Raw genomic sequence first — 1,027,447 nt, forward strand, 5'->3', positions numbered from 1 at the left:
TTCCTAACTAAAAAAATAAAGAGGTGAAGCGCTAGGGAGAGGGAAGAATTCACAGTGGGAGAAGAGTAGAGGGCTTCTTAGGAAATCAAATCAATGTATTTGGACATCAAGCAAATCTGGCACAAGGAATAGAATTTTCAGAATCTGGGGCTCTATGTGGTGTGGTTACATTTACATCAATCAAAAGGAGAATTACTACTTGATTCAGAAGAAGAAAGTTAAAAGGCCTCAAGGTTTAGAGGCTGATGGCTAAATCTGGGAGACTTCTGCCAAGTCCTAGACCTAGAGAGACAATGGTTACTGTTAAGTGACAACGGTATATTCCACCTTTGGGGATTCTCTATCTAGAATACAGACAAGGTTTAATGTTGGGGTGTGATCCCCTTGTAGCAAACACTGGACTAATGTATTATGAGTCCTTATTCCTGTGCCTAAAATTGAGCACGTGTATCACTGAACATCAGGTTGGCTTCATGGGGATGTTGAGTAAGAGAAGCATCTACCAACTAGTACAGAGCAGGCATCTAAAAGGTGAAAAGAACTTTAGAGAATGTCTAGTTAAGCCTCCTTATTTTACATACAGACCCTGAATCCAAAAAGGATAAAACATCTGTCCCAAGTTTTCATGGGTAGTTGGTGGCCCAGCTGGGACTAAACCCCATATTTGCTGACTCTGTGTCCAGTGCTCTTTATAAAGCCAGTGGGAGCTGTGAGGCAGTCATCTGTGGGATCACCCGAGTCAGTCAGCTCTCCACCATCTGGGCCAACAGGGAAACAGTGACTCACAGAATCCAAAGTTCCTTTGGAATGCAAGAGAGGTGTGCCTTTCTTCTGTGCTGTGAGCCTTTTCAATTTTTGTAAATAAAACCCTACTTTAAATGTCCTAGGAGAGCTGGCAGTTGTAAGTGCCTTGCAGTCCAAGATCATATTTGGTGATACTTAACAGAAGCTTAGGCTGCTGACTGATGGGTCATTTGATAGATGGTGTGCACATTTCTGTACATCGAACTTCAAATCATCAGTGATTTTTGTTTAGCCCCAAAGCCATGTTCATTTGCATTTTGATGCACTCAGGAGTGGCAGGAAAAATTGGACGTTGAAATTTGCCAAGGGTAACACATAGGAAATAATTCAAAGTATTAAAGAAAAACCCCATAAATGTGATGGTATAGTTTTTAATGCCAGGGTCCACTGTTTCCTAATCCAGGAACACTGAAAACGCAAGGATCTCTACATCAGACCTATTATCTCGGGACTGATACTTTTTGACAACATTAAAGCTACAACAGGTGAAGAAGAGACTGGCTCCTCTGACACACAGAGCAGCACCACCCTTCACATTAATCCCATCTATCATCCTGGCCACACCCTGGGAGAATTCTGTCTTCCCAGTCTTCTTACAGTCACCCGGGACACTGTAGGGACACTCTGTTGTTTCTGACACCATTGTTTCTGCCACCTCACCCAGACCTCCAAGTCTGCAGGACGCAGACACTCTGTTTCCTCTGTTTCTAAGTATGCTAATGGCCCTGGACATACTGGCAAGCATTTATATGCAAAGCTACTATAAAGAGCCTATTCAAAGAAAAGTAAATTCTTAATAATATGCCATTTCCATCATGCCATTCTACTGCTCAAAAGTCTTCAATGACTCCTCATTGCCTACAGTATACAGTTCAGACTACGAGGTGACATTTAATGCCTTCCACAGGCTGACTCCACCTCTCTTTTCCTGCTGCTTAGCTTCATTGTTCTGCTACACAGACCCTTCACTTAAGTCATGCCGGCCATTCACCATCGCCCAAATATTCCTGTGCCTTCCCTAGTTGTATACATTTCTTCCCTTGTTGTACTATTCATCACTCATCTATCCCAATGTTACTTTCCACAGTTAGCTCAAATGCCAGCTCCTCCCTGAAGTCTCTTTGCTACCCAACTCTCAGGAATTTCATGCTTTTTTTCTTCCATGAGAGTAAATCTACATACTTGTTTTCCTCTGCTTTGAATACCCCACACTGCCTGTATCCATTCTTAATAAATATTTGTTAATTGAATAATTCTAAATAAGAAAAAAAAAGCTTCCATTTTCAAAGCTCTTTAAAATAAGGTAATCATCTGTAGTTGTTATTATATTCACACAATGGAAACTTCAGAGCCATCTAATATGTTGTCATTGGATTCCTTTCTTTCCACAGAAGACCAAACTAGGTCATTTCAAACCTAAGTCACTTTCAAGAGATTCTAGAAGGGCACTCTAAGACTCAGCAAAGAGATCACATTCCGGGATTCCTGACTTGTGGTCCAGATCTGCTACTGAATCAGATTCAGGCAAGTGTGAACTGGAGAAACGAACTAATCATTAGCACCATCCAAACAAAATGAAAGGAACTCTTTTGTTATAGTGGCTGGATATTCAGGTTTGAAAGGAGGAAGTGATGGAGGAACAAAGGAAAAGAAAATACAGCCGTCAATTGCCTTCCCTTTGAATGTGCTTTTCTTGCCTTCTCTGTTTCTATTTTTCACAACTATGTGATGGAACTGGAATGTTTGGAGGCATTAAATCAGAACTGAAAAGATGATTTGTTATAACCTGATGAGGCTATCTACTAATACTTTTATCACCCAGACGTACCTCTAATTGGGTCCTATTTAGTTTGCCCAGAAAACATTTCTTTACTAAACTATAAAGTCCCAGAAGTGGTACCTTCTCTGTAAAATCACATTTGGTTTCAGGGGTCAGCCCCAGAATAGTCAATGCAGTTTTACTTCTAGGTCCAGTTACAAGGGTTGTTCATTTCATAGACTTCCTTCAGTGGATTTAGCCACATTCTCAAAACACAAACATACTATTTCTGAAGAGGGTCTAGAGATGAAAAATTATACCTATTAAGGCAAATAATTAATGACATGAAACATCATGAGTAACATTCGAATAACTGTTCTAACATCAAATTTGTGTTTATGACAAAGAACTTAAAACTTTCATCTCATATATCACTAATCCTCCTTCAGACCCTGGGCACATGGGACTCTACGACTCCCAGGTGTATCCAATTGAGAATAAGCTTAGTTACAAAGAAAACAATTGAGGCTTTGAAGTCTAGAGGCAGACAGATGGAAATATGAATATGTAAAAACTATGTCCAGTGTAACCTTAACACGTACGGCAGCTAATATTACTATTATCCAAATGCCACTATTGGGTGTTTTCTTAATGGATTTCTTTAAAATCCTTTTTTTATAGTTGCGAACCTTTTAAAACCAATGGTTCTTAAAGGGAGGAGGGGACTTTTGCCTCCTGCCCCCCCCCCCAGTTTGGCTACATGTAGGGACATTTTCAATTTTCATAACTCAGGGAGGAGGGTGCTACTGGCATCTGGTGGGCAGAGGCCAGAGGAGCTGCTCAACATCCTCCAATGCACAGGAAAGATTTCCACAAGAAAGAATTATCTGGCCCAAGATGTCAACAGTACCCAGTTCAACAAATCCCACTCTTGGCCATCATTTTTCCTTCTCTTGGAGTCTGGCAACACCCCCTCCCCCCAAACCCCCTCTCCACACACACAAAGACATCAGGACCTAACCTGAGACCAGGCTAGGTGTTCTATATGGTGGTCTGAGGTGCAGAGTGCAGGTGCTTTGCAAGCTCACCAGCTGTGGCTCCCCCTCTTGTTAGCCTGAGCTAGTCGCTTAACCCTTTGAAATTCCTTGCTTAAAAAAAGAGAAAAAATAAAAAATCTACACAGTATGAATCATACCTAACCTCATAAGGTTGTGGTGAACACTGAATTCAGTTTTATATATGTATATATATAGCTATACATATTATATAGTTATATATCAATATTTTCAATAAAAGTTATTTTCCTTATTCTTTTCAGCCCCACCCATCCATCTCCCTGTCCCTCCCTTCCCCCTGTCAGTGTCCGTCATCCCCTAGGGTTCTCAGGTTCTCTGAGGGTTCTCAGCCCTCAGGTTCTCTCTTTTAAAATGCCTTAAGTCCTTTGGTGGCAAAAATCAAGCTTGGGCTAGGAAGTGAGTCACCACTCAGCAGCTAAAGGAGTTTGTTTTTCTTTCTCTGAATGTATTTCTTAAGAATTTCAGCCTGATCCTTCAGCCTCCTGTTGGTTGAATCCTCTCTTAATGTTTAAGACACACAGAGAGAGAGCTATGGCACCAAGACGTTTTCCAATGGCTAGGAATGAGAGTTTTTAAAATACCGAAAATAACCAGAGGGCAGAGAGCCCTGAAATCCTGTTACATAAGCAGATGTTGGAGGACCGGACTGGTTTTGAGGTTTCTTTCTCCAAAAGCCAGTCTCCACTGATCCTTTCCAACCTTTGCTGGATTTACCTTAATGCTGCACAGAAGTCTCAAGAGGGGCCTCTGGTTGCTCCTCACTACCGGCAGCACCAGGAGAACTTGCTCGTCAAAAAGCACAGCCAGAGAGAGCGGCGTGGACATATACACGCTACCAAACGTAAAACAGATAGCTAGTGGGAAGCAGCCGCATAGCACAGGGAGATCAGCTCGGTGCTTCGTGACCACCTAGAGGGTGGGAGGGAGGGAGATGCAAAAGGGAAGAGATATGGGGATATGTGTATATGTATAGCTGATTCACTTTGTTATAAAGCAGAAACTAACACATCATTGTAAAGCAATTATACTCCAATAAAGATGTTAAAAAAAAAAAAAAAAAAAGCACAGCCAGGAGCGTTGAGTGAAGGGCCGGGTTTTACCAGCGGGTGGTGGGAGACAGGGGCTTTGGGGGCGCAGCGGGCGGCGGGATCGCGGCCGGCTGGGGAGACCTCTGCCCCGCGCCCCGCCTGCTCCGCGTCCCCCAGCGCCTGGGATGTGCTACTCCGACGGCCAGCTTCCCCGCCTTTCCCTCGCCTATGAACTCTTCAGTGGCCCTGAACCGTTATTTAGCTTTTCAAATTCACAGAAAACACCTTTTGCTATCACGATCACCCACGACTCCCGCCCCCACCATCATCAAAAATGTCATACAAAATGGAAAATAATCCATTTCCCCTTTCCTTCTGTATCTTGCTTGTTTGACTGTCTCTGTCCCCTATTCATTTTCTCCCCAGCCCTCTCCCTGTCTGTGGGCTACATCCCTTTGTCTATATCTATTTCCCTTCGTCCTCTCTCTCTGTCTCTCTCTCTGTGTCACTATCTCCCTCCCTCTCTCTCTTTCTCTTTCTCCCTCCCTCTCCCGTTTCCACTGCTTCCTCCACTCCTGCACCCCCCTCCCCCCCCTCCCTCCCTCCCCGTCTCTCCTCCCTCCTTCGGGCTCCTTGCTCTGCCCTCCCCGCCCCTCCCCAGGGCAGAGCGTCCAGCTCCTCCCGGGGCTGCCGCCCACCGCTCCTTCTCTGCCCACCTACTATGGGGCGCAGCTCCTCCCACCTGCCCATAAAAGCCAAGCGCATGTCACCAGCAGCGGAGCAGAGCACTTCCCCGGTCCTCTCCTGTGGGAGCCCCCAGCCTCTCTTCTGGATCTTACACGCTCAAGGTAAGATAACACTTCTGCAGGCACCTGACCTACTAGGGGTTGCTTCGGGGGGAATAAGTTTCCTCTGGTCAACATGCTTACTGTTTGGGTAGAGCTGACTCTTACGGATTCCAGATCAGCTGCTCCTTTAAACCAGCAACTGGTTTGAAAACAAACTTCTGTTTGAACGGTAGAATAAAAGTTCATCTGGGGCAGAAACAGCAGCATAAATATTGCAAAAACCTTTTCTCCTTCTAAATCACTTTTCCCCTTTTGCCGGCTGTTGCGGAGGTTAAAGTGTATCTGTTGAGGTGCTTTCCTGTAAGCACCCCATTTTTTGGTAAATATTTTCATTGTAAATATTTCACATATCAGTGGGGCAAGGAAAACTTTGTCCCATTGTCAAAAATGTACTTTAAAAGAACACAATGAGTTTCCTAAAAATAGCACAGTCAAAGGTCTGCTAACAATTTTGCGATGTTTTCCAAACCCCCAAGACAGCTTCTGTGAGTCCTTTAAAAAAATATCTTTCCAGGTTTAAGTGCTTGGAAAAAATGATGCAAACGGGTGCCCTTTGCACAGAGACGGTAATCAGGTGGCTGGTAGATAGGAAAGAACAAATCCAAATTGACAAGCTGGGGCACAATGTGAGAGCACATAGCTATATTTTCAAGACGTCCTAAAATGAGAATTGTCTTGGAATAAGAAAGTGTATAAAAGAACTTCATGAATTTCTAAACACACACCTGAACATAAAGCGTTTCAATGTGTTTCACAGTCAGAGAAGAATACAGGCCAGATTATCCAATACTTCTGTTTACACCAGAGGGTTGTAAAGAATGATTAGCTAAGACGCCTTTGGAAGTTTGATCCTTGCTTGTCACCCTCTTTTCCCTCATCTAGTAAAAATTGACCTGATTGGCACACGATTCTTGCAGAGATATCAAGTCTTTAAGCTACTCTCATTTTTAAAGACTTCAGTCTCTACCTTCTGATTTCTGAAGTCTGAGAATGAGTGTTGTGCACCTGTGAAAGGAAAAACATCTTCCGCAGCTACCTCTGGAAAATCAAACACTTGGTCCATGAAGTTTGCCATCAGAATCTGCGGGCTGTGTGGGATGAAACTCTCTCATGTGGGAGAAAAACCCTCTTCAAATATTTCCTCTGGGGAATTGCAAAAGACTTCTTAGAGACAGCAAACCAAAGCTGGCAGTCAGGAAACCAAACCACTATTTCAGCCCTCAAGGTTCTTAAAGTAAGAGAGGAAAAGTTTTACTTTTTTTTTTTTTGGTTTGCTTATATTGTTTCACTTGAAAGGGGAAAACTCCAAAGATGTAAAAGATTCTTCACTATTAAAGAAAAAAGAATCATTAGAAGTCTAACTGAGGGTCTTCCAAACCTTTCCTCCTTATTGTTTGCATATCAAAAGAAATAATAAAGGTATTTTAAATGCCTATTTGGCACAGAGAGGATTCAATGCTATTATTCAAATGAAAGAATTATATGTAAAACTTTCTGTCATGTGAAATTTTGCTTCATTGGAAAAAAATTATTGCTAGGAGTGTGGTTTCCGTTAAGAAAATGATATAAAATTACTATTGGCCATGATAATATGTGACCTGAGCATATTAAAATACCTTTTATCTTGAGCCACAGTGCAGACTGCTTGCTTCATATCTGCAGTAAATGGGTAATCAACCATGACAAGAGCACAGGTATGGGACCAGGCCAAACCAAGTGTGTGGTATGTCCAAGCTAACTCCTCTTTTATGTTAGTGCCGGACTCACACCCATCATCACAAGGGTGAAAATACACTGCTTCATTCACCAGATCCCCTTGAGGAAAGTTATCTTTTCTGGGAGGAAAAACAAAGTGCTGCTAGTGTAAAAGAGCTCCCTGTTATTCCTAAATTTGGGGATGAAAAGTGTTCTCCCACGGTTTGCTTCTGCTTTTCCTGGCAGTTAATCCACTCTACCGGCTATGAACCATTTAACCGTAACTGCCTCCCCCATGTGCCATCACGTTCAACACCCTAAATAACTGGGTGAGATCATCCTAGCCTGCTTATGATCTAACTTTCCCAGGGGTCTTTACCAGACACTCAAAGTGATGCTTTCTCCACACTTTCCTTCTTAAGTTTCTAGAAAAATCAGTGGTGGGGTTTCATGGAGTTACCCCAATGTCTCTCCCTTTGCACAGGATGTGGAGGCATGAGTCTCATCTATGCCACTATATAGCTGCCCCCGGATTGGGTTCATGGCCATACCTACCCAGTACCATTCCAGCAGGCTTTGAATGACTCTTTTAATGTTTCTCATAAAAGAAAAGATAAGCAGCTGCCTGTTTCACTAGAGACACAGGGAGAGCGCTCTGTTGATTTTGAGGGCCTGCTACACTTAGGGAGACACACATTTTAGATCTTCTGCTATTCCCAAAATTATAAAACAATATTCTTTCAATGATCAGAAAGTATATCCCACCTTAATTCCATTTGTGAAACAAAAATCAAGGAAGGGAGGATGGGGACGAGCAGAGAATTGAGAGAGAAGCTGGGCAGAATCACTCCTAGGAAGTACCCCAGAAGAGAAAGATCAGAATCTCTGTTACAAATGCAGCTGCTTTTTGCTCTTATTTATGCGGAATATGGGGAGACACTGAAGAGCAAAAATCCATATCTGCTCTTGTTTTTTTTCTTAAATCAGTGAGAGTATTTCCAGTAATAAGTTAAGATCCATCTCTACTATGCCCTTCTCTAACAGAAGAGAACAGCTCAGTTCTAAAGACCAAAATGTTTCAGGTCTGCCCCACATTAAAACCCATAGAACTTTGCCAGTTATAATTTTAAAAGCTACATTATGAATATAAAAACCTCAGAACATATTTTTAACTAATGGGTGGTTCACATCAACAAATCCACCCCTAACTCTCCCAAAGGGCCCAATGTTCAGTAACTACTCACAAGCTAGAAGTTACAGGCAGCAGTTTACTCCTTCCTATCCATGGTCTTCCACTTTGATATGGCAACTTGCAGCGCTATTGAGAAGCAGCCTATTTCCCAACCTCTGGTCCTCCAAGTAACCCTCTGAAAATCAGGTCTTTCTTCAGGCCTTGGCTTTCTTCTCTTCCACCAGGCCCCCATAAACGTACATATGCGTAATTCAATGAAGGTATAGATCTTCAGACTAGAGTGCACTCTTCTGAGAGTTTCATTGTTCTAGCTGTTGAGTGAAAAGAAAAAAAAAAAAAAAGAGACAGAGAGAGAGAGGGGAAGTTAAGAGAAGAATGAACGCCCTATGGAATTTAGAGAATCTTTCACTTTAACATTGTGTAAAAAGAACCCCTTACTACCCAAAGCATCTAGAAATTTAAATTGAAAAAAAAAAAGGCCAATTTACAGGTTGTTACAAAATGCTAAGGATATAATGAAAAAGATCTTCCAATGACCTGGCAGTCATTGACATCAGTTTATGCCCCACAGTACTAAATTAGAGCTCTGCTAGACTTCCCCTTTGCAGAGACCCAAGGAGTGAAAACTGGGAAAGAATATTAACCACATTTCAGCACCAAGAGAAGCCACTAATTAGACATTCCACTATCGCTTTGGTAACTACGTTTGCTGTTTAAGGAAGGAGGTTCTTTACAGTCTATCCTCAAGAAAATAGATTTGCAGCAAGAGGGCTAAAGAGAGTCACACACAAGGTCGGAATGTCTATAATCTGGGGGCCCTGTGAACACAAATCCACAAAGCCGTTGAAACTGCATGGAATCAGACTGAAGCGACTGAAACAAAAATGTTCCCAAGAACTGATCATAGAGTAATCAACTAAAATAATAATGAATTCTAACTTCTCAATGTAACAAAAAGCAAAAGCACCTCAGGACACCCATAGCTGACTATGTAAAATATTAAAACACACTGATGGTCCACTTTCAATCTCCTCTATTAATTTTGGGCTCACTTCTATTGCCCTTCCTGGAAAACAAAAGCTGTCCTTCTCTCCTTCAGCACAGGGTTTGCAGATGTGGTCATGCCCCTCTGTGCTACCTCCTTTTTTTCTTTCAGTGGAAGAAATCTCTTTTGAATTCTTATAGATCAAGTTTCTGGAGTACCACTCATAGTTGTGTCATTTCTCATTATCAAAAGTCTCATACTTCTCTTAAACAGGATGTAAATTTTCACTCCAACAAATAAAAAGGCTTTACGTTTTTCTAAACCATAATTCATATACCTAGAAGAGAGGTAATTTAAACTTGCTACATGCCTCCAAACTGAAATGAAGTTTCTAAGCACTTTATTTATCTAGGTCCTATTCTAACTTCTTGGGGTTTAACATTTTATTTAGGGAATCACACAGTATAAATGCTGGAAGGATCCTCAGAGCTAATTTTAACTAAAGTTAATTTTACAGATGAGAAATGTCGGAGAGGCTGACGTCTTGCCTAAGATCACCCAGGTGTGTGTAGGAGAAGCATGGCTGGAGTTCATATAGCCAAACTCTCTGATCAGCGCTCTATCTTGAATAACTATAATGTGTCTTCCCCACATAGTGTGTATCTAAGATGTTTCTAACTATGCCGAGAATTCTGTTGGAACGTAAAATATAGGGTTCTCAGAAACCATAACCTGGTAGAGGTTTGGGGCTGCAACTATACCTCTACTACAGAATGTTTGCAAGCGTCGATACAATCCCTTATGAAGAATGAAATCACTGTCACCATCACAGGGACCTTGTGTGTTTTTCTTCATTCCAGGGTCTGATACATAATAGCTGCTTGGTAAATCTGTGTTGAGTGGGTGAATGAATGAAAAAAAAAAAAAAAAAAGCCTAAGTATAAAATATCCATATTTCTTAACTCCTTCCATAAAAATCTTTATGAGTCTATAGGGACTTATAGAGACTCAAATCTCAAGTATATCAAATTTAAGATTCCCTTGTGCTTTAGGAAATGTAGGAGAGTTCATTTAGCCTTATCAATGGCTAAGCCATTTCCCTGCCGGCAGTGCTTTCACTAGTCCTTGCATTTGCCTGAGTTCTAGAAATAGGACTATTTTTTGCAGCAGGCTTAAGATCGAGTTCCAATTTCTACGTGGCAGAACAAATGTATTATTTTTATGTGATGATTTACAGCATAACCTTCCTCCTCTCCTACCACATTGACAGTGTGTTGCCAATATAACCACCTAGCATCTCCCCAGGTCTTTAATGAGAGAAAGGGCAAGATATTCATAATGGACCATCAGAGGAAACTTTGAGGGACATACTGGTTGAGGGGTGTAGGCATGAGAAGTGTTATGACACAGGGGAGGGGTCATCAAGGGGCCAAGAGTATAGAGAGAGGATAGTGCAGCTAAGAGGGTCCATTCCTCTGAAACAGAAGAGGGAGAAACTCTGGAGAGTTTTGAGGTGTTAGAAAAGAGATTTTTAATACGATCATCTGAGCTAAGACCTACTCAAATGTTTGGGAGGTGAAATCCTATTTGGGTCAGGCTTCTTTCAGTGTAACACCTGCCTCACATGGGTGAAAGCTTTATATGCTTTACATCTATTAAAACTCTTCTTAATCCTTAACTGGACTTCCAGTTAAGAAAGAAAAGAGACCTCACTGTAGACCTGACTCTGACCCAGAGTACTAACTCCATGGATGTCATGTCATCAAAATGTTCTCTGCTAAGATAGCAATACAATTTTTAGTAATACATAAAGTTACCCCAATGTGGAAAATGATAAAGGTAGAAAAGAATATTCTTGTATCTTTTCTAGAAAGAATTTACCCTGTGGATAGATGTTACCCCAGATGCTTGTTCACTTTCCTGTAAAGCATGCCTGACAATTGTGTATCTTTGAAACAGTCATTGTGTTTCTGAAATTGATTTATTGTGTGTTAAAATTTACATGGTCTATGACTAAGCATCATTGTGAAAACATACTTTTAAGTAAGTCTTTCTTGAAGACTGTCTTTCTTAAGCTCTCTTGATGTGTTTACATCTCAGGATATTTAGCCGTTGGCATCATTTGATGTGCTGAGATTAAAGACAACTAGTCACTTCATGTACTACTTTTCCAACTCTAGGCCTGGGTGTGGGTGTCAGCTGTTTGCTTCTCCAGGAAATAAAATGTCTCAGCCTGTTGGGGAGCTTCTCCAGTCCTCTCTGTTAGCTAGATAAAACAGCTGTTTTGCTGAAATTCTGGGCCATCGTTAAGGTTTCATGTATTAGGGCAACTATGGCTTGTTTATGCAGATATTCCACTACCCAGCAGCGGGTGGCTAAGCCACAGCTGCCCTCAGTTCAACAGGAGGACAGCAGACCTTCAGAGGTGGTTGAAGGGCATTGTCCAGGACAGCTGGGAGATGTTCTGTCAGCTCTCACCCCATTTAGTATGTTCCTCTATCATGTCACGTGCACGCTAAAGATAAATCTAAATTTGGTTCGTAAATTCAAAGTGATGGCTGCACGTGATTATATTTCTTTAAAGATCTGTACTTAACAATCGTCCTGTCTTAGAGTCCAAAGGTCATGGTGTTCATCAGTGCTATAAATCCAAACAAGTGGCCTCTTGTTAAAGGGCAGACACAAGATAATGCCAAGGACTACATGAAGGGAGACGCTAGTTGGAGCTAAGAATTTGTGGCTGAGGTGGCCAAGACTGTTGAGGTTGGAACAATGAGGGAAGAAAAGGGATCTGCAGTAAAAATATGCTATTGGATTCACGATCCTTAGTCTCACATCTTGTCTAGTTCCCCATCTAGCTCCCAGTTGATTCCAGTCCCCTGCTGTTCAAATGAGTGGGGAGGGAGGTTGTGACCAGTAGAGGGAGCCAGGGGGTTGAGTGTCTCAGAATAGAAAACTGACTCGTTCCCAGAGGGAGCCTTTAGATTTGCATTTTTCTGATAAAAGGCAGAACAAGGTGTCCTTTTCAACCAGTGGCTAAAATGTACCACAGGGGTGTATCACATTGTTGGTTTTCTTTAAAAACAAAAATCCCAATTTAAGCCTCTACAGGTAAATCACCTGCATTTCAGCAATGCCAGAAATGTCCAGGCTTGCAGAAGTTTAGTTGAAAGAAAACCAAGGCAATCTTAGAAAACCTTCCTTCCAAGGCCACCACCAGCCAAGACTAAATGCTCAATTCAGTAATAAATAAACCACAGCAGCTGGGAGTCAGTGAGAGACAAGTGCAGAGAGAGCAGAGAGCCGAGAAGATCTCATGGGTTCCAAAGGGAAGCCCCAGTGTCCTGCCAGGACCAGCCCCTGGTCACCAGGACAGGGGAAGGGAAATGCAAGAAAGATGGAGGCGGAAATGGGCCAAACAGGCTTCTCCAATCGAGATGGCCCAGAACCTGCACTCCAGGATCCTGGTCTCTCCAGAAGCAGCCAGAGCGTTGCCTAGACCGAAGTGAATACCCTTAGGTTGAACGTTTCCATTGCGCAGCGGTGTGGCGACGGCTTGTTAAGACTTGAGACAATTGCGTAATTCAGAACCCTCTGGAGGATAGAGATCAATTAGGACCATTAAAAAAAACCTTGGCACACCAGGGAAGGGCTGCTTGCTTTGTAAAAATTATGACATTCACAGGAAAACAGAGCAGTCCTCTCTCTAAGACTATTACTGATCTCAATAGAAATGAAGCTGTGAAGTTCGTATGCATGTGACCTGAGAAGTCCCTGTTTCAGAAAATCTTCAGTGTTTTAATTCCCAGAACACCGTGACTCATTCTGGGGCCTTGATCATCTGTGTGCCTTAATTTATTTATCTTAAATAGAAGAACAATTCTCAAATAACCACTCTCTTTACCATTTAGAGACACTAGAGGTCTTGCCAATTATTTTACAGAATGGTGCTGCTTAAGCATACATACATAGTAAATGGATTGTACTCACAATACCTGGAGATGGCTCTTGGTATTTATTTAGAACCAAGTCGAAAGGGAATACAATTCCAAATAAGCACGTAACTTGCCAAGATGTACCAAGGGCATTTTTATTTCTTAGAGTACCAAGAACAATTCTGCATGTCTCAAGGGGCCAGATAAGGTCAAGGGTAAGTAGAAAAAGGAAAAGAAACAATAATTAAACTATGAGTTAAAAAGTCTCAAGAGGCCTATATGTTCACATATCCATATTTGACACCAGTCAACAGATAATTCCTCATACAGAAAAAAAGGTTTTGTGATTTAAAAATTCTATTTTAACTGGAGAAAGATATTTTTAATAATGACTGTTACATTGTATAAAATCTCTGAATGCCACTTCTTCAACATTCTCCAAAGTGTGTTTCAAAAACAGTAATACCTGGGATATTAAAGCGTTTATGCAGAAAAAGGTTCTATGGTCAAATAAATTTTAGAAATACTCAATGAAATAATATGACCAATTTTATTCACTGCAAGATTTCACAAAGAGCTTAATATGCTCTGTATATTTTCATTCTTCAAAAAAGTTACAGTAAATAGTGTGCCCTCAACTTGTTTGACGACAAATCTTCCCAACTTGAGAGCATCTTCCTGGTATTCTATGGTACAGCTTGGGAACAGCTTGGGAATCACTGTCCTACTTCATTATTTCAAGATCTACTGGGACATGGTATTTTCAGTGTTGCTAGTTAATATGTAATACACATGGAGTGTCAGTATATATTATGTGCTATGTCAAACCATAAAATAAGAAACAATCCCAGTGTGATTTCCAACCCCAACTGAAAAGGGAACAAAAGAAACAGATGACTATGTCTTGGTCCCATGGCTCAGTTCTTTATAATAATAACCGCAGAAATGTCAGAATAATTTGTTCGTTACATACAATAGGTGAGAGAGAAAAAGGGGGGTGGGGAGTGATAGGAAGAAAGAAAAATAAAGGAAGGAAGGAAGGGAGGGAGGAAAGGAGGGATGGAGAATATTGGATAGATTGAAATGATCTCTTCCTTCCCTCATCTTTCCCCATGTCTGGATATTGTTACAAATAGAGAAATGGCCAAGAATGAGCAATAAGTCAGTAAACAAGAAGCCCAGATAATTTCATGAATTAGCTCAACAATCTCTGAGCTGATAATTCTGTTTCATCATAACCACCACTAATTAACCAAGATCATTAACCAAACATCTTTCTTGAGCATTTACTTTTTCACCATCAATAGGGAGCTAATTCCTGGAATAGGAACACACTGATATTCTAGTATATCTTGCTACATCGGAGATTATTGGTTTACCTATGACACTCAGACCTCCTGCCCCCATCAAACTGACTATTTCTCTTAGGGCCCTACTCTGGGACTTCTCTTTTCCCTTTACAAAGATAATGCCTGGAGGCCAGTATCCCAAAGGCAGTGCGGTATAGCACCCTCTGCTTTAAGAAAATAAGTAGCCCACAGTCATCCACGGGAGAAACTCAAACTCATCATTACTAGTTGTAATAATAGTTACTATCTAGTAATGTACTGCTCTCATTATCTCTGTTCCTTACATCAACCCTACAAGGGCGGAATTACATTCCCAATTTAAAGATGAGAAAAATGGAGCCTCTATTTGGTCAAGCAACTTGCCCAGGGTCACACAGCTGGAAGTGGCAGAGCCAGGACTTCCATCCAGGTCATGCTCCAAAGCTCATAGTTTTACTGCTTCTTCATGGTGCCTCTCATGAGGTCTTGTCATATCATAAAAGGAAGAAAAAATATTGACTCCCTCTGTCACTACCTCTGACTCATAAAGAAAGTGAGAGAATTCCAGTGGCTCTGTTCCTAGACACTGCTAACTGGCTCTGCTTTTTGTTTAATACTGTGATTTTAATTTCTTTTTTTTTTGTATTTTTTCCTAAAAGCATGCTGCCATTTCAGAGCCAAAGAAGTAAGGGCTGTGTGACTAGAAAAATAAACAAAAAAAGCTATCAATTCTCCCTAGGGTGATTTATAAGGGCTAAGGTTTCTCCATAAATTCTCCCCAACTGATCCCAAGTTACCTGGCATGAGTCTGGGGAAAAGAGTGACAAGCTAGCATGTCATTCCTCAGGCAGGAGAAATTCCCATGATTATATGAGAAACAGACTAGAACAAAGGCACTATGGCGTGCTAAACAAACTTGAATCCAGCTCCCCATATCATTCTCTTTGGCGTTACTCTTACTATATTCCATACCCAGGTGATGAGAGTGAAGACAACTTAACTGAGGTCCCAAGCCACGTGAGTCACCTAGACAAAAGTCTGTGCTGTCTACACCGGCTGCTTAACCTGTCTGAGCTTGTACAGGTGTCCCCCACTTTCTGAAAGTTCACTTTATTCCACTTCACTCCTACGAAAGACCTACATTAGTTCCTGTTTTCGCTAATGAAACCCAAGGAGGATTTTCACTTTTATGGAAAAAAGCGAAAAGCAAAAATAGCATCCAGCATCCCTTTTGCAGCACCGCCAAGCTCCTTCCTCAGGAACTAAACTCAGCATCAAGCCACCATGGCTTTGAACTGTATCTGGGAGCACCTGTGCTTCATCTGTATTTATATTTTGCATCCATTAACAAGATGTGTCCCAAGGTACTTGCTTCTTCGCTTTACGCCATTTTGCCTTACGAAAGGTTTCATAGGAATGCTCTGATTTCAGAGAACAGGGGAAGCTTGTATATAGAAAATAATATACTTCGAGCCCCTCCTTTGTGCTGTGCCAAAGACAAAAGAGGAAACAAGGCCTAGCTCTTTCCACGTGGTCACATTCTGATGTACTTCTTTGCTTTTGTACCTGATCTTCCCTCTCTGCCTGGAGCATTCCCCATTTGATCTACTGAATTTATTTGTACTCCTTCTCCAAGATTCAGATCAGGAAGCTCCCCCTCTGAAAAGACCTGCCTATACCGGGCCTGTCTTGTCTGCACGTGAACCTCCCCAGGCACCCTAGTACTCTGTGCACAGCCGTGTCATGGCCATGTCCACGCTGTAATGGCATTGGCTAATTTTTTGTATGAGACAGTGAGCTCCTTGCAGGATTCATGTCTTATCTCGGCACCTTCAATGCTTAGCACACGATAGGAGCTTAATAAATGTTAAAAGGAAAAAAGAAAAAAAGGGATGCGGGAACAAAATGCAGTGATGGTAAATGAGAAGGCTCTAAATATGCTTTTCTCTATCCCCATAAATTTTTCCAAGAGATACATTCTCTTTCACACTGCTGTGCACGCACGCACACATGGTGTTACTAGGCTCAACTCTGTAGCTAACCGTGAAGCACAGGATGAACTCCCATTGGTAGGCTAATATTAACTATGAGCCACCTGTGTACCAAATTACATGAGGAAGCGTTATTTCCTGGGTGGTGCCACTGTCCCAGGACTGTCAGTACCCTACTCAAAAGCACCCAGCGGCATTAGGAAGCAGAACGAACACCTTAGCTGGCCAGCCAGCCCCTCTGTCTCTCTCACCCCAATCCAGCTTTCCATCTGCATCCCTCCCCAGCCTACACCAGGAATTTGACCTAAGCCAGATGGACTATTCTTCCCCTAAACATTCTTTTCTCGTTTCTCTACTGAATATCCCCTACTGTCCTTTACGCTTGTCAAAATAACCATAAATTCAAGGTCCTATTACAGTCCTCCTAAGCATTGCCACCTGCATTGATCTTCCCCTATTCTCAACTGACAAGCAGTTATTATAAATGTCACCTATGGGTTGCCTATACCCTGTATTGAAGAAATCGGGGCTGTCTACTAGAACTTTCTGCAATAATGGAAATGTGTTATATCTAAGGTAGCCGCCAGCCATATATGGCAACCAAGCACTTGACATGTGGCTAGTGCAACTGAGGTACTGACTTTTTATTTTATGTTTTTGTAACCTCTTTAAATTTAAAATTAAATAGCCACATGTGGCTAGTGGCTACTGTACTGGAAAACACAGCATATTTAACTTTTCATGTGCTATGTCTTGTATCCTCAATGAGCATATAAACTATTGAAAAAAATTGAATAAGGTGCTTTTTTGTATCCCCAGGGAATGCCATGACCACAGTAGTATTCATTAAATGTTCTGTTCAATGCATTACTGGCTACTGGGTCTATCTCTAATAGCTATAGTTTCTTAAAGAAGTCCTCTCCCCTACATATATAATTTTAATAAAGTAGCACGGATTGTATTTGCTTTTTTTTTAATGGTTTAAACTCACTTAGAATGGCACTATATCACTACCTGGATCCTTTAGCGCTCTATAAACGAAATGAGATGAAGAATGATTTGAACTGAGTCTCTAAAGAGAAAGTTCAATTATTCATTACTATCTCATTTTTTTCCCCTTTGGGGGGAAACATGTTTTAAATGTTTTCTAAACATGTTTCAGACCTGCTGAGACATAGAATTGCTTCAATTTTCAATATGACCTTTTCTACAGAAAAAGACTGTCCCTGGGGACCTGAAACAAGTTCAGCCACCAGATTTTTTTGCTTTTCTCTCCCGCTGAAGCCCCATCACTTTCTGAAGGAAGGTGGTTTTCCATCATAGGTTTTCCCAGAGTATTCTTGTCTCTATGTCTAGTGAACAACCTGAGCCTCTTTGAAGAAGGCTAAACCTCTACCAGCAGGTCAGTGGAGGTCACAGGTCTTTGGAATTTGAATGATGTGCCCCTGGCACTTGCTGGCTTACCAACGGCCCTTCAGGAATCATCAGGCCAACAGACCAACCACCCAATAAAATCCCATGCCTGGCAAAGCCAAGAGCAAAGTGATCAAACAGTCTGGCTGAGATTAGATTCTGACTTATTAATAAGCTTTCAGAAGATAAACCAAAATGTGTCTCTAACAGCAACAGTTTACAGGAGATGTTTAATGATTTTGGAGGTCAGCCACACCACATGCCTTCCTTCTGACTCAGTGAAGAGCAGGACAAGGGCAGAAGAGACGCACGAAGCCAGGGCAGTCCGCTATATCTTTTCCATTCACAGCTAAGTTTATTTGGACTGACTGGAAAAACCTTCAACGAAAACTTCTTTTTCTTTAACATCTTTATTGGAGTATAATTGCTTTACACTGGTGTGTTAGTTTCTGCTGTATAACAAACTGAATCAGCTATGCATATACATACATCCCCATATCTCCTCCCTCTTGCATCTCCCTCCCACTCTCCATATCCCACCCCTCTAGGTGGACACAAAGCACTGAGCTGATCTCCCTGTGCTACGCGGCTGCTTCCCACTAGCTAGCTGTTTTACATTTGGTAGTGTATATATGTCCATGCCACTCTCTCACTTTGTCCCAGCTTAGCCTTTCCCCTCCCGGTATCCTCAAGTCCATTCTCTACATCTGTGTCTTTATTCCTGTCCTGCCCCTGAGTTCTACAGATCCATTTTTTCTTTCTTTTTTTAGATTCCATATATATGTGTTAGCATACGGTATTTGTTTTTCTCTTTCTGACTTACTTCACTCTGTATGACAGACTCTAGGTCCATTCACCTCACTACAAATAACTCAATTTTGTTTCTTTTTATGGCTGAGTAATATTCCATTGTATATATGTGCCACATCTTCTTTATCCATTCATCTGTCCATGGACACTTAGGTTGCTTCCATGTCCTGGCTATTGTAAATAGAGCTGCAATGAACATTGTGGTACATGACTCTTTTTGAATTATGGTTTTCTCAGGGTATATGCCCAGTAGTGGGGTTGCTGGGTCGTATGGTAGTTCTATTTGTAGTTTTAAAGGAACCTCCATACTGTTCTCCATAGTGGCTGTATCAATTTACATTCCCACCAACAGTGCAAGAGGGTTCCCTTTTCTCTACACCCTCTCCAGCATTTATTGTTTGTAGATTTTTTGATGATGACCATTCTGACCGGTGTGAGATGACATCTCAGTATAGTTTTTATTTGCATTTCTCTAATGATTAATGATGTTGAGCATTCTTTCATGTCTTTGTTGGCAATCTCTATATCTTCTTTGGAGAAATGTCTATTTAGGTCTTCTGCCCATTTTTGGATTGGGTTGTTTGTTTTTTTGTTATTGAGCTGCATGAGCTGCTTGTATATTTTGGAGATTAATCCTTAGTCAGTTGCTTCATTTGCAAATATTTTCTCCCATTCTGAGGGTGGTCTTTTCGTCTTATTTATGGTTTCCTTTGCTGTGCAAAAAATTTTAAGTTTCATTAGGTCCCATTTGTTTATTTTTGTTTTAATTTCCAGTTCTCTAGGAGGTGGGTCAAAAAGGATCTTGCTGTGATTTATGTCATAGAGTGTTCTTCCTATGTTCTCCTCTAAGAGTTTAATAGTGTCTGGACTTCTATTTAGGTCTTTAATCCATTTTGAGTTTATTTTTGTGTATGGTGTTAGGGAGTGTTCTAATTTCATTCCTTTACATGTAGCTGTCCAGTTTTCCCAGCATCACTTATTGAAGAGACTGTCTTTTCTCCACTGTATGTTCTTGCCTCCTTTACCAAAGATAAGGTGACCATATGTTAGTGGGTTTATCTCTGGGCTTTCTATCCTGTTCCATATTGATCTATATTTCTGTTTTTGTGCCAGCACCATACTTTCTTGATTACTGTAGCTTTGTAGTATAGTCTGAAGTCCGGGAGACTGACTCCTCCAGCTCCGTTTTTCTTTCTCAAGATTGCTTTGGCTATTCGGGGTCTTTTGTATTTCCATACAAATTGTGAAAATTTTTGTTCTAGTTCTGTGAAAAATGCCATTGGTAGTTTGATAGGGATTGCATTGAATCTGTAGATTGCTTTGCGTAGTAGAGTCATTTTCACAATGTTGATTCTTCCAATCCAAGAACATGGTATATCTCTCCATCTGTTTGTATCATCTTTAATTTCTTTCATCAGTGTCTTATAGTTTTCTGCATATAGGTCTTTTCTCTCCTTAGGTAGGTTTATTCCTAGGTATTTTATTCTTTTTGTTGCAATGGTAAATGGAAGTGTTTCCTTAATTTCTCTTTCAGATATTTCATCATTAGTGTATAGGAATGCAAGAGACTTCTATGCAATAATTTTTATGTTGCTACTTTACCAGATTCATTGATTAGCTCTAGTAGTTTTCTAGTAGCATCTTTAGGGTTCTCTATGTATAGTATCATGTCCTCTGCAAACAGTGACAGCTTTACTTCTTCTTTTCCAATCTGGATTCCTTTTATTTCTTTTTCTTCTCTGATTGCTGTGGCTAACACTTCCAAAACTATGTTGAATAATAGTGGTGAGAGTCAGCAACCTTTTCTTGTTCCTGATCTTAATGGAAATGGTTTCAGTTTTTCACCATTGAGAACGATGTTGGCTGTGGGTTTGTCATATATGGCCATTATTATGTGGAGGTAAGTTCCCTCTGTGCCTACTTTCTGGAGGGTTTTTATCATAAATGGGTGTTGAATTTTGTCAAAAGCTTTCTCTGCATCTATTGAGATGATCATATGCTTTTTCTCCTTCAATTTGTTAATATGGTTCATCACATTGATTGATTTGCATATATTGAAGAATCCTTGCATTCCTGGGATAATCCCCACTTGATCATGGTGTATGATCCTTTTAATGTGCTGTTGGATTCTGTTTGCTAGTATTTTGTTGAGCATTTTTGTTTCTATGTTCATCAGTGATATTGGTCTGTAGTTTTCTTTTTTTGGGGCATCTTTGCTTTTGGTATCAGGGTGATGGTGGCCTTGTAGAATGAGTATGGGAGTGTTCCTCCCTCTGCTATATATTGGAAGAGTTTGAGAAGGATAGTTGTTAGCTCTTCTCTAAATGTTTGATAGAATTCGCCTGTGAAGCCATCTGATCCTGGGCTTTTGTTTGTTGGAAGACTTTTAGTCACAGTTTCAACTTCAGTGCTTGTGATTGGTCTATTTATATTTTCTCTTTCTTCCTGGTTCAGGCTTAGAAGGTTGTGCTTTTCTAAGAACGTGTACATTTCTTCCAGGTTGTCTATTTTACTGGCATAGAGTTGCTTGTAGTAATCTCTCATGAACCTTTGTATTTCTGCAGTGTTAGTTGTTACTTCCCCTTTTTCATTTTTGTATCTATTGATTTGAGTCTTCTCCCTTTTTCTCTTGATGAGTCTGGCTAATGGTTTATCAATTTTGATAACCTGAAAGAACCACCTTTCGGTTTTATTGATCTTTGCTATTGTTTCCTTCATTACTTTTTCATTTATTTCTGATCTGATGTTTATGATTTCTTTCCTTCTGCTAACTTTGGGGTTTTTCTGTTCTTCTTTCTCTAACTGCTTTAGGTGTAAGGTTAGGTGTTTATTTGAGATGTTTGCTGTTTCTTGAGGTAGGATTGCATTGCTATAAACTTCCTTCTTAGAACTGCTTTTGCTACATCCCATAGGTTTTTGGTCGTTGTGTTTTCATTATCATTTGTTTCTAGGTATTATTTGATTTCCTCTTTGATTTCTTCAGTGATCTCTTTGTTATTTAGTAGTGGATTGTTTAGCCTCCATGTGTTTGTATTTTTTACAGATTTTTTTCTGTAATTGATATCTAGTCTCATAGCGTTGTGGTCAGGAAAATATACTTGATACAATTTCAATTTTCTTAAATTTACCAAGGCTTGATTTGTGACCCAAGATATGATCTATCCTGGAGAATGTTCCATGAGCACTTGAGAAGAAAGTGTAATCTGCTGTTTTTGGATGGAATGTCCTATAAATATCAATTAAGTCCATCTTGTTTAATGTATCATTTAAAGCTTGTGTTTCCTTATTTATTTTCATTTTGGATGATCTGTCCATTGGTGAAAGTGGGGTGTTAAAGTCCCCTACTATGACTGTGTTACTCTCGATTTCCCCTTTTATAGCTGTTAGCATTTGCCTTATGTATTGAGGTACTCCTGTGTTGGGTGCATAAATATTTCAATTGTTATATCTTCCTCTTGGATTGATCCCTTGATCATTATGTAGTGTCCTTCTTTGTCTCTTGTAATAGTCTTTATCGTAAAGTCTATTTTGTCTGATATGAGAATTGCTACTCCAGCTTTCTTTTGATTTCTATTTGCATGGAATATCTTTTTGCATCCCCTCATTTTCAGTCTGTGTGTGTCCTTAGGTCTGAAGTGGGTCTCTTGTAGACAGCATATATATGGGTCTTGTTTTTGTATCCATTCAGCCAGTCTATGTCTTTTGTTTGGAGCATTTAATCCATTTACATTTAAGGTAATTATCTATATGTATGTTCCTATTACCATTTTCTTAATTGTTTTGGGTTTGCTCTTGTAAATCTTTTCCTTCTCTTGTGTTTCCTGCCTAGAGAAGTTCCTTTAGCATTTGTTGTAGAGCCGGTTTGATGGTGCTGAATTCTCTTAGCTTTTGCTTATTTGTAAAGGTTTTAATTTCTCCATCAAATCTGAATGAGATCCTTGCTGGGTAGAGTAATCTTGGTTGTAGGTTTTTCCCTTTCATCACTTTAAATATGTCCTGCCACTCCCTTCTGGCTTGCAGAGATTCTGCTGAAAGATCAGCTGTTAACCTTATGGGGATTCCTTTGTATGTTAATTGTTCCTTTTACCTTGCTGTTTTTAATATTTTTTCCTTGTATTTAATTTTTGATAGTTTGATTAATATGTGTCTTGGAGTGTTTCTCCTTGGATTTATACTGTATGGGACTCTCTGTGCTTCCTGGACTTGATTGACTATTTCCTTACCTATATTAGGGAAGTTTTCAACTATAATCTCTTCAAATATTTTCTCAGTCCCTTTTTTTTTCTCTTCTTCTTCTGGGACCCCTGTAATTCGAATGTTGGTGCATTTAATGTTGTCCCAGAGGTCTCTGAGATTGTCCTAAATTCTTTTCATTCTTTTTTCTTTATCCTGCTCTGCAGTAGTTATTTCCACTATTTTATCTTCCAGGTCACTTATCCATTCTTCTGCCTCAGTTATTCTGCTATTGATTTCTTCTAGAGAATTTTTAATTTCATTTATTGTGCTGTTCATCATTGTTTGTTTGCTCTTTAGTTCTTCTAGGTCCTTGTTAAATGTTTCTTGTATTTTCTCCATTTTATTTCCAAGATTTTGGATCATCTTTACTATCATTACTCTGAATTCTTTTTCAGGTAGACTGCCTATTTCCTCTTCACTTGTTTGGTCTGGTGGGTTTTTACCTTGCTCCTTCCTCTGCTGTGTATTTCTCTGTCTTCTCATTTTGCTTAACTTACTGTGTTTGGGGTCTCTATTTCGCAGGCTGCAGGTTTGCAGTTCCCATTGTTTTTGGTGTCTGCTCCCAGTGGGTAAGGTTGGTTCAGTGGGTTGTGTAGGCTTCCTGGTGGAGGGGACTGGTACCTGTGTTCTGGTGGATGAGGCTGGATCTTGTCTTTCTGGTGGGCAGGACCACGTCCAGTGGTGTGTTTTGGGATGTCTGTGACCCTATTATGATTTTAGGCAGCCTCTCTGCTAATGGGTGAGGTTGTGTTCCTTTCTTGCTAGTTGTTTGGCAAAGGGTGTCCAGCACTGTAGCTTGCTGGTCATTGAGTGGAGCTGGGTCTTAGCATTGAGTTGGAGATCTCTGGGAGAGCTTTTGCCATTTGATATTTGTGTGGCCGGGAGCTCTCTGGTGGACCAATGTCCTGAACTCAGCTCTCCCACCTCAGAGGCTCAGGCCTGACACCCAGCCAGAGCACCAAGACCCTCTCAGCCAGATGGCTCAGAAGAAAAGGGAGAAAAAGAAAGAAAGAAAGAAAATAAATAAATAAATTTTAAAATTAAAGTTATTAAAAAGAGAAGAATTATTAAAAATTAAAAAATGAAAAAGTAATAAAAGAAAAGAAAGAAGAAAAAAGAGAGCAGCCAAACCAAAAATAAATCCTCTAATGATAACAAGTGCTAAAAACTATACTAAGAAATAACAAACAAAAAAAACCAAAAAATGGACAGTCAGAACCCTAGGACAAATGGCAAAAGTAAAGCTATATAGACAAAATCACACAAAGAAGCATACACATACACACTCACAAAAGAGAAAAAGGAAAAAAAGAAAAAAATGTATATATATATATGTGTGTATATATATATATATATATATATATAAAATAAAAAGGGAAGAGGGCAACCAAATCAATAAACAAATCTACCAGTGATAATAAGCTCTAAATACTAAACTAAGATAAACATAAAACCAGAAACAAATTAGATGAAGAAAGCAAACGCCAAATCTATAGTTGTTCCCAAAGTCTACTGCCTCAATTTTGGGATGATTCATTGTCTATTCAGGTATTCCACAGATGCAGGGTACATCAAGTTGATTGTGGAGATTTAATCTGCAGCTCCTGAGACTGCATGGAGAGATTTCCCTTTCTCTTCTTTGTTCCCACAGCTCCTGGGGTTCAGCTTTGGAATTGGCCCCGCCTCTGCATGTAGGTCGCCTGAGGGCCTCTGTTTTTCGCTCAGACAGGACGGGCTTAAAGGAGCAGCTCACTAGGGGGCTCTGGCTCACTCAGGCTGGGGGGAGGGAGGGGTATGGAATGCGGGGCGAGCCTGCGGTGGCAGAGGCCAGCGTGACATTGCACCAGCCTGAGGCGTGCCACGTGTTCTCCGAGCGAAGTTTTCCCTGGATCACGGGACCCTGGCAGTGGCAGTCTGCACAGATTCCCGGGAGGGGAGGTGTGGATAGTGACCTGTGCTTGCACACAGGCTTCTTGGTGGCTGCAGCAGCAGCCTTAGCGTTTCATGCCCGTCTCTGGGGTCTGCGCTGATAGCCACAGGTCACGCCCGTCTCTGGAGGTTGTTTAGGTGGTGCTCTGAATCCGCTGTCTTTGCGCACCCCAAAACCATGGTCTCTTGCCTCTTAGGCAGGTCCAGACTTTTTCCTGGACACACTCCCAGCTAACCGTGGTGCACTAGCCCCCTTCAGGCTGTGTTCATAGAGCCAACCCTAGTCCTCTCCCTGGGATCCGACCTCCGAAGCCCGAGCCTCAGCTCCCAGCCCCTCCCCACCCCGGCAGGTGATCAGACAAGCCTCTCAGGCTGGTGAATGCTGGCCCGCACCAATCCTCTGTGCGGGAATCTCTCCGCTTTGCCCTCTGCACCCCTATTGCTGCGCTCTCCTCCATGGCTCCGAAGCTGCCCCCCTCTGCCACCCCCGTCTCTGCCAGTGAAGGGGCTTCCTAGTGTGTGGAAACCTTTCCTCCTTCACAGCTCCCTCCCAGAGGTGCAGGTCCCATCCCTATTCTTTTGTCTCTATTTTTCCTTTTTTCTTTTGCCTTACCCAGGTACGTGGGGAGTTTCTTGCCTTTTGGGAGGTCTGAAGTCTTCTGCCAGCGTTCAGTAGGTGTTCTATACGAGTTGTTCCACATGTTGATGTAGTTTTGATGTATTTGTGGGGAGGAAGGTGATCTCCATGTCTCACTGCTCCGCCATCTTGAAGGTGCCCCCCCAACCTTTTTTTAAAATAATAAAATAAAATAATTTACCCTGTGATCATCAGCCAGACAACGTCAGGAAATAATTATGGGTGTGTATTTTCCTCTGCCTTGTAAAATATTTACAAATTGCAGGATAAGCAAGCCTTAGAGTATGGTAAAGATAGCAATAACATTTCAATTGTAAATTTTTTTATATTTAGCCATAAAAGAATCACCATGTGTTTAAATCACATTTGAATACATATAAATAAAATTCTCATATGCAGACAGAAGCCAGTGGCTAAAGAAAGAATCCATGACTCCTTTGTAACAGAGCAAGAACTCTGGAGAGGTTTAGTATCTTATTTTTATAAACTAGAATTCTTTATCACCACATGAGCAAGAGAGTGTTAGTGAGTATCTTAATTTGGGGCCTTTTAAACATGAAGATAGTGATATGATAATAATAATTAACCTTTGTAGAGAAATTTACAGTTTATGACATATATCCTATATACTTTCCTTTATTTGAATTAGAGATTTTTATCTATATTTTACCCATGAGTCTGTGGAGACTTAGAAAGATTAAGTAAATTTCACATCATTTAGATACTAAGTGTTGGAGCTGGAATATTAGCCTGAAGTCCTCTTCTTTCTACTAACCTAGGCTGAGACTTAACAGTGTCACATCCAGGAATGGTCCTGGCAGCATAAATGAGAAACTGCAGCAAAGGAAAACAAAGTGATCTTTAAGGATTACTTACCAGATTCAGTGATAGAGAATGTGCTTTTCAAGAAGTTAGAACCCAAACTCCCAACAATGATAGCAGTTAATGTGTATTGAAGGTTTACTCTGTGCCAGTCAGAATGTTGAAATCTTTTTTTTCTTATGTATTATTGCATTTTATCCTGATCACTTTCCTGTGAGACAGGAAATGATGTGAGAGAGGTGAAATAACTTCCTCAAAGTCACATAGCTAGAAGTAAAGTTAACCAGGATATGTAACAAGTAGATCAGATTCCTGAGCTCTCCTCTTTAACTGCTACATCATTGACATTTTGTGACATCAGTGACATTCACAACACCCTATTACTAATCTGGGGACAAACAGATTTGCAGTGGTAGAAGGACCAGCAACATAAGAAATGCCATTAATAATCAGCGGGGGACTTCCTTGGTGGCACAGTGGTTAAGACTCTGTGCTCCCAATGCAGGGGCCCAGGTTCGATCTCTGGTCTGGGAACTAGATCCCACATGCATGCCACAACTAAGGAGCCGGCACAACCAAATAAATAAATAAATATTTTTTAAAATAATAATAATAATAATAATCAGCAGGAATAGTTTTGTAGGTTGTTTTCTGTACAGCTTATGATTTTAAAGAACACCCAATTCACTGTAAACCCGCCTGTAATTTGTAAAGGGTATGTTTAAATCCCCCTTTTAATTAATGCCAAAATGCATGCCATTTACAGGAGAAAAAAACGAAACATCTTAAATCATCGATGAGAAGCCACTGTCATAAATAAAAGCACTAAATTTTGCATAAGAAGTCACGGGTCATGTACTGCCTCTGCCACCTAGCAACACAGACACCCTGGGTGAGACAGTGGGTCTCATCCAGAGTTCGTTTTCTTTGCTCTAAAATAAGTCTACCTCTCAGGATTGTTACGATGTTCAATAAGATAACATATGAGAAGTGTTTGGCACTCATTAGGTACTGAGTAAAAGTTATTTGATAATAATGACTGCGAATTATTGAGGGCTTACTTAAATATTGCTTTCTACGTAATGCAAATAAGGGTACTAAGGATCTCTTTGCCTTGTAATTCATTTGATGAACTCTGGACTCCTACTCCAGGGTGCTTCTTTGAGCTCATCATGGTGGCAGCATGGGCTATTTATAGGCTCATCTGTAATTCTGGTCTTCTGAGGTTTTTTTGGTTTTGGAAGGTAAGAGGGTTGTTTTTGTTTTGCTATTGTTGTTATTTGTTTGTTTGCAATAAATGGCACTACATCAGTGTCCCCACCAGTTCCCCAATGGAGGTTTCCGTGATTGCATAATCCCGTTCCAGTTCAAGGCCACCTCCCTCCCTTCACCATGGCAATGTATATCACATATAGGCAGTTGTGGTATCATCAGAAAAAAGATGGCCATCCTGGGTGCCTCATCTAAGGTCTTAGCTCATCCCATGGGCTTCTGGAGCTTTATGCTGCTATGCCCTGTACACTCCCATTGAGGCTGCTGGCATCCCAAATGCATTTTGATCCCTTCACTTTGATGCAGTAATATACCCTTTTTTTATTGAAGTATAGTTAACTTACAATGTTGTGTTAGTTTCTGGTGTATGGCAAAGTGATTCACATATATATTCAATGTAAATATTCTTTTTCAGAAGTAATATACTTTCTTAAGCCATGCCCATTCTCCCTACAATGTTTAATGTCAGTATATCAGAATCCTGTCTTAACGTGAATCCCATTTTCCTATTTTAAAAAGCCCTAGCCTTTTTATCTCTGTGCCTTAATTATCAAGAAAACTTTCAATCCAGTCCCCCTCAATAAATGGCTCTAAGAAGCCCAATGTTAGAATAAGAAAAACTGCAAGCTATAGTGAAGGCATTTTAGTTCATAAAGACAAAGGAAAAGGGGCCATAAGAGTTTTAAAAGACTGTCTCTCAAGTTCAATTACCCTAGTTTTGTTTGTTTAGGACTTCAATCTCAACCTCACTTACTCATTCACTCAACATATAGTTTTTGGGGACCTACTATGTGCCGAGTCCTATGCTAGACACCATCAAGGACTGTTTCACCTGCACTTATGGTCAGCAGCTGAAAGGCATAGAAACCAATAAAAAGCCACTTGGAGCATAAATGCACAGGGAATGTGAGAACTCCTTTTTTCTTTTTCTTCAAAGGAGAGGCCACATTTTGTGCCTTTTTCATGCTGATCATGTGTTCTGAGCCTTCCTAGGGGCCAGTGTCCTCTCACAACACACCCATCCTCACTCAGCAACAGGCTTTCACTCAACAGCTGTCAAGGATTCAAGCCCCATCCCACTTTCTAGGTGCCAAAAATGTAACAAGTCAGTACCTTAATAGACACACTTCAGACATTCAACACACATACATAAAAATGTATAAAACAGTAAACTATCTTTTTTATGGTATTCTTTCAACTAAAATTGTTATGAAATCTTCTTAATTTTGTTGCCAACAAGATAAAATGAATAGTGAGTGTCCTAGGGATGAACCCAAGACACTGAGAAATCCTAGGGCCCTGGAACAGAGTCAGGCACTTTGCTTTCCAATAAATGCTGGTTGGATGAATACTATCTGAATCACTGGGAAAAATATAAGTTATTCCAAGCTGAGTTTCAGAATTAAAATATATTTAAGGTAACTTTTCATTTATCTAGTATTCCAATTTCTGAAAACTTCAACCCTACAGAATGCAACTGAGGACAAAAAAGTAAGTCAAAAGTGCTCAGAAGTGAAAAGATGGTGGTCATTAAGGTTCATATTCATAAGCAATTACAAGGAGTCCTCGCTTCAAGCCTATTTACTTCTACTTTGCAAATAATTCTAACAAACTTAGTTCTCTGAGTCCTGAGAACATAGCAAACTTGAAGTACCGAAGTTGAAAAGGGAAAGGAGATGCAATAAGTAAGTACACTAACAGCAGGAAGAAATAGAATCATAGAAGCCTAGCAATACAGGAGGAGGAAAAGAAGCTATAAAATGATAAGAATTTCTAAGGTGTATAGCATTCATTGAGGAGATAAATTGCTGTATAGCCTTAGGAAGTTCCTGGGGGAACCACTGGATCACAGCTGAATATAAATATTGACATATTGAGTAGTATCTTTTAAGAATTAAGGAAATTCTATATGTCAAATATATAATATCAAAACAAGAATATTTTGGTCCTGATGGGTGGAAAACATCAGCTATTAGGAAAATTTTAATTATCCAAAATGTCTCATTCCCTAAAGACTCAGGAAAGTTGATGTTATTCTACTACGTATGAGTGTGTATGCACGCACATATGCACACATGTATATAAATTATATGAAGTGGAATTCCTGTTATGATAGAATTCCTAACATGCAGTATAATGGATTATTAACTTTTTGGTTGTCAGCTTCCTATAAAAGCATGATCAAAGTGGTTACCTGGAATCCAAAACCTTGGGTTCATGCTTTCTTTTCACGTAATACAACTGAGATCAGGGAAATTACCTCATGCTCAGTGACTCCATTTATCTATTTGTATAATGAGAAAAACAAAAGCTTAGCTCACAAGGGTCTGGTGGACTGTTCCCATTTCAAAACCTGGAAATGTTTAATGTAAATCCCAATAATACCCTGGTTTGGGGTTATTATTTTTTAAGCAAACACCGTTCAAAAAAAAGATGCAAAGGAAGTCAGTCTTTCTTTCCCCACAATCTTTCCAAAGAACACAACAAAGAAACAAAGAGCCAAACACTCTGACTCACGCCTTTTTCTAATCGTGTTGTGGGCAATTTGTTCCCCCATAAAAAAGTAGTCGTGAAGCTTTGAACTCTGGGTTTTGGAAGGCCAAGAGTGGGAAAACGTCTAGCAGAAAGAAGGGCACATTCCAAATCTGTCCAAATCTGTCCAGTGCTATGCGTTTGTGAGAAAAGTCCACTTGGGCATGCAGCCCCCATTGGAGCCCTTTTCTGTTGTTAGAACTTTCTGACAAAAGAAGGGGCTGAACTTTGCCTTTCAATGAAATCTTGAGTCGAGAGTTTCTTTTTCATATCTTACTCATTCAAGCCTTAAGATGGTCTCTCAGTTTGAAATTGCCTTTAGGACAAATGGGAAAATGGTGTAGCTTTCAGCCTAGAAAAGCTGGCTCCATCCTTCTTCAGGGAAAAAAAAAAAAGTTCTAGATGGTTTAGAAAGCTGAAGATTCACTGAGGGTCTTCACTTAGAGATTTCTGATATTGAAATTGGTTATTACATCCCAACGTTGAGCAGATGTCATGCTTTTTGTTTTCTTAGAGGCTGCTTTCTTAAAGTCTGTCACAATCTAACATACAACTTCATAGTATATGAAGGGCTTTCATGTATGTTAATTCATTTGTGAGACTTGGTATACCTCTGACTTCCCAGTATTTTATAGCTGTGTTTCGTTTCTTGTTTTAATTCTTAAAGACACTCACAATCTGAAAAAGATACATATTCATTTTGGTACATTTTTAAATGGCTAGTGTCATTCTTTAGCTGATAAGATTGAGCAGTTGGCTGTTCTTCCGTATCACCCAGTTGAAGAATTTATCTCAGTACTAAAATCTCATTGCCTAAAGTGCTCTAAGGATATCTCAAAAATGTCCCTGGGAGGAAGTTTCTATAGAAACACTCTCAGCTCACTGTACCTGCAGGCCATTCTGTCCTTTGTGCCTTCCCTTCTGTTACAGACATTTGTCTTCCTAAGTCTCTCCCCTAACATAGTCTCTAGTGCTCCTCATCCCACCTCTCCTGGCTTCTGGGGACTTCACTCTGAGCCATTTGCACTACCTGCCCATTGTAGCTGTAGTGTTTTCTCAGCGCAGATTAGATTGTGACTCACCCCGTTTAAAACCTGTCAGAGATATTTCATGACCCTCAAATTAGAGTCCAAACTCCATCACAGGATTTACAAGGATTATTTTCCATGGTCTCGGCCTACCCATCTTTCCAGCTCCACTCCTTTCCACACCACCTGCTGTCACCAACCCTACTCTACACACAACCATGGTTTGCTCTGAGAGTGCCATAGCTCTTGTCTTTTAGGGCGTTCATTCACACTGTTCTGTCTTTTTGTCTGGAACACTCTGCCTTCTCATCACCTCCCAACTCCCTAAGCATTCCCAGAAGCCTTCCTTGAACCCCAGAACTGGATTCGGTGGCCCTGCTCTATGCTCAGACATTGCCCCAACATCCCTCTATGGCATCTAACACTCTCACCATAACTTTTTAATTAACTGACTATCTCTCCTGCTGGCCCCATTATAAATCCCATGTTGGTCTGAATTGAGTCTGTCTTACTAAGCAGTGTGTTCCCAGCACTGAGCCTAAAACCAAGCACAGATATTCAGTATTTGTTGAATGAAAGAATGAGTGAAAGATACACAAATGATAATCAGAGAAGCACAGATATCAGAGACAAAGCAGCAGATCAAGAATCAACCAGGGTTCTAGAAAAAGTGAGTGGCCAAAAGTCTGGTCAAAGAAGTCAGAAATCAAGAAGTCTTTAACAACCAACAGTGCAAGTGGGGAAGAAAAGGTCTAAGACAGGCCCTTACCAATAGCAGCAAGCAAAATCTGATAGTCACAAAGCCCAGCCAGTCCCTCTCATGCTCATCCTGGGCAAAGTTCCCCAGAGTATTAGAGTGTGGTACAAGAACTATGTGCATCATGAGTCTACATCCTCAGCTAGCCTTACTGACTCAGAATCTCGTGGGCTGGGGCCATAAATCTGCACTTTCAACCAGCATCCCAAGGGATACTTATGCATCTTAAGGTCCTAGGCTGGAAGTGGGGATAATCACAATAGCTGATTGAGTAGACAGAACAAGAGTGAGAAGCAAACGCCCTTCCCTGGTGGTGTCTAGCTCAGCATCGTGAGCCCCCAGTTGCTCTCCATGTGGTATATGACTCATGGATAAGGATACCTTTGCCCTGGTCCATCCATAATGAGCTAATGCACAGCTGGTCCATGGTTGACCCTTGAAGTTCCAACAAGGGTCATGTGCATTGGGTGGGGGTGGTCCTTTCACGGCACTTTAGTCATAACTCCCACTTAGCGTCTCACTGTGGCCTCCCTTCTCCTATTTGGGACATGGCCCAGTATAATCCATCTCTGCATTCTGTCTGGACAGATGAATATTTAACCAACATTCAATAAAACAATATTGCTTTGTCCATGACCTGGACAAAGGGCTAATAATAATAATATCTATGAAGAATTCATTGTAAGCTATCACTCCTCTGAGGAAAACAAAAATGTCCCCTTTAGCCCCACTAAGCCTGTGGTTTTAAAACCCTTTCCAATTTTGCATTATTGTCAAAGAAAAATAATTAGATATGGATGACTGAAAAAAACATCTAGAAAGTTCTATCTGAGGAAAAGAGGTTCACCTCAAACCAAAATTTCCTGTTTTGATCTTGTGCTCCAAGCAGTCTCATTTTTTCCTTTGGGTTTTACATATAGTTTTGTCATTTATGGTCATGCCTGTAATCTGTCATGCTCACAATGAGTTCAGGATAAACACTGATTTTTGTTACTATTCTATTATTTATAGCTTAATATTACTCTTCACCTTTCTCTCAAGACTGTTCTATCACAGCCATTTGACGTCAGTACAAAGCACCTTAAGTCCCCATTAAACCAACATGTATTTGATGTGGGCAGAAAAAACAATGCATCTTGACTTTCCCAAAGTCATTTGAATCAACTGTTTTAAGTGTAATTGAAAACATATTTTTGTAAGCAAATAGAGCCAATAAACTAGAAAAGCTCTATGGAAACACCAGGCTCCTCTTCTCTGGTTTTTAATAAACTGCAGTAGAGGACCCTAGGAAGAGTGAGGCCATTGTGTCCCTACAGGGAATCACACAGGAGGACAAATGCTCATCCACAAGCATGGTTCACCTCTCACAAGTGCTCTAGGTAGAAAGTCTAACAGGGAAAGAAGAGGAAATATGTCAGGGCCCCAAGGCTTTGTATAACCTCCCTCCTGTCAGTGTGCGGACCTGATATGCCTTTATACAGGTGGTAAGATTAAGGGGGAGAACCTCATTGCCTTTGTGCCCCTATGACCCCAAGATCTAAAACCATGATTATCTTCCTATAATTATTTTTTTAAATATAACCACAAAGGAAATATCCTCCTGGGCCAGGTCCCTTTCTCAGTGGCAGTGACGCAACTCCCACTAAATCTGTGTGATATCATCATCTTTCTTCCTAAGGTCAAATATTCTGCTTGGTCTTTCCAGCCCCTGAAACTGGAATCCTATGCTGGTGCAGTGGGGCTGGCACTGGGAAGGATTCTGAATGATGAGACTGAACCATTGGCACACACTGAATCATTCTGGCACATCGGCTTTTCCTATAATTTCTCTAGCTATGAATTGGAGCAGATTTATTTACTCAATTTATAAAATGGCACGATTCATTAAAGTAAATCACTTGATGTAAAAGAACTAATTATAGAGCTTTTAGTAAAAATAAGTAAAAGCTTTTTACCTTAGGGCTGGGGGCAGAACCAATTTCTGAATTATAGGTTTTTACTGTGTGTATGTGTTAAAGTTCCAGGGGACATGATTTGACCCAAATTTGTTTAATAGCTAAGCATGATGTAACAGGCTTTTACTTTATGAAGAACAGAATAGCTATGTAAAAAAATATCCTTTTCACTGTCTATGTCTATGTCAATTTTTAAAAATGGATCTCTTATGCAGTGCTGACAAGGGAATGGAAATGGGGAAATGATCATACACTATTGGTAAGAGTATAAATTGGTACAACTTTTCAAAGTTGAACTAGTAACTCCACCCCAAGAATCTATCCTACAGATATACTCACATGTTTGTTTTAAGATATAAGAATGATGATATTCATCAAAGGACAAAAATCAACAGAGTGACAAGGCAACATTTGGAATGGGAGAGAGTATTTGCAAATCATATGGTTGATAAGGGGTTAATATCCAGAGAACTCCTACAACTCAACAACAAAAAGTAAACAACCCAATTTTAAAATGGGCATAGGATTGAATAGACATTTCTCCAAAGAAGATGCCCAAATAGCCAACAAATACATGACAAAGATGCTCAGCACCACTAATCATTAAGGAAATGCAAATCAAAACCACAGTGAGATACCATCTCACACTCATTAACATGGCTAACTATTAAAAAAAAAACAGAAAATAAGAAATGTTAGTGAGGATGTGGAGAAATTGGAACCCTGTGAACCGTTGGTGAGAATGAAAAATGGTGTCGCTACTATGGAAAACAGTATGGCAGTTCCTCAAAAAATTTAAAATAGAATTACCATATGACCCAGAAAATTCCACCTCTGAGTATATACCCAAAATAATTGAAAGCACAGTCTCAAATATATATATGTTTACATTCATGTTTGTTACATAGCAGCACTTTATTCACAATAGCCAAAAGGTGAAAACAACCCATGTCCACTGATGGAAGGATGAATGGATAAACAAAATGTGGTATAAACATATAATGGAATATTATTCAGTCTTAAAAAGGAAGGAAATTCTGACACATGCTACAACATAGATGAAACTTGAGGACATTATGCTAAGTGAAACAAGTCAGTCACAAAAAGACAAATATTGTATGATTCCATTTATGTACCTAAATAGATACCTAAGTAGTCAAATTCATAGAGACAGAAAATAGAATGGTGGTTGTCAGGGGCTGAGGGGAGGACAGAATGGTGAGTTATTATTTAGTGGGTATAGAATGAGAGTTTTGCAAGATGAAAAGAGTTCTGGAGATTGTCACAACAATATGAATGTACTTAACACTACTGACCTGTACAGTTAAAAGTGGTTAAGATGGTAAATTTTATGTTATGTGTATTTTACCACAATTTTTTTAAAAAAGAATAATGGTGTTACAGTAATCATGAAAAACAGAAAACATGCAAATCCTTCAAATGGAAAACAGCTATTGAATAGAATTCCATGCAACCACTGAAAAATGTTGTATATATAAAGTTATTAACTTAGAAGGATGTCCAGGATCTATGTTTTGAGTCAAAAAGCAATTTTCAGAGCCACATGCTTATATTGACTGTATTAGTTTGCTAGAGTTGCCATAACAAAGTACTACAAACTAGATGACTTAGAACAGTAGAAATGTATTGTCTCACAGTTCTGGAGGCCAGAAGGCTAAGACCAAGATGTCAGAAAAGTTAGCTCCTTCAGAGGACTGTGAGGAAGAATATGTTTCATGCCTCTCTACTAGTTTCTGATGGTTTACTGGCAATTTTTAGTGTTCCTTCTCTTTTAGACAATGCATTACCTGAATCTCTCCCTTCATCTTCATATAGTATTCTCCCTGTGTGCAGGTTTATCTCTATGTCCAAATTTCCCTTTTTCATAAGGACACCAGTCATATTGGATTAGGGGCCCACCCTACTCCTGTATGACCTCACCTTAACTAATTACATCTGCAGCAAACTTATTTCTAAATACGGTCACATTCTAAGGTATTGGGGGTTAGGAGTTCAATATATGAATTTTGGGGGACACAACTCAACCCATAACAAGGACCTTGTTTTTTCTTACTAGAAAAGCTATACACATGTACATATGCATATGTGTATGTAAGTGGGTAGATGCACATATGAATATATAAAGGAGTGAATGGTACACATCAAACTGCTAACTGGGGTTACCCTCTGGAAAATGGTGGGGAGTGAGGAGGGTGGGTGGGCAGTATTTATTCTTTTAATCTCCACACTTTTGAATTGATTGAAAAATGTTCAACAGGCATGTGTAACTACTGCAAATTTAAGCAAGCAACTTATAAGCTTTTAAGGCACCTTATAGGTGTTCATCAAGGTAGATAGTTAGGTTGCCTTGAAGAGAAGTGGGAACTACAACAATTAGGTGATCCAAAATTGTTGGAATACTTTTCAGCTATCAAAATGCGAAACAGTAATATTTCATATGTTCCCCCCAAAAAGGGCTTATGAGTCAGCGGCAGAGTGGAAATAGCACTGTACTTGGAGTCCAGAGAGCCAGAAGGAGCTCCATTTCCGGCACTAGCTGGCTATGTGTCCTTAGGTTCTTAACTGCACTGGCATTTGCATTTTCATCTTTAAATGTTTCTGTAAATTCCAGATATTCAGTCCCTTGGTCTATGTTTATTCCTATCTGGCTTATACATGCATGTTTTATGTCACAACAAAATTTGACCGAGCCTAAAAATAGCCAACCATCACTTCTCCTAGACAAAGATCTGAACACAGAGGCCATTGATCTGAACTGTGTGCTTGAAGGACAGCATGTAGATGATCTGTTATATAATCAGGTGGCCTGATTCTTCCACTCTGCCTCTGCAAAATGTCTATGCCACCCTTTGCTATTACTGTGGGAAGGACAGCTTCCACTGCAGACCCATATAACAGAGTTGAACCCCACAAACCTACGTCAGTCTTTCAGAGCTTTTCTTCATTCCTCCATTCAATCAGGAAATAATTATTAAGTACCCACTGTGAGTCAGGACTATAGCAGGCCCTGGGGACTCATTGATCAGCAGAATAAACAAGGTCCCTATTCAGCTGAATGAGGTCAAGAAAACACGTAATTACAAGACAATATGGAATGTGTTTTGGTAAAGGAATTGCAGTGTGCTCAAGGGATTCCAGTTCTCTGAGTTAGGGGCCCCTAACTCAGACTTAAAGTTTTCCAAAGACTTCTTTTCACAGAATTGCATCAGCTCAGCTTTGAAATCATGAGTTAGGTAATTTTGCCCACTACTGGCTTTCCAAGAATTCTGTCTTTCATTTGGGTCTGTGGTCGCTGGGGAGAGGCAAGGCTCAGGCAGCGAGTAACCAAGCCCCTGTTGTTCAGCTGCCCAATGAAGAGAAACAATGGCATCTCTGACTGGGAGGCATTCTTCCAACTTCCTGGATGGTGCCATGTTTTCACTCAACGTAGCAGAATCCGCTCTGCCAAGTTCAGGTGTAAAAGGGGTCAGATATTTGATCGCAAGGCCTGAACATAATGAGAAATACTTATTCCTTTCTCATCAGAGTCAACATCCATTACAGCACTCCTCACTGTTACGAACCAGTACATCAAACACAAAGTTTCCCTTTGAAAGTCTATATGACATTCTGAAAGTCTTTGGAGGGCGCATTTGCTAGTTTCCTCAGGCACAGCACATGACAAGGTGATAGGGCTCTGGTTTCTCTAAGTCCCCTCAGAATTCTTGTTTCCTGTCCCCATAAGGCTTCTCTACGTTGACCTGCAGAGCTCAAGTAAATATACGGTTGTGTTTTGTAACATTTTTTAAAAGGAATTCTGATCAAAGTGGTAGTGGTAATATTTTGTTTTGTCTTGTCACTGCAATAAGCTCTACAAATTTACTAAATCCCAGTGTAAGCTGATGTTTGACTCTTTGACATCTTATTTTCCAGAAATGCCCTCTGTCATTTTTTTCCATGGAAAATCTACACTAGAGGAAACAAGCTTGATAAAAAAGGGATGGAGATGATGAGGCTTTTTTCCCACAGACAAGGATATACCTGTATCCCTTATTGAAGCCAGGTTTCTTTGGATTTTTTTTTTTTTTTTTTTTTTTGGTTGTGCTGGGTCTTCGTTTCTGTGCGAGGGCTTTCTCTAGTTGCGGCAAGCGGGGGCCACTCTTCATCGCGGTGCGTGGGCCTCTCACTATCGTGGCCTCTCTAGTTGTGGAGCACAGGCTTCAGACGCACAGGCTCAGTAGTTGTGGCTCACGGGCCTAATTGCTCCGCGGCATGTGGGATCTTCCCAGACCAGGCCTCGAACCCGTGTCCCCTGCATTGGCAGGCAGATTCTCAACCACTGCACCACCAGGGAAGCCCCTTCTTTGGAATTATTAAAAATACAGACAATTTTTTAAAATTTCCTCATGCATCTAAGAAAAAACATTTGGTTAAGTTTTTTCCTAATCCTGCCTCAATTCTATAAATTCCTGTACCGCAATTTTCTGCATACAATGGACATTTCATCACAGTTCATTGATTTGGAGGCTCCAAAATAAAAAGGCCTACCTCTAATTACCAAATATTCACTGCATATAGCAGTAACCTCAGACCTGAGTCTATCCATGGGATCTATGTAGAATTCTATCACACTGAATGAATAAGTACATCCTCCCACCATAGAAAGGATGTGGTTATGTAGAATCCAATGTGCCACTATACTATTGTCTGTTTGTTATTTATTATTTGTTTTATCCCACTTGAATGTAAGCTCCAAAGAGCAGGGTCTTTATTTTGTTCCCTACCTTGTGTCTCCCCAAGGCCTGGAGCAGTGCCAGGCACAACATAGGCCCTCAACTACTATTATTGAATGAATGACTGTAACAAGGTTATTTTTCTCCAATGGCAGCTCTCAGACTGGCTCTTCTGAATCATCTTTATCCTTTGATGACATCTTGGCTAGATTCTGTAACTTCCTGGTCACTTTCAGCAATGAAAGGCTCAATCCAGTTTAAAACTTCAACCTCAAATCCAGTGCAAATCTTTCTTTCTCTGTCTCTGCTCTTCCACTCTTCTTCCCAGCTATGGACGCTGGCATGACCCAGCTCTGGTTTTAACACCCTTTTCTCACTCCCCTTTATGGAGGCCTAGCTTTTGAAGTGTTTGGGGTAGGAGGAGGGAGAAGAAATGGACCAACTTTTTTTAACTTAACCTCCTATAGTTGAAGTGCTTTTTCTATTGATTAAAGCATCTTTGCTGGGTAACAGGTACCTTCTATGAAGTCCACCTGAATCCCAAGAAACTAACACATCCTCACCACCGAAAATGGAAATGGGAGCCATTCCATGTCCTTTCGTCCTCCTCGGTATTCCCATCTCTCAGATTAGAAATCCAGGGTTCCAGGCTTCCCTTCCTGCAGGAATTCTCAACTTTTATAAGAGAGGTTCTTGAAGCCCCCCACCTTTCTGGCCCCAGACTCTCACTTGGCTTTGAGGAGTGGAAAGCACCCACCATTTCCCTCCCTCCCCCAGGAAGAGCTTCTCGCCATGAACGCACTCTCCCGCACAGGCTGATGTTCTCAGTCCCCAACACTTCCCATCTTCTTATACTTTCTCAGATAGAGTTGGGTGGGTGTGGGGGGGAGGAATAAGGAATGTTAAGTATGGTTGCCTTGGGGCTGGCACTTCGGGGGTCTCTCTCAGTAAAGCCACATTGAGGTGTGAGGAGAAACTGGTGAGTCTTTTTAGATTTACCACCTTTTTGTTTCCAGCTGGGACCCTACACATCGACTTCAATGAACAAGAAAAGTCCTATCAACATCCTGTTATTTCTGCTACAAAAATGACTGTCTATCTTTTACATTTACACCTCTCTCCAGGCCTGGTATATGCCTTGTTCTGTAAGCAGTTACGGAGACATTCAATAGATATTTATTAAATTCTTAATACAGGATGAGGTACTTGAGATGTTGACCAGAAATTCTAAACTTCAACCTTAAAGCTGCTGAAAAAAACTTGTGGGTATCAACGTTACAAATCCTGTTGAAACCACAGAGACTTCAGACCCATGCAGGAATTTCTAAACCCCGCTCCAAATGTTTACAGGATTTAGGGCTGGGGTTCCCCGGATGCTCCAATCATCAGAAAATCTCCCATATGAAGAAAGAGCAGGGACAATTTTTTTTAATTAAATACATGCTTAGGGAGAAATTTAAAACAGAAACATTTGATAATGAGACAGTCTTTTATCTCTGTTTGCTGCAAGCATCTTGGGCTTCAAAATGTCTCATTGGCTACTGAAACCTAATGTCACCAGAGTCCCAAAACAGATATATTTTGCCACAAATCGCAGATGCTTAGGAATCCTCCTCCTTGAGATTCGATTCATATTGTGCGTCTTGACACTGAGTTTTCTCTCTGCCACAACTCAGAAAAAGTCGGGTGGTCTATATGGTTTTGCTTTCACATTCACAGCTTCACCAGCTTTCTTGGATCCTCAATTAACACATTAGTTGCATCCCTCTGTAATATATGCATTCAGGGAACAAAAATTCAGATCAGTGTGGAAAGTTATTGGGAAGGGTGGATTAATCTAATTTTATTGGTTTCAACTTTCCATTGAAACTTGTTTCCCATCATTATATAAACCAGTTTCCCTCTCTGTACTTTCCTTGCTTTCTCAGTAATAAGGGACATCTACTTTTCTCAAACAAATACTATGGCAATTTAATTGAAGAATAGATGTAAAACAAAACTTGCAGTTTATGGAAGAAATCTCCTTTCTTCCAGCAAAAGTTCTGTAATTAACCATACATCCTTTGGGAGGTCTTAACCTCTAATCTTCATTTTCCTCATCTGTCAGTTTAAGGCCAGGCTAATGTATTGTCCATTTATTGTCTATTCTGTACCTGGTTCTATGGAGAGCATTTATCATGTTACTATTTTATTTTGTATTAAAAATAACTCTATATAAAAGGAATTATAATCTGCATTTTGTAGATGAAGAAACAGATTCAGAAGGTTAAGTAATTTGCATAACATGTGGCTTGGCCAGTCAAAGATAGAACCTGAATCCAAACCCTCATTTCTTTAGTTCTAAAGCCCTAATTCTAATTGCTGTAATATGCTATCAACTAAATGAGTTCTGAGAGCCCTAAACTATTCCTTCAGGTTCTATGTTCTGAGCCATGGAACTATTTCATGTCATTGCAAGAGGCATTATTGGTAAATTATTATTCCTGGCTTTATATAGAATAAAAAATAGTATACCTCAATATTTTGTAACTACTTTTGTATTGTGAATGGTGGAGAAAAAAGAACTATCAGGTAGCTTCATCTTCTTTTTCTTCCAAAAATATTCTACCTAAACAAATGTTTTTTTCTTTTTTTAAAGACTCCCTCAAATAGACATGATACAGCCTTCCTTAGAAGACCACCTATTGCTTAATATTGGGAAAAAGAGTTTTTCTCTGTCTGGTGTGGCTCCCTTCAATTCTAATTTATTGTCCGTACTTCAGAGTGAATTTGATCATTGTTTCTTATCCCTTTCTTTTGGTGGGAAATAATAGGACAGGATGTGCTTAAGGGGAGATATAAAAATATTGTATTGAGACACCACAAGGAATGTTAATTCCTTCTTGCAATCAGTGTTTTAAGGGGTGTCTGTACAGAGTAAAAATAGATGGACAGATGAAGAGTACAAGTCTTATGTAAAAGGAAAGTATTCATCTTCTACTCTTCTTTTAAATAACAAAATTTCAATATCATCTGTGCCTAGGTTTTCTGGACTTGGAGAAATAACACTTAAGGAAGAGGGTGGAGAGGAAGGAAAGGTAGGTCCAACTGACCGTTAACTGATTTCATCAAGAATTATCTAATGTGCTTAATAAGAATTATCTTCTCCATATGTGCTGGCCTAGAAAATGAAAAATGTCTTGTCCATCAGTCTTTGAAGAATTGAATCATCATTTTCCTATCAGCTAAACACTCAGTGAAAGAAAGAAACATTTGAGAAGATAATACAGCAAATTAAAAAAAAGATAGAAATGAATGAGAATTTGTAGACCTTTTTTTTCACTTTGGCAAAGCTAAAACAAAACATCTGGCTAAAACAAAACAAAGGTTTCCTGTCAGCATGGAAAAAGCAATTCCTGTCTAAAATTGTGTTATCTGTTTTTTAGTCCACTTAATTAAGAAAGCTGCTAAATGTCATGCAACATGTCATCAAATGCCCTTTATAAAACTGATTTCAATTTTTCATGGGTTCATCCAGTTTTTGTGTTCTCACTATTAAATCCTTTAGGGTTTTTTTTAAGGCGAGTCTTCATTTCTAAAAGTCAAAGATACACTATTCTTGCTATAATTACTTTTTGCACATCACAGTTAAAAATATACCAGAATATAAAAATCCGCTGAAGATCAAGTCATCTACTAAAATATAATATGGTCTCACACATATCATTGACACTTACTTTTAAAGAGAAAAACTGAGATATGGAAACTGCTTGAGTTGAACCGAGCTATATTAAGTCTGACCCTCTAATTTTTCACATAGAAAACCTGAGTCTCGAACTTGAATGAAATGTGGATCGCAAAGTTAGTAGTGGAAAGCTGACATGAGCCTGCTTCACTACTACACTGTTCAAAAAATATTTAACTAGCTATTCTGTGCCAGGTGTAGTGTTAGGTTTTGATGATTCAAAAGTGAAAAAGACAGGGTGTTCAGTCTGAAGAATCTTATAATCCAATGGGAGAGTAAAGTAAATAAATTGATAAGTAAATTTTTGTGTAAAAAATAACTTACACACTTAGTAGCTTAACAAATTTACATTTATTATCTCACAACTTCAGTGGGTCAGAAATTGAGTATTTTAGCTGGATCCTCTGCTTCAGGATCTCTTACAAAGTTTCAATCAAGGCATCAGTCAGAGCTGAGGTCTTATCTGAAAGCTCCACTGGAGAAGGATATGTTTTCAAGCCCATGTGGTTGTTGGCAGGATTTAGTTCCTTGTGGTCTGTCAGACTGAGGTCCTCAGTGTCTTGCTGGCTTTTGTCTGAAGGTCATCCTCGATGCCTTGCCACGTGCACCTCCCCAACATGGTTGCTTCTTTTATCAAAGTGTGTAAGTCAAAAAGGCAACAGTGAGAATCTGCTAACAGGATGGAGGCAGGGATAATTGGGGGCCATCTTAAAGTTTATCCACCACAGAATTTTACAGTAAAACATGACAAATGTTGTGAAAGAGAAAGGCCCAGGGACAGTGCGGGCACAGGAGATAGGATCTAAACCAGACTAAGGAGGCTGGGCTATCATTTGAGTTGAACTTTAAAGGATGAGGGGTCGTCAGATCAATGAAGAAGGAAAGATGGTCATTCCAGGCAGAAGTAGGGCCTATAAATGCATAGAGGCATTAAAAAGTACATTTTTCATGTCTTTGTAGGTAAGTTGGAATGGCACAATATTAAATAATTGGGAAGGATGCTTTTTGCTTAGGATCAGCAAATTTTAAAGTTGAAGACTCCAGATGGAACAACTAAGGCTCAGAGACATTAAGCCTAGCACATGGTAGATATTCAATAAATGTTGAACAAATTAATGAAATGTCTTTGTAGCACGCGAAATGAGCTTCCACTCTCATACCCCAAATAGTAACCACATAAGTCAACCTCCATATCTTTAAGAATAATAGGAAAGATTAAATTTGAAGTGCTGGGAGAGAGATAGAAGAAAAGTATGTTTTACAGTAAAAAGAATTCTAGAGACAGCCAGAACCTACTGGAAAAGAAACAGAAAGTTAGATTTCAATTCTAATTTCTATTCATAGAAGTGAAAATAAAAGGGGAATTGCTATGGTGTGATACCAGCCAGCTCTTTGGGGAAACAAACAAACAAACAAAAAAGATTCACAGACATATAAGGTAATAATGGAATTTTTGCAACTAATTCTTTCACTTCATTCCAAAGGAAAAAAAGTTTTCCAGAGTCTTTTTCTTGAACTTACCAAACTGCTATACAATTTCTGACTCAAAAACAATACATCACCTCTAGGATCCAAAAAAGAGATGGCTTATATTTCACATATTTATATCAGGCTTAGCATTTTTTTTCCTCGGTCTGAAATATACACGTTTTATATTTCAGCTGAAGAGGTTATTTTCCAAATGAGGTTAAAAAAAAGCCAAGGTACTATCACTCTGACATTAGCAGCAGTTACCTAAAAATATATATATATATTTTAAGTCATAACCATTTTAGGAAGTTTTTGAACCAAAGAGGAATTTGAGTAATAATCGTCATATCTCTTGTTGCATGTCAGGTATGATTGCCTGAAATGCGTTGAATGGAACTACACATTTACGATTCTTTCATTCATATAAAGTTAGCCTAATGTTAGCCAGATTTAGTCATCCTGTTGTCCCATGCTTATGGGTAAACCCACTTGGAACCAGCTTTTGGAGAGAAAGCAGGGGACTGTTAAATCTATCAGTGAAGATACCCTCTTTTCAATGCCTCTGGAGATGCTGGATTGTTTGCCTTCTTTACTTCTCAGTGTGGCACACCCAGTCTCTCCTGGTGTGTGTGTGTGTGTGTGTGTGTGTGCTGTGTCTGTGTGTCTGAGTCTGTGTGACTGGTGGGGAGGGAGTGTTTAAAATGTGTAATTCCTTTTTATCAATTCTCTACAAATCTGCAACCAAAATCCTTGAGGAAAAACATTTTAAAGAATATGGAGCATGTATTAATATATTTAAAAGAGATAACCAACAAGGACCTACTGCATAGCACAGGGAACTCTGCTCAATATTGTGTAATAACCTAAATGGGAAAAGAATTTGGAAAAGAATAGATACATGTATATGTATAACTGAATCACTTTGCTGAACACCTGAAACTAACAGAACATTGTTAATCAACTATACTCCAATATAAAATAAAAAACGAAAAAATAAAAAAGAATATGGAGCATGAATCAGGGGGAAGGAAGATGATTTAAAAGGAATAGGAGTAAAATTATTTTTTAAATATGAAAAAGTAAAGGTAATAATTAAGATGTATGTGATATCAAAACCTTCTTTGAGAGTATTATAGAAAAGACAATTCTTCAGATGCTTTACAGTTCAGAAACATTTTTTAATTTCTTTGATGAGAGGATGTTTTAAAGTAGAAAAGTTAAAACTCTTGATTAAGTACACCAAGTTTTAAGAGGAGTAAGTACTCAATTATCTAGACCATCTCTCCCAAATCTGCTACAAAAGTAAAAAGCAGGACTTTGGGAACTTTGGCTATTCATTTGATGGTCTTCTCTATAGAACATCCTAACTGAATTATATGGAGTTATCCACTTTAGAGCCTGAGATCTCTTAAAGAGAAAAGACACAAGTAATCTGGAACTGTTGATACCTGAAGGGCTCCACAGAGGCAGTCAGAAAACTAATCCATAGGGAGTCTCCACAGCTCAGAGCAGGAAAAATTAATTAAACTTCCACATTTCCAGAAGAGCTATTGAAAAGAGAGGTAGAAAACCTATTCTCTATTTCAATATCTAAATTTCTTTTTTTTAAATTGAAGCATAGTTGATTTACAATATTGTGTTCATTGCAGGTGTACAGCAAAGTGACTAAGTTATACATATAGATACATATTCTTTTTCGTATTCTTTTCCATTATGGCTTATTACAGGATATTGAATATAGTTCCCTGTGCTATACAGTAGGACCTTATTGTTCATCTATTTTATATACTACTGTATCTGCTACAGTACAGATATACTATTATATATATTATAAAATTTAAATTTATATATTTAATTTATATATTAAATTTTTTTTCTATATCTGTGAGTCTGTTTCTGTTTTGTAAATAAGTTCATTTGTGTCATAGTTTAGATTCCACACATAATATCATATGGTATTTGTCTTTCTCTTTCTGACTTACTTCACTTCATATGATAATCTCTAGGTCCATCCATGTTACTGCAAATGGCGTTATTTCATTCTTTCTTATGGCTGAATAGTATTCCATTGTGTATACATACCACATCTTCTTTATCCATTCATCTGTCAATGGACATTTAGGTTGCTTCCACATCGTGGCTATTGTAAATAGTGCTGCGATGAACATAGGGGTGCATGTATCTTTTCAAATTAGAGTTTTCTCTTGGTATATGCCCAGGAGTGGGATTGCTGGATCATATGGCAACTGTATTTTTAGATTCTTAAGGAAGCTCCATACTGTTTTCCTCAGTGGCTGTACCAATTTACATTCCCACCAACAGTGTAGGAGGGTTCCCTTTTCTCCACACCCTCGCCAGCATATGTTATTTGTAGATTTTTAATGATGGCCATTCTGACCAGTGTAAGGTGGTACCTCATTGTAGTTTTGATTTGCATTTTTCTAATAATTAGCTTCAATATCTAAATTTCTTATATGTAGGTGACATTGCTTCTTCTTTTATATAAAAAATAACTATTACTTTGATTTATAGGGAAGATTTTTGTACTTCTATTAGATGTATATTGGAACTACTCTTTCCTGTCTTCCATATTTTCTTAACTTCTCTGATATTTTCCAACTCTTTATCTCTCTGGTCTTCATTCTGAGTGCTTTCCTTATGCCTTCAGTTTATCTAGGTTTTGTTTAACCCATCTCTTGGGTTAGACTCTAGTTGTGTTTCTGCACTACTTGGGTTATTCAAACTCAGGTCCCACAAGAAGCCTAGATTTGGACTTCCAATTTCCACCATGGCCAGGGAGGATGATCTATTTCCAAGCCATATCCCCATGCTATATCCCAAGCCTGCCTCTGGACTTCTACCACCTTGTATGAATTAGACAGGCTATTCCCAAATATATTTCCCCATTGTACAAAGTGCTTTAGACATTAGCTTCTAAAGCATATAACCATGCTAATACCCTTGGCCCACATGGCATCAACCACCACTCATTACAATGATTTAAGTTCCCTCTATTTCCTGCTACTTAAAAGATTTCCCTTTCTGGCTTTTGAACTTAGCTTTGTAGCTAATATTTTTTAATTTATATTATAGCTGGCATTACTACATATTTCGAGTTAGAATATATGCTTCCTACATCTGCTTAGTCAGCCAACCTTCCCAGAAATCAATTTTGATGCAGAAATAAATAAATTAGAGGATTTTTGTAGTTAGATATCTTATTAAGGTAGTGCTTTACAAGTAAGAAACAGATTCACTTCTTTGAATGATCAAACTTTCACTTCTGTTGACGCTTCCATTTCTGGTGGACTTTTTTTCTTTTAACATTTAAGAAACGCTTTATAGTGAAAAATGGTACAAGGTCATAAGTCCATCAAAATTACTACATGTGGTTATTGAATGGGCAACACATAGTTTAGTATCACATACTTTGGCACCAAAAATTGAGGGAGAAGGGCTTGGTTGCCCTCCTTGATTAAAGAGTAAAATTCCTTGAATTTTCTAGTGAAAAAAAGGCTGAGTGAATTTTCGGATTCAGTTATTAGAGACACCCTCGTTGCCTTCAAAATCTATTATGAGACTACCACCACACATGAATTTGCCTAAATCATTTTATATTTCTTTATAACAGTTTTTAAAACAATTTTTTGCCTTTGGTATAAATAACTTGAGTTTATTATTCATTAAATTAAAGTTTCTCTATTATTTGTCCTTAACATTTACATGAAAGTAAATTTTATACAACACTACCTGAGGAGAAGAAAATTTTTTTGTTTTTCATTATAATTTTATTTTCCTGCCTTTGTTTCACTCTTATTCTGATTCTGAGACAACTGTTGATTTTCAGGTATTTCTTTTAAAATCTATCTTACGTTCAGTTTTAAAGAAGTCGCAGAGCAGAGCATAGGTGTTAAGATTCCCAGTCAGACTGTTTGAGTTTGAATCCAGCCTCCACCACTTACTACTAAGTGTGCAACTGTAGGCAAGCTTTTTAACCTCTGTGTACCTCACCTTCCACGTCTGGACAATAGGGATGATGATGATGATGATGATGATGATAATAGTGCCTACTACATAGTGTGTTATAAAGATTAAATGAATTAATATAGAGAGAACATTTAGAACAGCCTTCGATGTATGTTAAATATTATTGTTATATTTCAAATTTCCATGAGGCTTTTTGCACAGGCATCTCTAAGAGAGTGTTTCTAACCATAACCTAGCCTAATGATTTCATAGTTTTATGGAAAAGTCTCAAGGCACAATATCTTGAAGCATATTTAAAACAATCTATCCTTAATGCTACCTCTTTTCATGATCACTTGCTTTTTTTCATGAATGGATGTCTTAAAGGTAATGAACCCACATAACCCTTCCTTTTTTCTATCAGAACCCTTTGTTGAGACTGTTGACAGGAAACCCCTTGGGAATGGAGGGAGTTGAGGCAAAAGAAGAACACTTCAGTTTAGTGGCCAGAGGGGGCCCTCACACTCCCCTGCTGGTGCTGTGAGCCAAGATAAACAGGGTTGGCAAGGGGTGCCTTACTCACTCCACCCTGTCAACTTGGAGGTGAAGGTTTTCAACTGTGGTATTGCTACTCCACCCAACTTCTGTTCCATTTTTAATATACCTTTGTGATAAAATGTGCTGTATCCATTAAAAAAAGTCTTGAAGGTGTGGCTGACAAGAAGGAAAGCAATATCCTGCCAATGCCTCAGACTTGAAAGGCCCTCCATCCCTAGCCCATGGACCACCCTCTCTATTCTGGCTTGTACAGCACAGGCTCCACATTTTGTTCAGTAAAAGCAACAACATCCACATACCTCACCACCTGGGAAAATGCCATAAATTGTCCCTAGTCATGTGTGCCCTGGCAAACACCCAGGTAAATGATTGAGCTCACACTGGCCAGTCACAGAAAGAATATTAGCGTACCTTGCTTCCCTCAACAAATGTGTTGCTGAAACTGCATGAAAATCAAGTGTTTGCAAGTTAAATCACTTCTTGAATTCACCGGGAATTTGCTGCTTAATAAATGCTCAGCGGGTTACTTACTGAATAATAAAAGTCCTTTGTAAAGTAATAATGACCCTTTAGTTTATCTGTTTTCACATTTGGAATTTTGGAATCTGGTTTTCCTTAAAGCAAGACGCATCTGTAGCATTAGTTTCTCTACTATAGGTGTCACTTAATCTTTGAGGGCTCAGGTTTTTTTTTTTAGGGGACTGTTAGGGCATCAGACTCAATGACCTCTACAGTCCCTCCCAGCTCAAAATTCACTTTCTTACAAAGGCAGTCTAGGAATAATTAGAGAAAGTCTTTTTGTTTGGTTATTCTTTCTGATTTTATCATTCCATTCACGGTCTAAGGAAGAGTGTGCTTCCACCATCAGTTTCTGGAACAGTTCCATTTGATGCTTCACAATGGCATAAATAGCTATAGCCATGGTCAACTGACATTTTGAAGTTCCTCAGAGATCTCTTTCCATTGCTACCTTTCCTGCTTTAGTTTTGGCCCAGAGAAAAATTATCAAAGATCAGAACTGCTCCCATCAACTTCATAGGCTAAGACCTTCTTTCTGGATGTTCCCTGGAGCATAAGGCACTACATACAATATTTCATTATTTGCTGTGAGCATCAGTGATACACAAAGGGAAAATCATGTCAACTCCACTTCATATCCTGGAAAAGAGTACTACAAGATACTTAGGTTACTCACCCAAGTCACCCAGTCAGTAACTAATGAAGCTAAACATGCTTAATTTTGTGACAGAATTACTAGCCTATGCTGCTTGAAGTTGAAATAACTGACACCAGAAATATTTTAGTTAAAAACTTTCCTTATCATCCCCACTGAACATCACACCTTTCATTTAGGGAATCTATGCATTTACCAACACATCCTTGGAATAATCTCAAGAACAAAAGGCAACTGAAAGGTGATATTTATGAGCTATTGGCAGTATGCCTCAGGTTATACAAGCCACAAGTCTCCAAAAACAAGTATAACTAACATTTGATTCCCCCTGTGGCTGAAGAAGTACTTTCATATTAATGTAAACATTTGATGTCACAGAGATAAAAAAGAGTGTGTGATTCATGTCAGTATTATTTCACCTCATTTAATTGCGTAAATTTTTGTGATAATAGGAAATGGCTTGGCAAACTTCAAGAATTGATCATTGTATTTGACATTATTACTGGTTGTAGAAATAGCATTGTAAACTATCAGCTAACATTTAAAAGATTATTAAAAGATATTATGAAACACTTTATGCCAGTAAATATGACTATTTATATGAAATTATTACCAGGCTGACACACAAAAAAATAGAAAACCTGAATTGTCTGATATTATGAAAGAAATCAAATCTATTTTTTTTTCTTTTTTTTATTTATTTTTTTTTCTTTTTTTTTTTTTTTTTTAAATCTATTTTTATAAACCTTCCCACAAAGAAAACTCTACTTTCCAGATAGTTTCACCAGTGAATTATCTCAGAATTTAAAGAATAAATAACATTAATCTAAAACAAATACTTCCAGACAGTAGAAAAAAGGGACAAGAGACACTTTTCTATTATTTAACAGCCCAGCAGAACCTTACAAGGACATTACAAGAAAGAAAAATAGCAGACACATAGATGCAAAAATCATAAACAACCTTAGCATGACCAAATGGACTTTTTTCAGGAATGCAAGGATGGTTTGTGATTCAAAAATCAATCAATGAATTCACCACATTTACAGAAAAAAGGAGAAAATCACATAATAAATGTAATAGCTTCAAAAAGCATTTGATAAAATTCAACACCCATTGATAATAAAAGTACTTAGCAAACCAAGGGGACTTTTTAAATCTGATAGTGTACTTACAAAAGTCCTACAACAAACATTTTCCTTACTCGTTACTTTTGGAACAAGGCAAGGATGCCCACTATCACCATTTTTGTTCTAATTATACTGGAGGTCCCAGTGAATGCACAAGACAAGAAACAGAAATAAAAGGCATAAGAATAAGAAAGGGAAAAATATAATTTTTGTTATTCATTATTAGAATTAATAAATGCCTATATCAAGCCCATTGGATACAAGGTCCAATATCCAAAAAAGCGATTAACTTCTATATGCAAATATTAAACAAATAGAAAATGAAACTTTTAAAAAGACATCATTTACAATAGCATTTAAAACATTAGCTTATCAGGTATGTGCAAAGGAATTTAGAGAATAGACATCAAGAAATTACTGTTTTAAGAGTAATAATCTGATGGGACAAGTGCTAAAAAAATAGATCCAAAATCCATGTAAATATAACTAAATTGATAGTAATTTTCTAAAACCAATCCTCAAATCTTTCTTCCTCTTTCTCTCTTTTGTTAGCTGCTACATTTCTTAAAAGCAGGATATCACAGCTATTTGAATATTCACCAGTGATTACCTGATAACATCAGAAAATAAAAATGGACTTTAGGAAAATTTCCATTGAAATCATTGGTTTTAAATTAGTTTTATGTTTTAGAGGGAGAGTACCAAAAGGAAATAAATTAATATATAATGGTCAAAGGTCTTTCCGGCTCTCTTAAAAGCATGTAATCAGATAGCTTCCTCATGCAGAACATCTTATATCACATGAAAATATACAAGGTGTCTAAAGAAGCAGTTTTGAATAGAGGATTTCTGAATACCATCTCAGGCAAGGTCTAGAGAACTCAATATTATGTGATTTTATGATAAATTTTCTAGAGAGCATGGCCGACTACAAGTCTTCCTTTGTACTTTTCTGTACAGTTCCTCACTCAGAACAGATCTAGCTGTCTATGGGAAGGTTCTGCAGGACAAAGAGCTAAGATTTGGCCACTTACACACAGACCAAAAATGAATTACCCAGGGTGTGCTAGCAGAGGGACTTGAACTTAAGGACAGGGGACAATCTGCACAGGTTGCCAATGGTTTGTCAGAGTTGTGAGAAAAGAAATGGGAAATTAAAAAATAAAATTCTTATTGGCATAATTTACATTGGACAACATGAGCACATTCCAGTCAATCTACTTCACAGACATGATCTCATTGGTCTCCCCAACATCCTTACAAGGAAATGAGGGGGACAAGTGTGACTCCACCCTTTAGGCCAAAAGCCCCATTGCTCACTCCCACTTGTGGGTAGGTGTGGGTGGAACACCTTTATACAGGGGAACAAATTACCAACTTCCTGGCTTCCCCGCAACATGTGGGTGAACAAGTTTGCCTTTCTCTCCTTGAGGCCATATAATTCCCAAAACAATTTGTCTGAAATGTTGGGGACTGAGTCACTGGCCAGTGATATTCTCAAACAACTGCTGGGTTGTTTCTCAATCATTATTTTGCCATTATGACTTGGACTCGATACATCATGTAACATAAGTGCCTGTGATGAAATTTTTCTCATTGGCCTAGAGGAGGCTTTTAAGAAAGGGAAGACTATGGTAAATATGGAAGAGGAGTCATTTTACACTTTTGCAATAGAAGGATATGTTACCAGCACTACGCTCATCTAGAATATAAGATTTGACACCAGGTAAAGTCAGAACATTGAGTATCCAGAAGTTCTCTCATATAGTAAACTAGTTATCCATTGTTCTGGGTGTTTTGTTGTTGTTGTTGTTGTTGTTTTTGCAACTAGATTGCCTCTCAAGACTATTTTCACTCCTCCCTTTGTGTGCTTAAAAATAATGTAGCATGGGCTTCCCTGGTGGTGCAGTGGCTAAGAATCCGCCTGCCAATGCAGGGGACACGGGTTTGAGCCCTGGTCCGGGAAGATCCCACATGCCGCGGAGCAAATAAGTCCGTGCGCCACAACTAATGAGCCTGCGCTCTAGAGCCCGCGAGCCGCAACTACTGAAGCCTGTGCGCCTAGAGCCTGTGCTCCACAGCAAGAGAAGCCACTGCAATGAGAAGCCCGCGCACCACAACGAAGAGTAGCCCCCGCTCTCCGCACTAGAGAAAGCCCGCGCGCAGCTACGAAAACCCAACGCAGCCAATAAATAAATTAATTAATTAATTAAATAAATCTATATATAAAAAAAAAGTGGCAGAACTGTTCAAATTCTCCATCAGAACAGTTACTAGTAATTATAATTTTGAGGAGAGCTCATTGGGAAAGAGAACATTTTAATAACAAAAATCCAGTGGAGAGTGTTTTTCACATTAGGAAACACAGGATAATTTATTCAAAAACCAGCTCCTTAGGACTCACTTGAGTGTCCTATACTTAAAGATATGTTTAGATTTTTCTTTCTCCCACTACAAATAAAGTGTTCCAAATACTGAGGGACGAAAAGCACAGGAAGTCTATCTCCATATAAATGTTGACACACAAACTCACTCTAACCACATATGGATATCTCTTACGGATATAGAACTCAGCAGCTTCTAGCAGTCATCTGAGATGAGCACCATATGTGACATAATAATGCATTATTTCACTAAAGCTTTCAGAGCTTAAGAAAATAGCCTGAGGAATAAGACTGCTCCTTTCTGAGCCAAGGTTGCAATCTTCTAAGTCTAAAACGTGCTTAAAAACAGACATTAGGTAATTGTAAAAGCCAAGGGAGATCAGTTTAAGAATATGAAATAATATTACTACCAACTGCCCTTTTCTGTGTTCAATCCAGATAGAAGCTGGACACATAGGAAGTGACATTTGTATAATAACAAAGAAAAGGAGAATGAGAGAGCAACCTTCCCACTTATATTCTTTGTAGGATTTTATTACTATCTGCTCTTTATAACCCCAGAAAATGGGAAAATTATATTTGTTCAAAACATTAAGGAAAGTCTTCCTCTGTCTTTCTATGACATAGTTTCAGGTCATTATTAGGCAATTTCATTTCATATATCAATAGTAGCCTATTTGTTTATTGAAATCAACATAAAAGGCAGTTCTTGATATCAAATAAAGAGGCTTGAAGTCAGAATACTTCACTCCCACTAACTTGGTGTATGGTCATGAGACGTGAGATAAATTATCTCAACAGGTCTTTCCAGAATTATTCTATTCTTTTTGCAAATTGGTTTATATTTGTAGAAAAGGTTCAGTCTGTTTCTGGCATGGCAATGGCCAAGTCAGAATCTCTATTTGACACAGTAAGAAAAATAGGCCAACACATTACACATTTACAAGATGAATTACTGTAGATAAAATATACATAAACATGGATTGGTGTGTATTTTTAATATCCAGGGAAATTTTCATCCCTGAGTTATTTCATTAGCAACTGTTTCATCACATATCCCTGGCTAAGAGTTTCCAATAACTCTAGGTCAGCAATTGTAGACTCTATTTTCAAAGAAAAATCTCTTATATTTTCCATCTGCAAAACTTTTACACCAATGGCCTTGTTCCTTAAGGGTCCAAAGAAGACTGAAATATTAGACGGAAGAAAAAAAAAAAGATTTATGTAGAAAGACTTTCTGACTGGGGGGTGTGTTTAGTCTAGAAACAAAAACCCTAAAATGTGGCTGGCTTAATAAAAGTCATCAAGAATATGAAAGACCAGCTGCTCTGCATTTCCTCAGAGACTAGAACCTGAGGAAATGGCCTTCAATTACAGCAGAAAGTGACGCTTTGGGTTAGATGCAAAGAAGAATTTCCTGGTTGGGTCTCTGAAACAGGTCACTAAGGGAGACTGTCACTGCCTCTCAAGGATATTTTGCCACTTGAGACAGATATTAGCCCATGTGTATTAAGGGCTTCTATATTCAAGCTCCACACTAAGCACGTTATATTGGTTATCTCCTTTCGTCAGTACAGCAGCTCTATGAGAGAAACGTTATTGTTGTTCTCATTCCATCGATGGGAAGGCTACCGTTTGTGAAGTACCTAGCAAGCAGAGGAGCTGGGATTTGAACCCAAAGAGTTGGACTCCAGAGCCAGCTCTTTTCACCATTAGGATTGATGCAATGGCTATGCAACAAGAAAGGGAAGCTATTGGATTTGACCTTCAAGTGTAGGAAGACCCTTAATACAAAGAAATATAATCTGATATTCTCCATCTCCATCCACTCTGAAATCATTGGAAAATGTTTAAGTGGCTTAGAGTTGTGTAAAGGCCACAGAACATATAAGAACTTACCAGCTTTGTGATTTCAGGCATGTCACTTAACCTCTCTGATGCTGTTTCCTCTTTCACTTATTTAACGCTATTCATTGAGCACCTATTACACCAGAAATTCAGTGGTGAATAAAATCTCGAAAATGAGAAAAATACTAACTACCTCCCGCTGGCTGTAGTTACCACTCAGTCAGCACCAGTACCCCTCCCACTCTCCCTTCTGCACCAGGGACTCAGACTACAGAGGAAGAACTTTCTGACGTTACGTTTTGCGAAATATGCTTCTAAGTGCAGAAAGAAAGAATAGAGAATTGTTATCTTCTGAATGAAGGATGAGTTTTCCAGAAAAAGTCCAGAGAGAAAAAGCACCAGCTTTTTAAATTATTTGTTTTCTCCTTTGTACTTTCATAGAATTTTTCATACCTCTATTATAGTGCTTATCATATTTTAATTATTCTTTCACGTGTCTTTCTCCCCAGTGAGACTCTGGATTCTAGAAGACAAAGTTTATCCTTTGCTCCTTTCCATATTTACCAAAATCATACCAAGCCCTGAGCCTAGCATATTGTAGGCACTCATAAAATATTTGTTAAATAAATAAATATTCCTGGTCGGAAAAAGGAGAATGAAATCATAGGAGAGAAAATATAAATTTAACCTTACTTCATATACTAAGATTGATAGACATTCATTGAAAATGGCAATTCTTTTTTGCTTTATTTAGATGTGGGAAGAGCTATAACTAGGCACAATACATAAGCGTCTTTCGTGATTGTTTAAAACCTCCAGAACTCCCTTCTCAGCAGCTCTTAAGGGATAGGACAAATTCTGGTTTGTGAAAGGGAGTGTGGGTGGTCCTGCTGGGAAGCAGGTGGATAGGACCACATGATTTCTTCCAGCCTGAGCTTCGGTGATGCAGTGATTCCAAACGAACCCTCAGGAATCCTTCCAATCATATGATTCCAGTTACCCTGACTGTGCCTCAAATAAGCTCATATAAAAAGAGTCCAGCTATTTAACCCAATATTGTCATGTTGCAAACATTTTGTTTTTACATCATTGGCTTCTCTCAGCCAAGCCAAAGTGCTGTGAATGTTGACTAGGAGAGTCCGTGACTTTGCCTCTATATGATCAGAAGAGTAGGCTGAAAAGTCAAACATTTCATGAAACCAGGTTTGGGGGCCGAGACCTGAAATGAGCTAAATTTTTTAAGTGGATTCACTAAGTAACCTCTTCAGAATAGTCAGGTTCAGGTTCTGGGACCCTACCACGATGTCATCAGGTCTGAAATCTCAGAGTGTCCTGCATTCACTCAGGCTTTCAGTATCAGGTGATGTAAGCCAAACATGCCATGGGGACCACACTTAGAGTATGAGTTTACAGGAAGTGCTGTCTTCTCAAGTTTAATCACTGTGCATTGAGCACCTTCTGGGTGAATACGATTGCACTAGACATTTTATATACACTATCTGTAATCCTAAAAACAATCCTGGAAGGCAAAGGTCATTATTCCCATTTCATATCTGTAGAAATAGGGCTTCAGAGAGGTTATACAAACTGCCCAGTACTGTCCAGCTACTAAGTTAGAGTCAGGATTCAGATTCAAGTGCCTCTCTCTGCTTGCCTTCCTAAAGGAGTGGGGTGGCACACGGTTGATCATTTATAAGCATCTGAGCCCAAAAGCTGTGAAAAGATAGACCAGTAGACATAAAGTATTATTGAATGGGTAGTTGTTTGTTTGGGGTTTTTTTGTTAATGAGAGTTTGTCATTTGGTTTAAACCAGTTGTACATCTTTCTCCTACTGAAATGGAGAGTTTTCAGATCTCAACAACCCACTTCCCATTGCTATCTGTGAATTGTCAGTATTATTTTAATGATAGAATCATTTCCTAAGGTAGAGTAGGGTATTTTCTTTATAATATCTGAACTTGGCACCTTGTAGAGTAAGCTTCTGCACAGGAATTGCACTTCCATTACCTAATTGCAAAAAGTTGCCAAAATTTAAAAAGGTTCTGGGAAGGGGAGACAGTGTAAGAATTCAAGTGGACCTCAAGGTCTCACTCTTAAAAGAAATGGAAATATTTTTGGACTGTATTGTCATCCTATTTGTTGGTGTAGCTACAAAAGGAAGGGAAGACTAAAAGGCAATAATTTGTTTTTCCAGTTTCTCCAGTAATACCTACAGCTGAATTATGCTATTCATAAAGAAAATATTTCTGAGTATTTTGCAAATTTTACCATCTTTGAAAAAACGTTAATATACTAGTTTAGTGTCTCACTCTAAGGAATAAATACATTTATTCTTAATGTAATAAAAACTCTAAGGAAAAAATGATGTCAGTCAACTACACTGAAAGCTCAATCAGTAAGAAGACAAATGCAAATAATATAATATACAGCATGAAAGGCTGACGGAAAGGGATGCACCTTAACACCGTCTTACTATCATCAAAAGTGGTAAGAAGAAAGAATAAGAATTTTTTATACCCATGGTGTGTCCAAACTATGAATATCTTTCAAATGCCACACATTTCAATCTTTCATTTTGAATTGTATTTTATATGCATAACCATGAAATAATACTTAGTCATATTCTACTGAATAAGAAATTAGTACATTATTTCCATCTTTGCTAATTTTTCTTTCTCACTTCCTCATGAACTTAAAAATCTGCAAAATAAAACTGTATCAGTATGAAGAAAAGAAATGAGACCAACCCTTCCCTGTACCGTCTATACCATACCCTATGTCACTATACATTTTTCTCCCCTTTTCTCTATGTTGTAGAATTTTCAAGTCTTAAAAAACTCTCCTGTCTTGGTTTTCCATCTATAATTCTTCTGATGGCTTTCCACATAGAGTAAAAAATTTTATTTTCAATCCAAACATGTAGAATTTATCTCTGGATACTAAAAGCCTATGGCCAGGTCATGTTGATTTTGCTTATTTAAGTCTGTAATATGGTAATAAATAAGTTCGTAATAAGAGTGCTAATTCATCCACCAAGGCAATTTTCTGTGATTAAAAAAATATGGATAAAATAGTCAGGCTACCTGACCCACGTGAGGTACTTAGTCGGGGACATGGCAACCTTTTCAACCATACAAGCATTTTTTTTTATATATAAATTTATTTATTTAATTTATTTATTTTTGGCTGCGTTGGGTCTTCATTGCTGCACGTGGGCTTTCTCTAGTTGTGGCGAGCGTGGGCTACTCTTTGTTGCAGTGCGTGTGCTTCTCATTGCAGTGGCTTCTCTTGTTGCGAAGCACAGGCCTTAGATTTCAGTAGTTGTGGTGTGCGGGCTCAGTAGTTGTGGCTCACGCGCTCTAGAGCGCAGGCTCAGTAGTTGTGGCACACGGGCTTAGTTGCTCTGCGGCATATGGGATCTTCCTGGACCAGGGCTCGAACCTGTGTCCCCTGCATTGGCAGGCGGATTCTTAACCACTGCACCACCAGGGAAGTCCCAAGCATTTTTATTTTTGTCTTTTTGTTTTCAATATTACAGAAAATAATTTTGCCCCTAATAAATATTTTAATATTATTGCTATTCTTTATCAAACCCTGGAACAGAAATCTCCCAAAGGTAAGTTACTTTTGAAAATTTCACAACCATGTAGCCCTAAATGGAGCCTAAAATTTCCCAAACAAAGCAAAATAAATTTAAACAATAGTTTAAATGCATCCTCAAAACAATAGTAGAATCAAGGGTTAACGTTTTTGACCAAAGACCTGCACTCAACTTTTAATAGAATTTACCACAATATTATGTAATATTAGTGGTGCACCTTATTCAATTTAGTACTAACCTTTTTACAATATGTGAAAATTAAGAAAAGGGAACAATGAAGTAGTTAATCATTCATTTCTCTTCATGTTAGTTTATTCAATAGATTTCAGATGGACCTAGAGATGATAATTTTAAGTGAAGTAAGACAGAGAAAGACAAATATCAGTGATATCACTTATATGTGGAATCTAAAAAAAATGATACAAATGAACTTATTTACAAAACAGAAATAGACTCACAGACTTCAAAAACAAACTTATGGTTACCAAAAAGGAAAGGGGGGCAAAAGGGATAAGTTGGGAGTTTGGGGTTAACAGGTACACACTACTATACATAAAATAGATAACCAACAAGAACCTACTGTACAGCACAGGGAACTATATTCAATATCTTCTAATAACCTATAAAGGAAAAGAATCTGAAGAATATATATATATCTGAATCACTTTGCTATACACCTAAAACTAACACAACTTTGTAAATCAACTATACTTCAATGTAAAAAAGTAGATTTCAGAGAGTGTAAATCCATAAAAGGGTCTAAGAAGTAAGAACCAGGGGACCCTGGGTAGAGGGTTATACTACAGCCAGGAGCCAGAGAAATACCTTCCCTCCCCCAGACTAATAAGAAGAGTGAAGTTTCAAGAGGAGGTCTCCCAAGGCCCAGCGGCAGACAAATAAAGTCTTAAAAGGAGAACGTTGGGTGCCAGCTGACTGGGCCGCATACAGGGCACTCCTGCTATATAAGTGCTCAGCAGGATCACCACAGTGACCTTGGCCAAGCTCTATAACTGCCCAGCTCTGAAAGTCCAGATACCATGGAGCCACCTAGCAGCAGGCGGACCAGTGGTCGCCAAGTCAGAGAAAGACCACTTGAGTCCCACCTGCCTCTACTGCCTTTCTGACATTAGACAAATCACCAAAACTCCTTCAGTTCCCATTTCCTAACCTGCAGAATGTTGATAATAACAATGACTGTGCTAAGGACTGCAAGACAACGGAGGTAAAGAGCACGTGGGTGAGCTACTAGGCGCTCTGCAAACGTTAGTTACCCGTATCTGTTCATGTGTCTCTGTGTGCACGTGTGTACTCTTAAATAATTCTAAAATGTTCACATTTCACAGATGGAGAGGGCAGATGAGGGAACTGCACTCAGCGTGATGAGGGTGGATGTGGGGAGCTGTGCCCGAGCTGGAGGCAGCAGCTGTGCACACAGGCGCACCAATGAATACACACACCACACACTAGGTGTTGACAGTTACAGGACTTCACGCTGCACCCTGGATGGTGCCACCTGATTGCTTACAAACATACCGGATATGGGCCAGAAAAAAACCCAATACCATTCTTATTCAGGGCTCAAACTGTAAAGCAATATTTTAGACAGTCTTCCGTGAGAAACATAATCTTATTATAACAACTAATTTAATATGGTGGTTGTAAAAATTAATAAAACCATTCGCATGAGAGCATAACAAATGTTTATAATTTTGGAGAGTTCATGAATAATTGTACAGCCACTATCATGATAGTTCCTCACACTCTGCATCTTCCAAACTACCTGATGAATTATTTTACCCATAAATTGCCTGTGAAAGAAGGCAGCATAGAGAAAGTCGGCTTATTTAAGATTTTATCAACCAGCTGTTACACCACCAGCACTTCTTCACCAGTATGATCATCTACCCTCACGCAAATCCCCAGAGGGCCTCCCACACTCTTAGAGAAAACAAGTTCCAAATAGCTATAGGTTTAACTATATTTTGTGTTCTAATACAGTAAAAATCTGAAATCTGTTTACACTATATGTGGAAATACATATCCATTCTCAAAGCACACCAAATGATAGTGTATTAGTTTCCTATTGCTGCTGTAACAAATCACCACAAATTTAGTGGTATAAAACAACACAAGTTTAATATCTTACAGTTCTGGCAGTCAGAAGTCCAAAAAAGTCTTACAGGGCTAAAATCAAGGTGTCAGCAGGATTACATTCCTTCTGAAACTGGAGGGGAAAATCCATATCCTTGCCTTTTTTAGCTTCCAGAGGCAGCCTGCATTCCTTGGCTCATGGCCCCTTCTTCAATTTTCAATCATATCACTCCAACCTCTGCTTTTATCATTATATCTCCTATCTGACACTGACTCTCCTGCCTCCCTTTTTATAGATAAAAACCCTTGTGATTAGATCGGGCCCACTCAGCCAATCCAAGATAATCTCCCCATCTCAAGATCCTTAACTTAATCACACCCGGAAAATTCTTTTTGTTATGTAAAATAATATATTCACAGGTTCTAGAGATTAAGACTTGGACATTTTTGGGGGGGGGGGTCTAGTATTCAGCATACCACAGATAGTTTACTGTTTTATCAATACTTTTTCTCTGGGAAAAAAATGCATTGGGCACATTAAAAAAAAAAAAAACACATTTTAATATGCCCACTGAGCCTTTGTGATTGAGTTTTGCAGTCATTATGTCCAATTCTTCCTGCCTACATCATTCTAACACAAGGTTTCTCACCCTCAGCCCTTCTAACATTTTGGGCCAGATATTTCTTTGTTGTGGGAGCTGTCCTGAGCATTGTGGGAATTTTAGAAACATCCATGGCCTCTACCCACTAGATGCCAGTAGCACTGTCCCCATAGTTGTGACAACAAAGAGTGTGCCCACACATAGCCAAATGTCCCCTGGGTGGAAAAAAATTACCCTCAGTGGAGAGCCACTCACCTAACAGAAAGCAGCCAAATTATGGTAGTTGCCTCTTTATAGGCAGTAATTCATAGAAGGCAAAAGATTTGGAGGTATAGACTGATGGCTAATTTTAAGGGGGCAAACGTGAGTCATATATCTCAGCATTGTAGGCTAAATTTACTGCTAAGTGTGTTTGTCCAAAAGACACAGAACTCAGAGCTGTCTTATTCAATGGCAGTAACTCATCTATGGGATGAGTCCAGTGTGGGTTATGAGGCTTTCAGTGCTTTGGCTATCAGGCTGAGAGGTGCCTTAGTACGCAGTGTCTTACAAAAGCTGTGAGCTCTTCAGCAGTGAGACCCATATCTTATCATCTTTCTTTCCACAGAGCATAATCTCAGCCTACAACCTGCAACCTTTCCATTATACTATGATGGTTCTCAAAACACAGGGGTGATGGTGTTTCTGAAGGGATATAGGCCAGACCCCAGAACTCACTTCTTGGCTAATCCCCCAGGCATTGATTCCCAAGCTTTAGTCATTTGTATACCCCTTTCACGATTTCTTTTTATCATTAATTACTCAGTATTTATCTTTAAATCAACTTATGGTTTTCAAACATAAATACTACTTTAACAATAATATATGTGAAATCATGTTTTATAATGCTATAATGCTGTAATTTTTCTAAAATGCACTAAATTAAATAAGTAACTATAAAGAGTTTCATGTTTATCCACATGCCGTTTAAAAGTATCTCACCATTAGATACACACACAAGACTTTTAGAAACATTGTCCTGGAGGCAACCAACATCAGCAAAAGCCTAACATTTATTTCTAGATCTAAAGAGGTTTTTCCCATCTACTCAAGTTCCTCACAGGTGAGGGACCATCTCCAAAGTACAGCAAACCAAACTGCTCACAGATGCTGAAAGCTCTCACAATTGGAGGGAAAACCTCAGGCTACTATTTACACACTCTTTCCTAAACATCTTCCTTTTCATTTTCCTTTAAAATAGATAATAGTTAAGATATATGCCCTTAAAAAACGGCATTACCAGGTAGTTTGTACTGATATGTTTAATACATGACATCAGCCAGATAACCACAGAAAAAGCAAACTCTGGGGAAAATAATCCAGACCAGGATTTCCCAAGGTGTATTTCACAGAACATTAATTCTATAGGATCTCAGTAGACATTACATGGAAAAAATGTAGTGGGGGGGGGGGGGTGGTTGGCAGAGATCTATAGTCAAATAATTGGAGGAAATGCTGTTAAACAAAATTAAAATAATTTTTTATTGTAAGACTTCTTAGAAACTTTCATATTCTACTGTGCTTTGTGAAACTTAAGAGAAATATACATTAAGCACACAGTCCTAAATTTATTTAATGACAGAAATCCTTTTTTTCCCTAAGAGCATTTCATTGAACTGATGTTCGAAGGAACATATTTTGGGAAAGGCTGTTTCCTCTGGATTAGAGAAAATTTTATTTTCCTGAGATGAAGAACAAACTCTAGGATAATGGATATTTTTAAATGCATGCTATCTTATTTTTTAAAAAATATCTAGAGGTGCAAGACTGTCTTTTCTGGGATTAACAAAGTTAATCCCGGCCTTGCACTTCCAGAGACTCAAAAAACATTATTGGATGCGAATGACAAACAAACATAAAAGACAACGTGGAAATTCTTTTAGGGGCTATAGCATGGTTTATACTGGCTACTTCTTTGCTTTGAGAAGTAAATAACTTCTTTTTATCTTAACTCATGAAACTCCACAGAATGTGGGCCCTGATAATCTAAAATCAATCTTTGCTCAAGCTGGTATCACCTGAAGAGCATTAATGGACCGCTGTCACAGCAAACAGGATATTTTCCTTAGTGGATTCTTACTTCCTCTCCATGCACAGAACATAAACACGCAAGGGCCACTCTAAATGGAGACTAAGGCCACGAATTAGAAATTAGTTAATCTGTCAAATTTGATTTTCCTAGCAACTGCTACATAAGGTTTGACATGAAATTGTGAAAGTAATGAGATAGTGTAGCCAAAACATTGAACTCAGAGTGACGCTTAAGAAATGTAAAGCCCAAATGTTATCAGAGTTTTAGCTTTGGAAGGGATACAAGAGATGTAGAAAGTGACATGGTCATCAGACCAACAATCATGACACCCGGGATTCTCAGATGGGGTGCGCTACTCGATTGTTGGGTGAGCTTGGACAAATCATTCTGCCTGTTTATGACCCACTTTCATCTATAGAATGAGAAGGTTGGGAAAAATTATCATCCAGCACCTTGTAGGTATCAGTGGCAACAGTATCACCTGGATCTTGTTAGAAATGTAGAAACTTACGCCTCGCGCCAGACCTACTGAGCCAGAATCTGCATTTTAACAAGATTCCTAGATGAACTCATGTTATACACTGGTTTTCTAACTCAGTTCCTAGCACCTCAGACCATGCCCATCCTACCCATCCTCACCACCACCCAAGCACCCTCATGGCAGAATTAACAGTAAGGACTAATTTTTTTTTTTTTTTCAGTTCTGGTATTCCAAACCCTCTCTTTCAACAGGGAAGGAAACTGAGGCCCAGGGAGGTAAAGCAGATTTTCTGAACCACACAGCTAATTAGTAGCAGAACACAGATTTTTTGTTATTAGTTTTCCCAGTGCAGTTGATTGAACTGTTTCACGAGAATGTTACCAAAATGATGTGATTAAATTGCCAAGTGTTAATGTTATAACAAATGAACAGTGATGCTTTTCTTCTCTTGGAAAAGACTTTTTTTTTAGTTTAAAAATGACTGCTTTTTAATGAAATTATGTTATTTCTGGAGGTTCTTAGAGAGGAATCGAGTTACAGGGTGTCTCATTCCTCTCCCAGGTGGTAGGAAGACCTCTAGACTTAGGCCAGATGCTTACTCTCCCATTTCCTCCCTCTCTCACCACTGACACCCCCGCCAGTGCACACGCACGCACGCACACACACACACACACATGCACACACCCAATGCCGACAATGTGTAATTCCATTACGAATGACAGCAGAAACCACGAGTCCACGATCCAGGATGCTCACAAGTCCAGTTTTAATTAATAACCCCTTTAGCAACCAGCATTGTGCCTTGTCTAAAACAACTGAAACCTTCTGCCACTTGAAAACCAAATCTATCTCAAGTAACCACAAAGAAATGGGTAGATATATAGGTGGAGAGAATAAATAATATATGGTCGCATTAAACAAATTTCACTAATTCAATATTGAGTATAGTGGACATTTGTATGTTCCCCAGTGATGAGTGTCTCTTTTCACCTTGGGACAATCTTTCCTTTCCATTTTGTTCCCACTCCTCTTTTCACTATTCCCATTGAATGGTGACCTCGAAACAAGGGAGATTAGGACTCCAAAGTCAAGAAGAAGAGCAAATCCACCTGACAGAACAATCAAGCATACTGTATTTGGCTGTAGAAATACTGTCAAACGGGTTTGCCTCCAGACTACTCTGGGTTTTGCCTCAAATCAAAGCCCCAGGTATTATATTTAAAATGGGGAAAATATAACTGCATGGTGCCATGTTTACCCTTTGGAAACGATCTTTTCTTTGTCTTCTCCCTCATAGCATTATCATCTGAGAATTGTCAATCCAAATGCATCAAACCAAAAGTTAATTTCAGTATTTCTTTTATGCTTGATAAATCTCAAGTATCTTCCTCAATCTTTAGTTTCTTGCTGTCTGTAAATCTTTGTAAATTGGGGGAATTCTTGTTCTTAGTTTCTTTTTCTTATACAAAATTATAAGATTTTTCTTTTTTTGATAGATCAGCAGCATTCAGTGTGACAACATTAGGTGATTTACAAAGTTTAGCCAAATAATACAACTATCTAGCTTGTGGATGGGAAGCAAAGAATAGATCAAAATGCACACTCCCTCTTTTCAAGAAATTTTTGACTGTTGGCAGAAGTAAAAACTGTTCTGGATCTTTATAAAAGACAGGTGTTAGGGGATATAATTAACAAGCTCCCCAACCAAATTCTATATTTTCTTCTTTTAGTAATAATTGTTAAGGGCACACATCATGAACCACAAGCCATCCAAAATAATAAACAAATTTTCACACCAAGATTCTGTAGCAGTCTTTTCAATATAAATATGAGAGCCACATAAGTAACTATAAATTTTCTGGCAGCCATATTTAAGAATTAAATAGGTAAAATGAATTTTAGTCATATATTTTATTTAACCCAATGTGTTTAAAATATTATCATTTCAACATATAACCAAAGTAAAAATTTACTAAAGAGGTATTTTACATTAATTGTAGTAGTCTCCATGTTAATCTAAAAAGATTAGGAGAAGAAAATAGGATGGTTTGTAAGCAAAAGCGTTGAAAAATTATTGAAAAAGTATTCTCAATAATGAAGTAGCATAAGCCCTAAGATAATTGAATTATAATAGCCTCCTACTTTTTGTATCAATAAATCTCAAAAGAAAACTGAAGGTTTCTCTACTTCACTACTTATTTTATGAGTGAGATTTGCAGTTAGTAGTCAAGTTTCTCCATAAAAAAATTAAAAATAAAGATAATTTAAAATCATAAGACCAGCTGGTTGTTCCCTCTCTCCCCCCCTCCCCCTATACTTGTATTTGCTTCCATCAAAGCACTACCACAATTTGTAATCATTTCATTTATTTGTTGGTTTCCTTCCTTTTCACACGTGTTCAGCAGAATATAAGCTCTGTTAGAGTAGGAACCATAGATCATGTTATGTTCACTCTTATATCCAGAGTACCTGCCCTCCTGCCTAACAATGAGAATCACTCAATATTTGTTAAAAGAATTAAAAAACAAATTAAGGAACATCAGCTAGGTCAGTATAAAAGTAAGGGTCTTTTTTCATTTATAACATACACTAGAATTCTAAATATGGTTTATCCTAACATCTGAATTGAACAAAGCAGAGAGAGTAAACATATCGAAAGTTTCAACTTCTGTAGCACATTCCTGGGCATTTAAGAATAACTTCTTCCTCCAAATGTCAAGACTAACAAGATTTAAAGCTTGTCTGAGTTCCACCCCAAGGTTAGGAAGGATCTGTGCTAGGTAGGGGCACCTACCACAAGAAGCCTGGACCAAGGAGAAAGATTCTGAGAGTTGGGGTCTTTTCACCCAGAGTAGCCAACAGCAGCTCAGTCAGAGAGGACCTCTGAAACAGGATCAAAGAGGGAAACTAAACATGGAGTCCACAGCAAGGCTGAGTGAATATCCAAAAATCCTTCTGAGGTCTACAAACAGGGGGCACAGTACCCTGAAGGGCTGGAGGCCTGTTTGCACACGGCCAGCAACTCACAGACTAGACCTGGAGGGCCGCCCTGCACAGACCCTGAGCAGCCTTTCGTCCGGCCCAGGGTCACGTGGTTACCCCACCATCATAACAGAAACTAAAACCAGCCATGCTCACACCAGATTATGACTACTAGACCTTAAGGTGGTAACCAAGGTAGAAATAGGGGTATTTATTTTGGAATTCATGTGACGGATTTACGCATAACTCCTTCAGATCTATGTGTCATATTTTACCCATCCTCCTCTCAATCCCACTTTTTTAAAAGTTTTTTTCGTTTAAAAAATGTACTGTGTAGTAATTTAATCAGTTTGCTATAATCTCTGCCTGAAATAGACAAAACTTTAAAACCACACACAAAAAGCCTGAGTGCCTCTTTGAGGTATGAAATGCTTCCTGTTAACTACAGGAGATGTTAAAGGAGTAGCTGCGAAGAAAAAACCTTTGGGATAATTAGATCTGATAATAAATTTTATAGGTTTATGACTCAATTAAATTAGCCAGATTAGGAAGTTAAAAGGAAAACAAGCAAATTGTTTTAAATGCTGGCATTCCCTAAAGAGATGGGAAAGCTGAGATGAAAGCATGTTTTAGGGAGTTAACTGAAAAGGCTTTGGCATGAGAGAGGTGGTTTGAGAATCTTTCAGCACCTAGGAGTGACTCTAGCTTGAAAACTACACAATTCTAACAATGAGGGTTATAAATTCTCACTGACAACAGAGAGTCAAAGGAGATTTGAGATACTCAAGAGTCATTGCAGCTGCTTACATTTGGGAGGCCAATTTCTTTGGGAGGATTTGTGGATACACGTCTATGCAATTTGTTCTTTACTTCCTAACACATAACCCTCTTTAGACCCAACTGTATGTCCCCCGATACTGATAGCACTACTGCTACCTGGCCAGCTCAGAATACAAACATTCATTTAAGGGAAATACCAGAATTGATAACAGAAGAAGATCTACAGTAAGCATTCAACAGACTGGGCATCTGGACCACATTCTGCTTACCTGGAAATCCCATGTCTACAGACATGTGGGTTGTCTTCCACTTAGAAAGTTCTAGTAGCTTCCCATGTAGAGACTTCCTCACTCTTCTCCCCATAACTTCATGATTTTGCATCGGGTTCCGAAGTTCAGAAGGAACTCATTTATAAGAAGAAAGACAAAACAAGAGGAATATTCAGATAATAGTGTAAGTTTCTTTTCCTCTGTGAAGACCAATGGACAAGCTCACTGGAAAGCATCTAAAACCGTAGCCAGGCCCTGGCTGAGGGAACTGGGAGACAGCACTCATTTTTAGTTTAGTCTGTTAAGCGAAATATCAGCCTTGAATTCATTTGGTTTCAATTTACCATTCACAAAACACATATATAGTGAAAGATCTTGTGCTTGTGTTTTCCTTGCTGCTTGCAAATTTCACCCCATTTAAAACATAAAAGGAGAAAAATAATGGTGCTAACCAGAGCCAAGCATAATATGGGTGGACACAGTACAAACTTTCCCTTAGAAAGTTTTACCCGTAGACTTCATGGGTGAGATTTCTTCTTAACAGAAAAAGAGAAGCATATCCTCTGGCAGTAGAGCATTTCGCTGTCAGTAGGATACAACACATATCCCAAAGGATCTTCATTCTCCTTAACTTTTGGGAACCCCACCTGCTCTAGTACAGAAAAGGAAATTGGACACATTGAGGAAGCAGAAGTGATACACATTATCCTCTCAATTTTGTCCTCTTTAAATAGAAGTTTGATGATTATTCTTGAATTGCCAGATCCTTTTCACAGTCCACATCTGAATCCCACACACCATTAACCAATAACATTCACAAAAACTTATGCCCACCCTAACTTCCCTCCCTTAAAAAAAATCTCAGCTATCAACTTCCACTTAATTATAGAACTCTAGAAATCATTCATTTCAGATCTGAAAGACTGTGAGAAATCATATCCCATGCATGCGTGACTGAGGTCCTTCACAGTGAAATATTAATATTTCTTAATTAGAGGCAGGGCCAGGACTTCTAACTCTCAATCCCATGCTCTTTTCATTATACCAGTTTTACATGAAAGAATGAAAGCACTAATTGGAAAGCACTTTGGTATTACTGGGGTCCATTATTGTCCTCTGCCCTCTCATACTTTTGTTGTTCAGAAGGAGTGCGCCTGTAAGTGAAGGATGAGGTGATCTAAGCCACTAACTATGCATGGAAGTCTTCCCCACAGTGTCATTTCAAGTGTGATGGAAAGACCTTCTCTGTCTGCCTCCCCAGCCCTACCATACACCAACAGCTTCCACCATGAGGGATTCTGAGCGTCCCGCGAGGCACCACTCTATTCCCAGTGTCCTAGCTTAAAATTCAAACATTCTAAAAGGGATGATACTTTTTTTGTTGGTGAGTCTAGCTAAAGGTTTGTCAATCGTGTTTATCTTTTTAGAAAAACCAGCTCTTAGTTTCACTGATCTTTCCTATTGTCTTTTTAGTCTCTATTTCATTTATTTCTGCTCTAATGTTTGTTATCTCCTTCCACATACTAACTTTGAGCTTCATTTGCTTTTCTTTTTCTAGTTCCTTGCAGCATAAAGTTAGGTCATCTATTTAATACTATTTTTGTTTCTTGAAACAGGCATTTATTGCTATGAATGTCCCTCTTAGAACTACTTTTTCTGCATCCCATAACTTTTGGTATGTTACATTTCCAATTTTGTTTGTCTCAAGGTATTTTTTGATTTCCCACTGAATTCTTCTTTGACCCATTTGTTGTTCAGTAACATGTTGGTTAATCTCCATATATTTATGAATTTTCCAGTTTTCTTCACATAATTAATTTCCAGTTTCAACAGAGCCAATATTTTGTAATAATTGTAAATGGAGTGTAACCTTTAAAAATTGTGTAAAAAAAAGAATCAACTAAAGGATAATTAAATTTTTTAAATAAATAAATAAATAAAAATTTTCTAGTTTCATACCATTGTTATTGGAAAAGATGCTTAACATGATTTCAATCCTCTGAAATTTATTCAGAGCTGTTTTGTGGCCTAACACATGATCTTTCTTGGAAAACGTTCCATGTGCCCTTAAGTATACATATTCTGGTGCTTTTGGATGGAATGGTCTGTAAATATCTGTTAAGTCCATCTGGTCTAACATGTTATTAGGTCAGAGTTTCCTTATTGATTTTCTGTCTGGATGATCTATCCATTGATGTAAGTGGGATATTAAAGTCCTCTACTATTATTGTACTGGTATCTATTTCTCCATTTAAGTCTATTAATATTTGCTTTATATATTTAGGTGCTCCTATGTTGGGTGTGTAAATTTTTACAAGTGCTTTATCTTCTTTTTAGATTGACCCTGTTATCATTATGTAACATCACTTTTGTCTCTTATTACTATTTTTGTTTTAAAGTCTTTTTGTCTGATATAAGTATAGCTACTCCAGCTTTCTTTTGGTTTCCATTTGCATGGAATATCTTTTTCCATCCCTTCACTTTCAGTCATGTGTGTCCTTACATCTAAATTGTGTCTCTTGTAGGAGCATGTAGATGAGTGTTGTTTTTTATCCATTCAGCTGCTCTATGTCTTTTGGGGAATTTAGTTCATTTACATGTAAAGTAATTATTGATAGGTATGTGCTTATTGCCATTTTGCTAATTGTTTTCTAGCTGTTTTTGTAGTTCCTCTCTGTTCCTTTCTTCTTCTCTTGCTCTCTTCCTTTGTGGTTTCATGACTTTCTTTAGTGGTATGCTTATATTCCTTTCTCTTTATCCTTTATGTACTTACTATAGGTTTTTGTTTTGTGGTTATCATGAGGCTTACATATAACAAGTTATAACAAGTTGTATTTTTACATATAACAAGTTTTATCCTTACATATAAAATAGCAATCTATTTTAAGTTGATGACAACGTAAGTTTAATCCCATTCTAATGTTCAACATTTTTACTCTCCCCCACCCCACGTTTCATGTTTTTGAAGTCACATTTTACATCTTTGTATCTTGTGTATCCCTTAACTAATTCAGACATACTTTGAAGATTTCGTGGTCAGTTCTAGACCACCACAATAAAGCAAATATTACAATAAAGTGAGTCACACTAATTTTTTGGCTTCCCAGTGCATATAAAAGTTATGCTTACACTATACTCAGTCTATAAAGTGTGCGAGAGCATTATGTCTTTAAAAACCAATGTACATACCGTACTTTAAAAATATCTTATTGCTAAAAAAAAAAAAATGCTAACCATCATCTAAGACTTAGCAAGTTGTCATCTTTTTGCGATAGTAACATCAAAGATCACTGATCGAAGATCGCCATAATAAGTATTATAAAAATGAAAACATTTGAAATATCACAAGAATCACCAAGATGTGACACACAGACATGAAGTGAATGGTGCCAATAGACTTGTTCAATGTAGGGCCACAAACCTTTAATTTGTAAAAAAAAAAAAAAAAAAAAAAAAATGTAGTATCTGAGGAGCACAATAAAGTGAGGCACAATAAAACGAGGTATGCCTGTATTACAGTCATAGTCATTTTTTACTATAATTATATTAGCTTTTATAAGTAACTAATTCAGTGCCTTTGTTATATATTTACTTTTCCAGTGAGATTTATTCTTTCATATGTGCTCTTGTTACTAACTGGCACCGTTTGCTTTGGGCTTGAAGAAGTCCCTTTAATAGTTTTTGTAAGGACAGTTTAGTGGTGATGAACTCCTTTAGCTTATGCTTATCTGGAAAACTCTTTATCTCTCCTTCAATTCTGAAGGATAACCTTTCCACATAGAGTATTCTTGATTTTAAGGGTTTTTTTTAAAGCACTTTGAATGTATCATGCAATTAGCTTCTGGCCTGCAAATTTTGTGCTGATAAATCTGTTGGTAGTCTTATGAGGGTTCCCTTGTACATAAAAATTGTTTTTCTCTTGCTGCTTTTAATATTCTCTCCTTGTCTTTAACTTTTAACATTAAAATTACAATGTGCCTTGTTGTGGGTCTCTTTGTGTTCATTTTATTTAGCACTTTCTGGGCTTCCTGGATCTGGATGTCTGTTTCCTTCTCCAAGTTAGGGAATAAAATTATTCAAGGAAGGAAAAATTCAGCCATTAAGTTTTCAAATAGGATTTCTGCTCCTTTCTCTCTCTCTTCTCTTTCTAGGAACCCTGTAATGTGAATGTTAGTTCATTTGATGTTATCCCATGAGCCCCTTAAGCTATCTTCACCTTTTTTCATTCTTTTTCTTTTTGTTGTTCTGGGTGAGTTCCACTGTCTTGTGTTCAAATTGACTGATCCTTTCTTCTGCTTCATCTAGTCTGATGTTGAATCCCTCTAGTGTATTTTCAATTCAGTTATTGTATTCTTCAGCTCTGTGACTTCTATTTGGTACTTTCTTATGTTTTCCATCTCTCTCTTGAAGTTCTCACTGTGTTCATCCATTCTTTTCCCCAGTTTGGTGAGAATATTTATGACCGTTACTTTTAACTCCTTATCAGGTAAAGTACTTACCTCCATTTCATTAAGTTTTCTTCTGAGGTTTTATCTTGTTCTTTCATTTGGAACATACTCCTCTGTTTGACTCTCTGTGTTGGTTTCTATACAGTAGATAAAACAACTACCTTTCCCAGTCTTGAAAGAGTAGCCTCATGTTGAAAATGAGTTTTTTTATTCAGCCCTGCCCCAGCTCCTGGTCATCTCTCAAACATCTGTGCTTCTCAAGCAGCCTAGTATGTATATATATATATATATTTTTTTTTTCTTAACATCTTTATTGGAGTATAATTGCTTTACAATGGTGTGTTAGTTTCTGCTTTATAACAAAGTGAATCAGCTATACATATACACATATCCCCATATCTCTTTCCTCTTGCATCTCCCTCCCACCCTCCCTATCCCACCCCTCTAGGTGGCCACAAAGCACTGAGCTGATCTCCCTGTGCTATGCTCAAGCAGCCTAATATATTTTTAATAGCTCCCAGTGGTTGAAGACATGCCAAGACCTTTTGGTGTCCCAAAGGGAAAGAGCTCAACATCTAGATCAGGCTGAGAGGAAGTCAGACCCTCAGGCAGCTGCTTTTAAGAATATGCAAATATATGCAGTTCTGAGGGACAAGAAGCGTAAGTCCTGCTGGCCACCAGAGTCAGGTGACCTGGAGGTGTTCCTTGGGCTGCAGTCACAAAAATCACACTCCACATGAGTGTGTAAGCTTCTTTCTGGGAGATACTGGTGAGCTGGAGCATGGTAGAAGGAGAGTGCCAAGATGGCATTCACAGCCTACGTTCCTTGAAAGCAGCTCCATCGGCCACTAAATATGTGCCAAATCTAAACCCTACCCCTCAGGCTGAAGCCCCAGGATAAGAAAAGTGGTGTCCTTCACAGAAAGACTGAAAGGTAAGCCTTAGTCTGCTGCCTGAGCTATGCCCCGGGGAGCGTAAGCCTGCCAGGAACCATCCCTCTGATTGCCATAGTCCCATGGGACCCCAGAATACAAGCTCCTCCAGCCACCAGAACCAGGCAATCAACGGGTGTCCCCTGGGTGTCAGCTGCAAAAACCAGGCACCAGACACATGTAAATCTCCCCTCCAGGAAACACTGGCCCTCTGGAGCACAGCAGAGAGTGAGGGTGAAGATAGCACCCACCCTCCAAGAGCTCTAGAAAGGATTACAGTCAGCCCCTAGATACATGTTTTATTAGAAGCCTGCCCCCTCTGAACACAGTCATGAAGATTAGCTAATAGACCTCCTTCACAGAAAGACTGAGCTCCTAGGTCTGTTGCCTCTTGCTGTGCCCTGTGGGTGGTAGCTATTTAAGAACTACCATAGGTTACAATCTTGTGGGACTCACCAGCCACCACAGCCAGGTGATATAAAGGTGTCCCCTGGCAGCAGTCACAAAACTCAGGGTGCCAGACAGGGGTATGAGCTCCTTGCTGGGTGACATCGATTATTACAGTCCCATGTGACCAGGAACGCAAGCTCCCCTGGCCTCCAGAGCCAAGTGATCCAGAGACATCTCCTGCGCAGCAGCCACAGAAACTGAGGCACCAGACATATGTAAAGGCTCCCTTCTGGGAGATAGTGGTGCTCTAGAGCATGGCAAAGGGAGAGTGTGAAGATGGCATCTGCCAGACTCTGTCTACAGAGAGTGTTCCAGCAGGCTCATAGAAATGTGAGGTTTTAATATAGTAGATGAGCTTCCTTCACTTTAAGTCTGGGTATGATCAGCTACTTCTGAGCTGGGCCCTGGGACAGGTGAGTCCAAGTACACTCGTCCTTTAAGAGTTGTCTCCCAGATCACTACCATCTTGTGAGTCTTGGGATACAAGCCCTGTTGGTTTTTAAAATTAGGTATTTGGGGGGATCATCTCGCAAGTGCATGTCTTAAAAGTTGAGTCCCTGATGTGGGATCTGAACACTTTGCTCCTCAGGGAGAAGCTTCAGGTTTTGAGTTTCCTTCCAATTGTGGGCCACTATGCCAGGGGTGGGGTTTATGGCAAAATATGTCCCAACCTCTTCTATCTGCTTTGATGTGGTTTTCTTCTTGTTTGCCCAATGTGTAGTTGTCACTCAGCCAGTATTTAGATTTTTTTAAGAGGAAATTGTTCCATTTGTAGCTGTAGACTCAGTGTGTCTGTGGGAGGAGGTGATTTCAGGATCTTCTTATATCGCCATCTTGAACCAGACATGAAGTTGCTTTTTTATAGACATGGTCAAGGAAGGTCCCAGTGTGAAAGTCACATTCAAACAAAGACCTAAAGGAAACAAATAAGTGAGCTATTAAGATTTCTAGGGAAGAGTGTTTCAAGCAGAAGGAACAGTGGGTGCAAATGTCCTAAACAGGGAGTATGATCGGTGTGTTTGAAGAACGGTGAGAAAGCCAGTGGGACTAGAGTTTAGTAAGCAAGAGGAAGAACGGTAGAAGCTGAAACCACAGAGCTCCATGCAGACCCTTGTAAACCATCATCAGGACCTTGGCTTTCATCCTAATGGAGATTGGGATTCTATGGAAGTGTTCAGTAGAAGAGTGATAGGATCTGACTCATGTTTTTTTTGTTTTTGTTTTTTTAATTAATTAATTTATTTATTTTTGGCTGTGTTGGGTCTTCTTTGCTGCACGTGGGCCCTCTCTATCTGTGGCGAGTGGGGGCCACTCTTAGTTGTGGTGCGCGGCCTTCTCATGGCAGTGGCCCCTCTTGTTGCGGAGCACAGGCTCTAGGGTGCGCAGGCTTCAGCCGTTGTGGCTCGCGGGCTCCAGAGCACAAGCTCAGCAGTTGTGGTGCACGGGCTTAGTTGCTCCACGGCATGTGGGATCTTCCCGGACCAGGGCTCAAACCCGTGTCCCCTGCATTGGCAGGCGGATTCCCAACCACTGCGCCACCAGGGAAGCCCCTGACTCATGTTTTTAAAAAAATCATTCTGGCTGCTCTGTTTAGATTAGACTTTAAAGAGGCAAAAGCAGATGCTTGTATTAATTCAGTTATGCATCATGAGTTATGAGATTTGTACAATTTTCCATTTTGCATGACAAAACTGAGAGAAGTCATACAGAGGGTAAATAGCAGAACCAGGATAACAGCCCAGGCAAGCTGGCTCCAGAGGTCATCCTTTTAACGTCTACACTCCCATTTCTCAAGAAAGATGTCAAAGGCAGAGGCAAGAAAATGTTATGCAAATATCATTGGCTGGAGACCACTAGGGGTAGTCCTAATTGGCGGAAGAAGCATCATTTTGCCTCATTCGATTTTTATTATTTCATGGACTGGATTGCACTTTGTAGACAATGAGTCAGAAATACCTAGCTATGTCAATTGTTTAAAAAAAAAAAAAGAAAAGTATATTACAGAAATATAGGAGTTATTAGCAGAACATAATAGTAAATTTGTAGCAGGTGCCTAAACTGTCAACTCCAATACTGGAAGGGGGCCTTGCACATTTATTTGCTCAAATAGTGCAAAGTCAAGGAAAACATGAAAAGGACTGAGATTCTCTTTTGTAACCACTCTGTTGATATTACTCATCAGTGATTCTCAACCTTCATTCCCAGACAACTCGGGTTTCTCCAATTATTTAAAACTTGTAAAGAAATCCTTCACAAAATTGTTATTATAATCATGTCAATTCTCCTCTACAATTCTTTTAAAAATTAAACACCTGGTTGCCAAACCTTCAAAGAGAAAGCTATCACCATGAAATATTTTCAACACCATCTTTGAACACAAAGAAACATAACTAAATTAGCTTCTTCTGTGATGTGCCAGAGTTTCAGAACTTTCACAATTAGAATTTGTAATATTAGTAAAAAGCCATCTTTTCACAAAATTATGTAAAATGTTTACATAAATAATTATGTAAAAATGTGGTGGCATATACATAAGTAATTATGTAATAAAAATTATACTTCAGGCATGGTGTTTTTTCTCATTCATTTTTTTTAGAGATTGTCAAATCAATTAAATGAATCCCACCAAATAACCAAAACCCAATTTAGCTCAAAGAGAATCTGCTGAGTGCCTTAACATTTTGAAGGGAAAAGTAAAGAAGTAACTAGATATAGGGTATTCCTACACTCAAAGAATTTACAACCTTGTCAGAAGGACAAGGCTTATATAACTTATATCAGGAAGGAGAAAAAGTGCAGATAGTAGTTAATAACAGTGCTGAATACACAGGGCAGCTGAGAGCAGTCTTGGGCTCAGCTCCCAAGCAGCCTTGGCCTGCCTCAGCTCTCACTCCCTCCAGCCAGTCAAAGTTCTTCTATTCTCTCTGGGAGCCCTCCAGACTGTCAACAACCTGGGTCATTTTACTGCATAGTATTACACTTCTGCGCTCCCTATTTGAATCTTGTAAACTGCATACACACACTTTTAGGAGTGTGAAGGGGCTTTCCTCCTCTCATCCAGGTGGAAGGCCCCTACACCCAATAGAGCAGGAGTTTCAATTGATTTGAGAGAAGAAAGGTTGATCCAGGCAATTCTGAACATGGATCCCATGAATAGGGCGACAGTCCAAGGCAAGGAACCCAAGAGGCAGCTTAGGACAGCAACAAGGTACTAGATGTCCAAGAGTTTGGGAAAGAAGATATTAAAATGTGGAAGAGTTGCCCGGCAAGGCATGTAGGAGGGATGCGATCTTTCAGATTTGACAGGCAGGACTCAATAGAGGACAACTTTATCTACATGCTATTCTGCTTTTCCCCCACAAGACAAGTTAATGGTAAAGTTATTTGATTCCAAAACTTGGTTTTCCATTAGAATCCCGAGGTAGTTCTGATGTACTGACTCATTGCAAGAGCTTATTTATTCATTTAACAAGTTTATGGAGCCTCTGTTATGAATTAAGTGGGCCTCTGAGGACCAGCCCAGAGCCCAACCTCCATTGTTCCTATAGGCAATCTATGTTCTGAGTTCCTGACTACTGATTTTCGCCATTGGGAACTCTTCCCGGTAGTAAATAGAGGGTTTCTTGTACTCTTTCTGTATTGCATGTGCATGCTGCCTTTTCCTTAATTTAAGGACAGTATGAAAGTTCAGAAGAAAGGTCTGCACTGCTCGATTTTATTTACTTCTCTCCCTTTATTTGCACTTGAATTATTTGCATGCTGGGAAAAGCTCATGCGATGGCATTTTTATAAAAGTCCCAAGAGATATCTATCACTGTAGTGGTTGAGAAAACTGTAATACAAGGCAGATCACTTGATTTACATAACAGTCTGCAAATGAAGAACATGGTTTATGTTTCAAAAATTGGAAGAAGCCAAAAACTCACTTTTTTTTAAGAAGCAGGGAAACTTTGTTTTGATTTGCGTGATGAATAAACTCCTGCCCCCAGGTATGACCCTTTTGGGGGCATAATAAACAAAGTAAAAGATGAATAAAATGAATATGTATTTATTCCATTCACCCAATTTTAACATCTTCCCAGCATAGAATATGGCGATAAATAAATACCTGTTTTTAAATGTCAATATATTTTTGTCAGCACACATTATATTTTTTATCTCTTTCTGTTCCACGTTTTGTCTTAGGCATTTTAGGAAAAAGTCCAAATTGTATGGTCCTTAATCATAACTACAGTGAACTGAGTGACAAGTAAAATCAGCGTTAGGTCAGGAAAATTATGTACTGGCTTCAGAAAAGCAAAGGGCAACGTAGCCTTATCCCCCCGACAACCCCACCCCGCCTGCCTCAAAAATCACACAGGTTTGTGTTTGCACTTGCCCTCCTCAGCACTGGAAAATAGCGGCCATGTGAACTCTTGACAGTCAGAAAGGATGTTAATCTCCAGTTCAGGTCTTGCATTTTCCTAACATGATCTTATGTGAAAGAGCAGAGGAAATTGTCTCAATGAAAACCAGCTTTGTTTCGAGAGTGGTTTTATTTTTTTTGAAGTTGAGAGTCATTTTCTAAAACATAACGTGCTCAACCATATGTGATATGGTCATTTTCCCAAGGAAAAATGGAGAAAAATTGCTGAACCCTGGATAGAATTCCCTGTTAGAATTCCAGGGTTAGAACTCCAAAACCCTAAACACATTTTCAGACGGATGGCCTTGTATTCTTACCAAATGACATTTATATTTGTCCATGATAAACAGTTCGGACTCCTTGGCTGGTTGGGTTTGGTAAATCTAGAGTTTGCCAGCTGCCTTTTCTACAGAACACAGGTTATCTCAATTCACATACCTTAATGTGCATATTTTCATGTCATTTCTAAATAATTAATTCAGACCCAACCTTTATACTTCTGCAATGGTAGATTCAGAAACTACCTAAGGAAGGTATATAGATTTTGCTGTTCACAAGTAATATTGGGTTTTCTTGGGATCACTGCCAAAGGGATATTCTTATATAAAGTATCAAGGAGGAGAGCTAAATTTAAGTAAGAGAGCTGCCAGGATCTGTAGCAATCTAGCTGAATGATCACTGCCTTGGACTGATTTATATAATATGTGTTTTTTAAATGTTCAGCTTTCCTTTTTCCAAAAGGATTTGGGTCAGCTTATAATGACACAGATAATGCAGTAAGATAAAAATAGATTAAAAATAAGTGAAAAAGATGAATCAAAGAGGAACTAAGGGTAAAAAGGTGATATGGAATATGGAGAAAGGGTGTACACCAAACATGCATCATGACATGCTATATAGTTGCTATGGGCAGGTCACAGATAGGGCCCAGATCTTTCTATCATGCCACGGGGAAAGGAAAACATGATCAGTCACACACACACACACACACACACAAAATGAACCCACTGCTCACACCCTTGTTGACACTGAGGGGTAGAGCTGGGCAGGCCTGAGGAGAAGGGTTACAACGCAGCAATCTGGGCAGAATAAGCAGGCCCTCAAGCCCCAAGACAGCACCAGGTGTTAGTTCAATTTTACATCCAACTGGAGAGCACTTTTCACTTTATATTAGTGGTGAAACCAAAAAGCTTCAAAACTTCAGCGAGCTAGACATTCTCCTCCTTTCTTCTGCCTGTAACAACCCATCATTTTTCAGGGAAGGCAAGTGCATAACCACCTCCCTGATGACCCTAGTAAGCATGTTCAGGAAGAGGTCACTGGGCTGTCCCTTGCTTCTGTTTTATTCTGGTCCTGATGCCTTAGGCAGGGGTGTAGGAAAGTCAAAGGATCTGTGTGATTCCGCCCAGGCCCTGCCTAACCTGAGGCATTATTCCTAGAGAGAAAATTGGAGAAAAATGTCATCAAGTAAGAAAAATATAAAATAAATAAAAACACACAAGTAATTAAATTAAAAGCCTGATAGTCTACATTCATGTATACATGTTTAATAAAATAATAGTTAACATTTATCAAGCACTTCCTATGTGTAGATACCGCTCCAAGAGCTTCACAATTTCATTCATTTAATCCTCCCAAGACCCTATGAGGTAGACACTGTTGCATTTTTGCAGACCTAGAAACTGAGGCACAGAGAGGTTAGGTGATTTCCCCAAACCACACAGCTAGTAAGTGGTGCCGTCAGGATTTGAACCCTAAGGGTCTCACGCCAGAGCTATTCTCTCATCTATGAACCCCAACATCCACCTCACCTCATCCTGCACCATTTTGAACTTCTATTCTTGGGTTATCCTGACTTCCTTTCCATTAAAAAAAAAAAAAAATGTTAAAGGAAAACCTGGAGTGTTATTTGTGCTGCCGGTCCGTCATCCCCAACCTCTTTCTCAAAGACATGGTTGCTGGTGATGTGTGGTGAGCAGACATCTGAGGAAGTTCTGAGCAAGTTCCGTCCTAGGACTGGAAACTAAAAAAGATGCCTTAACGACAGACAGTCTGCGGTCAGGAACTTAACTCCAGGGGAGCAGCTTGCCCCTAATTCCTCATTTCTCCTTCATCGCTGCGTCTCCATTGCTCTGCCTCGTATCCAAAGCTCAAATGTTCACTCCTCTCACTTGGCCCATTGACTCGCCTTGCCAGAAAATCACCAGCTTGAATTATTCTGATGATAAAACCTTCCTCCTGAAGCTAGAGCCTACTTCCTCTGCCCATCTTTGATCTCTGCAGAATTTTTCTTTTTCGGAAAAACCATACTGGCAAGCACACAAAACTCCTTCCACATACTTGAGATTTTACAGTGGCTTTTTTGGAACTCTGCTGTATTTTACATGTCAGTTGATCTCTGCTGGAGAGAGTGCCACAAAGACCTGTTGACACCTCACGGCAGAATTTCACAAAATGTTCTAGGAAGAGATAATTTTCAAATTATACCACCAAATTCTGCTTAGGAAGGCATTTTCCAACCACTCCATTTTCAGTGGTGAGAATAGTCTGAGGGTGAAATTAGACATGGGGTATATACTTTCCTTTTCTTTCTCCCTATTTTTTTTTCCTTTTTGGTATTAGGAAGTGTTGCCTAGAAAACTGTGCCTTGCTTTCTACGTGCTCACCTGAGAAAGCAACCCTAAAGAAATGCTATTTTTCTGCGCTCAACACCCGGAAGTGACAGAAAGAGGACTCGTTCCCTGCACCCATCGGGTTTAGGGCCCCCAGAGGAACGTGGCCCGTCATTCTGTGTCCCTTTTGTCCCATCTCTAAAACATTTCTTTCTGCTCTTGTCTGCCTGGACAGCTCTTCTTCCAACCACCAGACAGAAAGGCAAATCCCTTTCATCCTTTAGACCTTGTTTGAGCTTCGATTCTCAAGGCAGACTTTCCTGATCCACTATACAAGTGTTCTCAAAGTGTGACCTATGGACCACTTGCATTGGAATGATCAGGGCCCAGAAAACTGCATTGTAACAAAGTCCCAGGAGATTCATCTGCATGTGAAAGTTTGAGAACCTCTGATCTATACTGAGTTAATTCCATGCTCTATCCTCCCACAGCCCCTGCCCACCCCCTCATTGTAGTGCTGACTGACTTGTTTAATATCTATCCTCTACATCGGATCATAAGCTCCATCAGGTCAGAGATATAACTGAGTTTTAAGACCTTGGCACTTTCTGGCTTATAGTAGGCACTCATTAAATATTTATTGACCTGAATTGAAGCAAATCAATTTTTCAGAACTTTTTTTTTGTAAGGAATACTCAATTTCTTGAATTAATCTGTTTCTACTTTTAGCAGAAAGTGATAAAGCAATTAAAACAAGTTTATATGAAGAATTTAGTCAAAAACCAGAACCCACAGAATGTTCACATGTCTTTCCATATTGAATCTGACCTCACATTGGTCTGTTTGACCTGTGTGATTTCCATGAATGTAACTGAATAAAAACAGAGGCATTGTTGGTGATGAATAATTAATTATCGCCCAGAAGATGAGCCTTTTCTGCAATGTTTTTTGAAAGATTTTCAAGAACAAAGCTTAAAACACAAAGAATTTTTATATCAAAATTCAGTCAAAGAGAGACAATGATACATAAGGAAATCCCTTTTAATCACAGACTCAACTCCCTTCTCGTGTGAGAAAAGCCTGGTTATTTAACTCACTAAAAACATTATATCCAGAAAGAAAATTCTGGGTTATATGTTAAACTAAAAAAAAAAAGAGGACTTAGGAATCCCAGAGTAAAACACTGTTATCTATGAAACTGGGATATTTCCCAGACTTCAGCTGGGCTACTCCCCAAATATTCTCTCTCCTTACCCCACCCAAAGAACAGTGGCATCCATGGGAGAGCAACAGGTTGTGAGAAGGGGAAAGCCACAGTACATATAAAATAAAACAGCTGTTACCTCCGTGTGTTCTCCAAGCACCGGTAGGAGGATTTAATACAGAAAAATAATAAAATTATAACTCTTGTAAGGAATTCAGTTATGTTCAAATAAAAGGGACACTGTTAAACTAAGTTTTCAGTGCCCCATAAACAAAATTCCAAAAAGCACTGAATGAACTGAAGCCAAGGAAATGCAAGCATTTCACTGACTTTCCAAGAGTTAAATCTACTTGGTCAGCTACTGTCAGAAGGAATGGTCAGTCTGTTGACTTTCAATAATAATGTTTGTGCCAGGCACAGGTATGATAACATTTGTACCAAGCACAGATATTATTATTATTCCTATTTTATAGGTAAGACGGTAGAGTTAGAGACATTAAATAACTAGCCCACAGTCACACAAATCACAAATGGCAAGTGGTAAAGTTAACATCAGGGCTGTATGCATTCAGGACCAAAGCTGCCTATACTGTTAAAAACCTGGAAACTTATGCTATTAAGTCATAATTTCTTAATAAACTGAGTGAATGTGAGGTAGAAAAAATATACTATATTTTCTTATGTAATTTATGGCCCCAATCCAGGGCCTTACTTCTAAGAGATGAAATTCACCATTTTGGAACTCTACCTGGGTACCAAAAGGCAAATCTGTCCTCAAACCAGAAATGATGAAGGGGAGGGTCCCAAGAAAGTTTGGCTGCCCTGGGCAATTTATTATGACCATTACAAGACTCTCTTCTGGACTTATTTTTTTCCAATTTCAAATGTTTACAGTGATCCAGCATTGATTTTTCACTTCATTATCTCACATATGAAATCACTTCCTTTCCTGGTTTAGGACAAGGAAGCAATCTGAAAGCCTTCTGACTTTGAGAAACTACAACAACAAAAAAGAGAAACCAAAGAAAAGAAATTGTGACAGTTATTCAGTAGTTACATAAAAACGAAATTGAATTAACAGTCTGAAAATGCAGGGAAAGTGAGTCACTTTAATAGCAACAAGTGTAATAGTCACCATATGATTAATTGCTTTGTTTTCAGCCTTCTGAAAACGCTTTCTCTTCTCCTCGCAAAACCCTTTCCCTCTTTTCTTTCTTTTTTTCAAAACTCCTGGGATTTTTTTGCACATCTGCAAAACCAATGTCAGTTCCAGGTTCCTATTCTGGTCTTGAACCAATCTGGCTTCCAGTCTCAGAAAAGGAAGCTAGTTCTCACCAGACAAACAAATTGAGGTGACCTAATACCTGGGGTGGGGGTGGGGGGCCTGACTGATAAATGACAGAGAATTTCAGGCCTGTCTGGTCTTAGACCACTGACAAACTAAACCACGTCAGAGCTTAGAGGCAATTGATCAGGTCATAGAAAAACAGGTGAATTTTACTTTTGAGTAGAGGGAGAGACTATGGGATAAAAAGAATTGTAAGAATAAGCTAAGTAGTATGGTTCTTTTTTAACAGAATGTTTTTTAGGAAAAAATCAGCAACGTGGGGAGAATATTTTCTACCCATCTACCTTCTTCTTAATGACGATTTATGTCTCCAAACTGAGGCTGGTTTAAAAAAAAAAAAACATTTTGATGCTATCAATAAATAGAAGTAATGCTCTCAGTTTGTGACTTTCTTTCCACTAATAAAAATTCTTGAGCCTGTCAGGTTTTTGTCAACCTCTATTAAATTCATGTAAATGTGGAAGTGGACAAAACAGAAAATCTACACTCTTTGGAAAGGGACAAAGTTATACTTTGGAATGAAAAATTTTGAAAGGTTAGGAGAGAATGCACTTAGGACCATTTGGGGCTGAAAACAGAATCAGATCTTATTATCCCCACCACAAACCATGAAGGAAAACTGAGTTATTTGTGACGATTCAATTGGTACTTTCTTGGAGGGAAAAGATCCCAAACAATTCCTGGAAACTCTACTTCTCTGAGAAGATGGCATTTTTGCAAACTGAGGGTAAAGGCATGAGTAACATATGTAGTACATTTCCCCTTATAACACTGATCTGTTTGAAGTTGAGGGAAAAACCGCTTGGCAAGGTGTACTGGCCAAGTCAATGGCAAAAGTCATTTCAGTTTATCCTGATTCCTTTCCATGGTCCACCTCCCAGCCTGCTGGACATCCAGGCCCATGATTTATAAGTCTTGATTTGAAAACCAAGCTGCTGAAGATGCCTAGAGAACCCCATTCTCCTTGGCACTGCCTTTTGCCCCATGTCTGCAGAGATGACATAAGGGAAAAGATCTAAAGATTTTCCAGAAACAAGGTGGATTTCAAAGAGCATTGGACTGACTGTTTTTTGAAGGACTACCTAGCCTAAGGAAGACCTCATGGAACTGGGAATCAGACATGGGGTCTTTCCAAAGGTAGAGTGATTCCCCAGCCTGGTTTGCCCAGGTCTTTCCTGGTTTTGGCCCTGAAGGTCCAGCATCTCTGGAAGCCCATCCTTCCATGCAAACTGGGACAGTTGGTCACCCCAGTAGGAGACTTTGGATGCCTTCGTGGCACAAATGTTGAGAAAGAAAAATCCTAGCAATACTGAGAACAATTTGCTCAACGTGAGCAAGGGAGAAAATTGGAATAAAACCCCTGATAATAGCAGCTGACTTTCACAGAGCCCTTGTTTTGCACCAGGCCTCTGCTATGTGTTTTGCAAACATGATTTCAGTTAATCCCAATTACAGCCTTGAAAGTTACTTCTTATAGTCCCCATTTTACAGATAAAGAAACTGAGGAACAGAGAAATTCAAGTAACTTGCCCAAGTTCACACAGACAGTAAGGATAGAGCCAGAATGAATATCACAGAGTACGCTGAATTTAACCAAGAGTGATCCCTTCCACTTTCCACCATTCAAAATCTTCTCAGGCCCCATGCACAGCCTCTTTAAGCTTTAAGATGGAATTAGAACAGGACATATCTTTTCTTTGTTTGTTATCCCAGGAACTTGCTAGATGCCAGATGCTCCCTCAAGAAATGGACTAAGGAAGAGAGAAAACAGTAAAGCTAACGCTCGTTAAATGGCAATTGGTTTAGCACCTCCTAAAACAGAATCCATAAGCTTCTATGGAATAAAGCTATAAACTCTTACAGCAAAATTACTTGCATCCTGCATGAGTTAAGACCTTCAGTGCCTTCTCTCTAAAGCATTCTTTCAGTCATTGATCCTAGGCACTGGGCAACTTCTTGTGAGCTAAGCAGCTTGCCAGACAGCTGCCCAGGAGCCCTGTTTAATCCTTCTCTCAAGGAGCAGTGGTGTTGTTTGAATAAAGTTGCCACTGTAATTGTTTGGCTTACCACTTAAGAGTATTATAGTCTCTGGGAGTGGATTTGTGGGAAAAAAATTACAATTAAAAGAAATGTTAACAGTGTTCTATTGAAATACAAAGTGTACAGTTGCACAGGAGGAGACAACTTGCCCCAGACTGGTCACTAGAGGATTTATCTTATGGAGAGAAGTTGTTTTACGTAAGCTGGTTTCCTGTAGAAAAACAGAATGCTGGAGCTTGTGGCTCTGAGAGGGGAGGGAAAAAAGGCAGTCTGGATGTCTCTCCAGGTTAACACTTAAAATCAGGCAAATGGAAAACACATCCAACTGGGAGTCTAACCACTGATACATTTGGATGACAAATTCAGACGTTCACATTTTAACTGGGCGTCCCTGACATCTCTCTCCCTGGACACATCTGAAAACACATGTATCTACCACTAGAGGGCCAGAGACCGTCACTACACAGTCATGGCTGTAATGCAACTGGCGCTGTCTTTTTTTGTATCCAGACCATCTGTTTTCGACTTAGTGTTTTACTGGACTTCCTAAAACCTGACCCACCTCAAAGTAAAAGGACATTCTTTTTCCCCCAAGGGCACCCTCCACCATGAAAGTAAAACATAAGCATCAGGACCAGCTGACTAGAAGGAGGCAGTTTCTAAAGCCAATCACATAAACTTTCCAGATTCTCAAGAAAACAAATGACTCATGGAGTTCTTGATGGAGGGGTCCAGTGCTTCCCAAAATTTCAATAGACATAATGAGGAAATGGAATCTATCTGAGGAACTGACCTTTGTTCTGGGGCTATTGCAACGTAAAGGCACATCTGCATCCTACTGGCCACCTGTTAAGCAGCTCCCTTTATGTTTGTTGGCAGTAGTCCCAGGGATCTCTTTCCATCCATCTATCCAGTATTCATCTCTCCCTCCATCCATCCAGTCAACAAATATTTGAGCATGATTTTAGGCTCGGGAGTACAGCACAGATCAAGACAGACAAAGTTCAAGAGTGGTCATGGAGAACATTTAAGAGACTGTTACAGTAAACAAATGAGAAATGATGGTGGCTTGGACTAGTAGTGGAGACAGTGAGAAGTGAACATATCAGTGATACATTTTAAAAAGACAGCTGACAGGTCTTATGATGGTTTAGATACGGGAAATAAAGGAAAGAGGAGAATCAAGAATGACTCTGAAGTACTGGGCTTACACCATTGGGTAGGTAGGTGGTAGAGCCATTTCCTGAGACTGAATAATCCTAATTCAGGTAGGTAGAATGAGTCCTGTTAACTGTTACTCATTTTATTCCTTGTTTTCTTGAGATGCAAGAGGCTATTTATGCTTTCAGCCCTTGGCATCTGTAATGACAGCTTTTCAATGCAAATCTTTTCTGCAAGTATCTCAAAACAAGCAAAAATTTGTTGGAGCCAGAGATAACGTAAACTATCAGCAAAAAGAAAATATTTCTCCTCAGTATCTGAGAAAATGAAAGAATAAACAAAGGCTTACATTCTGATTTTGCAGTCCTCCTTTGCTCCTGAAACGAGCAACTTGATTAAGTCATTAGCAAATGGGAATGCTACAAGTAGGGTTAGGGTGGGGACCTAAACTGTCTACTCCCCAGAACAACCTGCAAAGATTAGTGGATTCCTAGAGACTGCTTCTCTGAACAGCCTATTGTATTACCATATTTCATGGAGTCTATGAGACAGAATTAAAAGGTCTTATACATTCACTCTGGGGCACTTCTCAAATTGCCTTTATTAAAATAAAAACACTTTATACTAGTATAACCCCTTTCATCTAAAGGTGGAAGAATTTGCAATCGGCAAACTGCTTATTTATTAGGTGATACCCTTCAGAATCTAAATTAAACCTGGTGTGTCACATCTGTATACCATACCCCGGCATACATAGGTTGGGAATTATAGGGCCAGAAGTAGCCTGGTATAGAGTAGGGTAATAATTCTCTTAGTAGACTTATTAACTACAACTGATTGGTGCATGAACATATGCAAAAGACTTTCCTGAGAATTCTAATTCTCATGTTGGTTGGGAAGCACCCTGTTTATCTGAATTCCTTCAGCCTGTGAAAGTTTATCCATCAGACCAGCCTCTTGAATAAGCACCCAGGGAGCTGCGCTGGAAAAAAATTACTCCTAAGACAAACATTCCGTCAGAATGATTAGACTAAAATCCAAATTCATTATCTCTGTGAAAATAACACATAGATTCTTCTAATCATAATGACAGTGGAGTTCTGTATGCATGCTCTAAAAGGTGCCACAAGAAGAAAGCTTATTAAATAATAAGAATTTCAGTCAGCACACCTTGTCAACAATGCTGGAAAAAATAGAGACCCAGAGAGAAAATGTATAGTAAGTAGGTGGTCTTCCTGTCATACCAGATGACACATCCTCCCCTCAGAAGCCCTCTCAATGGTACAAGCCACAGGTGCAGTCAACCCTCAGCGTTTCTTTGCGTGACATTTGAACTTAGGAAGAAAAGTATTTTGCTAACCCCTTGGTGCTGAATGTTTGACCTTAAAGCTTACCGTTTGCTCCCTTTTTGTCTCAATCCTCATGACTACAAATGCTATTACTAGTCATAAGATTGTTCAGTCCCTTTTAAATTCCAGCCTTGGTATTTGACTCTCTGGCCTAAACATAATAGGGAATACAAAAATCCTAATTATTTCTAAGGGGCCTAATTCTTTCATCTTTCCTATGAGCTCCAAATTTTCCCAGCTGTATATGGAACCAGCACCCATGTTAAGTTTTAGCAATATATGCCCCTGAATCCTTCACTGAGCAAGAAGACATTACTAGTTAAAAAAAAAAAAAAGGCATAGATTTGTACATGGACAGCCCTGGAACTGAATCTCAGCATTGCTACTGGTGAGTTAGGTGACTTTGGGAAAGTCATCAAACCTCTGTGTTTTTCACAATAAATGGAAGATACATGAAGGGCTATTATATAAACGATACATGTATCATATAAAATTCCTGGCACAAAATAAGCATTCAGTAAGCAGCATATATTATTATCATCGACAACGTCATTCCATTTATGTAAAGGTAGGAACTGACTGAACAGTATTTTCCATTTCAGCCTATGCCCGGCAAGGCTTAAAATCTTTGATCTTATGATTGGACTGTTCATGACCACACAAAGGTATGACACATCCAAGATACCTCTTAGAACAATCCATTTAAGAGAAATTCAGGCTGTTTTGAGTTTAGTCTGAAAAATCCATCCGAGTTTATCCATCATAAAAGATCACATGGGTGCAAAAATGCAAAAAGCATCATAAAGTGTCATTAGACACTCAAAGTGTCATTAGAAATGAAATGGTTCAGCTCATTCTTTACAGATGTGAAAACTGAGGCCCAACTAAGACAAGCAGCGTTTACAAGGTCATGCAACTTAGTGACGAGCTAACATCAGAAGAGGACAAAGTCTCAGTTAGGTTTATAACTTAAAACCTCTCCTACTCCAGTGATGGTTCTGATACTTTTTAACTAACAGTGGGTTTTCAGAGAGCTTGACTTGCCCAGTATTACAAACCAGTGCTAAATTTGAGAGAGATCACTTTTTGTGGATGGAATTGCCCAATTCAAATATTCTCTAAAAGCTCATCTAGCTCTCAATATTTTATCATTGTTCTGCGTATTATTCAAGGAGACCCTTAACTCCATGGACACATATTGTTCATCAGTCTCCAAAATGTTTCTTCTCTTCTAGCCAGACCAGTCTCTTTACAATCCCACAAACATTTATTCCATTGCCAAATCTTTCCCCATATGCACAATGATCTCCCTTTTCCTCTCTATTTATCCAATTCCTATTCACTCTGCGCGACCTAGTTTTCCATCTCTTCCGTGATGTAATCCCTCACTTGTCTGGTGTCATGAATCTCCCTTTCTTTGGAACTCCTACAGTCCCCAAGGCTAGCCCACAGTGGAGAACACAATTATTACTGGTATGATGTTCTCCCCACTGTTTCTTGTGTACATATTATCTTCCCAAATAGACTTATGGCCCCTTGAAGACAAGTACCATGACTTAGGCTTATCTAGTTGCAGTGGAGCAGAACACTATGATTGATGAACTCATAGAAAGTATTCAGTTAACACTCAGTTGATTGGGCAGGGGGCAGAGAGGAGAACAAACATTTTCTTGTTTCTTTAACCATTCTTGATTAACTTCTGTGAATCCACAAAAGCTAATACAAAAACTTCAAACCAGCAAGTTTGATTGAGGTCTTGAACTAATTAGAACTAATTAGGGAGCAGATAGGCTGCTCCTAACCCCATCCTACAATCCTTTCTTTAAAATGTGGAGAAAATCCACTTGAGACTTCCCAGGTGACTGACAGCTGTTTTTAAATGAGGTTTCCACTTCTGCAGCATCAATTTCTGGCAATAAGTCCACTCCTTAGAAGTGAAAATTTTGGGGGGATAAGAAAAGTTTTATTGAATCCATGTGATGAAAGATGAATAATATGAACCTCCATGAGTCAAAATCATTTAAAATATCAATTGCATACTTAATTGTACCAGAATGCCACAGCTTCATTATATAAACATGAAGTGACACAGGCACATCTTAGGAAAAGATTTCTTATCCTCGCTTATTTTCTTTTAGCATGTATTTATTGAGTGCATCATGACAATGATGATGATAATACTGACAGAATATTAAATATTAAATAAACATAAAAAAGTTAAAAGACCAGATTCAAGAGTCAAACAGTCTGGGTTTGAATTCTAGGTTCACAACTTGGTAACCATGTGGGCAAGTCACTTAACATGTCTATGCCTCACTTTCCTCATCCACTAAGTAGGAAAAATAATAGTATTAATTTGGAGATTTGTTGTAAGGATTAAAACAAGATAATACATGAAAATAACACTTTAAATGTGTTTTTAAACACATAGTAAACACTCAGCGAAGATTAGCTATTTACCATTACTATTACTGTCATTATTAAATACTTATAATATGTCAGGCACTGTGTCAAGCAGTTTATATATATTCTAGCAGGTATAAATTTTGTAAAAATGTGTGAGTTTGTTCACTGATATGTTTCAAACGCCAAGAGGAGTTCTTAGCCCACATAGGCACTGAGTAAATAATTTACTCTTCGCCACAGCCTTACAATGAAGCAGGCACCCAGAATATCACAGTGAGCAAGACGATGTCCTAACCTTCAGGTTGGGTGCGGAGGAAGAGGGGCCATGCAGAGAAGACAGACAAGTCAACAGGCAATTCTGATACAGGCTGATTGCTCTGATAAGATAGTACAGGGCATTTGCGAGAAGGTATGAGGAACACCTAATCCAAACTCAAGGAAACAACAAGGCTTTCCGGAAGAAATGGCATCCAGACTGAGACGTGAAGGAGCTGTTAACCTGCAAATTAGAAGTCAGAGTATATGGCAAATCCAGCAGGCAAGAGAGTGTGGTCGTTCATTTTTCTGTGTATAATTCAGCACAGATGAAATGAGATGGGGAGAGAGGAGCCACAGAGGTCAACGGGGCTCTGAGTGCAGTACCAGGGATGTGGATGCCATCCTAATGGCAATGGGGCCATGCTTCCTCCATCCCGCTGGGTTCTCAGAGTTCTACCATTGGCTTTGAACTACATTAACTTTGGTATTCATTTGCCTATTTGCAAGTCCACGTTGCTAGAGTTATAATCACTTATGGTTTTCAGATCCAGGACTGTTTTTGACCATCTTTGTGACAGTGGTTTCTAAGACCAAAGCTATCTTGAATCTTCTGAACCCAAAGCCTGTGGGCGGACAGTTGTTATCAGGAATGGATCCAATAGGATCTGTTATTTTTGCCCCAGAACTTCTCATTTGGCTACCTCCCCAGTACCATACTATGATTCACCCGGTCAATCTCTCTCTGCTAAGCTTATAGCAAAAGAGGCAGGTTAACTTTTTGTGCATGGCTGACCCAACCTCAGAATGAGTGTATCTTATATTATTTTCAAATATTATGACAGGTGGAGAATTTTCAGTGAAGGAGATAAGTGGCAAGATGTGGAACAAAAAAGTTTCAGAATCCTGCTGACCTTCCATTTAACATGTTCTTAACGCCAGTTTTTACTGTGCATGTATACTATATTACTCTGGACTTCCTAGGTGGTCCCCCAGTTAACCTGAATTTTTCTTTCTAGAATTCAAGGTGATAACATTACGTAAGGATAATAATGATATCTTCAGCAGGGGATCCCAAGGGAATTTTATATTCACCAAAAAGCAGCCTTTTATATAAATGTGTCATGTCAGTTGGCATAATTACCTGAGAAAACCTAAATTCAAACAATCTTTTCCATCACTGAGCCATGTGTGAATTGGTTTATCATTGCAGAATGAACTCCTTAGTGGTTAAGGTATTAGGAAAATTTTAAAAACAGGCTATGTGTTCAAAAACTGGAACCTAGTACTAGACTATAAGCTAAGAAAAGGCAGTCGTTGTTTTTGAAATTAAAACCGGTGAGGAAGGCAGATAATTTAAGTCAAAACCTTAGAAGGATGGTGAGGAACTTCAGAGAACCAAAACAAATGGGGGGAAAGACCCCATCATTATTCTCTTAGCCCTACTTTTCCGGCACTGCTTTGTTTGTGATTTCAGTGTAGTGAGAGGGATGAGGGAGGGGAAGACAGGTAAAAAAGAGGCAGGAGAGGAGGAGTGGGGTGATGGACGAAAAGAAAGGGATGAAAAGATGAAAGGCGTGGTGGAGAGCATTCTCAGAGCCATTTAGAGTTAGGGAGTAGCACTAAAGATAGGGGAGTGCAGGCACGCCATGCCCCTTGCTTACCACCAACTCCAACACCAAGCCAGGAGGTACGCCTATTGGGTGGAAAGTGCAAATGTTACTCAGGGACATGCAATGTGAGTTATGTGGTACAAGATGGGACAAAGACATGAAAAGAACTGTTAAAAATGTCAGCCGATTGCTAAGCTGTCCAGTCAGCCGGCCAGTGAGTCCAGGGCACATGCTTTGTGCTCAGTTGGTATAAAAGCTGTCATCACAGCCTAGATGGAGAGGGCTGAGAGGGACAAGAAAGGGGCCTGCTGATGCCCACAGGAGGCCAAAGGAAATGTTGCAAATCTACGTAGATTTGCCGTCTGAGGCAGAAAATAAATTGCTGACAACCTAGTAATAGAAGAAAAGTGGCTCAAGTTTATACAAATATTCATCCTATTTTGATATCTAGAATATGAATCAGACTTCCCTTGTTTAATTAGCCATGAGGTTTGATGAAGAATATTTTTCAAGTCAAGCAAGGAAAAACCAGGCTAATGCATGAAAGTACAAAAGGGCAGAAGAAAGTATCCACCTTTCTTATAAAATCCCTTAGAATATTTCAGCAGGCGCTGGGTTTCTTAAGTTAGGGCGGTGCTCTGGCTAACCCTGATATGCCTTTTGATGCTTAATTCAAAGTTCAGCAGAAGTTTAAAAGGAAATGAAGTGCAAACTGATTACTCAATATATAATCACTTGGAGAAAGGGATCCACCCCAAAAATATTTTTGCCATGGACTTTTTTCAGTGCCCTACTTTTGAAAATTCTTTCAATAATGTAAATTAAAAAAAAAAAAATTCCATGCTACTTAAGTGTTTGAAATGAAAGAATTGTCTTTTACAGAGAACCCTGTGTGTCATCATTTTCTCAATATGCTTGTTTTGGTATGTGCTTTAAAAGACCCCAGGGCATGAAAGATGGGAAGCATATTCATGTGGATAGAGAAGATGGAGAATTACAGGCTCCTTTCCAGTGGACTAAAAGCAATTTAATGAAAACAGTCATATATGATATCAATGGCCTTGCAAAAACATTCAGGCAATAATAAACTGAAAAATGATTTAGTGTATGCAAAAACTCATACCCTTTGGCATTAAGGTATCATATAAGCAGAAGCAGGTACCCAAGAGGACTTATATTAAAATATGTAAGTTATACCTCAATAAAGAAAAATGTTAAATAGAGTTTAGAGATTCTTGCTTTAGAAATCAGTCACAGGATGACACACAGTGACACACACAGGATTGCCACTATTGTAAGAATAGTGGTAGTTAAGGGAAAATAGCTGCTCTTTTGGGCCAAAGAATACTTAGAACTTAGTCATGGAATTGCTGAACATTAAAGGTACATAAAACCTTAAAAATATTTTGTCCATCTTCTCACTTTATAGTTGTGAAAAACAAGACATTCCCCCTCACCCATTGCGATATCTAGAGGTAAATTCTTTCCCAAGGGATTAAGAGCTAGGAAGTGGCCATTAATAGATTGAGAGTATCATCTCACCCATTCCAAGAAAACATGAAATATAAATTCCAATTTCTTTTATATTTTTATGACCTAATAAATAAGACCTGACTGGAACTAGAGAAATGGGACATCTTGACATGTCAATATTTGTAGAACAAACGTCATGAAATAAATTATGGTAATTCACAATTTTAAGGGATCTAAGAAGATTATCTTACCTTGAGAAAAAGTCAGAAGTCAAAGGGAAAAAAAAAAAGTATAAATAGATGACATCTGAAATAGAAATCCTTTGTGTCCAGGAAAGAAATAAGCCTGAGCTGTGTGTTTAACAGCTGTATTCAGAAGAACGGCTGTTGGGGGCAGTGCCGTCCTCTCTAATGAGGAAAGAAGAGGAAATGAATTTAAATTACAACCAAAGGAATTTAAGTTAGATCAAAAGATCTTATTGGCAATGAAGGTTTTATAAACCCTGGAAAAGATTCCTGGGGAGGTTTTAAAATTCCCTATCTGGATATATTTAATGGAAGAGAGATACCTATCAGCCTAGGATGGTTGAGGTAGAGACCTGCCTGGAATTCGCTTTCAGCTGAATTCTGTAAATCTAGATTAATTCCTGACAATGTTCGCGATGTCAAAGACAGCAAGTGCTAGACAATGGCGAAGAGTGTTGCCCCTTATTAAAAAAAAAAAAAAAAAAACTAACCCAAAGTAATCATTTCCTTGGAAAATCAATTGGCATATGCTAGCTGGTTATAAGTGGACTGTACAATTATAATAGACTCTGGTTTTTATTTTCTTTTTAGCCTGGTTTCCAGTGGAAGGAAGGCTTATGAAATCTGTCTGGCAGGCTATGCCCTGCTTAATACTTTTTACTTTCCTTCTTTAGGCTGGTTATAACCAAATCTCTTAGAAGAATCTAGACTTAAGTAGCAATACATGTCCCTTCAGAGTAATACCTGTGTTTCCCTCCTAACTGAAAGAAGGAGGATGATTCCAGCACTGCCATCACCTGCTCGCTCCTTACCCTCACACAGACTCCAGCAAGTTCTCTGCAACTTGCAGAATTTCCCCTCACTTCCAGTGCACAGACAGAGCACTTGCACTCACAGTTCATACCAAAATTCTCTAATTTGTTGTACTTCTTTGTTTATACAGCTGTGTGTCTGTTTGCCCCAGTGAGTTCACCCCATCTATTGTCTGGTTTTTATTGGGAGCTCCTGGAGGCGAGGCATGGAGCCTGTTTAGTTTGCTTTGCATGACACCACGCGTGCACACTGTGCTTGACAGTGATGGTTCCTGGGATGACTGGATGCTCGATCAATAGACTCCATGGATTAATCAAAGCTGGAGGCAGAAGACTAAGACTCAGTTCTTAGACTCTGTGTCATCCCATGATCCTCCTATATGCAGCACACCAAAGCCATAAGAACCGTCAGGGACCATCAGGAACCAAGCAGTATGGAGAAGGGTCTGATCAGCAACTGGAAAATCTAATGAACCAGGGTCTGAAATGCACAGAAAGTACGACTGCATTCATCTGGGAGTTTGCCCACAACCATGACCCTCCTTTCTCTTGCGTATAAGGCCAGTCTTGCAGATGTTCTCAGTTCAAAGCATCATCTGTCAGATTTCAGACACTCCACAGAAAACTATCAAGTTCACAGTCTCTCGACTTTCTTATTTCTTTATGTTTACAACCCAGATATTTTCACCAGAATTAATATTTTTCCCTTCCCACCAATCCCTCCACAATCCCCCTTCAACCTTACTTTATGCCAGCCTTTCCTCAGTGACCCAAGAGCACAGAGACAAGTCGATCCACGTTTCTTAGCTGGGTTAAAAATTTCCAGTGCCTGTTCATCCCTGAGTGTCTTCAGAGTTACATCAAAGGACAAAATGATTGATAAAAACCCTTCCCTCAGGAAAAGCACAGGAAGTGACATTTCATTTAATTCAACAAATATTTTCTAGGTACCAGTTATGAGCCACTCATTGTGTGCTGAGGAGAGAAAGGGGAGCAAAACATAAACTCTGTCTTCAAAATGTATATATGTGTGTGTATGAGTTAATTTAAAATTTTATTAAAGGATCTTAAGTATAAGAAGATTGCTTTATTGTAGAATCATGGTAAGGATTAAATAATATAATATATATGTTAATATACTTAACACAGAACTTGTCAAGTAAGACATCCTCAATAAGTAGTAACTATTACTATTGCTACTGGGTTATGGCTTAATTTAGGGCAACTTTTTTGTGAAGGCTCTCCCTGGAAATCCAACTTGACCTTGGATTATGGACAATATGTTTGATTGTTATGGGGGTAAGAGGAACCATCACATTCAAGTGCAAAAAAAAAAAAAAACTATCATCAAAAACATTGAAGTCAATATTTTCCCATCAAAAATGGAGCTCAACCACGTTCTGATGTCCCGAGAGTCTGACTGCAGTCCTTCTCTGCGAAGATTCTGGAGTATTTCAGAACACTGACCATATCTCAAACACACAGAGCACACTTTTTCTCCTTCCTGCTTCTTTCTACCATGTTCTGCATCAAAGTTATTCCACAGACAAGTGACTACTAAGATACACTTGAAGTTTTTCACACTTATTTCAAAGGTACATAAAATGATTATTTGGGGGCATCATTTTAATTAGTTAGCTGTTACTGAATCAGTATCATCAGTTAGTCTTCAATAAGAATAAATCCACTTTTAACTGGAGGTGAAACCAAATCAAATTTTACTCACCCAAAGCGTTTTTCTTAAACTTGCCCAGAACAAATTGCTTCACAGGTCATCTTAGATGAGGTATAGTGTTTAATTAATCAATTACTCAATTATTTAATTATATGGATGAATATACTAATGGATCATAATGCAAATGCTAAGGTGATTGAATGCAAGGATGTCAAAATATAGTCAGCCCAAACAGAGGAAATCACTTACTTTGCACTTGTTTGTTCAATTTAAATATTGCTGTATAATGCAAAATATCTGGATAACTGAAAAGAGACTCCATACTAGATTCTCCTTGAATAGATATAAAAACATAGCCTTAGTCTTTTTCCTGAACTCTGTTGTTTAGAAGACCTCTGACCACACCTTGAATCACCATTATATTCTTACTATTTTATCCTGTCTGAAAGTTTATCTAACAGTTTCATTTGAAAAGGGCTACAATTTCTCAGCAAGGATGAGGAACTTCTAGGAAACATTTGATATATTTCTAGCAATTGGAAAAGTGTCAGGAGGATGTACCTAGAATGAAAATCTCATTGACTACTTCCTCTCAATTCTCTCTTCTTAACTTGCATTATGAAGGCCTAATTTTAGATTCCAACCATTGAAGCTTCTGCTCTCCAGTTTTCTAAACTAAAGTCACTATTTCTCAAATTTATTCACATATTGAAGTGTTAATTAATTTCTCACTTCATCCTTCCTTATTCCAAACAGGCAGGAATTTCAGATATACTTTAGATCTTTAGATCTTTTCAGTCCTTTCTTCTACCAGTTCATTTATACTTGGCTTCTTTGAACTGTGTGACCATAATATGGGTCTTAAAAATAAAGAAAAATGAGGGCTTCCCTGATGGCGCAGTGGTTAAGAATCTGCCTGCCAATGCAGGGGACACGGGTTCGAGCTTTGGTCCAGGAAGATCCCACATGCCGCAGAGCAACTAAGCCTGTGTGCCACAACTACTGAGCCTGCGCTCTAGAGCCCATGAGCCACAACTACTGAGCCCGCGTGCTACAACTACTGAAGCCCGCATGATCAGAGCCAGTGCTCCACAACAAGAGAAGCCACCGCAACGAGAAGCCTGCACACCACAATGAAGAGTAGCCCCCGCTCACCGCAACTAGAGAAAATCCCATACACAGCAACAAAGACCCAACACAGCCAAAAATTTTTTTAAATAAATTAAAAAATAAAGGAAAATGAGTGTCTCTCTAACTGCAATGTACTTAAAAGTAGGCCAGTTATCCACAATCCAGACCCTCAGTAGTGGCTTAGTACAACTTTAGGAGATTTTTTTCCTCTCTCCTAGTTTATCAGGATTTAGTCATTAATTCAGAATTAACCCTGTTTCAGTAGATATGGAATTTCACAATCCTAGTTTTATCTGAGACATACAACCTTAAGTTTTTATAAAAATCAGCTGAAGGATGAAGGCGTTCCTTCGGATGGGTGGAGAAAGGGAAATGGCCCGCCCACCCCTTGCTCCGGCTCTCCAAACATTATTAATGAAACCAAACCAGATGCACCACTGCATGGGACTGTAAGAATAGCTTTCAGGAACCTCAAGGTACCTCACCTAACTGTCCTTCTAAAGCCCTGGCATTTCTAAACAACTCAAATGCACAGTTCCTGTGGAAATCTTGTGCCCAATTTAACAACATTGTTAAATCAATGAACATTTTCCATGCTCCAGACAACTGCCATGAATCAGTACAGTAAAATATAGTGTCCTTTGAAAAACTTGAAACTAAACCCCGGGATAATGTCAGTGGGATAAGAATAAGCAGTTCCTTTGTTTTGCCGATGATTCCTAATTGACCAATCTTCTTTAATATTGTGTGAGAGAATAGGATCTGTCTTCTGATGACCTTTACTCACTTGTTGCACAGTTGTAAGGATTAAACGAGACTGTACAGATAACACAATTAGCAAAGAGACCGGCCCAAAGGATGTGTTTAATAAATGTGTATTTCCCATCCCTTCAAGAATCATAAGAATGTGGCCCGCCTGGCTGCGGAGGAAGTTCACAATTGGTGGGGATACGCTATGTTGGAACATATCAAAACTTGAGCCTGAGTGTCTGAATGTTATATCATTTCTGAAATGGTGTGGCATATCTATAAATAGCAATTCAGATTTTTCTCATGAATTTTATAGAAACAGATCTCATTACTGTAGAATCTTGCGGTCATAGTTGGCCACTGAGACCCAGCCACTAAGGTTCCTGCAGTTCCAGAGTGAATGACACCAAGAGGAACAGCTTTAACTCTCATCTACTCAGTGGGGCAGTTAAGACATCTCCCCATTCCAGAGGTTTGTTTTAAACCAGCCTCAAAAGATGAAACCCTGTTTTCAGCACTTTCAGAGCTGAAAGGGGAGTCTTTCACTAAGGTTTGCTCCTTACCCAGTAAATAAATCACATGTTCAGCAGCACGAAAAATATTGGTGGGAGGTGCACATTCTTCAATTCAAAGCAAAGAGCCTGTTGACTGGTGGTCTAGTTTTGAAAGCATCTGATTTGACAGGGGAGCTCTCATCACACTACTGAAATAATTTTACGTTGTTGTGATTGTTTGTGGGTTTTTCTTTTTTCGAAATTGAAGCAATGTACTTTAATCAGAACCATCAAAGCTTTGAAAAATGTCCACATAACTTACAATGTCTGGTTTTGTTTCAAAAGTACAAAAAGTATTTGCAGGGCATCCAGCAAATATTTATGGATCAACTACCACGTGCCCGTCCTTGTTCCAATTGCAAGGGATGTTACAGTGAACAAAACAAACAAGTTCCCTGCTCTCGAGGAGGAGTGGGGAGATAGGAAGTGTTGGTGTTGAATGAATGTACGAATGAATGAAATGTATGATTAAGTAGGGAACGTATAAGGGCTACTGAGATGAAAGAGAATTAGATTAGAGATACATGAAAATGAGTGGCTGACTTTAGATCAGATGGTCAAGGAAAACCTCTCTGAGGAAGTGACATGTAAGTTGAGATTTAAATAGTGAAGAGCCCAGCCATGCAGGGCTCTGGAGGAAGAGCATTCCAGGCACAGCAAGGGCAGAGGCCTGAAAGCGGGGACCAGCACGATGTTTTCCATAAGGAGAAGGCCAGCGGGGCTGGAGAATAAAGGGCAAGGGGGAGAGGGGGCAAAATCGGGAGGTAGGCAAAGTGAGAATCCTATGGGGCCTGGAAGCTGGGAAAGCAATCTAGGTCCGATCTAAGTGCTATGGGGCACTATTGGACGTGAGAGTGGGGCTGTTAAGTGGGTAAATGGCATGATCTGACTGACTCTTTCAAAGTTCACCGCATCTGCTGTGAGGAGAGTGGAGCAGGAGTACATACATTTTTAATGCAACTGGAACCATGGAAGAGTTGTTAATAAGGAAATGTGGAGGGGAAGTGAAGGCGGTTGAGTCTGGGCGCCGCTGCGGTAGGAGGGGCCGTGAGGGGAGGGAGGCCAGAGCCGGGCTCTGAGGAGGAGAAGCCTGGTGTTCCTTGAGACGGCCTGAGGTGAAAGCATCAGCCTCCAGCCTACCCGAGCCCCCAGAGCTGCCCCGTGGCCGCCTTGTCCTTCAAGTGCAGGAGCCAGCTGAAATGTGGGGAATGGAAGCCAATGTGACCGTCTCAGTCTGGCAAAACAAGCCGCAGGGGGCGGTTCGAAGCGTAGTGAGAAGGATGGGTACTAACCTGTGGCTGAAGCCATGTCCCCCGGAATCCTTGGAGGCGCTGCCCAACATCTCTGACCCGGGTCTGAGGGCTGTGCCCCGAGTCCCTACCCTGGCTCACATCGCCTGGATGCTACAGATGAAGCAGAGCCTTCTGCCCGGGTCAGGAGCATACACGGCCCCTGAGGAACCCCTGGAAGCCCAGCCCTCTGATTGTCAGGCAGCGCAATGCCTCAGGGCCCAGCCTGCAGGAGATGGAGGAGAGACTCCTGCCCTCGAAGAAGCCCTGCCGGCCCTAAGCCGCCTATGGAGCTGCACGATGAGCGGCGCCACCTGCGCAGCCAGATTGCTAAAATCGTGGCAGCTGATGCGGTTTCGGCTTCATTAACAACAGATTTCTTATCTCCAGAAAGTTCAAAGGTCTCTCCCCGCTTACCTTGTTTTGGATCTTCATTGCACTCCACAACTTCCTTCGCCGTTAGTGACATCGCCGAGGAGACCCAGGTAGACTCCCTGAGCTTCCATCTGTCCTCCTGACTTGTTCTGCCAGCCCTGATATTTGCAAACCAGAACACAAAGCTACTGTGTCTCTCTGTCCCAGGCCAGCAGCTTTGCAGACATGATGGGTATCCTGAAGGACTTTCACCGGATGAAGCAGAGCCAAGATCTGAACCCGAGTTTATTGAAGGAGGAAGACCCTGCCGTCCTTATCTCTGAGTTTACTCTGAAGGAAGAAGATATCAGTAGAAAAGGAAACTGATGGCACTGAGCTCTGCAAACTCAGTCTCCTGCTCCTGGAATTCCTTCAATAGCTGCCTTCCTCACGGCAGATGTTTCTGCCTCTCAATTAGAAATCTTCTGCAACAGTCTTGCCAAAAGCTTGGACTAAAAGAGAAGAGCTGCATTATATGTTTTCCGTATTTCAAACTTAGCAGAAGCTAAGGCCTGTTTTGAGCTGAGACATATTGCAGCTAATTGTATAGGTTGGAATGTCCCAGTTTAAAGGGTGAGATAGAAGTTTCTGTTTTTTTCTTATCCCTGGGTGAAAACAGGTCCTAAGTGAATGACCAACCTTATTGTATTAAACTCTGGACATGTAATATTAATTTATTTTCCAGAAAGTTTGTGCAATGTATACTCCCACTTTACCCAAACCAACATTTAATATTATTTTTTTTATCTTTGCCAATTTGATAACCAAAATTTTAATTCAATTGTTTAATTCACATTTCCTTTACTTACTAATGAGGTTGAACATTTTTTACATGGTTTTTGGCCTTTTTTTCTTTTGTGAATTTTATGTTCATTTAAGTGCTCATTCTTTAATGTGGTGTTAGTCTTTTTTTCTTGGTGATCTGTAAGAGCTCTTTCTCTAGGAAGGGTATTAAGACTGTCTTTGTCAATTTTTGCAGACAAATTCCCAGAGTGACTTTTACATTCAATTTTTAAATTTTTATTGTAAAAATATCACACGTACAAGCAGGTATGCTCCAGTTTTCTATTGTTGCATAACAAGCCCCATCAAAACGTAGTGGCTTTAAAACAACCAACATTTTATTGTAGCTCACAATTTTATGGGTCTCAGCTGGGAGCTTTTTCTCTCTCATGGCTTATTCACCTGGTAGACTGGCTGACCTGAAGGGCCTCAAATGGCTTTACTCGCATGCTTAGTGCCATGGCAGGGATAGAAGGAAGGGTGAGCTCGGCTGGAATTGCCAGCTGGGGCACCTAAATGTGGCTGCTTCTGCACGGTGGCCTCAGGGTACTCAGACTTCTTAATTGGAGGCTCAGAATTCCAAAAGACAATATTCCAGAAACAAGGCAGCAACTTCCTGGCCTTTTATGACCCAGCCTCAGAAGTTACAGAGTGTCACCTCCGCTGTGCTCTATGGGTTAAAGCAGTCACAAGCCCTTCCAGATTCAATGGGAGGGAACACAGAGGAGGGTCAAAGAATTTGTGGCTATGTTTTCAAACTTCCACAGAGTACAAAACATTTTAAAGAAGAAAACAAATTCCACTTCACCTTTTAAGTTGTTTATAATGTTTTTAGTAAGCAACTGGTTTTTAAGTACTTACGTTAATCTCTTTCTTCTTCTTTGTGATTTCTTCCATTGCTTTGTAATTCATTTTTTAAAATTATTTTCAAAGTGTGTGTCTACAAACTCAAGGACATTATCAGTTACTGTATTGGGAGAAATGACTTTATGGTCTTTAGATACTTTAAGTACTATGTATTCTGGCTGCATTCATTTAATATAATTCTTAATCCTTTTCATCCTTAAATTTCCATCAGTGATACATTGGAAAACTCATCTAAAAATTCAGGTTAACCATACATTTAATTATATAGTTGCTGTGTGGAGGGGAAAAAAAAGAAGTGTGACTAAATAGTTCTTGCTTCGTACTTTGACACATTTCTGGTTCATTCTTCCAAAATGAACTGAAATGCAATGAGCTACATTTGGTCTGTGTAGCTAGTAGTTCCCAACAGGTGTTGCTATGGTGCTCAAATATTGAAAAATTTGATTCATTTCATAAATGTGATTGTAGCACTCTTTCTTACAGTGTTCTGAATGACAAAGCAAAAAGGTGTCCTCCTATAACAGCATTTAATTAGTAATTATTTTAAAGGACATTCTTCTGGCTAATAGGAAAGGACTCCTTGTAAACATATATTGTAAAAACTCAATAAATGCTAAATGATGATGGTCATCTCATGCTCTAAAAATTTAAGTTGAGATCTTTTCAGTTATTTTCTCTGTTTCCAATAGTGCATTTCAAAAACTGGTTTTGTCTTCTGATTATGGAACTGTGAAAGCTGTGCAGAAAGAACTAAATTGAATAAGATGTATGACACACACATAATCGTGATCTTCAGTGTTTCTATTTATCCTGTGTATCTTTCTCCTATTTTATTTTCACCATATCCAGAAAAAAAAAAATTGGAGGAAGAAAACATTGGAAAAAATCTTATTGTCTAATGCAGTTAATCACCATGAGGGCGGGGGTCATATCTTTTTTGGTTTTTTTCAGCATTTTATCTCCAGCACTAAGCATTGTGCCTTGCACATAGTACTGCTCAATGAATATTTAGTGAAGAATGATTTGGGTAGAGGCACAAAAGTATTTACCAGCCTGTTCCTGTGATCTAGTCTGAATCTGGAGAGTTTCTTTTTCCTGGAGGCAGCTATGTGAGTGGAGCATCTCCTCCGTATCTGTTTCCACTACCTGCTATTCATACCACACAAGCAATGGACTGGAAAAGTCAAGCCCTTGAGTCCATTTACCATCTGAACTTTATTACGAGAGATCATTTGAGATTCCATGGCTTTCCAGAGACAAAAGGTTCTCAACTCACTTATGGTTAACCCAAACTTTATTTATGTCTGAATATCCACAAGTTGAGCCAAAGTTCAGAATGCTGCTGGGTCCACCCTTCAGGCTCAAGTACACATGTCAGAGGTTGGGCCTTGTGTTTTGAGTACACTCGTGTTTTATAGACATTCAGCAGCTAGAACCATTCAAGTAGTTCTTCATTTTGTGTTGAACACACAATACAGGTAAAGTCCAAAACTATACTCTCCAATATAGTAGCCATTACCCACAAGTGGATATTTAAATCCAAATTAATTAAAATTAAAAACTAAAAATTCAATTCCTCAAATGTACTAGCCACATTTGAAGTGCTTAAATAGCCATTTGTGGCTAGCGGCTACCATATTGAACAGTGCAAAACGAGAACATTTCCTTTATCACAGAAAGTTTTACTGAATAGTACTGTTCTAGAATACATCACTTATATCACATTGCAGAAATTCTAAATTAGATACCCAATTCTGCACTTATTTCCTAATCGACCAATCCTGGCTTTCAAATCCTTTTATTTATCTAAGTTTCTAAAGCTTCACTGTTTAAATCTTTTTTGAACAACAAATATAAATAATATTTCCTAAACAAGTCTCTGTGAAATATACCAAAACAAAATAGAGACTATCTATTATGCAAAACACAGAGTTAAATTTCTGAAATTCGGTTTAAATGGGGAGAAGTCCCATATGACTCGTAAAAAGTCTAAATTACACATGGTTTATAAAGCATACTCAACTAAATTACATCAAAAGCTCAGACGAAAACCTGAAAGTATTGCTGAATTAAAGCTCTACCAGACCTGATTTGATACATAATAGAGAATAATTTCTAACTCGAATACTGCTGTATGCAAATTGGATGGAAATGTGTTGATGGCAGAGATCACTTCTCTTAAATAAACCTAACTTTTCTCCCTGAGGTATTACTTCCTCATAAATTTACTTCCTCTGTAGCAACTGCCCACATCCTTTCTAAATTATCTGTAACCTGTATTAATGGAAATTAAATTAATGGGAACCTAGCACATAATATAACCATGAAAAGCAATAACTGTATACTGAAAAAAAGGTTTATTTGGACAAAAGCTATATATAGTATATGTGTAAAAATAAATAAGTGCATATTTGCAAACATAGAAATACAAAAAATTATTCTCTCTCCTAATCAGCATACAAAGATCTCTAATATCAACTAAATGTGCACTTACATTTCGGCCAATAACAGCAACTTTTATTGAAGTGTGTCTTTATACATTGCTGTAATGTAATTTCTCCTATGATCCCAAAACAATACACTTTGATAATAATCCAGCTTCTTGTTGTCTTTCCAATTGAGTAAAAGTATCCTCTTTTTTTTCTACTTCAGAAGCTGTTCCGGAAGTGGAGTAGCGTCGGGTGAAGAGACAGAAACCAGCCCCAGACGTGCCACAGGAAAGCACAAGCAAGGACGGTAGTCCTCGATTCCGCAGGCAGGCCGAGTCTATATGTAAGTGTGAGAAGCCATGGAGGGCGCGGTGGCCTGGTGGCCGGTGGTCCACAGGCGCGGCGGCTGCGGCGACGGAACTCACTGTCGCTGTTCGGAAGACAGGGGCTGTTGGCAGACCCTGGGGTACCCGGCCTGCCTGCAGGTCCTATCTCCCACCTTCATCTCCACTGCAAAAGCCTTGAGACCATCGCTACTAATGCCAGGTTTTTAAATCCCTGAGAGTAAAATACATGTGCAGAGTGTGATTCGAGCTGATTTTTAAGCCCAGGCACGTTGAATAGAGTCTTAAAATAATCATTGCCATAGGACCTGACTAGATATCCAAGTGTTCACCAGATGCTAGAAGCTAGATTTTGCAGAGGAAAATTGCTAACTTAAGCTTCTTTTCATGATTCAGCAGAGGGTTTTAAGTAATAAAAGATCTGGAGATTTGTAAAATAAATAATTCCAGTGCAAGTGGGAAAATTAAAATAATCTTATCATCTCCCAGTCATGTCTGTATGTGCTTTTCTACCATTATCAAATTTCTCTTAATTGGGCCAATTTTTTTTTCTGGCTGATACTTTACAGTTTTATGAGTTGTAATGAAGAAATGATTCCTATACTACCAAATGTAAAGTAGATAGCTAGTGGGAAGCAGCCACATAGCGCGGGGAGATCAGCTCGGTGCTTTGTGACCACCTAGAGGGGTGGGATAGGGAGGGTGGCAGGGAGACGCCAAGAGGGAGGAGATATGGGGATATATGTATACATATAGCTGATTCACTTTGTTATAAAGCAGAAACTAACACACCATTGTAAAGCAATTATACTCCAATAAAAGATGTTAAAAAAAAAAAGAAATGATTCCTTTCAGATGACTGAAGTGCCATGTACTAAATTTTCCTAAAGACAATCTAGGATGTATGAAACAGAGCATGATATAACGTATATGGTTTCATTCATATACAATATTGAATATATCTACAGTGAAAAATAGTAACAGCATTGCCAGAATTTCTTTTATCCTTAACAGATCTCTCAGTAAAAGCAATTAAAATATAAAGTACATCATTAACTTTTGAACTTCGACAGAAAAAAATACCATCCATTTCTGACGAGTAGACATTATCTCATAGTATCCACAGCCATCTTATGCATATTACCCTTGCCTGGTCTTAAGTGTGACTTCTGGACACACAACTCAATGTTTCCTAATATTTAATAGTACAATGGCTTTTTATAGTCTATTTAATTTTATTTAGTAATTGAAAGAATGAATAGTTAAGATTCCTCAGATTTTTGTGTTCTTGCTGGAGGTGCAGTTGAACAAAAAGAAAAACACAGCATCTAGCCCTATAGTTAATGCACATGACCACATCCTGTCTAGAATGAATCCATTCAGAGTTCCTGGAGAAATGCAAATACATTATTCATTTTCCTAATGTATCACATTTTACTACGGGTACCACTAATTCCATCAAGGCCAGATGTTAACCAAATGAAATATTTATAATGCAAAACCACTGAATTAAAAAAATATATGCTCATTTAAGCAACAGGTTATAGAACTCAAGCCAATCACATATTTTGGAGAAGCTGAAGGAGGAGGCATGACGTGTGTTACATTCATAATGTCAGGGTAAGGTTCTGAACTCAATCCAGAGAAACTGTATGACTGTTGCAGCCAACTAAAGCTCAGCTGCTTCTGGATTTCTTGTAACAAAATCTTGCTGCCAAGGGCACTGATGGGCTCACCCAGTAAAAAAATTACAATAATAATGTTAAACTAAATCATAAAAATGCAGAAGGTGGTTATTATAGGGCAGAGGAAAGGAATTGCTTTTAAAGTTATGATGGAAATATCAAAAATACATTTTATTGAATTTTTAAAAAATTAAACTTTGTTTTTAAACTAGGGTGCAAAAGCAAGAAAATGTAAAGGTTGTTCAATAAATGATTTCATTCAATGGTCAACAGCAATGATTCAGCAAGTGAAAATAAAAATTATATTTATTCAACATAGTCAATTCAGGCAGAACTGAAGCTTATATTCTGATAGTTTTCTAGTAAAAAATAACCAGATGAAAGTCATTTTTAAGGAGGAATTTTGACTGAAAGGGAACAAAGAACTTGAATGCATGTCTTCTCAGTGAAAATGAACTTGGCTTATGCTTAATTTCACATAGTATAAAACTAAATATTTCATGTGGTTTTTAAGTTCTAGGAAGAAATTCATTTGAAACAAATGTAGAAAATGACCCAAAAATTTAAATATGAAAACTATGGTAGACTTACATTTAGAGAAATAGATCATAATAAGTAATCCTCTGTATGCCCTCCAAAAGTAAAGAATGTAAGTTTTTAAGTTATTTTTTGGAAAATCTGGAATTTCCTTTCTGATCATCTTTATACCTTCTGAAAATATAGATTCCTGAATCATATATCATAGACAGTTTGCTAGACTCCATATTTTCCTCAAGTTGAATAACATATTTCTAAGTGACATTTATCAGAGAAACAAGCTCCATTTGCTCCTTAAAATACCTGATGTGTCTTACGCACAGTAAGCACTAAATAATATGGTGAATTGAACTGAATTATTTCCACTTTCTGTTCAGAGATTAATGTGTCTCTTGGATTCACACTAGAGAGATGGTGTCTCACACATGTGGATTAATGAGCTACATCTGTAACCAAAAATATCCATGGAAAACCTGCTGAATTGATCCATATCTGTTTTATTAATCAAGCCCAGTGTGGAAGGGCTTTCTTGTGGTTGTACTATATTTTGGAGATAAATAGAGTGGGGAAACCACACTTCAATTTAGAAGTTGTTCGAAACATTGAAGAACGTAGGGTTTTGTATTATATGACAGCAATAAAGTCCGATCCTTGATGGTTGTAATGCTGATATATAAGTATATAAATATCCTATATGTATAATTTTACTGCAGAACATTATGACAGTGACCAAGAAGACCCTAACCATTTAATATGGAATTTACTTCTTGCTGCCACTCTCTTCCTTCCTCATTTTTTAAAAACAAAAACGTTTGGGTTTTATTTTTAAGCCAGCAATTTAGGAACAGCCGATAGTTGAAGCAGATGGCTAGAAGTCAGAAGCCCCAGATTCTATCCTTGATTCTCCTACCAACTGGGAATGTGGCCTTGTACAAGTCATGAGAGTAAATCTACAATAAAAGGGGGTTATAATGCCTTACACATGCATGGTGCTTTATGATCTTACACAGCACTTTCAAATATGATATATTATTTAACCTTCCTCACAGCCTCCTAAGACCCAGAGACGCTAAATCACTTGTTCACAGTCATCTCAGTATCAAATGTCAGAGCCAGGAACAGACATATATGAGGATTCCAAGCTGGTCTTTGTCTCCTTTTCTCTACGCCACAGTGCCATGCTATGGTACCTCCAAAGCTGGGCTGTCCAATATGGTAGCCATGAGCCACATGGGGTGATATAGCACTTGAAATGTGGCTAGTCCCAACTGAGATGTACTTGATTGTAAATTTACACACAGAATTTCTAAGACCTTGAACAAAAAAAATAATGTAAGCTATCTCATTAATATTTGTATATTGATTCCACATCAAGATGATAATATTTTTGATATCTTGAGTTAAACTATGTTATTAAAATTTATCTCACCTGTTTCTTTAACTTTTTTAATGTGACTACCAGAAAATGTAAAGTCACATACATGGCCCACATTGTTTCTATTGGTCAGAGCTGGACTAGAGAATTCCATTGTTCAGAGTCCACAGTACAGATTTCACAGTCCTGGACTTCTTTATACACCTGTCCTGATGTAGCTGAGACCAATTTCCAAAGACTCTGTCAAACATAGAGCAATGTAGATTTGCAACAATAATTCAGTCATTCTTACCCATCTTTTATAGGCAGGAGAAAAGTGAGACTTTGTTAGATGATGCCTCAAATTGCTCATTCATTAAAAGGTCTCATTTTATACTTGTAGAATGATTGAAAAGCTTAGAGTAAAAGTACCTTGGAAAGAACTATAAATTATATTTATGACTCTGTAGCACACCTTATTTTAAAATGTGTTCCTATTAAACAGTATGAGTGAATGAGACATTGGACTATTAGGTGATATAGGCAATGTAACATAATAACTATATATAAATTTATTATAAAATAGAGTATATTTTATTCCCCCTACCAACTCTTTAAGATATCTTATATGTAATCCCTAAAGAAGTAGCTTATCTCTGCTTTGAAAAATTTAAGTGAAAGTCCTCAGGAGAAATGGGTTCATATTTAGGAGAAAAAATATATATAGTAAAAAACAATAATCAGGCTCCCTGACTTCAGACTATACTACAGCTACAGTAATCAAGACAGTATGGTACTGGCATAAAAACAGAAATACAGATCAATGGAACGGGATAGAAAGCCCAGAGATAAACCCACGCACATATGGTCACCTTATCTTTGATAAAGGAGGCAAGAATATACAATGGAGAAAAGACAGCCTCTTCAATAAGTGGTGCTGGGAAAACTGGACAGCTACATATAAAAGAACGAAATTAGGGTTTCCCTGGCGGCGCAGTGGTTGGGAGTCTGCCTGCTAATGCGGGGGACACGGGTTCGAGCCCTGGTCTGGGAAGATCCCACATGCCGCGGAGCGGCTGGGCCCGTGAGCCACGGCTGCTGAGCCTGCGCGTCTGGAGCCTGTGCCCCGCAACGGGAGGGGCCGCGATAGTGAAAGGCCCACGCACCGCGATGAAAAGCGGTCCCCGCACCGCGATGAAGAGTGGTCCCCACTTGCCGTAACTAGAGAAAGCCCTCGCACGAACCAAAGACCCAACACAGCCAAAAATAAATAAATAAATAAATAAAGTAGCTATAAAATTAAAAAAAAAAAAAAAGAATGAAATTAGAACACTTCCTAACACCATACACAAAAATAAACTCCAAATGGATCAAAGACCTACATATAAGGCCAGACACTATAAAACTCTTAGAGGAAAACATAGGAAGAACACTCTATGACATAAATCACAGCAAGATCCTTTTTGACCCACCTCCTAGAGAAATGGAAATAAAAACAAAAATAAACAAATGGGACCTAATGAAACTTAAAACCTTTTGCACAGCAAAAGAAACCATAAACAAGACGAAAAGACAACCCTCAGAATGGGAGAAAATATTTGCAAATGAAGCAACTGACCAAGGATTAATCTCCAAAATATACAAGCTGCTCATGCAGCTCAATAACAAAAAAACAAACAACCCAGTCCAGAAATGGGCAGAAGACCTAAATAGATATTTCTCCAAAGAAGATATACAGATTGCCAACAAACACATGAAAGGATGCTCAACATCACTAATGATTAAAGAAATGTAAATCAAAACTACAATGAGGTATCACCTCACACCAGTCAGAATGGCCATCATCAAAAAATCTACAAACAATAAATGCTGGAGAGGGTGTGGAGAAAAGGGAACCCTCCTGCACTGTTGGTGGGAATGTAAATTGATACAGCTACTATGGAGAACAGTGTGGAGGTTCGTTAAAAAACTAAAACTAGAACTACCATACGACCCAGCAATCCCACTACTGGGCATATACCCTGAGAAAACCATACTTCAAAAAGAGTCATGTACCACAGTGTTCATTGCAGCTCTATTTACAATAGCCAGGACATGGAAGCAACCTAAGTGTCCATCGACAAATGAATGGATAAAGAAGATGTGGCACATATATACAATGGAATATTACTCAGCCATAAAAAGAAACGAAATTGAGTTATTTGTAGTGAGGTGGATGGACCTAGAGACTGTCATACAGAGTGAAATAAGTCAGAAAGAGAAAAACAAATACCATATGCTAACACATATATATGGAATCTAAAAAAAAAAAACGTTATGAAGAACCTAGGGGCAGGACAAGAATAAAGACGCATATCTAGAGAATGGAATTGAGGACACGGGGAGAGGGAAGGGTAAGCTGGGACGAAGTGAGAGAGTGGCATGGACATATATAAACTATCAAATGTAAAATAGATAGCTAGTGGGAAGCAGCCGCATAGCACAGGGAGATCAGCTTGGCGCTTTGTGACCACCTAGAGGGGTGGGATAGGGAGGGTGGGAGGGAGACGCAAGAGGGAGGAGATATGGGTATATATATATACATATAGCTGACTCACTTTGTTATAAAGCAGAAACTAACACACAATTGTAAAGCAATTATACTCAAATAAAGATGTAAAAAAAAAAAAAAATTAGCCCAGACTACTGAAAAGTAAAATCTATTTGGCATTTATTATGTGGTCTCAGGCACTATACTGAGAGTTAGACCAAGATTATCTCATTTAGGGATTTGAAAATTAGCAACAGGGAGCAGAACCAACTTTTAATGGTTAAAAATTCTTAACCATTACTGCCTCTTAGGTCAGTGCTGTTTGAAGTCACAATGTGAGCTATGGAGACAGTATTAGAATATGAGGGAATATTGGGCAATAAGAGCAGAGCTCTGCCCTCCAAGAGGACACAAATTGGTAGACTTGTGAGCATGTTTTTGAAAAATACATGCTTATAAACAAGATTATATGAAGGAGGAGTTACTCTTCACTTTCTAAAGGTTTCTTTATGTTACGATAGAAATCTTTATAGCAATGTTCTCCAGTGTGTTAAAACTTACCCGTTATTTATAAAGCAAAGGTCTCATGTAAAACAAAACTATATAATATGAGTTTCAGAGCTTTGTTTTCCTCTATGCATAATACCCACTTGGAGGAAAGTAGGCTGAAATTACCTTAAATATTTTCTGGAAAAAGAAGAAATGAAGCCAAATAAACAAAAAGGGGATCTAAATCAAAATGGCACTGAAAATCACAAAACAGTGAAAACTGAAGAGTTTTATAACTTTTTATACAATAAAAATAATATATTACCTTTGAAGGTTGACATTAAAAATTGTGTATGTAAGCTAATTACATATTAATATTTTTAAAGATTTCAAAATATATAACTTATTGCCAGTTTCTTAATGTTCATGCTTACCTGGAAAGAAATTTAAAAAAATATTAACAATAGCCAACTCTAGGTGGCAGAATTTTAGATATTTCTTTACTTATTTATACTTTTTTGTAATAATTCCAGAATAAACAGGTATTGCTTTTATAATAAGTGAATAGAAAATTTATTGTAATCAATTCCAAAATTGATTGCAAATGAGAAAGGCAAAAATTATCTTGGGGGGAGCATAAAATGCAAATTTTGTTCTCAATCACAAAATTTTAAAATAATAATATATTTTATAGGTTCTTCTTTCCAGTCATTATTGCCCTTCCTTTGATTCAAGATAAAGCAACCTGTGGACTACTCAGTTTCTCTAGACAGTGAGGGTGAAAGCTAGATTGGGTTTTCTAGATTCTCTTGAGAAAGCAATTTACCCTCAGCTGTGAACATGAGTATAAAGATAGATCAAGGTTGTAATATGAGCTCTTAAAGCTCAAAGTTGTTATGACAGCAATCAGAAAAGCAGAGCATCATGTAAAGTGTACCTCTTCACCATAAAACAAACTGACCATAAATCATTTCTAATGGTATCTACTTAAAACTGGCCTTAGACCTTAAGATGTGTAAAATGTCATGTGAGAATATATTATACAATCATATCTTTGAGCAGGATAGGGTCTTAGTGATGCTAAAAAGTGAAATATAGAGCTGTTTTAGGCATCTCTTTCAAATATTCATGGAGAAATAGTCTGCTAACTTCTTTTATGACAACAACACTAAAATTTTACTACAAAGAAAACTCAGAAATGAGTTCCTTGTGCCATTTAATCATTAAATCATAAATCCACAGACCATTAGAGCTGAAAGGGGCCTTCTAGACTATCTCATCCAATAACAGTATTTTACAGATGAGAAAACTAAGAAGGATAAATTATTTTCTCAGGAAAAAGTGAAACCACTGAAAAATATCCCAAAGTATCCAGGAATTCCTGTAAGCTTTCACAGGAAGGAGTAGGTATTTCAAATCCTACCAGAACTTGATAGTTTGGTTGTGGGTACTCCTCGGCAAGGAAGAAAATATACTAATATTGGCTAATATTCATATAATATATGAAAAACACATTCACAGTGAATGCCTATAAAGTAAAAACCAAAAGCATAACAAAGCCAATGATTTCAGACTAGATCACTCACTCATTACTCAGCTTCCTTTCTTCAGTGAGTCAAATAATTGAAAGGAGCTTTCTTTGCCACTTTTCAGACACAAAACATCTATTATCCTGGCTACTTCCACAGTTGCTGATAGACCAAAGAATCCACTTTTCAGACACAAAACATCTATTATCCTGGCTACTTCCACAGTTGCTGATAGACCAAAGAATAATGGGACATTCATTCCTTGAGTTAAAAAAGAAAGGGTGTCAAAATCTTCCTGATTTTATGCATTTATGAAAAATATGCTTATAATAAAATTATATGTATTAAAAACATATTCCTCATCCCCCCAAAATATATACTACACATTATGGAGATTGTCCTGGAACAAGTAAATATTAAGACTCTTTTTCTAAGTTTGTCTAAGAAACTGAAATAATAACACTTGATTTTAAGGAAAATAGGACAATGCATGTACTTGTACTGTCATCTATAAAATAGGAAGAAGAGTAGATTCTCGCAAAGCTGTTTAAGGATTAAATCAATAACAGTTGTAAAGTGCTTAGTTCAGTGCTTGGCACATAGTTAACATTCACTAAGTGTCAGATAGTCCTGGTAGTGATATTATTATTTAAAACACGATGACTCCTCCAAACACACCCTTCCCCTCAGTCAAACCAAACTCTTGAGATTCCCCTCACTGTTTCATGGCACATGCTGACCCCTCTTTCCAAATGTTCTTTTCCTACTTCCCCTGGTGAACCCATCAGCCAGGGTTCAGCTATGAAATTCCCTCCTCTTACTTGTCTTCCCTCATCCCTGCTCCTGACTTAGTTGCATTCACCCATTACCCAGGGTGCCCTGCAATATGCCTCTTCTAGCAACTGAGACATGACTTTTTTTTACTTGATTTCCCCCCCTCCCATCTAACACACACATGCACGCATGCACATGCACGCATGTACACATGGAACTGAAAGTGCATCACACTCAATGCATCTCACACACATATTTTTGTATCTCTATAGAAACACCTATTGAAATGAATGAACTCCTATATAAAAAAATAAGTGATTTTTTTCTTCATAAGTAGTTATCAGTCTAGAATGTGTATCTAGTGGCCTCAGTTTTGAAGGGGAAAAGGGGTGAAGGATATAGTGGGAGAGCTGGGGGATACAACTTGGCAGCCCTGGGCCCTGGCTCTGCCACAAGACTAACCCTATGGTCTTCAGTGAGTCATTTAACTGCCTGGACTCACTCTCCTTCTTAGCAAAATGAATGAGTTGGGCAAAATATTCTCTGAGGACCCACTCAGTGCTAACATTTATATGATGCTAAACATTGGTTCATCTCAGTGGTTCTCAAACTTCAGCAGGGATCAGAACCATCAGGTGGGCTTCTGAAAACTGATTCCTGGTCAGCGGGTCTGAGATGTGGCCCAAGAATTTGTATTTTGTATAATTTCCCAGGTGATGCTGAGGCTGCTACGGGGGGGGGGGGGGGTGCACCAGACTTTGAGAACCAGTGATTAATCTTCTTAACACAGGGTATCCTGACACTGTCCTCTTGCCACCTGGCAGACAGTAAATTCACAGTAGGGTGGAGGCAAATAAACCCAGGCTTCTGTGAAGCTGCCATCAGGAAGACTGTGTGCCTTTGGGTGAGTCCCAAGAGTGGCCACAGAAGGCAGAGTTTGCTCACCCTAACAGTTCTGTTAAAGGCCCACGTTGTGGGCAAGGGACAGCCTGAGTTCACAACGCTGCAGGGCACAGAAAACAAATTCTAGGGTTTGAACCATCTGTTAAAACCTCCTGCTTCTGAAGTCACAATGGATCACAACTGCCATCTAGTGATGGCTTTGAATTACTGCATCTAGAGACTGCGGAATGAAATGATGCTTTAATTTGGAAACTACTACTTTTTACCAAACTGTTCAAGATGAGAACTTCTGAGAACAAGCTCTAAAGTATGTTGGTCTTATCTACACTTGTACCTAGGCACTGTAGAAATAAACAGGCGTATATCACTTACTATGTGCTAGGCGCTGTTCTAATACTGTATCTATGTTCAGTTATTCGCAGCAACCCAATAAGACAGATACAATTATTATGCCCACTTCATAGACAGGAAATACAACTACAGATGTACAAAGAAATTAAGAAACTTGCCTGAGGTAGAGTGGTAGAGCTGGAATTGAACCTAGACAGCTCCTGGAGAGATATTCTCTTATATCAGCAATTTAAATACACAGGTAATGGAAACAATTGGTACCTGCGCAGTAGTCCCACCTTTACCATGGTTTTCTTTTCTGCAGTTTGTTACAGTCAACCACCATCTGAAAACATCAAATGGAAAATTCCAGAAATAAACAATTCATACGTTTTAAATTGCATGCCGTTCTGAGTAGCATGATGAAATCTCATGCCCTCTCGCTCCGACCCACCCAGGATATTAATCATCCCTTTGTCCCATCAGTTAGTCATTTAGTAGCTGGTTCAGTTATCAGATCAACCGTGGCAGTATCTCAGTGCTTGTGTTCAAGTCACCCTTATTTTACCTAATAATGACCTCAAAGCCCCAGAGTAGTGATGCTGGCATCTCGGATATGCCAAAGAAAAGCCATGAAGTGCTTCTTCTAAATGAAAAAGGGGAAGTTCTTGACTTAATAAGGAAAGAAAAAAATCATATGCTGAGGTTGCTAAGATCTACAGAAAGAACAAATTTTCTATCTGTGAAATTGTGAAGAAGGAAAAAGAAATCCATGCTAGTTTTGCTGTCACACCTTAAACTGCAAAAATTATGGCCACAGTGTGTGATAAGTACTTAATTAAGATGGAAAAGACATTGACTTTGTACAATAAGATATTTTGAGCAACCACATTCACGTAGCTTTCATTAAACCATATAATTGTTCTATTTTATTATTAGTTATTGTTGTTAATCTCTTACTGTGACTAATTTATAAATTAAACTTTATCATAGGTATGTAAGTATAGGAAAAAATATAATACATAGTGTTTGGTACTATCCAAGGTTTCAGGCATCCACTGGGGTTCTTGGACCATATCCCCCACAGATAAGGGATACTACTGTGAATAGTTACCAGTTCCCAGATATGGGTCTGAAAATTTTTATGAAATATATACTGAAGAATTAATTTTTTCTGATTCTTCCAAATGAAATCAGCTCATGTATAATAACTAAAGAAATGTATCTACCTACACAAAGACACCACAATGCAACAAAAACAGCACCACTTGGAATTAACTTCCAACTTGCTGTGCAACTTTGGACAGGTTGCTTAACCTCTCTGGGCCCCACTTTCTTCATCTATAAAGTAAAAAAAATTAAAATGTAGTTCACGTGGTTTGAAGTTCTTTAAAGCCAGATTAAATTTTTGAGACCTGCTCAAGTTACCTAGTGAATGTGGTCACAAGAGCAAATAGGGAGATAATGGAAAGTAACCATACTTGTTGTTCTCAAATTGTCCTGCACATGGGAAAGGAGACAGAACAGCAGGTTAGATCTCCTGGTCTATTATGCAGACGTGTTTGTAGTAATAATAAGACTCATGGTGAATGCAGAGAAGTAAAGAGCTCAATCAGGGAGATCTATGTTTCACTTCTCTTCCTGAGTGCTGCACTTGGCTTGTGCACCTGTACTCTGCACCCTTGTATATCCCTGCCTTCCAAGAGTCCTCACCAAAGCACTCCTGCAGAAAAGTCGAATCTTTGCTGGTGGATTGAGGTCCAACCCCCCTCACTCCAGACTTCTTTTATCAGAGATTTCCTTGGATTTAAAAACCTGCTCACTGCTAAGCCTTTTAACTCCTTAATCTAAGACTTCTCAGTTACCAAACCATTTCTAACCTCAATAAACCAAACTCTACAGGATGGTTATCAAACCAAAATACTAGTGGTACAGAAACACAAAGGTTGGTTATTTGATTGGAGTTCTGACTCAGTAGAAAAATGGGTATTTCCAGCACCTATTAAAGGATCTTTTGGATTGAACACATAGAATGTAATTATGTATTACAATTTACATGAGAATTTTCCTTCAAAGAGCTCAAGTTTCTATAAAGTTATTTTTAAAATAAAGATCCTCAAAATAAGGTGATGGTACCTAAATAATTGTGACTCAGGATACGTTTTTATAGAGAGATCCTAAAACTTGCTGATATGAAAAATGTTTCCTCAGTATTTAGAATAGTCAAACTCATACAAACAGGAATAGAATGGTGGTTGTCAGGGGCTGGGGGCAGGGGAAATGGGGACGTGCTGTTCAGTGGGTATAAAAGTGTCAGCTACGCGAGATGAATAAGTTCTAGAGATCTGCTGAAGGACATTTTGTTTATGGTTAATGATACTGTACTATACCTTTAAAAACTTAAGAGGGTAGGTCTTACGTTATCTGTTCCTACCATGAAAGAAGGGAGGGAGGGAGGAAGGGAGGGAGGAAGAAGGAAAGACTGTTGCTGTCCAAGTAAGGTCAGACTTTAAAAACCGCAGTAACTTTGAGAAACGATTTTTTAGGGAAATAGGATTAGTTTTCAACATTATTCTTTGTGATCCATGCAATGTCATATAACCATAACTTTCCTCAAAACTTAAATTCAAAATATTATGCATTTGTCAAAATAAATATTAAATTTTAAAAGGACTATATAAGGTCTCAGAATTTTTGATGCAAAAAAAAAAAAAAAGGAACATATCCTAAACTTTGAGCCTGAGCAACCAGATAGATAAGTGGTAATACCATTTTCCAAAATAGGGAAGCCTGGGGTAGAATTAGTTTTTTAAAACTTATAATCCTCTAATCATGTTAGTTAATCATTTCAGAATTAATTTTTTAAAGTGAAAGGAATTTTTAATTCAAGAGGATATGGGATATGTCACCAGCTTTTTAAGGTTGAGCCATGTTTAGCAACAGTGATATTCCACCACCATGTGGACCCCCACTCTGAGACAGAATTCTGAACCAGACAATCAGCCTGATCCAGTGTGATGTTTCAAAATATTCTTTTGTAAAATAGTTTCAAAGACCCATGACTGGAGAATTATAAAATCATGCTTTCTGTCTAGGACATGTTTATAAATACGCATAATGGAAGCCTAGCTCTCCACTCTTTCAAGAAGTAAGGTAAAAGTCCATGGTTCAGTTCAAAGGAATGTTAAATACTGGCCTGAGATTTATACTCTTGGGAAAGAATGTTACAGTGGAAACAGGGAAGAAATGTCCTTGGTTTGTGAGCCAGTGGCTCTTTTGTGGGAACCAGAGTCTTGAACTTCCAGGCAGCTGTGTTGTACTGAGTGTGGCCGCAAAGATCTGGGGACAGTGCCATCACATCACCCATATATGATTGCTAAGAGCAAGAAAACCCTTTGGGGGTACAGAGACTTAGCCAAAATCACCGTAAATCTGGATAGAACCAAAACTAAGTAAACAGTATTTTAAAAATGGATACAGGAATTATTTTACTTATATGTAGAGAAAACTGAAGGGACACCAAATTCCAAGGAAATGTGGTTCCTTTGCCAGGTCCCCCTTTTTCAGAGAATGCCTCCTTTTCAACATTTTAGTTTGTATGATGGATACTAATTAGCTACGATTTTTTATAGATGAAGACATGAAATTCTAATGGCATATAAAGACAGGGACCTTTCCATCTTCTTTATTGCTGTGTCCCCAGCAATTAGAACTGTACCTGGCACACAGTTAGCTCTCAGCAAATCTTTGTTGAATGAATGGAGAAAAGCTGGAATAAATTGCTAAGTCAAAGGAAAAAATAGAAAGTAGAAACGAATCTTCTCTTTCTAATTGTTTTTATGTAAAAAGCCACATTGTCAGCTGAAATCTAATAAAAATTACAAGAGAAAATTTTCTTTCAGGGGGAGCAGCTCTTGTATAATGCACTCTTTTTCTCTGGTGTCAGCACTGGGTTCTCATTGCCCTGCATATTTATAACATTCATTGGCACTGACTGAGCATTAACAGATCTTTATCTTGAGTTTCACCAGTTTTTACGTAGCCGACATATTTCACCCAGTCTTCATAGTCTTTGTCGAGGGGGCATCATCAAACTGAAGAGTTAAACAAAAAATTGAATAATTGACAGGCTGGCAACCACAAAATTTGATTTCTTTTGACCACCCACTCAGTTCTAAGATTCTATGATTCTAATTTGCCTTAAATTTACATCTGTTCCGTCTTCTTAAAAAAAAATTTTTTTTTTTTACATTAATACATTCACCCTTACCAGTTCTGACCTCAAGCTCAAGGGCAGTCTTTTTTCCATTGCTCTCATTCTATCTGGCCGTAGCTATTGAGTTGCTATGGATTGAAGCTAGTAAAGAGAAAAATAAGAAACAAAAAAGGAAACGTCCTTTTAGGAAAGTATTTGATGAGAAAACAGAAGCCTCACATATCTAAGGCATAGGCTTGCCTGGAATCTGTTCTGGATTTTAGAGGCTGTTATCACTCAACCTCAAGTGGATCAGCATGAATCTGTCCTTGTATCCAGTGTTCTTTGAGACCCTTGACTCTAAGACCTTTTAGAAATGTGTATAAGTCATTCTAAAGTGAGAAAATGAATAGGATACATTCTATTAGAAAGCTAAGAGGAGAGAAAATAAATCTTTCCCATCTCCCTTTTTGGTGACATTACACTTTAAAAATAGGTATGGGGAGGAGCCCAGGGGAGGAATTTCAGTTAGGCTAATCTACTTACTAATAGAATTTCTTCCAGGATACAAGAGCCTTTGGCAAACATTGGTTGGCACATTCTTCCTAAAAGGTAAAAGGCTTTTTTTTTTTCCCTTTGGCAGGTTTTAAAAGACACTTAAGAGTGTCAGGCAAACCTTCCAAACCATGGCCAAAAGCAGGTTAATCCAAAACACACACATCCCCAGCCAGCTCAAGATCAACCAAAAAAAATTAGGTCTAGGGATTACAGGATGTTAACTGTGAAACATAATCCCATGATATTTATGGCTCCGGAGACTGGGCAGAGCTACTCTCGAGCACTGTGAAGTACTCCTTACACTGGGGCAATTGCTCATATTTGATGCTATAACAGGTAACGTATTAAAGAGAACCAATTAGTCACAATCCATGCAGTAGGGTCATACTTCTCAAACTTTAGAGGGCCTAACCATCAACTGGAGCAAGCTTATAGAAAATTTGGTTTTTTGGTCCACTTCCCAAGCCTATCTAGTCAGACTCCGTGGGGAAGGAGATTGGGAACAAGGAAGGCCAATGAGTAAGATGCAGATGTTCTGCACACCACACATTGGGAATCACTGCACTGGAGTCTGGAGCAAGGTCCCTAAAGTCAGGACTGTCTCCAGCCCTAATTCCCTGCACCTAGCACTAAGGCTGGAACCTGGTAGATACTCAAGGACTATTTAAAGAATGAAAAGCAGTGAGCATTGATGGATGCCAGGAACTGTTGTAAGCACTCTACACATATTAACTCATTTAATCCTCATAATAAAGGACTATTATTAGCCTTGGCACCCGCTGGGCACTCTGCTCCCACACTGTCCAAAGTGTCACCTGACTGGTTCCTTTGTTACATTCAAAGGTAAAGTAGCATCAGTTTCACACCCATCCCATCACCAGATCCTGTTCCTTTTCTTTACAGTATTTGCCTCTAAAGTTATCTGGTTTGGTTTTTTTGTCTGACTCCCTTCACTAAAATTTAAGCTCCATGAGAATAGAAATCTTGCAAGTCTTACTTGTCACTGTATCTTTAATGCCTGACTCACAATAGACACCAAGGAAATATTTAAATATTTAACTGAATGTATGTTAAAAACGCATAGTAAATGCAAAGTAAAGAAGTTGTGTTTGCTATATAATTTCTTCGTTCTCTCAGAACTTCCAAAATTTATTATGATAAGTATAAAAAAGTGAAAGAAAGACTTCTAACCCAGAAATGTCCTGAAGCTGCTTTCCTGATCTACCTTGTCCCAAGTCAGAGACTGGACAGGAGAAAAAGGGAGAACCAAGTAAGAGTTAAAATGGAAAGTCTGGAAGATTTTTCACTCTAGGGCATCAATATTTCCTTTGAAATGAATTCTTAGGACATCAGACACACCCATGTTCAAACATAAGTAAAAAACATATTCCAAGATTAAATGTACATGATTTTTAGATTAACCAGTGTTTTTGTTAGCCACATAATGCCTGCTTTACTAGTTTAAAAAGCTGTACCTACATGACACCAAAAGAGCTAGTTAAATCAATGAAACTCAAGCTGATTGCTTCAATAGTGATACCGTGCACCTCAGATTTGGACTTGAACCCCCGTAACGGGACTCGAACCCAGCCTAAACCCAGATTGGGGCTCGAACCCACGGTCCTTTAATTAGAATCACTCATCTGGTGTCTGGACTTACTGAGGCTCAGGTTCTTTTTGTCTCAGCACAGAAGGAATTCAGCAAGAGGCAAAGTGATAGGCAAGAAGTAGATTCATTAACATAGGATGCTTGTAAGGGACACAAGCGGGCAGGCAAGGGAGCTCTGCCCTGAGGATTAAGTGGGCTACAATTTTATAGTCAAAGGAAAGGGGGAAGGGAAAGAAAGACTGCCTTCTTCGAGTAGACATGAGGCTTACATCACTAGTTCTTCCTTCGTATCAGGCAGGAGAGTGTCTGACCCTATGAGGTCAAACTAGGATTATCATAGCTCTTATTCAAATCAGTAGAAGGGTGGTGACATTTTTCTTCCACCTAATGGTCTGGGGCATATCTCGTGCTTTTATTTATGGCTTTATAGTTAAGCAAGCCTGCTTCGTTCCACGACATTCCAATAGCTTTCTTGAGCGATCATTAACTTACAGTGGTCTCCCAAAGTTTCCTAGGTTTCCCTCTCTATCTATAGTCCCCTACTGGGACTTCTACAACTACCTGTGTAACTATGCTATTCTATCCCTATCAGTAGTAAGAAGAATGGGTAGACCAGTTCACTCCAAATGGTGAATGTGTCAGGATCATTGACCATTTTACACTATGCCAACAAAATCAAAATCAGGAACTGAATGTAGTCTCAGGAGAGAGAAAGAAACTCATTTTTAAATGGGTTTCTCACATGGTATAGCTCAAAACCACGGGTCCTTTGAAAAAGGCCACTAGCTAGTTGATGTCATATCAATGCCAACCAAACTCTGGCAGGATTCGGACCGTGGATGATCAAATCAACCTCCCCCTCTTCATTTATGGTAGTGGGTCTCAGGCAAACAATAGCTAGGGCCAAGGGACTGCTGCTGAATGAAGCTTTTTGTTCCAAGTCATTTTTACCACTTGCACTGAAATGCCAGAAATGAATGTTGTCAGGGATGCTGTTGGATAGAACATACTCAAAATCAACTAGAAACATTTAAGAAAAAGTTTTTCTTGTTTTATTTTGAGAATATCTTTTTGCTATGATCACTCAGGGAGTTAGCCAGACCTGGGCTGGCTTCATTAGTCATCTCAGAGAATGTGGATAGATTATGGGAAAATCTTTCCATTTCTGAGAAATTGCTGGTCACCAATCATATTCACTTCAGCCAGTCTTTGAGGCTTAGTACGAAACTTGGAAGTACCAAAGTAAATGTGGGAAGGGGCAGAGGAGGGCATGCAACCAACAGTGAGGTCTCTTCTTACTACAGGAAGGCGAAGATTCTTTGCAAAGACCTTCACCTTGGAAGAATTTTGCTGCCATCCACCCCACCCATTAAGAAAGATTTAATCAGAATTTTTAAAAAGATAGAGAGAAATTTGTTTTCATTTTTAAATTTTGCAAGTTCAGTCAACAAAGATAATTTCCTTGTCCACTACCCAGGCCTTCAAAACCATCTGGGTTAACTCAAAGCCAGGTTTAGCACTTTTTGTTTCCATTTCGTGAGCAAAACATGATTTGGATTACAAATTTCTCTGAGGTTCATGCATAGAGCTGAGAGACTCTGTCATTTCCTTATCAGAAGCAACAGGAGAAATTCCAAATATGAAGACTCACAGAGATTTATTGCCTCAATTCCCAGCCTGACACTTGGCTCAGCACAGAGAGTACACAGCCAAAAAGAAGTCCTTTACTAAGGTATGAAAGGAACTGGCTGCTTGTGAAGTCCAGACTTGGGAGTGACACAAACAGGGGTTTGGGCTTTTCCAAGGCCAGCAGAACCTAGTCTGTTTGAAGTCGGATCAGTTGATTTCTTGAACATTTCAAATAAGCAAAATTCTGCAGGAAATGGGAGCCAGATGCATTTTTAACTCAGGAGTTCCTTGGAAGACAGGCAGAAAATAATCAAACGACATCCTCTAGTTTCATTTTGGCCCTTCTCCTAGACCTACCCTCTAGAACTATACGCCAGACATGTATGTAGAGACAGTGATGGAATAAACTCCAGGAGGGGTACAGGTAGAAGTGTATTTAAATAATAATTTGAATTTATTTAGATAATAATTTAAAATTTATTTACGTAAGAGTTGTATTTAAATATAAAAAGAAACAATATGTGTCTGATATAAATGTAGACCAATTTTAAAATACTACATTATTTGGAAGAGGCTCCAAAACATTTTGGGAAGCATCTATTGTAAACTAGGCACTTTGTTGGCAGTTTTCACAATGATCCTCTAAGGTAGGTTGTCATTATTCTCATGATACACCTAAGAAACTGAGGCTTCTTGAGATTCAGTGATTTGCCAGAGGCCACAATGACTGTAAATGAAGAGGCTCATCAAAGGAGTCCCCAGGTGGTCCTCAGGATTGAAATCTAAATGGAAAGAATCTAAGACTAAGTTTCTTCTACACTAGCTTTTGCTAGTCCTCCATGTGGCCCAGGAATAAATGAGCAGCCTGTGTTGAAGATGAGTCAGGAGTGGTTGGCAGCTGTGTGCACGCCAGAAACACCACCACGCCAAGTAGGCACAGGCAACCTTCCCCCAGGAACTCAGAGGGGAGAAGGAAGATGCACTCTCCTTCTCCAAAAAGCTTTGGCTTCAGACATTTAGAGAAAACATAAGAAACATGAAAAGAAGAAAACAGACTCACTTGGCCACGCCTAGTCACTAGCTTGCTAATACCTTGTTCTTTGTTCTTGTGACTTTCACAGAAGATGAACTATTTCCTGCCTCTTAACTTCGCACATGCTGCCCAGAAGCCCCCAGGTTTCCTGGAATTAAGAATTCCAGATATTCCAGCAATAATTTTCTGACACCAAGCTTTGGCTGACAGAGAGCAGATACATACCATGTTTGGTGCAACTGATGTCTGGGGATTTTCCCTCTGCTTTCTTCTGCTTTTTCTTCCAGTGAAACTTCCCATTATTGGTTTTGATTTATAAATTATAATCATATTTCCCTTTCCAGAGATCTCATTTGCAAGATAAAAAAAAAAAGAAGAAAAATGGTAATGGATAGCCATCCCTGGTATTTTGTTAGTCCTCCTCGGCTTCTGCTTTTGAACAGCCTGCTCTGTTTCTTGGGCGCTTCTGTGTCAGCAAAGAAAATCATGGACATTTTAGCATGGAATTTTTTATGTGTATCCATGTTAATCAGGCCCACTCCTAACATTTGTGATGCTTTGGGCAAAAGTACAAGTGGAGGCCCTCATACCATACATTTAAGTATTTAAAAGTTATGGATCGGGACTTCCCTGGCGGTCCAGTGGTTAAGACTTCGCCTTCCAATGCAGGGAGTGCGCTTTTGATCCCGTCAGGGAGCTAAGAGCCTCATGGCGGAAAAACCAAAACATAAAACAGAAGCAATTTTGTAACAAATTCAATAAAGACTTTTAAAATGGTCCACATTAGGCTTCCCTGGTGGCACAGTGGTTAAGAATCCGCCTGCCAATGCAGGGGACACGGGTTCAAGCTCTGGTCCGGGAAGATCCCACATGCCGCGGAGCAACAAAGCCTGCGCTCTAGAGCCCGCGAGCCACAACTACTGAGCCCGTGTGCCACAACTACTGAAGCCCGCACGCCTAGAGCCCGTGCTCCGCAACATGAGAAGCCACCACAATGAGAAGCCTGCGCACCGCATCGAAGAGTAGCCCCCGCTCACCACAACTAGAGAAAGCCCGCGCGCAGCAACGAAGACCCAACGCAGCCTAAAACAAATAAATAATGTTTAAAAATAAATAAGGGGCTTCCCTGGTGGCGCAGTGGTTGAGAGTCTGCCTGCCAGTGCAGGGGACACGGGTTCGAGCCCTGGTCTGGGAGGATCCCACATGCTGCAGAGCAACTAAGCCCGTGAGCCAAACTACTGAGCCTGCGCGTCTGGAGCCTGTGCTCCGCAACAAGAGAGGCCACGATAGTGAGAGGCTCGCGTGTCGCGATGAAGAGTGGCCCCCGCTTGCCGCAACTAGAGAAAGCCCTTGCACAGAAACGAAGACCCAACACAGCCAAAAATAAATAAATAAATAAATAAATAAATAATAATAAATTTTAAAAATAAATAAATAAATAAAATGGTCCACATTAAAAAGAAATATCTATATATATAAAGTTGTGGGTCAAGCTAACAAACTGTTAAATAGCTTATGTTTTATCCTCTGCCTTGGCAAATATACATTCATAGCAATCTGAAAGGCCACATTCAGATTTGGAATTCTCAGACTCCTTGAAGTGCTGCACAGGAATGCAGAGGTGCAGGGAGGCCAGCCTACCCCTGGCTCATTTGTTCCCACCTCCAGCTCAGCCATGGACCACAAGAGGATTCACAACAGGCATGTGAAGACGCCACCTGCACAGCCAACCCCATTCACAACCACTAACAAACAGCTGCTCCCTGGCCCCATGTTGGACCCAGAGGTGTACACCCCAGGGGGACAGTCCATCTCATGAGACTGAGCCCTGAGAAGAAGCCTGTGAAGTCACTAGAAAGAACTCAAGATCATCCAGTTAGAGAATTCTAGGGTATGTGTACCCGAGCATGGTCTAGAAGAAAGTAGGCTCTGGACAGCACAATCCCTGGGCTCCTCACCCCATGGCATGTGGAGAAGGCACAGCTTCAGGAAGGTCAGAGCAGAGGCCCCTCTTGGCCTGATCCAGGTAGTACTTGGACTTAATGTCCCCTTTATTGTAACGGCTAAGTAAGAATTGACCTTATACTGGACATGTTTTATCCATCATTTCCAAGTAACAGGGAAAGACATCTCAGAAGGATATTTAGAACTAGAGGCTCAAGATCCATGGTTTCTCATAAGGCAAGGCATCTCCACCTCAGTATCACTGAGGATTATTCAGTTTGCTCTTTGAATTGCAAGTACAGTCATCTGATTTCCCGCTCCAGTTTCCATGGTCCAAAGCCAATGAAGAAACAAAATCTGTTAAATATTCAAAAGGAGACATCATTAACAATGGATTATTATCTAACATGGAAATAACTTAATTAAAAGGAGGGAGTATAAGTACATATTTCGTTGTCATAAATTTCCTTAGAAGATGAAACAAGTAAGAGCTGGAGAAATGTACTCTGGGAGATGGGAGGGAGGGAAGAGTGGGCTCCTTGGGTTTACATTTGTTTCAAGTGAGGTAGACTGTGATTCTCCCTCCTGTCTAGTGCCCTGGATCCACTTCTGCCTCTGTCAGTAATGATAACAACAATAAAAACAGCTAATACTTATATCGCACTTACTCTGTGCTAGACATTATTCTAAGAGTTTTACCTATATTTACTTATTTAATCTGCACAAAAGCCCTACAAAGTAGCTATTATTATTATCTTCATTTTATAGAGGAGGAAAGTGAGGCATAAAAAGATTTTGGAAAAAAGATAAGCCTTGCCCAAGGTCATGTAGGTAATAAGATTCAGAGCTGGGATTTGAACACTGGCACTAGAGTCTGTGCACTAGCAACACATTCTACTACTTCTTGGGATGGTCTACCACCCAGGGACTGGCCAGCTCAGCTATTACTCACCATCTGCTCGGCCCTGCTTCACCCAGCAACCATGCATTTGCCCCTAGTAGTTGGAGGTTTGACCTGGAAGAGTGGGTGTCTCTTTGGCTGACCTGGGACTTTCTGTTTGCTGTGGGATGAGAAAAGCTTCCAATAGTTGTCACCATGAAGTGCAATGTGGAACCAAGGACTTGGTATTAAGTCCTTTTCAATTTGTGTATTAGCAGTGGTTTTTTTTACCGATGCTAAAATTATTAAAGTCATTTTTAAGATAAATTGTTGAATACTGCATCATTAAAAAAAAAAAAAAAAGGAGTTCAAGGAAACCATAACAGCCTCAAATTCTCTCAACAGCTATTGGGACTTTTTTTTTTTTTAAGAGGAACTTTGTATTTTGAAAATTTATTTATTCTCTTGTCTTTAAGGTTCACAAAAGATTAGGGGTTTTGTCTTACTTTTCTTTATTTTCAGTTCTTATTAGAGTACCTTACATATAAGAGGTGTTCAGAAGTTTTTAAATAAATAAAGTTTTGCCATATTCTTCAATAACCCTTAGTTTTAATCTGGAAGCTCAATGAATATAAAGAGCAGAATAACATTTGCATAAAAATTCCAAATTCAACCATTGTGGGCGGGCATTCACATGGAAAGTTTATGTATGTTCCAAAGTCTATTCTATATTCAAAATTCCTATTCAAAGAGGTGATGTATAATAGTTAAGTGCCTAGACCCTGGAGGCAGCCTCCCTGAGTTCAAATCCCAATCCAGCTACTTACTGTCTGTGGGGCTTTTTACTTGTTAAACTCTTTATGCCCCAGTTTCCTCACAGGTAAATAGGAATGATTTTGATAATAGTTTCTGTATCAGGGGGAATTTTCTGAGGATTAAATAAGTTAATCAACACAAGGTGGTTAAATGAATTAATATAAAATGTTTTCAGTACTGCCTGGCAAATAGTAAATTCTCCATGAATGTTAGCTGTCATGCCAAACCATCCCATAATTTAAGAACAAATATGGTTTCTTTCAGCACATAAAATAGTTGTATTTTTAGGGATTGATAAAGTAGTTAACCATATTTTTTCTTTACGGTTAAGAGAATAGTTATTGATAATATTAGTTAACAAAATAAAACCAGAAATAATAGAATGTTATACCTGCTGCATTAGCCACCAAGTGTAAGCAACATAATAAGTTATGTCATGAAAATATGGTTCAGAGACAAGGTCTTGGCTATCACAGAATCAGCTGACTCACTATCTTCCTCCCTACTCTTAGCAGGCTTCACCCTTCTAAGAATTTAAGGAGCAGGGACCACAATCTTAGCTGTAGTCTGCCACAATTGATCAAAGTCACACCAACAAACACCAAGGGAATAAACTGCACAAGTCCCAGACCAACATCACATCCATTCAGCAAAGGGTATCTAGTGGGACAGATAGTTCAATGGGAACCCTCAAGCATGTGTTTTTTTGTTTATGCAATGAAGCCAGAGGAAATTACAGCAGGACTGCGTATCCAAAATGTTCCAAAGCACACACACCAGTTTAAATCCTTTTTGGAGTCTAAATTCCTTCCTTCATGATCTTAACCTTTGCTGTAGGAACCCTTCCCGGACTCCTCCCCAGGCCATTCTTCACAGTGAAGCTTGGAGCACTCATGGTACTACTTCTAGTTACTGTTTACTCCATCGGCATGTGGGCTTCTCATTGTAATATCATTAGCATAAGGCAGGGGTTCCTGCTGGCAAAGTAACCAGAGTAATGTTCAGTTGTTCCGTTAACTCCTTTTGGTTGTATCCATGTTCTTGGCTTCCAGTCTAAGAATGTTAACATTTCATAGTTTCCTCTTATTTCTTTTGTATATTTCTCCACACAGTCTCATTGGCCTGTTATAGTTTTTCCTTAATTTATTAATATCTCATTTTATTTCTTCTAGAGATCCTCAATACCTTAATATCCTCAATCCAACACAACAGATTTCTCTTCTGATGCCTACTCAGAAACATCAAAATTACATTTTTGTTTCAGGAAGGTGTTTCAAACACAATTCAATGCAAGCATATGTAAATATCAGATGCTAGCTCAACAAACCCAGGGCAGATTATTTCTTTTAAGGATGGTTTTATTTATGGATGTGCCTAAGATACCCGAATTGGTTGATAAAAGATATATTAATATCCTATTGGATATTATGAACTATGGCAATAGCAAGAATGAAAAGCTATATAAATGCTTATCATGATAGCTACCCTCTTTTGAGTTTCTGCTACTTACCAAGTCACTATAAGACATTTATTATCTACTATGATCTCAATAAGAATTATTATTCCCACTTTCCAGGCTAAGAAATGGAGGTTCCTCGGTTACACAGCTGGTAAGTGGCAGAGCCAGGATCCAAATCCAGGTGGTTCAGAATCCCCAGCCCACAGGCCCTCTCTGCCTTGAAGGCCCCTCTCAGTACATGGCCCCCAGTCACTGCAATACACTTCGGAAGGAAGAACTGAAACTCAAACATCTCGACCAATCGCTGGGAAGCAAATTATCACTAGAATTAACTAAGAAATGAAAACTAAACTTTTATATTCCTGGTTCATTGTATAATCTTTCATGGATAATTCAATTTCCCCTAGTGTTTTCCTTGAGAGAGAAGATAATAAATCTTGAGGAAAAATATGGTACTACTAAAATTAATATTCACCATAATAACTGGATTTGACTTTAGGAAGCCAGTGCTACTGATAGTTAAAGATGATGTCTTCTTAGGGAGGGAGACTTTCTTGTGATATCACATTGCACATTTGTGTAAAGTACTAACTTCTTTAACTCTTTCAAATATTTTTTGTGTACTAGCTCAACAATAAGTAAGGACCTTGATAACTTCAAAGAGATGGTGCCTCCTCCAAGCCTAAAATGAGCCATGGTCCATCTTTTCCCTGTGGGTTTTATACCACAGCTCAGAACTGACACCATTTACAATGCAACCCCATTCCCTTTAGAAATTTCTTTCTCTGGTGATTTGAGATCTTACCAATTTTGCCACAGTTTATAAATCCTGGAGCTCCTCAGACACAAGGTTTTCATTTAATATTTAACTTTGGCACGGAGACATTTTTAAGTTTCTCCAGCCCAAAACTTGGAAAAGAGCTAAGGAAAAGTAGCCAGGAGAACTTTACAACAATATTTTTAAAACTTCATATGTCCAGATTTAAAAATAAATACATTTATATTTTCTTCAGAAACAACAATAACTCTGAGCTGACATGATTTTTAATAATGCTCTTGGTAACAGTTGGTGGACCCAACATGTTTTTTTTGGGGGGAGGGGAAGAGAAAGAAAGAAGAAAAGAAACCTCAAATACCTCCCATTTACCTTTGATGATCTGGCTCAGTCCTTGAGAGGATTAGGAGCGTTTCTTTCATAAAGTTACATTTCATTAGGATGAACATTTTGCTCCAACCCAAGTACATTGCAGCCCATCATCACCATTTAAGTTGATTATCAAAAAGCAGATCAATGTATAATGCATCCTGCCACTGCATCTCGAATCACAACGTGCAAAGTATGGAAGTGCAAGTTACTACAAAAGACAAAGCAGATGTCCCAAAATAAAGGAGCTAGAAGCAAGATAATATTAACGATAATAATAAGACATATATCTCAGAATCAGCGTGAGAAACCAACACTAGAATAATTTCAAATTCCAGGATCTGTGAAAGGAATGTTGCCCCATTCTCCTCTTGATTGTGATATAAGGAGATTGTCATAATTTGTAAAATACAATGGAAACTCGTCTGCACATAACTAAAATTTGATTGAAATTGGCACATAACTAGTTTCATCTCAAATGAGATTAACTATTATTATTAAGTATTTCAAATAGTTGAAATTTTTCCTTTTCTCAAACTGAAAAAGTAACTGGTGACATTAAGGTAAATTAATAGTAGAGTTGCAAGGGCAAATATTAGCCAGAAATGTACTACATTCCTGGATATAAGGAACCCCACAAACCCAAACTCTAGAGAGCTAAGCAGCTCGAAAAGAGACTTTTTTTTTTTTTTACCCCAGTTGTCCCCACCATCAAGCACCAAACCATCTGGTCTGATTCTACACGTACTAAAATGACCACATGAGACTCACAGTTTATAATCAGCTGATGGCAGAGTGAGGCCTTCAGGTGGCATGGGCAGTTGCACACCAAGGGCTGACATTTATGAATCACTAACTCCAAGCACTGTTCAGAGCACTGTATACGGGAAAACTTCACTTACTCTTTACAACACCCAAGTGTAATATATAACACTAGTTATCACCATTTTTTATAGGTAAAGAGTGGCGGGTGCAGAGAGGTAAGTAACTTGCCCAAGGTCACCCAGACCGTGAGTGACAGAGGGAGAATTTAACCCTAAGTATCTGGTTTAGATCCCATACATGTAACCACCCTGCCATGCCTTGTCTCACACTTACCATCCTCCGGTCAGACCTCCCAGTAAACTGCCTTCCAAATACCTGATACAAAATGTCAGGTAGACCCAGCGTGACACAGTCCTCAGACCACCACCCTTTCCCTTCTCATCGCCCAGAGACTCTCACCCCACCCACGTCTGCTCCTCCCTGAGGGGTCACCCTCTCAGAAATTCTCCAGCCCTCCATTCCAACCTGTACCTTCTCATAGGATAATGACTTCCGTTAGAGGATAGGTAAAAGTTCATCTTCTCAAAATTATTAACACAAGTATGTGAATGACTTAATCGGATAACTTTATCCGAGAGCATTTGCATTTCAGAAGAGGGCTTTATTAACCCAAATGAATCATGCAGGAGGGGACTCTGTTGCTATTTGGTTGTTTTTACGGTGCCTGTGGTACAAAGGGCGCAGCATTTGGAGTCAGAAAGAAGTTGCAATCCTAGTTCTGCCACTATCGCCTATGTAAAGTTGGGCAAGTAACTCAATATTCTGAATCTCTGGCTCCTCACCTATTTTTAAAAACTAAAAGCAACTCTTCACAGTAGTGTTGTCACGATTAAGATGATATATGTCTAGCACCTAACATACTGCCTAGCACATGGTGGGCATTCAATAACTGTCAGTCTTTATCCTATTCTTCCAAAACTTCCCAGAACGTAGAACCATGGGGCGAACCCCTGATGTAGACTGCCATCATTTTGCCAGGGAAGCTGGATCGACAAGGCTTCTCAGTAAGGGCAGCCATCCTGCTATCTGCCTCCTTGGCAGGCTGCCCTCCATTCCTAGGCTCACTGGAGAAGCAGAATGAGTCAGCAGGGACTTTGGAAGGCTAGTGAGACTGCAGCTTCACTAGAGACCAATGCTCATGAGGTTGGATTATATGCCAACATGGCATAGGCTGTTTTTTAAAGCGATTCATCAGCATTGCCTACAAACTTATCCATTCACTCAACAACATGAAATAATTATTATGTGCCAAACGTTGCGCTAAGCCCTAGGGAATAAAGAAATTAAAGTAGCCAATGTACTGCCACGTGCTACCTGGTAGCAGAGGTGACAACAAAAGAGAGAACAGCAAAGTGCTTCCCCCAAGAGGTGTACACATGCAGGAACACACACTCACAAGACACAGAACCATACCCTGAGAACGATGATTACCATCCATGGTATCATCCGTTCAATCAGTCATTCTCCAGATTTTTATTGAGCACGAACTACGTGCCAGCCGCTGGGAAACAGCATGTTGAATGAGACAGGCCAGGTTCCTTCTCTCACAAACTTTATAGACATAGCAGGAGGAATAGACAATGAATATAATAAATGAGCAAGATAATTTCAGCTATTGAGAAATGTTATGAATGTGGCAGTGTGACAGAGAATGACCAGATTTGAACATTGCCTCGGCCAGAGTGGTCAAGGAAAGCTTTTCTGGGGGATGGCATTTAGCTGAGACTTGCATGACACGAAAAGGAGCTAGCCATGCCAGAGTTGGGAAAAGACCATTCAGGCAGAAGGAACAGCTTGTGCATAGGCCCTGGCAGAAGCAAATTGGTGAATTCAATGAATGGAGGAGGTCAGCGTGTCTGGCCCTTAATCAACAGGTAGAGGTGGAATGAGGGACAGGCAGGGACCAGATGAGATCAAGGTCTGAAAGCAATGAAGGGAGTTTGGACTTTGTGCAAAGAATAATAGGAAGACATTGGAGGGATTTCAGCAGAAGAGTACTGTGCTCTGATTTACATCTTTTTCAATGATAATATTTATAGAATCACACTCTAATAAGGTTAAATGGAGTCAGAAGAAGAATTCCTTTCTCACATTATACATACAATGATCATCAACTTTAAAATAATTATAACATAATACACTAATTCTAACTAGAAGTATAGTTTCAGCATCACTAGGCTAAATGTAACGATTCAGCCGTTCAGAAACATTCAGTAGCTCAGGAGTCCATAATGACCGTCATTACCCAGGTGAGGCAAAAAAAAAAAAGTATCCTTTAATAAATTCTGAACAAATAGATACCAGGCAAAGTAAACTCTATTTGAAATTAACACTCCTCCAGCCTAGGGTGCATTCTACAAAACAGGCATATTTGAGCTATAACCTTCCTAGCTCGTCAAGCTGGGTTTGTGATTTATGTTAATCTTGCACAGCGGCGAGTGAGCCAGGTCCTCTTCTGTGTTTTCCAGTCATGAATCCCAGCATGCTAACTGTGAAGGTGCTAATGGTCCAAAGTGTGGCATTAGGCTGGTGTTCAAGGAATCTTAACTTGCCCCTTCTCTGGGGATGAGGTGCCCTTCTGGTGTGATCCGAGAGGCATCCAGAGGCCACCTTGCCCCAAAGATCTCCCTAGTGATTCTCACGCTCCTGGACTTCCTCGTCACAGAGTCCTCCTTGAGGTGATGGGAACTTTATTAAAAGACAAATGTCTTATCCAGGAAGAGTAACCCAATGACACCACTGTCAGTCATGAATACCCTCCGACACTGGTTTCTTAAATTACCTGATTGCTGCTAGCAGAGTCCATTTGCAGTTTAAGTCAGGGGAGAAGTTTGGAAAGTCAAAAATGTGGTTTTAAAAGGAGCACACTGAACTCTGTAACAACCTATGTGGGAAAAGAATCTGAAAAAGAATGGATATATGTATATGTATAATTAAATCACATTGCTGTACATCTGAAACTAGCACAACATTGTAAATCAAGTATATTCCAATATAAAATAAAAATTTTTTTCTAAAAGGAGAACATTGATAAATAAACTGTGGTATTCAGCAGTTAAAAAGAAATGTACTATCAGTCTTATTTACAAAAGCCAAGATACAAAAGATTATATATAACATATATATGTGTGTATATATATATATATATATATATATATATATACACACATATATATGTGTGTATACATATATATACACACATATATATACATATATATGTGTGTATATATATATATATATACATATATATGTGTGTATATATATATATATATATATATATATATATATCCCCCCCCACACACACACACACACACTCTGCCTCTTTGGGCACTCATTTCCATGCCTGCAAAATAAATATAATAGCACCTACCTCCCATAGTTGTTGGGATTGTATTAAATGGGATAATTTATGTAAAGCACCTAGCACAGTGTCTGGCACTTGGTAAACATTTATTCAAGTTTTTTTACTCTTAATATTTTTATTAATAATAGAATTGGCAGTGCCTAAAACATTCTCAGCCATTACAAAATATGTGTTCAATGAATTAATGACAAGACTTCAATTAACCCCTGGTAGTGCCAGTGTCGGAACAAAGAATAATGTCTGGTTTCCATTTCACAGTGAGACTATTCCAGATGTTAAGGTCACTGGTAGCCAGGAGTGAGTCAAACCCTCCTCTAACAGAATTCTGCTGAGCTTTAGTATATTGTTTCTGCTCTGATTGTTGTCTATACCTGTATGTTTCATGAATCTGACAGGACACAAAGTAAATTAAAATTCAGGCTACCTATTATAATTTCTAGTCACAAAAGATCTTTATTTTGAGGATCTTTATTTTAAATTAACTTTATAGTAACTTGAGCTCTTTGAAGGAAAATTCTCATGTAAATTGTAATACATAATTACATTTTTTATGTTCAATCCAAAAGTTCCTTTAACAGGTCCTGGAAATACCCGTTTCTCTACCCAGTCAGAACTCAGAACCAAGCAAATAGCCAGGCTTTGTGTCTCTGTACCACTATGTCCACATCGAAAACTACAGGTGGATGGAGAGAGAAATGATAGATTGGAAGATGAATAGGTAGGTGGGTAGATGATAAACATATATAAAAAGGAATTTTCTTCACATGTTTGTGAAAATGTTTTATCATTTGATTTTGGTAGCAGCTGGAACAAGTAGAGTTCAGCAGTGAGAATCAGATTACTCTAAAAAAATTCAGAATATATTATTATATGCTAAATAATATGTAGGTTTAGGAATTCTTCGCCTGACTCAGACTTCTCATGGATAACTCATTTTTTAAATATGCTTCTGTATAAGGCCAGATGCTCATAGAGATAATTCAAAAGTTATGTTCGCTATGCAATGTCTTCCACTTGCATTCTTTGCAAGTCTTGTTGAGACTGATATTAAAATAAGTTTGTTTTTTGTGGATACACATCAAGGACTGGAGTGCAGAAAAAGCCCAATCACACACTGGAAGATGGAGGGAAGCCAGCATGAGATTGTAAAAATGCTGGCAATTATCCTCCAAGTGAGTTGGTCAGCCCAACACACATGAACAGGAGTTGAACATTTCCCTGTGACTAATTCCACCGAGATGGAAACCGACCCAGGGAAGAAGTCTGAGCAGTCAACTGCTCAGCTGGCCAACCCCTCTAGACAATGAGTCATTCCAGGACAGGGACCTCATTCTCCACTCAGTGTTGTGTCTACAGAACCTGGCACTTGCTGAGCACTGAACAATGTTGAATGGATGGATCAATGAATTAAGTAATTAATGGATGAAAGCATTTCTCTGCCTTCCTTGTATCTTAGAATTCCAATTCCCAAGTGGAGCACTGGGGGAGGATCTGCAGGTTGTTGTACAAACAAAGGCAAATGACCAAGCAGTGTTTATAGGGAAATTTTACAGAGGGAGGAGCAGTAGCAGGTGTGAGGGTTCCCCCTTGTCCTTGGCACGTTCCAGGCAAGGGTCATGCACAAAGATCCAGCAGGCCTGGAAGTCAGACTCCAGGAGAGGAAGCTGCCTGTGAGGCTTTTAAACTGTGTGACTAGGGAAGCACCAGCCCTTCCTCTGGTGTGATCAGAGGCTGAGATCAAATAGCTCAACAACGTGGCAGAACTTTGGCTCCAATCCCCTTCCTGGATACTCATCAATTGTGACTGAGGGGAGCACTAGCACCTCTCTTATCTGGGAGATGGTGTGCTAGCCTTGCACCTCCAGATAAATAATGCAGTGAGCTGGTGGCAGGATTTGCCCCATCCATGTGCATGTTTGAGAAGCATCGGTCCCTCCCCTGGCATGATGGGGCGAGGGAGGGCTGGGGTCTGAGTCTTGCAAATGACCAAGATTGTTCATCTCAAGCACGTTAGGGCTGGGCTATAGTCAGTTTCCATGGAGCTTTACTGGAGGGGACCCTTCTTGAATACATGAGCTCTTGCCTCTCAGTGGGGATGTGGTAGACAAAAATTCATCATGCCATCATGACCAACCCTTCTCCCCAGGAGCTGCTAGAGATTCTTTGTGGCAAGGCTAAGCTTCATGCCTCCACCTCATGCCTCTGACTTCCCTAAGATACCTATTACCTTGTACCTCCATCTTACTATCTACCGATTCCCAGCCAGGGCAACCCACCCAGAGCCCCTAAACTGCCCCAGGCCCCATTCTTCTCAATTGCCTGAGTCCCAGTGCGTTGGGTCCTGTTCTACATTATAGATCAGTCATTTGTCATAAAAACCTCTGGAATGTATTAGCTTTCCCAGATTCTGGAACTTTAACAGAAATTGTGGGCACTTAGCAGACCTATGGAGGAGGTATTTTGGTTCCAGGTAGGGATGGGTGCTTTTCAACACCGCCCTAGTCATCCCACATGGCACTTCCTCCTTGCTTATAAAGACCCTGCCCTTGAATCCAGTGAAGAGGGAAAATGATTTGATTCATGTGTCCCACTCTGGCCCTTGAAGACATTGGCTTTTATTCAGACTCAGGTTCGAAACGGGCTGATGAGGTTGTAAATACCAGGTAGGAATCAGAAACCTGGAAAAGAGAAAAGGAATTAGGGACAGAGTTGGGAAAGGACAAGGGAAAGGGAAGAAGCAAGTATAAGAGAAAAGGGGATAAACAGGAAGCGGGATCAAGACAGGAAGCAAGACAGGTTTCTTTGCATTTTTTTCAGACTTTGTCTTTGCCTTGGGGTGCCATTGAGGTGGAAGTGACATCTTAGTTGTGCTTGAATCCTTCATGGTTCCTAGCATGGTGGTTCACAAAATGTTTGTTGAATGGGATAAATAAGAAAATTAAAGTGGTATGTGGTAATAAGCTCAGTGAAATGGGTCATGGGTCATGGTGACACTACCCCAACATCCTCACTGCCTGTTGTCTGGTCAGCTTTGCTTCTCAAGCAAACAAAAGAAGGAAAAAAATGAAAATATTTTATTTTAATGGTAATTTCCATGACAGTAGCTGAAACCCCCTCTCTTTGGAGATTTTTTCCCCCTCAATATCCAGATTCTATTACTCTTACAGCAGAAGAGCTAGAAGCCTAGAAAAGCTGAATGGCTTACCCAAGGCCACACAGAGGCAAGTGTCGAGCTCAGGACAGACACTCCTGTTTTCCAACTCTCAGGGCTAGGACGGTGAGAAGCGGAAACTGAACCCCATAGGATGTTCTGTTCCAGAGCAGACACAGATTAAGTATAAGATTCAGGTGAATTAATAAAATATAAAACAAAACGTGGGGAAAGTAAAAATAAATTGTAGACTACACAAAGCTGAAATGGGATCATGACACCCAATCCTTAATCTGTTTGCTATTAGGGTGGAGAACAAGATAGTGCTTTGCTTTCTGGAATTCAGACATACTTTCTATTTATTATTTATAAATTTGAAAATTTAAAGGAATACAAGGAAAACTCACACAAGCCAGGCTGGGCCTCTTTATAATGTAAATACCTTTCCAATGGGGAAAAAAAATACTGAAAGATGGTGAGTTTGTCTTCTGACAGTATTTCCCAGACACTTTTTTATTGTTAGCAAAGCTCCCTTGGAGTGTAACTAAGAGTTTCAGAGCAGTGGTAATGTTAAAGCAAAGGGAAGGAAAATTTCAATAAGAACCAAGCTGCCCCAACTCCCCCTTTATTTTTAAGCAGAACCTTCAAAGGGCAGCTAATGGAACTATACTTAAGTGGCATTAATTCATCCCTAAGAGGACTCTCCAAGAGTTTTATTGCTACATAAGGGAAAGCCATAAACCAGCAGGAGGAGAAAGCAAAGAAAATAAGTCTGGGGAGTCATCTTGTGTAAGAAAGTGAGCAGGTGGTCCGTAGTGTGTCCTTGGCTGGTTTCCACAGTGAGGAGACAGAAATTCATGGCAAGGATGTGGCCCACAAAACAGTCAATCACAGAGAAAAGAATTGTGGGACTCTGCAAAGTGTTGTTGAAGAGTTCACATGAGTATGAAATCATCACATGTTCATCTCTCCTCCTCCTTCTCACCCTCCATCCAATTTCATGTTAATACTTGATTCCACAGCCTATTGCCTGACTCTTTCCAGTGTCTGGCATAATTAGGACAGAACAAAAAAGGACTAGACTGGGTAGAGCCAAGGACGGTGAGTTTTTAGACTTGAAAGGAACATTGAGGATCATTTAATCTGACACTCTCGGTTTTACAAACAAGGAAATGGAGCCTCAGAGGCTACCTTTATGGAGGATGAGAACTTCAGAGATTTTTCACTTGAGGTCTAGAGTCCTAAATTGAATATTAAGACTGGGGATTTAGAAAAATGCCTCCGTGATACTGTCATTCAGCTCAGGCCAAGTCTAAGACCTTTAGAGCAGCCATAGAGACTACTACAAGCATCCTGCGATGAATGACAATTATCACCAATCTCAAGATTATGTTACCTTCAATCAAGCCTTCCCTGTCTTTACAAAGTTTGTTATTTTTAAAGCAAAAAGAGCACTCGATTTCTAAGGAAGCAAGGCTAATATGTAGGATTTTTCCTTCTTGTGAGTTGGCAGGGGACACTAGAACACAAAATCAGGAGTGAGAATGGAAACAGTGGACAGAGAGAAGAGGCACGTTGATCCAGTATTCAGAAACCGTAATGCTCTCTCAGCCTTCCCACCACCCAAGATCACATTTAGAAAAGGCGGGAGAAGATGGGATAAAAATACGGTGCCATTCATTTATTGGCTTGGCCAAAAAGTTCGTTCGGGTCTTTCTGTGCGATGTTACAAAAAACCCAAACGAACTTTTTGGCCAACCCAATGTTTGTCCAACAATCAATTATAAAGCCTATTTTGTACACAGTTATGAACCAGGTGCAGAGAATTCCCAAAGATAAAGGTCTGACCTCAGGGCTCAAGACACTTGAGAGAGCTCTTCTATGGAGCTTCCTGCCCCCCCATAGCCAGTTGGTAGATTTTATGACCATTGTTCAAAATAAAATACATTACAAATTTGCTTCACTTGGGGGAAAATTAATATTTTCTATTTAAATAAATGCCTGTGGCTAAAAAAGATTTGGGATTTATTTGGTATTTTGGATTTGAGGTTACTACTTTGCACTTACTATAAAAGAAGCATATGTTGAATTGAGTCTGTGTTTTTTCAGATACAAAACTCAATGTAGTTTTTGTTTGTTTGTTTGTTTGTTTTTAAATTTATTTATTTATTTATTTATGGCTGTGTTGGGTCTTCGTTTCTGTGCGAGGGCTTTCTCTAGTTGCGGCAAGTGGGGGCCACTCTTCATCGCGGTGCGCGGGCCTCTCACTATCGCGGCCTCTCTTGTTGCAGAGCACAGGCTCCAGAGTGCAGGCTCAGTAATTGTGGCTCACAGGCTCCAGACGCGCAGGCTCAGCAACTGTGGCTCACAGGCCTAGTCGCTCCGCGGCATGTGGGATCTTCCCAGACCAGGGCTTGAACCCGTGTCCCCTGCATTGGCAGGCAGATTTTCAACCACTGCGCCACCAGAGAAGCCCCTCAATGTAGTTTTGAATTAAGCAAGGATCTATGGTGGGGGGGAGGGGGACATGAATCTTTCAGACACAAGTCTTGGAATATGGTAAACACTAAATAAATGTGAACTATCCAATATTATCATTATTCCTCAAGTTCCTGAAAATAGTACGAAAAGATCAAGCTTCTAAAAAATGTGATCTTAAGCTGATTATTTTTCTGACCTAAACGTATAGCTATTATTACTCGTGGATCTTACTTCCTTCAACAGTAAAATATAGCCTAAGTCCTGCAGCCGCTCCCACAAGGCCAACCTGCTGCCATCAACGCCTAGAAATGTCTTTGGTTCTCTGAACGTTAAAGCCAAAGCCCTTCGCAGTCAATACAAAGACAGGCTGCAGTGGCCAGTTCTCTACGGAAAGGGGAGTGAGAAGAGACAGAGCATTTGAACCGAGTGCTCGAGCGTGACAAGCAGGTGGGGCAAGGGCTGAGGGGTGGGAACTCAGACACTACACTTGTTATCTGCCTAGTAGGAACTATCTATACCTGACCTGTCTTTGGTATCTCAGGCAAGGGGACAATTGGGCAGCCTAGTTTTCATAATAGGTCTGGAGCAAAGTGAAGACAAAAAATCATTATCTTTCAAATTCTTCAAAAACAGGACTGCAGTTAAGTGTGGTGGAATAGGTGCCCATAATCGCCTCCACTGCTACTGCTTCTCCTCATCCTCCTTCTCCCTCTTTAAATAATAGCTAACACCTACCTATACAGCCCTTACTATATCTAAGCACTGTTCTCAGCATTTTACCTGTATTAATTCCCTTCATATCCTCCATAACCTCGTAAGACAGACAGTGTTACCATCATCCCCGACTTATCTTGAGGAAATGGAAGCACAGAGAGGTTAAGTGACTTAACCCTAACTAGGTCTGAGATCACAGACCTAGTACCTGATAGAATCAGGATTTAATGCAGGCAGGTTAGCTCAGAGTTGCTGATCTTAACCATCACCCCCTACAGCTGCCCTTTAACTGTTGTAGTTGCCAATGTCTGCTTCTAGATAACACCTTCCACTTCCCTCCTTACTCTGCTGAACAATTACCATTTATTCTTCAAACCTTAGTTCTAACACTGTCCTTCGAGGACCTTGTGTCTCACCAACCTGCCACCCACACACCCCGTCCAGGTTAAAGTCTGTTTTGTCTTTATTGAAGCACTTACACCAGATTAAGATCTAACTTTCAATAGCTGACTGGAAACTTCTTGAGAGTAGGTCCTTGTTTTTCACTTATTTTTATATATAGCCAGCCACTAACACAGTAGTGCCTAAAAATTCCATATAAGATTGTTGAATTTAATAATTAAACGAATCAACTGACACAGTAGAGAGAAACAATGCCAGGAGTTAGAAATTTAAGCAAATAAAGGCAGGGGAATTCCCCCAAGAAATTTAAGCAAATAAAGGCAGGGGAATTCCCCCATACAATGTTTTAGCGCAAGAGAGATGTTAGAAACCATCTGATACCAAGGCACCCAGCAGCCTAAATGTTGGATTCTGCCCTCAGGGAGGCGTTTGTTTTTTCTACCAGACACTATTTTTAAAGAAATCAACCCCAAGTGTCAAGATGAAGAGGTTTCACAAAATGTCCCAATGTGTGGCCTCTCTTGAAAAATTGGAAAACCTGCCCAAACCAGGCAAACAAGTGAGTAGTTCAACTACCGCCCCATTGGATAGGGTAGCGCTCTCTAGTTCACTGCAAACTCTGGCCAGCCAACTCCACTCACTCCCCCGTCTCCCTGCTTCCTCCAGGTATTTAGGCTCTTTCCCCCTCTAATTCATTCCCCTCGTCTTATAGTTTAGGAAGAGGAGGCCCTGAAAAGTACAGGAGTGTATCATGACAGAGAGGCAGCTACATACACCCCAGGTCTCTCATCTCCAATTCAGTTTCCTATCCCCACTAAGTCCTAAGAAATAGCATTTATAAAGCATGCTTATCAGTGCAATTCCTCATTTTTGTGAATTCTTTGTACCCTGTAGCAAGGTTTGCTGAAAAAAAGGAAAGTCTCTTCCACACTCCCAGCCTCCTTCACTTAGGCATCTCCAAGAACTGGCATTTATTACATAATTCTTTGTCCTTTCCTTTCTCCACTTCCATTTTCTCTAAAAAATGTTCAGTGGATTAACTGTGAAAGCCTTATGATTTTCCTCCCAGACAGCACATCCATCTCTTTCTCCCTCAAAATAAATTCCACCCCTGAAAGAAGCAGAACTTCCAATACCAAGATAGCTGTGGTTTGGTTGCTTTCAGTGCTTTGCCTGTGTTCAAAGGGCAGGATGTTACCACGCGGGCTAATTATTTATATGGAGCTGTGGTTGAAAAGTGGTGGATTTAGAGACTGCCCTCTCTGTGGCTGACAGTTTATCACAACTTGGCATTTTAGGCTTAGCCCCAGCTTAAGAGCTAAAGTTTTTTTGTATTTAAATTCATTTTTGGGAACAGTCCTGTGGAATGATCTCTGCTACTCTTAAACCGTGCAACAGAGAAAGAACAAATACACATTTTTACTGACCAAGAAATTGTTGAGATTTTTTTTTTAGTTCTTATATAATTCAGAAATTTTCAGGGGTACATATTGTAACTTTAGTAGGATTGCTGTTCTGACTGGAGATTAGCCATATGAGTGTGTGTGGGCAGGGGGAGGGGAGAGCAATTATGGAGGAAATTTATTAATTATTTTTATTTCCAAGTGCTGTTGATTTAATATTTTGCCCATGTGTGATAGTAACTCTAGAGCTTGACTTTTAACATCAAGTCATTCAAGGTTATGTGGCTCAAAGTAATCTTAGCTAAATAAAACTTCAACACCTGAATTCCCCAAGTCACCAGTTCAAAAGTGAGAAAAAAAAGTCAGTTGGCAGCCTCGTGTCCTCTACCTCTCGCCTTTCAATCCACAAAGACACATATGCATCCATACAGTAATTTCATTAATAAATATCTTAGTATTATGGAAGATGGAAAAGGCTAGGATTTCTTGCTTGGTTTAGGGAATTTTCGTTTGTTTCACAGTTTCCTATAAAAATACCAAAATGAAGAGTCTACTGCCATAATAGCCAGCTAATTAGAAGAAAATGCTAGCTCAGGAAGTTGGCTTGCTTCTTCTGGATATACTGATAGAGTAAATACTAAGTGCCAATCAGAATGGGACAGAGAAAAGAGACCGTCCTGTGCTTTTCAGTCCTTCCTTGCCACCATCCTAGGAAAATATTGGGAGAAACATCCCTGGTGGCAAAGGGCTCTCCATCCTGCTTCCAGGAAGTGCCCAGGCTGGCTGGGAACTGCGCCTGCTGTATTTTATATTTCAACTTTCTCAATTTTCAAAACTTTGACCAGAACTAACTCATTTGAGTGTCACCTAATCTCTCAACTTTTCTTGCGTAAGATGCTGAGCAATAGTGAAGCATCTAGAAGACACAGAGAATTGCAGAAAAGTAGAAAAGGCAAGAACTTCTAATATGACAGCCTTCCTCAGGAAAAGTTGGAGTCCAAAGGCAAGCCATCTCCTCCTCCTTATCACTCCCTCCCACATCTAGAGGCTACCCTAGGACCCCAAGTTCTTCAAGTTCAGGACCTGGATAAAGGTCGTTCAGGAAACAAGTTATGTGCTTTTTGTCTTTTTACCTAACTTGGTTTAAACTTTCTAGTCTCTGCAACCTTAGATATTTTGGGAATGAGTGTGATTTTATCATTTTACTTTATTCAATTCATTCATGTTATTTACTAAGAACAACTTCTACCACAACTACCAAATTTCAGCTATGCATATGACAAGGAAATTGCTGAATTTTGTTTGGTTGAAATTCACTTGTAATCCCATTGGTCTGCACAGAGTTCAGGATTAAATAAAAGTGTTTGCAGTGAACAAATGTTCCATGAAATTTATATTTCTTTTTCCTTCCAGTTTTATCGAGATATAACTGACATATGGCACTGTATAAATTTAAGGTGTACAGCGTAATGATGTGACTTACATGCATCATGAAATGATGACCACAAGAAGCTGAGTGAACATTCATCTTCTCCTATAGACACAAAACAAAAGAAAGAGAAAGGATTGTTTTCCTTGTGATGAGTACTCTTAGGATTTACTCTCTTAACGACTTTTCATAGTTACTGTACAGCAGTGTTAATTGCATTTATCATGTTGTGCATTACATCCCGAGCATTTATTTGTCTTATAACTGAAAGTCTATATTTCCATGTCCATGATATTTATATTTTACAAAATACATTATAGTTAGTTGCTCTAAACAAATATTTTTACGATGTCCAGTTCAGTGATTTACATTAGATGAGACTTCCTCACACGTCTCTCCCTTGTAAAGGCCTGAAAACACCGTTATTTTACACTGTGTCATTTACAAGCTGTAGTAGTGCCAAGAAGGCAGAAAGATGCTCATGTGAATGGTAGAGTTCTCTCCAGCCCTTCTCAGTCACACCAGGAAGGAATCTGCCTTGCTGCACATCGCTGGGCCCATGGAATGGGGAGGGCCTTATTCTTGGGAAGCCCTCATCTTTGCCTGCTTTACTATAGAGCTGCCTCTAAATTTTGGATCTTCCATTTTTCTTAAAAAATGAACATTATAGCTCCTAAAAACGACTACATCATCCTATTCACTTCCTACTTAGCCTTCCCAAGGTGCATACTTTGTATTCATTTGTCATTCCTATGACAGGAGTCATGCATCGATACTTGCTGAATGACTCTGGGGGACATTTTGAGCCTATACATTGTAGGGAGGTTTTATCATTTGTAGCCACTTTTTAAAGATTTCTCAATAAGCTTCAATTTTTAGTCAATCTTCGAATATGGTATGAAAGAGGTTATAAATCACGTTTTTGTCTGTAAATTTTTTCTTATTTAGGTTCTTTCTTTGGTTTCTTGTCAGGTACAGCTTCTTTCATCAGAGGAATACTTGCAGGGGGGCTGTTCAGACCCTTCTCCCTCCATCTCCACCTGTAGAAAGTGGGGGGAGTGAAATGCTGAAAAGTAACTGGAAGTGTGAGATGACGTCCAAAAGGCTTAAGCATGTACATTCATGAAATCATTTGTCCATGAAGTGTGGATTTGTTGTTCATGTTCACAGCTACCATAGAGTTTTAGAACTGGAGGGGACCTTGAGGTCATTTAGCCAATGTCCCTGTTCTGCAGATGAGGAAACTGATGCCCACTCAGAGTAGGTGACTTGCTTAGGTCAGAACCAGCACTTAGGTGCTCTGTGCTCTGCAAACAATGATGCCTTCATATTATGGGAAGAAAAGCTAAAAACGAAAAAAGGGTTCCACTTTAGAACTTTCCTTTTAGGGGTTCTCTCAAGTGTTTTATAAACTCTTTGGCAGCTGACATGATTCCAGTTAGAGAAACAAAAGGAGTTAATTGCAGACTTCAAGTATGTGAACTATTATTTTAAGAAAAATATTCTCCAGATGTTTCCCACCTCCTTTGAGAATAGAAAAGAGGAAACGAGCTTAAATTTCAGCAAGAAAGATTCAGATTAGATATTAGGAAATGTAGTCTGTGAATCCTGCAGTTGGTTACCAGGGAATGTTGTGAAATCTCCTCTTCTGGAGAACTTTTGGAATGTGGCAGTTGGCCATCCACTTCAGAGGGGTTACGTGGGTGGCCCATTTCTAGAGCTGAGGACACAACCTAATTGACATCTCAAGTTCTGTAGGTCCCAAGAGGTCATGCTCTGCCCATAGCTAAGTGGTGGGGCTGTTGGCTCCTCTTAACTATAGCAAAATTCAGGATTCATCAGTGAAGCACATGGTCAAGTTCAGTTTTATACATGTATCAGTCCTAATAGGTGTAATTGGGTAGACTGACTAAAATGAATGAATGCTTATTGGATATTTTTGCCCACTGCCTTCACTGGATTGATTGACTAATATCTGATGGTTTAATTTCTTTGGGATCCATCTTAGCATATTCACCTTGACTTCCTTAATACCTTCCAAGTTTGTGTCCCTAGTCCACAAAGCACAAAGTAAGGGATCCAGTCCAGGATCTTCTCCTATATACAGGGAAATTCTTTATTTCAATGAAAAAGGCAGCCTTGGAATTTGGAGGACAAGATGGAGAAAAGTGGACGTATAATTAGATCTGTACCTTGTTATCTAATGTATTGATGATATCTCCTAACAATAATCAAATGAGAATTACTTTTTTAAAATTTTTATTGAAATATAGTTGATTTACAATGTGTTAGTTTCAGGGATAGAGCAAAGTGATTCAGTTTATATACATATATAAAATTTATACATGTAACTTATATATACTTATATATATATTCTTTTTCAGATTCTTTTCCATTATAGGTTATTACAAGATATTTAGTATAGTTCCCTGTGCTATACAGTAGGTCCTTGTTGGTTATCTATTTTATGTATAGTAGTATGTATATTTTAATCCCAAACTCCTCATTTATCCCCTCGCCCCCTTTCCCCTTTGGTAACCATAAGTTTGATTTCTATGTCTGTGAGTCCATTTCTGTTTTGTAAATAAGCTTACTTGTGTCAGTTTTTAGATTCCACAAATAAGTGATATCGTATGATTTTTGTCTTTTCAAATAAGAATTTAAACTTTCTAACTTGGAATGTAACAGTCTTGAATTTCAGTAAAATAATCAACTGTATAAATACAGGATGGGGAGGTATCATTTGAGAGTTTAGTGTCAAAAAAAAAAAAAAAAAAAAAAAAAAGACCTAGTAAGTGGACAAAGGATTAATCATATGTATTTGAAGTATGTTCATGGTGCTGGCAGAAAGTAAGTGCTCAAAAATGTAGCTAATATTATTATAACTTTGATGTTTATTGCCTTTCCTCCCCTAGCCATCCTCTGGTTCTGGTTTTCTAAATACAGTCACTGATTTTGCCCAATGCTAATATGGAACAGCACTAAACCATTCTTCTACCTACCCCCAAAAAATCCATTCCCCCCAAAGAATTAGGTTTTCTGAAGGTATCATCAGAAGAATTAGAGTTTCTTCATCTCTGAGGAAATGAAGGAGGGTACTTACAATATGTATCCTAGTATAAACACAAAAAGTTCAATTGAAAAGACTTTTTCCTTTCTTGACTGCTCCTCCATTGGAGATCTTTTCTCTGACTCTTTACCATGCGGCAATCACACTTAATCTCCTCCGGAATCCCCCAGAAGGCCAACTTTCCATACCCTCTATTATTTAGAGTTGTTTCTATCTTCCTTTAAAACCCAGGTGCCAGCCCATCCAAACGCAGAAGGCTCCGTTTCTACAGTAAAGTGGGTTTCAAAGAGCACCACCTCAACATCCTTACCCACCCTCTCCTTTGTTTTTCTCCATATCATCCAGCACACAGTACATTTATGATTTTATTTAGTTTGTGTCCCCATCAAAGCATAATCCTCAAAATGTTAAAAACACAATTCTCATTTGTAAGTGAACATGTCAAAGTTTTAAATGATGACAAAGCCAATTTGAAATAAAATATTAAAAATCTGGGTTTTTCATTGTAATGAGCAGATAAAAAAGTATGCTGAGATAATGCTAAGTTTGATACAAAACTGGTTAACAATCTAAAGGGCAATAAAACCGTAACCTGAGTGGGGTTAATCAACATAGTTTATAGAGTTGTTAATGTCCTGTAATACTAATAAATTATGCAACAAAGTTACATATCCCTAGTTCGATGACCCTAAGGTGGGCTTATTTGCATGGCAATAAAAGATCATGTGACCATCTATCTTTTGCCTTAGCCAAGTTGGGGGATATATTTCTTAATACCCCCTTCCCCACCCCCCACTAAAAGTAACCTACATGTGCACTGCCATTTATGAATCAAAAAAGTGGGTCTCCCCTACAAGCTGCTCAGATAATAAAAATAGCAACAAAAGTTGCACAAGAAGGTCGTAAGTTGCCTTATGAATGTTTCCATCATTATTAATATTCAGGTAGGAAATATGAAGGCCTTCTGTCAACAACTGTTGTAGGAAGGATTCCAAATGGGGAATGAGGCTGAATTTGATATTTTCTAAAGCCCCTATCAACACTGCACGTTTAGACTGTAAGGGTTCATCAATAAATGCTGAGGAAGTCAAAAGAATATCACACATTTTCCTGGTTCTCAGGAAACTTACAATTATGTTGAGGTCTAATGGACAAAAAACAATAGGAGAAAAACATAAGGTTGATTAGAATTATATTTAACTTTGTGTTAAACTTTCAGTAGTACTAGCAGAATAATGATGTTTGAGGAGGTAGGTAGGGAAGACTTTACAGAAGAGGTAGGAATTCAGTTGGTCTGGAGGAATGGTAGGTGTTATGGGCTGAGTTGTGTCCCCCCAAATCATATGTTGAAGTCCCAATTCCCCGTACTTCAGAATGTGACTGCATTTGGAGATAGGGTCTTTAAGGAGGAAATTAATGGTAGGCCCTAATCTAATATGATGGTGTCCTTATAAGAAGGGGAGTTTAGGACACAGACATGCAGAGGAAAGACCATGTGAAGATGCAGGGAGTAGATGGCCATCTACAAGCCAAGGAGAGAGGCCTCAGAAGGAACCCACCCTACCAATACATTTATCTTGGACTTCTAGCCTCCAGAATTGTGAGGAAATAAATTTCTGTTGTTTGAGCCACTCAGTTTGGGGGTACTTTTTTATTGCAGCCCCAGCAAACCAATACAGTAGGGTTGAAATATGGAGAGGGGTTTAAAAAGAATAAGAATCCTCCAGAAAAAAAAGAATACCATGAAAAAAGAGGTCAAAATGAGGACTGACATAGATGAGGAATAGAGTCTTGAAACAGGGGTTTACATTAATGAATGGTACATACAGCTACCGTTGTCATTAATAAGACTCTTTCTTTTTTCCAGTATTGTGTCTTAAGAGAGATAAATAAACCTTTCAACCTCCGCACCTCCATCCAAAATTTACTTCCTCAGAGAGGTCTTCCCCCACCATCCTTCCAAAACAGCATCTGCCACCCCAAGCCATTTTCAAGCCCTTTCCCCTGCTTTATTTTCTTCACAGCACTTAAATCTGAGATTACAAAATTTATTTTTAACTTGTTAATTACATGTCTTCCCACACTAGAATGTGAGTTCAATGAGATCAGGGACTTACCTCTCTAATTCACCTCTTTCTCTAATCCCCAGAACAGTTTGTAACAGTTAGCAGGTATACCATAAATACCTGTATCTAGTGAATGAATTTCCCTGAGAAAAGCAATCAATCGGGAGAGAATTTTCTTTGAGAGGCATGGAAAAGCCAAGAAAACAATTCTGGTGAATATTGGAGGAGTAGGATACTGCGTGACTTTCCCTTGTTTTATGTGTGGTGAATCTGAAGCCTTGAGAAACTACAAACTCTGTGTGAGGGGGCAAGTAGGGGGCACAGAGCAGGGCCACCCGGCAGCAGATGAGAGAGGCTTGTCCACACCACACACAACATGGACACACATGCACACACATACACAAATACAGACATGCTGGGAAAGGGAAAGGGAAAGCTGTCCCATGTGAAAGGGAAAGTTGGATTTAGGGCAAGGATTGAAGGTTTAAATACTTAAACATTCTTTCAGACAGTAAGCCAAAATCTCATGAGGATCAACATACAAATAAAATGCTGAGGAGCGTCTAAAATAATATATATCACATTACTCTGTTATATACATTATAGATCACATGAGGAAACAAACTCTCTGCAGCCCTGCCCAAATATAGGGAACCATTTAGGGCTGTTCAAAATGATTAGGACTGGTGACTCTGACCCCAGAATGAATAACTGCCTTGGTTCAGCTGTTCTTTTTTGCCATTTTTAACAAGTACATTTGAATGGCCATTATTGTTTTATTCATGTTAGGTTTATCATTATTGCAGTTAACCTCACATTTACTTTGGCTAGTATCCTTCTTTGAAAAGTCTTTGACATTTCAGTTGGTTTTGATTTGTCTTTTTGGTCACACTCCATTAATAATAACAAATGTGAGGAGGGCTTTTCAGCTTACAAAGAATTCATAGTATCATTTGTGCCCTTGAACAGCACTGTGGGAGAGTCAGAGATTAAAATTTCTGTTTTATAAGCAAGGAAACTGAGGCTCAGTGAAGATAAGGGACTTGCAGAAAGTCATAAACATAGTGAATGGCAGAGCTACAACGCAACTCCTGCCTTTTGGTTTCTTCTACAGTGCGCTTCCTGTATGACATGACACCCATCACTAAGCTAGCCTGGCTGGCAAAGATACAGTGTTCACACACAGTATGTATGTTTATGTTCACATGTACTCAAGCACACACACACCACATACTGGTTATCAAATAGAAATCCAAGAACACATCAAATAGAACTCACAGCATTATTGTGTTCTACATCCTTAGAAAAAGAAAAAAGAGGCAAGAAAACCCACTACCACCATTTCTCCCCAGCAGGAATTCTGAGGCTCCTTCTTCCCACCAGGTGTTTGTACAGTGTTACACAAATCTGATGTTCTTTTGAGTGATTTGGGGAGAATCTCCACACCACTTTGATCACCAAAAATGTCCTCAGGGACAAGAGGGAAATGAGTAAGGATAAGTCAAGTGGTAAATTCTAACCAGGGCCCCTACATAAATATTCAAGCTAAAACTGAATGAAGTTTATTTAAATAAAGATCCAGAGAAACGGCAGATGGCAGACTGAAAGAGGTAGTTTTCAGGAGAGAAAGGCCAAGCCTATGAGAGGAAATAATTGTAGTAGAGCAGAATCCCAGTGAGCCTTTGGTATTCAACTGGTCTTCTTCCAAGCATTTCGCCCCCTTCCAATTTTCCAGTGTTTCATTAGACTGTCCTGGTTTGAAGATTATTAAGTAAATCCAACACAGCCACTGAATTGAAGGAAGGGTGAAGGACCAAGCATGCTGTCTATTATCACTCCAAGTTCAGGGTTTAATAGTGAAACTCATTAACCCCCAAAGATAGAATTAAATCCCAGGCTACACATCACCAGATATTACCACTGTCAGCTCTCTCGTGACTGCCTTAGACATTGAATGTTAGAGTCAGATGGGGCTTAGAGAACAACTGAGTCTTATTTTTAACAAATAAAGAAGTTGAAGGGATCTGTTCAGATACACAAAATTAAGATGAAGTTCTGGTCTTATGAGTAAAAAAAGTAAGGAACAGTGGTATGTAGAACAGGCTGTAATTTGTCTTAAATGGGTGTGCATATTCAGAGAATATCTCTGGGAAAATATGAAGGAAAATGGGAAATGTTGTTACTTCAAAGGGAAAGGATTTTAGATACTAAAGAACAGAAGTGAGAGGAAAATTTACTTTGTCCCACCGATATCCTTTGCTACTCATTAATAGTTTACACATCTGTCACTCCTACTAAAGAAGTGTAAGCTCCTTGAGGGCAGGGCCTATTGACCATATTATAGTCATCTTTGTAACCCCTGGGTGGGTCTCTCATTGTGTCTCGTAAGTACTCAATAAACTACTGTTGAGTACTTACAACAGATGTTCTTTTTCCATCTAAAATAAATTTGACTATTGAGTATAAATCAATATTAATTTTGTGGCTCTTTCCAAATGGTTTATAACAATTAATCATTCATATAAGGACATAAAATAACAGCTTTCTATCTTCTCCCATTTAGAGTACACTTGAAACAAATAGTTCTCGAAGACTACTCTGATTTATGAAATAGAGAAAGTTTTATAAATCATTTTGCTGACAGATGTTTCTTCATTTTCACCCCAAAGGGGAAAAAATGATTAGTTAGTATATTTAGAAAAATTGTAATGCAGTGAATTTCATGGTGGAGATTTTTACTAAATATTTTCTTAGGTGCTTTTTATTAACCAATTCTTCTGTAGCCTGTTCATACTCTTGGCATTACTCTTGAATACGATGTTGCAAAGTCAACCCACATTTTCTAAGAAGTGGAAAACTATGATCCAGAATTAAGTAAGGCAGAAGCAAAGAAAACAAACTCTTACGAGAATGGAACTTAAATTATTTACTCAGTTAGTTACTGAATTAAATTATTTACTCAAGTTTACTCAAAGTTTTCCAGAAGACATTTACATTAAAAGTTGTGAGAAACTTGCCACTTCTTTCTCCATACCCCCAATTCCCTCCCTCCCCTCACCCCGCCACGTCCCATCTCTCTCTCTGCAGCATTATGATGACACTCCATTTAGGATTCAGATTTTCGTTAAGTCCCTCTATAAGATGTGGGAGCAAAGCCTTACGTGTAGTTTTAGGACCTCCGGGTAATTGAGCAGACGTCGATGTGTACCACACTTGCCCTCTAGCGGGAATTTGTGAAAACTGCAGTTCCCTGGGCTGTTGGGTCTTCAACCCTGCTGTTTTTTATAAACAAGCTGTTTTTTATAAACAGATCTCAAGCTGTTTTTTATAAACAGATAGACCTCATTTATATTTATTCTACTAATTAATAACTTGCAAAGGGTGCTATTAAAAGCCTTAAAAACAGCGTATTCTTGTGAGTAAACATCTCTATCTTATTTATACAACAAATTTGCTTTGTAAACTCCTTTCTTCATAATAGTACAAAGATAAACTTTAATGATCTCCAGGTCCAATTAACCTAATTCTGAACAAATGACTTCATAGTACATAATTAGAAGAAAGAAATGGTATCCCTGTATGTACATAATTATGATGGTGATTTTTTTTTTAAATGACATTTTGGGGCTGTCACATGAAGTACCTTCTTTCCAATTCAGAAGATATCTTCGGTTTTTATTGTTGTTGTTGTTTGTTCTTTAACCTTTATACGTTTATGACCACACCAAAGCAGCCAAAGGACATCTGACATATGAAAAACTACTGCTCCTGGCATAAAGCCTATAAATTATTAACTGTTTCCATTTACAAAAGAATATAGAATTTCAGCACTTACTAACAAAGTATGACTTGCCACTAAGTTTGCTTCATTTTGGAGAATCTATTCTATCTGTTAGGATTAAGTTCAGTGCAAATGTATGGCACCCAAAATAACAATGGCTTAAAGAAGGTAAATCTTTATTTCTCTCTTGTGTAAACAAATTCCAGACTTAAGGATTAATATCAATATATGGCGCCTCCAAGTTCAACCAAGGCTCAGGTTTCTTCTAGCTTGTTGCTCTACCATCCTCAATGCACAGCTTTCACTCCATGGTTCATGGTGTCTGGCCCGTTTCCGGGTAATATATATCCACGTTCCAGCCAGTGGGAAGAAGCAAGAGGAAAAACATGCTCACTCCCCTTAAGGAGCATTCTTGGAAGTTGCACCCATTACAACTACACCCAACAGACCAGAACTTTGTCACATGGCCACATCTAAATGAAATGTCTTCATTCTAGGCTTGCTCTGTTCCAGCTGAAAGTCAGGGGTGCCAATACTATGGAAGAGGGCAGAGTTCATGTTCAGGGACAACCAGCAGTCTCCCCATAGCTTACAATCCCACCAGCTGCCTTCATTTGATAGATCCTACTCTTTCCTGGGTTTTGTCTGTTTGTTTTCTATTGAAAGGTGACATCTTCCCTTCCATTTGTCTTCCACTCATGAAGTTCTGCTAATAAAGACCATGATTCCTTTTCTTTTTTTCTCCCTTCTTTCTCTAAGTAAACTCCGGTCACCTGGCCTGCTGGTTTTCACCATGTTGGTGCGTACCTTCCTCCACAGGTGATGGCTGGTCCACCTGCCCTTCTGCAGCTGCTGGGAGTACTGCTTACCATTTCCCTGGGTTCCGTCCGGCTCATCCAAGCTGGTGCCTACTATGGCATCAAGCCGCTGCCACCTCAGATTCCACCACAAATTCCGCAATACCAGCCCCTGGGCCAGCAAGTACCTCACATGCCTTTGGGTAAAGATGGCCTTAACGTGGGCAAGGAGCTGCCCCACATGCAGTATGGCAAAGAGTATCCACATCTACCCCAATATATGAAGGAAATTCAGCCGGCACCAAGAATGGGCAAGGAAGCAGCACCCAAGAAAGGCAAAGGTAACATACTTCGGTTCTGCTGTAAGACAGCAGCTTTCCAAAACCCTAAACAATACACTGCGGGTGGGGAGAGCTAAATTTTAGACATTTTTCTTTTAGCATGTGTGACTGACATTCATTAACTGCCTACTGTGTTCTAAACCCTATCCTTGAAAAGTTCAGGTCTTGAAGAAAGACAAAATTATTGTATGTTGTGCTTTCTTATTTCAACAGCATCAAACGACAAAAAACATACTTAATAACAAATAAGTTTAGTCCCTTACTCATTATTTCTTTATTCAAACATACAGCAACTAATGAGCATCTCTTTTTGTGTCAGGCTCTGAGCCAAAATGCTAAGGGATATAGCAGTGGAAAAAAAAAAAAGAAGTGATGTCAGTCTTCAGAACTAGGAGAGCAATGTTATAAGAACCTGCTGTGTTAAAAAAAAAAAAAATCATATGAAAGCACTTTGTAAACTAGGTGTCAGATGAATGTGTTTTTAAGACTGCTCTAATTAAGTTGTTACACATGTCAATCAATAAATCTACAGAAGGAGCCTGAAGAGTACAGACTATATACCTACCTAGAGATGATGATACCTGAAAATCTCTCCATTACTTTCTAGGCATATTCATTAGTTATTCAACACCAGCAAAATGCCTATCACTGTGAGAGACATTTTCTTTTTTTAAAATTGTTTTGTCTTCTTTTTTTTTTTTTGGCCACACCACGTGGCTTGTGGAATCTTAGTTCCCCGACCAGGGATTGAACCCAGGCCCTTGGCAGTGAGAGCACAGAGTTTTAACCACTGGGCCACCAGGGAATTCCCGAGAGACATTTTCTTATAAACTCAGTTGGTTTATAAGAAACGTAGGAAACCTAGCACTTGCAGGAAAGGAATTGCAATCAGAGTAGCAATTCCCTTTGAGGCGGTGGAGGCCATTCCCAATGGTCCCTCCAAAAGCAGGAAGCTCTGCTTCTGGGGAACTACTGGATTTGGTGCTAATAGGCCTGAGTGCCTAGAGGCCAGAGAGGAGAGAAACCTAGTCGTTTAACCTCTTTGAAACTACTTTTCTTCGTTTGTAAAGTAGAATTATTGAGAGAGTCTATGACGTAAGGTAAGTACTAAATAAATGCTAAAGTACCATAAAAACTTTGAGTTGCTACAGTTCAACAAAACCTAAGGAAGAACAGAATATACTCCAGGCACGTGCTAGACATTAGGGATTCCTGATGAATGTGATGTGACCCTGCCCCAGACGCTCTCTTGATATAGGAGCTACACAGTTCCTGCTTAGAAAGAGCACACCCTAATTGTACAGTAGTAATCCTATTAGCATAAAAGAAGTATTTACAGTTTTCTTCCCTTTAGGAGCTGATATTCCACTTAGGGGATTATCTCAGTCATTTGTTTTCCTTCCTTTCTTGAATGGCCTGCCTGGATTTTGAAACCTCCTGTACTTATTCAGATGGGTACCAGATTGCAACTGAGGAATTTGGAAAATATATGAGTTCTGTGGTTCTATTTTGTTCCCTGACAGTAGCTCAGTGAAAAATACAATGGTCAGGATTAAGATGCAATTAATGGTTGGGACCATGAATTTCCTTTCTTTATGTTATTCCTTACTCCCAGTAGCATGAGAGATCCAGAGTTGTGTTTCTCTGAAAGGCATAGCATAATCAATATAATTACATGTGCTTTGTATTTTGATAACAATTCGAGAAAGCATAACGCCTTTCACATCTATTTTCTAATCTTGTAGTGTGGGTGTATTATTCTTGCTGTACAGACAGGCAAGCAGGGATGCTGATGGCTTAAGTGACCCAGTCAAGATCTCATTTCAAGGCCAGAAAGAGAAGCTGAGCTTCCTGCTCCTAATCCCAGCTTAACTCCTTTTCTGCACTGTTTATCATCCTAAAATACCTTATTCAACTACTCCTGTTTAAAAACCAAATTTGCAAGTGAGAAGTAACTTATTAAATTGAAGAATTAATATTTGAGGCTTAGGAAATCCTACAGCATATTAAAGAAATTAAACACATCGATTTGACTCTAGAGGACAGATGTTTAAGATGTTATTAAACCACATACAAAATAAAAATAAAATGCTTCTATTCTTCCCTGAGTCTACATGATAATGACCGTCATCCTGTACATCATAGTATATTTCAGCACAAGAGGAAACATTATTTTTCCATATATTATATTTAAAATTCAAGGACATAGAAAAATAGAGTATAACATTAAATAGGGAAAAAATAGAAAAAATAAAAATGACTCCAACATTGTTTAAAATACACACACACACACACACACATATATATATATACACACACATACATATACATACATACGTACATATATATAGAACACATGAGATGGAAATACAGATAAATGTCAAGCGATTATCTCTGAGTAGTGGGCTTATAGGCAACTTTGATTTTTCTTTGTCCTTCTTTGAACTCTTTATAGTGAATACACCATAATATCTCCAAGTTTGTACTAGGAAGAATGTTTCTTCATTACTTTTTAGCTTTTTTACTTAACTAATGCTGATAAAAGCAGCCACAGATATCAGTTCCCAAAACAGTATCTCAAATATGACAAAGAAATTATCAGCCTGATTGTCCATTAAGTACTGATAATACAGTCCTGGAACACGAGCACATTATTCCTAGTCTTTCCTCTTGATAAGTAATAGGCAAATGTGTCAGAACTAAATAATGATTGAAGTGAAGGATGATCAATATTAATCTCTCTCTCTCTCTCTCTCTCTCTCTCACTCCCTCCCTCCCTCCCTCCTTCTCTCTCTCTCCCCCCTCTCCCAGCAGAAATACCATTAGCCAGTTTACGGGGGGAGCAAGGTCCCCGTGGAGAGCCTGGCCCAAGAGGACCACCTGGGCCCCCTGGTTTACCAGGTCAAGGGATACCTGGAATCAAAGGAAAACCAGGGCCACAGGGATATCCAGGAATTGGAAAGCCAGGTATGCCTGGAATGCCAGGAAAGCCAGGAGCCATGGGAATGCCCGGGGCCAAAGGTGAAATTGGACCCAAAGGGGAGATCGGACGCATGGGGATCCCAGGACCTCAAGGACCTCCAGGGCCTCACGGACTTCCTGGCATTGGGAAGCCAGGTGGGCCAGGGTTACCAGGGCAACCAGGTGCCAAAGGTGAGCGAGGACCCAGAGGACCACCAGGACCTCCAGGCCTTCAGGGCCCTAAAGGAGAGAAGGGCTTCGGGATGCCAGGTCTGCCAGGCCTGAAGGGTCCTCCAGGGATGCATGGCCCTCCCGGCCCTGTAGGACTTCCAGGAGTGGGCAAACCAGGAGTGACAGGCTTCCCTGGGCCCCAGGGCCCCCTGGGAAAGCCAGGCCCTCCAGGCGAACCTGGGCCACAAGGCCTTATAGGGGTCCCAGGGTTTCAAGGACCTCCTGGGATGCCTGGAATTGGAAAACCAGGCCAGGATGGGATCCCTGGGCAGCCAGGATTTCCAGGTGGCAAAGGGGAGCAAGGACTGCCAGGACTGCCAGGACCCCCAGGCCCTCCAGGGATCGGGAAACCCGGCTTCCCAGGCCCCAAAGGCGACAGGGGCATAGGGGGTCTTCCTGGGGCTCTGGGACCAAGAGGGGAGAAAGGACCAACAGGTGCCCCTGGACTGGGGGGCCCCCCAGGAGAGCCAGGCCTGCCTGGAATCCCAGGTCCCATGGGCCCTCCAGGGGCTATCGGTTTCCCCGGACCCAAAGGAGAAGGTGGGGCTGTGGGGCCACAGGGGCCACTAGGTCCCAAGGGTGAGCCAGGGCTTCAAGGCTTCCCAGGAAAGCCAGGTTTCCTTGGTGAAGCGGGGCCCCCCGGCATGAGGGGTTTGCCAGGTCCCATAGGGCCCAAGGGGGAAGCTGGGCATAAAGGTTTGCCAGGGCTCCCTGGTGCCCCAGGGCTGCTTGGACCAAAGGGACAGCCAGGAATCCCAGGAGACCAGGGCTTACAGGGGCCCCCAGGTATCCCAGGGATTTCAGGCCCGAGTGGCCCCATTGGACCGCCTGGAATTCCTGGCCCCAAAGGGGAACCGGGTCTCCCAGGGCCCCCTGGGTTCCCTGGAGTAGGGAAGCCCGGAGTAGCAGGACTTCATGGCGCCCCAGGGAAGCCTGGTGCCCTTGGTCCCCAAGGCCAGCCTGGCCTTCCAGGGCCCCCAGGCCCTCCAGGGCCCCCGGGACTCCCAGCTGTGATGCCCCCGACACCACCACCCCATGCAGAGTATCTACCAGATATGGGGCTGGGAATTGATGGAGTGAAACCCCCCCACGCCTATGGGGCTAAGAAAGGCAAGAACGGAGGGCCAGCCTACGAGATGCCTGCATTTACCGCTGAGCTGACTGCGCCTTTCCCACCCGTGGGGGCCCCAGTGAAGTTTGACAAACTGCTCTATAACGGCAGACAGAACTACAATCCGCAGACGGGCATCTTCACCTGCGAGGTCCCTGGGGTCTACTACTTTGCATACCACGTTCACTGCAAGGGGGGCAACGTGTGGGTTGCTCTGTTCAAGAACAACGAGCCCATGATGTACACGTATGACGAGTACAAGAAGGGCTTCCTGGACCAGGCGTCCGGGAGCGCGGTGCTGCTGCTCCGGCCCGGAGACCGGGTGTTCCTCCAGATGCCCTCTGAACAGGCTGCGGGACTGTACGCCGGGCAGTACGTCCATTCCTCTTTTTCAGGGTATTTATTGTATCCCATGTAAGAAAGAAAAAAAGAGAGAAATTTAATAGAAGAAAAGAAAAGGATGCACCAAAAAATCCAAATGGGAAACATAATTGCTTCAAAACATTTATATAGTTGGAAAGTTATATTTAAGTGAAAGTCTGAACCATCGTGTACAAATAAAAACTAAGATGCATGTTTAGTGCTCTGCACAGCAGCTTGTGATTGAAAATGATGGGATAGATTTATGTATCAAGTACTGACACTTGTGTTGTACCCACTGGAATCGTATTAGCTGTTTATGTTATGTGCTTCCATGATAACCTGCTTATTCAGATCAAAGTGTTCCAGTATGAAAGAGCATAGCTAATGAAAGTCACTCGCTCATACTGTTTACTTTAAAATATTTATAAATATGGCTTAAAGAAATGTCAATGATAACAATTACATACCGTATTTACTTGCATAATTTCCTCTGTATTTGTGCAGACACTTTGCCATGGGATGTGGAAGAGCTCTGCAGTGCTCTTCCCCAGTGAGGCGTGGACAGAGAACCAGGGTAGAGCTTTACTCCAAGGGATGTTTCTCCCCTGTCGGAAGCTGTCTTTTAAAACAAGAGTTCTACTCAGAATTGTGTGTCTAGTGTCCCTAGAAGAACAACTGTAGTGTATTTACTCGTGCCTTCTGTGTGCCTAGCACTGGATGAGACACTTCTGTGGGGCCTAAGACAGTGCCCCACAGGGAGCTAACAAACCAGCTGGGAGACATGAGCAGGAAGTAACTCATTTATTCCTTACGGGTTCTTTTTGCTTGTTTTTTTTTTTCCTGTGATTTTTTTTTTTTTCTCTCTTGTTGTCTCCATGTAATTTCCATTATGACCCAACTAATATAAACACCTGGAAGTCATAAGAAAAAAAGTAACCCTCTCCCCTCATAACTTTCCAGTTTTGCGGAATGTTCATTATAAACAGCAGTTCTTAATTGTGTTTACATGCGTATAATAATCCCCCTCCTTTGCCTACACACACAAATGACTACAACGAGGTTTCACCCACGAAGGGGATATCAGTACTTTTTAGTAGCTACTGAATTTCAAAGAAATTTCCCTGTGTAGTATACATACAAATCGGTGTGTCATCTGAAGTTCCAAAGTCAATTTCCTAAGTCCAAGCTGTCCTTTGTTTGGGGAAAGAGGGGGCAGTTTCAGAATTACATAGGAAAATTAATTTTTTTGAAAAAATAATTTCTGAAGTTTTAAATTAAAAAATAGATGTATTACTTCCTGCTGTAGGTACTAAAAATGCAGGAAGCAACCTGTGGAAGAGCCACATGTCAGAGGGCAATGACAGCCCATGCTTTTTATGTCACCCCACAAGTACAGGAATCAATACAAATTTAAAAAGAAAAGTAAATTTTTTTCCAGGCTTTCATTTAGGTACATACTAATTGCTTTGCACATTCAGATCTGGTCTCAAAACACAGACAAAGCATTTCAAGTTGGCTATGAGTCTGCTGCCGACACTATAAGCCACTGGGGGTAATAATGTGGGGCTATGGTGGTGGAGTCTTGTATCTACACCTCAAAGTTAAGAGTGATGAAATGAGGGGATAGGTACAGATGGGAAGACACACAAATAAATACGGTATAAACACACATGGAATTGTGTCTATGTCAAATCTGAATCATTTTAACCATCAAGAATATTCTCTTCAGCCTAATATCTGTCTTTTCCCTATATGGTATACAAGCACCATTTCTTCTCAATTTCTTAAAAAGAGAAATGAGTTCATTACCACGTGGTTTCTTACTCATGGCTAATTACATGACAAACTTTTCCCATCAAAAACATATCCCACCCAACCTTCAATTTCAAAGCAGACAGCATTTATGTGGCCAAATATTCTTTGGGTTGGTCTTGAGGATGCTGGTTTTGGGCCGATGGCTATGAGAGCCACATGGATCCACTGGGCTCTGTCTGCTGAAAAGCTGCACTGAAATGGCTTGGAGGCAAGTCAGATCAGCTGATTTATAAAACTGTATTTATCTGTACATGTATGGGCTTTTTATTTCCACCAAGAGAGAAAGTAGCTCTTTAGTCAAAACCAAATTTCACTTTTCAAATACCTTCCAACTTATTTATTGGTTGTTACTCAATTGCGTGTGTGTGTGCGTGTGTGTGCGCGCGCGTGCATGCGCGCATGTGTTTATTATCAGGCATATGCTTCTAACTTTTAGACAGGGGAGGAGCAAAATCTATGCCAGATACTGTATATTCTACAATGGTGCTAATCTCAGAGCTAAATGAATTACTCCATTTAATTTAAAAAGAGTTTTAAATAATTATCTATGTGTCTCTGTTTCCCTTTTGAATGTTGCACATCATGTTAACACATTTAGTGTAAAAGCAGATGAAACAACCACATGTTCTAAAGTCTAGGGATAGTGCTACAATCCCTATTTAATTCAAAATTAACTAGAACTTATCCATGTGAAATGGACCAAACTGACAATATTGTTATTTAAATACAGAGTTTTAATGCAGGATGACATCCCACAGGGGAAAAGAATGTCTGTAGTGGGTGACTGTTCTCAAATATTTTCCAGAATACCATGAACGGTGAACAGACTGGTAACTTTGAGTTTCCATGATAGATTTGAGACATGTCAATAGCAAATCATTTTTGTATTTAAATTTTTGTACTGATTTGAAAAAAAAGTCTCATTAAATACCTTTAAAAGTATGTTTCTCATCTTGTTCATATCACTCAGCTGACACTGTTTGAACTTCATAACTGTTTATCCCCCAACGTGTTAATTAGCTGCTGACACAGAGACCTAACATAATCCTAGCTTAACGGGGACAATTCTTTCTCTTTGACATAACAGCTGCAAGCATAAACAGGCTGGGGCTCATGTGGCAGCCCCAGTCAGGGCCCCAGCTTCCTTCTATCTTGTTGCTCTTCCACCGTGAGGGCGTGGCTCGCATCTCCAGGGTCCAGGAGAGCTAACCACCACAGGCACATTCCAGTCGGTGGGAAGGAGGAAAAATCAGGAAGGGGAGAGCATGCTTCCTTCTTAAAGAACTCAACCTAGTGGTTGCTTAGATCACCCTCCCACATACCATCCTCTGAATTTAGTCACACTGGCACAACCAGCTGCAAGGGAGTGTGGGAAATGGAATATTTACTGTGGGCAAGCATATGTGCAGCTAAAAATCAGAGGTTCTATTAATACAGAAGAAAGGAGAACAGATATTAGGGAACAATTAGCTGTTGCATCTGTCACATCCAACCTAAAAGGATAAACTGCCACAAATCTCTTTCCTCCCACAAAAAAACTAATCTTCATGTACTCAATTCTGTTACAGTTTGCCACACCAGAGCCAAAATTTTTGAGGGGAGATAGTGATGAGTGGAGCTTCAGAGCAGAAGCAGACCTGTTTCAAGAACCTAAGGGTCTTAATAAGCATCACTGATAAGGAGAGAATTCTTTTGTGATGACTTATCAAGATCAGAATGATCACAGCTTATCATGTCTAGACTATCATAAAGGGAATTACTCAAATCATTCCACAAGCAACTATGTAGCACCAGTCTGTGGCTGGTTAACTCACTTGTTTAAATGTATCAATCTGGAAATTCAAGACCATAGCTTCCATTCCCACATAGCCCAACTAGTTCTATTTCATTCCACGGCCAAAGGCTCTTCCATAACATCGACCAGTCATCTCATGTGCACACAGTGTTGGTCACAAAAGTAAATGGAAGGATAGATACAAGAGACAGAGGCAAGGAGGAATAAATGGTTGGAATTTAGAATGCGGACAAGCAGGGCAAATCCATCATTACAATAGGTCTATAGTATCCCTTTACATTAAAACAAGACAAAAAGTAGCCCCTACTTTGCACCTGATATTACTAGGCAATGTGAGGGGCACATAAGCAACAGAAAACATGACCATTCTTTTAAAAAGTATCTTTTGTTTAGAGGACATCAAGATGTTTGTTAAACGAATTGACTTCCAGGTGATATACAAACAAGGGTGGTGTGAAGCCAACTGGATGCATACATGCTAGCAAAGTTCAGAAAGAGAAAGGCCATTCCATGCTGCTCCCGTCCTGGGAATGCCTTCTCTGACCTGTCTGCTCGATAATCCCTCCTCACCCCCTCAGGACACAGTACAAGCATCACCTCTCCTTCCCTACTGCCAGATCTAGTCACCACCCTGCCTTGTACAATCTTCTGTCCCTTTACTTTTCCTGCTTTATAACTGAACTGTTTGTCTGTCTCCCCTACTGATAGAGTGTAAGCCTCTTGAGAGCAGGTACCTCACTGCTTCATCTTTGCATCCAAAGCTCATCACAGAGCGCTGGTCCAGCTCCAGGGTGGAGGGAAGAATGAATCTCGCAGGGTTGCTGTGGGAGCTAGTGCTAAACTCGATGTGAGGTGTGACTGAATCCAGCTCTGGGATTCCAAGATTATACAGAAGATTATATGTCCCAAGATTATTTAGAAGTCTACTGTGGGATAAAAGCTAATCTCAGGTAGTTTTTTGGAGAAGACGACTTTTAAAGAAATCATCTTTAATTTGACAGAATTTGGATGAATGGAGCATAGGGCAGTGTGTGTGTGTGTGTGTGTGTGTGTGTGTGTGTGTGTGTGTATGAGAGAGAGAGAGAGAGTCAGAAGGGGAGGCGGGGGTGGAGTGGGGTGGGCAGAGATAAGGGAAATGACCTGACTGGTTCAGAAGAACTACTCAAAAACTAGTAAAGGAAACATTTAATAACCAAAGAAGGATCAAGTGATGTAGGGCTTTATATATAGGGAAGATACATTTATATTTTATCTAATATGCAATAAGAAGACATTGTAGGTCCTTAAGCAGGAAAATGGTATGAACATAAGTATTTTAGAAAAGTTACTTTGATGATTATATGGAGAATGTCTGATACAAGTAGCAAAACCAATGAGGAGATCAGAACAGCTTTAATCCAGGAATGGGGTGATGGGTTGATGGTTCAGGGAGCCTAACCAAGTCTAAAGAGTGAGAGTCACATGTCAGGTCAGGTGTTAGGGTTTAAGGACTGCATAACAATGGAGCTATCTCAAGGGCTAGGAAACGGAATGAATAATTGAAAACTGAAGAGACAGTTGAAAGACAGAACTGACCCTGGAGACAATCCCAGGATGGTCTTATGAGGGAGAAGGAAGCTTGACTCAAAGGTGGTTTCCTCACTGATACGCTTGGAAAACAGGGACGGTACCACTGATAGAAACAGGCAGTCCTCCAGTGGAGCCTGCTCTAGGCAGGGAAAGAAGAGACGCTTGGTTTATACATAGACTTGTGGGATCTGCCTGTGCGCCAGACGCGCATTTGCTAGGCAGATGAGGGTAAAGCCATGAGCCTGGAGAGAGACCTGGTGGCCTATTGTAATAAGGAGAGAAAAGACTCACTCAAAATCAGTGGCACCATTTGCAGACAAAAATGATTAGACTGCTTTAAAATCTCCTCCCTTACTTGCTGCAGGAATTTATTTAACAGATCCTTTCATCACAGATATAGCAAAGGGAAATGTCATCCCAATCTGCATGGAATTACAATGAACTCCAAATACGCAGAGCTAATAAAAAGTGTAAATCAATCATGTTCTCCTATATTTCAAAAAAGTTTTTCTCCTTAACGGTCCTTGTGACTCTAAAATGAAAATATCATGCTCATTCCATATCATGAAAAAGAAAAATACCTATAGAGTAGCCTTAGGGTTATCTTTCTTCTAGCAAAGAGTTACACAGAATTTCTGATGCTTTCATTTTCAAAACCAATGTTTGTATCAGGATCAACTTAATGCTCAAATAAGTTATTCTTTATGATGTCAAATAGCTGTTAATGATTTTTATTATTAGAAAAATATTTTTTGCTAATTCCTGGAGATAAGTGCATTGGAATTTCAATTTAAAAAGTGGGGCACATCACCCCATTTTAACAAATTATTCAGAAGTTTCTCATGTGTGTTACTGAAACACAGAACCATCTAACTGAATTTTCCTTTGAGGCATCCAGAACCTTTCCAGAGGTTTTTTCCTTTGCTATCTTAATGCAAGTAAAAATAGATTTTTATTAGATTCAAAAGCACTTCTAAATTAAAGTTTATGATTCCTGTGGAGACCTACAATTCACATGCTTTGTTAAAACCACCAAGACCTACAAATTAATTTTATAATGAGCATGGCCAAGTCAGTTCTCATCTAACAAGTGAGTGGCTGGCAGCAACATTCACATCTGCTCTTCATTTGTGGGTGACAGACACAATGGGGAAAGCTGATGGAACGCTTCCCAGGTTCCAACTGCCTGCTAGTAAGAGCTGCCTTTCCTCACCAAGGCCAATGCTGTCCTTGTCATTTGTTCTTAAAACCAGAGTCACCAATATAGAACATGCTAGGAGAGGGCTCTGAGGCCAGGCTCAGAGAACAAATCTCAGCTCCTCTATTTAACAGCTGTGATATCTTGAGTCAATTATTTAACGTCTCTAAACTTCAGCTTTTGCACCTGTGAAACAGTAGGTGATAATAGTAACTATCTTCTACATTTGGGAGGGTGGATGAAGTTGTAGAGTGTGTTATGGAGGGGCAACAACTGCTACTATTTACTGAGTGACAACCATGTACCAAAATGCTTTAACTGTTTTTATGTATTAACTTAGTTACTCCTTATAATGACTCTTATTGTTAGCTCCATATTACAGCTGAAGAAACTGAGGCAAAGTAACTTGTCCAAGATCTAATAAATGACAATGCCAAGATTTTAACCCACACATCTGGCTCCATAGTCCATGCTCTGAGCTATTACACTATACTGCCTAAAGGCAGGAGATAAAAGTTCTCCGCTGCCTAAGAAGCAAACAACTGCCAGTGAAGGTTTAGAATATTAGCTTGCCTCAAAATAGAGAGAGATGACCTCAGTTATTTCTTACTGTCCTTACCAGAGACAAGGAAACAGCCAGCTATCAAAAGACTATATATTGACAGATGTCATGGTGACATCCTTACCCCTTAGGAGATATGAAGGCAGTTGGCTTTAAAAACTGAAGGGACCACCTCACACCTATTAGGATGGCTACTATGAAACAATACAAAACAATACAATACAAAAAATAACAAGTGTTGGTGAGGATATGGAGAAATTGGAACCATTGTGCACTGCTGGTGGGAAAGTAAAATTGGGCAGCAGCTATGGAAAACAGTATGGAGGTTCCTAGAAAAATGAAAAATAAAATTACTGTGTGACCCAACATCTCCAGTTCTGAGTATATACCCAAAAAAACTGAAAGCAGGGATGCAAACAGTTATTTGTACATTCCTGTTCACAGCAACATTATTCACAATATCTAAAAGGTGGAAGCAACCCAAATGTCCTTTGATGGATGAATGGATAAACAAAATGTGGTATATACATAGAGTGGAATATTATTCAACCTTCAAAAAAGAAGGAAATTCTGCTACATGCTACAACATGGATGATCCTGGAGGGCATTATGCTAAGAGAAAGAAGCCAATAACAAAAGGACAAATATTGCATGACTCCACTTATATGAGACACCTAGAGAAGTCTAATTCATAGAGACAGAAAGCAGAAGGGTGATTTCCAGGTGCTGGGCATGGGGGGAGGAAGCAATGAGGAATTATTGCTTAATGGGTATAGGGTTTGATTTGCAAGATGAAAAGAGTTCTGGACATGGATGGTGGTGATGGTTGCAAAGCAATGCGAATGTACTTAATGCCATTGAACTGTACACTTAAAAATGGTTAAGATGGGGCTTCCCTGGTGGTGCAGTGGTTGAGAATCTGCCTGCCAATGCAGGGGATATGGGTTCGAGCCCTGGTCTGGGAAGATCCCACATGCCGCGGAGCAACTGGGCCCGTGAGCCACAATTACTGAGCCTGCGCGTCTGGAGCCTGTGCTCCGCAACAAGAGAGACCGCGATAGTGAGAGGCCCGCGCACCGCGATGAAGAGTGGCCCCCGCTTGCCGCAACTAGAGAAAGCCCTCGCACGGAAACGAAGACCCAACACAGCCATAAATAAATAAATAAAATAAGTAAAACTCAAAAGTTTAAAAACAAAAATGGTTAAGATGGTAAACTTTATGTTATGTGTATTTTACTGTAATTTATAAAAATAATCTAAAAAATAAAAAAACTAGAGGGAAAACATCTGTTAACAGGACTAACCCATGATGTAGGAGGTAACTGAAAATGACCTCTGGCAGCCTCCCTTACCTCCACGTTCACCAGTGTTCACCAAATGGGTAAGGAGTCTAAGCAGTACCACTGCGGTGGTCCAGAAACTGCAAGTCCCAGCCTCTCCCAGGGAAGCTCTGCATGCAGACCACTGTGGGGCTGCCACCTACTGCACCTCCTCTACTTCAGTGGATATGACCTTCTACGGAGCTTAAGACCCAGCTGCTTGAGGCAGACAGTCCACCTTCACCCAGTGACTCCAAAGGACAAACTAGAATGAGTTTCCTTTCTTCTTCAAGCCTAAACATGAATCTCCATATCAATTTTTTGGTTCCAAAGGTGAAGTTAAAGATCAGGTGTTTCTTCTTCTAAATGATCTTTGGAGCTCATACATATTCAAGATTTGAACTTTTTTTATAGTAAGTTTTACTTTAGCCACCTGACCTCACCAAGCCCTGTGGGGAGAAAGATGGAAAATTCACCGCAACTCTAGGCAGGAGACGGGAAGTAAGCATGGCTTCTAAGACTTGCAGGTTCCCAAGGAACAAGTTCTCCCTCTTGTGGCCAGAGGAGAAACAACAGCTTCACAAGCAGGTTTTTTTCTTACATGAGAAAAGTGGGTCAGGAATTCACTTCTGAGGATAGAGTGTGGATGGTTTGTCTCTGCTCCATGACGTCTGGGGCTACAACTGGAGGGGAATCAACACCTGGGGCCTGTAATCATCTGGAAGCATCTTCATTTACGGGTCTGCCTGTTGATGCTGGCTGTCAGCAGGGACCTCAGCTGAGCTGTGGGCCAGTATACCTACATATGTCCTTTTCATGTGGTTCCTCTGTGTGGCCTACCTTGGGCTTTCTCACTGTATCACACCTGGATTCCAAGTGAGCATCCCAAGGGAGCAAGGTGGAAATGCATAGAATTTTTAAGATTGCACCTCAGAGATCACAGAATATCTTTCCTACCATATTCTATCAGCGGAGGTGACAAAATGCTTGCCCAGATTCACAGAGAGGGAAGCAGACCCCACCACACAATGTAAGGAGTGTCAAGGTCACATTGTAAGAAGAGTATGTGGGATGGGAGACACTTGTGGCCATCTTTGAAAAACACAACCTGCGATATGTCTACCTGGATATTCAGGGTCTCATCCATAGTGCACACTCACTAGCGGACCTGGACATGGGACACGAAGATCCTCACACTTTTGCTCACTCCCTAGTTCCCTGCAAATGCTGCTTCCCAGATCTCTTCGCTATTGAACTCCAAATATTATATCTTCCAGGCCCTTGACCCACTCAACCACACAATTCACTATTGCTCAAGACTCTGTATTTATCCTTAGCTCAGACTATTTCTCCATTCAAAGGAGATAATTAAATGTACATCTTGAAGCTCTGCCCACTAGAAGGATTCTCCTCACACTGTCCTCTAGGGCCCCTCCCTGAGTGGGACTGTAGTGCAGTAGCAGTCCATTTTCAGCTCTACTAACATATCAAGCCTGAACCAGTCATGAATATTTCCTCCAACATCATCAGCTGGTCACAGGGAACACCTCATGAAGCCATAGGTGTGAGTGAGGATTACAAGACACAGAGATCTTTACCACCTGTTCATGTAAATTACTTACGACTTCTGGACCTGCTTAGATGTGATCCCATATATATCATTTCTATTTTTCAGTGGGTTGCTGCTGTGGGCACCCAACCTTACAAAACCCAGGTCTAAAAGGGCAGCTCTGATAATATAATCATTTGATGCTCCATCGTCAAATGCTCAGTTTCTGCTAGAACTTAGTATCATGCCAGTAGCTGCTTTTTGAATGGTTTGGCTACTGAAGGTATGGCCTTACTCTAAAACCCTAGGAATTTCTGAAGGTCATGGTGAACAATAATAAGCAACAAAAAGACTTGGGTCAGAGGAAATTTGTGAAGTCTTCTCAAAGTACAATTTCTGGCCTGACACTTTTCAAGAAGCAATCTCGTCACCACACCATTTGCCCTGGGTTTATTAAAGAGCCATTTCAAAAAGCAAAATAAATAAATAAATAAATTTTAAAAACCCTAGGAGTTTGTGCTGTGATTCTCCTTTCAGGTCCTGCCAGACTCCACACAGCATCATCAACTCTCACCTAGCACCTTGGAATCTAACACGTCATTATGAACTAAGGGGAAGAGCAGCTTGTGTCACACACAGCCTGGACCCACTGCCAAGGCGTCTCTTCTTTTTTTTTTTTTTTTTTTAAATAATTTCACTTATTTATTTATTTATTTATTTTTGCCTGTGTTGGGTCTTCGTTTCTGTGCGCGGGCTTTCTCTAGTTGCGGCAAGTGGGGGCCACTCTTCATCGCGGTGCGTGGGCCTCTCACTATCGCGGCCTCTCTTGTTGCGGAGCACAGGCTCCAGACGTGCAGGCTCCAGACGCGCAGGCTCAGTAGTTGTGGCGCATGGGCTTAGTTGCTCCGTGGCATGTGGGATCTTCCCAGACCAGGGCTCGAAACCGTGTCCCCTGCATTGGCAGGCAGATTCTCAACCACTGCACCACCAGGGAAGCCCCAAGGCTTCTCTTCTTTTGACCCTACTCAAAACTGGCAGCCTTTTGACTCAACTGATAAGTGAGTCAGAGCAGTATTTCCAAGTGTGGCATAGGCTAGCTGTAAAATATAAACAGGTGCACCAAATACTGTTTTCTATTTCTTGCATAGGTAGTAGGTGGTAGGAGATGAAAGATGCAATAACTTTTCCTTTCCCTTGAAGGGGATACCAGGCATGTCTCATATATCCAGACTTCTAAAAATGTGATCAATGTTGCAGGGCCCTGAATATTTATGATTTATCTCTCACACTTTGGCATGTATGTATTTTCCTAGGGCATCCACAGTACTGGCCATTTCCTGCTCCCCAGATCCAATTAATACTATATCACCAATAAAATGGATTAAAGTGATGTTCTGAGGAAGAGTTCTAATAATCATAGTCCTTATGAACTATATTATGACAAAGATAAGGAGAGTTAACCAGTCTTGAGAGTGTTCATAGGAAAATATTCACAACTTTGAGTGAATATGAACTCAATTTTTCCCAAGTGAATGCAAACTGCTTTTGATATTTTTTCCTGATAGGAATCGAATACAACACATTTGCCAAAACAAGTGCTAGAGGCTGTGTTGATTGGTTCAATCAAAGATATGACACCTGGTACATCCCCTATGCTTGAAGATACCATGTGATTAAATTTACAGCAGTCCACCATCATTTGCCATGGTCCATCTGGCTTTGGAGGACCATACTAGTAAACCAAACTCCCTGCAGCCTTTAAGTGTTTTAGGTTGGCATTAATCTCTGCAACTTCACTAGAATGAGATAGTGCTTCTAATTTACTATCTTTGAAAGGACTGGGGAAAGGGAAGGCACTTTCAGGGGCTTCCACATGACCCTTCCTACCCTAAAGTTTCTTACTTTATTGGTCAGAGGATCAATGTGATGGTCCTACCAGCTGCTAAGTACATCCATCTCAACTATGCACTCAGCAACTGGAGATATGACCATAAGTTGATGAACCCATTGAAGCCACCATGAAACAGATTTAGGCCAGGACTCTGTCACCTGGCCCCTGTATGCCCCACTCTAACGGGGTTATGGTGGCAGTTTGGATTCCCTGTGTCAATGTAGTTACCCTGTATCCAACAGCCCCTGAAAAAGCTTGGTATTTCCCATTTCTCCAGTGGACAATTACTCTGAAAAATGGCCATAGTTTCCTTTGGAAAAGGTATGAGTACATATTGTATATACTGGTTGCGTTGCAGAGAACTTCCTCAGGGGGATCCAGATTCCCTTTAATCAATGGATTCTTGAGTTTGAGAATTGGCTCATATCTGGAAACATGTCCAAAGATCATGCTTTTCCATTTTGGCAGTTAAAAATCTGCCTTCTGCTTACCAGCTCTTGATTTTGTTGTTGTTGCTATATAAGTCAATCAATACCCTCATTAACTTTCTATCTTGCCCCTAGGAACTCATAGTCTGTGAAACACCACAGATCCTCTACATTTCAAGGATCCCTGACCACTGATTAAATTCACTTTGCTTCTGATGGTTCAGTGCTGCCAACTGCTTTCACTATTCTGGAATTCTATCATACTCACGGACACTCGGGCATCTCCTACTGTCACCTCTGGCCTACACAGGACAGTCACCATTGAGTCTCTCAGCTAAGTCAGTGCCCACACACTACTGCAATCTTATGGTGAAAGAATTGTCCTCTGGGCCCTCCCAGGGAAGAGAGTCAGCTGGTAGGTTCTCTGGTCTCACATAATAAATCCATTCTAAAGTCTACCACTGAGTCTCCTGACCCTTTCCTTAATAATCTGCCAAGGCAGTCCCGATGTCTCCATCTCATTTACTATAGGTTACCATTGTGTCTAAGCTTTAAGATGCCATCCCCACAGGATGTTAGGACTTCACAGGACATTAAATCATCAGCCACTGGGGACTGTCTCCATATCAATAACCTCTCTCCTACCCAGCTTTACACACTGCTGGTCCAATACTCTCAAGATCCATTACCTGAAGAAATTCGTGGTTCCTGTTGAGATATATATATATATATATCACACACACATATATATATACACACACACACACACACATACACACACATACATATATATGTGTATATATACATACACACACATATATACATATATATATATACCTGTAGTCTTTCTTGTAAATAAGTAATTTTCTCCTATAGTAGGGGCTGTACTTTCCACTCTGTCTATGCTGAGAACTAACTCTAGTTATTGGTGAAGAAGCAATGAGAGGAGGTGAGGGCTCAAACATCATCTAGTGAGGCAACTGACTACAGTGAGGCCTTGAATGGTCTCCAGGTAATAAGAGGCTATTTTCCTCCAGCAAGGGAGAAAGGGCCAGTTCTGTCAGCCCAGAAGGCTCAAGAATCTGGGAGTTCAGGAACCTCAAGGACATCTAACCAAATGTCTCCTTCTCAGTCTCAGAGTCTCTCTCCTTCCCTTTGAGGACTTGACTTGACCATAGGTAACATATCAGTCTGTGCAGTCAATCTCTTTGTAGCTCTGCTACCCTTTTGATCAAACTCTGACCTGAATTTATAGCACAGTATGGTCTCTGGTTGCAGAAGGGCCTCTTTTAAGCACTGCTAGGAAGGACTTCTGGTTTTCTCAGCATGTTCGGAATTGATAACAACCAGCCAACTCCACAATCTTTAAAATTACAACTGCCCCATATCTTTCAAGTGTTAAAGCTATTGCACAAGCCAGCATTTCCCCTTCCACCTGTACGTCATTCTAATCTACCACAGGTGAGTGATTGTGTTTTAGTTATTGTGATGCTACAGTACACCAGAAGTTTTTACCATTCTTCTTACCACTACCAATTATGTCCTTGTTACCATCTGATCAGTGAGTAAATTGATTCCCAAGTTTTGTCTTGAGGGTCTGCTTTCTAGGGTATTTCCAATACCAACTGTCTTAATTTAGGTTGCTTCTAAAGCAGACCCTGAGACTAGGACTTGGGTGCAGGTATATTATTTGGGAGGTGATCTCAGGAAGCACAAGTGAGAGACTGGGGAAAGGAGACATGAAAAACAGAAAAGGCAATAAAGTGTCCATCTGGGGACCCTTTAAAAAACTGTGTGAAACATATTTCAGAATTGTGCCACCAAAGGACAGAGAATCTGGAGCATTATCTACTAACACCTGTTCCCTTTTGGTTGAGGGTTGCCCTTGGGAGCATTAACTGCATTGATTCTTGGGCTGAGCAAGCTCCCATGGTGCCAGAGAAACAGACGGTAGGGATGCTCAGGGAGGGAAGTTGTCAGCATGATGGAAATAGTCTACCACAGCTACAAAGAAGCTCACATATGGGCCAACGGAAAATGGAGCAGGGCATCAAGAGTACTGCTTCAAAGTCATAATGGAAGAAGAGGACAGTATGATTAAAAGGGCATTTTCTCTGCCCCCTGGTTCCTGACACAGAACTCCTAAATTCCTTGGAATTTCCTGAGTGGTAGGAGTATTTTTTTCTAATAAGGTGTCACTTGGTGGGCTCCTGGATAGGGGCTAGTCACCAGAAAGACCAAGCCATGATTAAAAGCTTGGAACTTTCAGCTCCACTCCCCATCCTCCAGGAAGGGCAGAGGGGCTGGAGACAGATAATGATGAATCATGCCTACATAATGAAGCCTCCACAAAAATTCCAAAAGTATAGGGTTCAGAGAGCTTCCAGGTTGGTGAACAGATCCATATGCCAGGAATGCCACACTCCAACTCCATGGAAACAGAAGTTCCTGTGATTGGGACCCTTCTGTACCTTACTTTATGCATCTCTTCATCGTGCTGTTCATCTGTATTCTTTATATAATAAACTGGTAAATATAAGTATTTCTCTGAGTTCTATAAACTATTCTAGTAAATGACTGAACCCAAGGAGGGAGTCCATGAGAACCTCTGATTTATAGCTGGTAGGTCAGAAGCATAGGTGACAACTGGGGACTTGTGACCGGCATCTGAGGTGGTTGGAATCCAGGGCCAATAGGAAGACTGATCCTGGGATAAGATCAGGGACAGTGGGAAAGTGAATTCACATGGGAAAGTAGTAAGACTGTCTGGCAGCTTTGAATGTCATTTGAGAGAAAGGGTCATTATTTGGAATTCTTAATGAGTTCTTAATGAATAGCATTTAACTTTAATGAAAATTTCTCTTTTGTGTAAGTGGATCTTTTCTCTTATATTTTAAATTATACAAATAACGTGTTATTTGATACCACAAAAATATATGTAACATACCTATAAGTTATAAAGCATAATACTTAAATGCACATCCACTCTACCTGAATTAGAACTTTGCCAATAATTTACATTTACCTTTGTTCTTCCTAATCCCATCTCCCTGACCACTCCCCTCCCCCACCAATCCACATCCTTTTTTTTTTTTTTTGCCTCACCACGCTGTGAGGCTTGTGAGACTCTAGTTCCCCGACCAGGGTTGAACCTGGGCCCTCGGCAGTGAGAGCATGGAGACCTAATCACTGGACCACGAGGGAATTCCCCCATCCTGAATTTCGTGCTTACCAGTCTGTTAACTTAAAATCACATATGAATTTTTTTGCCTGAAATTTTTTTAGTTTTCTTTGTATCTGAACTTTACGAAATGGTATCTGAGACTTGGCTTTTTTAAATTAACCATTATATTTCCAAAGTATATCCATGTTATTATGTATGTTCATTCATTTACTCTGTTTAATTGTGTGGTGATATTGTAATTTAGTTATCCATTTTCCTATATAAAATATTTGGGTTGTTTCCACATTTTGCTATTATTAACAGTGCTGCTGTGAATATTCTTTTATAATTTCCTGGTACACATATGCAAGAGTTTCCCAAATGTATATAGTTAGGAGTGGAAATAGCTGGATCATAAGGTTTGTATGTTGACTTTTACAAGATTTTGCCATATTGCTTTTCTAAGTGGTTATACCAATTTACACTCACAGCAATAATGTTTAAGAGTTCCCACTGACACACATATTCTCCAGAATTTGGTACTGCCAGAGTTCTTAATTTTGTCAATTTACTGAATGAAAAACAGTATCTCATTGTAGTCTTTTTTGTATTTCTCAGATTAATAATGAGACAGAACATCTTTTCATATGCTTATTGGTCATGGCACTTCCTCCTCCACATTGGTATTTCTTATCTAACTTTTCAATCAACCATCATAATTTCTGCCATATCCATTTCCTCATGAAAGACACATTACTTTCGATGATTACAGATTATTTTACATTTGGCATATTTATATAGCTAATATCTTCCCTTTTAGGGCGTTTAGGACATACTGATAAAGTCTAATCAGCAATTCATTTATAAGCCACCTATTAGTTGGGTGGGTTTTGGATAATTTTTACATTTGGCTAATCCTATCCTCACCAGATTAAGAGTCCCGGTTGTTTCTGAGACTGTATCCTCATCATTAGTTTAGACCTTCATCATTACAAGTTGTAGCTCCTCTGCTTGAGTTGGTGAAATCTGGAAGGCGGGATCGTATCCTACTCATCTTTAAACCAGTATTCCAATTACAGTGACAGGCACATCACGTGTATTTAATGCATTTTCGTATGATTTTCACCTTATGACTCTCCTCAAAGTATCGTCCACACTTAGTTTACAGCTGGCCCCAGCACTCGGCGCCCAGCAGGTTTTCCCTGCCCATCTCTGCCACTTGAGGAAGTGAGACAAGCACCGTAGGTCTCTTACCTATACTTGGGCAGCAACGGGCTCCCTTCTTCTTCCCTTGTTTCACAAAACCGGGTTGGGGGCGGGGGGCGCAGTCGAACAGAGTGCGGGGAAGTTGACTATAAACTCTCCGTACTTCTCGGGTCTGTCCGTTGGCAAGCCCTTCTGGACAGGTCAACATTCGCTTTCCTCATATCGTATAAAAAGAGCAGTACCCTCAACTACAAGAAAGGTCCAAAATTCATGGTCATGACTTGTGCACGTTTTTTTAAAGAGCAAATTGTAAAAACACACCGACGCCCAAACACTTAACACACAGACGAAAACACACCCACGTGCTATGGTCTTCTCCCGCGACTCAAGGCCTTTGAAATGGAACAGAGGAAAATTGTCTTAGCATTCCGTCTCCCACTTTCGACAATATCTATTCGGCAAAAATAAAACCTAAACAAAAAGTTTTAAAGGCAGCACTTAAAAAAATGATACGCTTTTTCTGCTTACGTGTCTTCCTTTCTTTCGGCTTTTGTGGGGGTTTACTTTAAGTCTCCAGACTGATCCTGCCCATCCGCACTGGTGTAGAAACTGCGAACAGTTGGACGCGGCTGCCGGGGAGGCGGGGCGGAGGTTATGACGTCATCGCCGCGGGGCGGAGGCGACAGTGTCTGAGGAGAGGCTCAGCGTGCTGGGACGCCGGCAGCCCGGCTCTGAAGCAGCGCGAGTTCCGGCCAGCGCCCGCTCCTCCCTGGTGGTCGGCCCACGTCGAGTCCCGCGTGGAGATGGCAGATGATCTTGGAGACGAGTGGTGGGAGAACCAGCCGGCAGGAGCAGCCAGCAGCCCAGGTACCCACTCTGCCCGCGCTCTTGCGGGGCCTCACCCACCCCCCAGCCTTCCGTGCGCCTCAGCCCGGGCCGGCGCTGCCTCTGGCGGTCGCCGCGCTCTGCCCAGCGGTGGTGCACACCGCCTTGGGGGCACGCGAGCGTCGCGGAGCAAGTGGAGCAAGAGATATACTAACACGTGAAACAGACGAGTGTGACAGTAACTCATACCTACTCTCTAGTCAGGAAGGACCCTTTTCCAAGCTGTTTTTTGTTTGTCCTTATTTCTTAACGGATAAGACAGTTTTCGCGGAGACAGGGAGTTTGGGCGTAGCGGTTAAGGGTTAATTAACTCCTGGGTTAGGTTCAGACTGCTTCTGTTCAAATCGCGACTCCAGCCTTTTAATACTGTTTAGCCTCCTTTTCCTCATCTGTAAAATAAGCGTAATAATGCCAATTTCATAAGATTGTCGTGAAGGTAATACAAATGATGCACTTTAGCACAGTGCTTGGTACATAATATGTGAGCAGTAAATAAAAGCTTTAGTTCTTGCTATCGTTAGCAGCAGCGGCAACATCATATCATCATCATATCGTTTGGACTTTTAGAGCCTGAAGGAGACTTGGAGATCTGCTTGGACTCACCCATTTGACAGATGAGGAACATGAAACCTAAAGATATCAAATAACATGACTAGTTCACATAGCTACTCAGAAACGAGAGTAGAATTCAGTTAACACAGTTCAGACAATGTTTATTATGCTACGTGTACCTGCTGCCAATGCAGTGAATATTTTATCCTTGAGTAGATAGCGTTAAATAACTCCTCACCACAGGCTGGCCTTGAACTTTTCAAGTCTCATGGCTTAGTATACAATTGTTTTTTTAAAATCATTCTTCAGAGTCTGCCTCTCTTTACTAGATTTTCTAAGATTATTTTAGGGTAAAACCAAAGCCTGATTCATGTCTGTAGAGTCCACAGGACCCTGCACATGATTGACAGTTGATACATATTTGCTACAATCATTAATATTGAAATGTGAGTTGAGAAATAGCCATTGAAAACAACAAACATTGTTTCCATGCTCTACTACAGCATTGTTTCCAGAAGGGCAGGCTTCAGATACAAACAGAGCAAATGGCATTTTTTAAAAGGTTGCCAGTATAATACTTCATTGATGAAACTTCCTGACTCTTTTGAGGCTTTGTTTTTAGCAAAGGTATGCTTGTGCTTGAAGGCACAAATACCTTTTTTTGCAGGCTGTGGTATTTCACGTTTCCTTTAATAGCCCCTGCCCCCCATAACTGAGGTGTTGAAAACTATATTTTATGGTATGATTCAAGGATAAATGCCAATTAAGAAACAGTCAGAATTTTTTGGAGTGGTGAAGGGGATCTTAATTCTTGGTTCTAGTCCTGTTTCTTGCCCTCACCAGCTATGTGTCTCTCAAGTTAGTCACCCTTTGGAAACAAAGAAATTAACATGTATTGAGTATCTACTATGTGCCAGATGTTTTCATAAATATGAATGCATTTAATCTTCATAACATTCTTAAAGGGTAAGCGTTTTAATTTAATCTTCATAACATGCCTAAAAGGTAAATGTTACCTTCATATTTAAATGAGAAGCAGAAAAGTTAATTGTTCTTAGGAACACACAGCAAGGGAGACATCTGGGAAGAGGTCAAGAGCACTTGACTTTCAAAGTCACACTTTTCCCACTATTACTGTGTGGCTTCTCTGGTCCTCAGTGTCATAGTCTGTGAAGTGAGGGATCCTTAGAGATCATCTTTTTAAGGGTTTTACCAACCAAGACGTTTTAAACGTTGAATCTAGTTAGAACTGTAAGGTGCTACAGCCTCTTTCATCTAAGTTGCCAGGATTCCCATCAAGATATGTTGGAGTCCCTAGGATCACCCCACTTCTTAGGTTCCTTCTAGCTGTAAGATTGAGCTTTGAAAATTGGTAACATTAAATTTATCAAGGGCCTTTGCTTTGTTAACTGCTTTGAAGATAGGTGAGTGTATAAGCTTCCTTGAGATCTGCTTGATTGATTATTTACCAGTGATTTGTTTAAATAATCTGAATAATGTTTCTAATTCAGAAGAAATCACAGCTGCACCAAGTCAGGTTTTCTGATCCTACCTATATTAATAGAGAAAGATCAGCCTAAAATATGTGAATTATATATTGTTTTGAAAGTCAGAGGAGAAATAGTGCCTTAAGTCAGAGAAAGGAAAGATAGTTGTAGTAATGCCTTTACTCCTGTTGTGTATTACGCTACTTGCCTATAAAAGTAAACATCTTTCCTTATCACCTGTTTCCAGTTCGTGCTTACGGTGGCGAGGTGATGGAGCATTTAGTCATTTATTCAACAGTCTATATCTATCTACAACAAAGGCTTAACATCTGTGGTTATGAATTCTTGTGCACATTTTCTAAGAGCAAACTGTACAAACACACGGATGCCCAAACACCGACACACACTGTGTATGATATTTATCCAGCTATCTATGTATTGTCAAGGAATTGAACTATGTTTTTGCGGTTTTCATGACTTCTTAGATGAGGTATGTGACTCAGAGACCCTTACTAAAGCTCTCGATCTACATATGACCCTTTTTGCATACATCTTATGGCTTTTCAAAACCTGTCGTTTTTCCTACAGGCATTACTTATTTTATTGCACTTCACTTTATTGTGCTTTGCCAATACTGCATTTTTTTTAAACAATTGAAGGTTTGTGGTGACCCTGCATTGGTTAGCATTTTTTAGCAATAAATTATTTTTTAAGTAAGGTATGTACTCTTTTTATATGTAATGCTATTGTACAATTAATAGAGTACAGTATAGTGAAACATAACTTTCATATGCACTGGGAAACCAAAAAATTCATGACTTGCTTTATTGTGATACTCACTTTATTGTGGTCTGGAACCGAACCTAAATATCTCCGAGGTATGCCTGTATTAGAATCCTGCATTGTACTGGAGCCCAACATGGTACCTGGCACTTAGTTGGTGTTTGGTAGATATTAACTGAATGAGTGAATGCATTTTACAGGACTTTTGGTGATAGTATACACAGGTAGACATATAATTTCTCATCCAATCTAGACACTTTTGAGAGCGGAAGGCCATGCTCTTAGAATTTTGCTGGGGCAGTCCACTTGAGGTGTCTGGTCACCCTATTGGTATCATCATTGGTGGTGATTGGAGTCATGGCCCAGGGTAAGACAACTGAGAATTGCCTCTGCTGAGGTGTGTACAGCACAGTTTGCCTCCGGCAACAGAGCCTAGGAATCATCTAATGATATCTAATATTTCGTTTCACTTCATTTCACTTATTTCCTTATTCCCTGCCTACCTTAAGAAATTGTTTGATAATAATATATAATACTGCATGTATTGTAGTAAACAATATAGGCAGTAGAATCATAATTGCAAAACATTAGTGCTAATGCACCAGGTGCAATGGCTGAGATTTCATGTAGTTGACCAAACTGGGCACTTTCTCAGTGTGAAGCTGAATGTTTATTCACGTCATGGTTTTCGTGACTTATGGAGCAGAGCCGAGAGTTTCTGCTCTTGGAAGTGGTCAATTGGTCATTCACTTGCTAAAGAGAACACCGATTGTTTTCCCTTTTTATTCCAATAATATGCCTATTAAATTACCAAGTCAAGCGTCCAGCAGGCAGCTGGGTATATGAATCTGGAGCTCCAGGGTTGGAGCTGGAGATAACGAATTTAGGAATTACCAGCACATATATAGCTTACTTTTTTTAAATATAAATTTATTTATTTTATTTATTTATTTTTGGCTGTGTCGGGTCTTCGTTGCTGCACATGGGCTTTCTCTATGCGGTGAGTAGGGGCTAATCTTCGTTGTGGTGCGCAGGCTTCTCATTGTGGTGGCTTCTCTTGCTGCGGAGCACGGGCTCTAGGCGCGTGGGCTTCAGTAGTTGTGGCTCATGGGCTCTAGAGCACAGGCTCAGTAGTTGCAACGCACGGGCTTAGTTGCTCCGCGGCATGTGGGATCTTCCCGTGTCCCCTGCATTGGCAGGCGGATTCTTAAACACTGTGCCACCAGGGAAGTCCCTATAGCTTACTTTTAAAGAGGATGTTTTTAGCAATCTTCAAAACTCTTTGCCTCCACTTCTTTTGAGGAAGGTTTTTCATATGCTCCCCTAGCTTATTCTGAATCTTTGATGCCATCTCTTACCAAGCATCTAACTAGAAAACTGAAGTGTGAAGACACTTCTGTGTGCAGTGCAGGGAAGTTGCAGATAACAATACTAATTTGCATTTATTAAGTGGTCACTCTGTGCCAGATACTTTTTTGATTGCTTTACATGTACTGGTTCATTTAATCTTCATAAGTATACCATGATGTAGGTACAGTTATCTCCATTTTTTAGATGAGGAAATTGAGGCACTAAGTGGTTAAGTGATTTGCCCAGTGTTATTCAGTTGGTAGGTAGAGAGGCTGAGATTCATAGACAGGCAGTCAGAAACCAGTCTGTGTACTTAAATTTCTCAAAGTTAATTATTTTAATTATCAATGATAAGAATCTCATCTCTAAAATAATAATCCTTTATCAGTTTAAAGAGGTTCATAGTTTATAAACCTTTTGTTTAGATACATCATTGTTATCAAATTGTCTATTAACTCTTAGTCTCCCAAAGTGTACTCTTCTAAAGAACGCTGATTACTCTGAGATATAATAAGCAGGTTGTACCATTGGACTTTGAGAACAGTCTCTTCCCGGGAACTCACACTTGGTCCTAGAGCTCAAGGCTCACATACCTGGCTGTCTTCTTGACGTCTATACTTATTTGATGAGAATGTCAAATGTAAAATGAGGCCCAACTCCTGAATTTTTCCCCAAATCTGCTTTTTCTCCAGACTTCCCTATCTCAGTAAATTAAATCACCAACTGCCCAATTTCACAAAGGCCTAGGCATATTCTTATTTATTCATTTATTTACTTCCTTCACCCTTTACATCTGATCTATCAAGTCTTGTCTCTGCCTTCAAAACATATCCTGAATCTTTTTTCCTTTTTTTTTGCTTGTTTGTTTGTTTGTTTATGCCATCGGAGTACATGCTGCCATCCTCACTTGCCTACACCTCTGCGGTAAACTTCTAACAGGGCTCCCAATTTCCATCTTGTTCCTCTGTTCTTCAGTCAGCAGACAAATTGATCAATCAGATCACATTCCTGCTTAAACCTGTCACTGGCTTCCCTCCAACACACAGAATAAAACCTAGATTGCTTACCATGGTTGGTATCTGCTGGAACGTACTGACTCCCCTCTAGTTTATGCTGTCCCAGCCACACCAGCCTTCATTGGGTGCCTCAACAGGCCAAGCTCATTCTGTCTTAGCCCTTTGCAATAGCTGTTCCTTTTCCTTTCTGGGCTGTCCTTCTGAATTTTGAATGGTTGGCCTTTTCTTGACATTAAGACCTAAGTTCAAACACACCTGAGTTCCTGTCCAGCAAGTGTAGAAGTAGCTATCTACTTACATTATCATGTTACAGTAATTCTCATCAGAGCACTTATCACCAACTATTATTTTCCTTATTAAATTATTACAGTCTTCGCACACTATTATGTAAGCACCATGTGAGCAGAGATTTGTTTATCTTGTTCTTTGCCGTATCCTCGGGGCCTATAGTAGTATCTGGGTACTTAGAAGGCACTCATTAAGGATTTGTTCATTAAGTAATTAATTGTTAATATTTCACAGCCACATCTTGGAGACTTTAACATAGGACCTCTGCGTCTAAAGAAACTTGGTCCACTGGAAGAGTTGTCAAAATCCTACTTAGGCTTTTAACGGACTTGGCAGATGTTGCTTTTCTCTTTCTAAAAATACATTAGAAGTCTGTGTTTTATAACTGTGTCTACTATCATTTTATTCTAACCATATTTGGGTTTAGTTTTGAAATTACATATTTGAAAGGACAGCAGACTTTTGCTTTGTAAATGAGCTGATAATTCCTACTGGTGACAGCTTTTGTCACCTAGAATCAGTGTGATTGTTCATTTTGTTTGAGATTGCTGACGTAAGCATTGTAAATATTTTTGTTGTAATATCATTTTATCCTTAAAAATCACATCGCTTTATCTATGCTGAACTCCTTCTGGAAACGGTGAAGTTGGGGGACACCTTGGATTTTTTAAACCTGAATAACTTAAGTTTTGGGGTTTTTTTTTTCCTTTTCTCACACCAGAGTTTCCTTTCTCACATCTGTAGGCAGCCATGCATAGTAGATGTTGTAAAGCATTGCCTCTACATATAAAATTCAGACTTGGAATATTTACAGTAGATGCTGATAACATACAACAGAGGATCAACTTCAGAGCATGTTGTTTTCAAAGTCATTTATTGAACTCTCATGCTTGGCTCTCTTTTAGACACTGTAATGGAGTTAGAGGGAAAAACATAATCTGTTTATGGGATTTATACATTGATGTGGTTCAATCAAAATGCAAGTGATATTCTTTTAAGACAGATGCTTAAGGGCAAAAAACAGGGGTAGGATAAATTTTAAAAGGTGAGAGGAAGGAAAGAGGAGAGGGATAGGTGCAACATTTTTGTTCTGTACTTGAAGACTGTGTAACAAAGACCAAGTTTTACTTTACTGTATACAATTTCTATAATTCTTGCAAATGATTAAACAAGTGGTTCTTGACAACAATTATGAACGTTTAAAGGTACAAATTTACACATCTTTCTCTAAATAACATGTACAGTAGCTCTGCTGTCTTAGAAAATACCGGGAATTTGGAAGGCCTAGAAATAGTTCCATTTCCCCCTCAGATTCAACATTAACACATTACATTATTTTGTGGCACAAATCCTTTCTCATCTGATGTTCTTTAGTTGAACACTTTAGGGCATTCATAGAAGTATACATTTTACTAAATATATCACAAACAGCTTGAAATATAGTTTTCCCATTTTCATCAGCTTTCATAGAATTCTTAATTGCATTCTTAAATTGCTAGCATTGCTTTTAAAAATTAGTTGATTCAGCTCTTCTTAAGCTCTTGAGTTCCTTGTTAGTCTAGTTTACACTAGACCAGAGGTCAGGAAACTTTTTTTGTAAAAGGCCAGGTAGTAAATATTTTAGGCTTTGTTGGCCAGTGTCACAGCTGCTCAACTCTGCTATTGTAGCATAAAAAATGATCAGATAATAAATATGTAAACGAATGTGGCTGTGTTCCAATAGAACTTTATCTATAGACAATGAAATTTGAATTTCATGTAATTTTCACATCTCACAAAATATTCTTCTTTTGATTTTTTTTTTCTATTTAAAAGTAAAAACTATTCTTAACTTGCAGGACATACAAAAAGACAGTGGGCTGAATTTGGCCTGTGGGGTCTTTACATTTATAGACCCCTGCCCCAGACTCAGTGTCAGACCCCAAGTGTTATGTCACATGTCCTCAAAAGCAGGAATTTGAAATGCGTCCCAGAGAGAATTACTCCATTACGTCAGTTACTCCATTACTCAGTCCAGAATTATCAGTTATGTGTGAGATCAGTCACTTTCCTGTTACAATCAGATACTTTATTCTAAAAAGTTGCAAGGAGATTAGTTCCGAAATCATTGAAGCTAAATAAATGAACAGCTGAGGGAAAACTCCAGCATACAAAATCGTACAAAAATTAAAATTTTTGTTACAATTTGAACGTGTTTTTGTTCACTTGGATTTTTATCTGCTTCCTTTTAAAAATTTAACTTAATAAAATCACTATAGAATTATTAGGATAGCTTCTTTTATTTTTATCTTTGGAGGAATCACAGTTCTGCAGAAACAGGATTATGCTCAGGAGGCAGAATTCTTTATATTTTGGTTGTGTTATAGGTCAAACACCATTTTGTTGAACTTATCCCAGGTCTAAGTTGTTTATGCATTTTTATTGCACTACATATTGCTTTAAAATAAGCATAGTTTTTGTTAGGATAGATTGTGTTATTTTAAAGACTTTTGTCTTAATGGGATTAGAACTGTATTACCATTTAAAGATAGGTTTCTGCTGCTTGCCATAGAAGTGTAGCTATTTTCCTATCCTTTTTTTAGTTATTTGTACAATATCTTGTCTTTCTTATCTTGCTTGCTCTTGAACTTATGCCAGCTTGGCATGAAAATGTACTTTAGGGAGTCTCTTAACATAGCAGAAAACAAGTTTGAAATCTCTAACGTAAAATATATTTTGTGTTCATCTTCAAGGTAAAACATTCCCAGGGTATTGAGTTTTTCTAGGAGTACTGTTGGTGCTTGTTTTTCCTGTTTTGTTTCATGGTTTTCTTCAGTCTATTTGGGTTCCACCCTAGGAGGTTCAGTGTTTTTTCTTTGCATTAGCATAATTATCAGTGTTGAATGGTACCCAGCATATCTGCTTTTCCTGACCCTATCATATACCAGTGCTATCTCTTATCACCTTTTCTCGCTTATGTCCTGACTGAATGGCCCTTCTCTCCCTCATTCACTCATTCTCTGTTCGCTGAATATTACCTGCTAATGTCAGGCACAGCCCTAAGCCCCCTACACATTTTCCCACTGCACCATCCACCTGTTACTGCCCTGCACTTCCTTCTGAACTGTCTCTCTTGTATTATTTTCATGTCAGAGGGTCATCATCTTTTTTTGTAGTCCACTCCTTCCATTATTCTCTTACTGCTTTCATTTAACTTAGACTCTTCCACTTCGGGTTTTTAATTCACCCAACCTCCTCACCTTCTCCCTATGCCGCTTGCCTGCTGACTGCTGCACATCATCCCTCTCTTTGGCTGGTACAGCTCAATGCTACCCAGGCTTCCAGCGCCTTGTCCTCCTCCTTGAAATTGAAGTGGGTCCCAGGGACATTTGTATAGTGACATCAGTGCATTGAGTTGGGACTGGCTGGATGAATGTGAAGAATGGCAGTTCCTTTGCTCCTGCTCTGCTGACTCCATCCCAGGACAGCCAGCTAAAGCACTGTCCTTAACCAGCAGGATTTCTTCCAGGATCATGCATCCAGTTCTTAGTGCCAAATCACAGAAAACCTTGGGTATGCTCTCCGTAGAATGTATTTATTTTTTCTGACTGAAGCTTTGTGAGATATAACTGTCTCCCATGTCAGAAATGCCTTATTTGTCTTAAAATATCATTGTGTTACTCTATCCACACTAAATTACAGACACATGTTTCCCTTGATTCAGTGAGTTTTTAGTGTGAAGAAAAGAACCACTGTAGTTTACTGCCAGGGAACTGAGCCCCGCCTTGTAGATGACTGGTTGAATTCAGTTTTCGTAGTTGACATACTCACAGATGACGAGAACTGGAAGGGACCTGAAGAATTATTCAGCTTTTCTGTTTTACATACTAGAAACTCAAGGCTTAGACTAATGAATGCCAAGCTCAGTGTCAAATGAGTGAAAAACTGGAATTGGAATTTGAGTCTCCTGATCCCAAGCTTTTTTTTTGAACCAACTGAGTTTTCAAGTGTTGATTCAGATGTGATTAAAGAATGTCCTTTGAGATGATAAATTGTCTTTTTTTTTAAACATCCAAGACAGTGATTCATATCTCCCTAAAAGATCTTAGTATTAGTGACCTTTGACTCTCAGATGTCCTGATTACTATAGAAAGCAACGATACCAATCTAAAATGGTTTGCTTTACAAGCCTAGCAATGAGATTCCATGGCCTATATATACAGGAGGGGCAACTTACTAGGGAAAGTGGGACAGAAGACTAAGTGCCAGTAGCCAAGTGTGCACACTACACCAGCAGTTATCAGGTAGGCCACACAAAGGACGTGTTCGGCTGTTACTCATTTTTGTTGTTCCTTTCTTCCTTGTAACTAAGAAGTACCACTTGTTTTTTTCCTCCTGGTCATAAAGAAGTCATATTTTTAGAACTTAAAGTATGATTTTAGTTGTCGTGCCATTTTGATGGAAATAATCTGACTTTCTTGAAGCAGATTAGGAATCCTTGATACCACATCTTCTTGGCAAAGTTCTGTGGAATGAATTGCTTCTGGGTTCACCAGAAAACTTTTGATCTGTTCTAATGAATTCAGTCCTATTCCAGGCTAATGATAGTCCAACTTTGGGTTGGATTACAAGTAGGATGAGGAGTTGGGAGGATTTGGGGTGTGTGTCTGGGCCTGTGATTGTGTGTATATGCATATACATATATAGTTAAAGTAATTGCATATGTCCTGCTCTTTCAGGATGATATTCACCAGGTCCAGCAACCTGTGAATGAACCATCTGTCTGTTTGCTGTTTCACCATTTCCTGGAGAGATGGCCCTTCATCTTTGTCCTTCCATACTAGTAACTCCAGCTTTCCAGATATTTCTGTAGGTGAATGTATCCAGGCAGTACATTTGCATGACTTACCTTTTCCCTCCCATGTGGAGGAAAGTATTAGAGGTGACAGTCCTTATGATGTGTAGCTTCCCACAGCCAGTCTTATCCATAGGCCCTGGGAGAGCTTTAGGGGAAAGCTTAGCAATGCCTGTAGATTTTGGTTTAGGGATCCGTGTTGGGATTCTCTGCTTGCATACCTCCTTGATCTTGAATTAAACAGAAAAACAGAAGGTGGTTAATGGTACAGTTGGTGGAGAAACAGACATGTTCAGGACATAGAGTCAGCTTGGAGATTTTGGCTTCTTTGAAAACACTGGGTTCTAGGGACACATCAGACTGTCAGGTTGAAGAAAGAAAATTCAGTTAAACAATTCTGCCAACATGAGTTAAGTGTGTGCTGTGTGCAAGGCCCTCAAGTGTAGATAATGTTAGATACAAAGATAAATAGGTTATGTTTCTTGCTTTTTGGCAATCATAGCGTAGTGGGAGATAAACAACAGAAGTGTCCCAAATTCATCTCAAAGGGTAATGAGATTGCCAGAGAAAGGTTAATTTCAACTGAGGGATCTAAGAGAGCTTCGCTGAGAAAGTAACATTTGTCTTGGGCCTCCAAAGACTATTAGGAGTTTTAACAGCAGGAATGGGAGAGCATTCCAGAGTAAAGGAATACTTTTGGCAATGTCCCTGGGGTAGGAAGTTGGATAGAGTTGAGAAATGGAATGACTTTAAATTAGGTTGTATTTGAGAAGCAGAATGGGAATGTAGACTGGGGCTAGATAGGGAAAATTGTACCTGATTCTATAGACAGTGTGTGTGTAGTAGGGGGATAGTAAGGACTTAGGTTGGGGGGAGGCACATTGTAGAGGGAGAATTGTATTAATATTTGTACACAGTTAGCCTATGAGCATTGAGAGAGGACTCACAGATAGGTTGAATGATCTGGAGTGGGAAAGTGGGTTGTAGAGTGTGAAAGAGTAAAGACTTGATTTAGTTCATATTTCCTTAGAAATATACTCTTATTTTCATTTATTTAGGAAAAATATTCTTGGATAAGAATACTTGTTGGTAAAGAGATGGGAAAAGGTCTCAGCTAACTGTAGTTCTCCCATTATAATCTACAGTGATGATGATGATGATGATGATTTCCCCCTCTTTTGTTGGATCGTCCTTTCCTTGCTGTGAGCTCAAAAATAGAAATCTTTTAAAAATGCATTGTAGTTTTCATCATAGATTCTAATACTGTTCTTGTGGAAACCCTTCTTATATTGTTTTTCATTCTATAGAAATTTGTTTCCACATTTTTATTGTACTGATAAAGTACAGTAAAGTCCCTTGGTCTCTTTATGTAAACATTCACTTATTTTAAATGCCCCCCAAACTATTATAGCAATCATATTTAGATTTTCAAATAAACACTACACAGAATTGGCTAAAAAATATGAATCCTTCAATAAAGGATAAACTATATGGGGGGGGGGGCTTCCCTGGTGGCACGGTGGTTGAGAGTCTGCCTGCCAATGCAGGGGACACGGGTTCGAGCCCTGGTCTGGGAAGATCCCACATGCCGCGGAGCAACTAGGCCCGTGCGCCACAACTACTGAGCCTGCGTGTCTGGAGCTTGTGCTCCGCAACAAGAGAGGCCGCGATGGTGAGAGGCCCGCGCACCGCGATGAAGAGTGGCCCCCGCTTGCCGCAACTAGGGAAGGCCCTCGCACAGAAGCGAGGACCCAACACAGCCAAAAATAAAATAAATAAATAAATAAATAAAATAAAACTTAAAAAAAAAAAAAAACTATATGGGGAATATGCTTTCTTTTGGTACAGTCTTCTCCATGCCTAGGCACTAGGAGCGTTTTAGGCTTTAGTGTTCTTACTGACATTTTTTTTTTTATACTTCATCCTAAACATGGCAAATGAGATACTGATACTCTGATATTATTCTCCTGCCAGGAAATAATCAGAGATGTAGGCAAGGCTCTTTGTTTTAGCATTATTTATAACAATGAAAAATGGACACAGTTTAAGGCTCTAACAGTCAGGATAGAGTAAATGAATTACACTGTAATCACATGAAAATATCATGCCATCTTTAAACAATTATGCTTTTCAAGATATAGGAAAGTATTTATTCAGAAATGTTAAAAGCAGGATTTAAAACTATATACATACTTTAACTATGTATATTTGAAGAGAAAATACTAGGAGAAAATATACCAGTGCTATCAGTGGTTAACTCTGGGTAGTGGAGTAATAGTGCTTTTTATTTTTCTTATATCTTCTATATTCTCCACATTTTCTAAAATAAGTATACAATTTAAAAAAGCAACACTAAGTTATATTAAGGCATAAAAAAGGAAGGAAATACTTCACAGATCAGGACATTTCTATGAACATCTGCGTATTGTGCAAACCGTGAATAAGTAGCAGCTGCACTTGAAATCATAATTCCAGTCAGCTGATCTTGTAACCACAGCATTAATAATAGCCTTTACAAGATAGGTTTCAGTGATGTCCTTTAACTTTGTCAGGATTTAGACTGATTGTCCTATTTAGTGTACAAAAACCTATGATGGGATCCTACTTAAATTGTAGATTCCTGGGCCTTACCTCTAGAAACTGTAATTCATTTGTCTATGAATGCACCCAGGAATCCACATCTTTAATAAACTCTCAGGGTGATTTATCTGATGCAGGTGGTCAGCCTGACATACTTTGATAAACACTGCCATAGTTGAAGCTCATTTAGATGTAAGCTTTAAGGTCTTTTCTAACCTGGAACTCTGACCTGCCTGGGTGTGGGAGGTTCAACACTGTGGAAGGCCAGGGTTTCATGGCCCAGTGGTCCTAGATGCTCATCAGAACCACCTGTGGGGCTCTGAAAACACTGCGATGCCCAGATCCCATCTCAAAATCTACTGACTCAGATTGTCTAGGAATGTGGTATGAGTACCACAGGTTATTCAGAACTGAAATCTGTCCAGTAAACTAATTGATATGGAACACAATATTGATGGGGCTTGTTTCTTATAAGCTATACTGATATGTGTTGGTGAAGACAATATGGCTTGGAATGGTGGTCATTGGTAGGGTCAGCTGCCTGAAAGTTATTGGGCTCCCATTGTTTCTACACTATTGATGGCTGCAAGTTAATTTTGGTTTTCTTGATAACTCTTGATGTCACTACATAGTTTTTACCTCTAGATGGCAGCAAAGGCTTGTTATATTATTAGGACAACTCTAAATGTCATTCTCAAATCTTTGAAAAAAAATGATGCTATTTTTTTTTTCTTGTATGAATTTTATACTTGGACATGTTTCAGTAAATGAGGTATAGAGCTTTAAAATGTGTCATCTCTTGGATCATTTTTTAGAACATTATGTCAAATAGCTCCAAGAAAGTTTTATCCAAATTTGGAGTGCATATTGCAAGAGGAATCCATGCATATGCCTCTTTTAAGACCACACAGTGAATGTTCTACTCAAGAGTTGGAGGCTCCTGCGTTTCATCAGAAAGCAGATGTCTTGGAGGAGATTAAGCATGTTGGAAAGCTCATTCATAGAAGAAAAGTTTTTTGGTTTTTTTTTTTAATGTTTAACTCAGTTCAACATGGAGATTGGGATTTGGAATGGATTACAGGTCTGAAAGATGCTGAATTTATTGAGGCAGAGGCCTTGCTTTTATTTAGGGAACAATAGAGAGAAAAGGAGTATTCATTAAATTCTTTAAATGTTGGCTTGTTTGATCTATAGGTTCTTAAAAGAAGCGGAGCTATCTATGAGACTCTGTGGTTATAGCAAGGCATTAGATGTCAGTGAGCCTTAGTGACCAAAAGAATTATAGAGAGGTGAAAATGTTTTATTCAAAATCTTAATTCTATAACCCAATTCCTACTTGATCCTTGTGCTCCTTCACATTATCATGGAGGGCAAACATCAGAACAAAATCAGCATTTATGAGGAAGCTGTCAGATCCTAGTTATACAGTTGGAGTCAGGATGTTTCCTTTTCTCTAAATGAAATGGATTTTGTAAGTGCTTTGAACTTTTTGGAGATGTATTGGCAACATACTGTGTAAGAAAGCTGTGTTCCCTCAGGAATGTTCCTGACTCCAGGGACTGCAGGGCCTCTCATTACACCTTTAGCTCTAGGGGTGGAAAGGCTCAAGGCTCCCAAAGACGGTGGGTCATTTTCATTTGTGGTCATTGGGGTGGTGCAGGGAGGGGGCGGATTCAGGGCTGCCTGACTCCCTTAGGGACCCAGCTGTGTAATGCTTGGTCAAGGCCGTGTGTTATCAGAATAGCAGTGCTTTGTATTTTTGTTTTTCTCTGTTAAATGGGAAAGTACATAAGTAATGATGATGGATATGGTGATGAAAAGGAGGAAATGCTAAATTGAGAAAAAAAATCTTTGAAATATTATTGTCTCCTTTGTCTTTTGTATTGTTTGGTAAATCACTGCTAATTTATTTATTTATTTTTTTAAAGGAAACAACAGGTAATGAATCTGGCAGATAGCCTACAGTTTCATATGCTGCTTTGGCTTTTTTCTCTTGATCTTCTCAGAACTTCCTCATTATACAATAAAACTTTATCACTAAAGATTTTACGGTTTTATATGGCAGGGGGTCCTTCAAAAGGAAACTCTGTAGTTTCATTAGCTCATTCCCACTAACCTCTTGTGAGAGAACATTTGGTTTTAAATAGAGCTACAGTGCTATGATTTATGTTTAAGAGTTGTCCCATTTCTGAGGTGAAGGTGAGAGGAAATTGATGCCTTTATTTTATAATGTAACATGGTTTGTGGTTGTACCTAGTCACCTCCCAATCTCTCTGTAGTAATAACACCATGGGCAGTGAGGGCAATCCAAGAATAAGCATTGAAATACAGTTTTCAGAAATCCTTCCTAACCTAGTTGCTTCCATTTGGTGCCCAGACACATAGCATCACATGTAGAAATAGAATGTTAAAATATGTTAACCTTGAACTGTTTTGTTTATTCCCTTTCTTTTTATTCATCTGTCAGGTTTTTCACCTCAGCTTTTTTTCTTCTTCTGTTTTGGTACCCACTCCCCTCTTTCTCATTCCCTCATTTGCACCCATGTAATTTTAAAAAATCATTCGCCGGCTTATATTTTACAACAGCTTTGGATTAGTGGCTAGAGCACTGGCTATGGAGCCAGATAGACCTGGGTGGGTCTCCATTCTGGTTCTGGCACCACCCAGCTGTGTGTCCTTGAGCAAGCCAGTTAGCCTGTCCAGACCTTAGTTTCCTCATCTGTAACCCTTATTTGGGGATTAGACTGCCTACTTGCAAGTTCCTTAGTGGGTAGAGATATTGTGTAGGAAAGCCCCTGGCACATCTGAAGTGTCAGGTCTGTGTTAGTTGTTACTAATGTCAACATTATTATCTTTGTTTTTTTCCTTATATCTGTTCTTAAGGTGCCTATTTCTTGATCATAATCATAACTTATCTTCTTGTTTATTTTACCTTTCTTGTTTTTCTGCTTTATTCCTTGTTCTCCCATCTCTCCAATTAATTATTGGAGACATGTTGCTAAGCATAGCAGTTGCGGCAGCTGACCAAGCAATGTCAATTACTGGGCTGTGTTTCTAACCACCTCTGGCCCAGAAAAGAACCTTCACATCCTTTTCCCTCCTTATCCTACTTAGTCTATTCATTGTCTTTCTTTTTTAGAGTTCACTTGAAAACATATTTTTTTCTAGTCTTTCCTGTCTTTTTCTATCTTTTAATTATTCAAAAAATGAGGCAGTTATACCAACTATAAAGCCCTTTGATCTTGACATTCAGTGATTCTATGAAAAGAACAAATGCGAGCCAACTGTGGCCACCAGGTGTGTTGTTAGACCTGCGCACCTTTGTTGAGCACCTATTACCAGCAGTATTTAAGTCCTGGATAAGGTAGGACAGTAGTTCTTAAACTTTATAAGCCCAAGAATGACCCAGGCAGCTTGTTAAGATGCAGATTCCCTGAACTGGATTTCATAGGTGTGGGTATGTAGAAATCTGTGGAGTCCTTGGTAATTCTGATAAATGTGATCAGTGGCTGCATTTTGAGAATCATTGATATAAGAGTTTCAAAACTAAATGACAGCTGATTCTTGCTCTCAAGAGATTATAGTATAGGAGGGGTGACAAACGATTATAACGAGGCAAAATGAAGTGCTATAATAAAAGTACAAACAGAAGTGTTTTGGAAACTCAGAGGAAGATTGAGAAAAACAAAGAGTTTTCTAGAGGAATTGGCACTTGAGGTAGGAGTAAGATTTCAATACAAGGGACAAAGAGAGAAGAGCGTTACTGCCCTAGGAACAGCATGAGTAAAGGTAGAGGGTTAGAAGCCCTGCTAGTGTGTGAGAGGATGGTCAGTACTGTGTCCTGGTGAGGGTACAGATTATGTCCAGGGTTTCAAAAGGAGATGAGGTGGGAGGTGGAGGTCTGATAGAAGGTTTGGATTTGGGGCACTCGGTAATGTAAGTGCTAAGTAAGTGCTGCTTTAAGGGGAGGGACTGAAGAATTGCCATGATCAGGACAGTGTTGTAGAATGATCACCAGCAATACAAGTGAAGGTTGGATTAGAGGGGAGGGACTAGAGGTGCTACTATTTTACAGTAGCATCGGTACTGAGGTGTGGATTTGGGGAGTACTAGCACAAATAAAAGGGGGAGGGCAGAGGAAGAAATACCAGGGCAGAGTGGCTGACTGGATCTGGGGGATGAGCAGAGAAGTGGAGAATGGGACCCAGATTTTGACCCTGGGTGACAGAGAAGGTGCTGGACCATCACCAGAAGTGAGACAAAGCAATCCAAAGAGCAATCTAAGAGTGACAGTGCACTGGGGTGGGGGCACATGCCAAGTGTGAAGTGTAGTTGGACCGTCCATGTGGAACTGTTTGGTAGGCACTGAAAACTTGGAGTTGTTGCTTTGAGAATCATCAAAGAAAAATTGTTGATACCATTCAAGTAGCTGAGACAGCCCAGGGAGAAAATGTAATTCCTCCTCATCTACCCCTTTTTTCTTCTCCCACCATGGGTACTTCTATATCCTTTTCCCAGAGCCTGAGAGGTGAGTTTTGTTGGGCCCTATCCTGTGCCCACATTCCCTCTACAAGGCTGCCTATCTTAATAACTGATAAGAGTGTAACTAGTTCTGAGAGCAGCCCTCTGAGGAGACATTTCTTTCCAGTACTTGAACAATGCACAGTGATTGAACCATTTTCCAGGCACTGATTGGCTAGCTGGGGTGAGAGAAATCCTGCCCCTCTCCTGCAGTGACCAGGCTGTCCCCTGGGCCATTGTGTCTGGGCTGAACAGACAGATTACATAAACTCACACTCTGTGGGGGGATCTTGCACTCCTTAGCACAGGGGTGATCAGTAATTACAGGATGGTCCCCGTATAGCACATTTCCTTCCTCATTGGTAGTCTGAGAATGCCTGGAATAGGGCCATAGTTGATAGGATGACCTAAAAAAATAGTAGTAGTTGTCCATTGTTCTCCCTAATCCTCTTATTATCCTTCTTAGAAGCTAAAATCAGCGGCTCTGGCAGCATTTATATTTTCTGAAATTTTTTTAATAAATATGTACTATTGTTATAATCAGAATAAAAAGTTTTATATAAAAAAATTGTGTTGCTTATGTCTGTCACTATGAGAGATATTATCCTTCTTAGAGTAATCCCTGCTGCCCTGAAGGGACTGTCGGGTGTTTAAATGTTTCTTATGTTATGGACTCTTTGGGGACCTACTGCAGTTTTTAGTTAACTCCTCTTTCTATAAAATGATACATTTCTGAGGCCTCAAAACTGACTGATATCAGTGAATTCAGGCAAGAACACAATTAAAAGGCAAAGAACAGAAAAGGAATAGCTCTTTTTTTTTAGAGAGAAGGGAAAAAAACAGCCAACTCACTAATGGTAAAGGATAGTAGTTTGTTCTTGAGGAATTGCTTTGAGTGGCCGCATTGAAGACGGTTTTTATACACACTTAATTGTTATGAGAGATAATTGGAGACCAATTTGAAGATTTTCCTCTAAAATGGCAATTTTATTTGTGATGCTCCCTTGGTTTACAGTCATTTAATCCTAAATTGGAAGCAGAATTTAGAGACTGACAAGGATGAACCCTAACACTTCTCCCTCTGAGCTCAAAAAATACACAATGCTTTTTTTTTTTTTTTTTTTTTTTTTTTTTTTAGTGATTTTGGGACCGTAAGTCTTTCCTTATAAGTCATGATGTTGCTTGAGAAATGGAAACCCTGAATGAGGGTATACCATCCCAGGAAGATTTTCTAGGGTTCTGCAAAGGCAAAAGTTCCACCACCTCTGGGCTAAGCTGGTGGTGTTTGTCTTTTTGATGGCTAGACCTTGATTCCTAAACTGCCTTTTCTGGAGGTTTTTGGTCACTGTCAGGACTGTCAAGGTGGCCACCTACTTATAAGCTTTGATGTGCATGCTTGTGATGCTGTTTCTATGGGTCATTTTCACTTACTTCTGATGCTTTTCACTCCAGCCATCTCTGAGGCCAATCAGGTACCTCTGTTCTTCACATGTTGATAGCCTGTCCAAACTCATTCTTCATGCCTAGAATTTGTGCCTTTGCTTATAGACTCCTGCTTTAGGATAGAGTGGACTTGGACTGCAGCTTTAGTGCTCCCTGACAATGAGGACTTGTACCTCTCCTTGGTCTTGCTTTCTCCCGTCTCTTATCCACTGCACCATCCCCAGGTGAATCTTCCCCATGCCTGCTTATTTGTGTGGGGCTTGGCCTTTCATGTTCATTATCTCTTGTTAACCTAACAGTGGCCTGGAGACAGGAGGAGTTGAAAGGGGAGGCAGATTGCCACTCTCGTCTGTGGTGATCATGGTAGGCTTCGGAAGAAGTAAGGCTTGAGCCAGACCTTTCAGTGTAGATCACTTGATGAGAGAAGAGAATTCTGTCCAGGTAGAGCAACGGGGAGGAGGCATACGTAGGGGTGTTCCGAGTGTTCTGGCCAAAGTGGCAGGCTTCTGAGGCAGAGCGCAGGCAGGTAATGTTAGGCGCCCTGTCTGTGTCCCTGGGCAGTGGAGAGCATTAGGTGCAATTTATTTTGCTCCCCCCCTTGCACTGAGGTAGCTTCTCAGTATGTTGCCATGGGACAATGGAATTAGACCTATGTTCATGTCTCTTTTTCGTCATACAAACAGAGCCACCTGGAACAATTTTCTTTACCTCTCAATTTAATTTTTTTTAATCTTTAAAATTGTGATGATACCCACTTTATAGGATTATTATGAAATAAAATAACAGTGTATAAAGGATTAGTTTTTTCTTACCTCACTGCCCAGAAACCTTTGAGGACAGAGTGCCCCCTAGCACGGTATTAAAGGCCCTTCGTGGTCTGACAGTACGTGCCCTTTGCACCTTTCCCCTGCCCCAGCCATCTCAACATCAGCCACACTGCATTGCTCACTGTTCCCTGAATGCTGGTTTTCTGCTCTCCTGTCTGCCTCCACACCTCTGCGCTGAACACCTCCTGGAAAGCCTTTTCTCTTCTCTCTATCCCAAGTTTTCCTCCTCTCTCAGCCCACCACCCCTCCTCCAGTCAAATCTTATCTGTTTCTGAAACCTGACCCCTGAACCCTGCCCAGAGTAATCTGCTCCTCCTCCAAACTCCTATAAGTGCTTTGCTATCTATAGAATTCCTTTTCTGTGTTGTGCTCTTAATTACCTTTTAAGGTAGTCCTCAACTCCCGCCTTAGATTCTAAATCTTAACACCTGCATAGCTGTCCTGCACAACAATGAGTAATATTAGGTGCTTCATAAATATTTGTGGATTCATTCTTGTAGGTGATTTGTCAAGGAATGAATAGAGCTTGTATCCTAATAGACATTTGTGCCTGTGGTGGTTATAAGCTAATACAAATGGGATTGAAACTCCTCAGAGAGGACTCTTTGAAAGGTCGAAACAGTAAAGGGTTATTTCTTAAGTTCTTGGGAATCCTGGTGAAACCAATTTTTCCCCCATTAAGGCAAAGTTGGTTGGTTGTCTAGATTTCTCTTTATTTCTCCCAAAGGCATGTGAGAAATGGAAAGCTCATCTGAAAATACTGGTTTATAGTACGGTATCTTTGAAAGAGACAAAGGTACAAGGTATTAATACAAATATAAATGTTCAAATATGCACGTGCTCTGGGCTGATCTGTCAAGTTAGTGGAAACAAGCCTTATGCAATGAAACTCTTCAGTGCAGATTTTTAAATTTGTTTTGAGGCTTATATTTAGTCAGATTCAAGATTCTCATCTCTACATACCAGACAGAAGCTCTTGAAGGACAGTGAACCTTTTGTCTCCTTAATAGCCGCCCAATTCAGTTTGTCATGATCAGTGGATTGATCAGTTGTGTCCATGTGCTTTGAAGAGAAGACACTGCATGCTGAGACACTGTGCGTGTCACGGAGACAGGAGTGCTATGTCAGTAAACCCACTCCACCCTTCCAGGGACCTAAAGAATGGCAGAGAGTGAGACAGCCTTTGTAGGTCTGTAGGGCCTATTGTTGGTTATCCAAAGATGACTAACCTTTAAAAAAGCAAAACTAAACTAATAGGCAAAAAAAAAAAAAAGGTCTCTTATAGGTAACCTTCCAAAAATATCATACAGAACCATTTGGCTATGCAGGAAAAAGGAACTCACTAAAATAAGAAAACTAATTTCAGGCTTCCAAAAAGTATCTCAAATAATTAGATAACTTTTATTTCTCTTGACCAATAATTTTGTGAAAAAATAAGTGAAATTTTAAAATGAGGCCACAAGAGGATTATCTCTAGGATTGCTGACTGCAGTGCTAAAGGTTAGCCCAGATTACATTTTTATGGCACCATTCTAAGTGTTGTAAAACCTGGTGTCCTGATAGAATATTGACAGATTTGTATGTGTTGCCATATGAACAGTGTTAATTCATTATCAAATTATAAAGTACTTAGGAGTGTGTTGGCCAGTTAACTTGCTGGGCTCCCTAAGGATTCCTTACCCTACAGCATTGCCTTTGGGGGCTGCCTGCTCTGACATATTTGACTGCACAGTGGAAGAATCCATCTGTTGGAAAGGAAAGGAGTTTAATCTAAATGAAAATGAATTTTAAGGGGGTTTAAGGTTTGGGGATTTTATTGAACCGCTTATCTTCCTTGTTCTTGCATTTGCTTCACTGTGGCCCAAGGTGAATGGAGTCCTTTGTTTTGGCTCATCCAAACTGCTCTCTTTAATGTGTGTTCTGGACCATTCCCAAGAAATGCTGTAGGGTTATGTTGAGGGCCTGGGATCTGAGGGAGAAACAGAGCTTGTAGGTGTCAGACAGCCTGCTACTGCTCAGTTAAAGATTCAGGCATCTATGCTTTGCTACAGTTATAAAACTGGGAACCTTCCCACCTATAAAATGGTAGTTTTTATTGAGCTTTTCTCTTGAATAAAAAAAAACCCTGGAGACTAAGCCTTCTGTTTGTCATGCTAGCCACTAGAGGGTAGAATAGTCACACTTCCTGAGACAGGTGTAATTCATTCTGCTAGAGCAAGACTAGAGTCAGAACGTATTTGCTAGTGTTTATCAGTATAGAAATTTCTAAAACAATGGAATTCCTTCTTTAGGTACGTACTAATCAGCAGAGGAACTTGTTAAAAAATGCAGCTTCCGGGGCCCTACCCTCAGAGATTGTGACTTGATAGCTCTGGGTGGGGCATCAGGGGATTCTCATACATGTGTTTTGGATTTTACTCTGAGAAACATTGATCCTAATGTTTCGGGCATGCATTATTGCCTGATTATCTTTTCTCTTAGGATTGCAAAGTAAAATGATTATTTTGGAGGAGGAAACAACAACAGAAACCAAAATGTAGGGAAACTGTAGTGTTATTAAATCTCTTTTCCTGCCTTTGTCTAACAAGTTTCAAAGGAGACTCACTTTGTAAAGAATCGGAATCAAAAAAGCTATTAAAAATATGTTTTTGTGTGGAGTTATATTTTAGTCAATAAAGATCACAGAATGCTTAGGCTACAAGTCTAAGAATTTTAAATTAAATACCCCTTTTATGGCCATCTCACAGTGCAACCTAATTTATACTTTGGGTGTCATGAAGACCCCATGCCTAATGTCTTGGCATTGTGAAATGTAGTTGTAGAAACCTTCTAGGTAGAGTTTATATAATCCTGTCATCATCTTATAGAGACTTTCCTTTGTGTGTAAAGATCCAACTATAGTAATGCACATTGTCCTTCTGGAAGGGGTGACCCAGAGAGCAGTGGCATCCTTGGGAAAGCTTTGCAAATGCTCTTAAAAGGGAAGAAGAATGTGGTAAAATCATTCAAATCTGTGATAGAATGCTGCAGCTCAAAAAGTTAAAGGGATAGGGGGACTGAGTAAAATGAATCTTGGTTCTGAAGCTGGGACTTCAGATGAAATGAAATGAAAGGAAGGTATTTTTTCAGATGTTTATAGAAACAGTCTTGTCTTCTGTGAGCCTCTCAAAGGCCTTCTTTTCTTCAAGAATACAACCCTCCACTTTCACATATCTCATATGAAGATTTTCCAGTGTCACTTCCTCTCTCCTTCCTAGTTTTCAAAGTTCTTCTGTGATTTTATGTGAATGAAAAAGAAAATTCTGTAACCTCCCAAACACACACGCACACACGCGCGCACACACACAGTTATAAAAAATTATTTTTGAAATTAAAGGCCAAAAATCTAGGATGTGTCATTCTTTGTGTGATTTTATGGAAAAGGGAAGATACTTTTTTTCAGAGATGATGCTCTCTTTACCATAAACTTTAATTAGTAGCACTTTTAGTAATCTATATATGTTATTAATATGACAGTGTTCCTAAATTTTGATGTGGATATGAGTCATTACACTGAAGTAGTCCTAGTAGAGGAACCTCTAAAAGAGGTTCAGTTCCTTGAAGGTCCAGTAAATTTCCAATAACGTTAATTACTTGGGAAGCCTATTTATAGTTAATATCTGGAGCAGATGATGAAATGAGAATTTGTGCATCATAATCATGGAGCACAGGACTTGTAGTATTAACTTTATTGTATAAAATTGCTCTGGCTCACAAAAGATAAGAAATTGAATCCTTACAAAACAGTTCGACTAATGAATAGCCCAGAGCCTCTCAAACTCTATTAGTTACAGGGGTGCCAAAAATGGATCTTTCCCTCAGTACTTGGGGCAGCCAGGAGGAACCTGAGGATGACAGGAGTCCCTGATCATCTCTGCCTCTTTATCCATTGTATCCAGTGTGTTTTCTGTTTGTGTCATTATGTGACAAAAGTTGGGAAGTGCTGGGAAGACTTTGTCCTTTAATTCTTTCTGGTTTCTGTTTATTATTTCATGATTAGTTGATCGCTACCCACCAAAACATTATATGTACTCTCTTATTATCTAGAAAGACATCTCATGCAGCAATGTTATCAATGTCTACTTTGAAAGATGTAAAATGATGTATGTAGTTTCTTCTAAAGTTCTAACCCAAGGCGACTTAAAAATAAAAACAGTTTTGGAAAACATTTAGACCATCATGTATTTTGTAATACAGTTGGGTCACTGCCAATTCCCAAGATAAATGTGTTTAAACAGAAGCTTTCTCATTCATCACTAGCCTCAGCTTTCATCCAAATTTATTTAATGATGATGCAAGCCCACAGCGTTGGTGTTGCAGTTCATCACCATGGAAGTGTTTCTGTCAACAAATCCTTGCTTTGCTATCATGAAATTGATTTTGCAGGGAAAGGAGGATAATTGTGAAAGATTCCTTTTACTTCTAAAGATCTTCACAGTTTGCCTGGGTGTCTAAATGAATTGTGTTTAAAATCAATAACTGGCAATAAAATTGACCACACTAAATTAACAGTTATGAGGTTGGAAAAGGGAAAATGACAATGAGCTACTTTGTCTGAAATCATCTTTTTTGAATGTGGCTTGGGGACCAGATTTGTAATTTAAAATGTTCCTCTGAAAGCTGTTGTTCTCTGCTACAGAAGTACAGATTATGCTGAGTCCCATTAGCAGAGCATCAGAATTCCTAGGATGCTTTTTTTTTTTTTTTTAAGGATTACTGAGTTTTTCTCACATATCTTTAAAATGGCGTAACAATAATCACAGGAGAAACTTCCCTCAACTAACATACTATATTTTTTTTTAATATGCCTTTTCTAGAACTTACATTGTAATTATCTTTGGTTTTTATTTGCTTGTTGGGAGGTTAAAAAAAAAACAGAACACACACAGTTAAGTTTAAGCTTCTGAATGTAGCCCACTAACAAACAAGCAAGGTAGGAAGCACCTACCTTAAGTAATTCAAACTATTTTGGGAACCTAATAGGAAAAAGGAACAAGAAAGACATTTTTGCTTTGAAGCAGTGTTCAAGAGCATATGTCTTAGTGGCTGATTCCAGGTTTGGATGTAGACATAAATGTTTTAAGGGGATTTTCATCTATGGTAGAAATACAGTCAACTCTTGATTGTGAAGGTAACTTGTATTTCCAAATGTGCTTTTTCTGGCTTACTATCACATTTCAAAGCTTTTTACTTTCACCATCAGCTCATATGTGCTCACAAAAGCAAATTATTTAATATTATTTTATTCAGTGATTATCAGTAAACATTTATTAAGTAACTAAATTCCTAACACAGTGCCAAGCACTGTGCTGGGCACCAGGGATATTGAGATACATCTCAAGCATGAAGTTTGCTCCTGAGACACCTTATAGTTCACTTTGAAATCAAAGAGCCATAAAATTTCATTTATTTCGACTACTTCCTCCTCCTCCTCTAATATGTGATCAGAAGTTGACTGTATATGGGAAGTAGGTCCTGTTTGTTTCTAAGGAAGAATTAATAGACATTATGAACAGGAAATAAAATTCTATTATACATGCAAAAAAAAGAACACAAAATGACCAAAAGAAAATTCAGCAAGCAATGGTAAAAATAACAAATTATTTACTGCTTTATAATGTTAAAGTATTTCACCAAGACAAGTTGCAGTCAAATTAATGTGAGTTATGGAAAATGAAATACATAAAGATGTATTTATACAAGTGCAGACTAAATATTTTCCATACAGGTATGTAAATGAAAAAATATACAGTAAGTGCACGCTTGATATGACTATGCAGGCAACACTTAGTTAGTTTCAGATACTCTTGGATAGTTCATGCATAAACCTTCCCGAAGTACAAGTTCAGTCAGTCTTTTGAGGGATGTGGAGGGATAATTAAAAAGGACTGGAGTTCCTTGCAATAATATCAGTATAAACCAAATAAGGGAGGGTGGTCAGTTATATATATTACTTACTGTAATTTGTGATTGTCGAGGAAGAGGTGTGGCTGTTGGTGTGATAGTAATACTGCTGGTGACTTTATTGGTTGTTTTGTTTAGTGCCCCATTAGTTAAGCTTTGAGTTCGGTTATCCTGCAGTGATGCTGAAGGGCTGGCAGGTCTCACGGGGCTAGCTACAGCTTGCATGTAAGGACTTCCTAAGTGAATGTGGATTTTATTATCCTCAGTAGTTATCACACTTGAACTGTTACTGTTTGAACGCTGAAACTGCCATGATGACTGCCGATCAGGGGAGACTCTGAAAATCGTGTGCTTGGCACTGATTTCTATCGGCTCTGGAGAGCGTCCCTGCTCAGGGGAGCTAGCTGAACCAGTAACAGCCAAAACCTGAATAGGTGACATTGTCCTTTCTGGAGTTATGGAACCACAAGACTCTGGGGTCTGTGCCCTGGCAAAGGTTGCCATGGTAATTGGGGACATGCCTTGCTCGAAATTCATAAGGCCTTCAGCAGAGGTTTTTGATTTCACTGGAGTTATGGAAGCATTTTGGAGGATGGTTATCCTTTGCTTTGGGGTGCCACAGTTTGGTATCACTGCAGTGCTTGTGTAAGAGTGAGGACTCTCTGTGGTCGGACTTGTGATTTCAAGAGTGGCTGTGTTTTGGACATGGTCTGGAGTAACCTTTATATGAAGTGGCTGCCCAGGTGTGTGGCTTAGGACTAGATCTCCAGGTTGCACGAAGTTGCCACTGGGTTTAGTTTGTATTTTTCCATTCTGAGGATGGCCCTCCTTGGACTTCATCCAAGGAATCCATAGCTTCCTGTTAACAGGACAGGGAGTAGATGAGTTGCATTTGAAGGACAGCACGGACTCCTCATCATGAGGGTCCTCATTCTGGTCCTCACTCTCCTCATATAACTGACCGTTGATGACTGCTCGTTCCAGAGGAATGAGACTCTTGTAATCAGGTGGCTCATTGTCCACTGCTTCTGTTTGAACTTCTTTGGAAAATACTTGAGGGTCAGAGATTCTTCTTCCATTGAGACTGGGCCGGAGGCTCTTACTGAAATGACGGTACCGCTCTAACTCTTTAGTGAGATTTTCAATCTCTCTTCCTAAATCTCTGTTCCTGTTTTCTTGTTGACTGAGTTTCTTTTGCAGAACTGAATGATCTCCCTGGAGGTGACATATCAGGTCTTCAGTTGCCATGTATTCATGAATTTTCTCTTTCAGCGCATCCACTTCTCTTGAGAGGTGACCTGATTTAGCTTCTTCTTCCTGAAGCCTTTTGAAAAGCCATTGTTCATGGCTGGACTCTGTCTTTTCTGCTAACTTGTATTTGGCAAGTTCCATTTTAACATGTTCCAGCTCTTCAGATAAAAATTGAGCTTTGTCTCGTTCATTAGCATACCTTTGTTCTAGAGTCTCGTACTCATCTTCAGTTTTCATGAGGTCATCCTCAATGGCTTTCATATCCTTTAACTTCAGTTTCAGTCTTTCCACTTCTTGAGAGAGCTCTTTAATCCTATTGTTCTCTTGGTGTAATGCTGTTGTGGACTTACCAGAATCTTGATTTAATTTGTTTTTTAGGAAATCTTTCTCAATTGCTTCCAATGATTGAAGCCTGTTTTTCAACATGTTAACTTTGGACAGGAGATCATTTCCTTTCTCTTCTTCTGCTTTCAGTTTGTTTTTTAGATCATCTCTCTCTTTCGTTACACTGTACATTTTTTCTTCCACATCAGTTTTGGACTTCAGTGCCCTTTTAGTTTCTTCAATTAACTTCTCAGTAACCGTTGTCACTTTATTTTGCTCCATTTGAAGCTGAGAAGCAGCAGCTTGTAACTTATCTTCAGTTTGCTTTAATTTTTCACTCATTGTTTTCCGTTCATCTACCAGCATCACAGTTAATGTTTTCAGTTTAGTTAAATCCTCTTTTAGGGTGAATTCTGTCTTCTCCAGCCGACTTTCAGTGGCTTCTAGCTCTTTGATCCTTATCTTTAAACTCTCCAGTTCCTGAGATAACTGCTTTGTGGTCATCCTTTCTTTTTCTAAATTACATTTCAGAGAGTAACATTCTTGTTTGCTTTTGTTGAAAGCATCTTCTAATTTTTCCAGAGCCATAATTCTTTTACTGAGTTTTTCAACCTCGAGTTTAAAGTCTTTACTCAGTGATGTTTCCTTTTCCAGCCTCTTATTGAGATCTCTGCACTGCTCCTCCATTTTTATGAGCTCTTCATCCTTCCCTTCCATTTCTAGCACACGTTTCCTGAGCTCTTCAACCTCAGCCATGATGCTGGAGTTTCCATATTCTCCCTTGTTAATTTTTTCTTTTATATCTTGCAGCTCCTCTTCTGCTTTTCGTAAAGACCTGTTTGTCTCTTCTAACTCATCAATTTGCCGGCTGAGTGCTGCCAGCTTTTGTCGAAGCTGGCGATTTTGGCTGTCCTCATTGGTGAGCTTCGCCATAATTGTTTCTTGGTTCTGGTGAAACTTTGTGGTCTGCGTTTGCAGATCGTTCTCTAGTCTGGTTGCCTTCTGCTCTTCTTCCTGAACTCTGGCTTCAGCAAGGGCTAGTTTAGCATGTGTTTCCTTTGCACTCGTGGTTAGGTCTTGGATTTTCTGTCTTTGAAGGGCAAGCTGTGCCGTCAGCCTTTGTTGTTCGTCCACCACCATCAAAGCAAAAGACTTCAGTTTGGTCAGCTCCTCTTTCAGGGCAGTGACCCTCTTCTCTTTTTCTTGCTCCTTCTTCTTCTGGGACTCCGTTTCTTGGTCAATTAACCTTTTTAATCTGAAAAATACAAGAGCGCATTCTATTTTGTAACTGGTGCTTTAGTAACTTGTCAGCTGTGAGTAAACATTTATGTAATTTAGTAAGACAGTATCGACTCATACAGTATATGGAAAGGAGTTCCTGAATTTGATGGGGGAGGAGAATCTTGATTAAACAGATGTCTTGCTTTTTTTGTTTTCACTACCTGCTTTCCTCCCACCCCTCATTGATTGGTAACAGTTGCAGTTCACCAGGAGGGCAAGAATATTTGGTTTAAATTGCTTGTATAACATATAATCAGTAGACATTGTAGCCTGAAGGCTGTAAAAACAGACACAAGCTTGAGATTCAGTTGGAGGAAGCTTCCAGACTGGCCCTACTCTTACCAACTAATTAACCTGGGCAGTTATTTAACATCCCCAGGGCTTCAGTTTCTTCTATGAAAAATGGAGGCAATAATTGTATTATCTCAGGGGCCATCTGTGAAAATTAAATGAGATAATTTGTCTAAGATTCTCACAGTGCTGGCACATAATAAACATTTGATAATTGTTGCTGTTGATCCATTTTATTAATGTGGTTATTATTATATTTATCAAATGGTTGGCATGAACCATTATGTGATACATTAATGTTTGGTGATCAGCTTCCTGATTCTTAGTTAAGATAAAATTTATTCACATTGCTTAGAAGTTAGGCACTTTACTGATGGACCTGTTTGCCAGTTTAAATTTGGTTTACACTAGCCTGACACTGTGTCAGGAATCAATTCACATATATCTCTATCCCCACAGTGGATGGTAGTTGAATGAGAGTAATTGACAGGTACCTAAAGGGGTTTAGAGTTTTCATAACACTTGGGAAGAGCATGGGATTTGATACAAAAGAGCTTGATGAGTGACATGTTAGAAATGATGGAGGAAAAACTCTTATCAGGAACATAATGAGTCCCTCTTGAATGATGACTCTATGATAACATGTTATTTTTTTTCTTTACGTTTTAAGTTTGTCAACAAAGCAGGAGGACATTTTACCTGCAATATAAACTGTCTCTTCCACACATTTTTTCCCTCAGTATTGAAGTCATAGTTTTAAATTTGTGGCACTCCTTAATTACACTGGGAATGGGCTGATTATAGAGGATGTAATTACAGCTTTGCAGTATTGTTATACAGAAGCTAAAATAGGATGGAATACCTGAAGAATTGAACTAAAGGACTTGTCATGGATGAAAAGTTATAAATATTTGTTTTCTGATCAAGCATAGAGAATTTATAATATTTTAATATATCTTTTCTACTAGGAATGAGTTAACTATCCAATGCATGTCTTTAATTCTTGCCACAGAACTTTCTTTTTAAAGTTGTTTAGGATTTGAGAGGACATTTTACTAGGAAGTTAACTTGGGGTATTCTTCTTGGAAATAGAGTCCTTTTTGAGATTCTAATCCACTCTTCTGTAATTACACTACACAAGAGGAACGTGTTTAAAATAATTGTATAATGTAAGAACTTTCAAACTTTTTTATGGGGAGGATCCACTTTTAGTTTTTCCTGTTTTGAGAACCTGACAGGCTGGCCCAAGGGCTGTGGCCTGTGAAATTCTGAAGAAGCTGGTCTGGATGCCGGGGTGGGGTGGTTGATGATCTCATCCACAGTCTTGGCAAGAGGCTTGCCCATGGCTTCTGGCTCTGTCCCACTCCCTATTTGAGACACATGGGAACCTGAGAAGAGAAGCACGGTGGCTCCCTCCTGAAAGGTAGTGGGACTTCACAACCCAGTGGCAGCATCCATGGGTAAACTGCTTTGGTGGTGAAGTGGTTACAGAAACTTTGGCAAAGTGCTTCTTCCTCCCACCTTAGCATTAGAATGGTATTTAACAGTACTGCAGTGAAATATTTTCCCCTCTCTACATCACAGTTCTTAGAATTTTATTAGAGAACAGTTTCACAAAAACTTTTCAGGATTTTTCAACTTATTAAATAATACCATGTGCTATTTCATTTTCATGAGAAGAAGGTATGTTTTCTTAGGATACGAAGGAGGGAAGACTGTTTGAAGTATAATGAAAAGAACATTAAAATTGAATGGTCATCAGTGAATCTTGGCATTGCCATAACTGGCAAAAAAGATTTTGAAGATGCTTCGGTTTCCGTTGTGTTCAGTGTTTTCAGCAGCAAGCATGATGCATCTTTTTCAGCATGGTGCAAGTTCATTTATCTTTTTCATGGTTTCTGAAAATTGGCTGGTATCCCCATCTGTTTCCAAGCCCCATCTTACACAGTTAGACACGTGAAACTGACAATTGGAATACATTTGCTCTCAGCATTTCCTTACTACTTGTTTCCTAACAACCTGCTGTTGCCCTGGACCAGTCCCATGAGCACACCTTAGGACAGTCAACAGGCTAGTCAGGTAAAGCCTTTCAGGGAGGAAAATAGGAATTTATATGCAGAAAGAGTTATACCCCCAACCATCAACCAGTGTGAATCCAGGATAGGAGGGAGGCCCTGATGGAACCTTTCCAGAGCCCGTAGGGTGCTTGTAATGCTATTACACATTGCAGGGTTGTGATGTATGTATGAGAGAGAGAGAGAAAAAAAAAAGAGAGAGACAGAGACACTGGTTATGCTACTGAATTGGAATCAGCACTTCTTCTGGTATGGTGACTGGGTTTATCCTAAATCATTCACTATTTCTTGCCTTATATCCAGAAGCATTTTGAAGGATAAAGTTTGAGGTTAATTTATAGTCTTGAAGAAAGGTGTTTCTTTGTAAAGTTAGCTGGTCTTACAAGATTTGAAGCTGCAAGCCTGGCCTGTTGTGCACAGTGCCCTAAACAAGGAAGCTAATTGCCACAATGCTAATTACTAATGCAGGGATATATATATTTATGTGAGTATATAATACAAGTGTGTGTGTTTATGTGTATATACACACACATAGTCGACTATGTTATTTTTTTTCTTTCAAATATTTATTTGAATGCTTTTAGCAAATATTTGCTGAGTGTTGACTGCATTTTAGTTATTTGAGGTCCACAATCACTTATCTAGAATTTCCAAAGCCAAATGTTTCCAAAATTCTAGAGTTTTCAAATTTTAGAAGGGCAGTAAGGAGCATTCACCATATATTACATAACAGCTTCAGTAAGGCCTGTGGCACCACCTCCTAAGTAAACCTCTGAATACTTCTACAGTGAACCATGTGAATAGTTACACTAAGTGGGATAATTAAGATAATAAATAACCTCACATCCATTCAGGTTTTGCTGCCAAATGAGTTCAGATAAGAAGTTTTGCTGCCACAATTTAGCAAAAACTTTATGTAGTTTTTAGATCTTTGAAATTGCAGACAAGGGATTGTGGACGTGTACAATGAGGGTATAGACTTGGTATCTTTTGGTAAGAAGGGTGTGGAGTTTGAGGGTCCTAAGGCAGCTTCCTTCTTCAGTAGGATTGGGTTTTAAACCAAACAGTAACAATTTTCTGTCTCCATTATTTTTCTTTGCATATTAACAGGCTCTAGGCATTGATGCTGACTGACTTTATATGCTAATACAGATTATCATTGACTCTGGTTTTGCTAGTAACAGCAGATAAGTGATTTTGAGAGCTTTTAACCAGGGTACTCATAATCTTGAAAGCAGCATAGACCTTGGGATGTCCAGATATGAAATTCTTCCCCTCAGAACTGTGAGGTCAAATTATTGCTCCTTTTCCCATGAATAGTTCCAATTAATATGCGTTTGTGACTTTTCCAATTAATATGTTTGTATAATCTATGCTAGGGTTTCTTCAACGTCAGCACTATTGACATTTTGGGCCAACTGATTCTTTATGGTGGAGGGCCTTGTAAGATGTTTAGCAGCATCCTTGGTCTCTACTCAGGAGATGCTCGTAACATCTCCCCAGTTGTGACAACCAAAAATATCTCCAGACATTGGCCAGTATCTTCTGGGGGTGCAGCATCACCCCCAGTTGAGAACCACTGATCTACGCCTGTGTTCGTGTTGTGTGTGTGTTTATACACGTGTATATGCCAGTCTGTCATTAGAAGTTAGACTCTTTATGGTCCTGCCTGACTCATCTTTCCCACCTGAGTTACATATACACCTGGTGATTGTATCGTCTCTGCTCAGAGCCTGTTCTCTACCAGTGCTTCTCACAGTTTAAGGTTCATTTGAATCACCTGGGAATCTTGTTAAATGGCAGATTCCAATTTTGTACGCAGGGGATGGGCCTCAAAGTTTGCATTACAGCATGTTCCCAGGTGATGCCAGGACTGACTAAAGCTTTACTATGTATGTGTCAGATGTTTTCTGGAAATGGTATTCTGGCTCAATATTAACTCAGCCAATTGTTCATCATTGATAATACCCCAAATTGTCGGCATAGCATATATTTCTGACCTACAGGGCCATCCATTTTTCTCACAGAGAACATCAGGTAGGACTAATCTAAAATCTGTCATCATTACTGGAAAAAATGACTTAAAATGCATATCATAGGTGTTCGATTAGTAGCTAAATTTTCACCTTAAAAAAGGCAGTAAATAACTTTAGTTCTAGCCCAAAGACTAAAATTATTTGAGACTATATAATAGCTACCATTCTTTTAATGCCAGTGATGTGCTGCCAAGCACTGATCTAAGTCAGTAGTACAGCTATTGCTTCTAATTCCCAGGTGAGGCTATAGGGTTTGAGATTATTCTCTATTTTACAGCCATGAAAATTGAGGGTCAGAAAGATCAGGAAGGGGCAGACAGAGCCTGTTCTCTTTCCCCATACTACATTGCCTCTCCAACAAAGAACACAAACTAGTTCATGGACCTGGTCCACATCTGAAGTGTCTTTCTCAAGGAACACTCTGTGTGTTAGAGAAACTTATCAGCCTAAAGAAAAATTCTCATTTATCATTGTGCTTGCATTCTTTTTAGTTCATATCTCACAGAGCAGTGGTTTTCAAATGTTTGCTCCTATCTCCTAAAATAATTTTCTATTATGTACAATTAATTTGTTCCTGTAAAGAGTAATTATAGCACTTTCTTTTAGCAAATGCTGTCTTTTTTACTTATTGAGGTATAATTGAAAAATAAAATTATAAGATATTTAAAGTATGCAGTGTGATGATTTGATATACATATATATGAATATGAAAGGATTCCCACCAAGTTAATAGTTCCATTACCTCACATGTTCACCTTTTTTGTGTGTGTAAGAACACTTATGTTCTATTCTCTCAGCAAATTTCAATTATAAAATACAGTATTATCAACTGTAATCACCGTGTTATACATGATAACCTCAGACTGTATTCATCTTATAACTATAGTTTTACCAGCCCCTCCCTATTTCCCCCATTCCCCCAGTCCCCGGCAACCACCATTCTACTCTCTTTCTGAGTTCAACTTTTTTTTTAGATTCCACATTTAAGTAATACCATGCACTGTTTGTCTGTCTCTGCCTGGCTTATTTCACTTTGCATAATGCCCTCTAGGTTCATCCATGTTATTGCAAATGGCAGGATTTCCTTCTTTTTAAAGGCTGAATAATATTCCACCATATATATACACGTGTGTGTGTGTGTATTCCCACACATATATGTGTGTGTACACACATGTAAATGTATATATGTACTGTAGATGTATAATGTATTATATATAACACTTATATGTATACATTATATATAAATATACTTTTACATACATTGTATAAAAGATACTTTACATATATTTACGTATATGCATTTGTATATGTAATGCATTTACATATTTATATATGTAAAATACATTTGTATATATGCACACATACACGCCACATTTTCTTTACCCATTCATCCGTTGTCAGACACTCAGACTGTTTCCATACCTTGGCTATTGTGAATAATTCTGCAGTGAACATGGGAGTACAGATGTCTCTTCAAGATAGTGATTTCATTTCCTTGGGATATATACCAAAGGATCACATGGTAGTTCTATTTTTAATTTCTTGAGAAACCTCTACACTGTTTTCTGTAGTGGCTATACCAGTTTACATTCCCATCTGCAGTGTGCAGCAGTTCCCTTTTCTCCACATCCTCCCTAGCATTTGTTATCTATTGTCTTTTTGATAATAGACATCCTCACAGATGTGAGATGATATCTCATTGTGGTTTTGATCTGCATTTCCCTGATGATTAGTGATGTGGAGTGCCTTTTCATATACCTGTTGGCCATTTGTATGTCTTCTTTGGAAAAATGTCTGTTTAGGTCCTTTGCCCATTTTTTAATTCGGTTATTTGAATTTTCTGCTTTGAGTTGTATGAGTTCTTTGTATATTTTGGATAATAACCCCTTATCAGTTATATGTGGTTTGCAAATATTGTCTCCCATTCCATAGGATACCTTTTCATTTTGTTCGTGGTTTCCTCTGCTGTGCAGAAGCTCTTTTTAGTTTGATGTAGTCCTATCTGCTTATTTTTACTTCTGTTACCTTTGCTTTTGGTGTCAAATTCAAAACATCATTGCCAAGACCAGTGTCAGGGAGCTTCCCCCTATATTTTTTTTCTAGGACTTTTAGTTTCAGGTCTTAGGTTCAAATCTTTAATCCATTTTGAGTTGATTTTTGTGTATAATGTAGGACAGGAGTCCAATTTCATTTTTTTGCATGTGAATATCCTGTTTTTCCAGCACCAGTTATTGAAGAGACTATCCTTTCCCCCTTGTATATTCTTGGCTCCTTTGTTGAAAATTAATTGACCATATATGGATGGGTTTATGTCTGGGCTCTCTTTTGTGTTTCACTGGTCTCTGTGTCTTTTTTTATGCCAATACCAACTGTTTTGATTATTATAGGCTTCTAGTATAGTTTGAAATCAGGACATGTGATGCCTCCAGCTTTGTTCTTTATCAAGATTGCTTTGGCTATTCAGGGTCTTTTGTGGTTCCATGTACATTTTAGGATTGTATTTTCTATTTCTGTGAAAAATTACATTGGAATTTTGATAGGAATTACATTGAATCTGTAGATCATTTGGATAGTATGGACATTTTAACAATATTAATTCTTCCAATCCATGAACATGGAACATCAGTCCATTTATCTGTGTCTTCTTCATTTTATTTCATCAATGTCTTATAGTTTTACTATACAGATCTTTTACTTCCTTGGTTAAATTTATTCCTAAGTATTTTATTCATTTTGATGTTATTGTAAATGGAATTGTTTTCTTAATTCTCTTTCGGTAATTTGTTCTAAAAGAATTTTTTTTAACTAAGTACGCCTTCACACATTTTAAAGCTGGCATCTAGAATTTTTTATTCAAGGTTTAAATAATTGCAAAAGATATATATTAACGTCTGCCATATAATCTAAAAGTCATCACTGGCAAACCAGTCAACCAAATCAGACATTCAGGAAAAGTCTGGCTTCATTTTTCAACTTAAGTAAAAGTGTAAATACACATCCCTCTGGTAACCATTTCACTTCTAGAAGAGATGAGGAACAAGAGCTTATTACCCGGGACTTCCCTGGTGGCACAGTGGTTAAGAATCCGCCTGCCAATGCAGGGGACATGGGTTTGATCCCTGGTCCAGGAAGATCCCACATGCCACGGAGCAGCTAAGCCCGTGCGCCACGACTACTGAGCCTGCACTCTATGGCCCACGTGCCACAGCTACTGAAGCCCCTGCACCTAGAGCCTGTGCCGTGCTCTGCAACAAGAGGAGCCACTGCAATGAGAAGCCTGTGTATCGCAAGGAAAAGTAGCCCCTGCTCACCGAACATAGAGAAAGCCCACGCGCAGCAACGAAGACCCAAGGCAGCCAAAAAATAAATAAATAAATAAAAATTAAAAAAAACAAAAACAAAAAACTTATTACCCTGAGTTGTCCCCAGATGAAATAACAGGCACTGTTATTTGCCTATATCCATCCAGTGGTTGGTTCTGAAGCTGCTGCTGCTCTGCTCTCATGGGACTCTATCAGGAGTATTTCTAGAGTTGTCCCTTTGTCTGTGCCCCAGAGGGGTTTCCAACCCAGGAAGATACAATGTAAGAAGATCTTACATTAATTTGGTAAGACTTTGTTAAGTAAGAAGAAGACTCTTTTGAAAGGGTTGTTAGAAAAGGAAACTTGTAGAGCACAAGCACTTTTCTTCTGGCAGAAAGCATGTGTGTGAATTGCGGATGTAGACATTGATTCCCTGAAAGCTCTCCATGCTTATACCTCTGGAAATTCTTTGTGTACCCACAAGAGTATGTGTACTCCAGTTTGAAGAATACTGTCTTGGAGTACTCATATTCATGTTCAAGTACTGACATGAGAGGATTATAGGAACATTCACTGAATCCTGTCCAATAAAAACAGGTTGTAGAAGCTGGTTTTATGTACACAAATGTGAGGTAGTTAAATCCAAACTGGCTTACAGCAGTGGCTTATAACAGCTCTTCTTTAAAGTTTCTATTATGGCTCGGAACTGTCATAACTTACTGTAGTTTATCACTATTATTCTATGCAATGCCAGCTCCTTGTTTTTTCAAAAATAATCACGTATGTCATCTTGAGCATTCTTTGGTACTAATCATAATGCTGGTTCCTTATTACAAAGTATACATTCAGAGCATCTTTTCAGTTTTTATTTACACACACGTCAGCACACATGTGTGACTGTATTTTATCTCCTCTAAGTAAGACACTGTTAGTAATATGCACCATATAACACACATAATGAAACAGATGGTGTGTCTAAATGCTATAATGCCAGTCATACCCATAATAACTTATATATAATTCTCATCACTTTTGATTTGTGTTTTATTTATGTACATTACAATCAACACTACTAAAATATAAGCTTCTTAAGAACAGGACACATGTCTGATTCATTTGTGTCTTTTATATTGTCTACTACAAAGCCCTTACATGTAGAAGGTACCACATGAATGGCTTTTTGAATGAATGAATGAACATTTTCCTGTGGGAAATACTGTAGTATTGTCCTAACTAATTTTATTCATTTTTAAAAGAAGGTGCTCTGGTGTTTACCATGTGCCTGGTTTTAGGTATTTAAGAAAATTAGGTGTAAATGGTTTTCCCGTTGGTGTTCTCCAAGTACACTGGCCTCTGGAAAGAACTGAGACTGTTCTTCCTTCTTCGGATCCCTGCATTAGAACTGTATGTGCTTGCTTGTTTGAGGAGAAGGGAGATGGGTGGTAAATGTCCACATCCTAGCCCCCCACTCTCCTTTGGTTATTTCATCTCTGCAAACAAAGGAGTGGTCCTTTTTATTTTTTCCTCAGAGCCAGAGCTCTACTGGACAAATATGTTTGTTTATTACACAAGCAACATTACATCAACAACAATGAAACTGAAAAGGAAATATTCACCTATGGTCTGACCACCCTAACACATCAATTATGTTTCTACTTTTCCAGATCCGTTCCCAGTTTTTCATACAACCGGCCCATATAAATAAGCTTAGCATGATTATCAAGCAATAAAACCACAAGCCATTAATGGCATTGTGTTGTTTCTGGTAGCTATAGAAATCAACCTATAAGTAGTGAACAACTTCAGAGTCAGCTTAGTTTCTCACCTGTCATCTTTTAGAGGACAAATACCCACTGTATTTACTATGTGGATCTTGAATTTAAAGTTTCTGATGTTATGAATATGGCAACACTTTTGTTCATTTAATTTGCAAACAACAAAGAATATAATACTGGGGCTATACTGAGATGAACAGGGAGGTTTCCTGTTCTCCAGAGTTTGTAGGCTTTTGGGAAAGAATGAGCAGATAATTTCAGTGCAACTCAGTAAAGCCTCCAGAGTAGTGGTTCTCAAACTTTTTGGTCTCATGATTCCTTTATGCTCTTAAAAAAATCATTGAGGACTCTAAAGAGCTTTTGATGATGTGGGTTATGTCTATCAGTATTTATAGTATTAGAGATTCAGACCAAGATATTTTAAAGTATTTATATGTTTATTCATTAAAAATAATAAACCCACTATATGTTAACATAAATAAGATGTTTTTATGAAAAATAACTTTTTCTAACCCAATAACTTAGTGGGAAGGGCTGTTTTATATTTCTGCAAACTCTAATGCCTGGCTTAATTGAAGGCAGCTGGATTCTCAAATCTGTTTCACACATTCCATCAGCTGTAAGAGCAATGACGTCACCACATGTCATGTAGCCTTTGGAAAACTCCTTTTATGCTTGTGAGGGAATGAATGAAAAAGATAGCGTTATTATGAAAATAGCTTTGACCTCATAGACCTCTTGAAAGGGGCCATAGTTTGAGAATCACTGTTCATCTTGAGGATAGACAGTTGAAGCATAAATGGCAAATATGTCTTTCTCTGGAAAAGTCTCTGATTTAGGCTGTCACCTTCTTCAGGCTGTTACTGAGTGAGCCCTTCACTTCATACTGATGAAGTCCCCAGATTCACTGGCCTACTCACTGCTTTAGTGTTTACGTTGTTAATAAAACTAGTTGCTCCCCATCATAGATAGATGGAAGATTCCCTGCCTTCAAATGCCTCTTTCGTAGTTTTTAGAAAAATCCTAAGTGACAAAACTGCCTCCATAAGACATCGTGTTTTGTTTGAAACCACAATTTGAAATAAGGGCATGGAAACCACTGAGTGACCTGGTTCTTAAATGGGTTCATTCACAGTGCTGTGCAGGTCGGCAGACATTTAATTCATTTCAGACTTTTATGAGGCAATTACAGTGAGCACCTACTATGTGCAAAGTACTGTGCCTGTTATTTATCAGTTTACCTTTTTCTGTTAAAACCTGCCTGTATACTTGCAGACCTTACTCTGGTCATAACTTATAATAGTTTCCCATCAACAACCAAACAGTGTGATGATACCAAGTCCTGTTTGGTCTTTTCTTAAGATATATGAAATAGTGTATCTCTCATTCTAGTCCTAACTGTGTAACTTCACCTCGATGGGCCTCAATTCCTATATTTGCTTTCATTCTTCCAGCACTAGTTTAATACATTACTTTTTCTTCTTGATTTAACATGTTAATTAATAAGCAGAAAACTACATACAATGCTTTATTCATTTTTATATCTGCTCTCATGGCTAGACTTTGATAGTCTGATTATAATGATATCCCACTATATATCTTTAAGCAATTTTTATCTAATATGTAATTTTAATTGTTGCATTGCATTGATAGCAGCCATGTTTATGGTTAAATAACCACAGAATTCTAAGCAGTTTGCAGAGTAATTACATGGAATTTGTTAGAAAGCTTCCTTAGGTTGAGATAGGTTTTTGGTAATCAAGCCTGTAATTTATGTTTCCTTGCTCTACTCTCTGCTTTTTCAATGGGACTTTTCACTGTTTAGTCTAATTTTTAGGAGCACTCATAAAAATAGCTATGACTAGTCTTTTTTATTCTATGTATGCTGCTTCCTTTTATTTCTCTCACAAGTTAAAGGTTTTTTTTAAAAAATTACAGCTACAGCATACCATAGTCATAATGTAATGCTTGATTCATTTGACTTGGTCAGCAAGATCTAGAAGAACAGTAACACTTTTTTTGGCATCTGCTAGCCAAGTATGAGTATAAATCTGTGTCTGCTTTATGTCCTTGTTACTGAAGATACTGTCATCATCATTGAGATCATTTAGAGACACCATAAATGGGTCCAGGTCCAGAAAACTGGGTTGCTGTTTTCCTTCACTGTTTGAAACAAGAATTAGGGCATGAAGTGATGGAGAAGGCTTTAGCTGGTGTCAGAGGAATATACAGTAAAAATGGGGGTGAATCAGAACTCTTCAACATCTGAACAATCTTGTTTGGCTCCCCAGGGGTCAGAGGAAGTGAATTAATAAGATGCAGATCATCAGTGACCTACTAATTATAAGGAGGTTGGGAGCTTTTAGCAGAGAAACCTAAGGATCCTAAGAGGAGCTTATGAAATTCTCAGATTGAGCAGAGGGACCAGGATTGGTACAAATCTTTTTTTAAAAAGAAGGAAGGGCTTCCCTGGTGGCGCAGCGGTTGAGAATCTGCCTGCCAATGCAGGGGACACGGGTTCGAGCCCTGGTCTGGGAAGATCCCACATGCCGCGGAGCAACTAGGCCCGTGAGCCACAACTGCTGAGCCTGCGCGTCTGGAGCCTGTGCTCCGCAACAAGAGAGGCCGCGATAGTGAGAGGCCCGCGCACCGCGATGAAGAGTGGCCCCCGCTTGCCGCAACTAGAGAAAGCCCTCGCACAGAAACAAAGATCCAACACAGCCAAAAATAAATTAATTAATTAATTTAAAAAAAAAAAGAAGGAAAAAGAGCAAAGAAACTGAGATAAAGCGTCTCCTAGAAAGAAAAACTGCTGAAAGGCAAGGTTTCAGAACTAGAAAAAGGTCAGTCTAAGAGCTCACAGGCACCGAGCTTGGGGAGTAAGGCTACAAGGAGAATATTTTCATTTTGAGACCATGGAATCTGGGCTAGGAGACTCTGCACACTCCATTCAAAGGGCCAGGTGGAGACTTAAAAAGGTGCTCAGTCTAGGCCCAGGAGAGGAAATCAGAACTAACAAGGGAGTGACAATAAGGACAGCATGTGTAAATTTGGACCACGATAATTACTTAGAGCCTGAATTATATGTTGTTACTTCTTCAGTGCTGTATTGTCAGTTAAGGAACTTTCTAGAAAGAACTATTTGATGATGGATGTTCATTGAATACCACTAAGCTTATGCTTCCTTGTCCCCCATTTTAATTTTTCGTATTAAAAAGTATCTACTCAGATCGATTTGTCTTTTTGCCATTTACTGAAATAGATTCCTTGCTTTGAATATATTATAGCTATCATGAAGAAACTTAAAAAAAAAAAAATTACTGTGAGTATACTACTACACTAAAGAGCCTACTCACTTTTCTTTTCATGTTCTTCTCCCCGCTTCCCCACTCTGACCCCTCAGATCAGTGTTTTAACATTTTTTTCTTTTCCAGACTTTCCATTTTGATTGCTACTACACCAAAAAAACAAACAAAGGAAAAAAAACTAGCCTGTCTTTCAACAGATTGAGACTTCAGGTCCTCGGCAGACTGGAAGTTTCATCTCCCTGATCCATCAAGGCCTACCTAGGCCTCCCACAGACATGGTGCCTTCCCCGGCTGCCTGGGAGAAGTATTCAAAAAGCCACCCAGCATGTGGTACCTTGGATTGTCACAGATTGAGCGTGCTCCTATATTCCTGAGAGCACCTTGCCTTGTACATGGCATGCAGAGCCGCCTTTAAGTTTAAGTTGATGGTAATGATGATATTGGGCTTGTTCCCAGGTTCCTAACATTTTGACTGTTTATCATTCTTTCCATTCCTTCCTCCCCCTCTCTGTGGTTGACTTGGTACTCTTTGTGATCTGTGTTCTTCTGTATCATATTTGTTTGCTCCACCATGGTAGCCTTCTTTAGGATAGGAATGATGTCCTCTCTACTGCCTATTCCCTGCTGCCCCAGCAGTAGATGGCAGTAAACAGTGCAGGTGACTGGGTGACAAGGGCCAGGCAGGATGACTGACAGGGAACAAGTACGCTCACCAGCACCGAGGCACAAATGGGAAAGAGGCAATAGAATACTGTGGGGGGCAGGGTAGTGCTGGGGGAGAAATTCAGATTTTGGAGTTCAATTTTCAGACCTGAGTCTTGGCTTCCCCACTCTACCTAGTGTGACTGAGCAAGCAATTTAACCTCTACAAATCTCATTTTCTTCATCTGTAGAATGGGGATAATACTGGAACCTCCCTCATAATAGTGCTGTTCCTAGGATCAAGTAAAATAATCTATACAAAAGCTCCTAGCATAGTGCCTGGCACAATACGTATCAGTTACCACTAGAAGTAGGAAACTGCACCGATGATGACAGTATAGAAGAACATCTCAGCCACAGTGGGATGCCTCATGTAATGGTCACCTGGGAGAGACAGAGTCCGAATTCACACTAGAATGAAAGATATTACTCCATAATCTATTTACTGTGATCTAGCTTCAGGCCATTCATGGATCTTTTCAGCCATGCACATGGTTTGCTATACTGATTATCATTGGTAGGCCCGGGTTTCTCGGCTTCGGCAGTACTGACATCCTGGGCTGGATGACTCCTTGGTGTGCGGACTGCCCTGTGCATTGCAGGGTGCTTAGCAGCACCCCTGGCCTCTACCCACTAGATGCCAGAAGTAACTCAGTACCCCCGGCTGTGTTGTGACAATCAAACAATGTCTCCCAACATTGCGGAAAACCTGGGGGGGAAATGTCGCCTCTGGTTGTAACCACCACTTTAGGGCATAGTTGATTTTTTGGAAAACTTCTGTTAGCTCTCTTTGTGTTAGTTGTCTCTGACATTCATAACTCTTCACTGTTTGCTGCTCAAATATATTTGGGATCAGTACTTCCCATTCCTCTTTTGTTCACAGATCTACACCACAGCTCTTCTCCCTTCCTGGAAGAGAACGTGCTTTGAATGTGTATTATCCTGTGAAATGCCAGCATATCACAACGGATACTAATAGCTGATTCTCCCAAAGCCTCTTTGATGTTCTGCTCCTCTTTCTCCTGTTCTTTGTTCCTTGCGTGTAAACGTGCAGTAACGTTCTCTGCTGAGATAATATGCTCCTAGACTTGTCTGCCTGGGGACTCAGAGGTGGGGTGGGCTGACGGATGCAGTCTCTTTCTGTATGTGCTACTGCTGGGCTTAGTTTCCATAGTGGAAAATGTGGAGAAGACTATTGAGGATATTTTATAATGTTTTTTGAACATTTCAGAAAAAAATACAAATAACAGGTTGAGGGATACCCAAATTATCTGAGAAAAGTTATTTGAGGTTTTCATACTGTTGTATACTTAACTTTTTAATTATACAAAGTTTACTTTGCTCAGTTTTAACTCTTCAAGAAAGTCTGAATTTCAGTCTTGGATTTCAGATTAGCATACCTAAATATATACGTCTCCAAATATGTATATTAAAAGGTATAGGGTCCTACCTCATCCTTCATGTGCCAGTTCCTCTTCCCCAACCTATAACCACTGATACTAGTTTCTTACATGTACTTCCATAGTGTCTTTATGAGTAAATAAGCAAATACAAATAAAGATTCTTAGTCTCTCCCTTTTTTATACAAAAAATAGCTTACTATAAACTCTCTTTATCCTTCACCTTGATTTTTGCAGTGAAACGTTTTCTTGGAGATTTTTTTTTTTTAAGATTTTTTTGATGTGGACCGTTTTTAAAGTCTTTATTGAATTTGTTACAATATTGGTTCTGTTTTATGTTTTCTGGTTTTTTGGCCCCAAGGCATGTGCGATCTTAGCTCCCCGACCAGGGACCGAACCCACACCCCCTGCATTGGAAGGCGAAGTCTTAACCGCTGGACCGCCAAGGAAGTCCCAGAGATCTTTCTATTAGATCAGTGTTCTTAAGCAGGGACAGGAAAAGGGAATAAAAGTTAACATGGCTGCTAAATAAATCTTTACAACTTCATGCTTAAATAATTAAAATTTACAGGATTTTTGAGATGAAGTAACATAGAGAAACAGGAGTCATATACTTTTGCTGTTTTGAATTTTTAATATTAAGATAAATTGTAATAGTAATGTTATTTGATTATAATTTTATAACAACACCTTAACTGATGTATATCTGTTTTTATAATGTGTGTGTGTAGCATCTGCATTTTCTTAGTTAAGAAACTGAAGCCCAGGAAGACTAAATAATACCATTGTTATGGTAGCCCTGGTACCAGAACACAGACTCCAATTCCCAGTTGCTATCAGTGTGGGATTTAGTTTATAGTGAAAAAGAAACAAGCATACTGAGGGTCTACTCTGTGCCACTTGATCTTACTTAATCCTTAAAACAACCTGACGAGGTAAGTATTATTCCTATTTTACAGATGAGGGTAAGGACCAAAAAACTAAAATTTAGAGAGGTTAAATAACTACCAAATAGCACAAATAACCAAACCAGAATAAAAATTCACTGTCTACAAAGCATGTGTTCTTTTAGCTTAACCAGTTTACATGCTAGAAAGCCCAGAGTACTGACCTCAGAAGAGTTTCCTCTTTCTCCCATCTCATGCTTTTAGTATCAATTTGTTAATTCATTCCTGCACTCTAGGTCCCTATCCCGTTGACTCCCTGACCCCTCCTACCTTTGCTCAGTCTGCTCCAGTCATACCAGTTTCCCTGTTGCTTCTTGAAAACAGCAGGGCCTGTGGCTTTTGTACTGGCTGCCTTCCCAGGGAGCCACTGGACTCTCTCCCCTAGTTCATGTAGTACCACCTGGCATACTATATTTTACTTACTTGATCATTGGCTGTCTCTCCTACTAGAATGTAAACTTCATGTGAGTAGGGAGGTAGGTGTGGGTGTGTTGTGTGTGTGTGTGTGTGTGTGTGTGTGTGTTTTATTCAGTGACAGGTCAAGCAGTTGTCTGTTTTATTCAGTGCTAGATTTCTAGCTCAAGAACAGTGCCCAGTATTTGCTTGGTAGTCAATAAGTATTTGTTAAATATTTGAACAAATACCTATTCTACTTTTGAACTAGGTACCATGTTAGGGTATAAGTGTGTGACTGTAAGCAAAAGACACATAGTACAGTCACCCTCTGTATCTTCAGATGCAGAACCCATAGATAGGGAGGGCTGACTGTACTATATCATTTTACATGAGAGACTTGAGCATCTGTGGATTTTGGTATCTGTGGGAGTCCTGGAACCAATCCCCCTTGGATACTGAAGGATGACTGTAAGTATTCAATAGTTCCTTTCCTCTATAGTCATTGAATAACAGTTATCATTTATTGAGGAATTATTATATGCCATGTACCATGCTAGTCCCGGAAACAGTCATAAGAAGCAAGTACAGCAAGTCCCCGACATATGAACCTTCAAGTTGCAAACTTTCAAAGACATGAATGTGCATTCCATCAGTGTCAGGCATGAGTGAAACTGCAGCTTGCCCTCCTTCTCCTATTGCTGATGATCCTTCAGCTCTACCATCACCCACCTCCTCTCCCTCCTCCAGTCAGTAACTCTTCTTGCCTGTTCACTCGATGCCAGCCCCTACATGCCAGCTGTTGTGCTCTACTACTGTACTTTTCAAGGTACTGTACTGTAAGATTAAAAATGTTTTCTTTATTTTTTATGTTTTTTATGTACATATTATTTGTGTGAAAAGTATTACAATCTATTACAGTACAGTACTATATAGCTGATTGTGTTAGTTGGCTACCTAGGCTAACTTTGTTGGACTTACGAACCAACTGGATTTATGAACAAGCTCTCGGAACAGAACTCGTTCGTATGTAGGGGACTTACTGTATTATTATTCTCATTTTACAGAAAAGCAGTTTCTCACCACCATGACATACATCCACACCTTCTACCTCATATATCTCATATACCATCCTCTCCAGTGAATTTGTGTGTTGTAATATTCTGCCTGTGAAAGGCACAGAAAATCACTACCACTTGCAATCCGCTGTTTTGACACTGTATTTTCTGTAGGTTCATGGCTACTTTAAGCTTGATCATGAGATATTAGCAAATATTCTCTTAATCACTGTAATAATAAAACAAGTTTAGTCATTTGGCATAAATTCATGATTATTTTTGGATGGTTTAAAAAATTGTGACTTTGCCAGTAATAACATCTCATGTTCCCTAGAGGAGGTGGGTTTGTCATAAATACCATTTCCGTAGAACATTTCAAGGAACTTAAAGTTCTCGGAAAGTATTTTTAGCAGGCAGCCTTTTCTCAGACAGACTTCAAGGGCATAATGCTGTATACCCTTAAAAGTGTGTGTTGTATGTGTTTTATTAAGAATATTTGTATGTATTTCTTATTGCAAAATCCATTTATATTTAGATGTTCCTTTTGTATCTTAGTGGATTGAGGAAAACAGAAATAGATTCTTTAGAAAAGCATTCTGATGTAGCTACACAATTTTGTTTTTTATCTCCTTTCATCCTTTTTTTTCTCTTCCCAGATCACAGGTTATTTTCATTCAGATATTGCAAATAGATATTTTGGAGGATTAGTATAATTCCTTTCTCTTAACACTTATTCTTTGGTAGGTTGTTTTTCTTTCTTTTATTCTTTCTTTTTTAAAAAGTTACAAAGAATATATCCTTTTCCAAATCTTACTCTGAGCCAAAAGAAAAAAAAATTTTTTTAAGCCCCTAGTTCCTGTAAGTCTTTTTTTAAAAAAGGCTTAACTCTTTTATTTGGCCTTCATACTTTAATTCACTGGTGTTCAGTTTGTAGATTTAACATAAAAAGCCAAAGCAGGGAGCAATCGTGTGCCAGAGTAGATGAGTTCACTGGTTTTCACCTCCCTGTCGTCTGGCTGCCTGCACAGAGGCAGCGGCTAACATGGTATGCTTGGGAAACCAAACGTTTCCTAACTTGTTAGTGGGAAATTTAGACTTCAGAAACTTAGAAACCACAACAACAGAGGCTTATGTTTTATGTTTTATTGTGACTACTGAAGTCACACAACTTGCCATGAGAAACAGGCTAGATAGGAGTCCAAAGAGCATAAAATGCGAAACATTTTGATCCCTAGAGAACTTCCTTCTTTTTCCCCTTCCATTTCAGCTATAGCAAATCAGTAAATAAGGAGGGCAAAGGAAGTAGAACATTTAATACCATTAAACAGTATTTGGAGGTCGAGGCAGTTGGAAGATGAAGGTTGATGTTTGGCCTGACTGCCTGCTGAGCAAACAGTGAGATCCTGAACCACAGTGAACATCCTCCATCCACCCGTACTCACTTTTCCTAGTTCCTGAGGGTGATTGGTTTCTGTCTCCTAAATGATGTTTTGGAGAACTAGAGTTTGGGCCATATGTAAAATTTAATTACAGATAGGCGGGAAAGTTTTATTCTAAAATCTGTTGGAATGTAACTGACCATTTTTCTTGTGGTCTTTGCATGTCCTCTTGCATACATTTTAAAAATTAAAAATTATTTTGGTCACCTAACCTTGTTTAATTTTCCCTAACAAACAGTTCAGAGCATTTAGGTTACATTTTCCTTTTCTGCCACTTCTGAGCACTGAGAAGATAGAAAGCATGAACACAGAGTTTGATCCTATTTTCTCTCTCTAAGTTGGGTTCTTCTAAGATGAATGTGTTCTAGAGAATTTTTAGCTTGTGTAGTTAGGGGCAATTCCATCTTAAGATGTTACAGTGGTCTGAAACAGTCCTGCTAGTGGTGAGAGCAGTGACTTAATATTTTACTTCCCTTGGCCCTGGGCCTGTCTGCAGCTGATTTTGTCCCTGCGCAAAAGTTTTACCCATTTAGTTATGTTTATCAGTATGAGAAATTCTGTTTGGAAAAAAATTGATGAAAAGGCTATATAGTATACCTTGTGTATGTGCTATATGAATACCCATCCATTTTTGCCCTGACCATATCTTACTTTTGAATTTTAATTAATTTTAAGATTTGAATTTTGAGAGAGGGCAAACTATTTCACGTTTGCAGTAGTTGAAAAAAGCGTTGTTGAAAAAAGCACTGACTTCAGTCTCCCTCACTTTTAAAGTTTACTCATTCACAGCTAAAAACAAAGAAAAAAAGCAAAACCCCGATTCTCAAGCAACAGAAAAGCCACTTTCAGAAGAGCCATGTATTCAATGGACAGGGAATGTTGGACCAAAATCTGCCGTTGACTTAACTCTATGACCTTGCCTCATCTACCTGTTACCTCAGCTGCAACATGGGGAAAGCAATACAATTTTGTCTCTAAGGTTTACAAAGCCTTTAATGATCCTCAAATCTCAGTTCCAGAGGATAAAAACCACTACCAACCTTTAAAGTCCTTTCCCTCCCTTCTTTCCTATATAGCACTATATACAAATTCACATGTCAAGAATGTATATTCCATTCTATCAGAAGAGATTTTATGACTCGTCAAGTCTCAGTGGTTCATAACTATACAGGAACCTTCATTGGAATTTCATGGGATTCAGATTTATTTTTGGTTCTTTATATGTCAAGCATTTGTTGTAGTTCAAGATTATAAGTGTGCTGTAAAAGTACAGAAGTAAATCTTTTGAGTGTCTGACACTTAAAATGTTATGCTAAATTGAAAGTATAATTAAACTGAAAAATGAACACCTGGGAAGAAGTATTTGACTAGTAGTTTCTGAAAGGAAATCTTCATTGTCTGTGGCTAGGATCTAATATAAGCTATTTAGCCCATGTTGTAAGATTTGTCTCACCTATTTGTTTTATATGTGTGCCTCTCCAGCATGGTAGGACTTTCCAGGTAAAACAGGGAGATTCCAGGCCAGCTTTTAAGCCTTTTGCTCTCCTTGGTCCTTTGCTCAGTAACTTGTTTTTTATTTCAGTTGACTAAGACTTCTTTAGGAAAGCTCATGTGGGTTTCTCATAGGAGGGATTCCTTTCTAGCAGGGAAATCAGGATAAAGGATAACCTCACTTTTCAGAGTGGCTGAAGTTAAGTACTAGAGACATGGATTTTCTCCAATAAGCTTAATCCTGAGTTCTTAACTCTCCAATAAGCTTAAACATGAGTTCTTTGGGACTGCATCCTACAAAGCACCTCCTCTTTGGCCCTGAGACAGCCCCTTGTGCCTCAGCCTGGAGGAACCCAATAGCACCAGATGATGATGGAGCATCATTCTTAGGGGCAGACTGGCTTAATATCTAGAAGAGCAGTAGATCCCATTTACTGAGTGTCTGCTGTGGGTCCTGCATTGTGCCAACTGCTTTATCATCACTTTTAATCTTCACTTTAAGGACTGAAATAACTGTGGAAGTCCAGGTTGTTCTAAAGGCCAAATAATGGAATTTAAAATCAGACTTTGGGTGTTCTGATGCTGGATCAAGCCTTCTTTCTCTTTTTCCCTCAGATTCCCTTTTCACAGTAGACTTCCAAGGGATAAATCTGCCATCATTTTTTGGAATGCTACATTTACATTTCACTTTCCATCTTTTCCATGATTGTTCCCTAACTTGTCTAACCCTGGCTGGTTCCCCTTTTGAGTTCCCACAGCCCTTACAGTTTTGTGACACAAATACTCTCTATTGTTTTATACCACTTTCTAATTTGTTATATCAGTTTTGCTCTTGAACTAACTATAACCTCCTTAAAGAATCTGATACCTCTGTATCCTCCACATGGGTCTGAACTTGGTACATACTTGATGACCAAATGATTTGAGAGGTGAGAAGACCCATTTCTTAGGGGAACATAACTCCCTCTTAGGCTGAATGATGCCTACAGTTCTCAGAATTTACTCTAATTATTATGAGAGCTGAAGAAGGAGAAGTAGAGTTTTGTTCCTCCTGTTCTTGTCACTTTTGAGGAGGGAGAACCATTCAGTGAAGTGAATTCACCTGGAGACAAATTTAAATAAGTCCAGATGGGGGTAAACTAGCCAGAGAATCTTAACTTACCCTGTGATTCTTTGCATCTTTGCTCAGCCCAGTGAACTTTATGAGAAGACTCTTGTGAGGCATAATTTTAGGGGAGATGAGTAGAACCCCAGTCATTTAACAAAGTTGTTCTCATCTTTATCTAAAAGACCTCAGTCTGCTCCATATAGGCAGTTGTATGATAATACTGAACCTCAAACATAATGTGTTTCTTTTAATAAAAAGAGTGTTTAATTCTCTTGATAATAAATGAATTGATATTATTTTTAAAGAACAGATAATCTTCTCATTTGCAGCAAAGGATTACTTTATACAGAACTCCACAGTGATTCACCTCCTCTGCCATTCCCAATTAACTGACTAACAAGCCAAGGCTAAGGGACTTGCACAGTATCTCACTGCAGGCCATTTGTCTTCAGCAGGAAGGAACTTTCCCATGCGCTCCCCAAGCTCTTAGGCTAAGCAGCTCCATCCTTTTCTTCAAATGTAACAACAGCAGTCACTTAAGTCTTGTCAGACCAAATGTGATGAATATTTTACATTCCTCTTATAATTTCTGCTCAGAGATTTGTTTTTGTTTTGATTCACTTAAAAGAGAATTTTAAAAAGAGAGAGAAAATTTAGTTCACCTTTAAACTTTTGTTCCAAGACTGGTGGGCCATGAGATACGATAAATCTGGCAGATTTACTCCTGTCAGAGTCACCCATCTTGAAGGTCTGAGCTCATCTTTTTTTTTTTTTTTTTTTTTCTGAGCTCATCTTTGCGGCTGCTCTTGGTAGGATGATTTGGAGCTCTCACAGGCTCAAGGGCTATAGTTATGTGAATTTTGCCTCTGGCTTAAGAGTGGACTTTTTCCTCACATTCTTCCCATTTTCTTTAGCTGACTTGTCTCTCTAATGATAGGATCAGTAGCTTATATTTTTATATAGTCTTTGACTCTACGTGATCAGAGTTCCCTCAGGGGTTATTGTGCACTATTCTATCCTTACCCAACATTGAGAGATACTTACAGTGGATGACAGTGTTCCTGTTTTTTGGGTTAATGGAAGCCAAGGCTATAGGAGGCTTACGCAGAGAATGGATGGCAGAGCCAAGAAGAGTAGAACTTGATTTACGAACCATTATTCCTACTCTTTAGTCTTAGCATTGAGGTAACACTATTTGTCCATATCAATTTAGTGTCACTAGTAAACAAGCTTGGAGACTGACTACATTTGCGTTGTATTTTTTTAAAAAAACAGTCCCACATTGTTTATCTTTATTTTTATGTACAGCTGACCTGTATTATCTATCTTGCTTTATCAGTTCATTAAAAAAGAGCCTGAACAGGACAGTGATCAATGATTGAAACCACTGTGCAAGAGCTGCTGATGATCTTAGCCCTTGTCATCAACACAGTAGGTGTAGCTGTGTTAGGGACATGGTGTGGTGTGTGGAGAACTTAGTTGCTGGGCTTGTTGTCCTGCCTTGTACTTATAGCACAGTGTCTGGTAGACACTCAGTTAACTCCTTATCAGCACTCATTGGTGCTGATAAGGAGTTACAAGCCCTAGGCTGGCTTCACAGGTTGACACTGGCGTTACCTAACTTTGAAACTATAGAAAAATTATTCCTTTTCTGTAAAACCTGGCAGATGAATTGACTACCCACAGAAACTTTGGAATCAAAGTATATACTTGGGAAAGGGCAATCTGCTAATTTCTAGTTATTGCAAGGACAAACTGTTTGGACCCCATGAGTGCAATTCCCAGGCGTTCAGCTGAGGCACAGAAATTAGGGAAAAACAGGGGAATACCCTTCATTCAGGACAAAAACACTGCACTCTGCTCTTTCATATTTTGCTTCCCCTCCATTCCTTGCCCCGGGGCAATTCACCTGGTACTCTTTCACCATCTTTATTCTCATTATTTTGGGAGGACATTAAAGTGAGGTAGATGGAGGTGGGTAGACAGAGAAGCATCTGACTTGAAGTCTGCCTACACAACATGTACTGTATAGTAAAAGCAGATTTCACTGCCTCGACTTCATCTGAGCCTAATTTGTTTTCTGGTTTTTGTGTTTTATATGTCAATTCTATGTGGTTACTTCAAATAGTGGCAGAGACTTGTTTTGAGCTCCTGAACAAAATCTAGAAGAAGGGGCCCTTCCTAACCCACTGTTTCCAGAAATACTCTTTTCTTACCAAATAAGAAGCTTCCAGGGTGTAATTTGTTCATATATTTATCCAGTACCCTTCCTGGCCTGGTGACATACCTACTAACTATAGCTAGGTCTTTTTCCAGGTGCTAGGGATAAAGTTGGTAGCAAAACTGACCCTCAAGGAGTTTACAGTCCAGGAGACAGACAATAAACAAGCAGTTAATGTATAATTTAATGTCATGTAGCAATGCATGGTATGAAGGAAAGTAAAGCAGGTAAGTATCTCCAGGAGCTTATAGCCCACAGTGACTTCCTCTAAAGTTTTTGGGAGGGTTGTTTTAAAGGCACTGAGTCACTGAGTTTTGAAAGGGAACCTACTAGCTGGGGAGGTCTAGGGAATGCAGAATGCGTATAGTTGGAAGATGCTGCGAAGAGGTCACTTGTCAAGTTAGTGGATCAGACGTAAATGGCTTTAACTATAACTATAGAGCATACACTCTTTGCAGGGCACCTCTCAGCTTTTAGGCAGAGTGAGCTTTGCCGCCCAGAGGACCTTTAAGTACATTTATTATTTGTTTTCTTTGTCCTCCCTTTATCACCTCCCTTCCATTGTAGCCTGGTTGAACTGTATTGATTTTCACCTCCCTCCTTTCCCTTTGTCTTCTTACTGCTTGTACTTATTAACAAGAACTTTGAACCTTTCTACTTTCTTTTTTTTTAATGGGTTTTATATCCAAATTAACACCTACAGTACCAAGGCTTCTTCTGGGGCTTCTGTTCTCATCTTTTCCTACCATTAATTTAAGGAGAAACCAAAGACTACAGCCTAAGAATGCAGGGGGCCCTGGCTCTGCCTTTGAGTAGCTCTGTGTCACTGAGGTAAGTCACACTGTAGACATCAGTTTCTTCTGCAAGGTGAGGCATTTGGCTCAGATGGCCTCCAGGGCCTCTTCCAGCTATAAAGTTCTGTGGACATTCCCTGTCAGGTCTGTGTCCGTGTGTGTGTGTGTACACTCTCTGGGGCCTGGGGCATCCCACTGTCCATAAAGAACTTACCAAGGCACTTCTCAAACTCACATCTGTGGGACTGAGTGTTTGCTATTCTGACATAATATACACTCTTTTACTGATGATGACTGTGCTCTAGGCTAGAATCAGTAGTTACCATAAACCGAAACAAGGTGTTTGCACCTCTACCTGTCCCAATGATGGCTACACTTACCTACTTACTCCTGCACGTACCTCCTCACCCATCCCCCCACACACAAATGTATCATTTCCTAAGCTAGTCATTAAAAAATTATAATTGTATCTTTAAGAGTTAATCTTATTTTGGAACCAGTAGGGCGTAGGAATGTGAGGATGGTCAGACTGGAGAAAAAATGCTGCTAATGTTTTATCCTCTGTTCTTGGGCTCAGAATGAAAACTGCTGCTGTCCTATCTAATCTGCTAAATTAGAATCTCATGGAACAAGCATGAAAAGGGAGTCCTTCTCCCATATCTGAAAAAGAACCAAGCAACTTTCCTTGGAGAGCCTTCCCCACTTTTATTTGCCCAAAGCTTTCCCAGTCAGAGGTAATGTTAGTGCAGAAGAAGGCCAGGGAGAGAGAATCTCAACTCTGTTTTTAAGAAGAGGAATGTAGGAGGGCTTAGAACAGTGTTGGTGATGATCTGCTAGGAATTAGTGTACCTCACACTTGAAGTACAAACTGACTGGCCAGAGGAATTTCTAAAAGTCTTTGCAGCACACATTAAACATAAGTGATTGAGTTGGTGGCCCTAGTGATGGCAAAGGCAGCCATAGAGATATTTCTTTGAAAGTTTGTGATGCTTGCTGAATATGCAGAGTCTCTTCATCTTTAAATCCTTATTTAAACATAATTTACCGAAACTAAATCAGTTTATATTGAAGCTAAATTCACAGTCAAATGCGAATTAACTAAACTCTAAAAATCATTTAAAATTGATGATATGCCCAAGAGGATAAGGTGTGTTAGATTTTTCAAAGATAATGACTGGCTGTATGACTGGCTGTGTGGGTAACAGATCTCAGTTCTTGAAGCAGGTTGAGACCAATATTGCTTTACATCCTTTGATTATTACTTTACAATATCCAGTCTTTTATAAACAGTTCTCTTCCTGCCCCGCTTCCTTTTTCCCTTTAATACGAGGCTGTATTTTTTTTTTCTCTATTCACCTTGTAAAAGCATTCACTTTGCCCTGAAGCACTAGATATAGACAGAACATGACCTAAGAACAATTAATGGAATTTTGTTCTTCTCCCCCATTTTCACTTTTTTTACCTCAAAATCCATTTATTGCCAGAGGCACTTTTTTGGAGGTAGCAGCCTTTTGAGAAAGCAGATTAATGGGAATTGCAAGTGGACTTGAAAATTGAGAAGCTCTAAGCTTATTTGTATTTTCATATTGACTGTTACTATAGACTCCATCACAACATTAGGAAAATATCACAGAAATACCAGGGCTTAACGGGTAAGGTTAATCACCATAGAAAGGTAAATGAATTTATTAATTATAAAATTAATATGTGCTTTATCTGGAGATGTAAAAATGCACATTCATTCAATCCAAAACATTTTTTCCATCATGTAAATTATCCCAAGGACTAAGAAATGCTCACTAAGAAAGCCCACTGTGAGATAATGTATCCACAATAAATCTTTTTTAACTTTCAGTTTTAAAAGGGGTTTTAATGGGTGATTGTTCTTTGAACTATGCTTTAAGTTAATAGATGGAAAAAAGTGTGGACTGTTGAAGTGTGTCACTTACAATTTTGTTTTAAAATTGATACTTGCCTGTTTTACAAAAATAAAATGCAGACTCTGGGAAACAGCTGTTAGGGCTTTGATAGAGGTTATGATTTTCAACAGTTGAGCTGTAGTTTATGGTACAGATGGTACTTTGGGTATAGCTGAAACAATAATTGATGGTTTCTGTTTCCCTCCTCCTCTATTAGATTCAAAAGAGTGGAATACCTTTTTCCCAAGACAGGAATTTTTTCAGTTTCCAATTACAGCCTATATCAAATAAACAACTTTTCTATTGCATAGTCTGTACTTCTCCACAGTAACCTGGGTGTTGCCCCCTCTCTTCTCATTATGGTAGGCTTCCTTAGATTTGAAATAATAGTTTTGAGGAAATGCTACTTCTCAGTACTAACCTGCAGTTTATAAAGCCTATCTTCAGGCCAAGTAACATATAATTTTTCTTTTAGAATGCTAAAACCAAAGCCTTGCATTGCTTCAAACAAAATTAGCAAATAAAACAAAACTCCTGTGAAGCAAAAATGACAGGCACTAATGTCATATACTTTAAAAAACTCAACCACAGGAATTACTAGAAATACAGATATATCCCGAATTTTGAGCAAGTAGAAAACTATGTTTCAAATGATAAGTAAAACATAGAGACTATTTTAAAAGGGAAATAATTCTTTCACACATTTTTTTCTTAAGTTTGTTTTACAACATATGTTCAGACCAAATAAAGTTTGAGTGATAAATCATTTTTTCATCTCCTATTCCAGTGTTTTAAATTTGACATAGCATATTTTGTTTTTAATTCCTCTGCTGATTTTTATTCTGAAAAGTAAAGTAAAATATGTAGATTTTCGGCATCTGCCAGTGGTTCAATTATCATACTGTAAGGGTTCGTTTATAGCAATAGTCTATTCAGGGTTTAGACGTAACGAATTATGGTTCAAAACGCCACTGATTAACAGAATTCTTGTATAGGCTTTACCTTTTAAATTAGTATTTCTACATAATAAACTATTGTCCAACATGTTACTGTAGAGGAACTAGCTTTATCTTTAATTTGCATTGCAGTTTGTCATTTACCCACTGACTGGAGTTGAAGTAAAAAGAACTCAAAACTGTGAGTTACTTTCTTGTACTCATTAACATTTGCTTTTAAGACAGAATAGCGTTTGTAGGATTTTTTGAAGCTTAAAAAGTGCTTTACTTTTTAAGTTAGATTCATCCTAATTACAAGATGTGTTCCTAACAGGGGTTTTCTAGTCTTTTATATGAAGATTTACGAAAGAGGGAGGGCATTGGGGGGGGGGGTTTAGAAATCCACTACCTTGTGGTAGTGTTTCGCAGTGTGCTCTTGTAAGACTTAAAGGAGTTTGAGTCCTAGGAGAGATAAGATCAGGAGATAGAGTTGTTGTAGTACAATATACTCTCCCCACCCTTTCCCCAAAGATTTCTCAATACAGGCAGGATACCATGTATAGCTTACTTGGAAGGCGTCTGTAATATATAGTCATCCCTCACCTCTCTACATTTAAAATTAAATCCCAAATCTGTTTCCTCTGTCGGAGAAAACTTTTCAAGTTTTGTGTGAGTTGGGAAAGGTTTTGAACCTAGAGTTCATTGGACGCGCTTTTCGAAACCTGTCCAGTTCGTGATGCTGATAACTTTAAAAGCCACCTACAGACTGCCTAGCTCTCAGACAGCAATCCCCTTGCTGGAGCTGAGCGGCTCTCCCGGGCTTACCTGAGTCGCCTGCGCCGGGGCCGGGCGGGGGCCGGGCGGGGGCCGCAGTCGCGCGGCGCTGCGAGTGGGCTGTGCGCGCTCCGGGAGTCGCCCGAACAATGCGAGCGGGGCGCCGAGCGCGCCCGGCCTATGGGCGTTACGTCACTGCGCTGCCTTATAAGGCGCTCCGCGTGTGCGGCGCGGGCGGCGGGGGCGCCGGTGACAGCCAGATCCGCGGCGGCGGCGCTGCATCGCGCCCCGGCTCCGCCGACGCTCGGACCGTGTGAACGCACCGTCGGTCCCGGCTCCCCGCGGAGGGGAATGGGCGGCGGGCCGGGGACGCTGGCGCCCTCCTGCCGGCCTAATCGAGTCATTGGGGGTCAGGGTTGATCCGCTTGTAACTTTTCTCCCTGTGGGGCTCTAAAGCTTCTGTTATTGCTTGGGATCCTTAAATACACATCATGTTATTCTTATTTATACTTTAGTAAATACGTTTTTGTTACATTTGTTTTTTGGTTGCTGGGGAAGAAGGCGGCAGAGGGAAGCCAGAAGTCTCAGTCTCTCTTTTTTTTTTGGAGACATCTCCGGGAGTGATTTAGACTTCAAACCTTCTCTTTCCTCTTTGTAAAGAGTAGGGGTCCTCAGAGGATAGTATTTTATTTCCTGATGATGTAACTACCAAACAATTCTTCAAGTGGTGATGGGAAGGCCAGATGAAATCTTATTTTTTTCAGTGTTTTTCCTGAGAGAACCTCCTTGTTCCTCATTTCTGCATGCCTGTGTTTTAACGAAAGTAGTTAAAACTAATCAGTTTATATGGCAGGGAAAATATTTATTAAAGAAATTTAATGTTCTGTGCTGTACTTTCAAGACAAAGTATAAAAATAGAACTTTAGAACCAGGTTTAATTCATCTGTTCTTTTCTACAAGCACACAAAATAAAACAAAATAAAAAAGACCTGAGAAGAAAAAAGAAACTGACCAAATATGACTGAATTAAGCCTGTTACCCTTTACTAGGGGGGCAGATTTAGTTGTGTAAATACTTTTTCTTGTAAATGAGAATTAGCCTCCTAATTGCTTTGCACATCAATAAGAGAAGTAATCTCTAAAGTCCTAGCCAACTATATGAATCTGCTAAGTAAATTAGAGACGTGGCTGCCTCATTTGTGAGTTTCAGATAAACTGAGTAGTTTAAATAACTTGAGTCTATTTAATTTTTTAAATTACATTAAAATAGGATTGCTTCCTATTATAATGTACATGTCTGTAGAATTATTGTTTCCATATGTTTTGTCAAACAGCAATAATGAAAATAGTCTGCCTGTTTCTTTTCTTTAGTGTGGAGTGGAGAAAGACTGGTTGCAGAGAATTTATAGTTAGCAAAAATGGCATGGAGAAAAGATGCAGGGCACAAAAATAGGCATGTATCATCTTTAATAAACTGTGGGCTCACTTTAACAGTTCTTCTAGATCACTCTACCTGTCTACTGAGAAGCGTATTAAACTAACCCCTGCTTTTTGTATATACTGTTTTAAGAGAAGTGAATGATTATACTCTTCAGCTGAACTTAAGTTTTAATATTTGATTTGCAGTTTCGTATTAACATTTTAGATGTTGGTTTGTTAAATACACTTATGAAGTGCATTTAAGTATTTTTAGTCTCCTATGCTTGCCTTGTACTGATTAAATATCCTTTGAGATTTTTATACTAGCTTTGATTTATTACAAATGAGATAAAATGACTGTTATGAAAGTTACATGAAGCATAAACACCTGAATCTCAGCTCCAAACTGGTAACATAAAGTACCTCTACCCAAAGCTAGCATTTTTGTAACTTGTTCTGCCTCCTTTCCCCTCTGAAGGATACAGAGGCTTCCTAACATTTGACACTACGTTTTATTTCTTTCTTATACTTTTGTACTCATGCTTTGCATTTATGTTCATGCTTTTGACTTCCCAGTTTCCCTGTAAAATATGTCAGTCTTATTTCCTCCTTTTCTTTAGCTGAAGTAACTGAAGACTAGAGAAGTTAAATGGCTACAAGACTTGTCTAGGGTTCTTGAAGCAAGAGAAAAGAAGATTAGTACTCCCACTTCCGAGTTCCTTGCCTGTGCTGTTACTCGCTGAAGCACTGGCCTCTGAAACAGCTATGACTCAGCGTTCCAGCTGAGGTCATGGTATGTGGCCACTCTCTTCAGGAATCAATAATAACTCATTTGTTGAGCTTTTAGTTCATACCAGTCACTGTGCTTAATGCTCTACATGCACTTCATCATTTAATCTGCGTAACACATTTTGAGGTGGTTTTATCCATACTTTTCAGATGATGAAACACATTTGGAAGGGTAAAATTGCTTGACCAAGGTCACACTGCTGGTAAAGTAATGAAAGCAAAAATTTGAACCAGTGTTATTATATATACAGCCTTAGTCTTGTCTTCTCTTAAGGATTTGCTCAGAATCTCTCAGAGGTGTTGCTAGTAAAGAAATATTCTGATTTAACTGAGAAGTTTGTGTCTTTATTTTCCAGACTGATGTTGAACTAGGAAAACTAAAACACTCTCTTTGTAGGCCACACACCACAGCCACCCTGACTGTGTGCTGAATAACCCTAGGGAGTGTTGTTTACATTGGAGACATTGTGGATTTGTATATTTACTAAGATAGTTTTCTTGAGGATGTTGGCAACATGTTCTAATAAAGTTAGAATATTATAAAAATTTTCCAACAGATGAAAGTCAGAGGTCTTGAAGAAGGGGAATCTTTATCTAACTGACACAAGGGCACCCTGGGTCTTGTATTGCACACTCCAGCCAGCCATTGGCATTGTGCTCCACTGGGCACACGAGTAGATTTTTATCTCCTTTCCTTTTCCTATCAACATTCTCTTTGCAATGCAATTTTTGTTCTCTTAGCTTCTGACATATATTTATTATGAAAAGAATAGAGTTATGACCATTGTGTCTCAGTCTTGGCTGAGAAGGTTTTACTTCCCTTTTTACTGAAAATTTTGCTCTCCAGTTGCTATATAACTCTTCTCATTTTATAATCAGGAATTTCCTACAAATAAGTATACCTGCAAATAAAAGTCCTTTCTACAATTAGTAAGCTGAATTTATGATCTAAATCAGCAATAGCTTTATCATTTGGAAATGGCACAAAGGAATTTTTCTACCAAGCTAATTGCTTTCTAATGCAGAAGAAGGGTTTGTAGGCGACAAGGCTGGAAACTAGGATGTATCCATTTGATCGAACGGGATGAGGTCTCTTTTGTTAGATAGCCAAAAACAGTTGAATATCAGCAGTTTCCCATGGTTCAAGCTGTTGCCAGGAGGTTATTACAATGACCACATCAACCAATGTTAGTAGTAGTGTCCACAATTATTTAACTGTTTTAAAATAACATTAATGTGTTACTAAACATGTCAGAGCCAGTTTCTCTTTGTGAAGTGACTGCTCTTATTTTCTTTCTTGTCCTGTCTCCCTGCCTTTGTTTCTTCTTGTGACTGGTAAAGTCTTTTGGTCATCTGAATAAGTGCCAGAGAAGCAGTATGCATAATTAGCTGAACCTTTTCTAGAGCTGCCCACAATTTTCACTATTGGTTCTTTCATCAGGTAAGTGGCAATGTGCATTGCTCTCTGGAAGCTCTGCTGCAAGCTTTGGGATGGTAACACTCACTTTGCATGTGACATTTTTGCTCCTTCGCCTCTAAAAGAGTATATGTGGAAACACTATAACATGCAAAGAAAAACAACAATTCTTATTATGGGCGTGGTGCTGTTATGAGAAGCTGAACAGAGTGGGGATATAGATCCAGGATGGCATGGGGAGAGGCAGAATGCTGTGGTCCTGCATTGCATCAGCCTGCAGTTGGATTGGCCAGAGTGTGAGCCTTTGGTGCTAAGATATTCCTCCGGACAGAACATTCTAACATCTCACGCACAGACTTCTTGCAAAACGGCTTTGCCTCTGAGCATTGGGCAAGCCTGCCGTAGATGTGGTACTGATCGCTTCTCTGCTTCTACACAATTTTGGAGGAAGGATAAAGAGACTGAGCACCACACGTGGGCAACTGTGGAACGTAGAACCAAAAGGAAAGTCTGAGGGTGAAAGCAGCTTCTCTCCATGCCAGGGACAATCAGTTTTCTAACCTACCTCTTCCTTTCACTCTTCTTTCTGTTCCCCAGGTGATATCTGCCTCGCTCTGTACACATAAATGCCTGCATGAAATATACCACATCCCCAGGCAGCACAGCACTTACACTGTGCACCGAGAGCTTAACCAGCAGTTAATGGGCTGCAGTGAATTTGAATTTACATACAGACTGTCTCACTCTTACCTGCAGCCCAGATCTCCTGTCCCAGGTCTCCATAGTCCTTGACGTTTCCAGAGGCTCCTCAACTATTCCTATTCTTATGTTAGCTGACTTTGATTTTAGAAAGGTACCAATCCCCTTGAGAGTTAACTTGGGCTGATAGCAGCCGTGTCAGTGGTAATGTTAGGGAATGGGAAGCCCTTTATTAACATTAAAATGAATGCTATTTTGTGGCTTTAAAAATTAACTTAAAAATAGTTCAGTGCCCATGTCATAATTTGGAAAATGCAGAAAAGTCAAAAAGACATTTTACAACTAGTTCTACCACATGAATACTGCCAACTATTAACAATTCCATGTACTGTGTTTCCTTTTGGTCTTTTTCTAAGCATTTGTAAAGCATAATTGTTTTCATACTTTGGGCCATAATTGTGTATTGTTTCTTACTTTTTACCTTTTTATATTATTTTAATTATGTTCCTGGCTTTTCTACAGACATTGGGTCATTTAAAAACATATATTTGCATATTTTCCCTAGAAATGGTGGTCATAAAGCCAACCACTGACATCACCATGGTTTTTCTTTAACAAGTGAAACAAGGAAGTCCATATTTAATGGAGACTCTTCTGTTGATCAGAGACCTCCTATTCTTGGTTTGCGTGGGATGCTATGAGTTGACTATGGGACTCTAGTGAGCATGCCAGTAGGTGAGCAGAATGACTTGGGGAGAATGAAGGATTGATAATATGACGCCACCATAAGATTATTAAATGGGAAGCAGGAAAAGGCTGCTATTTAGGTCCAGTCCATTTGCTTATTTATTCCTGCAAACATTTTGTGTTTCCTTGGTAACTAATAATAGTTTTGTGAAATTGTTGAACTCACAAGTATTGCTGCAAGAGTAAAAAAAAATCCTCGAATCACAGAAATTAGATGGAAAAGACCTATTAGGTCATCTTCTTTGTCCCTTGCCAGTACAGATTGTTCTTAATACTTTGTTCAATCTATTTTTTTAAAGGGACCTTGTAAACTAGTTGGTACTCCATGTCTTTTTTAAGTAATGCGTTTTAAAAGAAACTACTCTGACAGCTTTTTCTGTATAGTTGTGAAGCTTGATTTCAGGCTAAATATTTTTGGAGGAAGACCTATGGTTTCAAAGTACAATTGGGGACTTCCCTGGTGGCGCAGTGGTTAAGAATCCACCTGCCAATGCAGTCGACACGGGTTCAATCCCTGGTCTGGGAAGATCCCACAAGCTGCGGAGCAACTAAGCCCATGTGCCACAACTACTGAGCCTGCTCTCTAGAGCCCGTGAGCCACAACTGCTGAGCCCACATGTCACAACTACTGAAGCCCGCATGCCTAGAGCCCGTGCTCTGCAACAAGAGAAACCACAGCAATGAGAAGCCCGCGCACCACAACGAAGAGTAGCCCCTGCTTGCTGCCACTAGAGAAAGCCCGCGCACAGCGACGAAGACCCAACGCAGCGAAAAATAAAATAAATAAATAAATAAAGTGCAGTTGAACGGGTTTTTTAGTTGGAAGTCATTGGAACAGTTTAGGATGTTATTGGAATAGTTGGCCAACTAAGGGTGAAACAGATGGGTGAGTTGAATTTATGTTTTCTTTTATCATTGGAAACTCAAATATAACAATGCATGAGGATAAACTTTTAATCATATAAACTCATTGAAATGGATCTAGAAGGCCTAAGGAAATAAAGCATTTAGGAAGTAAAAAAAAAGTGAGAGTAAAATGGTTCATTCTAAGGTTATTTTTATGAAAGAGACATTTTATGCTCTTCCCTCCTGTCCCTGATTCTGCTTTGTCCATTATTTATAGTTGATTATTACTTGATGTGAAGGTGGCTTCTAGTTGTAAAATCCTTTCCCTCAGTCAGGCAACTTCTTCCAAACCCCAGAAGGATAGAATAAAACTATCTCACAGAGCAGTCAGTGGTGGTGTTATAGACTAAATGCTTCACTTCCCTACATTAGGGCTAAAGATGTCGCCACTGGGAAAAATGACGAACAAATTAAGAAATAAGAAATGTGCTTTGAGTTTTATTATGAAGGATAATCATTTCATAAAATCACATTTTATGGTGTAAAAGGCCTTAAAAAACATCTACTCTGCTTATTACCACTCTTTGTTCTCCCTTTTTAAGTAGATGAGATAATTGGATCTCGGAGAGGTTGAAAGGACTTGCCCCAAGGTCAAACAGTAAATTGCTGATCCAGCCACTATGTTTTATGGGTCTGCATGTCTCTGCTGGGAAACATGAAAAATCAAAAATGGCTAATTAAACAATGTGATTAGAACTGTCAAAAAGAATGTGTCTGAAATCCTAATTAATATTAGTGTAATGTACCTAGGTTTATACTAACTACGGAACTAATTTGGAACATTAATGAGCAAGTTATCCACTTTATGGATTAAAAATGCAATATTTTTGTTGCATTTCTTTTCTTTTTTAAGATTTATTTATTTATTTATTTCGGCTGCATTGGGTCTTAGTTGCTGTGCGTGGGCTTTCTTTTTAGTTGCAGCGAGCTTGGGCTACTCTTCGTTGCGGTGCACAGGCCTCTCATTAAGGTGGCTTCTCTTGTTGCGGAGTACGGGCTCTAGGTGCGCGGGCTTCAGTAGTTGTGGCACATGGTCTCAGTAGTTGTGGCTCGCGGGCTCTAGAGCACAGGCTCAGTAGTTATGGCGCACAGGCTTAGTTGCTCCGCGGCATGTGAGATCTTCCTGGACCAGGGCTTGAACCCATGTCCCCTGCATTGGCAGGCGGATTCTTAACCACTGCACCACCAGGGAAGCCCTGTTGCATTTCTTTTAAATTAAAGATCTGTATATTGCTGGAAATCAACTCAAGCCACCAAGATTGGTAATGGGTTGACAACTCTGGTCAAAAATTTAATGGAGAGATCTGAGCTTTTAATATTAATTCTGTTATTTAACACCATTGTCTTGCGTGCTTGCCAATTGGTTATTCTGTATATGAGAAATCCTTTTATAATTTATGCCACTAGGCATCCAATTTACATCATAAAATACAAGTTCAGGAGGGAGGTCAAAAGTCTTGTGTTCACCCTTAAATTGAAATCTCTCGAGTGAGAATTTCAACCTTCTGGGAGTTGGTGCATACACAGTCAAGTTGTCATTAGTCAGAGCCAAAGAGCTCCAGCGATTTGTTACTTCCTCAACAAGTCCATTCCATTCCGAACTAAAAATTGGCTTCCTCTGACTTCCACTGACATTCCTGATCTTTCTGTGGAGCCATATTGAACAAATACATTGCTTTGACATGACAGTTTTTTAACTATTTGAAGACAGTTTGTCCTCAATCATCAGCTGTTCCTATTTGATATAATTTGAGCCCTTTCACACCCTGTGTCTAATGGTTTGGTGCTCAGAATGAACAAGTTACTTCCGAGTATAGTTACTTCCCCTTTATAGAATTATAGACTCTCTGTATGTGTGTGTGTGCGTGTGCGTGTGTAAACCTAAATTTTCTTAGCATTTTAGGCAACCACATCAAACTACTGTGTCATTGAGCTTACTGATCACCAGCCTCCTAATGAACAACCACACACCTAAGTATTTTCATCATGCACTGCTCCCATGATAATCTGGGTTAATCACTTCTATCCTGTGTTGGTTTTGTTTATATTATACCTTTGTTATAATAACAACAATAATATATAACACATTTATTGTTTAATGGATGCCATGAACTGTATGCTTTACATATAATATCAACTTTGATCCACATAATGACCCTGTGGGATAGATAACTGAGGAACAGAGAGGTGAAGTAACCTGTACAAGATCACAGAGGAAGTGAAGAGTGGCACCAGGGTTTGAATTGCAGACTGACTTCAGCAACCTCTGGTAGAAATCACACTCAATGTCTTGTAGTAAAATTTGGTCTTGGGGGTAAACAGTACTAAGCCTGGAGTCATAGAACTTTGTATCTCTCCTATCTGCCACCTAGTTCATTATGCTTGCACCATGGGATAGTAGAGTGAGAATGGATCTTGGAGATCACCTGGTAAGCTTCCCTCATCTTATAACTGAATAACTGAAACTGAAACTCAAGCTGTGCAGTAGCCTGTTCAGGGACACGCAGGTGGGGCAGAGCTCAGGCCAGTGTGTGGTGCCTTTTCTGCTGCAGAACTCTGAAGTGTTTCGGCTTTGTACAGTTTCTTCTCTCTCTCTTTTCTCTTCTCCTCCCTCCCTTCCCTCTTCTCTTTCCTCCTTCTTGTCTTCTTCTCTCCCTCTCTAATTATTTACGGCACTATAACAGTAACAGTAATAGAAATCACATTGAAAGGATCACTTAAAAATCCTACCATACTGTGTTTTAAACTGTTTTCATTTATTGCCAACTTCTGAATCTGTATGTTCTTCAACTTTATCTTTTCAGATTATGACATAGATTTAAGAATCCTATCAAGTATATTCTTAAAATCCCTCTGACTTAAGTTTCATGGTTCAAAGAAGATTTACGAAGTGGGAAGGGAAGGGAAAAGAATTGCTGTCATTTATTGAGAGCCTAATATGTGGTGATTATTCTGCGCAGCCCTCTACCTTGATCTTTCAAACCTCCTTCCCTTTCTATGAGATTCTATATGAGGACAAGCACAATGCCCTGCACAGAGTGGGCATTCCACAAACCTGCTGAATGAGGAAATGACTGCAAAGAAGTGCTTTGGATCCAGCAAGAAAAAGAGATGATGATCATGTACACACTACTCCCACTCATTGACTGTTAGCTTTTGGTCCATTTTATGTGCCATTTATTTCATATCCATGGAGGCAAGTGTGTGTGCAGGATACTATGGGATCATATTTGCAGTGATAGATTTTGGCCTTGTACTTTTAAATCAACATGATACTGATTAAGTCTTGATGTGGAAACTATTCTTTCTTCCATTTAATCAAGTTCCTTTAATTTCCTTGATCACAAATATTATTTGCTAGGAAATATTCCCCATGGGGGTGTATTTAATCATGCAAGTAGGGAAAAGTCTGTCATGATAGTGCTCTGACAGCCTGAGGACTTGAGGAGTAAAAACTGCAGGGGCAGAGTTTCCTCCTAACACTTGCCTCTTGGCAAAACATAACTTAAAATAGAGCTGGTTTCTTTTTAAATATAATCAATTCTAATGAAGACTGATCCAGTTTAGTTTTGAAACACGTAGAATCAATTTTCAGTTACCATGAATAGCTCCTGCCCTAGTGATGCCAGAATGTCCATGTTCCAGCTCACTTATTCACACTGGGAATCTGGAGAGTCACTGGTGTCAACTCTGAGTGACCTCAAATTTGGACTCTGAGATTTATCTCCAAGTGCTGATATACTCTGATAAGATTGACAGAAATGATAAGTTTATAATAAGATTGCTTATTTGTCTCATTACTAGTCTATGCCACTTAGAGTGTGCTATAAATTAATTTTCAAAACCTATGAATAGCTCAATTATATTTCATTACCTTACCTTTCAATACAGAAATTCAAAGTTCTTTGCTAAATGCAAGTATTTAAAATTAGCACGGGACTTCCCTGGTGGCGCAGTGGTTAAGAATCTGCCTGCCAATGCAGGGGACACGGGTTCAATCCCTGGTCCAGGAAGATCCCACATGCCACGGAGCAACTAAGCCCGTGCGCCACAACTACTGAGCCTGTGCACCACAACTACTAAAGCCCGCACACCTAGAGCCCATGCTCCGCAACAAGAGAAGCCACCGCAATGAGAAGCCCGCACACCGCAATGAAGAGTAGCCCCTGCTTACCGCAACTAGAGAAAGCCTGAGTGCAGTAACGAAGACCCAATGCAGACAAAAATAAAATAAATAAATGATTTTTAAAATAAATAAATAAAATTAGCATGAGTTCATAAACTTACATTGGCATTTCATTTCCTTTTTTTAGTATATCAGTAGACTCAAAATATGAAAATGGCTAAGGTGTTGCTTCACCTCTGATAGGTGCTGACTGACTTTTGGTTAAAATCAGACTCTTTCCATCTATCCATCCATCCATCCATCCATCCATCCCTCCATCCTCTAACTATGGCTGTTGTTTGCTGAAACCTTGTGGAACATATGTCTAACTCTCTTCCTCTTTCTTCTCTCCTCTTTTCTCATAACCACACACACACACACACACACACACACACACACACACACACTACACGCTATACAAGTACACATTCAGGCTTTTATGTATGCTCACTAACAACTACAAGGGGAAATGAAGAATAATAAGATTCAAATTTTTAGATCAGGAATGGAAATCTACTTCCCAAAGGCTATATGTGTTATCTTTTTGTCCAGTCATTGTGACCTTCAACAAGTAATAGCACTTTTTGTGAATGAGGATTATCATCAGTCATTTATGCCAATATGTTAGTAGCAAGATGGATGGGAGGGGGATTGGCAGCTGATGCATGGCTTTCGCATGTACAACATTGAAGAATTTTTATGCTCCTGATGGGATGAAAGGGCCTGTGTTCTCCAATTAGGTAGTGCCAGTGAGAAAATATGATGAAAACTCTTGAAAAAAATTAACCTTTGTTCATGATACTTGCTCACTGGAATGGAATTGAGCGAATGAAAAAGATATTACATTTTCCCTTCTTAACTGAAGGAGGTGGGATATCAAAGGGAATACTGTTGGTGGGAGGGCTCTTGTGATGACTTATAGGCATACAGAAGTTAGGCCTAGTCTGCATCGGCCATGTTCTTTTACGAAGCACTCAACCTATATTTGTTGAGCACCTTCTGTGAGTATTTATCACTGTGCTGAGTTCATGGTGACGGGGGTAGAGAGTATAAAGCATGACCCTGCCCAGATTTTGATGGGTAGATAGAAGAAACAAACAAAAGCCAAAAACCAATTAGTATTAAATTGGGATGCTGAGTTTGGTGAAGTAAGAATTTTTACAAAAGGATCAATTAGACTTAGAAATATCTGGGCGGTCTTCATAACAGAAGATAAGGTTCATCTGGACCTTGAAAGGTGAGTATGTAATTCCAGGAAGGAGAATGGCAGAGCAGAGGGACCCTGGATTGACTGTAGTCACTGACTGACTCTTGTTGAGCAGTATGGGGCCCCTGCAGACAGTTGTACAAGTGGTATACATTGCAGCCCCAGAGGAGAGAGTGGTCGCAAAGGGTGGGGCCAGACTATAAATGGGTCGTAAAATTCAAGCAGTGGGGTTTGGGTTTTAACTTAATGTTGTAGACAGTAGGATGCCATTGGTGGCTTTTGAGCAGTTGAGTAATATACTGAAAGCAGTCTTAAGTGGCTTTGTTGGAAAGTTTCTTTTCAATTGCATATTGAGCTGCAATATCCATAAAGTAGAATTAGGAGTCCTCCAGCCTTGTTATACATTCATATATTAATGCTTCTTTTAGGTATAAGCCTTGGACAAGTGAGGGTGTGGAGTAGCCTCTAGTGAAAAGTTTTAAAGGTCTTTTCTGAGAATCAAAATAAAATAGATGTATAATGTTTTACTTAAGTAGGAGAATTTCTTTTAGTTTTATTAAAAGAATGCTCAAAGAATGGCTCTCTTGAGCCATTTACTTGATAAGTAATTATGATTTATCAAAGCTTCTCCCCAGAGAAAAAGTTGGTAGCTGGGTAAAGATCTCCCAAGGCTGCTTATATCATACACACAAACTCTGAATATGAATGAATGACTTGCCGAATGAATGAATGAATTGGTTTGTTTGCTTGTTGGTTCGTTTTGATGATGTCCTTTGCAGAGGTACCTGTTTGATCCATTACTGACACTGGAATGAGGTTCTTTATGTTTTAGGTTCACCTTCTTTTTTAAAATTTATTTATTTATTTATTTTTGGCTGTGTTGGGTCTTCATTTCTGTGCAAGGGCTTTCTCTAGTTGCGGCGAGTGGGGCCACTCTTCATCGCGGTGCGCGGGCCTCTCACTGTCGCGGCCTCTCCCGCTGCGGAGCACAGGCTCCAGACGCGCAGGCTCAGCAGTTGTGGCTCACGGGCCCAGCCGCTCCGCGGCATGTGGGATCCTCCCAGACCAGGGCTCGAACCCGTGTCCCCTGCACCGGCAGGCAGACTCCCAACCACTGCGCCACCAGGGAAGCCCATTAGGTTCACCTTCTTAACTACTTAGCTATTGGCAATTTTATTTACTGATTGTGGAAGGTGAGGTTGAGAAGAGAATCTTCTCAGAATGCTTTTTGTTGAGACAGACACTTTTATCTTCACTTTTCATCTTCCAGGGAAAAGAAATTCTGTGATTGTCTTCATTGGGTCAGTTCTGAGATTTCATAAATTTCAGCACAAAAAATAGCTTTGCTAAGAACTTTAGTTTGTTTCTTTTTTCCCCGTGATTTTATTGGGTTTTGATCCCTCTCTTTGGCTCATGAGTTATTTAAAGTTGTGCTTCTTAATTTTTAATCATATATTTTGGGGCAGGAGGGAGAGATCTTTTTGTCACTGATGACATTACAGTCAGAAAATATGGTCAGTTGTTATCTGCCTTTCGAAGTTTGTTATGATTTGCTTTATGGTCCCACTGTGTTTAGTTTTTGTACAAGTTCCCTATCTGCTTAAAGAGAATGTATATTCTGTAGGAGTTAAGAACATCATCCTCACTACAAATAAACCTTGCTTATTATGTTGTTAAAATCCTCTATAACCTTGCTGAGTTTTGTCTGCTTGATTTATTAATGTCTTAAGAGGTGTGTTAGACTCTTCCACTGTGGTGGTGGATTAGTCTGTCCTTGTGTTTCTGTCAATTCTTGCTATAGTTATTAGAGACCATATTTTTATGTGCATGTAAGTTCAAACTATTCCTACAAAATGGAATCTCTTCACATTATATAGTGACTCTTTAGAGATGCTTTCCACCTTAAGGTCCCTTTTGTCTCATATTAACATAGCTGTATAACCTTTCTTTTGGTTAGTGGTTGCTTGATGATGTCTCTTTTCCAAACTTTTACTTTCAGTTTTGCTATATTCTTATGTTTGAGTCACTTATGAACAGCATACAGTTGGGAATTATTATTATTGTTAGAATTGTTTTAATCCAGTCTGACAATCTTTGTCTTTTAATATGAATATTTAGTCTATGTTACAGTGATTATTGATGTATTTGGTTTTACTTTTGTCATCTTATTTGATGGTTGTGTTTTTTACCACCTTTTTTGCTGTTGTTTTATCTCGTTTCTTGGCTTCTTTTGGATTTTATTTTTATTCATTTTCACCCTCTCTACTTTGGAAGTTGTATACTATTTCTATTCTATTAGGAATTAATTAGCCTATACATTCTACCTCACAAGTTAAATTCTCAAAGTCTAAAGCTAATCACTATTTTAATCCTCCAAAAAATTTAAGGACTTCAGAACACTTTAAGCATACCCTCCCAATTTTTATATTACTGTTGAAATATATTTTAGTTCTTTGTTTTAATTCCACAAGATATTATCATTATCTATTATTGTTCTTTTAGTCAATGTTGGTTTAGATGTACCAACATATTTACCACTTTCTTTGCTCATCATTCCTTCTTCTATTCCATACTTCCATCTGGGATCACTTTCCTTCAATCTAAATACATACTTTTGAAGTTCCTTTAGTGGAAGTGTGTTTTTTGCACACTCTCTCTTTTTATTTATTTGAACATGTCTATATTTACCCTTGTTCTTAGGAAGATTTTTACAGTGTAGAGACTTCTAGGTTGACACCATTTCTGTCAGGACATTGAAAGTAATATTCCACTGACTTCTGGCTTCCTATGTTAATGTTGAAAAGTCAATGATCAGTCTAATTGTCATTCCTTTTCTCTCTGGCTGCTTTTGTGATTTTTCCTTTGTCTTCTGATATTCTGCCATTTCATTATGATATTCTTAAGTATAGAGTTCTTTATTTTATATTTTCTGGGCTTCATTAAGATTCCTGTATGTGTGAATCAGTTTCTTTCCTCACTTCTAGAAAATTCTCAATGTTAACTCCTCAAATATGGCTTCTGAATAATTTTTTGTCTCCTTACCTTTTAAAACTTAGACACATGTTAGACCTTCTTACTCTGTTCTTCATATCCTTTAACTATTCTTTCGCTTGTTCCATCTCTAAGAGCTCTTCAGGCTGCATTTTATTATTTCTTCAGATTTTTCTTCCAGTTCACTAATTCTCATTGCTGATCTACAGTTACAGTTTTTCATTTCCAATTTTTTTTTCTCCTAATTTGTTTGGCCTTTTATAGTCCTGTTACTCTTTTAACTAGAAATTTCAATCCCCTTTTTTATTTTTAATATATTAAGTATGTTTTACACGCTGTCTGATAATTTAAATATCTGAGGTCTTTATCAACAGTTCTGATTCTGATTTTTCTGGCTTTCAATCATTATGCATTATTTTCTAGTGTGTTTTTGGATTTTTTTAAATATGAACTCATACATCTTAGACTTTATATGTGGGAATTCTTTGAACCCTGGGTTGAAGGTGGCTTCCTCTAGAGAGGATTTACATTTGTTTTTGCCAGGTGCCAGGGAGTATTGTCAGCCCAGAATCTCTAGGCTTTTTTTGTTTTGTTTTTGGACCACCCAGGTAGTGTGAATTTGGGCTGCAAATTCTCATGTTGGGTAGCTTGTTATTATAAATTCTCAGTGGAGTTTATTTCTTCCCTTTCTCCCAATGCCATAGTTCAAGGAAAGTAGTTTTCCTTATCGTTCCTGGAGGTTGGTTTTGTTTCTTAGTCACCTTTACACTGATGGCTTAGCTGTTTGTAATCCTAACTTTATGTGGGGCAGGGAAGACCCTGGGCTTTGTCCTCTGTGCCCTATGGTGCCATAAAAACTAAAATTAAGTTCACAGCATTCAAAAAATGCTCTCAGGGCTTCCCTGGTGGCACAGTGGTTGAGAATCTGCCTGCCAATGCAGGGGACAGGGGTTCGAGCCCTGGTCTGGGAAGATCCCGCATGCCGCAGAGCGGCTGGGCCCGTGAGCCACAATTACTGAGCCTGCGCGTCTGGAGCCTGTGCTCCGCAACAAGAGAGGCCACGATCATGAGAGGCCCGCGCACGGCGATGAAGAGTGGCCCCCACTTGCCGCATCTAGGGAAAGCCCTCGCACAGAAACGAAGACCCAACACAGCCATAAATAAATAAATTTTTAAAAAAAATGTTCTCAAAGCAAAAGCCGGCTTGGGTTCTTTGTGTACCTTCTATACTATACTTCTAATTTAGAAAAAGTTCACATAATAAGCTTACTTATTTCCCATCTCCCCTTGCTCTTAATTCACTATCATTGTTTTACCCTTAAAAATGGAAACTAGTTTTGGAATAGAAACAAAGTAGTAACAAAATTGAAGAGGTTCAATGGATAGAAATGTTATTGAGGGTTCTGCTGACAGTGTTTTCTGATTTTGATAAAGCCTAAACTTTCTAGTTGGGAGAAACAAGTCACCTGCCTAAGGCTATTTGTTGGAATGTTACCATATTTTATTGCCAGATCCTTGCTTTTTTTGATATATTTAGTGGCTAAATTTGTTTTAAATATCATAGAAACCATTATTTCTGTTTGCATGTCATTAGTTAGATAAGTGGGAGTGCGTGCATGTGTGTGCAAGTGTTTGTTTCAGTAGCTGCTTGTGTCTGTGCTGTTTTCCTTATCACTCTATTGCATTTGCTTTATCCTCAGCAAAGAATTGGGGGAATGAGATTCTGAAGATGATTTTCAGGAGGGAACAACTCAAAGTCCATAACAGTTGGGTGAATAGGTTTGCAGCCCTCATCCCAAGTCAGGTCTTCATGTTTCGTGGCCTTGGTCAGCCTTCATACAACAAAGCCTATGGGCCGTTCCCAAAGAAGACCAAGTGGGTGGGGTGTGCAGTGGTGACTAGGAATGGCAATGCCTTGTTTAGATGAATGCAGCACGCTCTGTGTCTGTCCTCTCACGGTGTTCCTATGAGGAAATCTGAGGACTCTCAAGACACATCCTTCTGCCTTCAAGTGTCTCCATCTCCAGTAACAATATTTTTAGAATCTAGGTATTTTTGGATGCTAAGCCCCAAAATATTGTTGTCCATTTTGTAGAGACTCTCCACGAGTCTTTATGCTCTATAGATAATTGATTTATACTTATCTCTGTAAAATAGAGTTCCATGCTAATTGAGAACAGTTTTTGTTTACCAACACCCCTCATAGAATACATAGATATTTTAGTTAGATTTTACCACCAACCCCAAAGGCATTTTGAAGGTAAAAAATCTGATTCCCTCTTTACTGAATCCACAAATGTTTCTATCAATTTCTTTACAGTTTTCTTTTTATTGAAGCTGGGTGACTAAACATTCAGCATTCATTTATTAAGTACCTACTGTGTTAAGTGAGACAAATCTGAGGGGAAGAAAGCCATTTAACATAGTGCCAGCATATATTAGGCTCCAGTAAACTTAGTTCCTGTCCTCTGTGCTATTATATCCAAAGTTTAGTGCTATATGGTGAAAAATAAGACAGATCCCTTGCTTCAGGGAATTTACAGCTAAGAGTTGGTTAGGGAGGTATTAATATGGAAGAAAAGGGCTTCCCTGGTGGTGCATTGGTTAAGAATCTGCCTGCCAATGCAGGGACACGGGTACAAGCCCTGGTCCTGGGAAGATCCCACATGCCGTGGAGCAACTAAGCCTGTGCGCCACAACTACTAAGCCTGCGCTCTAAAGCCTGCTCACCACAACTACTGAAGCCCTCACGCCTAGAGCCCACGTTCCGCAACAAGAGAAGCCACCACAATGAGAAGCCCACGCACCGCAACAGAGTAGCCCCCGCTCACCTCAACTAGAGAAAGCCCGTGCGCAGCAACAAAGACCCAACGCAGCCAAAAATAAAAAATAAATAAAATAAATAAATTTAGTTTAAAAAATATGGAGAAAAAGATATACTGGTTAAAAACTAAGTGAATTACACAATGTGCATAAATGAAGTGCCCTTTCCGTGCAGAGGAAGAAGTTGTGCGTCTAGAAAGGTGTGAGACAAGGTGGCACTTAGGAGTTCAGGTAAAGTTCCACCCAATTTGCTCCTCTGTTGTGGGCAACATAAAATGTACAGTCACTAAGGAGGAGCTGGTCTGGTGCCAGGTCTGGCCCCAGAGGGGGCTGGAGGGCAGATTTACTATCCACATTACTCTTGTGTGCTCGTGTGCTGGTCTCTTCTTTCCATGAATAACCATTTCTTGTTTTTTTGTTTTTTATGCTTGTAAAGTCTGTGTTGTTTATGGTTTCTCTTGCTCATAGAAGAAACATGGGATAATGCTGAATTTATATAGATTTTAGGGCAATTTGGATTCTTATAGCAAGAAGGAAAGTGAATACTTTAATCTTCAAAATGTAGGAATTTCCCCATCTCGCAAAAAGATTATTTGAAAGGTTCATTTGTAAGATATTTCCCAATAGAAACAATGTTATTAAGTTATTAAGTAGAGAGTTGGTTCCCAGATTAGCACAAGGAGACTTACTAAACCCATAATAATGCTGAAAGCCTGTATTTAGGTAATTGTGATAGTATGGTGATATTGTAGCACAATCATATCATAGCTCACAAGATTTATACATAATGTGATTATTACAGCCTGTAGTGGAGAACAACATTCTTGCAAATGTATAGAATTTAAACTATATTTCGGGTCAGCTAGCTTTTTGTGGACTAGCTGGGAGCCTATGTTTTACATAACACATGATATTTATTAGTAAATGTGTTCCAGGTTCCCACTTTGGATTCCAGGTGAATACCTCCCTATCATATCCATGGCAGCCCCTGGCCAGCTAGCCTGAGGAAAATTAAATAGCTCTGGAAATACTCTTGCCTTCCAGGTGTCATCCTTTTGAGCAGAATGTAGATTGGCTTTTTATATACAGGGAACGTTCACGAGTCAGGTGTTCATAACCCAGAGAATGCTTGTATGTATTTTATGTGGCCCGGAGGGTTAAGCTTAGTATATTTTATTCTTAGCTCTCCCAGGTTTAAGCATGACAACATGTTCTTTTAAGCAACTTGCAGTCACCCATGTTCATGACTGGAAAAGCTGAAAACATCCCCCTTTAAAGAATGAATCATACTTCATCCAGCTTTGCAGTTGGCTTCATAGATTTAGTGGGCTGTCGCTCAGCAGGACTGTTTTTTATTTTTTACCATATCCCATAACACATGAATGGTAGTATTTGTGGGTTCTTCACGGTACTGTATTTCCTTTCTGCTATGGACAAGAGCTTATTTTTTGCCTCCTTTTCCAGAAGAGGCCAAGTTCCTGGTAGTGTTTGCCAGATATAGTTTAAGGAACTTAGTTCAACAGTGACATAACTATTAATCCATGGCGATGTTTCTTGGCCTATAGATTGGTTTCAGTAAGCCAAAAGAGGATAATCAATACAGACTGAAATGCCATTCATTTCTTGTTACTGTACTTATAACACCAGACTTCCCCGCTTTATCTCCATAAATCCCTTCATCTTTAGTGGAAAACCCCTTCCTCTTAACTAATCTTCATGGTGTTTTCTCCTCTTGACTCAGGGCAATTAATCACCTAGCAACCTGAACCCATGGAACAGGTGCCTTATTAAAAGACTGCGGTTAAATGTTGGTTAAACTCTAGCAGTGATTACTAGAAAAGAATGTTGATAGTTGGTGAGGGTTTGACAAAGGAGCCTCTTACCTGTGTTTGTCAGGCTCTAAGCTGTAAAGATAGGCTTTCTGTAGCGGAGGTATGCAGCTCGGTGGAAGAGAGAACCATTTTCTGCTACAGGGAATTGCTGTGCTTCCATATTCTAAAGTATGAGTCAAGGATATCTTTATGATTACACATCCCTCCTAACATGAGGAATAAACTTTAGAGAAAAGGAAGTTAAGAGAAAACAGAAGTGTGAATAACTACTAATGGTGCTGTCTCTGGCTCCGTTCCGTCTGCCATTTCATCGTACATAAAGGGGTTAGTTCAGAGATTCCTTTCCTGGCGAATAAGTGGCAACATATGTTTGAAACAGTGAATGGAAACTATAGGGAGAAAATGGCAGGCATATGGCAATAGGAAGGCAAGGGAAAATTTGTTGCACTAATGTTAGCTGCAAGATTGGTGTGCTCTTCCATAGAGGGGCTGTTTTACTTTAAAAAGTCTGCATGCCCCATTAGTACAGCATTTCTGTGTGTGGAATGTTTACGTTTTTTAGGGGTTTTGTTTTTGGTTTTGTTTTGTTTTTTCAGGAATGGCAGTCACCTTAAGCCGTTCTCACTCCATACAGAGGTCTTGAGACAATGGTTCCCAAAGGGGAAAGACAGGATTTAGTCAGGAAATAGGACCTTTTATTAAAGTAACAAAAAAACGTAGGGAAGCACTTAGAAAAAGTCACTTTGAAGGCCTGAGACTAGAAGAATGGGACCCAAATTACTGTCTTCAAGCATGCTCTTCTTTTAAATAATTCTGCAATGACAATGTTTAGGGTGTATTTGTTGCCATAGCAACTAAACCTTTGCTCAGTAGTTTGAGATTTCACAAATTACCTTAAAGGGCAAGTGTTTGTTGTTTTGGTTTCACAAACTATGTATTAATCAATATTTACCTTCTAACAAACTGAAAGCACAATGATTTACTTTGAAAAAATAATTTTCTTAAATCAAAAAAGAAATCAGTATATACGAAGTGCACTGAAGCCCATTTCCAATTGTGTATCATACATGGCTAATAAACAAGAACTGTGTTTTAAGTCTCTAAAATTTAATTATGGTCCATTGTTATATTAGAGAAAAGTACTAGAGAGAAACATAATTTGTTTCTCAGAACAATTTTTTTTTTTTCGCTTTGTTTGCTCAGAAATGGTTATGGCAAAGGATATTACCAGGCTTTATGTGTCTAAGTTTAATTAACTTCTTAATAAGACTTAATTTTAGTTGTTCAGGTTGTGGGGAAAAAAATCCATTGATGTTATTATTTATTTGGGCCTTGACAATGAATAATATTAGCATGAACAAAGAACTTACTAATATGTATGTATCTGTAAATATGATTTAAACATGTGTCAGTGATATAGAACCCAATTATTCTGCACCTTCTCTCCCAGTATGCTGCTTTATTATGATTGGCATCAATGGTACATTTTTTTTTTTTTTGTCTGATCTCATGCTTTAAAAATGGATACCTAAGAAGGTAATGTAAACAAAGTGTTTTGTTTGTACTCAGAAATTTCTATATACATTTACATGTATAATAAAGCAGGACATGACAGAGAGAAGACATGACTAAGTTTTATAGCCTGCCCACTGTCAATTTTTGTACTGTCTACAAGTTAAGAATGTTTTTTGTACTTTTAAATAATTGGAAAATAAGAATAACATTCCAAAATAAGAATAATATTCCATGATATGTGAACATTACATGAAATTCAAATTTTAATGTCCATAAAGTTTGATTGGAACACAGCCACACCCATTTGTTTACATATTATTGGCTGCTTTCCTGCTATAACAGCAGAATTGAATAGTGGCAACAAGACTGTGGCCTACAAAGCTTAAAATATTTACTACCTGGTCCTTTACAAAAAAAAGTTTGCTGACCACCGTTCTATAGCCTTGGCAATAAGTATAGTTCAAGACAAAATAAAAAAAGGGGTGAGGGGCAACTGAAAGTTTTGTTTTCTATATCTCAACTAATTTGTGTTCATTTGCCTGACACCAAATTTTGAATTTTCTGTACTAGTACTTTTTTAGATCTTGGATCATTTATATTCACTGAAGATTTATTAATCCATTATTGCCAAGATAATGGATGCCTTTTGGTGGAGTACTGAGGTGATGTATATTTGAGTAGAAATCTAGAACAGTGAAAGTAGAAAACCAAAGTTTTGTTTCTGAGACTAACGGAAAGCAGTGAGGTTCTGAACTGGTTATGTTTAGTTTCCTATTTTCTGGTCAGATCACTTTCTCTTATTTTACCTTTTCCAGAAAGGGGATGTCTAGAATGAGAGATGGAGATTATAGGGGAATTCTGTAAGAGACACCCCTATTGTGTGTCAAAGCTTTCTGCTTAAGTGTATGTGGCAAAACAAACCACCATGGAAGTATCCAGTGCTCATGACTAAATGAAGTTTTCCTTGTTGTCTAATCACCGTGAATAATTGAGGACTGATGGTATTAATAAAAGATATCCTAACTCCAGTTTGGATTCCTCATACTAATGTTATATTTATTATTCTAACATGGGTTTTTTATCCCTTGAAATAGCCATCAAAATGTGTTTCTAAATAGACTTAATCTAACTTATCAGACTCTCAAAAAAGAAGGAAACATTCAAAAGAACTCTTGGTTGCTTATTTGAGAGTTTAGATGTGATACATTATTTTTGTTGCATATTTTGACATTTTAAAAAGGTTGTTAGAGAAAGAAACTGCATTTCTATATTGTATATCACATTATTTTTAGAGGTATGTCGTGGGTATATGGAATGAAAGATATTTCAAATAAATTGTTTTATATGGAATTACACAATGCCCAGGGGCTATGTTTGTCTGATTCTTTACGTCGAATCTCACCCTTTTCAAAATTTTTTCCTTTAAAAATAGAAACCTAGGAAGATGAGCTAAACAAAATTTTTCTTCTGTAGTGACAGATTTCTCACAGATCGACTTTTGACATGCATACATACACTCACACATAAACACGTATGCATTTTTCACATCATCCTAGTAGTTTTGTTTTAATATGACTTGGACTATTACACAAGAATGTCAGAATAAGGTACAATTAAATGAGGTATATTCCATGAACACTGAGTCTGAAGCTTTCATAGAAGTTTAGGTATATTTCAAGCAATTCTGTTATTAGATGATTTTCATTAATACAAATCAGATTTCTCTTGGTATTTCAAATCACCTGAGAAAGGCTGAATACATGTAAAGAAAAAATGTAAACACTCCTTTTTCTTTAGGGCCTTAGAGGCAGCTGCAATAGATATGCTTTGTTTATGTTAAATGGAGATGTTATGTGTGCATTTATTTAAAGGCCTAAACTAGGAACTAATTTCTTCTCATCTAAAAATATCTTTTTTAGAGGAAGTAATTTCTGGTGTTCATTGATGTTTATGTTTATGTTTATTTTGTATCATATAAAAAGTCTGTTCAGTTTTATTTTGAACAGAACATTTGGTTATAGTTTTCAAAAGCAGATTGCTGGTTTCCAATACCAAGTTATTACCCTTTGCAGGTGTTTTGGTAATTTCTTACTGTGCTATATCCTTTTAGCCTTAATGAGCATTACAAACACACTAGAGTTTAAAATGGAAATCACATATTTTAAGGTTATATAGGAAATATTCCAAGTAATTCTTTCTACAAAGAAGTTCTCTGTAAATTATATTGACTATATAATTAAAATAATTAAAAGTTATTGTATATAAAGATTTTAGGTTTTTGTGAAATCTGTGTGGTAGCTGTTGTGATTACCGTTGTTGCTTTTTTTCTAGCCGTTTTCTAAGCCTCTATTGCATTCTTCAACAAAATATTTCCAAGATAAAGTGTGAAGAATAACATACAAGGTGCACTGTTCCTAAGATTATTATGATGGACATCTTGGACTCCCATTTCCATCTTGACTGTGACTCCACCATAGTTCACCTTCAGGGCATTTTTCCTCAACGTACGTTAACATCCCAAGGATGATGAGCAAGACTCTGAAGCCAGACTCGCTGCATTAAGTTCTTAAGTTCTTCATTTATTGGTTTTGTAACCTCTCTGTGTCTCTGTTTCCTCTTCTATAAAATGGGGGATAGTGAGAGTACCTTCCTTATAGGGTTGTTATGAGTATTAAATGAGTTACAGACTATGAGTGCTTAGAGTAGCACGTATACATAGTAAGTATTCAACTAGTTAGCTCTTAGTATACATTCCTAAGGTGCCATCTGTGGTGTTCTGGTTGTTTTGTATCTTTGAAATCCTATTAAATTCTAAGGTCAGAATCAACTTGACAGTATTTTAAGATGAAATGAATATAAATAAATACGCATGAAAGCTTTTTGAAAAGTTATAAAGTAACGGACATCCAGAACAGTGTTTGGCACATAGTAGATGCTCAGTAAATATGTATTAAAATTAAAGAATTAATTAAAATTGAAAATATTATACACATATAATGGTGATGTCACTTTTTTTTTTTTTTTTTTTTTTTTTACTAATTTTTATTGGAGTATGGTTGCTTTACAATGTTGTGTAGCCTCCACTGCACAACAAAATGAATCGGCCATACCACAGTGCATTAGGTAGAGTTCCGTATGCTATACAGTATGTTCCCATCAGTTGTCTATTTTATACATAGTATCAATAATGTATATGTGTCAATCCCAGTCTCCCAATTCCTCCCACCCCACCCCTTTCCCCCTTGGTATCCATACATTTGTTCTCTATGTCTGTGTCTCTATTTCTGCTTTGCAAATAAGATCATCTATACCATTTTTCTAGATTCCACATATATGCATTATTATACGACGTTTGCTTTTCTCTTTCTGACTTACTTCACTCTGTATGACGCTCTCTAGGTCCATCCACGTCTCTACAAATGACCCAATTTCATTCCTTTTTATGGCTGAGTAATATTCCATTGTATATATGTACCACATCTTCTTTATCCATTCCTCTGTCGATGGACATGTAGGTTGCTTCCATGTGCTGGCTATTGTAAATAGTGCTGCTATGAACGTTGGAGTGCATGTGTTTTTTTGAATTATGGTTTTCTCTGGGTATATGCTCAGTAGTGGGATTGTTGGGTCATATGATAGTTCTATTTTTAGTTTTTTAAGGAACCTCCATACTGTTTTCCATAGGGTGATGTCATTCTTGAAATTCATAATGATTAAATTCTGGAAATCAAGGCCATTCAACTCTTTTAGATTTAGTAGAGATCATTCAACTCTCATCTATGTTAATGAGGTAGATAACAAAGATAGTGATAATGAGAATATTAATAACAAATGATACATACCTGGTGCTTACTCTGTGTAAAATACTGTTCTAAAGACTTTACATTTATATAGGTTAACTCGTTTAATTGTTATAGCAACCTATAAGGTGGGTGCTACTATTATTCCCATTGAATAGTTGAAGAAACTGTGTCTGAGAGGTTACAGATAACCAGGATTCAACCCAGGAAGTTTGGCTCCAGAATTTGTGTTCTTAACTCTGTTGTTAATAAGCTATAATTTCATAACAGTTATTTAGTCCAACCTTTTTTTCCATATTTAATGTTCATCAAAACAAACATTAAGTACCAAAGGTGTTGATCATTGCCTAACCCTGCCTCTTTCTGCTCTCCCACACAAGTCTAAAAGCACTGATACTCAAACTGGGCTGCACGTTGGAATTACCTGGAGAGCTTTCAGCATTATAGATGCTTAGGTCTTAGAGATTCTAACTTAATTGGTGTGCCCTGGGCACTGGAATTTTTTAAAGCTCCTCTGGTGATTCTAATATCTAGGAAAATTTTAGGTTCATTGATCTAAAGGAAAATGAAATTTGTCTAGGCCCAAGAGCATGTCTGAGGGGGCAGGGCAGGTAGGATCTGGACCTTGGAGCATCCAGAAGTCTAAACTCAAGCCAGTTTGGGTGGCTTCTTGTTAAGAATTCCTTCCTTTTGCATGCAAGGGATACAGCATGGAAATACTAGGTAACAATGAATTAGGAGGTTACCCAGGAATTACATTGTATACTATTCTTTTAACTTGCTATTAAAAAAAAAAAAATCAACTAAGCTTTACCTTACCATTGCTTTAGTCACGGGGCCTTACATGGCCATTGAAATGTTCAGGAAACGTTTGGAAAAAACAAAATGGCTACAAGTGGGAAAAGGATTGTGCCTTCCTTTAGGGTTACCAGTTTATTGCTCCAATGTGAAGAGTAGGCTGACTTTACTAAACTGTTTAGGAAAATTGATATTTATTTCAAATGTTTATGGTTTATTGTCTCAGAAGATTAATGCCAAATCCTCAAAAATGTAGTGACGAACGGTGACTCATTTTAGCTCATGTCAAAACAATTCACTTTTGTAATTTTCCTGTCCCTGGAGAAGCTATTAAACACTAAACAAAAATGCCCCAGAAGAAACTGATTGAGTGTTTTAAATTATGTACTTTTGCTTGGCTATTAGCCAGATGTTCTTTGGGAAAGCTTATTGCACATAAAGATGTATGATTTGCGCTGACAATGATACTACACAGTTTACGCTGCTTAAATATCAGCGGTGTGTATTCTAAAGCTAAACAGTCAAGAAAAGCTCAGTCTTTTTGCTTAAACAATTTGTGTAACTCCACTCTCAGCCAAGTGATTTTTTTCCTTTGTTAAACTCTGGACAGGATATACCTAATGAATAAGGTGTTTTTCTGTACATTATCTTGTTGGTAAGTAGCACAGATTCCAACAAGCTTAAGAATAGTTTTATGTGTGTGTGTGTATACATATATACATATATATACTTTTTTAAAGATTTATGTATTTGTTTCTGTGTAAGTAATCCCAAATATCTTGTCCCCAGTAGAGCTCAGCGTAGTGTTTTGCGTGTAGTATATATACATGTATTGCTGATAATATATGATACCAATAAACAAAACAAAACATTTTCATTAATTTCCTATGGTCTGTCTCTCAATACTGTATGAGGTCTTTTAAGAATCAGTGTTAAGCTAACTACATTTTATTTTTTAGGGGCAAAATATTTAAATGATTGGCTTGCTTTCACCGACCTCCTAAGTAATGAGGATATTTACAATGTTAGATTAGACATTTTTAGGAAACACTTTCATCAGTATAATTCACTCAGTATGTGGCATTTTTTGAGTAGGCATTTGGGGGCATGGTCTCCTGACAACCAAAAGTATGGGGTTACTCGTGACAGTTTGTGGCACACCCAGCACCTAGGAAAGTGTGGGTGCTCAATAGGTATTTGTTGAACTCATACATGATAAGAGCCAATTTTTCAGGTGCAGTTCCATGAGAGGACATGGAAAAGGTAGTGAAAATTAAGTACCTTCAGAGTGATTCTATAACAGGGTGATAGACTATCATTCCTAAGGAAATTATCCTGATGCATAAGGGTATCTAGCTATTAGCCCATTCTAAGATGGAAAATGGTGTGAAGAGTGGTAATTCAAGCTACATCTGAAAACTAGTTTTGATCCAGGGAAGAAACTGGACAGCCAGAAAGGGCTAGCAAGTCAACAGAATGGGAAGGGATTCACACTAAATTAATAGCATGATCTTATTTTTTATTTAAAATGTAGCATATCCAAATGTTATGTTTTCTGCCATACTAGTTACCTGTCCTGAAAAAAGGTTTAACCAGCGTTGGAGGTTTCACATAAGTGCAAACAGAGTGGTAAACTACCATTCGATCTAGCAATTCCACTCCTGGTTATTTATCCAAAGGAAAAGAAAGCACTAATTCAAGAAAATATATGCAGTCACATATGTTCATTGCAGCATTATTTACAATAGCCAAGATATGGAAGCAACCTAAGTGCCCATCAATAGATGAATGGATAAAGAAGATATGGTATATATACATAATGGAGTATTACTAAGCCATAAAAAAGAATGAAGTCTTCCCATTTGCGACAACGTGGATGGACCTAGAGGGTATTATGCTAAGTAAAATAAGTCAAACAGAGGAAGATAAATACTGTATGATTTCACTTATATGAGGAATCTAAAAAAAAAAAAACAAATGAACAAATACAACTAAACAGAAACAGTTACAGATACAGAGAACAAACAGAGAGGAGGGAGGTGGGGGGAGGAGAGAAATAGGTGAGATAAGCGAGGGAGATTAAGAGATACAAACTGTCAGTTACAAAATAAAAGTCACAGGTATAAAACGTACAGTGTGGGAATATAGTCAGTAATTACATAATATCTATGTAAGGTGACAGATGACAACTAGACATATCATGGTGATCATTTAAAAATATATAGAAATATCAGATCTATGTTGTGCACCAGGAACTAACATAGAGTTGTAGGTCAGTCATACTTCAAAAACAAACAAACACACTTACAGAAAAAGAGAGCAGATTTGTGGTTACCAGAGGTGGGGGTAGGAAGAGGGGGAATTGGATGAAGGTAGTCAAAAGGTACAAACTTTCAGTTATAAGATAAATAAGTACTAAGGATGTAATGTACAACATTGTAAGTATAATTAACACTGCTGTATGTTATATATGAAAGTTGTTGAGAGTAAATCCTGAGTTCTCATTACAAGGAAAAAACTTTTTTTATTTATTTAATGTCATATTTGTATGAGATGATGGATGTTCACTGAAGTTACTGTGATAATCATTTCATAATGTATGTAAGTCACATTATTATGCTGTACACCTTAAATTTACACAGTGCTGTATGTCAATTATATCTCAATAACACTGGAAGAAAAAAAGGGTATGACTAAAATGTATAAAATCATAAGCAGTGTGGCAGGGCAGACACACTTGTTTACCCATACCTAGAATTGTTAGAATTGGAGTCTTGAAGGAAATGGGTTTACTCAAAGAGCAGTGCACTAGAGGCGATATGGCCTCATGGTTAAGAATATAGACAAATGGTCAAACTGCTGGGTTCAGTTCAGCTCTCTGCCCATTTCTAACTCTGTGTCCTTAGGCACCTTATCTTCCCAGTCTTCAGTTTCTTCATCTATAAATGCTGCTAATAATAATACCTATCTTGTACAGCTGTTATGAGGATTAAGGATTAAGTGAAAAGCACTTAAAACAATAGCTGGCATATAGTAAGCACTGTGTGTGTGTGTACCTGTGCTTGTTTTAAAGCATTTGCCATATTGGTTGGGTGGGTTAAAAAAGAAGTAGGTTTAGAAGAGTTACAGATAAAATCCAAAATTGGCAAATAGCTATTAAGGGTAATTCATCATTTAAGGTTGCATCTTCACAGGCCCCTACAAGGCTTCCTTGACAGCTACCGTAAGAGACAGGGATCCTGGGCGGGTTGGATCAGTGACCTGACCAAAAAAAGTATTTGCTTCTGTTCTTACTAAGGTGCTTCACACAGAGAACTACACAGCTATTTCCCAGGCTGAAATAATGAAATCTTGTTCCTGCTGCTTCATTTGCTTGTACTAATTTGTCATTTAAAAAGTATAGCTTCAACTAATGGAAACAAGCCCAAGCTAGTTGAGTTAAACAAGATCTTTGGCCAGGAAAAGTAACTATTGAGATATGCATCTTGTTTTTCCAAGCAAATGCTCCTACTTCAGAGTCTGAGTGGGCTTTAATCTGTTTACCTGGCTTTAGTTGCCCAGTTTTCAGAGAAGCACTTTGCATTTCTGGCAGCAGTAAGTGTGATGAAAGTTTTTGTTATTGTTGCTCTTCATGATAAGTGTGTGGTTTTTATTCTCACTATAAAGAAAGGTCTGTAAGGACCATAGACCAGATTGTTTAACCATTAGAATATGCTTATTTTGTTATTTCCATCATTTGCTGGTATTTTTGTTCCTAATCTTGGAATAGATCTTTCAGGAGGAAGAGAAAAACATTGCTTTCCAATCAAGTATTTATAACCACTTTAAGTATATAGTAGAACCTGCCTCGTAAAAATTTATTTCATTTCTGTCAAGGCAGTTTTTTTGGCACTGGTATTTTTCAATGACCAAATTAAAATAGGACCTTTTAAAAATATCTTTAACATGCTCTTTTAAGATAGGCTGTTCCATTAAAATGAGGTCAAAGAACCTTCCAAACATTGATTTTTGTTAGTTTGACATCCTTCTATTCCAAACCTAGGAAGCTTAGAGGTTTACGTACGTTTCTTTTGCAGTTGTTTTCCTATTCTTCTATGACTGCTCCTGGCTTCTCAGTCAACCCAAGATTCATGCTTATTTTAACTCCCCATCAGTGTCTGTAGTGACTATCTCTTCCTTGCCTCCCATGCTCACTTGTCTTCTTTGGGACTTGGCTCTCTATTCGTCCTCTCTGGCTCCATCATCTTGCAGTCTCAATTGGCCCTTTTCCTTCAATTTTACTATTTCTACAAGTGAACAGTTTCTCTTTTCCGTTCCCATCCCTGATGAACTTCTTGAAAGAATATCACTACACTCAATGTGTCTACATCCTCACCACACTCTTTGCTTCCTTCAGATCTGGTTTCAGCACCTGCTGTTCTGATGAAATTATTCTCTCAGAGGTCATTGGAGATTTCATCATCAGGTCCAACAAGCTTCATCCTCTGCTACTTCTCTAGGCCAGTTAATACAGTTAGCCACCTACCCACTCCTTGAAATTCTCCCTTTGGTTTCTAAGACACTGGGCTCTTTAAATTCTCTTTCTGTATCATAGACTGCTTCTTTTCTACCTTCCTTGATAGCTTATTTGCCTTTTCTTTTCCTCTGAATGTAGGCATTTGCTAGGACAGTTTAGCCCTTTGCTTTCTATACTACTTCCCCCTAGGTATTCTAATCTATGCCTGCTGTTTCAACTTACCTCTCTGTGCCAGAACTCCCAAATCTCTGTATTTAGCCACTGCTTGCCTGAGTTCTATCTGATCTCATGTGTGCAGTTACTCCTAGATGTCTCCTCAGTTTCTCAAGCACATCATTCCAAAATCAAACTCATCCGCCTCTCCCAATCTTTCTGCTGTTGCTGTTATTAGAATTGTTATTAGAACCAATCTTCTTGTCACCAAGGCTGATAAGAGTTGTAGAGTCTAGTCATTTCTACCTCTTGCATCTTCAGAGTGTGTAGCATACCTCATTTCACAACTTATAAACACTGTTTTTCCATTTTCTCTTTTATTGAGGTATAATTTTATTAATGTGCACAAATATTAAATGTGCAGATTGATGAGTTTTTACGTATGTATATACCTGTTTAAACACTATCCAGATCAAAATGTAGACTATGTCCAAGTCTGCAGCAGGCCTCCTTTGTGCCACCTTCCAGTTGATATCCACTTTCTTCCCAGGAACTAACCACAATTTTGACCTCTATTACCATAGTTTAGTTTGCTATTTTGATCTTCATGCAAGTGAATGCTCATATTAATGGAAATTCAGCTTCATATAAATGGAATTTATATTGCCACCAGAAATATATACAAGTTCCAGTTGCTTCACTTCTTCATCAGTACTTGATGTTGTCCTTTTAATTTTAGCCTCTGGTAGGGCTGCAGTGGTATCATTATAGTTTTAATTTGCATATCCCTGATGATTAATAATGCTGAACTCCCTTTTCACATGCTTATTTGGATATCCAAGTAAGTGTCCTTAAGTCTTTTCCTTTTTCTTATTCGTTTGCCAGTTTTTTCTTTTTAATTGATTTTTAGGAGTTCTTTATATATTCTGGATGTTAGTCTTTTGTTGGTTATAAATATGCAGGTATCTTCTCCCAATCTGTGGCTTGCTTTTTCATCTGATTATTGTTATATTTTGATTAACAGAAGTTATTAATTTTAATAATGTCTAATTATTAATCCTTTATGATTGGTGCTCTTGTGTCCTTTTCAAGAAATTGTTACCGTCTTCAAGAACATAAAGATAAACTGAGGCACAGAGAGGTTAAGTGGTTTGTGCTAAGGTTGTGGCAGAATTGTTAGTTATCTTTAAAACATCAATTGGTTTCTTTTCCTCCTGGGCATATATGGCTGCCCAGCCAGGTATTTCTAGCTTTCCCTGTGTTGAGAAGAGGCTATGTGAGTTTGGATTGGATTGATGGAATGTGAATAGAAGAGATGGTCATCTCTAAGAGAGACATAGTAGGGTTACAGCTTTGATCATGCACAACACTCTGAATGATCTCATGGAGTAGAGCTCATTTAAGTTTATTTAAATAATATTTTAAATTATTTAAATAATAAAGGTAGCTCAAATGTTACTTTTTCCATGAAGCCTAATTCTGTCCCCTAATTAGTACTCACCTCTTTTTCTACCACCTGAATGCTTTTCTGCTCCTGAGGGCAAGGGTCATTTTTTTGGTCTGGTGCCTTGCACATGGTAGGCACTCAGTAAGTATTTTGAAATAAATGAATAAATAAACTAGACAATAAGTGAATTTTTCAGGAGCTAAAACTGTATATTTAATATTAAGAAATGTTGATCTGGTCTTGTAACGAGTGTAGCCTTGCTGGAAATTTAAGCTTTCTCTCCACATTGGTTCTGTGCCTTTTCTTTGGTGAGGTTCTGACTCAGCAGTTCTTTTTTTTTTAACATCTTTATTGGAGTATAATTGCTCTACAATGGTGTGTTCCTTTCTGCTTTATAACAAAGTGAATCAGCCATACATATACATATATCCACATATCTCTTCCCTCTTGCGTCTCCCTCCCACCCTCCCTCTCCCACGCCTCTAGGTGGACACAGAGCACCGAGCTGATCTCCCTGTGCTATGCGGCTGCTTCCCACTAGATACCGGTTTTACATTTGGTAGTGTACATATGTCCATGCCACTCTCTCACTTCGTCCCAGCTTACGCTTCCCCCTCCCCGTGTCCTCAAGTCCATTCTCTATGTCTGCGTCTTTATTCCTGTCCTGCCCCTAGGTTCTTCATGACCTTTTTTTTTTTTTTTTTAGATTCCATATATATGTGTTAGCACACGGTGTTTGTTTTTCTCTTTCTGACTTACTTCACTCTGTATGACAGACTCTAGGTCCATCCACCTCACTGCAAATAACTCAATTTCATTTCTTTTTATCGCTGAGTAATATTCCATTGTATATATGTGCCACATCTTTATCCGTTCATCTGTCTATGGACACTTAGGTTGCTTCCATGTCCTGGCTATTGTAAATAGAGCTGCAATGAACATTGTGGTACATGACTCTTTTTGAATTATGGTTTTCTCAGGGTATATGCCCAGTAGTGAGATTGCTGGGTCATATGGTAGTTCTATTTTTAGTTCCTTGAGGAACTTCCATACTGTTCTCCATAGTGGCTGTATCAATTTACATTCCCACCAACATGCAAGAGGGTTCCCTTTTCTCCACACCCTCTCCAGCATTTATTGTTTGTAGATTTTTTTGATGATGGCCATTCTGACTGGTGTGAGGTGATACCTCATTGTAGTTTTGATTTGCATTTCTCTCATGATTAGTGATGTTGAGCATCCTGTCATGTGTTTGTTGGCAATCTGTATGTCTTTGGAGAAATCTCTATGTAGGTCTTCTGCCCATTTTTGGATTGGGTTGTTTGTTTTTTTGATACTGAGCTGCATGAGCTGCTTGTATATTTTGGAGATTAATCCTTTGTCAGTTGCTTCATTTGCAAATACTTTCTCCCATTCTGAGGGTTGTCTTTTCGTCTTGTTTATGGTTTCCTTTGCTGTGCAAAAGCTTTTAAGTTTCATAGGTCCCATTTGTTTATTTTTGTTTTTATTTCCATATCTCTAGGAGGTGGGTCAAAAAGGATCTTGCTGTGCTTAATGACATAGAGCGTTCTGCCTATGTTTTCCTCTCAGAGTTTTATAGTATCAGGCCTTACATTTAGGTCTTTAATCCATTTTGAGTTTATTTTTGTGTATGGTGATATGGAGTGTTCTAATTTCATTCTTTTACATGTAGCTGTCCAGTTTTCCCAGCACCACTTATTGAAGAGGCTGTATTTTCTCCATTATATATTCTTGCCTTCTTTATCAAAAATAAGGTGACCATATGTGCGTGGGTTTATCTCTGGGCTTTCTATCCTGTTCCACTGATCTATATTTCTGTTTTTGTGCCAGTACGATATTGTCTTGATTACTGTAGCTTTGTAGTATAGTCTGAAGTCCGGGAGCCTGATTCCTCCAGCTCCATTTCTCTTTCTCAAGATAGATTTGGCTATTGGAGGTCTTTTGTGTTTCCATACAAATTGTGAACTTTTCTGTTCTAGTTCTCTGAAAAATGCCATTGGTAGTTTGATAGGGATTGCGTTGAATCTGTAGATTGCTTTGGGTAGTATAGTCATTTTCACACTGTTGATTCTTCCAATCCAAGAACATAGTATATGTCTCCATCTGTTTGTATCATCTTTAACTTCTTTCGTCAGTGTCTTATAGTTTTCTGCGTACAGATCTTTTGACTCCTTAGGAAGGTTTATTCCTAGGTATTTTATTCATTTTGTTGCAATGGTAAATGGGAGTGTTTCCTTAATTTCTCTCTCAGATTTTTCATTCTTAGTGTATAGGAACGCAAGAGATTTCTGTGCATTAATTTTGTATCCTGCTACTTTACCAAATTCATTGATTAGCTCTAGTAGTTTTCTGGTAGCATCTTTAGGATTCTGTAAGTATAGTGTCATATCATCTGCAAACAGTGACAGTTTTACTTCTTCTTTTCCGATTTGGATTCCCTTTATTTCTTTTTCTTCTCTGATTGCTGTGGCTAAAACTTCCAAAACTATGTTGAATAATAGTGGTGAGAGTGGACAGCCTTGTCTTGTTCCTTATCTTAGAGGAAATGGTTTCAGTTTTTCACCATTAAGAACGATGTTTGCTGTGGGTTTGTCATATATGGCCTTTATTATGTTGAGGTAAGTTCCCTCTACGCCTACTTTCCTGGAGGGTTTTTATCATAAAGGGATGCTGAATTTTGTCAAAAGCTTTTTCTGCATCCATTGAGAAATTCATATGGTTTTTATCCTCAATTTGTTAATATGGTGTATCACATTGATTGATTTGCATATATTGAAGAATCCTTGCATTCCTGGGATAAACCCCACTTAATCATGGTGTATGATCCTTTTAATGTGCTGTTGGATTCTGTTTGCTAGCATTTTGTTGAGGATTTTTGCATCCCTGTTCATCAGTGATATTGTCCTGTAGTTTTCTTTCTTTGTGACATCTTTGTCTGGTTTTGGTATCAGGGTGATGGTGGCCTCGTAGAATGGATTTTGGAGTGTTCCTCCCTCTGCTATATTTTGGAAGATTTTGAGAAGGATAGGTGTTAGCTAAACACCTCTCTAAATGTTTGATAGAATTCACCTGTGAAGCCATCTAGTCCTGGGCTTTTGTTTGTTGGAAGATTTTTAATCACAGTCTCAATTTCAGTGCTTGTGATTGGTCTGTTTATATTTTCTGTTTCTTCCCGGTTCAGTCTCGGAAGGTTGTGCTTTTCTAAGAATTTGTCCATTTCTTCCAGGTTGTCCTTTTTATTGGCATAGAGTTGCTTGTAGTAATCTCTCATGATCCGTTGTATTTCTGCAGTCAGTTGTTACTTCTCCTTTTTCATTTCTAATTCTATTGACTTGAGTCTTCTCCCTTTTTTTCTTGATGAGTCTGGCTAATGGCTTATCAATTTTGTTTATCTTCTCAAAGAACCAGCTTTTAGTTTTATTGATCTTTGATATTGTTTTCTTCATTTCTTTTTCATTTATTTCTAATCTGATCTTTATGATTTCTTTCCTTCTGCTAACTTTGGGGGTTTTTTGTTCTTCTTCCTCTAATTGCTTTAGGTGTAAGGTTAGGTTGTTTATTTGAGATGTTTGTTGTTTCTTGAGGTAGGATTGTATTGCTATAAACTTCCCTCATAGAACTGCTTTTGCTGCATCCCATAGGCTTTTGGTCATCGTGTTTTCATTGTCATTTGTTTCTAGATAATTTTTGATTTCCTTTTTGATTTCTTCAGTGATCTCTTGGTTATTTAATAGTGTATTGTTTAGCCTCCATGTGTTTATATTTTTTACAGATTTTTTCCTGTAATTGATATCTAGTCTCATAGCATTGTGGTCAGAAAAGATACTTGATACGATTTCAATTTTCTTAAATTTGCCAAGGCTTGATTTGTGACCCAAGATATGATCTATCCTGGAGAATGTTCCATGAGCACTTGAGAAGAAAGTGTATTCTGTGGTTTTTGGATGGAATGTCCTATAAATATCAATTAAGTCCATCTTGTTTAATGTATCATTTAAAGCTTGTGTTTCCTTATATATTTTCATTTTGGATGATCTGTCCATTGGTGAAAGTGGGGTGTTAAAGTCCCCTACTATGATTGTGTTACTGTCGATTTCCCCTTTTATGGCTGTTAGCATTTGCCTTATGTATTGAGGTGCTCCTATGTTGGGTGCATAAATATTTACAATTGTTATATCTTCTTGGATTGATCCCTTGATCATTATGTAGTGTCCTTCTTTGTCTCTTGTAATAGTCTTTATTTTAAAGTCTATTTTGTCTGATATGAGAATTGCTGCTCCAGCTTTCTTTTGATTTCCATTTGCATGGAATATCTTTTTTCCATCCCCTCAGTTTCAGTCTATATGTGTCCCTAGGTCTGAAGTGGGTCTCTTGTAGACAGCATATATATGGGTCTTGTTTTTGTATCCATTCAGCCAGTCTATGTCTTTTGGTTGGACCATTTAATCCATTTACATTTAAGGTAGTTATCGATATGTATGTTCTTATTACCAATTTCTTAATTGTTTTGGGTTTGTTATTGTAGGTCTTTTCCTTCTCTTGTGTTTCTTGCCTAGAGAAGTTCCTTTAGCATTTGTTGTAAAGCTGGTTTGGTGGTGCTGAATTCTCTTAGCTTTTGCTCGTCTGTAAAGGTTTTAATTTCTCCATTGAATCTGAATGAGATCCTTGCTGGGTAGAGTAATCTTGGTTGTAGGTTTTTCCCTTTCATCCCCTCACTCAGCAGTTCTGAATCAGCAGATTTGCTGTGCTGTCTCACTTTCACCTTCCATAACACAGCCTGTGCAGCTGGCTATCTGATACTAATTGCTGACATAGTGTGACCATGACCTCATTTGACCTTTCAGCAAACAAGACCTTTCTGACTGCTATATAGTAAGAAGAGGTTCACATGGTAAAAGAGATGCTATTTTCTTTTAAAAGCTGATGAATTGACATAGACAACTATGTGACAACTGGCTTCACTCGGGTTTTCTTGACATCTTAAAAGAACATTTAAACCATGTTTGAGATGTCATTGTATTCCTATTTCCAAATGCCCCAATGGGAGATTCTGATTCAGGATATTTTGGGTTGGGCCCAGAAATCTGTATTTTTAAATAGTTCCCCTGGTAACTCTGATGATCACTTACTTAATTTTGGGAGCCACTGACAGAGAAAGGTTAAGAGCTCAGATTCAGGAGTCAGCGAGACCTGAGTTCTAATTCTTCTCTACAATTACTTGCAATTGTAACTTTTGGAAAGTTATGTAATGTCCTTAAGCTTTAGTTTGATTATCTGAATATTATGTGGATAATAGCAGTATCTCCTTTAAAAGATTGTTATGAGGATTATATGAGATAATTCATCTCATATGCTTGGCACAGTGATGGTAAACATTCAGTAAAATATAAGTATTGTTGTTACTATTAATATTATCACTAATTATCAAGTCCTTTATAAAGAATTTTTCTTTGTATTGTTTCTGTATAGAATGTACAAAGTAGAATCTACTGTCTCTACAAAAGAAAAGGATTCATGTTGTATGTGGATGTGTGTGGTCTTTCTCTTAATGGAGTTCTCTCTTAATGGAGTTCTTAGTTTCAGGCATTTAATTAAAGGTCTGTGTGGATCACTCTGACCTCAGTTCCTCTTCATGAATAATTTACCAATTAGCTATTCTGTGCTTTTTTTTTAATTATTGAGGGACTGTTACTGCATGTGTGTGTGTGTGTGTGTGTAAGGGAGTATTACAAAGAAATGATTTCCTGGAATGTTTAAGAACTGAATGTTCTGTTGAAGCATTTCTTACACAAGTAGATAGTTACTGTGTCAAAATTTAGGAGCTCAAAGTTGATGCTGTCAGTAAAAGAAATGCAGAGAGCCACCTGTTTCAAATTCTGGTCTCTGTTTATAAAATTCTCTATTTGGTCCAACATCAGAGAATGGAGCAGAGGTAATCTGACCTAGGGTTTGGTGGTGCTGCCTTCAAGATAAAGTGAGTTCTGGGGTATGTGTGTGTGTGTTTCATATATCAATGGAGGAGTGTTGTGGAACCCTTGGAGCAGGAGGGAGGGACTAGGAGTAGTGAGAGTCACAGCATCAAAAGGTTGTAGAGCCACTCCCTTGTACCTTAGTTATTTGTTATGAATTTACTCCCTAGGGTAACAGTGAATAATGAGAAGTTAAATGTTGGAACAGAAACACTCTTTCATGGCAGGAGCAAGATTTCTTTTTAGGTAAAGCAGAAACTCTCCAGAACAAGAGAATGGGTGGATTCACCTGAAGAGTCTTCTTTGCATAAAGAAGTAATATTATGGCTAAAAATAGGGTGTCAAAAGAGGAATATACTGTTGACCCTTGAATAATACAGCATTAGGGGCACCAACCCTCCACACAGTAAAAAAAAAAAAAAAAAAAAAAAAAATCCCTGTATAGTTTTATGGTCAGCACTTTCTACACATGGCTCATGTGTTATATGCCTTTGATCTCTGGATTAAAAAGTCCATCACACTGAAAATTTTAGTTAACTCTTATAATAACACTGTTGCTATCAGTTCTAGTTAATTTAGATAACTTTGACATATTTTGCCACATTTTGGTTCCATTTGCATTCAACTGCCTGTTGAATTCTCAGATTGCGTGGAGAGTAGGTGATGAGAGTCATGGTCTACAACTCTCACTTTAGTAAACCTTTCACAGTCAGAGTTCATTTATCACTGTCAACAAAGAGCTGTCGTCATCTGACCAGAACAGATGAGAAATTTCAGTTCTTGGGGTAAAACCTGTATTTAGAGCTGAAATTTTAATTAGAAATAAGGTTGATTAGTTAACAGTTAGTAAAGGCTTCATTTTGGGGTCAGATTATCCTCATTGCTCTTTCAAGCATTAGACATTCTTAGTTATCCAGAATCCATGGAATTCTTAATAGAGTTGGTTTATATGTAATTTCTACTCTTTGACTCATATGAACTTAAATCTTGTCTAAAAACCTATATGGATTTCAGAGGCTTAGAGAGGATTAAAAAGGCTATAATATTTTAAATAACTTCATCCAGTGAGCGTGTTTACCTAAATGTGTCATCAAACTTCTCAATTTTCTGGTTAGAAAACCGGTTTGGGACAGGCTGACGCACACTGTCAACTGATAGAATGCGAACACATTCAGAATTCTCCTGGCGAAACTAATGCAATAAAAACAGAGTTCTTTGAGCTTTTAGAGGTCAAGTGTTTCATTTCTCTAATAAATCTTCCTATCACTAAGAGCTTTCAAAATAAACAAATACGTCTTTACAGGTGTTAGGTGCTGGGTGAGGTGGCATAGGCATACTACCGTATCCAGTACCTCTTTGCCACTCTTAAAGGAAGTAATTTTTTTAGTTTAATTTCTATTTTATATTGGGGTATAGTTTATTTACAGTGTGTTAGTTTCAGGTGTACAGCAAAGTGGTTCAGCTATACATATACAAACATCCATTCTTTTTCAGATTCCTTTCCCATATAGGTTATTACAGAATACTGAGTAGAGTTCCCTGTGCTATATAATAGGTCCCTGTTGATTATACATTTTATATATAGTAGTGTGTATATGTTAATCCCAACCTCCTAATTTATCCCTCTCCCCCACCTTTCCTCTTTGGTAACCGTAAGTTTGTTTTTGAAGTCTGTGAGTCTGTTTGTAAATAAGTTCATTTGTATCATCTTTTTAGATTCCACATATAAGTGGTATCATATGATACTTGTCTTTCTCTGTCTGACTTACTTAGTATGATAATCTCTAGGTCCATCCACGTCGCTGCAAATGGCACTATTTCGTTCTTTTTTATGGCTGAGTAATATTCCATTGTATATATGTACCACATCTTCTCTGTGCATTCCTCTGTTGATGGACGTTTAGGTTGCTTCCATGTCTTGGCTATTGTAAATAGTGCTGCAGTGAACATTGGGGTGTATGTATCTTTTCGAATTATGGTTTTCTCAGGGTATATGCCCAGTAGTGGGATTGCTGGGTCATATGGTAAATCTTTTTTTTTTTTTTCATTTTAAAAAAGTTCTTTTATTTTTTATGTCTTTATTGGAGTATAACTGCTTTACAATGTTGTGTTAGCTTCTGCTGTACAACAAAGTGAATCAGTTATATGTATATGTATATCGCCATATTCATATGGTAATTCTATTTTTAGTTTTTTAAGGAACCTCCATACTGTTCTCCATAGTGGCTGTACCAATTTACATTTCCACCAGCAGTGTAGGAAGTTTCCCTTTTCTCCACACCCTCTCCAGCATTTATTGTTTGTAGAGTTTTTGATGATGACCATTCTGACCAGTGTGAGGTGATACTTCATTGTAGTTTTGATTTGCATTTCTCTAATAACTAGCAGTGTTGAGCATCTTTTCATGTGCTTTTTGGCCATCTGTATGTCTTCTTTGGAGAAATGTCTATTTAGATCTTCCACCCATTTTTTTGATTGGGTTATTTGTTTTTTTGATATTGAGCTGCATGAGCTATTTGTATATTTTGGGAATTAATCCCTTGTCAGTTGCTTCATTTGCAAATATTTTCTCCCATGCTGTGGGTTGTCTTTTCATTTTGGTTATGGTTTCTAAAGGAAGTAATTTTTAAAGGTTATCTGGGAAATAGTAGTAGTTAGCCCTTGGATTGATAAAGAGTAATGCTCCATAATTCAAAATATCCCCATATGTAAATAAATACTTCACTTGGTTTATATTTCACTTTTGATCCATAGATCTCAAATTCTTTGCCCAAATAGTTGCCCATATTTTTCTTAATTAGCCCTTGTGCAAGGAAAGTAGTAGGTAGGAAGACTATTTCTGCCCATTTTGCAGATGGAAACATCAGCCCAGAACTCAAGTTAATTTTTTTTTTTATCAAATTTGCTCAAGAAAATTGGGACCAAACTCAAAAGATGGCCAAAGACAGTGATATTCTCTAAGAAAGGTTAGCTAAGTAACTCTTTTCAAGGATGAAGAGATGGAGATTGGAATGTCTTCTTAGCAGAGCTCAGGGTACAGTCAAAATAAATAGACACCCTTGTTCCTTTCTCTGTTCCAATTAGTTATATCTTTGTGCCATTTATTCACATGTTGCTGTAATTAGCCAATTTTAGGCCAGGCAAAAGGGATTAAGTAGCATATTACACACCCACATCTCCTTTTTGGGATTTAGGTGGGAATGAGATTTATTTTTCCATTTAATGTAGCCAAATGAGCATGTACTTCTCCAAATCCATTTTGCTGTAAGTCTTTATCAGGAAGTTGTACAGCAGTGGGTAACATGGAATCCATTTCTGAAGAGCCTTGTGCTCTTTGGTGTTTTGTTTATAGTAGTTTTCTGGGTGTTGTTAATATTGTTATTACATATGTTCTTTCCAAATTTCACTCTGAACACACCTAACACAGTGCTTTGTGTATGTCATAGCTTCTCTGACGAATCACCCATGGCAAGTTGAGATTTTTCTGCATGACTGATTTCTCTTGGGCTCAGGTTAAAGGGGAATCCTAGGGTAATGGCACATAGGGTCTGTATACCCTGGCCCTAAGCTACTCATCTTCAACAGACTTAATTCCACAAACTCCTCTTCTTCAGTCCTTTGTACCTGTGGGTGTGGTTTTCTGCCTGGAATACCATTTCTCCTCTTCTCTGCCTGATAAGAGTCCACATAGCCTTTAAGCTAATTGCTCTCTGCTGGGATGCTTTCCCATTCCCTCCATGCAGAACTAAGTAATCCATCCCTCAAATGGGATCCCTGAGCACTCTATACATGTTTTCATTGCAGCCCACAATTAATTACCTCATCCTACTTATGTTTTCTACTGGGGCCTCAAAGACAGCCTCCATATCTTATTCTTTATTTTTTCCCTAGTTCCTAGTTCCACGCTTAGTGTTAGGTTAAATGAATGTCAAATGAATGAATGGATGGATGATAAATATCCTCATTGTCCCCCTTTTATTTTTCTTCCATATTAAACAAAAGTGCTTTCTCCTTTTTTTTTCCCCAGCAAATAATCATTTGCCATTGGTCACTTCCCTTTGGGATATCCCCATTAGCTTATTTTCAAGTCTTTGCCCTTTGGTTCATGAGTGTGATCTGGCATTAAAAGGTCTTCCTTGTAAAATTTTAAGAAAATAGCTAACCTATATCTCATGAGAAATATCCATTATCATTAATAGTTTTGTAACTATCATATTGATCACTTAGATCAGTCAAGTTTTATCCATATGGACCCTTTCAGTTTTGTTGAGCCATAGAAAGGAATGAAGTGCTGATAGGTGTTACAACATGGGTGAACCTTGAAAACATTATGCTAAGTGAAAGAAGTCAGATACAAAAGGCTACATATTGTATGATTCCATTTTTATGAAATGTCCAGAATAGGCAATCCATAGAGACAGAAAGCAGATTAATGGTTTCCAGGGGGCCGGGAGGGGAAATGGAGAATGACCACTAATGGACATAGGGTTTCTTTTTATTGCCAAATAGTAGTCCATTGCATGGATATACCACAGTTTTGTTGATCATTCATCAGTTGATGGACATTTGAGTTGTTTCTGTTTTTGGCTATTTTGAATAATGCTGCTATGAACATTCATGTATAAGTTATTGTGTGGACATATGTTTTCCTTTCTCTTGGATATATACCTAGGAGTGGAATTGCTGGTCTTATGCTAATGTTATATTTGACTGTTTGAGGAACTGACAGACTGTTTTCCAGAGCAGCTTCACCATTTTACATTCCTACTCAGCAGTGTGTGAGAGTTCCAATTTCCCTACATCCTCACTAACACTTGTTGTGATCTGTCTTTTTTATTATAGTCATTCTAGTGGGTGTAAAGTAATATCTCATAGTTTTGATTTCCATTTCCCTGATGGCTAATGATATTGAGCATCTTTTCCTGTGCTTATCACCCATTTGTATATGTTCTTTGGAGAACTGTCATTTTAGATCCTTTGCCAATTTTTAATTGGATTTTTTATCTTTTTTATTGTTGATTTGTGACTTTTATGTATTCTGGATACAAACCCTTTACCAGATGTAGGATTTGTAGATATTTTCAATCATTCTGTGGGCTGACTTTTCACTTTCTTGATGGTGTCCTTTGACGATGAAACATTTTTAATTTTGATGATGTTTGTCAAGTTTATTTCTTTTTGTTGCTTGTGCTTTTGTTGTCGTATCTAAGAGACCATTGCCTAATCAGTGTCATGAAGATTTATGCCTTTGTTTTCTTCTAACAGGTTTATCATTTTAGGCCTTATATTTAGTTAGGTCTTTGATCCATTTTGAGTTAAATTTTGGATGTAGTGTAAGGTGTAGGATCCAACTTTATTCTTTTTGCTTGTGAATATTCCATCGTCCTAGCACTACTTTTTGAAAAGACTGTTCTTTCCCCCATTGAATTGTCTTGGCACACTTGGTGAAAATCAGTTGACCAGCAACATGACAATTTATTTCTGTACTCTTAATTCTATCCCATTTATCTTTTTCCACATCCTTTTGCCAGTACCATACTGTCTTGATTAATGTAGCTTTGTAGCAAGTTTTGAAACTGGGAAGTATCAAACATTCAACTTTGTTCTACATTTTCAAGACTGTTTTGGCTATTCTGGGCACTGTGAATTTCCATGTGAATTAGGATCAGCATATCAATTTCTGCAAAGAAGTCATCTGAGATTTTAATAAGGATTGTGTTGAATCTCTAGATCAATTTGGGGAGTATTACCAGCTTAACAATATTAAGTCTTTTGATCCATGAACATGGGATGTCTTGCCATTTATTTAGGTCTTCTTTAACTTCTGTCAACATTGTTTTGTAGTTTTCAGAGTATATCTTATGCTTCTCTTGTTTAACTTATTCCCAAATATCTTATTTCTTTTTGATGCTGTCATAAATTGAATGGTTTTCTTAATTTCATTTTTGGTTTGCTCACTGCTACTGTGTAGAAATACAATTGATTTTTGTATATTGATCTATCTTGTATCCTGCAACCTTGCTGAGCTTATTAGTTCTAATAGTTTTCTCAGTGGATTTCTCAAGATTTGTTACTGCTATTATTATCATTGTATTAGCTTAACTTACAAAGTAAAAATGTTATGAGATTGTTCATGTTTCCTAAAAGGCAAAGCATTGATTTTATTTGATCTGTGCCTAGATCTAAGTTTTTATGATGACCTTGTGTGCTGCTTTATATGTATATATCATCTATCATAGTTTTATATTTTGAAGAGAAACTTTATTCGACCTATAAGCTGTATTAGCATATATTAAAACTATTATCTGTTAAGATTTATACCCTTTTTTTAAAAATCCATTTAATGGAAAGAAATAGACAAACATTTATATAATTAATGGGTTTTAAATGGAGAGTTAAAAGCAATTCGGTGGGGAAAATATCAACAAATGTTGCAGTAACTAGATGGCCATAAGGAAAAGGATGTGAACCTCAAACCCTATCTCACATGAAATAAAAATTTATTCGAGACCAAAACATAAAAGTTAAAACTGTAAAACTTCCAGAAGAAAACATAACTCCTATGATTCAATACCAAAAACACAGTCAACCTAATTATCAAAAAAAAAAAAAAGTGTTAAAGACTTCACATTTCACAAAGGATGATCTATAAACACCATTAATCTCATCAAAGAAAGTGCTCAATATTTTGTCATCCAGGATACGTGAATTAAAATCACAAAGAAATGAGATTTATAGTCTTACTGTAAAATTTAGAGTAGTTTAGAAAAGAAAAAAATTATCTGTATCATTTTCTCTGAAAGAAAAAAGTGGCCATAGATGGCAATGGGTCACAGGTTCATAATAGTTTTATCTCTCATTTTGCTTTATTTCTGATTCCCCAGAAAATTTCTAGGGACAATTTGGAGTTCATGAATCATGTCCTATTCCCCTTAATGGCAGTGCACTATCCAAATAAGTAGCATCCCTTGTATTTGGGGCAGCATAAAGAAAGCATATGTGGGCTTTGCTTTTAGAATTCTGTTACCTTTGATTCTTCTGTGGTCACTTTGTTCACTTCATCAGGTGACTACTGCAGATAAGTACAAATTTCATTTGAACTGCCAGAGCTGCTGCTATTGCATCAAATCCCTGCTTCTGTAGCTTTTACAGCTCTGTCCTGCTAGGAGATCTGAAGAACTCTCAGGGAAGGTGCTAACAAGTACATGAGTGGGGTCTGTGGACCTCACTCTGGAAGTGTCATCTCAGTGCTGTCCCCTGCCTCCATCCCCACTACAGTCTCTGTGTTGTCTTTAGGTTCCTACACAAAGGCTTCTTTTCTTGTGGGTTTTAGTTCTTCATTATGCAAAAAACACAAAGTTACCAATGAGTAACTTGTTTCTGAAAGAAATTTGGAATTAACATGCATCTGAAGTTACTGAGCATCAATTCACTGGACAATGTTTAGTGGCAAATACAATAAAAAAAGAATACAATCTGAAACCCATACATGGAGCATGGCCAAATGAATTGCATCTCTAAAATGAAATAATATGCAGCCACTTTTTTTTTTATAAGGTAGGAAGATCTCCTTTACGGATTGCTGGTATATGCTTACAGTAAATTTTTAGAGATATACACAGAAAACTATTAACTACAGTTTACTTTTGGGGAGTAGGAAGTGAGGTAAAGGCAAAGGAAGGTGTTAATTTTCATTTTATACTTTTCTGTTCATTTAAATTTTCTAACTATTGAGTTATTTTTTGTTCACTTGTTTTTTTAGTTATTTCAAACACATATAAAAGTAGAGATGATAGTATAATGAACCCCTATGGGTCCCTCTTACAGCTTCAATAATTATCAACTCTTGGCCAGTCTTGTTTCTTCTGTACCACCCTACTGAAGGGTAGCAGACTATGCCACCCCAAAATGTCTCTTTAGCATAAGAATTATTTTGAGCTGATTATTTTGGTAAACAGCAGATACTGGAGAAGTTCTGAAAACAAGAGTCGAGTTACTCTTTTGTAAGGGAAATTTACTTTTATGGAGGAAATCTCTATTTGTAAGGGTGTCTCCCTCTCAGTACCAGAAAGAGAAGGATGACTAAATCACAAGGGAATCTTATCAGCAGAGAAGGCACCAACTTAAATCTGCCTACCAATCTTACCCTTGCTTTTCCTGGTAACTTCCCATAACTGGCTACTCCCTTCCCCACTCCCCACCCCTCTTCATTCTTTTGTCTTTAGTTGAAGATGGTATCAATATTTAAGGTTGTGGTTTAAGTCATCTCATAGAGTTACTCATTTTCCCTGAGTATCTCCCATATATACATGAGTTGTACATGTTAATAAACTTCTGTTTGGTTTTCTCTTGTTAACCTGTCTTTTTTTGTTTGTTTTTTAACATCTTTATTGGAGTATAATTGGTCTACAATGGTGTGTTAGTTTCCACTGTATAACAAAGTGAATCAGCTATACACATATCCCCATATCTCCTCCCTCTTGCATCTCCCTCCCACCCTCCCTATCCCACCTCTCGAGGTGGACACAAAGCACCGTGCTGATCTCCCTGTGCTATGTGGCTGCTTCCCACTAGATATTGGTTTTATATTTGGTAGTGTACATATGTCCATGCCACTCTCTCACTTCGTCCCAGCTTACCCTTCCCCCTCCCTGTGTCCTCAAGTCCATTCTCTATGTCTGCGTCTTTATTCCTGTCCTGCCCCTAGGTTCTTCATAACCTTTTTTTTTTTTTTAGATTCCATATATATGTGTCAGCATACAGTATTTGTCTTTCTCTTTCTGACTTACTTCACTCTGTATGACAGACTGTAGGTCCATCCACCTCACTACAAATAACTCAATTTCGTTTCTTTTTATGGCTGAGTAATATGCCATTGTATATATGTGCCACATCTTCTTTATCCATTCATCTGTCGATGGACACTTAGATTGCTTCCACGTCCTGGCTATTGTAAATAGAGCTGCAGTGAACATTGTGGTACATGTCTCCTTTTGAATTATGGTTTTCTCAGGGTATATGCCCAGTAGTGGGATTGCTGGATCGTATGGTAGTTCTATTTTTAGTTTTTTAAGGAACCCCCATACTGTTCTCCATAGTGGCTGTATCAATTTACATTCCCACCAACAGTGCAAGAGGGTTCCCTTTTCGCCACACCCTCTCCAGCATTTATTTTATAGATTTTTTGATGATGGCCATTGTGACTGGTGTGAGGTGATACCTCCTCATTGTGGTTTTGATTTGCATTTCTCTAATGATTAGTGATGTTGAGCATCCTTTCATGTGTTTGTTGGCAATCTGTATATCTTCTTTGGAGAAATGTCTATGTAGGTCTTCTGCCCATTTTTGGATTGGGTTGTTTGTATATTTTGTTGCTTGTATATTTTGGAGATTAATCCTTATTCACTTGCTTCGTTTGCAAATACTTTCTGCCATTCAGAGGGTTGTGTTTTTGTTTTGTTTATGGTTTCCTTTGCTGTGCAAAAGCTTTTAAGTTTCATTAGGTACCATTTGTTAATTTTTGTTTTTATTTCTATTTCTCTAGGAGGTGGGTCAAAAAGGATTTTGCTGTGCTTTATGTCATAGAGTGTCCTACCTATGTTTTCCTCTGAGAGTTTTATAGTATCAGGCCTTACATTTAGGTCTTTAATCCATTTTGAGTTTATTTTTGTGTATGGTGATAGGGAGTGTTCTAATTTCATTCTTCTACATGTAGCTGTCCAGTTTTCCCAGTACCACTTATTGAAGAGGCTGTCTTTTCTCCATTGTATATTCTTGCCTCCTTTATCAAAAATAAGGTGACCATATGTGCGTGTGTTTATCTCTGGGCTTTCTATCCTATTCCATTGATCTGTATTTCTGTTTTTGTGCCAGTACCATACTGTCTTGATTACTGTAGCTTTGTAGTATAGTCTGAAGTCTGGGAGCCTGATTCCTCCAGCTCCATTTTTCTTTCTCAACATTGCTTTGGTTATTCGGGGTCTTTTGTGTTTCCACACAAATTGTGAAATTTTTTGTTCTAGTTCTGTGAAAAATGCCATTGGTAGTTTGATAGAGATTGCATTGAATCTGTAGATTACTTTGGGTTTTATAGTCATTTTCACAATTTATTCTTCCAATCCAAGAACATGGTATATCTCTCCATTTGTTTGTATCATCTTTATTTCATCAGTGTCTTATAGTTTTCTGCATACAGGTCTTTTGCCTCCTTAGGAAGGTTTATTCCTAGGTATTTTATTCTTTTTGTTGCAATGGTAAATGGGAGTGTTTCCTTAATTTCTCTTTCAAATTTTTCATCATTAGTGTATAGGAATGCAAGAGATTTCTGTGCATTAATTTTGTGTCCAGCTACTTTAACAAATTCATTGATTAGCTCTAGTAGTTTTCTGGTAGCATCTTTAGGATTCTGTAAGTATAGTGTCATATCATCTGCAAACAGTGACAGTTTTACTTCTTCTTTTCCTATATGGATTCCATTTATTTCTTTTTCTTCTCTGATTGCTGTGGCTAAAACTTCCAAAACTATGTTGAATAATAGTGGCGAGAGTGGACAGCTTTGTCTCATTCCTGATCTTAGTGGAAATGGATTCAGTTTTTCACCATTGAGAATGATGTTGGCTGTGGGTTTGTCATATATGGCCTTTATTATGTTGAGGTAAGTTCCCTCTATTACTTCTTTCTGGAGGGTTTTTTTATCATAAATCAGTGTTGAATTTTGTTGAAAGCTTTTTCTGCATCTATTGAGATGATCATATGGTTTTTCTCCTTCAATTTGTTAATATGGTGTATCACGTTGATTGATTTGCGTATATTGAAGAATCCTTGCATTCCTGGGTTAAACCCCACTTGGTCACAGTGTATGATCCTTTTAATGTGCTGTTGGATTCCAATTGCTAGTATTTTGTTAAGGATTTTTGCATCCATGTTCATCAGTGATATTGGCCTGTAGTATTCTTTCTTTGTGACATCTTTGTCTGGTTTTGGTATCAGGGTGATAGTGGCCTCGTAGAATGAGTTTGGGAGTATTCCTCCCTCTGCTATATTTTGGAAGAGTTTCAGAATGATAAGTGTTAGCTCTTCTCTAAATGTTTGATAGAATTTGCCTGGGAAGCCATCTGGTCCTGGGCTTTTGTTTTTTGGAAGGTATTTAATCACAGTCTCAATTTCAGTGCTTGTGATTGGTCTGTTTATATTTTCTGTTTCTTCCTGGTTCAGTCTTGGAGGGTTGTGCTTTTCTAAGAATTTGTCCATTTCTTCCAGGTTGTCCATTTTATTGGCATATAGTTGCTTATATTAATCTCTCATGATCCTTTGTATTTCTGCAGTGTCAGTTGTTACTTCTCCTTTTTCATTTCTAATTCTATTGATTTGAGTCTTCTCCCTTTTTTTCTTGATGAGTCTGGCTAATCGTTTATCAATTTTGTTTATCTTCTCAAAGAACCAGCTTTTAGTTTTATTGATCATTGCTATCATTTCCTTCATTTCTTTTTCATTTATTTCTAATCTGATCTTTATGATTTCTTTCCTTCTGCTAACTTAGGGAGTTTTTTGTTCTTCTTTCTCTAATTGTTTTAGGTGTAAGGTTAGGTTGTTTATTTGAGTTGTTGTTTCTTGAGGTAGGATTGTATTGCTATAAACTTCCCTCTTAGAAATGCTTTTGCTGCATTCCATAGGCTTTGGATCGTCATGTTTTCATTGTCATTTGTTTCTAGATATTTTTTGATTTTCTCTTTGATTTCTTCAGTGATCTCTTGGTTATTTAGTAGTGTAATGTTTAGCCTTCATGTGTTTGTATTTTTTACAGATTTTTTCCTGTAATTGATATCTAGTCTCATAGCATTGTGGTCAGAAAAGATACTTGATACGATTTCAATTTTCTTAAATTTGCCAAGGCTTGATTTGTGACCCAAGATATGATCTATCCTGGAGAATGTTCCATGAGCACTTGAGAAGAAAGTGTATTCTGTGGTTTTTGGATGGAATGTCCTATAAATATCAATTAAGTCCATCTTGTTTAATGTATCATTTAAAGCTTGTGTTTCCTTATATATTTTCATTTTGGATGATCTGTCCATTGGTGAAAGTGGGGTGTTAAAGTCCCCTACTATGATTGTGTTACTGTCGATTTCCCCTTTTATGGCTGTTAGTATTTGCCTTATGTATTGAGGTGCTCCTATGTTGGGTGCATAAATATTTACAATTGTTATACCTTCCTCTTGGATCGATCCCTTGATCATTATATAGTGTCCTTCTTTGTCTCTTGTAATAGTCTTTATTTTAAAGTCTATTTTGTCTGATATGAGAATTGCTGCTCCAGCTTTCTTTTGATTTCCATTTGCATGGAATATCTTTTTTCCATCCCCTCAGTTTCAGTCTATATGTGTCCCTAGGTCTGAAGTGGGTCTCTTGTAGACAGCATATATACGGGTCTTATTTTTGTATCCATTCAGCCAGTCTATGTCTTTTGGTTGGACCATTTAATCCATTTACATTTAAGGTAGTTATCAATATGTATGTTCTTATTACCAATTTCTTAATTGTTTTGAGTTTGTTATTGCAAGTCTTTTTTTTCTCTTATGTTTCCTGCTTAGAGAAGTTCCTTTAGCATTTGTTGTAAAGCTGGTTTGGTGGTGCTGAATTCTCTTAGCTTTTGCTCGTCTGTAAAGGTTTTAATATCTCCGTCAAATCTGAATGAGATCCTTGCTGAGTAGAGTAATCTTGGTTGTAGGTTTTTCCCTTTCATCACTTTAAATATGTCACTCCCTTCCACTCCCTGCCATTCCCTTCTGGCTTGCAGAGTTTCTGCTGAAAGATCAGCTGTTAACCTTATGGGGATTCCCTTGTATGTTATTTGTTGCTTTTCCCTTTCTGCTTTTAAATTTTTTCTTTGTATTTAATTTTTGATAGTTTGATTAATATGTGTCTTGTTGTATTTCTCCTTGGATTTATCCTGTATGGAACTCTCTGGGCTTCCTGGACTTGATTGACTATTTCCTTACCCATATTAGGGAATTTTTCAACTATAATCTCTTCAGATATTTTCTTAGTCCCTTCTTTTTCTCCTCTTCTTCTGGGACCCCTATAACTCCAATGTTGGTGTATTTAATATTGTCCCAGGGGTCTCTGAGACTGTCCTCAATTCTTTTCATTCTTTTTTCTTTATCCTGCTCTGTGGTAGTTATTTCCACTATTTTATCTTCCAGTTCACTTATCCGTTATTCTGCCTCAGTTATTCTGCTATTGATTCCTTCTAGAGAATTTTTAATTTCATTCATTGTGTTGTTCATTATTGTTTGTTTGCTCTTTAGTTCTTCTCGGTCCTTGTTAAACATTTCTTGTATTTTCTCCATTCTATTTCCAAGATGTTGGATCATCTTTACTATCATTACTCTGAATTCTTTTTCAGCTAGACTGCCTATTTCCTCTTCGTTTGTTTGGTCTGGTGGGTTTTTAGCTTGCTCCTTCATCTGCTGTGTGTTTCTCTGTCTTCTCATTTTGCTTAACTTACTGTGTTTGGGGTCTCCTTTTCTCAGGCTGCGGGTTCATAGTTCCCGTTGTTTTTGGTGTCTGCTCCCAGTGGGTAAGATTGGTTCAGTGGGTTGTATAGGCCTCCTGGTGGAGGTGACTGGTGCCTGTGCTCTGGTGGATGAGGCTGGATCTTGTCTTTCTGGTGGGCAGCACCGCATCCGGTGCTGTGTTTTGGGGTGTCTGTGACCTTATTATGATTTTAGGCAGCCTCTCTGCTAATGGGTGGGGTTGTGTTCCTATCTTGCTAGTTTTTTGGCATAGGGTGTCCAGCACTGTAGCTTGCTGGTTGTTGAGTGGAGCTGGGTCGTAGCATTAAGATGGAGATCTGTGGGAGAGCTTTCGCCGTTTGATATTACGTGGGGCTGGGAGGTCTCCGGTGGAACAATGTCCTGAACTGGGCTCTCCCACCTCAGAGGCTCAGGCCTGACACCCGGCCAGAGCACCAAGACCCTGTCAGCCACATGGCCAGGTATGGGGGGAGTTTCTTGCCTTGGGAAGAAACTCCTTCGGAAATCTGAGGTCTTCTGCCAGCGTTCAGTAGGTGTTCTGTTGGAGCTGTTCCACATGTGGATGTAATTTTGATGTATTTGTGGGGAGGAAGGTGATCTCCACGTCTTACTCCTCCGCCATCTTGAAGGCGCCTCTAACCTGTCTTTCATTTCAGTGGGTCTTAGCTAAGAACTCAAAAGGGTAGAGTGGGAATTATTTTTCCTTCCCTATACTATGCTCCCCAATCTGGATTATTTTGAAGCAAATCCCAAACATCCTATTATTTCATTTTTTAATATTTTCAGAATATATCTCTAAAACATAAGGTTTTGTTTTTAAATATACATCACAATACCGTTAACATACCCAAACATGAGGAATAATTTTTTCATATTGTGAAATATCACAGTGTTCAAATTTCCCTGATTTTCATATTTTCTGTCTATCTCTCTTTTTGTCTCTTACAGTGTCTTCAAATCAAGATTCAAATAAGATCATGCTTTGCACTTTATGGAAATGTTAAAATTTCTTTAACTTAAAATTTCCCCTCTATATTTCCCCTGTACATTGTTCGTTAATGAAAGCAAGTTGTTTGTTATACAGAATTCTCACAATATTGATTTTGCTGGTTGCACCTCTGTTGTCATTTTATTATTTTGTTTTGTTTTCAAATGTGTGAGATATATAAATATATATACAGAACTTGAAGAAATTTAATGTTTTTATATTATTTCAGTAGTGTGACATATGTATGTCAGTATAAAAACATTTAGAAGTACAAACAAAGAATAACACATTTTTATTCTTGCCATCAAAAAGCAGGGGACCTTATTTACAAAACAAACTCACAGACAGAAAACACACTTATAGTTACCAAAGGGGAAGTGGGGGAGGGATAAATTAGGAGTTTAGGATTAGCAGATACATATTACTATATATATAATAGATAAACAACAAGGTCCTACTGTATAGCATAGGGAACTGTCTTCAGTATCTTATAATAAACTACAATGGAAAAGAATCTGAAAAAAAATACATACGTGTTTATATACACACACACACACACACACACACACACACATATATAAAATCTGAATCACTTTGTTGTATACCAAAAACTAACACAACATTATAAATCAACTATACTTAAGTTAAAAAAAAAAAAAAAAGCAGGGGACCTTTGGGCAGCAGTCTCCACTAGAACCAACAGCTCCTTTGAAGTCCCCATAGCTGCTGCTACCAGTTACAGTGCTCATGTTAGTGACTGTGTTTGGAGAGAGTAATACATTTATTTATTCTATAAATATCTATTGGGCACTCTCTTCAAGGGGCTAGGGATACAGAGATAAACAAAACAACATGTCTGAGCTCTTGAGGAGCTTATACACGAGTGGGAAAGAGAAGGCAGAAAAGAAGCCATGATAAACAGGCTTGTCCACCTCACCTGTACTTCCTAGTGTGGGTGCCCAGTGCTTATCCTTCTGATTCAGTACACATCTTCTGTTGTAAGGTTCCAGAGAACATTGGTTCTCTTTCCTCACCATACATATCCTGTTCTCAGAGCTGGACTCCTGAAGTCTTGCTTCTTCATTTCTGGATCAACTGTGTCATAGGGCCTATTTCTTATTTACTGATAATACTGAAGTAATTATTTAGATAGCTAACCAGATGGGCTTGAGCTTTGCAGGTTTTCGAGGTCTTCACCGTTCCCTATTGTATACACCCAGCCTGCTCCTGTCATTTACCTTACCCTGCTGGCCCCTGAAGGCATTTGAGGCTGCAACACCCTCCCCGCCACATGCCCTTTTATGTTTTGGATATATTTTAAATGAAAATAATTGTTAATAAATACAGCATCTACAAGAAAGTGTGAATTAGCTATCATCATTTAAAAAAAGCAGAATTTGAACATTGTTTCTGAAACATTTTGGAATTTGGGTTCATCTGAATTGCCTATGATTGTATGTTTGTCCTTTTTTCCCTCTCTCACCCTTGTATGGTATATCTGAAGTCCAAAGAAGCTAACCAACTTTCTTTGGGTTCTTTGCATGCTTTGGTGAGTTCTGAGTGTTCAGTCATGGTACAAGAAAAGTTCATTCCGAAGCTACAAACCTCTTTGGATTCCTGAGGCTTCTTTCTGGAACTGGAAGTGGAAACTGAGTGACTGCCCCACATGTTCCCTAACAAACAAAATAAAATCAATTTGAAAAGTACAGGCTTATTCAGAGGAGACAAGGAGGTATGTTTCAAGATTAAACCCTTCCAGTCTAGAAGAGAATTCATTTCTTGCCATCCAGAGGTTTTTTTCAGGATGAAGTTTTGTCTGATTTGCTCTGCTTTGTTATTGAGGCATGCCTCACTTAGATTTCAACACAGGTGAAAATTAAGGAGTGATTTTTTTCCCCCTTCCAACATTTTTGTTATTTTGTGCCTCTTTGTTTATTGATAAAAATCTTATCTTTCAAAGGAATGGTGAGAGTAAGCCACTGAATTCTTCCACATGAAGAAGCCACGGGGGTTCTCCATGTTTGTCTTTGCAAATAAACACATAAAAAGACCATTCATTTAATCTAAGTGTTGTCCTAATGGCTTAATGCTATCATGTTTGGAAGTATGTGTATAAAACAGCTGGAGTGTTCTTGAGTAGATTATTAGCTGGAATTTGATTAATCGACAAATCTGTTTAGACTAAGAAGTAATTTGACATAAAGCAAATGACAGATGTGCCCCACAGGGAAATGGTCTTTTTAATTGCCACTTATATTTGGTCCTCACTAACGGCATTACTGATAAATATTGCATTTTGAGATCTCTCTGATATCTTTGAAGGAAATGTTTACTAAACAGTGTTGTGACAGCCACACGTGATTCTCTTTTTTCCCAACTTTTTTCTTTACATATATATATATATATATATATATATATATATATATATATATATATATATATTCATTCCAGTGTTTGTTATGGCATGAAATGCGTTGAATGTCATATGTACTCAGAACAAAAAAAAAAGCATAATATAAAGTGACAAACTGTGAAGTAGAAATTAATTATTTTGAAGAAAACACGTACTCAGCCTCATAAATCCTGCAAATATGTTTCTTCTGAAACATCTTCTGAAGATATAAATTACCTGTTCACCAGGCATCTCAAATATTTCATGCTGTCATCAGGAAAGTCATGGAAATAAATGGGAAAATACTATGGGCATAATGTATTATGCATGATAAATAGGGAGGATACATGAGGAAGTGAGAATTGGCGAGTAGAAATTGAGTTGAATAGGAGAAATTGTTATGGAATTCTCACGTACTCCTAACCAACCAAATTATTAAAGGGGAATTTGACAAAGTGAACTTTGGATTCCACAGTGTTAAACAAATCAAACTTGTCTACGTAAGGCCAATACTATATGCATTATGACTATTGCCAAATTCGTCATGTGGTGGGAAAGGTGAGCCAGGATTCTGAATTTGGACTCTAAGTCTTGTGTGGGATTATACAGAGAGAGGAGGTTTCAGACCTTTCAGAGAAAAGCAACAGAAGCAGTGTTTTGGAACATCAGTGATGATAGGCCATCAAAATCTGAATTTGTTGGGGAAGAGGAAATATACTGAAATTATATTGACAATGGCAAAATATTCTTTCAAGAAAATGTTATGTTTGAGTATGTTTTTGGTGATATGTTAGAATTTTTTTTGTCAGAAGTAACACATCTCTAAAGCCAAAGCCTAAGTCACTGGGAAAGTCTGATTCATGTTATGAACATTCACTTTACATACTTTTTAACGTCGTGTTTTAAATGAGGTCAGATTCAAGATTAGTCCCAGGCAAAGTTATGAAGTAAGAAATTGGTACTCTCCTTCATTGCTAGTCATAGTATAAATAGTCTATTTATAGAATGCAATTTAGCTACAGTTTTCAAAATCCTTAAAAGTTTTATAACTTTTGACCCAGCAATTCCACACCTAAAAATTTATTCTAAGGCAACAATCACAAAGGTGTAAAAATTAACTGGAGTATGAGGCTATTCATCATAGTGTACTTTATAAAAGTGAAAAAGTAGAAGGAATCTAAATGCCCACAATAGGGAACTTGTTAAATAAATTACATCTATATGACACAGTAGTATTCATGTACTTAAAAATTATGGTGTTGAGGAGTAGTTGGTGATTTAGGAAAATGTTCATGATGTTTTTATTAGTGAAAAAGTAGGGTACAAAAACTATGCAAAGTATGAATTGAGAGAGTTATTTTTAGCTTTTTAAATAGTTAATGTTTCTTATGTTTTTTAACTTTAAAATCCCATTTTTGGATCATTCTCTCCTCCAGTGCCTTGACCCATCCTGTTTTATATCTCTTCTCTCTAGGATAATCCCAAAGCTCTCAAGCTTATTTTGCTTCCCCTATCAAAATTGACTTCTTTTATATACTATTCTCCAAAGCTGGACTAAGTGAAAAGAACTAATCCAGAAGCTAATTTATGAGAAGATATTAATGGAAAATAATAAATTAAAATGTAACAACTTTTTCTACATTTTAGTCACTTATTCAACAAATATTTATTATACTTTTCCATGGTTTTGGCCCTATGGAAGGAACTGTGAAAAAAACAAATCAAAAGCCCACTTAATCCCTTTAGGCAAGAAGATGTGATTAGTGTGGGGATCTTGTGACACTGGCAGGCCCAAGGAACAGTGGAGTCTTTTGGTGCACTTAAAAACCATCATTTTGAGTGAGTCTTAACTTTGAGTATGTGGTAGGCTGTGCTTTTCATAATATCATTGCATTAACCTTTCTGTTTATGATTTCCAAAAGGGGGAAATAGGTCTCCATGGTTTAGGGGGGAAAAAAAGTTTTTGAGTACTATAGTGTCCAGCTCGGTGTTACAGTGTTAGATCATTACGACATTCAGCCAATACCCCTACTCTGAAGCAAATAAGATACAACCAGGCCTAGAGAATGATCCTTCATTTGTGCCTGCTCTGTATTCTCAGTTGTCATTGCATCTGTAACACAACATTGCACTTGTTTTTGTGTCTTTGTTCCCCATACTGAAGGGTATGTCCCTTGAAAGCTTTGATTCATCATCACATCCTTAGCACCCAGCATAGGGTCCAGTTAGGTGCCTTCCTGGCAATCCATAAAATGCCCAGTGGTGTGGCACAGAGTATGCAAATGAACTAATTTGAAGAAAGGCAGATTTGAAGAAAGATGCTAATGTTTACTGAGTGTCAGACACCATACTTAGCACTTTTTTATGCATTATATAATTTAGTAATTGTAAGAACTTGTGAGATCCATATCATTTTTTTAACAGATAGTGAAACTGAGACTTACAGAAACTAAGTACTTCGTTCAAGGTCAAATAGCTAGTAGGACCAGATGAGAGGATGGGACCATGCTTCAAACTCTTGTTGGTTCTGACTCCAGGGTCTATGCTTTTAACTCCAATACCCTACACCCTTCCAAGGAAAGGCCTTTCTGTGCAGTGATATTTACTCATCATTTGTGCCAGGCATCTCCCATTGTCATGGCTGGCCAAAGCCGTTTGGCTTCATCTTCTCATGAGGAATAATAAACATTTGCCAAGAAAGTTTACCTACAAGTTGCAAATTCAGGATACAGCTTAATTCTAATGTTCCCTTGATTTCCATTTATGAGGCAAAATTTTCTATTTTGATATGGTTTAATGACTCTTCTTCCTCTTTATATTTTATAGTCAGATGGAACAGAAGTTTGAGGTTGCCTTTCCGCATTCAGTCTTTGGCTTCCTGTTTTATAGGGCTGTTAAGCTAGTAGCTATGAACCAGTTAGATATATTTATCCAGGTCTTACTGTATGTCCTGCATTCTCCTAGGGCTATGCGGGTTGTTGGATAATTACAGTCCTTAATATCCTTTTTGACTGACCTTTTATAATGTTGCAACGGCAGTGTCAGTACCACAGAATGAACACCTGAATCATCTATAGATTACTTTATGAGGGTTTTATTTTTTCAATTGTATGTTATCAGGAGAGCTAGCTTCTAGTCTGGCTCTGCTGCTGTTTAGCAGCAAGATTTGGAGGTTTCTAGCTGAGTCTTGATGGGCCTCACTTTTCACAGTTCAAAAATTAGAGGGTTGGTCTAGATTGCTAGGTCTTTTCTGATTTAAATTTAGGATTCAGAGATGTCCGTAACTCTTTATGATTATCTGATGGATTGATTCACTGTGGTGGAATAAACAGGAATAGAAAAGTTGTAAATTGACCTGGATTTGCAAAGATGATAAGTTCAGGTTTGAATATGTGACATTCAAGAAGCAATAGGATGTATCTAAATCTAGATATCCTTTAAGAATGGAAATACTACAGACTTGGATTTAAAGTTGGTGGTTGAGGTGCTATCATTCTCACTGACCTCTTTTGATAGTGTGGGTTAGAATCATAGGCTTGAAGTAAAAGTTGCTTATTCGTAACAATCACATAATCACAGATTTTTAGATCCGAAAGAGACACACAAATGATGTAAGCCTGTCCTATTTTTTTTACATACAAGATTGGAGAAATGGAATTTGCCCAGGGTTACACACGAGCTGCAGATCCAGTCTGCAGACCAGAGTCCCCTATCTCCCAAGTTCCCAGTTCATCCTTCCCTGTGCTCGTTATGTTTCCTTTTAGACTGCTTTTTAACATTTGTAGTATTCTTTTGTGAGCAGTAAATTCACTAATCATTGTATATACACATATACACCCAATATTATTTGTAAAGTTTAGTTCAGCTTTCTGGGAAGGAATAGCAATAAAATAGCATCATCGCTCTATCCAAATTTTAACCTCTATAATTAAATGGTTTTGTATAGAAACCACTGAATTGTGCAGTTACAAGGGTATGGTTTTGTGACATCTGTTGAAAGTTAAGTCATGATGTACAGTCCTAAATGGGTTTTTTGGTATCCTTGTGAGGTAATCGCTCTGCATCCCTATCCAGACCCTATTAGGTCTGAGGTATATGAACACTAGGCTGATCACATTGTGATTTTCTGTAGAATTATAATATCAAAATATGTGTTTGTGGTGGTCTCCATTTTGTTCTAACAAAGAACTGGATACCGATGACAAAGGTCAAATGGAGATCTGGCATCCATTTCACAACTTGCAAGACATAGCCTTGAGAGTACGTAATACATACAACTCCTTGCCAGAAAACTGAAAGGAAATGATTGCATTTGAGTACAATGCATTCTACAACAATAGTTTAGTGTGCATGAAATTTAAAACTGCTGGCTTTCCAAATATGATTTTTAAAAAGTAGACTTAGTTTATTTATTTTTAAAAAACCTTATGCCCACTGTGTTATGCTTCATGGGATATTCTTAAAAGCTGAGGTTTAAGACCAAAGACATTGAAAATCCTAATGGCAATAGTTGCAAGATATTGAATTCTCTAGTAAAGTACTCTAGTTTAATGTGTTTATTGAGTTCTCCTGAATGTTTTATTTTCATAAGTATTTCATGTATTATGTTTTTGTACCATACTGGTGCTTTTTTTTCCTACCTATCATGATCTCATAGTGCCCTGGAAGCATTAGTATCAAATCATAAAGTCTACAGTGGTGTCTCTGTTTTACACATGCACAAATAAATTGGGGTTTTATGTCAGTGATGAACACATCTACCCACTTCACCTAGGATCTAGCACAGGACCTGGCATGTAGCAGGCATTTAATTAATTGGGGGGTTTTTTGTTTGTTTTTAGTTTGGGGTTTTTTTGTTTTTTGTTTTGGTGAATGAATGAGTGGCAAGCAGCACTAAATAGCTAACTAGTTAGTTAAACTAACTAAAAAATTAGATAGATTAATACACTTATTCATTTATATATTTAAATTTATATATTTATATTTCAGGGGAGTATCCAAAGCCTCTAGAAAGAAGATTTGATGTTTTTTGAGAGAAGCCTTTGAAAGTAATCCAATATACTCAGTTAACAGGAGGGTCAAATATAGCTCAGTGTTTCACTCACCTTTCCTGATGCCCATCTAGAAAACAGGCCTGTCATAGTAGAAAAGAGTTGATGATGGAAATCTTTCTTTATAAAGTTGCTTCAGCCAAAGGGACGGGGGAAACGCTTTGTTCTTTACTAAGGACTTAGTCCAAGGTATGGTCAAGGCAACAACCCTTGAAGCTGGGTCCCTGCTGACTTTCCTGCAAAGACCCTTCTGCCCCCTGAGCCACTATTCTATCTAGTCACACCTGCTCAGTACAGGAACAAGAAATTAATTCTGCCTGTGACTCCTTCCTTCCTATGTCGCTCTTGAGAAGCTACCATTTGAAGTCCTGCTTTATGAAACCAGAATTAACAGTGCTAACCTACTTGGCCAAGATATTATGAAAAGTAATTTAAGGCTTTAAAAAAATCCATAGTTGAAGCCACATTTTTAGACAGAGTCGCCATAACAATATTTGTTTCCCACTTCAGTGGTTTCAAGGCCAGAAATGCAGTAATATATATGGTTCGTATACATGGTTTGTTTTAGTGTTCTAAAAAAGAAAGCATGGTTTCAAAAAAAGGAAACTCTTTTTTTTTTTTTTTTTCCCCTTCACAGCCTTTTCCCCCATTGAAACTGAAAAAGGAAAAAAATTATGCAAGCTTTTTTGAAAGTACAGACAAAATTGGCATTTCACTTATGGGAAAATTTTGCAAAATTGCACTGACTAAAAGTGATTTTTGTTTTGGCTTTCCTGTGAAGCCATCCAGAAAGGCCAAAAATTACTGGCATTGCTTTTGTATAAAACCTTTCACATAGACGCCACTTGTAATTCAGCCAAATACATAATTCAGGTCATCAGTGACACACACATCCACACACTGGAGCTGGTCAGTGAACAGAAGGTTGTCATGAAATGTCGATATAATTATTTTATGGACAGACCAAACTGCACAGATTACAGCGAAGGAAACTTTGCATTAACACGCTTGGGAACTGGGTTTCCTGAGCTGTTCCCTGCCCCCACCCTCAGGCAGTGGGAAAGCCAATTGTTTACTGATTACGACAGCGACATCACTTGGCAAACATTTTGGCCTAAACTCAATGTGTGACATCAGTCTCCTTTAGGGTTTTCCACATAAAATGAATTCTCCGAAGAAAACACAGAAATTGAGGCTTAATTTGAAATCCATTATTACACCCTCTCAGGTCTCATTAACTATCTCAATCATGTATTTCTTAATTTTTATTTTCTTTCCAAGTAGATATTATCTAACACTAAAAATACGACCACTAAACTTTCACAGTATTTTTCAGAGTTTCAATCAGATAGTTCTTTATAGTTATATTCACTCAAACCACGTTTATGGGGGTTATGATAGTCTTTCTTTGTTTCTTTGTACTGAAGGTCACTGATTCCGGAGTGGCTTACATCACTTTGTTTGAGGAAGGAAGTAAACATTATTCTTTGACTCCTTAGAATAAATTAGTCTTGCTTTTGTGAAGGGTGGCTGCATGTTTGAGAGGAAGTACTCTCACTAAAGTTAGGTTTGTGTTCTGTCATTTGTTGTCAGAATGAGACACATGAATGGTATTTTACTCTCTTGTGTAAGCACCTCCTCTGTATATATTTACCTGAAATTATTAGTTTCCCCACCTCTTTGTTAGATGGTGTTCATTTAGTATTTTTATGCACATGGCCTTAAAGCAAGTGGAAGTCAATTATGCCTCATGAGGCCCACAGTCTCCCTGCTACAAGCGGGGGGCCAGGAAGGGCCAGTGCACCAACAGTGCCAAGATATGGGAATTGTGATGTACAGATGGAGCAGGAGAATTGTCTGTGTATCATGTGAGTCAAGAATAGCCTTAGCATTCTCACACCCAAAGAGTTCCATCTGGAAGCTGTTCCTGGGCAAACAGAAATAGCTGAATATTCCCATATCTTCTGGAGTGGCTAAACAGGGAATGAGAATCACTCCAGTCATTTTTTCCTATTTTTTGGTAATGGTTTGTTTACTTTCATTATTCTTCAAGACAAAAAACCTTTGCATCCTATATGGCTAAAAAATGTGATCTTTTAAATTCTCCCTCTTAAACTACTTTGATACATGTAGAAATACCGTTCTTAATATACTGATTCCTTGGTGTACAATTTACGTTCATCCCACTATTTTCCTTTTCCTCTAGCCCGTGGCCTTTATTCCTAGTGCTCTTTTGTTCTCATTTCTCAGTGTTGTTCCTCTCTGCTCTCTTGCTTTAAATAATCTTCACCATCTGCCTACCAGCTTTACAGTGTTACTTCTGGATAGCCCTCCTCAGCCTTCCTCCAGAAGATAGTAGAGAGACAATGGTGAACATTAGAACTATACCACCAACAGCCTTTCACATTTCCACCCTAAATCTGTATCCTCTTGCCTTCTCCATTAATGTGGTTAAGCCCCCGGGGCAGGGACCTCCAGTACCTCTTTGTTCTATGGCAGGCAGCACTCTGACCATGGTCAATAAATGTTCATAATAATGAGAGATGAAAGGAAGTGTCTGTGTTCAACAAGTTAGTGCCAAATAAGTTTTGGAGGCCAAATGAGGCCACAGGTGCCAAATCACAAGGGTTCGAAATAATATTTAATATGACATTGTCTCATTGAATAACAAATCTTATACTGTAAAGTCTGAGCCAAACCTTCCCTTGGTGCCAGACTTCTTTTGCTCCTTTAATCTGCCTCTGAAGATATTTCAGGTTCATGAGAGGCAAGGTAACAAGACCCCCTCTCTATGTAGTGAGTAGAAAACAAACCCCTGATGAATGTAGAAAAAGAAACTGGATGTGAGGGCCATTGAATCTCTAGTGCTCTGATGACTACCATGAAGTGCACTGAAAAGAAATGAAAGTTTGCCATTAGCGTAGCTATTATGTAACTTTGATTACCTAGTTAAAATATGAATTGTAAGTAGTCAAATAAAACAGTTGAGACTACTAGTATTTTAGAAAAGGGAGCTCACAGTAATTTTTTTTTTCTGTATTTTTCTGTGATTGTTAGAATGTAGCATCGTTAGCTCTGTAACTCATAAGAGAAGTATACATGGAATAACAAAAGTGACATGAAGGTCCAGTAAAAATTTGACATTGCTAAGATTGGTTATTTTCTATCTTTGCAGTATTAATAGAGAGGAGTCATTGTTCTTTCAATTTAATATGGATGTTCATACTTTCTAAGGTGATTCAGGGTCAAAGTTGAGCAAAATAACCTGCTTTCCATATGGTTATAAAATGTTTACCAACCATTTTCTCCTTTTTTGTAGCCAAGCTTCGCTAAATACTAGTTCACATTTTAAGCTTCTGTGTTCTCATTTCTTATTTATTCTTCAAAGTATTGCGATTTGGCTTCTGCCTTCACTGTTTCATTGAAAGGGCTCATTAAGTTCTTCAGTGTCTTCCTTGTTGCCACCTTGGGACATTTGGTCATCCTTTTCTGTATTATCTGGTGCTGTTTGCTCACTCTTTCTTGAAAGTCTTTCCTTGCTTGGTTCCTTGCTTTCTCTTCTAGTTCTTCTAATCCTCCACCATTCTTCATTCCTTCTCAGCTTCCTTTCTTGACCCATTTTTCTGGAGGAATACCCTAACTTGATGGGTTGTTGTGTTGTTTTCTAGAGTTCCTGTCTCAAAATTCTCTCCCCTCACCACACTAATACCCATAGCTTCAGCTATCACTGGCTGCAAATACACATCACCAGCCCAACCTTTTCCAGACCTATATTTCTAACGGTGGGTTGTCTGTTTAGACACATCCTTCTCCCCACTGAACACTGGAAGACACCAGGTACCTCATGCTCAACTTGTCTAAAACAGGACCCCCTTGTCTAAAACAGGACCCCCTCCATCTTTTGAATCTCCCCAACCAGAAATCCGGCAACAACAAAAAGCTGTGCCCCATTCCTGCTTTCTGTACCTTGGTGAAGAACTAGGAGTATAACTTCCTGTTTTCCTTGCTCTGCTCTCTAGTCACATTAGTCACTAATTCATATTGACTATATGTCATAAATAATTCTTGTTATGCCCCATCCTCCCTAACCCTATAGCCATTGGAACACATACCTGCCCCTGTCTTTCTTCTGTCTTTCCTTAATGGTTCCTTAAGAAAGCATCCCTGATAACTCATTCTCCTTCTCATAATTTGTCATTTGCTCCTTCTTGCCAACAGTATAAAATCCAGCTGCTCGTGTCTAGCCTTTCCTTTTCTCACACCCTGTGCTGTAGCCATGTGGAAAGCTTGAGTTCCCTCAGTACCCATACTCTTGTCCTACCTCTATGCTGTGGTACTTAACTCCTGCCCCTGCCTTGTATGTGGTCTCCATTCTTGGTTGCATAGGGACTAGACCCGTTACCTCCTCTCTGCAGCTTTCACAGGGCACTCCCTTGAAGAATCAGGTGCCCAACATTTATGTTTCCACAGTCCTATCACACCCGGTTATTCTTACATTGTATTGATATTGTTTTTAAACATATCCTTTTCCTCACTCTGGACCATGAGATTTTTGAGACCAAAGGTTGTCATATTTACCTTGTATCCCTGTATCCCTTGGTATAATGCCCAGCGCATAGTGAAAGGTTAGTAAGAATTTGCAGGATAGGTCACTGCCTTTTCCAAAGTAGCCTTACCTTTCACATTCCTGTTCTAGCAAGCTTATGAATTCATCACTCTTCTCCATGTATTCTTTATGTTTTCTCTTTTCTTCCTCCAACTCTAATATGGTTTGCCTGTGAGATTTTTCTACCATTAAAAGCTGTTCCAGGATTCGTCTGTGAGATTCTTTATGTTTTTCCACAACTTTGTCCAACTACAAAAGAAAATGCATTAATAGTCTAAGTACAAATCATTCATAATACTGCCATCTCTCCCTCTTTTAGAAATATCCAAGTTTTAACAAATTAATTCAACAGTGGGTTTATGATTTCCTTGTTTAGTTTTTTTATCATTACTCTTGTTAATTGATACTTTTTGATGTTTCAACACAAATGTAACTTTCTTACTGTCATCCTTTTTTTTTTTTTTTTGGCCGCACCACGTGGCTTGTGGGATCTTAGTTCCCATGTCATCATTTTTTTTTTTTAACCAGAAAGAAAAATTGGTTCCTCTGTAAATATCTGAACAATTTCTCCATACCCCCTTTCTGCCACTTCCTTTTCTCTCCAGGGAAACCATATCAGAGGAATGATGGAAAGTAAAGGAATCCTTGTACAATGTTTGATTCTGCCACTTCCCTGGCTGCGCAGCCCTCCCTAAAGTACTCTGCCCACGTACGTCTCTTGGATCCATGGTCTGTTTCTCAGTGCATTATTCATAAAGGTGTTTGTGTATTTTTTTCAAATTCTTGTTAATCAATTCTGTGTTGGTATAGACCTGGTGTAAACACCAAGTCCTTTCTGGTTTCCGTGGCCTACTTATATCTCTATTATAAACAATTACCCCGTGTCTTATTTACTTCTGTCTCCTCTACTAGACTGTGAACTCCCTGAAAGCAGGGCCTACATTCTATTTTTCTTAAATTCTTAACATCTAATAGACTGCTTTGCTTATAGTAGGTGCATATAGTATATGCTTACAGATTGAAAACAAAATAAGCAAGCAAGGAATCAAGAAAGAAAAGAGGGAAGTAGACTGATTAAAACAAAAGTGCTTCAGGATCTTTGACCAGTGATAAATTAAAATCCATTTAAGAACATGGTTTTGAAAGCATGTGACTGTCTAGATTAGTTAAATACTAAACTATAACTGATAATATTGGTTGGTTTTGCCCTTTGCCTCTATTGTAAAAGACTGAAAATTTGTGACTCTGAATTTGAAGCCAGTTTAAATCGTACATCCTTAAAAAGCACATACTTAACTAGGAATCCAAAGCACAAAAATGGCCAAATCATTTCAGAAAAAGAAGGGAATAAAGGTGTCCCAGCATACAGAACCCAACTGACCTCTAAACGCTTAGGCTGGTTGTCTAGTTTTCTAATATGGGTTTATAATGGTGCCTTAACACACACAAAATACTTCATTATGTCATATAGGTGATGATTTTTAATTAATGTGACCAATCCTTTTGTAGAAGCTGAAATTGCTAAGTTGTATTAGAGTCACTTTTAACTAATGACCATCCTCTGAGAGGGAGGTTGTAATGTTTATTGTCCTGGGTCTCAAGCAATAACAGTTCTCTGAAAACTCCTTCCAGTTGCCCAAACATTAGACTGCACTATAAGGGAAATTCGAATCAACTGCTTTTAGAATTTGAGAGTGAAATAGTAATAGAATCAGCCTTAATTTAGGGAGCTTGCCGTTTGACTTAGAGAAACATTCAATTTATCACAAGATCGGCCCTAGAATTAATAAATGAATAATTATAATAGGTATTTAGTAAAGCATAAATGAATGACTAAGGGAGGCTTCATAAAGGAAACTTCCTCAGATAGCTTCTTGTAGTTGTATGGACATGAATATTAAACTTAGTTCAGCCCAAAAAGAGAAAAGAGAAGGTTTAGTTAATCTACTATTGCTTTCCATTGTGTTTTTCCTCCTTATTTTGTTTGTTTGCTTATTTGTTTGTTTGTAGGGACAAGGAAGGAAGGTTGGAAAGAATCACTGCCCTTTGTTACATAATCTCCTAAGGGCTCTCTCTTCCTTCAGCCTCACCCCCATCCAGCCTGTCCTCATCAGTGACAGCGCAGTCTTCCACCAGTGGGATTACTCCACTCTCCTATTCAGAGCTGAAAGGTTTCTCACCATCTGGCCTCCTGACACTTCCACCCCATTCTCATTCCGTACCTTCCCGTCTTTCTCACCCAGCCTTTAGCCACACCAGACTTCAGGTAGTTCTTAGAACACACCGTGGTGCTTCAAGACTGCTTTTTTCAGTGCCAGGACATAGAAACCTTTTTCCCCTTCCACCCAAAACTTTTCCTGTTCTTCCTTTATGGCTTTCTCTGGTCACTCCTGGGTAGAATTATTTGTTCCTTCATATCAGTGAAATGTCTAATTCTCTGGGTTTTCCTTCTCTCACCTTCCATGACTCTTGAAGAATGGCCTATATTTACTGCATGCTGTTTGGTGCTAAGGACCTCATGTTTGTCAACAGCAGAAATTGGAAAGGTGTCAAATAGTGACCTTGCAGAGGGAAAGTTCCCAAAGAAAGTGTAAGTGATTCTAGATATGTTTTAGCTTATGCTTGAAGTTTTATTCTGTGCCTTTGTTTCTCCATACCCAGAATACCTCTTAGAAAATATGCCAGTTGTTCTCAATTCAGTCTCTTCTTCATTCCTACAGATCAAATGATGGACCTGAGCTTGTCTGAACTCATTTCGTTTTCCACCAATTGTGTGTGTGCTTGGCCAAGCCACTTAACCGTTGTGTACTTCAGGTTTTTCGATTATAAATGTAGTGTGGTTGGGCTTGATTTCTAAGATCAATTTTATTGCCACAGTTTTCTCAAGGCAACAACTATTTATTAAGCGTCTATTATGCTATATGTATTTAGTACTATGATAGTTGCCATGGGAGAATTTTAAAGTCTCAATGCTTATACTCTTACTAGGCAGATAAGATATACACACTAAACAATTAGGAGCAGTATAAGGTGGTGTATCATTAAGCACTAAGGGACTATCAAAGAACCACTGCCCCTTTTTGATCTAGCCCCACTTGTGGATTGAATGAAGCCTAGGGAAGAAAACAGGAAGACTCAGTCACTTTAGGGAGTGTCAGGAAGAAAGATTAAAAAGATAACTCGTTAACGTTTACTGTGCAATGACAAGCTTATCATTTTAGCCTCCCTGATGTCATATCCTACCCACAACCGCTAATACAATCCAACTCCTTGCCTAGGATGAAGGAAGTCCAATGTGTTCCAATAGGTTGGATTCTCCCGTGGTCAAAGAGAATGAAGGACAGAGAGATCGTCAGTCTTTTTGCTTTTGGTTGCTTAATATATGTTTAGGAAAGAATAATGACCTTTGTTTTAATAGCTCCTGAGTCACAGACCACCCTAATTTGGGGCTTTATCTTCTTTCTGAGCTATGACTTTGGTTCTCTTTGTTCTTTTTCGTTGGCTCTTTGAAGATTGTCTTTTTCTTTGATACCCTGAATATACTAGTAGAGATAAAGCTAGTTCAGACAGTAGAGAAATTATTTGGCTGTTTTAGTAGATCAAAGGTAACCGAATATGCTATTCATAAAATGTTCCATCTTCTTCCCTGTCTTTACTGAAACCTGGTTTTCCTGGATAATGCTAGAATCCTAAAATAGAGACTGCTCATTCTCACACTGCCTCAGTATCTCAGATACTGGAAATGGGGGCATGATTCTTGTCTCTGCATGACCCCTGCCGGACTCTTCTGAAAGCCCTTCCTTGTTTTATTGTCACCCTGAATGGTGATAGTCTTCTGTCATTCTTATTTGGTCATCTACTGAGCTTCAGGTCACTCTCACAATCTACCTTTCTACTGTCAATCTTGGTAGCATTCTGGTTGTGCCAGCTCACCCAGCCATTGTCAAAAGTGAAAAGCCAGAGGCTATATTGCAAAATGAATATGTCTTTTGGTTCCTAGCACTGGAAGTTTGTGGATTATAGAAGAGAAAGATTGAAAATATGTGCAGCCAGAAGCTAGTCTGTGGAAATTTCCCTTTTTAGTTCCTGGCTCCAGGATTTCTCTAGCTCCATGTAAAGCTCATCCATGCACTTAAGAGTATGCTAGATATTTTATCTAATGTTTTTATGTATTTTTTAGTGATATGATTTCATGATATGTCATCCACAGTGTTTCTGGAAATGGAATTTCTTTATGTTCTACATGAGTAACCCTTACTCATTCTCTGGAACTTGGCTTTCCTGATTCTTCTAAATTCAATCCCCCATTATACTCCCTCATAGTGCTTTGTGGTTTTCACCACAAAAATTAACATAGTGTGTATTATATACTTATTGTGTGATCACTTGTTGTCTGTCACTCTTAAAAGAGACATTAAGCACCCTGAAGACAGTAAGCACAACTATTTTTATACAATGAAAATTATGAAATGAAATTTAAAAGCTGAACTACACAGTTGCTTAAAATAAGTATCAATACTTTAAGAATTGCCCTAAGGTAATGCTAATAAGGTATGCAGATTCTTTTGTTACAGTACCTTGATAAATCCAAACTGTTGTTATATTTTTCTTGATATCTTTTTTGGAAGAACTAAGAATATGTTAGGCCATTAACTCAAGTATCTTTTTTAAGGTAACTTTTAGTATAGAAGCCTAGGTTGGAAAGGAATAGGAGGTTAAAACTGTTCTGGACTCTGAGTTTTTCCTTCCCTCTCTCCCCATCCACATCCTTTATTCTAGCTTGCAGGCCTCCACCTTAAGTCAGTGTTCCTAACATATGACATAGCTGAGAACAGTTTGTTTTTCTAAGGTATTTTGCCTTATGAATAGATAAATCCCCTTTAGTTTACCTTAGACATGGTTGAGATTTTTCACATTTTTTTAAAAGAACGTTATGAGGAAAATAAAAGGAGGAAGATGGAGGAAAACAAAATAATAAATTTTTAGCATGCACATCCTTACCCTGATGTAATTAGGGTGCCCCCGGTATGGTCTTAGTGGGAACACCCCACTTTCTTTCTTTTCTTCAGCCCTATCTAGGGACTCCTAGTCAGAATTTCCCTTTGTTGTTTGTTTTCTGGATATCCCCCCTCACCCATTACTTCCTAGATAGAGGAAAAAGGTAGGCAACTGGGTTGTTGGGTAGATAGAATTATAGGGGCTTCAAGGAACTGGGAGAGACTGGTAGCTGAGGAGAGAAATCTATCAGGGGGAAGTAGGCAAGAGAAGAAAACGGACAAATCATGGAGATGGGAATGTGAGAAGTGTGTGTGTGTGTGTGTGTGTGTGTGTGTGTGTGTGTGTGTGTGTGTGTAGGGGTATCTGTTGGTTGAGTAATCAAGGAAGGTTGGATTTATAAAGCAGGGCCAAATTATAGATAACTTTTAGGGACACTTTGCAGAGTTAGGATTGCAAGCATTTGCAGAGAGGGTGTTTCCAGTTTTGCGTGTGTACAATAGAATTATTTAGTTACAAAAGTAACTAAAACTTTTCCTACTGATTTCAGGATAAGTTTGGAATTATTCTGTTTCATTTTACTCTGAAGTGTTGAGGGGTTGTACCATTTGTGGAGTTTTGTGAGTATATGTTCAGTGATAATTAACTTGCATTTGCACTTATACTGGTTGGGGAATTTGTGCTTAATGCTGTTTCACAGTCACTGTGTTGGGAGCCAGAATACAGTTTTAACACTATTGACTTGAATGAGGCTTCGGCTCCTCTTGTTTAAAATTTGGATTAAAGCGCAATCAACAGACTTTGGGTGGTCTCATCCTCACCCCTCAGAGAAGCAGATCCATATGACCAAACTCCTTCACAATTTGGCAAGATGGTAGGCTTCTGTCATGAGACACCCAAGACAAGAATAGCAAGGACATTAGAGGTCAGTCCTGAGGTAGGTTGCCAGAGCGTATGTGGGGGAAATTTACCCAAAATTTGCTTTCACTCTCTCTAGCCTTAACTTATGCTCCTAGTTGTTTCCTTTTTATAAAAATGAAAAATTATGAAATTTTCCATTGAGGTCTCAGAAGAAAATAGAAGAATAAAATAAGGATGCCAGGGAGTTTCAGAAATGTCAACAAGTAAAAGAGCAAGCAGTGCTGTATCTCTGTGCAGTGGTGGCCATGTTGAGACTGTTCATCTTTGCTGTTGTCCCTGTTGGGCATACTTGGTGGGGAGAAGTCTTTACTGTCATTAAACTTTTGGAGGAAAAAGAGGATATGTGTTCATCTAAAATGTATGCTTCCTAAAACTCTGTTTCCTGGATAATTCTTCAGATCATTTCCATTCATGCTCAAAATTTCTATGACATAATACTTCAGTGTTTTCAAAGAAATTAACTTCTATGGTTAAACTTTATCTGTTTTTTATTATTGCCTTCAGATCTCCAAAAGAAGTGCAGATTCCTCTGTGTGTGTGTGTGTGTGTGTGTGTGTGTGTGTGTGTGTGTGTATGTCTGGGTCTGAGTGTGTATGTCTCTCTGTGTGTATCTGTGTGTGTCTGTGTGTCTATGTGTTTATACAAGAGGGGAAGAGGGGGAGAGAGAAAAAGAGAGGAATTCTCTTGCATTTGTTAGGTTTTAGTCTGATGTCAGGAAACAAACCCAGTGGGAACATCCCATCCATGATTTATTCTCCTTTTCTTTCCTGTAGAACATGTAGTATTTATCTACCTGGGGTAGATTTTAAACATACAACTATAAATAATCGAAAAAGGAGTTACATGTCCTGCTTACCTGCCAGGCCTAGTGCTTTACTGGCTGGTGAGCATACTCGGTGCACACCCCTGATGTGATACATACCTCATTCATTGGTTTCTCATAGATGTCCTCCTGCCAAGGGGCAGATTTTGCTTGAAAAGCATCTCGCTGGAGAGCTTCTAGCACCTTTTTTGGAGTGACAAACCCATACTGAGCTTCCAGCAAAGCCAAGTCCATTTTGTCAGCCTTTAAAATGCCTATGACTTCATCTCGAGCCTGCAGGAACAAAAAGCATTTCAGAAAGTCCACTTTATCTACCAGCAGTCTCTGCAAGTGATTTCTTGTGTAGTTGAGTATTTTTTCTCTTCTCCTTCAAATATAAACAAATCATATTTGGTTATAGCACCTTTTAGAAAAGGTAGCAAAACTATGTCCCTTTACTTCATCCTTCTTACAGTCTAGTTACACATTAATAATGTTTTTAAAAGTGATCACTATACAACATGGAGAGACTCTACATTTTTTATTGTGTTTGACAAGCAGATAACATGATATGCCTCAATGGACTGGCATTTTCATTTTCAGGGATAGGAAATAAGATTCTCCTATATATGTAGCAGCTGTTTTTAGTTTTTTGTGTAGGTTAATAATGCCAGGGCAAGTCTAGGAGCCAGTTCATGTGAGGTACAAAAGCACCTATTGTTATTTAAACCAGTCCAGAAGTCATCTGCTGTTATTGTTACCCATACGTGCCTGTGCACTGAAGCTTGTGAGCAGCATGGGCAGAGGATGTGACCTTTCACAATGTGCATGCCAATTGCATGTCATAACAACAGCCCTTTTAGATGTGATTAATTGCTCTTCGTGCTGCCAGAAGAGAATTCTGTGAATGTGTACTTACACTTTGCTTTCATGTATATACAAGTATGAAGCACAAATATCTATTTCTATGGCAGCCACCACACAAAATTCATAAGCAGCCTTCCCCTTGAAGCATGAGGGGGATAATTCTAACCCAGCTGACCTGCAGTTCTCCCTCCAGAATGCTGAGAAGAAATAATAGGTCGTCTCTTGAGAGGTCTTCTCCTTGGTGGCCATTACCACTGTGTGACTTAGGATATGGAAGGATTGCATCCGACTCACTGGTGGGGTCTTTGTCTTGCTGTCTCTGCTTCATGTCCTCAGGACCTTGGAAACTGTAGTCTTCACTATGTCTTGGAAATTGCTTTTGGGCTGAGCCCTCCGTGTCACTGCTTCTGGAACGCATTCTTTAAGGGCTGGAAAGAAGGAAGACAATTTGTAACTCTTAGTGGAAGTAGAGTTTTAATAAGAGCTCCTATTACTGCTTTGACAAGTCTGCACTCTCGTTATATTTACCACAGCCAAAGACTCGATCTTTCTGAAGTCTACAGCAGAGAAGGGCATTAGCAGATTCATAAATCACAGTCTTATTTACACTTCTGTTTTTAAAATCAACATTTTAAAAAATGTGTTCTGCTTTGATTAAGGCCACTTATGTCCATGGGTAAACAGACTGTGTATTTGAACTTCATCCACCAAGCATTCCACCTCAGGGACCTGGGTCATACCTCCAACCTAGGCCTAAGTGCTTACATAAGACGTACTTAACATAATTGTAAAATGGTAAATTTGCTAATTGTTCTAACTTTCTTCAGATTCACATTATAGTGTTTCCTTGTGGAAGTTTAAAAAGAGTTTTTAAATTTCTTAGCCTTTGGTGCTTTAAGAGAGAAGCATCAGAATTACAAAATACTTTGGGTTACTTTGTTATGACAGTAAAGTCTAATATTAAAGGAATGAAGGCTTGGTCCCTGGCTGTATCCTTGACATTCTGCTAAAATTCCAGAGCTGACCTCAGATAAGTCAAGGATTTATATTTAGGACCCTTATCTCCAAAATAAGAACACTAGTGCCTATAGTAGTTAACCATTATGAAAACAATATAAAATAAATTAATATTTGAGGGACATATTAGCTCCACATCTGATTGTATAATTATCCAAATTAATTTACAATAGCAAGATAATTTTTTCCACCTTTGAGGTTTGTAATGGAAAGAGAAAATATCAAGTGAACTTATAGTCTGCTTCAGTGATGTTGAAGCAGATTGTTAATTTTACGCATTCCTACAAATCATGAAACTTTCATCATTATTTTTGTTTAATATTTATTTATTTTATTTATTTATTTTCTATATTTTTTTGGCTGCGTCAGGTCTTAGTTATGGCATGTGGGGATCTTTCATTGCGGTGCAGGCTCTTCGTTGTGGTGCGGGCTCTTCGTTGTGGCACGGGCTTCTCTCTAGTTGTGGCACCCAGGCTCCAGGGCACGTGAGCTCTGTAGTGGCGGCACTCGGGCTTAGTTGCCCCGTGGTATGTTGGATCTTAGTTCCCCGACCAGGGTTGGAACCCGTGTCCCCTGAAATGGAAGGTGGATTCTTTACCACTGGACCACCAGGGAAGTCCCTTTCATCATTATTGGTACCTTGCTTTTCATTTGTAATAATATTTCTTTAAAAATCTGGAGGGAATTCCCTGACGGTCCAGCGCTTGGGACCCTGCACTTCTACTGCAGGGGGCATGCATTCGATCCCTGGTCTGGGAACTAGGATCCCACATGCCGCGCACAGCGCGGCCAAAAAAAAAAAATCTGGAAAGGTCAAGCATACAGAAAAGTATGGAAATATAATGAATCACTACATGCTAGCACACAGATTTGTAAAATCCTAATGTACTATATAAATTAGAAAACAGTTTTTTAAGTAATATATTGATATTATAGATATAGTAGGAGCCCCTATGTACCTCTTCCTTAACCCACTCTATACCCGCCCTACCCCAGAAGTAACCATCTTGAATTTGGTATTTATTATTCCCACACATGTTTTATACTTTACTTTATACTTTTAATGCATGTGTATATATTGCTGAGCAATATATAGTATTGCTTTGCAGATTTTCAAATCTAATGTAAATACAGCATATTGAATGTATCATTCTGAAAATGTTTTTTCATCCTATATTTTGGAGTTTCTTTCTTGCTCCATTTTACTTATTTTACATATTTAACTGCTATATAGTATTGCATTATATGAATAGGCCACCATTTACTTATCCATTTTACTGTTGATGGATGTTTAAATAGTTTACTTTTTTTAGTATTAGAAAAAATGCAGCTGTGGACATTCTTGTACATTTTTTTTTTCCTGTGAACATCCATTTCTTCAGGTAGTATTCTTTACAGCATAGGAATGGGATTTTGGCTCTCCTAAATGGAGTACCAATTTATAGCAGAGTGTAAGAGTTCTCATTGCTCTGTATCTTCATCAACGCTTGCTATTAGGGAATTTATAATTTTTACCAATATGGTAAGTGAAATGGTATCTGACTTTTTAATTTGCATTCTATAATTAATGAGAGCAGGCATCCTTTTATGTGTTTAGAGGCCCTTTGAATTTCTTCATAAATTGCTTGTTCATAGTCTTTGCCCATTTTTCTTTTGTACTATTTGTCTTTTTCTTATGAATTTGTAGGAATTCGTTACATACTCTATAAATTACTGTTTTGTTGATTATATGTTTTGATGTTATCTTTTCTGGTCTGTAGCTTACATTTTCACTTTATGTCTTTTGTGGTATAGAAGTTTTATGTTTTAATTTAGTCAAGTTTATCAATTTTTAAGTCAGTTCTTTTCTTTATAATTTGCATTGGAAAGCAGAATTTGAACAGTGGCAGTATAAAAGAATGGCTAAGACCATGGACTCTGGAACCACTCTGCCTGAGTTCAAATCTCTACTCCATTACTTATTGGCTATAAAACTCTGGACAAGTTACTTAATACCTCTGTGCCTTTCTCATCTGTAAAATGAGGATGATAGTAGTAGTATATTTATAACCTAAAGTTGGTGTGAGGATTAACTGAGTCAACACATGTCAAATGTTTGCAACATACCTCATACAAAATTGTCACTCAAACATTAGCTTTTATTATTAACATTATTATTAACTTTATTTTTATTCCCCCCAATTTTATAGCATTTCTCTATTACCTTTATAGTTAGAAAAAAATTTCAAGAATTGAAGCAAGTTTATTTGATTACCTCTTTCATCTAATGAGTTGTGAGCCGTGAATAAAGGGGGAAAGAAAAGAAGATTGAAAGAATGGCTTTGTGTCTTTCTTGGGTACTCTGTTTAAGAAGTGACTCTTATCACTCCCAGCTTGCTGGCACCACTTGAGAAACCTGAGTGTAGAACAGTTTAGGAACCTTGAGCACTTCACAGCCAACCAGCTAAGCCTCCATTCATCTCTCCACCCACCCTTCAACAAGCATTTATTGAAGACCCACTGTGTGTCGTGCACTAAATTGGTTATTTATGGTGTGACTTCCTTACTTCCCTTAATACAAGTGATACATTTTCAAATGTAAGGTTTATGGAAATAGTTCGTAAATCTGGGATCATGAAAAGTGCACTGAACTAGACAGAAGTCACGTGAAAAGAATTCTGTCACAAATCAGCTATGGGATTAGTTAAGACACTGACCCTCTCTGAGGACAGTGCCCTGAATTGTGAAGTGAGGGGGGTGAGGAGGTGATCTCTGTGGCCCCCTTTCTCCTAGGATGTATAACGATTCTTGCCACTGTGCCTTTCTTTTAGCACAGATTATCAATAGTATATTTAAAAGACATGGGTTTGTGGGTCTGCATCTTATAGGAAATCCACAGAAATCTAAATGCTACATATGGACTACATATGGACCTGTGACTTTTGATTTTCACCAGAGGAGAGATCACAGTTAAAAGACAATGCTTAAGGAAATAATCCCAGCAATAATTTTCAACTGAGAATTTTCAATAGCCTCATCATAACAATCAGGATGTAAAAGCAGAACTTGAAGGTGTTTATTGCCTTACGTGTTTATTACTTACATATTTTATTTGTCAGTAACAAACCAACTATCAAGTGATACTAGTGGGACACCCTGCCTTGAAGTTACAGTGTCCATCTGGAGAAATTTAAAACTTCACTTTCAAAATTTTAACAAGTCACATAATGTGTTTTCTCTACAACTCATGTTCTTTCTTACTTCCCTCCATCACACATTTATTTACTCTATTAGACGCTGGAGATAGACAGTGATGGTGGTGATGGTGGTGGTAATGATGATGACAGCTAATACTTACTGAGCAGTTACTACATGCCAGGCATTCTTCTAAGCATTTTACATTTATTAACTCATTCAATTCTTATAACAACCCTATGAGGTAGGAAATATTATTATCTCCATCTACAGCAAAGAAATGGAAGCACACATGAAGGTTACACAGCTAATAAGAGGCAGAACTGGGATGTGAATCCAGGCAACCTGGCTCCAGAACCTGTGCTCTTAAAAATCATGTGTCATGCTATCATACTGTACTGCCAAAGACAGATGGCTATAGACACCCTGTCTGAAATGGATACAGACACCATGTGTGAAAAATGCTTATAGCCTTGCTGAAGAGATTACTTATCAATAATTACAGTACAGATGAACAGTGGTCTGTGGCAGTAGTTGTCACTGACTCTCCCCTACGTAGCCAAGGAAGGATTTATTTATTTGAGAAAAGCAAAGACATAGAAGGAGTATATTTTTATGTAGGGATAGAAGGTTGAGGATATATAAGATTTATGACTGTGGAAAACCCCATTATGTGTGTATTTATGTATTTATAAATAATATTCCTATACTAGCATATTAATATATGCTATGTACCTTATGAAAACATATTCAAAAAGGAAAAATATTAATAAAAAAATAAGATATCTAATTATTTTTCTCCCACCCCACTGGATTGTCTTAAACACCTCAGGAAGATCATTGCTCTGGCCTGTAGGAGTAATGGAAGGTTGTTAATGTAGACCAGATATGTTTAAAACAGATAAATATTAAATACCACTTTATTTACAGATATGTTCTCACATGAAGGGCAGGGCCATCCATGTCTTCCACCAAATATTAATAGTCTCCATTCATATGTCTCATGGGGTTTCTGACCTGATGCTTCATACCTAATGGCTGTTCAACAGAGTGAATGGTTTGCTCTTTCTATTTTGTGGCCTATCCCACAACTTAGATAACATTGCTAAATAACAGTGGCTCAAAATTGTTTGGGTCACTCTGCATTTTCAGTCATCTTGCAGCTCAGCTGGGTGTGAATGGTCTAAGATGGGCTCACTCCCATATCTGACTGTCAGCTAGTTGGGCTAGATCTCAGCTGGATCATCTCTTCTCTGCTCCCCATGGGCTTTCAACCTCTGGTAGGCTAGACCAGGCTTCCCCTTATGGCGGTCTCAGGTCAGCATCTCAAGAGTGTGAGACTCCAAGGCCTTATTTTTATTGGTGAAAGAACGACACAAGGCTAGCCCAAATTCAGAAAGTGGGGAAATAGATTCGCCTCTTGATGGAAGGAGCTGCAGAGTCACATTGCAGAGGATGGGGAAGAGTTAACTGCAGCCATCTTTGAAAAACTCTAGGTCTGTCACACTTACAGATTCAGACTTCTGTGAAAATCAAATAAAAATCTAGTTTAAAAGAGGGGTAAAATATATTTGGTTCTTTACTTCTTTTAGTTTCCTGGAAGCGTAAGGTTATTTTTATGATTTCTGTGATGCATTCCTGTGCTTTCCTCTTACCCACATATTCATATGTGGAACAATAGCCTACTGATAAGAATCAACTTGTATTCTGCTACTAATCAATAAAGATTCCTCTACCACCATTAATCTTATCCAAGGTATGCCTTCCAGAATTCCAAGATAATGTAAGTTTCTATTCAGCAGGGTAGCTTGCTAAGCATTGCTCATAAGTAGTGCTCTTTGAGTTTAAGGCAGCTCTGAACTGCTACAGAAAACTGAATGGATCTCTGTATATGTTCTATCTTCCCTCACCTCATTCTTTTTTTTTTTTTTAATTGAGTTAAAGTTGATGTACAATATTATATGTTACAGGTGTACAATATAGTGATTCATAATTTTTAAAGGTTATAGTCCATTTATAGTTATTATAAAATATTGGCTATATTCCCTCTCACCTCATTCTTAAAGTGAGTTGAGTGAAATCTGCCAGGAGAGCACAGATCATTTGCCAATGATGATATTTATAAGTGATAAAAAAGGAATGACCTGAAACATTTTTATACCATGTTTATTCTTTTTAAATTGATTAGAGTTTTTCTGAAACCACCAGTCTTCTTTGAGGGCTAGGGAAAATAGCATCAACATTCTTGCTGGCTCTCACATTGGGTTTGTGAACAGACGCATCGTGTGCAGACTTCTGGTCTACTGAGGAGTGTGTGTCTCGTCATGTTTACAATGGTGGAGTTTCCTTGCCCTTCTGCCAACAACCACAAAATGATCAGTAATGAGAAGTAATTAAGTATCGAGTGGAAGAAAACAAAGACATGAATTTCATGATACTCTCATGCTTTGTATTATCAGTGACTTCATTGTTTCTCTTGGCAAATTTTTAATGCATCTGTGCTTGGCCTTGCATACTGAGGAAAAGAAAAATTTTGGAATGGCAACAGTGGTTTGGGATTTTCAGGTTACAAAGAAAAAAAAACCCAACAGAATGGAAAGTTGCTTTTGCTTATACCAAATAATGATGCCTTACTCTTTTCATAAAGTGTCGGTAGTGACATAATGCCTGATGGTTTTGCAGGGAGAAAACCTGCTTAGTTGTCAAATTTAACACAGCCTAATGCGTTGATTATCTGTGACTCTCAGAGCCATAGAATGGCAGCCTTGAGGACTGTAAGAGAGCGATAGACTTGGAATCAGGAAACATGGCTTCTGATCTCAACTCTGCTTTTAATTAGCAAAGCTCTGGTTGTCACTTGTAAAATGAGGATATTAGTCTAGGTTGGCCCCATGAGGTCATTCAGGATGAAACAAGGACCAGGGGTTCTTTGCCTTGACCTCTACCTTGTTCCTTACTCCCCAGTGGGTCCCCCTGACTGCAGGATTTACGCCTGAGACTAGATGATCTCTGAGGTCCCGGGACTTCCCGCTTTAGAATTCTCTGCTTCTCTGTTGTCTTGTTTCTATGGATACAAATACAGTGTAGTTGGCCCTGAGAAGCGGATTCTACTTTATTTTCCTATGTGGTGGCCTCGGTCAGTTTTTCTTTGGCTCAAGCTGGTTAAAATCGTGGTGTATCTTGGTAAGGATGTGTTCATACAGAAGAAGGACTAGTAGAGAATTTGCAATTATTTACTTAATTTAGTTACAGAAAATGACCAAATGTCAATTGAGGCCTATTCTACCTACCACCTCCCCCCAATATACATGCCCCTAGCCAGCTCTTTACTATAAAAGTTGAATTTTCTTAATCATTCTTTATTAATCTTTAGATAGCAAAAACTGTTTATTCTATATAATTGAGTGGTAAACATAATTTAGTCTCTGTGTACCTGTTTATTTTCATGTTTGAATGGTGGAAAGAGGATATTTTCCTTGTATAAAAGAACTTCAAAAAGGCTCAGTGAAAGAAACTGGTTTTGGTCTTGATCATTTACTATGATGTTGAGGTAACCAATCAAAACTACTCAAATTTAAAGAAGAAAGTAATAATAATGGTAGCTTACATTAAGTTCAGTACTTACAAATACAAGTCTGTTCTAAATGCTTTCTTTTAATTAACTCATTTAGTCTTCTTAAAAACTGTTGTTGGGGCTTCCCTGGTGGCACAGTGGTTGAGAATCTGCCTGCCAATGCAGGGGACACGGGTTCGATCCCTGGTCTGGGAAGATCCCACATGCCGCGGAGCAACTGGGCCCATGAGCCACAATTGCTGAGCCTGCGCGTCTGGAGCCTGTGCTCCGCAACAAGAGAGGCCGCGATAGTGAGAGGCCCGCGCACTGCGATGAAGAGTGGCCCCCGCTTGCTGCAACTGGAGAAAGCCCTCACACAGAAACGAAGACCCAACACAGCCATAAATAAATAAAATTTTAAAAAAACAAACAAACAAAAAAAAAACTGTTGTTTATCTCCATTTTGCAAAAGAGGAAACTGAGGCTTGTAGCTGTTAAGTAACTTGCCAAATGTCGTACTGCTAGAAAGTGGCAGAGCCAAGTCCTAACTTGGGCAGTCTGGTTCCAGAGTCCAGCAAATCACTATGCTGTATCCACCTAGGGTTTTATAAGAAGGCATACATAGTAAAGGAAAAAATCCTGGTTCAACATTAAGTTATTCAACAAACATTTATGAAGTACCTACTATGTCAGTTATCATATTAGCCAATTTGTGCAAGCTTATTTTTGTATCTGGACTAATGTCCCTTTTGTTGATATGAGTACAGTTAATTCTGGCTACCCAGAATTACACAAAAATCTGAATAATATGAAGTCACGGCTCCCTGGCCCTTTCAGCAATTGGTCCATTCAGTAAAGATGTTTTGTTTTCACGCATTATTTATGTGCAGAAACTTAACTGAATGCATTGTTATTCTTAAACTTCAAAAGCCACAAAGTGGCTTTTCTCAGCCACTTTGCTGGCATCTTGGGGGTAGGCAGGAGGTATAGCATAACAGAAAGACCGTGAGATTGTGGGATCAGATGGATCTGGACTTTAATTGCTGCTCCAATATGTTAGCTCTGTGGCCTTGGACAACCTACTCCACCTCTGTGAGCCTTCAAATGTAAAATGGAGATAATGGTACCTGGTAATGGGTTTATTGTTCATGCTCTGTGAGCTTAGGGCCCCTGTTGTTCATGTCTGTCTCCTCAGTGTTCAACAGAGTTGTACCTCATCAGGGATTCATTTGAAAGACTGAATCATGCAATCCTCAACAGAGCTGACTGGCTGTAAGTAGGAGCTGCCTCATGGTAAAAATGATTCATCTGTGAACCACTGGCTAGAAATTCAGAAAAATGGTACTGAGAATCTAATAGAAGTAGCTGGAGTGTACAGAAGTAGCTAATGTGTATGGACCTCTTACTACATGCCCAACACTGTTTTAAGTGCTTTGTGTATATTATTTAATCTTAAAGACTTTTAGCCTGTAGTAAAGATTGTAGGAAAGGGCTTGGTAAAGGTAAGCTAAGCGTGGAGACTCTCGTAGGAGACATCAAAGACAGAGAAATTAATATCAAAATCAGGGTAGTGCTGGTACCTACACAAAGTTCAGTGTGTGTGTGTGTGTGTGTGTGTGTGTGCGCGCGCGCGTGCGCGCATGCGCGTGCACACATGCATGCACACGTGTGTGGAGAAGAGACACTGGATCCCCAAGATTAACTAGAAAATTCTTGTTAATGTCACTGAATTTTGAAAACTTTTATATATACCCTGACTTTTCGCTCTCTCTTACCCCCACCTACCTGAGTACACTCTCACATGCATAAAATGAGGTGAACATCCGCTGCACTCCTCCTTTTTATTTGACAGCACCTTGAACAGTCATTAGTTCTGTTTTTATGAATGTGACATTTTATAAAGTGGTCTCATTTAAACTGGTTTGGTAGGAAATTTGAGGGATGAATTGTTTTGATGGCAAGATGGCTGCATAATGCAGAGTGAGTCTGTGCTAACTGTAGGATGCTCTTCACCAAGGGACAAACTTGGAAGTGATTCAGTGCCTTAAGTTTGAACGTGCTTAACATCCCGCACTTGCTGAATTTAGAGAGCAGGCTGCCGGCTAGCTTTACATTTCCACTTGGAACCATAAAGCTATAACTTAGTTCCCTGGAAGGGGAATGGAAAGAGATGTAGTAAGGTTATAGGGTGCTCAGCAGAGCTGGTTGAGCCCTTAATATTAACTGTCTCATAGTAAATGTGATTCGTCTATGAAAATACTTGCTATAAATAGATGTTAATAGTGCTTAGTTGCAAATCAGCCATGTTGTGCTTGCATGGCCACATTAGGGAAAAAAATCCTGTTGAATATTTTATTTGGTTTCTCTTAAAATGAAAAAATAAAAAGTTCGTTTCCTTTTATTGCCCTAGTCACCCACATTTGAAGACACTAAATTCAGCCAGCTGCAGTAAAGCTATCTGATGGCTAAAAAAAGACACATTGAAAACCAGATAACCTAATTTAGCAATGGCACCCTCTATCTTTTTCTTCCATTTTCAGTAAAAATCATTGAAACATACCCTTACTGGTGTTTTTACTTGTAGGGAGGGCATGGATAGGGCTTCAGAGAGGGGAACAGAACTTGGGGATCTGTGATTCAGGTCCGTATTCTTAAGAATTCTGAGTCCTGGGGGCTTCCCTGGTGGCGCAGTGGTTAAGAATCCGCCTGCCAATGCAGGGGACACGGGTTCGAGCCCTGGTCCCGGAAGATCCCACATGCCGCGGAGCAGCTGGGCCCGTGAGCCACAATTACTGAGCCTGCGCGTCTGGAGCCTGTCTTCCGCAACAAGAGAGGCCGCGATAGTGAGAGGCCCGCGCACTGCGATGAAGAGTGGCCCCCACTTGCCACACCTGGAGAAAGCCCTCGCACAGAAACGAAGACCCAACACAGCCATAAATAAATAAATAAATAAACAAAAATTTAAAAGAGATAAGCAAAACATTCTCTCTATAAATTTAAAAAAAAAAAAAAAAAAAGAATTCTGAGTCCTGATAGAAAGTCAGGGTTTCTTTCAAATCAAGTATGAGGTTCAGAAGGCAGTGTAGTCATCTCATCTATCCCCCATAGTACCAGGCACTAAGTATTTTCTGTGCCCATCTACTCCATTGTTATACAGCTCTAAGTGTCTGAAAGTGCTTCCTTATGAGCTGAAATCCAGCTCCCAGGATCTTTATTCATTTATCCTTCTTCTGCCTCCAGAGCTAAGTCAAGCAAGACTACCTCTCTTGTCACACTGTGGTCCTTCAGTGGGAAGGGCTCTATTCTTTTTTCCAGATGTAATACTCAGTTTCTTTAACCACCACTCTTCATACTATGTGGTCTAGTCACCCTCACCCAACACCCCATCTCATGCACACATTTTGATTATACCCCTTTAGACCTACTCTTCATTAGGCCAGGTGTTTCTTAAAGAAATGCATGGAGTTGGGCATGATTTCCCAGATATTAAACACAACTAAAGCAGTGAAATGGTAAGAGTATATACTTAAGGAAGAGCTCAGTAAGTCTTCTGATATGGGATCTCAGTTGGAATGTTAAGTATAGATCAAGACATTTGATAGTAGGCATTTAATGAAGACTTATTCCAGTTTCGCTTATCAGGTAAGTGCTTGTAATACCTTTCATGTGTACATTGATTGTTATATCAGTAAATAGGTAATTATTCGCCCTGTTTTTCAAGATGAGGAATTCGAGCTTCAGAAAGCTTAAATAACTTTGACTAATAAACCTTGGACCAGAAATGAAAACTTAGGCGTTCTGACACCCCTTTCTCTCCAGGCTCATGCTAGATTAATCAACACTTGCACTTTTTTTAAGCTTGAATGTGTTCTTTGGTTGCTTGTCCATGAAGTGCTATAGTCAGAGAAGCTGCTAGGCTGTAGATACAGAATAAACAGCCTGCCAATGGGGTCTAATAGTACAGACTTACATCATGGCTTTTCTTAGCTGTGTGTTCTGAAGAAAGGACAAAAAGAAATATAAAAATCTCAGAGTATAAATAGTTGATTTATCTGAGTTTTCCATTACAAATCAGTGGCTCTTTAAAGATTCTTTTCTCATTTAAGGTTGACACAGGGCTGGGAATGTTTTCCAGATCTTTGTGGAATAAAACCGAAGAAGAAAATTATTTTCATATAGTCCAAGTTAGCTTTAAATGCATTTTAAAATGCCACAGTCCTAGCACTAGAACAGAGCTCTTGAAAATCATATGATTCTTTTAACAGTTTTCAAACTACATCACTTTTCATATTTCTTCCAACTCTGCTCTCTGTTTTTTCTTACAAGCACGGTGATATTGAGCCAGTCACTTAACCTTTCTATTCTCTTTGAATTTTTGTCTCTTTGGCTCTTGGAACCAGTTTTCTCCAATCCCCTTATTCTGCAACTGAGGCCTGTTGAAGTTAACTGATGTGCCCGTGGTCATGCCCAGAGCCAGCACCAGAACCCACATCTCTTGCCTACAGCTCTGTTGCTGTTTCCATAGCAACACTACATGTTCATAGGCCAACCCCTACTTCTTCCAGCCCTAGAAAGATGTGAATCTTAAAAGATAAAAATGCATCTTTAGAGTGGTTAAGATTCCGCCTGCCAATGCAGGGGACATGGGTTTGAGCCCTGGTCCGGGAAGATCCCACATGCCATGGAGCAACTAAACCCGTGCTCCACAACAAGAGAAGCCACCGCAATGAGAAGCCCGCGCACCCCAACGAAGAGTAGCCCCTGCTCGCCACAACTAGAGAAAGCCCGCATGCAGCAGCGAAGACCCAAGGCAGCCAAAAATAAATTAATTTTTTGAAAAATGCATCTTTCGAGAACCTGAAGTCTCCCACAAATTTTTGTTGGCTTTCTCAACCACTTCTTCACCCATTAATTGATAAGTCACCCTGAGTGCCTTCAGGCCTCCTCTTGGCTAGACCAACCTAGCATAATAAAGAGCTCAGAGGTGAACAGGAGATTCAGAGATCAAGAGTTACCATCTATAACTTCCAAATGACAGCTTTCCTTTCTCGTCTTTTATCTAAGGACCTGTGACTGGAATAGAGAGATTGTGTGTTACAGAAAAAATGTTGCAACTGGTAAAGTCCCAGGGCAGTACTTGACCTTGCAGCCATTTTGCTTCTCCTTTCCCACATCTTCCCTTATTCAATCTATCTTCCTGTACTGGGGAACGATTCCTTCCTGGCCTCCCAGCTATTTGAGTCTAGTCTGATGCATTTACACTTACTAGGGGAAAAGAAGGAAAGCTCCAGTTATCTGCCTGATAATATGATTTATGCTTTCTATTCTTTATATCTTTTTTTAAAAAGTTCAGACACATAGAGTTGGTATTATTCTCCTTATTTAACAGATGAAAAAAACTGAGACATTGAGGAATTCACAGTTTAGTGTGGTAGAAATATAGGTTCAAGACCAAATACAAAATACCAATAAATACTATAAATAATGTCCTATGTACAAAGTGTTTTGGGAGCGTTTGAGAGGAAATGTCTAACTGTGCCAAAGGGACTTAGTGAAAGCACCTCAGATGTAAGTTGGGCCATGGAGGTTAAGAGTATCCGGCTCATATGTACAGGTTGAAGGTGGATGAAAAACAGCATGTGGCAAATATCGAGTTGTTCCTTATGGCTGAAGTAAAGGAGAAGACCACCAGCAAAATTTGAACGTGTATGCTATGTATTAGATGATAGTAAAAAGTTATTGTTAATTTTGTCATCGTGTTAATGACATCGTATTTACGTGAGAGAATGTCCTTTCCTTTTTATTTTTCTAGATACATAATGGAGTATCTTAGTGTGAAATGACATGATGTCCTGGGCTTTACTTTTAAATATTTCCGAAAAAATGAAGGCAGAGGGTAGAGGAGAAATAAGTACGGCAAATTATTAAGGGTTGTTGAAAGGTGGGTGAGTACATGGTCTTTGTTATATTCTTTTTAATTTCTATATATTTGGAAATATTCATGATAAAAGATTTAAATAGAAAGCACCAGAGACATAGTGTTGGATACATAAACATTTTAAGAAGTTGTTTTCTTTAAAGGGGGGACAAAAGGTGCAAAAGGAGTGAGGTAGAGAAAAGAGACAGAAGACACTAACCTTTGGGTGTCCGGCAGAGACAGAAAAGCAGAAAACTGAGCTGTGTCTCAAGAGCCAAGAGAGAGGGGCTTGCCTGGTGACGCAGTGGGTAAGAATCCGCCTGCTGATGCAGGGGACACGGGTTTGAGCCCTGGTCCAGGAAGATTCCACATGCCACAGATCAACTAAGCCTGTGCACCAAAACTACTGAGCCTGCACTCTAGAGCCCGCAAGCCACAACTGCTGAACCCGTGTGCCTAGAGTCCGTGCTCTGCAACAAGAAAAGCCAGCACAATGAGAGACCCGTGCACCACAACGAAGAGTAGCCCCTGCTCGCCGCAACTAGAGAAAGCCCGCATGCAGCGACGAAGACCCAACACAGCCAAAAATAAATAAATTAAATAAATAAATTTATTTAAAAAAAAAAAAGAGCCAAGAGAGAAAATGATTTCAAGGGGCAGAGAGCTGCTGTAACTTCATTTTAACAACATTGCCGCTGCTCAGAACAGTTTTGGCACTCTACTTTTGGAATTTTTTGTTTTTGGAATATCCCTCAGCCATGGCAAAGTCTGGTTCATTGAAGGTGAATTTGACTTCTGACAACAGGGAAAAGTTCCTTGGAACTAAAGCTAGTGAATCAAGTCAGGATTTGGGTCAGCTAATACTGTTTTTGGTCAAAGAACCAATTGTGACCTTAAAATAATGAGATTGGTTTTTGTATGAGAGAGCATGGTATATGGCAGGGGAAAGAGCGCAGGCTCTGGAGCTGGCCAGCCAAGTTACAGTCCTATCTCCATCCCTACACGCTGTCCAATTTGGGGCAAGTTACTTCACTTCTTCGGGACTCAGTGTCTTTGCAGGGTTGTTGGGAGGATTTGAGATCATACGTATAAAATGCTGTGCCCAGTGCCTGACATATGACAGGAACACGTAACTTATCTTGGTGGAGACATAATGATACAATTTTATCTCTTCGTTCATCAAACATACCTTCCCTCTTGGGACATCAAGTGAGATAGGAAAATAAATAATGGATTTTTGCCTATTAGCATCATGAGGAGAATATATTACTCAGCCTTACATCACTGAAGGCAAGGGGAGTTCTTTTAGTCAGTGCTAAACTTGTATTTTCAGAGTGTGTGTTATTTTGTTCCTTGCCAAGATGGAGATTGGCAAGCTGAAGAAATTGGAATTTGGCCAGGAACCTGGTGCCTGTTATTTAGCAGAGAGGTGATAGGGAACTCTGATCCTGCCAATTTGGAGGGACTTAACATGAAGTGACTGGCTTCTCGGTCTAAACGGGCCATAACTGTTCTAAACAAGAGGACGAAGGCTCTGATTCAAAGGGCTAGGCTCACCCAAGCGCTTACTGGTGTGCCTCTTTCACCAACCAGGACTTTAAAAATCTTCTCTAATACCACAGCAACATGAAAGTTACTGTCTTCCTGGCCAGGTACTCTACCAAAACATTTTAAATATACCGTTCCCTTTGATACTGAAAACAATATATCAGGCAAATACTACTACTAACCTATGCTTTATTGGAAAGTTAAATTGAAAGAGGTAAAGTCAGTCTGCCCCAAGCCACAGAACACTATGGCAGAGCGGGAACTCCAGCTGCCTTTAGAACCCACCCAGTCTTCGCAAGCTTATGTTCTACTGCCTGAGTTCTTTCTCGTTCGGAATAATGATCTGTTTAAAGGTGGGAGAGAATGCTCTGCAGCAATCATCGTATAGCTTTGACTACACTGGCAAAATCAAAGAAGGCCAGAGCCCTTTCACCAAAGACCTGCATCATGAAGTAGTGAGAGAAGAGAACATAGAGAACACCAGGGAGTAAGAAAAAATACCTAGGCTTGGTCAAATCTCAGATTAGGGCACAGTGTGAATCAAGTTCATGCTCCTTCACTGTTCTCCATTATTCAGTTCATTCTGGGTGGTAGCAAGGGAGTTATACAGCAGGAGGTCTGCTTAAGTCAGAAAGCATCAAGGAGCATCCAAAAGCATCTAGAAAACCACATGCAGCAGGGTGAACACTTGGCCTAGATAGTGTGGCCCGGGCTAGATCCTATGAGTTTGGGTCAAACCAATTACCAGGGTTCTTCTAACTGGTATCAGGGCTCTCCTTGTGTCCCCTAAGAAGGGTCCACCATGCCCTTTCCCAAGCCCCTAGCCCCATTAATCTTTACGAAGGTGTGCATTTCCAGTGCTTTTTAATTAGGGGAGACCCCTTCCCAGTCCTATTGAATAGATCTGGACACTCCAGAGTACATGGGACTGGGATAGATTGAGCTTGGGGGTTCTACCCACTGTGTGTGGTTCCATATATACCGTTTGTTCGAAAGCACCTATGGCAGCCAAGAGTGCATGTTGACCAAGGAAGGTGGCTTCTGCTAGGAGCTATAAGTAAATAAATGGATGTCAGAGCTTACAATTAAGGGGGGGTTGGGGGAGAGACAAAGAATCATTACACCCCCTTGAGCATGTTGCTTTGGATATTTTGGTAATGATTGTAAAGCATTTACACACAGACTAAACTAAGCTCTTTGTGTTCTTTGCAAGATGGAAAGCTTGCCAAGTCAATTTCAGCATGCAAAGCCCAGACAATTATTCTTTTGGCATTTAGGGGCCGCCCCTGTTTTTGCTGGGGGGGTTGGAGGCGGGTAGCCTGTTGACATAGGAAGGCTTTATAAGGAAAAAGAAGGCAAATTTACCCTCTACTTTTTAGAAAAGAAACCCCCTGTCAGGGTTCTCAGTCCCTACCTCCTTTGCTAAACCTCTGTCACAGAGCCAACAGAAGAGCCCCTTGAGCTCAGAAGTGCCATACACACTTCGGGGCCCACAGCGAGTGACTCATTCACGGCTGTTTTCATTTCCTGTACTTAGCACCTCACTGTGAAATTCTGTATTTCTTTTGTGAATGTGTGCATGAAGATGGTTAATAGCTGTATTTCTAGTGATAACTATCAGAAAGATAAAGTTCTTGAGATTATGGCCTTGGTCCCTTATGTAATATATACTTTGTGGTAGTGGTTCTCAACCTGTGAACCTGGAACCCCTAGGAACTTTCATAGTTGTCCTAGGGACCTCCCAGTCATCTTCCAAAAACATTGTGAGAAACTGAGCGTGATGTGTCTCCAGAATGGAGACTGTTGTGATTGATAGCATGCAAGCCATTTAAATGTTTTCTGAATTTGTTGTAGGCTTTTGTGGCTATATCTTTTTTCAGTCCATGGATAGGAAAAGCTACAACTACTATCAGTGGGGAATTAGGAAACTTTTTTGTTACAGAAAAAGAGTTACCCTGGAAAGGATGAGTAAAAAGTGTCTGAACTTCTTTTTTGTAACTAAACAGGAGGCTCCTGTTTTCTTGTTATTGAACCTTTTAGTGCTGTTTCCTGATCTACATGGTTTCATGTCTGGATCAGAACTCCCTGTTTGCGTTTGCAGCTGAGGAGTGGGCTGAAGACATTTGGTCTTTCAAACTGTTGATGTTAAAAACTATAAAGGATGCTTTTTGGTGGTGGTGTTGTTAGTAGTGTCATAAGAGACTCCATGCATCCACCCTACTCTCTTCAGTACAAGTTACCATACGCTGTAATTACTTTCAGGTGAGAAATTATTGCAGTTTAACTTGGTGGTGGCTACATGCTGAAGCCTGGATCCAGAGTACTCTTATTTTTGCCTTTACTACAGACTGCTTCTTCCAGCATGTTGGCTATAGTTTTTAAAATACAAGTTTGCTGACTGTATAATATAAAACACCAAATTGTGTAGCACGTTCATTGCACAGGCGCTAACAAATGCCTGCCTTCTGCTGTGAGTGTTGTATTGTTTTTCTTCCTTCCTCGTTTTCTGTCAACATTTCCCTTTTCTTAATAAGAAAAAAAAAAGTCCTAATTAAAAAGCAGCATATGTTAAGCGCTGAAAATGGGGAACAATCATAAAGAATAAAAAAATTCATCCTTAATCCAACCATGTTCTTCATCTTTTTGTGTAGTGTCTTCCACACTTTCTTCTCTTCTCTATTATAATGTGCATGTTGTTTGGGGAATGTTATTTGTTGTCATTTTTCCATACCACAGTTGTTAATGGTTGCATAGAATTTCATTATATGAAGGCGCCATTATTAATAACCATTCTCCTATTGCTGGATATTTAGTTTACCATCCTCGTTTGAGTCCTTCCTTTCCTCCTCCCCATCTTACACTTTAGAGGCATGTACCCTGTGGATCCAGAGCTAACAAGAATCCTTGACCACTGTCTGGACTTTTTGAAACTGGCTGGAATCCATGAGAACTGTCTTTGGCTCAGAAAAATATCTGTTTGTGTTTTAAAGTCATGATTTTGGCCTCTGTGGGATTTAATCACAACTCATAATTGTTATTCTATCTCCCCTCTAAATTCTTTCCCCTTTACCAAATTAAAAATATGAAAAATGTTTGAATATTTTTAAGAAGGTAAAAAAATATATAGAAGTCATTAGATACTGTTAGAGTAGACCACTGTACCACCTTTTCAGACCCTGAAAGTTGAGAGTTTGGAAATGAAATAAGAAGTGGAATATGTATCCAAGTAATTCATCTTTAACAGTGGAAGGATGTTTACTTTTGCAAATGTTTTCGCTCCATGGAAAAGGCTGCTATTTTATTTACAGTTTACTGCATTATGTAGACTTGAATTCAAAAGATGAGAGTAAGACTTGGGGCGTATATTTCACACAAAAGTAGAAGCAAAGCTAATTAGACACTGGTGGTGGTAAGATAAGAAATATTTTTTCCTTTTAAAACAGAAGCATTCTTTTTCTGATTTTTGGAGTGAGTGTGTCCTCATTTTAATACTCCTTTGTTACCAAAAGACAATACTTGTGCATAAAACATGGTTACCAAGCAATGCACCAAAAATTAAATCGTTACATGGCTTAGGATGTGCAGAGAAGGACCAGATTGGTCTAGAAAAGAGTCTCAGAATCGTAAAACATCATTAGAGTGGGAAGAGCTTGGAGATGGGTTTGCCCAGCTCTTCCCCAACAGGCACTGGGGAGAGGGCACCCTAGCTGTACAGCCTCTCTGACAAGCACTCATCCACTCTATGAGCGTTCATTTTTCATAACTCTGTGGTCTTAAAAAACGTAGCCAATTCTTTCAAGATGTGTCCAGAATTCTTGTGCCATTTTATTTCCCATGACACTGCTATTAGCTGAACGCCACCTGATAATATAAATTATGAGTAAATTTCAAGGAGTTGGAAGGAAGATTTCCTAAACGTGAAAGCAAGGAAAAGTCTCCCCAGCACTGAGCAAGTGGCCAGAGTGATTTATCATTAAGGGTATAATTAAAGAAAATTTTGCCTTTGTAAGCTTCTGGTTCTAAAAATGCTGAGGCTAAGCCTACAAAGAAACCTTAGGCTGTTTCCCCAAATTCTATTTTGACATATAAGTACTATTCAGTTCATTTGTTTTTAATAAGATAACTTTAAATAAAACCTTCCATAATTGACAACTAGCTTCTTGCTTAAATATTTAAATATGCTTTAGGTTTTTGCCCTTCAGCTTTATCTAAATGCTCAGCTGTACAGCACGGTTCAAGTCTTCATTTGGGGAAGCCAGAAATCCATGACTGTCCATGCTTCCACCTATAATACCATCTTTAATAGGCCACTGCACTCTCTGTGCCCTTAATTAGTTGGAAGAATGAAAAACAAACAATCCAGTAGCAATTGGGCTGCTTCTCAGAGCACTAACTTGGCTACATTTCACAGTACTTAATGTTTCCCTAAAAGGTACAAAGAACTGCATGGTGCTTACATTAGCATTTCCTAATCAAAAAGTATAACACTTAAAAGATGGTTAGAGTTGCACAATAAGACATTTGTAGTGGTTCTTTAAGCCATTCTATGTCTAAAGCATAATTTTTGCTTTTTAGTTCTTCTGAGTTTTGAGAATCAGAGTAAGACTGATTTCATATGTAGAAATAATTATTTCCTTTGATATTGCTAATCTCTACCTTAAATCCAATCACAGTGATTACCAATGATGTTCTTAGCAGCCGGGTGTGCAGCATATGGACACATGTTGAGAAGAGCAGTAGGTGTCAGACTGAGTTTTGTTGTTGCTGTTTTTTAATTTATAAATATTCTCAAATATGTCATTATATATTATCCATAATAACTTTTAATTCCATAGTCAAAGGTACTTCTCTACCTTTGACTTCATGTATTTTTTCTGTTTTTTTTTTTTACCTGCTTAGGAGGATTGGGGATAAGGTCATTTTAAGGTGTTAGTCATTTTGAGTTACTACATTAAAGAACAAAAGTCGGTAAAGTTTACAAAGCACTATAAACCAACAAGGAAGCCACGTACTACAACTACAGATAAGGCTTTTTCCACCTTTACTTCCTTATTTATATCTTCTATTACCACTTACCCTGTTTTCTCTCTCCCATAATATATATCAGAAATAGAAATAGATTTTACTATTAAGAAAGGAAGAAAATGATATCTGATCTCCTGCTAGGTGTTAGAAACCTTTACATTATCTTATTTAATCCTTGTAACAACTCTGTGATGGACACCTGATTTGTCTCATATTTACACATGGGGAATCCAGAAGTCAGAAAAGTTAAGTAACTTGCCCAAGATCACACAGTTATTATTAAGTGGCTGAGCCATGGTTCACATGTCTTGTTTCTGGGATTTTTTTTACTTCTCTGTATTACCTCCTATTTTCAGGAGTCTCCCCTGGTGCCTTTCCTTGCCTTTCAGCTACAAAGTACTATTCATCAAATAGTATAATTGAAGTTAAAAATTTTGCTGTTCCCAGCAGGAAACAGTCCATGGCTGTGTGAATACCCACTCACTCGCCAGACAGAAAGAGGGATGGAGTCAGCCCACATAATTCCCTTTATATGTTTAATATATTCACAAAAAGCTGCTTAGTAAATTCTTGTTTTTGTTTTTGCTTTTCAACTTATTTTTTTCCCAGTTTTTTTGAGGTATAGTTGATATATAGTATTGTATTAGTTTAAGATGTACAAGTAAATTCTTTATTATCTTGTTCCTCCCCCGCCTTTTTTTTTTCTCATTGAATATGATAAAGACTTAAGTGAATATTCAAAATAGAGTGTTTTTTGGCTCAGGATTTTAAAAAGAAAGAAAGGAAAGGAGAAAGGTGAGAGAAGGAGAGGGGAAAGGAAAGGAGAAAAATACTAACTGGTCAGGAAGAGAGTAGTGGCCCATGGGAGAAAGAAATCCCTGTCACCCAGGGATTGCTAGGTTTAACTCTGCCCTTGGAATAGCTCAAAACTCGTTAATAGGACTTCCAAGGCCCAGCTTGATCTGGCCCACAGTTTCACCTTATACTCCTCCCTTCTTCACTTTTTCTGCTCCGAATAGGATATGCTGGCCTCCTCTTAGTAGTTCACCCTCACCATTCTCTCTCCCACCTCCAGGCCTGCATTGTGCTCTGCTTGGCCACCTTCCCTCTGTTCTTCCCCCAGTTAACTCCTCCCATTCAGCCCTCAACCGTCAGCGCTTCCTGAGGAAACCCTCCCTGACCTTTTTGACTAGGTCATGACCCTGTTAGACACTTTAGTGTCACCATGACCTCTTTCTTACACCAATTACAGTAGCAATTTTATATACATTTATATTCTCTAGAGAATTTCAGCCTCCCCCACTGGACTGTGAGTTCCATGAGTACAGACATAGTCTGTTTACTCACCATTACGTCCCTGGTACTTTGCACATAGTATGTACTCAGTCTATTGAATGAATGAATGAGTGAGTGAGTTTGTTTCATCATCAAATGACCAGATTTTGAGCGAGTCCTTCTGGCAAAATTCACATAGACTTAACCTAGCAGAGTTCATGTGTTTACAAAGCTGTTGGATATAAAATGGAGAAAGATGGGAAAGAGCAATGAAGCCAGTACTTATGTGGCACTGTTTCCTCCTGACCACTTCCCCCACCACAGACACACCCCACCATGTTGAGCTTGGCTGCATGACATCTCTTTCCTGACGACATTCAGTCACTAATTGGTCCAACAGGTGCCCTTAGACCAGCGGCCAGCAAACTTTTTCTATAAAGTACCAAGTAGTAAATATTTTAGGCTTTGCAGACCATACAGTTTCTGCCACAACTACTCAGTTCTGTCTTGCCAGAAAACAGCCATAGAACAATGTACAAATGAGTGGCCATGGCTGTGTTTCAGTAAAACTTTATTTACCAAAACAGCCATATTTTGCTGCCCCCTGCCTTAGATGATATTATGAAGCAATCATGAGGGAACCTCTGAATAAGTCAATCTGAAAGAATGATTCTCCACCCCATGAGATGAAATTTATTCACAAAGTCATTATTTATTCCTGTGAGATATGTGTGACTGTGCATAAGACTAGGGTCGACTTTGAAGCTGTTAAATAGAAGACATAGATGTGGCACAGGCACCACCACCACGGGCTGAGAGCCATGATGTTACATAGACCATGGTCTCCTATAGATGTGATTTTTTTCATTGCAAAAAAAAGCACTTGAAATTCAATGTTAGTTATATGAACAGCTTTGAAGTATTAAATAATATTTTTTTAATTTTGTTTTCTGCCTCCTCTGTATCATATTATAACTAGTCATTTATTTGCTCCTCTCACCTGCTTCTGCCTTGCACCCTATATCTGGTTTGTGCTTTTAGATCTGTCATGGACTGAGAAATCAGGTAACTGGCAAGGTTCTAAGGTGTGAGTAGTGTTTTTGGTGTAGAGGTTTTGAGAGTCATTTGAGGTACAGATGTCTTTACATCCTTTTGTCTAGATTGGAGTTGTATGAAAATTGTGTCCCACATACAGACTGAAAGTGAGGGGATGGAAAGAGATATTCCATGCAAATGGAAATCAAAAGAAAGCTGGAGTAGCAATACTCATATCAAATAAAATACACTTAAAATAAAGAATGTTAAAAGAGACAAAGAAGGACACTACATAATGATCAAGGGATCAATCCAAGAAGAAGATATAACAATTATAAATATATATGCACCCAACATAGGAGCACCTCAATACATAAGGCAACTGCTAACAGCTATAAAAGAGGAAATTGACAGTAACACAATAATAGTGGGGGACTTTAACACCTCACTTAACACCAATGACAGATCATCCACACAGAAAATTAATAAGGAAACACAAGCTTTAAATGACACAATAGACTAGATAGATTTAATTGATATTTATAGGATATTCCATCCAAAAACAGCAGATTACACTTTCTTCTCAAGTGCTCACAGAACATTCTCCAGGATAGATCACATCTTGGGTCACAGATCAAGCCTCAGTAAATTTAAGAAAACTGAAATCATATCAAGCATCTTTTCTGACCACAACACTATGATATTAGAAATCAATTACAGGGGAAAAAACGTATAAAAACACAAACACATGGAGGCTAAACAGTACGTTACTAAATAACCAAGAGATCACTGAAGAAATCAAAGAGAAAATTAAAAAATACCTCGAGACAAATGACAATGAAAACACGACGATCCAAAACATATGGGATGCAGCAAAAGCAGTTTTAAGAGGGAAGTTTATAGCAATACAAGCCTGCCTCAAGAAACAAGAAAAATCTCAAATAAACAATCTAACCTTAAACCTAAAGGAACTAGAGAAAGAAGAACAAACAAAACCCAAAGTTAGCAGAAGGAAAGAAATCATAAAGATCAGAGCAGAAATAAATGAAATAGAAACAAAGAAAACAATAGCAAAGATCAATAAAACTAAAAGCTGGTTCTTTGAGAAGATAACCAAAATTGATAAGCCATTAGCCAGACTCATCAAGAAAAAGAGGGAGAGGACTCAAATCAGTAAAATTAGAAATGAAAAAGGAGAAGTTACAACAGACATGCGGAAATACAAAGCATCCTAAGAGACTACTACAGGCAACTCTATGCCAATAAAATGGACAACCTGGAAGAAATGGACAAATTCTTAGAAAGGTATAACCTTCCAAGACTGAACCAGGAAGAAATAGAAAATATGAACAGACCAATCACAAGTAATGAAATTGAAACTGTGATTAAAAATCTTCCAACAAACAAAAGTCCAGGACCAGATGGCTTCACAGGTGAATTCTATCAAACATTTAGAGAAGAGCTAACACCCATCCTTCTCAAACTCTTCCAAAAAATTGCAGAGGAAGGAACACTCCCAAACTCATTCTATGAGGCCACCATCACCCTGATACCAAAACCAGACAAAGATACTACAAAAAAAGAAAATTACAGACCAATATCACTCATGAATATAGATGCAAATATCCTCAACAAAATACTAGCAAACAGAATCCAACAACACATTAAAATAATCATACAGCATGATCAAGTGGGATTTATCCCAGGGATGCAAGGATTCTTCAATACATGCAAATCAATCAGTCTGATACACCATATTAATAAATTGAGGAATAAAAACCATATGATCATCTCAATAGATGCAGAAAAACCTTTTGACAAAATTCAACACCCATTTATGATAAAATCTCTCCAGAAAGTGGGCATAGAGGGAACCTACCTCAACATAATAAAGGCCATATATGACAAACCCACAGCAAACATCATTCTCAATGGTGAAAAACTGAAAGCATTTCCTTTAAGATCAGGAACAGGACAACGATGTCCACTCTCACCACTATTATTCAACATAGTTTTGGAAGTCCTAGCCACAGCAGTCAGAGAAGAAAAAGAAATAAAAGGAATCCAAATTGGAAAAGAAGTAAAACTGTCACTGTTTGCAGATGACATGATACTATACATAGAGAATCCTAAAGATGCCACCAGAAAACTACTAGAGCTAATCAATGAATTTGGTAAAGTAGCAGGATACAAAATTAATGCACAGAAATCTCTTGCATTCCTATACACTAATGATGAAAAATCTGAAAGAGAAATTAAGGAAACACTCCCATTTACCATTGCAACAAATAGAACAAAATACCTAGGAATAAACCTACCTAAGGATGTGAAAGACCTGTATGCAGAAAAGTATAAGACACTGATGAAAGAAGTCAAAGATGATATAAACAGATGGAAATATATACCATGTTCTTAGAAGAATCAATATTGTGAAAATGACTGTACTACCCGAAACAATCTACAGATTCAATGCAATCCCTATCAAATTACCAGTGGCATTTTTTACAGAACTAGAACAAAAAATGTATAAATTTGTATGGAGACACAGAAGACCCCGAATAGCCAAAGCGGTCTTGAGGGAAAAAAAATGGAGCTGAAGGAATCAGACTCCCTGACTTCAGACTATACTACAAAGCTTCAGTAATCAAGACAGTATGGTACTGGCACAAAAACAGAAATATAGATCAATGGAACAGGATAGAAAGCCCAGAGATAAACCCATGCACCTATGGTCAACTAATCTATGACAAAGGTGGCAAGGATATACAATGGAGAAGAGACAGTGTCTTCAATAAGTGGTGCTGGGAAAACTGGACAGCTACATGTAAAAGAATGAAATTAGAACATTCCCTAACACCATACACAAAAATAAACTCAAAATGGATTAGAGACCTAAATGTAAGACCAGACACTATAAAACTCTTGGAGGAAAACATAGGAAGAACATTTTTTGACAGAAATCACAGCAAGATCTTTTTTGATCCACCTCCTGGAGTAATGGAAATAAAAGCAAAAATAAACAAATGGGACCTAATAAAACTTAAAAGCTTTTGCACAGCAAAGGGAACTACAAACAAGACGAAAAGAAAACCCTCAGAATGGGAGAAAATATTTGCAAACAAATCAACAGACAAAGGATTAATCTCCAAAATATATAAACAGCTCATGCAGCTCAGTATTAAAAAAACAAACAACCCAATCCAAAAATGGGCAGAAGACCTAAATAGACATTTCTCCAAAGAAGACATACAGATGGCCAAGAAGCACATGAAAAGATGCTCAACATCACTAATTATTAGAGAAACGCAAATCAAAACTACAATGAGGTATCACCTCACACCAGTTAGAATGGGCGTCATCAGAAAATCTACAAACAAGAAATGCTGGGGAGGGTGTGGAGAAAAGGGAACCCTCTTGTACTGTTGGTGGGAATGTAAATTGATACAGCCACTATGGAGAACAGTATGGAGGTTCCTTAAAAAACTAAAAATAGAACTACCATGTCACCCAGCAGTCCCACTACTGGGCATATACCCAGAGAAAACCATAATTCAAAAAGACACTTGCACCCCAGTGTTCATTGCAGCACAGTTTACAATAGCCAGGGCATGGAAGCACCCTAAATGCCCATCGACAGACGAATGGATAAAGAAGATGTGGTACATATATACAATGGAATATTACTCAACCATAAAAAGAAACGAAATTGAGTTATTTGTAGTGAGGTGGGTGGATCTAGAGACTGTCATACAGAGTGAAGTAAGTCAGAAAGAGAAAAACAAATATCGTATATTAACGCATATATGTGGAACCTAGAAAAATGGTACAGATGAACCGGTTTGCAGGGCAGAAAAAGAGACACAGATGTAGAGAACAAACGTATGGACACCAAGGCAGGAAAGTGGCAGGGGGATGGGTGGTGGTGGGATGAATTGGGAGATTGGGGTTGACATATATACACTAATATGTATAAAATGGAAAACTAATAAGAACCTGCTGTATAAAAAAATGAATAATATAAAATTCAAAAACATAAAATAAAATTAAAAGTTTTTTAAAAAAAGAAAAGAAAAGAAAATTGTGTCCCAGAAAGGTGGCAGTTGATCTGTGTCTGTTTCATGGCACAGTGGACCATGTTACCTTTGAGTAGGGTCCAAAATTGCTACATTTCAAAATAGTAAATCAAATCCAACCAGTCTTTTCTAAGGTGACTTTATTCATGTCTTTATAAGGACTGTCACAATTGTCCTGCTCATTGGAAGATGCTATAAATATCTTTGAAACACTTCTTACTCATCATATCTGTTGGAATGTGTTTTTCGTAGATGTGAAATCACAGTGAGAGCCTTCCTAGGAATTCCATTGATGTTGATAGAGAACTGCCTTAAGCAGTCCACGTAAGCAGTTAGCCAGCTTGTTCAGTTATACCCTTTTATGGGGACTCCTGTCTCCTCCTTGGTGCCCAAATAATCTGCTCATGCTGGAATAAGAGGGCAACAAGGCACACCTTCCATGACCTGCTCTTTGGTTGACCAGTGCATCCTTTCCCACATAGTAGGTCTCTTAAACCTCCCCTGCCGTCTTCTTAGAAGTCGCATTCCTTAGTTTTGTTATACTCTTAAGAGAGTTACTATGTGACCCTCAAAGAGAAAAAGGAGATGGCATCTCAGTTTGTAGCAGCCTTAGGCTAAGTAAGCTCTTTATGAGGGATCATCTCACTTAATCCTTCAGTAACTTCATGAGGTATTGGTCTTCATATTTCATAAGTGAGGAAACTGAGGCTCAGAGGAGTGAAGTGCATGCCCAATATCACATAACTTAACAAGAAGCAGAACTGGGCTTTGAGCCCAGACCTTCTGATTCCACAGCCCTGGTTCTTTCTAGTACCCGCAGAGTACCTCCAAGAAGGAAAAATGGATTCATGGCAGATGTGCTTTGGGTCAGTATCTCACGTAATCCTCCCATCTACCCTGTGAGGTAGGTATCGTAATTATTCCCAGTTTACTCACAGACGTGAGGTTAGGTGACCTAGTGATGGTCACACATCAGTAAAGGGCAAAATCAGAACACGAACTCTAACTCTCAGCTTCTCTAAGCCTTAACTTCCTCATTGTAAAATAAGAAAAATAATGGCACCAATCTCTTAGGATTATTGTAAGGACAAAATGAGATAATTCTTGTAAAGTGCTTAGCATAGTGCCTAGCACATAATAAGCCCTCAATGAATGTTAACTATAATTAGTTTAGCACGGCAAAGGCAGAATCACTTTGAGTAGAAAAAGCCTACTATTCCACTATCTATTTCACTATTACAAAGATTGTATTATATTAATGGTAAATGAAAGGGTGTCTTCTCTCATTTAAAACAAAAAGTTAGATCAAGCGCTGGGTAATTTGTCCTTCATCACCTAAGCGATTACACAAGTGGCTTTGAGGTGCCTTCCAGTTCTCTAACTGTACCATTCTAGCAATGGAGGGCTGTTTTTTCTATTAAGAAATCTTAAGTCAGACCTCAAGTCCTTTCCACAGTAAAGATGTGGTATGCTCCCACGGAAGATGGAACAGAGCCCATTAGCAAAGCTGAGTGCAAGACTGATTTTCAGAGTTGTAAATGACAAGGAGTATAAACAGTGAGGACTTTGGAGTATTTGTTTCTCATGGAAAGATAAGATACCTATAGCATTTTAAGATGGAAACAAAACCTAGATAATTGATTTTCTTAGCAAAGGCATTTAAGAAAATATTTGTTTCGTGCTTGGCTCCAGGGGATAATAGAATACGAGTAATTATTAAACTGGAATTTAGTAGCCCGAGTTGACTCAGGAAGCCAGTTCCCTAGAATATTTCCCAGCAAACCTTGAGAACTCTAACAAGATATTCAGCCATAGCCAGACACTCTGTTGCTTGGGAAGGTCTGTGAAAGTTTTTGTTTTGATTATAATCCTGAGGAACTCCGTCAGTCTTGCCTGTCTAACTTATTGGTGATCATGAAAATTACATCCTCAAGCATTGATGTTCAAGATCCCTCAGTGCTGATGTGTGGAATTACTTGATTTCACATGGGGTATGGTTATATACCTTCCTCATTAGTATACCCAGGAGGGTAATGAGATGGAGTTACCAATGGCCCATTCTTCATTCTCACAGTTTACAGATAGGACTATTTTAATAATTTGCAACTCCCCCTCCAGGAAACTACACCCCTGGATTAAATGCACCTTCTCCCTTCTCCCATGTATCCTACCTAGACCTCTAACATAAAACTTGCCACATTGTGTTATGGTTTGTTTACTTGCCTGACTTCCTGACTGGACCCTGGAGTTCTTCTTGGCTAGGGCTGCACAGTGCCTGGACCTTCAGAATTGCTCAGTAAATGTTCATTGACTGACTGACTGACTGACTGACTGACTGATTTAAAGAACATGTTTTTAAGCTTCCAGCTTCAATAGGCCCTAACTATCAATAATAGGCCCATTCGTTCCTTGTTGCTAGAATCTGTCTCATTCCTAAACCATGTATCCACATCTTTTCCACTCTTCTCACTGGCTCCCTTCTGCTCATTCCCTCACCGCTCTTGCCCTGTTCCTCTGCTCCCAAAGCCTCTCCCCTTCTTTACACATTTTCTTCTCTTCCTGTCTTAAAAGAATATGCCTCTTGGTTTTCAAGTCTTTTCCCTCATCTGAGCTTTGAATCACAGGCATCACCTCTGGAATCCTGCCCCCTCAGGTACCTCCTTTCCCTTGTGTACCTATTATTTTTTCTCACTGCTGATAATCTTTCTATAACTTCATAACATCCAATTGTCCTTTTTTCTAATATCTTTGCTTTCACTGCTCCCACAGCTAACTGCCAGTTTACCTCCCGTCTTCGCCTTGTGTGACCTCATTCTGTTAGTCTGTTAACTTCCCATCCCCCTACTTGTCATGCAGCTTCTGTCCTCACCAGTGGCTTCCTAATTTCCAGATCCAGGAACCTCCTCTTAGTCTTCATGTTCCAGCCCAAGCTTCTAGCTGCATTTAATTATGCTACCTTTTTCCCAGCTTTCCAGGCTAGAAATCTTGGTGTCATTTTCCACTCACCCCTCTCCCCTTAACATACTCCCCTCTATAAGAATAAAAATACTTGTGTTTATATATGTAAGTTTGTTTTTTAGGTGATATACAGTAAAAGATGTATAAAGCAGAGGAGTGACTTGAAAATATTCATCAGAGTATTCTTATTTGGCAGTAAGATGTTGATACAAGGAAAAGTCCAAGCCAGTGAGAAAGTATGGAAAGTAGTAAAAGTAGTGAATGAACCACATGCATTGTATGCATGGTAGCCTATTCTTAAAAGTTCCGATTTCCACACATTGTAAGCACTAACTAAAAGAGTCTAGTTGAAGAAAGGCCAACCCAACCAAGACTTGGAGCCAGAATGTACTGGTTTTTCACAAATAGTTAGGACATTTTTTTGAAATACCAACACAAAATTTATATAGTTACATATGTATACAAAATCCTCATTATGTTTCTGTGCTGTAGTATCATCAGAAGTCTTTTAAGGAACAAAGCAGTGCTTTTAATCTTAATCACTTTTTCATACCATATAGTTGGAATTACACACACACACACACACACACACCCGCCTCTGGGGCCATCCCTGAACCTCTGCAAACCTATTCAGTCCTTGGCCTGAAAGTGAAGCTACAGTAATCAGCCTGCCTGTCACTCTCCCTCTTCCTTTTACAAAACTGAGTTCTCTGCCCCTTCTTTCTCATTTGCCTCTATACTCTGTGAGTTTGGCGTTTTTTTGTTTGTTTGTTTGTTTGAAATAGAATGAAGAAGATTTAATTTGAATTTGGGAATAATAACAAAAGGGGAAAATAATCACTATCTTGAGTGTGTTTTCACTGCCCCCACTTGGGCAGTCATGAATATATAGAATTAGGGCTTGTCACACTGAACATAAAGAAGCATGTGTTACTGAGACCCAGCAGAAGAGTGCCTCCGAAGGACTCCATCCTACCTTTCATAGAAGTTAACAGAGAATGGAGACGTTTTCCAGTAAGAATGTGCCACGCTGTATGTGCCACAGAAGGGTAGGAGGGGTCCCTAAGGGAAGTTGTCGTGGGGCATCTACAATTAGTAGACTGAGATAGCATTTCAGAAAATACTTGAAGTGAAGCTTCATTTGAATCTCAGTGTCTATACAGTGGAAGAAGATAGCTGGGGACAGAGTGAGGCATAGAGGCAGGAACCAGCAGAGCTTGTTCAGGGAACTGGGGAGCAGATCAGGGGCTAGAGGTTATGGAGAGGCTTGTGATACGGAGGAGGGAAGCAGAAGAGGCTGAGGAGGGGACGGGGGAAGATGTCAGAATGAACTGGAGAGAGAGCCATACTGGGTGGGACTCACCTAGCATCTTAAGGAGTTGTTACTTTATGCTTAGGCAGTGGGAAGTCATGAGATGTACCCAAGCAAGTCTTTTTTATCTGTAAGATGGGGATAATGAAGTCTGCATTACTGAGATCTTATGAGTAATAGTATAGCAAATTGTCATGCCTTAATAAACATTTGATCCTTCATTTTTTTCCATCAGATAAATTACTGAAATATGTTATTCACAGGGAACTATACTCAATATCTCATAAAAACCTACAATGGAAAAGATTCTGAAAAAGAATATAGATATATAGATATAGATATGTATGTATGTATGTGTGTATACCACTGCTGTACACCTGAAACTAACACAACATTGTAAATCAGCTATACTTCAATAAAAAAAGAGAGAGAAATAGTGCTTTTAAAAAATGATATATCATAAATCTTTTAGAATTAGAAAGCATATTAGGATATGATAATTTTTAAAAAATATATTGTATAAATGTTCAGGCAGTCCTATTCATTATAGGGGTTGTATCAATTCTCTGCACTTTCCTGGGCCTTGGTTTCCCACATGTAAAATTTCTTTTCCAGACTGATAAATTGAATTTAGTAATCCATAGATCAAAATGCTACAGCCCATAAAGAGGCTTTAGAGATGGAAGAAACAAAATTAGATTTAATAAAGACACTTTATTTCTAACAGACTCCAAAGATAGAGTAATAGTGAGTCTCCAGTGAGCTATCAAATTAGCTCCCAGAGGGTATGGGATAATTGTGTAGAGAACAATTAAAGAAAGAATTGTGTTAATATAATTTCTTTTAGAATTACCCAACAGTAGGATTATGAGCATGGTTCTCTGGCTGAGACCTCAAGCTCATTCGTTGTGGTAGGAATAAGACTCAGACCACCCCCAGGAAGTACAGGGGAATGGCCTTAAGTGTGCATGTCTATTCCTTTTGCAGAAAGAAATGTTGGGATTATGCCTAGTTCTTTCTTTCACCTTTCATCTTTTCCTGACTCCCTCCTTCCTTCATACATTAATTGTCTGCAGTGTGTATAGCATCATGCCTCTCAGTAGTATACTGATGAGCTTCACCGTGACCTGGGCTGAGTTCATTTTTGGAAAAATAGTGCTGGCTCAACCTGCCAGGTACCAGAGAGGAAGGTAGTTCTTTTCTCTTTGAACAAACAGAATCATTGAGGAATTCTGTGTTTTTCTAGCTAGATTCGTCACTTTTGCATACCTGGTTTTAGCTATTCCTATCAAGGATGTATTGAAGTAGGTTTTAGGATCCCCATTTTAAAGATGAGGAAACTAAGAATTAGGAAAGTTAAGTGATTACAGGAACTAGATGATAATAATAATAGTAATGTCAATCCAAAGACTGTAACTCCCAGCCCACCCTCTTTCCACACCTGCTTCTCAATTACGCCACCCTGGTTTGAGGTTTTGAGCCCTTGGGATGCAGCGTTTCTGGTAAGGAATAAAAAAGCCTGTGGGGCTGTCCGAGGTTACAGTGTGAAATGAGATTGCCTCCCCTTTTCTCCCCATCTCCTGCAGGTCTTGCCCAAATCATTCGTGGGCCCCTCCCTCTATCCCTTCCTCTTTCAATCATTTTGCCTGCCTCCTAATCATTACCTTGCCCTCTGGAGTGGGAGAGTTGGATTCCTGGGATGGGGGGTGGGGAGGATCACTTCTGCATTTAAGGGCTATTGTTCCTGCTTCCTTTTGGATGATGTAGTAGTTTCTGTTACTCATTTTATATTTACTTACTGTCTGAATCCATGTCAATTTATGTGCCCTTGGCTCTGAACCACGGTTTATATTTTTTTGTGTTGTTAATATTTTTAATTGGTGTTTTTAAAGTAGATGTACTCTGCGTGTTTGGCCGACCAACAAAGTGGAACGTAAAAGGAGTTGATTTTTTGAAGTAACCATATAAGGTGAAAAGTCCCTTTTTGTGTGGGTGCGTGTGTGCGTGCGTGCAGACTGCAGGTTTTATCAGGCACAATATTCGTTAATATCTATTGTAACAGTTTACAGTGTAGCCCCTTGAGTCCCTCTGGATTATGCACAGCCCAAATGATGTAACCTTGGAAAATGCAATAAATCTAAAGTTGAAACCACTTCTAATGGGAAGTTTCTTGAAAGTTGTAAAGTTAAGTTGCCTCCTCCAGGATGACAGAGGTAGTGTGGAGAATGCCCCAGGGGACCTGGCTTTGCCCCTTGCCAGTCTTGTCCCCTGTGTTGGAATGCTGGGTTTGGGTTGGATTACTTTGTTTGTTTTATTTAAACTTCTCTGACTATTCCTTTGCCCAGTACTCCATGGTGTGGCAGGCCTAATGGTGGCGTTAATATATAACCTTTGATCTCCTCTTTTATGTATTCAGGATGACTCTTATCCTACACATGCATGCCCAGGTGCCCAAAGTAGAATTTTATGAGTCAGATTCTCAACTTTGCAAGGAGACTAGGTATCACCCAGTTCATTTGCCAGCTCCTGTATAAACCTGTCCAGCTATATGCAACTGAATACTGACCAAAGTATCTCATGCTCTACATTTTAGAAAGTTCTTTGTTGTATTGATTTGAAATGTGGCTCCCCAGAGCCTACACTGTTGGTCTGGATGTCGCTTTCTTCTTCTTTTTTTAAAAAAATATTTATTTATTTATTTATTTATATTATTTTTGGCTGTGTCGGGTCTTAGCTGCGACGCATGGGCTCTTTGTTGCAGTGTGCGGGCTTTTCTCTAGTTGTGGCACGCAGGCTCCAGAGCACGCGGGCTCAGTAGCTGTGGCGCGCAGGCTTAGTTGCCCCATGGTATGTGGGGTCTTAGTTTCCCTACCAGGAATCAACCCAAGTCCCCTGCATTGGAAGGCAGATTCTTAACCACTGGACCACCAAGGAAGTCCCTGGATATCTCTTTCTGAAGCTACGTAAAAGAAGCGTTCTTCTCCTTCCGTGATATTTGTTGATGTTTGAAGACAGTGACAGTGATCTTGCCCTATCCCCTTTTTAGGCATCCCTAGGTCTGTGAAACTATTACGTTACAGTTCATTTGTCCATTTGTAGAGTACAAACTATGTATATGTTAGACACAGTTAGAAACTAGGGAAGCAGTGAGGATAAAGTAGGCTGTGATCCCTGCCCTCAGGGAACTTCTGGTCTAATTTATAATAAAGTGATGGGGCTATAGGAGGGGCACCAAATCCAGCCTTGGTGATTGGATGTTGAGGTTGTCAAGGAAAGTTTTCTGGAGAAGCACCATGTAATTAAAGTCCAAAAGAGTACTATGAGTTACTCAAGGGAGCAGGATGAATGCTATGAAGAGGGTGTTCCAGGTAGAAGAACCAGCTTGTTGGAATGGCTGAAGGTGAGAGAGTGCATGGGGAGTTCAGGGAAGTGAGGGTGGTTCCGTCCAGGTAAGGCATTAAATGGGGAGGTGGTGAGTAGGGATAAAGATGCAGAAGTGCTGGAGCAGAAAGCAGGGCTGACAGCTGGTAGGGTGGGGGGATGGGTCAGACAGTATAGGAGAGAAGGGAATGATGGATAGTCCTGATTAGGAAGAATATTTATTGTTCTCTTGGTTACACAATAACCATGGGAAACATAACAGGTTCTGTATGAGGTCATATAGGTTTGGAAATATTTCGCATGTTATGTTTTGTTGTTAGAGAAAGAATGTAGTCAGTCATTAGGATTAGATATGGCTCTTCAGTAGCAAGACCATTTCTCTATCAGTATATTTGGAGAAAAAAGAAGAAGAAAGAGATAATACAGTTTTGTGTTTTTTTGGGCTGCGTTGGGTCTTCTTCGCTGTGCGGGCTTTCTCTAGTTGCGGCGAGCGGGGGCTGCTCTTCATTGTGGTGCGTGGGCTTCTCATTGCCGTGTCTTCTCTGTTGCGGAACACAGGCTCTAGGCACGTGGGCTTCAGCAGTTACAGCACGCGGGCTCGGTAGTTGTGGCATGCGGGCCCTAGAGCGCGCGGGCTTCGGTAGTTGTGGCACACAGGCTCAGTAGTTGTGGTGCACAGGCTTAGTTGCTCCACGGCATGTGGGATCTTCCCAGACCAGGGATCGAACCCATGTCCGCTGCATTGGCAGGCGGACTCTTAACCACTGTGCCACCACGGAAGTCTGATAATACAGTTTTAACATTCTTATGACTGTGAGAAAATTTGGGTGACTTTTATACATAGGACAACAACAATAGCGAGCACTTCTATAGCACTGTGGGCTTGGCCTTATTAATACTAACAAATTTAATGCCCACATTAACTCTATGAGGTAGGTATTATCCCTAGATACAGAGAGTTTAAGTAACTTAACCAGAGGTTAGGAAGCTAAGTGGCAGAGCTAGGATTTGATCCCAGGCCCTAAGAACATCTGGGGAAAGATTTAAGTTCTAGATAAAGGAAGTGCACTGAGCCTGCAAAATTAAAAACATCTTTAGAAATGGCTCCTGCCCGCTGTTGATGGTCACAGCCACACACTCACTGGTGAGATCATGACCAGAATAAATAAAGCAAGTATTCATAACTCCACATTTCATACCTTACCCACAGGCATTATTATATGGAGGAGACCGCTTTCCTGATGGCTTTCAGGGGTTGGCCTGCGTTTTACTAGCAGTTACGGCTGCCTGCAACCTCAATTGATCTTCCTGCCTCCTGCCACTTTCAAAGAGGATTTAGCCTGCCTAGGGAGGGTAGGATAATTAGGGTAATAGTAAACCAAAGAAGGTTTGAAATACCCTTAATTCTAAGGAAACAGAACTGCCAGACCAGGCAACGCTGGTAACCATAAATGTACAGTTGCCCCAGTTTTCAAACATGTGATTTTTTGTTAAATTGATTGATCTGGTGTTGACTATGTGCAGACAAGTGCTTCCTGGGGACAGGAGGGATGAAGATAAGTAAGAGAGAGGTTGAAGTGATGATCCATTGAGCCTATGTTGGATAGGAAAAGAAGTGAAAGTAGAAGTGGGCTGATGCATAAGGACCTAGTGGAGGAGTAAAGGGATTAGGGTCTCTGTGGGTCCAAGAAGAAGTGAGGCGGGTGCGACTACATGAAAGGACTGGAAAAATAGTAAAGAATGATGAATGAGCAGGATGTTTAAATTTTGTTTCAAGAGGACTCTTAGCACTCATCCTTGCCTTGGTCAGTTTTATCTGAACATATATCAGTTTGTTAATAACTTATAGTGTGTCATAATGAAAATGTTAAATACGCCAGACCAGAGCTCCTAGGTACAGCCAAGGTGAAGCTGAACTTTTAAGTTCACATGACTTTATAATCTTGGAGCACATGTTTGAATATTTGAACATGACTGTTGCATGACTGAATAAAATCAGAGGTCATAGACTAGTCTGTGATGCAAATTTACTCTATAGATTTATATGCCCAGTAGGACATGCCATTGAGATATTATACGCAATGATAATTCTTAGGCCTCCAAACTCATTACAATTCAGTTAGATTTTGTATTTACTCATTACTATTTTTCTTTATTAGTGATCTTATCTCTAGCTGGATTACAGTTTCCTTGAGATTAGGGCCAATGTACAGCACCTAGCCCAGTATGAGGCTTATGGTGCTCACATAGGGATCTAGGCCAAGCAGCTTATGTTACAGCTGAAGCAGTCAAGGTCCTGACAGGTAAAGTGATCTGCTGAGGGTTCAGGACGAGGTAGTGAGGAAGCCTGAACCACAACCCCAGTTTTATTCCCACCTCTGCTCTTTGCACCCTATCAGGCTGACGCAGCTCAATGAGTCAAGTTCTTGCAGTGACCTTTGTTTGTGTCAGGCACCTGTAGGAAGTTGATGTTCCCTAAGCTAGTGCTTCCCAGCCTGTATTTCCCAATATGGCTCACAGAGAAAATGGTGATGTTTATTTAGGACATTAGGGTAAACAACGGAGGCTTTTGGAGGGCAGCTGAAGCGAGGAGTCCCTGAGGAGTCTCCCTTGGCCCCCGCACTGCCAGGCTGCCCAGGGGATCATCCACTTCTCATCCACTGAGTTTCTAGCAACAGTTGGAAACCACTTCCCTAAGTTAACATTAGATCACTTGGGCCCAGTTTTTCTGGTAAATACCTCAGAAGGTTACATTGGCCCCAGAGAATATGTTTTCTGAAGAAATTTAAATCCTACTAGCCAAATGCATTGCTTAGTCCCCACCGTGAGATACAGGATATAAGCTTAAATTGTGAAACAACAAATGCATTAGTCAGTTATTTTTCTTTCGAGACTAAGTAGTTCATGACCTTCTTTCTTGTGTTCTTCAAATATGAGGGCACTTTATAATTTTTTTTATCAAGGTTGGAATACGTTTTTATCAGTGCAGGCTGTTGCATTTATCTGTATTGCTCAGGCAGGTGCGTGGCACATGTTCCTTCCAGCATCGTGTGTGTTCTGTGGATGTAACACCATGTTCTTTGAAGGTCATGACTGATTTTCCAGACCTTTAGAATTGAGATAAGTAATAAATTTGTAGCTCTGAGTTTCTCTCAGGTATTTTCTGGATACCTTTGTATTTTAACAGAGAAATGGGCTATTTATAGAGTTAACCTCGTCACAATATCTCTTAAAACAGCTGAATAAAATTTTCACAATTTATCGGTAAATATGTCCTTAGAGAAATTATTGCTTAGCTCAGAAGTAGACTGAGAGGGCATGTAAGCAGGCTGCAGAGGCTGGGCTTAGGAGCTTGAAAGGGGCTGGGAGTTGAAGTGGTCAACTCTGGGCAGATCTCTTGGAGTGAAGTAGGCTCCCCCACCAGTGGCCCTTCCTTTCTGCACCTCCCATCCCACCTCGACTGAAAATCTGCTGATACTAAGAATACTTTAAAGCTTGAAAATGCCACTTAAATATGGTAGCACCTTGAATCAAAATGTAAATATAGAGGGAAGGGCATTGAATAGCAGTAATAATAACAGCCTCGTTTGCCGAATGTTTATAAAGTTAATAGAGATCAGCAAACCCAGTCTGTTAGACTTCAGCACTGGGATGCAAGGTCTGTCCTCCTGGTGGAGAGTGGTGTAAATTATTGAAGGTTATTGGAGGCAGAGAAGAGGGCAAAGAGAGGGGCACAGTGAACCTGGAATAGTGGTTTCTTATCTTCGTCTGGGGTAGGACAGGGAGAGGACAGCAGGGAGTGAAGCGAGGCACAGCTTTTTTTTTTTTTTTTTTTTTTTTTTTTTTTTTTTTTTTAAGAGTATTAGTCATTTTATTTTTATTTATTTATTTATTTATTTATTTTTGGCTGTGCTGGGTCTTCGTTTCTGTGCGAGGGCTTTCTCTAGTTGTGGCAAGCGGGGGCCACTCTTCATCGCGGTGCGCGGGCCTCTCACTATCGCGGCCTCTCTTGTTGCGGAGCACAGGCTCCAGATGCGCAGGCTCAGTAATTGTGGCTCACGGGCCCAGTTGCTCCGCGGCATGTGGGATCTTCCCAGACCAGGGCTCGTACCCGTGTCCCCTGCACTGGCAGGCAGATTCTCAACCACTGCGCCACCAGGGAAGCCCGAGGCACAGCTTTTTAATAAACATGGATCTGGATCATTACCCCTGCCCCCTGCCATGCCAAGGGTGTGAGTCCAGTGGTATGTTGCAGCTGGTCCTTACTGGCTCATGACTATTAAATTTTTAAGAACTACGTGAGCTGTTTGTTAAATGCAGTCATTATTAAAAATTAAATTATTTTAATTGCAAGTAAATAGACAAGTTCTTGAAAAGAGGGATAACAAGTGCTCAAAACTCATCATTTCCTAATTATTTTACTACATTGTGCTCTCGAGGTTATTTATGCCTGTTCTCTTCCCATCTCCGTATTCAGTGATACCATGTTGGTAGCTTGAAATCAGCCATCATGGGAATATTTGCACCATGGAAATCAGCAAATGCAACAGATCAGGACTTTTCTCCCCAGAGAGCCAGTTGTTAACCATTTACCAGCACATCAGTGGATGTTATGATTATGTGCCAACCAGTGGGCAGGAGGGATGTGGTTGGTATTTATCCAAGTGAAATCAAGTCTGTCATCTCTAGGTTACATATCTTCATCTTAGACTGTGCTGCCTACCTGGACTGAGGTTAAAAAAAACAAAACGAAGGCATAATGACATTTCAGGTTCCTTCCTCTCAGTTTCTATTGCGTACACATGTGCCTGATGGCAATTAAAGCTATTATCTCAGTGAATTGTGATAGTTTACATTTCTATTTATCTGTGTATCCCCAGTGCATAGTATACAATCAGTCCTTAATAATTTATAAATAAATGATGTATATGCCCTTCTCCCAGAATCTAAACATATCATTGATCAGCTGTAGCACTTTAACAAATTTCTGCCCCTCTCCTTAAATATTGGAAACAAGTTATCAGTTTTTGTTGTTTTTGTTGCTGTTTATTACCAAGAAAAGTCTTGTTCCCCTCATCTTCTTTATTTTTTTCGCTTATTCTTTCTCTTTCTCAGCCTAAGGCCTGCATCCTTCCAGATAACAGTGACTTTTTTGGCTATGTAAAGTTTTAGAGCATGGAACTAGATATAATTCAGTGTAGCAGATTTCTACTTCTCCATAAATGATTGCTATTCTGCAGGGCCCATCAAAATAGTTTGGAGACTTAGTCAGAATTGTCCTAATAAATGTAGTGTGTCAGATTCGAAAAACTATTTGGAGAGTGGGATCTCTATTAAGTTATACAGGCCACCTGTATGAGAGGTAACTGAAGAGTGAATTCAGTGGAGCATGCCGTACTTGGACAACAAAACGATTTACTAGAACTGAACTAACTGAAGCTGGCAGAGCTCTGAGAGCTGCCTTGATTGGGAGCCCTGGATAAGAAGTTAAATGGAGTATGCCTGACAGACCCTCTGTACTACACCAAATACTGCACAGGTGGGGGATTGGATGGCTGCTAGGTGACCATTGCATTCTCTTTTGGTTCCCTTTTGAGAAGGAAACATTGATAAGACAGAAAGAGGGATGGGGCAAAAACAGTCCAAAAAAGAAAGGAGAAAGTTCTTAGACTGTCTTCACACCATTAGAAACACTTACTGAAAAGCTTGGATTAGGTCTGGCAATGAAAATAAGCACAGGACTCTTGGAGTATGTTCTTGGCTGTTACCACTACCTTTGACTCTGAGCAAGTCAGCTGACTTATCCACCTGTAAAATAATATTCCCTCTGACATTAATACTTACCTCATGAGGTTATCTAAAGGAGAATGTTGGTAATAATATCTTGTGTTTACATCATTCCTTTCACAGAGAGCTCAAATCATTTTTTATATATTGAGAATGAAGCTTCTTGTGAGAAATAAATGTAGGTATTCGTTTTTTAGAAATGAACTTAAGTCATAAGAGTATGAATTTAATGCATTGCAGGATGACATACGGTACATAGTGATCCAGTGGTCAAATGAATTTCTATTCCACTAAAAGTTCCATCTTTCCGCCTTCTTTTGTGAATTGAGAAAATACGGTGAGTCCATTTACATGGATGGGAGATTCCATATATGCGATCAGAGTGGTCTCTTGGAACTTATCCAGAGCTTGAAGAGCAGTCAAAACATGATTGATAACACTCTTGGACCTTGGTTGTGGCAGAAAGACACCTGGGAAATCTTAGCCCTGGACTACACAATGCCACTAACGGGTTCCAGAGATAGAAGATGATAATATGGGAGTATTTTCTCTGTTCATTTCAGCTCAATTCAACCATTGTTTCTTGAGTGCCCATTTCATGATTTTGAGAAGTGTAGAGAATGAAAGAGGCACAGCATGCTTGAGAAAGTTAAACGGGCATTAACAAGGAGAGGGGAATGAGATTTACAAGTAGATATATGCAGCCATACTGGGGGGAGTTAGAAAAGCATCACAGTATTTCAGGTGTTTGAAGAGGGAAAAGATTACATTTAGCTGAGTAATCCCAAACATTTATCACCTATGTGCCAGTCATGTTCATTGGAGAGACATAATTCCTGCCCTGGAGAGCCAGTGGGGAAGACATGTGCAAATACATAGTTTTAGCACATCGTAGCCAATGCAGTGATCAAAGGCACTTAGCCCAGTTTGGGAATTTAGAGAAAGCTCCTTGGGGGGCAAGACTTCTCTTAAAGTCTTAAAATTGAAAAGAACATGGAAAGGGAATTCTAGGCTGGAAGATGGGCATGTCCAAAGGCCCCCAGTGTTTAGTCTTCTTTCAGTAGACAATGGCAGACTACTGCAGAAAATTTGGTATTATTATGGTCTAAAGGTTAATTGGAGGTGGTAATGAGAAACAAGGCTAAAGATAAAGGGCCTACCTTGCTGTCTTATTTACTACTGAATACTAGTATGAAGTGTGGGTCATCAATAAATATTTTTTAAAAAACTGAATGAATGATACATTAGGTTTAAGCCCCTGTGGGCTATCCAAGTGAATAAATGTGACAGGCATTGGAAGAGAATCTGGACTAGAAATACAGATTTGAAGTCACCCCTTATCAGTGATATAAATCAAGAGCTAATGAAATTGTACAAGTAGAGTACGTAGAATGAGCAGAGTACCACTGGAGAAGCCTTGAGGAATACAAACATTCAAGGGCAAACAAAAGAAGAGGAACCCATGAGGGAGACTGGAAAGAAAAAGCAGAGAAAACAGAGGTTTGATCCTTGTCCATCGGGATGGCATTATGGAGTTCGTTGGTGGGCTCATGAAAGAAGTTTTCAGTGCAATGGCCAGGGCAGAAGTCAGATTGTGGTTTGCTGTAAGGTAAATGGGAAGGGTCAGAAAGTTGAGATACTGAGCACAGACCTCTCTTTCAAATCCCTTGGATTAGAAGAGAAGGAAGGGGACAGTTCCTAGAGGACAACCCAGGTTCAAGAAGAGGAAAATATTAACGTATTAAGCCCAAGGTTAAGTTGGCTTCTGGGCTTAGGGGAAAAAGCAAATAGGCAGTGAGAGGTTGAATATTTAGGGAAAAGGGGGGATAATTGATAGAACAAGATCCTCAGAGAGATGAAAGAAGATTGGGGCCATATGTGGAGAGCAGAGCCTTGAACCGGAGTAGGGATGCATCATCTTCTGAACAGGAAGAAAGAGTGCAAGAATTTGTCCAGAGATAGCTAGGAAGGGGAGGCTGCTGAGATAATGTATGTGTAATTGTCTCATTGAAGTAGAAGATGAGGTCATCTGCTGAGAGAGATGTGGCTTTGGTTGGAGTCTTGAGCATAATGACAGTTTTGAAATGTTGCTGAGTAAAATAAAGGCAAGCTAAGCAAGGATGAGTGAGAGATTGAGCAGAGATTGAGGGCTGCAGATTTATAGTGGCATCAGTCTGAAAGCTGATTTTTCTCCAACTGTGTTTAAACAGCTGGGTCATGAAATATAGAAAGTATATTTTTGAATTGATCCTGTATTGAGGTTTTGTTAAACAAGTGAAGCAAAAGGACAGAGATCCAATGTAGTTGAAGCTATTGGTGGGAGAGTGTTAGGGTGATATGAGCCATGGTATACCAGCTGGGTAAAGCAGTGAGGCCAGGAGAGGGGTCAAGAAACTATGGTTCTCCTGGGACTAAAGAAGAGAGATAGTTAAAGCACAGGCAGGAGAGGACTGGAAATATTGGAGATTGTCATCATCTTTGGATATGGGATGGGAAGCAGCACCACTTGATGATTTATTCCAGGGTATGACCTTGATGTGGGTGACCCTGGAGGTGAAGAAGGTGAAGAGTTGGATAGGTTGACAAGATGGATACTGAAGTCATCCAGGATGGTGATAGGACAAGGGTTGTGTTAAAAATTGTACCCAAGTGGCCTAGTCTTGTTTTAAAGGAACCTGGAGATTAGTAAGAGGACATCAATGAGAAAAGACCATTGGGTGATATAAACCTCAACGAATGGTTTAGAAGCATCTGTGAGAAGAAACAATAACACTTTTTGGGTATGTACTATTCATTAGGCATTGTTTTAAATGTTTGGTTGAACCATATGCACTTGCTGATATTTGAGCATTTTGACCTGTAAAAATGGTAATTTCATACTGTTCAACCTCATACTGTATATGTATTAATTCATTCATTCTCACAGCCACCTTCTGAAGTAGATTACCATTTAGCAGCTAAACACATTTAGCAGAACCACAGGAATAATAAGTAACTTGCCCAAGGTCATCTAATAAGTAGTAGAGTCCAGTTTCAGACCTTGGCAGTCTAGCCCCAGAGCTTGCAGTCTATCTCTGAGTAGGGAATGCCCACTGTTCCCCCACTGCCCTTTAAGCCTTAACAGTGTGTGAGATATATGAGACTGAAGTCCTCTCAGGTGTATAGTAAACTGAGATAAGTGCCCTGCCGTAAAGGAAACAAACATGGTTTTCTGGTCATTCACAAGGTCTCATACCAGCATGCTCTGTGCTTCCCCACCCTTTCTATTGTGTTCTCCTTCACTCTCAGGCTTCTTAATGGCAGAATACTTTCTCTATCTCCTTGCCTAACTGAAACCTAATGTGTCCCTGGTTTTCTTGCAGGAATTTACTAGTAGACAAGCGAGGAAGGGAATTCTAGACATTTTATATATAGGGTCACTAGAGTTTGAGAAAGAGCAATGAACACAGTTCATTCAGGAAATGACAGGACATTCTGTATATGAGACATCAATCAGGATAGTGGGAGAGGTAGAGTTTGTAAGAGAGAGTGATAGAGATTAAGCCAGAAACTGGGGTGGGTCTTGAAGGACTTTTTACCATTTTGAAGAACTTAAAACATTATCCTCCATGTTGTAGCCAACCATTGGAAAGATTTTAAGCAGCAAAATGCCATGAACAAATTATACAGGTGACCCTTGAACAACACGGTTTGAACTTCACCAGTCCACTTATTCATGGATTTTTTTTTTCCGGTAGTAAATGCTACAGTACTACATGATCTGCAGTTGGTTGAATCCACAGTCGTAGAAATGTGGACATGGAGGAAATGCAAATATGAAGGGTCGACTATCAGTTAAATGCAAATTTTTGACTATGGGGAGGGTCGGTTCCCCTAACCCCCATGTTGTTCAAGGGTCAAATGTAGATAAATGTAAGGATGCAATTAAAGGGGGGGAAGACTAGAGGCAGGAAGATGAGTTAGGAAGCGGCTGCAATTATCCATGTGAAGGAATAGGGCTTGGCAATGGTCCTAGCTATGTGACTGAAGAAGAAGGGTGTATTCACAAGATATTTAATGGCAAGAATTGGCAGATTTTGGTGTCTAAGAGAGTGTGGGTTGCTGAAATCAGCAACTAAGATCACCATGCAAGAAAAGAAGTCACTTTGTAAGGAATCCTCTTTTTCTGTATGTTGAGTACGAGATGTCTTTAGAATCCAGGTAGAAATACAGGTCTGGGGGTCAGGAACCAGGTCTCACAGAAGATGCAGATGAAAATATGTTATCATCCCCTGATCTCTCTGAGACTCACTTCCAAAATTGCCACTTCCCCCATCAGTATCTATCTTGTGGCCACTCCTTGATCTAAGTTAGTACCAGCATGTGGGGACAGGAACCTGAGTAGGCTGTAGCTTTGGGCTAGGTGCCTTCATCAGGACCTTACCTGTGGAATCATTGAAAGGTCTGGGGTAGGGTCTAGGGCACCCAGTAACTCTCCAGCTGCTGAGAGCAGCCCTCTCCCTGCAGCATCATTCCCGTACGAGAGGGTAGAGTAGCTTCCTAGTGTCCACTGAAAGAAAAACATACAACATGAAAGTTGTGAGTTTAAGTTTTATTCAGGTTCTTCCTGAGGACGGTAGCCTGGGAAACAGCCTCTCAGATAGCTCTAAGGAACTCCTCCCAAAAAGTAGGGGAGGAGACAGATTACTGCTAATCACAAAGAACAGATATCTGAAGTTAATGATTTTAATACTTTTCTGTGTACTTTTCTATGGGAAGATGCAAGAATCTTGGGTCATTGAAATTCCTCCTGAGATATGCATCTTAACTATCTAAGGGCCTTTTACCATAGCACAGAATGCCTCAATCTGTTTTTCTCCAGCCTGAATTTCCCTCAGGGCGCAGTGGGTTGAGATTCAACCCTTTGCATATCTGGATGATGAGCAACACTGTTGCCTTTTTTACACTAGCACGAATGAATGGATGAATAATCACACTGGGGTCACTGAATTTAGGTCATCCTAAAAAGCCACCTGTATAATCTTTTGGTAGGTCTTGTACAAGTTTAATTATGTAGACCTAGTTCTGGCCTAGGTGTATGTAGACTAGATGGAAACTGTGAATTAGGCATATAACTAGCACACCAACAAGGACTATAGTGGACAAATGGGTAAAATGGTAAAATATAGATAATACAGTCCAGCTAAGCAGTAAGTGAATCAGTGCAAATGTTATTAATGAGAAGGGACCTGGTTCTGACAGGAACAGAATAATATTGCAGAGACATAATAAGCATCGATGAATATGCAAGCATGGGAAAAGATGTCATTCAGACAAGTCTTTTAATTGGCTTTAAAAATGTGGTTAGGAATAGGAAGACAACCAGTCTTAGCTTTCCCTGAGGTTGAAATAAACTTGACCCAATGGAGTTCCCTAGTCCTGTTCATTTGCTGATTTGACTTATATTCCAGGGATTTGCATGTGGAAAACTAATGCCAAGGCAGGATTACCAGACTGTAAATTCATCAAGAAGCCTGATGATATCATAAACTGTGAGAAGCCAATGTCCTGCAGCAGCATCAGAAACCTCCCAGTTTGATTTAGCACTGGTAATCCATTTTATTCCTCTCCATTAGTTATGACAATAATAACAGATTGGAGACACAACCCCGTTTTCTGCCTCTAGTGCTGTCTGCTGCTGGGCACAGCTGCTCCCAGTCATTCTTTCCAGTGTAAATAATGGTTCATGTTTCCAGGGCAGTCGCGAGTCGTTTCTGTGCTAGTGAAATGAGCCCATGTCACCACCCTGTTGGGGAAGATTGAAGGTATGGGTGAAGCCAAGGAAATCCATAAGAAAGCCAGAGCTGCACCCCCTCCCTAAGAGGTATTTTTTGCTCTAGAGGACATTTAGATGTTAATGTTAATTATGTGAATTTTCTTGAGTGTGGGGCAAGAAAATTCTATCACTTGCATCTGTCTGATGCAGGCCTTTTACTTTGAAACTTACTATTTCATGTTAGATGTAAATAAAGAACTCCTTTGTTGTGAGAGGGTATGTCACAAGGCAGTAAACACTTCAGCAAAGAGCATCTTTTGATCTTCATGCCTTTGGCAATAAAAGCTGAGAGCCAGAAACAGGCCAAAGAATTTGGGGCAGAGACCACTAAACGCTTCCCTTTTATCTATTCACAAAATTAGGTGCAGAACTATAGGAGTAGTGGATGGAATGACAATTATTAAGAAAGTTGAAGGGCAAAATGAGGCCACCCGAAAGATAAAGCTGAAGTTTGGATTTTGAGATCTGTGTTAGAACTCAATGAATTTCATGAGAATTTAGGAGCATTATGTAGACACAGCATAAAGGAAAGAAATAAAAATGTTCTATCTCTCTCTCTCTTCCTGTGGTCTCTATAGGAATTAGTGGGTGTGTTAATAAATTTTAAATACTCGTTTGAGAATTCCTTTTTAATAAGAGGTCAGTGGGTAGACACTTATTTTTATGTGTGTGCAAAGTTATACATTTCAAAAACTGGTCTGCTTTAATGCCTTAATTCTGCAAATCCCATTTCAATATGCTTACCAATTCAGTCTCCTTCTAAATATTAAACCATAATATATTCATAAAAACAAATCTAAAATATATAAGTACAAATACATATGTAAATTCTTCTTTTTTGTCTTGCTTATTTTGACATTTTAAATTGTATTGCCAGGTCTTGGTAGACATCTAATATCTGCTTTACTATATGGAACTTATCAGAATCTCCCCTCAGGCCTTATAGAATTCATACTTGCATCCTGTAGGTAACTAATAGACTGAAAAGCAAAACCCCACCATGGTAAGGGAGATAATGAACACACTACACACTTGATGAGAGATGAATGGACTTATACTTAAACCTCTTTTTAAATACACATCTTTCCCAGTTTTGGTAGCAGTGAGGGAGACAGAGATTTGGGATGCAGGTATCCTGTCTGATGTTCAATACCTCTTTTCTTAGGCCTGGTTTTGTGGTCTGGGGTGGAGGTAGGGAGCAGATTAGCTCAAAGTTTAGCTCTCCTTGACTGATGATGTATAATTGTTAAATAACTTTTAAGAGATCCTGCATAGTTTCTCATTTTATTTTATCCCACAGTTTCTTGTAGTCTACATACAGTTCCAATAGCTGGCTGAATTGCTCTGTGACGAAAGGAATCTGAAAATGTACTATATTCCTCCCAAGCTTTAAGACCAAGAAAGTTCTGTGAATATTTTTCAGAGACAGATTGGGGGACTGTGCTCCATCTTAATGGCCTTTTAATTTGAAAGTTAAACTCAGTCCTTCTAATTGCTTGTAGGTATTGGACAATATGAATATTTCCATTGGATAATATGGAGAGGACAATTTATCACTGAAGGACTTGTTGTTTTTATCTTAGCTGAATCAGGTGCCAGTATATACAGTTTGCACTTTCAAGCGCAGGTTGATTTATTATGGTGTGGACCTGCAGTTTTTAGAGGGCTTTATTAAACTGAATTTTTTTGGTAACTTTAATAAAGTCCATTTTTTTACCTTGTTGACTTTAAAGTTATCACTGTCAGGTCAAACAAGTTAGAAACAAGAATAAAAACCCAAATTTGGAGGAAAGAGCCTATTATTTTATGACATATAATAAAAATTCATTCAATTTTATTCAACAAAAGATCACAATTTAGCCCCTCAGGAAGCAAGACGAAGTAATGAGTGCATGAAGTGAGCTTCAAGGATGGACAATGAACATTTCAGTGTTCTCTTTCCCACCTCTGGGTTTGGGCTCTGGTGCCTGCCACACCTGGGTGGATTTGGCACTGCCACTTCCTAACTCTGTAACATGGGCGTGTTGTTGGACGTTTTTGAATTTGCAAAACCAGAAAATGGTAGCACACTCACTGCTTTGTTAAGATGAGTTCATGAGATAAGAACAACAATCAGTAATTAAAATTAATATTATTGAGTGTCTGCTAATACTCCAAGGACTGTGCTGGACATCTAAGATGAAGCCAGTGAAGCCCCTTTCACATAGCAGGGATTCAACTTCTACCTACTTCTGCTCTTCCCCACCCCAAGTTGACCAGATTCCTTAGGCAAAAGGGATTTTGCTTATTTGTTCATATATTCTCCCTTCGTTTGTGCATCTATTCAACAAATACATAATGAATCCATCTAGTTCCAGGAACTATTCTAAGTGCTGGAGATACAGCAGTGAGTGACCAAGAGAAACAAAAGTCCCTACTGTCGTACATTCTAGCACAGGAGACTGACAATGAACAGGCAAATATATTTAAAATATTATATGTCATGTAGTAATAAGCGCTATGAAAAAAAAAATAGAGTAAGCAGATAGAAAGTGATTGCAATACCAGGAGGCATGGAGGAGGAAGAAAGTTCTATTTTGAATAGTATAATCTAGGGAAAGAGACATTTCAGCAATCATGAGTATCAGAGTCATTCCAAAAGTAACATTCTTGCTCAGATGTGGAAGTCAAATATGCAGTGAGTTGTAGAAAGAAAGGTTAGAAAAATCAACAGCATACGTTAGTGCATATTTACTCTGGGCTAGTATGCAAACAGTAATACAGTGTCTCTTTTAATAAGTATAAAGCACTTAGAAAGTAGAACATAGTGAGGCTATATAAGTTTGTGCTGTTGTTAGTCTATTTGAGGAGAGTAAAAAGATACTGTGACCTACATACACTACTCATTTCTGCTTATAACTAAACAACAGTCATACAGAAATCATACATATAGAATAGAATTGGATGGTAATGTGGTGTTTTCTGTTTATTGGATGTTTTAGGTAAATTATTAAGCCATGTCCAAGACAAATATATAGACACCAAGAACTTAGGAAATGTAACTCCTCAAGGGAACTGCAGCCAGATTACTAGTAGGACCCTTGCTGGACCTAAGCTTGCCTCCGAGAACAGTCTTTGCCCAGTGATTTTCTTTCAGCACTTTAAAGATGTCACTTGATTGTCTTCTGGCTTGCATAGTTTGTGACAAGAAGTTTGGTACAATCCTTATGTTTGTTCCTCTCCATATATAGTCTTTTCTTTTTCTGGCTGCCTTCAAGATCCCTTCTTTATTTTTATTTTATTTTATTTTATTAATTTATTTATTTTTATTTATTTAATTTTGGCTGTGTTGGGTCTTCATTTCTGCGCAAGGGCTTTCTCTAGTTGCGCGAGCGGGGGCCACTCTTCATCGCGCTGCGCGGGCCTCTCACTATCGCGGCCTCTCTTGTTGCGGAGCACAGGCACCAGACGCACAGACTCAGTAGTTGTGGCTCACGGGCCCAGTTGCCCCGCGGCATGTGGGATATTCCCAGACCAGGGCTCGAACCCATGTCCCCTGCATTGGAGGCAGATTCTCAACCACTGCGCCACCAGGGAAGCCCTCTTCTTTATTTTTAATTTTTAGTAGTTTGAATATATGATTTTGTAATTGTTGTTGTTTATCCTACTCAGGGTTCTCTGGGTTTCTTGGACCTGTTGTTTTATGTCTTTAATTATTTGGAGGAAAAATCTGCCCATTTTCTTCTGTCTTGTTCTCTCCTGTTCAGAAATTTTCTCCGGTTTCCCACCCTTCCCCCATCTTTCTCATGAGCACCTGGCGGAGAGTGGGTTTGAACGCCCTTGTGATTGCAGCTCCCAAGAGTCCTGTACTCTCACTCTAGCCTATACTTGTCCTTTAGCAATTTCTTAAATATGTAGCCGACTTCTTAACTGCTTATAGTGCCTGGTGGGTGTCTCTTGCTCTGTGTTCTGCCACAAGTGAGCCAGTTCACAGGTTCCAAATTGCCTTGGAGGAACCTGTCCCTTCCTGGATTTCAGGCTGGCTGTTTACCCTGTTACCTGAGTTCTCTGGACCCAAGTAATGTTTTTATGTTTTATTCTACTTTTTCTTCTTTTTAGGGTGAGTGTGCCGTTCTTTTCAGCTGTCTGTATGCTAGGTGGAGTTAGAATCTTAGTCCAGTGGTTTTTAAATTATTCTACAGATACGCTTCTGGAGTTCCACAAACATGTGATTCAAATTTTATTTTATAAATATTTTAACTGTCTAAAAATTGTAATAAAATAAATTACACTAAAATGTCTTATATACCAAAGTCACATTGGAGAACTATCAACTTAAATAACTATGTTGCTCTGTTAACTTTTTTTTTTTCAGACCTCATGAAATCTCCTGCCACCACTTCACACTATCTTTGAACGTCTGGTACCCATGGCATTGATTAGGGAGGGTGTGGCTTTACGTATCCAAATTCAGCCCTGTTCCTGTCTACACATGTAAAATTGCAAAGGCAAGGCTCACTATTGCAGGCACGTATACACAGCAGTCAGTTAAATGCCAGGCAGTGTCAATGACACCTGTCTTCACTGTACACCAGTTAGCTATGCCGGAACAAGTGAATGGCTAGCACGCTGCGTCGTGACTTTATGTTATTAGCTCGTATTGTTCTTTTCTTGATTTATTATAAGGAGTGTAAGCAGTTTTTAAATATTTCTAATAATTCTACTTGGAAAAAAATTCTTGCTATTCCTGTTTCAAGCCCTTGGATCAATTTCATTGAAGGCTTAAAAGAAAAAAAAAAAACCTTTGAAACTACTTAAATCAAACTTTTCTTGACACTGTGCAACAAAAATGAAATACAGAAATAAGTAAGATGGAGGTTTAGGATAACTGAAGTATGTAACTATCATCTTACAAATTATAAATTTTTATACCAAAACAGCCTCATTATGAACACAATTAACTTAAAACTGCATCATACATTTAAATGTATGAGATAATTTTTTAAGTCAAAACTGCTTTTGTCTGTTTATTTATTGGAGTTCTACATAATATTTGGTTTTCAAGAAATAATTCCACTGCCAAAATATGCCTGCCCCCAAAAATAAATTTAATTTTCACTGATTTAATGGAAAGAATAATAATATTTATTAGCAAACACTTAAATAGAACTTACAATGAGTCACATACTTTTCTAGCATTTTACATATATATTATTTAATTTAATCCTTATATTAATCCTATGAAGTAGGTACTGTTATCACCCCTATTAATCAGATGAGGGAAACAGACACATGGTATATGTGAGATAACACAGTTAATAAAAGCAAACCCAGGATTCAAACCTAGGCAGACTAGTTCCAGCGTTCCAGTGTGGGATTCAAACCTTGAACCATGAACTGTACTGGTAGTTAGAATGTTAAGAGTGGAAGTCTGAATTCATTGTGAAATTTTATTTCTTTTCCTATGCGATGTATGTCTCTGTGTGTGTGTCTCTCGATCTCTCTCTTTTTTCTAGCTATACTTCCATTTTTCCACGTGTAGATTAAGTGATAATTGTGTTTATTACCCTTTAGGATGCTATGAGACTTAATACATTAAATATTTTTAAAAGTGCTTTAAGGGTTGGAAAGTGAAGGCCAAACGACTGTAACATAATTGTCGGAAGCAGGTTTGTTTTGGTCTGTTCCTATTTTCTTTTCTGAGTAAATTTAAGATACTGTATGTATCAACAGTCTGATTCATTTCACTACCTCCACTTGCTACTGTGGACATTTCCATTAATTCTTCATTGAACATATTCTCACTGAACACTCACTAGTTGCCAGAGGCACTGAGCAGCAAGGCCTGGAAAATTAAGTAGCTTAAGACATGTTCCCTTACTAGTAGGCATTCCCTGCCCAGGTCACAGGTCTTGGTGCTCACGGTTGAGGCATTGGGTGTGCTTATTAAGTGACAGTCAAAATCTTTGCTGTAGAAGAAAAGTCCCTAAGGAATAGTATTTAATTTGAAGGGTTATAGTTTTGGGGTTGGGCTTTTTTAAATGGAAAAATAATATTTCCAAGATGAAGAAATTAAGGAAAGTGCTTTTTTTTAAAGTAAATTAGCATTTCAGTAAAGCCAAATCATTGAGAATCATATTAAATCAAACTGTGGATGACTGGGACTTGAAAGGACTTTAAAATTTTTTGCTTTTGAAATATGCCTATCGGTTTTATTTTTGCTAAACATGGTAGAATGGAAAGGAGAGGAAGCCACATTGCATCTCATGATGTCAGGTATTCCTTTGTAGCTCTAGACATCTTCATTCTGAATGTCAACTGGTGGTTTGTCCTTGATATAAAACATCACAAAGTAGTCAAAAATGGACACTTTCATAGAAAGCTATATTTTGCATAAAGCACATTTGAAATCTTCTCATCTTAGGAGACTGGACTTGTAAGCTTAAAGTTCATAAGGTTTAGATGGTAATAATAAAAATAAATATATACTTAGAAAAATCATTTCTTTCAAAAGACCAGCCTTTATTATTTGGTATATACAGCATAAATTAAAGACACTCTACACATTTTTAAGAAACTTCATTCATAATTTGACAATTTCTTTCTGCTGTAAAACATGCCTCTTTGTTGGCTAACATTTTCCATAGGAAAATTTTGCTGAAATTTTTTCCCAAATAATGATAAAGAAACCTAGCTACATTGTGAAACCTTGTTAAATGAATGAAAAAATTGAGTATTTTTATGATAGTGTGATTTGTTACTGTAGAGCAGTTCAGAATTACTTGTGCTAAATACTAAAACCTCAGTTAGTTTTAGATAAGAGCAGTGTATATAGCATCTGTTACTTCTAGTGGGCTTCTCCTGAAAGTCATTTCTAATTAAATGTCTGGCTTACGAGCACTAATGAAAGTTATCCTGATGAGGTTTCATATGAGGTAGGGACCAACAGAAGTTGCCATGATGATGACGACCTGAATCCAGGGAAGCCAGAGACTGGACCTCTTGAGTTGAGATTAAATGTTTACCAGAAGCTCCACACCAACCAACCCCAGTCAACAAATGTCAAGAGAGCTAGTTAAATGTTGAGATTTGCTGCTGTTTCTTGTTTTCTGGATAGAGAGAACAGCATGGGCACTGGCATGGAGGGATGAAGCAACCTGGCATGAAGTGTACACGGTTTCATTATAAGGAGCATAGGGCTAGATGAGCAGGAGGCAGCATAGCATGGAAAGAAGGTATGTCACACAATGCAGCTGACCATCCCAGAGGCAATGGGAAGCCAGGGAAGAGACTTAAACCAGAAAATAACATTAATGGCTTCACATTTTAGAAAAGTCATTCTAACATCTAAGTGGAGGGCAACTTAGAGGGTAGAGAGATCCAAGGCAGGGGAGGCAAATTAAAGGTATATTCGGTGGCTCAGCATGATATGATGAGAGCCTATAGGCAGTAGAAGTGGAGTCAGAGAGGAGGTGGACGGATCAAATATGAGAGATGCTAAGTAGGATAGTAAATATACCTAAATAATTTGTTTTCATGGGATTTTGCCTTTAAAAGGAATAAAATTCTTTTTTGGTGTTTCCATGAAATACATTTCAACAACAACAAAAAATAGTTGATTTTAGCATAGAGGCCCTAAAATGTATGTCACAAATGGTATAGTTTAACTAAGCTCATTTAACTTCCAAATTTTATCAGAAAAATAATAGAATGAAATCTTTTGAATGGAGCATGAGACTGCTGAGGTCAGAACTCATGGGTGGGTTTCTTTATGGAACAGTTAACTTACTTTGTTTGATGGCCTAATCCTAGCCAGTCATTTACAAATGTGGATGGAATAAGAGGAATCCATTACCATTGCTAGAAAGCCAGTTCAAAGCACATAATATGCATATATACATTATTAACCTAAAAGAAAAAACTGCAAGAAAAATGGAAATAGGCCAAATTTTCCATGTGCAAATTATGTCAGCTGGTCCTCTTTAGAATTAATATTCCATTTTGAAGCTGCTCATAATTCCACCTGCAGCCATCCTTTACATAAAATAAGAAATAGACATTTCAAAAGAAAACACTTTTTTAGGCCCTACCTCTGGAAAATATTAGAAATAAATTCTTAATAGTAAAGCATTTAGAATTTGCATACTCAGAATAGAATCTAAATATGAAATGCTCTCTTCAGTAATTCCCTCTACCAACCAAATTCATCAGAATGGAAAGATTCTAAAGATATTATATCATGTTCACTTTTCTAATAGGATAATTTCTTTGTGGGAACTAAAGTTCAAGGTGATGAGCCAGCATTAGAGTCTAGATGTTCATAAGTAGAAATGGTTTATTTTTCTCTCCCTGTTTTTTGTTTTGTTTTGTTTGTTAGTTCAATCTCATGAGAAACAAGAGAAAATTCTTCAGAAAATTCCACTTGAAGATGGTAATGTTTTAAAAAGGGAAAGATTAAGTCTGTCATTGTGTGAGTGTTAAAACATTACCTATATACATCAATACAAAACTCATTAATTAAAATATTGTTAGCTTTTTATTCTTGCAGCCAACATTTATGGAACAATGATGATATCCATAGCACTGGTCTAGTGCTATGGGGACATAAAGGTGAATGGGACATGGTTCCTGCCAGCCCTGAAGGAGGGCACAATTTAGTTGGGAGACAGGCTCACAGATAGCTATTATATAAGGTTGAATTTGTCTAGAGGCTGAAAAAAAAAGAAATACAGAGTACTCTAAACGGTGAAATAGTAAACTCATCTGTGGTTGAGGGAAACCAGAACATTATCTTGAAGAACTTGGCATTGAAGTTGAAACTGAAGGGATGGAGGGATGGGAAGGAAGTATTAAAGCAGCATTGGAGGAAAGGGAATTCTGAGCAAAGATCACTTAGAAATTGGAAAGCAGAGAATATGTCTTAGAAACGATGAGAAGCCTACTTCATATGAAGCAGTAAGGATAATAAAGTGAGACTTACAGTACCTTATAGCTGTCTTTGGAAGCCTTTGGAATTTATTGGACACTCAGAGCAAGTTTAACTAAAAGGTTAAGAGTCTAGGAGCTAGAGACAAATTGCCTGAGTTTGAGACCTGGGTCTACTAAATATTAGCTGTGTGACTTTGGACAAGTTACTTAACCTCTCTGTGTCTCAGCTTGCTCATCCATGATAAGAGATGAAATTCTTACATCAGATATTTTGAAATTCAGAATTTTTCAGAAAGATTATATTGTATAGTAATTAGATGTGTTAGATAACTTCCCCAACAAGGTCTCAGGCAGTGCCTCATAACCAACACATTTGTGTTTTCACAGCAGGCAATATAGGAATTTATAAGTGGAATAAAAATGATACATAGCCTTATATGCATTCAATTCAGGTTTTATCCAAATGAATTTTTTACAAACTAAGGAAAAACTACTAGCTTTCAGTGCTTTTTAGATCTCAAAATTATGGATAAGGGGTTGGGGGCCTGTAGTAGTACCATTCTCTTAAGATTGTTGTAAGACTCAAATAAGACGATGTATTTGTAGGGCTTGGCACCCTACCTGGTACTTGGTAAGTGATCATTGTTACTCTTTCTGCATTACTAGTTACAAGTGACATGGGAGAGTAAGTGACATTTCCAAGGTCTCTAGCTAGGCTAGAGTCAGGCAGTTGAAAGCATTTGACACTGGTGAAGTACATACTGTGTTTGCTGGACAGTTGCAACCCTTCCAGCCAAATGAAGCATAGTGAAGGCATGAACTTTGGAGAATAGTGAGAACAAAAAATAGTGGGCTTGCTAAGGAGATATAAGGGTGAGGGAGGAGGCAAAAGGGACCCCCAGGTTTGGGAAACAATTGACCTCTCGTGTTTGCGTGGGTACCCTGTCGGAGTGCTGTCCCGTGCATTGCTTTGGTGAGCCTCACAAGCACCCTGTGCTGGCGTGTGGTGCTTGTAGTTTTCTGACACCTGACCCTAGTCCTTTCACACCTCCTTACATTTAACCGTGTTGCCTCTGCTGCCCCAACACTAACTCTGCCCCTACCCTCCTGGCCTACTCCTACTTAATCCTTAGGACTAAGCTTGAATGTTACCTTTTCAGTGAAGCCTTCCTTAAATGATTTAGGAAGAGTCAAACCCTCCTTCCTCCATCCAGACTTCTGTGGCACCCTTACCTGTCACAGCATTTGGCACGTTGCCTTAGCTCCTCGTCTGTGTGTTCTGTCTCCCCAGTCATTCCCAGTAGTAATCCCAGCACCCTCAATAATAAATAACTATCATTTAAAACAGATTTAATGAATGTTTGAATCCCTACTTTCCAAGTGGAAAAGTCAGAATATTTCAATAACTTGTCCAACATTGTGCAGTTTGGTTGGAATTGGAGTTTAAACCAAATATGCCTGATTCTAAAGTCCATGTTATTTTCTCATCTTCACCTAAAGGAGGAAAAAATGTGTACAGATGTTTATTTATGCATGTACAGGTGTAAATACTAGTGAAGGTACATGACAGGATATTACAAAGCCAAGTATAATGTTTTTTGCATTGTACTTTCTGGACAAATACAATATGCCCTTTTAGTCATTTGTAAATATACATAAATAGAAGTTTATGCTTTGCAATAGTTGTTTTGTTTTTCTTTCTTTTTTTTTTTTTTGGCCTCTCCACATGGCTTGCAGGATCTTAGTTCCCCGACCAGGGATTGAACCCATGCCCCCTGCAGTGGAAGCCAGAGTCTTAACCACTGGACCGCCAGGGAAGTCCCTGCATTAGTTGTTAAATAATCCTGTTTCTGTAAATCTAATATGATCATTAGTTTAAAACAATATAAAGAAATGGAAAGAAGTTGGTAAAAACCACCCAAGATCCACTACCCAGAAATAACCTCCTATAAGATGTTAATGAGCTCCATTCTAGATGGTTCTCCATGCATAAAGACCTATGTTCATAATTTACAGAAGTTGGATATTATGGTATTTCTAGAAATAAAATAGGGAGATTTTTACCTTCAATACATTTTTATTGGAATCCTGTTCTCTTAACAAACCTCAGTCATGCCATGTGTATTCCCACCTCTGGACCAATTGCTCCCCACTCTGTAGAGTGCTGTCCCCCAGAACCACTCGACTAATGTTCTAGACTCCTTCCAGCTTTGCTCAGAGCTGGGCTCTTTGGTGAGGTCTACCTGATCAATCCACCCATACACTTTCAGTCCTTTCTTAGACTGCTCTTCTCTTCCTTTTTTTCCCACAACACTTACTACCTTCTTACGTACAATATTATTTGCTTGCTATTATATTATTGTCTGTTTCTCCCACTAGAATATCAGCTCCATAGAGGTGGAGGTTTTATCACTTTTGTTCAGTGACCTATCCCTTATGTCTCTTGTACATGTTGTTCATGATGTACAAAGATGTACATGAAACACCTAGAGTAGTGCCCAATACATAGGCATTCAAATAGATCCTTGTTGAAAGAATGAAAATGTTACAAGAACAAAGAGTTCTGAATACAGCTTTGTAGTTGGTTAATCAAGGCTCTCTCATCTCCTTGTTTAGTAAATTTATGTGAGCTAATAAATTCTTTAGAGAGCTCAGTAAGTAGAGCTGCAGATATCTTCAATTTTTACTGAAAAGACAACTGAATAGCCCTGGCTATTCCTGTATGTTTCTGGATCTGCTACTATTAGGAGACTGCTACATAGAAACTGAAGAGTTTGACTGAGAATATATGAAATATATTTCATATCTGAACATATCCTGCACTAAAATGCCTCATAGATAATCGAGGCTTTTGTTCTGTGGACATTTTATCCTTTCTAGAATCCAGAACACTTTATCAGAATTCAGAGATGAATGCTCAGGCCAGTGGTGTTTAAGAGCAATTCATTCTCCATGTTTTATTCTAGTACTAATTGATAATATTTGTCAATTGGAAAGTTGGAAAGTTTCTGTTCCTATGAAAACATGTAGAAATTTGGGGTAGTACCCCATAGAAGTATTTTGATATATGTACTTTAGTATATGTTCTTTGTTCTTCTTTTTTTTTTTTTTTATTGGCTGCATTGGGTCTTCGTTGCTGCACGTGGGCTTTCTCTAGTTGCGGTGAGTGGGGGCTACTCTTTGTTGCGGTGCGTGGGCTTCTCATTGCAGTGGCTTCTCTTGTTGCGGAGCACGGGCTCTAGGCATGCGGGCTTCAGTAGTTGTGGCTCGCGGGCTGTAGAGCGCAGGCTCAGTAGTTGTGGCACACGGGCTTAGTTGCTCCGTGGCATGTGGGATCCTCCCGGACCAGGGATTGAACCCATGTCCCCTGCACTAGCAGGCAGATTCTTAACCACTGCGCCACCAGGGAAGTCCCTAGTATATGTTCTTTAATGATATTATATATAAGTAAAAATACTACCTTTTCTTTGTTGTACCATCTTTTTTCTTATGTCAGCCATGCTTATTATACATTTTGCATCCACCAATTTAATCTGATGCCTTGTGTTTATGAGTGAGTGCACATTTTTGTTCAGGTGATTTTTAAAACTATTTTTGAAGCATTAAATTGTTTAACCATGGAACTATCCAGACCACCATTCATTTGTATGACTCTGTTAATGCCTTATGTAGTATTTCAGAGAAAGTTCCTTCCTCGTTTTTCAAAAATGTGCTTATAAAATTTGTGATGACAATTGAACAGCCCAACCCTATGAAGTGGTAATTTATGCAGCAATAAAAAATAAATAAATCCATGTAATGTTGGCTTGCAGCTGAAGGCAGCTGTGTTAAGCATGTTTTTTAGTCTCTTACATCAAAGTAATACATACAGTGCTGTATGAGAATGTGTAGGGCAGACGTCTTTGAAGTACCCCCATATTAGCTGAGCTTTTGTATCCACTCTACAAATATGAGAGAATTCATTGTTCTATGTCCATGAGGAATGATAAACACAATAATGAACTTATCAAAAATGCCTTTCAGATGGTTCAAAACCTTTTTACAGCAATTATCTCACTTGCCTTTAGAGCCTTTGGAAAATAATTTCTCAAGGACATTTTTCTCTAACTTCTCTGAATTATTGAAGTAGCCAAGAAAGATTTCTCTAAGTATTGATGAAGAGAAATTGAAGCATCCCATTGTTCACCTAGAATCTCCATTCCCAACTGTTCAAACCAGTATGCTATATGACTCTACAGTAGTTACTGAGAAAAGTAAAATCAGAGGGTAAAAGTAAAGGAGAATAGGCCATCTGATGGAATAATTTCAGAATGTAGAACAACTTGCCAAAAGAAGTAAGAACATGGATTTTGCCTGAAGAGGCTGAAGGAAGGCCAAGAGGAGAAAAATCCTATACTACATGATATACATCAGTTACCTAATAGATTTTCTTTTATTGTTTTGTTTTCTGTGATATGTTAATCAGAATGAAAAAGGGATATGTGTGTGTGTGTGTGTGTGTGTGTGTGTGTGCGCGTGTGTGTGTGTTCAGGTATAAAGCACAGGGTAACATAAAACTGAGTTCTACCAAATGTTCAGGTATGGTATGATTGATCCATATTTCTGGAAGTACATCATATATTGGCTTAAGCAGATTTTTTTTTTTTTTTTTTTTTTTTAGTGAAATTGGAATGTGATTGTTTGGGAGCCAAAAACGCATTCTTTGAGTGCAATTTTACTAGTAGCAATTCATTTATTTATTATGTAGGATGTCTTGTCAAACCAAATTAAAGGTTATATTTTGTCTTCTCCATGAGTAATCTGGAGCCAAGAATGAAAACCACATAATATATTTTTAGGATTAAACCATTTATTACTGATAGATAATGGCAGAGCAGAAACAGAAGGCACCAGTTAGTCTGCATTAGCTCATAAGCCCTGGATAACTTTTTTGTGAACTCTAAAGATTTGTGAAATTCTATCACTTGCATTAACTTTCTTATAAATTTCTGATGTGGTCAGTTGTCCTCTATCCCTGGTCACTGCAAGGGGCTTCTACTCTCAGGATCTTTGCCAAAAATTTCCCCCTTTGGGTGTCTTTTAGAAAGAATGAGCCTCGTCTCTGGCCAACCACTTTAACCACTATGGAGGAGGGATCTCAGTGTGTAGGAAGGAAAGACTCCTGTAGTAGTAACAGAAAAACCTTTTTTTTTTTTTTACTCAGAATCCTGCCTGATTGAGAAGCTAAGTTAAAATCATATATACAGCTAATATTTATTGAGGACATTCTGTGTTGCCAAACACCAAGGCCCAGTGTACAGAATAAAAACTGAAGTAGTCCCTTAATTCAATGTGCATATGAAATAATGCATTTAGATCTGGGTGCCATATTTTAAAAGGTATATTAACAAACAAATGACCACAATGATAAGGAATTTGTGCAACAGGGATTCCAGAGCTAAATAAACTGAGGAGTTTGATCTTGGAAGAAAAAATTTAGTGGGAACAAGATAAATCTTGTTAAATATAAATATTTAAAGGTTTGCCACAAGGAAGGTGTAGGCGGTGGGAGTGTAGGATAGGTAGTTAGAAATAGCATATTGAATACATTGTCTTTTTCTTTATAAAACATGGACTACCAGAATTAAAGCTCAGTAAGACTTGGGTTAATTGGAGTAGTGAGCGAATTGAGTGAAAAATCCTACTGGAGGCCATAGTTTATTTTAAAAAAAAAAGGTTGAGAAACACTGTTTCAGAACATTCAAAGAGCTCCCAAAATGGAATTTGTTGTCCAGTAAGATAATAAGTCCCAGGAAAGTAAGCTAGCCAAACCGTACTTTTAAAAATAAGTCTGAAATTTCCCTTCAACCTTCTGAGCGTCTCTTATAATCATAAGAAAAGCTTGTTTCAAAGGCCATTTCTGAATTCCTGTTGCATATATCCATGAAGCACATTGAAGGCTAAGGCCATTGTGACCCCAGAACACACTGTATCACAATGCTTTGATTCTGATAGGACCTCATGAGATACAATTGCACGTGGACCAAAGTCAACAGCAAGAAAAGTCACAGAAGAATTAATTGCTATAAGGTATCACATTTTCTTTTATAGCTGTTTTTTAGTCTTATAAGAGGATACAAGGTAGAAAATGCTAATCATTTTTATTTTAATAAGAACCAAATATGCCAAATATATTGAAATTATAAGACATAAAGATAGCTTACATCAACAGGATGCTTGATGGATGGTGCCCATGCATCAGTATGTAAACTGATTGTGAAATATCTTGGGATCAGGTGGTCTTTCACGAAGCTTGGTACACTAAATATATGGCCCTCCATTTCATGGTCATAAACATATACCATTGTAAAATAAAGAGAATAAAGATATATGTGTGCTTGGTGGGGTTTGTAGCTTTAAGAAAAAATAAAGGAAAAGTATATCACTGGCATAGATTATTTTTAACAACTCAGTTTAAGTGCTAATGAAAGTTAGTCTTCCTAAAAATTCCTAGTGAAAGAATACAAGAGGACAGTAAATACATGAGTTGTAGAATTTACTTGAGGTTGGCTGATTTGTATGTTTACCTTTTTTTAATGGGGAGAATTGAGATGTTAGTTTGTCAAAGAGAGAAGTCACAGATTGCAGATGGGGAGAGAGACACAGAGAGAGAGAGACTGACTAAAGTAAAATGAAGTAGTGGTGGGTATGGACCCGAGAACTCAAGCAGAGGGAGGAGAATGGTTCTTCCTCTACTTCACTGGTTCTCAGTGAAGGACGGCTTGTGCCCTACACAGGACATTTGGCAGTGTCTGACAAGTCACAGCTGGGATCGGGTGGTGCTGTGGCACGTGGTGGGTAGAGGCCAGGGGTGCTGCTAAGCATCCTACAATGCGCAGGGCAGCCCCTACGCCAAAGAGTCATCCAGCCCAGGATGTCTATAGTGCCAAGGTTGAAAAACCCTGATCTGGCTGGGAGAGCAAAGAAATGTTAGGTGCCAGAGATTTAAACTAAAGAAGCTTGAACCCTATGGCCTTAATCTTATTAAAACAGAAAGCCACATGTTTGACAAGACTAACAATTCTGTTATTAATGTGAACCGAAAGTCAGAATTCATTTAACAGTCTTGAGACCCCGGTTAGTCTCTTCATGGGTACGTGTGATAAAAGTATTTTGAAATTCCATTTTAAATTGCATGCGTATGACCAGTGAGCAAGTCAGCAAAAATGCTTTTGTCAACTTAAAAATAACACTCTAGCAGTAAACATTTCATTAACTTGATTTGGCAAACAATAATGCACATAGTTTTAAAATATAGCCACCAATCTCTCATCCTGTTGGATTCTTAAAAGATTTTAAGGGTCGTATTCTTCCAGGTCATTATTCTGTTTCTGAGGAATATCTATATTTTGCTAATCAAATTAAAGTAAAAAAGAGCTGGTACACCAGAATGCAAAGATGAGTGGTAATTTCATTGTTTGTCAATACATGTTCATAATAAGCTTGTTTTTACTATTGTTCTATTTCAACAGCTATAATAAATGAATAAAAACTAAAAGCATTGTTATGAGGTCTTTGATTTTAATCCAAACCATAATTTTTTTTCTTTATAGAAAGTCTGAAATTTCAATCTTCCAAGTTTCTCTTGTAAGAAAAACTGTTTTAAAAGCCATTCCTATTTTTTAGTTCAATTCTGCCTGGTAGCTAGATGGTACAAACGAACAAAATAATCCTTTCTGTTTGCTTCCTTGAAACATGGAAAAGTGGAATTGTCTAGATTAGCTCTGTACTTTTTACAGAAACACCTGTTACATATACACTTTAACTCCCACTAATGGCCAGTTGTTCGTTCTTGGGACCAGTTCTTCCACTCAGTAATTTGTGCCTTGGTCCTAAATCTGACAGGTGCCTTCATTTTCCTGGCTAAAAGCATCTATCTTGGTTTCTATTAAAACTTGTCTCATAGTACCAAGTAATTGGGAACTTTCTGTGTTTCCAAATTTTTGTATGGATTGTTAGAAATGTGGTGTAACTGTGATTATACCTTTAGCACAGGTACATTTTCTCATGGCTATGAAGGAAAAATTAGCAGTGATTTTTTTTCTCAACAAATTCTTCAGTCTAACAGTGAGAATAACATTTACCTAATGATTCACAGTTTACAGAGCATTTTCATATACATTATCTTGTTCGGATCTAGCAACAACTATATGAAGTGAGTATTATTATTTATACTCTTGGAGATAAATGAACTGTCAATTTAAGTGAGGCTTATGGCTCGGAAGCTCACAAAGTCCAAAGTGAGCCTCTGGAAATTAACAGCCAGGTGTTCTGGTTCCTACCTTATGGGTTCCAGTCCTGAGTTCTGCTCTGCTTTCTCAGGGACTCCTGGCCATGTATCTAGGACTGTAGGCAATTAACCGGGGTAGGAGAGGGGCCAGAGGGGAGAAACAGGGAAATTCCCTACACACGAAGAGCATCTCTTCCTATCTAATAACCTATTTCTTCTGGAGCCCCGGTACTGCAGCACTTCTGTTTTGGCCAGTTTCTCCAGTTGACTCCAGCTTTCACCTCTATTCCTTGGTCCAGGCTATGACCCTGTTCTCTTAGTCCACCTGTTCCTGCATTTCCCTGTTCCTGCAAGGCACTCTGCCTTTATAATGAAACAGTTTTTTAATTGTGGAATTGTTACATTCAAAGCAGTTTTTTAAAAATATTCATCAGTTTATTCTCCTTCATACTTTTCCTGCAGAAAAACGTCTAAGGTGCAAAGAGTAATGTAATTATGTTTTAATATACCAATATGTTATTGATATGTTAATATTAAAAGTTAGGCATTAAAGTGATAGAAAGGAAAGTGGAAATAAACTTTTACTTATTCAAATTGGTTTTAGCAAAACTCACATTATTCATAGTCAATGTTAAGATTTCAGGTAGATAAAGAAACTGGAGTAGTTCTTCCCTTAGTTCTCAAGCATCTGGTACCTTCTTGCTAGTAGAAGAATGAATTATACACAACAAGAGCAGTAATGCCAGTGTTTTGTTTCTGAATGTAATATTAAGAAGGCTGGGTCTTAAAATCTCATAAAATGATTATTTTTGCAATTCTTTATTTGCATTTGTATGTTTTTGTGTGAGAAAGAGAAATATATTGAACTCATATTTTCTGAGTAGCTGTTATATGCCAGGTACTGTTTTAAGCCCTAGAAATACAGTGATGAACAAAACAGAAAGTTCCAGCCCTAATGACATTTCCACTGGGAGGTGGGAGAAGGAGGTCAAAGAAGAGAGAAAGGCAAAGACAGAAATAGACACTGGGTTTCCATATCAGGACTTGAAACCGCAACCGCGGCTGAACCATAGCATATCAGAGAACTTAACGTTGATCCATTGACCTACCTGCTCACTGTCCCACCAGAGTTACACTGAGAGCTGTTACCATCAGGGCTGGGGAGATAACAAGGTGAACACTGAGTATTCTACCCCCCTAATGCCGACCATACCTCTCAACTTCAAATGAAATCAACAAATATTTAGTGAACACCTATTATGTGCTCCTGTAGGTTTTCACTCCTAGCTACAATTAGAATTACAGCAGAACCTTTTAAAAATAACAATGCTTATACTCCACTTAAAACCAATTAAATCAGAATCTTGGGGATGATATCCTGGCATCAGTATTTCTCCAAAGCTTCCTGGTGTGATTCTGTTATACAGCCAGAGTTGAGAACCCATTTCCCATCAGGTGCCCAAAGGGAGAATAAAAGAAAAAAATTAGAAAAATCCACCCATGTTTGTAAAAGATAGTACCTTTCTGGAATCCCATAATAAAGGTGGGGGGAGCAAACACTTATTTTTCCTTCATATTTTTATCCAATAAATAAATATTTGACTCCTTCTATGAGTGGAGGGGAGTTGGAAAAAGTATAAAGCATGCCCTTTCCCTCAAGGAGCTTAAATTATGATTAGAAATAAAAGGCAGAAAGTCTGGATAATTGAAAGTGTAAGAGTGCTCAAGAAATATCTCCAAATGGCAAAAGGCACACATAATCTGGTCTATGAGTTCCCATAAGGACAAAGGACACTCCAGAGTTCAGAGCTTTTCTGAGGCAAAACCAAGAAAATCATTCACCCCCACATTAATGCTCAATAAAACATTAGTTTTACAGCAGAAAACTCCTCCTATTTACAAATAAGTAGCCCATGTCTTATTTAAAGAGAGGATGTTCTCATTAGAAATAAATGTAACCATTTCAAATGGCGGATCCATCAATTTGTGAATTGTGATATCTACTTGCAGGGACACATGCCTCTCCAAAGGCTGAGAACAGTCAATGAATGTCCCAAGTGAGGTTTTTAGGAGTAAATAGGAATTATTGAAGAATATAATAATAATAAATAGGAATATAATAATAATTGTTTCAAGAAATATTCCCATTATTGAAGATATATGAAGTGATTTCACATATTATCTTATTTAATCCTCAACAAATATACATTACTGAGAAAATGAATCACGTGTCACTATTAAGTAACAAATTTAGGTTTTGAGCTTAAGACTTCCAAGTCCATTGTTCTTTCAAATACCCAGTGGTTCTCAGTCTTAGTTGCACATCAGAATATTCAGGGAACTTTTTCAAAATTGCCAGGGACCAGCTCACCATTAGTTCATTTTTTTTTTTTTTAATTTTATTGAAGTACAGTTGGTTTACAATGTTGTGTTAATTTCTGCTATACAGCAAAGTGATTAGTTACACATATATATATTCTTTTTCATTTTCTTTTCCATTATGGTTTATCACAGGATATTGAATATAGTTCCCCGTGCTGTACAGTAGGACCTTGTTGTTTATCCATCTTATATATAATAGTTTGCCTCTGCTAATCCCAAACTCCCAGTCCTTCCCTCCCCCACTGTTTAGGAGTTTTGCATCTATGTTTATGAATGATACCGGCCTCTACATTTCTTATGATGTTCTTGTCAGGCTTGGTGTCAACAGTGTGTTAGTCTGAGATTATGGAATAACTGTGCTTTGGAATAATTTGTGTAAGATTTCACCAGTAGTTCTTACAGTAGGTGGAGGGAGCAGTGGGAGATGAAGATGGGGAGGGTGACAGGGAAATAACATAGGTGCTTCAAAAATATACATCATTTCAGTGATCCTTATGGTTACCTCCTCTGCAGTGAATATTAGAATAGATTTGTTAATAGTTAAAAACTTTGTACATAGCTATGACACTAGAGAGTTTTTATGAAAAGATAAAATAAGAATAGCATGAGGGGGGCTTCCCTGGTGGCGCAGTGGTTAAGAATCCGCCTGCCAATGCAGGGGACATGGGTTTGAGCCCTGGGCCAGGAAGATCCTACATGCCGTGGAGCAACTAAGCCTGTGCACCACAACTACTGAGGCTGCGCTCTAGAGCCTGCGTGCCACAACTACTGAAGCCTGAGTGCCACAACTCCTGAAGCCTGCGCACCTAGAGCCCGTACTCCGCAACAAGAGAAGCCACCACAATGAGAAGACTGCACACCGCAATGAAGAGTAGCCCCCGCTCACCGCAACTAGAGAAAGCCTGTGAGCAGCAATGAAGACCCAACGCAGCCAAAATAAATAAATAAATAAACTAATTAATTAATTAATTAATTTTTAAAAATAGCATGAGGTAACAGAGTTTTGATATCTCATAAATACCAAATATCTGGTAACCTAACTCATAAATCACTCTTATTACACAAACCTTGTTAAAATGTAAATTAAATGTAATGTATCCTGACGAAAATTGCTTTGAAAATGTAGGCTCAGACTTTCCACATCACGAGTAAAGATCAAATTGAATAAAACTTTTCAGACCAGTCACTCCAGGCTCTTGCTAGAACATAGAGTTGAAACCAGTTAGTCTTGTATGGAAATTCAGAGTCATACTACATTACTGAAAGAGTATTTAATCCAAAAAAAGAGAGAGAGTTTTTAATCTAAGCAAGATCTGTTTCTGTCTGAAAAATTACTTAATTCCATAAAATAATACTGTTTGTAAAGTTTAAATCTATCCTAGGTAGTCCTATTTTAGATCTGAAAGGGTTTTTTTAATAATGTTTTCTATCATGGTAGCCCATTGAAAACATCTTTAAATCAGATGATTTAAATCTGATTTAAATCAAATCCATTTTGCACGTGTTTAAATGTATGTGTACCAACACAGTCTTTAAATATATTCTCAAAATGGAAGAGAGGAGCTATATTTATGTACTTATCCAAAGAATGTTCTTTTTTTAATTAGGCATTTACCAACCACAGTTTCCAAGGGAAGTAGGATTTGTGGGTGGTACTACTTTTCTAGGGGAAAAGTGCAGCCTATTTACAGTTTTGTAGAGCTTAGTTCTCTTGTAGCTTGTATAGACCTTTTGTTATCCTCTTATTCCTTTCATGATGCCTTTTTTTTTAATATTTAATTTTTTCTTTTATTTCTTTTATTTTTTTAAAATAAATTTATTTATTTATTTTTGGCTGTGTTGGGTCTTCGTTGCTGTGTACAGGCTTTCTCTAGTTGTAGTGAGCGGGGGCTACTCTTCATTGCGGTGCATGGGCTTCTCATTGCGGTGGCTTCTCTTGTTGCAGAGCATGGGCTCTAGGCACGTGGGCTTCAGTAGTTATGGCACGCGGGCTCAACAGTTGTGGCTCATGGCTCTAGAGCACAGGCTCAGTAGTTGTGGCGCACAGGCTTAGTTGCTCCACGGCACATGGGATCTTCCTGGACCAGGGCTCAAACCCATGTCCCCTGCATTGACAGGTGGATTCTTAACCAGCACGCCACCAGGGAAGCCCCATGATGCCTTTTGATCATATCACTTATTGAGATCTCTTTGGGCTAATTAAAGAGAGATGAAACTCAATGTTGTTAATCTTCCTAATAATCACTTGGTATCACATTTCCAGAAGAAGAAGCGTTCTCTCTCCTACCGAAGGTGAGTTCATTTCATCTGTAATCTGTATTCTCAATTCCATAACAGCTGACTTACTCTAGAACAGACAGCTTCAAGTTCGCCTTCTCATCTATGTATCTTCAGCCTCCCCTTTTCTCTCCAACATCCACTCAACCTAAAAACATTGCTAAGACTTTTTCATCTCAACACTTGGGCTCTCACCACACAGGTCACCTCCAATATCCTTGTAGGCAAACCCAGTGGATACTTTCTACCCTTGTTTATCTTACTTCACCTTTTAAGAACATTTAACACTATAGACCACTCTATCCATCTTGAATTAATTCTTCCCTTGCCTTCTGTGATTTCTTTTGCTCCTGTTTTCTCCCTACTCCTATGTCTGCTTTTTCTCAAGCCACTTTGATAGCTCATCTTCTGTCCATCTCATAAATGTCCATACTTCCCAGGGTTTTATTCCCAGCCCTCTTACTCTTCATTTTGTCCCTGGACAATTTTGTTCATCTTTGGCTTCAGCCAGTGGTATGTTAGAGCCAGTTCCTAAGAACCAGTTGTGCACATCTCTTCTCAACTTTTTGTTCAGTGACCATCATCTTGGTAGCTTGAAATTGGCCAAGGTGGGAGTATGTATGCCACAGAAATAGGCAAATGGTACAAATCGGGGAGGGGGCGGATTTTTTGTTTTATTTTCTGAGACCTAGTTTAATAGCACACCACTGGCTTCAGCAATGATGTATATGCTGCCAATTCCCAAACCTGTGTCTCACACTTTCTGAGCTCCAGCCATTATTTCCAGCTGATTTCTGGCCAGCTCCTCTTGAATGCCCAAATGGAACTCATTATCTCCCAAACCAGCGCTCTCCTGCACTAGTCCATGCTTTGGCTAACAGCCCCACCATTCTCCTATCATCCTTGCAGAAAGCCAAAACTTCTCTCTCCCTAAACCACCGCATCTAATTGATTGGTATGTGTATGTCTCTACCATATTTCACAAAAGATTTAAGTTAGCTCAACAATATACATAGTAGGGCAGGACAGAATAATTTCTCCCACAGTGTTAGTAAAGGAGGGGATCTGGGCAAAAGAGAAATAAGCACAAGAAAAATAGATGAACTCAGAAGTGAGATAGGTACACAAAACACATGCCATGAAGTCCAGCCAGCTACATCCTGCCAGTTAGTTCAACATCCTGAATTGCTCTGGATTCTTCTTTGCCAGCAAGGCAATATCACAGCCTCCCTATTCACCCTCCCTGCCCCCGGACTTACTGCTTTCCCAGCCTCCCATTCGCTTCCCACAATGCTTTCAGAGAAATGATTCTTAAAATCAAATCTGATTCTATCACAAAACCTTTCCCGTCAGCTTAGAAACTTTCAGTAGTTCTCCACTGCCCTTGGAACAAAGTCCAAACACACACCCAGAGGAAACCTCCACCAGAAGATTTTTGGTTCATCCTTTAAGGTTTTTCTCAGTTATCACTCCTCTGTGAAGCCTTCCCTGGCTCCCATAGGCCCTTCTTCCACTGTATAATGTATAATATATATCTATATTGTATAATAATATGACTTGATCAAATATATATACATTTGATTCAATTTACAGTTGTTGAATGCCACTTTATGCCATGAATTATATTTAGTATTGAGAATACAGAGTAAGACAGCCCTTGTTTTTTAAGGACCTCTAGTTGAGAAAACATATTTAAGCAAATTATAGAAAGCGTGGTAAGTTCTGCACTGTAGAAGAAAAGCAAGGTACAGAAGTAACAGGGAGGAAGAACAGGAACACTGTCTCATAGCACATATTACGATCTTTTGTGATTATTACTTGTGTTTCCCACTGGAATGGGAGACATGTATATCCCATGCACCACAGTGGGAAGTACAGAGTAGGTGTGCAGTGGTAGGGGTATGTTGGATGGATGGATGGATAGGTGAATGAAAGAAAATTGCAACAACTGCCTAAAATTATTTAGAAGATGATCAACAAATTCCAGTGATCCTTACTCTCTTTGTCATCTGTTACCAACTTTATTTAGAGTTGGGTGAATGGGGGTGTATGAATATGAGAATGTGTATATCCTTACACTGTAGAGTATAAATCCTTGCCATGGGAACTTCTTTTTGTGGTTCAGCCGGTTTTGAATCTGTTAGCCTTCAGGGAGGAGCTCAGGGTCTAGCCGTTTCAGTCAGCCCTTTGCTAAATACATCCAAGAAGTCTGTCACTTGATGGTTCATTTGCTTTACAGCTTGCCAGAAGCTCAGGCAAAAGGTCCCAATGAAAAGATCTGTGTGTTTCTGTGGTCTCTTGCTCAACGGTGAGGGGAGAATCCCCAGGCCTTCATCGCATCACTAAACAATACATCCAGTTAATCTTACTAGAGTCAAACAAAAAAAAGTCCCACACCATTCTAAAAGTTAATAGTTCGGTTTCACCCATAGTCTTCTTCCCTCTAATCTCTGAAGGCCTCTGTTCATGCCGACATAAAAATGTCTAGACTCTATAACAGTGTTTTTCAGTCCTGGCTTTAAAAAAAGGGAGAGCAATACCCAGCTCCACCTCCAGAGAGTTACTGACCTGCAGCAGGGCCCAGTCATCAGTATTTTTTGAAAGTGCCCAAGTTGATTTTAATGTTTAACCAGGATTTGACCTACAGTTCAGGCCAGAAAACCTTACCTTTAGCCTGGAATTTACTTCCCATGACTGCCTCCTTCTTATCCTTCAGGTCTCTACCTAAATGTCAGCTTTTCAGTGGGCCTTCCCCATTACCCTGTGGCTCAGAGCATTTACACCATAATCTGAAAATAACTTCTGTATTTATGGATTTTTTTGTTTATTATCTGTCCTTCTTACTGGGTTAGGAACTTCATGAGATATTTATTGGCATCTACTATTAGAAGAGAGTCACAGCTGGCCTTCAGTAGATGTTTTAAGTTGCAGTGCCAAAGATTGCCTACCCTTACCACTTCTTTACAAGAGAAAAACGAAACACCTTTTTATTCACTAAGTAATATACAGTAAGTCCCCTATATACGAACCTTCAAGTTGCGAACTTTCAAAGTTGTGAACGTGCATCTGGTTCCAGCAAGGAACCAGAACCTGTGCCATCACTATCAGACGTGAGTGAAATTGCAGCTTGCCCTTGGTCTCCTATTGCTGACAATCCTTCAACTTTACCATCTCCCACCTCCTCTCCCTCCTCCAGTCAGTAACTCTTCTTGCCTGTTCACTTGATGCCAGCCCCTGTATGCCAGCTGTTGTACTATACTACTGTACTTTTCAAGGTACTATACTGTAAATTAAAAATGTTTTCTTTATTTCTTGTGTTTGTTTTTTATGTATTATTTGTGTGAAAAGTATTATAAACCTATTACAGTACAGTACTATATAGCTGACTGTGTTAGTTGGGTACCTAGGCTAACTTTGTTGGACTTATGAACAAATTGGACTTATGAACGCCTCTTGGAATGGAACTTGTTCTTATGTAGGGGACTTAACTGTATCCTTGTTAAAAATTCAAGCAACACTGATAAAAGAAACTTTTAACCCCCATTTTCCAGGAATAACCATTGTTTATAGTTTAGTGTTTATCATTTAAAGTATTTTACAGTATGTACACAGATAATATACAGGCTGAATAAAACAGAATTGAACACTTTCAAAAATTGAACTCAGTAACTATGATGTATATAAACTTGCAGTTAAAGCTTGGAGTTGCCCTTTGGCAAGACACCTGTAAGGGTAACTTGACGATTTAGTGCAAACTACATTTTCGTAAAAAAACCTAGTTACTGAGTGATAAATTTCTGAAAGTGTTCAGTTGCTTTTGAATCACCCTGTATTTTACACACATGCACACATACACACACACACTTCCTGAAAGTGGGTTCTTATTGTACCTACTATTAATGAAGATTATTTTAGAAGTTAGTTCTCCCAAAATTGAGGCTTAGATTTAAATTGTTTTAAGGGGTGATACGTTTGGTAGTACCTTCTCACTTTATCATAGTTGAGCTCTTTGGAAACATACTAGTTCAGGGCTCAGTGAACCATGCAGGCCAAATCTAACCATTCACCTGTGTTTATAAATAACAAGCTATGCTCATTCATTTACCTATTGTCTATAGCTGCTTCTGTGCTGTAACGGTAGAGGCAAGCAGTTGCAACAGAAAACATATAGCCCACAAAATCTAAAATATTTACTATCTGGTTCTTGGAGGGAAAAGTTGGCTGACTTCTGCCCTAGTTGATCAAAAAGATTATACAATCAGTAAGCAATCAGAATAAACCACATGAGCCCAGTGTATAAAAATGTGTTGATGATGGGAGTTCCCTGGCCATCCAGTTGTTGAGACTTCACCTTCCAACGCAGGGGGTGCAGGTTCGATCCCTGGTCGGGGAGCTGGGATGCCACATACCTTGGAGCCAGAGGACAAAGACATAGGACGGAGGCAGTGTTGTGACAAATTCAATAAAGACATTAAAAATGGTCCACATCAAAAAAATCTTAAAAAAAAAAAAAGTGTTGATTGTTCTGGGGTTTTACATTTCTAGCTAAAGAAAGAGTGGACTGTATATGTCTGTTTGCTTTTTTAGCAAGGAAGTCTGCCAGAGCATTCGTGAGCGATAGGATAGGAAAGGAGTGGAGAGGCATGTTCCATCTAGCTGGGTCCCGTCTTCCTGTCAGGCAGGTCGCATATTCTCCCTTTCTATTCTCTCCCTTACCAAGGGGAACAGTACTTGTTACAGAGGTGGCCAGGATTTTCAGAATACCTGTAGGATGGATCCTTTGAATTTCAACCAGTCTGCCCTGTCTTTGCAGCCAAGCTTCATAACATTTGGCTGAACAATTAAAGGGCTGGGCGCTTTGTTGAATGCTGCTAGAGGTCCAATGGGGTGACCCCCTGCCCCAGCCACTCAGCATGCAAGGTAAGGGACCCCGCACGGTGTCAGCTGTGAGGGAAGCACTACAGGGCCTTTGGTTTTCATCTTCACTGGACTTGTCTGTTTTCCCCAATCCCAAGTTTTGTTGGAAATGCCCCTCTTTGGAGATGCCATCAAAAATCTTGCAGTGATAGGTCTTTAAATGTTTGCATTGGCCAGCTTGGAAATGGTGCCATGGCAGGTGGAAAGCATTATGGCAGGACAGGCTTACCAGGAGCCAGCCACCTCCTCTTTGCCTTGGATTGGTCTCTAATGAATGCCTCCTTTGGACTGGTGGTATGTGAACTCACAAACTGATAGCTCTTGACTAAATCTTGTACATACTGGCCCTGCATTTGGTTTCAAGTTAGGGTTACAACATCCGTCTTTAATTTGAATTATTTGGAGGCTAGAGTGCCCTTTTTGTACCCATTTTTCTTGTTTGCATCCCTTGTGACTCTTCTTTATTGTTCAAATCATTGCCTCTACAGAAAAATAGGTGTTAATGCATTATATCCCCTAATGAGCATTTGCTTTTACGCTTCTGTGATTTAGACTAGAGTGTCCCTATAACCTCAGTTATGAACATTCACATTTTCTAGAACCACCAGTTCCTACCTGCCACTTTTTTCTGCTTTAACAAGATTTGTACATAGCTACACAGTCTTTCAGTAATGCAGTGTGGGGATGGAGGTAGCCAAATATTTGAATGACCTGTATAGCTGAGAATAAATAAAGCTGACTTATACAACTAAATGTTTATATGCCCATTGTATGGGTGTGATTGGCCTGAATTTTTAATGATGAAATTACAGAACTGGGAGGGACCTTGATGATCATCTACTTGTACAGATGTGGCCTATAGACCTGGAGTGACTTGTCCAAAATGATGAAGCCTAGTCCTTGAGGCCTCAGACCAGATGGCTTAACCTATAGTTATACATCTCCCCCATAAGACTTCCCCTTGGGGACTTCCCTGGTGGTCCAGTGGCTAAGGCTTCATGCTCCCAATGCAGGGGGCCCGGGTTCGATCCCTGGTCAGGGAACTAGATCCCACATGCCGCATGTAAGAGCCCACATGCCACAACTAAGAGTTCACATGCCACAACTAAAAAAAAAGTTCCCGCATGCTGTGAGGAAGATCCCGAACGAGGCAATGAAGATCCCGTGTGCCGCAACTGAGACCCAGCACGGCCAAAAAAATAAATATTAAAAAAAAAAAAAAGACTTCCCCTTTAAAGCATGATTTAAACAAAAGGAAATGCCAGAAGCTTTAGTTTGGGTTCATATTGCTCTCTGTGATGAGTATGTGTGTGTTCTAAGGCTCTGTCTGCTGTCTGCAAAGCAGACATTCTTGCTAGGTTGCATCAGAGTCCAGGCGGCATGATTGATGCAGAAAGGGCAAAGGAGGGATGACGTAATGGCTCATGCAGCATTTACCTGTGAATTATCTCTAGCTGTGTACTGTTCCGTGTCTGTGTGACTCATGTACTGAGGCACCGCCATCCTTGTTACTCAGCACTGTAGCCTCACACTTATCTCACCCTATGTTTCTCTCCTTTTCTTGCCAGATCTGATTAGAAGCACTTTTGTTTTGAGCCCATGTTTATGAAGCCATAAGTGGACTTTGGTACCGATGACCATGTGGAGAAAATAAAAGAATGTTAGAATACGAAAATTATATATTGACTTGGTCAAATCAGCTTGATATCTCTCTCAACTTGGTTCATTAAATACTGACATAGTACTTACTATGTGCACCATAATGTCGATTCTGATAGTTTTCTTCCTTACATGGTTATTTTGTCTCTCAGCTTCAGTTCAACAAATTCACAGCAAACAAACCTATAGCAAGTGCCTACCTGTGTCAGTGACACATGCATACTTTACACTTTTTCTTGTAGACCTCAAAGCAGTTACTACTTGTACCCATTTTAGAGGTGAGGACACTGGCCCAGTTCACCTAACTAATATGTGGTGGAATTGGGATTGGAATCCTGGTTTCTTGGCACCAAGTACAGTACATTTTCCACTACATCACAAATGTCTTTGATTTATGTAATCAAAAAGGTTTTTGCAAGAAAAAAATCCAGTTCTCTCTAGTTGATATTCTTACTTGATTTAGTATCTGCCTCTGTTCTTTATCCTTGGGATACTAGAAGTCAAGAGAATAGGCCTATGTATATTTATTGAAACAACCACTCAAATTCTTTGGTGGAGTTGTATCATACAAACACTAGATTTGCATGAATTCAACTACACCTGCTCAGCAAATGAATCTAAAAAGAGGAGAAATAATAATTTACATTGTGCAGACAAGTCTACTCAGGTTATAAGTTATAGTCAATGAGTCTATGTGCAGGAGTGAACCTGAAATGTATATTGTTTTTTCTCAGTCCACGTCTGTTCCCATGTTGTCCCTTAGGGTGAGTATCTTGCCATGCTCAGTGTCCTGTTTTGTATAACCTGCACCTCAAATACAAGCCAGCTAGCTATTCCAAAGACATAGTAATGTATACCAATGCAGGAAGAAAAACCTGCCTGGGTTGGGCCTACTGAGAGACAGTATGTTGGCTTCCAGCATGGGGCCTTCCTAGGGGATTTTCAAGGTAATTTTGACCCAACTTGTTTTTTTTTTTTCTTACATATTCTTTAAAAAACCTAAATCCCAAGTAAAATGCAACTCCTCTAGGTTGACATTGGCTTGTGTATAATTAGGCAGAGAATTTTTGTTTAGGTTGAACTGAAACTGTCTTGGGCTCAACAACATTGTACATATTGGTGGCTAAGCATATCTTTCATTTTCTGTGTGTTGTGCTAGGTTGGGAAGATTAATACCAAGCAGATCAGATGCTCTCTATGTCCATAAGAGAATTGTGTTGTCGCTGACACCAAGGGAGGAGAATCAATGGAAGGAAAAGTGTGATGGGGTCACTCAACAGAGTGGTGGAGAGAGAGAGAGGACTAAGAAAACACTACTGAATTTAGCCACTGGTGACCTTTGAGAGAATTCTTGTGATCAAAACCATAAGGTCAGAAGCAAGATACAAGGAGTTAAACATCATCTAATATTACGTCAGAGTAGTCAGCAGGATATCACGATTCCAAGAATGGCTCAACAGGAAGACAGGGCATGGGGTCACAGAATTGAGGTCTGAGGACCAGGGCTGGGTGACAGTAGTACCTAAAAGGTAGGATTTGGAGGTTAAAAGCAGAAGTACATAGTGTCCTCAAGAAGAATTCTGGCTTCTGAGCTTATCTGAGAGTCCCCCTGTGGTGCTGGTGGGCAAGAGACAGCATCTGAGGGAGTAGAGGCAGGAAGTCATTGGTGTCTATTGACAAACAGGTTCTCATAGCCTCGTACCCATTGCACATAGATTTCACACAATTGCTTTTCTAAGTAGTTAGGTTCCAAATTGCTTGCAATTTGGGAAATCAAAGCTGGCTCTGCAAGACTCTCATTGAGTTAGGGAAAAGGGTGCCAGAATGCAGCATACATAACTGGAGAGCCAGTAAGGGTTCAACTCTCATGAATAGAAAACCAACTCATTCATAATACCAAACCTCATCATATTCAAGGAAGTGAAGTTAAAACCAGGGCACCTCCCTTTCTTTCCTGTGTTTGTGTAGCTAATAGCACCTTGCATTGTTAAAAGTGAAATCTTGTTGATCATTTTCTTTCTCTCAGATTGCTCACTTTGTATTTTTGACTCACTATTCAGTGTGGACTACAGGAGAATGCTTGACTACTGCCCCTAAGAAATAGGCTCCCTTGGGAAAGTTGAAGCTGGGAGGTTGGGATGCCTCAGTTAGGACAGGGTCTCAGTGGGGCCCCTCTATCCCCACTGTATGTGTATAAGAATCCCCTTGGGTGCTTATTAAAAATGTAGATTCCAGGGCCTCACTCTAGACCAACCAAATATAAATCCATGATCAGATGTGGCACAAGAATATGCATATTATTAAGTGCCCCTGAGGATTCTTATGAAGCCTAAAATTTAAGAACCACTGGTCTAGGAAATGTATGTATGGTATAATAAACCAAATTCTAGAAAAGTAACATTTTAGCAAACAGAATTCTCATTATTCTAAAGTTAAATTTTATTAATATGAAAGTATGCCCAGGCATATTTGTTTTAATGAAAATTTATAAACCTCTTTGAAACTCCTAGGAGAAAAATTTTAATGCAAAGTACATGCAAAATGTTAGCAGTAGTAATAAGTTAAACACACTTGGGTATGAGGAAAAGGAGATTGTTATGAATTCAGAAAGGCTGTATGTTTTGTGAAATTTCTATCATTTCCCAGGAAGGAGAAGAGGTGAAAGGAGGGAAGAACACAGGGAGAAGCTTTCCTTAGCTTTGAAGATCCTAATTCTTTGTTCTTCTTGCCTCCAAAATGCAGCTGCTTCCTACTCACAGCCCTTTTTCCACAGGCCAGCTGTGTTCCATTCATTCCCACCTTCACTACTGCTTTTTCAACCCTGATACACCAGAACTAGAATGGACAATAGTAGAAAAGAAAAAAGCAATTTGATAGGAAATAGAATTGAAGTGTATAGAAAAGAGGGAAGCAAGTTTCCTAGTTTCTAAAAAGACCTAAAATCTTAAACCAGAAAGCCCTTAGCCATAGCTCTTTTGGTAAAACCATTTGGTGTGGTTATAAACTGTGTGGGATGTAGGCGTATTGAGGAAGTGCTAGGGGTAGGGGCAGTAAGAGGCTGCCTCCAATTCCACTGCCCCTATTGAGATAATCTCAGGAACTAACTGGAACTAATCTCTTCCTCAGCCCTCATCTGTTCTTTGACTCTTATTTAAATTTTGTTTTTGTTGTCTTTGATTGTTACCTTTGTATAACCCATTTCCCTAAATAATCTGTAAATTTCTTCAAGTTATGTACTTCCGTTGAGAACATTCATTGGCATACTTCTTTCCTCCTTCCCCATATCATCAACACCACTACCCACAGATTGATCAATTTGAGTCCCTCCTTTCACCCCTTTTCAGGAAGTGATCATCTGTAATTTTCTGCTCTAAAGCCTCCTTTAAAAAAATATTTCTTCTGCATAGTCATGGAATCCATCATTCAAATTCCAGACGTTTTAGTTTTACCCTTTTAATTTTATATTATTAAAACTTAGCTTTGGAACGATGAGAATTCAACTTGTTTATCTTATAACTTCTCTTCCCTTAAGAAAATTCCAACTTGAGATTCACTCAACCCTTAGCATAGTAACTCCTAGAATTTGCTCCTTAAGTGAAGAAATCAAAGCTAAGAGCAAATGTTCCTGACTCTGTTTTGAATCAGATAACCAAATTAATAATTGCAGCATGTCAGCCAAAGTAAGCAAGCATTCTTGATAGGTAGAACCATGATGCATTGTCTTGAGCTATTTGATTACTAAACCACTGCAAGCTCTTGAAATTGAGCTATCTTTTTTTTTTTAATTTTTTTTTTAGCTGCATCGGGTCTTAGTTGTGGCACGTGGGATCTTTCGTTGTGGTGCATGGGCTCTTTGTTGCAGTGCGCAGGCTTCTCTCTAGTTGTGGCACGCAGGCTCATTAGTTGTGGTGCATGAGCTTAGTTGCCCCGTGACATGTGGGATCTTAGTTCCCTGACCAGGGATCGAACCAACATCCCCTGCATTGCAAGACGGATTCTTAACCACTGGACCACCAGGGAAGTCCCAAAATTGAGCTATGTCTAATGTGCATTGCGAGAAACAAACCAAAAAACAAACTTGTTTTTAAAGTATTTTTGTCTGGTCTTGTTTTATGTACCCTTTGTCCAGAACCTGAGCATATTCATCTTCATAACTTTTTCAGTATTTACTGGCTTTCTTAGTGCCTTAGCTAGTATTTTTCATATGAGGTTTATACCATCTATGACCTATAATTTTCCCTGACTCGCTATGTTTCTTGTGTCCTTGACATTCATTAGGCTACTGTCAGCTCTCTGTAATGGAAAGAAAAGAAGAAATCACCTATTGTTTTCTGCTCTAAAGGCTTTATTACTTTTCCTATTTTTCTCTTCATGACCATGAGAGTCAATAAGTTGAGTCTCTCAGATTTAGCCTTTTTATCTTTTGCTTACGGAGATCAAAATGTCTTATTGCCTGAAATTTTCGTTTGACTAGAAGACCGTGTAGAGCAGAGTGATGTGTCCACAAAAAAGTTTTTGCTGTGTTCACTGATCCATTTTGTATGAAATATCAAATTCTGAAAATTCATGCTTATACATCTCCCACCATAAAAAGATGGTGCAATGAGACAAACCAAATTATGAAGGATGCAAAAGTCCAGTCAGGAGAAACTGATAAGAGATCCATTATACAATGCGGAAAGGAGTTAGGGACAAAATATATTCTCAGTTGGGTGGCTGAGGCACAGTGAGGCCTGGAATTGGCCCAGAATGTATACAGATTTTGCTCTAGTTACAAGGCCAACCTCCAAAGTGCTTTAAATCAGACAAGTGCTTCACTGAGGGAAGCTAGAGTGTTGTACAGGCATAACGGACCTTGTTGCTTTGCCACTGTTATGACTTGTAATATAGGGCTGACAGGAATCATTGGGATGGATGTATTAGTTGTCTGGTGGCAACAGGAAGTTGGCAAGAGGTGGCCACTGGGGGAATAGTGGCAGATATTGGTTGATATCTGTTGGTGAGCAGATTCTCATGGCCTCCCACCTACTGGTTAATACATACCATGGGTTTATTGGTTTTATAAGTAATTAGGTTCTGATTTTCTTGCAATTTGGGAAACTGAGGCCTCCTTGGGACTTAGGAGTTAGAGTTGATTTTCCTAGCACAACCTTGCCATGGGACCTATATACAGGGCATTGCCCTTCTCATCTGCTAAGTTAGCATAATATTTTCCACCTTCCTAATCGTTGTACTAACATAATTACAATAAATTGCTGCTGCTCTTGGAGATAATCTCTCTTCTCACATCTGGGTTTAAGTCTTTCAGTAAAGCTACTTAAGCAGTGGGGAGGAAAGAGCTTTTCCATAAAGTTAAGGTCTTTCCTGATAAAGGTAACTACTCCACCCCTCCTTCCCAGTTAGATCCCTTGCCAGCAATAGCATAGACTTGAGCTAGTGCCAAATGTTTTAATACCATAAGGACTCACTTGATAAAGTCTGTGCATGGCAAAGGAAAAAACAGTCAAAGTTCCCAAACTAAAAATTTTCCAAGACTTCCGTATGAGATGCAGTTAGGGCACCCTTCATCTAATTGTTACTGTGTGTTTGCCGTAGTCATTAGTACCCTGCAATTCTCATTCTCCAGCTCTTCTAGAGATTATAAATTATAGGAAGTGCTAGCCATATCAAAATGGATACTCTAGCTACAAAGAATTTGGTCTTTAACAAAAAGGCAAAAACAGGGAAAAACTGTGGGATTAATACTGTGATCATTTCAAATAATTACCAAGTCATTATTGGTCTATTAGTCAGCAGCATTCAGTGTATTACTTCATTGTTACGTTAATATTTTGCATGTGTTTATTGGCTTTTCTTCCCTTATTGTTATAAACTCTAGATAGGAAAAGCATTATTGTCTTGCTCTGGCCCTTATATTTTGCATGAAGAACCAGCATAGCATGGAAAGTGCCAACACGAAATAGTTGTTGGATAACTGACTAGATGAAGCAAAATGATTTCATAGATCCCTGGATATAAGAGAGATTAATTAATGATCAGTACTTACGAAATACTCAGACAATTCAGAAACCTGGAACACACCTACCTATAAATACAAGAAAGAGATCTTTTTCTCTGTTTGACTGACAGTGATTTCCAGATCTCATAGATAATGATAGTTTTAGCCTCAACATCCACCAAACCTTTACCATAGTTGCCAATGAATAATAAAGTTGACTGGTTTATGGTAGACTCAAAAGAAAAATAAAAGATGTGTGGCCATTAAATATTAGAATGTCCCTGAATGGGAATTCAGATTGAATGCAGGTGACTGAATGTAGCAAGGCCTGTTTCAATTTGACCCCTCAAGATTTTGCCTCCTGTTTGAAGAAATTAATGGATTTGAACCAAACCTGCAATATTACTTAATAATATAAGATTTATCTTCAGTTCATTTTATTTTCCTGTTGTCCTGAAACAAAATGATGGCTTATATAAATTCCGACATAATTTCTCTGAGGAAGTTAGAGCTCACAGTAGTGGTAATTATAATGATAGCATTAAAAGCAGGAACAAGATTGCCTGCCCCTGTTAGCAGTGTGAGTAGTCAAAGGCATTAATGGACCGTGAAAACTGGAGAGCTGGGGTGACCATGGGTCAGAGCTAACATACATAGGCAAGCACAGTATAGGGGAAACTTTCATCACCTCCACTACACTGAGTCTTTTCTCTTGATAGAGCAAGCTCTTAATTTCCCCTGGTTGTTAATCTGGCACCTTTCATGAACATCAGTGTTCACTTTGGGGAAAAAAAAAAGCAAACAGCCAAAACATCTAAGTGTTAAGGGGGAAGGAAAATCAACAGAGGAAATTACAGTAGCACTTGATACAGTGGCACCTTTTTCTTGAGTCATATGAGGTGAAATTATTTGAAAGTTTGCAGCTTTGGCAGTCTCTCTTTAAGACAGTAACCAGAGGTCTGGGAGAGAAAGTAACATGCATATATGGCCACAGTTTAGCCATGGCCTTTATACGCATATGTGTCCACATTTTCTAAACTGGCCTCTTAAAATATATATGAGAGTCAAGTGATTTGAAAGTAGATACCACTTCCTTTCTTCATTGCTCCCTGTTTGCCATTTCCTTTCTAACGTTAATTACCATTTCTGAAGAAATTGGTGTTTCCTGACCTGGGTATAGTTTGTTTGTTTTGGATAGTCCATCAGTTTAAGATACCTGCCATGTCTTTTGAAATCTAGTCTATTGAGTGTTGAATATAATACTAAGTTCTCTAAGTTTCTTCTAACACTCTTGTTTTTAGGTAAGTCATCTGATTGGAGTGACATTTCATTTGATGGAATTTTCCATTTGGTAAAGTATTATTACTATTTTTATCCAATGATATAAACTTTGGTTTTTGTGATTTCTCAGTTTGTATTTTCCCACAACATTGACCTCCAGAGTATGCTCTGTCTTGAAGACAAAAAATATGAGAGAGAGAGAGAGCCAGAGCCAAAGAGAGACAGAGAGAGAGAGGGAGAGAGAGAGAAGGTCTAGAAAACAAGGGAAATGGCATATAACTAAATATATTTCTCTGTACAAAAAAAAAAAAACTATTGAAAGAAACCTACCTCTTTATAGCTATTTCCATCAATTTTGCTTATTAGAACTTCAGGAAGTGGAAGAGTTTTTTTTGGTTTTTGTTTTGTTTTGTTTTGAATTTTATTTTATTTATTTTCTATACAGCAGGTTCTTATTAGTTATCTGTTTCATACATATTAGTGTATATATGTCAATCCCAATCTCCCAATTCATCACACCACCACCCACCCCACCACTTCCCCCGCTTGGTGTCCATACGTTTGTTCTCTGCATCTGTGTCTGTATTTCTGCCCTGCAAACCGGTTCATCTGTACCATTTTTCTAGGTTCCACATATATGCGTTAATATACGATATTTGTTTTTCTCTTTCTGATGTACTTCACTCTATATGACAGTCTCTAGATCCATCCCTGTCTCAACAAATGACCCAATTTCATTCCTTTTTATGGCTGAGTAATATTCCATTGTATATATGTACCACATCTTCTTTATCCATTCATCTGTCAGTGGACATTTAGGTTGCTTCCATGCCCTGGCTATTGTAAATAGTGCTGCAATGAACATTAGGGTGCATGTGTCTTTTTATATTATGGTTTTCTCTGAGTATATGCCCAGTAGTGGGATTGCTGGGTCATATGGTAGTTCTATTTTTCGTTTTTTAAGGAACCTCCATACTATTCTCCATAGTGGCTGTATCAATTTACATTCCCACCAACAGTGCAAGAGGGTTCCCTTTTCTCCACACCCTCTCCAGCATTTGCTGTTTGTAGATTTTCTGATGATGCCCATTCCAACTGGTGTGAGGTGATACCTCATTGTAGTTTTGATTTGCACTTCTCTAATAATTAGTGATGTTGAGCAACTTTTCATGTGCTTCTTGGCCATCTGCATGTCTTCTTTGGAGAAATGTCTATTTAGGTCTTCTGCCTTTTTTTTTGATTGGGTTGTTTGTTTCTTTAATATTGAGCTGCATGAGCTGTTTATGTATTTTGGAGATTAATCCTTTGTCCGTTAATTCATTTGCAAATATTTTCTCCCATTCTGAGGATTGTCTTTTCATCTTGTTTGTAGTTTCCTTTGCTTTGCAAAAGTTTTTACGTTTCATTAGGTCCCATTTGTTTATTTATGTTTTTATTTCCATTTCTCTAGGAGGAAGGTCAAAAAGGATCTTGCTGTGCTTTATGTCACAGAGCATTCTGCCTATGTTTTCCTCTAAGAGTTTTATAGTATCTGGCCTTACATTTAGGTCTCTAATCCATTTTGAGCTTATTTTTATGTATGGTGTTAGGGAGTATTCTAATTTTATTCTTTTACATGTAGCTGTCCAGTTTTCCCATCACCACTTATTGAAGAGACTGTCTTTTCTCCATTGTATATCCTTGCCTCCTTTTTCATAGATTAGTTGACCATAGGTGCATGGGTTTATCTCTGGGCTTTATATACTGTTCCATTGATCTATATTTCTGTTTTTTGTGCCAGTACCATATTGTCTTGATTACTGTAGCTTTGTAGTGTAGTCTGAAGTCAGAGACTGATTCCTCCATCTCCATTTTTTTCCCTCAAGACCGCTTTGGCTATTCAGGGTCTTCTGTGTCTCCATACAAATTTTAAGATTTTTTGTTCTAGTTCTGTAAAAAAATGCCACTGGTAATTTGATAGGGATTGCATTGAATCTGTAGGTTGCTTTGGGTAGTATAGTCATTTTCACAATATTGATTCTTCCAATCCAAGAACATGGTATATCGCTCCATCTGTTTGTGTCATCTTTGATTTCTTTTTCATCAGTGTCTTATGCTTTTCTGCATACAGGTCTTTTGTCTCCCTAGGTGGGTTTATTCCTAGGTATTTTATTCTTTTTGTTGCAATGGTAAATGGGAGTGTTTCCTTCATTTCTCTCTCAGATTTTTCGTCATTAGTGTATAGGAATGCAGGAGACTTCTGTGCATTAATTTTGTATCCTGCAACTTTACCAAATTCATTGATTAGCTCTAGTAGTTTTCTGGTGGCGTTTTTAGGATTCTCTATGTATAGTATCATGTCACCTGCAAACAGTGACAGTTTTACTTCTTCTTTTCCAATTTGTATTCCTTTTATTTCTTTTTCTTCTCTGAGTGCCGTGGCTAGGACTTCCAAAACTATGCTGAATAATAGTGGTGAGAGTGAACATCCTTGTCTTGTCCCTGATCTTAGAGGAAATGCTTTCAGTTTTTCACCATTGAGAATGATGTTTGCTGTGGGTTTGTCGTATATGGCCTTTATTATGTTGAGGTAGGTTCCCCCTATGCCCACTTTCTGGAGAGATTTTATCATAAATGGGTGTTGAATTTTGTCAAAAGCTTTTTCTGCATCTATTGAGATGATCATATGGTTTTTATTGTTCAATCTGTTAATATGGTGTATCAGATTGATTGATTTGCATATATTGAAGAATCCTTGCATCCCTGGATAAATCCCACTTGATCATGGTATATAATCCTTTTAATGTGTTGTTGGATTCTGTTTGCTAGTATTTTGTTGAGGATTTTTGCATCCATATTCATCATTGATATTGGTCGGTAATTTTCGTTTTTTGTAGTATCTCTGTCTGGTTTTGGTATCAGGGTGTTGGTGGCCTCATAGAATGAGTTTGGGAGTGTTCCTTCCTTTGCAATTTTTGGAAGAGTTTGAGAAGGATGGGTGTTAGCTCTTCTCTAAATGTTTGATAGAATTCACCTGTGAAGCCATCTGGTCCTGGACTTTTGTTTGTTGGAAGATTTTTAATAAGTTTCAGTTTCATTACTTGTGATTGGTCTATTCATATTTTCTCTTTCTTCCTGGTTCAGTCTTGGAAGGTTATACCTTTCTAAGAATTTGTCTATTTCTTCCAGGTTGTCCATTTTATTGGCATAGAGTTGCTTGTAGTAGTCTCTTAGGATGCTTTGTATTTCTGTGGTGTCCATTGCAACTTCTCCTTTTTCATTTCTAATTTTATTGATTTGAGTCCTCTCCCTCTTTTTCTTGATGAGTCTGGCTAAAGGTTTATCAATCTTGTTTATCATCTCAAAGAACCAGCTTTTAGTTTTATTGACCTTTGCTATTGTTTTCTTTGTTTTTATTTCTGATCTGATCTTTATGATTTCTTTCCTTCTACTAACTTTGGGTTTTGTTTTTTCTTCTTTCTCTTATTGCTTTAGGTGTAAGTTTAGGTTGTTTGAGATTTTTCTTGTTTGTTGAGGTAGGCTTGTATTGCTATAAACTTCCCTCTTAGAACTGCTTTTGCTGCATCCCATAGGTTTTGGATCATCGTGTTTTCATTGTCATTTGTCTCTAGGTATTTTTTTATTTCCTCTTTGGTTTCTTCAGTGATCTCTTGGTTATTTAGTAATGTATTGTTTAGCCTCCATGTGTTTGTGATTTTTACGGTTTTTTCCTTGTAATTGATTTCTAATCTCATAGCATTGCGGTCGGAAAAGATGCTGGATATGCTTTCAGTTTTCTTAAATTTACCGAGGCTTCATTTGTCACCCAAGATGTGATCTATCCTGGAGAATGTTCTGTGAGCACTTGAGAAGAAAGTGTAATCTGCTGTTTTTGGATGGAATGTCCTATAAATATCAATTAAATCTACCTGGTCTATTTTATCATTTAAAGCTTGTGTTTCCTTATTAATTTTATGTCTGAATCATCTGTCCATTGGTGTAAGTGAGGTGTTAAAGTCCCCCACTATGATTGTGTTACTGTCAGTTTCCTCCTTTATAGCTGTTAGCAGTTGCCTTATGTATTGAGGTGCTCCTATGTTGGGTGCATATATATTTATAATTGTTATATCTTCTTCTTGGATTGATCCCTTGATCATTATGTAGTGTCCTTCTTTGTCTCTTGTAACATTCTTTATTTTAAAGTCTATTTTAGCTGATATGAGTATTGCTACTCCAGCTTTCTTTCGTTTTCCATTTGCATGGAGTATCTTTTTCCATCCCCTCACTTTCAGTCTGTGTGTGTCCTTAGGTCTGAAGTGCGTCTCTTCTAGACAGCATATATATGGGTCTTGTTTTTCCATCCATTCAGCAAGCCTGTTGTCTTTTGGTTGGAGCATTTAATCCTTTCACGTTTATGGTAATTATTGATATGTATGTTCCTATTACCATTTTCTTAATTGTGATGGGTTTGTTTTTGTAGGTCCTTTTCTTCTCTTGTGTTTCTGTCTTAGAGAAGTTCCTTTAGCATTTGTTGTAGAGCTGGTTTGATGGTACTGAATTCTCTCAGCTTTTGCTTTGTCTGTAAAGCTTTTGATTTCTCCATTGAATCTGAATGAGATGCTTGCTGGGTAGAGTAATCTTGGTTGTAGGTTCTTCCCTTTCATCACTTTAAATAAATCATGCCACTCCCTTCTGGCTTGTAGAGTTTCTGTTGAGAAATCAGCTGTTAACCTTATGGGAGTTCCCTTGTATGTTATTTGTCATTTTCCCCTTGTTGCTTTCAGTAATTTTTCTTTGTCTTTAATTTTTGTCAATTTGATTATTATGTGTCTCGGCATGTTTCTCCTTGGGTTTATCCTGCCTAGGACTCTCTGCGCTTTCTGGACTTGGGTGACTATTTCCTTTCCCATGTTAAGAAGTTTTTGACGATAATCTCTTCAAATATTTTCTCGGTTCCTTTCTCTCTCTCTTCTCCTTCAGGGACCCCTATAATGCAAATGTTGTTGCATTTAATGTTGTCCCAGAGGTCTCTTAGGCTGCCTTAATTTCTTTTCATTCTTTTTTCTTTATTCTGTTCCATGGCAGTGAGTTCCACCATTCTGTCTTCCAGGTCACTTATCCGTTCTTCTGCCTCAGTTATTCTGCTACTGATTCCTTCTAGTGTATTTTTCATTTCAGTTATTGTATTGTTCATATCTGTTTGTTTTTTCTTTAGTTCTTCTAGGTGTTTGTTCTTTAATTCTTCTAGGTCTTTGTTAAACATTTCTTGCATCTTGTCGATCTTTGCCTCCATTCTTTTTCCGAGGTCCTAGATCATCTTCACTATTATTATTCTGAATTCTTTTTCTGGAAGGTTGCCTATGTCTGCTTCATTTAGTTGTTTTTCTGAGGTTTTATCTTGTTCCTTCATCTGGTACATAGTCCTCTGCCTTTTCATTTTGTCTGTCTTTCTGTGAATGTGGTTTTCCTTCCATAGGCTGCAGAATTGTAGTTCTTCTTGCTTCTGCTGTCTGCCCTCTGGTAGGGAAGAGTTATTATATTTAGTTGTTTTTAGAAAGGATTGGGCTTACTTCAGAAACTCCAGCCAAGTTTAGAGCAGTGGCTTCCTGATGTATTTGGTGAAAATCTGACATTCCTCAAAATGTTGATCGACAATACATCTTGAGAAAAGAGTTCTGTATCATCAGAGAGCTTTTCTTTTGAATCAGTGTTTTAAGTCTTCAGAATTTGTTCATTTTAAGAGATAGTTTTTAAATAGAAGAAACAAAATATATAAATTTAGAAGTATAAAACCAGGAGTCTGTGGCACAGAGATGGTACCAGAGCTTATAGTCCATAATAATAGAAGATTGAAGCCTCCAAAAGTGAGCATAATGATAGGGACAAAGGGGCATGTCATAATATCAAATGACTTCTCCTTGATGTTCTGGATCTTTTCACTCATAAGAAGGATGTCTGTATTTGGTACACCTTCTGCAAAGGTAGGTGGGTCATGAATCCTAGCAGTTCTTTTTCCCTTGGGGGAAGGTTTTTCTTTCTGTAGAACTAGGTACATGTTGATCTATTGAATAACAAACAACCAGAGCCTAAAAACCCCATTCCCAGCATTATGGCTTTCCCAGTGCTTCTCAACGGAGAATTTTTTGTATGTTTTCTTGTAAAGATTAACTTGATAAAAAGATAGAACTTTAAATACCCGGAGAACTAGTTGGGTGCCGTATTCCTTTACTCTACTGGTCTATTATTTCTTCCCTCTCCTCAGTTTTAATTTTTTAACCTTAATATCTGGTGATTAGTAGTTATAAATCCTTTTGAGACCATGGAACATTGGCATATATTGTTGCTGATTGAGAGAAGTCACAATCCTTTGATATTGGATAAAACAGCGAAAGGATGACATTGACATTCTATTTTAAAAGTTTAGTGGCCAAAGCAAAGTTCCTTCTAGATCAGAAGGCTACCCCATCTCTACCCAGGGATAGGTCTCACCCCACAGATCCCAGAACACATAGGGTGATGACCGTTTATGCTCTGCAAAGCACCATGTTTTGGTTGAATGAATGGATGGATACATATATATTTACATTAGACTTTTAAATGCAAGTTTGAATATTTTAATATTGGAGTTTTTTTTTTTTAATGAAGAGAACTTTCCATTTTAGTCACAGCTACCTTATGTTTGGTAACATATGATATTGTGTAGATGCTTTCTCATACAGAGATTCTGATTATTCCCATACCAATAATCATTCACCTAAACTAGATTTCTTTTGAAAACCTTCGTGAGGGGAATGGTAGATGGGGAGCAGGAATGAACAGTATCCTTTAACTCAAAGTATTCAAAAAACAATTTAAAAAAACCAAAATATTGGTTGATTCTATACTGAGTTGGATTTTTAACACCTTCATCTGTTTTCCATATTCCAAAAGGATAAAATATCTAAAAATTCTTTCTGGTCCTTTTATTAGAAAGGAGATTGGTAGAATTACTCTCTTGTCAACCATACACAAGGTCTGCTAGGTATGATTTGTATAAAAATAAATTAATTTCAATGCTGTTTTCCCTTTTTGTTTCCTGAGAATTTCTAGTTTCTCATTAATGACATCAAAAGCCCAAAACTAAACAAAATATTCTTTGTATCTCCAAAGAAACTGGTCATCCAGAGAAAATTCCAGCATTCTAGTATAGTATCTTGTAACTTTAGAGAAAATCAGAAGGCTTTGAACGAATATGTCACTCAGTAATAGGTAGGAGCATCTGGAGATAAGAATCCTTCCTAATTCTGTGAAGACTGGGAGAAGTTCTGATGCTTAAGGAGTAATTCAGATTCCCCACCCAATGCCAAATCTCTTTACTCAATTCAGTTTCAGCTCAGCTAAACTGCCATCACAAAAGGCAGACACATGTGGCTGATATTTACAAAATGAGTTGCTATCAAGACTAAGACACCAGTGGTAAATTGATTTCTGTATCCACTAAGCATATTCTGACAGCAGTCCTATTTCAAGGTCAATACATTTTATTAGATAAAGTATAGAAAATATTTAAAATTAAATTTAATAGAAAATGGAATGACCATATTCTTTTTGTTTCTTTTCTAAAATTAGCTCTTTCTAAACAGTTGAAAAAATATTTTTAAAATATTCTCAATGTCAAGTTCATTGCTTCTAGAATTCTCATGGTCCTTGAAACTGAATGCTGAGATTATTGAAGTAAAAACTGCTACAGCTATGACTGACATTACAGAAGAGAAATTGGGTCTTAAATGCCCTGTGCCTCAGTGTTCCCATCTATTTGCCTTGACTGGGCTGAAGCCCCATGAATTTAGGGACTGTCTGCTTTTGCTCATTTTGTACCTATGACCATTGTCATACTGCCAGGTACACAGTAGTCACTCACGAAGTATCTGATAAATGAGGGGAGGTGCCATAAATGTAAAATAATCTCAACCACATTGAAAGACCTTTAAATATATATATATTATTTTAACTGGTTTAGATGAAAATGTTTTCTAAAATATTTCCATTTATTTGCCTTAAAAGAACATATGCTAACCATATTTAAACTTTTTTTGATGACTCAAGGTCATCATTCAGTTTACTTCTTTTCAGCATGTGTTTATTTAACACCTCCTATGTGTGATGGTCCTCTCAGGCTCTTTTGCATACATAGGTCTTTTTACCACTGTACTATACGGCTTCTGATTGCTGTGTTTTGGGGCTACGGGGCCAGCTTTTTGTAGCTCTCTGATTTCCTGGCTGTGAAGACTGGCAGACTCCTGTGAGGGTACCTCTCTGAACCTTCTTCCCTAATGTGATACTTCTAATCTGTGAGTGTGAAGCTAAAATAATTCATGCACATATGCATATAAATTAAGAGCACACTGAGAGGCTCTTTAATATATAAAGTCCATGAAATTTGTAGACTGTGGCTGCCCAAGGCTCCATTTTATCCTTTTACTTATTTCTTGAATCTCTTGAGTTGTTCTACGTGAAATGTTGTTCTAAATTTATGAAGCACACATTTCCTTTATTCCCTTTCTTAACAGTGCTTCTAGGAACAGATTCAGGTTTTACAACACCTCGATCTTTGTTATCCAATGACCAAGTGAGAATTAGTTGTGTCTAAAACGTTAATCTGAGTGTCCTCATCTAATTATAGTCCACAGCTTCCTTAGGAACCATTTCATATTTACCTGAGATTTGGTTTAATTTTAAGCTACAGTGGAGACCTTTAAATGAATTTGTATTCATTTTTCAAATTCACGGTTTGTGAGTGTGTGTGTGTGTGTGTGTGTGTGTGTGTGTGTGTGTATTCTTAAAGACTTATAGGAGGAGAGACAAATTAGAGGCAGGGGATTAACAGATACAGACTACTGTATATAAAATAGATAAGCAACAAGGATATACTTTATAGCACAAGGAATTATAACTATTATCTTATAATAACTTATAATGGAGTATAATATACAAAAATACTGAATTACTATGCTGTACACCTGAAATGAACATAATATTATAAATCAAATATACTTTAATTTTTAAAATAGGCTTCTATAGCAAGTTCATTTTGATATTCTCCTTTGTCAAAATGATGTGTCCTGAAAATGTCTATCATTAAAAAGCAGTATTTACAAAATATTTAAAAATTTTTATGGCTCTGATTACCAGTTAAGCTGAAAATGAAGCAAGTGCAACTAAGAGAAGAAGAGAAGAACAACTAAGTCTGTACATTATACAGAGCTGAAACAACTAACGTGTTAGATCAGCAAAAGGTTTCTGAGGCTCTGATATAGATAGGAGCAGTAAAGCTAGATGAGGTTTTAATATATGTTAATCATACCTGTACTGCAGTTATCGCTCCCGTTATTAGTAACTGTTAGCTCATCTCATTCCTTCAGCACCTTTTTATCCTCTTTAACCCTCTGTCCTCTTTATGTGCTCAGATCTACCTGGCACCCACCTTACCATATGAGAGCAAGAAGCACCATAGTAACCAAAGAATGAAATTCCTCCATATGTACTTTGTGTTACCAGCAACGTGTATACTAAGATCTTTTCTGAAGAGTTAGTTAATAAAGAAACCTGAGAAATATTGGATTATCTGCCATTTAAAGTTAATTTGTGGTATTTTGGTCTACTTAAAGATGAAAAGTTTTTTCTCTAAAATTATTTCTAGATTTAAGTGTAACGTTTGACTATCTTTCCATCCCTTTTTTATTTAAAAGTCTTCTCTTTTTAAATGATATAAAGGTAAGCTGATGAGTGTTTGTGTAAGAGCGTCATTTACATTCTGTAGGAGTATAATCTTTCTTTCAAGCTGTTATCGCAACATTAAAGAGTAAGAGAATTTTCATCATATTGTCATCTGACTTTATGGCTTATTTTCATTTATTTATTTATTTTTTTATTCACTTGGAATTTATGGGTGAATTCCAGAAAGCTACAGTGGTTTTTTTTTCAGTTAGAGGAAGCAGCTAGTATGAGATTAAGGGCAGGGGGAATGTGGCACAAGGAAACTGGCTTGAAATGTCTATGTATTATGTGCAATTTTACTTTCTGAGTAATATCTTTGATTCAGTAATCACCCTGGGTAATAGCCATACAAGTTTTCTTATTTCCTGGAAAGCCTTACTATAATCGAGAACTTTGCTAGCATATCATGTACCTTGTAATTTTATTTTCTAAAATTATGTGGCTTTGATGTCTTCATTTCCCCATGCAACCTTTTAAAAACCGTGTATCTTCATTTATTTTATTTGCTCTTAGACCTTCTTTTCTATTTCAGATAACTCTTTGCAATTCACTTTGCTATTCTTCAAGTAAATCATTTGCAGATCTTCTAAAAGCTGGATTATCTCACTTACAGTCTAGTACTGTGGCTTCTTGGTAGAAGACAAGTTTGTAGCCAGAAGCTGTAAGTTCAAAATCTGTACAAGTTTACCCTAGAAAGCCAGAATATTTTCTCCTTAGTCCCTGAATTTCCAAAGGAAGTTAGATGCCGTCAGCAGAGAAACGGAATTGATTTATTAAGTTCTGGGTATTTTGAAGGCCTGAGATAGAGTACGTGAGGCCCAACATTTTGGCCATTCTTTTTTTGAGAGCTGCAGATGGGGTGGTATCTTTTGCCAAAGCCTAAAACACATAAAGATATACTTAGAAGGAAGGAACCTCTCACCCGACTCCCACCAAAAGGAACATCAGGTTAAAAATGAATAGTAACTGATAACATTTTTTTTCACATAGTTTTAAAGTGTTTTAAACATGTTTACTTTTAATGATTTAATTTAAAACTTACCAAGCCACTAAACATGTTGCTATTTACTTTCTAAGAGATATTTTATTAGAAGGTAGTGAATAATTTAGGGTTTTATTTGTGTCAGTATGCTCTACTTTTCAAGGCCTGTTGATTACCTAGACCTCAGATCCCAATGCAGAATTCCCCAGCCCACTTCTCTCACCTAGAGCTTGAGAACGCAGTCATCCCTTTGCCACGGCTTTTCTAGGAATTGAACAAAACTGTTAAAAGTACTTGAGTTTCTGGTGACACACCCTGGAGTTCTCCTTATACATAGTAAGTTCATTCTTCTTTTGGAGTTTCTAAGAAGTAAGACTTAATGTTTTTATACCCTCAACTGTATCCCTCTTGGTTCATTTTTTCCTTCCAAGTTAGGCATCTTTACCACCTTTACTTCAAGAAGTAAGCTAATGGAGCACAGGATTAGGCAAGAAGCTTCAAGAGAAAAGGAACCCTTTTCCAAATTTCAGGACTACCTCACTGCAGAGAAAATTTCTATAACATTTTGTTTTATTTGGAGAATCTAAGTGTTAGAGAGAACAAAGAGGCAGGAGAGGAGTTATCTTGAGCTCTTTGAAACAAGATCTGCATTATGACCCCATTTTAGAAAAGGGCTGGCAGTCCATAAAGCAATGCTTTGGACAAATTAGTATATTTTATATCAGGTATCTTTGGTTTGTGTTTTTAAAATCTCAGAACAGACATAAACATAATTCTATAGAAACAATGATTTGCAAGTTAAAGAAAAAATTTCTGATATTTTATAAAACTCTTATCTTTTCATGCAGCAGGTGGGATCTTAGTTCCCTGACCAGGGATCGAACCCGTGCCCCCTGCATTGGGAGCGTGGAATCTTAACCACTGGACCGCCAGGAAGTGCCCAAAACTCTTATCTTTTTTTTTTTAATAAATTTATTTATTTATTTTGGCTGCATTGGGTTTTTTGAGGGGGTTTTTTGGGGGTTTTTTTTACATTTTTTTTGGAGTATAATTGCTTTACAATGGTGTGTTAGTTTCTGCTTTATAACAAAGTGAATCAGTTATACATATATATATATCCCCATATCTCTTCCCTCTTGCATCTCCCTCCATCCCACCCTCCCTATCCCACCCTTCTAGCTGGTCACAAAGCACTGAGCTGATCTCCCTGTGCTATGCGACTGCTTCCCATTAGCTATCTATTTTACATATGGTAGTGTATATATGTTCATATATACACTACCACGCTCTCACTTTGTCCCAGCTTACCCTTCCCCCTCCCCATGTCCTCAAGTCTATTCTCTAGTAGGTCTGCGTCTTTATTCCCATCCTGCCCCTAGGTTCTTCGTGACCTTTTTTTTTTTTTTTTTTTTTTAGATGTGTTAGCATACGGTATTTGTTTTTCTCTTTGTGACTTACTTCACTCTGTATGACAGACTCTAGGTCCCTCCACCTCACTACAAATAACTCAATTTCATTTCTTTTTATGGCTGAGTAATATTCCATTGTATATATGTGCCACATCTTCTTTATCCATTCATCTGTTGATGGACACTTAGGTTGCTTCCATGTCCTGGCTACTGTAAATAGAGCTGCAATGAACATTGTGGTACATGACTCTCTTTGAATTATGGTTTTCTCAGGGTATATGCCCAGTAGCGGGATTGCTGGGTCATATGGTAGTTCTATTTTTAGCTTTTTAAGGACCTCCATACTGTTCTCTATAGTGGCTGTATCAATTTACATTCCCACCAACAGTGTATGAGGGTTCCCTTTTCTCCACACCCTCTCCAGCATTTATTGTTTGTAGATTTTTTGATGATGACCATTCTGACCGGTGTGAGCTGATATCGCATTGTAGTTTTTATTTGCATTTCTCTAATGATTAATGATGTTGAGCATTCTTTCATGTGTTTGTTGGCAGTCTGTATGTCTTCTTTGGAGAAATGTCTATTTAGGTCTCCTGCCCATTTTTGGATTGGGTTGTTTGTTTTTTTGCTGTTGAGCTGCATGAGCTGCTTGTAAATTTTGGAGATTAATCTTTTATCAGCTGCTTCATTTGCAAATATTTTCTCCCATTCTGAGGGTTGTCTTTTCATCTTGTTTATGGTTTCCTTTGTTGGGCAAAAGGTTTTAAGTTTCATTAGGTCCCATTTGTTTATTTTTGTTTTTATTTCCATTTCTCTAGGAGGTGGGTCAAAAAGGATCTTGCTGTCATATGATTTATGTCATAGAGTGTTCTGCCTATGTTTTCCTCTAAGAGTTTTATAGTGTCTGGCCTTACATTTAGGTCTTTAATCCATTTTGAGTTTATTTTTGTGTATGGTGTTAGGGAGTGTTCTAATTTCATTCTTTTACATGTAGCTGTCCAGAAAACTCTTATCTTTTCAATGGAGAAGGAAGAATAGCTTGGATGCTAGCTGTGTGTGTGTGTGTGTGTGTGTGTGTGTGTGTGTGTGTGTGTGTGTGTGTGTATCTGTGTTTGTCTGTTTTTCAGAGGGAGAGAGAGAGAAAGAGAGCAGACCTGAGACAGACATAGTTATACCCATCCTCTTTTTCTATAAAGAAGCTGTAATAGCTTGGAAACAAAACATAATAAAATTCACATGGGGATTTTTACTTAAATGTCCATTGACAGAGGAATGGATAAAGAAGATGTGGTACATATATACAATGGAATATTACTCGCCATTAAAAGGAACGAAATAGTGCCATTTGCAGAGACATGGATGGACCTAGAGATTGTCATACAGAGTGAAGTAAGTCAGAAAGAGAAAAACAGTATCGTATAATATTGCTTATATGTCAAATCTAGAAAAATGGTAGAGATCAACTTATTTGCAAAGCAGAAACAGAGACACAGATGTAGAGAACAAACTTATGGTTACCAAGGGGGGGAAGGGGAGGGTGGGATGAATTGGGAGATTGAGACTGATATATATACACTGCTATGTATAAAATAGATAACTAACAAGAACCTACTGTATAGCACAGGGAGCTCTACTCAGTGCTCCGTGGTGCCCTAAATGGGAAGGAAATCCAAAAAAGAGAGGACATATGTATACGTATGACTGATTCACTTTGCTGTACAGCAAGAACTAACACAGCATTGTAAAGCAACTATACTCCAATAAAAGTTAATTTTAAAAAACACTTAAAAATTCACATGGGAATTTTAAATAAACATAGTGAGGGAAAACCAGGGGGAAAGAATGGTATTAGAATAACTTTGGGTATCTCAGAAATCCTACAGGTCTTTTGATTCGGGTGCAGAAGCAGTAACATTAAGAGGGGGTCAAGGTACTGTTCTATTCTGAAGAAAAGAGTAGACCTTCCATAGGTCCTCCCATCCATTGCCAACCCATGTTGAACTAGTGCCAAGACCACTCTCAGCCCTTGGCCTTCACCTGGGCTGTGCATTCATTCTTGTTCCTCCACCTCTGCCTGCATGCTTGTTATGGCCTGGCTTTGCCAGAGTGTTCATTCTATTGCTTTGGAAAGGCCTGCAGTTTCAACAATTGCACATCCTGTTACTGGAACAGCATTGAGCATGATTTTGGGGGAAAAAATCTCATGTACATCTTGTATTGAGCCTGAATATTCAAGGGTCCTTCAAAACATCACTCTCAGTTTATTATTCTGTTGGCTTCCCAGGTGTTTCCATAGGACAGACATAGGTGAGGGACACCTAGAAACTGGCCAAACCCAGGGGAAAGGAAAGAGAGAGATTCCATTCTGCCTGACTCAGCTCTAACAGGTAGAAAACCAAAGGATCATTTTTCTTCAGTGATAATCATTTGTTTTCATCATTTGTCCCCATGGTTATTTTCCACTGCCCAATTATTATTTGTCCTTCTTTAAAAACATCAGTGAGTGAGCCTTAAGAAGCAAAGAAAATTGAGGTGCTATACCAGAGTCTGAGAAAGTTCAAAGTTTGAGACTAAGGTCCCACCTCTGAGCTCATGTTTTTTTAATTACACTGTATTTGGCTAAAGATCTGACACTAGATGCATTGTGACCATTGGAATGGCAGTGCAATCTCTTGCTTCCTAGATTTCCACTGGCATTTTTGTCTGTTGTTAGAAAAACCACACCTTTCCATGGTGTGGCTGGTGTTTTAGCCATTTTGGAAGAAGAGGAGAAGGGACAAGAAGGAATTGATGGTAAAGAGATGGAGCCTGAAAATGGAAAGTTCACAGTTGAAAGTGGAGTATGTGTTACCTTCTGGCTCAGGCCAGGTGGTTGGGTGTGGATATCATGTGTGCCCCCAGTGCAGTCACCATTGCAGTGGTAATTCTCCCAGTTTAGCCACTCTGGAGTATTGTTCCTTGTTTTTCTATAGTGCTTGTCAAAATGCTATGACAACTGGCTGGTTTTATGTAAACAGAGCCTGGTTCTCAAGAGACAGTGTGTCTGAAAGTCAAACATGGATGGCAGCCATTGGCATGCAAAGGAGTCAGAAACCACAGATTGTTTTCTCGTTGGATGAACAGCTTAAAGCAACGTAAAGTTAATTGAAGAATTCCTTGAAAGTGAAGTCAGACTAAAAGAAATGCTCTAAGTCTATAATTTACTAAATGTGAAAGATCTGTAAGTGGTAGTGAGACTAAGTTTTTTTGGGGAAAAGAACATTTTTGTAAACAGATCTGGCTTGTATTATTGCCTAGGCAGTTTTAATTATTTGCTCTAATAATGTAGATCTGCAGAAGACTCTCTAATTAGGTAAAGCTTGATTTATGGAGTTGGCCTCATATAAACCATGATGTCATGGTGTGCTGCAGAAAATTATAGGCTGGTCTTGCTTTTGAAGACTATTATTTCTACCTAGGACTACTCACACTCTGCATGCCTTACTCTGATAAAACCAAAGCATCCTGGGTTCTTGTTCTCAATGCCCATTGCCCAGGTAAATTCAACAAACATTATTACTCATTAATTTATCAAATATATATATTTTTTAAAAACTGAGAAGGCAGGGGCAGAGTTTAGCTACTAACTCTAGTAGTTAAAAAAATCCTTACTTGGGAACTTAGTCGACATGAACCTATGACTCTCTGCAGAAGTGGATTCAGGGACATGCCAGACTGTCAAAAGTAGTGTCTGTGTGTCTGTCTGCCCCTCCCTCCCATAACCCTAACCCCATCCTCCACTTTCCCTCTCCCTCCCTAGCCACTTCCTGGAAAGCTGTTTCAGTGTCATTGTTGCCTACCGCATCTGGTTTTAAATAAGAGCATGGGGCCTCTGTAACATTTCACTATGGCTCTTATTCCTTTTCCCATTGTAATAGAAACCTTGATGTAGGGCCAAGGCCTTTTCTTTGATTACATCAATAGATCTGCTGATTATAATTTCCTAACATTTTTCTTGCATTAATTATACCTTAATGATTGCATGTTCTATGGTTTCCTATTTCAATTTTGTTAAAGTAGAAAAAGACTTTAGAGGGAATCCTAGATTTTTACAATTTGTTTTCCATTCTTTTAGAATTGTCTGACCTATACCTGCCTTGATAGCCATTTTAAGTGATTTGCCTTTATCAGGTCTTCTCTAACTATTCAGTGTACTTTGTGTAGAAAACAATTCCTGCCTGTCACTGCGATATTTCATTGACTTACATAATATTTGATTAAATTTATGTAATTATAATTTCAAGTCCAAAAGATATTAACAGGTTTGGGAGCAAACACAACTCTTAAACAGTTGGAAGAAGTTGCAGGGGGCTCACTGGAGAATAGCCTTCTAGCCTCCAGCATTCAGTATATGTGGGCTTGCTCCTGAGTTAAACAAAGGGACAAAATTGGGTAAGTGGAGCTCTAAGGTGTGAGAACTTCTGAATCTGTACTCTCCATATTCTCTTCATTTTACAGATGAGACCAGGGCTGGTTACAGGACTTACCCAAGGTCATGAAACTAGGTGGAAGCCAAGCTGGGTGTCCTGACTCCCAAGCCAGGGTTTTCCTGTGACACCAGAGGAGGACTGATATCCTAGCCTTTCATTGTACTTATCTGGCTGCTGGCTGAATGCAGGTTTATAAAGTGGGCTTTGATTTATTACCACAAAGTATCTGTCTTGATGCTTATTTTACCCGTGGTTTTTGGGTTATTGATTAGCACATGTTTTTCTTTAAATGCTCCTTGATATCAAAAATGATCCTTCTTTATTATAGGGAGTTAATCCAGGTCATGAGTTTTATCATTTCTATGTCTAAATGACCATAATTAGGTAAGAGAGAGAGAGGCTGCGTTGAAGAATTTTTGTGGTAGGACTTATCCTCCTCACCAGTCTACAGCCCTGTACTGTTCATGGCTGCTTTTGTGAGACAAAACTGCTTTGGGGTTGAGGCAGGACAATAAGGTTTATATTATTTGATCTCTTTCACAAACCATATATGCTGACTTTTCTAATATCAAGTAGGAAAGATTTTTTTTAATCACTTTCCTTTTCCCCGCCCCTTCCTTCCAGTGCTTCCCTCCTGCCCCACTCCCTATCTGGAAAGATTTGATGTTGCCTAGAGTCAAAATGTATTTACAACTGAGCAGATAAAAATAAAATCAAAACCATTAGGATGAATATGAAGGAAGGGGGAAAATGTTGTGCTCAAATCCCTGAGTTAGGTTTATTGTTTTTGTTATTATTGAACATTGCATTTAGCTCTGAGCTTCCTGATAAACAAACCAAAACAAGACTTTTGGGTTCACATTATTTTTATTTGCTAAAGGGAAACATATCAGGTCTTCCACAGAGACTTTGTTACCAGGCACTTTATTCTAAGCCAGTGACCCTCATGTAAGTGAAGCTGAATAACCATCTGCAGCAGGGGATTCATACATATGTTAGAGTTGGAGAAGCCCTGCTGTGGTCCACCTCTGTTCTTTGTTGATGAGCAAAAGAAGCTCAGAGAAGATAAGTAATTTGCCGGTGGCTAGGCTTGTTGGTGATAGCACCAGCCTGGAGCCAATACCCTCTGACCCAACCTAGGCTCAGAGCACCCTTATTTAGAAATCACAGGTATAGTGAGATGTGGTACTCGACCTGGTATGGTTCAGAACTACACCTCACTACTGGGCACTGGGGACATAGACTGTCAAGCGAGTGGGATTTAGACTTGAAGTTGGAATATGCGGAAGAGGGTTTTCTTCAAGGAGCTTCTCTTTTCACTGAGAAGAGTGACAGAGGGTAGACCTCTGTCCCAGCTTGCCGTCAAATTACTATGGAGGGGGAAACTAGAATAAGAGATGTCCTGTTTATACCCTGTCTTTAAATAAATACTTTGTCAAAACTTCACTTTCTTCAGTCAAAATTACAGGCAAGTTTATATTGTGTTTTTATGACAGTGGAGTTATGATAGAACTTTGGGCAGGGGTCCCAAACCCAAGCTGCCTGCAGCAGTCAGGCAGGTCCGAACAGCTGTTTATACAAAAGGCCAGGTTTAAGACAACAGGGAGTGAGACCTATAGTGCACCAAAGGGCCAGTGTCCTCTCTCCAGGGGACAGCTGCTTCCCAGCTCCAGCTGATTTTTGTCTTGTGAAAAATGCAGATATATAATTGACCACATCTTCTAGTGTTTTGAGAGAAGATGGAAGTGTGGATTATTAAATCTTCTGATTTTTAAATGTTGGCAACTCCTTTCTTCCACTTGCTCAAGCCAGAAATTTTGGAGTTGTCCTTGACTCCTCTCTTCCTTTCAAACCCCACATCTAATCCATCTGGAAATCCTGTTGGCTCTACCCTCAAAATATATTCAGAATCTGATCACTTGTTAGTGATTTCCTGTTGCACTACTGTAGCCCAAACCACCATATCTTTCTCCAGGATTACTGCAGAAGCCTCCCAACTGGTTTTCCTTCCATGCTTTCTCTCTTACAGCTGGAGGGATCTATTTATTGAAACACAAGTCAGATCATGTTGCTCCTCTGCTCACAACCCTCCAGCTTCCCATCTCACTCAGAGTGAAAGCCAGACACCTCCCAGCGCCCCCATGAGGCTCTCTGACCACATCTGTGCAGCCACAGTGGCCTCCTGTTCCTCAAATACACCAGCTCATTACCTTGTCATGACCTTCACCCTTGCTGTTCCCTTGCCTGGAATGCTCTTTCCTGGGTATTTCCATGACCCATTCATCCCTTCTAACCCTTTTCTCAAATGTCACCTTCTCCATGAGGCCTTCCTTGGCCACACTATCTAAACTTGTAGCCACACACACACATACACACACCCTTCCCCTTCCCTCTTGGATTTGTTTTTTAGCGCATATCATGATCTAATATACTACATTTTTTTCTTGTTTATTACCTGTCTTCCACATTAGAATATAGGTTCCAAAAGGGTAGGGACTTTGTATGTTTTTGTGTGTTCATTCCCTGCTATATACTTAGCATTTAAGAAATGTGCCTCACACATAGTAGATACTCAATAAATGTTTGATGAATAAATGACTCTTAAAAAAAACCAAAAAATGTTTTTCAACTTCATGCCAAACAAATCTCTTCAGTGGGCCAAACCAGCCTACACCCCCTTTGACCCAGGGTCAAGAAGAAGAGTGAGCACTTCTTCAGCTGCACCTATTAGCCTGGGGACAGACTTCATGACTGCATCATTACACCTGCCCTGCTCAGGAAACAGCAGAAGAGCTCTTCCACTCCACCCCTGCACATGGTGTCCCCCTACTCCACCCTGCTGAACTTTAATGCATGTTTACATTTCATGCCTCAACACTGTCTTTCCTGATGCACTGCTGTTTAGAATCTAGAGAATGTTAAGTGAATTAGTTCAGCTTCCTGTGTGAGCTTCCAAACCTCTGAAGGCAGGAAGCATTTGAACAATTTTACTTGCTTTTTCACAACACAGAGTTTAGAGTTCGACAAGCAATGATTAAGAGGAAGAGCACTATGAACAGAGGGAAAATCATATATAAAGGCACTTAGGCAGAAAAAAGTTTGATGCTTTGGAAGAGATCAAGTGAAACTAGAGTACAAAGTAAAGGAGAAAAGTGATAGGAAAAGATGTTGGAGAAGCAGGCAGGACCACATCTTGCAGGCCATGGTAAGGAGTTTCAATGTTATTGTTCGGCCCAGTGGGACGACTCAGAACTCATTACATTACGGTGAACTATTCATAAAGGTAATTTCTTTAATGCAACTTTTTACTGAAGTGTGACATATTTATATCCTGATGATGTTTTTCAAACAAGTCAGTCAATTGTTAGCAGCCATTTTATCACCTAGACTCCATTCCTTTCGTTTTAAAAAAAAAAAATTTGGCTTTAGACTTAATTAGCTTAAAAAAATGTTTATTTTCACATTTATAACTAAAATATTAAAGTTAATTTTTAAATATCTTACTTAAATAACTAAACGTATTTATTTGTACAAAAAATAAACTTTGTTTTAGTTATGTAACACTGTAGATTTATGTTATAATGATTGCTTAGTAAAGGAAGGTTCCCCAGGCACATTCAGTCTTTTTAGCTGTATCCACTTTAGTTACATAAAAAAAATGCTAAATAGTCATTCATTTTTCTGTTGCATTTGCAACCTTTGCCGAGTTACTATTACATTAAAATATATAGCATTTTTGCATCTAAAAAATTCTATATACACTTAGACTGTACCAAATGTACATTGTCATTTTTATAAAAGGTATAGCATTTCCTTGAGCTCAAAGTTTATTCCAGCCTATATGCTCTCATCATAAAAAAGAGTCAAATCAAATATTGAGCAGCTTACTAACAGTCTATTGAAGATCGAAGAATTTTTTTAGTTATGTGTAAGAACAGTAAAATATTTCTCAGGGTTTTTTTCTTCGTTTGTTTGTTTTGGGTTTTGTTTTGTTTTGTTTTGTTTTTTAACTTCAGAATTCTGCAAGCCAAACTGAGCCACAAGGTGGGTTTTGTAGCTCAGTCTTTGTTATTGAGTGACTATAAAAGGACAAATTCTGAGTCTTGGTCACGTTGAGATATCAACAGTCAAAGCAAAATCAAGCTCTGTAATCTGGAAAGCTGAGGTAAAGACCAAGTGCTAGGATGAAGTTTAGAAAGTGTTGGAATATACAGAGGCAGCCCAGGTGTGACATAAATAAGACATGTAAGAAGAAAATCTACAGGTCTTTGTAGCTTTCTCACAACTGATTTTCATTTCCATAGCATGAGATGGACATTATAGATACAGAGAAATTCAGAACTGGAAAAGACCCTATTTTACAGTGAGGAAACTGAGGCCCAGAGAGCACCAAAGACTTTCTCAGTGTCACACAACTAGAGTTAATGTAGGCTGAAGTTGGAATTTGGAACTCCTGTTTTCTATCTCAGTATTCTTTTATCTACTTTCTTGTGCATTTTTGACTGTGTAATCATTGGAGTTGTACCAAAATGGAGTGAGTTGGTATGGATGAGGAATGGAAGTTGACTACCACCAGAAATGAATGATGAGGCAGAACCTGGACAATGGCTACCTGACATGTATGTTGACTTTCCAGGAAGGAAACTTGGGCTCAAAGTCCTCTAAGAGCTTTTCCAACTCTTATTTTAATGAGTTTAGGTGATTTTAATCATATTTGTAGTAATTATTTGTCCTCCCAACTTACAAAAATCATTGTTCATTCTCATTCATGCATGTCTCGTTCACTCTAGCCTTTTCTCAGAACCTGCTTTCCCTTTGAGAGCACCTGTTCCAAAGTGATTTAGTAATGCAGTGTGACCAAAAAGCTAGCCAAGACTCCAAGCTCTGTTCACCACTTTTAATGATGAGTAATCATTGTACCCATAACTAATTTAACCTTCTACATTAGGCCAGTATCCAATAACGGCTGATTTTTTTCTACCACACAAATATAAATCAGCTGTATAGTTAGCAAAATGGAGATCTATGGCAATGAAATCAATCACCTTTCCTACCCTACAGCAAGGACTTGGAATGGTAAAAAGTTTTAGTTATTTCATAATCCAATAAGGTAAAAATTATTTTTAAAATAGATTATGATAAAATTCTTTACTGTGCAACTATATAGCCTAGTCTTGGCTTAGGAATGAGAATGTATAGATTTTCCCTTTGCAGTAGAAAATGCATGAGATAGGAACTCTGATTAGAAATGTATTTGCCATCTGATAATATCTGTGTGAATATACAGATCTCTGCATACTGCTCAATTCTGAATATAAAAGTGTCTCTGTCCATCCCATCACCATCTCTTTGTCCAGCTTTAGATCTTATTTTTTTCTGCTATAATTTAGAAGGTATTTCCCCAAATATTGACATTCTCAGACTATGTAGTTAACAGTCATATTTATAATAGGGAATTTCCAGAAAACAAGTGATTCAGTTTCATAAGCCCTAAGTACTGCCATTATAGAGACCAGGGTGAATTATTCATTGTTGTAGATATGTGGTCACATTGGGGGCTCATCTCTATAGGTTTAAAACTGGGTTTTAAACTTCCATCCTGTAGTCCTCTGGGAATACCTTATTCCCTTCGCTTCCACTGACCCTGGATTGATTTGGGAAATGGAATAAGGGAGGAGATGCAGGTAGTATTTCACATATTATTATGGTAATCCAATAAGGCAGTGAAGGACAGACTTTTTTTTTCAAACAAAAGAAACTGACCTGCTGTATAAAAAAAAAAAAGAAGAAGAAGAAAGAGGGCTTCCCTGGTGGCACAGTGGTTAAGAATCCGCCTGCCAGTGCAGGGAACACGGGTTTGAGCCCTGGTCCAGGAAGATCCCACGTGCCACGGAGCAACTAAGCCCGTGCGCCACAACTACTGAGCCTGCGCTCTAGAGCCTGTGAGCCACAACTACTGAAGCCCGTGCACCTAGAGCCCGTGCTCCGCAACAAGAGAAGCCACCGCAATGAGAAGCCCACGCACTGCAACGAAGAGTAGCCCCCGCTCGCAGCAACTAGAGAAAGCCCACTCCCAGCAAGGAAGACCCAACGCAGCCAAAAAAGTAATTAATTAATTTAAATAAATAAATAAATAAAAGCCTGTTTGAAAAGAGAACTTCTTTTAAAAAAAAAAGAAGAAAGAAGAAAGAAACTGAACGCAACCAGGGTGAAGCCATTTTATAGGACTAGGAAAGTTGAGTACATAATTGTTCAGAACCACCATAAAAACAAAATCTGAGACCCATGTCTCCTGTCTCCTATGCCAATTCGTTTTTTTACTATTCCATTCCACCCTTACTGAAAAGTCAGACTAGGTTCTATTTCCTTTCCAAGGCTGACTGGGCAGGGAGGTCAAGCTTAAGTCTATTTGCCTCACTTCCTCCCAAGAGAAAGACCCCCTACAGCAGTGTCAACAAACTTCTGCTGTAAAAGGTCAGATAGTAAATATTTTAGGCTTTGCCAGCCAGATGATCTCTATAGCAACTACTCAACCCTATAATTATAACACAAAAGTGGCCACAGATAATATGTGAACAAATGAGCATGGATGTGTTCCAATAAAACTTTATTTATGGTCACTGAAATTTCAGTTTTATATATTTCTCACATGTCATGAAAAATTATTCTAATTTTGATTTTTTCCCCCGACTATTTAAAAATGTAAAATCATTCTTGTGAGCTGTACAAAAACAGATAGTGAACCAGATTTTGAACCACTGGCCGCAGTTTGCTAACCCCTGCCCTACGGGAATATATGAAATACAAGGAAGATCATAGGTGTTAAAACATGAGGAGACAAAATATGATACCTGGAGGACAGATGATTTAAATGTCGAAGGGGAAATGACTGATGGGTATACGTATACCCTGACCCTTGCTTGATTCTATTCTAGGTAATCTTGGTTGGTATTTGGTCAGATTCCAGGATTGGTTATTTTGATTTACTTTCTTAAGATTTATGAAAGGCAGGTTTTAACTGGCCTTAGAGAAGAAAGGCAGAAATACGAAGAGGGCATGTGACTTAGAGTTTGCCATAAGGTATGCAGTTCCAGTAGACTATTTTATTAGGAATGGCAGCTGGTGGTTTTCATTATTGGTAAATCATTGTGAAATCTGTCTGAGGCAGGGAGGAAACAGCTAACTGTATTCCTCTTTAGCAAAAACAAGTTCATGACATTGTAAAGCTCTCATAGAGTATGTTTTCTACTCTGCTGAAAGAACCCATAAAAGTCTCTATTTTAATGACATAAAAGCTATACTGATAAAATTTAAATTGAAAAATCCTATAAACTCAAAACCATAAAGGACCTTTTTTTTTAAAATAGTATGAATGATTTATGTGCAGTTGAATACAACTTTTCTTGCTCTGTAGGTCAACTCACCTATAACAATTGCATAGATGGTAGTGTAGTTATTTATAACAAAGGAGCATCAATTTTTATGATACTAGTAATGCAATTACCATTTTTTGAGCTGCTGCTATATCTACTGCCACCTAACATACATTATCTCATTTATTCCCACAACAACCCTGCAAACAGCTCAATATCAAACAAACAACCCAATCAAAAAATGGGCAGAAGACCTAAATAGAGATTTCTCCAAAGAAGACATACAGGTGGCCAACAAACACATGAAAAGATGCTCAACATCACTAATTATTAGAGAAATGCAAATCAAAACTACAGTGAGGTATCACCTCATACCAGTCAAAATGGCAATCATCAAAAAATCTACAAACAATAAATGCTGGAGAGGGTGTGGAGAAAAGGGAACCCTCATACACTGTTGGTGGGAATGTAAATTGATACAGCCACTATGGAAAACAGGATGGAGGTTCCTTAAAAAACTAAAAATAGAATTACCATATGACCCAGCAATCCCACTACTGGGCATATACCCAGAGAAAACCATAATTCAAAAAGAGTCATGTACCACAATGTTCATTGCAGCTCTATTTACAATAGCCAGGACATGGAAGCAACCTAAGTGTCCATCGACAGATGAATGGATAAAGAAGATGTGGTACATATATACAATGGAATATTACTCAGCCATAGAAAGGAATGAAGCTGGGTCATTTGTAGAGACATGGATGGACCTAGAGAGTGTCATACAGAGTGAAGTAAGTCAGAAAGAGAAAAGCAAATATCGTATAATAACGCATACATGTGGAATCTAGAAAAATGGCATAGATGATCTTATTTGCAAAGCAGAAATAGAGACACAGACATAGAAAACAAATGTATGGATACCAAGGGGGAAAGGGGTGGGGTGGGAGGAATTGGGAGACTGGGATTGACACATATACATTATTGATACTATGTATAAAATAGACAACTGATGGGAACATACTGTATAGCACAGGGAACTCTACCTAATGCACTGTGGTAACCTAAATGGGAGGGAAGTCCAAAAGGAAGGGGATATCTGTATGTGTATGGCTGATTCATTTTGTTGTGCACTGGAGGCTAACACAACATTGTAAAGCAACCATACTCCAATAAACATTTAAAAAAAAAAAAAAGATTCCTGAAAAAAAAAAAAAAAAACACAACCCTGCAAGGTACGTATTAGTCTCCTGTTGAAGATAAAATTGAGGCCCAGCCACACACACACAAAGTAGCAGGGCCAAATCTATGTCTCCCTGACACAAAAGTTCATGCTGTTTCCACTATACTATTACCATGATGAGAAATGGTGGCAAAAAAGAGCAGAATTTGGAAAAACCATCCTCAACTCTGTTGCTGACTATTATTAATTACTTCATGTTAATTTTTCTCTGCATGGCTATTATACGGTAATAGAATGATTTCAGCCCCTTAAAACCTTGAAAAATCAAACCCATTGTGTCTTTTAACATTTGTGGTTTGTGTGTCCATTCATTGCTCATGGTTCCTAGGCAGGCTGCTGCCTTGAACTATTCACTGTCTGAACTTGCCCTCAAAGAATTCTTCTCCCACCCTACCTCTGTCAAGTGGCAACCAATGAAAAACCCACAAGCTCAGCAGCTGCAGCTCTGGAAAGCTTCCATCAAAACCCTCATTCCCACATCCCCTTTGAAAATCACAGTTCCTAGAGCTTGCTGTTATCTTCTTGAAGGTCATGACTAAGGCTTGTAACATTGTAAAACTTCCACTGCAAACACTGTCTGCAAGGCCTGGATTCCTTAACTTGAGCTCTGTGTTAACTTATCTACACCAAGACATTTACTGCCCCTCTACTGCAGTACCCGGAATTCTTACCCAGGAACTTGGAAAACACATATTATGATGAGAGTGTTTCAGATATTCAGTAGGAAAACTGGAAAGTTTAATGAATTTCGGATAGTGCCTCTTTGACAGATCAGAATTAAATAAAAACCCCTGGTATATTGAGAATATGAGGTGACTTAGCCCTGTTCTTGTCCCTCTAAATTTTATTCTTTCCATGAATTGTGTTCATGATTCAAGTATCCAGTATACCTGTCTCAGAGGAAACAATTTCATTTTTCCTAAATGTGAAGATATACTGCAAAAGTGGCTGTTTTATGTATGCCTGAATGATACCAAAATCCAGTTTTTAGCAGCCTTTTCATATGTGAATCATGTTATTTAATCCAGATTTCTTTGAAACCACAACCAGACATACAGTATGGATATTTTATTGAAGAAATATGGTTGCTATTATTCACCCTGCCATGCTTTATTTTGCTTACATTAATAACCCATTAATACACTTAAGAAAAAAAAGTAATTTTGTATCATCATCCACTGACATTGGCAAGACTGGATGCTGATGATTACAGACACAAGACTCCATCAAGAGATAATTTCCTGATCTGTATGTATCACAACATTGATTTTTCTAGACTGTCCCACAAGTATGTCCAGGAAATCAGGGAGAAAAAAAGCTGCAGCCAGGAGACAAATATGTGCTAATGTACCACTTAACTGTCTGGAGAAAATCTATGCTCATGGCAGCAGTACGAAGTTATTTGGTCTGTATTTATTTGCAATGTGCAGGCTACAGAATGTGAACATTCTGATTGTACCCAGACATAATGGAAAGAATTCACTAGCATTTTCACACTAGCTTTTGTAAGGAATGCACCTCTTAAATCACCATTGGTTAAAAGGTTGTCATTTAGTTTCAATAACCCTAAAAGGTTCTTTCTGTTACCTGAATAATGGAGAAAATTATTTGGGACCTCAAATCCCATCTGAATTGACTGTTCTTGGTCACTTTAGTATATTTCCTTGTCAGTAAAACTAAGCAGACACACATTTTTTTTTAATTTGACAGAAAATATTGACTATAAGTCAGTGAGTTCAGATTTATGGTGGGGAAACCCTCATAATTCAAAAGAGACTTTCTTGAACTAATGTTGATAAAGAATATCAGTGTCAGTTTTCCTAATGGGAAGGAGCAGAATGCTTTACAAGGCAAGACTTTCTGTTAAATAAGCAGCCTTCTCATCAGCGAGCAGTATATACGTATAAACGTATAAACACATTTTATTTTTTTCCCCCTAGAGTAGGATATCTCAATGATTGTCATTTTCTACTTTCCCGTTTTAATGTTTTGACTATCAGTTATTTAAGGATCAGAAAACAACTTGGGATGTCAAGAAAAAGCCATCTTCATATATTTCTTCAGCAAAATACTTGGGTTTGTCTTTCTCTAGAAAGTTCTAAGGCCTATTTATTTTATTTTTTTAGAGGTTGGTCTGATATCATAAATGCATATTCAGAATGACTATCCAAATTATTATTAATTTTTTTTTAATTTATTTATTTATTTTTGGCTGTGTTGGGTCTTCGTTTCTGTGCGAGGGCTTTCTCTAGTTGCGGCAAGCGGGGGCCACTCTTCATCGCGGTGCGCGGGCCTCTCACTATCGCGGCCTCTCTTGTTGCGGAGCACAGGCTCCAGACGCGCAAGCTCAGTAGTTGCGGCTCACGGGCCTAATTGCTCCGCGGCATGTGGGATCTTCCCAGACCAGGGCTCGAACCCGTGTCATCTGCATTGGCAGGCAGATTCTCAACCACTGCACCACCAGGGAAGCCCTATCCAAATTATTTATGTTTCAAGTTAGTGCTTTCCAAGATGATTAGACTAGTGATTTTACAGTAAAAACCATGGGCATTTTCAAGTCCTTTAGACCAAATATAATGAAAAAATTAAATTCTTTAATGAATGAGCATTCCATAAACATTTTTTTCCTTAAATTTTAAATGAAGAGGCATTCACATGAACCTTATACTGCCTCTGGTGCCTGGTAATCCAAATGCCTTGACTTTTTTTTAACCACACCAAAGTGATAAAGAAATTGAGCTGTAGAAGAGGCAGAAACTTTTTTCATTCAGAGAAGGGAGTATTATTGATTGCATTTCAATTGTTTCATTAATTTTTTTTCCTATCACTCTCATGTAATGCTTTTGGAGAAAACTTTTTTAGCATCCCTTTTTTTCATTTTAATATTATATTTATTTAATCTGTTATATCAAAATATAATTTCAACATATAGTCAGTTCAAAACAACTATTAATGATGTATTTACATGATCTTTTTCTATTAATTCTTTGAAATCTGCTATGTGTTTTATACCTAGAGGATATCTTAATGTGAACCAGCAACATTTCCAGTACTTGGTACCACATGTGACCAGTGGCTACTCTAATGGATGATGCAGCTCTAGACCATTATATTCTGAGCTGTGTGGCAGGATAATGGACCTTCAATGCTACTAGCTTTTCTCAGAAAAACATGTTTATAAATTTAGATAGATCTAAGTAAACTGGAAAAGTATTTGTTCTAACACCCATAAAATCGAGGATAAATCTTACAGTATTATGATGTGATCAACATTTGTAAAGCCTCAATTATATTCATGGGATTAAAGTGAACTTCTTGAGTTTTGTGTAACCAAAAACAGAGAAATAAAATGCCAAGGGAAGATCGTGGCCATATTCTTCAGAATAATTTTTAGTGCTTGCCCCCAAATTTTAGGGAAACATTAAAACTTTCCTGCAAAAAGCACAGCTCCCTTTTACTTGAAAGCTAAAAATCTATTAACCTTTTAATTAAAAGACCATGCTGAATATATGTGAATTGGTTACACATCTTACCCACTCCATTAGCTAACACAAGATGGAAAGGAATTATGGTATGTATTTCTGGGATTGACATTGGAATGACAACCTGCCCTATTCCTGTCATATGTACCTAGAATTCCAGGGGTTGGAATTCCAGCTTATATATGAGGTCACTCTGTTGGGATTCCAAAAAAAAATGTCTGGATGATTCTGGAATTTCTATGAGCAGAGATTTTAGAACAGCACGACATTATGTTCATTAGTTCTCCTTTCTTCCCGAGGCCAAGGGTATCTTGGAAAACCCTACCTAGAACTAGGGCAGTGTTCTCAAGCCATGTATGTGGGAATAATTTAAAAATATAAACATCAGCTAAAATTTCTATGTGCTTATTATGTTTAAGTTACAGATTTGAACTTCATTCATTTATTACCTACTGGCCCCCTTCACCCATTTCTTCCACTCCCCTCTCTCCAGCTCTGGCAACCACCAATCTGTTCTTTGTATATTTGAGCTTGGGGTTTTGGGGCTTTTTTGTTTGTTTGTTTTTAGATTTCACATATAAGAGAGATCATATGGTATTTGTCTTTTTCTGTCTGACTTATTTCACTTAGCATAATGCCCTCGAAGTCCATCCATGTTGTCACAAATGGCCATTTAAATTGTTTCATTATTATGCAAAATTTTAAATATAGAGAAAAGTGGGAAAAAAACCCCAAGACAGCTGCAGCAGTCATCAACTTATGGTCACCTTTGCTATATCTATACTTTTTCCTCCACACTGGATTCTTAGGAAGCAAATCCCAGACATCATGTAATTTCTATCGATTATCTATTATGTGATTGGAACTTTGTTAGGCTTTGAGATTTGAAAAATGAGTGAGACATGTCCTTGTCTCAGAGAGCTCATCAAATCCATCTGGGGTAATAATGTTTAGTAGTCAATGTATTGTAATTATAATGTATGTCCATTGTAACATAGACCCAAACATAAATAAAACTCCTGAACCAGCTTTCAACATAGCAAAAACCTAATATAATTTTATAATATGAGCCCCTAGAACTAATTTTATGAAGACCTTTTTAAAGCATGAAAATTTTCTTAGTTCCATTCACAGTACAAGGGCCTTGAAGCAATGAAACCCAGTAGCGATGAGCATACATAGAACCTAGATTTTTGGCTTCTAAGTCTCCTTTCCCACTAAAAGGAACCAGTGCTCCTTGGATAAATGGCTGACTGCATGGTTGATGGAGACAAAACAGGATGAGCCTTGGAACATCTTTTCATGCCAGGAAGTTTGGGAGTACTCAAAAAATGATGGGGACATGTCAAAAGGACACAAGAACCTCTTGAAAGAACTCCTACTAGCCAAATCTGGAAGAACTTGAGCAACAAAATTACTACTGATAATGGAATACAACCCATTGAATAAAATAAGAATCCATGAGTGAACAGCTCATACAATTCAATATCAAAACAAACAAACAACCAAATAAAAAAAAAAAAAAGGGCAGAAGACCTAAAAAGACATTTCTCCAAAGAAAACATACAGATGGCCAGCAGCTCAAATTATTAGAGAAATGCAAATTAAAACCATGATGAGGTATCACCTCACACCAGTCAGAATGGCTATCATCAAAAAAATCTACAAATAATAAATGGTGGAGAAGGTGTGGAGAGAAGGGAACCCTCCTACACTGTTGGTGGGAATGTAAATTGGTGCAGCCTCTATGGAAATCAATATGGAGGTTCCTTAAAAAAACTAAACCTGGAGCTACCATATGATCCAGCAATCCCACTCCTGGGCACATATCTAGAAAAGATAAAAACTCTAATTCAAAGGATATATGCACCCCAATGTTCATAGCAGCACTATTTACAATAGCCAAGATGTGGAAGCAATCTAAGTGTCCATCAACAGATGAATGGATAAAGAAGATGTAGTGTATACACACACACACACACACACACACACACACACACACACACACACACACACTGGAATATTACTCAGCCATAAAAAAGAATGAAATAATGCCATTTGCAGCAACATGGATGGACCTAGAGATTATCATGCTAAGTGAAGTAAGGCAGACAGACAAAAACTAATATCATATGATATCACTTACATGTGGAATCTAAAAAAATGATACTAATGAACTTAATTACAAAACAGAAATAGAGTGGCAGACATAGAAAACTTATGGTTACCAAAGGGGAAATGGTGGGGGAGGATAAATTGGGAATTTGGGATTAACAGATACAAACTACTGTATATAAAATAGATAACCAACAAGGACCTACTGCATAGCACAGGGAACTATATTCAATATCTTGTAATAACTTATAATGGAAAATAATGTGATATATGTATATATTATATATACGTGTATGCGTGTGTGTGTATGAATCACTTTGCTGTATACCTGAAACTAACACACTCTTGTAAATCAAGTATACTTCACTTTTTAAAAAAAAGAATCTGTGAGTGAGTCCATAGCAACAATAAATTTAAAAGATACTACACACATAAGAAGGAAAAGCTTTTTTTTTTACAGTAGAATGCCAATTAATAAATGTGGAATGAATGGTAGATTAGAAAATTACCATTTTGCAACCAATAGTTTCATTGATTCAGGCAAGAAGAAGAAGTGTCAATGGATACTAAAACTAGAAAGTAAAAGGTAGTGAGGGACAGGATACTTACATATCTCAAAGAATCTCTCCACAAATTACTTACTAATAGCCAAGGGGAATATTAGCTTTAGAGTGGAGAGGCTTGGTAGTCACACCTTAACCAAGTGATCAAAATTACAATCACCAATAATAGACTGACATCATGTGCCTCTTTTTTTTTTTTTTTTTTTTTGGTTGCACCAGGTCTTAGTTATGGCATGCAAAAACTCCTATTTGCGGCATGCATGCAGAATCTAATTCCCCAACCAGGGATCAAACCCAGGCCCCCTGCACTGGGAGCATGGAGTCTCACCCACTGGACCACCAGGAAAGTCCCACATCATGTGCCTCTTGATGTTATGCGTTGAGAAAGACATCCGTGATATTCTTGCCCCCCGAAATGCATAATTAACGTTAAGGAAATATCAGACAAACCCAAACTAAAAGATACTCTTCAAAAATGTCAGTGCCCTGAAACACAAAGAAGAGCTGAGGAGCTATTTCAGATTAAAGAAAACCAAAGAGATATGAAAATTTATGTGTATGTGTGATCCCAGTTTGGATCCTGGACTAGGAAAAAAGTTGCAGAAAGAACATTATTGGGACAGTTGGTAAAATTCAAATAAGGTCTGTGGAGTAAATAATAATAATGTGACTATGTAAGTCTCCTAATTTTTATTGTACTGTCTTAAACTCAGTGATTACCTTTGTTCTTAAAATATACATTGAATATATACATTGAAATATTTAGGGGCAAAAGGACATGATGTCTGCAACTCAGATGGCTTAGAAAAACAAATAACATATATATGGAGAGAATAAATTACAAAAGTAGCAGATTTTTACCACTTGGTGAATCTGGGTGGAACATGGAAGAGTTTTTATGTTATTTTTGCAAATTTTCTCTTAAGTTTACAGTTATTTCAAATTTTAAAAATTTTAAATGCTAAAACAAAGCAACTACACACATAATGCATACACATACACACAGACACAGAGTTAGTTGTCTTCACTTTAAATAAAGCCAACTCAAAATATGGAAATCTGAAGGTCATACCCAAAGATGAACTGAGAAATAAAACTTTTCTCCCAACAAATTTGCTATAGAAATCCCATAAGAATTTTTCTGTTAAAATTATAAAATTTATAAAAACAGTTTCCCAAACCCCCATCTGTAAAGAGAGGCATACCTGCATTTGTTTTATCTGTTCCGCCAAGAGTTGCTGTACCTGGCTGGCTTGCTTTGCAAAGCTCCTCGCATAGAGCTGTTTACGACTATGTGCTTAAATGTTTTTGAAGAAAATGAGGGTGATGATAACTTGCTCCATAATACAGATTAAAGCCTTTGCAGAATTGAGGCTCTACTTCAGATTTCTCCCTTCCAATTACCTGAGTAGCTTTTCAGGCCATGTGAAGTCAGGCTTTAGGACAGCTGCTCTTTCCACTAACTGGCTCTGAACTTCTTGAGTTTTCCCGTTTTTCTATCTTCTTCTCATTAAAATATAACTTTTACAGGAATAATAAGAATAGTAATGAGATAATGAGTCTATTATTTTGAGCCTATCCTAAAAATACTGCTCTACTAATCACACACACAAAAAAAAGAGTAAGGGGACTTCCCTGGTGGTCCAGTGGGTAAGACTCCACACTCACAATGCAGGGGGCCCAGGTTTGATCCCTGGTTGGGAAACTAGATCCTGCATGCATGCCACAACCAAAAAGTCTGCATGCTGCAATTGAAAGATCCCGCATGGTGCAACGAAGATCCCATGTGCCGCAACTAAGACACAGCACAGCCAAAATAAATAAATTAAAATTTAAAATTTAAAAAAGAGTAAGATTTTCAATTATCCAAAAGCCAATTAGCCAAGACCCCATCTTGCCTCTTCTAATTCTTCTTTTCTTTCTTTTCTTTTTTTTTTTTTTTCTTTTTTACCATTTTATAGGGAATGGGGGTAAGAAGTAGAAACAAGCAAAACTAGTCAGTCAAATGTATTTTCTTATAAGTGGTTTGGTTTAATTTAAAAACTAACAGACAAACAACCCAATCCAAAAATGGGCAGAAGACCTAAATAGACGTTTCTCCAAAGAAGACATAAAGATGGCCGAGAAGCACATGAAAAGCTGCTCAACATCACTAATTATTAGAGAAATACAAATCAAAACTACAATGCAATATCATCTCACACCAGTTAGAATGGGCGTCATCAGAAAATCTGCAAACAACAAATGCTGGAGAGGGTGTGGAGAAAAGGGAACCCTCTTGCACTGTTGGTGGGAATGTAAATTGATACGCCACTATGGAGAACAGTATGGAGGGTCCTTAAAAAACTAAAAATAGAACTACCATATGACCCAGCAATCCCACTACTGGGCATATACCCAGAGAAAGCCATAATTCAAAAAGACACATGCACCCCAGTGTTCATTGCACCACTATTTACAATAGCCAGGTCATGGAAGCAACCTAAATGCCCATCGACAGACGAATGGATAAAGAAGATGTGTTACATATATACAATGGAATATTACTCAGCCATAAAAAGGAACAAAATTGGGTAATTTGTAGAGATGTGGATGGATCTAGAGACTGTCATACAGAGTGAAGTAAGTCAGAAAGAGAAAACAAATATCGAATATTAATGCATATGTGTGGAACCTAGAAAAATGGTACGGATAAACCGGTTTGCAGGGCAGAAATAGAGACACAGATGTAGAGAACAAACATATGGACACCAAGGGGGGAAAGTGGTGGGGGGAGGGGTAGTGGTGGGATGAATTGGGAGATTGGGATTGATATATATACACCAATATGTACAAAATAGATAACTAATAAGAACCTGCTGTATAAAAAAATTGAAAAATTCAAAAAACAAAAAAATAAAAACTAACAGACATTGTCTGTAACAGCAAAAGATCAGAAATAACCTAAATATACTTCCGTAAGGACATTTAATACTGGTGGAATACAATGGTTCCATAAACAAAGACTGGAAAAGTCTATGTATTGATATGGAAAGATCTCCAAGGTACACTGTTAAGTCCAAAAAGCACAGTACAGAACAGTGTATATTGAATGCTACCATTCACATATAATAAAAGGAGTAAAGAATATATGTATACAGTATATGTTTTTGCCTGCATATGAATGAAATATCTCTGAAAAGGTACACATGCACACAAAATTTTTTGCCTAAGGAGATGAGAATTTGGTGTTGGGACACAGGTTCATTAATTTCAGCATTGACAGATGTTGAAAAACTCCTAAATGTAATGCTTATAGAAGAAAGTAAGAAATGGTACTTTTCACCCCTGTTTTATTGCTATAGAAATTGCTGTCCTAAAAAGATAAGTTTATCAAAAACAGAGACACTCCCAGATCTTTCACTGTAATGATGAAAACCATTATGCATTTTATCTGATTCAATTATTCTGATTCACTTATGAACTTGATTTCAAAAAAATTGATCAACGTTTTTTTCTTAAGTGTTATTAGTCACAGGAGTACATCCTATGAATGAACACAAGACTCGCCTGCTACAGGAATATTAAAGAGCTGAAAAGTATAAAGCTGATTTAAGTGGAGTTCTACCAAAATACCAATATGGTTTAATACCCTATGGGAAGTAGAAGGGTAAAATTTATTTCAAATTCATGTAAGATTAGTGTAAGTAAATCAGGGAAGCCAGAAACCAAATAAGACCTAGAAAATTTTTAGGAATCCAAAAGAATCTAGAAGAACATACTCCCTGGAGTTGATATTTTTATATATCACCTATTTTTTTCGACCAAGATTTCATACTTCCCTTAAACAGGATATTAAATGGCACATAATAATTTTTTCCCTAATGGTTCTCTTTGTAGTTAAAAGCTTTCTTTATCAGTCCACCTGCATTTTATAAGTGGATAAATAGAATTACTCCAAGCTGTCTGAATACTTCTTTTTTCCTGTATCTGCCAAAGTCAGTGAGAAGTAAGAACCTAAGACAGTCTCTGGAATAGGTAGCCATCTGTTACCACTTACAACACAAAATTTAACAAAGAGAAACTCTTCTCTTGTGGCTTATTTGCATACTTCATGGTTCTCCTGTTTAACTCCCTCTTCTAAAAAAAAAAAAAAACAACAACAACAACAAAACATTATTATTCAAATAAACACTACTCATCCAGCCCATAAGTGGCATATTAAAGCTTTTTCCACTGAGAATTATTTGTATAGTTCCAGTTAATAATGCTGCATTTTTATAGGGAAGAGTACATAGATGTGACAGTGGTTTTGGAAACAACTTAGGTAACATCAAGAAACATCTGCACATTTTCCAGCAGCCTGAGTAATGAAGTAGTGATTTGTACAGCCTTCCCTGCATCTGCTCTTTCCCCTCTTCCTTTTTTCAGCACATCTAGATGATTAATAAGCTGAACACTCTGTATATGCATTCTGACAACCATGGGACTATGAGGGTTGACAATATACACATCACCCTATGTTGTTATCATGAAACACCTCATTGGATACCCTATACCAGGGCACTGTGGCATTTTGAGAGGTTGGTGCTGGAGCTATATGGGACTCTTTTCCCATTGTGGTCAAGTCGATAACTTTCTCAGGTCATAGTCAGTGGCTGGGTCAGTGTCCTCTTGAGTCTGGATTATGCATTTAAAGAAATGATTCTTTTGCCTTCGGGAAGAGAGTATAGTCTCATCTTAAAAAGTATAGTCTTATTATTTTAAAATGTAAAAAGACAGTTTTAACAACCATTTTGTTCATTCCACTATGAATTCTGCTGACAGACCTGTCCTAAAACATGTCTCTACTGCCAAACCCCAAGTTTCACAGTACTAAAGTTGACTCTGTATGACCTGTTACATTTTCCATAGACTCTTGGATGTGATCACAGAAGGGTGATTGCCAAGCTTTTATTTCAACTCAGATACGACTAAATGCAAGAAATCACTTACTGACACCTTTATTCTGTGTGCCTCTCTGTAAATCACCATTTTGGGAAAAAGTTATAGGATCTACAAAATGGTCTGCCTGTGTTCCAAATTAATTTTGAGAATGGCTTTTTAATGTCTGGTTTATAATCTCTTTAGAAAAGCAGAATTATGATGGAAACACTGTGACATCCTAAGCTGTAACAAATGAGCTGTTCTTGAAGATAAATGTAACTTCATGTCTATGAAGCTAAATATTTACTTTCCAGATGATTTAATGTATCTTTGTTCCTTTCCACACTGAGCTTTTTTTTTTTTTTTTCTGTGCATCCCTTCATTTCCAAGCTACTTTTTTGTAACCCTCTTATATCAGTGTTTTGTGATGTTACAAAAGGAAAGAGTGTGAGGTCAAATTTTCCATTACGTACCTCAACAGGAATGCCAGGGAACCTAGCCAAACTAAGTCTACAAAAAATAAAAATTACAGGAAAGATGATTCATTAATCAACAATTGCCCTACAAAAAAAAAAATAATAGAATTTGTTGTATGCATTCGTTTTGGGGAGTGGGGAATGAGTGCAGACAGCCCAGCTATGGGATGAAATGGAGTATTTTATGGCTACATGACATGGCTTTAGGTCTACTGGGGATCTTTCTAAACTGTAAAATTCAGGGAAAGAATAATTCACTTTGTGCCTTGGTTTCTCTCAGCTTTTTCTACTTTCAAAATGATAGTCGCTCATATGCTGGCCCCACTACAATTTGATTTTTAAAATAATGGCCGTGGAAAGATTGAATAGAAAGGCGCAGCCTGGGCTCATGAACTGTGAGGGCATGAGCTGTTCCTTCCTCTGTTCTCGGTTACATTGTCTTTGTCACTCCTCTTCCTCTAACATAGGTCTCCTCTGCATCCCTTTTTCTTTTGCCATAAGCTCAGGATCTTGATCCTTTCCTATAATGTTGTGAGATCAATAGAAATGCTAGACCTTTGTCTTTAAAGTTACTATTAAATATTAAAGGAGCTGAAAAGGGCAAAACTTATGACACTGGAGGAAAAAAATTAGTAACTGAAATCAGAAAACACCCCAAAAGCTTTGAAACAAACAGAATTATCTGATCGCAGAACTTAGCACCATAAATGTCAAACTCAATGTGAAGCTTCATTTTTTTGTATTCTAATAGAAAACCAGCTAGTAAAAAAATACGGTTGGCTCTGTGACCCGCCAATAATAGATACTGTGAACTCTGTTATCTAATGTTTCATTAGCCAGCCCCTAAGCACCATCATGCAATCAAATGATCAAAATGTTCAAAACTACAAGATCCTTGTGCACCTTCTGATTCATCAAAGAAAGATGTTAGAGCCCTGTATCATTTTACTACTAAGTGTATTTTATTTCAATTCTTTGAAAATTGGTACTCTGTGTGTGGTTCAGACACTATTAACCAGATTATGTAATTAATCAGAACAATTCCAACCATGTTGCATGATACTGAATTTACTGAAGAGTTTTGTTGCCTTTTATGGAGAACATGAGAGGGAAGTGGAGAAGTGGCTTTTGGTTTTTTTTGTTTTTTTTTTTTCTTTTGCCGAAAAGCTGATCACCTAATTGTTATCACCATTTCATCCACACAAACATGAGAAATAAACTTTTTAAAGTTCTTAATAATTGAGAACTTGTGAGAAGCTGGGACAGTTCAAGAAAATAAATGGATTGAAGGAGAGGAACAAAGCCAAAGTTCCCAGACCTTGACAGCTAGGGCAAATGTAACGAGTCCACATTCATTGTCGGAAAATGTGAAGTCCTGCACTTTTTTAGAAGAAAACTGGACAGCATGAACAGAATCAAGGAATAAGGGCCTAACTTAGCCTGTGCTGATCAGACTCTTCTGTACTCATCTCTCCTCACTCCATCTGAGGGTCAATGACAGACTACCCAGCAGAGAATGTTTTTAGAGTAGTACTGATGGAGGCAAATATCCTAGATCTCAGATGGAAAAAAATTACTCCCCAGTCCTCAAAGCTCAAAGAAGCTTTTTTCAGGTATTCCCAGTAGTCCATCCTTCACCCCATTCTTCACTATCTACACCACACCCTACACACACACACACACACACGAGGAAGGAGAGAAGATATATGCAAAAACCACCTTCAGTAATTTTTCTTCCCCCATAAAAGATGGTATCTTGGCTTTTCAAAATCTCTTTGCCTTTACTCTTTTCAGCCATATTAAAGATTTGTTTCCTTGGTTTTTAAATCTTATTTTGTTCAGGCTTGTAGCAGCTCAGCAATCTCTAATATCTACTCTCTGTCATCCATACTCTCATTTCTCTATTACGACTACTCATGCAGGCCAGTAGATGTTTTTATGTCACATGTACTATGGGAGATATATTCCTCCCAATCCCTCCATACTCCCAGACCCCATTCCTTTCAACCATCTAACCATCCATCCATCCATCCATCCATCCATTTCAGTCAATCAGAACTTTGAGACTGGGGAAATTTACATCCCTAAAACTGATTATGATATGTTGAATTTATAAAGTACTCTTTTCTGCTTTGCAAGATTTTAAAAGAGAATGTGCTTTAGGACAGACAGATTTGAGTTCAAATCCTGTGACCCTGAGCAGGTTGCTTGCCTCATTTATTCATTTAACAGGTATTGATTGAGCATCTTCTATGTTCCAGGCATTATGCTAGGCATGATGAATACAGTTGTTTACAAGACAGACATGGCCTTTCTTTACCTCATCGAGTTTATACTCCACTTGGGGAAGCCAAAGAAAAACAAGCCTTCAAATAAATATTTCAACCATAGTAAATATAAGGAAGAAGAAACACATGTGGAATTTAATTGAATCAAAGGAGCAGGGAAGACTATTTTGTTAAATAATATTTAACCTGAGGCTCAAAGAATAGGTAGGAGTTAGCCAGACGAAGAGGAAGTATAAGAGCATCACAGGCTGAAGGCCAGGCCTCCAAGACCAGAGTCAAGAAGGAACTTGGTGCAAAAGAGGAATGAGAGAAGGCAAGCTAAACTAGAGCCCAGAGAATGAGAGGAAAGTGGAAAATTACAGAAGTAGGCGGGGGCGGCGGGCAGCAAGATTAAGCAGGGCCTTGTAGGCACTGACGAGAGTTTTGGTCTTTTCTTTTTTTTTTTTTTTTTTTAATGCTATTCTTGTCTGCTTACATTCTTTTTTTTTTTTTATGTATGTATGTATGTATGTATGTATGGCTGTGTTGGGTCTTCGTTTCTGTGCGAGGGCTTTCTCTAGTTGTGGCAAGCGGGGGCCACTCTTCATCGCGTTGCGCGGGCCTCTCACTATCGCGGCCTCTCGTTGCCGAGCACAGGCTCCAGACGCGCAGGCTCAGTCATTGTGGCTCACAGGCCCAGTTGCTCCGCGGCATGTGGGATCTTCCCAGACCAGGGCTCGAACCCGTGTCCCCTGCATTGGCAGGCAGATTCTCAACCACTGCACCACGAGGGAAGCCCTTGGTCTTTTCTAATAGCAATGAGTAACCATTGAAAGATTTTTTGCAGGGGGGGCGGTGGGGTGTAAACATGATTATATTCAGGTTTGACTTTAATTTTTTTATCTCATCACACAGTGGATTAGAGGAGTGCAAGAAGGAAACCAGTGAGGCTAATGACATTTTCCAGGTGAGAGATGATGGTAGCAGTCAATGGAGAAATAGATGGATTCAAGACAGAGTTAGGAGGTAGAGTTTACCAGACTCGGTGGCTCCCTGGATTGGTGGCGTTGCATAAGAAGAGGGTGTCACTGATGACTTCCAGTTTCTGACATGAGGTGCTACTTCCTGACGTGAAAACTTTTGAAGAAGAGCCTAGCCTGAGGGTGAGGTGAGATGGGGGTAGGGGGCAGGAGTAGATCCCATGTTCAGTTTGGGGCTTTTTTGATCTAAGATGCTTGTGATTCATCCAAATGAAGATGTCATGCAGGTAATTATAAGAACATATTTAGAGCTCAGAAGAGATGTCTAGGCTGGAGATATAAATTGGATAACAGCTTATAGATGATATTTAAAGCTATTAGTATGGACGAGACCACCTAGGAAGAGTGCATGCTTCTAGAAGAGGGCCCGGGAAGCCTCTCTGACTGAGCCTCAGTTGTCTCATCTGTAACATGGAAGTAATGATCTATCTGTGCAAAGTGGTTGAGAGGCATGCATTTAGCACATAGCCCTGTGTCCAGCTCATAGTAGGCACTCAGTATATGGTAATTGCTATTATTACTATGTCTGATAAAACCTCACAGCCTCGTTCTCTGGAATGAGTTGGCACTAACTGGCAGACAGGAGAGTGGAGAAGAGTGAATGAGTGCATGAAGAAATGAGCATGAATCTATAGGGATACGCCTGTAAAAATAGAGATCATAACATTAGCTTTTACTTTGCCAGTATGTTAGAATTTTTTTTTTCTAATTTTTATTTTCTAGGCAGCCCTCCTCTTGCAAACTAGCTCTTACAATTCTCACCCTGAAAAATCACGTGTCTTCATTTTTCTTAAATGGGAGTTTTGTACTCAAATGACTTTTGAGGCTGCCACCACATTCATCATCTTGGCAGATTCTTCCCATTGTTGCTACAGTCACTGATGGATTTGTTAAGAAATATCTAAACAGTCTTTTGATAACATTATTTTCAGGAAGGCAAAGCCTTTTCATTTCCAGACAGCAGCCTGGTTGTGGATGTGGGGAGACCGCAGAGCTATAACACACTGCACATGTGGACAAGGCCGTCTGGGCTTCTTGGCATTACTAATGATGGTAATGATCCCGCTTGGTGGAGCAGACCCTCCCTGCAGCTGGTGTCCTTTCTGCGCAGGGATGAGGTCATTTGGTAAGGAGGGGGGAAGACGGAGCTGGGGAGGATGAGAGAAGAGAAGGGGAAGAAGCTGTCACATCTGTGTTCTTGGTGGAAAAATAGAAACATATTTGCCACATGCTTGCTTTATTTGTTTATTTATTAAGAAGAGGGAATGGAGAGGCTAGGGGATGGTGAGGAGCTATGACGTGGGGGCTTCCCCCCAAAGCTGCACAGCTATCTGTATCCACAGTAACAAGCTAATCAAATCTCCAGGGTACTGGTAAGCCTATGAATCTAATCTCTAGAATATTTGAAACTGCTTGAAGAGAATATTACAGCAATTTAGATCCCAGTAGCTACTTTAGAGTTGTATAGAAGCCTAGTTCTAGGCACTCCACTCCTCCTCCTGCCACAAATGTGTCTAAAAAAACCAAAGTAAACAGCCTTTTTTTTTAGTGTAGCAGTAGTAGTCCAACTGGTGCGCCATCGGTTTATTTCTAGAACTTGTCTACGCAAAGGCTGTGTCCCCAGGGTTTGGGGTTGATGTTACAGTTGGTTGTTGTTGAGGGTTTTTGTAAGGGGAGGGCTTAGTGAAAGAGGGGTCACTTTGGCATCCCAGGGAAGGATCCTGGCCTGGGCACAGCCAGTCAATCACAGTGAACCGTTTGGCCATATCTGCTCAAGGTAATAGAAGTGAGTCAGCTCTGATCAAAATTACTAAAGGTGCTCTCAAGATATTTTTGAACCCATCAAAGGCAAGGCCGGGTCTGATGAGCCTTTGCAGCCCCAGTGCCTCAGCCAGGGCCTGACGCAAAGTAAGTGCTCAGTGAGTGGTGAGTGTGCAAGTGACTCAGTGTGCCCGTTCCCCATGGTTCAGGAGTCCTGCTGTTAGCAACTACAAATGACCATGAGTAATTATGTGGAGGAAAAAATAATATTTTTCTCCTAAATGCTGGAGAAAGAAGCAGAATTATTTAAGTACGTGTAATAGTTGACTCTCAACAGTGCTCCTGACTTGAGTTTCCAAGACGTAACATAAGAATACTGGGCTGGAGGTCCAACCCTCTAGCAAGACACTAAAATTTCTCAGTCAGTAGAATGGGAATAATACTTTCTCTGCCTGCCTCCTAGGGTTATTTTCAGGATTAAATCTTATTAAGGAAGTGAAACTAATAAGAACTATAGGAGGCAAGGTGTTGTTATTGGCTTCATTTGAGAATACCATATCCTAAACATTTTTAGAAGAAAAAAAAAGATTTTCAATTCCGTGAAGAAAAGATTCTTCAAAAGCATATTTATTGGTGCCACTGTCGTTAGCTGTTAATCCCTCTTTAAGCTTCATTTATTTAAAAAATAATGACAACACTACTCTCCTTTTCTGGAAAGCTTTTATGACTTAGCTCCAAATATTATATGCTTAAAAATCTAAAGTATCAAGTCCTCCTTGAAAAATACCATTATTATTGATCACGTCTGTAACTAGCAAGGGTTATGAAGCTACTGACTACATATGAGTAAGTGGTCACAAGTAAAACACTGGTATTACCACATGTATATTCTTTCCCTGCAGTTTGGGCCTCTGCAGACAGTGATTCAACTATAGGTGTGTCATGGGACAATAGAGTTTTGTCCTGGAAAGAGCACAGTATATAAAACCAAGAAACAATTCATTCCCGGGCCATTTTCTAACAATGGCCTTAATCAAATCATTTCACTTCTCTTAGCCTCACCTTACTCGTGTCTTCACTGAGAGAACATTCAGTGGCTCTGCATCAAGGCTTTACTACTGTCCCCAGAAGGCCCTTGAAAAGAGGGAGGACGTTTATGCTTGTCAGAATGACAGGGTGGGCAAAAAATGATAGGGTGGAGGGAGGTATGCTGCTGCCATTTAGGGGACAGAGGTAGGTCTGCTAAGTTTCCTACAGTGAGCAAAGCAGTCTCCTGAAAGGAAGAATTGTCCCCCTACAGCATAAGTATGCCCTCTTAAGAGACACTGGGTCAGAGCTTTTGAGAGTAAAAGGGGACACGCTAATACAGAACTATCTCAGGCAAACTGGGATGTATGGACCACCTAGCCACAGTCCGAGTCCACTTTTGTTTGCATTGTCTTCCTCCATTCTTGTCCTGTCCTCCTCTCAAACGACAGGATCCCAAGCTCTGCTAAACAGCCCTCACGGAAGGGGACAGACAAGACCTTCTTCCATGGTCTCGATTTTACCAGGAAAACTAGCAGCAGAGTTAAAGTCAGCTCACTTATGCATCCCTGTTTGGTTATGCTTTAGTCACATAGCCCCTGTGATTCCTCCCCTTCCCTCACCCTCAGAACCCTCGGCATTGCCACCACTCCAGTGTGGCAGCCAGGTGAGGCATTTGTTTGGGAGGAGGGGATGAGGGGGAGAAGAGGAGGAAGGGAGAGTGGAGCCGACTCTTCCCCGCAGCCGTAGCTAACCAGAGCAAGCTGCCAACACAGCCAGCTCACTCCATTTCAGGGGCCACCCTGAAGCCATATCTGTGGGCGCAAAGTTATTGTGACACATCCCACCATGGGGTGTGAGGAGAGAAACTACGCATGGCAAAAGAGGTGCCAGATGATTCTTACACTATTTTTTTGGACTGCCATTTAGAGAGAGAAAACAAAACCCAAGTCAGGAATCCATTTCACTCTGTTGACACCTCAGCTGAAGGAAGCCTTCAAGTCCAGTTGGGTTTTATGTTTCTTAACTCCTGTACATGGGCAAAGACTGGGATTCCAGAATTTCCTGTCTAGCCCCAGGTTTTTCTGCTAAAGAGTTAAACTTACTTTCAGCTTCTTAAATTGTATTTTACTCTTTAAAGAAGATCTGTTGTGCAGAATTGTATAAGGCTTGACATGATGGTCTAAACTAATTGCTTAAATATAGACATGGACAGTTTTTGAAAAGCACTTTTGTTTGTGTCTTGGAATGAAAGTTACCACACACACAATAGACTATTTTCAAACCTAAATGGATTACATCTTGAAGAGAATAAAAGAGCATAGGAAAAAAAAAATTAGGCATAAATTCGTTAGGCCAAAATAAAGTTGATGTCTAAATCCAGTGGGAAAGAACTTTGCCTCTGAAAAATTGAAATTTGCCTCTGGCACAGACAATTCTCTTTCCTCTTTTGTTTCTTTTACCTTCTCACCCTAGTATTTAAAGTTAAGCCTTTGGTAACATGTAGGTTCTCTGCACTATAGAAAAGTGGCAAGTATAAGCCACAGTAGCAAACAGACCAATCTCTTGTTTCATTTAGTACTGCCTCAGAGGAATAGCCCCCCTTTTGAGGGACAAGCAGACCCAACAAAGATCAGAGGTTAGGCCGTTGCTTTTCTAACTTTCCCATGAAACCCTAGGGTTTTCCAGAATTTACCAAAGATAGAAGGGTTAATTTGGGGAGAGCTTTTTAAAAAATCACCCAGTGTTATAGGAGAGGTTAGTAAGGTGTTACGGTTTTAAGAAAGATTCTTCTTTTTATTTGTTAGTCTATTTTTAGCTCACTTCCAAAGCGCACGAGATGCAGAACAATAAAATAATTCGTTGAGGGAATTGGAGTAATTGGAATATAAAGCCAGAGATAAGAGTGGGAAACCGAAATATATAGTTTCAGGTCCTTTATGGTTGTTAGAAGTAAATCACAAATTTAGGTCTAAGCTTCCTATTGGCCTAAGTGAAAAAGAGCATGCTATTTTAATCACCCAGACTCATCCTGTGGAATAAATTTATTAAGGGCATCATAGGGCAGTGTTCAGGAGCAAATGGTTTTTAATTGTTCACTCATTTACCAACATTTCTTGAGCACCTTCTAATGTATTAAGAGCCTATAGTGACAGAGAGCTTGGGCAATTTCAGAGAAAGTCATATCTTTATTAGATTTGTGTGAAATGCTCTGTATGAAAATGTAAAATCTCTTAAAACTGATTTTAACCATGTTTTAATGCTAAAGTGGAATGTTTATTTGTTTATGGATAAATCCAAATTAGATCAGGCACATTTTCATGATTTTCTTTTTTTTAGAGAGGTCTCTGTAAACCTATCCCCACCCAGGTCTTGTTAAATTATCACCTGTGACCCAGGAAGATGCCTCTGTGAGACTCGTTTCTTGGAGCATAGAGGTGGTTCCTTGTGGATGAAAGTGTTCAGAAGTCAGAATTTGGTCCAAAGTCAGCTCTGGAATGCCCTCCACAAAACTCGCTGTTTTCAGATGTTTTAGGCAGCAAGATCCTTTCTTGAAAACAATCTTATGCCTACCCTCAATATAGAGAACACACATAAGTGATACTTTATTAGTGTAAATTTAATTTTAAATTGTCATGTATCTACATATTATCAAAATAGTTGCTGAGACCAATGAAACCCTTTCCACAAATCAGAAATGTGAATGGATAATCGTTCTCTGTCAGCCCCCGTATTTTTTTTCCCACCTTCTGTTTTGTTGCAGTTTTTTAAAGCTCATTTTTATACCTCAGTATATGCTATGCAATTAGAATAATCCAGAATCTTTTTTAAAAGCTCGTTTTTGGTATACATGATCCTATTTGCAAAGCAGAAATAGAGACACAGACACAGAGAACAAATATATGGATACCAAGGGGGAAGAGATGGGGTGGGAGGGATTGGGAGATTGGAATTGACATATATACACTATTGATACTATGTATAAAATACATAACTAATGAGAACGTACTGTATAGCACAGGGAACTCTACTTAATGCACTGCAGTAACCTGAATAGGAAGGAGATCCAAAAGGGAGGGGATATATGTATATGTATAGCTGATTCATTTTGCTGTATAGCAGAAACTAAGGCAACATTATAAAGCAACTATACTCCTATAAAAATTAATTTTAAAAAAAGATAATGAATTTTAAAAAAATTGTTTTAAAGCTCATTTTTATACCTCAGTGTATGCTATGCAATTAGACTAATCCAGAATCTTTTAAAACAAGAGTAGTAAATAATTTTATTTCAAAATTGACTAATAAAAATAATTTTATTATACATTTTCTATATTAAATATGTATAATTTAACATTTTATATATCATGTATTTATAAATATAAATTTTGTTTAATGACATTTTCATAATGTGAAATAAAATATTTTATGTATTTATACATAAATATATATTATAAATATATAATAAATACAAAATATATCACACAGGAAGCACACGCAGTTTACGTGTACACCCTTAAATGACCTATAATGCTATCATGATATATGTGTTATCTGTCATGTTATTTAGGCTACCAATGGGCATACTTGTGGTCTGAGAGTTCAGCTCCCACAGAGCTGACCAGGACCATATGATATACACTTGTGTTGAGCAGATGTGTTTAAACTTTCTTGATATGTAACTGAATATGGCACACGTGTGCTGTAGTAATGTACTCCATTGGAGTTTTGCATGAGCAGACATCTGTAGTCTAGAAATCATCCAAAAATGATATAGAGCAGTACCCTTCCTAATGAACAGTACTTTTAAAAGAAATTCATTTATATGTACCAGAATTGTAGGGGAGGCTTTTGGTCCAAGGTCTGCGTGGTGGTGGTAATGATAGTCGGTGGTGATATGTGAATGTGTGTATGTATCCATCTAAAACTGAGTGCATCCAGCTGGACGATAGGCCTTACGGCATCGTTTGTGTTATTGTGGCTTTATTAATTGAACCTCTACGTGAGACAGATGAAGCCTCTCCTTCCTTTCTCTAGGCTTAGACTAGCAATTACAGGCCGGTATGAAAAAAGAGGTCTAAGACATGAAGACATAAAATCAAAGAAAAAGTATTAACACTGAGAACCCATGGATAAATCAATGCTATGTTTATTTCTATAACCAGATTTTAAAATAACTATATTTTAAATTTTTACAAAGGCAAAAATGAAAGGCACCACCCCCCAACAATCATGTAAGTGTATATTAGGAAAACTTTCTGCATATGGAGTGGGACAAAGTTATAAATAACTTAATTTTTAATATTGTTCTTTAGATATATGAAGAACCTAAAGTGTCTTGTAGGTATTTTCTAGGGCTTGGTCTTTTTTCACAGAAAGGAAACTAAGTTGGGCAAGGAAAAGATGACTGGAATTTTTTAAATCTGTAATGTATAATTTCACCTAAATGAAATTAAATTTAGTTCAACTCTGGGATAAATGCTATGTATAACACCACTGGAATTGGAAGTTCTCTTGCTCTCCATTTGGTTAGTGGTCATTATTTTTTATTTCCATTCTCTCCAAAAACGAGGGTTTTCATGCTCTGTTGACAGAATGCTTCCTGTGCCTTTATCTCTTATACCCTACATATTGCTCCAATTTGGGGCATAATTGTAAGTCATTGTATAATTCACCACAGCAAGCCTTCCATTCCAGAAGTGGCTTGAAAAAAAAACCAGTTTTCTAGGGCTGTGGTAACATATTATCACAAACTGGGTGGTTTATAACAACAGAAATTTATTCTCTCACAGTTCTGGAGGCTAGAAGGCTGAAATCACAGTGCCAGCAGGGCCTTGCCTCTTCCTCCAAAGGCTCTAGGGAAGAATCCTTCCTTGACTCTTGTAGCATCTGATGGATGCCAGTAGTCCTCGGCATTCTTTGGGTGGTGGTAGTGGTAACTCCAAAATCTGCTTCTGTCTTCACATGGTGGTCTTCCCTCAATGTGTGTCTGTGTCCAAATTCCCTCTTCTTATAAGGACGCCAATCATTGGATTAGGGCCCACCCTCATCCAGTATGACCTCATCTTGTTTACATCTGCAAAAACCATATTTCCACATAAAGTCGTATTCACAGGTTCTCAGCGAACATGAATGGAGGAAGAAGGGGAGACACACTAATCAACCTGGTACAGATAGTAAGAATCCTGTTAAATTCTCTCACTCCCCTGAGCATTTAGGGGTGTACACTTAAGCACTTTTATTTGTCTAATCTGAAACAAAGCAATCTTGAGCTTTCCATCCACTTGGGACGTGGATATTTGTTTTCACTATAATATCTCTCTTACCCGGAGATGTATCCAAAGTCACAGAAACCCTAACTAATCAATTCTCTGGTCACTGCTGTAGCTCATGCTGAGTCTGTATCATTTTATAAAGTTGCCCCTCAGGACCAGGTTTTGTTCTGCAGTATTCAAATGCAACTTCCTACTAGAATCAAAGTAAATTGCATACAAGTGTTTTCAGGCATTGACTCCAGCCCACACTTAACTTCTTCCCAAATTCTATATGTCGTTCTTTGTACATCTGGACATTAGGCTTACTTAAACTTGTGTAATATTCTCCCCAAGGTATTAGCTGTGAAGAGTTCCATTATACACGTTTCTTTTGCCACTCGAGTGTCCCCAGTATTCTCAGGACTGGCCAAAGATCAGATATTTGCGTGCCTTCAAGATAGCATGTCATGTTTAAATCCATTCCTTAACTGAAGTTGCAATTGTACTGAAGAAGCGTGCAGAGAAAAGATCACAAACTAGCCCAGGCACCACATTCCTCCCCATATATGCTTTCTTTGATCTACTTAATGTTTTTTTAAAGAAATTTAATTAGTTACTAACAATAGCAGATTTCACAGAGAAATCCAGATATCTGGCTTTTCTTGAAAACTCAGAAGATTTGGCAACCCTAGGCCCACATTTCTGCAGCTGTCCCTTCAGACAGAGCATGACGGGCTCTTGCCTACACTGTGGACCTCTCTGGACTGGACCACTTCATTTGTTTATGTTACCTGTCTGGCCCATGTTGACATTTGACCTGTCAGCCCTGGCCCAAGCCTTAGGAATTCAGCCTTAATTTTTTACCTAATGTGGTTCAAAGAAACTACATTGAACACACTGGGGCAAAGGAGGGCAGATCATTGGTTTCCTTTCCCTCTGTTTTGCACTGTCTTTTGGCAGATTTCCACCAATATCCTTCAAGCTCGGGAGTGAGATGTACACCTTTAATCACAGTGCCTCTGGACTCCATAGCCTTCCCACCCTTTTTTTCTCACCATCTCTGGTGTTACAGTTGAATTCATATGCAAGAACTGAAATTTTCACGAGTGGGAGTTAATTTCAAATTCAGCCTCATATTTCTCTCTTAAGCTTGGACTTCATTAATCACAGCCCAGGCCCTTCTAGAAACTTCTGAATGCCCTTTCCTAGCCTGTGGAGCCTCTTTTGGCCCTTCTTACTCATCCTTGCTGCTTCCATGCTTCATCCTTTACCCCTTGTCCCACAGTATTTTGAGTTTAGGTTAGAACTCTCTTTCTGGAAGTCTTTTATCTCAGACTCTTACCAGTGCCTTCCCTGTAGACACTGGTCTTGCCCTATAGAACATGTCTGGGCAGCCCCTATCCTGGGTTTAGAGTCTCCCGGTTCTCCCTGTCCTGTTGTCATCAGTTTCTTCTTGTACTCACAGCCTTTCAGTAGAGGCATATTACCTCAAGCACCGACCTTGGGATCCTGAACAATGCCTCTCTCACATTCCCCCAAATTATCAATAACACTAAAACATTCTCCTAGTTATTCATTATCCCCAGCACCATTGGCATAATCAATCCATTCAGCCCATGGAAAATTGTATTTATTATATGATTTGTGTGACCACATGCCCTTCTTGGGAATTCACAGGATATAATATGATGTTATGGCAATCACCAACTGATGCTAGAAACACCCTGATATGTCTCTCCTCAAATATTTGTAAATATTTGACCTCATCTTTACCTTTATTTTAAAGCTTCTTGGAGTTTCTTTCTGCTTATCAGAGTCACATGTTCATTGTAGAGAATGTGGAAAATACACAAAGATGCAAAGAAAAAAATCAAAATTACCCATAACTGTAGCACCTAGAAATAACCACTGCTAGCATTTTGATATGTTTGTTTTCACTTTAATTTTAATCTATTTTATACTGTAATATCTTTCTTTCCCACTTCTTTAGTCCTCACTCTTGAGAGAAGGATAATTTTTGTGATTATCCCAAAAATTTAGAAAAAAGAATTATGTAACTCAAGAAAATTCTAGCCTTAACATTTCAGAATGTTCTCAATATTGTATACATTCTCACTTGTTTTATGTTAAATTATTTTACCCTTCTGCAACATTATATTAGGTTTTTCATGACTACCCCTAAGGAGTCTAAAGATTATCTGTACAGTTCCCTCATTTTTCTGATAGGATAGATTGTATCATGGACAACCCATGTGTGCAGAGCCCTAGCTTGGTCTTAGACCTTTGTTATAGTCTGAATTGTGTGCTCCCCCACCCCAAATTTGTATGTTGAACCCCTGCTCCCTCCCTGCAATGTGATGGTATTAGGAGGTAGGACCTTTGGGAGGTAATTAGGATTAGATGAGATTATGAGGGCAGCATCCTCATGAATGAAATTAGTGCCCTTATAAGAATCATGAGAGAGATTGCTTCCTCTCTCTGCTCTTCACTGTGGGAGGATATGAAGTCGGCAATGTGCAATCCAGATGAGAACCCTCACCAGGACTTGACCATGCTGACGCCCTGATCTTGGACTTCCAGCCTTCAGAACTGTGAGAAATAAATTTCTGTTGTTTATAAGCCACTCAGTCTATGGTATTCTGTCACAGCAGCCTGAACTAAGACAGTATTCAAGGAAGGAGATCCTGACTGATCTGGTTGTGGATATAAGGCACAAATATAAGAAGATTCATACTTGCCCAAGGTAGTATGTAGGTACCAGGTGAATGGCAGGCCATGAATGTCAACTATGGTGGACCAAGATCTTAAGCTGGGGCTTAAAGAGAAAAAGGCAGGGAATAGAGAGGAAATCTATTTAGGTGCATTTTAAATAGAAAAATGTTAGGGTACCAAGAATTATTACTGGCTGAGAGTGTGGCAAGACTCGGTTACTGTGGTGAATCTCAGTTCTGGGATTTCCTCACAACATTTCTAGCTGATGAACTGATGAATCACCGACTGACTATTCCATAAATATTAATAAATTTTCTAGACCTCACATCTACTCTTTAAATTTTTATGAAAGGCTTTTTATGAACTTTTGTTTAATAACCTAGAAATGTCCCTTTTAAACAAAAGTAACTCAATATTAAAATAAATAAATTGCAGTTATTGAATGCTTACTAGCTGGTGATACAAAGGTAAGGCAAGTTCATAGTATATTCTATTTGAGCTAAATAGAGATATCATTCTAACATTTTAGCATCTAGGTGAGAAGTGCTTCTAGCACTTGCTGGTTTATATGCTAGAGATTAACAAGCGTGTCATAATATAATTAACACAGCTAATGTTGAGTTTATAGGCAGCTGTAAACAAATAGCTTTGCTTATAGCTATTTGTTTTGTCTCCTTGCTTTGGACATCCATACAACTAGGCCATTAAAAAAATAAACAAGTGGTTTGTCCCCCAATTTCAGGATAACTTTGTGAGAGGAACTGATGGTTGGATGGCTCAGGGTGGCAACTTTAATGGAAAGTTCTGGACCTGGAGTCAGGGAAACTCTGGTACTGGCAGAGCCAGCGTTTAGCTGTATAATCTTTGTGTATCACATGGTTTCCTTGCTCCTCCAGTGGACTAGATAAACACTGAAGACTCTTCTAGTTCTAATATTCTGTGATTCTATGTTCCTCAAGTATCCAGTCTTTCTACAGGAAAGCAAGCAGGGAGTTAGATGTTACTTTAAGGAAAGATGACGTGATCTCTAGTTCTGAGCTTCTCATCCAGCTTTAGGTTTGTCAGTTTCAGATACTCATTACATCATCAGGGAAAAAGGCCAATAAAAGCCGAGACCTCTCAGGCTATAGAATCTGCTTATAAATTGGAATGGACAGAGTGGCTGTGGTTTTTCCAAACTCTGAAACATTACATGTTCTTGGGTATTACTGAAATGCATTTTGTGTTCTGCATCTTATTAAAGTTTTCGTGATGTGTCCCCGTAAAAGTCTGCTGGCCTCCTGCAAGTAGGGAGCATGCCTTTGGTTATCTGTTACCAGTTAGCTCAATTCGTTAAAATTCAAGGCTATGGGATCAGGCCCCATATGGGACAGTAGGCTTCATGCAGAGCAGCCTTCGCTTGCCTGGCTGGTTCAGAAATGCATTTATTTAATCACAGAGGGCAGAGGTGTGAGCAGGGCTGGCTCAGCATAATATCCCTCCTGCTGGAAAAATCATTCAGAGTCCAAGTTCTTCTGACAGGAGTTACTGACCTCAACCTTGTTTAGAATTACGAACTGTGAGCACAATGCCAAGCCAATTTATGTACTCCTCGAAGATCCTGATGACCTATCACCAAACTGACCACCTAAATTTTCCTACATTGTGAGAGACCCTGATGAAAATAACTTGTTATTGGGGGCTGACTCCCTGCAGGGTGCTGTGCTAAGTAGTCTGCATGCACTCTTTCACTCACACCTCAAAATAATCCCATGCAATTGTACCATTTTTATTCTCCTTTCGAGGGTGAGAAAACTGTGGCTGGAACAAGTTTTCTGACTTTCCTAGGGCTCCAGATCCACTGACCGGCAGAGTTAGGACTCCAGCCTAAGTCTTGTCTGACCCCAGAGCCCATGCTATTACCTACCACATGCTACTGTCTCTCAGGATACTGCACAGGACGCTGAGCAGTTTGGGATTTTAGAAACTGTGATAAGCCACTACCTACGGAATGAAACATTCCATAATTTGGTGCTTATGAGTGGGTATGGATTTTAAGTTATAATTTCTTGAAACGAAAAATGAGGTCAACTCTGCAGGCAGACAGAAAAAACTTGACAAATAGTTAAGTGAGGCAGATGTCTGTTCTTGGATGCCTCTACAAATTTCCCATTAGTGACCTCCTCTCTGTTCCAGCAGCTTGAGATACTCACATCCCAAATCTAAAGCTTTGCTCAGCTTTAGTTCCTCAAACTTCTAGTTCAAACACAAACTTTCATAGTGGACAAGTTGAAGTCTCTCCACCTCTTCTCTGAATTCCCCAGCACCATAGCGCCAACTCAATTCACTTCATACCCTCAAACCCAGAGGTATCAACAGATCAGTAAGACCAGTTTTTCCCTCCTTTCCCTCAGCAGTAAAATTCAGAGGCTTTTTGGTAGAAGGGGGAGGTTCTGTAAAACCTCCAGTGTTAGAACTGTGAGTTAAGGCCTGACTTCTCTGGAGCCACAGTTTCATCTGTGAAGTTTAACTTCAAGTTCAGTCATTGAATCATGTGTTTAATATTCTGGAACCCTGCTCTTCCTAACCTTCTGAACTTCACTCTTATTTGAGTGGAAAGGGGCAGCTTAGATGACACCCAGAAGGGATTTAGTGCAAGTTCAGGAAAACATCCTTGGTAGCATGCATCTCTTACAGTGTATTTCTTTTGAGATTTTGTAGGTAGACGTGAAATGAAGGCAGCCTTTAGGGTAATTTCTCTTTTACCTAGTCAGCAGTACAAAGTAAGCCTTAAAGTTTTGTGGTTTTTCTTTAAAAAAGGACAGACTGACTCACTTCACTATTGACAACAGTAAAGTATACTCAGAGTTGAAGAGCATCATTAGATAACCTACGTCGTTTCTCTTGTCCCGCTTCTGGGAAATTATCATTTTGAAAGCGAAATACCTCTTTTAATTTTCTAAAAGAGCTTTATAAATCACTGCCATTTGAAGCCGTAAAGGAACACGGTCTTTCATTTCACATCCTTTTTGAGGCACTGGAAAACACTTCATCATTTGTCCTTACCCTTGGCCTCCTTTAATCCTCATCTCCCTGATCCATCACTTTCATCTGCTTCTTCGATTCTGGCCTTTCTTGCTTCCATTCAGGAAGTATTTTTTCAGCACCTGTTATGTAAATAGCAGTGTGCTAAGCACTGAGGAGGTGAGGAGATGAAGACAAAGACCATACCCTCCAAGGGCATAGGGTGAAGTTCAGAGGTTGCAAGTTTAAGCGACTGCAGGAGACAGGAAGGTCTGTGAGAGCAGGAAGGGGCCAGGCGCAGGACAGAGGGGTGACTGGGGCTCTGCCGAAGTGGAAAGGATACATCACTCTGAAGGGATCATCATTACACAGCTCCAGCTGATTGGAACCATCCTGGAATGCTGGCCCAGAATTGTCAGAGCTTCCAGCTTGTCAGGAGAAGTCAGAAATCCAGATTTTTATTATGTGCCATCTCCTGATTTTTTAAAAATGCTGGCAACTAATTCAAATTCTTTAAAAACATTGTGTGCGCCAAGCAAAACATGTATGTGGGCTGAATTCAACCCATGGGGCTCCAATTTGGGGAGTTCTGGTCTGGTTAGTGAGGTAAATCATACATGTATGAAATCATTAATTTAAAATGCGGCCAGTATGACTAAGAGCCCTAATGAGTGACACAGACAGTTCCTGCTAGAGGAGTTCAGAGAAAGGAGAGGACTGAGGAGATGGGAGGAAGATGGGCTCCAAGTGCTGTGGCCTCAGCTATGCCAGGCATGTGAGGGGATGTGAGGTAACTGGAGGATGTGTGTGAGGAATTTGGGAGACCCACTGAGGCCGTGTGGTGGAAGGCCTCCAATGCCAGGCTGAAGAGATTGGACTTTACTTTCTATGTCATAGGGAGCCACTGAGGATTTGTTGATCTGCTGTTCTAGAAAATGAAAGATGTCGGTGAGTAAAGGGATAAAGTAGCATACAAGAAGAAACAATCAGCAGACTCCTGCTGTAGTGCTTTTCCATCTTCCACTCCACTTCCTCTTCCACCTCTCTGCAACACACCCCCGGACCTTCCACCTAATGCACTTCTAAGAGAAGAAGCCTCCCTCTAGCAAGGTAGCTTTAAACTGTGCCAATGCCCTAAACCAGAACAGGAAAATGAAATCAGACCAAATTAGAATGGCACCTCCACCAAGGAAAAATAGAAAAAAAAAAGCCTCTAGCCACCACCTCTCGCTGAGGAAAAAAAAAACCCGGTTTAAAAAAGAAATAGGGCATCTCTTTGAGCCATACAGATCTATGTAAAAAGCAAGGCCTAAGTGGCTCTAAAATGGGTATGGGAGGGTGCAGAACTACATTCTCATGAAGTCATGAGGTGATCAGGAATAGCTCAGTAATAGCCACAGTCGGAAACTACACTCTTTGCCGTAACATTTACTAGCAAAATTTTCTTGGTTGAGTGACTAATAGATGTGCACATAGAAAGCAGAAAGGTGCTGTTATAAAAGCGGGGGGGCACACATTTTTAGATATTAAAATATATAGCAGTCTTGCAGATAAACCTAAAGTACCAAAAATTAGTTGTCCCTAAGTACACAGTGTGTTTGTGAGATAACAGGCTCTCCCTGTACATCATTGAACAGTTCCCCGGGCCTCACCTCAGACACTCGGAGTTGGTTAGTCTCAGGTAGGACCAAGCTTGTGGACTTTTGAACATCTTCTTAGCTGGTTCAGGACCCTACACCATTTTGCTTAGAGATTAGAATCTAAATGTTTGGTTGATGTAGGCAGTTCTTGGTTATTCCAGACCTGATCACGCATGGTGTTAATTTTCTGAGGCCCTTATTTTACTTATTCTTACTCTTTCTACTTTACTTCCCTTTAGCCATCTATGTTGCCTCCCTAATAGTACTTAGAGGTCTGGAACTGTCCGCTATCTGTGGTAATTCTGTCTTCTTCTAACACAGATTTAATACCTTTCCAGTCTTAGCATCCATTGCTCCCCACTTGTCCTCTGTGCCACTGCATATGCTGCAGTCGGCCCCTCACACAGTCACCCAGCCCCTCCAAGCTTCAAAACGCTACTATCTCTTCCTAGACATTTGTGTTGTTGGCACCTGCACGAGCATTGACAGCTACATCACCTCTTCTACCTCTCTTTTAACATTGACTGTAAGCTGCATCTTGATCTCAAAAATTCTTAAACTATGAAAGAAGTTTAAAAGCCATGTATCTTAGGCTTGAGGAAATCCAGTCTTCTTCCAGGCTGAGATGTCACTTGAAGTAGCTTTGTCCTGGTTCCTCAAGCATTCCCCCTACCACCACTCTGATCCAAGCCTCATCCCCTCCAGCCTAGATTACTGTCATAACTGGCCTCCCCATTCTCAGTTGCTTGGACAGACTGGACATCATAAAACCTGGCTCTAGTCCTATAACCTTGAGCACCTCGTTTAATCTCTCTGAGCCAGTAGGCAGTTTGTTCAACAGGAGAGAAACATAGAAATAGATGTTTCCTTTTGAGTCATGAGACTAAGGTTCTAGGAGTTCTCAGCCATCTTCAAGATGGAATTTGGAGGGCATTGCTGCCAAAGTCAAAAAGAACTTCAAGCTATATTAAATGTTTCTTTGTGATTATTTTACCACTTAGTACCATGCTTTCTTTACTGCCGAAATACCAGCGCCCTCACCTGCTGCTTGTTGGTCATCTAAAACCTTTTTACCCCAATATTCCACCTCTGTTCTGGTTATTATCAAATAACCCCTGGTATTTCGTCTCCTTTTTCCCTGTCTTCCCAGTTTAAAAAAAAATTTTTTTAACAGAAAATTTTAAAATTGGCTTCATCCTTAATAATGATTTCAGTCAACCAATAAGGATCTGAATGGCTTATTGCTGTATATCCAAATAGTTGTATTATTACTATGAGTATAATTGTTATTACAGTATTATTATTATTATTATTGTATTATCCAAATAGGTTACTGTAATTCAAAGAATGATGGCTTTAGTTTTCTCCAGGTGAATTTATATATAAAGACATATATATATATATGTATATAGACATATATATATAGTTTTTTTTTTTAAGGAACTTTCTAAACCAACTTTAAAGACTCTTGAGCTTCTACTCTACCCTGAACAACTAACAAGTAATGTGCAGAGATGAATACTTTCTTGTCCAGAGTTTGACAGTCTTTTAGAAGTTATTTTAAGGATCGTTTTAATTTGGAGACTTGACTTTTCATTTTAAAAAACTTAATTAGCTAGTTTTTTTGTTTTCTAGTTTACAAGGTCATAAGAAAAGAAGTCAAAACCTGCATAAAACCTCATCAAAACTCTGGACTTCAGGGAACTGTGGGAAAATTAATTTTTGAAAGCATCTCATTTCTTCTATCTGTAAAGAGGGTTCCAGTTGAAGAGATAAACTGATTTGTCCTGTTATTTGAAGTATGGAGATGAAACCTAATCAAATGTTAAAATCTCTCCACATGTTTCCCCCAAGACCATCACAAATCAATTCTGTCGAACATAACCATTGCCAGTACTGGCCGCTCCCACCAAAGGCTGGAAAAGTTGCTGCTAGTCCTCTTCTCACACCTTAACTTTTTGGACCTTCTAGAAGCAGGTGGTAGAGCCCTTGTTTTTTGTTTGTTTGGGTTTTGTTTTATTCTGATTTCAGAGATCCCAGAAGAATAGAATTTTTTTTTTCTTGGAATGGAGATTTTGAAAGTGAGTTTTAGTCTGCTTTAAACCTTCCAGGGCTCTCCTTTCTTCTAGAGTTACAGGATTTTCTTCTGAGAATGTATGGGATGTAGCAGACTGGGAAGATGAAGGACATACCAAAGTAAACATTGTATGAGCTTCTGCTTTGCAATTTACCTTACTAAGTAGATAAAACCTCAGACTATCTCCTGTATATCTAAGGGCCAAGTCTGTCACCTGCTCCCCAAGCCCACTGCCTCTTTTCAACTACCCACCCCCCCCCCAACACACACACACAAACACACACACACTTTTTTCTTTTTAACATTAAAGCCACTCATCAGATGTGGGACTGGTGTATGTGTTTGCCAGCACCATGCTGGATTAAGTGTGCTGTAAGTTATTGGTTTAATTTATGGCATAAACCAGTTTTCATTCTTTATGTTTTGACATGCAGCCCAATATTAAATGCAGAGAACTTAAAGACCCCTTGGTTCTCTAGGGGATAGAAGGCCCTGGAGTGGAGGAAGGGAGACTCTGGCAGAGGGCTTGGAAAATGCTTACAGTCCTAATGGAACTTGTGATTTCCAGTTGCTGGTTTTCTTTAGCCTCAGATTCATTGAGGGCATGTTGGCGAATGATACTCATACATAAGAATGCTTTTAATAAGTTCTGTGTTGCCATCTACCACATAAGACTGATTTTGCCAAACAACTAATTTTTTTTCTCTTTTCAGTTGCACATAATTTCTCATTGATTCCACAATGATGATAAATGGAAGTTAGCATATCAATAAAATACTTCATGAAAATTTAGAGTTTTTTTTAACATTTTTATTGGAGTATAATTGCTTTACAATGGTGTGTTAGTTTCTGCTTTATAACAAACAACTAATTTTTTAAGAAATTCAGCGGTTATTAGATTTACATGCAGTAAATAGATTGGTAGGGGGAAGATTTGAGCAAAAAGAAACCTAAATAAACAAACAAATATGTATTCCTGTTGCTACCCATGTATGTAGTATATATCAATCTACCAACATATGTCACACACACACACCTGTGTGTTCATAGCAAAACACTGTGATAGGCATTGTGTTCGATATAAGGAGAAACAAGACACAGCTCTTGCTTTAGGGTAAGTCTGATAGGATTGAAAACCATGAGCCCAAATGATAAAATAGAATATGGAAAGTTATGTAATTGAGATATACGTTGAGAAATCTGCTTGGTGTGACGTTTAGTAGCAGCTGGAAGTGGATTGCTGCCCCAGTGCTACTCAAAGTGTCATCTGAGAACCGGCTGCATCAGCATCAGAAATGCAGGTTCTCAGACCGACTCCAGATCTGCTGATTCTGAATCTGGGGGACGGGGGTTTGGCCCTGTAATCTGTGTTTTAAGAAGCTTTGATGTTTTAACAAGACTCTCCAGGTAATTACTATGCCCTGTAAAAAGCAATCCACCAGCGTATTAGATTTGGGGCGGGGAAGAAAACATTATTTTTGAAGATGAATTCGATTTAATCAATATACATTTATTTTCCAGCTACCATTTGCCTAATGGTGGGCTCTGCGCTATACAGCAGTGGTGCTCAAAATGTGGTCCCTGGACCAGCAGGATCACCTGGGAACTTGTTACATATACAAATTTATTGGGCCCTACCTGGGCCTTCTAAGTCAGCAACTCTGGGGGTGGGACCCAGCAGCCTGTTTTTTAAATTCTTCCAGATGATTCTGATGCATACTAAAGTTTGGAAACCACTACTGTAAGGGGTATGAGATGTTAGAGACTTAGTCTTTACTCAGAAAGATATCTGTCTTACCTTGCCCTCCTGTCAATGGCTAAATTCGAACTGGGATTTCTGATAACTAAGAGCTCATGGGGGTATTATGATTTTGCTTTACTATGTCTGCAAGATTCAGAAATGCCTTCTGCAGCTCTTTGTGGGTTTTTTTCTTCCTCTTTTAATGACAGTCAGTCACTTATTTATATAACCACTTACAGAAATTTCAGTATGTTTTTAGATGGCAGTTACACTTTTTTTTTTTCTCTCCAGGGGTATCAATTGCAAAGAATTCTTGTAGAACTGAATTGTTTTGTTCATGCAGGCAGTCATTTGCCATGTGGTGAGCTTGAAAACAGACTAAATAAATGGTTTGGATGGTGATGTCATGGACAGTGGGTATTAAAGCAAGGATAATACAGAAGACTGTGCTCCTTAAACAACCTGAGACCAGACCAACTCCTGAAATCCTGAGTCACAGTTAAAGATTTTTGTTTGACATATTTACGGCCAGTCGTTTTTTGTTTTCTCTCAGGATATTCTGTTTCGAGAGAAATCTGTTCGTCTCCTTCAGAGAGACACCTGAAAATGTGTATGTCACACAGATTTGCTGCTCAAGTGTGCTTTGTATACAGAAGAGCAAGCCTGGACTGTGACCGGCTTAGCCATCACAGGGTCACCAAGAGGCGCATTCCCAGTCCCATAAAGTACAGGAGATGGCACCTCGGTAGCCCTGCCCGCATCTGTGAAATAGAGAAATCTCCAGTGCTGACGGTTGACCTAAGGTGGGGGATTTCTATTCAGACTGATTTATACTGACCCTTTACCTTGTTGCTCTTTCTCAGCATTTTCACAAGCTATTTGCGCCTCTCCTGTGGGGGCAGGTAGGAGTATAGAAAGAATGTGACACTCATACCTTGGAAAGCTGGTAGCTAAGACCCTGGTGAGGGTTTTATATGTAAGAAAGATGACGGCTTTTAGAACGCCTGTTGAATCCCTGGGTCTGGTTCATCCCATTCCTCCATGGGTATAAATGACTGAAAACAGTGTGTGATTAGCAGATAAAGTCTGACCTAAAGTCACTTTATCTAAAATGCTGTCGTATCATCTGAGTTTTGCAGATGTGTTATTTAAATTTTAATACCAATGTAAGCCCATATGGGGAGGGAGGAACAGCTAGAATTAACAAAATATCTAGGCTATCCAAGTCAATAGTATACTGGTTTTGGTTAATAAATTGATTAATGATTAGCTAGTCTAAAAACTGTACCGTGCTCTGAGTGGTGATGAATAGTAATTTAAAATACATTCCCTGTGTTCTCTCCCCAAGCCTTAAGCCATGAGGGCTGCTATTTCAAAGAGGTTTCATTGGCCACCTAGGAAGCCTCTAGGCTTAGTACAGTAGAGAAGCGCTGTGTAGAAGCACAACATAGTCAACAGATACAATCAAAGCTGCCACCACAACTCATTTGTGCCCTTGTGTTCCAAAGACTCAGTCCACCTCCAAGGTCCCTTTCAAGCCCCTCCACACAATGCAATTCAGAGCTCACAGGGGCTTCTGGAAGGAGGATAAGCTCTGAAGTCAAACAGACCTGGTTCTACCACTAACGACAGAAACTTAGGAATAACTGCTTCATAAAATTTTGGAAGATTACATGGAGCCTATGTAAAAATGCAAGGCAATCAGAGAAATGCATGTTTAATCGAAGAAATACCATTTTTCACGTTTCAAATTGGCATAATTTTGTTAATGGTCACACCTGGCATTGACAAGGGTACAGGAAATAGGTGCTCTTGCACACTGCTGTTGGGAGTGTAAATTACCTTTAAGGCAATTTTGCAATGTTAACATAAACCCAGATGGATGGATGGATGGATGGATGAACAGATGACAGACAGACAGTTATAGATTGTCTTTTGATCCAGTAATTACATTTTAAGGTATTTATCCCAAAGAAATCATAAGGGACATGTATAAAGATTTAGCTACTGTTTATCACACTATTGTTTATAATATTGAGGAACTAGAAGCAGTTAGCATAGGACTGGAACTCTGTAGGCATTGGATGAATACTGATTCCCTCCTGCCTATCTTGGAACACCCATCCACTGCCACTCCCACCACCATCCCCACCACAATGCAATCAATAAGAAAACCAAGGCTAAAATTATTAAGTAATGTCCACAAAGTCAAATAACCAAGATAAACACCTGGGTTTTAGCCTTCTAAAGAATCCTATTCCACTGCTTTGCCTCTTTTTCATTAAAATCAAGACTGACTTGTGCAAGTCCATAATCCTTTATCCTCAATTCTGAAATTCAAAAAGCCCCCCAAAGTGCAACTTGTTAAGTTTTATACAAACTCATTTGAAAAGAAAACCTGATCTGAACTGTCACAAGTCTATTTAGAGTCTTTAATCATTGGCTGTGAATATTCATATATCTTACTGCAGGAATATTGTTTGATTAGTGGATGCAGCCCAAGAACCCACTGGAAGTGTTATATAATACATAATGTACCATTTTACCTTTATAAAATCTGAAAAATTCTGAAATACTTTTGGCCTGGAAGTTTCTGATGAGGCATTTTGGGCCTATAGCTTCTTCCTCAGCAAGGAGAAATCGACGTATCTGTTCAAGGTTGAATGAACAGTGCTTAAGATATGGATTAATTTCTTTTTAACATTCCAGGTATGGAACCTAGTGCTTTATGTGACAGTGAATGTTTCTCTAGCTACAGTTTTTTCTTAGCTGCGCTGAGTTTAGGTGTTTACTATGTTGAGGCCGGATATTAAATGTTCTCCTGAAGAGGGTTAATTATGAGAATAGAGTTAACTTCATCTGTAAAGCACACTTACAGTGCTCTATTAAAGATAATGAGAAAACCCTCCAGCTTTTAAAGGTCATGATTCAAATGACCTGGCTATTAAGACGGGAATGTAGCTAGTCAACATGCATGGCCCATATTTTACGTTCTTGGTTTTAATGCTCCTATTTCCTGTTCGGACATTTCAAAGGAAACACTCATCCCTGGACTGTGGGTGGCTAGGACAGCAGCAAAGATGAGCAGAGCTGTCCCCTTCTGTATGAACGTGCCAGCATAAAGAGCACTGTTTCTCAGTGTTTGGGGACTTTTCTTCTTTCTTTGAATTCATAGGCTATCAATCCAAGAAACAAAGTTCAGCTCTTTCCACCCTCACCCAGCAGGTGGCGCTGTGAAATAGAGGGATATGGCAGTGCAGTGAGCTGCCTTTCTGCTCCACAAACCCAGTTATAACCTTAGCAAGTACCCACATGATTTTGGCACTTAATAATATATCAGTTGAAATACTTGGAAGTCTCCTAAAGGTCCGGTGCCTCAAACAAGTTTTTTTTAATTTAGTTTACAGTCTTCTGTAAAGCTCCTGCTTCTTTTAAGATCAGCCATGTGAAGTGCTCACACAGTGTGACTCTAGCCTTAGCAAAATTGCTGAGGTCCTGTAAAAAGGTGCAATTCTGTTTCTGCACCTGGATGTTAGAATGGATTCTTTCTTCCCATTTGTGGAGAAAGCCACACGCTCCTCTTCCAGGTGTAGGCCTTATTATCCCTCCTGCTTGGGAAAGGATCCATTAACTACTTGAATGGATTAACTAATTGGTGTTAAAGCCTTGACTGAGCCAGTCATTAGCTGCCTGCTCAGATACTCTACTCTAGGTAAGCAAGCGGTTAAGAGAAAGGGAGGAAATAGCCTGTTCTGTCTCCCAGACCTCTCTTTTTGGAAAGACACTTTCCTGTTCTCCTCTGATGGTGGTATTTGGAGTTCCAATGTATCAGCCAATTGAATCAGTGTCGCAGTCTAAGACCAGGGGTTCCTTCAGGCTGTAGTCTCCTGGGGCACCAGACAGTTTATGCTCATAAGAACTTTCATTTCTTCTTCACAGACATTAATAGTTTCCTGGCACTGCCTTTCAGGAAATGTCGTCATGGTCTGGAGGAACCAATAAAAATACAAGTAACCTGTTTTGACAGATCTCTCTTTTGCTAGAAATTTCGAATTGGTGGCAGCGGGGGGAGAGTGGCAAACCAGTCTACCTGTGGGTGCGCACAGAGAAACCGTGCATTGCTGGAGGACTGAGAGGTGATGTCTGCCCTGGATGTGAGCTGCAGAGGGCTCTAAAGCTATAAAGAAATTCCAGCTCATTTTGGCAAACTTAAAAAAAAAAAAAAATCTGATGTGAGATGGCAATTCAGGTCTATGGTACTTTGGGAGATTTTTTTCTCATTCTTTTCCTTCTCATTTCAAACACAATTCTGAACCCTTTTGATCCTCAAAAGGAAAACTCACGCATTAAAAATTAAGAGCATTTGATTATGGATGCACACGTGGCATTGCCATAAGGTATGCATAAAAGAGGCCGTAGCTTTGGATAATTATTACCAAATGGCTAACTCTACATGCTCTTTGCTCACTCCTGTTATGGCCAGAGCACAGATCTGAATCTCATTAATGTAAGAAATATTGAATGTTGCTCTAGGACATTGATTGAAATTAGTTTTTGGCTGGGGTAGGGATGGGGGGGGCATCACTGCTTTTCCTTGCAGGTTTTTGAGGGAAGTTGATCACCATAATACTAAAAGAATGTGATAAGAGTAAAACCGATAAGAGTCATCAGAAAAGATTGCCTGCTCTCTTCTAACACTAGTACTGGTTTTGAATACTCTGCTTTTTCTTAGGACTAGAGTTTTAAATAATGTTGCTTTACTCTCCTAATCTGTTTAAGCTTAACCTAACTACATTGCAAGGTATATAACCTAAAAATGAACTGTGCCGATTTAAGAGAATATATGGGGTTGTAATAAGATGATGCTCCAAACCCATCGAAAGTTGCCTATGAAAAAGGATTTTATACCAGTAATATTGTGGTTTTCTCTCTGTGTGATTTTGCTTATTTAACTCTCTCCTGTGTAATGCCCACTTATTTATTTATTTATCTTTATTATTTATTTGGCTGTGCTGGGTCTTAATTGCGGCATGAGGGATCTTTTTTTAGTTGCGGCATGAGAACTCTTAGTTGCGGCATGTGGGATCCAGTTCCCTGACCAGGGATCAAACCCCAGACCCTGCATTGGGAGTGCAGAGTCTTAGCCACTGGACCACCAGGGAAGTCCCTAATGCCCCTTTTTTAGACTTAAGAAACTTTTGTTTTTAAAGAGAAACTACTCGTTCTATTGGTTTGACTAGTTGGGCTAACATTTCTAAGCTTCCTTTTTATGTCAAGTCCTTATAATCGCCCCTATTTCAGACATATCACTATCAATTTATGTTGGGGAAGTAGAGGAAAAATAGATTTTATCCTGATTTTCTCTCACCCACTCCATCTTTTAATTAAAGATGCACTTGCTAAAAAGCCTGCACTTGCTACACAACTAGCTGGATATAATGGAGGAACTTACAGGCCCAGAAAAAAGTCAGAGATAGGGATCATGACCTCCTGTTCTCTGGGGGAGAACTGCCTCAGTAGGTGTTCAGTCCCTGCTAAGACTATCAACCTCTCCCATCTTGCTGTAGCCGGGCCCCCACCTGAGCAAAGCAGTCAGAGTGGATATTGTTTCAGCCTCTTCCTAAACCTTCCCCAGTTTCAAAGCATTCACTAAAACTTACCTGGAAGTAGGGATAGAGGAAGTTTAGAAAAGCCCAAGGGTGTGAGTCTTCGTACTCCTGATTCCAGCCAGAGCCAAGCGCATCTTTGATGTGCTGGGGCTGGTGGCCCTGGAGGCTGACCCTGAACATATCTTTCTTGGTCCATGCTCAGCCCTTTCTGTCACTCTGCTTCACCTATCCTGGCCAAGACTGTTCCTCCCCAGATGATCTATGTCTAGCTTTCCCTCCTGATTTCAACTCTTGTCCTCTTCTTCCTGCCCTGGTCTCTTTTTCTCTTAGCTGCCATTGGCTCTTGGTTTCCTCCACAAGAGAGTCTCTGTTACAGCTTTTGATCGGGAGAGGTGATTAAGGTTCTCAAGATTCATACTCATTGGGCACCCAACTGCATAATTTTCCAGGTGTGATCTATCAGTCAGGTGCCTTCAGGAGAGGTTTGCCATATCAGCTAATTAATTGCAGTTTTATAATTTGATATCTTGATCCATAGACTGAAAGTGAAATACAGAGAACTCTTACCTGCAGAGATTCATAGGACTAGTCTGTCCTGTGGCAAGCTAATCAGCACGTGTCAGGATAAAACTGTCATCCCTGATGGTTTTAGGACTGCCATTCTTTTAGATGAGCAAGTTGGACTTACCACTCTCTTGAGTGTTGCATGAACCATGTTTTAGGACAAAAGCACTAGGCAGTAAGCTGTGAATTAAAGGTCCACTGATCTTAGCTACTTCAGATCTCATGTGCCAAGTTTCTTCAACTGTTATTTCCCCAAACCCATGGATTATCTAGCGGGAATGGAATGTGCCTAGAAATGGGAGACGGTTTTCTCAATGGCCACCTGTCCTAGATGATTCCCTGCCTTTCCAAATCCATATTCAAACTTGACCATGGCTCTGAGAGCTCCCCTTGACTCAAGCTTGGGTTTCTGATAACAGAGTTGTCTCTGGCTGGCTTCTCCTCTACCTCTGAACCTAACTAACTGGTTTCTCATTTTTTTCTGTGGCTCTCATTTTGTCAGCTCAGTGTTTTGAATGATGCAGAAAAGTTTGCTGACCCACCACTAAAATACACATTTAAATACAGATGAAGTAGTTTTCTCTGCAGCTTTCTGGAAAATATTGGGGTAGGGGAGGTGAGGGGGGGAGACTGGTAGGCCTAGGTCAATAAAACAGAAATCTTGAGGTTTTTCCTTTAGACCTTCAGTCCAAAACCAAGTAAGGAATTTGGGCTCAGGGTGCAAGAAAGTGAGTTCTGTGAGCAAATATCTTCATGTGGAGCGTTTTGTTAGGGCTTCCTGAAGGCCAGGAAGTTTTCAGTGCCAAGCCGATCCTTCAGGGGATCCTGGGAAATAGCCTGCTTGTCTACCTAACCTGACAGCCAGTGTTAACTAGCATTCAAAGTGAAGAGCAGGGCGTGTGCCCGGCAAGACCTCTCAATTGATGTCTCTGGGTTTTGGCACCTGGAAGACTTTATTAAGAACCCTTTCTACTCATTCTTCTTGAGCTTGCATCCCTTTTCTTTTAAAACCCTAGAGTTCAGCATTACCTTTCTCCCCTCTGATTGCCCACTGATGTTCTCACACACAGAGGAAGTAATGCTTTTCCTGTTTCCTTTCTGGGAACATTTTCCATTCTGTGGTTCTTTCTTTCCTTTTTTCAGTCTTGCATATGGGTCAAAGCAAGTCATCTTCCACAGTTAACTGCAGGAAAAGGTTTGTGGGTACTTTTTTTTTTTTTTTTTTTTTTTGGCCTTCCCTCCTCCACAACTGGAAAATATGAGGCAGATCCTGTTTATGTATGCTGTAACCTCAAAAGGAGCTGATATGCTGTTGTCATTAAAGAAGAATCCGGAGCTGTTTATCCTGCAGAAGAGTACCAGAGCTCTGAATTGGAAAGCCCCCCTGGGCCCTCCAGGCAGACTGTGAGAGCTCTCTGCTGCTCTCCCAAGGCTGCTCCAAAATGTAAGGCAAAGATTTCTGCTACTGAATCTGCTCCCTGCACTCCGGGAACAGACAAGATGTCAGAGTTGAGCCTTCATGAGAAATCAAAGGGCCTTCTTCCTTTGTATGAATATGTTCTTTGAAATCTGTTTTTCAGAGTCCTTTTGCACTCTAAAATATAACTTGAATGCATAATCTTCCTTCCACTATTTTCTCTATAGATCTTTTTATCATGTTCCAGAAATCTTTTCGCAAGTCCATTTTATAGCCAGTAAGTTTGGCAAATTGTAATAAAATGAGCTTTCTTTTTTCTGAAAACTAATAAAAACTGTGCTTTGGTAATACATCTTTCTTTTAAAGTTCAGTTTCCAATTTCTTTTTTTTTTAATTAATTAATTTATTTATTTTTAGCTGTGTTGGGTCTTCGTTTCTGTGCAAGGGCTTTCTCTAGTTGCGGTGAGCAGGGGCCACTCTTCATCGCGGTGCACGGGCCTCTCACTATCGCGGCCTCTCTTGTTGCGGAGCACAGGCTCCAGACACGCAGGCTCAGTAGTTGTGGCTCACGGGCCCAGTTGCTCCGCGGCATGTGGGATCTTCCTAGACCAGGGCTCGAACCCATGTCCCCTGCATTGGCAGGCAGATTCTCAACCACTGCGCCACCAGGGAAGCCCATCTTTTTTTTTTTTTTAATCATCTCATTTTCTATGCATGTCAAACATAGGGTCTCTTTTATAATGATTTTTTTTATAAAGCTACATTTACCTAAAGCCATTTTAACCTATTATATTTTTCATGATTTATTTTATTGATCAGTGTTAGTTCTCTTTTGTTTTGGTTTGCCTTGGGGGAAGACCCAGATTACCTTTATAGGATTAGAAGCTGTCAAACAGGAAATGGCCAGCCTGGAAACACTCCCTGGCCAACTCTTGCTTAAAGATGCCATATCAATGCAACATGATCGCTTTTCAAATAACAGGCTCCTAATGAGACGGGAGAACTATCCAGAACATGCCAGTCGCTGCCACAGAAATAGTTACAAGGGCAAGCCACAATCTGCTTCTTATCCCTATGACCTTCACTCCATAGGAGCAAAAGGTTTATGATAATGAGGCAGAGATTTCACTTTTGTTTAGGTTTTCTTCCCTTTCTAAGTTCTCTTTCCATGGAAGCTTTATTATACTTTTTAACATAATTTTTGTTTGTTGTTAGTCAAAGTAAAAGAAGACAGAAGTTAAATGCCAGTATAAATCAGGGAATCTAAAAGGTGGTGGAATTCTAAAACTGTCATGTGATTATGGGAATAGGAGGATGAGAGATTTGGTTTAATTTCATTAAAACTTTGACCAGTAGTTCTTTAGCTGTGGAAACAATAAGTCTGTGAGAGTTGAGAAACTATAAGAAAAACCTTTGAATACAGCACACCATATGGTTCTGTCTTTGCGTGTTTCACATGGCACTCTGTATCTAGAAATAATTTAGGATTTGGAGAGTAGGTCGTCACAGTGCCATCCCTGTGTGGTGGCCCAGAGGGAACATTTCCATTTACCCTTCTCATGTCCATCTCTTTCAAGATGAACTTGGACAAGGCCCAGGGCATTAAGCCAAACCCACTTATTAACCTCAGGTTCCTTTTAGGGCCAGTTTCTCTCAGATTTTTTTCTTCTAAGTGTATATTTTTGTGGAAGGAGCAGGGAGAGGGAGTTAGCTATGGAGTGGATGGAAGGCCTTTCTGTTCACACTATGATTTATCTTCACCCATGTAGATATTATGCCATCTTAATCAGAGACTAGTTAGTTATTTGTGACTCCTGCTCCTGGCTGTCTGAGTTTTTCCTTTCTACCTCCTACCCCAATCTTTGTTCTCTATTTTCTCTCATCTCCCTTCCCTTATCATTTGAAGCAACATCTAGAATGTGAATTACAAATTGTATTCTCAGAAAATTACATACTATGATAATAAATGCAATTTATAGATTCGGGAAAGTTTCATCCCAGAGTGGTGGTAAACAACCTTGGACCAGGAACCAGGACTAACTGGTGCCTGACCTTGGGCAGCTTACCTCTCTGGGCCTCAGTTTCCTTATTTATAGGAAGAGGCCCTTAAACTCTTCAAGCTTCTCAAGCCAATCCCCCTTCAGTATTAGGATCCAGGAGGGCTGAGTAGGAGCTGAGAAATCATTTTTAACAAGTTCTCCAGGCAGTTCTGAATTAGGTAGCCTTCAGACCTCACTTTGAAGACACCAAACTAGATCATCTCTTACGTCCCTTTTTCTCTAAAATTCTGTGATCCTGGGTCTTCTTTCAATTACATGGCTTTGTGCAGGGCCGATGCTTCCTGTAAATTCACTTTTTCATCTGCCATATATATAACTAAACAATATATTTGTTAATTATCTTATCTGGAAAACCCTTAAAATATAAACAGTAATTTTGATCAGAGTTAAGTACCTCTTTTTGTCATTGCTCAGCAGAGTTTTGTCTGTTTGATTTCTTTAATCGCTCATCATAAGCTTATTTCTGTAAAAAAAAAAGAAAAAGAAAAAAAAAATGCCCTCAAATCTCTCAGATGCTTTTCATCTTCCTGAAAGACCGTTTAAATCCAAAGCAGAAGTCCAGGTGCTCACACTCTTGTAGCCAAGAACAGTTCTTTCACTGACTTTTTTTTTTTTTAACCACCATCAGCATTTGCTGAAGCCCTCTGACGGGCAGCTTGTTATAAACTTTATACTTTGCTATTTCTGTTACACAGCAAAATCCTATCTATTCTTTGGGTAATAATATCTATCTATTTGTTTTTGACATGTGTCTGAGGTTCCAGCTACCCAATGAATGTCAATCTTCTGTGTTATTTTTTTCCTGGACGCTCGTACTTCATTGTATTTTGCCAGACTGAACTCATGCTGTACTTTACTGCCCATAATCTCCACAGGTCCATTAATATTATTTGGCCTCACCTCTGTCTCCCCTACCATCTCCACATTTAGTGCCATCTGAGGAACTTATTAATGTAATGTCCACTCAAGCTTCCAGGTCATTAATAATGTTGTTAATGAGACCATTATGCAGCCTGGGCATTAAGCAGACTGAGTGTTTTACAAGTCTGCTGTTGTTTCTTGCCCAGCACTATGTTCTGTACAGTTAAGGATAAAATACAGAGGGTACTCTTCAGATTATGATTCAGACAGGAGATGCCTCTTCCCAGAAGACCCTTCGCTGTCCACATGAGAAATCAAAACTCTCATTCACATAGGCCTTTCAGTACAAGGCTGGCCAGGGTATGCTTACATAAGCTTATTTGCAAATTCTGGTTAGGTCTCCCAACATCACAGACAGCTGTGTTTTGAAATTTGGGCCCTTTGAAAGAAGAGTGGATACTGGAATAACTCTTATTTGACATGCAAAGACCTTGGGAAAACCAGACATTCACACATTGTTCATAGGTTCATGGGAGCAAATGACAACACACCATCATGCAGAGACTCTGCCATTATCCTGTGAGCTTCCACACGGTGATGCATGGTATTTTTAAGAAGCAGACCCCTAGGAAAGTACCAAAATTGTCTCTCTGTTACAATCTGAGAAGCAGAAATGTTCGCACATCACTAGAGTGTTTCAGGGCAGCAACCAGACTCAAAAAATGAAAGTGGTTAAATATGTAGGTGTTTAGCTACTAGACCATGGCTGGATTCTGTCTTCAAGGTACTTATTGTATAAAAAGTTAATGCAAGGCAGTGTGTATTTAAGATAAGAAGGATTTAGGCAAATGAAGAGGGGAGAATAACATTCCAGGTAGAGGAATTACAAGATAACCTTTATCCCCAAGAGTTAACTTGATATGTAAATAACACAGAATGAAATAAGTGTATTAAGAAGAATATGGATTTTTTTAATAATAAGGAATTATTAAAATAGAGATTGGGGAAACCTGGTTTCATTTATTCAGACTCTAAAAGAGAATGTCAATAGTATAATGGCCAGCTAAAAGATTATTAATTATACTAGCAGTATTATTCTACTTATAACTTAGAATTGGGCTTTTTTTTTTTTTCTTTAAAGTATTTATTTATTTATTTATGGCTGTGTTGGGTCTTCGTTTCTGTGCGAGGGCTTTCTCTAGTTGCGGCAAGTGGGGGCCACTCTTCATCGCAGTGCGCGGGCCTCTCACTATCGTGGCCTCTCTTGTTGCAGAGCACAGGCTCCAGACGCGCAGGCTCAGCAACTGTGGCTCACGGGCCCATCCGCTCCGCGGCACGCGGGATCTTCCCAGACCAGGGCTCGAACCCGTGTGCCCTGCATTGGCAGGCAGATTCTCAACCACTGCGCCACCAGGGAAGCCCAGAATTGGGCTTTTTTTAAAGATAATAATAAATACTGGTTTGATAACAATTTCATCTCAGCATTTTAGGATATAAACATTATATTGGTGTTAATATATTTAGTCCCACTTCTCAGTCGGAACAACTAAGAAACAAAGTAAATGAACTTTTCAAAGTCTCAGTATATTGGAGAGAAAATAACAGTTTTTACTGAAATTAAATGCTCACCAGAAATACAGCCTTTCATATTAATGTATTTTTATTTGAGCTAACAGTTGATTAATCCAGAGCAACTAAGGAAACTTTATCTACTCTTTTCTCTGTTTTAGTCCTAAGACTTAGAGCAGCTAATATAGTACATAGTGGTTATTCTAGTTCTCTATTGCTGCATAGCAAACCACTCCAAGTGGTATAGAACAACAGTTTATTTATTGACTGGGCTTCACTAAGTGGCTCTTCTCCACATGGTGTGGCCATGGTCTCTTGAAGCAGTATTCAGCTGAGAATTTAGCTGAGGCTGAAAACATACAAAATAGCCCCTCATCCTCCAAGGTCTCTCTCCACGGTCTTCTCAGCATCCAGCAATCTGGAGCAGACTTCTTCACAGTGTGGTGACTGGCCTCCAAGAGTGCGAGAGTGAAAGCACCAAGCCATTTTAAGGCTAACTTACAGCCAGAAATGGCTGAGGGTCATTTTTTATGCTTTCAGTTGGTCAAAGCAGTTACAAGGCCAGCCTAGATCCAAGGGGAAAGGAAATAGCCTACACTTCTTGACAGGATGAATGGCAAAGAATTTGTGGCCATCTTTAATTTACCATATGATTGCTTAGTAAATATTTGTTGACTGACTGTATGATAATAGTGTTTGAAGTTCTTTATGTCCTTGGTTGCATTTGAGGTGATGTTTATGTTGTCACTTTGTAGAAACATTTATTTTGTAGTTCATGAAAAATCAGAAGAAATATTTTATCATATAAGCAAGAAAGTAGATTTTTAAAATTTTTGGATACATACAGCCAATGTCACTTCTGAGTTATTAAAACTCTTTATAAGGGTGTGGAATGAGAACAGTCTTCCAAATTTTTCTGATTTTCTCTTCATTTGTACATTCAATTGTTTTAAATGAGATTATGTGAATTCCCAAAATATTAGATATTTATATTCACATTTCAGAACAAAACTTAATTCCTTGATGAAGCCTGGATTGGGGTGGTTACTGCCATTTTACAACTTCTATGGCTCATTACCCTTATGTTAACCTTAAAAAAAAAAAATCAAGGTTCAATATCCCCATTATTTAAAAAGAACTTACACAGAATAAAATGGACATAGATGTGGTTTTCTTTTTCTTTTTTTTTTTTTCCTTTTATTGAAGTATAATAAACTCCCATATGGTGTAATGTAATCTCCATCAAAGATTCCCATGGTATGTTGAGAAACAGAGTAGAAGCTTGGAGCAGATGGATCAAGCAACCATGTGAGAAATTAAATGCGTTAAAAAATTGATAGTCTCAGCTTTGGGTCTTCCACAGTCTTTTAACCTTTACTCCATCCTTCTGCTGAAATAAGTTAGCCACTATTCTTAAAGCTCTCATAAGCTAGCTTAGAGGGAAAAAAATATTTTTATAATTCTAGGGTTCTAACTCTCCCTGAGCAGACTCTCTTTTTACAGGGGGTTTCATCAAAATCACCAGGGAACACGTTAAAATTCAAATTCCTGGAAGGACCCGCTGGACAATTCCAATTCTATAGTGAGAAGTGGCGCCCAGGAATATGAATTTAGTACTGAGAGTAAGGCAGATTGGGGTAATCTGGGCCACATTTTGAGAAATCCCTCTTAAATTTCCTCTTACCAATCCTAGAAAGGCTGAAACTGGTGAGGTTTGAAAGGTAGATGCCTTGTGCTGTTCCCCCACTGGCAAGAAGCAGTTAAGGTGGCAGGAAGACAGTATATGGGTTTATGAATAATTACAATTTATGTCATTTCTTAGGCAAAATCAGCTAATTATTTATTTACATTGGAGCTGGAAGACTTGTGAGAATAGATAAGGAACACGATCATTTTTCACTATTTATTACCTGAACACAGCACGGACTGAATTTTCTTGCTTGGTCCTATTTTGGGATACATATGTATGCATTCCTACCATGGTTACCAAACCAGTCCGCTTGAAACTGGCTCATATTGCTGTCTTAAAATATGAGTTTAGAATACAGGTTCACATATTTCTGTCATTCTTCACTTATTTATTCAAGAAATGTCTATTGAGCATCTTACATGTGGAAGGCATTGTTTAGGCACTGTCAACAGCCAGTGTTTTATTCATTAATCTTGCTGATAGTCTAGCCCCTCATTTGATGCTCCTTAATTTTAGAAAAAAGTTGCAGGACTTCAAACCACTTCCATGGTCCATAATCTGCTCTTAAGATGAATCTTACCTAAACCACCCAAGAGTCCTTCTTCTGCTCTTAACATTTTCAAGACATGAAGATTCTTTAGAATAATTTACGGTCTAACATTTTTCACAATCTGCCTGTCTTCTACCAATCTTAATCCACGCTGGCGCAATTAAAGAAGACTTGCTCTTTTTTCTCAGCAATAACAATGGAGAACAGTGGATCACCTTTCATATAAAGCAAGTTACATACCACCAGCAGGTCATCCAGTTATTATCATCCAGCAGATACGCTGATAGTTAATTTATGTCCTTGTAAACCTAACAGTATTCTTTGAAAGCCCAATGTCATACTCTTGCTCAGACTAATCTTATCTCTCAATGTCAACCGCTTGAAAGAGTACTTGGCACCCCTTATCTTCCATATATATTTGTGTAGCGAGATCTCTCTGTGGGTAGCTTAGGGAGTAACAGCTCATGAAGATTCCTTGGTTCGGGACTGAGATCTTCCTGTAGCTTGGCCTCTGCACCCTAACTGTTGCATCCTTAAAGCTTACATGCCAGTGTAGTTTGATTTTATTAGTGTGACTGTCACCAAAAGTTCTCTAGGAAGTGAACTTTTCATATACATTAACGCAAGAAAATAATAGAATGTTTAGCAGGATGATCGAGCTGGTTCTGATACTATGTTACATCATGTATTTTTATTATTAATATCTTCTCTTAGTTGTTTTAGAGCAGGGTTTCTCAGCAGCAGCACTATTGACATTTTGTGCTGGATATATCTAAGTTGTGGGAGGCTGTCCTGTGCATTGGAGGCTGTTTAGCTGCATCCCTGGCCTCTACCCACCAGAAGCAAGTAGTACCCTCCCATTGTGACAATTAAAAATGTCTCCAGATATTGCCAAATGTCTGCCAGGGACAAAATCACCTCCAATTGAGAACCACAATTTTTAAGAGTATGAGGCATGGCGTATTTAGACCTAAGGCTATCTGAGAAAGAACTTAAGATATTCCCTCTCTTTCTTCAAAAAAGTACTACATAATGTTTTGAAAGTATAATTACCTAAAGATGGGATGCTTCTAGACTTTTTTGGTTCTACTGAATCTTTAGAATGGGGTTACAAAATACAAGAACCTCTTGATCCTTCATTATGTTGTTTGTAACAAGCCAAGAACATTATTGTTAAACTATGGAGCCCTATATCATAGAATAAAGTATGCCACATAAAGTTCATAAACTAGTATTTATTCTGTTTAACCTACCAAAACTGCACATGTAAAACAGTTACTACTACCTAGTACTTATATAACTCATGGGCAAGAATTTACAAATATAATAAAGCAGACACTTAAAGGAGCTCTGCCGTACTGTTAGGGAGGGAAAAAAAATTATATCATTATAGATGAGGAAACTCATTCATTAATACTGCTTAAGGCTGGTAATTAGTTAATGTCAGTAAAACATTATTCATTTCCAGAAACGTCTTGGAGAAGATGGCCTGTAAAATCTGGGTAAAACATGAGCCAGCTATGAGAGCCCTTAATAGCAACATGGCATCCATGTTTCTGGTCAGAAGAATGCAGCTCTGGGAAACAGTCCCCTAGGGTAGCCACTTTTCAGTTATAGTCAAACTCCAACAAATTTTCTTTATAGACACCACACAAACACACCCATTTTTTTATACCCTTGCTTAAATTTATTGTTACATGTTCCTATTTCTGTGAGGTCCATAAATGTCACAAAATCTGCTTGTCAGCATGATATTCAAAGACTTAACCCTTGTTGACTTAAGACGCCACCTAGTTTGAAGAGATAATTCACCCTTTGGGGTTTATTTTGTGAGAATGACCTATCGTACATTCCACAATCTATAGAATTGGCTTGCCTGTGGTTTTGAAAGAAGAAGAAATGGAGAACTCTTGCCCTGTGGTTTTATTTAATGTTTAGAAAAGTTCAAGTTTAATCTAGTAATTTAGAATGTATACATTTGACTGGCTACATTTATGAAATCACAATTCTTTAGCAGCAGCTTAAATCTCTAAATAAAATTATGTGTGGGTTTTATTGTTCAGGGTCAGACATGCTGGCAGTCAGTGCCTGACAGGGTCAAAGTTGTCTAGAAAATGATCCGAGGAAAGGATTTTTACTGAATCTCAGGAGTTCTTGAACCTGTAGCTACTTTTTTCTTTTTTTTTTTAATCTTTACCAACTAGTTAATTGCAGAAGGATTATTGTAGCTGAGCAGTTCTCGAAGTATGTTGCCTGCAGCAGCAACATTAGCATCACCTGGGAGCTTGAGAAATGAAAATTTCTGGGCCCAACCCCAGAAACTCTGGGTGAGACCCAGAAATCTGTATTTTAGCAAGCGCTCTGGGTGATTCTGGTGCACACCAAAATTTGCTAACCATTGTTTTAGACTGTCATAATCATTGAGACATTTTTTTCCTGCCTGCTTTGATGGTTGTTGTCTCTGATGCCATAAAAAAAGAGATGATTTTTACCAAGAAGAAAATATTATTTGCTTAGAAGCATGCTTCTTTATCTCCTTTGTAATATGAGGTCTTCATTTACTGTCACATTTTAAAAAGATACTGGAATAATCGACCTTAACTAAGTTCTGTTTTCAACTTTACAAAAAAATTTTTAATCACCATGTCTTTGACTCTTGCCATAGATGATCTACAGTAGCTTTTTGAACAAAAGTATTAAGGTTATGAGCATAATTATAAAAATTATGTATTGTGAGGTTGACAGCTGGTTTACAAGGTTCATTTCACTGTCATAGGTAATTTGTGTTACTCCTTCCTCTCATAAAGTAATAATAATAATGCTTGCATGAAGATTATAGTTACCTCGTGCCAACAGAAAGGTGCTCAGGTTTAAAGGAAAACTTTGGACTGTGAGATCCACCTCATTCACTTCATGTCTGGGCTGCCAGATTCTGCATGTCTACCAAAAGCTCCTTATTTTTATCTTAGGCACTTGCATAAATATTTTTAATGCCAACCTTTTGAATGGCTCGTTTTTAAAAGGCCCTGTTACTTTCCCACCCACTATTTCTCACTATTCCATTGGGTAGAGATTTTTTTTTCATGCTACTCTTTAAAGTGTGCTGGCATTGATCAGCTCAGGTCAACCTACCTGGTTAATTTGGTCCTAAATATGAATTCTTATCAAGGTTGCTTGCAAATTCACATTTTGCGTTCACTTTGAGATATATACATAGGATTCTCTGAGAAAACTCAGAGAATTAGTAAAGATTTTTCAAAGATTCAAAGGTTTGTTTAAAGGGGGCATCCACTAAAAACTGGAAGACAATATGGTATTATGGGAAATAAAAACCTTATGGCGGCTGTGTCTATTCAGGAAAGCTTTATAAACAAGAACTGCTGTGGTTTTACTCTATATTTGCAAGGGATTTGATTATAAAAATCACAAGTCAGAGAAATCATCACTTATATATAAGCACAAGCATATGGATATACAGGTAGACCTCACTTTTTCCACTTAGCTGTATTCCTAAAAAGTCAGATGAAAACAGAATATTTATAAATCAAATAATAGTTTTCAGTTGGCTGATATTATCATTTTGTAGGTGCTATATCTTCCCTTTTGCTAGCCTAGCTGGAATATGGCTGCTAAAACACCTATCCCCATCAATTAACCCCAGCTTAGCATCAAGTTAGTGAATTATAAAATAGCCACTATATGAAGGACCACTTTTAAAGAATGAATCCAGGAATTATTTCATGATGTAGAAGTTTATTCCCTGCCCATTTCTTTAGCTTCAGATTTTTCTATCAAGCTTGTTGAATTATCGCACCCTTTTAAATATGTATGTATGGTTGAAAGTCTCAGCTGATCCTCCTAATAACCAAGTCGTATCCCCTAAAGCGGTTCATAGTCCTGACTACTCAATTGAATCACAAGAGGAACTTTTAAAACTGTTGCTGCTTGGACACAACCGTGATCAATGGAATTAGAATCACAGAATTTTTTTAAGTGTTTAGGGTGATTGTACTGTGCAGGCAGAGTTGATAACTGTGTGCCTGAAGAGAACATTGATATCTGGGGACAGCTTATTGTAGTACTTGATGTGACTATAAATTAATGAGAGTATTTCACACCAAGACAGATGATGTCGTGAGTTCTCTTTAAGAATTCATTTCTTACTACGTTTCCTCACTTGGAAAAATGACTGAGTTTTACTCAGTCATTTTTGCAGTCTTTTTTATATATATGTTGCCCATTAGGGGCTATACTTTTTCTAGGCATTTATAATTTCTCAAAACTGTATGTCAATCCAAAGTTTCTTTCCCCTTTTGTCTCAGAAGCAAAAATGTTCCTATTCCTTCCTCTCTTATCACCGAGGCCCCTCTATGGTCCTCTTCCATCCTGCGTGTCAGCACAGCCCTAAGATGCAAGCAAATAACATCCTCATACATAGGCTTTCCAGCTCTCATGAGGAAATTAAGTACCTTTCCTCCAACTGAAATGTTTCTGAAGTATTCTTCAGCCACCTCAGTGTTCTGTCATTTTTGTCTGTCACCTGAGAATCAGAGCTATGCGTGTTGATGACGCCCTTCCTAAGCGGCCAAATAAAAGACATTACATATGTCTTTTATTCATTCCGTGTTTCTCTGGAGACCTCCACTAGCAGGAACAGAGGAGGTTACTTTTTCGTGAAGAGTAACATACTCCCAAGTTGAATTTTAATGGATAACTTAGCTCCGCGTTAGATTCTTTGGCATAAAGATCACTACATTTAATATAGAAGGTCATGAGTTTAGTCATTAGACGAGTTAATTAAATGGCTGCCATAGTTCAAAAGTACATCTGCATTTGGATAAAATATGATTCGTGTTAGAGAGCTAAACTTGACGTTTGGTTCCCCCAGGTAATAAAATAACTTAATGAAATAAACATGTATACCTTTCTGCAGCAAACCTGCATAAAGCACCTAGCATAGTTGCATTTCTTTACTGGCAGTGATAGGAAATCTTTAACCTGCCACAGGCTGCTTTGTTTTATTCAGTCTCACATAGCTAACCTGTTGAGCTGATTAGCAGAACAATTCAGAGTCATCCTAGGCACCACAGATGAAAGGAACGGAAAAGCCACAAAGTTGCCTGTGCTTGTTTGGATACCACCAACATTGTAGCATTGCAAGAGAAATACCATTGACTCAGCTTCCCCATTTGTACACTGTACAAGGCCCAAAACAAATCCTATTCATGTCTGTATTTTTACCACTTAATAACAGTACCCGAGCCCTAGTTGACACACTCAGTACTTTTTTTTCAATTTAAAAAAATTTTCAAAAAAAATTTTGATGTGTTACCCAGCAGGCTACATTCTAAAATATGATGTCTATTCCTATGGATCATTACAACCATTTAGTGTAGAGCCTCTTAAAATATTTAATAAAAATCACCGGAGAGTTGAGAGCAATGGGTAACCCATTTTTTCACTTTCTTGTGTATAGTTCTGTGACACAGACGAATGCATACAGTGATGTAACCACCACCACAAACAAAATACAGAACACTTTCATCACCCCAAGAAATTCCCTCTTGCTGGCTTTTTAAATCAACCCCTACCCCTACTCTCAACCCTTGGCAACCAGTTTGTTTTTTCCTCTAATTTCACCTTTTCCTGGATGTCATGTGAATAGAATAATAACGTTTTTAATCTGATTTCTTTCACCTAGCATAACGTATTTGAGATTCACCCAGGTTGTTGTGTATACCAATGGTTTGTTCCATTTTGCCACTGTGTAATATTCCATTATATAGACATACCACAGTTTTCTTACCCACTCACCAGCTGAAGGACATTTGGGTTGTTTCCTGTTTGGAGTAATTATGAACAAACTCACTGTAAGTGTTCATGAACAAGTTTTTAAGTAAATGTAACTTTTATTTCTCTGGGCTGTTTCTCTAGGAGTAAGATTACTGTATTTTATTGTAAGTGTACGTTTAACATTTTATAAGGAACTTCCTAGAGTTTTCCAAAGGGACTGTACTATTTTGTATTCCCACAGTGTATGAGAATTCCAATTGCTCCACCTCCTCACCAGCACTTGGTATTGTCAGTGTTTGGGGGGCCTTATTTTGCTTGATTAGTTGTTTGGGTTTTGTTTTTGTTTTGTAGCCATTCTGCTCTGCAAAGCATCAGTATTAGAAAGCACAGCAAGAACCATTTTATCCATTTTCTGGCAGTAAAGCATCCCAGATTAAAAATTTGTCTGATATAATTAACATTATGTGTTGTCAACTTAAAGAAGAACACACAGCATCCTAGTTGTGAGTTTAAGTTTTATTCAGGGCCTTACTGAGGACTGTAGCCTGGGAGAGATAGCCACTCAGTAGCTCAGAGTAAACTGTTCCAAAGAAGTAGGAGAGGAGCCCCAGTATGTATATGAATTTTTCTGGCTAGGAAAAACATGTAGTCGTATCTTGGTAAAAGATTACTGCTATTCACAAAGAAGAGATATCTCAGGTTGATGATTTTAGTGCTTTTCTTTGTATGGGAAGATGCAAAAATCTGGGGTCACTGAAGTTCTTCCTGAGGTATGCATCTTAACTATCTGTGGCCCATTTATTCAAAGCACTGAATGCCTTATCCTGTTTTTTCCATCCTAAATTCCCTTCTGGGGTGTACTACCCTGTTGGTGGGCAACTGCAGTGGGTTGTGATTTAACCCTTTGAATATCTGGATGATGAGGGACACTCTTTGTTCCTTTTTTTTTTTTAACAGTCTCTAGACATAGTTACTTTGTTAATACATTCCAATATCTAGCCGTTGTTTACAATGGCTTGAAGAAACTTAGTCATTTTATTGATTTGCTTTCCAATATTCTGACTACACTTGCCCTACAGGAATTATTTTACTTACTGGGCTTCAGTTGCATTTCCTGTACTACTGCATGCATGTACACAAGCTAAACCATCCAAGAAATTTACATGACTTTCCAATTCTTTCCTACTTAATAATGGCTAATTTCTTAAAAATTAAATGTTTTTAGTTTTACTAACTTTATACAAAAACAAAATAACCTAATTAAAAGTCTTAAAGAGGAGATGGAGATATGAAGATTTTTCCGCATTCATCTGTAGGCCAAAGCATTATGTCAACCAAAAAGCATATGAAGCAGGAAACATTTCTAAAATAATCATGCTTTAGTTTAACAGAGTGGAATTAAGCATTCTTCATTATGATTCTTTATATGGTCTTCTATGACTGAATCATATTCTTGATATCTTACCTTTGATGGGAAAAATACCTCCCTACAGAAGTAATATGTAGAGTATAAATATCAGTTTCATTCGTATAAAGTAAGATTTCGTTGTTCCTTAGTAATCTGGAGAAGGTGCTCACTGCGTAACTGAGGAAGATTTGGACAAGCTTTTTAACTGGCACGTGCAGTAGAAACAGCTGGATTCTAGCCTCCATTTTGCCACCTACAAACTAACTGGCTAGCTGACCGAGAGCAAGTCAGCTAGTCCTTAACTGTATATTTCCTCAACTGTGAAAAGTAGGAATTAGATTCGATGATCTCTAAGGTCTCCTGGTTCTAAACAAAGTTCAAGGAGTCTGGAAGTCGCGCACCGTCCTCCCGACCCCACACCCACCCCAAAGCCAGCCAGTGTTTCTCATAATAGAACTACAGGTGCACGTGGCCACAGAAGACCTTCGCGTTTTCTCAAAGCTCTTTCTGCTCCGGTTTGTCGTTGCGGTTGCCCCATTGGAGCTCCTTTCATGGAGGGCTTGCTCCAGAGTGCTGGCTCCCAGGACTGGGGAGCAGTCCGTGAGGGCCACTTCCAGTCCGGCCCCAGGTGTCTGTGTCCGCCTAGGTCCACTGTGCAGCTGTTCACTCATTTTCTTCAAGATTCAAATATGATTGCCCTGCTCTTCTAAGACTTTAACCTAGTCAGGGGAACATCAGCTCCCTGAAAATAACTGAAAACACCTTTTGGAAAAGTGCTGCTGGGAATGCAAGCATGAGACTCTGTCATGCTGATAGTGGTTTTTGAGGGAAGAGATTATTTCTCTACCTTGTAACGTTTTCTAATACATTTAGAGGAAGGAGTTCCACCTCAGATTTTCTGAGTCATAGACTTTGAGAGCAAGACAGGCCCTACAGATAGGCGACTTGCCCAGGGCCTCTGGGACGGTAGGTTGTAAAGCTGTTCCGGGATCCCGTTTCCCTGTGTTACCAATCTCAGCCTTTCCAAAGCCACAGCAGACCATTTGGGGGTTGCAGTCATATTCTCTCTAGCATTTCCCATTTCCTTCCCTGCCTCACCCTGAGCATGGGGTTTTGGGTTTTTTTTCTATTCTTTTTTTTTTAATATCTTTACTGGAGTATAATTGCTTTACAATGTTGTGTTAGTTTCTGCTGTATAACAAAGTGAATCAGCTATAAATATACATAAATATACATATATCCCCATATCCCCTCCCTCTTGTGTCTCCCCCCCACCCTCCCTATCCCACCCCTCTAGGTGGTTGCAAAGCACCGAGCTGATCTCCCTGTGCTGTGCAGCTGCTTCCCACTAGCTATCTATTTTACATTTGGTAGTGTATATATGTCAGTGCTACTCTCTCACTTCGTCCCAGCTTACCCTTCCCCCTCCCCGCGTCCTCAAGTCCATTCTCTACGTCTGCGTCTTTATTCCTGGCCTGCCCCTAGATTCATCAGAACCATTTTTTTTTTAGATTCCATATATATATGTTAGCATACGGTATTTGTTTTTCTCTTTCTGACTTACTTCACTCTGTATGACAGACTCTAGGTTCATCCACCTCACTACAAATAACTCAATTTCATTTCTTTTTATGGCTGAGTAATATTCCATTGTATATATGTGCCACATCTTTAACCATTCATCTGTCGATGGACACTTAGGTTGCTTCCACGTCCTGGCTATTATAAATAGGAGCATGAGTTTTGTCAAAGCAAAGAATGAGATCTACATCATTAGCCCATCTGAATGCTGAGAAAAACTTCTCTAAAGGAACCACACAAGTTGTCTCACCGCCACTCCCTGAGAGGCTCTTTGCAGGTGTGCCAGTGTGATAGGTCAACCTTACCCTGGGAATGTAGTGTCTCCAACCCTCCCCAGACTGGCCTGCTTCATTCCATCCCATGTAGTCTAAAGTATATTTTAAGAAAACTTGAACTTAGTGTAGAGGTTAAACATTTGCAAAGCAACTTGGGCTTACAAGTAATTTTAACCCATGGTCATTTAGAAAATGCCATTCTCAGAATCCTGTCTTTAAGAGGGGTGTGTGTGTGTGTGTGTGTCCATGTGTGTCCACTTGCCTTAAAACAAAATGCTTTAATAAATGAACTCTGTGGAATTTGATTGGAAAGATCTCATGTTTTGTAAGGGAAGAAACACAGTGTGGAAAATTACGTAGCAAGGAAAGAGCATCCAGTTTTAAAGATACTTAGCTGGGCTTCCCTGGTGGTGCAGTGGTTGAGAATCTGCCTGCCAATGCAGGGGACACGGGTTCGAGCCCTGGTCTGGGAAGATCCCACATGCCGCAGAGCAGCTGGGCCTGTGAGCCACAATTACTGAGCCTGCGCATCTGGAGCCTGTGCTCCGCAACAAGAGAGGCCACGACAGTGAGAGGCCCGCGCACCGCAATGAAGAGTGGCCCCCACTTGCCGCAACTAGAGAAAGCCCTCGCACAGAAATGAAGACCCAACACAGCCATAAATAAATAAATAAATAAATAATTTAAAAAAAAAAAGATACTTAACAGTGTATAACTTCTTCCATATTCCCAAGTAGTAAGCATCATAAGTTATTCTGTCACTAGAAGTATAAACGTGTTCTGATTTAAGAGCCTGACATGTTTGAAAAACATACTGGCTCCTCAATTTTCCAGATAATCCTTGTATTTGAACTCACTTGAGTATCCCAAATTCCTGTTTCTACTGTCTCTGGAAGAGAATAAAAGTAATATTGGAAAACTAACAATTTTCTACCAGTATCATTAGGTACAAGCTAAACTTCTCCTTGTGGACATTTTCCAAATTTCCTTAAGACAGAGTCTTTTTTCAGTATCTCCTCTCATGAATCAGAGGTACATAGTTCTGGTTCCATGTCAGGCCTGAGTAAATATTAATTGAAACTCTGAAGATAGTATGTGTGGTGGTTAAGAGCTCAGGTTCTGGGGCCAGATTCCTCCAGTTAGAATCTTAACTCTTTAATAGCTGTGTATTCTAGGGCAAGTTGCTCAACGTCTCTGGGCTTCATTTGGGCCACATCTGTAAAAAGGGGGTGAAGATATTAATAGGTACCTCATAAGGTTGTTATGAATAGAGGTTCTGAAAAATGTACTCCCAAAATAATTAAGAAAAACTGTATACATCCCCGCACATTTTCAAGTTGAAATCTAAAACTTTTCATCATAGGTTTCAAAGCATGTTTTTGGTAAGACGTAGAAAGGAGTATAACATGAAATAAGATGAGAATTGGTGTGGCCGAAATAGCACGATATGAAAAAATAAGTTTGACCTACCTTGCCAAGTAACTAAAAAAAAATGGAAAGGAATGAAAAAAGGTATTCATATGTTTTTAGATCTGTATTTGAGTAATTTATCATTCTCAGAAAACATACACATAACATGTGAAAGAATCCACATCCTTCACCTATTCTACTCTGGCTGTTGTTAAGAATTCAGAACATCTCAATATTGACTAAGCTTTACACTTAATAAAAATGAGTGTGAGCAAGACAGGACTCTTGCTAATCACAACATGTTTTAGATTCCAGGAAGTTTGTGTACTCCAAAGACAGTGGGGTCCAAGGCAATGAACGATAATATTTGTCTTAGATGAGGAGTTTGCCTTTTAGTAAAGAGAAAGGACTGATGTGAATGCAAGGCGGATTCTCAAGCAGTTAAAAAATAAAGTACAAATGAAAGTTAAGATCTGGAGACTAATTTCCTTAAAATGCCCTTGTATGTGCACATCTTGTAAAATATTTGCTTGCCGAGTACCTCAGTATGAAGATGACTAGTTGATTAAATGAGTCAAAAAATGTTAAGCTCTTAGAACATTTCCTGGTATCTAATAAGCCCTGAGCAAAAGTAAGTTATTATAACTATTATTATTTTTAGGCTCCTCCTTCAGAAAGAATTATGCCTACTTACTTTGAGTTCCTGCCTTCTCCCCAGGACTTATCTGCCTGCATTCAGCATCTTTTAGAATTAATCTACTAAGTATTAGAAAAATGTTACCTCAGTATTAGAATCACAGTGTCACTCCTCTCCTGAGACAGACTCACTCCAAGTATAACTACTGGAACTTTCTGGTCAAATTCCATTTAGTTTGGCTACCCATAAATGTTTTATTCTCCTAGATACACATAATTTTCTCTAGGTATGGATCCAGCCTAATGCTAAAGATACCATAAATTGTGAATCTGTGCAATTTCATAAGTACCTTAATAGATTAGACTGGATAACTGAAGAAATAGAATACTGAATTGAAAAAATTGAAATGTGAAATTTAAAAAAGAAAAGATAGCTCATTTTAGACCCTTTAAAATCTCAAAATCAAGACAGGGACCCCTGGCCTAACATATTACCAGGTATTCCGAGTTGGACAGCTTAGGTCATTAGAGTTGAGTTCTGTGCTTGTAGCCAGTGTCTTCCTTAATTTTTTAATTATCAAAACAATGAATGTTCATTGTAGAAAAAGTCAGATAATCCAAGAGAAGAAAATAAAAGTCACTGATTCACTACTACCTACGGGTAAAGATTCTGATACATATCTTCTCATTTTTTTACGTAAAAAACAAAATGTATACTTTTGATTTTTTTAGTTAAATTTCTGACTCTGAGATAATTATAGACTCACATGCAGTTGTAAGAGTGATATGGAGAAATCCCATGTGTCCTCTACTCGGTTTCCCTCAATGGTAGTATCTTGCAAAACTGTAGTACAGCATCACAACCAGGATGTTAACACTGATGCAATCAACATATGAAACATTTCTTTTACTACAAGGATGATGACCTTTTATAGCTACAACCATTTCCCTCCCACCTTCACCACCTCCTTAAATCCTAGCAACCAGTATTCTCTTCTGCATTTCTATAATTTTATTATTTCAAGAATGTTATATAAATGGAATCATATAGTATATAACCTTTTGAGATTGCCTTTTTCCACCCAGCATAATCTTCTGGAGATTTATCTAGGTTGTTTTGTGTCTAGATAGTTTGTTCCTTTTATTTGCCGAGTAATATTCTATGGCACGGGTATACTCACCTTTGAAGGACATTTGCATTGTTTCCAGTTTTTGGCTGTTGCAAATGAAGCTGCCATAAACGTTTGTGTATAACTTGTAGTGTGAACCTAAGTTTTCATTTCTCTGGGATAAATGCCCAGAAGTACAATTGCTGGGCCATATTTTAGTTTTAAGAAACTGCCAAACTGTTTTCCAGAGTGGCTATACCAATTTACATTCACACCAGCAATGGGAGTGATCTAGTTTCTCTGACTCCTCACCAGCATTTGTTGTTGTCACTATTTTGTAATTTTAGCCATTCTGATTGGTGTGTAGCGATACCTCATTCTGGTTTTAATTTGCATTTCCCTAATGATTAATGATGTAGCATATCTTTTCATGTGCCTATTTGCCATCTGTCTATCCACTTTGATGAAATGTCTGTTCATGTCTTTTGCCCATTTTCTAATGGGATTGTATGATTTTTTACTGTTAAATTTTGAGGATTCTTTATATATTCTAGACAGTGGTCCTTTGTTATATGTGTGGTTTGCAATTTTTTTTTTTTCAATCTCAAGATTCTTTTCATCCTCTGAAAGGGGTTTTTCACAGAGCAGAAGTTTTTCATTTTGATTAAATCTGATGTATCCGTGTTTGCTTTTATGGACTGTGCTTTTGGTATCAAGTGTAGGAACTCTTTGCCTAGTCCTAGATACCAAAGATTTTCTCTTATTGTTTTTCCTAAGAGTTTTACAGATGTATGTTTTATATTTAAGTCCATGATCCATTTTGATTAATTTTTTGTGTAAGGTGGTAGACTTAGGTTGAGGTTCATTTTTTTTCCTCTGGATGTCCCATTGCTCCAAGACCATTTGTTGAAAAGGCTTATCTTTTTGTTGTTGTTGTTGTTGAATTGCTTTTACACCTTTGTCAAAAATCAGTCAGGCATATTTACATGAGTCTATTTCTGGATTCCCTGTTCTGTTCCATTGATCTATGTGTCTATCCCTGCACCAATACACAGTCTTGATTACTATAGCTATATAAATCTTGAAATTAGGTACACTGATACCTCCCCCCTTTTTCTTCTCATTCAACATTGTTTTAGCTTTCTACTTTCTTTACCTTCCCATGTAAATTTTAGAATTATCTGGTCTATATCTACAAAAAAAAAAATGTGCAGAAATTTTGGTCGGAATTGCATTAAACCTGTGTATCAACTGGGGGCAAATCGACATGTTTGCTGTGTTAAGCATCCCAATCTGTGAACACAGTATGTATCTCTATTTACCTAGATCTTTGATGTCTTTAATCAGCATTTTGTAGTTTTCAGTGTGCAAGTACTGTACATATTTTGTATCCCTCTCAGTGTCTGGCACAGCAGTACCTTCCTAAGGAAGGTTGAATTTCGTAAAAATCATTGCCGTATACAGGAGTGGAAACTTACCGTGAAAAGAAACCGTTAGCTATAATCCCTTTTTTAAAATGGCTTCCTTAAACTAGGAAAACACTTTAAAGATAGCAAATGACCCAGATAAGAAAGACTTTTCATTCACTACCTGAAACTAGATACTTCACGGTTTGGGATTGTAAATCAGATTTCAGTTAAGAATTTATTGGATTCAGCTGTGTATGGGATGTGGCGTAGTAGAGTGGTTCAGGAAGCCGTTTTTGCTTTGCCAACTGCAGAGCTCATCTTTATATATTAAAAGAGAGTTTTCAAATTTCTGCCAATGATCATTTTTCATTGGTAACCCAGAGGAGTTTTGAGTTGTCATTTTGTGGGCTTTATCGGGAAGCTTAAATCCAGGATTGAATTAATCCGAGAATGCAAGATTGGGTTTCTGTATTTTCTAGTTTTGAAATCTACATAATGTTGGTAATAGACTGAACATTTATCATGTTATTGTTCACACTGGGGCAATGAAATATAACATTACATAATTCTTTTAAGAAGATCCCGAGAGTTTAATGTACAGTTTGAAGGCAGGAGACGGTCGGGAGCACAGAGATGCATGTTCCTCTCAGAACTATTCATATGTACACAAGATGAATAAGCTATCATCTTTCAAAATTTTCTCTGAAGTTTTCAAAAGAAACAAATACACAGGGTAAGGAAGGCAAGGAAGAACAGGGCTATTCTTATTGCTGAGATAGTAGGAAAAGCCCCAGCTGGCCTCTAGGTGATATAGAGGTATTTGTTGTGGTCTAACCATGTAACCTTGAGTAAGTCATTTGTTCTTCTGAGCCTCATTTCCATATTTATACAGGAGAATTGTATAATGTTTCTGCCTTCCTAAAGCTATAATCAAATAAGATAATGGATAGAGAAGCATATCATAAGCTCTAAAAAACTGTACAAATATACCATGTTATTCATTCCATAAATATTTATTAAACACCTACTCTGTACCAGACACTGTCCTAAGGATAAGGATAAAATAATCAAATAAGATGTGATCTCTATTGGTGAGGAACTAACAGTTCACCAAGGAGAGACAGACATGGGAACCACTTAAGTACAGTAAAGCATCATAGGCGTGCAGAGGTAGAACATTCCAGGTATAGCTGTGGAACTGGATTGCTGAGATGGAATGTGCAAACTGCTTTTGGAGTTGAGAAACTCTGAAGACACACTGTTGTAAAGATCACCTATGTTCAAGTTGAGGCTACCCACAATGGGGAGGGAATTAAGAGGAAAAAAGTTTAACCCAGTTGCCAAAGTCCTTATTAAATAGGTGGAATGATGACGAAAAGTCAGTAGGTGGCAGAACTGGGGATTGGACGAGTGTGGCATGGGCAGATGACATGAGCCTCCAGGGAGGGGGCTGGCTGGTGATATGAAAATGGCAAGGAATGGCCTGGAAGCAGCACTGTGAAGCCAGGCTTAGGGCTTGGGCTATGGGAGTATGAACAGACTTCACTTGAGGGGCTGAAAGGGTGTAAGTCCTGCAGGAAGAGCTGGACAACAGGTGGAACAGGAGGAGGGAAGAAGAGTATGTGAGAAGGGTAAGCATGTGGGGCTTCCAATAATAGCAATAGCTGTCATTTATTGAGCACCTAGGATGTGCCAGGTACTGTACTTGGTTGTTTTATACATTTAGTCCTCATAGGATGCTACAATCTAATTACTGTCATCTGGATTTTACAAGTAAGGGCATAAGGTACAAAGAGGCCACGTGCATCATTTAGGGTCACACAGCAAGTCCACATTAGAATCTCTGAACCCACATCTGCCTGACTGCAAAGCTGTGCTTTTGTACTACTCCACATGTCTTCAGAAAGATTCAGAGAGCACCATGGGAGGGATTTGGAGGGAAATCAGAGAATAAGGGAAGAATCCGAGGGAGGAATCAGAGTCATACGGGAATGAAAATACAGCAGATGAGCGGAGTATTGGCCAGAGTCATACGGGAATGAAAATACAGCAGATGAGCGGAGTATTGGCCAGAGATGCTTGCATTTTTGCTGGGGGCTGAAAACACCAGGGCTCTGAGGACTGCAGTCACTGAGACCTCTGGCAGAGTTGAGGCCTAGTGAGGTTAGTGGTTGCCTTGCTGCAGGTCCCCGGGGAGCGCTGTTGGAAGTTGTTCTGATGTCTTTGAGGAGAATTCTCCCAGGCTATTAGCGAAGAGGGTCAGCCTTTCCTGACTCTTCCGCTCCTGGTGGGGTAGTCTGAAGAGGCTTAGCTTCCTGAGTGTCAGTGGTCAGTCTTTTAGCCCAGATAATGAAGAGCAGAGAAGAAACTGTGGGATGACCTCTCACTTGCATGAAGGGTGGGAGCCAATCAGATATTGGGGTGCCTTGGCCGCTTTGTACTTGGGGACCTCTGGAGCTGTGTGGTGCAAGCTGGAATTCTCATTAGACTACGGTGAAAGGCAAACACATGTATCAGCCTCGCCCAGGCGGCAGTTACCAGTTACTGTCCAAGACAGCTTTTTAACAGAGTCTGGGGAAGAAAATATTTCTTCCTTCCTCACCATCCTGGCACAGCTAAATGTCCTACTTTCCTTTACTAGGGGACAGTTAATGCTACATCTGAAACAGCAGTTCCCCATGCCCCTTGAAGAAAGGTAGTACATTGACTGTGGGCACAGGCCAGGACCAGAGACTTTTCTGGAAGCAATCTTTGATACTTGAGGACAGTAGCAGTCCAGCTCTGCAGCCAGGTAAGAGTGGCCTCAGGTGAGGGAGATCAGGTTAGAAGAAGCAAAGAAAAGGCAGAGGATGAGTAAGTAACTGAAGAAAAGTTATGACTCTCACAACCTTGCTTTCAGTTAAGTGCTTCCGCTGGAATTCTTGATTGCGGTAAAAATAAATATGCCCTTCAAAGTAACACATGTGCCGTCTGATCCAGTTCATCACAGGAGGGGTTGGGACAGTGAGAGAATAAAGGAATGCCCGCAGAAAGGGGATAATAAGGAAAGAGAAGTGGAAGTAGCCTTAAAAGCCTGCGCTTTGCATAGAATGTTTGCAGAAGAGATTGGATCTTTCTGCTTCTTCACAGGTGGAAGGTTTTCTTTTTCCCTTGAATCATGCCAGCACTTTATCTGTACCTCTGTTGTGACATTTTTCATATTCTACACTGTTTTATAGTTTTTAGGTTTTTTTCTACTTCTACCAACCTGGTAATTCTACCCCCCACAGTGCTTTGCATTCAGTAGCTACTCAGTGTTCGACTGAAAGAACAAACCCCAGGACACTGTGATTCCTCTGAATTTGTTAGCTCTTTACTTGGCCACCAAAGATGACACTTCGCAAAGCCAGCTTTCTCCTTTTTCTGGGATCAGGGACTAAATTATATAAGAAGTGTTCTATAATGCTTTGAGTGTGTAGGAGAGATACTTTCTCTTTAGGGAATGTTGCTAAGCCCTCTCATCAAAAATAGCCTTTGCATCTACGTCCAAGCTCTGTCAGGGCAGAGCTGATTGGCAAGGGTAGTTCAAAGGAGAAAGCAATGTAATGCCTCCTGCTCACGGTGGCGCAGGTGCCAGTGGAGGAGGAAAATGTGTGTGGTTGAGGTTCGGGATGCTAAGTGCTATAAAAATGGAGCCAACCAACTGACCAGGGTGCATAGATCTATATTTTGTGAAATACCTTCCCCGACCTTTGTAGATTCCTTTCTATATTCCTGTGCACTCTGTGATCCCAGGCTAGGAGTCTTCAAAAAGCAACTGGTGATTAGAAATCTCACTGTATAAGCAGAGTAAGTGGCCCTTTAAGAGGGGCCCACTTAGACCATGGAGATGGCAGAAGCTCAGAATGGCAAGAGCAGAGGGAACAGGGAGAGCCAGCCAGAAAGACACATGTGGAACCCTGAGTCCTGAGCAGAGCAGCTCCTTTCTGAAGGCTGCTGTCGCTCCTTTGGGAACTGCTACGCAGGTATTGACAGGGAACCAAATCAGTGACAGGATAGCCATTTTAATGTTTGCAAAATCTACTCTAAGCATGAGTCCCTCTGTGTAACTGAAGATCTAGAGTCTTTAGGGGTTTTTTCCTCAAATCTTGAATCTGACCTTCCTTGGAAAGTTGGAAGTACTGATCGGGCAGGTAACAGCAATCATTCTGAGTGTCAAGCAAAAAGGAGGCATAAGCAGTGAAGGACCAAAGTTGGGATGGGGAGATGCATGTTGGCTGCCGGCATGGACTGTTCTTAGGAGTTCTAGAATGGTCACTTCCAGTGGCTATTACAAAATGCCCCCTAGAAAATTTAAACAGGAAAACATTTGGGTTTGGCCTGCCTGGCTTTGCAATAAGCATGTTTGTCCAGATAACAAATTGTTGCACTAAAATGGATCTGTCTCGTCTACCCTAAAGAAAAGCATCTTTGTACCCTGTGTGTTCAAGGCATTATCAATGATCTTTACATAAAGATCAACCCCTGTTAATAAAAGCCATGAGCAGGGCCCTGCCAAGATTCCCATAGTTTGTTTAATCAGGTGCATTAACGCAGAGGTTTTCAATTAGTAGAAATGTCCATTTGTACCCCTTATTTGCTTATAGGCCCAGAGGCCAAGTCACCAAATTGGGGCTCCCAGTCATCCTCTGCAAAGAGCTGGCTTCTCACTTCCCTGCCATGAAGATCACTGCTGTCTGTGTGTGTCTGGGTAGGAGAGGGCCGGCTCCAGTGAAGGTAGCCTCTCTACCCACCCCACCGCCAGTCCTGCCAAGTTGCAGGGGGGTACTGCACAGAAGCTTGATCAGGCAGCTTCTGACCTTCTGGACTGGTTGGAGGCCCCTTTGCTGAATGGACCCTGACCTCTGCCCGAAGCAAGAGACAGAAGACCAAGATGACATAGCTGTGGTCACACAAAGCCCGTTAACTACATCGGCTGTCTTTGTTTATTCAGGAACTCTGAACTTCTTTTTTTAACAAGAAATTTGAACCACATTTTGTTTGAGATATTCCAGAGAGATGTAGCAATGTAGTTTCCATTTTATAAACTTTTAAACAAAACTGTTAGCGGTTCACAGCTTTGTTTAAAGAACAATGGCTTGGAGCAGAGGCCAGTCTTCTCAAGACCCAGAGGACAGTGACCAAGGCAGAGGAGAATCTAGTGCAGAGCTGGCTGACCAAGGCCTGCGTTGAGGGCCTCTTCCCACTTTTCAGGAATGGCAGTGAGTTTGGCCCTGTTGCTTTGGTGATTTACATCAATGCCCTCAGCTTGCTGACTCTCCTCAAGTGGAAGAGAAATTCAGGAAAACTGAGGATGAAAACAGTCACTTCTGTTATTTTTCCCTTACCTCCGAGACTGAGCCACCGTTTTTAGCATAGCTAGCTCACTGCCCAGCCACTGGCATCCTTGTTTCTTCCCTTCCATGTTTTCTGCTTCTGTCATCACTTCTCTCTGTCACAGCCAAAACCTCACCTGTGCTTTCACTCTTAATATTTCTATTAAAATATCTGCCTTTACCTAACTTTTTCCTCATGAGATAACTTATGTTTATAGGAAACCTCATTTATGAGTTTTTTTCCTGCTATAATTGGCTATAGCTATTACTCTTTTAGCCTTTTCTTGGCATGTCCACAAGAACATTTAACAAGTATTGTTTAAGTCTCATAAACATTCCTCTAAAAGTACACAAATATTTATGCCTGTATCAATTTTTCTAGACTTTTTACAAAGCTGATTTAGTAGATAATGTATTCTCCAACCAAAGATTAAAATTGAAATAGCCCATAATTGGAGCTGACCAATAATGTAGATTTGGGGTTGGCAACATTCAGTTTCCAAGTACATAAAACACATATGAATTACAGGAATTTAGTTTAGTAACATCCTTTTTTACATGTGTTTTTGAAAACTCAGTTTACCCTCCAGGAAGGCATTTCTTTTGGATCAATTGCAATTTCTATTTAACTTCACAGCTTACAAGTAAGACTGTGAGTAAAATATTAACAAATTCTGGGGCAAAGGGAATTCCAAGAAGACTCAGTAATCGTTGAAAAGGGTAGTTAAAGAGCTGTACGATTAACCATTTTTAATGTAAAACAAAGCATTTCTCATGTATCCTTTAAGCAATACTGACAAGGTATTTCCTGGAGATTAATGATGGTCTGAGTTAATGGGCTGAGGGAAGGTCATTAATCCTTACACAGAGGTAGTTTGGAAAGTAGGAAAGAAAAACAACTGCTAGGTCAAGATGATACAATCCCAGGAGATGTTTCAGAGTAGTTACCTTTGCAGAAGCCCATACTTAACTACTGTTCTCACCCCCCCCCCACCTTCTCCACAAACAAAACCCTTTTTAATCAATGAGCTTCCTCTTCTTGCTCTTTCTCACATAAAACTTATCTTGGAAATCATTTGTTTTCACGTAGCTTCTCGCCATCAGACTCATTTATTGGTGTGAACAGAGTTGTGCTTGGGAGTCTAGAAACCAAGGCAGTCAGAATATACTTCCTATGGTTTCAATTAAATAACACATCTATGTGTGCTAGGCATAAGATATGCAGGAAATATGAAATTACTGTCAGTGATAGGCTGGGGTTAATGGAACAATCAGACCTAGACACCTCAGTAAATCAGAAGAGATTGATTCATCATAAGGACACAGAAACAAGTCGGGACAGTCAGGATACCATTACAAGCAGAAGTGCATGCTTCCAGACTGCAGAATACCACCAGAGATGTACACTTGTTGATGATGTCTGACTTTGTGGAATCTCATTCCTCCTCCAGGCCAGTCTAGGCTGCACCCATTCTGCAAGTCTGCTAATCTGGATCTGTTTCAACAGTCCTCCCATCTGGACAGATTTATTAATCTCAGGATTAAGCAAGGTACAGTAGGACCTCTGGGGCAAGGACTCTAGTGGAGATAGTGAGAAACAGTGGCAGAGGATCTAGAGCTACCTGGTGGAGGATTGTTGCAAGAAGCCCTACTTTGGCTTTTTACCCAAAGAGCAGTTGAGACCTACAGAATGATCTCTTAGTTAAAAAAAAAAAAAAAGGTCTGCCTTCATGCATGGGCATCATCTTCTGTAACCGTGTGTCCTTGTGAGAGTTTTAGATTCAGGAGCTTGTACCGTAGCCTGTGCTAGGGCATGTTGCTCACCTTCCTGCTGGGAATGCGAACTCCCTTTGGAATCCTTTAGATGAGTTAAATGCCATCTGATTCGCTCAAGTGGTGTTTCACTGGCTGTTCCACTAATCCCAGGCTCTGATCCCTATAGTATGTTTTCACATTTCTGGAAATTTTAAAATACCAGAGGTTATTTTGCTGTTTAAAAAAAACTGCTGAAAATTAGTAAGATAGCAGAAATATGCTAAAGGAAACACTAAGGAAAATGTTTTCTGGTCACTAGGGCAATGGATTGAAATGCAGAAGCCCCACTATAATGGTGACGGGCATTTTGCCACTAACGTGTATCTGATCTAACCCTGAAAGCATTAAGTTCTTATGGATTTTGTGACAGAGCCAAGAGAAGTAAATTTGTAGTTACCAGTTCACGCTGAACTACTGTTTTAGTGCTGCAAGTACAGGTGAAAATCTTTATGTTCTTCCATACTGCTTAAAAAAAATTCCTTGTTTGTATACAGATTAGTTCCACTAGACCTAGCTGAACTTTTTGAGTTCTTTTCTCAACTGAAATTGCCTTTTACAAATGAACTATCCAGATGTGGATGGGAACATAATAATAGAATTACGTGCTGAAATAACTTAGATTATTTTGGTCATGATTGCAGTTTTATGATGCCATCTGGGGAAATTACTAAGTGCATGTGAATTTGAGGTAAACTAAAGTTTTTCTCCCTTCAGTAGGCATTATGGCCTCTTTTGGCACTTTTTTGGTATTGGAATTTGCTGGTTACTTTGCTGACTTTAAGAGCGATGGATCCACAACTCTGTCATGGTTTGAACTGGAGCTTTCCTTCCACACAATTGGCAGGTATTAATGCATCAGGACAGTCTGTCTGAAACCTGACCTAACCACTTAACAGTAAAATAGTAAAACTTGCTATTTTGTGTGTACAAATGCTGTCTTTCCAAATTAGGAAAGAAGATATAAAACCCTGTGGAAATGCCTTGTTTTAAAAGGAGTAATTTAATGCTCTACCATTAACATTCTCCCAAGGTACTGTTACATAAATAATTACTGGTACACAGGACGAGTCATTTCCCATTCTGGAATAATTTGCACACATTAGGAATTTCATTGTCTCCTCAAAATCCTCTGGGCTGTGGGCCCATAAATTATCACATTTTGATGGAACTTCCATTACACGATCTAAATTTTATGGGAGGAGAGAGCAAAAGAATTGCAAAAAAAAAAATAATAGTGACTTGCTTATAGCTAGAGAATCTCAAGGAAGGGAAAAGGATATTCCTACTTAATTTAACATAGGTCAAAGAAATTTGTGGTTTACTTTTAATAATCAACTTTCTGGATTTTTTTTTATGCCAAAACCACAAGATTTGGCATTTTAAACTCACACCTGTCTGGGGGCATATAGTGTCTAAAGCAGTGGTTCTTAGGGTCCCAAAGAAAGCACATCATTCAAATGCCAGTTCCCTTGGTTTCTAGGTGACATTTCTAGCCCAAGACTTCTTAATTTGGTCCAAGGGATCCAAATTTTGTGTCTGTGTGTATCCTCTTGTAACATTTATCAGCTTCTCAGAAAGGCCTGACATACCACACTCTCAAGACTGAATTTTGTTAGACCCAATCTATAACACCATGGTGGGAGTTTTCTGTATTATTAATAATGATAATAATATCTCCTGATTACTGAGCACTTATTATTTGCCACTAACTGTACTTAACCCTTTATATTTCTCATTTATTGTTCCCCAAAACGCAAGTACAATTATTATCTCCATTTTATGATTGAGGAAACTTAAACTTTGAGAGGTTAAGTAACTTTTTAAAGACCACACAGAATTAGAATTAAAACCCATGATGCCATCTGGAAAAATCCATGCTCTTAAGCATTATGCATTATGATAATGAGTACATCCATTTACTGGTTTAGTACTAACTGGGATTTTGTTTGATATTGATATATTCAGTTCAGAGAGCCCTCACTCTGTCCTAGTGGTTCGGCGTGACTCCTTATCTAGATGTTGCTATATAATTCTGAGATCAAAATTGGGTTGCCTGGCATTTGCTTGTTACAAAAATAAGTAAACAAATGGACAAGTATATGCTCCTTCCAAATATGGCCTGAGTCATGTTCTTTTGTGATACCCTCCCATATTGAGTATAGGCTGTGGTGGGGCGGCAGTGGTGCCTGTTGGTTTTGACAGATATTGAACATGCAATAATGTCTCTGGTACTAAAATCAGCTGATATTCCCTTGTAATTGTATATTTATCAGGCAACTATGTATATTTGGAGGCAGCTACTTGAAATTTTCTGCGTGGTTTTTTGGCCTGGTGGCTTTTTACATTAGACAGTGCAATTTTGATAGGCATTGTTACACAAGAGTAGAGCATTGAATTTCTGTAGGTTGATCATTTTTAACTATCTCAGAAAAACAGGCATATTTCTCTGCCACTAACTAGTTCTAAGACCTTGGGAAAACTTCCTCAGGCTTCAATTCTTCATCTGTGAAATGAGAAGAGCAGACCGTATCAGTTATTTTCTAAGGATTCTTTTTCCTTTGTTTATTTTAGTACCCTAAAATTTCTTTATTTTTTTTCACTGAAAATCTATGATAATGAATACATCCATTTAGTGGTTTAGTTCTAACTGGGATTTTGTTTGATATTGGTATATTCAGTTCAGACAGCCCTTATTCTGTTCTTACTCTGTTCTAGTGGTTCAGCGGACTTGTATGCTTTGTGCACTATTCCCCCTTGAATTTGTGTGAGCACATATATGTTGCCCTTGTAAAATCTTAAACAAAAGATATAACTATGGAATACCTGAATAATCTTGGAGTCTTCGTTTTTGTTGTTTTCCTGGGAAACTGGGCCAATTCATTGGGAAACTTGAACTTCCCAAGCTTCCAGATGACACTTTGTTATTGTGCCTTCAGGTCTCCTCTTGTGTTAGGAAGGGTGAAACTCCATAAGCAGATGAATCTTGTGACCAAACTTCTCCCCCCATCTCCCTAAACAAGGAGTCTGCCATGTATACAGTGCGCCAGACTGAGAATTGGGGCACTTGGTTTCTATACCCCAGTCCTCTACAGCAATAAGCCTCTATAATTTGATCATTTCAGGTATGTGTTCTCCATTTAGGGTGACCCTCTACCCTGGTTTTCCCAGAACAGTCCTGATTTTAGCACTGAAAGTCCTGAAGCCTGGGAAATCCCTCAGTCCCAGGTGCACCTGGACAATTGGTTACCATACCTCCTTTATTTTTCCAGAACTGGATCCAAGCAGCAGATTCCAGCCCTTCTGCTTTGTTGAATCTCCTGAAGAGTACAAATGTATCTTTTAAACTAAGAGATTGGGCAGCTCTGGTTCAGATTCATAGATGTGTGGTGGACCATTAGAGATACAGAATTTCAACAGACCAAGGAAGACCTGTATAAATTTTAGAGGAATTTACAGATACTTAGCTTAAAAGACTTTTAAAAGAAAGAATTTTTTGTTTTATGTTGCCTTCATTCTTGTTTCAACTCTGTCTCTTCAGGGAGGGTGGTGAGGTATCTTAGAGGATACCTTTCTCTGATTGTCAAAGTTCAAGTGGTAAATCACCATTTGCTATCATCAGACAATCCTAAATGTCCCTAATATACAAAGGTGTCCTTGTCAGCAATATTCCAAGCATAATAAGTAGAATATAGGGTTAGATTAATGGGCACTAGCACAAATAGTTATGTATTATCCTGACTCTAGCCAAATGATTTTATTTATTCTTTCATACTTTTAGCTGAAATTTGCCAAATAAGAATTATGATGGGAAATATTAGTGATTTTTTTAAAAATCCAAGTTCTAAATTCTTTTAATTTTATTTAAGAAACAAGTCTCCATCTCGATTCCATGATTTTTCTCCCCAATATGAAGTTATTTTTGCACTGGTTGGGGGGAAATACACTAATAAGTTTTTAAATTCTGAACTACTAACTGCATCTGCTTAGGATCTAAAACTGAAATGGAAAACACAAGGCTTAACCCCACATGCTCCCTGATCAAATGCAAAGGTTCTTAAAATAGCTACGTGTGAAGATGTTTGGAGCAGCTGAAAACTAAGGAGCTGGTGTCCCTAGGCCCAACCTGGCAGTTTAATACCATGGCTCAGAGGCAGCTGCCTCTGTCTCTTTCTGTTTCAGGGCCTGGAGCAGCAGCTCCTAGAAGAAGCGCAGAAGCAGCCTCTGCTTTATCCACACTCCTATCCTCCCCTGAATTCTACTTTCCTAGTCAAAGGATCGTCCCTAGATCTGTCAGGGAGATCTAAGACATTCTTTCCAAGCCCTGAGAGAAGAGTAGCTAAAAGCCTCCAAACAATTACCATAAACCTTAAATAGGCACAAAACAAATTCCAGGAAAAAAATGTAAGGAAGAAATAAAGTGCATTTGATTGATCATAGCTAGTAGTAACAGACAGTACTAGCCATGAGTGGTGCCCTACACACTGTTACCTTCAGTATCTCAGTTGCCAGCAGATCAGTTTACTCCCTTAAAATCCACCAGGAAGACCTTCTTCACTCACTCAAGACTGGTCTGTTCAGCTCTGCCTATCTTGACATAGTTCTCAGTTAACTGATATATCTCAGTTGATAGAGCTCTCAGGTTACCATTTTCCCCCATATAAATTTTCTTCCTGTGATATTTTCTCTTACCCATGATAAACTGCTTCTCTCAAGGGCCCACTTATGCTACCAGCCCAGCAGGATCTGGGCTGGGTGGACAATTGGTCTAATCTGATTTGACAGCTTTTTATGTTACCAGGCTTTTGGTACTAACCAGCAGTTTAAAATTCCATTGGCATTCACATGTAGGTGAGTATACTATTACACTATCCCATTCCCTTCCTAAAAAGAAGAAAAAAGCAGTAGCTTATATCTCTTTTAGAAACTAAACTGATATTTTTGAGGGCCATAGGAAAGAACTGTAGGGTGAGTATGTAGAAGGGAACGGAGGCAGAAAGAGGATAGGGTTTGGGGAGGCCTGAAACTCTCCTATCGTCAGTTTCCAGTTGGCTGCCCCCACCTTCAAACAGTAGTCCGAACGGTGAGTGCTTATGTTGAAAACTCAGAATTTTTCTAGTCCTTCATTTGAGAAATTACTTAATGAGACTGTGCATTAGAGAGGACATTAGCTGGGCTGGTCCTTAAAGGTCTAAAACTTAGTTTTTCCATCTGCTAAACAGGGAATAATACCTGCCTTTCCTATCACACCGGGTCACCTTAGGATCAAGTGAGTGACGGATATTCGAATTGTGTAAACAATGTAGGACACCTCCTAGGTGTAAAATGACACTGTTGTTAAGATTGATGCCATTATACAAAGTTTCCTCAACCAAGATGAGAAACACAGTGTTCCGCTCTTTTGGTTGTAGCCTCCGGTCAGACAGATTAGACAGAAACATCTTGAACTTTCGTCAGATTTGAGCCCCAGATAGCTATGAGGCTATAATACAAATTTTGCTCTAATGTCCTCCTTAGGGACTTCTTGTCCGACCCAATTCTGAAGGAGCAAACTATCAGTATGTGAGCCTATTGTCTGACATCTGTATTTAGAACAGAAATGTCAACGTCCCTCAAAGAAGACTCAAGTATTTGCACTAAAATGTATATTACAATCCGATTATTTGATTATTTGGTCCCTGGAATTGTCCCCCTATCTTGCAGACACTAAATAAACTTTATTAAGTAGGAAAAAAATTTTTCTGGTCTTTTAATTAGAAATAAAGTTGAAAATACCATGGTAAACAACATGAACAATATAAAGGTTCAAATCACTAATAATCAGCCCCTCCGTGAAGATTTCTACACTCAGAGCATGTAGAAACCACGTTTGCCCCACTCACTGCTCTATGCCCAGTAACCCAGCACGTAGTAGGCACTCTAAGCATTTGTTGAATGAATGAATAAATGAGCAAACTAATTAAGCCCTTTTACTATAGAAGTGTTCTACCTAATTATAATGAAACAAAAAAAAGTTATTCTGTGCTCAGTATGAATGGCTATTAAATGCTGGTGGCCACTAGTTCTGTCCTAAGGCAAATAAAAGCAACTAACATTTTTTTCTTTAAATATTTTTTAATGTAACATACTGAAGAGGCGAGGCATGTATTTCAGTAGTAATGAAAATTCTCCTTTACGTTAAGACAAGGAATAACATTGACTCTATTCTGAAGAATACAGGGCCCTTTACTTTTGTTTTTCCCTATTCCTGGACCTGCCAAACTCTTGGCACATTACAACATCTGTCTCATACAATAGGCAAATGGATCATCATTTTGAAGCCACAATAAAGTATCTCCATCTCCAATGACAATGCCACTACCTGAGACCAATTCTTGGCTAACAAATTTTTTACTTCAATAACAAAAAAGTTTAAGCAAAAAAGACAACTACATATGAACTTTAACAGAAGCTAAACTCTTTTTTAAAAAATTTTTTGCACTTCTTTGCTTATAATCAATACTTTCCTTCATCGCAGAACTTTTACAGAGTATTTTTGCATTGGTTATCATAAGAACCCAAACTCTACATTGCTTTGGGAAATTACCTGAAAAACTCTTCCAAGAGTAGACCTGTCTTAATTGCCCTACATATTTGTCTTAAAGAAGTAGAAATAGCCCATGAATATTATTGCTGCTATTTTTCAATAGCAAAGAGTTCTTGAAGTGTTTATGCTGATTTTTTTAAATTAATTAATTAATTAATTTTTATTTTTGGCTGTGCTGGGTCTTCGTTTCTGTGCGAGGGCTTTCTCTAGTTGCGGCAAGCGGGGGCCACTCTTCATCGCGGTGCGCGGGCCTCTCACTATCGTGGCCTCTCTTGTTGCGGAGCACAGGCTCCAGACGCGCAGGCTCAGTAGTTGTGGCTCACGGGCGTAGTTGCTCCGCGGCATGTGGGATCTTCCCAGACCAGGGCTTGAACCCCTGTCCCCTGCATTGGCAGGCAAATTCTCAACCACTGCACCACCATGGAAGCCCTATGCTGATTTTTAATTAAGTAAAATGTGAGTTTCATAATAGCATCAACTGATAACTGTAGAGATATATTTACCAGGAATATTTGGTTTTGAGGGATAGAAGATTGATATATTGGAACGTGTCATCATAGGAAAAGCATTTTTAGCTGCGTCTAGAGGAACATTGCCATAGTTTGGAAGAGTTCTCTCCAGTAGTACGCTACCCCCTGCTCTCCCTTATTACAAACCTAATACACACATGAAACATGGTGAATGTAACTAAGCAGTATTTGTATTGCTTTTCTTGCAGTTCTTCCTGAGACTTGCATAGATATTGAAGATATGTGATCATCAGTTGATATGTGATTGAATACGTCACAAGAAATTTAGCTGAAAATGTATCTCTCTTGATTGGGGATCTGTATTCAAAACTATGCATTCACCCTAAACATTGGCTAATACTCCCACTGAGCAAGTACAGCGAGCAGAACTTTCTCTGGTATCACATTTGGCAGCAATCTGGCATTATTTCCCATTGACACTGAGATTTGTTGTGCCATAGATATCCAATCATGTTCTTTGGGGTTATAGGTGTCTTCCAAGACCTTCCAAAACCCTACCTCAAAAATGTGCTTCTGTTTTCTGGCCCTCATTCATCAAATCTTAGCATCAAAGAAATATGAACAAAAGTAAAGAAAAAAGAATACTTCTAGTTGCCATTTTAAGATGCTGGTTTCTTCTGTCTTTCCATGAAAAGAGAATTCCTCCTTTCCCGTCTAGCCTATCCAGTATACTTCTCCATTGTTATCACATTTTTGATGATTTTGAAATTATGTATTAATCATTTACATCAGTTTACAAAATCAAGCTATTAACAAGAAAAGTCATTTGCCCAAACCATTTTTTAAAAATTTTTGACCAGTTGTCTTACTCTAAAGAGGATAACAATTTAAGATTTTATTTTGGTCTTCTTTCATACCTACCAGTTTATCAAAACATACCTACTGTCAGGATAGTTCCTCTATTTTGCAAGCAGCTGTTACTCATATTAGTCTAAAAGTCATCATCCTTCATAAGCCCTTAATCACACCTGAGATTTACTCTATTCCTTTGCATAATGCCCAGAAGCTCCTGCTCCTGGAGAGCAGTGTTGGCAGTTCCTGGATGTTGGATAACACAGAAACATCTCCAAAGCCTCTTCTCAGTAGCAATGGGGACACTTACCTTACCGTGCAGGTGCCTTTGCTTGATCACGCCCAGTGGTCCTCTCTTCTCATCCCCACCAAAATCCAATAGTGGCATCCAGGGACCAACAGCGTTTTCTTCTTTTTTTTTTGGACACTCTCTCAGTTTTTGTTTTGCGGGCTTCAAAGCCACGGGGAACTTGCAACCAGGGGCCACTGACAGTTCCGCAGAGGAGAGGCAGTGGGGAGCCCAACACTGACTGGGCCCAAACACTAAATATAACCCTCCTCCCTCTCCGGGCAGTGTCCTTCATACTCTGAAGACAGGCGACCTTGCAGAATCCCTCACCCCACAGCTTGCCAGTCTCCACGGAAGAAAGGGTCTAACCGTACTGAGCTGCAGGATGAGGCGACCCAAAAGCCAGAAGCCATCTGCCCAGAGCAGACAAGTAGAGGCAGGTATAGGCTCCATGAGTGTGTCTGTGTGTATGTGTTTGTGTGTATGTTTGCATGCCTGTGCCCAGCAGCTGCTCTCCAGATTAGGAGACAGCACTCTTTGGCAGGCAACTCTGAAACCACCCTCTTGGATAATTTCAAATTCATGTGCACATCTTGGCTGAGAGAAGAAACCTCCCAGGCACAACCTGGGTCTCCTTCTCTGCCTTGTCACTGCCCCAGATACACAGTGAACCACAAACAAACAGCAGTGCCAGCATCTTAAGAACAGACGCCCAGCTGGACATTAGACTGCACCTCATTTTGTACCCTGCAACCAAGAACTGATGCAAGCCTCCTTCAAGATTTAAGTAACAAGGGCATGCCCTCTTCTTTGACAGTCATAACCCAAGGCACTGCAGAAATTCGCTATTATTAACGCTGTGTTGAACTTTAACTTGAATACCTGCCTGTTCCATTCAGTGTCACATGAGACATGAGTGCAAAGTGCTGAGGAAACTTCAGAGCAACATTCAAATGTATGATGGTATTTATTATGATTATTGAACATTTTTGTTTTATATTATTCAGGTGTTAAGAAAAATCTCATACTTTACTAAAATTTGAAGAATCTAATTTTCTCTAACTGGTATCAGTTATTCTGATTGGAGAGGGAGGGGCAGGAGGAAGAAGCGTGTTCATTTCTTCAGCAAGTTATGTACTGCCTCACCAGTTAGGTATCAGGTCCTCTACCAGGCAAACCCATCACCAGCCAGGTGCTCAATCTGTGCATTATTTTATTTAATCCTCACAGCATCCCTTTAAGTTAGTCCTGTATTGGTGATCAAATAAGAAAACCAAAGCTCAGAATAATTAAATAACTTCCCTAGAGTCTCATGGATGATGAATATCAGACTTGGAATTCAAACTTGGATCTGAGTCACACCGAAACCTGTGCTCTTTATTTTTAGCTATTATCATTAAATAATTTCAAACTTACAGAAAATATACATGAATAATAAAGAACTCCTTTATACTCTTCACCCAGGTTCTCCAATTTTTAGCATTTTACCACATTTGCTTTCTCCCTCCCTCCTTTCTTTCCCCTCCACCTTTTTTCCTCCAGCCTCCCTCTTCCCAGCCACCGCCTTTTGTTTATATGCGTGTGTGTATATATTTTTCTGAATTGACTTATATGCTTCCGTGTTGTTATCCTAAAAGCAAGTACACTTTTCTACATAACTATAGTATTACTATCAAATTCAGTAAATTAATATTGACACAGTATTACTTTCTAATCCATAGTTCCCATTCAACTTTTCACCAAATGTCTCAATAATATCATTTGTCGGGGGAAAATTTGTTTTTTCTCTTGGTCCAGGATTATATGTAGAGTATTTAGTTGTCATGGCTCTCCTTCAGTCTCGAACAGTTCTTCAGTCTTTCCTTGTCTTTTGTGACTTGACATTTTTGAAGGGTACATTTTGTAAAATGTTCCTCACCTTAGGTTGGCGTGGTATTTCCTTATTATGAGACTGAGTTTGTGCATTTTTTGGCAGGAATATCACAGAAGCAATGTTGTATTATTCTTAGTTAATCATATGAGGAGACACATAAAGGGAGTTGGTCCATACCAACCCCACTTTGTTAAGGTGGTATATGCCAGATTTTTCCACTGTAAAGTTATAGTTTTTCCCTTTGCAATTAATAAATATTTTTCTGGGAAGATAATTTGAGACTATGTAAATATATTGTTCCTAAGTAAACTTTCTACTGTAGGGCAGAGCTTTCCCTTCTCCCTTATTTGTTTTTGTATTGATTTATATCAGTATGCAGTTATGGATTCCTATTTTATTCAGAGGCTTATACTCCGTTAATATCATTATTTATTTTGATGCCCAAATGATCCCAGATTTGGCAAGTGGAAGTTCCTCCAGCTGACTCTTGTGTCCTTTTGACAAGTCCTCATCATTTTCTAAGTACTTTCTTACTTTCTGGCACAAGAAAATGTTCCATGTACATCTTGTACTTTCTCTACCCAGCCCTGGAATTATCCACATCTTCAAGGAGACCTGGGTCCATGGTGGAAAATAGTATATGGAAACCAAGATCTGGGCATTGGGTGTGCTCACTGGACAAGGGTGTGTTCATTGCCTCTAGGCCCTCTCAGCCAAAAGAGCTAGGAAATTAGACACACACTCACAGCCATATCTGTTGCTCTATCTCTATCAAATACCAGAGAGATCACATTGATAGCTCCAGTTCTGATCTAACACCATGGAGCATTCTAGCTTTTACCCTTTCCATGTTTGTAACTCCCTCCCCCAACAGTGAGGATAACTTGGTTTCTGTTATCCTCAAGATATTTACTAGTTTGCTCATTGCCTCTGTGTGTAACCAGTCTTCCCACCTTGCCGGCTGCTTCCACCACCTTTACAGTCTTTTAAGCCTCATCAGCCCTACTCCCTCAAGGAGAGGGAAAAGAAATAATGTTTTTTTAATGAAAAGGAAGGTAAAAAGAAGAAGATAAGAATCTCATACTCTTTCTGTACCTCAAGCCATCTGTATCTTCATGACAAATCATTATGCTACTTCTGCAAAGATGTCATGGAAACCAGTTAAAGTTTATAATGACTGAAGGAAGAGTTCATATATTTATTCACTTAGTTAATTGAGTGCCCACTATGTGTCAGGCACATTAAAAGACAGACATGGTACTTGCCTTTGTGAATATATTATCTAGTGGATTATTTTTATTAAACTTACTACTTGTTAGTAACACTTTGTGGCAGCACTATGTTAAGCACTTTGTGTTACTTTTTTTTTTGGCTGTGCTTGGTCTTCGTTGTGGCGCATGGGTTGTTCTTTGTTGCGGCGTGCGGGCTTCTCTAGCTGCAGGCACGTGGGCCTCTCTAGTTGTGGCAAGCGGGCTCCAGAGCGTGCGGGCTCAGTAGTTACGGCTCACGGGCTTAGTTGCCCCGCCACATGTGGGATCTTAGGTCCCTGACCAGGGATCGAACCCGCGTCCCCTGTATTGAAAGGCGGATTCGAAACCACTGGACCACCAGGGAAGCCCCGTGTTACTAATGTTAATTCACACAACAACCCTATGGGAGAAATTGTATTTTTCTCCACCTTACAGATAAAGGAACTGACATTTGGAAATGCTTGGAACTAAGCAACCTTTCTAACATCATTGAGCTAATTAGTGAGAGATCTGAAATTTGAATTTAGATTGGTCTGACTCCAGAGCCCCAGTTCTAAACACTTGGGCTGTATGAGAACCAATAAAGTAGAATTATCCACTATGATATATTCTAGTAGGAGTCATGATTTACCGAAACTTGACTGCAAACCCTCCTATATTAACCGCTAGCTAAATGTGGCTAGTTAGTACAAGAAATTTGGCTAATCCAAGCTGAGATGTGCTATAATTATGAAATAAACATTGAATTTCAGGGACTTACAAAAAAAATAAGGTATCTCATTAATTATTTTTATATTAACTACATATTGAAATATTAATACTTTGGATATACTGAGTTAAATAAAATACATTAAAATTATTTTTACCTTCACAGTAGCCAAAAGGTGGAAACAACTCAAATGTCCAACAACAGATGAGTAGATAAGCAAAATGTAGTATATACCTACAATGGAATATTATTCAACCTTTAAAAAGGAATGGAAATCTGATATATGCTGCAATGTGGATGAACCTTGAAGACAAATGCTAAGTGAAATAAGCCAGTCACAAAAGAATAAATCATGTCTGATTCCACTTGTATAAGGTACCTAGAATAGTGAGATTCATAGAGACAGAAAGTAGAATAAAGTTACCAAGGCCTGGGGGGAGGGAGAATAGGAAGTTATTGTTTCATGGGTATAGAATTTATGTTTCAGGTGATACGAAAATTCTGGAGATGGATAGTGATGATGGTTGCACAACAGTGTGAGTGTATGTACTTAATTCTACTGAATTATACACTCAAAAATGGCTAAGATGATAAGTTTTATGTTATTTGTATTTTACCACAATTTTTAAAAATTATTTTTACCATTTATTTTTACTTTTTAATGAGACTACTAGAAAATTTAACATTACATAGGTGCCTTGTATTATATCTCTGTTAGACAGCATTGCTATAGTATTGTATTTATGAATACAGAGAAGTAAATTCCTTATCAAACTTCCCCTTTTCACATGACATATTGAAGAGATTCTGACATACCACAATGGGCCTAAATCAGACTTCTCACTTTTTGTTCAGTCAGCTTTGAATGGGCTAAAGAACAGCTTTTTGCTTAAAATTATACTAATAATATAGACTTTTGAAATATAAGCAACTGTATGAGATAATAACCATTTGTTGTTTTAATAATTCTTAATTTTCCATTTGCACAGTATCCACTGGGCCTCTTTTCCAGAACTAACGTAACTGTCTCTGCTTGTGTATATCCTAAAATATAATTATCATAAATTTCATCATGATTAAAATTTCTTAGGATCCATGGGATTAATATTAGTCTGTCAATTAAATTTCAAAAACTGAGCCCCAAGGACAAGCATTCTCTCCCCTTCCTATAGCCTTCCTGTCACAGTGTCTACTGCAAATGGATATCTGCAGGGGAGGAAAGAGAGGAAAGCTGGGCTGAATCGTAGTTCTGTAGTAGAACAGACAGCTGATGGAATTGTGAGTACGTGTACATAAGCAGAACAGATTCTCTAAAGGGTCATTTTCCACCTACTTACAGGTGACCAAGCAACCAAGTAAAGAAGGAAAATAGGGAAAAAATATTCCTAATCTTCTAGTGGTTATTTTTTCACTGACCCTGAGCTTCAATTTCCTCCTCTGTGAAGGTTTTGCACTGAAAGATATCTTGGTTCTATTTAAGCACTAATATTCTGTGCGTCTGTCAATTGATGACTTGAAAATGATCCAGGTAAACCTAACTCTAAGCCTTTTGCTCAGCTCTTACTAATAGTTATCATTGCAGATGTCTGCGAGGTTTTGAGAGATATATCAGTATCAGTTCTTAAAAATATAGTGAGGTTGAAACTCATTTAAAACTGTCGTTTTTTGTTTGTTTATTTCTGTGAATTATGAAAATACAGGGGTCTCAGTGGCAGAGCTGGATCACAGGAATCACACACAGTGTTCCTGGGCATGCCTCACTTTTTCCTGACTCAGATTCCAGACCCATCCTTCCCACCGCCCTCTCCCCACCCCACGTGGATTATGTTCCTCCTTGGTATTCCCAAGGCACCCAGAGCTTACCTGCACCTTACCCTCAATCCCACTTTAATTGCAACTGCCAACATACTTGTCTCTCCCCCAGGAGACTGGGAGTTCCTAGAGCAGAGTGCACCTTCCAACACTGTAGCCCCAGCCCCAAGCACACAGTCAGAGCACAATAAATGTGTATTGTATGGAGGAAGTGTCACCAACCACTTTGACCAAGTGGACAAAGGAAAGAAGCAACCCTAGAGTAAAGCAACTTTAAAACAGCATCTCAGTGAGCCGGAAGGTCAAGAAAGAAGAAAGCACACATATTCAACCTATCAATCACTTTTAAATTCCAGGCTTTTAAACTTTTTCCTAACAGACATTTACCAGCAGCAAAATTGACAGATTTAAATTTCACATATTATCCTCTCCTTCATCTTCCCTAAGGGTGGGATTAGTGACTTATATATAAAAATAAGAGGTCTGGATAATATGTATAACTGATTCACTTTGCTGTACACCTGAAACTAACACAACACTGTAAATCACTATACTCCAATAAAAAAATTTTTGGGGGGCTTCCCTGGTGGCGCAGTGGTTGAGAATCTGCCTGCCAATGCAGGGGACACGGGTTCGAGCCCTGGTCTGGGAAGATCCCACATGCCACGGAGCAACTAGGCCCGTGAGCCACAATTACTGAGCCTGCGCGTCTGGAGCCTGTGCTCTGCAACAAGAGAGGCCGTGATAGTGAGAGGCCCGCGCACCGCGATGAAGAGTGGCCCCCTCTTGCCACAACTAGAGAAAGCCCTCGCACAGAAACGAAGACCCAACACAGCCATAAATAAAAACAAATAAATAAATTTAAAAAAAAATTTTTTTTAAAAGAGTTCTGGTTAAGCCACAAAATAGAAAAGTATCTCCCAGTAAAACAGGTCTGTTTAGGAAAACCTGGTATAATGAGGGGTGACTCTCTCTTCTTTTGAAACCCACCTGTGGGCAATGTTTTGGAATTATACATATTTTAGGGTTTCACATTTTTCTAAAGTGAAAATGATGCTAACAGGTTGACTTTTTATTTATTTATTTTTTAAGATTTTATTTATTTATTTTTGGCTGCATCGGGTCTCAGTTGCAGCATGCGGGATCTTCTTTGAGGCATGCGGGATCTTTCGTTGTGGTGCACGTGCTCTTTGTTGCAGCACGCAACCTTCTCTCTAGTTGTGGCATACGGGTTTTCTCTTCTCTAGTTGTGGCGCACAGGCTCTAGGGCACATGGGCTCTGTAGTTGTGGCGTGCGTGGGCTCTGTAGTTTGCGACACACAGGCTCTGGTTGAGGCACGCAAGCTCAGTAGTTGTGGCACGCAGGCTTAGCTGCCCTGTGGCATGTGGGATCTTAATTCCCTGAGCAGGAATCGAACCCATGTCCCCTGCATTGGAAGGCAGATTCTTTACCACTGGACCACCAGGGAAGTCGCCAGGTTAACTTTTTTAAAAAGATGAGGAAAACATATTTTTGACTTCGGAATCTTGTTGTTAGAAATAATTTGTACTTTTCGGTTTCCAGGCGCTATTTCTTCATATACTTCAAGAATGCCAAAATACCAGGTGACAGCTGTTTTAGCTCTAAGACATTCCTCAAGTGTCCTGTTTTGATGTCATTATGTAATGCTTTTCTCTTGGCATAGCTATATCATCACTCTGTAGCCGTGTTGGTATATATCACTGCATAGCTCTCTTCACTTTCCCATCTCCATTACTTTTCCAAATGGGTACTAGTTCTCCCAAAACTAGAGAAAAAAGGAGAGAAGGAATAATTCCAGCATCTCACATTGGACCAATGTTTTCTTCTTGGCTAGAAAGTTCCTTTGTGAACAGGAAAATACATGAGTTAGAAGTATTTCTCCCCTATCAGCCCTTCTTCTCTTTAAAATGTTTCATTCTAATCTTGTTTTCCTTTCTAATGACACATCTTATAAAGACATGTTATATCAGCCGAAAGCTTGTTTAATTTTTCAGCTCAAATCTTGCCTTAGTAACTTTTGTCTTTAATAGCCTAAAGGACAGGTATACAAGTATAAGCACACAATTTTCAGTTCACTTCAACAGATATTTACTGAGTGCCCACAACGTACCATGCAAAACTCAGAATCTAGTAGGAGAGGCACACATCAAAATTCTAATTGTAATGCTCTGTGCATTATAACATAGGGCTAAACATAGTGCTGTCTGAGTCTAAGTGAACTGCAGGGCAGAGAGGTTGCATGGGGTGGAGGTGGGCGTGGAAATAGTTGAACTGGATGCCTTGGGGGAGGAGGAGTAGTTTTCTGCCAGGGGAAGGGTAAGAAGGAGGGCATTCTCAGCAGAGGGCACCATGTGAGCACAGGCACGCTGGCATGAGAGCACATGATGGGCTCAGCAGTGGCAAGCTGCTCCCATGCCCGAAGGACAGGGGTATGGTGTCCAGCTTTGTCTTAGGTAAAGTGGAATTTTTATTTGGGTCCAAAAATGTTAAGAGCCTTGATGCTTTGATGCCAGATGTTATAACTGTATTCCATAGACAGTGGGGAGCCAGCAGAGGCATTTTAGCAGAAAAATTATAGTCAGGGAGGTATAGTGGGAAACCTTCAGGATTTGGAACCAGAAGACCTCTTTGTGGGACTCTGGTATGTTTCTCCTGAAAAGAAACTCAGTGCTCATCTAACTTTAGCCTCATGTTTTATTCATGAAAATTGTGTAACTCAGGTTTAAATTTCACACCACCAGGTGCCCTCTACTTGACATAAAGCCTTAAGGAAGCCACTATATCCCAGATTCCCCAAAGTCATCCCTGGGTTTAAGCAAGGCTATCCCTGTGACCTGAGGGGGCTACTAGTGTCACCTCTATGCACTTTACTGATGAAGGATGCTAGGACCTCTGTGGGGTGGGGATGAGGAATGGGTGAATCTGCCCCAGCATGGGGACCAGCAGCATACATTACAACCTTACAAATGCAAGGGGGTATTTCAACCCTGCAGGGAGAATCTGGGTAGGGGGCTACAGCGTGATTCCAAGTGAGCTGCCTGAGTTGGGGCCAGAACCCAAGCAGCAGTTAGGGAATGTGGAGCAGGAGACATGGAAAGACAAGAATTATACAAGGAAGCTGAACCCCATCCAAATAAACTAGGTGCTGAGCAGCTGTAGTCCTAGCAGAAAAATTAAATACACTGAGGAAACCAAGGAGAAAGATTGATCCTAAGGGCTGAGCAAGTCAGGAGGTGATCAGAGAAAGGCTGCATCCAGTAAACCAGTAGCCAGGGCCCACTCCGGGCCCTCCAGAGAGCATCCCTAGGCAGGAAGATGACTCTAGGCCTCCCTTTCTGGTGTGGCCAGACCAGTCATGGTTCTTATGGGCCAAAGAACCAGACAGAACACAGTCTGAAGACTCCAGATCTTAATTTGTAGCCACTGGGCAGGGTTGGGGAGGAAGGCCTGGTACCCAGGGTACTTCTGAGTTTCCATGCAACTCCATTGTTCGGCATCCTAAGCCAGAGCCAAATGGCAGGGTGACAAGGATGTTCCACTCGGACCAGCTTCACAATAGCTTTCCAGGAATACATCGTATAATCTCCATTCTTAGTGTTCTGGTGCTTGACTTTAAGGTTCTTTTGTAATTTTTCTTAAGAAACACTGTGCTGCATACATAATAGCAGCTCTGCTTTCAACCACAAATATCTTTAAATGAGAAAGGGTTAATCCTCCCTTATTTAAAATGTATTATATGCCAAACCTGGTGTTATAAAGCAATCATTTTGAAACTTTCTAATTGTAGCCATAAGTTAGGTCTCCATTCTTTTAGCCTCTTAAGTTCAGTCAGGGTGGTCCTGGTTAAAATGAATACATGAAAAACCTCAAAGAGAAATCCAAGATTTACAGTAGTATAATAGTATTTATGGTAGCAAAAACATAAAATAAAAAGCTGACCCACTTCTATTGTTTTTTTTTGTACTATTTGCAATTATATTCACTTTATTCATCCATCCAACAATTATTTATTGCCTTTCTGCTGTGTCCAGAGACTATTGTGAACACTGAAGATATGACCAAAAAACAGATGTTGTTGGTTCCTGCCATCTTGGAATTTTAAATCTATGGGAGGGATCAAATAAATTAAAAGTTAACAAATAAATCAGTTAATTATAACTTGTGATATAGCTATGGTAGGAAGTAAGAGAAAATCATGGCAGAGAATGGAAAGGGAGGGGAGGGCCCACTTTGGATGTCAGAGGAGACCTCTGAAGAGGTGACATTTAAGCTGGACCTGAGTATTGTGAAGGAGCTAGACCAGGAGGAGCAGTCCAGGTATGAGAACAATAAACATAAATGCTCTGAGGCAAGAAGCGGGGTGGCATATTCTAGGAACTGCAGGAGGTCAGTGTGGCTGGGGTATAGTGGGCCAAGGAGGAGAACAGGGGAGGCTGAAGGGGTAAGTGGAGGCCCAGTCATGGCAGGGCCTTTGGTTTGTGGTAGGGAGTACGGGTGTAATTCTAAGTATAAAAGCAAACTGCTATAGAGTTTTAACCTGGAAGTTTATATAGTTTATATAGTTTATTTACATTTTTAAAAGATCTTTCTGGCATTCATGTAGAGAATGGAAGGAGTCAAAGTGCTTAGTGGGGGACCAAGCAAGGTACTGCTGGGTCATGCTCTGGGGTTTTCCTGAGGGTGATGACCTGAGAATTCATGATCAGTCTGTCATAGCTTTTCTCCACGCTGCTTTTCCTCCAAATTCCCAAGCCGTTTCTCTCTTTGCCTCCTGGTTAATAGAAGAAAAGTTGCCAGAAGCACTGTCTTTTAGGTGAGCCAAACAGTCAGGTGAGCTACTCATGTAGGGTCCTGGCCCTAATACTTTTTACAGGAATCCTACATGTCATTTTCACTTTGCAAGTTGGTTAAATTCATGCCAACTTTCCACGTTCTTCAGCTTTGTTCCTGGTATGCAGAAAGTATTCAGTAAATGTTTGTTAAATTGATCTGACTTGGATTCCCAGTGGTGTGAGTAGAGAGGGAGAATTAGAAAGGCCGATGGGGTCCTCTTTGCTTCCTCTCTGGAGATGGTATGCATCAGTGGGTTGCTGTGGCTCTTAAAGAGTTAGTATTTTCAGTCTGCGGTGGATATAATTCAGGGCAAATAAAATGACTCTCCTCTAGAATAAAAGATGCTGTGTACATGCAAAAAGTTTTTTAAGAGCATCTGGTTAGAGTTTAATATGGCTAAAAAACATCGCTATTTTTTTCATGTTTCAGTTACCCGAATATGGCTAAAAAGTGTGCTTTGGATATTTTCCAGAATAAAAACTCTTGAGGTGAGAGAAATTTCAGCCCCAACAATAACTTGAGAATTGGGAGTTGGAATAGTAACTGTTTTTTCAACTGTCTTTATTCTGTCACCAACACTATGATGATTTGATTACATGAGACAAGTCTGGTTTCTGGCCATTAAACTGCACACTTCAGCTATAGGCATCAGTCTTTCCCTTCTTTTCTTTCACCATGTGTCAATTTTGGGGCAGAAATAAGAACGATGGGAGAAAGCAAGAGGTTGGGGAGGTCACACCTTCCCATCGGCCCCCAGGTCACACAGCTGGTGACCCTGACCCTCTCAGCAGCCTCGTGATTCAGGGCCAGCAGCAAACCAGTCATGGGGTAGATGCCTCCCCATCCTCACAGTCCTCAGCACCCCGCTTTGTTATTCAGGTGCCATTAGCTTGTTTGAACATCAAGGACATCCCATAAGGGGAAAAATGTCCCCAAATGGCAAAGGACCACCTGGGAGCTGTGTGGGAAGGGAGGGGACAGCACTCCTCAGCGAAGTCAAAGACATAAAGCTCTTGGTGCGGTGCCTGGCACAGAGCAGTCACTCACCGTAGGGTGATAGCATCTGCTGACACGGTTATTTCTATTACTGGTGAGTCTCACATGGGAGGTCCCAGCTTACAGATCCAGTGTCTGCTGTTCCGCAGCCCCACCAACCCCTCGGGCACTGCTTGACACCTCATTTAAGTGAGGGCTGTTGTCCTCATTTATTCCCTGTATTTTAGTGATTCCTGTTCATGGTACTCTCATTCATCCAACATTTCCATATGGCAAGTGGCATTCCTTCTTATTGCCACTCTGAATGTCTTTATTGGGGGGATATAGGTCTTCAGAAGTCCAAAGACGCATACCTACACCATTCCAGCCACTCCATTCCTGCCTGGCTTCCTCCTCTTTCCCATACAAAAGGTGGTTTTGTTACCATCTCACCTCTAGGTTCTCATGACAGAGCAGACTCAGCTTCTTCAGGCATCTTATGCACTTTGCTAAAGAGCTCCGTGATCTCAAATGCCTCATTTTGCTGGAAAGGGAGGAGCGTGACACATCTGACCTCTCACTTAGAAAGGGAGGGAAATTGTCTCAGTTGGGGACCTGGGATACATGTCTGCTTGTAAAAGAAAGGGGTGGCTATTTCTCTGGCTGGCTGCTCCCTTCCCTCTGCCCCCAAGCCCACACTTGGAAGTCATGGCTGGGCATCTCGCTCAATGAAATAAATACTGGGTCACGTAATTAGCAGGCAGAATTATGTATGGGCTGTAACCCGATTCTAATTGTTGACCTCAGAGAATTAATTTCATATGACATAGCACCTTAGCTGTAGGCCGGCTTAGAAGTTTCCACTCATTTTTGCCTTTCAGCCAGATTGCTTTTTCTGTTTCTGGGCTTGTCGTGTCGATGAGTCAGGTAGCCCCAGATTCTTCCTGTGGATGAAAGGGGCATTCCTGACTTGGATGTATTTTCTGCATATATAAATTATAAAAAGGAAAAACTCTGTGCTCATTCCTTGGCATAAAAGTAAGGGAAACTGGAGGGTTGAGTGAAGAAAGTATAAAATAGCCAACATAAATAAACCCTGGCCCTGGGGCCTGAAGGCAGCAAGATGTACAACATAGAAAGTGGCACTCCGGAATAGTCATCATTAGAAACATAAGATGTAAAAAGGTTGTGTAATATTTGCCACCAAGTCCTAATCATGAAGTTAAAACAATTTACAAAATAAGATGAAATATCTCCATGAAGACCTATTTATTCCTGTAGCATGGTAGGTGGGTTTTTGTCTCCCCTGTAGCAAATGCGGAAATAGTTACCGTGCCTGTCTCCCTTGGTCCTGAAACTGTTTCAACAACTAATGAGTTCACTGGGTCTCATCCGCTTTGGTTTCTGTAAATGGAATTTGCTACAGGAGTTCAGAGAGATGGTCTATTTTTCATGTTCTTTAAAACATGACATGGTAGTTTCTCTTGTGTGAAAACCAGAATTACCTTTTAGGCTTAGTTCAAAGCTGTTAAATTATCAAAGGAAGTTGCTGTGCATTTTGACTTGTGTTGTAATTATTAAGAACCCAAAATCATACTTCTCCTGAGGAATTGATTGTTTTGTTGTTGTTGCTATTATTGTTTTTAGCCAGTGGCCACTCTGAATAGTGATAAGGTTTCCTTTTTTCACATTGGCAACTAGAAACTTAGAGTCCAATTTGTGCCCCATCAATAGCAAATATATAGGTCATTATAACATCTTTAGCGTAACCCTTGGATTGATTTCAGTTCTAATTCTTATTTTTCTTTCATATTCACTCCCACTTTTAATTTATACTATCTTGTGTGTGTGTGTGTCACCTTGTAAGCTGCCTTAAATCCTTTCTAGAATAAGATGGCCCATAGTTAACTCTAACAGCTGGATATTTTTTAAAACTGAAGGAAGGAAGTTGGGCAGAAAGGGAGGGAGAGAAATAAGGAAAAAAAACGGGCAGGAGGGCAAACTATGCAAGTGTCAACTATTTAATCTCCCTGAGCCTCAGTTTCCTCATCTGGCCTCCAGCATTTTAGGGGGGCTCAAAATCATTTTTAGATAATGAATGTGAATACACTTGATAGGTTACAGAGCTCTGCGCCGCTTTGTTGTGATTATTTTAAATCCATTATCAGTTAAGGCAACTCTCCAATGCCAGTGCCAAGCCCTTTGCTCAATCTTCATCTCTGTTCAGTGGATGGAACTTCCTAGGAAGTGTCTGTCCTGAGATCAGGGCCTGGGTTCTTCTGAGAGCCTTCTTGTGGTCCCCTCTAGCAGAGAAGCATAATCCTTAGAGCACCGCAGAGGCAATGTCCTCTTTTCAAGGATGTCTGTAAAACCTCCAGGCCTGACAGAGTTCCATACCTCAGGTGGTCCAGGGGCCAGGAAATCTGGATCATCACCAAGACCTGGAAACTAGCTGATCAGCAAATCCACTTACCTCAGGATCTCAGGCATCTGTACAAAATTCCCCAGTACCAGCCCCTCCACTCCATACATGTTCACATTTAGATTTGGGGATCCCAAGGGTATACCATCTCCCACTTAGAGACTTATAGAACGATCACCTGGTTGCTGACCCAATCCCAAAATTAGAACCTCTTGGCAGGGGGAGTAATTGTAGAATGGGGATGGGGCGGGCACGGAGACAGCCTTTGACGATCACTGCTTAGCCATCATTACAAATGATATTAAAAATAGTTCTCAAGGGAATTGAGGCAGGAAAAAAAGACTGAGAACCACAATTCAACTGATCCATTCTTGTCAGAGCCCAGTTATCTCTTTAAAGCAGATTCTGGACAGGCAAAAGCTTCCATTAGGTCCCGTCAGCATCATAATCAAGGCCAGACTCCTCAGCATGGCAAATAGGAGGCAGCACACCGTTGAGGATGAGAGTGAAAGCCTGAGCTATCTGTGTGGGAATGCTTAATGGGCAAGGGACCTGGGTGAGGCCCTGCACCTTGCAAGCCCCAGTTCTGAAAAATGGAGATGGTTGTGATTAAATTCAACTGTCCACATAAAGTCCTTAGCACTGGTGCACCGGAGGGTGGGGGAGGGAAGGGGGTGATGTTTACAGTCTGGGCCCAGCCCTCCTTTACAGCTTCATTTCCCCTGTGTGCACCTCACCCAGAAGGACATGCCCCAGCGCTCTCACATCTGTGACTTTGCACATGTTGTTCTGGAAAGCCATTCCTTTCCTGGTCTTTGCACTGAACGCCTACTCTTTCTTCAGCATCCCAATGAGATTCACTTCTTTCTGAATGCCTTCCCTGGTAACAGACCCTCACCCCAACAGAATACAGAGTTCTGGCCTCCTTGTCCCCCTACTGCTGCACACTCTGCACTTGCATTTTAATTATGTTTGTCATGAGATTTATTATTGGATATTATGTTTATTTCATTAAGAAATCAAAAGAAATTCTAATTTGACCTAAAAAGAAAATGGTAGCATATGGTAGAGAGGTTAATGTTTTTTTTTTACAACTTTAAACACAATTAGAAATTCTGTGTTGTGAAGGACAAGCCAAGATAGCTTAAATGCATATTATTTATTGAGGTATATAATTTACATGTATTGAGGTACTCAAATCTTAAGTTCGATCAGTTTTGACCTAGAGCATTTCAATCACACCTGAAAGTTCCCTGAGTTCCCTTCCCAGTCAATCCCTACCGCACCCTCACCCTCCCATACAGAAGCCACCACTGATCTGATTTCTGTCGTCCTATGTTAATGTTGCCTACTCTAGATTTCATATAAATGGAATCATACAGGCTGTGTTTCGTTGTATCCTGCTGCTTTCACTCAGCTTTCCGTCGTGCTTTTGAGACTCATCCGTATTGTTGCATTTATCAGCGGTCCATTCCTTTCATTGTTCAGTGGTGTTCTGTCATATGAATATACCAGAGTTTATTTATCTGTTCTCCTGTTGTTGGGCATCATTACATTGTTTTTCATTTTATTTTTTAAATTGTTGTACAGTAAAATTACCTTTTTTTTCTTTTGACATACAGGTCTATGAATTTTAACACACTTACAGATGTGTATGACCACTACCACAATCAATATGCAAACAGTCCTGTCACCTTAGAAAATTCCCTAGTGTGCCCTTTATAGTCCCACCCTCCCCCCACCCCAAGTCCCTGACCACTTTATGTCTGTTCTCTATCACTATAGCATCACATTGCATTTTAATTGCTTATACACATGTCTGTTGTTCTCACTATATTGTCAGCTTTTCAGAGTAAGGATCGTATCTTATTCATCTTGCCTCCTCTGTGCTTGCCACAGTACCTGGTACATAGTAGGTGCTCATTAAATATTTGAAGGATGAATGAATTAATGTCCATGTAGCCACATAATGAATCCTCTCATAATTCTTAAGAGGCAGGAGAATATAGAAAACTGAAGAAAATCAACATTGACTGAGTTTCTTTTTGAGAAAATCTTAGGTCCTTTTTTCACAGCAATAATGATTTTATAATTTTACAAAATTCTAAAGAGTGCTGCCTGGTAATTGCCACTTGAGAGAATACGTTGAGTCACGCAAAATGAGTAATCTCCCATAAAAGGAGTTCAGCAAATATTTAATTATACTAAAAATATTATTACTGGTTAAGTTTAAACATGGAAATTAAAAGGAAAAAGTTAAAACATGCTTCTTTGTCTATTACCTATTCTAAAGATATTCCAGAAGTCTAAAATTCTTCCCTAGAGTCTTTAATATATTTTCCAGGTATTCTTAGGTCTATAAGTATTCTCTAACTGTTTTTAGAGAAACTCAATATTCACACTGTTACTTGTGACTCAAGTTTTGGTTTCCATATTTTCCCCTAAACTAGTGTCATCTTTATCTAAAATTTATTTTACTAAAGTCATTATTATTGCAAGTGATATTTGGTTCTTGAAGCTAGTGTCTTCCCTAGAGCATATTCAGTTCTTTCCAGCTTCAACTTTACTTTTCTTTCTTTCCCTTCAGTGTTTATTGGTGTTTCCTTTTTCATTAATCACAATGCTGAAATGACTCTGTATATATCCTTCTTAGCCTATTAATTTCACCCACCAGGACATTATCTCTTACAAACTGAGCCCTTTGCCAGCTCCATGTCACATTTCTTTAAGCAAATAAATTTTTTCCATATGCTTAGCATATACCTCTGAGCCCTGTAGCCTGTTCCCCTTTTTAAAACAGAAATGGGGAAACAGCTGTTTCTCAATTCCTATAAAATGCGTCCTGTTTTATAGATCATACTGGACAGCTCTATTTTGATGTCTGCAATATTACTTGGTCCTTGAAATTGTGAATTTCCTGGACCTGAATTTCCTTTTCACATTTGGGAAAGAAAGATTAATTCTACTAGGCATTTCAGTGTTTTATACAGGCCATGAGGTCTTCTCTATAGTTTGTTTTGGGAGCTACTGAAGGGGTCATATGGAAGAAATGCCTTCTTCCTTACAGCACAACAAAGTTTTTAACTGTTAAGATTGATATTATATGCTCAACTCATTCAGTGTTTCTGCAGATGTTGATTTAATGTATCTGCAAGATTCTATGCTACATGCAGAACATGCAAGGGTGGAAGGACACCAGGCTGTCAGGTAGCCCACAGTCCAGAAGGGAGGACAGATGCAGTGTGATGAGTAGTCTAATCCAGGGATACCTGAGCTGTAACAACTACCTAGAGGAAGAGTTGGAAAACTATGGCACATTTTCTGACTGCCTATTTTTGTGTACAAAGTTTTGTTGTAACATAACCATGCCCGCTCATTTACATATTTTCAGTGAATGCTTTCATGATTCAATGTGTAGTTGTGACAGAGATTGTAGGGTCCACAAGCCTAAAGTATTATTTATCTGGTCCTCTAATAAAGATTTTGCCAACTCCTGGCTTAGAAGAAGGAACACTAGGAAAGTGTATGGTCACCAAAGAAAAGGGTAAGTGGAGGACACCTCGGAGAATGCCAGCATTTTACAGGATAGGTAAAAGAAGAGAGTGCATGAAGTGATGGGTTGAGAACCATAGTATGCCAGAACACAAAGGAGGAGAGCGTATCAAAAAGTTGAGGGTCAACATCAGTGTCAAGTGCCCCAAGGCAGTCAGGTAAGATGATGGTTATAATGAACATTTCCTGAGAATTTACTTATGTGGTAGACAGTGTGCTAAGCAATTTACATTTAGTATGTCAAGACTCCATGTAATACCCCTATAAGGCTGGCACTATTAATATTCCCATTTTATAGATGAAGAAATTAAGGCACAGAAAGACCAAGTAACTTTGCCAAGGTCACACAGCATTAAATGGCAGAGGTATTATTCTAATCCAGGCAGCCTGATTCTAGAGAGCCTGTAATTTTAATCTCTGTCCCAATTGACAATTAAGGAATCATTGATGTCCTTAGAAGAGTAATTTCAGAGACATGATGGAAGTGGAAGATAGCTTCAAATAACTAACTGATAATAATGTTTGCCATGAGCTGTGCATTGTTCTAAGAGTTTTACACTAACTCACTTAACCTCTTAACAACCTCATTTTACATATAAGGAAATCATGGCACAGAAAGGTGAATTAACTTACCCAAAGCCAAACAGTTATTGAGTGACAAAGGTGTGATGTGAGATTCTGGAGAGAAACAGCTTAACTTCTATCCCTGCATCCTTACTGACCTCCATCCATCCCTGGCCCTTTCTACCTCTCTCAGAGATGTTGGCCTGAATCTGGCATTCCCTCTTTTGTTACTCCCTGCACCCCAATGTGATAGCCATTTAGAAAATAAAAAAGAAAGTTCAGTATGTTTTTTAAAATAAATGATGGTATGGTACCCGTAGAAGACTCACAGGCAGATCAATGGAACCAGACCCGAGCATATGTATGATTTGTGTTTTGATTAAATGAAAGTGCTATAATAAGATAATGTGGGAGAGAAGAATCCTTCAGCAAGATGTTAGGACAACTGATTAAATATTTGAAAAGATAATAAAGTTAGAGCTTTACTTTATACCATACAACAAAATCTACTCTATAGGATTTAAGTTAAATGTTTTTAAAAAAAAAAGATCAAAAAAATTTTTAAACTAGATAAAAGTATCTACTTAAGAGTAGGGTGAACTTTGCAAAGCATAATTGCAATGAAAAAAGGTAATATATTCGATCTCATTACAATTTAAAACATCTCTAGGTCAAAAATAATTTTAAAAATTAAAAGATAAAACTTCTTAAATTAACCTTAACATTAAAAGATTTATACAAATTGGTAAGAAAACATTAAAACCCTTCTTGACAAATAAACAAAGGTTAAGACATTCTATTCATATAAGAAATACACAAGCTAATAAAAACCAAAATATTTACTCTTGGTCATATCAAATGAATGCAAATTAAAATGCAGTATCATTTTTACCTCTTATCAATGTTTAAAAATTCAGTATTTGCTGTAGTGTGATGAAACAGTTGTTTTTATACATGTTGATGACTTTAAAATTGACCCCAAACCATCTGAAAAACAGTTTAGAAGTTGTTAAAACCCTTAAAAAACACACATACCTTCTTACAATGTAATTTCTCTTCTAGAATTCTGTTCTAATCAGAAATGCATGAAATTTATAAAGCTGTCTATGACAATAAATTTACAAAAGCAACTTTTAGAAGTAATCTAAGTAATGATAGCAGAACAAATTAAATATAGTGTAGGGAAACACCAGTTTGTCACATAGCCATTAAAAATGTTTTTCAAGACTACTGACATGGGAAAATACTCATGGTATAATATTAAAAGATAAAGTATTTGTATATTGTATGTAATTCCAGATATGTATGCGTATATACACATACATATACTCATATACACAGAGAGACAGAACAAAAGGTAGAAGTAACTGTATCAAAATTATAAGAATATATCTCTTATTATAGTGGGACCATCTTTTTATGGTAGTGCCAAATTTTTGTTTCAGTCCCTTATTTATTTACCCCTTTAGACTGTTAGATCTCAGCTTTATCCCACTCTATCATGTAAGACCTCAGAGTTACAGTTCTTGAAGATCATTCCAAACACAAACCCCTCTCTGTATATTTCCTATGTAGCTGTTAATTAGTTGATTGGTTAATATCCTTAAGCCTAGTTTAACAGCAGGAAACTTTAAGGATAAAGCAATAAAGTACCTTTTCCTAAGCTACACAAAAAGGCAGTTAAGATCTGGGTTTTCCATTGACAAGCTGGGCAAGAAAGTTAAGCATTCTGAAGCAGGGCATGTGAACATTACACCCACCTTTAACAATTCACAAGATGCACATTAAAGGCATACATTAAGTAATGTAATAGGTAGTTGAAGTCTCTGTGAAGGCTATAGGGCAGTCACAACAGAAACAGTGTGCTTTTCCATTGTAACATTTCTCTTCCTTGGGCTCACACTTTATAACAAGAGTGAGTGGGGAGCAGGTCTAACTGCAGCCTCCTAGGCCTTTTCCTTATGAAATTTCTGTTCAGGGGACATGACGTAACTCACATACTCATATAACGGGCCATGTTCACCTATATTTTTTTAAATGTTACTCTATACCTCTGTACTTCAACATTTCACCTCACTCTGGAAATTTTGACTTGTCCAGGGTATACAGCATTCTTAATAGAAATTGGCCTGAACCAGAAAATCATAAATCATAGAAGTCTGACTTCATCATTCCACAAATGGGAAGACTGTGGCATAAAGTAAATGATCTGCCCAAGATCACAAAAGTTGGAACTGGAATCTAAGACTTCTAGGACTTCCTTTGTCACTCCTCTATACTGGCACTTCCCAAAAGGTGTGCACAGAGTGCTGTTCTGGGAGCTGTTAACAGTTGTGCTGCAAAGAGCAGAGTTCAGGGGTCAGATAAACCTGAGGGTGATCTCATTTCCATTCTCACACTTGGACAGGAGTAATGCATATTAATGTATTAAAGGATCCCTGCAATAAGACAGATACTAAATCAGATGGGATGTGGGAATGACAAGCATAAACCAGGACTAGCCTAGGCAAACCAGGATATATTTTCTCCCCAGCTAAAATATAGGATGGATACAGGGGTGGTGGGGGAGAGTTCCTAACAGATATCTGGACTAATTGGATATGTTTGTTTGTTTGTTTGTTTGTTTGTTTTGGAGGAGGGGAGCTATTCACCACATGCAGCAGCTTCTGCCCCAGTTAGATGAGTGTTATTCAAATGTAAGAACATACATTATTGTTAAACTGGGCTTTACATATCAAGCCCTTTGGATTCCAGTACCTAGCTTAATGATTAGTACCACCTGAGAGCCACCTAGTTTTCTAAGTTAGAGGGGCAGTATTGCATAATGGTTAAGAGCAAACTGAATCAAAATCGCCTAGATCCAAATCCTGATGCACTCCCTCATTAACCTTGGGCAAGTGCTTCCATGTCCACCTCTGTAAAACAGAGCTTGTAGTAACAGTACCCATTTCGTAAGACTGACATGCGAATTAAATGAGTTAATATGTGTAGAGCATTTAGAACACTGCCTTACTCAAAGTAAGGACTATGTAAGAGTTATTAACATTATTATTAGTTTCTGTTCCAGGAATGGAGAATTTATATAGCAGTGCTTCCAAATGTAACAAGTACGCTCATCCAATAAACATAACAATTCTAATAAGACCCAAAATGCCACTGCCAGTGTCCATGGCTCTATTCACCTAACTCCAACTACAAAGATTGACCAGAAAAGGTTAAATTGAAATTACTCATGGTTTGAAAACTGCCCCGAAATATGTAAATGTTCCAACATTTAAAATAAACTAGAAAGGAAGAAGGGTGAAGCTCTTAACACTCAAGACTAAAGTTGACGTCCTGTTGCCCAAGCTGAGTTACCATTTTTTTTTTTTTGCCTTAAGCTAAAAATAAAATAGGATAAAAGGAAAAAATGCCTTATTCAGGACAGATAGCCGGCAGGCAACTATTCTGCCTGCAGAGCTGTCCTCTGATATTTGCATGATCTCCACTACATTTTTGTACCTTAAAGATAAGACAGGTCCTCTGGCACCCTCAGTTTTGGCATTAAAAGTCCTTTTTTTACTGCCACCGCAGCCAGGCTTAAGTGTGAGCATTCACAGAAGAGGTCAGACTCCTGTGGCTTTGGGTGCTTTAACCCAATGTGGTGGTTCCTCAGGGGCCTGTCCTGTGTATGTTTTTGTTTGTTTTGCTATTTAGCTACTCTATTTGTGTTTTTTCTTTCTTCCAGTTTTATTGAGATCTAATTTTTTTTAGTAATAAGGTCTTTATTATCGTGCAGACCAGAGCAACATGAGGCAAGTAGTTATCCAGGGTGGTGACTTGGAGACTGGAAAAATCTGTCACAAGTATCACGTGAGACCAACAGTGTCCATGAAGATAGTAAACCTTTTCTGCTATCAGAACACAGCTCAGGTCCTCTTGGCTAAAGATGGGTCACGTCCACACCTCTTCTAGGCAGAGGGGAGGAAATGAGGACCCCCATTACAGCTCTGTGTAAGTTTAAGGTGTACAGCATACTGATTTGACTTACATATATCATGAAATGATTAACACAATTAAGTTTAGTGAGCATCCATTATCTCATATAGATATAAACTAAAAGAAAAAGGGAGAAAATATTTTTTCCGTGTGATGAGAGCTCTTAGGATTTACTCACTTAACAACTTTCCTAGATAACATACAGCAGTGTTCATTATATTACTCGTGCTGTACATTGCATCCCTAATACTTGCTTATTATAACTGGAGGTTTGTACCTTTTGAGGACCTTCATCCAGTTCTCTCTCCACCCACGCCCTGCTTCAGGTCACCACAAATCTGATCTCTTTTTCTATGAGTTTGTTTGCTTTTGAAGTATAATTAACCTACAACACTATGTTAGTTCCTGGTATACAACACAGTGATTAGATATTTCTATACATTACAACTGCTGACATGTTACTGGCAACAAATTGTGTAGCATTTAAGATCCCCACAGATAGAAGGTGAAACATTTTTCTTTAGTCATGTATTTTTGAGACAGTGTTATTGGTCGTAGTGCTTTACTTTCTTTCAGAGTTTTAGGACCCATAAAGTGACAACAGTTCAGAGTTGTGCCATCTTATTCCAAATTTTCTAACTTTAAAGTTTCCTGTGGGAACTGGAAACATATTTTATAAACAAAGTCTGGATCTGTTGCTAGGGTCATCTTCAGCTATGAAAATAGGAGCATTAATGGAATGTAGACCAGGCTGTAGCAGTTGCCACTAGAAACAGCAAAACTCAATGGGAAAAGGGTTCCCCACCCCCACCCCATCCCCATTCCCCATTCCAGTTCAGAATGACAGGAAGACTTCTGATGGCAAGAACTAACTCACAGGGGACTTACATTGAGAAACATTTGTTTTGTCAAATCTTTTGGAGAGAGAGGGAGAGGACATGTTTAGGAGCCTGAGAGATGGAAAAGGTAGATCATGCCCAGTTTCTTGCTGCCTATGAGAGTGAAAAAGCAAAAAGGAAAAGACGGTACCTAGGAAAAATGAAACAAAATCAGAGAGGCATATGCCATGCTAATGTAAAGCCTGATGACCCACCACAAGGCTACAGAAGACTTTGAGTGGTCCAGTGTCCCTGTACCCAGAGCAGGGACTGTGTGGCCAGAAAAGGCTAGGAGACTAAAGGTTGAGCCTGCCAAGGCTTCTCCGAGCAGCCCCCTCAATACAACCAGGTGCCCTGGATTGGGCACAATAGACATGGCCTTGGGTTTACTGTTCCTCCTGCTGCCGATCACATAATTCTTCATTTGTACACTAGATCCTGTTCCCCTTTTCTCAGCATTTTCTTTTCTCAGTGAAAGTCGCAACTATTTGCTAGATTATAGCCCTAAGATAGTCTTGTTTCTACTTTTGGAAGATCTTTACAGAGGGGGAAACTTGTGCTGAATTTTGGAGGATGGGACTAAGATTTTGATGGAAAAGGAGAGATGACAAAGGTAAAGGGAGAGCAGGCATTATGAACAGTAAGAATAAATGAGAGGTACACTTACAGATGTATGATTCTTTTCTGGCGTGGTCTAATTGATTGTAAGCCCTTATTTTTTGGTCATGGCATACCTGTAGTAATTATTTTGAAAAGTGTGCAGAAGCAGTAAAGGATGGAGCTTCCTTCACTGCGTGCGCACTGTTAGTACAAGTGGAGCCAGAATTGAGAGCCCTTTTCTTTCACTGGCTATACTTCTCACTGTTTCTCCCCTCCTCTCCCTTCCTCTGCTCTCCCCTCCCCCTGCCCTGTGTTGTTTTGCTGGCATGGCCTTAGGGCCTTCACTGAGTTCACTTTTCACAGGGTCCTGTTCTGCGGATGTGGGAATTGTGTTCTTTCTCAGTGATGCTGGTAGGAGTCTCTTAATGAGCTGGGAACATGGTTCTTGAAGAGTAGTTCCCAGCCCTGCTTCTCCTGGCCAAATAAAACATTCTGGTTTCTAGGGATGAGTAATTTTAGCAAAACACTTTAGACTGTTGAAGTACAGCTGTGTCTCCAACATTAGCTTTCAGTGTGTATAGTTAGATTTCCCAGAGACCAGCTGAGCGCCTCTAGAAATATAGAATACCCCTCCCCAAATAAGTGAAATTGAACTAAATTAAACAAGATGAATTTTTTTTATAGATTTATTTTATTTATTTATTTTTGGCTGCATTGGGTCTTCATTGCTGCGCGTGGGCTTTCTCTAGTTGCGGCGAGCGGGGGCTACTCTTCCTTTCGGTGCGCAGGCTGTTCATTGTGGTGGCTTCTCTTGTTGAGGAGCAAGGGCTCTAGGCGCGCAAGCTTCAGTAGTTGTGGCTCGCGGGCTCTAGAGGGCAGGCTCAGTAGTTGTGGCGCACGGGCTTAGTTGCTCCGCGTCATGTGGGATCTTCCCGGACTAGAGATTGAACCCGTGTCCCCTGCATTGGCAGACGGATTCCCAACCACTGCACCACCAGGGAAGTCCCAACAAGATAGATATATTTTTTTAATTTTTGAATTTTATTTTATTTATTTTTTTATACAGCAGGTTCTTATTAGTTATCTATTTTATACATATTAGTGTATACATGTCAATCCCAATCTCCCAATTCATCCCACCACCACCCCTCCCCCCACCACTTTCCCCCCTTGGTGTCCATACGTTTGTTCTCTACAACAAGATGGATTTTTAAAACTGTGTCACCACATAATGATAAAAGGAACAATCAACCAATAGGAAGTTGTAACAGTTCCAAACTTGCATGCACTTAACATACCTATGGGATGTGTAAACAAAAACTGACAGAATTACTGGAAAACATGGAGAAATTCAAATTAAGAGTGGAAGATGTTAATATATATATGTCAATTATTGATAGATAAAACATAAAAATTCATAAACATAGCAGATTTGAAAAACATAATTAAGTTTATCTGTAATCATGTATAGAACTATGCACCTAACAATTAGATACTGCATATTCTAGTCCAAAAAAAAAAATTTTTTTTTAAATTGATTATGTATGGGGACAGATGGTTACTAGACTAACTGTGGTGATGATTTCCTAATGTATCCAAATGTCAAATTACTAGGTAGTACACCTGAAACTAACATGATATTCTATGTCAACTATTTTCAATAAAAATCAGTCAATCAATAAATAGTTATGTACTAGGTTAGGAGCTGGCAAACTATGACCCATGGACCAAATCCAGCCAGGATGTGTTTCTGTAGATAAAGTTTATCAGAATGCAGCCACACCCAATCATTTACATATTGTCTAAGGTTGCTTTTGCACAACAGCAGAATCCAGTAATTACTGACAGAGACCTTATTGCTCTGCAAACCCTACACTTATTTGTTGTGTGGCCCTAAAAACCTAAAAAGTGTGCTGATCCCTGTGCTAGAAAATAAAGCAAGTCTTAACAAATATCAAAGAATTGATTTGCATGCCATTTTTCTAACCACAATATAAAAAAAGGTAACTTTAAAAAATCTGTTTGAGAATTTAACAGTACACTTCTAAATAACTCATCAGTCAAAGAAAAGTCATTATAGAGTCTTTAAAAATATTTAGAATTAAATGATAATGAAACTGCTATAATATTAAAATGTATGGTATTCAGTTGTTATAAAGTGTTAAGAAAATATATATCCTTAATGCTTACGTCAGAAAGAGAAAAACTTAATGGGCTAAATATCCAACTACAAAAATTAAGAACTCAATAGAGTATACCTAAAGAAAGTAAAGAATGTTAATTAGTGTACTAGAAATCAAAGAAGCAATAGAAAACATCTATAATACAGAACCTAGTTGTTGTTGTTGTTGTTTTAAGGAAATACCTCTCCAAGACAGAACAAGAAAAAAAAAGGTTCAAATAAAAACTGGGAGAAAAGAAAAAGAAGACATAGCTACATATAATGATCACACCTCTCCAATAAATTTGAAAACTTTAAATAAAACAGCCAATTACCTAGAAAAATAATACTTACCAAAATTGAGTTAAAAATAGAAAAACCCGAATAATCATATAACTGTTAGAAATTGAAGCATTTGTTAAAACATACCCACAAAAAGAATACTACGCTCTGCTTCTTTTACTAACAGATTTTACCAAATATCAAGAAACAGATCATCTTAACTATACGTATACAACTATTTCAGAGGATAGAAAATGAGGAGACATTTCCCAACTCTTTTATGAAGCTAATATAACCTCAATACCTAAACCAGACAAGGAGGATACTAGAAAGGAAAATTATGTAAATAAATATCTAAATAAAATGGTAACCAACATTATTAAAAAAGAAATACATCATGACTAATTAATTGGGATTTATCCTAGGAATAGCAAGAATGGTTTAACATTAGACAACCTATTTTCACGGTTGGCCACATTAACAGATTATAGGAGAAACCCATATAATCATCTCAGTAAATGCAAAAACAAAAGGCATTGCATTAAATTTAACACCTATTAGTGATTTTAAAATAAAACAATAAACAAACCTCTTAGCAAACAGAATAGAAGGAAACATCATTTTAGCTATAAGCAGCATCTTCTCATGCAAGGGTAGTGTGGAGGTTAAGATGGTGGACTCCAACATTAAAATATTTGGGATTCAAATCCCAGCTCTGCCTATTAGTTGTGTGACATTGGGCAAGTGTTACAAAGTGTTTGATGAAAGTTAGCTTCTATCAGTTTTTTTTTAAGTCAGGCTTACTGAGGAATAATTTATATAGTAAATTACATAGTAAAATTAACCCCTTTTTGAGTATGGTTCTATGAAGTTTTACTAAAGCATACAGTTGTGTAACCACCACCACAGTAAAGTTACAGAACATTTCCAACAATCCCCAGAAGTTTCCCATCTCCAGTCCCCAGTAACTACTGATCTGTTTTTTTATCCCTATAGTTTTGCCTTCTCCAGGGTGTTAAATAAGTGGAATCACACATTATACAGCCTCTTGATTCTGGCTTCTTTTGCTTAGCATCGTGCTTTTGAAAGTTACCAGGTTATGAGTTTCAGTAGTTTATTCTGTTGAGAAACTGTGAGAACTATAGGAGAGTTAAGCAGGTCTATAGCCAGGGCAGATCTAGGTTTTTGTGAGGCCTAAATCTTATGTAATTTGGGGGACCCTCTCTTAGAAAAAGAATACAAAATTACTGATACAAAATTAGGTATGAAAGAAATTATTTTAAATAAGAAATCACAACAGTACTGTTATAAACACAGGAATTCTGAAAAGTTTTATTTTACTCATCCCTATCAGATAAGAAAAAAAAATTTTTTTTCTTAACTGTAAAGTACAGCATCTACTGTATTCCTATAGGAGAGGCTTTCCATTTTGAATAGACAAAATGGGAACCTAATTTTCTGCTTACAGTTTTACATTTTTGATGATTGGAAGAATTTTCCACTGACTAATTTCTGGTTTCATTCATCCCAAACCTGCTTTCTCCTCCACTTCCCACATAGTTCTAAGGAAGGAGGCTACAGGTGTGTTTGTGTCACAATCCACAACCTCTAGCCCTGTACACTTTATGTCAGATGTCTGGTGAGTTGGCATGGGGTGGTAGGAATATTCCTGGAAGTATTCCTACAGTAGGAGAGCTAGCAATAATTTAACTATAGACTTTATGATTATGAACCTTATAATATCTCATTAAACTCAAGCTCAATGTCTGTCCAACCAGCTCCCTCTAACTGGATCCCCAAAATGCTCACTCCAGCTCCAACACTACTCACTAGGGGATAGGGACAGAGGTGAATTCTGGGTAGAAATAGACAGTGGTCTATTGTATTTATTTTAATCACCATATGTCTTTCTTTTGCAGATTTTTTAAGAAAAATTAACTGTATGATCCATTGCCAGTATTCTCCCTAGGGCCTAGAAGGAGTTCATGCAAGTAAATACTTAGAAGCTTAAGGAAATTGCTGAGAAATTGGATTTCTGATACTTTTCATAAAGAGGACAAAGTCAGGGATTGAAGGAAAGAGAAAGATATGTGCAACTTTTAATTTTAGCTTTTTGCTCTCTTTGCCTGGGGTTGAAAAAGAACAGTGTACTTGACTCCACTCCTGGAAGAATTCAACCAATCCCATCTGGTGGTATCCTTTTTTTTTTTTTTTAAAGTAGACCCTCAAGGAGTTGAAAATAAGGTGGCACCATCTTGGTGACTCCACTCCACGGGCTGAATCAGCCACTGGGACTGAATGGCACAGGCCTAGCTTAACTTCCTCAAATGCCAGCAGTTCTAGAGAAATCTAGATGCTGGAGCCAAGCTGGTTAGGTTGGGTCCCCATACTGTTCTTTTAATACTGTCTTAATGGAACTCACAGTACTAGCATCCTTACTTCAGAAAAGCAGTTTTCTTTTTTGGAACCAAATAACATCACACACAGACTAAAGAAACAACTAATTTATTCAACCTCTATCTGATATTAATATCAAATATAATATAATATAATACAATATAATTAATCTTATATTAATATAATTAATAGAGTATAATATATTAATATAACTCCTGCTTTTTTATCAATATTTACATGTTATATTTCAGCCATCATTTTGCTTTTAGCTGTATCGTCATATTTGAGGTAAGTTTCTTGTAAACAGCATATAGTTAGTTCATTTTTTTAATCCACTTTGTCAATCTCTGTCTTTTTTTTTATAAATGTGTTTATTTATTTATGTTTAGCTGCGTTGGGTCTTCGTTGCTGCATACGGGCTTTCTCTAGTTGCGGCGAGCAGGGACTACTCTTCATCGCAATACGCAGGCTTCTCATTGTGGTGGCTTCTCTTGTTGCGGAGCATGGGCTTTAGGCGCACAGGCTTCAGTAGTTGTGGCACGTGGGCTCAGAAGTTGTGGCTCACGGGCTCTAGAGCGCAGTTTCAGTAGTTGTGGCGCACGGGCTTAGTTGCTCCACGGCATGTGGGATCTTCCCAGACCAGGGATCGAACTCATGTCCCCTGCATTGGCAGGCAGATTCTTAACCACTGTACCACCAGGGAAGTCCCAATCTCTGTCTTTAAATTGGTATGTTTAGATCATTTACATTAATGTAATTGTTGATATGTTGGGATTCAAATATGCCATTTTATTTTGTCTTTTCTGTTTATTTGCTAGTTCTTGTTTATCTTTCCTGCCTTCCTGTGGGTTACTTGAACATTTTTAGAATTCTGTTTTGATTTATTGTAGTATTTTTGAGTGCATCTCTTTGCATAGCTCTTTCAGTGCTTGCTAAAGCACTAGTGTGGGTGTTGGCCTCATTACCACTGGGCAATATGTAAAGTCCTGATTCTCTACTAGGGTTCCTCCGACCCTAGTGGGGAAGGAAAGGTGCCCTTCATTACTACCAGGAGGAGGTGGAAGTCCAGGCTCACAGTGTATTCTCCATTGATAATGCACTGGTGGTGGTGGTAGAGAACAGGGGTCTGTTACCACCCTTCAGGGATGAAAATCTCTTCAGGCGTTCAGTCCCTACTTTATCACCTCTGACACCACCCTGATGGAAGGTGGAGGAGGAGTTGGGGTGCCTCATTACAGCCTGACAAAGGTGGAAGTCTAGGTTCCCCACTCAGCCTTTGCTGGTGTAGGCAGCAAAGAAAACAGTTTTTCTGTTGTGTTTGGCTGAAGTCAAGTGGTTATTATCTAAAGGTTTTCAGTCTTGCTAGGCTGTCGTTTTCCTGGTCATTTTGTTAAACAGAGCAGACATTTGTTGGGGCTTTTTTGTTTGCTGTCACTGGCATTTCCAAGTTACTAGCTTCTTTAGCTCCAAGTCTGAGATAATAAGGCAAAAAGAAAACCCAGGGAGCTCACCGCTGTGTTGTTCCTTGGGCCCCAAAGTCCCTAGCATGTCTGACTTCTTCTCTCCACCTTTCAGAGATCTCCTATGTTTGTTTTATATATAATGGTCAGGATTTTTTGCTGTACTTAGCAGGAGGAATAAGGGAAAATATGACTACTACTACTCTCTTCCCAGAAGCAGCTCTATAAATACTTTTAATGCCAACTTAGTCCTTCATTTAAAAATCCCTGTTAGGGACTTCGCTGGTGGCGCAGTGGTTGAGAATCCGCCTGCCAATGCAGGGAACACGGGTTCGAGCCCTGGTCTGGGAAGATCCCACATGCTGCGGAGCAACTAAGCCTGTGCACCACAACTGCTGAGCCCACGCTCTAGAGCCCGTGAGCCACAACTACTGAAGCCCGCGTGCCTAGAACCCATGCTCTGCAACAAGAGAAGACACCGCAGCGAGAAGCCCGCACACCGCAAGGAAGAGTAGTGCCTGCTCGCCACAACTGGAGAAAGCCCATGTGCAGCAACGAAGACCCAACGCAGCCAAAAATAAATAAATAAATAAATAAATAAATTTTAAAAATAAAAAATAAGTAAAAAGCCCTGTTAATCTTCTACCTGCTACTACTTCATTGGGTAGAGTGCTTTTTTTCATGCTACACAGTTAAAAGTAGGGGTATTAATCAGGATTCTCCAGAAAAACAGAAGCAACAGAGTAGATATCTATATATCTATCTATATTTATCACTCTCTCTCTCTCTCTCTCTCTGTGTATCTATGTGTGTATATATAAAGGAATTGGCTCATGCAATTATGGAGACTGTCAAGTCCCAAGATTTGCAGGATAGACTGACAAGCTGGAGACCCAGAAGAGCCAGTTGTCTAGTTCCAATCCTAGTCAGAAGGCTTGAGAACCAGGAGAGCTGGTGGTGTAGTTCCAGCTTGAAGGCTGGCAGGCTCCAGATCCAGGAAGAGCCAATGTTTCAGTTCAAGTACAAAGGCAGAAAAAATTATCTTAATCAAGGGAGGTCATGCTTTTACTTCTTTTCTTTTCTTTTTTTAATATCTTTATGGGAGTATAATTGCTTTACAATGTTGTGTTAGTTTCTGCTGTAGAACAAAGTGAATCAGCTATATGTACACATATATCCCCATATCCCCTCCCTCGTGAGCCTCCCTCCCACCCTCCCTTTCCCAGCCCTCTAGGTCATCACAAAGTATCGAGCTGATCTCCCTGTGCTATGCGGCTGCTTCCTACTAGCTATCTATTTTACATTTGGTAGTGTATATATGTCCATACCACTCTCTCACTTCATCCCAGCTTCCCATTCCCCCCCTGTGTCCTCAAGTCCATTCTCTACGTCTGTGTCTTTATTCCTGGCCTGCCACTAGGTTCATCACTACCGTTTTTTAGGCTCCATATATGTGTGTTGGCATCCGGTGTTTGTTTTTCTCTTTCTGACTTCACTCTGTATGACAGACTCTAGGTCCATCCACCTCATTAGAAATAACTCAATTTCGTTCCTTTCTGTGGCTGAGTAATATTCCATGGTATATATGTGCCACATCTTCTTTATCCATTCATCTGTCGATGGACACTTAGGTTGCTTCCATCTCCTGGCTATTGTAAATAGTGCTGCAATGAACATTGGGGTACATGGCTCTTTTTGAATTATGGTTTTCTCAGGGTATATGCCCAGCAGTGGGATTGCTGGGTCATATGGTAGTTCTATTTTTAGTTTTTTAACGAGCCTCTATACTGTTCTCCATAGTGGCTGTATCAATTTAGATTCCCACCAACAGTGCAGGAGGGTTCCCTTTTGTCCACACCCTCTCCAGCATTTATTGTTTGTAGATTTTTTGGTGATGGCCATTCTGACTGGTGTGAGGTGATACCTCATTGTAGTTTTGATTTGCATTTCTCTAATGATTAGTGATGTTGAGCATCTTTTCATGTGTTTGTTGGCAATCTGTATATCTTTTTTTTTTTTTTTGAGGTTTGCAATTTATTTATTGAAACCTCATACATACATTGTTTGGCTGTAGAATTCTAAAACCATATTTTTTCCCAAAAACATTTTTATCCCATATCACAGAGTAATGATTTATAGCAAAGGAATACATAAGTCACTCAATTTGCTTCTCAGTGTGTTAAACAGAATTTGCTCATTTGGTAAACATTACCTCATCCGCTTCTTCACCTTCTTCATCATAATCATCATCATCATCTTCAATAGCTTCTCCAGTAAAGTATAACACTGATCTTGGGATTATGCGCTCACGTAAAAAGTGACCAATTTCAAAGTCCGCAGCAAGGATAGCTTCAGCAGCATCATCCAGATCTCCACTCTCAGGAACTTCAGGAGGGGCAAAAAAATTAAAGAAAGAGTCATTAGAAACTGTTTTGGTCACAGTATGAACTGTCCCACGTCCCTTGTGTTTCTGCTTCTTCTTAATGGTTTTCAAAGTGACATTCTTCCCTTTTTTCCAATCTATCTGGCACCCTGTACAACCCATAATTTCTGGTCCATCAAAAGAAAAAGGATCAGAATCATCTGGTTCTGACCTCATCCTATATGTCTTTGTCAACACTTCATTTGTGAAATATTCATTGGGTTCAAAGTGAAATTCTAAGACAAAACTCATAGGCTGACCAGCATCTGAGAATTTCACTTTAATATCTTTCAAGTGCTTCAGAATAGGTTCATCATGTTCCTGAACCATATCACTGAGCAAGTCAACATTCTTAAAAACGGTCAACCAAAATTCAGGAATTCCTTTGGGGTCTTCTTTTTCTTCATCCTTTTTCTCATCTTCAATCTTGGCCTTTTCTCTTAGCTCCTCCGAAATTTCATCTTCCTCATCTGGTTTCCATTCACATTCTTCTTCTGTAGGTTCATAAATGGCATTAATGATCTCAAATCGCTTATCAAATAGAGGTTGATAGAGAACAGCATACTTTCTTTCAAGATCATGAACTTCCTCATAGAACTTGGCTTCTATCTGTGCACATTTAATTTGAAGGTTTTTGAGAGCATTCACGTGTCTTTTAACTACCCTAGGCAAGCTTTCAATGTATCCTGTTGGTGTTTCTACCAGACCATCAAGTCTTTCTTGAAGGGCTGCAAGAATCTGAGGATTTTGCATCATCTGAACAGTCAGCTGACGTGCTTTGATTTTTGTTTCTTCACCAGTTTCTTCTTCTTCTACTTCTTCAACATCATCCAAATCTTGATCAAGTTCAGACTGTTCTCTGTTGTCGATGTCTGCCATGTTGTATGAGCGCCAAATATCAGTGGCTAGCACAGGGAGCCAGGCGGCCGGAGCTGCGCAGGCAGTGACTCAGGGCGGCGGCAGGAGGAGCAGAAGGCGGCGCAGCGAGCAGATGGCGCTAAAGAACGGCAATCTGTATATCTTCTTTGGAGAAATGTCTGTTTAGGTCTTCTGCCCATTTTTGGATTGGGTTGTTTTTTTTTTTTTTTGATATTAAGCTGTATGAGCTGCTTGTATATTTTGGAGATTAATCCTTTGTCAGTTGCTTTGTTTACAAATACTTTCTCCCATTCTGAGGGTTGTCTTTTCATCTTATTTATGGTTTCCTTTGCTGTTCAAAAGCTTTTAAGTTTCATTAGGTCCCATTTGTTTATTTTTGATTTTATTTCCATTACTCTAGGAGGTGGGTCAAAAAGGATCTTGCTGTGATTTATGTCATAGAGTGTTCTGCCTATGTTTTCCTCTAAGAGTTTTATAGTATCTGGCCTTACAGTTAGGTCTTTGACCCATTTTGACTTTATTTTTGTGTATGGTGTTAGGGAGTGTTCTAATTTCATTCTTTTACATGTAGCTGTCCAGTTTTCCCAGCACCACTTATTGAAGAGACTGTTTTCTCCATTGTATATTCTTGCCTCCTTTGTCAAAGATAAGGTGACCATATGTGTGTGGGTTTATCTCTGGGCTTTCTATCCTCTTCCATTGATCTATATTTCTGTTTTTGTGCCAGTACCATACTGTCTTGATTACTGTAGCTTTGTAGTATAGTCTGAAGTCTGGGAGCCTGATTCCTCCAACTCCATTTTCCTTTCTCAAGATTGCTTTGGCTATTTGTGGTCTGTTGTGTTTCCATACAAATTGTAAAATTTTTTGTTCTAGTTCTGTGAAAAATGCCATTGGTAATTTGACAGGGATTGCATTGATTCTGTAGATTGCTTTGGGTAGTACAGTCATTTTCACGATGTTGATTATTTCAATCCAAGAACATGGTATATCTTTCCATCTGTTTGTATCGTCTTTGATTTCTTTAATCAGTGTCTTATAGTTTTCCGCATACAGGTTTTTTGCCTCTTAGGTAGGTTTATCCCTAAGTATTTTATTCTTTTGTTACAATAGTAAATGGGAGTGTTTCCTTAATTTCTCTTTCTGATCTTTCGTTTTTAGTGTATACGAATGCAAGGGATTTCTGTGCATTAATTTTGTATCCTGCTACTCTACCAAATTCATTGATTAGCTCTAGTAGTTTTCTGGTAGCTTCTTTAGGATTCTCTATGTATACTATCATGTCATCTGCAAACAGTGACAATTTTACTTCTTCTTTTCTGATTTGGATTCCTTTTATTTCTTTTTCTTCTCTGCTTGCTGTGGTTAAAACTTCCAAAACTATGTTGAATAATAGTGGTGAGAGTGGACATCCTTGTCTTATTCCTGATCTTAGAGGAAATGCTTTCAGTTTTTCACCATTGAGAATGATGTTTGCTGTGGGTTTGTCATATATGGCCTTTATTATGTTGAGGTAAGTTCCCTCTATGCCCACTTTCTGGAGAGTTTCTATCATAAATGGGTGTTGAATTTTGTCAAAAGCTTTTTCTGCATCTATTGAGATGATCATATGGTTTTTATCCTTCAATTTTTTGATGTGGTGAATCACACTGATTGATTTGCAGATATTGAAAAATCCTTGCATCCCTGGGATAAATCCCACTTGATCATGGTGTATGAACCTTTTAATGTATTGTTGGATTCGAATTGCTAGTATTTTGTTGAGGATTTTTGCGTCTATGTTCATTAGTGATATTGGCCTGTAGTTTTCTTTTTTTGTGACATCTTTGTCTTGTTTTGGTATCAGGATGATGGTGGCCTCATAGAATGAGTTTGGGAGTGTTCCTCCCTCTGCTATATTTTGGAAGAATTTGAGAAGGATAGGTGTTAGCTCTTCTCTAAATGTTTCATAGAATTTGCCTGTGAAGCCATCTGGCCCTGGGCTTTTGTTTGTTGGAAGATTTTTAATCACAGTTTCAATTTCAGTGCTTGTGATTGGTCTGTTCATGTTTCTGTTTCTTCCTGGTTCAGTCTTGGAATGCTGTGCTTTTCTAAGAATTTGTCCATTTCTTCCAGGTTGTCCATTTTATTGGCATGTAGCTGCTTGTAGTAATCTCTCATGATCCTTTGTATTTCTGCAGTGTCAGTTGTTACTTCTTTCATGCTTTTAGTTCTATTCCAGCCATATCTGATTGCATGAGTGCCACCCACATTAGGGAGGGAAATCTGCTTTATTCAGTCTAACCATTCAAATGTTAATCTCAACCAAAAACACCTACACAGAAACATCCAGAATAATGTTTGACCAAATATCTGGGCACCCTGTGGCCCAATCAAGTTGACACATAAAATTAACCATCATAGTATGTAAACATTTAAAAGCTCAGGACTACCAAACTAGTTAATTTGTACCCAAATATGAATTCTGACCAATATTACTCACAAATTCACATTTTGGGCTTTGAGATATACCGAAAAGCTCAAAGGGAGTGAGTAAAGCCTTCCAAGGATTCAAAAATGTGTTCAAAGAGAACAACCACTAAAATCTGGAAGACAGTATGGCATTATGGGAAGTAAGAAACTTATGGTTGCCATGCTTCTTTTAAAGAGCTTTTTAACAGAAAAATTATTAAAGCTTTTATTTTTCCTGGTTCTTAGAGTAAGAATTTACTTTTTCCAGTGTTGAAAGATTTTATAAATTCAAAATAAGAATTTCTCATGATCTATCATCCTTCCGTCACACTCTCTTAACATTACCCTTGGAGCCAGCACACAGGCGTCAAGAGCTGGCTGGTTCTCAGTGCAGGCAGTATCACTTGTGGGGAAGACTCTGGACTCAAGTAGGGTTCCCAGGTGTATTATGACCTGGGGCAAATTACTTCATCCCTCTAAGCAGCAACTTTCTTATCTGAAAATGGGGAGTTTAATATCTGTAAAATCAGCGTGAGTGTTCCATAATTAAACATTCTCAAATTTAGACATCTGAATAATCTTCATTTTTGCAGTTTTATAAATAACATTGCCACCTTGGTTCTTAAATCTCTGTCTTCATTTTGGATGATTTTCATAAATTCAGCTTCTTAGAGGTGAAATTAATGAGTCAAGGGATACAACCTTCTAAAAAGGTGGTACCAAGATTACACTAGCAATGGGAGAAAGAAAGAGAGAGGTGCTTTTCTCATTTTTAAACTTTATGTTTCCTAGAAGCATCAGATGGTGAAGGAGGAGGAGACACAGCAATGACGCAGCAGGAGACAGTTCCAGTTCCTGCCCTGTCAAAGAAAACCGAACAGGTGACAGTCACTGTGGGAGAGTCACAGCTGTTGGCTCTGAAATCAGCCTCTTCTACCCCTCTACAGCATTCTGTGTGCTCCAATACCAGTTATTGGTGGGATTTGAGGGAAACTTTTACCTTCTCTGCCTTTGAAAGAGCCATGCTTCATTAATTACAAACCAGCAAGGTCTATTTTTCCCCCTAATATTTTTTTTACAATATAAATGTATTTTACAATAATGATATCTTAGATTCTTGTATTACATTTTTACCAAAGACCCAGTTTTATTCTTTTCGGTATAGTTCCTAGGAGAAGACAAATAGCATAGATATGCAAGATTGCCCCCACACCAATGCATTATTACAGTACCAAGACATGCTGTGAGCAGGCTCCCAGGGCCTCATGTCTATCTAGCATCATGTCTGTTGTGTGAATTCTTATTGAGGATTTGCTACCTTCGTATTACCACAAGTGGCCATTTGATAAACTTTGCTCCCTGGACTTAGGACCTTTTATTGCCTTTTTAATCTTCTTGCTGGCCACTCACATCCATTTGCGCCTTTCTTACATTATTGTCCCTGAGACCTAATTGGTAACCATGTGTGATTTTTTAAAGGACTATCTAACTGTCAGTCCAAAGTTACCATCTTCTTCATAGTAACTATATGTGGCCGTATTCTTATTGTAGGTGGCCCTAAACACATTCCACTAGAGTTTTGTGACCCAAAGTTTGTGACCAGGCTCAGGATAATTGTGGGAAGCAGTTTAGCATTTTGGTTACCTACAAGCTGTGACTCCTTGGGCAAGTTAAACTCTCTGTGCCTCAATCTCCGTATTGGTAAAGTGGTGATAATACGTGTATTTTCTTCACAGGGTTGTGGTGAGGATTAAATGATTAACACTTGTTAAGCTCTTTGAACTGTGGTTGGCAAAGAGTAAGCACTGAAGTGATAATTATTATAGTAAAATATACTTCAAGTCTTTTATTTTATTCATTATTTTTTCTTTGTGAGGTGGGGAATGCAGAAAGATATACATATTTAATGTATAATCAGTCTTGGTTTTCTCTATAGTCACCAAATATTTAACTCCAAGGCCGTGTATCAATTGTAGTTTGAACCATTCTTTCTAAGACCTACAGGTTAACATCTGTGGCTTTTCAATTTATTTCACCAAGATGGGGTTTGATTTTACCTCACTTAACTCCACTGACCATACCATAGTCATGCCTTCTTTGACCTTTGCCTCTAATCAGTGCCTACTTGCAGAACTTGTTTCCAAATATTCTTTTTTTTTTGTAGAAATTAGAACTTTATTATATTATAAACATTTCCAGAATATAAACTGATTTTGTATCAAGACTCCTTGAAACATTTAAAACTGTATGTAACTTAAGCATATTATAATGTATGTCATTTTCTACTTTCCAATATAGAAAATATACTGCAAGTTAGATCTAACAAAGGAAAAAAAATCAATCTAAACTGCTTCACAGAGAAAACTAATGAATATAAAAACACCCACCCCAAACTAAAACCCAGTCAAGAAATAGATTCTGTAAAGCCTATTAATCCTCCATTTTAAAATAAATGACATCCCAAGGGAAAAATACTTCCACCATCATAACAATTTGATGAATTAAAGCAGAGCCACTCTCGTTAAGAGAAATTACATTATGTATAAGAAAAATGTAGTAATGATTTTAGAAAAGAGGAAAAGTAATTTCCATGTTGGAGAACAAGCACACTAAATGTTTTCTGTTCACTTAGCCTTTGTACCTGTTCACATGAAAAGAGTGATAGGAACATCGTAAAACCAAGCTCCTCAACTATATTTTCAGTTTAACCTCAGGAGAACCAATGCAAGAGCTTCAAAATCCAAGGATACACTGGTCCCAAAGCATCTCCTCTTTTTCCTTTCTTTGCCTTGTTCCTTTTTCTCTTTACTACGCCTATGTTCCTCTTTCTTAGAGACTACATCTCGGCTTTTTTTCTCCTTTCGGTTCTTAAGCTTTTCTGTACTGACTGTTTCCACCTCTGTTTTGTTTCTTTGGATGCACTTGTATTTGTCTAAATCTATTTCCTCACAAGCTTTCTTCCTCTTATGCTTGGGCCGCTCCTCCTCTCATTTTTCCCGGCCTTCCTCTGGGTGCCTTTTACTCTTCTGATGTATCTGTTTATAACTAGCTTGATGGGCACCGGTACTGTTTTCTGAGGACAGGTGCCTGTAAACTCCAGATTCTACACTGTATGAGCTACAGTTATACTCTTGCTGACTAAAGTTCAGAGCTACTGGTTTTCCTGAGAAACAGTCCCTGGTGAATTGACAGCCGCTCAGGGAGTCCAGTCTCAGCCTGCAGTCATGAGCTGCTAGCCACTGAGGTAACCGCTTTTCCACTGTTTGCGAAATACTGCATGGTCTTTGGTAGATCTGGACGGTTTCACAAAGGAGTCTTTGATCAAACATTCTACACCTGGGTCTAGAATCAACCTCTTCTTTTTTATTTTTTTTAAAAATCTTTATTGAAGTATAATTGCTTTACAATGGTGTGTTAGTTTCTGCTTTATAACAAAGTGAATCAGTTATACATATACATATGTTCCCATATCTCTTCCCTCTTGCATCTCCCTCCCTCCCACCCTCCCTATCCCACCCCTCTAGGTGGTCACAAAGCACCAAGCTGATCTCCCTGTGCTATGCGGCTGCTTCCCACTAGTTATCTATTTTACATTTGGTAGTGTATATATGTCCATGACACCCTCTCACCCTGTCACATCTCACCCTTCCCCCTCCCCATATCCTCAAGTCCATTCTCTAGTAGGTCTGTGTCTTTATTCCCATCTTGCCACTAGGTTCTTCATGACCTTTTTTTTTTTTTTCCTTAGATTCCATATATATGTGTTAGCATACGGTATTTGTTTTTCTCTTTCTGACTTACTTCACTCTGTATGACAGACTCTAACTCCATCCACCTCATTACAAATACCTCCATTTCATTTCTTTTTATGGCTCAGTAATATTCCATTGTATATATGTGCCACATCTTCTTTATCCATTCATCCGATGATGGACACTTAGGTTGCTTCCATGTCCTGGCTATTGTAAATACAGCTGCAATGAACATTTTGGTACATGACTCTTTTTGAATTATGGTTCTCTCAGGGTATATGCCCAGTAGTGGGATTGCTGGGTCATATGGTAGTTCTATTTTTAGTTTTTTAAGGAACCTCCATACTGTTCTCCATAGTGGCTGTATCAATTTACATTCCCACCAACAGTGCGAGAGAGTTCCCTTTCCTCCACACCCTCTCCAGCATTTATTGTTTCTAGATTTTTTGATGATGGCCATTCTGACCGGTGTGAGATGATACCTCATTGTAGTTTTGATTTGCATTTCTCTAATGATTAAGGATGTTGAGCATTCTTTCATGTGTCTGTAGGCCATCTGTATATCTTCTTTGGAGAAATGTCTATTTAGGTCTTCTGCCCATTTTTGGATTGGGTTGTTTGTTTTTTTGTTATTGAGCTGCACGAGCTGCTTGTAAATCTTGGAGATTAATGCTTTGTCAGTTGCTTCATTTGCAAATATTTTCTCCCATTCTGAGGGTTGTCTTTTGGTCTTGTTTATGGTTTCTTTTGCTGTGCAAAAGCTTTTAAGTTTCATTAGGTCCCATTTGTTTATTTGTGTTTTTATTTCCATTTCTCTAGGGGCTGGATCAAAAAGGATCTTGCTGTGATTTATGTCATAGAGTGTTTTGCCTATGTTTTCCTCTAAGAGTTTGATAGTGTATGGCCTTACACTTAGGTCTTTAATCCATTTTGAGTTTATTTTTGTGTATGGTGTCACAGAGTGTTCTAATTTCATACTTTTACATGTAGCTGTCCAATTTTCCCAGCACCACTTATTGAAGAGGCTGTCTTTTCTCCACTGTATATGCTTGCCTCATTTATCAAAGATAAGGTGACCATATGTGTGTGGGTTTATCTCCGGGCTTTCTATCCTGTTCCATTGATCTATATTTCCGTTTTTGTGCCAGTACCAAATTGTCTTGATTACTGTAGCTTTGTAATATAGTCTGAAGTCAGGGAGCCTGATTCCTCCAGCTCCATTTTTCGTTCTCAAGATTGCTTTGGCTATTCGGGGTCTTTTGTGTCTCCATACAAATTGTGAAATTTTTTGTTCTAGTTCTGTGAAAAATGCCAGTGGTAGTTTGATAGGGATTGCATTGAATCTGTAGATTGCTTTGGGTAGTGGAGTCATTTTCACAATGTTGATTTTTCCAATCCAAGAACATGGTATATCTCTCCATCTATTTGTATCATCTTTAATTTCTTTCATCAGTGTCTTATAATTTTCTGCATACAGGTCTTTTGTCTCCTTAGGTAGGTTTATTCCTAGATATTTTATTCTTTTTGTTGCAGTGGTAAACGGGAGTGTTTTCTTAATTTCACTTTCAGATTTTTTATCATTAGTATATAGGAATGCAAGAGATTTCTGTGCATTAATTTTGTATCCTGCTACTTTACCAAATTCACTGATTAGCTCTAGTAGTTTTCTGGTAGCATCTTTAGGATTCTCTATGTATAGTATCATGTCATCTGCAAACACTGACAGCTTTACTTCTTCTTTTCTGATTTGGATTCCTTTTATTTCTTTTTCTTCTCTGATTGCTGTGGCTAACACTTCCAAAACTATGTTGAATAATAGTGGTGAGAGTAGGCAACCTTGTCTTGTTCCTGATCTTAGTGGAAATGGTTTCAGTTTTTCACCATCGAGGACAATGTTGGCTGTGGGTTTGTCATATATGGCCTTTATTATGTTGAGGAAAGTTCCCTCTATGCCTACTTTCTGCAGGGCTTTTATCATAAATGGATGTTGAATTTTGTCGAAAGCTTTCTCTGCCTCTATTGAGATGATCATATGGTTTTTCTCCTTCAGTTTGTTAATATGATGTATCACGTTGATTGATTTGCGTATATTGAAGAATCCTTGCATTCCTGGAATAAACCCCACTTGATCATGGTGTATAATCCTTTCAATGTGCTGTTGGATTCTGTTTGCTAGTATTTTGTTGAGGATTTTTGCATCTATGTTCATCAGTGATATTGGCCTGTAGTTTTCTTTCTTTGTGACATCTTTGTCTGGTTTTGGTATCAGGGTGATGGTGGCCTCGTAGAATGAGTTGGGGAGTGTTCCTCCCTCTGCAATATTTTGGAAGAGTTTGAGAAGGATAGGTGTTAGCTCTTCTCTAAATGTTTGATAGAATTCGCCTGTGAAGCCATCTGGTCCTGGGCTTTTGTTTGTTGGAAGATTTTTAATCACAGTTTCAATTTCAGTGCTTGTGATTGCTCTGTTCATATTTTCTATTTCTTCCTGGTTCAGTCTCAGCAGGTTGTGCATTTCTAAGAATCTGTCCATTTCCTCCAGCTTGTCAATTTTATTGGCATAGAGTTGCTTGTAGTAATCTCTCATGATCGTTTGTATTTCTGCAGTGTCAGTGGTTACTTCTCCTTTTTCATTTCTAATTCTATTGATTTGAGTCTTCTCCCTTTTTCTCTTGATGAGTCTGGCTAATGGTTTATCAATTTTGTTTATCTTCTCAAAGAACCAGCTTTTAGTTTCATTGATTTTTGCTATTGTTTCCTTCATTTCTTTTTCATTTATTTCTGATCTGATCTTTATGATTTCTTTCCTTCTGCTAGCTTTGGGGTTTCTTTGTTCTTCTTTCTCTAATTGCTTTAGGTGTAAGGTTAGGTTGTTTATTCGAGATGTTTCCTGTTTCTTGATGTAGGCTTGTATTGCTATAAACTTCCCTCTTAGAACTGCTTTTGCTGCATCCCATAGGTTTTGGGTCGTCATGTCTCCATTGTCATTTGTTTCTAGGTATTTTTTGATTTCCCCTTTGATTTCTTCAGTGATCACTTCGTTATTAAGTAGTGTATTGTGTAGCCTCCATGTGTTTGTATTTTTTACAGATCTTTTCCTGTAATTGATATCTAGTCTCATGGCGTTGTGGTCAGAAAAGATACTTGATACGATTTCAATTTTCTTAAATTTACCAAGGTTTGATTTGTGACCCAAGATATGATCTATCCTGGAGAATGTTCCATGAGCACTTGAGAAAAATGTGTATTCTGTTGTTTTTGGGTGGAATGTCCTATAAATATCCATTAAGTCCATCTTGTTTAATGTATCATTTAAAGCTTGTGTTTCCTTATTTATTTTCAATTTGGATGATCTGTCCATTGGTGAAAGTGGGGTGTTAAAGTCCCCTACTATGATTGTGTTACTGTCGATTTCCCCTTTTATGGCTGTTAGTATTTGCCTTATGTATTGAGGTGCTCCTATGTTGGGTGCATAAATATTTACAATTGTTATACCTTCCTCTTGGATCGACCCCTTGATCATTATATAGTGTCCTTCTTTGTCTCTTGTAATAGTCTTTATTTTAAAGTCTATTTTGTCTGATATGAGAATTGCTACTCCAGCTTTCTTTTGATTTCCATTTGCATGGAATATCTTTTTCCATCCCCTCACTTTCAGTCTGTGTGTGTCTCTAGGTCTGAAGTGGGTCTCTTGTAGACAGCATATATATGGGTCTTGTTTTTGTATCCATTCAGCCAGTCTGTGTCTTTTGGTGGGAGCATTTAATCCATTTACATTTAAGGTAATTATCAATATGTATGTTCCTATTCCCATTTTCTTAAATATTTTGGGTTTGTTATTGTAGGTGTTTTCCTTCTCTTGTGTTTCTTGCCTAGAGAAGTTCCTTTAGCATTTGTTGTAAAGCTGGTTTGGTGGTGCTGAACTCTCTCAGCTTTTGCTTGTCTGTAAAGGTTTTAATTTCTCCATCAAATCTGAATGAGATCCTTGCTGGATAGAGTAACCTTGGTTGTAGGTTTTTCTCCTTCATCACTTTAAGTATATCCTGCCACTCCCTTCTGGCTTGCAGAGTTTCTGCTGAAAGATCAGATGTTAACCTTATGGGGATTCCCTTGTGTGTTATTTGTTGTTTTTCCCTTGCTGCTTTTAATATGTTTTCTTTATATTTAATTTTTGATAGTTTGATTAATATGTGTCTTGGCGTGTTTCTCCTTGGATTTATCCTGTATGGGACTCTCTGTGCTTCCAGGACTTGATTAACTATTTCCTTTCCCATATTAGGGAAGTTTTCAACTCTAATCTCTTCAAATATTTTCTCAGTCCCTTTCTTTTTCTCTTCTTCTTCTGGGACCCCTATAATTCGAATGTTGGTGCGTTTAATGTTGTCCCAGAGGTCTCTGAGACTGTCCTCAGTTCTTTTCATTCTTTTTTCTTTATCCTGCTCTGCAGTAGTTATTTCCACTATTTTATCTTCCAGGTCACTTATCCGTTCTTCTGCCTCAGTTATTCTGCTATTGATCCCGTCTAGAGTATTTTTAATTTCATTTATTGTGTTTTTCATCGTTGCTTGGTTCCTCTTTAGTTCTTCTACGTCCTTGTTAAATGTTTCTTGCATTTTGTCTATTCTATTTCCAAGATGTTGGATCATCTTTACTATCATTATTCTGAATTCTTTTTCAGGTAGACTGCCTATTTCCTCTTCATTTTTTAGGTCTGGTGTGTTTTGACCCTGCTCCTTCACCTGCTGTGTGTTTTTTTGTCTTCTCATTTTGCTTATCTTACTATGTTTGGGGTCTCCTTTTCACAGGCTGCAGGTTCGTAGTTCCCGTTGTTTTTGGTATCTGTCCCCAGTGACTAAGGTTGGTTCAGTGGGTTGTGTAGGCTTCCTGGTGGAGGGGACTAGTGCCTGTGTTCTGTTGGATGAGGTTGAATCTTGTCTTTCTGGTGGGCACGTCCACATCTGGTGGTGTGTTTTGGGGTGTTTGTGGCCTTATTATGATTTAGGCAGCCTCTCTGCTAATGGATGGGGCTGTGTTCCTGTCTTGCTAGTTGTTTGGCATAGGGTGTCCAGCACTGTAGCTTGCTGGTCGTTGAGTGAAGCTGGGTCTTGATGTTGAGATGGAGATCTCTGAGAGATTTTCGCCGTTTGGTATTACGTGGGGCTGGGAGGTCTCTTGTGGACCAGTGTCCTGAAGTTGGCTCTTCCACCTCAGAGGCACAGCCCTGATGCCTGGCTGGAGCACCAAGAGCCTTTCATCCACACGGCTCAGAATAAAAGGGAGAAAAAAATAGAAAGAAAGAAAGAAAGAGGATAAAATAAAATAAAATAAAGCTATTATAATAAAAAATAAGAAAAAAATTATTAAAAAAAAGAAAAAAATTATTAAGAATAAATTTATTAAGAAAATTTTTTTTTAATTTTTAAAAATAGAGTTATTAATTTTTTATAATAAAAAATAAGAAAAAAATTAAGAAAAAATTTATTAAGAAAATAATTTTTTTTAATAAAAAATATGGAAAAACTTATTAAAATTTTTTTTAATTTCTAAAAATAGAAAATAAGGAAAAAATTATTAAGAAAACATTTATTAGGAAAAAAATTTTTTTAAGTAAAAGTAAAAAAAAAACAAAAACGGACGGACCTAACCCTAGGACTAATGGTGAAAGCAAAGCTATACAGACAAAATCTCACCCAGAAGCATACACATATACACTGACAAAAAAAGGAAAAGGGGAAAAATTAATATATCCTGCTCCCAAAGTCCACCTCCTGAATTTGGGATGATTCATTGTCTATTCAGGTATTCAACAGATGCAGGCACATCAAGTTGTTTGTGGAGCTTTAATCCACTGCTTCTGAGGCTGCTGGGAGAGATTTCCCTTTCTCTTCTTTGTTCGTACAGCTCCCAGGGTTCAGCTTTGGATTTGGACCCGCCTCTGCATGTAGGTCACCTGAGGGCATCTGTTCCCCGCCCAGACAGAACGGGGTTAAAGGAGCAGCTGCTTCGGGGGCTCTGGCTCACTCAGGCGGGGAGGGAGGGGTATGGATGTGGGGCGAGCCTGCGGCGGCAGAGGCCAGCGTGTCATTGCACCTGCCTGAGGCATGCCGTGCGTTCTCCCGGGGAAGTTGTCCCCGGATCACGGGAGCCTGGCAGTGGCGGGCTGCACCGGCTCCCGGGAGGGGCGGTGTGGAGAGTGACCTGTGCTTGCACACAGGCTTCTTGGTGGCGGCAGCAGCAGCCTTAGCGTCTCTTGCCCGTCTCTGGGGTCCGCGCTGATAACTGTGGCTCGCGCCCGTCTCTGGGGTCCGCGCTGATAGCCGCAGCTCATGCCCGTCTCTGGGGTCCGTGCTGATAGCCGCGGCTCTCGCCCGTCTCTGGAGTTCGTTTAGGCGGTGCTCTGAATCCCCTCTCCTTGCGCGCCACGAAACAAAGAGGCAAGAAAAACTCTCTTGCCTCTTCGGCAGCTGTAGACTTTTTCCCGGACTCCCTCCCGGCTAGCCGTGGCGCACTAGCCCCCTTCAGGCTGTGTTCACGCCGCCAGCCCCAGTCTTCTCCCTGCGATCTGACCAAAGCCCGAGCCTCAGCTCCCAGCCCCCGCCCGCCCCGGCAGGGGAGCAGACAAGACTCTCGGGCTGGTGAGTGCTACGCAGCACCGATCCTCTGTGCGGGAGTCTCTCCGCTTTGCCCTCCGCACCCCTGTGGCTGCGCTCTCCTCCGCGGCTCCGAAGCTTCCCCCCCTGCCACCTGCAGTCTCTGCCCGCGAAGGGGCTTCCTAGTGTGTGGAAACCTTTCCTCCTTCACAGCTCCCTCCCACTGGTGCAGGTCCCGTCCCTATTCTTTTGTCTTTGTTATTTCTTTTTTCTTTTGCCCTACCCAAGTACGTGGGGATTTTCTTGCCTTTTGGGAGGTCTGACGTCTTCTGCCAGCGTTCAGTGGGTATTCTGTAGGAGCAGTTCCACGTGTAGATGTATTTCTACTGTATCTGTGGGAAGGAAGGTGATCTCCGCGTCTTACTCTTCCGCCATCTTGCCCAGACCTCCAACCTCTTCTTTGCACCCACAGGTTTCCAAATAATCCTCTCTCATCTTTCTGAAACAAGTCTTTGGCTCTAAGCCTCTGGCTTTCTGCACTTTGATGTAATCTTCAAGTTCATCTTGAAAAGAGTCACATGTCTTTGAATGCTTCATTAGGTTGACAAGGGGTTCTCCTTAACAGGTTGAGAACTTGGTGGAGAAATTTGATCATGTTCACCCATTGATTGCTTCAGTTTTTTAGCATGAACTTTCCCCAAATAGTGAGACTGTGCAACAACTGAGGAGCTAAAAACCATGATGCAGAGATTAAAAAATCTATTTTTGTCCAATACTCCACTCCCATTCACCTCATAAAGTGAAATCCATTGTGATTCAAATTATGGCACTACTCCTTATAAGCCTTTTACAAAAGGTATCTGTAAAAAGTTCAGTCTTTGCTCATTCAGTGTGGTATCTTCTCTGAGGCAGGGGCCCCCCTCCGCGCCAACGCCGCCCGCCAGTGGACAGGCCGAGGTGGAGGAGGCGGAGAGGCAGGGACAACCGCTGCCACCGCCGAGCAAGTGGGGTGGGAGCGGGAGGTGGAGACCGGACTTCCTGAGGGGAAGTGGCCGCCACCACCAGCGGCCGACTGGACGGCACCACCGCCATAGCGGTGAGGCGCGCTACTGCGCTTGCTCCAAATATTCTTTGTAGCCCATTGGCTTTCTTTTTTATTACTTTCTCCCTTGATTTTATTTTTGATTGTCCCTCACTTTTTCTGGGCTCTTTGGTGAAAGAATAAATTTGCATTAATAAACTCACCCAAGGCTGCATCTTTACTGTCTTTTTATTGGCAGAGTGTTCACTTTGCTGAATTTCCACCTATTTTTTACCTCCTTCCAACTTGAGTCTTCTTTTCCCACAACCATCAAGTTAGATAAATGGCAGGGAACCACAGGAAGAAAGGAAAAAGATCAAGGAAGAGAAAGTTAAATGCATTCTTAATTTCCATGAGCATTCACCTATCTTTCAGCAGCCCTGGTTTCAACAATAAGAGGATTTACTGAACACTCACCACAGGCACTGTGTAAGGTACCATGCCTCACAGTCATCACAGCTGCCCTGCGAAGTAGGGGGGACCCCATTTTACAAAGAACCTGAAGCTCAGAGAGATGGGTACCAGGAGTGGTGACCCACTTGACTGCCTTTAAGCCACACCCTGAGGATGACACTGCTTCCATTTCCCTTTCCACCTGTCCTTCCTCATTCAACTTGGGAAAATTGGATTTACCATGCCATCAAGTAATTTCTTGGTCGCATGCCATTGCTATTTTCTGCCAAGGAAAAAAAAAATCACCAGATATTTTACTGCTTATTTTAACCACCTTCATCTTGCTCTAATTTCTTTCACTAACAAATTGCTTTAAGGAAACAAAGTCCTGGGAATTCCCTGGCGGTCCAGTGGTTAGGGCTCCACGCTTCCACTGCAGGGGACACTGGTTCAACCCCTGGTTCGGGAACTAAGATCCTGCATGCCTAGTGGCCAATAAATAAATAAATGAATACAAATTTAAAAAAAAAAAAGAAGAATCAAAGTCCTAGGTAGACACAGTGGCCTTATAACTCTCTACAAGCCTATCCTCATTGCCCTGGCCAGAGAATTCACACAGGAATCTCTTTAACCCAGCCCCTAGAGAAATGGAAATAAAAACACAAATAAACAAGTGGGACCTAATGAAACTTAAAAGCTTTTGCACAGCAAAAGAAACCATAAACAAGACCAAAAGACAACCCTCAGAATGGGAGAAAATATTTGCAAATGAAGCAACTGACAAAGGATTAATCTCCAAGATTTACAAGCAGCTCATGCAGCTCAATAACAAAAAAACAAACAACCCAATCCAAAAATGGGCAGAAGACCTAAATAGACATTTCTCCAAAGAAGATATACAGATGGCCAACAGACACATGAAAGAATGCTCAACATCCTTAATCATTAGAGAAATGCAAATCAAAACTACAATGAGGTATCATCTCACACCGGTCAGAATGGCCATCATCAAAAAATCTAGAAACAATAAATGCTGGAGAGGGTGTGGAGAAAAGGGAACTCTCTCGCACTGTTGGTGGGAATGTAAATTGATACAGCCACTATGGAGAACAGTATGGAGGTTCCTTAAAAAACTAAAAATAGAACTACCATATGACCCAGCAATCCCACTACTGGGCATATACCCTGAGAAAACCATAATTCAAAAAGAGTCATGTACCAAAATGTTCATTGCAGCTGTATTTACAATAGCCAGGACATGGAAGCAACCTAAGTGTCCATCATCGGATGAATGGATAAAGAAGATGTGGCACATATATACAATGGAATATTACTCAGCCATAAAAAGAAATGAAATGGAGGTATTTGTAATGAGGTGGATGGAGTTAGAGTCTGTCATACAGAGTGAAGTAAGTCAGAAAGAGAAAAACAAATACAGTATGCTAACACATATATATGGAATCTAAGGGGAAAAAAAAGGTCATGAAGAACCTAGTGGCAAGATGGGAATAAAGACACAGACCTACTAAAGAATGGACTTGAGGATATGGGGAGGGGGAAGGGTGAGATGTGACAGGGTGAGAGGGTGTCATGGACATATATACACTACCAAATGTAAAACAGATAACTAGTGGGAAGCAGCCGCATAGCACAGGGAGATCAGCTCTGTGCTTTGTGACCACCTAGAGGGGTGGGATAGGGAGGGTGGGAGGGAGGGAGATACAAGAGGGAAGAGATATGGGGACATATGTATATGTATAACTGATTCACTTTGTTATAAAGCAGAAACTAACACACCATTGTAAAGCAATTATACTTCAATAAAGATGTTAAAAATAAATAAATAAATAAAAAGAAGAATCAAAGTCCTAGGTAGACACAGTGCCCTTATCACTCTCTACAAGCCTATCCTCATTGCCCTGGCCAGAGAATTCACACAGGAATCTCCTTGTGTCCCTCTGCCTTATTTGAGTGTTATCCATCTACCTCCCTGGTCTCCCTCCCATGCTGTACACATCTGTGCATCTCCACTGCATCTGACACAGAACCTTCCCCGAACTGGCACTCATTTGTGAAAAGGAAGAATGGATGACTAGACTGGTATCCCAGCTTTCTTACCCCTCTTTCCATCTCAACCCTTTGTGTCCCAGCTGTGAGCCATCGGCTCCCTGACACTGCTGCCCGCAGACGACTTTTGGAGCCCCGTGACCATTGTCCCTCCTTCATCCCCTCCTTGAAGGGTCCCCCACCTTGACATTAGACCTGGGAGTCTCTTCTCCTCCAGCCCTAATACCACACAGTCCCTTGGGCTCTTCTGTGGCCTCCTCGTCCTGTCTCCCGCTGCTCTTCTCCCTCTGGAACTCATCTCACCACCCCAAGGATGGCCTTTTTGTCAGGTGGACTGTCCTTTCTTGAGTCCTTCTCTAGTTGTTTATGCACATAGAGGTTGCATTTCCAACTAGCCCATAAGCACCTCAGGGGCCAGGGTTTCTTTTGTGTTCACTGTGGTACCTAGCACAGCCATAGGCACATGATTCATTTGGCACATGTGACCAAGTATTTGTTTTTTAATAGTAATCATATTTTTTTCTTGGATAAAAAAAAAAAAGAAAAGAAATTACTGTTTACTATATTTAAGTTCTGAATTTTTTTCAAATTTGCTTAGTTGTTTGCTGTTCTCGAAGGGGCTTTTTGTTTGCTTGTTTGTTTTGTTTTTTAATGCTTGCATAGGAACTGCCTGGCATTATGCTGCTAGCTGTAATATTCATATCACCAGGTGAGAGTATCTGTCCAGTTAGATGGTGTTCCCTCCTTTGCCATAGCTGGGCCTCACATTTTTATTACTGAGTCCACACCTCCCATCTGTCCAGTATTTCAAGCAGCAGGTTTATAACTTTATACAAGTTTTCTACCCTTGCAACTACATCATCTCTAGCAACCATTTCACATCTAAACAATCATCCTTGGCTTCCTTAATAATGTGAGTATAAAGATTTGCCAGTAGTTTTTTTTTTTTTTTTCCAAATACTGCTTCCAAAATAAATGATGAATTCCCCTACTCCTAGAGATTGCATCACCCTCTTCCCTCCTCAACATCACTCATTTCAGAGCCAGCCCTAGTGACTTTGTAATTATGGTTCCCAGAATATAATCCCTTATGAGGGATTTCGTGAATTTTCATTGATGCCTCCATGATGTCAGTAGCCTTTTAATGGTTCCATGACCCATCCTCTCCCCCTCAGAGACAACACTAGACTTCTTTTTTTCTTAAGCTAGCCTTTTGTTTATCTCCTTGGATCATAAAAGAATCTTCAGCAAGAGTACTTATCCCTTTCCCTCCTTACTTACCTCTCTCACTACTGTATTTTCTTACTAATTCTTTATTTTCACATTGATCATTTCATATCTCTCCTACTCTTTATCTTCAAGATTATTCTTGATTAAGAGAAAAGAGGACTGTGTCCTGTCTACTCTCTGATTTACCTTCCTCCTTTCCACGCTGGTGTCTCAATTCTGTTTCTCTTTGTATTAATCTATTGTTGTATAACAAATTACCCCCAAAGTTAGTAGCTTAAAACAGAAAAGATTCCTTATCTCATTTTCTGTTACCTCACAGACATGGCTAAGTTCAGTCTCTCTGGCTCTACATCTCTCATCAGTTGTCAGTCAAGTTGGACGTTAGGGGCTCCACCATGAGGAACCCTTCTTGAAGCTCATTCAGGTGGCTGTTGGCAGGCCTCAGTCCCTCATCACGTGAGCCTCTCCACAGGGATGCCTCACAACATTGCCCATGGCTTCCTTCAGGCCATGTGAGTGACCCAAGAGGGAACTATCAAGAGCACTCAAGACCGAAACCACAGTCTTTTTTTTTTTTTTTCAAACATCTTTATTAGAGTATAATTGCTTTACAATGGTGTGTTAGTTTCTGCTGTATAACAAAGTAAATCAGCTATATGTATACATATATCCCCATATCCCCTCCCTCTTGCATCTCCTTCCCACCTTCCCTATCCCACCCCTCTAGGTGGTCACAAAGCACCGAGCTGATCTCCCCGTGCGATGCGGCTGCTTCCCACTAGCTATCTATTTTACATTTGGTAGTGTATATAAGTCAGTGCTACTCTCTCACTTCATCCCAGCTTACCCTTCCCCCTCCCCGTGTCCTCAAGTCCATTCTCTACATCTGCGTCTTTATTCCTGTCCTGCCGCTAGGTTCATCAGAACCCTTTCTTTTTTTTTCTTTTAGATTCCATATATATGTGTTAGCATATGGTGTCTTTCTCTTTCTGACTTACTTCACTCTGTATGACAGACTCTAGGTCTATCCACCCCACTACAAATAGTTCAATTTCATTTCTTTTTTTGGCTGAGTAATATTCCATTGTATATATGTGCCACTTCTTCTTTATCCATTCATCTGTCAATGGACACTTAGGTTGCTTCCATGTCCTGGCTATTGTAAATAGTGCTGCAGTGAACATTGTGGTACATGACTCTTTTTGCATTATGGTTTTCTCAGGGTATATGCCCAGTAGTGGGATGGCTGGGTCATATGGTACTTCTATTTTTAGTTTTTTTTTTTTTTTTAATTTATTTATTTATCGCTGTGTTGGGTCCTCATCTCTGCGCGAGGGCCTTCTCCAGCCGCGGCAAGCGGGGGCCACTCCTCATCACGGCGCGCGTGCCTCTCACTATCGCGGCCTCTCCCGTTGCGGAGCACAGGCTCCAGACGCGCAGGCTCAGCAACTGTGGCTCACGGGCCCAGCCGCTCCGCGGCATGCGGGATCCTCCCAGACCAGGGCCCGAACCTGTGTCCCCCGCATTAGCAGGCAGACCCTCAACAACCGCGCCACCAGGGAAGCCCCTATTTTTAGTTTTTTAAGGAGCCTCCATACTGTTCTCCGTAGTGGCTGTATCAATTTACATTCCCACCAACAGTGCAAGAGAGTTCCCTTTTCTCCACACCCTCTCCAGCATTTATTGTTTGTAGATTTTTTGATGATGGCCATTCTGACCCGTGTGAGGTGATACCTCACTGTAGTTTTGATTTGCATTTCTCTAATGATTAGTGATGTTGAGCATCCTTTCATGTGTTTTTGGCAATCTGTATATCTTCTTTGGAGAAATGTCTATTTAGATCTTCTGCCCATTTTTGGATTGGGTTGTTTGTTTTTTTGATATTGAGCTGCATGAGCTGTTTGTATATTTTGGAGATTAATCCTTTGTCAGTTGCTTCATTTGCAAATATTTTCTCCCATTCTGAGGGTTGTCTTTTCATCTTGTTTATGGTTTCCTTTGCTGTTCAAAAGCTTTTAAGTTTCATTAGGTCCCCTTTGTTTATTTTTGTTTTTATTTCCATTTCTCTAGGAGGTGGGTCAAAAAGGATCTTGCTGTGATTTATGTCAAAGAGTGTTCTTCTTATGTTTGCCTCTAAGAGAGAAACGACAGTCTTTTTACAGCCTAATCTCAGAACTGACATCACATCACTTCTGCCGTATTCTGTTAGAAGCAGATCAGTATATCTGGTACACATTCAACAGGAGGGGATGAATACCAGGAGATAGTGATCACTGGTGCTATCCTGTAATCTGGCTACCACAGTCTGCCCTCTGGCCCCCAGTGATTTACATCCCTCCCATATGCAGAATATAGTTGCCCCTCCCAAGGCTTGCAAAAATCTCATGACGTTACAGCATGAGCTTGGTGTCCAGAATTTCATTGTCTAGATCAGGTCCAGGTGCAGTTGAGGTTCCTCGGGTTTAGACCTTTAAGTATAGCTCTTTGAGTGTATTTCTTCTCAACCTATGAAACTAAAGAGACAAGTTATCTCACCACTACGTACCCAACACCAAGCAGTGAGGCAAGCATTGGATAACCTCTATAGGCATTTGTATTCAAATAGGAGTAACAAAGAGTCATTGGTCCACAACATTCAGAAAGTGTTAGGAGTTTCTTGATTAAGTCTTAAGGCCCAGGGTCTTATGGTTCTTGGCACTGCTGTTTGGGTTCTTGTTCTGTCCTCTGAGTCATCCTCCCTTTTTTTTTAAATGAAAGGTAACATGTGTTTGCAGCTAAGCAGCTCTTTCAGCTTGCTTCTTGATGATAGAATTCTGAGGGTTCCTCTCTGAGTCTCTCAGCTTCTGAATATATAACTCCTTTAAGAATTGTGTGGGGGCTTCCCTTGTGGCGCAGTGGTTAAGAATCCTCCTGCCAATGCCGGGAACACAGGTTCAGGCCCTGGTCCATGATGATCCCACATGCTGCGGAGCAGCTAAGCCCATGCGCCACAACTACTGAGCCTGCGCTCTAGAGCCCGCGAGCCACCACTGCTGAGCCCGCATGCCACAACTACTGAAGCCCGCGTGCCTAGAGCCCGTGCTGTGCAACAAGAGAAGCCACTGCAATGAGAAGCCCACGCACTGCAACAAAGAGTAGCCCCCGCTCACCGCAACTAGAGAAAACCTGCATGCAGCCATGAAGACCCAACACAGCCAAAAATAATAAATTAGTAATTAAATAAATTAATTTAAAAAAAAAAGAAATGTGTGGGTCTCCTATGATTCTTCTGGGGATTTACTCTATTGGGCAGAAGTCACACCCACAGTGTTTTCCAGATAAATCCTTCTGTACCTTGGGCTTCAGCTGAGTCAATTACAAGATAAGACCCCTTAAGCTTCCTAGACTCATGTTTGAGAGAATCTGCGAGGCACACCTTTAATTTCTTTAAAGACTTTTGTTTTTTCTTTTTAATTTGGCTGCACTGCGGGGCTTGTGGGATCCTAGTTCCCCGACCAGGTATCAAACCCGGACCCTCAGCAGTGAAAGCATGGAGTCCTAACCACTGGACCGCCACGGAATTCCCTTTAAGGATTTCTTATGTAACTGTGACTGTGTCCAAAATTTTTGAACAGTGTGTTCAGGCACTATCCATCTAGCAATCATCTTATTTTTGACACATTTCAAAGTAATTTGCAAAATCAGTACACTCCCCTCAGATGCTTCAGCATGCATATTATTTTTAAAAGCTCAATATTTACTTTAAAGTTCTTTTTTTTTTCCTTGTAAGGTAAAGTTAACATACAATAAAATACACAAATGTCAAACGTACCATTCAATGAGTTTTGACAAATTCATATAACTCTGTAACACAAACCCCTACAGGATACAGAACATACCATCACCCCAGAATGCTTTCATGCCACCTCCCTGTTAATCACCATTCCAAACTCCTTGCCCCTGAGGCAACCATTGTTCTGATGTTTTTTCCCCCAAAATTTGTTTTGCTTTTTCTAGGATTTCATGTAAATGAAATCATACAGGGTATGCTCTTTTGTTCGAGGCTTCTTTTATTCAGCACAATATTATTTAGATTCATCCATGTTGATGACAGTGGTTCTTTTTGTTTGTCTTTGTTTTTTGTTTTTTGTTTGGTTTTGCTGAGTATATTAGTCTGCTAGGGCTGCCATAACAAAGTAGCACAGACTGGGTGGTATAAACATCAGCAATTTATTTCTCACGGTTCTGGAGGCTGGAAGTCTAAAATCAGGGTGTTGTCAGGTTTAGTTTCTCCTGATGCTTTTCTCCTTGGTTTGTAGATGGTTGCCTTCTCACTGTGTCCTTGTATGGTCTTTCTCTGTGCGTGCACATTCCTAGTGTCTCTTCCTCCTCATATAAGGACACCAGTCCTATTGGATCAGGACCCCATCCTTATGACCTCATTTAACCTTAATTACCTCTTCAAAGGCCCTATCTCCAAATATAGTCACACTGGGGGTTAGGGCTTCAGCATATGAATTATGGGGAACACAATTCAATCCATAACACTAAGTGATATTCAACTAGATGAATATATCATAGTTTATTTATCCATTCTTCTGTTGATGGATACCTGTGGCTATTTCCTGTTAGGGTCTATTCTGAATAAATCTACAATCAACAATCATATACAAGGGACTTCCCTGGTGGTCCGGTGGTTAAGAATCCACCTGCCAATGCAGGGGACACGGGTTCGAGCCCTGGTCCGGGAAGATCCCACATGCCGCGGAGCAACTAGCCCGTGTGCCACAACTACTGAAGCCCACGCGCCTGGAGCCTGTGCTCGGCAACAAGAGAAGCCACCGCAATGAGAAGCCCGCGCACCACACGAAGAGTGGCACCCGCTCGCCGCAACTAGACAAAGCCGGCACACAGCAAGGAAGACCCAACACAGCCAAAAATAAATAAATAAATAATCAAAATAAATTAATTTTATTAAAAAAAAAAAAAAACAATCATATACAAGACTTTTTGTTAGCATATATTTTTATTTCTCTTGAGTAAACACATAGGAATAGAATTGCTGAATCATGTTTAGTTTTATAAAAACTGCTAGACTTTTTTCAAAAATGATTATGCCTTTTTTCCACTCCCAATATCAGTGTATGAGAGTTTTGCTTGCTTTGTATTTTTGTCAACTTTTGGAGTTAATCTGTCTTTTAATTTTAGACATTTCGGTGAGTGTGTATTGAATAACTTTTGGCCAAACCCAAAAGGCAGTTCTAAGTTGTTTTTATTTTTACAATGAACATGCTTGTTTTTGTTATAAAATGACAATTTACATTTTTTTATTTTTACCAAAGTAATAATCAAACACTATTAAACGTTTTTAGTGGAAAAGCAGCAGTCCCCTTCCCTACTCTTATCTAGGTCTTTCCTCAGGGGCAACCACCATCAGTCTTTAGCTGTTTTTCTTACTTGCTATCTTATATTTTATACTGCAGTTTCTTGACTTACCACTTTCTGACATTATCTTCCCGAGGTAGCATAGGAGGACATAGTCCTCTCACCTATGCCCTATTCCCTCTCCAACTGCTACTTCCTCTGCCAATACAATGTTACATTTTGGTTAAAACAGTTGTCACTCTTTCATTATTATGACCATGGAAACACTGTTCAGTGCTGAGAAAAAGAGAAGCTATAATCATCCCTCCTTTCTTATACAACTCTTTATTTTTATGGTATTAATAATTACCTCATTTCTTCACTTGCCTAGCTTGCTATGTTCCTACTGTTAATTGCTCCTGTATGTTCCAACATCTCTTCCACATGCCCATGGACAATATTTTCCATATGCTCAAATAGATCAGTTATTGTTCTTTCCTACAGATCTCCACACTTTTATTCCACTCTGAATTGGTTATTCTCTAGGCCTGCTGAACAACTGAGACTTCTCTTTACTGCCCCTTCAGTAGTCTCCCAGATTGGTCTCCCTACTTACTGAATCCTATGTCATCCTCTTTCTTGATTTAGCCCTTGATTGTGCTGGAATAGAGCCTTGAGTATCTGTGGGTAGGAAGTAAATTTTTTGAGATCTTAAATATCTGAGAATGTTTACTGAAATCTGAAAATATTCCTCTTAGGTTGATTGATAATTTTGCTGGGTTTAAAAATCTAATTTGCAAATAAATTTTCCCCATAATTTTGAAGGCTTTGTTCTACTGAGTTCAAGCATTGATTACTGCTGTTGCAAGGTCTGCCACCATTCTTTTCTTTGACCTTTTGTATTTTGTATGTTACTGTTTTTCTTTTCATAAGTTTTTAGAATCTTTTGTTTATCCAGGATGTTCTGCAATTTCACAGTGATTTTCCTTAGCATGGTTATTTTTCTTATCCATTGTACTGTATACTTAATGGGCTTTCAATTTGGAGTTTCATGTTCTAGAAATTTTCCTTCAGTTCTGGAAAGGTTTTCATACATTATTTTTTTTTATTACTTCTTTCCCACCATTTTATGTGACTCTTACTTTCTATAATACCTTTTATTGGCATATTGATTCTCTTGGGCTGATTCTCTAATTTTCTTACCATTTTTTTCTTATCATTTTTTCATCTTTCTGGGAGATTTTTTCTACTTTATCTTCAAGACTTCCTCCTACATTTTTATTCCAACTTTCTTTAATTTTAATTTTAATTTTTTTTATTTTTTACTGCATTGGGTCTTCGTTGGTGCGCACAGGCTTTCTCTAGTTGTGGCAAGTGGGGGCTACTCTTCATTGCAGTACACAGGCTTCTCATTGCAGTGGCTTCTCTTGTTGTGGAGCACAGGATCTAGGCATGCGGGCTTCAGTAGTTGCAGCACGTGGGCTCAGTAGTTGCGGCACGTGGGCCCTAGAGTGCGCAGGCTTCAGTAGTTGCAGTGTGCAGGCTCAGTAGTTGTGGCTCATGGGCTTAGTTGCTCTGCAGCATGTGGGATTTTCCCTGACCAGGGATCAAACCCATGTCCTCTGCATTGGCAGGCAGATTCTTAACCACTGTGCCACCAAGGAAGTCCCCCAACTTTCTTATTTGTTTTAAGGTTTAAATGTTTTTTGATTTTTTTCCCCTTTTTTATAGCATCCTTGTTTTATAGCATCTTGTTTCATGGCTGAAAATTCTTCCCTCATCTCTCTGAGAATATTAATTGTAATTGTTCTGAAGTACAGTCTCTGTTTCCTCAGGGTTCTTTTTTCTTTTTTTTGTTTATTTGCTATGATGTTGGAGACTTTCCTTAGATGTCTCATGAACCTTAGCTGTCTATTCATATTAAAGACAGACACACTAAAAAGTTAATGGAAAACTTTTGTGCATAAGTGGGGCTTGTTAATTAGTGGACCTCTTGGTAGGGTGATATGATAACAAAGCTGGACATTTACTATGGAACCCCCAAATGTCACTCTCTTGTGGCATTTCTCTTAGGCCATTTTATTTTTCCAGAGAAGAATTCAGTAGTGTTCTGCCTACACTATATAAGCCTCTCTTGAAATATCCTGAAACAGGGACAGGAAAAGGAAATGAGCCTCAGCCTCTACCCTGCCTCCCTTATGCTAGACTTCTTGGTCTTCTTATTCTCTCCAGAGCATAAATCTCCAGTCTTCTGTTAGGAAGAACAAGATGAGAGGAAGCAGTAATGGGATAGTTGCTTGGCTGCCTGGGCAGAAGATATAGCCAGGTGGGTGTAGGAGGGAAGCTAATCATTTTAAACGTAAAGTTTCAACCAGTCTCTTTCTTTCAAACCCTTTCCCCTCTGTAGTACCTTGTGCCACCCACTGCTGAACCTTTTCAGAGTCCAACAGGTGAAACAGACACACTTATTGTTAGCTTCTGCCTCTCTAGAAACCCAGGTGCTAGATGTCTCTCTCCCTATGCTAAATAACTTCCATCCAGTTTCAACCCTTTCCATTTTCCAAAAAGTTGTTGAAATCTCTCCACTACTGTTGTCCTTTCTCCTGGTTTCTTGGTCCTTATAGACTTATATCTTTTTCAGTTTCCTTTATTTTCAATTTTTTTGGGGTTTTTAAAAAAATATTTATTTATTTATTTGTTTGTGCTGGGTCTTAGTTGCAGCAGGTGGACTCCTTATTTGCGGCTCGTGGGCTCCTTAGTAGAGACATGCGAACTGTTAGTTGCAGCATGCATGTGAGATCTAGTTCCCCAACCAGGGATCGAACCCAGGCCCCCTGCATTGGGAGCGTGGAGTCTTAACCACTGCACCACCAGGGAAGTCCCTCCTTTATTTTCATTTTAGTAGCATTTTGAAAATGATTTGCCATGGTTAAAACCAGAAGACTCATTCTTTTTTTTTTTTTAATCAGTCATCAATTTTATACACATCAGTGTATACATGTCAATCCCAATCGCCCAATTCAGCACCCCACCATCCCCACCCCACCGCGGTTTTCCCCCCTTGGTGTCCATACGTTTGTTCTCTACATCTGTGTCTCAACTTCTGCCCTGCAAACCGGTTCATCTGTACCATTTTTCTAGGTTCCACATACATGCATTAATATACGATATTTGTTTTTCTCTTTCTGACTTACTTCACTCTGTATGACAGTTTCTAGATCCATCCATGTCTCAACAAATGACTCAATTTCGTTCCTTTTTATGGCTGAGTAATATTCCATTGTATATATGTACCACATCTTCTTTATCCATTTGTCTGTCGATGGGCATTTAGGTTGCTTCCATGACCTGGCTATTGTAAATAGTGCTGCAGTGAACATTGGGGTGCATGTGTCTTTTTGAATTACGGTTTTCTCTGGGTATATGCCCAGTAGTGGGATTGCTGGATCATATGGTAATTCTATTTTTAGTTTTTTAAGGAACCTCCATATTTTTCTCCATAGTGGCTGTATCAATTTACATTCCCACCAACAGTGCAAGAAGGTTCCCTTTTCTCCACACCCTCTCCAGCATTTGTTGTTTGTAGATTTTCTGATGATGCCCATTCTAACTGGTGTGAGGTAATATCTCATTGTAGTTTTGATTTGCATTTCTCTAATAATTAGTGATGTTGAGCATCTTTTCATGTGCTTCTTGGCCATCTGTATGTCTTCTTTGGAGAAATGTCTATTTACGTCTTCTGCTCATTTTTGAATTGGGTTGTTTGTTTCTTTAATATTGAGCTGAATGAGCTGTTTATATATTTTGGAGATTAATCCTTTGTCCGTTGATTCGTTTGCAAATATTTTCTCCCATTCTGAGGGTTGTCTTTTCGTCTTGTTTATGGTTTCCTTTGCTGTGCAAAAGCTTTGAAGTTTCATTAGGTCCCATTTGTTTATTTTTGTTTTTATTTCCATTACTCTAGGAGGTGGATCAAAAAAGATCTTGCTGTGATTTATGTCAAAGAGTGTTCTTCCTATGTTTTCCTCTGAGTTTTATAGTGTGTGGTCTTACATTTAGGTCTCGAATCCATTTTGAGTTTATTTTTGTGTATGGTGTTAGGGGACTCATTCTTAAAGGATATAATTTTTGACACTTTAAGGAATTGAAAACATGCCCCAATTAATTGCTTCACTGAAAGCTTAATAAGTTTTTTTTGGTATATTTTTGGGCAAGTGTGATTCTTCTAAATCTTTAACTTCATACTCAGGGTACATATTTAAAAATCACTGCATAAAGAAATGACATTACTTATTAACTGCCAAAGTCAGATACTGTTGGAATCAGTTTCTAGAAATGGTTAGTTGGCCTACCCTGAGTCTTCCTCATCTTACCTAGTCTCTCTGAGGGTAAACATCAGCATTTGTAAGGCAGCTGGCAAAGTTTAGGAATTTTCAATACTATGGGCTTTGTATTTCTTCATAAAGTAGTCTCACTTCTATGGAAATTGACCCCATAAACTTGCGTCTTCATTAGCACCCTACTGCAACCAGCTAAAGTGGCTGCTCCCAGAAAACAAATATCATACTGCATTCCCTTTAAGATGATGTAAGAATTTGAACCTAGCATGTAAACCTGTTACAGGATCTTGACAAAAGCAGTTGTCAGGCATGTTTCTTTTTTCCTTTGCATGATTCAGAATTGTGTTTTTATTTTTTCTTCCAGAATTGGAGAGTCCATATCCTTATAACTGAGCTCATTTCCACATTTAATTTGTGTCATGTTTAATTGGCTTTGTAAACCTGGCATAAATACAAACCCTGCACATTGAACATACTCTTAGAGAGCACCCCCATTTGCTAAATAAGAAAATGAAACAGGTTCTACATCTGCTTCCCCAAAACCTTCATAATGGGGACAAGATACTGAAGTATGCCTTGAGAGATCTAGGGAGATACTAATTGTATCCAGGCCTTTGCCATAGCAGCATGAGCTGATGTTGGCTTGATCTGTAATTGGATTCTTATGACTGTCTGGCAGCTTCTGTGTCATATTAGTGGCCTTGGCCCAGTTTCTAATTGGCATCAAATTAGCGTGTATCTGCATCCACAAGACAGCTTAACTTCTAAATAAGAGAGATCCTAATATCTATTTTCTTTAGCTATGACGCAATTGTACTTTGCAGGTTTTTTCTTTTAACTGAGAAGCAGCTGAAATTTCAAGATTCCCATATTACTTTAATCCTGAGCCTTTTGAATCTACTTCTCTGTAACTGAAACAGAGTCTAGAAACTGCTGGTCCTGGCCCCATGTCTTGAAGAAATTACATAGCATTATATATCTCTGGATTCAGGCCATAGGCATTCTTAATCTGCAGGCTATCTGGAAACTTTAATAGAAAGCTTCATCTGTAATCATTTTAAACAGAGCCAGTAGAGACAAGATTGCTTTAGTTAGTAGTTTACCAGCTTAAACTGAGTACTCTCTAGTTGGAATGGAAACTTAATCAAGAAAAAACTCAGAATAAGTTTTCACTTATATTTTATGTCTTACTTGGCAACTTGTTTGAAAATGTTGCATAAAAGATCTAATACAGGAAACATTTTATATAACTGCTTATGATTAATAAATATGGAATCTGAAGCATTCTATTTTATAAATCAAGGTCTTAGTCCAAATTTCCTGTTTTTCTACACTAAAAAAACCCAAAACAAACCCTTAGGGTAAAAATAGCACTAAACTATATAGGGTACTCCAGGGGTCAAGGCAACAGGCAAAATCAATTACTCAGGATGCCATGGTGTTGAGGCTTTTGTCAGACCATAAGCAGAAACATTCATTTTGTAGTCACTATAGATAAGACATTTGGTGCAGCTGGTTTTATAAAAATATAAGTAAATATATCCTACTTCATATTTTCTGTGCCTCTTGAGAAGAGGAAAGGAATGGATAACAAAATGATAAATCAGTGACTTGGAAATACAGACTCACACATTGCTAGTTCCTGGAAACACCAGTCATTCTAGTCAAAGGCTTCTTTACTACATCTTAATTTTAATCACATCTCTTTCTGCCTGTATTTTCCAAACCTAGCCACTGTCTTCCATCTTTAATACCCTGTACCACCACCTCAAACACATATATACACTTACTCACACATTTTGACCTTTGTTCAAAGATTTTCCAGTCTTGAGTCATCTGCACTTTCTCACTTTTACAAATTCTCTCAGCTCGGCCCCTGCATAATAGCCTTCAGTGGATTTTCCAACATTTCTTTGTCCATATTACCAAGATACTGTGAAGAAAACATGCATGACAGTAGATATTGATACTTTGGGATTCATACCATTAGTTGACACCTCATCATGCTAAGATGAAAGTTTTCTCATTTACATTTCTTTATAGCCTAAAGAATGTTTCTTGATACAACCAAAGGAAACAAATGAAGATGCCACCAAGACCAGGAAGAGGAAAAAGGTAATATTAATAATTTTTTACAATGGTACGGCCCCACGTGGTTTCTATCACATTGTTTTATAGTGTACTTTGATGAGGCAATTATTGTAATCCCCACTTTAGATACGCAAAAATTGTAAAATTCATTGAGGTTTGGTGACTTTCCTAAGGTCACTAGTAATAAGTGTTTCTGTTGCAGCTAAAAATAAATTCTTCTATTTCCTATTTCAGTCTTGTGGATTACCAAACATCTTTGTTACCCACCCTGTGTTTTCACTGTGGTTAGAAGTCGGACAGGGGTTTTTAATTCTAGAAGGGGCCCAGAGTTATCCTGCCCTCTGGCCCCTCTGACTGTCCAAGAAAAGAAATTCACCAACCTTCTTTTCTTACCCATTTAATTTTTTAAAAACCTTATGTCTTAAAGTATTAATAAAAAGAAAGTAATAAGCAGATGAAAGTCGTGTAAGTATAAGGCATTTCTGACTCTAATTTCGAACCATAATTTAAAGCAAAAGGCTCCCCTTGCATTTTAAGACTTGCCTATGAACATATGGAAAACTCTGTTGCTCCTATACAAACTTTCTTATGGCTCAGCCTTGAAGAAAGTGTGGTTAGCTTTTTTTTAAATAAATTTATTTTATTTATTTATTTATTTTTGGCTGCGTTGGGTGTTCGTTGCTGTGCGCGGGCTTTCAAGCACGGGCTCTAGGCACGTGGGCTTTAGTATTTGTGGCACGTGGGCTCTAGAGCGCAGGCTCAGTAGTTGTGGCTCACTGGCTTAGTTGCTCCGCGGCCTGTGGGATCTTCGCGGACCAGGGTTCGAACCTGTGTCCCCTGCATTGGCAGGCGGATTCTTAACCACTGCACCACCAGGGAAACCCGAAAGTGTGGTTAGCTTTGACCTTCCTCCACAGTTGTGAAAACAGCAGTGTAATTCTCTCCCTGCCAAGAAGGGTCTACTGCTGTAGTTAGCAGAGGAAATGCGATTGGGATTAGAGGAAAGAAGATGGACTCAGACCAATTACTTAACAGCAAGCTTTTAGAAAACTGAGAGTGTGTGTGCATATGTTTTCCTTGCCTGCACATGGCCAAATAGGAAGATGGGAAAGGCCAAATTGGCTGAGTTTTGGCAAGTCCTTAAAGAAACGACTGTAACTTCTCTCTGATAGTTTGTACACTAATGGCCTTCAGGAGTGTTAAGTTCTTGGGGTTCAAGGTCAGAACTCCAGCTAGCTAGTTTAGCCTTGGCTGAGGTCATGCTAAAATGTGCCCACGGATGACGTGTTCTTTTAAAGTTAATTCATTTGACAGAACTTTGACCGTTCTTGGCAGTGGTATAAAAAGGAAGATAGTATGGAAGGAGGGGGGGAAAGCAGGGGTAGGAGGCAAGGAAGGGCTCTTTCTGGATTTTTGGTGAAATACTAGGAAGAAATAAGAAGGGAAGTTTATGATGAAAGTTAAATGAACAATTGTGCATTCCTAGTACATTGCAGGTATTCAGTACATGCTACACAAATAAGTCAAATCAAAATAGATGTTGTAAAGTATTTCCTGTTCTGCTTTCCATAGGGCCAATTCAAGATGTCTCTCCCAAGACTTGAGAATTGAGGGTCTCAAGTGCCCCTATTTAGTGTCCTCCTTTGCTGAGATTAGTCCTGCAACTCTTACTTTAACCCCAGAAATCCAAACTGAAACTCAGTGCCTTAAGAACCAGGTTACACAAGAAATTCTCAAAATTCTACTCTCCCAGGAAAACACATTTTCTGAGGCTTAAAAAAGGAAGTTTCCACAAGCAACAAGATTTATTGACTTTTAACAGAAAATAGTACCCTATTATAGACTCCTGCAAAATTTTTGGTTCTCCTAGCAGAGACCAAGAGTTACAAGGAGTCTTTTAGATCATCCATTCATTTTTCAAAGCAGTAGTTATGTCCAAGAAGTATCTTTTAAGTTTTCTCGAGTGTGTTTATTAGAACTCCCATTCACACTTGGCTATCACCAGAACCTACTTACAGTTTAAATGCCAGAGGAATCAACCTATCCTAAGCCAAACGCCATCCTAAAATCTGTCTTCCCATTTTTACTTCTTTCTCACCAGAAGAAAATCACTGATATTCTTGCAAAATCAGAGCCAAAACCAGGGACACCTGAAGACCTACAGAAGCTGATGAAGGACTATTATAGCAGCAATCGCTCAGTGATTGAATTAGAAGAACTAACCCTACCAGGTACAGCCAGGCTTCCTTGTTGTTATTCCTTTTAATTAATATATTTCCACGTGCTAGTACTCCTTTCCTCAACCTAATAGTTTTAACTGTTGGATGATTTCTTCATTCAGATGCTAACTGGTATTTGTTCAACCTAATAGAAAGATTTGTAATTTTTATTCAAAAGGTATTGGGTGTGCATTTTTTTGGACAGGTTCTTCAATGAATAAGAATCTTTAATGAGGATAGAAGTTAAATAAAAAAACAATAAAGCACACATTCAAAAGTATAGATAGATAATTAATTTACTCATCCTTTATAGATAAGAACTTTAGCTTTAATAGCATCTTAGTTTTCTTGTTGCCCTTATCATGGATATCTAGTCATGGTTTTGCTTTTAGGGTAGTATTTTGGGTCCCAGTCAAGACTTTTTTCAAGTAAACCATCTAAAGATAGGGACAAAATTCTGCATTTTTAGCAAGGCTGACACCTCACCCTGTGTGATTCTTAAGCCTACTATCATTTGAGATCTACTGCCTTAGAGGATTTATAATTAAGTTAAAAGATACTGGAAAATTATTTTAAAAACCGATTTTAATTAATTTCAAAATAATGATATAACCTGTAACTCTTTTGCACAGAGATTGAAGAAAAGATGTCGTAAAATCAAACCGCAGAAGGTTTGGGCACCACTGCTTCAGATGAGCTCTCTATATATAGACTACTAGAGATATCTAACACTGCTTTTGGAAAAAGTCAAGGGTAGCTTGATTTCCTTTTTGCATTACAACTTTATGCTTTCTAGAGGCTTGAGAAGCTGAAAAACAGCCCGTACCCTGAATTTTTATAATTCTTTTATAAAATGATGTGTGTGTGTGTGTGTGTGTTTTTTAAATGCACATTGGGTTGGAGACATCAGTACCCCTGTCTGTTCCTTTTCCAAAAGGAATACTCTTTAGGGAATTGAAGGAACTAATTTCCACATGAGCGCATTCTGGGGTTTTCTACTTACTGAGATCAGAAAGCCCAGCAGCAGTTAGAGACCACTCTTCTCAGCACAGCAGTTCCTCAGGAGGAGAGCTAGGTCCTGGCTCTTCTATCCTCAGGAACCAGCTATTATAACAAAGCCTCTTCAATGTTTAACTGAAGTTTGATTTTACTGACTCAGTGGTCAATTTTCCCTTCTAGTTCTTTGTTAGAGTTTACCTTCATCTGAAGAAGGACTTGTAAGATAATGGGGCCACTGCTACTCTGTAACCTCATGGAACATTGTAATTTGCTAGAATTGTAGAGAGTCAAAAGTCAGAAGAAAAAACCTTTAAGGAGTCATTTGAGTTCCATAGTGAGTTTACATTATATTATATCATCATTAGAGTGCAGTAATATAGTTGGGCAAGAATGTGTGGTCATGGTTGGCTGAGGGGAAAATGTTTAAAATATGTTAAAAATACTGCTATAGCCAAAAGGAACAGGTTTTCATTTTCAGTTAAGAAATTAGGCCATTCTGAGCCACAGTGAACAAAGGCATCATAGGAAGGTTTTAGAGAAAACGCCCATCACTACACTGTCAGGACCAAGGACACAGAGGAGGTCTCTGGTATTTGAGAGGCGGGACACGCCATGGGCTATCTGGAACAGTCTCAGGAAGGGGCATAAATACAAGATGGATATAAGTAATAAAATATTGTTCCTATTTAGTTTGCTGAGTGTCTAACTTGGTTGTGGTTTGAAGTTGTTTGTGTCTGTAGGGCAGCAACATGTCTTTTCAATTAATACTGTGCATGTACATTGTTAATGTCATACACATGGGAACTTAATTAGAGTTTTGAGGCAGGAATCACTTAGAGCTAAGTCAGCTGTCCTCCTGAGAGCTGCAGTATGGTTTAGATCAGTGCTAAATGCCTGTAAGCTAGCCGCAGCTGAATCACCCAGGAACTTAAAAAGCAAATTCCCAGGCTCAGCCCCAAGGAATTCTGACTCACTGAGCAAGGGGGAGTCCATTCCAGGAATCTGTATTTTTTGTAAAATTCTCCAGGTGAGTCTGGTCATATCCAGACTTGGGAGATTACAGTTTTAAAGACCATCAAAGGCTCTACAACGGTATAGGGGGCAACATCTTTGAAGTTAGTTACTCACATATTGTGAGTTATATATGCTGGGGCACAGCGTAAGTTTCATTTAATTTAGTAATAGTTTACTCCCTAACACTCTGCTATGTTTATAGACAGACTTTTTCTGCTATAATGAATTAGGATGCTAAACATGATGTTGCTTTTTTATACATCTTAGGTACAGAGTTAATAATACTACATAATTGCTAGACCATGATCATTGTTGGTTGAGCAAGGCTCCTATGTTTTATTGTAGCCCGTTCCATTCTTTCATGGTGTTGTTGTGCTGTGTTATGTTAATGTTGTATTTTGATGCATTATTCCTGCTTTTCCCCATCCACGCTCCAAATTCCTTTCTCCATAGGCATGATGTGTTACTATACATTTTTAAATATGTATACGTTCTTGTAAAATATATCATATTGTTGCATGTGGATACATTTTACAATTTATTTAAATGATGTGCTGAACCTCTCATTCTGTTTCTTTCCTCACTTAACACTTTTTCAAGATACCTGTATAGCTTTAAGTACATCTACTTCATTGCTTCTAAAATGCTACATAGTATTCCACTGATTTCATCGACCACATATTGCTCATCCATTTTCTCCTATATGGACCTTTAGGTTGCTTCTAGTTCCCCAGTATTACAAATAATGCTAGTATGAATATACTTCAGTATGTCTCTTTACAGACTACACAAGAATTTCTTTCCATTATTTACTCAGGAATGTAATCCTGGGGTCATAGGGTATATACACCTTAATTTTACTACCATCCAGGATAGCGATACCACTTTACACCTCCACCTACAGTTCACAAAGAGTTTCCATCATCCTACATTCTCAGCAACACTTGGTATTATACATCTTTCTAACAGTTGCCATTCTAAAGTGTGTGCAAAGTGTTATCTCATTTTGTATTAATTTGCATTTCTATGGTGATGAGTTTGAGCATCTCCACATAGATTTGTTAGCTATTTCAGCTTTGCCTTTGTATATTGCCTATTCCGTGGATTTGAAAATAAAGATGCTTCATTAGTCCGTTGAATGATACAAGCTTCTATTTCACTACTCTAAGAAATGATGGACAGTTAAAAGTTCACTTATTGTTGCTGCTGCTGTTGTTTTAAATGCTAGACAACTTTAAAATATATGAGTCCCCAATTCATTAATGTTGTACAACCTGTTCAAGAATACACTATTCACATGTAATCTATTTTGAGTATGTGTGTGTTTGCAAAATCCTCTACAAAGCATGTTTCTCATATTTCTAGACCTCTGCTTCCTCAAGGCCAATGATTTGACTCACAGTCTTTCATCATATCTAAAAGAAAGTAAGTAAACTCATTTTTTAAAAAATTATTCATCAAGTTTCATTATTTCCATTAAAACATTAGGCCTATCTCTTTAAAATAAAAACTTTTAAAACTTCATTTAAAATCAAGTTTCCATCTTAAATGGATTTTAAATGAAGGTTTTTTAGGTCCATCTTGATATTAATTTTTATTTATTTAAATTTATTCTTGTTTTTCTCTGGTATTGGGGATTTGGGTTTTGGTCTTGTTTTTCTTTTACAACACATTGGAAGTATTGCTCCTGGAATCCAGAGAATTCTCAGTGTTCTAGTTGCAGGTACCCCATCAATTTGCTATTTGACTTGGCACAAGTCACTGAGGACTCCTCCAGGACTCTATTTTGTTATCTGAAAGACAAGGAAGTTGGACTATGTGATCTTGAACCCATCTCGGAGGTTCTGAAATTCTGTTCCCATGTTCAGAATTCAGACCATGGCTATTGCACAGACAATCTAATTTGATCTTTTCGATTGAATGTAGGCAGTAATAACTAGATTATTCATGCTAGGTAGTCATTTATTGTGACCAACAATGAAATAGTTTAGACATGGCGATTTAACATTCTTTTTTAAAATTCTAACCAATTCTGATGACACTCAGCTTGAGTTCATAAACCTTTCTTAGCCTCAAATTCAGCAAATGTAAATGTAGGTAATAATGGAATCAATCTCAATGGATTATGAGAACTAAAAAAGTTATGTAAAGTGCTTAGCATAGTGTCAGTGTTTAATAAACGTTTGCTATTTTAATATCATTTCCATTTTATATCTTATGCTGAGTGTCCCTTTAAAATGTAGCATTATTTATTTATGTATGTATTTATTTATTTATTTTTGGCTGCGTTGGGTCTTTGCTGCTGCGCTCAGGCTTTCTCTAGCTGCGGCGAGCGGGGGCTACTCTTCGTTGCGGTGCGCAGGCTTCTCATTGTGACGGCTTCTCTTTGTTGCGGAGCACGGGCTCTAGACACGTGGGCTTCCATAGTTGTGGCACGTGAGCTCAGTAGTTGTGGCTCGCGGGCTCTAGAGCACAGGCTCAGTAGTTGTGGCTCACAGGCTTAGTTGCTCCACGGCATGTGGGATCTTCCCGGACCAGGGCTTGAACCTGTGTCCCCTGCATTGGCAGGTGGATTCTTAACCACTGTACCACCAGGGAGGTCCCTAAAATGTAGCATTTTTAAATCAGTTCTTTTCCCGTTTAGTCAACACTGTCTTTAAGCATCAAACATAAATTAAAATATAGAAAATGTATTATTACAAACATTTTAAATTTTCCTTTTCTTTTTTTTTTTTTGTACAAACTTAGTCCTAAAGCTGGTCACATTTAGCTACTTGGCATATTATATGTTTTGTGGTGTAAGTTAATGATATTTTATTTTAGTTTAATATCTAGGATAACCAGAGAATAGAATCTAAACAGTGCTCATATTTTATTTTACTTAAGCAATAACAAAGAAGTAATTGGGGGATATTCAACTTTGGAGGCCTTATTTTGCTATATTTAGGGTAATATTTTTCTCATGGTCTTTTTTCAGTCTGCCCTAAGTGGGTGAAACTTCGGAAAAACCACAGTGAGAACAAATCGGTCCTGATGCTGATTATCTGTGGCTCTGCCATCCGAGCCCTGGAGCTCATTAGGTTGGAAGCTTCACCTGTTCCATTTCGTAGCTGTTTTCTGAGTAACTGATATGTGCCGAGCTGACAAGTTCTATATGCTGGAGAGCAGCAGTGAACAAAATATACAGAGTCCCCTCTCTCATGGAACCTACTTTCCAGTAAGGGAGGCAGACAGTAAACAAATAAATATGCATTATAATGTCAAGTAGTGATAAGTTATGTAGGAAAAAAATAAAGCATGGCAAATGGATAGAAAAAGATGGGGGCTACTTTTAAAAGGGTAGTCACAGAAAGCCTCTTAGGAGATAGACCTATGAGCAGAGACTTGAACAAAGTGAATGAGAACGCCAAGCAGATATCTGGAAGAAAAGTGTTCCAGGCAGAGGGGACAGTAGGTACAAAAGGCCCTGACATGGGGTGCCATTGGAGGATTTTGAGCAGAGTAGTCACATGATCTGAATAATCATTCTAAAGGATCACTTTGGCTGCTGTGTGGAGAACACGCAAGGGTAAAGCAGGGAGATCATAAAAGCAATAACCAGTTGGAGAAATAAATGAAAGAAAAGATCTAATTTAAAATAGTAACAAGAAAAAATAGAACACCAAGGAAAAAACTAGCCAAAATTTAGATGAAGAAAATATTACATAAGGGATGCAGAAGATCTTAAACAGAAAGGAGTACCATATTGTTGAATAGGAAGATTCAATGTAAAGATGTCTGTTTTACCTAGAATAATCTACAAATTTCACAGATTCCCAATGAAACTCCTATAGAATTGTTTTTTAAACTAGGTAAACTAGTTCTATGTTCATATGAGAAAATACAGAAGAAAAAATAGCTGGCGAAATTCTAAAAAAGAATGCTAGTGAGGATTCTATGCCTATAATGCCTATAATGGCACATGTTTCTCAAGTATCTATCAGATTGTTTTTTTAAAGAAAACATATTACAAAGTCTCAATAATTAAAAGAGTGTGGAACTGGCACACGTGTGACAGACAGATCAGAACAGTGGAACAGAACTGAAAGTTCAGAAATAGACCCATATGCATATGAAAGTACAGGATATGGTAAAAGTGAAAAATCAGTATGGAAAGATGGATTATTTATTACTTGGTAATGGAACAACTGGGTAGCCATCTAAAAAAAATTAAGCTGGGTTCCATATCTCACTCCTTATACTGAGATAAATGCCAAGTGGACCAAAAATTTATATGTAAAAACTATGTTTTAAAGACAGTCGGTGCTTTACTAAGTGCCTTCACATACCTTTTCATTTACTGTAGCTTTTGTAGAATAAACCAAAAGGCTTCCACTGGATCTGTAGTAACGTTCAGCTTTCAGAGAAGAGACGTCAGAGTAAAATGGGATTTCCTGGGACCCACCCTCTCCCAGGGCCAAGCTCTGCACTAGGCTTTGACCGGAGACAAAACAGGAAAATCCAAGTCCTAAAGAAAAAGGAACTTGATCAAATAGATCAATGCGCAAAGTAGACTCTCAGTAGTTATTTAGTATCTATTTTTCTAAATGAGCTAATCTGACCATGAATTTAGAAAAGTAGTTTTTTAAGCTTTGTTAATAGTCCTTCAGATCCTTTCTGCTAGGCACACACACCCTTTCAGTAAAAGGAAAGTGTTTCTTTTAACTATTTCTGCTCCAAACATAATTGATCTTCAAGACTCCAACTGCTTCTGGACAGCCATACTTGCTGGTTCTGAAATCATAAGAGTTCACATTGACATTTCAGTGTTTTAAAGACTACCACCACAGAACTCATTTCAGATTCAAACACTAATGGCAAAGAAGTTGGCCTGGAGGTGGCCTCTTAAAAACAAGTTGTCACATTGATTTGAGTTTTTACCATACATAAATGCCTTTCTGATGGGCATAGAAGCACTAAGTTGTCATACTTCATTTGCCAATTCTCAGTGTTTCTTTATGTCTTCAGTAATATTATGATCCATTTCAAGGTTAGGTGATTTGCAGAAGGTGATTTCTGAGCAGGCATAACAAACCCTATTCATAAAGGCTAGTACTGAATAATTTTAACTTTTGTAAGAATATCTGTTCTCTTGAGAACCATGAGTTATGTTAAATATGTCCCCTAAATTGTCTTCTTAGTTAACCTCGCCATGGAGAAAGGTCATGTGTAAGTACAGACTCAAGTGCAACAGAACGTGTGTAGCATGAGTCACTATTTTGTAAATTCATTTATTCCTACTGGTCAGTAATATTTCTCAAGTATATTAATGATATATAAAGGAAAGTAATATTCTGAGCAGTATTCCCATATTCTATTCCCAAACATCAACTAGAAGATTGTTCTTTTATACCCATTTTATACCCATTTATACCCAAAGCATTTCCACATGTAAAATTTTACAGATCAGCTCACTCTGCAAAGTCCATAAAAGTAGGGGGGCTGCTCTGAATGAAGGACATAAGCCCTCCTGCTCCTCCCTGCTAGCTTACCCCTGTCCCCTCAGGGCTGCCACACACAGACCTCCATACATGCCCTTGGGCTCTGTAGAGCACGGGCTGACATCACTGCTAAGATATCTCTCACGAACAAATTTTTTATGAGAACTATACTGCAGAGTTTGAAGATAAATTCGCTGCCAGGGACCTAAAATACAGAACTTTTGTATTACAGGTGTTAAAAAACAAAATTCAACCAAGTAAATTTGAAGATCACATTGGCTTAACTCAACGATTCGTGAGTCAGGCAGCACCCAGCCAGCAACTAGAAGGGCACTTCGAGGGGTTGTGCAAAATGAAAGTTTTTAATAGGAAAAAGGGTGGAGGGACTTCCCTGGCAGTCCAGTGGTTAAGACTCTGTGCTCCCAATGCAGGGGGCACGGGTTTGATCCCTGGTCGGGAACTAAGATCCCACTTGCTGCACGGCGCAGCCAGAAAAAAAGGAAAAAGGGTGGAGCAATGGAGCCATTAACAAAAGAAAAGAAAGACTACTTTTTAGGTGGGGGGTGCAGAAATGGCAAGGGTTTTATCTTCCTCTCTGGTATGGAAAGAGCCCACAGGACAGATTACCTTACTGGTGCTTGGCCAGAGATTCCAGACTGGTTGATTAAGATTACGTTTCTCAGAAAAGTTGAAACTGCAATTAGATGAAGTATTAAATCTGGGTTTCGGTATCATGGGCCTTTAGCATGAGTGACACCATTTTGGGACTGTGGTTTTCATTTTAACACAAGTGAAGGGCAAATCCACATGTTTCAATAATCAAGGAAACCTAAGTAAAGTTAACCGTGTGCCTGAGACTTAGAAGCCAACCCAGATGCATGCCTGATTAAAGGCCACCCCACTTTCATTCCAGAGATGGACTAACCTGAAAATCAGAATATTGTGTGTGCGTATCTATCCACATACATATGTACATATAGACACACATAAATGTGCATATTATTTTGAATAAATATGATGTAATACTTAAGATGTAATAAGTGGTCCACATGGCCCTGAATGAGTGATTTTTCTTCTGCGTAAATCTATTGCTTTTCATCAGGTCAATGACCGCATTCAGAGGAGACAGCAAAGTCATTAAATTATTCGCAAAACACATAAAGGTAAGCAAGGACCTGTGGTTCCTAGTGGGGAGTGGAAGTGATCCTTAAGGGCCACTTCCAGACCTCAGTTGTTTCACTTCAGCCTCTTTTCCGTATCTCCTTAGCAAGTGTGTTCTTCGGTGCCTTCCTTTTATAACATACTGAACGACCGTTCCGATTTTCTTTGCGTTCCCCGCCTTTGCTCCCACAACAGTCACTACTCCTCTGTGCTCTGAGGTTTCCATACAGAAGCTGAGGTTTGAGCCCTGGACTCTTTGGAGACTTAACCAGTTTTCCAGGGAGATGCTCTTCTGTCTTGATGTTAACCTTCTTTGCCCTGGAAGTTGACCCTAAACAAGAGTAGCCCCATTTGCTTTTTTACTTTCTTAGCTTTTAGATTAAATGCTCAAAATTTGACTATGATTGAACTTTCCAATGACTCTTCGTTTCTTTGTTCTCTTCCATTTTGGAATAGGTCCAGGAACAGGTAAAATTGCTGGAGAAGCATGTGGTACACCTGGGTGTGGGAACTCCAGGGAGGATTAAAGAACTCATTAAACAAGGTATGAAAAGACGTAGTGACACTCCTACTCAGAGCTGAGTGTTTGTGAGATTGGGAAACCACATGTGTGATGTAGTGAAACCAGACCTCTGTGTTAATTCAGGAGTTCGAAACTTAGCCTTTAGTCTCTAAAGCCAGCCAGCAGGTGTAGTACAATAGGGAATGATAAGGACTGTGGCAATCTGTGGTACCTATGCCCATCTAAATACATTCAAATTCCAGTTGCTTTAAGCAGGTTAGTGGGTCCACAATCTATTCCACCAGTTTGCAGCCTCTGGAATTTGTATAGCTGAATGTGTTGAATATTTCCCTCTCACTTAATTGAGTCTTGGCTCCCCAAGACTCCCATTCCAATTGAGGGCTGGTTTAGAAGATATGTTGAAACAAAAATGCAGTTTCTATGGATGAAATACAAGCATTCTAGAACAGTTCTCGCGAACGTGTTTCTCTTTTAGTGCTTTACCCAGAAAGTATTCCAGACAGCCTCCACAGGTGGGTTTTTATAGTTTGTTGATTTTCTCAAAGCCAGTAGCCTAAAAACCTGCTGACCTGCTGATGATCTTAGTACATGTTCTACCTGCCAGACAGATTAAAGATTTCTTTTAAATACTCATTTCCAAAATACTTGTTTAACAACTTTATTTTATAACTGCCTGGAGCTACTCCTGGATTTTTACATATCTAATAGTAATGTGTTCATCAATATAGTATCTCAGTATAGAGATGGTCATTTGCAAGGAAGCAAACAAGAGCTAAAAATACTAGTGTTTCTCTCCAGATGAAAACCTTGGGTAAGTGAACCCACTATATGCAGAGGTCTGTGCAATTACAAGGAAGTAGCAAACTTGGTGGCCCCAGGCAAGGAAGGGAAACAAATATTTTTTGAGTTCCTACTTGTACTCAGTGCTGTGCTGAGTAGAAGTACTCATAGCATCCTTGCAGGCTGGCATTCTTATTTCTTATGAGAGAAAACTGAAGCTTGGCGGGTCACGTAGCCCCTCCCAAGATCTCTCATTCTAGGCCTTCCCGGTTCCAGGGCCTTTCCCCCTCAAGGAGCTCCTGATCCAGTTGAAGAGATAAATGTGCATAGGATGAGACTGACAACATGAGGCAGTAAATGCCAAGGTCCAAACAAGCACTTCTAAGTCCTGTAGGAGTTGAAATGAGGGAGCGGTTGTTATGGTGGCTGAATCTGCAGGGAAGGCTTTACAGAGGAAAGGATCTTTAACTGATCTTTGAAGTATGGGTAGGATTAAAATAGGATCTTCGAAGTGTGGAGATGTGAGAAGAGCATTCAGGAATGGGACAACAGCTGAATCAACAGCAGGCAGGCAGATACATGGGGTATATCCAAAGGAGACAATAAGTAGTCAATACGTGTTGAGGTTAAGAGCCCCTGTTGCAGACTCAAATCTATGGATGCAAATCCCAGGTCCAGCAGCTTACCAGCTCTGTGACTTGGCAAGTTTCTTAACCTTTCTAAAACTGTTTCTTTATCTGAATGACAGAGATAGTAACAGCACCTACCTCAAAGGATTGTTATGCCAATAAAAAGCTAAACACAGTGAGTGTTACACCTTAAGAACTCAACAAATACTAGTTATTACTTTTACTAAAGAGACCACTTTTCTTGGTTGGAGACTTCGTGGGCTGTGGTAGCCTGTGCTTCAGTTGGAAAGAAAGTCCGATTTTGGAGGCAGGCCCTTGCACGGTGATTGGCTGGATTTTTGTCCTGTGGCCCTAGGAGGGTGTTGAAAGCGAAGGAGCAGATGAGAGGTGCTCATAGTTGATCTGTGAGACGCGGAGGTGGGAGAGATCGGCTGGGCAGCTGGAGAGGCCAGGGATGCGCCCTCCCTCTCCCACAGCTCTGAGCCAAAGACTCACCTCTCCCCTTCCTGGATTCCACATGTTTTGTATGTGTCTCCAGGTCCCCCAGGCAACAGGGCCACTCTTCTCCATATTTAATATTTAAAGGAGAGAGAGAGTGAGAAAACGAAGTTGTCCAGATTGTTGAAATTATATGTCTACAGAGTTGTGAAAACTCACCATGAAAGCTTATTTCATCTAAGGAATGGAAAAATCATTTAAGGAGCTATTGATTTATTTATAATACTAATGAAAATAACTCTTCTGATTCTGATTGGATGAATGGCTTAATATTCATTGACTACAGATGTTAGGCTACATACAAAGTGTTTAAAGAGAACAATTCCAGCACTCCAAAAACTGAAAGTCTAACAAAGCAAGACAAATGGCACGTAACTCATTTTATGTAGCTGTTTATGACTTAAGATGTTTATATATATGATATATTAAGGAGGGTTTCCAAACATCAAAAGATATTCCATAACATTGGGATCAGTACACTTACAGACAGAATTGTATTTTATTTAATAAGGAAAGGGATTTTCTAATTATAAGAGCCTTTGTAAAATGCAAAAAGGTACAGAAAAGAAAATAAGTCACTTTAGAGGTAATGTCTTGTTAGTTAATATTAAATATATTTCCTTTCAGTCTTTTTTCTATGCATTTATCTATATTTTTTTATAAATGGAGATCATACTGCATATCATAACTTTATAACCTGTCTTCTCTACTTAATATATCTCATGAGAACTTTGCTTGTCATGAAATAGTTTTAATCTTTCATTTTTAATGGCTGCATAATATTCTATTGAGTTTTTTTCCAGTTTTGTTGAGATATAATTGACATATAACATTGTATTGGCCAAGGTGTACAACATGATTTGGTATATGTGATGTGTAAAATGATTACTACAGTACGTTTAGTTAACATCAGTCACTTCATATCGTTACAATTTTTTTTCTTGTCATGAGAACTTTTAGGATCTACTGTCTTAGCAGCTTTCACATATACAGTACAGTATTGTTAACTATACTCACCATGCTGTACTTTACATCCCCAGCACTTATCTTATAACTGAAAGTTTTTACCTTTTGACCACCTTCATCTATTTCTCCCACCTCTTACCTCTGGCACCCAGCACCAATCTATTCTCTGTACCTATGAGTTCATTTTTGTTTTTTGGTTTTTTTTAGATTCCACATATATGGAAGATCATACAGTATTTGTCTTTATCTGACTTATTTCACTTAGTATAATGCTGTCAAGGTCCCTCCATGTTGTCACAAGTGGCAGGATTTTCTTCTTTTTTATGGCTGAATAATACTGCTCTGTGTGTGTGTGTGTGTGTGTGTGTGTGTGTGTGTGTGACACATATTCTTTATCCATTCATTTGTCAATGGACACTTAGGTTGTTTCCAAATCTTGGCTTTTGGAATTAGTGTAGCAGTGAACATGGGAGATGCAGATATCTTTTCAAGACAGTGATTTCATTTCCTTTGGATATATACCCAGAAGTGGAGTTGCTGGGTCATAGGGTAGTTGTATTTTTAATTTTTAGAGAAACCTCTATACTGTTTTCCATAATGACTGCACAAATTTACAATCCCACCAGCAGTACACAAGTTCCTTTTTCTCCACATCCTTGCCTGTACTTGTTATCTCCTGTCTTTTTGGTAACAGTCATTCTAACAGGTATGAGGTGATAGCTCATTGTGGTTTTGATTTGTGTTTCCCTGATGATTAGTGATGTTGAGCTCCTTTTCATGTACTTATTGGCCATTTGGATGTCTCCTTTGGAAAAACTGTATATTCAGTTCCTCCACCCATTTTTAAATCAAATCATTTGGTTTTTTTCCCTTGAGTTGTACGAGTTCTTTATATATTTTGGATATTGACCCCAAGTTATATTGGTGTTTAGCAATTCTATTATGGTAGGATATTTGGGTTGTTTCTAATTTGTTTTGCTATTATAAGTAATACACAGTGATCATCTTTATAAGTAACTATGCTTAAGTTTCTGGTGTTTTATTGGGATATGCCAGAGAAGGAGAATTATTTTATCAAACAGTAAGCATTTTAAAGCTCCTATTATATAATGTCCAGTTGCCTTCCAGAGAGGCTGTACCTGTTTGCTGTCCCATCAGCAGTCAATTATTTTTAAGGGAACACTGTCAACCCATTGTCTTTCTTAATTTCCGTCACTTTTAATTTACAGAGAGAGTTTTAAATAAGAGCCATCGTAGTTATAAGAAGCATGAAAAAGTCTTTAGGGCAGAGGGGAAATTATTGAAATAACCAGTATTGAGGGGAAGTGCTGCAGGATAAAGGAAGGCTTCATTATGTTTCCAGGTGTGATAGCTTGGGGCAGTGGGCAGAACGTGTGGAGTGGGAAAAACTAACTGCCCAACTCTGAGACCCCTGAGGAACAGACAATCCCTGAGGTCCCCTCCAGCCCCACCCTCCATAATTGTCTCTAGATAGACAGGAAGACAGCAGGAATGAGTCCTTAAGTGGTTTACCAGTCTCCTCAAAGGATAGCAGGCTTTGAATAGAGCCCATTCATCTTAACTTTCTTTTTTGCCTGAAATTAACCTCCCAACCCTGTCCTCATCCTTCTGCCAACTCACCTCTTCAGAGTCATGCAGACTCTGTTGGACTCAACTCCTCTGAAGGGTCACTATCCCAAATTGCAGGATATGTCTTATCAAATCCCTGTCAGGAATGACACTTTACCCTCTGGGGCTTCATGAAATGGAGGCTTGGGATTGATTCTTTGCCAGAACTTGAGCATTTCACGAGCTTAGCAAGAGCAGCTTCCCTTCTTCCCTGAGAATCAGCGATAAGATTGTAAGGAGAGTAAGTCTCTGAGTGCTGCATTTGTTTTCCATCAGACAGGGACAGCACTTAATGTGCAGAGATTAGTTGCTGGGGGAGAAAAGAGCAAATGAGGCAAAAAAGCAACCAGAGGAATAAAAAATCATTTTAATAAGCTTATGTCATAAGTTCTTTAATGTAGCAACTCTCTCCCTGTCTCTTTCAGGTGGCCTTAATTTGAACCCCTTAAAGTTTCTGGTTTTTGACTGGAATTGGAGAGATCAGAAGTTGAGAAGGATGATGGACATTCCCGAGGTACCATGTAACTAGCAATCCAGCAATTGCCTTTAATCTTTTTTTTTTTTTTTTTCAATCTGAACTTGAGTTCAAACACAGCAGTAAAGTCTTTGACATGGGGAACCAGCACATTCTGGCCTTTGAAATGATTTCTTTTAACTCTGAAGTAACTACAATTATAGAAGCCATCTAACCCCTTACATATAACTGTATCCTTTCCATGTGTTTTATAGGAATCAGCTTTTTTTCTTCATTAAATGACCAGTGTCCTCTGCCCCACTGGGGACCACATCTATACTGCATCTTTGAGAAACAGGAAGATCTAGAGGACTTGGCATATTTCCCTGTGCCTTGTTTTAGAGACACAATCATCTTTGCCTTTTCATCCTTATAAATGCACTTAGAGGTGGGGGAGCACAAACTTGCCTCATAACCTACGTCTCCACATACCCAAAAACCCACTTACTTAAATTAGAGGGCTATTTTGGTTTTGGGGAGTGGGGAAATTTTTTTGATGTCTCAATGGATTAAAACCGACTGAATACTGAATAGCAACAGCATTAGCTCATTATATATTTATGAAAGTAATCCATTATCATCATAATGTGAAAAATTGAGGGACTTCCCTGGTGGCACAGTGGTTGAGAATCTGCCTGCCAGTGCAGGGGACACGGGTTTGAGTCCTGGTCCGGGAAGATCCCACATGCCGCGGAGCAACTAAGCCCGTGCGCCACAACTACTGAGCCTGCGCTCTCAAGCCCGTGCACCACAACTACTGAAGCCTGTGCGCTCTAGGGCCCGCGTGCTGCAACTACTGAGCCCGCATGCTGCAACTATGGAAGCCTGCGTGCCTAGAGCCCGTTCTCCACAACAAGAGAAGCCACTGCAATGAGAAGGCTGCACACCACAACGAGGAGTAGCCCCCGCTCACCGCAACTGGAGAAAGCCCACATGCAGCAACAAGGACCCAACGCAGCCAAAAATAGATTTTAAAAAATAATTAAAATTTTTAAAAAAAGAAAGAAAAATTGATTTGCCACCCATCATGTTATCATGTGACTAATCTTTCAATCTAGCCTGATGCTTAGAAGTAGCTATTGGAGAGAATAGGGCTGTGCAGTAATAAACACGGCTGCCAGTCACCAACCAGAAATAAATCACGGCAGTAACTATCAAAGAAGCTTGCAATCATTCCTCCAAACATGTTGAATGAATTAATTTACTATATAAAACTATATCCTCAGAATGACCAAACCTGATTATAATTGACTGCCGAGTTAAGCTAAAAACCATTTTCTCAGTTCCCTGCACACACACATACACACACACACACACACACATACACAGTCTTCTGAACTGACTGTTTTTGTTTTTTTTTTTTAATAAATTTATTTATTTTTGGCTGCATTGGGTCTTTGTTGCTGCCCGCGGGCTTTCTCTAGTTGCGGCGAGCAGGGACTACTCTTTGTTGCGGTGCGTGAGCTTCTCATTGCGGTGGCTTCTGTTGTTGTAGAGCATGGGCTCTAGGTGCACGGGCTTCAGTAGCTGTGGCTCGCGGGTTCTAGAGTGCAGGCTCAATAGTTGTGGCGCATGGGCCCAGTGGCTCCGCGGCATGTGGGATATTCCCGGACCAGGGCTCAAACCCATGTCCCCGGCATTGGCAGGCGGATTCTTAACCACTGCGCCACCAGGGAAGTCCCCTGACTGGTTTTTTAAAACTAGTTTAACCAACTTGATGTCAGGCACGTGAGGTCATATTTGATTATTTCAGTTATAATGTTAAACCTGAGTAAACCATCACTAGTTTTCTAATTATAATAATGAGGGAGAAATAGTATTCAAAAAAACCGTTTTAACCCATACTTATTTTTATTGTGATTATGTCATTATTAACAGTTATCCTGCATTAAAATATTGTATATAGTCTATAGGCACACTTTGGATATCTTGAAAAAGATTTTTCTATGAGATTTTATGTTGAATGTTGTACAAACAAAAGGACATCTTAATGAAATTGATGTCTTACATAGTACCGCTTCCTTTACTTACGTAAATATTTCAACTCTGAATAAAATGCAGGTTTTGCTCTTCCTGATTCTGGCCATAACAGCTGCATAAATACCAGGGACTCCAGATGGTTGAATTTATTCACCAAGACCATCTTTTCTTGATTTTAACCTTTTTTTTTTCTTTTCTCTCACTTAGATAAGAAAGGAGGTTTTTGAAATTCTGGAAATGGGAGTCCTCAGCCTATGCAAGTCAGAATCTTTGAAGCTAGGCCTTTTCTAAGTCTGGGTCCTAATGAAAATTCCTGTTTTCATGGTGGGATTTGCATGGCTCTGGCCCATTGCAAGCAGTTGGTAAATATCAGCTATTGTTTTATTAAGTTGATTGTATCACCAGATGGATCACTGGGAATCTTAGGTGGGGATTCTTTTACAAAAATGAATCTGTCCTTTGCCAACTCCCTTGTATAATAAAGTATCACTGGCTTGTGTGTGATTTTTGTTAAGCAGACTGAGTTTTTCTTTCACCAACTGGCTTCTGATGTGACTGTACAAGAGAGGGAAAGAGCATCTGGGCAGCCTCAGGCAAGCCCCTTCCCTCTCTGAGCCTGTTTCATCAACTGTGAAATGGGAATACTGTCTTGCAGGATTGCTGAGGATTTCATGAGATGGAATGTGTGGAACAGATTTGAAATTGTGATGCCTAGTCCCAGTGTGAAGGGTGGCGGTGGTACTACTGGTGGCAAGAGCTGCAAGGATATGCGGCACTTTGTAAACAAATAAAAGACAACAATGTAACTACAACTCTTATTCATTTATTTAATTCTTTGTTTTGAGATAATTTCACACTTACAGAAAAGTTGCAAAAATAGTATAAAGAATTTCCATATTCCCTTCCCCTAGCATCCCCCAATGTTAAGGTCTTGTATAACTATAGTACAGTTATCAAAACTAAGAAATCAACATGGGTACAATACAGTTAACTAAAATACAGACTTTATTTGGATTATACCAGTTTTTCCACCGATGTCCTTTTTCTATTCCAGGATCCAGTGAAGGATCCCACATTGCATATAGTTGTCATTCTCCTTAGTTTCCTAAGAAGAATATATATAGTCTGTCACAGTTAATCATTAAAATAGTTTTGGAGGAAACGTCTTATTATTTATATTTTATAGATGATTAAACTGAATCTCAGAAAGGACACACACTACTTTAAGTAGCAGAAGCAGAAGTCAAACCCAGATCTCCTATATTCACTTCAGGACACCATGGTTATCTATCTGGGGAGTCGGGCATATATAACAAATGAGATAATAAAGCAAACAGTTGCCATTACTGGTATATGAAGTTCCACATTCAGATATTGAGAAATGTTAAAGGAGTCCAGCAGCGTAGCACATCACACTCCGGCAAATCACATGCTTCCACACACCAGCGACTTGCTGTTTGTGCACCTCTGTGGGCTAGAAGCCACACACGGGGATTCAAAGGATAGGGGAACACGTTCCATCCTGCAGGACTCTGGCTCAAGCTCAACAAGTTAAAGGAAAAAGAAAGAAAGCCACCACAGCATGAGAATTCATTCAAGCTATAGCTAAACTTAGCCCTTTGGGGGCTGACCCTCCCCCAAGTAAGAGAGAATTCCGCCTTCCAACTGAAACATTGGCTCTTCCTGCCTGATGACCTTCAAACTGCGACATCGGCTCTTCCTGGTTCTATGGCAGCTTTTGGCCTTCAAACTCAAACTGGAGGAACATCAGCTCTGCAGATTTTGGACTTACCAGCCTCCTCCGTAATCACGTGAGCCAATTCTTTATGATAGATCTATATATACATTTAGATCTATTGGTTCTGTTTCTCTGGAAAACCCTAATATACTCCTGTGAAGCATCTTTTAGTTTGGGATTTTGGTTAGGTTGGTTTTGTTGTTTTATAAAAAGCCTAAGAAATACTGTTCTTGATTTGTTACTGTCATGACCCTTCTGGTAGGTGTTACATATGTACTATAATCACGCCGAATGTTGGAACAAGAACCTAGATTGCAAACATGCCCGCTATTTTGTAGGCCAACTCTGCACACATAATCTAATCTCACAGGCTGTTACTGCCTTTTAAACTCAAGTTCTTGACCATGTTTATTTAGTAAAACAAATAGTAGATGTGAACTAGGAGTGTTCACTGCCGTCTTCTCACACAGATCTGTCTGATACCAACAGCCATACTCGTCACCACCTCCAAGCCAGATTCAAATGGCTCGCTGAAAAGTCCCCATTGGTGTTCTGCTTTTTTTCCAGTTTTGCAAGGGAAAGCTTTGACTCTGAATTGGAAACCTCCCAGTGTAAGTAATTGCATTTGTTTTGTATTCTTTTAAACTAGGTAGATTTGCCAAAGTCATTGTCTTCTTTAACACAAAAATAGTCCAACATGGCTTCTCTGCCGAATGTTAATAAAAAAAGGAAAATTAGAAGCTCACATGCTACCTAATTTTTTTTAAATCCTAATTCTACATCTTAAATGCATCTTGAAGAGGAAGTAATTATTAATAGCGTAATGAAAATGATGTTAGTGGATTTCAAATAAGTGAAAAAAAAACAATAATACCATATTGCAATATTGAACATTTAAATGATTATCTATTTTGCTCTCCCTTTCTCTTGCATCATTTGGGCTACTTCAAAGCGCATGCTTGAGGAAAGGTTAGGAGATGTTTTTCATCTACACTTTCTGCCAGAGCCTTTCTTATGGATGAAAAAATTGGAAACTACTGAGATTAGTCTTCTGTGTTCTGCAATCCCTGTTTGCTTCTCCCTTCCTCATTATCACAAAGAGCAAAGTTAGCTGTAATCTGAGAGCATTTTCCCAACTTAGTTTATATTCACGTTAAGGGACAGCCACATTTGGGAAAAGCTGACAGCACTCACTTCTATTATTTGTATTAATCTTGAAGGATTTGGGCAAGTTCTCAAGGATAAATGCGTTTTCCCCCTTTCAGGAAGGGTTGCCTCGAATTAGCCACCATGTCCCAGAAATAGCCTGTTGTAACTGCTTCCCAGTGTTGCCAGATGTTGGTTTATACAGACCTGCTGGGGACTGTTCCTCCTAGGCATGGCAGTTAGCACAACAAGCTTTTTGAGCCTAAGTAAAATATACCCAACAATGGCTGATCGAAGGGAGCTGTGCTGCTGCTGAATATCGGGTCTGGTTAAGAAATAATTCCAGGAATAGAAAGACTTCGCGAGTGCAAAGGAAGAGTCACGTAATTCTCAGTATTACCATTATGTGGTATTACGCTGAGCAGTAATGTTATAAATGTCTCAGAAGTATATCTGGGTCACCCGCAGAACCACCATGAAGAGGATATCCCAGGACTGCCAGTCCGGATTGCCAGACAGCAGTGCCGTGAAGCAGCAGCAGTTGCCCGCCTACCGGCTACAGCTCTCAGCCAACAAAATCCTCTCCGGCTTTTTTGCCACAGGCGTGTTCTGCCTTGGAGTGGGCGTCATCCTTCTGTTGTCTGCAAAGACCATCAAGGAAGTAGAGGTGTGTCCCATCTGACTTTTTTGCTGCAATTTCTAAGAATTTTCAGCTTTGGGACTATAAAGAGTGGTCAGTTTGAAAACCCAGCCCCTCGACAGGGAAGTGGATGAGACTGGAGCATCCCTTTTTCAGCTGGCAGGTGCAGATGGTGAAAGAGCCTCTATGTGGTGGCTTTGTTCATCCCTTCTCCCTCTGGAGGACAATCACTCTCACACTGGTCAGTTCAGCCACATTTGTTTACAGGGGCCTGGCAAAGTCAGGAGCTTTTTATGCTGTCAGAGTACTGAGCAAGTGACTGGTGGAGGCGGGAGGAGAGGCAAGACCAAATGACTGCCAGGGACCCGTGAATCATATTGATAAAAAGAGCGAAGAGCCAAAGATATAGGTCTTCAATTTTGCCCCACTTTCAAGCATTGTGTCTTTCCCTTTGCAAATAAATTCCATCTGAGATCATCACTTTAATCCAGGAAAGGCAAGAACACAAATCTTTCTGGCCTCTAAAGGATACTTAGCAAAATAAACCAAGTTCTACTCAGAGTGAGAAAAGCGGAAGTTGAGCAGTGAACCCCTCAGTTACAAGCCTTTTGCCGATTTGACAGCAAGCTGTTGGAGGATGAGAAGCCCAGTAGCTGGTCTGAGGAGGGGGAGCTCAGATCTGGTCTGAGGCCATGCCCGCATTTGGTCTAATAAATTAAGTAAATGTTTCATGCAAATCAGCTCTGAGCAGGTTATGCGACATCCCAGACCGTATGACCTCCACTCTGAAGGCAGCCATGGAAAGCTCATCTATTCCCTCTCCCCACATAGGCTACTGGCAAAATTACCATGAAGGCCAAGTCTGTCAACCCTGATTTAACGTTCATGAGTGTCTGAAGGTACTCAGAGTTCTTCTGGGTGTGTAGATGAGTAAGGTTTGTAAGAGTTGAACTCCATCCTCAATGAGCTAATGATAGAGTAAGTAAGGTAGTGTGTGCGAAGAATGGAGAGCTCAGCCACGGCTGGCTTGTTTGCCACATCCACAACCCCTTCCTTGCACGTCACCAGTGCATACTAGGCACACACTTACTGAAAGAACGGATTACGGCAAATAGCAATGACTTCAAAGAAGAAAATTGCATTTCAGGTCCCACTCCTCCTACCAACACATACTGCTCTCTTGCCTTTCCACTGAAATTTTCTGTACCCCACCCCCCAGCTCCTGGCAGGTGCCCCTAAGTCCTCTTGAGTCCTCCAGTGTGGTAATGTAAACCACCAGGCGCCACCAAGTGACAAAGGCAAAATGGCAGGAGGGAAGTAAACTTGCCTTGTTGAAGGCGATAGCAAAGTAATTGGCTTACAAGGTTGATATTCATTTCCATAAAGTTCATCCTGTTTACTGTTCTATTTTCTCCTTCACCAACCCATTTCTGGTTCTTCCCCTCCCCTTCCCATGTCCTTCCAGCTTCCTCCCTTCTGGGCACCCATCCCCACCCTCTATGAAGTGCAGCCTCCATTAAGAGACAGCAGTTGCTGAATGGTGTCACCTTAGCGATGTGAGGAGAACCTCACTCCATGGTTGGCCAAGGCCACTCTGCAAACAACTTTCAACAGAATGATTTTATCATGATGTTAAGGGGATTTTCCAATTGACTTTTCTTTTAAGCCACTTCAGATAGGACTGTTTCTAACACTTTGCTTTTATACAGGAAAATCAGAAACCACCCATAGAGGGTGATCCTCTTTTGCACATGGAAGTGTTTTGTTGTAATGGGTGGTAAGATGAAGTGTGTATCCCAGGCCAGTGTGGTCAACACACACCTAGTAGAAGAGGTCTGAGCTGGCTTTCCTCTTCTCACTTAGCCCTGGGGCACAACGAGAAAGTGCCCTTTTTGCAATTTACTTTAAGCAAGAATGATAATTCCTGCCTTTCCAAAATTCTGTGAGGACCAGACTATGATCTTTGCTGTCATTTTAGAGCTATAGGTTTGAGCAGCAAAAGTAGACAGTAGATCAAAGACATGTTTCCCTTGTAAAATGTTTAGAGCTAGAAAGCACCTTGGATATCATCTACTCAAAAATTACTTGATCATGAAAGACATTATTTCCTAATTCGGCGTTGATAGAACTCTCTCAAGAATCCATGGAGTAGTGTGTATACTACTAAAATGACCTCACAAATCAATTAATTGCTAGCCAAAATGATGCTGATGAACAAAATGTGGGCCCTGGAAGTTAAGTATTTAACTCAGGATCAGAGACTGGCTGAACTAGCACCCGTTTCCTCAGTCACAGTTCAGTGTGCTGTTGATAGGTCTCAGTTAGATACAGCCCTGTTCTTTAATGCTTTTTAAAAATTAGAATGCAGTGTCACTAACAGAAAAGGCATCAGTATTTTTTAAAATAATAGTTAAAGTCTTGCTGCATACTTAAAGAATGATTTAAGTAAATATAAGCATCTAAGTACAATTAAGTAGCCTTTTGGCTAATCTTTAATTTAGTATTCACACTTTACCTCTTTGACTTCCAAACACCCAGTGACTTTGCAAGCATTCAAAATTCCTTCTTTCTTTCTTGTTACTCTTCTCTCCCAAAGAATCTAAAATCCCATTGGCAATTTACCGAAGAGAAAGCCAGTCCCTTGCTTCCCTGTTCCTTTCCCATTCCCAGACGTTTCTAATGACTCCTCAACACAGTGAGGAAAAAGCAGAAGCGACCAGCAGCACCTCACAGCCAGCCCTGGGAGCCTGGGATGAGCGTTTCCTGGAGCAGAAGGGAAACGCACAGCCTCGTGGCCTCTCTCGGAGCCCCCCTTCCCCACTCTCCTTCCAGTTCCATCTTCACATAACTGAGTCCTTGAGCCAGAGCTCACAGGATTTGCCCATTCGGGACACACTATCCTTTTTTAAAGAGTCCATTTATACCATTTTGCACAGAATTTAACTTTTAAAAAACAATATCACAACATTTTAAAAACAATTGCTTCACATACATCGATAACTCTACATTTTAGAAACACTTCTTTTTTCTATGTTTGGTCATTTTTAATAACTTCCTCTAGATACCATGTAGAATAATTCACTAGTATAAATATTTTCCATACAATAAAATGGAAAAACAGTGAAGTGACTTTCCCATAACGCTGATTAGACTCAGGCTGCAGGCCCAGTTCTCATGAGTCACTGACTAATATTTTCCTAATGGTAACTTTTTATGATGGAGGCATAAGGCTTCATCACAGCAGGTTACATAAATATGTAGTAGAAACCCTGAACTCCAGGTAAGTGGCAAAATGCAGCTGGGTCCCCAAATGAAAGGCTGTAAGGAGACCCACTCGTCCCACACATCCGCAGAGCTGCCCTTGGTTCATGTCCCAGATAGCGCCCTTGACCTAGAAAGCTTGGAGACTTTGATGGACTTAGGACTTTAATTTTAAGATATGTACTCACATCCCTTTTTAATTAATAATTATTATTTTCCCTGCCTGACAGATTAATTACACAGAAAAATGTGCAAATTGTGCAAAACTGCGGGAAAATGCTGCTAATTTTGACAAAGAATGCAACTGCTCTATTCCCTTTTTCCTTCCAGAGACAATGAAGGTAAGTGAGATTCAAGAGCCTTCAATTGGCTATACGCTGCTCTACTCCTATTTAACATGTGGCAGTAAATTCATGATCTCCACCAAATGCTTTCCAAAACTGAAAATACAAGAAATAACGCAGGGTGGGAATGGGGGGGGCAGGGATCTTATAAAGTATTGAGCTCATGTGCGACTCTCCCCCCGCCACCCCCTTTTTTTTCTTTGGAATTTCATTCTTCTCCTTGTGTCTAAATTTCCAGATTCTTTACCCACCCAACTTTGTAACAATTCTTAACATCAATCAAACAGGTTCTATGCCAAATGTCAACACAGGAGGGGACCATAGAAATCACTGAATCTAACCACTCATTTTACAGTGAGGAGATTAATGGGTTGAGAGGTTAAGTGACTTGGCCAAGGTCACACAGTGAGTTAGTGTCAAAGGTCACACACCTGGGACTCTCCTTGCGTCCTCCCCTCCTAGTCCTTCTACACGTGCAGTTGCCTAATCCCTAAGGCGACTCTTGGCCTGGCTGTCAGGCACTGTGAGAAATGCCACAGAAATATTAAGAGACATCCCTGCTTTTGGGCTGATTAAAGTCTCATGTTAGTCCAGGTCCTCTGAGAAGCAGATGCCAAGACAGGATTAGACATGCCAGAGATTTACTGGGGGAACTGCCTGCGAGGGAAAATATGGAGGAAGCTGGAGGAGGCTGGGAGAGCTGTCAGACCACAACACAGCTCTGACCCCTGGGAAGGAGAGGGAAGCAGAGTAGGAAGGAAGGAGGGACAGAGGGAGAGGAGGGTAGAGAGATGGGGAGGAGGGGAGGGAGGAGGGAAGACAGGTCTTAGACTGCAGAGTATTCTTTTTTTTTTTTTTTTTTAAAAAGAAGCAATTTGTTTTCTAAAGCTTTTCTCCTGTCTAGCTGCTTTTTTTTTTTTTTAAGAAATTCACGTTCTTTTATTTATTTTATTTATTTATGACTGTGTTGAGTCTTCGTTTGTGTGCGAGGGCTTTCTCTAGTTGCGGCAAGTGGGGACCACTCTTCATCGCGGTGCGCGGACCTCTCACCATCGCGGCCTCTCTTGTTGCGGGGCACAGGCTCCAGACGCGCAGGCTCAGTAATTGTGGCTCACGGGCCCAGTTGCTCCGTGGCATGTGGGATCTTCCCAGACCAGGGCTCGAACCCGTGTCCCCTGCATTGGCAGGCAGATTCTCAACCACTGCGCCACCAGGGAAGCCCCCAGAGTATTCTTAAGAAAGTTTCAGCAAGCCCAACAGAGAGTCCTTGCCTCAGTATCCCTATTGCTGAGCCGTTGTCTGGGAGCAGCAACGGGAAGCATGGCCTTGGTGCAAACATAGGATGACCTCAGAGCACAGCAGCCGCGTCCACCCCTCGATTACGCTCCCTGCAGTAGGAGATCAAGAGGCACCTTTTCAGGGCCACCACAGTCTTACTAGGTAGCAAAGACTCAATGAAATGAAAATGTATTTCGAGACTTCCCTGGTGGCGCAGTGGTTAAGAATCCTCCTGCCAATGCAGGGGACATGGGTTCGATCCCTGGTCCGGGAAGATCCCACATGCCGCGGAGCAACTAAGCCCGTGTGCCACAACTACTGAGCCTGTGCTGTAGAGCCCATGAGCCACAACTACTGAAGCCCGCGAGCCTAGAGCCCATGCTCCGCAACAAGAGAAGCCACAGCAATGAGAAGCCCGTGCACCGCAACAAAGAGTAACCCCCACTCGCTGCAACTAGAGAAAGCCCGCACAGCAACAAAGTCACAATGCTGCCAAATAAATAAATTTATAAAAAAAGAAAATGTATTTCCTGAAACTTTTCAAAGGTCCTGTCCTGTCCTCTGGACTCCGCACCTCTCCTCCCGTAGCACCTCCTCCCTAACCTGACCCGTCTCCCCTTCTTCCCCTGCATAGATGACTCTGCATGGGATGTTTCATGTGCAGGCAGGCCTTCTCTTGAGCTTGTCACTGAACATCCCATCCTCAAGGCCCTGCTTCCTCCCCATACCAGACTCATCGTCATCTCCTGAAAAACCCTCCTTACTTCCCTTTCTGGGAAAGATCCCATCACCAAGACTCAAAATTTTCCTCCTTGACTTTACCCCGCCCACTCCTTTCTCATCCAGACCTCTGATGTGTGGCTACTGTTCTGCAATCCCTGTCTCTCCCAACCACTTTCTCACTCCATTTTCTTGGTGTCGCCCCAGTTCAGTCCCTCCTGATCTAGTATCACAGCCACCTTAACTGCACATCTAGCCTTTGGCTTCTCCTACTTTTAGCCAGTTGTTATTTGCCAAATCAGTAGACCACACCCTGTCCCCCAAAATGTGCCCTCTTTCAGATTACTTTTCAATACCTGAGGCCCAGCCACCTTTTTTCATCTTTATCCTTGCAGGAGACCTTGTACTCCTGCCAAACTGACCAACTTGCTTTTCCATGATGCAACTCTTTATGTTCCTGCTGTTCTTTTGCCTAGAAAGTCTCCCCTCTCACTCCCACCTGTAAGATCTCACTTGTTTTAAGCCACTAATATCCAAACACTTCCTTGAGCCTCCTTTCCACTCATGTCTCCAGCAAGAATTTGCCCACATTTGTATCCTGAGAAGGCTGTTTCAACTCTTCTTATGGACTTACAATCGCCCATATAATATCCTGTAGACTCATTTCCTCTATTCACAGGAACCTCCCTGAGGAAAGGGACCATGCTTTACATGCCACACCACACAACTACACATCCAGACGTATCTGCACTACATACTCAACCTTCCCACCTGTTACCACAGGTGAACCACCCATGCTCCCATCTGAAGGCTCACCTCTCCTCTTGTGTGATAGATGCCAGCCTTTCTTGCCTTTATAAGGGCTTAACTCAGCAGTTGTCACCTCTCTATATCATCAAATTTTCTCTCTACTGGATCATTCCCGTCAGCACACAAACATATTATTTGACCTATCTTTTAGAAAACAAAAACGAAGTACTCTTCTATTCTCCCAAATTTCCCTGCCCGCTATCTGCCTATTTCTTTCCTCCCATTAGCAGGGAAACTCCTCAGAGGAGTCATCTCTCTTGGGTATTTCCAGTTCCTCTCTTCTCACTCACAAAGACCCACCCATGGCCCTAACACTCGGTGACATTGCGGGGTTACCAATGACTTCCTTGTGGATAAATCCAGTGCTCCATCCTCAGTGCTTTGTCACCCACTGGACACAGGCAATCACTCCCTCGTCCTTGACATGCTTTCTTCTCTTGGCTTCCAGGAGACCTTACTCTCTTGGTTTTCCCCCTTGCTCGCTGGCTGCCCTTCTTTTTTTTTTTTAATTAATTTATTTATTTTTGGCTGCGTTGGGTCTTCGTTGCTGCTCACGGGCTTTCTCTAGCTGTGGCGAGTGGGGGCTTCTCTTGTTGCAGAGCACGGGCTCTAGGCGTGTGTGCTTCAGTAGTTGTGGCACGTGGGCTCAGTAGTTGTGGCTTGTGGGCTCTAGCGCACAGGCTCAGTAGTTGTGGTACATGGGCTTAGTTGCTCCGTGGCATGTGGGATCTTCCCGGACCAGGGCTCGAACCCACGTCCCCTGCACTGGCAGGCGGATTCTTAACCACTGCGCCACCAGGGAAGTCCCCTGACTGCCCTTCTTTGGTTCCTTTGCTGTTCCTCCTATTTTCCCCAAACTCTTTATGTGGAGATCTGCAGGGCTTTAGTCATGGCCTTCAGTCTTCATCTCCTCTCCGTATGCACTCACCTCCTTGGAAACATCATCTACCTCCTAGGTTTAAATGCTATCGATTACCAATGCTCTGTTTTCTATCTCAGCTCAATGTTTCTAAAACTGAACTAATATCCACTTCTTCCCCTTACTTACTCTACGCCCATCCCCCAAAAAACCCTATTCCACCCACAGACAATCTCAGTTGAAAAGAACTCTGTCCTTCTGGTGCTCAGGCTAAAAGCCCAGGGGTCATTCCTGACTCCTTTCGTTCTTTCACACCTTGCATCCAATCCATCCTATTGGTTCTACCTTCAAAATATATCCAGAGTCTGCTCACCTCTGCCCACCTCTGCTGCTACTACCCAGCTCCATGCCACCCTCACATCTCACCTGGATTTCTACAGTAGCCTCCTATCAGGTCTCCCTGTTATATCCATGTCTCAATAGAGCAGCCAGAGTGAACGTTTTAAATTATAAGTCATATCATGTTATTCCTTTGCTCAAAAATCCCTGCAATGGCTTCTCTTTCTACTCAGTGAAAAAGCCTAAGTCCTTACAAGGCCTATGTGATCTGGCTTCTTACCTCCTCCTAACCTCCTCTCTCCATTCTCTTCCCCACCCCCTCTCTGACCACACCGGCCTCCTCATTCCTCAAACAAGTCAGGCATTCTCTTCTTCTCTGTACCTGACATCCACTCAGCTAACTCCCCTGCTGCCTTCAGGTCCTGTTTGGCTCAGCCATCACCTAATCAGGCCTACACTAGCCATCCTATTTCATACTTCATCCTGTCTGCTCACCCCAGCCCTGCACTCCTGATTCTTATTACCTTACTGTAATTTCCATTTTTTCCATAGTACTTATCACCTTCCAACTTACTATATAAATTAAAAGTTTATTATATGTATTGTTTATTATCTGTCTCTCACTATTGTATCCCAAGCACCTATAACTATGCCTGACATCCTGTAGTTGCCCAATTAATGTTTATTGAATGAACATAAGAATCTTTGCTTCCTTCACAGGGGCATAGCACAGTATGTTTTACGTGGTAGATGCTTAGAAAATGTTTGCTGAAATTTTAAATGAATGGAAAAAAAGATAAAGTGATAAATTATATTGCTTTATGCTCTAGGAAGCTTTGGTTTTATGTGTCCCTTTCCTATTTCCCCCTTGATCCCAGATGAAAGCATGTTGGCATCAGTAATAATCTGAATACATCTGTATCTCTAATCATTTTTGTGAGTAAGTCTGATGTAAATTATGAGAAAATTACTGAGTTGTACTTGAGTTGTAAGTGATATCTATATAAAGTCCCGGGAGGGAAGATTTATATCTGTGCTCTTTTGTTAAAGGTCAAAATTCTAGTTCTCTACAATTGTGTACTTTCTTGCCTTCCGTAACTCACCATGCTGCCCCCACAAAGTAAAAGTTAGTGTTGCTTTTTTTTTTCTTTAAACATTGGATATTTATTTTCTCACAATTCTAGAAATCAGAAGTCTGAAATCAAGGTGTCAGCAGGATTGGTTCCTTCTTGGGGGGCACAGGGTGCTTAAAATTTTGAAGAAAAAATATCCAAAAGATAAAACATTAAAGGGCTTCAAGTTCCCATCTGTCTGTGTCCTTTGAAATCCTAAAGGCAAATAAGTGTTACCAGCTGCTAACCATTCCTTTGAGGCAAAGGCTTTCTCATAAAAATCTAACCAAACTACTCAGGGCAAGCACAGAGCCTTCTGCCCACAAGTTCACACACATTACACACGCTAGATGACAAATCCACGCACGGCTCTCTGCCTTAAACTAGGAATCCTGCACCAAGTACCACGGAAGAAAAGAAACACTATAAAGTGCATTGTGCCTCCAGGACTAATCAAAAAGATGATGATCTTGGAGGCCTTGTAAAATCTTGGACAAAGAATTATTGAAAAAAGTTTATTAAAACACTTCTGTCTCCAGCATGTGAGTGTTCTCTATTTATTTTGTCATGTTTATATGAGTATATAACTTTGGGTTAGTAGAATGCTCTTTTTAGCTTCCAAGAAAATGTATGGTAAGTTCCATTCCATGGATTTCATATTTTCTGTAGTTGTGGGTCATCAGTAGAGGTTCCCTCCTTTGGTGAGGAAATATAATCTGTCATTCCTGCTATGCCTGGCTTGTTCACCTTCACATCCACGCTCTCTGTTTATGATGTTGTAGCCCGCCTCTTAGGGCCCAGCATCTCCCTTTCTCAGTGTTCCAGAGGCTTTTCTCTTACCAGGGACTAAGCTCTTCAGCCTTTGTTGTTTTCTGTAACTGGTCACACTTACCATGACCTTTATTTTCAGCCTAACCTGGGTACCAGCTCCCATCTTCCATACTCATCCTCTTAAAGGTCCTTAGGGCGAGGCCAAATTTGCATAGCATAAAAGAATCAGTTGACTCAGGGAACTGTAAAGGAATACTTTTGTATTTCTAGCACTGAACATAGCACCTGACATATGGGAGGCACTTAATAAAATTTAGGCCTTCATATTTTTAGATGCATACCTTCATTATTTTGGAGGTAGGTAGAATATTAATTATAAATAGCTACCTTCGACATTTACATTTGCATCGTATGTGCTGTTAGTAAAATCTGTATCAAGCCCACTTGGAGAAGTTCTAGGGGGCTTCCCTGGTGGCGCAGTGGTTAAGAATCCACCTGCCAATGCAGGGGACACGGGTTTGAGCCATGGTCTGGGAAGATCCCACAAGCCGCGGAGCAGCTAAGCCCGTGCGCCACAACTACTGAGCCTGCGCTCTAGAGCCCACATGCCACAACTACTGAGCCCACATGCCACAACTACTGAAGCCCAGGCTCCTAGAGCCTATGCTCTGCAACAAGACAAGCCACCGCAATGAGAAGGCTGCGCACCGCAACGAAGAGCAGCGCCCGCTCGCCGCAACTAGAGAAAAGCCCTTGTGCAGTAATGAAGACCCAATGCAGCCAAAAATAAATAAATAAATAAAAACTTTAAAAAAAAAAAAAAGAAGGAGAAGTTCTAGGGCCTTGGTATTTCACCATGAATGTAGAAGCACAATGGTAGCCTGTGAATGGGCAGCCTCATTCGGCAAAATCCATGAAAAGGCCCATCTCTCATGGCCACAAGGCTGCTTATTGCTAAGGTGAAAACCACCTTTCTTCTAGATCAGTGAACTATTCCATCTTTTTGTCCATAACAAATGGTTCACCATTTCTTAACCAAGTATAATATGCCACAGTACTGTGCTAGATCCTGGTGATAAAAAGACAACACCGGAGCTGGACACCAAGGAGCTGGGCTTATGTCTTTCACATGGGCAATCGTGAACATGCGCCTAAACATGCTCAGTGGCTCCAACTTTAAATTATGTTTCATGGATTTGCTTTGAGACCATGTGAATTTGATGCTTACCACAACCCCTAGGCAAAGCATCTTTCCTAGTATTGCTGGGAAATATTTGTAAAATCAAATTTTATATATTGAGAATACAAAGCCTAGTTATAAAATTTTTTCAAGGCAAGAATGTGGTAGCCCTTACAAAAACATTAAAAATAAGTTATGTAGTCATTTTAATAATTTTGTGTAGACCAGGATTTTCCAATACTGATTTTTAAAAATAATTTCTTGGGTTTCTATCTGATATAAAGAAACTTTCAGTTCACATCAATATTTTTTGGTACTACTTCTTTTTTTTTTTATTTTTATTTATTTATTTTTGGCTATGTTGGGTCTTCATTTCTGTGCGAGGGCTTTCTCTAGTTGCGGCAAGTGGGGGCCACTCTTCATCGCTGTGCGCGGGCCTTTCACTGTCGTGGCCTCTCTTGTTGCGGGGCACAGGCTCCAGACGCGCAGGCTCAGTAGTTGTGGCTCACGGGCCTAGTTGCTCCGCGGCATGTGGGATCTTCCCAGACCAGGGCTCGAACCCGTGTCCCCTGCATTGGCAGGCAGATTCTCAACTACTGCGCCACCAGGGAAACCCGGTACTACTTCTTATATTTTAAAACTCTTGTCCATGTTTATTAATATTTCAGTTTATTTTTCTCTCTTCTTACATCTTGCTGTTCTCCTCTACAGGGTAATGTTTATATGTACTACAAATTGTATGGCTTCTATCAGAACCTCTATCGATATATTCTATCCAGAAGTAATAGCCAACTGGTGGGTACAGATGTAAAGGTAAGGCTTTATTTAACTTGGTATAATACTCTTTTTTTTTTTTTTTAAGCCAGATGGATCTTTCAGTCTAAAAGACAGTATGGAAAATAAACTCAAAAGCTAAGTATTTACAAGACAGAAATGCTCATTTCATTCTTGCGTGACCTGAAGGGGCTGAGTATTCAGGATAACTGCTATTGAGAAGGAGCACTTGCCCTCTTCAGAGCAGGAATGTGAATCTTGTCCAATTAGATGTTTATCCTTTCATGCACCGACCATTTTTTTATTTGACAGCATTTTATATTAAAACCAGATACATATTGGACTGCCCAAGTCTTGGTAATAATGAATGTGTCAGAAGGGCAAATCTTCAAGTACCTTTCAACCACAATTCGGGATTTATGTTTCTCTTAATAAAGTGATGGCATACTGGAGCTGCTTCAAACAGTACAGTTTTTTGCTTCTTTGAATGACTGACACATCAATTAGATTTCAATATTATTTTCTCATACTTAATTTCTGTAGTTATCTTTAAAGTTGCCCATTTTAGTTGATGGATGCACCAACTATTTTGATAGTAACCTTGAGTGATTGGTCTCAGCCTAGCTCACTCTATATCCACCATTGTCCTTTTTTATAACTGGGGGCTTCAATCAGCCTAGTTTAAGGAAACTGGGCTCTACTTGATTGAATAAAAGCCTTTGGTTTAACGAATATTCTTTCAGACCTAAGATTACAAAATTTAACTCTTGGTAAATGATATTCAGCATGCTGGCAAGAAAAGCTAGAAGGAAACCTTTTCTATACTGGCATTATATAACAGGGTTAACCAAATGATTTTTAGCAGCCACTCTTTTAAAAATGTATTCTTGTAGTTAGGTGGGTGGATTTCCCTGTGATAAGTCATCCAACTGTAGACTCACAATTTATATACTTTTTAGAATATAAGTTACAATCCAATAAGAAAAACCTTTTAAAAATATATTCCACTGTGGGCTTAGTGTGGTATTTAGCACAGCAAGCAAAGTAAAATTTCTTCCTGCAGACATATTTGGTATGCTATGTACTGTTAATGAGGAAAGAAACTACACACACGTGCACGTACACACATACATATCTCCAAAACACAAAAATTTTCTAGTCTAGGTGAGCCAGCAGCCTGGGAACAGCAGGTAGCAGCCCATAATCTCAGTGTGTGCCAGTGGATCATCATGGGTTGATTTACACTGCCAGTATTTTCACTTCCAGCATTTTAAGAGATTTTACCAAAAACACTTATTCCTGTATCATTTCTCATCCAGGATGTTAGAAACTGTGCTCCATTCAAAACCTCCCACAATGGGATCCCCATCGCTCCTTGTGGTGCTATTGCCAATAGCATGTTCAATGATAGGTGTCTTTTCCTATCTCCATCATCTTCCCTTTCATGAGTGTGTAACAATCTAAATATCCAGAAGATTACTCCTGCAGCTGAGTGGCAGTTCATTTTTTTTTTAACATCTTTACTGGAGTATAATTGCTTTACACTGTTGTGTTAGTTTCTGCTGTAAAACAAAGTGAATCAGCTATATGCATCCCCTCCGTCTTGCATCTCCCTCCCAACCTCCTTATCCCACCCCTCTAGGTGGTCGCAAAGCACCGAGCTGAACTCCTGTGCCACGCAGCTGCTTCCCACTAGCTATCTATTTTACATTTGGTAGTGTATATATGTCAATGCTACTCTCTCACTTTGTCCCAGCTTACCCTTCCCCCTCCCTGTATCCTCAAGTCCATTCTCTAGTAGGTCTGCGTTTTTATTCCCTTCTTGCCCCTAGGTTCTTCGTGACCATTTTTTTTTTTTTTTAGATTCCATATATATGTGTTAGCATACGGTATTTGTTTTTCTCTTTCTGACTTACTTCATTCTGTATGAGAGACTCTAGGTCCATCCAACTCACTACAAATAACTCAATTTCATTTCTATTTATGGCTGAGTAATATTCCATTGTATATATGTGCCACATCTTCTTTATCCATTCATCTCAATGGACACTTAGGTTGCTTCCATGTCCTGGCTATTATAAATAGTGCTGCAATGAACATTGTGGTATGTGACTCTTTTTGAATTATGGTTTTCTCACGGTATATGCCCAGTAGTGGGATTGCTGGGTCATATGGTACTTCTATTTTTAGTTTTTTAAGGAGCCTCCATACTGTTCTCCATAGTGGCTGTACTGATTTACATTCCCACCAACAGTGCAAGAGGGTCCCTTTTCTCCACACCCTCTCCAGCATTTATTGTTTGTAGATTTTTTGATGATGGCCATTCTGACCGTTGTGAGGTGATACCTCATTGTAGTTTTGATTTGCATTTCTCTAATGATTAGTGATGTTGAGCATCCTTTCATGTGTTTGTTGGCAATCTGTATATCTTCTTTGGAGAAATGTCTGTTTAGGTCTTCTGCCCATTTTTGGATTGGGTTGTTTGGTTTTTTTGATATTAAGCTGCATGAGCTGCTTGTATATTTTGGAGATTAATCCTTTGTCAGTTGCTTTGTTTGCAAATACTTTCTCCCATTCTGAGGGTTGTCTTTTGGTCTTGTTTATGGTTTCCTTTGCTGTGCAAAAGCTTTTAAGTTTCATTAGGTTGCATTTGTTTGTTTTAATTTCCATTTCTCTAGGAGGTGGGTCAAAAAGGATCTTGCTGTGATTTATGTCATAGAGTCTTCTGTCTATATTTTCCTCTAAGAGTTTTATAGTGCCTGTCCTTACATTTAGGTCTTTAATCCATTTTGACTTTATTTTTGTGTATGGTGTTAGGGAGTGTTCTAATTTCATTCTTTTACATGTAGCTGTCCAGTTTTCCCAGCACCACTTATTGAAGATGCTGTCTTTTCTCCACTGTATATTCTTGCCTACTTTATCAAAGATAAGGTGACCCTATGTGCATGGGTTTATCTCTGGGCTTTCTATCCTGTTCCATTGATCTATAGTTCTGTTTTTGTGCCAGTACCATACTGTCTTGATTACTATAGCTTTGTAGTATAGAATGAAGTCTGAGAGCCTGATTCCTCCAGGTCCATTTTTTTTTCTCAAGATTGCTTTGGCTATTAGGGGTCCTTTATGTTTCCATACAAATTTTGAAATTTTTTGTTCTAGTTCTGTGGAAAATGCCATGGGTAGTTTGATAGGGATTGCATTGAATCTGTAGATTGCTTTGGGTAGTAGAGTCATTTTCACAATGTTCATTCTTCCAATCCAAGAACATGGTATATCTCTCCATCTATTTGTATCATCTTTAATTTCTTTCATCAGTGTCTTAGAGTTTTCTGCATACAGGTCTTTTGTCTCCTTAGGTAGGTTTATTCCTAGGTATTTTATTCATTTTGTTGCAATGGTAAATGGGAGTGTTTCCTTAATTTCCCTTACAGATTTTCCATCCTTAGTGTATAGGAATGCAATAGAGTTCTGTGCATTAATTTTGTATCCTGCTACTCTACCAAATTCATTGATTAGCTCTAGTAGTTTTCTGGTAGCTTCTTTAGGATTCTCTATGTATAGTATCATGTCACCTGCAAACAGTGACAGTTTTACTCCTTCTTTTCTGATTTGGATTCCTTTTATTTATTTTTCTTCTCTGATTGCTGTGGCTAAAACTTCCAAAACTATGTTGAATAATAGTGGTGAGAGTGGGCAACCTTGTCTTGTTCCTGATCTTAGTGGAAATCGTTTCAGTTTTTCCCCATTGAGAATGATGTTGGCTGTGGGTTTGTCATATATGGCCTTTATTATGTTAAGGTAGGTTCCCTCTATGCCCACTTTCTGGAGAGTTTTTATCATAAATGGGTGTTGAATTTTGTCAGAAGCTTTTCCTGCATCTATTGAGATGATCATATGGTTTTCCTTCTTCAATTTGTTAATATGGTGTATCACATTGATTGATTTGCGTATACTGAAGAATCCTTGCATTCCTGGGATAAACCCCACTTGATCATGGTGTATGATCCTTTCAATGTCCTGTTGGATTCTGTTTCCTAGTATTTTTTTGAGGATTTTTGCATCTATGTTCATCAGAGATATTGATCTGTAGTTTTCTTTTTTTTGTGACATCTTTGTCTGGTTTTGGTATCAGGGTGATGGTGGCCACGTAGAATGAGTTTAGGTGTGTTCCTCCCTCTGCTATATTTTGGAAAAGTTTGAGAATGATAGATGTTAGCTCTTCTCTAAATGTTTGATAGAATTCGCCTGTGAAACCATCTGGTCCTGGGCTTTTGTTTGTTGGAAGATTTTTAATCACAGTTTCAATTTCAATGCTTGTGATTGGTCTGTTTATATTTTCTATTTCTTCCTGGCTCAGTCTAAGAAGGTTGTGCTTTTCAAAGAATTTGTCCATTTCTTCCAGGTTATCCATTTTAATTGGCATACAGTTGCTTGTAGTAATCTCTCATGATCCTTTGTATTTCTGCAGTGTCACTTGTTACTTCCCCTTTTTCATTTCTAATTCTGTTGATGTGAGTCTTCTCCCTTTTTTTCTTGATGAGTCTTGCTAATGGTTTATCAATTTTGTTTATCTTCTCAAAGAACCAGCTTTTAGATTTATTGATCTTTGCTATTGTTTCCTTCATTTCTTTTTCATTTATTTCTGATCTGATCTTTATGATTTCTTTCCTTATGCTAACATTGGGGTTTTTTTTGTTGTTGTTGTTCTTCTTTCTCTAATTGCTTTAGGTATAAGGTTAGGTTGTTTATTTGAGATGTTTCTTGTTTGTTGAGGTAGGCTTGTATTGCTCTAAACTTCCCTCTTAGAACTGCTTTTGCTGCATCCCATAGGTTTTGGGTCGTAGTATTTTCATTGCCATTTGTTTCTAGGTATTTTTTGATTTCCTCTTTGATTTCTTCAGTGATCTCTTGGTTATTTAGTAGTGGATTGTTCAGCCTCCATGTGTTTGTATTTTTCACAGATTTTTTCCTGTAATTGATATATAGTCTCATAACATTGTGGTCAGAAAAGATACTTGACACAATTTCAGTTTTCTTAAATTTACCAAGGCTTCATTTGTGACCCAAGATATGGTCTGTCCTGGAGAATGTTCCATGAGCACTTGAGAAGACAGTGTATTCTGTTGTTTTTGGATGGAATGTCCTATAAATATCAGTTAAATCCATCTTGTTGAATGTGTCATTTAAAGCTTGTGTTTCCTTATGTATTTTCATTTTGGATGATCTGTCCATTGGTGAAAGTGGGGTGTTAAAGTCCCCCACTATTATTGTGTTACTGTCAATTTCCCATTTATGGCTATTAGCATTTGCCTTATGTATTGAGGTGCTCCTATGTTGGGTGCATAAATATTTACAATTGTTATATATTCTTGGATTGATCCCTTGATCAGTATGTAGTGTCCTTCTTTTCTCTTGTAATAGTCTTTATTTTAAAGTCTATTTCGTCCGATATGAGAATTGCTACTCCAGCTTTCTTTTGATTTCCATTTGCATAGAATATCTTTTTCCATCCTCTCACTTTCAGTCTGTATGTGTCGCTAGGTCTGAAGTGGGTCTCTTGTCAACAGCATATGTACAGGTCTTGTTTTTGTATTGATTCAGCCAATCTATGTCTTTTTGGCTGGAGCATTTAATCCATTTACATTTAAGGTAATTATCAATATGTATGTTCCTATTACCATTTATTAATTGTTTTGGGTTTGTATTTGTAGCCCTTTTCCTTCTCTTGTGTTTCCTGCCTAGAGAAGTTCCTTTAGCATTTGTTGTAAAGCTGGTTTTGTGGTGCTGAATTCTCTTAACTTTTGCTTATCTGTAAAGGTTTTAATTTCTCCATCGACTCTGAATGAGATCCTTGCTGGGTAGAGTAATCTTGGTTTTAGGTTTTTCCCTTTCATCACTTTAAATATGTCCTGCCACTCCCTTCTGGCTTGCAGAGTTTCTGCTGAAAGATCAGCTGTTAACCTTATGGGGATTCCCTTGTATGTTATCTGTTGCTTTTCCCTTGTTGCTTTTAATATTTTTTCTTTGTATTTAATTTTTTTTAAAAGAGTTATTTATTGATTGATTGATTGCTATGTTGGGTCTTCGTTTCTGTGCTAGGGCCTTCTCTAGTTGCGGCAAGCAGGGGCCACTCTTCATCACGGTGCACGGGCCTCTCACTGTCGTGGCCTCTCTTGTTGTGGAGCACAGGCTCCAAACGTGCAGGCTCAGCAGTTGTGGCTCACGGACCTAGTTGCTCCACAGCATGTGGGATCTTCCCAGACCAGGGCACGAACCCGTGTCCCCTGCATTAGCAGGCAGATTCCCAACCACTGCGCCACCAGGGAAGCCCTGTATTTAATTTTTGATAGTTTGATTAGTATGTGTCTCAGTGTGTTTCTCTTTGGGGTTATCCTTTATGGTACTCTCTGTGCTTCCTGGACTTGACTATTTCCCTTCCCAGGTTAGGGAAGTTTTCGACTATAATCTCTTCAAATATTTTCTCAGACCCTTTCTTTTTCTCTTCTTCTGGGACCCCTATAATTTGAATGTTGGTGCATTTAATGTTGTCCCAGAAGTCTCTGAGACTGTCCTCAATTCTTTTCATTCTTTTTTCTTTATTCTGCTCCCTGGCAGTCTTTTCCACCATTTTATCTTCCAGCTCACTTATCTGTTCTTCTGCCTCAGTTATTCTGTTATTGATTCCTTCTAGAGTATTTTTAATTTCAGTAATTGTGTTGTTCATCACTGTTTGTTTGCTCTTTAGTTCCTCTAGATCCTTGTTAAATGTTTCTTGTATTTTCTCCATTCTGTTTCCAAGATTTTGGATCATCTTACTATCATTACTCTGAATTCTTTTTCAGGTAGGTTGCCTATTTCATCTTCATTTATTTGGTCTTGTAGGTTTTTACCTTGCTCCTTTGTCTGTAACGTATTTTTTTGTCTTTTCTTTTTTTTTTTTTTTTTTTGATGGGTGGTGCTGTATTCCTGTCTTACTGGTTGTTTGGCCTGAGACATCCAGCACTGGAGTCTGCAGGCAGTTGGATAGAGCTGGGTCTTGGTGCTGAGATGAGGACCTCTGGGAGGTCTCACTCCAATTGATATTCCCTGGGGTCTGAGGTTCTCTGTTAGTCCAGCGGTGTGGACTCGGAGCTCCCACCACAGGAGCTCGTTGTCTGACCTCTGGCCTGGGAACCAAGATCCCGCAAGCTTCGTGGTGCAGTAAAAAAAAAAAAAAAAAAGGAAGAAAGAAAGAAAAAAAAGAGCAGTACAATATCAAAGAATAGAAAACAAAATAAAATTAGAAAGATAAAAAATATATTAGGAAAAATAAAACTATAATTGAAACAATTGCAACAAGGTAAAATAAAACCACACCAGAAAAAAGAAGAAAAGGGGGGGGGGGGGACAAGCCAAAAGGAGAGATCACTAACAAAGTATAAAGAATAAAATAAAATTAGAAAAGTAAAACATTTATTAGGAAAAATAAAAATATAAAAGGATCAACAATGAATCACCAAGGTAAAACAGAACCCCATTCTGAAAGAGGAAAAAAGAAAAGAAAAGAAAAAAAAAAAAGCCTTGGCTATGGGGGCGGAGCTTAGGCGGGGTGGAACTTAGGCAGGGGCGGAGTTTAGGGTGGGGCGGAACCTAGGCGGGAGGGGGGGTGACGTTCAAGCGTGGGGCAGGGCCTCTGCTTAGGACCTGCGGGAAAGGGCAGCTGCAGCACGTGGAAAGGAGGGCCTCTGGAGTGTGGCATTCCGGAGTTCGGAGGTAGGGCCCTGGGTGGGGGTGTAGAGGTGAGGCTTTGGCTCTGCGCTGCAGGAGGGAGGCTCTGAGGGCAGAGGATTAGGCCCAGGAGTCCAGTAGGCTCCCGGTGCCTAAGTGGACAGGGAAAGTGCTGGCCACATTCCTTTCCGTTCCTTCGCGCTCCTCCCCCGCTGTCTCCCCCAGGGTCTCCCCCATCGCTGCTGGACCCCTAACCGTGGGTGGGTCCCGCTGGGTGTAGGATGAGTGGCAGTTTTTAAAGTACTGTTTGTATACATTATCCACTGATTTATGATATTTCATTTGCAAATAAGTTCTCCCTTACCACAGATTTGTAGTTAGGAAACATGAGTCAAATGGAGTCTAAGAGTATTTTTCAATAATTGGGGCCTTAGCAAGAAAAAGAATAGTCTTCTGATTCCAGCATCTATGCCATGTAGGTATGTGGAGAGTCTACTCAAACCCTGCTTTTTCAGCTGTGTCTGGTTGTGCACTTCCAAGTGTGGCAAAAAATGCTTACTTGAATCTAACACAGTTTTTAATTTGCCTACAGACACCATTATTCTTTCTTACAACCTTAATTCATCTATCCATATCAAAGTACCAATGATAAGGAGTGGAATTACATGGTGGACAGACAAGTATGTCAAGTTTCAGAATCCAAGTTTCCAAAATCTTTCTAGTGCATTTGCAGGTAAGATCCATACATTAGCTCAATATTCTCCTCTCTTTATAGAAACTTCGGTTTTGATGTGTGGGGGCATGTTTATGATTCCGCCTTGTTTACTTCTTTGCTGACCACCTTTTGGTTATAATATTTCCTACCTGTGGGCACCTCCATCACATACCTGTCAGAAACATGAAATGATTGGTACCCCAGTTCTTTCTAGTTTACCATTAGGAAAAGGCAATGTTTTAAGAAACTTGTTCCTTCATCTATAATTATGTGATCTTTAATTTACTGTTCAAACTGGTGTACTTTTGAGAGTGAAAGGGGTCCCTAGAATAACTAAAGTTATATATTAATTTGAAAGTTTTATTTATTGATCAATAAATTGGCATTACCATATTGATGGGCATATAAAATAATTCTATTACAAACTATTTTAAAAATGCAATTATTTCAAAGATTAAAATATATCTGTGTACATTAAACCAACTTAAAAAATACTTTAAGTATTATCTAAATGCTAAAAGATAATATAAACAGAATAATTATTCTGGATACAGAGTCACACACTTTAATCAGTTTCTTGGCCATATCTGTCTTCATTTCATGCACCTGGATTTTTCTAATGAAAAATTTGGGTTTTTGTATTTTTAAAAATATTTTGTTAAAATATTTTAAATTTTTTCACAAAATTGTCTGCACTCTTTTTTTGAAGTGCATTTTGTGGTTAATCAGTTTCAGATTGTTGCACCTTTAATTGATTCTTCTCTTTTGACCATAACTTTTTTTTAACTGAGAAAATATCTACGACTTCCCTGGTGGTGCAGTGGTTAAGAATCCACCTGCCAGTGCAAGGGACACAGGTTCTATCCCTGGTCTGGGAGGATCCCACTTGCCGCGGAGCGGCTAGGCCCATGCGCCACAACTACTGAGCCTGTGCTCTGGAGCCCGCAAGCCACAACTACTGAGCCCGTGTGCTGCAACTGCTGAGGCCCACACGCCTGGAGCCCAAATATTTTTATAGGCAAGGTCTTTTTTTGACTTCACAATTTTTCTATCTATGATTTTTTTGAATGTTTTACTAAATTTAGATGCTATGAAATCTTAGATTTCCTGGATATCATTTAATTCTCATCGAGAAGAAAATTTTATCCAATTAAAATAGGAGCTCCATCAAAATAGTTTTCACATAAATTGAGATATTTCAAAACACAATTATAGAATTTAAAAATTAAATCTTGTACACGTTTTGAACTCTCATTATATAATATGTTCAATTGTTCCCTTGCTTTTATAGGGGTAAATTTCAATATCTTCTTGTTTGCAAACTTGATTTTCAATAATTACAATTAACTATATCCTCAAAAACTAAGGTTTGTGGCATTCCATGTGTAGAATACTTTGTCTAAAACTTTACAACTATTTTGAATAAAATTCCACAAAAACTTAGAGGGCTTATTTACCAAGAAAAAGTTCAGGATCATTGTAGGACATATCATTTGATATAGAAAACAGTTCTTTGAAGGCTCAAACATTTCTAAAATTTTGGTTGATGATGTGTAGCAAAGACAGACCACATGTAGTCTCATGCTGAAGCATTTCTTTAACATCTTTGTCATTGTAAAAATTTTGCAGTTCATTTCCTCTGTGAATATATGAAAATATTTAAATTTGCACAACTACAGCTCTTTTTTTGATTAACAAAATATTGTAGCTTGTTTGGATACAGTTGTTAATTATATATGTTTCACAACGAATTTTAAGCCCATTTCTCCATAAATTTCTCAATTTACTAAGAAAATTATCTTTACTCTGATGTTGTGCTCCACCAAATTTGCATTTATGTTATCACTATAAATCCAAAATATTTGCACTTGATTGTTGAATTTTTTAACTGAATTTATAGTAATATTTATAATCATGTCAGTTTTATCTTCCAATATTGAATATTGAAAAGCTTTGCCTTGATTCCATGAAGAATCAAATAAAAAAAAAATCAAACCAATGTATTCAGATGGATGAATACATCTGAAGACATTGATTTAAAACTGCTTTCATTTAACTGTTTACAAGGTTCTTTTTGTGCTCATAGAGCCAAAACATTAAAGTTTTCCTTTGATTATAAAAAAAATAAATTAGTAAAAAAGTGAAACTAGAAGGAAACTCATTTGATCTAAATGAAAAGTCATGCTCACATAATGGTATAGAAGTGGACTTTCTGTAGCTCCTTGAGGTAAAGCACTGTCTTTGAATACACTCTTTTTTTTTCCACATCTTTATTGGAGTGTAATTGCTTTTAGAAATAAGTGCAAACTTTTGAAGTAGATTCTGATGTTCTTCAGCAATTTATGTCTTTTGATTTTTCCCATGGTCATTGACTCATGATGGTTCCCGTGGTGGGGGGTATATGTCAACCAACATTGCAAGTATCACATTCATCAACTTTCTTAAAAAAACTGTGCTTAATTTTTCATTAAACATGTATGTTCCTTGTTTTAGCTCTTCACAGCCAAAAGGATTTACTAGCAAATAAAAAACCAAACAATAAGGTAGTTATATTTTTACACCATATAATAAATAACACTGTTGCAAGAGAGTTCAAACTACTCTCAGCAACACTGCTCAGCATCTGTTTTTCACACTACGTCTTGTGCCTATAACATAATCTGTAATATCCCACATTTCCCACCAACCCCACTGACTTGCAGCCTGGCAGCTCCACATGTCTCACAGGCCAAAACAGAGGCTGTGGCCTAACGGGCTGTACTGTCAAACTGTGGCAGGAGTCACAGGGATATGTTATGTTTTGCTATGAAGGGCCACTGGTTATCTTTCATTAATTAAAGTAAGCACTTTGTTCACTGTACATGGGTATCTCTCACTACTAGCTAAGACCATGGCTGAAAGGATGAAATTATATGTACATTATTTGCTTGGGATAAGTGCTAAATCAGATGAGATAATGGACAACAGACATAAACTGGGACTGTCTTAGGCAAACTGGCATGTATGGTCACTGTATCTGTAATTAAATTCCCAGTTTTTGAAAGGAACTTGGCAATATGCTATTGTTTTGTCTTACCATAACCACAAGCATATAACACAAAGCATTCTTGGCTTTCTCTTATCTCCTACTCCTACTCTTTCTTACTTCTATTGTAAGAGTTACCATGTTTTATTTTAATTATCTATTTGAATACTTGTCATCCCCACTTTAGAATGTGAACTCCTTGAGGAAAGGGATTAGATCTCATGCTATATCCCTGGTGCTTGATATAAGTGAGCAATCAAGAAATACTTATTGTTGAGTGAATGGATGAATACCAAGGACCCAGCTGAACCTGGAAAATGAGAGAAGTTGATGCTTCTTACACCCTGCTTCTCATACTCTCTGGAGACATGGGATGGGGTAGGATTAGGGGTTGATACGGAAAGGCATGCTTGAACCTGCATTTTTCACTCCCTGGGTGGCTTGGATATCACTGGCCTATAGGACACATTGACTTGAGGCATGAGCTCTGGCTGAAGTAGAGAGAGGGTAAGGTCCACATGCAGGTACCAAAGGCAATTTTGATTTCGATCAATATTCTTCTAGCAATAGCGATCGAATCCTTGGGAAGGGCCAACATCGCCACAGTTTTTGGAGAGAAAGTTTCTCCAGCAAAGGATTATTTCCAGAGGAAGTATAAGTATACCAACATACTTCAGATTAATCCAACCAAACTTAGCACATGCTTTTATAAGCACTACAGCCCATGCTTAGAAAATAAGACTGGGTTTCTTTTAGGAGAAAATAGTCAGTGGTCAGAGGTGAGAAAGAATGGTTTCCTACAAATAGTAGAACCAGTTTTATGGAAGTAAAAAGTTCACTGGACAACTTCCTCTTGTTGACTATTTTAAAATTCAAAATGCTGTTTATTATCAGCTTCTGTCAGCTTTTACTGGAATCGCTCATCCCTTTATCAAGCATTGATTGAACACCTACCATGTGCCAGGCACTGGACTAAATGCCAGTGAAAAAACGATGAGGAAGACACTGAATTAAAGAGTCTGCTGTTGAGTGGGAGAGACAGGCATGCCCAGGGCGGTAAAGTGGGAAGTATGAGGATGAGAGTAAACTCAACAGACTTTACCTGGTGTTCCCAGCATTCCTACAGCACAGCACCCAGACCTACCAGGCTTCCTGGCTTTAGAACAGGTTTGCAACACCTCTGTTCTCCACCTTCTCCCTTCTACAAGTTCTTCTTCCTTGCTTCCAACTTTGAGCTTTTAGGTACAGGTCTGCAGGGGATATCCATGCAACACGATCTTCATGCACTTCCATAATCATTTCCTTAGAATATAGTCCTAGAAGGAGAATTTCTGGGCCAAAATGGATGCAAAATATATTCAATCTTTTTTTCTTTTAATATTTATTTATTTTGGCTGCGCCGGATCTTAGTTGTGGCACGCAGGATCTTCACTGTGGCATGCGGGCTCTTCATTGCAGCATGTGGACTCCTTAGTTGTGGCATGTGAACTCTTAGTTGTGGCGTGCATGAGAGATCTAGTTCCCTGACCAGGGATCGAACCCAGGCCCCCTGCATTGGCAGTGTGGAGTCTTACCCACTGGACCACCAGGGAAGTCCTCAATCTTTTGCTGCATGTTCCTAGATTGCCAAAAATGTGGTTAATCCACACATCTATCTGCTCTGTACAAGAGTTCCCATTTCCACTGCCTCATCAATGGTTGTCATTCTTTTTTTCTTTAAATATAAACCCAGTTTTAGGTGAAATGGTATCTTGTTTTAATTTGCTTTCTTTACATTACTAATGATGTTATAGAAAATAGACATTCCCCATGATGCTATCACTGAATACCACCACTATTATCATTCTGCTGTACCTATTTTTTCAATGCTTTATTATATATTTTATATATTTGAATACATAATATACATATGATATTCTGCTTTTTTTAACCCTATGACAGTATCATCAGCATTTCCCCCTACATTTCCTTAGAGTCCTTATAACCATTATTATTATTATTATTATTATTATTATTTATTTATTTATTTTTGGCTGCTTTGGGTCTTTGTTGCTGCACATGGGCTTTCTCTAGCTGTGGCGAGCAGGGTCTACTCTTCATTGTGGTGCGTGGGCTTCTCGTTGCAGTGGCTTCTCTTGTGGAGCATGGGCTCTAGGTGTGCGGGCTTCAGTAGTTGCAGCACGCAGGCTCAGTAGTTGTGGCTCACGGCTCTATAGAGCGCAGGCTCAGTAGTTGTGATGCACGGGCTTAGTTGCTCTGCAGCATGTGGGATCTTCCCGGACCAGGGCTTGAACCCGTGTCCCCTGCATTGGCAGGCGGATTCTTAACCACTGCGCCACCAGGGTAGCCCATAACCATTATTTTATTTTATTTTTTTTAAACATCTTTATTGGAGTATAATTGCTTTACAATGGTGTGTTAGTTTCTGCTCTATAACAAAGTGAATCAGTCATACATATACATATGTTCCCACATCTCCTCCCTCCCGCATCTCCCTCCCTCCCACCCTCCCCATCCCACCCCCCCAGGCGGTCACAAAGCACAGAGCTGATCTCCCTGTGCTATGCGGCATAACCATTATTTTTAATGGTTGTATACTCAGGTAGCTTACACACACATACTTTTTAAAAAAAAATTTGTAATTTCGATTCCTCTTTCCTCAAGAATACAGAAGTTGTTTCAATCTCTACATTTTAAGAAAAACTAAAGGTGGTAAATGATTTTACTCAACCACATCCATTGTTAACTTTCCACAGGAACCACAAAGCCTCCGAACTGGCCTAAGCCTGTCTATGAACTAGATGAAGAGGATCCAGGAAACAATGGCTTCATCAATGACGACTTCATTGTGTGGATGAGGACAGCCGCATTTCCCACTTTCAAAAAACTGTACCGCCGACTCCATCGAATAGAGCATTTTACTGAAGGCTTGCCTGCTGGTAGTTATAGTTTCAACATAACCTACAGTATCCTTTTATTCCAGTTTTCTTTCTGGGGATGAAGGAAAATCAGTGTCCATCTGGATACTAGTTGTTGAACTATTTCATTCTATACCTTTCTATTCACCAATCGAATCTATATATATGTAAAAGAAATACATATTTATCTTTTTTTAAAGATTATTATTTTTTTTAATTTTATTTACTTATTTATTTATTTATGGCTGTGTTGAGTCTTCATTTCTGTGCGAGGGCTTTCTCTAGTGTGGCAAGTGGGGGCCACTCTTCATCGCGGTGCGCGGGCCTCTCACTATCGCGGCCTCTCTTGTTGCGGAGCACAGGCTCAAGATGCACAGGTTCAGTAATTGTGGCTCACGGGCCCAGTTGCTCCGCGGCATGTGGAATCTTCCCAGACCAGGGCTCGAACCCGTGTCCCCTGCATTGGCAGACAGATTCTCAACCAGTGCGCCACCAGGGAAGCCCAATACATATTTATCTTATAGGCAGTACTGTCACTCCATCACCATATAGTTTGTCTCCACTTTATATATAATTAAATGTGTGTTGTTTTTTTTTAAAGGAACAACAGTCAGTAGCAGTATCAGGTAAGTAGGTATGGATAAGGAGGGAAGGGCTATTTCTGCCCCTGAAGAAAGATTATGTAACACTGGGCCTAGAGATCTAAAACAATGAGGAGAAGCCTGCCATATAGGATGGGATGACATGGAGGACCCTGGAAATAAAGAGAGAGAGGTTTACTAAGAAGTAAATTTGGAATATGGACTAAAAACAATGAAAACAGAGAGATTGTAGAACCTTTTATTTTAGGCAAAAGTAGCATAGACCAAGGGAGCCCTGGATTCAAGGGCAGGTTCCGTTCATCCAACCCACATGAGCCATGCTACAAGCTCTGCAGTGAGGATGCTGTGTTCTTCCTCTATTAGGTACGAAGCCAGCTAGCAGGAGCCAGTGCTTTGGTTATGGACATACGGTCCACATCAGGAGACATACTTTAATATGAGATTCTGAAATGTTTTCACTTAATTTAAAAATATAAATGTAACTCTTGACTTAAGAACAAAAAGGACTTAACTTGAAAATGACACCAAACACTATCTTTTAAAAATTATATATCTAAACACAATTTATACTAACTCTGGTCCTCAGACTTAGTTTTCAAGTCCCTTTCTGATTCTCCCCGAGGCAGAATTCTCTCAGAGGCAGGTCTTTCCAGGACTTGTGCACAGCTTTGAGACATCAGCCTGATTAGGCATCAGCAACCCCGTAGCATCTCAGGGCTACCGGCTGGGAGTTTTTCACGGGACCCCCAGCAGGCTAGAGGATCTGAACACCAAACTGTCTACCTCCTTTGTTTCTTTACCTCTCAGGGAGCTTGACTGAGAGATTCTTGGGTCAGTGAATAACAACGTGTGTTTCAGTTCAACGCTCCATCTTTTCTTCTTTTCTGTCCTGGAGCAAAGCGCAAATGTCTCCACTGTGAGAGGGGAGTGGGGACGTTCCTTGGGCAGAGATACCCCCACTGATGTGACACCATCTCTACCTCTCAACTTACTGCCTCCTTTTGTTTACTGACCAGGAGTATGGTTTGCCTTCAGCCATTACTTTAGCATGGTCCCTAATTCTAGTCTATGAAAAGGAAAACCAGAAATTGCTCTGTCTTGTACAGATCAAAGAGTAAGCCATAGAATATTACCTTCTGAATAGGATTTCAACCCCTCTCTCTCCCTCCTAGAAAATTTGAAAGTTGCTTGGCAATAGTCTCTCAAGTTGGACCTTCTGTTCCCATCAACTTTTTCTGTGATTGCCCTTACAAGTAAAGCAGTTATGGTAGCAATCAAGACACAGGACAAAAGCCCATCGTGTACTGCTGCCCTCATAATGCATTACAGTGAGTTTAGGGTTGAGGAGAAGACAGAGTCCATGCTCCGAACAAAGGAGACACTATTTCTCTGCTTGAAACATGCCTTCCTTGGGCATCTTCATTCACAGTCATATTTTAATACTGATAACTCTCAAATCTAAATCTTTAGCAAAAAACCTCAGTCCAGAGCTTGAGTCCTGTGCTTGCACCACCTGTGTTGAACCCTAGTGTGAGTATTACCCGTCCAGCCTCACAGCCTGGCTAATATGCAAGAGAACTAAGCCTGAGCTGCAGAAAATGCTACCACTTCTAAGGGAGAAAAGACCCGCTGTGTGAGGAAAAGACCCTCTTAAAGGAACCGTCAGGCAGCCGAGTTGAGATGGCGCCCAAGGACCTGGCGACAATGAGGAATTCTGTTGGAAAAGAAAGAGAACTAGCTTTCCTAACAAGTTTGTGCCTTTAAATAGTATGTTGCCAAGTGATTTGAGGCCTTTTAAGAGCTTTGCTGGGAAATGCAGTTGCTATGAGATGCCTTTATTTGTTTATTAGTTTGGTTTACAAAAGGCACCAGATGTTTAAAAACCTCAGGCCACATGCATGATCAAAATGACATCATTCAAACGCGAACGATAGCAGAGCCACTTCAAACACTTTCTCCCCAGCATTGAGGGATGCTGGCCATTTCAAAACCCAAATGAATGCACCACCTTTAGTTTTCCCACCAAAAAACGTTTTGCCATCTATCTCACTACTCTTTTTGCTCTTCACTCCTCTTGAAGAATTTTCCGTGAGGTAGGAATTCAGAACTTAGCCTATGAAGGACTTTAGCCTACCCTGGGTATCCTGATCCTTAAACGCAAATTTAGGTTTGCTGCAAAACCTATCAGTAGTCTTTTCATTTCCTTGGGTTAAGAAATTAACTATATTTGTTCACTAATGAGTTGTCTGTAAGTCATTCAGATCTATCTGTGTCAGAATTTCTTTCATAGATTACAACTATATAGAGGGAAGACTTGTTTTTACTTAATTTCATTCCAGCAAAATACAACATACTGCTTGGTAAAGATTAGACTATATGAAATTGAATAGTCAACCATTTTTTACCAACAAAACTAGCAGTATTATATGGTTCAGGACTTCCCTGGCAGTCCAGTGGTTAGACCTCCGTGCTCTCACTGCACGTTCGATCCCTGATCAGGGAACTAAGATCCCATGTGATGAAAAGCACAGCCAAAATAAATAAATAAATAAGTGTGTGTGTGTGTGTGTGTGTGTGTGTGTGTGTATATATATATATATATATATATATATATATATATATATAGTTCAACCTAATGTATTTAGGATATGTAGTGGTAGAGCTGAGAAGTGCTGAGACAGATCCTTAACAGGTTTTCTTTTCTTAGACTTTCCTGTAAACAGGTTCCGAGGAGAAAAAGCAGTTGTTCTTTCCACCCTGACATGGAGTGGAGGCAGTAGCCTTTTCTTAGGTCTCGCCTACGTGGTGACAGGAGCTGTGACCTGGTTAGCTTTCTTTTCCATGTTGGCAGTTCACTTGAGGCTGAAAGAAAGGAAAACGTTCTTCCTCCAGCAGTAAAGTCAGACTTTAAAAGGAAGAGCAGAAAACACAGAAATGGACGGTGAAGTAATGGAGCCAAAGATCTCAAAATGACTGGGATATTTCATCAAGGGGAACTGGATTGACTGACCAAGTTCAATCCCAGATAGATAAATAATGAGAGTTTCAGAGTGAAGAAAAAAAGAAGAAGAGGAGGAGGAGGAGAAGGCATAATTAGGTATAGTAAAATGTCCTTGGAATGGGGAAGATAAATCATCCTTGAGCTCTAAACCAAGTCTCGGGAATTTATTTGAAGCCCTTGTGCCTGAAAGTAGGTGAATGCCTAGGAGGGTGGCATCACCAGACAAGAGTAAGTAAACCTGGGGCCCCAAGATTAGGTGAATCCTTTTAACCATCAATCAGGCTCAGACCATGAGTCCTCATTGGCTGGTTGAAATTACAGACTCACCAACAATTTTTGAGCACTGAATTGAGCAATCAGGATGATTTTTGAAAATTGATTTATTCAATTATATATGAGTCAAAATGAAGTTTTCTCTACTAAGAATAAGCCAAGCAAAGGTTATGGCAGTGCCGTGAGCACCCACAATACATCAATACACCAAAAAGAAAGTCCAGGAATTTCCCTAAAGTTACCCATGTAGCCAAGAGGGAAGTACTGAAAGTAACTGATTCTCTTGAAAAGTGTACTCAGCATTTGAGGGCACAACACAATTCTAAAACTTACATTGGGATGATGTACTCTAGAATGCAGGTGATGACATGGATTTGTGATACTTGAATTATACGTGTCGAGGAAGCTTCTTAGGGTCCATCTTAAAAAGTTTTAATTCCTGGGCTTCCCTGGTGGCGCAGTGGTTGAGAATCTGCCTGCCAATGCAGGGGACACGGGTTCGAGCCCTGGTCTGGGAAGATCCCACATGCCGCAGAGCAACTGGGCCCGTGAGCCACAATTACTGAGCCTGCGCATCTGGAGCCTGTGCTCCGCAACAAGAGAGGCCGCGATGGTGAGAGGTCCGCGCACCGCGATGAAGAGTGGTCCCCACTTGCCGCAACTAGAGAAAGCCCTCGCACAGAAACGAAGACTCAACACAGTCATAAATAAATAAATAAAAGAACGTGAATTTCTAAAAAAAAAAAAAAAGTTTTAATTCCTGCTGAAGGTCACTTTGCAGGAGACTGAATGGCATACAGTTGACCCTTGAACAACACAGTGGTTAGTGGCACTGACCCCCATGCAGTCGAGAATCCACCTATAACTTTACAGTTGGCCCTTAGTATCTGTGGTTCTACATCCACGGATTCAACCAACTGTGGATCATGTAGTACTGTAGTAAGTATTTATTGAAGAAAATCCGTGTATAAGTAGATGCAGTTCAAACCCGTGTTGTTCAAGGATCAACTGTACTTGGTAAAGCTGCCAGGGCAAGAGACTCCATAGATCTGTATAACTACATAACCAGAATATTATACTTTAAAAAACATGTTTATATTATTTTATTTTTTGAGGTGGGGAAAGCTTTACTCTGTGATGACTCTAACAGCAGAATTTTGATTGTTAAAGAGAAACATAGTACCAATACATAGTTGTCTCTTTAGCAGGCAAGAAAGCATTTCTCTGTTGCAACTTTCTGCATTCACCAAATGGTCAAGTACTTTTCCAAAAAAACCAAAATGGTTTCAAGTACGAACCACTGACCTCAGGTGACCAGGTGTGGTAGGCTGAATAACGCCCCAGCCCACCTCCACCCAAAGATACCCACGTCCTAATCCCTGGAACCTGTGAATGTTACCTAGTATGCCAAAAGAGACTTTGCAGCTGTGATTAAATTAAGGATACTGATATGGATTATCTGTGTGGGCCCAATGTAATCCTAAGGGTCCTTATAAAAGAGAGGCAGGAGATCAGAAGAATGGGGGGAGGTGTGGCAGTGGAAGCAAGAGGTTGGAATGATACAAAGAAGGCCGTGGTCCAAAGAATGCAAGCAGCCTCCTCTATAGGCTGAAAAAAGCAAGAGACAGATCCTCCCCTGAAGCCTCTAGAAGCCCTGCTGACACCTTGATTTGAGAATTCTGACCTCTAGAACAGTAAGAAAATTAATTTATGTTGTTTTTAGCACTGAGTATGGTAATTTGTTACAGTAGCAATAAAAAACTAATATACTTGGCAATGCTCTAGTCATCTGAACAATTGTGGTTTCTTGAGCTTAGGGCAGAGAGGTAGGAAGGAACAGAGCTCACACAGGAACCAAACCCTGTGACTTCAGATGCTGGGCTCTTGCCCCTTCAGTCCACACTCAGTTATGGTGCTGATTGGAAAAAGGCAAGAATACATTTGTTACATTTCAATCCTGTTTGTCAGCTTATAAAATGCCATATTAGTCAAGGCTCTCGGAGAAACAGAACCAATAGGAGGTGTGTGTGTGTGTGTGTGTGTGTGTGTGTGTGTGTGTGTGTGTGTGTGAGTGTGTGTAAAGAGATTTATTTTCAGTAATTGGCTCACATGATTGTGGAGGCTTGGCAAGTGCAAAATCTGACGGGGGAGGCTAGCAGACTGGATGCTCAGGAAGGAGTTGCAGTTTAAGCCAAAAGGCAGAGACTTCCCTGGTGGCGCAGTGGATAAGAATCCGCCTGCCAATGCAGGGCACACGGGTTCAAGCCCTGGTCTGGGAAGATTCCACATGCCGCGGAGCAACTAAGCCCGTGTGCCACAACTACTGAGCCTGCACTCTAGAGCCCGCGAGCCACAACTACTGAAGTCTGCGCTCCTAGAACCCGTGCTCCACAACAAGAGAAGCCACTGCAATGAGAAGCCCATGCACCGCAACGCAAATAAATAAATTTATTTAAAAAATATATAATAATAATACTGTGTTGCAAATATCCTATGATATGGCTTATATGTGGAATCTAAAAAAAAAAAAGGGTACAAATGAACTTATTTACAAAACAGAAACAGAGTCACAGATGTAGAAAACAAACTTATGGTTACCAGGGGGGAAGGGGAGGGAGGGATAAATTGGGAGATTGTGATTAACATATACACAGTGCTATATATAAAATAGATAATTAATAAGGACCTACTATATAGCACAGGGAATGCTACTCAATACTCTGTAATGACCTATATGGAAAAAGAATCTTAAAAAAAAGAGTGGATATATGCATACGTATAACCAATTTACTTTGCTGTACACCTGAAGCTAACACAACATTGTAAATCACCTATACTCCAATAAAAAAAAAAAAATTTGGCCAAAAGACAGTCTGCTGGAACACCTGAAAGAATTGATGTTGCAGATGGAGCCCGAAGGCTGTCAGCTGGAGAATTCCCTCTTGTTCAGGGGAAGTTAGCATTTTGTACTATTCAGGCTTTCCATTCATTGCATGAGACCCACTCACATATGGAGGGCAGTCTGTTTTACGCAGTCTACTGATTTAAATCTGATCCAAAAACAGCCTTACAGAAACATCCAGAATAATGTTTGACCAAATATCTGGGCACCATGGCCCAGTCAAGTTCACCCGTAAAATTAACCATCACAGAAGGCATCTGTATTCACCAAGTAGTCAAGACTTTTCCAAAAAAGTACTCCTCATTTCACTTTGCACTAGAGTTGGTTCCGTGGAAAGCTCCTATACAAAACAAGTCTATCCACACCAGAAAATAAACTACTTAAGAAAAGTTAAGTGACTGGAATTTATGACAGAATGGAGGTGTCTTTCCTTTTTTCTGCTTCTCCACAAGTCATCAAGCCCAAAGCAGTTTATCTTTGTAAGACTCCTTCTTACCTGGCTATAAAAGATGGGCACCATCCTTCTAATCCTTGTTAGGGGAAGAGCCTCATCATTCACAATTAACTCCCCACCCACGATGGGGAACTTTTCTGGCTTTCTTTCTCTCCTGTTCTTTTTCTTCCTTCTCCCATCATCTTGCTCCTGTCTTCTTCCTCCACTTTTCTAACTCTTCATCCTTGTGCTTTTGTGAATAGGTTGGTGAAACTAGCCTTTCTTTCTCCAACTCCTGGCAACAGTTCTGGCGCAAGAAAAAGTGAGCATGAGATCAAGAGAGACAAAGAACAAAAATGTGAATAAATAAGAGCTTGTGAGTGTGTGAGTAGGTGTGAGTGTGTTCAGGCATTTGTGTGAGTGTGTGTGACTGTGAGTGTGACTGGAAACTATCGGGGTTTTTAAAAAATATTTATTTATTTATTTTTGGCTGTGTCGGGTCTTAGTTGCAGCACGCAGGATCTTTCTTTGCGGCGCGGGGGCTTCTCTCTAGTTGTGGTGCACAGGCTCAGTAGTTCTGGCACGCGGGCTTAATTGCCCTGCAGCATGTGGGATCTTTGTTCCCCCACCAGGGATCGAACCCACGTCCCCTGCATTGGAAGGTGGATTCTTAACCACTGGACCACCAGGGAAGTTCCACTATTGGGGTTTTTAGGTGCTTTTATTCAGGTGTATATTCTAAGTACATGCGCAGAGGCAGCAGGTAAAAAATTGGGTAGGATGAAATTATGGGTAAATAAAAGTAGAGTTAACCTTTATTTGACATTTAACTAATTAAACCCCTACCTTATGTGACAAATTCACAATGCCAAGGATACCAAAATGAGCCAGCTGAGGTCCTGCCCTCAAGGGACTCATCGCACACAGGTCTTTGTGTCCTTCCAATCCCACTTGCACAGCTTAGCATGGATCCCACACTCGCCTTACATGGTTTCACTTAGCTTCTTTAAATGTCAATCTGGCCTCCAGGATGGAAGAGAGAGTATGCTCCCTCAGGACAGCACCATCTCCCCACCTCCGAGTAAGATCCCAGAGCACCCAAGTCCACGCTGAGCACACAGAGGTGTTCTGAAGTTGATAAAACCCTAATCCTTCCCAGCCTGCCCTAAGGCCTTCCTCATGAAGCCTGGTTTTTCATCTGGTTTGTTTCATAGCAGAGGCTTTATTAACCAAATGTTAATATAGGAAAAACAGCTTCAGACAGCTGCTGGTGGTTTTCCTTCACAGGACGTCCAGCAGAATCCCACAGCGCCACAGCCTGCAGTTGTCAACATTTTTTTGTTCTGGATATTCCTAAGTGATAGAACTGCAGAGCAGATTTCTCTTGGCTTCTCCACTGGGTGCAACACAGGGAAGCCCATTCCCCTTTCTCGATGCCAGGAGTCACTCAGGCGCTCAGCCCAGGGTCCCTCCCCTCAGGACTGGTTCATGAGTCCGTTGCTAAATCAGCCTTAGTTTGGCAAATAAGCGCAGGCCTTTGAAGTCTTTATCACTACTGACCAGGTTTCAAAAACCTTCCTTCTCCTTTTACCTGTTTACAGTGTCAGTATTCTTTGACACTTCTTAAATAAATGAATTCTAGGCTGAGCCACTTTTTGTCTCCACTCCCCCTGCCAGCCCCCTTAAAATAGCTAGCTATCTGGTAAACAATTAGAAGAGAGGATGTAAAATTATGAGATTTGGATTGTAGTGACTCAGTAGCAAGAGAAGCTCATTTAGGCAGAAGAAAAAAAAACCTTTCCTGCAAAGGGTTGGGCTTGTACAATATCCCCATTCTAATCCTGTGGCGGTCAGTGAGATGACTCAGAGCCACTTCTGACAAAGTCTGGGGAGTGAAATATTGTCTTATACTGAATCTTCCTTTTTTGATTAGTGTGGAGCCTGTATCCTGCTTCCAGAGGCAGGATCCAGTTTTCTTATTCATTTTCACCGCAGTTGGAATGGAAAAACTGAAGTCATTGCTCTGATGGCAAGAAACATCTTGTGGCGCCCACAGAGCCAGCAGTCGGTGCAGACAGGCGTCGGGGTGCCTTTCGCCCCTTTTCTGTATGGAAAGAGCTGCACTCCACTGAAACAGATGATTTTTAGTGCAGGCTAACATGGCAGAAATAACTGACAATGTTGATTTTTTTCTTTTTTGTTTATAAAGATTTCTCTGTTTCTTATAATCAACATCTATGAATTGGCCATAAAAATATATTCCTCAGTTTGAGGTCAGGAACTTTCTTGAGAGGTCAGGGAGATTCCAAAATGGTTTGTGGAAACTAGAGCTGCAGAAATCCGAAAAGTAAGTTGGGGTGGAAGAGACAAGCAATGCCTTTGTATAGGGAAGCTGAGCAAATCTTTTGGATTTCCATCTTTCTTCTAAGGCTGAAAAATAAGGAAGGAAACCTGAAGGAGAGAAAGAGAGAAATGGACCAAAGAAATGAGGATGTGCCCAGCCCAGTTAGACATGCCCTACCCACATTACTGTGTTTAATCTTTCACAACAATGGGGTGAGGCAGGTCTGTTACCCTCCCAGGAGTCACTTCCTTTACGCTTCTTCTCTCCTGTCAAAGCCCACTTCACATGATAAATGTTAAAATGCTAGATACATACTTTGCCTTTGGGTAGGAGCAGCCAAAGGACCTGGTTCTGACTATGGTTAATAAGAGAAAGTCTGTTGGCAGAATTGGGAAAAGAAGAGCTCTCTTGTCACCTGCCTGCCCCCTGCTTCCTACATATGAATGCAATTGTATGAAGACATGGTGTCTGGAGCTGTAGCAGCCATCTTGCAACCAAGAGGCAAAAAATCTGAGGGCTAAAAGTTTTCATATGGAGGATGGTGGAATGGAGGATGGAAAGAGCTGGATTCTTTTTGTTTAATTATTTTTAATTGAAGTATAGTTGATTTACAATATTGTGCTAGTTTCAGGTGTACAGAAAAGTGATTGTTATATATATATATATATTTTGTGGTTGTTGTTGTTTTTTGATTATTTTCCATTATAGGTTATTACAAGACATTGAATATAGTTCCCTGTGCTTTACAGTAAATCCTTGTTGCTTATCTATTTTATGTATAGTAGTCTGTATGTGTTAATCTCACACGCCTAATTTATCTCCCCCTTTGATAACCATATGTTATCTTCTATGTCTGTAAATCTTCTAAGTCTGTAAGTCTGTTTCTGTTTTGTTTATAGATTCATTTGTATTGTTTTTTAGATTCCACGTATAAGTGATATCATATAATATTTGTCTTTGTCTGACTTACTTTGCTTAGTGTAGTATTCTCTAAGTCTATTCATGTTGCTGCAAATGGCAATATTTCGTTCTTTTTAATGGCTGACTAATATTCCATTGTATATATACCACATCTTCTTAAGTCAGTCATCTGTTGATGGGCACTTGGGTTGTTTCCAAGTCTTGGCTATTGTAAATAGTGCTGGATGAACATTGGGGTGCATGTATCTTTTCTAATCAGGGTTTTTGTCTTTTCTGAATATATGTCCAGGAGTGGGATTGCTGGATCATATGGTAGCTCTGTTTTTAGTTTTTTAAGGAACCTCCATACTGTTTTCCATAGTGGCTGCACCAATTTACATTCCCACCAAAAGTGTAGAAGGGTTCCCTTTTCTCCATACCCTCTCCAGCATTTATTATTTGTAGACTTGTTGATAATAGCCATTCTGACTGGTGTGAGGTGATACCTCATTATAGTTTTGATTTGCATTTCTCTAATAATTAGCAATGTTGAGCATCTTTTCGTGTGCCTGTTGGCCATCTGTATGTTTTCTTTGAAGAAATATCTGTTTAGTTCTTCTGCCCGATTTTTATTGGATTGTTTGTTTTGTTTTGTTTTTGGGTTTTTTTTTGAGCTGTATGAGTTGTTTGTACATTTTGGATATTAACTCCTTGTTAGTTGCATCATTTGCAAATATTTTCTCCCATTCTGTAGGTTGTCTTTTTGGTTTTTGTTGGTGTTTTCCTTTGCTGTGCAAAAACTTTTAAGTTTGATTAGATTTCCATTTGTTTATTTTTGCTTTTATTTCTTTTGCCTTGGGAGACTGATCTAAGAAAATATTGCTATGATTTTATGTCCAAGAATGTTTTGCCTATGTTCTCTTCTAGGAGTTTTATGGTGTCATGCCTTATATTTAGGCCTTTAAACCATTTTGAGTTTATTTTTGTATATGGTGTGAGGGAGTGTTCTAATTTCATTGATTTAAATGTAACTGTCCAGATTTCCCAACACCACTTGTTGAAGAAACTGCTGTCTTTTCTCCACTGTGTATTCTTACCTCCTTTGTTGTAGATTAATGACCATAGTTGTGTGGGTTTATTTCTGGACTCTCTATTCTGTTCCATTGATCTATATGTCTGTTTTTGTGCCAATACCGTGCTGTTTTGATTACTATAGCTTTGTAGTATTGTCTGAAGTCTGGAAGGTTTATGCCTCCAGCTTTGTTCTTTTTCCTCAGGATTGCTTTGGCTTTTGTGGTTCCATATAAATTTTAGGATTATCTGTTCTAGTTCTTTGAAAAATGTCATAGGTATTTTGATAGGGATTGCATTAATTCTGTAGATTTCTTTGGGTAGTATGGCTATTTTAACAATATTAATTCTTCCAGTCCAAGAGCATGGGATATCTTTCCATTTCTTGAATCATTTTCAGTTTCCTTTATCAACGTTTTATAGTTTTCAGTGTATAGGTCTTTCACCTCCTTGGTTAAGTTTATTCCAAGGTATTTTTTTGACACAGTGCTTTTTGTTTCTTTGGTTTTTTGTTTTGGTTTGGTTTGGTTTTGGCTGCACCATGCGACTTGCAGGATCTCAGTTCCCCAACCAGGGATTAAAAAAGGGGCCATGGTAGTGAAAGCCCAGAATCCTAACCACTAGGCCACCAGGGAACTCCCTGACAGTTTTAAATGGAAGTGTTTTCTTTACTTTCTTTTTTTGATATTTCATTGTAAGTGTAAAGAAATGTAACAGATTTCTGTATATTAATCTTGTATCCTGCTACCTTCATTTATTAGTTCTAATAGTTTTTTTGTGGAGACTTTAGGATTCTCTATATAGAGTATCACGTCACCTGCAAATACTGACAGTTTTACCTCTTCCCTTCCAATTTGGATACCTTTTATTTCTTTTTCATGTATAATTGCTGTGGCTAGGACTTCTAATACTATGTTGAATGGAAGTGGTGGGAGTGGGCGTCCTTGTCTCATTCCTGAATTTAGTGGGAAGGCTTTCAGTTTTTCACCATTGAGTATTATGTTGTCTGTGGGTTAGGCATAAATGGCTTTTATTATGTAGAGATTTGTTCCCTTTATACCCACTTTGGTGAGAGATTTTATCATGAATGGGTGCTGAATTTTGTCAAATGCTTTTTTGCGTCTATTGAGATGAGCGTGTGGTTTTTGGAAAGAGCTGGATTCTTCATGATATTGTTGAGACCACTGATTCAGTTCTGGAACTACCTACCTCTAGAGACTTTTTTATGTGAGATATTTTTTATGTGAGATATCTACTTTCAGCTGGATATTCTGTTACTTGAAGCCAAAATCATCCTAATAGATGAAATATGACTATTTTCATTTTACTGCACTAGATGTGTTTCACCTGACCAGAAAATTATATCGCTGATCACTGCATTGGAAACAAAGCATAGTTGCTTTTTTTTTTTTAAACAAAATAATTCACCTTTCTAAAAAATTAATTAATTAATTAATTTGTTAATTTTGGCTGTGTTGGGTCTTTATTGCTGCGCGTGGGCTTTCTCTAGTTGCGGCAAGCAGGGGTTACTCTTCGTTGCGGTGCACGGGCTTCTCATTGCAGTGTCTTTTCTTGTTGCGGAGCACTGGCTCTAGGCGCATGGGCTTTAGTAGTTGTGGCTCGCTGGTTCTAGAGCACAGGCTCAGTAGTTGTGGCGCACGGGCTTAGTTGCTCCGCAGCATGTGGGATCTTCCCGGACCAGGGCTCGAACCCATGTCCCCTGCATTGGCAGGCAGATTCTTAACCACTGTGCCACCAGGGAAGTCCCAAAGCATAGTTGCTTTATAAGCTGTTGGAAATCATCTCTTGTGAAGTTCTGTAGTTTTCAGCTTAATACATTTCCTCCTCACTGTCCTTCATGTGTGGATGATAACATGTAATAGTCCATGAAATGGCCATGTACCACAGGTAACCTATAGAATAGGTTAACCTTACATTCTGTTACTTCTTATGTCTTATGATCCAGTTGCTAAAAGATTGGCACCAGTCTTCAACCATTAGTCTTATAATTGGGCTAACACTCTTCCTAGCAGACTGATAGAAGTTCTGAGGCTGATACAACATATGAATCTATGATTATTCTCTCCTACCATGATGGTGATGATACCAGGTTCATGGTTTAGAATAGTTCTGTTATTCAGAATGACTGCTAGCAAAGCCATCAGTCACACTTAAGCTTCCCCTCACAGATATATGTTATACACTGTATGACATTCTCAAAAAGACAAAATAGTGATTATTAGTTGCCAGGAATTCAAGGTAGGGGGAGGATAATAAAAGGATAGAATGCAGGAGTCTTTTTAGGGTAATGGAACTGAGCTGTATCCTGATTGTGGTGGTAGTTACATGAATCTGTACATGCATTTATTCCTAGAACTATACATGCCCAAAAAAGTTCATTTTACCATGTGACCATTTAAAAATTAAATTAATCCCATTAAATATTGTTTCTAGCCAGTCATTCATCAGTAAGTCCAAATTGATTTACTGTTTCGTCTAATTATTAGCAAGAAAGAGGGGATGCAATAGTTAGCTATAGCTGCGTTTAAAAAAAAAACAGTAGCTAGGTCAAGAAAAGGAAATACCTAGATCTGATTGCTGTAATTGACAACAGTGGTTGGCTTCACTAAGAGGTATGGAAGAGAACAGAGTTTCATGAAATAAAACTGTAAGTTCTTAATTGCTGAGGCCTCCCCCAATTTGTGTGCAGGGGCTAGGGGCTAAGAATAAAAGCCATTTCTCTCATTACAAAATCTCAGGGTCCATGATCTCAATTGATATAGAAACAAGCATTTGATAAAATTCAACACCTTTCATAATAAAAAAACTCAACAAGCTAGGATTAGAAAAAAGTTACTTCAACATAATAAAGGCCATATATGAAAAACCCACAGCCAACATATACAATGGTGAAAGACTGAAAGCTTTTCCTCTAAGACCAGGAATAAGGTAAGAATGCTCACTTTCACCACTTCTATTCAATGTGGTACTAGAAGCTCTATTCAGAGCAATTAGGCAAGATAAAAGAAATAAAAGGCATCCAAATTGGAAAGGAAGAAGTAAAATTATCTCTGCTTGCAAGTAACAAGATCCTATACGTAGGAAACCCTAAAGATCACACACACACACACACACACACACACACACACACACACCCTGTTAGAACCAATAAGAAAATTCAGCAAAGTTGCAGGATACAAAATCAACACACAAAAATCTGTTGTGTGTGTGTTTTTTTTAAATCACTTGTGCTTCTGTACACTAACAATGAACAGTCCAAAGGAGATTAAGAAAACAATTCAATTTACAGTAGCATCAAAAAGAATGAAATACTTGGCAATAAACTTAACCAAGGAGGTTAATTACACTTGAAAACTACAAAACATTCCTAAAAGAAATTAAACACATCAATAAATGGAAACACATCCCATGTTCACGGATTAGAAGGTTTAATATTGTTAAGATGTCAATACTACCCAACATGATCTACAGATTCAATGCAATCTTCATCAAAATCTCAACACTTTTTTTCAGAAATAGAAAATTCATCCTAAAATTATTATGGAATTTTATCAAGTAACCCCAAATAGTCAAAACAATCTTGAAAATAAAGAACAATGTTGGAGGTCTAACATTCCTGATCTCAAAACTTACTATAATTCTTTGACAATTAAAACAGCACAGTACTGCCATAAAGACAGATATATACACCAGTGCAATACAATAGAGAACCCAGAAGTGAACCCTCACATATAAGGTCAAATGATTTTCAGTAAGGGTGCCAAAATCGTTCAATGGGGAAAAGGCAGTCTTTTTAAGAAATGGTTTGGGAAAACTGGATCTCCAAATGCAAAAAAATGCAAATGCAAAAAAAATTAAGTTAGACCCTTACCTTACACTATGTACAAAAATTAACTCAAAACAACCAAAGATTTGGGACTTCCCTGGTGGTCCAGTGGATAAGACTCCACGCTCCCAATGCAGGGGGCCCAGGTTCGATCCCTGGTCAGGGAACTAGATCCCACATGCCACAGCTAAGAGCCTGCATGCTGCAACTAAGAGCCGGCTCAGCCAAATAAATTAATTAATTAAATAAATAAATATTTTAAAATAAATACATAAATATTAAAAAATGATCAAAGATGTAAATGTTAGAGCTAAAACTTATAAGAAAACATAGTAAAAAAGCTTTAAAAAAGAAAGCTTTAGGACGTTGGATTTGGCAATGATTTTCTGACACCAAAAGCACAGTCAAGAAAAGAAAAATAGTTAAATTGGACTTCATCAAAATTAAGAACTTTTGTGCATCAAAAGGCACTATCAACAGAGTGAAAAGGAAACCCCCAGAATAGGAGAAAATATTCACCAGTTGTATGTCTTATAAGGGATTGATATCCAGAATATATATTTTTAAACTACAACTCAACAACAACAACAAAAAATCCAATTTTAAATGGGCAAAAGACTTCACATCTCCAAAGGTATACAAGTGGCTACTAAGCACATGAAAAGACGCTCAGTATCTAATCATTAGGAAATTCATGTCAAAACCACAATGAGATATCACTTCACACCCATTAAGATAGCTATTATCAAAAAAACAAAACAAACAAACAAAAAACAAACCCAGAAAGTTACAAGCGTGGACAAGGATGTGAAGAAAGTGGAACCCATTGCTGGTAGGAATGTAAAATGGTGCAGCCGCTGTAAAACATGGTATGGTGATTTTTCCAAAAAAAAAAAAAAAAAAAATAGAATTACAATACGATCCAGCTATTCCACTTCTGGGTATATACCCAGAGAAGCAGGAACTCTTAACAGATATTTGTATGCCCATGTTCATAGTAGCATTATTCACAATAGCCGAAAGGTGGCAGCAACTCAAGTGTCCATTGACAGATGAATGAATAAACAAAATGTGGTATTGGTGTGTGTGTATATATATATGTATATATACATATATACAGACAGATATATACATACAGTTGATCCTTGTACGTCTCAGGAGTTATGGGCGCTGACCCTCTGCACAGTCAAAAACCTGCATATAACTTTTCACCTGCCCTCATATCCACAGTTCAGGATCCAAGGAACAATCAACCATGGATTATGTAATATTGCAGTACATATTTAGTGAAAAAAATCTGCATATGGGTGGACCTGCACAGTTCAAACCCATGTTGTTCAAGGGTCCACTGTGTATGTATATGTATGTGTGTGTGTATATATATATTTATATGTATATACACACAGCAGTATATATTTGAGCCTTTAAAAGCAATAAAATTCTAACAAATGCTACAACATGGATGAACCTAGAGGACATTATGCTAAGTGAAATAAGCCAGACACAAAAAGACAAATATTGTATGTTTCCACTTATATGATATACCTGTGTCAAATTCATAGAGGCAGAAAGTAGAATGGTGGTTGCCAGGGGCTGGGGGTAGGGGGGAGTGGGAAGTTATTGTTTAATTAGTACAGAGTTTCATTTTGGGAAGATGAAGTAGTTCTGGAGATGGATGGTGGTGATGGTTGCACAACAATATGAATGTACTTAATGGCTCTGAACTATACACTGAAAAATGGTTAAAAGGGTCAGTTTTATGTTATGTGTATTTTACCACCAAAACAAAAATCTCTGGGTCAGTGTGCCATGCTTGGAATTTAGAATGACAGATACCAAAAAGTCTTTTTGAGTGGCTTTTGCACAGGTGTTAAGCATTTGATCAAGCCAAATATCAGTAAGGAAGATGGAGTGAAAATGGCTGTAGCTTTCAGCTGCAGTATCTTCCAACAAGTTAGGACAGCATGGCTTGTTGTGTGAGGTTCCTGTCTTGCTAGTTTTATTGGAAATGAATACTGTCCACATCAATGGAGAGTTTTATTAACTAGGGTTTATTAGGTTCACTAAAACAGTCCCATTATTTAACAACTCAAAAAGTTCTTCAGGCACAGACATCTTATGTCACTACAGCACCGAACAGAACTCCGTCTAAGATGCTCTGTAGATAACTTCTTAGCACAAGGAATGCATTTTCCTGGGATCACACTGGAGCCTCCACATGGCCCTTAAGAAGACACTGACCTCTTTGAAACTAGGACTGCAAGAACCAGGGGACTGGGGGACGACTTCCAGTTGCACAGATTTTTCTGAACTCTGCTTCTCAAGAAAGACTAAATGAAGGAATCATCGGAAGACTCAAAATAGAATCTGTCACATACCAAGCCTATGAGGTAATGCACGATGTTGCAGAGGCATTAAGATGAAGGAAGACAGATAATCTGGGCCTCTTTTAACATGGTTTGTTGGCTTCTAGAGAGACTCTAAGACGGTGGAAAAATTCTCCTCTTCTATAAAAATATATTAAAATATATAGACCTATTGGACTCTTTTAAACTGAAAATAACATTTAAATCCTAGGATCAGGACTAGCACCGGCATAAGGAAGGCATTTCCGACTCCCCAGCCTCCTTCCAGCCAGCTCAGATACCATCAGTCTCCCTGCTAATGCAGAGACAGAGTCTGTATTTCAAGATCTTCATCTTTGACCTCTTTCTGTCTGAAACATAAAATACCATTGTCAGGGGTTTTAGATAGCCTATAGCTTCATGTAAGCTTTTTCAGTTCACACCAGTGAGATTTCCCCATATGGACTGAGGTCAATTCTTGACCTCTGGAATCCTTCATGTGTTATCCTCAAGGTAGCTGCTTTTTTATAAATTAGCTGTGTATATTCTTGGATCAACCACGTCCTTGGAAAACTTACTGCATCTCATCCAAGAAACTTAGCCTCCATTCTGTGCTCTCCAGAGATAGCTGTGTGAGTTTCAGGAGCAATAACTCAGGCAGAGGGTCCTCTGCGGTCAGGCAAACCCCAAATTTGGATAAGGTTTCACTTGAATATTCATTGGTTTTAGTAATTTGGTGAAAGTAGAAGAAGACTCCTAATTCCAAGGGGTCAAATATCCTCCCTGAAACTAAAATGGAAAAGATGAACTGACTCATGGAAAGGATTTTGTGATAAATCTAATGTCCTGGGACCACTTTTGTAATAGTACCTCCTCTTCTCATCACTCATTTCCCTTGTGTGTCACTTGAATAATATCATTTTTAAAGACTTAATAAAGAGCAGAAGCAAGAAGAACTACAATCCTGCAGCCTGTGGAACAAAAAACCACATTCACAGAAAGATAGACAAGATGAAAAGGCAGAGGGCTATGTAGCAGATGAAGGAACAAAATAAAACCCCAGAAAAACAACTAAATGAAGTGGAGATAGGCAACCTTCCAGAAAAAGAATTCAGAATAATGATAGTAAAGATGATACAGGACATAGGAAAAAGAATGGAAGCAAAGATTGAGAAGATGCAAGAAATGTTTAACAAAGACCTAAAAGAATTAAAGAGCAAACACCTAGAAGAATTAAAGAACAAACAAACAGAGATGAACAATACAATAACTGAAATGAAAAATACACTAGAAGGACACAATAGCAGAATAACTGAGGCAGAAGAACAGATAAGTGACCTGGAAGACAGAATGGTGGAATTCACTGCTGTGGAACAGAATAAAGAAAAAAGAATGAAAAGAAATGAAGATAGCCTAAGAGACCTCTGGGACAACATTAAACACAATAACATTCGCATTATAGGGGTCCCAGAAGGAGAAGAGAGAGAGAAAGGACTGGAGAAAATATTTGAAGAGATTATAGTCGAAAACTTCCCTAACATGGGAAAGGAAATAGCCACCCAAGTCCAGGAAGCACAGAGAGTCCCAGGCAGGATAAACCCAAGGAGAAACACACCAAGACACATAGTAATCAAAGTGGCAAAAATTAAAGACAAAGAAAAATTACTGAAAGCAACAAGGGAAAAATGACAAATAACATACAAGGGAACTCCCATAAGGTTAACAGCTGATTTCTCAGCAGAAACTCTACAAGCCAGAAGGGAGTGGCATGATATATTTAAAGTGATTAAAGGGAAGAACCTACAACCAAGATTACTCTACCTGGCAAAGATCTCATTCAGATGTGATGGAGAAATCAAAAGCTTTACAGACAATCAAAAGCTAAGAGAATTCAGCACCACCAAACCAGCTCTACAACAAATGCTAAAGGAACTTCTCTAAGTGGGAAACACAAGAGAAGAAAAGGATCTACAAAAACGAACAAAAAACAATTAAGAAAATGGTCATAGGAACATACATATCGATAATTACCTTAAACGTGAATGGATTAAATGCTCCAAGCAAAAGACACAGGCTTGCTGAATGGATACAAAAACAAGACCCTTATATATGCTGTCTACAAGAGACCCACTTCAGACCTAGGGACACATACAGACTGAAAGTGAGGGGATGGAAAAAGATATTCCGTGCAAATGGAAATCAAAAGAAGGCTGGAGTAGCAATGCTCATATCAGATAAAATAGACTTTAAAGAATGTTACAAAAGACAAAGAAGGACACTACATAATGATCAAGGGATCAATCCAAGAAGAAGATATAACAATTATATATATATATATGCCCCCAACATAGGAGCACCTCAATACATAAGGCAGCTGCTAACAGCTATAAAAGAGGAAATCGACAGTAACACAATAATAGTGGGGGACTTTAACACCTCACTTACACCAATGGACAGATCATCCAAACTGAAAATTAATAAGGAAACACAAGCTTTAAATGACACAATAAACCAGATAGATTTAGTTGATATTTATAGGACATTCCATCCAAAAACAGCAGATTACACTTTCTTCTCAAGTGCACATGGAACATTCTCCAGGATAGATCACATCCTGGGTCACAAATCAAGCCTCAGTAAATTTAAGAAAATTGAAATCATATCAAGCATCTTTTCTGACCATAACGCTATGAGGTTAGAAATCAATTACAGGGAAAAAAACCGTTAAAACCACAAACACATGGAGGCTAAACAATACGTTACTAAATAACCAAGACATCACTGAAGAAATCAAAGAGGAAATCAGAAAATACCTAGAGACAAATGATAATGAAAACACGATGATCCAAAACCTATGGGATGCAGCAAAAGCAGTTCTAAGAGGGAAGTTTATAGCAATACAAGCCTACCTCAAGAAACAAGATAAATAAAATCTTAATTCCCAGTTACATCCATCTTGTCTTATGAAGCAACCCAGATTTCACAGCCTGTACGAGACATATTTCTTGCAGGCATCTCTCCGTACTGCCTATTGAATAATCAATGTTATCATCTATTCAAAATGACTGATGACTAATTATTGTTGAACAAATGTGAGTGGCAGCTTTATATTTATTTCTGTGAAAAATTTAGTATAGGAAAAATGCATTGCAAGAGTGTACAAACATATGACAGTTATCCCCAATGCATCTTATTATGATCTCTATTTTTTTCCTGTAATCTGGAAGATGGTTGCCTGACATGAGAATATGTGATCCATAAGCTTCTCCCTGACCTATATGATTTGCTTACCAATATTGAATTCTTATTGTAGCTTCTTACCCTTTGTATTAAATGAACTAAATCTCAACTTTTAAAAGGGGAAAAAAAAAAAAAAAGACAATAAAGATTTCTCTGTCAGCAACCCAAGTCAAAGCCTCTAGAGGAACTGGTATATTGTTTGAAAAATCCAGGGCCCTCAGTTTCAATGAAGTGTAGGAATAAAGGGGATGTAAGGAACGAGGTGTCTATCGGGGACGGACAGCCTGAAGCTGACAACACCCTGGGATTAGAAAGAATTAAAAGACATCAGCCCAGTGGAGATATTTAAACAGACTGGGAGTCAGATGGTATTAGCAGTTACATATACAGATGGCAAATAAGCATATGAAAGGATGCTCAACATCATATGTCATTAGGGAACTGCAAATTAAAACAACAATGAGATGGCACTATGTACCTCTTAGAATGGCTAAAATCCAGGCATCGACAAAACCAAATGCTGACAGTGAAAAGATCAGTGGTTGCCAAGTGTCTGGAGAAGGGAAGGAAGGATGAATAGGTGGAGCACACAAGATTTTTAGGGGATCTATGGGAATTCTATGTACTTTTTATTCAATTTTTCTGTAAATCTGAAACTTCTCTAAAAAAATAAATTGTATTAATTCAAAAACAAAAACCAAAAAACCCTGCTGACTAGAGGGCTGGTAATGCCTATATGCATAAAAAAAGGGCCAGGCAGAGATCTGCATCTTCTCAATCATGTGGAGTATTTGTGTGTTTGTTAAAAGGAAACCAAAGTGGGGTTTCTCAAAATGAGGTTTGAGAACCCCTTCATAAGAATCAACTGGGTTAAAAAAAAAAAAAAAAAAAAAGAATCAACTGGGTTGATTATTAAATGCAGACTCCTGGGCCAAAATTATTGAATCAAAGTTTCTTACGCGAGCCACAACTACTGAAGCCTGTGCACCTAGAGCCCATGCTCTGCAACAAGAGAAGCCACTGCAATGAGAAGCCCACACACCACAACGAAGAGTAGCCCCTGCTCACCGCAACTAGAGAGAGCCCGCACGCAGCAATGAAGACCCAATGCAGCCAAAAATAAATAAATAAATAAATAAATCTTAAAAAAAAGTTTCTTGGAGTGGGATCTGGAAATCTGCATTTAGAACACTCCAGTGATTCCTATGCACTTTAAGGTTTGTGACCTGTTAGTGTACACTGTACCAGTCTACACTATACCAATCTGTTGGTCTTCTATTTTATTTTATTTTTGTCCACTAAATTCTTATATATGTAATAAGCCTGTGAACACGGGGGATGGAGATAGAAAGTGTGGGATGGATACATAAAAGTTGAGGCCAATGAGCGAGTTGTTTGGAGAAGCTTCTGAGCCTGCATCAATCAGAAATGACCAATGAAATATATAGCTCATGAGCTTCGAGTCAAGGAGTAATAAGTGGTTTGCAGGAAGAACTGTGAAAGCATGCCAAAAAAGAAACACACACTGGAACTTCCCTGGTGGCACAGTGGTTAAGAACCTGCCCACCAATTCAGGGGACATGGGTTCGAGCCGTGGTCTGGATGATCCCACATACTGCGGAGCAACAAAGCCTGTGCGCCACGACTACTGAGCCTGTGCTCTAGAGTCCACGAGCCACAACTACTGAGCCTGCGCTCTAGAGCCCATGAGCCCCAACTACTGAGCCCACATGCCACAACTACTGAAGCCTGCATGCCTAGAGCCCATGCTCCACAGCAAGAGAAGCCACCGGAATGAGAAGCCCACGCACCGCAACAAAGAGTAGCCCCCGCTCGACACAACTAGAGAAAGCCCGTGCGCAGCAACGAAGACGCAACACAGACAAATAAATAAATAAATAAATAAATTTATTTTTAAAAAAGATTGTTATAAAAAAAAAAGGAAACACACAAACACACACAAAACCCCAAACCAAAACAAAGAAACAAGCATATGAAAGATGAGCATTTTCCATCATTGATGTTACATGCATATATTTGCCAGATTGTGGTTTTCTTTCTATTTGAATAAATTACTGTAATTGTAACCTGAGACTGAGGTAACAAAGTAAATGAAAGTGCAGTAGGAGGGATCATAAAATATCTTTCTCATTTGTCCCACATCCACTTGTGTAACAAAATAAGGTCCTTTTATGTTTACATTTGCTTTGTTTATTATTGCTATTTTAGTACTTGTAGCCAGATGTGTACCAATCTGTCTCCTTCACTAGGCTGTGAACTGTTTAAAGGCTCTTATTTGCCTCTGGGTTCTCAGTGTCAAGCACATGGAATGTAGTCCGTAAGTATATATTTTGTCAATTAACTAATTAAAACAGCAGCTCAGGATAGAGTCACACTCTCCACTGGAAGTCACGTTGTATAAACGAGAGTAACTGAGCAAAACCTCATCTATTTAAAGCAAGTGGAGGGGAAGACCGGCAGTAAGGAAGGTTAGGGTCAACAACTGAAAAGAGTGAGGAGGAAGATGACAGTTGGTCATTAGATTTCCCAGAGCTTGAGCATTTTTGTCAGATCACAGAATAAACCCACAACTGAGCTTGGTCTGCTGGTAACCATAGCCATTGTTAAGTACAGGCTTTTCCCTTCCTCTCCTCTATCCAACATCTTATTCTCTTATTCTCAAAAAGAAACTTTGGTAGAACTACTTAAAAGAGCCCATAAAGTCATATGTAGTGAAGTCAGGTAGTGGACATTAAAGAAATGGGATGAATTCTGCTCTAGTGTTTGGGTTACTAACTTTGCATAGGAAATTAGATTTACATTTTAAATGAATATATTTGCTGTGTACTAAATTTTCCTAGCCTGTGATATAGAGTTGAGCTCCTCCTTGTTTTTACAAATTGGAAGGAATTAGTCTCTTGCCTGTAGAACTGAAGGGCGTAATTAGCATTTCTGAGAGACACTCTAGCAAAATTAGGAAAATTTAATTCAGTTTGGTTATTGGGCTTGCTTTTTGTTTTTTTTAACATCTTTATTGGAGTATAATTGCTTTACAATGGTGTGTTAGTTTCTGCTTTATAACAAAGTGAATCAGTTATCTAAATACATACGTCCCTATATCTCTTCCCTCTTGCGTCTCCCTCCCTCCCACCCTCCCTATCCCACCCCTCTAGGTGGTCACAAAGCACCGAGCTGATCTCCCTGTGCTATGCGGCTGCTTCCCACTAGCTCTCTGTTTTACGTTTGGTAGTGTATATATGTCCATGCCACTCTCTCACTTTGTCCCAGCTTACCCTTCCCCCTCCCCATGTCCTCAAGTCCATTCTCTAGTAGGTCTGTGTCTTTATTCCCATCTTGCCCCTAGGTTCTTCATGACCATTTTTTTTTTTTTTAGATTCCATATATATGTGTTAGCATACGGTATTTGTTTTTCTCTTTCTGACTTACTTCACTCTGTATGACAGACTCTAGGTCCATCCACCTCACTACAAATAACTCAATTTCATTTCTTTTTGTGGCTGAGTAATATTCCATTGTATATATGTGCCACATCTTCTTTATCCATTCATCTGTTGATGGACACTTAGGTTGCTTCCATGTCCTGGCTATTGTAAATGGAGCTGCAGTGAACATTTTGGTACATGACTCTTCTTGAATTATGGTTTTCTCAGGGTATATGCCCAGTAGTGGGATTGCTGGGTCGTATGGTAGTTCTATTTTTAGTTTTTTATGGGCTTGCTTTTATTTGGATTAACAAAGGCATAGCTTAATTAAGGCTGCCCCAGAGGGCAGTAACCGTCTGAAGAGAAGCTGTGAGTAGTGAAATGGCATACACAGTCTTACCTTCAACTCACCTTAAATTACTCTGGAACAAGACAAGCTAGTAAAATAAAATTAGGAAACATCTTGCATTTGAAGGAGATTTATGGTTTATGAAATTATTTTATGTATATTAAAATCTCAACAGAGAAAATCCTAAGCGTTGGCAAAGATGTGTAGCAAGCAGATGTCTCATACATTACCTGTGGGAGTGTTAACTGCATCAACTATTTTGAACAATTGTTTAGCAGTATCTACTAAAGCCCAATATACGTACAAGCTATGACCAAGAAATCCCAATTCTAGGTATATACCCAACAGAAATGAACATACTTGTTCTCCCATTCATAAAGCCAGAAGCAAACACTATCCAAATGCCCATCAACAGAGAAATGTATAAATAAATCATGGTACTTTTATAAAACAGTACTATACAGCAAGGGAAAGGAGTTATCCATAAACTGTGCACAGTATGGATGAACCTCGTAAACATAGTGCTGAGTGAAACAAGTCAGGCGTAAAAGAATACATACCATGTGGGTCCTTTTATATAAAGTTCAAGCACAAGCAAAATCTATAGTATTACAGATCAGGGTAGTGAACACTCTTTTGACTTGAAGGGGTGTGAGTGATATTTCTGGGGTATGGTGACATTCTGTTTCTTGTCTTGGCATGTTTATTACATGAGCATGCTCAGTTGGTAAAATTTTAATCAAGCTATACAATTCTAAAGTGTGTACTTTTCTCTTTGGTATCCTCTAATAATATTTGTTTTTAATCTCAATAGATACACAAAACCTAGGAAGTTGTCAAGGAAACTATTATTATGTCTCTGTTATAACTGAAAAAAAATGAGGTAAAGAGAAGATAAATGACCTTTTTAAAGTACTTAAGTTACTTTTCACATTGTGGATCAGGGCTAAAATAGTGCTTTATTGTACTGAAGGTGAAGAAATGTTGTGCCTTGTCTTAATTGTGTTTTTTTCCCTCTTTGTAGGAAGTAGTGCTTTAGAATCATATGTTACTAATTATATACCAACATGTTATACGTCCCAATATGCAGGTAGAAAGAATGGAGTAAAGGTATATTTCACTCCTCTTAGTAAAAGTAAAAATAGAGTATATAGAAGTTTACTATTCTAAATTTACCAAAAGAAGTGACTATCTAAAATCATTCACTAGTAAAATTTTATTCTAAACCAAACCAAGTAAACCAAACCAAACAACCAATCACATCTTCAGGTAAAATCTATATTTTATATACAAAATGGTATACCTAAAGTTCTCGTTTTCCATATGAGGAAAACTGAGTAGGAGAGAGCTGAAATATCTTACATGGAATTAACTACCAAGGCTAATACTAATATAAAGCAAAAGAAACGATGATTTCCTTCACAACTAGTCTTGGTATAAATTAACTTGGACAAATTTTACAATCATACAATCGTTAAAAGGAGCTAGGGGAGAGAGTGGTAAGGCAATGGCAGGAAAACCAACAATCTAGCACTGAATGTCCTCACAAGCACTATAATGTTAAAGTAAAATGTTAATTTGAAAATGGAATTATAATTTATAAGCAAACTCCCAATAGATGAGATTACTCTTCTCCTTTGTTAGTTTTAATCTTTAAAGTTATCACATGACAGAGTTTATGCATTTTGTTCTTTAAAATGTTTCTTTTCTTACTGAAAAGCCAATAAATAAGTAAAGTCATCTCAAGATGTTTTTGAAAAAATTTAAACAGCTAAAATCTCACTTTTTAGCACAATAACTATTTTCATATTATCTTGCAGGTGATTAAGTATATTTACATCATGGTAATCTTAAGGTATGTACTTTTTTTCTTTTTAAATGACAAGAGCAATATTATACATGCACACTGAAATATTTTCAGGTAGTAGATAAAGGAAAGGGAAAAGTTCTATTCCTTTTCACTCTCACTCAGGAGTAAGCACTGTTAACACCTTTTCCCTTGTGTACTCATACATACACACCTACTATTTTGTCTTTTGTTACTACCACTTAACATTTTGTTGTAAACATTTTCCCATGTTTCTGCAAAATTGCTGTTTTAAAGGCTACATAGCATTCCTTTGTGTGGATGTAGTAATCAGGGCTCTTAATTGTAAGTGACAGAAACCCAACTTAAACTAGCTTAATGAAAATAGAGACTTAACGGCCTGTGTAACTGGAATAGACATGAGTGGAAGAGATGTTAGGATACAGGGCTCAAATTATGTTTTCAGGCATGTGCCAGCTGAGTCTCTGTCTCTCTTCACCTCTTGTGTCTGTTTGTGTATTGGCCTTACTTGATTTTGCTGCAGCCAGGCATTCTCCCTGTGGCTGGCAACATAGAGCTCTATTTTTCCAGTCCTTGACCATAGAAGCAAGAGGATGTCTTCCTAACTAATTCTAAAGGAAAATTCCTAGGAAAGGACTTTTATTGGCTCATCCCTAAACCAATCACTGTGGGCCGTGGAGATGGGACAATTTAGTTGGTCACTTCAGGTCATGTGCCTACCCTTATGTTTAAGGAAGTGATAGGGAAGAAACATGCTTAGCAGCCAGAAATCATACCCTTCGTAGATACTGTATCCTGGGCTTTGAGACTGTTTTGGTATTTTGCCTATGATTGATAACCTTGAGAATACCTTCAAGGTTGTTACTCCTACCAGATTTTTTCTTTATGAAAAATTCTTTGGAGTAGAACTTCTGAATCAAAGAGTATCACACAGACATTCCTATGGTTCTTGCTATATGTTGCTTTATTGTTTTCCAAAAGAATTGTGTCAAAGAAACAGCTAATAAAAAATGAGCACCAATTAAAATTTTTAAGCCATTTATTAATTCAACAAATATTTGTTCAGTTATATGCCAGGCAATAAATCCATCCAACGTGTCACAGAGTTAGGGAGTCAGCAGTGTCTAAATTCAAACCCATCTGAGTGACCTGTCTACATTGTAGCAGGAAGAATACACATCAGGAGACATTAAGTTCTGTTTAGAAGTCACTGTAGATCCTTGTGGGTGGGCAAATTGTCGTGAAATGGATCTATCAGTTATCAACTTTCCTAAAATGGTTTCAGCCATTTTGAATTACCCAAATGATTGATTCCTTTTCTTTCAAAATTTTATTCAAATTAACTTTATGGATGCAATATAAATTGTAATCTGAGGCATCATCACCCACCAGCTAGCTTCTTCATTTCCCTGAGCTTTGGTTTGCTCATTGCTGACTGGGAATATCTGCCAAGCTCTCTCCTCAGGGCCACTGAGGGGATCAAAGGTGGAGAATGAGGGGTCAAGGAGACTAGGTGCTTAAGGCGTGATGAGAAGGTTTAGAGGAGCCAATGAGGTGAATGTGATAGGAAATTTAAAAACTGAAAAAATAAATTTGGGGAGTTCCCTGGTGGTCTAGTGGTTAGGATTCCGGGCTTTCACTACAGAGGCCCGGGTTCAATCCCTGGTCAGGGAACTGAGATTCTGCAGGCCGTGCAGCGTGGCCAAAAAATAAATAAATAAAAAATAAAAAAATAAATTTGTTAAACTGTAAAGTGTGGTATGAATGTAAGATATTATGATCGGGAGAGGTGCTGCAGTAGCAGCTCTTTTTTATATGTAAATATGGCACAAAATTATAACCGTGGAACATAAAGCTGGGTGTTGAAACTCTGTCATCACCTTTGCAGAAAAATAAGGAAAAAAACATTTCTGAAATGCCTCTTCCTTTAATTAGAAGCTCTTGTTACGTTATGAACATTTTATTAAACATGTAGATAGAATGATGAGTTAATAAAAACAAATGGATGAATTCACATAGAATTGCTAATTTCCCTTCAGATTTGAGTTAAACTAATGGGCAAGAATTTATCATGTAAGGCATGAATAACAGGGCATGTGAATTGTATTCAGGTTTTAGCATTGACTAAACTTTTTCAGGGTTACAGCCATAGATTTTTTTTTCCCCATGACTGAAAGCAAACTTAGAGATCATTTAGTTCAAATCCCTCATTTTATAGACTATTTTGGTTTCATTGCTTTAGCAGAAACTTTCAATGCACACTTCCATTTGGTTAATACACGTCTATTTCAAAAAGATATGTTGTGGCTATTTTTGAAAGGTACTTAATAGGGAAACCGTTAGAACTATATGGAGTGGTCCAAATTGTTTAGGAAAATATTTTCATCATGGAATCATAAGATTTAAAAATAGTTGGCATTTACATTAAAAGGTTCATAAAATGCTTTATGAATGAAGGCCTCAGTAATCTCTGCAATGCATTCACAGTTGTTTGGTTCCATTATAAGTAGTGGTGGGAATGGAAATTCTAGAATCCCACCTCTATTGCTGTTCAATTTCCAACTATAGGTTCAAAGATTTGCATACTTTTAGTATCCATGAGCTGTCTAGAAGCTTCTTTCTGGTGCTTGCCACATTATGTACACTATTATCAAATGGTATCAGTTGACTAAAAGCCAAATTCTGGCAGAAAGAAAGATTAATTAAGAGCTTAATTATCACTTTCTGCTAAGTGACATTTTGTTTAACTCATTCTTTATAATTTTGTCACTTGTGTTAGCATATGCAAATATTGGCTAATCTTATTCTCATGGTAAGAAATAGAAGGCTTATGAATTCAGATGGGTCCCAAATAATACCCAAACATATACTGAGTCATGGATGACGTCAGAACAAGGTAAAGAAACGATTACAGTCAGATGTTCGAAGCAGAAACTGAAAATTCATGAACTGGCCAATTATCCTTCCTATGATATTAGGTACATTCTTTTTTTTTTTTTTTTTTTATAAAGTGTATGTATGTATTATTTTACATTTTTATTTATTTATTTATTTTTTATTTATGGCTGTGTTGGGTCTTCGTTTCTGTGCTAGGGCTTTCTCTAGTTGCGGCGAGCGGGGGCCACTCTTCATCGCGGTGCGCGGGCCTCTCACTATCGCGGCCTCTCTTGTTGCGGAGCACAGGCTCCAGTCGCGCAGGCTCAGTAGTTGTGGCTCACGGGCATAGTTGCTCCGCGGCATGTGGGATCCTCCCAGACCAGGGCTCGAACCCGTGTCCCCCTGCACTGGCAGGCAGATTCTCAACCACTGCGCCACCAGGGAAGCCCTAGGTACATTCTTTACAAGTAAATAAAGCAAGTGACAACTATAATTTCTGTCACCATTTTGATTGAAGTATGGCATGGAGGATCACTTTCTTCTAATTCAAATTTGGTCATTAAATTGTTGTGAAACCTTGGGCAGTTAACAACACAATACAGACAGAGCCACATGACATGGTACAAAGTGCACAGGCTTTGGTGTTGGACACAGTCTTAACTTGACCCTTCATTTGTGGTTCCCTCACTTATCTGATCCTTCATCTAACTTTCATTGAGTATCATCTATGTGTCAGGCATCACCTGGGAAGTGGAGCTACAAAGCTACAGAAACAAATCAGACATGATATTTGCCCTCAAGGAACTTATATTTAGTGGCAAGAGACAGGCAACAAATAAATCTATAAAATAGGAAGATTAAAACCTACAAAATGGGAGTCCTATGAGGATTGAGATGACATATAATATACTTGAAATTGTCTCTAGCCTGTAACAGGCATATAACAAAACAAATTTAGTTGTTCTTCATTCACTCAACAATTTTTTTCAGTGCCAGATAAGCTTATGGCACTGTTCTGGGTATTGAACAAGAGTCAGGATAGTGCAAGTCCTAGCTCCTATGGTAACCTAGAGAGTTACCATATAAAAGTTGGAGGGAGGGGCTTCCCTGGTGGCGCAGTGGTTGAGAATCCGCCTGCCAATGCAGGGGACACAGGTTCAATCCCTGGTCCGGGAAGACCCCTCATGCCGCGGAGCAACTAAGCCTGTGCATCACAACTACTGAGCCTGCACTCTAGAGCCTGTGAGCCACAACTACTGAGCCTGAGTACCACAACTACTGAAGCCCACGTGCCTAGAGCCTGTGCTTTGCAACGAGAGAAGCCACCGCAATGAGAAGCCCGCACACCGCAATGAAGAGTAGCCCCCGCTCACTGCAACTAGAGAAAGCCCACGTGCAGCAACGAAGACCCAACACAGACAAAAATAAATAAAATAAATAAATTTATTTAAAAAAATTAAAAATAAAGCTGGAGGGAGAAGAGTGGAAGGGAGTATATATCAAGTACATAGATACCTTCTGCATAAGGCAGAATTGGATAAATGTCAATCATCTCTTACAAGTTAGACACAATGTAAGTGGAACAGGGAGACAATAAGAACTGGGTAAAAGGATTGCTGCAGTAAATGTGTTGATGAAATTGGCTGTCATTGAAGTGTAGTTTACCATTCAGTAGATGGTACTGAATGAATTTTTTTTTTTTGGCCACACTGTGCAGCTTGCGGGATCTTAGTTCCCCAACCAGGGATGGAAACTGGGGCCCCGGGAGTGGAAGCGCGGAGTCCTAACCACTGGACCACCAGGGAAGTCCCCACATGAATTTTTCCAGTAAGGTTCATCACTCAAGTTTCAGAGGAAAGAATACCATGGGGTGACTCAGAAATCAGTCTGACAAGCGTGAGAAACAATCAAAGGGTCGAGAGGAGCAAGAGAAGGCAACATAAAATCCCAGACGCTTGAGTCCAAGCTAGTGAACCTTGCTAGAGAGGCCAGGGAAATCAGAAGGAGGTGACTGTCAAGATGGGGAGGGAGAGAAGAATAAGGGTCATGGAGGGTGGGGAGAGCATTGCTCAGTGCTCAGAGAGGGAGTGGACAATATCAAAGGACAGAAGTTTGTGGTCAGAGAAAGGGAACTCATAATCTTGAGATATAGTGTACACCCATCTCAAGTGGTGGCCCCAAGTAGAGTCATATTAGGGGCCAGTGTGGCAGACATGAGATATACCACTCATGTCCTCCTTTCCAGAAAGGACTTGCTATTCAGCTTCAAGAAGTGTGGTTAGCTGACAGCCTCCAGCTATTAGCTCCTTCAAGACCTGCTCTGTGTTGGAGCTGAGGTCACTCTGTTTATGGAGTGGCCCCCCAGCCAATGACTGAGCAAGGCAGTGGTATAAGGAACTGGCCATTCCCATCCAACATGGACTTCTTGAACTGGCCATCATAGCTCTGTGCTCCCTGTTGGGCTGGCAGAGAAAGCATCGCCCTCTGACCTGCTCAATCCTGCTTACTCCCCTTTTCTTTTACAGATGTCACTCCCTCAGAAAACCTTTTTTACTCCATACTTTATCTCACCATCAGTTTCCAAAAGAACCCACCTATAGAATTTTGAGTCCTGTCACATACATTATCTTATTTTATCCTTATAATAACTGAGGTGGAAGAGATAGTAAGAACAGCCATGCTTTGCTTTACAAATGGAAAAACTGAAACCCAGGACACTTAAGTAACCTGACCATGTTTACATTGCTAGGTTGTACCAAAGCTGGATTAGAAACTTTCTCCAAACCTTTTCCAAGCTTGGTGCTCTTTACCTTGGGCAATGTTAAGAAGAATAATGAGTGGCAACAAAAAGTCCTAAAGGAGGTCACAATTGGGTATCTGCCAAGCTTTGTAGAATTAACATGAGGTTGAAAAGTAAAACATCATAGTCGAAAAACCAATCTCACACTTAAAGTAGTACATTTTGATTCAACAAGAGGAGAATTATAAATTATAAAAAATTATTTGTATTCATTTTAAAGGTTCCTTTTGTGTATGTTGAGGACAATTGTAATGTTAATGTGAGTCTTTCAGGTGTTACTTCACCATCAGTGGATCAGACCAGAGTCAAGTAATTTCCACATCCAAGGGAAATAGTACAATCCCCTTTTGAAATCATAATAGCTTTTTTTCAAGTCATAAACAAGGTAATTTACAAACAACTGTTTCTTTGTTGAAACCTGCTGATCATTCTTTTCTCTTTCCTTCTTTTGAATTTTGAATTTTGAAATAATAAAACACAAAAACAAATTCATGATCATTAAATAAAATTTGAGAAATACAGAAAAGTATACAGATGACAATAAATGTCACCCATAACGCCACTGCTGTTAGTATTTTGGCTTCAGGTCTTTGTAGTCTACCAGTGCATACACATATGTACCTTCAATCCCTTACCCTGACTCTAACACCACCCCTAGGTCTGGAAGTCATGACTATACTTCCACCCAGGAAGTTCACGCAAGTCCAGGGTCCCTTATATTGACAGGTGATCAAGTCACTGCGATCCACCTATTACTACCAACATGAATTAACAACATGAAACTTCTTAAATCTCTTCTCAGATCTCACAGATTTAGATGCCAAACTTAGTTCCTCTGTCTTTTATTTTCGTTGCTAAATCCTTGGGTACTACTACTGTGGTCCTTGATTGAGGGAGAAGCATCTGAAAGGTGTCTTGGGTGATTTTTGCCGATGAAGAAAGTATCACCTTTGAGATAATATCCTGATCATGAAAGTCAAGTTCTGAAGCCAGGTTGATCCAGACTGCATTCTTGAAATGAACCTAGACCGGAAGGAACCTCTTGGAAACATCAGGATAAACCAGCTGTGGGGAGAAAGACTGAACAAAAGCCACGTCTGGGTCACCCTGTTCGGGGGCGACTCATCGCAGGGAAGAATCCCGTTTGCTTGAGGTTCAGTACTGGGACAGTGGGTCTCTCTCCTAGAAGTTGCTCGTGTAGTGGCTTGTGATTGGGAGAACTTGGCACTTGCTAAGGTAATACCACATGCTGTCATGTCACACAAGCCTGTGTGTCTGGACAAGATTACAAACGTAGCTAAGCCATAGGAAATAGCTTTCTCTACAATATTTTAAAATTTGAGATGATAAAAAGGAGAGGAATATGAAATCAAAAATACATTGTAAAAGTAGCTGGTAAAACACAACAGGCATCCACAGATTCAAAAACTCTTCTTGGTGAAAGGAGGCCCAAGCAGTCTTCCTAAAACTGCATTATTTCTCAAGTTGCATTTATCATGTCCTTGGGTCTTTTAAGGGACAGAAAGAGCCTGGCAGCCAACATGTTCCAACCGTTCCCCACTGGAGTTACATGAGTGCCACCTAGTGTCACTTTCTACTGCTGAAGGGGGTTTGGATAGACCATATAGTTCAACTTATCTGAAGGAACCGAGGCCCTGAGAGCAGAGGTGACTTAAGCAGGCCACATCTGTGGTGATTAGTGGCTCAGCCAAGACTAGGAATCAGATGTCCTGCTTCAGACAGGACACCTGGTGATAACCTCTGGTGTTTGGGAGTCAGGAGTCCTGGGAGATGGACTGTGCTGAAGAATGAGGCATAAAACTTCCAGGGCCTCAGGTGCCCCACGCATTAAACTCCTAAAATAATGCTTGCTTGTTCTGAAAGTCTTTGAGACACATGAGTAACAGAGAACAGAATCTGAAAGCTAGTATGGGTCCCCACAGGCATTTAATCTGCTCTTCTCCTCCATGAATGCCTGCCCCTCATCCAGCTGTACAAGTGATCAAACTATTTCCTACAAGCAAGTGCTCTGGTCCAAAGTCATCAGCCTTAATTCAGGGTGATGCTTCAGCTGTCACCTTTTATGCTTTCTGCCTTCAGCCTCTACCTTTGTGAACAAAGCAAGTCTGACCCCATCTAAGAGATTAATGCCATTGGAACCACCCAGGCTTTGATTTCCATAAGTCAGGTGTTCTCCAGTTCTCCAAGTAGTTTCTGTTTCAAGATGAATCTCAGCCAGTGGTACTTAATGCTGCCCGCATGTTAGCGTCACCCAAGGAACTTTCAGAACACCCCTGTGCTTGGGTCTGACCTTAGACCAGCAGAGTCAGAATCCCTGAGGGTGAATTCCCACATTTTTTTTTAAAGCTCCTCAGGTTATTCCAATGCTCATGAGATTGAAAATCACAGTGATGGGCTGAGCTTGCACTGAATAAGAGAGTAGAAGAGGAAAAAGTAGGAAAGGTGGGCGGTAGATAAGGTTATTCCACCCAGGGTCTCGAACAGAACTTAGTGCTCAATAAACGAGTGTAGAAAGGAATTTGTCCAAAGGGAACTTGTACAATGATACTGCAGGAATTCACAGTCTATTAATGATTTCAGGATTCTCTTAACTGCCCTGCATAGGAAACATCTAAGAAGAACCACAAGTAAACTTAAAAGTAGGTAAAGCAGGTAGACTAGACAATATAGATCAAGAAGAAAGGTTTCAAAACATGAATACCATTAAAGCATTAGTCACTCTCTGCCGTCTTTCTACCTTCCCGTTTTAAATTTGTTTTCCCATTCAAATCACGTGTAGCGTATTTAGAAACACATGTAACAAAGGGGCCTGCTGTATTCTGAAAGGCTGCCCTCTCACTTCTCTGAGGAAGTGACAACAGAGCTGAGATGTGAAGTAAGAGCAAGGTGTGTATATGTCGGAGGCTGTGTGTTTGGGGTGGGGATTTTTTCAGGGCAGAGACAGCATGCGCAGAGGCCATGTGTTGAAAGGCTTATTCAAGGAACAGACAGGAGGCCGGTGTAAGGGGGAGGGGAAGGTGCTATGAAAGGGGGCTAGAATGTTCAGGAGGTGCCAAACCAGGCAGGGCCCGTCCGCTCGTTTTCATATATCAATACATACACACCATGTACCGCTTTCACATACTCAGTCCACCGCACGTTTTCCTGCCTTGCTTTGACCTACTTTTATCTCACCTTTAGTACCAGTGACTGAATGACCTCCTTAAGAAAGTCTGAAAGTGTTTTTTTTATAAAATTCCAAACTTTTATTCTTATTACAAATAATACATGCTCAGTGGAAAAAAGTCTAACAATTTATAGCTGTAGAAGGTCAATGTCCCCTCAAGTCATGCCCAACCTAAACTATCACAGTTAACAATTCCACATATTCTTTTAGACCTTCTGTGTGCATGTCCAAATATATATCTCACTTTTTTGAAAAGTGGAATTATATTAGACACACCATTTTGCAACTTGCTTTTCTCCCCACCCTTTTGTTTTATTTAAAAATAAATAAAATGGTTAACACAATTCCTGGGGGATGGAGAAGTGACTTGCTGTTGGACCCAGCTTTTCAAGGCTAGGTAGAACCAGAACATGCACCAACTGAACTCTTCTGTTAGTGGTCATGGGGTGGGAGCGGAATTTTAAGAGGTTTTTTTAATTGAAAATTTTCAGCTTTATTGAGGTATAATTGACAAAATGGAAAGATATTTAAAGTGTACATGAAAAAAAGTGTACATGGTGATGATTTGATATACTTATTCATTGTGAAAAGATTCCTCCCATCTAGTTAATTAACACATCTACAACTTGTTTTTTTGCTTAATACATGGTAGAAACCTTTCTGTGTCATTATATATAGCTTTACCTCATTCTGTTATATTTAACAGCAACATAGTATTTCATCATATAGAGGTACCATCCAATGATGGACAATTAAGTTGACTCCAATTTTTTTCGCCATTACAAGCCAAACAGTACATCAATGAGCATCCTTGTATATACTCTTGCTCAACTGTGCAAATATCTCTGTAAGATAAATTCTACAGAGAATATTTCTAAAGGTACATATACTTCAGATGTTGATGAGTATTTCCAAATTCTAATCCAAAAACATTTGCACAAATTCACTTCCCATAGTGGCATATGAGAGTGCCCATTGCCAGTCTCTGTCTCCTGATTGGTTACCTCTCATCCTACAGAAAGAACAAGAATCCGAATTTTACAGGATTTGTATCCTTAGACCTAGTCCATTTTCTGGGCCACGGCCCTATTTCCAACTGCCTAATATATCCCATTTCCATCAAACCTCTATCTGCAACAGATCCCCCCCGAGGGTTCTGCTCCTGCTGTGGCCACTATCATCAGGACCTCACACCCCCTTCTTTTGTCTCATATCTGATCAGGAACTCAGTCTCTCATAATCTTTCTCTTCCCACAATCTTTCTCATTTTTATTACTTTTTTCTAGCTCTGTGGCTAATATTCCAGTTTAGGATCTTGCCCCTGGCTGACCTCCCTGTCTCTGATCTCTTCTACCTTCAATCCAACTGAACTCAATCGCCTATTCATCTTTGTAAAACTGTCCTCGGGCCATAGAGTCCTCTAACATTTGAGAACCTTCAGTTGCTCTCCATTCCCTGCCAGACCCTGGCTGAACTGTCTCTCCCATCACTGGCCTACTCTCTGAACCTCCAACATGCCTGGTGCTTTTCTGCATTTGATCTTGTCAGTCCCTCCCTGAAGTTCTTTTCCTTATCTCTGCCTACCTGAACACTATCTACCCACTGAGCCTAAATATATCTGGGCAAAGAGATTTCCAGATGGAGGGAACACTGGGGTTGCAGATTATGTAGAGCCTCCTAGGACATTGTAAAAACTGTGGCTAGATGAAATTGAAGCAGTATCATTATCTGTGAATGTAAGCTTTGTCTCTGCTCACAGATTATCACCAAATGCTTTATACAAATCAAAGATTTAAAAAATAATAATGTTTTTATGGCAGGAAGAAATTATTTTGCTTCAGGTTAGAAAGAATGACACAAGATTTTGCCTCTCCCAGGAAGGATTTCATTAAGCAGAAGCAGAAACACTCAATTGAGCAATTGCACCTACCTGAAGTAATGTCCTCCCTCTTCTTCTTCTTCTTTTTTTTTTTTTTTTAATTAATTATTTATTTATTTACTTATTTTTGGCTGTGTTGGGTCTTCGTTTCTGTGCGAGGGCTTTCTCTAGTTGCGGCAAGCGGGGGCCACTCTTCATCGCGGTGCACGGGCCTCTCACTATCGTGGCCTCTCTTGTTGCGGAGCGCAGGCTCAGTAGTTGTGGCTCACGGGCCCAGTTGCTCCGCGGCATGTGGGATCTTCCCAGGCCAGGGTTCAAACCCGTGTCCCCTGCATTGGCAGGCAGATTCTCAACCACTGCGCCACCAGGGAAGCCCCGTCTCTCTTCTTCTTCTTTTGTGTATCTTCATTAACTTATTTTTTAAATTTAATACAAACATGACAATCATTTCTACTTCTAAAGAAATGCTTCTTAAATCATGATAGAAAACTACTTGCCTATTTGATCTAACTTGATTTCAGATTTCATATTTATTCATTACTAATTCATAGGGTTGTTGGGAGGATTAAATGAGTTAACAGAAGTGCTTAGAACAATGCCTAGGACATGGTAAATGGTCTGTAAGTGTTTGCAGTAATAATGTTACACACGCACACACACGCACACACACGCGCATGCACACAGTCCATTCGTCCATTTACTCATACAGCAGATTACAGCTATGTATCAAGTACTATGCTAGGCACTAGAAATGTGAAGACATATTAAGCTGGTCCCAAGGATATCAGGTCTAGCAGAGAAAACAAATATATAAGCATACAATTTTGAGGAATATTTAAGGGGAAGTGATAGCAAAAGGCAGGAATGAATAATTCTGCTTGAGAGAGAGGGTTACAAAGAAAATGTTGCTCAAGCCATATGGCTAAGCGTAACCAGTTGAAGGAAGTTAGAATGTAACAAAGCAGAGGAAGCAGGTTTTAACAAAAACATAAAGTCATGGAGCAGCAGGGCATATCTGGGGCCTGTAAATATAGAATGGCTGAGGGACTTACCTGGTGGTCCAACAGTTAAGACTCCACACTCCCAGTGCAGGGGGCCTGGGTTCGATCCCTGGTGAGGGAACTAATCCCGCATGCCGCAGCTAAAAGAAGAAAGATTTCGCATGCCACAACTAAGGATCCCGTGTGCCGCAACTAAGACCCGGCACAGCCAAATAAATATTTTTAAAAAATCAAGCAACTGACTTCAAAAATGTAGAATGGCTGAAGCATATGTTAAAAGGGAAGATGGGAAAGTACTCAAGATTCTGAGAGTATTGTATCCATGATAAAGAATTTAGACATTCTTTATAGGGGATAATGGGCAATTGAAGGATTTTTAGGTAAACTTCCATTTTAGAAATATGCAACAAGAGGCACAAATTCAAATACCTCTGAGGATCAAGCAAATAAAAAATGTGTAAATTGGGGGCTGGTCTAAAGTGGTGGGGAGTGGTGGAGGAGACAAACTGAAAAGTGTATAAAGATATTCAAGTGATTAAAAATGACAAGAGAATAAAAGTTGCTAAGTAAATCTAGCCTGAGGGCTGCCAGTTTGAACCCCTAGTGTAGAGCCTGTGTTGACTCTTTGGGGAAGAAGAGTGGAAGGAGGTTGGAGACTAATTAAGGAATCCCTTCATGCAAAACAAAATGAGGAGCAAAAGCAAGAGAAAAACTGCAGGGGTGGTGAAGAACGACCTGACTTGAAAAATGCCTAGGGAGGAAAATATGCATAGGTCCATGATGACCCATGGGAAATCAGAAGGAAAGAAAGCTAGAATAATTCCCAAGTTTCTGGCTTAGATGACTAGATATATAATAAAACCATTTACCTCTATAGAAATGGAATGGACTGGGGAGCAGGTAGACATAATGAGTTTGGTTTTAGAAATACTGAGTTTGGAGTGTTTGTGGGTCATCCAAGTGCAAGCTCCCAGCAGATGGCTAGAGTCATAGATGCAAACTATAAAAGGCCAGGGTTGGAAATACAGATTTAGGAGTTAGGTTACAGATGGAAATTAACAACACAGTAGTAGTTGATATTGTCTAGAAAAAAGTGTGAGCAAAATTATAGAGAAGAAATTCTTCATCTAAATGTTTTAAATGCTTTTGTTTCTGTGGTCATTTTCATATTCATTATATCCTAAGAATTCTTTTTACTTAATTTTTAAATTCTTCTTATGTGAATTTGGAATGTAGAAATGACAGTGATAAGCTGTACAATTTCTTTTTTTTTTCCTTTTTTTTTAATTGAAGTGTAGTTGACTTAACAATGTTGTGTCAATCTCTGCCGTACAGCAGTGACTCAGTTATACACATATAGACATTCGTTTTTTTATATTCTTTTCCATTATGGTTTATCCCAGGAGATTGGATATAGTTCCCTGTGCTGTACAGTAGGACCTTGTTCTTTATCCATTCTAAATGTAATGGTTTGCATATACCAACCCGGAACTCCCAGTCCATTTCTCTCCCTCCCCTCCTCCCCCTTGGCAACAACAAGTCTGATCTCTATGTCTGTGAGTCTCTCTGTTTTGTAGATAGGTTCATTTGTGCCATATTTTAGATCCCACATACAAGTGATATCATATGTATTTGTCTTTCTCTTTCTGACGTACTTCAGTATGATAATCTCTAGTTGCATCCATGTTGCTGCAAATGGCATTATTTCATTCTTTTTTATGGCTGAGTAGTATTCCATTGTATATATGTACCACATCTTCTTTATCCATTCACCTATTGATGGACATTTAGGTTGTTTCCATGTTTTAGCTATTGTGAATAGTGTTGCTATGAACATAGGGGTGCATGTATCTTTTCGAATTATAGTTTTCTCCAGGTATATGCCCAGGAGTGGGATAAGCTGTACAATTTAGCATGGGTATTAGAGAAACCAGCCTGTAAATAACATATTCATAGAAATTGTAATACATACCTGTATTTTTTACACATATCATTAAAAGCATATATCATGCAATTTCATCCAATTACCTTAGATGGTTACTTGCTAACTCTTTTATTTGGAAAGACATATGCCTAAAAGGAAGGGTGAGTATAAGTGTATGAGGTGAATGGAGACAGATTATACGTAAAGAATAGCACAGCCATTGTCTAAAGATACTGTTTACATATTGTGAGTGTGTGAACCCACAAAAAGCAAGAAGTTAAGTTTTTAAAATGAAGGCTAGTTCCAGCTAACATATTGTTTACGATCTCTGTTTCTAACCAGCAGTGACTCAACCCTAATAAGAGCCTTTTGTCTGGAACATTTGGGAACAAATCTGGAATGAGGAAAGAGTGAAACAGGCTCCCATGTTAAAGCATAACTATCCCAAACCCAAGAATGGGTCAATCCCTGTCCAAATGTTTACTTTGGGTCCATCTATATAACCTATTAAGAGTCAACTTCAATTAGCAAAGACAACTACTAGAAGGATAAGGGAGAAATATTATAGCTTCCAGCTCTTTTTATCACTGTTTGCTCAACACTTGCCCCCAATCCCAACCAGCTGTTTCTATATAGGTGAATGACTTCACCTATTCCAAAATACTTCAAAAAAAATCTTCAGTTCATTTAACAAATATTTATTGAGAATAGACTGTGTCATAATATGACTTAAGTACATATAATACAATATGAACTACATAATTACATAGTTATATGGCACACAACACCAAATAATAGATGAAAAATATTCTTTTTTTTTACAGTTTCATTCAAAACCAAGAAACTTTAATTTTCCCTTTATAAAAATGCAATTTGATTTTATCCAAGGATAATATAGAATAATACCATACTTTTCTATTTGGGCATGGGAGTACAAATAGCTGCAGAAGTGCAGGCAGATAACACACCCTATGTGGGTGATAGGATGTGCCTTTCTTTTTTTTTTTTTTTTTTTTAACATCTTTATTGAAGTATAATTGCCTTACAATGGTGTGTTAGCTTCTGCTTTATAACAAAGTGAATCAGTTATACATATACAATATGTTCCCATTTCTCTTCCCTCTTGCAACTCCCTCCCTCCCACCCTCCCCATCCCACCCCTCTAGGTGGTCACAAAGCACCAAGCTGATCTCCCTGTGCTATGCGGCTGCTTCCCACTAGCTATCTATTTTACATTTGGTAGTGTATATATGTCCATGACACTCTCTTACCCTGTCACATCTCACCCCACCCCCTCCCCATATCCTCAAGTCCATTCTCTGGTAGGTCTGTGTCTTTATTCCCGTCTTGCCACTAGGTTCTTCATGGCCTTTTTTTTTTCCCTTATATTCCGTATATATGTGTTAGCATACTGTATTTGTTTTTCTCTTTCTGACTTACTTCACTCTGTATGACAGACTCTAACTCCATCCACTTCATTACAAATACCTCCATTTCATTTCTTTTTATGGCTGAGTTATATTCCATTGTATATATGTGCCACATCTTCTTTATCCATTCATCCGATGATGGACACTTAGGTTGCTTCCATGTCCTGGCTATTGTAAATGGAGCTGCAATGAACATTTTGGTACATGACTCTTTTTGACCTATGGTTTTCTCAGGGTATATGCCCAGTAGTGGGATTGCTGGGTCGTATGGTAGTTCTATTTGTAGTTTTTTAAGGAACCTCCATACTGTTCTCCATAGTGGCTGTATCAATTTACATTCCCACCAACAGTGCGAGAGTGTTCCCTTTTCTCCACACCCTCTCCAGCATTTATTGTTTCTAGATTTTTTGATGATGGCCATTCTGACCGGTGTGAGATGATATCTCATTGTAGTTTTGATTTGCATTTCTCTAATGATTAATGATGTTGAGCATTCTTTCATGTGTCTGTAGGCCATCTGTATATCTTCTTTGGAGAAATGTCTATTTAGGTCTTCTGCCCATTTTTGGATTGGGTTGTTCGTTTTTTTGTTATTGAGCTGCATGAGCTGCTTGTAAATCTTGGAGATTAATCCTTCGTCAGTTGCTTCATTTGCAAATATTTTCTCCCATTCTGAGGGTTGTCTTTTGGTCTTGTTTATGGTTTCCTTTGCTGTGCAAAAGCTTTTAAGTTTCATTAGGTCCCATTTGTTTATTTGTGTTCTTATTTCCATTTCTCTGGGAGCTGGGTCAAAAAGAATCTTGCTGTGATGTATGTCATAGAGTGTTCTGCCTATGTTTTCCTCTAAGAGTTTGATAGTGTCTGGCCTTACACTTAGGTCTTTAATCCATTTTGAGTTTATTTTTGTGCATGGTGTCAGGGAGTGTTCTAATTTCATACTTTTACATGTAGCTGTCCAATTTTCCCAGCACCACTTATTGAAGAGGCTGTCTTTTCTCCACTGTATATGCTTGCCTCCTTTATCAAAGATAAGGTGACCATATGTGCGTGGGTTTATCTCTGGGCTTTCTATCCTGTTCCATTGATCTATATTTCTGTTTTTGTGCCAGTACCAAACTGTCTTGATTACTGAAGCTTTGTAATATAGTCTGAAGTCAGGGAGCCTGATTCCCCCAGCTCCATTTTTCGTTCTCAAGATTGCTTTGGCTATTCGGGGTCTTTTGTGTTTCCATTCAAATTGTGAAATTTTTTGTTCTAGTTCTGTGAAAAATGCCAGTGGTAGTTTGATAGGGATTGCATTGAATCTGTAGATTGCTTTGGGTAGTAGAGTCATTTTCACAATGTTGATTCTTCCAATCCAGGAACATGGTATATCTCTCCATCTATTTGTATCATCTTTAATTTCTTTCATCAGTGTCTTATAATTTTCTGCATACAGGTCTTTTGTCTCCTTAGGTAGGTTTATTCCTAGATATTTTATTCTTTTTGTTGCAATGGTAAACGGGAGTGTTTTCTTAATTTCACTTTCAGATTTTTCGTCATTAGTGTATAGAAATGCAAGAGATTTCTGTGCATTAATTTTGTATCCTGCTACTTTACCAAATTCATTGATTAGCTCTAGGAGTTTTCTGGTAGCATCTTTAGGATTCTCTATGTATAGTATCATGTCATCTGCAAATAGTGACAGCTTTACTTCTTCTTTTCCGATTTGGATTCCTTTTATTTCTTTGTCTTCTCTGATTGCTATGGCTAACACTTCCAAAACTATGTTGAATAATAGTGGTGAGAGTGGGCAACCTTGTCTTGTTCCTGATCTTAGTGGAAATGGTTTCAGTTTTTCACCATTGAGGACAATGTTGGCTGTGGGTTTGTCATATATGGCCTTTATTATGTTGAGGAAAGTTCCCTCTATGCCTACTTTCTGCAGGGCTTTTATCATAAATGGGTGTTGAATTTTGTCGAAAGCTTTCTCTGCCTCTATTGAGATGATCATATGGTTTTTCTCCTTCAATTTATTAATATGGTGTATCACATTGATTGATTTGCGTATGTTGAAGAATCCTTGCATTCCTGGGATAAACCCCACTTGATCATGGTGTATGATCCTTTTAATGTGCTGTTGGATTCTGTTTGCTAGTATTTTGTTGAGGATTTTTGCATCTATGTTCATCAGTGATATTGGCCTGTAGTTTTCTTTCTTTGTGACATCTTTGTCTGGTTTTGGTATCAGGGTGATGGTGGCCTCGTAGAATGAGTTTGGGAGTGTTTCTCCCTCTGCAATATTTTGGAAGAGTTTGAGAAGGATAGGTGTTAGCTCTTCTCTAAATGTTTGATAGAATTCGCCTGTGAAGCCATCTGGTCCTGGGCTTTTGTTTGTTGGAAGGGTTTTAATCACAGTTTCAATTTCAGTGCTTGTGATTGGTCTGTTCATATTTTCTATTTCTTCCTGGTTCAGTCTCGGCAGTTTGTGCATTTCTAAGAATCTGTCCATTTCTTCCAGGTTGTCCATTTTATTGGCATAGAGTTGCTTGTAGTAATCTCTCATGATCTTTTGTATTTCTGCAGTGTCAGTGGTTACTTCTCCTTTTTCATTTCTAATTCTATTGATTTGAGTCTTCTCCCTTTTTCTTTTGATAAGTCTGGCTAATGGTTTATCAATTTTGTTTATCTTCTCAAAGAACCAGCTTTTAGTTTCATTGATTTTTGCTATTGTTTCCTTCATTTCTTTTTCATTTATTTCTGACCTAAGCTTTATGATTTCTTTCCTTCTGCTGGCTTTGGGGTTTTTTTGTTCTTCTTTCTCTAATTGCTTTAGGTGCAAGGTTAGGTTGTTTATTCGAGATGTTTCCTGTTTCTTGAGGTAGGCTTGTATTGCTATAAACTTCCCTCTTAGCACTGCTTTTGCTGCGTCCCATAGGTTTTGGGTCGTCGTATCTCCATTGTCATTTGTTTCTAGGTATTTTTTGATTTCCCCTTTGATTTCTTCAGTGATCACTTCGTTATTAAGTAGTGTATTGTGTAGCCTCCATGTGTTTGTATTTTTTACAGATCTTTTCCTGTAATTGATATCTAGTCTCATAGCGTTGTGGTCGGAAAAGATACTTGATACGATTTCAATTTTCTTAAATTTACCAAGGCTTGAGTTGTGACCCAAGATATGATCTATCCTGGAGAATGTTCCATGAGCACTTGAGAAAAATGTGTATTCTGTTGTTTTTGGGTGGAATGTCCTATAAATATCAATTAAGTCCATCTTGTTTAATGTATCATTTAAAGCTTGTGTTTCCTTATTTATTTTCATTTTGGATGATCTGTCCATTGGTGAAAGTGGGGTGTTAAAGTCCCCTACTATGATTGTGTTGCTGTCGATTTCCCCTTTTGTGGCTGTTAGTATTTGCCTTATGTATTGAGGTGCTCCTATGTTGGGTGCATAAATATTTACAATTGTTATACCTTCCTCTTGGATCAATCCCTTGATCATTATATAGTGTCCTTCTTTGTCTCTTGTAATAGTCTTTATTTTAAAGTCTATTTTGTCTGATATGAGAATTGCTACTCCAGCTTTCTTTTGATTTCCATTTGCATGGAATATCTTTTTCCATCCCCTCACTTTCAGTCTGTGTGTGTCTCTAGGTCTGAAGTGGGTCTCTTGTAGACAGCATATATATGGGTCTTGTTTTTGTATCCATTCAGCCAGCCTGTGTCTTTTGGTGGGAGCATTTAATCCATTTACATTCAAGGTAATTATCGATATGTATGTTCCTATTCCCATTTTCTTAAATGTTTTGGGTTTGTTATTGTAGGTGTTTTCCTTCTCTTGTGTTTCTTGCCTAGAGAAGTTCCTTTAGCATTTGTTGTAAAGCTGGTTTGGTGGTGCTGAACTCTCTCAGCTTTTGCTTGTCTGTAAAGGTTTTAATTTCTCCATCACATCTGAATGAGATCCTTGCTGGGTAGAGTAATCTTGGTTGTAGGTTTTTCTCCTTCATCACTTTAAGTATATCCTGCCACTCCCTTCTGGCTTGCAGAGTTTCTGCTGAAAGATCAGATGTTAACCTTATGGGGATTCCCTTGTGTGTTATTTGTTTTTTTTCCCTTGCTGCTTTTAATATGTTTTCCTTATATTTAATTTTTGACAGTTTGATTAATATGTGTCTTGGCGTGTTTCTCCTTGGGTTTATCCTGTATGGGACTCTCTGTGCTTCCAGGACTTGATTAACTATTTCCTTTCCCATATTAGGGAAGTTTTCAACTATAATCTCTTCAAATATTTTCTCAGTCCCTTTCTTTTTCTCTTCTTCTTCTGGGACCCCTATAATTCGAATGTTGGTGCATTTAATGTTGTCCCAGAGGTCTCTGAGACTGTCCTCAGTTCTTTTCATTCTTTTTTCTTTATCCTGCTCTGCAGTAGTTATTTCCACCATTTTATCTTCCAGGTCACTTATCCTTTCTTCTGCCTCAGTTATTCTGCTATTGATCCCATCTAGAGTATTTTTAATTTCATTTATTGTGTTTTTCATCGTTGCTTGGTTCCTCTTTAGTTCTTCTACGTCCTTGTTAAATGTTTCTTGCATTTTGTCTATTCTATTTCCCAGATTTTGGATCATCCTTACTATCATTATTATGAATTCTTTTTCAGGTAGACTACCTATTTCCTCTTCATTTGTTAAGTCTGGTGTGTTTTGACCCTGTTCCTTCATCTGCTGTGTGTTTTTCTGTCATCTCATTTTGCTTATCTTACTGTGTTTGGGGTCTCCTTTTCACAGGCTGCAGGTTCGTAGTTCCCGTTGTTTTTGGTATCTGTCCCCAGTGGCTAAGGTTGGTTCAGTGGGTTGTGTAGGCTTCCTGGTGGAGGGAACTAGTGCCTGAGTTCTGGTGGATGAGGCTGGATCTTGTCTTTCTGGTGGGCACGTCCACGTCTGGTGGTGTATTTTGGGGTGTCTGTGGCCTTATTATGATTTTAGGCAGCCTCTCTGCTAATGGATGGGGCTGTGTTCCTGTCTTGCTAGTTGTTTGGCATAGGGTGTTCAGCATTGTAGCTTGCTGGTCGTTGAGTGATGCTGGGTCTTGATGTTGAGATGGAGATCTCTGAGAGATTTTTGCCGTTTGGTATTACGTGGAGCTGGGAGGTCTCTTGTGGACCAGTGTCCTGAAGTTGGCTCTCCCACCTCAGAGGTACGGCCCTGATGCCTGGCTGGAGCACCAAGAGCCTTTCGTCCACACTGCTCAGAGTAAAAGGGAGAAAAAATAGAAAGAAAGAAAGAAAGAGGCTATAATATAGTGAAGTAAAATAAAGCTATTATAAAGCAAAGCTATACAGACAAAATCTCACCCAGAAGCATATACATATACACTCACAAAAAAAGGAAAAGGGGAAAAATTAATATATCCTGCTCCCAAAGTCCACCTCCTGAATTTGGGATGATTCGTTGTCTATTCAGGTATTCAACAGATGCAGGCACATCAAGTTGTTTGTGGAGTTTTAATCCACTGCTTCTGAGGCTACTGGGAGAGATTTCCCCTTCTGTTCTCTGTTCACACAGCTCCCGGGGTTCAGCTTTGGATTTGGACCCGCCTCTGCATGTAGGTCACCTGAGCGTGTCTGTTCCCCGCCCAGACAGGACGGGGTTAAAGGAGCAGCTGCTTCGGGGGCTCTGGCTCACCCAGGCCGCGGGGAGGGAGGGGTACGGAGAAGGCGGGGCGAGCCTGCGGCGTCAGAGGCCGGCGTGACGTTGCACCAGCCTGAGGCTCGCAGTGCGTTCTCCCTGGGAAGTTCTCCCTGGATCACAGGACGCTGGCAGTGGCGGGCTGCACGGGCTCCCGGGAGGGGCGGTGTGGAGAGTGACCTGTGCTCGCACACAGGCTTCTTGGAGGCGGCAGCAGCAGCCCCAGCGTCTCACGCCCGCCTCTGGGGTCTGCGCTGATAGCCGCGGCTCGTGCCAGTCTCTGGAGTTCATTTAGGCTGCGCTCTGAATCCCCTCTCCTTGCGTGCCGCAAAACAAAGAAGCAAGAAAAAGACTCTTGCCTCTTCGGCAGCTGCAGACTTTTTCCCGGTCTCCCTCCCAGCCAGCTGTGGTGCGCTAACCCCTTCAGGCTGTGTTCACGCCGCCAGCCCCAGTCCTCTCCCTGCGATCCGACCGAAGCCCGAGCCTCAGCTCCCAGCCCCGCCTGTCCCGGCGGCTGAGCAGACAAGCCTCTCGGGCTGGTGAGTGCTGCTCGGCGCCGATCCTCTGTGCGGGAATCTCTCCGCTTTTTCCTCTGCGCCCCTGTTGCTGTGGGGTCCGCGCTGATAGCCGCGGCTCGCGCCCGTCTCTGAAGTTCGTTTAGGCGGCGCTCTGAATCCCCTCTCCTCGCGCACCAGGAAACAAAGAGGGAAGAAAAAGCCTCTTGCCTCTTTGGCAGCTGCAGACTTTTTCCCGGACTCCCTCCTGGCTAGCTGTGGTGCACTAACCCCTTCAGGCTGTGTTCACGCTGCCAACACCAGCCCTCTCCCTGCGATCTGACCGAAGCCTGAGCCTCAGCTTCCAGCCCCGCCCGCCCCGGCGGGTGAGCAGACGACCCTCTCGGGCTGGTGAGTGCTGGTCGGCGCCGAGCCTCCGTGCGGGAATCTCTCCGCTTTGCCCTCCGCACCCCTGTGGCTGTGCTCTCCTCCATGCCTCCGAAGCTTCCCCCCTCTGCCACCCGCAGTCTCTGCCCGCGAAGGGGCTTCCTAGTGCGTGGAAATCTTTCCTCCTTCACAGCTCCCTCCCACTGGTGCAGGTGCCGTCCCTATTCTTTTGTCTCTGTTATTTCTTTTTTCTTTTGCCCTACCCAAGTACGGGGGGAGTTTCTTGCCTTTTGGGAGGTCTGACGTTTTCTGCCAGCGTTCAGTGGGTATTCTGTAGGAGCAGTTCCACGTGTAGATGTATTTCTACTGTATCTGTGGGAAGGAAGATGATCTCCGTGTCTTACTCTTCTGCCATCTTCTCCCAGGATCGGATGTGCCTTTCTTGAAGACACATCTTGGAATGGCTGCATTGTGTACAGATCCAGATGGTCACCACTATTAGCATCACCAGGTCTATGAAAAAAGAAATTCCAACTTCCTCTGTTCCAGAAAGATATAAAGATATATAAAAGCAGGGGGAGCTTCTAGTGTCATTGATGGAATCTTCTCATAATTAGGAGAAAAGAGTAAAGAAAGAAAATACAGGGAGATAATTTCATAATAAAATCTTCTCTAGCTCTTGAAAATTTTTTGTTTTTTTTAAGCAGAGATTTACTACTAGAATTTAACAAATTCTACTTGTAATCCCATGCTTATATTTTTTTAAAGCTCGTAACAATCCAGGTAAAAGGCAGGACTTTGAGATTTTTTTTAAAGCACAAAAATACTCAGAAAGTTACACCCATAAAAACTTGTAGCCAGCTATAAAATGTTCTTTGGGCATAGTGATATCCTTGTCACCTCAGGAAGTGAGGCATGTTGGGGAAAATGTGGACAAACTGGATCCAGATGAAGAGGAAGGACTTATCAGAAAACTCATCAACCACGGAGTCTACGCTAACTCAGGAGCCTGGATATCAAACACAAGCAAACACTTGATATATTTTAAATGGAATAATACTTTTACCACATGGAGTATTAAGCAGTTACTGTTTTAATTACACTGAGAATGAATTACAATTGAGGGTTATGATCGCCTTAATCAATGAACAACTGCTTGTCATGTCACTGAATTAACAGTTTTACAAAACATTTTAGAAAACTTCTGAAAATCCACTGACAGCAATTGAAGAGACCCAGCAGAGGTCCTGAATATCAGGATGGTAATCTGACCTAGATTCATGTCTTTTATTCTTTTTGATAGCTGTCATCTAAACTCTCACTCCATATTAAAAGAAATTTTCCCCATAGAAGGACTGAACATCATGCAGAGATCCTTGGCTTAGAAGTAGGTGCAATAATGTGGCTCTGTATTATCTCCCCTTTGGGAAGAGAATGAACATGTTTTTGGTTGTAAATGCAAGAGCTGTACTATGCTTTGTGCTTATTTAATCAAATAGTTTTAAAAATTATGAAATATTTTAGATACCAAAGTATAGACTCTATAAAGAATACTGAACACCTATGTAGCCATTTCTCAGCTCTTTAGAAACAAAATATTAAAAATATAATTGAAGCCATTTCCTCTCCTCCCACAAATGTAACTGTGAGAACTGCAGAACTCCTGGCACCTAACAGCTCTGTCCAAACCCTTGCACTAAGAGACTTGATCAAACTCTAGCATGGTTTTTAGCAACTTAAGGCTGTGTCCCTAGGATGACCCTGGCCTCCAATGTACCCCATTAAAATGCCTGATTGAGAAAGTGCAATGGCTGCCAGGAGAGTTTACTGTTTGATCTAGCCAACACCTGATGATAGGTTACTGACATCTCTTGGAGCATTTACTACAAAGGGCTTACATCTGTGAATATGTATCTCTTACAACTTAGACGTGTCCTTCTCAAGGACCTGAGAGCCATTCCTTTGAAATGTAATCATCAAGAAGGGCAGGGTCTCTGTCTCTCAGGCTGTGTGGGAGGGAAGAATCCTAACCTCGAAAATTGCCAGCTAGCAGACACAGCTGGTCTAATCACAATTACACTGACCAATGCTTTGTAATTTTTCACTTGTCTGACTCTGAGTCCCGCTCTCCCTGCTCCCTCTTTCTCCCTTTAAAACCCCTAATCACCTCTGCACAAATCAGAATGGAGCTCAGCCCATTCCCCTACTGTCTGTAGTTTCTGAATAACATCTGTTTTCACTACTTAACTAATGTCTGGTTTTGTTTATCTTTGAGAACTGCCATTCCAATTTTTCTATATATCATCTTGTGCATTTTTTAAAAGCACATACATAGGGCTTCCTTGGTGGCGCAGTGGTTGAGAATCTGCCTGCCGATGCGGGGGACACGGGTTCGAGCCCTGGTCTGGGAAGATGCCACATGCCATGGAGCGACTGGGCCCGTGAGCCACAATTACTGAGCCTGCGCGTCTGGAGCCTGTGCTCCGCAACGAGAGAGGCCGCGACGGTGAGAGGCCCGCGCACCGCGATGAAGAGTGGCCCCCACTTGCCGCAACTAGAGAAAGCCCTCGCACAGAAACGAGGACCCAACACAGCCAAAAATAAATAAATAAAAATTAAAAAAAAAAAAAAAGCACATACATACTATAAAAATGTATATTGTGCTGCCTATTTTTAGGATTATTATTATTTTTTAAAATTTATTTATTTTATTTATTTATTTTCGGCTGCATTGTTTCTTCATTGCTGTGAGCGGGTTTTCTCTAGTTGCGGAGAGCGGGGGCTACTCTTCGTTGCGGTGCGCGGGCCTCTCACTGCGGTGGCTTCTCTTGTTGCAGAGCACGGGCTCTAGGCGTGCGGGCTTCAGTAGTTGTGGCTCGCGGGCTCTAGAGCGCAGGCTCAGTAGTTGTGTGGCGCACGGGCTTAGTTGCTCCGCAGCATGTGGGATCTTCCCGGGCCAGGGCTCGAACCCGTGTCCCCTGCGTTGGCAGGCGGATTCTTAACTACTGCGCCACCAGGGAAGCTCATGTGCTGCCTATTTTTAAAGCCAAATATAAATCACACCATACTTTACCTACCCTTCCGCAATGTTTGTTCATTTAACATCATATTTCCAGATTTATCCATATTGTTACATGTGGCTCTACTTCATCAGCATTAGGTCCAGGGCTTACAAAAGCATTTCCCTAGGTCCATCTTCCTGCATCTGTGCTCAGCCCTAGGCCCAGGGATGGTCAAGGGTAAACAAAAAGCCGGTGCTTTGCTGGTGATGGTAGACACCAAGCTTGGATGTGGAGGCCGAGGAGTCCACCCACATGGAGTGAAGGGGAAGTAGGGTGGGAAGAGAAGGAACGTGGCAGCTCTCCTTACTTGGAAGTCCAGAGTTCTAGAATTCTAAATTTGGACTTGACCTTCTATGTTGTTAGAAAGATATGTTTATAAAGGTGGGAGGCTAGAACATATTTCCTTTACTGTTTAGCTTTAAAAAAAAAAAAAAAAAAAAGTTTAAAGTATTCAAACATAAAGTACGTGGCCTCCATTTGTACTTCTGACCGCGCCCCACAAACAGGGGTGAGCGTGCCTTTTCCTTACATCCCACTCTTTTCTCAAACACAGCTGTTGCACTAGGAAATGGCCCAAATGTGGCTATGCTCCTATCTCCACCTTCCCTGTGGAATTCCCACCTCCCCTCGCCTCTCCACTATTTAAGACAATCAAATATGACTTTAAGGAGGACGCCAAGACGCAAAGCAGACGCTAACTGGACGCCAAGAAGCGACGCTCTCAAGGGCCTCCTACTGGGACGCACGCCCTCGCCAAGCCCCGCCCACTGCGCCTGGCCCGGGCCCCGCGGCATCCTGGGACATGTAGTCTTTGGAGGGGCAGCGGCTCTCCACGTTTCCTCCTCCAAGTTACCTTTCGCCCTCGGGACGTCGTGACGTTGCGTTCCTCGCGTCGTCGCCTCTTCCCTCTTCCTTTCCCTCTCCAGAAGCTCAGTCCCAGACTTCCGAGGACCTTTTACGACGTTGGGTCTGAGTCGGTCTCGGCGCCGGGTCCACTTTTCGGCAAAGTGACGTGGACGTCAACAGCAATGGCGGAAGGCGAAGAGGTCCTGCCACTGCCAACGCCGGGCTGCGACGGCTGGTGAGTGAAAGCCCCGGGCTGCTTTGCACTGCCTTTCTATTCTGCCTTGTCACCACCCTGCGGGTCCCCGCGGCACCGGCAGGCGCCGGCATGGAACGGGAAGCCCAGTCCTCGAAGTCCGGCGCCCTGCCGCGCCCCCTCTGCCTACTGGCTCTCCTCTGCCAGCCCAGTCCTGCCCAAGGGGCTAAGCCCGGACTCGAAGGGAGAGGGGTGTCGTCCAGCTGCTGGGTCTCAGTTCGGCCCTCCCCGTTCATCCGCCGGTTTCCAAACTGTGCTGGAGAAGGGTGGCTTCAGGGTTGGGTTTGGCCGGAATTCTTGGCCCGGGGAGTCAGAATAGGCTGGTGAGGAAGGAAGATTCGCGGATGCAGATCTCAGGCACTGGAATACCATTTGAAGAAAAGACCACTTGAAATGACCACCGCGACCTTTGCCTGAGGGTTCAGAGGTTGAGAGATACACCCAGGGAGGATCCCTCCCACATAATTCAGACATTTTTTGTGCTAGGTTTTATTTGTCGTTTCGCGTTCCAATAGTTAACACCCTTCGTCTCTTGCACACAAGTCGTCTTTTCCCTTCCTACCACTTTCCTCACAGCTCGATTTCAGAGCTTTGGGTGTGATATAAGACACTGCTCTTGCTTTACTCAAGCCTTTGTATGCTTACGTGATTTATACTCAGGGTTGTGGGAGGATCTCGGACAATTTTTGGTAGACTTTAGTCACCCAGTGTCGTTAATCTCTGGGAAAGTCTCCTACTTTTGAATTAGTTGATCTTCACAATACACTTTTAGGGACAGCATCATAAAAAAAAAAAAGTGGAACCTTTAGAGGCTTGTCGAATTTTTACAATTGATGTAAGTGTATTGACCACCGATATTAGATAGTTTTACATCTGCTTGTTCATCATATATGTACAGCTCACTGGCACTCTATTTGTCTAATTACAATCCAGGACATTTGTAGACATGGAGTTTAATTCCTCAGAAAGAAATGGAAATCGGTGAAAGGGATAGATAATATAGTAATTGAGAAGTTCAACTCTCAATTAGCAGATATCAAGCATCACCTTAGTACCTGCACTCTCCAAGGTGTAGGATGAAAATTTATGTGACCTAGATGTAGTTTCTTTTCTCGATTTGCATATCTTGGAGTTGGGGAGCTGTAATAGGAACGCTCAGAAGGTAAAACTGCTCTGGTTCTTTGGGAGTGTGAATAAAAGTGATATGAAAGTTCAGGGAGACAGAAACCATGTCCACTTGGAGTCATTCGGGAAAGCTTTACGGGGCTGGAGGTGTTTGAATTAGGCCTTAAAGAATGAGTAGGGTCTAGACCAGCACTGTCCAATAGAAGTGTAATGTGTACCACATATGTAATTTAAATTTTCTAGTAGCCACGTTAAAAAGAAACAGGTGGGGCTTCCCTGGTGGCGCAGTGGTTGAGAGTCTGCCTGCCAATGCAGGGGACACGGGTTCGAGCCCTGGTCTGGGAGGATCCCACATGCCGCGGACCGACTAGGCCCGTGAGCCACAATTGCTGAGCCTGCGCGTCTGGAGCCTGTGCTCCGCAACAGGAGAGGCCGCGATAGTGAAGAGGCCCGCGTACCGCGATGAAGAGTGGCCCCCACTTGCCGCAACTGGGGAAAGCCCTCGCACAGAAACGAAGACCCAACACAGCCATAAATGAATGAATAAATAAATAAATAAATAAAAATTAAAAAAAAAAAGTAGTCAACCTTTTAAAAAAGAAACAGGTGAAATTAATTTTAATTATTTAATTTTAATTATTTTAATTGAATATATTCAAAATATTATTTCAACATGTAATCATTGTTAAAAAAACAATACTGTTACATCTTTTTTGTACCAAGTCTTAAAATTCGATGTGTATTTTACGTTTACCATACATCTCTGTCTGGTTTAGCCACATTTCAAATGTTGAATAGCCACACATGGCTGGTGGCTAACATGCAGGGTCAGATTAACAGAGCAGAAAGGTCTCTGTATGAAGTAATAGCATGAGCAAGGACATAGGCAAGAAAACTAATGATTTGTTTGGAGAGTAATGACTAGGACATCATGAAATTTGCTGTTTTGGAGGAGTGAATTTGTTGTATTATGAACTGGCTGTAATAGCTGATTGAAGGCCACAAGGGGAAGTGTTTCTAGAGATAAGGTGTCTTTAAGTTCTTAGGTTAGGGGGATTGTGAGCAGGTGTCTGGTTCACAGGGACAAGGACCATGGAGTCAACGGTTGCTAGAGGTAGTATTTGTTCTCTTCTGGCGTTTCTGTATCTTTGGTGAGGCTTCCCATTTTTCTCTTTTTATTTTCACGAGTGGAGGAACCCTGACTGTTCTCTGATTTTTATTCTCCCTCCATTCTCTTCTAATCTTTCTCTCTACTCCCGCCACGCACTGGTCCCCTAGAAGTGAGTTTGAATGGAGTCAGAAAAGATTCGGATTTGGAGCCACAAGTTCAGTAAAGCCTCAGTTCTTAGAGTGCTTGTTGATTGGGTTGTTATAGAATGGAGAGACTTTATTCTTTTTAAAAAAAAAAATGCTGTGACATTTTTATTGTAATTTTTTTAGATAGAAATTTTTCTGAAATGTACTATACATCTCATTGCCTAAACCAAACTCATCTTAATGATTTAGGGTCATTCAGTTTACAAACGTAAGTGTGTAAGAATAAAACTAGGTCCTTGTCCTCAAGGAATTTGTGGTCTGGTTAGAGGAGACACATTTAAGAACATCAATAACTGTTATACTTCTGTAACACACTGACACCTTTCGGGCCTATTTAGGCAGAAAGGGTAGATTGTTGCTGTTTAAATGGTCCCCTATAGCCATCCCTTTTTGAGATTGCTTTTTATTAGTTTTTCCTGTTTTCTTTCTTTGTTGTCAGTGGTATCTCCCAGTTTGTTCCTGATCTGTGAAGGTAAGTAGCTGAACTTGTTAAATTATCTATTCATTTGTAAAAAGGCTCAGGATGGGGCCCGGAGAGCTTAAAAGTACAAGATGTCACTTTTACTTATTTACTGTTTTTCAATTATGTTCTAGATCAGTGTTTCTCAAAACTTAAATGTGCATTGGGGTTACCTGGAGAGCGTGTTAAAATGCAGATTCTGATTCAGTAGGTTTGCTTGGGACCCGAGATTCCATATTTCTGACTGACCAGCTACTGGGTGATGGCATTTCTGGTTCATGGACCATACTCTAGTTATCAAGGTTCTAGATGATGTGTATCTCCGAATGAGTTGGTCAGAGGAATTTATCTCTCTGTATGTTATAGTGTATCACCTAATACATTATAGTATATATATTACCTAATTATACTATAATTTATCTGACTACATGATTTATCATTGCTCTTTAGCTAGTGAACTTCTCATGGGCAGTGCTGATAGCAGGTGGCTCAGTAAATGTTAATTGTCTGAATGTGTGCATGAATGAATACAGACTTTTGTAAAATCATGTGCAGTAATATACCAAGCTGTCAATTGATATAAATTTTCTGACTCCATTGTTTTTGTGAGCTGTGTAATTGTCTGCTGGTGTAATGCTCATTTTTTGTGGAAAACCAGGGTTATCAGAAACTGCCTCAGCTCTCAAACTTTCTGAAATTGCAGCCATGTAAGCTCAGAGGGCATGGAGAAATCCTTGTAAAAATGTTTACAGTTTGAAATGATTTAAGTTTAATTAAAAACTTAGTATAAGCTACAGGTTTGAAAATAAAAGAAATGTTAAATTATTACAGTCTAAAGATTGGTCATTATTCTTCTTGGTATTGAAGAAACCAGCTTTGAAATTGAGGCTTTCATTTTCTGAGGCTTTCTTTCTGAAATAACTCCTTAAGATCTAAAGTCAAGATTAAAAAAAATTTTTTTTTTTGGTGTACACATTGATTGTACAACAACTGTTGGTATTCTGAGTTTGCTTAGTTAAAATTTTTTGTACAACTTTTCTTAAATTGCTGCTAAACTTCTATTAAAATTGTAGAAATATCAATTCCATAAAGAAGCTTCTATTGTAATTTGAAATGTGAATAGGAATTGTTTTGAGAATAATGGGGTCTTTTTCAAAGTTTTATGCACTTTGTGAGTAGTACTCTCAGTGCTTTCCATTTCATAAGCATTGAAATAGAGATTTAAAGTGTCACTTAGGGAGCAGGTGATTGCAAATTCAGACATGATAAAATCAATAAAGAAATACATTTAATATGAAAGACAACGTAACCCGTTGCTTAAGAAGAATCTTGGTAGCTTGTAGTTCTAGGAAGACTAGATATTACCTTAAAAAAAATGAAGAGAAAATGATCTTTACTGGCTGGAATTAGGAGTTTTTAAGTGACAACTGTTTGATTTTGTAAACTGTAAGTAGAGGGTAGACAAAAATTAGAAATTAGGAAGACTTACTTTGTTTATAGTATTTACATTAATGTTATTATAATTCAGATTTTACTGTTTTTAGAGGTAATTCCTAAATAGTAATTCACTTTTAGGATTTTGTTCCTGTGGATGTTTTAATATCCACAGGTAAGAGTTAGTAATTGGTCTTTGCACGCTAAAGAAATGTATTCAATTAATTTATTTCTATTTATTTGTACTCACTGCTGAGAATACAGGTGCATTCCCTATCTGAGTATAGTGAGGCAATTCAGGTAATTCTGGAGCACTAGTTAAGTGTACTGCGATACACGGCCAACTCATGAGTAGGTGTCTTCTGAACAGAATTGATAAAGTATGCCTGGCAAATCTTTTCTGCTGCTTATGGTGAAATGTGGATTCTACTTGGTATAAACCAAAGACAGTGCCCCCCCCCGCCCCACCCCATGTATCAAAAAGCAAAATAGAGGCAAAGCATTCCTAATTCATTCAGCAAACATTAACTAAATACTGGTTATATTCAAGCTGCTATGTAGTGTTGTAGAAAAAATTTGAAACATTTAAAGCAGAACTGTGCATTGTTCTGACATTCTTGGGCACTTCAGTTTTTCATCATTTTAGCCCTAGGAATAGATACATGAAGATATCTTCTGAAGATACTTAAGTACTTGTGTTGTTGGAAATTACATGCTTTAGCAGAGTAGAATAGGATTATACAGCTTGAAAAGGGACAGTGCTTGAAGTGACTTATTTAGATATTGAGAATTACACATGGAAAACAAATCAGTCCCATATGTTAGGTTCATAAGAGCAAATTGTTGTTTGTGGAAATGCAAGAGCAGTAAGAGCCAATTAAGAAAAAAACAAACCTATTTCCTGAAATTTAATGTATATTTGTTTTTAAGGGTCTGTCTTACCTTTTGACCTAAGTTGAGAAAATGATGACTAATTAAATAATTTGTTTCACATCTTCCTCCTTCTCCAAGGTTAAAGGAGTTTTTTCTTATCCTTAAGCTGACATAGCATTTCGTAGTTGGGTGGGAATGCTGTAGCGTGTGCTTTCCTTACATTAAAGCAGTTGTTACATAAAACTAGTTGCTATGGTGGTATTTAATAATTTCACTAAGAAGATATAAGAAAATACTATGTTCACGTAGCGCTTTATCCTTTGTATTCTATCTCATTTTGGCTCTTAGAACAATTCTATGAAGAAGGGAAATTATGAATTATTGTCCTTTCCTTGTTAGAGATGAGAGAACAGGCAGGCATAGGGAGGTTAGACAATAGACCCAGTGAGCGGAAAATCTGGGACTTAAACTCATGGCTCTTTAAGACCTGTGCTCTTTCTAAAGTTGATTGCGTGTACAGTGTATAGTTCACAAATACTTTAACAGACAGCTAGAGAGAACCCAGTTAAAAATATGCTAATCCTATACTCAGTCAACCATGTGTTTTGAAACATACAATATGCAAAGTTGTGCTTTGTTGAACATATGGTGTGTATTTTCTGTGGCACTTTACAAGGCTCTAAGGATATGCATAAGCTGTGAAACACATTATTGTTCTTGCATCCACAGGAAGGGACAATTCATGATTGATATGGTGGGATATGATACAGAGCATTATATACTATAACTTTATATCTCTATGGTTTTCATAATGTGTCCTCATATCTCTTGCCAAAAATCACTTAAATAGATTAGTTTTTTATCTTAAGATAATATGCTTACAGGGACTTCCCTGGTGGCGCAGTGGTTAAGAATCCGCCTGCCAATGCAGGGGACACGGGTTCGAGCCCTGGTCCGGGATGATCCCACATGCCGCAGAGCAGTTAAGCCCGTGCGCCACAACTGCTGAGCCTGCGCTCTAGAGCCTGCATGCCCTAGAGCCTGTGCTCTGCAACAAGAGAAGCCACTGCAAGGAGAAGCCCATGCACTGCAACGAAGAGTAGCCCCCGCTCGCTGCAACTAGAGAAAGCCCGCGCGCAGCAACGAAGACCCCACCCAGCCAAAAAAAAAATAAATAAATAAATAAAATTTTTTAAAAAGATATTATGGTTACAAGTATTATCTAGATTATATATATAATATGTTATATATTTAAGTGTATTTATGTAATAAGATAAATATATGTAAATATATAAGTAACACAATTATATGTATACATATCATTTATGGAAGTAAAATTATAATTTTTGATTTACTTATTTAGTTTGTGAGAGCACAGTAGTGGTATTTAATTACAACATGTAAACAGTTACACAGTTTTAATAACTCACCTCAGTAATTTTTTCACTGTTTTTATTCAGTGATGTTGGAGGAATAAGAAACTTGCTTTTAAAGTAGCTTCCTTGTGGTTATTGTCCCTCTGTAAAGAGCTTCTGGTCTCTGTTTTGAAGTATAAAAGTGACACACAGAAGGATGTATTCATCTCATCGGTGTGCAGTTGAATACCAAACATTCTTGAGCTTATTTTGTAGATTCCATTTAGATTTAACCACTGACATGAAAATAAATGAGACCCTATTTTATTGAATGAGTTATCACTAATGTTGGAATTCAGGTTTAAAAAATAAATCCGTTATGTATTTCTTTGCCAAACTGTGATCTCCATTGGTAGAGTACCTTTGGAAAGAATTGCCCGAATGTTGCAAAGTATTGTCACCTCATTTGCAATAATTGTTCCTTTATCTTCCAAAATGATGGTTTCAAGAAAAGGAATATTGGGGGTATTTCTTTTCTCATTACATTTTGAGTAAAGTGGAAATTTGTAATAGAAACAGGTAATTTGCTGTTTTGTGTTGACTTGTGCTGTTTTCATCCCATTCTTTCTTTGAGGCAAAAGGTATACACTATTTTCAGTTTCCAGATAAACTAGTGCTTTGGTTGGGGGGTGGGGGGAAAGACCCTGATGCATTTCTTTGTGCCTTAAAAGTGCTAGGAAGTCGCCTTATATGTATAGAAAAGAACAGTGTGTTGGGGACTTTTTATTTTGAGGAAGCATGGAAGAGGAAAAGGATTTAGAACACTCTCTAAAGTTAGCTACTCATTAGTAGAGAGATATTCTTCCATTTTGTAAGCCAAGTCTTACAGCGAATGCATTGCAACATTACACATATGGTAAAGTTATAAGCAGCTTTTTTTTTTAGTGCTTACACAAAAATTCCTGAGTTTTTTCTTAGCGGAGGAAGGTATACCATTGGTGCAATTTGATCTACGTGGATTATGGATCAAAAATAAGTTTATGAAAATTTAAAGCATCTGGTCCATTTGTACTGTAGTTAATTTTAGTAGTTTACAGAGCAGCATCTGTGATCACTGTCTCCTTTGCCTATTGCAGAGTGCTGAAATGTTGTAGCTATCATGTTTGTTTGTCCCTTCAAGCCAAGAGGACTAGATTTAGCACCTTCTTTACTTGGCCAAGATCCTAGTTAAACACAAATTCTGCAGAGGATTACAGTATTTGATAGGGGAATCTCCCAAAGCTGCTTTTGTGGATCTGATCCTGATACATAGTTTCACTATTTGTTTTTTCAAGCTGGTGTATGGCGTTTTCCCCCTTGGCATTCAAATATACATTTTGTTAAAATACTGTAAGTGTGTCTGACTGACAAGAATCCAGATAACTTCAAGATTTCACAATTAACAGATTGTGCTCTCATGGACTGTAAGGTGTCATGGTCATTTCCAAATGTGCCACCATACTATTTGCTGTTAGAATGCTTTGATAATTTGAGATTGGTATTTAAAAATAAGTTGCATAATACATATTATGGTCAACTCCATCCATATCTACAAGTGAATCTGTAACAAAGTTCTGCTATTTCTATTTCGAACAAATGTCACACAAAATATTCAGGAACAAAGTAAGGAGTTTTGGTTTGGTAGTAATTTGTAACAAGTGTGCTAACAATAGTAGCAAAATAAGTTCAGACAAAGCTTTGGTGCTGATGTCTCATGACCTGGGCGTTAAGAAATAACCAGGAGTCTGATGGCACAAATTAAGTCATGAAACCACAGCTCAACATGTGCAACTTGTCACTGTTACACAATTTGCTGGTGCTCACGACTAGTTAGCTGGCTATTTTTGAGTTTTAAATAATTGATCAGAAGCTTGTGCCTGGGTATAATGTGCATACATGAGCAAGCTGGCCTGTCATTGTTTAATCTGTGCTCATCAGCGGTTTACATTCTAAACAAATTGGAATGAACTACAGCTCAAAAAGAGCCGCTCCCATCTCTGTTCAGTGGGATTAGATAATAGGACCTGGGCTAAAACCTTGGGGGATAATAGGACCTGGGCTAAAACCTTGGAGGAGCCAGCTAGACTGTAAGCTACATGAGAGCACCGGCTTTGTTTACTGCTAGATCTTCAGTGCCTCAACACAGTGGCTAGCATGTAGTAGGTGCTTCAATACATATTTATTGAAGATTTGAAAAAAGAATACTTTTGTTAGGGAGGAAAGAATTCAGAGCATGGGTTAGAGAGAGTTACAGGAGAAGTACTGCAAACTGAAGGCAGAGTGTTTTAATGAGAGAATCTAACTTTGCAGAGTATGTGAAGAAGATGAGGACCAGGAAAGATGACTAATGACTCTTTGGAGCAGTTTTATTAGAGCAATGGAGGGTTTGAGTGAATGAGGAGAGATGACGTGGAGGCAAGTGGAGACTACAGTTTGCAGGGAGTTGAACCATAAAGGGAAAGAGAGAGATGACTTTTTGAAAGGGAGGTCACACGTAGGACCTTTTGAATAAGCAAATGTGGAAATATTGGGGGAAAGGAGAATAATCATAGGCTATATTGTTCTTTATATATTTGAATGCTAAGAATACTTTCAGTGAAGAGTTCTGAGTCCATTTTACCTCTTGGCTCTGTTTAATACAGTAGCCCCTCTGTATCCTTGAGTTCCATATACAGGAGTGTAGAACCTGTAGTTTTGGAACTCGGGAATACAGAGGGCCGGCTGTACTATGCCATTTTATATAAGGGATTTGAGCATCTTTGGGTTTTTGGTATCTGCAGCGGGTCCTGGAATCAATCTCCAACCGATACAGAGGGATGACTGTACTACTGCTAGCAGTCAGAGGTTTGAACAATATCCTTTGCAGTAGAAATAACACATTTAAGATGTTTACACAACAGGTGTTGGGCTTTTATTGATTTCCCCTGTAATGCGGCTTTTGTATTTTTCTTTTAATCACATAATAATGCATCTTAGATCCTGACCACTTTAAGACACAAAATTAATTTTTTTAAAAATTGGTAATTTGGATTTTCTCTAGTTTCTCTGTACTCTGCATTTAAGCTTAGGTGATTATGTATATTCTAGGTCCTAAGTGGTCTTTTTGAACTACTATAATCTTTGATTTTTTAAAATAATTACAGAAAAGGATTGGATTTTAAAGAATTTTGAAAAGTAGTGAAGTTGACTTAGCTTACTTGGTAGACTGAGAAGCTTGATGAATTAAAACGATTTGTTTCCAACCCAGAAAACATTCTGTCTTAAGTGTTTTAGCAATTTATCTCAGTATGCTTTTGGGTGACAAGAGTCTATTCTGAAGTTGAATAGGCTATGGGAAGTCATACAGGCCATCTAATAAGTTGCTGGGAATGATTGCTAATTGCTTAATTCTAGGGCTACTTCATTATTTCATATGTATGCTTTCTATTAAAAAAAACGTATTGAGTGCTTACTTTGTCTTTAAAGATTTAATCTTGACTAAATGAAGAGTTACTTAGTATTCCTACACTCGTGTTTTCGCTTGTCTTCTAATTTTAGTTTTTTCCACACTTTGCTATTGTCTCATTTGTGCCTCAGGATTTGTGTCACGTGTACCCAGCAGTGGTTCATGTGAACAGCAACTCACTGTCTGACACACTTCTTTTTGGGGAAACAGTGAATCTTCAATGCCTGTGGGGTCTTGTATGGAGACCGTCCTGAAAAAGAAAGTTGGAAAGGACAAATTCAGACAAGGTGTAGTCATTAAGATGGAATGAAAGAGGAGTGGGAGTGATAGTCTAGTAGAACAGAAGATAATTCATGTGCTGTATAAGTACTCTCCACCTCTTTTGATTGGATGGTATCTGATACTATCCCTGTTTTACAGGTGAAGAAACTGAGTTTGTATCTTAGGTCACACAGCTGTTAAAAGTGTATAGAATCTGATGTCATGTTTTCTGATTTTAAATTTTATATTATTTTCTCTGTAACATATTGTTTCTAAGCCTTTATATTCTTAATTCTTGATGCCTTTGCTATTGAGCTGCCATGGCAACTGTTTAGGAGTCTGTTCCTTTCCCACACTGGTAGTTAACAAGTAGTATCAATTTGAGAAGTTAAAGAGGCAAGGCAAGCTGTTATCCCCTTAACAACGCTAAGGTGTGGCTTGGACCCTTCATAGTGATACACTCCCTTCATTGAAATAGTAAATGAGGGTTGACACAAAAGCTTCCTCTTAAAGCCCTAAATTAAAGAGTCTCTAAACTTTTTCTAATGAAGTTACTTTTTTGTAACATTTTTATTGAGATGTAATTTATGAATCATAAAAATACATCCATTTAAATTGTACAGTTCACGGGTTTTAGTATATTCCCAGCAGTCGTCACCATGATCTAAGTTTAGAGTGTTTTCATTACCCCCAAAGAAACCCCATACCCATTACCATCTGTCTTATTCCCCTGTCACCCCAGGTCCTAATGATCTACTTTCTATACATTTGCATATTTTGGACATTTCATGTGAATGAAATCATATAATATGTGGCCTTTGTGTCTGGTTTCTTTCACTGAGCATAATTTTCAAGGTTCACACATGTGTTGCATGTTATCAAAACTTCATTCCTTTCTATTGCTTAGTATTCCAGTGTATGAATACACATTTTATTTATTCATCAGATGATGGACATTTGGATTGTTTCCTCTTTTTTGGCCATTATGAATAATATACTACTGTTATAAATATTCTTTAGAAGTTTTTTGTTGTTGCCTTTTTTAATGTGATAAGACATACGTAACATAAAATTTGCCATTTTAACATGTACAATTAAGTGACATTAAATACATTCACAATGTTGTGCAACCATCACCACTGTCCAGAATTTTTCATCATCCCAAACAGAGACTCTCTACCTAATAAACAATAGCTCCCCATTGCCCCCTACCTCCAGCCTCTGGTTACCTCTATTCTACTTTTTGTCTCTATGAATTTGCCTATTTTAGGTACCTCATATAAGTGGAATCATACACTGTTTGCCCTTTTGTGACTTTTTTTTTCCCACTTAACATTTGTCTTCAGAGTTCATTCATGTTGTAGCATGTGTCAGAATTTCCTTCCTTTTTAAGGCTAACCTTCCATTGTATATATATATGTACCACATTTTGTTTATCCATTCATACATCAGTGAATATTTGGGTTGTTTCCACTTTTTTGGCTGTTGTGAATAATACTGCTGTGAACATGAATGTACAAATACCTGTTTGAATCCTTGCTTTCTGTTCTTTTGGGTATATACCCTGAAGTGGAATTGCTAGGTAATATGGTAATTCTGTGTTTAACTTTTTAAAGAACTGCCAAACTTTTCCACAGTTGGCTGTACCGTTTTTCATTTCCACTAGCTAGCAATGCACAAGAATTCTAATTTCTCCATATTTTTGCCCTGTCCACCCCCCTCTTTTTTTTTATACTAGCTATCCTAATGGATGTGTTGTATAGTATCTCACTGTGGTTTATGTACAAGTTTTTGTGTGGTGTATGTATTGTATTCTCTCCTGTGTATGTATACCTAGGAGTAGAATTGCTGTGTCATATTGCAACTTTAACATTTTGAAGATCTGTCAAACCAATTTCAAAAATAGCTGAACCATTTTACATTCCTACCAGCAATGTATGAAGGTTCCAGTTTCTATTATGACTTTTTGGTATTAGCCATCCTTGTGAGTGTGAAGTGGCATCTCCTTGTGGGTTTTCTTTTTTCTCATTGTGGTTTTATTTGAGTTTCCCTAATGGCTAATGATGATGTGTGTCTTTTTATGTACTTATTGGCTATTAGAGTATCTTTTTTTTTTTTTAAAGAAACATGAGTAGTTTTTATTTATTTATTCATTCATTCATTCACTTAGGCTGCGTTGGGTTTTTGTTGCTGCGTGCGGGCTTTCTCTAGTTGCAGCGAGCAGGGGCTACTCTTCATTATGGTGCCCGGGCTTCTCATTGCAGTGGCTTCTCTTGTTGTGGAGCGCGGGCTCTAGGTGCAAGGGCTTCAGTAGTTGTGGCAGTCGGGCTCAGTAGTTGTGGCTTGTGGGCTCCATAGCGCAGGCTTAGTAGTTTTGGTGCACGGGCTTAGTTGCTCTGTGGCATGTGGGATCTTCCCGGACCAGGGATTGAACCCGTGTCCCCCGCATTGGCAGGCGGATTCTTAACCACTACACCACCAGGGAAGTCCCTGTGTGTTTTTTTTTTTGGAGAAAGGAGAGTCGTCAGGTGCCTTGGAAAGGTCAATTTAAGGTAAAGATTTGATTATTAGGAAGGAGCATAGGGAGAGTGGTCCCTCTGGAGTTGTGGGTGTCAGAGAAGGAGGAGGAATGATTGGGTGCGTAAGAGGAGGAGTTGAGTGGAAGATGAGGGAGAAGTGGTGACATATGTTATCAAGAATACTTTCAGAAAGCTTTGCTGGGAAAGGAACAACCAAGAGTTTGGTTACCTACATGAAAGGAAAGTTTGGAGGAGTTTTTGTGGTTTTCATTATTGATGTTGTTTCTAATAGCAGTACTTGAGTATATGGCTCAGAGGAAAGAGCCAGTGGAGAAAGAGAAGTGGAAGATAGGAGAGAGGGGGATAATTGGTGGCACATGGCTCCAGAGGAGTTGGGGTGGGGTGGAGGGGGTGGGGGGAGGGAGGGGTGAGGGAGATAAGACCCAGGTGAAGTTATCAGTCTTGGACTAGAGAAAGAATGCCTAGACATCTGTGCATATAGGGAAGAAGGAAATGATGTCTGGGATAATAAGTTACTTATGTCTGGTTTTGGAGAGTGGCTGAGATCAAAGGGAAGAGAAGCCTGCTGTCCTATATTTTCTCTTTGGAGTCAGAAGTAATGTCACTTGAGGTAAAGTGGCTGGGTAGGGAGTCTGAAGAAAGTAGTAAATAGGGGAAGATTTTCAGGTAGTATTGATGCCTAGAAGAAATAGATGGTGGTGAATCTATGATAGCATCATGAAGTTGTCTTAATTTCTTTTCCCATGGAGTCCTCAGTGAGCAGAGTATAGGAACAAAGAAGGCAGAACTGGTTAGATTATCCCGGTGTTAGGAGTTTGCAGCTTTCTGAATGAGGCAGGAAGACAAAGGAGTGAAGTTCAGGGCGTTAAGAATGTTCTTGAAGTCTTAGGCCATGGAATTAATACTGAGGACATAAAGTGAAGCCACATGAAAGTTCTTATAGCAAATCTATGCCACCCTTCCACCCTCTACTTTTAACTCCTTACACAGGAAGCATGAGGAGGACATCCCTTCTCCAAAATTAATTTTCTTCCATGCTCAAAAATAGAAACAAATAATTTTACATCTTTTAACTTCCTTCCAAATTTATCATGTATTTAAACTTTTAGAAAAGTTTGTTGTCAGTATGGGTTGCACTTGTTTATTTTTTTTTACACTTTCACTATTCAGTATGAGAGAACTAAAATAAATTAATATATGTATGTTACACATGCCACATTGTTTTCTTCTTACTGATTGTTTTCTTCTTACTGATTATGTGAAATAGTCTTTCTTAAGTAGTAGATACTTAATACTTTAAGCAAGGACATGTATGTTTGAGGTGAGAATTATCATCTTTTTTCTCCTTGCAAATATTTGTTCATTTTTGAGGATTCAGATAATAATCCCCCTAAAACAAAACAAAACAAAACAAATTAAAATTCCCCTGTAAGTAAACCACTAGAAATAAACTTTTTTTATATCCTTCCCCATGTGTATGGGAAAGACTGGCTGGGGAGTGGGGATAATGTACTTTTTCTTTTAAACATGTATGCTTGGATGTTTATTTTATTTTATTTTTTTAGTTATTTCTGAGATATACATTTTAAAGTAATAACTAGAATTATGACATAACATTATACCTTCTACTCCGCCATCTTGGTTCCTCCCTGGATGTTAATTTTAAAACTCTTTTTTTCTTAAAAACTTAATACATGTCCTTAATATCATAAACATTTTCCATGTTATTAATTGTTTTTTAGCATTTTAAACTGTTGCTTAGTATTCCATCTGCTGATTTAAATCAATTCCTCATTTTAGGACAATTTACATTGTTTGTAGTTTTTCATAGTTAAAATAAGCACTGCTTTGAACATGCCTGTAGCTGACTCACTTTACTCATTATTAATTATTGCTTGGTGAAAGGTATATATGTTAAAAAGGAATCCATAAATGTTATTTAAATTATTCAAGCAGTGCATACGAATATAATATGTATTATAAGTATACTCAAGCTGTACTGACTGATGCTATGTGAGAAGTGAAAGTTTCCTTCCTATTTCATTTCTCTGAAGTACCCATCTTTCACGATTTTGTTTTTTGTTCAAATGGATACTGTCATAATTCTAAATAATATTTGATGCCTGCATTACCTAACTTTTAACATTAAAGAATATTGATTATTGAATAATTCTTGAGGGAATTTGTGCTAAGGATAAGTGGGAAAAGATTAATGCAAGGAAAATTTAGAAAGTACATAAATACCAAGCAGTAGGGGGACAGCCAAATCAATTACTCAGCCATTAAAAATCTTATTTTTTAAGAGTATTGAATGACTCAGAGAAATGTGTATGACATTTTTGAAAAATATAAATAAGTGAATCCTGCAGAGCATAAAATTATATATATTCAATATAGGGACTTACCTGGTAGTCCAGCGGGTAAGACTCCAAACTCCCAATGCAGGGGGCTCGGGTTCGATCCCTGGTCGGGGAACTAGATCCCTCACACATGCTGCAACTAAGAAGTCCGCATGCTGCAACTAAAGATCCTGCATGCCACAACTAAGACCTGGCGCAGCCATAATAGATAAATAAATAAATATTTTTAAAAATCGCTTATTAAAAATATACATATATTCAATATAATACAGTTGTTATGTGCATATATGTTTCTGTACACACACACATACACTTACATATATATGAAGAACTGAAAAGTTATTTATGGAATGTTAACAGTGTTTATCTTATGGTAATAGAATTGTGGTTGTTTCTTGTTTTTTTGTTTTTTTTTTTTACTTTTAATTGGAGTATGGTTGATTTACAATGTTTTGTTAGTTTCAGGTGTACAGCAAACTGAATCAGTTATGCACATGCATATATCCACTCATTTTTAGATTCTTTTCCCATATAGGCCATTACAGAGTATTGAGTGGAGTTCCCTGTGCTATACAGTAGGTCCGTTTTAGTTATCTATTTTATATATAGTAGTGTGTATATGTTAATCCCAATCTCCCAATTTATCCCTCCCCCACCGACTTGTGTTGGTTTTTAAATTTTTTTATACATTGGCCAAATTCTCTAAAATGACTTTTAAAAATGGGATAATATCATTAAAATAAAGTAATATCAAGATAGTGTATTGAATTTTTGTTTGACTGTTTTACTGAAAAAGGCCACAACAGAAAATATAAGTGCCATATAGACCAGTTAGCTGTTCAGAATTAGAAAAAGCCATTTTAGAGCCACATACTTCCCTCCAAGCCTTACTCCTTCACTCATAAATACTGGTCACAAGGAGTGCCGTTCCTATGAAAATGACTGAACAAAAATCTCGCCAAGATAGTAAAGAAAGCAGAAAATTTATCCTCAGAAGCACTTTCACATATTAAAGAGAGGCAGTATTTTAATGCATTTATTTACTTGGTTTAACTTAAACTTAAAAATAAATTATTTGGGGGAGGGGGCGGAAAAAAAAATTATTTGACTATGTGATCCCTAAATTATTTTGAAATTCCATATAAAGAAATCCCATAGTAATATGCTATCCCAAGTTCTTTATTAATAGTAACACCATTAACTTTATAATGACGAAATATATTTGTAAGAATCTTAAGGTGCCTTACATATTTTTAGTTATCTTTTTTTATAATATAATTTAAATACAAGAAAATGCACCAATTTTAAGGGTGCAGTTTGATGAGTTTTACCCAGCGTGTACAATCACGTAGCCAGCACTGCACTTCCATCACCCCAAAACGTTCCCTGTACTGCTTCGTAGTCAGTCCCCTTTTCCTACCCCCGGCCTTGGAAACCACTAATCTGTTTCTATCCCTATAGTTCAGCCTTTTGTAAAATTTCAGTTAAATGGAACCATTCAGTATATACTAGTCTTTTGTTCTAGCTTTTTTCACTAAAAACATAATGCTTTTGAGATTCATCCATGTTGTTACATATAGTTTTTGCCTTTGAAATTCTGAGTAGTATTCCACTTTATGCTACAGTTTGTTTTTCCAATGATCAGTGTGATGGACATATGTATTTTTCCATTTGGGGGCTGTTGTAAACAAAGTTGCTATGAATATTCATATAGAAGTCTTTGTGTGAATATATGCTTTTGTTTTTCTTAGGTAAATGTCTAGAAGTTGAATGGCTGGGTTGAATGGAAAAAATTATGTTTAACTTTATAAGAAACTGCCGAACTGGATACCAAGTTCAGTTCCATTTTTCATGCCTACCAACTATGTATGAGAGTTGCAGTTTCGCCCTACAATAAATAACATTTGTTACTGTTAGTCTTTTAGTTTTTCTGGTGGGAATGTAGCGCTGTCTCATTATGGGTTTGATTTTTATTTTACTTTCCTAATGACTAATGATGTTGAGCTTCTTTTCGTGTACTTATTTGCCATTCATATGTCTTTTTTGTGAAGTGTCTGTTCAAATTACTTGCCCATTTTTTGTTAATCAGGCTTTGTCTTACTATTAATGTTACTGAAAGTGGGAGTGTGGCTGCCCCCTGCTCTGAAGCCAATAAAGAGGCATGGTGGAACGGAAGGTTTGTTTTATTTTGGGGGCCAGCAGAAGGGGGGTGGGGGGTGGACTCCTGCCCATAGGCCAACTCCCACCCACTGACAGTCAGTGGGCAAGAGCTTTTATAGGTGAAAAGAGGGGACTACATGCAGAAAGAGCATAGGCAGCTCTGACAGTCACCTTGAAATTGGACATGGGGTGGTCTGATCAGCGTCATCTTGATTGTTTTAAGTACAGTTAATCTTCAGTTCCAGGGTTGGTTTGTTCCCATTTCTTTGAGGCCAGCTCTCAGAATTGTGGCAGCTTATGTCATGGCTGCAATTTGGTTGTCAAGTAGTTAACTTCTCCCACCTGGTGGGGGTTTTAGTATCTATAAGACAGCTCACAGGATATGGCTCAGAGTATTATCTGTAGCCCTTAAAGAACTAAAGGTCCTTGACTATGCTTAATGACTAAACTATTATTATTTAGTTTGTTGGACTGTTTTCCTTTGTTTCTGCATTTTCTCACTTCTCTGATTAAACTTATTCTTTGGCTGAAGGTTTTCCACACACAAAAGGCTGGCTGAGGACATGGGGGCAAGGACCATAAGGTCCTGCTCCGTTTCATTAAGTTGTAAGCATTTGGTGTATTTTTTGGACACAGTCCTTTATCAGAAATTTTACATTTTTTCCTCTCAATCTGTGGCATGTCCTTTCCTTGTTTTTCTTTTCAAGAGAAGTTTCTAATTTTAATGAAATCTAATTCATCAGTTTTTCCTTTTATGGATCATCCTTTTGGTACACATCTAAGAACTCCTTTGTAACTAAGGTTACAAAGATTTTCTCCTGTGTTTTTCTTTCTAAAAGTTTTATAGTGTTGTTCTTGCTTTCAGATCTAAGACCTGCACCGTGCCTGCCTCTTGTCTGTGCTAATTTGAGATCCTTTCTCACTCTTCCCATTTGGTTCTTTACTTCCTTTTCTGCCTGTTTCTGGCTTTGCACACCTTCTGATCAGAATATTCCTATCGCCTTTTCTGAGGGCTCCGAGTTCCAGTCCTGTCTCATTTCTTCCTGGAGGTCAAAATACATTGGAAATCCCCTTTGATTTTGTTACGATAAAAAAAAAGTCAATTTTTATTTTTCAATGTTTTTAAATGAATTATTTGTTTTCTAATGCTGGTTCTACCATTTTTAAAAAATTTTTATTATTTTTTTAAAGTTTTTGGCTGCATTGGATCTTTGTTGCTGCACACAGGCTTTCTCTAGTTGCGGTGTACGGGCTTCTCGTTGCAGTGGCTTCTCTTGTAGTGGAGCACAGGCTCTAGGCACGTGGGCTCAGTAGTTGTGACACGCGGGCTCTACAGTTCAGGCTCAGCAGTTGTGGCGCACGGGCTTAGTTGCTCCGCGGCATGTAGGATCTTCCTGGACCAGGGATTGAACCTGTGTACCCTGCAATGGCAGGCGGATTCTTAACCACTGCACCACCAGGGAAGTCCCAAAAAGTCAGTTTTTAAAAGTCAGCTATTGTTCAGTAATAATAACAACAGTAATAGTATTCGCGGCTTCTATTTATTGAAGAATTATGTGCCAAGTATTACACAGAATGCTTTGTGTTCAGAAATTTGTTTAAGTGTTAACTGATCTAAGATAGGCACTGTTTCTATATATGTTACTTGCTTAAGATTACATGGCTATTGAGTTGGGCCAATACTGGATCTCAGATCTGACTCTAAAGCCTGGATTCATGAACTTTTTTAAAAGATTTATTTATCTTATTTTTGGATGCATTGGGTCTTAGTTGCGGCGTGTGGGCTCTTTGTTGTGGTGCGCAGGCTTCTCTGTAGTTGTGGCGTGCAGGTTTTCTCTAGTTGTGGCGTGCAAGCTCCAGGGTGCTTGGGCTCTGTAGTTGTGGTGCGCGGGGTTAGCTGCCCTGTGTCATGTGAGATCTTAGTTCCCTGACCAGGGATTGAACCCGTGTCCCCTGCGTTGCAAGGTGGATTCTTTACCACTGGACCGCCAGGGAAGTCCCATGATGAACTTTTATGATATATTGAATATAGTTGAATTTTTAAAATTATGGTAGAATAGATACATAAAACTTCTCATCTTAACCGTTTAAGTATACAGTTCAGTAATGTTAACTATATTCCCATTGTTGTGCAACTGATCTCCAGAGCACTTATCATCTTGTAAAACTGAAACTCTGTACCCATCAAGCACAAACTCCTCATTCCCCCACTGCCTCCAGTCCCTGGCAGCCGCCATTCTGCTTTCTGTCTCTATGAATTTGACTATTCTAGGTGCTCATATAAGTGGAATTGTACATCATTTGTCTTTTTGTGACTGGCTTATTTCATTTCGCATAATGTCCTCAAGATTCATCCATGTTGTAGCACGTGTCAGGATATCCTTTTCTAAGGCTGTATAATATTCCATTGTGTGTGTGTGTGTGTGTGTGTGTGTATATGTATACATGCATACATACATGTATATGTATACACACACACCCTATTTTATTTATCTGTTAATCCATCAAAGGGTATATAAGTTGCATCCACCTTTGGCTATTATGAATAATGCTGTTATGAACATGAGTGTACAGATATCTGTTTAAGTTTCTGCTTTCACTCCTCTTGGGTATATATCCAGAAGTGGAATTGTTGGAGCATATGGTAGTTCTACTTTTAAATTTTTTTGAGGAATAGCCATACTATTTTCCAAAGTGGCTACACCATTTTACATTCCCACCAGCAGTGCATGGAGTTGCAGTTTCTCCACATCCTCACCGTCATTTATTTTCTGGGGTTTTTTTCATTCTTTTTTAAAATAATAGCCATTCTAATGGGTGTGAAGTTTTAATAGACTTGATTTTTAAATTCTTCCAGACTTTCTTGGGAAGAATGAATAATTAATAAGTATTATGTATGCATCATACACTTAACCAATTGAATTATTGATATTAATGTGCAAAATTATGAGACAGTCATGGACTTCCCTGGTGGTGCACTGGTTAAGAATCTGCCTGCCAGTGCTAATGCAGGGGACACGGGTTCGATCTCTGGTCCTGGAAGATCCCACATGCCGTGGAGCAACTAAGCCTTTGTGCCGCAGCTACTGAAGGCCGTGTGCTCTAGGGCCCATGCTCGGCAACAAAAGAAGCCCCCGCAATGAGAAGCCTGTTGCACACCGCAACAAAGAGTAGCAGCCCCCGCTTACCACAACTAGAGAAAGCCCACACACAGCAATGAAGACCCAACGGAGCCAAAAATAAATTTAAAAAAATAAAATTAAAAACAAAAAAGTCACAATAGCCACAAAGTTGAAACAAATCAAATGTCCATTAAGTGATGAATGGATAAAATATAGTACATTCAGTGAAATATTTTTTGGCAATAAATAGCATGTGCTGATACATGCTACAACATTGAAAACGTTATGCTAAGTGAGAGAAACCAGACATAAAGACCATGTATATATGGTTCTATATATAAAATGTCCAGAATAGGTAGACGTATAGAGACAGAGAGTAAATCAGTGGTTGCCAGGCTCTGAGAGGTGGGTATAGGGGAGTTCAGAATGGCTGATAATGAATATGGATTTTAAGTGCAGAAAGATATGTAAAAAAATTTTAGGCAATGGACTGTCTTGTTTTCATCTCCTATTTGGAGTGTGTACAATTAAACTTTGCAAACATTTTGAAATTATAGGGAAGAGAAGTGTTTAGAACATGATTGGGAAGAAAACAGAATTTAGAAAAAAGCATAATATATAGTTAGTTTTTCCCAGTGGCAGATTTTCTGTAACTTTTTAAGTTTTAGGAACACAACGTATAGTATAATCTAGTTGCTTTTAAAAATTAAAACTTTAAATATGATTAAATGTACAGCTTATTTGGAAAATAATTACAAAATTTCAAATTGAATTTATTAATCCTAGAAGCATTTAGAAATGAATGCTTAATTTGGTAGTGTTTGAAAATTCATGTCCCTTCACCCCCTTAACTTGGGTTGTGCAAATGCTCCAGTGTGCTAGAAATTACTCACCATTTGGTTGAGGAAGAAAAATCTAATTCAGTTGCTAACTTAAATATAATCATTAAAATAATTTCATATAAATTTAGTCACATTGTTTGCCTTGCTGTGATTAGCAGATCGGGTTACAGTGCTTAGGTGATTTTGCCACAGAACATCAGGTATGGGGAAATTCTGTTAAGTGTTATTTAAGTTTTGAAAATATGTCGTTGATAGATCATTGACAGAAACCTATACTATTTTTTAAATTAATTAATTAATTTGTTTTTATTTTTGGCTGTGTTGTGTCTTCGTTGCTGTGCATGGGCTTTCTAGTTGAGGCAAGCGGGAGCTACTCCTCGTTGTGGTGAGCGGGCTTCTCATTGTCGTGGCTTCTCTTGTTGCAGAGCATGAGCTCTAGAGCACAGGCTCAGCAGCTGCAGTGCGCGGGCCCTCCCAGCTGCTCTTTGGCATGTGGGATTCTCCCAGGCCAGGGATCTAACCCGTGTCCCCTGCATTGGCAGGTGGATTCTTAACCACTGCACCACCAGGGAAGCCCTATACTGTTATGCAAACAAATGTTATAGTTTAAAGGTACAGAGTCAGGAAGAGATGCCTTTCTGCTTCTTTCCAACCCTAAAACTTTGGATTTGTTTTGCCTTAAATCTTTGAGCAAAGAAGACAATTACTTATTTTTCATATTTACTAGGATAAATGGACAAGGCCTGTACTTTCTATTTTTAAGACCTGTCTGAATATCCAGTACATTTCTATCAACTTTATCTTGTAAGGATAGTAAGAAGCCACCATAATCAAAGAAGACTTAAAAAATCGCAACCCGCCCAGTCATACTCCACCAGACATGCGTTTTTCTTTTGGATATTAGGTATTGCTTGTTCAAAAGTAAAAAGAAATTTGCTTTCCGGGAAGGAAAGTTCTGTCTGAGAGCTAAATGCCATAGAGTTCCTATCTCTTGATAGGAAATTGACTCTTTTATGAATTAGCTTCACTGTTTTCAGCTCTTTTACTACTTTTACATGCACATTTGTAATGTTGAAGGTCTGATAACTAAACCTTTGAACACCTTGTTCAGAAGATAACATTACTTTTAATTGTTTAGTTTGTGAGAAGTGCCTTTGACGACTTAAGGTGGAGCATTTTCTGGTCTCTTGCTCGTGGTTGTGTTCCTGGAAACCACATTTGTGGTTCCCTGGGGGCAGCATCAAATAATCCAATAGCAGCTGTATCAACAGAGGTGTGCTTGTACATTATTATCAAGTACACTGAGGATTGGACATTTTGCCCCAAAGTACTGACTTTGTTGTCTGGAATAGTAAGGGATTTGGCAAAGTTCAAAAAGAAACCAAGGATTTTACACTGAAAAATGCAAAAATTCTAGGGACTTCCGTGGTGGTCCAGTGGCTAAGACTCCGTGCTTCCAATGCAGGGGGCCCGGGTTCAATCCCTGGTCAGGGAACTAAAACCCACATGCCACAACTAAAGATCCCGCCTGTCGCAACTAAAGATTCTGCATGCAGCAACTGAAAGATCCCGCATGCTGCAACGAAGATCCCATGTGCCGCAAGTAAGATATGACGCAGCCAAATAGATAAATAAATACTAAAAAAAAAAGAAAAATGGAAAAATTCTAGTTCTTCATTAATTTGGTAAAAAGAATTTTATCTCATTAAATGGTGTTTTCAGTTCATTTACACATTTACTCATTTAAAAGTATGGTATTTATTAAGAAAGATTCCATTATATTTTCTTTGTGCAATGATTACAAACAATCCTTCGAATTCTAACAGGCTGTTGTGTACATTTTGGCCAAATAGAATAGATAAACCCCAGTCTTTATCAACTATAAACCTTAATTAACTGTCTCAACAGCAGACATGACGTTTCTTTCACTTTCTGGTCCAACACTTTGGTGACCATATAGCAAAAGAACGAAATGTTTCTTGTGTGGTTACTAGTTAGATTCTTAAACATATGAGTTTGTAGTAGCTTTGTTAAGAAATCTCTCAAATTTGATCACTGCTTTTCTGTTGAATATGAACCCAAGTGATTACATTTTCATTTAATTCCTTTCCCTTAAGGGGGCAACACTTTGGGAAATTTATACAGTTAAACTAATATTCTTGGAATCCTATGAGTAGAGGAAGGGATTTACATTATCTTATTGAGAGAATGTAATGGAGTAATTTATTTTCCTCAAAAACCACAAAAATGACAAAATCCTGGTTTTCTGATCCTAGTGGGACGCTCTGCCTTTTAGCCTGCTCCAAAGAATTTTAGAAATTGGCTAAGTTAGGGATTTTTATTTGTACAGATTTCTTATGTATTGTATACTAAAATTGTAAACAATGACTGGAACCTTAGCTTTTGAGAATTCTGAGGGAATTAGCTATTTTAAGTAGTTATTTCCTGGCTAAAAAACAATTCATACCTTTGTGGAAGTTTTTTTTTTTAAGTATTATTTTAACCATATACAAATGAAAATAAAATTTATTTCATACTTAGTTTTCTCCTTAAACATAGTAGACTAAACATAACTGCTTGATGATTTACTTGATAATTTACTTGAGGATGTGGTATTATTTTGCTTTAATATATAATAAATACTGGGCTTCCCTGGTGGCGCAGTGGTTGAGAGTCTGCCTGCCAATGCAGGGGACGCGGGTTCGAGCCCTGGTCTGGGAAGATCCCACGTGCCACGGAGCAACTGGGCCCGTGAGCCACAATTACTGAGCCTGCGCGTCTGGAGCCCTTGCTCCGCAACAAGAGAGGCCGCGATGGTGAGGGGCCCGCGCACCGCGATGAAGAGTGGCCCCCGCTCGCCGCAACTGGAGAAAGCCCTCACACAGAAATGAAGACCCAACACAGCCAAAAATAAATAAATAAATAAATAAATAAATAAATAAATAAATAAATAAACAAGCCTTGCATTCCTTTAAAAAAATATATATATATATAATAAATACAGTGATGCCATTAGAGTTTTTTTCGTTCCTCTAACAGTTATTGAATCTTCACTGTAAGACAGGTATTTTTCTAGGCATGAGATCTGTATAGTTTTGTACTAGTATTCCCATACCTTGAATTCTTGGCCCAATTTTATGGTTTCTCCTTCTTGCCACTATCTGGCATAATGTTAAGAGCATAAATTCTGAAACCAGACTGTTAAAATTTGAATCCTAGTTCTACTGCTTACTAGTTGTGTGACTATAAGCTATACAACCCCCCTTTGCCTCAGTTTTTACGTCTGTAAGCTAGGGCCAGTGATATAACCTATTTCATAGGGTTATTGCAAGAATTTAAAGGCATGTGAAATGTTTGAACGGTGCTTGGCACGAAGTTAGTGCTATAGAAAGTTATTAGTCATTATCACTACTATGAATATTACTATTACTATGACTTCTCAATGCTGTTTGCCCTGTTTCCTGTTTTTAAATTTCTTTAATCTTAGAAAACAGATAACTAAGCTTGCTAGAACTAAGTGTAAAATAAGAGTAAATTGACTGTATGAAACCTGAGATTTCCTTTCAAGAAAACAGAATGTGGTGTATGCCTTGGCATTACATTTTGGCTGCCAAGAACCTTTCTTTCTTAGACATAACCTTTAATAGGTCATACTTATAAATGAGTACTGAGGAAGGAAAAACAAGAAATAAAATTTATCTTAATAAATGGGACTTGTTTTTCAGGGAAAAAGATCTTGAAGAAGCTTTGGAAGCAGGAGGTTGTGATCTTGAAACTTTGAGAAATATAATTCAAGGGAGACCACTGCCTGCTGATCTGAGGGCTAAAGTTTGGAAGGTAACTAGAAACTGAAACAAATAAAATGTAATGACTTAAGAATAATATTTTAGAATTTTTATTTTCAGTTGTCTTAGTTGCAGAAGCACATGCCACACTTAGAAAATTTATCAAACAGAGCAGCTTGCTAAAATGTGTGTTTCTGTAGTGTTTGGTATATTTAATAATTCAGGTTTTGAAAGGCAGTGTTTTCTTTTGTAGCCATTAGAAATGATGTTTATGAAGACTGTTCAGTGAAATGGGAAAATGCAACCAATGAGTAAAATAGGATATATAATTGCAGATATGGAATGATCTCAGCTATGTTTTAAAAAAAAAAGGGAGGGAGAAGAAACAGGTCTCTGGGTGTTAGAATTACAGGAGATTTTCCTTTGCTTTATTTTCCGCTTCAGCTGTTCTCTAGTACATGTGTATTATCATTTTTAAATTTTAAATTAAGATTTTTTTATGATGAAAAAAGAAGTAGTTCCCTTTGTTAAAATGTGTAAGCAAAGGATAAGATAAAAAACCATCTGTTATCTACCACTTATAGGTAAAACACATAATAACGCCTTGGTGACACATCTTATTTTTTCCATTCTACACATATATATGTAACAGAAATGGAATTACAACTGTATATAGCATTCTGAATGTTTTGTCATAGAAATTTAAAACACATACAAAAGTAGAGAGACTTGTTAGTGAACCCCCATTTACCCATCACTTAACTTTAACTGTTACCAACATTTGGCCAGTCTTATTTGATTAGTATTCTGTCCTTTCCGCCCCACCCCGCCCACTGGATTATTTTAAAGCAGATCCTTCGTAGCACACTAAAATATTTTAGTATGAAAGTCTAAAAGATAAAAGACTTTTAAAATAACCATAACACTACTAAATTGAAAAGAATAGTAATTCCTTAATGTGTCCTCACGTGGCTGAAGGGACAAGGGCGCTAACTGGGGTTTCTTTTATAAGGGGGCTAATCCCATTCATGAGTGCTCCACCCTCATGTCCTAATCACCTCTCAAAGGCCCTGCCTGTAAATACCAAAACATCGGGGTTAGGTTTCAACATAAATGAATTTGGGTGAGGGGACACAAACATTCAGTCTATAGCATTAATGATGTTTGCTTGAAATAAATTTACATATATAATTATGTAAATATTTTGTGTAATTCATTTTATTCACTGGATTAACATGAAGTAGTAAAATTTGATATAGATACATTACTTTGTAATCTTTGAAGTGTGCATTATTCCTAAGTTCAGGCCTCCATTATTACAGCATATTTTCCAAGAATGAGAAATAACATATGAAGCTATTTGCTTTTTTTATCTTTCTTCCAGATTGCTCTAAATGTTGCAGGAAAAGGAGATAGTTTGGCATCATGGGATGGTATTTTAGACCTGCCAGAACAGAACACTATTCACAAAGATTGTCTGGAGTTTATTGGTAAGTTTAATAATTGTTTTCAAACAGTGAAAAAATTTTCAAATAATGATTTTTGGATGGAGGAGTCGCTCTGTAGTAGAATTAACTTGTTATAATTTGGGATATGTTGAATTTGTAGAGGGCTAATAAATAGCTTTAGAACTTCTCTTTTGAAATTCTTATGAAATAATGTCTAATATTTTAAGAGAGTCTGATTTTTAGTGTTTCTTTTGCATTATGTTTGATTAAACATTAGCATAATTATGTTTAATTCTTCAAGTACCTTTACAGTTTTATGGCAGTTTTAAAATTGTTTTTTGTATAATTGAAGATCGGTATGATTGTATACAGTCCTCAGATTTAAGGGGGCTGTGTTCCGAAAGTTTATCTGTAAGTCGTTAAGTCATGATCTGCTATAGAAAAAGTATTGTCAATCATGGGTGAATAGGTTTCCAATCACCCCACAAGGTCTTTTGAAGATTAAATTAATTTGGTTTATATTTTTCTTTTTTAATTCATCTGTAGTCCATTGGTCTTTTTGTTTCTCTCTCTGTCATATTTTAGTTAACTTATTGACTAAATAGGCTTTTATGTGCTAACCTCAACAGAAACATTATTGCTGATGTGGGCAAAGGAAAGGGAATTTGGTGGTGGAGAATGAATCACTTTCCCTCCCCTTGACAAAGCTATAGTGGCAGCTGCCCATTATGGGGTAGATGATAATCCGTTATTTGGAAAACACTTTTTGCTTTCCAGGAATGTGGGTTATGCTTACCTTTCCTGCTTCAGATTGTCCATTCTTGTATATATCTATATGTTATATAGATATATATAAGATATATATATCTATATAACATATATATAGATCAAGTATTGTTAAGTTAGTAAATACTGAATAGCTAGTGAATATAAATAAGTATAAGGAAAAATGTGCTTTTATGCAGTTATTTTGCCCTTGACATGCTCTAAATACAGTAAGATGGTATTGTATGTTTGTAACCCAGTATTTTGTCCAATAACTGAGCATCTAACAGGCCCTTGGTAACTTTATTTTGACACTTATTTTCTAGACCAGCTTTCAGTGCCCGAAGAGAAGGCAGCAGAATTACTTTTGGATATTGAATCTGTAATTACCTTTTATTGTAAATCACGTAACATTAAATATAGCACGTCCCTTAGCTGGATACATCTACTCAAACCGTTGGTGCGTCTTCAACTGCCACGCAGCGATTTATACAACTGCTTTTATGCTATCATGAATAAGTACATTCCCAGGTAAAATATGATTTAGTTATTACACTTTTAAAAATGAATAAAGGTCTAGTTTGTTTTGAACTAAAGTTGTTAGATTTATTTTTATGGTAAAGTAAAAGGTTCAAATAATTTTTAAGGTTGTTTGAATCATAATTGTTATTTGACTTTATTTTTGTGGTTATAAACATTTTTTAGAGGATTCTTTAGTTAAGAATTTATGCAATGGAATATTACTCAGCCATAAAAAGGAACGAAATTGGGTCATTTGTAGAGATGTGGATGGACCTAGAGTCTGTCATACAGAGTGAAGTAAGTCAGAAAGAGAAAAACAAATATCATATATTAACGCATATATGTGGAATCTAGAAAAATGGTACAGATGAACCTATTTGCAGGGCAGGAATAGAGACACAGATGTAGAGAATGGGGGGTAAGGGGGAGTGGGATGAATTGGGAGATTTAGATTGACATATATACACTAACACGTGTAAAATAGGTAGCTAGTGGGAACCTGCTATATAGCACAGGGAGCTCAGCTCAGTGCTTTTAGATTGACATATACACATTAACGTGTAAAATAGATAGCTAGTGGGAACCTGCTGTATAGCGCAGGGAGCTCAACTCGGTGCTCTGTGATGACCTAGGTGGGTGGAGTGGGGGTGGGAGGAAGAGAGGTCCAAGAGGGAGGGGGTATATGTATACATATAGCTGATTCACTTCGTCATACAGCAGACGCTAACACAACATTGTAAAGCAATTATACTCCAATTTTTAAAAAAGTAATTTATGCTTCTAGGGTTTATATATGCTGTATAACTCTTCATACTTTTTTGATTTCTTTACTTATAAAAAAGTAACATTATAGTTTCTAAGTAAAAAGTAAAATTTTTGGAGTGCTGCTACTTTAAATGAGGTGCTGGGGTTACAGCTTGGAATATAGTCCTAGAAATACAGGCGTTGAACAAGTAATTAGAAGTGTGCTGAGTGTGAGGAAGGTGAAATATAGAGTGCTATGGGAATGTATAATGAGGGTGACCTAACTTGTCCTGGAGGTCAGGGAGGTCTCCTCTGGGAACGTGACACTTAAGTTGAGTCTAGACAGATGTGTAGGTCGTTGTGGGGGGCAGGGGGAGGGGGGTGGGTAGTAGCAGATGTGGCACTTACGAGGCCAGAAAGAGTTCTTATAGTTCTCAGTGCTGTGGATCAGGTAGTCAGGATTTTAGAGCCAAAAGGAACTTTTGACATAATCTAGACCAGTGGTTTGGCTGCACAGTGAACCTTTGATGCACATTGGAATCATTGGGGAGAGTTCTTAAAAATTCTGATGCCCGTTTACATACCTGACTAATTAAATCACATCTCTGAGGAGGACATCGGTGCGCTGATGTTTGTTGAGGTTTAGAGCTTCTCGGTTGATTGCAGTGTGCAGCTATTCTGGAGCTTGATAGTTAAATGGCTACCATTGTTTTCTGCTTTTCTGTGCGATAACACACTGTGTTAGGTGTAGGTCCTTTGTGTATTTTCTCATTTAAACAGTGACCACTGTAAGGTATGTATCTCTGATTTACAGCTGTAGGAACTGAGGCAAAGAAAGACATTAAATGATTTATTCAGGATTACACTTCTGCTGTATGACTGAGTCAGGATTTGAACCTAAGTTTGATTGGACACCTGTGCTGTAACTAATAAGGTTCTCCACCCTCGTTGCTTATTAGAATCAACTGAAGAACTTTTTTTTTCTTTTTCTTTTATAGCTTAAAGTATCATTCACATATTAGAAAATTCATCCTTTTAGTATGTACAATTCAGTGGTTTTTAGTATGCTCACAGAGTTGTGCAGCCATAGCCACAATCATTTTTAGAATGTTTCTGTCACCCCCAAAAGAAACCCCAATACTCATTAGCAGGCAACTTTCCATTTTCCCCCAACACTCTCAGCCCTAGGCAACCACTAATCTTTCTCTATGGATTTGCCTATTCTGGAGATTTTATATAAATGGAATCATATAATATGTGGTCTTTTGTGACTACCTTCTTTTACTTAGTATAGTCTTTTAAGGATTCATCCATATTATGGCATATATCATTACTTATTTCTTTTTATTGCCAAGTAATATCTCATTGTATGCACAATATAAATAAAATACCACATTTTATTTACTCATGCAACAGTTGCTGGACATTTGGATTGTTTTCACTTTTTAGCTATTATGAATAATGCATTTGTGAACCTTTGTGTACAGGTTTTTATGTGGACATGTATTTCATTTCTTTTGGGTATATACCTAGGAGTGGAAATGTTGAATCATATGGTAAATCTGTGTTTAACCTTTTGAGGAATTGCCAGACTTTTCTACAATAACTGCAACGTTTACTATTCCCACCAGCAGTGCATGAAGATCCCAGTTTCTACGCATCCTTGTCAACAATTTTTTTTTTTAAATTATAGCCAGACTGAGTGTGAAGTGGTATCTCATTATGGTTTTGATTTGCATTTCCCTGACAGCTAATGATTTTCTGCATTTTTTCATGTGCTAAGTGGCAATTTGTATATCTTCTTTGGAGAAATGTCTGTTCAGCCAAAGAACTTTTAAAACATACTGGTCCTTGAAGTTTCAAATATAAATACACCATGTAGAGCCATGTAGGGTTTTTTTTGTATTTGTTTTTGTTTTTGTTTTAACTCCCAGGTGATTCTAGTGTACTCCAGAGTGGAGAACCTCTGTGCTACCTGGAAGCGATAGTGCTTCGTGTTAGGGAAACAGACCCCGAGGTGCCAGAATACAGGGCTAAAGTCATGGTAAAGCTGAGACTGGAATTCATATTTGGGAGTCATTCTGTTATACTAAGTCTCTCAACTGCTTATATTTTACCACCTCTCAGTGTAACAGAGCTAGTAATAGCAAGGGACATGATGTTCCAGCTTTATCTCTACAGAATGTTGGCGGTGGTAGTTACTAGTAGAGGGATTGGGGTTTACATTGAGCTGTGTAACATACCGTCTGGTCAGGTTCCTCCGGTTACTGTTTCCATGAGTTCCACATGTAACACAATACTCCAGCCAGGGTCAGTGTTAATACCCCTGCATAGGGCCCAGCCCCACAAAATGTTGCTAGAACAGCTCCACTATAATATATCTTCTTATTACAGATTCAGATATAACATGGGTAGAACTCTATCAAGCACAGTGCTTTGCAGTGGAGAGTAACTTTGTAATACACAGCTATTAAATGAATAGATGCTGTTGCAATGGCTGACTGTCTGAGATGTTCCACTTTTTCTGAGGCAAACTAGGCAATTGTCCTTACAGTGTGTGTCCCTACTCTGCTTACAGCCTGTGTTTATGTGTTTTGTTTCAGCAGTCTATTGCCTTGCATATGTAGAGTGGGGAAAGTATTCAGACTAAGGAGGAGGTAATCTTGCCAATATGAATCCACTTCTGTCTTTGGGCATCTGAATTACCAATTTAGGGCTTTTTCTACAAAACTTCCCTGTTATCTGCAGTATTAGAAAATGGTAGATAGAGGGTCATACCAAATCCTGGCATTGACCTTAGAGCTTAGTTTTGTAGAAATTATTTTTCATTATTCCCATTGGAATAGCATTTTGAAACATTCTTTATCAATGCTTTTATGTTAAAACTGACATTCATTTCATTAACTTTTTTACATGAAGCCTTTTACCTTGTTTCAGTGTTTTTTTTTTTTTTCCTTTGGCCATGCCCTGCAGCATGCGGGATCCTAGTTCCCCGGCCAGGGATCAAACCCCCGCCCCCTGCAGTGGAAGCATGGAGTTTCAACCACTAGACTGCCAGGGAAGTCCTTCAGTTTTTTTATAGTTTGCTTTTTTTAGACTGCACATCTACCAGAATACCACTTGTTGAAATATTAAATTACATATGTGGAAGGGTAGTATGCATAATGGTTTAATGCCCAGTTTCTGTGTACAAGTCTTAGCTCCATCACTTCTTAGCTACATGACCTTGGGTGGGCTGCTTGACTGCAGCTAAGCCTCATTTTTCTCATCTGTAAAGTGAAGATGATAATAGTATCTTTCATAGAGTTGCCTGTAAAGATAAAATGAGGTAACTTTGTAAAGTGTCTATTATAGTGTCTGGCACATGGTATTTCCTCAATAAATACTGACTTTTATTATGATGGCCTGTGCTTTGAACTGTTTAAATTTTTAATGATTTATGAGACATAGGGGAACAAGGTAAGAAGTAGTACAGTTACTCAATAAGGTCAGTGTTTGGCACCTCCCAGGATTCACTCTGAACACCTGATACCCAGGCCACTTCAACAGCTTCTAAGGCTCTGGGTCCACTATTTTGGAATGTTCATCTGTGGCCATTTCAGACTTGTACCTTTGCTGAAGGATTCCTAATTGAGTACATTAACTGTGGAGCTAACCTGAAGCCTTTCTAGGAGTTTCTTCTTATTTGGCAGGGAAGAAGGGAGCTGGACTTCCTCAGGACTCTCCAGATATCCTTTTGGGATCCAAAACTTATCAGAATAACCTAAGTGGTCCCACTGTTTTCATTGGTCCTTGTAGTCCTTTCTCCTGAGTGCTGCCTGGGTTCACCTGGAAAGACTCTGCCTAGAGTTGGCTGTAGACCTGATGTTTCTACAGACTTTCTTTCAGGTCAGGTATATTAGGTGTTAGCAAGAGAGGTCTGCCCGGTTGTATCAGGCAGGCTTGCTGTTGTCAGTGCTGTGGTGTTCAGATGTTCTGGGGTAGGGAGGGGAGGTGGGTATTGCAGGAGGATCGGTTACTGACATGATCATTTCTGACCTATTAATGCAAGAAACTTTGCTTCTTTTGTTTTTTAGGGATTGTTCCCTGAAGGGGAGACCATTTCATCTTTTCCGATTACTCATCCAGTACCATGAGCCAGAGCTTTGTTCTGTTCTTGATACAAAGAAAATTACTCCAGACTCCTATGCACTCAACTGGGTAATAAAGTGAAAGTAGGAACACTTAATGAAAAATAGCTTTCTATAAAACTATAGTTAGGTTTTTTTTTTCCCCCCCAAGGAAGAGAAAGAAAAGTACTAAATTATAGACTATTACTATTTAAACCAAAGGAGTAAAATTATTGGCACTTCAAAAATGATTTTTTTTGCTCTTCACTTACATTAGTTTAAATTATTTAATATGAAGTTTAGCCTTTTGTTGTTTTACAAATATATGTAAATATATGTGATATGTTTACTTATGTATAATATATATATGTAATATATATAAATATATGATATGTATCAGTTCACTTTAAAACTGTGTGATTAAATTGTTGATAGTATGTATAAGAAATGATATCCAATGACAAGGAAAATAAGATTATCAAATGATTAATATAAAAGAATATAAAGTACATCTCAGGGACTTTCCTGGTGGCGCAGTGGTTAAGAATCCGCCTGCCAGTGCAGGGGACACGGGTTTGAGCCCTGGGCTGGGAAGATCCCACATGCCGCGGAGCGACTAAGCCCGTGCGCCACAACTACTGAGCCTGCGCCCTACAGGCCGCGAGGCACAACTACTGATCCCACACACCACAACTACTGAAGCCCGCGTGCCCTAGAGCCCATGCTCCACGACAAAAGAAACCACCGCAATGAGAAACCTGCACACCGCAACAAAGAGTAGCCCCCGCTCGCGGCAACTAGGAAAAGTCCGCACGCAGCAATAAAGACCCAACACAGCCAAAAAAATAAATAAATTTAAAAAATTTTTTAAAAAGTACATCTCAGTACTCTGTCATTCTATATTTGTATTTTTATTTTTTTAAATTTTATTTATTTTTGGCTGCATTGGGTCTTAATTGCTGCGCGCGAGCTTTCTCTAGTTGCGGTGAGCAGGGGCTACTCTTCCTTGCGGTGTGTGGGCTTCTCATTTTGGTGGCTTCTCTTATTGTAGAGAACTGGCTCTAGGCACACGGGCTTCAGTAGTTGTGGCGCACGGGCTTAGTTGCTCCGCGGCATGTGGGATCTTCCCGGACCAGGGCTCAAACCCGTGTCCCCTGCATTGGCAGGTGGATTCTTAACCACTGCACCACCAGGGAAGCCCTGTATTTGTATTTTTAAATGGGAAGTTTTATTATTCTAGGTTAGTGGTTCTCAAACCTTTTGGTCTCAGGACCTCTTACACTCAACATTTATTGAGGAGCCACGATTTATGTGGATTATGTTGGTTAGAAATTAAGAAGTTTTAACCATTTATTATTTCATTTAGAAGTAGTGATAAATCCAATACATGTTAACATAAATAACCTATTTTTAAATGAAAATTAACTATTTTCCAAAAAGAAATTTAGAATAGTGACATTTTTTAATATTTTTGAAAATCTCAGTATTTGGTTAGAGCACAGGCAGGTACATTCTCATATCTACTTCTCTATTGAATCTGTGATGATACCATATTTCGTGTAGCCTTTGGAAAATTCTGTTGTTCATTTGTGAGAGAATGAATGTGAAAAAGGCAAAATCTAAGTGTTATTATGAAAATAGCTTTGACATCACAAATCCCCTGTAAATACTCTTGGGGACTTCCAAGGCTCCTCAGACCATACTTTGAGAACTGCTCTTCTAGGGTTACTTGAAGATCTTTCTAAAACAGTGATTGGGTTCTAGAAGAATATACGTATTTTCAAAAATTGTAATGTATTCCTTGATCATGTCTTACCTAACTTTTCTTCAGGAAGGATTCCATTTCTGCCACTTACTAACCGTGTGATTTAATACACTTAGCCTCTGAGCTTCGATTTCTTCATCTGTAAAATGGAACTAATAATAGTACCTATCTCAGAAGGTGATGAGATGAGTAATCAGGAAATGGTGACTAGAGAATCGCAATTGGTTTCAGCCCTGGCATACTAAATCTCATACTGCAGCAGCCTATTCTTTCATTCCCTCTCGGCTGCAGTCTTCTCACTTTGAGTAAAAATAATAAAATTGTAGTTTCTCTGAGATTCATATGTTGCTATTAAATCTACTTATTTGTGTTGAAGTAAGAAACTTTCTTTAAGCATTCTGATACGTTAATAGAGATCTCTCTCGTCACATCATGCCTGGGAAATGCCATTTCTGTGACCAGAACTCTGAAGTAGTACTCAGTGCTGCTAGCAGATTTTAACTGATTACTGAAACTACCAGTTTCACTTTGTCAATGCCCCAAGTAGTTCATTCTTGCTACTAGTATCATGTCTATGGAATGGAGTCTTTTTTTTTTTTTCAATCATGAGATGAAACAAAACAAATTCCTAAACTTTGAGAACTCATAACTGTGAATGATGCAGTGGTAGCTTTAGTTTAGCTAACTGAATTTAATGATGACCATATCTTGCTATTCTGTTTGTATTTCATCTTCTGTATTTGTAATAGTAATTTTTAAACAGTTACAGAAAACATTAGAAGCATTATGTACTTTAAAAGCTTTGTGGTCAACTGTAATAGCAGTTACATCAGCTTTGGAGTGTCAGGCTTTTTCTAGCCCAAACATCACCATTTACTAGCTCTGTGATGTTAGGAAGGTTATTTAATATACGTCTGTTTTCTTACCTATAATATGGGGAGGAAAATGTCTATTTTGAAGGACTGTTGTGAGAATATTTAGAATAAGAGATATTTAATAAAAGATATGTGGCAGTAATTTAGAACTTGGCACAAAATATTCACTAAATGTATGTGTTCTCGTTAGCTCCCTTTAGCCATTAAGAATGTTTGAAATTTAACTTCTAGACGGAATTGTTTCTGTATCTAATAAAAATGGAATAATCTAAAAATATCACTGAAGTTATGCAATTTAAAACACAGTTGGGCTCTAGAGGAACTTACACATTAACAATTCTTTTATTTGAAGTAGAAAACCATAGAGCTCCTGAAACGTTTTGAGGGACATGAATGTTGTCTCATCTGTTTCAAATGATGTACAACTAAGATTGGGGAACAATTTGCCTTTAAATTGTCCTTACAATTTCATTTGATGCTCATAACTCAAATTACCATGCTTGATCCTCACAGTTACCTTGCAAGTTAAGTACTATAATAGTTACCCTTACAGAGCTTGTGGGTAATTATGCTAGTTATTATGCTGCGGCAGATATGTGCTAGTTACTGTATATATCCTAGGTTAGTTGTCTTCCTCTTTACCACAACAGTGGTAGAGGATGGGTAGTAGTATTCCTTTTTTTTTTTTAAAAAACAGAAGTAGAAGTGGAAGCTCTAGAGGTTAAGTGACATACCCTAAGTCATACAGCTAGTAAGTGGCTTCATTGTGCCTTGAATCCACATGTTCTGCCTTTGGATTACATACAGTAAAGTTAAGGTACAAGTTAAATATCAGGTACAGACAGTTTCATATAATGTTACGCATTTGCCTGAATACTTTTAAAAGAACAGGTCGTTGCCAGTGGTTTATATCTCTCATTTCATTTCCTGATTACAGCTTGGAAGTCTTTTTTCCTGTTACTGTTCCATTGAAGTCACTCAGGCAATATGGGATGGATATCTACAACAAGCAGATCCATTTTTTATTTATTTCTTAATGTTAATAATCCTTGTTAATGCAAAGTAAGTATCAAGTTGGCTAGATTTTTTCCTCTCTGTTCTCAGGGTGCTCTGTTAATATTTAACTCAAATCCATTTGATTCTCTTTTTACAGAGAAGTCATTTTGGCACAGGAGTCTGACAGCAAAGAAGAAGTTATCCGTAAGTATTATTTAATGTGGAGAAAGCATTTCAAGTCAGTTTTCTGAAACTCAGTTTCCTCATCTATAAATTTAGAATATTACTCTAGAAGAGCTCTGAGGTTCCATTCAACTCTTACACACTCTCCAGGTACAGACCTTAAAGACTCTTGCCCCTGATTTGCCACCCTCATTCATTCCTTCTATGTATTTTTCACTCTTTCAATTCTTTTCCATATACTCTTTCTTTGGTTTCATTGTTCAGATAAACTGCCCTCCTCTCACTCTCCTCTTCCCTTCCTTCTTCCTTAGTTTGCCTTTGAATACTCAGCTCTTACAAGTATATCCATTGTTGAAGTCTTGGTTCTTCGTTTGGGTTCTCCCCCACTCTAGCTCCCACACAGATTTAGTTACTTCCTCTCTATAGTGCCTGGCACTTTGTACTGTCTGTGTTACAGTGTTTATCTCACTATGTTATAATGATTTATCGTCACATTTCTCAAACCAGGCAAAGTTCCTTAAGTCAGGAACCATTTCTTGGTCATTTTTTATTTCCAGGGGCCCTGACATTTATTATGTGTTCATTGAATAAATCACACTATTCCAATCGAGGCTAATGAATTTGATTTGATTGCCAGACACCATCATTCACTAAGAGCAGAACTGTATTAACAGTTTCAGTTCCTTTGGGGAAAATCCACTTCTCAAGCAGTTTTCAGTGCATCACTGTTGAGATTCCATTTATGTAGTTAAAATGTTAAAGATAAACCAACTTTGATATGTAAATAATGTTCATTACTGTATTTTTCACAAACAAAAAAACTTTTTAATATTATAATATATTTGTAATCGTATTTCAGAGTTCTTGGAAAATACTCCATCCAGTTTGAATCTAGAAGATATAGAAGACCTTTTCTCTCTGGCTCAGTATTATTGCAGTAAAACACCAGCTTCATTTAGGAAGGTATCAGACAAGAAATCACCTACTTCAGTATTTCACATTTTGTGCATTGTTTTATGTTTATGTTGTATCCACTTCAGTTAAAATACTCTAGGTTGTCCTTCTTTTCTTTTTATGTGTTACAGTTTTGTGTGATTTTTTTCACTGTAAATACTCTCCCTAATGGAGGAACAGACATTAAAAAAGATACTATACAAATATGCTAGGAACCATTTCACCTGTACTCTGATTATTATTTCTGATCATGAGACTATTGACTATAAGGTATTTCTTAAATTAATGCTTCCTTGACTTTAAAAAATGTAAATATTACAAAAATCTGATGGAGGATATATAATTATGCCTTCTTTATCTGGAGTTTAGCTTTGCACAACTTTAATGTTGCTGAGCTGTCTTTTAAACAAAAAAGGGTCACTTAGCTCCATAGAGACCTAGAACCTTTCTCAGATCAGACAAGTGCTTTCAAGAGAAAGGACACCAGATTAGAAACCCAAGTGCTGTGAGCTCCTAGAAAGTAAAACTCTAAGAAGCAAAAGCTAGTAACGGGGAGGCACAGGAGTACCATTTATAAACAATTTGTGACCTCAGGTGCTCATGAGAGCATTATTGTCTTTTTTTTTTTTTTAAGGCATTCTACCATCATAATTGCTAGTTGGAAGTTATCGTGTCACTGAAACATTAAGATGAGATTAAATTATGTTCAATATAGTGTGTTCAGGAGGCAGATAAGGGAAACCTTGTAAGAACATTTCCCTCAAAACTAATTAATTACAAAAGAGATCTATTTCTAGGGACTAGTTTCAGCTATTTTAAAAATTGCCTTATGTAGATCACCTCATTTCCCAACAGTGTTGACTAAGTTAGATGGTGGGGTAGTGGTTATGATACTGGATGAAAAAGAAGTCTTATCCTTTTCTTTCCAGTCTTTTAAGAGAATAGCTTTTATTCTTCAGACATAAATAATCTGCACTAGCAGTTGCTAATTAGAGCAGGTTTTAGCAGCATATTACACAATTTATGCCATGTTTTTGTTTTTATTTTATTAAAATATAAAAAGTTGCGAGTAACCATTTAAAAATTTACTATTTAAATATAGGTGATAGTGTAGAAAATAGCTGTGTAGAATGTGTTATTTTTTCTTAGTCTTTCATTTTGTGTGAAATCTAATGGGGACTTTGTATGTAGACTTTTTGTAGCTTTTAGCCTGTAAGATATGAGAGGATATGTTAAATCACATGACTCAAAGATGTTATGTAATTATTTTACCTTTTGTCTTGGTCTATTGAGAATAGTTTTAGGAAGAAAGTTTGATTTTATTTTTTCTGCATGATGTTTCAAACATTCCTCTTCACACAGGATAATCACCATCTCTTTGGTAGTACTTTGTTGGGAATTAAGGATGACGATGCAGATTTGAGTCAGGCACTTTGTCTGGCCATCTCTGTGTCAGAGATCCTTCAAGCAAATCAGCTTCAAGGGGTAAGTAAAAAAAAACCCCACTGTTTATCAGAAGACTATCCCCTTTAAATGCAAGGAATCAACATTTCCTCCCTGTTTGTTGATTCTCACAAAATTAATTTACTATAACAATGTAGTTGTTTTGCTTTTTTTGAATGATTAATGTGTTAGATCTTCTGTCCATATGCTCATTTTTAAACTGCCAGCTTGCGTGGTATTTTACTTGTCAACAACTAATTATTTTTGACACCAATTTTTGTAAGTTGCCAAATCTTTTTTCATATTTTAGCAAAGCAACTGAATGTTATATAAAGTACTTAAAAGGGTGGATTTAGCATTTAACAGTTAAATTCTGGATACTTATACAGCTAATTGAATTACATGGTTTAATGCCAAAAGGCATGTTACAAAGGAGAACTGAGTATACCATGATTTTCTGTCTATTGCTGTCTTCATGAAAATCTTTTTACTAATAGTGCAACAGTTAACCGTGTGTGTGTGTTTGGAAGGTGGGATGTATTTCGAAGATGGAGAGAAGAGGAACGGACGTAGAAAGACAGGCCTTTTACAGTAGATCTTTTTAAAACAAGCATTTCACATATTTTTCTTATTAGAACTATTACTTAAAAACAAATCAAAACATGTAATCTAGTTTAAAGAGACCCATGTGGACTTCTTCAGTTCAGACTGGCACTGGAGAACCTCCTCTCACCCCCAAAAGACATTTATTTAATCCTTATGTGAATTGCATTGTTGATAAGTGTGTGGGCTTATTTTCAGAAACAGGAATTGTATCTACATCTGTGTTTATTTTCAGAAACAGGAATTGTATCTACATCTGTGTTTATAACTATATAGTGTTTTTAAAAGTGTTTAACATGATATACATTAAATTATTAAGTTCCAGTATAATTAGTTTTATAGCTCAAACTAACATTCTTCTGCTACATATTTTAAGACTTTCTAGTCAAGAACAGTATATACAGAGTATTTTAACTATTTAAAATGAATAAAACTATTTAAGATCTTGAGGTTATTTTCTTGAGTCTGTATGGGTCCTCCTATGTGAGATCCATTTCTAATCTATCTGTTTTCCCTTCTTTGGTTAATTGTTAATATTATATTGTGTAAAATGTGACCCTCATGGCAAATTTTATTTTGTCAAATGTTTCCCTTTTAGGAAGGAGTCCGGTTCTTTGTGGTGGATTGCCGTCCTGCAGAACAGTATAATGCTGGGCATTTATCAACTGCATTCCACTTAGATTCAGATCTGGTTAGTATAAATGCTGATTAAAAATTTTTAAGAAGTAAGAGAAGAAATGGATTTCTTTTCTTTAGCCCATAAATAAATATACATGTACCAGATTGGGGATGTTTTTCTTTCTGCTTAAGGAGGGAGTCTCTGCCCTTATAAAAGTGTTGCCTCAGGTTTCCTTTTCACCTAGGACACCCTTTTGGCATCATAAAGGGTAGATGAAAGCACTGTTAACTATGGCTTACTGTTGCTTACCATTGTTATGTCAGTAAATTCTATACTTCTTACTGTGAGCTACCTGATGTAGCACTCAGCATAGTGTCTTGCACTTAGTAAGTACTCTGTGAATATTAGCTCTTCTTATGATTGGGTAATTAGTCTATAAGCCTTTTTTTCCATCATGAGTACTTATGCATATAATAAAGTAATATTTAATAAGGGTGGTGTCTGGTGTATAGGGGCTCAGTTGTTCACATTGCTGTCCTAGGGTCACTTGAATTGAAGGACTAGATGAAGTAGATAATTAAATATTGTCAGAGATGCTTAGAGCATTTGGTAGGACTGGGACTGACATCATTTAAGCCTTTCTGGGGTTATTAGAGCCTCAGGGATGGAGAAGGCAGAAAGAGGAATAACTTCTTTTGCTGACCATTCTATCTGCCCTTCTTCCCAACTTGTCTGAAAAAGTTGACGCTGAAGCTGAAAGGGCATGTTGAAAGGTCTAGGTGGTGTCAAGAGGAAACTCATGGAAAATGGAGGTAAAACAACCCAGAGAGTTTGGGGTGCTATAGGTGAAGAAGGCAATCCTAGCTTGTTTGCATCCTAAAAGTGAACTCTGTGCCTTTCTCTTCCTTGATTCATCTAGGAAGACCTAAATGGTCCTTCTTTTATGCTTATTTTTAAAATTTATTCATCATTAATAACTTGATTATTCTTAAAAAACTCAAAGAATGTCTCCAGAGTTGACAGTTACTCTCAGTTTGTTTAATCATCCAGACCTTTAATATGTATTTACATATTTCTTATTTACTTTTTTTTTTCCACTTGATTTTTCACTTAACAGTTCACTCGCATTTTCACTTAACAGTTTTTTGGAGATCTTTTCATTTTAGTACATTGTTTTTAATGGCTGTATAGTGGTCCATGGTACAGATATACCATAATTTATTGCCTGATTGAGGTACATTTACAATGTTTTCAGTTTTCTTGTAATAAAACAATGCTATAGTTAACATCCTTATATATATTTTGTGGACTTGTGCAAATATTTCTGTAAAATAGACCCCTAAAAGTAAAATTGTTGGGTTGAGAGTTGTGGGCATATACAATATTACTAGAATCTGCCGTATTGCCCTTTAGAAAGGCTGAATCAACTGATACTTTACAACTCTAAGTGAGAATGATTGTTTCATACCATCAGCATTATTGGACATTACCAATTTTTTATTTTACAAGAATGATGGTCATTCCTGTGGTCATTACTAGTGATGTTGTGCATATTTTTTCAAGTGTGCTGTTAATTTATATTTTTTTTATCAATGCAAATTGCTTTTCTGTGGTTTGTCCATTTTTCTATTGGATTTTCACTGTGCTTTTTATGAACAGTTTTTTGAACAAATTTTTGTATTTATTGGCATACTTGTTTTCTTGAGGGTAGGAAATTAATTTTTTCATCCTCGTATCTCTAGTATCTAGAGTAGTGCTGATGAGTAAATGGCTTCTACTATTTCTGACTGTCCTCTAAGAAATTCATGGTTTGCCATGTAAGTGGAAACAAAAATATAGCTTGTTTCGATATATTGTTTTTGTCATGGACCCTTCCGCTCATTGTTAAACTTTTCTTGTCATGATACCTAAAGACACTGTAGCTTAGAAAACAAACAACAAAAACAATTTTTTTTGTCTAGTAAAGTGTTTTCTTTGCATAATTTAATCTTTCTGTGAATTTTCAACTTTTGTTTTCTGATGTATTATAGGTACATTTATACACATTTCTTTTATCTCAGGGATTTTATTTATAAGAACCTTTGTTTGGGGAATTCCCTGGTAGTCCAGTGGTTAAGACTCTGCACTTCCATTGCTGAGGGCCTGGGTTTGATCCCTGGCGGGGGGAGTAAGATCCCACAAACTGCGTGGCGTGACCAAAACAAACAAAAAAAGGCTTTATTTTCATGGTGGCAATTTAAATATTGTTTTTTTTTTCCCGTCCTGGGAAAATATTTTGTTTGCAAATGTATAAGAAACACAGGCTTGCCACATTAAACAAATTTTTAATTGTCTAGATGCTCCAGAATCCGTCTGAGTTTGCACAGTCAGTAAAATCCCTGCTGGAAGCACAGAAGCAGTCCATTGAGTCTGGCTCCATCGCTGGTGGGGAGCACCTCTGTTTCATGGGCAGTGGCAGAGAGGAAGAAGACATGTATATGAACATGGTCCTGGCACACTTTTTACAGGTATGCCAACAGATTATTTCAGTTTTCCTCGGTTACTGCTATCATCTTTAAGAAATTCTCCTAGGTAATTTTGTGCTGTCGTCTACCTTGTCAAATTTATCTGTATTTTTTTTTTTTTAACACATTATTGGTTTTGTGTCTTGCCAACAAAGGTCTTCTCCCCCAGATTTTTCTTGCATGCTTATGTGTTATATTTTTATGTTTAAATCTTGGCCCATCTGGAATTATTTTTGTGTAAGAGGTGAGGTAGGAATCAAAAAAAATTTTTTCCCCAAATAGCTAACCAGTTGTGCTGTCAATTTGAAATACTACCTTTTTAATATACTGAATTCCTCAATGAATCAGGGTCTATTTCTGGATTATTCTTTTGCATTGTTCTGTATGCCTATTCATGCCTCAGAACTTTTTACAGTTGCTGTATAATTCATTTTAATATCTTCACTTTGAAATTGAATAAATGTACATGTATATGTATTCATGACACTTAGCCACCTTTCCTTTTTGTGTTTAAATGTTGTCTTCAGCACAACTAATTTGTATCAGCGATTTTATGCAACCTGTCCCCTCTACCTTTTCTACAAAGCCTCACTCAGTGATGGCTCTTTCTTTATAAAAATGGTTGTTTATTAGGTATTCTTTGGTAGTTTATACATTAAAGTCCTCATTTTGTGTGGCCCTGAACTATGGAATCAGGAAGACGATAGGCATGCTGTTACACAAGCCACTCAATTTACATCCACTTTACTGGGAATCTGGTTTGAGAAAATTAGTCTAAAGCAGGGGTCCCCAACTCCCGGGCAATGGACGGATACCAGTCAGTGGCCTGTTAGGAACTGGGCCGCAGAGCAGGAGGTGAGCAGCGGGCGAGCCAGTGAAGCTTCATCTGTATTTACAGCCACTCCCCATCGCTCCCATTACCGCCTGAGCTCCGCCTCCTGTCAGATCAGTGGCAGCATTGCATTCTCATAGGAGCACGAACCCTACTGTGAACTGTGCATGCAAGGGATCTAGGTTGCGTGCTCCTTATGAGAATCTAACGCCTGGTGATCTGAGGTGCAGCTGAGGCGGTCCCACCATCCCCAGATGGGTCCATCTAGTTGCAGGAAAACAAACTCAGGGCTCCCACTGATTCTGCATTATGGTGAGTTATATAATTATTTCATTATATATTACAATGTAATAATAATAGAAATAAAGTGCACAATGAATATAATGTGCTTGAGTCATTCTGAAATCATCCCCCACCCCACCCCCCATCCGTGGAAAAATTGTCTTCCACAAAACTGGTCCCAAGAAAGACTGGGGACCGCTGGTCTAAAGGACAATCCTTGAAAGACAAAATCAGAGAAGGAGCAAGGTATTTGGGAGAGGGATTGTAAGATAAAGTTATGCTTTACTGGGGGAAAGATTTTAGAAGTTTATACAGAATAACAAAAATAGGTTCTCAAACTCATTTTACTTATAAATTTAATTTACCTATTCTAAAAATGGCCTGGTATAGGGTGTATATTATGAAGGGTGTCAGATGGCAAGAATTTGGAATATTGTGGACTTCTTTTAATAATTCGAGTTCTTAATGTGGTTTGTAGAAATTCCCCCCCCCCCCCAGTTTTTATCGTGGAAAATTTCAAACAAATGCACAAGTAGGGAGAATTGAACTCTATAAATTCTTTGTAAAGACATAACCACATTATCACTATTACACTTTATTATAAAAAAAAGTAACGAGTGTTCAAGTTTCCATGGTTTTCTCAGGATCTAAAACAAGACATTGCACCCTGGTTGGTATCTTTTAAGTCTCTTTTAATTTATAGGTTCCCTTTCCTAATTTTTTTCCTTGTATATATTTGTTTGGAAAAACTGGTTACTTTGTCTTATATTTTCCCACAATCTGGATTTTGCTGATTGCATTCACACTGTGTTGTTTATCAGGTTCTATCCCTGGTATTTCCTGTAAACTGGTAATTAGACCTAGGGACTTGTTAGATTACTTTTGGGGGTGGGAGGGATAGGAAGGAAGTCTTGGGTAGTGTGTACTTCCTCAGGAGGTAAATACTGCCCAGATATCTTTCTTTTTTGTGTCCTTGTTTGTTTATCATTGCTTAGATTCATTAATTTTTAGTAGTTTGTAAAATGTCAATGTTCTGTCATTTCTTCATAATTAGCTGTAGTATTTGCTTTTGTATTTCCTTTTTATAAAAGACCCAAAATATTTTTGCAAGCTTTTAAAAACCATTCTAGTAACATCCGAAAATACAGTGTAACTGATTTTGGTTTGACTCTGTATTGCACTGTTGGGACTATAATACAAGTAAAATCACAGTCTCGTTAGTAGCCATGAAGTTGTCCCCTTCTTCCCACTCAAGCACCAGACCTTACAGTACACAAGATAAATGTATGTACTTCTCTGTGCCAAAGTCCAAAATGTCAAAGAAAAAATCCAGAAATTTAGTATATAACCTTATATTACATTTGTCAATGCTTATAGAACTAACAGAAGTTTTATAGAATTTTTTAAAAATCTATTCATTTAATTAATTTATTTTTGACTGCGTTGGGTCTTCATTGCTGCACGCAGGTTTTCTCTAGTTGCGGCGAGTGGGGGCTACTCTTCCTTGCGGTTCGCGGGCTTCTCATTGCGGTGGCTCCTCTTGTTGCAGAGCACGGGCTCTAGAGCGCAGACTCAGTAGTTGTGGCACACGGACTTCGTTGCTCCGTGGCATGTGGGATCTTCCTGGACCAGGGCTGGAACCCATGCCCCCTGCATTGGCAGGCGGATTCTTAACCACTGAGCCACCAGGGAAGCCCCCAGAAGTTTTAATTAAATTGCATTTGGGAATAATTTTAAATTTTATTTTCCATTTCAGAAAAACAAAGAATATGTGAGCATTGCCAGTGGAGGATTTATGGGTAAGGTTTTAATTTATTAATCCCTTTGTCCCTACTTTTCAGAGGAAATTATACTATCACTGGAGCTGATTTAGAATGACCAAATTAGTTAATGGGTACACTTTCTCTTCAGTCATTCACTATTTTCAGAAAAGGCAAGGCCAGCAGGACATATAGATAAAGACAAACACAATAGACAATTACAATGAGTGAATATATAGTGGAAGACTATTAAAGTGGATGTGTATTAATTAGCTTGTATTTGTAGAAAATGTTTTTGTAAAGATGGGTGAAAAACTGCCCCACATGATTTGTTTCTATGGAGAAGGAAGGATAGATAGGACTGGGAAACAAGAGTAGGAGGAATAATTTTCACTGTATACTCTTTGTGCTATTTGCTTTTTTGTTTGCTCTGTTTTCATTTTATTTTTGAACTACATGAGAGTATTAGCTGCTGAAAAAATGTTGACTGAATAGAATAAAACAAATAAGTTGATATTTTCAAGTCTGCAGATAATATCTGGTAATTCAGGATAGTAAAATGACAGAATCCCTACCAGCAAATATTTGAGAATACATAAAGGAGTAGGTCAGGGTAATAAGGTTAAAAAAAGACTATCTTTTTTTCTTTTCTTTTTTTAAAATTTTTTACAAATTATGTTATTTAAGGGTACAAACTTACAACTAGTAGATAAATAAGTCCTGGAGTACTAAGGCACAGTATACTAATGCACAGTATAGTGAATATAGACAACAATATTGTATTATAATCACCAAACTTGCAGAGACTAGATCTTAATTATTCCCACCACAAAAAAGAAATGGTAATTGTGTGACATGATAGAGGTGCAACTGTTGCTACAGTGGAAGTCATATTACAGTATATAAATGTATCAAATCAACATTTTGTATACCTTAAACTTACACAGTGTTATATGTCAAATATATTTCAATTAAAAGATAAGGAGCCTTTCATTAGGAAAAGAGATATGAAAATATTGAACTATAATTACTAGGAAAATTAATGATAAAATCAAATTAATATTTGCTGGAGGCAATAGAAATCCTGAGGTTGAATCATAAGAGTCTTATAAGGATTAAGTGCTGACTTAATATGATTTTCTTATGTTATGACTTAGACGTTTTGATAGGTTAGGGTCTATTTCTTCTTGGTCTTTGTTGATATTAGCAAGAATTATTTCTCCTGTATATCATGGCCTGATAACTAACTACCCTTGAGGCTCATACCCAAAGTGATCTACAAAAGGGCTTATTTAAATAAGTACTAATGTTAAGCAAGTATTGGCCTAAGGCCCAGTGTTATTTATTGGAAGTTCTGACAACATGATACAAAACTTGTCGTGATACAAGACACTTTTGAGAGTCTGAAAAGTATTCTTTTATAGCACAGATATCCTAGATTTTAGGAACTTTTTTCTAAACTATGAATTATTTCTTTTCCAAGAATAATCTCTCTTTCCATGGCAGTTAATGCCTAAGACTGCTTCTTTATTATGGGAAGGATTAACTGATGTCTCCTTATGGTAAACAAAAGCCACCATAGGTTTTCTATTAATCTTTTATGTCATAAAACCATTGCTAAGATTATTTATTAATACTTGAAGGATTACCTTCCAAAGAGGAAAACATCAAGCCTATATATATAGTTACTGTTACCCTTAGGGTCAATTAAGAAAAGTTATATATGTATAGAGAGAGGGCTTTGGAAGGAAGAAGAAAAGGAAGGCTTTCTGTAGCCTGGGGTCTTTTATTCCTTTACAGAGGCGCTGAAAGAAATACCTGTGATTATGCCCTTGGATCCTTTTCATTCAGCTATGACATGTTTATTGTACTTCTCTGGTATTGAATCTTTCCAGAGGGTTTGATATGTCAGGATTTTTTTTTTCTTCTTCCTGTTTATCTTTAAGCACTGCAGCAGCACCTAGCAGACATTAATGTGGATGGACCAGAAAATGGATATGGCCATTGGATTGCTAGTACCTCAGGCTCAAGGAGCAGTATCAATTCTTCTGTTGATGTAAGTGTATATGTAGAATATGTCACCAGATTTGGATAAATGCCCAGGTGATTAACAACTAAACAGCTACCATAACAAATGGAGTAAAAATATTTCAAACACATGTAGTGAGGACTCATATTATTGTGAGGTTAATGAAATGGTGGGAGCAGGCCTGCACAGCTAAACTAGCCAGGAGTTCTGGTGGTCTACCTGCTGAATTCAGATTTCTCCCTCTCAGGCTGCAGCTTGGTATCACCTAGTGAAAATTTTCTACTCCAGCTTAAATGTCAGTGGAGATAATTCTGAGTCCCGTGACTAGCTAGGACTCTAAAGTGAGCTGGTTCTAGGAATCTCCCAATTAGTTTGGGCCAGGAGAATACTGAGGCTCATGTTTGCATCTCCAGCATACTGTCTCTGTAGCTCTCCTCCCCACCACATACCTACATGATTAAAACTTCAGTCCACCCATATTTGAGAATGGGCCTGGCAGAGGAAGACAGGAACCAGTTGCCAATCCCATTATATTTGATTTTTAGTTATTGAGATGTACATTACTGCAGCGTTTTGCAATAGTGGGAAAATCCGTTCTGTTCTACTTTGGAAATATTTGGGCAATAAGTCTTTTGTGTTTTCAGTATTTCATGTCATTTGAACTAGGTGTCATTAGATCATTTTCTTAACAAGTAATGGTCCTCATCTACCTGAAGGTCATTCTTTAAATCAGAAATAGAGGGAAAACTCCAGTACAGGGTGATGGTTACAAGCTTGGGCTTACCAGTCTGACTCACCTGGGTATTCAGGTTTTGTCTTCACAGTTTACTTTCTTCATGATCTCTAGCAAGATCTTTTCCACTCTGGTTTCTCCATCTGTGCAAATAGGGATGATGATAATAACACAGCTTTCTTCACAATAATGACATGAAGATTAAATGTGCAAGTGAATGTAAAGTGTAGTACCTGTCACTTATATATCTTATAGTAGTTATTATAAAATTGTAACTCATTAGATGATTAATTGAGGCTTATCTTCAGCCATGTAAGTCAAAGCAAATTATTGTCAAATTATCAACAGATAAGTCTTCTCTGAGAATTAGGTTTTCAGCTTGATCTAGGTATCTAGGAGCTCACCATTTATTTAATAAATATTTGCTGTTTTCATTTTGAATATCTAAATAGTATGTATGTATTATAATGTGTTCAGTTAGTCCCCTTATTGTTGAATATTTACATTGTTTCTAGTCTTTTTCTATTATATACACTACTACAATTAAGTTTTGTAGTAATATATTTGCATATGACATTATTTCGTCCTAGAAGTGAAATAACATGATCAGAAGATTACATGTCAAAATCCTTAGAATTCTGCATTATTGTCAAATTGCCCTTCAAAAAACATTATTCTAATTTATATTCCTGTCCACAGCTTTGGATAGTCTTTGTATTGAACTTTTTATCTTCAGATTTGAAAAACAATGATTGAGGCTATTAAAGATAACTGTCTTAAAGATGTGTTACATTCAGAAGTACCAAAGAATTTCCACAGTCAGTTTAATTTGGTTTTGAATTTGGATATGGAAATGGGAACATGATTTTTGTGTTATTTAGTTAATGACTTCTCTTAAAAATAAAAATAATACATGTTCATTGTAGCATCATATATAAATATGAAAAATATAAAGAAATCAAAATTATTTATAACCCAACCATGGATAATAACTATCCATAGTTTGAATCTTTTATAATACATATTTTTTTTAGTATTTTATTTTAAAAGTAGTGATCAGAGTGTACATACAGTTTTATTTTCTGCTTTCTCATTGAACCTATGAGCATTTTCTAGTATTTTTAAATGCTTTTTTTTTTAGTATCAGTATAGTTTTCCATCAAATAGTTCCTAAATCCTAGGGCATTTTCTGATTATTTCCTCCCCATAAATTCTGAAGAAGAACTAATATGCAGAAGACAGGCACATTTTAAAACTTTTGACATCTACTACCAGCTTCCCCTGTAGGGTATAAAGGAGCAATTATATACAACTCAAGAATTATACTCACATCTATTACACGAGGTACATAAGAGTGACTTTTCTTGAGAAATTAAAGGCCTAAATAATAATGTTTTAAACAGCAAAAATTTACAAGGAATAAATGTTTAAAAATTTAGCTATATGAATGATATTCTGATTATAATTTTGCTAATCTTTATAGAGTAAGCTGAGTTAAGAAAAGGTCAATAACTTTATTTCTTATTGAATAAATAAGGTAATTTCAGCCTCCACACATTTATGTGTGTAATACATATCCTCATTTTTCATTTCTACCTTCCATTTCTAAAATGGTTTCACCCAGTATATCAGCCTGCTGGGGCTGCCATAACAAAATACAACCAACTAGGTGGCTTAATGTATTTTCTCATAGTTCCGGAGGCTAGAGGTCTGGGATCAAAGGGCTAGCAGGTTTAATTTCTCCTAAGGCCTCTGTCTTTGGCTTGCAGAGTACCACCTTCCTGTGATGTTGGCACATGGCCTTTTTGCTGTGCATGTGAATCCCTGATGTATCCCCTTCTTCCTGTAAGAATATCAGTCATATTGACTAGGGCCCACCTCATTTAACCTTAGTTTACTCTTTAAAGGCCCTATCTCCACATTCAGTCACTTTGTGAGGTATCATGGGGATTAGAACTTTAACACATGAATTTATGGTCGGGGGGTGCACCCAGTTCAGGTCATAGCATCTAGATAACCTTTAGCAGTAGTGTATCTTGCTAATCATTTGGAGAGCAGTTAATCCATCAGTAAGTTGGTTTTTTTTTTTTTTTTTTTTTCAGGGTGAATCTTCTAATGGCTCAAATGATAGAGGAATGAAATCACTAGTAAATAAAATGACTGTTGCTTTGAAGACAAAATCCGTTAATGTCAGGGAAAAAGTTATCAGTTTTATTGAGAATACATCAACTCCTGTGGACCGGTGAGTTGCTTATACAGTATGAATTTGTGATGAGTAATTAAAACTATAGAAAAGTATCTTAACAGTAAATGTTAGTTGAATAGAATGTGTTCTAGAAAAGGATCGTAAATTACGTTTTTTTATTAGATGATTCCAGTTTTCGTCATCGTCACAGAGATGTTCTTTATTGCTATAAAATTTTACTATAGAGATTACTCTCTCTTCTCCCACTGCTCAGAATAGGAGGCAAGTAATAATTCTGCCCCTTCACGCCATTCATTAGAAAAAAAATACTCCAATGCTATTATGTATATGACACTTCATATAGCAGCTGCTTCCCACATGTCACATGGTTGGGAATCATCTGCTAAGTGCAGTAATCTCATAGCAGGAATCTCTTCTCCGCTTCAGGAATTTAAAACCTAGAAAATTTGGTCATACTAAATAAAGCAGAAACCCGTTTTTGTAAAGTTTAAGAATTCAGATCTTCATAGAATTTTGTTCACAGCATGTGTGACCCCTATTTTCCCAATTAAAAATGAAGTAACCAGCTAACAAATGATAAGTTTAAGAATGTCTGTTATATTGTTTCTTACTGGAACTGTGAGGGCACAGTATGTTTTTTTTCCCTCCACATGTTGGTCTCATTGATCTTTCTTGTTCTTACAGTTCAAAGCTAACCTAATAATCCCAGCGTGAAATTTGTTTCTAAGCAAGCCTGATCTTGGAAAGATCATTAATAAATAGCAAAGAAGATGTAGATTATTTTCACTAATCCAAAAAATTGTACCTTGTCTACAATGGACACCTGATAATGTTAAAGTGTTTTATCAAGGCTGAAAGGTTTTTTTTGCTCATTAAAATTATGTCTGCTTTCAAAAGCCTTATTTTTAAAATTACTTTTAGTTAGTGCATTCTCAATTAGGGTACTATTATTGGTACATTTTGTAGCATGAACACTTAAAATTTTATTTTAAAATGAACTAGTGTTAATTCCGAGTTGAAAAGACTATTTATTCTCTTCGTTAAAGAATCACTTGAAACTGGCTTTTCTTCATTTTTCTTTGTACTTGGGATGATCAAAACATTCTTTTTTAATATACCCTCTGGGTTAGAAAAACTGATTATACTATATTTTTGTTTTAAACCTTTTGCATTTTTAATAATCATATTGTTCTGTCCTCTGCCTCAATTTGCTATAGAATGTCTTTCAATCTTCCTTGGCCAGACAGAACATGTACCGAGCGGTAAGCCAATGAGTAGAGCAGCTTTACTGGACCATCCTTTTCCTTTAGCATGCCTCATGCTGTCTATAAGCCTCATGTTGTCTTGGCTAAAATTTCATGCAGCTGTTTCAAGTGCTAAACTTTTCTCATTCTGCTTTTAGGAGTGTGTGATGCTGATATGTTTTCCTTTTGGTTTTTTGCTCGATCATTTTAATTTTTTTCCTTGCCTTCTTTATATCTCCCATTCCTCAGATGAAAATCAAGTACGTTCAAACCCAACAACTTTATAAAATCTGCAGTTTTTATTCTGAGACAGAGGAAGGTGAAACAAAATATGTAGTCTCAGAGTTAGGAGGGTATTAGCTTTGGAGATCATTTACTTCTGTCTTGTGCTCTAACAGTAGGGAAAATTATAGCATCTGAAAAAAGGCACAGTTTGTTGTTCAAATTTTTTGTTATTTCATGTACACTATGTAGTTTTATAATATTGCTAGGTTTTTCTTAATATGATGTATGTATTTAAGTTGGTGAGTTAACATTATATAAATTGGTTTCAACGAACTATAGTTCTAGGGTTCTACCTTGCTTTTCCTTGAAAGAAATTAGGCCATGGTGGACATGTTAAAATGTAATCCATCTCTTCTCTGACCCCAATAAAATGGGGTACTTGTCATTAGATTCCATAGGTTTAAAGTTTAGAAATCTACTGGATCTTCAATTAGGATAAACAAAAGAACATTATACTGTATGGCCTTACAGTTTTTATACTCATGATTTTTCTGCAATTTGAATTTGAATATCAATGATAGCAATCCCTATGAACATTTAAAAAGAAATTCTAATCATACTTTGAATGTAAGTTAAGCTTTGGAATAATGGAGTTGACTTTTTTAGCAGGTCATTTCAATATTTTCAGTGAATTAGAAGTAGCATTTTTAACAATAGTTTACTTTCAACTTACGGATAAGAGTTTTTATTTACTGTGAATGTCAATGCCAATTACAGAGCTTCTATTATAATTTTATAATTTTAAAGGAGATTGCTTCTTTTAAAATTATAATCTATTTGTGAATCATCTTTCTGTTTTCTCTTGTTACAGGACCATTGAATTAGTCTAATTTTAACTCCCAAGTTTTATTGCAAATAATTTTTTAAACATTCAGATTATCTTCTCTAGTCCACAGGCAGATATATCCATTTTGAAAATAGAGTTTAGTGAAAAGTTAGAATAAATTGGGTTGGATTTTGAGGTCAGTAAATCAGGTTAAAATCTAGTCAAACTCTTGTAGATTTTGTTTCTGCTAAAAAAGCATAGATATACTGCTTTTTAAAAAGAGTCCAGCTTTTTTTTTTGGATGTTACTTATATTCTGGTTCAAGCATTTACTGTAAACATTTTCTTTGTTACTTTCTATGTTATAGCAGTTTATACTTCAACATCAGGAGAAAACCAATAACTTAATCTCATACAATTTTATAATCTAGATGGCACTAAAGTATTGTTACACAAAGCTGTATTATCTTTGCCTTTTGTAAGAAAGCTGAGTCTGAGTTTCATAGGTATTTGAATTATTTCTTTCATTTTCTTTAATGAGCATAGTTTGATAATTTATTTGATAATTTTACATTAGATGTGCTTTAACATAAAAATCAAATGATTTTATAACTTAAAATGTAAGCAGTGTATTGATTAATCTAACTTATAATTCTGTTATACACTCAACTCTCATTGGTTTTCTGTTGAGGAATGTTGTTTTGGGAGAAATAAAGATTTAAGCGTATTTTAACAAAATTAGGTCTTGATTTTTATTGATGGTATGTATTAAGAAATTATTTAAAATACAGATTTGATCTCTGTCTTCTGGAAAAATTGAATTCTAAGACTAAGTAAAGACACATGACTTGATTTTTTTCCACATTGAACTCTCGATATATGACAAGGAAAAAAAAAGCCACAGTTTTCCTTCATCATAGATTATCTTAGCTGAACCTTATTCTACAAATAATATAATACTCTTTCTCCAGAAACGTGGTATTTTGTCAAAATATTTTAAGTTTACTTCTTGGCTTATTTGAGGTTACCTGAAAAGTAATGAGGTATTGATTTTTATATTAAAAAAGAGGTCATACTTCCTGCAGAACTTACTAAGTTTGAGTTTACGTTTATGTTTCTGCCACTTGAAAGTGAAAGGCAAATTCATTTTCATGGTTTATTTATGTAAAAGAAGTAGCATCTTCGTTTCTATTAAAACAAAAGTAACAGTAATGAAAAAAAAATGGGAGGAAAAACCTTAAGACATTTGTACCCATATGAGAATTAGGCACTCCTACTGGAATTTGAATATTCGGTTTCGTAAACTATTTTGTCTAACAAACATGTATGTAGCACTTGCTGTATGCCAGGCATTGTTCTAAGAGCTTTACCAAATATTAACTGATTTAATTTTTTTGTTAATTTATTTTTGACTGTGTTGGGTTTTTGTCGCTGCGCATGGGCTTTCTCTAGTCGTGTTGAGCGGGGGCTACTCTTCATTGCGGTGCGCGGGCTTCTCATTGCGGTGGCTTCTCTTGTTGCAGAGCGCGGGCTCTAGGCTCGCGGGCTTCAGTAGTTGTGGCACGCGGGCTCTAGAGCGCAGGCTCAGTAGTTGTGGCGCACGGGCTTAGCTGCTCCGCGGCATGTGGGATCTTTCCAGACCAGGGCTCGAACCCGTGTCCCCTGCATTGGCAGGCAGATTCTTAACCACTGCGGCACCAGGGAAGTCCTAACTGATCTAATTTTCACAGTAACCAGGAAGGGTAGATATTGTTACCACCATTTTACAGATAAGGACACAGAAGCACAGAGAGGTTAAGGAACTTCACAATACATTGGTTTTAAATGAACATTAAAATTGTTTAAAATTTAATTTTTACAGATTTGAAAACATTCCGCATACCAAGACCTTATGCCACTTTTGCTAACAATTTCCTTATCTTGTTTCAATTTCCTTAACATAGCTCTCCTGGAACTGGGTGGTACATGGTGGGCACACAGAACATTTGTATTTTGTTTTAATATTCAAACGATACTTGTTGAAAATCTTTGGTAACTTAAGTGATGATTTCCCTCCTAAACTTCTTTGAATATAGGCATGTGAGCAGCAGTGACAGAGTGGGCAAGCCTTACCGTGGTGTAAAGCCTGTTTTCAGCATTGGGGATGAAGAAGAATACGACACAGGTATAGCAATACACTTATTTATAGACTGCTTTCTTCAGGCACCAGTAGTGATGATAGAGATCATTCTGGGCGTAGCTGAACAACTGCTTAAAAAAAAAAAAAAAAAAAAAAAGACACAATGAGATTCTGTAGAGGAGATTGGAGAGTCTGTGGTTTTTCTATTAAGAGTTTGGTTTTAGACATCTTAAATTATGCCATAGAAATGCTGAGTAGGCGGTTGATTATAGGAGTCTTTAGCTGAGGAGAGAAGTCTAAGCTGGTGATAATCTGGGAATTATCAATATATAAATAGTATTTAAATCCATGGGATTGGATTTAAATCCCCCTGATCCACCCAGGTAGGAGATTGAGGGCTGTGAGGCTGAAGTTTGGGAAATTCCAAAATTGAGACATCTGAAAAGAGCCTTTTGAAACTGTAGGCAGTAGCCTAAAGGGCCACAAGATGGGGATATTATGCCAGGGAAGTTTGTCATCCTCTGTGATTGTCTTTCTTTATATTTCAAAAAATAATTTATTACTTTGGTTCATAATCCCACTGCCCAGATTACCCTGCTTAAGTAATCATAATTAATATTAATGTGTATTGAGTTAGAAAAAATATATAAAAATATGTATGGTATGTAAAGTATATGTTGTATGTAAAAGTACAAATAAGAAAAAAATACTCCCAAATCTCATCTTGCTTTTTCCACTTAGTAATATATGTTTCACATTTTGCACCTCAGCCTGTATACCTTCACAATTCTCTTCCTAGTATACAAACGTACCATAATTAAATCATTCTTCTCCCAATTGACACTGGTAGTTTTCCAGTTTTATTTCTGTTTCAAATAGCAATGGCTATCTTTATGCATATATCTAGGTAAACTTTTGCAAGAGTTTTTGCAAGAGTATATCCAGAGGGTAAATTCTTAACAGTAAGATTGTCAGATTAGAGGGACTCACATTTGACATTTTAATGGATATTACAGAGTCAACTTCCTGAAAACTGCATTGAGGTAAATGTAATTTTCTATATGTTATTTCTTTTTTTTGAAGCAAATACACAGAGTTTTTATTTTCTCCTACACAAAATTTTTATATTCCTGTATATAAAATCTAAAAATACACTTCTTCTTTTATTTTATATTGTAGTAAAATAATCAGTATATTGTATTTTATTTCTATATAGATTTTTCCCCAACACCTTCTCTAGCTATTCTTTATCTTCTGTTTCATGCACTTCTGAGTGCTATTCCTTTTCTCCTTTTTCCTCCCCTCTTTTGCCATTTTCCTGTTACCTGTCAGTCTCTATCTCTCTCTAAATATTTGTTATTCCATTAACAAAGGGAAGAGGGAAATGGATGAATAAATGATGGTATATTTCACATATCATACATGTATATATACACATATATATTTACACTCTGGAAAATTGCACAGTAATGAAAAATAAGAAAACTAGAGCTATGTGTGTCAACATGGATAAATTTTACAATGTTGGGAGTAGGGTAACAGTTGCAGAAGAATACAATTGAACAGTGTACTGTTTATATAAATTTTACTTAAAATGCAAAACACTACTGTATATTATTTAAGAATATTCATGTTGGGTTAAAAGTAAAGATGAGATACCAAATTCACATAGTCACTGTTTCTTAGTGGGGAAGAAAGGGGGATGTGACTGGGCAGAAATCCATGAGCGCTTCACTTTTTTATTTAAGCTAGAAGTGAATAGATATGTGAGATTTCATTTTTTTATTATGTCTTTTTATATTTTGATTTCTTAAAAAGCAAAGAGAAGAATATCTACAGTTATTAACTCTAGGGGTGTAATTCCCCTTTGTTAAATTAGAAAAACAAAATAACTAGAATGTCTTCTATTTCTCTCACAAAAAATCCCACCTAATAGATTTTTACTTATCTATCCCAGCATGGATTTTGTTGTTGTTGTTATTTTCCTTAAAATCAGAAACCAGCAACTCTGCAGATGGAGTGCGATCTATAAAAATATTGAATCACTATGTTGTACACCTGAAACTAATATAATTTTGTAAATCTACTATACTTAAAAAAAAAAAAAAAAAACCAGCAAGAGAAAAAGAACTCTGCCATCTTTGCCCTCAAGATAGATGCTAATATTATTATTGGACAATTCTGCCATCTCTCTACAGACTAGTCGTAGATTAGAGTTATGTTATATAAATCAAAAAAGTTGAAATTCCTCATAGTTTAATATTTTAAAAGTATATTCTCAATATTTTCACTTGATTTTCTTACCATATAGAGTGATGTTTCATAATAATGCTTTCATAGTAGTACCAGTGGCATAAGGAAATATAGTAGCTGGGTTAGAATTGATTTTTTTTTTTCCAACCTGTGTGTTTAAAATACTACTGAAATTTTTTTCAGGCTATTAAAAAATGTATCATTTTTAAAGTTGGTGATACCCACTTTTAACATCTTATAATTCTTTATAGATGAAATTGACAGTTCTTCAATGTCAGATGATGACAGAAAAGAGGTTGTAAACATTCAGACTTGGATAAACAAGCCAGACGTCAAGCATCATTTTCCTTGTAAAGAAGTGAAAGAAAGTGGACACATATTTCCTAGGTACTTTTTAAAATACCTTCTTCAGAAGTAAAATTGAATTTAGGGAAGTAATGATATAAAAGGTAGCTGCAGAAGAAATTTTATGTATCCAAGTACAATAAGATATAATTTCCTGGGGATTTCCCTGGCGGTCCAGTGGATAAGACTCTGAGCTCCCACTGCGGGGGGCACGGGTTCAATCCCTGGTCAGGGAACTAAGATTCCGCATGCCGTGCAGTGCAACAACAACAACAAAAAAACACACACAATGAGATATAATTTCCCTCTGTCAACTTGTATTATATGTCTTGATTTTTTAAAAATATTTCTTACGTAATTTTTTTATTTTGAAAAATTTAAACAGAAAAGTTGAAGAAATAGTACATTGAATAGCTTTATAAGCCTCTCTCAGACTCACCAGCTTTTAACTTTTTTTCACACTACCCCACCTCTCTTTTTATGTTTGTATATACATACACACATACACATACACTTTCTTTTTGTCAGACCATTCAGAAGAAGCTTACAGAAACGACACTTTACCCCAAATGCTTCAGCGTAAATCTCCAAAGAATATCAACAGTCTCCTCCACAGCTCCAGTAGCACTATCACATCTTTAAAAGCTTTAAAATTAATGAACATCATTCAACATACAGAACACACTCAAATTTTTTCAGTGTCTCTAAAGTATCTAGTCTTTGTTTTTTTCTTCCTGGTCCAGGATCCAGTCCTGTTTCACACATTGCATTTGCCTGTTATCTCTCTTTAGTCTCACCCAGTGTAGAACAATACTGCTTCCCTCACCACACGTCCCCCTTTTCTTCATGATGAATGAATCCTTTTTGAGTCTAGGCCAACTGTTCTGCAGAATGTCCCACAGTCTGGATATCTGATGTTTGTCCTGTTGTATTTCATAAAAGTGTGCGAGTATTATCACTATACTAAAAGTGAGCTGAGACACAAAGCAGGGTGTGTGTATTAATAATTCTATCCCTATTTTGCCTTTAGGATCCAGTTACAGAATATTATTAAATATGTAAGGCAGCCCAGGTATTGCTTAGTGGTCTTTGACATAAAGTATATGTTATGGTATGTTGAATGAGGATAGTTTACTGTTAAAAGTCTGAAAGGTAGTATATTCCAAATACCATATAGAATAGATTCTAAAAATTTATTATTTTAATGATTTCTAATTGTATTATAGTTTTTATTATATTAAATATAATTTTTGCTCTTAAACAGTTACAGGATTATCTGTTAATAAAACATTAATTTTGCATACAACTAAAGGAAAATTAAAAGCTGTTACTAGGTAGCTTATTTGTTTATAGACGATCCTTTGCCTTCACTTTTTAACTCAAAAGTAATTTCATCTGGAGTTGAACATTTTATATAATTGGAGCTGTTGAAGTAATAGCTGTTTTAAATGACATTTCTTTAAATTCTTTTTGTTTTTTCAATGCTTTTGTCCCTCTCAAGTCATCTGTTGGTTACTGCAACACATATGTACTGTTTAAGGGAGATTCTTTCACGGAAAGGATTGGCTTATATACAGTCTCGACAAGCACTAAATTCTGTGGTTAAAATAACATCCAAAAAAAAACATCCTGAGCTAATTACCTTCAAGTATGGAAACAGCAGCACTTCAGGAATAGAAATCTTGGCAATCGAAAGGTAAGATTTTCTTAGGATGATGTTATCTGAATTACTGAATTAGTTCATTATTAAACACGGTTTGTTTCTCTATTTTGGGGAATGGGTGGTGGAACAGGATACTTGAACCATTTTTATTAGTATTCTCGCTATCTTTTTTCTTGCAAATTTGTAGTAATATATGGTTTAGCCATTAGCACATGATTTCATTAAGTGCAGTAGCTGATTTCACAAACTTTTTGACAGAAGGGTCTTTAGGAATAATCTACACCAGTGCTACACTAAATGCTGGTTTGCAATTAAATAAGGAGCTTTTATTTTCCTTCATCAAAAAATTCTTGTTTTAAAAACGTATCAACGAAGTAAGCAGTGTGCTGGATGATGTAGTTAATTTACAAGTCCTGTACAAGCCTGGTACAAGTTCTTCCTTATCTCATTGTGGACCAGTGACAAACAGTTCATGGACCAACACAAGGGCCATAGACCACACTGCTATCGAAGCTAAACCATCTTTAATCTTACAGGTAAAAATGTGAAGCCCAGAGGGGTTGAATGACTTCCAGATCTTCACACTTGTGTTAGAACCAAATATAGCCCTCCTGACTCATGACCTCCAGCTCATTCCACCGTGCTCTGTGCAATATGAAAGATCACCTCGCTTTTGCATTTAGGTTTTCTTTCTTTCAGAATAACTCTTTTGAGTATATGTTGAAATAAGTGATGGGGAGTACATAGGAGGGCATCTGTGCTTGATTTGTAGGTTACTTCCCCATTGGAAGTGATATCTAAGTTGAGTCCTGAACAGAAGGCTCTATATTAATATATATATTTTTCCCTCATAGGTATTTGATTCCAAATGCAGGAGATGCTACCAAAGCCATAAAACAACAGATCATGAAAGTTTTGGATGCTTTGGAAAGTTAATATAAAAGAAAATTATTTCAAAAGAAATTAAGGCAACCAAGAGAAATATGGACATATTTTCCTGACTGAATACTAACCGGAGACTTTCATTTGCTTATGGGGGTGCTTGAATAGCAAGTCTAAGAAGGTGTAAATTATTATAATCAATCTCTGGAAAGTTAAATTTTTTTAAAATTTTCTTTTGCATTTTTGGTTTTATAAAATGATTTCTTATAAAGGTCAGTTATTAAATGACTTTGAAGTAACTGACCCTGTGCCCTTAGAACTAAGGGTGCAGAATGCAGTTCTGTTTTGAAGAGCTGCTTTAAGGGAACATGCATCAGTTTAGATTTAAAAACAACCATACACATATATATTTGCAGTGTCTTCACTGAAAATTAGAGATAGAATTCGTTGAAGAGACCCCTTTAATTGCTACATTTAGGTTTATCCACTGAGCAGTATCAGAAACTAAAAAGTATTACATAGATTAATAATTAGCTTGCTGTTTCTGTTCTTAAAAAGAGTGAAATCTTTTTTAATGCAATGGATGAAGATTCCAGCCAACTCAAATGCAGACCAGCTAGTGAAATGTTGAAACATCAGTTTCTAAGTCATCTTTGCACCATTAGCTAATAGTTTGAACACTTAGTGCTTCAGATACTAAACTTCATCCTAATTGTCTCTAAGGAGCAGTTAAAAGCATTATAATAAGTAGGTAGGCATGTTAAGATTAAAATTAACACTTGGGGGACTGACTTGTATCTTTAAAAATGTCATTGGTCTTTATTACAAGAGGAATATTTGGTTTAGAATGTTTCGAAACAGGTGTTGAATACACATGGATTTATCCTCAGTGAGATTATATCTGTGACCACACTTTTATCCACCTAAAGAAAAGCCAGATAATCAGAGAGCTGTCTAAACTAGTTTTTATCATCACTTTCTGAAATTTCTTTCTCTTCTTTGGTTTTTGTTCTCTTACTAAAGTTCCAGTGGTTTGAAATGATTTTTAGTCTCTTAATATGACAAAACTGAAAAGTGGTCTGGTTTATTTTGCAGCTTTCTCAGTTTAATTCATTGAGGTTCATATTAGACACATTTGGTGAAAGAAATCCAGGAACACGTTTGGGGCCATGGAATGACTGCTTATAAAATCTGTTTGGGAAGTAGCAAATCCTCACAACCTGCTGTGTCCTAAAATGTAATGGATTGTCTCTAAGGGGTTGATAGGAGAAATATTTAGATGTATTCTGTTTACAGCCAGTTATTTTAGTTTACTTAATGGAAATCAAGTGAAAAAAAGGCAACATAGTTCAAGATATTTTATTCTAATATCTAAATAATGAAGTTTGAGTGGTTGAAGACATTTGCATGAAATTGCACCTGGTGCAATACTTGATATTTATAACTCTCCCCACAACTGTTGTATTGCATTTTTTCCCTTCTTTTGGTGCCCCTTTTAGAAATGTCTTGAAGTCTCATTTGTTGCCCATTTCAGCCATGGGACTTCTTTCATAATATTAGTGTAAAGATATTTGTGTTACTCTTTATAAATTACAATTGTAAATAAATCAGTACAGTTTGCTCAAAACTTTGTTCTTAAGGACAGTGTGTCTCTCCCTCTCTCTTTCTCCCTTTCCCCCCATTTGTAAATCTCTATGGATACAACAAAATTAGGAAATTGAGGGCTATCCTTTCAGTGGAATTTAAATGTTCAGATTTTAGGTTTTAAAGTATTAGATTCCTATTTCTGTTCTTCTAGATGGGGAGGAGGAAAGAGGTAGTTTAAAACTAATTACATTACTTTCTACATGTAGTAAATTCCTCCCTTGAACTACTCATCTGAACTTCAGTTTCCTCATCTGAAATAGCCCAGTTATTAGTCATGAATATCAAATGAAAAGACATTTCGTTGATTGTATTAGATACTTATGTAGCTTATCCTCCCTTCACTGTCCCGATAACCAGAGAACTAGGATTCACTCTGGGATATCCACCTCTCGTGGACCCTTAAGGACTGCAGGGGTTGCAGCATTATGAGGTTGGTATTTTCTGTATTTTCAAGATGAGAAAAACAAGGCTCGAAGAAATTGAGTGAAAAGAAAAAGTACCCCTCATCTCTCCCCAATCCCTGGGAATTATTATTGCTTATTAAGGTGTAAAATTAATCCCCTATGTAATATTTGATGTCACTTGTCCACCATTAATAAAACATGTTTTCTAGTAGAGATGATAAATTTTTACTGATATATACTCAACCATTTTGCCACTGGTATGTTTCATACAGGACCATTAAAACTCCTTAGCATGATACTCTAACATACTAAACTAACTGCCATAGGTTGACAGTTCTATTCTACTTAAAATTTGACAGTTTGACTTGGGGGAGACCCAACTCCATAGGTTGAATGTGTGATGAAAGTAATATCTCAACTTTACCATTAACATCTTGAACTTAAAAAACTTCATTGAAATATAATCCACATACTATAAAGTTTACCTTTTTAAAAAGTCTACAATTCAGTGGTTTTTAGAGTTGCTCAACCATCACCACTGTTAAATTCCAGGACATTTCATTACCCCAAAAAGAAACCCCACACACATTAGCAGTCACTCCCCTCTTCCCCACTCCCTCCTGCCTTTAGTAACCGCTAATTTACTTTCTGTCTCTATGGATTTGCCTATTCTGGACATTTTATGATAAAAGAAATCATACAATAAGTGGCTTTTGTGTCTGGCTTCTTTCACCTAGCCTGATGTTTTCAAGCTTCATCCATGTTGTAGCATCTGTCAGAATTTCATTTCTTTTTATGGCTGAATAATATTCCATTGTATGGATATATCACACTTTTTATATTCATTTATTAATTGATGGACATTTGAATTGCTTCTCCTTTTTGGCTATTAATAATAATACTGCTTTGAATATTCACATACAAGTTTTTGTGTTGACATGTTTTCAATTATCTTAGGTATCTATGAGTTACTCTGTCATATGTTAAATTCTACATTTAACTTTTGAGGAACTTCCAAACTATTTCCCAGAGGAGCTTGACCATTTTACATTCCATCTGGCAGTGTATGAGTGCTCCAGTTTCTCTCCTTCCTTGCTTTTTTTGCCTTCCTGTCTTTTTTGTTATAGCCATCCTAGGACGTGAAGTGGTATCTCGTGGTTTTCATTTACATTTCCCTAATGACTAATGGTGGTTGAGTTTCCTGTGCTTATTGGCTATTTGTATAACTTCTTGGGAGAACTGTTGATTTGGATTCCTTGCCTATTTTTAAATTGGGTTATTTGTTTTTATTGTTGAGTTGTAAGTGTTCTTTACATATTCTGGGTACACATCTCTTGTCAGATACATTTTCTCCCATTCTCTGGGTTCTCTTTTCATATTCTTGATGGTGTCCTTTGAACCATAAAAGTTTTTAGTTTTGGTGACATCCAGTTTCTTTGTTTTTCTTTTTGTCACTTGGTGCTTTGGGTGTCATATCTAAGTAATCAGTTGTCTAATCAGAGGTAATGAAGATTTACTCCTATGTTTTCTTCTATAAGCTTTATAGTTTTAATTCTTTTAATTAGGTCACTGATCCATTCTGAGTAATTTTTGTATATGAATATGAGGTAGGGGTCCAACTTTTTCTTTTGCATGTGGATATCCTGTTGTCCCAGCATTATCTGTTGAAAAAATTATTTTTTTTTCACATTGAACAGTCTGGGACCCTTGTTGAAAACCAGTGGACCATAACTGTGAGGTTCTATTTCTGTACTCTCATTCCTATTCCATTGGTCTGTAAATATATTCTTAGGCCAGGAACACATTGTCTTGATTACTATAGCTTTGTAGTAACTTTTGAAATTGGGAAGTGTGCGTCCTCCAACTTTGATCTTTTTCAAGCCTATTTCTTAGTTTCTCATTCTTAGCCCTTTGCATTTCCATATGAATTTTTAGATTAGCTTATCAGTTTCTGAAAAAAAAAAAGTAGCTGGGATTTTGATAGGTATTGTATTGAATCTGTAAATCAATTTGGGGATTATTGGCATCTTAACAATACTGCCTTCTAATCTATGAACATAGGATGTCTTTACATTTATTTAGGTCTTCTTTAATTTCTTTCAATGATGTTTTATAGTTTTTCAGTGTACAAGTCTTAAACTTCTTTTATTATTAAATACATTCCTAAGTATTTTATTCCTTTTGATGCTATTGTAAATGGAATTGTTTTCTTAATTTCATTTTCAGATTGTTCATTGCTAATGTGGAGAAATATAATTGATTTTTGTTAATGGATCTTGTATTTTCCAATTTTGCTGAATTTTGTATTAGTTCTAACAGTATTTTGTGGATTCATTAGGATTTTCTCCATTTCTATCATCTATGAACAGAGATAGTTTTACTTTTTTCTTTCCAATCTGGCTGCCTTTTATTTCCTTTTTTACATAATGGCCCTCGCTAAAGCTTCCAGTGCAATGTTGAATAGAAGTGATAAAAGCGGACATTCTTGTCTTGTCCTGATCTTAGAGGGAAAGCATCTAGAATTTCACCATTAAGTGTGAATCTCCCATAGATGGCCTTTATCAGGCTGAGGAAATTCTGTTTCCTAGTCTATTGAGTGTTTGTATTAGTCAGCTCAGGCTGCCATAACAAAATACCATAGACTGGGTGGCCTGAACAACAAATTTATTTTCTCACAGTTCTGGAAGCTGAAGTCCGAGATCAGGGTACCAGCATGGTTAGGTTCTAGAGAGCTGTCTTCCTGACTTGGAGATGGGCACCTTCTCACTGTGTCTTTGTATGTCTTTTCCTCTATGCTCTCAAAGAGAGCTCTCTTGCTCTTTCTTCTTCCTACAAGAACACTAATCCCATGATGAGGGCCCCATCCTCATGATTTCATCTAACCTTAATTACCTCCCCAAGGCCCTGTCTCCAAATCACACTAGTGATTAGGGTTTCATCATATGAATTGTAGGGGTACACAAACATTGCCTCTGACAGTATTTTTTATCATGAACAGTGTTGGATTTTTGTCAGAAGTCGTTTGCATCTGTGGAGATAGTCATGTGGCTTTTCTTCTTTATTAAAGGTTTATTCCATTAATTGGTTTTCATATGTTAAACCAACCTCCTATTCCTGGGGTAAATCCCAGTTGGTCATAGTGTGATCCTCACAACAGTCTTAGGCTGTGTGTGATATTATCCCCATATTATGGATGAAGAAATAAAGGCACAAAGAGGATAACTATTTCTAAGATATATAGCAAATAAGTGTTAGAGCCAGGATTTAAAACCAGACCATCCAATTCCAGAGTTCATGCTCATGACTGATAGGCTATGCCTGACTTCTTTGCTGGGGTCTGGAAACAGTAGGCCAGAGCTAGGGGCGTCTATCAGGTCACTGCTCACTTTTCTCTCTTCAAGTCACCAGCTTCACTCCATAGGTACCTTTCTAGCCCATGTAGGTATTTTAAGTTGCTATCCCTGTGCTGCTAATAACTTGCCCAAAGTTACATGGCCTTCTGGTGATGAAGCAAAGTTTTGAACTCTAGTCTTCTGATTTGTAGACAATTGCATCAGAAATTTAGAAGCAGTTACACATACGTTTACACACACACACCACCCCTCTCCTTCAACTCTCACCCTGTGCAAAGCTCTAAACCCAATATGATAATTCCCAAGTTTGAGTCTTTTGTTTTTTGTAGTATCAAACATTCTTCTAGGATCTCATCCACTCTTAAAGTTTCTGCTCTTTTTCTGGTGCAGATGATTGCAATTCCTCCTCCTGATTTTCAGTCCTTCATCTCTCTTAGTCATTTGTATACCTACCTCACCCCCAAAATTGAACTCATGTTCCCCCAGACTAATTTCCCTAATACTACGAAGGACTGACTGGAGGTTAAGATGCTGGTGGAAAGGAGACCAGTATGAGTTGCCTGTAGTAGTCTCCCCAAAATGAGGAAGACCTTGCTGTGGATGGTGGTCGTGGGGACAGAAGGGGCAGCAATCAAGGGGTGCTTCAGGAGAGTAAGAAGCGCCCTGTCGCTAGCCAGAGGTTGGGGGTAAAAGACTTGAAAGACACAGAAGGGACTTAGATTTTTAGGAGGAGGGGATGGGGAGCAGAGAGAACTGGAAAACAGTATAAAGGGTGGTGCCTGTGAGTGAAAGAGGAAAGCGGGGAGGAGAAGCTCTTAGAGGGGATAAATTTAGTTTCAGACAGTTGCGTTTGAACTGGTATCAAGACATGTAAATAGAGATGGCTGGAGATGCTGGAGTAGCTCCTCTGGAGTAAAAATGGAAATCTGATCAGTACCAGCCTGGACATGGTCATTAAAGCGGTGAGACATGGTAGGCAACAGCAGAATTTTAGCTAGGTTTTAGAGATCCATCTAGTGTAGTGATTTTACTCTTTGGCTGCTTTTCAAATATCTGATGAAAGGGAATATGGAAACACGCAGGCAGAGCTGCTGCGGTTGAAGGGGCAGGGAGTGGAGTGGTGGAAGGGCTGCACAAACTCAGCTCACCCGCCTCTCTCCTTCTGCCTCTAAATCCTTTTGTATTACACATGATGACAAGGTCCTGAGAGTGAGGTGATTTGCCCTAGGTATTAACATAAAATAAGTGGCAGAGCCAAAACTGGAACCCTGCATCTAGCTTTTCTATTATGCCCAGAACGTTCTAAGGGAAAGCTCAAAAACAGTTTTCATTTTTATTACTTTCCTCTTCTCTAGAATCCAGGTTGGCAGTTTCCCTGCATGGGATGTAAGGAACACAGCACCCACCAGCTCTTGCGCTTGATGGTCTTCTCCTGGTTCTCCTGCCTCTTGGATGGCTCTTTCCCAGGCTTCACAGGCCCCTCTTCTGCCTGTGCCTTTCACAGTCCACTTGAGTGTTGTCATTCACATTCAGAGCTCCATCTTGGTCTAAACTTCTGATGACTCCTAAATCAGTCTCCAGGCTGGGCATCTGAGCTTGAGGCTTATGTCCAACTGCCTACTGGGCATCTCTACCCGGATGTTCCAATAGCACGTCCAGCCGTGTTTGGAACCATTGTAGGATACAACTTTATGCCAATAAACTTCCAAGTCTAAATGAAGGGTGACTTTTTTTTTTTTTTTTTTTTTACAGATTGTAAGAGGCTAAGGAACCTCAAAAGGCTATAAGTATAGCAGAATTTAAAAGGTTACTAAAGATCTTCCTGCTGCAAAGCCAGGTCCAGATAGTCTGTTAAAGCTTCAAAAACCCCATAATTGCTATGCATTTCCCCTTGAGTTTATTATGAAAGTGTTAAAATTTCAACTTTTAAAAAGTCTTAAAATAGTACCATGAACAGATATATATCCTCCTCCTAGATTTAATAATTAACATTTTGCCATATTTGGTTTATCTCTATATAAGCACGTATTTTCAAGTCAGACATTCTGACACTTCACCCCTAAATACTTCAGCATGCATCTCCTCAGAGTGAAGACAGTGTCTGGCATAATCACAGTTATCACACAAAATTCATTAAAGCATCAAATATCCAGCTCATATTTAAATGTCCCTAATTGTCCCCAGAATGTTTTTATAGTATCCTTTTTTAAAAAAAATATTTCAGCTTACTTTTTTTTTTTTTAACTTTGGGTTTGTTTATTTTATTTATTTATTTATTTATGACTGTGTTGGGTCTTCGTTTGTGTGCGAGGGCTTTCTCTAGTTGCGGCAAGTGGGGGCCACTCCTCATTGCGGTGCGCGGGCCCCTCACCATCGCGGACTCTCTTGCTGCGGAGCACAGGCTCCAGACGCGCAGGCTCAGTAATTGTGGCTCACGGGCTCAGCCGTTCCGCGGCGCGTGGCGCGTAGGATCTTCCCAGACCAGGGCTCGAACCCACGTCCCCTGCACCGGCAGGCAGACTCTCAACCACTGCACCACCAGGGAAGCCCTATAGTAGCCTTTTAAAAACTAAGGTACATTTCAATATAGTTTATTCCAGAGCATTAAAAAGAATAGCAAACTTTATTCGTTTTTTGATCTTTGATCCCCAAACCTGACAAAAGCACAAACACACAAAACACAAAAATCAAAAAGCAATCCTGACTAATAAATGCAAATATCCTGAAACATTATTGGCAGATTTCAGCATATTAGAGGACTGAATTGTTGAGGATATTCTGTCTGAACCCAGTTTCTCTTTTCCCCTCCCCAATCACGTAGCAGCCTTGTAGTCCAATCCTACTGTCGTCTTGAGTGCCTAAATCAACCTAGATAATTCTATCCTCGTCACAGCGACTTGTTCAAATAGCCCAAGGTAATCAGCCTCTGGTATTTCCCCTGGCCACAGAGGTGATGCAACTAGCAAGAGGCTCAGTTCTTTCTCTGAGAATCGAAGAGGCCAGTTGTTAAACGCTGACTAGCGCACCACCCGGATTTTGGTCGTCCCTTGCCTTCCGAGGATCTGACTACAAGGATGTTACATAAACAGCGGGCGATTAATAGGTGTTTGAGGCGCGCTGGAAAGAAAACACCCTCTCCGCGGAGCCAGCGGGCCCGGAGGCGGGGCGGGGCGGGGCGGGGGCGGATCCTCGGACGCTGCGGCCCCGCCCCTCGCGGCGCCGGGGCGGTGGCCCGCAAACCTCCGCTTAGGCTCCGGTGCCGGTGGTGCTTCCCGGCAGAGCCATGGCAGGTAAGCAGCGCCGCGGCCCGAGCTTGGGCCGGAGGGAGGCTTCGGGTGCGGCGCCGGCGGACAGTCTCGCCGGCTCAGCCCCTCGCCTCCGCCTCGTGTCCCCGCCGCGCCCATGGCATTCCTTGCTCCGGTGGCCGCGGGGCTCGGGGCCCAAGCGTCGAGGCCGGCGGGAGCGGGCGGGGCGGGGAGGGGAGGCCGCGGAGCACAGCGCGGCGCACGTCGGGGCTTCCGGGCTTCCGGGAGGGCCGGCGGGGCCGCGGGAGCGTCGGGCCTGCGTGCCGGGTGGGCCCGCGCCTTGCGTCCCACTGGGCTTGTGTGAAACGGAAGGTAGAGATTCCAGGTGCGTTCCGGGCCCACCTACTCCAGATTCACCTGCGCGGGAAGGGGCGGGGGCAGGTGCTCATTTAAAATGCCACTTCCGCACCCTCCCTGTGGTCTTTCCTGTTTCTCACCGCTGCCCCCGCTCCGCGACCCGAAGACTGTGCACTTTAAGTAATTATTATACTTCTTCAAATGTGAGAGTTTGTCCCGTGGGATTCTTGGAGACTGTTGCTAGGTTTTAGATTGAGTTTTGAACGTGAGTTTCGCAAAGGCACCAACCCTGTTTATTTGTAGTTTGAGCCCTGTCAGGTGAAAATGAAGCACCTGTTTTCTTTGATTCGCGCTTTTGTGGTAAGAGGACTGATTAATTTGCTCCACAGTGCGCCCCCCTCACACCCACTGCAGAATGCCCTCTTCTCTTGACAAAAAAAAAAAAAAAAAAAAACCAGGGCAAGTTTTTTCTGCACCTGGACCTTGAGCTTTCAGGTTAGGTATTACATGTTCCTTACACATCCCCATTCTGGATCAGCCCCAGGGATGAGTTTCTAGCTGTATTTGTTCCCAGGTCTTTGCCTGATTCTTTTACATGAGGCAGTGGAGTGCTCTAGGCTCAAAGTCTGGAGATCGGGATTATTACAGCCTTGGCTCAGCCCATGTCAACAAGTCATTTGATCTCTCTGGACCTCAGTTTCCTGTCCTTTAAAATGGACATAAACTGTTCCTACCAAGGGCTAGTGAGGCTCCCTCAAGATGGTAAGGTTTGTGGAAGTGCTCTCTGTTTTGCATTTCAACCTCCTGGAGCGCAGTGCAAGTTGGTGGCTGAATGAACCCTCAGGATCAGGGTATAGAAGTCCTTTTAGGGACCTTCCAGGTGGCGCAGTGGTTAAGAATCCGCCTGCCAATGCAGGGGACACAGATTCGATCCCTGGTCCAGGAAGATCCCACATGCCACGGAGCAACTAAGCCCGTGCACTACAACTACTGAAGCCCCCTCGCCTAGAGCCTGTGCTCCGCAATCAGAGAAGACCCCACTCGTTGCAACTAGAGAAAACCTGCGTGCAGCAAAGAAGACCCAATGCAGTCAAACAAACAAACAAAAAAAGTCCTTTTACACAGCTCCCTCTGAGTGTGACTGTATCTTTCAGAAGAGGCTGATCGACTTCAGAGCTGTGGTTCTTGGTGGGGTTGAGGGTGGTGTTGATCTGACTCCCTTGAGGAATGTTTTCAAGTTACATGACCTCAGCCCCACCCACCCAAAAACAAACAAGGTACTCATTCTGTCTACAGTCCAGATTTTGGCTTCTGGCTGTGCCACTCACTTTGTTGACTGCCTTCATGCAGCTTTCCCTCTGCAAGCCTCTTGTTTCCTCATCTACAAAATACTGTTAATGATACCTCACAGATGCTTCCTTGTGTAAAGGACTTGCATGTTCCTTCTGCTGTTTCCAGGCTGGTCCCTTCACTTAAGATATTTTATCCTTTGTTCCCCTTGGTAAGTCCTTAATTTTTAGATTACAATGTATATTAGTATAGCCAGGGACCTGAAAATGAAAAGTATTTTCATTTTACTGCTGAGGAGATGAAGTGACTAGTATCTCATCCTCAGCCTCAAGGAACTCCCCAGTGGTGGAATTGTCCTGCTTCAGCCCCCCTGTGGAGCGGGTGCTTTGCAGCCTGTTGGGCAGTCCCAAGCCTGGTGCAGGACAGCTGCCTTTCTGGGTGTGATGGGCGAGAAAGGAAGCCATCAACAGAACCATGGTGGACTTCATCTTACCCTCCTTCAGAAGCAGAGACAAACCCACCTTCTAAGTTATCGTGGAGACCTTTAGTTGGTCTGTGATGTTTTAGTGACAGCTCAGGCTGTTTGCCCCAAAGTAGTTATCCCAGCTTTTGTTTCCTGTTTGGTTTTCATCCAGTCTTTGAAACTATTTGACAGATTGCATTCCGGGTTAAATTTAGTTCCTCTCAGTATATTTAGGAGAAACCAAGGAATGGAACATCTGAGTTTTCCTACTTTTAGGGTTAACCCTGAGCCAAACAGGCCTTCATCAAAGGCTAGGGTTTGTCGATGTTGCCTCCCTGGGGATGTTTTTACAGTTACAGGAGAGACCCAGAGAGAGAAGTCACTAATCGTGGGATTTCAGACTCCACAGCAGAGGCAGGGTAGGGAAGCGAGGCCAGGCCATTACTGATAATTCCTGAAGTTTTGCAAAGCTTTGTGGGTTAGGACATGGCTTGGAACCTTTAATGTAGCCTTTCGTCAGACCATAAGCAAAAAAACTGTCAATCAGGGTCCAGGCAGGACTCGGAAACCACACCAGTCACTTGAACAGGAAAAGAATTCATATAGAGGACTATTAACCAGTAAAAGGTGATTACTGTAAGAGCTAAAAGAGAACTGTATAGGAAAAGCAAATGGAGGGTGCGGCTACTACCTCAAGGAAGGAGTAAGCCTGGAGGAGCCGCTGACCTGCTTGCCCCAAAGCTGACAGCAGGTCTGGTTGGCAGAGCTGGCCACATAATTTGTGGGACTCAGTCACCAATGAAAATGTGGAGCCCCTTGTTCAGATAGCGGGAAAAAACACTGTTCGGTTTTCCTTCCACAGTGTTTCTCTCACCCTCTCATGGTATTTTTCATTTGCTACTTAATGTTGTGCTCCTTTGGGCACGGGAATGTTCATGGGGTGAGTGCACACCTGCCCAGGGGCCCTGCCCTGTGACTAGGCACATGTGCAGCCCACTGGTTGCCAGGCCCCCCCTCTGCCTGCAGCTGGACCAGTGCAGTGTGTCCCAGCTGGTGACGGGGACGTCGAGACGGGCATGTCCGCTTCCCATGGGCCTGCTGCCCCAACTCACGGTGGAGCAGAGACTTCCAAAGGGGTTTCACCTGCTATGCTGGGAGGTGCTCAGCATCTGGACTGGGGATAGACTGGAGGCCCGAGGGCACATAATAAGGGATAGTTGCGTACTCAGACCCAGTCTTCTTCTTCAAGCCACGTTCTCACTTGTAAGGCAGAAGCTGGCCCTGCCTGCTTCACTTCAGATTCTTGTGCCTGGAATGGGCTTTGCCCACGGATGTGGCTGTGTCTCAAGGTTGCTCAACCTCAGCGTTATTGACATTTAGGACTGGATAATTCTTTGTTGTTAGGGACTGTCCTATGCATTATGGCATGTTTGGCAGTGTCCCTGACCTCTGCCCACTAGATGCCAGTAGTACCGCATTAGTTGTGACCATCAACAATGTCTCCAGACATTGCCAGATGCCTTGGGGGGCAAAATTACCTTCCACTGAGAAATGCTGCTCTATGTGATTCAGCAGTCAGATCTTCTGACAGCTGTTTTCTTTATCTTCATCCTCAGCTTTCCGCTTGGCCCTCATCCAGCTTCACGTTTCTTCCGTCAAATCAGATAACCTCGCTCGAGCCTGTGGCCTTATCTGGGAGGCGGCAAAGCAGGGAGCCAAGATAGTTTCTCTGCCAGTAAGTATGGAGGCAACCACCCCTTTCTGGGAACTAACTGTTGTCCCAGCAGAATAATGTCTGCTAGCTCTGGTTGTCCTTCCGTGTCCTGGGGTCCAGCAAGGTCCTTTGGGGCCCCAGGATTGTTCCATGTTTGTCTGGAAGATGACCCTAGCCAGAGTCTTTGTGATAGGATGTGCCAGCATGCTTACAGGTTTTTAACTTTAGGTCACTTACTCGGTTCAGAAGCCTAGTAGGCTGAGGGACTTACCTAAAGCTAAAATACTCAGTGCCTCGGATATTTACCTTCTTTCCTTGTGTACTTAAGTCTTTACAGGACCAGGACATATTGATTTTAGCACTAAGCTTCCAACATTTAAAAAAATTGTTGAAAGTTGTTGAAAACTGAAAATTGTTAGAGACATTTAGGAAGTCTGTGGTATCTTCCGAAGTGTGGTAAGCCAGTAGGACTCTGCATCTGTCTCCTACGTCATCTCTTTTAGAACAGAATCAGCTGAAGATTGCGCCACATTTGTTTGTCAGCAAGTACAGGGTCAGCCCCAGAGAAGGTCCTGCACGTGTCAGGACATGCATCTACTCGCAGAGGCCTGCTGGGGTCAGTGGGAGAACTATTCCCGAACACCCCCTACCCCACTATGGGGAGGAGGCAGCCGTTAGCAAACCCTGGAAAATTTTCAGGGCTAACTTGTTTTTTATTTTAGGCTCCAGGCCATTACAAGTGTGGCCAGTGAGTAGGAATCTTCAACAAGGGAGCTCGAGATCTTAATTTTGCACCGTGGGACTCACCTGTACTTGCACCTGATAATGGTCTCTTGTTGGTTTAAGTTGCTAGGGTTAAGAGTCTAAAGGCCAGGAGTGAAAGCGCTTGAATTCCCCTCTACCTAACACGTGTTTTGTACAAGTTGGTGATCCTCGGCCTTGAGTTTCCTAGCACAGTGCCTGGTGCACAGGCAATCTCAGTAAATGCGAAATGAATGAACTAGAGTCGAAATCTAGTGGTTTTGCTTTTCTTTTATCACAGAGCTGTTGAGACATATTCAGGGGAGTGAGAGATTTTGCAGGATCGGAATGATAGTGCTGGAAGGGAGCTTAGAAATAGATCATTTTATACATGAGGAAACACCTTAACCTCTGTGGCTTTCAAAGCTTCTGTAGTTTTAAAAAACACAGACTTTATTACTTTACATAGTGAATAATATAGTATTGAGACTATGGATTCATCCTAACACCCAGAGTCCTGTGAGTAAGCCCAGTGGTAGTGGGGCCTGGGTGCCCAAGACTGGGAAGGCGTAGTTCTCCTGCGGACTCAGGGAGAGGCAAGTGCGGCCTTTTGCCAAGGTGACCAGGATCTGGGAGAGCACGCTGTCTTGTCTCCTCCAGCCCCACCTGGGCCAGGGGCCGAGTCCTGTCTGTGGCCACAGGCTCTTTAGCCCTGAGGTGTCCATGTTTTTCTTTTCGGCTGTGTTTTACCCCTTTGAGAGCTATGTCTTTTTACAGTAGAACTTTAAAGTGAGTTGGGTGTTTTGGTGTTTTTTTCCCCTTTTTCTCTTCCAACATTATTCTAGGAATGCTTTAATTCTCCATATGGCACGAAATATTTTCCTGAATATGCAGAGAAAATTCCTGGTGACTCCACACACAAGCTTTCTGAAGTAGCAAAGGAGTGCGGCATATATGTCATTGGAGGTAACTTCCTACGCTCAAGGTATAATGGCCTAAACATTAAAAACATCTGAGTAACTTTTGTTGTTACATTTAAACCATGGAATACAAATTAGCTATCAAAAAGAATGAGGTAGATCTGTATTTAGGAATGCGGAAGGATCTTCGAGACACACTGTTCAGTGGAAAAAGAGCAAGTTTAATATGAAATGAGCAGGTACTTCCATACAGATTAATGCCCCACACAAAAGAAGGTTGTATGTTTTTATATGTATTTATGTATATAAGACATAGTAAATACTGTAGAAGGACACACACCAAACTGATGATGATTTTCTCTGGAGAAGGAGTTGGAAGTACAGGGGCAGGTGGAAAGGTGGAAAGAGAAACCATATCTGAATGTCTTTCATTAATACAGTGTTAAGATTTTTTTTTTTTCCCCATAAAGAGGCTGCATACATCAAAGCTAGCTTAGAGTATTAGGCTTAGTGAAGTAAGTCAGACAGAGAAAGACAAATACTGAATGCTATCATTTACATGTGGAATCTAAAAAAAGAAAACAAACGAATGTATGTAACAAAATGGAAATAGACTCACAGAGAGAACAAACTAGTGGTTACCAGTGGGGAGAGGGAAGGGGGGGAGCGGGAATATAAGGATGGAGGATTATGAGATACAAACTACTATGTATAAAATAAATAAGCAACAAGGATATATTGTGCAGCACAGATAAATAGAGCCATTATTTTGTAATAACTTTAAATGGAGTAAAATCTAAAAAAATACATTGAATCACAATGTTGTACACCTGAAACTAGTATAATATTGTAAATCAACTATACTTCAATTTTAAAAAAGTAGCTTTATTTATGTGGTTTTGTTTAAATAAAGTGTTCTATTTGTTTAAATAAAAATACAATAAAACTCTGTTTAATATAGCAAACAAAATTATTTCTGTATTATCATATAGTAAGAATTAGAAATGAATAAGAGGTGGAGAAAAGGCAAAGCAAGAAGAGATAGAACTGCAGGAAGCATATTCAGTGATGGTAAGACTGGCTTACAGTCCCATCTCAAGACCTTTTTGTATACAGTTATGTTGCAAGACCTGGTGAATTTAAGTTGAGCAACAGTGAATTCCCCGTGTTGCACCAATGCTTCAGATTAAGTGTTGCTCAAGATCAAAGCCGAATTCAGAAACAGTTTGGTTAATTTTGAAACTTTTCTTTGGCATCTAACCTAATTATATTTCACCTACACTCTGAAGTTGGTCTCTGAAAAATCATATTCAAGAAGAAAAAAGCATGATTAAATAACCCGTAGAAGATAGTAAAGGTTATTGTTGGACCCAAGAAGATAGTAAACTTTATCAAGCCTTTGTCCTGTTATCACAAAAGAATGCTTTATTCAGAGTGTTTTCTGTGTCTGTGTGTTTCTCCTCTCAATGAAAGGTTCCATTCCTGAAGAGGATGCTGGGAAATTATATAATACCTGTGCCGTGTTTGGGCCTGATGGAACTTTACTGGTAAAGCACAGAAAGGTAAGTAGAGAATGTGGCAAGTCTCAATGCCTCTTGAGAATTCGCTTTGAAGTTCCCAGTTACTCTCATCATATGGTACACACATCAGGCATTTGATTAGTTGGCACAGGTGGCTATTCTTGGCTGTTGGCATTTTGATATAAATTGTAGACTCAGCCTATCAATTTCAGCCAAGGAAAAACCTACAGGAATTTTGATTAGGATGGTATTGAACATATAGTGATCACTCTGGGGAGAGTTGACATCTTTGCAGTAGAAGTGCATGCATATACATTTAGGATTGTTAAGTCTTCTTGGTAAGTTGATTCTTTTATCATTATATGTCTCTTTTTTTTTTCCTCGTAGTACTCTTTGTCTTGAAGTTTAGCTCTGATATTACTGTAGCCACTCCAGCCTTCTTATACTTACTGCTTGTATGGTACATCTTTTTCTAATCTTTTATTTTCGGTCTATATGTCTCTTTATATTTAAAATGCTTCTCTTGCAGACAGCATGTAGTTGGGTCTTGCATTTTTTTCATTCTGACAATCTTTGCCTTTTAACTGGGGTGATTACTCTATTTATATTTAATGTAGTTATTGATATGGTTGGATCTTAAGCATATAGACATTTAATTATTTTTTCCCTTTGTTCCTCTTTCCTGCATTCTTTTGGGTTGAGTAGTAGTTTCCTTTTTTTCCCTAAGTTGTTGCCCTGTGACAATATACACACTTATATTGTCACAGTCTACTTAGTTAATAATCTATTCCTTCATGTGAAATTTAAGAACCTTGCAGTCATATAGGTCCTTTCTTTATGGTATGGTTTTCATACATATTGCATCTATATACATTATGAATCCCACAAAACACTAATTTTTAATTTAAGTAGTCATGTGTATTTTAAAGAAATTAAGAGAGAAATATTTGTTTACCCAAATACTTACCATTTCTGGTATTTTTATTTTCTTCCTGAAGATCTTAGTTCTGTCTGGTATGTGTATCTTCAAACAAAAAGACCTCCTTTAGCATTTTTGTAGCGAGGATCTGCTAGCTATGAATTATCTTAGGTTTTATTTATGAATATACCTTTACTTTGCTTTTATTCTTTTTTTTTAAAATATTTATTTATTTGGCTGCGTCGGGTCGTAGTTGCGGCACATGGGATCTTCATTGCGGCATCTTTTGTTGTGGCGCGCGGGCTTCTCTCTAGTTGTGGCGTGCAGGCTCTAGAGTGCACGGGGCTTAGTTGCCCCACGGCATGTGGGATTTTATTTCCCCGACCAGGGGTCAACCCCGCGTCCCCTGCATTGGAAGGTGGATTCTTAACAACTGGACCACCAGGGAAGTCCTGCCTTTTTTCTTTTTTTTTAAACTTTTATTTATTTATTTTTGGCTGTGTTGGGTCTTCGTTGCTGCGCGCAGGCTTTCTCCAGTTGCAGTGAGCGGGGGCTGCTCCTCACTGTGGTGCGCAGGCCTCTCATTGCAGTGGCCTCCCTTGTGGAGCATGGGCTCTAGGCATGTGGGCTTCAGTAGTTGTGGCACGTGGGCTCAGTAGTTGTGGCACACGGGCTCAGTAGTTGTGGCTCACGGGCTCCAGAGTGCAGGCTCAGTAGTTGTGGCACACGGGCTTAGTTGCTCTGCGGCATGTGGGATCTTCCCGGACCAGAGCTCGAACCCATGTCCCCTGCATTGGCAGGTGGATTCCCAACCACTGCGCCACCAGGGAAGTCCCCGCCTTTATTCTTAAAAAAAGATTTTTGGTGGAATAGAATTCTGGGTTGACAGTTTTCTTTTTTTCCTCAGAAGTTTGAGAGATGTTATTATTCAGTTATCTTCTAGCCTCTTTTTTTACCCCCGATATGAAGTTAGTGGTAATTTGTATTGTTCTTCTGCATGCAATTCATGTTTTTCTCTACCTGCCTTCAAGGTCTTTTCATAATCTTTAGTTCTCACTATTTTGACTCCTATATTCCTAGATATGGTTTTCTTTGTATTTGTCCTGCTTTGTGTTTCTTGAATCTGTAAAATTTAAGTCTTTCACTGTATTTGGGAAACTTGGGGGCATTATTTTGTTAAATATTTTTCTGTCCCATTGTCTTCTTTTTTTTTTTAAATTTATTTATTTATTTATTTATGGCTGTGTTGGGTCTTCGTTTCTGTGCGAGGGCTTTCTCTAGTTGTGGCAAGCGGGGGCCACTCTTCATCGCGGTGCGCGGACCTCTCACTGTCGCGGCTTCTTTTGCTGTGGAGCACAGGCTCCAGATGCACAGGCTCAGTAGTTGTGGCGCACGGGCTTTGTTGCTCCGTGGCATGTGGGATCTTCCCAGACCAGGGCTCGAACCCGTGTTCCCCTGCATTAGCAGGCAGATTCTCAACCACTGCGCCACCAGGGAAGCCCCCATTCTCCTCTTAATGGGACTCCAGTTTTGATACTGTTCACCAAACCAGGTCACCAAGGCTCTGTTTTTTATTTTTGTTTTTCAACGCTTTATCTCTGTCTTCTTCAGATTGGGCATTTTCCATTGACCCATCTTCAGATTCACTGAGTCTTTCTTCTTTAACCTCCACTCTCCTGTGAATCAATCCAGTGAAATTTTTTAAAATTTCAGATGTTGAATTTTTCAGTTCTAAAATTTTCATTTCATTCTTTTTCATAGCTTTTATTTCCTACTGTATTTCCTGTTCGTTTATGCATTAAGAGCTTGTTTTTCTTTACTCTGTTGAGCATAGTTTCAATGGCTGCTTTAAAGTCTTTGATAATTATCACATCTGGGTCTTACTGGGGTCTGCTCCATTGCTGCTTTTTCTTTAAGACTTTGGGTCATATCTTTGTGTATCTAGTAATTTGGATTGTATATTGGATTGTATGTTGTTGAGATTCTAACTTCTATTACATTCCCCTGAAAAGTGTTGAATTTTTTATTTTAGCAAGTAGTTAATTTGGGCATACTCAAACACCAAACTCTTTTTCCTTTGTGAGGTGGGTAGCAACTTCAGCTGCTCTGTTCTACTGTAAAGTTGTTTAGCTTTAGCTGGGCTGCTTGGAGTCTGCCCCACACATCTTTAGTTCATTAGTTAGTCTAGTCAGAGATTTGGACAGATTTTATATGTAAAATTTAGGGCTGTTCTTTGGCTTTCTCCTTTTCAGTATTTCCCCCTCACTTTCCACCTGCCATGAAACTCTATTCTCTGCTTCCTCAGCTGGTGTGATTGTGGGTAGTTGTCACCACCAGTCCTAGCAACAGCTGGGGCCTTGCTTCCAACTAAAAGCTGTAAACAAATGGGAAATTCACACAACACTAGTCCCTTCTTCCAAGTGTTGACTTCTCTTTGCTTTCTGCCTGATTTTGATTATTCTCAAGTGCTTTTAAGTAGTTGTTTTTTATTTTGTCCAGAGTTCATAGTTATCTGTGAGAAAGCTGGTCTGATAGGAGCCACTCTGCCATTAGTGGAAGAGGACCCAGCATTGAGCTATGTTTTTGTTTTTTTAAGTTAAGTATTTCTTTTTAATTAATTAATTAATTAATTTTTTGGCTGTGTTGGGTCTTCGTTGCTGTGCAGTCTTTCTCTAGTTGTGGAGCGCGGGGCCTACTCTTTGTTGCGGTGCGCAGGCTTCTCATTGAGGTGGCTCCTCTTGTTGCGGAGCACGGGCTCTAGGTGTGTGGGTTTCATTAGTTGTGGCATGTGGGCTCAGTAGTTGTGCATGGGCTTAGTTGCTCTGCGGCACCTGGGATCTTCCAGGACCAGGACTCAAACCTGTGTCCCCTGCATTGGCAGGTGGCTTCTTAACCACTGAGCCACCAGGGAAGTCCCAGCATTGAGCTATTAACCCAACTCTTTAAAGTGCTTGTTTTCAGAATTGAGTTTTCCAGTCCATGAATATGATATTTATCTCTCTCTCCATTTACTTAGGCTTTCTTTAATTTCTCTCAAATTTTTTTAATAGTTTTTTGGGTATAGTCTTGTATATCATTTACTAGATTTATTCCTAATTGGTATTTCTTGATGCCCTTTCATTTTCTGTTTCTTGCTGGTGTACAGAAGTAGAACTAATTTTTAAAATATTGACCTTGTATGTAGTACCCTTGCTTAAACTCATTCATTCTAATAATTCATCTGTATATTTCCTTTGACATTTCTTAGGTATACAATTATATCATATGAGAATAATGGCTTTTAATTTTTTCCTTCTAATCTTTATCCTTTTTATTCCTTTCCTTTGCCTTGTTGCTTTGGTTAGGACCTCTGGTACAGTGTTGAATAGCAGGTGTACTTACCTTGTTCCTGATCTCAATAGGAGAAGGGTTTTAATGTTTCACCATTAAATATGATGTTTCCTTAGATTTTTTTTTTGCAGATACTCTTTATCAGATTAAGGAGGTTCCCTTCCTAGAAGGGAACCTGTTCTGTTTTTTAAATAAGAATGGATGGAGAAGTTTACCAAATGCTCATTATGCACCTCTTAGGATGATCATGACTTTTCCCCTTTATTTTGTTCATGTGGTAAATCACATTGATTGATTTTTTTTTTTTTTGATTGATTTTTTAGTGTTAAATCACATGTGCTTTCCTTGAATAAATCCAATTTGGAAGTGATGTGTTTCTTTTTAATATATTGCTGCATTGGGTTTGCAAAATTTTACCTATTTTTGATTGCTCACCCACTCTCCACCTCTTCTGCCAATGTATCAGTTTGATTCTGATTCTGAGAAGTCTTCACTTAGCATTTACATTGAGTTTAAAAAGCTGCACATTAATTGCTTTCCATAAGAAATCTAGATGTTGATTTGCACACCACTAAGGAAACAAGGGTCATAAAACCTACAGCATCATTTTTCCAGTTCCCTGTGTTAGAAATTATTTTGATATGATGTCAGTCAGCTTGTGGGGTGGGTTGTGGGCAGATTGGGGGTGCTGTTTGTACAGTTGATCTTAGAACACCCCCATTGCTGGCCATGGAAAGATGTTTGTTATTATTGCCATGAACCCTGCAGAAAAGAGGTAACCGAATCCATTATTTGTGATGCAGCTCCATCTGTTTGACATTGATGTTCCTGGGAAAATCACATTTCAAGAATCTAAAACATTGAGTCCTGGTGATAGTTTCTCCACATTTGATACTCGTACGTACCAGATAAGTTCACCTCTTTTAGCAGTCCCTGTAGAAGAGGATCAGGTAGTCCTGTTTTTCACTTCTCTCCCTTCCCAACCTCTTTACAAAACCTGACTGAAAGGCCAGAAGTGAGAAGGGCAGAGAATGGTCAGAGATCTAGAAAGGGGGGGCTGAATGGAGAACGAAGGGTTTGACATGATTTTGTTCTTCCATTTGGTCACAGCCTTTTATTAGTATGATAGCTTCCAGCCTGTACCCATTAGGCCACGATTGAACACCTCCCACTTAGATAAGAAGCATTCAGTTAGAACGAATTTCTCATCTCTGCTTTGCTGTTGTAAGTGATGTTTTCACGAGTTGAAGTCCAGGCAGGAATAAGCTTATATATTTTCTCCATCCATGGGCCCTGCGTGAATGTATTCCCGTCAGTGTTTTGTGATCATTAGATCTTGGAGGCTTTCCCCTGCTGCACCATGAGGCAGGAGCTTAACTTTTTGTTTGTACATTTTCTGTTTGGGAAACAGCTTACTGCAGAGTGGGCCTGGGCATCTGCTACGACATCCGCTTTGCAGAGCTGGCACAAATCTATGCACAGAGAGGTAAGGCAGCACTACAGTTATGTTGTGTAAATGCTTGGAGGTTTAATTTGGGCTGGTCTTTGTGGGTAGAGGGAACCCTTGGTCAGAAAACCTGGAGGAGAGGTCTTAATTTCTCTACCTGCATATGAATTCTCAGACTTCTCCTGTGTATGGACAGTATGGTTTTTTGGGGGTTGTAATTTAACATGCCACATAGCTGAGGGAGGAACCATACTCCTAAATTAAACCTCTGCTCTACCCTTTGAGCCCTTCTTGCTACTGTGTTTGGAAAGAGTCACTCGGGGCCCAGTAGAAATGGTCTACGTGCACATGGCTTTCACCACTTACTAGTCCTAGATGTTGGGTAGTTGAAATATAGTCAGTGACATTTTGGTCCAGAGGAGCGTCCTACCATCCTGGAGAAGCACCAAGTCAGATCAGAAGATTTGGGTTCTGGTTCCAACTCTTCCCCTTAATGGGCACAATACTTTGGGTAAATGACTTTATCTCTGGAGAAATGTGCATCTCCACAGGAACAGTGTGAAGATTAAGGAGAGAGGACTTACAGAATTCCTCATATGGTACTCAGCCAATATTAGCATCCCTACTAGACTGCCAAAGATACTCTGATTCCAGTTTATCTGTCGGTGAAAGTGAAGTGGGTGCAAACAGTTTGACTCCCTGCTCAGCAGAAGGTGGAGGCACAAGGGCTCTGGGTTGGCAGTCTCAGCTGAGTCTTAGCAGTAAGCAGTAGAGCCCCTACTCTGCCCCTCGTTTCCATTTGACAAGCATCACAAAACATGGTCCTTGGCCATGGGAGCTGACCACATGATGCTGAGAGGAATTCGAATGACAGGTTCTCCACTTTTTTAAAGCAAAGTCACATGTTGTGGTTTTGGTTGTCGATACCACTTTTCTTGCGTGTATGTGTTTTGTGTCTGTGTGTCTAGAGGAATTTAGAGCCATACTTAATGCTGCTGACCCTGTCTGACTTGGCTGAATCTTTTTATGCCTGGGGAAGTTTGAGTTTGGTCCCTGCTGGGTAAGGAATAGAGGGAGGGGCTAGTGTGGTTGGGTGTCTACCTGCATCTGCTCTTCTTTGGCCTTTCTCTCCCCAAGGCTGCCAGCTGTTGGTATATCCTGCAGCTTTTAATTTGACCACCGGACCAGCCCACTGGGAGTTGCTTCAGCGAGGCCGGTAAGAAAGCATCTTAAGCATACCTTCAGGCGTCTCAGTGTTTCTTTGTGGAAACATTTCCAGTTTGGTGGAAGCACCAACCTTCCCCGTATGGAATGCTGCCTCTGACTCAGAATGCCCCGGCATCCAAATGCAGTTCAAAAAGGTGACTCTTTTCATCTTCCAGTCCCAAAGGAGGGCTTCTAGTGTAGGGCACCGTCTCCTCAGAAGCCACAGCACCAGTCTCATGGATTCTGGGGACTGTGATTTTTGAATTTCCAAGAGCATTCACTGCATCAGGTGGGCAGCAATTTCATTTTTCTGTGTTCAGGCATGGATTGGTGTCTCTGATACAGTTGCCAGCAACTTTTACAGAGAATTGGAGACCCACGGAATGTATGTGTCCGAAGCCAAGGAAAAGGCAGGGGTTATTTTAGCCTGACAGCCCTAGGGAGAGACTTGTGGTCTGCACCCCGCGGACCCTGTGCTGCTCAGATTGGGTGTCTATCCTACTCCATCCTCCATGGTGGCCTGCTAGTCTTGGCACTGTGCCAGGAAACTCGTCATAAGTTCTCGTTCTTCTAACCTCTAAGTCCTGAGCATTGCACAGCTATGTTGTGCACGTCACAGTTGCTGTTTTCCTAGTCCCCTGAGGCTGAGGAGTGGTGAAGGGCAGATGGCAGAGGTGCGTGTAACATGGAAGGGAACAGGAGTGTGACTGTGTAAAGTGCTCTGCAAAACAAGAAATGCTGGTCAGAGATGACAGTTTTTTTCATTAAAAGATTTTTAAAGTGAGGTGTTCTATACTTACAGAAAAGTGTACTAGTTTTAAGTTTACAGGTTAGTGAGTTTTTACGTATGTATTCACCTATGACCAAGATCAACGTCTCGAACATTTCTAGCGCCTTGCAATGCTCCCTTTTGCTCCTTGCCAGTCAGTACTCCCTTCTCTCCGCCCAGGGGTAGCCGCTATGCTCATGCCTGGAGATGGTGGTAATGTTTATTGGAAGGGGAGGTAGGAGTGTCTGGCTGGTTGCATGACGGAAGGCGGGGTAGGGGTACGTGATACCCATGAGGATTAATAAGCGCTGCCTTGCTGAAAGCGAGAGAAGCTTGGGAGAGACTGGGATGGTCTGGCCTGAATCTGTTGATTGAGCCCAGAGGGCTCTGGGTCAGGTGGCTTTGGTGCATCCGGCCGCCACCCGAAATTCTTGCCTAATTTGAGACGATGGGGCTGCCACATTGGCATGGAAGTGCCCTGCAGCCCTGCAAGGTGTGTTGTCCCAGAGCAAGGCCAGTCCGCTCTCTCTGGCCACCGTGACTGCATTAACCAGAGAAGCTCTGCTCTTTACATGTTACAGGTTGGCTCAGGCCGTGGCTTCTCGGCTTCGGCAGTACTGACATCCTGGGCTGGATGACTCCTTGGCGTAGGGGCTGCCCCGTGCATTGCAGGGTGCTTAAGCAGCACCCCTGGCCTCTACCCACTAGATGCCAATAGCAGTCCCTTAGTCGTGACGGTCAAAAATGTCTCCAGACACTGGCACACGTCCCCTGGTGGGCAAAATTGCTCTAGTTGAGAACTGGCTTATGCAATAAGATCTTTTTGGAAGAGAGGGTTCTGTGGCTTCCACATCTGAGCCAGCCTGTCCTGTCCTAGTTTTTGAAAGAAGGATCTGTACACTTAGGATAAAAAGTCACAGATCTATATAATCACTGTATAATTTACCTCTTTTCTGTCCATTAACTACAGCGCCGTTGATAATCAGGTGTACGTGGCCACGGCATCTCCCGCCCGGGATGACAAAGCCTCCTATGTTGCCTGGGGACACAGCACCGTTGTGAGTCCTTGGTGAGTTGGCTATGCGGGGACAGGCTCACTAGGAGCTCGGGAGGTGGCACTTGGGCAAGTGGGCTGTCTGATTCCTGACTGGTCCTGCCCCTCCCTGCACCCCCATCTCCCCACATGCCTGCCAGGTCTCCAGGTCTCTCAGTGAGAGAAGCTTCCACTTGAAAACCATGTGAGAGAGAAACGGTCCTGCTCTCCTGACTGAGTGCTTGGCCTCAGCCCTCTTCTGAGTTTCTAAGTGACTTTTAATGTCAACCAAACTTGGAAACAAGGCAGCAGTCACGGGTGGGTGGTTTTAGTAAAAGAGGCTCCCAAACTCTTGGCTTTTGGTTAAAATTTAGACTAGGTTACTGGTCCTAGGGCAGGAATGAGTTGCAGGTTGAGGATTTTGCTCCCTGCATAATGATGAGAGGAGAGTGGAGGATGGGATGAATTAAGGGGAGCTGTGAACTTGTCCTCTGTGAGAGGGAAAAGCATTTTATTACTTAGTGAAACCAGCATGGAAGTCTGCCCAGATACATATACAGTCCTATGTTAATAGACATATCTTACTGGCATTTGTATAGTTTACATAGTAGTTTCACACACATTATCTCAACGTGAACTCTCAGGGACTTATCTTTATTTAGCCCAGTTTATAGATGGTAGACTTGAAGTTTACAGGATAAAGTGGCTAGAACTGGTGTTTGGATCCAAGACTTTTGAATTCAGAACTGAGATTTATTCCATACTACTTCTCATATGTCTGTATGATTACAGACACACAAGCACACACACACAGATATGTTTTTCTACAATTTCAGGATAAATATACCAGTAACAAGGCTGCAAAGGCTTAAATGTCACTGTGGGGTTCCTAAAGTTTCTCTCTGCTGACTTTACAGGACCCACAGATTAAAGTGTGTGGTGGGGAAGGCCTTGGAAGATGTGACCAGCGAGAGAGTCCCAGTGAGCCTCTTGCACACTAGGATTTGGGAGGCATTGAAAGATTGGAAGGATTGAGTTGGCTTCAGAATTTTCTTAAACTTGACTCAAGTTCCTCTGCAGATGTTAGTGATCAGCTTCCTGACCTTTCGGGCAGCTCTGCTCCCCAGCTGGTTCTCCTAATGAACTCTGTTACTGATCAAGCTGGCTGCTCTGACACAAAGTAGTTGTATAAGATTTACCTTTATTTCTTCCTTTTCAGAATTCCCCCCATTCGGTTTGGGAGCCCTCTGGCTTATATCAGCGTTGGGATAGGTGCCTGGGGTTAACATAGAGATCTTTGAATGCCAGGGCAAATGGGGAAGAAACAGAAGAGACTAGAAAAGGATTCAGTTAAATGGCATTAATGATGGTGTTTGTAGCTCATTGTGCCAAAAATTTGTGGCCATCTGGTAGATGGAACCAATTATTATGTCAGATTGTTTGTTGTATCAGATTACTTTGTTTTGTGCTTTGGAGAAATTTCATTTCACAGATATGTTTTTGAAGCTCTGTTTTGGGCCAAGAGCCTCAGCACTGGAAAGAGTTTTCCAAATCAGCTTTTCCTCAGATTTATGGAGTGTTGCTGTTTCCAGTGTGGAGTTCCTGCCAGGGCATGGTTCTACCACTTCTACCCAGGCCCCATAGGTTGAAACCTTTCCCTCGAAACCTGAAAGCCATTAACATAGGGATCCAGGGATCACAGGCATGAGCCCAGAGATCCAGGCAGATCTGGGCCCTGCCCAGGGCCAGCCTCACCATCCGCATGGTTGGGTAGCAGCCTTGGGAGGTGTGAAGAAACAGAGCGAGACTACCCTGGTAAAGGGGTCTTGAATGTACTCACGAGGGGACAGATGGAGCTTCCTGTTGGTTATAGGTGTCTCTATTCCCAGATGTTTACATCTGTCGACAGAAATAATAAATAATCTATAATAGGAATAGAAAAGAGTTTTATTCAAGCCAAACTGAGGGCTGTAGCCTTTGAGACAGCCTCTAAGATAGCTCTGAGAAACTGTTCTGAAGAAGCATGGTTTGCTGCACAGTTTTATATCTTGTCAGAACAAGGAATGTCAAACACAACAGGTGTACATTCCTTCAAGATTTCAAAAAAAAAAAAAAGATCAGCATGTATACAGCAAGTGGTATGGCCTTGGTGCTTGGGAAGGGAGCCTTACATAGAAAGAGTATTAGCATTGATGTCTCAGGAAGGGAGGCATTTATTTCCATCTTCAGAACGAACATTCTTTACTTCTGGACCCTTTTCTTTAATGGTTAAAGCAGATGTACAACGTGTGTGTGATAGGCCACAAGACAGGCTGTTCTAGTTAGCATAAAGTTTAAGTTAAATGATGTATAAGCCAGAATGACTTCCCCATACCTCATTATGTGAAAATTTCTTCCATCACATCTTAGAATAATTACCATTCCCTAGCAGTTTGCAGGTTACAAAATATACTCTATAATTTTCTCACCAAGTCCTCACAGAGCTCATATTTCCACTTTATAGATTAGGAAATGGAGATTCCAGATGACTTGCCACAAGGCCACACAGCTACTTCAATGGTAGAACAGGAATTTATGCCCCTACCTTCTTGTTTTAAATCTCAGATTCCTTCCCCTTTGGCCTGTGAGATGGGGAGGAAAAACAGAGAGACCTTGAATATCAGCAAACATCAGAGAATCCACTCATTCTTCCCCTGAATCTTTTTCAGGGGGGAGGTCCTCGTCAAAGCTGGCACTGAAGAAATGATCGTGTATTCAGACATAGGTAAGGTTAGCTCTGGCACAGTTTAGGTCTCTGGTGTCCCCATTCTCTGAGGCCAGATTCCATAGCTGTGAAACCCTGTCACCTGGAGGGGCTCCTTTATGCCCCACCCTCCTCATTTATCCTTGGTTCTCTGGCCGGGCCCCGGGGCTGTATCTCAGCCTGAGTTTTCTCGGTTTGGTCTGAAATGACTACAGGGGCAGTGCCAGGCTGTCTGTGCCTCCAGACGAGGCCTGTGAGCAAATTACTTGCTGAGGCTCTGGTTGTTTTTATAGTGTTTGGGGAAGAAATTCCCGTCGGTCGGTAAGGAATTACATCTTACTAATACTGCACTTTTCTGTTTTTGCAGACCTGAAGAAGTTGGCTGAAATACGCCAGCAAATCCCCATTTTTAGCCAGAAGCGATCAGACCTCTATGCAGTGGAGGCGAAAAAGCCCTAATGTTTATGTTTCCAACGTGTCATGAAACAGGAAGATACGTTTCTACAACATAATCAACTCCCTTCTGAATTCTTTAATGGAGATTCTTTTTTTTTTTTTTTTTTTAACTTCAGCCTTTTCCCTTCCTGGATAGGAAGCTCTCTGTTGAGATGGTGGAGCACCAACTGATGCTGGTATTCTCCACACCGTATTAAATAGTCAAAAAGGACTCAGGCTGGTGGAGACGAGCAGAAGGCAAGGGGATGGCTGTAAGTTTTCCATGTTCAAGTTGTCTCAAAGCAGTTAGTAAAAGTATCAGATCTTGGTATCCCTGATGGTTGATTCACCAGATACGAATATATCTGTGTCATGAACCTCTTATCTGATTGTTGGAGTTGGAATCCATTATGTAGAAAACTTGTTCTTTGAGCAGTACCTTAAAGTTACATTTTTGGTCTGTGAGTAGCTATGGAAAGCAAGGTGATGGATCCTTGGTGTTTGCTAGAGGAGATGGCAGCACCTTTCCTAGCAGCCTTTGGGCTCTTCAAATTCAGGAAGGAGCTAACTATTTAAGACCCCCTTAGTTTTAGGGGAAACATTGTTTCAATAATGAGCCCCCTGGGAGAATGGCAGTAGCATAATTTGGTCAAGGCAACTAAAGTGTGAGTCTCTGCAAAAGATTTTCTTGATAGGGGTGAGTGTCTCTTTTTCTTTTTGCTGTTCTCCCTAGTAACACTTTTAGCTTGATAAAGGTAAGTTTTTAGCCTAGTGGTTTTCAGAATCCTTTTACGTAATTAAAAATTAAGAATTCCATTGAGCTTTATGTATGTTATAGCTATTGGTGGGTTGGTAAATGTTTAATGACCAGCAGTCTGAGAAAAAGTCGATTTTGTAGTAGCATTTGCCAGTTTCCATGGTGTACTTACTGCCAAATTCAAGCTATCAGTGTAACACCTCTAAACACAAAGCTGGGAATAGATGTGCTCGATTGGCTCTTGTGAGCTGGTGCAATTCTACTCTAGCACACCACTGTTTACATATATATAGATATTTGCCATACTGGAAAATAAAATTTTAAAACAAAAGAATATACAAACATGCATCCCATTATCTATAAGAATGATGACATTATCATGTGCGGTTTAACCAGCACTGTATACACCAAAGTGTTCTACAGTGAAAAAGGCAAATGACTTTTTAAAAATAAGTGTACAATTTGGCAAAATTTGACATGTATATACATGAAACCACTTCAATCAAGATAATGAATATACCCACCACCCCTAAAAGCTTCTTTGTGCTCTTTTATAATCTCTCTGGCTACTGCTCACATCCTCAGTCAATCACTGATCAGCTTTGTCACTATAGATTAGTTTGAATTTTCCAAAATTACCCAAAAGTGGAATCATACTATAGTTTATTGTGTCTTCTTTCACTCACCATAATTACTTGGAGATTCATCCATGTGTGTGCTTCAGTAATTCATTCCTTTTTTATTGTATGGATGTACTGTAATTTATCCATTCACCTGTTGATAGACATTAGAATTGTTTCCAGTTTTGGGCTATTACAAATAAAACTGCTAGCTACATTTTGTACAAGTTGTTCATTTCTCTTGAGTAATGTCTAGGAGTGGAATGGTGGGGTCTTATGTGTATCTCACTGCCAGTGCCATTTTACTTAGCAGTCTGTCAGAGTCCTAGGTGCTCCACGTCCTCATCAGCACTTGGTATGATGAGCTGTTTAAATTTTAACGATTTTAATATGCATGTAATGTTATTTCATTATAGCTTTAATTTATATTTTCCTAATGACTAAGGATGCTGAAGCATCTTTTCATGTGCTCTTTTGCTGTCTGTATATCCTCTTTGGTGAAGTGTCTGTTCGTATCTTTTTCCCCTATTTTTATGGGGTTATTTATCCTCTTACTGATTAGTAAGCGGTCTTTTTTTCTTTTTTTTAATTATTTATTTATTTATTTATTTTATGGCTGTGTTGGGTCTTCGTTTCTGTGCGAGGGCTTTCTCTAGTTGCGGCGAGCGGGGGCCACTCCTCATTGCGGTGCGCGGGCCTCTCACTATCGCGGCCTCTCTTGTTGCGGAGCACAGGCTCCAGACGCGCAGGCTCAGTAATTGTGGCTCACGAGCTTAGTTGCTCCGCGGCATGTGGGATCTTCCCAAACCAGGGCTCAAACCCGTGTCCCCTGCATTGGCAGGCAGACTCTCAACCACTGCGCCACCAGGGAAGCCCAGTAAGCGGTCTTCATATACTCTAGATAAAAGTTCTTTGTTAGGTTTTAATTTTTACAAATATATTCTCTAAGTTTGAGGAAAAAAAGTCTTCATTTTCTTAAAAGTATTGTTTAAAAAGTAAAAGTTTTAAATTTTCATGAAGGCCAATTAATTGCTTTGTTTTTTATAGTTTGTCATGAATTTAGCTCTATGAACCATTTTATTTTATTTATTTCTTAGTTTTTATTTTATATTGGAGTATAGTTGATTTACAATGTTGTGTTTCAGGTGTACAGCAAAGTGATTCAGTTATACATATACATATATCTATTCTTTTTCAGATTCTTTTCCCACATAGATTATTACAGAGTATTGAGTAGAGTTCCTTGTGCTAAATAGTAGGTCCTTGTTGATTGTCTTTTATATATGGCAGTGTGTATATGTTAATCCCAACTTCCTAATTTATCCCTCCCCCCGCACCTTTCCCCTTTGGTAACCATAAGTTTGTTTTCTAAGTCTGTGAGTCTGTTTCTGTTTTGTAAGTAAGTTCATTTGTATCATATTTTTTAGATTCCACATATAAGTGATATCATATGATATTTGTCTTTGGCTGACTTCACTTAGTATGATAATCTGTAGGTCCATCCACGTTGCTGCAAATGCCATTACTTCATTCTTTTTTATGGCTAATATTGCATTGTATATATTTACTACATCTTTATCCATTCATCTGTCCATAGACGTTTAGGTTGCTTCCATGTCTTGGCTGTTGTAAGTAGTGCTGCAGTGAACATTGGGGTACATGTATCTTCTCAGAGTATGGTTTCTTCCAGATATATGCCTAAGGATTGCGATTGCTCGATCATATGGTAGCTCTATTTTTAGTTTTTTAAGGAAACTCCATACTGTTCTCATAGTGGCTGTACCAATTTACGTTCCCACCAACAGTGCAAGAGGGTTCCCTTTTCTCCACACCCTCTCCAGCATTTACTATTTGTAAACTTTTTTTAAACTATATTATTTTATTAATCTTTTTTAACATCTTTATTGGAGTATAATTGATTTACAATGTTGTGTTAGCTTCTGCTGTATAACAAAGTGAATCAGCTATATGTATACATATATCCCCATATCCCCTCCCTCTTGTGTCTCCCTCCCACCCTCCCTATCCCACCCTCCTAGGTGGTCACAAAGCACCGAGCTGATCTCCCTGTGCTATACAGCTGCTTCCCACTAGCTATCTGTTTTACATTTGGTAGTGTATATATGTCAGTGCTACTCTCTCACAAACTTTTTGATGGTGGCCATTCTGACCCATGTGAGGTGACAACTCATTGTAGTTTGATTTGCATTTCTCTAATAATTAGCAGTGTTGAGCATCTTCTCATGTGCTTTTTGGCCATCTGTATGTATTCTTTGGAAAAATGTCTATTCAGGTCTTCTCATTTTTTAATTGAGTTGTTTGGTTTTTGTTTGTATGTTTTTTGATATTGAGTTATATGAGGTCTTTATATACTTTGGAGATTAATCCCTTGTTGGTTGCATTGTTTGCAAATATTTTCTCCCATTCTGTGAGTTGTCTTTTCATTTTGTTTATGGTTTCCTTTGCTGTGCAAAAGGTTTTAAGTTTAATTAGGTCCCATTTGTTTTTATTTTCATTACTCTAGGAGGTAGAGTCAAAAAAAATATTGCTGTGATTTATGTCAAAGAGTGTTCTGCCTACATTTCCCTCTAATAAGAGTTTTATAGTATCTGGTCTTACATTTAGGTCTTTAATCCATTTTGAGTTTATTTTTGTTTATGGTGTTGGAGAATGTTCTAATTTCATCCTTTTACATGTGGCTGTCCAGTTTTCCCAGCACCACTTATTGAAGACTGTCTTTTCTCCATTGTATATTCTTGCCTCCTTTGTCATGGATTAATTGACCATAGGTGCATGGGTTTATTTCTGGGCTTTCTCTCCTGTTCCATTGATCTGTGTATTTCTGTTTCTGTGCCAGTAAAATACTGTTTTGATTACTGTAGCTTTGTAGGATAGCCTGAGGTCAGGGAGCCTGAGTCCTCCAGCTCCATTTTTCTTTCTCAAGATTGCTTTCGCTATTCAGGGTATGACCCATTTTGAATTGGTAATTGTTTGTATATGGTGTGAGGTTAAGAGTCAAGCTTATTTTTTTTTTGCTTATAGCTATCCAGTCGTTCCACTGAATTGCCTTGGCATCTTTATTAAAATGAATTGGCCATATATATCTTCATCTATTTCTGGACTTGTCTCTTCTTTTTCATTGATCTACTTATCTATCTTTACACCAGTAACTTACTATGTTGATTACCGTAACTTTTTTCTTTTTCTTTAAATGGTTTGCCTTTTTTAATTTATTTTTTTAATTTATTTTGGGCTGTGCTGGGTCTTCGCTGCTGCGCGTGGGCCTTTCTCTAGTTGCGGTGCGTGGGCTTCTCACTGCGGCGGCCCCTCCCGCTGCAGAGCACCAGCTCCAGGCACACGGGCCCCAGTAGTTGTGGCTCACGGGCCCAGTTGCTCCACGGTATGTGGGATCTTCCTGGACCAGGGCCGAAACCCGTGTCCCCTGCACTGGCAGGGGGACTCCCAACCACTGTGCCACCAGGGAAGCCCTGTAAATTTATAGTAAGTCTTTAAGTCAGATAGTATTAGTCCTCCAACTTATTTTTCAAAATGGTTTAAACTAAGTCCTTTGTATTTCCATACAAACTTCATAATCAGGTTGTAAATTTCCCCAGAAAAAAAGCCTTTCAGGGTTTTCACTGGGATTGCATTGAATCTATAGAACAGTTTGGTGTAAAGCTTAAGTCTTACCAATACTGAATCACTGACTCAGGAACATGAGATATCTCCTCAGTTATTTAGGCCTTCCTTAATTTCTCTCAGCAGCATTTGTTAGTTCCAGTATAAAAGTAATGCAAATCTTTTGTCCATTTTATCCCTGAAGACTACAAGTGTTTTGATGCTGCAGTATTGTTTTGGAAACATTTCTAGTTTTTCATTGCTACTGTATAAAATATTTATTTCTGTATATGGTCTTTTATCCTGAAACCTTGCTAAACTCACTGTAGCAGCTTTTTATATGTGTGTATTCCATATGATTTTTCACATAGATGATCATGTCTGCAAATACAGTTTACAAAATAAATAAGCTTCTTCCTTCCAATCTGGTTCTTTTATTTATTTATTTATTTATTCTGGCCTATGGCATTGGCTAGAACCTCTAGTACAGTTCTGAATAGACTAGTGAGTGAACATATTTGTGTTGGTCCTGATCTTACAAGAAAGCACTTAGTCTTTCAAAGATGCCCTCTGTGAGGTTGAGGAAATTCCCTTCTATTCCTAGCGTGCTGAGAGTTTTTATCTGCAAAGGATGTTGGATTTTTTTTCAGATGTCTTATCTGCCTTATTGAGACAAGCTTATCCTTTTTCTTCTTTAGTCTATGTTTATATATTGTGAATTATATTGACTTTGGAATGATAAACCAACCTTATATTCCTGGGATAAATTTTACTTGACCATAATATATTGTTTCTTTTAAAATATATTGCTGGGGCTTCCCTGGTAGCGCACAGTGGTTAAGAATCCACCTGCCGATGCAGGGGACACAGGTTCGAGCCCTGATCTGGGAAGATCCCACATGCCACGGAGCAACTGGGCCCATGCGCCACAGCTACTGAGCCTGCACTCTGAAGCCCGCGTGCCACAACTACTGAAGCCCATGCGCCTAGAGCCCATGCTCCGCAACAGGGGAAGCCACCTGAATGAGAAGCCTGTGCACTGCAACGAGGAGTGGCCCCCACTCACTGCAACTAGAGCAGCAATGAAGACCCAACGCAGCCAAAAATAAATAAATTAAAAAAAAAAACCCAAAAAACCCTCTGCTTTATTTAAAAAAATAAATTGCTGGGTTTGATTTGCTTACATTTTAAGAATTTTCTTTCCTTGTAATACCTGTGTCTAGTTTAGGAATTAGGGTCTGCTGGCCTCAGAATGACTTAGGATGTATTTCCTTCTCTTCAATGGACTGAGAATTATGTGGTAATTTGTATCTCGTCTCTTAATTTTGATTATTCTGGCCATTTATCAATTTTGTTGATCTTTCAGTAGAACCAGCTTTTGGTCCCATTGACTTTTATCTGTTTTTCGGATTTGATTTTGCTTATTTCTGCTCTTATTTTCTTTCTTCTGTTTACTTTGGGTTTCATTTGCTCTTATTTTTCTAGTTTCTTAAACTGGGTGCTTAGGGTCATTGAAGACCTTTCCTCCTTTCTAATAAAGTTGTTTAATGCTATAAATTTCCCTCTAAGTATTGCTTTAATTGCATCCCCAATCTTTGATGTATTTTCATTTAGTTTAAAATATTGTCTTATTTTCCTTTTAATGTCTTTATCCAAGGGTTATTATTTGTTAATTTCAAAATATTTGGGGATTTTCCAAATCTGTTGATTTATAATTTGATTCCATTGTGGCCAGATAACATACCTTGTATAATTTGAATACTTTTAAATTTAATGAGATTTGTTTTATGGCCCAGAATATGCTCTTAGTAAATGTTCTATGTGCAGTTGAAAAGAATGTGTATTCTGCTGTTATTATGGATGGAGTGTTTTGTAAATGTCAATTAAGTCGTATTGGGTGATAGTGTTTTAAGTCTTCTATATCTGTAGTCATTTTCTAATTTTTCTATCAGTTATTATCAGAGGGGTGTTGATATCTGAGTATAATTGTGGATTTGTCTGTTTCTCATTACAGTTCTCTCATTTTTTGCTTCAGGTATGTTAAAGCTCTCTTATTAGTGCATATTTAGGGCTGTTACGTCATCTTGATGAATTGGCCCTTTTTTCATTATGAAATAACACTTTATCTATTATTTTTGCTCTAAAGGGACTTTATCTGATAGTAATAATGCCAGTCCAACTTTCTTTTGATAAGTATTATCAATCACGATATATCTTTTTCCATCAATTCTTTTAACTTACTTGTGTCTTCATATTTAAAGTGGGTTTCTTTTAGGCACCATACAGGTGGATCATACATTTTTTTAAATCCAGTTTGATAATCTCTGCTTCTTAATTGGGTTTTTTTTTGACCATTTATATTTAATGTGATTGATATGGTTGCATTTAAATCTACCATTTAAAAATTTTGTATTTATCTTATTTGTTCTTTGTTCCCTTTTTCCTTGCCTTCTCCTTGGATTAACTGAATATCATTCTTTGATTCACTTTGTCTCCTCTGTTGGATTATAAATGATAATTCTTTGTGGTGTTATTTTAATTGTTCCGTTAGGGTTTGTAGTATGCATCCTTAACATGTCAGTCTACCTTCAAGTAGTATAACACTTGATATGTAAGGATCTTACAGCAGTATACTTCATTTCACTCCTTTTTTATTGTCATATTTTGTACTTCAACATATATATATAAACCCCACAACACACTGCTGTTTTTGTTTTAAACAAACAGCCAGTAATCTTCTAAAGAGATTTTAAAAGTAGGTGTCTTTTATGTTTACCAACACATTATCATCTCTAGTACTCTTCATTAGAGTAGATTCATTTTCCTTCTGCTTGAGGGACATCCTTTAACATTTCTGGTAGTGTAGATCTGCTGGTGCTTAATTCTTTCAGCTTTTGTATGTCTGAAAAAAAGTATTTTGCTTTCATTTTAAAAAATATATTTTTATTGATTATAGAATTCTAGGTTCACCTTTTTTTTTTCCTTTGAATAATTAAAATATTTTGCTCTACTGTCTTCTGGCTTACTTTCTCAGAGGTGAAGTGTACTGTCATTTGTACCTGTTGTTCCTCTTGTAATGTCTTTTTTTTCTCTTTCTGCTCTTAAGATTTTCTCATTACTGATTTTACAGAATTTGATTACAGGATGTGCTTTAGTGTAGTTTTCTTCATGTGTCTTATGCTTGGGGTTGTTTGAGATTCTTGTGTCCTTGGGTTTACGTTCTCATCAAATTTAGAACATTATCATCAGCTACTGTTTCTTAAAAGTTTAGGTTTCTGGGCAAATGTTCTGCTCCACTGGCACTAATTTTAAGTCTTTTATGCTGCTCCTTAAGCACTGCTGTATAGGTTTTGGTGGTGAATGGGTTTAATAAAGCCAGGGGATGGAAAGGGAAAAGACGTGTTCTGTGATGTTTGCACTCACCAAACAAACATACTGCCAGGGTGGCAGGCTTAATATGAGCTTTTCTCCTTTATGCCTTATGAACACCTTTGTGTCAGAGTTTCTTGTCAAATTATTATCTTCATTCAGGTCTATTTCTTCTTGAGTGAAGATTGGAGGGTAAGTAAAAAAAAATAGCTGTTGAAGAGACTTCACTTCAGGAAAAAAAAAAATGGTCTTGTTAAAATCAGTAAGTAAAAAATTAAGCCCCTGATCTACAAATTACTAAAAACACATACATACAAGGACATTACCTCTTGTTCAATGATTACTTGGTAGCTGGTTCATAATTCACCAAATGAATAAGAATCTGGAAGAATGGAGCATGGTGGGCAAGGTGCAGTTTGTGATCCTAGCGTTTCTTGAAATATTTTAAACCCTACAAATGTATTCCTTTGTGTGCAACTATTCTAACTACTATTGTGTCTGTAGGATCATTCTGAAAGTTTCTCTCTCAAAACAAAACAAAAACCATGCCATCCTGTAAAAAACTTTTTTTTTCACCCAGTTACTTAAAGGAGTCTTTTTTACTCACCAGTTAATTCTTGTTTTTCAGTTACTTTACAGACCCTTTTAGACAGATTCTCCCCCTCACCATTCTAGTTACACTTCTCTGGCAAAGACTACTAATGATCTATTTGCAGACCTGTCCATTTGGCCTCTTGAAATGCAAGACCATCAACGTGACCTTGGTCTTACTACCTCTCTGACCACTTTTTCATTGCCAACTTTGTCCCTTAGATGTTGATGTTTCCCAGTTTTATTTTAGTCCTTTTTGTCCTGATGATGTAATCTCATCTACATGCATGGTCTTAAGTATATGCTGATAATCCTCACACAGGTAGTTCCACTATTGGTGTCTCCTAACCAGTTTAAAGAAAACAGCTTCATCTTGCTGGAATCTAACTTGGATGGCTTGTTTTCAGCTCAGACTCATAATGTCCCTTAACTTAGTTTTTGTGTGTGTGTGTGTTGTTTTGTGATGTCCCCATCTTCTAGAAAGCTCCTTACCTAAATCCTAATTATTACTCAAGGCCTAGCAGAATTTATTACTGTCATGTATTTCCATACCACAGTGTATATAACTTTATGGCACCGAAACTCATCCTAGTTTTGGAGCTCCTTGAGCCACCCAATGGGTGCTCAGTAAGTGCTGAGTTGGAGTGAATTCATTCCTACAGTTTGTACTTGTACATGTGCCAGTTTTCTGGTTAAATAACTTCTGTATATCCTGGAATGGTTCCCTTACCCTAAAGGGATTCTAATCTGGGAAGATCTAGGACATGGAATAGCTTCATATAATTTAGAGCTGGATGGGAACTTCATTTACTTAAGATCACACAGCCAGTGGAAAGCTGTGTTAGTTAGAACAAAGGTCAACTGATTCTCAGACCAATAAGACTTTTCCCTGCACTATGCTGTTGTCCAAAATAGACACTGTAATCTTCTAAACTCATGAAAGATTAAGCTCGAGGTGAATTAGTAAGAGCTAAGAACACGTAGAGATGGGTAGTCCATTCTCCATAGGTCTCTTTAGTTTCTGCATGTCTCGCAAATAGAGGCACTGATAGCTTTTATTCCAGACTGTTATTTCAAAGATGTTTGTAATAAAGTGAACAGCTTTAGAAGACAGAGACGGTCTCTTTACTAACCAGTACAATAAGAATAATGTTTCCCTCTGATGCAAAAGTTAGGCAGGTTTGCGTGTGGCCAGCTCATAAAGATTTGGGTTTCCTAAACTTGGAGTTCCTCAGCTGTGATACAAACCCACTCCATGTGCAGCCTCCACCTAGATTACTCTGGGTCACCTCTGTGGGATGTGGGGTGCAAAGCAAACATGAAGCTCATGTTGCTTACCGTGCTCTAAGTAATTAAATCCATCGTCTCTGACCCAGGATCTCACGTCTTCTGCTAGCCTTCATGAAACTGTTGTTTGGAAGAAGGGTAAAATCTTAGACCCTTCACAGTTCTTGTAGATATTCTGAGAAATAAAATTGAGTAAAATTTGCTTAATATAGCAGTTCACTGAAATTTAGACCATGGGTCATCTGTGCAGAGAATCCCACCTGTTCTATCTGGTCCCCCCTTGCTTTAAACTTTCCAGCCCCCAAAATGGTGTCCAGGAGTCTGTTTCAGTCATGGTCTTCCTCCCCTCTATTTGCTCTAGAAGCCCTATCCGCCAAACCCTCTCATGGCCTCTAGGACAGCACTTGCAGAGTCATGGTATATTCCAGCACTAGAAAAGTTGCTGGAGAAATCGAACCACGTTTCCCTGGGCTCTGAACGGTAGCTGTCATGTTGGCCTGCAGCCTCTTCCAACGTTGAACTTCCTCCCCTCCTCTGGTTAGCACCATTCCTGTCCCAGTGATCAGCAGGCTCTTTAATCCCTTCTAGCATGTAGGCCATCTAGAAGGGTCTAATATTAGCTCTCAACCCCCAACAGAATTTGTGCACCGTCTGCTTGAAATAAACCAGACTGTAGTTTTCATACTGCCTAATTTTAAGAGTTTCAAAACACCTGGAAAGAGCATCTTACTTCTGATGTTTCTTCTAGGTTATTGGCAGAGGCATCTCAACTGTTACCCTCATGAAGAGCAGGCTTTTGGCCTGGTGATTATACCATGATCATATGTATTGTACATCACAAATGCTCTAGCTCTTGACTAAACCTCCACTCTGGGCCTAAAACACCTTTGGCCAAAATTTAAGTGCATGTGAAATCATGCTGAACTTTGCGATACTCAAAATAATTGCCTTAAACTGTAAGCTGTGTTGTATACAATAACCGAAGGAGTACTAGTTTCCTGTGGCTGTCATAACAAACTGCCATGTATTTCTAGTGGCTAAAACAACAGGAACTCACTCTCTCATAGTTCTGAAGGCCAGAAGTCCGAAGTCAGTTTCACTGGGCCGAAATCAAGATGTCAGCAGGGCCAAGCTCTGCTCTAGGGCAGAATCCGTTTCTTGCCTTTCCAGCTTCTGGTGGCTGCCAGCATTCCTTGGCTTGTGGCCACATCACTCTGATCTCTGCCTGTTGTCGCACTGTCTTCTCTTCTCCTGAAATCTCCCTTTTACAAGGACATTTGTAATTATATTTGGGGTCCACCTAGATAACCCAGGATATTTTCCCCATCTCAAGATTCTTAACTGAATAACACCTGCAAAGTCCATTTTTGCCACATAAATAGGTAACATCCACAGGTTCCAGGGATCAAGATCTGGATATCTTTTGGAGGACCATTATTCATTCTATCACACTGTGTTAAGGCTTACAAATAGATCAAGTTAAAATTCTTGTCACTTTGTTTGCAAATCACTTTTGCAGAGAACTAAAGGTAGGCTTGATTAATTATTACTGCTCCCATCACCACTCCCATATTATTTCTTTATAAATACAAAGACCATACAACCCAACTTACCCAGGACAGTCTTGAGTAGTTATTACTTTATGCTCAAAAATTTCTTGGGTAAATTATATAGTCTTCCTGTTTATAAACAGCCTTAAGAAGATGACAATTAGTTGAGCTCTCCTGGGAAAAAGGACTACTTAAACTACCATTTGAGTCTCCACAGGGCAGAAAGTTCTATCTGAATTGTGTTTTAAAGCCAAAGCTGCTTACTATTGCTTTGAGATCTATTCCCTATTCATACCACAAATACTCAAGGGTGGTAGATATTTTCAGGTATCCTCTCTTAAAGGCTCCAAGTGGTTGAAAACTGATCTAAACTCACTGGTGAAACCAGTTTGAGTATAAACTTAGTCACAGGCCTCAGGTCTGATTGGTAAACCTCCAGGCTGTTGTGCAAGTATGGGTAAGGTATACGTAGGAATAAAGTAAGTGGCTCTACTAGCAGTTCTTAGAGCTTCGCTTCATCAGGAGGAAGGATGGGGAAACTCCATCTTTAATACCCAAAACTTATTGTGCTTCAGATACTAATGTGTCCAGTATGTCCCTTTTTTCAAAGTTAGTTTGAGCCCACAAAGAATGATTATGAATTTACCCAATACTATGGTAAATGAATAAGCTACCTATCTTTCTATTTAAAGAATAGATGATTGAAAAGCTTGAATGTAATATTTATTTGGTGAATTTACATGTGAGGTCATTTACAATAGAAAAGACACAGACAGACGCAGCTTTCAGTGTGGTTTCAAATATTTTTCAGAACAGGCAATATAGTCCATGAGGATTTGGAATGTTAGTATTGAATGGTACATGCTTCAGTTTCCTTTGTGTGTTTTCTACTGAACCCCAAGGGGTAGGAAGCGAGAAGAGAGAAGAAAATATCAGTGTTAATGTAAATACAGCCATGCAAATAAAAACTTTTTAAAGTCAGAGGTTATTCAGAGATGCAGAACATTTCTGTATTCAGGGCTTATTATATTATAGTAGGTGCAAAATTTAAAAACTAAAATGCAGAGCTCTCAAACATTCCATATCCAAACCATCTTAAATTATGTTAACTGCCCCCCACCAATTATTGCCCCTTCAGTATTTTCCAGACTCTGACTTTGGAAGGGAGTCATTTCTAGTAGCTTCTAAAAAGACAGCATTTTGACAAAACCTTTTGGTTTCAACAGGATAAAGCACCCTTTTAAAGAGGGGTAAAATGCTCATTTACTCCCAACAATGTAAACTCTAATTAGATACCATTTCCAGAAAAGTACAACTGAAGGCTTGCTCTTTTTATTATACTCAGACTTAAGTAAACCTCTCCCCACCCTGAATATCTCAAAACAAGGGACTCTTTAAGAACACCTCTCCACCCCACCAGAAAAATCCAGCATATAAGCAAAAGGATGATCTATAAAGTAACAATTGGAAAAAACACAAAGTGATTTCTAAGTAAGAGGGTGAGGTAAAGGTAAAATGAACAAAACAAAACAAAAATCTGCTGTCAGTAACCTTAGTGTAGTGTGGACACGGTCAGTCAGCCAGGCCCTAGAGACCAAGGTTAGTTCACAACTAAAATGCGCTCCACGCGTCCTCAGCATCTTTGAAAATACTGGCTCAAAATCCCTTAAGTACATGTAGCCATAGTTAAGAAGCATTAAACTTGTCACTTCAGGAAATACTATGTTCTGGATCTGAGACTTTCATCCTTTTTGAACTGTTAGGCCACATTTTCTTCACTAGAAATTTTAAGCTTATTAACTACTTATCACACTTACTTCGTCTTTACATACACAACCAACCTGCATTTTCTTTAAAAAGTACACTGTTAAATAGTAATACCTATTGTAGAAAATAGCCATGGGCAATTATAAATACATTTTCATTTCATCTTACCTCTTGCCTGGTCTGCTCTCCCATTAATTCTCAGTCTTCTAGCACATACATCAATTAGAATATCTTGCTTCTGCATAACTTACTGTATGAAAACCAGCTGCTGTAGACTTTAAGAACGATGTACATTATCCATTATAGTTGAAGGGGGTCAAAGGTTTAAGTGTCGCCACTGCATCTAACGTTCTGCAGAATCAGAGGCATTGTGCATGCTGACAGTGGTTAAAAGGGTCTCAATTTTGCTGTCGTAAAAACGAAATCCCCACTTAAGCTGTTTCCTTCAAAAAAAAAAGTTAACTAAAAGGGATTAATCAAATCTAAAAGAATCTTATTTTACAGCACTTACTATGTTAATTTAAAAACCAACATGCTGTAAAACTGTAAAATACTCATATATTATACACACACACACACGTGCACACAAAGACAAAATCATCCAGAACACACCCTCCCACCCCCCTCGAAAAAAAAAGTCAAATCAACAAATCAAAATTTTTATTTGCATGGCCAATTATCATTTGTACTCTTTGCAACTTTATTTTAATATCCCTTTAACAGGTTTCTAAGCTTTGTTGCACAGGGAATAAAAGCTGCAACACTGCAAACTTTCTTCAACAGGCACTCCCACAACACCTAAACATGAAACATGTAACGAATGACAACAGCACAAACGGAAATACTAAGTTCCACCATTCAACGTAGTTCACAACAGTGTCTTTAGGGTTCAGTTGAAGAGGGGGTAAACTCCTAAAAGAGGGTCATTTTCCTTCCCCCGTATTTTATAATGTCGGTGGTTTTAATCCGTATTTCTTTGCAACTTCTGTCTGGGCATGGGCAGCATCACAGAGTGAGTATAGATGAGCCATCTCCATTTCTGATTTGGCCAGGTTAATAGCTTTGTTGAACATGTCAATGGCTTTCTCCATGTTTCCTCTAAAACAACAAAAACTTTAAATGTTTCAGATTTAACAAGCACTTCACAGAATGCAATGAAGTTTATAAGTGAAGCTACATGGAGCCTGACCTTTAAGTTTCAGCTATGACTCTAATAAAATGCTTCTTTATAACAAAATAATGCCTAGCACATAGAAAATACTCAATGAATGTTAGCTACTATTACAAATACTATATGCTTATATTATGCTACTTGTGGTCTTTGTTTACAGATAAGAACAGTGAGACTAGAGAGATTAAATGACTTATTTAAAATCATAATCATATCTGGTTCCTAAATTGTGCTTGTTTCTACTCCATCATGAGGCTCCTTTAGAAAGCAGTGACATAGCCTCAGAGAACATTACAGGTATTCAGGGGCCTTACCTTCACAGATCTGTGTGAGCCCTACCAGCATATCCCTACCCAACACTACTCCATACACACAGGTCTCCCTGAGTTCACTCATGCTCATAATGCTCAGATTATTTATTGCTTCTCTGCCTGATTCTAGCCAAATCCTCACCTTTTTAAGGCCCAGTTCAAATACAACATCCTCATGAAAACTACTCTCCCCCTCCCTCGCTAGAGGAATTGGCTGCTCCCCCCCACTGTCCCCATGATTCCATTGTCACTCTGTGCACAGTCAGATGGATATATATTGATATTTGTTACCACAGTCTTACCAGATCCTTACGGGACACCTTTCAATTCCCAGAACCTAGTACAATACTTGGTAGCTAGTATCCATTTTTTGAATAAATGGATGAATATGCTTGGTCAAAAAATATACAATTTACCTCTTACAGTCTAATTGTGATTAGGCTTTATATACTTGCCAAGAACCAAGAGCTATTTTAAAGTAACTAGTACTGGCTATGTATATATGCATACATGCATGTAATCTTATAATAAATACTGTATTAAGTCCCCACTATATATATGCCAGTTAGAATCTAAGAAGTACAATGTACCTCTGGGGTGACTGTACTCAATCTCCTACTACATATATTGATACGGTACATAATAGACTTAATTAAAAAGAAAATAACTTTGAGAGTTCATGTTCAGATATTAGTTAGACAGCAGATTTGCTAAATCCTAGGATAATCAGCAATTTCATTCATTCACATTCACTTATCTATTTGTAAAGCAGGATTCAGAATGGATTTCTTAAAGTACAATTAACACACAAAATTCATCAAACCCCATAAATCAGGGGTCCTTAACCCAGGCTCTATGAACAACTTATATGCAAAGAGTTTTTGTATGTGCATTATTTTAGGAAAAATCCACAGCTTTGCTCAAAAGATTAAGAACTATTACCCCATCATATTCTAGTATGAGAATATTTTATACACATTAACAAACTGGCAATTAAGAAATAATATTTATATGCAACTGTCAGTACAGATGGATCAAAAGGATCGCAAAAATTTCCATCAGCCTACATATATTCTGCCTACTCTGGAGCAGAAAGACAGAGGACCCCAGAAGTGACTGCATGACAGGTTATTAAGACAACTCCTACTAGTTCCTGACAAGCGATGGTAGCAAGATCGGTTACTTTTGGCATCAGTGAAATATGGGCTCATGTCCTCTTTCTACTACCTGCTCACCATGTAACCTTGTTAATTTAACCAGTCTGGGCATCAGTTTCTACACTCTTAAATTAAATGGAGGATCATATAACCTCAACCTTTATAAAGACTGGGGTAAAAATCAATTGAAATAATATTTGGAAAGCACCTAAAGTTCAGTACCTGGCCTAGAGTAGCTACTCAAATGGATGGCAATGCCAGTATCCAGATGGTATACTACACTAAATTCTATGGCATAAACAGTTATCACCTATTAATGGTGGATCTCAAGTGCAACTCGGGATAAACATTTACAGAAAACAAGAAGTTACAAGAAAGTCAGAATTGCAAAAATTCTTATCCAACTCCCTGATTTTAAAGAAAACTCAGGGGCTCAGAGGTGATGGTGCAACTTGCCTAGCCGCTTGGCTGTAGCAGGATCTAAGTCTTCGGGCAACGTGGCCGCCAGTCCTTATGCTGCACTGCACTGCCTAAGTACACCGCAGATGTTTTTTTCCCTCCAACAGAAATAATACAGGAGAAAGGAGGAAAAAACACACAACAGGTATTGGAGAAAGATCAAGTTTCCCTTTCTAATGTATATGCCTGACTTAAACAACTTTTAAGTGTGACTTTTAAACTGGAAGAATAATTAAACAAGGCAAATCAAAGTTGTATAGTTTCAAGGGAATATTGCCTCAAAAAGCACAACACGTTAAGACTTAAAAATTTAATGATTATTGACAATAACCTGTCTATAATGAGAAGAATGAAAAGATAAATACGGAGATGCCCTAACTTTCCTAAGGACAGACTCTAGAAGTTACCTTTGTACTTCAATAGTTCCCATGGTTTCATATGCAAAATCACATTTATTGTCAATTTCAATAGCCTTGCTGATAAGCTCCAAACCTCTATCCAGATCTTGCTTCCACTGAAGTTGAAGTAAACTGCAAATGCAAAACAGCAGTCAGATGTGACCATGGCCCAGTATCAATTAGGCTCTCAATGAATTCGTAATTTAATTTACAAGGAAAAACAAAATCTAAAACAGTATAGAATCAGCATCAAATTGGTTTTTTTCCCTCAATTTACAGTGGTTTTGTAGTCTAAATTCCTTAGTATGAAAAGAGTGTCCAACGGTCTAGGCTCTATTATTAACTTACTTTGCACAGCTTAATGTTTTACTCTGTATAAATTTAACTGAAGTTTTAAAATGACAATTCAAGTATACTAGGACAGGAAAAACTTATTTTGCGTGTTTCCTATTTTGATACAAGTAACACCTGACAGGATGTTCAGAAATGAAATCCTTAAGCTAGGGTGAAAATAGCATATTTACTAATTACTGTATAATAATAAAACATAAGTAAAAGAAAAAGTAACAGTGAAGCATCCACAGCATTAAGAAATTTTTCAGTTAACACGGACACTCTCTACCACAGTCCCCTTTCTCAGCGACCAAAAGAAATCCGTCTTACTACTATGCAAGAAATTTAGTTTCTTACTGGAACAAACAGACCCACAAAAATACATACCCTTTATGAACGTATGTTGTGGCATTATCTGGTTCCAAATTAATACATTTATCATACATTTCATCAGCTTTACCAAACTGTTGTTGATCTGTTAATGCCTATGTGAAGAGATACTTCGGTTAAATTTAGTTAAACTGTCACCCTAAGCAATTAAAAGTATACTGCTTATTAATTATTAAAATTTACTTCATGTAACCATTCATTACCAAATTATTGTTTTGGGGATTAAACTTATTTAAAATGTTACATCTTAATTATTGGGGCTTTTACATAGCAGCATTATGAATATGAAATCTTAACTGTTCTCTCTCTTTATTAAGTTTGTTAGTAATTTGCAAAGGAGAAGATCTAATAAACTCTAGAATACAGAAAATCCCACTCTTGGTGCAAATTCTAATATCAGATTCTCACAGGTACATTCATGTCACTTATTCATAATTTATCATAATATATCCTAAGGGAATTACTTTAAAAACAATACTCATTTGGAAGGGTAAGTTCAGATAGGTATGTTAACTGTTATCAGAGTCATTCCTTAAAAATGATTGGTCAAAGAAAGAAAGCAGCTACAATCAACTGAAGGCAAATCCCATGGCAGAAATGGAAGGCTTGGTTATGTGGATACCAGATCATGCTGATCAAACTGTAACTCTGAGAGTTAGCTGGCATCTAAGCTCAAGCTTCAGGGTTCAAAGAAAAAAGTCATACTATGTAACTATATATAACTATATATAACTCTCTCTCTATGTATAAATAAAATTTGCTATATATAGTGAAGCAAACATCAGAAGAGGGACCAAAAGATAGAAACTTTGGTGCAAACAGACTTGTAATAATGCTAGTGCTGATAAGATGATGCTCAAGTAGGGCTTCCCTGGTGGCACAGGGGTTGAGAATTGCCTGCCAATGCAGGGGACACAGGTTCGAGCCCTGGTCCAGGAAGATCCCACATGCTGTGGAGCAACTAAGCCCATGTGCCACAACTACTGAAACCCATGTGCCTAGAGCTGGTGCTCTGCAACAAGAGAAGCCACCGCAATGAGAAACCCTCACACCACAATGAAGAGTAGCTCCCACTCGCCGCAACTAGAGAAAGCCCGCGCAGCAACAGACCCAACACAGCCAAAAATAAAATAAGTAAATAAATTTATTAAAAAAAAAAAAAGATGATGCTCAAGTAGGCCAAAACCTGTTTTGAAGGTAACATAATGAGAGAGAAATGTACAATCATGAAACCTCTGCAAAAGAGTTGTTCCTAGTATTTGGTTTCTTTAAAAGCTAGTCAGTGGCCTTTGCTCTTTTAGCTGCTTATAGAAATCTGCACCAAAAAAGCCCTTCTGAATTTCATTTCAGTGATGAAGATGGTCCTGTCACCTTCTGGCTTGTTCCTAATTAAATATAAGCCCTAAATCCAAGTGTACCTATTCAATACAAACATCATACAATTATAATGTGTGTTTGTCCTATTTTAACTTCTATATATTCTATAAAATTTTATATAGTACATGCTTTCACAATGAACAGAGTATGTAGTCAGCAACCAATGTATCATTTTTTTTTTCTATCTAGGAATTATAAGAACAAAGACTGAGCAGATAAGATTTCAAACTGAGGTTAATGAATTCCTGGGTTGCAGAAGTAAACCCACACACCTATGGTCAATTAATCTTCGACAAAGGAGGCAAGAACATAAAATGGGAAAAAGAGTCTCTTCAGCAAGTCGTGCTGGGAAAGTTGGAGAGCTGCATATAAGTCAATGAAGTTAGAACACACCCTCATACCATGCACAAAAAGTCAAAATGCCTTAAAGACTTAAAACATAAGACATGACACCATAAAACTCCTAGAGGAGAGTGTAGGCAAAACATTCTCCGACATAAATTATACCAATGTTTTCTTAGATCAGTCTCCCAAGGCAATAGAAATAAAAACAAAACTAAACAAATGGGACTGAAAAAACTTACAAGCTTTTGCACAGCAAAGGAAACCATAACCAGAAAGAAAAGACAGCCTATAGAATGGGAGAAAATATTTGTAAATGATGAGACAGACAAGGGCTTAATCTCCAAAATATACAAACAGCTCATACAACTCAACAACAAAAAAAACAAACAACCCAACTGAAAAATGGGCAGAAGACCTTAATAGACATTTATCCAAAGAAGACATATAGATGGCCAGCAGGCACACGAAAATACGCTCAACATCACTAATTATTAAAGAAATGAAAATCAAACCTACAACAAGGTACCACCTCACACCAGTCAGAATGGCCATCATTAAAAAGTCTACAAATAACTAATGCTGCAGAGGGTGTGGAGAAAAGGGAACCCTCCTACACTGCTGGTGGGAATGTAAATTGGTACAGCCACTATAGAAAACAGTATGGAGGTTCTTAGAAAACTAAAAATAGAATTACCATATAATCCAGCAATGCCACTCCTGGAAATGTACCTGGACAAAACTATAATTCAAAAAGATACATGTGGGGGTGGAGTCAAGATGGCATACTAGGAGGATGCAGAATTTGCATCTCCTCACAACTAGGGTACCTACCAGGCACCAGTGGGGGACCATGGACACCTAAGGGGACAGGAGGAACCCCCAGCGACCGGGTAGGATGTGGGGCATGGGGGGAGTGAAGGGGGAGGAGAAGTGAAGGTGGGACAGGACTGGTGCCCCTGAGGCGCGGCTGGGGGAGTGGAAGGGATCCCACACCCGAAGGGGAAATTGGGGAACCACTGGGAGGGCAGAGGATCAAAAGGGAGTGTGGCCAGGTTTCCCCTGCCCCCTTGGGCCCCCAGGAACCTACTGAGATATGGGCCTGATCCTCTGCCCACCTAGGCCCCCTCCAGCGGGTCCTGAGGGAATGGGAGGCAGGGAAGGGGGAGCAAAAGTAAAGGCTGGGGGCTTCCCTGGTGGCGCAGTGGTTGAGAATCTGCCTGCCAATGCAGGGGACATGGGTTTGAGCCCTGGTCTGAGAAGATCTCACATGCTGCGGAGCAACTAGGCCCGTGAGCCACAACTACTGAGCCTGCGCGTCTGGAGCCCGTGCTCCGCAACAAGAGAGGCCGCAACAGTAAGAGGCCCACACACCGCGATGAAGAGGAGCCCCCACTCGCCACAACTAGAGAAAGCCCTCGCACAGAAATGAAGACCCAACACACCCAAAAATAAATAAATAAATTTATAAAAAGGAAAAAAAAAAAAGGCCAGACCTATGGAACTGGCACCTCTGAGGGGTAGCTGGCGGAGGGGAGGAGTTCCTACACTCAGCAGGACCTATCCAGGGTTAGGAGTCCAGCAGCGATGGGGGAGACCCTGGGGGAGACAGTGGGAAAGGGGTGCGAAGGAACAGAAGGGAACACGGCCAGTGCTTTTCCTGTCCATTTAGGCACCGGGGAGCCTGTTGGGCTCCCAGGCCTAATACTCTGCCCTCGAAGCCTCCCTCCTGCCCCGCACAACCCAAGCCCCGCCCCGACACCCCACCCACGGCCCTACCTCTACACTCCGAGACCCCCTCCAATATGCTGGGCCTAAACCCCACCCACACACCCTCACTCGGGGCCCTACCTCCAAACTCTGGAACTCCACACTCCGGACGCCCTCCTTTGGACATACTGCCTCTCCCCTTCCTTGATCACTCAGGTCCTAAGCAGAGGCCCCGCCCCATGCTCAAATGACAACCCCCCAACCTGCCTAGGTCCTGCCCCACCCTAAACCCCGCCCCTGCCTAAGTCCCACCCCACCTAAGCTCTGCCCCAACAGCCAAGGCTTTTTTTTTCAATTTTTCTTTTTTCTTCTTTTAGATTGGGGTTCTGTTTTACCTTGTTGATTCACTGTTGTTGATTGTTTTATATTATTATGTTTCCTAATAAATCTTTTATTTTTCTAATTTTATTTTATTCTTTATACTTTGTTAGTGATCTCTCCTTTTGGCTTGTTCCCCCCTCCCCTTTTTGTTTTCTTTCTTCTGGTGTGGTTTTATTTTACATTGTTGCAGTTGGTTCAATTATAGTTTTATTTTTCCTAATATATTTTTTATCTTTCTAATTTTATTTTCTTTGATACTGTACTGCACATTTTTTTCTTTCTTTCTGTTTTTTTTTTCTTACCGCACCACAAAGCTTGCGGAATCTTGGTTCCCAGGCCAGAGGTCGGGCAACGAGCTCCTGTGGTGGGAACTCCGAGTCCAAACCGCTGGACTAACAGAGAACCTCAGACCCCAGGGAATATCATTCCGAGTGAGGCCTCCCAGAGGTCCTCATCTCAGCACCAAGACCCAGCTCTATCCAACTGCCTGCAAACACCAGTGCTGGACGTCTCAGGCCAAACAACCAGTAAGACACAAATACAGCACCACCCATCAAAAAAAAATGAAATGACAAAAAAATACATTACAAACAAAGGAGCAAGGTAAAAACCTACAAGACCAAATAAATGAAGACGAAATAGGCAACCCACCTGAAAAAGAATTCAGAGTAATGATAGTAAAGATGATCCAAAATCTTGGAAACAGAATGGAGAAAATACAAGAAACATTTAACAAGGATCTAGAAGAACTAAAGAGCAAACAAACAGTGATGAACAACACAATTACTGAAATTAAAAATACTCTAGAAGGAATCAATAACAGAATAACTGAGGCAGAAGAACGGATAAGTGACCTGGAAGATAAAATGCTGGAAATAACTGTCAAGGAGCAGAATAAAGAAAAAAGAACGAAAAGAATTGAGGACAGTCTTAGAGACCTCTGGGACAACATTAAATGCACCAACATTTGAATTACAGGGGTCCCAGAAGAAGAAGGGAAAAAGAAAGGGTCTGAGAAAATATTTAAAAAGATTATAGTCGAAAACTTCCCTAACATGGGAAAGGAAATAGACAATCAAGTCCAGGAAGCACAGACAGTAAGTACCATAAAGGATAAACCCAAAGAGAAACATGCCAAGACACATATTAATCAAACTATCAAAAATTAAATACAAAGAAAAAATATTAGAAGCAACAAGGAAAAAGCAACAAATAACATACAAGGGAATCCCCATCAGGTTAACAGCTGATTTTTCAGCAGAAACTCTGCAAGCCAGAAGGGAGTGGCAGGACATATTTAAAGTGATGAAAGGGAAGAACCTACAACCAAGATTACTCTACCCAGCAAGGATCTCATTCAGATTCGATGGAGAAATTAAAACCTTTACAGATAAGCAAAAGTTAAGAGAATTCAGCACCACTAAACCAGCTCTACAACAAATGCTAAAGGAACTTCTCTAGGCAGGAAACACAAGAGAAGGAAAAGACCTACAATAACAAACCCAAAACAATTAAAAAAATGGTAATAGGAACATACATATCAATAATTACCTTAAATGTGAATGGATTAAATGCTCCAACAAAAAGACACAGGCTGGCTGAATGGATACATAAACAAGTCCCATATATATGCTGTCTACAAGAGACCCACTTCAGACCTAGGGACACATACAGACTGAAAGTGAGTGGATGGAAAAAGATATTCCATGCAAATGGAAATCAAAAGAAAGCTGGAGTAGCAATTCTTAGACAGAATAGACTTTAAAATAAAGACTATTACAAGAGACAAAGAAGGAGACTACATAATGATCAAGGGATCAATCCAAGAAGAAGATATAACAATTGTAAAGATTTATGCACCCAACATAGGAGCACCTCAATACATAAGGCAAATGCTAACAGCCATAAAAGGGGAAATCAACAGTAACACAATCACAGTAGGGGACTTTAACACCCCACTTTCACCGATGGACAGATCATCCAAAATGCAAATAAATAAGGGAACACAAGCTTTAAATGACACATTCAACAAGATGGACCTAATTGATATTTATAGGACATTCCATCCAAAAACAACAGAATACACTTTCTTCTGAAGTGCTCATGGAACATCCTCCAGGATAGATCATATCTTGGGTCACAAATGAAGCCTTGGTAAATTTAAGAAAATTGAATTCGTACCAAGTATCATTTCTGACCACAAAGCTATAAGACTAGATATCAATTACAGGAAAAAAACTGTAAAAAATACAAACATGTGGAGGCTAAACAATACGTTACTAAATAACCAAGAGATCACTGACAAAATCAAAGAGGAAATCAAAAAATAACTAGAAACAAATGACAGTGAAAACACGACGACCCAAAACCTACAGGATGCAGCAAAAGCAGTTCTAAGAGGGAAGTTTATAGCAATACAATCCTACCTCAAGAAACAAGAAACATCTCAAATAAACAACCTAACCCTACACCTAAAGCAATTAGAGAAAGAAGAACAAAAAACCCCCGAAGTTAGCAGAAGGAAAGAAATCATAAAGATCAGATCAGAAATAAATGAAAAAGAAATGAAGGAAAAGATAGCAAAGATCAATAAATCTAAAAGCTGGTTCTTTGAGAAGATAAACAAAATTGATAAACCATTAGCCAGACTCATCAAGAAAAAAAGGAAGAAGACTCAAATCAACAGAATTAGAAATGAAAAAGGAGAAGTAACAACTGACACTGCAGAAATACAAAGGATCATGAGAGATTACTACAAGCAACTCTATGCCAATAAAATGGACAACCTGGAAGAAATGGACAAATTCTTAGAAAAGCACGACCTTCCAAGACTGAACCAGGAAGAAACAGAACATATAAACAGACCAATCACAAGCACTGAAATTGAAACTGTGATTAAAAATCTTCCAACAAACAAAAGCCCAGGACCACATGGCTTCACAGGCGAATGCTATCAAACATTTAGAGAAGAGCTAACACCTATCCTTCTCAAACTCTTCCAAAATATAGCAGAGGGAGGAACACTCCCAAACTCATTCTACGAGGCCACCATTACCCTGATACCAAAACCAGACAAAGATGTCACAAAAAAAAGAAAACTACAGATCAATATCTCTGATGAACATAGGTGCAAAAATTCTCAACAAAATACTAGCAAACAGAATCCAACAGCACATTAAAAGGATCATACACCATGCTCGAGTGGGATTTATCCCAGGAATGCAAGGATTCTTCAATATATGCAAATCAATCAATGTGATACACCATATTAACAAATTGAAGAAGAAAAACCATATGATCATCTCAACAGATGCAGAAAAAGCTTTTGAGAAAATTCAACACCCATTTATGATAAAAACCCTCCAGAAAGTAGGCATAGAGAGAACCAACCTCAACATAATAAAGGCCATATATGACAAACCCACAGCCAACATCATCTCAATGGTGAAAAACTGAAACCATTTCCTCTAAGATCAGGAACCAGACAAGGTTGTCCACTCTCACCACTATTATTCAACATAGTTTTGGAAGTGTTAGCCACAGCAATCAGAGAAGAAAAATAAATAAAAGGAATCCAAATCGGAAAAGGAGTAAAACTGTCACTGTTTGCAGGTGACATGATACTATACAGAGAATCCTAAAGATGCTACCAGAAAACTACTAGAGCTAATCAATCAATATGGTAGAGTAGCAGGATACAAAGTTAGTGCACAGAAATCTCTTGCATTTCTATACACTAACGATGAAAAATCTGAAAGGGCAATTAAGGAAACACTCCCATTTACCACTGCAACAAAAAGAATAAAATACCCAGGAATAAACCTACCTAAGGAGACAAAAAGACCTGTAGGCAAAAAACTATAAGACACTGATGAAAGAAATTAAAGACAATACAAACAGATGGAGAGATATACTATGTTCTTGGATTGGAAGAATCAACATTGTCAAAATGACTATACTACCCAAAAGCAATCTAAAGATTCAGTGCAATCCATATCAAACTACCCATGGCATTTTTCACAGAACTAGAACAAAAAATTTTACAATTTGTATGGAAACACGAAAGACCCCGAATAGCCAAAGCAAGAGTGAGAAAGAAAAACAAAGCTGGAGAAATCAGGCTCCTGGACTTCACACTATACTACAAAGCTACAGTAATCAAGACAGTATGGTACTGGGACAAAAACAGAGATATAGATCAATGGAACAGGACAGAAAGCCCAGAGATAAACCCACGTACATATGGTCACCTTATCTTTGGTAAAGGAGGCAAGAGTATACAGTGGAGAAAAGACAGCCTCTTCAATAAGTGGTGCTGGGAAAACTGGACAGCTACATGTAAAAGAATGAAATTAGAACACTTCCTAACACCATACACAAAAATAAACTCAAAATGGATTAAAGCCCTAAATGTAAGGCCAGACACTATAAAACTCTTAGAGGAAAATATAGGCAGAACACTCTATGACATAAATCACAGCAAGATCCTTTTTGACCCACCTCCTAGAGAAATGGAAGTAAAAACAAAAATAAGCAAATGGGACCTAATGAAACTTAAAAGCTTTTGCACAGCAAAGGAAACCACAAACAAGACAAAAAGACAACCCTCAGAATGGGATAAAATATTTGCAAACGAAGCAACTGACAAAGGATTAATCTCCAAAATTTACAAGCAGCTCATGCAGCTCAATATCAAAAAAACAAACAACCCAATCCAAAAATGGGCAGAGGACGTAAATAGACATTTCTCCAAAGATATACAGATTGCCAACAAACACATGAAAAGATGCTCAACATCACTAGTCATTAGAGAAATGCAAATCAAAACTACAATGAGGTATCACCTCACACTGGTCAGAATGGCCATCATCCAAAAACCTACAAACAATAAATTCTGGAGAGGGTGTGGAGAAAAGGGAACCCTCTTGCACTGTTGGTGGGAATGTAAATTGATACAGCCACTATAGAACAGTATGGAGGTTCCTTAAAAAACTAAAAACAGCACTACCATCTGACTTAGCAATCTCACTACTGAGCATATACCCTTAGAAAACCATAATTCAAAAAGAGTTATGTACCACAGTGTTCACTGCAGCTCTATTTACAATAGCCAGGACATGGAAGCAACCTAAATGTCCATCAACAGATGAATGGATAAGAAGTTGTGGCACATATATACGATGGAATATTACTCAGCCATAAAAAGAAACGAAACTGAGTTATTTGTAGTGAGGTGGATGGACCTTGAGTCTGTCATACAGAGTGAAGTAAGTCAGGAAAACAAATAGCATATGCTAACACATATATATGGAATCTAAAAAAAAAACGGTTCTAATGAACCTAGGGGCAGGACAGGAATAAAGACACAGACGTAGAGAATGGACTTCAGAACACGGGGAGGGGGAAGGGTAAGCTGGGACGAAGTGAGAGTGTAGCACTGACATATATACACTACCAAATGTAAAATAGATAGCTAGTGGGAAGGAGCTGCGTAGCCCAGGGAGATCAGCTTGGTGCTTTGTGAGCACCTAGAGGGGTGGGATAAGGAGGGTGGGAGGGAGACACAAGAGGGAGGGGATATGGAGATATACATATGCATATAGCTGATTCACTTTGTTGTACAGGAGAAACTAACACAACATTGTAAAGCAATTATACTGCAGTAAAGATGTTAAAAAAAAAAAAAAAGATACATGTACCCCTATGTTCATAACAGCACTGTTCACAATTGCTGAAACATGGAAACAACCTAAGTGTCCATCAACAGATTAATGGATAAAGAAGATGTGGTACATATATACAATGGAATACTACTCAGCCATAAAAAAGAATAAAATAATGCCATTTGCAGCAACATGGATGCAACTAGAGAATATCATACTAAGTGAAGTAAGTCAGAAAGAGAAAGACAAATACCACATGATATCACTTATATGTGGAACCTAAAATATGGCACAAATGAACCTGTCTACAAAAAGGAAACAGACTCAGAGACATAGAGAACAGACTTGTGGTTGCCAAGCAGGAGCGGGAGAGAGAGAGGGACGGACTGGGAGTTTGGGGTTGGTAGATGCAAACTATTACATTTAGAATGGATAAAGAACAAGGTCCTACTGTATAGCACCGGGAACTATATATACTCAATATCCTGTGATAAACTATAATGGAAAAGAATATATTAAAAACAAACAAACAAAAAAAGAATTCCTGGGTTCTACTTCATACTGTAGAATTTCAACCCCTAATAATGCAGTGATGGTAGGACTTTTACATAATAGATCCAACACAATCAATCAATCTTCTATAGTCCCTCTCAATAAACCCTCAAAATGAAAGTTTTATCCTGTGGAACTTTTCTTATAACTGGACTAAAGATAACATGAAGGAAATTAAAAACAAAACAATCAACCCTAAGAATGTCTGGAGTTAGGAGTCTAATACAGACGGTCATTTTTAAATGCTTCCTATTTCTGTGATGTTTGGGGGGATAAGGAGGGAGAGGAACAACATTTCTTTGGAATAAGAAGAATAAGAGAAAATATACAGTTTTGAGATGGCTGGTTTTTGAGATACCAAAAGCAGCTTTCAACTTTAAGACTAAGAAAGAAACAGTCATTCAGAGATCATTTAGTTAGAGGAAAAACTCGTAACTGTGGCTATAAGAAGTTAATCATTTTCATTTAAATGGATGATTTAAAATTAATAAATAAGTTTTCAAAGACTTCAAACTATAATTTAAAAAGTGGGGCTTCCCTGGTGGCACAGTGGTTAAGAATCTGCCTGCCAATGCAGGAGACACAGGTTCGAGCCCTAGTCTGGCAAGATCCCACATGCCACAGAGCAACTAAGCCCGTGCGCCACAACTACTGAGCCCACACACCACAACTCCTGAAGGCTTAGAGCCCGTGCTCCTCAACAAGAGAATCCACTGCAATGAGAAGCCTGCGCACTGCAACGAAGAGTAGCCCCTGCTCGCCGCAACTAGAGAAAGCCCACGCGCAGCAACGAAGACCCAACGCAGCCAAAAAAAAAAAAAGTGGAAATAATCCAAATTTAAATCCTACTTTCCATAGCTTTAATCCTAAACCAAGGAAAGCTTCAAGAATTTTAAACAAACCAGAGATTACAATGAGCTGTTACAGACTATCTAACCATTTAAAAGAACAGTGATCAAATAGAAAGAAAACCCTTTCCAAGGACATTTCTCTCACCAATTGCATACAGTGGATTTTCCTAAGGTAATTAAATTTTGCAAATCCAATCCAAATGAAACCATGAGGGAAATGCTCTATTTAAGCTTCCCCATGTGTTACAAGTTTAGCGCCACGTTTTTCAAATTGTATAACACAGGAAGCCCTCTTAAGGTGATCCAGGACCATCCTGGGGACCAGGAGAAACAAAGTAGGAACAAAGCCATCTGCTTCCACAAAAGCTGCAACAAGAGAAGCATTATTTTCTGATTTCCATGCTAGCATTCAAGATGTGAATGTAGTTCTTTAAAAAACAACTGGCAAGAGAAAAAATATGAAAAATGACATTTACCTGTGCATATAATGCATAGCCTTCAGCACACCTTGGAAATTTCTTTATGACGTCTTCAAAACCTTTCATAGCTGCTTGGATTTGTGAAGAATTGTTTCCTGTATATGCTTGGCGATACTGTGTAAAAAAATCAAAACAGGCCTGTCAAATCAAGAACTCAAAAACTCAGGAAACGTTAACATATTATAAAAGTCACACAAAATTACATAAATATTTCCAGAGAAGGGATCCAAAGGCTATGTACAATTAGGACTTCATTGCCACTAAACAATTTCAAGATGTTCAGTATTCTAGAAGAAGACAAACTAACTTGTAACAGGTTAACTTTGCATATAAGTAGGGGAATTTTAAATTCAATATAATTTATTATCACTTTATTTATTATTTACTTAATATTTTAAATTTATTATTACTTTATAATAAAAGTATTATAAAGCTCCTTCATCTGATAACATTTTTAATCTGTAACATAAATGTGTTTGTGACCCAATTTCTTTCTTTAAAAGGAAAATCCTTTTAGGACTCAGGGTATGGGGTTAACTGAAGTATCTCATTTCATTAGAAATGGCCTTATTTTACCTGATTTTCAACTTTGTTTCTGAATATTAATAGCTCTACAAAGGCAAAATGAGAGATGAGTTATATGGTGTCATGATTGCAGAGTATTTCCTCTAAATGCTTTTATTCTTCATACTGGTTTATGGTAGAGAATTAGAGAGAAAAGTGCTGTATAGGGGGCATAAAATCAGGGACAAACATCTATCAAGATGAACCAAATAAAGCATCCAGGGAAATACTGGAGCAGAACCTCAAGTAATACACACTTCTATTTTCCTAAACTGACATGTTTTTCTCCCTGTCGGTAGATGATTTCGTAGACAATGAGATACTCATTTTTGTTATCAATGGGAAATACTGATGTTCAGGAAAATACAAAAGAAAGTCGAACCTACCAATGCAAAACATTTCTGAGCTTGTGCCAGAGCAGACTCAGGTCTTAATCTAATACATTCATCAAAATCTGCTACTGCTTCTTCAACTTGATCAAGCAGTATTTTCAGCTAAGGAAAAAAAGTACATAGATAAACGCAGTTCAAAGTAACAACTACACCAGTTAAATATGTACCGTGCCTCTTAGTACAGCTCAGCATAATGCTACGTATGAAATTATTCAATATAGAATTACTTTCTAGAAATAGTGAACTAGAAAATCTTATAATTTTAAAGGAAAGATTCTAAAACTTAAAACCAGTGTCCAATTTTTTTAAAAAGCCCTATAAACCTACCATTTTTGATCACTCTTAAGTGATTTTTCTTCTAGAAAATGAAGTATCTCTGTACTTTCAAACGTCAAAGTAGATGAGACGTTAGATAATTACATTTCAAATTAATCTTAAAGGACACTGCCAGTAAGGATCAAAATACCAAGAATTTTAAGGTTATCTCAACACTTAAGACCCTTCAGACAGAAATATTAGATAAAATTCTCCATTAGAAAGAACCTGACTTTTCTGTTATTATATAGATTAGCCCATACTTTCTACTCTAATGTATTCCAAGAAGCCACATCACACAAGCAGATTTATAAAGCCGCGTTTTCTCCAGATGAGGCTGAAATTGGGAACTGTTTTCTTCACTATGTATTTTTACTAAAAAACAAATATGCATGTTATAAAACTCCATTCAGAAGAGATTTTTTTGATACTGTCTGGACAGTTCAGGCTAATATTTCCTTACAGCAAAAAGCCCACAAAAATCATTCTGTTGATTCTAGTATTAACTCAAAATGCTCACTACATTTTCTTTTTTTAATTTGTCACTACATGTTTTTAATGTTTTACTCATTGAAAACCTATGAAGCAGAAACACCTGAAAAACAAACCTGAACTGGCAAAAGCCAACATTTATAGCTTTCCTCTTCCTTTTTTTTTTTTTAACAAGTAAATATCGGACAAATGTTCAAGATGGGACTAAATAAATGCCAACCCAAACTGTAAACCACTCTGATACTTTGTTCACAGCTATCACAAGTGATGTAAGAAAACTTTAAAGACATTCTCAAAATGGTATCAAATTCCTCAATGCAAAGATCAGAACTCTTTAAGAAAATTAATTTACCTGTCCTCGGTGGTGATAAACATCTGCATTCTGAGGATCGATGTCGGCAGCCATGTTAAAATCCTGAGTAGACAGCAAAGGCTGCTGCTGTTGCATATACATGCTGCCTCTTTTGATGAGAGCATTTGCTCGAAGCTGTATACCCCAAATGAGGAAAGATTCATCATTACTACTTTTTATTCTAATTTAGTTTTCTTTAAATAACAGCTTTATTGAGATGTAATTCACATACCATAAAGCTCACCCTTTAGAAGTATATAAGCCAGTCGTTTTTAGTATATTGAGTTGTGCAACTGTCACCACTAATTCTAGAACGTTTTCACCACTCCCAAAGGAAATCTCATACACATTAGCAGGCACTCCCTATTTCCTCCCTAATTCTCAGTCCCTGGAAACCATCAGTCTTTTTTTCTATTTCTATGGATTTGTATATTCCGGACATTTCATACAAACTGGAATCGTATGTAATGCAGTCTTTTTGTGACTGGCTTCTTTCACGTAGCATGTTTTCAAGGTTTGTCTATGTTGTAACATATATCAGCACTTCATTCTTTTTTTTTTTTTTTTTTAAATATCTTTATTGGAGTATAATTGCTTTACAACGGTTAGTTTCTGCTGTAGAACAAAGTGAATCAGCTATATGTATACATATATCCCCATATCTCCTCCCTCTTGAGCCTCCCTCCCATCCTCCCCACCCCACCCCTCTAGGTCATCACAAAGCACCGAGCTGATCTCCCTGTGCAGCTTCCCACTAGCCATCCATTTTACATTTGGTGGTGTATATATGTCAGTGCTACTCTCTCACTTCATCCCAGCTCATTCTTTTTTAATGGTTGAATAATATTCCATTGTACAGATATATCACATTTTATTTATCTATTCCCCAGCTGATGGACATTTGAGTTGCTTCCACTTTTTGGCTCTTATGAATAATGCTGCTATGAACATTCATGTACAAGTTTTTGTGTTGATATATGAATTCAATTCTCGTGGGTATATATACCTAGGAGAGGAACTACTGGGTCACATGGTAACTCTATGTTTAACATTTTGAGGAACTTCCCAACCCCAACTAATTTCCAAAGGGATTTTACCATTTTACATTCCTACCAGCAATGTATGAGAGTTCCAACTTCTCCATATCTATACCAATACTTTTAATTGTCCAAATTTCTGATTATAGCCATCCTAGTGGGTATAAAGTGATTCCTCGCTGTGATTTTGATTTGCATTTCCCTAAGGGCTAATGATGCTAAGCAGCTTTTCTTGTTCTTATTGGCCTTTTGTACATATTCTTTGGGAAAATGTTTATTCAGATCCTTTCCTGTTTTTAAATTAGGCTATCTTTTTATTGTTGAGTTGTAAGAAAACTTCTTTAATATATTCTGGATACAAGCCCCTTATCAGACATATGACTTGTGAATATTTTCTCCCATCCTATAGACTGTGTTTTCCCTTTTTTGGTCACTTGTGCTTTTGGTGTCATGCCTAAGGAACCACAGCTTAATCTAGAAGATTTCCTCCTATGTTTTCTTCTAAGAGTTTTATAGTTTTGGCTCTTAACATTCAGGTCTCTGATCCGTTTTGAGCTCATTTTTGTACATGGCATATGACAGGCATCATTACTTGCCATTAAAACAAAAAATCATGATCATGAAATAAGAAATAGGATTCTTCTCTAAAAAGTTTTTCAAGGCAACAATACATACAAATGTCTTCCTCAATGAAACAAATAAGAATGCCCTCACAACAATAACAAAAACACAGAACATATTTGTAATCATCAGGAAAATCAGCAGGAAATAAAATTAAAGATAATTATTACTAGGGTATTTTCAACTTGAAAATCTATTTTGAAAGGACTTTTAACAAATACTTAGTTTAAATTACTTTTGTTTACAAGAAGTTAAGATAATTTGCTAACAAATACTTAGGCCTTGAAAACAACTCTCATTTTCCATAAAATACATGAATGAATCATTTGGAGGTGAATAAAGCCAGAGTTCACTTAATTCAATGAGGAAAAAGAGATGTTAACCATCTAAGAAGGAGTACAGTACTTTGGCAGCTAACTGCTGTTCCTGTTACACTGAGTAGAAGGCTCATGTAATTCGACAGACCCCCCACCAAATCTTAAATTATAAAAATAACTACATACACACAAGAACACCCAGAAAATGAAAAGCTGTTCCAACCACACAACTGCAAAAACTTTTGGTATATTTCAGTATATTTCTATATTATATTTTTAGATCTTGTTTTTTCCTCATGTAAATAAAATCTTTCAGAATATATTAAATGTATTTATTTTTTATTAAATGCATTTTATAGCCTTGTACTACATATTGCACGTTATTTACAATACTACCTATAGCACTGCTACATCACCTTTACCCCTACCCAAATATAGTCCAATGCAGTAGGCAGAAGCTATACGGGGAAGCTGAAGCTACCAGATATTATAGGGGAAAAAAAAAAAAAAAATCCTTTCCTAGTTAAAGATATCTATCACTGATATTTATGATTCAGTTTCACTGCACCAACTCAATCATCATTTGGCGTAGTCCCTTCCAAAGCAAAAAATAATCTTTTGGAGAATGGCAATTGAAATGCCAAAACTTCGGCAAAACATACCTAAAAGTCTTATTTTTATTTATTATTAACTTTTTCACATGCACACACACAGAGTTTTAAATGTACCTTCACATTAGCTTCTTTCAAGCTGATGACCTTATCTAAATCTGGTTTGGCCGCGTTGGCATTGCCAATAAGCAAGTAGAAAGTAGCTCGTAGTAATAATGCTTCTGCCATGTATTTGCCTTGGGCATCTATTTCTTTTGAGCATTCACTTATGATTTTATCATAGTTTTCTTCTTCCATATACTGTTTGGCCTTTAAGTATCCAGAGCTGAAAACAAAATGAGCATAAGAAATTACTATTACTAATAAAATGAGCATAAAAAATTACTAAAAAAACATCAAATGCTAAAACTTGCCACATTTAGTATACCTGAGTTAAACAATTGTCCTCTTCCCCTTAACAAGTTAGCCAGTCAATGTGAGACTGGAGTGTGGGTGGTGGTATGCGGGGCAGTGTGTGTAACAGATTAGGATTTTTGAGGCAGACTGGGATTTCCTTGCTGCCTTGGAGAGAGTTTTAAAAAAGGAAACAACAGAGAAAATGGCAGAAACCTAGGGTTATTGCCCAGGCTTCAACATTTAGACACACGAAAAGATGAGCTAATGACAGACTGATCTGCAACACAGGAAAGGATCCTGTCTTATTCACCTTCTTATCTGTGGCACATTGATAGCACTCAACAGTTATTTTATGACTAACAGAAAGAACAGAGAAATAGAAATTATCAAGTGAGTTTAGGGTCACAGAACCCAAGGGAAGAGGTGTGACCTGAGTTGTACTTTGTAAAGATCACTCTGGCTGTGTTGTGGAAAATGGACTGTAAGGGAGCAAGAACTGGAGGCAGGGAAATATCTATTGATAAAAGGCTCTCATCCAGAAGTTGTGCTGTTTCACCTAAAAGAACAGACCTAGAATGAATAGGTGGAAATATCAAAGAAGCAGACTCTTCCATCAAATAGGACTTAAAGAAAACACCCTTTCCCTACTTTTTAAAAAGCAGTGACCACAATATCATCATTCTTCTAAGATGGTGGCTTTTATTGAAAAGGCTTGTAGAAGGAATTTTTTGAACTGAAAAGGAACTTACACTATATGTCCTTTAAGGGGCACTGTAAATTACATTTTCTTGTTTCATTTGCTACATATTCTGAATAGAGAAAACTGGCAAGTGACTTAAAAGTTATGTCAAAGTCTTACAAACTCTGTGCTAACCTTTCCTATAATTACATTCTAATATTCCCTGCACTCTAGTTTTATTCCTCAGGTCACCAGGGTAAGACAAAATAATTATTAAATCAGATTGGAAGTAATAACGGTTCCTATTTATTGAGAACCTAAGTGCTAGATACTTACAAACATGACCTCTAAACCTCATAGTAAGCCTCAAAGGTAACTATTACTTCCCCATTCAAAAAATGATGAAGCTAAGGCTCAGAGTAAAAGAGAATTCAAAAACTTAGGACCAATTCCAATTAGTGGTCTGGTGAGACATAGCTATGTCCTGCCACCTCTCAATATAGTTTTCAGAATAATGGTATTAACTTCATTGTAGTTTTTCTGGGATAAGGACTATTTCCTAATCAGAAGAGGCAATTATTGGCATCACCTTAAACATTTACTTCCCATCTACAATTTTCTCAAAGAGATTGCTCACCAACTAACTCAAACTTGAACATCTTGGCACAATTATGCATAGTATCCTCCCTTAAAAGGTGGCCAATAATGGTAGAAAAATTGGGAGATACAAATTAAAAGCAATCTTTTCCTTTAAACCTTCCAATATGCTATAGATGAAAAATTATGCTTTGCTTTGGGAACAGTATTCCCTTTTCTTCCAAACTCATTAGAAAATGTCATGTTGGTAATAATGTTGTACCTTCTCTTAGAGAGGAGAGCTAGCCTCACAGCAAGATAAAAGTATTGATAAATATAAATGGATAAGCAGGCTAGATAGCTTATATACTACATTATATCACTTGACCTCCAGTTGTAAACACAGTATCTTGTACTTTGGTTTCAGCTGTCTACAGGAGCAAACACAAACCCAAAAAATGGCATTTTCCTAGGCATGCAGAAAAAACCTTGAAGAAAGTCACTCTTTTGGGCACTCCTAAAAATTAAATTATATATTATAAACTTCCTTGCAATAAAACATCTGGATATTGAGCTATACAATCATTTTTTAAGTTAGTGCCCCTGTTCAAATATAATCAACCACTTGATCTCCACTAGGAGATCTCTTGAGAATATCATGTAGGACCTTAAATGCAGGGCAGACTCCTGGCAGTAAAACCTTGAGTCACCAGAGAGGTAACTCTTAGGGCGTAATAGACAGGTGTAAGAAGAGAAGTATTTTTATTATTATATTATTATTATATATTATAATTTTATTATATTTATATCTATTTATAAACAGATTTTTTGGAGATGACTCAGAGTTCCACTTTGGCTCTATGGCAGCAAAAAACCCCACAACCATGCCCCTGCCAAAAAAAACAAAACAAAACAGAACATTAAGCAGATACTATACTCAAGACACTTACTTTTCTTTTACTTCTAAAGCCTCCCCTTCCTTGTCTTTATCTTCATCAGACTTCTCCCCTTTAAGCATTGGCTGAGAAATTATATCATCCGTGAAAGAACTGAAGTAAGATTTGATAAACTGTGGAGATGGCATCAGAGGTTCACGATTCTGAAATTTAATCATATTTATACACATCAAAATAGAAAACACTAACCAAAGAAGCAGATGCCTTTGTAGAACACTGAGAACCACTGTCATAAAAACTGGCATCTCATTTTCAGATAACTGAAGAATATCAGGCTCCAAACCGTAGCGCAATAGACAGTGGAAATGGTAATGCTGCCAGTCCCAGCTGTTCAAAGTAGGTTTTAAATGAGAGCCTTTCCCTTCTCCAAAGATGTAAAAAGTCAAGAACTCTTAGAACCACTCATTAAAAGAAGGTGAAATCTGGAACAAAGGTGGTAAATAATTGCTGAGTTAAAATTATCTTCCTGTCCTAGAAGATTAACATCTCAATTTACTACTCAGGACCATGTCTTACACAGGTGCTAAAATGTTAAGTTCATCTACCATGGGCTTTCATTTGCCCCCTACTTATTCTGCATCTGAAGATCTCCATTGTAGTAAGTGCCACTGAAAGTCAGAATGAAATCTCATTTCCTCTTTTAATTATTACTTTTTCCCATGGCAACCTGATTCATAATCATAGAAGTATTTTGTTTCTCCTTATTATACTTAAGATGATAAAGTTTTAAAGGAAGAAGGAAAAGGGACTAATGTCACCAAAGGGCTCTCATAACATATTTTGGATCCTTTGCAAAATTCAACCCAAAGATTTTAGAGTGGAAATATGGTATTCTAAATTGTATGTATAACAAATATCATTTCTATTATTTTGGTAGATTTAATGTCTTTGTATTTGAAGGAGGGGAAAAAAAATGAATCTGGCTTTGTAAGTATATGATCTAATCTAGGATAGATGAGAGTGGGGTAAATAAGAAAACTGAATAGAAAAATCTAAGGAAAAACACTCTTTTTTTGGTGCTCTCTCTGGGGAGAGAGTCAGTGTGTCTTAATTACCATTTTAAATCAAATGGTCACCCACCAAGTGTTAAATACACCTAACTTAAGTATTTCACCGAAGACCCTGTGTTGGAATATATAAGTGGCAATCATCTACCACTTCAGGGAAAAAGCTTAAATAGAAATTTAAATAGCCCTTACTGAAGCTGAATAAATCATTAATGTCTTGTAGTTTCCTATTTCAGCTTAGAAATGAAGCTACCACTTCCCTGTCTTTCACAGAGTTACAAATTTAAAATGAGAACAATATTTTAAAGGATTGGCCTTAAGTATCAAAGGAACAAGATATAAATTCTAGCTCTGCCACTTATTAGCTATGTGATCTTACACATGTCATTCTCAGTTTTCTCATCTCTAAAATAGCAATAAAAATACTATCCTTATTTATCTTATAGGGTTATTGTAAAAATAAAAATAATAAAATGAAAAGTATTTTGCAAAGTGGAATTTACAAAGTGGAATACGAACAGGTAAGAAAATATATGTGGAAACTAATTTGGAACCTATCTAAATGTAGGTTATCATATTTTCTTACTACTCTGCAGTCCAACCAGTATAATTACTCAACAATAGCATTATACTCAAGGAAACGAGGTTCCTTCAAAGTTCAATTTGTGAGACTCTAACGTGGTATTTTGCAAAACATTTTGAGGAGCACCAGTTCTAGTTCCTCAAAACAGCATGTTCTACCAGATGCTGAAGGGAAGGAAATAAGTTCCAGAGTTTAAAGAGACTGAGAACCAGTATAGCTGTATTTGGAGATTCACAACACATATTAGCACATGAAAGTCCTGCAGTGAAGAAACCTGTTTTAACTCTGTTTAACTCAGCTAATATTCAGAGATGTAAAGTTAAAAATACAGAGAGATTATTAAAATCAACTTAACAGAAAAGCAAGTTACTATTAAAGAAGAAAGAAACAACTACCTCAATATCATGAAATTTAGCAGAAAACCTCTACCGATGTTTAGTGATACCTGTGGTACTCCCACGGCCCTCTACTTATATCCCTCCATGACACTTTACCAATATCATGCCTTTTATACTTATTATGGTCTCTCTCATTAAGGACTTTGTAAGGGCAAGGACCAGGTCTTTGTACCTACCCTTCTAAAATGCCCATTATGGACCTCTGTTCAATAAATGTTTCTTGAATTAAACCATCTACTAACTGTGTAAAACCAATGCCAATGTATACAGCATATCTTCAAAAACTTTAAAGAATGGGAGTTGGCAATTTTTTTCTGTAAAAGGCCAGATAGTAAATATTTTAGGCTTTATGTGCCATACAGTCTCTGTCACAACCACTCAACTCTGCTGTTGTAGCTTAAAAGCATCTAAAACAATGTGTGAGTGGCTGAGTTCCAATAAAACATTATTGGCACATTATTTATAAAAACAGGTGGCAGGCTGGATTTGGCCTGTAGGCCATTGTTTGACAACTTCTAATATACATGAATTCTTTCAATATCCTCCAGGTGCAATATTGGACATAGTTTACATTCTTATTTTAAAAAGGTAAGCCACAAAAGCCCAAGATTACAGGAAAAATAAATATAATCCAGATCTAATTTCAATTGTAACCATCATGCCCAAGTTTAAGCAGTACAAATTAGAAATGATCCTTCACAATGTATACTTCCTCTATTAACCAATTCAGATTAATTTACCTTGTATTTTTCTTTGGCTTTCTCTTTTCCAAGAAGTTTAAGAACTTTATCAGCTAACAGCATGCTTTGCTGATTTTGGAACCCTTCTAATATACACACAGCAGTGACATCTAGAAATGATGCAAAAAACAAGAGTAAGTATGAAATTATCGCAAAGATGATTAGCAGCATCAAATGGGCTCAACGTTACCACAGAAAGCCAAACTAAATGCATAGCTTTATGTGCCTATCATTTCCAATAAACTGATTAACACTTTAGTTTTACATACTTCATGACCAAACTCAAATCTCAGAAAGTCACTCTACTTCTCCAGAATTCACTTTCCTCACCTGTGAAATGAAAGGGACTATACTACACCATTTGTGATGTTTCTCATCACTCTAACATTGTACATAGCAAATAAAACAAGTAATCCAGGAATATTCTTTTCTGGCCGGTTAAGTATACGCCAAATCAACATAATGTGGCTCTCTCATGTCTAGTCTTTTTATAGGCCTCAGGGTTACTCCTCGTCTCCAAAGCCATCTTGCCACACAGCTCTCAATTAAATCTGCTTCAAAATACTATTTTAACCTGGCTATGCTACAGCTCAACACACAGTGGTTTGAAATTTAAAAGATCAATGTTTCCTTAACCTCTCAACTTTTCATTCGAAGTAGTGAACAATGGCTGTCTCTCTCTTTTTGAATTCAATTTCTCACAATTCCAAATCCTTGCTCCTCCAAACAAGTCAATCTGCTGTATGTTCCCCTGATAATCTGGCTAGTGCCAATGTCAATGTCTTTTCCCCATCCCATTTCTCCATCTAAAATCCATTTAAACTCCTCTCTACAATCATCGCTTAATAACTTCAAAGTCTGGTTCAAAACTCAGAAGTCTCTTTTCCAAAGCAACACTCCTTCCACCCACCACCAAAGTACATGATACCACAAAACCTCAAGTTTTTCTAAAATGTTCTCTAAACCACTCTCAATTGGTAATCCAGATTTTAAATAAATAAATAAATAAAACAGCTTTTCCCTTTTAAATAATAATGTTATTTTTAAAAAAATATGGCTAAATTTACAATTATTGATGCTTTTAAAGCAGATTTAAGTATGTAGTAGAAAGTACTTTTTGACTGCAGAAATTGCATTTTGGTTTAGCTCTACATCACCCAGAAGAATGTACTTTATAGGTCAGTGGCGGATACCCTAATTGAAGTTTTGGCAGCAGATATGGCCAATTACAGGCCAAAGAATATTTATAATATTTACTGAGAATAGGCAAATTCACTTGATACTTTGTATCAATTACATAATTTCTAATTGAGTATAAGATAATGTTTGAAAATTGCAAGGGCAAAAAACAAATGTTTTCTTTAATGATTCCTCTCAAAATTATTTCATATTTATATAGGATATTAACTGAAAAATACGTAGAATCTTAGAAACACTATCGCTCACTAAAACCTCTCTTCTGATTACTTATTCATGAAATTACACTGATGCTCATTAATTGCCAAGTTTAAAATGTGTGGTATATAAACTCTAAATCATTTAATTCCATAGTCGGGAACCGAGACAGTACTCAAGTATCTGCAATCTCAATTTAAACTAGAAAACAAAGTCTCAATTGGGGAAGAGTAAAACTTTTAAACACAATTGATTTCTCTACTCATAGGCAGAGTTTCATATAAATTTACCAATGACTACGAAGCCTTTAGTAATTTTCATACATAAACACAAAAATACCCTCACCTTCTAAACATTCCTTCTTATTGTCTAGCTTCTCGTGGGCTTTTGCACGCCTAAAGAGAGCTTTCACATATTTGGGATTAAGTTCAACAGCCTTTGTACAATCTTGTGCCACCTCCTTCCATTTTTGCTGTAATGAAAGTATTAAAAAAAAAGTCACACTAAAGGAAGCACTGTTTGACAGAAATCAGTTTTCTAAACTCAGGAGGCCAAGTGTTAAGAATCCCACACAGAAAAAATATTCCCAATTCATACAAAGAGTTAATATCCACAATATATTATAACAGCTCATATAAATAACTGTAATAAAGATTAGCAACTTAATTTTTAAAAATAGGTAAAAGACATACTTAAGCCATCTTTCTACCACCGAGTCTACAACCTACCTGCACCTATGTGATCACATCATCTCCTCCTCCCCTCCTGTTAAACCTGAGGAAGCACTCCCTTCACCAAAGGCCAACCTTCCACTTGGGGTATGGATCCACATTCTCCCCACGTCAAGGACTTCACTGTTAGCTATCCTGCCTCTGCATCAACCTGCTTCTCTACTGAATCATTCCTATTAGCATAAAAACACTTGCTTCAGTATTTTCCATCTTTTAAAAACACTCTTTTGATTCCATAATTCCCTGCAGTTATTATCCCATTTCTTAGCTCCTGTTTATTGTCAAACCTCCAAGGAGTTGCCACTCTACTTGATTTCCATTTACCTCACCGGCTGCTCCTTCCCAATTTCTGTAGCTGACTTCTTCCCCTCTATCTGATTTCTACATGCAGGAATGCTCAAGGACTCATCCCTTCTCTCTCTTAGGTGATCACATCTATTGTCCTGGTAGTATATAACATCTAAAATTAGATGACTCCACACTTTCTCTCTTTAACCCAAACCACGCTCCTAAAATAGAGACATTTCTCAATTCGACTGTCAGCTGACTCACTCCTTCACTCCACTATTATTAAAACTCCTGCTTCTCTTCACGCTTCACATCCAATACAACAGCAAATTCTGTTGGTCTTCAGCTTTCCTTCAGGTCTCACCTAGGCAACTACAACAACATCCTTCCTTAGTCTCCCTGCCTCCACTCTTGCCTCCCTCCAATATATTCTTGACAGAACAGTGAGAACAATTTTAGATGATGTTCCTGCCCTATTTAAAACCCTTAAATATTTCCCATTACACTCAGAATCAAATCCAACCTTCTTACCATTGCAAGGCTTTGCCTGATCTGGCCTCTGCTACCTTTCCAGTTTCATCTCTCTATACCCCAGGATCCTTTATACATACTTCTTTAATCATGGCAAACTCTTGCCTGCCTCAGAGCAATTACATACACTGTTCCTCCATTTGTAACACTCATGGAGTGTTACACCAACCCTACTCATTCGTCTATTATAGAATCAAAGCATTTATCAAAATGTCATTTAATAGTTGTTTTGCGATCCTTGAGTTCTATGCATAATTGTTTGCTTTTATAGACCCAGCTCCTACTATAGTAACCTTTCATATATGAAACAGTCAATAAAATTTGGTTGAACAAAAAATGCAGAGAATATAAATGCCCAATAAACATAGAAAAAGATTGTCCACTTCACCAACATCTCAAAAATTGCAAATTAAAACAATGAGAAATTTTCTCCTACCAGAGTGGCAAATATTATTAAGACTGATAATACACAGTCAGTGAGATACTGGAAAACAAACATGTTCATATATTATTATTAGAATAGGTATTGATACTATCTCTTTATGTTTCCATTTCTAGAATTTTATTCTCCTGAAAGTATGCAAAAAAATACTTACAAAAATATTTACTGCAACACTGAATGCAATAGGGAAAGTAGGAAGCGATTCAAATGTTCATCAACAGGGAGATGTTTTCCACTATACAAACATGTAACAGCTACTTATAGCCTTTAAAAAGAATGAAATAGATCTGTGTGTGCTATGAGAAGCTGTACAAGATACAGTGGCAACTGAAAAAATATGTTGCAAACAATGTAATAGGAATTCATCTTTTGGTCTCCCCCCCCCCCCACATATGCTACTATTACATATATGGGGACAAAAGTTGAAGAAATAAACTCAAACTGTTGAGGAGGATGGGGTCCCCAGAAACTTTAACTTTCTATATTATCTAATTTCATAAAATCTGATATATACAACTTTGGATTGTGTATGTGATGAGCAAAACTAAAATTTGTTCTTAGAAAGCTATGTAATTAAAGGATATAAAAACCAAACAAAAATCCTGTAATTTCAAAACAACTTCAAAATGTTTATTAGATTTATTTGAGTGGCATTAACTGAAATATTATGCAAATAAAGAGAAACAAAACAAACAGAAAAACCAACCTAGGATACATACCAACTGCTCAAAGGCAGCAGCTCTGTTTTGATAAAACGTGGAAAGGTCAACATTCTTCTCTGTAGGGCACAAACTGATAGCCTCGGTATAGCACTGAATAGCTTGTTCATATTTTCCTGCTTTAAAATATTTGTTGCCTTTGTTCTTGGCTGCTTGGGCTCTATCAAGAGAGTTCTGAAATATGAGGAAACAATTATGAAAAACTTATCAATACTCAGTAATAGATTCGGATCACAGTGATTAAATGACACACTGAAGGAAAAATGGGAGGGCAGAATGGCTGTTCACAATTCAAGTCACTCATATAAATATCGTCATGGGATAGCGTCTTAGTAACAGGATTGCTTAGCCAAAAGGTTTATATATTTTTAACTTGAAAAACACTGACTTCTCCCAAGAAAAGGCTGTAGTGCTTGAAAGTACCACTTTTCTGCCATTCCTGTCAGCAAGAGATATGATAGCTGTGTTTAGTTTTTACCAGTCTAATGAGTATAAAACAGTGGTTCTCAATCAGGGATGACTTTCCCTCTAGGGTACCTTTCACAATGTCTGGAGACATTCTGATTATCACAGCTAGGGTCAGGAGGAGGTGCGACTGGTATCTAGTAGGTAGAAACCAGGAATGCTGCTAACATTCTACAATGCACAGGACAAAACCGGCACACCACCACCTTGATCCAAAATGTCAACAGTGCCTAGTTTGAAAAACCCCAGTGTAACATAATTCTAGTTCACATATTATTGTAATTCACATTTTCCTCACTATCAGTGAATTTGAAAATCTGTTCATGTTTCTTTATTGGCCACTGGACTTTTTCATTCTGCAAACCACTTATTCACACGTATTGCTGTTTTTCTATTAGGCTGTTTGTCAACAGTGTAGAAGAGATACTAGAAACACTTTGCCATCTTCATTACAATTGTTATCCCAAATCTATTGTTTGCTAATCAAATACATTTGGGGGACTCCTATATTTGTCTCAGAATCTGCTTCCTAGAGGAGCCATCTCACATACTTCATGAGTTGGTAGTTAATACCCACTGAGGACAGTTGCAAAAGCTTCAGTCAACGTTTGGGAAGCATCTTTGTAGACAAATCCAGTTATCTAGGTTCCAGCTACTAGGTCCAAGAGCTTCATGGCACATCTTCACCCCAAACTTTGTCAACATCATTCAACTTTAACAAATACGTGATTACGAAAGAACCCGTATATCTCCAACAGGTAAGCATTGACAAAGCAAAAGCAGAAGCAGCTACCCCCACAACTAACTTACAGGGAAGGCTATGTTGCTTGGGGCCCAGGGCATCTCAGTCACAAAGAGACAATGGGATAGCAAACTTCTGTATCTGCTCTTTTCTCCCTTCCTCTTGTTTCATTCTTCTTTGCTACCTGTCCCCCTCCATTTACCTTTTGTTTCCCTTCTCCTTTAGTCTGAATGTAGCTATAATTTTTTGTTTTTCTTGTTTTTTTGTTTTTTTTTTATAGTGTGCAAAGAAGGATGTGTAGGAAACTTTAAGTTCAGAATATAAAACAGCTAGTTTAAGTTTGCTAGTGTCAAGAAGAAACATGCTCATTTTAAAATAATATGTGGGAGGATGAAAGGAGCCAACTAGAACACAAACAGAGTAACAGATAAATATGAAATCTTCCACTTGTAAATAGCCTAATCACCTTCCAAAAACTTTGACAGTAAAAATCCTCAGCACCAAACATTCATACTAGAAGACAACTAGGACTCTCTTATGTAGTTGTGGATTCTAGTTGCTGGAAAACTGCACTTGAAGCAACCTCATCAGTCCTCCCACTCCACTAAGAGAGAGAAGTCAGACTGGAGTAGGGTTGTATCATTCAGAAGGAGTGAGGATCCCCTCCACCCAAGAGACAAGTGACAAGCATACCTTGCCTATCTTCCAAGAGACCATACTGTCAAGAATTGCTAACATAAAGGAAAATTAATACCATAAAAGAGAGGCACCTGATTCAAATAAAAAACTAGTATTTGAGAAAGCGGGATAAACAAAGCAAACAGAAAATTTAACATCAGAGGAATAAGAGGTTACCACAGTCATTTTTAAAAAGGCTGCCTCTAAAGAGCACCAGTTAGACATCTTGAAAATTAAAAAGGATTATTACAATAAACTCAATGGATAGATTGTATATTAGAATGGACATAACAGAGGAGCAAATTAACGAGTAGAAGGCAGAGCCAAGGAAATCTGCCAGAATGCAACAAGAACAGAGGACAGGGAGGTGAGAAGTCTGGAGGAAAAGTTAGATGATATGGAGTATAAATACCAAAGTTCCAACATCTATCTATCTGAATTTTAGAAGGAAAGGCATAGAAAGGAGTGTTTTAAGAAAATATTAGAAAAATTCCTGGAGTTGAAAAAAAATGACACACATTTTTAGACATATCATGGTGAAATTTCACAGTAAAAATCCTTAAAGTTTTTAGGTAGAAAAAAACCAGATTACCTACAAAGAAAAAAAGAACCAAACTGGGGTCATACTGTCACCAACATTAGGTATTTAAAAACAATGAAGCAACAACTTTAAAGTCCTGAAGAAAGATTATCTTGAACTTAAAATCTTATGCCTAGCTAAATTAGCATTTAAGGTTGAACACAAGAACAGAAACAGAGGTGTACAACTTCCTTACCACTAAAAATAAACCCCAAAGCAGGGGAGATGATCAATAAAACAAAAAGCAGGAAGAAGAGGGTGTACAACTTCCTTACCACTAAAAATAAACCCCAAAGCAGGGGAGATGATCAATAAAACAAAAAGCAGGAAGAAGAGGGTAAAGGAAGAAACAAAAAAGTGGAGTACATATGGCAGGAATCATTAAACATGTCAATAATAACAATAAATGTGAATAGGTTAAGTCTCCCTATTATAAATAAACTATCTATCTATCTATCTATCTATCTATCAATTTATTATTTTTGGCTGCATTGGGTCTTTGTTGCTGCGCACAGGCTTTTCCCTGGTTGCAGCGAGCAGGGGCTACTCTTCGCTGCAGTGAGTGGGCCTCTCACTGCAGTGGCTTCTCTTGTTGCAGAGCATGGGCTCTAGGCACGCGGGCTCAGTAGTTGTGGCTCGCGGGCTTAGTTGCTCCACGGCATATGGGATCTTCCTGGACCAGGGCTCGAACCCACGTCCCCTACATTGGCAGGCAGATTCTCAACCATTGAGCCACCAGGGAAGCCCAAATAAACTATTTAAAATAAAAAATAACCACATGCTACCTATAAGGCATGACCTAAAACAAAATGACAGGTCAAAAAAAGAATGTAAAAGTTACAGAATGTAAAAAACAATATAAAAACGTTACACGGGCTTCCCTGGTGGCACAGTGGTTGAGAATCTGCCTGCCAATGCAGAGGATACGGGTTCGAGCCCTGGTCTGGGAAGATCCCATATGCCGCGGAGCAACTGGGCCCGTGAGCCACAACTACTGAGCCTGCGCGTCTGGAGCCTGTGCTCCGCAACAAGAGAGGCCACGATAATGAGAGGCCCGCGCACCGTGATGAAGAATGGCCCCCACTTGCCGCAACTAGAGAAAGCCCTCACACAGAAACGAAGACCCAACACAGCCATAAAAATAAATAAATAAATAAACCCAAAGTTTAAAAAAAATTAAAAAAAAAAAAAACAAAAAACGTTACAGAATGCAAATACTTGCAAAAGAGAAGGCAGTCAATATTTACCATAGCCAACACTTGGAAGCAATGAAAATGTCCATCAACCGAGGAATGCACAAAGTAGAAGTGGTCCACGTACACAGTGGAAAATTACTCCAATAAAAAATAAAAATTAAATTTAAAAATCCAACAAAAAAAAGAAAAAAAAAAAAAGAGAAGGCAGTGTCAGACAAAAAGGCAGTATGAGACAAAATACCATTACATGCCTCAGATGGAGCACTTCTGTGGGCAGTTTTATTGATAAAAGATACAATCTGCCAAGAAAACATCATTACCACAAACCTTTGTGTGCCTAATAAAACTTCAAAATAGTGAAACAATTACTTTTGTTAAATACAAAAGCAAGAAAAACATTATTTCAATTTCTTGTAAAAAGTTTACAATGTTTCTAAGTCATTGAGAACATAGCTAATACACATTCTAACAACACTAGGGGCTGTTGATAGAGAAAATAATGTGTCAAATGCCTGTGAGAAGTATGTTCGGCTACAAACATATTGAAATTCTGTTTAGTATTTTTACTAAAGATTTGCAGATTAAATAAAAAGAACGTTCTTCGGACAGAGTAATGACCTTGTTTCATTAACACGAACAGGCAATGCACTCTTTCCTGTCTACTGGAAGTTTAAAGCTACAGGATATCACACAGAATTCAAGGAGAAGCAGTCATGGTGAAGGCAGACAAGTTAAAAGAGTAGAGAGAAAACTGGATAGGTAAACAAGGCTTCCTCTCCTTAGAAAGATGGATACTTCCAATTTTTATTCAGCAAGGTCTAAATCAACCTAAAACCAACCAAGAGAATTTTTCAATTACCCATTTCCCTCCATTCAGTCAAGTTTAACAATAGATTCCCTTTAAAAAGTATTATAAATTCCTAGGGGTTTCCCTGGTGGCACAGTGGTTAAGAATCCACCTGCCAATGCAGGAGACACGGGTTTGAGCCCTGGTCCGGGAAGATCCCACATGCCACGGAGCAACTAAGCCCATGGGCCACAACTACTGAGCCTGTGCTCTAGAGCCCGTGAGCCACAACTACTGAGCCCGCGAGCCACAACTACTGAGCTCACGCACCTCTTAGAGCCCATGCTCTGTAACAAGAGAAGCCACTTCAATGAGAAGCCCATGCACTGCAACGAAGAATAGACCCTGCTCGCCGCAACTAGAGAAAGCCCGCGTGCAGCAACGAAGACCCAACACAGCCAAAAATAAATAAATAAAATAAATTTTTAAAAATTATTATAAATTCCTTATCACCTAAGGCCTAAATCAGAACCTGCTTAATTTCCTTTCCTTACTGTACTGGAAAAAAAAAAAAAAGGTGCTATGACATTGAGTGAAAAAGGATCAAATTACATAGGCAAATCACCAAACTGCAAATTTTCTCCCACTGTCACTCCAGAGCGCTACCAAACCATGTTTGGGGAGAACAATATCTCAGTTAACCTCCCTAACACCTTCTGCTCATTGCCCCCCCCCACCACCACATTACTTTCTGTCCAACTGCTTCCCTTCATTAACAAAAATGCAGAGAAAGAATGGCATTACAACAGGGACAGTACAGAAAAGCTAATTATTTTGGCCCACCGGTAAAATTTAGGACAAAAAGCTACTTAGCACAATGCCCGCTTATCAATCAACACCAGCATTCTGCTGTGTCAGGAATTAGACATTTTTTTCACAAGCTTTGAGGCCAATTTGAGGTAGAAATCAAAATAAATACACGGGAGAAAAAAGTTTAAATTAGAAAATATACAACTACCAATTCTTTATACTATAAGGGATTTTAATTCCAACTCAGGAATCCTTTGCACTGCTTTTCAGTCACTTTCTCCCCCACTCAGTCTACCTTCTCAAGTTATAATAAGAACTTTTGGAATTAAAGGTTGAAGTTGGAAAATAAGCCCAAAGACAGTTTTCAAAGCATATTTTATAAATGAGAAATGAAGACACAGCTCTAGAATGTAATGGGAACACCCTGAAATGCTATTATCTTTTCATGTGGTCTATTTTCATATCTAAAAGCTACTAAGGAGATTTAAAAGACTATCAAGACATTATGTTACTGGAACTCACTCTTGGTTTTGGTAACCTTTTTAAGGTTTCGAACATTCCATAATATTTTACAGTAAAATTCTGTGAAAATGCATCTTTCTCTTACTTTTCTTACAACAAATTAGTTTCTGATTGATCTGAAAGCTCTTCTTAAGTAAGCTGGACCATATCACTCCCTGCTTAAAACCTTCCAGTAACTTCCCACTGCTATTGCCTATACACAAGCCTCCAAACTCCCGCTACTCCACTCCTGCCACTCCCGCTTCCCGCATGTAACTTTGGTGGATTCAAAAAGTACTAATCTCGGGGCTTCCCTGGTGGCGCAGTGGTTAAGAATCCGCTTGCCAATGCAGGGGACACGGGTTCGAGCCCTGGACCCGGAAGATCCCACATGCCGAGGAGCAGCTGGGCCCGTGAGCCACAATTACTGAGCCTGCGCGTCTGGAGCCTGTGCTCCGCAACAAGAAAGGCCGCGATGGTGAGAGGCCCGCGCACCGCGATGAAGAGTGGCCCCCACTTGCCACAACTGGAGAAAGTCCTCGCACAGAAACGAAGACCCAACACAGCCATAAATAAATAAATAAATAAAATTTAAAAGAAATAAGCAAAACATTCTTTAAAAAGGAAAAAAAAAAGTACTAATCTCTTCCTAAAAGAAAACAGTTTGAAAAGATTAGGTACTATGTATTCAATTTCCACAGGCATAAATTTAAACTTTGTGAATACTGGTAAGAATACAAATTATAAAAAAGAAAAGAAAAGACATTCACTTCTGCCTAGTATGTCACACAATCAAAGTATTATTTAAAACAATCTATTAGATAACTTAGCTTTTTTTCCATCCAGGATTTGAATAAGTTTCATCTCTTCATAATGAATAACTGTCCAGCAGAGTCAACTCCATGACTCCATGTGATTCTGCTAAGTGAATTCAAAAAATATGTGGAGCTGAAACTTGTACAGAATCCTGACATTAATGCATGAAGCAAAAATCAATTGTCAAAATTACTTCTGAAAATTCTTCAGAAGAGTAACACACAGGAAATGCAAGGTAGGTGCTATTATTATCCCCATCTTACACATAAAGCAACTGAAGCCCAGAGAGATCAAGAAGCTTGCCCAGGGCAAGATTCAAACAAGCAATCTGACTCCACATTGCCGAAACTTTACTTCTATACTGCACGGATTGTCATCCACACTTTATGAAGAATGAGTATCATCAGAATCACATCCAGACTCACACTCTGGAACTGAAACAAAGGAAATAGTTCAGGTATATCTTGCTCACTACTGACCCCAGAGCAAAAGGACAAAGAGAATCATCAGCATAATTAGGTCTTTTGCTTTTTGCCAAGCAAGTGTAATGGATTTCATCGTAGTTAAAAGCACATTTGATGTGACTCCACTGTACAACGATCAACAGGATAGTCTTTATCCTGAAGGAACTCCAGAGACAGTGCAAGAAACAAGTGAACTGCAGCCTCTCAAAAGAACTACCGCTGATCAAACACTGAAACCCCAATTCACATTAAGAAAATGTACATTAGGTGATTAGAAACTTGTGTAGCTAATAACTAGAAAATTTTTAGTTCAAAGAGTAGCAACTGCATATATACACACACTTACATACAAACTACGTGGGTAAACCATAAGGATTAGGAACAAATAACTCAAGTAATAAATCTAAAAGGAAACAACGAGAAACATAGTAAATACTATGTCTTCTCTCTCTACAACAAACACTGCTGAAACTCGTCAAAGAGACAAAACCTAGGAACCTGCCCCCCACCTCCTGCAGAGGTAAATAAATCTACTATTGAAAACAAGTTACATTTAAACACAAAGCAACAAAGTATTGATACAATCCCCGGAAATTTATTAGAATACAAAGTAAGAAAACAATCAGGGTTTGAATCATCAGTCAAGGTTACTTCAGTGAAGGTTACTTAGAACAATCTGCTCTGGAACCAAAATGACTAACAAAGGACAGTCAGGAAAATACTCCAAGGAGGAAAAACAACGCCAAAAGGGTTATTCAGCACACAGACACAGAAGAAATTCAGGAGACCAGAAAGGGAGCTCTAAAACAATTCCTGCAATGGTAACATGACTATGTTACAGACGGCTTTCAATGACATGAATTGGTAATAAGGAATCACTGTAAATTCTTAGCAAGTATTTATAAAATATTATTCTGATGATCACACACATATAGTCACTAAAAGGAAATGAGCTAGAATCAGGTACATTAATCCATGTGTAAGCAAATAAAATAGGTACAGTAATCTCCCCTTTATCTATAGGGGATACATTCGAAGACCCCCAGTGAATGCCTGAAATTGTGAATAGTACTGAAACCTATATATACATTTTTTCCTAAATATAAGTATCAAGGATAAAGTTTAATTTATACATTAGGCACTATAAGAGATCCGTAACAGTAACAATAAAATCGAACAATTATAACAATATACTGTAATAAAATTATGTGAATGTGGTCTCTTTCTCAAAATATCTTATTGTACAAATTTAATGCCTTTTCCATCTTAACTAAACACACACTGTGGCTGTAACTTTTAGTTTGCATGTGACAGCAAAACTAGCACAGATTTCTCTTTCTTTCTTCACAGTTCAGAAACAGATCTATTCTTACCATAGATCTCAGCAACCTCACCATATGATTATTTTTCCTTTCCCTTTAAGTCAAGCACATTCACCTTTTCACTGAAAAGAAGCAGTTTAATGGCTTCTCTCTAGCATATCTGAATTGCCAGCATCACTACTCTTGTGCTTTGGGCTATTAAGTAAAATAAGGGTTACTAGTGCAAGAGTCAATCTGATAGCTACAAAGTGACTAACGGGCAGGATATGCTGGACAAAGGGATGATTCACATCCAGGGTAGGATGGAGTGGGACTGTGTGAGTTTTCATAATGCTACTCAGAACGGCGCACAATTTAAAATTTATGAATTGTTTATTTCTGGAATTTTCCATTTAATATTTTCAGACCACAGTTTACTGTGGGTAACTGAAACTACAGAAAGCTGAAACTGTGGGTAAGAGGGAACTACTATATTACTTATCACCATAATTACACATTTACATCCAGTTAAAATATACATGAGGTGGTTCCATAATGTTTCTCTTAAATGGTTTTATTCCCTTAAACTTATCAAATTCCAAAGGCATATTTTAAAATTTGGATCCCAACTTTATAGAAGTAGCAATCAACTCTGGAACACTTACCTCATGAGAAACAATCTTTCAGTACTTAATTAACCAATTGTTACTTTTATAAGAATCAAATCTAGGATAAAACATACCTAAGATAGTAAGAAAGTCCTTTCCCTATTACATCCTGAAATTTAAAAATCTACAACAACCCCACCTACTAAATTGTAACACAGAGAACTCTTTACCTAAGAAGAACCTACTTGTAAGAATGCTGCTTCCAGGGCTTCCCTGGTGGCGCAGTGGTTTAAAATCCGCCTGCCAATGCAGGGGACACGGGTTCAAGCCCTGGTCCGGGAAGATCCCACATGCCGCAGAGCAACTAAGCCCGTGCACCACAACTGTTGAGCCTGCGCTCTAGAGCCCGCGAGCCACAACTACTGAGCCCGTGCGCCACAACTACTGAAGCTTGTGTGCCTAGAGCCCGTGCTCCGCAACGAGAAGCCACCGCATCACAACAAAGACCCAACGCAGCCAAAAATAAATACAATAAATAAATTTATAAAAAAAAAAAAAGAATGCTGCTTCTGCAGGATTATGGTTGTAGTTCATACAAAATCACGTGATTTATAAAAGGAATGCCTAAATGAGGTTTACGACTGGTAAACCAATTTCTAGGATAAACTGGTAGAATACAAACGAAAAGCTGGAAATTTTGAAAAAATATTCAGTTTGTGGGAATTTTTTAAAAATGTCAAATAATGAAGCTTCATCAGTTCATTCACTCAACACCTGCTCTGTGCCAAGTTCTGAAAAATGGTGAGAAAGACAGAGCCAGTCCCAGCCTTCACAGAGTCAAGAGTTTAGTAGGAAAAGACATGAATAAATGACTCTAGTACCATATGGTAAGTGCTGTGGAAGAGAAAAATTCAGTGTTATGTAATCACATAACGGTATGCTTAGATAGAAGAGTTTCAGAAAAGGTGAAATGACCTACATGTTGTGACTTGAAGGATGAGAAGGTAGGGGTACTGGGCATTGTTACAGAACATCCGAAGGCAAGAAACAAGAAGTGGCAAGAGATGAAGACAACACGTAAGCAGGATCAAGATCACAGAGGGTCTTAAATCATGATGAATTTGAACTTTATCTTGGTGAGCAATGAACAGACCACTTAACAGTTCTAAGCATGGGACTGTTAAGATTTACTCTAGTACTGACAAAATGGATTGGAGGAAGACACTAATGAGAATATCAGTTATTCAGTCAAGAAATAGCAGTGGGAATGGAGGAGTAGTCAGATATTTAAGAAGTAGAATTTTCTGGACATGTTTCTACATTGGATGTGGAGAACATGGAAAGAATAGAAAGTTAGGGATGATATCCAAGTTTCTGGCTTGGGAAACTAGTTAGATGACACGCATTAAATGATAAGGAATAGTCTCAGGAGAAACAGGAGTCTGGTGTGAAACACTTGTAAGGTAATGAGGTGAAGATTTCCCTTAAATCTGGGCCTTTTGAGAGGTCTGGGCTATAAACAAGAAATTAGGGGGCCATCAGTATATAAGTGTTAAGTGAAGCTTCTGGAGGGCAAGCAAGCATCCAGTGAAGGTATGGAATATAAGAATGCCTATGACAGAACCATGAAGGTCACCAAAAGAGGCAGAGAAAAGAACCTGGAAAGGAGACTGAGAGGAATCAGCAAAGAGAGGTATCAGGAAGTTTTAAGAAAAGCAAAGAAAATCAGGAGAACATAGTGTCTCAGAAGCCAAAGGAAAAATTATGAAATTAAGAGAAGACAATGTGAAATATTGCAAAGCATCAAGTAAGATAAAGACTGAAAGGTGTTCTCTAGACTTAATTATATAAGAATGTCACTAGTGACCCTGACTTAAAAAAAAAAAAAAAAGATTAGAAACAGATCATTGAGGGGGAAGAATTATTTCATTTCAATCATGACTGATAACAGCAGGTTACTCAGTTTTTGACCCCTTTATTAAAATGTTTAGGTACATCTCTCCCTTCCTATTCTAAAGGACTGACTTAGATTAGTGGCTCCTAAACATTTCCTGTTGGGTTAACTCCTGCGTAACATTGAAAAAACTTGAACACTAGAATAACTGCTTTTTAAAATCATCAAATTAAAAACAATTGGATAAAACACTACTATAAAGTCAATAATAAATACATGCACATTAGAAAAAAAAATCACAGGGACTTCCCTGGTGGCGCAGTGGTTAAGAATGTGCCTGTCAATGCAGTGGACATGGGTTCGAGCCCTGGTCCGGGAAGATCCCACATGTCGTGGAGCAACTAAGCCCGTGTGCCACAACTACTGAGCTTGCACTCTAGAGCCCATGAGCCACAGCTGAGCCCGTGTGCCACAACTACTGAAGCCCAGGTGCCTAGAACCTGTGCTCCGTAACAAGAGAAGCCAGCGCAGTGAGAAGCCCGCGCACCGCAATGAAGAGTAGCCCCCGCTCGCCGCAACTGGAGAGAGCCCACGCGCAGCAACTAAGACCCAATGCAGCCAAAAATAAATAAATGTATTAGAATAAAAAAATCACAGGTTACTTGAAAAAAGAAATACCTAAGACATTTGTGCAACCAGATACCATGCTTGGTGAATATGTGGGCATGATGCTCCCCTGTGATAACTCTGGCCCAAAGTCTGAGAAGTCCTGTGGATTAGATGATTGGCAAAGAACCTTACCAACTTTGTAAAATCTGTAATTCTCAAGTTTTCAAAATAAATTACTGAAGCAAAATGGCACATCATGGTAGATTTTATAATGGCCCGAAGTGGAATATGATTTAATACTTTACCTCTATCTCACACACTATCAACTGTGATTAGACGCCTTTCTCTGGTGAAATCCTAAAATCCCCATTAATTAAACAAAAATATGAATTTTTGCTTTTGCTTTACAAGTATATGCTATCCCAGAAAAAAAAAAAAATTTGATATAGCCTGCTTGCACGTGAGTATCTCAAACCCAACAGACAGAAGCCCAGTTATTTTATTAGTTCATTTTTACATTAAGGCAAACATAAGCCAACAGACAATAACCACTGATTTTCCACTTTATTCACTGATATCGAACCCTGAACTGACAATATTTGTCCATTCCTTCATTGCCTTAAAAATTACAGCTATTGCTCAGGTGGAGAAAGAACAGTCACAGCATCAGGATTCTGCCAGTTTTTCCATCAGTTCAAACAAATGCTTTCTTGTTTACAAAACCCACTGAGGTTGACAATTTAAAGGTGCTATTCAAATATAAAGCAATTTCTCCAACCACAGATAATAATAAATTACAATTTGTGGTCAGTTATATTTAGATAGTCTAATAATAACTCTGAGGGCTAGACTATAAAAAAGACAAAAAACAGTCTTTCAGTATTTTTTGGTCACCATCAGTTAAAATACAAATTTCCATTAAAAAAACGGCAAAGACATTCTTACTGTTGCTTTACTCAAGTATCATCTAGTAACTCAAAGCAAGACTACAGGTACCACCCCACAAATTCCACAAGAACAGTATATGCAAGTGTTCTGCTCAGTTCTATTTTGGGGCAAAAGGAATCATTTTAAAGCAGTTCAAGTTATACAAAGAAGTCAATGTTAAAGTCTAATTTTTAGCGGCAGTCAGGTGAATTAAAAAAAATGTTCTGGGCTTCCCTGGTGGCGCAGTGGTTGAGAGTCTGCCTGCCAATGCAGGGGACACGGGTTCGAGCCCTGGTCTGGGAGGATCCCACATGCCGCGGAGCAACTGGGCCCGTGAGCCACAACTACTGAGCCTGCGCGTCTGGAGCCTGTGCTCCGCAACAAGAAAGGCCGCGATGGTGAGAGGCCCGCGCACCGCGATGAAGAGTGGCCCCCGCTTGCCGCAACTAGAGAAAGCCCTCGCACAGAAACGAAGACCCAACACAACCATAAATAAATAAATTAAAAAAAAATGTTCTGATAAAACTACAATACACCATGAAATTTAATAATTATCACAGTGTTGACCTAGATCATGCTGAAAAGGTGAAAATGGGATTTAAGGAAATCTAAAATCTGAAAGTTTGCTGAATTCTATCAAATACCAAAGAGGTGAGGTGGGGTAGTATTTGAAACTGCAATGAAATATCAAAGCCTTGTTTCTTTTATAGAAGTTATCTTTATTTTTGGTGATTATTATAAAATAGAGAACTTTTATGTATTTTTCATTCACCTACTATTCTTCTGTGATTAAAATAAGCTAATGAAATAGGAAATGACCAGAGAATTTCAGAAATATGAAAACAAGACAAATGATGACAAATTCAAAGAATCACCTTGATTACCACTCTCATTAACAGCACTCAGAATCACCAATTTTTAGGGCTGGAAGAAATATAAGAGATCCAATATTTTAATTCTCTTATTCTACAGGGATGACACTAACGTCGAAGAGATAAAATGACTTTCTCAAGGTAACCATGCTGGAGAGCCCAATATAAAGCACACTTCTCCTGGTTCTCACAGTCCTTGGGTTCTTCCAGCATACTTGTACTGCATCTCTTTTGTATTTTTTTTTTAAAGCAGTATCTTATTCTCCTATTAGAAAGACTATTTGGCTCTCTCAGGGCCTAGCACAACGCCAGATATATAGGATGCACTAAACAAAGGTAGTTTGCTTCCACATCAGAACTTCCTTTAAAATTAATTTGACTACTTAGTAAAAACATGTCTTCAGTCTGAATAGTATAACGTGGAAATAACTTGCAAATGTATATAATTGGGAGTTTTTTGACCATAGGTTACTGTGAACTCTGATTTACTCCGTAACCGCCATTGTACAATCTCAGACTCAGATACAATCCTCCACCTCACGTTATCTCACCCCAGTATTGTTAAATGCAGCCAGGCCAATTCCCCCCACAGCTGTCAGATACCAGAAGGATTTAATAGTTGAATAAAGCCATACAAAGCAGTTAATTCACCAGACACTCCGACGCCTGGCTTAACCGTATGTCAGGCTTGGTCATGTAAATTTCCAGGTAAAATTTAAAAATGAATTTAAGATGCTTCTACCCCAAAAGTTTAAGAACTCATGCCCACAGATGAAATAAATGCCACTGAACATCATTTTACTCTTGTCAACCAACAGTCACTGTATTTACCTATCCCCAACCCTAAAATACTTCAAAAAAGGGGATTCGCTTGTTATTAAAAGATTATTACTAATTAAATCCTAGGCCTTAGACATGACCAAGGCAATTCATATCACAACGTACCAATAGTTAAGGGAATTTGGCCTCCTTCATTAGTTAGTTAAATACAATCATCACATTTGCAAATGTCCCCGTACCCACAACGCTAAGGGTAAATGCTGTGTCACTGAGAAGAAAAGCAAGTATTTTTCTGAAACCAAAAGGAAGCTCTCAACGAATGTTGCTAACCTGTGCCCTCGGGCTACTCCATTCCCTATAAAGGCAGCCAGAACTGAGTTTCCCTAAACCCATGCGCTGCCTGTTGGCAGCTTCCGTCTGATGGGAAGCCCCCTGAAGGGCACAACCCGTCAAGGAAAGGCTGCACACGCCGGGTTCTACCTCCAGGGCTCGGAGCTGCTTCTCACCATTTCCAGGTGAGTACCGGGGCCCTCGGGGTGTCCGCTGCCCGGGGCCGGACTGGCCCTGCCCTCCGGGGTCTTCCGTTCACTGTTGCGCTTCAGGCCGCTGGCGTCGCCTCGGCCCCCGGTGTCCCGGCGCCGCCGCTGCCGGCTCCACAGGTACATGGCACCCGCGCCCAGCAGCAGGGGCGCCCCGACCGCCAGCGCCAGCTGCCATCGCGGCAGGCCCCCGGTGCCCGGGCCCGCAGTCGCACTGCCGCCGCCCACCCCACTCCCGGAGCCGGGAACAGTGGCTGCGACCGCCGCCGCCTCCACAGGCTTAGAGGCGGCCATGACGACTGTCCTCCGCCACCTCCTCCTTGCTGTTCACGGGCGCCACAGTCACCAGGCAGCGTGCGAAGAAAAACGGGAGGGAGGCAAGGACGGAAAGCAGTGAGCGAACAAGCACGCTAGGCAGCAAGAGCGGACGACAGAAAAAGGCCAGAGGTCACCGGAAGCCCAAGGCATGCCGGGCCAGACCTGACCGTCCTCTTCCCTTCTCAACCAGGGAGGGAGGAGTGGGAAGGGAGGAGGAGTGGTGAATCACTTCCGGGTCAAGGTAAACTGGGCGTGCGGTGAAAGTCCCAGGCAGCCCTTTTTGTTTTCTTTCGTTCCGCTGCTGTTTGTGAGACTAGCTTCTGGGATCTTGGGCCTCGGGTGGTAGCCGATGCCGTTCCCTACGCCTTCAATAAAGAAGGGCAGAGGGCTCTCTGGTAAAGCGAAGTGGAAGAGGGACGCACATACAGCGGGTTTTTGGTGCTCGGGGGAGCAGAGCAAGACGGGAAGAAGCTCTGAAACTGCGCTAAGAATGGGCGGGAGTAGCAGAAGAGTTGTGAAGATTATTGGCTGGCAGGAGTGGTGGGCGGGGCATAGGCCGAGCTGCCTCATTTATTGGTGGAATTTGGACCCCTCGTTTTCTCGTTACTGCCACGTTGACGCTACTTAGAGCCCGGCGGTGTTTAGCTCCGTTGTCTGTCCCTGTGTCCTCGGAAACCAACGGATTGGAAGGACTTTTAAAAATATGGGAGGAAAGAGCCAAAAGCTGAAGATAGCGCGCTGTATCACCGATCTTCTTAGCTCTACCATGGCCAGATTTTAGTTTGGACGAATTTGAGGTTATTGGGGGCAACAGCAGGTGGCACAAATCAGGCTCGGTGGAAACGGGCAAATACAGGTTGGCTCCAGTTGAAACGGCTTGAACGGCGTCCCTGCGACTCACCGTCTGCACCAATTACGAAAGCGATGACGTCTGTGTGTTGTTATGAGGTTCTCGAACTGAGTGGGTAGAAATGCGAAGACCTAGAGTTCCCACATTTCCTGTACGTATTTGTGTCATACCGGATTCGCTTGACACCTCGCTCCCTGGAATATCCGCGGCCTCGCCAGTGCTCTGTTCCGCCCACTGTCATGTCGTTTTGCACTAGATGTCTCAGCCCTCTTGCCACATCCCAAGTAGAAATTTCAATTCATAGCTTTTATGTATCTAATAGCTTTGTCAAATCCTTTCCTCATGTTCTGCACCAGACCTCTTAAAATACAAAAATTTCCCTTGCAAGAAATTGTTTAGAATTCTTGATAGAAAATACTAAACAAGAAATTGTTTAGTATTATCAAGAATAAAAGACAAGTATTAATAGAAAATCAGAATCCAGAACTATGGCTCCCCATTTCAGATATACTGATTTGCAGACCCTCATATTAATTTATGATGATTTTGCTTTTGGGTACAACAGAGGATTTTCAACATCACTATAGCGGTGAATAAAAATCGAGAGGAGATAATTTAAACGGCACTAAAATAGACTTAATGGCCTACTTAGAAAGCTTCAGCATCATTGCTTTTCTCTTGCTTCATATGGGTTCCTGTGAGTACATTGCTTTCGGGCTGTAGGGTTCCTTAGCAACAGGCTCAAAAGATGAGCTAAAAATAATAGCAATAGAATTGGTTTGATCAAATAGTGATTGTTGCAGGCAATGACCTCTCCCTTCCTGATTCCCAACCCCCAAAGGCAAGTCTTCTGTTCTTAATGTAATTTTTCCCTTGCCTTTTCAGAACAGAGTTAGGATTTTTCTTTCTTGAAATTTCAATTTTTCTGCAGCCTCAGGGGATTGTAGAATGCTAGTAATTACAAACTACCGGTAGGAACTGAAACATACAAAGTTTTTAAAAGAAACTTTATTTATTGGAAGAGGTAATAGATTGTTATTGTTAAAATTCAAAAGTTACTGTGAAAAGTCTCCTTAAAAGCCTGTTCCCAGCCACCCAGTTCCCTCCAAAGGCAATGTTAGAGTTCCTTGAAACATTTTGTTTAATTAGCAATTATTTATCTAAAGGGTTGGTTTTCTTTGGTTTTATTTTTAAGATTGGCATGTATATGAATTTTTCCTTGTTACTTTTATACTGTGTTAAACATCTAATTTCCATTCCCTAGCCTATTCATCTTTTTTCTCCCATTTTCTCCACTATTTCCTAATTGATTATAGTATAGAACTGAGTAAAAGTGTCACTACCTCTGTGACCTCACTGACCTGATGCATAAATTTCTAAGCTGTGAATTACTGAAAACAGGTTATATTAAAAATTTAATTAGGAGATATTTAAGGTCTTTTTAGTGTAATGTTTGTTACAAAATAGTAGGCACTCAATGCTTAGTTCTGTTTTTCTAAATTTTAAAGGAGAGAAGTTAAAAAATTGTCTCTTTTTTTTTTAAATTGAAGTTTTATATATGTGAACATAGATATTTTCTTGCTAGATTAATGGAACTCAATAGAAGAAGCTTTCTTCACTTCTCTGGTCTGTGTCTTAGGAGGCATTTGAATGAGGCTGAACATCTAATGGCCTAGGATGCAGAACACCTGAGTTCTTATTCTAGCTTTTAATACTACTAAGCTGTGGGTGTGACTGGGCACCTGCTTTCTATATAATGTGACCAGTAGATTAGATGATTCCTAAAGCTTCTCATAGCTTTAAAATTGTATGATTCTATCCCCTCAATTGTCATCACTACATCAAAGCCTTTTTTGATTGATAGAGTTAGTGGATAGCTGGTTGGTTGATTGGTAGCCAAGCCTTCCAATGAGCCCACGAACATGCTTATCTTAGGCACATACATACACAGCTTGATTCTCTTTCAGTTCTTCCTTAGGTTTACATTCTTTCTGTTTTTCTTCACTGAAAAGTTACTTGAAAGAATTGTTTATACTTGTTACCTCTACCTATTTATCACCAATTTCATCCAAAATCTCTTATAATCTAGTTTCTGACTTTTTTACTAGTCTGAAACTGCTTTAAGAGTCACAAGTTATTGTTTGTTTTTAGCTTTCATATGCTTTTATTGGAGCACTTAATACCATGGGTCATTCTGTACTTGAATGGCTTTCAGGAGACTAAATTCTCCTCTTTTTGCTACTCTGATGAATCTCTAGGTACATACTGTCCAATAGAACTTTCTGTGATGTTGGAAATGTTTTATAACTCTGATATTCAATATCAAGTAGCCACTTGAAATATAGCTAGTACGACTAACTAAATTTTTCATTTTAATTTAGATTGATTTAAGTCCCTTCATGGGGCTAATGGCTACCATACTGGACAGCGCACCTCTAGATCTTCCTCAAGTATGAGAATCCATAAAAATATATCCTCTTCTTTCTCTTCATTCTCTTCATTTGTAACCAAAGTACATCTCATTGTTTCAGGTACCATATCTCTGAAGATAATCTCTATCTTCACATCTCCTGGTATGACTTATCTTTTCACCTGTAGCCCTGTAATTTCCTACTGTTTATTGAGCAGTTTTGCCTGGATGCCTCATTTTAAAAAAATATAACACATTGTCCTCCCTCCTCATTCTGTTCCTTTGTATAATCCTTTTTTCTCATGATACCAGTATTACCTTGCTGGTTACCCATACTTGAAACCTTAGACCTTTTTGAACCTTTCTTTTTTCCAACTGTATCTACCCAAGTACAAGTAAATGTACCAGTATACACATACATAAACACAAAATCAGCTGTGAAGTCTTGATGATTCTTTGTAATATCTTTTTAATATTTTTCTTCCTTTTCATGCCCCCTGCCACTTCCCAGTTCAAATATATGAAAACACTTAAAAGCGTGTCTGACACATAGTAGGTGCTCAATAAATAGTTTCTTCCCTTCTTTTCTCTCTTTTTTCCATTTCCTTCATCTTTCCTGAATGCTGTATTAGCTTCCCCACCTGTAGTGCCTCTCTTCTATGTGTCACTTTGCACCTTGATACTAGATTACTCTTCCCAAAGCATAACTCCAATTTCATTCCTTTTTTCTTTCTTTCTTTATTTGGTTGCGCCAGGTCTTAGTTGTGGCAGGCGGGCTCCTTAGTTGTGGCTCACCAGCTCCTTAGTTGTAGCATGCGAACTCTTAGTTGAGGCATGCATGTGGGATCTAGTTTGCGGACCAGGGATCAAACCCAGGCCCCTGGCATTGGGAGCACGGAGTCTTATCCACTGTGCCACCAGAGTCCCTCCAATTTCATTTTTGAGCTCAAAGACTTTTAGACTTACTCTACTTCCTATAAATGTCCCTGCCCACCCCCACATCCTTTCTTACACTTTGTCTTTTTCCTTGGTCCACATTCTTAGCAGTTAGCATTGTTTGAAATTATTTATTTATGTGACCCTGCAATAGGGCATAAGCTGCATGAGGATAGAAACTTTGTTCACTTTGTACTCCCAGAGCCCAGAAGATAGTCAGTATAATGGTTGATTTTATGTGTCAACTTGGCCACGAGGAACCCAGGTGTTTGGTCAAATATTATTCTGGGTGTGTCTGTGAGGGTTGGTTGTTGTTTTTGTTTTGTTTTTTTGTTTGTATGTTTTTCTGATGAGATTAACATTTGAATCAATTCTACTGAGTGAAGCAGATTGCCTTCCCTAAAGTGAGTGGCCATAATCAGTTGAAGGCCTGAATAGAACAAAAAGATTGACCCTTCCTTGTGTAAGAGGGAACTTCAACTGTCTGACTACTTTGAGCTGGGACATTGATCTTTTCCTGCCTTTGGACCTGAACTGAAGCATTGGCTCTTTTTGGATCTTGAGCTTGCCAGCTTTCACACAGGTATTTACACCATCAGGTCTCTTGGGTCTCTGGTTGTAGACTGCAGATCTTGGGACTTCTCAGCCTCTATAATTGCATGAGTCTGTTCCTTTTATAAATTTCTATATAAATTTCTGGTTCTGTTTTTCTGGAGAACCCTAAGTAATACCAATACATTTTGGTACTAGGAATAGAGTACTGCTGTAACAAATACCAAAAAATGTGAAAGTGGCTTTGGAATTGTGTGATGGGTAGAGGCTGGAAGAGTTTTGAAGCCCATGCTAGAAAAAGCCGAGATTGCTGTGAAGAAACTGTTGATAGGTATAAGGACATTAAAGATGATTCTGGTGAGGGCTCAGAAAGAAAAGAGGCAAGCAGGAGACAAAGCTTCCATCTTACAGAAATACATGAATAGTCATGAACAGAATGTTGGTAGAAATATGGATGATAAAGGCCATTCCAGTGACAACTCAGATGGAAATGAGGGAGAGGTTATTGGAAATTGGAGGAAAGAAATCCTCGTAATAGAGCGTCAAAAAACTTGACTGAATTGTGTTGTACATGAATTTGTGGTGAGAAGGACATCAATTTGGGGGGGCTGGGGGGCCTCATTCCCTGTACCAAAACTTGTGTTAGTCTACTAGGACTACTATAATCAAATACCATAGACTGGTTGGCTTAACTAACAGAAATTTATTTCTTACAGTTCTGTAAGGTGGGAAGTCCAAGATCAAGGTTCTGGACAGTTAGCTTTCTGGTGAGGGCTCTATTCCTGGCTTGCAGATGGCTGCCTTCTCACTGTGTCCTCAGGTGATTTTCTTTCTTTTTTTTCCCCTCACCAGAGGGGAGAGAGAGCTGCAAGCTCTTTAGGGTCTCCTCTTATAAGGGCACTAATCCCAGTGGACCAGGGTCCTACCCTCATGACCTCATCAAAAATATTCAGTGTATAGCAGGCACTCAATATAGTAGGCACTCAATAAAAATTTTTTAAAGTAAACGATATTAAAGGGTATCAAAGAAGGAAAAAGTGGCATTCAAGATTGAATAGGTAGAATGCACCTTAAAACAATATTGAGTGTCTACTATATGCAGGCTTTCCTTTAAAAACCTAAAATACTTTTTCTGGAACTTTCTAAAACATATCACTTTTCTTCTTGTTTTATAGAATTACATTTGTTCTACCTCATCGACTGGACTATAAGCATCCCAGGTCAGGATCTATGTCTGATTTATCTTGTGTCTTCTACAGTGCCTAACACAGTGCCTGCTCTAATGCTGTATGTCAAAACAAGGGAATATGTTTTCTCTCTTTTCATTGGACTATACAGAAGTTTATATTTCTTTTTCACAGTTACCACATTGCCATAATTATTTGTTCTCATGTGTGCTCCCCATACTCAATTTTGAGCGTCTGAAGGGTAGGGACCATGTTCTAGTCATCTTTGTACTCTCACATCTATTACGGGGCTGGGCATATAATGGGTATTTGTTAACATTTATTTATCTACCCAACATGATACCAGAAATGTGGTCAATGCTGAATAAAGAGTTGATGAAGTATTTGACAGTTTCCTGACTACTGCTTTATCTCCATTCCTGTTGCCAGCATTAATGGTCTGGTGCCACCACTGCCGTCCAATATCACTGGTATCAGCTGGGAAATCAACTCAGTCGCTGCTACTGCTGCCATCACCAGAAATAGTCTGCTTGCATCACCACCATCATCATAGCTACTTGTTCCCAGTCCTAAGCGTGCGGTAGTCACTGCTACCATCTCCACCACTGCAGCTGCTTTCACCAGGACCTGCTTGGTTTGTCCTTCATATTCCACTCATATATAGAAGTACTTGTTTCTTCTGAGCCCTCATGCTGTTAATTTTTCTCCAGTCTTTCTCATAATGGTTTCTGCCTTATTCAGCTTCCATCAGAGCATCAGTTGAGTGGGTGGTACCGCTTTGCTTCTCAGGGGGAATGGCACTTTAATGATTCAATCAAGTAGTTGCTCTTTTTGCTGTCAGAAGAAGCCTCTGTATTATCTTCAGGGAACAATCTACAATAACCCTAGATCCCTCTCCTTAGCTGTGACTGTTAGCTCATATGTATACTTTATGCACTCACTTGCCACCTTTCTGCCCACTCACACAGATTCATAAGATCTTTCCATCCTCATCAACTTAGTTCATTGCCACCCACAAGAATCTATGTCATTTGCAAATGTAGAAACATTGCTTTGCACTTTAATTTATAAAGATATTGCATATAGGTTATACTAATTGTGCCCTGCACAAGGATGCTGGGAGAAGTGGGGGCTGAGATTCAGCCTGCACTTTGTTCATCACAGTCTAGTGTTAGGCAGTGCCTGCCAGGAGAAAGGTATTCCTTTTTCTGATTTGCATGAAGATGCTGGCCCATCACTAAGTGACCCTGGTCATGCAGACCTGATCTTTGCATTGGTCTAGCACTGAACCTGAGATCCTCTATGCTATGCTTCCCTATTACCTTTTGTTGTTTTTCCTAACCAGTGGAAAATTGCCTCAACTCCAGTAATGAGGAGGAGACTAAATTTTGTTAAATTTTGAAAAAATATAAAACCGTAAGAAGTAGTTTCTATACCTATCTTCCAGTTATCTATTGCTGCTTGACAAACTGTCCCAAGTGGTAGTGGTTTAAAACAACTATTTTATTACATCTCACAATTTTGTTGCTGAGGAATTTGGGCAAGGCTTGATTGACTCTTTTCTTCTGCTGGTGTCAACAGAGTTTACTCTCCTGGTGGATGGCTGGTCTGGTGGGTTCAAGATGGCTTCATTCAGTGTCTGACACCTTGGTGAAGATAGCTTGGAGACTGGAATCATTTGAGACTATCAAGTGGAGCACCTTCTTGTGGCCTTTCCAGCATAGCAGTCAGGGTAGTCAGACTTATGTGACAGCTCAGGGTTCCCTGCTAGAGTGTCCTAAGAGTCCCAGGCAGAAGCTGCAAAGCTTTCCAAAACTTCACTTCTACCATGTTCTGTGGGTCAAACATGTTAGTAAGAACAGGACAGATTCATGGGGGAGTGAATTAGACTCCAAGTCTCAATGGAAGAAGTAGCAAAAAGTTGCAATTATTTTTAATCTACCATGATCTTCTACCAAGATTTAACCAAAGTTGTATTTTGCCATATTTACTTGTGATGCAATTAGAAAAACATTTTCATTATAGAACCTTGATAAAATAAACATCATATCTAAAAGTGAAATATTAGTTGTTTTCTTTTTGAAGTCAAGAACCAGTCAAGCTTTTCAGGTTTATTGCATGTTACTGAAGTGTGAATAAGACAAAAAGGGAAATTAAAGGATAGTGGAAACATGTAACTTTTTAATATTTATAGACAATATGTCTCCATAGAAAATCCAAGAAAATCTATAATCTAGGTCTAAAAAAATAGTTCAGCAACATCGTGGATAAAAGGATAACACGATTCTCAAATTGGTCCCTTGGGCTTTCTAAACTATTGGCTATTTTGTGATCCTCTTGTTCTTAGGTCTGACGGATGCCCTTTTGCTTCGTTCTTCCTTCAGCATGGACAACTATATCAGGTCTTAGCTGTTGGTTGTGTGACCTCACACTTTCCACTTGGGGGTGGAGGACATCTTGTTGCCAATATTTGTTGCAGAGTTGTCCATGGGTGGTTTTTGTTTTGTTTTTTTATTTATTTATTTATTTATTTATTTTTGGCTGTATTGGGTCTTCGTTTCTGTGCCAGGGCTTTCTCTAGTTGTGGCGAGCAGGGACCACTCTTCATCACGGTGCGCGGGCCTCTCACTATCGCGGCCTCTCTTGTTGTGGAGCACAGGCTCCAGACGCGCAGGCTCAGTAGTTGTGGCTCACGGGCCTAGTTGCTCCGTGGCATGTGGGATCTTCCCAGACCAGAGCTCAAACCCGTGTCCCCTGCATTGGCAGGCAGATTCTCAACCACTGCGCCACCAGGGAAGCCCCATGGGTGTTTTCATTTACAGTTGCGCTATTGGTTTTTATGTGGGGATTCAGAGAGATTGAAAAGCTATGCTATCTTCATTATTATCTTCCCGGAATACCTGTAGTTCAATAGCATTTTGATCTATCGCTACCCATTTGTGTAACTCCCACTGTTTTATATATATATGCTTCATTAAAGTTTTTCTTTTTAGTACTCTGAAGATTTCCCATTGTTTATTGACTCAAAATTTAATTTTTCCAATTTATTTTTCTAAATGTCATAAGTATTTTGTCACAATTCCCTTTAAATGTTTGGTGATCCACTCCTTTATTGTACATCGCAAAGTATTGCCCCTATTAGAAGTGAGACTCACAAGAGTCTAATTCCCCCAGCCCAGTTCTTCTCTGGAGCACTTCTCATGGGGAGGCTTATGGACTCAAGTTAAAAGAAAGTGCTGAGGTGCATCTATTTGACGGGCCTGGAGCAGTTCCTGTTTGCTAAGGTTTCCACTACAGATGCAAGAAAAAAGTGCCCTCACACTTTCCGTCTGTCTGTGGCAGCTCAGATTGAATGGGGGAATACAGGAAAAAATTGCAACTCACAAATTTAAAAAAAAGTACTGAGGCACTACCCTTAGACTCTGAAATTGCACTGTGAAATTAATAACTGGGAGGAAGCCTTTTCTGAAGTATAACACACTGGTGAGCTGAACTGATAAAGTTTTTTACATAGTGGTAAATTTTAACAAACTGTGTTCAATCTCTTATAGAATAATAGGTGCTCAGGGATCAAAAAGACCTTGAGAGGTCATACAATTAATAACACTGCTGGAGTCAGAGCTGCACAGAGTCCATCTCTGGCAGATGAGAATCAATGCTGTGTTTAAAGGTCTCTTGTTTTTTTTTTTTTTTTTAAACATCTTTATTGAAGTATAATTGCCTTACAATAGTGTGTTAGCTTCTGCTTTATAACAAAGTGAATCAGTTATACATATACAATATGTTCCCATTTCTCTTCCCTCTTGCATCTCCCTCCCTCCCACCCTCCCCATCCCACCCCTCTAGGTGGTCACAAAGCACCGAGCTGATCTCCCTGTGCTATGCGGCTGCTTCCCACTAGCTATCTATTTTACATTTGGTAGTGTATATATGTCCATGACAATCTCTTACCCTGTCACATCTCACCCCACCCCCTCCCCATATCCTCAAGTCCATTCTCTAGTAGGTCTGTGTCTTTATTCCCGTCTTGCCACTAGGTTCTTCATGGCCTTTTTTTTTTTTTTTTTTTTTTTTTCCTTAGATTCCGTATATATGTGTTAGCATACTGTATTTGTTTTTCTCTTTCTGACTTACTTCACTCTGTATGACAGACTCTAACTCCATCCACCTCATTACAAATACCTCCATTTCATTTCTTTTTATGGCTGAGTAATATTCCATTGTATATATGTGCCACATCTTCTTTATCCATTCATCTGTCGATGGACATTTAGGTTGCTTCCAGGTCCTGGCTATTGTAAATAGAGCTGCAATGAACATTGTGGTACATGACACTTTTTGACCTATGGTTTTCTCAGGGTATATGCCCAGTAGTGGGATTGCTGGGTCGTATGGTAGTTCTATTTGTAGTAAAGGTCTCTTGTGAAAGAGATGAGGTATTGTTTTTATAAAAACCTATTACAGCATCTAAAAACTTTGACTCTGATGAAGGCTACCATTAGCCAGAATCCTGCAGAACTCAATGATGCTTAATGCCAAAGTAACTGGATATTTATACAACAAATATTCCAGTAGGCAAACCTCGAAAAACATACCTTATTTCCCTCACATATTTTTTACATCAACAGTGGTATATTTTTAAAATAGTTTTCATAATATAAGCTACATAGCTTTTTCGAATAAAAAATGATAATTACGTATCTTCACGTACATGCTTTAGGACACTTGGTTAAGCAACAAGGAATCTGTGTCTTGATAATCACCTCAGAAGGCTTGCAAACTTCACAATGTAACTGGACAACGATTATGGAGATGGATGATTACATTAGGATATGTTGCCTGCAAAAGAACATTCTGACAGTCAAGACATTAAGTAGAACATAGCACACGGTTTCAGGCACTGCTTTCTGGCAAGTGAAAACTGTCTAAAAACCACTGATGTATTTTGACTACAAAAAAAAAAAGAGAAAGAAAGGGAAAAAAAGAGATGTAGCAGCGTAGTTCTTCTGTACATAGCATTTCTTTCCCAGAGTGAGACTGGCTTGGGCAAGCTTGAAAGCAGTGTGAGGAATAATTCTTCCCTTTAACTGTTAAGAAAAAAAATGAACTAAAAAATACATTACTATAACATATAGGGGCTGTGGAGAATGAAATAAATAAAGGGAATGAAATAAAAGGAAATGAATGAAAGAGAGTGAAATAAAGGCAAAATCGTGTATGCATTATTGCAGTCTTCTGAAGCAGCAAATGTGAAAGAGGGCCCTGCAAAGCCACTTCATTTTTACACAGGCCAAGGATCATTGTCACTGATTACCTGGGCACCCTTGATGTCTGATCACCTTATGAGAACACACACCACAAGTTTCCTACCCTCTAAGAGAAAGTAATTCCTTTCCTATTAAGTACCATAAGAAAATGGACAATCAAACTCTAGAAAACTGTAGCTATCTCAGCCACTTGACACTTTGCATAAACACTGGGCTTGGCAAGGCAGAGCCTTAGAGCAGGGTCAAAAGGGCAGCTCCCTTTGGTCCCATGCCCCTGGCAGCATCTCCTCAAGGCAGGTGTCCAAGCCCCTGCCAGGGAAAGCTGGCAGCTGGGCTCCCAGGGTGTGGCATGGCCTCCTCTCACGCCCTGGCTTCCCAGACAGGACGGAAGAGCAGTTCTTCCCCAGCTGCCAAGACTTGACACCTGCTGCTGCTCCTTTGCTGTGCTAGGTTTGTTATAAGAACTTTAGGACAGGCAAAGTGGAGAGCCATCTTTCTCTCACACTTTAAAAGAGATGGGCTTAACTAGGGAAACAAATGGAGATGGACTAATTTTACATAATGTAGACCAAATTCTTTTTCTTTTGGTGGTAAGTTTATATCTTGTTACTTTGGGAAAATTTTTGGCCCAAGGTTTGAAGAGTTCCCTTTCCTTCCTGCATTGGGGTCCCAGAGACCACCCCCAGGTTTGGTGGCTCACTAAAAGAACTCACAGGGCTCAACATGTACTCATAGCTAAGATTTATAACAGTGAAAAGATACAAAGCAAAATCAGCAAACTGAAAAAGCCCTTAGGTGAAGTCCAGAGGGAACCTGTCTCAAGCTTCCAAGAGTCCTTTCCTAGTGGAGTCACACATGATGTGCTTAATTCCTCCAGCAATTGTTGTTTTGTGACAACACGTGCCAAGTGTTTACCAGGGAAGCTCACTGGAGCCTCAGAACCCTAAGCTTTTATTTGATGCTGGTCATGTAGGCATGCTCCGCCTGGCAGGTACCAAAACTCCAGACTTTCAGAAGGAAAGCAGTTGTTTAGCATAAATCACCTTGGTTGTACAAGCAGTATAGGCCACTCTTATCAGTTAGGGAGTTTTTTTATCTTTCTTTCTTTTTTTATTGAAGTACAGTTAATATTCAATGTTGTGTTAGTTTCTGGTATACAGCAAAGTGATTCAGTTTTTTATATATATACATTTATTAAAGTATAGTTGAATTACAATGTTGGGTTATTTACTACTGTACATACAGCAAAGTGACTCAGTTATATATACATATTTTTATATATATATACATATATAAATTCTTTCCATTATGGTTTATTACAGGGTATTGATTATAGTTTCCTGTGCTTACAATAGGACCTTGTTGTTTATCTGTTCTATATATATGTAATAGTTTGCATCTGCTACTCCCAAACTCCCAGTCCAACTCTCCCCTGCCCCCTCTCCCCCTTGGCAACCACAAGTCTGTTCTCTATATCTGTGAGTCTGTTTCTGTTTTATAGATAGGTTCATTTGTGTCATATTTTAGATTCCACACATAAGTGATATCATATGGTATTTGTCTTTCTCTTTCTGACTTACTTCACTTAGTGTGATAATCTCTAGATCCATCTGTGTAGCTGCAAATGGCATAATTTTGTTCTTTTTTATGGCTGAGTAATATTCCATTGTATATATAAACCACATCTTCTTTAACCATTCAACTGTCGATGGACATTTAGGTCGTTTCCGTGTCTTGGCTGTTGTAAATAGTGCTGTTGTGAACATAGGGGTGCATGTATCGTTTTGAATTATAGTTTTGTCTGGATATATGCCCAGAAGTGGGATTGCTGGATCATATGGCAACTCTATTTTTAGTTTTTTGAGGAACTTCCATAGTGTTTTCCATAGTGACTGTACCAATTTACATTCCCACCAACAGTGTAGGAGGGTTCCAGTTAGGGAAAGTTTTATATCACTACAGGGGACTGGTTACCAGCCAAGTTCCCAGATACCAGTTAAGGGCCAACCTTGCAAGGAGGCCTTTCTAAGGATAGGCAGTCTCAGGCTTCTGTGTTACCTCTTTTCTGCAGAGTCCACCTTCTTGGCCAAGGCATTTTTAGAGCAAAATTATTTTCAGTAGGACCCCATGCAGCAGGGTGAAAGTATCCTGTAACATTGACTTTTGTTATGCCCTCTAGGGGTCCTGGATTTAGCCAATTTAAACAAATCCCATTAAAAATAAAGGTCATTCTTAGAAAGCTAGGTGGCTTTCTCCTTAAGTTTTTGTATTAACCTTTTCTTAACCTGGCCTGAGCCATCGATTCAAGCACAACACAATTCTGACTGGTAAGTTGACGCTGACCTGCGTGCCTTCCAGGACAGAAGCGGTCCATGATAGTCAAGGTACACACAGAGAGTACCCTTGGAAACAAAAAGTGTGCAACTGTTAAGTCACCCCAACGAGGACACACATTAGTCAGACAATACAGGTTAACGAGGCTTCCAGTGTGGCTTCCCACTGTGGATCCTTCTGCATTAGGGCTCTCTGTCCAGTCCAAATAATTCAGTTGAGTCCCTAGTTTTAGAAGGATTTCCAGAAGGCAGTCAGTTTCAATCAGTTTTGCTTGTCTTTGACATCAGTTCATTTGCCTCATGAGTGGGGACAATATCTACGGGTGTTCTTCATGGAAATTGAGGAGCTGGGGACATTCCCTGTTGTGTCACAGTCAGTGTTGTCAGGTGTGCTCATAGGCTCAGCAGTCAGTTTGAATTCAAGACCTTACAGCATCTTGGGAAGGCAACATTGGCATTCAGGAGTGGTTCTTTTTTTTTTTTTTTTTTGGCCGTACTGCGCAACTTGCGGGATCTTAGCTTCCAGACCAGGGATTGAAACTGGGACCCCGGAAATGCAAGCGCCAAGTCCTAACCACTGGACTGCCAGGGAATTCCCCCAGGATCAGTTCTGAAAAACAGCAGTTATAAAAAACAGAAATCATTAATGCCCACCTTTCCCTGCATCTCCCAGGTGCTGGCTTTTTGTTTTTTCTGTGTTATTACAAAATCAGTGTGTCTCATACAGTAATCTTAACTTTACATTTTTTCCCCCAATCATTTTTTATTCTCATCTAGACCTTTCAGCAGGAAGTGTTTGGTATAAAGAGAGTGTTGAGAATTTAGCTAAGCTCCTCCATGCTGTTGCTGCCTCAGCATCTATTTTGTTTGGCCAAGCAGCCAGCAGTGACCTTGAACTGACACTAGTCCCCTCAGGCAAACCCATGCCCTAGATGGCAGCTCACAGAGTCACCAGGAAATGTAAGTTCCTGATATGACTTCCCCAACAGCCCTTGTGATCAACAATCTCCCCTGCTTCCCAGTGCCTTCCCCTTATATGCTCCTTAGATAAGACCAGTAAGACCTTTGTGGGATTTATCAGAACCCTGGCTCTTTTGGTTTGAATTGACCAATCAGGCCTTAGCCCGGGAACCACAAAGCACTCTACCCCTAGACTCTAATAAAAACATGTTCCCCAGGTCCTGCTTCTCTCTGTCTGCACTCTGCTCTGACCTCCCCATGTGCTCCCTCAAGGCATGTCAGGTACTTCCTCCAGGACCTGTGAGTAATAAACTTCTCTATTTTAATTCCTCTTGTGATCTACTGTTGAACTGCAGCTCACCATCTGCTACCCTGCACTCCACTTAATAAGTATTAATTTAACAAATCCAAACAGAGTCATAGAAAAATTTATAACATAGAAAAACAATTTTAATAAACTTAGCCAGAAAGACACATCATGTTCAGGAACTGGTAGGACAAAATCCTGAATTTTCAAGAGTTTTCAGAATGTGTTTACATAACTCTGACGCCTGTCATCCTGATCATTTATTCAGTAAATAGCCCAGAAAAGACCAGTGTCTGTCTGGGGACAGCTATGTTTAATAATCAGAATTCCTAACTAAGAAGAAATGTGAGTGAAGTAGAATCAGGTTATCAGTCCATTGTAAATTTCAAGTAATCTTAAAATCCAGACACAAGTCAGCAGCACTGAGACATGCCTGGGAAGGGGATGAGAACCCTATCCGTTAGGAGTGGGTGCAGAGGTCCCACTCCCCATAACGTGCTCTCTCCCAACTTGGAGCTTTCGACAAGAATCACAAGTTAGGTTTCTTGTGATTAATCATCTCAGATGCAATTAGTTTCTGCACTATACAGATGGAGCCACTAGAAGCTTGGTTTCATATGGTCCCATCAGAGAACAAGCACTCTCCCATGGGCATCTGCAAGAGACCTGTGTGGTCCAGTCGGCATCCATAATGGTTTTTATAGTTTATGGCCCCATAAGCGGGGAGGGCCTTAAATCTGCAATAGTCCCAGAGTCTGAGTTCTGTTCATTGAGCCTATGTCTGCTTTTAGAGGTCCATCACAATCCTTATGGACCAGCGCAATCATGAGGTTTCATCCCACTGTTAGGTCCAGGCAAACAGGATTTCTGAATTCAGGATTCCAAAAAGGACTTTTCTTCTTTAGCAGCAGCGAAGCCAAGAGACTACTGGGCCAGACAGTGAGGTTTCAAGTCCTTCTAAGCCCCTTTTATCTTGTCAAACTTAAAGTCCAAATTGACCCACTCAAAAACATGCACATTGGGCTGGAAAATCATCAGCCTCTAAGGGTTAGACATTTGATTTTTTAAAAATATCTTTATTGGAGTATGATTGCTTTACATTGTTGTGTTAGTTTCTGCTGTACAACAAAGTGAATCAGCTATATGCATACATATATCCCCATCCCCTCCCTCTTGAGCCTCCCTCCTACCCTCCTTATCCCACCCGTCTAGGTCATAACAAAGCATCAAGGTGATCTCCCTGTGCTCGGCAGCAGCTTCCCACTAGCCATCCATTTTACATCTGGTAGAGTATATATGTCAGTGCTACTCTCTCACTTCGTCCCAGCTTCCCCTTCCCCCACTGTGTCCTCAAGTCCATTCTCTACATCTGCATCTTTATTCCTGCCCTGCCACTAGGTTCATCAGTACCGTTTTTTTTGATTCCATATATATGCGTTAGCGTACGGTATTTGTTTTTCTCTTTCTGACTTACTTCACTCTGTATGACAGACTCTAGTAGACATCTGATTTTATAAGAACTTATTAGCAAACTAAAACCTGCCTTTTAAAATGCAAAAGTTGATTTTCCTGTGGAGATTTTCTCTCCTTTTATGTTGTCTACCTTTTCCCGTAGACTCCAACAGGCAAAAATCTTAGCAAAAATAATCAGTTGTGAGATTTCGATACCCAAAGAGTTTAAATTTTAACCCATCCACCTGCAGCAAAAAGCAAGGAATTTATGTTCTACTAACACCTTTTATTGGGCAGCTTTCCCTGACTGCAATAATTCCTCTAACATGTATGAAATTACAAGCATATCGTATTTTACATTTATTTTTATCATACATCCAGAAGCAATAGCCACAAAATAAAAAGCCATTTTTTTGAAAGTCTCTCTCTCTTTCTCTCTCTCTCTCTCTTTTTCATTGCAAGTTTACACAATCCCCTAGCAGTAAACTCAATGCTTTCAGGATTGACATTACAGCTGCTTAGAGGTCCCAGCTGGAATGCAAGGGGCTGCCGTACCAGTGGATAAAATGTTGTTTTTCCCTTCTCCTTTATTTCTGATTTATCTAAAGCTTGCCTTGGCACTGATAATCTTTTCCCCTCCCACCTGGAGGAGAGAACAAAACCCTAAGGCATCATCCAGGCTGCATTTGCAATTTTTAATCTCCTCACTTCAGCTACCATTGCCAAAAGCAGCCAGCACATTCAAGGAGCCAATCCTTCTGGAGTTGGATGTATCATTTTAAAATTTCATAGGTAATCTTCACCTTTCATAGCAGACATCATCTCTGCTGCCATTTCATACCACAGATGACTAGGTAACCACTTGGCATTGAAAGTTTATCATTATGTCCCCTTCATCCTTTTTCTAAATACTGCTTTAGCCATATTTCAGTGAGTTGGGCTTGTTTTAGTGAATCCCATTTCTGATACCAACTGCCACCCCCAGTTTGGAGATTTGCTAGAAGAATCCACAGGACTCATCATATAGTTGTATTTGTGGATAAGGTTTATTACACTGAAAGGATACAAAGCAAAATCAAAAAGGGAAAGGCATATTGGGTGAAGTCTGAAGGATACCAGGAATAAATTTCCAAAATTCCTTTTTCCAGGTAAATCCCATAGGATGTGCTTAATTCCACCAGCAATGAGTTGTGGCAACATGTGTGAAATGTTGTCTACATGTTCATTAAAGGCTTCGTGCTCAGGGTTTTGGCTGGGTACTGGTCATGTAGGTACCCTATTGTGAACTGAATGTCTGTGGGCCTCCAAAGTTCATATGTTAAAGCCTAATCCCCAATGTGGTGGTATTTGGAGATGGGACCTTTGGAAGGTAAATAGGTCATGAGGCTGGAGCTGTCAGGAATGGGATTAGTGCCTGTGTGGTTAGTTTAAATGTCTATTTGACTAGCTATGTGGTGCCCAGATTAAACATTTCTGGGTGTATCTGTGAGGATGTTTCTAGATAAGATTAACATTTGAATCAGTGGGCTCAGTAAAGTAAATAGGCCAATGTGGGTGGTCATGATACAATCAGTTCAGGGCTGGAATAGAACAGAAGGCAAAAGAAGGAGAAATTCACCCTTTTTTCTTCCCTCACTGCTTGAGCTGGGCGATCTCATCTCATCTTTTTCTGCTCTTGGACTGGGACTTATCAATACATCACTGCTTTCCCTGGAGGCCTTAGGACTCAGACTGAATTACACCACTTGCTATCTTGGGTCTCCAGCTAGCAGATGGCAGACTATGGGGCTTCCCAGTCTCCATAACTGTATGAGCCAATTCCTCGTAATAAATTCTCCATATATATATATATATACCTTTTTTTCTGCACATTTTCCAATATCTAAATTGTTTCTGTGTATAAGGCATTAAGGGGAGGGCACAGAAGTCCAAGAAACAGATATTACTCAAAGAGGTTTTAAGATAAAGTCCTATTTCCTTTTCCCCGAAATACTTTGAAGTAATAATTAGATATTATCTGCTCTGGTTTCTCCATCCCCTGCCCACAGATTTATTTTTGTTTCAGAAATTGGAAGAAAACACACTTCTGTCCTAGGAGGAATAGAAAAGAAGAGGTCCATCCATAGTCAACTTTTGTGGACAGACCTGGTCCTGTTTCCCCAAGAAAAATTATCTGATTTCTTTCTTTAATAACAGAGACAACCAACAGTGATGACATAGAATTATGTATTTTCTTTTCTCATCTGGGTCATTGAGAAGCCAGGCTTCTTCCATTCTTTAATAAAATATTAAAAAGTAACAAGCATGCACCCTGTTATTTAAAGCAAGAAATAAAAATGTTGCAAGCCATTTTGTGCTTTGGTTACTTTCCCTTAGTAACATAAGTTGTAGAATAGTGCTCTAGGTACATTGGTTACAGTTAAGCCAATTTTTACAGCTCAAGGGAGAATTTTTATATGGAAAATGTCCAAGAATGCCTCTATTTAAAAATGCAAGATTTAACTGGATAGCTACCTGTAAAAGAATGAAATTAGAACACTACCTAACACCATACACAAAAATAAACTCCAAATGGATTAAAGACCTAAATATAAGACCAGACACTATAAAACCCTTAGAGGAAAACATAGGAAGAACACTCTTTGACATAAACCACAGCAAGATCTTTTTTGACCCACCTCCTAGAGTAATGGAAATAAAAACAAAAATAAACAAATGGGACCCAATTAAACTTAAAAGCTTTTGCACAGCAAAGGAAACCATAAACAAGACAAAAAAACAACCCTCAGAATGGGAGAAAATATTTGCAAATGAAACAAGGGACAAAGGATTGATCTCCAAAATATACAAACAGCTAATGGAGCTCAATATCAAAAAAGCAAACAATTAAAATAAAAAATGGGCAGAAGATCTAAATAGACATTTCACCAAGAAGACATACAGATGGCCAAGAGGCACATGAAAAGATGCTCAACATCACTAATTATTAGAAAAACGCAAATCAAAACTACAGTGAGGTATCACCTCACACTGGTCAGAATGGCCATTATCAAAAAATCTAGAAACAATAAATGCTGGAAAGGGTGTGGTGAAAAGGGAACCCTCCTGCACTTTTGGTGGGAATGTAAATTGATACAGCCACTATGGAGAACAGTATGGAGGTTCCTTAAAAGACTAAAAATAGAACTACCATATGACCCAGCAATCCCACTACTTGGCATATACCCTGAGAGAAAACCATAATTCAAAAAGAGACATGCACCACGATGTTCATTGCAGCACTATTTACAATAGCCAGGACATGGAACCAACCTAAATGTCCATCGACAGATGAATGGCTAAAGAAGATGTGGCACATATATACAATGGAAAGTACTCAGCCATAAAAAGAAACGAAATTGAGTTATCTGTAATGAGGTGGATAGACCTAGAGTCTATCATTCAGAGTGAAGTAAGTCAGAAAGAGAAAAACAAATGCCGTACGCTACACATATATATGGAATCTAAAAAAAAAAAAAAGGTTGAACTAGGTTCAACCCTGAACCTAGTTGCAGGGCAGGAATAAAGACACGGGCATAGAGAGTGGACTTGAAGACACGGTGGTCAGGGGGAAGCTGGGGCAAGGTGAGAGTAGCATCGACATATATACACTACCAAATTTTAAATAGTTAGCTAGTGGAAAGCAGCAGCATAGCACAGGGAAATCAGCTCGGTGCTTTACGATGACCTAGAGGTGGGATAGGGAGGGTGAGGGAGGCTCAAGAGGGAGGGGATATGGGGATATATGTATGCATATGGCTGATTCACTTTGTTGTACAACAGAAACTAACACAGTATTGTGAAGCAATTATACTCCAATAAAGATCTATTAAAAAAAAGAGAGAGCAGTATTCCAGAGTAGTGTTTCCCAAAAGGTATTCCACCACATATTAGCTCTAAGAGTTGACCTTTGAAAAATGGATCCCATGGTCAAATAAATCTAGGTAATGTAGCAAAGCTATTCCTCCCTCACAGAGTTTAACCATTAGTGTATTAAAGGCTCTGATAAGTCCAGCTATAAAGAACTTGTTTTTTGGTAAGTCCGTTGACAATTCATGGAACTAGTGTTTCCTTAACACACTTCAGGGTACACTGCCTCTGGCAGAGGCTGTACTTATCCCCTGTATCCATTCTCTTTTTCCTTTTAGTAAGAGAATCTCTGCATTGTAGCTAGGCACATAGCTTTCCAGGTAAACACTACATTTTCCAGCTTCTTTATAACCGGTTGCAGCTGTGTGAATGATTTTTTTTGCCAGTAGAATGTGAGCAAAATTGATGTGAGCAAAACTGAGTGTTGCTCCTTTAAAAGGAAGTTGCTTGCCCTCTACTTTCTGTCTTTCCCCATTCTTGCTGGCTGGAACGCTCAATTGCCGGTGACTCAGTTTTGACCATCTGTCCAGACAACACTTCAGGGGATGCCAAATGAAAAGATATAAGGAGTCTGGGTCCTGGATGGTTTTGTGGACTAGCCGTTTATATCTGAATTGTTTCATGGAAGATAAATAAAATTCATTTTGTTTGAACCACTCAAAAAAAAAAAAAAAAGCGAGATTTATCAAAAGTTTCTTGGAATACTGGCAGAATGGTGGAGAGAACCCGGACTTTGTTATACTCCTTGCTTCAAATGTGGCTGTGCTGCTTAGTAGTAATTTCACCTTCGGGAAGTGATGATCTATTTGAATCTCAACTTCCTCATCTATAAAATGTGATGAAAATATCCCAGACACAGGGTTGTTAATAATGAAAGTAGCATACGTAAAATACTCGACTCCATACCTGGTGCAAAGTAAGGGGCTCAATAAATGTAATATTCTCCTTACCTTGGAAAAAAACCACAAAACACTAAAAGACAGGGACTCTAATGCTCATAGGATCTTTATTTATAATAGTCCCAACTGTAAACAACCCAAATGATAGCCCGAAATGACCATCAATATTAGACTGAATTTTTAAAGGTTAGATAATCATACTATGCGATACTATACAGCATGAACTACTGTTATTATAAAAGCATGGATAAATCTCACTAACATAATGTTAAGTGACACAAAATAATACATACTATATAATTCCATTGAAAGAAAGTTCAAAAACAGGCAAAATTAATCTACAGTGACAGAGGTCAGAAGTCTTAACCTTTTGGAGGGAGGTTAGATTGGAAGGGGGAAAGAAGGAGACTGCTGGGGTACTGGAAAGAGTCTGTGTCTTCACCTGCATAGTTGTGGTCATTAGAAGGGTATACGTATGTAAAACTTCATCAAACTATACACTTAAGATTTGTACATTGTACATGTACATTATTTACCTTTGTACATATAAAAATAATATATCCCCCCCCCCAAAAAAAAATCCCTCCTGTTTCTTTTGCCCCAGGAGCTAGATTTTATAACAATATCAAATTTATTCATTAGGAGAATATCTGGCTCTAGATATGACACACCATAGCTGGCTATCTTTCAGGCTGAGTCTGTCCCTTGTAAGTGGCCCCGTTTCAGAGCTGGCCTGGAGCTGACAGGCATATTATGAAGGTCATGCTCCAACACCATTAACAGCTGGAGATGCCATCACATGCCATCAGCAACAAAACACAGGGAAAACCAGGCAGTGGACTCTGCTTCCCACCCTTAGGCTGCCAGGCACAAGCCCCAGCAATGGAAGGATTAAAAAGCATCTCAATTTAAAAAGACAGGGGGAGGGGAGGGGAATGTGGGCTGCACAATTTATAAATAGACTACCAGAGGCTGCCTGATGGTGAAGTGGTTGTTTAGTAAATCTTTCTCCTTTAAGGATTCCATTATCAGAGGCCATTTGAAAACATCAGTTTCGTTTTGTCTTTTGAGGGAGATCCTGGGTTTCATCAAGTCAGCCCTGTTGGGTAATATTTCTCTCTGCCAGATTTAGGAGCAGGCCTTCGATATTTTGAATCACCTTTACATGGAGCACAAAGATGATGATGATGATGATGTGTCTTTTGCCAAATGGATGAGCAGCTTCTGGGGTCACAGCTGGATAGAGGAGGATGAGAGAGGACTCCGGGACCGCCGTGGATCACAAGACTCCAGTTACAGGAAAACCTCCCTGCCCTGTCCAGTGAGTTATTATGACAGAACCGGGGGAGAGCTAGACTAGGGGAAGGGGGATTTCTCTTAGATCTTTTTGAGAGTCCTTTGGTATAAAGTTTTCTTTGGTTGAAAATGAGTACTTCCAAACCTTTTTTTATACTCATTTTGTCTTGTCCTCCAAGGGACCTGATTTCCATCTATTAAGTAATGATTCCTTCGTTTTTAGCAACCTAAGATATATTTAACCGCTATTCAGAGCTCCTGATAAGCCTGGCATAATCCTATTGGGTGGTAATATAATTCAAGCCAAAGGAAAGAAACCTGATGTTATAGTCTGTGTAGCATTGTTGTGGATCACTGTTTGATTTCCAGTAGTCTTTTTGAAATACTGAAAATAGCTCCACTATTTGGTGACATCTAAGGAATTGGGGATTCCACATAGTAAATCACTACCTCTGATAAATTTGATACACTCTTTCTGCTGGTTCTCATTTGGTTTCCTGATGGGAGACAAAGCCAACATTCTACCACCCTCAGCACTATTCTTCCATGGCTAGGCAGAGCACCCCGTGTCAGGGGAGCAGGAAAGCTCCCAAGAGGGGAGTGGGTGGGCCTGACCAGGTGTAGACTCAGCAGCGGGTACACATGTCACTTAGAATTCCAGCTACCAGAGAATATTTCCCCAACCCCCTGCTACTGCTAACTCCAGAACCAAATAAGTTTTGGGGTAATGTTATTTTATTTTTAGCTCCGGAGTGCCCAGAAGCATAACGCATGTGAAGTATATTAAAACTTGTAAGGCAATCTTTTACTCCCAATGATCAGCAAGTTTGAGGAATAAGACCTCTTTGAGACACAAATATTTGAAAATAGATCTCTTACCAAATGCGTAATCAGGCACAAAGGGCGCATTTCAACACCTCATTGAACTTCAGGTTCTTTAAGTAAAAAAGGAGAGAGGTTGCATTGGTTGATCTCCAAGAACCCTTCTAGCTCTAGCTTTCCATGATTCTGTTGTAAAGTAAACACCTGCTTATCACACTCTCATTTGAATTTTAGTATCTGTTAGACTTTAAAAACTGGGAAAATCTACCCTATTTCAAGAATGCACTTATAGGTTGTAATATTGTTTGCCTTAAACTCTTCGGGAATAGCAAAATTTGTTTTGTATAACATTTCTCAGTGGGGTCCATATATCTTTTCCTGCTCGTACTGGCTTTGGACATTTGCCTGAATTAACCTGTTTAGATTCTCTGAGTTGACAATGAATTCCATAATTATCAGACTAACATGCAGAAAGCATGTGTTTATCTAAGGAGACAAAGCATGGGATAAACATGACAACCTGACTGAGTTGAGAAAACACAAATCACAGATCACAGATCAGGGAACCTTGGGTGATGTGGGCAGAGACCTAGAAAATGGGGGGTCTGATTCTTCATCTCTATTCACACAATGCCATGTATTTGTGAAGTGAATCTGTAGTTGGATACTTAACTTTTCCTAACTCTAAGATGCGCTCAAATTTTTCTTACTTTAGAGATATGAGAAAAATTAGGTTTTGAAGTTTTCTGTTTTGCTTTGAGCTCAATAAAAGACCTTAAAAAAAAAAAGAGCTTACTTTTAGCCTTATCTTTTTCCTTCTCTCCCCACTGCTCCACTCTAAGGCTCTTCCCTCTTGCAACCTATTAGTAACCTACATCCATCAGTATTGCATGCAAAGGAAGAGAAGAATTTTCCCCTTCTTTCCTATTTGAATGTGGTTTCTAATATGGCTCTTCAGCCTCATGATTCTTGCAAAACCATAGTGATGGAGCATTAAATCATTAAACATATTTATAGAACACCTACTGTGTGCCAGGCGTTGTGCAAGGCACAATAGGATTACAGGGAAAAAGAAGACATATGGTGTTAGTTCTTGTGGCACTTCTAATCTAGAGGAAGACACAAACTTGGCAGGAAGAATGAGGTAGACAAGGGGTAAAACTTGGTCCTTCTCAGAGAACACTACTTTTTGACAAGACTCATTATAATCTGTGACTGCTGATTTAAAGCAAATTAAAATATCTAACTTTACTCTCCTGAGGTGCTTGGTGATAAAAAATAAGGTAAGTAATATGAAGTCTCTCTTATCACTCTCTCATATGAAGGCAGAACTAATCTACCTTCTCCCTGCATCGTCACATGAATACAGACTTGAAGTAGAACAATCTCCATATCCCTTATTTATTCTACTCATTGAAAGTGAATTTTAAATAGTCTGTTCGACTTTTTAGTCATCTTCTCCTTCAGCTTAACATGGTTTTCTTAACACTGTTCTATACAGTTAGGGCCTGGTGGAAGGGAGGATTATGCTGAATGAAAGATCTCTTCAAGGAGGAACTGAGTTCCCTGACCTGGGGCTTTGCTAACTCTACATGGACTTTCTCAGTGCTTCTTTGATGCTCACATAAGCACATGTGCTGGTCTACATCATATCATTTGAGGGGTACAAAATAAACCTCTACCTATCTGCACACAAGGGATTTTTTTTTAAATATAAAAGAGATGCAAGAGGGAGGGGATATGGGGATATATGTATGGATATAGCTGATTCATTTTGTTATAGAGCAGAAACTAACACAACACTGTAAAGCAATTATACTCCAATAAAGATGTTAAAAAAATTTTTAAAAATAATCACCTTTAACCAATTTTATATTCTGTCGTCATATTCTCAATTTAAAGCTGCAGAAGATATATCTAATTTTAATTTTTATCCCTGATTGGCCCAAGGGTAGCTACACACTCTCGTCCTTGTAGTATCTCACTGCAGCGGTGGTTCTCCTGTAGTTGCTCACTACAGGGATGGGGTGGGGCATGGCCCCCTTAGAGGATTTCTCGAACCCGAAGAGAGAGGGGATGCCCTAAAGTTTCATGACTAACAGTGGTTCCTTGTTTTTCAGATTAAATTTGTATTTAATTTTAAGAGGAGACAATGCCTTAATCCAAAGAAATGAAACTACGAATAGAATTTCAGGCATCAGGGATGTTTCTACAGAGGAGCTTTTATCATAAACTTCCATGGACTTGTTTCCTCTCTTCTACTAGATGCTGACATAGAGGAGTTGCTGGGAAGGCAGCAGAGTGGAGTGGGTAAGAGTGAGGGCTCTGGAGGTAGCCTCCCAGCGCCTACTACTGGCAGCATAACTCTGAGCAAGTTACCTAACCTCTCTCTGTCTGAGATTCCCTCTATGTAAATGGAATTGATGATAATAGTACATACGTCATATGGGTGTTGTTAAGATCCAGTGAGTAATGTATACAGCGTGCTTAGGACAGTGCCTGGTACCTAATAAGTACTTCTTCTCCTCCTCCTCCTCTCCTCCCCCGCACCTTCCCCTCTCCGTCCTCCTCCTCCTCCTTCTTATGTGTCAGAGTTTAAAATGTCTTTTAGTTTCCCTAAAGGATGCCCAGTGGATGGTACTGACCTACCGTTTCACCAGTTGAACACTTGAATCTTTTTTTTGCCTGATGCTGTTACCATATATAGCTAGTTGACTAATTTATAACCCTCTTGGCTCTGTTGATAGGCAATTAGTCTACATTATAAAATATTCCTCACATAAAATTCTTTTAGACTAATTCCTAAAGACCTACAAATTATTATTACTTTCGTAATCGAATTCTGTTACAACTGGTACATTATTAGAAGTCACGTTTACAGGAAGTTTCACATAGAAATAGAATGAAGTTGTTGCTGCTGCTGAAGACAGAAGTTTGGGATTATTCAGCCAAGGAAGATATGTCTTATGCTTAGGCATGGCACTTTACCTCTCCCGTAAAGTCACTAGTCACATGTCATAGGCAAGTCACTTAGCCAAACTAAGATTCATTTGCTTCATCTGTAAAAGGGGAAGAATGACTCCCTTGTAGGATTTGTTCTGAGGTTAGAGATAAGCGCATGGTCCCCAGAGTCCCTGACACACACGGTGCACTAAGATTCAACATGGGTCTTACTGTCTCAACACCTGGATCTTTCTCCCTCTTGTTTCTCATCTTGCTGTTGATGGGTGGCTCAGGTGCTTGCATTTACTCAGAGGGCAGGAGGTGTACAATTGAAGGGTGATTGCAATTAAACCCAGAATAAAAAACATCAAGTAGTTAAGCTCTTGAAGTGAAGATGTTACATAACTTTTTTTTTTTTTTAAAGTGAGGACCTATGGCTTGGGGTTAGAGAGTGCATAGGATTTTTTTTTGACAGAAATGCTTTTCTGAGACCACAGTAGGAAACAGCATTGTTTTTCAGAACACTGTTTTCTAGTGAGAGTCAGGGCACTGGGTAGTTATTGCTCAGAAAATCCATGCCTGCTGCAGGCTATGTAGCCTGAGAGCTGGGGAGTCCAGGTGCTGAGCTCGGAGCGTGGGGATCCCATTCCACGTGCTAGAGCCTGCTTCACAGCATGTGAGATAGATCCATAAGATTGGTCCATGACCATGGAGGTGACAAGTCCAGACCTTGAAAAAGTCAGCTATTTAGGGCGTTGATTCAAGTCTTTGTGAGTGAAATTACATTAGAAGGGGATATAAAATTCCAAAAGTAGAGCTTGCTTAGTAAGTAAACATTTTTTAAAGTGGGAGCTTTCTCCCTGTAACCAATTAGAGAGCTCTTTTAAGCTTGTTTCTCACAAGGTCCCACACCAAAAGAGACTAACTGGAAATGTCATCTGCTATAAGGAGATATTAAGTGTTTATTTATATTGTGATGGAAACCCTTGCATTTTTTTCAGGTCTCTCAATGGAAGAGGACATTTGTACAAACATCTGCATTTCACTCCCAGTCTCACATTTTTAAGTTTTATTTTTCAAATCTTAGTGTGGTGAGAACATGTAACATGAGCTCCACCGTCTTTGGCAGATCTTTAAGTGTACAATGCAGTATTGTCATCTTTAGGCACAATGTTGTGCAGCAAATCTCTAGAACTTATTTTGCATAACTGAAATTTTATACCCATTGATTAGCAACTCCCCATATCCCCCTCCTCCCAGCCCTTGGCAACCACCATTCTATTCCTTGCTTCTATCAGCTCGACCATTTCAGATACCTTATGTAATATTTGTCCTTCTGTGTCCCAGTCTCAAATGTTCAAGTATTATTTCTTTCCTGATAATATAATACATGATCACTGTAGAAAACATGAAAAATACTAAAATGGAGTAGGAAGAAAACAACCCCAGATCGCAGACAAAGGCTTTGATCACAGTTGGGTATGTTTTAAGATTGCCCATCTTATGATGTCCCCACAGCTTACCCATCCCAGCCCGCCCCTCTCCTCTCAGGCGCTCCCTGGCCTTACCAGACTTCTCTTCCTTCTACGCCAGCAAGCTCCTTCTGTGGCAGGGCTTCTGCATGTATGGTCTCATCCTCAGGTGGACAAGCGTTCTCTGTTTCCTAATTAACCCCGCTCATCCTTCAGATTGTAGCTTAATTGTCACACCTTCACAGAAGTCTCCCCTGACCCTCCCAGTCACCTCAACACCCATCCAAATATATGTGGTTTTACTCTGCTATACCCTGTTATTGCACCTTGAACATTCCCTTAATAGCATTTGGCCAAGGATGTAGGCATATGCCCATTTATTTATCGCCATTGCAGACATAAGTTCTAAGAAGGGGACACTCTGTTTTGCTCCCCAGTTTATCCATAGCACCAAGTACCATGTCTGACCTACAGTAAATGGACTAATTTATACATACTTACCTCATGTATCTTAGCAACTTTATAAATCTTTTTTTAAAAATTTATTTTATTTAATTAATTTATTTTTGGCTGCATTGGGTCTTCGTTGCTGCACGCAGGCTTTCTCTAGTTGCAGCGAGCGGGGGCTACTCTTCGTTGCGGTGTGCGGGCTTCTCATTGCGGTGGCTTCTCTTGTTGCAGAGCATGGGCTCTAGGCGCGTGGGCTTCAGTAGTTGTGGCATGCGGGCTCTAGAGCACAGGCTCAGTAGTTGTGGTGCACGGACTTAGTTGTTCTGCGGCATGTGGGAATCCTCCCGGACCAAGGCTCGAACCTGTGTCTCCTGCATTGGCAGGCGGATTCTTAACCACTGCGCCACCAGGGAAGCCCCAACTTTATAAATCTTTAACCATATTTCTGATTATTGTTTGAGAGTAAGTTTCTATATATGTGTATTAGTTTGCTCAGGCTGCCATAACAAAATACCACAGTCTGGGTGGCTTAAACAACAGCCATTTATTTCCTCATAGCTCTGGAGGCTGGAAGTCCAAGATCAAGGTGTCAGCAGGTTTGGTTTCTTCTGAGGCCTCTCTCCTTGGCTTGTATTGATAGATGGCACCTTCTCGCTGTGTCCTCACATGGTCTTTCCTCTGCGTGAGTATATCCCTAGTGTCTCTAAATTCCCTCTTCTTGTAAGAACATTAGTCAGATTGGATTAGGGCCACCCTAATGGCCTCATTTTAACTTAATCTTTAAAGACCCTATCCAAAATACAGTCACATTCTGAGCTACAAGCCACATTCTGAGTAGGGCTTCAACATATGAATTTAGCGGGGTGGGTGTTGGGGGGAGGTACGACACAAATCAGCCCATAATAACGTGCGATGGATGGACCCAAGGAGGGAAATTATTTTAAGCCTTTTGACTCACTCATACTGCCAACAGCTTTCTAGGAAAGCTGTATCCATTTATAGTCCTACCAGCAAGGAATGACAGTGCCTATCCCCCAGCACTCTTACTAGTGTTAGTATTATTAAAAATTTTTTTTTGCTAACTTGGAAGGCAAAATTGTATGTGACATCATTTAACATAATTTTTGACTACTAATAAGCATAAACAATTTTTATGTTTGGTATTTCTTTTTCTTTATACATTTATTTATACATTCTTATACATTCTTTATACATTTATTCATTCAATATATATGTAATGAACTCATGCTATGAAGAAGGCAAAGTGCTGCATACTGAGATTCTAGCAGAGAATGAAATGTAGCCCCTGACATGAAGGAGCATACAGTCTAATGGAGAAGAGAGATGTGTAACAAAATTAACCAAATTATTGATGACAGTTGTGATAAGTGTCATGAAGAAGTGTGAGATCTCAGGAGAGCGTCTAATGGTGGTTCAGGGGCCTGAACCAATTGGGGTGGTAGGAAAGGCTTTCTGGGGAAATGCAGTTTCCACGGTGACTGCAGGGTGATTAGCCAGGGATGAGGTGAAGCGATGGGGTTGTGGGCGGGGTCACAGCCAGAGAGGACCACTTGTGAAAGTGCCTGTGCTGGGCAGGAGCAGGTGAGCTGGAGGAACTGACAGAAGACCAGTGAGGCTATGTCACTGAAGAGGTGAGGGTGGTGCAAGATGAGGCGTAAAATGAAATGTGATAAGGTATGAGTTTGATGTTGTTTTAACTATGCTGGCTGCTGTGGGAAGAGTGAAATAAAGTGAGTAAGGGTGAATGCAGGATATCCACTACTACGAGCCTGCTGCTGGAATCTGGGTGAAAGGTAATGATGACTTGGATTAGGGTAGTAACAGTGGTGCCGGAAAAAAGTAGATGGTTTTGAGAGACATTTAAGAGGTGGAATCTGCTGACTTGGCAATTGGATGTGGAGGGGGGCTTCTGAGTTACTGGTCCAAGTAACCGGGCAAATGGTGGTGCCGGTTTCTGAGTTCTGGGACACTTGAGAAGCAGGCTTGGGAAGGAGAGATGATGAGTTCAAATTTGGACAAGTCAGGTGGGGTGCCTATGGGATACCAAGAGGAGAAGTTCAGTGGGAAGAAGCTCAGAAGAGAGGTCTGGGCTAACAAATAAATCACAAACTAGGTTATAGATGGAAATTGAAGCCTGGGGGTGAGACATTGAGGGAGACAGTGTAAAGTAAGAAAGCAAAGGAAGGGAAGGAGGACTAGTTTAGAGTGTCAGGGGACTCCAACAGTTATGAGTAGTTAGAAGGGAGAAGTGAGCAAAAATGTCTAAAACACAGTGGCAGAAAGATCAAAGGGAAACCAAGAGGGTGCAGTGGTAGAAGGCAAGGGAAAGACTGTTACCAGAAGGGTTCAATAGGCAACTGAGTTGAATGCTATGGAGTGACTAACGACCATTAAGTGCCCAGAATTTGGCAACATGGAGACCAATATCCTGACTAACATTAGTGTTAGATGAAAAAGTGTGAGATAGCCTCATCCACCAGGGGGCAGACAGCAGAAGCAAGAAGAACTACAATCCTGCAGCCTGTGGAACAAAAACCACATTCACAGAAAGATAGACAAGATGAAAAGGCAGAGGGCTATGTACTAGATGAAGGAACAAGATAAAACCCCAGGAAAACAACTAAATGAAGTGGAGATAGGCAACCTTCCAGAAAAAGAATTCAGAATAATGATAGTGAAGATGATCCAGGACCTCGGAAAAAGAATGGAGGCAAAGATCGAGAAGATGCAAGAAATATTTAACAAAGACCTAGAAGAATTAAAGAACAAACAAACAGAGATGAACAATACAATAACTGAAATGAAAACTACACTAGAAGGAATCAATAGCAGAATAACTGAGGCAGAAGAACGGATAAGTGACCTGGAAGACAGATTGGTGGAATTCACTGCTGCAGAACAGAATAAAGAAAAAAGAGTGGAAAGAAATGAAGACAGCCTAAGAGACCTCTGGGACAACATTAAACACAATAACATTCGCATTATAGGGGTCGCAGAAGGAGAAGAGAGAGAGAAAGGACCAGAGAAAATATTTGAAGAGATTATAGTTGAAAACTTCCCTAACATGGGAAAGGAAATAGCCACCCAAGTCCAGGAAGCACAGCGAGTCCCATACAGGATAAACCCAAGGAGAAACACGCCAAGACACATAGTAATCAAATTGACAAAAATTAAAGACAAAGAAAAATTATTGAAAGCAGCAAGGGAAAAACAACAAATAACATACAAGGGAACTCCCATAAGGTTAACAGCTGATTTCTCAGCAGAAACTCTACAAGCCAGAAGGGAGTGGCATGATATACTTAAAGTGATGAAAGGGAAGAACTTACAACCAAGATTACTCTACCCGGCAAGGATCTCATTCAGGTTTGATGGAGAAATCAAAAGCTTTACAGACAATCAAAAGCTAAGAGAATTCAGCACCACTAAACCAGCTCTACAACAAATGCTAAAGGAACTTCTCTAAGTGGGAAACACAAGAGAAGAAAAGGATCTACAAAAACAAACCCAAAACAATTAAGAAAATGGTCATAGGAACATACATATCGATAATTACCTTAAACGTGAATGGATTAAATGCTCCAACCAAAAGACACAGGCTTGCTGAATGGATACAAAAACAAGACCCATATATATGCTGTCTACAGGAGACCCACTTAGACCTAGGGACACATACAGACTGAAAGAGAGGGGATGGAAAAAGATATTCCATGCAAATGGAAACCAAAAGAAAGCTGGAGTAGCTATACTCATATCAGATAAAATACCCTTTCAAATAAAGAATGTTACAAGAGACAGGGAAGGACATTACATAATGATCAAGGGATCAATCCAAGAAGAAGATATAACAATTATAAATATATATGCACCCAACATAGGAGCACCTCAATACATAAGGCAACTGCTAACAGCTATTTTTTGCCATATTACAAGGTACTACAGACTGAGGCCTGGAAGGACTTGAAGGTAACAACTCCAGCTTTTTGACAAATTCTTTGAGAAACCTGAGGACCTCCCTCACCCCTAAAGAGGTTATCATTTACCCAAGGTCGCACAGCTAGTGAGTAGCAGATTGACATACCTGGGTTTTCTGATTTCAGATCTGCTGGCCTTGTTGCTCCAAGTTAGCAGTTAGTAATGCCAGGACGCAGAAAGAGCACAGAGTGTGGTTACAATTGACTTGGATTGCAATCCTAGCTCTTCCCTTTATCAGTCATGTAGCTTTAGAAAAGCCATTTAATCAACTTTTCTCAGATAAATAATAGCACTGTGGAAGGGCAAGTTTCTGCTTGCTGTGAGGGGCAAGTGTGTCTGCACATAGTAGGTGCTCCATCAATGGGACCTCATCTCAAACTCCAAACCCAGGTATCTTGGAGCCCAGAGTATGGGCCCCTTTGCCCACACGCTTGTGAAATGGGTCTAATCCTCTGTAACACATGAGATGCCAAGAAATCCTAAAGTCTCCATCAATTTCTATCATATGAAGTTTATACAGCATCATTCATTATAAGAAAAATACATATTAAAACAATAATACTATCTCACTCTTCCTATTTGTTGGAAAGTGGGGAAACAGGCACACTCATGGTTTGGAATATTAATTTGTATCACCTCTTTGGAGAATAATTTGACAATACATATCATAATTTAAAATGCACTTATTCTTTATTAACCTACCTGTTTCACTTTTACAGATACATTCATACACATCCAAAATGTGTATCATTGCAGCATTCTCTGCTACAGCAAAGTTTGCACAGGAACTAAATATACCTTTTAAAAAACAAAAACAAAAACCAAAAAAAAAAAGAAAAAGTGTGAGTGAAAAAGCTGGAGTGGAGTGGGTTGGGGAGTGAGACAAATTAACGGAGCAAGTGTCACAATTCTTTCAAGAAGTTTGGTTTATCTGAACTATCTTTTTTTCATCATTTTCCAATTGTGATTTTAACACTGATGTCATTGTAGTACATGACCTCTATGTTTGTGTGTATTATGTGAAATATCCTTATTTTCAGAATATTTATTAAACATGCAGCAAATATTTTAAGTTTTTCTTGTCTACCATATTATATGTTGTTTTTTATGCACATTAGCTTTATTTTTATGTAGTCAAATTAATTTTTTCCCTATGACTTCTTCCATTGCTCTTTTGCTTAGAAATTCCTTCTCCATACAGAAATCACACAAATATTTGCCTTTGTATTATTTCTTAAATGTTTATGGCTTCATTAAAAATTTATTTTGATCATTTTGAAATTTATCTTTACATGTCAATTTAAGGCTGGAACACTTTATTATACCACCCTAATGATAGAGGAGCAACATAGCTAATCTTGGGATGTTCTACTTAATGTTTTGACCAATTGACCCCACTGCCTCATTGCAGGAGAAAGCTCCTACTGATCAAGAAGATAAAATTTCAGTTCAACGTGAGATTTGTTTGGTTAGTAATTTATGGACATTCTGTCTCTGTGCTAATATTGTGCAGTCTCTTTATATTGTAAATTTTTAAATTCTGTATTCCCAGTTTCCTGTGCTTCCCAGCATGATGTCATCTGACAGCCATCCTAGACGGCATTCTTTTGAGGACCAGGGATTTCAATGCCATACTCACATGCGGGATTACAGAAAATGCTCAGGGGATGGGTCATTCAAGGAGCCACTGGAATCAAAAATAAGTTCCCATTCCAAAATTCAGGCATTATCAGAGTCCTTTGAACAGCAACTCTGCTTTAGAACCAAACGCTCTGTCTCTTCGGTACATAACAGAATTATTGAATATTTAAACCATTTTAGAAAAGGAAACCCAAAGGATTCATCCCTCCCTAGTTTGAGGAGAACAAATCTAACTTCTTCATTTACAGCTTCGTGTTGAGATCTTTGAAAAATGGCACTCAGTTTTAGATAGCCCAGGTGTACATAAAATTTTAAAATTATTATTATTGAAGACATGTGGTGTAGGAAGGATTCCTAAAGGAGCACATGTGGAATGTTTTTGTTACCAAGGTCCTCTGTTTTCATCACCCTTGTTATAAATAATTGTGATTCATTCTCCTTTTACTATCTGAAGAAGAAAAAACTGCCCCTACTGCTCTTGTTCTCTCATATTTAATCTGGTAGTAAATAGTTTGTGATGGTGTTGTGTTCCCCTGTACTTTTAAAAAGCACACAGAAGGAACTCTCTGGACACAGTGGTGTGAGTATCCAGGACCAGAGGAGCAGTCCAGGCATTCACAGTGGCCTCGTCAGAGTCTAAGTGAAGCCCAAGGGAGACAAAGGCACAAAATGGGGGAAAGAATTGAAATGCCACTGATGATGCCAAACTTGATACGTAAAGTAATAAACTAGAGACCCAATTAATTGGGGGGTAGTTTTTCAACTCTGCAACGTGCTCACTGAGTGGCCTTGAGCAAAATACTTTTTTTTGTGTGTGTGTGGGTCTTTGGTTTTGATTTTATTTTGCAAAACAAGAATAATGATATGTTTCTGCCATGTCGTAGGCAGAGCAAATAAGTAAACCTAGGCGTATTGCCACCTGGGTCTTGAGCTGTGCCTTGTGAATGGCCAGGGGAAGACACTCAGGCGCTTCCTACCTAACTGTCCACCTGAGTGCGGTGCTTTCTGCCTAGCAGTGATGGCTGTTGGGATTGTCCCTGTGCATCTTTGCCTCACAGGTGGCACCTCACTTTTGTCGCAGTGACCTTGTGTATCTACGATTCCCCTTCAGTAAGCTGCTCTCTCTACTGGATCATAAGAGGAATAAGGGAGGAAGAGTAGTGAACAGCTGTCACTTACTCTATCTAAACCTATTAAGAGTTTCTGTTTTGTCTTTTCTTTGTACTGTTTTTTTAAGATATGGTTTCAGACTTAGAGCAAGGTTGCAAGAATAGTACAAAACTACACCCTTCGTCTAGACTTCCTCTAAACGTGAATATATTATCACATTTTCCTATACCCTCTCTCTCCTTTCCACCCCCAAACAAGGGCACAAGGACATAAATGCAGTACAATAATTAAACTCAGGAAATTAACACCAATACAAAACTTTTATATCCAATCTATTGACCTTATTCATATTTTGTCAGTTGTTCCAATAATATTTTTTAGAACGAGATTCCAGATCATGCATTGCAACCGATTTTTATTTCCCTTTAAGGTATTTTATTTCTGGAGCAATGCCTTGGTCTTTTTCATGGGACTGGCATCTGAAGAGTACAGGTCAGTTATTTTTTAGAATGAAGCTCAGTTTGAGTTCATCTGATATTTCTTCATGATTAGATTCACATTATGAACTTTTGGCAGGAATAAAACTGGCGTGAAAAAATTCCTGTTTCAAAACTACGTGTTGAAATCATTAATTATATTCATTAGGGGACTGACCTGCTTTAAATTCTTTCTGGAACAAGGGAGGGTATAAATATATTTTGAAAAAAATTTTAATCTGAACAATTCTTTGTTGATTCTGATGGCTTCAGAAAAACATTCATATTACATATTTACATAAGGGTGTAAATGTGAAATCAGTTTTCTTATTTAAAGAGGTGTTCATTACATTATCCTTAAAATATAAAAATGTTTGTTTCATTCATTTCTCAAGTTCTTCCTTTTGAGTACCAAAATAACCAAGGCAGCATTTTCAACTTTTTTGACCCAAGAATTCTTTTCATAGTTATGTACAGTCGGCCCTTTGTGTCTTTGGGTTCTGCACCCATGAACTTGAGCATCCATGGATTTTGGTACCTGTGGGCGGTCCTGGAACCAATCCCTTTGCGGATACCAAGGGACAACTGTATTATAGCTAGAAACCTGCTAGGAATTTACAAAATCATTAAAATTTTTTTCATATTATATGATAAATATACATGATAAATAATTTTAAATTAAGTATTTTATTTTATATCAGTCTTTAAACAGTATATTATAAAGTTTATCTTAATGCAAAATAAAAAATTTGGAACATTGCATACTTTAAAACTTTTTTCTATTTAACAATTGATACACTTTTCTAAAGCTAACTACATTAAAAAGTGTGATTTTTCAGCAATTTAAAAAATAATATATATTACCTTTTATTTGGGGGCCAAATGTATACTAATACATAGATTTAAATTTTACATCCTTTAGCATCAAGAAGAGCCAGGAACTGCTTTTGTGACCTGCTCATGACAAACAACATTAAATTTTTTCATTTTGACATTGAAAAACTCAACTGGCTTATTTTGATAATTTTTCACATTTTGTTTCTAAGTGATGAGATAAGAAAAAATATTTCAGGTCGTTATTTATGAGCAATTTTTGGATAGTCTTGGTTCTCAATAAGGGAAAAGCCAAACTGCAAATAATCATCACTATATTTCCTTTTTCATACTGTTTTTATAAGGATTAGAGACATTCATGGCTGCTAAATATGAATTATGATCAGACTGATGGATTTAATACAAGCACTGGAGCTAATGAAAATAATCTGGAGGCACATTTACAGAGCTAGTACAATTTTTAAGCTCCTCTTAACTTGCATCTCAGCTTCATCATTTGTTTTGCTTTCTGATTTTGACTAACGGACCATTATAGACAGAAATGAAATAATCTAGGTATGAAAACAGTTTAACAATGTACAGTAGCTAACACCACCACAGTAACCAGACATCGCCATAACTCACCCTGGAGGGCCGAGTCATGACCTTGCCCATCTGACTGTTACTCACCACTGCATATGTTCACCTCATAGATACTCAGGTGTTCTCCAGTGTCTCCAGTTCACTGGAATGGAGGAGGGGAGGAGTAATGGTCTTATTTGTTTATTTAAAAAATTGAAGTGTAAATAGATACCACCACATTTATCAACACCATTCTTTTGTCAGTAATTCCTTTGAAAGTCACTTTCACCATGGAAACCAAAGAAGCACCCCGCATCCCCGTTCCCTATCATATCACCCTATTTATAGGTATCATTGCACTTATCACTACCTTTCATTTTCTTGTTTCCTTTTAGGCTTATTGATTGATTGTCTCCCTCTGCCTAGGTGTAGAATCTAGGAAGTAGGGTCTCTCTAGTTAGTGCCGAATCTCCCCATCCTAGAACAACAGTGTGTGTTCATTCAGTCACTGAATGTAGACCCCTGCGCAACCTGTTGGAGAATGTTGTGTGGTTGAATGTCATTCCTTGACACTTTCTTCTTTACCCAGTCCTCACCTGAAAACTTAGTGCAAACCCTACTATTAATGTAATTTAAGGGAGTGAACATAAGGAGGTTAGAATCATTCCGTGTATGATTCTCTTGCCACATTCCTTTTCAAAAAGCACCAGAAGACTATTAATTTTACTGTGCCATGGAATCACATCCCTCTGTACATTAGAGGCAGAGTAGTGTGCAGGTTGAGTTTCCTCCATAGACCACCTGCTGATGCCCAAGGCCCCCTATTCCTTTATTTATAAGTAAACCTTTAGCAACACCCTTAGGCTTATTATGCTAATTTATTACTAGAAACTAAGATGTGAAAGTCTGCTAAATGATTAGGGTTTTCTTCACTTCTGATAATTTGGAAAAATGTGGAATGTTGTCAGCTGTCGGCATATCTACCCTTTTCTGACCCTTCTTTTTCAGGGACCTGAGAGCAGAAAGGAGAGAAATGAGAGAGAATGCCGGGCACTGGAAATGAGGTCTTGCAAGAAAGTGGAGGAAAGAAGGAGCTCTAGGAAGGAAGAGCGTGGAGAAGCGTACCTGCCCGCCCTGTCTGAAAAGGGGCCCAAATAGTACTTTGTTTCCACACCATGACTACTGATGCTACTGTGTTTTTTGAGCCCCAATTCACCAGGCCCAGGAGTGGTAGCTGTAAAGAGTCTGCAGATGCTGAGTGACTCAAGTGGGTGGTTGATTCAGCTGCTCCCCGAGACAGCTTGCATCATACTCCAGCTGCTTTTCAGAGTGTGATCTGCTCTGTTGCCCTTTTATGGGAAAAAAAAGGATAAAAGGTATTTTAATAGAATAAAGTAATTCTTGAAAATGTAAAGAGAGATATTTGAAGAGCTACCCACACGTCTTCACCAACCCTTCTTCCACATCAACCTCACAAATAGTCTTAAATAAAAGTCATTGGTGTGACTCAATGTTTACTTCCTTATTAGGAGTAATTATATAAGTATGTCTAAAGGCCATCATTTAATGAGAGCTGGTAGTTAAGGTGCCAAGTACTGTGCTGAGAGTTTGAATGTGTTACCTAATAGTCCTCACCACTCTGAGGTGGGACCTAGTCTTCTTTTCACTTGCTGGCTGAGGAAACTGGAGTTTAGGAAAGTTCAGTCACTCACTGGGGAGGTGGCAGAGTTAGGGCCGGAGCCCAGTTCATGCTGACTCTTGTTCCTAACTTGAGGCAGGACCTTCATTTCCCTTTCGCAGTGGGTCCTGACTTAGTAGGTGTGTGATTTGCTTGTGAACGGGCAGATGTGAATGAGAAAAGCAGGACTTGGGAGTGAGTTACAATTTTGATTACGTGGGTGGAGACTGAATCTCTGAGATCAGCTTTATGCTCTGGGTTTTAACTTTATGAGACTATTTATTTTTTATTGAGGTATAACTGACATGTAACATTATATTAGTTTCAGGTGTCCAACGTAATGATTCAGTATTTGTATGTATTGTGAAATGATTGCCACAGTAAATCTAGTTAACATCCATCACCATACATAGTTACACATTTTTTTCTTGTGATGAGAACTTTTAAGATCTACTCTCTTAGCAGCTTTCAAATATACAATATTGTCAACTATAGTCACCATGCTGTACATTACATCGCTTTATTTATTTATTTATTTATATATTTTTTAACATCTTTATTGGAGTATAATTGCTTTACAATGGTGTGTTAGTTTCTGCTTTATAACAAAGTGAATCAGTTATACATATACATATGTTCCCATATCTCTTCCCTCTTGCGTCTCCCTCCCTCCCACCCTCCCTATCCCACCCCTCTAGGTGGTCACAAACCACCGAGCTGATCTCCCTGTGCTATGTGGCTGCTTCCCACTAGCGATCTATTTTACGTTTGATAGTGTATATATGTCCATGCCACTCTCTCACTTTGTCCCAGCTTACCCTTCCCCCTCCCTGTGTCCTCAAGTCCATTCTCTAGTAGGTCTGTGTCTTTATTCCCACCTTGACCCTAGGTTCTTCATGACCTTTTTTTTTTTTTTTAGATTCCATATATATGTGTTAGCATACGGTATTTGTTTTTCTCTTTCTGACTTACTTCACTCTGTATGACAGTCTCTAGGTCCATCCACCTCACTACAAATAACTCAGTTTCGTTTCTTTTTATGGCTGAGTAATATTCCATTGTATATATGTGCCACATCTTCTTTATCCATCCATCTGTTGATGGACACTTAGGTTGCTTCCATGTCCTGGCTATTGTAAATAGAGCTGCAATGAACATTTTGGTACATGACTCTTTTTGAATTATGGTTTTTTTCAGGGTATATGCCCAATAGTGGGATTGCTGGATCATATGGTAATTCTATTTTTAGTTTTTTAAGGAACCTCCATACTGTTCTCCATAGTGGCTATATCAATTTGCATTCCCACCAACAGTGCAAGAGCGTTCCCTTTTCTCCATACCCTCTCCTAGCATGATTTATTTAAAACATATGGACCACCTCACAAATTTGCGTGTCATCTTTGCACAGGAGCTGTGCTAATCCTCTCTGTATCCAGAGAAGTTCCAGTTTTAGTGTATGTGCTGCTGAAGCAGGCACTTCTTTTTTTCCCCCCAGCTCTATTGAAGTATAATTGACAAATAAAATTGTATATATTTACATTGCACAGCATGATGATTGATATGTGTATGAGTATTTGACATACTTTGTAAAATCATCACCACGATCAGGTTAATTGACATATTGAGGCCATATTCTGTTTTTTTCCCTAGAAGAAAAGATAGTAGAATTCTCCCTATTTATTCTTTGTCTCTGTCTTGGATCATCAAATGCCCAAGGGCAGCTAGAATCTCTATCTTGTGAAGAAGAAGATCTCCCAAAACTACTACTCATTACTAATACCGCAACTTACTGCTTATGTAAGAACAAACTAACTTTGGCATAGACAATAAAAAGAAGGAAAAAGAGAGAGAAAAAGAGAAGAGGAAAACAGTGAAAGAAAAGTAAAATAGTGATGATCACTAATGTGCATTCTTTCAATTCATACAACTTGTACCTTCACCATTTTGAATTGACACTTTCATGCAGCTTTTTAATGGTGATTTTTCACACAGGTAAAAGATGACTTCAACTATTACATGGTGTGTTTGCCGGTTATTTGCCACTGCCAAGGGAGAGGATGGGACCGACCTGCCTTTGAGATCTGTGTTATACTATGTGTTGTTTCCCCACCCTTGCTTTGGGTACTTTTCAGTCTTGCTAACCAACTTTCAGATTTGGGGATGGTCTACTCATCTGCTGTGGCCCCAAAAGAAAGGTCTGGGGAGAGGTGGCCCACCCATGGAAAGGAGAGATGCCTGGAGTTCCCAGGGCCCATTGGCTGGCTGGCTGAGACAGTAGCCAACTTCCACTCCAGCCAGGATATCTGTGAAGTTTCTTCCCCTTCAAGGATAGCAGTACCTGGGAAAATCAGGATTAAGACTTTTATACTATATTCTATCAAATTGGAGGAAAGTCTGTTTTCAGCACACTTTCAGGACCATAGTAAATGGAAGAGGGGGGACTCTCTGAATATGAAGTTGACAGCTTATTGCCTTTTTTAAATATCACAAAATGATAGTCGTCATAATAAAAATACAGATCAAGAAAAAGAATGAAAATTAAAAACTTACTGTACCTACTCAGAGATAAACATGGTTAATACTTTGTTGTCTGTCCTTCCAGAATATTATCTATGTGTATACACAAACACACACACACACACAAACTTTTTTCCAAACATGAGTTCATTTCAGTTAACAGTATATCATTTACATCTTTTAAAATAGTCAAGTGCATAATTTTAATGGTTCCTTGCTTAAAACATTCTCAAGTCTCTTCCATCTTAAAAACTTCCCTCATAGGGGCTTCCCTGGTGGCTCAGTGGTTAAGAATCTCCCTACCAATGCAGGGGACACGGGTTCGAGCCCTGGCCCGGGAAGATCCCACATGCTGCGGAGCAACTAGGCCCGTGTGCCACAACTACTGAGCCTGCGCTCTGGAGCCCACGAGCCACAACTACTGAGGCCCGCACGCCTAGAGCCCGTGCTCTGCAACAGGAGAAGCAACTGCGATGAGAAGCCCGCGCACCGTGGCGAGGAGTAGCCCCCGCTCGCCGCAACGAGAGAAAGCCCGCGCACAGCAACGAAGACCCAACGCAGCCAAAATATAAATAAATAAATGAATTTAAAAAATTAAAAAACAAAAACAAAAACTTCCCTCATAATATACCGATAGGTACCACTTTTTTTTTTTTTTTTTTTTTTGACCACACCGCGTGGCTTGTGAGCTCTTAGTTTCCCTACCAGGGATTGAACCTGGGCCCTCGGCAGTGTAAGCGCTAAGTCCTAACCGCTGGACTGCCAGGGAGTTCCCGCAAACCCATTTTTTTAAAGTAAATAATTATTTCTTGCCCTGCCTGCCCCCGATCTGTGTTCCCTGCCTCAGTGAATGGTTAGCATCATTTACCAGTTGTCAACCAAGAACCTGGTTGGGTTTGAAACCATCACGTACTCTTCTTGTTCTCCATTCAAATAATTATCAACTTCTGCTTATTTTGCCTCTATCACTTGGACCTACCAAATTCCATTCTCATTGCCAGCATCCCACATCAGGCCCTTTATATCTTGCCTTGATTCCAACAAAAATGATAATATTTTGGATATGTTTGGTTAAATGAAATATATTATTAAAATTAATTTCTCCTGTTTTTCCCTATTTTAATGTCGCTACTATTAGAAAATTTAAAATTACCTCTATGTCTCATATTTCTATTGGGCAGCAATGATCTATACTTGAACTCTCAAGCCTCTTTTTATATTACTTGAATTTTATTTTTTTAATTCTAGGAAGCTTAAGAAGAATTGGAATGTAATTAATCCATGGTATTATTTTGGGTTAACTGGCCTAATACTAGTTACAACATTTTAAAGTTTATTAACCTGATTCTTTCTTTCCTCCCTTCCTTCCTTCCTTCCCTCCTTCCTTCCTTCCTTCCTTCCTTCCTTCCTTCCTTCCTTCCTTCCTTCCTATTCTCTCCAAATAAAAATATCTCTGTCCATTCATATTCTCTTCTGTACTATAGTATGACTCATGTCGGTTTTATCAGGTAATGATTTACTTACGTCTGTCTTCCCATCTAGACTGTGAACTCTTAGTAGTAGGAACCATATCTTAATCATCTTTGCATTCCCAGAACCCTTGCCTATCACATAGTAGTGACGTAATAGATATAGTCTGAGAATGTGACTCTGAACAGCCAAGGCTCTAGAACTTGAATTAATCCTGCCTATTTTAGGCAAGACACTGTCATATGATACTCTCTTGAAATAAAAAATTGTGTTGTAGATAGTATTCCCCCCCAATGGAAACATTTTTTACTTATAAAAACAACAGTATCGGACTTCCCTGGTGGCACAGTGGTTAAGAATCCGCCTGCCAATGCAGGGGATGCAGGTTCGAGCCCTGGTCCAGGAAGATGCCACATGCCGTGGAGCAACTAAGCCGGTGCACCACAACTACTAAGCCTGCACTCTAGAGCCCGGGAGCCACAACTACTGAAGCCCTCGAGCCACAACTATGGAAGCCCGCGTGCCTAGAGCCCGTGCTCTGTGACAAGAGAAGCCACCGCAATGAGAAGCCCGTGCACTGCAATGAAGAGTAGCCCCCGCTCGCCACAACTAGAGAAAGCCCGCGTGCAGCAACGAGGACCCAACGCAGCCAAAAATACATAAATAAATAAAATCTACATGTTAAAAAAACCCCAAAAAACAGTATCTGACATACTTTCAAATAACGCAGACGCATATAAAATAGAAAGTGACGGTCCTCTGGAAAAGACCAATGTCAGAAATATGAAATTAATACAGTTGAGCACTACTGTCAAGGCACACTGATTACTCTAGGGGGCAGACTTGAGCCGACGTTTGGATGATAATGCTGGACACAGAGAAGTCTCCCAGTTGGGTCAATGACAAAATCACTACCATTACTTTCAGACAGAAAGGAGAACTGCAGCATTTCCTACCAAAACTCTTGGAGGTAGGTTTAAACTAATTAAATGTTGAGTAAGTTTTATGACTTATTAATGTATTTAAAGGTACACATGAGGGAGGATGACAAACTGGTTATCTCCATGGGGCATGAAAAGAGAAAGAGGCATAAAATACTTGTGCAGATGATTTACATTTGCACAATGGGAAATTTTAAACTGGCAAAGGAAGGGATTATAAATTCTAATTATCTCAGTCTTTGGAGTTTTTAACATCCTACTGTAACCTTGGATTATCTAATTCTGTTTTGGCTGAATTCCTGCTACAACTTTGGAGCCAGTTATCATAGTAGTTGACTGAGAACAGTTCTGCCCCATCTGCATGTATGGAGATGTGAGGAAAAAAAACAACGGTGAATGGGAACCCTAGTGTACTGTTGATGGGAATGTAAATTGGTGCAGCTGCTATGGACAAGGGTATGGAGGTTTCTCAAAAAATTAAAAATAGAACTACCATATAATCCAGCAATTCCACTTCTGAGTATTGATGTGAAGGAAACAAAACAGTAGCTCAAAAACATATCTGCAGTCCCATGTTCATTGCAGCATTATTTACAACAGCCAAGACGTGGAAACAATCTAAGTCTCCATTGATGAGTGAATGGATAAAGAAGATGTGGTACATATATATGTATGTATGTGTATATATAATATATATATATACAAATGGAATATTATTCAGCCATAAAAAGAATGAAATCTTGCCATTCACGACAACTTGGATGGACCTGGAGGGCATTATGCTAAGTGAAATAAGTCAAACAGAGAAAGGCAAACACTGTATGATGTCACTTATATGTGGAATCTTAAAAAACAAAACAAAAAAACAGGCTCATTGATAACAGAGAACAAACTGGTGATTGGCAGAGGTGGGGGGTGGAGGGATGGCGATGATGGGGGGTGAGAAATGGGTGAAGATAGTCGAAAGGTACAAACTCCCAGCTATAAAAAAAAGGAAGTCATGAGGATGTAATGTACAGTATGGTGACTATAGTTAACACTACTGTACTGCATGTTTGAAAGTTGCTAAGACAGTAGATCTTAAAAGTTCTCATCACAAGAAAAACAAATTTTGTAACCATGTGCGGAGACGGATGTCAACTAGACTTGTTGCGGTGATCATTTCACAAGAAATACAAATATCAGATCATTATGTTGTACACCTAAAACTAATATAATGTTATATGTCAATTATACTTAAAAAAAAAAAAAGAGAAAACAAAAAACAAAAACAAAAGAACAGAGAACAGATTGGTGGTTGCCTGAGGTGGGGAGGGGGTGTAGATAGGCTGTGTGCAAAATGGGTGAAGGGGGTCAAAAGGTACAAACTTCCAGTTTTAAAATAAATAAGTCCTGGGGATGTAATGTACAGCATGGTGACTATCGTTAACAGTACTATATTGCATATTTGAAAGTTGCTAAGAGAGTAGATCTTAAAAGTTCTCATCACAAGAAAAGAATTTTGGAACTATGTGTGGTAGTGGATATTGTAGACACTGTAGTCATCATTTCGCAATATATACAAATATGGAATCATTATATTGTACACCTGAAAAGAATATACTGTGTTTTTAAAAAATATTTATTTATTTATTTATTTGGTTGTGCTGGGTCTTCGTTGCGGCAGGCTTGATCCTTAGTTGTGGCATGCGAACTCTTAGTTGCAGCATGCCTGTGGGATCTAGTTCCCTGACCTGGGCTGGAACCCTGGCTCCCTGCATTGGGAGTATGGAGTCTTATCCACTGGGCCACCAGGGAAGTCCCCTGAAATGTATGTAATGTTATAGGTCAATTATACCTCCATTAAAAAAAAAAAGCAAGCAAACAAAAAACAATAATGAACTGTGAAACTCCTCGATTTAAGCCGGCTTCTTTTCCCCAACTTGTGCATGCATGTGTGCCTAGCAACTCTTGAGTGACTTACACCCCAGAGCATAGCCCCCCTTGCCTTGGCTCATGATCTCTGAGTCTCTACCTTGTTCACTAATTGCCAGGATCTGCTTGTTCATTCAACAAAGATTTTTTGACTTCTTGTCCTGTGCTAGGGATACAAAAGTGAGCAAAAGAGATAAAAACCTCTGTTTTCCAGGAGCTCACATCCAGTGAGAAAGATAAATAGTAAACAAAAATCTACTCATCACTTCCTCAGAGATAACTAATTAAAAAAAAATATTGTGTCACTCTCTAGCTTGAAGACCTTGGCAAGCTCCTCATTATTTATAGAATTAAATCAAAACCTTTCAGCATGGCATCAAACACCCCATGTGGCTGGTTTTCAAACTTTAATGACAAAGGTATTATTTCAAACTCTTCTTACCTCCTTCCCTCTCTTCTCCTCCCTCCTCAGTATTCTGTGTCCTATACATCTTTCTTCACAGCAGATGTTTTCATTGCTATTGCGTAAATCGCCTTCAGGTGTTTTGGTGGAGGGATAAATGCAAACAAATGAAACCTTCATAGTGACTACTGTGTCTCTTTGTTTAGATTTTCCATTTGGGATGGGCACTGGTTAGCTGTTCATTAAGGGGTAATAATAATGTACTGGCCAGGAGCCATTTTAACCTGAACAAGGAGCCAACCAAGTACTTTCCCAGGACTCTCCTTTCTTATCTCTGACATACGTCTATCACCTGTGACTAGCTAATGCATGTTTAAAGGTTGTTCATTACGTTCTTATAAACAAGTGGCTTTTTTCCCTCACCCCTCGATTTGCAAACATAGTATTATAATGGTGTCACCATTTCCAAGGAAGTGTAGGAACAAGAGGAAAAAAATGTTAAGGAGGGGGAATGAGAAAAACAAAATATGAGGACTTTTAAAGATCGTCTGATAAATAAGTTCTAGGGATGTAATGTACAACATGATGACTATAGGAACCACTGATGTATGCTATACATGATAGCTGTTAAGAGGGTAAATCCTAAGAGCTCTCATTACAAGGAGAACTTCTGTTCCTTTTTTTTTTTCCGTTTCTTTTTATTGTATATGTATATGAGATGATGGATGTTAATGAAACTTATTGTGGTAATCATTTCACAATATACGTAAGTCAAACTTTATGCTGTACACCTGAAACTCAAACAATGATGTATGTCATTTATATCTCAATAAAACTGGGGGCGGGGAAAGGTCATCTGATTTAAGACTGTCTCATCCAAATTCCTAATTGATGTAAGAACTCCCTCTGCAATGGGTCTGCCAGGTGCCTTCCAGGCTTCCTTCCCTCCCTCCTCCTGCCCCTCCCTTCCCTCCTTCCTTCCTTCCCTCCTTCTTCCCCCCTCCTTCCTTTCCTTTTTCTTCCTTCCCTCCTTCCTTCCTCCCTCCCTCCCTCCTTTCTTTCTTTCTTTCTTTCTTTCTTTCTTTCTTTCTTTCTTTCTTTCTTTCTTTCTTTCTTTCTTTCATGTATAGTTGATATATAATATTGTGTTCATTTCAGTTATACAGCATAGTGTTCAGAATTTTTTTCAGATTCTTTTCCATTACATGTTATTACAAGATATTGAATATAGGTCCATGTGCTATACAGTAAATCCTTGTTGCTTATCTATTTGATGTGTAGTAGTTTGTATCTGTTAATCCCATACCCCTAATTTGTCCCTCCACACCACCCCGCCTTGGTAACCATAAGTTTGCTTTCTGTGTCTATGAGTCTGTTTCTGTTTTGTATATATTTTCATTTGTATTATTTTTTGATTCCACATATAAGTGATATCATATAGTATTTATCTTTCTTTGTCTGACATTTCACTAAGCATAATATTCTCTAGGTCCATCCACATTGCTGCAAATGACAATATTTCATTTTTTTATGACTAATATTCCATTGTATATGTACATACCACATCTTCTTAAGCCAGTCTTTTCTAGATGACTTCCAGGGCTGGGAAGGCAGCCGATTTCATTGTGTTAAAGCTCTCGTGATTGATGTTGTTAGCCTGCCACCCCTCCCCTGCAAAAAAGGTCCTTTCTCATACTGAGCTGCAATCTTCCACATGGAACTTGGTCTTTTTCTTTCACTCTAGTCCCCTGTAGCATAGGTCTAGTCCCTCTCCTGAAGGATGTCACTACAGTTCCTAGAGGAGAACGCTCATGACTTTCTCTGCCCCATGGTCCATCCCATGGGGTTCCTCAGGAGAACTTTCTGTGTCATCCATTATTCCTCACAGAACCTGAACTCCACAGCCGCCTCACCCTAAATGCCTTCACTTGAACCTCTCTAGGTTGTAAATTTTCTGTTTAAATTATGGTATCCATAGTAATAAAAATGTAAATGAAAATAAGAGGTCATTTAAAACTCAAACTTGCAAATGTTTAAAAAAGTTAATTCTCAGAGCTTGGGGAGGGTGAGATACCATATTAAAAGTAAAAAATTGTTCAATTTTTCTTGAAATCATTTGTGTCACAAGAACAATGAAACTATTATTATTGTTTGACCCAGTAAATTTACTTACAGGAACCTATCCTTAAGAAATAATAACTGTGAGATAAAATATTTTTGCATGATGGTTTTCTTACAGCATTATTTTATTAAAAACACCATTGTAAAACAGCTTTATTAAGGTATAATTGGTGTTTAATAAACTGCCCATATTTAAAGTGTACAGTTTGATAAGTTTTTCTTTTTTATTATAGTTAAATATTCATAACATAAAATTTACCAGTTAGATAAATTTTGACACATGTATACACTCATGCCCCTTTGTAAGAACCCCTTCTTTCTCCTTCCCATAACCTTCCCACCCTGTCCCAGACAACCTCTGTTCTACTTTCTGTCACTATATAGATTAATTCACATTTTCTAAGCATTTATATTAATGGAATCATACAGAATGATTTTTTTTGTCTGACTTCTTGCACTCTGTGCAATTATTTTGGATTCATCTGTATTGATTATTGCTGAGTAGTATTTCATTATATGGAGGTACCACAATCTGTTTAGTCATTTATCTTGATGGACATTTGTGTTGTTACCAGGTTTTGGCTATTACAAATAAAGTTTCTATGTACATTATTAATCTTTATGTGGATATATGCTTTCTTTTTGGGGGGGGTCTTTTCCAAGCTTTAAAAAAATTTTTTAATTGAAGTATAGTTGATTTACAATGTTTCAGGTGTACAGCAAAGTGATTCAGTTTTATATATATATATATATATATATATATATATAATTTTTCAGATTCTTTTCCATTATAAGTTATTACAAGATATTGAATATAGTTCCCTGTGCTATACAGTAGGTTCTTGTTTATCTATTTTATATATAGTAGTGTGTATCTGTTAATCCCAAATTCCCAACTTATCTCCCTGACCCTTTCCTTTTTGGTAACCATAAGTTTTCTATGTCTGTAAGTCTATTTCTGTTCGGTAAATAAGTTAGTTTGTATCATTTTTTTAGATTCCACATATAAATGATATCATATGATATTTGTCTTTCTTTTTTTCATGGATGGAATGGCTGGCCCGCAGGTAAGTGTATGTTTAACTTTTAAAGAAACTGTCAAACTCTTTTCCAAAGTGGTTGTACTATTTTACATAGCCACCAGCATTTTATGAGAATTCTAGTTGCTCCACGTCCTTACAATACATGGTGCAGCCAATCTTTCTAATTTTAGCTATTCTAATAGGTATGTGGTTGTATCTCATTGTGTTTTAAATTTTCCATTTCCCAAATGACTAATGATATTGAACACTTTTTCAGGTGCTTATGCCATCAGTATATCATTTTTTGATAAATTCTGTTCAAGTATTTTGCCCATTTAAAAAAGCTAGGGGGACTTTCTTGGTGGTCTAGTGGTTAATACTCTACGCTTCCACTGCAGGGGGCGCGGGTTCTACCCCTGGTCGGGGAACTAAGACCCTGCATGCCGCGGGGTACAGCCGAAAAATAAAAATTAAAAAATTTTAAAAAAAAGCTAGGTAGTTAAAAAAATTTTTATATGTAAGATTTCCTTACATATTCCAGATAAAATCCTTATCATATATGTGATTTGCAAGTATTCTTTCCCAGTAGATTGTCTTTTCATTCTGTTAATAGTGTTTTTCAAAGAGCAGAAGTTCTTAATTACAAAAAGTCCAACTTTAAAATTAATTTTTATTTTATAGATTGTGATTTTGGAGTATTTAAGAAATTTTTACCTAACCCAAGGTCACAAAAGATTTTCTCCTGTGTATTCTAGACATTTTATAATGTTAGGTTTTACATTTAGATTTATGGTCAACTTTGAGTTAACATTTGTACATGTTGTGAAGTATGAAGAGGTGAATTAAAACATTTTTTGGCACATAAATCCTCAATTGTTTCAACGGTTTGTTGAAAACTCTATCTTTTTTCCATTGAATTTCTTACATCTTTGCCAAACATCAATTAAACATACGTGTGAATCATTTTCTCTAATTTCTATTCTGTTCCATTGACCTATTCTACTATTTTATTTTATAAATTTATTTATTTTATTTATTTATTTAGTTTTGGCTGTGCGCAGGCTTTCTCTAGTTGCGGTGAGCGGGGGCTACTCTTCGTGGCGGTGTGCGTGCTTCTCACTGCGGTGGCTTCACCTGTTGCGGAGAATGGGCTCTAGGTGCGTGGGCTTCAGTAGTTGTGGTGCACGGGCTTAGTTGCTCCGCGGCATGTGGGATCTTCCCGGACCAGGGGCTGAACCCATGTCCCCTGCATTGGCAGGTGGATTCTTAACCAGTGCACCACCAGGGAAGTCCCCTATTTTATCTTAAAACAATTATTTTTAAGTGTAATATACAACACATTGTTGAAAAATTGAAAGACAGACGAGAAGCAGATAAAGATCACCCCAAACCCAACTACCTAGACGTAAGTGTGATTAATATTTTGGCAATGTTTTTTTCAGTCTTTCTTTTCTGGGCATTTTTGTGTGTGTGTGTATGTATTTATTATTGGAAGATGCCTTAAATCCTTCAGGAACGTATATAATACACTGTCATATTCCTTCCTTCTTTCCTTCCTTCCTTCCTTCCCTCCCTCCCTCCTTCCTCCCCCCACTTTCTCCCTTCCTTCTTTCCCTCCTTCCATAATGGGTAAATAATTTAGCAAAAAAAGCCACTAGCTAGGCTTTATTCCTCCTTTTCTCTCCCTTCTCTTTCCTTCTTTTCATTCTTCTTCCTCCCTCTCCTTCCTTCTTCCGTTTCTCGGGGCTATTGTAGTTGGTTTGTGTGCATGTATAGGTATGTGTAGGGATGTGTGTGTGTGTGTGTGTGTGTGTGTGTGTACTGGTAAGCACGTCTTTGAGTTAAGAATTCAGCTGGGTGCAGCTGGAAGATAGGTTACATTCAGGGGAACTGACTCAACAGTAAATATATTAAGGTTAATGGGAGTCAGATTTCTCACTGATGAGAAAAGAGGTATAAATATAGAAAGGTGGAGGAGGGGGCATTGAATAAGCCCTGCTGTGTTGAAACTGGAGGTTTTAAATATATATAAATAGATATGTATGTGTATATATATGCATAAGTGCATACATGCATAAATTTCTTTCAATCTATAGGTAATTTACATATTGGTAACTTTCTTTTTTTTGATCCATTTGAGGGTAAGTTGCAGACGTGATGCCCTATTATCCCTGGGTAATTGAGTGTGTATATAAAAATTAGGACATTTCTCTACATAACCATAGTATAACCATCAACATTAGGAAATTAACATTGATTAAATATTACCATATATGATAATATAAAACATTGCCACGTATAATGGTGATATTTTACACACACACACACACACACACACACACACACACACTGTCCACTGAGTGAACTACCCGAATTTGAGTTCTTACCCAGGCTCTAATTTTTTTTTTTTTGGTGTGGTGGAGAGGGACACAAACTAAGACATGTTACTGGAAACATTAGTGGAAAACCAATAGTTAGGATGAACTTCTAGAATCAGATCACTTACTGCTGAGATGACAACAAGGATTCCATTGCTGTGGAAAAGGGGCAGGGATAATCTCCCACATCATGATACGTAGATTCTCCTCTTTCATGCACTGGGATGAGGTATAAGTGGAAGAGGAAACACTGGATTATACAATAGGACCAGCACTTGAACAGTATTAGGAGAAGAGATGATAGGAACTATAGAGCTGATGAGCTTTTTTAATCTCCTCAAAAACCTCGAAGAGAATGACAGGCTCAGTTCAGCCAACTATAAATTCAATCCAAGCTATGAAAACCAGAGGTCCTCAGTGGCAGTGTTTATAGAGACCTTCATCAGTTGCAGGGATCAGGAGAATCAAGCCCAACATTTGATTGAAAATAACAGAGCTGCAGAGGTGACTAACTAAGTAGACTTGACGTTTCTCCTATGCTAAAGTCAGAGCCCTGACCAAGAAGTGGGACTCTGAGACCTAATGGAGGTATTTGGGTAGATATGTCAGAGAATCTTGAGCTCCCAGATTTCCCTAAACCCTTGGGGTTGGCAGAAACAGTTGCCTTTTCTTTGTTGAGTAAAGTCGTCTCTCTTTGCCTGATAACCATGAAAGACTCCCTGTGGGGGCTGCTTCACAGAGCGATGTTCAACCTTCTCAAGATTTGCACCACTATACCTCACTGCCTGTATACCAATAGCCTAGGAGAGAAATACATTTCTGTCACCAAGATGAAATACCTTGCTTCCCCAAAGAATTGCAGGACCCAGCTAATATTAACCAGTAGGAAGCAGGAGAATATGTGTGAACTTTGGAGTACATGGGGTGATGTATAACACCAGATAGGGAAAGTTTATTGACATGACAGTACTCTCCCGTGACCTAGAATTGAGTGACCTGGCAAGGATACATGGAGTCTATCTTAGTAGCCTGCTGGGATGACTCCTCAAAGTCTGGGCATGATAAAGATTTACAATAAAAGAGGTGGAAATGCCAGAACTGCCTTGGCAGAGCATTGTGGAAGGGATCAGAGGGCTCCGGAACTTAAGAATATTAAAGTGGATTTATTATATAAGACCAGAGAACACATACCTTGATCATGTTACCCAGGAGGGCTCAGAGGATACTCTATTCATTGAGGTAATAAGAAATGCACTAGTAAGGGGATGGGGCGCTTGGTGTCTTTGAGAAGTGGTGACCATACACTGTAGGCTAGGGTTGATGGTAAGAGATACTGTCTTAATGCTGGGCTCCCTAAAAGCAATGATAAGATTTCAGAATATGAGAGTGCAGGTGGGACACTAACTTCAGAAGCAAGGTGGATTTAATGACTGTAATGGGAAATAAGGTCAGAGTAGCAATCTTGACTGACAGGGATCTGCAGTGATGGCTCATAGACCATGGTGCTCCTGTCAAGAACTGTGAAGGTTCTGAGATGTAACCCCACATGTAAGCTAACAAGTTAGTCTGCCGCAGTGTCATGGATGATGACAAAGGACATAGGACTCCTGGGTCAGAGACAAAGGACAGTTTATTACTCATAATAATAACAGCAGCCAGGGTATTAGCATTTGAGCTGGTTCCCAGAACCCCAAATTCTACAGAATGACAGCCAGTTGATGTCTGAACATACGGTGGGTTCCTGAGCTTAGAAAATCCCAATATTTTATCATGAGTTTTAAGAAAACTTTTCCCATCTCTGCCCTGGAAGAAGACATTATCTTTATTGTTGAACAGAATGCCATCTGCTCTAGAAGGTGACATTGTATATATTTTCCAAGGTTGTTTACTCTATAAACATTCAGGTAGTCTGGGACAATGGCTGTCAGCGCTTCTGCTCATAAAACTTGCAGAAACCTGAGACATCCATGGAGAATTGCGTCCCAATAGTATCTGTTCCTTGTTTCAATGCCACCTTCACTTGGAACATATTTTCCCTTGAATGTGCACTCCATCAACCAATCTAATTAATCTGACCAATAGGGGCTGGGACCAAATCCATTTAATTTTTCTCAGCATCTAACTAAGGCTAACATCGACAGGACTCTATGCAGCAGGATGAGCCAAACTGCAGTACTGACCTCAAATTCTCCATCCTCCCCACACAGAATCCTGGATTCAATCAGCCGAACAACTCCCATAAACCATCAGGGTCTACCTTAGAAAATCAAGTGGCTTTCTCTTTAAGTTTCTATGTTGACCTTTCCACTTGGCCCAAGGCATCACTCTAGATTCAGCAGGATGTATGTGTGATAGTACAGGCTTTGCCTTGGCCTGTAAGGAGATAGTCTTTCATCCCTAACAATCCTGACCACTGATTTTTTTTTTCTTATTCATATTTCTCCAGTTTTTAAAAATTTTATTGAAGCACAGTTGATTTACAATGTTGTGTTAATTTTTGCTGTACAGCAAAGTAACTCAGTTATACATATATATTCTTTTTCATATTCTTTTCCATTCCATTTCCATAGGATATTAAATATAATTCCCTGTGTTGTACAGTAGGACCTTGTTGTTTACCCATCCTATATATAATAGCTTGCATCTGCTAATCCCAAACTCCCAATCCTTCCCTCTCCAACCCCACCCCCAGTAACCACAAGTCTGTTTTCTATGTCTGTGAGTCTATTTCTGTTTTGTAGCTATGTTTATTTGTGTTGTATTTTAGATTCCACATATAAGTGACATCATATGTATTTGTCTTTCTCTTCCTGACTTACTTCGCTTAGTAATGTAATCTCTTGGTCCATTCATGTAGCTGCAAATGGCATTATTTCATTCTTTTTAATGGCTAAGTAATATTCCATTGTATATATGTACCACATCTTCTTTATCCATTCATCTGTCAATGGACATTTAGGTTGGTTCCATGTCTTGGGTATTGTAAATAGTGCTGCTCTGAACATAGGAGTGCATGTATCTTTTTGGATTATAGTTTAATTATAATTATATTATATAATTATCATATCATGTAAGTATATAATTATAATTATAATTATATTTATATATACTTATATAATATAATATATACTTATATAATATAATAATTTAATTATTATATTATATAATTATAATTACAATTATAATTATATTTAATTTAATTATAATTATAACCAGGAGTGGGGTTGCTGGATCATATGGCAACTCTATCTTTAGTTTTTTGAGGAATCTCCATACTGGTTTCTTTTTTGTTTGTTTGTTTTTGGTTTTTTTACTTTTTTTATTTTTTTGGCCATGCCGTGCAGCTTGTGGGATCCTGGTTCCCTGACCAGGGATTGAACCCAGGCCCTAGCAGCGAAAGCACCAAGTCCTAACCACTAACTACCAGTGAATTTCCCTGTTTTCCATAGTGGCTGAATGCACCAATTTACATTCCCACCAACAGTGTGAGAGAGTTCCCTTTTTCCACACTCTCTCCAGAATTTATTATTTGTAGACTTTTTAGTGATGGCCATTCTTACTGGTGTGAGGTGGTACCTCATTGTGGTTTAGATTTGCATTTCTCTGATAATTAGCGATGATGAGCATCTTTTCATGTGCCTATTGGCCATCTTTATTCCTGACCACTGATTTAAAGCTGACTTGAATGCCTTTGAAGATCAAGGTGGAGTCACTGATCACTTCTTCTAAAGTAAGGGGTAAAATTTGCACCATCTTTTCTAATTGGATAACTCCTATTTTAGGGGAAAATGTTAGTAATGAGTCATATATACCTAGGGGAAGCTTCTCGAAGTAGGATAGGTAGTCTTGTTTTTGAGAGATGTACATGGTCTACAAGTAACACGATCAGCTTGGTGGTGTTTGGTTAAACACTTGTACGTCTCTTATAAGCATTCTTAAGATGCAAGTCACTGTGTTTTGGAGACAGAGGCAAGTTAATGCCTGGCTTCCTGTTCAAGAAGTACAATCCTGGGGATGCACATAGTGTCCTTGGAAAGATCAGGGTTGTTGACAGCTGTTGGGACTGCTCAGGGGAGTCTGCATTTTTAATTAAAATTTTTATTTTGAGATAGTTATAGATACATATACAGCTGTAAGAAATAATACAGAGAGACCTGTACTCTTTAACCAGTTTCCCCCAATGGTAACATTTTGCATTATTATTTGCAAATATATTATAGTACAATATCCCAACTTTATCCCATGGGTACAGTCAAACTACAGAACTCTTCCAACACCACAAGGATCCTCTATTTTGCCCTTTTATAGTCACACTCATTTCCCTTCCACCCCACCATCTCCTTAACCCCTGGCAATCACTAATCTGTTTTCCATTTCCATAATTTTGTCATTTCAAGGATGTTATATAAATAGAATCACAAAGTATGTACAAAAGGCATCTAGTTTTTCACATTAAGTATAATGCTAGCTGTGGGTTTTTTGTACCTGCTCTTGTGGAAGTTCTCTTTTCTTTTTTATTTTTCCGAGCATTTTTATGATGCTGAATATTGTTGAGTGTGCTTATTCTATGTTGATTGATATGTTTGTGTTTTTTCTTTAGTTTGTTAATGTCATGGATTATATTGATTGATTTTTAAATATTAAACAAGGACTGCATCTCTGGGGAAAAAACCCCACTTGCTCATGATGTATAATGATTTTTATATATTGCTGAATTCTATTTGCTGACATTTTTGCACCTATATTCATGAGGGATATTGGTTTGTAGTTTTCTTTTTTATTCTGTGTTTCTCTGGTTTTGCATCACAGCAATACTGTCTTCACAAAGTCAATTGGAAAGTGTTCTGTCCTATTTTCTGGAAGAGATTATGTAGAATTGGTGTTAATTCTTCCTTAAACGTTTGGCAGATCCCTCCAGTGAAACCATCTGGGCCTGGAGATTTCTTTTTTGGGAGTATTTGAATTTGAATTCAATTTCCTTAATAGTTACAGGGCTATTCAAATTATTTATTTCCTATTGGGTGAGTTGTGGTAATTTGTGGTTTTCAAGGAACTTGTCCCTTTCATTTAAGTCAAATTTATATGTGTAGAGTTGTTTGGAGTATTCCCTTACTTTCTTTTTGATGCCTGCAAGGTCTATAATGAGATCCCTTGTTTTGTTCCTGACACTGGTAATTGGTGTCTTCTCTCTTTACTTTCTTTGCCAGTCATGCTAGCAGTTTGTCTATTATATTGATCTTTTCAAAGAACTAGCCCTTTGTTTTCACCTTATTATAGCAAGGGTGGAAGTCTAGGACCCCATCTGGCCTTTGCTGATGTGGATGTGGGGGAAGCCACAGTTTCTTCTGGGGTGTTTGGCTGGAGCATAGCCATTACTGTCTAAACTTATTTTGTCTTTTTAGGCTCCTGCTTCCTGGTTTTTTGGCTAACAGCAAAAGACAACAGGCTTTTGCTGGGCTCCAAGTCTGGATCAATGAGACAAAGAGAAAATCCGGGGAACTCACCATCATGGCATTCCTTGGGTCCCTAGATTCCTAGCCAATCTGCCTCTTCTTTCAACCTTTCAGAGTCTTCTTATGTTTGTTTATATGTAAAGTCAGGATTTTTGGTGGTATTATACTAGCAGGAGAAACAGGGGAAATTATATCTACTCCATATTCTTGAAAGCAGAAGTCTCCAGAAATCTTTTTTTAGTAGATTTTTGAGGAAGCAGTTCCAATGGTCAACAATATCAGATACTTGTCAATGGTAATGAGTGTAGAAGGTTGGTCATGTACCTTGACTATCAGCCCATTGTTGAGTAACTTTTGGGTTAAAAGTGTACCATTATCAGATGATGGATGTTCCAGAAAGCCAAACTCATGATTAATTTCAAGGGCCAAACTTCCTTCGTGGGTTTCCTTGACTGCCAGAGGGATTGAGTGTTGTGAATCCACTCACGTATCTTTTTACTTGGTGAATGGGGCTCTGAATTTTTGGAGGGATTGTGGAGGTGAGATGACATGGCATTCAGGGCTATAGAGAGTGAGGTGTCTGACTAGCCCATTGTGGCAGACAGACTCTAAGGCGGACCCCCATGACCTCCACATCCTGGTTTTCAGGAACTGCAGGAGACTGAGACTAGAATCTAGGAGGCAAGGGCAGCTGCTAGCTGACATCTAGAAAGAAACTGTGGACACAGACCTACAGCTGCAAAGAAATGAATCCTGCCAACAACCTGAGGGAGCTTGGAAGTAGATTCTTCCCCCTTCCAGCCTCCAGATGAGGATGCATCCTGACAGACACTGTGAGTGCAGCCTTGTGAGACCCTGAGCAGAGGATCCAGTTAAGCCATGCCTGGACTTCTGACCCTTAGAAACTGCAATAGTAAATGTGTGGTGGTGTTTCAAGCTACTACATTTGTGGTAATCTGTTACATAGCAATAGATAACAAATAGACCGACCAAGGGGACATTATCTATGAAGTGAAAGCTTTGGACATCAGAAGGTAGAGGCACTCACAATAAACTCTGACTCACCTATTCCTGGCAAAGGGCAGGTACGTTTATGTACCCATGTTGTGAACAAATATTGGAAACCTCAGTGTCATGCTGGGATAGGCTGCTCTGTGTCTTGGTAGCCTCATCTGAAAGTGGAGATAATTTTAATATGTACTTCATAAGGTGGTTGTAAGTATAGGGGCTGGCCCAGTTCATGGTGTGTGGCTCAATGAAGGTAGCTCTTGCCGTCTTAATGTTTCAATGAGCTCACATTTCTGTCAACACCCTCAAATTATAATGGTGATTGATTTGCAGACACTCTCCCACTTAATCAATCTTTCAAAGGTTTCCCCAGGATCAAAGCATCGTTTGGTCTACATTCTCACAGAACAAAGCAACATTTCTCGTTTTCCTACAGCCACCACCCAACAAAAATTCCAGACAAACCAAGTCTTCCAAGTCACTCCTGTAATCAGCCCTGGGCTTCTCTGCAGAAAGAACGACTTTTCTAGTTAATGAGGACTTCGGTGAAGGGTTCATTAAGTTTTTTCTTCCAACAAAAGAATACTGTCCCCATGAAACAGGCTCTTGAATTTCATTATTCGCTCCCTGGATAAAGAGGGGAGACTGAAGTTCTGAGACATGGCCTGAAGGCCCTTTGGGGGCGTGGGCATCCCTGAGCCCCAGTCCCTTTAACTCGGAAATGCTGGGGATTTAAGACAGCGCGGGGCGCGCATTAATTTCATCCCATGAACAGATTGAAATCATCCTGTTTAAACAAACCAGCCTAACTGCCGGAAAGGATCGGTATAACAGGGGCCAGGACAGGGGCAAGCCCTGGGTGCGGAGGCCCTCTCTCCGGCCGGGCCCCTCCCACGCCCGCAGCGGCCGCCGAGTGCCACATCAGCGCCCGGGCTGCACTTCCAGGTTCCTCTTGAGGATGGAGCGAGCTGGCCCGGCGGGCGGGGGGCGGGCCTGAGGACCGAGGGAGTGGCGGGCCGGCCGGCCAATAGGCGGCAAGCGAGGAGCCCCGGAGACCAATGAGCTGGAGCTTCGCTAGCCGTGGCCGCCGAGGCTCGTGCCCCGCCGGGGAACCAGATGAGGCACATCTGGACAGCTGCGCTGAGGAACTGTGCGGCCCCTTCGTGGGCCCGACGTCAGCTGAGCACGTCCCCCACGTCCTCTCCTTTCAACCACTTATTTATTCACTTTCCCAAAGAAGCAACCAGGAATCCAAGTTTAAAACTTTTTTCGCCCTAATGCGAGACGGGGCCAGATCCCATCCAACACACAGTTTAACTTTCATGGGGCTCTGGGATCAAAAGGACAGAAACAGCAACAGCAAAAGCCCAGCCGCTGTCTGATTTAAAACTGGCAAAGTGGGAAAAATAGTGTTGAGTAAGACCGAGTTGGGTAAGTTTTGAATACGTGCTGGATATCTTATTTCTCCTGCTGTGATCTCTACCCTGCGTCTTTTTGCTGTTCTCACTAAGCCTTCTCTTCATCAGGGAGAGAAAAATATCGCTTGCTGCCACAAACTGCACAGAACCTCGTTTCCTTTTCTTCTGCTTTGTTAACATTTTAATTTAATTTAATTTAATTTTGGGGTCATCTGTATGCTATTTAAAAATTTCCTGGGAACAGAAATTTAACTGTTATCCTGTAAAAAGCCTCTCCTAACTTCAAAGTTGAATCTATTGATACATTTATTTTTCTATTTTCTTTCTGTGAGAACAGAGTATACATTTGTAAAGCCGGAATTTTTTTGCATCCCCCCTCCCTGTTTTTTTTTTTAAGTATTTATTTATTTATTTGGTTGCGCTGGGTCTTCGTTTCGGGAGGCTGGCTCCTTAGTTGCGGCATGCAGACTCTTAGTTGCAGCATGCGAACTCTTAGTTATGGCATGCATGTGGGATCTAGTTCGCTGAGCAGGGATCGAACCCGGGCCCCCTGCATTGGGAGCGCGGGGTCTTAACCACTGCACCACCACGGAAGTCCCTCGCTGTTTCGTCAGAAGATTGAAAAGTTATCTGGCTTATTCAGAATTAACAAAACTTTTGCTTCCTTTAATGGGATATTTAATATTAAATTATTTAAATCCTGAATTATATAGGTAATTACTGTTTCACTTACATGTGAATGTAGCTCAATGTCTTTTCTATATTCTTCTATCCATTGTGGTAGGCCCAAATTCCTTGATGATTGTTAAAAAACACACTAAACGTGATAGATCACTGTGTGCATCAATAAGCTTACAATTATATTATTACTCCCATAATTCTATCAGAGTAATATTCAAAGTGCTGTTAGATGTTTGTGCTTGCACATAATTCTGGTATATATTTCAGGACTTTAAAATGGAAATGATGGCAAATATTGAGTTAGGTGAATGGCCAGAGGCCCATTCCATCCCAAACATCTATAATTGTCTCTGTTTAAGCAATGTTTTAGATTTGAGACTTTATCGTATGTTATTTACAGTTGTGGCAGTTGTGGCCAGAATCGATCTTTAATTTTTGACTTAGAAAGCAGTAGGTGCCGTAATTGCAAGTTGCAAAGTGTGTTTTTGATTCAGAAAGGCATTGCACACTGTGAGTGGAAGAGTTGAAGTGGTTTTCAGGGATGTAGGGTTAGAAGGAACAATGTTGCAGAGAATCAATATAAAGAGCCAGCTGGCCTGGTTCAATTCAAAACCCTGCCGTTTGACCTTGGGCAAGTTACTCAGCCCATCATACCTCAGTTCCCTCCTTTGTACGTGGCGATAATAGCACCTATCTCATGGGATTGTCTTGAAAACTAGGTGAGTTAACACGTGTTAAATCCTTGGTTCTGGCACAGAGTTAATCTTTGCTGTTGTGCACACTCTTCATTGCCGTCCTTTTCAGCTCCCTCTGCTGCACCTGTTTTCCCAGCTATCATTTTGACTTCTACACTAGCAACTAGTGTTTACTGAGTGCAGACCCCTTGTTAGTGGGGCATTGTATACGGCTGTAAAGGAGAGAGAGTCTGGAGAGGGGAGTGAGGTAGAATTTATCAAGTGCCTTAGAAAGACCTAGAGGGTTCTGGGAAAGAGGACTTCTTCTTGTAGGATGGTTTCAAGGAAGGGTTGGCATTTCTGGAAGAGGATTTTGTCAAATGGCTTTGATTGAGGGGAAAGGGATCATAGAAGAGAAGGTGGCAGGCACTCCAGGAGGAAGGGAAAGCGTGGGCAGAAAAGCACTGAGGCTGGAAAGTGTGAATTTCTCCTGGGGGACGTTGGGTTGTGATGCGGGGTAATCTGTGAGAGCTTAGTAGGTGGAAAGGTTGGAAAAGTGGGAGAGGTAGGAGAGGGCGTCATGGAGAGCCTCTCTGTGGGGAAGGAGAGGCTTGGGAGGTGAGATTGGTAGGGGGTCACAAGCTGAACTTGCAGCAGTTACATAGTTGGAGGTGTTTCTGGAATGATCCATCTCTCAGTTTCTCCCCCTTGCCCAGCATACCCCTCCTGATCTGCTCCACTGCTTCAGTGACCTCACCTCAGGGCCTTGCAGGACTGACCAGTGAGTCTCAGCTCCACTTTTTGGACTCACTCTGTGGTGGCTGTCTTGGGGCTCTGCTGAAGTGGTCTGGCATCCTGGACTATTACCCAGGCTACATTTCAGAAACAGGTCATGCCCTAAAGTCTTTGACATGGATGTGATTGTTGCACCTGCACCCCTCCCCAACCCCTACACACACACAGTGTGTGCCAAAAAGCCCTTTTTCATTCTGTTCAAAGAATTGAGCATTCATGTGCTAATACTTATAACTTTAGGATGCACAAGTATTAAAGTAGATGAGACCTGTAATATGCACCTAAGTGACAAGTCAGTTTGGAGAGCTCTGCTTTCTCTTCCTCGAGGGCACTGTGCTGCGTCAGAGAGAACCCGAGTCTGGCCCTGATGTTGCCATGGACCACCTGCGTGTCCTTGGGCAAGACATTGAGCCATTATGGCCCTCTCTGTGCCATCATCTGTAAAATGATCTCTACGATCCCTCTTCCGTTGGATGATCTTTTATTCTTTTCCCTGGGACAGTCTGTTGCTTCTAGAAGGCTATTTGATCCATCTATGACTAACATTTTCTGAACACTTAATATATGACAGACATTGTTCTGAGTGCTTTACCTGCCTTAACTCATGTAAGCCCCTCAGTAATCCTGTGACGGTTGGTACCTATTAGTTGAGGTGACAGAGGCACGGGCGGATTAAGAAACTTGCCCAAGGTCACACTGTACAAATGACAGATGCAGACCTAGACAGTGTAACTCCAGAGCCCAAGCCTTCACCACTAGTCTATGCTGCCTTGGGTGTAATACAGCAGGGCTGCTCTTCTTGTTTGTGGCGGTGGTAGTCAAGAGGTCCATGGAAGGAGGATCACTGGAGGGGGAGGGACCATTTGGAGGAGTGGGGTTGGTAAAAACTCCCTGTAGGGACCAGAATACCAACATGAGTCTTGTCTATGGGATGCGTTGCACATGCAGACAGGAGATGTGTTACTTGTTCATTAGATGGAGCTCATTACAGATAATCATTCTGTCTTTTCATCTTGATTGAACAGAACCACCATAGACCCTGGACTTATGGTAGACATTCAGTAATGTCAGTTGAATGACTGTATCCTTTGAAAAACTGGAACAGAGTGTATAAGTGTCAAAAGTAATGGTTTCGCCTTTATTTACCTGCCTTCTTTCCATTTTACTACTTTCTCCAGAGGTAACCTTTGCTAATACTTTGGTCTGTATCCTTCCAGTCCTTCTCCAAGAGTCTACTCACAGGTGTAGATCTAAACATAAATATAATTTAAAAATATAAATGGAACCACAGTAGTTTTATTTTAAAAAAATAGAGAAACTATGAAATGTTCCAAGGCTTATGGAAGAATGGGGCAGACGCCAGGTACACTTTCTATTCCTATTTCTTGGGCAGCCTGGTTTTTTGTCTTATTTCTGGAGATGCTGTGGTTTTGGGATAAGAATGTCTCATGGTGAAGGTCAACGTAGGACTATTTTAGGTGTCTTATTATTAGTCATACCCAGTCTGGATTCGATATTTTTGGGGGAATTCATTCTTAAAAATTTTAATATGTTTAATCAACTTTAAAATATTACTTGAAAAACAGTTTAATTTGCTTTTTATCTCACTACCTTAATGTAGTCACTCTTTTCAGTATAGCACACTGAGCACTTGGATTTTGGAGTCAGACGGAGGGTTTCAACCCTAGATCTGCTTCTTACTAGTGTACCTTGAGCAAGTCACTTTCTCTAGGAGGCTTTATTATTTATAAAATGGGAATATCAAAGGCATTAAATGAGAAAATCAATATAAGGCATTTAGCATGGTGTCTGCATCATAGTAAAGCCTATACATGTAAGCAATTCATTTTTTTTACTGTGGTAAAATAAACATAAAATTTGGCATTATAACCATTTTTAAGTGTATAGTTCAGTGACATCAAGTACATTCACATTATGGTGCAACCAGAACTTTTAAAAAATTAATTAATTTATTAATTAGTTTGGCTGCCTTGGGTCTTCGTTGCTGTGCGCGGGCTTTCTCTAGCTGCTGCGAAAGGGGGCTACTCTTCGCTGTGGTGCGCGGGCTTCTCATTGCCGTGGCTTCTCTTGTTGCGGAGCTCGGGCTCTAGGAGCGCGGGCTTCAGTAGTTGTGGCTCGTGGGCTCTAGAGCGCAGGCTCAGTAGCTGTGGCGCATGGGCTTAGTTGCTCCACGGCATGTGGGATCTTCCCGGACCAGGGCTCGAACCCATGTCCCCTGCATTGGCAGGCGGATTCTTAAGCACTGTGCCACCAGGGAAGTCCCTCCAGAACTTTTTCATCAAACTGAAACTCTGTATTCATTAAACAATAACTCTCTGTTACCTTCCTCTCCCCTCCCCCCAGCCTCTGGCAACAACCATTCTGTATTCTGTGTTTATGAATTTGATTACTCTAGTTACCTCTTATAAGTGGAATTATACAGTATTTGTCCTTTTATGACTGGCTTATTTCACTTAGCATAATGTCTCCAAGGTTCATCCATATTGTAGTAAGTGTCATAATTTAATTGCTTTTTAAGGCTGAATAATTTTCCATTGTATGTATATACCACATTTTGTTTATCCCAAACAAAATGTTGATGGGCATTTGGGTTATTTCCGTCTGTGAAGTTAACGTTTCGTGTCAATTTGTCTAGGCCACAGTATCCAGATATTTGGTCAAACATTATTCTAGATATTTTTGTAAAGGTATTTTTAGATGAAATTAACATTTAGATTAGTAGACCTTGAGTAAAGCAGATTAGCTTCCATAATGTAGGTGGGTCTCATCCAGTCATTTGAAGTCCTTCATAGAACGAGACTGATCTCCCTTGAAGAGGGAATTCTGCCAGTAGACTGCCTTAAGCCTTGAACTGCAGCATCAACTCTTCCCTGGGTTACCAGTTTGTTAGCTTATCCTGACGATTTTGGATTTACCAGCCTCTACAGTCATGTGAGCCAATTCCTGAAATAAATCTCTCTCTCTCTTTCTTCATATATATTTACCTATATATCTATATCCTATTGGTTATATTTCTCTGGAGAACCCTGACTAATATGACATCTTTTGCCTGTTGTGAATAATGCTGCTATGAACATTGGTGTAGAAATATCTATTGGGGTTACTGCTTTCAATTCTTTTGGGTATAAACCCAGAAGTGGAATTACTTCTGGATCATAAAGTAATTCAATTTTTTATTTTTTGAGGACCTGCCATACTGTTTTCCGCAGCAGCTGCACCATTTTATTTTATTTTTTAAAATAAATTTTATTTATTTATTTATTTATTTTTGGCTGTGTTGGGTCTTTGTTGCTGCGCGTGGGCTTTCTCTAGTTACGGCTAGTGGGGGCTACTCTTCGTTGCGATGTGTGGGCTTCTCATTGTCGTGGCTTCTCTTGTTGCAGAGCACGGGCTCTAGGTATGCGGGCTTCAGTAGTTGTGGCTCGCAGGCTCTATAGCGCAGGCTCAGTAGTTGTGGCGCACCGCTTAGTTGCTCCACGGCACGTGGGATCTTCCTGGACCAGTGCTCGAATCCGTGTCCCCTGCATTGGCAGGCGGATTCTTAACCACTGCGCCACCAGGGAATCCCTGCCTGCACCATTTTATATTCTTATTAGCAATGCACAAGGATTCCGATTTCTCTACATCCTTGCTAACACTTGTTGTTCTGGGTTTTTTTGTTTGTTTGTTTTTGTTTTTTAATTACAGCCATCCTCATGGATATGAAGTGATATCTTATTGTGTTTTTGATTTGTGTTTCTGATTAGTGCTGTTGAACACCCTTTCATGTGCTTATTGACCATTTGTATATCTTCTTTGGAGAAATGTCTATTTAAGTTCTTTGCTCATTTTTAAGTCAGGTTTTGTTTTGTTATTGAGTTGTAGGTGTTCTTTATATATTCTTGATGTTATCTATTTATTGGGTATATGATTTGCAGATATTTTCTCCCATTCCCTGGGATGCCTTTTCACTCTGTTGGTATTGTCCTTTGATGTAGTCCAATTAATATATTTTTTCTTTTGTTGCCTGTGCTTTTGGTGCCATATCCAAGAATCATTGACAAATCAAATGTCATGAAGATTTTCTTCTATGTCGTCTTCTAAGAGATTTATAGTTTTAGTTCTGATGTTTGGGTCTTTGATACATTTTGAATTAATTTTTGTATATGATGGAGGTAAGGGTCTGACTTTATTCTTTTGCATGTGGATATCTAAGCAATTCACTTATTAATCATTATAATGTTCTTCTCTATATAAACACCATTAGAATACATATAGACATAGTATTAAAATATTGATTCATTCTTGACTTATTTTTAAAATTATGTCTAAAGTGCTAATGTTTTCCTCATAGAATTACTCAAAATTTCTACTCCTTATAACTTTTACTCTCTCCAAGAAAGAAAGATTTTTCCTATGGTTAAAGGGCATTGATTGCTGATAGCTTTCCTTCCTCTCTTTCCACCTTTCTCCCTTTCTTCCTTCCTCCCTCCCTCTCTTTCTCTCTCTCTTTCTTTCTTCCTTACTTCCTTCCTTTTTCTCTTTCTTTCTTTCTTTCTTTCTTTCTTTCTTTCTTTCTTTTTTCCTAACCCTTCTAATTTTTTTTGGCTTTAGAATTAAAAAAGTAATCTATATGAGCTGAAAAAATTGAAACAGTGTATAGAGTCAAAAGTAATGTTTTCCCCTTTTCTTACCTGCTTTCTTCCCATCCCGCTACTGTTCCCGAGGTACCTTTGTTAGTAGTTTGGCCTGTATCCTTCTAGACCTTCTCCAAGAATCCACTCACAGGTATAGATCTAAACATAAATATAATTTTAAAATATAAATGAGACCATATTATATTCATTGTTCTGCCTTTGTTTGTTTGTTTTTTTAGCTCCACACATACATAAGCATATACATGTATAATATACAAATCTCAACCTGTCAGTTGAGATGTATAGATTTTTGTGGCATATTTTGTCATGGAGAACAGTAGGTGAAGCTCAAATGGAAGAATGTTCTTTTTCTATAGAAGAGCAAGCCACTTAAAGTAAGAGCGACATTGGGCTAAGCTTGTCAAATCAGACTGTTTGCACTGTTCCTTGTGGCCTTATTCCCATGAAAACTCACTTCTTTAAGCTGAAAGGTGAACTCTTTCTCACCAAATTATGTAGAGCTCCCATTAACTTCACTTTTTTCAGAGCCAAAATTCCCTCATGGCTGTGTTATTTCCTGGTAGGAACTTAGGTGTTTAGGAGGCATTTGAATTCCCTCGTAATGACCTGAAATCCTACTTAGTCTGTTTTCTGACTTGAGTCAACAACTAGGTGGCCAAATAGACCCAGTTTCTTGTGTAGAGACACTGTGTTTATCTCTGGCCCAGAGTCTACCACCAAATACATTTTCAGTAAAAAGTATTATATTTCATTTGTCATAAATTTAATAGAAGAAAAAGAAACCAAAGTGAAATATAAGAGATTTTTGAAGTTTGGGTAAGTATTTCTTCAGAAAAAGATATATTAGTTCCTAAAATATTCTTCTACAGACAAAATTATAGATTAAAATATCAAAATATTGGGATTAATAACTACCCTCATAAAATTCAAATGGCATCCTTCATATCCAAGTAGCCCTATATTAAATTACTATCCTTACACTTTAAAAAAGTATAAAGTTCTGGATTTCACTTTGATATGTCTAGGTATGGATCTTAAAAAAAATTTTTTTTTAACATCCTGTTTTCTCTAGATGTGTCTTTTCCATTTGAAGACCCAAGTCTTTCTTTAGCTCAGAGAGTTTTTCTCCAATTATTTGATTCTTGCTTCCTCTCTCTGTAAGCCAGGAATAATTCAGACTAACGATTGTCAAAAACTCTTAAAGGAAGAGAAGAAAAGCCAAAATAGAGAGAGGAATGGTAGTAAGGAGCACATAGGACAGTTTTAGGGACACTGTATGTTTAATAAATAATGAAAATTTAATAACGTTAAAAATGTTAGTGAAGAAGAAAAAATCATGAAAAATACACCAAAATCATGTCACAGCTGAACCTTGGGGCTAAAGGTCCGAGGAAGAGAGAGTAATAAGGGGGAGAGAGAAGGTTGTGTTGAGGAAGAATGGGGGAATTGGGGTCAGAGACCTAGATGCTCCTTACCTTTAAGCTGGTAGGAAGGAGAACTGAACCCCAGCTTCTCCATCTCTGGTGTTGCTTTTCCTCCTCCTGCTCTGCCTTCGATTTGTATGCACTAAGGGCATGAAGACAGACTGTGGAAGAGCACGGTGATCTTGTTTTTTTTCTTGCTGCTTGTGTGACTTTTCGGACAGGTTGTTTCCACTGTGGGGAGAAGAGGGATGAATCAATACCTCATCCTCCTGGGGCAAGTTGGGAACCTCCGTACGGACACTAAGCCTCATTTTCCTCATCAGAAAATCAGACCTGTCTCTCCCTACTTCTAAGAGAGGAGTCATGAAGTACTGTATGTGATAGGGTTTTGTGAACTTTAATGTGCTCCACGGAGGATAGAGATTATGTAACCGTCATCATGCTTTAAAGCTCTTTCTTCCCAGAAAAATACACAAACAACTAATGGCTGAGTGACCATTTATGAGGTGTCAACCTCTTCTCGGGGTTCTTCTCATTTTATCTTCATGGACACCTTATGGGGTAGAGGCTCTTTTTATTCCCATTTTATAGATGAGGTAACTGAGGCCCAGAGAGGTTAAGTAACTCTTCCAAGATCACACAGTGATGAAATCAGGACTTAAACATAGGATAACCTCATTCCAGTGTCTGAACGCTTAACATTTATGCCATGTGTAATACACTCAGGAGTGAAGCAACTGCTGTTGATGGCAACCTTTCAGAGGGTTGGTGAGTAGTCGAGTCCAGTGCTGGTCAGCAGAGGTAGAGGTCTTGCTGTGTGCACCAAGTTCCTTGTCCTGATCTGCCAGATTCCTCTTACCATCCTTTGTAATCCTGGGAGGGTGAACACTTTGTATCCTCTGTGCCTGATACGCCCTAGTTCTAGCATCCATCACCCCTGGCCTGAATTACTGCCACAGTGTATTAAACTATCTGTGGTAAAGGATCAGTTTGGTTTTGGTTTTATTTTTTTCCCTCGGCCAGTGAAGTTGACATTTTTGTAAAAATATAAAAACTCCTATTTGGATGTTGCAGCAATGTCATATTACTCTAAAATGTTTTAAAGTTTCTAAACGTTTACTGTCAGTTTCCGTGCTGATCTTGTTGCAGATGGTAAACAGTTTGCTTACTAGCGTTGGTCCACAGACTATGGCGTCACTAGCATTGTCCTAGGGTTCTCCTTGCTTTCACTCTTGCCCCCTGTAAAGCAACCAGGATGTGCCACAAAGCAACCAGGATGATTCTTTAAAAATACACATAAGGTCCCATCAGTCCCCTGCTTAAACCCTCCAATGGCTTCCCACTGCATTTAACATAAAATCCAGATATTTACCATGGGCTGAAAGGTAGCCCGGCTCTGCCTACATTCTCCCGTCTCTATCTCCTCCTTGCCCACTCTTCCCCCAATGCTAATGAAATGTAGTCAGATTTTGGATAAAAAAGTAGGTTCAGGTAGAGAACACATAATGATTTGAGATGTGAGATACACTTTGTTTTGTTCTTTCGTCTACAAGCTCAAGCTTGCACTGGTGCTTGCCTCACTTCCTCCAGGAGCGAGAACTTTGCCACTAGCTTCAAAATGAGTGAGATGGCCAATACCAAGTCCTAGAGAAGATTTGTGAGGAACTCTGCTCGAGTAATGTAACCTACTGCTCCCCTGATAGACTCAGCCTCATGATATCCATATTCTGTTCACACCTTATACAAGCATGTTAGGCTGTTTGTTTCCTTCCCCAGAAAATGGGACTGATATGAGTCAGGATGGTACAGGGGTCATTCCAATTGCTCTTGAGATTGGAGAATAAAAGACTGATAGTGTGATTGTTGTTACTGTTGATGAAAATTCATTGGTGGGGAGCATGACTTTATTCAGTGAGCGGAGGGGAAGCACATATCCTGGCAAAACAGTTTCCTGGTTGGTTTGACTTTGGCCCTGAACATTTGCCATCCAGAGGCCTCTGTGTGGAGGCAGTCAAGATTCTCTCCCCATCTCACCATTGCTTTCCAGTCTCCAAATGGAGCACTACGGTTGCAATGAATGAGAAGGAAGCAGCTCCAAAATTGCTCATGTAGCCGTGGAGAGTCATGGTTTATATAGAACATGCTTTTGTAGCTGAAAGCTATAAAAGCTGGTGTGAACATCATTTCAAGCTGAACTCCCAATATTCTTCTTGCCTTTTTAACCCATTGCCAATTCTAATGATCTCCCAACTTTCAGAAGAGGAATTTTATTGGCTTTTGTTAATGAATTGTCATGGTAATGAAAACAACTGTCAAATTTTAGTGGCAAGAAATTTATATTCAGTAGATCTGGGGATGTGAAGTAGGCATGTTCATTTTATCAAGCATCCCGGGAGATTCTCAGGTAGGCGGCTCAAGGACCTTATTTTGAAAAACACACGTTAAAGTATTGATGGTATCTTTTCTGTGTAATACTGGTATTGAGTGCTAAGTTGACTGAATTTTAAAGAAGTTCTGTTTTTGCCCAAGATAGAGTAACAGGGCCAGATTTATTCTTTTGCCTGAAATAAGCTGAAATAATATCAGATAAAATATATGAAACAATAAACGGTTTTTGAAACGCTGGCCATCTGGCAGTGGGAAGGCAATGATCCGCAGGAAATCACAAACAAAAGAGGTGAGTGCTCGAGAATGAACCGATAGCTAGTGGGAAGCAGCTGCATAGCACAGGGAGATCAGCTCAGTGCTTTGTGACCACCTAGAGGGGTGGGATAAGGGAGGGTGGGAGGGAGGGAGATGCAAGAGGGAAGAGATATGGGGATATATGTTTATGTAGAGCCGATTCACTTTGTTATAAAGCAGAAACTAACACATCATTGTAAAGCAATTATACTCCAATAAAGATGTTAAAAAAAAAAAAAAAAAAAGAGGTGAGTGCTCGGATTGCTCCAGCTGGCTGCCAGAGAGAGGCTCCAGGCTGAGCCGCAGGTGGAACTCGTACTCCTTGAGTTGAGGAGGTGGTGCTAAGAGCCCAGGGAAACCAAGGTGGCTCGAGTTCTCAGGACAGAGCTCTAGAACCAAGAGAGCTGCACAGAGAGAGGGCACTGGAGATCTGCAGACAGGCCCCTCAAGGATTCATCAGAGCAAGTGAGGCAACTACAGGAGGCTGGAGGGAAGGGGGAAGGGGTGCAAAGATGGGGCAGGGGACAGGGAGGGGGCGGAGAGCAGTGCCCTGCAGTGTCAGAAGTCCGGGAATATTGCTTATTCCCGCCAACCAGACTGGAAAACTCATAGTTCACGAAGTATTGGGCAGAACATTCAGGAAGGTCTGGCCTCAGTAATGGGGAATAATTAACCCTACACTGAGCACTGCTCCAGACGTGCCTAACAAATCATAAAAAAGCAATACCTAAAAGGATCAAACTGTCACTTACTCATCCCGGAACAGAGCTCAAGAATACTTACAGATATTAAAAAATATCCAGCACCCAACAAGGCAAAATTCACAATGTTTGGCACCATAAAATAGTAAAGCAGTTGTGTTTAAAATGGAAATACACTGTCCTTGACTGTCCTAGAGGTGTATTTCCATACACATTTTTGTACCATTAAAAAGTCAAATAGTTGAAGCCTTCAGAGTAACATTTTGTACATAACAAGCCGGAGTCTGCCAAACCATGGTCTGTGTTGATATTTACCTTGGCTTCTGAGATAGCAGTTCCTCTTTGATGTCTATTATTGTTTTTTGAAATACTTTTCCTGTGTTTGATAACTCCAGCTTCCGCATTGGATTATGGTAAGGTAAACTCAGCCAAGTGTATCATGTATCCATCCCAAGGGTTGGAGCTGGGAGTAGGGGGCAATGAATGGAGGGTGAGGTGGGGCTAATTCTCTGAGGCCAATGGATGACTCAGAATCAAATGCCTTAGAGAGCAGTAAGGGCCAAACCAGGGAGGCCAAGATCTGCTGACAGGTCTAAGGGGTGGGTTAAGCCAGGGTCTAGAACCAGAAGCCTTTGAAATTCAAGAGGAGTGTACAGGGATTGAAGTTACCAGTGTCGTGTTAGGACTGTGACCAAGGCTGAAGATTCAGACCTCTACTTCACCACCAGCAGTTTGAGGTTGGGTCAGAGAGGTTACTCTGGGGTCATGCATGAGCTTAATGCTCTGGGGGCCCATACCTGAGCTCCAAGCTTTGAGCCTGGGCTGTCTATTCTCCTCTGAGAATTAGATAGTTTTACATTTGGTCACCAGGTGTGTTTCTATGATTCATCACTGCCCTGAAGTGCAGTCTGACCCCGTATCTTCTGGATATCTCTTCTTAGATGCTTTGCTGCTTGAAAAAACAAGTTTTCTTCAGTTTGGCTGGTGCTAAGCACCTTGCAATCCTCTCCCATTCTGCTGGTGCTGATATATGGCTTTTCTTCATACAACTTATAAATCTCTTGGATGCTGGAAAAGTATATGTTTCTTAAAATGTTGTATCTCAGATCAATTTGTAGGAAAGCTCCTACTTGAAGATGACAACAAGATACCATTACTATCATTTGATGGAAATGTTACTTTCTTTGAAGGATTGGGACTAAAGGGTCAGTCTTTGACAAAATTGGAAGTCAGTTTGTCTTTTTTTTTTTTTTTTTTTAGATTTTTTTTGATGTGGACCACTTTTAAAGTCTTTATTGAATTTGTTACCGTATTGCTTCTGTTTTTTGTTTTGGTTTTTCGGCCGCAAGGCATGTGGGACCTTAGCTCCCCGACCAAGGATTGAACCCACACCCCCTGCATTGGAAGGCGAAGTCCCAACCACTGGACCGCCAGGGAAGTCCCAAGTCAGTTTGTCTTTTAAAGCAGGGGTCTTTTTTTAAAAAAATTAATTAATTAATTAATTAATTTTTGTCTGTGTTGGGTCTTCGTTTCTGTGCGAGGGCTTTCTCCAGTTGCAGAGAGCGGGGGCCACTCTTCATCGCGGTGCGCGGGCCTCTCACTGTCGCGGCCTCTCTTGTTGCGGAGCACAGGCTCCAGACGCGTAGGCTCAGTGATTGTGGCTCACGGGCCCAGTTGCTCTGCGGCATGTGGGATCTTCCCAGACCAGGGCTCGAACCCGTGTCCCCTGCATTGGCAGGCAGATTCTCAACCACTGCGCCACCAGGGAAGCCTAAAGCAGGGGGTCTTAAAGTCACGTTTTCACCTAGAAAAGAGGCTTTTGATCAGAGGTCTTCAAAAACTTTACTTTTATTCCTAATGTCGACTGTACTATGGATTGGGTTACTGCCGCTGGGGTGCAGGGATTCATACTGGTCAGTATTCTCATGGTCACTATGATGGTTCTTGTGGCAGAAACGATTCACTTGCAGTATTCAATAATGATAATAACAACAGCAGCAGCAGTGCTAGATGGTAGATGGAATAAGTTTGTCACTTCCATTTCCTTCAAATCAGCATTGATTGGAGGAGGTTCTGTTCCTCTCTGGTGTTTTCCAGTGAGAGAGATAGGTATGAAAGAGATTAAGAGAGCATGGGTGATGGGACTTCCCTGGTGGTCCAGTGGTAAAGAATCCGCCTTACAATGCAGGGAATGCGGGTTCGATCCCTGGTCAGGGAACTAAGATCCCACATGCCGCGGGGCAGCTAAGCCTGCGCCCCACAACTGCTGAGCCCACGTACTGCAAATTACAGAGCCCACGAGCTCTGGAACCCGAGTGCCACAACTACAGAGCCCACCCGCCCTGGAGCCTGTGCACCGCAGCTAGAGAAGAGAAAACCCGCTACCACAACTAGAGAGAAGCCCACGCGCCACAACGAAAGATCCTGCATGCCTCAATGAAGATCCCACGTGCCGCAACTGAGACCTGACGCAGCCAAAAAAAAATAAAGTAAATAAATCTTAAAAAAAAAAAAAAGAAGAGAGTATGGTTGAGGCTTTCTGTCTTTACCTGATGAGCTTAGGACCACATTCTGTATTCCTGCATGTATCTGGGGCCTTCAGCCTACCAGGAAGATGCAATCAAGGACAAAGATTATGGTTTCTGGAGAGAAGTACACAGAAAAGCTAGATATAATTTAACGATTGTTAATTGTGGTAGGCGGTGCTGGTTTTGTTTTGGCATTATTTTTAATTATTTCTGCTTGTGTGCTAATGAGTAAGAGAGGGTGGAATGAGTGGATGAAACAACTGAGCCCTGAAAAGCAATTACATTCTGATTGGTTCTCAGATGGAAGTTTATTTTTGCATGAGAGGAGAATCAGCTTGACAATGGGAAACCCTTGAAGGGGGCAGGAGCCTTTGACTTTGCCTCAGTCTCAGTCCCGCTTCCCTCTCCCCACTTTTGTCTCTGCCCTCTACTCTCATTCCTCTTTCCCCCAAACCCACGATGGCCCTTCTGTTGGCAACTTTCTCCTGAACCTCATTTTCCCAGAAATTGCACAGGATTCAGAAGAGGTTATGGTGGGATATTTTCCCTCCTCTTTTCTGTGGATCTTAGTTTTTGGATTGGAAATCTAATTTACATGCCACTCTAGAGGTCCTTCTTCAAGATTATGTTTTGAAATGAAGACAACCCATTTTTTTTCCTGTCTTGAAAGGAGTTTTTTAAAAGTTAGAAATGGAGAAAGGTCAACGGAGGGGATGTTTGGATTTTGAAGTATCCTGACACTGTCATGAAACCAGTTCTTGTGAAAACAAAAGGTTTGGGCTGTCATGAAAACCCACCCGCTCCTATACTCAGACAGTACAGTGGTCCTACGTTTTATGGAAAACAGTGTTGACTCTTACACTGAGCACAGTGAAGCCTCTGGATTTTCCGTTCGGTGCAGTATCAGTCACTGATAGTGCTGAATCATGAAGCACATGGCCAGACTTGGGGATGGAGTATTGTTAATGAGGGAACTTAGGCCTGAAAAAGTAAAATTTCATGAAAAGCTGCAGGAGTATCATCTCTCCTTCATTGTTTGGCACATCATCACTTTACTTTTCCATGTTTTAGTTAACAAATGATATTGAGAAGTATCTTCTCCTTCACCATCTCCCAACCAAAGTCCATTCTTTTGTCTTTTTCCTGTGTGTATGATTTGAGAAGCAATCCATCAGGGACAATTCTGAGTCTATGTTGAATGAAAAAGCAAGAATAAAGGTGAATGATTATTTTTTCCTGGTGTTCTAAGTCATTGGAGAAATGATAAGCAAGTTAGCTTACATCATTGAGCATCTTACTCTTATAGAAAGGACCATTAGACTAGTGATTGCAGAAAGCAGTGGCAGCCTTGGCAGAAAGACTCTGGTTTAAATGAGCTCCTCCACTGGCCTTCCTTTGGGCTCACTTCCACCTCTAGTCCGTCTCATCATTAACCACATTTCTAAAATTAATTTATTAGAGGGACCATTTGGTTCACAGGACAAGTGGATTTTGATTGGGGGGGCGGTGGTGGTGGTAGATGGAAAGGGGAGGACCTGATGATTATTCCACTGAGGGCCTGAACAACATGAAGAGGGAAGGCCAGTTAAGAACCAGAAAGAGAAAAAAGAAGCAACTGAGCCAATCTTCTAAAAACCTTTGTTGGAAATCTGCTTGAAGACTAATTTACTGCCCTCAGTCATATGGTTGAGTCATATTTTTTGTAGCTAGTTCTTATAAAATCCAACCATTTCCAAGCTGATGACCAGAGAATTCTCTTCCAACCTGTTAGGGTAGAGAGATCTCTTCTTTAACCAAAATTACAGAAAATCTTCTGCCACCAAGCACTCAGATTTCTTACTGGGTCCACCCCTGCAAGATCAATATTTCCAGATCAATCCAGTTGTTTAGGTTAATTGGGGCCCAGTCAATCTTAAATAAGGAAATACCAATTACAGGGGCAGAAAGCTTTTTTTTTTAAATTGAAGTAAAGTTGATTTACAATGTTGTGTTAGTTTCTGGTGTACAGCAAAGTGATTCAGTTATATATGTGTGTATATATATATATATATATATATATATATATACACACACACCTATACAGGTATATCTCTATCTCTATATCTATATACCTATACAGTAGGACCTTGCTGTTTATCTATTTTATATATAGTAGCTTGTAGTTTTTATCTGCTAATCCCCAATTCCTAATTTATCCCTCCTCTCCCTTTCCCCTTTGGTAACCATAAGTTTGTTTTCTATGTCTGTGAGTCTGTTTCTGTTTTGTAAATAAGTTTGTTTGTGTCATATTTTAGATTCCACATATAAGTAATATCATATGGTACTTATCTTTCTTTTTCTGACATTTCTTTTAGTATGATAATTTCTAGGTCCACCCATGTTGCTGCAAATGGCATTATTTCATTCTTTTTTATGGCTGAGTAGTATTCCATTGTGTATATATACCACATCTTCTTTATCCATTCATCTGTTGATGGACATTTAGGTTGCTTCCGTGACTTAGCTATTGTAAATAGTGCTGCTGTGAACATTGGGGTACATGTATCCTGTTGAACTATAGGTTTTTCCAGATATATGCTGAGGATGGGATTGCAGGATCACGTGGTAACTCTGTTTTTAGCTTTTTACGGAAGCTTCATACCATTCTCCATAGTGGCTGCACCAATTTACATTCCCATCAACAATGTAGGAGGGTTCCCTTTTCTTCATATCCTCTCCAGCATTAGTTATTTGTAGACTTTTTAATGATAGCCATTCTGACCAGTATGAGGTGGTACTTCATTGTAGTTTTGATTTGCATTTCTCTAATAATTAGTGATGTTGAGCATCTTTTCGTGTGCCTATTGGCCATCTGAATGTCTTCTTTGGAGAAATGTCTGTTTAGTCTCAGGGGCAGAAATCTTTTGAATCTCCCAGGGGAACAGACACTTTTGTGGGAGTCCAGTTCAGGATTTTATCAGATGGCAGGAATTACTCTTCTCTCCAAGTGATACTAGCATAAAGTGACCCTTCATAGAGTCATAGAGCTTTCCAGGGCATTCTGCCCAGGATGAATGATGCCCAAGAGCATCTAATTCCACTGTAGCTTCCCTCCAGGTCTCTCAACAACCAGAAGAGAAATTCTTTATCTCAGGGCCAGCTTCATGGTTGTGCCTTGTATAATTGCACAGGGCCCAGTTTTATTTTTTGAATTTTATTTAATTTATTTTTTTATGCAGCAGGTTCTAATTCGTTATCCATTTTATACATATTAGTGTATATATGTCAATCCCAATCTCCCAATTCATCCGACCACCACCCCCACCCCCCGCCCCCTACTTCCCCCCTTGGTGTCCATACGTTTGTTCTCTACATCTGTGTCTCAACTTGTGCCTTGCAAACTGGTTCATCTGTGCCATTTTTCTAGGTTCCACATACATGCGTTAATATACGATATTTATTTTTCTCTTTCTGACTTACTTCACTCTGTATGACAGTCTCTAGATCCATCCACGTCTCAACAAATGACTCAATTTCGTTCCTTTTTATGGCTGAGTAATATTCCATTGTATATATGTACCACATCTTCTTTATCCATTCGTCTGTCAATGGACATTTAGGTTGCTTCCATGACCTGGCTATTGTAAATAGTGCTGGAATGAACATTGGGGTGCATGTGTCGTTTTGAATTACGGTTTTCTCTGGGTATATGCCCAGTAGTGGGATTGCTGGATCATATGGTAATTCTATTTTTAGTTTTTTAAGGAATCTCCATATTGTTCTCCATAGTGGCTGTATCAATTTACATTCCCACCAACAGTGCAAGAGGGTTCCCTTTTCTCCACACCCTCTCCAGCATTTGTTGTTTGTAGATTTTCTGATGATGCCCATTCTAACTGGTGTGAGGTGATACCTCACTGTAGTTTTGATTTGCATTTCTCTAATCATTAGTGATGTTGAGCATCTTTTCATGTGCTTCTTGGCCATCTGTATGTCTTCTTTGGAGAAATGTCTATTTAGGTCTTCTGCCCATTTTTGGATTGGGGTGTTTGTTTCTTTAATATTGAGCTGAATGAGCTGTTTATATATTTTGGAGATTAATCCTTTGTCCGTTGATTCGTTTGCAAATATTTTCTCCCATTCTGAGGGTTGTCTTTTCATCTTGTTTATGGTTTCCTTTGCTGTGCAAAAGCTTTGAAGTTTCATTAGGTCCCATTTGTTTATTTTTGTTTTTATTTCCATTACTCTAGGAGGTGGATCAAAAAAGATCTTGCTGTGATTTATGTCAAAGAGTGTTCTTCCTATGTTTTCCTCTAAGAGTTTTATAATGTCTGGTCTTACATTTAGGTCTCAAATCCATTTTGAGTTTATTTTTGTGTATGGTGTTAGGGAGTATTCTAATTTCATTCTTTTACATGTAGCTGTCCAGTTTTCCCAGCACCACTTATTGAAGAGACTGTCTTTTCTCCATTGTATATCTTTGCCTCCTTTGTCATAGATTAGTTGACCATAGGTGCATGGGTTTATCTCTGGGCTTTCTATCTTGTTCCATTGATCTATGTTTCTGTTTTTGTGCCAGTACCATATTGTCTTGATTACTGTAGCTTTGTAGTATTGTCTGAAGTCAGGGAGTCTGATTCCTCCAGCTCTTTTTTTTCCCTCAAGACTGCTTTGTCTATTCAGGGTCTTTTGTGTCTCCATACAAATTTTAAGACGATTTGTTCTAGTTCCGTAAAAAATGCCATTGGTAATTTGATAGGGATTGCATTGAATCTGTAGATTGCTTTGGGTAGTATAGTCATTTTCACAATATTGATTCTTCCAATCCAAGAACATGGTATATCTCTCCATCTGCTGTTATCATCTTTAATTTCTTTCATCAGTGTCTTATAGTTTTCTGCATACATGTCTTTTGTCTCCCTAGGTATTTTATTCATTTTGTTGGAATGGTAAATGGGAGTGTTTCCTTAATTTCTGTTTCAGATTTTTCATCATTAGTGTATAGTAATGCAAGAGAGTTCTGTGCATTAATTTTGTATCCTGCTACTTTACCAAATTCATTGATTAGCTCCTGTAGTTTTCTGGTGGCATCTTTAGGATTCTCTAAGTATAGTATCATGTCATCTGCAAACAGTGACAGCTTTACTTCTTCTTTTCCCATTTGTATTCCTTTTATTTCTTTTTCTTCTCTGATTGCCGTGGCTAGGACTTCCAAAACTATGTTGAATAATAGTGGCGAGAGTGGACATCCTTGTCTTGTTCCTGATCTTAGAGGAAATGTTTTCAGTTTCTCACCATTGAGAATGATGTTTGCTGTGGGTTTGTCATATATGGCCTTTATTATGTTGAGGTTGGTTCCCTCTATGCTCACTTTCTGGAGAGTTTTTATAATAAATAGGAGTTGAATTTTTTCAAAAGCTTTTTCTGCATCTATTGAGATGATCATATGGTTTTTAGTCTTAAATTTGTTAATATGGTGTATCACATTGATTGATTTGTGTATATTGAAGAATCCGTGCATCCCTGGGACAAACCCCACTGGATCATGGTGTATGATCCTTTTAATGTGTTGTTGGATTCTGTTTGCTAGTATACTGTTAAGGATTTTTGCATCTATATTCATCAGTGATATTGGTCTGTAATTTTCTTTTTTTGTAGTATCTTTGTCTGGTTTTGGTATCAGGGTGACGGTGACCTCATAGAATGAGTTTGGGAGTGTTCCTCCCTCTGTAATTTTTTGGAAGAGTTTGAGAAGGATAGGTATTAGCTCTTCTCTAAATGTTTGATAGAATTCGCTTGTGAAGCCATCTGGTCCTGGACTTTTGTTTGTTGGAAGATTTTTAATCACAGTTTCAATTTCATTACTTGGTCTGTTCATATTTTCTATTTCTTCCTGGTTCACTCTTGGAAGGCTATACCTTTTTAAGAATTTGTCCATTTCTTCCAGGTTGTCCATTTTATTGGCATAGAGTTGCTTGTAGTAGTCTCTTAGGATGCTTTGTATTTCAGCGGTGTTTGTTGTAACTTCTTTTTTCAATTCTAATTTTATTGATTTGAGCCGTCTCCCTCTTTTTCTTGATGAGCCTCGTTAATGGTTTATCAATTTTGGTTATCTTCTCAAAGAACCAGCTTTTAGTTTTATTGATCTTTGCTATTGTTTTCTTTGTTTCTATTTCATTTATTTCTGCTCTGATCTTTATGATTTGTTTCCTTCTATTAATTTTTGGTTTTGTTTGTTCTTCTTTCTCTAGTTCCTTTAGGTGTAAGGTTAGATTGTTTACTTGAGATTTTTCTTGTTTCTTGAGGTAGGCTTGTATAGCTATAAACTTCCCTCTTAGAACTGCTTTTGCTGCATCCCATAGGTTTTGGATTGTCGTGTTTTCGTTGTAATTTGTCTCTAGGAATTTTTTTATTTCCTATTTGATTTCTTTAGTGATCTCTTTGTTATTTAGTAAAGTATTGTTTAGCCTCTGTGTGTGTGTGTATTTTACGTTTTTTCCCTGTAATTGATTTCTAATCTCATAGCGTGTGGTCAGAAAAGATGCTTGATATGATTTCAGTTATCTTAAACTTACTGAGGCTTGATTTGTGACCCAAGATGTGATGTACCCTGGAGAATGTTCTGTGTACACTTGAGAAGAAAGTGTAATGTGCTGTTTTTGGATGGAATGTCCTATAAATATCAATTAAATCTATCTGGTCTATTGTGTTATTTAAAGCTTGTGTTTCCTTATTAATTTTCTGTTTGGATGACCTGTCCATTGGTGTAAGTGTGGTGTTAAAGTCCACCACTATTTTTGTGTTAGTGTTGATTTCCTCTTTTATAGCTGTTAGCAGTTGCCTTATGTATTGAGGTGCTCCTATTTGGGTGCATATGTATTTATAATTGTTATATCTTCTTCTTGGATTGATCCCTTGATCATTATGTAGTGTCCTTCCTGTCTCTTGTAACATTCTTTAATTTAAAGTCTATTTTATCTGATATGAGTATTGCTACTCCAGCTTTCTTTTGATTTCCATTTGCATGGAATATCTTTTTCAGTCCCCTCACTCTCAGTCTGTAGTGTCCCTAGGTCTAAAGTGGGTCTCTTGTAGACAACTTATATATGGGTCCTGTTTTTGTATCCATTCAGCAAGCCTGTGTCTTTTGGTTGGAGCATTTAATCCATTCACGTTTGAGGTAATTATCGATATGTATGTTCCTATTAACATTTTCTTAATTGTTTTGGATTTGTTTTTGTAGGTCCTTTTCTTCTCTTGTGTTTCCCACTTAGAGAAGTTCCTTTGGCATTTGTTGTAGAGCTGGTTTAGTGTTGCTGTATTCTCTTAGCTTTTGCTTGTCTGTAAAGCTTTTGATTTCTCTGTTGAATCTGAATGAGATCCTTGCCAGGTAGAGTAATCTTGGTTGTCGGTTCTTCCCTTTCATCACTTTAAATATATCATGCCACTCCCTTCTGTCTTGTAGAGTTTCTGCTGAGAAATCAGCTGTTAACCTTATGGGAGTTCCCTTGTATGTTATTTGTCATTTTTCCCTTGTTGCTTTCAGTAATTTTTCTTTGTCTTTAATTTTTGTCAATTTGATTACTATGTGTCTTGGTGTGTTTCTCCTTGGGTTTATCCTGCCTGGGACTCTCTGTGCTTCCTGGACTTGGGTGGCTATTTCCTTTCCCACGTTAGTGAAATTTTTGACTATAATCTCTTCAAATATTTTCTCTGGTCCTTTCTCTCTCTCTTCACCTTCTGAGACCCTTATAATGCAAATGTTGTTGTGTTTAATGTTGCCCCAGAGGTCTCTTAGGCTGTCTTCATTTCTTTTCATTCTTTTTTCTTTATTCTGTTCCATGGCAGTGAATTCCACCTTTCTGTTTTCCAGGTCACTTATCCGTTCTTCTGTGTCAGTTATTCTGCTACTGATTTCTTGTAGTGTATTTTTCGTTTCAGCTATTGTATTGTTCATTTCTGTTTGTTTGCCCTTTAATTCTTCTAGGTGTTTATTATTTAATTCTCGTAGGTCTTTGTTAAACATTTCTTGCCTCTTTTTGATCTTTGCCTCCATTCTTTTTCCGAGGCCCTGGATCATCTTCACTAGCATTATTCTGAATTCTTTTTCTGGACGGTTGCCTATCACCACTTCATTTAGTTGTCTTTCTGGAGTTTTGTCTTGTTCCTTCATCTGGTACATAGCCCTCAGCCTTTTCATCTTATCTATCTTTCTCTGAATTTGGTTTTTGTTCCACAGGCTGCAGGATTGTAGTTCTTCTTGCTTCTGCTGTCTGCCCTCTGGTAGATGATGCTATCTAAGAGGTTTGTGCAAGTTTCCTGATGGGAGTTACTGGTGGTGGGTAGAGCTCGATGTTGCTCTGGGAGCAGAGCTCAGCAAAACTTTAATCTGCTTGTCTGCTTATAGGTGGGGCTGGGTTCCGTCCCTGTTGGTTGTTTGGCCTGAGGCCACCCAACACCGGAGCCTAGCTGGCTCTTTGGTGGGGCTAATGGCGGACTGTCTGAGAGCCCATGCCAAGGAGAACTTATGCTGCCAGTGTCCTTGTCCCCACAGTGAGCCACAGCCATCCCCTGCCTCTGCAGGAGACCCTCCAACACTGGTAGGTAGGTCTGGTTCAGACTCCTATGGGGTCAGTGATCCTCCCCCTGGGTCCCGATGTGCACAGTACTTTGTGTGTGCCCTCCAAGAGTGGAGTCTCTGTTTCCCCCAGTCCTGTTGAAGTCCTGCAATCAAATCCCGCTAGCCTTCAAAGTCTGATTCTCTAGGAATTCCTCCTCCTGTTGCCAGACCCCCAGGTTGGGAAGCCTGATGTGGGGCTCAGAACCTTCACTCCCGTAGGTGGACTTCTGTGGTATAAGTGTTCTCCAGTTTGTGAGTCACCAACCCAGCAGTTATGGGATTTGATTTTATTGTGATTGCGCCCCTCCTACCGTCTCATTGTGGCTTCTCCTTTGTCTTTGGATGTGGGGTATCTTTTTTGGTGAGTTCCAGTGTCTTCCTACTGATGATTGTTCAGCAGTTAGTTGTGATTCCGGTGCCCTCACAAGAGGGAGTGAGCGCATGTCCTTCTACTCTGCCATCTTGAACCAATCTCCAGGGCCCAGTTTTAGATGGGAGGGCCTCATTCTTGGGTTAATGCTCTACTGTCACTGTTGTGGAAGTCCCAGCAATTTGTAAACAATGGACCCCACATTTTCATTTTGCTCTTGGCCGTACAAATCGTGCAGCTGGTTCTGCCTCTATGCTCCAGGGTCACTCAAGTGTAACACGAGTGAGAAAATAAAATCAAGGACCTGTTTCATCACCTTCCTCCAAGTTTATGTATCCAGACGAGCACCTAATGAAACTGCTGCCCATTCTTTGATCTTAATTGATTGCATATTTAACCTCCTTTAAGAGGAGGTTATCAGAGGTCTCTTTTCACCTTCTAGAACCATTTCCACACTGATTTAGAACCTCTAGTTAAAAGAATGATTCAGGTCTTTGCAACATGTGGTACTCTTGTCCTTTGAAAAGAAGCATTTTCTATATCTCCTTGGTTTACTTTGTTTTATGGTACTTAAATAGCACAACCTCAATTTCATGGGTGCTTTTTTTTTTAAACATCTATTGATTATTTTTTTTTAAACATTCTATTAATTAATTAATTAATTTATTTTTGGCTGTGTTGGGTCCCCGTTTCTGTGCGAGGGCTTTCTCTAGTTGCGGCAAGCGGGGGAACTCTTCATCGCGGTGCGCGGGCCTCTCACTATCACGGCCTCTCTTGCTGCGGAGCACAGGCTCCAGATGCGCAGGCTCAGTAGTTGTGGCTCACGGGCCTAGTTGCTCCGCGGCATGCGGGATCCTCCCAGACCAGGGCTCGAACCCGTGTCCCCTGCATTGGCAGGCAGATTCTCAACCACCGCGCCACCAGGGAAGCCCCCTCATGGGTGCTTTTTACATACAGTCCAGTATGTCTTATTTTTTTAAGTAAGAACTAAGAAACATTCTTATTGGCTGGTGGGCCCAAATACTGAACCCAGCAGCAATGGTTGTAAATATTCATTCCTGAGTTTTCTTAATCTTCATAGGTGCAGCTAAGCACAGGTAAGGGGTACACACTGCAGTATTTATCTAATCCCCTTGGGTGGGAATGGGTGTGAGTGGGTTGTCTTGGTAGGTTGACCCAGGAGAGAGAAGCAGAGTCATGGGTGAACCTAATCCCCAAGGAAGCCTTTGACTTTTACTGTGCTTCCACCCTGGCCACCTAAGCTAGATGGTTGAACAGTTTCATAGAAATGATTAGTCAGGAGGCAGACTCAGTGAAATGGGAATAAAAGGATGTGACTCCTTCTCAGGTACTGGAGAAACACCTGCAGACAGTGCCTGGGGAGTGCCTCCATGATTGCAAAAGACAGTGTCTTCTGCTGAGCAGAGAGCATGCTTAGTGGGCTGACAGCCTTACATGTCTGATGACATTAATTACAGGGTGTTATGGGCCAAGTTTCTGTAAGTTGGGTGGAGGTGGAGGCCACTGGCAATGTACACAATGCCCAGAGAGAAACATGTGAGTGGGAGGAAGAAAAGGAATTTCTCTGGGGCTGTTGCAAGGCTGATGCTGGTGAAAGATGCTTATCTTTCTTGAGCATTAAAGCAGCATCTGCCAGTATTGTCCGCTACTGAGCAGCACGTCTCTGATACTCATGACCCATGGGGAATGCTGATAAAGGTAAAAGTGTGGTAAATTTTAATATTGTGTTTTCCTACTAGTTGCTTTTGGTGTGCACATGGATGTGTGTAAAACTGACTGAAAAGTGTCAGATTACAGCCTATTGATTTTTTAATTCTGTTGGCAAATTTTCAGCATTAACTAAGACATGAAGGCTTCGTTTTAGCTTCTTATTTCTTAAACCTTCTGCCTCAAATCTACGGTGCTCGATCTACTCAGATCAAAGATGATGGGTGACTAGGAAAGGAGAATTGGTTTGAAACAGTCAAAGGTTAGTTCACCATTTCTAGAGTAACCTTTAGTGTGAGAGAGCAAGAACTTTTCTTTCATATTGACCTAGTTTGATTCTACTGTGTATGTGTGATATTGTGCAAATAACTTAGTCTTTCTGAACTTTGGTTTCCTTGTTTGTAAAATGGGGTTAATAATACCAGCTTCCCAGAGTGGTAAGGATTTAATGAAATAATGTTAGCAAAGAGCCTAGTGCAGTATCTGTCTCCCGGTAGAAACTCAGTAATAGTTACCTTTAGTTTATCAACTCTTCCTCTAACCCTCCTTCCCTAGCATTGGAGTCATGGCCTGCTGTTCTCAACTCCCATAGTCATAGTGTTTCCACAGCCTGCTTATTGTAGGTTGTGGCTGATTGAGACAAAGCTAAGACTAGCCTAATTCTGATGATTCTATGGACATTTCATTTCATTTTATGTTAGGATCTAGCATTGTAGTTAGATAGGCAGAGTAGATGTGTGAAGGAATGTGTCTTAAATGCTGAATTCTACTTTACTTGATTTGTGACATTTCCCCCTTTTGGGATCTATAGGAATCTGGCAGCTAAAGCATAGGTCCTGGTATCCACTCTTTCCATGCATCCATCCATCCATCTATCCATCCATCTAGCCATTCATCCTTCCATCCATTCATTCATTTATCTATCCAACACTTAGGTACCAAACTACTATATGCCAAGCACAGTTCTAAGAGCCAGAGATTAAACAGTAAATAAAAACAAAAAAATCCTGCATTCATGGAGCTTTTATTCTAGTGAGGGGCGATGCAATCAACAGAATAAGTCAGTAAATTCTTTAGTATTTTAGATGGCGAATTATTATGCGAAAGTAAAGCAAGAAAAGGGGATGGGGTGTTGAGGCACTTCGGGGTTTTCAATAGGGTGATCAGGGAAGGCCTCATTGAGAAAGTTTTTGAGCAAAGGCTTAGAGGAGATAAGGGGGAAGAGCATTTCAAACAGGAGAAGCAGCAAGTGCAAAGGCTGGAAGGTGGAGGTAAGCCTGGTGTGCAAGGAGAAGCAGGGAGGCCAGTGTGGCTGGTGGAGGAGAGGATTAGGAGAAGATGAGGAGAGGAGGCCGGAGGAATGACAGGGGCTAAATCACGTAGGGCTACGAAGGCTCTTGTGAAGACTTGGGCCCAACCTACATTTCAATAGAATAACACTGGCTCCTATGTTGAGAACCATCTGAAAGGACAAAGGTGGAAGCAGAGTCCAGTTAGACCACTGTAATAACCCAGACCTGTACCAGAGTGGTCACAGAGGAGAGGGTGAGGAGTGGACAGGTCCTGGGCATATTTTAGAGGTAGAGCCAACAGGATTTTCAAAGGGATTAGTTGTGAGAAGTGAGAGAAAGAGTGGAATCAAGGAAGACTCTACATTTTGGGGGGTGAGTAACCAGAAAGATGAAGTGGTCATTGAGTGGGGAAAACTAGAGCAGATCTGTTCAGGGATGTTAAGAGATCTGTTTTGGAAGGGTTTGGATTTGAGGTGTATATTAGACATCTGAGTGAAGATGCTGAGTGGGAAACTGGATATAGGAGTCTAGAGTGAAGGTGGGAAGGCTGGGCTAAAGATAAAAATCTTGGAGTGGTGGACACGTGACATAATATTTAACGCCATGAAGCAGAATGTGATCCCCCAGTACTGAGGGTATATAGAAAAGAAAAGAGTTCTAAAAACTGAGCCCTAGGACATTCTAATTTTATGGAGCTGTGAGATTAGGAGAAAGCAGAAAAGGAGGGACCAGTGAAGAGGAAAAACAAGGGAAGAATATTTTCCAGCAGAGAGGCACTGATACCTCTGTGAATTTCTACTAGTGGCTCAAGTAAGTTGAGGACAGAATAAGCTATTGGGGGTCTTTTGTGACCTTGACAAAAGAGCTAGAATCAGGTAGGACCAGTAAAGAAGGGACAGATTGAAGTGGGGAAAGGTGAAGTTAGAGACTATTAAATTGCTGCCAATCTTCCTCACTCCCAATCCAGAAGAACCAAACCCCTCAACTTCCCATTTTTCTCATTCATCTTTATTTATTTATTTTGTCACCTCTATTAATCTTCGTAAGCGACCTTAAATTCTTTTGGAATGGGCTGGAAAGCAAGCAAGATGGCATGCTCCCCCCAAATAGGTTTGTCTCCCGCCTCTGTTGGGGTACAGGGCTTGTTATTACTTCCCTTCACGTCTGATGGTAGAAATGTGGCCACCTGCCTGGTCCTGAGAGAGGGGGTGCCCCCAGGCACAGCGTGCACACTGCCTTACACAGGCCCTTCTAGGAGGTGCATCCGGGGCATGATGGTGGGGGGTACGTTGGAGCTTGTTCTCACTGCCTCTTGGTGAGGCCCCAGGAGTAACTGTGTTTTTGCACCTGTCTTGTTACAGGCTCAGAGAAAGGCAAATAGAACTCTTGAATTTGGGATAAACTAGAGGGATTTCAGAGGAGAGCAACAGAGTGAGCAACATGATGGTGAAAGGAGGAAAGAAAATCGGTATACATGAGAAAGCTTCTCAGCTGTGGCTATGAAGATTCCCGTAGGCCTACATTTCAGAAGTGACTGTGGAATTTGGCAGGTGTTTCAGGGAGGCTCCTTTTCCGGCCCAGGGCCAGAGGATGACTCAGCTGGCTTGGACACAGTTGGCTTTTGTTGAGGTACCAGGAGAGCTCCCCTGCAGGGTACTGGACACAATTCCCAGTAAACAGGAGTGTCTGTTGACTCCTCCACTTCCCCCCTGTTGATTTGCTGAGGCTTCACCATTTTTGGCTTATGAAAACAAGAATGCTTTGGGAGCACAGAATATGATTTTGGGGTTTTCCTTTAGGACTGTGTTGGGATGCTAGTAGATACCAGACACAGGACAAATTGGTGGGGCCCCCTCTTTGCTGCCCCTGCTGGGTTCTGGAAAGTGATACTGTCCGCTCTGCTGTTTATGTGACCTTATACATTGGGCACCTACCAGCAGTGCCTTTTTTAAAGATAGATTTTTTTTTTTTTTTGAGGAATTTTAGGTTCACAGCAAAATTGAGCAGAAAGTCCAGTGAGTTCCCATACACTCCTGCCCTCCGTACACGCACAGCCTTTCCGCTGCAGAGAGGTGCAGTTTGACAAACCTACACTGACACATTATTATTGCTCAGGGTTCCTAGTTTACGTTGCAGTTCACTCTTGGTGGTGTACGTTCTATGGGTTTTGGCAAATGTATAATGACGTGTATCTACCATTATAGTATCATATGTAATAGTTTCACTGCCCTAAAAATCCTTGGTGCTCTGCCTGTTCAACCTTTCCACCTTTGTAACCCCCGGCAACCACTGATCCTGTTACTGTCTCCATGGTTTTGTCTTTTCTAGAATATCACATAATTGGAATCATATAGTAAGTATCCTCTTCAGATTGACTTCTTTCACTTAGTAATATGGATTTAAGTTTCTTCCATGTCTTTTTGTGGCCTGATAGCTCATTTCTTTTTATCACTGAATAATATTCCATTGTATGGATGTGTTACACTTAATTATCCATTCATCTACTGAAGGACATCTTGGTTGTTTCCAAGTTTTGACAATTATGAGTAAAGCTATTCTAAACATTCATGTGCAGGCTTTTGTGTGAACATGTGTTCAACTCCTTTGGGTAAATACCAAGGAGCATGATTGCTGGATCATATGGTGAAAGTATAATTCATTTTTGTGGATTTTTTTTTTTTTTTGACCGTGCTGTGTGGCATGCGGGATCTTAGTTCCCTGACTAGGGATCAAACCCGTGTCCCCTGCATTGGGAGCATGGAGTCTTAACCACTGGACAACCAGGGAGGTCTCAAGAGTATGATTCATTTTTAAAGAAGCTGCCAGATGGTCTTCCAAAGTATCTGTACCATAGTGCTTTCCCATCAGCAATGAATAGGAGTTCCTGTTGCTCCACATTGTCACCAGCATTTGGTATTGTCAGTGTTCCAGAGATTAACCATTCTAATAGGTGTGTAGTGGTACCTCACTGTTGTTTTAACTTACAATTCCCTAACGACATGATATTGAGCTTCTTTTCATATGCTTATTTGCCATCTGTATATCTTCTTTGGTGAGGTGTCTGTTCAGGTCTTTTGCCCACCCACGTTTAAATTTGGTGTTTGTTTTGTTTTCCTTTCTTTTTTATTGAGATAAAATTGACATATAACATTGTATTAGTTTAAGTTGTACAAGATAATGATTATGTATATATATCGATATATGTATATATTGAGAAATGATTACCACAATAAGGTTCGTTAACATGAATCATCACACTCTGTTACAATTTGTGTGTGTGTGTGTGTAATGAGAACTTTTAAGATCCACTCTCTTAGCAACTTTCAAATACATGCTATAGTATTATTAACTATAGTCACCATGCAGAATATTACATCTCCAGGTTTTATTTATCTTATAACTGGAAATTTGTACCTTTTGACCACCTTTACTTATTTTATTCCTCCTCTCCCACCAGCCTGTGGCAACCACCAATCTGTTCTCTGTATCTATGAATGTGGGGTTTTTTAGATTGCACATGTAATTGAAATCATACAGTATTTGTCTTTCTCTCTCTGACTTATGTCACTTAGTATAATGCCCTCATGGTCCATCCATATTGTCGCAAATGGCAGGATTTCCTTCTTTTTTATGGTTGGATAATATTCCATTGTGTGTGTGTGTGTGTGTGTGTGTGTGTGTGTGTGTGTGTGTGTGTGTGTATCACATTTTCTTTATCCATTCACCTGTCAGTTGACACTTAGGATGTTTCCACATCTTGGCTACGGTAAATAATACTGCAGTGAATGTGGGAGTGCATATATTTTTTTGAGATAGTGATTTTGTTTCCTTTGGATAAATACCCAGAAGTGGAATTGCTGTATCATATGGTAGTTTTATTTCTAAATTTTTGAGGAACCTGCATACTGTTTTCCATAGTAGCTGTACCAATTTATATTCCCAAGAACAGTGCACAAGAATTCCTGTACTTCACATCCTTGCTAATGCTTCTTATTTCTTGTCTTTTTGATAATAGCCATTCTAACAGGTGTAAGGTGTTCTCTCATTACAGTTTTGATTTACATTTTCTAGTGACTAATGATGTTGAGTACCTTTTCATGTACCTGTTGTCCATTTGTATGTTTTCTTTGGAGAAATGCCTATTTCAGTTCCTCTGCCCATTTTTAAATTGGATTGCTATTTTTTTGTTATTGAATTATATAAGTTCTTTATATATTTTTGATGTTAACTCCTTTTCAGATATATGATTTGCATATATTTTCTCCCATTCCATAGTTTGCCTTTTTATTCTGTTGATGTTTTCATTTGCTGTACAGAAGTTTTTTAGTGTTTTTTTAAAAAATTTTTTTTTCTATTTCTTTATTTTATTTATTTATTTATTTATTTATTTGGCTGTGTTGGGTCTTCGTTGCTGCATGCGGGCTTTCTCTAGTTGCGGCAAGTGGGGCTACTCTTCGTTGCGGTGCATGGGCTTCTCATCACAGTGACTTCTCTTGTTGTGGAGCACGGGCTCTAGGCACGCAGGCTTCAGTAGTTGCAGCACGCAGGCTCAGTAGTTGTGGCTCACGGGCTCTAGAGCGCAGGCTCAGTAGTTGTGACGCACGGGCTTAGTTGCTCCATTGCATGTGGGATCTTCCTGGACCAGGGCTTGAACCCGTGTCCTCTGCATTGGCAGGCGGATTCTTAACCACTGCGCCACCAGGAAAGCCCCAGAAGTTTTTTAGTTTAATGTAGTTCCATTTACTTTTGCATATTAACTTTGTATCTTAAAATCTTGCTATAAATGCTTATTACTTCCAGTTTTTGTTGATTCTTTTTGGATTTTCTACACAGATGATCATATCATCTGTGAACAAAGACAGTTTTGTTTCTTCCTTTGCAATGTATATTCTTTTATTTCCCTTTCTTATCTTACTGTATTAGTTAAGATTTCCAGTAGTGTTGAAAGTAGAGGGAGTACCTTTGCCTTTTCCTGATCTTAGCAAGAGAGCTTCTAGTTTCTCATCATCAAGTATGATGTTAGCTATAGATTTTGGTAAACAGTCTTTGTCTAGTTGAGGAAGTCACCTCTATTCCTAATTTGCTGAGAGATTTTTTTTGGTTTTTAACATGAATCGGTGTTGGATTTTATCAAATGCTATTTCTGTATCTATTGATATGATCATGTGAATTTTCTTCTTTAGCCTATTGTGATGGATCACATTAATTGATTTTCAAATATTGAAACAGCTTTTCACACCTGGGATAAATCCCACTTGCTTGTGATGTATAATTATTTTTTATACATTGTTGGATTTGATTTGCTAATATTTTGCTGAGGAGTTTTGCATCTATGTTTATAAGATATATTGGTCTGTAATTTTTGTTTCCCTGCAATGTCTTTGTCACATTTTGATGTTAGGATACTGCTGGCCTCATAAAATAAGTTAGGAGTACTCCCTTTGCTTCTATCTCCTGGCAGAGATTATAGAGAATTGGTATGATTTCTTCCTTATATATTTCATAGAATTCATCAGTGAACCCATGTGGGCCTGGTGCTTTCTGTTTTGAAAGGTGACTAATTTTCTATTCAATTTCTTTCATAGATTTAGGGCTATTCAGATTGTCTATATCTTCTTATGTGAGTTTGGTAGATTGCGTCTTTCAAGGAATTGGTCCATTTCATCTAGGTTATCCTAGAATTTGTGGGTATAGAGTTGTTCATAGTGTTCCTTTATTATCCTTTTAATGTTCATGGGATCTGTAATGATGTCCCCTCTTTCATATCTGATATTAGTAATTTGTGTCTTCTCTCTTTTCTCCTTAGTTAGCTTGGCTAGAGGCTTATCAATTTTATTGATCTTTTCAAAGAACAGGTTTTTGGTTGATTTTCTGTATTGGTTTTCTGTATTGATTTTCTGTATTGGTTTTCTGTTTTCAATTTTATTAACTTCTGTCCTAATTCTTATTATTTCTTTTCTTCTGCATACTTTGGATTTAATTTGCTCTTTTTTTTTTCTAGTTTGCTAAGGCGGAAGCTTGGGTTATTCATTTTAGATCTTTCTTCTTTTTAAATATAAGCGTTTAATGTTTGAAATTTCCCACTAAGCACTACTTTTGCTGCATCCCACAAATTTTCATAAGTTGTATTTTCACTTTCATTTCATTTTAATTTAATATTAAAAAATTCTTATCAGTTTTTTTCTTTGTCCCTTGTGTTATTTAGAAGAATGTTGTTTAATTTTCATGTATTTGGGTGTTTTCCAGTTATCTTTATCTTACTGATTTCTAGTTAAATTTCATTGTAGTCCGAGAGGATATATTGCATGATTTCTATTCTTTTAAATTTGTTAAGGTGTGTTTTATGGCCCAGAATGTGATCTATCTTGGTTACTGTTTCATTTGAGTTTGAGAAGAATGTTGTTGGAGGAAGTAGTTTATTGATGTCAATTATATTCAGTTGGTTGATGGTGCTGTTGAGTTCAACTATGTCCTTACTGATTTTTTGCCTGCTGAATCTGTCCATTTCTGGTAGAGGGTGTTAAAGTCTCCAAATGGATTCATCTATTTCTTTTTGCAGTTCTATCAGTTTTTGCTCGTGTTATTTTGATGCTCTGTTGCTAGGCGCAAATTCATTAAACATTTTTATGTCTTCTTGGAGAATTGACCCCTTTATCATTATGCAATGCCCCTCCTTATTCCTGATAATTACCCTTTCTCTGAAGTCTGCTATGTCTAAAATTAATATAACTACTCCTTCTCTCTCTCTCTCTCTCTTTTTTTTGGCCACACCACGTGGCTTGCGGGATCTTAGCCCCCAGACCAGGGATCAAACTCTCCTGGTCTCTTGTGATTAGTGTTAACATAATATGACTTTCTCCATCCTTTTACTTTTACTCTGTATGTACCTTTATATTTAAAGTGAGTTTCTTGTAGACAACATATAGCTGCATCTTTTTAAAATTTCTGGTCTACTCTGACAATTTTATCTTTTAATTGATGCATTTTGATCATTGACATTTAAAGTGATTATTGATATAGTCAGATTAATATCCACCGTATTTGTTACTGTTTTCCATTCATTGCCCTTGTTCTCTGTTCCTATTTTGGTCTTTCCCTCTTTCTCTCCCTTTTGTGGTTTTACCTGTAATGCCTTTTTACATAACCAGCTGTATTCCTCCCCCCACTCCGCCCCCGTGGCACACACACTCCAAAGGAACCTCCAAATCTGTGCAGCTTGATGTGAGCTGTTGTGGGACCTCTGGTTCTAGTTTTTTCCCTGCATCCATTGGAGAAGCAAGCAGACACAGGCTGCCAACCTGGCTTCATCCTTTTGGATAACTGCAGCTTCTGCCTTCATCATTCCCTGTCTCTAAGAGAGTGGGAGCAGAGTATATCATCACTAAGAAAAATCTCTCACTTTTCCTGTCTTGTTCTAAGAGGTGGAGGGATAAGTGGAAGTAAAAAAATTAAGGTCTTCATGGTGGCACTGCCAGGCTGGGATGTGAAGCAACTTTTGCAGTATCAGGGTGGGATTCACATCAAGGAGATTTCCTGATTCTTCTTTGGCCCATGGTGGATGATGAGTGGGTGAACATTTTATTAGCTTTCAGGATGGAAGATATTTGTTTTCTAGTCATTTCCAAATGTTGAAGAACACCTTTAGAAGCTGGGGGCAAAGTTTAGAGAGTGGAACTCTGTGAAGGGCTTGGATGTCTTTTAACTTGGGATTCAGAAGAGCTTAAATTTCTCTGGCATGTGCTTAGTTCTCTACTGGCAATATTAGGCAGATGGAGTACAGGTGACATCTGCATCTCTGGCTGAGGTTGGGTGTGGGGTAATTAGCTTTAGTTTCCTCTTTTTGATATCAGCCCCACCCTGGCATGATTTATTTGGATCTCAGATGTTAGCTGCTGCTTCTTCTTCTTCTCAATGGCACTCTATTTTATTTATTTATTTATGTTTTCGGAGTTAGCTACTTCTTGGCTAGAGCTGTTAGAATGCCACGCTGACTTCAGCACGTACACACAGACCCTTGGGGCTATTGACTCCATATCACTTTGTGCCAGCTGGGTCTGGCCTTCTCCTGCCCACTCAGGCCACAGCAAGGTGCTGCCAGCCAGAGCCACTCTGATAGGCGGGACTGGTCTGGCACCTGTTTAGAGTGACCAGAACCTCCTTGCCACATTTAGCTCCTGCCTTGCTCCTGTACCCTGGCTCCAGGATACTCCTAAGCCCATTTACCATGACTATGAAGAGTATTTCTGACCAGCTTAATAATGTGGGGAGAGGTGTTTGTTGTTGATTGTTTATTGTTTCTGGTTGAGTAGGAGTTCAATAGAAGCCGCGCTTTCCTAACACCTCTAGTCCTCTCTCAGGTAGCATTGTGGTTCTCTGGTTATATACCTGCCCAGCAATGTTCAACCTTGTGTTCAGATCTACCCTTGAAAAGACAAAGGCTGGGAGTTCCCTGGTGGCCTAGTGGTTAGGATTCCAGGCTTTCACTGCTGTGGCCCCGGGTTCAACCCCTGGTGGGGGAACTGAGATCCTGCAGGCTGCGCGGTTCAGCCAAAAAAAAAGGCAAACAGTGGCAGGTGAGTACACGTTGGGCATGGAGATATTGCGCCCAGCTCCCTGACAATCATGCCCTCTTCCCCCTCACTTTCCAGCTTGTGCATGATGCTATAATGATGGTATGCATGAGAAATTCTATGAGATTTTTGATTCCTAAGAACTAATTTCTCCCTGGGCCATACCGTGCTAAGAGGGGAGGGGGTGGGTGCTAGGCAGTGGTTGTAGGGCTGACTCTGGCCCCTGACCTGCCTCTCAGGATCAGGAAATATGGGCTATTTGGGGGATAAAGTGTCACTTGCCTTGATTTGTTTGTTTTTCAGGAGTGTGCCTTTGCTGAGAACCTGGGCCTTACTCTTACGGGTTATTGTTATTTACTTATTTTTAATGGTACAACACCCTAGTGTTCCTTCTTCCATCTGAACTCACAGAAACACTCACACAAATAGGATGATCTTGGTCTGTACATTTGAGAGCTTGCAATTCTTGTCCTAGCTGCTGTCGTGTCTTCAACCCTCTACCCACTTGGTCCTGTCAAAATGAAATAGTTTTTAAACATCTTAAGTCTCCGGTGTTGCTCATTCATCTCACATAGTCTAACTCAACGCTTCTCAACATTTATCATGCCGCAGTACACCTAGACCATGACACCGTGTAGGTGAAAGTGCTCATTCCTAGGCAACAAGCCAGAGGAGGTCTGGCTTCCATAGGCTTTGGCCCCTCTTACACTCACCTGGCTGCTCCTGGGCCTGAGTGCATTTATATTTTCCTCTGGCACAGCTGTACCCACCAGGGGCACACCAGCATGATGCATCAAAGGTTAGAGGCTCTGGCGCAAGACCTAGTATAGACCACAGTCTCAGTGCAGTCAACATCTATAAACATCTTTCAAGGTATCCTCAGAGGGTGAACATTCTTGCCCAGGGTGTTGTGAGTTAGGGAGAACTAAGTTCCTGTGGTCCTGCCCTTTGCTCAGTGCAGTGTGCCACCATCTGCCCTTCTGGGAGGTAGATGGATACCAACGCTGCCTGTCCCCTGTCCCTTCCAGGTCAGCGAGCCTGGGCTCCTTGGCTCTGTGGCCACATTCTGATGCTTAGCATGCTTCCTCCTACACTACATTCTTAAGTATTTCACAATTTCCACGTATTCCTGCCCCCCTGGGAGCTAACATGGAGGCTAGTCCCAGCTTTGCTACATCTTCTGCACAGCTTAGAACATTGCTTCTTATGAAGTGGTTGAAGGCATCCCAGGGTGCTCTGCTGATGCTGTCTGCTCCTGTCACTGTGACCCATATCCTGACAACTGGTCTGATGGGATGCGGATATTGCAAGAGCACACTAGTCCTCTTTTAGTTCTTTGGACTACGTGGTACCAGGTATTTCTTCTTACACTCAAACAGGGCTATAAGCATGCTCATCAAGCCATCCATTCATTTATTTACTTATTTAACAAGCCATTCAACAAATGCTGGGCAATGAGGATGTAAAGATAAGAGACATAGTTCTTGCTTTCCAGAAGCTCACAGTCCAGTGAGGGAGACCCTAGATGTGTAATGATGGTATACATGAAAAACTCTGTGGGAGTGCCTTGGGAACACAGAAAAGGGGACCCTCACACTTGGAAAGTGGGTCAGGGAGATTCCTTGGCCGAGGTGAGATGACGGCTGAGTTGAGTTTTTTTCTATCTCTTTCTTCCTCCTTTTTTCTTGAATTGAGTCATGCAGGATGTGTGTTATTGGTTGAAGGAAAAAAGGGTTCCAGGCAGCAGAAAAACTGTACAGAGCTAAGGAGGCATGTTAGAGAGCTTGGCATATCTGGGGAACTTTAAATGCCACCATTTTGCTTGGTCATAGGGTTTAATGGAAGGCAACAATGGGATAAGAATCCCTCTAAAATACATCTGGAGGAGGAAGTGGACACTCCCACATTAGCCTGCAATGGTCAGACTATACTTTTGAAATGAGAGTGTCTGTGAGATTCAAAATAATATCTTATAGGAACCCTGGGATGTCTCACTTGGAGGAGAGAGAGGTTAGACAACAGTGTGGCCTGACTAGACTTGTTAGGTATGGCTTCTGTGAGTGAGGCAGCACAGTTGGGTAAGGGAGATTGGTTCTGAATCTTGCTTCTTTCACTCAAAAGAGAAGATGATGTTGGGACAGTTATAAGACATCGCCAAACCAATGTCCTCATTTATAAAGACTGTTCTCATAATACCTACCTCACCAGGGTTGATATGAGAATTAAATTACGTAATTTATTGATACATGAAAGAACTTAACGTAGTAAATACCGGGCAAAGGTTCGTTTCTCTTCCCTTTCTTTTCCTCTCTCCCTTTCCTCCATCTTTCTGCCCTTCCCACCCTCCCTTTTTCATGAATTGACTTTTTATTAAGTAAGGAGTACATGTCAAGCATCCTGCAAGGATCTATGTTGTCCATTACAGCAGCCACTAGTCACACGGGGTTACAGAACACTTGGCATGTGGCTGGTCCCAACTGAGATGTGCTGTGAGTGTGAAATACAGAAGTTGAAGACTTAGTACAAAAAAGGGAATGTAAGCTATCTCATTAATAATTTTTTCTATAGATCATATGTTTAAATGATAACATTTTGGATATATGTGGGTACATAAATATGTTATTAAAATAAATTTCACCAGTTTCTTCTTACTTTTAAAAATGTAGCTACAGGAAATTTAAAATTACATACGTGGCTTACATTTTATTTCTATGGGGCAGCACTGTGTGGGCTTTTGGGGACTCAATGGTGAAAAGAAAACTGACTTTGCAGTACTTATAGTCTAGTGGGGGAAAGTAGAAAACTGCCACTGACAACAAAAACAATAAAAGGAAATAAAAGCTAAATGGAGAAACAACAAATAAAAAATTTCACCTTGTAGTAAATATGGTGAAGAAAAGTTTCTATGCAAGGAAAACTGAAGGACCTAATTTAGATTGACTGGTCATGGAGGCCTCTCTGAGGGAGAGATGTTTGTGCTGGGCCTCCAGGGAAGCCTTCCTACATGGCATTTCCAGGCAAAGGTGGGAACATGGCATTCCAGCCAGAGGAAACAGACTGCCAGTCAGTATTTACTGAGTCTACCAACCCCCCAGCATGTGGTCGGCAATGGGGAAAAACTGCGGGGCTGCCAGACACAGGGGGACTCCGTGACTCCTTTGAGCTTGTGGTCTGGAAAGGAGACAGAAGAGGCAGGTACCTCAGTGTACAGGACTGGGACAACTACCAGCTCTGGTAGTGTCTTTCCTCCTCTCTCTGCCAGCCTCAGACCATCGTGGACCACAGTCTTGGCTATGCAAGTCTGTAGGGCTGGTCAGTTCTTCCTTCTTGGTGGGGAACACTCACATTCGGCTCTTTTTCTTTGTTCCCACTGCCCTGTCCTGACTCAGACTCATCTCAGAAATGAGTGTCTGCAATAACCTCTTAACCAGTTTCCTTGCCTCCGACCTCTTGCTTTAATATCTTTAATATCTTCTGTGCATTGGTGCCAAATTAATCTTCCTGAAATACTATTTACTATGCAACTTCCTTGCTTCAAAGCTTTTACTAGCTTCCTGATACTGGCAGAGGAGCAGCGTGCCCAGAGCTGCGGCACCTCTCTCTCACTTTTCACCCTTTACCTTTCCTTCCTCGGGTAATGACAGTTCCCAGAGAAGCAGGGCCCACAGCAGGAAGGGCAGCCTCTTCAGATGGTCTTGAGTAAATTTTGAAGCCTCACCTCTGGCCATCTTCCATAATTCCACTCCTGCCCCACCTCGCCCTCTGGGCCAGGCATGCTGGAGTCCTCTTTGTCCTTCACACACTGAGTTTCATTGTCTCTGTGGAAGGGCAGGAGCATATTAGTAAGAGCATGGGTTCCAGAGTCAGCCAGACCAGGTTCAAATCCCAGCTCTGCCATTTAACTTGCTGTGAGAACCCTTTCAATAAGCTATTAATCTTTTCTAAGCCTTACTTTCCTCCTATTAATACCAGGAACCTAATAGTAATTTGTACCCCATTTGAAGCCATGGATGTGCTGATTAACAGTGATGTCTCCTTTCATCCTGTGTCCCTAGTGCCAGTTAACAGCCTCTTTTCACCTGGTGATGGGCTGTGGTCCTACTTCTGTGCAGCTGTGATGTGGGCTGGAAACACTGGATGGGGACAGTGAATAGTGATGTCAAGAAGATGGATGGAATATTATGACATAGTATGAGTGTGTTTCATGTTTGGTAATTGCAATCATTGTTGCTTTTGTTGTGGTCATCCATGTACAATGCTTGGTGTCAGTCTATTTATCTCTTGTAAAAATAAAATACAGTGTGTGTGTGTGAAAAAGAAAAAAAAGAAGATGGATGGACCTCAAGAGACCATCCAGTGTGGGACCCCTGAGGCCCCCCAGTGTGTCCAAGTAGGTCCAGAGGAGTTAGTCAAAAAGCATATATATATATATGCCTTTGGGGGTATTATCCACACAAGGAATCACTGAACAGAGACTTCACCTTCCTTTTCATTTATCTCTTTGGAAGATGTAGTATGTAGTGGGTAGCAGGTTGTCAACAAGAAAGGAATATAATATCTATTCCAGAATTAGTGCCCCATAAATATTTGTAAAGTGAGAATACATGAAAGCTAATAAAAAAGTAAGTTTTCAACAACGCCTTTATGGAGATCAAAATGTCTATAAATTACCCCATCTAAATTACTGTAGTATTTGACTACAGGAAAAGAAACAAAACACCAACAGAAATTCAGAAAATATCTTGTATGTTAGGTCCTTAATCTATATTTGCTAAATCTGTTGAAAGGAACAACAAGAATAATATAGTGCCCATCACATATGACCGCTTTTACGACAGTTTTTACTTTGGGTTCCAAGACTTTCCTCTCTTATTCTACTTGCTCAGAACCAATTTGCAGAAGAACCAGTGAAGAAATAGTGATTCAGTGGCTCTGATGTCAGAATGCTGGGAATCATGAAGTGGTTGGAAGAAACACTGGAAATCCTCCTCGACCAATGGTTCCAAACTTATCATATGAGACCGACCCATTTTTAACATCATGGATTTCTAGCATTCCTCCCAACTGCATCCCACAATTTGATTGTGGCTATACTTCTACAATCTGTTGATTGAGAAAAAAAGACATAGCCATACCAATTCAGGTGGCCTCTTATAATGGAACCTTGGCCCAGAGATCCTCAGCTTACTTGATGGGACCACCAACATTTTAGACCAAATTTCTCATTGTATAAATGAGACACAGGGCATTTTTGATTAAGAAATAGAAAGGGTGTAATTCGGAAAAGCATAGGATGTTTAAATAGAGTTCTGGTAATATTCAGAAGTCACAACCGAGTCAACTTGGGATCTCTTACTTAGAGAAACATGCTAATGGATTTCATTCTTGGGGAGACAAAAACCCAGAAATTTCATTCTTGGGTTTTTTCCTTTTATTTTCATGTGGTGCTTCACCATTTCTTCATTAGCTTCATGGGTATTCCTTGAGAAATCTCCACACTGAGCTGTTGCAATATTCTTTACCCCATGGAAATACCTTCATGTGTTGCCAGATAAAACACAAGATACCAGTGAAATTTGAATTCCAAATAAAGATGCAATATATGGGACATACTTAGGCTAAAAAAATTGTTCATCTGGAATTCAAATTTCACTGGTATCCTATACTTTATTGTTGTTGATAACTGTGGCAAGTAGACCTACCTAAGTGCTGAAGGGCAGGAAATGAAAACCTGGGTGACAGTCTTGCAAAGCTGTCAACACTGGTTATTGACATGTTTTCTGGGGACCTTTCAGATTTCTGTCAAAGGAAGGCTCGTGTATGGTTTTCTCAGGGAGGCTTACTGTACTACAGAGACACGCAACCCAACTCAGACACTGGCAGCCCAGGCAGCAGTTGCTCATTCCTCTTTATTCCCTTTGTTCATTCTCATTTACCTTGAGATTTTGTCATGAACTTGCATACCTGACCTTTTGGGAGGGGGGGGGGCAGAAGCAAAGATGGAGATTTTTTTTTTCCCCTGAAATAATGGCTTTAAGTGTAGGATCAGGGGACAGGGGAGGAGGCAGGAGGGCAGGCGACTTCAGCCACTCAGACCCCCCCATTTTCCTGTACAAGAGTCACAGCATTTCCCATGGAGCATAGCGAGCTACAAAACTCTGCTTTTTCTTGTCTGAACTTGAATTTACAGGAGGCTGGAGTTTAGATGCCTATTTCGGTCTCATTTTTCCCTCACACCATTTTTCTTTCCCTCTATAAAGTAGATGGAAAAGAAAAACTGGCATTGGACCATTTTTCTTTTCATTAATTTAATTTATAAAATGGGATATCCTACGGTTTTTCTTTACTCCAATTGTAAAATCAGTGAATTTATTCCAAAAACATGCAGAATACTATGATAAAGGCAAAGAAACAGTTCATTTGATGGTTATTCACATTGAAATCCTGTCATCTAAGGGCAGACCTGTGGAAAGAATGACTTTCACAACAGACCCTAAGGGTCAGAGAGGTTTTCCTTTCTAGGAGGTTGGAAAGAAAGCTCTGCAAATCAGGCCACTTGTTGGATGGGATTTTGTTTTCTGCCCAGAAATGGGCTTTTGAAGGTTAATTTTACAAAGTTCTATGATGGTGAATGCCAGTGTCTGCCCCACCCATAAAGTGAGACCTCAGATGTTAGGTTGGTAGGAGGTAAATATTTGGAATCAGAGGGTAGGAAAAAATAAAAAAACAGAGAAGTTAGTGGTAGGCTCTAACAATTGACAGAAGAAACCAAGGACTAGAAGGCAGTAGCATGTGAGTTGGCTTAAAAGTTGGGCATTGCTTTAATTCATTAATCAAACATTTCTGAGTGCAGTCTTGGTGCTTGGATGAGTATGGAGCTCCTGGCTAGTGAGAAGAGATTGAGAGTAAAAGTATAAGAAAAGTGCTGTGGTAAAGGGATGTGCAGGTGCAGTGGGACCAGAAAGGCTTCAGTCTAGATCAGACTGGAAGTTCAAGGTCAAGGGAAGAGTCACCTCCAAGGCCAGCTCCTTTGAGCTTTAACTTCTCCCTTATTGGTCACAGCCTCAGATTTCTCAGGATAGCCTTGATTTTCCATATGCTGTGCTGTCATCAAGACCTGTGACAAAAAAAACAAAATCAAAAACAGGTCTCTTTCATTTCTTTTTATCTTTCCCAATTTTTAAGTAGAAAATGTCAAGACACAAAATAGTATAATATACCTATTAGCCAGTTTCAACAGTTACTAACTCATGGCCAATTTTGTTTTATCTGTTTCCTTACTCATTTCTCCTCTCTCCCAGATAATTTTGGTATTAGAATTCTCCAGAGAAAAAGAACCGAAAGGATGTGTGTGTGTGTGTGTGTGTGTGTGTGTGTGTGTGTGTGTGTGTATGAATATATGGAGAAAGAGAGAGAGATTGATTTAGTTTAAGGAGTTGATTCTTGAGATTATGGGGGCTGGCAAGTCTGAAATCTGTAGGGCAAGCCAGCAGGCTAAAGACTGAGGGAAGAGATGGTGTTTGTTGCAGTTTCTATTGGGAAGAAAATCTGGAAGCAGAATTACTTCTTCCTTGGAGAAACTCAGTCTTTTCTCTTGAGGCCCTCAACTGACTGAGCACACCACCTCCCTGCCCCATGCTCCCCCCACTGCCCTGTGGAGGGTAATCTGCTTTTCTCCATGTCGACTAATTTAAATGTTGATCACATCTAAAAAATACCTTCACAGCAACATCTAGACTGGTGTTTGACCAAAAACTGAGTAGCATGAGTTTAGCCAATTTGACACACAAAATTGACCATCACGATTTGGAAACTAATCCAAGTCATCATATTATTTGGTCCATAATATTTTAGTATATATCTTTTAAAAATAAAGATTAAGAAAAAAGCCTTAAATACAATATGATTCACCCCTATAAAATTAAAAGTCTTGAACTATTTTTGTGTGAATTAGGATCTAAATAAAGCTCATACATTGCAATTATAGATAGGACTCAAGAGTCTTTGTTAATACACAAGTTCTCTCTTTATTTGTTTGTTTTTCTTACAGTTTATTTGTTGAAGAAGCCAGTTTGTCCTGTAGGATTTTGCATTATTTGGTTTTACTGGTTGCGTCCCTATGATGTCATTTAACATGCTCCTCTGCCCCTATGTTTGCTGTAAATTAAGAATTACGTAGAGAGGTTGGATCACACCTAGGTTCACTTTTTTTTGCAAGAATACTTCAGGTGCATCTTGTCGCGTTGTCTTTCTTTGTTATCAGTCGTCTTTGTTCATCATTGCTTGCATTTATTAGTTCATCAGGGCTTGTAAAATTCTAAATTCTATCATTTCTTCTGTATTTATTAGCTAAAATATTTATATAAAGAGGAATTTCCCCTCATGAACTATTTGGGTACAGTTCTTCCTAATTCTTTTTCCCAGTGTTTCCCCAGGTGGAGTTAATAAATTTCTAGGCGTCTGCTGACATGTTCTTGAGGGGTGGGGAAGGAGGTCTGCAAGCTTTCTATTATAATCATCTAACTGCATTTTCATCTCAGCAATTACTGAGAAATATTATAAGCCTATTCTACATCACCTGGGTGAGCATCTGGTATCAGAATTCAGCCAAACATGTCAGTGCTGAAGCTTACATTTTTGTACAATACTTAAGATCATGATAGGGGCATGTAGCACTGATTTAATTATCAAGGGTTGATGAATAAAGAAGACGGGCTTAATATGCTAGACAACGTTCCGGTGGATTTTAGTTTGAATAGAGAGCTGAGTCAGTTTGGGGGGGGACACGGTAATATACATCTTCTGGACCAAAAAGCGTATGTGCTGTAGCTGTCAGTTTCAGAGTTACGTGTGAAAGGCCACTTATTTTAAAAGAAATAATTGTCTATTTGATTTGCATTAATTTATTTGATTTGTGTTGGTTTTGTAGTTTTTGCTTCTATTTAACTTGTAAATTGGTTTTATTTTTGTAGTTGTCCAAGTACATATTTTTACTATTTAAGAAAGTTCATAATAAAAGCAATTTGCCAACATACTGGCTCTAAAAGAATTTTTTTCCTTTTAAAATGTCTGTACCTTACAGACAGTTTGAGAAACAGTGCTTTATGCCATTCTGGCTTTCCTAGGGCTATTAGCTAATCCCACCTCTAGTGTAATTTGTCTTGTTAAGGAGTGAGCTCTTTTTTTTTTTTTTTAATTTATTTTATTTATTTTTGGCTGTGTTGGGTGTTCGTTTCTGTGCAAGGGCCCCCTCCAGTTGCGGCGAGTGGGGGCCACTCTTCATCGCGGTGCGCGGGCCTCTCCCGCCGAGGAGCACAGGCTCCAGACGCGCAGGCTCAGTAGTTGTGGCCCACGGGCCCAGTTGCCCCGCGGCATGTGGGATCCTCCCAGACCAGGGCTCGAACCCGTGTCCCCTGCATTGGCAGGCAGACCCCCAACCACTGCGCCACCAGGGAAGGGAAGCCCCCAAGGAGTGAGCTCTTTTATGAGCTCTTCAGGGGTCCTCTGGTGCAGCCAGGATTGAGAAGTAGACAACGCTAAGCCCTTGAGTCTCCCTCAGTGACGGAACCTGAGAGTCTAAAGAGGCTCCATCCGCTCCCGTTCCCTTCTCCCCCCACCGTCTGTTGCTGATTTTTAAAGTTTTTATTTTTATGACTGTTAGAGGCCCTCCTTCTGACTGGCATTCCTAAGGCGGTACGGCAGGCTGAATAACGCCACCCCCGCCAAAGATGTCCAGGTTCTAATCTCCGGAAACCGAGAATGTGTTGCCCTGCATGTGTAGGGAAGGCAAAACTAGACTTCTACCCATTTTAGGTTTTCAGCTGGGATTTTTAAACAAAAAGACAGATTAACAGGAGGAAAAACTAACAGTCTTTTTTTTTTTTTAAGCACATGCAACACCCATCATGTGGGAGAAACCTCAATGAAAAATAACTCAAAGCAGCAGCTTAGAATTCTGGCTTATAGAGCATCGTCAACAAAGAACAATAAATTTGTAGAGAAATGATAGGACAAAGGAAAGCAGTTTAGGTTTCCAAGGGCGGCAAACTGTGGGAAGATAAACATCTGAGAACTAATGACAAAGATTTGTTTGACAGATTCCTCTTGCCACCTCTGGGCTGATAAGAATATGTCTCCAGTGAAAGAAGAATGTATATCCTGCCTCTAGGAAGTAATGAGGAGGGCAGAGAGCTTCTCCTCCATTTGCTGCTTCTTAATTGCCTTCAGCTCAAAATTATTTTTATGTCAAAGAGGCATATTTTGGGGTGATGTATTCTGGTTTCCTTTAGTTCCCAATTTGAAATTTTATTTTTAGAAAGTGTCACATATTAGCAGCTGAGTTTGGTTAGAAGTTGTGAGATAAGAGATCAGCAAAGGGGGAGAAAAACATAGATAGGAACAAGCAGAAAAGGATGAATTTAAGTACATTGTTTCCTATTTTATTGAATCAGTCTCTTAATTTGGGAATAGGTCAGTTCAGTTCAACAACTGTGTCTCATTTCAGAAGGTGGTGTTGTGGGTGAGTTTCCACCTAAGTTAAGCCACTATGTGGTCCAAGCAACCAGGGATTTAGTAAGAGGCATTTTTCTAAAAACAAAAGAAAAATGAAGTCTAATGGTTGGAGTAGACTATAAAACTGCTTGTTGAGTCCAGATGGCAGTCAGCTGAGCAGTTTTCTAGATATTGGGCTCAAAGCATCTTTTGCAGTTTGAATGTCTCTGGGGATGTCATCAGGTGTGTTCCAGTAAACTTTCTGAGTGGCCCACACAGCAACAGGCATGAAGGTTGTCCATACATGAGCTGTTGTGATATTTCTGTTTATATCAAGTTGTCCAGCTTCAGCTTATACGGTTTTGGGAAAAGGGCAGTTTTATTTCTTAGTGATTACAAGTCAGAAGGGTGGGAGAAAACTTGGAGGTGTTAGTTTGGAGAGTTGTGGCCAGATATTGGAGGAAACTAAAAGAATTTGGGATCCACTCCAGTTCACAGGTAAATAACAAAACCTCAGTGACAGTGAACAGGGCTAGAATCTAATGTCCACAAAGGGGTGTTATAGTTTTCCATTGAAACACCATTTTTCTCTCTACAATCACCCCCATTTTTACCAAAGATAGTCATAATAAGACTAATTGGCTTGCCAAATAAGTCTAATTTCATTAAACTTGGTCTGATTATTTACATAAATGCAGCAAGAATAGAGATTGATCATGTAAGCTTTTTTCAGTCTGTTTTGCTAGAATTTTTGATAAAGAATATGAGATTATTCTGGAAGCCAAGCCAAGGACTCACTTGCAATGCCTATAGATTTAGGTAAATTCCTCTCTTCCTGAGGTCTAAAATGTCATGAGGTTCTGGATCTGCTAGGAAATGACTTTCCATACTCATTGGTTAGGCTGGGAACCCTATAAACAAGATTTACCAGGTAGTTTTCTGAAGGGAGGTTTTATTGGCTCCATAAAGTCAACCTTAGTTTCTTAAAACCGTCTGGTTATGTCCGAGTCTATGAACATCATTCTCAAATGTAACATTCCAGTCAAAGTCTTGGTAATATAACCAATATTTCCCATTGTGTTCTGTTCTAAGGAAAACAGATTCTCACTGAGTCTATGCAAATAACTATATTGCTGTGAAAATAAGAATACTCAATAAGAACTTCTGAATTCTTGAGGGATCAGGTAGGGAGAAAATTCTGTTTACAAAGATATAATTTACCAAGTTGCTGTTAAGTTATAAATAGCTTGATAGAAAAGAGAAAAAGTTTTTCTTAAATCTGGAAAAACAAAACATTAATGAACTGGCAATGTTTCACAGAAAAAAGTAATAGAAAATTATAATCATCCTCATCAGTTCAGTCAGTCCTATGTAATTAATTCTTGTTCTGCTTGACGTTGAGTTAGCAGTTTTATGAATCAGTTTCTCCGTAACAATTCTAGAAATTCTTACTTAGTTCAATGGTATGATCTTAGAGTTATCAGAAACCTGTATTCTAGAGTACTTGTCAAGGTCTTTTCCATAAATCTCTTTAAAGACACAGCAATTTTGGGTCATAGCTGCTTGTTAAAGCTTTCAGGAAAGCATCAGAATAATACACTAACTTTCTGTGAATGCCAGGAGACTTAAACATGGCCATGGTTAAAGTTCTGATAAGAATTCATTATAATTTAATTGACAAGGAAATTTAGTTATTTATGAGACATACAACATTTTAAGATGATAGCTGGAATTATGACTGATAGCATACTAGGAATGTCAGATTTTATATGATTTCTGGACTACTTATAATAGTAACATACACCCATACAATATATTATAGGTATATATTGTATAATATTTTATACAATATAATCTAAAGAAGGTTTAGTATCACTTCTTATTTCCATGTAATTTAACATATTAAATAAGCCTAATTAGTTTAACCCTTCTCTTTTGAGAGAACAAATCCTTCCAGATTTTACAGGGGGCCTCTGGAAAATCCCAAAGTTAGGTCCAAATCAAAAAGACTTCATTTAGAGTTTGGTTTTGAGAAGTTTGTAAAAAATGTCAAGAGGTTTAGAACACTTGATTTAATAGGATCAGAGGTCATTGTGAAATAATAGTTACCCATTTAACCACAGTGACAATAAAAAGATTTCAAAGGCAAATACAGAAAGTTACATGTTGTAAAAAAACCTTAGCTCTCTTAATATTAAGACTCAGTTTTTCTTCAGTAATCGAACATCTGATAAAGACAACATGAAGCACAGAAAATATATATTTTTTAACATCTTTATTGGAGTATAATTGCTTTACAATGGTGTGTTTGTTTCTGCTTTATAACAAAGTGAATCAACTATACATATACATGTATCCCCATATCTCTTCCCTCTTGCATCTCCCTCACTCCCACCCTCCCTATCCCACTCCTCTAGGTGATCACAAAGCACCGAGCTGATCTCCCTGTGCTATGCTGCTGCTTCCCACTAGCTATCGGTTTTATATTTGGCAGTGTATATATGTCCATGCCACTCTCTCACTTTGTCCCAGCTGACCCTTCCCCCTCCCCGTGTCCTCAAGTCCATTCTCTAGTAGGTCTGCATCTTTTTTCCCGTCCTGCCCCTAGGTTCTTTGTGACCACTTTTTTTTTTTTTTTTTAGATTCCATATATATGTGTTAGCATACGGTATTTGTTTTTCTATTTCTGACTTACTTCACTCTGTATGAAAGACTCTAGGTCCATCCACCTCACTACAAATAACTCAGTTTCGTTTCTTTTTTTGGCTGAGTAATATTCCATTGTATATATGTGCCACATCTTCTTTATCCATTCATCTGTTGATGGACACTTAGGTTGCTTCCATGTCCTGGCTATTGTAAATAGAGCTGCAATGAACATTGTGGTACATGATTCTTTTTGAATTATGGTTTTCTCAGGGTATATGCCCAGTAGTGGGACTGTTGGGTCATATGGTAGTTCTATTTTTAGTTTTTTAAGGAACCTCCATACTGTTCTCCGTAGTGGCTGTATCAATTTACATTCCCACCAACAGTGCAAGAGGGTTACCTTTTCTCCACACCCTCTCCAGCATTCGTTGTTTCTAGATTTTTTGATGATGGCCATTCTGACCTGTGTGAGGTGATACCTCATTGTAGTTTTGATTTGCATTTCTCTAATCATTAGTGATGTTGAGCATCCTTTCATGTGTTTGTTGGCAATCTGTATATCTTCTTTGGAGAAGTGTCTATTTAGGTCTTCTGCCCATTTCTGGATTGGGTTGTTTGTTTTTTTGATATTGAGCTGCATAAGCTGCTTGTATATTTTGGAGATTAATCCTTTGTCAGTTGCTTTGTTTGCAAATATTTTCTCCCATTCTGAGGGTTGTCTTTTTGTCTTGTTTATGGTTTCCTTTGCTGTGCAAAAGCTTTTAAGTTTCATTAGGTCCCATTTGTTTATTTTTGTTTTTATTTCCATTATCTCTAGGAGGTGGGTCAGAAAGGATCTTGCTGTGATTTATGTCATAGAGTGCTCTGCCTCTGTTTTCCTCTAAGAGTTTTATAGTGTCTGGCCTTGCATTTAGGTCTTTAATCCATTTTGAGTAGGTGCACATAATCTGTTTGGACTTGTTTTGATACAGTAGTTAACAGCTAAACTTGTTACATTTCTCTTTTTCCCAAGAGAAAAGAAAAAAAATCTTTTTAAGTTAAGGGGTTTTGACCAAGGGTCTTGTAAACCAGTACTTCTTATTTGGGAAGGGGCTCTGATTTAGCCCCTCAGGGGATATTTATCAATATATGTAGATATCTTTGACTGTCACAACTGGCGGAAGAGTGCTGCCAGAATCTAGTATGTAGAGGCCAGGGATGTTGCTAAACATTTTGGAAAGCACAGTCCAGCCTCACACAACAAAGAATTATGGGCGTGAAATGTTAATAGTGCTGCTGTAGAGAAATTTTGCCCTAGACTAGTGTTTCTAGTTTTTAATGTGCATATGAATTACATGGGGATCTGGCTAAAATGATTCTGATTTGACCTCATGTCCCCAAAGGATAGAACTGGGCTACAGAGTGTTCTCTGTAGATAGGCATCCAGATATCATTATGGATAGAGCTCTTGATAACAGCAACTCCTTCTTTAGAAGGTGTGATGCAAATGAACGTGTCAACACTATTGATTCAGGTGTGGATACTGCATTTTGGCTGTACATTGCTTAGTAAGTGAGTCTAGGCTGCAGGATGCCTGCACCTCTGCCCTGAAGCAGAGTGACATAGCTTTCTCTTCTAGGCAGGGAGTGGGTAGCAGAATACCGAGTTTGGAAGTCACGTTTTTGTGGAAGCAGTTTGTCAAGACTGATGAATGTTCTGGATCTTCCCTGGGACATCCAAGAGATTCAGGTTGGCTATGAGGCAGGGCTAACGGAGAGTGAGATTTGAATGTCACCAGAATGAGGTATTGAAGGAGCTGGAGGAGTCCCCTTTGCTGGACATCTTTAAATAAAAATTAGATTCTTATACTGTGGAAGGGTTTAAGGGGTATTAAATGAGTTAAAATGCAAAGCACTTACTTGAATGGAGACTGGTAAACAGAAAGCAATCAATAAATGTTAGCTATTATTTTGACACATATGATTTTTAAGTTTTTTTTGTTGCTATAACAAAATAGATTTAAATATTTTTTGTTTTTACACATGATAGAATTTCATTTCCATACTACATAAAATACCCATGAAAATAGAGTATTCAGGAATGGAGTGGATCCACAAAGTTGTCAGGAATAAGCTTCTTTCAGGTTCACTGTTCCTTCTCTTCAATATGGGCCTTATAATTTAAATAGCTGCTAACCTGGTGGTCCGGTGGTTAAGACTCTGTGCTTCCAATGCAGGGGACGTGGGTTCAGTTTCTGGTCGGGGAACTAAGATCCCACATGCCATGTGGCATGGCCAAAAAATAAATAAATAAACAAAACGAAGAATATATTAATTAATTAATTAATTATTAGCTGCTAAGGCTCCAGCCATCAAAATCATGTTCCAGGTTGCCAGGAGAGAAGGAAGGGCAGAAATGTTCATTCTCCCTTTTCAATTAGCTCCATTGAAGTATAATTTACATGCAATAAAGTTTATCCCTAAATTTTGTGTGTAATTTGATAATTTTTTTGACAAATGTATACACTTGTGTAATTATCTTCACATTCAATATGAAGAATATTTCTATATGTTCTTTTCATCTTGAAAAGTTCCCTCATGCTCCTTGCAGTCAATCCCCTTCCCCTTCCCCCCAGGGAACCACTGAACTGCTTTCTATCATGACAGTTTTGTCTCTTCTAGAATTTCATATAAATGGAATTGTACTCTTTTGTGTCTGGTTTCTTTCACTTAGCACAATGCTTCTGAGATTTATCCAGTAGTTTCAGTAGTTTGTTCCTTTTTATTTAGAGATGTATCAGTTTGTTCACACATTCACTGGTTGGTGAGCATTTGGGTTGTTTCCAGGTTTTGGTTATTATACATAAAGCTACTATAAGCATCCGTGTAAAAATCTTTGTGTGGACATAATTTTAATTTCTCTTGGGTAAATACCTAGAAGTGGAATTGCTAAGCTGAGTAGTAACTGTATGTTTAACTTTATAAAAAGTTAAAAAGTGACCAAAAAAAATGGTACAAAAAAAAAAAATGAACCATTTTGTGTACCATTTTGTGTCCCCACCTGCAGTGTATGACATCCAGTTGTCCACATTCTTGCCAACATGTGGTATTGTCTTTTAAACTTTGGCCGTTCTAGTGGGTATGTATTGGTATTTGTTATTTTAATTAGCATTTCCCCAATCAATAATGATATTGAACATCTTTTCCTGTGCTTCTTTGCCAATCGCATATAAAAGTTGTAATTTTTCACAGATGACTAGACCTTTGTCAGATGAAGTCATTGCAGACTACTCAGGCCAGCTTTCTTCTTTATTGGCAGCCCTGTGCATTCTGACTTTGACTACAGTAGTAGTAAATAAATACTCTGGCTACGTACAAAGCTTCACCTCCTTTACATGTGCTAACAGCTCAGTGATAGACAGTCACAGAAGGAGGAGCCCTTTCCCTGTAGTGTTTAACCTCCTCAAATGTACTTGATGAAGACTATTTGATGGGACTATTCAGAAACCTTTTCTAGTCTCTGCCCTTATCCATGAGGAGGCCACATTTAAATCTGAGCGTCTTAATGCCCCTTTGCTTGTCTCCACATACTCTAAGCCTTTGGTTCTCAAAACTCAAGAATACATAAAAATCAACTGGTGAGTGCTTGTTAAAAATGCAGACTTCTGGGGCTTCCCTGGTGGCGCAGTGGTTAAGAATCCACCTGCCAATGCAGGGGACACGGGTTCGAGCCCTGGTCCGGGAAGATCCCACATGCTGCGGAGCAAATAAGCCCATGCGCCACAACTACTGAGCCTGCGCTCTAGAGCCCACAAGCCACAACTACTGAAACCCGTGCGCCTGGAGCCCGTGCTTCACAACAAGAGAAGCCACCGCGATGAGAAACCCGCGCACCTCAACGAAGAGTAGCCCCCGCTCAACGCAACTAGAGAAAGCCCACGTGCAGCAACGAAGACCCAACGCAGCCAAAAATAAAATAGTAAATAATAAAAATAAATACTGGGCCTCCCCCTGCCGATTGATTCAGTAGATATGAAGTGAGCCCAGGAATCTGCATTTAATTAGCCTCTCCAGCTATTTCTGATCCTGGTTGCCACCTAGGCTAGGGTTTCAGGGAGGTGGGGTCCCAGGCAGGAGCTCATCATTCATTAGCTATTTATTGAGTGCTTACTAGGTGTGAAGTATTATAGGGGATATGGCCCTTGTTCACCAAGAGTTTACACTGAAGGAGGAAATAAGACTTGAATGCAGATAGGGTAACAGCTGCTTGCTCTCCACGTTAGAGTCAGACTGTTGTTTCTTTCTTGCTCACATTTCACTTTGTGCAAGCCTCACGTTGGTTTAGAATAATTTTTTCTAACTTATTTATTCACTTTTCTCTCTATCAGATTGTGTATTCCTCGAGGGCAAGTGAGCTTCACTGTTGACCTAAAGCATTTTTTTCCATCATCTTTTCCTATTCCTATAACTTTGATTTTGGCAATGACTCCAACCTTAGCACCTTAGCAGTGACTCCAACCTTAGCACCTTGCTTGAGGCACTGTATGTTACAAAATGGTTTGTCTTATCAATGATGCTTTATTATGTTACTGCTGCCATAACCATTCCCTTTGTCGTCTATCCATCTTGATGGCCTGGAAGAGAGATAGCAAAGATCAGACATGCTCCATTGGCTTTGGTTTTCACAGCAGGTGGGACATGACTGTGGTCCTGTGGGTGAGGTGTCAAAGTGAGTCTCGGGAAATACTCTACGGCGGCACAACGTTTGGACTGGAAATTAGGATGTTCAAAAGGGTGTGGTCCTTAGATTCACATTTATGCAGGCATTGTGACATTCTGAAGACTTATTTGCTCAAGTTCAAGCTGGAAAGATATGAGCACATAGGTTAAGTCTCCAAGGAGGAAGAGTGGGCAGTTTTAGATTTAGACCAGTTGGTATCTGCTTTTCCTTCTTGAGACTGGAACGATTGTAGATTCTCTTCTGGGAGAAGAGAACGGCATTGGACTTGACACTGTGGAAAGTGTGAAGGTAAGGATAATTTAACTAAGAAAAGTCTTTCAAAACAGTTGAAATTTGGGAGAGAAAGAACTGGTATGGAATGATGGAGAATCAAAAAAATTTAAAGCTATATATGCTTGTATACACTTTGCTTTGAGAATTAAGGCAAATGGTAAAGTGAGCTCAAGAAATAGCTCAAATTGGTTTAGTGTATTGGAATATATAAATGTCTTGAACTATGGGTCACTAATTAAGATTTAGGAATACTTTATTTTGGTGCTGGCTCAAGACGAATTTTTAGTTTAAGTTTTTCTCCATGGTATTCATTTTATATTGAAGTTAGATATTTGGTTGAGATTCCAACAAGTAAATTGTAGGATTTCTTTCTCTGGGCTATTTTGAGTTGTCTCCTCTTTCTGTACACAGGTCTGGTTTTCGGTTTAAGTGGCTTTGGTTAATGGGAATTAACACCTAACACCTGATTTAGATCTTGAGATTTGCCCAATATTATCCCCAAGTGCTAGAGTTTAAAAATATTTCCCTTTTGGGTGGTGAGTGAGTGTGTGTGTATGTCAGGGGGTGGTCAGAAAAAAGGAGGCAATGAGGGTTTTAGGAGTTGCTTCTTGTCTTAGCCCAGAGGGTGATTGTTGGTATCATTAGGAGCAGAGGGTGTTTTTAGATGGGGAGGAGTAAACATTTTTAGAATGAATGGCAGCTGGAACCCAGTGATTGAATCTTGAAGCCCATCATTTTAGGCCTGCCTGAACATCTTTCCCCACGAGATTACAAATGGTGCGATTAAGCAGGGAGGATGTTGAGGAAGGACCTTTCGGTTTGCTATCCTGGTGATTTTCCCTGGGGTTTCTGCTAGCTGTCCGGCAGGTATGTTCTGCTTTGTGGAAGAGGAAAGCCCTGTGTTCTCCTTCCAAGGGCAATGTGTCTGCTTTTTGGATCTAATTTGAGATCTAATTAAACTCTGGACTACTATGTTTTTATGAGCAGTGAGTTGTACCTGTAGGCAATAGAAAAACAGGTAACAAAAGACAGATACACAGATAGTGGTGTTCTAGAAGTTGAATGAAGTGATGTTTGAGGATTTGAGTGATTTTTTTCTCTCCACAGTGGAAGTGAAATCAAGTGAACGCCATTTTGTTGCCAGAAGCAACTGGGTCTGCTTGGTCCCTTCGCCAGGCAAATATAACAAGCTGCTTTGACTTCATTTTGCTTGGGTCTTTTAAACAGAGAAAGATTGGAAGCATCAGAGTGTTTCAGATTCAAAGGCTAAAGATACAGAAGTTCTATAACTGATATAAGAACAAGGAGTCGTTTCTTATCCCACTCTGCTCATCTCAAAATCTTTCAACTATTCCCCATTGCCTCCCTATCACATCCCAATGGGCTGTGCTGAGATATATTGGTCCATTCGGCCTTTGGGGCAGCAGGAACCTGTTAGCTGGTCATAGAGGTGGATTTGGCCTAGAGCTGCACAATTCAGAAATTTTCATGTTCTCTCCAAGATAGGTAATATGTTTCACGTGTGTGTTCAAAGTATTTATTAGGTAAAAGTAAACATTTAAAAGCAACCACAGTTTTGGTAACTCTGTTTTGGAATTTTCTTCCTTTTTTTCATATACCAGAAACCTTAAAAAAAAGGACCAGGCTCCTAACTTCTGAGAAACCTCAGTTACCTGCTTCACAGGCTTTCACAATATAGTGAAATTTCACAGGCTAATGGAGAAGGCAGACTTCCAGTAACTAATCACACAAAGAATTCATTAAAGTAAGAACTGGGTGCTTTGAGAAGGTACAAGAGCGGTCCTCTCCTGTCTGGGCCATCAGGGAGGATTTCCCTAAGCAGATAAAACTGAAAAGGCTAGGGGAAGTCAGCCAAGTTTGGGGCAGGAGAGGGTTGACGTAAGGAAGCAGAGGCAGTAAGCCTCAATAACTAATTAGTTTTCAGGGACATAGGTGGACTTTAGGATGACTTTCACATTTTGGGTTTGGGCAAGTGGGTGAATGGTGGTAACTGGAGGAAAAATTATTTTCTGGTAATGGATGGGTAGATAAGATGATTAGTTCAATGGAGGTGTTGTATAAATATGTGATCTTGTATTATAAGAAGGGCTTAGTTGCTCTTGTTAAGTTAGAACTTCACAGTGTATAAGGCACTATACAGGTGCAGTGGGGAATAGAAGAATAGATTTATGGTCCCTGCTTTCAAGGAGCTTATTGTTTAATTGCAGTCAAGGAGTTAAATAACCCCTGAAGATTCTAGTAACAGTCTAAGACAACAGCAGGAGAAATGTTATAGTCAGTACACAAATGATTGCTAAGTGAATTGTATAGGTGCTTCTTGCTTTTCTGCAATTGGTATCCAAGTAGAATTGCTCATCTGGTTTTACTCTTGTTTTACTTTCATAGTTTGAGATCGGTTGCAGATAGCATGAGCTTGTTTAATAATACTGTGGGTTATTTGCTTTGGAATAACTCATTTTAATTTTAAATTTGTCTCATTTTACAGAAGAGGAAACTAAGGCATGAGAGGTTAAATAACTTTCCCAAAGTCATGTAGCTGGTAAATGGTAAAGTTGGGATTCAGATCTAGTCAACCTGAATCCAAAGTCCCCTCTCCTCAGTTTTTAAAAAATCCTATTTTTTTTTTTTTTTTACTAAATATATCCCCTATCTCCTAATTTTAGACATATATATTGTTTCTAATTTGGTGCCTGTATTTCTGGTTAGATCTTTAGGATAAAGTCCTGGAAGTGGATTTCCTGTACCAACGAATGTAAAGTTTTTAAGTTTCCTTAGAACATATCAAATTCTTTTCCAGAAAGTTCAAAAAATTTACAGTCGAGATGTACTTTTCAATCCCATGTAGAAGCATTTTTCAATTTCACATGGTTGTCTAAGCCAAGACAAATAAGAGGACTCAGTAACACTATGATAAAGATGGTGGTTAGGATAATGAATCACAGAATCTGTTAGAGTAGGACGGAACTCCAGGTGTCATCTAGGCCACCTCCTTCTTTATTAGTTAAGAACCAAGGCTCAGAGAGCTTAAGGGACATAGTCCAAACCATACCTCTAACAGAGTCAGAGTTAGGATAAGAAGCTGCTCTTAGCACTGTGTGATACATTGAGTCAGAGTCTCTTGGATGGTATGGATGATTCAGCGGTGTGCTGAAATGTCCATTTGGGGTCTCAGCTGGAGATTTAAGAGACTTTTAGTGTTTGAGTCAGCTTCATAGTTCCCCCTTGAAACTTCACAGTGGTGTCAGAGGGATGTGGAAGTAACTCAGAGGGATCTGCCCCGAACTGAGAGGTCCAGTACCCACCCAAGGAGATAAAGAACTCTTCTGGGCCAGGGGGAACGCTGAAATCCCCTTTCATGAGTTCTCCTGCATCTGGCCTACTGTCAGATCCACAGGGATGATTCTGAACTCTCTTTTCATTATTCTGGAGATGGTGCAATATGTTTGAAGAAAGGGCTGCTCACATAATTCAAAACTCATATAATTCAAGACTGGTTTTCTATAGCACTCACCAAAAAAGAAGGAGGATATTTGTTTTTTATTGCTCGATCATGCAGCAATAGTGTAAACAGAATTTACAAATTGATTTGGCTTGGTATCCCTCTGGATAGGCTGGGTTAAGCTGTTAAACCTCAACATTTTAATGACTTAACACAATAAAGGGTTGCTTCTTGCAAAAATCTGATGCAGGCTGGTTGACTGTCTTCTGTGTTGCAGATATGCCATGCCAAGGTCACCAAAGCATGGGAAAAGAGAGTTAAAGGAGTTATATAGTCTCTTAACTGACTCAGCCTGGAAGTGACAAATGCCACAGTCCACTGGCCAGAACTAGAAATGTGGTTCTGATTCAAATGGAGAAGAGGCTGGGAAAAGTGCGTGGAAGAGTACACAGATACTTGATGAGCACTAATGGTCTCTTCCACACACTTGATGCTTTACTTTGAAATTAGCTACTTAAAATTTTTTGTAGGCAATCTCATATCATTTCAAGTCTTAAACATAAAAGTAAAACTTTCCTGTTACTTCCTTTCAAATATGCTTAAAGTGTAAGTGTTGGTTGAGTACACACTATCATTTTTAATAGATCTTTTGAGCTCCCTGTTAAAAACAATGAAACTTTTCAAAAATAGTTGTGAGATTTAGGTAAGTCATTTCACTTCTGTATCCCAGTTGAAAATGTGACTTAACCCCTCATTCATGGGTATGTTATGAAAATTAGATTAGAGATCACATGTAAAACACTTGACACAGTGCCTGGAACAAGGTAAGTGTTCAACGAATGTGGATTTTTCCTCTTTTTCGTATTGTTGGTATTGTAATGGATCTACCACTGTCGACAGTAATACGGGATCCTCTGACTCAGAGGTGTATCCATCATCATCAGAAGATAGTGTACTTTACAGGAATAAGCGATGTTTTGGCCAAATTCTGGAAATGAAATGTCTTCATCTTCTATATGTTCTTATTTTGGTAGTCATGGGGAATTTCAAAGGCCATGCTCTCCCTGGAACCTTCTTCTTTATCTTGGGGATTTGGTGGACAACAAAGTGCATTCTGAAATATGCCTTCAAAAAGCACAAGCGGACTTCCTACCTTGATTCCAAAGTATTATTCCATCGAGTAGAAATTTTGGAGGGAATCATAATAGCTGGAATGGCTTTAACTGGTGAGTGACGCTTTTCTGTGTTCTGTTTGCTTTTTGGGGTATTTTCACATGAAAAGAGAAGATTCAATATCAAAACAAGAAATTGCTAAAATAAAATTTTTATTCAAAAATACCCAAATACATATTCTAATTGTAATTTCTATCTGATATAATTTACTAGAAGGTGATACTTCATGTTTATACAAAGGGCTATTCCTTAATGAGTTAGTCATAGCAATTAACTTGCCTGCCCATTCAAGGTGAATTTCCTTTGTAGAATTAGTTGGAGCCTTTAAAATAATTTTATATCAATTATTCTGATGCCTGAAAGAGTAAACTCTATCGGAAACCATTTTTCAAAATGACACCAAAATAATCAAATGATTATTAATAATCAAATGATTATGAAGGCTTCAATAATAAATCATTGCTGATAGGCTGTCCAGACGGTCAGGCTGAAGAAAACCTTATCTCCTGCGCTCATCCTTTTTGTATGATTACTAAATTAGAGAGGGAGGTTGGGCCAGATGATTGTAAGGCCTTTCCATTGGCTCTATGATTCTGTAAAAATGTTCTGTGTTTTTAAAGTTCCACTTCAGCCTTTCCGTTATGAAAGGAAAAACTTCCTAATTTTCCTTTGGATTTCTTCATGCTTTGTTCATGGTGATAGGTCTTCGCCATGGCCATCCAATTACAGAGCAACCATTTACAAAGAGAGGAATTTCCTTGCCAAATTCTATAGATTTATAAATAAAGCAGCATCTTCAAGAAAGCTTAAATGTTTGTGTAACTGACTAGACTATATGCTGTATCTGTCTGTGCTTTCTCGGTTATCCTTAATTGGGGAGAAGCTGAACTCTAGCATTTTAATCCTGAACCAAGCACAACTCCCTACCCAAAGACATAGTGTGTAAGAAGGAAGTAATCAGATGCCATAGAACTAATCTCACAAATCTAAATCCAAAATTACTCAGGATTTATCTTGTCATTAAATTAAAATAGGAACTAAGACCGTCAGTGGAACTGATCAGGGAGCTCAGTGGAACTAAGATCATAAGCTTTGAAGATCTGAAATAGCTGTTTGACTGAATTGGCTATCTTTGACTAAAAGTGATTATCCAAACCAGTATTTGAAGCTCTAAAACCAGCCTAAAGAACCAGTGCTCAGCTGTTAGGGAACAGCCCAGAAAGATGAATCAATGTGATAAAAGGACACTATATTGGACTAAGCAGTAGGCTGATCCTTTTGCATCTTCCTGTTTTCTCAATAAAGTTATGGAAAGATTGCTTAAAGTGTGATATGTCCCTCTGTAGGCATGCTTGGAGAACAGTTTATTCCTGGAGGACCGCACCTGACCTTATATGACTACAAAGAGGGCCAGTGGGTCCAACTCCTGGGCTGGCATCATTTTACCATGTACTTCTTCTTTGGGCTGCTGGGTGTGACAAACATCTTATGTTCCACCATCAGGTCACTTCCTGCCTCCTTTACCAAGTTAATGTTAGCAAATGCCTTATTTGTGGAGGGTAAGTATGAGTATTTTCATATACCTTTCACTATTATTGGACATTTGTCTAGCCCTTTACAATAATACTCCTTTAGGATCCTGGTGCAGCCTTGATCCACAGGGCCATCTGTTTGGGCCATGGTGAGCTATTGAGATGTCCTAGACAGGATGCCCAAGTTTTTCCTTCCCTACTGACTCATTTAGTACAGCTGGACAAACACAGTCATTCAATGTGTTTTATTCACATTTCACATCTGTCTTAAAGAACCACCTACCATGGTTATTTATCTCTGGTTCATCCTGGAGATTATCATTATTTCCATCTTTAACATGTGACACTGAGCTCAGAGTAGTGAAGCATATATATCCTCAAACGAGGAGACCACTCACAACAGAGTAGCTTCCATACCTACAAACTAGCCTTTTTAATATTGATATAGTAAAACTCCACCATTACATGATAAGCAGGGTCCAAAAAATTCAGTCACAGAAAAATGAGGTCCTAACATTTTTTTGTTCAGTTGGCCTCCCTGTTACTGTATAAGGAAACACTGAAAACAAGTATTTAATGACTTGTTTTCATTTATTTCATATGTAAGGAATAGATTGATCATAGAACTAAAAAAGCCCCCAGTTATCAGGAGGCAGTCATTTCCTAACGTCCACCTTGCCTCCTACGTCTAAAGGTAAGAGCTTTTGCCAAACGCTCTTTGAAAACAAGAGCTAGATAAAAGTTGGGCACCAACAACTAAGCATGATTCTCATTATCTCAGGATGTTACCGTATTTTGAATGAACATTCTTTCCTCCTCATCCAAATGAAAAGAATGAAGCTGAAGCCGGAATCTGTCCATGGGATTAAAAAATGTAGCTAGCTACTACTTCTTGGGAGCTTCCAGAGAATCTTGTCATACCCATCAAAGTGCACTTTTATGATTTGTGTGTATATCTGCTGTCTCCAGTGGACTGAATTCCTTAAGGCGAGGCTTTGTCTCATTCCTCTGCCTCTTCACCCTAACTCCTGCTGCCCTGCCCTCATCATGCTTATTATTCATCCTTTTGCATAAAAGATGCTTTGAAATATAGTTGGTTAAAAATGTCATGACATATTGGAGGAGAGAATAAAGGTTGGGGAAGGGAAAAGGAGATTTCAAAGATTCCATCCTAAAGAGGTAGTGGTGACTCCAAAAATGGTAGAGGTTTCCATTATTGTGGGAAGCAGTGGGCACCTGATATTTCGGACAAAGAAATGTGTGTGTTTGTAAAGTTGTGTGTCGAGAGAGAGAGAGAGAGAGAGAGAGAGAGGGAGAGGGAGAGAGGGAGAGAGAAACAGTAGGTAGTTTCATTGAAAAAGACAAACTATCTTTTCTCCCTGTATCAGGTTTTGTCTTCTACAATCACACCCATGGTCGGGAAATGCTGGACATCTTTGTCCACAAGCTTCTGGTCTTGGTCATCTTTTTGACAGGCCTGATTGCCTTCTTGGAGCTCTTCATACTGACCAATATAACTGTGGAGCTTCTGCGGATAAGCTTTTTCCTACTTCAGGGAAGCTGGTTTTGGCAGGTGAGTTGGGCCTCCAATGAATGTACCTGGTGTCTCCACTGATAACCCTCTCTCTTTGACTGGTGGGTGTTTTGCTCTAGAACCCAGAGACTTCCTTCTGATGTGCTGCTGGTAGCGAGAATGTGGACCTTTGAGAGGTGATGTTTCTTTGAGTGGCCCGGCGGCCCTGGTGGGAGCCGTGATAGAGCAGCAGGGAAGGAGGTTGGGTGTGTACATTTTCATCACACACCTGAGTATCCATTTTGTAGGAACTCTGAGCCAGTGCTTTTAGCTGGAAGCAGTTCCTGATGCTAAAGCAGCTTAAAACCTAATGGGTAATAAGCTCAAGAAACATATGGAAGGCAGGAAAGGGAGGAAATTATTATGTATTGAGAAACAACTATGTGCCGGCCACTGTACGGGACTTTTACACGCACATTGTTTCATTTTGTCCTCATGATGACTTGGACGTTAGGTATTATCATCCCCAATTTACTGACAAAGAAGACTCAGAGAGACCAAGTTACTTTCCCAAGATCACACAGTAATGGAGCTAGCACCTAAATGTGGGTCTGTCTGACTCCAAATCTGAGGCACTTTCCATTTTACTGTTGACTCCCTAATGTTGGAGTGATGAAAACATGTATTCCAATCAGTGAACATATACTTTATAGAGACTGATAAATCATAATCCAACATACAAATATAGATGTAAAGAAAGTCTGGGATGAAAGGTGAATGTGGTTTAATCAGGGAAGATTTCTTAGAGATTTTTAGTCACTAAAGTGCAGGGATTTGGGATGAGGAGGTTATTCCAAGGATTTGCATTTCAGCGAGGAGTGGTAAGAAAGCACTGGTGGGCAAGAGGAAGAGAAACATCATGGCTAGGAAACATGTGATATTTAAGCTTATGGGGGACTAGAAAGGCTGTTGGAGCAGAGGCTAGTAGAGAGGGGACTAGATTCAGGGCTTATTTTTAGTTTTATTTTTTTTTTAATTTTATTTATTTATTTATTTATTTATTTATTTATTTATTTATTTATTTATTTATTTATTTATTTATTTATTTATTTATTTATTTATTTATTTATTTATTTATTTATTTATTTATTTATTTATGGCTGTATTGGGTCTTCGTTTCTGTGCTAGGGCTCTCTCTAGTTGCGGTGAGCGGGGGCCACTCTTCATCGCGGTGAGCGGGCCTCTCACTGTCGCGGCCTCTCTTGTTGTGGAGCACAGGCTCCAGACATGCAGGCTCAGTAGTTGTGGCTCACGGGCCCAGCTGCTCCGCAGCATGTGGGATCTTCCCAGACCAGGGCTCGAACCCGTGTCCCCTGCATTGGCAGGCAGATTCTCAAGCACTGCGCCACCAGGGAAGCCCAGGGCTTATTTTGAAGGAAAAATGATATAGAAAAAATAACAAATACCTTGTCATGTGATAAAATTGATAATCGGTGAATTTAACCAGCTGGTATACAGAAGTTGTTCAGTGAGATTATTTATCATCTGCTGGGAAGCGAAATAGAATGGCATGTAAAACATGATTAAGCATTCTATATCTCTTGATTGGAATGTTTTGCTGTGTACATGTATTACCGATTCAAAACTAAAAATAAATTTAAAAAAATTTTAAAGTGATAACTTCCGGTCAAGATGACACAGTGAGTTTATGCTTCAGTGTATCTCCTCTGCTTCAAACATATAACAATGACACATAAACTATCAAAAATACCTATAAAATAAGAAAGAAATCAAAAGAAGAGAAAAGTAAATGAAAGTAAGAGAGTAAAAAATACATAGTTGCAATTAAACAACACAAGCAAAAATAGGGCAAGCCGCCTGTGGGCCAGACACAGAATAGAAATGCATAGCCAGAGTAGAGCTGGGCTGCAGGCCTGCGGGCTCCAGGTCTAGGGTAGACATGGCAGTTGGTTCTTTGGCTCCAGGGGAGCTAAAAGGAAATTGAAGGGCTCCTCTTGATGTGGGGATAAAACCAGGTTCTTGTAACTCTTTTTAGTTATATGTTTACATATTCTCTACTCCTAATTGCTTTCCATCCATTTGATCTTTCACTTTCTGATAGAGGTCTGTTAAAATTTTATCTTAGAGTTATGGATTTGTCAATTTCTCCTTATTTTCAATTTTTTCTTTAATGTCATGAGGCTGTATTCTGCTTCTCCCCTTCTAGTTTTTTGAGTTGAATGTTCACTTATTTTCAGTTTTTCTTGTTTTTAAATAAATACACCTAAGGCTATAGAATTTCTTCTATACACTACTGTAGCTACCTCCCGTGAGGTTTGGTGTGTGGTAGCTTTCACTCTTGGGCAATTTTGAATGTTGCATTTTCTATGTGCTTTCGTTTTTAATTTATGAGTTATTTAGGAGTGCACTTTTCAGTTTCCAAAAATATTCTTTTTCTTTTCCTTATTTATTTTCAGTTCAATTGCTTTGTATGTGTTCTCTTTGAAATGTGTTGGGACTTCCTTTGGGACATAGCCCGATGTCAGTGGTAGTAAATGTTCCATGTATTTGAAAAGAAAGTATATTCTGTCTTTGCTGTGTTGAAGATTCTACATATATTTACTAAATCAAGTTTCTTAAAGAGCTAAATATTCAAATAAAGAAGTTAGAAAGTAAGAAAAAAAGGGGAGGGCTTCCCCGGTGGTGCAGTGGTTAAGAAACTGCCTGCCAATGCAGGGGACACGGATTCGAGCCCTGATCCGGGAGGATCCCACATGCCGTGGAGCAACTAAGCCTTTGTGCCACAACTACTGAGCCTGCGCTCTAGAGTCCACGAGCCACAACTACTGAAGCCCACGCACCTAGAGCCCGAGTTCCGCAACAAGAGAAGCCACTGCAATGAGAAGCCTGCGTGCCGCAACTAGAGAAAGCCACGCGCAGCAACAAAGACCCAATGCAGCCAAGAATAACTAATAAATAAATTTATAAAAAGAAAAAAGAAAAAAGGGGAAACCCAAAGAGAGTTGAAGAAAGGAACAGTAAAGTTAAGAGCAGAATTAATGAAACTAATTTGAGTTCCATTAATAATTAATTATTAATTAAATATCTGAGGGAGGAAGCTGTGGGCTGTCACAACTGAGAATAGGTTGGCTTAATTTTGTCCCTTTTGGCAGAGAAATAATCTTTTCACATTTCCCCAGGAGCTTTTCTAAGGAAGAGATATGAGGTTAAAGTCTTAGGTCATAAATCAGATTATTTAAAAAAATTTCCAGCCATCATTATGTCTAGACTAGTATCTTTCTTTACCTGGCAGCCAGACTAAGTAACATTTGGGACTTAAAGGAAAATGAACATTTCATACCAATGCAAACACACACACTGGCAGGAAATGAAGCTTTAGCCATAGTACATCTCCTCCCCCGCACCCTCCCTGTTAGATTCCTCTGAAACAAAAATGTATCAGGGACTTAGGTGAATTTATTATGCTTCCATGTTTTGTTTCTATGAATGTTTGTGCCCAAAACTCTATCTCAAGCTAATACTATTACATTGTGATTTCCTTTTCACCATATTTTTTTCTCTCACTACTTCTCCATACATGGTTAATATTAAGCACAATACTAGTGCTTTAACAATATATAGACAGATTAGAGAAAAGGTACACCTAGATTCTTGGAACCGTAAGTATGGAGAGGTGAACTGAATGAGGCAAATGCTCACAGTGGCCATTTTTAAAATAACTCATCTATAAATAATTAGGTAATAGACAAACCTGGAGGGAATTCCCCTCCCAACCTATTAAAAATGGTTTCTTTCCTAAACCACATTACAGCCAAATATATTTTCTCAAAAACGTAACCATGATGCAATTTAAAAAAGAAAAAAAAAAATCCCTTGGGTCCATTTATTCCATGAATCGTGTTTTCTGAGTCTGTGCGTGGGACAGTATTTCTAAAGCTCACTTTTGCGCTTTGTCATTCCCAAATTCCCACCCTTCGTTGTCAGAGCCATGGCGCGGGGAGAATCAGGAAATGAGGAAGACACACCTGTTGCCTTTGCTTCTCAAGACTTTGGACAATTGCTTCAGCTGTACCTCCCAGCTCCACTAATTGCACCAGCAACTCCCGTGATCCCTAGATCTCTAAGCCCAAACTAAAACCCAACCTTGTCTTACATTTAAGAACGATAAAAGTTCATTTGAAAATGACAAAAAGACCCAACTAAGCAGCAGTGGTCTGAGGTCTGATATGGTAGATCAAACACTTGCTTAGGCTTATAGTGTTGAAATAAGTGACTGGAAAATAAGAAATAAAACACTAGGAAAGTCCAACTAACCTATAGGTAATGGGCCCTGGCTGGATGCCTATTAGAGAAGATAATTATTTACATTTTAAATGTGATACTAATGAAGCTTAAACTAGTCAAAAACAGATGTTCAGGAGTGACATACAAGATATAGCAAGAAAAAAATTCTTTTTCAGACCTTTTTTTCTTGGAATTTTATATTAGGAAGGAAATTACGACAGCAGATGAAAGAATAGTGACTGACTTTTACATTTAAAGGAAGATTTAATGGGTTGTGGCATTATCTGGCCTTAATTTTCAGCTTTCCTAATTTACTTGGGTTTAGCCTGAAGTGACTTTCCAAACGTTTCTATGGCTTTCAGTATAATCACATCTGTTAACTCTGTTCACAGGCTTCACAGTGGCCTTCAGTCAAATATTTAGCTTTCAATATATTAGGCTCTGAGGATCCCAGTGAGATTAGCAGTAAAGGGTACTCAAAGTTTCTCTTTTCCTGGTGTAAAACAGTAAATACTTCGGTAAAATTGATGATGACTGAGAGATTTCATTTTGGAAGCTCCAAAAAAGAGTTGTGACTATGGCATGGAGGGAGACGTCTGTGAGCCTCCAGGTCAGGCAGACCTGGGTCTGAATTCTGGATCTACCATATTAATCACATGACCATAGACTAGCTATTCTGTGTGCTTAAGATTCCTCAAATAAAAAATAGAAATGATGTCTCATGAGACTGTTGCTCAAACGAAATATTCCAACCTGAAAATACCTCATGCCTTGAGGAGATATTGCTGATTCCATAGGAAGAGGGTTGAGGAAGCTTCCAGAAGAAGGTAAACTTGAGTTGGGGTTTGAAAGATGGATGAGAGTCACCAGTGTGTCCAGGCTTGAGCTTTAGGACAGTTGATACTCTTCTGCTTATTTCAGCCTTAGCTCCTTCCTGTATTAGTGTCCTAGGGCTGCAGTCACAAATTCCCACAAGCAAGAAGACTTAAAACAATGGAAATTTATGCTTCACTGTTCTGGGAGATGGAACTAAGAATCAAGGTGTCAGCAGGTTGATTCTTTCTTGGGGGCCCAAAGGGAGAATTTGTCCCATGCTGCCCTCCTAGTCAGTTGCCAGCAATCCTTGACTTGGCAGCATGACTCCAATCTCTGCCTCCGTAGTCACACCTGTGTGTTTCTGTGCACCTGAGTCTTCATATGGACTTCTTATAAGGACACCCATCATTAGATTCAGGGCCAGTTCTGATCCAATATGACCTCATCTCATCTGGATGACATCTACAAATAACTTATTTCCAAATGAGGTCACATTCACAGGTATCAGGGGTTAGGGTTTCAACATGCCCTTTTAGAGGGCACCATTTAACCCACAACAACTGCTAAGTCTTCCCTCTGGGAGCTGGAGCAAATCACTCCCCAGGCAGGGGTAGATGGGTGGTGTGGACGGCATGGAAGGAACATAGGTGACACTGATAGGTGGGAACTGGAGAGCTAGTCCATTGTGCATTAAACTCAACCTCCCTAAAAGGCCCTTTCTTGACCCAGAATTTCTCTGTCATCCTCCCTGAATTGATGAGAGAGGGGGACATGAGAGGCAGATTCTCATGGTCCTGACACCCTAGCTAAAATGGCTGGGCCCCTTGAACTGAGAATTGACTACATGACTTGAGTTTCCTTCTTGTCATTTCCAAACAGTGAGCACAGAGGAACGAGCAAGTCTCGCTTTCTTCCAGGGCCTTCAGAGACCTGGGCTCTGGTCACTGTGGTCTCCACAGTGAGCTTTCCTAAGAGTATATAAAGGGGTATTGCAAAACACGGATATGTCCAAACAGCAGGCAAACTAGCTGGGTGGCATTTTCCTCCTGGAGTTTCTGGATACTGTAGGTTCAGATCTCTAATCTGATGACTGATCTATCTTTTGCCAGTGGTGTTAACTCCTCATCCCTTTAGAACATTACCATGTCCTAATTCAGAATCCCCAGCCCTTGGTGGGTGAGGCACAGCGGCAATGACGCAAATACTTTTGTAACTGTTTGGAGATGGAAGGGCAGGCTCGGGCGTTACTTAGTTTTCTTATCTCTAAAGTAGAGACAACAAAGGGATTCTGTCTCCTGGGATGTAGAGAAGGGCAGGAAGGAGTTATTACAGAGTACCTTGCTAATTTCAACTCGTGATATTTTGGAAAAATTTATGAATGTGACATTGGTTAATAAATAAAATGCATAGCACCAGAGTAAAAATAAAGACCTCTGGATTGCTCCACTTGGTCAGGCAACTACCAACCTGAACGATGAATCGATGGAGAGCACATGTTGTGGCTCATGCTTTGGAAAAAAAATAGAAATATTTCTATTTTTAGAAATAAGCTGAGACTGCAGACTTTTGTGTGAAGTTCCCTAATTTTTTAAATGTTGAAAACTAATTCAAATTATTTTAAAAGGTGTGCAGGCCAGGCAAAGCATGTCTGTGATGCAGATGTGGCCCAGGGTCTGCCAGTCTATAATCTGTGTTTTAAGGGTAAGACAGTACCGTGTCTTCATGGGACCAACTACCATCTCAGTACTGATTGTTCAAACTGTATCCGAACTGCTGAGATGACTCACGTGGACCCTGTTGTCCAGGCCACTGTCCTTCATACTGCTCCACTGAGAAAGGCTAAATGATGAAAGAGAGTGTGGGGTAGAAGAAAGAACACACAGAGTTTGGGAGCCAGGCGCTCCTGGTTTGGAACCCTGTCTTAGTCATTTGGCCATTTTGCAATGTTGGGGAAGTTGCTGAAGTCTCTGAGTTCCAGTTTTACCCTCTGTAATATGGGGATAATGATACCTTCTTCCTGGGGTTGTTGTGAGAACAAGAATTACTGTGAAGTTTATGTGCATGAGTGTCGTTAAAGTGCCTGACACATGGCAGTACCTCTACCAAGTGGTACAAATGGCAGTTCTCCTCCCAACTAAAGGGAATTCTTTAAAATGGGAGACAGGAACAAGTGATTAAGGCACAAATCTTAGCTTTCCCCGATTTATTCACATTACTTGAAATTTCAAACAGAAATGGTTTCACTCAATATTATAAACTAAATGCTTTTTTTTTTCCCCTGTAAGATTTCATTTATTAGATGTATGATCAGGAGCAAATCACTAAACCACCCAATTTTCTCGTCTGGTTAAAGAGGATAACAATACATTAACTTGGGATAATAGCACATTATTGGGGACTTCCCCGGTGGCACAGTGGTTAAGAATCCGCCTGCCAATGCAGGGCACATGGGTTCGAGCCCTGGTCCGGGAAGATCCTACATGCCGCAGAGCAACTAAGCCCGTGCGCCACACCTACTGAGTCTGTGCTCTAGAGCCGGCGAGCCACAACTACTGAAGCCCGTGCGCCTAGAGCCCATGCTCCACAGCGAGAGAAGCCACCGCAATGAGAAGCCGGCACACCACAACAAAGAGTAGCCCCCGCTCACCGCAACTAGAGAAAGCCTGCACGCAGCAATGAAGACCCAACGCAGCATAAAAAAAAAAAAAAAAAAAAGACCATATTATTGAAGGGCCATAGTAAGGAAACCTCCTAAGCACTGTAACTGACACATAGTTAGCTAATATATGATAGACATTTGTACAATTATCCATGTAATTATCTTGGATTTGTATTTCATTTAGATCTTGAAACCTGACATCTGTTCCTCTATCTATCTAGCTACCTATCATCTATGTATCTTAATTTTTTATTGGAGTAAAATTCATATAACATAGAATTAACCTTCCTTCCTTCCTTCCTTCCTTCCTTCCTTCCTTCCTTCCTTCCTTCCTCCCTCCCTCCCTCCCTCCCGTTTCCAGTTTTATTAAGGAATAATTGATGTACAGCCCTGTATAAATTTACAGTGTACAGCATAATGATTTCACTTACCTAATGAAATGATAACCAAAATAAGGTTAGTGAGCATCCATCATATCATGTAGAAACAAAATTAAAGACAAAGAAAAAAATTCTTTTTCCTGTGATAAGAAATCTTAGAATTTACTCTAACTTTCATATACAACATACAGCAGTATTAATTCTATTGATCATATTGTACATTATATTACTTATTTATTGTATAACTGGAAGTTTGTACCTTTTGAGTGCCTTTATCCAATTCCTCTTCCTCCCACCTTCCACTTCTGGTAATCACAAATCTGATCTCTTTTTCTAAGAGTTTGTTTGTTTGTTTGGTTTTGAAGTATAATTGAAAAATAAAAATAAAATTTTTAATTGTTAGTTCCTCATGCACAACATAGTGATTTGATATTTCTATACCTTTCAAAATGGTCACCACAGTACTCTAGTTGCCATCTGTCACCATACAAAGATATTACATAATTATTGACTATTCCCAACACTGTACATTTCATACCTGTGACTCATTTATTTTGTGACTGCAAGTTTGTACCTCTTAATCTCCCTCACCGATTTCTCTCATCCCCCCCCACCTCTCTCCTCTCTGGCAACATTTTATGCATTTTAAAGTGTATAATTCGGCAGCGTTTAGTACATTCACAGTGTTGTGCAACTATCGCCTCTATTTAGTTCTAAAACATTTTCATCACCCCAAAAGGAAACCATGGATCCATTAACCAGTCATTTCCTTTTCCTCTCCTCCCAGTCCCTGGTTACCACTCTGCTTTCTGTCGCTATGGATTTACCTATTCTGGATATTTCATGTAAACAGAATCATGCAATATGTTACCTTTTGTGTCTAGTTTCTTTCTCTAACATAATGTTTTCAAGGTTCATCCATGTTGTATTATATATTAATATGTCATTTTTTATGGTTGAATAATATTCGGTTGTATGGAAATACCACATTGTGCTTATTCATCAACAGCTGATGGACATTTGGATTGTTTTTAACTTTTGGCTCTTGTGAATAATGCTGCTATGAACATTTGTGTAGAAGTTTTTGTTTGAATACCTGTTTTCAATTATTTTGGGTGTGTATAGTACCTAGAATGAAATTGCCAAGTCATGTGATAATTCTATATTTAACTTTTTGAGACACTGTCAAATTGTTTTCCACATAGTTGTACCATTTTACATTCTCACCAGCAATGTATAACGATTCCAATTTCTCCATATCCTTACCAACACTTGTTACTTATTATTATTATTACCATCCTAGGAGGTGTGAAGTGGTATCTCACAGTGGTTTTGATTTGCATTTCTCTAATAACTAATGATGTTCATAATTTTTTCTTGAGCTTATAGACCATTTGTACACCTTCTTTTGGGACATGAGTCTTCTATTCCTTTGCCCATTAAAATTTTTTTGGCTTTTTGTTGAGATTTAGGAGTTCTTTATATATTCTTGATATCAATTCCTTACCAGATATATGATTTGCAAGGATTTTCTCCTATGCTGTGATTGTCTTTTCATTTTCTTGATAGTGTCCGTTGATGCACAAAAGCTTTTTTTTTTTAATAGCTGAGCTTTGTTTTTATTTATTTATTTATTTTTGGCTGTGTCGGGCCTTCTTTGCTGCGCATGGGCTTTCTCTAGTTGCGGTGAGCAGGGGCTACTCTTCATTGTGGTGCGTGGGCTTCTCATTGCAGTGGCTTCTCTTGATGTGGAGCACGGGCTCTAGGCGCAAGGGCTTCAGTAGTTGTGGCACGTGGGCTCAGTAGTTGTGGCATGCAGGCTCTAGAGCGCAGGCTCAGTAGTTATGGCACACAGGCTTAGTTGCTTCGTGGCATGTGGGATCTTCTGGGACCAGGGCTCGAACCCGTGTCCCCTGCATTGGCAGGCGGATTCTTTTTTTTTTTTAATTTATTTTTATTATTTATTTATTATTTATTTTTGGCTGTGTTGGGTCTTCGTTTCTGTGCAAGGGCTTTCTCTAGTTGCAGCAAGTGGGGGCCACTCTTCATCGCGATGCGCGGGCCTCTCACTATCGCGGCCTCTCTTGTTGCGGAGCACAGGCTCCAGATGCGCAGGCTCAGTAGTTGTGGCTCATGGGCCTAGTTGCTCAGTGGCATGTGGGATCTTCCCAGACCAGGGCTCGAACCCGTGTCCCCTGCATTAGCAGGCAGATTCTCAACCACTGCGCCACCAGGGAAGCCCGATTGGCAGGTGGATTCTTAACCACTGCACCACCAGGGAAGCCCCCACAAAAGCTTTTAATTTTGATGTGTTTTTGGTGTCATGTATAAGAAATCAGCACTAAATCCCAGGTCATGAAGGTTTTTCCTTAGTTTTCTTCTAAGAGTTAGGATTTTAGTTCTCATATTTAGGTTTTCGATCCATTTTGTGTTAATTTTTGTATGTGGTGTAATGTAAGGGTCCAAATTCTTTTTTTTTTTTTTGCATGTGGATATCCAGTTTTTCCAGCACCATTTGTTGAAGAGACTTTAGTTTCCCCATTGAATGGCCTTGGCACTCTTTTCAAAAACCAATTTACTACAGGTGTATGGGCTTATTTCTGGACTCTCAATTCTATTTCATTGATCTGTATGTCTACCATTATGTTAGTACCACAATGTTTTGATTACTGTAGTTTTTGTAGTAAGTTTTGAAATCAGTAAGTGTAAGTCTTACAACTTTGCTTTTCTTTTTCAAGGTTGTTTTGGCTATTCTGGGTCCCTTGTAATTCCATATAAATTTTAGGATCAGCTTTCTAGTTCTGCAAAAATGATTGCTGGGATTTTGATAGGGACCATACTGAATCTGTAGATTGCTTTGGGTGTTATTGCCATCTCTCTCTCTCTTTTTTTTTTTAATGTGCCTATGAAAAAGGAATTTTAAAAAACTTTTATTATGGTAAATCTTAAATATATACAAAAGTAGTGGTATTTATCAATTTATCATCCAGTGTATTGGTCAGGGTTCTCCAGCGAAACAGAACCAAATATATACATATATATATTTTATATATAATATATAATTGTATCTATATCTATAATATATCTATATCTATAGAGAGAGGAAAGAGAGAGAGAGATTTATTTTAAGGAATTGGTTCCCATAATTGTGGAGCCTGAGAAGTCCCATGATCTGCCACCTGCAGGCTACAGACCCAGGAAAGCTGGTGCTGTAGGTCCAGTCCTGAAAGCGGAGAGCTGATGGTACAAGTTCTAGTTTGAGGCGGGAGAAGACCAAAGTTCCAGCTCAGCAGTGGGGCAGAGCCAATTCTCCCTCCCTCTGCTTTTTGTTCTCTTCAGCCCTCAATGGATTGTATGATGCCCACCCGCACTGTGGAGGAGGATCTGCTTTACTTAGATTTTTACTGATTCAAGTGCTAATCTCATCCGGAAATACCCTCACAAACACACCCCAAAATCATGTTTAACCAAGTATCTGTACGTCCTATGACCCAGTCAAGTTGACATGTGAAATTAACTATCACATTTAACACTTTTCAACATGTCGGATCTTGTTAGATCTAGAGGTTTGATCAGATTTGTGTTCTGTTTTTTTATTGCCATCTTAACAATATTAAATGCTCCAGTTCATGATCATGAGATATACTTCCATTTATTTAGATCTTCTTTGATCACTTTCAACAATGTTTTGTAGTTTGCAAGGTACAAGTCTTGAACCTCCTTGACTAAATTTATTCCTAAGTATTTCATTCTTTTCAATGCTATTGTAAGTGGAATTGTTTTCCTAACTTAATTTTTTTTGATTGTTCATTGCATGTTTTGTGTGTTGCTTTTGTATCCTGCAAGTGTGCTAACTTAATTTATTAGCTCTAATAGATTTTTTGTGGATTCTTCAGAATTTTCTGTATATATAAGATTATGTCATTTGTGAATATAGTTTTACTTCTTCCTTTGCAATCTGGATGCTCTTTGTCTGTTTTTCTTGACTAATTGCTTTGGCTAGAATTTCTAGTACAATGTTGAATAGAATTTGTAAAATAAGACACCCTTGTCTTGTTCCTGATCTTAGGAGACAAGCTTTCAGTCTTTATCATTGAATATAATGTTACCCGTGGGCTTTATTTTAAAACCTTTTTTTTTTAACTCTGATTTTGAAATAACTGAGTGAAACTGCACAGCTTAGAAACCTAACACATCATCTGAAAGTCCACCAATCCCCAGAGATGATTACTATTCATATTTTGAAAATTGATCTGTAAATATCCTTAACATTTTTTCCAAAAATATGATCTAGTAGATACTGTCTATATTACTAAAACATGCAGCAGATATCTTATCTGTAGCATCTCAGGTAATGGGAGTTATCTGTTACCATTAATCTTGAAATGAAACATTTTGAAATGTACCATCTTTGGGAATATGGCTGGTATTTTTTAATGTGTGCTCTTTGTTTTAAATTACAGATTGGGTTTGTCCTTTATCCCCCCAGTGGAGGTCCTGCATGGGATTTAGTGGATCATGACAACGTTATGTTTCTCACCATATGCTTTTGCTGGCATTATGCAATAGCCATTATCATCATTGGAGCAATTTATGCCTTTGTCACCTGGTAAGTTAGTGATTTTTGTTCATGCAAGTTCTATTTTTTGGTATATGATCATCAAGACTCAATATTACGGAACTTTAAGTTCAAAGAGGTATTTCATTCCTTAGCATTCCACAAAACAGGGTAATATAGCAGAAAATTATCTGCAAACACAAACATTTCCAATAAAAAGAATAAATGCTGGTTTTAGGGGCAGGACAGGCATAAAGACACAGACACAGAGAATGGACTTGAGGACATGGAGAGGGGGAAGGGTAAGCTGGGACAAAGTGAGAGAGTAACATTGACATATATACACTACCAAATGTATAGTGTTACCAAACTAACAGACAGCTAGTGGGAAGCAGCTGCATAGCACAGGGAGATCAGCTCAGTGCTTTGTGATGACCTAGAGGCACCCCTAGGGGTAGGGAGGGTGGGAGGAAGATGCAAGAGGGAGGGGATATGGGGATATCTGTATATGTATAGCTGATTCACTTTGTTATACAGCAGAAACTAACACAACATTGTAAAGCAATTATACTCGAATAAAGATGTTAAAAAAAAAAGAAAATAAAAAATGGAATGAATGAGAAAACTAAAAAAAAAAAAAAAAAGAATAAATGCTGGCTTAAAGTTGGAATAGCTAAAAAGTGTCTCTGCTGTGCTCCTAACCTATGCATTACCCTTCAGCACACTCTTCTGTGCCTCCATGTCTTTGCATATGCTGTTTTCTTATCCAAATGGTCCTCCCCACACCTGCAGTGAGCCCTCCCTTTGCCCATGTTTACATCAGATATAGCACTTCCCAAGCTTGGTGTCATTTTTGACCAACATGTATGTCTCCCATTAAATTTGAGTATCTGGTTAATTTGACATTTCCTGTAATATTTCTAACAGTAAGAATCAGTTGAACTATACATGTTTTTACAAGGACTTTGATACAATGTTTCATGATGGGTGAGGAGCAGTATAACGGATTGCTAAGAATCCATGTTCCTAGCGCTGCTGCTTGTCAGCCTTATGACTTTGGGTAAACTATTTAACCACATTAAATGTCAGTTTTGTCAGTTACAAAATAGAGATAATAATAGTACCTAAATGAGATCATGTATTTAAACTGCCTACAACATAATAGGAGCTCAAGGAAGATTCTTCTTGTGTGTTTTTGTTTGTTTTTTTTTCAGTTTCCTGTGATAGGTTTCTTTTTAAATTGAAGTGCAATTGACATACACTATACTAGTTTTAGGTGTACAACATAATGATTCAACTTTTGTATACATTGCAAAATGACCACCACAATAAGTCTAGTTATACCATCTGTTACCATACAAAGTTACAAAAATTTTTTTCTGTGATGAGAACTTTCAAGATTTACTTTCTTAGCAACTTTCAAATCTGCAATACAATATTATTGATTATAGTCACCATGCTGTATATAATATCCCCATGACTTTTTAATTTTATTTATTTTTTTCATTTTTTAAAAAAACTTTTAATTTTATATTGGAGTACAGTTGATTAACAATGTTGTATTAGTTTCAGGTGTACAACAAAGTGATTCAGTTATACATATACCTGTATCTATTCTTTTTCAAATTCTTTTTGCATTTAGTTTGTTACAGAATATTGAGCAGAGTTCCCTGTGCTATAGAGTAGGTCCTTGTTGGTTATCCATTTTAAATATAGCAGTGTGTACGTGTCAATCCCAAACTCCCTAAATATCCCTCCCTCCTACCCTTCCCCCCTGGTAACCATAAGTTCATTCTCTAAGTCTGTGAGTCTGCTTCTACTTTGTATATAAGTTCGTTTGTATCATTTTTTAGATTCTACATAGAAGCAGTCATATGATATTTCTCTTTCTCTGTCTGACTTACTTCACTCAGTATGACAATCTGTAGGTCCATCCATGTTGCTGCAAATGGCATTATTTCATTCTTTTTAATGGCTGAGTAATATTCCATTGTATATATGTACCACATCTTCTTTATCCATTCTTTTGTCGATGGACATTTAGGTTGCTTCCATGTCTTGGCTATTGTAAACAGTGCTGCAATGAACATTGGGGTGCATGTATTCTTTCAAACCATGTTTTTCTCTGGGTATATGCCCAGGAGTGGGATTGCAGGATCATATGGTAGCTCTATTTTTAGTTTTTTAAGGAACCTCCATACTGTTCTCCATAGTGGCTGCACCAATTTACATTCCCACCAGCAGTGTAGGAGGGTTCCCTTCTCTGCACACCTTCTCCAGCATTTATTGTTTGTGGATTTTTTGATGATAGCCACTCTGACTGGTGTGAGGTGATATGATCATCTCAATATTTGCAGAAAAAGCTTTTGACAAAATTCAACACCCATTTATGATAAAAACTCTCCAGAAAGTGGGCATAGAGGGAACATACCTCAACATAATAAAGGCCATATGTGACAAACCTACAGCTAACATCATACTCAATGGTGAAAAGCTAAAAACATTTCCTCTAAGATCAGGAACAAGACAAGGATGTTCACTCTTGTCACTTTTATTCAACATAGCTTTGGAAGTCCTAGATACAGCAATCAGAGAAGAAAAAGAAATAAAAGGAATCCAAATGGGAAAAGAAGTTAAACTGTCACTGTTTGCAGATGACATGATACTATACATAGAAAATCCTAAAGATGCTACCAGAAAACTACTAGAGCTCATCAACGAATTTGGTGAAGTTGCAGGTTACAAAATTAATACACAGAAATCTGTTGCATTTCTATACACTAACAATGAAACATCAGAAAGAGAAATTCAAGAAACAACCCCATTTACCATCACATCAAAAAGAATAAAATACCTAGGAATAGCCATACCTAAAGAGACAAAAGACCTGTACTCCGAAAACTATAAGACTTATTTATTTTGTAACTGGAGGTTTGTACCTCTTGATCCCCTTCACCCATTTTTGCCCACCTCCCCCAACTCTGGCAACCATCAATCTGTTCCCTGTATCTATGTGTTTTGTTTTATTTGTTCATTTGTTTGTTAGATCTCACAGGTAAGTGAAATCATATGGTATTTGTCTTTCTCTATCTGCCTTATTTCACTTAATGTAATACCCTCAATGTCCATTTCATTCTTTTGTATGGCTGAGTAGTATTCCATTATGTACATATAAATATAAAATATTTATATTATATGTATACATATATATAAAAACATATATATAAAACATCTCCTTTATCCATTCATCCATTGATAGACCTTTAAGTTGTTTCCATATCCTGGTTATTATAAATATGCTGCAGTGAACCTAGGGGTGACTTTATCTTTCTGAATAAGTGTTTTCATTTTCTTCAGATAAATACCCAGAAGTGGAATTGCTGGCTTATATGGTAGTTGTATTTTTAATTTTTTGAGGAAGCTCCATGCTGTTTTCCACAGTGGCTGTACCAATTTACATTTCCACCAACAGTGCATGAGGGTTCTCTTTTCTTCATATCCTGGCCAACACTTGTTATTTCTTATCCTTTCTATAATAACCATTCTGCAGGTGTGAGGTGATATCTCACTGGTGTTTTGATTTGAACTTCCCTAATGATTAGTGATATTGAACATCGTTTCATGTGCCTTTTAGTTATCTGTATGTCTTCTTTGGAAAAATGTCTATTCAAATTCTCTGCCTATTTTTAAATTGGAATTTTTTTGTTGTTGTGGTTATTGGGTTGTCTGAGTTCTTTATATATTTTGGATATTAACCTTTTATTAGATATGATTTAGAAATATCTTCTCCCATTCAGTAAGTTTCCTTTTTATTTTGTTGATGTTTTCCTTCACTGTGCAGAAGTTTTCTAGTTTGACGTAATCCTATTTGTTTAGTTTTGCTTCTACTGCCTTTGGAGTCAGATCCCCAAAATATCACCAAGAGTGATGTCAAGGAGCTTACCACCTGTGTTTTCTTCTCAGATTTTTATTTTTATTCTTATTTTATTTTATTTTAAATCTTACAGTCAAGACTTTAATCCATTTTGAGTTAATTTTTGTGTATGGTGTAAGATAGTGGTCCAGTTTCATTCTTTTGTGTGTGGATGTCCAGTTTTCCCAGCACCATTTTTGAAGAGACTGGCCTTTCCCCATTTTGTGTTCTTGCTTCCTTTATCATAAATTAATTGACCATATATGTGTGTTATTTTTAGGCTCTTTACTCTGTGCCATTGATCTATGGGTCTGTTTTTATGCCAATATCATACTGTTTTGATTTTACAGCTCTGTAGTATAGTCTGAAATCAGAGCGTATGATGCCTCCAGCTTTGTTCTACTTTTTCACGAATGCTTTGGCTATTCAGGATCTTTTGTGATTCCATACAAATTTTAGGATTGTTTGTTCTATTTCTGTGAGAAATGCTTTTGGAATTTGGTAGGGATTGCATTGAATCTGCAGATTGTTTTGGGTAATATAGACATTTTAACAATATTAATTCTTCCAATTCATAAGCATGGAATATCTTTCCATTTATTTGTGTCTTCTTCAGTTACTTTCATCAAGGTCTTACAGTTGTCAGTGTATAGGTCTTTCATCTCCTTGGTTAAATTTGTTCATAGGTATTTTATTCTTTTTGATGCAATTGTAAGTGGGATTTTTTTCCTTTCTCTTTCTGATAGTTCATTGTTAGTGTATAAAAGTGCAACATGTTTGCATATTGATTTTGTACCCTGCAACTTTACTAAATTTATTTATTAGTTCTAACAGTTTTTTGTTGGAGTCTTTAGGGTTTTCTATACATAGTATCATGTCATCTGCAAATAATGACAGTTTTACTTCTTCCTTTTCAATTTGGATGCCTTTTTTTTTTTCTTGCCTAAATGCTCTGGCTAGAACTTATAATACTATTTTGACTAAAAGTGGCAAAAGTGAACATAATTGTTTTGGTCCTGATTTTAAGGAAAAAATTTTCATGATTTCATCACTGAGTATGATGTTACCTGTAAGCATGTAATATATGGCCTTTATTATGTTAAGGTACATTCTCTTTATATCCACTTGTTGAGAGTTTTTATCATAAATGACGTTGAATTTTGTCAAATGCTTTTTATGCATCTATTGAGATAATCATATGATTTTAATCCTTCTTTTTGTTAATGTGACATATCACATTGATTGATTTGTGGTTGTTGAACCATCCTTGCATTCCTGGAATAAATCCCACTTGATCTGGGTGTATGATCCTTTTAATGTATTCTTGAGTTCAGTTTGCTAATATTTTGTTGAAGATTTTTGTACCTATGTTCATCAGTGATATTGGCCTGTAATTTTCTTTTTTGTGTGTGATGTCTTTGTGTGATTTTGGTATCAGGGTAATGTTGGCCTTGTGAAGTGAGTTTGGGAGCATTCCCTCCTCTTCAGTTTTTTGGAAGAGTTTGAGAAGGATAGGTATTAAATCTTTTTTGAATATTTGGTACAATTTACCAGTGAAGCCATCTGGTCCTGGACTTTTCTTTGTTGGGAGTTTTTTGATTACTGTTTTAATCTCCTCACTAGTAATTAGTCTATTCAGATTTTCTATTTCTTGATGATTCAGTCTTGGAAGATTGTATATTTCTAGGAATTTATCCATTACTTCCAGGTTATTCAATTTGTTGGTGTATAATAGTTCATAGTAATCTCTGTTGGTATAATTGTAATTTCTCCTCTTTTATTTCTGATTTTATTTATTTGAGCCTTCTCTCTGTTTCTCTTAGTGAGTCTAGCTAAAGTTTTGTCAATTTTGTTTATCTTTTCAAAGAACCAGCTCCTTGTTTCATCGATCTTTTCTATTTGTCTTTTAGTCTCCATTTCATTTATTTCTGTTCTGTTCTTTATTATTTCCTTCCTTATAGTAACTTTGGGCTTTGTTTGTTCTTCTTTTTTTAGTTCCCTTAGGTGTAAAAGTTAGGTTGTTTATTTGAGATTTTTCTTATTTCTTGAGGTAGGTCTGTATTGCTATAAGCTTCCATCTTAGAACTGCTTTTGCTGCATTGCATAGATTTTGGTATGTTGTATTTCCATTTTCACTTCTCTCCAGGTATTTTTAAATTTCTCCTTTAATTTCTAACACTGGTGCTAGCAGGTTAGAAAGAGAGTGCAAAAATGGTGGCTGCTAGTGCTGGTGCTAACAAAATAGATGGGACGGAAAGCAAAAATGGTACCTGCCAGTGCTTCCATTCCTGGAGAGAGTCCTAACAGATTTCTCCCTTGCTGGCAGATGCTTTAAAATTAACAAATGTATCACATTCACATATGGTCTAGACACTTTTCAAACTGTGGCTTTTGTGCTGGATTGCCAGGTGGGTGAGTCTGCATGCAAGTCCTTTAAGAGTGGAATCTCCATTCCTTACAGCCCTTTGGTTTTTCTGGACGTCAGCCCTGTTGGTTTTCAAAGCCAGATGTTTTGGGGGCTCATCTCACCAGTGCAAGTCCCAAGGGTTGGGGTGCCTGATGTAGGGCACAAATTCTTGCTTCTCAGGGAAGAGCTCTGTATCTTTGAGATCCCTTCCGATTGTGGGTCTCCACACCAGGGGTGGGGTTTTCGGTGAGACTGTGTCTCTGCCTCTTTTACCCATCTCAGTGTGGACCTCTTGTCCTTTGTTGTGGAGGAGGTGTTTGGCTAGTTTTCAGGTCTTTTTTTTTTTATAGGGAATTGTTCCTTATGTACCTGTAGATTTGCTGTGTCCATGGGAGGAGGTGAATTCAGGACCTTCCTAGGCTGCTCTCTTGAACCACCTCCCCCACCCACCCTTGTTCTTTTTATTATTCTTCTCGTTCTTGTTCTCCTCCTTCTTCTGTATCAAAAAATGTATAAGGTGTAGACCCTATGGGGAGAGAGAGACAATTTAAATACAGTACAATAAATGGAAATAGTGTAAGAACAAAGCACTATTGGAGCCCAGAGGAGGCCTCCTCACAATTGAGAATTCAGCTGCAGCTTGAAGGATGAGTAGGAGTAGAAAGGAGTGAACATGGTTCCTTATTATTTCCATTAGCATGATAGCTAATGCCAAACCACAGTTGGCCTGGCTGATCCCAACTACTAATCATGCAGACTCCAATCCTTCAGACTTTAGCACTGATTGAAATGTTGTATATATGCAGCCTTCATTATGTAGCCATGAGCTATGTGTGATTATTGAGCGCTTGACATGGGCCTAGTGCCACACTAATTTTAATTAATTTAAATTTCCATATATGCATAGTGACTACCATATTGGATAGTACACATCTAGCAGGTGCTCTAGATCCCTAAAGTACAGTAGCTGGTTCTAGGCCCAGTGGGGTCTCAGCTTCTGCCCCAGCTAGCTTTCTAGTCCTCTCTGTAGACATTTCCCCAGGTTACCTCTCCTGCTCTGTGCTTTTTTGAGCTTCACTGCTATAGGAGCTTTGGTGCTGTGTCTCTGCATAAGGAAACCATTTCCTTGTCTAGCTCCAAAATGTCTCTGGTAGGCTTTGGGTCAGCCCACTTTGATCTGTAATTACCTCCTTCTAGAGGTCTAAGTGCTATGAGTGCTGGGAAGTTCTACTTTCTCATTGATTGATTTCTATTAGTCCTATTCATTTTCCTCAAAGCACGTGCATGGGCTGGTAGTTTAGGCTTGCTCTGCCATTGAGTGAAACTTGGCTTCTTCCTCCGCTGTTTTAGGCTGACTTCTGGGCCTCATCTCCTTAGGGGCTGGACAGCTTCCAAGAATAATGCCGGCATTCAAGGAGACTCTCTACCCCATGTCAGCTCCCTTCCAGAGCCAAAAGAAGACTATTGTCTCTTCCTGTTTCAAAAACCTTCAGACCCCCTAATGAATCTCTTATCCACCTATAGTTTTCTAGAAACCAGAAACTCCATGTTTACTTTTTCAACTGCCTCTCCTTCCCCAGCACCTTTAACTTTTTGACCATGTAGTTGCCTCTGCCTGGCATATCCAAATTAAATGCTCATCTCTTCTATGAAAACTTCTGTGATTGTTCTAGCCTTTGCTTATCTCACTTCATGAGTGTTTATGGTACTTTAGTCTCTACCACACATTTTAACAATTGTGATCTATCTTGTGATATTCACTATTAGCTCATGTTAGTCTTACCTGCTAACTTGATTGTGTCACCTGGAGGCAAAGACCTTTTTCATATTTCTCACAGCTCTTGGCATACTGTCAAACATATAGTAGGCACTCAAGACACTTATTTGCTGTTTTAACAGATCTGTTTCAGAAATACTTGGAAATAGTGTTCAATTGTTTGGAAATCATGTTTTATATGCTTTTAAGTTTTGCTCTCATATTGCTTTTGAAATATAAAAACAAGAACTTGTGTTCTGATATATTTTGATATAAACTTAAGCAGTAGCTTAAAGAATGTCACCAAGATTGAATACTGACTTTCAGTGAGGTCATATGCAGGATAATTCAAGTAGATTGTAGTGGATTGTAATTCAGTCACAGGTGATGGGTTTTGAGGACATTCTATCCGAATTTATTTGACAAAGCGCAAAGATCACCAAGGAACCAAAACTGGGTTATGGAACTACTGCCCCCAAAATCTCTGAAAAATGAAGCTGTACTTCCCAGCTTTCCAGAATAACGGTTTAAAGATTGCTTCACCTGGTCCCATGTCTGCAGTTCTCATCATGACAGCTCATAGGAGAGACCTATCTGTTGGGAAATCTTATTATGTGTTTTACTGTATTTCATATTTAAACACCACTGTGGTACAGAACTATTTCAAAAGCCCCTCTGAATGGATAGAGAAATATTACCCATTTTCAGGTTGGTTTTCCAAGCAAATGATTCTTGTGAGCCATTTTGAAGAACAAAATAGAAACGACCAAATTCCAGGCATATGGTAGTTTGCCTTCTGGATGTTTGATTTCCAGATTGACTCTGGAAGTATACCCAGAGTCTCAGCTCTGCTCTTGTATTAATTGAAGAGAACATATGGGAGCAAAAGCCCAGACACACCCTGACTTTAGTTCTCTGGACTTGCATCATTCCAGGAACTAGCAGTTATTTGCACTTCCTCTTTATTACTCCATCCCTCAATCTGTCCGCAGTAGCCATTTCTGCATGTGCCAATACCAAGGGCTTCAGGGTGCAGGTAGAGCCTGAATTTGCCTGGGCTTGGTGGTTTGTAACAACAGCAGATAAAACCCAGAGAGGAGGAGTGGGGAACAGGAGGAATCACTAGGGTCTGTGTTAACAGTTAATTTGTAATCAGTAGCCAGTTCTTTGCTTTATTTTCCACAAGAGTCATCAGGAATGAATCTAATGAATGAATTAACTAATTAATCCCTTTCAGTTAGCACGTATTCAGGTTGTGCAATGTGGAGATAACTGTGTGGCTTTAAAAAAACGACACACCGGGACTTCCCTGGTGGTCCAGTGGCTAAGACTCCATGCTCCCAATTCAGGGGGCCCAGGCTGGATCTCAGGTCAGGGAACTAGATCCCGCATGCTGCAACTAAAGATCCCACATGCTGCAACTAAAGATCCCGCATGCTGCAACTAAAGATCCCGCATGCTGCAACTAAAGATCCCACATGCTGCAACTAAAGATCCCTCATGCTGCAATGAAGATTCCATGTGCCGCAACTAAGACCCAGCGCAGCCAAATAAATAAATAAATAAATAAACAAACAAATAAATAAATATTTTTAAAAAATGACACACTGTCCCAGTCATCAACTTACTTAAAACTATTAGCCTTTTGTGAGAACAGTGTCTTGAAGAGTTGAGGACATTGGGAGCAATGTCAATGGTCAACTAATTATCGAGGCAAATGATTTTGAGTACTTTTTCTTGACTCTTGACGAGTCAATACTTGTTACTGATACTGCTCAGTTGTTGTGTGTTGGAGGAATTAATGCTGAGTTGGAAGTGACTGAAGAATTACCTGTGAGGAGGTGAGTGATATGAACTCCTGGCAGATTGCTCCACAGCCCACTGAATCATCAAATGTGTCATGAGCCACTATTGTGTACCAGACGTTGTTCTAGACTCTGGCAGAGTTAGGGCAGTAAATAAGATGAAGTCTCTGCTCTTAGGAAGTTCATACTCTAGTGGGATCCAGAGCACAAGTAAAAGCACTGTATATTGAGAGGGGCGGGCCAGACCTTCACTGGAAGAAGAAAGGCAGAAAACAAGTATAAAGATACAGATAGGCTGGTGATGTTTTTCATAAAACGGGAATGATTTTGATGATTTGGTTTATCAGTTTGTTTGCATATCCCTGTGTATTTCTGGAAGTTAACTATGTTTTATTGACATGGTCACAGCACAATGTCTTCACAAATATCATGCACAGGAAAAGCTTTGCCTAGTTCTTATTACATCAGAGAAAATGGAGAGCCTGCTGAGTTCCTGCCACTAAGAAGCTTCACATCTTCCCATGTCAAAAATTGTAATTCCTTCTGACCTACAGATTCTCTTAATCTATGAAAACAGTTACAAGAATGGAGGTCACTTCTTTCAACTTCTTAATTCATCATGGACCATCACATGCAGTTGAGCAGCCTGTGGCCAGCACAAAAGCACCCCTCTGAAGACATGAATAGAGGCTGAAGTACAGCCCAGACTTGACGTGGGGCCCAACATGGGGCAGGAGATGCCTTCATGCACTTCCTTCATAGGAGAGGGCTGCTTTTTGGACCACACAGCTGAGCTCGGTTTCATCTGGGCTTACTACAGCCCAGAAATTCTCTTGTTTGTTTTAGAAATGATTAAAGTTATAAATTTTGAATATGATGCAAACAATCATATTACACATTTAAGAGCTTTATTGTATCTGTTTGCTTATATGCTGCTTTAATCTACAAAATATTTGCAGGCAGCTCCAAAGCCAAATAAAAGTGATTTTCTTTTTGGGGGTGCCTTTTCCATCTGCACAGATAATTTGGAGTTTGCTGTATTATAGATACATGTAGTTTTGGGTTTTAATTTTAAACAGCATAATACGAGATGACTTTCATTCTCCTCAGGTTGGTTAAATCTCGATTTAAGAGGTTCTGCCCCTCAGAAGTTGGACTCCTGAAAAATGCTGAACGAGAACAAGAATCAGAAGAAGAGATGTGACTTTGGGCATCCAGTCTTTCTAGTTGAAATTTCTCTTTTTTTTTTATTATTTTTAATCACAGTTTTGCCTTTTCACCTTTTGTTTGGAGAACAACTGGTTGAGAATGATTCTTGGTGTCATGGTATTTGGGGCTTGGAGTGGCTCTCCCCAGGTCATCTAAAGTGTGATGCCCACACTGAAAAATATTATTTTATTTGCCTTATAGATATATATGCTCAGGGTTCCTGGGCTTAACTACCATTTGTAACTCATTATAGATGGAATTTCACTTGTTTATCTTGTTGCTGCAATGAGAAATAAATGAATGCATGGACCTTCGTTCAAACACCTCAGATTTTTGTGTTTGTTATTCAACTGCACCCCACCTTTATGTCATGAAGAAGAAGCTGTGTGACACTGAAATTCCTTTCTGTGAGAAATCTCTTTCTGTAGCACCTGCGTTCTCCCCTGGGAAAAGCAAGCCGGAAGTCATCCTATGATGCGCTCTCTCAGAGAAGATAAAAAGGCTGATCCACGGTTACAGAAGGGCACATGGTTGGTAAAGCCATGAAAATTTGGGAAAGGAGAGTCATGATGTTATCCAAAGAGTAAAAAAATCATCACACAGCATAGTATGGCCACCATGCCAACCGCTCTGCTGAAATAATTGAAGAGTTAAAACAAGGAAAATCCTTTAATGGAATACCTAGGTAAAAAGTCAGAGCCCTTCCCTCATCAGTGGACTAAGTAGCCTCCAATGGAGAGTCGGGAAATCTTTTCTCATTCTGGCTTTACTATTCACCAGCCTCTAGGGTTTTAACATTTACCATGTCCTTCTCTCTGATGTTAGGGAATTGAATTGGATGAATCAATTTCCGGCTGTTACATTTTATGAATCTAGAGTCTCTGAGACAAAATCGAAGTTAATTTAGTACCATATTAGTCAGAAAGGCCAGTCTCTGCTGTGACAGAAAAGAAAAGGAGTACTGCAGGAGTCTGTGACAGTTGACTTGAATATGAAGGAAAAGAGGCAGTGTAGTGGGTAGCTGGAGGTGTCACATGGGCAATTAAAACCTGAAGCTCCCTGGCTTTCCAGAAGCACTGACAAATCCAGAAAGCTGCCCCAGTCTGGTCTTATCACATGACACTGAAGAGGGACGTGAGTGGATTCTTTAGGCCAATGAACTGGATACATTTCTTTTTTTTAATGTAAGGGTTGCAAAGAGCAGATATGGGTGCCTACATGTTTATCTTGAACAATGCAATAGACCTTAATACATTTCTGGCATATGAAATACCCACATGCCGTGGTCCCCAGGTGATCATGGCATTCTGCCCCATGTGTGTCCTGTATTTTAGGGTTTTTTTCCTTAGCCCAGCAAGTTTCTGTGATTTTGGCAAGTTTGTATTTCAGAAGAGTGAGCTGTCAACTGCAGGTTACGTGAAAATGGCATTGCTGATATCTAGCCCTGAGCAGGAACTCTAGGAATAATTAGCATGAACCAGATTAAGACTGGAATTTTGAAAACTGTAAGTGTAAATATACTAGCAGTCTTTATGAGAGAGCAGAAATGTCCATTCCTGCAGTCTCTGCACAGAGAGAACACAAGTGAGATGCAACACAGTGAGTTCTCAGAGGAGGAGCTTCTGGTTCAGGTCTAAGTCCATAGTTTGGGGCTATCTGCCTCTAGTCCCTGAAATGAGCAATAAATTGAGCACCATTATTATAATTTTATGGAAGCCTTCACCAAGGGAGGGATGGAGGAAGGGTGCCCTCCCTTACTTTTGCTTGTATTTTATCTCAACTCTTCCAAAAACCTGGGGTCTCAATTCCTGAGCTTTTGCCAAACCCCTTCATGGGTATCCCATGCTTGATTTGCCATAACCAAGGTAAAGAGACTCTTTAAAGAGACTCAACGCAATATCAACATGGCTGTTGATGTGATAATAGCTCTTCAGTGATTTCTGTGATCTCTAACTGCCTTTGCTTGGGAAACTGCAGCCTCTGATGGCACTACCAGCTCATTGTTGAAGTGGGAGATCAGGTTATGACCGTCTTGGTGTCCTCCTCATCATCTTGTCACTTTAGGGCTCATTAATCAAGGTTGTATTGATTGTATGTTGGATGTGGATTAATAATGTGGTTTAGGAGTCACCGGGGCTACAGGAACAGTGAAAATAAAAGCTGAGAAGTGACAAGTTCTCCCCAATACATGGAGTCAATAGATTAAAAAGCATGAAAGAAAAGTCTGTATACATGGAGAATAGATCCAGAAATTCTATATTCTTTCTAATGTGAATTCCAGATGGGAAGATTGAGAGAATAGAGGACATGCATGAAATAATAGAAAAGAATTTCCCCTAAATAAATGGCAGTGAAGGGAGATTTTTGCTTTAAGCTTGGAGAGGTGCTTCAAGAGATGTGCAGTGAATAGAGTGATTGGGTTTCTGGACCAAACTGGTAAAAATGAAAAAATATAAGCCATTCTTATACCTTTAAGTTCATTTGATGAATATTATTATTCTATTTTTAAATCTAGCAAATTTTAACACTCAATTTTAAGGAGACTTTAATGTTTGGGGCACAGTTTTAAACTTAATTAGATTTCCCTTTAAACTTCTTCACTGTATTTATGAATTAAATATTTTTTATATTCTGAAGTACTTCAATTAACCAATAAATCTTCTCAGGGTGTTATTATTACAAATCTAATTTATTAAACTTATAAATGTGGTGAAACTTAAGTTTTCTTAAATATTCCAATACTGTATAAACTTAGTGAGATTTCAACTGAAACTCACAAGCGTAAATTTGTTAGTCAATTGCACACTTATAAATTGAACTTACAAGACTAATCTGCATAGATGAAATTATAATATTTGTAAAATTATAAATACCTAAAATGCTACACATGCATAATTCCTTAAGGCACAAGTATCAACATTATGATTTTGATGCTCTTAAACATTTCTGCACTTAGCTCGAGTCTTTCCATGTTAAAATAGGCTTATTGTTAAGGAAATGATTTGTTTATGACAGACAATGTCAGGGAACACCTAGTCTGCTTGTTGAGATATTGGACCCAGATATTGAATGGGACAGGATTCTTGACAGTGACCCTAATGGCATGTGCTGAATGCAGTTACTTATAGTCACTACATCAAACCCTCCACACGGGTCTCCCAGTGTTGCACAGCACAGGGAAGGTGCCTTCCCCAGCTGGAGTCATACTTAAAATTGCCTGTCTTTTCTGCCTACTCATGAAAACCTGCAATCCCCACCCAGGCTGTCATGTCATTTGATGGGATTTCATTATTCTTTAGCTCTTAAGATATTAACTATATTTCCTTCTAAGAGTAAAAATTTCTGAACTTGATGTAATACTGCCCATTTTTTCCCATATATTTCCTATCTGGTGAGATTGCTCACTCTTTACAGATCTTAAGACGATAGCCTAACGAATTCTAGGTCACTCTCTTTTAAAGATAATTCAACCGCTCTGAGCTGGGCTGTCAGTATTTCTGAGCCTTTAACTCTTTAAAGCAGGGACAAAACAGCTGTGTTTAGTGCTTGTGTGAGTTTTGGGAGGAATTGATACGATTAATGCAAAAGGTTAGAATGGAGGCAAGAAAGTGCCTCTTACCTGCTTCCTCTCATGATCTTGAGCTGTTCTGCCTGTTTTCAAGTGTCCTAAAGGGAGGGTTAAAGATCTTTACTAAGAAGCTGGCGGTGGAGCCCAATATAATCCCCCACTTGATAACTGGTGTCTGAAGCCAAAATACACACAGGCTCTAAAATGCAGAAAGAAGCCCAGCCAAGTAATCAAGGGGCTTAGCAATTGAGGTTGGAACAACTCTCTCATCTGCTCAGAAACTGACTCAGGTTCCCTTGGCCTCTCAGATCAATTCTAAATTGACTAGCACAGCACCTGAATAAAATAAAATCACTTTGAGTGTATTTCAATATAGAGTTATACTCTCATATTGTGTCCAACACGACCCCTGTACCAATCATGCTGACTTGCTCCCTGTTCCCTAAAACTTGTTTATTTTAATTTCCATGCCTAAGTTGTATTAACCACACTCTCTTCCCTCCTCCTCCTCGCAGCCTAACTTCTGGAGATTCTTTAAGGCCCAGTTCAAAGCTTTTCTTTTCTACTGCTTCATACCACACTTTCCTGTTTAGAAATTCCTACAGTATGGAGCCCAGAGAGCGGATCATATGCTATTCAGTCCTCTAATTATCTCTGCACATAAATGCTTCCTTCTTACTATATTATAATCTCCTAAAGGCAACCACACTTTTTTTGTCTCTATTGTAATGCCTAAGGAATCCTTCTCAACTTGTAGCGTTGAAAGGTGAGCTAGAGGAGTGGAAAGGAGAGAAAATTCAAAGGAAGATATCATTTAGAGAAAATAGGTCCACAAAGGTTGTCTGTGGGTGAAGACTCTGAGACCAGAGTTTGTGACTTGTCTAAGATCATGCTGTCAATTAGTGGCGAAGCCCAAGATGGGATAGATCAATAAATCTCCTGACCCTGGAGCGGGGGGTGGGTGAGGGAGAGAGATGGCTCTTTCCACTTCAGAGGCCACATGACTGCGCGGTCCCCAAGCCCTGCTTTCCACACAAATGTCCCATTCAGAGGAAAAGACTTTGGCTTCTGTTTGAATATCTCTGGTGATTTGATTCCGGTCAGAAATTGTCTTAGTCAGTTTGGGCTGCCGTAATAGAACACCATAAGCTGGGTAGCTTAAACGACAAATGTTTATTTCTCACAATTCTGGAGTCTGGGAAGTCCAAGATCATGGTGCCAGCAGATCTGGTGTCTGGTAAAGGCCCACGTCCTGGTGGGAGAAACAGATTATCTCTCTCCAGTCTCTTTTTTATAAAGGCGTTAATCCCATCAGGAAGGCTCCACCCTGATGACCTAATTGCCTCCCAAAGACCTCACCTCCAAATATACCATCACGCTGGAGATTAGAGTTTCAACACATGAATTTTGGAGGTACACAAACATTTGGCCCATAGTAAAAATCCAGGAGAGGAATCGCCAGGACAGAGATGACCAGGACACTCTATTCTTCCCAGCTGATACCTTTGCCACTCCCCACCCCCCTGAGAAATGTGTCTACATTTACTTCGTATCTGATATGCCCACATTATGGGTGAATGGCGGAGTACTGAAGTTACTGTGTAATAGGCTTAACAGCAGAAAAAACAATAGTAATGATGCTACCCTCTAGTGGCAAAGCATGGAAACACAATTCATAAGCCGAAGTACCAGGTTCACATCTCAAAAGAAGCTTCCTTAACCCAAAGTCAGACCACAAGCATTGTTAGAGGAAGAGTTTGGGTTATTTAAAAATATCTTAGATTTTAATTTATTAGTACTCTAACCCATTATGCTGGGTTGAATTGTGTCTCCCCAAGTTCATATGTTGTAGTCCTAACCTCCAATACCTCAGAATGTGACCTTATTTGGAAATAGGGTTGTTGTAGACATAATTAGTTAAGATGAGGTCATACCGGAGTAGGGTGGGCCCCGATCCAGTAGGGCTTGCGTCCTTAATAAAAAGAGGAAATTTGGACAAAGATACACACATAGGGAGAATGCCATGTGAATAGGAAGGCACAGACCAGGGTGATATGTCTACAAGTCAAGAAATGCCAGAGATGCCAGCAAACCACCAGAAGCTAGGAGAGAGGGTTAGAACAGATTCTTCTCCAGCACCTTCAGAGGGAGCGAGCATGACCCCACCATTAACTTGATCTTGGACTTCTAAGCTTCCAGAACTGTGAGACAATACATTTCTCAGTTAAGCCACTCAGTTTATTGGTACTTTGTTACAGCAGCCATAGAAAACTAATACATTCATTACTCTAACAATAACTTTAAGTTTAATGTTTTAGACTTCAAAATAAGGCATGTATTTGAACTGTAAAATGGCATGCTGAAGGTTTTATGGCAATGCCAGTGACGAAGATATTATCTCTCCTAAGTTTTATTACCAACCATAAAATGTGTTGTCCTTATTGAGAAACTGCTGACAACTTGGTTTGGTTATACATTTATGCTCTTTCCACTTCAGAGGTTTTATGGCCCTGCTCAGGTTGGCAGGTTTCCTTAACTGTTTTTTTGTCCAACATTCCTCAGGAAGGTAGAGTTTACACTTATACGGTAAATCATTTATGAACTAGAAACTTCTGCATTGTTACTTTTGGTGTGCTCTAACTTTTTATATGCTTGCTCTCTAACTAGATAACAAACTCCTTGAGTATCATATAATATTGTTAAGCTTTCTGGGGATTACGGTCCTTATCTGGAAAACGTATGGTGTTTATTACAAGATGCCCCCTGTATTAGCCAAGGTTCTCCAGAAATAAAACCAATAAGATATATATATATATATATATATATATATATATATATATAGAGAGAGAGAGAGAGAGAGAGAGAGAGAGAGAGAGAGAGAGAGAGAGAGAGAGAGTTGATTTACAATGTTGTGTTAGTTTCAGGTATACAGCAAAGCGATTCAGTTATACATACATATATTATTTCTTTACATTCTCTTCCATTATAGGTTATTACAAGATACTGAGTACAGTTCCCTGTGCTATACAGTAGGTCCTTGTTGGTTATCTATTTTATATGTAGTAATGTGTACATTTTAATCCCAAACTCCTAATTTATCCCATATATATATGTAATTTATATATTTTAAAGAACTGACTCATTGTGGAGGTTGTCAAGCCCAAAATCTGCAGGGTGTGCTCCGAAGCTTTTCAGAAGGCTGGCTGGGAAGGCAGGCTGGAAAGAGTTGATGCTGCAGTTTGAGTCCAAAGGCCGTCTGCTGGCAGAATTCCCTCTTAGTGGAGGTCAGTGTTTTTATACTAAGGCCTTCAACTGGTTGGATGAGGGTAATCCGCTTTACTCAAAGTCTACAGATGAAAACATTAATCTCATCCCAAAAATACCTTCACAGAAACATCTAGAGTAATGTTTGACCAATAACAGGGTGCCAGGGTCTAGCTTAGCTGACACATAACATTAAACTTCATAGCCCCCAGTGAATTCTGCCTCCTTGAATTCGTGCCTTTTTGTAGCTCCCTCCAACATTGAATCTGGACAGGCCTTATGCTTTTCTTTGACCAGTGGAATGTGCTAAGGGCATAATGTGGCAAATTATGGTCTTACACTTTAAGAGGCCTTTCAGCTTACACCATTGCCGTCTTAGAACCCAGCCTGAATGTGAAGGAGGCAAGGCTATTCTGTTGGGAAATCTTCAAGGAGGAAGAGGCCATTGAGAAGAACAGACCATGAGGTAGAGAGAGGTCCAGTCAACTTGGCCTTTCTGCTCACCTTAGCTGAGATCCCAGACATGTGAGAAAGGCCATCTTGGATCCTTGAAGCTTCTGTCAAACTTCCAGATGACTTGGCTAAATGCTCATGTGGAGCAAAGCCGTCGCTGCTGAGTCCTGCCCAAATTACCTGGTTATGAGCAAATAAATGGTGGTTGTGTTTTAAATCACTAAGTTTTGGAGTGGCCTATTATACAAAAATAGATAACTGATGTCTGTGCCAATGATTTCTGTAAAATAATTATACTAAATGGAGAGATTTAGGATCTAGAATATTTTCTTGTTAAGGTATAAATCATAGTGCTTTTTGATGCAAGACATTGAAAATATCAACTCATCTTGCCTCAGCTAAGCTTAAGATTTCATATTACTATTTTCAGAAGGACTAGTGTTACATGGGACTAGTATTTCTTGGCTGAAGCTCTTGTCTAGTTGCTATAAATTCTGGATTTGCCTTTCACCTGAATCAGGGTTTCTAGAAGGGAAAGAATAAAATCAAACTATTTCCCACACTATGTTTCTTAACCTAACCCACAATGGACCATTTCTCTCTTCTTTCAATCTTGACCACATACCTGTGCCCATTAGCTCAGATATGGGGGGTGAAAAAGAGGAGAAAACAGGAAAAGAAATTTAAAAGGAACAAGTCAGAATAGATGAAGAGAGAAATTGAGGTTCTCTGGAGCAAGATGCAGAAGTAAATTTAAAACTAAGAAAGAATTTGAGGGTTCCTTTTCTTTCATCTTCTGGGGCATGGAGAGGTCAGCTCAGGATTACATTAATCAGAGTTCAGCATCTTCCACATATACCTGAATTTCGTAGGCAGCAAACTTCTACTAGTGTTAAGCAGTTACTCCCTTCTATGTATCCATCAGCCCTTGAGATCCCATCTGGAACATCTTGCTCTGGGCAGTGTAGGAGGCACCTGAAGAACAATGGCGTACAGAACAGAGGAAAACCGGACGGCACAAGGAAGAAAGGTGAGTGACTTGGTAACTTCCTCTTGGCCCAGAAAAACTTTTTTGGATACCTTTCTTCCTGTCCTCCATTGACCGCCAGGTAGAAACAGAGGATGGTAGGGTTGTGTAGATATACAAACAGGTGAGGTCAAGGGTTTCTCTGTTAGCAGTAGCTCAGACTCTTCACTAATTAAGGGGTAGCTAATGCCACTGGGAGGTTTTCCAATGGAGAAACTCAGAGGCTCATCTCTACGGTGTAACAGGTGGGAGAGTTGAGGCTGGACTTGGTCATCAATGCCATAGGAAGTAAGGTAAGCAGGTGTCTGTGTACTTAACTCTCCGATGGGGGTCAGAGTCCAGACGGTAGGGAAATAAAAAGGATTTCAGAACTTCTTGACCCTTCTGGGTATAAACTCATTAAAATCTGTTTAAATAAATGAATAAGATAAAACAGAATGGTAGTTTCATATGTGACAAAAATACAGGCTCCTTATGAATTTTAGCGTACTTATTTGAATATCTGGCAATCTTTAAAGCCATGAGATTTCCCATAAGCATTGACAAAGGAATGTCCTATTACATGAAAAAGCCATTTAATCTCTTGCCATTTGCTAATTTACTGCAAACGATTCACTCCCTTTGGGAGAATTACCCTAAAGGGTGCTTACCAAATGTCTGTGGGCATCAAGTTGGGGGACTAATTAAAACACAGATTGTGGGGCCCCACCCACAGAGTTTCAGATTCAGTAGGTTTCCTGTTTTATTTAATGGATTATAATATTTTATAAGCATCATTTATTTTGATGCTCAAATTGTCCCCCATTTGGTAATGGGGGATCACTTCATGCTGGAGTCTGTGTCCATTTAATATGTACCCATCATTCCTTGAACACTTTTTTGCTTTCTGGTATAAGATATTCTAGGCTTATCTTGGAGTTTCCCTGCCCCAGTCTTGGAATTAGCCATTTTCCCAAGAAGCCATATTCCTTTTAGTGGAAAATTGTTTTTAGATCAGAATCTGAGCTTTAGGTGTGCTTATTGCTAATGGGGTATGAATGCTTCCAGGCCCTATGAGTGGCTGGAGCTAGACAATATATGTATATAAATGTGTTATTTATATCATAAATATGCAACATATACATTTTTGTGTATTAACACACTTTGCACCTATGTTTACTTCTATATTATTTATATATAAAATATATTTATTGAATATATATTGAAATATATATTATTAAAAATATATTTAAAACACATGAGTTTGTATTGATATATACATCCAATTCCAATTCAATGCTATAGTTTTTTTTTAAGACACAATGGAAATTATTTAGTTCAAGTATTAGAAATAAAAAGTAATATCATACACCTTCTTTGAAACACTTGTCTTTGTTGTAGTCAAAAGTTTTCCTCTTTTGGATAAGAAGTTCAGGACTGCATTTACGCGTTTTTCTGACAGCCACTTTCCCTGCAGGATATTGCTTCTTTCAGAATTGATTGCATGTAATGTTGTTTCTTTCTCCACATTTCTGATTACTTGTTTTGAAATTCTTATGGAATTCAGGTTTTCTCCCTTTCCACAGTTGTAACTCCCTTTTAGAGTAAGGAACTTGGCTCTGATTATTCTTAAATGTTTAGCTGTTTGATCATCCAGTACGTAACCAATCTTGGATCTTCACCCCCACCTCCACCCACGTGTGGACACCCTTCTCTTCCTGCCTGGGGTATGACTCCCTATTCCAGGCTGCTACCCCATGTGGATTCCCTTCTCACTAACTATGGCTCTGACTTCCCACACCAACCAGTCAGCCCACCCATGAAGGTGTCTTCCTGACCCGTCTCGGTCTCTGAAGGACTGCCCTCCTCTCTCTGCTCTAGCTTTGAGTTCCCACATGGGGCTATCTCTCACCTGGACACCTTCCTCACCCCTTGCTTCTGAAACCTCATGCCAGGCTGCCTCTCCCCGTCACAGGGATGCCTTATTCACCCTGCTTGGGGTCTGACATCTCATGCCAGGCTCTCCCCCGCCTTTTGCCCTCCCCCATTGTGGATCCCCTCCTTACCCCGCTGGATTCTGAATCTGCTCTGGGCTTCCTCAACTATGACTTTAGGACTGAAATTTTCAGGAACAAAAGGCCTCAAATAGGTTGTTTAAAATATGAAGAAACGGAGATTCAAGAGCTTAGGTAGCTTGTCCTGGGTCACAGAGCAAATGAGACAAAGTCAGTACAAATCCAGGCCTCCCTGTATGTAAGCTATGTGAGAGCAGGGACCTTGCCTCTCTTGTTCACTATTTTATCCCCAGCATGTAGCGTGACGTCTGCATGAGTAGAATGAATGAATAAATGAATTATTCCCTGTTTAGTTCTTTTCCTTTCCTCCTTTGTCATCTTAATATGTGTGTGTATATAAATTGATGACTTTGTATATTTGTCTATAACCAATTGAAATTCATGCTGTTATATAAATGTCAACATCTAAATTTCTGTGCCTAGGGATTTCTTCTGTTTTATGAATTTCTAGAGTTCCTAGCTGGATAGTTGGCCTATAGATGAAGATATGAAAGCACTAAAAATCTATGGCCGTTGTAACGTCCCAGAATTCCAGCACTTCTGTCAGGTGTGGAAGAAAAAAATGTCTGAGCACCACCAAAGTCAGTTTTCAGTCACCAGTGTACAACCCCTTCAAAATATCTGGAACCCTACACGAGATGAATACTATTACCACATGGCAGACATGAGCCCACGATCAGTGCCTACAGTCATACAGTTCAATTACGACCATTCTGCAGATGTTCATGCAAGACAGTGTTTCCAAAGCATATTCCTAAGAATGCTATTTCTGAGAGATTCTTCTTGAGAAGAGGATTCTGTGGTCAAATAATGCTGGCAACTTGATAATTCACAAGGTATACGAACATACGAAAGGCTCTGAGAAATCCTAGAATCGAAGAAAGCTGTTACCTTTATGTCACCTAGTGTCACCCAGATTTCCTTAACCACAGAGCTCCTGTTGAGAGTAACACCACCCAAGTCTCATTTCTTCATTCATGCAGTGGGTAACAGTATCTGTTCCATGGAGTTATTGTACATATTTATAAATGAGATACAGATATGCAAAGTGCATAGCATAGTGCTTGGTATTCTTTTCCTTACGTTTGCTATTTATTGAAAATTATTCCCTTTATTACTGAAGAAATCATAGATCTATTTATTATCGTAATAATTGAAAAAATAATAAATGCATAAGGTGAAAACTTCAAATCATAAAAGGAGTGTAAAATGAAAAATACATTTCTCATCATATCCCTCAGATTCCCAAGAGGAATTTTTTTATGTACGCTTCCAGACATTTTCTGTGCATGTACATGTAGACATATCAGAAACAGGGATTTTCTTAATCTATTCACAGTGAATGAGATAATGGATTCACCTTCATTTATTTTGTGTTTTGGCAGCATTGCCTCTAAGTTCTTCCATTTTGGGACACACCGGTATGTTTTTCTGAAACCCCTGGGTGAGGTAAAGTTTAGAGCCTATGTGTGTGTCCCCCGCAAGCTGCTTTGATGAAGCGAGTGTTGTAGAGAATAGGGAAAAATACATAGTTGTTTGGGGGTTGAAAAAAATTCAGCTTAAATGTGTCCTCTTTTGTAAAACCTATCTGAATCTACCAGGAACAGAACTCTAACTGCGGAGGTGGATATGCATGCATGCATTCATTCTTTCAGTTGAGAGTGGAGAAGGGGTAGGGAAGAAGAAGATGGGTCTCTGGGCAGGAGAGGGTCAGAGCTGCAGCTGCAGAGACACCAGCTGACAGTGACTCAGATGGTGGATTGGTTTGCTACAGCTGCTGTAACAAAGTACTACAGCTGAGTGGCTTAAACAACAGAAATCTCTTATTAAGCAGTTCTGGAGATTAGAAGGCCAAAATCAAGGTATTTGGCAGCGTTGGTTCCTTCTGAGGCCTGGGAGGGAAGGATCTGTTCGCATCCTCTTTCCTTGGCTTGTAGACGGCTGTCTTCTCCCCATGTCGCTTCACATCCTCTTCTCTCTATGCATGTCTGTGTCCAAATTTCCTCTTTGTATAAAGACATCAGTCATATTGGGTTAGGGACAACTCTAATGACCTCACTTTGACTTGATTACCTCCTGTAATGACCCTATCTCCAAATAAGGTCATATTCTAGGTACTACTTCACCATATGAATTTTTACGGGAACACAGTTCAGCCCATAACAGATGGGTCGTAATGCTGGCTTCAGTGCTTTTCAAAATTCGTGTGCCAGTAATGCCCACTCACCAACTGTACCTGTCAAAGTATGGGCTTCTTAAAGACGTGCAAGTACTGGAATCATGTGTGGGCGTCACTGTTCGACCTCAGCGGACAGCCTGGAGTGCCTGCTGGTCTACCTCTGCTAGAGCCTCCTAACAAAACACAGGAAGCTGGACCATAGGTGATCCCCAGGCCCACTGCCTTCCGGACTTCTTTTATTTTTTTCTTTTTTGTTCCCTTCCCCACTTCTTTGCTTGTCAGGACAATTACACTTTGACCCTGTTAGCGATTCCCTCCCTTTCTCCTTTATTGCCCTGAGTCATCTTCCTTCCCCATAACCCCCCAATCACTTTTTTCATGTTCTCATTCAGTGAAGGATGAGGAAATTGCAAGCAGACTGTGTACCTTTTATTAGGTGATTCGAACTGCTTTCTGCCTGATTAACCTCAAAAATCCTAAAAAATGAGGACATCTGATTGATAGAACCCTGAGAGAAGGAATTATTTTTTTTAGAAGAGTTTTTGATTAAAGTTCTTGGCTCAAGAAGAGAAGAAGCCAAGTGGATTTGTAGTTTGGATTCCCCATGGCTTCCTGCCGTGCGTGTAACCTCAAGGTGCTGGTGGCCATTGTGACGGCCGTCATTTGGGGACTGGGCATCTGGAAGAGTGTAATCAGGATCCAGAGAGGTAATGTCATCCTGCTGTGTTTAATTCAGAGCAAGAGAAGGTATTGAGCCTCTGTCCCTGCCACCTGATATACCAGTACTGGAAAGTGCCATGTCTAGGCTGAGACTGCCCGCCATTTATGAAATATAAAAGACAAGGGTCAATTGATGGCTAGCATATGGTTGTATATACATGAATACATGCGTGTACGTGTGTGTGTGTGTGTGTGTGTAAGTGTGCAGGGTGACGAACAACAGTTGAATTGGCCTGTTCATGCTCCTTTAACACCTGACTGAATGAATAGCCGAGTAATAATTTAAATCATTAATAGCACATGTTTGGGCTTGTTTAGCTAAATCCAAGGAAGGAAAATAGTTATGGACACACACACACACACACACATTATTAAACATATGCAGAATGAAATTTCATTTCAAGAAGAAAGTTTAGGAATGTTTTCATTAGGATGGTAAAAAAAAGATCTTATGTTTTGCACACAAAGTTCCCACTTTTCAGGTGTAGAAAGCTAGTTAAAAATTAAGATCATTTAGAAAACAATTTTCCTGGTTAGTCAACAACTACTTGTTAGTCACCTGCTATGTGGCAGAGCTGAGCCTGAGAAAGGGAGGTGAAGGCGGGCAATGGTGTGTAAACAATGATGTTAAAGGAAAGCCCCAGAAACTCAGAACAGAGACTTTCCATAATACTCATGCTGGTTCCTTTGTGCCATGGGGTTTTCCATAAAGGGATCCAAAACTGGATGGGCTGAGCATTGCCTTTTGTAAAAAAAAAGAGACAGAGAGACAGTTTCTAATGAAACTGAGTAAATAAGGGTAAATAATGCCAGTCAAGAGAGGGCAGGAGAGGTGGTCTGCCCCCAGAGGAGGTAACTGCAGAGGACAGAGGTTGGGGGAGCCAGCAGGAGCGCAAGCCATGCCTGCAAAGATCCACTGTCAAGGACAAAAGGAGTCAAATACGTTGGCTGCTGATGGAGTGGTAGCTGAGAACAGATCTGGTTTTTTCCCCAAAGAACATATTTAGAGAATACTGTATTAATAGGATTTAGAGAACAAGCAAGAAAAAGTTTATCAGAATAAAAGCAGTAAAATTTAAACTTGGAGAAAATGTGGTTTTGTTTATTTAAGGTTTGTAAAATAATTTGAGGTTTAAAAAAATTATGAACTATAGGCTTTACCCTATTAAGACTGCTAAATGTATAAGACCTTATTTAAAGGGTATACTTTTAAGAACTCCCTTCCTTCCTTCCTTCTTTCCTTCCTTCCTTCCTTCCTTCCTTCCTTTCCTCCCTCCCTCCCTCCCTCCTTCCTTTCTCCCTTCTTTCCTCCTTTTCTTCCTTTACATCTACTTTTAAAGGGAAATTTGTGGTGACTTATAAAGAACACAGGTACAATAGAACCATTAAAACAAGGACCAAAGTACAAAAACACTGCAAGGAAGAGGACAAGGTTGGGGATAGAAAGTAAATGAAAATCAAAGGCTAGAAGGAGTAGCTAAAAATAAATACAAAACATATCCCTGTGTTTCCTGAGGGCTAAGGCCCCAAACGCACGATAATAGATAATAAAGAACCCATGTTTAACAATAAAAGCATACCAGCTCCTCAGAAAAGACAAACGTTTCCTTGCTCTAGCTGATTTTTTTTGAAGTGGCTCTTTATGTAAGGGACATCCCTCAGTTTTTGGGTAAACCCAGTGGAAAAGGAGGGGGTTATCGGTACCATCTAAAGAGAAAGATTGAAAGACCAGTATTGTTTGCTGTTGCTGCTTTGCTTTGTGCACTGTATTCAGACTTTGTCTTAGTTGGTAAATTCTGGCTCCTCCACTTCACTCCCTTCCTCGCCATTCTCCTCCGCCCCTTTCCATCCCATCTCGTCCCATCTCATGGAAGTTTTGAGTGCTCTCACTTTAGTCCCTTTACCTGCGTATAGAGATGAATTGTTTTTAAACTTATTTTTTAAGGGGAGAGTCATGGATACCTCTGAGAAACTGATGAAAACTATGAATGTCTTACTCAGGAAAAATATACATAAACACATACACATACAATTTGGGGTAAATTAATTTTACTGCCTTCAAAATTTATTTTCAATATAAACAGAATATATATCTATGGTTTAGGTTTAACATATTTATATAAACAAGTTATATCTCTCTCACTTTTAATTTCTATGAAAAAGTAATGGCCTCTGTGTAGAAAAAGTACAAAAAAAATTAAATTCTGCTGTAAGTAAATTTCAATTAGAAGTCGCTGTTGTTTGGCTATAGAGTGAACATTAATGTGGCTATAGGTATACTATTTATATGTTTCATTTTTATAAAACTTACTGTTAATTTTTTTTACTGTATTCCAGGTACTGTGCTAAAAAACTTCACATACCTTCTCTCATTTAATACTGACAACTGTCTCTGAGGCAGTTATTATTATACCCATGTTACAGATGCTTGGCTTTCATTTTACTCAATTACATACTCCCTCAAGAGGCAAACTTGATAATAAATCAAAATCATGTGACTGTTCCTGGAGGGCAGGTTGTATTTTGGGGTTTAAAAAAAGTCCAGAGAAGTGTTTTCAAGATGGAGGAAGCTGGGTTTTAGGCAGCTGTACTTTTATTCAGTTTTAATCCTGTTGTTGTAAATCTCTGTTCTGTAACTTTACCAGTCTCCCTTCTTGCTTCCTCATATAATCACTCTTTAAATCAAGAAAATAATTCCTATGAAAGGGAAGGGATTTCTTTGAGGAAGAAATTTTGTTTTGTAATTGGCTGAGGGGCATGAATTATTTTAACATCAGAATCAGTGATGTTTAAGTTGATGATCCCATTTTACAAGTCACTTTCTTAAAAGATTCTCTTTTTTTAAAATTCATTAATTTTTGGTTGCGTTGTGTCTTCGTTGCTGTGTGGGCTTTCTCTAGTTGTGGCGAGCTGGGGCTACTCTTTTTTTTTTTTTTTGATATTTCAATTGTTTTATGAATCAGGAAAATAGCTGCGTTTTTTTTTTCCTGGATTTTAACATCTTTATTGGAGTATAATTGCTTTACAATGGTGTGTTAGTTTCTGCTTTATAACAAAGTGAATCAGTTATACATATACGTATGTCCCCATATCTCTTCCCTTTTGTGTCTCCCTCCCTCCCACCCTCCCTATCCCACCCTTCTAGGTGGTCACAAAGCACCGAGCTGATCTCCCTGTGCTATGCGGCTGCTTCCCGCTAGCTATTTTACGTTTGGTAGTGTATATATGTCCATGCCACTCTCTCACTTTGTCCCAGCTTACCCTTCCCCCTCCCCATATCCTCAAGTCCATTCTCTAGTAGGTCTGTGTCTTTCTTCCCATCTTGCCCCTAGGTCCTTCATGACGATTTTGTTGTTGTTGTTGTTGCGGTGCGCGGGCTTCTCATTGTGGTGACTTCTCTTGATGCGGAGCACGGGCTTTAGGAGCGTGGGCTTCAGTAGCTGTGGTGCACGGGCTTAGTTGCTCCGCGGCATGTGGGATCTTTCCGGACCAGGGATCGAACCACTGCGCCACCAGGGAAGTCCTACAAGTCACTTTCTTAAATTAAGAGACTAGGACCTTGGTTTAGTGAATTTTTCCTTGATTTTTAGGTACTAGATATTTTTACTTGACATTCTGAATTCAACCCCACCCACAGGTTTTTGATAACACATGTTACTGAAGAACATCTGGTGTAGAATGTGTACATGAGAGTTGGGGAAAAATACATGAGTAGGGGAAACAAAGCTGTGCAGCCAGATTGCCTGGCTCTTACTGAGTAAACTAGAGCAAGTTACTCAACATTTCTGTATCGTGGTTTTCCTATTATTAATAATAAATCCTATCTTATAGGGCTGTTGTGAGAATTAGTTAATACGTTTACAGGTTTAAGATGATACCTAGTACACTGTAAGCACTCAATAAATGTTAGCTACTATTTTTCATTTATGTATTTTTTGATAATTTAGTGCATAGTTTTCTCCACTCCCTGAAATATACCTTGAATAGATGCCGTTGATCTAGTTTGGACCTTTGGATTGAAACTCAACTTATCAAACTGAAAGTCTACAGTAGGTTTAATCATAAATTTCAACTAATTAGCTCAAAATAGAAACAGGAACAGTTCTAAGAACCGCCATATCTCCCTGCATTTGTTTTTCAATATTTATAATTACTAGACCATTGGGGAAATTTTTATTAAAACATTTAAGCAGTTTATTAGAATATGTAACCAGGTTGTTAACATTGAACAACCTTTACCTTAAGTAAAGTCTATACTTAATACTTAAGTTTTTAAGCTTTTTCCCACCATGGAATAAACTTTCATAACATTGTCCTCTCATTTAAGAATAAACTTTATCCTCGCCCAGATATTTCAAATTCCTGGTCTGGGAACAATGACAGATCCCTGGATTTTTTTTTTTTTAATTTTATTTATTTATTTATTTATTTATTTATTTATTTATTTATTTATTTATTTATTTATTTATTTATTTATTTATTTATTTATTTATTTATTTATTTATTTATTTATTTATTTATTTATTTATGGCTGTGTTGGGTCTTCATTTCTGTGCGAGGGCTTTCTCCAGTTGCGGCAAGCAGGGGCCACTTCTTCATCGCGGTGCGCGAACCTCTCACTATAGCGGCCTCTCTTGTTGCGGAGCACAGGCTCCAGACGCGCAGGCTCAGCAATTGTGGCTCACGGGCCCAGTTGCTCCGCGGCATGTGGGATCTTCCCAGACCAGGGCTCGAACCCGTGTCCCCTGCATTGGCAAGCAGACTCTCAACCACTGCACCACCAGGGAAGCCCGATCCCTGGATTTTTAAACCCCTAAGGACTCCGAGCTAGACACTAGAGTTTCCTGATGGAATTTCTTTGACTAAGGAAAGATATTTTTTATTCCCCCACTTAAATTAGACTTTTCAAAACAGATTCTAATTTTATCTAGTTTAGGAGAAGAAATTTAATTCATGTTTTCTATTTGGAATTTCAAATATTTTATGCTATTTTTTCAAGCAGCATGAAATGTGAGTGTCACATATGTTCTGCACTTAATTTTCCATGATGTGTAGTAAAGGTGTTAAAAATAGGGCTAGTATTCCTCGAAGTATTATTTATTACAATTTAAAAGAATATAAGGAATTATTATTATTATTATCACACAGGTGTTATAAAAGAAAAATACTACTGTTAAGTATGTTCCAGTGTACGGATCCTCAAATAGAATGAAGCTGTGCTCACTCTTCCTGTTATCCCTGTGGTAAAGGCAGGCACTGTGAGGAGGGACCAGGAGCACTGGATTACTAGCCAAGAGATCTGAATTCTAGTCCCCACTCAGCTACCAACCAGTTATTGCTCTGGAAAGAGTTACTATTAATGGAGAATGTACTCTTTGCATAGAACGAGGAAGTTGGGCTAATGAAGAGCTACTGTCACTTTTATGAGACCATAACTCTAAAAGACTAGTTATAGGATACAAACAAGCCACATAATCTTTCTGAATCTGACTTTCTTAACTTAAAACAGAGAGGCTTAAAAATACTAATACTGCTTTTGCTATATTTTGTGGGTAATTTAGTTATTTCAGATGATAGGGTCTTGAACTGGGGAGCACAAGGTGTGAAAATGTGATTATGATTCAAGAGTGGAGAGCTCAACCAAAATGTAAATGGAAAAGAAGCCAATGAGCAAAAATTGGGGGGTACCTTCTATGTATCTGGCACTGTGCTAGGACCTGGAGATAGAAACCATATCCCTTCTCTAAAGGGAGTCAAAATACTCATTAAGTATAAGGAATGACTCTTGACTAGTGGCAAAAAGGCAGGCTGAATAGACGTGGATAGGTGCCCTTCCTACTTACAAACACATAGAAATTATGAATAAAATATAAAAATAATTCAAATATATAGCAGGCTTTCTTTCTTGAAGGGAAATTCCAGGTGGCAGAGACAAAGAGAAAAGTCAATACCATAATGGTGAGGCAGTGACATAAGCCATAGAGGCTGGGGGTTGTGGCTTCAATGCACACATGGACACAGGAAGCATGACTTCCATCCTGTGTCAAGTGGGAAAGCTGAACCTGAGCCACGGGGATAACCCCTAAAGCCTCTAAAAGTTGCCTCAACCATGAAAAGGTTAGAAAAGTTCTGCTCACTAACCCAGAGAAGCATTTAATAACTCTATCATCTGTTCAGGGACATGAGTAGGAAAAGAAAAGTCACCACAAGTAATTGAAACCCCAGGCTATAGAATCTGAATTTGTCCTACCTTCAGTGCAGAAACCCCCAGTGAGACATTATCCTGAAACTAGTTTAAGACTACTACTGATGTTACCCTAAGATAATAACAGAAGTGCTGCAAAATTTCCCTGTAGAAATATTTTCACAAATAGGATCCATAAAAGTCTCATGGAAGAGCAGTAAGTAAGATAAAGGTGAGTTTATAGCCCAAAATTACAAATGAACCACAATGTTGGAGAGACATTAAATGCAGCCAATAGGATTAACTTTTCCTGAACTGGATATAACAGAACTATCTGGAAGAGAATATAAAGTATTTAAAAAATGATTTAAAAGTTTAAAATACAGGAGGAAAAATCACAATAAAAGAAAAAGTTGGTACTTTTTTAAAAGGATAAAAGAATTTGAAAAAGAACCAAATAGTATTTCTTGAATGAAAAATATAGTAATAAAAAAAATTAATGGGTAGACTTAAAAGGAGATTAGAAATCATTAGAGAAGTAGGGAAATGGAAGTCTTGAAGAAATTACCTATAATGTAATATAACAATATAAAGAGATGTTAACTTTGAAATATGATTAGGAAACTTGAAATATATAAGGCTAAATTTCAACAGGGTCTACCAGAAATTCCAGAAGAAAAGAATAGAGAGAATACGGGAGAGGCAACATTGGAAGAAATAAAGACTAATAATTTACTTGTATTGAAGAATGACTGAGTCTCAAGCAGGGAAAACAAAAATAAATCCACGTGATGGTAAAATTGCAGAACATCAGATAAAAGAAAACTTAAAAAGGAATAACAATTAGATCAAGAAAAACTTCTCATTAACAGCAACAAATTCTAGAAAACAGTGGGATAACATCTTCAAAGTGCTGTCAACCCAGAATTGCATACCTTATCAAACTGACAAGGGCAAGGGCAAAATAAAAGCATTTTCAGGTCAACCTTGGAGAATCTGTCACTCATAGACCCTAACTGAAAGAAAGATTAAATCGTATACTTCAGAAATCAATAAATTGAACCTACAAGGAACAAATATAATATATCAGGGCAAACAAACTGACAAACTTTTTGGTAGATTTAAATAGTCATAGATTGCTTTCTACATCTTAAAAGGCTAATGTTACAGGAGATTTAAAAACAAGGTGGCACTAAAATACAGTTGGCCCTCTATATCCATGGGTTCACATCTGCAGATATGAAGGGCTGGCTAAACGTACTATATCATTTTATTAAAGGAACTTGGAGTGTCCGTGGATTTTGGTGTCTGTGGAGGTCCTGGAACCAATTCCCTGCAGATGCTGAGGGACAACTGTACTAGAAAACAATGAAATAAAGAAAGAAAATAATACCATTGAAGGCATCAAAGTAGGGGGGGGAAACATGAAATAAGATAGTAGAAATAATAAACACAACAAGTTTAAGTACTTTAAACTCATCTGTTTAAGGAAAGATATTGTCATATTGGATATCATCAAAGCAAAACAAAATGTAACTCCTGCTGTTTATAAGAAACACAGAACATTTAATGACACAAAAAGATGAAAAGCAAATGATGATAAAACTAATTCCAGGCAAATACTATCCAAAGCAAAAGGAAGCTGAGTTAGCAAGATTAATATCAGAAAACCAGAACTTAAGGCAAAAAATACTATGAAGAATAAGAGTTTTATTACTCAAAGATAGAAATAATTCAATAGGGAAGAATCAATAATCCAGTGCCTGTATGCATCAAATAACACAGACTCAGAATATATAAAGCAAAACAGGGCAGAATTATACAGATAAATATACAACTTTACAATCGGGGTGGTTGAGTCTAACGCTTTCCTGTAAGAAACTGATAGGTCAAGCAGAGAAAATCAGTAAGGATTCAGAAATTTGAAAAACATAACTAACAAACTGGACTTAGTGGATTTATAAATTCGAATTGCCACGGTAAGTAGAGAGTATATATTATTTTCAGAAGAAAGTCCTAGTGAGTACCAAAGAATCAATCCTATAGATTATGTTCTGTGAATACAATGCAGTACAATTAGAAGGCAGTGCATAAAATAACCAAGAAAATTCCAATAAATGTATAAAAAATTGTTTTAAATAATTCAAAGAAGACATCAAATGAAAATTACAAAATATTTAAAAATTCAGGGGAAACACTCTATATCACAACTTGTGGCACAGCTAAAAATATAGTTAGAATGACATTTATAGCTTTATGTACATATTAAAAAGCCAGACAGAGTGAAAATTAGTGATTTAAGCATTCTAACTTTAGAAGTTAAAAAAATAAAGAGTAAATTCTAAGGAAGTATGTCTGGCAGTCGTAAAAATAAGAACAAATTAATGGAATGGAAATCAAAGAAACAAGAGCGGAGATCAACAAAACCAAAAGCTAGTTTTTTGAAAAGATGAATTTAAATAGATACATTTCCCGCGAGATTCGTTAAGACAAAAAAAAAAAAAAAGGCATAATTAAGCAACATATACGAAAATAAAAGGGTCACGACCCTTTAAGCAAAATCCTCTTCTCTGTGAGGCCAAGGGGACACGCCCACCCAGAACCAGCATCTCGCGCCTCCTTCGCATGGGTCCTCAGAAGCCCTGCTCCGCCTCCCGGGACTGTGCCTGCCTTTCCCACTCGTCGTCTCGAGGGTCAGCCGCGCTGCCTGTGCTTCCCTGACCACGAGGGGTGGCTGTTCACAGTGTGTTGTGAAAAGAGCTTGCGGTGTGGGCTGGGGTGTCTGCGTGTGTGAGCGCAAGGCCCCCTGAGTGTGGGACAAGACGGAGATGGAGAGAGAAGGGGCGGCTGCGGGCCTCTCGCCTTCTGCCATAGGGCTTCGAGGAACCCACGATTGCTAAATTCAGACTTGGATTTTCGGGTCCTTATGAAGGTATGTTTATCATGGCATTAGAGTTTTGCGTTTACTTTTATATAAATGGTAGATAGGTCTTCATTGTACGTTGTCCCAGACCCTGCATATGGTTGCGTTGCTGGTGAAAATATCAATACAAATTAGTACAACCCGTGTGGGGCAAGATGGTAATCACTGTCGAGAAGACGAATGTGTGTATTCTTTGGCTCAGAAATTCCATTTCTGGAAATATATTCTACAGATGAATTTGTACAATGGCAAAATAAAACGTGTAGAATGCTATTTTGAAGCAACAATTGAAAACAATACAAGTGTCATCAATAAGTGGTTAAATTAGGGCACAATCACACAATGGAATATAATGCAGCTGTAAAAGAAAGTGTGGAAGTTCTCTTGTGAACTGCTGTGAAAAGATTTTTTGACATCCATTAAGTGCAAGAGCAAGCTACAGAAAAGAGAGGGAGAAAATAAGACTATAGATTCATATTTGCTTATTTTGTGAAAAGAAAGATTGGAAAAAATGAATAGAAATTACTTGTGTATATTTGGGGATGGGAACAAATGTTATTTTCAACTTTGAATATATTACCTATTAAAATATATTAAAAAAATAAGACAGTGATTTCAAAAAAACAGTAACTAATGAGGACAAACATAAGCAAATACCATGGAAAACCTTATCCTAGCTAGTATAAAACTTTGGTCAAGTGACAATTTTCTTAAAAAAATGTAAATGACCAAAATTTACTCCAAAAGGAGGGGAAAAAACCTAGATAGAACAGTAACCATTAAAATAGTCATCAGTATTTTTTAAAAAATGCTACATACTGATTATCTTAGATATAACAGTAGTATAAAATGTGATGGGAAAGATAATTTCAAAATAGTGTTACCTCTAGGTAGCAGGGTAAAGGAATATTAATAGAAAGGAATTCAAAGGATTTCAGCTCTTTCTAGTTTCATTGCTCATTAAGAAAAAAAACTCTGAAGCAAATCTGAGAGAAAGTTACTATCTATTAAAACTGGATGTGGGTAGTTGGGCATGTTTTATTATTTTCCATACCTTGTGTATTTGAAGTATTTTATAATTTAAGAAGATTTGCATATTTCCTTGGTCACATAGAGAAGTTTGTCACACAACAGTTACAATTAAATCTCTCTTGCTAGATTGTAAGCACTTTGAGATCAGGATCCATATCTTATTTTTTTTTTAAACTAATTGACTATTTTTGGAGCAGTTTTAGGTTTACAGAAAAATTAAGCAGAAAGTACAGAGAGTTCCCATTTACTCTCTCTCATCACTCTTCCCCCTGTATAGTTTCCCTTGTCATCAATATCTTACACTTGTATGTTGCTTTTGTTACAATGGACAAGCCAATATTGATACATTATTATTAATTAAAATACATAGTTTATATTATGGTTCACTGTGTTGTACAGTTCTATGGATTTTGACAAATACATAATGATGTATATTCACTGTTACAGGACCACACAAAATAGTTCACTGCCCTAAAAATCCACCACACTTCACCTGTTCATCCCTCCCTTCCCCAACCCCTGATCTTTTTACTCTCTCTATAGTTTTGCCTTTTCCAGACTGACATATTTGGAATCATACAGTATGTAGCCTTTTCAGACTGGCTCCTTTCACTTAGCTAAATATATTTAAGATTCCTCTATATCTTTTGGGGGCGTCATAGCTCATTTCTTTTTATGGCTGAATAATATCCCATTGTATAGATATATTGAATATACAAGTTTTCACCTATTAAAGGTCATCTTGCTTCCAGTTTTTGGTGATTATATATGCAGCTGCTGTAAACGTTCAGGTGCAGCTTTTTGTGTGGGCACAAATTTTCACTTATTTGGGTGAATGCCTAGGAGCATCCTGGAGTTTGCAATATACATTTACGATTGCTTTCTAGTAACAATATATGGCCTCATGTTTGATGCCAGTACCTTATAGCAGAGTATTCCCAATTCCTCCTTCTCTTTCCTTGTAACAATTTTGGCATTCATTTCATTTATCCATAAGCTATAATCACCTCATATATCATTACTATTATTATTTTGAACAAACTTATCTGTTAGATCAATTAAGAATAAAAAACTAAAAGATTTTATTTTGCCTTCATTTATTCCTTCTCTAATGCTCTTCTCATGTAGATCTAAGTTTCTGACCTATATCATTCCCTTCTTTCTGATTAACTTCCTTGAACATTTCTTGCAAGACAGAAATGGTGACAAACTACTGGTGACAAACTCCCTCAATTTTCCTTTGTCTGAGAATGTCTTTATTTCTCCTTCACTTTTAAAGGATAATTCCTTGGATACAGAATTCTTTGTTGTTTTTCATTCAACACTAAATATTTCACTCTATTCTCTTTTTCTTGCATGATTTCTGAGGAGAATTCCAGTATAATTCTTATACTTGTTTCTCCATAGGTATTTTTCCCACCTTTTGGCTTCTTTTGAAATGATCTTTTTGTCTTTGATTTTCTGCAGTTTGAATAGGATATGCCTAAGTGTAGGGTGTTTGTTTTGTTTGTTTGTTTGTTTGTTGTTAAATATTTATCCTGGTTAGTGTTCTCTGACTCTGAGATTCCTGAATCTGTGATTTGGTGTCTGTCATTTATTTTGGAATATTCTCAGGTATGAAAACTTCAAATTTTTTTTCTGTTCCTCTTTATTTCTTCTTCTTTTTTTTTTTTAAATTGAAGTATAGTTGATTTACAATACTGTGTTAGTTTCAGGTGTACAGCAAAGTGATTCAGATATATATACATGTATTCTTTTTTTTGATTCTTTTCCATTATTCATTATTACAAGATATTGAATATAGTTCCCTATGCTATACAGTAAACCCTTGTTGTTTATCTATTTTATATATGGTATTGTGTATCTGTTAATCCCATACTCATAATTTATCCCTCCCCCCCATCTTCTTTTTATTAAAGTGGGCAATCCAGTGGCAACCCGGCTGTGCAGTCTTAATAAATATGGAGAGATAGAATTACAAAATGTGACAATGGGAAATCGTAATGAAAATCTGGAAACCCTGGAAAAGCAGGTATGCCATATGTTCCACGAGATGGGCAACGGGAAAAAGTTCAGACTCTGTGCAGATTCTCTGTTCTTCAGCTACTTGGTGCCAAATCAATGCTTTTAAAACTCTCAAATTAGAAATAACAAAGACTAGTAACTAAAACCATTCTTATTTTTTAAAGTTGATATCCGTTTGGGAAAAGGGACAGTTGGATATGTTGGTTTGGCAGAGTTCAGCAAATGATAAACAATAACATGTTTTAAATGGCCTCATATTTTGACCACTGAAGTTTTGACTGAAAATAGATCCCTGACATTGGAGACCAAAACGAAGGTATTTCAATGGTCTACTGGATCAGACTAAAGAGAAACAAACTATGACCAAAGACCTTTTGAAACGGGAAAGTTCAGAACCTGATGCTGGTCTCAGGGCTGTATCCATGAGCAGGTGAAGTGGGAAATATAACTGACTTAATATTTTTTCAGGCCAATTAAATTATTTTGACTAAGGATATACTCAAATGCAAATGCATGGAATTGTTAATTCCTGGGGCCAAGCAAGGGGAGGAAGAAGAAATTTATCTTTATGTGTTCCTTCTGGGCACCAGGCATGTTACATATGTTATCTCATTTAGTCCTTATATAACCTCAGTGCGTTAGATTTTTATTCTCATATTATAAATAATTCTAGCTAATCACACTTACTAGTTATTGAGCACTTACTGCATGCTAAATACTGTGCTGAACATTTTACGTATGTTATTTTAATTTTAAAAATGACTATATAGGTAGGTATTGGTGCACCCATTCTATAGATGAGGAAACTGTCTCTGAGAGTGTAGTATTTTGCCCAGTGAACCACAGCCAACTAGTGATGGAGCTGGTCTTGATTTTAAAGTCCACACTATAGCACACTGGCTCCCTGATCACAGTTGTATGGGGGTGGGGATGAGGGTGGAGTGTGGAGGTGGCTGCCAAAGATATAGGCTGTACCAGCTACACAGACTGGGGGAAAGGCTTCACATTCTGGAGTCTGACAAGCCAGTTTTTGACTCTCAGCTCTGTCATTTGTAAGCTGTCTGAACTTTTGGTGAGCTCCATAACCTCTCCAAGCCTTCAAATAGGGGTGAGAGTGCTCAACTCGCAATGTTGTTTTGTGTATTAAATGTGATAACATCTATAATACATCTATCAAAGTGCCTAACACATAGCAGAGACCTGGCTATCAAATGAGACCATTGATTCTATCTACTGATTGGACATTGTTTCTGACTCTTCCCCCCGGGGTGAATAGCCTATGACCTTGGTTTGATCTTTGAAATGATGCTGTCATCTAATGAAAAATAAGCCACACAGACACACACACATTGACACATGACTAAAGACAATGTGGGTTAACATCCTTTAGCTTCATGACCCAGAGCCCTGAGGCTCATTGGTACCTGGAGAAGTTGCCTAGGTCAGTGCTTCCCAAACTCTTTGTGCTGAAAAGCCAGCTTTAAAAATTTCCAACCCATTGCAGACCGTAATTTTGTAAAATACTGTAAAAATGAATTACTAGGAAAATGAAATGAAAACAGATATATAAAATACAAATCCATTTTTAAAAATTATTAGATTCAACAGTATAGAATTGTTATATCAGTTTCTGACCACTTTCTCTCAGTTTCTGTTCTTATCGCCCTATGTACCCTGTAACAATCAGTGAACCAACATTGTTCCATGGATTACACCTTGAGGAGCACTGATCTAGCTAAGACAGCCTCTCATAGTTAATTAATCCTGGCACGTAGTAAGGACTGGGAAAGCCACTGGCCTGCATGTACTTTGTCCTTTGTGCAAGGAAAGAAGCAAACATGAAAAATGGAGTGGATGTGACGTTCAGGAGATTGAAGATCAGCTCAATTCCAGCTTATTCATCTGCAGTTGCTTGCAGTGTTTAGACACAGTTGTATAAAGTTAGGACTTTTTTTTAAAACAGATTGTCAACATCTTAATGCAGTCTCAAAATATTTCTGATGAAACCAGGATTTTAACATCTGATGCCAGTAAATTAACTCCTGAGAACATCACCTCTGCTACTAAGGTGGTTGGACAGATTTTTAACATAACCAGAAATGCTTTACCTGAGGTAAAACTCACACAGTTTTTAAAAAGAGGAGGGGAAGGAAGGAAGAAAGAAAGACATTCCAAACTCTCCTTATTCCGTGGTATGGACTTGAACGTGGTTAGGTTGCTCAGAACCATTTTGCAGAGCACTCTTGCTGAGAGATGCTCAAAGAAATAGAAAAGGGCTCCTTGTTCAAATATTCTCTTTTGAGATAGTCACAATGATCATTATCGTGTTAAATCTTCTGGAAAGTCCTGGAATGAACAAGTCTATTTAACTTTATTAATATGTTTATCAACTATATTTGGCATCTCACCTCTATTCAATTCCAAGTAACTAGAGTTCCAAGAAACTCGCTTTGGATCGTGCTAAACTGTGATCCCTTTCTGCTGATTATATTTGCATTTTGGTTTTGGCTTTCCAAAAACATTAAGCTTAGTTTACATTTCTGATATCATGACCTGTTAAACTCTGGCACCTGAAAATGAGAACTGCAGGCAACATTTACTAATTGGCACAGCTTGGGTACTGGTCTAGCAGGGCTTATAAACCACCGATATGGAATGACCCAGTGTCTACTAGTGGGATATCAGCATGGGCTGAAAATATCTATTTTCTTCTATTCCCTTTAAATGCCTTACTTCAAAAAAATTGTTTTTTGTTACCCTAGGTTCTTTAGAAAGAAATTGGGATGCAAATCACAAGTTAATAAAGTTGAAAGAAAAATAATGACCACCAAATGTAGAATCTATGGAAGGATTAGCCGATAAAGACAGAAGGGTAACACTATCCCAAAAGAAGGCAGTTAAACTATAATCAAATGCAGATGTACTCTGATGTACTCCTGAGTTTTTAATTGTAAGAAAACTGGAAATAATTTTACTAAGTCTAATAGTTACTAAGTCTAATAGTTATAGTAAGTGTCACTAATACATTATACTAAGTATCATGGGCTGTAATGTTTTGAAGAGCCCTGCACTCTTCTTATTTTGTTTCTGCTTCTGTATCCAGGCATCTGCTTTTGTGTTCTTGGGGGTAAGGGTGAAGGTTCTGTGAAAGACCTTGCTACGAGGTCAAATTCAGAGAGCTAAGCTTCCTAATTGACTAGATTTATATTTTCACTGGGCCTTATTTTTATTCTTTCTGCCATCTTATGTAGATTAAAAACAAGCCTTTGATTTTGAAAAACACCTCTAGATTACCATACCATTGGTGCCACTTGATACCATAATAATTCATGATAACTATGGCGATGATGATGTGTGATATGCGTCTTCTGTGATGATCAGTGCCTTCTTCCTGGCAGGTGATAATAGTTGCTGTAACAACTTCTAGATGCCAGTGAAGATGTTTTTTAAAGGGCTGCTGCTGGTGGTGATAATGATGCTACCTTTGCAATGTAAGCACAATTCCAGTTTGGAAGGAGAACCTAACGAAGTGCTGCTTACTTTTCTAGGTTAAGGCATTAGCAGAGGTGTCTTTATTTCTCTCATGGATGCACTAAATGGCTGACTCCTCTGGAATGCAGACTAAAGCCTTAGCTTTCCACCTGATCTTCAGTTATTAAATGGAGTGGTAAATGTTAACTCCTGGTTCCAGGGGTGGCCATGGCCTGGGAGATAAGAGTAACTGGCATGATTTAGATTACGACTTGTTTTCCCAGCCTTTGTTTGGCATGCCCCGGGGACCACTGCATGCATAGTTTTTCCAACTCCTTTCTCAGTGCACAGAGCTGCAAAAAACAGAATAACTTTGCAAGACACATTTCTAGTTCCCCTGCCGCCCCCGCCGACCCTAGCTCAGCTTTCCCCAAGATCCTAGTGTATTTTGATTAAGCTTTCTTTAGCTTTCCCAAGGCTACACTGAAAAAAAAAAAAAAAGAAAAAAAGGATCGAACTTTGCCTGCTTTCTCTCTTTTCTATTGCTATGTTATAGATTACTTTGGGTTGTATATTTATACTAAAACTCATGTGCTTTATTCATAGAGGTCTCTCATAGGATTCATTGTGTTTTTATCTTATATACAGTTTTCTTAATTCTTTTAAAATTTAATTAAATATGCATGCTCATTGTAGAAAAATAAGAAACTATATAGAAGAGCAAAAATTTAAAAATTGTCTCACCTTTATTAACCTGTTGATATGTATTCTTCCAGATTTTTTTTCTCTCTGTGTGTATGTATCATACTACATACTCTTTTAATTTATAACTTGTTTTTGTCACTTTAATACTTTGTAAACATCTTTTTAATATAAATACCTATGCATCTACATCATAAATTTTAGATACCTGCATAATATGAGTCAACTATTATTTAAGCAGTTCTCTGCTGCTGGACATTTAGATAGCTTCAAGTCTTTTGGTATTTCATTCTTGTACATAATCTTTGTTCGCATGACCTATTATTTCCTTAGGAGAAATTCCTAGTAGTTCTCAGTTCTCTAATATTTTAACCAGTACCTATTTAGTGTTGAGTCCTCAAAGTCGAAAAAGTGCAAATGCCTGAAACAGAACGTTCACAAGATTATAATTCTGAGAGATGATGGTAGAGGTGTTATAAACAATTGAACTGGTGTATTTTATGACTTCAGATTTCTCTAGGAGTCTGGGTCCTTCTCACTGGGAGTGTGAACACTCCCATTTTTCTTGAAGTTGGTCCAGAGTCTATGTTCAGTGAACTCCCTTCAGAGCTGGAGGTTCTGTGTTTGTAGTCTTGCTGGAGGCAAAGGAAAGGAGTGGATGCTTTTGGTGAGAAGGCTGAGGAAAGAGCCATTGTGGGATTTGGCTGAGAAAGTCACAGATCATGAGATAGATGAAAACACTGTCCCATTAATAAGCAGTTATGAATTTTACTGGCTTAAGGCATGGAGAAAAAAGAAAACAATTCTGTGTGGTTTATGTGTAAAGTCCAAATGGCATCAAGAAGATGTTTAGAGGATAAATAAAAATTTTCAATATAGGATGCGTTGAAATATGAAATGGTATAACCACACTCAATCCTTCCTTCCTCCCACTCTGAATTTCTAGTCTACTTATTTTTCTAATGATGGGCTATCAGTTTACCTTCTCCCAGGTGATCTTTTGTGTAAACCCTTGTGGACTCAGGTCTTTATTCATGTAAATAAGGCTTTCGCCTCAATCTCCAGCCCTAAGATCGTGTCAGCAAGCCCTTAGCTCTCCTCAGGAGAATACTCTTGGTGAGCTGCCAACAGAGGTAATCTCTCTCTCTCTCTCCTCTCTCCCCTGGAAGGAAATTAATTGTTACTCGGGGCAACTCTTCCTTTCCAAACTCCATCCGCTGAACTGAGACCAACGTGCAAGGTCTCCTGATAGGCACCAGCTTAAGTGGTGAATCTCACTCTGACTTTCCCGTTCTTTCATCCACAGTTTCCTTTTTGTGTCTCTAAGGTACTGAACTCCCCTTCTACACATATGGGGAGAAGTGGGCAGGATGAGGGTGAAACAGAGGAGAGTGACAGGGAGGAAAGAACTCACTCCAGCTTCAGTCATCGCACGTTGTCACGGCAGAGTTCTCCAGCATCCTTTCATGCATTCTCTTGTTCTAAACTGGGAGGAGGCAGAGTGTTGAAGGGGGTCCAGCCAGGGCAGGGTCTCTGGCATCTGACTCAGTCAGTGAATCTAAGACCTTACTTCTCCATTTTGAACACTTGCTGTAAAGACCGATCCATAACCTTGAAACTTTGCTGTTACGTTCAAGCTCCTAATTGTCCTTGTTTACCTAACTTTGGGGATGTAAAACTGCTAATACTGACTACCTTGTACATTTCCATTGCACATTTCTGTTTGCATTTCTGTTCTAGCCAGCTTTCTTTGCTTACAAGACAGCTGATCAAGTTATCTTAACCAAAAGAGAGTTACTGTAAAGAGGCATATGGGGGTTTCCCTGGTGGCGCAGTGGTTGAGAATCTGCCTGCCAATGCAGAGGACACGGGTTCGAGCCCTGGTCTGGGAAGATCCCACATGCCACGGAGCAACTGGGCCCGTGAGCCACAACTACTGAGCCTGCGCGTCTGGAGCCTGTGCTCCGCAACAAGAGAGGCCGTGACAGTGAGAGGCCCGTGCACCGCGATGAAGAGTGACACCCACTCGCCGCAACCAGAGAAAGCCCTCGCACAGAAACGAAGACCCAACACAGCCAAAAATAAATAAATTAATTAATTTAAAAAAAAAAAGAAAAAAAAAGAGGCATATGGAATCTCCTGGGAACCTAGGAACAGGATCGTAATACAGCTGGGCCCTATGGATGCTGGACCAGGGGGATGGCAGGGCTTCCAAGGCAGCTTTGAAGCTCTCAGTAGAGCAGTTTTGGGTCTTCCCTGTGGGATAATGTAACAGTAGTGGCTGTTGAAATCAGACGGTTCTGGATTCAAATCTTCGCATTGCTTTTTAGTAGCTACATGATTTAGGCCAAATTACTCCATATCTCTCCAGAGAGCCTCAGATTCTTCAGTGTAATATGGGAGTGATTTTGGGACTCGCTTCAGCAGGGTTCTTGTGAGGCTCAAATGAGATAATGTATGTAAATCACTAGCATAATACCTGACTTATCCATATTAAATCTTGGAAAAATAGGTTAGCAGCTGTGTTTATCATTAACATGACTCAGTAAACATGTATGTCTCATCTTTATTTATAGTTTCTGCCCTCTCATAATTTAACCCTTTCATGATGTTGGGGAAGTAAAATTAAAAACAAAATCTTCTCCCAACCCAGAAATCCTCTCCACAAAGGTGGTAGAGAAAGAAAACACTTTAATTATTGCATAGGCATTAAACCAGAATGTGACGAACATCACAGACAAACCCCTAAGAGACTGGGAAGAAGAAGGGAATCTGACCTCTTTATGTAGGCAAGCAGATACAACCTGTTACATACATGTTTTCAGATAAATAATAACTAGTCCTCGGTTAAGAGAACTCGACAGCACTATTCGTCACACACAGTTTATCCTAAGTTAACTGGGTAATTGAGTTGACCTTTTGTGTTAGCTAATTGACTTTATCCAGAGGAAAAACAAACCTTTCATATCTTTATGAAAGGAGGTAGTTTTGCAACTTGGAGCAAGGTGCCCACCCACCGAAGTTAAGCTACTACTCTCCCACAGAAACTGGGAGATAGGGGCACTAGCTAGCTCCCTCGATGTTTCCATTTCAAAGAGATGGTTCCCAGGTCCCTGAGAAAGACATTCCTAGGTCAGAAACCTGACAAAATGCCAATCTAGTTTTCAAAAGGATTTATTTACATTTCAAAGAGAAGAGAAGTGCCTACAAGTTTTCTAAAGTAAATGCTCAAAGAAAAAGGAGGGGATGGAAGTTTCTTCCCTTATTTTCCACAGGAAGAATTAAGCCTCTCATTTTTAACTTGTATTTGTCCTTACAATGATACGCAATTCTCCCTCAGTATCCATGGGGGATTGGTTCCAGGACCACCCCCCTCTCTTACCTCCCCTGCTCCCCACGGAAACCAAAATTCCCGGATGCTCAAGTCCCTTGTATAAAATGGTGTAGTTGGCTATCCGTATCTGCGGGGGTGTCCACATTAGCAAATTCAACCAACCACAGAAGCGAAACCCGCGGATACGGAGGGCTGACTGTAATGACCTCTCTGGTCCCCTTGAAAGCCAGGCTTTTCTGATATAACTGCTGCACTAAATGGAAGATTCCTAGGGGAGAGAATCTGATTGCTTCTAGTCATTTGTACCAGGTTGATGGCCAGCCTCCTGATTGGGATCTCTGAGACATGCACCCACCTGTCATCCAATCAGTTAGGACAAGAGGAGGAAAGAATAATATGGAAGGAATAAAGGCCTTACAAGTGGCTGTGGCTAGAGCAGCCCTTTAAAAGCAGCAAACACCCCCATGTACCTGGCTCATTTTTCCCTTTAGCCTTCAAATGCCTGAAGGAGCTCCCCTTAGTATCCCCAGTGTTTCACGGGTACTGACCTTTTAGTGGGTGCTCAACAGACACTGTTGGTTGAATGAATGCATGAATTATGTTCTTAGCAGATTGCACTTTTGTTAGTTACTCCTCCTGTCGAAAGCAGCTCTGGAGTACGATTGCTATTCATTAAGTGGGAAATGCATAGTGTGAATTGCTGAAAATGACAGAAAATGGTGTTATGAAAGGAAAACTTTTGAAATAGAGAAGTTGACTTGAATGTTTCCATATGAATGACAATCACATCCTCTTTGTGAAGTTTCTTTAATTATTTAAAAATTTATTGCTTTTTTAAATCTCACTTGGGGAAGGGAAAAGATATATTAGTGGCAGGAATAAAGATTTAGAATAAAGAACAATTACTTATTAATGAAATTCTTTCATTTCTGGGAAAACTAGATTGAACCAGTTATCTTAGATATAGACATTTTGTTTTGTCAAGTACAGAAAGAGTGGAAATATTTTTTATGGGAAACAGGAAAAGAAACAGTCTTATGTCTTACCTTTGGAGAACACCAAATTAACTGATTCCCCCCACTCCCTCCCACCTTCCATCTAATGTATCTTTTAACTTATCCAAAGTAGAAAAGAACATTGTGAAAACCTGCATAGTTTAGTTAATAGCCGAGGCAATGAGCTCAGAGCTCTGCTCTTCCATAATTCCATATGAACTGTCACCTCAGGAGTCGCCACTTATAAGAGATGCTTTGGAACCCGAGGGGTTTGTGTGAGAGGAGAGAGTTGAATAAGTGGAAATTGAGTCTCAACACTGGAGAAGCAAGAATCAAATGCCTGGTCATTGGGGGGTGGTAGCGCCATCCTTTTATGAGAAGAGCAGCATAACAAAGACTGTTTCTACTGGGAAATCTGTCATTCTTGAATTCCAGCTTTCTGGCATCTGTGTCCAAGGTACCCGTCAGTGGGAAGAGTCCACCAGAACTTTTAAAAAAGGTATATGTAACAAAGTAAGACTCTCGTAAAGAAAGTCAGATATTTTTAGGGAATTGTGCCAATATTGTGATCGCATGAATTCTGTGGTCATTCCTTTCTACTGGAATGCGGGACACACACAACTGATTTTATGACAAATCTCCACAATATTATGTTGTTACGTTTTATTCTCTGCAGGCTTATTGAGCAAACTGAAACTTATTCCTTGTCTTTGGGCAACACGTCAGTGGTAGAACCTAATATAGCAATACAGTCTGTTAATTTCTCTTCAGAAGGCACTGTGGGATCAACAGGTGTTCTCTTCACTGTGCTGAACGGTGAGCTGTCTGTTTCAGGTTCTTGTAATAGCAGAGAGCGTTCTGCTACCGATAATGCTCTATTCGTGAAAGTGTAGACTTTTATGAAATTCTGCTTTGTTTCCTTCTCATAGGAACTAGGTATTCTCTGGTTTCTGGTTTCCAGTTGTAAATGCAAATGTGGACAAACTGAATCTGAATGAATAGGCTGAACTTCAGATCTTGCTCAACACCACAAAAAGTAGGTCTCAAATTATGTTACATGAAAAAATGCACTCCAATTCATGGAATTAATAACTTACATCCATTGAACGAGAAATAATGTTTACTGTTTCACACTGAATAATTTGTGTTTGAGTATGTTTGAGTTCTGACAAATTATGGTAATGTCAAGTCTACTATTCTAGGCCATAGAGATAATTTCTTTTTTTATTTTTTCCTCTCTTTCTTTTCAAAAACCCTTTGGAGGGTAGCAGAATTGAAATGCTCCGGCCATGGATGCAAATCTGTTTTCCAATGAAAATCTAGCTAAAGTAGTTCAGTTTTACATTTAAAAATACATTAAAAAAATACTCAGTCATAAGCTTTGCCTATGTTTAGTAGTGGAATGGCACTCACAGGCTTAAATTCATCCTATAGACCTGACCTTGGGATATTTTTTGTAATTGACACAGTCATCATCTAGCAGTACCAATTTTCAGTTATCTCTACTAGTATGGTGCCCACCATGAGCTCCTTATCATCTTGCATGTGGCCCTTTAGAAATTCTTATGTCTATCTTGAAATGTTTGTACTTTTCTTTTTTTTCTTAATTAATTTTTGTTGGAGTGTAGTTGCTTTACAATGTTGCGTTAGTTTCTGCTATACAGCAAAATGAATCAGCTATACATATACATATATGCCCTCTTTTTTGGATTTCCTTCCCACTTAGGTCACCACAGTGCATTAAGTAGAGTTCCCTGTGCTATACAGTAAGTTCTCATTAGTTGTCTATTTTATACATAGTATCAATAGTGTATATATGTCAATCCCAATCTCCCACTTCCTCCTACCCCCCACTCTTTCCCCCTTGGTATCCATACATTGTACTTTTCAGAGTCAAAAAAAAAAATTGGTTAATTCAACTACAATAAGCAAACCAAACACACACATTTACTTTTATTCTCTCCCCAAATAAAGAAATCCAGTGCCAGAAAGTACATATTTTAGGAAGACTAAGTTCATAATTCTCATTGGTTATATAATTCTAATTGGCTAATTCTTTATTGGTTGTAGAAGTTGAAAATATCTTCTCTCCAGTCTATAGCTATCTTTTACTTGGTTTTTCATGTCTTTTGTCATACTCAAATTTTAATTTATAATGCAGTCCAATGTATCAATCATTTTTCTGTAATTGGTACTTAAAAAAATTCATTGCTCTACTAAAGTCATGCTAGTCTCCTATATTTTCTTCTGAATATTTTTAGTGTTTGTGTTTATATTTAGGTATTCAGTACACCTAGAATTTATGTATTTAAAGGAAAATGTATATCCTTTAATAAATTTATTAGATAATAAAAGAAATTGTTAAAAAATAATCATTCAGCTAAAGAGGCATAAAAATTAAAATAAGTGTAAAGAAATCTAGAAGGAAGGAATTAATAAAAAGGGCAGAAATTAATAAAAATAGAAATTAACAAATGCTAGAGTTGATCAACAAAATAAAAATTTGATTCCATGAAAGACTAATGAAAAATATGCAAGCTTCTGACAAATTTGATCAAGAAAAGAGAGAATATAAATAAACATCAAGGAGGATTATGTCTAGAGATATGGAGATTCTTTTAAAATTATAAGATAATGGTAAATATAATTTATTCTAGTGAATCTAATTCTCTAGATGAAAAGATGATTTTCTAATAAATAACCAGAATACTGTAGAAATGAGGAGAGGGGTGAATAGGGAATTTCATTTTTTAAATCTATATACTTGTATGGATTTGAATTTTACATCAAGCATGTCATTCTTTTATAAAAATAATATTAAAAAGAAGCCATACTACATTTTTAGGGTTAACTTTGTCACCTAGTATCCAGGAGGAACAATTTGGTGGGCTTAATGTGCCACGAAAACACCTCAGAAGCCAATGTCTTTATTTCCCAGATGAGGACAGAGCAAAGTGGCTAGCTGTGGAGGACATTTGGGGGGCTTGCCTGCCTATCTCTCAAAGCACAAGACTGATTAGGCTGGTCTCACCACCACTGCTTTAGTTTTCCTTGTATATATAATATACATATATATGTGTGTGTGTGTATATATATATATATACACACACACACGTATATATATACACACACACGCAAATACACACACACAAGTTTTTCACTTGTGAAAGACAGCAGAGTTCACCCTCTGCTGTTTCCCTGATATGCACAACTTGAGCTCCAGTCTCTTAATACAGTGGTCCCTGCTCAGTCCCTCTGAATGGGAGACAGACCTCACAGAGCAATCCTCTAGGTACAGCTGTCCTGATGTTCACCCTCTGCTGTTTTTTGTTTGATGTTTTATCAGTGGGGGAAACAACGTGGTCTTGAGCTACCTTCACATCGTGTTCACTCCGTCTCACTGCATAGAAAGCAAGAATGTTTACTTTATACATGATATCCTTCCAATTTTTTTTTCTGAGGTGGATTAGGCAGGAATTATGGTTTCCATTTAGAACATAAGGAATCTTATCTCAGGAAAAAAACTTAATGAGGGTGGAATAGCCAACCACATATCATATATGTTAATTACATACTGCAATTAAATAAAGGCAGCCAGCAAACCACGTTTTCTGTACTTTACCCAACAAGTATTAAGCAGTCATGCAGTTCAGTGATGGCATGGGACTTTGTTTCTTGCTTACCCTAGGGTTCATTTATTAATTTTAGTGTCCTTTTTTCCCCCTCACAGCTAGTGCCAAGGCATGTGGCTTTGTAGTGTATCAAAACAACAAGCTTTTCCAATCAAAAACTTTTATAGCTAAATCACATTTTAGTCAAAAAATTATCTCAAGCAAAATTGATGAAAATGTGGAAGATCAGAGCACTTCTGTTGAAATGGTCTTTAGTCCAAGGGTGAGTTTTCCTATTAACAGAAATAATTCAGCCCACTCTTGATTACAAAAGCAGGGACAGTTTGGGCAAAAGAAATTCACAGAACAACTCTTTGAAAGATTCTTTGACAGTATTCACTTTAACTTCTCCCCATCCATATTTTTGTAGACTAGCTAAACCCAAAATTAACTACTTTGAATTTTATATCCTTTTTCCTCTCCTCAATCTATAATGAAGCTGCTATGCTTTGTACATATCTAGTTGATTTCTCATATGCTTATCTTGGCCTATTTGATTTTTTCTACCCAATTAAGCATTTTGAAAAATCAGTTGCCATTGTCTTATCGATTCACAGTACAATGAAAAAGAATTACAGCTTCATTCCTATGCCTGTGTCTATTGGAATTTTTCCCTGAAGGATTGGGACACACATGGCTGTCACAAAGAAGGAGTCATTGATGGATTCTTGCGCTGCCGCTGTAACCATACTACTAACTTTGCGGTATTGATGGTAAGGGTGTACATGGTAATCTCTTTCCTGACAAGAATTTCGTTACATACGATTTTGGTATGTGCTAATTGGAGATAATTTGGGGGGCTAGTTTACATAGACACTCAACTCAGATTAAATGGAAAAACAGGGAATGGAGTTAGAGGACTAAAAAGGGAAGTGCTGGTAAAGGCAAGTAGAATAGAGTTTTTTGCAATATAGTCTCAGGATAGATGAGTTCAGTACTGTGTATTTAATAATGAGAAGGGAACCCATGTGCAAAAGAGGAGCTGACGGACTCCACTCAACTAACTCACATGTCAGAAGCATGAAGTTGCTGCAGCCAGAGGTAAGGCTGTGTAGCTGTGTGCTGAAGACAGGTTCAGTACATACATAGCTGTGGGTGGGCAGTTTGAATCAGTTACCCAAAGCTTTTTCCATTGTAATCATCTAAGTTACTAAGTTTATGCCAGAAGATATAAGAGGAAAAGCTCTGTAATTCAACTTGTCCCATAATACCTCTGTGTGTGCCGTTTCACTCCAGTGCTACCCTGTACAAGTAACTGGCAGCAGCTCTGGTGTGCAGCTGTTTATACACCTCTGAGATTTCTTGGGCTGACCTTTTTAGGAAGACGGGCTTCTGTTTGTTTCATTTCCAGAAACCTATTATTCTGGTGAAAACAAAAATGTTTGTTTATATACTGGATGGAATGTTTTTATATGCAGTGGAATGGGGAGGGATGTAGAGTGTCTTACCCTTACTAAGGGGCTAGTAACACTATGACTCTTCCAAAGAGAAGCAGATGTTTTAATTTTCTATTAGCTAAGATGTACCCGTATTTGAGAAGCCAATGGAGATCCAGAACGTACTGGTACAACATAGAATATCAAATTATAGAACCTTGCTTTTAAAATATTTTTGCGATAACTATCGTTTTCTTATTTTAATTACCAAATATTTAAAAATTGATTTTGACTATTTATCTTATAACTTGCATTATAGAGAGATCTGCTTTCTCAATCAGAAATGTAAAGATAAAATTTTACCTTTTTTGATATCTTAAGATCATTAGTATTATTGAATAGCTGTGTGAAGCTCAGATTACTTTACATATTAAATGATACAGACTATGCTGTCATACTTATTTTTCTCCTTTTTTGAAGTCAGACTTTCAGCTATTCTTACTAATATCTGAATCTGCCTCAGTGCCCACCTACTCATGTTTGTAATTAGTTTTGGGTTGCAAAATTAAAAAAAAAACGCTGATTAGAATTCTATGTAAAGTTTAAGAGCAGATAGGCTCTGAGTGTATAGATGATTTCTAAGCTCTGAAGATATATGTATTCCATGATTCTTTGTCATCTACTTAGTATACTGCACATAGGAAGTAATGTGAAATTTTTGTTTTATTATTTTTTAAAACAAAGTTTATTTTATTTTTATTTTATCCCTACTAAAGCAATACATACTCATTGCATACAGAGTGAGTCTACTTACTCAACAGAAATATACTGATATGGAAAAATGTGTATGCTATCTTAAAACAGCAGTTTGAAAATAATTTTATTATGTTAACAAACCCCTGTTTATTTGTGCAAAGAGACATAGATAATATTTGTAAGCACCTATAAAAAGGTCATCTCTGGAGAAGAGTAGGATTTCAAGAGGTAGGGTATGATGTGGGGTAGAGGCAGTAAAGAGGAACGTGTGCTTTTTAAAAGTATGTTTCTATATTATTTTCATGTTTTATAAATAAGCATGTTCAGCTTTTCTAATTTTAACAATTTGAAAAATTAGAAAGTACAGACAAGCAAAAATAATTATGTACATATATCCTATCCACCCAGTGACCGCCATTATTACCTCTCCAGATTTCTAAGAGTACGTACTCATGTGGAATATATTTTTCTATGACTACATACTAAAAAGCTGGGGTAGATATAGATATATTACATAAAAATTATACCCCCTTTTCCAAAGAAAAATGAACAGCATCATGTGAATATCTTTCCATGTCCATAAAAATATTTCTGCAACTTTATTTTTAGTATATCAGCTTAGATATGCAGATTTTCCCTTGGATTATAGTTACACATAAAAATAATTTAATGGGTAAATAAAGCAACTCTAGCCAATTTAGATCTAACACAAACAACTTTGATTTTAGACATTGAGGAATAGTATATATGTCTTCCCTAACTGAATTAGTTAGGTAACTGTTCTTAAGCCTCTATTTCATGTAAACTGCTTAGAGATAAGGGGTTGATTTATTTCCTTTTAAAATATCACAGCTTTATATAAAAAAAGACATATCTGGCTATTTTGATCAATATATCTGATTGTTTTAATCAATGTATCTCTTTATGATATTGACTTTCATAGATATTTCAGAATGGTTATTTTAAAATAATGAGTCAACTTATTTTCCAGAGTTTCAAAAAGGAATATAAATATCCTGAATCACTAGATGTATTTTCCACATTTGGATGTACACTGTCCATTGCTGGTCTGGTTCTCACAATTATATTTCAGGTCAGCACCAGGTAACCTGAAGGGAAGCAGGCTCTTCTCATGAGAGAAATTGCTATCCTGATATTATTTCCTCTCAGCATATTCCCATTAGAATACAGTCTCTTGGAACTGGAAGGGAAATCAGATTTAGTTCAACATACTCATTTTACAAGATACTCAGTCCTGGAGAGACTAAGACATACACACAAATAAATGTATACTTACAAACTGTGGTAAGTGCCTTGAAGGAAAATTACATACCATGTAATTACAAGTTTGTCACATAAAATTAATGTGGTCCCATAGTTCATCAATGCCACAGTTCCTTAGTGTTGAATAGAAGCATAACTGCCAATCTGCATTGGCAAAGAGAGAAACATTGCTAATCAGCAAGTTTTTGAGGATAAAAGTAAATTTTAAACTGTATTAAGGTTTCAAATGGTAAAACTTTTAAAAAAGATTTTGAGAGAAGACCTTCAAGATGGCAGAGGAGTAAGATGTGGAGATCACCTCCCTCCCCACAAATACATCAAAAATACATCTCCATGTGGAACAACTCCTACAGAACACCTACTGAATGCTGGCAGAAGACCTCAGACTTCCCAAAGGCAAGAAACTCCCCATTTCCTGGGTAGGGCAAAAGAAAAAAGAAAAAACAGAGACAAAAGTATAGGGATGGGACCTGCACCTCTGGGAGGGAGCTGTGAAGGAGGAAAAGCTTCTGCACACTAGGAAACCCCTTCACTGGCAGAGATGGGGGTGGGGGGGGAAGCTTTGGAGCCACAGGGGAGAGCGCAGCAACAGGGGTGCAGAGGGCAAAGTGGGGAGATTCCCGCACAGAGGATCGGTGCCGACCAGCACTCACCAGCCCGAGAGGCTTGTCTGGGGAAGATGGGGGCTGGGAGCTGAGGCTCTGGCTTCAGAGGTCGGATCCCAAGGAGAGGACTGGCGTTGGCTGCATGAACACAGAATGAAGGGGGCTAGTGCTCCACAGCTAGCCGGGAAGGAGTCCGGGAAAAAGTCTGGAACTGCTTAAGAGGCAAGAGACCATTGTTTCCGGGTGCGCGAGGAGAGGGGATTCAGGACACCGCCTAAACGAGCTCCAGAGACAGGCGTGTGCCGTGGCTATCAGTGCGGGCACCAGAGACGGGTATGAAGCACCAAGGCTGCTGCTGCCGCCACCAAGAAGCCTGTGTGCAAGCACAGGTCACTCTCCACACCTCCCCTCCCCGGAGCCTGTGCAGCCTGCCACTGCCAGGGTCCCGTGATCCAGGGACAACTTCCCCGGGAGAACACACAGTGCACCTCAGGCTGTTGCAACATCATGTTGCCCTCTGCCGCTGCAGGCTTGCCCCACATTCTGTACCCCTCCCTCCTCCTGGCCTGAGTGAACCACAGCCCCCTAATCAGCTGCTACTTTAACCCCGTCCTGTCTCAGCAAAGAACAGACACCCTCAGGTGACCTACACACACAGGCAGGGCCAAATCCAAAGCTGAAACCCAGGAGCTGTGCGAACAAAGAAGAGAAAGGGAAATTTCTCCCAGCAGCCTCAGGAACAGTGGATTAAATCTCCACAGTGAACTTGATGTACCCTGCATCTGTGGAATACCTGAATAGACAACGAATCATCCCAAGATTGAGGCGGTGGACTTTGGGAGTAACTGTAGACTTGGGGTTTGCTTTCTGCATCTAATTTGTTTCTGGTTTTATGTTTATCTTAGTTTAGTATTTAGAGCTTATTATCTTTTTAGATTTGTTTATTGATTTGGTTGCTCTCTCTTTTTTTTAATATATATATATTTTTTCCTTTTTCTCTTTTTGTGTGTGTGTATGCGTATGCTTCTTTGTGTGATTTTGTCTGTATAGCTTCGCTTTTACCATTTGTCCTAGGGTTCTGTCTGTCCTTTTTTTTATTATTATTATTATACTTTTTAGCACTTGTTATCATTGGTGGATTTGTTTATTGGCTTGGTTGCCCTCTTCTTTCTTTCTTTTTTTAATTACTTTTTTATTTTTAATAATATTTTTTTAATTTTTATTTTAATAACTTTATTTTATTTATTTATTTATTTTCTTTTTATTTCTCCCTTTTCTTCTGAGCCGTGTGGCTGACAGGGTCTTGGTGCTCCAGCCAGGTGTCAGGCCTGTGCCTCTAAGGTGAGAGAGCTGAGTTCAGGACATTGGACCACCAGAGACCTCCTGGCCCCACTTAATATCAGATGGGGAAAGCTCTCCCAGAGATCTCCAGCTCAGTGCTAAGACCCAGCTCCACTCAATGACCAGCAAGCTACAGTGCTGGACACCCCATACCAAACAGCAAGACAGGAACACAACCCCACCCATTAGCAAAGAGCCTGCCTAAAATCATAATAAGTTCTCAGACACCCCAAACCACACCACTGGACATGGTCCTGCCCACCAGAAAGGCAAGATCCAGCCTCATCCACCAGAACACAGGCACCAGTCCCCTCCACCAGGAAGCCTGTAAAACTCACTGAACCAACCTTACCCACTGGGGGCACACACCAAAAAAAACGGGAACTATGAACCTGCAGCCTGCAAAAAGGAGACCCCAAAATGCAGCAAGTTAAGCAAAATGAGAAGGCAGAGAAATACACAGCAGATGAAGGAGCAAGGTAAAAACCCACCAGACCAAACAAATGAAGAGGAAATAGGCAGTCTACCTGAAAAAGAAGTCAAATTAATGATAGTAAAGTTGATCCAAAATCTTGGAAATAGAATGGAGGAAATACAAGAAACGTTTAACAAGGACCTAGAAGAACTAAGGAGCAAACAAACAATGATGAACAACACAATAAATGAAACTAAAAATTCTCTAGAAGGAATCAATAGCAGAATAACTGGGGCAGAAGAACGGGTAAATGACATGGAAGACAAAATAGTGGAAATTGCTACTGCAGAGCAGAATAAAGAAAAAAGAATGAAAAGACTTGAGCACAGTCGCAGAGACCTCTGGGACAACATTAAATGTACCATCATTCGAATTATAGGGGTCCCAGAAGAAGAGAAAAAGAAAGGGACTGAGAAAATATTTGAAGAGATTATAGTTGAAAACTTCCCTAATATGGGAAAAGGAATAGTCAGTCAAGTCCAGGAAGCACAGAGAGTCCCATACAGGATAAATCCAAGGAGAAACATGCCAAGACACATATTAATCAAACTATCAAAAATTAAATACAAAGAAAAAACATTAAAAGCAGCAAGGGAAAAGCACCAAATAACATACAAAGGAATCCCCATAAGGTTAACAGCTGATTTCTCAGCAGAAACTCTGCAAGCCAGAAGGGAGTGACAGGACATATTTAAAGTGATGAAAGGGAAAAACCTACAACTAGGATTCCTCTACCCAGCAAAGATCTCATTCAGATTCAAAGGAGAAATTAAAACCTTTAGAGACAAGCAAAAGTTAAGAGAATTCAGCACCACAAAACCAGCTTTACAACAAATGCTAAAGGAACTTCTCTAAGCAGGAAACACTAGAGAAGGGAAAGACCTACAATAACAAACCCAAAACAATCAAGAAAATGGTAAAAGGAACATACATATCGATAATTACCTTAAATGTAAGTAGATTAAATGCTCCAACCAAAAGACATAGACTGGCTGAATGGATACAAAAACAAGACCCGTATATATGCTGTCTACAAGAGACCCACTTCAGACCTAGGGACACATACAGATTGAAAGTGAGGGGATGGAAAAAGATATTCCTTGCAAATGGAAATCAAAAGAAAGCTGGAGTAGCAATTCTCATATCAGGCAAAATAGACTTTAAAATAAAGACTATTACAAGAGACAAAGAAGGACACTACAAAATGATCAGGGATCAATCCAAGAAAAAGATATAACAATTGTAAATATATATGCACCCAACATAGGAGCACCTCAATACATAAGGCAAATGCTAACAGCCATAAACAGGGAAATCAACAGTAACACAGTAATATTCGGGGACTTTAACACCCCACTTTTACCAATGGACAGATCATCCAAAATGAAAATAAATAAACACAAGCTTTAAATGATACATTAAATAAGATGGACTTAATTGATATTTATAGGACATTCTATCCAAAAACAACAGAATACACTTTCTTCTCAAGTGGTCATGGAACATTCTCCAGGATAGATCATATCTTGGGTCACAAATCAAGCCTTGGTAAATTTAAGAAAATTGAAATCATATGAAATATCTTTTCTGACCACAACGCTATGATACTAGATATCAATTACAGGAAAAAATCTGTAAAATACAAACACATGGAGGCCAAACAATACACTACTAAATAACCAAGAGATCACTGAAGAAATCAAAGAAGAAATAAAAAAAATACCTAGAAACAAATGACGATGAAAACACCACTACTCAGAACCTATGGGATGCAGCAAAAGCCATTCTAAGAGGGACGTTTACACCAATACAATCCTACCTCAAGAAACAAGAAACATCTCGGACTTCCCTAGTGGCACAGTGGTTAAGAATCTGCCTGCTGGTGCAGGGGATGTGGGTTAGAGCCCTAGTCTGGGAGGATCCCACATACTGTGGAGCAGCTAAGCCTGTGTGCCACAACTCCTGAGCCTGCGCTCTAGAGCCCGCGAGCCACAACTACTGAGCCTGTGTGCCATAACTGCCAAAGCCTGAATGCCTAGAGCTGGTGCTCCGCAACAAGAGAAGCCACCGCAATGAGAAGCCTGTGCACCGCAACAAAGAATAGCCCCTGCTTGCCGCAACTAGAGCTAGCCCGTGCACAGCAATGAAGACACAACATGGCCAAAAAAAAGAAGAAACAAACATCTCAAAAAACACCCTAACCTTACACCTAAAGCAAATAGAGAAAGAAAAACAGAAAACCCCTAAAGTTAGCAGAAGGAAAGAAATCATAAAGATCAGATCAGAAATAAATGAAAGAGAAATGAATGAAATGATAGCAAAGATCAGTAAAACTAAAAGCTGATTCTTTGAGAAGATAAAATTGATAAACCATTAGCCAAACTCATCAAGAAAAAAAGGGAGAAGACTCAAATCAATAGAATTAGAAATGAAAAAGGAGAAGTAACAACTGACACTGCAGAATTACAAAGAATCATGAGAGATTACTACAAGCAACTATATGCCAATAAAATGGACAACCTGGAAGAAATGGACAAATTCTTAGAAAAGCACAACCTTCTGAGACTGAACCAGGAAGAAATAGAAAATATAAACAGACCAATCACAAGCCCTGAAATTGAAACTGTGATTAAAAATCTTCCAACAAACAAAAGCCCATGACCAGATGGCTTCACAGGTGAATTCCATCAAACATTTAGAGAAAAGCTAACACCTATCCTTCTCAAACTCTTCCAAAATATAGCAGAGAGAGGAACACTCCCAAACTCATTCTACGAGGCCACCATCACCCAGATACCAAAACCAGACAAAGATGTCACAAAAGAAGAAAACTACCGGCCAATATCACTGATGACCATAGGTGCAAAAATCCTCAACAAAACACTAGCAAACAAAATCCAGCAGCACATTAAAAGGATCATACACCATAATCAAGTGGGGTTTATCCCAGGAATGCAAGGATTCTTCAATATATGCAAATCAATCAACGTGATACACCATATCAACAAATTGAAGGAGAAAAACCATATGATCATCTCAATACATGCAGAAAATGCTTTCAACAAAATTCAACACCCATTTATGATAAAAACCCTCCAGACAGTAGGCATAGAGGGAACTTACTTCAACATAATAAAGGCCATATATGACAAACCCACAGCCAACATTGTCCTCAATGGTGAAAAACTGAAACCATTTCCTCTAAGATCAGGAACAAGACAAGGTTGCCCACTCTCACCACTGTTATTCAACATAGTTTTGGAAGTTTTAGCCACAGCAATCAGAGAACAAAAAGAAATACAAATTGGAAAAGAAGTAAAGCTGTCACTCTTTGCAGATGAGATGATACTATACATAGAGAATCCTAAAGATGCTACCAGAAAACTACTAGAGCTAATCAATGAGTTTGGTAAAGTAGCAGGATACAAAATTAATGCACAGAAATCTCTTGCATCCCTATACACTAATGATGAAAAATCTGAAAGAGAAATTAAGGAAACGCTACCATTTACCATTGACACAAAAAGAATAAAATACCTAGGAATAAACCTACCTATGGAGACAAAAGACCCATATGCAGAAAACTATAAGACACTGATGAAAGAAATTAAAGATGATACAAACAGATGGAGAGATATACCAGATTCTTGGATTGGAAGAATCAACACTGTGAATATGACTATACTACCCAAAGCAATCTACAGATTCAATGCAATCCCTATCAAATTACCAATGGCATTTTTCACAGAATTAAAACAAAAAATTTCACAATTTGTATGGAAACACAAAAGACCCTGAATAGCCAAAGGAATCTTGAGAAAGAAAAACGGAGCTGGAGGAATCAGGCTCCCTGACTTCAGACTACACTACAAAGCTACAGTAGTCAAGACAGCATGGTACTGGGAGAAAAACAGAAATATAGATCAATGGAATGGGATAGAAAGCCCAGAGATAAACCCATGCACATATGGTCACCTTATTTTTGAAAAAGGAGGCAAGAATATACAATGGAGAAAAGACAGACTCTTCAATAAGTGGTGCTGGGAAAACTGGACAGCTACATGTAAAAGAATGAATTTAGAACACTCCCTAACACCATACACAAAAATAAACTCAAAATGGATTAAAGACCTAAATGGAAGGCCAGACACTATCAAACTCTTAGAGGAAAACATAGGCTGAATGCTCTATGACATAAATCACAGCAAGATCCTTTTTGACCCACCTCTTAGAGAAATGGAAATAGAAACAAAAATTAAAAAGTGGGACCTAATGAAACTTAAAAGCTTTTGCACAGCAAAGGAAACCATAAACAAGACAAAAAGACAACCCTCAGAATGGGAGAAAATATTTGCAAATGAAGCAACTGACAAAGGATTAATCTCCAAAATTTACAAGCAGCTCATGCAACTCAATATAAAAAAAACAAACAACCCAATCCAAAAATGGGCAGAAAACCTAAACAGACATTTCTCCAAAGAAGATATACAGATGGCCAACAAACACATGAAAGGATGCTCAACATCACTAATCATTAGAGAAATGCAAATCAAAACTACAGTGAGGTATCACCTCACACCGGCTAGAATGGGCATCATCAGAAAATCTACAAACAATGAATGCTGGAGAGGGTGTGGAGAAAAGGTAACCCTCTTGCACTGTTGGTGGGAATGTAAATTGATATAGCCACTATGGAGAACAGTATGGAGGTTCCTTAAAAAACAAAAATAGAACTACCATAAGACCCAGCAATCCCACTACTGGGCATATACCCTGAGAGAACCATAATTCAAAAAGAATCATGTACCACAATGTTCATTGCAGCTCTATTTACAATAGCCAGGACATGGAAGCCACCTAAGTGTCCATCGACAAATGAATGGATAAAGAAGATGTGGCACATATATACAATGGAATATTACTCAGCCATAAAAAGAAACGAAATTGATTTATTTGTAGTGAGGTGGATGGACCTAGAATCTGTCCTACAGAGTGAAGTAAGTCAGAAAGAGAAAAACAAATACCGTATGCTAACACATGTATATGGAAACTAAAAAAAAAATGTATTCTCACCTGGTTTTTCCTTGCAAACTCAAGATGTATCACAATGCTTCTTTCCTTCAGAATTATTTCTCTCTAATAAATTCCTTCACAACTGTTTTCTCAGATGTGTAGATTCAGGAATTTTTTGTTCTAAAGGTATTGCCATTTAAACATTTTTTCCTGAAGTTTTATTTAAAAAAATTAAAAGTCTATAGAAATGTTGAAAGAGACTAAGTGAACACCCAAATACCCTTCACCTGGATTCACCAGTTGTTAATATTTTGCTTTCTCTCTTTTCCTATTTTTTCCTGAAATTTTGAAAGTAAGTTGTAAACATCATGACTGTCATCTCCAAATTCTTCAAGCATGTATGGATCTCCTAAAAACAAGGGCACTCCTACATAGTATAATATTATTATCCTCACTCAGAATATTTAACTCAAGAATTTAACACTAATATGTTATCATGTTAATGTCCTTATTCAAATTTCTCCAGCTGTTCCAATTATGTCCATTTTAGCTGTTTCCCCCCCACCCCAATTTATTTAGTAATTGTGTCTCTTTAGTTGTCTTTAGCCTAGAATAATTCCTCTGCTTTTTAAATTTGTTTGTTTTGGTCTTTCATGACATTAAAACATTTGAAGTGTTCAAGTTAGTTATTTTATAGAAGGTAGAATATTCTACAATATAAAATTTCTCTGAAATTTTCCAATGATTAGATACAGGTTACATTTTTTTGATGAGAATTCTAATCATTAAGTCTTTTTCATTGTGGCACAGCAAGAAGTGCATGATGTCAGTTTGTCCCGTTTTTGCTGTGTCATTTGCTTCCTTGTTTAAAGTAGTGCCTGGTAGATTTCTGTACTGTAAAGTCTCAATTTTTTCCTTTGTAAATAATAGGCAATCCATGCAGTGAAACTTTGAGACTGTGTGAATATTCTTTTCCCCAACTTTTACTCAGTGGTTTTGGTATTCACTGATGATCCTAACTGGTATATATGATTACATTGGTGGGTGAATGATGGTCTCTAATCTATAATTCCTTCTATATTTAGTCACTATATTACTTTGGAAAGAAGTGTACTCTCCAGTGCAGCTGCAGGGAGTCCTTTCATGTTGTTTTTTCATGTTCCTGTCAGTCTATAAGTGTTTCCTTATTTAAGGCACAGCAAGATGGTCCAGGTACATCTTTCACTTTTTCTGCCCCATACTTAGAATAAGCCATTTGTCCAAAGAGCCAGAATTATTTTTGATTCTTTTCTTTACCTTTCACACTTAATGAGTCTCTTGCCCTTCGTTTAAAATTTTTACATTGAGTGTTTACTATGTGCCAAGCAACATGTGAGGAGGTAAATACAAAACTATGAACAAGACATATAAACTACCCTCTCCCTTGGAATTTACATTCTCGGGGGGAAGACAGACGTTGTACAAATATATACAGAAATAAATATATAATTACAAATTGTGGTAAGTGCCTTGAAGGAAAATTACATGCCATGTAATTATGTCTGTCATGTAAAGTGAAATGGCTCTTATATCTGTCTTTTCATTTGTAAAGACACTTGAACAGACAGTTATTTGGTTCCATGTGAATAAGTTGTGGTAGCTGCGTAACTATTGGTTTGGCCAAAAAGTTCATCTGGGTTTTTCTGTAAGATGGCAGGGAAAAACCAGAACGAACTTTTTGGCCAACCTGATAGTTTCTTTGCCTAAAATCTCACTCCTTCCAATTGTCATCATATTTTTGTGTGTGTGTGTGTCCTCTATCAACTTGTTTTTAGCAGTTTTGCTGTCACAGATAACATATATATTATATATTTCTGTGCATATAATAAAAATGCACAGAATATAGTAATATACAGAAGACCCGTTTGAAAATAGCCTATTTGAAAATAGCTTGTTCTCTCTGTAGATAATTTATGTTTGAAATTGGAGAAAAATTAAAAACGAACTTTACTTTTATATAAATGGATTCTTTTGAATGCTTTTTGCATTTCTGCTCATTAAACCTTTCAGAAGACTTAAAATAAAATTTTGAATTATCCGGAAAATCTCAACTAAAATATCATGAGGATGAACAGAATTCTGTTTTAATATAATCTTTTCATTCAGTGTGGGAATCCAAAGACTAAGAAGGACCATGGTGGAATGTTATGGTAGGACCATAAAGGATATATAATTAGCAAACAGATTTGTTCATCAAATTCTGAGACATTAGAAATAGAGAAGTTCTTGAAGATGTTAGAACTTTAAGCACATTAATAGTGAAATATTTATTTCAAGAGGCCTTATAATCTGAAAAATTCATAAGGATCTAGATGGTAGTGAATGGAAATTTTATAACTTTCTTTAATACAGGACTGTATACCATAATATACAGAGACCTGTGATATGTCATGAGTTTCAAAGAGAACTTGGTTCTACACCCACAAATTATATCTTCAGATGAAGGAACGGTCCTTGGGCATGTTTTACATTAGAAGACCTTGTTGTGGGCCATAGAAGTATAAACATATTGTGGATGCTAAGCACCACTGTCTGATGGATAAGTTGGCCCTGGCTGCCAGGCCTTCTGCTGCATTCTGTTGGTTATATCAAGTCACTGGACAGCCCTGGAGGGGGCTACACTGGGCATAAACTCCAGGAAGTAGAGTTCACAGGAGGGCATCTCTGGAAAACATCTATCACCTTGGATTAAAAGACAGGTTCAAGAAAGGGGGTATCAACATGTTTTCTCAAACTCACTTTGTGAGAATCAGGTAAGAAGAGAGAATGTTTGTCTGGTGTAGTTGGGAAGGTCCGTTTACCAGCTGGCCCACTGGGCTATGAGCTAGATTTACAGTGGGTAATAATATTCTTTTGTTCCCTCATGATTTCACTGGAGTTTATTTTTTGTAGTTGTTTTGTTTATTAATTATATTTATTTATTTATCTTCAGGAAAGTCAGAAAAACCTCAGTAACCTGGGTATTGGTCAATCTGTGCACATCAATGTTGATTTTCAACCTCCTCTTTGTGTTTGGAATCGAAAACTCCAATAAGAACTTAAAGACAAGTCATAGTGACACTGATAATACTGACTTGAGTAATAATGAAATGTCCAGACAAGACACCGTTGTCATCTTGAATCCCACATGCACTGCGATTGCTATCTTGCTGCACTATTTTGTGTTAGTGACATTTACCTGGATGGGACTCAGTGCTGCCCAGCTCTATTTCCTTCTTATTAGGACCATGAAGCCTCTTCCTCAGCATTTCATTCTTTTCATCTCTTTAATTGGATGGGGTAAGTGTTTGCTTCTCCACTTACTCAGGAATTTAATTTTGTTGAAATCATTTAATTTAAACAAACACCGATTGAAGACCTAATAGTACAAGGCCTTGTGGTAGGGGAGATGGAAAATCCAGCAATCACTAGGAGTGCCTTCTGTCTAGTGAAGGAGTGTCTTCTCCTGTGAAGAAGGCAGATGTGATCAAGGCAGCTATACTATATACATCATGAGCTAACTTCAAGATGTTCATTTCCTTTAACATCTCTATTTATTTGACTTGAGATTTAGACCACATATAAACTTCCTAGCTACTTTATTTTTTTTTTTTTGTAAATTAACTTTCTTTTTTTTTTAATTTTATTTTATTTTTTAAAATACAGCAGCTTCTTATTAGTTATCTATGTTATGCATATTAGTGTATATATGTCAATCCCAATTTCCCAATTCATCCCACCACCCCGCTGACCCTGCTTTTCCTAGCTACTTTAAAAGAAATGTTTCAAGACAATCAGAGTGACTCTTTTAAGAAAAATAACTTGAAAAATTTAATGAGTTCCAGCAAAGGAGAGTTGTTTTCACGTTACCTAAATTTAAATTTATTCAAGTGAAAGAGGAATTAGACCATTTAAGAGTGGAAATTGTGGTAAGAGTTACAAAGAAATCAGAAATAGTATAGGATTGATATGTATAGCCAACACTGATAGGGAAAAGAAAACACAGAAAAACTATGTGCACTGTTGACCTACATCTGTAGGATCATTTAGTACATTGTCTATAGTGGAAAGAACAATGCATCCTGAAAAAGGTCAGGTGTATAATTCATTCATGTTCCTTTATAATTAATCCCAGTCTTGGGTAAATTATTAATTCTGTGACTCTTTATCACATAGGAGTCCCGGCTATAGTGGTAGCTGTGACAGTGGGAATTATTTATTCTCAGAATGGGAATAATTCACAGTGGGAGTTAGACTACCGGCGAGAGGAAATGTAAGTTTATATTTTTTTAAATGTCCATTTCTTTAATATGAGTGTAACTATTCAGTGACATTGAGTCCAAGTGTCACTGTAATATGCATCTCACTTTATAATTGTCATATTATAACTGGTATTTCAAATTCTCAAAGAACACATTGTATTTTAAATATGGTGACATGAAAATTTCCTATGATAAACCCTTTCGTAAAGCAAGTAATTGTCTTCTAAATTTATAAATGTGAACTTTTTTAATATTAAATTTGTCTTCTTTGATTAAGTCTGAAAATCACAGGACACAGGAAGTGTGATCCTTAGTAACCCCTTATCTTAGTTTTCTCATCTAGAAAATGGGAATAACAATAATAGTAATACCTGCTCTGGGGTTACTATGAAGGGTCAAGCAAGTGTGAAAACATTTTCACACTTGAAACTGTTTGAAGCGCAGTATCCATGCTTATGAACCAATTCTATGTTGATATGATTATAATGAGTATTTCATGATGATTTATCACCCATAAATTCTCCCTGTGACTCCAGCGTGAAAAATTAACTGTCAATAATGGAAGTACCTGAATGCATGGTATTTGCCTTCCATGTGGGGAGAGTAAGAAAGCGGGGCTGAACTCTATGTGTATTTCTGCTACCAAATGGCAACTGCTCTTTAATTTATCTTCCCTTCTTATTTTATAAATTCAACCATTCTGATCCCTGGATTCCGCCTTAAGTCCCAAACCAACTCAAATCAAAACAAAACTCTTGGAAATGTGCAAGTATACCCAAGGGAAGGCTGTGGTGTCAGAGTGCTTACCTATTTCCAGGGCTGACCGTGACCAAGTGTAGAATGGGGAGCTACCTGCCTGGCTTGATTTTAGGAGCCATATACTCTAGGCACTATTTTCTCTGTTTAATTGGGATTAAATATCTTTTAATGAATTTTAAAATTTTAATTGCACAATTAGATATCAGGAGTAAAATGCAAATATCTCATGGGAGAGGTAATTCACCTCAAATTGCATTATTATTAATTTCCTATCCTAACCCAGCCACAGGGCTAGACCTACTCCTACAGAAGTCTTCGGTAGAAAGAAGCCTGCTGTCTTAAATTTATTCACACCAAGATGTAAATAATTGAGAGCAGATTCTTTCCTGAGTACAGTATTAGATGTTAGGGAAGACACTAGGCAACTGATAGTAAGAGTTGGGAAGGGGGGAAAGGATGTGTAACATGAATATCAGCTACATCTTGGACCCTTATCCCCCACTTTCCACCCTATACACACACATCAAGGCTCACATTTCTTCAGGATATATTTAGAAAGAGGAGGGACTTTTTTGGGTTTTCTTGAGTTATCTTCCCAGAAGTTGCTCCTCAATATATCATACTCCCTGTCCCCCCACCATGGCTCCCAGTTCTGCCGGTCACACCCGAAACCCCTAACCCAGTTCCCTTGATGTACTGCTATCTCTGCCAGGACCCAATTAAGGGGCGACTGCAGGGCAGGCCACACTCCTATTTAATGCTCTATCCCCCAAATCTCTGTCCCACCATATAGGCTGTTTCAGACTTCCCTGAAGGGTTGAGGTAACCATTGGGAAATTATAATGCATGAGGAAGAATTTTCTGGAAGCATATGCTATATCTTCTACAGCTGTCTTTTCCCATGTTTCATGACAGAATCACCAAGGAGTTAAATGCTTCATCTGAGGTTCACCTATGATGCTCTCCAGACCTCAGGTTCATATCTGTTTGTCAGATGCAGCCTTGACCTTGTGACTCTCCAATCTCAATTCTAGAAATCCCACTCCTACAAGGGTTAGTCTGCATGGAGGTTCCATCTGTCTCCTCAGCAGTCTATTTTTCAAAATCTGGGTGATTAGATTCAGAATAACTAGGAAGAGGCTCATGAGAACAAATCCAGCGTGACTATCTCTCCAAGTAATACAAAGGACGGAGGAGGTGAGGAGGTGTCCCTTCCTAGTGCACACCTCCTCATGGCCACAGGCATCCAAGCCTGTTTCCCATCCAGGTCTCCCCATCTGTGTGAGGTAACTGAGGAACCTTACAGACATTTGTATGCATACACACACAGATCTATAGTACAAATAGTAATACTTAGAAATTGTGTTGTCTAAAGTTTAAATAACTCATACAGATAAAGATAAATATTTGTCTAAATTGTTTCATAATTTGCAAGTCTGTCTTTATCTGATAGAGTTAGATATGCACTTTCTTTCTCTATCCTGTCCTCCCCTTTTAAACTGCTGGGAAATCAGCTCTTAACCTTATGGGGGTTCCCTTGTGTGTTGTTTGTCATTTTTCCCTTGCTGCTTTCAATAATTTTTCTTTGTCTTTAATTTTTGCCAGTTTGATTAATGTGTGTCTCGGCATGTTTATCCCTGGGTTTATCCTGTATGGGACTCTCTGTGCTTCCTGGACTCAGGTGGCTATTTCCTTTCGCATGTTAGGGAAGTTTTCGACTATAATCTTTTCAAATATTTTCTCTGGTCCTTTCTCTCTCTCTTCTCCTTCTGGGACCCCTATAATGTGAATGTTGGTGCGTTTGTTGTCCCAGAGGTCTCTTAGGCTGTCTTCATTTCTTTTCATTCTTTTTTCTTTATTCTGTTCTGCGGCAGTGATTTCCACCATTCTGGCTTCCAGGTCACTAATCCATTCTTCTGTCTCAGTTATTCTGCTATTGATTCCTTCTAGTGTATTTTTCAATTCAGTTATTGTATTGTTCATCTCTGTTTGTTTGTTCTTCAATTCTTCTAGGTTTTGTTAAACGTTTCTTGCATTTCCTCGATTCTTTCCTCCATCCTTTTTCCGAGGTCCTGGATCATCTTCACTATCATTATTCTGAATTCTTTTTCTGGAAGGTTGCCTATCTCCACTTCATTTAGTTGCTGTTCTGGGGTTTTATCTTGTTCCTTCATCTAGGACATAATCCTCTGCCTTTTCATTTTGTCTGTCTTTCTGTGATTGTGGTTTTTGTTCTGCAGGCTGCAGGATTGTAGTTCTTCTTGCTTCTGCTCTCTGCCCTCTGGTGGATGAGGCTGTCTAAGAGGCTTGTGCAAGCTTCGTGATGGGAGGGACTGGTGGTAGGTAGAGCTGGGTGTTGCTCTGGTGGGCAGAGCTCAGTAAAACTTTAATCCATTTGTCTGCTGAAGGGTGGGGCTGTATTCTCTCCCTGTTGGTCATTGGGCCTGAGGCGACCCAGCACTGGAGCCTACAGGCTCTTTGGTGGGGCTAATGGTGGACTTTGGGAGGGCTCACACCAAGGAGTACTTCCCAGAACTTCTACTGCCAGTGTCCTTGTCCCCATGGGGGGCCACAGCCACCCCCTGCCTCTGCAGGAGACCCTCCAACACTAGCAGGTAGGTTGGTTCAGTCTCCTATGGAGTCACTGCTCCTTCCCCCTGGGTCCTGGTGTGTACAAGATTTTGTGTGTGCCCTCCAAGAGTGAAGTCTCTGTTTCCCCCAGTCCTGTTGAAGTCCTGCAGTCAAGTCCTGCCTGACTGCAAAGTCCAATTCTCTGGGGATTCCTCCTCCCGTTGCTGGACCCCCAGGTTGGGAAGCCTGATGTGGGGCTCAGAACCTTCACTCCAGTGGGTGGACTTCTGTGGTATAATTGTTCTCCAGTTTGTGAGTCGCCCACGCAATGGTTATGGGATTTGATTTTATTGTGATTGTGCCCCTCCTATCATCTTATTGTGGCTTCTCCTTTGTCTTTGAATGTGGGGTATCTTTTTTGGTGAGTTCCAGTGTTTTCCTGTAGATGATTGTTCAGCAGTTCGTTGTGATTCTGGTGCTCTTGCAAGAAGGAGTGAGTGCACCTCCTTCTACTCCACCATCTTGAACCAATCTCCTCCTTTTCATTTTTAAAATTCATTACAGAGATCTGAAATCATCCCAATTTCCTTCTAGGTCATTCAGATTAGAAATATGATTTCTAATAATTTAAATTGTAACAACATTCCAATGCAAAACAGCTTAGAAATCCTTCGGCATGTATAATAATGGTGTTTACCTACAAGGGAAAGAAAACAGACATTAATTGATTGCCAAATATATACCAGGGCTTCTCACATTATTTTGTTAATACCCTACTGCCTACCTGATACCTTCACTTGGCTGGACAAGTGATGGGACGTCTCCTGGTCTTCCCTCCCAAACCTGCTCTTCTCATCATCTTCCCCAACTCAGTTGACAGTAATTCCATCCTTCCAGATACTCAAGCCAAAGATTTGGAGTCACTCTTAACTCTCCTATATCTCCCATCTAACCTATCAATAAATCCTTTTGCTTTACTTTTTAAAAATATATATATTTATTTATTTGGCTGCGCTGGGTCTTAGTTGCAGCACGCGGGATCTTCATTATGGCATGAGTGATCTTAGTTGAATCTTTAGTTGCCACATGCAGGCTTTTAGTCATGGCATGTGGGATCTAGTTTCCTGACGAGGGATCGAACCCAGGCCCCCTGCATTGGGAGCGTGGAGTATTAACCACTGGACCACCAGGGAAGTCCCCTTTTGTTTTACTTCTAAACATATCTGGAATCAGACTATTTCTCAACATCTCCTCTCCCTGGTTCCAAGCCACCTGATTGTTGCAGTAGACCCCTAGCTGATTTCCTCCTTTGGCATGTGCTCTTCTTTTATCCCTGCATCTAGCTAAAGTAATACTTTTAAAACTAAAGACAGAGCATGTTAAGTTTCTCCTCCTTGCCAAGAGTACATGCAGTCACCTATAAAGCCCTGACATAATTTGCATCTTTTTACTAATCCCATCTACTTACATACTCTGTTCTAGCCACACTGGCCTCTTGGCTTAAGCTCTCAACTCAGAGCCTTTGCACTTGCTGTTCCCTCTGCCTAGAACACCCTTCCCCCCATCTACTTCAGATCTTTACTCAAATATTTTTTTCCATAAGGGTTTTCCTGACCACTCTATTTAAAATGAAACATTTCCTCCCCTGGTCCCCCAGGCATACACACAGACACACAGACACACTTATACATATACATAGTAATACCTACCCTCATTACCTGCTTTATTTTTCTTCACAGCACTTGTTAACTTCTGTTATAGTATATATCTTATTAACTCATTAGTTTTATTTATTTTCTGCATTAGAATAAATTCACTAAAGAAAGGCATTTTGGTTTTTCATTCACTGCTAATATCTTGGTATCTAGAACAATGTCTGGCACATAGCATGTACTCTGTAAATACTTATTAAATGAATGAATTTATTCTTACAACAATGCCAGGAAATGATTACTACACTTCACAGATGAGAAAAAAAATACCACCAAAACTACCACCAACAATAACAAAAAGACAAAAACAAAAACAGACGCAATGAGGTTAAAGAACTATTCAAATATTTTTTAAACATTAAACTTTAAAAAATGCCTATTAATAAGAGACAGTTTAAATAATTTATGGTATAATGAAATAATGGAATAATATGCAGCCATAAAAAATCATGAGGATAATCTTTATATTCTGATATGGAATGATCTCCAAGATGTGTTTTTAAGTAAGGTATAGAAGTATCATGTTATCCTTTGCTTCAAAATCAGGAAAAAAATATACATTTGCTGGTGTATGCATAGTCTGAATCTGGAAGAATACACAAGAAACATTGAATACCACTGGAGATAAAAACTAGGTGACTAGGGATAGTTGTAGGAGGGGTCTTGTCTCTCTATGATGATTTGTACCTTTAAAATTTTGAGCCATTTGAGTGTGCTACATAGTCAAAAAGAAAATTAAACAGTAACTTAACTAAAGTCAGAAACCTAGTAAGTGACAGACAGTGACATTTATATTCAGGACTGCCTAACTCAAAAGCCCACTTTCTTTCCGCTAGCCCATACTGTCTCACAGAGAAATTTGGCAGAATCAATGCATTTAATTTTTCTACTTGGTTGAATTCTTAAAAATCATCTCCAATATATAGAAGGCAAAGAGATATTGACTTTTAGCAAGTCTTTCAGTCGAGTGAATGTCAATGGTGTGAACAGCATAGAGAAGAGTTTGTATACCTTTCTTTCTGCTGAAATCATTTCTTTTCTCTGCTTTCTTAGTCTGCTGAAATCATTTCTTTTCTCTGCTTTCTTAGTCTGCTGAAATCATTTCTTTTCTCTCCACAGCTGCTGGCTGGCAACTCAAGAAAGCAGTGGTTTGATAACAAGTCCATTGTTGTGGTCATTCATCATACCTATGATCATTATCCTCATCAGCAATGTTGTTATATTTATTGTCATTGTAGTCAAAGTGCTGTGGAAGAATAATCAGAATCTGAAGAGGTAAGGTTCCCAATGAATCAGAAGCTGGAAGGCATGGCTCATCTAGCACTAAATATAGCACAGGAATACATCCACAGCTCCTAGAAAAGTTTTCAGATTTGGGGGAAATGGCAAGGATATGTGGTTTGCAGGACAGATTTTCTCTTAAACTTTGTCTCAGAAGGTGGATCTTCTCATCTTCCAACATCAAGACTACAATGTGAGTCTATTGCATTACCTAAGATACTTTTGTGCTGTATGAGCCCAACTAAAAACCCAACCCAAAGACATCAAGAAAAAACATTTATCCCCCAATCCCAAATATTCATGAAATCAGATTTGAATAATTAAAAATATGAGAGGGTTGTGAGTAGATGCTGGCAACTGTATTTTCATTTTAGAAACTAGTAACTGTAGGTTATATTTTACATGTGTTACCTGAATCACATAATAGCTTTAAATTTTTAAAAATTAGTTGCAAACATATAAAAATTGGAACATCGGGCAACATTGGGCCCACATTCCCTGCAGATGGGGCGTGTGCTCTCTGGTTTATCAGTTCCCATGTGAACTGCTTCTTTCCTCTCCGTAACTTTTCTGACCCCAATAAGCATTTTCATTGTCATCACTAATATACAGAAAGAGCTTTCAGTTGGAGAGACAAAGAACAGAAACTATTAAACACATACACTCCCGCCAACTCCACATCCCACAGCATGAATTGGTTAGAACACAGTGTTAATGAGGCTGTGAATTCAGGCTTAATTCTACAAGACTCTTCTTAACTCAAGTAGACTTACTGTAAGTACATCTGTGAACTTTGTTGGTCGCCATATAGGTCCATTTTGAATGAACAGATGGGTGAAAACAGCCATCATTAGTGGGAATGTAATCTTAAACGTGTACTTTACCAATCAAGAGTATCATCTTTCCTATATGGATGATAACCCATATTGAGGGGAAATGTGGAGAAAAGACTATCACTGATAATCATTCAAACCTATGTTTTCTTAACAATGCAGAAAAACCTTGGTGAAGTCTTGTTAGCCTAATTGTAAGTTAAGTTATATTTCTTTTATACAAAGCAATATCATTTTGGCCACAGACATCAAAAAAATTTGTAATGTTTCAAAATTTTGACTGGTAGCTCATGGTTCTTAAATTAGCTAAGTTACAGTGAAGAGCAGGTTACAATTTAATTGTTTAACAAATTTTCTTCTATGTATCAGTTAGCTTTTGCTGTGTAACAAATTACCCCCAAATTCAATGGCTTAGAATGATAAATATTTATTACTTGTCATAAGTTTGAGTGTTGATCATGTAGTTGTTTTGGTTTTAGCTGGCTTGAATGCTGGTAGATAATTTAGGATGAATCACTTTCATGTCTGATGGTTGGTGGTTGGTTGGTATTGAATGGGAACTGCTCAGTTGGGAAAGCTCATCTCTGCTGCATGTGGTCTCTCTTTTAACATAGTACTCTCAGGGTTCCAAAGAGCAATAAGAAAAGACACGCTCTGATGAGTGGAATGCTCTCAAGCCTTTGTTTGTGGAACAAATGCTAATGTCCCTCTGGTCAAAGTAAGTCATATGGCCAAGCTCAGGTTCCAGGGATATAGACTTAGCATGACAGGGAAGTAGGTCACTCTGTGCTTTAATAACTTTTCATTCTGATATCAACTTATGGCATGGGACGGTCCCAGATGCCCAAAAAAGGAATTACTGATCCAGTAGTTATAATCGCTAAAATCAAATTCAGTTCCAAAGAAAAAGTTAATTCTATGTGAAATTAACCTGCAGTAGTATTTAAGGAACTGTTTATGCCTGAGCTTTTAAGCAGATATCACTGTCTTCCTCCCTTCCTTCCTTCCTCTCTTTTATTCAGAGTGACATAGGTTTTTCCACCTGAGGCATAATATTGTTTAATGAACAGTGTATATGTACAGCTGAATACATATTTTCAGTAGGAGGGTAACAATGATATTAGTAAGTAAAAACCTGAATGAACCATATTTCCTTTCTTGTTTTCTCTTACTTAGCACAAAGGTTTCAATCCTAAAGAAGTTTCTTAGCACGTTATCTGTTGCAGTCATTTTTGGAGTTACCTGGATTCTGGCATAGTTAATGCTAATTGATATTGATGGCATCAGGGTCACCTTCAGCTACTTATTCTGCCTTTTCAACACTACTCAGGTATGGTGTGGAATAGTCTGAAAGTAGCAGACTATGGAGTGGCGGAGATGATATCACCTGGACCAAAGTTTTCTTATCTTAAAACACCCTGAAGGTCATTGCTTAGTTACTTTTGGGTGACTCTATTTTTAATACACTTTGAGGAAAGGGGAAGAAAAATTTTTTTATGACTTACCTACTATATCCTTTCCTGGACTAGAGTTCATGGAACATAATTGCTATGGGGTTGGCCAATGTTAGTCCCTCTTCTCTGAGCAGAAGAGATTTTGTTGAGCAGCTAGCTTGGGAGGCACCTCCTTTGCCTTTCTGCCATACAGCAGGTTCACAGCACCTCACCGTGGTTATATGGTCAATGTTACAGTGATCCCTGGAGCTTGGACCCCTGTGGGGTTGGCTTAATTTTTTCTTTCTCTCTTTTTTGAAATGTTATGATTATTTATCTTATTTTTAAAAAAACTTTATTGAGGAATAATTGGGAATAATTGCCAACTATAACTGTATATTTTAAAATGGACAACTTGATGATTTGATACACATATACATATAGAATGATCAAAATAACACATCCATCACTTTACATAGTTAATTTTTTTTCTTTTTATTTTTTTATTAAAGTATAGTGGAAGTATAGTTGATTTACAATGCCGTGTTAGTTTCCGGTGTACAGCAAAGTGATTCCGTTTTTTATATAAATATATATATATCTATACTTTTACACATGCTTTTCGATTATAGGTTATTACAAGATATTGAGCATAGTTCCCTGTGCTATACAGTAGGTCCTTGCTGGTTACCTATTTTTTTTTTTTTTTGGCTGCATTGCATCTTTGTTGCTGTATGCGGGCTTCCTCTAGTTGCGGAGAGCAGGGGCTACTCTTCGTTGCGGTGCTTGGGCTTCTCATTGTGGTGGCTTCTCTTGTTGCAGAGCATGGGCTCTAGGCACACGGGCTTCAGTAGTTGTGGCTCCTGGGCTTAGCTGCTCCACGGCATGTGCGGTCTTCCTGGACCAGGGATCGAACCCGTGTCCCCTGCATTGGCAGGCGGATTCTTAACCACTGCGCCACCAGGGAAGTCCCTGGTTACCTATTTTTTATATGGTAGTGTGTACATGTTAATCCCAAACACTTAATTTATCTCCCCCAATCCTGTTATCCCCTTTGGTAACTATAGGTTTGTTTTCTATGTCTGTGGGTCTATTTATGTTTTGTAAATAAGTTCATTTGTATTATTTTTAAAGACATAGTTAAATTTTTTTGTGTGTGTATGGTGAGAATGCTTAACTACTCAGTAACATTTAAGTACATGACACCATATTACCAACTATAGTCACCATGTTGTACATTGGGTTCTTATTCTTCTTATAGTTGAAAACTTTGTACTCTTTGACCTATACTACCCCATTTACCTCTCCCCCCAGCCCCTGGCAACTACCATTCTACTTTCTGTTTCTATGAAATTGGCTTAAAAAAATTCCACATGTAACTGATACCATATGTATTTGTCATTCTTGTCTGGCTTATATCAATTAGCGTAATGCCCTCCAGGCTCATCTATGTTGTCACAGATGGCAGGATTTCCTTCTTTTTTATGGCTGAATAATATTCCATTGCAATTATCTACCATGCATTTTCTTTACACATTCATTCATCAAAGGACATTTAGGTTGTTTCCATATCTTGGCTATTGTGAATAATGCTGCAGTGAACATGGGTATGCAGTTTTCCCCTCAAGATAATGATTTCAACCTTTAGGATGGTATTTTCAAATTTTAGGATAGATATTTCTGTGAAAAATACCATTGGAATTTTGGTAGGATTGCACTGAATCTTTAGATTACTTTGGGTAGTATGGAAATTTTCACAATATTAATTTTTCCAATCCAAGAACACAGATACCTTTCCATTGATTTCTGTCTTCTTCAGTCTTTTTCATCAGTGTCATAGCTTTCAGTGTATAGATTTTTCCTTGGTTAAACTTATTTCTAAATATTTCATTGTTTTTTATACTATTGTAAGTGGGATTGATTTCTTAATTTCTTTTTCAGGTAGTTTGTTGTTAGTGTATAGAAATGCAAATGATTTCTTTTTCTTTTTTTTAAAAATCTTGGTTGGAGTATAATTGCTCTACAGTGGTGTGTTAGTTTCTGCTTTATAACACAGTGCATCAGCCATACATATATATTCATATATCCCCATATCTCCTCCCTCTCGCGTCTCCCTCCCACCCTCCCTATCCCATTCCTCTAGGTGGTCACAAAGCACCGAGCTGATCTCCCTGTGCTATGTAAAATGTATTTATTTTACATTTGGTAGTGTATATATGTCCATGCCACACTCTCATTTCGTCCCAGCTTACCCTTCCCCCTCCCTGTGTCCTCAAGTCTATTCTCTACATCTGCGTCTTTATTCCTGTCCTGCCCCTAGGTTCTTCAGAACCTTTTTTTTTTTTTTTTAGATTCCATATATATGTGTTAGCACATGGTATTTGTTTTTCTCTTTCTGACTTACTTCACTCTGTATGACAGACTCTAGGTCCATCCACCTCACTACAAATAACTCGATTTTGTTTATTTTTATGGCTGAGTAATATTCCATTGTATATATGTGCCACATCTTCTTTATCCATTCATCTGTCGATGGACACTTAGGTGGCTTCCATGTCCTGGCTATTGTAAATAGAGCTGCAATGAACATTGTAGTACATGACTTTTTTTGAATTATGGTTTTCTCAGGGTATATGCCCAGTGGTGGGATTGCTGGGTCGTATGGTAGTTCTATTTTTAGTTTTTTAAGGAACCTCCATACTGTTCTCCATAGTGGCTGTATCAACTTACATCCCCACCAACAGTGCAAGAGGGTTCCCTTTTCTCCACACGCTCTCCAGCATTTATTGTTTGTAGATTTTTTGATGATGGCCATTCTGACCTGTGTGAGGTGATACCTCATTGTAGTTTTGATTTGCATTTCTCTAATGATTAGTGATGTTGAGCATCCTTTCATCTGTTTGTTGGCAATCTGTATATCTTCTTTGGAGAAATGTCTACTTAGATCTTCTGCCCATTTGTGGATTGAGTTGTTTGTTTTTTTGATATTGAGCTACATGAGCTGCTTGTAAATTTTGGGGATTAATCTTTTGTCAATTGCTTTGTTTGCAAATATTTTCTCCCATTCTGACGGTTGTCTTTTTGTCTTGTTTATAGTTTCCTTTGCTGTGCAGAAGGTTTTAAGTTTCATTAGGTCCCATTTGTTTATTTTTGTTTTTATTTCCATTACTCTAGGAGGTGGGTCAAAAAGGATCTTTGCTGTGATTTGTGTCATAGAGTGTTCTGCCTATGTTTTCCTCTAAGAGTTTTATAGTGTCTGGCCTTACATTTAGGTCTTGAATCCATTTTGAGTTTATTTTTGTGTATGGTGTTAGGGAGTGTTCTAATTTCATTCTTTTACATGTAGCTGTCCAGTTTTCCCAGCACCACTTATTGAAGAGTCTGTCTTTTCTCCACTGTATATTCTTGCCTCCTTATTAAAAAATAAGGTGACCATATGTGCGTGGGTTTATCTCTGGGCTTTCTATCCCGTTCCATTAATCTATATTTCTGTTTTTCTGCCAGTACCATACTGTCTTCATTACTGTACCTTTGTAGTATAGTCTGAAGTCTGGGAGCCTGATTCCTCCAGCTCCATTTTTCTTTCTCAAGATTGCTTTGGCTATTCAGGGTCTTTTGTGTTTCCATACAAATTGTGAAATTTTTTGTTTTAAGTCTGTGAAAAATGCCATTGGTAATTTGATAGGGATTGCATTGAATCTGTAGATTGCTTTGGGTAGTATAGTCATTTTCACAGTGTTGACTCTTCCAGTCCAAGAATCTGGTATATCTCTCCATCTGTTTGTATCATCTTTAATTTCTTTCATCAGTGTCTTATAGTTTTCTGCATTCGGGTCTTTTGTCTCCTTAGGTAGGTTTATTCCTATGTATTTTATTCTTTTTTTGCAATGGTAAATGAGAGTGTTTCCTTAATTTCTCTTTCAGATTTTTCATCATTAGTGTATAGGGATGCAAGAGATTTCTGTGCATTAATTTTGTATCCTGCTACTTTACCAAATTCATTGATCAGCTCTAGTAATTTTCTGGTAGCATCTTTAGGATTCTCTATGTATAGTATCATGTAATCTGCAAACAGTGACAGCTTTACTTCTTCTTTTCCAATTTGGATTCCTTTTATTTCTTTTTCTTCTCTGATTGCTGTGGCTAAAACTTCCAAAACTATGTTGAGTAATAGTGGTGAGAGTGGACATCCTTGTCTTATTCCTGATCTTAGAGGAAATGCTTTCAGTTTTTCACCATTGAGAACGATGTTGGCTGTGGGTTTGTCATATATGGCCTTTATTATGTTGAGGTAAGTTCCCTCTATGCCTACTGTCTGGAGGGTTTTTATCATAAATGGGTGTTGAATTTTGTTGAAAGCATTTTCTGCATGTATTGAGATGATCATTTGGTTTTTCTCCTTCAATTTGTTGATACGGTGTATCACGTTGATTGATTTGCATATATTGAAGAATCCTTGCATTCCTGGGATAAACCCCACTTGATCATGGTGTATGATCCTTTGAATGTGCTGTTGGATTCTGTTTGCTAGTATTTTGTTGAGGATTTTTGCACCTATGTTCATCAGTGATACTAGCCGGTAGTTTTCTACTTTTGTGGCATCTCTGTCTGGTTTTGGTGTCAGGGTGATAGAGGCCTCATGGAAAGAGTTTGGGGGTGTTCCTCCCTCTGCTATATTTTGGAAGAGTTTGAGAAGGATAGGTGCTAGCTCTTCTCTAAATGTTTGATAGAATTCACCTGTGAAGCCATCTGGTCCTGGGCTTTTGTTTGTTGGAAGATTTTTAATCACAGTTTCAATTTCAGTGCTTGTGATTTGTCCGTTTATATTTTCTATTTCTTCTTGGATCAGTCTTGGAAGGTTGTGGTTTTCTAAGAATTTGTCCATTTCTTCCAGGTTGTCCATTTTATTGGCATACAGTTGCTTGTAGTAATCTCTCATGATCCTTTGTATTTCTGCAGTGTCAGTGGTTACTTCTCCTTTTTCATTTCTAATTCTATTGATTTGAGTCGTCTCCCTTTTTTTCACGGTGAGTCTGCCTAATGGTTTATCAATTTTGTTTATCTTCTCAAAGAACCAGCTTTTAGTTTTATTGATCTTTGCTATTGTTTCCTTCATTTCTTTTTCATTTATTTCTGATCTGATCTTTATGATTTCTTTCCTTCTGCTAACTTTAGGGGTTTTTTGTTCTTCTTTCTCTAATTGCTTTTGGTGTAAGATTAGGTTTTTTATTTGAGATGTTTCTTGTCTCTTGAGGTAGGATTGTATTGCTATAAACTTGCCTCTTAGAACTGCTTTTGCTGCATCCCATAGGCTTTGGGTCGTTGTGTTTTCATTGTCATTTTTTTCTAGATATTTTTTGATTTCTTCTTTGATTTCTTCACTGATCTCTTGGTTATTTAGTAGTGTATTGTTTAGCCTCCATGTGTTTGTAGTTTTTACAGAGTTTTTCCTGTAATTGATATCTAGTTTCATAGCGTTTTGGTCGGAAAAGATACTTGATACGATTTCAATTTTCTTTAATCTACCAAGGCTTGATTTGTGACCCAAGATATGATGTATCCTGGAGAATGTTCCATGAGTACTTGAGAAGAAAGTGTATTCTGTTGTTTTTGGATGGAATGTCCTATAAGTATCAATTAAGTCCATCTTGTTTAATGTATCATTTAAAGCTTGTGTTTCCTTATTTATTTTCATTTTGGATGATCTGTCCATTGGTGAAAGTGGGGTGTTAAAGTCCCCTACTATGATTGTGTTACTGTCGATTTCCCGTTTTATGGCTGTTAACATTTACCTTATGTATTGTGGTGCTCCTATGTTGGGTGCATAAATATTTACAAGTGTTATATCTTCTTCTTGGATTCATCCCTTGATCCTTATGTAGTGTCCTTCTTTGTTTCTTGTAATAGTCTTTATTTTAAAGTCTATTTTTTCTGATATGAACATTGCTACTCCAGCTTTCTTTTGATTTCCATTTGCATGGAATACCTTCTTTCATCCCCTCACTTTCAATCTGTATGTGTCCGTTGGTCTGAAGTGTGTCTCTTATAGACAGCATATATATCGGTCTTCTGTTTGTATCCATTCAGCCAGTCTGTTTCTTTTGGTTGGACCATTTAATCCATTTACATTTAAGGTAGTTATTGATATGTATGTTGCTATTACCATTTTCTTAATTGTTTTGGGTTTTTTATTGTAGGTCTTTTCCTTCTCTTGTGTTTCCTACCTAGAGAAGTTCCTTTAGCATTTGTTGTAAAGCTGGCTTGGTGGTGCTGAATTCTCTTAGGTTTTGCTCGTCTGTAAAGGTTTTAATTTCTCCATCTTACCTGAATGAGATCCTTGCTGGGCAGAGTAATCTTGGTTGTAGGTTTTTCCCTTTCATCACTTTAAATATGTCCTGCCACTCCCTTCTAGCTCACAGAGTTTCTGCTGAAAGATCAGCTATTAACCTTATGGGGATTCCCTTGTATGTTATCTGTTGCTTTTCCCTTGCTGCTTTTAATGTTTTTTCCTTGTATTTAATTTTTGATAGTTTGATTAATATGTGTCTTGACGTGTTTCTCCTTGCATTTACCCTGTATGGGACTCTCTGTGCTTCCTGGACTTGATTGACTATTTCCTTTCCCATATTAGGGAATTTTTCAACTATAATCTCTTCAAATATTTTCTCAGTCCCTTTCTTTTTCTCTTCTTCTTCTAGGACTCCTGTAATTCGAATGTTGGTGCATTTAATGTTGTCCCAGAGGTCTCTGAGACTGTCCTCAATTCTTTTCATTCTTTTTTCTTTATTCTGCTCTGCAGTAGTTATTTCCACTATTTTATCTTCCAGGTCACTTATCCGTTCTTCTGCCTCAGTTATTCTGCTGTTGATTCCTTCTAGAGAATTTTAAATTTCATTTATTGTGTTGTTCAGCATTGTTTGTTTGCTGTTTAGTTCTTCTAGGTCCTTGTTAAACGTTTCTTGTATTTCCTCCATTCTATTTCCAAGATTTTGGATCATCTTTACTATCATTACTCTGACTTCTTTTTCAGGTAGACTGCCTATTTCCTGTTCATTTGTTTCGTCTCGTGGGTTTTTACCTTGCTCCTTTATTTGCTGTGTGTTTCTGTGTCTTCTCATTTTGCTTAACTTACTATGTTTGGGGTCTCCTTTTTGCAGTCTGCAGGTTCGTAGTTCCCGTTGTTTTTGGTGTCTGCCCCCAGTGGCCAAGTTTGGTTCAGTGGGTTGTGTAGGCTTCCTGGTCGAGGGGACTGGTGCCTGTGTTCTGGTGTATGAGGCTGGATCTTGTCTTTCTAGTGGGCAGGACCGTGTTCAGTGGTGTGTTTTGGGGTGTCTCTGACCTTATTATGATTTTAGGCAGCCTCTCTGTTAATGGGTGGGGTTGTGTTTCTGTCCTGCTATTTGTTTGTCGTAGGGTTTCCAGCACTGTATCTTGCTGGTCATTGAGTGGAGCTGGGTCTGAACGTTGAGATGGAGATGTCTGGGAGAGCTTTCACCATTTGATATTACCTGGAGCCGGGAGGTCTCTTGTAGACCAATGTCCTGAACTCAGCTCTCCCACCACAGAGGCACAGGCCTGACACCTGGTTAGAGCACCAAGACCCTACCTGTCACATGGCTCAGAAGCAAAGGGAGAAAAGAAGGAAAGAAAGAAAAAATAAACATAATAAAATAAAAGTTTTTAAAATAAAAAATAAAAAATTATTAAAAATAAAAAAATCAAAAAGTAATAAAAAAAGAAAGATAGAAAGAAGAGAGCAACCAAACCATAAAACAAATCCACCAATGATAACAAGCACTAAAAACTATACTAAAAACAAGGAAACAAACAAAAATCCCAGACAGATAGAACCCTAGGACAAATGGTAAAAGCAAAACTATACAGACAAACTCACACAAAGAAGCATACACATACACACTCACAAAAAGAGAAAAAGGAAAAATAATCTATATATAAAAGGAATAAATGGAAGAGAGCAACAAAATCAATAAACAAATCTACCAATGATAATAAACTCTAAATACTTAACTAACATAAACTTAAAACCAGAAATAAATTAGATGCAGACAGCAAATCCCAAGTCTATAGTTGCTCCCAAAGTCCACTGCCTCAATTTTGGGATGATTCGTTGTCTATTCAGGTATTCCAGAGATGCAGGGTACATCAGGTTGATTGTGGAGATTTAATCCGCAGCTCCTGAGACTGCATGGAGAGATTTCCCTTTCTCTTCTTTGTTCCCACAGATCCTGGGGTTCAGCTTTGTATTTGGCCCCGCCTGTGCATGTAGGTCGCCTGAGGGTGTCTGTTCTTCGCTGAGACAGGATGGGGTTAAAGTAGCAGCTGAGTAGGGGACTCTGATTCATTCAGGCTGGGGGTAGGGAGGGGTATGGAATGTGGGGCAAGCTTGCGGCTGCAAACGCTGGCGTGACGTTGCGACAACCTGAGGCACACCATGTGTTCTCCCGGGGAAGTTGTCCCTGGATCACGGGACCCTGGCAGTTGCGGGCTGCACAGTCTCCTGGGAGGGGAGGTGTGGATAGTGACCTGTGCTCGCACACAGGCTTCTTGGTGGCTACAGCAGCAGCCTTAGTGTCTCATGCCCGTCGCTGGGGTCCGCACTGTTAGCTGCGCTCGCGCCTGTCTCTGGAGCTCGTTTAGGTGGTGTTCTGAATCCCCTGTCCTTGCGCCCCCTAAAACAATGGTCTCTTTCCTCTTAGGGAATTTCAGACTTTTTCCCGGACAGCCATGGTGCACTATCCTCCTTCAGGCTGTGTTCATGCAGCCAACCCCAGTTCTCTCCCTGGGATCCGACCTCCGAAGCTGGAGCCTCAGCTCCCAGCCCCCACCCTTCCCAGCGGGTGAGCAGACAAGCCTCTCAGGCTGGTGAGTGCTGGTCGGCACAGATCCTCTGCACAGGAATCCATCCGCTTTGCCCTCTGCACCCCTGTTGCTGCGCTCTCCTCCATGGCTCTGAAGTTTCCCCCACTCCCACCCACCGTCTCTGCCAGTGAAGGGGCTTCCTAGTGTGTGGAAACTTTTCCTTCTTCACAGCTCTCTCCCAGAGGTGCAGGTCCCGTCCCTATTCTTTTGTCTCGTTTTTTCTTTTTTCTTTTGCCCTACCCAGGTACGTGGAGAGCTTCTTGCTTTTGGGGAAGTCTGAGGTCTTCTGCCAGCGTTCAGTAGGTGTTCTGTAGGAGTTGTTCCACATGTAGATGTATTTGTTGGGAGGAAGGTGATCTCCATGTCTTACTCCTCCACCATCTTGAAGGTCTCCTGCAACTGATTTCTGTATGTTTATTTTTTATCCTGCAACTTTACTAAATTTATTTATTAGTTCTGGTTTTCTGGTGGAGTCTTTTGGGTTTTCTGTATTTAAGATAATTTCGTCTGCCAGCAGAGACAGTTTTATTTTTTCCTTTCCAACTTGGATGCCTGTTATTTCTTTTTCCTGCCTATTTTTCTGACTAGGACTTCCAGTACTATGTTGAATGGAAGTGGCAAGAGTCGGCATCCTTGTCTTATTCCTGTCTTAGAGCAAAGGCTTTTAATTTTCACCATTGAGTGTGATGTTAGCTGTGGGCTTGTCACATGTGGCCTTTATTATGTTGATGAAAAATCCTTCTATACCTTATTTGTTGAGAGTTTTTCTCTTGAAAGGATGTTGAGTTTTGTTAAATAGTTTTTCTGCATCTATTGAAATGATCCCGATTTTTGTCCTTCATTCTGTTCATGTGGTGTATCACATTTATTGATTTGCATATGTTGAACCATTCTTGCTTCCAGGGTTGAGTCCCATTTGATCATGGTGTATGATCCTTTTAATGTATTTTTGAATTCAGTTTGCTAATATTTTGTTGAGGATTTTGCATCTATGGTCATCAGGAATATGGCTTGTAATTTTCTTTTCTTGTAGTGTCCTTATCTGGCTTCAGTATTAGGGTTATGCTGGCCCTGTAAAGAGTCTGCAAGTGTTCCTTCATCTTCACTTTTTTTGGGAGAGTTTGAGAAGGTTTGGTATTCATTCTTTAAATGTTTGGTATAGCTCACCTGTGAAGCCCTCTTGTCCTGGGCTTTTATGTGTTGTGAGATTTTAAATTACTGATTCAATCTCCTTGTTCATTATCGCTCCATTTAGATTTTCTATTACATCCTGATTTAGTCTTGGTAAATTGTGTCTGAATTTTTTTCTTTTAATTCTTTTAAATTTAATGAGACTGATTTTATGGTCTAACAAGCATTTGGTCTATCTTGGTGAACAAAACATTTAACTTGGAAAAGAATGGTATTCTGTAGTTGTCGGGTATAGTGTTCTAAAAGTGTCAATAGGATCAAAGTGATTGTTAGTACTGTACAGATTTTCTGTCCTTACCAACATTTTTGGTTCTCTCAACTGCTGAAAAAGGAATGCTAAAATCTCCAACTGTGATTGTGAATTTGTTTATTCTCTCCTTAATTCTGTCAATTTTTGCATCACATGTATTGAGGTTCTGCTATTAGATGCATAGACATTTATGGTTATTATGTCTTTGAATGAATTGACCCTCTATCATTTGGAAATGTCCCTCCTTAACTCTGATAATGCTCTTTGTCATGAAGTCTACTTTATCTGATATCTAGCCTTCTTATGCGTATTGGTTACATGATACATATTTTTTCATCCATTCACTTTCAACCTATCTGTGCCTTTATATTTAAAGTATGTGTCTTACAGACAGTAAATAGATGGGTCTTTTATCAATTCTGGCAATCTCTGTCTTTTGAGTGTTTAGTCTGTTTGAGCTAATGTAATTATTAATATGCGTGAATTTATGTCTAACATTTTACTATTTGCTTTCTGTTGCTACTCTATTTTTTATTCCTTTGTTCCTCTTTTCCTGCCTACTTTTGGGTAAATTTAGTAGTACTAGGATTCCGTTTTAATTTATATGTTGGTTATTAAGCAATATCTCAGCATATTTTTTGTTGTTTTAGGGATACATTATACATCCTTAACTTTCCATACTCAACAGACTTAATATTTTACCACTTCCACTAAAATCTAAGACTCTTGTAACAGTATAAGCTTATGTGTTATTCTTCCTTCCTTTATGTTATAGTTGTCTGATGTACTACATGTGCATACATTATAAACCCCACAATGCAGCGTTATTGTTTTTGCTTGTTCTTAATCCCTTCTTGAAGATCTGAATTTCCATGTGATTTTGTTTCCCTTCAGGCTGAAAACTTTCCTTTAGAATTTCTTAGTATATATCTTCTGGTGAAAAATTCTTTCAGTTTTCTTTTACCTAAAAATGTCTTTATTTAGCTTTCATTGTTGAGAGACATTTTCACTGGATATAGAATTATGACTTGACAGAGTTTTTTTTTTTCCTTTTAGCACTATGAAGAAGTAATTTCACAAACTGGCTCCAGTTTCTAATGAGACATCTTCAATGTTTTGCATTATTTTTCCTCCTGTTATATAATGTGTTACTTTCCTCTGGTTGTTTTCAGGGTTTTCCCTTTATCTTTGACTTTCATCATTTTGACTATAATGTGCCCAGATATTATTTTATTTTATTTTTTGCATTTATTCTGCTTGGGATTGCTGAGCTTCTTGAATCTATTAATTTATGTCTTTCATCAAATTTGAGAAATTTTCAGCCATTATTTTTCAAATAGTTTTTTTAAAAATTAATTAATTAATTTATTTAGTTTTGGCTGTGTTGGGTCTTTGTTTCTGTGCGAGGGCTTTCTCTAGTTGTGGCAAGCGGGGGCCACTCTTCATCGTGGTGCATGGGCCTCTCACTATCGCGGCCTCTCTTGTTGCGGAGCACAGGCTCCAGACGCGCAGGCTCAGTAGTTGTGGCTCACGGGCCTAGTTGCTCCGCAGCATGTGGGATCTCCCCAGACCAGGGCTCGAACCCATGTCCCCTGCATTAGCAGGCAGATTCTCAACCACTGCACCACCTGGGAAGCCCCCTCAAATAGTTTTTGTGTCCTATTCTCTCTCTTCTTTCTTTCTGGGACTCTAAGTACATGTTAGTTAATTTAATATTGTTCTGCAGGTTCCTGAGCTCTGTTCATTCTTTCTCATTCTTTCTTCTTGCTATTCATCAGACTGGATCATCCTGGTCATCTGTCTCCAAGGACACTGAGTTTTTTCTTTAGTCATCTTCAGTTTGCTATTGAGCCTATCCAGTGATTTTTATTTCAGATATTGTACTTTTTTAGTTTACAAATTTTTGTTTTGTTATATTTTACAGTAGTACATTTTGCTTACATTTCCTTATTTTTGGCTCATTATGAGTACATTTTCTTTTGTACTCTATGAATACATCTGTAAGCATGTTGTAATAGTACTTTAAATTTCTTGTTTGCTAAATTTAACATCTGGGTTATTTTGGTCATTCTCCATTGATTGCTTTTTTTCTTTAGTATGGGCCATGTTTTTCTGTTTTTTCATATGTTTGGTAATTTCAATTATTTCCAGAGCATTATAGATCCTACACTGTAGCAACTCTGCATTCTGCTATATTCCTACCAAGAGTGGAGTTGCCATATGATTAACTTAGCTGGACTAAAATTAAAAACTCTATCTCTCCCTAGGGTGGGCAGCAGCTGAAATCTCTGTTTAGTGTTTTTAGCCTTACCTGTGCTTCTTGGAGTCCATCCCATCTATTTGTAATTCAGAGGTTAATCAGAGATTTGGGCAGAGTTTATAAATAGACTCTGGAGTTCCTCCTCTCTGTCTTCTCCTGGATATTCATATCCATACTGTTACTTACTTTCCCGCTGCTGTGGTTGCCCTAAACCCTGTCTTCTGTTTTTTCAACCTAATAAGACTGCCTGATTCAACTCCAGGTTTACTGATCCTGCCTGGGCTGATTATGGTGTGACTTCAGTCTAAAAGATATTAAGCACAAAACAAAATATGGAAACCTACCCAGTGGAAGTCCCTTTTTCCTAAGTGTAGATTCCCCTTCCAGTTTCTGACTGCTTTTGCTTGTCCTCCAATGTCTTCATATTGGTTTTTAAAAATATTTTGTCCAGAGTTTATAGTTTTTATCTGCAAGAGGGTTGATTTGATAGGAGCAGAACCATATAAAAAATATTTTGTCCAGAGTTTATAGTTTTTATCTGCAAGAGGGTTGATTTGATAGGAGCAGAACCATATAAATCCTTCAGTTGGACTGAAGATACTTTTATTCCTTGAGACTTACCTCAAGAATATATTTAATAATAAATCTTTAAAAAAATTCCATTCATACTTTGTTTAATAAAATCTGAATTGAAGATTTATATTATTTTTTTCTTTGGAAAGCATTCTGTTAACATCTTGGGAGTATCTACTGTGAGAGAAGCTCAACATTTAGGCTAAGGATTATGGTCACCTTCTGATTTTCATCATGGCAAAAATAATCATATAGATGAACCAAAATGGTAGATGAAAATAAAAATTCTGTTTGACCTCACAAGATTTTTGTTTTTATTCTTTTGTATTTGTGTATTATACATGGGGAATGTCTAAAGTTTAAGATAAAACAAGGAGGCATTATTGAAAGACTTACCTTGAAATCAGGAATTTCTGTCTGTGCTTCTTATTCTATCCCTCTTCCCGTAGTGAACATTGCCTTTTACTCTGATGAAAATTATTACAAGGACTTTTCTCTCTGTATATAGAGTTCCATTTTTTCTGAGTTGGCAGAGTGAATTATACTTCAATATAATGAAAGTACCCTTCTTTTTAAATTTTTTTTTTAATTCAGGTATAGTTGATTTACAATATTGTGTGAGTTTCAGGTATATGATATAGTGATTCACAATTTTTAAAGATTATAGTTCTTATAAAATATTCCCTGTGTTGTACAATATATTCTTGTAGCTTATTTATTTTATACATAGTAGCTCGTACCTCTTAATCCCCTACCTCTATTTTGCCCCTCCCCTCTTCCCTCTCCTCACTGGTAACCACTAGTTTGTTCTCTGTATTTGTGAGTCTGTTTCTTTTTTGTTACATTCACTAGTTTGTTTTATTTTTTAGATTCCACACATAAGTGATATCATACAGTGTTTGTCTTTCTCGGTCTGACTTATTTCACTAAGCATAATACCCTCCAAGTCTATCCACGTTGTTGCAAATGGCAAAATTTCATTCTTCTCATGGCTGAGTAGCATTCCATTGTACATACATACCACATCTTCATTTTTTTTTTCCTTTTAAAGTTATGGGAGATATCCTTCGATTTTTCATCCATTCATCTGTTGATGGACACTTAGATTGCTTTATCCATTCATCTGTTGATGGACACTTAGGTTGCTTCCATATCTTGGCTACTGTAAATAATACTGTTATGAACATCGGGGTGCATGTATCTTTTTGAATTAATGTTTTCTTTTCTTTGGTTGTATGCCCACGAGTGGAATTGCTAGATCATATGGTAGTTCTATATTTAATTTTTTTGAGGAAGCTCCATACTGTGTTCCACAGTGGCTGCACCAATTTACATTCCCAACGACAGTGGAAAGTACCCTTCTTCTAAACTATGCACGCTGCACCAGGATCATTTGCGTGAACAAATGTGATCACTGGACCACCTACATGAGGCAAGAAAAGATACTCCTTAGTGAGAGCTTGCTTCTTAAGCTCCAGACCTCTAACCCTGAAAGCAAAGGGATAATTCCTAAAATTCTACATAGATTGTTATTACTATAAAAAATTTTCCAATATTTACTGAGATTATCTTCTGACAATATTTTTATATGTCACATATGTACTTTTTCAAGGGGATATAGTTTTCAAGTTATCTTTTGTAAAATCTTATTTACCTTTAACTTGTTCATCAAAGCCAGAGAAAGGCATGTAAAATTCCCTTTTACACTTTTCTACCAGTTTTTCTTATGTTTAAATGTTTGTCTTTATACAAATTAATGCTGTATTATCATGTTTCTAAAAATTCATGGATGTTGTATATTTCTGGTGCATGATAACTTTCATGAATATAACAAGTCACTCTCAGTCCTATTTTATCTTGAAATCTAATTTTCCATATATTAATGTAGCAACTTCTAATTTGTTTTTATGTGATCTTATCTAATCTATGTTAGTTCTTTCATCATTATCCTTTCTGTGTCACTTTGTTTTTGACTTACCTTTTTTTAGATCCCATATATTTAGATTGTATTTTTTTTATAGATTTTATTTATTTATTTATTTATTTTTCTCTGTGTTGGGTCTTTGTTGCTGCGCACAGGCTTTCTCTAGTTGTGGTGAGCAGGGGCTACTCTTCATTGTGGTGTGTGGGCTTCCTATTGTGGTGGCTTCTCTTGTTGCAGAGCATGGGCTCTAGGCGCACAGGCTTCAGTAGCTGTGGCACATGGGCTCAGTAGTTGTGGCTCGCGGGCTCTAGAGCTCAGGCTCAGTAGTTGTAGTGCGCGGGCTTAGTTGCTTCGTGGCACATGGGATCTTCCCGAACCAGGGCTTGAACCTGTGTCCCCTGCATTGGCAGGTGGATTCTTAACCACTTAGCCACCAGGGAAGTTCCCAGATTGTGTTTTTAAAATCATTTTCTCATTGTTTTTCTATTTTATTTAAAAAGTTAAACTTTTATCTATATAGCTAAATATTGGTTATCAAAACTGGTATGTTTGATCTTATTCTGTCATCTTATTTTCTTTTTTACATGTATCCATGATTTCTTCCTTTGTTTTATATGTTGTGCTATATAAATTATATTTTCTTTTATTTAACCTTCTCCAATTAGAACATTTTCATCCCATTATTATTTTTGTTTATTAAACATTAATACAATTTATAAGATACAATTGTCAACTTCCAAAGTAAAACAATATGTATTGATTCCTCCCCTTTTTTAAAAAATTGGAATAAAGTTGATTTACAATGTTGTGTTAGTTTCAGGTGTACAGCAAAGTGAATCAGTTATATATATACATATAGTCATTCTTTTTTAGATTCTTTACATATAGGTTATTACAGAATATTGAGTAGAGTTCCCTGTGCTATACAGTAGGTCCTTATTAGTTATCTATTTTATATATAGGATTCCTCCCTTTTAAAGATAGTAAAATGAACACAGTTTAGCTGCTTCTTGTCTCCTGGTTTTATTGGTAAAATTTAAAATTTATCATACAATTATTGTTGTTAAATTATACTGTCTACATTATTTTCTTTCAAGAAATATTTATAATAGTTGGATTTTGTTTGATAATAGTACTAACTGCATTTTCTTATACTTAAATAGTTTCAATGCCTTTTGCCAGTCTTCTTTATTAGATTGTCATGTTATTTTGACTTCTTAATGTTAATGAATTTCTCATTAATGATAGCATATTTTGGAGTAATTGTTTAAGAGATAGTTAGTAAATATTATGAGGACTTTCCTAGCCGATAATTTTTCTTTAGGTACCATGGCACATGAACCCCAGGTTAGCTTGGCATTTAATTCTTGGCAATTATCTTTCTTTCACTGAAATTCTATAAACTTAACGAGATTTTATGTTGTGGAAAAAAGGCTGAGAAAGGTCAGAATTTTTTTTTTGGTTGTTCCCACTCTTATATCACCCATAAGAATATTTTTTGAAATAATTTTGAACTCATAAGAAGTTATAAAAATAGTACAGAGAGTTCCTATGTAGATTTCACCCAGCTCTTCCAGTGATAACACCTTATATAACTATAATAGGTCTATTAAAAAAATTATAACAGCAAAAAAAGTAAATAAATAAAAATAAAAGAAAGACATTTTCCTCCAAAAAACAAAAATAAATAAAACCCAGGAAAGTGACATTGGTACAATCCACATAGATTATTCACTTATAGGCTTTAATCCCTTAAAATGAAGGTATTTATTTATTTATTTATTGGGCTTACTACGTGGAATGTGGGATCTTGTTCCCCGACCAGGGATCAAACCCTCACCCCCTGCACTGGAACCACACTCTTAACCACTGGACTGCCAGGGAAGTCCTTAAAATGATGGTTTTTAATTCTAGATTTATTAATTCAACTATGAATTAAATAAATAAATTTGTTATCAAATACAATAGAATTACTGTAGTTTTGTAAGTTCATTTGTCCCTTTTTTCCTTGTACTCAAAAATTAACTTTTTATGGGTACAAGTCTCATCTCCTCAACTAGATTATCAGTTTTCTAGTGTAAGAAACATACTTGTGTGTATCTTTCAGAGTAGATAACATCTAGTTTGATACTGGGATGAGCTATACTTCTCTAATATTTTGTGAAAAAACTATAGCATTTGATGATTGTCTCAGTGTTGGTTGTTTCTGGCTCTGGTCAAGTATCACTGAGGAGGGAAGTCTGATACAAAACAGAAATCATTGGGGAGGGCATTAAGTCATTTTGGCTTGACCACAATGATGGAGAGCCTGTAGAGTGTAGTGTGGGCAGCTGCTTGACTATCTGAATTGCTACCACCAGGTTTAATGTGTGTAGGATCTTACCCTCTATCCCAGGCAGCCCTCTCCAGTGCTTTTTGAGAATAACTCCATTAAACAATAGATGTGTGCCTGCCACCAAATTTGAATGGATATAAGGCAGACCTTTACTGTTTGCAACACCCAATGGAAACTCCCCAGAAGGGCAATAAGTAGTGTAAGCTTAGTCTGGGATTGCCAGCTGAGTCATGGATTTGTCACCTAGAATGACCAGTAATTTAGAAAAGTATCTAAAAGAAGGTCTAGGCAAGGATATTCTCTCCTCCATGCACTGGAGAGGCATATTACAAAATAGAGGCTTGTTACAAAATGTTAATACTTTATGGCAAAATAGAAGGTGGCTATGTGGCAGGAGTACTGGACTAAAAGGCAGGAGATTTAAGCTGTCTTCCAGCTCTACAATTAATTATTCATATGATTTTAGGAAAGTCACATATCCTTTCTGAGTGAGGCATGTAAAATATAAAATGAAGGGGGGCTGTTAACATTAACACAGTGCTTTACAAAGTGAGCTTGAATATTGCCTACATCAGAATTTACATAATGTGTTAAAATGCTGATTCCTGGGCCTCCCCCCTTACCAACTCAGTCAAAACCTGTGGGCTAAGAGCTAGGAATCTTCAGGTGATTGTTATGTATACTAAAGAATAGGAACAGCTAGCTTAGTTCACCTGGAAGGCCCCTTCTAGATTTAGAATAATCTATAATTCTAATAAACATTTACTAAGTGCTACAGATACTACTTAAAAGATATAGTTTGATCTTTGTGCTAGTGAGAATTAGTTTGACCCATAGGGTTTGTCTTTTCAGATAACATCTTTGGGATTTTAGGGAGCACGGAAATATTGGGAGTCCATTCAGACAGAGTCCCTCAGGATGGTAGCTTTATGGATTCTCCATGGTCTAGGTTTTTTCCTAATTATTGTACAACTAGAAATTCTATCCAGTCTTATCTTTACCTTAGAGTTTAAAGTTTGGAAAATCCAGGTGAAATAGTGTACTCCACAAAGAGAATGCTTCTCTAGGGACCAGATTTTTCATGTCTCCAAAACAAATTTCTCTCTCTTGAACAATCAGGATGGCCAGTAGCCACTTTTGTCCTCCTGAAACCCATGTCCCATTGAAAACTTCCTTATGTCGTCAAGGCCTTCTTCAGGGGAGTAGATACCGTAATCAAGTTAATCTTCCTGCTTTTGGCCAAAGAACTAGTCTATCCCTTGCCAATATGTATTGATTTTATTAGTTAAACTCTCAGAGTTATCGAACCATAGCACCAGAAGTTTGTAACGGTATTCATAGGATATGATTCTAGATATAATCCTTTTAAGGCTTGGGGCCTAATAGATGCCAATCTGGGACGCATCCATGGATTTTTTTTTAAATAGCTTTTTCATTTTGAAATAGTCTTACACAAGAAGTTGCAAAGATAGTACAGAGTTCCCATGTACTCTTTGCCCAGCTTTTCCCAATAAGATTTGTATAACATTGTCAAAATCAAGAAATGAAGATTGGCACAATACTCTCAACTGCAGATATTATTTAATCTGTTTTTCCACAAAGGATATTAATGAGGAATTATCAGGGTTCTTTTAGATGCTATAATACACTTTACATGATCTTTCTATTGCAGTTACAAGCAAGAGACAGAGTAGTGTATTGGATAGAGGAGTTTTGGAGCCAAACATATAGTTTAATTCCAGACTCTTCTGATTACTGGTTGGGTAATTTTAGGCAAGTTACTTAATTTATCTGAGCTATAGTTTCCTTATCTGTAACATGGGGTAATAAAGCTTATTTTATAGGGTTGATATTAGGACTAAACGAGAAGGATTAAATGATGAAGATTGAAGGAAAAGCAAGTGTCTGGTATTAATAGGACTGCAATAGTGGTTCTATACATTTAAAAAATGTATAGAAAATAGTGTTCAGTCTTTTGTGGGTTAATTACTTGTGCACATCTGGTCTTCATATGTAACGTACAGAAAAAGAATGAATAGAAGTGCTTAAAAATTTTTTTTGTCCTTAAATATACCAAACTTCTAGTTATTTTACCAAAACTCCAAGAAATGTAGAATCATAGAATGTTAGAACTGTAAGAAAAATTAGGTAACCCATAGTCAATCTGCCCTATTAGGAAATCGAAGATCATAGACATCAGAAAAAGAGCAAAGTTACTGTGGTATACTGAAAGATTAATATTTGGTCTTTGTCCTCAGTTCCTGGCACACAGTTCCTTTAATCCTTGGACTCCCTGGAGCGATGAGTGTTTTTTGCGTGCTAATAAGATGACCAGTCGCTGAGGCCCCCAGATTGCTTCAGTATGGAGGCTGGTCGGTCCCCAGAAAGACCAAGGCTTGATTAGAAGCTTGGAACTTCTAGCCCACTCCACAATCTCCAGGAATGGGAGAGGGGTTGGATATCGAGTCATTTACCAACAGCTAATGATTTAATCAATTACAACTATGTAATGAAACCTTTATAAAAACCCCTAAAAGAAGGGGTTTGGAGAGCTTGCATGTTGGTGAACAGATTAAAGTGCTGGGAGGGTAACACACTCAGAGAGGGCATGGAAACTCCATGCTCTTGCACTGTAATCTCTTCTGTTTGGCTGTTCCTGAGTTGTATCCTTTATAATAAACAAATAATAGTAAGTAAAACTCTTTCCTGAGTGAGTTCTGGGAGTCTTTCCAGCAAATTATCAAACCTGAAGTGGGGAGGCAATAGGCACGTTGGACAGAAGTGTGGATAGCTCGGGGACCTAATACTTGTTACTGGCACCACTAGTGAGGGCAGTCTTGTGGGACTGAGCCCTTCACCTATAGGGTCTGACACGAACTCTGAGTAGTTAGTGTCAGAATTGAATTAAATTGTAGGACACCAAGTTAGTGTCAGAATTGGTTGCTGTCAGGAGGAAAAAAAGCCTCTCAGTTGCACAGCCAACATGTGGCAAATGGGGACCTGAACTCAGGTCTCTTAACTCTACTACTTACATATAGCACTTCAGATATGAGAAGAATATTGCCCTAACCCTCTTAGACAAAAAAGTACACAGTAGCTGCTGAGTGGTAAACTCAGGTTCCTGTACATGAAGAAGGGTGGGTGGGAGGGTGAAATACAATTTCTTCCCTCATTCTGTATCTCAAGACTTATCTAATATTAAACTTTTATTCTGTCTGCCTGGGATTGCAAATTTTTATCCTCCACATTGTCAGAACAAAAATCTTTCAGAGTAAAGCTTCCGAAGTGTTGAAGTCATTGTCGTTAACTGCTGGGAGAGTGAAAGCGCTGCCATCAATGACCTCACTGAGGCTTTGTGTAAGGATGTATAACATGCTCAGGTCATTACCAGCCCTAAATGAACGCTTTTGGCTGCTGGAGCCATCTATACTTACCAAGGAAATGGCATCGTCTGAAAGTGACCAAGAAAACCCAGGCATCTAGACAGTAAAACTGTTACCTTTTGTGGTCCTCTTTTTATTCAACTCATGTGTTTCACTTTTTCTATTTCCTTCCTTTATTACCCAGTCTTCTCAAAGTCTCCCTCAGTGTATTTTGCTTAAGGTTAAGAATCAGGTAAAACCTGTTGTTTATTATCATCAGGGATAGTGGATTTGGTAGTTTTTCTGTTATTCAGTAGATTCTTACTCCAATGAAGTGAAGAATGCCACTCAGCTTTCAAGATAATTCAAGATTATCATTGCTCCATACATCATAAAGTCTATGTGACAAAGTTTGATAAAAATATAGAACCTAAAAAATTCTGTTACTGTTTACTAAAAAGGACATGAGGAGAAAAATTTACCCTCCAGAACAAAATGACTCTTGGTGAACACTGAAGGGAGTAGCTTGTATGTATCATACTTTTGATCTGTGAATATTTTAAATTTGTATGTGCTTATACTCTTATTTCCAATTAAGAATTTTGCACCAATTTAACCTCTGGAAAGTGTATTTTTTTTTCTGTTAAAAAAGCATATTTTATGACCAGAGGAATTGACTCCATGAGAAATGGGAAGTGAGACAGAGAAAAATTAGCTCGTTGCTGAAGCCTCTGAATATTTCCTTCTGGTTCTTGATACATCTACCCTTTTATTGATGAAATGACAGTGAGGCTCAAAAAATGAAAAGTTAGTCACAATCACCCCTTATGGCTTTTAAAAGAGCAAGCCGCTCATGGAGTTTCAAACACTTAAATTATTAATGACTTCCTAAATAAAAAATGACCTCCACTGGTTTGGGGAGCACTCCCACTGGATTTAGGAGATAGAGTCTTTGAATTGCTGTGTTCTGTTTTGTCATAAACTAGGCAGCTGCTGTGTGTGCACTGAACTAAGGGACTAACAAATGTCATGTGAGCTGTGTCATACTCTTCTTACCACTCTCTGAAGAACATGTGTTTTTTTTTTATAGAAATGGTTGTAAATGACTGTTGGATTTCTAGGCGAGCCAAGAGCGTATTTCATCTGTAGTATAATTGAGACCTTACAGGATAATGGAAAAAAATAAAAGGAAGAGAATATAGAAGTAAAGCAATTCTCAGAGGCTAGTGTTTTTAGTGGTGTTATAGTGCCATCCCTAGATAGGGGCTTGACTTTGGGAAAATTACAAGATGTGGTTGACTTACTCTATGTCCTGGAATTTATATTCAGATTAAAATAAACCTTAAGTAAAGGCCACTTTAAATGTGAAAAAAAAAAATCACCAAAGAGACACATTTAGCCTGAGGGTGAAATATTTGTGTTCCCTTCGTGGTTTTAGTTTTCTTTGTACTTTTTTCAGCACTTTGGGGGGTATAGCAACCAAAATTTCACATAATGTTTGTTCCTGGAATGGCTCTACCATAAATGTACAAGCTCCACACACATACTGTGGAAGCTAAGTCAGGTGGACATTGCTATTCCCCTGCCAACCCTGAAATCCTACCTCTTGGAAATAATTCTCTTGATTTAAGCCTTTACCTCATGCACTGGTCTGGAATCTTTTAGTTTAGTGATAGAGATCCAAGTCAGATTAGGTTAAGAGTCAAAGAGAGTTTAATGGTTCAATTCATTGTGAAGTGCAAGGGCTGAGTCGGTTTTAGGTAGGGTGACTACGTCCTGGTTTGCCTGAGCCGGTCCCAGTTTATGCCTGTTGTCCTGATTCAAGTATTACCAGCAGCCCCTTTTACTCTCGAGTGTCCTGGTTCGGGACACAAAATATATGATAACACTAACTTTAGGTCTAGAGTTCAAATGAAATGAGTTCAAAGAATGTGTCAGGATTCTCTTCTTCTCTCCCTGTTTCCTGGCTCTTTGTCCTTCTGTGTTTGGCTTCATCCTCATATTGGGTTTTCATGGTTGGACACTGGCCATTGGCATCCCCTTCCTCCTGCTCTGCAACTTCCCATCAGTGTCTCCCATGGGCTGCAGCCAGCCAGAAGCCAGTTGAGCCAGGAACCTGTGGGGCTCAGTCCCTTCTGATACAGAGCAAAGCAGGAGCAGCGAGAAGAAAGGACCAAAGAACTGGTACACCTTGATGAGTCATGTGCCCACAGGCACTGTGTCCAGGGAATATTGATCCAGCCTGAGTCACATGCTCACTGTGAAGTGGAGGGATAGGGGATGATCTGTTTGATAGGATATCCTGGAGTGGAGAGTGGACAGTTATACCAAGGATGGGATGCTGGCAGCAAAATGTGGGGGCGTTTCCACTATATCTCCTGACAAAATACAAGTGCCTCATGGGAAAACAACTGCTTGCAGGCTTATCAATCAGTTCCCTGCCTCTGAATAAGCCTGTTAGATCCTTGTCTGAGCAGGGTTTGAATGGGGTGGGTAAGGAAAGCAAGAAATTTTTTGGTGCCTTTGAAGTTGAGGAGCAAAGACAGGGACTCTAGGAGCTGAAGGGTGATTTTACTTAAAAAGAAAATTTCAGGAAAGGAAGACCTAGAGTACTGCAGAGCTGGTTTTCATGATATTACATGGGGCCAGCGTTGCCTGTTTCTGATATATTGTGTGTGATAACAGTACCCCTATATCCTTTTCGGTTGTGGCAGAACATGTCGTTTCTTCAGGGAACAACAATCCTAACCTTTGGGTTTCCTTTCCTGGGTCTTAACAGTTCAGAGCTTAATTGTCAGAGTCTGGATTGCTTTTTCTCTTACCCGTTCCATATTGAAGTTCACGTTGCCTCTTTTTTTATGATACCAACAAAGGGAGATCATTCTGAAGCTCATTGCTATCAGTTTGTCATTGCCTCATTCAGAAGAGCTTGGCATTCTTTGCCAATGCTTGGGAAACCTGGGCTAAAAGTGCCGACTGGATCATGCCAGCCTGTCAACTACTGGAGCTCTCTAGCCCTGTGGAACCTCCTTAACGTTACCCTGGGATCTTCAGTACCTGGCTCCTCAGATGAGGTCCAAGACAGAGCCACCAGGATTGGTTCCATCCCCGGGGGTGGGGTGGGAAACATGGGGCCATAGGGGGAGGGCCAGTTACTAAGAGAGGAAAAGGCTTCCTGGTCACATTTTTAAAACATTGTACTAGCCGTGTTATGGCAATTTTAGAAGATATTTATAAATTATCTTTTTCAAAAAAGAAAAATCTGTAATTCCCTGACCTATCAATATGTCTGTTTTTCCATGTTCCCTTATACTCTTTGTTTGAATACATAAGAATTTAAATAATTAATTATAGTAAATGAAATTCTATTCTGATTTTTAGTTACAATTTCCCAGTTCTTATAATAATTGATTGCATAATATAGCATAAGTTACTAAGTTTTTCTGTTATTGGATGTCTAGATGATTTCAATTTTTAATATTGTAGTGACATATGATTAATAAACTGGTACATATAGTTTTTTTCCTTTCTTTTAAATTATTTCCTGCAGATAAATTCTCAGGATGATGTTAAGCATGTCAAAAGTATGAACATTTGTTTAGGTTCCTTGTATATATTACTATATTGTCTTGACAACATTACACTAATTTATAGTGTTACCAACATTTGGAGTTACAATAAGCAGGTTTTTGTATACTGTGTACTTTGGTATTTTATTTTTTAAATTATTTATATGCATTGTCCATTTATCAATTGAACTGTTATTTTTTTCTCATAAATTTGTATGAATTCTTTTCTATTATGGTTATTAGCCTGTTAACTATTACATTTAGTGACAATATTTTTCCTTAGTTTATTGTTTTCCTTTTTTAAAAGAATATTTATTTATTTATTTATTTATTTTTGGCTGCGTCGGGTCTTTGTTGCTGCGCACCAGCTTTCTCTAGTTGCGGTGTGCGGGCTTCTCATTGAGGTGGCTTCTTTTGTTGCGGAGCACTGGCTCCAGGCGTGTGGGCTTCAGTAGTTGTGGCACATGGGCTCAGTAGTTGCAGCACGCGGGCTCTAGAGAGCAGGCTCAGTAGTTGTGGCGCATGGGCTTAGTTGCTCCGCGGCATGTGGGATCTTCCTGGACCAGGGATCAAACCTGTGTCCCCTGCATTGGCAGGCGGATTCTTAACCACTGCGCTACCAGGGAAGTCCCTGTTTTCCTTTCTTTTTAATATAATGAAATGTTCACTCTGCATTTGATTCAAAATATCCAAAAGATTTATGGAGCATTTAGCATTTCTTGAGTTTAAATGTCTTCATACAGGCAGAGTATTTTTTCGTTTTGTGTTAAGGAATATCTTAGGGATTATGTAAAATCTTCTAAAATGAAGAACAGGGGCATAAATATGCCAACCGAGGCCAAAGGAATCACTATGACAGACACTTGCCATCTCTCACCCTATATTATATCGTACAGCAGTTGGGTGGGGTTCCATGACAAGGTTATTTTTTTCCTCTTAAACATGCTTTCTGTCTCTTTGTGTCCATCCACCTTTTCTTAAAAATAAAACATTAAATCTTGGAGAAGATTAGCAAGTATTTGTTAACACACACAGAAACCTCAGAGAGATTCAAATGTTACATACGCATCATCTGTATTACTTCATTTACATATAGGTAACCTCTTAAAATGTGTATTTGAAAAAAAATGTAAAAGTTGCTGAAAAACTAAGTAAGGAAATCAGGAGGAAGAGAAAATAATCATAGGAGCAAAAAGTAAGACGAGAGGTATGTGATTAGTATGCAAGGAACATGTCATATGAGCTTGTATTTTTGCTAGGAGTGGCCCACAGATTAGACCATAAGCTTCCTAACACCCAACATAAATAGGGAAATATGATCACACAAGTCACATACCTCTTAACAATTAAACAGCAAACAAACACACACTTCTTGGAAAAAACACAATTATTCCAACACTACTTGAAATTGGTATTGATAAGTTTTTGTGAAAATGTCCACCTGAGTATATTACCAAATGAGAGGGCAAACTATTTTGAATGAACAAAAAAGCAATCACATTTAGAAACACGCTTATGTTCACAACCATACCTGCTGGTTTGCTCAGTGTAGACAGTCATGTGTAATGCTCAATGTTACCTCAAAGTTATACAATGCTATTTATATACAGAGAGACTCACTGCAGCATAGGAATCTTCAGTCTCATAAGTGGGTCACTGAAGACTGTTTTTTTTTGTTGTTGTTGGAGTGATTTTCCTTAATTTTGGTTATTGGAGTTAATTTTGTTTTGTTTGCTTCTTTTTTTTTTACTTTTAAAATTAACTTCATTGCCATATAATTTATATGCAACAAAATGCACCCATTTTAAGTGTATAATTAGATGAGTTTTAACAAATGTGTACACCTGTGAAACTATCCTAAACAAGATTAAGAACATATCCTTCACCCTGTAATGCACCCCGTCCCAGTTAAACCCTTCACCTGTCCCAGCTCCAGGCAACCACTGATCTGCTTTCTACCACCATATATCAGTTTTGCCTGTTCTAGATTGCCATGTAAATGGGACCATATCCTCTTTCAAGTCTGGCTTCCTTCATTCAGCATATTGTTTTTGAGATTCATCTATGTTGTTTGTATCAGTGGTTTGCTTTTCATTGCTCAGTAGAATTCA

At 38.9% G+C, this 1,027,447-nt stretch overlaps 11 protein-coding genes and 3 pseudogenes across 48 annotated transcripts; 9 read left to right on the forward strand and 5 right to left on the reverse strand.

Moving 5' to 3' along the window:
* The first annotated feature begins 5,278 nt into the window (after window positions 1-5,278).
* On the forward strand, window positions 5,279-161,531 carry COL8A1 (collagen type VIII alpha 1 chain). 4 transcript variants are annotated; one of them, XM_082392090.1, is made up of 5 exons: window positions 5,380-5,515; window positions 41,788-41,842; window positions 104,766-104,885; window positions 153,790-154,108; window positions 156,920-161,531. In XM_082392090.1, the coding sequence occupies exons 4-5, from the start codon at window positions 153,793-153,795 to the stop codon at window positions 158,827-158,829; spliced, it is 2,226 nt and encodes a 741-aa protein (XP_082248216.1). In that variant the 5' UTR covers window positions 5,380-5,515; window positions 41,788-41,842; window positions 104,766-104,885; window positions 153,790-153,792; the 3' UTR covers window positions 158,830-161,531. The 4 variants fall into 4 exon arrangements, with proteins under 4 accessions (XP_082248219.1, XP_082248217.1, XP_082248216.1 ...); XM_082392092.1 differs by having other exon boundaries at window positions 5,383-5,515; window positions 156,923-161,531; XM_082392093.1 differs by lacking the exon at window positions 41,788-41,842 and having other exon boundaries at window positions 5,279-5,515; window positions 156,923-161,531.
* Window positions 97,859-103,012, forward strand: LOC309628799 (mitochondrial fission regulator 1-like pseudogene; annotated as a pseudogene). Its single transcript has one exon. The product of its transcript is annotated as a mitochondrial fission regulator 1-like pseudogene (transcript).
* LOC309628821 (uncharacterized protein) lies at window positions 104,892-175,830 on the reverse strand. 2 transcript variants are annotated; one of them, XM_082392245.1, is made up of 5 exons: window positions 175,632-175,830; window positions 175,318-175,517; window positions 144,108-144,158; window positions 124,267-126,342; window positions 104,892-105,100 (listed from the first exon to the last, which is right to left on the reverse strand). In XM_082392245.1, exons 2-4 carry the CDS (start codon window positions 175,475-175,477, stop codon window positions 126,245-126,247), a joined length of 309 nt encoding a protein of 102 aa, XP_082248371.1. In that variant the 5' UTR covers window positions 175,478-175,517; window positions 175,632-175,830; the 3' UTR covers window positions 104,892-105,100; window positions 124,267-126,244. The 2 variants fall into 2 exon arrangements, 1 of the variants encoding a protein (XP_082248371.1); XR_014244728.1 differs by having other exon boundaries at window positions 124,267-130,495; window positions 175,318-175,830.
* Window positions 175,831-175,937: 107 nt separating this feature from the next.
* Window positions 175,938-569,423, forward strand: CMSS1 (cms1 ribosomal small subunit homolog). 9 transcript variants are annotated; one of them, XM_082392180.1, is made up of 11 exons: window positions 175,951-176,136; window positions 488,396-488,546; window positions 524,423-524,511; window positions 550,467-550,538; window positions 552,616-552,745; window positions 556,112-556,171; window positions 557,724-557,826; window positions 561,329-561,389; window positions 561,844-561,931; window positions 566,838-566,926; window positions 569,114-569,423. In XM_082392180.1, the coding sequence occupies exons 1-11, from the start codon at window positions 176,080-176,082 to the stop codon at window positions 569,195-569,197; spliced, it is 984 nt and encodes a 327-aa protein (XP_082248306.1). In that variant the 5' UTR covers window positions 175,951-176,079; the 3' UTR covers window positions 569,198-569,423. The 9 variants fall into 9 exon arrangements, with proteins under 9 accessions (XP_082248308.1, XP_082248309.1, XP_082248306.1 ...); XM_082392187.1 differs by lacking the exon at window positions 488,396-488,546 and adding an exon at window positions 385,553-385,602 and having other exon boundaries at window positions 176,021-176,136; XM_082392182.1 differs by lacking the exon at window positions 488,396-488,546 and having other exon boundaries at window positions 175,938-176,136.
* FILIP1L (filamin A interacting protein 1 like) lies at window positions 182,488-304,400 on the reverse strand. Of its 4 annotated transcripts, none has more exons than XM_082392063.1 (5): window positions 304,148-304,400; window positions 303,226-303,399; window positions 296,458-296,636; window positions 201,833-204,608; window positions 182,488-186,694 (listed from the first exon to the last, which is right to left on the reverse strand). In XM_082392063.1, the coding sequence occupies exons 1-5, from the start codon at window positions 304,388-304,390 to the stop codon at window positions 186,515-186,517; spliced, it is 3,552 nt and encodes a 1,183-aa protein (XP_082248189.1). In that variant the 5' UTR covers window positions 304,391-304,400; the 3' UTR covers window positions 182,488-186,514. The 4 variants fall into 4 exon arrangements, with proteins under 4 accessions (XP_082248189.1, XP_082248191.1, XP_082248190.1 ...); XM_082392065.1 differs by lacking the exon at window positions 182,488-186,694 and adding an exon at window positions 196,528-196,989; XM_082392064.1 differs by lacking the exon at window positions 182,488-186,694 and adding an exon at window positions 197,646-197,804.
* LOC309628781 (nucleosome assembly protein 1-like 1 pseudogene) lies at window positions 519,886-521,313 on the reverse strand (annotated as a pseudogene). Its single transcript has one exon. The product of its transcript is annotated as a nucleosome assembly protein 1-like 1 pseudogene (transcript).
* LOC309628802 (lysine-rich coiled-coil protein 1-like) lies at window positions 524,518-534,886 on the reverse strand (annotated as a pseudogene). Its single transcript, XR_014249478.1, has 2 exons — window positions 534,423-534,886; window positions 524,518-526,983 (listed from the first exon to the last, which is right to left on the reverse strand). The product of XR_014249478.1 is annotated as a lysine-rich coiled-coil protein 1-like (transcript).
* A 146-nt stretch (window positions 569,424-569,569) lies between the features above and the next one.
* On the forward strand, window positions 569,570-602,866 carry LOC309628827 (cell cycle control protein 50C-like). The gene is given in 9 exon segments (XM_082392249.1): window positions 569,570-572,457; window positions 575,922-576,032; window positions 583,816-583,917; window positions 585,198-585,289; window positions 592,179-592,315; window positions 598,079-598,288; window positions 601,550-601,737; window positions 601,741-601,786; window positions 601,789-602,866. Coding segments are annotated over 9 exon segments (1,176 nt in total). The 5' UTR covers window positions 569,570-572,226; the 3' UTR covers window positions 601,848-602,866.
* A 47,476-nt stretch (window positions 602,867-650,342) lies between these two features.
* On the forward strand, window positions 650,343-718,322 carry TBC1D23 (TBC1 domain family member 23). 8 transcript variants are annotated; one of them, XM_082392100.1, is made up of 20 exons: window positions 650,486-650,603; window positions 653,503-653,535; window positions 675,680-675,791; window positions 677,124-677,229; window positions 678,279-678,483; window positions 683,295-683,418; window positions 686,905-687,029; window positions 687,121-687,167; window positions 688,006-688,109; window positions 689,463-689,585; window positions 690,745-690,837; window positions 693,102-693,272; window positions 696,140-696,182; window positions 698,090-698,199; window positions 701,008-701,147; window positions 702,329-702,373; window positions 705,481-705,569; window positions 708,029-708,164; window positions 709,624-709,818; window positions 710,640-712,294. In XM_082392100.1, the coding sequence occupies exons 5-20, from the start codon at window positions 678,464-678,466 to the stop codon at window positions 710,719-710,721; spliced, it is 1,647 nt and encodes a 548-aa protein (XP_082248226.1). In that variant the 5' UTR covers window positions 650,486-650,603; window positions 653,503-653,535; window positions 675,680-675,791; window positions 677,124-677,229; window positions 678,279-678,463; the 3' UTR covers window positions 710,722-712,294. The 8 variants fall into 8 exon arrangements, with proteins under 8 accessions (XP_082248220.1, XP_082248225.1, XP_082248221.1 ...); XM_082392094.1 differs by lacking the exon at window positions 653,503-653,535 and having other exon boundaries at window positions 650,343-650,603; XM_082392099.1 differs by lacking the exon at window positions 653,503-653,535 and having other exon boundaries at window positions 650,413-650,603; window positions 677,124-677,244; window positions 678,291-678,483.
* Window positions 718,323-718,583: 261 nt separating this feature from the next.
* On the forward strand, window positions 718,584-739,797 carry NIT2 (nitrilase family member 2). Of its 2 annotated transcripts, XM_082392208.1 has the most exons (10): window positions 718,596-719,361; window positions 723,043-723,161; window positions 724,727-724,847; window positions 726,275-726,363; window positions 731,374-731,467; window positions 731,982-732,056; window positions 733,155-733,233; window positions 734,963-735,061; window positions 737,734-737,789; window positions 738,136-739,797. In XM_082392208.1, the coding sequence occupies exons 1-10, from the start codon at window positions 719,355-719,357 to the stop codon at window positions 738,225-738,227; spliced, it is 831 nt and encodes a 276-aa protein (XP_082248334.1). In that variant the 5' UTR covers window positions 718,596-719,354; the 3' UTR covers window positions 738,228-739,797. The 2 variants fall into 2 exon arrangements, with proteins under 2 accessions (XP_082248335.1, XP_082248334.1); XM_082392209.1 differs by lacking the exon at window positions 738,136-739,797 and having other exon boundaries at window positions 718,584-719,361; window positions 737,630-737,743.
* Window positions 739,798-752,407: 12,610 nt separating this feature from the next.
* TOMM70 (translocase of outer mitochondrial membrane 70) lies at window positions 752,408-796,478 on the reverse strand. Of its 3 annotated transcripts, XM_082392103.1 has the most exons (12): window positions 796,015-796,478; window positions 781,479-781,652; window positions 779,113-779,239; window positions 777,373-777,482; window positions 774,639-774,787; window positions 772,155-772,362; window positions 769,452-769,586; window positions 768,287-768,394; window positions 767,334-767,450; window positions 755,979-756,076; window positions 755,268-755,390; window positions 752,408-752,860 (listed from the first exon to the last, which is right to left on the reverse strand). In XM_082392103.1, exons 1-12 carry the CDS (start codon window positions 796,339-796,341, stop codon window positions 752,707-752,709), a joined length of 1,830 nt encoding a protein of 609 aa, XP_082248229.1. In that variant the 5' UTR covers window positions 796,342-796,478; the 3' UTR covers window positions 752,408-752,706. The 3 variants fall into 3 exon arrangements, 2 of the variants coding, with proteins under 2 accessions (XP_082248229.1, XP_082248230.1); XR_014244724.1 differs by lacking the exon at window positions 755,979-756,076 and having other exon boundaries at window positions 752,722-752,860; XM_082392104.1 differs by lacking the exons at window positions 755,268-755,390; window positions 755,979-756,076.
* A 73-nt stretch (window positions 796,479-796,551) lies between these two features.
* On the forward strand, window positions 796,552-840,913 carry LNP1 (leukemia NUP98 fusion partner 1). 7 transcript variants are annotated; one of them, XM_082392236.1, is made up of 7 exons: window positions 796,573-796,606; window positions 801,830-801,933; window positions 802,289-802,333; window positions 814,685-818,748; window positions 829,818-829,874; window positions 829,959-830,189; window positions 834,037-840,913. In XM_082392236.1, exons 4-7 carry the CDS (start codon window positions 818,593-818,595, stop codon window positions 834,184-834,186), a joined length of 594 nt encoding a protein of 197 aa, XP_082248362.1. In that variant the 5' UTR covers window positions 796,573-796,606; window positions 801,830-801,933; window positions 802,289-802,333; window positions 814,685-818,592; the 3' UTR covers window positions 834,187-840,913. The 7 variants fall into 7 exon arrangements, with proteins under 7 accessions (XP_082248365.1, XP_082248362.1, XP_082248361.1 ...); XM_082392238.1 differs by lacking the exon at window positions 796,573-796,606 and adding an exon at window positions 811,079-811,160 and having other exon boundaries at window positions 796,613-801,933; window positions 818,554-818,748; XM_082392235.1 differs by having other exon boundaries at window positions 801,830-802,333.
* A 14,087-nt stretch (window positions 840,914-855,000) lies between these two features.
* Window positions 855,001-939,999, forward strand: TMEM45A (transmembrane protein 45A). Of its 4 annotated transcripts, none has more exons than XM_082392206.1 (6): window positions 855,001-855,364; window positions 912,680-912,871; window positions 914,165-914,377; window positions 915,739-915,923; window positions 928,487-928,632; window positions 939,573-939,999. In XM_082392206.1, exons 2-6 carry the CDS (start codon window positions 912,682-912,684, stop codon window positions 939,664-939,666), a joined length of 828 nt encoding a protein of 275 aa, XP_082248332.1. In that variant the 5' UTR covers window positions 855,001-855,364; window positions 912,680-912,681; the 3' UTR covers window positions 939,667-939,999. The 4 variants fall into 4 exon arrangements, with proteins under 4 accessions (XP_082248332.1, XP_082248330.1, XP_082248333.1 ...); XM_082392204.1 differs by having other exon boundaries at window positions 855,014-855,364; window positions 938,871-939,999; XM_082392207.1 differs by having other exon boundaries at window positions 855,016-855,364; window positions 939,017-939,999.
* Window positions 940,000-967,371: 27,372 nt separating this feature from the next.
* ADGRG7 (adhesion G protein-coupled receptor G7) lies at window positions 967,372-1,022,371 on the forward strand. Its single transcript, XM_082392248.1, is given in 10 exon segments — window positions 967,372-968,591; window positions 977,333-977,496; window positions 977,831-977,986; window positions 980,397-980,509; window positions 991,095-991,441; window positions 992,318-992,414; window positions 998,565-998,720; window positions 1,000,736-1,000,814; window positions 1,000,818-1,000,889; window positions 1,021,628-1,022,371. Coding segments are annotated over 10 exon segments (1,509 nt in total). The 5' UTR covers window positions 967,372-968,527; the 3' UTR covers window positions 1,021,889-1,022,371.
* The last annotated feature ends 5,076 nt before the right edge of the window (window positions 1,022,372-1,027,447 follow it).

The sequence above is a fragment of the Balaenoptera borealis genome (genome assembly GCF_965194805.1).
Source record: "Balaenoptera borealis genome assembly, chromosome: 5".
Lineage (NCBI taxonomy): Eukaryota > Metazoa > Chordata > Mammalia > Artiodactyla > Balaenopteridae > Balaenoptera > Balaenoptera borealis.

Excerpts from the sequence above, each read along its gene's own strand:
- COL8A1 (XM_082392091.1), top strand. The coding sequence starts at position 153,793 with ATGGCTGGTCCACCTGCCCTTCTGCAGCTGCTGGGAGTACTGCTTACC. Across the intron at positions 154,109-156,919 it reads AGCACCCAAGAAAGGCAAAG|CAGAAATACCATTAGCCAGT; the intron begins GTAACATACTTC and ends CCCCTCTCCCAG.
- LOC309628821 (XM_082392245.1), bottom strand. The coding sequence starts at position 175,477 with ATGTTGACCTGTCCAGAAGGGCTTGCCAACGGACAGACCCGAGAAGTA. Across the intron at positions 144,159-175,317 it reads CCGTTGCTGCCCAAGTATAG|GAGAAGATGAATGTTCACTC; the intron begins GTAAGAGACCTA and ends TTGTGTCTATAG. Across the intron at positions 126,343-144,107 it reads GTCATCATTTCATGATGCAT|ATTTTGTTTCTTCATTGGCT; the intron begins GTAAGTCACATC and ends AATATTTAACAG.
- CMSS1 (XM_082392180.1), top strand. The coding sequence starts at position 176,080 with ATGATCTTGGAGACGAGTGGTGGGAGAACCAGCCGGCAGGAGCAGCCA. Across the intron at positions 488,547-524,422 it reads CCCAGAGCAGACAAGTAGAG|AAGCATCAGATGGTGAAGGA; the intron begins GCAGGTATAGGC and ends TATGTTTCCTAG. Across the intron at positions 552,746-556,111 it reads AGAAGAACTAACCCTACCAG|ACCTCTGCTTCCTCAAGGCC; the intron begins GTACAGCCAGGC and ends TCATATTTCTAG.
- FILIP1L (XM_082392063.1), bottom strand. The coding sequence starts at position 304,390 with ATGCGTTCCAGAAGCAGTGACACGGAGGGCTCAGCCCAAAAGCAATTT. Across the intron at positions 303,400-304,147 it reads TTCTGGAGGGAGAACTGCAG|GCTCGAGATGAAGTCATAGG; the intron begins GTCAGCTGGGTT and ends TTGTTCCTGCAG. Across the intron at positions 296,637-303,225 it reads ATGAGAAACCAATGAATGAG|TTGGACAAAGTTGTGGAAAA; the intron begins GTATGTATCACA and ends TTTCTTTTGTAG.
- TBC1D23 (XM_082392099.1), top strand. The coding sequence starts at position 650,551 with ATGGCGGAAGGCGAAGAGGTCCTGCCACTGCCAACGCCGGGCTGCGAC. Across the intron at positions 690,838-693,101 it reads TCCACTTAGATTCAGATCTG|ATGCTCCAGAATCCGTCTGA; the intron begins GTTAGTATAAAT and ends TTAATTGTCTAG. Across the intron at positions 709,819-710,639 it reads GAAATCTTGGCAATCGAAAG|GTATTTGATTCCAAATGCAG; the intron begins GTAAGATTTTCT and ends TTTCCCTCATAG.
- NIT2 (XM_082392208.1), top strand. Across the intron at positions 723,162-724,726 it reads CCAAGATAGTTTCTCTGCCA|GAATGCTTTAATTCTCCATA; the intron begins GTAAGTATGGAG and ends ACATTATTCTAG. Across the intron at positions 731,468-731,981 it reads TTTCTCCACATTTGATACTC|CTTACTGCAGAGTGGGCCTG; the intron begins GTACGTACCAGA and ends TTTGGGAAACAG.
- TOMM70 (XM_082392103.1), bottom strand. The coding sequence starts at position 796,341 with ATGGCCGCCTCTAAGCCTGTGGAGGCGGCGGCGGTCGCAGCCACTGTT. Across the intron at positions 774,788-777,372 it reads AAGCCAAAGAAAAATACAAG|AATCGTGAACCTCTGATGCC; the intron begins GTAAATTAATCT and ends ATTAAATTTCAG. Across the intron at positions 769,587-772,154 it reads TGAAAGAAGCTAATGTGAAG|CTTCGAGCAAATGCTCTCAT; the intron begins GTACATTTAAAA and ends TGGGGTATACAG.
- LNP1 (XM_082392239.1), top strand. The coding sequence starts at position 818,593 with ATGGAGCACAAAGATGATGATGATGATGATGTGTCTTTTGCCAAATGG. Across the intron at positions 829,875-829,958 it reads TTCAACGTGAGATTTGTTTG|TTTCCTGTGCTTCCCAGCAT; the intron begins GTTAGTAATTTA and ends CTGTATTCCCAG. Across the intron at positions 830,190-834,036 it reads CCAAACGCTCTGTCTCTTCG|GGACCTGAGAGCAGAAAGGA; the intron begins GTACATAACAGA and ends CTTCTTTTTCAG.
- TMEM45A (XM_082392204.1), top strand. The coding sequence starts at position 912,682 with ATGGGGAATTTCAAAGGCCATGCTCTCCCTGGAACCTTCTTCTTTATC. Across the intron at positions 915,924-928,486 it reads AGGGAAGCTGGTTTTGGCAG|ATTGGGTTTGTCCTTTATCC; the intron begins GTGAGTTGGGCC and ends TTTAAATTACAG. Across the intron at positions 928,633-938,870 it reads ATTTATGCCTTTGTCACCTG|CACAATGTCTTCACAAATAT; the intron begins GTAAGTTAGTGA and ends ACATGGTCACAG.